Raw genomic sequence first — 982,328 nt, forward strand, 5'->3', positions numbered from 1 at the left:
AGAATAAAATTCTGGAACACAGATTTATTTTCTTCACTGTGGTTTGATCCTGTTCCAATTTATTTTAGTGACTTTACATCAGGCCCTATTGCTAATTTCTGTTCCATTCAGTTTCCTTAGTAACATCTATTTTTGGCAACATTATTCTTCAGGGATCTGGCATGGAGGGTTCATTTTGAATATGAACAATTATAATTTTATTTTAAGTGTGCCATTTCACAGACAAAAAAGAAAAAAGCAAAGCTGTTCCCCAAAATTCTTATAAATATCTGATGTGGCTATATCACATGGTTAAAACCATTATTACATTTTCAGAAGTTGTTTTTTCATGGTTTCAGTGGAAGATTTTCAGGAGACAAGTTGTTATACATTCATATGTTTTTAAATCTCTTAAAAATCATTATCCGTCTCTACGTTAGAGCTGTTTTATTCAGATTTTTTGGATCTGCTAGCTTAGGAGCTATGTAGCAGGCCCCGAATTGTCAGCAGCACAGCTATTCAAAAAATAAGTCATCTCATGGAAAAAGAGAAATGCTCTTATTCATCTTCACCACTAGTCACCTTCCCTCCCTGTGAATTGCCAGGACAAAGATAAAGCTGCTCTGGAGATCTGTTTCCATATCTAGTCTCTATTTAATGACATATACTTGTATCGACGTTCAAGTGCCATACCTAAGAATGAAAGTAGCTGAAATTCTTAGTTGCAAGCCTCCAGCAATCATTACGTAGCAGGATTGTAGTAAGAGGTTGCAGAATTTTCTTACTTTTTTCGCCAATATTATCTGCTTGTCCACTTGAAGTTGACACGAAGAATCTGACTAAAGAAAAAGTGTAGCAATTGGTAAGATTTTTTTTTTAATTCATTGATTTACTGAATTAATTATTCAGTAGTATTCAGTGCATTTTAACCCTCTCAGCTCATAGAGTGGCCAGCCTCCTTGACAGAAAGCAGGCAGTATTTGAGAACTTGGGCTCAATTTGATGAGAGTGAAAATAAATATACTACACGTTATGGGATGGAAAAGGAAAAAAGGGCAGTCTTATGTCAATGTGATGCTTACAGTTCCATGCAGTTATGTCAGTGACAAAGAGAAAAATGTAAATTGATATTTTAGAGCTTTCAGTATTTTTCAAGGTAACTTGGTTTTAGCATGCCATTTCCCTATTAACAGATCAAAGACTTTCTGATTATGTCTTGCACTTAAGTTGCATAGGAAGGATGATCTGTCAGAAGTTACCAGCAGATGAATAATTATTTACCCTCTTATGTAGGCTCCTATTTATGGTATTTGTCAAGCAAGTTCCCTCCTAGGGACAGATTAGAGTATGAGCGCTACATGGTGTGATGAAAGCCTTGCCATACCTCAGGCTTTGTAATTTCCTTTTATCTGAAATAATTGCCATAATAAGGCATAAGGACTAAAAAGCTCTTAGGGTTTTAACTGAAAGTCCTGTGCTGGTCAAAAGACGCCTTGGTTACAAGCAGATGCTTCTATTTTCCAGCAGTCCTGAAATCAAGGCTCTTCTATAAATTAGAAAGAAAGCCTCATTTTTCCTGTTGCTAGGGAAATGGTAAGAGAGGAATAATCCTTGCTCTTCCTTGAAGAAATAACCAGTTCATGTCATAAAATGTCTCATTCTCAGGATTTCTTGGCTCTGTAGCTTCATCTGTCCAAACAATCTTGACTAAGTCTGAGATAAGATAGTCTGACAAGACTTAGAGTTAAATAGGCCGATAAGATCTCATAGTATTCTCTCAAGAGGTTAAGTAAAATGATGAGATAGTGGGTAGTTACAGTCATTGGTCCATCCCAGGTGCTATGTCTGAGAGTAGTGCTAATGGGAGCTGATGGGTTGATTTCTGCCAAATTTGTGTGTTCTCTTCAGAGATGCATTTTTTTCCCCCTTACAGTAGGCTGTAACAAAGGACTTTCTGAAAGAAGGAGTTATTGGACCTTCCATGCTACAAAGGCTCATACAAATTGCCTGTCAGTCAATTAGATCTGAAGGGCATAAAAGACAGACTGATGAGACAGAGGGTTAGGACATTTACTAGATTCCAGCTAGAACATTTTTGATTTCGAGATTTTTAATTTTAACACTGAATGCTGCAATTTGCATTTGTTGGAGGGGGAGGGTTTAATAATTAGCCCCTACTTACACTGATGGTTTTATTAGTGCTGGTTATTTGATCTGCTTTGGAAGAAACTATCCTTTGATATTTTGAAAGCTACATATGATAGCACTGCACATTATTTGCACTTCCCTTCTGTAGTTATCTTCCTGTCCTTCCTTAGAAGGAAAAGGAGAGAAAGAATGGGGAACTTTAAAAATAGCTACCTTGAAACAGCATCTGCATGCCAGAATTGTGTCAGTCAGCTTTTGTTTCTGTAGAGAAAAGGGCATAACAGTGCTAGCGATTCACAGTGCCAGTAGTACTATCGGGCCCAACACTGTCTCAGTGGGCTGTGGGACAGTTTATCTCGGATTATGCAGTACTCGTGGTGTTCTGGCTGCTGGCACCTGAGTGCTTGGTACAGATTAGCCTCTTGGGTCGCTTCTTGGCGCATACATTTTGGCCATTTATATAGGTTGCACTCAGTTTCTTTACCACTGTGTAATGACAAACATACGCAGGGACTTGTCCTTCCCAGAACATGTGCATTCTAAGGAAGAAGAAAAGTAATGATAGGGTAAAAGAAAGAAATGAATAAACGCTACCTATTCTGTGGAGTCACAGATTTTGTGAGAAAAGAAGGGAGGATACCCAGGACATGGTATTAGTGTCTTGGTGAGGAGTGCCAGATAGTTTCATGCAGTATAAAAACTTAAAAATATCCAGATTTCCACATTTCTAACAGAATTAAAGGAGAATGGATGCAACTGGATGGCATAAAGGTTTCCAGAACTCATTATAATCTCTTACTGTTCTTATCTTCTTGGCCGTTTCCATGCTGGTTAATCACTGACCTTTGCTACTACCACCCTGGGTTTGTGATTTCCCGGTCTCTTGCTGCTAACGACTTGCAAAGTCTTGCATGGGTTACTTGCACTGGAGCAAGGACAGCCAGGGCCACATGGAGCCTGTGTGAGTCCAGATGTTTTGAATAGTCATACTAAGCAAAGTGCATGTGGTTTCTTAGCTTCAAACAAGATCATCTGTTTATTACTGAACTTCTGTCTCCAGAAAACAGAGGCAGGCAATGTAAAAGAATGGAATAGCAATGTGATTCACAACCAAAGAATTTATCAGCTATTACAAAGAAAGAGGTATCCTTGTCAAGGGCAAAAGACTTGCATGAGCGCATCCTGCTGCAGCTAATAGTTTAGAGCAGATTTCGCCAGGCCAGATGTAGCAAACTGACTGTTCTACGTCTATGACCTCTCATAAGCATATTTGATCTGGTTTGATGACTTGCATGTGTCACACACATAACACGGGTGTCACTCCTTGCTGGCAGTTATAAAATAATTCTGGACATTTCAAGGGAATGATTCTTTTTATTTTTAATCTTTTAAAAATGAATGTAATACACCCACCCATCATATATATGTCAGTGTACTTTTTATGTTATATTTTGACACTTTCTCATGTCAGGATTGCTTACCTGGGCATAGCTATAGGTGACAGCAGCACCTAAAAGATTCTCTGTTAGATTTCAGCAGAAACTAGACATGTATGTAAGCTTATTTTCTCAGAAGAGTTGAATCAGCAGTATGCATTTCCCCAAGATTTTTCTAGTCCAGTCAGCTCAGTGGAATTTAAATCCCGAAAACACAGTGATTAGGTTAGCTAACACATAAACAGTAAGAGAGTTACGAAGGTTTTCGGCATCCACTGTTTTAGGTAAAGAATCTTTATTATAATTGAGTCCTGGGTCTTCACCGCCCCAAGAGACACTACATCCTCCCCCCGCTCACCCGAGTTATGTAGATGGCAGCTTAAAAAGAAACAATACACAATACTTCTGCCTTTTTGTCTTAACTTCTTAATTAGCAGTCATTACTCTGGTATATCCCAAATAAGAGTAAAGTAAGAGTAAAAATAACCTCAGTCGAACTGGGACAGTTTTATTTTTCTTAAGACTTCTTTTGGGTAGTTAGGACCAATTGCAAGAAGACAGATAGATTTGGACTTTGTGTTCAGCAGAGAACCGGTGTAGGCACTGCGAGGTGCCGTAATGTGTTCCCATTGACCAGCACTGCTAAGCTAAAAGGCTGCCCTCTTCTAAGCAAGGTGAAGAGTCACCAGAATCAACTGCACACTTAGCTAAAATGTCTAGATTGAAGGTGCTTTGAACACTGCTACTCTTAACTTGACAGATCTGTTATATTCTTATCCAGAGGCATCGGCCTGCAGAAGTTGCTCTGTGTCTTTGGTACCAGAGATGTGTAAACAATGCAAGTAACTTTTGAATTAATAGCAGCTTAATACGATTGACTTTCCTGTTCTGGAAAGACAGAAGATCTTTTCATTAATGCAGGAAACAATTACTGCAGTTTATATAAGGCCAGCTCATGCTTTTTAATACAAAGCAGCATTACTGTGTAACCTGCTGCCACTGGATACCATTATGCAGTGAGATCCACGTAGGAGTGCATTTAAATGAACCACCTTATTTTGGTCTCACTGAAGAGAGCAAAACTGCATAATTTTCAAATGTATCATTTTTTTTCATTTAAATGATACAATCAGAATTCTTCCAGAAACTGGCAGCACTCAGTAAAGATTAATACAGATTCAGGAGATTATAGCATATTTATATGTCTGTCTATCAAATGTCATCTTTGTGCCCTAAATATAATACAGATAACAGAATTTATATCTCTCCCTCTAAGTTATTATGCTACTAATTCGTTTCATATAGTCAAATCCTTTTAAAGAAGTGAGAATCTGGTAGGTTCAAAATTCAATGTATCAGCTGTATATCTATGCTGAACTCCCTCTGGATAATCTAAAGCTACATGATGCCATAATTCTAAAGCAGAAATATGTTTGCACTTCACTGTAGAATTATGCATAATGGGAGACTGACAACATGGAAATAACATTCGGGCTTCAAAATATTGTCATCTCTACCCTTCCCCCCCCCACAAGTAACCTTTAAAGCCCTGTTTCTGCAGTAATTTACGCAGTGGCTTGTTTTCATTTGTTAAAAAGAGTTCATTGATTCCACAAAGAGCAGTCGTACTTGAGATGAAACAAGCTGGTAAATTTTACAGGACTGGGAGGAGGTTGGCTATAACAGAAGATCAGATGTGCAGTGTTGTAGGGCGTTTTACTGGATGCCTTTTGACACGTCGGGTTAATTAAACTCTTATTGACAGTTGACTGCATTTTCTTGTTTCCTGCACTTTTATATGGGCTGCTCTTCAGGAGCTTGTGTTTAGAGCTTATCCAGGCTCACACAAAAGGACGCTTCCCCGCAGCAGCGGAGGTAGAAGTGGAGTGACGGCAGGCATCGTGCAGGGCCCTGGGCTGGAAGCAGAGGGCAGTGGGAAGGTGTGGGGCAGTCTGTGAGGAAGCTGAGAAGCATTCCTAGGTCTGAATCTGAATCAGATTCCCTTACCTCAAAAGACTGATAAACAATTGGATTTCCGTAGAAGTGATTTATAAATTATTGTTCATACTCATACAATGAGTGGAATAGAAACAGAAAATATAGTGGTAGGGATTAATTAGAAGACATGCAAGTTGGAGTCAGGGGAATGTACAAGGTAAAAGCAAAGACCTTTCCAACTTGCTGGGGAGTCCCTGGAAGTGCCTGTCCCTGTGCTCCCTGTCATTCAGCAGTAGCAGCCCAGGCACCCACCATGAGGAATGATGACAGGAGAAAGCTTGCACCAGGTACCGGGGAAGGGCATGTCCCTGCTGTGGGTGTTGTTTAACTGTGTCCTCTCCACCCTCGCCCATGCAGGTCGGAGAGCACCAGCCTTTTCTGTGGGGGAGAAGCCAGGCCTGGCCTTTTGGGTAGGCCCCGCACCAAATGCCAATTTATGTGTTTCAAATCTGTTGCGTAAGTCATCCCTCTGTGCCAGAATATTTAACTTGTCACTTACACTCTCTCTCCTGTGATAAGAGCGTGAGCGTCTTTCCCAAGCTCGGTTATGGGACTCCTCCAGGAGCCCTCTGATCTTCACTAGGAGCGAAATCCAGAGTCCTGGGATTGGGAGGGGACCTTGCCTTCTGCAGAAGGACTAGCATTGATTAGTGCAGAGATGAATAAAGGGCATAAAGGGTCCTGAGAGCTGGATTTCTTACATACAGGAAAGTACCACTGCCTGGAAAGCAATATTTTCTTGCATTAGAAATATATATATTGGAGCTTCATTCTGTGAGACATACATAGATACTAAACCTGCATAAGTAAAAAAAGTTCTGAGGACACAGTCAAACAACACCACAGAGGGGACATGCCCTTCCCCAGCACCTCCTGCAAGCTTTCTCCTGTCATGACCTCCTCCGAATGATTTGGTGAGATAACAGAGCTTTCCTTTAGGCATCATTCAGGAGCTGCAGGGACTTGGTAGGTTTATGAATCTCCATGACTTTATTTTTTCTTTTCTTCTTATCTTTTTTTCTTTTTTCTTATTTTTTCTTTTTCTTATCTTTTTTCTATTTTCTTTATATTCCATTTTCTTTATTTTCTATTTTCTCCCCTTTGCTCCTAAAAAAAAAAAAAAAAAAAAAGCATTAATAATCTTTTATTTTCTCAAACATAAGAGATACTTCTGCCTAGTAGCAGACTTGCCTGAGTTCTGGATGACTTTTCCTCAGCTTAGCTCTCTTCTTTAGCAGCAGTGTGCTGGTAAAGCCATGAAATATGTACATTTCCTATTGTCCGCTATGGCACACCACTGGAGGAACAGATTTCTTCTGTGTGAGACATAACCAACTGATGTTGTGCATATATGGAGTGCCTGAAGAGTTTACTGCAGGAAAGTGGAGAAATTTTAGAGACAGTAGTTGCAGCTTTGTCACAATTTGTTCCTAGATTTAAACTGGCTGTTTAGCTTTTAGTCCCTATAGCCTAGCTTGAGGGAAGGAGTACGTTAACTTTGTGTGTGTGTGTGTTGTGTGTGGCCACAGGCACACGTATGTAGTTGGCGTGGCGAACGCCCTTATTTTTCTTTTGTATGTACAGTACTGGTACATTTATCAGTTTCATTCAATGCCTGATACATCCCGCACTGTAAGATTTGTGAAGATATTTTATTTACGGTTTTATGAACCTGGGTTGTAATGCTCTAAAAATGTTCCTGCCAAATTAGCTGTGCGCTGATCTGTCACGTAAAAGGTCTTTATAAATTTATACCAAACATTAGAGCACAATCTTGTCTCATCTGGCTTCTTACCTCTAGGACCTCTGAAACTCTTTTAAAATCCAGCACAAAATAGACTTAAAAAGATTCAGTTTAATCTTTCATACCTTTGAAAACTCTTTTGCATAATTAGACACTGTCAGCAATTTGGATGGGAGTCAGCTCACTTAATTTAGTGATAGTGTTGTTGCAGCCAGGGTGGCCTAAAAACATAAGACATGGTTTGTTGATACTGGTAATTTCTTTTCAAGATTTCCAATGTAGTCTCCATGCCAAGGTAGCCTTCAAAGGAGGGCTTTGTTTTTACCTAACTTTAGATGTTTAAAATATTCCTTTTTTAAATATTTGAACTAATTGTCTAGGCTCCTTTGTAGCCCATGGAAAGGGGCATTGCCAGAGGAGAACTCATCAGATACATAATTGACACCACCTTTTAGCAGAGTCATACCCCAGAAGGGTCTGTTTTACTTTGCAGGCTGTGAAGTGGCTCTATATGGCAAGCACAGATGTATACATCTACTTTGAGGTGTACCTCTGCTCTAAGATTTGATTGGTTAAATTCTAGTCTTTCCATAGAAAAAAGACAAGAAGCATTTTATACAAAATCAGCTTCTTGAACATATACAATATATTTGTATATGGACATATACGAATAAAGTTGCAAAACCAGAGAAAATGAATGGGACTATTATTTTACTCCTCATGCAGTCATTGCTGTGAACGTGAAATGCAAATAAAATGACCTACACTTGGAATGATAAAGATAGAGACTCAGCTGATACAAGTGCATGGGAAGGGGGAATCTACCCCACTTTACATGACGAAAAATTGACCGGCCCCTCAGGATGCAGAATCTTGCTCAGCTTAAGGGGCTGAGCAAGGGCTTTGGCAAGTGCCTCATAGGAGCCTCTGCTCCTACTTGGCTCCTGTAACTTTCTTAGATGTGACAAACTTATGCAGTGCGGTTCAGTCTCACCTCAGCCTGATGGCAATGTGTCTCAAATTGTCAACCCTGAGATGGCATTCAGTTAAATTTTGTGTGTCTAGGAAGAAGGTCGATACTTCTTGACAAAAAATTACCATAAAAGAGCTGTACTTTGGCATCACCTAATGCAACCAAGATAATGGCAAGCCACCTACCCGCTCCTGTTAAGGCATGACCAGAGAGCACTCCAGGCCCTGCTGTTGCTGTGTGCACACTTTCTGGACCTTGCAGTGTGCCTGTAGGCATTGAGAAGGGCTTACCTGGAAAGTGTGGGAGAGCCAGGGCCTTGCAGTCCTTCTCTGATGACTCCATAAAGGGTCTTTCTGACCTGTACCTGGGGCATCACTCCCTGCAGCTTTCCCAGGGTACCACTACCTGCCCTAGAAGGCAGCACAGTGTAATCTCGGCCCTGGCCCTCACCATGCTCTGCTGGACTTCATGTCACCTCATTCAAGGTGTCCTTCTGCACAGGCAGATAACCCACTGCCACTCCAGCCTCTACTGTTGGCCAAAGGAGAGGCTTCTGCTGAACCTGGCTACTCCTGCAGCATGGCCACAACCTTCCCTGGCCTCAGCAAGCAGCAGAGCTCCTTAGGTTGCTGCGGAGGAAGTAGCATCACACCTGTGCTTATGCTCCCCTCTCTCACAAACCACATATCCCTTTTTTAACCCTTTCTTCCCTGAGGCCCCGGTCTTGTATTGTCATGAGCCAGCGATCCTGGGACAGGGATTGCCAGGTGACCTAGATCTGCCGCTGCAGCTTTGCATGACACCAACCAACCCACCCACACGTGCAGGTCGCACGTGCTGCCTCCACACACACGCCTGGTGCCATCGTATCCCTCCACAGCGCCGGGCCAGGCTGCAGCCAGTGGCTCCCTTACCACTCGCGCCCCTCTGCTCCCCTAGCCACGGGTGGGTGACCCGGCTGGCCAGGCAGCACTTTGGCTATGCACAGCTGGCCAGTGCAACGGCCCAAGCAGGCCCAGGGAAAGCCTCTCCAGAATCGGTCTGGTTTGATGCCGTGTACTGCAGGGGCCATGCTAGTCCCTAGGGCCCTCGCTATGGAACTGGCAATGCCTGCGCGAGGGCAGGCACAGTCTGTGCTTAGGTCCCTGCTGGCTGTCGAGTTTCAGAGCGTTTCAGGACAGTCTTGGAGACAGAATTTTCTGTTACGTACCTTGTGCGGTTTCTAGATAAGAGACTTTCTGACAGCAGGCTGCTACATGTAATGTTTTTGATGGTTGCCAGGAATCGTGTGTGTCACCTGATGATTGTGTCCTGTGTCCTAGCTGCCTGCCCTGGGGAAGAGCCTTTCTTCTCCGGTGTCCTCCTGATACCTGCTCTCTCTCCTTCACAAATTCGAGGAGGGGCCTCTCCATGCCAGCAGCACCACGTGATACTGGCAGGGTGGTGCAGCGACATGGGAGCAGAACAGCGTAGCGTTCTGCTCCTGCAGAACGAGCTAGTAGACATTTGCTGACATGGCCTTAAGTTCCTGATTCGCTCGCGGTCCTTTTTCGTACCACGTTTTTCAGGCAGACACACCCTTGCTTGGATATCGTCCTCATGACTTTTTACAACTGTGCTAGGTTTTGAGGTTTCTCACTGATGACCACTTCTACATGCCATGGGATACCTAATATTAAAAAACAGTTTTGGGGGAATTGGGCTCTGCTTTACCACAAATGAGATGACTGAACATCAGTGAGGAATTTTATCTTTATTTTCATGATGTTAGCACAATAAACTCACACAGTAGCATTGATCTGTACTTATTTAACAAAATACATTTATAGCAATTTACAAATTCTTTTCCATTTGAAAACATTGCATAACATTTTATTAAACACAATACTTTATATAGAGAATTCTCATTTAAAAACATAGTTTATTTTCGAGTATTTTCTTTTCCCAGTAAAGCACAGCCTAACAAAGAAATTCGTGCCTGTTAGCAAGTAAGAAAATTAGAACACTAAGAAGATGTCACCTGTCAATTTATCTGATTAATTTTAAATTAAGGTATCAGTGGAATGTAAACAAAGAGTAATTTTACAAAAGGCTCCATATCAAATATACATGCAGAGGTCTGAGTTCCAATGTATATATTATTACATTTCTGTTCTCTAATGTAATATAATTTGATAAGCCATTATTAAAAACAGTAGCCTTTGGCACTCTGAGTAAAAAAAGAATATATCAATATTTATGTAAATAACACAATTTCAATGATTACACAAGTGCTTTAAAATCTTTTGTTAAGAAATAGGAAAGCTTAGGAAAAATATCATACTGCACTTGAAATAGTGCAGCAAGTTTTAGAGTAATAAAAGCAACACATATGCCAATATATATCTGACTAAAACCAAGGAATAAAGAACAAACACTCCCACCAGGAATCCTGCTGTTTCCAAAACAGCTAAATTACCAGAGGGAACATTTTCTAATCTTTGCTTTATTGTCATTATTCTCCATTTCAATTTTCCATTATTTCCAGGTTCATCAACTTATGTTCTTTCCCCTGCACTTACAAACTAACAAATGATTGCATCTTACTTCCCTGCATTGATAGGCCAACAGTGATTGTGTCTTACCCATTCTGTTAAAGCTAATCCTACCTGCTTTATCGTGTACCTGAACTAAGCTCAATCCAAAGGGTTGTTGCTCATGACAAACCAAGTCTTTAATTCCTAGGAACCGTGTACAAAATTTGATATTAAATACCAAGGACTAAAGATTCATTTATTCAAAAAGCAAAAATAAATCCTGACTTGTAAATACTAGAGTCTGGGAACACATTTCTAAAATATTACTCTTTTTTCCCTAGTATCTTTGATTAATTTTCCCAGCTACTGTGCCTTGAAATAACATTCAACATGTACAACAGACTGCAACCCTACTGGTTATTTCCTTACATGTAGCCTGCAAAGTACCCCCTCCCCCCAAACATCAGATGTGTGATGGGGTTTTTGTCTGGAGGGTGGTCCGACCCTCTTCCACAGCAGTGGGTGATGGGCAAGTGAGGGAAGCATTGCTTGACAAAAGTTGGCTGATGGCACTCAGCTAAGCCTGGAGCACCCGTGTGACTGGGAAGGTATATAAAGCTTTCTATTGACTCTGAATCCCTTCTTCTAGGCAGGTTAGTAAACACCATCCTCCTACTTCTGAGATTGCTTAGGCTGGGGTTGGGTTCGGGATTTTATTTTGGATTCTTTTTCTTTCTTTTGGTTTGTGTGTGTGTGCGCGGGTGTGTGTGTGTGTGTGTGTTGTGCTATTTACCTTCTTAGGATGGGAAGATTCTTCCTTCTACCTCCTGCTTGGTTGGGGAATGGTGGGCTTCTCCACCTTTTCCTCAGAGGTCTGTGGAGTAAGGTCTGTAGACAGGTTCTGGCTACATGGTAGTTAACTGGTTCTCTCATACCCTGAATCAGAAGAGGACTTAGAGCAAGTCACCCCACTAAAAAAGCCAGAGGACAGCTGAGCTGCTACTGCCTATTCAGTGAGGGGACAGCGAAGCCATTCCCTCCCCATCCTGGAAGCTATCTGACAGCAGTTCTCCTTCAGGTAGAAATGACCTAGGAGAGAATGTGGAGCTGCACTGGACAAGCATTGCCAGCGACTTCCTTTATAGTTTAAGTCAAAGCCAAATTAAATCAGGTTTCTCTTCTAGCATGCCGAGGACATGCCATGCTTATTCCTTTTAGAGTTCTCTAGTTCATCAATTCCTAGCAACACAGATTTTTAGCGGGTAAATTCTTTCTATTATGAGTTCACTTTACTAAAATAATCCATATTCTCTCAGGTGCAGAGACCCTCCATATTATTAAGTGGGGAGGAAAAATACAATGCTTAAGGAGGGTCTGTTGGAGAGTGTCTCAAGGGAGGTGAACCATAGTGGTGGCACAATGCAACACTCTTTAGGGATTCTGCAATACCAAGGCATTCCATCTTTAAAGCGAAGCATAAATTCCCCAAATGATGGTCATTGGGGTAAAACTTGTGATTGTTCTTAGTGGCATGCTAAGCAAGTGAGGTGAATAACTGCATCTAAGTACGTGTGAGCTAGAATATTAATTATGGCGTCCTTAGAAGCTGATCAGAAGGTGGCAGTTTATTTTTATCTACTCATGGCTCACCTTTCAACGTTTGCGCATCTGACTGTTATTGGTGTCACGCATCATGTAGGTAAAAACTAACAGAAAAATGGAAGGGTTGCTGAAGGACAGAATGGCAGATTTAAAAATGCAAAATCTGAATTACTTTTAGTACTTTAAAAGACCCCTTTAAAAACAATATTTAAAACAGTTCTACAAGTTAGCTCACTAAGAAGCAGCCTCTTCATTAGTAGCACCTGTTCTTAAACAAAAGTTGAGCAGTAGCAGCAAAACTATTCAAAATAGATAGTTATTCCATTCTAATGGAATGTCACCCACAGATTTTTGTTGCAGTAGACATCTTAAAGAACTACACAAAACCTTTGCAATCTTTGAATGTGACAGATCCACTATAACAAAGCTGTAAATATTTCCTACTCTAAATGAATGCAGCCAGCATCATCATAGTATTAGCAATATTACTTTTAAAGTAACTGCACATCAATATGTCATGTGTTTGAAGAGTCTAGTAAGTTTGCAAATTTTCAAAACATTTAAAGTTACCATCAGCACCATCCTGCATTAAAGTTTTGGTGCAAACTCTGCAAAGGTGAATATTATAACACTGACACAGCCTTTGCTGTGAAAAATTCAGTTGATTTTGGACACAAATATAAATAAAATAAAAAGTTGGCACATTCAGGAAATAAAGTGTCTGTGTTCAAGACCATTGTTTTGATTGACATCATCATTCTCAGATAAACATTTTGAGTCTGAAGAAACAAGCTGCATGAAAATGTTTCACATTAGTTAGGTTCTGGCATTGTGCTTTTCCTCCCACCACATGATTTGTACAGGCTCATGCACACTACACATCATCAGTGTTCAAGAGAAGTTGGGCTGATGGTCAGTAATTTGGCACGTCAAAGGTAAGTATCAGCTCAAAACAGAGAGAGCAGAACCTGTATCAAGATGTGTTTTACTTTGTGGTGGTGTGGACCAGCTGATATGTCTCCTCTCATTCTTTGTATGCTCGTGTGGGGGATGTGCCTTTATAGAAGATGTTTCTGGTATTCTCTGGACTGCTCCCTCGTTCAGGGATTAAAATGATGTTACCTTTTCTTCGAAGTGTTGAGTCCCGGCTGGAAGAAATGGACAGCGTCTCTGAGCCAATCTCACTTCCCTCCACTGGCGTGACTCTTATTGTAGTGATTCCGTGATGGTGATGCTCGCTGTTATCTATGTTGCTCCTTTTCCTGTCACCTGACCCATAACTGTCTTTCAAGGAGTCACAGCTCTCAGAGTCTCTGTTGAGATCATTTAGCTCATATGTTTGACGAAGGGTGACTTTTTCAGGACCTTTCCATTTCCATGACCCACTTCCTTCACCTTCTGATGGCATCTGAATTACAGGTCTGTTATTTTCTGGATGGGCCTCAACTCTGACAATGCTACTTGGCTCATGATCTGTCAAGGTTTTATATCTGATGGCTCCTGTACAAGTGACTGTGCTTCCCTCTGAACCCTTTGGACTGCCCTGAAGCACTCCTTGCTGCTTAGACATGGCTATTACTTGCATGATTCTTGGCTGACTATTGCTTCTACATGCAACGCTCTTCTCAGCAGCCTTCAGCCATTTAGCTCTAGCGGAACTACTTTTGGGAGACGTGTTCACGTTTTCCTGAGTCTCTTCAGGAATATGCACTAACTGGGATGAGCCAGGACGTGACTGAATAGAGACCCTTGGCCCCCCAGAGAGACCTGAGTTGTTACAACCTGGTACACTACCAGGTTGAATTTTCAGGTATTGGTTACTTGGGCCATGATGATCCCCATTTACACCCACTCTGGAGGGCTCTGAGCTTGACCTCATTTCAATAGCTCTTGGTGGTGACTGGCCAGATTCAGTCTCTATTACTTGCAGCGACAACTTTCGACTTTCGTTCTTGTTCTTCCACTGGGAAAGCAGTTGCTTGGAGCGGGCAGAATCCATTGATGCATGAATTGTTGCATTTCTTCTTGCTGGATCTTCCAAGGATGGTGTGTTGACTCTTGGCAAAGTGTTGCTGAAAGTAACCATATTTTCCTTTCCCATTGGGCTTCGTGGTGTTATGATTTCTACATCAGCATTTGCTCTCTTGATGTTAGTCAGAGACCCTGAATCTCTGTGGTTTCTATTCAATATACTTTCAGAATGGTGAGCGGCAATGCCATCGCTGCTGCTTCCGTTTTTACCAGGCAAGATTCTGTTGGCATCTTGACTAAGATCTGTGAAAGACCTTAGCGGTTCTCTGTGAAAATTCGGGTGAAACACATTCTCCTCACTTGGTAAGAAGTTCCCCACAGCATACAGGCCCTGATATTCGAACAGAAGTATCAACCAATTACAGAAAAAGAGGCATTTTAAGATACTTTAATTATACTCTTCTGCCTTTAAATAAATACAGAGTGATAGCAATAGTCCAGTTTAACTAATAAGATATATTCACTTTCCTTTCCTCACTAGTGAATCCTTATCCTTATTCCATATTCCATCCTCATTCTGATACATCTAGGTATATATGAAGCGGTCTCAATATAATAACTAGGGCACATAGTTCATGCCAATAAATAGATGAGGAAAATATTTAGCCTCCTTCCATGTTTTATGCTTTATATAGCAACACATGCTGCTGAAGTAAGAATGTTTTGTTACAAAAATAACAAAATTAACGTTTGCAGTATTCTAAGCAAGTTAAAGATATTTTACAGCTGCACTACTGTCTGCTCTGATTTACTGAATCTTGTTCCAGCTTGACTTGTTCTCTGCTCTGTGATTCTGCCCTTTCTACTGCATAATAACTATGTAGTATCTACATGATAGAACAATTTATCAACTTTAAATCAATTGCTTTCCAAGCTATGCAGAACTGCAACAAGATTAAGTTATACTACATGTTTTTATTCAGCAGGCTCATTGTAAGATGCTGTCGCTTTAAAAAAACTTCACTGAGAGCATATTTTATGAAAGGCTGAAATGATTGACCCAATCACTTAGGTTACTCATTCCTTACACCCTTTTCAGAGTTATTTGTAGTTTCACAGTGTTTCCCCTCCCCTTCCTCTTATCGATGTGTAGTTTTCAGGACAGATTTACTGGCTACTGGGTATCCAGGACAATGTACCTCTTTGATGTATGTTGTCATGCAACAGTATATGGAGAAGACCTAACAAAGAACATACTTGTTTGTGGAATTCAAACATGGGAACAATAACTCCATTTATGAGAGTTTTCAACAGCTTAATCATTTGAAATAATATTCCCAACAGAGAGTAGCATTCTGCTCACAGTGCAGTCATAGAAACAGACTTTAGTAGCTCGTGGCGTTTCTATTATCTGCCCTGGCTGCTGTCACTTCTACCCCACAGTCACCCTTGTAGAACATCTGCACATAGATTAGATTATCGTATCACAAAAATAATGTGACAGGATATGATCTTATTTTAGTATTACACAAAAATTCATCATTGACTTCTTGGAGGTCCAAACTGGATGCACTGGTTGTTAAGACCCTTCTGCTCACGCTGGAGCCGAAAATGTTGTCAGAAGAAGTTCCTGATTGCTTTTGGGCACCTGGGTTGACGTTCTGCTAAACACCTACAGTAGCAACAGTCAGGCTGGAGACATATTAAGAGCAGCAAGCAAAGGCAAATGCTTGATGAGCTTCCTACTGACAGATACAGAGACTAGCCCTTCTGAGGTGCTGCATCTGTTCCAACCCAGTAAAGACGAAAAGCATTGGAGTAACCTGGTCTGGGAAGCCTATTTTTCCTGCATCATTTCCCCAAGAGCTCCAAAGAACCACAGCGGCATAATATTGTCTTTGATTTCCTACAAGTTCAGCAGTTTATTCAGGTGAGTTGCTGTATATTAATTTTGACCATTTTTTGAGATCATAAAGCTACTCTTGGTAATATAAATTCAGGCTGGCAGCAAATACTGATTAATATTTTTCTTGCAGAGTAGAAAAGTGTGGAGTAGAAAAGCTGAGTATCTCTTAAGTATTTAAGGAAGAATATAATGCTAGAGCTGTTTCTGTATACAGTGCTGGACCATTATACATCACTATGCACATTTTTATGGCACTTCACATTGAAATACTTATCTGCTTTTCCCTGTTTATTTTCAGAAGTAACTACCCCTAACATAGCCATCTTCAACACATTTTTACTATATCTTTAATTATTGTACATGACCACGATGAAAGATTTTCATAAAACATACCGGTATTCTTATTATATACTTAGAAATTTTGTTTTCTAAAACTTACTTCATCCGTATTATATTTACCAAATAGAGAGCAATTCCTCCTCCTATGAGAAAGCCACAGTAAACATCAACTGGATGGTTCTTATACTGGGTGATACGAGTCAGACCACATATAATTCCACAGATGATAAAAGCAAAGACCAAGAGTGGTTTCAGAAGTTTTGAGGAGTCTGTTAATGTAGAATTGAAGTACATCTTAAAAAAATAAAAAAAAAGTGATTGAAGAAACTCAGGTTTACATAAGAGGATATGACTTTCTTGCATTAAATATTTCTTTGACACATAGATCACTATTATAGGATAATACTGCACAGTCAGTTTTACTAATTTTGTTTTACAGCCTTGTTAAACCTGGTTATTTATTGTAGAAAAATTTGAAATCACAAGGAACAGATTTCTGAAAGCTTGGGCAGTGTTGCTTATTGAGATCAATTAGCATATGGATTTTATGCCTAAATGCTGTTCACAGTCAGAGCTTAAATGTTCTGTAAATGTGACTAAGGAGTCACCACTTCTGAAATACAGAAGGCAGATGTCATGCCAGATGAAAGCAATATCCTGTTCTAACAAAAGCCACCACGAGATGCTTTAGAGAACCATTTCTCAGCTGGGGGCCATGATGCCAGGGAGGTCACAAGAAGTAAGTGGATATGGTTCATCAGTATTATTCCAGCTTTTGGCCTTTCCCTAGGCAGAATAAATATACTTTGGCAAACTCCCAGTACACACACAATTCCATTATCTAAATCTTATTAACTGGTTGTTGTGCTTTGTTGAGTTTTATGATGACATTCCTTTTTTTTTTCCCTTCAAATAAGGAGTCAGTCATACAAATGTGGGATGCTGAACTGCAGAAATGTCATTGGTCAGAGGTGGGAAATAAGCTGTGATCCCTGCAGCATGTTCCTGCTAGTCCCTGCTAGTTAACTGCTGTTCTCTATTCACTTGCTCTGCAGTAGCACCTTGGAGGCCTTTGGAAGTGGTTGTGCCATTTCATCCATGCTGCAAGTCTATGGAAGTCAAATGAAACTAGATCACATAAATGTTTATTTCTTAAAGTTTAAAACAGTGAAGTCAAGTGAAGACAGCAATAAAGAAAAAGGCAGAACATATAAAGGTTCATTTGAATGGTAAACTAAAATATCACCCTATAATACAGGTAAGCATTATACCTTATATGTGAGTAACATGAAGCATTAAATATACTTTAATATTACATTCCACTACAACAGATAATGTTGCTTCTTAATAAAGAGTGTGAACAGTTATATCCTGACTGTATTCTTAGTAGACCTGCTTTTATTTTAGCTGTTAGTAATTTCAACTTTGCTGTCAAACTGACACGATAAGAACTTATATCCTTACTACATTAAGTAACACACCACTTTACAATATACAGCAAATGACATTCTGACTTTTGTCCTGTTTAAATGAAAATGAACAAAGTTGATTACTCACCGAAATGTATACAGCTGCAAAGGCTGCCAGGGTGGCATGTTGAGAAGGGAATGACTTTCTGCCAAGGAAGGACACTCAAATTATGCTTCTCAGTTCAAAAACACTGCACTAGTGTTCACTTGAAAAAAACACTGGGAGGTATAGTCATTTTCAGCTTACGCATCCTAAGCAATATATAATCCTTAACACTTCATTTCTAAATTTCTTTTCTATAGTCTGGTGAAAGGACCAAAGTTAATAAAATGCCTTTTTTGGATTAAATATTCAACATGAAAGTCTTTCTGTGAAATAAGAAAAGAGTGTGAATGAACTAAAGACTGGATGTTTGATTTTAAGAGAAAAATTTCTAAAAATAAATTTCTATAATCATTTTTCAGTAAGTACCTAGTTATATAACTTCTTTAATGCAGGAACCTGGATCTTAGGATTATTCTCACTGACTTCCCTGGGGCTCTTTTCCGTGGAAGGACTCATCAGCTATATATGCACTTGGATAATCAGGCCCTAACTTCAGCAACTGAAATGATATGAAAAAGAGGGTATCACAACGAAGACTGATGATAAGGAAAATAAAGATCTTTTTTCCAATGGCATAAGTGGGTCTACAAACCTCTCACAGTCTGAAGGCTTAAGATCTGCAGCACCCCTTTGCCCCTTGAAATGTCTCCCACTGGCAACCTGGAGATACTGCATCATCTGTATGATTTATGCTTTGTGCCCTGCTTTGTTGCTGTAATAATGGGGGTATGACAGAGCACCGAAAGGCATCCTTATTCGCTATGTCTTCACGTTTATTTTTTACAAACTTTATAACTTTCTAACCTGGTAGGTGTGAATGGAACGCAAGAACTCGGAGAGGGCATTTTAAGAATTATGAAGCCCCTTCCTGAAGCGCAGATCAAGAGGGCAAATGAAAATATGTCAAAACCGTGTGAGACAACAAGCAAAATCAGGGTATATTCTTGAAATTGTTGAGGGCTTTCTGCTTCCACTGAAGAGCTGGAGAGCTGAATGATCTGGACTGGTTGAACATTCATTAGCTTCACAGATGGGTTTTGCCACCCTAACTGGGCTTCATGTTCTGACAGTCATTCTGCTAGCAGCACCTAAGTTAACTAGTTTAAAATAGCAGGGACTGAAATATAGTCCTTTGCCCTTAGACAAAGGCATCATTTTTCCACAAAGCAGCAGTGTCTCCACTCTAAATTTCTTCCCTATGCATTTTACTTTGTCTGTTGTAAATAATTCACTGGCAATTAAATGTAGGCCTGTAGTTCAGTGTGAATGCCATGCTGCTGACCTGAATTTGAGCCCATGGCTCCAGCAGGTCCTTGACTCTGGCCCAGTTGAAATCAGCATGATTCCTTCTCATTACTAAAGACAGAGATCTAAATCTTTCAGTTTTTTATATCTGAACAAACCTTTCACAATGGAATCCACGGGGAACAAGTTCAGGATTGAGGATAGGAAGCTAAAGACATGAAATAATTGCAAATGTTTATAATGGCTAATCAGCTTCTCTCCCCTGTGCAGGTTTTAGTGTAAGCATAAATCTACTTACAATCTCTGTGGAGCTCATGTATAGATTTGATTCTATTACTTTTAGTACCACTCAGAACTTAATCTTACTCTGACAGCCCTTCTGTGGTATATAAGGCGTGTCACTATGCAACACTGAATATTCTATTTGTTCTACTTTATATTTATATGCTTTCAGGGCAAGCACAGCATGTTACAGAGTACGTGCATTCTGTGTGCTCTCTAATAGTGAAATTGCTTTTGTTCTTCTCTGTTTGTTATCTATTACTCTAAAATGAAAATAATTCAAGCTAAACATATATAGCCTTTTCATATGGCTCTATATTAAAAAGTTGAAGAGGTCTGAGAGAACACATGCCCTGAACTCAGAAGACAGCATATCACTCTGCTTATGCTTGATGATGGGTGGAGGGGAAAGAAAGATGAGAGAGAGTCGTACTGAGCAAGAACATCAGAAATGACAGAGGACAGAGAACTCATTGGGGAGCTCAATATAAATGGTTGAAAAGGCTCTTTGAAGACAAACAGAGGAAAAGATGGACAAAGCAAACCGCTGGACATTTCAGGGATGTTGCAGAAAGTTAATTCATACAATCAGCTGGATGATTATGTATTCTTCTCTATACTTTTCATAAGGGAGTCTAGAGACAAATTTCTAAAGCTAAAGTTTCCAGGAAGTACAATTTAAAAATGAAGACTGTTAGAACAAGTCCCTTACAAGCTGAAATTGCTAAACTCAAACTAATCTCCCAGACTGGAGAAGTCATACCATAAACTCCATAATAGATGACTGAAGGGAGTATTGAACCAGTAACAAATGCTGACCACTTTGTTATAAGTAGAGACAGACATAAGGAAGCAATAATTTCTTAAAGCAAAGAGGTAATAAAATTTAATTAAGGAGAAACTGAGGGCGGTGCCAGAACATTACAGATCACCAAATATATACTCTGTGATGGGAATGAATTAAAGATATCAATATAAGGTCATTTTCCTAAGGAAATATGAACATACAAAAACTGACTGCTTAGCCTTTATCTGTTGCAACTAATTTAACTGTCTTTTGGGAAGTGATGATATTTAAGCTTAGGAGTGACGTAGCAGTAGACGCTATATCAGAGATGATAATGAAATGAACTGGGATGTAATCATGGTGAATTTTCTACAAAGATAGATCCTTGCTCACATGTAAAGCCACACGGATTTCACTGGGACTCCATGTAGGTACAAGAGACTGCTTACAAACATCAGACTTCAATGGCAGTATCCAAGTAACAGCAAATGGTTATGTGAAAAGAGGCAGTGAGGTGACGGCTGACAGTAATTCTGGTAATAACTTTCACCAAATCATTTGGGCCAAATCAAGCTGTAATACTTCATTCCAGCTCTGAATCTTGCCCACATTTATAAGTTGAAAAGATATAACAAATTACTCAATGTTAATTACGAGTCCTCAGCCCACTGGACACATCTAAGACTAAAACCATCAAATAATTATGGATCTCTAGACGTCTGTGAAATTGGTTTGTCCCAATGAAAGGAGAAAGATTACAAGATTCACTGGAAGAGGCCAAGTGAATGACTTTGTGATTCACACGCATGCCAACCATTGAAATCCATGGAAGAGCAAATAAAGCAGGGGAGAGATGCCTTAATGTTGTAGACAGAACAGCATAATAATACCACGTGCCAAAAATATAATATCGTGAGGTATAAAGTTAAAATGGAAGCTAGCATCTGGGGCTGCATATAGAATAAAAAAGCAGTGCAGAGCTTTAGTGAAGACATGACAGAAATGACACAGCTTCATGCCTGCTAACCAGCTGCACAGAGAAATTATGTAGCTTAGCCAGAGACAGAAATTGTAAACATTTCACACATTCTAGAATTTTGCTATATCTTTTTTGGAGAGCTGGAAATTAAAAAAGCACTACATAGAAAAAAATTTTAAGGACTGCAAAACGTTGAAAGGGATGCAATGTAAATGACTCACAGACAAGAGAGGTTAACCTTGTGTGAAAAAGATAAGGAAGACTGATACCATATTCAGTGGAGTGAAGAGCTTTATGGTTTCTCAGTGGGGCAGTACATCTATTTAGGACACATAGTAATAAGGTCCTTGAACTAGCGAGTAGCAGTTGTATATGTATGTTTAAATCTATGACTTGTCATCAGTAACTGAGAATTATCACCATTTTATCACATCTAACTTGTTTAAAATGAGGTATGTTGTCTGGGTTATACTTCAAATTGAATGATATGCAATTTCCAAAACCTGCCATTACAAACAATATTAATTTCTACTCTGGTTGTCTAAGTAGGGAGGCTAAAGACTAAATGACCAAGGAGGATGAACCACAAGTTACGAATCCTGTGAAATCGGAAGCATGTGTTTGGGAAAACACACGTTTGCACTGCTACGGTCTTTTCTCTGAGGAATGCATTTTCTCAACAGCTGTTAGTATCAAAAGTCTAATCAGGCACAGAAATGGAGAACAAATAAAACCAAACCTGGAAAACTAAGCCCAAAATGCCAGGACAGTAATGCACAGTATATAGAGGTCTCAGATAAAGTACTTGGGTAACTTCTTCCCCTACATGGTATGGGAACTTACGCAGGCCCTACTGGGAAAAGCATTAGAAACAACATATATTAATAATTGCATAGAAAATTATGTCTCCTCTGAAGGAGAGAAAACAACTAGCTACTCATGACTGGGCTTCCCAATCTCACAGAAAGGCTTCCAAAGCCCGCTCTTGGCCTAAAATCTTTATAGAGAAAACTGAGTATCACTAAAAAGATACATTCTCAGCTTTATTATAAAAAACTAGCAAAACTCATTCAGACTTCAACTAGAGGTTAAGTCTTGAAACTAGGACAGAAAATAATAACAATACAGAATACTTAAAAATGTACACAATGAAGGCTAAAACCAACCTTCCAGCATTGATAACACTGAGGTCAGCTCCAGAGCAAATATCTTCCACAACATAGGAATTCTCTGAGCAGGATACATTTAAGGATGTATAGTTAGGCTTGCAAACAGTCAGGAAATATGGTGCCTGATATCCTGTTGATAGCTGTATAATATCAGTAATAAGAGCAGTAGAACAAAGACCAAACACATGAACACCTAGGAAAGAAATAAGTAGAACTTGTTAACTTTTTTATGATCTTTGTAAGTGTAAATTGGATGAATTCATTGTGACAAATACTTTCAATATGGTGATTTGTATCATTGCATTTTAGAGAGGATTTAACTGAAGAATCGTTTTTAATGAAATCTTATTGCAGAGCTGGATTCTTTAATGTAAAAAAAAAAGATTTATTTATGTTTAGAAAATTGAATTGGTTTCCTTCCTATTGATAATTAACATTCAGTTTTGATGGTTTGGCATTCTCCAACATCTTTGTACATAAAAGTACACTACACTGGACCTGCTTCCATTTGGAAAGCAATTTGTTGAGCTGATTCAAGGACAGCCATTTATATGAGCATATGCGCTCATTCAGTCCTTCAGTTTGCTCACTAAAATAGATGTTTTTAACAACACAGACAGCTGCCTAGTAGTTCACTGCTCTGGGGATCTGCTCTTTTTTTTTTAACCACCAGAGACTCAGCAGCTGGCAATAACTCACATCTGTGATCTATTTCTTGCATACCAAGTCCTTGCCACTCTGTCATTTTCACAAGAAAACTGAATTTTCTTGGATAAATCGCACTATTTCTTGTTCTCTCATGACCTATTGAAAAACTCCAGGCTTTTCCAGTCCAAATATATATGTCTGTCTATATATACACACTCTTTCTATATATATAGTGTATATATAGAGATATATGTATTTTGTGTGTGTGTGTGTGTGTGTGTGTGTGTAGACTATATATATAGACTATATATATATAGACCATATGTATAGTCTTTATTCCTGTTGGTTAATAATGCCAAATACACAAGGCAGTTCAAGTAAATGTGATTGTTTTACTGAACATTTCCTTGTGCTTTTCCCTAAAGATTTACCAGTAATTCCCTATCTGTATTATGTAAAGAAATTTATTTTTCATCTTAACATTGAAAGAATGCTAAAGTCATTGTTTTATCATGAAAGTGTGAAGAACACAAATTCAGGGTATGAATCAAGATGAAATTCATGCATCTTTGAACTTGTCATCCAGGGGCAGAAATGGAGAGTGTGAGGTATCTTTACAAACCTCCTTCCTGCTGTTGTAACCTGCCATCCCTTCTGCTCACTCCCTTGCTTGTGCTCTTAAAAGAGGATGCTTTACTGGTCATAGCTCATAACCTCTCCTGTCACACGCTCCAGCACCTATAGGCCGGCAAGCAGGGAGAAACCTAGTGTATAGTCCTCCTCCTTGGCCCTCAGTATGCCTGTCCTGTAAGTTGTTTTTGCTCAGGCTGCTCTCTCTAATGAAAGATTTCTGCAACACAGAAAACCTTCCCTTAAGTCACTCAGTTACAGAGGAACCTAACTATAAGAGGGGAGCAAAATCCAGTTGCCCTTTCAAATTCAGTTTTTGTAAATATCAATTAAAGCAAAGTAAAATAGAACAATTCACCATATTTCTCCCTATCGTTAGCTTGATGGACTCTAGCCATTTTTCAAGAGGTAGATAAACACATCCCAGAAAAAGAATGTCACATCTACTGACGGTTTCTGACAAGGGGTTACTGTCATGCTATTCATGAATAACCTGTTAGCTGGGTTGAGACCTTATAATGCATTGAAGAGATGAGGGAGAAACTACACACTGAAACAATTAAAAGGAAGCCAGCTCAAGCTGGAGCGGGGGAAGGAAAAATAAATGATTCTTTTAGCAACACTGTCAGTAGTATAGGAGAGGAACGGGAAAATGGAGAGTGTGGATGCTGCAGTATTGAATATAGGGTTGTTCTGTTATTCCATTTGACAGTTTCTTCTCACATTTTTCTGGTAGAAGATCTGTGCCAGTGACAGCCCTGCACTATTCTAAAAGGCTATTCCAGAGAAGGAAGCTTGCATAATGAAAATTGAATGTACACAGAAGGCTCTTCTTTGTAACTAACATTTCAAACCCACCAACAAATCTGACAGCTCTTCTAAGAAAAGAATTGAAGTTGCACCCTCCTGCATTAATATTGGCCTCTGTTCCAATCCCATTTCTTCTTTTGGACAGGCAACAGTAGAGAATTCCTTCTCCTACCATTATCTGCAATGACAAAGGAGTTGTTAAGTTAAATGAAGCAGTTATTCAGAAGACAGTGATTGAATTTAAAGGGCTGAAATATAATTATAACCCAACAAATGTCATCCACTGACAAGTACTTGCCTTTAAAAGATTTGTATCAATATGTAAACATTCACTAATACAATTTAGCTTGAGTGAGAGCAGGCGAGAAGGTAGCACTGAAATTAAATGCAAGTGGCATAAGGTTTTGGAAGGAGACCTTTTTGTTATTACATGTGTATAAAGTGCTCAGTGGACTAGTGTTCTTGATCTACAGCTGAATTCGATGCTTCTATACTAAAACAGTAATAATTAGAAAATCTCTTCTCCAAGGCAATATCTTAGTGCTTCTGAGGTGGTTTTAGCTCTCCAACCTTGGCCTCAAGCCTAGCAGTCCCTAGCAGCTTCTAATTACCTGACCACCAACTTCCTAATTGTTTAATTTGGCCTGGCTTTTAACCAGATCCACAGCAATGGCAAAAGTTCTGTCCTTATGGCCCTCTGAACACACCAAGCAAAAAATGTGATGACTGAAGCCCTAGAGAAGAGCTTAGAATAGAAATAAGGAGAAGACTATAAATGAAAACAAAGTGTTACTTGCTGGAAAGTCTGGAACCAGTCATAAGCTTGCAATTTCAGGTTTGAGTGTTCTTTCTGTTAAATAGTACAACAACTTGGAAATCTGTACAGGGCTTGTTACAGTTCAGCATCCAGGCTGTGTTGAAATGAATGGGGCAGTTCTCACCTGTAAGAGGAGATTCACCTTGTCCATCTCCAGATGCAGCAGAAAAGTAACATATACAATGCAAAAAGCTTACAGTGCATTGAGATACTAAAACATCTGAATTATCAAGAATCTGCTGTTATTATCCATTAAGTTTGTACGCACTAAGACTCCTAGGCTTGGAAGAAGGGAGATACAATGGACAAGCCTAGTCTAACCCTCTTTTATAATATTAACTGGTTCCACTTCTTCCTTCCCAGAAAAATTGAAGTAGTGAAGATTGTCTCATTACCTGGAAAAGTCAGTGATAAGGGATATTTAAGGAATTGTATTAGAGGAGAACTACAGTCACTATTATCTGTCTCCATTTAGTCATTTTACAGATGAAACTTTTCCAGTAGAAATCAGCAGTATTTTAAATTAAAAAAAAAAACCTAAGAAATTTAAATAGCTTTTTGCCAAACACTGCGGAACGTCTGGCATAGGGAGAAACACCAGAAAGGTAGGTGAGCTTGTGTGACAGAGGAGCAAATAGGGAAACAGCAAGGCCTATGACAAGAGGAAAATTCAGAGGCTGGTATTTCCAAGGAAACAGACTACCACAGTAGGGGAGGCAGTAGGACTGACATAGGCAGCAGTGACTTTCTCTCAGTATTTGGTGTTGGCTGCAAGTGCCTGTATCTGCAGCACTGTAACTCTTAGGTTCTGGTTCCTAAACAAGTACATTTTTAGTCTGATGGTTATGCAGAACCATTCAAAAATGGCTTCTAAAGGAACCAAGATCAAACACAGTAAGAAGAGTTCAGTTTAAAAAAAAAAGAACAAAACATATTGGGAAGTGCAGGGAGGACAGTGATTGATGATTTTTATATTGGCATCACATTTCAGAGATTTTGTAAATGCAAATTGGCCAGTGTCGCAAAGGGTTGAACTGATGGAGCCAGCAGCAGGGATGCATTTGTAGCTGGCCTTGCAGAGGTGCCTAAGTGAGCAGCACAGTCACTGTGGTCAGGGGACAGCAGAGACCCTTTCAGAAGATTGATTCAGATTTAAGGTGCCTGGAATCACCTGCTGGAGGTGGCTTTCTCTCTCCATTGGCTGAAGAGGAGTGCTGTGAGAATAAGGCTCCTAGCTGAGGTGCCTGAAGTCAGGTGCAGTGAATCTCCTCTAGGATATACAAAGGTAAAGTCTTTAGATGTCATTTTACCTTGACACAGCAATTCCAGCAGGGACTATACTTATCTGTATCAGACGTTTTATTTCACTTAACTATAGCGTCCAAACTGCTTATATTCTGACAGGAAGTTTCCTGCTGAAACAGTTTCCTTCCTGATTCAGTTTTCTGCTGAAATCATGTTCTCCCTTTGGATAAACCATTAAACCAGTTTCCTTTTTACCTGCTCTTAATACTGATTAACTCACAATTTAGAAGGGTCCCAGCGCTGTTTTAGAAAGCATAATAGTACCACTGACAAGACCAATATACCTTCTCACTGAAAGAAGCTAGTTTAATAAAAGTAGCATGTTCAGGGCTGTAAATGAAAGGCTCCCATTTCCAGCAAAATCTTGAATTTATGGTGTATCTCAGAGTATGGAGACGTCCTGTCTGTAAAAAGCTTAACTCTGTTGAATGTTTGTACAGCATAACAGAGTGATTTAAACTATTTTGCACGCAGATGTAGATGCCCACAGGGCTGTTTCTCCGCTTTAACGCCCACAATCAGGGCAGTGTGAGTGGAACAAGTGTTACAGGGAATGTTTTAAGAAGGGTATCTTTTTCTGCTACAGAAGAAGCAAAGTTGAGGTTAAAATTCTAAGGAAAGGTAATTAGCCTAGATGACACTCTGTAACCTAACTGAAGCCAAAGGAGCTACCTTTCTTTATGCCAACTGAAGCTCCATTCAAAATCTTTTAATAAGTGACAGTGGCACCTCAAACTTACCGTAATCGAAGGTCCAGCAAAAACCAAGCTAAGCAACATCAAGAAGGGAACAGCCTCTTGTGTTGGTTCAATGTATGGCATGCTCAGACTCTTGTCATAGCAGTTAAATCCAGAGTGAACTGGCTTGAAGACATCAGTAAGTTCAAGAAAATAGAGGCTAACGACAGAAGATGCCAATATCGGCAACTAGGAAGAGAAGAAAGCAACAAATTACTTTTCAGAAATGGAATAGCAATGCTTTTGCAACATAGTCTATTAATCTCTGTGAAGTCTGTTATTTACATCTCACTGCTGCTTGTTATATCCATTTTACCATCTTTCAATAATTTATTCTCTAGATACATGATACTATTGGGCTGATATCAAGTAACCCTGTTGTCAACTGAGCTAGTCAAAATACCTGATCCAATCTTCAACCCACATAATTTAGCCTTTTCATCTATGAATCATTCATGAGCAGACTGATTTTTTTTCAAATAGAAGTTTGAGGACTGCAGTCTTCCATGTGGGGCTATGGCGCTCTGCTGTTCATCCTCACCCTTTGTTTGGGCCTTTAGCAGCTCTCTGTCATATGTATGACAGTGTTTATACTCAAGCCAATTGGATTTAAATTTCAAAGTAACATTTAATGAAAACACTATCCAGTGCTTCCTTGGAATCTAAAAAAGTGGTAACATAGTGTGTTGTCTTCACCCATTCATTTTTGTAATTCTGTTCAAAAAGGCAAATAACTTTAGCAAGATTCAGTCTGCATAGAACCATGATGGTTATGGTTCACAATTATTTTATCCTCTAGGTAATTAGTGATTTTACCCTTCACAATTACTTTCATTAATTTATTAAGAGAGAAGTTAGCCCCTCTGAGGATAAATCCACCCCAGCTTGCCATCAGCTCCTGAAAGCACAGATTGTACCAATAGGTCTCTGTGGAGGGAAGTTGTTCAAGGGAAACAATTGCAAGGAGGCCTTCTGCAGCCACTGGCTTACAAGAGACAAGGCAGCACTGCCCCTGTGTATAGTGGGGCATTCGGGGGGAACAAGTAGCTTATGCAGTAGCCCTGCATCCTCTTACTGAATGTCCGCTAAATTCTCAAATATGTTTTTGTTTTTTATTTCCCAGAGTCCTCACTGAAGAAGGCTGTATTAAGAGTCACTACCTGCTTCTCCACCTGGATGCAATGACTCCCTCCCTATGTCCCTGCTGCAATTAAGGTACCTGTAGATAATGGGATGTTACCTGCCCATCTTCTTTCCCCTCTTTTTTTTTTTTTTTTTTAAGATGGCTACCACATTAACTTTTCTTCACGTTTAACTGCAGCTGAAGAGCACAAGCTTGCAACTACTAAATAGACTTGCTTAGACTGATAACATCGTACAATATAATATATACCTCTGTTATATTATGCATAATATATTACAACCTATAATAAACATATAGAATATATAATAAATATATCAAGTAAAATGTGCATTATATATTATAACATTAATACTTTAGATTATATTTATAACATATTGGTTTAATTGTGTAAAACTTAACTAATTTGAATCACGCTTCTTGCCCATCAGAGGAAGAAGTCAAATTCTTTAGCTGGATGCATTAGTTAATACTACTTCTCACTTCATGCTGGATGCAGTCGCTATTGACTGTAATGCATGCATGCACAATCAGTGAACAAGGGTAGACTGTTTCAAGTCATTATATAGATGTGCAGGGATCAAAGAGGACTTCCCTACTCAGGGAGACTGTTTGTAGTCATTATATAGATGTGCAGGGATCAAAGAGGACTTCCTTAACCCAGGGAACATTGAAGATTGTTCCTTTTTAATGCCTGTGGGTACGCTGGGTGCTCAGTTGGGAGGCTGCCTGCCCTGTTCCCCACAGGTGCACAGAAGCCCTGGAGGTGTCTGGGCCAGGAGGCCTGTCCAAGGGCTGGTAGGATGCACTGCTCCCCTGGTACGTGGGCAGCTTGGGAGGGAGGGAGTCTCCACCACTCCTGCTGGGCACTGAAATTCTGCACAATGTTTGAACTCGTGCATATCGCAACTTCACTTTTGCATAGCATTTAACTGTTGAGACATTAGCAACATTTTTATCATTAATTATTTGAAAGTCATACCTAAATGACTTAGCCAGGGTCCAGATCCCATGGGGCAAAGCCTCTTACAGCAAGACACAAACCTAGTCCAATGAGCTAAATGAACAAGAGAAGCAAAGGGCCTATTACCCTTCTTTTCAGAAATTATGTCCTTTTATCCAGATATCCCCAAAGGTCTCTTTCTTGGGATGGAAACATAAACCAAGAAGACTCATGGGACGCTGCACTCAGAGTTTCTTCTCCATCGTGTATTTTCCATTTCTCTAATGCCAAGAAAAGGAAAGCCTCTCTGGGAACAACAGAGGGTTGTTGTACCTTACCCACAAGTAATTACTCTGATTATGGTATTCTTAGATAAGCAACTGTTTTAAATGGCAATACTCAACTATCATAAACAGGTCATATTTGAAGTGATATTTCATGGTGAGTTATTAAAACAAAAGATGTGGATAACTTTCATTTTTAAAAACTGCTGTTTGCATTAACTATAATTTTACTGTTAACTATAAAACAAGGAATGATGAAAATTGCATTTCACTGTCTTATGGCTCCACTTAGCTGTGCGCTACAGGACTACCATATTATTTCTGACTATAATTACCCATTCCCCTAAAAGAAAAGAAATAATTCTAAAGGACTATGAATCCCCAACATAACTGCTTACAATACTAATGACTAGGTTTATAGTCAATTTGCTATATACAGTATGTCAGATCCCACAGGACATTTTTCTTCGTACCTTTTAAAAATATAAATATAAAATGCATCTTCAAAAGGCTAAAGAAAAGCAAATGCTTCTACAGTCTTCTAAAGATTGTAAGTGGCTATTTAATACATGAATATTTATTGAGTGTTCTGCTTCAGGCAGCAGTAGCTCTATAATTATAGACTTTAGCTCACAACACCTTGAAAATGTCAAATATAATTAGATGGTATAATGTGTATTGTTTTAATTACAAAGTGGAATAGGAATTTTCCTATTCCTAATTAGAATAATAAAACCCCCAACCTCAGCTTACATATCTTGACTAATAAATTTTTATGTTCTTACTTCCGTAGTTGGCTAATGGAGAAAGATTCTTGTTTAGCCTGCAACTTAGACCTGGAATCTGAACCGTTTGGGTCAAACTCTCTTTGGCTCAGAGACTTTGAATCAGAACCATAAGCAAAGATGCTGAAAAGTTTTGATCTGGGGTTTATGTACTTACAAAGAGGGATTTTTTTTTTCCCCTTTTTCCTCCTGTTTTTATAACTGTAAGTTGAGAGCCTTTCTTAAGACACAGGACTGTGTTATTAATATAAACAGAATTTATATTGCAAAGATCTTGCTGCTTTGAGCTCAGTATTGTCCAAGCATGAGAAAAGATAATCTGTATTCCCAAGGATGAAACAAGGATGAAAATCATCCTCAACAAGGAGGGAAAGACCTGGAGATCTTGTAAGGAGAACAATAAAAGGGGGAAAGCCTCCTGTTTTTTTACTTATTGCGGGACAAAGTAAAAGAGCTTCCATTAGCCCAAAAGTGATTTACCTCTCTGAAGCTATGGGATATGTAACAAATCCTCCTCCTGACCTAGAGCCACAAGATGTATATCGCATACTGCAAATTGCTGAAAGAAGAGATGGCTCTGAGAGCAGTTCAGAGGTGGGAGATAAGGTTATCATCACACCACTGGTGAACAGGCTGTGCTCAGTCCTGGGGCTGTTTTGGGATGCTGGCTTCAGTAGTTCTTCCTGGTGTATTCGTGAGGATTAAGATTACCCAGGAGCCACAGTGCCAGCACAGTTCCTTGACAGTCATATGGTATAGCCTACACCTGGGCCATGCTAGGTCTGCTCAGGACTGTGAAGTTTCCATATGATTAGTTTTCCATGGCTTTGAATGCATAAAAAGAGGAATCTATAGACCTGTAGCCCAGTAAATACAGTTTTGCCATGTTTAGTTAATAGGCCACAGACTTTGTACTGAGTTTGCAAGGCCTCAGAACAGAGGACTGTCAAATATGCTTTTTCGAACTTGTCTTGGCCTGCCAGGAGCATAGTTTTTATTTGATTTAGCTGTTAACAGCAATTTCTCTAATGATCGGGAGGCTATGCCTAATTTGTTTTACTTTCCCATATTTTTGTATGGTACAACTCTATGATTTTTATGTAAATAGTAGTAACAACTACTTACTCTGGGTGGAATGAGATATTTGTGACTTTAATGTAGTGCAAGAATACAGACCTGATACGGCAGCAGAGGCCTTGCAAACAGGGACACAGGATGCAGTGTTGAGGAGTACATTCAATAGGATGATAAGGGATGGGGCATAAGCTGGCACTAGAGACTCTTAAGACTAAGAACTTCAGACCTGCCGCTGCACAAAACTGATTTCAGGGGTTACAAAGAGTACAAACAAGAAGTATCCAACATATGTAAACCACACTACATATAGTAAATTGGAGTGTAATGTGAACTGGCAGAACAATAATGAAAGAGCAAGGCGTAAAAGCATGTAAGCAAACAGAAAAATGAACCCAAGTAAATCTTAGAGTGAGGAAAGGATCATCATCACCATCATGCTGCTGCCAACAAAGGATTTGAGATGCTAATGGCTTGCTGTGCTCCCCTACCAGCCATCAACATCAGGACCTTGAGGGGCAGAAGAAAGGTGAGCGTAACACTAGGAAAAGAGATAGATACTAAAAAGTGCATGTATAACAATTTCAGCTATTATTATTGTTGAGACTTCTTCTGTATAGTAATATTCTTTATTTTTTCTTTATTTTCCTGTGATAATTTTCCTGTGATGTGGACTAATAATAATTCTTTGATTAGAAAGTCAAGATTTCAATTATACTAACAATAGGTTCCTAGCTTTATATATTCCCTTTTTTGCCCAGAATAAGATTTTGGGCATAACAAGGCAAGCAGCTATCATTCTTCAGCGTGTAGGAAACACAGCATTAGGAAACAGCATTAATTGTCCTCTACTTCTTCAGATACTGTTATTACTATTCTTACTACCTCAGGTCTGGCAAGGGAAGGTCAAGCCACAGTGGAAAAAATCCTGTTACTCTAGTGGATGGAAAGCTAAATAGCACAAAGTCGTCCTTTGGACAGCGCAGAATCTGGGGCACTGACTTCTGCCTCTGGCCTTCCGCCAGCCACACACCCCATTGTTCTGAGTGAAACACTGAGCCCCCTGCTCTGGAGTTAAAATGTATGACCTTTAACTTTACCATTCCAGAGCATTTCTGCAGAGCCCTACATTTCGAAGTTGCTCACTCCTCCTGGAGAATTTCCAAATAATCAAAACTTCCGTAAAACTATATTCTCTCTGTAAGCAATATTTATAGGCATGTCAGTAGCAACCTAATACTGATGGTTTCCTAAATGACACCATGGAGATGGTGAGGCTCAAACCAAAAGAAAGGCAACAAATAAGACCCCACAATTTCTCTATTGTTTTGAAAGAATATGTAATCTGATACACATAAGCATTGTAAAACTCTATGAAAATCATAGCTTCTATAAATTTCCCTTTCTCTAAAACTGTACACTGGTAGTTACACATCTGATACTTATGTTTGCCAGTACTTTACTAAGCAAAGAGTCCATATTTATCTTCAAGTGAGTATCATCTTGAAATTGATGGGCTCTGTGAGGGTGCAACCATGAAGCGTCACATACTCAGGTAAAACATCTGAACCTCCGTTTCACAAGACGCAGATAGGTGACCTCTGTTTTGCTACAATGCAGTACAGGCTTTATCTTTTATCAGTGAACTCATATCCAGATCCTGTTCTGTAAAAGACTACTGTTGTTGTATTGGACTGTGTTGGTGGCTACCAGCAGACAGTCTTTAAATATGGGCTACAAAAGTAATTATCCTGGGCCATATTTCACTCAGGCTAAATGAGGGAAAAATGAATTGCCTCTTGTGCGATCATAGTTAAATACTGGACTCACTGCTCAGTGCACAGGCTAAAATGACTTGAGTGGTCTTCCTGCAGAGTGGCTGCAAATACACAAAAGTCGGTGGAATTGATTTGTTTTACCTGCCTGTCTATGAAATAATAAGATAGGCAGAGAAAGAGAGAGGCAGTATGTATGTGTGTATATGTAGCTTTCAGAGGAAGCCAAGGCACGTTCTACCAGATGCAAAATGAACATAGCATGATTAGCCTACCTGCTGAAAAGAGTTAATGGAAGTCTGAAAGGCTACTTGGAGAACAGATTGTTTATATTTGGAAACAATTGTTTTCTTATTTTTAGACTTCAATGGGGAACCAGGCTGGCCAAGTACTGGAGGCCAAGAAACTGTTAGATCCTTAGGCTGTTCTGCAACCCTTCCACAGCAGGCAAGCAGTTCCTGAGCATGGGAGCTGCCTTCTGGTGTTTCTTCTGTCTTCTGGGAATCAAGGAATCTTTGTAAATAATTAAGCAAATAAACAGGACTGCATCAAAGAGATAGATAGCTAATGAATGCCATTGGTTTATCCTCATGGAAACAATTTCAGCCAAGTGCTTGGGAGGACTGTCTATTTAATAACTATGTTGTGTTAGCATAACAAGGCCCATAGCATCATGATAGAGTCTGTTAAAATGTATCATAAAGGTCAGTCCTCATGCCAAAGAGTTCATGGTCTAAAAGACAACGCACAACAGATGGATGAGACAAAAAAGAGGCCTGTGGTGGGATGGAGAATACAAGGTATTCCTATTCTTAGCCAACTACTAACAGCAATTACAGCTTTCAACTGCTGTAACTGTTGCCCTGTTACAGTCTGCTGTGTGCTTCACAAAAGACAGGCCTCTCTCATCCTGACAGGAATGAAGTCATTACTGTGATGTCTGAACACCTTCCAGGAATAGGGTAAGCAGAAGAAATAATACCTTTCATACACAACTCTTTTCTGTTCCTCCCCTATGAAATAATATTTGCACTGTGATTATGTGAACACAAATGTTGTATTACATACTTCTCTTGTGAAGACAGACTAGTGGTGAGAAGTTGGCGGGGTTCCTGTTAACTTCAGCAGGGATTTGAGTTCATTCTTGGTCTGGAAAGTATTGCTAAATACTTTGAAATATAGAAAGACATAGGAACGATACAACCTGACGTAATCACAAATGTTTATGACATTTTCCTAATAGATGTCTGTAGAAAAGTTAGAAGTTGAACTGGAGTGGATTCCAGCAATTAATTTTTGTCTTGCTGTTATTTTCTTATATCTAAGTAATGATCCAGCCTGGTTATGAAACCTAATGCAAGTGACAGAGAGTTGAAGCATCTAAGTTCTGGGTGCTCTTCAGAGTCTCTGATTAATACAAGATACCAGATTTCTTTCATGTGCTGCCATTTGCAAGAACAGGACTTCATTCCAGAATTGCTCTAGTGGGACCCGAGTCAGTTCCTGGCAACATATTTCAAGTAACTTTAAAACAAAAGATTTGATTATAGTATTTACATGCTGGAAATGTTTCTGTCTGATCAACACTCATGCGCACTAACATACAGGTTACTGATGCATAGCAAAGGCTGCAGCTGCCACATATTTCAGACTGGTGCTATTCCCTTTTTCAAAACTCATATACATTTTATTACTGGAGACAGACTTTGATTTTGCAAATTACTCCATGTGGGGTACACATGGACACTTGTGCAAAATTGGGCTCTTTTCATGGCGGCAATATTATGCCTTTAAATAGAATTAATTAAAGATGAAAACAAATGTTCCTGCATCTTTTCATTGGACACTTGGGAGGCAGCTATATTAAACAGATGGAGTACAGCAGAAAAGACAGGAGTATTTGTTTTGCTCTCCTCACTATTAGCTCAAATCTGCCTGTTGCGGCTGTAGGGAGATTGTTTGCTTGCTGCTCTGAATGCTATTGGTCAGAGCTTCATTTACAGCCATCTTCACGATGAAAATACAAAAAATAAAAAGACCCCAGTTCTGATTCTGTCCAAGCTTGCCCAAATGCTGCCATTTTCTCTTGCTTGTTACCATCTGTGGGCTTTTCCACAGGGTCCTCGTACTGGCTCCGGCTCAGTCATACCAGTGCTGGACCCTCACCCTCGGAGAGGCAGCTGTGATGAGCTGGGATTAAGACTAGAGTTTACTTGCATTGCAAACTGGGCTATCACGAGGACTTCTGAGAGATGGTACAGGATGGATGTAGAGCAGGGACCTGCCATATTCCCCTGCTTGATTTAAAAGAATAGTCAGGTTTGTAGATATGTTTGTTTTGTTTTAAGCTGAATTCTTAAACCCCTCGTGCTTGAAAGAGAAGCCATACCCTGAAATTTGAGTCCATATAAAGGGTTTTCTACTTTTCTCTCTGAACTCCAGTTCCTGCTTCTTCTTGCACCTTTTCTGGATGCAGGTTTCATCTGGCCCATGGCTGTAAGGAACTGGGTCTTTTCTGTAAAGGATTTTTATCTCACCACTGTCTAAGTTTTGTGGAAACTAACTGCAGAGACATGATGCGATGGTCTTTTCTCCCAGATTTAACTCTAGTGGATGTAATATGAACTCCCAATTTGGAATCCCAGGTGCCCCAGAAATCTGTTATCATTACCATTTTTGTAGAATTAAATTATCCCTAATTCCAGCATTGGTTTTAGAGTTTAATTGAATTGTTCTGCTACTGCCAATCAGAGTGTAGCTTTAGAAATACAACAGATATTTTAGTATAACTCCTCAAACCTCTGGATCTTTTGCCAAATCTTAATGGAAAATCTCTCACTACGTGTAAGACCAAAAAAATGTATATAAGTGATGAAATTCCTATTTATTCCAGAAATCTCAAACTCATGCTGAATGCATGATAATCCTAAAAGTGCTCATTTGTTTTGATACCTGTGTATGAAGCAGCAATTACACAGAGAAAAATCAATAAAATAAAAATGCTTTACCAAAAATATTTGAAGGCAGGAATAATCTAAAAATATTTTTAAGATTTCAATTTAATTAAGAATATGTGCATACATATAAAACAAACCCGTATGCAGAAATTTTACAACACATGAAAAAATACCATGAACAAATTTCTTTTTGCTGTGGCTTCAAATATAATTGATGATTAATTACATTAATCTATTACATTACATTATTACATTATTATGATTAATTACAATTAATCTATTAATGAGTAATTATAATCAATAATTAATTATAAACAATGGGGTTAGGGTTTGCACTGACTGTTCATTATGGGATTTCTGCTGTAAAGTTAGGGTGAATCAAGAAAAGCAACATTTCAAAAAGGTGGTTGTTGTCAGGTTAGAGTATTACCAAATTTCAGCTAGAAGTTTACTCAAAACCCATCTCTAACAGACAAAACTGCTAATCCCTACAAAATATTGCAATTTATTCTACTCTCCCAAATCCAGTGGTTTCCACGCATACAAAAACAAACAGACAGACAAGCCTGTGAGTTCCAGCCCTTCTCCAGGGGCTTACTCCCGTGCTCTTTTGCAACTTTTGAGCAGTCCCCACCCCACCAACTTGAACTTTCAAGTGTCAGGATCATCAGTCAAGATACAATATTCGTAATAGTTCAGCTCCTGGGTAGACAAAAGTTACATACTAGACTGTTCATTATTAATTTTGGTGGGAGAAAGAGAGATTTTTAATGATTATAGGAGAGAAACACAGAAGAAGGGTATGAATTTTCTACTTTTGAAAGAGGTAAACATTTGGAAAAAATTAATCTCCTTTAATTCCTAATGTAGCCAGGACTTCTCTTACTACAGGGGTACAGGGCCAGGAGGATGGTGCAGTAGGTAAAAAGGAGCAGGGCCTTCTTTCACTGTGAACTGCTGAAACTCTACACGAGCCAAGCAAGTAGCCAAACAGAGAGGGAGGTCTAAGATACAGCACTTTTCTCTCTCACGACAGCCTTAGCGTGGTCCTGACCCCTCCCTTTTCATTCCCCTTTTCTGCTTATCTTTTACTAAAAGCTAGTAGTATGCAGGCTATATAGCTCTTCTGTACACTTAGAGGTGGTGATAAGGATGCAACATTGATGACTGCCAATGAACGGTCTTAGCTGCTTTTGAATGAGTAGCAGCCTTCTCGGGCCCAAGACTGCCCCTTAGCATTTTGGGAGCAGTCTCTTATGCGCTATTATGAATAAAACTGACACCTATCCTCTGAGTCAGCCATGGCACAAGGTCAGCTTAATGAGCAGACTGTTAAATGTATTTCCCTTCTTCCCCCTCCCTCACACATAGCTGACTCTTTTGAGACAAAAGGGCAACGTATGTGGAAAGTGTTACACTACTTCCAGAGTCTCCTGCTGCAGTATGGGGATACTTTCAGCTTCTATAGTTTTTTTTTTTCCCCCCCCCCCCTAAGGCCAATTTCACCATAACAGAAAACATATAGAAAAATGTGACTACCTTGTGCCTCCAGGAAACAGTGGTGTAGTTTAGCTCTTACACTGGCATACAAACATCCTGTTCTTAGAAAGATGTAACTCTATAGCCTATTCTCCCCATACTCTTATTCTAATCACTGAACTCCCCTTGGATAGTCATGTCTCTTGCAGTCATGCCTGTACATGACTTGCAGGTAACTAACTGCATAATTTAAATGTGGTGGGTCATGCATGGCTGAATAGCTGAAAAAAATCCAGATATGTCTGGGAAATGGCACCGAGCTACCTAGTGACGTGTACAAACACTTGACATTTCAAACCTAGCTCTGTCAGTATATATTAGAAACAAATGGAAATAAAGTATTTGGTGCTAAGACACAGTGAACGTTCTCTACATGCATTTATTTCAATGGAAGCTGATGACTGGTTGCAGATGTTTGTGCTTTCTGCTAGACTAGTATCGTGAGAATTCCAGCTCATCTGTGGACCAATAAAAGTAAGTGGTAAAAGCAATACTGAAAGGCATGTCCCCAAACAGTCTGGGCTGAATTAATTCCTGTTTCTGCCTTGGAAAGCCGCGGAAGAGAACTGCCTGTATCTGTATGCATGCACCATACACAAGAGTCTAAAGGACAAGGTAAGGAACAAATTTAAATGTGCATTGGACATTCTCTCTGAAATGTCTTCCATCTTAGTCCCTGAAAGTTAAGCAACCAACAGATGAAAACTGTGCCACAGGAACAAAGCATTCAGAGGCCATATCTTTAGCTGGAGAATAAGTGCATCAAGTGACTCAGACTGACAACACTTGGGCTTTTGCATTCCTGCATCCTGGGTACCACGGAAGTCAAAGGCAAGATTCATAGTGACTTCTGTGAAATCAGGATTTAAACCAAAAGTTTCTGAAGTCAGAGCATGTGGGTGAAGAAGAAAAACATCCACAGATCTTTCACGAGACAGTTGTTTTCCTTCACCAAGAAGAAATGTATCTGTCTGTCCTGCCTCCGCAAGTGTGTCCGTTCTCCCAGGAACGGAAAGTACATAAACCTAGGAGTTTCCAGATACATATTTAAAATGTGAGACATCATGCAAATTTCATCTGTAAGTGAATATAGTCATGATATACTTTGAATACAATGAAGAGAATCAGTCAGGTAACAAACAGCAGAACTTCTTTCAGGAATAGCCAATTTCTTTCTCTTAGAGTCTTGTAGGCTTTTTACCGTGAAAATGAACTTCCAGTAGACCAGAGGGAGTTTGCATTTCCATGGCAAGTTTTGTCTTTCTCAGCTATGAAAATGAAGCTCAGATTAGCCACACAGTCTACAGAACCCCAAAAGCCACAAGCATAATTAGAAATAAGATAGGCCAGACTGCCTGGTAGTGCTGATTACTACACACTTCAGGTGAGCAGTGTGACACATAAGGAAAACTAAAACTATGCTGCTCTCAGAAGCGTGCTCCGAATATTTTTAAATAACCTCTAAAACATACTTTTGACATGTAGGATAACTCATCAAGGTTTTACTTTATGAATCATGAAACTTGAAAACATGTTATTAGAAATGTGTTATGACATATTTCATAATGCTCATTGTCTCCAACTGTTTTTAGTTTATGACCATATTTTTCAGAAGCCCCATTTCTTCTTTTCATTTTTAGATTTCCTTTTTATTTCTAAGTCTTCTGAAGCTCTAACCTGATCCTCCCTTTAATTTTCCTGTGTAAATGAGGAATAGCTCTAGTGAAATCAGTGATCTTAAGAAGGGCATATTGGTTTTATGCTGTAACTTTGTTATTTAAATCTATTAATTTGAATTATTCTTAAATTAGACTGAAATTAAATTCAGGCCCAGAATATTTCTTTTAAAGTTGGCATGCATGCAGTCCACGTAATCATATTTTATCCAATCCTAGAAGTTCCTGCCACCAAACATATTTGCTAATAGAGTAGTCTCACTCAATAACATATTTGTAAGGATTGTAATAGTGGAGGAACTCAGTGTCAGGGCTCTAAGTATTTGTATGCTGCTAGTTCAAAAGATCAGGTCCTTCTAAAGCAGAGAGTCTGTCTTTACTCATTCTGCATGCCTAAAATATATCAGTTGCAACTGATATTTTCCTTCCTTAACTGTATAATAACTTGCATTTGTATAACACAAATGTGCCCCTTCCTACTACTGTTGAATTTCCATTTCCTCCTTGTCCCAAAATCCTTTTTATATTTCTTTCCTTTTGTCAAGTGTTTGAGAGCAAAATCAGCGCTGTTTTATTTTTGTAAACAGTTTGCTTTTCCTTTGGCCCAGATCCTCAGTATGTTGTGATACACTTAAATGCAAAGTGGAAGTGAGTAAACCCTAATGTTCTTGTTTGAGGGTCCAAAATGATGTTATATGTTGTTTAGTTGCAATTCAGACTGGAGAGGGACTGTTTGCTATAAATGGGACAGGGTAAATAAAGATGAGTGAGTGACAGAAGAAAAAAAAACATATAAAAGGACTTATTTTAGAGGTTGAAAGCCTATTTCCCATCATTCATTCAGCTATATGTTCGTGAAATTAAAAGCTTTAGAATAACGTGCTGTTACATAAATTCAGAGAGCCTTAGGTAAGTTGGCTAAGTTTTGTTTCTAAAGTAGTTGGCTCTTGTTGAATCTTAGTAGGAACTTACCTCTTGCTTACCATTTAACAGAGTAAAACCATATAACAGAGTAATGCCAGTCAGCCACACAGGCGACCCCTCCATCCGTTACACTTGGGAATTTCTAATGCCAATAAAGTTATCGTTGATTAAATCCCTCTTTATGAGGTACAACTCAATCTCTGGTTCTCCTTGAGCCAATCACAGTGGAAGAATCTAAGCCATCAAGAGCATCACAAGAAGGAAATGAAGTGCTAGTACCTTCCTGTGCTACTAAGCTCTAGGAAGACATTCTCATTAGTCCAATTAGAATTAGTGCACACGTTGCTGTATGCAAGGTGGATGTACACAAGAAACACATGGTAAGTGTTTCTCTCCAGATACCATCTGAATTGCTGTCACCCTTTCACCCAAGTGATCTGTAGCCTCGCTTAGAATGTGGGAAATGAGTTCAAATCCTGCTCCTGTCTAATGGGAGAGGACTGATAGCTCCCCAAAGATTTCCTCATCAATGTATGGTCTCAGGTGTACCGCACTCAGTTTTTCCTCTTGATGTTGTTTTAACTTGTATCAAATACCTAAATATATATTGGCCCAAGAGAGGCATAGCTCCATGGTTCAATAAATTAGGGCTCACTCGTGAGGGAGAAGGGCTTAGATTCTGGACTCTGCTCCTGTGAATGAATAATGTAGAAGTCCTAAAAGTTCACTGGGAGCCCTTTCCCTTACCTTAGGACTGTCACTCCCTCTGCGTGCAGCTGGGTGCTGAAGACGCTCTGCAGTGCTGATCGCCACCTCTTTTTAGATCTAGCTGTAAATGGTTTGCTGAAGATCTCAAAGAGACTACACCAGAGTGGAGAACTTGCATGCTTCTTGTGCAAACTGCACGCAAAGCTCAGTCTAATTTCTTCATCACTTGCAGAATCGTTTGTCTTATTCCTTGTAACAGCTACAGGGAGCGTCTAGGGTAACTACAAGTATGGAATTAATATTATATAAGACAACTCTTGAACAGCAGGCACACATTTTGTGCTGCTGCTCTGTAATTCACCCATATTGCTGCAGGCCAAACCACAGCCCACCGAACAGCACAGTTCTCTTGTGTTTTTGCAGGATCTCTACAGAAATTCACCTAAGCTGAGTGAGGCCCAGTGATCTCTTTCCTGTTTGGATTCCAAAAGCATGAAAGATGGCCCAGAGATTGAGGAAGGCTGATGGGACCCCAGCTTTTTTAAAGGCTTCTCCAAGCTTGACCTCTTCCTTCTGTACAAAGCTAATGTAAGTTATATGGCAAAGGAAGAGCCTTCCATCAAAGGGCTTTTCTTGAGTGGGCCTAGTTACATGGATAGGATATACGCCTGATAACGCCACAGAAACAACTTCGGCAAAGCTTTCCAGTTGGTACTATTTATTCTGAGCTAGTGCTGAACCATGTCCTGGTAACTACTGAGAGCTAAGGGGACAGAAAGACCCCACTGCTACCTAAAATCCCATCTTGACCTGACCCCTTCTGCATCCCAGAGAACCTCTGAAGTGCCTCAAATAGACCTGAAAGGGAAGGTTTTTTTCTTGTGTATTTTCCCCAATTTTCATATTTTTGATGTTTTTGTATTTTATACATTTTAAATATTGTATATATTTTTATATTCTTATTTAGCCTCCCATTAAAGTTCTTCACATTATTTTCACACTATGTCTCTGAGGTAAGTTACATAGTGCCTCAGTTACTTCCCTGAGTGGGGTCATCTGAAACACTTTGCTCATCCATAAAATGTAGTTACCTCACACTTACTGCTTTGTCATTAAAAAGGAAATTGGTGTGATGTGAATTTGAAGCTTAAACTGTGTCTCATGACCTCACGATCTGCTAGAAGTACGTAAATGGCTGCACTTTCCCAGGAGGCTAAATGCCTCCAAGTGACACACCAAGCAGCGAGTGTCTCTGCAACTCCACCTGCTACCATCTGAGCAGCCATAGTAGGTTTTGCTATTTAAGACTTGCCAAGAACCTCATTCCATTTTCAAAACGGACATTTTTAGCTCTATTAGAGGAAGCACATAATCTAGGGGTCAATTAAAATGTACCACTGATTATCATTTTGGGAGCATTTCTATTTTGCTAAGCATTCCTTTATGAATGTGATTTATATTCTACCAAAAAAGGCAATCAGTGTTTGCCTAAAGCCTATCTTGAAACATGTCTTCCTCCGGAGAGGATACTGTGTACATTGCATCATTTAGCTCAGCAGACCGTTCATTTTCCAAGTAACTCTTAGAAATAATTCCCACTGAAAAAGACTGCGACGAAAAGGTTAATTTATGCCGGCTCTTTATAGTACTGGGGGGCTTCGACACTGATTTCGGGAAGCAGCAGAGCATCATCTAGGGATTTTGCATCAGACGGGTGTGTGTGTGTTTGGGGGGGGGGGGACGGGACGGGGGAAGGCTGGGGAAGCGGGCTCCCCCCCGCGAGGAGAGCGGCATTTCCCGGCGGAGCGGCGACCCCGGCCCCCCCGGCCGCTGGCGGCCACTCACCTCCACGAAGTAGAAGCACGGCAGGAGGGTGACGCTGTCCTTGGTCACTTTGCCCTTTGGCCGCTCCTTCGCGGACATGCTGGCTGCCGCCGGGGGCTGCGGGCGGCGGCCGCGGGGCAGCGCGCTCCGCCGGCGCTCGCAGCCGCGGCGTCTCCTCCGCCCGCCGGGCCGCCGCCGCCGCCGCGCGGAGCCCCGCGCCGCCCCGCTAGCGCGTCCCCTGCGCCGGCGGCCGCGGCCCGCTTGGCGCCGTGCACGGGCTTGACGTCAGGGAAGCCGCTCGGCGGGCAGGGGGAAGGGGCCCGGCTGCGGCGGGCGGGGTGCGGGGGCTCCTCCGGCCGCCTTAACTCCTTCGCTCCCGCGCGGAGCGGGAGCGCCGCCGCAGGCCGGAATAAAGGGGGAGGCCGCGGGGCGGGGCGCCGCCGAGGTAAGCGCGAAGGCGGGCGCGGCGCGGCGCGAGGGCGGGGTCGACGCTCGCCCCCCTCCCCCCCCCCCCCCCCCCCCCCCCCCCGCCGTGAGGTACCCGTCCCCGGCGCGAGCTCCGCGCCGCTCCGCCCGCAGGCGCTGTGCAACGCCCCCGGCGCGGCCTTACGCCGCTCCCCGCGCAGGTCCCCGCGAGGGCTTCGGCTCTTCGGAGCACGCCCGTGCCCGCGGAGGGGGGCGGCTCCGCACCGCTCCCACCGCCCGAGCTAGCCCCGCAGCAGCCGGCAGGCCCCGGCCCCGGCCCCGGCCCGCGCAGCCGCGGTGCTCCCGCCCGCGCGAGGCCTGAGGGGCGCGCGCCGCCCGTTGGGCAGCGGAGCTCAAATCCTAACGGTCCACCGCGGTAACGCTCGTGAGCCACGCGCTGAGGCGGGCCTGAGGGGACGGGGCGGGGAGGGCCTTAGCGGCCTTGGGGCCAGGTGAGCGGTCTGCAGTTGGCAGTTATTCTGTCAAAGCCCACCATGAGTTTCTTCTTCTTTTTTTTTTTTTTCTTAAAAATATTTTCTTTTAATATATCAGACATGAGGGTGCGCTGCCAGATCATGAAACCGCCAAGTTCCTGGCACCAGGTTAGTCTTCAGGAAGTCTCTGTTAAAAGGTTGAATGTGAGCTTGTTCCTGGTGGAGAGAGAGCATAATTTGCAGGCCTTTTACATCTCTCATTTGGAGTTGTAATTGCTTGGGTGTCCTCTGTTGGAGCGAGCTGTAGTTCACTGGTGCGTTCAGTAGGCAAAGAACACATTAGAAATTGCTTAGGCAGAATCTGAGTTAATTATCCTTGTTGGCTGCAGTATCGTAAATGCTTGTGTTCCTGAAACCAGACCCACTAGTGTGTTGCATACAACGCAGCTGCTTCTGTGTCCGGCCTCGAGTCCAAGAATGAATTGCAGCTTGTTTTACTGAATAAACCTCTCTGTACCAGCCACGTGCACCTAGCAAAGCTTCGTGTTGTGAAGGTGCTCGTTAGCTATGGTGAGGGTGGGAGGATCACCTTAATATCTTATTTGAAATGGAGAAGAGAGCTTCCGGGGTTGAATTGGGGTAAGATGGAGAGTAGTGATGGAGGAAAATCGTTCACAGGGTTTTATACCCGAAGGGAGACTTCAGTAGCGTTGCAACCAGCAGAGCCAGTAAAGTGAAGGAAGTGGGGAGTGCTGACAGTGCCTGCAAGTTCTTCTAAGGCAATAACTGGATGTGATTGCTCAAGGAGTCCATTCTAAGCATCAAAGAGTTTAGATTGGAAAGGGCCCTCACTGAGGTCAGGCAGTATGTGAGGACCTGAAAACAAACCAGAGTTGCTCCTCTTTAGGTTACCCAGTCAGTGGGAGGGGAAAAACAATTTATCAGTAAAACCTAAAATTTTAAATTTTTTTTTCTCAGAGGAATTTTAGCTGCAGCAAGCACTCAGCAAATGTCCACATATAGGCCTGAGAAACCTGAAAAAGATTCCTGCAGGCATGAAGGGTTTAAAAAAAAAAAAAAAAAGGTAGAGAACTGACACAAGAGGAATTTAGGGCCTTTTTTTTTTTTTTTTTTTGTTTCAGGGAAATCTTTCCATGAAGCAGAATGTTGGAATGGCGCTGGGAATAGCATTCTTGTATGACCAACATCTTTGTGTGGACATACTCTTTTTGAGCTCGAACAGCTCATCCTGGCCTCAGCTAGACTTTTCCCTCAGTCAGAGGGTGTGGTATGATTGGGACTGAGGGAAAAACTGAGCTCTTCTGCTCCCTGTGCAATATTGAGGCATATGATTTCTTTAATCCCTGAAGGATCTTGTGCAATTTTTGCTAGTATCTTAAAAAGAACAGGGTTAATGTGAGCAATTGTCTCCGTGGTGAACTGTGTTATTTTGAGAGCCTATTTTTGGATCTAAGCTTGCAGCCTTTTCTCAGGCAAGCTCCCATTGATGTCAACGAGATAGTAACCTGGATAAGGCTTGCAGGAGCTCTCTGTGTGGGATAACATTTTCTTTCTTCTGTGACACATTTATAATGTCTGTACCAGTTGCCTTGTCCCTGTAAATGTAGCCTTGTGTTGTGGTGTGTAGCTTTAATGTTTTAGGAAAGAAGCATGACTCAAGCAGTCATAATTTATCTCCTGTTCCTCCTGCTTCTGGAGAATAGGACTCTTGATGGTCCATGGTATTTTGGCTGCTGTAGCCAGTGCATTATAGCAATTGTGCGAAAGTTCTCTCCAGACCTTCTCTTTTCCAGTTGTTCCCATCTCATTTACGCACAGAGGGAGTGCCAAGTCCATGCTCTGCACTAAGCAAACATGGGAAGACATTTCATAATGAGAGGGAAAAGCAAAAATGTCCTTGTCCCTCCTCATGCCTGCAGGCAGGTGTGGAAGGCAAATCTATGATCTGACTCCAAATCACTGAAAAAGGGTTTTGAGAGCTGCAACACACTGATAGTGTTTCCACACCAATACACAGTCTTATCCTAGACCTATGAGGGAAGAGTTAAGGGTTCTGCTGACTCACTGATGTAGGGGGCTCCTCACCTTACTGCTGTAAAAGGGAGGCAGGGTGGTTCTGGGCTGAGCAGGTGGTGAGGAGGTTTCCTGGGATTAGAGGAGCTGTGAGCAGAGGAGGCTTATGCCTTGCTGTCAGAGCCAAACTCCAGGAAATGATTCTGGGCAGTGTGTGGGTATCTGGTAGTGGTTTCTACTCATCAGTGGTCTAGCCTTCAAGTAAAAAAGTCCCTTTTAGCCTTGCTGTTGGATTACTCCAACTGCAAAAGTTGAGGAACTGCAGTTAGGTTTTGCTACTGCTAAACATTTAATGGTTAACGAGTAGAGTGGTTAATGAGTGATGCCACTTAGAGTTGCATTTACTGTATCTACCTCACTTACTCTAAAGTCATGAGACTGGCTTGAGAATCATGAACACACACCATTAAAAATGACTCGAGAGTGCTTTGCTTGCCTCCCAATTTCACACGTGGATTGCTCCGCTCTGGAAGACTAGGGAGGGTTAGAGTGCTTCTCTGATGAAATAAACTGAGAAACTCGCATAGTGATGTAACTTCAGAAGTTGGCAAAAATCTATTATTAATTATATTTTATTATGGTACTACCGAAAGACCAATTAAGCATGCAGCTGTGCTTTTTAAGTACAGTAGAACACAGAACAGTAGCTGCTCCCTGATCTGCAAGCTCTCACTATAAGTAGGTGGTGGGAAGAATGCAATGCATACTGCGTGAATGATTTCAGGGCAGGAGGAGTTGTGTTACTGTTCTGGTTTTGCTTCTCACTATTTTGCGAGTTCACTGGTAGAGGGAGTGAGGAAAGGGGTTATACATGATATAGCTGAAGTGAAGCAATTTTGGAAAAAATGCGTGTTGTGTATGTATTAAGGGTGAAAGTATGGTGGGGAGATGAAGAGAAATAGCCAGTCAGCAGGGGCCGGGGATAAGCCATGTAACACTACAGAAGGCTGCACTGTGGCACCTGAGGCAGGCTGAAAGGGAATGGCCTGTGCCCTTACTGTTGAGCTCTCTTAGCCTCCTGGACTGGTGGCTGTCTGCGGATCATCTATTTGGCCTGGTTCCTGGACTGTGCAATTCCTGAACCCCACTTGGGAACTGTAAGAGACTGCTAGGTGACCTGGGCCAAAATCCTGCCAAGGATTTTTTTAACGATACAAATGATTGCTTTCCAGTGTTCAGGAATGTTTGCTGACATCTTTTAGTTTGCTGGTATAGGTATTGTATGCAGGTGTAAAGGGACCAGCTTTGCCTGCCTCTGCCGCTAATTTTCATGTACTGAATTTTTGTGGGTTTTTTTTGTTTTCTGTTTTTGTTTTTTCCCTTTCACTTGAGTGTTGTACAGGAAGAAGCTTCTGGTCTTTAATGTTGCTAGCATTTCCTCATATGGTAGAAAGTCTCATCCCCAATACTTTCCCCTTGTTGAGCTACTGCCATCTTTGTTGCTTCTTCTGTTGTTTCCACCAGCTAGGGATCTCACCTTGCTCCTTTCTTTTGTCCTTTGCAGACTTTGACAACAACTTCTGTCCTTTGGCTAGTCAGATAGAGGGAGAAAAGGAACAGCAATGCCTGGATCCCAGAGTGTGGTAGGTCTGCCTTGCACCAGTCAAAGGTGATATTGATGGGTAATTACGGTCCTGGCTAGGCTGGCTGCATTTCCCATCCTTCCTACTGTGCTTTCACATGTTGTCTGTTGAAACCCAGCTATAGCAACCACTTTTCTCAAGAATAAGTAACTAAGGTACAGCTATGATGTCAATCATTTCTTCCTTGATGTGCTGCCAGCAACATATTCTGCACTTGTGGCTTACACCCCAGAGTCCTCGGTGGATGGAGTATGACTGGCTTCTGTACAGATAATTCTGTGCTATGTATCTCTCTTCATCTTATAGAGTCCAGATAGGGCTGCAGTCGTTTGGCCCTTATCCTGAGCTAACATAATGGAGTAAAAGTATCTCTTCTCTGCCTCTCAGGACTGGTGCTAAGATTCCTTCCTTTTCAAGCACATGAATGCTGATGCAAAAATCCCTTGCTGAGTGGAATGATGTGACTTTTGGACTAAGGGATTCATCTGTATCTTAACACCTGGAAATATATGTGTCCTCCAAAGCTCTTTTGACAGGGTAGTTATTAGAAATCATGGGATTGATTGGTGTTTATGTAAAGGTTCTTTGGATTGCTCTAGAAGTATAAACAGTTTTCAGATGGGTATAACACACATTTTTGTCCATATTAAAATCCCTTAACATTGACAAAACACTGTGAAATGGCCTTTGTGTAAATGACACTCTTATCCATACAGTCTCCTAAAAGAAAATATGTTGGCAGTCAACAATTCAGAATGGGCCCCCTGTCCATTTCAGTCAAGATAATAAGTGTGGTGATGCGTGGCTTATGACTATCCTGTGCCTAGATAATAGGCATATGTACAGTGTCAGAACCAGTGCTGCTGTTTTTTTTTACATACTTTCAACTAATCCGTAACAGTAGTGTCATTAGAAACATGTTAGCATGAAGCATAAAACTATATATCCTCTGCTGCAGCAAAAACAATCAGTTGAGTTCATGGAAGAATTAAAAGTACCCTAAGAAAACAGGGAACTAAAAATTAAAAGTCCTAGATATGGAGAATAGGCTTCTCCTGACTCATTCGGAATAAGTTTTTAGGAAGGGTTATTTATTCTGGCCTCAAAAGAAAAAGAACTTGTGACCAGTGGGTGCCCCTAGAGATTCCAAGCTGATTTTTGAGAGCTCGTACTAGCACAGAACCTTGCCCCTGCTAAGGAAGTATTATTGATGGAGCTTCTTCGAGTAAAGCACCTTTCCTTTTACTTGTCAGGCAGAGAGCAGCTGTCACAGTTATATTAGAAACACATTTTGAAATGATTTTTCTGCATAGGCTACTGTGCTGCCAAAGGCACATTGTATAAAAAAAGATTGTGGGCCGTCATCTCTTTACCTAGGTGCTCCCTGGATGAAAGACTGCCTTTATTCCCAGGCTTTGATAAGCTCTGAACACAGACAATGGAAATGGTTTTACCACTTCCATGGGAACAGAAAGTACACTGCACAAGCAGGGACCTGTGCTATATCACTGAATAAATCTCCCCACAAAAGCATGCTGAAATAGTTTGGGGAAGAATTAGAATCACCTGAGAGCCAGCAGGTCTGTGAATGTGCAGACCCACTGACCAGACGATGGTGTTGAACAGTTCGTAGCAGTCAGAGGTTTCCCCAGAAGCTTCAGTAGCAGCTTCAGTTGCAGCAACTGTTGCTTGGAAGCCTAGGGAAACCTGCTTTCCCCTGGTCCCCCCAGAATTCCTGCACACCAAGTCCATTTTTTGGGGCTGCGTGCTGGGATTGGGGTTAGCTCTTTTGTGTTATATAGATGGAATTTTTTTGTTTTGTTTTGCTCAATGAATGTGGAATAGATGATGTGAGCTCATCATACTAAAACAGTAATTCTCTTCTGGAGAAAGGGTGGCATATGGGAATTGGGCACTGCTGTGTGGAACTGGCAGATGATTTTTGCTCTGCTTTGCTTGCCATGTCAGGATTCAGAAATGCAGCAATGTGTCTATGTATTTTTTCAGTCCCCCAGGAAATACCTGGTTGAGGAAATTTGCTCTGTGTGTTGAATTCAGATGCTGCTCTAGAAGTTAATCTGGCCTGAGCAAATGAGAGGACATTTTTTATTTTACAGTTATCCATTTAAAAGGTCTTTGCGGTTATAAGACAGGAATTTTTAAAAATACTTCATTAAGAGGCTTCCTAATCTTTGGTGCAACTATTTTCATGTAGTCTGTTTGATGAAACAAAATGGTGGCTCCCAGGACAAAGTCCCTGTCAGACAACAGGACAAAATATTTTCTAGCATTCTAACAAGGTACCCTTCCTCTAGACCTGCAGAAAGTCATTAAGGGAAAAATGATAGGATATATGAAAATTGAAAAGCTGAATGATATCAAGGATGTCTCTTTAATTATTAATATTTGCATTAGCTTTTAGTGAGTGCGTAGTTCTTCTTTGCTTGGTTTTTCATATTAGGGCAAAATTTTCCTCTTTAACCCATCTGTAGCTCCCTTGTGAGAAGCACAGAGCGCTCTTGAATAGATGGCATGTGACAGCACTGGGAGTTACCTAGTGGAACAAGTTCAAAGCGTACAAAAGAGATCCACAGCACAGATGGGAGAGTTAAATTTTGCTTTACTGTTGTAATTGCATCAAGCAATTGTTTCTCTTCTGTGCTTAATAATCTCCTGTTCCTATAAAGCTCTATCTTCTAATGTCCTTTCTTTGATTCCTAGATATAGGTCATAGCTTTCTGAAGTAGCAGATGACTGTGAATGATTCTTGTCTTCCCTCTTGCCTTTTACATTGCAATATTTGGTCAGGAATCTGAATTTTGCATGTTTTGCATGAGTCATGCTGTGGTTATTCTTCTAAGTCTGTGGCTTTAAATACCACCTGCGAACACATCTATATAGTCTTTTGCAACCATCTGCTTGCATTTTCTGGCAGTGGGTCATTTTTGGTTTGGAAGCCACATGGCTGTGGAAGCATAATGCTGAGCTATCGTTCATATGAACTCCTTGTTAAGCCAAATTTAGGACCAGGCTAAGAGTGGTTACGTGGCTTTTGGTGAAGCTGGCTCATGGATGGCTTATGTGGGGTATGGAAAAGGGAGTTTATGTACAACATGCCAGATGTGTTTTTAATGTGATTCAGATAACAGCATATCCTTAGTTACTTGCATATGTCTGGATTTAAGATCTTTGTTACAGGCATGAAGGCATGAAAATGTCAGAATTTGAAAATCTGGGACATCAGTACCATTTAAAGCAGCTCTGTGTAGAAACCAATAGGCTGCAAATCCAGATATTTATGCAGTGACCCTCTGCCATAGAGATTTTGCTTGTATCTGGACAAGTTAGTTACAACCGGCTGATTAAACGTCATCCATTTGGTGTATTAGCTGGGGCAGAGGTTGAGCACAGAAATTGTAACTATGCAATTAACACTAGTACCCATTGGTCTAAATGGAAATGCAGAAAACCCAGCAGAAATCCCATTTGCCTGCAGGCTGCATTAAATACCATGTCAGAAGAGTGCTGATAAACATCTGATGTTTTGAGGAGTACTGCTACTATAGCCTGTTGATTCTGATTCGGTCTGCTGCATATGTGAACTTAGAAGTCTTGGAAATGGCAGGATTATGTCATACTTTTCCAGCTTGAATTACCTCTCTTTCAAAGATGTTTTTCTTAAAGTAGTGTGCATAAACACAATGTTATTCAGCACATTTTAATGGAAAATGTGTGCTTCAGGTTCTGTGAACAAGACAGACTGCATGCATGACTTTGAGAGGGAAATTTAGCAAGAGAATGGTAAAAACATAAGATGGTAACTTATTCATAGGAGGTAACAAAAAGTGTCTAAAATACTGGAATATGTATTTTCAGAGTGTTCTTAATGTTACGAATTCACAGGAGAGAAAAATTTTTATTTTTGCCAATACTGCATTCCAACAGCAGTTTTTCTATGAGAACATTCATTATTGTGGAAGTGTGGAATTGCAGGGCTGTTGATTGTCAGGGACGCAAATCAGGTGGCCTCAAGACTGAAGGAAACTCCTACCCTCCACCATTAAATACTGATTTTCACTGTTAGTTATTAAATGCATGTCAGTAGAACCTACCATATAGGTATGTATGCATATAAATATGTATGTATATATTTACTTATGAGCTCTATAAGGCTTAGATACAAAGCAAGAGTGGAATGACAGCATGTCATCTAGAAATGACTGCAATTCCGCAACAGCGCTCAGTGTATGTAGTATTAACTATTTATACTGTATAGCACCGGAGAACTCTCATCACGAAGCTAATAGAAAAGGGAAAATCATGAAATGATTTTATTTTATTGTTGGTTATATATTATTATTTAATCATTATTTTCAGACATATTTTGTATATTCTTATTTATTTTTATGAAATGGTTGTGTTTTATTGTTTTCCACTGCACATATTTTCCATGAAAAAATTTTTACATCAGCAGGCAGCAGAAAATCTCATTAACAATATCTGCTATGCAGAAATAGCTACAAAATTAAAATATAACTCACTGCCACTGCATGAGAACCAGTCTATCATTTATTAGACTAAAAGTAAAATAATTAGTGAATAAGTTGAATTGAAATAGATTGATTTTTAAAAACTAGTCGAATATTCCCTGAGGGAACATTCTTTATAAAGCAAATACTTGGGCAAAAGTATAAAACACTATATACATTCGTTTTGTATCTTGGTTATATAATGTGATGCTGAAGAGCGTCAGTTGGCTTTCAATGCTTTTTTTTAATCATGCTTACAATGCTGATAAAATCAGCTGTTGCTAAATTAAATATGGAAAAATTTGTTACCAGAGGGGATGTAGGCACAAGCAGTCAACAGGTGTTCACCATTAAAAAAGGAACGGTTATTAAGTAAATATTCATTACTCTTAACCTACTGAAGTCAACTTGAAGTGAGAGGCTTTAGAGACCCATACACTGGGCATACTTTCCATCCATGTGAAGCAGAGGACTCTGGTATTTCACGTTCAGTATCAGGGTTTTTATGATTAATCATCTAAAATACTGATTTAACTTATCATGGTAAATGATCATGTCATAATTTAATGTATTTATCCTAAAAAATATTCCTATTTTATAGCTGAGAAACTGAAATATGAACGTCAAGACTTTAACAAGACTTCAGCTTTGCTGGAATGGCTCTTTTGGTTAGAAGTACCTCGTATAGTTCTGCCAGAAGAGCTTAGTATCGATTCAGTGATATTGACAGAAAAATTTTCTTTATGGCTTCTCATGTGGATAATAGGAATACATTATTCTAGTGATGAGACTTTTCTCCAGTATAAAACACCACTATCTTTAAGGCTCCTGAAGCAAAAAATGTTGCTCTTTCCTCCTCGTAGTTACAGAAGCAACCTTTGTAAGCTGTGCCATGGCAATTTGCCTCAAGTGGAACTGAGAGCTGAACTAGAGTCTTCTGAGTCTTGCCAACACCTTAAACCGCTGCAGCAAACTTCCATTTCTCCCTGTGCTAAAAGCTAGGGCAAAGAATAATAAAACACAGAGTGAATGAATTAGCTTAATAACTGAAGGAAAATCATCATAAGTAATGGTGACTAGTAATGGGAAGATATTCATCATGAAAGAAGAGGGTGATTTGTCTTGGTGCAGTTCTTCATTTCCTCTGAGTGGAATATTTTAAACCTATTCAAGCCATTACAACTTTTCACTGAGTTGTAGGGATTGTAATTGTTAGGTGTAACTTGCACAAAAAATGGAGATATGTGTTTGTTACTTGAGTAATGTGGGTCATATTCTGCTTTACAGGTATGCCTCTACAATATGTGCTTGAGAGTTAAATAGGTGTCATTTTCTATAATTGCACTCATTCAGTAACTTGCTTTTAAAAAGCCATTGAATTACTAACAATTAGTTCCTTTACAGTAAGTAGACTGCTTTAATAAATATTTCTACACATACTTGGGAGCATATGCGTATTAGGATATATAATTTTCATGTTGTCAACTCCGCATCTAAATTCAGTCTGTGTCTTCTAGAATGTACCTACAAAATCTGCTCTTACTGCTGATTTTTTCAGATAGCATTTGGGAGTAGGCAGTTATTGCTGATGGTCCCAGATTCATTCGGTTCCCACAGATATCTGTGCTGCTGCTGCTTGTTATGTTTGCAGAATGTGTAGAAAATACAAGATGGTTTTGCAATAGGGCAAGCAGAAGTGGAGGCTGTGTATCTACCTGATCTGTGTGGCTCACCGCACAGGGTAGCAGTGAGTCCTTGCTCTGTATGGCTGCTCTAATAATCGCTAATGGACAGCATAGCAAGAAGTGAGGAAGAGCAGGGAATTAGGCATATCTAATGACTTAATGAATGCTTTTAGCCTCATGTTCTTCCATTTAGCACCTTGCTTTCCCTAGGTGGTTGTTCCTTAATTTGACATAGTCTAGGAAGGAAACGGGCACATAACAAACACTGTTAGCCCTAACCTCCCTAGAAGTTTTATCTTACATAAGCTGAAGTAGCCTGAAGTGTACCTTTACTTTGTTGCCTGCAACAGTTCTCTGTGGAAAGATTCAGCAGTGCTGAATAGCTCAACTCATCATCATTTCATTGAGTTGTAAACTTGGCCTGAGTGGAAGGATGGAAGGCAAATCCTGTTGACAATAGCCGTAGCTTCTGCAGGCCTCTGCTTGCCCTGCTCTCTTTGTGTTGTGAGTTGACTGGTGGAGAGTTCTGCTGACTTTATATCTCTGCAGAGTGTCCCTTACTGACATTTCTTCAAAGAGAGATCTGATGTCTTTATGGCTTCTGCATAACCACAGAACAGTAAGAAAGCCCAAAATGGGCAACGAAGGCTGTGCTCGTATAACTTGAGAGGAGTTAGTCTTTAGTGTCCACTTTGTAGATGTATATACAGAATTCAACACCTGCATTGATCGCACAGGGCCAGCATCATTTCATTGAGTTGTAAATCTTCTCTCAGTGGAAGGATTGAAGGCAGATTCTGTTGATCATAAGATCCATTCCTTCTGGAAATACAATAAACTAATTTGTCTGTGTAGAAAGCCAGTACTGTATAGATGTAGACATAGATATACGCTGCCAGAAGAATTTCTGTGTTGTATAACAGCATGCAAAAAAACCCCAGAGGCCTAAGCCGTCGCTTTTCAGATCACATGTTTGGGCTGTGAGAGAATAAACCTTGCCTAGTATAGAAATAAAAGCATTATGAGGCATCTGCTGACTCCGTTTGCCTCCATAGAGGGAGGTACATGCATAATTGTAAATCATTGTAAGTAGATACGTTATCCAAACCTACAATCATTTGTTTATTTTTTGTGCAGCTAAATTCCTATATATTTGCTTCAACCTATAGCCTGACTAGATATGTGCATTTGTTTGTGGGATTTTTGTTTTGTTTAATTGAGACAGAGATCTCTGACTACAAAGATGAAAACAGGAATCCTACTCCACAGGCGTAAAGTTGTAAAACTAGACAGTTTTTCGCAGGCAAACTCAAGTCTCTCAATAGTTTAAAGTTATCAAAATTGATTTATTTAAATTATTCTGTAAGTAATTCCATTTACTGTGCTTTACTAATTTAGTAATATAAACTGACGTGATATTTTCCACATTTTTTCCAAGATCCAGAGAGCTGTGTGGATTACAGTCCTCCCAATTAATGTTTTATCCATAAATTCTGCAATGATTTACTCATTCAGATGGGCTTGAATTTACATCTAACTTGTTCCGCAGCTAAAGTTTTGCAGCTTAGATACTTTAATGACCCAGCAACTCTGAATGAATCGACTTCCCCAAGTTCTCCATGGTCTAATGATTAAAGAAAAGCTTATTGTTGCATTAAATCCCATTGGCTTACTATTTTTTAATCTGGTACCAGATTATTTCTTAATAATCTGGTACCAGATTAAGAAATAATCTGGTAGAGTAGCTCAAAATGTCTTTACTACCTTAAGATCTCAGAAAAAAATATTTTCTGATTTGTGCATGTGAAGGGTGGCCCAACAGAGACTCTCCAGAACATCTGAACTGATTTGGGTGGGGAGGAGAGGTGGATAACGCTGTGTAGCTCAACAAAATTCTGCAGCCGTTCTCAGAGATTTCCAGCCTGAGGCTAGGCATCATGAATTATGTGCTAAGATCTACAAGAGGGGAGAAGCTCCTTTTATACAATATGGAAGAAAATAAGAAAATGTCTTCCATAGACAGACAGACAGACAGACTTTTTTATTGAATAAGTCAGCTGTCAGCTTATTGTGGAGCAAGGAACTGTGCAGTGCCTGAGGCAGCAGATCACTGTAGATGAAGAGAGCCCATAGTGATTTGCTTTGGTAAAAACGATACTGAGCTCAAAAATTATTTCATCCAAACATTTGTAAATCCACAATTGAAATATAATTATTTATATCCTTAATTTAGCTCAATTTAAAAAGCAAATTGTTTGATTTTGGAAGAAGCAAAAGCTTTCACAAATGCTTTCTTAATTCTAAATCCATCCAATCCATATATCCAACAGTGTAGTCTTCTGAGTAGTTTTCCTCCTTCATCTCCCCCCAAGAGCCCATTTATGTTGATTGAGGGATTTATTTGTTTGAGATTTAAAAGGCTTTGATAACAGAACATCTATATCAGCACTTACTTGATAGAATGTAATTTTCATGAGGTTTTTCATTACTATTATTTGCCTTCCTACCCTAGCAGAATGCTTTCCAGATACAAATCCTTATGATAGAGAAATAGGGAACCATGACCAATGACAAATTGCATGCCTAAAAAAAGGGAAAATATATGAAGGAGGTTAGTATTTTCATTACTGCTTAGTACTTGGTTTTACTGTTCCTTAAATGGGCTCATCTCTCTAATTGCAGTAATTTATTTCTAATATTTTTTTCTACTTCTAATACACCTCTCTGGCTACAGGCAAGATTGGCCTTTTTGTGTGGACTGCCACACTTAATTGATAATAATCAAGTAAGAGCCTGGGAATGTTTCCCTTCATTCCTATTGGAGTTTAGTCCAAATAGTCTGACTTGCTGTTAGGAGATCCTAAGAGTTGCGAATTTCACTAGAGAAGAAGTCATAGGGCAAGTAAGCAGTAAAACTTTCTTATTTGTATCCGTGCCACTTGATGAGTATGCAGATGATGTTATCATTTGGATACTAGATGGAAATTGTTTGACTCGTAGACATGATCAGCTATTTTGTTTATGGTGCCAAAGCCAAATTTAAGCAATGACTGTACCTATCCTCATAATTAAACAGATTAAAAATTACATTTTTAATCACAGAGTGGCGTCAAGATTATGACCGCTGTTAAGAGGATAGAACGTAATAACACCTTCCCAGAGATCAAAGTATATCCATTACTCTGTTAATGGATTGATGGCTGAACCAGTTAATATTGTTTTGTCTTGGGACATAGATGTAAGGTTTGGAAATTTGAGGAAGGTACTTAAAAAAGGATGTGATGCCCCAGAAGCTGGTATCACTATGATATGGACCCTTTTCTTGCTATGTTTCTGTACGTTCTTTTATTTTGTGCTCACCATATGTTTCTGCATCTCCCTCGTTCGTGTCTTCCATATCATTTTCCCATTTTCCTTGCCATTTCACTATCCAGTTCTATCACTCCCTTTTTCTACACGCTTTTTCTTACATTTCTTCCATCTCCATGTCTTGTTCGCTCCCTCCTACATGATTTCTTACTTTTCTTGCTCACTTCCTCACCCTCTCCTCATTCAGTTCTCCTATCAATCTTCCCTTTAATCTTCTCACCCTCTTTTATGTACCTTCTCCAAGTCTATTTGCAAACTCCCTATCCCTTTCTCCATAGTGCTCTGCTTCTTTGCTTTTCTCTGACTTGCTGTCTTTTCCCTGTTATGGTGTCTTCTGGGTGATGCTAGCCAATCAGACTTGCTTAGGGCAATTAGGTGATTGAGACAGAAAGTACGTGACTAAGCTCTGAAGTGAAGAGCAATACAACACCCTTCTCGTTACTTGTGTCTCTGCCTTGTGCTCATCTTACTCCTTTAAATATTAACTACACCGGGGTTATTGCCCACCAATGTGACACAGTTTTCCTTTTTTGCAGGAGGAAGTGGAACTGAGGAGCTGTCCAAGGTAAGGTTGGCTGTTTGGTCTTGTCCTGTCCGTCTGTCTCTCACCTCCACAGTATCTTTGCTCTGAGCTTTTTAGGAAACTGGCTGTAGACAGAGCCAGGAAGTCTCTCATTTCCCTTATCGTAGTAACTCCACTGCAACCTATGAGGAGGTTGGTCTGTGACCAGCTAGTAGAATCCAGGATAACAATCTTGAAGGCACTGGAGTCGGATGGGTCAGACAACACTTTAGCTGGAGAAGATAAGGAGTACAGTAGAAAGCAATATCTCTTGTTGCAAAGTTCGGCAGAAAGAACATGCCATTTCTACAAGGAGATGGAATTACAGATAGTTCGCAAGTATCCTGCTTCCCTAATTGCTTGCTGAGCAAGCAGGTATGCAAATGTGTGTGTGGTTTTTTTTTTCTTTTTTTTTTTTTAATATCCAGTTCATCTCATCCAGTTTGACTGTTTTCAGTTGTTTGGTAAAATTCATATAAAATGTGTTTCTGTGCATTGCTGACCAATATTATGAACTAACTGACACCTAAGTACTCTTTACCAGTCTGACGTATGCTTTCATTTAGAATATATGTAATGGATATCTGGTATAGAGCCTCAAAGATGAGGTGAGAGGCATTTACAGGTGCAAAGGATCAATCTTTACCTGTCCTTGCTGTAAATAATACTTTGTTTTTCATGGGCGTTCTCAACTAAGTAATCATATTTCTTTCCTAGAATATTTTGATTGTCTGTTTTAGGAAGTAATATCTCTACATGGAGGATTAGAGGAAGTTTGTCTGTTTTTTTTTTTTTTTTTTTTTTTTTTTCAGTGAGCTTAGAGTGTGTATCTGAGAATTCTTTGTGCGTAGTCGAGTTTATTTCTTTAGTGACTCAGTTCTCCCAGTTGTTTGTGTGATTCTTTCTGGAGATCGATTAAGGGCTATTCTTGAAACCAGAAAAATATTACAAAATCACCAAAAGATCCTCCAAAAACCAGGAGGGTGGCATTGGCACAGTGCATAAAACTGTTCTTGTTTCTTCTGCTAATTTTGTCCCATGACAGTTTTTTGGATATCTCATAAGCTCTCTATGCTGCAGCTCATGCTTTTGTAAAATGGTAACAATATCCTTTTCAGTCTCAAGAGATGATATAAGGTGATGTAAACCATAATTAAATTCAGTACTGTGAGATCATTAGAAGAAAGTCTCTCATTGTAACTCTAATCTTTGGAGATGCTGAGTGTGTACAATTTCTAACAAAGTTAGTGGGAGTTAGAAATTTTAAGGAACTTCAAGGAGACTTGAGATCAATTCCTATAAAAAGCATTAGTGATCCTTGCCTCTCCATAAAGCTTGATTATTAGCTGAGTTATCTTTCCAGAGGAGCTACTGGGGACCCTGTGCTGTCCCTAGAATTCTTAGAATCGGACATGATAGAAGAGGTTCACGCTCCCTCTTCCAGTCGTGTTATCACAAAATCGCAGCACAACAATTGTTAGCTGCTTCTGCCTCTACAGAACAATATCTGTATCATACAGGACGTTCCCCCAGGAAATAGAGAACCTGAGGTTGTGTCTTCAGTTGGGTATTTTCCATAGCTAGTAATGCTTCTAACGCAATGACACTTTTTTAATGACACAAAAGGATATTTTTTTGTATAGGTATTTAAAAGCAAGCAATAATAAATATTTTATTATGAATAAAATAATAAAAAATAAATAATTTTATTATGGGTAATAACCCATAATAAATATGGATTGTTACCAAGACTGTTCTATGAATTGTGTCACAAGTTTTCCTTTTAAATATAGCACATGACTACTATGTAAGTGTAATAACTTTAACATCTTTGACTGTTCTTACATTCTAGATTACATTTCTCAGTCTCTTCTGGGTCTCTAAGGAGTGTTTTAAAATGTAAAATGGGGAAGAGAAGAGATGAGGTTTGTTAAATTGCTGAGATTTTTTTCAAATGCAGTAGCTCTCCTTCCAATTTGTTCCCATTATGGAAATGTGGTGAAACAGCAGTTTCAGGAGAAACCATAGCAATGTAATGACCAGATGTCATGGAAATCAGTTCTGAGTAAGATCAGCTTTTGCATAAGAAGAAAATCGTCTTTCCTGATGCACATAGCATCAGGCATGGCAACAGATCTGTGTGCAAAGCCAAACAATGGCCACGCAGCTGGACCTGGAGGTATACTGCAGTTCCCATCCTCCTTGTCCCAGTTTGTACCATTCAGCCAATCTGATTTTACAATTTCCTTGTGAGCTGCTGAAACTGTAGTATGTAGGTCCTGGAAAAGTCTGGTGCTCTGTGAAAGATTTACATGTGGTTTTACATTGGATGAAGCAAATGGCTCAAATGCCAAATACAGCACCCAGCTGGAGTACATGTTTTTCAAGTGGTACAGTGATTACTGAGCCACCCCCTGGAGAATTTCTCAGTATGTGACATGTAAAACTTCTTTTCATACTCTCCCCCCTTTAAATAGAAGGCACCATATAGCACCTGCTACCCACTCCTAGCTGTCTCATGCCCTCAAAGTGGACTCCTTAGATGGTTATTTAGATGCTATGTAGTTCTGCACATGGGTTAGACACACTTTCCACATTTGATCTCTACTTGGGAGTAGGACCACTTGGGTCCTATAACCAGGAAATTGGAATAGGAAGACTAGACTTGTCACTGCCTGCTCCTAAAAAGCTATCTGTTAACTAGCCTCTATTTGCCATTTGTGTTATACAAACTGTGGTGTTACTAACGTAAGTATCACAAGGCCTCTAAACGTTTTGGTATGGCTAGAAGTCTCTGCTTACAGCAATCCAATGAAACATGCTTAAAACAACCAGTACATTGCAGATGGGAATGTGGTTAAACTAGCAATTGCAGAGTCACTTAGCTTTGTCTGCTGCGAAGTATATTTCCCACGTTTTGTTCTTTCACCCTAAAAAGATATGTTGCTGTTGAGCCATGGAGTATTGTATATGGAGTTTGGTGTGTTTGGGTTGTTATACTTGCAAGGCAGTAAGTACTATGTGGAATAAAGCCTTAAGTCTTATGTGATGGGAAATGAATGGATTTAATCTGCTAGACTGTATATCATGTTATATTTCTCATTTCTATTTAGTACAGCTATGCTCAGCATACGGATTCAGACCCTCCAGACCCTTGCTTGTGAAGCTATACATAAATTAGTAAGTCCAAGCAATTCAGTTACTTTGGATGTAACCAAAGGCTGAAAGGTCAAACGTCTCTTGTTCTTCTCACCAGCACTGGAGGCAAGAAGGATGATATGTACCATATCGTTGAAGTTGCTCCGTAGTTGTTTAGATGACTTGAACAGATAACGTTACCTCCAAACTTTCTCTGCACTTCTGCTTGGCCGGACTGGGAATCTGCCTTTACATGCCCATGTCTTTGCATTTTGAGAACTATATTGAATATGGGAAAAATGGAAGCTCATTCTCATACAAAGAATAATATATTCAGTTGTGATTTGTAAAAAGTATATCTAAGAGCAAACCTCCGGGATGTGCAGGAGGGCAAGAGAGAAGCACAGGTATTTGAAGAGAAGTTTGCCAGGTTAAGTGTAATATTCCTTTGTGGGTTTTTTATTCAGAAGCTCTCTGGGCTCTGGGGATAGAAGAGAGGAGAATCCCCATGTGATGGCCCTTTTCCCTCCACCCTTTTCATGCCTGGAATATATCAGCTCTCTAGTACAGGTCTGATGATCTCATATTCTGTGTTCCTTTTCCCTCGTCCTGAGTAAGCCATGCTCCTGCAACACAGGATGAGATTAAGGGAGCAGCAGAGAACACACTAATCCTGGAAACACTCCATGACTACCTTCACTTGCACAAAGATCTGGATGTGTGCATATATTGGGAGGGCAAATACTCTTGGGCATTTCTACTGTCTGAGGATAATGGCCAATTTATAAGACACACCTAGGCCAAGCTGAGACATTGAAACGCATGGAGTTCCTGACTAGTTAGGAAGGTTTTCCACTGTGTGGTGAAAATTGTTAAGGAATGGTATGAATTTTACCTTTGATCCACAATGGTAACAAAAGTATGGAAAAGGGATAATGGACAGTCACAAAAGTAATCATTGCAACTTGTATTGTCTCCTGTCTCTCCAGGATATGTAATGTTTGTAAGTATTGAACCAAAAACCCAAGTTATAATTTATGCTTTAATTTCTTTCTCTAAAAAATATCTTATGATTGTCAGGATCATATACGGAAGTCAGAAATGGGTATTTTTGTATAGGACTTCCTGTGATATAGCATATGAATGCTCACAACATGGTGAGGATGCACAGCTGATTAAAGCTGTGATAACTTTAGTTAGTGCTTTTTGTTCTTAAAAGACATTCAGAAGGAAAAAGGTTTTAATATGAAGATGAGTACATATTTATAGAAAACAGGTCCCTACTTGGTTTAGTATAGGATGTGTTTTGGAAATAAACAAATAAAAGAAGATATTGAATCTATTTCTTTCTCTTCCCACTTAGGAATCCTACACTGACAAACAGGGTTTGAAATGGGAGATTGCTTTGGGTACAGTGGATGTTAACTGCTAGGAAACTGATCTTATTTAATGGTAGTATTGCTGAGAAAATCCTACCAAATTCTTATTCCTCAGGACTTTGTGCGCTCTGGGCCTTGAAATATCTGAACTGACTCAGTCAAAATTAAGGATCTCTAGTTCCTTGTGGTTGCTACTCTACAGATCAAGTGTGATACAAACTTACATACAGGTTAGAATTTGGAAAAAAGGCAAGGAGAAACAATAGCAACATGTGCTTAAGGGCTCTACAAAATTAAACAGTGGGTTTTGATGGAATTCTCCTTCAAGTAATAGTAATTACTAGGGACATGAGTGAATCCCTGGCCCACATATATGCCTAAATGTAGGATTAAGGTAAGAAAGAAGGCTTTAGTAAAAGGGAAAGGCAGGAGATAGAGTAAGACTGCTCAAATAAAGCTGACAAAGGAAAGTGGAAGTAGTGGCTATAATTCACTTCCCGTCATGATTCAAAAGGGGCTGTGAAAGCAAAGTGAGGCCAAATATTCCTTAGACTGAAGGTGTGTCAGGAATCCCTGTGCAAACCTCAGTCTGATGTTAGGGTAATGGCGAGGTATATATTTCTAAGAACATGACAGATAGGAGCCCAGGTAGGATAACAACTCAAAATGGGCTACTGAAGTAAACTAGGTGCTGCTACTGAAATTCTCCTCTCAGAATACAGTGCAGCCCTTTAGGCTAGAGATCAGGTTCATGAAAAGAGAAACGTAAATGAGACGTTATCACCAGTGTTGAGAAGGAAATGCCAAAGGAAAGTTAGGCTATTGTTGGAATTGTATACCAGGCATCACTTTACTTGGGTGCTTAGCGGGGTTTAGGGTTAAGTACGGATTGAGCTTCTGCAGAAGAGATAGCAAAGAGCAAATCAGAGATGGGCATTAAAAAGGGGCTGCCAAGTGAAGGCAAGGGCTGCTGTTGGAGTTATGCGTTGGATGTTATTTAGCCTGGTCTTGAGGGTACCTAGCCTCAGTGTCAACCCATTGAAGGATTAGGGTTCTGAGCCAGAGCAAGCCGGGAGCTTTGAAAAGCATTGTAAAAGGGAGGATGCCAATGGCCACTGCAGGGTGCTGCTGGAATTCACCTCTGTGAGGCTGGAGGACTCCTCAGCATGAATTTTGGCTCCGAGTTAGATTTGGGTTAGAAACAGCATCCTAGAGCTAGGGGAGTCATTAACAGCAAGGTTCAATAATGGCCGCAAAAGAAGATGAAGGGCTGATGTTGGGATTTGTCTTCCCTATGATACTCGGGAGGTTTAAAGTAGTTGCTGTCTTAAATGTGTTATGGGGTAGGAACTGGTGTCCTAAGAAGCGAAGTGAAGAGCTACATTACAAATGGAGTTCAATTGTGACTGCCAAAGTAGCTTAGGCTAGTTGCTGCTGAGTATTTTGAGTCATATATTTGGAGAAATATATGACTCCATACCTGGGGAAATATATGACTCCAACATCCTGGATTCAATCTCAGCTGAGGCATAGAGTTAATGAAAGGATTAAGTTTTCTTAGAAGAGAACCCAGAGATGTAAGTTGTAAGTGGAGTTCAAAAAGGATGCCAAAGTAAATTCCCCCCCTTTTCCTCCAATATTCCCTTTTGGGCAAGCGTTTTCTGATTGGAAGCCCTGAAGTCTTACATGCAGGCTAAAGTTACAGTTAAGGGTGTTGATCTGGATAAAGACAAAATCAGGTAACAGGGTGATGAGTGCTGCTAGAGTTCTCTTCCACGCAATATTTACTGTTGGGACCTGGACAGGTTCTGGGCTAAATCTGTAAATTCTCAAATGTGTCCTGTTTTGTGGAAGATGGGGAACAAGCTGCAAAAATTATCTTTGTCCATTTGACAGGCAACCATTGTTAACGCCTTAATAATTTTTTCTTAAAAAATCGTGCATCTTTATTTTCTAGTGGAAATAAAACTTTGTTAACTAGTGAGATGGCTTAGGAATTGAGGGGAGAAGAAAGGCTATAAAACAAACCCCCAAACTACCATGTGAGGCAAAACCAAGTCCATCATGTCAGATTTCTCTACTGCATCTGTCTCCATGATACCTGGGCACTTACCATCCTTAAAAACAAACAAACAAACAAAAACCAATAACGAAACCCTTTGATCTTTTGTCTTTAGTTGCTATTCACTGAAACCTGCTAGTGAAGTATGAAATCTAAGCTAGCCCAGCTAGCTTGCAGGGAACGAAGTGGTGAACTGCTCCTGAACTTGAAACAAAATCTCAGTAAAAGTCATAGGATGACCATACAGGTCAAGGTCCCAGTAAGGTTTCTGTCTTGTGCTCCCAACATTCCTTCTGCCCTGATGGAGAGAGGTGCTATTAGTGAGTGTGTACAGCAGATCTTTGATGCATCTGCTCTGTCAGTCCTGCTTCTCTTACTCTGACATCTTCAAGGCATCTGAAACTTGTCTAGCCTCAGGACAAACAAAATATTCAGGCTTCTCCTCAGGATTAAGGGTTCCTTCAGCTGCACTGCTTCCTGTCCTTATGCTTGCTGGGCTCCCTTGCTCTTCCTGCTTCGGAATTGAAGCTCTAAGCAGGTGGCAATGGCTGCTACAAAGGACTGGCTGGGCGGCGTGCAGACACAAGATGCTAGGGTGGCACAGGAATGCAAGGGTCCTTCAGGCTCTTCAGCGATCTTGTTATTGCTTTGCTCCCCCTCAGAAAGGGCTTCCTACTGACTGCTATTTCTGGAGGCATAAGCCCAAATTTTCTAAGAGCTTATATCAAAGGGGAAAGCAATTCCTTCCACATCTGTGTGGCCTACTGACCATAAAAAGTTTGTTTTCGATCAGAATAGACTCCTGAAGTATGTATAATGCCCCAAATCTTAATTTAGATTCTCATTTTCTTATCCCTTTACATTACCAGTACCAGTGTACCTCCTGTAGGGAGTGACTAAAGCCTGTTCTAGTCGATAGAGTTTCTAGTGACCCCTACTACACAGAAGCAAAGACTTAAGGAGCTGTGTGGCTTGTAGATGCAAATACATATATACATATATATATTTTTTGGTGGCTCCTGCTACCACAAAATCTAATGTTAACAAGTTACTTTGTAAAAAAGGAAAATAGATGATGTTTTTGAGTTATTTGTTGCTAGTTAATCTACCCCTAGAAAGAAGAGTTGCAACAAGATACAGAACAGAGTTGCAGATTTTTGTCATAACTAATATAATGTGGAACATGTTAAATCTAGTATCTTGAAGTGTGAGAGGGATGGAAGAAGCAAAAAGAAAGTATGCATAGCTGTTTCTCACCTCTGCCCTCTCCCATCCTCCTGGGAATGAAATGGTACTTTAAGTACCACTTCTACCTGAAATGGATTTTACAATAATCAGCATAGCAGGACAACATCTTTCCCCTCAATGGTTTCCCTGTAGAAACTGTTGGAAAGCAGCAGAGATCACTTGTCCTCACTTCCAGCTTTAAGTGCTTAACATTGGAGGGGAGAGTCATGCTGAGTCCTTTCCTCCAGTGAGCCATTGCCTACAATTAAAATGCTGCAGATTGTATTAGTTACTCATTTGTACCTGGCAACATCAGTATCTTCAAATTATACTGAGCTGTCCCCTACACTGTGTTGTTTGCCTTCTGCTGGTTTGTGAGAGAGTTATTGATGGATGTTAGGCCCAAACACTTGCTCTATATAATGTGCCAAATATGGTATATGTGGAAACGTAGGTTACTGCTCAGCTGTGCACTCTGCTGGGTCTGGCTATCTTGGCTGCCAGTTAGTCCTGCTTAGCTGTGTTGCAACTTCCTGATGGCTAAATGCACCCAGGAAGGCAAAAACGAAGTTCACGACTACCCATGTGTTTGGCCTTGCTCTTTTGACCAGTTGCATTGTTGCCTGTATTGAGAGGGCAGAGGTTTCAATAAGTTGCCTAGGAGAAATGCTTTCCCTTCCCATCTTTAGTGGATGACCCTGCCTCCCAAATGATCCGTTTTCAATGGATTATGCTATGTTTAGGGCCAGGAGACATTAATGGTATTTAGTAAAAGAGTCACAACCTCTTTGAAAATGTGGTGCTTAGTGAATGATCACGCTGATCAAAAAACAACAACAACAGATTTTGGCTCTTTCATGTATTTTCAGGAGTTAAAAAGTAAAGGAAATTATGGTCAGTAGAAATTGCTCAATATCTCAAAAAGTAAACAGTGACTCTTAACACAATGACTTTTCAGACTAATATTGCACATAAGAGGCAAAAACCCAAACCCAATTGAAATTAATGAGAAGGTTCCCACTGCCTTCAGTCAAACTACAATTTAAAATATTTCATGCAAACCTGCATTCCTTTGTCTCTCTAAGGAAATAGCTTACTGAAATGAATCTAATCCTTTTTAGTCTGAAAGAAAGGATACAAGAGGAAAAAAAGTCAAATTACTAATCCATAAAGCTTTATATTCTTTTGTTATACATACAGAGCTGTTTTGCCTGGAGTTGCCTGAGACCTAAAAAAAATTTAAGTCTTTTCTGAAATTTTAATTTATCTTTCAGAACAGGAAACTTTACTGTAATAATGTTGATATTTCCTGCCCCCTGATATGGCTTACCTTGTTTCAGTATCATATAAAGTCAGATCATTACTATAAAATGTGTCTTTGTGAGTAGGAAAGAAAAACTCAGGAGTGGTATAGCCAGGAGTAAATTATTCTATCCCTTTGTGTGAATGAAGGGAAATATTACCATAGTTCAGGCGTTATGCATTACACATGCATAATGTATGTATTTTTTCCTTCTGTTTTCTCTCAGTCAAGTCTGATTATGAGGGAAAGCTGAAAAAATAATGGACAACTGGAAATTGCTAGAATATGTTGCTATAGAATGTTTTGAATATTAGCAAATTAATTAGTTATGCTGTCAGGTGGAGAACAGCTGCGTTCTGAACCAGGAAATAGAGTATGTATAGCCTGATTCTGCCTTCACTTTTATTTTAAGCCAGTGAAACTAGTGTTAGGACTGAAGTCAATAGATCTAATGAATCTTTCAATATGTCTTCCTGGTAGGAACTACTCAGAAAATAACTGATTTATGTGCCAAAAAAAAAAAAATTGAACCAAATATTACTCGCAGGTATTTCAGAAATGCTCCCTTCATTTTCAATAGGATTTGGGAACCCAGTTAGTTATTATGTCTCTCAAAACTAATGTATTACAGAAGGAAAAGGTTATCAGTTCAGCAGATTTGTAGAGCTCCGTTGAATGAAGGAGCTGATTTAGTGTAGTTATAATGCAACAGGTCTATTTGGAACACTTTGTAGGAGCAAAATGTGCATTCCCTTATGGTATAGATTTTAGATGTGTTTATTGCATATATGAATATGATGAATTTTTGGTTTTAAAAATTGCCATAGAACTAGGGCCATGTAAGGTTCTACTGAGTCGTTATCTAGCCACAATAACTTCTTAAATCAGGTGATTTTGTTTTTATGAATTGCATACGGTCACTTTAGTAAATTACATCAATTCCTCAAAATAATCAATTATGTAAAAAAGTAAAGAAAAAAAAATTAAGCCTTTTCTGTGACTTTATGAAGATTGTTCACTAAGGTACAAAATAAATCTGATGTTCTTTCTAGAAATGAAACAACCTCGGGGGTTTAAATTCTGTGGTGCAAGATCATGGTGATTTGAGCTTTCCAAATTATTTGAAGGCTATAGTTACCCCTGTTTGGAGTGTTAACAGCAAAAAAGCAAAGGAGCTCAAATTAGTCATTTTTACTGGCTCTAATGCTCATGAAAAGCCACAGTTTGACAGCCTTGGACTTTTTTTGACTAAATCATTCCTGATTTGGCATGGCACAGGTTTCTCGGAATGTTCTGCCTGCCTGCCCCAAGATCTGGAGAAACTGGGACAAAGGGCCTGAAGATATGGCACCAAAGACCAATAAGTACTTTGAGATATGAAGAACCTGTCCTCTTAAGGTTGTCTTCACCTTCCTCTATCAGGGTTTTCTGTCTCATACTTGAAAAGGCAAGATTATCTAGAACATAAAGATGTCTCCAGTTCTTAGGGCATTAAGTGCTATGGTGAAAGAGTGTGAGGTGACATGGAGAATAACAGCATTTTGTCATTAATATGAAGTCCATTAGTGCTGGAAAGATTAAAAACTGAAGTTATGGAGTGTTCTGCAGTCACATGTTTTTTTTTTTTTTTTACGATCAACCCGGCAGTGCATGATCTGTGGTTGATGAAAATAGTTTGTATAAGGAAAAAAGGGTCCAAAGTAAAGATGTAGTAAGCCCCCTTCAAAGAAAAAGAGAGGGGTCATTTTGTTATCTCTCCACTGAGCTGGGTGGTATATAAGCTGCATTGTCCTTGGATGCTTCATGGGGACTGTGATCTGTCTGTCCTTTCAGTCTTTGTAGGACAGCATACTTCCCTTAGTCGTATGTTCTTCCAGGACACATGGAGGGCCAGAGATTTGGGCACAGATTAATTCTGCCTAAATTTAGGCACTCAGTCCCCAGGTTTTCCATATCGTCCATGGAGAGATAGAGCGGCGTCTCCAGGGGGTCATTCAAGTTTTAGGCTTAGACTTAGGCAGACTGAGTAACATTACTTCTTGACATATTGTTCATGTTGTACTGACTTAGGGGAGTTGGTAGCTCCTAGCTGAGGAACGTTCAGTTAAATAACTGAACTTGAGTGGGATGAATCCAGGTCTTGGTATATATTTTCTTCCCCAGGTTATACCGGGGAAAGTCCAGCTTTTAGAGTGTCAGGATTAATCTGTAAAGACTGTATGTTACTTTTGTGGCATTAAACCAAGACCCACTGTGAGTTGCAATCTTTAATATGTATCTTCACTTAATGTCATGCCAAATTATAGTTGTGGTAGACATGAAGTCACAACCTCATATTTCATAGACTAGAGCCTTCCTTGTTACAGCAGCTTGTGTTTGTACAAGGGTCTATCTTCACTCCTATTGCAAAAACACACTAGGAATGGTTTCGTGGCTCAGCCAGTAGTCTTTGCTCCACCATGATAACTGGTAAATTTGGCTCGATGCAGAGGCTGTCATCTTGTTTTTTATTTAATTTGGATTTTATAGTATTTTCAGATGTCTGAGAGGCTTTCATTCCTACAAGTGAAAGAGACTGAAGTGGAGTCAAAACTATCCTGAAACCAAATTCACAGAAGCAGCCAATAATACTGGTAGGATTTGGATGTGTTAGGTGCCGTACTATCCATCCCACTACCTTCCCACTACCTCTTTCCACTACCACTACAAAATATGTGCGTCAACTTAGAGAAAGACTCTTTCACTACCCACTTGTATCCAGTAGGCTGCCAAGGTTTGTAAAATATACGGGGATAACGAATGCATAGAGTTCTCTCCTAGTGCTCTCTCTTCTCTAAAGCATGGAGTTCATTCCTATGTGGAGTATTGTAGGGAACAAGGCAATCTGAGTATTTAAAGATTAAAAGATCCTATTTTGCATGAGTCAAAATAAAGGGGAAGAAATGGCGCTCATGTTACTAAAGTGATGTAGTCAGAATTCCCTGGATTTATAAGAGATGAGCCAGAGATCCTCTGTGAAATGTGACTTTACATGTCTTTATTGCAAAGTAAGGCTGTAAGGGTACTTTGTATAATGGCGTTAGCAAAGTCAAATTCATTCTGCATGAACGAACTGCTCTAAGCTATCTTATCATCTAAGTCCCTGCTCTTCCAGGAGCCCTCTGAAGGGTTGGAGAGCAGTGGCTTGAGGATCTCCGTAGCAGAAGGACTCCCAGATAGTTCTTTAAGCTATTTAACCTTAAAAAAAGGTATTTGTAGGCCCATTCTTTCAAATAAGCACTCCCTTTTGCAATTTTGTCTTGCTTCGTATGTATGAATCCGTATGCACATTTGTGCACTTACAATTAGTCTGCCTGAATAAAGCAGACCTCTGAATAAAAATGTGAGTGTATAGGGGGAGGGAGGGAAAAGATGAGGAGAGGATCCTTTCTGTTGTACAATTAAGGACCATGCAAATAATGGATCTAGTGCTTACGGAGTATATTTACAGCACTTAGCACAAAGAAGTTTTGATCTTTTTTGAACCTCTAAATATGACTGTAATAAAGAAATAGATAATAATTATTTGCCTTATCCTCTAGACACATATGTTGCAAAGCACTTATAGGGATGGGATGCGGACTCTGAATATTCTTGTGAAGGCCTTACTCTACATTAAATCCTCTTATCTGCTTGCAGTTGCACACTTCAGGAGCAACTCTACTGCAGTGAAGGGATTAATCCCAGCACAGGCTTAAAATCCAGCCAATCAGGTTGTTTTTGTAGTTCTAAGTTAGGCTTGATTAAATAGCTGTTTCAAATATTTACGCTTTTTGGTGGTACTATCAAGACCTGGAAAGGTGATTCTGCTCTTCTTTGCTTACGCTCAGTTTCATCTACCTTTGACTCCTTTGGTGTTTGTTCTATAACCTAGAAAACACTAGTAAAGGAGAAGACTGAAGTCAGTGACTGACATCCAGGCACGGGTTTTTAAGAGCATCTTAAATTGATGAGAAATAGAACAAGCATTTCACTCTGTTCTCTCTAGCGGAACAAGTTACAGTATGTCACTAATATAGAGTGCATGGGCACATGAACCCAGGCATGCTTCCTGCTCTGCTGTCTGCTTTTTTTTTGAGTGGTGGATGTTTCACAGAAACTAAAAGGACTTGAACCATTTTATTTCAATCCCTGCTGCTGCTCACTGCAGTAACATCATAGATCTTTTTCTGCTAGGAATAATTGGGATCTCTGGACAAGGATATGAAAAGAAAACGTGTACCCTATTTTTTCTCCTTTCAAGTCAGTGAATACTTTATCCCTAATTTCAAGATAGAGGTTTATATTTCCTTGAATTGGACCTTGAGAACCCTGCTTGTATTTGCATTGACCGCAGCACCCTTCTGTACACCTGCAGTAGTGAGCACCTGCCTGTTTGCAGGGCTGGAGCCCCCTGGTGAGCAACGAATTCTTGCAAATGCAGTGCAGACATTGATCTCTGTATCTTTTGGTCTGCACGTTTTTGTGACATTTTAAACTTTCCTTCGTTTCTCTTAATTTCTTTCCATGGTGTTAGAGCAGGTCATTAGTATTTTTTACCCAGCCTCTCCTCCACTAGTCAAATATACAGGTCTAGCAGAATGACGATATAAGCTTGTATTACAGCAAGCTTAGTTCACTTTGATGCTTATTTGAACCTCACCACAGCATATTTTTATGCCTGTTCTGTGAAAGAGGCATGGGGTCAATGCTTCAAATCTGCACGGCCTCAGTGCCTCCCAGAGGTATTTTAAATCTGGCTTTCGCAGTTAAGGATGATTTAACAATCAGGAACAAAACTCAGTGCCCTACTCCTAAATCTCCTGAGCTACTGGCCCAACTATTTTTCCTCCCCAGAAAATCTGTAGGTGTTATTTGCTTTATATATTGCAATCAGACACCAAGCCTGCTCTTACTGCTCTCTGAGCTAAGCAAAAGCCCTGTGAGCCCAAGAGCGTCCTGCCATGCTAGCCTGGTCACACAGCTCTAGTTTGGGGCCAAAGTATGGGCGAAGTAAGCCCATGCCCGTATATAAACATACATGTAGAAATCGTGGGCTAGAAGGGAAGAGGGTGATGTTAGTGTAGATTTTTTCAGTAGAGCAAAAAATGTCTGTAACAGACCTCACTGTTATTTCAGAGGATGTATGTTTGACTCGATAGCAGGGTTGGAAAGGTGGAATTCCTACCTGTGTGGGACAGGCCTGCCCGACCCCTGGCAGCTTATTAAAAAAAGCGTCATACCGGGAGGTCTAGAGTGCTAAAACGTCGGCCCCGGCCGGAGCAGTAGATGTGATTTGGGCGAGAAGCGCCCCCTCCTTCCCGCCTGCGGGAGCGAGCCGTTGCCATGGGGACGCGGCTCTGGCAGACGGACGGCCGCGCGGGGGCGCTCCTGCGGCGTCGGCGCGTTGCCTCGGTGCCGGCTACTTTCGGCGGCCGGTGCGTGGGCAGGGGGGAGGCCGGGGCAGCGGCCACCGGCCCGGCCCGGCCCGGCCCGGCCCGACTCGACCCTTGTGTACCGCTGCAGCCGGGCTGGGCCACAGGCGGGGCTGACCCCAAGCGTTCGGGCCTTCGGGTGGACTAAGGCCAGATTAGCGGGCAGTCGGCATGCGTGGGACCTAGAGTAATGCCTAGTTTCAGATCCAATTCTAATGGTGTAATCCAAATGACTGAGTAGAAAATGTGTTATATGAGATGGAAGTATTTTATCTTTTAAATGCAATTGATCTGTAAAAAGCAATCGACAATGATTTGTGTTGCTTCTTCAGTGGTTATGAAAGACTTTCAGTCATGTGTGCATAACAATATTTCAGCTGACACTGATAATTACTGTCTGAATTTTCCACCGCTCTAACAAAATGCATTTTGGAATTCAATAATTAATATTATCAAACCTGTTCAGTCAAAAACAATACATTTGTCTTTTTATCAGTAAAACCAAGTAACCTAGAAGCAATCACATGATATTAGACCCTTTTATTTTTATCCTGTTATTTCTCTTTCTCAGTTCCTCTAGCAGAGGTAGGCAGATGGCTGCAGCGAACAGTATTTTTACATTTCAAGAGCCCCCTTGTGGACAAATATATTCTTCTACCGAAGGGGTTCCAGCATGTTACTGAATAGTCGCTCTGGCATTCTTCATCTGAGAGCACCAGTGACTCTTCCTTCACTTTCCTCTAAAAAGTAGTAGTTACTGAAGCAGAAGTAGCAGAAGCCAGTGTCACTTGACTTAAAGTTTTAGTACCATATTTTGCATCAACAAAAGCATTTCAACAAAAACACTAAGTTAGTTTATTTACATGAATCAAAAGTGCATATGGAAGCTTCCTGAAGTCTGGTGTTATTTTGCACGTTGCATTTGATTCTGTTAGTGTTGAACTAACAGGCATAAAAAGTAACTAGTGCTGATAAGTTGATAACTAGTGCAATACTTTTTAATATTTTTAATTACCTAAGTTATCTTCCCTCTGGAAGAAATGAACTAAAGAGATTGAAATATGCAATGAATGCTCTTTAATGCATTGGGGAATTTAATATATTATAAGAACTCATATAGATGAATAAGTTGATTAGTATTTAGGAAGACTAATTGTAGCTAAAGACTGCTCTGCTGAGCATAGCCTGATATGCACCCTTGCTGTGTCTTCAGAAATCTTTAGTGCGTAGATCACAAAATAGGCTTTACCTCTTTGAAATCTGGCAAATGTATATTTTTATGGCTTACAAAATGCTTTTTGTATACAATGAGTGGTGAATTGCTATGAAAATAAGGAGACAAAGCATCACAGCTGTAGCAAAACTGGATGCAACTCTACTGGAAAAATAGAATCTGATTTCTAAGAGGTGTTCATCTGTTCATCTGAATCTATGCAAAGCTTGCAGGATGTAAACAGCACTGCTTTTATTGATGTTCAGGGCTTAATGAGTAGGAAGGTAAGTGTACTGCAAGGCAATGTACAGGATTTAAAAATAAGATATTCTGCATTTGCACTTTTTTTCCAATAGACTTTTCTGCTAATATACAATTCCAAACTCACAAATGATTTGTGGATGTTGACAGAAGATAGTTTCTGTAGTATAATGATTGCATTCAGTTTATGAAGGATTTGGTGCTTTTCCTTATTGAACTTCATACATGTTTGCTGGGATGTGCTTTGCGTGCACTGCAGTACCAAGAGTGTTTAAGGTTTGGGGCATAAACTAATCACCTGCTCATATAGGGAAGAAGTGCATCTTTCTATCAAATAGTGCATTACTGTGATTTAATGCTTTTGGAGAAGCAGTGGTTATTCAGAAGAGATATAAAGCTAGATAGATCTTCGATCTTTCCCAGAAGGGTGCTTCTGATGTTCCTAATTTGCTATGGATTGCTAAAATAGGAAGAAATGTTGCAATTATTGGTTCATATAGACCTTACCGCCTTTGCACAAAAAGTTCCAGAGAAGGCAGTAGGCAAAATTGTAAAAGGAGTGGGAAATGGTTCAGGGAATTCTTTTTTATACAAATACAAAATAATAAATAAACATTCAGTAATATTTATCAGGAAATGATAAGGCATATTTCACTCCCCAGACGTCAAAAAACCTCGTCCACAAAATTTTTTTCTCTGAAAATAGAAAATAATAAACAGCAATGCCACCAGATGCACTGGCAACTTAGCAATTGCCATTGCATTTCTGCTGAAGGCCCTGATTTGTACTGCTGTAGCAATTAACAGCTGTATTGCCCTGCTACCTAATGAAATCCTTCACTCTAAGCTAGTGGCCCAGGTACCCAATGCCATGTGTAGGGATAGTTAGGCAGCTTTGGGAGGGACCTTATAAGCCAGTTTAAAGGCAAGCAGCTTAAACTAGTTACTGAGATAGTTGTGTGTGACTGAAATAATAATAAAGTGACCAAAAGTAGACCATACAGGTGTGTTCCTCCAGGTCAGAATAGAGGAGCATTTTTGTGCTAGAAATAACAGGCCGTACATCCAACACCAGATATGTCATTACCACGGTCCTAGAGTGCACATAGCATCTAGCACTTCCCAGAAAATGACAGAGGTAAGGTGAGGATTTTGTGTCCCAGGTGACTGTTAAAACAACTACTTTCCTAACATTTATTGTAAAAATTCTCATCAGAAACCACACTGAGAGGTCTTAGAAGGAGTGACTTCCACTAAACAGATGAATCACATACCATTTACATTTTTCACTAAGCTGTGTACCACTCACACATACACTAACCATCCATGTCACACGAAATGCTCGTGTATCTGCCCACTATTTATATCTTTCTCTATCCCACTCGCACCTGTGATATTAATTTTGTGCCAGGTTCATCCACCATAATCATGCCTAGCATGTTCTTCCTATAGGATGGGTACAAACTAGGAAAAGACATTGAGGAGAGTTTGAGAATCGTACTTCAGCTTGGCTGAGATAGGTTTCTGAGCAGCCTGTTAGTTGTGGCACAACATCAGGGTTTTGATGTCTATAATCTTGATAGAAATTTAGGGGCTCGTGTGATGGGAGAACCTAGTGATTTGTATGCCCACAGGCCAGATCTCTGAGAAACGGAGGTATCTGTGGTGGTAAGTACGAAAGGAAGGAAAAGATACCTGGGATCATTGAGAGATGTAGGTAGGGATAGCAGTAATGCATAGAAATAGTCAGTCATTAGCTTCTTTTTCAAAATTAGAATTACAGAGTAATTTATCATGTAATTACATAGTAATCTATTCTATAACAAAATAATCTTGAGATTTTGTGTAAACTCTAGAGTCTCTTATCCATTTTCCTTAGTTTCCAGTGGAAAAGATTTTCAATCATAAAACCGAGGGATGCTGAGTTTGTGTGAAATGTAGATAGCTTGGGGACTAAAACAAGTGTCATTCCTTGTAGTAATGCCTACTTGAAAAGTATGGCTGTAAATTTTTACACAGTTTGTTTTCTACCTCCCCCCTGCCCAAATAGATATTTTTACAATACCATGTTATACTATACTGGGAAAGAAACAACCTTGGCAACGTGATCTATTTTCTAGTAGTTGCATTTGCTAAAATAGATGTTATTGATGGTATTTTTTTTCTGGCTGTCTTTGCACACAATTCAGAGAAGTCAAGCACAAATGGGTCATGTTGTAGGAGTTATAACGTTCAGTTGTCTACTAACTTCCTACTACTTATCAACACTGAGGATTCTTTTACATCTATTAGAAATATTGAGAAAAACTGATTATTCTTGGAAATCTTCAGGTACAAATCTAGGTACCTTAGGACAACTTCAAGAAAGTGATTATGCAAAGAAAAGTGAGGACATGTCTTGGTAGAGATTGAACAATGGAGGTGGGGGTGGTGGCATGATATGTGACAGGCCAGTGTAGGATTAACTGAAGACATGCGCAACCTGATGGACCAGTGGTGTCAGCTGTACTTAATCCTGTGTGAATGGATTTTAGTTTCCTTTCCTTTGTCTGTTTCAGTCCTATGGGGTGATCAAAATGAGATGTCAAATGACAGTAGAGCTCCTGGCACTTCAAAGAAGAACACCAGAAAATTTTTCCACAAAAGCAGCAGGTTGGAATGGACATACTAGACTATCATTTTTCATGGTGGTACTGTTATATGTTCATTTAGGTGCTTCTGAATTCCTGTTTGAGCTACTGTTCCAAAAGAAACCTAGGTTTAAATCACTTTGTATCAAAGGACTCTAACCAGTCATGGATTTTTAAAAAAGTGCTGTCAAGATTGTCCGCTCTAATCCAGCAGAGCAGCTCTCTGTCTAGCCCAACAGTCACGTTGGCCTTTGGAGTAAATATGATGCATAAGTAAATTTTCAGTACCAAGGAAGTGAAGAGCGCTCATAAATTCATTTCACACTTGCATTGAAGGCAGGCTTTTTGCCAGGGTTCTGCAGGTGAAGAGGAATGGTTCAATCCGTTCTGTTACATCCTCCTCTGTACTTTATAGCCCTTCTTAAACTTATACCTACACTGTACCTAAAAATCCCTCTCAGATTTTCTGGATTTTAAAGATCCACCCAATCTGTGTATTAGTTTTTACTTGCTACCCATTTATCAGGTGATTCTATAGTGTTTATATTTTGAAACCTTATATCATTTACAGAATAGGTGTCTGCTGCTTTTTAAATTATGTGACAGAAAATACAATGATTTTGTGTTACACTTTTTGGAATGCTTTATAAAGGCCTTTAAAAAGAGAAAGTAGTGTGACTTATATTGTTTCAGATCTCAGAAACATTCCAGTCAAATATAATTCTCATCCATTTTTTGTTCATGTCCTATTTTGTCTTCATCAGCAGAGAGTCCAAAGGCCTCTCAGGAGATTAGTAGGCCATATAATTAGTTTTTTTCAGAACCTATGCTACTGGTTCGTTCTACCTCATTCCTTCCTTCAGGTGAGAGTTGCATGTAATAGGCATTATTACATAGAAGAAACAGCCTACATGTGCACATGCTGCCCTATATATATCCTGGTGCTGTCAGTCTCACAGACTGTGCTACTGGGAGCAAGAGGTAGTGAGACTGGTACAGTGAGACATGCATTCTCCTGGCACTTCTTTCATAGCCTTGGTCTTGAGTGGGAAGGAGCGCTAGTTCCTTCAGTGAAAATCTGTATCTTTGTGGTAGGAAAGTCTGTAATGTCCCTGTCTTTATCCCCAGACTTACAGCAGACTTTGAAAATTTAGACCTATGTAACTTAGTGCTTGGGGGAAAACAGTGGGAAGCTTTGCAGTGGAGAAGAGCAAACCAGCTGATGTACTTGCTTTAGTCCATGTTGACAGAGCTATGCCCTATACAAGTAAGAGCTCCATAAAGCCTGTAGGCTTCACAGAGTAGAAGTCATGCACAGAAGTTTAAGAGGATGACAATATCTACCCTCTGTGAATTCACAGGAGGAGATCCGCGGCTAGAGCAAGGAAGTCTCACAAGAGTCAATTTTTCTGTTTTCCTGCAAAGGCACCTTTAAATTCACTGTTTGTAAAAAATAATAAGCAGGTGTTCAGGGCACCTTAAGCTAGCATTTTACTAACCGGTGAGTCTATATGGCACCAATGTTAGCAGCTTCAAAGGCCATTTTTAAAAGGTATAATTTACATCTCAAGAAATTATATCACCAAGTATTTGAAATTATGCTCAAAAATATGCGAAGTATTCAGAAGCAATTGCACCAAATGTAACATATCCCCAACGTAAAGACACAAAGCAGTTCAGAAAATAGCAGGATGTTGAGATCTGTTATTCTGCACATTAATGTGGAAAGTCCAATTCATTTCAATAGCAAAAGGGCTAGACTTTTTTTTTTTGTTTAGCTTGAAGAGAGTTAGAAATGGCCAAAAATCCTAAATCCCTATCAAGAACCATTAAAATCTCTTCTAGAATTCTTCAGATATCACAACTGAAGTTAAACGTCAGATGTCAGTGTGAGATTTCAGTGCCTGATATTCACTGTCTGTTCTATATTACTGTTGCTGCTTACCTTGAAAAAAAATTTATTTGTGATATGGTCCTTTTCAAGTGATGCAGCAAGATGTTAATCTGCCTTTCCATCTCTGTCTTGTACTATTTTTATTGCAGTAGCATCTGGGCCTCAGGAAGAGACACTATGTTAATGTTAGTTAAAAGAAAAAAGCTGGAAAAAGTTTGTGACTGTCTAGGACAGCAGTATTCATCTGCACCATTTTTTACCATGTGGTATTTACCATTTAAACATTTCTCTCAGAGAAGTTAACCAGAAGCCATGTAGGAACATAAATCATAACTGCAGCTTAACTGTAGATAGATCGTGGCCTATTCCATAATGGAGAAACTTTTGAAAAGGTCAGTTTTCAGTACAGTATGTGGTAAATTATGAACTGTGTGCTTAGTTATGCAAAAGTCATTTGGGGTTGCATCCCTCTTCTCCCACTCAGTTGTCCTTCCAGGTTATGCTTAAACTTTTCAGTGGTTCATTCGGATGAATATGGGTCACTGCACATTTTCAAGTACTGCCATTGTCTCACTGTTTTTTGTTAGCTAAGCTAAATGCTTTCAACTGATATTTCCAGTGAAATATTTGTCCTTGTAAATATGGACAGTATCATCAGGTGAGCCTGAAACTTTATTTTTTCCCTTGTTCATTGTTACTGATTTTAAATTATAAGCATTGACTGTCTCTTCCTATCTGGACAGTAGCTAACACTTCTGCAGTGCTATTGAAACATTAATGAATATTACTAATTCAGCAACTTCATTAGAAACTACAACAGAGCCGCATGGCACTGCAACGTTCATTATCATGGAGAAACTTGCATAGTATGTAAGACATTTGCAAGGTGCTTTCCAACAGGTCTCAACCAGTTGAAAAGTGTTTGACCTAGATGCTTGAAAATCTGTTAACTGTGAAAGAAGAGCACACAATTCTTCAGAAAGGAGGAAATAAATGTTTTTAATAACATAAGATGTTCCAGTAGCAATGCTTTAACTCTCTTTTGATCTGACTTAGATTATTTGACAGTAGTGGTAGGCGAATGAGCCTGTTTTTGATAGTGAGAGCACCTTACTCTTCATACATACAGTATATGCTTGCTACTTTGTGTAGGAAAAGATTGTATCATGTGATGAATTGCACAGCGATTAAAATTCGGCAAATCCCCTCATAAACAAAAACTAACGCACTGTTGGTAAAAGAAAATGTTACTTGGTAATTGTTAGAAATAGGCTTTTCTCAACACATCTCTTAAGGAAAAAGAAAGGCATTCCAGTTTAAACGGGAGGTTAGCTTTACTTTGCTCTCTTCCAGAGCGCATGAACTTTATTTTCCAAGCACTATTATGAATTACACATACATTCCGGGACGTCCTTTTAAACTGCACTGTCACTTCATGCACTGAAGAGGAAATAAACTGTAGAGAAATTTATTCTCTTGGAAGTAGCCATGGATGGCACTGAAACTTCCAGACAGCTTTCTGACTCTCAAGTCTTACCTTGTTTTCGAAGAGCATGGAGTGGAAGGTCTTTTTACCAGTATCAAATTAAGCCTTTCTTCTGGCTCTTGGTCTGCAAAAGTTGTGGAGTGAAGGCTTGTTGACCACTGTGACCCCATCTGCTTGCTCCGTAGGATAAAGTACTCAGGCAGTCAGTTGCCTATGCAGGGTTATAAATGTTCTTCCCTTGCTCTGTTAAAGGTTTGTTTCATCTTTCAATCTCAACATTAAAGAATGGGCACCCTGAGGTACAACAAAAGGCCATCTAGTCTGTCTCTCACTTCTGACTGTGACCATTAAAGGATGCTTAAGGAAAAAAGTAAAAGAAATAGAATGTATTTCTGAATGATCCTTCCCCTGGAATGACATCCTGAGTTTAGTAACTTGTAATCTGGATATTGCATCTAGATCATAATGTTTAAAAGCTGATCGTGTCCTCTGTGAATGAGTCTAAACTCTTTGTGAGCCCTTTCATAGCTTTAACTTCACAAGAATACAAAAAAATCCAACAACCTTTCTGAAACAAAGCATTTCCTCTTAGAAATTTCTTCTTCTTAAACTTTTAGTGCTTCATTTCTTAATGCTATAATAGCAAGATGAGGAAAGGCCAGACTGTGCCTCTCAAGCTGAAAGCTGTGCTGGAAATAAGCTTTCATTGAGGAGCGAGTAAGCCTGTGTTTTCTAGCAAGTGCCCTGAGGTAAGAGCACTTACATGGACATATACTGCAGAGCAGCTAATCTTGCAACAAAATTCCAACCAGGTCGCGAGGAGCTCATGCACTCTCGTCACTACTCAGCAGAACTACTTTTCCACACTGATTCTGACCCAGCTAGAGTCTGTTTCATCCACAGTAGCCCTTCTTATTTCTTTATAGTCTATGACATCTTTACTATGAAATGGCTTCTCACTACATTTCTTTTTCGTGGCCAACAAGTTCTTTTCAATGCTAATGTCCTAGTCACAACTGCTATTTCAACATGCTTCCCTCTAGAGGTTCTTTTCCTTTGTGTACATACGTTTAAGATGGTGCTTACTGTCTTTTTAAGCCAGATTTTCACAGCTGTGTCACCAACTCATCTGATATTTCCTTTAATGTTATCTTTTGTGTCTACTTTTAAAAGTTCTCCATTCAGAAAGAGTTCTGTATCCATGAGTAAACTGGTCACGCAGCCTAAAACTTTCCCTCTAAGATTAGGCCTTCAGCCATCTGCCAGTCATTTTTAATCTTATCTTTCATAGATGTTTCTTCTCTTGGGACTGGAAGGTTTCCATTTAAGAGCCACATAAACCACTTTCTCAACTGGCAGAGACATCTGATCCTTTTCTTGATGGAGTTTTGCAGTGACATTTTTCACCATGAAGTAGGATTAGTGGATTCCTCCCTTCTCCCATGAAGAATTTTTGTAATTCAAGACAACCTATATTCTTGCTTCTGCCACATTCTGTACGTTATTTTCTACAGATCAGCTCTGATGACTTTCTCATTGACTCTTTGTAATGAAGAATCCCCAGTCACCTATATCTGCTTTTCATGTTATAAATGTGCATTTTCAGTTTTCTCTCATCTGTTATTTCTTTATCTATTTTTTTCCTTTTCTGATCTCTGCCATGATTTTCCCTATATTGGTTGTTGTCATAACACAGTCTCTTCTTATTTTCCATGTCCTTTCCTCTCTTCTTATGGAGCTAGCTGCTATTCTTTCCCCTCCCTAGTCTTTTTTTTGCCTGTTTCTTCTCTTTATTTCTCCACAGTGCTCTTTCAAGCAGCTGTCTCTTCTTCTGCCTTGTCTTCATGGCATGAATGGTCACTTTCCTTATCTAGATCTCTGCATTTCAGATCCTTATTTTCTTCACCTACAATTCTCGAGTTGTCCATATTGTCTTTTATCCTCTCCTCTGTCATGACCTTAAATCCCTTTTAAAAACTTGATTCCATGCACCCATGGCAACAGCCACTTCAGCGTCTGTGACCAAAGCAAGCACTGAATTAATTCTGTGTTGCTTTTCCTGTTTACCAAATCACACAGAAATGAGGAAGCTGATTTTCCTATCAGATGACTCATAACTCTCCACTAGAGCTGATGTTTGAGCTTTTTCTTAGAGCTGAGTGAACAATTCCTAAGGAACAATTCATTTAGTGAATGTAACTCTTTTTTCTTTTTGCCAGTTACTGTCAAACAGAATCTGTCAGATTTTTACAAATTCTTTCACAAATAGGAGCGATATACCAAATGTTTCCTATGAATAGATTTCAGTGTTTGAGTTGCTCATATATCCATACATCTGGGAGTCTCCCTAATCTGATATTGCAGTAGTGTGACGCGCTATCAAGTGATGTGATATCCAGTCCATTCCACGGCTCTTCAATTATAAAAGACTTATCCTTTTTGCCCTCAGATGGGCATAATTTCTGTTTTGACCTATATTAATTATAGTTCTGAAATGTAGTGTATGGATTTACTCTGTATACTCATGAGTTCATGAAAATTAAATGGAACCTCAATTGGAATTCCCAAATTGGTGATCTTTTTTTTCATTATTCATCAAGTACACTATTACCAGACCTCCTGTCCCCTCCAGCATAATTATTCTTCTAGATTCATTAATTTTGACTTTAAAATCGAAACGTATACATCTCAGAGCAGTTTCCTAAAGAGTACTTCTCTCAGAGCTGCTAGTGTGGAACACCGGGTTAGGCCAAAGATGGCAGAGGTAGCTCCTTCTCTGGGCTGCCTGCTGCCCAGCTTTGTGCCTTCTGTGAAGGATTCATAGTGGTGTGAAAGTCCTAGCCAATGCAGCATGCCAAGCATTAGAGTGCGTGCTTGTGTTACTGTTGGAGAAGGAAGGTTGTATCAGAGAAGGATTTCTGTGGACTCTGGATTAAGATTGGGGTTTCTCTCTAGGAGCAAAATGGAAGGGTATGCCACCACACTGAGAGGATGGGGAGTCCACCAGAAAGTAAATATCAAACAGTTGTTCAGGTTGTACTGATCTTTGGGATATTCTTCCCAGAACCTTTAGAGGAGGAAGCCAGCAAAGGGCAACACTTATCTGGAACAGTGAGGAAGGAAATAGGATAAACCAACTTTATTAGCTGCCATCTGTTACTCCCACAGATACTATTGCCTTGTGCATGCGTGGGGTGATTGAAAATGTGAAACAATGCAGTAGGTTCAGTGTGAGGGAATGGTTTTGCATACCCTTGTCAAAGGCTACAAGCACCCCTCAGCCAGTGAGAACAGCTTGCTCCAGTCAGGGTTTGTAGGAGTGCAACTGCGAGTACTGGTAGTAAGAGATATTGAGAAGCTAGTCACAACCTTTGATTGAATGCTAAATAGATTCAGAACATAACTGTCATGTTAGGGAAACCACACAGATGTTGCATATGTAGCATGCATTTTATTAACTATAAAATTAGGAGTGGATGCAGGAATTGCTGTGATGTATGGAAGGGTGCTTAATATTTAAGCAGGGAGGTAGGCGTATACAAGGTTGATTGATCTTGTGAGATAAGATGCTGGCATGATTTCTTCCATTAGTAATACTAGAAAGAAGCTGCTTATCTGATTATCTAGATTGCAGAGAAGACCAGTGCTTTTAGCAGAAGACTCTCCTACAAATAAGATACGTCTAGACCATCTGTTGCCAGATGGAAGTATTCTACTTCTGAATCACAGGCTGAGATGACATATTTAGAAAATGAATCTTTCATGGATAGATCCACAGCACAAAACTGTTTGTGATGATCCTCACATATGTATACTGAGGTTATATTTTCTGTTTACTTTGGCCTTAAGTTATAGTGTGGCTATATACGCAGGCATACATATTTTTGTTTAGTAGATAGCAAATCCTGCAGTTCACACCATCTTTTGAGAGGTATCTCAGCTGCTTGAGTAAGAAGCACGTAATTTTATCACTAGAAAATGCAAACATAGAGGTCCTATTTCATTTTTATTCATGAAATCTGTGGATTTATTTGAGGAGTCTGTAGGATTTAGCATATGTACTTAGGAGGCTAGTGGGGGTGGCGTTTTGGTATTAAACAGGGCCAAGACGTAGAGCCAGTCAACTCATACACCTATATATATGGGTCTGTGCTTAAATTTTCCATGTCAAGAAAAATCAGCTTTTTTGTTTCTTTTGTTCTTTAAGATATTTACTGTGGTTTCTTTTAGTGAAAAGAGATTAAGAAAGCTATATAGCAGGTAACTGAGATCATTACAATTATGCAATCAAATTTCAAGTCAGTTGACTTCAGCATTTCTCTGTTTTAATGAAGTATGAAGATGAGTATCATGTTTAAGTTCTTTGAAGTTTAATTGGGGCTTTTTACACATATTATTTTGCATAAAATAGGTATTATGCAGATGCTAGGAGTTGTCAGTGAATTTTATCTCTTTAGAAAAAATGCCAAGTTGTTGTGCTACATGAAGTGAAATGAACTGAATTGATTTGTCCAGCAGGAAGAAGGAACAAAAAAGCAGAATCTGAAGAGATAATGTATTGAGGTTTATACACACCGTCCCCATCAAATTTGTCTTAATGAGTAACATTTTGAAAATTATATTGTCGCAGCTGCACAGAGACTCTGACATTGGTGACATGGTGAACCTCTTTGTCTTTGATTTGCAGAAAGAGGAAGCATACCACTTTCATCTGTAGTTGCATCACATCTTTTTGACAATACAGAATTTGGCTTAGATGGTCACATTAGGAAAGCAGTTAACATATTTTAAGATATAGTTTAAGGAATACTCAAAGGCTGGGAAGAAAACCAGTACTGTGTGAACAGCCAGCTTCCCATAAATCACCCTCAAGAATTCTGCAGATCAGCAGTTCAATACAACGTGAAATGCAGCCATTATTAAAAACAAATCAATGTTGATATAGATATGACCAGAGTGACTTTTGCTTCTTGTTTGTGTACGCTTCTGGTGAACATTAGAACAATTGAGGTTTTTTTGGCAAAAATATGTAGAAATAGCAAATTTCAGAGTCTGGCATATGAAGTAACTTTTAATTAATTCAAGCTGCAATTGCTTGAGACTTGTCAAATCTTGTAACTGAAACAATAATGAATGATTTTTACATCTACTCAAAGCTAGTCAGCATAACTCCAAATCTGGACATTTGTTCATAATGAGATTTAAAAAATCAGGATGACAATGTCAATACTGAATATATCTGGGGAAATCACAGTGTGACCTCACTTCTTCTGTTAATAAATTGTTCTCATAATACTGAGACCCTATTGATAGACAGAAAATACATTCATCAGCTGGGGAAGTTTTACCAGAAACTGTTTGACATCAGATAAGATAAAGGGAGCTTATCATACGTAGGTTTGTGCAATCATGCATGCATCAAGGCAACTTGACTCACCCACCTCCTCCGCAGCGCTATCAGCCTTGACTGTGAGGGACTCTCAGCAGCAGTAATTGTAGTTTCATCAATCTGCAGCTAAAAAAAGAAATTTAAATTCACAGAATTATATTTTATTTGTGAATTATTTGTTCAGAACTTCCCTTTAGGACACAAGATGTGTTTATGCTGGCTTTGAAAAAGACCTAGTGTTGCTACGCTGTTGCATGACCTTGTCTCATTCACACTTCAGTGGGCATTGGTAATATACAAGAGAACTGCAGCCCAGTTTGCCTTGCATGGTACATCTATGGCTGAGTGCAGAGCAAGCTGCAGACTAAGACACAGTGTGCTTAGAAAGTTCCAGATGTTTGAATATTTTTATTCTAAAACAGAGAGAAAGATAAAGACAGTAAGCTGTTCCAAGACATACATGGGGAATTACACTAGACAGTTACGCTATAATGACTATTTCTGTCAGTGTCACTCTGCAGAAATTCCCGCAGTTGGCTGCCTGACTGTGAGGAGGTGTCTCTGTATGTACCTTCTAAATGGCAAGTACTGCCTGTTATTACTGTAGAGGGTCATTGTCACATCCATGTCTGATGGGATTTCATTATAGCACCAGGATTTTGCTCATTCACCCCACTGGGGTATTTTTTAGGTACAAAGCTATAGGATTAAGATTTGCCTTAATACCACAGATGAAGTCATTCTATGGAATTATTTTACTGGTTAATCCCTTATTAATTTGCCTTCTTGCAAAGCAAGCGCATTCTCCCCTCATCGTCTTAACGTAAAAAATGACCTTGTTGTTTCTGATAATGCAGCTTGTTGGGCAAGACCTAGTTCTGTCACTACAAATGTAATCCAGTGAATCCCCTTCTGGCTGGTAACACTTTTTACTTCTTGAGCTGCTGTGGGAGATTTTGTTTCGGTGTTTGACAGACCTCCAGGTCATCCTAATGTTAATCTTTAGATAATGTATAATCTAAGAAAGGGCTGTAGTTTCTCTGGTTCCTCACTTTCATCTTTCATGGTAGTAAGATTATCCCTCAATACTGTTTCAACTCTGTTTTACATTTTTTTAAAACTCATTCTATTTAAATTCAAGACAGAGCGCACCATTTAGCCCTCAACATCGTTACAAATGTACACCTATCAGAAGGCCAGCAAATAATGAGACGAGAGACATTTGTACAACATGGGGAAACCCCTGGGAAAGATGGTGTGAAGGTTTAAGTTGCAGTGTCACCAACCTGCTGATAACATTCTCCTCTGCATTTCATTTGTCCTTGACCTAAATGCTGCTGTCCCTAGGAAATCACTGAGGGCCTGGTAGATGCAAGCAGACTTTCTAGGCTGTGGATTAATGCAGATGAGATACATGTGAGGTGGAGGAATGTTTGGAGGAAGTAGCAAAGTGAGCAACTGCCCTGGGCTTCAGAGCGAAAGAGCATCCAAAGGTCATTACTAAAATTCACCAAGTTAGGGGCACCCCTGATTTTGCAGGTTGCAAAAGCTGTCAAGAATGTCTTTTCCTGCTCTCATTAGGGAGTTCTGCAGTAGTTCTTCTCTCATGTGGATCTCAGCAGCTGATGGCAACCTACTCTTACACTGTTTAGATTTCATTGGCTTTAGACTTTGTTTTTGAATATACTTGAAAATTTTGACTTTGATCTGTAAGGGTTTGTGTCCAAGTTATCTCAAAAAGTAATTTCTTCCTCGAGCATCCTGACCATCAGTATGAGCTATGTTACTCCTATTACCTTTTCCTGCTACATATGTAAGAGACTGATGGAAGAACATTCTTACTAAGGTGGACATTTGGCTCTCATATATTTCTTTTCTTACCCTGGCGTGCTTGAAAGGATGAAATAGAATATGCTATTTGTATTTCTAACTGAATTCCAAATTATAGGGAAACCTATGATGGAATAGAAATCTTGTCATGATGGTGTCTTAGATCTGTTTGGCACTTGTATAACAAGCTTTGTAAGATGGGTAGCACCAGGCTCTCAAATTGCCTTCAAACTGGCTTTCATTGAAAAAGGGACGTGCCAGAAGACAGGCATAGAAATGGCAACTGTGGACAATACAGGTGGTAACACAGTGAGGAGATTAGGGGACTCTCTTTCGACTGAGAATATCTCGGTTCTCAATGTTTTGTGGCTGTGCCAGAAACATTGTGATATTAAGTAAGGCACCTGGAGGACTGGAGGCAATAAATGTGTCTAGTAATCACCTACAAGATTAGTTTCCAGGTAGAATGCAGGGCGGTGACTGCTTTTTGTTAAAACATTGTGTTTTTTTGGCTGTGGTCTTGCTTCTATACCCTTTATGTAATACTGTCAAAATAAGAAAAATCATCCTGGAAACATCAGTGCAATTCTCTCATGCTGAGGAGAGATACTGAAGCTTCTTACAAGCTGAATGGAGTGTGTTGTGCACCTCCAAGTGGGATTAGAAACAGTGGGCGTGTGATGAGAATTACATAAATTGAAGATGTTTAGCCTACAGCTGCCAAGAGTGAGATGCAGCTGTGGCTTGTAACCAGCCTTTATTCAGAGCTGCAGGGTAGTGTTTCTGCTCAAACTCCATTGTCCGGAGCTCCTCATGGAAGTGCGTGCCTGCAGTCTTTCTCTCAAAAACAGAGAGTGCAAATATGAACATGACTCCCTGGTATAGTAGTGATGCAGATTGGTGATGACATAAAGCAGAGATGGGCTTGTGTGGAGACTGATCCTGCAGGCTACTGTTAGCCATACTCCCAGAACACTGGCTGGAAGTGGGCAGACTGGCTAGTGCATGCTATGTGGTACTGCCAGAATAACTTTCATAGGCTGCCTAGTAACTAGTTACATGAAAAGACTTTATATTATTGAGACAGAACCGGTTCTTTACATAGAGCTTTTTATAGGCCTGTCTGTAGCATTTCAGCTGTGCCCTCACAGATGGCTTCTTGATGCCTCATTCAGGCTCACTCATCTTCCTCCAAGCTCATAGCAACAATCTCTGGAGAGGCAATTTCAGATTTAGTATGTGTTCATAGGGGATGTCCTAGGCTCCAGCCAGTGTTTATCTCCGTGTTATGAAAAAGGAAGTTCTGGAACACACCTCAGGCTTGCAGTTCATCCACATTTTGATGCACTGACAGCTTTAGGCATTGGCACATACCCAGCTGCAGTACTTGGGAGGCAGTAACAACAACATATCTCTCCTTTGATGCTATGCTGGAGGAAAGGAATCTTAGGCCCTTCTCATTTCCAAGGTAATTTCTGAAGACCAGCCATGTATTGGTTCTTAATGCCCAGAGCTTGTTTTCTTCTCCTCAATGTACTGTCAGCACTCAATAAATAATAAATAATAGCTATGTTGGTGTCTTTTTAATGAGCTGAGCCTATAGTCCCAATGTACAGTACCTATGTATGCACATCTCCATATGCAATGTTAATGATTACATTATATAATTATGTAACGGTGTCAGAGGAGTCAAAGGGACTTTTGCCTGAGTGAGAATTTGAATCCAATGGCATATGAACAGCAGAGGTTGGCCCTGGATATGTACAAGTAAATTGATCAGTCCTAGAGCCATCATTTTCTATTTGCTTGATAAATATGCTCAGCCTTTCACAGGCAGAGAGAGGTTTCAAGAACATATGCCATGCTCCTTGCCCTGTGAAGCATTTTTCTGTTTCGCTGCTTTGAATAAGCACAAACTGAATGCAGATAACCACTGCTGTGTTTGATAGTTCCAAAGGCTGTGCAAAAAAAGCTCAGAGTGACAAGGTCCCAGTCGAAAAGTTAATAGCTCCCAGGGAGACCCAGCCGGTGCATGCACGAGTCTCGCTGAACATCTAGGCACTACGTTTCTATTAACTCACTCAGAAGGGGAGGGAAGCGCAGTGTCAGATTCCCCCAGCCACCTTTGTGAGGGGAGGAGGGCCGTCCAGGATGCTCTGTATATTGCTGGCAGCCAGGCTGCACACACACATAGCAGCATTTGTTTTGTTGATGTTGCTTGGAAGCATCTGCCTTCTTTTTAGTATGCTGTCTCCTGGGTCATTGAGCCCCTAGCCCAGCATGCACATGCACGGGCAGAGCACAGGAGAGAGTGAATCTAAAGGCAGCAGTTAAAATACGAGAGCCAGCTCTAGCTCACTAAAATATCAGCAAGAAGAAAGGGAATCAAGAAGGGATTTGAGAGGGCATGGGAGAGAGAGTGAAGAAAACACAAGATGCTGGGAGTGCTACATGAGAGAAGCAGAATGAGGGTCTGATATAAGATATAAGAAGAGTAAAGAAGAAACTGGAGGGGGAAAAGGGGAAGACAAGGGCAAGAGAGAGTAAAAAGGAGTGAGTGATGAGATAGGAAGAACAGTAAACAACACAGATGAGAAAAACAGAAGAGGACTAAAGGACTCTTTTAGTAGGCTTTAGGAAGAGACTAGAGAGAAAGCCTGGAATACCTGGGAAAGAGATTGGGCACAGTGTCCCTTAAAGACAAAGCTATTGGGGTAGCCCCCTCCAAAGCTATTACTACTACCAAGCGATTGTTTACGGCCGTATCTGTACGGCTCAAACACTAGTAGTGAGCGAGTAAATAAATGTTGTTGTAAAGCATGGTTGTATATATGTATAAAGCAGTGAAAAAGTTGATGTGAAATACAAGGCTCAGTGCATGAAGAGGCTTCATTCTAAGGTTTGAATATGACTTCAGTAGGTAGAAAGAGCGTTTTTTCGTAGCAGTGAATTAAAATTAGCTAGCAGGGTAGGTGAACATGAAAATATTAACTAACTATCTTTATTTATTGTCTGGGTGTAAGAATTGAAGGAGGCCGTGACTTAGCAACACTAATTTTTCTAAATGTTCAACAGTAAGGACGTATAGTTCAAATGTTTCAATTTAACTAAGGACTAAGAAATCGTTAAGGAGTGGAGGACTTCTGAATCTGAAAAAACCCTAAAGAAGGGTTGTTGGTATTAAAATGGGGTCCATCCCCATGTCTTTGAGGTAGCCCTACTGTTAGCCTAACTATTTGTGCTTGAGCCCATACACTCTCTCATACTGTCCCGCTTAAACTAAGGAAGTCAGGAAGGGTCTGCCAACTTATTGGCTGATCAGTAGAGGGTTAAAAAAAAATTGAAGACAATGTAAGTGCTAGATAGGGGTAGACGCAATTCTGTTAATCTATAGGTCAAGGTTTTTAAATACTGTGTTATATATTTGATTTGCTCTTACATTAACCTCACTTAAATAAGGTAATTACAAATTAACAGGCCAACAGGATTGCCCTGTTCCTGTGGGTAAGGCAGTCCTCAAAGCCCCAAGAGTGGCCTGCCATTCAGTATATTGCTCCAGGGAGTCCAAGAGGTGTACTCCAGTGTCTGAAAAGAGTCCTCCAGTGGCTTCTGTTAGCTAGAAAGCTCCATGTGGAGAGCATACTTGAACCTCATGGGTCCTGTGAGAGCTTGTGGTGAAACTAAAACAAAGACGAAAAATGGGAGATGAGTTAATAAGAAAAATTATGTGATCTAAAATATGTATTTTTTTAAGGAAGAAGAGAGGAGGCAGACTTTTCTTCTGCTCACATGAGCATAAACCTGGAACCACACCACTGATGACCAAAATATACACCTGGATTAACATGCCTATAGCTGAAAGCCTATTCTGCCCAGCATTCGGAAGCACTTTTCCAATTCTTGAGGATGCTTACTGCCCTGGAGCATTTAGCTGATTTACTATTGCAATCATGGACTGATTCGTAGGGTCATCACCTTGGTGATGAATTGGTTATTCCTGGTCTCTTTCTGTGGCAGAAATTAGTAGTCTAGGGTTTACTTCTAGGGGATTACTGCTTTTTTTGATTTTTTAACGACAGATCTTAATTTTCTGACAAGGTGCTAGGTCCTTTGCAGTTGTGGTGTTAAGAATAAATATTTTGTGGCTACTTCAGTATAAGATATTACTGTACTGTGATTGCAAGAGACTCAACCTCACAGCTTGGTAGTTCCTTCCAGTCTCGTGTACCCATGCTTCTGTAGAAGATACTAACACCTGGTAGATTCAGTTTTTATTTCTGCAAAACTTTTGTGCCTTCAGCTAATGCCTCTTCAACAAAGCCCTTAAGTATAAACTTTAAGTACGTGCTTACGTTTCTTTGAAGTCAATTGAATTAGAGTAGCTCTGCTGAGACGAGATAAAGGATTTGTTTTGAATCCAAACAGGTCAAAATATGCAGGGATATTATTACAACAATTTTAAGTGCAAATCTTTGTATAGGTACTGTTATTTGGAACAACAATGACTGGAATCAATTTAACAAAATAGTGAGATATAAATTAATTTACAACTCTTTTATTCTGGAATAAAGGAGCACACATACTCTTCCTGGTCCTATTCCCAATTGTAATCCTCACCTTTTCTTATTTTGGTACAAATCTGTGTTTTAATCAAGCCTTTTATAGTCTGCTGTGGGCACGTTATTCTCAACAATACCAGCTCCTTACAGATGGACGTAATGTACTTTCTTTTCTTCACAGGTGAACATGATTTCAAGCAGCAGGCATCGGTCTCAGAGAGGCTACTTGACGTTGTTATGTTTCATATTACTTGAGGTAAGAAAACACTGTAGATGCATTGCTAAGTTACTCAGCGTATTTTTTAAGAAAATGCTCTCAACAGCAACAGATTTATATTTACCAACGTATTTGTATTTATCCCAATATGGAGTATTATCTGCTACATGGCAATCACTTTTTGTGGCTGTGAATAAAATGTCAGTCCTCATAACTGTAATTTTTTGTTTCAGTTTCTGCATGAGATGGAGTGGAGGGGGGTATTTAAGCCTGAACTTTCATTTTAAGTAGCTTTAATGTTCTGAAGTGCCAGAATCGAGGAGTGAAATACCTCTGAGCTGGACCCATATAGATATTGGTGGTGAATTCTTGCTAATGGCACTGCATAAGTCTAGAATTCTTTTTATTCATGAGTCTTAAAGCACTCTACAGTTGAGGGTATCATCCTTCTCATTTTAAAGGTCTAGAACAGTGGAGCAGAAAGTTTCTTTAATCGTTCAAGGTGAGTCAGTGTCAGGAACAGAAAACATTTTGAGATAGTGGATATTGAGTAACTTTAGCTCCATCTAAGTAGATTGTTTTGCTTTTGGTTTACTTCTGAGACTAGTCCGACTATAATTACTGAGGACTAAAAAGAGTTCCTTTTCTTTGCTCGGATGTTTGTAGATCACCTTCATAACAGAAATGACACCAGTTCAGTCTGCCCTGCAGTGGAACTGTGGCTGCCGTACAGGGTAGATCTATTCAGCTGTATTTGTGCGGGCTTTAGAGTGGGTGGCTTCAGCCCCATCATGAACTCAGCAGAACTAGCCACCTGAGAGAGGTTTAGAGTGCCTGGCAGCCTGTCTGTAGCCCCACTATGAAGTTGAACTAACTATGTTAAAGCTAGCTTAGCCAGGCTTAGATCCAGAAGTGTTAGGGATGAGGATGCAGCACAGCCATAAACGTGTGTGTGGCTGAGAGTATGCTTATTGTGCCTGGGTACGTCAGGGAGGCAATTATAGCCCCTTAGTCCCTGTGGTAAATCTTGTGCCAGTTTTTAGATTTAAGTGCATTACATTGCTGTCACAGCAATATGTTTATGTGTACATAAAACATATTATTATATAACAATACATTTCTTGTAGAACATTAGATTCTGCGGAGTGCAGTTCAAAGTGGAGCATCTTCAGATAAACACTACTTAAGCTGTGGGAGAATGAGGGATTTGCATTCAGTTTCCTGCTCAGCCACAGACTTCCTGTGCTGTGCTGAATACACCTAGGGAAAGAATTAGGCATTGTAATGCCTGGATTTTAGCTACCCTGTTTGGTTGCATCTAAATTGGGTCCTGGGATCTCAGTGGTGCTTAACACTGGACCTTAGAAGTAAAAGTTGAGGAACACTAAGATTCTTTTGTGGATCTAGCTCCTAAAGTCTCTGTATCTTGGTTCCTATCTCCTTACTCACAGTAGCATTGAGAAGTGAGTGCTCTGGTTGCTGTTGGACGCTCAGATCTTTACGTGATACATCTAGGGACATCTGAAAAATAGAGAGAGGATGATATCATAAATTGGGAGAGAACGTAGCAACATGCCAAGAGAAAGTTGGCCATGGTGTAAACACTAGGACTTAAGTGACCCTTCCTCAACAAGTTTTCTTCTTCCATGGATTCTTTCTTCTTTGTCTTTTAAATTACTGTGCTCTTATCAGCACATTTTATAAGTTGCTTCCATGTGGACAGAAAATTGCTTCATTATCTGGTATTATTTCTGTCACATCGTTTCAACTGGTTTTGTAACTTGGCAATTTATGTTCACTCTTTTCAAGTAATGTTTATGATCTGCTGTGACACAAATCACTGCAGATCCACTGGCTTTTCTTGCTTGTTTTATGTCATCCTGAGACAACATCAAGATGCATGTTCTCCGTAACGTCAAATTTAATGGCATTTGGGGATCCAAAAATCTCACGATGCCCTGATATTATTATATAGGTTTATGTCATGGAATTTACTAGGGAGACAGTACGTGAGGTGGTGGTGGTGGTGGTGGCTGTCAGTTCATGGTGACTGTCTGTCTGTGGACACCTGATGTCTCTGCAAAATTTGTATAACTGGGCTATCAGCCAGAGAGACAGTTTATCTGCAAAGGCCCAGTAGTAACAAACTAGCTGTATGCAGCTTCACCAGCCTGTATTTCAAGAGTTTGTTTTGTGTGGAACACAGTTAGGAAAAATCCCCTTTCCTGGAAAAAGTTGTCAGCCTTTATTTACAGCATCTGAGCAGACATAAATGTGATACAGGGTACGGCACAGGACTGTACACAAGGAAGGCCTAGCTTGCTTCTCAGAGAAGTGTGTCAGAAATCCTGTTGCATTTCATACCGGTGATGTCCTGGGAGCACTTCCTCCTGAGTTCAGCAGCAGCTGGGATGCAGAGGATTAAAGCTCAGTTGGAGCCAGCCAGGCACTCCCTGCTGGGAGGTGAGCTGGTGCAGCAGAGCTGCATCTGAAACTGTATAAAGGTCTGTACCTCAGCCCTCGAAGGAAAAGTTAGGGTGCTGGCTGGAACTTAACAGCAGGGAATAGCTGCCTACAGGTTAGTCAGGTTCTATTTCACTCTTTTCAGAAAAATATGACTTTTTCATGAGTAGCCTGCAGGTTAGGAGCAAAAGAAAAGGAGGAGATCAGAGTAGGGGAATGCTAAGAGTAGTTACTGTCTTCCAACAAGGCAGAACAGGGTTTTTCTTTGCACTCCTTACAGCTTACCTCCAAGCATAGGCTCAACTTTGCTTTGCAATGATGTTACAACAGGAGATGATTTGGTTACTAATGTAGTTTCTATTCTCTTGGCCTTTCTAGCCACACCTACCTTATTTAGTAGAATTTTTTTCTAACTTAGAGAAATTATCAAAATAGATGTGTAGAAACTCTTAGCGATGAAAAGATCAAGGTCTCTATAGACTTCTTTCTGCAAGTGGTATTTACTGCACACTTTTCACAATGTCTGCTTTTCTTGACAGAACTATTGTAAACTGCTGCTGTTAACCTTTCAAAAAACCTCTAAACTCTTCAATTTGCAAGTACTAGAAAAGATGCACCTGGTTATCCCATCGTCTGTTCTAGATACTTTCATTAGTCTGGTTCAGAGAGATGAACCCTCTTTTTATCTGTAGGTCCTGGTGAATGGAAGTAGGAGCCCATATCCAGCTGCCTAAGATGGAGGAAATAATATAAATCTAATAGGACTTGGAAAGCTCAAAAACTGAATCTATGTGGCAGAACTTGAGCTCTGCAAACATGTGCTATTTCCTATTCCTGTCAAGAGCTTCTTCTGGTTCAAAATGTCATTTGTGCGGTTTCTTCTGTATTTTGTTTTCTGCATCAGACATTGAGTTCCTATGGAATGTTGCTGTACTTGATTATTTTGAAATTAGACAGTGTGAAATCTAGAAGATGGATACTGTCATCCAAAAAGATGATAGCAAAAACCAATATAAGGGATTTCCCTATTTATTAAAGCTAAACCTCTAGATCAAGATTGCTCAGCATGCTAGGAAAAAAAAATGCGGCCAAGCTTTTTTAATAGTTATTTCCTGTGTTAAGCTGAGCCTAGCTGAGTAAAATTTTGTTCTCCTTCTAGTAACTTTTCTATTAAAGCAGCTAATGTAAGAGTCAGATTTTTGAGACTAATGTCGTCAAAGCCATGTGATATCAAAAGCTTGTTTCTTCTGCAATACATGCAGATATTATGACAGACCATAAATTTGGATTCCAAAGGCTACTTATCATCTAAGAGCTGAGGTTCAAATTTCTTTTGACCTAAGTTTTCCCTACACTATCTATTCTTACCCTAAAGCCTAATTTATTTCTGCCTTCTCTGAGAAATTTTAACTCAGTTTTTGTTTAGTAAAGTATCTTGTTCTAACATGCACACTGAAAACAGCTGTCCAGGTTGTGAGGCAACCTTAACTCTCTCTTTAATGGAGATACTTTAGACATGCCAGTTAGCTGTTGAAAGTGCCTGCTGGACTCCACCTTGTAACTACCATAATCTAACTGTACTAATCCTGTAATTACTTAATATCAACAACTGCAAGCTTATGCTACCCTTGCAAACTTCGGAATTTTAGGTTTACTTATTCTCCCACTAAAAGTATTAAGTGGTACTATTAAAGCAAGCTATTTTGTCTGTTTTCTGTTTTTCTTTTTTTTTATTCAGGCATATAGGTATATTCATTGGAATTTTTAGAGAAGCTATATTTCTTTCATCCCATATTCACTTTTAAAAATTACTAAACTAACCCTTTGGAATGCAGGAATTAGAATTTTACTAACTGAGCAGATCCTTTAATGTAAGTACCTGTGAGAATATTGACTTCTCTATTTCAGACAGAGTTACATTCACTACCTCCCTCTCTAAATTTCATTTTAAAATTACCCTAATGTGCAAGGGACTTCTGACTTCTTAGACTGGAGCCTGAACTCTTCTTAGTTATGCTGATAAGCTTTAACCTTTTTCAGTTTTTGTTATTGGGGATGTGTTTTGTAGCTATATAGCAATGGCTTCTTTTAATGCTTCTCAGGAGATCCTGGCTGACACTTGTCGATACCTTGGTTATGTACTCTGTAGAGCTCTTTATGCAATTTATTTTCCCTTGTACTCTGAGTTTTTCTCATAACTGAGCATCAAGATGATTCAGATGACTTACAGCTGATTCAACAGCAGGAGGTCAATCTTAGCTTCTCCCTTACACTTTGGGTTCTCAGAAATTATTTTCTGCCTAAGAAGGGCATTATTTATAAATTCTCCTTTGTATAATTTTCACAGCCTACAATTTTCTTCTCCCCCTTTTTCTGCTTTCAGTACCTAAGTAGCTTGTTGATGGTTCTAAAAACTGGCCAGTAAGGAATTTAACAGAGAATGCAGAAACCAGTTGCAAGTGAATGAATCAACTGCAGTTTTATGAAATTATGGTAATACTGGAATGCCAACAAGGAAGTGAGCAAAAAATATTTCACACCATAAGAAATCTCCTATCAAAAACAGCCTTCAAAATCACCAATTGTCAAACAATTTATATTTTTCTTTGTAACTTCTAAAATACACTTTTTAAATCTAGAAATGAAATATATTAGAGAGTCAATGTGCTTTTTTTGCAAATGGACCCTTAAACTATTCAGTTGAGGTAAACGCTAAATATGCGTACTGGAGTCTGCTCTCAGGTGAATGGCGGTATAGTGTGCTTTACCGGATATATGCTTTTAACAAGTATATTTGTCAGTGTTCATTTTTTTGTATATTGATTGCCATTCCAAGGCTTGTAATACCCTTTAGGTATTGAGTAAGATGCCTGATAACTTTTTTCTTCGATGCAAAATAAAACAACACATGAAAGGGGAAGTGCAATATTAAAATGGTATACAGATCTGTTTCTAATAGTACTGTTATGTAGTGTGGATCTCTTCTCCGTGACTTAGCTCTTATGTTCTGCATAGCCACTTGAAATAAGGTATTACAGCCTGCAAAATAGAATTGCGTGTGAGATGTACATCCTGGAAGGAATTACAGAAAGTACAAAGATTGTGATAGTAGTTCTACCCATTAATAATAATAACAAAAAAATATTCAGCAGGTTTTTTGATGGTGTTGTAAGGAAAAGAAAACTATTTTATAGCACTGCAGGGCTTTAAATAGCATACACCAGTGCAGAATATCGGGACAGAATCAAGTATGCAGAGTATTTGTTGCAATTGAGATTATGCAGAGACTTTATGGGAAGAATAAAATTGTAGGTGAAAACTCCACTTAGAAAGTATCCCCCAGGCTTTTAGTGACTTTGGCTGTCCTTGGCTTGCTCTCTGGTTGGAAAGCTATTCCTTCCATTACAGGTAGCTCTTTTACTCATTTTGATTTAGAGAAAATATGTTTTTGATCCTTGTGTGGATTTCTTGGAGCATCTGAATTGTAGGAAGTGATTGTTTTTTCAAGTCTGACATCCCATTAACTACTCCTGGCTTATGAGTTCGGATGTAGATGCAATCCCAACAGGTGATACAGAGAAGCAGCTTTTGGGGCAGTGCATGAGTTTCGAAGAACAAAGTGAATTGCTCAGACAGTCTTTCTCATTAAATTTTTCCAGACTGTTGTAGAGATCCATTACAGAACAGGTGTCATGATTGTCCCCTAGCCCACACCCAAAAAAGAAAAAAAAAATTGATCCTTTTAAAATTTTACTGAATTTGATATATGGATAATTTGACAAAGCGCGCCCAGGGAAATACATCCCTGGAATCTGCGTGTTGCCCTCCCAGTCCAAATAGATCCTTTTTTTTCTTTATGAAAATGGAAAAGTTTGTCTGCTCTGAACCTGAGTCTTGTATATGTTAGTGCCAAATATTGATCAATCTATATTGTTTGCTGCATTGTTCATTTAATCTGCTTTTGAACAGGAAAACCTTAATTGAAAAACATTCTTTCACAATCCTTTTCTGTTACTAATCTTTAAAATTCGTTTCAGTAACATTTTACAATGAAAAATATATGTGCAGTAATACATATTTGGTCCGTCATTGTTAAACGAGAATGATCCACTGTTAGAAATAATCCACAGGGAGGCTCTGGCTGTCTATGTGGTATTTTAATTTCAAGAACAGCAACGCATTTTATTTGACAATATCCTGAAAAATTAAACTTCCAAGCACATCTAACAGGATGAGAAACATTCAGGGAGAGGGGGATTTCAGCACTAATCATTCACTGAGAGCAGCGCAACTGTGAGAGAAAGAACTGATGCTGATGAAAAGCACTAATTGTGCTAATTAAACTTTTTAATGTCTTCTACTGACAAGGCTTACATTGGAAGGGTGCTCCTTTTTTGAAATGGATAAAGCATAGTAATTCAATAACTGTTCTTTATTTTGTAATGTAATCTTCCCAAGCAATTTCTCAGCTTGGCTCTCATAAACCGGTAACATCATAGGAAGCAATTTCACTGCTACAGATAACTGTTTAAGTTGTTAAGGACTTGCATAACAGAGAATCGGATGCAAATAACTGTCTGGCATGGAAGAGCTGTGTCAGTCACCCCAGGCAATGTAGAAATGAGCTGGCTGTCCTTTGTTTGTCTTCACCTGCTGGTAAAGAAAGGAACTGAACTGGTCAAAAGCATGGAACAGGTACTATTTCTCCTCCTCCTCCTCTTAATGCCTTTTTTACTTATAAGAAATATATCAAAGCACAATAAACCAGTAAATGGTAATGAATATTTCTCCTTCCAAGGTTTTTTCTGCCTTTAGAGGAAGAGCATACGACAAAAGCTCCTCTGCATCTCTATTTTCATTACTCTTGTTTCTGGAGCTACTAGTTGCAAAGTTATTGTAAGATAGTTAAGATATTAAGTAGGGAGTGCATGAATACAACCTGTATGGATGATACGCATTTGTTAGGAATACCATGTACAGTGTATTATGTATGACTTAGCTTATTATTGACTTTGGCTGTGTAACTCATGTCAAGGTCAGCTGGGACAAATCTGAGATTGTCCTCATTTTTGTGGATTTTTTTGTTTGTTTGGGTTTTTTTGCTAACTGAAATTTCCTAATGCTCTTAATGGAATTAAATGCTAGACATTAGCATGCCTAATAAGCTAAATAGTTTGCTCAAATCCAATTTGCATACTGTCCTAGTTACTATAGAAGCAGTATGCAGCATGTAGGATATTGGCATTGCTTTATGAAGAAAAGGTTAATGCCATAAAATTATGTGTCCTAAGATGGTTATATCTTTTTAGCAACTGCCCACTTCATTTCCCAAAGGCTAAGTTTTGTGCAGGCTTAGCGGGAATCTGATTTTGTAGCCCTTATGTTCTGTATTCTGATCTCTTACTGATTTTAATTTCTCTAAAATAACAGAATTCTTGTGGGGGGAGGGGGTGAAAGACCAAGCACTAATAATATTTTAATGTGTCTCTGTAACTGAGATAGCTGTACTTCATATTTACAGCTCTCCTACACAGCATTTAGTTCAAAGTGAAGGAACCTTAGATACTTCTAAGAACAGCAATAGTTTCTGGCAAGGTGGGGTGTGCAAAAGCTGCATGATGCTTTAAGGCCGTCAGAGCAAAGTCAGTAGGTGGCCTTAAAAGAAAAGAGATACTGATCTTAGTTCTGGCAGACAGCAATTAATCCTCTCCAGAACGGAATTCTGAAGACATTTGTATTCCTGGATTCTGTCCAAACAATAGGGCCTCTTTTTCTCTCTGCCACCTGCTAGGCCTAGAATATCTCTTAAATGGAAAGCCAGACTTTGCGTACTCGAGCTCTCCCTTCTTCCATTCCCTGCTGTCATGCCAGTGTGCTATTACCTGCATGAGCTCTTCAGCTGCTACCTTTTAATCCTTTTGTTCTAGGAGGAGCCTACAGAATTCCCCACTTACTGCATTTTCCCACAAGAAACCTGTAATTTGAACTTCTGATGTTTTTGCCTACTTTCTAAATCTACTTTTGGACAAATCTCTCTCCCTACTTCTCCTGGTTTAATGCTTTTTCCTGAATGATCTCTTACCACTTCTCACTTTATTTTAGTACAGTCTGTCTGGAGTTAAGCTGATTAGCTAGATGAAGAAGGCATCTAGTGAGGATTTCCAAAAGAGAGAGACCACAGCAGAGTCGACTACTAACCAAACATGCATATATTTTATTACATAATAATTTGACGAGATGTCCTATTATATCAGTGATACTCATATTCGACTATAATAAATTCCTTGCCCTTTAGCCTAACAATTTATTGAACAGAGTATTTTTAAATGAAAATCAATCTCAAGCAAGTTAATTTAGCTAACAGCTTGAAAGCTTTGGATATTAATAATTCATGATACCAATTGATAACAAGTTACCCCAAAGTATTTTCAAAAGCTTGTTTATTTATCATTCTATTATTACCCTGGCTCTTTGACTCTCCACCTACTCCTTGCAGTTCAGGTTTGCATCTTGGACCAGCAAAGTCTGTTCTTCTATCTTTCAGAAGTGACTTTTCTGCTCTTGAGAAGTTATTTTCTTCCATGCTGCCCTCCTGGGCTTCCTGCTAATGCATGACTGTGCTTTTTGCCTGAAAGGTGATTATGGTGAGAAATGATGATTAAGACAAACGGATAGGCTCTTGGACTTTTCTTTAAGACCAATCCTGTAATTGACTTTGTATAGCAGCTCACTGGAGTGTGTGTGTGTGTATATGGAGGGGTTGTGTTTCTGTGTGCATATAGATAAGCATAGGACTGTCCCTTTATAAAGGGGAAAACTAAGCAATGTCTTTATTGCTACCTGTGTAGATAAGCAGATGGGCAGTTTCACTTTCTACCAATTCACTGATTTTGAGGAAAAATGGCTTTCTGATATGAGTTACAATAATTAAGTGAATTATAATAATTGTGGTGAGTCACTGTTAGAGTGGATTACAGTCATTAAGGATAAAGGCTATGGGTCACAGTAAGTCAGGACTAATTCACAAAATAGTAGAAATATCTAGGTTTGAAGGGACTCCTGGAGGTCATGAAATCCACCTACCTGCTCAGAGCAGGGCTAACTTTGATTTTAGCAGGTTGCTCAGAGCCTCGTCCAGTCAAGTTTTGAATATCTCCAAGGACAGAGATAGCATGATAGGAGGAAAGTGTCTGGATAATGATGGCTGGAAGTGGATGCTTCCTGCAAAAAAATGTTCTGTAGGAATCCAGTAATTCAGAGAAACGCATTTACTACCTTCAGTGTGAGCAGGCCTAATGTCTCAAACAAAGGTTGTCTTTTTAGTCCTTTTCTGGGCTTAGCATCATAAACCACAAACAATATTTTAGAGGTGGCATTCTAAGAAAGGTGAGCTTCTCAAATTGCAGAGGCTCCTGTCCTGCAATAAGAACGAACAATCTGGGTTTGTGAAGCAAACTAGCGTAGGGGATTCGTGAGGTGCGCCTTCCCTGGCCTGTTGATAGTGTCATGCACAGCATTAGCGCATGGTTGTAGAAATGCTTTGTGTCTTTGTAGCTGGCTGCTTTTTGCCATAAGACTGCCATTAGACTTCAGCTTTTCCTCTTCCTTGAGTCTTATGTTTTAGCTGAATGCTCATTCATTCAAGCTACAAAGCTCATTCAACAAGCTACAAAAGAAAGGGCATTTTTCTGAGCAAACATGTGTGTGACAACATGAATATAATGAAGTAGTCTTGATGTTGAACAAAAACATGCCATATCAGTGTTTCTTCTGGCTCTGTGGATGGTGCATCCTGAGGGCTAAACCAGGGTACAGAACAGCTGCGTTCTGGCTAATGAGTATTATGAATTAGATATCATCAATTTTTAACAATTGAAAATTTCAAAGTAATCTAAAGAAAATCATTAGCTCTATTTCTAGCTTTATTGAACGATTACATGGTAACAATGAATGCTCTCTGCAATTCTGCAATTCTGTTCTACTGTTCTGAACTAGTAAATTCGGGGTTGGGAGAGATGCTTGGGTTTGGGGGGGATGGGGGGGGGCCTCCATTGAAACACTGGCTAAAGATATCCTGAACTTGCTCTTTCTGTGCTTCTCCTATCTCAATTTTATGAAGTAAATGGATAATATCCAACCCGGGAATGAGATTTCAGGTGTACTATTAATGAGAAATGTCTGGTATAATTTGTAAGAACATAAGGAGTTCTACCACACAACTGTCTTTGAACTTATCCAGCAGAAGCTGTTACAAAGAATGTGTTGGACTCCTGCCAGAATGAGCTGCATACATTTAATGATAACCAGAGCTGGAAGTATGCAGTGATTATAGTGCATAATTTATGATACTAGCCTATTTGTCTTTTCCTTTTGAGAGAAAGCTAGTAAGTGGGTTAATTTAATCTTACACATAGACTTATATTTGAAAGTGTCTTTGGAGTCTTGTGTAACTTACTTGTTCATGATAAAATTATTAAGGGCCAAGCTCTGTTACGGAGAGAGATAACTAAACAATTTTTTAGCTTGCATTTTGCCTAAACTGATGAATCTTCAGTCTCAGAAGGCAGATCTCATGGTTCCTCACAGACTCCCATGCCAACATGGCAGTCTAACTTCTTTTAGACCGTTCTAGATGGTTTTACCTTTCCCCTCCTCAGTATCTCAGAATATATCATTCCCCAGTCATGGAATTAGCAAAAGATGAGGATGGCAAGTGTGCAGAGCTAAAAATAATTGCATTTCTGTTTAAGTTTGGAATTTTAAAAGTCCAAAGGGTTGATTCAGAGGATGGCTTCCATGCAAGTTGTGCTGCAAATGAACAAGGTCTCCTTTAGTCCAAACAAGTTTACCTTCATCTCTCTAGTAACTGCATGGATTGCTCCCAGGTCTTTGAGCAATGTGCTTACAGTGTGTATAAAACCCCTAGGATTTGCTAGTTAAAGAGTTCCTATAGGTGGCTAAGCTGTGGGTGGGAGCATAAATATCCACAGGCTGGATGGGCTGAGCATTTTTTTGCTTCATACCCCCATGTGTGTTTTCAGATTGACGAAGTTTCATATTGTCAACATATAACTTTGATGAGCAGGCAAATACATCTAATTTGAGGGCATCCCAGTAATGGCTACACAAAGTATTTAGATGGTAAGTTGTATTAATTAGTCTCACTATTTACAGTGAAAAATCTACAGAAGAGAAGGCAAATTACAACACAGAAGAACTGCTAGATTCAAATGAGTGAAGTTAGTTCAGCAATATGTAAAGGCACTTTTTAAAATTGGTCTGTAAAACCTTCAGGCATTATACAAATATCTGAACTAATTTTTGATTATGTATAAAATTTAGCTGTACAGATACATACAGTGTACTGCATAGGGCAGGTCAGGATGATTTTTCCACTTGAATACTGCACCATGAATAAGCTAATGCTTATATCAGCTACTGATTCAGTAATCTACTGCTTCAGTATTCCACAGTAATACTGACACCTCTAAGGGTTTTTTTTTTTATTTCATCAAAAGAAATGATAAGATAGGAAAGATGATGTTCTGGGTGCATTAGATGAGGAAGTTTGTTCCTAATTCCTGAGGAACTCATACATTTTTATCAAGCCAATTATGCCAAACGTTGCCAAATTTGCAGTCATTTTGTATTACAGTGCAATTATTGAAAATGTATCTACTAGTGATAATAACTTTATAGCTGTGATAATAATTTTCTAGTTGGTAGGCTTTTTCTTTCTAAGTTTATCTTAGGTCAGATTACATAATTGTTACGTGTGCTTTCAAATATCAGAACTATGTTAGGTATTTTTAATTTTGATAGTATACTGGTAGATATGCTAATACAGGCTTTAGTTCTTAAGATGTACAAGCATTAGATGCATAGTGTCCTTCTGGTGCCCTGAATTTGTTGTTCTAACCCATGAAGAACTTGAATGCAATAATACTTTTCATTTCTTAAATTTGAAGATAGCAAGCAGTTTTATGAAGATTAATTATCGATGTAAACATTGACTAGGCAACTAATGTGCTGTGACTACTACTCATTATATCAAACTCAATCATTTCATTGTTGCCTTGTCCTCCTCCTCATTTGTTTCATCTCCATCTGCTTGCTCTCTCATATACTTGGACTGCATTGTATGAGGTACCCAAGCTTATTCAGGCAAAAAGTTGTCTTCTATGGACATAGTGTCTAGCTATGCAGGTTTCCCTACATAACACTACAAGACAAATAGAATATTAGTGCCTATGTTGCTACAAATTTGCCTTTTTTCTCCCTGTGTGATTCATGAAAGGTATAATTCCTATTTTACAATATATTTAGTTCAGTGATGAATGAGTAAAAATTAATAGCAAAATTGATCACATCTCACTACAGCCCTTTAAAAGATGGGTGCTAGTCTAAACCAGTCATCAAAGCTTGTTTCATTGTTGTTGAAAAGTGGTTTTATCAGAGCTTGATATGTCTCAGGATGGGGTGAATGACACTTTCAGAGGATGATTCATTCTGCCCTAATGTAGTACAGCTTAGTCGCCTACTGGAGTTGTCTCTCTATCTGAACTACATAATAAGCCGATATGAAAAGCTTAGATTAGGTTCATAACTTGTCTGAATCATACTGCAGGTATTTTGGACAAGACCCCATTTCTGATTCTCTGCTGGGCTCCACCTACTAGAAAATTGTTTTTGCATTGTGGTAGTCCTATAAGCATACATTTTAGCACCAGGCTTTAGAATTTAAATCACTGCTGGATGAAGTATATCTTTGAACAATTAAAAATGTCCCTTTAGTTATCTCTTAACAGTGTCTGTTATTAAATACAGAGGTTACCACTGTATATTGGCAGAGTAAAGCTTTCATCAGAGAATGAGGTATTATACATAGCTAGTTTTTTGTAATTACTAGAAAATAATTTGGTTATCCTGTTCTAGTCCTTGACAGAAACTTACTCACATCAAAGAAACTTCATATAGTTTAACAAAATTTGATGTCACTGATGGTTTGAGCTCCTTAGAGAATGAAGTCCGGGATAACAAGGCTCCTGAAGTTTCACATAGCTGAGCCAACGGGGCTATGTGGTGGGAAGCATGCAGGTTGTCTACCTGAAGTTTACCTGGTGACAGTCAGTTTCAACTCCTCTTGCGCTCCCTTCAAGCAGCTGTAAGGATCAGATATTGTAACTTATATGGGGCACAAGCTCTGTTTGTGGAAAATCTTTCTTTCAGTGCAGATACCACCTTGCTTCCCCAATTAGTCTGTTGTCAATGTTCTTCTAAGGTTGGCATATAAGTCCTCTCTCCTGCTATTTGCCAAACTAGGGGATTCTTCCTGTTTTGCTTCCTGGCTAGAGCCAGGAGGTCTCTAACGATTTTATTTCATTATGTCTCTCCCCTGCTACTATGCCTTCCACACAGATGCAATAGTCCCTTCAGAAGAGGCTGATTTAACATGGTGGGGAGATGTAACAGGGAAACAGCCATGGGGCTGGCAGATGCTGTCACTATGATAAAGTGTGAAATAAGTAAAAAGGTAAAAATAGTGAGATGTTTTGATATTAAATGCTTGTGGTTGTTCTCATATCCAAGGAGAATCCATCTACATTACGTTGGAAATCTTTGGAACTGGAGTCTCTGGGATTATTTCAAATTTGTATCAGCATAGCTAAGACAAGAATTTGGACCAAAAAGAGTAACGATCCGGAAGTACGCTTGCATTCTGCTCACAACCATAATGGAGCAGCTGCAGCTACAGTAGCAGATTAGTCATAGAAAAATAGGGCTGGAAATAGTTTTAAGAAATCATCCTGTCCAGCTTCCTTTCCCACGTGAGGGCCAAGTACATCTTCGTCCTCATAGATATATCCCTATACTGCTGTTACGCTCTCCAATTTCTCCATCACTCTGTTGCGCTGCTTAACCATTCCTACAATTAAGTTTGGATTTGACACTGGGAAAAGCTTTTCCCTTGCCTGTGAAACGAACTGCTATTACACTTATCCCACATAAACGCTAAGAGCAGACTATTGCTTTCCTCTTTACAGCAACCTGTAATGTACAGTATTTGAAAACCGTTGTTTCCCTCCTCAGTCTTCCTTTTATAGACTAACAACATACATTCTTTTAACTTCTCCTTTAGACCTCTGATTATTCTTGCCTTTTTGGATTGCTAGATTTTATTTCTATAAATAAAAAGGGTTGGTTTTGTTTCTTTACTGCCTTTTGCCATAGCCATCTTTTGTAACTAGAAAATACCACAAAAGCGATGGCGTAAAGCACATGAAAGGTCAATGGATTTGTTTTAGAACTAGAATCAGGTCCCTACTATGAAGGTCTTCATTTCAAAGTATTGCAAGACAATGCAGCTAAGGCTTCTGTGTCTTTATCTACCCTGCTCTACACTATGTCTCTTGAGCTGTTATTTCACTTAAGATTAGGTAGCAAATGAAAAGCTCAAGACAAATCTTTGAGGACTATCAGGGGAACTCCTGCTCTGAGATGAATGGAACTATTCCCAAGACAGGTACTTTCAGTTTCAATTGACAATTTTAGCAACAGCCTTCTGAAACAAAAATTGCCTGTTCTGGACTTTTCTCTGCCGTTCTGCTGTCATTGCATATCACTGATTTATATAAATCAGCAGGAAATACTATAATTGCAGAATACATTTAGCTGACTGCGTAAGTCACTGGGGATTGTGTTCTTATGCTTCTATTCGTTTGTTTTAATAAATGTTTGCTTATTTAACTGTGCAGCCAATAAATATCACATCCATTGTAATCAGAAGTATAGCTCTAGTTGTATTTCTTCAGCTAACTGCATATTCATGAGATGAAGCCACTGATGTACAGGCCATGCTTATGAAGTATGCCTGCAAAAATGGAAAATAGTTTATGAGTATACGAAGAAAACAAGTATTTGGCATTACTGTCTTTTTGCTTTTCATTAATTCCCTAAGCACCATGTGGAGCTCAGACCTGCCTTCCCTGTGCTTTCCTAAGCATTTTTAAACTTCATTATTGTAACAAATAGTTTCCTATATACTAGAACAGTCAAGATTTGTGAAGAGAACAGTAGTAAGCAACAAGTACGTGTATGTTTTTCAGCTGGTGCAAGTCAGACAGAGGCTAGTCCAGATTTGGACTTAACTTTATCAGTAGCTAGAAATCAAATCTTTTGTCAGTATGCAAATAAACCAGTATGCCATTAAAAATAACAAGGATAACAAAAGAACAAGAAATCTTCCTCAGTGTCTTATGTGCATTATTAGTGCCTTTGGGAATGTAATGGTGACTATGCAATACTGCCAGAGATACCAAGTGCATCTAGCAAGGTATATAGACTCAGAAGAAGGGAATGTTGTTGCCTCTTTCTAACCTCTAATCACATGGATAGGGCGATTTGTACCATCCTGAGAAATCCTCAGCACAGAACCACTCTGTGCCCCATGTACCCTGTTCTGAGTGTCTTGCACCAAACAAATCTCTATTGTATGTTAACAAATCACAAACAAAATCTATATTATGCAGACTATACATGAGTATGTACAGGTGCAGAAGTCTGATGCTATCCATTATAAAAGTACGTATCTTGCACTTTAGGAGAGGATGCAAATAGTTACAAAGGCAGACAATAGATTAGAGGTGGGCATAAAAGAACTTCAAACAGCTTTCTCCAGTCCTGACAAAGACCTTCCACAGAACTTTCAGATGCTTTTCTTAGTCAAATATGCCAACAGGTGAATGTTTGAGGGCAGAAAGGAATTGTATTCGGTATGTACAAGTTCTTAATTAGTAAAATTCACAATTTTACTAACGTGGACAAGATTTGTGCTAAGGGAACAAACCCTCCAAAATGGGAGAAGAGGAGGAAAGCGCAAAGAGAGCATGACAGTATACGAGCAGGCCTTACCTGTGTAAGGTCTGTGTAAGAGTTCATCATTATTTTCAAGCAGTCATAACCATACAGAATTTTAAATGAAAAAAAAATACTGAAATTTTTGTATACGTCCTGCTTAAAAGTTTGTTAGGATCTGGTCTTCCACTCTGCAGGTGAGCCCCTTAGTGTTCATTAAGGCTACTTGACTACTTTCTTGCCTAATGATCTTTGTTCTAGAAGTTGGAGTTTGGAAAAGAGAATGAGCCTTGCTGAACATGAAAGTCCTCCTGGTATGAAGCTCCTGGATTAAAAAAAAATACATCTATCTTTTGATAGAATAAGCACAGTTGCCTGCTTAATTCTTCTGCAAAGCATCAAATTGACAATCACTACTTTTGCCTACATAACACCATGATTTTTGAATGAAAAACAGAGCATGATGTTTTCATGTTTGAGTTTCTTTCAGCAGTGATCTGAGTCTTCTGTCAATGAAGTTGACTTCAAAATTCCTCTTGACTTAAATCCTATATTCTCTGGTTTGTAACTATGTTAATAAATGGCACCTGTGGTATTTGTAGCACGGGGCGCTAGATTCAGCCAAACCACAGAAGTGAGTGAATATTGCATCTGAAAGACTTATTCCAGTCTGGTGCACACCATATATTTGAATGTCTGAAAGCTACATATTAGTGCCTGTATAGTGTCACTGTTGTAAAGTAAAAGAAAAGCATGAAGAAAGCCTCTTTTCATTGTGATGTCTCTTAATAATTCCTTCAGTCTTATGCTTCATTTAATGGCAGTCAAGTATACACTTGTTATCATTTGTATATCAACCAAAAGGACAGAGCACTCTTGGGACAGGTACTGCCAGAATTGTTAGTAATTTTGTTCAGTCTTAAGACGCAAAGGCCAAGAGTGTATCTTATTGTTGTTTACCTCTGCCTCATGGGACAGTGTAGAGAGGAGAGAGCCAGATTCTTCTCATGTGCTTAGTGTTAGGAAAAGAGGCCATGGACCCAGGTTGGAATAGAGGAAATTCTGACCAATAATGATAAGATTTTTTTTTATGTGATTGGTGTAGGTTGCCCAGAGAAGTTGTGGAATCTCCATCCTTCAGAATATTTAAAACTTGACTGGACATGCCCCTGAGCAGCCTGATCTAATTGTACCTGCTTTGAGCAGGAGGTTGGACTACTTGACCTTTGAAGATCCTTTCCAAAATATATGATTCTTTGATTTTGATAGGACCTTCAAAAAAGTGCTGTAAAACAGGACATTTTCTGTCCTCTAATTCCTATAGGCAATAGCTTTATTGGTATATTTATAAGTGAAAGTTAGGTTGTAATAGATACCAGAATGCAGGAGTATTTTATTAGCTAGATATTGAAAAAAACATTTGGAATTCCTCCCAATACAATTTTTTGAAAGAAATATACCAGATTTATTGTGATATTTGTATCCCCAATGTGGGACATTCTGGATTAGTAGAAATATAAAAGCTTTGTAGCACAGCAGTGTACCAGAGGTACGCACGTTAATCCTTGGGTGCTATCAGTGATCCTCTTGGGCATCTACTCAAACACATCTGAAGAACCTAGTCTAGTGCTCATCACAGTCCTACTGTTGACTTTGGTCTTTGGATCCAGCCTAAACTCCTAAAAAAAATGGGTATTTGTAGGCAATACACAGGGTGAAATTAAGATTTTTATGTAGACATTAACGGATACTGGACCCTGCACTGAGGAGAAGGGAAAATAAGCTTTATGCTAGGCAAAATTCACCACAAGGTGTCTCATGTGTCACTACATATTGTTCACAAGGCATGGAGCTATCCAGTTAAGTCTGGTGGATGCAATGCAAATGACATATTTTAGATTCTTCTGGAGAGTAGGTTAAGATCACATAAAAATAGACTAGATGTGGAGTCCAGACATAAAGAATGTGTTTTTTCAAGGGCTGATTAGGAATAAATGCATGGAGACTAACATCACTGAATATGAACAAAACTCTCCAGAGGGAGGAGGAAAATGAACAGTTAAAACCGAAGTATAACAACTAGAGGAATGATTACACATTGTAAAGATAGGGCCATCAAATCTAGTTTTTAATTTCTAAAGGCCTTTATTAGCAACCTATGTGAAATTTTTAAGGCTAATGTGTTTCATTAAAGACTGTTTGCCGTCTATATCACATGCTGGTCTTGGGGGGACTGCCTTTAGGTAACTTATCTATTTGCCTGTTGGCTTTTGGAGAGCAGGCAAGAGCCCATGCAGAGATAAATCTGTACAAATATTTGGCACATTTGTTTATGCTTAAGTGCATGTCTATGTTCTTACATATTTTTTTATATGGAACTTGTGTGGGTTCATATATATATATATACATATATATATATATATATATATATATGACTTCTCCCAGCACTGGAACAGACTCTCCTGTTATTTTTGGGATGCTGCTTGGAAGATGATTGTTTCATATCTAGCTATGCATTTTGTTTATAGCTGTTAAAGATTTAAACATTAATTGCTTTATTAGTTATCCATATACCAAAGAGAATATATTTCCATTTTAAGGCCTTTGACGCCACGGCAAATAGTATTGATCAGTTTGCCTGCCCTGACAAGTTTGCGTCGTGGTTGCCCCAGAGTTTCGGGGCAGGCACCGCCAGCAGTGACCGGCCGCGCTGTGCCCCAGCCGGGGTGCGTTACCGAGGGCCGTGAGGGCGCTCCCGGAGGCTCCGCGCCGGGGCAGGCTGTGCAGCAGGCAGCTGCGGGAGCTCTCGACGCGTGTGCACGTCTGAGAGACAGATGGGTGCGTGTATATGGATATAGGGAGACGCACCCAAGATACCCGCCGCATGCTGCAGGGCGGAGGGAGGGCTCCCGTATTAATCACGGTCGCGGGGCCGTGCCAGGGGCGGGCTGGGCTGGGCGCCAGCGTCGCGGTCGGGTCCCTCGCTGCCGCTGCCCCTCTGGGGAACTTTCGGATTCGCTTCCGCAGCCGGCACTGAACCCTCCGCCGCCGCCCCGCTCCTCCCCGCCCGGCCCGGCCCGGCCCGGGGTCCGGCGGGGCGGGGCGAAGCCGCCCTCTCTCGCCGCCGCCGCGGCGCGGCGCTCCGCCCGGTGCACGAGCCGCAGCCGCGCTGGAGCCCGGTGCCGGGGCGGCGGGCCGGGCCCCCCCTGCGTCCCCGGCTTGCCTAAGCCGCCTGCCCGCCCCGCAGGCCTGACTGCGCTCTCGGCCGCCGCCGCCGCCTCCCGCGGTGGATGCCGCCGGGGAACGGGCGGAGCGCGCCGCCGGGGAGGGGGGCTGCCGTGGCCGCCACAGCCCGCGTACATGCGAGTGCCCTCGCCGCTCACCAGCATGCTTTACTTCCAGATGGTGATCATGGCAGGGACCGTGATGCTGGCTTATTATTTCGAGTACACGGACACCTTCACGGTCAACGTGCAGGGCTTCTTCTGCTACGAGGGCGCCTACCGCAAGCCCTACCCGGGCCCGGAGGACAGCAGCGCCGTGCCCCCGGTGCTCCTCTACTCGCTGACCGCAGGCGTGCCCGTGCTGGTGGTAAGCAGGAGCCGCCCGCGCCGCCGGCCCGCTGCCACTCTGGCAACTTGTTGGGCTAACCCGGGCCGGGCTGGGACTTGCCGCGGGCCCCGGCCGGAGCGGCGCCGCCGGCAGGGCGGCTCTGGGGGGGCCTGGCGGGGGGGACCCTCCGTGCCCCGGCGCTGCGGGGCAGCGGGCGGTTCGGCGGCCGGCGGAGCTGCGGCCTGGCCCACGGGCCCTCGGCGGGCAGCGCTCCCGCGCCCCGGCCCCATCCCCTACCCACCCTGCGTGTCTGAAGTTTATTTTTAGCACCGATTTATGTAACTGCCTTTTTCTCTGTTGCCAGCCCAGTTCGACTCTGTTTGGTGAAAATATCTTTATATTTTTAAAAATGTGCGCCGGTTGCAGGTGGATGGGCTACCTGAGGGAAACTCAGTTGTTAACAACGGCATGCTAATATTTCACCTAGTACTAATTGGAAATTACCCTCTGTCTCTTTATTTTGTTGAAAGTAAACTGATTCACATGAAAGGAGTAAGGAGCAATTCTGCTTGATTTAATCATCTCCATATGTCACAGTTACTGATGTTTGTGCAAGCTAAACCTGTGTGTCTGTAATTTAATATGATCTTCTGTCAGTCAGGTTTAAATTGATGCATCTAAAATGAGATTTATTTCATTGATTTTCTTTGTTTTTAGAAAAAACCTGCAATGGAAAAGCAATGAAATATCTGCCATTCAAGTACTGTTTATAATGTCAAATAACATGGTCGTTAGCATCATTTAATAATCCCTGACCATATCGTGCAGGAAAGACTACGAAGAAACGAGTCGGGAGTATTTTAATCGTCACAGATGGTTTATATATGTGCACAACAGGCTCACACACAGTTACACATACAGAAACTACTTATAAAGAGTTTTCTGTTAATCAGCTGTCAGCATTAAAAATAAAAAAGGTCTTTAAAATAAGAAGAGACGTCTTAAGATAATAATTAATTTCACAGATTCATTCCTCTTCAGGAAATTATAAAAAGTGTGAGAATGGAGAGCTTCATCAAGATGATACTGTGGTAATCCCAGCCATAATTCCCTTGTGCATTGTACAACCATGCGGTTCAGATGGTATCCAGCATAAAACCTCATGGTCAGACTCAGTGTTAGTATTTAAGACATTGTGCTGTATTGAAATAATTATAGTAGATATGGTCTTTTTTGTGTGTGTGTGGATTGAACTACATCCTTTGTCAAAACATACTGTAGAGCCTTTTGGTTTGGTTTTCCTTTTTGTTTTAACATCAATTAGTTGACTTATTTATCTATTTATTTGCTCATTTGAACAGTCAAAAGCCATTGAAATTTTGGAGGTTTTTTTTGTTGGTGGTGGCTTTCCATTCTTTGTGTCTTGTTTGTTTTGCTTTTAATTATATTTCTTTTATTTGGTCCAGGAAGTTATAAAGATTTAAGGTGCAGTCTGTGTAACAATCAGGATTTCTTTTCCTAATGTGTGTCAGCAAAATGGATTGGTAGTTTCCATTCGTTTCCTGGGTGCTGGATACTTACATCAGAGTCTTGTAATTAGCCTTAGCAAAAAGCTAATGATGGAATTCGATGAGTATTTAACTGTCCTTCCTCTCCCAATCCCTAGTCTCTCAGGAAAATGAGGTGCATTGGTTGTTTAGGGCAATGCAATTTTTCAGGTTAAATGGAAGGCTTCAGCCTTTGGGAATGTCAGTCTAGTGATTTCAACAGCACTGGATTCATCTAATCATTAAATAAAGGCAGCATTTTTCAGACTTTAGAAAAAATTCTGTTCTGATTCTCCTTGGGCAATCCTCTTGAGCTTAGCATTTACATAGGTTATCTTTTGCCCCGTCATGCATAATATGGAAGTTGACTTTTCTTGATTCTTTTCAGTGAAAGAAGTAATAAAGGTACCGTTTTCTTAATCAAGATTAACAGTAGTGTAACTCCATTCCCAAGATTTCACAGGGATGAATTCAATTCTGTCGTGTTATTTCTACTGTCATATTTTGTCTATGAAATTTTGAATGTAGATACTCTGTGTAATCTTTGTGTTTTCTATAAATGAAACATAAAGATGAATTGTGTAATACAGCTCTATCTGTGTAAAGGTACAAATGTAGACCTATGGAGAAAATGGATTTCCATGAATGAAAACGTTCATCTTTTTCAAAATCTCTATCGTCATGGAAAGTAGTTTATTAAATACTATGATTTTTAAGAGGTTTTTTCCCAATTTTCTTCTTCCCCCCCCCTTTTTTTTTTTTGCCATAGTATTATGTTAGTCCAAAGTTTCAACCAGCTGCAGTGTTTTGTATAATGCTGTTTGATTTTTTTTTTGCTTTCTTTTAGCTTGGGAGGTGAGATTAATGTTCTTTATGGAGTTTTGAGATGGAACATCAGATAATCTTTACCTTGATGTTCAGGCTAACTATTCTTTGGAGGCATAGGCCTTGTTGTATTGGTCATAGCCTGTTTCAAGATGACCCAGATTCCCTTAATATGACTCAGAGAAGGGCTCCATTGCATTCAATTTTAGTGAAGTTGCTCTAAAATGAAAGAATAGATGGGCTTTCCCAGTGACTTCTCTCTTCCCACATGCCTGCTATTCAAAAGCTGAAAAAGTAAAGCACCCATACCTGGATCCATCTTGGCGAGCATGCAGTCGGTGATGGGTGTGTTGCTGGTGTGCGGCTGTCACACAACTGTCCCATCGAAAACTCCTGTGTTGCATCGGAGCGTTAGTAACGGACTTGGTTGTCAAGCCATGTGGTAGAGCTGAGTGTCTGGTCACAGCGTAGAAACACGCATGTGCTTGGAGTTAAATGATGAACTGTCATTTGACAGGGAGGTACCCCCTGTGCTAGTCCTGGAAACTTTTTGATTAGTCTTGGAAATGATACTTCCTGATAACACATTCCTGCAGCAGCAGTGCACCATTGCTGCCACTCTGCCATTTTTGAGTCCTTCCCTTTCCGCTTCACACTGCCCTTAGGACAGATGTGGTTCATTGTCAGATTATAAATGCTCAGGAGTTGGATTTGGCAAATGGAGTCCCAAGGCAGGAGCAGGGATTGGTTGCTGTACTATAAATGCTTGACTTGCAGATGTTTTGAAAGGGAAAGTGCAACTGCAGCTGAAGGAAGGAGTTTCATACTCTGCAGTTGGGACTTGCTAGGTTTGTATATCTCCTTTTTTTATCAAGTATTTCAGATATCTCTAAATTATAAATATATTTATAGTTACATGTATTTTATATATATAATATATATATTATGTATTTTTTAAATATATATATATATATATATATATAAATTTGTGCGCTCTTCACTTCAATAGTAAGCAGTTTATTGTGCATTCATAGACATGTCTATCTGAAGTCCCTGTGACTTCATATATGACTTCATAGGTTAAACAGCAACTGTAGAAAACCTGTAGAGGAATCCAAGTTTTTCTGTACGATGAGGAAAAGAGCTTCTTCCTCTCCCTCTTCCCAGTTGATTTCCTATTTTTATGCAAGTTTTGTGAAATGAATCAGGCTGCATTACAGCATTGGTTTTCAGTCTGTGTTCTGTGGATTATCTCTAAAGGGTATCTGCGATATTCCTTATCTGTTAGATCTTAAACTTTACATTCTTCCACTGGAGAATTTTTAGTGATCCCACATATATGTGTGTGTGTGGTTTTTTTTTTTTTTTTAATTTTAAAAAAGGCTGAAAACAACTGCAGCTCAATCCAATGTTATGTTATTATTTATGGAAGGTCTCTGAAGTCATGCCTTTAGGCATGGGTAAAGTAACCTCTTCAGTGAGTAGATGTACTTGCATTAGGAGTGCTAGGCAGACTAACAGCAAGTGTTTTACAAAATGCGGATGAGATTGAAATTGCAATCAGAAGAACATAAATGGCTTAAGTATGCAGTTCTGAGATGAAAAAATGAGATTCCCGCAGATGGAGTATTCTCCATGAGTTTGGTTCTTCCCCTCGTGACTCAGGGCTGAAAGAGTAGTGCTAGCTATGCGCTCCCTTGCTTTTACTTTTTGAAGCAGTAATATCCAGAATCCCCTCGTATACTGAGGAATTCTTGATACCTTCTTTTTAAATCTTTAAGTCAAATGTGAAGGTGATAAGAAATATGCTCTTGATTTGAGTCTGTTCAAATATAGAAAAAGAAGCATAAAAGTGATAGTTTAGAGCTCAGTGCTATTTAAGCCATTTCCCAAAGTGCCAGTTTTTGCTCAGTGGGCTTGTTGCTTTTTTAGACTTGTTATGACAGATGTAGCTTGGGAAATGTACGTCAGTCTAATCCTTTAGCTTCCAGTAGAAATGATTTGTAGAACCGTGAAGCTAGTTTCTCATGCTTTCAGAATCTATAAAATGATCTGTTCTGCATTATTTCTTTCTGGTAGATATCAATAGTTTTGTCCTCTGTAAAATACTATTAACTGAGCAAAAGGATTCTTTTAATGAGTCCACACATTAATATAGATTGTCTAAAATGACAAAACTATTTAAGCAAATAATCTGCATAAAACTCCATAATTATTGGACCTATGATGTACACTGACTGCTTTATAAAAGCCAGGAGAAGATAATGACACACTTTCATTAAGAAGTGTAAACAGTTTTATTATGCTAATGTTGTTTGTTTTTATTTCCAAGTAACAAGCAGATGATTACAGTACTTATTCATAGAATATACACTGTTCTATTTGCCTAGGCGAATTCCTAGCATGTTCATATTTCTCTATAAACCAATTAAAAACTAATTCATGTTTTAGCATAATCCTCATAATATCATAATTGAACAAAAATCTATCATTCAGACATCATGTATTGTATTATTATTATTATTAGTAGTAGTAGTCTAGATGAGTCTTTTCACTGGCACATCCCAAACAAGGAACATGTGTTTAAAAAAACAGGCATTTTGCCTCCAGCTTACCTTTACTCAATAATTTTCGCCTTACTGGTTTTTTGAGGATGAAATTTTGGAATCTAGCAAAAAAACTGTAAAGTGAGCAATGTAACATTTTTTTCAGGAATTTACTGCAGCCTCATGTTTTATGAAGAACTGAGATCGTTCTGTGAATAACGAGAAAGGAAAGCTACCTTTCGAAGAATCAGCACAGGTTTCCTAAGTCTGTCTGTCTTCAATGTCTTTGCTCCTCTCTTAATAGTTCCAGGTCTGAGCACCTCAGAGTAATTGAAGGGTGTGCAAACACCTGAAGTTAAACGCACTGCTTGTTTTTAGCGCATAGATATAGCTGATGTGATTGGGCATATTCCTATCTCATTCTTTTGCTTTTTGAAGCTGGTAGTGCCGATTTTCCTTCTTGCACCTATGAGTCCATATTTTGTTGCATCAGGACTGACCTGATTTCAGATCAGGCTGAGTTTTCACAATGTTCTTTTCAGAGTAGCTTTTAGTTTACCCGTCGTTCACTTGGAAACCATTTTACTCTGATATAACTTAGTGTTGTGCATGAAAAAGAGTGCTGGAGTGCCATCCATTTCTGATACATGAAAATATTCTTTGTCATCTGTTTGTTAGAACTTAAGCAAAACCTCAGCTTAGAATTCAAGTTCTGAAAATGAACTATTTTTGGAAGTGTCCTCTGTGAATGTACTGTGCCAGAAATCAGCTCTTTTGTTAGTTTTTTAGCTGCAGTATTTGAACATCTCCAATAGTGTCTTGGAAATAATAAAGATAATGCAACAGAAGATTGGGATTATACATCCAGCCCCATATGAATGGGGTAGACCAAATCTATCCTCTGAAATCAAATGGAAATGGTTTTACTTGCCTAAGGAACAGTCTTATCCTTGATATATGAGTTATTTCAGTAGTCCTGGCATATCTCTGATTAGCGAAAGCTTATTTATAAGGGTCCTTTTCTTATTGGCATGTTTAACAGCTTTCAAGACTTTGCACGAAGAAGCAATTGCCAGAATACTTTGTTTATTCTGTGGTCATATTGTTTCTGAAGGGCCCTTTCTCTCTCAGTCTTAACAGTTCTGTTTCAACCTGTACGCACAATTTTCTCTATCAGTTTTATTTCTTCCGTTCTCATATTCCTGGGGAAAAAAACAACATGTAAAATAAATGACATGTAAAACTAGCTGATTTTTTTTTTTTTTTAGTGCGCAAATGTTGGGGGCTTCAGAAAGTCACTTTTTTTTTCTAGGTGGGGGGATGTTGACAATAGCTGTTAAGCTAAGGGGCAGTTTATATCATGCTTTTTCTTTGTGAAGGCATAATTGCATTGCATCTTGATTTAAGAATAAAACATAAATCTCGCTGCTACAGTTTGCAGTAACTGTGTACCAGATGTCAGTATTGGCCTGTTAGGACACGTACCAAGACAAATACATGGTCTGATGCTGTTTTTATCCCAGCATAAAACCACTAATCCAACAGAGCTGTTACCAGGAGAAATACTAAAAGTTTCAGAACTGTTGTAGTAGGGTTTTTTTGGTATCTGTCCTCCTTTCTGTTGTGCTGTGATAGCTTACATTAACAAAAAAATGTTTGCAAAAGCTATATTTTTACTACCAAATGAATTTATAGTTTCTACTGTTCTTGCTATGCATGCTACTTACAAACATGAAAAATCTCAGGACCATATGTTTCATCCCTTGACAGGCTATCTGAATGTAAAGTGGTAAGCAGATGTGAACAAGGCAAACAGGATTCTGTTTGCAGCAGCTGAATGTCTGCTAGTCCTGTAAATGATGCACTTAATGTTTAAGTGAGAGATTGTTAATCCAACTGATCCTGCACTCTATGATTAGGGAATTTGAATGCATTGTTTTTAATATCAAATAGTAAGCTTGAAGTAATAATCTGTTTCTATACCAAGCAATTCTTGCTCATTGTAGATCATACAGAATCCTGTATGGGAAGATGTCTGTTCATATGATGCATAATAAATGACAGCAAAAACAGAATTGTAAGTAGTTTTAGCTGTATTTTCAGCCTTGAAAGCAGTGTGATGTTTAAAAACCTTTGCAATGCTCTTGCAACTTCTCTCAGATACATTGAAGTGGGTGACATCCCAGCTTTCATCACAAATGGTTCTTATTTAGCTAAGGTGTAATACCTCATAGGTTACAAATAAAAAGCCTAGCTGAGATGGATGTTTACGACCTCTCCATTACTCAGAAAACTCCAGTACTCAGAATATCCCCTGTGAATATACTAGTCCTTAATACACATAATACAGTGAATGTATTCATTGGAGAGGGAATGGGAAGACTAAAGTTATAGCACTTGCTATCTCTGATCTGCAGCATGGCTTTGTTCAGATCACTTCACCTCACCTGCAAGTGGGGCTGCATATTTTCTATGTAAAACACTAGGAAATTTGCAGTAGAAAAATTACTTGCTATATTAAGGTTTTTTTTGATGTACTATCTACTAATCTAATAACTTGTTCAGCACCTCTTCGAAATTAAATCCTGATCCTGGATGCTATTTTGTGGGTAGGATACACCATATATCTATAAAACCATGGTTATACTGGGCACAAATTCAGTTGGCTGTGAATTCCATTTCTACTTACTGTTCTGTACAACATGCCCTATAATTTTGTATGTATTGTGTTAATGCATCATAATTACACATTGTATACTTAGTATACATTATATAGCTATACAGTGTCATTAACAATACATATCACATGTATAATTATTAATGTACAACTAATTATAAATGCAATATAATTCTCTGTTTTAAGGATTTTCTTCTCTATGAATAGTATTTTTCCTTTTATCAGATTCTGTGGATATTACTTCTTGCCCCTCACCCATGTAGGGTTAAGGAGTATGAATGAAAACATTAATTCGCAAACTAATTAGAATTTTTGTAAAAAGCCAGCAAGAGCAGAAGTCAGCCCAACAGTATCCTGCTGTTCTGACTCTTTTTTTTTCTCTATATAACATTTTGAAACATCCTTTAAGTTGTTTTAGGCTCGTAGGTTTCATGCCGTCTCTAAAAGGGATCTGAGTCATACATTCTGTCATTCAAACTTTGAATGATATTATGAGGATTTGCTTTGGTCAGTTTGTGGTTTGTCTCTTTTTAAATCAAGAATTAAATATTAGAATCAGTAATTGGAACTCAACTTCCAAATGTAGTTATTTTGGAGAGTAATAAGGTGACTTGTCCATAGTAATTTAGGGCATTCAGACATAACTGAATTAATTCTGCTTAAAGATTTGTTAATCGTGGGCCAGCTGAGCTGCAGTAACTGACTGTGTGCCAACTTGGAGCATGTAGAGAACACAAACTGAAGTATTTTAGCTTAACCCCCTTTAATTAACACTTAGGGCAACACATGTTACTTTTCTGAGTTTTATGGAGTGGGTGAATAGACTGTCCATTACATTGGCTTTGCAGGCAAATGGGAATTCAGTCAAATTGCTACCAGCTAATGTCTGAAGTCTGACTTCCCAGTTCACAGAAGGCCGTATCTCTGTGCTTAAGTTTATCTTTATGTAGAACAATATTTGGACATGCCCAGGTTTCAGCACATAATAACATAGTTTGATCGTATGTAGATATAGATTGGTGTCTTGGAGCATCTCCTCTTTCTGCCTCTCCCACTGCTCTGGTGGACGTCCTTGGACCCATCGGGATGTATCTGTACTCTGCTGTGAGGCTGGGCTCAAGGCTGCGGCCGCTGTGCATTTAAATTGTGTGGATATGATCTGTGTGGCTGAGAGGCCCCGAGGGAGGACTTGGGAGCTTGTAATGCATCATACTGTAGGCCACAAGCATGCTTAGGTGAACTGTGATGAGGACAGCCTGTCTGTTCCCGTGGTCCTATTTGCCCCTGTGGCTGAAGTCAGCCATTCAGTCAGCCATGAGGATGCTTTCCAGAGCATTTAGCAAAGGCAGATGTAGGCAGAGTGACCTTGGGGTATGTAAGTAGTACACAGACATCTGCAGCTGACAGAAGGAATGTACAGAGCTGGGTTGTGAGCTATATCAGGCTTTGCCTTGATAAAGGGATCTGGCTACCCAAGCAAGATGTGGATTTAGCCTCTACTTCCTAGCTGTCAAGTGGTGATAAGGAAACTAGGCTTCTCTGTAAAGCACGTTAAGATCTATGCATTAAAAGAATTATCCAAGAGCTAGGTATGTATTAATTAATTCTCTTGGTATTGATGGGATTTAATCACATGCTTCAGTACTATCTGTAGTAGCAGGCCTTTCCTGAGGAGCAATATATGTGAATGAACGTGTTGCTGATAGAATAATTTTATGGAACCACATTCATTTTCAGACTCAATACTGCAGTTTTACTCAGCATTTCTTTTGCTTATGTTTGATTGTGATTGTTACATGATTAGATCCACTGTAGAAGAAATCATAAAGCAGAGACTATTTCTTTAAAAAAAAAAAAAACAAAAAACTATGTGAGTGTCTATGCACAACATGCATCCAGAAAATAGTCACTCTTAGATGGTCGATTTGTGTCCATAGTTTAGTTCACATGGATGTTTAACCTTGAACGCAGATAGACGAAAAAGTAATGCCTAGAAGAATTAGTTTACTACACTAGACTACCTTAAAAGGTTATCATGTCATTCAATGTGTGAAAGCAGCTTTAGATACAGCATACTTTGAAATTCTCTTTGTAGTAAGAACTTAAGTTGTTCAAATAATGATAGAATAGGTCCAATACAGATTAAAACCACAATATATGTACATAAATTTACATAACGATTATGTATTTTGTCTAATACCTTTTAATATCTTCACAGAGAAGACCAAATGCAAGCTCGTATAAAGTCTGCCTTGAAGATAGTCGGTGTCAAAACTTTGCAAGATCTAACATTCTTAAATAAATTCATTCATGTCTTCATTAAAACACTTCTCTCACCAGTTGAGCTTTTCTGAAGACATTTGATAAAGCCAGCAACATCTACTTACTATTGCTTTACAGTTGTATACAAAGGGAGGTAATCCATGTTAAGATAAACCAATGGGCACTGCTGTATGAGTGGAAGGAGGTATAGGCACATGTTGAGGAAAAGCAGTTAGGCTTATTTTGGCCTATAGACTTTACAATTAGTTTTCAGAGTACTGTTGCATGCCTAAAAGAGCTGTTTTTATGCTCTGCTGTCTTCACAGCAAAGTATACAATCCTCCTCTGTCTCATAGGCATTTCCTGTACTAGGAATTTTTTGCTAAAATTTCCCACTCTTTCTGCTCCCATCTCAGCTCATTGGTTGCTGTGCTAATGAGGGCACTCGGGACTTCCGCTTTATTCAAGCACTGCATTGTGTAAATTCCTAAACAGGGTCAGACAACATAGTGTTGCCAGCTGCACATCTGCAGCCATCTGGATTTGTGGCAGGAGCACTAAAATAGACATTGTGTAGCAGAACTGAAAGAGTGACAAGAGTGGTGCAAATCATATTTGCAAAAAACCGTAAAGTAAGTTCCCCATATTTATTCTACAGTATGTAGATTCATTATCAAAATGTTCTTTTTGCATACATATCTACTAAATAAAGACAAATGTGATATGCTAGTGCTATGTACTGTTCTGTGGAAAAGCTCACTGGCTAATTCACTGCCATTACATTATTACAAGAAAAGATAAGTAATCATTAAAATCTCTGATATTCATGTTACAAACAGTCCTCTGCTCCCATTTCTGTGCCTTCATTAAAATTCTGTTTCTAATAAACATCACTTCAGTATATTCATTTTTTATAATAACGTTCTCAAGGAGAAATGCAGGAGAAATGTGAAGTTACAGCTTTCAAGACTGAGGAGAGAAGTGTAGGTGAATGGTCATGCATTACTCTGTGTCTGTGCTTATTAGTTGTTGTTTTGGGGGTGCCTTGATGAGGAACTCCTGATTTCTTTTTCTTCATGATTCTTTCTCAATGGTCAGCATCTCCTGTGACCGTTTTTGGAATAATGGCGTGGCTCTGCTTGAAGTCAGTGAAGGTGCAGAAATGATCTTTGCTAGAGCCACAAATTCATTTGTTTTGACTGTGTGTCACTGAAGTGTCAATAAATGTTCCAGTCCCTGTTTTTCCTTCAAAGCTTTTGTTTGTTTTTGTTTCCAGGCTTTCTCATACATTAGAAATGTGTATTAACACTGATAGGGTTTGTTACTCAGTACTTATACTGCAGTAGTTTACTGCAGTAGTTTTAGTAGTTTTATGTTGAATGTACGTAATGTGCAGAAGATTAAATATGCAAAAGTAACTCAGATACGAGACAGCTCAGAGTAAGGTCATGATTCTAGAGCAAATGCTTCCCAAACAATGGCTTTTAAAGTTTGTCTTTAACGCATTTTTAATGACACCTGAATCCTTTGCATTAATTGCTGACGATGTGAAGTGTATAAACTATTATTGAAGAAGAGTGATTTTAAGGTAATATACTCAAGGGTGGACTTTACAGTTTTGGACTCTTCTTTCTAATTTGTCTAACCTGTTAAACCAGCTTCCCAAACATTTAGTACTAGTCCTCTGTAAAATTGTCATGCCTTCCTGGTTTTACTTTATCATCTTTTTGGGACAGCATTCATAGCTAACACCCATCTCCTCACTTTGTCTGAAGTATTGCTCTTAATCTAGAATGCTGTGGTTTTACACAACCAGTCCAACCCCGTGTGCGTTCATTGGGGAGGTTACCTTTGATTTCAACTGGAAAAAGATAATGACCTTAATGTATTTGGTTGCCTGACGGTTATACCATAGCCTTAAGACACTTGTAAAGAAGGAGACTTTTATATAGAGGTCGTTATAGACTGAAGCTAGTTACATGCTTTCAAGGAAAGCTATTTTACTATAAATGTAAAAAAATTGAATGAAAAAATTGTGGGGGGGTTGTTGTATTGAGCCACCTACTTAAACATTTTATCTTTGTAGATCAAATAGTAATTGACAGTAAGAAATAGAAGTCAAGATTAATACAGGCAAGTGATTTGCAGACACACATGATTTGCTACAAAAATCCTGAACACATTGTTTGTGAAATTCTACAAGCGTTAATCATATGTGCAGCCTGTTACATCGTTCTTATATTAAAACACAGTGGGCTTATAATGATACAATATTTAGTCCTTCAGTTTTGGTTGTTTGATGACTATGGTTTTTTCCTTCCTGGGCAATATGCTCTAGGTGACCCTGCTTGAGCAGGGAGGTTGGACTAGATGATCTCCAGAGGTCCCTTCCAACCTAAACGATTCTGTGATTCTGTGATTCTGTGATTCTGTTTTACAGTGGAAGTGGGTCTCCTTGAACTAATCCGAGGAATAATGTGTCTGCAAAATATAGCTGGCCTTGCGTAGAAGTGAGGTAGAAGCAAGACAATGTGAAAAACAGGAAATTCAGATATTCTGCTTCCTCTGAGCCTCTAAGAACAGTTGGCTCTGGACATATACTGACTGTAATACTACTAGTTTGTGATCAGGATCTTTGAGATGCCTATTATGTGGCTAGTTTTTGTTCAGACAGTGATGAGTGATAGTGTATGTTGAATTTTGTAGTTGAATCTTCATCCTGAGTAGGAAAGTGTAGTTGTATGGATCACCTGGGGTTTAAAGCATAAAGCATAAAGCAGTAAAGTAAATCATAGCCATTCAAAATGATTCTTGATGCGGGTATCCTAAGCATTGGTGTTGAGCTCATCAAGGATTAATGCTTTCAGTATGCATAGAAAGCTTAAGAAGCTAATCTTCATCAACATACAGAGTAAAATACTGTGTTTTCTTGAACAGCCAAAAAAGTGCGGAGGAGCTTACCAAGGCCAGGACATAAGGAATCACAGTCTTTATCACATGTATCACTTAGTCAAATGGAAGACTTAATTGATACAGCTGGGTGCAGGGTTTAACATCATCATGTTGCAATGATACTGTATGAAATTGATCTTCTAATAAAGAAGATAAATGGTGGGGCTTTGGTCATATTTGGTTCTCCTCTGCAAATTTATGAGTATTTTAAAGGTTTATGCTACGCACCTGAAAAAAGGAAAACTTTGGTGTAAAGTTGTTTTTCAAAATTCCTATTGAAGTAATTACGTGTAACAAAAGCCCTAGCTTTTTCAAGTATCCTTCAGAGGTCCAGAAACTTGAAATTAATTGATCCATGATCATAGTAGAACTCTTTTTCCTTACCAGGTCTGTTTGTGGAGGGAAGTGTGGGACTTGGAAACTTTGGATGATATGTCTTTTATTGGAAAATACCACTCTGTCATGGAAACTTTCACTTTCACATGTAAATTTCAGTGGCATCCTCGTTCTTGCAAAAAGAAAATGAAGAATTTAAAACCTGTATGAATGTCCTATTTAGATATACCTTATCTGAAGCTTTTCAGTTTGAAGTAACTTTACCTTTTGAAATGTGAATTGATTTCTCTTTTTACTTGCTTTTGAAAGTCAAATTTTAATTGTTTTTTTCTCCATCTTACCATTTGCAGTTCCAAATTATTAGTTTTTTGGATTTTGATGATTTTCTCTAAATTAATCTGCTTCTGGGGTTTATTTTTTTAAATTAGAAAAGCTTTGTTACATGGGAAAAACAATTTTCACCTGAGTCTGTTATTACCTCTTGGAATGTGTCCATCAATGAAATTTGTCCCGTAATATGAAATTCTGCGAGCAGGTAGATAATTTTGGAGATAGGTGCCAGACACTTGTTTGGCCCCCAGAATGCCATGTTAGAATTCCTGAACTAGTTTTCCTGGTGTCCTGGCCATTTCTAATCCTCTAGAGAATCGCAGTACAGAGCTGCTGGACACTTCATCTCACAGTGATCTAAAAGGTTGAGCAGATGTGAGGGGGGAATGTAATGCCAGCCACACTGGGTAAAGTGCGCTAAAGGCAGAGCAAACGCTCCCTTAAAGAAGAAGCTTTCCAGGGCTGGCTCTCCTCCATGGTGCTGCACACTCTCCCCTCTTCTTCTGGTGTTGAGCATCAGACACACAACCGCATATGCTGGAAGCCAGGACTTGCCTTCTGGCCCTTTGTGGTGATGGCGCAAGGCAGTTCCTCTACTTACACTCACAATATCAGAATTCTGATAACTATATCTCAGAATGATCTTTGCTCTTCTGTTGTGTGGATCCATTATTGGTAGCAATGTGCCATACAGAGACTTTATCTGTTAGATCATGCAAGCGTTCTATAGAGGAGAAGGTATTTACATGCACGATCAATAGCTCAGCTAAAAAAAAAAAACCTTTTAGATACTTTATTTAAAAATATTTAACTTTTGTCTGTCATATGATAAAGTAACGAATGAAGATAGTTCAGTGACTAAGAGTGAGTAACAAAGTTGGTGAGTGACAAAGTTGGTCAGTTCTATTTGGTTAAGTACTCACAAGGTTCCCTTGAAGCTCTCTGGTTATGAATGCTGGGCTAATATGCACTTCTCACTAGCAGTAAAATTTGTATAAAATGAGCAACTTTTACCATTATTACATAATGACAATGTATCATAAAGAGCAGTAAAGAATATTTATCCCAATCAGAAGTAACATTAGTGTTTAATGGCATAAATACCATATTGTGTACTATAAAGAAATCATTAACGCAGATAATATTTGACTATTAGACATATAAATTTATACCAATATTTTTCTTTTAAAGTGGCCATGACCAAATAAATACCAAGAACCATATTAAAAATTTGATATTAATTTTCTCAAAAAAATTGAGAGGAAGAGTACATATTTTCAAAAATAACATTTTCTGGAAAAAAAACCACCCTACTGAGTTTTCTTTTCTCTCCACTTTCACAAGCTGCTGTGCAGTAGGGTCCTATTTCTTTATGCTGAATGAAGCGGGGTATTTTATATTTAATCAATAGCAGACAGATTTATCTAAGCGTTTTTTTGTTTGTTTGTTTTCCTCAAAACTTCTGGTCATTTTTTACTTCAGAAAATGTACTTGTGTGGAAATTAACCAGGGCATTTGCTGTCAGTTTAAGCAAGCAGGAAGCAATGAGTACAAGAAAAACACAAAGAAAATGGCCTCAAGGGAAAGCTCTGTATAATGAACTTGAAATTGCTACTGCTGGATATACCGTTACTGCTTTTCCTGCCAGAGCTGTCACCTCCCACAGCAATTTTAGTTTAAAGGAGAGAGTGGAGCTTGTCTACAGCATCACTAAGGAACAAGGTTTATGCTGCTAGATTTTCTAACCTGTAAAGGTCACCATGCTGTATGGTATATTGATGAGATTTTTAAAGGGGAAATAGGCCAGAAACAGCCCATGATCTTGCCTTCTGTTAAAAGGAAAAGATAAAGAACAAAAACAACAATGCATATGAAAGTTACGCTCTTGAAAGAAATCTGCCCTACATTTTTAAGTGGGAAACTCATAACCCCTCGTAACAAAAACCAATGGATGGGGGAGGGGGAGAATAGGATGCAACATAAGACTAGTAACTGCTTATCATCTGTTTGCCTATTACAGAAGTCTTTGTTTTGGCTTTGGTTGTCAGCTCTCCCTTTTCTGCCTTACAAGGAAGTATGAGCAAGTTCATTCCAGAGAGAAAAAAAAAAAGAGTTGCGGACCGAGCGAGACTTTCATTCTCCAAAGGGAGAATCCCTTGTCATGTAATTTCTTGCAAGTGGTCTCTCTGAATTCTTGGTTAAGATTTGTGTTAGGCCTACGTGAGAGAAATGCAATGAGTGAAAAAGGGAAATGAGAAGAGAAATTACAATACACTGTATTGTCAACAGTTTAATATGAATATTCAACAGTCTTTTTAGTGTAGTAACTGTTTTTCAGTGTTACTCATCTATCTGAGCAGTTACTGTAGCTGCAGTGTAACCCTGAGAAATGGCAGAGTGGTAATCAAGTATCCCACAACATATCCTGGCCTGTATGAAATAGTCCGTGAAAGTTTATATACCCTAAAGTAGATGTTAACAGGAAAGAACTATGAATGTGTATGCAGAAATCCCACTCACATTGCTTCTGAAGTAGAGCACTAGGCCTAGTATAATAAATGTTTTGTCTTTAGCCGAGTTCTGCATCATCCTGACCCTTGCACCTGCCTACCTGCTATCAGAGTATTTTAGGTCTGTTAAGAGCTTGAATACTGGTCTCTGCTATTCTTAGAGCAGTGGGTTTTCTTCATCCAGGTTACCATTGGAGATGGGAAACGTGGCAAGGAAAAATTGTTGCCAGCAGCCAGGGCCCACATACAGCTAATGAAGACCAGTTGATGAAAGAGAAGATCTTCTGTCCTGTACTGACATTTGGGATAATTAAATGAACAGTTCTCTCATTTGCTAACCCCAGCTTCCCTGCAAGTCAAAAGGAAGAACCTATATTCATAGATCAGCATATTCAGATGTTCCGCTCAAAGCTGAGGAGTTCAGCTTGCAGGGACGTTTTCTGCCTGTGTTCTGCAAGGACTTAAGCACTGTATCTCACACATGCTTTCTTTGGGCTGGATTCTGCTCTGTCCTATAACTTGGAAATCTACCATAATTTTACTGAAATCTATTGAGTTTGGCAACAAAGCAGTTAAAAGCAGAATCTGACTATGTTCACGTTGCCTAGTCCTAGACATTTCATTATTCCAAAGGAAAGAAGGGAGTTACTATGACTCACAGTAAAGATCTTAAAGTGTTTCAGTTCTCACCTTTATGAATCATTTTAGAATTGTTTTTCTTTCACAAAGGCTGTAGGAGTCATTGCGCTGAGTTCTCCTCATCATTGTCATAATTTTGATGAACTTGGATTCAAGGCTGAATTACGTTACATGTGTGTACTGATCACTTGTTAATTATAGATGAAGGAATTGTACCTCTGGATGCTGGAAATTTGGCTTACATTAAAGTAGAGAGAGAGGATACTTGTTAGCCCAGGTACTGAAATGTCTGTTTCATCTAAAAAAGCCACTAGGATCTGAAGTCAGTTTGAAGTAATGGATGATGACTATTTCTGTGACAAACTGAATTTTGCTTTTTACACACTTGCCACATCCAAGTTATTTTTGTTACTTGTTTCACATTACATATGAAAAGCTGTTTCTTCTCTGTGTGTCACAATTTAGCCCAAAGTCATCTGCGTAGATCTAAGAATAACTAAGTAAGGTCATTAATTGCATTCCTCCTGTTGACAAACAAACTATATTTATGGGTCGTTGCCCCAAAGTTGCCTGTAAGCAGTTTTTTGTAAATAACGCTATGTGTAAAATTGTTCAGATCTGTTGTGATATATGAAAAGGTTTGTAATATCCTGTTAGGTCAGAAGTTTAGAAATAAACTTAGGCAATGAATCAGATTTGACACCATTGTTTATTGTATTAGGACACAGTATTAAGACTATACTTCCCTGGTGGTCTTTACTATTTATCAACTTGTGATGTAGCTATGAATAAGCCTTATTGCTCTTCAGATAGAAGAGAGGAAGAACCTTGCCATAAGTCCCACAGTGAATCACAGTTTGACCCGTCTGCTCTACTGTTTTCGATCATGCCTATTTTACCTGCAGTAAAGCTTTGTCAATATCACAGGTTTAGATAGATATACACTTAAGATTTGTTCTTGGCTATTAGGGATCAACACCATAATTGTCATAAGTAAATTAAGGACAGAGTTTAGCTGTACAGGAAAATATATACCTCTTATAGGAGATCTTTTACATTCAAAATCTATATATTTTTCTTTTGTATTTGTGGAAGTTTTTATTTTTCAGTGACTGAAATGTGCACGAGCTATAGAAATGAAACCTGTATTCATTTTGGTGTAATAAAGGCCATGCTTAATGCCAAAATATCAGTGGTGACGTTTCATTCAAAGCTAAAACCAGGTTTGACAAACTTGGGTCGCAAAATATGAATCAAACTCTATTATAAAGTACCTACTGGCAAACCAGTCCTTTACTATGAACAGGAGATATGCAGTGAATATTTCCTGTGTGGCCCAGAATTTAGAGCCCATCCCTGTGAGTTGTTGAATGTCAGAGAAAGCCATGTGGGAACTGAAAGACTGTTAGCACCTTACAGGTTTGAGCCTTTAGTTTTGATGCTTTGGTCCACATCCTGTGTGTTATGTAATTTGTTGTTCTTGAGCTAATAGATTACTTACTTTTATCCACTCATCCTGAAAACTATGTTATGTTATGTTGATTCCGAGTCCTGGCTATAGAAATTTGTTCTCTTTTAATGCAGATGAAGTAAAACAAACCATATGGCATATTTCCCTCATAAGAAGATTAAAATACAGAACTTGGTTCACTTATGTTGGCTTTTTGTGTTGGTTTGGTTTTGCTTCCTTAAGATAGCCGTCTCTGTAATATTGGTATATTTTACTTGCAATAATCTTATGAACCATTTCTCTCACCCTTTTTTTCCCTCTCCTGAAGATTATCGTTGGAGAAACTGCGGTGTTTTGTCTACAGTTGGCTACAAAGGACTTTGAAAACCAAGAAAAAACAATATTAACTGGAGACTGTTGTTATATAAATCCACTAGTGCGCAGAACCATCAGATTCCTTGGTATGAGCAAAGTTAATGCTTCCATTTTTTGAACAATATGAGCAATTAATTATGTATTAAATTTGACCTGGGGAAAATGTTCAGATAACCATACAACATTTCACGTGTAATCCTAACTCAGATGCCATGATTTTTCTCCTTTTGGGCAGCAAAATAAGCTTCTAGGAAGTTTGGATAAAAAATTAGTTGCAGAAACTGCAGTAAAAATAAAAAGAATTGGGACCACAATGGGGAAACATGGTCAGCCGGCCTGGAGTAGGATGAAATGGAGAAGGGAAATATCCTGATGCTGTATCTTATAGTCAATAGCTTTTGTTGGCTGTGCACACAGATAGTAGCCAAAGTTGAAGACATTGGGACTTAAATGCATGTTTGAAGCCAAGTACTATTTAAGTACTTTCCTAACCTAGAGCCTGTATTATGATCTATAATAGGTAACTGCGTATCTTAGCTCCACTGAAGTCAGCTGTAAACACCCCATCAACTTTAGTAGCTCTCAGATGTCATCCTTTCTACATAGTTCATTGTAAATATATTTGGGAGGGGGAAGCACCCCCAATGTCTGTTGAATTATTCTCAAATGCTGCTTTTTAATACACGTAGAGAAGCCAGAGTAGGGCTCAATTTGTCTGCTATTTGCTTCTCACTCACAGTTGTATCTAAGAGAAACAGCTGGAGGAACGAAGCCTTGGGGCAGCTAATCTTCCTGAGTGTCCCAGGGGCAGACGAGAGGGAGGGGGCATATAGCTGTGTCTGTATTTGCAGCCTGAGTATTTGTGAGACAGTTGTGCTTGCCTTCTGAGAGTGCGATTGCAGCTGGTTAGTGAATTTAGGCTCTGTTACATGGGAGTGCTGAAAATCACTAGGAGTGAGACTGTCTTGCAGGGATCTCGAGGAGGTGGGAAGCTGAGGAGCTCCTCCTGCTCCTGTTTATAATCAGTCCCTGCATTTACTTCCCACTTGATGGACCCTTCTTGCTCATAGAAGCGAAAACAAATTGGGAAGGAGGGAAGGGCTGAACAACAGCCCCCACACCATTCCACCAGATGAGGCATCATTATGCATTATGCTCACAGAAGCTGATGTGGCCACCTATTTCAGGGCAGTGCACAGCCCCAGGGTTTGCTGAAAGGCCCTCCTATGCAGTGACTTGGCTTGACACAGCCTGTTGCTCACTAGTGTCTAGCAGCTCAAGATGAATTAACAGTAGGGTGACTTTGCTGACCAGCTGGAATCCCAGAAATCATTCTGGGTCATCTAGCTTTGCTGAGGAAAAAACCTGACCTTTAGAAACACACGTGGTTCTGTGGCAGTCTTCTCTGCTATGGTGTGTATTCATTAATGTCATCCTCACAGTGCCCCATGAAGTTGGGAACTGCCAGAACCCACGCTATATTCACAGTGAATTGAAGTATGGGAAGAGTAGAGTGATTTGCCCATGGAAATACAGGGAATCTGCAGCTTAGCTGGAACTGGAACACACATCTGCTGGCTTAGCCTCCCAGTCAGGGGGCTGTGTTTGCATTTCCTTCCAGTGCTGGCTTTCCACTCCCAAAAGGGTAAAAAGATACCTCAAAATAGTAGAATATCTTTTCCTTTGAGTAATCGGATACATATATTTCCATTCTAATGAACGTGTACGCGTGCCTAATGCTTTGCTGATATTTCTGATTAAAAAAAACCCTTTAGCATAAGCAGTCCTCAAATGTGTAGATCTTTACCTCACTGCATTGATATCGTGGTAAACATGCCGTGCATAGAGATGTGCCCAGTGGTAGGCAGATGAAGACAACTCGTGCATGGCTATATTAAATTATTCAGCATTTCAGCTTCCTTACAGCTGAGAGGGAAAAGAAAACGTTTGTCCAGTATGTATAATAGCTTTTCAAGTTACTTAGCTATCAAGGCCTGACTTCTCTGGTTCCTAAGCAGATTTGTGGGGTGAAGAATCTGCTTCTGTCATTTCTCTGTTCAGTGAACGTGGACAAAGGTTTGGTGCCAGTTTGGCTAGCTACGCTGAAGAGTTGGGGAGATTCATGGATGGGGCCTAGGAAAGTGGGCTACTTGCACAAGAGGTGAGCATGTTCCTCCTAAGGATGGAGAGAGGTGAGCCCTGTGGGCACATTGCGGTGTTGCTGCTGGGATTGTGTAGGAATGTACCATCTCCCACATGAGATAGAGTCTTTAGGGTACCATCTTGCCCTTTACCCTCATGTTTATGTTCTTAAATGGAAGGCGCTGTATTATTACTATGATAAATACTGTAGTACATTATCATAAAGTGAAATTGTTGGGAAATTTAACTCTTTGTTTCCTTCTTTAGGAATTTATGCGTTTGGACTGTTTGCTACGGACATCTTTGTAAATGCTGGACAAGTAGTAACAGGAAACCTTGCACCGCATTTTCTTGCACTTTGTAAACCCAACTATACAGCACTTGGATGTAAACAGTATACACAGTTCATCAGTAGCGTACATGCCTGTACTGGAAACCCAGACCTTATCACGAAAGCCAGAAAGACATTCCCATCCAAAGAAGCAGCACTGAGCGTATATGCAGCTATGTATCTGGCTGTAAGTATATTGTACCATTTAACATCGCTCTATTTTTGAGTGCACGTGGCTAAGAATATGGGGGCAGGAAAGAATGGGGGGAAGATAAGACAACTGTTAATTGGTTGTATCCATGTGAGTCTTCTATGGGTTTGTGAGGCCTTTGTGAATCTGATTCATTGGACTAGATTATTCTGCCAGTTACAGATGCAGTGGTCTTCTGAATCTTGAAAGCTAAGTAGGCTTTTAGGGCGATGCTGAGAGAGGATAATTTTTCCAAAGAGGATTATAGATTTAGTATAACCAGCTTCTTGGTTTACTTTTTCCTGATTTTCAGAGAATGCAAGAGGAGTCCGTGTTGGGTGGTAGGGAGTAAGGCCAGGTATTGTCCGTGATGGCTAGTGATCCCTTTCAGTGTTTTAGTGCAGTACAGATTAGTAGAACTGCAAATGGCTGTATTCTTTGGTCGGGTGAAGCAGAAGAGAGGGTATATGTAACTGTTCGATCTCCGCAGGTTTCCTGAGCATCTGGGCACGTCAGTAGGTGACAGAGTTGCTATCTGTAGGGTACCTCAGTCCTCATGTAAAGTCAGCTTGGCTCTTATTCTGCAAGGAAGTGGGCAACATGACAACCCAACGCTTCTTCCTTCTCCCCTCCCTGATACAAGAAGGGCTGGGATAAAAACTGCTGCTTACTGGCTGGCATCAGATCTGTTCTTGAGGCTATTCAGAAGTGTTGGGAGGCAGGTGACAGGGAAGTGATCGCTTAGGTAAATCAGTGTAATACTCCCTGACTTAGCTTGCCATGCACACCTTTCCATTCTTAAGCAGCAGCACGTTTTTTTCTTAGTAAAGTTATCCCCAGGGACACCGCTGTGGGAACCTCCTACCTTACTTGTGCTTGTAATCATGATTCATTATAGCCCATTGGATGGGGCCAAGGCTTCCCTTATAGCATCTGTGGGAAACAAGGCAAATGTCTACCTCTGTGACCATTACAGGTGTCATCCCTTAGATCTCCTCAGTATTTGAATAGTGGCCTTCACATATACATGCATATATATGTATGTACGTATATATGTATGTTTTTATGGGTGTATTGCTTTAAGCATATATATTTAATAAGCTCACTTTTAATTCTTTAATTCTTTGCCAGCATGGCAAAGATCCCAAGCCCATGCAGCCACGTGTCGCTTCCAGTGTGCCAGCTCCATGCCTCTAGATATGATTTTAGTGCCAGTGGCTTAAAATTGGCAACACTGACAGTGACATTTACCAGAAGTTCCTTTGAGCAAGGTCTGCTTAAGACGTGTCGATCATCAATTAGTACAGAAAAGTGTTATCTGCAAATAAGAGATGAGCAATAAAATTCTATGCTAACTTGAGGCAAGTGTAGGATTCTTGATAGTACTGTCTTTATTTGGGGAAATATCTAAGGCTTTGCTTCACTGAAACATACCTCTAAATTTGGCCCAAGCTATTTTAGAAAATATTCAGCTTTCTTCATTTTAATTGCTCCTATTTTTCTCATCCATCTGTAATGTTGGATTTCCACTGTTACCATGAGTCACAGTAACTAAAGGAAACAAACTGTTCAGCCACTGCAGAGCAGAATGGAAAACAGTACTAATACACTTTTTTAAAAAAAAAAAAAAAAGGTAGTCACTAATATCTAATATCTAGTATTAGTGGCTTTTGACATGGTTAAGAGTGCTTTAAGCAAATCATCTGTGATTATTATAGTTAGCAACATCAAAGATGAAAACTAATATGATCTATTTCATGACTTTGTAATTTTTTACTGTATCATTGTATGAGAACAGTATCATCGTTTAACTAAAGCACTACAGACTGCCGACAGGATTTCTGAATTCTTGTTAAAGACTGCATGATGTAAAAATTGCTGTGATGTATCAACTTAGATTCTAGTCTGTAAATTTACATCCTTGGCGCAATATTGGCAGAGTCCTTTTTAAAAATCCTGGTGCATTGTTGCAGCTAAAACTATTACTGTTTGCTATACATCGGGGAAAGAAATGCAATGTTGCAATATATGGAGTCATGTCCTCACACTGTCATGATGTTTATCAGGAAAGTTGGCCCTGAATAACAATTTTCTTATGGTTATTCACTGGTGTAGAAGATTTAAACAGTAGCCTAGTCTTGTGTGAGCCATGGTACAAAAGTTATTGAGAGCATGGACATAATGAGCTCCATGTATTACTCAGCTAGCATGAGCCTATTGTATTTGAACAGCAGCCTTCAGTGGCTGAGTTCATGAGCATATCATCTCTGATACAAAATGTGCTCTCTTTTTGTTTAACAGAAATGTTTGAGAGAGAGAGAGGGATTGTTACAGAATCTTCCATGGACGTTTCAGCCAGTTGTGCACCAAATGCAACCAGCTTAAAGATAAAAACAAGCCTCAAGTTGATTCAGAATCCTTGGTCTGTGAGTGAGCGAAGTAAACAAAGTCAGACTTGTGTGATTTCACCAATCAGCCCATTTAAAAACAGAACCTATCCTTTATCAAATAGTTCTCTATCTCATTCTGTTTAAGTGCAGCCATGCCCCAATCACCTAGCATCTGTGCATATTGTCTTGTTAACAATAGCTTCTTTTTTCGTCTAAGATCTTTATAGTCTTCCTTCACTTTTTTCCCCTTCTCTTGAGAGTAGGTGGCTGCTATGGTAACTCTGAATTTCCCTTCTGCTGAAAGCAGAGTCTTTTTCAAACAATTGTATTGCTAATATTTAGACCTCTCTGTAGTTATTTGCCTCCACTGCTTCCTCTCAATATCTATCAAGAAAGACTTAGCAGCTGAAATGTTGAATGGCAGCACTATGGTAAGGCGTTCTCTCTACCCTGCTCCAAACATGGACTGTTGCAAGGATTACTCATCCTCTTAAGGCATTTAGGTTTATCTCTAGTGTACCAGAATCTTCAAAATGAACTACCATAAATCTGTTTCAAAATCTCTGCTGCTACCTGGATTTCCCCTAAGCTCTCTGATCAACTCCTCTCATATCTTTCTTTGCTAGAGTTGGGATAATGAGTTGACTGCATCAGTATTCACTTATTAGCAGCCTTGCAATTCTCTTAACCCTTTCTCAGCTGGAGCAACATCTGTTAACACAGACGGGTGTTTAAGGCAAACACTCCAAATTTATTAAATAGAATATAATTGCCTCAGCAGCATTTTGATGTGCCTAAGTTGACACTACCTGGTCAGTTAGAGGTATATTTATGTAGTCAGTTATGCACATACTTCATTTTTTTTCACAACTGAGACACAGGAATGAGAAGTCGTGAGTCTTTTTTTTGGTAGGATTTCAAAGTGATATATGAAGATTTACTCAGTCTGTTCCCGTGGGTTTGAATAGGAGCCTTGTGACTAACAGTTGTCCTTTGGTGCTGCAAACTTAGGGGATTGATCATTGCTAGTTGTAGGTTAGGACAAATTTTAATTCTTTTCATAAAATTTTGCTTTCTTTTTGTTTTATTCTTATTGTATTGGGCAAAAGCAGTAGGCACCTTACCTTAGGATAGGATAACATTATCAGATACCCTTCAAACTTGCTTTGAATTTGTAATGACAGAGGAGCAGGTCTACATCTTGATGACTGACATAGTGCTTGGGTCTGTAGACTGCTTTTGTTGTTTTTTACTGTGGACTCAGCCACAACTGTGGCCTAAAGCAGGGCTAGCAGATAAAGCTGACAGTTCTTTCCTTCCTGCAGAGCTTGTGTTGAGCTCTTGATCCTCTGTTCTACAAGGTTCTTTCTTACTGCGTTCTGTTATGTCATCCTTGCTGCTTAATGTGTTTCCTGGCCACTGGGAAGAGACAGCAAGGTAGTCTGGGTCAAAGTCCTGTCAACGTGATGATGACACTCTGCTCAGTGTCACTTTTCCATCTGGTCTTTAGGTGTAGCTCTCATCTCGTCTCTGAAGATCTCCGTTTTCCTAAAGTGCTTGTTTGGATTCTACCTTAGGGCCAGCTGGCTGAAGCCCAGTGGAGGCAGAATTGACCTATGTTTGACAGACTATAGAGAATGTTCAGGAGAAGCAGAGGTAGCAGAATCGTCTTAGTGAGTCTGCTTTATTGTTGTCCGTTTTTTGTTAATAAGTTGAACAATAAAAGGATTCTTTTAGCTGCTTTTAGGGGCAATGTTAGCAAAGTGGGTGTTCTTTTCAGTATCTGGCACAGCAAGTGGTAGTCTCCTTTGATGCTGATCTTACAGCATGTATCATGTTCTTACTTCATGTATTAAATGTATTAGTAGACTAACATTTCAATTTGATATGAAGACCTCTGGAGATTCCTTGTCAGTCAGTTCTTCATTACAACCCAATTGCTGAAGAGAATGACCTCTGTAGTCTGAATCAGCTTTAATTAATATTTTGATGTATCTTGTGGTCCCGGTATGTTGGAGGATACATCTTTCCCTCCCCAGCTGTTTAGAGTTGCAGCTGCCAGGAGCTCACAGCAGGGCAATTACTAGAAAGTTCCATCATTTCTAGAGCTTTTTCTTCCTTTGGCCAACACAGGCCCCTGCTTTGGAAAACCAATTTTTGCCTAGGATCTTCAATAATTATTGCAAAACTTACAAAGAAAAGTGAGGAAGGCTTCAAAAGAACTAAAAAGTCTTCAGTGAGTGGTTTTGTTTGCAGTGAGGCCCAGAAGATTGAAGAATATGACTGTTGGTTTGCTCTAGTAATAATTTGACCCAAAAATTATTAAGCAAGCGAGTTAAAGAGCTTTTAAGTTATGTCAGAACAAAATAGGATTCTAACTAAACATTGAACTTGGCTATAGACGTTAGCCTACTGCTACATTTTTTTATGTTTTTGATCTTTCAGTGTCTCTTTTCTTATAGCTATGATGAATAGAGCAAGTTGTGCATTCCTGAGGTGGAACATATGTAGCTACCTTTACTTATATAGCAACAAAACAAAAGGTGAGATAATTTATATTTGGAGCACAGCCAGGGATGGGTGCCTGTACGCTGATTCCCTCCCCTTTTCACCTTTTGCTCCATGAGCCAGTATTTTCTACCGACTAAAGAACTTATTCTGTCCCTTTGTCAGTCCTCCCTGACCATCTGCTTCACAGAATCACAGTTTCAGGACAGTTGAGGTTGGAAGGGAGCTCTGGAGATCGTCTAGGCCAACACCCCTATCAAGCAGGGTCACCTCGAGCACATTGCCCAGGATTGTGTCCAGACAGCTTCTGAATATCTCCAAAGATGGAGACTCCACAACCTCTCTGGGCAACCTGTTCCAGTGCTCAGACGCCCTCACGATAAAGAAGTTTTTCCTCATGTTTAGACGGAACTGCCTGTGTTTCAGGTTGTGCCTGTTGCCTCTCATCTTATCGCTGAGCACCATGGAGAAGAGTCTGGTCCCATCCTCTTGACACCCTCCCTTCGGATGTACATACCCATTCATCCGATCCCCCTGCAGTCTTCTGTTCTCCAGGCTCAACAGGCCCAGCTCTCTCCCTCCTAGGAGAGATGCTCCAGTCCCTTAATCATCTTAGCAGCCCTTCACTGGACTCGCTCCAGGAGCTCCATGTCTCTCTTGTACTGGGAAGCCCAGCACTGGACACGGTACTGCAGATGAGGCCTCACCAGGGCTGAGTAGAGGGGCAGGATCACCTCCCTCCACCTGCTGGCAACACTCTGCCTAATGCAACCCAAGACACCATTGGCCGCCTTGGCCACAAGGGCACATTGCTGATTCATGGTCAACTTGTTGTCCACCAGGACTCCCAGGTCCTTCTCCGCAGAGCTGCTCTCCAGCAGGTCAGCCCCCAGCCTGTACTGGTGCGAGGGGTTCTTCCTCCCTAGGTGCAGGACCCTGCACTTGCCTTTGTTGAACTTCATAAGGTTCCTCTCTGCCCATCTCTCCAGCCTGTCCACGTCCCTCTGAACGGCAGCACAGCCTTCTGGTGTATCAACCACTCCTACTAGCTTAGTATCATCAGCAAACTTGCTGAGGGTGCACTCTGTCCCTTCCTCCAGGTCACCGGTGAATAAGTTAAACAAGACTGGACCCAGGACTGACCCCTGGGGGACACCGCTAGATACAGGCCTCCAACTAGACTCTGTGCCACTGATGACAACCCTCTGAGCCCTGCCATTCAGTCAGTTCTCAATCTACTTCACTGTCTACTTATCCAGCCCGCACTTCCTGAGCGGGCCCATAAGGCTGTTAAGGGAGATAATGTCAAAAGCCTCCCTGCATCCCTGAGCCCCAGACTGAAGAAATCAGCTACGAAAATTAAACCAGACTCCTGCTTGGTGTGTCCAGCCTGCAACTAACTCCACTCTGCAGCTAACTCCACTCTAACCAAAAGGATACTCTGGGACCCATTACATGTTTATCTGGTTGTGTGCATAGATGTTTGTATGGCTGGATCTAAAGAAAGCTGGAAGAAAAAGATGAGGAGGAGCTTGCAGTATAACTTGTCACGTTGTCTTGCACTTGATGTACGATTTCTATTCTTCTCTTACATGTTTTGGAATCATTTGTTTGTGCTAGACTTAGGACATATTTCACGTAAGTCAGACTTGCAACATCACTTTTTTTACTGAAAGCTTCCCTATTATAATCTTAGTGCCTGCATTATGGTTATTCTTTATATTATAATCTGAGACAGTCGTGTCAGAAACCTCACCAGTTGTTGTGTGATGAAGACGATGGTGATAGCAGTGATTCTGACTCCTAGCGTTAGTAGCATTGAATTGTGGTATCATTGCATAATTCTTAAAATGTAGGTTCAGGCTTTTTTTTTTTAAAGTGTTATTAGGCATAATTTGAGCACAGAAAGGCTTTAAAAATTTACAAGGAGTAGGTTTTCTGTGACTTAGAATTTTTCAGCACTGCTGTGCTCATAAGAGGGAATGAACGAATATAATTACTGAGAAACGTTTCTGAAGTATTGCCCAATGTAAGTACTCAGGGCAAAATAGTCTCCAGGGTAGAAAGTTGATTAAAAGCTTATATTCTTTGATGCCTATGCATTTTTTTAAAAACACTTCAGATAATTTAGCCACAGAAATCTCTTTAAAAGTCCATCAAAAACAAGTGTCGGTATATGTTTTGGACTTTCAGTTTTGTTTCCTGCAGAGAGACTACCAGTGTATTATTGCAGTGGTAGGCTCTGAAATTAGTCTAAAAAGTGATAAATCTAATACTGCTTTTTTTGATAGCAGTTTTTCAGTGGATTCCAAGAAACATGATCTGGCAAATGCATATTTTTGAAAGTGCTTGAATTAAGGTATTTCCTTCAATTTATGAGATTCTCTGAAGATTTCACTTCCAGCATCTTAAAGATTGAAGGTGAAATGATTATATTTTCCTGGAAACCTACTAAATGTTGCTGTATAGACCATCAGATAATATTCACCTCCTTATAGGACTCTCTACCAATTCCTATAAATATAATTTCAGCAAAAAGGAAGACCGATAGCAAGAGATCTTGAAGAGAAGATTCACCATGGATCTTATGTTGCAGGAGAATGTATAGCCTGCAAAATTAATTCAAATTACTGTATCAGTCCTTGACCTTACATCTAGAGTCTTACAGCTGTTAGTCTTGTTTCTGACTACTTTAATTTACAAGATTTTCTTAATCAGATTTCACCTTCATTTTTTTTTCTGTTCTGTAAGCATCTATAGCCATGTACAAATTTGTGTTGTCATTCATTCTCACTAATGTTTTGAATCACTGTGCTTTTTTCCTTTGTTGATAATCATTTAATATTTATGAAAAGTAAGGGAAGAAAAATCCTGTCATCTTTTCAAGATGTTTATTCTTTGTCGTTTACTGAATATGCTGCTTTGCAGCATTTTGCTTCAGGATCAAGAATAAAACAACTGCTTAATTATATTTTATTCCTAATGCAAATTTGATCTTTCACTGAACTGACTTTGTGAATGTATTGTACTAGAACTGCAAGAGGTCAAGGTTAGAAGTGGGTAGCTATGAATCCTGGCTTGCCCTGTATAGAGCATTGCAAATGTGTAGACTTTTCACTACCTTGTTTCAGGAAGATAAGTTTGCCTTGTTTCTGTTGATGCTTTAATTGAATACTGTCCTTAACATCAGTTAGGGCTGCTCTTTAAAGAAAAGATAAAAGAGATACCTGTGCTGGCAGAACCCTCACATTATTCTGAATAATAGACTGGGCATGACAATCTTGACTGCAGTTACAGGAAGGGACTCAGGAACTGGAGGTCCTCATTATTCAATGTGAGGCATGGCATAATTCTGCAGTCCTGTCTGACTCACTCAGTGCTTCTGCCTGAGTAAGGATTTGAAGGATGTGCTTGATTGTATAAAGAGTTTCTGAGATTTTTCTGCAGAGCACTCTTCACTTCAGATTTGTATTAAAAATGTTGACGTTCAGCTGAAGTATTGTAGAATCAAATTCTTGCATTGTAACTTGTTTTGACTTCTTCATTAAAGCTGAGATTATCTTCTTTGGTGATGACCAGCTATTATAGATAACTGTAATACATCACTGTGCCCTGCCTTAAACAAACTGTGCTCTTTTGAACGTTGATTTTTCCTTTTCAGTAGGCATTTTGATTTAATACGCCACAATACAGAATGAAACGCAAGACAGCCATGACCAGCTTCCCCTTATCAACTCTACCAAGCTGTATTTCAGATTTGGTGATCTTGCTGCGTATTCATAATATCATAACAGTTTCCCTAGCACCAGATGTTCTAACATATAGTATGAATGTGGATAATGGTGGTAGTATCCAGGAGTACAGAGAGCTTCATTAAGTTAAGGGTTACTGATTAACGTAGCGCGCACCATCCTGTCTGTAGCTTGGAGAAAATTGCTGGGGAAAAAAAAGCTGTAAATGAAAGGTGTAGTTGTTTTACCAGCATTCCACATGATAAGAGTAGCTCAATGAAGAGAGATCTCACAAAAATACAAGGAGCTAAGATAAAAGGATGGTAAGGGAAGGGACAAACATTGTTCCTTAAGTGAACTAGGAAGAAGAGAGGAGATAGTGGATTAGAGATATGGCCTGAAACTCTTTTTCCAATAGTTTATTCTGTCTCCATTAGTTGAAAGCATGCCAGTAGTTTTCTGTTCAGCATATAAGGTACACTGAAGATGCAAGGTATATGTTGTAATACTCTACTGTGATTTTAAGTCTCCTGGTTTTGTTTTGACGACTTCTTCCATGCTATGGAACTTTCTCTAGTGTTTTGAACAAAATGACTAGCAGATGTCATTCTGACAAGCTCTGACTGTTACTTCCTTAATTTAACTTACTGTAACTGTAACCACGCTTTTAATCTTCTTCTTAGTTGCATTAAGTGCAGCACTGCATAACTGGTTACCCAGTAAATTCACCTGAAGTTTCAGACAGTGCAAAAATCCGAAGAACTGCCCATTTGCTGGTCAAAGGAGGTACCAGTTCTTCAGTGCACAGATCCATCTGTTTCCCTTTGCAAATTAAAGTGCTGTCACTATGCACCTTTAGTCTCCAGTGAAACTGCTTAAAAGTATTTGCATTCTTCAGTCTTCAAAGTTCAACTTTGTCTAAATCTGAAGGGTTTAGGGATTTCAGTGGTTTAGCTGCATAATCAACATCTTCTGCAGGAAGTAAATACTTTTGTTTTTTCTCAGAAAACTTGGTTAGTTGAAGTATAATATTTCAGTGGGAAACTTTCAAGCAGCCTTAATGCTAAGATTTAAATATCCACTGGAGAGTGGAAATGCAAAGCCTTCAGCTTTGAAATTCATTTTTCCCATCAACTCATCAGAGCTTGGAAAGTGCTGACATTAGCCCTGTAATCACTAGTGCACCTATCCTTTGGGCAGAAGAGCTGCTCTGTCACCAGATAGTGCTTTTAACTCAGTACTATTTAACATGGACAGTTTGACTGCAAGCTGAGCAGAGAGGGAGATCGTGATTTCTTGGAGTTCAATACATAAAACTCTCTGCATCTAGGTTGGTCTGTGTGCTGTGGAGGATGGGTAGGAAACGCCATCAGTCAGCATCTGTGAAGTAGAGATGTATTGGTCCAGCACTAGTTGAAACTAGTTGAAACTATTTTATTTGTAAAAGTATACGCTGGCATTGAATTCATTTTTCGCTGCTTTTTGACAAATCTCTGTTTACAATCAGATGCAGAAGCTGTGTATGAAGAAGAAAGGCATTTGCTGATGAAATCAAGCCCTTGATCTAGACCCTGTTAGGTCAAGATCTTTTTCTGTTATTGCCAACACTAGGCAGTGAAAAATCAGTCCCTTTCTTTACCTCTCAGCATAAATAAATACATAAATTGAGAGTAACGCAATAGAATTGTCCAATTTACCTGTTCTTTGGGAAGGCTTTTTGGGTTTACATAAGACTTGAGATTGCTGTATGGTCTAACCTACTTAGAGCTTCTATACCTTAGGTAAAGGGTGTGAAGACTTTTATCTAGGATTCAGCTTTCTTGTTTCTTAACCCCAAAATAAATAAATAGGCACAGTTTGTTCAAACCAAATTGCAGAGGTTTTATTCAGCAATTAGTGGGAGATACTATCGATCAGAGTCTTATACTTTCTTCTTTTCTAATTTTCAGATGTATATCACTAACACAGTAAAAGCCAGAGGAACAAGGCTTGCAAAACCTGTTCTGTGCTTGAGCTTAATGTGCTTGGCTTTCCTTACTGGAATCAACAGAGTAGCAGAGTATCGAAATCACTGGTCAGATGTAATAGCAGGATTTCTAATCGGAATATCTATAGCCGTGTTTTTGGTAAGTGTATATTTGTTTCACTTATAGAGTGATTTTTTCAAACAGAAGTTTGTACCTCTTAACAAGTATTGGTAGATGAGACTTTGCAGGCAATTAAGTGTGAAAGAGGTGTTTCTATTCTTTTAATTAAAGAAACAGTTCCCTTAGCTATATTTTCATAGACTCAGAAATGTCAGATCAAGAAATGACTGATACGCTTATCCTTTTTGACTTATAACCCTGACCGTAGAATTTCACTCAATAATTTTTGCTACTTTGAGCAAGTGAATATCCCTTAGAATAACATTTAGTTTAGATTTTGTGTATAAAGTATTAAATTTGGTATAATGATTCCTGCACTGATCAGAGAATAAGTAGCATCTCTCTTCTGGCTTTAAAATAGCCCTACTGAATTTCTTTAAATGTTCATTCAGATATGAGTTGAAATTTTGTTATTCTGAAGTAAAAGATCCTTGTTCAGCCTTTTACTTTTGTGGAACTGTGTTCTGATACTGGATCTTTAGTCACAGATCACTTTGACCAGTGTTTTGTCAGCAAGCTACCACTTATCTATTAATCTGTTAAATTTGCTGATAAGTTCAGTGCAAGACCATAACATAGAAAAGTTACAGCTGTTTACTGCTTGCAAGTTTGTCTGCCTGGCACCTCGTATTAGTACTAAATAAACCTTTGAATTTTTTTCCCCATAAAAACGTTTTTGAACTTGATTCTTGGATTTCATTGAGCTTTGCTTGGCTGAGAACTCACACAGGGATGTCTGAGAAGGTGGGTGTTTTCACCCATCTGGTAAATGTGTGGGCAGCTTTAGGTCTCCTTAAAATATACCTGCTGACACTTCCAAACATTCTCTTCCACACAAGGTGTCCTGGGGTCGTATTTGATTGTTTGTTTTTAAGAAGTTTCCCCATTCTGTTTGTGTCTCCTGAGCTATAAAAGGGAATAGAATAGAACAGATGTCTGTTCTCATATTTTTTCTTATATTTTGTTCTATATACTGCATAATCCTCTTTAACTAGCGCAACATCAAATTTAGTTGTATTTTGAATAAAATACAATTGGCAAACTTTGCCGCTCAGCTGAACTTCTGAATCAGCAGAGAGCACTAACAAACTGGGAATTCATTAGCTCTTCCTGGGAAAACTGTATATTATGTGAATAGCATCATTAAACTCGCAAAACTGATAGCAGAAATATTTCCATTTGAACAGGTATTTTAAGGAAGCATTCTAAAAAAGTAAATCACACTGATGAAAATTTTCTGAAAATTTGCAGTACACGTTAATTAGCTATTGAAAAGAAAGAATTACAAAGCACTGAAAGTTAGGATTTTTTGGTTCTTACCTGTCAGCTGCAGGAAATATTTAATCAGTTTGAGGGTGTACATTTCAAACTTATCCGTTATTGCCTACATAAATTTGTGCTTTGCGTGAACTATTAAAGTTTCTGTTTTAAGATCCAGTGTTTGCAAAAAAAACTGATTAATAAGAAGTGATTGAATGATATTAATATACTGTAACCTCACAATCTCGTTAATAGCCATTACCACTTGAAGAAATTTTGAGTGGTTGTGATGCTGTCAGACGGCGCTGGGTGATAATCATTTAAATTGTGCTGTTTAGATAGATAAGCTCTTTAAAGTGTTCTCTACCTTACCCTGAACGTGTTTCAGTGTATATCACATTCCTAAACCCTTGTATGAGAGTCTCTGCTATACTTGCTGCTGTCCTGAGCAGGCTTGGAGTTCAGAAGCACAGGGTTGTCCTAGGGCAGGCAGCATGCCTCAGCTTGACCGCAGTATGTAGTATCATCGTGTCCTGTCCTGCTGCCTCTGCCAGGCTCTGCCCACGCAGATCCATGGCCAGACAGACGGCCCTGGCTGTGCAGACTGCGAATGCCTTCAGGACCGCCCTGACAGGCTTCAGGTGGCTCATGACAACTACTGCTCCTCCTGTCCGTGCCCTGTGCGGGCCCACTGCCTCCCATGATAGGGACCTTACAGTGCTATGCCATCTCCATGCCCCGTGTGACAGCCCCTGCCTCTGGCAGTTCTGTAGCATTGTGTTTCCCTGCCTGGGGACCATCCTTGCCTTCTTTTCCTCCCTTTTGCACTCTCCTTTTGAGAACTTCTTTGCTGGTCCCAATTTAGATTGTACTGGCCCTTCATAGGAACTTAAGGTTATTGTCGCATTTCTCTGCCCATGCTCTGGACATCAGTTCATTGTATTGTTAATAATTGGTATTGTATTACTTAGCTTCAGTACTAGATCTGCTTTTAGATAAGAGGATTTTTAGCAATAAATTGCTTGAAATTCCTTTATCTTGAAATACTAATTAGGTTTTTTTCTGTAAAACATGAACTTTATGTATCTATGTTTCTCCTGTAAGCTGTGACCAAAGCTGGTATCTGTTCTGCCTAATTATGAATGTCAGGATCAAAACTCAAAAGAGGGAGTTGTTCCTTAGCTATTCTGTTTATCTTCTAATCCCTTTTAGGTTGTTTGTGTGGTAAATAACTTCAGAGGACGTCAGCCAGAACAGGAACATTCTCATATGGATAGTCTGGCCCGGATGCCAATGATCAGCATCCCCCGAGTAGAAAGCCCTTTAGAAAAGGTAATGTCTAACTTTTTCTTTTTAATGTTGAAATAAAATGTAGCTTTGCTGGAAAGGTGATTCCAAACTATCTTGACAAGAGTGCCAAGGACGTAAGATGTAAAGTAAGGAGGCATAGCGGTGAAGAAGAAAGAGAGGAAGAATTAATTCAGAGAGACTCCTACTGGGAGACACTTTGTTTCACTTCCAAAAACAAACTCTACATATCAGTCTAGTTTACTGTATGGCTGCTGCTTACAACAACTGCTGCTAAGTCCATGGAACTGGGCAGAGTAGATTTGAGGCCCTCTTTCCTTGAGTTCCTCCAGTGGGTTTGATAGACATTTTGGCTTAGAATCCCTAGAGCTTGGAGTGCTTAGAAAGATGAGATCTAACACCTGAGCCCACAGCCTTATGTGGGGTTATGCAGTATATTTACCTGATTTGTGTCATTTACCCTTTTTCTTTAGCGTAGGTCCTGAGACTAGTGTGCAGGATGGAATGCAGTCACCTGTGGATCAGCTGTGGGGCTTTTATCATCAGGCACCTTTATAGCCCAACAAGGAGCTGTAAAGCTCCTTTCTGCATGGGGAGTACGTGGCAACTCCCCAGGCAGAAAGGCTGGGGATCTTATATTTGCACTAGCAATGTTGCTGTAGTGGGGACTGCACCATCAAGCCAAACAATTCAGTGAATGTGATAATTAAAAACAATAAAATGGGCCTTACGTTAACTGCACAACAGCCATCATGTCTTGCCAAAAGCAAATGTGATTTTGGATTAGAACATACTAGCAGTAGTCTCCTGGGTATGTCAAGATGTTTTGCATGAATAAGTATTGCATTGTGTTTAAAATTCCTTTTAGTTTCTTGTAATAAAAAGTCCTGGTTTTGCGAAGGTGTTATTGTACTGCGTCAGTGTTCAGTAAGGTTATGTCAGAAGAATTCTGTGAGCAAACAAGCACTGAAATAAATAGCATAACAAAATAAAGAGAATATTTTAGACATTTTCACCTGGAGGAAAGTTTGAGCTACTAATGCAAATTTTAAAATCCTAATTTTTCTAATGAGTTTATCTGTCATTTTTTGTTAAAATCTCTTCTATTATGCCCATGTTCAAAGATAGTAAACAATTCTACATTGTGTAGGGCACCAGGACTATGTTTTTACAGCATTCTTTTTAATCCAAATTACTGGTACTACATCTTTTTTGTATTAAACCTAAGAAGAAATCTTGTTTTTAGCCATTTCCCAGGCTGTATTCGTCACTCAGAATTGGTGGAAGTTGTCGTTATATTAAGAATTGCTACTAGCCCTAGGTTTGCTATTCATTTGCTTGGGAGGGAAAGGAGAATTCTTTTCAGAATGATCTAACAAGCCCTTCTGAACCAAATATGTCTAAGCTACTTCTGGTATTTTGTGCTGAGAAGGTCACAGTCTCATTTGCTTGAACAAGCAGTTAGATGATGAATGTACATCTTTAATATATTTCGTTCTGTAAACTCTGTAAAATGTCGAAACAAAACAAGGTGTCAGTTCGCCTAGAACATGCCATACTGATAAGAACGCTCCTTATTATGTGCTAGGCTCTCCTAGGATAAAAGGCATTTGTGCAGCCGTCATAGGTCATAAATGTAGACTCTCTGCAAATTCTGCTCATCTGAGTTCCAGTTTGGCTGTTGACATTTTTTGTTTCTTCAGCAAATAAAGACTTCATCTTATCTGGGTCGTTCTACCCAATTTGAGACCCTCTTGTTCATAAGGAACAATGTTATCTTTCTGAGACTTGATCTAGGCAAGACTGAGATGGTGATGGGGAAGTTACAGGAGGGTGTGGCGAGAGTGGCTGCAAGAGTAGTATGACCTGCTTGAAGATGACCCCTACAGTCTGTGAATTGCCCAGGACTCTTATATGAACGACTTTCTTTCCCTCCGAACTCACATTCGCACTGCAATGGAGAGTAGCTCTTTACAATTATGAGACATCTCCAGTTAATCAGGGAACTGCCGGGAAGGTGTTACACTTCATGTGATCGCAGATTATGGATTCATCTTTCTCTCTGTTGCAAAGCCTTTCTTCTTTCTAGTCAGAGAGGGTGAGATGGGAGGATTAGTTATTTGTTGGGAAATACTTTCTTCCATTTCCACCTTGTAGAAAATTTGAATTAGGATTAGCAAATAATTAATTATATCTGAGTGCTTTAGATGTTGAGCTTTTATGATTTTTAAGTGTTTAGTCTAAGGTTTTTGGATAGGAGCCAGACCCTGTTAAATAAAGGGCAGTAGGAATAATACTTATGAAGAAGTAGGGTCTAAATATGGCTCAATTAACTGCCGTCACCACAAGAAAGATTAACTTAGTCTTTGCTTCTTACCTGCTTTCTTATTTTACATCCTTTGTTCTCTGGGAAAGGAGACATGCTAGGTAGTTGGTGTGCCACTTTCCTTTTGCCTACTTTACCTATGTGTGAGTTACTTTTCACTTATTCCAGATAGGGCTTTGCCAGTTCCACATTCTGAATGCTCATACATTCATATTTGGCTTATTTTAAATCTCTTTTTCTTTATTCTCAGTCTGCAAGCTCCTCTGCCAGTATTAAAGGCAATTTACTGGCAGAAATTAACTACTAAGAGTGACACAGATCCTGACTGACTGAAGTTATCATGGGCTAAGGCAGCGCTAGGATGAAACAGTACAACTCCATTATTTATATTTAAAAATAATAATCACATAGGTATCTGAGAGCAAGCAATTCAAAGATGCTGGCACACAGAGCAGCGCAGGGAGTCCTGTCTGGTCCCTTCGGGGACTGTCTGGTCCCCATCTCTCCGGTGAGAGTAATCTCTTGTCACTGAGCTCACAGACTAAATGCAAGACACGAAAATGTTTTAGCTTGTCATGTTATATTCAAAGGGGTGAGAGGGACTATATCTTTATTTCAGTTGCTCAGAAGTATTTTAACTGAAAGGCGTGCAAATACTGTTGTGTTTGAAGTACAGAAGAGTACCTAGGTAGCCATACAGGCAATGTTTTAGTACATGGATGTGTATCTTCATGAAGGCTTGACTAGAGTGCCTGCACTTGTATTAGCTTACTGGCAGTTTTTCAGATTCCTGTGTCATAGCGGTTCTCTCTTGATAATTTAGTGTGTAACAAGGCTTATAATCAACACTTTCACACACAGAAGCACATACCTAGGAGAGGCAGCTCATAAAAGACCACAGAAGCATTTGAATTTGCACTTGTGTCCTGCTCTTCTGCTTAAATCTACTTCAGGGGAACAGTTCAGGAAATATTTTTGTTTGAATGCAAACTGTGATCACAACATGTAGTTTTCAAATAAAATAATACGAAAAATGGAAATGGAACAATATATTCAGTGTGACCTCCTTGAAGGTACATGTTATAGGTGTTACAGGATCAAGGTATTAGTAATAATCAAGAAGAACCTTTACAGCGAAACTCCTTCAAAGCACGCATCATTAGGTTGTTCTCCTGGATAACAGGAATGAACCGTTTCGAACAACTTCACATAAGGCAATAAACGTATGGGCGCAACAGCGCACTTGTGTGTTTGTGTGTAGAGTTAAAGCAAAGGCAGATGCAGTGTGCTGGCAGCGTTCTGTGCAGGTCTGCAACTTTTTAAAAGGGGGAATTTCACATGAACTTATTCTTTTCTCTAAAGATGTGATTCATCCAGTAAAAGTATAAAATACACTTACTTGTTGACCAGGAAGATATTATGGTAACGAAAACATAGTTATCTTTTTTCCCTTTTAACAAACCCCACTGTGTACAGACAATTGTAAAATTTGTGTTTTCAACAATGGAAAAAACTTTATAGGCTGATGATTATTTCTGAGTATTTATGGCTGTATTAATGAGAGTAGAACAAAAAATTTCTGGTCCAAACTTTTAAATTGATATAATGAAAACTGCAAATCCTAAAAAGCTGAGATGGGCTTCTTCAGTGCTTTAACAATATAGAACAGCTTATAAATACAAATTAGTTAAAATCTTAACATAGGCTGTAGAGATATGGATAATTTCACCCTGGAAACCTGCACTCAAGGCTTAGCCTTTAGCCTTTTGCTTTCTGTTACTAGTGTGAGCGCTTGGTTATGAAGCATGCTTCGTTCACGTTGTGCTGACATCAACTTCATACTGTCAGTTTGGAATGAATAATACAAAACTTGATGTCCCTGTCTATAAAACTGCTAAAGCTGAGCAGACCCTCAGCATATTCTAACTCTTCTGACTACCACAGGTGAAATCATTTTCCATGAAGTTTTAGGAGCTGAGGTCTTGTGCATGTTTTTTATTTGTCCTCTGCATCTGCCTGAATCTTTGTTTGCTGATGGTGGTTAATATTTCACACTGAACTTTGTCACAGTAAATCTAAGCAGAAGTAAAGGGGAACGCATAGTAAAAGAGTTGGAAAGCAGTTATATTGGAAGGATGCTTTTTTTTTTCTGTAAAAAGAGTCTCAGCAAGGCTTATTGGTAGTTGTACCTTAGAAGATGACATATGAAAAAATCATGCATGAATCAATATCAGTAATTCTTGTCATTAGCAAATAATTGTAAATACTATATATAAAATATATAAATAGCAAGTGATTATAAATAAATACTGGGGGGAAAATTTCACAATAGCAGCTCCAGATGCACTGAGTTAGCTCAACGTATCCTCTCTCCCCTCCTGAAAGTAGAAGATGGCAAACCAGTTCAAGGGCCTTGAAATGTTTATGCTTTGTTTTTTAATTAGAAACTTGAATTTTGCTTTTCTTCTATGGGATCAAAACTTAGAATCATTACCATTTGCTAAAGTTGTTAAACTGTAAATTTTTTCACAGAAAGCTGCTCACTGATTTTTTTTCTGATCCTTTTTAAAAAACTATTGGCAATGGTTTAATCATTTGCTATTTATTTAAAATATATTTATTCTATTTTAGAGAAAAATGTACATAGATAGATGCTTATGGAAATTTAGAGTTTCTCTGTTTTGAAAGCTGTCACAAGATACAGCAGGGACATTGCTAGATCTAAAATGCATAATATGAAAAAAATAGCTTTTCCTTCTGGGCACAGTATGGATATGTCACAGTGAGAAAAGGAGCAAAGCTACCAGCATAGTTTGGAGAGAGGGAATAAGAGGCAGTTCACGATGCCTCTAAATTCCTTTCTGTAATGTAGAAAACAAAGATTCCTGTCTGCCTTCCGCTCCTTTCCCTGCAGACTGATGCACAAGTATCCAAACAGTTTAGGAACTGAGAAATACAAACTTGTGTAGTGGTTTTTATCCTTTCCTGTATCTACTGAATTTCCAAAAAAAAAAAAAAAAAAAAGAGAGAGAAGCAGAATGCAGTAGAAATTATTCTCTCTGAGCTTTTGAGTTCCAAGATTTAAATCACAAAACACATCCCCAAGCTGACAGCTGCTAGGAGCAGGGTCAATAGCAGAGGGAGGGCATTGGAAAATGCCTGGTGGGCGCTGCTGTAAGCAGCAGTAGAAGTCAGGCCACTATTTCTTTCCAGCTCTCTCTGTGGAGTGTGATAAGGGAGTTTTAAAGACTTGGAACAACTTCCCTTGAAGCAAAAAGTTGGAATCTATCCTACTTGCCATGAGTTGCCTTAATCCCCTCCTCCTCTTCAGCTTACACCTGCCTGCTCTCTTCTCATGACTTTGGTCTGCGTCAAGAGGAAAAGTGAGGTGATGAGAGAAATGTGAAGTGCTTTACATGATATTATGATATTATTTACATGATATTTACATGATATTATTTCTCTGTGCATTTGTGTGCTGAGGAAGAAACATGTGGCTTAACATCAAGTCTTCCTTTGTTCATTTTAAGCACAGCATGTTTAAAAAAAAAAGGCAGCAAAATCTGTTCCTAAAGGAGATGTACGGTTCCATGCAGAATCCAGTCCTTTGGGTTCTGCAGATCTCTATACAACTGAGTCTTCGCTGGCGTGTTTGCAGAGGCAGTCACTTAGTTTAGAGCATGACAAAGTGGCAAAACTCTTTGGCATGTTGCAGTTCCTACTGCTTAGAGTCACATGTAATGTTAGTCACACACTGAGACACATCTTCACATTCGTTAGTATCCTCATGTTGAACGAACCAGGAGAACGACATTGGATATAAAGAGGACATTGCAGTGCTTCTGAGGAAGAAGTTTCGATTATGACTTCTCAACTGTGAATGCCATTTTGTTATAGCATTTCACTTCTTGTTTCTATGCCATCTAGCTCATGGGGAACAATTAATCTTTAAAAAAAAATGCAACATTAAAATTATATTAACACTGAAATAGCATGTTACAATCTCTCAGAAACTGCAGTTTTCATTTCTAGGAATTTTGCTTTAAATTATAAATAAGATACAACTAATTTGTTTATTCACATTGTTATTTAATAAAAATACATTTAAAGTTAAAATATTGTAGCACCACCAACCTAATTACTTTGTTCACTGTACCTACATATACAGTCTTTCAACATTTAACAAAGATTTGCTATGGGAGTGAGTGGAGAGCACTACAATGAGGAACAATTTTATTTACTGCAAAACTCTCCAGGTGAAAGGCTATCCCTAAAGCAGAAGATGCAACAGTTTTCATGATGGCGATTGATATCTAACTATTTGGTTTCTGGGGTTTTATTTGTTTATTTTTCCTTTAACTTGTAGAACCACATCACGGCCTTTGCAGAAGTCACATGATGTTGACGCTGATGTTTATTCACTCCATTGGACTTCATCTCTTTTCACAGCCCAGTCACGATAATTGCAGTGTATCCAAAATAAGAAAATTTAAAAAGTCCTATTTCTGACTTGATTTTTACATGATTAGAATGATACCAACATTTTGAAGAATTCTTAAATATTAAAACATCACTTACTTTGCTTTCCAGCAAAAATATTAAACAACTGTTTACTTTTTGGTGGAATGGGACAAACTGAGCGCTAATTACATTTATCTGACAATACCCTCTATTTTGGCTTCTCATTGTTTTTAATGGTTCATATACCTATTCCAGCAGCACGTCATATTTTGATTTGAATTTGATTTTTAAAATCTGCATTTTTAATTCAGCATGAATGTTTTTCCATTTAAGGCAGTTTCAGTGTATAAAAACGAGAAAAAGATTTACGTTCTGTATGAAAATGCTGTTTGCACAATTGTATTACACTCTATTCCATGTAAGATATCATTTAAACTGTATGTTATATGTAAGACTGGTGCTTCTGCTTTTGAAGAGAAAAAACCCGCCAATTTTTACTGTAATAAGTATTATATCATAATTAAAAGTTTATTTATTTGGATATTTTCCTGACATAAATGTAGTTGAATTGTTGTTTTGTAGTTCTTGAATGTCTTGGATGATATATATGTATCTAGGTTAAAAGAGATGAAAGTAACGTAGAAATTTTGATCATTAATATTCCTTATTGATGATATCCCATGATAGGCTAAAGGCTCCATTCTTAGTTCAGCATATCTGATGGGAAGTAGTGCTAATCCTAAAACATTTAAATCATTCAAGGAAGCCTGCATCTTCTACTCACATGTTTATTGTACACCCTGATATGCTGGAAGAATGGGTGCTAAGATGTGAGAATATATGAGATATTTCTCACTGGCTTAGTGAGAAAAGTACATATGTGTTTCTACTCTCCATTTTCACCTTGGAGCACTCATGGAAGAAACAAAATGACTGCATAAAGTGACCAGAACAGGTGAAATTTATCTCTAGAAAGCTTTCTATCTCTGTATTTCAGGGCCATATTCTTGCAGAAAGAATATTCTCTGTCAGTCTGTGCAGTGTTGATAGGAATTGATTTTTTCAGCATCAGGCAATGGTATCGTATCTCATTTGTCACTGTGAGTAATCAAATTGAGTGTCCCCTTCAAAAGACAGCCTTGCTGCCTATTTGTAGTGAAGTTGTCCTATAAAAATTGAGAGTGGAATGGATTTGAATATTGTAGGTGCTGAAGATACTCATAGCATCTGCCAGAAAGTTTTCCTTTGGCAACAGTGGGTACAACACTACCACTATAAATACATCAGGAACAGTAATGTTCAGTGATCTGTTGAAACAGGCATAACATTTTAGGCCTTAAATTTTTCCTAATACACTGTATTTCCTGTGCATTAATCATTGGTAGAAGTTGTTTGAAAGACATGACTGTAGAATCAGGTATATATTTTATATGTTGAATTTTAATACATTCCCACATAGTCATCCAGGGAATACATGCTTTTTATTTTTTATTTTAACCTCTGCTTTCACTGAAATACTTACCTACCACTACCTAAATATTGCTTGGGAAGCAAAGCGAGGCCAGGTCTTCTCTGAGTGCAATAGAGCGTATCTCACAAAGTCATTGTGCTAAGCTGAGAATTAGAGAATAAAGAAATACATCAGTGGGGAAGAAAGCCCTAGAATAGAGCCCTTAGCTACAAGAACGTTACTTAGGTGATTGAAAAGCCACCTTTATTAGACTATCAATCAATCAATCAACTGTGTTTACAAAATTGTAGTAGGTCTAAAATTTGTTTCACCACATTAGGCACACTTACTTACCCTTTCCTTTGTCTAGCTATTTAGGGCCCAAGGTACTAATGATTTCTCTGTATGCAGATTTAAATGAAATCTTCACTCATTTTTGCATGGTAGCAAACCTGCATTTTTTTTATATCTGATTTATAAGATTACCAACAGATTTCTTTTATGTTAAAAGAGATGACTCTTTTTTCAGTGTACTGTATATAATCAGCTTGTAACTGGTCTCTTTCTCTCTCAGGATCTTTCCCAGTCAAATATTTGGGTTAAATTTATCATGTTATCTTTGTGAACCAGCAGTGAGAAAACAAAAAGAGATACACTCTACTGTATAATGTATTTTTAAATAAAATAATTTTTCATTCACGTGTACTGTATTTTTTTTAGATATCTGCTCTAGTTGTATATTGGTTGGTAGTCTACGTGTAATGAAATGATGATTTTAGAAGTCAGCTGCATTTCATGATAAGTTTTCACAGTTAACCAGGAATCTCCACAGTTAACCACCTTCACCTAGAGTTGATTCTGATGCAACTGAACAGCAAGAAAGGAAGAGCTGTATTGCAGAAGAGTTCACAGCTTGTTAGTGAAGGGCTCTCCACCAGGATGTGGGCCAGTCATGCCCCAGACTCTGCCTTGCTTAATTTGGAGAAGAGGCTAGAAATCAACTCTCCCATACCTGTAGTGGCTTCACTGCCCTGGAGCATGGGCATTTGCAGTTCCTTTCTGGACCTGAAAAAGCTTTCAGTAAGAACAATTTGCCAAAACAAAAATAAGTTGGCATTTTCTCACTAAAATGGCTTTTTGGTGGTTGCTCTTTAGAAAAATCCCATTGAGGATTCTCTGACAAGCCAAGCACCATCTCTCCGTCTGGAAAATATTCCGGCTCAGAGTAAAAATATTCCGGCTTCCCAGTAAAAAACACAGTAGCTGAAGGTAGCATTTCAGTGGTTTTCAATGCAGCTGTTCTTATGATCTCCTCGTGGACCTTTTCTGTGTGTACTTCACTGAAACAACTCCACTCTATATAAATGAGATGCTTAAGAAGCATTTATAATGCTATATGCTGCTGTGTTCCTAAAAGTGGAATTCATAAGGCATATGGGGACACCAGCTGGGCTCATATCCATACCATTTTAGATTCACTTAGATGTATTCTGCTGTTTGTTCATAATCATGAACTGTGTAAGACATACGGCGACAGCATCTGGGCTCACATCTATTCAGCTTTTAAAAATGTTCATTTTAACAATGTGCATTAAAAGAGAATAATGCTGCCATTTTTCAGCTGCAATTTTCTTTGCTATTTGCTGTTGCCTTCTAATTTTGTTGCTGTCCAAGATCACAGTGAATGTGACAGTCCATTTGCACATTATGTTAGCAAGGAGCTTTTTCTACTCTTCCTAAGTCTAATTTTGGTATTTTTGAGCCTTGCCGTGCAGGAAGCAGAGTGCATTACATTTTAAGAACAGATAAGCTGAGTCTGCTTTGACTTGACCAAATATATCCCTGGCCCTCTGCATTGTCTGACCCTTGGGGATGCTCAGGAGCATCTTGCCAGGCAGAGGATTGAAGGAAGGGGAACAGATTTCCAGACTGCTCAGCCCTTTCAGTGCCCTGCAGTACCCCCCTCCAAGCAGTCTGGATGATCCACCAGCAGGAGTATTTTCAGCAGGTGCTGCCTCTGACAGCTGATTCGACACCAGCGCACCAGACTTCCCTGCTGTACCCCAGCATCTTTCATCTCCCCTCAGCTGCCTTTCAGAAACTGGACGGATCAGGCGAGATACCACCCCCTCACCCAGAAGGGCATTACGAGCTTGACCACAGCTGGAGCCAGAGTTTGCCTGGTCTTCTGTTAAACAAGTGGAAAGCCAAATTAATGGGTGTCTATCGTGACTTCAACCCTTGGGCCTTTTACTCCACTTTCTAGACCTTTTGGCTCTCAGAGACTTTCACAAAGGAAAGCAAAAGAAAACTTCACAGCTCTCTGTCTACTCTGTAATCTCCCACTGTATGCCCTGCGTTTTGACAGATCTACTCTTGTTGGCCACCAGGAATTTTCCAGTGGAACTACTAAAACGCACTGTGCATTGCCTCTTTGTCATTCCACACCATTGTGAGGATGGCTGGAAAAAGTCTTTAGGGTTTCCAGCCTTGACCTGATATTCTGGGAAGAGGAAACTCTGTGAGTACCTCAGAAGTACATATGACCCTATCAGAGCAGAAATTGGTGTGAGGGAAGGTGGCAGCCATAACATGACTTGTCTTGTGCCTTAAGCCTCGTCCTTGCCTCAGCACTCTCTCAGGGTTGCCCTGCCAAGGTATAACTGTAATGGGTTTGCTTTAGACATTAAACCCCGTATATTTACCTCATCATGAAGCTCGAGTCCACGTCCAGCGCAGAGTTCTGGTACCTCGGTCCCTGCGCAATACTGAAGCTTGGTCTGGGCACCTGAAGGAAAATCCTTAAAGAATTCTAGTAAGTCCAGTGTATTATTTAAGAAACCTGTCCCCGGTATCTGAAACACGCTGTCCCAGACAACTTGGTGGTAAGGCAGCTAATCGCTAAGGCTGGCCTCAAAGATGGTTTGCTCCCAGTTGCCTGAAAGGCTATCAGGATCTCAGCATGTTTGATGATCACTCTGGCTGTAAATGATGCAACTAGCTAGTGCCTAGCCTCCAAATAATTTTTTTCTGACAAGGACAGTAACATCCAGTCTTTTGCCTATCACAGTCTCGGACTGAGTTTCTTCTATTCCAGTTTTCAGCTCTTCGTACTACATTTTGCTGTGAAGTGTGAAATTCATGAGGCATATGGGGAGAGTGACTGTGTTCACAGCCAGGCTATTTTAGATACTCCTGTATCTTCTACTCGTGGTCCGTTATCGTGAGCTGTATAGAACTTGCACATTTGGAAGTAAGCTAATTTACCTGAATTAAGACAATTTAATTCTGAATAAAAGTATACACCCAGTGGTTTTATGAGATTCTAAATAATCCACACAAAATCTCCAGCTAATTCAAATAAACTGTCCTGAATTGTTCCCTGTGTGGACAAGCCCAAAGCCTCTTTTTCCCAGAGGAGCTCTACTATTAAAACACCCTCCCTTAGTGAGAACAGCCAGAGCAGTGTGCTGTAGCCAGCCTCCTCTAGTGGTCACGTCAAAAGAATAATCATACCTGAATTTTACGGATGCTAATGGCTTCATGAGTGGACTGGGTTCAGAGGACTGCTCTTGTGCTCTGAAAGCAAATAAGAATAGGCATGATGGTAAACTCCAACTGTGAGATTACCTAATCCTCAGAGATGTGGTCTCCGGGAGAGAGCCCAGTAAAGACTTTTAGTTCTCAAACCAAATTTCGTGCAGCAATGTTCTCACCTGACAACATTCAGATCAAAAAAAACCCCAAAAACAAAAACCCCAATCCCTTCTTTCCCCAAAAAACAGTGTTGTACCTAAATACATACTCCCTCCAACCACAAAGAATTTGTGGCATTGCTGACAATTTTTAATGTGGTTCTAAATGTAAGGATCTTGGGTAGTGGTTTCCTAGGATGGCTCTGAAGTAGAGAAATACCCCTAAAAAACAGTAAGCATTTCTACAACTGTAGAAGAAAAACTGAGGAGCTCAGTTTCATTACGGTGCTCAGAATCATTACAAAATGAGAAAGGAGTGTGAATTTCAGAGACAAGGAAAATGCCTTCTTATATTCAGTAGCAGATGTGCTAATTTCAAGTAGATTTGCTGGATTTTCTAACTTAAAATACCAGTACTGTAGTGCGTTTCTGCACTCTTGGAATACTGCACTAGGTGAGAATTGCTGCTATTAGTCTGCTGTTTCTGCTAATAAATTATTGTTTCATCCTCTTTTGCTACTGCTGATTAAAGCAGCAGCTACTGTTCCTTCCTTGGAAACCTCTATTTATACAATGGCAACTGACAGCCTAAAGATATTCTATTCCAGTATCCTGAAAATAAGTCTAATGTGATGGAAGTGAAGTGCTCATTTTGGAAAACAAAAAAGCTCTTTGGCTCTTGTTTGAGACAGAAGGCTTGAAGCTGAATCCTAGTAGGAAACAGCAGGAATAAAACAAGATCCTTACCTTTTGTCAATATTTTGCATTGCTGTTAAGACGGGGTGATCTTTTTCGAGATTAATATCCTACTTTTCTGAGCAACTAGAGAAAACATTAAAAGCATGTAGTTTTGAAGCATATAGTCTTCCAGAGAGAAAGAGAGAATATCCTTGTTTGTGTTTTGTAACAAGTTTGGGTGAGATAATCTAAGCTGAAGCCTGAATCTGAATACAAAGGCAGTTTCAGAGGACATGACTAAGCTTTGAATTAGGCCTCAACTATAGGCCACCAGATAAGAATGCAGCACCTCCTCTCCTATTCTCTCACGCCCCAACTCCAGCCTGCACTAAAGGACCATTAGCAAGGCTGCAAACACAGTTTTTGCATTAGCTGTGAGAAGGACTCAGGAGAGCTGCAACTTCCTGTATCGCTGCCTGCTCTGCAGTCCAGAACTGAGGTACACAGCCATTCTCCCTGCTACTGGGGAAAAATGGTGCCAAATGTTTTCAGAATGACAGATAATTGTAGGACACCAGACTGTGGTCTCAGACACTGATGAGTATTTGCACATTTGTACTGTTATGTTTTGCTCTTCCTAGATAGACCTAGTTGTGACAAGAGGCTGCAAGCTCACAAAGTACGATGATCAGTGGTTATCCCTGGAACAGAGAAATGCTCTTTCACCTACCACATGGTGACTAGAATTATCATGTGAATTTATCAACTGTGTCTTCCAGAAGCTTTAAGACATTCTGGCGTAGCCTATTTCCAGGACAGGATGTTATCAGAGGAGGCTTTCAGAGGCTTTCATTTCTTATTCCTTGAGCAATGGTGATTTCCATTCATTTTCTGTAACAGATACTGTCTTTTTTTATATGCCAGTTTCTTATTCTTGATTACTTTTTGAACTTATTTGCTCTCCCATGTTGATCTTTTATTGTTCTTATTACCAGATGGCATAAAGAGCTTTGCAGCATACATTAATCTAGCTTTAAAAATTTTCCATTTTCCTTCAGTGCCATTCCTCTTCACTGAGCTTTACACTTTAGCAGTGTTTAAATGTGTCGTCATCTTCCTCAGTTTTTGGTCTTGGTTTGCAGTTTACCATTTGTCTTAGACTGTATCATAGATAAATAGTTAGCTTTACCTTGGCACTTTTCTGCATTTTCCATCTAGGCTCTCATCTCCCTATGGCTGCAGTAAAACTGGGAAGTTCTGCTTAGTTATTGGGTGTGACTGCTGGTTTCAGAGCAGGAGTGCAGGCAAGGAGAACTGTGAGACTTGGCAAAAGCACGGAAAGACCTACCTATCCAGGTAGCAGTCTCGCATGGTTTTCCTGTCACAGTCACCTGCAAGGCTGAGGAAGCTCTCATACAGGCAGGGGTGGTCCTTATTGGAGCCCTATACTCATGTTCAGTACTGCTGTCACAATAAGAGCTGTTGTCTGCCATATTGTCCAAACACTCATGTTTCTGTTATCAGCAGGATTCAAGTGAATTAAGTAATGCCAGACACACACAGGTTCCCTGGCACCTTTTCATTTTCTGTTATCTACCTCTTCATGCAAGCAGGAAACATGCCAATATAATCAGTGCAGTTATTGCCTTATCTGTTTTCACGTCTATCCCTCAAATATGACCACATTTCTAGAAAGGAGGTAACAAAATACAACTCTCCTCCCTGTTCTTACTCCCTTCCTCTAGTGTCTCCCCTACTCCTGTTAGTCCCTTTGATTTTGGTTCTATTTTAATAAAAAAAATCAGTATGCAACAGAAGTAGCACTAGTTATGACTGTATTTGTTTGCCTTCTTACTACATATCTGACTACAAGTGTTGATGTGATTCTGTCTGTTAGACTGTAGATTCTTTACACTATGAACTCTCTGTATATAGGTCTGCAAGGCACCTCATCAGATGGAGCTTTCATCCTGGATGGGACCCTTAAGTGTCAACCATAACTTTCTGTAGGCACTTTCATTTGTCTAGGCAACATTCGGGATCCCACAGCACAGGCTGGCTGTAGCACTGAGATGCTCCAGCCAGCCTGTGGACATGAAAGAACCAGAGCAGGATGCATGAGCATCTTTTCATGCTAATGAATTGTGCTGCTGACAGCTTAAAATGGAGATTACTCAGAGAGGGAAGACATGAAAACAAAAAAGGAAAAGATAGGAGGTTTAGCTAAAGATATTAAGAGCTATTCGGATATTAAGGCAAGATTTTGAAGGGGGAAAGTTGTTTAATGAACTAATGAAGCAAAATACAAGAAAAATGACAAAATAATTTTCTACTCAAAAGGTAGCTTTCCAAATATTTTAATCAAAGACCCTGTAAACATCAAGAAATGCAAATAGATTTTGACCATTTTTCTGAGACTAAGCCTTTTGCCATGCCATCCTACACAGAACTTTGCAGCCTATGATCTGTGCACAAAAGTATAAATTGTCAGACTATATTTACACAACATGGATTTGTTTTCTGACCTGCTGTTCCCTGACTGGAGCTCGTCACAATCACCAAGTGTAATCAAGTTGAATTTCACTGGTTAAAGCTGTGAAGCAGGGAGTTCTGACATCAGCTAGATAAAAAGTAGCTCAGGAACTGGAGGTGATGACTAGTGAATCCATCATTCACCGATTCCCCTATTACGCAAATAGGCTTCAGCAAAGAGAGATTATAACCGAAGAGCTCCATTTGCTACCTTAGCAATAGAAGCTACCCCTGTTGGTAATTTTATCACGGTTTCTAATTATAGCAATTGAGAGGCTTTTAGATAAACTGACAGGCAATTTAGGTGCAGTTTGACTCTCAGTATCTCAGTCTTGATGTTTCTCACTGCTCTTTTCTTTCCAGAGAAGTCTAGGAGAAGGATTTGTCAGGCACAGGCTGAGGGGACATTAGGAAAGTAGCACTACACCTTTGCTAATGTTAACGCTGCATTTCAAGTAACAGTGTATGACCCATTTATCACGTAAGGTACTCTGCCTTACAGGCGCTGCAAGTATGAACAGGTCTTACAGGACAGTTCAACCTGTTGATCTGTTAAAGCCATTGGTCACTGTGGTATCCGAAAAGGAAAAATAAACAGGAAAAGACCTTTTTCTATCCTTGTATAATCACCCACTCCTTTCTACCCCTGCCCAGCCCTTCTGAAGCAGAAGGGCTTGGGAGACTCCAGAGAAGGGAAGGCTCCGTTTGAGGGAAATGAGGAACTTTTCTTTTTATTTCTCTTCTATAATAGTTGCAGTAGTACTTCTTTTAGTATCTCACCTCAGAGTAAGCCTAATGAACCAAAGCTTGGGGGCTGGAGGTGCAAGATCCTGCCTACAGAAGGCGCTAGCTTGAGCTGGCAGATAGATAAACCCTTGAGAAATAAGAGATGGAAGGCAATGGCCAGCCTGTGGCTGGCCTGAGGCCTGCGTGCAAGGAGAGCTGAAGATCAACAGATTTTTGAATGATACATTCCCATCCCCAGTGGCGTACCTCTATTATGACTAGATAGTCACGATAACTTGGTAGCATACCAGAAGAGATGAAGGATGAGATTATTCATATGCTGTAGCCAGATTACCTGGAATTAGATCCATATTTTTGCTGCAGGCTGCAGCCCTCACCACACCTCCCAGTGAGAGCTGTTTGTCTAGTATAGCCAGTCACATAGGTTGACTGATGTACCTGCTAGTACTTAAATTGATTGCCCACCTGCATTTCCAGATCAGGCTTTGCAGCCTGGTTCCTGTCGCTGTGAACTCCATGCCTGTAAACTCCTTGCACTCCCCATAATCACCGAGCTGAGATCCACATCTCAGTTTACAGATTACTGTAGTACTAGATTGCAAACCATTGAACTTAACTGGTAGAAAAGCAAACATGCAATTTCATAAGTTGGTATATCCTTGGGAGACCAGAAACAAATACTAGAGACCCACTGATGTTTCATTAGAACTTTAAAAAATAATACATTTCCCCTTTCTGTTCATTTGAAGGCACTCCTGTGGCAAAAGACTAAAGGAGGAGAGACTCCTCCTTTATATAGGAGACACTTAAAAATACATTCACTTAAAACTTAAAATCCCTTAACAGTTGTTTTTAGGATTACCTTAGATGAAAAAAAGTCAAAACACAGGAAAAGAAAACAATAAAAAACCAAATACTTGCTTGTCCATAAGATGCTTCTACAGATCTATGGAAACAGCAGATGATTTTGGCTTGTTGGATATTGACCAATGAGGTCACCCAAGTAATTAGAACATATTGCAGTTTGACTTGTTTTTCAGCCAGAACAACCAATTTGATTCTTATTCATTAGTTTTGATAGAAAAGGCCTGGTCACTTGGCCAGTCTTCCTTGAATCTAATTAAATGCTGATTGTTGCCCTGGGGACTCTGCCCGTCAGGAAATGCATTCCTTTTAGTAGCAAAGAAGGGGTTGTTAGAAGTGAGCGTTGCTCTGGCCTCTGTTTTTCTGTTCTCCTGGTCTTCATGTTTCAGCTGCTAAAAAGCAGCATATTTCAGACAAAAGCAAAAATAAGAACTAAGCCTGTTGTTCTTTTCCCCTATTCAAAAATGGTACTGTAAAGATCACCTTTGGTGTAGATATAAGTTTATTGCAATGCTGTGTTTCCTTTTCTAAATGGAATTTAATCTGAGCGTAGTGCAAGATCTTAGCCATTTTGATGAGAAAATCCGTGGGACATTTTGTATCCTGGCTAAACTCCAGATATATTCTGCCTGGCTTAATTTATCCATTGCTGCCAACAGACTGACATAGTTTTCACTCCCTGTGCCACTAAAACTACCAGTATGGGGTAGCTGCTGGACTAAAATGATAATGAATAAAGAGTTACATGACTGCACTGATGCCAGACACTTAATTCTAAGCGATGCGATGCTGAATGATGATCTGGTCTAGCTAGACTGGATGATGTTGTTACCAAAGTCCTTGGGCAACTTTTGCAAGAATGATAGATGCAGAAACTGTGTCCAGTGTTTTTTCAGCATGAAGTTTGCCTCATGTTTGGCCTGTTTGGAAACCCTTTCATGGAAAACTTTACAGAACCATGAGGAGAATTATTAACAGTAAAGTTCGATCTGTGGGCAGGGAGAGCCATAAATTAGTATAAAAAGGCAGCTAGCAGTTTATTGTGTTTCATGTTTGCCTATTCTGCAGACTGCTTAGCAGTGCCTTTCAGGGTTCAGTTGAAGTCTACAGCGGAGCAGTAGTAGTCACCGTAGTGGCTAAGATTTTCCACATCTTGGTATCTATTAACTGAAGGATAGTGAAATAAATAGGTAAAACGAAACACATAGTGTTGTTAAGTGTGAAAGCACAAGGGGGTGGGGTGGAAATCTGGAAAGCGTTCCTACTCAGGTAGAAGGGAGATCCTCTGAAGGGCTCTCTCTTCTTGCCCTGCAGAGGCTTTTCTGCAAGCAGTGCTCTTTTAAGGCCTCCTCTGTTGTGAGGAAGGCATGTGGAGGATCACATGCCTTCATTTACAAGTTGGTGAACTTATAAAAGTTGTGAATTTGTTCCAAAGGACTCTATTAGCACAGAACCTTTGAAACACAAAGAGAGAGAAGAAGGAACACTTAAAAAGAAAAAAAAGATCTCGGAGGATAAATTTTCTTCTAAAGCGTGGTTCTGTCCTGAAACATGACCATGTATAAATGACACTTTCTTACCTACTGGAATAATGCTTTCTGTGTACTAAGACCCATGCTTAGTTTAGGAGTAAAATCCATTTTTACTGCTCCTTATTCCTGTAACATCTACACCAGCCAACAGAGGGAAAGCAGAGCTGTATTTTAAAGTTGTACTGTCTGTGCATTTACTGATTTGCCTGCAAGGGCTGACTTAAGTTCAATCAATGCAAATTGCTGGAGATTCCATAGATATTAATGAGGACATAATATGTCCTGCAAAAGTTTACTACTGATCATAATTACTGCAATGATTTCTGCAAGAAAGAAAGACCCCCTTTGACTCCCAGATGATTTGATAGAACTGGCATTTAGAGAGCATCTCTTTTTTTTTTGAGCGAGACATTTGGTCAGGAAAGCGCTGAATATGAGAGCAGTATCTCATGCTTTGAAAATCATTCTTCATAGAAAAATCACATTTTATTCCTATCTTGTGTGGAGTTGTGCTTCATTATATTGTAAATTCAGAGAGATTCTCTAAATGCTTATTAAAAGTTATGTTACTTCTAAAAGTATATCATTTTACTTGATAGGAATTTTTATACCTAGATTTTTTTCTGATTACTGTAATCTTGTATTTATACCTGAGTAAATGTTAGTAGAGCTATCTTGGTAGAGCTAGTACAGATTCCCCAATTTTTTCTTAACTAAATTGGTAGCAATTTTATCTCCTTTCTGCATCCTTAGGCCAGAGTTTTCAAACGCATTTTAACTTTCGAATGTTGATATTTTCTCAAAGGTATTAACTGCCCACATCTACATGAATATGCCTATATCTGGATGAAGCAGTCTAATGTTAGGCTGAACACTTGGATTTAGGCTTTATTTACTGGCAGTTATGAACTGCTGCTAGAATGAAACTACAAGCATCAGCTTGAAAGACAAATTTTTGTTAGACTTAATTTTTCAGCTCTAATTAGAGAAACATGATTGCATCAAATACTGAGCTATGGAAGCCCATTACTGGGGGACAGGCACAACAAAGGACTTCCAGACATACTGAGCAGCTCAGCTTGAGGAGATTTTGGATTCGTCTCAAATTCTTGATGCGCTCATTCAACAGAGCCAGCATAGGCTGAAAGCAGTGAGTGCTTCAGCACTTAGTGGCAGCAGAGGCGGCCCAAACAGTCCACACAGAACAGGTTACCCTGGGAAGGTTTCCAGGAGTGAACAGTATAAAAGCAGAGACTATACCTCATTCCAGCATGGTTGTAGAAAAGATAGGCACCTGAATTCTCCCTTCTGGTGCTCACCCTGGGCACAGACCTGGCAAGAAGTGTTGTCCCCCGTGGAATGGCTTTGCCTTGCCCTGCTCAGGTGTTAAGTGCTGTCTGCAGTGCTGTGCTGCTGCAGAACAGGCCAGCTCTTATGAGGCCATAAAATAGGCTCTGTAGGAAGCAATTTCTTTGGACCAAGAAAAGGCGCTTATATACCATAGCTGGGATTTGCTAAAGAGTCTGTAGAAATCAAATGCCAAAACTGTTGGCTTTCAGTGGAAGCTAGGCAGATTAACTTTTGGGTGGCTTTAAAAAGCACAGTCTATACTATTCATTTGAGAATTTTAAGTGGCAGATTCATGGATTCTGAAGATGATCTTCTTGAAATGATAGTTTCTGGGTTTTCTTCAATCCATTAAGTCCTACTGAATTGCTTTTGGAATTGGAATATTTCTTCTGAAGCAAAAAATCCTCCCTCTTGCCTCTGCTGTGTGTTGAGAGATTTCCCTTTCTTACAGGGGAGCAGGAAAGGGCTATCGGAAGTTCAAGCTAGGAATCGTAGTACTACAATGTGCGACTGTGCATTTAATACATATTACTGGATAATATTTCTGCCCTTCATTGTCTTTGAGTAAACCAGAAGGAATAAGGATAGCACAAGGCTTAATTTGCCATAACTCTGTTGTTGTCTTGAAACTTCCAGTTTAGATGCATCAACAATTTTTGGAAGGAGGAGAGGAGAGAGAAAAAAAGGCTTAGAGAACTGAGCGGTTGTTTAGCATATAGGATGAGGGCTGGTGGAGCTTTTTTTTTTTTTGGGGGGGGGGGGGTTATCTATGGAAACCTGGGCAAGTTAGTGGGAAGGCATGGGTTATCATTCAAGTTTTCCCAGTGCCCCTAGTTTTTCTTAGTGGTGGAATAAAGCAATGGCTCCTACATGCAGAGGTAATGATTTTCATGCCCAGATTGGTAACTCTCATGATGCTGCTGAAAAGGTGATATTTAACTTGCTGTAGAGCATGAACTGGGATTAGACTATTTTATTAATTTTACATGCATTCTGAATGGTCATCACATGCGATCTTTTTTCTGCTATTTATTCAGTCACTAAAAATAAATTTTTCTGCTATTTTTAAAACATATACTTGCGTGTAATCTGGTTAAAGGAAGTCCCTGCCATTAGCTCTTGAGAACCTTGTTTCAGCCCAGAGCAAATTTGTCAACTTACAAATGACCAAAACACAAATTTAAAATGAAAATGCTATCAGACATTAACTGTGAAAGCACCAGTGGTTCTGCTGTAAAAACTTTATCTGTGTGCCTGCAAGCATTTGTGTAATTGAAAAAAAATGCAAAACTTTATTTGTGGTGTATTATAGCAATTCCACCATCATTATAGAATAACACTCCCATGCTATAGAAAAATCTGTTTGTGCTTACATATGAGCATGAGAATGTTTCTTTGGTATTCAGGAGTTTACTTTAAAATGAAGTTTTACAGCCCTCACCACCAGTCATTCACAGAGCCTAACAAGATCTTATTAAAAATACTTTTAAATATATTTATTGCTATTTATGCTTCTTTGTCCAAGCAGTCAAACTTTTTAGTTAATTTTTATAAGCCCCCAATATTTCAACTATAAAGGACCAAATCATGAAAAAACCAAGCATCTTCTGCAATGCAACTAAGATAATTAAATTTCTTCTGAAATCAGGAGTAGATCCTGTATCTATATCTAATTTCTGTCATTTTTCAGGTAACAAATTAACCTCCTTTAACTTTTATTAAAGTATTTTCCCTATAGAGTCATTCTGGTTATCCTTTTCTGGTTTATATGCAACCTGCTGTACTGTAATTTAATACCAATAATACAAGGTATTTTTATTTTATTTGATAATGTGTGTGCATTTAAAACAATGCAAGAAGAGTGCCCCAGTACTCTTAGATGATTCAGTGCAGTGCTCCAAAGTGTACTTGCAATTCAGTTCTCTTAATATCATTTGCAGCTATTACAACAGTGCATTGTACGTTTGCAAGCTGAGATCATTTGGAAATAAAAAGATTTAAAATACTTCTAAACAGTAAATAAGCAAGGAATGATGTTCTTCTATGCTCTCTACTGCAGATGCTTTTCCTTTTACAGATTTTCTTCAGAACACCTCAGGGCCTACTTAGTTCATAGATAATAATACCCAATTAAACTATATGGTTTTCCTCCCTACACTTCCTCCCTGAAACAGCCTGGTGGGTGAGGAACCAGACAGAGCATGTGGAGGTTTTGTTTTTATTGACTCAGTGTCCATAAATTCTCTGGTATCAAATTGCTGCCAACTGAATAATTCTTTTTTTTTTTTCCTTTTCCCCTCCAGGAGTTAGAAAACAAAATTCACTTTTTTAAGGGAACTGGGAGTAGAAAGAGCCTTGTGTACAAGAAATAAGATGAGAAAGTTATCCTTACTTAGTCATCCAGCTTGCACACCTTTTGTAGCTACTTCCAACAGATTACTAAGTATTTACTTTAATGTTTGCTGCTGAAACTAATGAGTACTGTGGATGATGGATGGTGGTCCAGTACCACTTATAACTGCCAGCAGTGCACTGTATTTGCCCACAGTGCAAAGGCATCACAATAGACTTGCTCTCTTGTTTTATAAAGGCAGTTTTGGGGTTTTGATAGCTAATTTTTTCACCTTGGTGATTTCCCTCTGCCTCTCCCTTCCCTTCTGCTGCATTTGGAAGCAGCTGTGGGAGTTGTCTCAAGCTTTCATCCCTGAGATCGTCCCTTTGCTCTGCCACAGAGGCGCAGGAAGTGCTATTCCAAGGACGCCCTTCAAGAGCTTCTTGGGACTTGGAGGAGTCCTGGTGCAGGCATTTCTGAAGCATGAGTTATCTTTTTGGCAGGAACTGTGACCCTCACAGTGCTTACTAGTGTTCTTATTGAGAAGAAGTAAAATAATGTATTTTAGAAGTCAGATTCTGTTGGGAGAGGGATGGTTCAGAAAAGTTTCAGATGGAATGGCACTCTCTCATTTCTGAATTTAGTGTTGGGTTCCTTGTAGCTGTCACTTCCCTTTGTGTATGTTCCAGGACAAATGTCTTTTCCTTCTGAGGCTGTTCTCACAAGGGCTTTATTTTGATATTTAGCACATTGCAAGGCTCTTGGCACGTTGCCTATTTCCCAGTAACTGCATTTCATTTAGGCAGATTGTATAGGACAGTTGAAGTATATTTTGTCCTCACGAGGAGTACATCTTCTCTACTCCTGTTTTCTGACAGATGAGCAGTCAGGAACATCAGACATTTTAGGCCTGTGCTTCGGAGCAGTGCACTGACTGACTTCGGAACTTTGCCTATGTGAAAACGGAAAGCGTAGTACCACGTTGAGCCAGGTTTCCAGCCATCTGACAACCCAAGTGTCAAAGGAAGGCATTTAACAGCACTGTGCTCTGTTTCACAGCTGTAATATGACTGTGATACTACCTGTCTTTCAATGAGTGTGCCTTGCTCGACAAATGAGGCAATAGAAAAAAATTGTCATCATTAAGATGTTTGCATTTTGCTTCAAGGAAAGAGAAGCAGAATGTTCTTGAAAACTGAACATACTTTTATCAAAGAAAGGGAAAATTATTGAGAGAAACATACAGTGTGTGGTGTGAGTAGCAAAATCCTCACAGAAATCCTGACTATTAATTCCATAAATAAACATTTAATGTTGAGATAATGAAATGAAACTGTATCACCAATTTGTAATCTCCAGCATAACACAATACAGAGTAATATCACAGAATTGACTGTATAATTTGAAGTGTTTAATTTATTCAATGCGATCAGCCTTTTTTATGTATCTGTGGAATTCCCCTGAATGTATCCATTAGTCAATTAATAGATGTTTGCAAAATAGAAGCACAGGCATATTTTCTTCCAAAGGAAGACAGAAACTGGTTTGGAGTGGCAACAAATAAAAGAAGCCATGGTAAAAGTAAGCAAGAGAGGAAAGAATAAGTCCCAGCTCCTACGGCATTGTTCTGATATGAAGAAAGGATTTTTTCCTGAGACAAACTTAAAACTGATGACTTCTTAAATTAACTCTCGGCATCTATTACCATAGGGTTTTGCTGAAGCTAAGAGCATAGTAAGATTCAGAAAAAAGAAGCAGATGTCCAGATGATGGAAATGTTCATCATTATTTTGGAGAGAATTTCAAGACGTTTACAGTATAGTTGAAGCATTAGGCTAAGGAACCAACCATAATCATGAAGAGAAGATCTCTCCTATAGGATTGTTATTTCATATTTGTTTTTATCTAACCTCTTTTGAAAAACCCAGTACTGATACCCACCAGATGTATCATACTGAACTAAGTCAAGATCGGGTTTAGTCTATGTTTACAAATCCTGTGTCAGCAATTTTAGCTCTATGAGCTGGCTACAAATGATTTAATAGAAGTATTTAGTATTTACAGTTTGAATTGTTCATATTGGAAGTGGGCAAGTCAGTGATGTGGCACTGTTTCAGCTTTCTGACTAATTAAATATACAAACACTTCATGCAGATATACATAGCAGATCTGTACACAACCTGCATGTGCTTTTCTAAGTTGGTTTATTCAAACGCTTGTGAATGTTGCCTTTAAACATCCTTTCAATAAAAAACAAGAAAACAATTTCTAAGAATCTTCTTAGACTGCCTATGTAAAAAGAAGGCAAAAATTTTAACAAGAACTTGACAGGGGTTGGCTTTTTCTTTTCTTTTCTTTTCTTTTCTTTTCTTTTTTTTTAAATTAACCTGGCCTGGAACAATAGGAAGAATTGAGATGCACATTTTCAGGAAAGCCATGTTAATGTGGCATTTTCTAACCAGCTTTAACCAGCTGAAGGAATACAAATGAGAAAAACTAGGCCTGAGAAGTCTGTCTGCTCCAAAGGAACTGTGCTGTTGGAGTGGAGGTATTCTGAGCTACGCTGTTCTTCTGAAAGGCTGCTGAAAAATAATTAGGGGTTAGTAAGGAAGATACAGACCTGATATTTTTGTTAAGATAGGCTCTTGGTTTTCATCGTTTCGTGTAAGTGTTTTTTGTTAGTAATAAAATACAAGGTAAAATTTTGTTGTAATAAGGCAATAAATGTTGCAGCAAGTTTGACAAACGTGATTTGTGTTACTAACAAATAATGTGTAGAACATACGTAGGTAAGGAAAATGACATAAGTCATAGCAGGTCCTAATGTAAGGAACGGATGTTGGAGTCTATCTATCCTGTGGTGCTTCGGTACCTTTCCCCTTGACATTTGCTAGGCAGTTACAGTAGACAAGGCACACAATGCACTGCTTTTAGCAACAAGGCATGCAAATGCCACCTTTTGATTTCTATTTTAGTAATAATTCAAGTATTGATATAACAAGTAATCATAAGAAAATAGTAATTTAAATATGACAGGTCAGGAAAGAACCTAGGAAGATGTTCGATATGGGCATCACCTGATTTTTCTCTCATATGGCATACACCTTTAGTCTCTTAAGCCTTTGCATATGTTGCAAAACCCATCTTTATTTCTGTTTGCTAGGGTAAGCAAGTGTGGGAGTGGACTGTAGGCTGAATATTGACTTATTTCAATTACTTTGAACTCTTTTTACCAATGCTGTTTCCTTTTTCTTTTAAGCTAGCCAGAATTTCTTCCACTAATAAAGACCATGGAACTCTTTTTTTTTTAAATAAAAGTGTCAACAATACTGAATGTAAAAAAACCCAAAGCAGATAGACAATAAACTGTAGAACTGGCCAATTTTACAGATTACAACAATGTCAGTCACTGGAAGGAAAAATGTATCAAGACTGTGATGCAGTTAATGAAAGTGTAGTTTCAGAGCTGGAGATGTTTAGTGACTGCTTCAAAGCAGCTATAATCTTAATACTCTTTGAGCTAGGTTAGGCTAGGCTGCATAACATTCATACTTGCACCAAAGGAAAGAAGTGTGCTGTGGAAAGAGACTGGATCAATTTTCATATTGATCTGTAGTCTACGCTGGGGTTGTGACTGCACAGGGATCTGATGTTTTTCCAATAATTCATAAATGAAAAGTAATAAACTACAGTAAATTTGGTTGACCCTAAGCTTAGTTTTAGGAGGGTCAGAAGTATTTCAATAAAATAAATACTTTGTAATCTCTTCCAGGATAGTTTTTCATTTGGAAAGACATAGGTATCTGAATACACTGTGTGTGAACAGAGCAGATCTGACTAACATTTTAGGCTTATTGTGTAATGATTAGTTTGCCACAAGACCCAAGAGGGTGATGTTTTGAGGTGAACAATTAAATTCCTATGGGTTATCATTTTGATGTGGTGAATTACATGTACAGTGTAAGCTTAAGGAATTCTGTTCCTTTTGGCAAAGATTTGTCAATGCATGAAATTGTACAAAACAGTTTGGGTTTTCATACAAGAGATTTCCTTAGTTACTTACTGCATTTCAAAATATCTTCCTTACTTGTGTTGCCCTTTGTAATTGTCTTTGCTGTATAAAAAGTAGTGTGTCTTCAAAGACAGCCATTTAATCTTGATAACATTGGAGCTGTAGTATTTCTATTTCCTTGCGATCATATCTGTATTGTTTCCTTAGGTTTCAGACGAAGCACGTTCTCATAACAAATTACACAAGCTGCACAATGCCTGATGCTAAGATGTTGCTCTGATTGAGATTTAGGCAGCCAGCAAATTAGAAGTGCTAGTTCTCAGATGCTGAGCTGGAACTTACTTAGTCACTAGCAATAAATATAAAAGTCATATCCAAATATCTCTGTCATTTATAGATAAATATTATATGCTATGCCTGTGAATTCTGCAGTGATCCCTCCTGTTCTCTGTAACAAAGTTCTCTGTTCTCTCAGCAGCCAAAATGGGGTACAATGGCAGGAAGCGGTAAAGAGTGGGCCATGAAACATTATGCCCATTGTATAAGGATGAAGGAAATAAAATAATACGTATATCAAGTGTCTTACATAGAGGACAGTAGCTGCAGTTTACCTGGGCCAGTCTGTTTAATATGAATTTTCCTAATAGTCTATATTGTTTTATATTGGATAATCTAGTCTAGATGGCTTTTCAAAAGCTGTATTCATCTGTAGAATCTGTCTAAATGGAGTGCACCGGCTGATACCCGTGTATTTTTCAGATGCTTTTGCAACTGTCTCCTTGCTAACAGATCTACAGGTGGTATCTGAGGATCTGCAGCAGGGAGCCGTGGCTCGAGGCTTCCTCGGCATCTGCCCAGGCTGTAGTGCAACTGTGTTCTTATACGGAGAGTTGAGGCAGGTCCATAGGAAGAGACTTTAAAGTGACAAAGCCCCAGCCTCTCTCTCCATCCCCAGCCCTCTGTGGGGCATTTCTAGGTTTCCTGCAGGGAACTACTTACTAGCTTACAAAGCTTTGCAGAGTCCATCAAACCTCAGTAGCCATCTTGGTATGAGTTCACCAAGGTGTGAAGGGCAGTAATGCCGAGGCAGAATTGTTTATTTACATAAACTATTGCCCTGCTCTACCCTGTAGCGTTGTAGCATGGAAATCATGTTGGCAGAGAAGGATAATGGGCTGCGTTACCTTTGATGTCATAATAACACCCCCCCCCCCAAGGATAAATGAACTGTTAATTATAACAATTCTGTAAACATTCTTTAATTATTTTCATAGTACTTTCCAGCTATTTTTTGTATTTTGCAACTGAATTTTAACTATGGTAACAATGTGAAGAATCTATAGTATTCCAAACAAAATCTAATTTCGTAAGGTATCTCTTTAATTTTAACCTTTATCTGCTTGATTTACTTTTTAATTAGTAGAAAATCCCTCATGTACTCAAACAGCAAGTGCTGTAAATTTGGAAAATGGAAGAAAAAGAGGAAGGAAACTACATCATCCACATAAATAATGAAGTTGAACCCCTGTTTTAAATTCAAAGCTCAGTTCAGCCATAACTATAGAGCCACAGCTGGCACCTCATAATGAAAACACTTAAGTGGCCTATTGAATGTATCCTCACTGTCCACAAATGAAGCTATAAACTTTCTTTAAAGCTTCATTTCTGTTTCAATGCCTGCCCATGTCTGTAGATCTTCTGTAGACTTCACAGTAGCCTTGTGTTTTACTGACTATGTGGGACAGAACGTAGCAAACCTGCAAACATCCAGTGTATTTAGTTCTCTGCAGCTGTGCAAACAGCACAATACATTTACAATATTCTACTTTAAACATGCACATGGATAATTGAACTTCAAAGCAACAGCTCTGCTAATTCTTTTATGAGGATGCAAATTACTAGTGTGACTTCTCACCACATTGGGAGCTTAATGGGACAATCAGTCTGATCTAAATCCACCCTGAGGCATGAGCACAGCTGGGGGTATTTCTGCTAGTCTAATCCATACTTTACTCACTGGCAGGGTGCAAAACTAATAGTAGCCTGGAGCTGGCAAAGTTTTCACATTTAAATTCCAATACTTGAGTTACCTCCCCTTGTAACCTACATTATTTCAGGAACAAGGGCCCCAGTTCTGGTATTATTTGCAAAGATGTTGTCCACCAAGCATGAAGATAAAATTTGAACTATGGGAAAAAAATTCAATGTCTTCTCAAAGATATGGTATGGAAAGATGGAGTATTTGTTAAATTCATCATCTTCTCTTCAGTGAAACTATGTTCAGTTGTTGTTAAAATGTGTCCTATTTTTGTTGTATTTTCTCCTGTATACCTATCTGTTGGTATATTTTTTAAATGAGCTTAAATTTCATAAATATTTGCAGTCTTCTCCTTTGACCATTAGCATTGTACAGCCAGTTTTTAAGTGAAAGTCTGAAAAATAGATTAGGTGGCATAATGCCGGCCAAAGCAATTTACCATCAGCTTTCCAGTTCACAGAAACAGATAGTAAGGTTTAACATCTAGCTATTGGGGTGTCCAACTAATTTATTCAGTGTAGAAAATTAAGGACCAAGAGGAGTAACTAGCTTCACACTTTTGCCTGTCCTCACACATGCACCTAAAATTGGCCAAAATAACACAAATAAATAAAGGGTAAGATATTATTATTAGCAATTGAAAATAAGTGCAAATTTTAACTTTGAAATGTAACTTGAATTTTCGTAAAAGGCCACGTAAAAAATTTATGGCTTAGTTTTCCAAGTAGCTGGTGAAGCTACTTCTCTACATGAAGAGAATCTTTTCAGCAAGTGCTAAGGATCTGTGGGCTGAAATCTTGCACCTTTTAAGGTCTCTCTGTATGCATCGCGCACATGCGCGCGTGCATGTGTGTGTGTGTGTGTGTGTGTGTGTGTGTGTGTAGAAGGAATTGTCTAACTGTTTGTCCAGTCCTTACCTCCACATTCTAGCTGTTTATTTTCACATTTTTTTACAACTTGCCAACTTCTCAGAGGGAATACAAAGGATGAAGTGTGGAATGAGAATCCATTTTCATGAGATAGCTGTTACAGTAGAGGAACTTCTAGCAGCTCATTGTTTTGTACCTTGCTTGCACGAGCGCTGGGGCAATAACAATTTTACCCGTATAAAACCATTTTCTCCCTTGAAACCTGGTCAGATTTTACCAAAGAAAAGAAACATCTCCTCACGTTCAGTGCCAGTTCAGTGCATCAGAGCCAGAATGCCATATTTGAGCTGACTCAGAAAGGGGGGTTGGTCATGGTCAAAAATCCTCTTGCTTCCTTCCAGGACTTTACCATGCCACCAGATTATCCTAATAGAGGACAAACGCTAAAAGCCGGTGCATTCATGTGCAAGAACACCTGCAAGACATGGTCTGCTGGCACTTCTTTAAATCTGGCATTTAAAATTGTTCAGACAGATGGAATAGAAGTCTGTAATAAAATGTGACATTTCATTTTATCATCTATATTTGTTAAGTGAATTCTTCTGATCATTCCTGCTGTCAGCAGCACTGAATGGGAATCAGATTCTGACAACTTGCAGTTTATAAAAATCAACTCCAGGGGTCAGACAGAAAAAGTATAAGTAATAATTAATTATAGGATATACATTCATCAATGGAATCTTGCTGCAGTGGGTGACAGCTTAGCGTAAGAGAAAAAAAATGACAGTACTAAAAGAAGTTGTAACTTTTTTAGTCAGTCATTTACTGACTACTTCTCAGTACCTATTGCCTGCTTAATAGTCTTCCTTATATATACTTCTATATATTAAGGTTTTATTAGAAATTAAAGTTAAAAAGCAAGAAAAATAGATGTATTTTCCTCTGTGTTGCCCAGGTAACTCCCACTTGTTTGCTTAGGTATGTAACAGAGCAACTGGTTTTCTGTCCTCTTCAAAGCACAACTCCATTCAATCCATGCTGTCCCTCCATCTCCGTGTTTCACTCCTTGCGTACCTTGGACATACTCCTGGAGCATCTGCAGAGCTGCTGTCAGAGCACAGGTACAGCTGGCAGTTCTCACAGACTGCAGCAGATAGTCGCGCTGATTAACTTCCAATTTTTATTCCAGAGAAGCTAAGCCTAAAGGTCAGCACTTCCCACTTAGCCATGAAAGGAGGAGGTGGAAAATTGGCCTTAGCATAGAGCAAGCCCTGACGCTTCGAAAGATTGCCCCATCCCTCCTTTTCCAATTCAGTCAGGGACTTCATCAGCGATTATAACACTTAATATTCATTTAGATCTAAATTGAGAGTATTAAGCAGTATATGATTGAGCTTTTAATTAGCAGTTACATAAAAAGCAGCTTCCACAATGCAAGAGAAATGTCATTGAGAAGTAACTTTAACTCTGACAGTATTTTGCAGACAGTCTCTTTGCATTTTATAGATGACATTTTTCTGAGGCCTAGCCCTGTGTTCATGATGACTACTTGTTCCTACTACACACATGCATTTTTTTGCATCCGTAGGACATACCAAAAATACATGTGCAGAAGTAAACATTATTTGCACTGTAGTAGCAAGTAGAACCCTGATCTTCAGAGCAGGAACTGCTGTGTTACGCACTTTATCAACAAGAGTAAAACACATCCTCAGCCTTGAAAGCTGATATTCTAAATAATTGCAGTAGTTACAGAGACGCTCATGTGAATGCCTGGAAAAATGACCATGGTACTACCAAAATTTGTAATTGCTCATTATTTATGGCACAAATTTTCTTCCTGAAGAAGACAAATTAGCCAAGAAAGTACTGCCACCTGTTGACAAAGTGCAGAAATGAGCTGGAGGCTAGGGATGCAAAGCGATGGGTCAGTGCAAAGGAATGGTTACATACATCCCTCCTTGAGGGTCTCATCAGCAGGGGGATCTATAGACCAGGGCACTCACTTGGAAATGGCTCTTCCCGCTTTGATGAGGGCAGATGGTGACTTTGTGAACCTAGTGCTTGCTGCTGGGAAATGAGGAACAGGATTTGCTGATCCTGGCAGATTTCAGTCTCCTCCTGAAATCTCAACCCTTCACTCTCCAAAACGTGGCATCCCTCGTCCATGAAAACCCAGTAACCCATAGCCTGGCTGCACTTTATACCTGAAAAGTATGTGGCTCTCATTTGAATCCCTCTGCTCCAGATCCAAGGTTGACCTCTCTCCCTGCTGCCAGCATCAGTGACCGCAAGTGGAACTTGCCAGTACTGTAGTTGCTCTTGATAACAGCATTATCTCTTTAAGGCTTCTTGAAAGTTCGCTGCATAAATCATGTATTTACTTTTTACATTTAACATTTTACTTTAAATACCTGGTCACTTGGGGCAACCTACGTTGTTTGATGGTGGTGAGGAGCAGAGGGAATAACTATATGAAGACAACACTAGCAACTCATTAGCTAATTGAACAAGCATCAACAGTCTCCCTGTCAGTGTTACTTCTCACTGCTAATTGAGTTTGTTTTGGCCACTGACTCTCATATGCTGCCTTTCCAAGTATATTAAAAAAGGGCACTTATTTGATGGATTTTTTTTGTTCCATTACAGTAGTTTTCAGGAAGCCAGTTTCAAATGGGGTGTTATTAGCAGGTGCACAGAACATTGAATCACAAGAAGAGCTTCCATCAGTTGATGTGTTTTGTTCCCTGGTTGGATGGAAGTGTCAAATCATTACCACTTAGTTTTTTTAGTTGCGCCTCTGAACAACAGACAGGCCAAGATTTATTTGCAAAAATTATTCAGCAACACATTTCAAATAATGAATATTTCAAGTAAATCATTATGGGCTATACTTGAAAAAGAAAAGAGGCAAAATAGTTGTTGAATTATTCATGCAGCTTTAGCACTAATGTAATAAATATTACATGGTGTCGGAGGGAAAGGAAGGATTTTGAAATGAAGAAAGAAATTAACTATGAAGGAAAAGCACCTGAAAATTGGAGAAGGTGAATATACAGATTTGAAATATATGAATACTAATGAAGAGACTAACAGGAGAAAAAAAAAGAAAAGATGACAACTACAAATTACTTTGAGGGGCAAAATATTCTTAGTCTTCAGTTCTTTCTCTACCTTGAATATGCAAGACTTCCAAAATTTCCTTCAGCTCTGTTTAAAGGCAAAACCAAGAAAACAAAAGATGACCGACCCCCTAGACTTTGCCAGGTGGGAACATCTCTAGATCTGGCTAAAAGGAATTACATCATCAGAAGTACTGATTTACACAAGGGCCGTAACATCTGGAGAGAAATACCATTTTGAACATTATTTAATGCTGCATTTTTCTTTTGAAAAGTGACTGTTCTTACCAGCTTAATACTGAATTAGAATTATGGAATTGTTTATTTTTTAAGAAAAAAATCCATAAGAATCCTGTTTAGGCAGTACTGTTGTGCTTCCTGTAGGCACACTCAGCAGTTTTAGAGCTATTAGCAGCTACACCATTAAGCATGTTTGAGTGATCAGTCAAATCAGCTCTGACATAATGCATTAGGCAACAATGTCATTAATCCCTTGTTTGCTATTTTGCTGAGGTGTAACCTGTACAGATTCTCACTAGTCTTGTCCGTTGACTCTTCATTTTAACATTCCAAAAATTAGTTAATTAATGAATTTTATTTTATTTTTGTGGGAGAGAAGGAGTTAACCTTTTTTTTCTTCCGACACTTCCTTCCCGTTTGCCTTCTTTTTAACAGTAAGTAGAAAATTGAAAAGAGAAGAGAGGAAACAAGTTCAAGAAGACAGCATATTCCAAACAGATTTTGAAAAAAATAATTTTTCTAAATATGGAATGGAAAGGGAGACACATTTCACAGTTTTTTTCCTATTGACAATTGATTTGGACTCCTGTGTATTTGGAGCACACTTTGAAAAATGCCATCCCAGAATTAGATGCAATAAAATAAACTCCACTTAATGATGTTTATAAATAGTTCCTTAAACCCCAGGAATAATACATTACAATAAAATAAATGTTTCATATTCATCATTTCCATAAACGTCTCATTTACAAAATCTTTCGTAAGTCTCCTCCTCATTGGACATTTACCAGCCTTGGCATACCAATTCATCTTTTGCACGTCTGCTCAGAAAATGCAATTAGTTTTGCCCATATGCTACAGAACTACATGATAAAACAAAGGAAACAGAAAAGGCTAATAGACCTGACAGACCTTCTCCTTTCTGCTGTATGTTTTGCAGAAGGTTTAGAAAGGTAAGAAGGTTTTCTTCCCCTCTGCCACCGGGTGGGGATATCATGTTCTAAGTAACTTGAAGATCGTAGAAGCAGGGAATATGTAATTGGTTCTAATACTTTTAGTTCTACTCACTTGAGAACGATCATTTTCTTGATACTATAAAAGACTTTTAGTAATTCCCAAATAGATGTACTTTTCTTGACCAGTTTATTAGCATTCCCGTGAACTTGTCCTTGCAAAGAAATAATAAATAGCATACTTTATGGATATGGATACTGATCTGAAATTTTGTGACATAGGAGACCCAGATGAAAAGCTTTTGATACAAAAAATGACCCCCATATGTAGAAAATACAGAAACTCTCAGCTCGGTCGTCAACTTTATGATAGCTCTGCTCAGTTTTGTTGGCATGCGGCAGAGCAGAGAGGGACTACAGTTCAAAAACGAGTGATATCTTGGCCACCAAAAGTTGGTTCAATGGCATAATCTTGCCGCTTTGGCTTGTAGGTAGAGCTGGTCCAGGTTCTAATCTTACCTTTTTAGATTGAGTTATTTTTCATGTATTATTTTACAATGAAATCATTAAAGAGAGATCCTAGGTTTTAAAGTATCATTGATTAGACTGATTACACTAGAACAAGGTGCACGGGAACGTATGAATAACATCACATTTTTTGTGATTTTGATAGGACAGAAAAATTTCTCTCTCCCTAAAGGAGAGGATTCAGGAAAGGGTCTCTGGGACTAAGGAACTGAATATAGGGGACGTCTCAAATTATATTTCCTCTTAGCGTTCCTTTTTTCATTAAGCAACATTACTTAACTTCCATTCATATTAGGCTGATCTTTTTGGTGTACAGATACTGGAACAGAGCTATTGTAATCATGATTCATGCATTAATTGCAGCTTCTTCAGAGTTAACACCAAAGGATGAAATATGCTCTGGATGCACCATAGTTTCCTTCTTCATGTCAAAGAGTCTGCAACTATCTTCAAACAGTTCTCTCTCTGTTACAAAACATTATTTTTTTTCCTGGATAGTATTTTATCAGCCTGGTTTAAAACCCAAGATTCAAATCACAAAGAGAGTTGACCTTTCAAGAGGACATCACCATCACAGTGTAGAGCAGAAGCCACTGGCCACTTGTTAAGTGCTGTAGTTCAAAACACATTCTGAAAATGTTGAACTCCCTATTTTCTTATTTTCTCCCTGACTTCCAAAACAATAAGTGTCAGTGTTCACTACCTTCACTAATTCGTGGGAATTTGGTATTGGAGAAACACCATTTTAATTTCGTGTCTAACACACCACATGTAGTTCTTGCATATGTTGTTTAATGGCTTTGCACTTTTCTTAAAACAAAAAACAAAAAAACCCCTTCCAAATTATTAGCATTCTTTTCTTTCAGTAGGGGGCTCAAAATCAAAGCTTCTGTACCTCCATCCTCCCACTTTTCTTTTAGGTTAATTTGGAAAAAAGAAAAGCTCTCCTAATCATAGAGATTTAGCTTTCTTTATAAACTGGCTATTTAAAGATCTGTTTACAAGATCACAATCTGAAACATCATTCAAAAACAGTATGAATTGATTACATCCTTCTGGAGAACATGTAGCAGTAGAATATGCATTTGTAGCTGTTACACTGCCCTATAATTAAGGCTTTATTGCTTCCCTTCTAAACACATGTTGCTACTGCTGGAGAGCAGCTGAGATATTTAGGATGAGACAATGGAAAATGTTCCCCCCAAAAACACCCACCCAACCTCTGAGAAATAAATGGCAGAAACAGTGTGGTCACTACTGAGTATGAGTAAAGACAAGCTAATGATTACATTTTTCTGCTCCACTTTCTTTTTCCCCAAATATGATTAATAATTTGAATATTGCTTAATTAGGAGACTTTATATTAGAGCAGCTGAACAGTCTTTGTTTTTTTCATACATTTCGATGGATTCTGGATCGGTCAGCAATCACACTGGGAATTTTCACACATCCCAGAATGAATGAATTTACCAAAAAATGAGTCATGATATTAATACACTTGCATGGTTAGACTTGCTTAGGCAACTTGACTCTGCTTTGGACTGATCTCACATATTTCAAAAACTAAAATTAATAATGAAATGTGTCTTGCACTGAGCAGCTCCTCGCAGATAAATGAGCTAAATGTCAGCTGCTGGCTTTATGGGAACATAGAAGTGCCATGTGACACTTTGCTGGCCATTTTATGAAGTTATTCACACGTGTCCCTACACCTATGTTGTTATAAAATATCTGTGCCACAAATAATGAAATAGAATAATATAAGGCAAAGTATATTTATCAAAAATCTTCCTCAGGAAACTCTGTCCCCTGTGTACTCCTATGTCTCTGCTTGGACTCAATCTGAAGTTCCCAGATCATCCACATACTCAGATTCCTATTACCTTTAAAGCTCAAAACAAAAACAAAATCATTGTGAAAGACAGATATTTGTTTCCTCCCCATGAATGTTTTATTTCCTAGAAGATTAATAATCATTAATCATTGGTCCACTGAGAGGTTTACAGGTGAATACCTCATTTACTTACTTACTTAGGCATTTGTATTAACAGAAGGCTCAGGATGCCCTGTAGTGCACCAGGACCCATTGCGCTATGCTTTGAATGAGCAGAAAGATGGTCTCTCACACAAACAGCCTACAAGAAAGCATTAGACTGCAGTTAGTTACTGAAGGGAAGGTGTGTAAGAGAAAACAGTATTGTTTAGTGTTCTACACATGCAGCATTTGGGTAGCCCTCATTGTTAAAAACTTGTATGGACAGAAATGGGACAACGAAGAGGGAAAAACCCCAGTTTTCCCCAGGAACAAACAGTATTGATTTCTAACTCTACAAATGTCAGGGAGGGACAGTTCCCACTGGGTAGCTATGTTTTCCCCCTGCCATCAGTTTAAAGGAGCTGAACTTACAATAAACAGGGGGACTTGCTCACAAATGGAGGATTCATGAATCTCATCCTAAACGTTATTCAGAAGAAAAGCTTTTTAATAGTTTTAAAGAGCTGCTTAACGATAGATACCATGCTATAGGGTGGTCCTGGGAGCATGTATTTGTGGATGTCTGCGCACACTTCACAAGGCACCCATAGCCCTGCCCTTTGCAGAGCAGTGTCAGCATGCCGTGCTACCACCTGACCTCATGTGCACTCTGGCCCTGGCCATCCAGAGTGCACACATGACAGAGGAAGGAAGGTATTTTCTTTTTCCCACTTACATGCAGATTTTAATATTAATGGTATATTTATCTTTTTTTTTTTTTTGAATATTTACATGCATTTGTATTTCATCTGAAATACAAAAAGCATGCACTTAACTCTGTATTCTAAATTATATAAAACCATGTCTATGCAGTACTTAGAGCACATGGTAACAGATAAATGATAAACTAAATTCATTCTCCGTAATAATTCCCAAACCTTGTCTTCTGACAGGTCTGTCATGAACCCCTACAGCCAGCTTAGTTCACATCTCCAAAACAGCAGGGAAGAAAATACGTGCTTTGAAACATGACCTGAACCCAAGCTCTCACAAGTTAAAAGAGAAAGTTCCAAGGACCTTTTGGACAGGTTTTTGTCATAGAGCTTCTCCCCACCTCAAACCAGGGAAGGAAGACCAAGGCTGATGGCTTTCCAACTGTAACAGCATATAGGCATATCACTTCTCTCTGACTTGGCATGGTCCTCAGTTAAGTTTAAATATTCTCTGCTCATTAAAATGTAGGCAGAGTGACCATCCACCACCAAAGCAAACACAAGGCATTGGCTAAGCACTCCAGCCAATGCAAGTTAGTGCAGAACCTCTCAGCTCAACCAGAAGGAATTTTGATTTTACTTCCCCTTGGAAAACTGATAGTTAAAACTGGGCACTGCTATTTATTTATATTCTCTGGATCTATGTTATTGGAGAGGGACTCCCAGGGAAAATCTTCACAGCCCTAAAGTATATTTGTTCAGAATAAATATTTTTGTTACATGAGATGATGTATTCAAAGTCTGGAGATATGAAATAAGGAAAGCATTTTATTTGGTTTCTGTTCTCTTCTTTTCCATGAAGGTCAGCAGTAAGACAAACGCTGCTAAGGGCAGATGAACGTATAGAACAATACTGTTGGTCAGCGATCTCAACTTGCAGACAATGACTTTCTGAGCAGGGGAGCCAGAATTCCCATAGCAACCCTTACAAACTTCAAGTGCAGTGTACATTCATTATATGTGGCGAGTCATATAAATTAGGAACAGGAACATTTTGAATTAATCGTTAAAATCTGAGCTAAAAATAATTTAAATCATGAAAGAAAATAGACTTCTAATTTTATTCAAGGTATTTTTTTGCTTCCCAACTATTTTTTGATTTTCTACGTTCTGAAATCTATGTATAGACTGCAATCCAAGTGACAGATGACAGTTATCTTTGTATCACTACTCATAATCTCTTTTGAGTAATAAGACAGAATACAGTAGCTCCTTTTGCTCTTCACCGTCTCTTTCAGCATTCAGTGCTCAGTCAGTACTGCTGCTAACAGAAACAGGAGTTATCTTTCACCAGTGTAACTCTGGCTCCCAGTCCTTTTCCTGGAGCCTCCCCGCAAGACTGCACTCACTGTGCCTTTGCCACCTCCTCCGTCAGAGTAGTAGTGGTGCACAGGTAGCTGGAGTACCTGACATGTCGTAACGTGGCTGTAAAAGCCCTTGTTAAACCAGGGAGAAGTATTCAGGTGCTTAATGTTTGAGCAGGAAACAGTATGTGACCTGTAGGAAATGGCTTTGGCATCTCTGGAAAGGCAGATTAACAGGAGAGGAAAAACAAAAACTTTCTGGGATTTTCTAATAGTGCTATGTCTCCATTTTAGCAAGACTTGGCATCACCTTTTTTACCCCTGCTGACAGAAGCTGGTAAGTCTAGGTGGCTTGACACAGTACTGTTCTTCTGTATTAGATATTCTGGATACAGCTGGTGCTTTTAAATACTGAGAGTCTCTGCTTGAGCAATAACTCAAAAGTGGAGAAAAGGCTAGTATAAAAACGATTTCAGGTACAGTCTTCAGCAGAACTGTATTTCTGCATTAGCTATACCCATGTGTGACAAAATAAGGCATAACTGTACTTGTAGTATGTTTTTAAGCTCTTCTAATAACTGGGTACCATTGTGCACAATCAGCATCACAGAAGAGTATAAATTAGTTGCTTTACCTGCTTTTGCATCTGCCCTTTTATGTTTCTCCATTATTTTTCTTTCCCCACAATGAGTTGGTAACAAAATATATGCAATCACAACGACAGAACTACATGCTGGAAGACACCAATAAATATTGGGACAGCTTACTTTACTATGATAAGCTGCCACAATTAATTTACTTAAAATTCTTACTGTCCTGTCAGTGAATTAACACATGGTTTCCAAAGAGCTATTCTCATTTAGCTATTTTCTCTCAAGCCCAGTTACAAATGGGTAAACTCTTTCTCTAACCTTCCTTTAACCTTGTTTTTATGTCAGCAAGCAGAATATCTGCTTTTTTTTTTTCCTTATTGCAAATGGGATTGCTAGTGGACAAAAGTAGGAGAGGATGTACTAAATTACTGTAATTGTTTTCCTCTTCATAGAATTACTCTCAATTTCCACATTGCGTAGAATCATAGAATAGTTTGGGTTGAAAGGGACCCTCATAAGCTTACCTCTTTTGCATTTATTAGACTTAACACTTCAGACTCTTATACTGGGATCTCTCTAACACAGGGTATATTGAAAAATCGATCAGTAAAAAGAGATTAAAAAGCATTAGCATCCCTGAAACTTGCATGAGCTCCTCACTCAGGTAGTCCCTGTCAGCTTTAGGGGCTCAGCCCAAGCTTTGTGGGGGCCCAAGCAATTCCTACTCCTGTGCAGGAGATGCAGATGTTCAGGGCATCTCTGATTATGACTTGTGACTCGGTAACCAAATAATGTGATACGCTGAGTGAATAAATAATAGTTCTCCAGAAGTACGAAGCTTTGTGGTAGTTGTACACATATGGAGCTTCTTGTTCAGCTCTAATTTTAAATGCTATTTATTCAACACCTGGTGAAAGTTTAATTTATAATTTAAATAAACACAATTCCAGAGTACAAATTAAGAAGTAAACATATTATTTCTTTTCATATGCAAAAGAGCCTTGTAAGATGCTTTATTGTGCTAAATTAACCCTAAGGATGAAAAAATATATTAAAACGTATTGCAACCACTATTATTTTTTGATTAAACAAATTAATTGAAAAAGGTTATTCAGTTGCCCTTTAAACTAATTTACTCTATAGCTATTACTAAAGAATAGTGAATCATCACCACAACATGCAATCAACATTTCATTCCAAATAAATTTCTTAGTTTGGATTTGACAGTTAATGGCTTAACTCTTGGTTAATTATTAATGCAGATGTAATTATGCTTATTCCTTAAATAACCTTCCAAGCAATACAGTTATTAAAGGAATTATTCCTGTTGAAAACTGAGTGTCATGTCATGGTCTAGATCAAAACTTTTTAAAGTCAGAAGTTAGGGCTTTTTGCCTATAGGAAAATGATCATCATGTTTTTTGATCATTATTTCCATTATATTTTAAACAAATAATAATTTTTTTAGAGTTCTGCATTTCTTTAATTGTATCTCTTTTATCACTTTTGGCCTAAAACAGTACATAACTTCACTTTCCACATCTCCCAAAACTGTGTTAGCTCCCAAACCCACTCAAAGTGTAGGCTTATCCCTTTCAGCGTCAGGTGATCCGTGGTCTCTCTGTTTCTTCCAGTGGTGCAGAATCACTGCCAGTACAGTGTGGCAGCCCCCAAAGATCAGTGCATTTTGGAAAAGAATCTAGTAGGCTTCTTGAATGAGTTTAAGTTCAGTTTATTGGCCAACATTTATTTTAATCACTCTTGTGTGCAGTTAGCTGCCTCTGTGGCACTGCATAGATCAGGTCTCTTCTCCCATAATTGTGATGCTAGCATTGAAGTCAAGGCAACGAAAAGCCATCGACAGTTCATAACTGGTTCACACAGTCAAAAACGGAAAGTTGTGCAATACTTTATCCACACGTTGCTTACCAGCTGCTTTCTACCAGTGCTGTATGTTTCATCCTCTAGTCACTGGAGTCAGGCCCGCCAGCGACCAGGGAGGTATTCCTGTTTGTCAGAACGGTTTTATTCAGCCAGTTTTCTTTTTCTTTAATAAACTTAAAAATATATCAGTGGACCTTATTACACAGACGTCTGCCCTCATCCATTCTTCACTAAGCTGCAAGGGATTCTTAATGCAATACTGTAGGTAGTGCCGATAAATAATATTTAACCATGAGCTGGGCACGTGAAAGAAAACTTGGTATTCCGCCCGCCCTGCAGTGATGGAAGGCTCGTTTCATGATTAATTTAGGCTTGTATTATCCTTATTTTACTGACTCTATCAGTAAAATCCTGTCAGCAGCAATCAGGCATATATTATAGAAGGAATTTCAATATATAAAGCCCAAATGCTTTGAAAAGTCACTATTTTGACTGCAGTCTGACAACAGCAGGGGACAATAGCTCTTCTCACATTTACGTTTTTTTTCTCTAGATATGTATCTTGCCACAGATCACCTGGGGCTCGTCAGCCCTAATAGCAATGTGGTCTGCACGAGGCAAGGATTTAAAGTTATTCAGTGCTTACAGTCACTGATATCCTACCCATACAAGGAGTCTGTGTCCTACCTTATTATAGAAAATCTCCACTGGCGACAGCTACCCTGCTAGGCAGCTGAGTAACCTTTTGTTTTTTCCTTTGCATGCGTTTTCAGTCAAACAGGGAAGATGCATTGTTTGCAGGCATGAATCACTAACATGAAAAGAGGCAGCATATTCCCAACAAATGACCTTTTCTTCTGTCTTGTTTCTTTCTTCTCTTTGTGGTCAAGGTACAGACCAAGACAACTGAACCTTGCAGCCCTGCAAACTGTGCAGTCACAATATTGTTTGAGGAAGTTGGTTATGCTTAACCAGTAGTTGGAGTTTGCACACTGAAAATGAGTTTTTTTCAGTATCTGTACATAAATTGAGAATGCTGTAATGGGCACTTTGAAAGTATAGGCTATTTGCCAATGCTCCCTTCTCTGAGGCTGGGCAGAAAATGGCATCACTGCAATAAACGGAATTGTTGGGCCAAGAAAACACTCTAAAATGTATGGTTGGTACGTTGCAGAGTGAGGACCTTCGTTTCCTGTAGGATGCTCTCTTCTTCATGCCAGATCTCACAGGGTCATGGCAAAAGCTTATAACAAGTCTTGATGACAAGATATATATAAAAACTACTATGAACCATACTGTCTCTGGTTGCCAGAGAAAGCTCTTAAGCTGTAGTAGTTATATATTAGGTTGTTGTTATACAGCTAGGAAACTGCAAGGTGCAGTTTGAATTTTTCGTTTCATTTTGCAATAAAACAATAATGTTGTTAAAGTGATCTCACAAATTTGAGAATAAAAAGCAAGAGAGAGAGAGAAAGTCTTATCTTTAAGTAACTGGTAGCTAGAAGTAAGTAGTCAGAAACTTATTTTAAATGGCTGAGCCTGAACAGTCTATATATACAAAGTCTATATACAAAGTCTATATTCAGTCTATATCTGAAAACAGCACAAAGAAAATTCAGTAAATATAGGCAGATGGATTCAGAGTAATAGAATAGTTCAAGCACTTTTTAAGCTTTAACCTAAGGAAATTAAGACTCCTTAAAAAATCTTTTGAAACAGGGCTAAATACACAATAAATTATCTAAAAAGTCAGGGAAGTTCTGGAGGTTTTTGCAAATAATATGTACCTTTAACCCCCCCCCCAGCCCCCCAGCCCCCCCCCTCCACCAAAGACAATGTTTTACTGTACTTATAAAAAGACTCAGAGGTGATAATACTACTATTAGAAAATCAGAAAAGAAAGAACATAGTCCCACAAGAAAGCCTCTACATAACTGATTACTAAGGTGTTTCCCCTCATAAGTTATGGCCTAGTTAGAGGAAAAGAAGTGAAAAATAAATTGTGAAAATAATGAACTGCAGCCCGCTGTTGTTCCCAGGGATGCTAAATCTCTCTCTGATGGCTCTTCAGATGCCCAGACACTATTATCTTGACTTTTGTGAGGTAGTCACAGAGTTTGCTTTGTCTGAAGTATGCAGACTGCTGAACTGTGTTTTTCTTGCACCTATGAGGTGCCTCAGAGAGCAGCTTCGTGCACTGGCAAAATGTACGGGTAAAATAAACGATGTGCACAGTGGTATTCCCCATCTCAGCTAACCTTTTCTCAGAGGAGCTTAAATTGCAGGCATTCTGTTTAATTTCTGGTTACACTTACGCATTCATATTCTCCCAGTTCTTGTTCAAGCTCACTGTCTTGAACTTTCTCTTGTCTGGTATTCAGAGTGTTACTGTTGCCTGTCTTGTAGGAAGCCTGCTTATAGGAGCTTACACTACTGAGACTGGAAACTAAAAATGGCAGGTAAAACTGAATATTAATAAATGCAAATTAATGCTCATTTGGGAAAAGCCAACTCTCCTATATATACACCCTGATAGAAAATGAATTATTTAGTACTCTTCAGAATAGCTCTTAATGTTAGTGGACAGTTCTGTGAAATGGCAGTTCAGCATTCAGCAGCAGTTCAAAAAATAAATGAGGAATTAATAGGAAAGAATGGTAAAAAAAACCCAAAGCATAATTGTGGCAGTGTACATTTCTGGTATGTCTGCATCTTGAACACTCATTGCAGCAAAACTGAAAATACAAAGAAGAGTGACAACGATGAGCACAGCTGTGAAATGGCTTTTGTACAAAAAATATTAGGATATGGCTTCTTTTCTTCTTAGAAAACACACAGCACTTGGAATATGTGCTAGAAGATTGTAAATTCTTGAGTAGCACAAAGAAGACAAATGGGAAACAGTTGTTCAGCTCTTCTGACAGTTTAAGACGTAGAGGGCCTTACCTGAAATTATTGGGTAGCTGTCTTAAAAATCAGAAAAGGAATTGATTTTTCCTGCAAATTTAATTCACTTACACTCATTACAATAAATCCTAAAAGTTTAGATGGATTCACACACACAAGAAATTCACAGATGAAAAAAGTCATTAAGGCCTGTTAAGCACGTTGATAAAAGCTCTGACGTAAGAGATTTCTGAGGGGGAAAGACATAGTGGGAAAAGAGCACAGTACAACCACCCAGTTCTTCCACACCTCCTCTGAGCGCCTACCGCCGGCCCGGCTGGAGAGGACACTGCACTGCAGACGCCTTGCACCTGGCCCAGCCTGGGCCTCCCCTGACAGTGGCTGGTCTCTGTTCTTTTGTAAGAATAGCAAGTTCTTTTACATTTTTCCAGGCTGGGAGAGATGCATGCTTCCTGTAGTATTTCACAAGCATCTTAATTTTATAGCTCAGAAAAATTCAGCTGAGCTTTCATTAATGCTTCATGGGGCAGCCTGACAGCAGCCTGCCTTACGTTGCTGAAAATGCCGCGCTTGGATTTATTATGGTCTCATTTGCAATCTAAATTTCTTAACATCAAAGCCACTAAAAAGACCTGTCAGCCTAAAGTCTAGCTTGGCCAGGTCTGTGGGCACCCAAGCGCAGCTGAGTGCTTAAGAATATCCCCCCAGAACCCCTTTGTGAGAGACAACAGTCGGCTCACAAATTATCACTAGTAGAAGGGGAGGGCTAAAGTCCTCCTGTTACGGAAGGCCAGAGCCACAGTTCAGCTGACTGTCTTCTCCTGATTCCTGCGTCTAGAGGGAAGAAGTTAAGGATTATAGGAAGGTCAGGTAAGGGAGTAAGGGCCATCAGCCTCCGTCCTGCCAGTTCCAAATGGAAGTTGTAGTGTTGGCAGGATCAGTGTTGCAGCTAGCTGTACATTGTTATAGAAACAGTTGATTTCATGAACTGTAAGTTTGCTGGTATTTTCTCTTTATCCTTTAACCAAAGGCCAGATGAAAGATTTTTAGCGGACATGTAAATACTGCTAACAGATAATAAACAGATTGTACAATTTTTGACCACCATTTAGTTTACTGCTCAGGAAACTGAATTAACGGTACTTTAACAGAATCTTATCTTCACAGAACAGGTTCAGCATCTTTCCATACCACTTTGGCACTGAGAGACTAGCGTGAGCTATTAAAATAATCCTCAAAAGAGCTCCTTGAAGACTATGCTATGTAGTTTTTCAAATACAGGATTTTCTACAAATACAGATTTTACTCAACATGTGAATATAACAAGCAAACTAAAATAAGAAAATATTTCTAAAAGAGTAGGAAATAGAATGAAGGCAGAATTTTCTTATTAAACTTTTTATTAAAATTAAGCTATTTTTACATATTTAAAATATTTTATATCCAAATTATGCAATATTTATGAAAACATTTGTATGCAAACACTTGCATAAAAATATGTAAAGTCACAACTGAGCAATATAAAGCAATATATAGCATGATCCAAAAAGTATTTCAGGACACTAGAATACCTGAGTTTTCAATAAGCTGGTTTTCTGCGTGTCACTGAATTTTAACAGTTATATTTAATAATGTTTCTGATCTCATATAAAGAGCACTTCTTTGGTTGGGAGAAACTGCAGGGAAAAGGTAGATCAGCCAGGGATATTACTCAAGGCCTATCTTCAGAATCTTCTTCCACATGAAGACCCGCTGTTTGAGATGTTAGGAAGGACTCCCATGTAGCAAGGCACTTAAAAAAGAACCAGATAAATATGAATATAGCAGATGGATTTCTGTAAAATTGGTAGCCAAGGAGAAAAAGAAGAAAAAATTTAGCAGAATACATATGCATTGTCACAAGCTGCTTTTGTGGGACTACGGTAAGAGCTAAATATGGTTTTCTAGGCAGCTCAGTGATATGCAAAATGTTAGCCAACATGCTGAGTGAGCTGTAAAGGTCACTTTTACATAATGACAAGCGCACAGTGTGAGCATCATAATTGTACGTGTTAGCATGGAAGATGCTAACATTAATTATCCTCTTCTTTAATCTCTCCCTTTAGTTACAGGCAAAGATATCTTCCAAGTAGAAGGCATGCTGTCAGAAACAGTTCCTCTGTAATCTCTATGGATTCCTATTGTATACCCAATATTCTTTCCAGTTAAATTAGAACAGTTTGTTTCTAAACACACAGAAAATTCATTTTTCCCCTGAGTAATGAGAAAGAAATGGGATCAGAAAGGGAGGGTGAAAATGGCATCCTCAGGACAAATGTGTTCCTCTCCTCAGGGAAAAGTGTATTTGTAATTGTACAAACTATTTTTTGATTTGAACTACCAACACTGTAGGCAGTAAAATTAAAAAAATCCCCAAATGACTTTAGTTCATTTTGGCTTAAATGAGTGTCGGCAGCTTGGCAAACCATTACAAATCATAGATTAGTGTTGAGAGTCATGACAAGCCTATCACTGGGTAACCTGTGGGTGTGCTGCTGCTTGTTACCCACAGTACCAGGTTTCCACTTTTCTGTCATTAAAACTGCAGCCAAAGTCTTGCAACAATTTTATTATTGTTGATGCTATTGAAAAAAAAAATTGTAATGGGAATGTTGCATTAAACCCTCATACCTATTGCTATTGACAATACAGCTTATTTACTACTTTTCCTGTGGAACCTGAAATATGTATAATAAATAAGTCTTCTGAAAATTCCCAGGAAGTATCTTTTCTGACTTTAAACCCTGGAAAGCACACTCCATTTATTCAAATTTTGAATTAATTCAGTAGCCATGAAAATGGCATCATTTTCCAAGTGAAAATTTTAACTATAAGCTATTCAAGCTACAGTAATTTGCTATGCCTAGCTAAAATGAAATATATAGCATCCATCTGTCTTTGCTTAGGAGACACAAAAAACATCCTAGCATTCATGCTGCTTGAACCTGTCTTGTTAGACACACTTCTAGTGAATGCCATCAAAACTAAGCCAATGTGGATTTAATTGTATATTAAAGAGTTTAGATCCTGGTATTATTGCATATTTACATGAAAACAGACAAGTGGGAGGAGCTGATGGTCACAAATAATGTTTATAAGGAACATAACAAAGGAAATACACAATATGACAAGAGTTGTGGGAATCCATGATGACAGAAGGATGCAGAACCAAGGATGACCATCAAACTAGAGTAACCAAACAGGACAGCAATTATGGACTCTCTCAAGGTACACTTTAAAAAGTAAAAGATGTGGGTTTGCAAGACAATATGAGAGGTGAAAACAGCCAACTGACCTAAGAGATCACAAACTAAAAAAAAAAACGTAGACCTTAACCTTAATTCTACATAGGTTTTTTAGTCACTATCAGGCATGTTAGAGACGATATGTCTGTTCACATATTGTTCCTCAGACCTCATAAGCCATGAATCCACTCCCCGGCTCTTTCTTTTCTGATCTTGCTGACAAAATCCCCAACTAGTTTCTGCTGCTTCTTGTACAGAAGAACGACCTTATGTTACTGTTCAGAGTAGATCTAAGGTTTGAATTACTGTGGAGAGAGAGAGTAATAACACTACTTGATAGGATTTATGTGGAAATCTGCATTTCTTCATTGGCTTTTTGGAGAAATGCTATTTTGAAATACTGAAAAATATAAAATCGGAGACAGGCAGTGAAAATAGAACTAGCATGAACAGTGATCTATGCGTGTTGCAAACTGATTTCTGGCTTAAAAGGTCTTTTTGATCTTTTGTTTCAAGCCTTTAAGGTTTGGTCGTTAGACAGATTCTCCCCCACCTCATGTGACAGTGTGGCAGCTGAGTCTACCTGAGATGCTTGAGCTGGAAGGCGGCATCTTGGTTTTACAATGTCTATGAGATAGCTGCTAGCAATGTGTTTTCATTGTGGCTCTCAGACTCTGAGATTTCTATTTGCTAGAGCCCAAACTGGATTACCATCCGAGAAAGCTGCAAGGCACATCTGTTTTCCTAGATTTTTTCTAGGTGTGGGACAAGAAATGATCAGTTTCTTGAACAGTCTTTTGCTGGCATTGAATGATGTTATTTATGAGCCACAGTTTAATTTATCCCTTGTAACTCCATGTTTTGTCATCCTCTCATTTCAGTAATGTGAATTAAAATATTTATCTGCACTGGCTGGAATATAAGAATGGCTCTGTGTTATCACTGCAGCACTAGGCCAAAATGCACATTTTTAAATGAATTCACAACATATTGCTTATCCAGATAGATACAATCTACTGCAGCCTTTCTAGACAAAGAGTGTTTTTTTCTGTTACACAAGTTATTCAATTTTTAATTTATTCTCATTTCTGTAAGCAAAACATGCTTTCCAAAATGTAAGAGCTATGATGGCTTATTTCACTGTCAGACATCACAGTGCTGCTACAGCTGACAAGTTTTATAATTAACCATACCAATACAAAACTAGGTCTCTGTGCCTTAGGCTCAAGGTTTTATATTGTAAAGCATGAACTGCATAAATGATATTTTTAAACGATGTATACTTTGCCATTATTACATAATGATTTTACTTAGTTTTCCTGGGAGAGTGAAAACGGAGCTCTAAACAGAGGACCAGCCTGTTTTAACAAAGGAGAGGGACAGGAAAAAAGAACAGCTCAAGTCCAAGAAATTAAATGTGTATGCATAGTACTTAAAGTTCCTAATCCAGTTACTTGTAAAAGTCTTATATAAGACATATAAACCCCTAAATACACAAAATGAAATAGCAAGAGCTTAAATAAGGCTACTTTACCTAACATATTCTGATTACTGCTACAGGTTGCAACATCATTTTTTGAAATAACAGTGAAGAGGTTTTCACATAGTACAACTGCATATCTAACTAAAAAGGAGATATAAAAATAGAATGTGCAGTAGGGATGATAACAGAAACAGTGTTTCACATGCCATATTTGTTTCTATTCCAGTCCCCCGTTTTCCATGGTTGATACTTTTCTTAAAAACTCAGTTTATGGTGACATTTCCTAGGGTCGAATCTGAAGATGAAGTCTTCTGTGCATGTGAGAGAGAAAAAAAAAACATTTTCATAGTTTCTGGGTGCAAGGAAACAAAAAATAGAATGCAAAGAAATAGAAAAAGCCTGATTCTCCCTATAAAAAGTCATCCTAAAATGTTTTTTAAAAATTTTCTGTTTGAAATGCTTGAGGGTTCAAAGATGGATCTTGACTTTGAAACAACATTCACAGAGACAAACTGGTTCAGCCACGTGGGAACTTTCGAAAATTGCATGAAGCTTGTTGGCTAAATTCCAAAGCATTGCGAAGGTAGGATATGATCAACGTGCATGAGCAGCTAACTTTGCCACGCAACCAAACGACTCGTTAAATGCCTCACTGCAGAGAACCTCTAGGGCAAACAACAAATCTCATCTATTTTTCTACAGCTTATTCTAGACAGAGAAGTATATAAGGGTTTGGCACTTAGAGAGAAGTTGCAGTAATGGGAAAGGAGTATCTTTTTGACCTAATGATTTTTTTTGGATCAATTTAAGCCCGTACAACTGTATGGGTCCCAGAACTTTGTAGGTCTCAGAAATTATCTTTGAAACAAAAACTGATTTCCTGAAAAAAATCAGGAAATCATTTACATTTTCTCAAAACAGTAAGCAGTGTCAACATCAATAAGAATCTCACTAGACTATCAAAGATAACTTTAGCTTTGCATCTGACTAAGCTGCAAAGGTTTAACAGGATTAGTTTGACATGAGAAAAGTAAAATTAGAGGCTACACTTTAAAACAAAGGCTCATTCATGCAGAAGAAGAAATATTTTCTTTCAGTGCCAAATCTAATTAAATATCCCTTGTCATTCAACATTAGAAAAAAATTCTTCCTGCATTTACTAGAGTGTCTCATGAGCAGTGGGAAAACAAATTCTCATATATTTGCTGTCTATGGATTTACAATGTCTAATTTGTCTTTGGATCAGGCTGCAAAATCTAGTCCTTTATTCAGGCTTTTTTTTTTTTTTTTTAAATGAATAGAATGGGTTGACAAGGCTCTTTTGTCTGGTGGGAGAATGAATATATTTCTTTTTCTTTAATGTTATAAATATTCTAGAGATTGTAGTAAGCATAAGAGCAAAACAGAAGGAAAAATTTGGTAAATTTTTAATCACTACAGCTCTTTGAAGCCACATTCAACCTTCCTTGTTGCCTGGATTGCTTTTGCTAACTTGTATCGTGCAGCAGGCAGGCATGCTAGCTATATAATATTAATAATAATAATAATAATAATGTTGAATAATGACCTTGTATGTTGTTTTATTTTTACAAATGAAGTATCTTTAGGCCTCTGGAGAATATCTATTTCTAACATAATGAAAATACTTCTGGCCATAATCTACTCTTTCTCAGCTGTAAACTCCACCCTGTGGACAGTTTGTGATTTCAGCTGTTTAGAAGGTATCATCTGTTCTGAACTAAGTGGTGTGCTACCTCAGTATGGCATTAACATGTACTTCATTCCAGAACTTTTGTCTGTGAATAAGGCAAACAAATGGATGCAATTTAACATATTTTGGAAACAGGAGTAAAGTTCTGATTTTTTTTAAATAAAATCTTTTCATATTATTTTAAAAAATCCTCCCTATTTTAGCAATGCACTTACAGTCATTACTGACATACTAAATTATTGGCTTTAAGCCTTTGTGGAATACAGAGAAGCTTAAGCATGTATTTAACTCTTCTCTGAAATGAAGACTTTATGGCAAGTGATTGGTCAGTCATGGTAATACTTGGCTACTAAATGACATCACATTTAAACGTTTTATAACATAGCTTGCGCATTATCGCAGCAAAGATTTCATTCTCATGGGTCTGTATAGGAGCACCCTGTAAATTTACAATGCTCAGCATTATTTAGTGTCTCTGTTATAGGCACACTGAGAGACACAAGGAGATTGGTGATTCCACAGCTGTAGAAACAAAGGAATACCTCTTGTTCATTACATATAGATATAAACATTTATATGTTAGATATAAACAGCCAATAAACTGGAAAGCCACTGAAATATCTCTCCTTACTTTGAATTACTGCATGCAGAGAAATGTAATTCTATGTAATACTTTAAAGTAGCACTTGATATAATGTGAACATTAGTTCAGCTTAGGGGAGACATACTCTTTTATGCTAGCTAAGTGATGCTTGACAAGTTGACAGCAGAATCCTTAGGCAACTAAATTAAGGAAAAATCGGAACAAGTTTAAGGTCGTACTCTTTCCCCATATTTTAACAAAGAAGAAATAACATTTTAGAAATTCTAGTGTACCTTGACATACTGCTTTGTTGTGCTTGATCACCTCAGCTTTCATTTTATACAAACTGTACGATTTTGAAGGACTAGATTCTCTAGTGCAAAAGCCACCAGAAAATATGACATGTCTGTCTCCCATTACTCTGTAGTTCTCAGAAGTTTAAGGGATGCAGACCATGGCCGTTAGCAGGAATGGTTCCTGGTTAGGCCTAGGAGATGAAGAAGTTAGCAAGACTGGGAAATAACGAGGAATGCAGTGAAGCACTACTGTACAGAAGGGAAGGAGACGCTGCAGGTGAAGAGACATGAATAAGAGTTTACCTGGGGGGAAAAAAGCTACGGAAAGAAGGATAAACAGGTATAGTGACTGAGTTAGTTAGAAATCAGGAGATGACTCTCCAGAGTAGACAGACAGACAGAAGAGCTGGTCAGTTGAACCATATCAATGGCATCCATGGTGCGTGGGAACATGGACAGAATGTGCTTTGAAGTCCAGGTCTCCTTGTGTGAATGGGTTGGTAGGGAAAAAAATGCAGGAAACAACATGAAGGATGTTAAAGCAAGAGTAGGCTTGTAAGCATAAAATGATGCATCAAAAGCATGAAAGAGTAATTTAACTTTGGATATGTGAGAGAAAGGTAATGATGCAGTAATGACTAAGCAGGTGAAAATCACTGTAAACGAAGTAGCGTAATAGGCGCACTGTGCTTTTGCATCAGTTTAAGAAGTGCAATTCAAACTATTTTCTTTAAAAATAAAGTAGGATTTTGTTTTCTACTGACAACAAATGGTGTTCTGATTCTCAGGTTAATGAGATTCTCTGCCTGAATTTTTACTTCCAAACAGCTAAAGTGGTTGGGCAGTGCTTCTTTTTCTTCTGTTTGCAGAAGCATAACGCCTCTAGTTTGTAATATAGGGCCCCCTGTCAGCAATCACTTCTCCAGTAATTAACCATCAGCTTTAACTGCAGGTCTCAAAAAAACCCCAGTAAGATAAGATATTTTTTCTAAAATCTAGATCTATCAATATACGACAGCAAAAACATTTTCTGCAGATGTCAATATTCAAGAAAAACATCAACAAAGAATAATGGCTTAGTATACATCGATTTGTCCAATATTACGGTGGCTATTTACAAAGAACCATTTATGGTTACAGTGATAATTGAATCATTTTGTGCAGTTTGTGACTTATGATCATAATTTCATGTTCATTATGAGCTTTGGTATTCTGAATTAAAATTCTAATTGAACAAAAAGCATTTCTAGATGGGTAAGAGAATCGAAGGATTATTTTTATGTTTTAATTTAGCTAATCCATCACGAACAAAGTATTCCAATATATTCCCATATTGATTTAGCATGCATATTCCTGACGTAGAAGTTAGAGAGCATCAGTAACTGAAGAAGAAGATGTGAGAGGATGCCAAAAGTTTGCTGCCTGATTTCAGAAAATATTTTGATCTTTATATATAACAACAGATTGTCAATGTCCATGCATCTCACAGACTGTATGTTAATTAATTAGACTTGATGATCAAGAGCTCTGTCTTTTCAATTCTGTTCTAACAAAATGATTTGTAAAATCAGGACACTGTCATCAGCTAATGGGCAAGCCATAAAAAGTTCAGAATGCAGGACTGGAAGTTACAAATTGCAATAACATATGTTTATGAAAAATATTGTTCTATGATTAATAGAAGGCTTATTATACTCCTATTTTTTTCCAACATAAAGGGAAGTTCTTAAAAAGAGAAGTTCTTTAAAAAAATTCAAGACATCTGGGATATTTTCAAAATGTGCACTTCAAGAAACAACATTCCCAATGAAGAAAATTCACAGAACACTTACTTAATATACTTCCTTACATGCTTTCAAGTTTCTAATAATACGTTCTTGTAAAAGGGAATCCTTACCAAAAATATTAGACAAGGCATTTGAGTTGAAAATGAAATTTAATTTTAACCATTTTTCTTTTTTTCCAAAGTAGTAAGTTTCAAATATAACAAGATTCAATTTATTAATTGTATATGCTTGCAGCATTTGTATATTTTTAGAAAATGTGCAATAAGCTTTTCACACAGACTCCTCGAAACTGTGTTGTTACAGTTTTATCCTAGTATCCTGATTACTTCATGAAAGACAATTCCTTAGCAGAGAAATAACAACAGTAAGAATTTTCTGCATGCGCTCTTTGAAAAGGAATCATATTTAATTTTTTTCCTCATGCAAAATTATTTATGCAAGTTTGAGCTTTTCAGAGGGCTTCTTGGTGCAGTTACAGCAAAAGGTTTCCAAACTGAAATATAGCAGCTGACACTGAACCAAAAAGTATAGTCCAGATTCTTGTGCTTAGTAAAACAACACTGCCCTCTGTCGATGATGAACTCAGGATCAACAACTGGGGCTCAAATAAAATACATTTTGTTTAAAACATATCAGTCTAAGGATAACTGACTCCCTCTTTCCTCTGATCCTGAAGTTAATATAACTTTGAACTAAAATGCACAAATTCCTCTTTATTTACAATCCACTGACTTCTCCACTGAAATAATCAATGAAATAATAACATTGATATGAGTAAGTGTGTTTTACCTCTTCATAATAACGGAGATTATTCTCAGCCACATTCGTGAATGCTGATCTCATATCATACTGCATGTTTTGCTTCCATCTGTCCCAATCAGCTTTCAGAGCATTATTGGCACATTCTACTTTGTCTTCAAGTTTCCCAATTTCTTCTGTGATCTAAACATGAATTGTAAGCATGAAAAAAATTAGTAAAGTCACCATTTCAGAAGTGATTGACACCAAGTGATTGTTGTGCAGTAAGATGAGCAGAACTGCAGAACCTAGGCTGACATTAAACTTAACACAGAAAAACATTCCCTGGGGATAAATTTTAAATTTTGTTCCTATGGAGTAGCTCAGTACAATTTCTGGAATATTAATAGCACAAATTCCAGACCAGAATTAAAGTGTTGCTGAAGATATTCCTATTGACTGAAAACTTATGGACACTGGCACCTCTTCACTAGCTCTTGATAGTGACTTCACCTAAAAAGGAAAGTACAGAGCGCTATACGGAAGCAGAATCAACTATACATTTTGGAATTCATCCAGAAAAGGTGAAAAAACTCTGACGGAACCTTTGATAAGCTCAGGAGAAATCAGAATGGGGGGAAGACAAAATAAATCATAAACACAAGCTTTATGATTTCTTGCCTAGTCCCTTGTAATCTTTTATTGGAGAACTAACCTCTGTGCGACCACGTGAGGGAGAGAGAAATACAGAAGTAGAGAAAGAAATTAAAACAAAGGACTTCTGCAGAAAAGGAGCTCTTTCACACGGATCCAGGTTCAAAAACCTCCTGGGCTACATTGCAGACATTACTTTCTTCTAATACTGCAAATGCCCAAAGTGACTTCTGAGTTAATGGGACAGGAAACATTAAGTGGATAGAGGGCCTCTCTTTAATAAGTCTTCTAGTCCTCCCAATAATTTTGTACCCATTGTCATTTACTAATCAGCTATGTCAGTCCTGGGTGGCAGGCAATCAGAAAATGAGATAAACCTGCAGCTATGGTGCCAGGTAATGTTCTGGGACTGCCCAGTGACTATCTGTGACCAACCTTCACTACGGAAGTCAGGCAGAAATGCTACCAATATAGAACACTGAAGACAAAAAGTTTATCTGCTCAGATTGCTTCCATTGCAACGCAGGTCCCATTACACTCTCCTCTTCTTTACATGGATTTTGCTCTCAGGCAAATTTTTTTTCTCCTCATACAATGCTTCTGTAAAGTTAGATAGCTCCTCATGATCTCTACAGAGTAGGTGCTTTCATTGGTATGAACTTCCAAATCTTTTACAGGTTTTTCAAGGAACACTTAGGCGATTCATAGAATGCAGAAATACCAATACTGAGAGCAGAATGTGGAAAGTCAAGGCATGTAGCCTCTAGCCTGAACCAGGCAGGGAGGAGCGTGTTCCAGCACAACAGCTGCAACTGCTGCAGACATCAGGAACGAACAAAGCGGCACTGTCTGCAATGGTTACAGAACTGGAGCCCCCCTCTTAACATTCACCCAGGTATCAATGGAGGCAGATAGCGCCTGAATGTTTCTTGCATGATCCTGTATCCAAGCAGAGACACATATGGTTTAACCAAGCAATCTACTCTTGTACACATTTCCACTATGCGTGGCTCTGTAGAATTCCTGTTCACATCCCATATAATCTCAGCATAAAATGTCACTGATTCTTTGTGCTACAACAATGTAGTACAGTCTCTTGTTGACAACAGACTTTATCCACCAGTGCACTAATGGCCCCTCTTCTTGCTTCAGTCCTTGTAAAATTTATGTGATCTACTTTTTCACACCTGAAAAAAACTACAAATACTACCCTCTTCAGCTGACATGATAGCAGAAACCAATGAAGAAAGGCTTAGTCTCTAAACTAAAACATCTACCTAGTGTATCCATGGTTTACACAGTGTAAATTGTTATAACAATTAAATTTGATTCTGAATCCATTTGCCGCGTTTGATCTCATTGAGGCAGGTAGTCTGGTAACTTAAATCTTACATCAGTGATTACCACAGAATGACAGCACAGTACGAAAGGACATCACTGGACAGGAATGCATGAGCTAGACACTGCTAGGGAAGAATGCTGTCCAAATGTGAATAGTGAGGCTTACCCCACAAGCCAAACTACCCAGTAAGTGACAAAGTGTTTTACAATATTTCATTTAGTACAATAGCATGAATTTCTGTTTTGTACATGAATTAATCCTACAGTTGATGGTACTAACTCTTTTCAGTCTGGTGTTAAAATGTAAGATATATTCAGAATGTGACAGTTTCAGCCTTTCACCTCTTCATTATTCAGTTCCAAGTCTGAATACTAGAATTCACAAGTTAGCATGTAATGTTTATCTGGTTCTGTCAGAGCACATTATACCAACCTTTGTCAGAATTACTGTTAGCACTAGTTGGCAGTATGAAAACTGTTAAAAACCTGAAACCACTGAGGGTTGCAGTAGCATTACTGTTTATTCCTTCAGAACGGAGCATCGCTGCACTGACGAGCAACGCAGCCACGAATTCCAACGTCTCTACAGCTAGAAATCCAGAGGAAGCAAAGGCCTAGACAAGTAGGAGGACACTAAAGCCCTCCCAAATATTGCCTGCAGAGCCTGCATAAAATCACATTCTTCAAATCTTCCATACCCTGAACAACTGCCTTCTTTAAGGCCTAAGAGGCAGATTTTGGGCTTTTAAGAAGCACCACAAACAGCTGCCTAGAAACCAAGTGAGAGAAGCACAGCTTAAGAAAACTGCTTTTCGCAGCTAGTGAACTTGGTATCTCATGAGGTTTAACTTGTGATTCCAGTTTATTTCAGCTGCACTGACCTTGAGAACATTTTGTATTCTCCTGCTGTATAACTTCCTGTTTGTTAAACCATTTAATGCTTGCTGTGACTTATACTAAAGATCTTACAGCCTTTTATCAGCTCTAATCACAGTCTGAGTTCCCTCATCTATAGAGTGGAAATGTTCTTCAAATAAGATTAGAGTTCATGCTACTTGTTGTCAGCAGAATTTCTGGCTATTAGACTGCATTGACAAGTTCAATCTGACATCTATGCTGAGATGATTAGAAGTTACATGAGATCTGCTTAGAATTAAAAACGTGCAAAGAGAGTCCAAACTCAGGGTTTGATACCAATTCCAATAACAGCACCTGTGTTTTCAGGCTTTTTGTTTTTTAAGACCTCCTTTTATTCTAGAATCAGTCTAGTTAGAAACCTCAGCAAAATATTTTAATATGTAATAAAAATAAAAACATAGTAAAAAAAAAAGTTAAAAAACAGTCAAAGGTTACCCAAAGTGTTATAAATACTATGTGTAAGAAGTACTTCTGCTCCACTTATAGTACAACCTGCTGTAAATCTACAACTCCAGACTTATCTCTTACTCCTCCAGGAAAATAAGTCAACCTAAATTTGGATAAATCTTTATTACAAATTACAAAACTGCATCTTAATTATGAGAATCATTATTATGCATTCATCATGAATGAACTAATGTTTTAATTTGATGCAAGGCTTCATATAATGTTTTAATTTGATATGTTTGCAATCCTATCTATGGGTGACATCATTTTGAAATCAATTCTCCATAGACTCTCAGTGAAATAAAGAAAAACTAGTAGTTGGTATCAACAGAACAAGTTCAATCTTGTTCCTTCAACAGAAAAATGAATATAAAATCCCCGAAAAACTCCTTAAAAGTGCTGTTTTCTGTAGACATAAATAAGACTACAAGTCACTGTGACTTCAGATTTGAAACAGAAGCTGGGCAGAAAAAAGGTTTACAATAAAGAGCATTTTGATTTTTAGTACATACAGCATTCGTTTTACTTATTACAGGGTGGTTAGATCAACTGTATCTAAATACCCCTTTCAAACAAAGGGCTTTTAGTTACCATAATAATCATTAGTAGTAAAGCTGCACCTACCTATTGTAGAATAAACTAAACTGTTCAAAAAGTAACATACAGTCATTAGAAAATCTACCTCTATCTACTCCAAGAATAATGATAAATAATTTTCAAGAATTAAGTTATGTTAGTCTTCCTTCCAATTATAAATTGCTGCTCTCATTTGAGTTCGGTGGCAGGTTCCATCAACAGGCAGCGCACCCGCAGTTGCCAGCATTTTCCTTGATTGGAAAAGCTTTCAGCTTCTAGTTAAGAAGAAAGTCTTCAGAGTACACCTTCCACTCAATTACAGAGCACAGGATTCTATGATCGGGTTAGACTGACAGACATCTATTTTGGTGCTCTCATGAGAACACAAAGAGATACAAGATCAACAGGATTTTTTTGAAATAAGTAAGAAATAGGGGGGTTGAAAAGATAAATCAGAGACCTGAATACCTGGGTAATCACATTGTTCAAAGGCTTTTACCACAACTAGAACTAGGAAACACAGAAACAGTGAAAAAAAGACCTGGTTGTACAAAGTGATCTCAAAATTTTACTGTAACCAAGTACAAACATCGCATTATGAAGTAAAATATTCTAAATATCAAATCAATGTGGCATGACCAATACTGCTGAAGGGAAAATTATTCTTCTTTGTCTGTATTAGTTCAAGAAAACAAATTCAAGAGAACTGAGTGATGCACTGTGCTTGAGGACTGCATCAGATTACAATAAAAATATACTCTTAAAAGAACATGTCCCATCAGGCAATGTTCCTTTACCCAAGATGGACAGCAGTAAGACATGGTATACAAGTTGTATGAAATTGCAGTTCATCATTGAACCACTCTGTGCAAATGCAACTGTTTTTAAGCAGGCTGCCAACCTACAAACAGGAAGCGCTGATAAAAAGGGATGCAACACTGAAAAGTTCATATAGCTAGCTGCGTACAAGAACTTCTGTGATGGCATAGAACCTTCCTTTCTTAACTATATACTTTGTTTCCAAATGCAATCTAACTAATAGATCTTACCTATGATCCAGCGAATATGAGACCTCAGGTAGCAATTAATTAACAAGTACATGCACTGCTCTTATAGACAGACTGAAAAGATAAATACTTCAGTAAAATTTGCTAGAAATTGGCCTTGCCTACTTTTAAAAAGCGATATTAGTGTTAGCTAAAATGTTAATTTATTTCAAACAGAAAATACATCTCAATCTATTTTGGTTTAACATTCTCCATGAACTCATACTTTTGGGAGCAAAGAGAGGATGTGGTTTTCCTGGCAGCCCATGACTCCTTCCAGTGATGCCTCTGAACATCCCTGCAACCCTGGGCCAGGGAAACTGTGAAAGTCCTCACACGCCCGCACCCTCCCTTCTCAGGCACCGTGACCCTCCCCACATGTCAAGTTTACAGATTTTGCCTGTATCTACCCAGTCTTTCACAGGCAACTGCAGGCATGAGCTCTCTGAGAAATACACTGGCCTCCAGCAGTAACGCCAGTAGACAAGAGGACTATGAATTGTCATTTCTACCCCAACTTCTGGCCTGTTGGGCTTTTGTTACTTAACATCCTCCCTGTAGTTTAAGAGAGCTTTGAACTTTACATATAATGTAAACTAGGATGGGAGAAGTAGCAAAGTAAGTAGAGAAATCGAAACGAGACTTGTGAGCACAAAAGTAATAAAATGAAAGGACAAGTTAAGATATAAGTAAACAGACTTTCTAGTTCAGGAAAAAACAAATAGATGTGTTTACGTACTGTCCCACTGCACTACACAGAAGCAAATTTTTCCAAAATATACTGTTGACATCACAGATTTTACACACTGGTAATATATTCTTATTTATTCAGTTCATTGACAAGAAATCAAATAAAAATATGCATGTCAAGTGCTAAAACCATCTGAACAGATCAGCTTTATGTGAAAGCTAGTTATGACAGTCCTAATAAAAAGTATCTGAAATGTCAAGGACTTTCTCCTTCGATGTAGTAAAAAGTTACTGTAATTACTATTTAGTTATTTTTATGTATTATTTACACTGTCTAATACTTCACAAACAGTTTTAACACTGCTAAAAGAACATTATTTGGGCTGTAGAGTTAAACAATCAAATATTTAAGAAATGCCCATTCTATTCTCCGTTGTATTTTGAAGTCGCACGGGACATAGCAGGGTTGTGTGCGTGGCTGTGGTTGCACCCAGCTCGGCCAGAGGCAAGAACCTGGCTGGCTGCTCCAGCAGTCAGGCCAGCTACTGGGGCAACGCAAACTCGTCCGCTCACTCAGTTCTGATGTTGGCTTTGAGGATGACTCCAGGGGCTATCACAGTTACAGTCTGACCTCACTAGAATGAAGGTGTCATATTGTAAGGAAAACTTAAGAAAAATTAAGGTCCAACTAGATAGGAGAGAAACCTGAAAGAACACAATCCATAACTTTTAAATATGTGCAATGAACAGCGTTGCTCATTCTACCTCCCTCCTCTTTCCTAAACCAATGGAGCAGCAGTGACAAGATCACTGCAGCAAGTCTCACTTTCTTTTAATGCCCAGTGCGCAAGTAAAACAGAAATACTAAAACTAAGCTGCTGTACAGTCTGGGTTGACAAAACTTTATATACGAGACTGCACTATCGCCAGTCCTTTGATACACCCACCTATCTACTTAAGTTTTGCATTTTTCTCATGATTGCCTTTGCCCGGTGTGCACAGCTGCAACACCAAAATTTTGTCAAAGTATGAGAAATATACAGACACCATAGAGTCACACAGCATGGCTTCACAGGACATGCTTTCTTCAGGGCCTTCATCTTTCCTAATTAGAATAAGGCCTAGAATATTTCAGCATTTAGAGAAGCTGACTTACTCACCAGATCCTTTTCTGCCTTTTTACTGGCTAAAGCATCAACTTTGGAATCAAGCTCGCCTTGGATTTGGTCTCTTCTTTTCAGAACACCCTTAATATGGAAAAAAAAATGAAGGAAGTAAACCAATTTTAGCCATCTTTTCAGAAACTTGTCATGCAATTGGGATATTTCATTAATTAAGCCAGACCACAGAATGACAAGATTTAAGAATCTTGGCATGATACAAGTTCCTTCCTCAAAAAAAAATTTAATGCCATTTAGTGAAAATTATTTTTTAATTATCTATATTTTTTCTTATGTGTTTTTTCAAGGATCTGAAGAAATCCAAAATCAATGCTACAAAAAATTGCCATACAAGGCATCATTGCTAATTGTAAGAAAAACTGTAACAGCAGTTAACTTAATGTCGAATCAATCTATGATATGTTCATGTTTTAAATTCATGTTTTAAAACAGCAGCATGAGTTTGTGAATTATTGTGAACAAAATTATCTTATTTGAGTAAACGCTACAATATAAAGAAGAATAATTAATTAAAAATAGTATAACAGATATTACTGAAATTGTGACTTTAAGCCATCAATATTATTTTGTAAGCGCCAAAGGTAGTTCAGTAAAATCAGATAAAATTAACATAAAAATGATGGATGTGCTAATATTGATATATGTGCTCATTTTCAGTATGTGTAATTATTTCCTTCTCTAAAACTCCATTAACAGCTATTGGATTTTTAGCAAATTGTCAAAAAATAATTACGAAGGGGAGGAAATGTTGCCTGTTAGACTACAAAACCGGAATGGCGGTACAGATTAAATTCCCATTTCTGATGTTCATTTGTTCTGTGACCTTGAGGAAGTCATTTAAATTTCTCTTTGCCTTAGTTTCCTCATCTGTAAAATCCAGTGTATGTATCTCACAGAAAGGTTACAAAGCATTAGTCCTTTTAAAAAATAATCAGAAGCAGGAAATTTATCATTACAAATCTCACAACTTTCTTTTACATTACCTTGCCACAACTGGTTTTACTGCTTCTTCTGCATATACCAAGGAGATTTTGCATAGATTTTGCAACTTGCATAGGGCAAGTTGAAACAGCGCAGGGCACAAGCAGCTCTAGTTTCTCTAGCTGTCTTATTTGACCGAGTTAACTCTGAAATCTCGTCACTTTAACAAACACAGCAGAATAAATTAGGAAGCTAATTTTCAAATAATTTTTCAACATTTTTTTTGAACAGGTACTCACTACAAAAATTTGGTACACATGACTTTGGACAATTCTGAGTAATACATCAGCAATACTAACACTCCTAGCTTTACCATTCAGTAGCTGAGAATATCTTCTGTTTAAATAAATACAGAAAAACAGAATTTTATTCTGTTTAAATAAAATTCTGTTTAGCTGTAAGCATAGAAGGAAAACAAATAGGTCTGGAACAGCTTTCCTTCATATTAGAAATCCTTTTTGTTTTTTCACTATTTCTTCTGCCTCTTTCAAAACTATTGTATTGACTGTGTGCCAACTTTTATCATAAATACTGTTTGTACTACAAGATAAAAAGAATGATTTGAATACTAACGTGTAATAACTACAAACACATGCTGACTTCTTAGGAAAAAATGAATTTTTTTTAAATAACAAATTTTGGTATAATATTTAATATAATATTTGCTGTAATTTCTTGTACTCTGAGGCAGAGTAGTATAGGGAGTTACGCTCCCTGTGAGTCAGTTAGGAAGGAGTCAGTCCAGATGTAAATATTTTAGCTATGAATTAATCTCTTTCCTCAGTTTAAGGCTGAACTCCTAACACTGAAAAATACAAGAATTAACCTCTTTTACTGGATAAACCTTCACCTGTACGTTTGTGCATTATCTTGGCAGCAGCACAGAAAGGCGTCTGTGCCGAGGGGTTAAAAGCCCTCAGAAAGCAGGGTTTACTAGCATGGGACTTCCACTGCTGCATTTTTAGTATGACTAATAGTAACCTCTCCAAACTGTGACAGGGAAATAAGTTGTGGGAAAAATCCATGGTGAATGAAAGAAAAGAAACAATCGTAGAACAGATACGAGCTAGGGGAGGAAGGTTTTCCTCTGGTCAGGACCTTGCAGCAGTCCAGTGCTGCTTTGGAAATGTTGCATCAAGAACCTTGTGCCCAGAAAAAAAAAATGGCATCAGCAATTTGAAAAGTGTTCATTAAAAGCCAAGTAATTATTCTGTGGTTTGTCCAAACAAACCTCTCTGTGCTACAGACATAACACCTGTAAAAGGGTGAGCCGCACTGCAGACAAGAAGGCAGTGTGCAGGCAACATCTCTAAAATAATGTTAAAGTCTGGGACAGCTCATGAGTAACAGGCTTGGAGGCTCTGAAAAATAACATTGAAAGTGGGAGAGAGGCAGTCCTGCAATTTGCTACAACTCTAATCTCTTCGTTCTTTTAAGCAAAGTAATACCTACATGTGGACTTAAGGAATGAGGCCTGAGAACCTGAAAGAATGAGAGATAATAGGACATTTTTAATGGTCCCTTTTTCAGTGAAGCTTGTTTCAAGGAGAGTAGTCATTGCAGCAGTAATTCTTAACTTTTCTGTAGTTGAGCTTTGCTTGAGAAATTGGTAATGCTCTGCACCTCCCTGTATAGTGCCAGCAAAGGTCCCATTAACTTGGGTCTTGCACTACACATGGCTTGCAATACACCATCAGCTCCCACTTAGATACCATTGCAGTATGAGGTGGCTTCCCAGGAGAGAGATCAGAATACATGTTTCAGACTACAGTGGGCTGTCAAATCCAAAATGAAGAGGAGTTTGTATACCTGTTCTGCCTTGTGAAGGCAGCAGAGTGGGATTATGACCTGCTGAAGTCAGGTATTTAGCTGTATTGATTATCATCCAGGACAGAGTTTCTTTCAGTTCTGTAGTCAGATTTTTTATGTGCTCTACTAATGTAAGAAAAATATGTACTAACGGAACTGAGCATATATATTAGCTTATGGCAAACACCACAATGTGCTTATACAATGATGTAGGGACTGGAAGTTCCCTGGTATTCTGGAAGAAGAAAACAAAGTTTACAAGTATATCCTAGGAAGGGAAAAATCTCTCCCTCTCTTTTCTCCAAAACAATCTATTTCTAGATAAGTTCATATTGCACCAGTGTCAGAGGTCTTTCTAGGCTGCTGTTCCTTGAACCTGTCTGCTAGAATACAGAGCTCTCTTTAAGATGACGAAAACCATATATTCTTTAGCACAGCTAATAAGGACTGCCTGCCATAAAAAAATAGAACAGGAGTTACCAGAACAAAAATAAAAACTATCAAGCTCTTCTCATCTGAAAGAGGATGCCTCTTGCCTGATTAACAAGGAGAACAGGACAAAGCAGATTCACTACTAATGGACATCTATCCTGTGCTTTGCAAGTTTAGGAAAAATAGTTAATGGAGTGACTGCAAAATCATTGTCATCAGTTGCAAATTCTCTTCTAAAGTATGGCACTGGACTAAGCCAAACTTTATATATTGCCGTAAGCAATCCTTAAGGAAACCTTACCATCAGTATTTCACTGTAGAGAACATACTCATGTATAATTGGCAGCAGATTTTCCGAGAGCCCTGCCATTCGTTTCTCTGTAGCCTTGCAACACTTGTCAATGCAGCTGGCAACACCTTTTAGGGAGTCTGCTACATCTTCTTCTGATGCTGACCAAAGCGTGTGGATGGGGCCGTATTCCTTCATTTCATTAAAATACTCTTAATAGGAACATATGCACATATTAGTTTTTTGTTCATTAACAGACGTCTAAGTGATACTAACTGCAACCTTGTATTTACTGCGAACAAAACAAACGACTGAGACTAATGGTTAAACTTGCTCAAATGACCAAGATAAGTAAACTGCAGCTCATTGTTTATGAATTAATAAATGAAGTTGTTGTAACTAAGCAATTCCCAGAGAACTATCAGCAAAAAAACTCAGCCATTTTTAAAGGACACACATATCCATGTAAGACCAGATGGTTGTATTTAGATCATCCACAGGTCCGAATTACTTCATGTTGTCATTACGTAGACGGACACAGGCTATAGCAGCCCTGGGCAATAGGCAGTCTTCTAGTATTTTTTATTATATTAAATATATGGATATTCTAGAAATATTCTCCAGCCTCAGTGATATTCTCTAAGCACGCCTGTTGGGGCATGTCAGAGAGAATAAGGCCTAGAATTTATTGTGCCCTTTGGTAGTACTAAACTTGGGTAAGGCTAGATACGACCATGAATGTACCAAAGCGTACCATGAACACTTTGTTCATGTATTGAAACCATTTCATCACAATTTCATCACAACTGAATTTATAATGAAGGCATGTCCAACAAAAGATGCAAAGCATACGTGGCTGTAAGCCATCAAGAGTGTAATGTTTACTTTGAAATCAGTTGGACAAAAAGCCCACATGGAAGATGTAATTAAGAACCCTGTGTTGAGCAATTACTAGCAGGAGTATTTCCTGAATCACAGTTCTCAGCAATTCACATCCACAACAGTGCTGCCCTGCACACCGCAAGAGTTCTGCAGATTACTATTTGGAAAATCTAGAAAGAAGATCTATCCAGCAGCACTTGGGAACATGTCAAAATTCATAACGTTTTGCAACATCTATTTTGGCATTGATGCCTTCAAACTAAGGATCTCAGCCAGCTGTTTCCACTGAAGTGAGCTACGTCAAAATGAATCCTTTTCAGTAACATGTATTCTCCTTACCTAAAACCCCTCCAACTTAGTCAGGACACACTGAGATCTGGTACTGCACGCTAAGGCGTAAGGTTTCAGTTATTATGGAACGCAGTGTAGCTCCTCAAATTCTATTTTATACACAAGTAAAATCCCTCAAGTACTGACCAGCAGAAATTCTAATGAACATGGCTAGTCTGAGATCAGGGTCAGGCTCAGAAATTAAATAATTTAGAGTGCCAAGTAGGTGTTACTTTTAAGCAAAATTTGAGCTTAGGAAGTCATCTTTCTTAATCAAGGAAGACTACCAGGCAGTTTCCCATGACAGAAATAATTATGGCCAACAGTAAAGCTTTTAAATTTTTAAAAAAATTCTGCTTTGTCAACACAGAAACAAAGCTGCAGAATTAAACCAAAAAGGAGAGATTTGCAATCTGGGCAGCATTATATCAGTATGATACTGCATACAAAACTGTAACTTCACATTTCACTGAAAGTACAAAACAAAGGGTCAGGTAGTTCTCCAATAAGCAAATAAGAAGCTAGCTGGACTTGTATTTTCTTCTTTCTAATTTCCCCATCAAGCGGTTTAATGATATGTTAAACAAGTTATTAACAGGTTATTCAAGCTAATTTGAATAGTATTTTGAAAAGTATTTTGTCTGGTACAATGAAAGTAAATTTACATCAAATATAAACTCACTTTTTCAATATATTTATTTCTTAAATCAATAAAAATGAGGTTTGTTGTTTGCTACTTACCCCTTTCTTCCTTGTAAATTCTATGAGCTATTTTGTCCAATACATTTATTTTCTGACTAAAAGTTTCCATGTAATCATTCATTTCTGTAAACATTTCAGGTCGATTTTTAACTCCTCCTCTTACTGAGGATGCTACAGCTCTTACGGTTTGTCCCATTCTGCTCAGCAAACCAGGACCCTGCTTCTTGTGTGATGAAAGTTCCTAAAAACAAAACATGCTGTGTTTACTTTCATGTACATTTTTAAATTCTCTAAACATAATTTGCTATTTAAAGTTTTTTAAAAAAAGAAAAAAACTACATACAAAAACCTTCGTGAAAAAAAAATGCTTCAGATGTCTTTTTAGTGTATAAAGCTTCCTCTAAAATTATTAGACCAGTCTCAGAAGCATAACAGTCATGTGTATTTATTAGCTAAGCTTCTCTGGACAAACATAAGCATGTGGTGTATCGTGCTCTCAAAAAGAATGATTAAAGATGGCAAAAAATTTTAGCCTTTCATTCTTTAGGGTGTTAGCTAGTCTGCAATTCAGCCTTTTGAGCAGGAAAACAGAGGAAACGGTTGCAGATAGGAGTCATTCAGAAAAACAAAAAATGTTCCCACTGGAAGAAATAATTATCTATTTTTTCGTAACCGTTAATATGTGTTGCTAGAATAAGGTTTGCCGACGTCGAGAGGCAGGCTTTCTGAGTACAGAACTCTAATATTCAGCTGGATACATCTTGCAAAAATATAGTAGGAAATTCAAAGGCTGTATATTTCTTTTATGAGATAAGTATAATTTAGAATAAAAAGCGGGGGGGGGGGGGAGAGGGGGTGGAGAACGGGGGGAAGAGAGCACTATGCCAAAACAATAATTCACCTAAAATATTACTTTTCATATACTCTTGGAAGCTTATATGTATAACAAAAAGCATGAAGAGTTAAAATAGCACAAATTTGCCACAAAAAAACAAAATGCAGCAACAAAACTGCTTTAGAAGGTACAGCAATCTGTATCAATCTGTATGACAATACCCATGATTATTACCAAACCCACCACAGACAAAGTTATCTTGGGGGGAGTAATATTCTGTAAGTTTTATGTCTTCTTTTGACACTTTTGTAGCAAGACATGGTTGGAGACTGTTGCATGCTGAACTAGGGAGACTCCTGATTTACTCTACTAAGACAAGACATGGTTTCCTATAACTGTAAAAAAGAATAAAATCATTTTACCCAAGCCTGTGCAGTAAGAAAAATTTTGAAGTCTTCATTAAAAGTTAGAGTTGGATGATCAGCAATGCGGTTCAAAAATTTATGTAAAGCTTTTCTTCGAGTCTCAATGAATTCATCACTAAATCGTTCCACCATTCCTTTCATTATGAATTTTTCAGGCAATGGCTAAGGAAAAAAGAAAAAATACATTGCATAACTGTGCATAATATCAGAGGTATTTCAAAAGTTCTTCTACTTACTAAAAAACATAGGTACGCCTTGTAAAATCCACCACGGAAAACCCGATTGTTATGAAATTAACATATTCAACAGTGGTATAAACTGGTTCTTGTAGCAGACAGTGCAGCAGAATACGACTAAAACTAAGAAAGACTGAAATAAATTGCAAAAACTGGAAGATATGAGAAATACCCCATGCGATTTTTAGCTATCACATACATATAAAACTATGAAAGTAGGTTAATGTTTGTGAGATTTCAGAAACTCAAGAAAGACCTCAGACCTCCCTGTATAAAACTGGACCTATCTTATAAATAAATAAAAATAATGTAAGTTTTAGCAAACGAACAGGAATAATCAGTGTCGGGTGTGCTTCTTCAAGTTTGCTCTTCAACCAGAGGAAATCCTGATATCGTCTTCGAACTTCATATTCGCTGGAGTCAAATTCAGAGCGAGATGTCTGAAAACCATAGAAAAAACAGGCCTCGAATATTTGAATAATAGAAAAAAAGAACAAATTTTTTTTAAAGAAAATGGAGAACTTGAAGGAAACACATACATGGTTCTACTTTGCCCGTGCTAGCTGGTTGCTGTTCATTTTTAAAGTGCAATCAACTATTGTAAGAGATAAAACACATCCTTTTCTACTAAGAAATCAAATTTCTACTGTATAAAAAAAAGCAAGTACTAAACTGCAAACAGAATGACTTGTAACGATTAGCCTGCTACAGTGTTTCCAAAAGATTTCAAACATTATTCTGATGAAGCATTTCCTTCTCAGCAACCATGTTTATGTTCATTACTTTTAGGGCTCTTTTTTAAAAGTAATTAAAAAAATCTAAGAATGACAAAAGCCCATTTTTTAGCATTCTGAAAAAATTAGAAGGAGCTGACATATGTCCTTGGAACCTGCTGATGTTAGTCAACAATCCCTATATTCAAAACATGAAAACTTCAGCATATCATAGAAATACAATTTATTGCACTGTTTAATTGATTCTACATTCCATCATCACTTCCAGTTCTGTAGTCCTTGCTCAAACTTGCCAACAAACCTTTACAGCTTAGAAAAAATGCTTATTACAGTGTTGAAAAATTGCCAAACTATGAGACTTATTTTATCACTGCCCTGTCTTCTGGCATCAATGTAGAAAAGAGCCCAAGTTTTCATTAATGTGTGTTTAGCGTTCATTGTTGCACAGAGACTTAAAATGGGATGCAAGTAAATGATAAAAAGCTCAAACATATTTTTGTAATCTAATCATTTTTGAGGGCTGAATAAAAATTTCTCAGTGTGTGTGGGAAGAATGCTATTACTTTATCATTATCAACCAGCACTACAAATTAAATATGATAAGAAAGGACAGAACAGATAAAAAAGAAATCCACCTACAGCCCTTCCATGCTTCTACATAAACATGCATAAAGTGAAAATTATTGCTACCAACCTAACAAAGATAGCTTTCTTCCCATTCTTTAAATATTTTATGAGGAACTGATATCTTCTCTTATTTAAAGATGAATAATTCCCATTTGAAAACTTGGTTTTAAATGAATCTTTTAAAAAAGTAAAATAAATTAACACAGCAATTCTCAAAATGCAGCCTGCAGAATACTTGCTGGTAATCCCAAAAGAGCTGACTGGTCTCACAATGCTGACTTTATTCCTTATTCCCAGTGAATGATTTGCATTCAGGACTGCTACAAATACACTGATTTGATTCCTAATATTACCTTTTCATTTGAGAATTGCTGCAGCTTCCCCAGAAATAATATGCAACTGCAAACAGGAAACAAACTTCCATGTGAAAGCAGCTGTTGTAATTACAAGAGAATGGAATCGGAAGGCTTTGTAGCAGGTAACATTTAAGCAAGGGAAAAGATCACTACCCTGCAGCTGATCCAAAAGTCATGAATACTTGGTCTGATACAGTGTCTTCAAACTGAATCAGTCTTTCTGCTGTTTCATATTCCTGTCAAAGATCACAGTAGAAAATGCTGTTTTCATGTAGAACTGATTTTGCAGGTGAAGGAATACTAATTATCTATTTTCTCAGCCTAAAAGCCCTGAATACGTACGCATGTGGACTCATCATACTAGATTTGCTTTCGGAATCTACCCCACAGTTTCATACAGCTTTATTGTCTCTAGCTCATAGCAGAATCACAGTATAATTTTGAAATCTGACTTAAGATGTCAGAGAACGATACACAGGAAGGGTCAAAATTCTTTAAGGCTGCAATAAAGAAAAGAAAATACTACTACTATTATTAAGGTAAGCCATTCAGACCAGCAATAGAAGCTTACCTTTGTGACTACTCTGTACGTAATAAATGTTTCAATGGCTGTAATATGGCTTTCAGGATCATCAACTGTAATGAAGAGATCTCTTAAATCTGGTTCATCTTCAAATTTATACTGGTTTATCATAGATGAGGGAGATGTTGGCATTGAAGGACTGAATGAGTTTGCCTCAGCCAGTGATGCATCCTACAGACAAGACACGAGAACGTATTTATCAATGCATAGTTACACGCACGCGCACGCACACACACTCACACATGTGCACACACACTCACACGTGCACACACACTCACACACACACACACACACACACACACACACACACACACACACACACACACATACGTCTCAGATGCTAAAAAGGCAAGTTCTTAAATAAACAGGTAAAACCTAGGGCAGATGAGAGGATTACATAACACATTGCCAATCTATTATCCTTTTCAGTATTTGCTTCAGTGAGCATATAAGAAATGAGATTTATTCTATTACTGATGAAAGAGCAAAATGCTACCGTTTGACAAGAATGGTATGCACACCTACAAAGACAACTTGCCTATGAATGCTAAAACTAGTTACGAATCCAAGGTCACAGTAACTGTGTAGGATGCTTACCAGCTTTATTACAATTGTTAGAAGCAAGTTACTCAGGACTTACAAAGTTTGAATTATCTCCAGTAACCTGAACAGGGCGGATAAAAAATGATGATAAAAAAAAAAAGAAAAATCAAAATTTTTATTGGAATTGGATATTTTACTTTGAATATATTTTAAAATAATATTTGAAATGGAAAGCTGTTACAGAGACCTAACATTTAATTAATGATTAAAAAAATAAAATAGGTAAAAATGCACCATAAGTTGGCTGCTGAATTTCAAAAAAAAAGTGAAACCACTGGTCTGCTGACGTGCAAAACCACCTTTTGATAATATCAGCCATTTTCACCACAGTATTCAAAGAATACTTCCTCACAACCGCTTGTTCTGCTCACAGAGTTCAGCGGTTCTCACGCAATGCTAAGAAGCCGACTGGAAACAGGCAAGAAATCTCATTTTCTCCCTGTGGTGCAAGTCTGGATGAGATCTATCACTCTAAAATCTTGAAGAATAGAGTGACTAAGAAAATAAATTATATTTACTAACTCCAAAAAGAAAACCACTAATTAATAAATTACAGCAATTAAAATTAATCACTGTACTTTACATATCAAATATTTTATACTGCTTTCACAATGCATCCAATGCAAAGGAGTATTTTAATTAACAAAAAATTTTAAAATTCCTGTCTGTGTTTTCATTGAATTTTAGTTTTCTGAAAGTGAAGTCAGACATAAATCAAGAATTAAAAATTATTTAGTGAGAAAGAAATACTTCCCTCAGCATCTTATGACATAATTAAAAAATTAAAATCATAATAAGCGTATGGTAATCTCTAAAGCTGCTTATCTGAATATACTCAAAAGATAAGAATATTGATTCTTCTTTTAAAGTAAAAAATTCACATTTAGTGTAATGGGTACACTTAGTGGAAAATAACTTTTTAAAGTTTCCAGCCAATGAGAATTGCCTTCTGTTTAGAAAAAAATAAAATGTTTACATGGAAAACTGCATAAGAAATGGCTATCTAAAACAAAGCTCCTCAGCCATGTCGTCATGTAAATCAGTGATCATCCTGATTTTAATCTGTCCACTTGAACCTGGCGTAAAGGGTATTACCTTCTTCCACCCCTGCCTTCGAGCAGCTGCCTGAGTTCCTGAGGGATATTCCAGAATATATCACAACACCAAACATGCCATCTAACCAGCCAGCAGCACAATCGAGTTATTTCTTTTTACAACACGGAAAGCATCCTTAATTCTCTGACATATTGGCACCTACCTCTACTGAACACTAATCTTCACTTGATATTGTAACTCCTGTGCTTATAAGAATATGATCTGTATTACGTAACCGCAGGACTTAGAAGTTGTTAAGCACAGACACAGAGCTTTACCACAGAGTCTAACAGTTTCCTAAGGGGTTACCACAAGAACCAGCCGCTGTGATAATATTCCAGTCAACAGAGTCTGCCCCTGAAATACGGCTTTTTCTAGAAACGGGAGCTGGCCTAGGATGTCTCCACCTTGGGTTTCCACTGAAAGCACTGAAAGCGGAACGCGGCAATTTATAAATTGGTGTTGCGGCAGGATAGGGTGAGACAGGAGCCTTATTTGAGACTGTATCTCAGCTTTTCTCTCCAGCTCATTACTTTCTATAACTCAACAGAAAAACGGCAGAGGGGGCTTATTCGTGGGCCCAGTGTGAATGCCTATTACACTTCCGCTTTCCCCAAATATCCTTAGGTGGTGCACCCCTCAAAGGGAAGCATAACTAGTTTCACAGAAGTCCCGTGCAAAGACTGCTTGCTTTGTTAGGCAGCTGAAAGGCCTGCAGGGTAAACCAGAGCACCTGCCCCTGCACTGAGGAACAGGCAGAGTGATTGGGAAAAGTGGCAAACACTAGCATTAATTTTGTGTTTGAAGTCAGATAAACCGTGGCGTCCTATAGAAGACACCGGAGAGCAATGTGCTGTAGAAACGATGACTGCATTTGAGGCACCATCGCTGTTTTGGAATCACAGGGAATCGAGAGGTTGAGTTCACCTGTCACGGGCTGTGTCTTTGCCTTTGGACTGGGGCTCATCACTGGTCTTTGTGACAACCTGCACTAACAAAACGTGGCTCTCAGCCTGCGACAGTCTCGCTGCCATCTTGTCAGTGCAGACAACAGCCTCCTCAGCGTGCGATTTAAGATGCAAGGGGCCAAATTACTGCTCTAGAAAGTCTGCTGCTCCTTCACGTTGTGAAAATGTTCCTTTCAGAGTCACCTGAACTACCTCTATACAGGTTTTATGCTGCAGTAAAAACCCTTATTGCTTGTTTACCCAAGCAATCTCGAGGTGAGCACTCTCTTGCAAACAAGCTTATCCCTGGGTGGCAAGTTCACAAATTTGCCCTTTCTAGTACCTTACTAACCATATAGCACGAAAAGAAAGGGAAGTTGCTCAAGAGAAAACTGTTACAAGTATCAGGAGTGGAACGGCGCGAGTTCACACAAACTAGAATCACATGTATTATCCTAAGACCAATCTTGTGGGACAACATCATAGCGTTACTGAGGTTAGTAAGGATTTTGCTTTTGAATTCAGCTGAATCAAAACTTTCTTCTGCATGTCTTTCCCCCTCTTATTCTTTTCCTGCCTTAAAACCTCATTGTCTACTGCCCTCTCTTTTCTTTGGATTTATCAGTATAATCTCACAAATACAGAGTAGAAATTTATATTGGGAATTACACACTGAAAACAGTAATGTATCAGTGTCCCCCTTGTTACTTATGTACAGTTCTTTGAACATGGAGACAAAAACAAGGTGGAAGATTAAAAGCAATAGCTTTAAATATGCTATAGCTGCTTATTTGTATGCCTATCATTCATTTTACTTATTTTACTCAGTCTGCTCCTACACATCGTTTCTATACTGGTATCTAGTCAGTACTGACTCGCATTGTGGAGGATAAATAGAAAAGCCTGTTAAATAGAAAAGCTTTCCTTGTTATCTAGCACTAGTTGGATATGCCTTATGTGAAGAATGAGACCTGCTTTCTAAAAGTGAGTTTAGAACAGATCATGCTATTGGAAGTGCTGAGATAATCTGAAATTTCCAGAGATAGAAAAATGCTTGTGAGCATGTAAGGGACTTGAATGGCCATATACTTGAGGAATAATGACTTTGAAAGGCTTAAACTGGATCAAGCCAATTGCATTTCATGCTTCTTCATTTCCTGTGGATCATTAATATCTTAATGTTTCATTCCTCTTTCTAGGTTGCTACTAAAAGTTCTCCATACAGGTAGATTCATGAAAGCATACTTTTATATGGCGGGGCTAATGAATGTGTGGTTTGTGAAACAAAACACTGAAAAAATTCCATAGGACAAGCAGGTCTCCAGCTTTGTTGTATGGTTCTAGCACACCCGCACATAAATGAATGCATGTGAGTTTTAAATAAGCATCTGTATCTGTTTCTCTTTATCTTCATGATACTTCAGGTTTACTTCCAGCAGTTTTTGAAATTTTTGCGGCATAAGTGAAACGTTATCACAGGAACGTGGTAAAAAAAAGAAGTGTAGTAACAAGATAAAGTTCTATCTTCTACATAGCCACAATTTTGCAGTTGGAACTATGTTTTTGTGTGCCTACAGATGAGGGAGGAGGAGTTTTGTAGCACAGAAAAACAGACATTGCTTGTAGCACTTGATTTTTGTAACTTTTCTTTAATCTTTTTTCCTCTTTATCCACACAAAGAGAACTAAGGTTCTGCCCTGCAAGTAATGCACTTTGGTGACACATGATCCAATAAATACATTTTATAACCATACTGCAGATTGCAGTCCTGCAGGTCTAATCCCCCCCCCCCCCCCAAAAAAAAAAAAGGTATTAAGGCATTTCCCATTGTAGGATCTGCATTGTAGGTATCTAACATTAGTTGTCTTGCCCAAAAGGCAGAATCAAAAATCTCCTGATTCAGATGACTTAGACTGGAATATCCAAAAAATATGTTTCCTACCTCCTAAACTTCTGTTTCATCTCCCTTTCCCACACTCCCCACCTCTCTCACCTCTAGTACCTTCTTCTCCCTTCCAAGCTCTTTACCTATGGGCAGATCATTGGCAGAGCCACGTGCGCTGAGCAGTAAGTAGCTTCATGCGGTTTGATTCACTGGCCAGGAAACCAAAACAGGCAGAAAACTTTGTTCAGCTCCTGCTGCATGGAGGCATTGTTCTGAGTCTCTTCCCTCTAGCACTTGCAGATACCTAATACCTCTCTCACATTTCGCTGAAATTGGTCAATAAGACTTCAGAAATAATAGGGTAAAGAAAACACTCATTCAGCATGAGCAGCCTCAGAGTCGGCTAAAATCCACACTCAGCACAGAGCTGCCTAGAGCTCTACGCAGAAAACGTTAAGTTCAGAGGTTTGCCTAAGCGCTGCTCCTCACTAGTGCTTAGATGCTTGACTCATGGCTGCCTCCATCCATTCCAGTCAGGACCCAGAGCTTGCAACCTTTTGGAGCTAGATATCTAAAATATGTCTGGAAGTAAAGGAAACGGTGGCAGAGTTAAACTTATTAGAGAATAGCTTAGTTGTTTGTGCATTCTTCAAAGAAGCAAAGAGATGGAGGAAGATGGATGGCAGAATAGTTAGTTCCTTGGTTGAGACATTCAATCAGTCTGAAATCCCTGATCAGCTTGTTTTGGGAGAAAAAAATAGTTTCTATGCAATTCTGAAGTGGGCAGACATATCTTTTCCAGAAATACCAAGAATTAAGTTTTCTGTCATTATAGACTGGAGACAAACACGGAAAGACAGAGTTCTGAAAGGAGAACTGGTTAAGATTTTAACTAATAACAAAAGCACTGACAGCTTTGTCAATGCTAGGTCACTACATCAATAACAAGGAACACAAAGATTAACTGAATCGATACTGTGATACGTATGGTACTCTACACTTTGAAACTGGTGGAATAAAGCAGGTTGTGGGATTCATAATTCAGCCTTGAGAAGTCGTCTCTGCTGGAAAGACCTCAGGACTTTTTACATGGTATCTGAAATTAGGATAAAGGGAGCAGTTCATGTTGTATAATGCTTTATCAGAGTTGCCAAATAAGATACTCATCTGTAATATTTGAGATATGTCAGAGGATACTGGGTCAATGGTTTATGACACTATCAGGTTAAATGCCTATGGATTTTCATAAAATAAAAGCCTTGCGTTTACATCCTGAGTAATAACTTAGGGTATTGAGGTTGACAATTTTTAAGAATCTCATTTTTCAGCATTTTGGTACCTGGTCCACTTTCATTGACTAAACTGAGAAAAATGAAGTCAATTTCACTGTCAGGCACTGCGCTACGCTACTGCTGCGACAGCGTTCGGCCTGCAGCTTCTACACTGCCACTTAAAGACAGTGGTGTGGGAAACCCCATTAAAATGCTCTTTAGTGCAAGTCAATCTTGGAACACTACGTTACAGAAAAATTAGCGTAGAGAGTTTCCCTTTAATAAATGGCACATAAACAATAGGAGGTGTAATCCAGAATCAACCTCACAGCATGAGGCTGATCTCAAAAAAATCAGCCCTCAAAACTGCACCTGAAAGGAAACCATGAATTTCTGGTCTATATATAACCTGTGAATGCAGGTGTCTAAGATTTGAAAAGAGTGCAATGCTTTCACATAGTGTGACACATTTTCTTCTTTACAGAAATATTTATCACTTTGCTTTGCATGCATTAGCAGCTGGTAAATGTTAATATAAGTGGGAAATATTTTGCATGAATACAGGTAGCTGAAATATAAAGGTGTAGATATTTGCTATATACAAGCAGTAACTCATATCATCTATACTCATCTTTATATTTATTCTCAAGGGACATCACTCCTCTAACAAACAACCAATGTAATTGCTGATACATTGTATTAATAGGCATAGATACCCACAGGCAGAACTGCCAGAGCTTACCTGGCAAAAGCCAAAGAATTCAAAATGAGAAACAAAACTAAAACTGTATTTTAGCACTGCTTTTGCATAAAAGTTCAGTGCATCATTCATCTCCTGATGTCAAATCAAGACTGAATGCTTTTCTAGAAAATATGATTTAACTAAACCCAAGTTACGCTTCAATAAAACATAGATAACTTGGTGAAATTTGGCCTGACCTCTTGTAAGTTACAGACCATTAAATCACCTAATAGCCCCTTCTGGCCTTAAACTCCATGAATATCATAAATTGTACTGCAGTCACAGTTTAAATACATAGCTCCTATGAATGAAGCTCCTATTCCAATGTTTTTATTAACATATACCAAAAAATTCACCTTGTTTATAGAAATACAGAAAATACACATTTAGTTTATATTATAATTAGTCCTACTGAAAATATGTTTGCCATCACATATTTTCAAATAGAAAAAATATTTGCTATTTATCTCAATTATTGTCACACACCCTGTTGCACAACAATTTAGAAGGCTGAACAGGGCCTTAGCCCCCATGTGTGTTTTCTCACCTTAGCTCCCTGAATGTTTTTATGTGATATTTAAGATGTAGTCTTGATCAGGCAAACAGAGTCATCACATGCTCACTTTTTAAATGGCTGAAAAGGCAGGATTTTAGTCTTGTTTTAACCAAATTAGTACAAAATGAGAAGCGTTATACGTTAGCCATATCATACTTAGTTTACCAAAGCTTATATCCAAGTTAAAGGAATTAATGAGTGTCACATTAAAGGAAAATTGATTTTACTCTTAATATCTCAGCGTACTAGAGTACCTGAACACATTTAACTTCCATTACATGTATTTACTCTTCGACGCTACAGAATAACGACAGCATCATTACAAGAGTCTTGAAGAATCATACATGAAATTGCAACAACTCAGGGAAACAAATAAACTTGTTCTTTATTACTGTGAAAGGTATTTGCTCGTTTAAGCCTGGGAGAGACTGAGGAGACAGGTTTTCCAAATGTGAAACTGAAAAGGATTCTGCAAGTGAAAAAAAGCCTTGCAATTGGAATTGGTGCAGAGGCACCAAGAGTGCTACTGATGTGTATCCAATCCAAAGTGCGGGTCCCAAAAGGACAAGGAACTAGGGCTTAATATGGAAACTATTTACATGTGTTTTAACATTGCTGATACTACCATTACTGTTCAAAAGAAGCAGCCAGGTCTCAACCTTCGGATTTACTCGAACACTCCATTGTGATTCCTTCTCATCTGTTCTCTGGTTTCTCAGCTGCTAAAGTGTATTCTGATGTACATTTTCAGCGGCTTTCCATTCCACACCTCTAAGTGCCAAGACGACTGGAATTTTGTCATGAAATTCCAGATTCTCATCTGAACTACTTCAAGCCAGCAGCTGACATTACAGGAGACTCATTACAAATCATCAGTTGTAGTAAGCCTGGCTTACATGTACATAGACAGCTAATTATGTGTTTGCTGAACCTAGACCCTGAAACATCTCAGTTGTATTCATTTTACACCTGGCATCAAAATATAGAAGTCATCTTCTTGAATTTCCTACATGAAAGGTGCATGTTTCTAAACTTCTCTTCATTTTTTAAAATGAAAACTCATACTGAAACTTGGACATATTTAATTTATTTAAATACTGCTGCAACGTTTATTTAATTTGCAGATACATATACGGTACATGACCAATATAAGTGATGATAAAATTACAGTGACTCCAGTTTACTTGGCTATTTTAAAGCAGTAATAGTTACTACTTGAATAGCTTGCCTGAAATAGCAAAACCCACTTTTTATATCCAACGAAAAAGCCACCTGGAACTTCAAGTCGCTCTTCAGTATCTAGAGAACCCAGTTTTGGAGAGGAAAATGCTCTTGGCCTGCGAAAAGCTCACTGCCTCAGAGACAGCTCCTTAGAGATGTCCGCGCGCCGGCCCCTCGCTTCCACGGGAGGCTCCGCCGGGGAAGAGGGCCCTGCAGGAGCCGCTCGTGCGGTAACGTCTGCCGGACCGTACGCGAGGACTGCACTCGAAGCCCCACCTGACACGGACTTTCCCTCGGCTGCTCAAAAGCAACGCATTCCAATCTCGGCTTGTAAGTGACATGGCAGAGAGCCAGGGCTTCAGCCTCCGAAACCAGCACTGTCGCAACACTCCCATTGTCTCCGAGCGGAAAGAAGACGTTGCCCAACTGCTCCCGGCACGGGCCGCGGCGAACCGAGGTCACCGACGGGCCCGGAGGGCGGACGGCTCCGGCCGGGGAGCGCCGCTGCTCCGCGCCCCTCACCCGCCGCCTGAGGCAGCCGCCGCCAGCGAGGGGAGAGGGCAGCCCCGGGCAACGGCCGCCGGGGCGGGGGGAAGGGGGGCAGCCCCGCTAACGGCCTCGGGGGGGGGGGGCGGAGCCCCGGGCAACCGGAGCCGGGGGGGGGGGGAAGGAGAGGAGCCCTGCTAACGGCCGCCGGGGAAGGGAGGGAGAGGGGGGAGGGGAGTCCCGCTAACGGCTGCCGGGGGGGCAACGGCCGCCGGCGGGTCTTGGACAGCCGCCCGCCCGCCGCGGCGCCCTGCCTGCCTGCCTGGAAGAGCCGCTGACGGCCGGGACGCCTGCCATCGCCGTCCCCCCGACGCGCCGCGCTGGGTAGGTACGGGGCGCGGCGACGGGGCGGCCGCGCGGGGCGGAGCCGCCCTGCGCAGCGGCGGGGCGCGGGCGGCCCCGGGGCGCTGCCGGCCGCGGCAGCGGTGATGGGCACAACCGCAGGTGCGGCCGGGCCTCCTGCCCCGGCGGCGCTGCGGCCCCACCTCGGTCTCCCCGGCGCAGCCGCCCAGGCCGGGTCTCGCCGGTGCGCCGGCAGCGCTACAGCCCGCCGGGGCCCGCCCGGGGGGGCGCTGCCCCTCACGCCCCGCCGCTCCGCACTCCAGCGGGCGCGGCACAAAGAGCGCGGCCGGGCGGCGCACGCAGCGGGGCAAAGTGCCGCCGGGTTGGGGGGGGGGGGGGAGGCGCGGCGCGACGAGCGGGCGGCCTCCTGCCCCGCGGCCGCACAGGGCAGGGCAGGGAGCACTGGCCCCGCGCCGCCCGGCGCTCCCGGGGCCCCGCCGAGCGGAGCCCGTACCTTGCTGAACACCTCCAGATCGTCCTCCTCGTCGTCAAACTCCAGCACCTCGGCGGCAGCGGGCGGCAGCGCCCGGGCGGCGCCGGCAGCGCAAGCGGGGGGCTCGGCCCCGCCGCCGCCGGAGGGAGGCGGGGGGAGCGGCGGCCCCGGTACCCGGCTCTCTGCCTCCATCCTTCCCGGCGAGCGCGGGCGGCGGCCCCGGGGCGCCGCAATTGGCCGCCCGCCGCTCTGCCCGGCCCCGGCCCCGGCCCCGGCCCGCCCCGGGGCGCGCCCAGTGCGCAGGAGAGGAAGCCGCGGCGGCCGCGCCGCTGGGCCGGGCCGGAGGAAGCGGGAGGCGGGCCGGGCCGGGCCGGCGGACCCGGTGAGGGGACGTTGTTGCCGGCAGGCTCCGCCTCCGGGCGGGCCTGGGCTGCCCCGGCGCCGGGTTGTGGCTCGGAGGGTCTCGCGTGGGCGGGCTGAGGCCTCTCTGTGGAGGCGGCTCGCAGCGCTGTCGTGGAGGTCTGCAGGCGTCAGTCTCCTTCGCTCTTGCTGGCCGTTCTCCTGTGGCCTGCTTTAGGGGTTTATTTAGCGACTGAGTAGACTGGGCAAGTCGTGAGGGCCCCTGCTGGCGGTCAGGGTTAGCTGTGGTTAGCCACCCACAGGGCAACGCGAAGAAAATGTTCAGGGAAAATTACTGCTTCTGAGTTAGGTCACCCAAAAAAAGTGTACATAGTCTTTTCTTTCTGAGAACTTAGTAGAAACTGACAGCTATCACTTTATTTGCTCAGAAACCCCCGAGCATATTTCCCCAGGGACTGGTGCGCATAGGTTTCAGTTTCTGAGGTCTGTTGTCCTTCTTCCTGCTGGACGTGCAGGCTGCAAAACCAACATCCTAGCTGCTCACTGGGTTAGAGCCAGCAGCTAGGCCTTACCTTGTGCCCTCGTGCACCTTGGACTGTCTGTTGTCTGCAGCTGGAGGCTTACCTGCCTATTCTGTGGTCTTGAGGTCTGCTACACTTGGTGAAGTTGAGGTCAGAGTTTGCTTTGAGGTCAGAGATTCACTTGTTGAGACACATTGGCACCACATTACATCTGAAAAGGAAAACAACAAAACACTTAAAAATGTTAAGACTGCAAAAAGTTAACAAAACATCAGAACAGAGGGATTTTAAAGTTGCCCATGTTGCTGAGTTCTTGCTGTTGAGCATATCCTTTACTACCCATCTTTAATTCTGCAATTATTTAAATTTTTTTCCACATAACCTCTCCCTTATGCTGTATGGGATGATCCCTTTAAAATAAATAGGATGTAATGAGTAATGCCACTCATTGCAAAAGTTGGGGATGTGTGGTAAATGAATAGGCAGGTTGAGGGAAAAGAACGGTTGGTGTAACCTGTGTTGAAGCTCAGTGCTACCTCAGGAGACTAGATTTTCTCTGTTAAACACAGGAGTTCCTTTGTGATGCTGGGTAAGACATTGAAACCAAACTTTGTACAGTGTAGGGCCAATCTGAAATACCTGAAGTCAATGGGACCGTTCTTGTAAACGTAGAATGGTTTGAAAAGTCCCAAACGGGCACTCAAACAGCCAGATACAGCATAATCTTTCTGTACCTCACTTCTCTAGCTGTCAAGTTAGAAAAGGCAGAACCCATAGTCACATGAAAGTTTTATGAAAACCGTTCATGAAACACTCATGAGGAAATTCATTTTGTATTTCATGCTTTACAATGAAGTCTTGATCCACACCTTGAAAGAGATTGATGAAAATAAACACCAGATGTTCACTGACCAGTGCAAGGAGAAAAAGAGTATGCCTATGTAATTAGAGAATGTATAGTAAGACATTTTCATATTTATTAATCTAAAATTCAGAAGGAACCATATTTCTTTTCAGCATGGGTCATGAAGAGGATTTGAACCTTTACACAGGTGTGATCTCTCACACTTCAGATAATAAGTAACTAGTTGCAGTAGAAGTTTGTTATCTTCTGTGGACGAGCCACCAGAGGGAGATGAGGTACACACTTCTTTGATACTCACTGATAGCAGAGTATGTTTCAGCAAGTCGAAACTGGCACTTTGCCTTGCTTTAGTATTACCACTAGGCCTGATCCTCGGTCCTCGGGCTTCTTTTCCTTTCCTTTCCTCCCCATCTAGACTGTCCCTGCACCACTGCCATTTGCTTTATACTCACTCTCTGCCTCCTCGGAGCCTCAGGAGGCCCTGCTCCCCTCCCCTCTCCTTCCAAACTGCCGCCAGCCCCTCCTCTGATTTTGTCAGATGCGGGTGCAATTGTAGCAGGAGAAGGTGACACTCAGCTCCATGCTCTGGATGGATGTGTTTTGTTGTGGGTACAGACTGCTAAGCTAGTGGTTGCAGGCATTCTGCTGCCACCCAGAGCTACAGCTCTTCCCGCCTTCGTTTCTCTTACGGTATCTTTCCAGTGTCCTTAGCTGCCCCTTTCCATATCCTATGGTTACCCTCATGTCCCAGCTGCTGCTGAAGAATGAATAATGTATCAGACTATAACTTCCCTATCCCTTCTAATCTGTCCTTCATATATCAATGATAAGACAAGCATAGATGGTTTGTTTTCTGACTACTTCTGCTTTGTATAAGTGATGGATGAGTATAGTTTCCTCTTTGTTTTTGCTTTCATTTCGTTATTTTAAAGTACCAGAGGCTTATAGGTTTTCTCTGTAATACCTCAATTTTTGATATGTAAATTCAGGTGTTATACTTGTGGGGCAATACCAAAAACAATGAAAGAAAACTTACCAAGGATCAGAATTCTAGACACGACTCATCAGAAGGAGAAAATAAGAGACAGCTAGGCAAACACATTGTAAAACTGATGTACTATAGTCTTGAATACTAACCTTGTCATCTGTATCATACTAATTTTCCAAAGTTTTACCATTATCCTAGATTCTCAATTTCTGTTTGAAAGAAATCTCACAAGATACTTTAATTGGATTTTTTCTTATTATAGCTTTTTACTATCTCATTAATCAAGCTTAATAAGACATATTTTTAGATCTCTCACCAGTACTGCTTATCTTTCTGTGCTTTATCTGTATTTGAAATACCAGTGTGTGAGGAAAAGGTATTCATTGTTCCTTGCTCTAGTAGAGTGCACATTACAACGCACATATCATAGTTACTTGGTGTTTTAATCATCCCAAGGACCCATGCTAAAACAAAACAGGAAACCATTCTGGCATTACTTTCACCTGCCCTCCCCAGTCCTCCCCTAAGCTGTCTCTAATATCTAATAAAAGAGTCCAGAGAATAAGATGTAACTTCAGGGTATCTTCACTTCCACACCACGTCCCAGTGGGATTGCCAGCACCCCTCAGCCTTGCAGGCCCAGCCATGCAATATTTAGCGAAAGGAGCTTTTTACAGACTCAAGAATTTGTCACTCATTTACAGCTGTAGGACCAGAGGTGACTTTAAGCAGTTGAGTAACTGTGTTATTCAGAGATATTGTAGAGAGCATAAATATAGAGCTACGTTCAGCAGAAATTTCTTTTGTACTGCTATTGCAAAAGTGCATTGCTGTAGATACTGGTTATTCATCAGTACAGCGTGTGTATGTGCACACTTACGTCAACTGGCTCCACCTTTCCTGAGCACCTGGGATTTATGTATTTAGCCACAGACCACGGATACCCTTCTATGAACCTGAATTAGATCTTGGAAATAATTAAGGATCAATATGCCAAACATTTTCATATCAATATTATTACCTTATTTAGAGAAATAGCTATTACGCTGAGACAATATGTGACTATTTTTATAAAGAAAAGTTATTATTTTGTAAGATATGGTGTTTTCTAAATAAATGTAAAATCTGCAAGAGACACTCAACTTTTTCAGGTCCTCTTGCTCGTGATCAGTGAGTGGAATGCATTTGTAAGGGCTGAGCTGCCACTGCCTGCAATTTTTATTTATTCACTTAAGCTCAAAGAGCTTTTTTGTTTTACAGAAATGTCAATGTTATTCCTACTTGCATTTTCTCTTTTTCTTTGGTAACAGGGTTGATGCTTAGCTAGTAATCCCTTCCAGAGTTGCTTTTTCTTGGAAAAAATTAAATTTACAAACACCAAAGCAGAACCAAGCTATTTCTTCATTCTCATGTGCAGGCTGCATGTGATCCCTTTAGGCCACAATAGCACTTCGAATACTTAATGTTGACTTGTCGAGTTTCACCAACTGTACAATTACATGGATAGGATTAAATCTTGTTTTATTTCATCTACTCTCTAGCCAGGCGGTAGGGGGCTATAGAGGACTCATGGTGTTTTATTCTGTTTCACTACTGAAATGCAAATAGTAAGCATATTAGTAAATCTGCTGACATTCAGCAGCTTGACACAAATGAGAGCATTTTTCTAGGTCTGAAATACATTGTCAAGTAGAAGTGTTGTCAGGGTTGTATACTGTATAAGCAGAAGTCATTATGAGTACACCCAAAAGATATTTTGATGGTGATTTAAAGGCTGACCTTCATATCATACCATTTATTAGAGCAAGCTTTATGTTAAAATCCATATTATGGCTCAAAAATAAGGTTAACTATTAGTGCTCTGTGCCTAAACGAACCATGGCAGGAGCACATGAAAGCTCTCAGCTAAGTTGTGAGATGCTTGGCTTTTCAGCTGTCAGCGATGTGCTGGTTGAAAGATAACCATTAAGCTGTAATTATTTTTATTGTTGTTGTGGTTATTAGTTTAAGACCGGAAGGTGCTTTAACTGGGATATTGTGAAATAGTTAATCTGTCAGATGGTGGGTAACTTCCAAACGTTTTTTTCAAAGACTATCAGACTGTCTGTGTTTTCTGATTGCCCAAAGGAAATTACAATGTAGTGTACTCATAATAATGTTATCTTTTTTATAGCTGCAGATCATTTTTATGACATTGTAGATGCACAAAGCTCTGATCAATATCTAGAGACTTGCCGTCTTTTTACGTTATGTGTCTGGCAAATTTTAGACATGCAGATATTCCAGGTAAAGCATTATTGGGTTTCATAATTTTTACCATATCTAAAAACAGTTGCTAAGCCTCACTGGATATGAAACCATTGATGTTTTGGTAATATTTTACACCATTGTCAGATAGAGTTCATCCATTCTAATCTGTCATTGTCTGCTCCACTGAAGGAATAGCTTCATGTTTCCAAATAACTGTTGTTCTTCTCATTTTTGATGAATAGTATATTTAGCAATCTGTACTTTATGGCATGAAATATAAGAGTATCTCCTAATCCAGAAGTATCCAACAAATACATTAATATTTAACATACTTCCAATCCAATTTATCCAATTAATTTGATACATGAATCTGAGTTCTCGCTATTTTTACTTTTCCAGATATTTAGTTTGGGAATTCTGAACTTTTAAGTAAAAGGCAACAGGTTAATACTGGAGTGCAGTTTAACCTGTTTATCTGTGATCAGGTGTGGTCCTCTGTTAAGCACCTGAAAAGAAACAGCAGTGACTGGTAGGAATGTTATTCATTTACAAATAGCTATTTATAATCTGTTTAAGTTCAAGACTTCATTTCAGCTGTTGCAGTGTAGTCCACATTCTTTGCAAATACCTTGTTACCTTGTTAACTTGCACATTCCACGAGAAGAATTTCCTAACTAATTTAAAGCTTGTGAATAGACTAAGCAAATTAACTTGTGTGTTATGTCATAGGAGTCACTTAAACCTAATGAAACATTAAAAGGAAGGCCCATAACCGAAGGATTTTTTTTTGACAGTAACACGTAGAGAGGGTATTGTGTATTTTGACTATGGTCTCATCATTTAGAAATAGAGAGCAGAATTCAGTTACCTAATGAAGACATAGGATGCCATTAGATTCTCTGAGGTATCCATAAGATGCACATACAACTCAGGACTTACAGGAGATGTGCACCCTTTTCACACAGCAGCTGGGGCCAGTGGGACACTTTACAGCCCCTAAAATGACACTAGATGCTTATATTTAGGCAACTGAATCCTGCCCACAGCGTCCAATATTATCCTGAATGTAACAACTGCAATGGCAAATGTTAGATGTTCACTCCAGTCACAAAAGCACACTAAGAACCCTGGCTTACTGATCCAGATATATCTCTTCATGCTTCCTCTTACTGGGCTATACTATTCCTCTTTTTTTTTCTGGTGAACCCAAGCTTGTTTGTTCCACTTGTTGTTTCCATTACACATTGCAAAAGAAAAGAAAGCAAGTTCAACAATTTTTTTTTGACAAAAATAAATAAGTCTCATCTGTGTACTGTGACATTTAAAAATGTTTAGGATAAGTAAGTTGAAACCTGCAGGACGCTCTATAGAGAATATGTATTACTATCTGAGGTATTACCATACCTCAGAGAAGAAGTACAACTGCTGAAAGGAGGGAGAAAAGAAATCTGCCCTAACAAAATCATCACAGCAAAGCTTTTACAAAACGTATTCACACCATTCACATACAAAATCTGTGGCTGAAATACTGTTAAGATTCAAGGAAACTCAGGAGATCCAGATGTGGTGCATTCATTTTAAAATTAACTTATAATAAGCTTAAGCGTTAGTGATCCTTTGTTTGACCTCTTAGGCAAAGGGCTTACCATTGTTTCAAGGATTATTAGCTTTTACAGAATCACTTTATAAAAATTTAGCAATCTTTTTGATTGCTCACATGCATTTTCACTGACCCTAAAAAGCTTTGGTAAAGAGAACTGGCTTGTAGGTGAGCACACTAAACTAGTCCAGGAGCCACATCACGGTTGAAATAACCCTCCAAGCTGACAAGATTTTTTTTGGCAGAAACTCTGTGTGCCTCTTGTCTTAGTTTATTATTGCCAGGATAACTGTTTAAAATCCATGAAAATGTGTTAGTGCTCAAATTCTGACCGGAACTATTAATGTAAAACTTGGATCTACATTGCACCTGATTAACAGTTTAATACTTACTAATAGTAAATGGTACATCTATTTAGTTTTTCATAAAATATGTGGAAAATGCATCCTGCAGCTGTGCTGCCATGGAATCTCTCGTTTTTGTTTTGGCATCACCGAACTCTTCCATAAACCTGTGTACAGTATGAAACATAAAGGACAGTAGTTCAAGGTTATTGTTGCTAAAACAGTCCCTTTTTGTTCTAAGGAGATCAGAACATGTAAACAAACAGTAATAATAATAAAAAAGTAAAAGTATGGTCCTGGATAGTAGATTATGACTCAGAGAAAAGAATGCGAGCAATCCGGCTGCTGAGTGGAATTTTAAGTGATGTATGTGAAACTGCCAAAATGAAAATTGCAGCCGAAGGAAGTGAGCCAGCAGTCTAGCTACAATCAATATCCAGGTTAAGTAAACAATTACAATCTGCCAGAGTTGGAAGGAAATCCACACAGTCTGACAGGGGAACTACAGTGTCTTTAGTTGTAAATTCTGAATGTACTTCACGGGTACCTCTCTTGCTATTTACAGAGTATCACTGATTTTTTCACAACCTATCAGATACAGGCTGCTCTCCGTTTATGAAGAACTGTTATTTAGTGCTGACAAACACATGATCATTTCAATTAACCGTTGAGGTTATGTAAAAGACTGAAAACTGGCAAGGTTCAAAAGTGACCAAAAGAACAATATATGTTATCAGACAGTATGTTGAAACAGAAAAGCAGGCCTATAAATCAGTAACAAATAAAAGAGAGTAATATTCGGGTACTTTGTGAGCACTGAACTTGCCCACCGCAGAGGACATCAACCCCAGAATGGAAACAGTTATGTCCCATTTTAGGGTAGTTACCTTAACAAATTTTAATATGTGGAAAAGCCATTGCCTGAAAACTTGTCAGCTGGTCCAAAGAAGATACTATTTCTTGTAATGTTTCCTATAAATTTGCTAAGCAGCTCAGAGTATTTTCAACACTGTTAACAAGCACACGTAACTTCAAAACAGAGCCAAGATAAATTTGTAGAAGAAAAAGTATTTCTGAGGTTTTTGGCTTGTTCTCTTACCTCTTGGGAAAACTTACCTCTTGGGAAAACACAGGCAAAACTTCTTGGGAAACCTTCTCAGAGTTTTCCAGCCAGAATACATATGTTTCGAACCGACAGTATGTATGGTAGGCAGCTGTTCTACTATAATCCCCTTTATTTATATTTGCCCCACCAATATTGGTTTGTGTTTTAAAATTATCAGTTGTTTCTAATGGACAATAAGGTTCCAGGCAGTATCTGTACCATTATTTTCTGAGCAAATGGAATGTAAAGAGTCATGATACTTCCTATTCTCTAACCAGTGCATGTGTTGCTTAGGATTAGCTAAAGTATGTAAAATATCTGGTGGAGGAGTTACCTAGTGAGCTAGTGAGTGAGGTGTGGCAAGCTACACAAATACACATGAAAGTAGACTTCAGTGGTTTTGTAACCCTGCGAAGAAACTTGTTTGCTTTTATTTCCTCTTAGTGTGGTGTTTTTTCACTCTGTGTACAATTCTGGAGATTTTCAATCAATACTAAGAAGCAGAAGCACCAAATTCTGGAAAAGAATAGCTCACAAAAAAATTTAAATTTCAAAATTTTATGCTAAGACATAACCCAAGCCCCGGAGCAACTTTGGAGAATATGGTCAGATTGCAATTGCAAGAGCTCTGGATCAGACCAGGAAGGAAGTATTCCAACAGACGTGACTTACATTCGTGGTGCAAGCAGTCATGATGCATCCTGTAGTTTTCTCCTACTTATTAAGTTGTAGCAGTTCTGCAGTTTGTGGCATGGGAAAATGAGAAAGGCCTGATTTCTCTGTATCTTAGAAGGGAAACAATGGAATGAATTAGATCCATATTTTCTTCAACTGATTTTCCACTGCTGGGGATGATATGGCAACAGACCACTTGAGAAGTTGTCCCCACTGGATTTGGTAGAGAACTTGTATTTAAAAATTTAAAATGAGGTTTATGGATTGGCTATGACATTGAATCCTGTGTTCTGGTGTGTGTTACAGCTCTCTAGTTACAAAGTGCTAATGCTTGTTTTTTGCTGAGAGAAAGAGAAAAGTTGTCAGGCAGGATGAAGCTTCAGGGAAGAGTAGGTATACCTCCCCACCTCCCAGGAATTAAATCCCTGTTATATTAGGTGAAAGCTAAAATCCATGGAAGTTGTCTTCTTTATTAATCTTTGTAACAAGCAATTACTATAAGGATGCTATGGACTTGAGAAAATGGAAGGAATATAAGAGAACTTGAAAGGTCTGTAATACAATAGTTACACTAAACTTGTTCCATAGTTCCACATTGTGAAAACGTTTGGGAATCAGGGAGGTCACTTCCTTTCACTTTAAGTTTGTAAGTGTGTATTCCTTATCTGTAAAGTAAGGCTGCATGCCTTTTTTGCTTTACTGAACTTCTGAAGCCTTAATAGACTAATATGTTTTTTGTATATCATATCACTTAAGACAGGAAATGACTATCTAATGTATTGCATTTTTTCAGCCTGCGGCAATATATGGTACAGTAGTTGATTTGGTGTTCTCTAAGAACTCCTCTTTAAGTGGACTTAATGATGTATATTACCAAATTGTTCACATTTTAAAGTGGTATAGGAAACTAATGAAACAGGCTAGAAGTTTAGACTAGTGACCTTACTTGTTCTTACATGATACACCAGGAAAGCAGTCAGTTATTAAACACAGCAGTGAACAGAGAACAGCTGGTGCAAAGGGTTTGTCTTCTGTATGCAGCATCTTTGGGAGGATCTTTTGAATTTGCTAAATAGGTAGCTTTAATTTATATATTTTAGTAGCTGTAAGACTGATTCTTAGATCGGTAAGCCCTGTTGATGCTATTTTGACTCAATTATTGACCCAATGCCTGAATGTAAATGCAATAGTAAACTCACCTGTTTTTGAATCAGCTGAGAATTACTTCAGCTTTTTGGCAGGTTAGACTAGTTTAGGAACGCCTTCACTTGAATTTGAATCTCTGTGTCTCAGGAAGCCATTCAAGCTTCCGGGCAGAATGATTTGAGATGTGGGAGACTTGGATTTCATTCCCACTCTGCCAAAAATATCTAATATGATTCCCAATAAGACCTATTGTTTCTCTCTGAGGCCCTACACTGATAAAGCCACACAAGAATTTTGCATATCTTGCTGGAGCACAGCAAGGCCATCCCTGCCTTCACCTATGCTGCCTGTTAGATGAGAGTTATTGGGTAGATTAGAAGAAATCTCTTTTTGTATCTATATGTCTCACTAGGGCTTTAGGAACATTCCCTGTGAAGTTTCATAATTCCTGTGCTCCTACTGAACCAATGCAAATTACGCATAAGGCAACAAAGAATTTGGCCTTAGGTTCCTGTGAGAACATGCCATTGCAATGTGGATGTCTTTTACCTTTATCCTTAATTTTGCATATATACCTGAACACAAATACATACCTGATAGGAGTGGGAAAAAGCAGGGAAAAGAAGAAACCGGAAAAGCCAACATAATAGCCATGAACTGAAATCCAGCTGAAAAAGGGTTTAAATAACCTTCTGGTCACTCAGCATATTAAAAAGTGTGGTCTATTTACCGAGCATTTTTTCTCATTGTTATATAATATGAAAAAGCAGGTAATGTACAATTCAGTACAGAAGCTGAAGGAATGAGTCTCCAGTAAAAGTATCGCCTGAAATGCTAATGGCTTTAAAACATAATTATGCCCATTTACAAATGAATCAGCCAATTTTTAGGTAACCAACATAGAGTGAAATAGATACAAATTATCCCACAACTGATCAAAAGGTAAATAATGAAATGAACTGCTGCATACTGAGGAAGCTGAAGATAAGGAAATAGCCTCGGTAAACTGCTTTTGGGGATTGAGATTGGCATAATTGGTAAAACGAGTCTGAAACTCAAATTAGGGGAAAGACTGAGAGAGATTTGTAGAATCTCAAACCTACCTCCTGGAAAAGTGGGCTCAAGTATATTCCGGTGATACAGGAGTGTCAGTGAGTAGAAAGATGGATAGCAAAGAGAGAAAATAATGACGTGGAAAACAATAGTCAGGTGGCTCAATCTGGTCCAGTTTCTGTGATTTTGAGAGATGGATTCCTTGTTTGGGCCTTCCTCTATTAGGCCTGCACTGATGGATGCACCTAAGAGAAAGAAGTGTCGAGCCACCAATACCTGCCACTTCTGTGTAGGTGTGGGAGAAGTAGCCATTTAGATATGTGGGAGAACACGGCTGGATGTTTGGTGAGAAAAGCGCTGCCTATCTTTTTGAAAGCAACAGGCCAGAACTGTTCTTCAAGCTGGGAGTTAGGTGCTATAGTCAGCAGAAGAATTTTGAGTAATCTTGATAAAAATTGCTGATGGTCAGGAAAGAGTCATTTAAATGTTTGTATGCAAATGCAATAAGCTGAAACAACAAAATGCAAGGTGTTAGAAGGATTACAAAAGTGTAGTGAAAAAGTCAGGTATGGAATGGGATGCAGTCATCAGAAAGGACAGAACTGCAGATTAATTTATGTGATAAAGAAGCAGCAATAGTGTAGCTATGCTGTTTGAATTCAAACCACTTCAAAATCAGGAAAAGATGGTTAGAAAAACTCTGCAAAGCTTGTGAGCCATGGGATATTGTAGCACTGGATTTAGTTACCAAAGGGATCTTGTTACAGCATTTTATGCTTTAACATTTTGTGCTCCGTTAAAGCTGTAAGTACTGCCAGGATCTGCAGCAGTCTGGGTGAGCACCCCGGGAAGGAGGAGTATTTAACTTAAACAGAATAACTCGTAGAACAAAAGCTAATAGTAATGGTTGGCCTCGATTATTTCCGCTGGTAATAGCTGACAATTTTTTTCACTTCATCACACCAACTTTAAGATTTCATTTGTAAGTAAAGGAAGGTATTGTAGATGAGCTGATTGGAGAAAATAAGTTGGCGATTCAGATACAATTAAATGGAAAGATTAAAACGAATAGGTCTGTAACGGAGGATTTCAAGCCTAGATAGTCTAGGGATGTGGATGATTAAATCAATTTACCTGAGAAGTTCAGAAACTTGAGTGTGGATGAGGTCTGAAATTCTCTTACTCAAGAGTTTGAAAACCATCTGGAATGAATATCCAAAACAAAGATGAAAACATTGTAGAAAGGCTCTAGCTGGATGAATAGCTACTTAATTAAGAATAAATTAATACAGTGAAAAGAGATGGCAAAAAGGACTGACAGGCAAAGAAATCTATGCAAAAGAGGTCAAGAAGAAGCATAGACTTGAAGAAAAGTCAAGCAGAGCTAGACCTTACAGTGGTTATTAAAAATGATAAAAATATGCAGCCTTAAGCAAACATTTGCAGAAACAAACCACTAGGAAGAACATGGAGCCACTGTTCAGAGATAGAAGGTGCTCTAGGTGTGACCCTAAAAGTAAGAAAATACTTTATTCTGTCTTCATTTGGGATAATAATGCTGACTGTGGTGGAAAGTGGAAGTTGCCTAATAGGAATGTATCCACAGACTTTAACATGAGAATTGTCACAAGTGAGGTACAAGCAAAACACAAAAAGCATGATGCAGGCAAGGATGGTGATCGAGAGAGCTTCCTGACTGGAAAGAGGAAGGAACTGACTCATGAACTCTCATATCGGATGCCATACGGCAGAAGATTTACAATGGTTAAGAAGAGAGAAAAAATGAGCCAGACAGTTATAGATCCATTGCTCTGACCTTGAGGCTTTAGGAGAGATTCTGAAGAGAGTCCATCCTGACCTTGCCAGTGGTTGGCTGATAACAACTTGGTTACAAGCGTTAGGCCCTTGCAGAATTGCTAGTTTTAGGAGCATGCTTTGTGCAGTTCCCAGAAACTTACTCTCATTGGGGCCAAGATGTTCCTAGGGGCATTGTTTCCCAGTTTACCATATCTGCAGGCCAAAGCATTTGTCCTGAACAAATTGTACCTTCAGGTAATATTGGATGTCTTTTTAAAGGTGTCTGAGCACAGGCCAGTCTAGTGCTTCTGCAGGTAAGCCATTCCAAAGTTTAACCATCTTCACTGCTTGGAAATTGCATCTTAATTCCAGACAGAATTTCTTTATTTTCAAGCCCCCTTGATGCTTGATATGCTGGCTAACAGTTCTTGCCAGTGGAACCACCAGCTTTAGGAACAAACCTTGCCCTATCACAAAGATTTTGGTTTTCCTAAGATGGAGAATTCAAGCATGATTCCAAAGAAGGGATTGAAAGAGTGAGGTCTGTAGCACACAAAACAAAATGTTTACCACCAAGATGTCACCAGTGCTCATTCATATTTCTATTAAATTCTAAATACTGTTAATTTCTAAATTGTATTTAAACAATTATGTGAATGAAGTGAAAAACCCCAGCAGACCTTTGCCAATATGTTCCCTTAATAAAGGAAATTCTTTCTTCACCACCATAACCAATAGTCTGACCAACAGCATCCTAAATACAAAATTTTCTGTACTACAACTACAGGGGATATGAGAAAAATAGCTCAAGTAGCAGAGGACAAGCAACTCTTACATTTCCTGGACCGTGTTCTTCACCTACCTGTCCCTGGGACTGTGGTTTGAGCAATTCTTCCCAGGACTGAGATGAGCAGGTGGTAGACGTTTTTATAACACAAGTCATTCTACTGTTAAAAATAGTTATTATAGTGCTTATACTGTTCAAAATAGTCCTGCAAGAGAACTGTGCAATGAATAGTAAGTTTACATAAACTTAAAAATAAATGAAAAATAAAACATGGATTTAGAAGTTGCTCAGATGAGCTTGTATAATCTTTCAGTTTTCCCTCAAATTAAATATCAAATTATTAGTAATGCCTGGTATTCTGTGTAGAAATATAGTAGGAGTTTCAGACACGCTCATCAAAGGTGTTCATACCATTAGAAGGGCTGATTGTGTCATTTTCAATAGAACTATTCCACGCCATTGGTATTTGTTGGCAGACTGACATGTTTTCGCTTGACATTGCTGTAACCCCTGGGAAAGGAAGCAAGTCCTACCTTTCCATGAATAATTTATTAGTGAGCCTTCACAATGAAGTATTCCAAAGATGTGTTTCTTTTTGGGGGAGTGGGGGAGAGGGACACCAAGATCAGGTTTTACTTATTTTCTTAATGCTGCCCTGCAGTCTTACCACTTCATAAGCATTCTTTCATAGCAATCTTCTCTCGCAGCAAAGAACTAACTCTCACAGCTCTTTTCTGTTGGTCTGTAAATTAATTCGTATTTTTTTTGCAATGAGTTGTGGAGCAGTCCGGTGGAAGGATGCTGACACACGGTAGCCTTTCTGAGAATGCTGGATTTTCTTGAATTGGACCAAAATGCTGGTAAATCAGACTTACTCTCAGAAATCCAGCCAAGAAGCATGCCTTTCTGATCAGTAAAATGTGCTAAGACACCTTTTCTAGTGACAGGGTATGCTGATTTTATTAGTAGTGAGCATGCAGACCACATATTAAAACAGCTGGCAGAACCAAATTCTCCAGGAAGCCCCTCATTCTGGAAAATGTGTTATTTCATATTTGATCAGACATGCTTAATGTGGTGGTGAAAATGTTTAGACTAAGTCACTTTATCTTATCAGCTGTTCCTTATTTTCAAAGTGTGAAAAGTCTGGATGTTCCATTTAAACAGTAAACATTCCTATTGCTAATCATGAATATGTGAATCATAAGTTGAAACATAAGACCCAGTATGGGATGTTTTTCTTATTGTAGGTAAGCCTTTCTTAGGTGTCCTGTTTGAAGGCACTACCACTGCCAGGTTTTTCTAATATGGTATCAATAGCAGATGTTCACTTTATTCTTTGCTTTTTCTCTTCTAATACATATTTTTTCATGTCTACTAGAAAAGCTTGGCTATCAGTTTAAAGCATGTTCTTGAGAACAGGCAGGCAAGGGCTGGATGAGCTGTTCCTTTATTCTTATGTGCAATATCTTGGGTATTCGAAGGGCTCTTTAGTGATCCCTTCCTCTAAGAAGCTCAAATAATTCCTGGTATTTTATTAATCTGTCAGAGCAAGGGTTGCTTCTGAATTTATCTTGGTATTTCTGTCTGAAACAGCAGTGCAGCCTATGCTTCAAATTGCCAGCATTAAATCAACATAGTTTTTCTCCTCATTCTTCATCAATTTGTCATACAGATAAGCCCACTACCTGCACTAGCGATCTTCCATTATCCACTGTTCTTGCTGGTTTCTTCCAACACCCACAGAGGCTTTTTACTTTCAGATGTATTCTGTCTTTTTCTCTGTAGGTTTTTTAACTGCACTGCTTAAGACGATATCTCCAGATAGCTAATGACTCTAAAACCTGAGCATGTCGTATGACTTATTTTGCCTGTGATATACCTAGGTGGGTTGGACTTTAATCTCTTGAGATCAAATAAAGAAAATAAAAAAATTGTAAATCAGATAAAATGAAAAAATGCACAAGGAAAAAATGCATCTTGATGATTTTTGTTATTTATGGAAACTCTGGCATCCGAATTTCTAATTATTGAAACTGTACACATTGAAAATTTACACATTTGAGGAAAGTAAATGAATACACTTTATCCTCCATTATGCACTAAGCAGAAAGTAGCGTTCATGATCAGATTTTTACCCCATGAAATTCAATCATCATTCAGCTTCCCCTATTTTTTATGTATTTTTTGCTTGTCGTTAAATGTGCTTCTGTGACATGTGCATATGCAACCCCTATAACTAGGAAGATCTTATTTGCATTGTAAAACAGTAAAGTATTTCTAATGCCAGTATTATAATGAATACTGTATTTAAAAGATCATGCCTCATTTTTCTGTGTGCTGTATAGGCAGCAGAGTGTTATAGTCTGTCCTGGTATTTCACTGTATAAATTAGACAGCTAAGGAAGGAAGGAGAAAAAAAGAGCGGCTATAGATTAAGTGACCTGTTCCAGTTCACAACACACAACTTTGACAGCATGAGAAAAAGGTTCCCAGTCTGCAGCCCAAGATACTACATTTAGGATAGTCAGAAATGTAATCCTTATTTTTAGGAAAAAATGAGGGGTTTGAAATTGAGTTGTATTTTATTTTTATCCTTCCTATGCTTCCCTGCATAATGATGATAACTATTTATAATGGCTATTGCAAACCTGATCAAAATGGTTTTCAAAAACTATTTTTTTCAATTACCATTGCAGAAATATTTTTCTTAAATGGAAAAAAATGAAAAAGAACAACATATTTGCATAAGAAGAAAGACATTTCAAAAAATTGCTGCTTTTCCTCCATTAGAGCACAAGCACAAGTTAAAAAGGGGCATATGTTTTTCAGAGTGTGTAACCTCTGAGTGTGGGCATGCTGGATACTAAAAACAGAACTGCTAGACTTTTTTACAAGGCTAGTGGTCAGTATTGTGGAAAATTACAGGAAATGTCAACAACTGAAAACTAAGGAGTAGATTTATTTGCAAAGGCAAAGATTAGTAAAATCATCAAAACAGCACCTGAAGACAAATTAATTCAGAAGTAAAAAAATGGGAGACTACTCTAAAAAGGTCTGTAGTTGTGCAAGGTGTTTGCAAATAAATACTTTAAAAAAGATGAGTTTTCTCTTTCAAAACAAACAGAAGCTGCTGATTCCCTCTGCTTCTCTATTGCTGCTGCTGGTGCCCCAGGCTTTTTCCTCTAGTGCAGCTGTGCTCCGCTGAAATAAATGGCACTTCCTGGGGACTACATCTTTAGTTACTGGTACGAAAGTCATTGTAATGTGCAATGAGATATTTCAATAATGCTTTCAGATGACTATTAAAACACGATGCTGCATAATAAAATCACAACTGCATGGTTGCAGATACAGCTACCAGTGACACAGCTACCAGTGACACAGCTACCTACATCTGACTCCCTTTGAAAAGGAGCTACTACAAAAATTGTAGGGTAGCAAGGAAAGGGGTAAAACCGCCCAGATGCCCGGTGATGTAGTCTCTCTGCTGTCTGTCTTTTCTTCCCAGCTCCCTCCTATTTTTCTGATTTGTTTTACAATCTCCAAAGTACTGATTTCTCACAGCTCAACTCAACTATTCCCTCACATTACAGGGAATAATCTGAAAAAGCAGATTCAAAATATACCTATGTCTTCAAGCAGACCCCAGCTATTTCCCATACAAAGGAAACATTTTGCTTTGGAGAGTGGAAGATGTTGTGCAGTAACAAAAACATTTTGCCTTTTCTAAAAAAAAAGGTGTCTTAATTAACAATTTGTACATTAACACAAGGATGAACCCAAAAGATGATTACTGTGCTGTAAAGCTGGCAGACTTTCCTGCAGAAAAGAAATCAATAAGATAAGGGAAAAAGTTAAATAATGAAAGTATAGAAATGTAGCAAGAGGGTCTCATTCTCTTGCCTTGTATTCACCAGTAAATATTAGAAATGAATCACATTTGATGTGATTTTAGTGTGTTTCTAATGCAGCACATGTTGTTGGCTTCTCAGGACCTGATCCGGGACATGCCAAACTTACCTGCCAAGTGCTTTGCAACTGTCAAGGCTGTTAATCTCCAAAGTAGTTAAGGACACATCATGAACCTTTCAGTACTCTTGTGTCTCAAAGAGGAGTCCAGTGTATATAGCCGTCAAGATTATCAGTGAAAAGAAATGCACACCTCTTAGGGCAATTCAGTTGGGACTTAAAGGTTCTGCCAGGTCATTGAACCTGAGCCCACAACAACTAATAGTGTCTGGCCCCAGGTGTTTTTCTTTTCATATTTTTGTGCTTTTCATTTTGATTATTAGCTCATTCTGTTCTTAAATAGAATTTTCTGCCTATCACATTTCTGCCTATCACGTTGTCATCCTGGGCCCATGCAAGCAATGAAAGTTTAATCACTGAACTCAGTGAAGACAGAAGTTCATCTATAACATGAACAAGAAGGTAGTGGCATTTAAAACACCAAGATATTTTTCAAGCAGAGCTTGAAAAAAGCTCATAAGATGTTGGAGTTCAGGATGTTTCGCGTGACAATCATGACTGCCTCATTTAATGTCATGCATCTAGAAGATCCTTTCCCAGCCTATGTTTTTTAGCTGACTGACCCTTAATGAGAAAAGAGACACAGGTCTTGTGTTTGAGTTATTCCCTCTCCATCTGGAGACATTTCCTATTACATTCTTCACTGTATTTATTATGGAACATGTGGTACATCCTTGAGAAGACCAAGACCACATACTTGCATTGCGTTGTTTATATGTTTCATGACGGTTGCCCAATTTTGAAAGATCAAACCTTTCTGAATTCACTTATTTTTGCAACAGAATTTCAGTCTCATCTTTCTTTCTGTACTATGTATTTTATCAGGAGAACTGTTAAAATTCATAATAAGTACTTTGGTACTTTGTTGGTGAGTTTATTCAGGAACAATTACGGTTAACTCCTAGATATTGCCAACATTATTTTTTTTAAAGTCTTGGTCTGCACCATTTGAGAAAATCGGTAATTGAAATCTGAACTGTATGCTGCTTTGATAGAAAGCATATTCTGGTTTTGTTTTCTGCTTGGGGAGGAGTCGGGTTTCAGCTGGAATGCTCATATATCCTGCCTCCGTGTTTTGGGTCTAATACATCATTCTACTAGCCTGCATGGTAGTATTATAGGAGTAAAAACCTCCTGAACACATCCTGAATATGTTTACATGTGAATGTACTGTAGATACGTAGGACTGCCATGTTAGAATATTTATAACTTAAAGGAGTCTAATTTCCTTATAATTTGGATAGAATTTTGAAGTGTCAGAGGAGAAAGACCTGTTTTTACCTTCAACTAATTCTTTGCATTAGTGTAAGGAGAGTATTCTTGTAAGGATTTCTGGGAAAGATTTGTTTCCTCTGACTCTGTGGTGGCTTAAATAAATCACTTAATTTCACCTGTTTCTTTATATAAATATATATAGGTGTATATATATGCATATATGCAAATACAAACACTGAAGATTAACTTGTTTGGGAAAGTGAGGAGCTGCTGGAAAGGGGGTGGTGGAAAGTAATTCAAATGCAACATAATTAAGACTAGAGATACAAACAATTGCTCTTACTATTGACAGCTGTACTTAATTTCCTTCTGATGATTTGTGTCATTTTGAAAATACATGATTTTACAGATGTGGAGCTGTTGAAATCCTATAGTTCATACTTCAGAAATAATCTAAATTACACCTTCTATACTTAACTAGAAAGAGCAAAGTGTTTTTTACATTGAGTATTGCGCTCAGCACAAAAAACAAATGCTAATGCGAGTATCGGTACAGGACCAAACTTTATCTGAGATCTGGGGTGTTGCCATGGCAATTCCAATTGTTGGAAAAAAATTCCCTTTTGTGCTTTATTCTGACATTATATTGCAAAATGATGATTATGAAGAAACATGCAACCCAAAAGGGGGGAAAATTCTCCTTTTGAAGATGTAAAACATACTTTCTATCCTCTTTACTTTTCATGAAACAGTGAGTATGTGCCTAGATTGTTACAAACTGTATTTTTTGCAGATTTAGATACGTATTTATTTTTTAGACTGCCATAATAATACAGAATGCTATTTTTCCCAAATGTAATAATCAACATAACAAGGAACTCAAAGACATATATTCTATTTCCTATGCAAAGGATCCGTTTCTACTATATTATCCTGCAGATGTGGACTACGCTGTTACTTAACAAGACTGCCTATGTTGAAATGTATCTAAAATGCCTATGTTATTCACGTATATCAACTATATAATCAATATCTAATATAATCAGAATAGATTTTAATACCCAGTAGATCGCTTATTTCTGTTTCTGGTTACAAAACTCTTTTTCTACCAACCCATCTCACTGTGAGAAAATTCATATGGCTGTTACTTATTCCTTGCTAAATCAATATACAATAAGCTTTAAATAAAAAGCTACACAATACTTCAAAAAGAGAAAAAAAATGAAGGAGTAAAGTTAGAATTTGGTTTGCAGTGCAAATCACACTGAAATGTATTGGGTGTTCTTTTATGTAGGGATTGGGAAACATTTCCAAAAGAGAACTAATTCTTGCAGTGCTGCATTGCTGCTTTATAAATAAATCATTGTCCTTTCTCTATTGATCACTGAAACAATCCAGTCGAAGAATGCTGACTTAGTGCGGCCCTTCTTATAAATGCTGGATTGAACAAAAAAGCCTGGTGAGTGGGACCCAGCAGCATGGAATAGGGAACGCCCCACACTTGTTAGAGATCAGATTTGATGCATAAAATCCAGCCCTTGATTTATATCTTACCTCTGAAAAAGCTTGACAAAGAAGCTGATTTCTACAAGAATTCCTTTTCTTGCCATAATTTCACTGAGCTGGGGGAGTGCTAACCATAAGACAATACTAGTAATTACTGGATGCTGAAGATCCATGTATAATGCATGGTGAAATTTTTGCAGAACGTACTCAAAAAGACCTTTCAAATTTAAGCAATTCTGTTTATGGTCCTAAGGCCTGAATTATGACATCTATGTGTCCAGAAACAAGGGCCCAGGTCTTCCAGAGACATTTCTGAGTTAGTGGACTCTTGGAAAAAGAATTCTCTCCTTATTAATTGAGGAGTTCTACATCTGAATTTTATTTGGTTACGTCAAAGATCAAAGCTTGCCGATCTGACAATTTTGTGATCTCTGATTTGTTCAGATTGCTAGTATTAGGCCCCAAGGCTCTTTTGGGAGGATGAGCAGTCTATTACAGCAAGGATCAGAGAAATACTGTCTGTTTTTATGTGTTTGACCATGATTATCAGTATTTGATCTCAGAGACACGTACCTTATAAAGCATGAGTTTTACCAAAATCTGTGGTAGGAATCCCTGTCGAGACTGTGCACTAACAATATCATTAACCAGAACTTTCAGCAGGTTACAGAAAACAAAGTTCTTCTTTTTGATAAAATAAGATTTATTGGTAGATATAGGGCTCAGTTGATGGCAGGTTATTCAGGGCTATGGTGATGCATTGCTATGTTGTCATCACATCAGAGTTTTTGTTTTCTGTCAATTGCAAATGTTTCCAGGATGTAGGTTTGTAAAATGTAATTATTTATTCCACAGGGTGTATTGTCTCAAACGTTCCAGTCAGAAGCAGCACATGCTCATGCTATTCTATCCCAGGTCACAATTAGCTGCCTGATATGAAACAAAGTATTAGTGAGCTCTCTTGGATACACTAGAGCTGCATGGTGTTGAACAGAAAAGCTCAAAGTGAGGGACTGTGGACTTGAATGCATGAAATGATCTGAATTGCTTAAATCGTGCATAGGAAGTGGCCTGGATTTTCTGTTCCCCTTTTCCCAGTGCCACAGGGTAAGCGGCAAAGCCGTTGCAAGCTGTAGGGGCAACTCCCAGGGAGCTGGCTCCCTGCCGAAATCACCCAACTGACAGCAAAACTTGCACCAGCTTAAACTATAAATCTGAACCGAAGGGACTATAGAGAACTGATAACAAATCTGGAGGCAGAGAAATAGACTAAACCTGTTGTTGTTGCTAACATGGCAGAAGGCAGCTGGCACAGCCCTCCTTTTCGTTGCACTGGTGACTGATAGGCTTTCCCTTCATTCCCAAAGTGTCCAGATATCAATCCTTTCATACTTTCTGCTAGTATGTTGAAAGATCTGATTTTTTTAAATGAACATTAGAAATGACTGAGTATTTTGTTTTATGAAATAATGCAATTTATTAAACAAAGAAACACAATATTATTATGAGGGTTTTTTTCAGCCATTTCCATCTTCCAGTTAAAGCAAAGAGTCTGGCCAGTGACCGCTAGATGACACTGTTGTATAAGGACATGTTCAGTATAAAGGCTTTAACAATAACTAATTTACTTAGAGAACATATATGTGTATAATTAGGAATCATCAATGTCTTTCTTTTATAATAAAATAAGTTTACCATATCTAATTAGATATTTCTTATAAGATGAATTTCATTCTAATTGGGTAAAACTATGCTACTGGTTTAAAATACGGTGAAGGAGATATTTGTATCCACTTTCACAGTTTCCTTATTTGTTTAGTTCTTGCAATAAATGGACCTGATTACACCTTCTAAATCGATGTTCTCTCCAACTGGTATGACATAAATGATTGTTCTGTCATTGTGATTTTACTGCCATTGTTTTTACTGTGTGAGGTTTGTTAGTGATATCTCTCTTAATGTCATTCAGCCTTTCCCTTATCCTCCTGATTGTGATCTTGAATCTGCATGTCCTTTCCATCAGAACTGAAGTTATCTTTTTAAAGAGCCAACAACTGCCGCCATGCATGGCTCTAGACGGACTGTGACACTGCAGCTTTCAGGCGCCACCAAGATCCCTAATCCCTCCCTTAATGAACAAGAGCTCCAGAATGCCCATTCTGGGAGTTTTTTCTTTAAACGCTCTTTGCTTTAACTGAGTGTTGCCAATGGAAAATCTAGATTTTACGGATGTCAGACTGATTTCAGCCAAGGTAGGACTCTGATTCGGTGCTTCTCCGTAGGGAAAGGTAGTGCCTCTGAGCGTGCGTCTGTATGAATTCAGAAAGCACCAGCTCCTCCGTGCCACACCCCGTGTGGTCGAGGCTTGCAGCAGTTCCAGGGGAATTTCATTAATGCCTGAATTTGCTTCACCAAGTGAATTTAGGATATTTCTACCAAAGTGCTGTGTCATGTGCCAATGTAATTTCCAAGTTCTTCATCGCTGAAGGAATTTTTATACAAGTGGTATTCCTCAGATCAGCTTTGATGACTCAGGACTGGAACTCCCACCATTTTCACCTTTTGAATATTCCTGTTGGTCCATTTCTGCAGCTATCTGAAATGTGAACCATGTGTAGCTGTGTTTCCCAAATGTATATAGAACTTATCTATTAAAACTTGATGGAATCTTTTAAATTAATTTAAATTATTTTCTGAACGCAGCTGCTTTTGCAATAAATTAATGGCAAAGTCATTGCCATGTCTATGACTTAGAATAATTTTTAAAACATCCTTTATAACTATATTATATCTCAGAAATAGCTTGTCCAGCGCTCTCATGGGTGCAGTGTTTTCTTTGCTATCCCTATATCTCATACACAAAATTATGGGCTGTTTAATAATAAAGTCAGATCTCTATCTTATATATTGAAGTGATGATTCACTAAACAAAGGATCTCAACATTGATTTGAGCTGACTGAAAACCTGTTTGAAAATTATATATTTCAGCAAAAGGTTTTCAACAAGCTCTATTTTTGAAGCTCAAGTGCTTCCATTCCCAATGACCAAGTCATTAAGATATAAATTAGCCTAAAGAAACAGATGAATTATGATGGATTATTTGCATATTATATATTTGGTGTGAAAGCAACAGTTTATTCATGTAGACTAATAGCTAAGGCATTCTTCAGAACCCCATGGTTGAGTAAATGACTGCGGGGAGAATGAGAAGCAAAGACGACAAGGATAAAAATTATTGTACTGAGTGTGAAAGAATATTGCAGAACTTCGTAGCCAGAATAAAAAAATATTTTAAACCATTTTCCTCAGCTAAGATGTATCTTGGCTAATCAGTTAGTGTTGGAAGTGTATGCATATCACACAGTATTCTCGTCAGAGAAAGAAATTTAAGGAAATAAATGTCATATTTCAATTATGTTTTCAGAATTTTAGATAATTAGTGATTATTGCAACAATGGTGAATATGATCTAAGAAATAAAGGTGAATAACAGTCATGCTGGATGAAATTAGAATGTTGTATCTGAAAGGAGTTAAATGATCCACCTAGGATAAAGGCCTTGGCATCCACAAAAGGCAGGAGCAGAAGTTTCTCATAAATTTTGACCTGTTGTTCTGTAAGTAATATAGCAGAGAGTCCAATACAGGGTATCTTGTTAATTCTTTTTAATAAATGAAGCTGAACTGATATAGCGGCTTGTGTAGTTTCTCTGATCTGTACCAATTCTCTGCTTTATGCCTTCATATGTGTTTCCGTGAATTGCTGATGCACTTGGCCAGTGAGTTTTCTGTGACTTCAAAGCCAAGCTTTTCACTTTCCTTTGTATGAAACATGCCCAGAAGCAGGGTGCTGAAGAAAATAAGTAGGGAAAAATATTGATTTTAGATGTTAGGCTAATCTAAGAAAAATGGTTCCAAAAAAAAAAAAAAAAGGAAAAAAACTTCTCTTCATATTGGGTTTTTTAGCTTTCTGGTTTTGTTGGGCATAGTTTCAAGAAAATTCTTTTGTAGGGAAGTAACTGGCACCCCATGAATGCAAACAATAACTGAGAATAATGCATCTGTAACTTCTAGAAAGTATTGGTACATTGGAAAAGATATTCTTAAGAGACAGTATTCCACATCACTTCACATTTCCAAGAGAAAAGTTGAAGAACGGATTGGTTAATTTTCAAGAATTATGGGCCATCAAATTCGTCAGTGGCTCTTTGAAAAAACTTTTGACTAACATCATAGTTCACAAACCTGATTAGCGCTAACATAATTATCTTCATTAGCTTTTCTGATGGAACTCAATGTATGTCTTTGTACATGACTTTGACATGGTAAAGTTAGGGAAAAAAGTCACAAGAGTGAAACAGTCCCTGATTTATGCACCGCATTTAAAAGTGACTAAGGCATTTTGAAGCCTGTATGTCAGTAGACCTTTATGCTTCTAAATCACCTAGAATATTTTTGAAAATTTGACCTTTAATACAGTCTCATCTTTTCAAACAGCTTCAGTGATCATCCCAGAGTTTTCAGATAAACTGAGAGTCAAATAAAATGAAAAATTGCTGACTTCAAATTCAAACTGAAAAAGAATAAATTATAAGATATGAATAAAAAAAATCAGCACTAAAGCTTTGAAAACAATGTGATTTTACTGTATTATCATATTCTACAAGCTATTTGAGTACATGAGTAACTTGAAGTATATAAGTAATATAACTGAATAAGTGTGACTGATGATACTCTTAAGTTTAGGAAAATGTTTCAATAACTCACTAACCTGCAACCTGTGAGATTTGTTTTCTAAAATATCTTCCACCTTTTTCGTGATATCATCAAAATTTTTATGACTGAAAGAACTAACATTCAACCTCATAGCATTTGAAACCAGTCCATATTATATCATTCTATGAGGGTTTTATAAACTTCATTTAAACTGAATCCATGGAAATGGGAAAAATATTATTGTAGATGAATAACTTTTGAGGGATGGGGGGAAGAAGCACCATTATGTAAAGGAATGTATCAAAGCATATAAATAGCTTTAGCTGAGAGCAGAATAATAACTTCTAAAGATCACAAATTATTCTCAAATTTTAACAAAAAAGGAAGCTTGAATTATTCCATTCTGAAGATAAGAAAGGATGGCTCAGTTCTGCTCCTCTTCAAGCATTTTTCAGACATGCTTAACTTTTGATTTCAATGTTTTTAATCCTGATTTGCACTAATAAAAACTAGGTGCAAATGAGCGCTGATGAGTCTGTATTGAAGTTAAAGGAATAGTTAAAAATGTCTATGAATATTCATTTAAATTCAGAAATGAACTCCAAATTGATCATGTCTATGACTCTTGCTGAATTTGCTCTCTATGAGCATACAAGCACTTGAAATTAGCTTTCATGAGTATTTGCAAAAGCAAATTTTCAGTTAGACTTCTTAGATACTTGCAAAAATAATTTTTTAGTGATATATTTAATTATAAGATTTGGATTTCACATCGTGTTACTTGGTATTTGCAATCAGTCCTACAGTAATGCATTACCTGAATGACTTCAGCAAGGTTGCAGCTAGATGGAACAGTTTAGAGAACCTTGACCTTTGTTAATTATAGCAATTGTCCAGAAACAGGAACAAACCAGAAGATATAAGAAAATAAGAAATTGTGTGCAGATTTCAAATTTCTATTTCAGATTTTTTTTCTTTTTAAGTATTAAAGACTGTATTTCAGCATGAAGTGAATCTTATGGGCCAATTTCTCTTCGCATGTGCTGTCAGGAAATTGTCACTGGTAAATTCAGTGATTTACTTGTAAGCAGAATAATTTTAAGAAACTTTTTTTTTTAAAACTATTTAGTACACAAGAGATCATGATAGAATCCAGAGGCTGATAATTTGGGGTAATTTAGAAAAGAGCAGTGTACATGCCAAGACTGTCATTTGAACTCCAAAATATGATGTGTGGTCTCTCTTAGAAACTAACTTCAAGTAAGAAGCTCTGAATCTAGTAAGATGTTTATCGAAAATAATTCTCATGGTGTATCAAGTTTAAGCATAGTCTTGCGCATGCTGTGACGTGCAGAAAGAGCTGACGCCAAAAAAACACATTCTTTTGAAGGAATATGCTAGAAATGAAAGTCCAGGAAATCTTCCAAGACTAGAGAAGGAATTCGATGTCAGCAGGGCCGGAAGAGGAAGCGTCCTGCTTGTTATGTTTGCTTCTGTCTTCTGCCTCTGAGAAACAGGGTGAGGAAGGAGGTCAGAGCCCCTCTGGGCCCAGCGGTGGGAGCTGTGCTGGCACTGCTGCGGGGCACAGGGAGGCTGCTGGCAGCCCTGGGGCACTCTCAGGACGAGGCAGCTGGGCCCCTGCACGTGGTCACCGTCCGCCCCCAGCCGCAAGGTGTTCCTCAGGGTGAGGCAGCTCGGGAGAGCCTCCAGCAGGTAATGGTTTGCCCGCTCTGCTGTTGGTCTTGCAGGAGCTAGGAGGGATCCTTGTGAATAACTGCAGTCAAGAATTGCACTTTTTATTTTAGTTTGGTTTTTATTTTGTGACTTCATGCAATTTTGTGCATGAGAATCTAACTGTTTATTTTGCTGGAATAAATGTGTTCTGTCTTCATCTTTTACCTTTTCGACTGAGAGAAACATTCCCTCTGGGAAACTGGCTGACTTGGGGCACTTTCTTACTTGGGGAGCGGTGAGCTGAAGCGCAGAGCCGTGCACAGGTGTTCCATCTGCACTTGGGAGTGTTTTTGCCACCCAAGTTAGTAAAGTCAGCTTGAGGGCAGGTAGCAGGCAGTGCTGGGTCAGGCTAGCCAGTGCCTCTAATAAGCAGCAGGTGAGGGGGAGATTGTTTATGATACATAAGGTACCCTAAGAGGGTCGTATGGCTCAGAAGAAATCAGATCAGCTTTCTGAAACTGAGACAACTAAATTATTCAGCAGGAGCAGTTTTCATCTGCAAAAACGCTGAGTACCTTGGATTCTGTGTTCAAATAGTCTGCAAGGTAACGAGTGATTTATTGGAAGAAATTTGTAAGTAATTTAAAGTGGGATTATTCTGAGAAATTTTTAAGTGATTTGTAGACAATTTATAAACAAGAAAAGAAGGATAAATAAATTATTTGATTATGAATTACTCCATCAGCTCTAGTTTCGGTGCTGTAGGAATCTGGCCCAGGTGCCTAGAAGGCATACATGCTATGTATTGGATTTCTTATGTAAAAGCTATACAATGTGATAACACAGTTGTACTGCATATTCAGTTTTGATATGTAACCTTTTAAATAAATTGGAATACTCTTTGTGCCTATGCTGGCACACACTGAGAGATCATAAACAATAATTTCATAAAGGTCACTTCCTCAGTAAGCACTTAGGACTCATGGCAAGAACAGTATAGGGCTATTAAGGAACCCTTCTGCTTCTGTTTCTTGGTGCGCCTTAATATTTTTACTGCTTTGAAGCTCTGTTTAATATAAAAGCTCCATAGTCTTTTATGCTGGGGGTCTGGCAGCGCAGTCCTGTGTTACGTAGGTCCTGTACAGCCTTTCCCATGCTCCAGAGGCAGGTCTGCGTCTGAGGGCTCGCTGTGTCTGTGCGTGCCCGACAGCTCAGCGTGACCATGGGTACAGCCTCCTTCCTGAAGCCACTAAGGAAAAACATAGTAAGATCCAAAATGTGGAAGGCTGCAGACCTTTTGCATCACCAGAATTTCAAAACAATCTGATAGTTCACCATTTTATTGTCCTTGTATTGACCTGCTCAATATAGAAGTGTCAAGAGGAGCGGGAAAGGGCTGTGAGAGCAGCCCAAGGTGAAGGGTACCAGGTGCCCTCTGAACTCAGTGCAGCTGCTAAGCAAATTACTGCACATTGCTTTCTGCTGTGGCTAATGAAGCTGGCTGTGGAACCAATCTATCTTGCTTCATTGGAAAACTTGCTCTCTTGGTCTTGCTTGTCTCCAGCAAAATGTTTTGTCTTGGATGAAATTTTTGGTAGCTAGTTGTCTGTCCAACTGGCATTAAAAATAGTTATATCCTCTGGTCTTTGGAAAGAAAGACACATTTTGTTACAAAACCTGCTAGCTTGTTCTTTTTTTGTGATTGACATGATAGCCTAGATCAATATTCTCTATTCAGGCATCTGTTATTTTAAGGAAATCCACAGCCGCCTTGCTGACAGTCAGTTTTGGGGGGAAGTTATTCCCTGCTGTAGTGGCCTCGGAGGCTGCCCTCAGCAGGGTAAGTGGAGTCTCTTGCATGCTTTTAAAGTGTATGGGGTGTTTGGTTGGCTCTGCACAGAGGGAGAGCTCAGCAGAAGGCTCAGACAATGTGCTTTAATTCTGAGGAGATGAGGCTCACAAAAAGAACTGGATGTCTGTAAGAACATCAACAATATGTGGAAGGGTCATAATTAGCAAACCTAAAATGCTGCTGGGGATATGTAGAGGCCAGCATGGGCCTCACATGGAGGCAGCTTGTCCCAGGCTGCTGCCTGAAAAGCTCTCACACCTCCTGAAGCATCTGGGATTGCCACTGTTGCAAGCACAACCCAGCTTGGACCTGGTCTGACATCAGGCAGTTCTGGTATCCACCAGCTTCCTTAAATCCTAAAGCTGCTGCTGCCAGCATCCATGCTATTCTGGTGTTTATTCAACACCTAGGAATTTTATTCAAATTATTTCAGTTCTCTCTCTGTGAGAAGCCCTTGAATGTGTGGTTCCAAGCTTTGGTTTTTCTTGTCTAAGACCCAAGCCTAGTGTCAGTCTGTGTAAAACATTCCCACTGACTTCGGGGAGGTTACAGGCACTGAACAACAGAGATATGTTGACCAGAAAGTTCGGATTACCCAGGTGACTTTTATCCTGGAAAATCTCTCCACTATTTGTGTGGGCAAGCTGATAAAAATCAATACTTCTGAAATTTAAAGTACCAGTGAGAGTTTGTTGGTAGCCCCTGCTGTATGAGCATGGACAAGATTATTAATAGATCATCTATTTTATGAGCTTCTTCATATCTCACCTAAATTTCAACACGTTTGAATGGTGGAGTTTTAAACACAGAAATATTTTTAATGGCATAATAAAAATATGTATTTGTAAGGGTTTTTTTTAACCTTGTAAAATTCAAATCTAGACTTATGCTTGTCCCACATCATTCTGCAAACCGTAACTAATTTCTTCTCAGGCTAATAACTGTGGCTAGTAATTTTGCTCCTCTGGCAGTATTGGTCTGACCTTCCCTACCCTGATCCCTGAATTGAAAGGAATTTTGCTTACATGAGATATTATATAATCTTCCCAGTAAAGGGGTAGAACTGCAGTCTCAAAAAGGAATGAAAGATATAATTTCCCATGTGACTGATGAGGATCTAGTTCATTTGTAAATGAACCTGCTTTGTGGAATGATGGAAGAAAATAGTTTGAGCAGTTTAAAAATGGATCAGATGTGGAGAGAGCATTAGATACTGCATATTCCCACAAGAAAGAATATAAATTTGTAAGTGGGGAATACGAAATGATTTTTAGACATTAAATTAACAAATTAATCTGGCTGACATTACCTCAAATTTACATAGAAACCATTTTCCACATTTTCCATGTAGACCATTTTCTACGTTCTGCTGTGACTGAGGGAAAAACAAAGCAGATGAGTCCTTTAAAGCAAGAGAAAAACATCCCGAAAGTCATTTTAACTCATTCCAAGAGTTCTGCAGCAGGCAGAGATTCAGGGAATGACAAAGGCATGCACAGAGGGAAGAAACGATGCCAGGGTAACAGCTGGTATCTGAAAAAGCCCAGTTTGCTGCTGCCTTTAGTACCTCTGAGCAGAGGACGGGTGGTGGTGGGGGGGGACTGTTTGCTAATCAGGCCAGGTTCGAGGAAGAAGGATATTGTATGAGCCGCCTCTTTTCTACTCTAAAGTTGCTGTTCTGGGAATCACATGTCGTCAGGCCCCAACAGGTTAGGATCGAGGATAGCAAAGCTAGGGCCCTACCTCCACGCTATCTAGGGCAGAAGGAGAGCAAATTCCTTGCTCAGCTGGAGGGACTCTGTGGGAACAGCCCCCACCAAGAGGAGATCTTTGGGATGGGCTTGTTTCAGTTCAGCTTACATGTTCGACATTGCCACTAGCCTAGATGGACACTTGGGCATGTTTGAATTCTGTCTCTTCTATCACAGGACTCTGAGGCAAATTATTAATTTGTAGCTGTTTGATTCTCCAATTCTTTTGAACTCCTCAAAGATGAACAGTTGATGAAGGGACCTTACAGGATGCTAACAACAGAGAAGGGGGAAAAGATCTGTTTTAAGGCACCAGTCCCACAAACAAACTGCAGCTGGGTTACATTGTGTAGAAATGAAAGCCGGTGCATTTTGGTGCAGGAGATCCCTGTGAGTGTGTGGACACGTGCAGCTAACTTGCAAATGTGAGATCCTGCTCCTCAGCACTGTTGCACGGACCTGGGTGCTCTGTGAGCATGAGCAGGCACTGCAGCACTGAGCCATCTTCTTTGCACAGCTGCATGTGTACATGCTAAGTCATCTGTATGTGAGCAGTGGTCACCAGCTGGGGACTTCCTAGGCAGAACTGTCCCAGTAAACAGCCAAATTTTTTTTTTCTCTGCCTTCATATGCTTTCCAACTAAGAAACAGAGGAGCTGTCCCATGACAGCAAGACCTGTAGCATCCTTGTAAACATGTATATCCTATAAACAGCACATGTTTAAACAAAGCCTTGATGAAGCTCTCTGATAATATGAAGCATATTTACATGAACTGTATCACTCTAAACATAGCCTGGGGAGGAAGCAAAGCCTGGAGATGTGCCTTGGTGGCAGCTCTCTCCCTTGCACCAGGTGAGCCACAGTGGGGGCTACTCTAGTCCAGCAGGTGCCTGATGCTTCAGCTAGACACAGCCACTAGCTCAGCAGGTTTAGAGGCTGGGAATGGCAGTTGTCTGATTCCTCCTCTTCCCACTGCGTCCATGCCCATCTTCTAGATGAGGAGAGTAATATCCGTTTAATCTTCTCTTCCTCGATCAAGCTGTAACTAGTCCCTAATTAGTAATGCAGGTGTCCTTTCTTCCTACTCAGGAAAATCTAGCTGAAAATCTAGCTGAGTCAAGTCTTGCACAGTTACAGTAGCAACCAAAGAAAGTGCAAGTGTGTCTAAAATTTGGGTCCTTGATTAATACTTAACTCGTGGTAGGGATATTTCATACAAAGGGTAGAGCAAGATACATGCACCCAAAAGATGGATGCATATGTGAAAAGTCTAGTAAATATTTCTGATTAGTTCCACAAGCAGTTTTAAAAATATGGGTTCAATAGCTCTGCTGTCGTGATCTTTTTTGACAGTGGACTTCAGTAGCAAACTATGTAATATCTACTGTTCACAGAAATTGTGGCCGGGGAAAAGAAATGATAATATGAAGATATTAGGAAGAGAGAAGCAGAAAAAATAGTTTGCCCATTCTCCTTTCTTTCATCTCTTGTACAATTTGGCAGAGAGCTTGGGAAGGGGCTTTTTGCCTCTTCTGGGAGAGACATAAACTTGGACCACATAGTCTCAAACTCTGCCAGCTTGTCATTCAGCTCATGCATTCAAGATGCTGCATATTAATAGCACTCCCTGATGGCTGGTGGATAGGGGTCTCTCCACCTATACAAAATAAACCTCTTGGCACAACACAGTACAAAAGAGGCCCACACAGGAAAAAAAAAATGCGCTTGAGAACTGATTTGGAGAAACTCTGCACAGATGCTCATGTGCAGATGCATATTTCAGATGTTCTTTTTCCTGATTAGCATGCAGCAAACTCACCTGTTTTGCTGTCTGGAGGAATCACAATAGAAATGAAGAAACACCTGCATGAGTTCAGTTTTTCCCTGTGTTCTCCACAAACATGGTTTCCAGAGCATTTCTTTCTTCAATTGCTCTTCTATGTAGCCGCTGATACCCTTTTCAGTCTCCCTGTTGGACGTGCATGAGCCAACAAACATAGAGGGGTACATCAGGGAAGAGGCAAAGCGTGGATGGTGCTAGAAGCGTGCACCTTGAGAAGGAGAGGAGAAGTGAATGTGGATCAGTCCCACCAACTCTGACTGTACTGGCATGTTAGGATGCTTACGGATGATGGATTTTTGGCATGGCCAAGACAGGAGGATGCACCCCTAGGAACTGGGTGAAAAGCTAGCACTCCTGACTTGCAAATGTTCCAGTGCTTAGCACTTATTAGTCTCACCTGAGGTCAGGTCACGGGATCCAAGAAAATGGAACAGCTCTTTTTACCCTGAGGCTGCAGTGTGCTGGTTACTGCAAATGTCTGGGTCTTCATTCTCGCACAGAGCCCAACAGACAGAGCCTGCTTAAGCCAAGGAGAGAAACTTCCTTTGTTCTCTGCTTCATCCTGCTTCGCTCCAGTGGCAGAAAGCACAGCTCAGATCTGACCGTGTGTTTTATAAAAATGAGCCTATGGAGAAACAGGCAGGGGGAGTGGGGCTGCTTATTCATGTGTGGGTATCTGGTGTAATTCACAGTGTGAGCCACGTTTTTCTAGATATTTCAGCATATACTGAGAATGACACATGAGCAGTCCAAGCTATTTTCAGAATTGACAGGTTTTCTTTTCACTCCAACAATTGCTTCTTCAATATAGTAGAGTTTGCAAAGTGCTTCAATAAACTTTTAATTAGGAGTAGGAGTAACACTGAAACTAAGAGAACGCTTTAGCCAAAACTCAAGCTGACCTCAGCTCGTACTCATTTTGAACTTGGTTAACTTTTTACAAAAGTTGCACACCTTGGTGTTTCTTGGTTTCTGGCAAGGCTGAAAGTAGAAGTCCTGAAACACTGTGAGAAAGATTGTTTTTATGATGCTCTTGACCCAGGAAAGACCCGGCAGAAATCTGTTCTGATGAGAGTTACGGGCTAGAATGGTCTGGCTATATCTTAATCTGAGCTCTCAAGTACTTCCCTAAACTAAACTCTTCAGAATGTTTGAGGCTTTTTAAAAAAGCCCTAAAATAATCTCAAATCCCTAAAATTGTGAACAGATTACGAGCAGAAGTCTACAGTTTAATCTGAGATAGATTTTACTGCAGCAGCTCCTACCTCTGTTCAAGGTTCTGCTGACTAACACCCAGATGGGAAATACACTGTTGAGGGGCTCTCTATTTTTTTCTTAATCTGACTAAATCTATTAGGTGTTTGAGTTGTGGTTGTGATTTCCTAGGGACTTCATTTCTTTCTAGTACCCTCATGACAAAAATAACCAATCCCTTCTGAGTCCTTCAAAGGAGAAGGCATCCCACAGAGCCAATGCTGTGTGCATTTTATGTAGAAACATATGTTTAAGGAAAGATGAGAAAATACGGATCAAATAATGATGTGGAAGCCACTTTCATAAACCATGAAGGTCATTCTGGATGAACTCCAAATATCATTACTATTGTTTAATTTCAACTCCAGTCCTGCATCTGCTTAAGATAGTGCCAGATATGATAATCTCACCAGACAGATACAAAATACAAAACTGAAATTACCCTGCTCAATTATTTTGTTTGCTAGTGGTGTTAAACTACTGTTTTTTATCTGAATTATGCAAGAGAGATGATTTTTACCATTAAACTGCTCTGAAAATGCAGCAGTTTAGTATTAGTACCTATTTCTTTCCAGATTACATTATATGAATGAGTTTGATAAAGTCATCATAGTAAGGAAAAGATAGTGGAATTTCAGGTGAGAGTTCTTCATAACGGATTCATTCCTTGCACCATGTTAACACCCACACATGGAATTAGGGGCCTTTGTACCAGGATACAACAGTTCACTAGAAATCACAAAACACCAATTACAGAATTGTATTGAAATTGGCTGCCAAATCCCCTTCCCTGATAGAAGAAGGATAGGTAAAGTCATGCCAGCGCATTGTAACTCCTTCCTAAAACTCCACTTGGGTTTATTGTGCATTTCTTCAGTGATATAGAAGCAGATTGACTGCAGTGCTATGTGTATGACGTGGAATACAAAATAAAATAAAAATTAACAGTTCAAGAACAGCAATGAATATGAACTCAATTTGGATCATATTTATTTAAATATTTACAGCAGTTCATTAACTTTAACAGAGAATCTCCTGATTTACAGAAGTGAAAAAGGAAAGAGTCAGCTTCTATATTGTATATTTTGCTTAATAAAAGAAAGCAAGCCTTTATGGAGGAAGCATGCAATTGAGGTTCCTCAGCTGACATTTTATAAAAGCACAATTAAATGTCAGCATTTTACAAAGAACTCTTAAATCCTCAGACTAAATCTTGTCTGTTTTTACTGGTAGCAGAGTACCAAACTGTAAGCAGAACTGAGCAGGATCTGACTTTCCATCACAGACAGTTAATAATTAAATCAAACATTATATTCAACAATAGAACATATGCATCAGCTTCTTTCAAATTGCATTTCCTTCCTGTTAGATCCATTAGTGTAAACCAGACTGCCTTTAGAAAACCCCTTATTGCTGCTGTCTTTCAGCACAGTTCCTGAAATGGATAATGTGGTGCATATTATGGGCAATTACACAGAACTCCCTAGTGATAGGGTTTTAGAGTTTCAGAATAAAACAGCTGGAACTACAGGGCTGTAAACTAATCTGAAAAAGAGACAATAGTAAGACATTTAATGCACATTGTTAGAACATGGACAAAGACTAGCTATGAAACACTACGTATCACCATCCCTAGTTTCTTGCACGTCATCTTCTGTGCAGAATCTTGTTTGACTCGCAAAAGCCAAGACAATGAAAAGCCATAGATTTTTGCTGTGAACAAATACCACATTTCTATAACCCAAGGTAACTGGAAGAAGTTTTGATCCAAAGCCTTATTTTTCTCTTGATTGCACTGGTGTTTGAATCAAATCCAGAACCCTGTTCAAAAATGACAGTTTATTAGTGAATTTATAATTAATAGATGCCTGCATATTGTAAGAAACTACTTCCCCACCCCTCTTTTACTGTTTCAATAAATTCTGAAAAGTTAGCGTTTTGGATGGAAAAAAACTGCATTTGCTCTAGTATCCACCAAGACTGCCCCTAGCAGTATGTAGTGCTTGATCCTCCGCCAGTTCAAATAGACAACAAAGCTCCTGTTTATTTCGGCAATACAGGAGCAGATTTTTAGAATTGCACATGCATCATTTGAAAGCACAATGACCGTGATTACATGTGTAATCACAGTAATTGTGCACACAATTACTGGTTGGATATCTAACTGTCTTTCAAAAATCTGTTGCTCTACTTGCACTGTGTATTCACATCAGTCACTTGTGCAAATACAGTGCCGCCCAGAACAGCTATACCTCTGTGTCTGCCACTGAAATGTTAGAGAAGAGAGCTCTGTCTATAGCAGTATGCATGTGGGATAGAGAAGCATATGTTTTTGTTGTGGTAGTGTGCTAGTGTGAACAATAAATGAGAAAGGAAGAGAAATGGTTGCAGGGTCTCTCTGGGAAAGTAAAAATGTGAAATTACTTCAACTAATTTTTCAAAAGGACAGAGACTGATTTTTACCAGCACTATTCTTGTGAACCTCCTTATCAGCAGGGTCCAGCAGGCATCAGCAGGTTAACACTTTATAATGCTGTGGCCAAATGAACAAATAATTTAGAAAAATAGCAGCACAATACCAAAATAAAATAAAACAAAACTGACTTAAATTTCACATCCTAAAAAAATTCAAAAAACAATTCCATTTTTCAACAGTCTCCTGTGAATTTCTTACAGTGCGGAATCTGAAAACCAGATATTCTCACTAGCTATGGTTAAAAAAGCTACTCCTTCTGCTCAGAGGATTGATTTTTATAGTCATATCAGTATATAAAAGCACATCCTTTGTAGATAGTGATAAGACTTCCAGATCCATTCTTTTGCTCAGCAAAATGGTAGCAGGAGAAAATTTGACACAAAACATTTTATCCAGCTGTCCCTTACAGTCATGGCTTTCTTCTTCCCCTGGAGAGCAATGAGTCTGTTTTCCTTGTCCAATAACAGCTTTATTACTGCATGTTAAAGGGAACCGAGGAGATCTGCAGACTGGGCCTGACTGTGTAGTGCTTACTCTCTTCTCCCAGAGAAATGCAATGCTTCTTCCTGGGAAGGGTGAAGGTGGGGATAGAGCACAGGTGCTTCTGTGCAGTGGAGGAAGGGATGGAGCAAAGGCGCTTCAGCGCAGTGAAGGCAGAGGATGAAGAACATGTGTTCCGGCACAGCTCACAAGCACGGGGGCTGCAGTGTTTCCACCTCTGGCAGCAAGCTTATGGCAGTTCTGAATCAAATGTAAAATAAAGCCAACTTCCCATATGGAAGAATGTTAAAAAATGGCTTAATGGCCACTTTAGCAGGTACTACGCTGCCATCGCAGAGGGAAGTCATCTAAGTTTGGAGGCCTTTATTGGCCTAAGCATGATATATTTTCCAAGGGGGGAAAAACATTGTAAAATTTGCTAGGGTGGATGTAATGATTACAAATTGTGTGTGCTGTCAAAATAAGACCCCCATATTAAATATGATAATGATTGATGATGTTTGGGTCTGAACTTCACTTTTTTTTAGAGGTTAGGGCAAATTTTGAAGCTCAGAGCTGTCTCTGGGACTTTAGTCCGTTGTCAGGGGTCTGGGAGGTTGTCTCTGGACTCTGTTCATGGAAAGGCTCTACCAGGGAGAAGAGGGAACAGTGTTTCCATTCTTTGAAAACAAGTTTGCTTTGTTCCCAGAAAGCTTCTGCATGTTACCTCCAAGCTGGTTCAACTTTTTCATTGAACATGGGGCTGTGGGAGGACAGCACAGGTGTACATTGCTGTGCCTTCTGGTTTATAAGAGTCCAGTGGTCATGTTGGCTGGATGTGTTCAATAGCAGAAGAATAGCTTTATGTAAATGAATCCAGATGAAGGGTCCTATTGCCACTGCATGAAGAATTCCTAAATAGTTTTTAAAGACTTTACTGTAGTACTTGAATCTCTTCTTGATTCTCTACAATCATTTTGCTGATAATTGCAGCAAATTTTGCTCTTAATTTCATTAGAGTAAAAGTGGAGTAACCTCACTGAGGTCCAATCAGAGGGAATTTCAGCTCTGTCTGTAAGTTGCTTTGAGTCTATGGTATTGTAAATAGGAGCTGTGCATGTGGACTGAATTCAGTATAAAGCATCAAATGCGATCTCTTTTGTAATTAACATTAGAGAGCTGTATGAAGTCTCTAAGCTAAGAAATCCCAGAAGTCCTGTAGAAAGGGCTTTTTTTATACTGATCTGAAGTGTTATTCAAGGGAGTTCACCCTAAAAGATAGGAGAACTCCTAGGACGTGAAGAATATAAAGCTTTCAGACTGTAAGTTGGAGAAAAGTTCTCTCGAAAGGATGCTGTTAGTCTTTGATACCTTTGGTGGTGACTGCCTCACTGTACACCACCTCTTGAAGCGTGGCCTCACTTTCACTGTTATTACAACATATATCAAGTGAAATGAAAACAGAAATTTGGGAAAGCATATAATTAACCTACTTGTGAACATTAACCTTAAATATCGTGCTAATTATCTCACTAATTTAATCACTGCAGATCTCAAACTTGTTTGTTAAATATTTAATTCTGCAAATTGTTTTTGATATAGAGGTGTGGATAGTTTTCTGTGAATGCAAGTTACTCCATAAAGCTCTGCAAAGGCCCTGTATGGTAGCATTTTAGTGAACAAACTCCAGTGACAGCAAGACTTTTAATGGCAATTACAGAAAATGTGCTCTGGGGCTAAGAGATATTGTGCTGTATTATTTGTAAATCTAATAAACGTGTTATCCACAGCGCACGCTGGGGTAAATTTCTATCTACACATCTTCAGGTTTGATTCCACAAGAGTCCAGGCTGGAAAGCTCCCTTTTCTCTTGTTTTTCAGTTGTGGTACAGCTGTACAGTTGTTTCTTATCTGTTCACGTCTTGATTACTTGAGTCATTCAGCAAATAATGTCCTTGATCTTCAGCCCTTCTTACTGAGCAAATATTTTGTGCTAAAAGTAACCTAAAAATGTGTTTAGATGCTCCAGTTACAATACCGCCCAAAGTAGCTCTAATTATTCCTGAGAGAAAGCTTTTGAATTTGAGAGTATTTGTTGAGCAGATCAAAGCGCCAGCCTGGCAGCCGGGAAGGCAGACGCGCGTAGTGGCGCGTGCCCCTGTGCCACCATCGCAGCCTCCTGCCAACCAACGCGTGGCCCTCGTGGGGCCAGGCAGAGGGGCCGAGGGGAAGGGTCGGGGCTGGGGAAACATGCGAGAAAGCTGCGGTGGGGAAATGAACACGCGAGTGTCTATTTATTACACCCTTACACACACAATTCATACTGTTAAGCTCATCCCTGGCAATAGGAAACAAATTTCTGTGAATTTAGCTGAATAAAGCTATATTTGCTCTTGTTAGTCATCAGAAGTCTGGTGCTTTATATGCATTATCTGAATTTCTGAGCATTTTTTCTCTACATTTACTGCAAAAATGACTTCAATACTAATGAATACTGAAAGACAGCCAAGATGGGATGAACTTTTGGACAATTTATGCAAACACGACAGATGAGAATAGATTTACTATAAACATGTCAGGCACGGAAGACTTGACTGCTTTTTAAATACAGTGATAGTGCGAGAGATTTATGGATATTTTCAACTGTTCATTAAAGAGAAAAATATTTTGAAACTATAGGCACTATACTTTTATCCATTTTTGCCTTCCAGGCTGAGTTGCAAACCTTTGATGTTTTCTTCACCAAAAAATAAAAGTACTGATGAATTTATTTCTCCCAAGCACTTTCATTTTTGTGTCAATTTACAGTTTTTATTACATTCCTGGCAGTCCAAATTATGGTGTTTGGAGAGCAGCTAGAGTCCACAGCTCTGAGTTTTCTGAAAATAGGGATGAAGTTCACTTAATGATGCTTTCTGGCCAACAACTTTTTTCTTTTCCTTTGGTAATAAAAGATTAATAAATACTTTAACTGCCTGCTGGAGCAACCAACCAATTAAAGGTTATTCTAATCTAAATGACTGGAAGCCACTCAAATTGAGGAAGTTAACATGTGATAGCTAGTACCTGCTGGATCAGATTAGTAAAATAGAAGGTCTTAGACATGAAATTTGTGTATAAATGTATCCCTATAGTTGACCAAGGTATCAGTTCTTACAGCCAGACAGGCATATACTTAACTGCATACATTCAGGATCTGTTTCTGTGCCTTTGCAAATCACCAGTAAGACTTGCTTAGACCCGCTTTCAACATCAGTGCAAACAAGGTTTTTGGCAGTCGACGTCTTTGCAATCTGGGGTTGAGCTGTTGGAATAGTTTCATAGAATTACATGATTCTTTCTTCATAATATCATGTTAAACTCATATAAGTGGTAAAGAATTTCAACTTGAAAATATGTATGCTTGCATTGCTTCCTAAAATATGTTATCTTGCCAAAATATCCTCTGAAGTCAAAACGCTACACCAGGATGACAGCAGAAAAAACTGTGCATTGGCTGAAGATCTAATCCTGCATACTTTTAGTGATGACTATGCTCTTGCTTTTTGAGAAGATTGAAAAAGAAAGACTGAGAAAGGGGAGATTTGGATGAAAAAATGACACAGATTTCATTGCCCCCTTGGAACAATATTTCCAATTTCATATCAGCATGATTTGAACATTTTGAGACCCTCCAAAATAAGAGATGAAGCTTATTAAGGTTTCATTTGGAGAGACTGCAAAAATAGAGTAGCTGAAAACAATATTTTAATAATTTTTACTAGATTTGCATTTCCAGTCTTTTAAAATTAATTTAAGAGCTACAAACCAACACACACTTATAAATAACATAATGCAGTGGGGGATAATGCAAATGTCTTTATAAATAACACAGTATAGCTTAAATCATTATTTTTAATGCCTCTATTTTTTGTTCCTTTATGAACAGGTCTGTACTGGTCTGCATTAATTAAATTTCAGTAGGATTTCTAAGGCCAGATCATCACTACTTCTGCGGCCCTGATTTAAATCTGCAGTAAAACATTTCTCCATTTAGTCTGGTGCTTTTGTGTCATATTTCATACACTAGTTGTCTCTTAATTAAATCCATGATGGCCCACCAACACAGACTATTAAAATAACTATACTTTGCACTTGACATATTTATGAGACAGATTCGTAAGAGTATAGACTGATACTTGAACTACTCACTGAGAAATGCTAATAAGATTATGATGAAGGTAAGATTAGAACATTCGTCTCCTTTTCTCTTCTCTCTTCTTTTTAGAAATTTATTTTTATAACTGCAATTCACTACTTCTATTTCAGGCTCTTTGATGTTGTTGTATATACCAGCAGTTCTTTCTGCGTGGATTTATTGTGGCAATGAAGAGTGGGAAACTGCTAATTCATCTCACACCAGGAAAGCACAAATGTATTGTGTTCCTTGCAATATGAATGTTTGTAGATGTCTGTAAAAACTTCGCATGGGATTGACGTGTTCAAGATATTGCATATTAAGAAATCAGACTACCTTTGGAATTGGGTGGCTGTAAAATGTTGATTGTCGTGAAGTGCCACATTGTTCCACCTTTATTGTTGCGCTTGCTGAGTGGAGCTGTGGGTGCAGGGCTGGGAGGATCTGCTCTGGAGGGGGAAGGAGGCCGTTGTTGTCATGCCTGCGATCATCCGCTGTGCGCTGTAGCACCAGGAGGGATGTGGCCCTGCCCGTCTTCCAGACATAGCGCAATGTATTCGAATATAACGGGTTGTGCTGTTTTCTCTTTTTGACTGTCACTGCAATGTTTGAAATTGCATAATGTGTGGCCTCAGTGATTACAAAAGACAGAAAAGGAAACAGATCCACAAATAATATGACTTGAAGGGTTGCTTGACATGTGCATTAAGATTTGATCATTTGTGTGAATGAATACCCTGAAACGGCCTTCTTTTTAGCTTCATTTATTGCTATAGTTGCTGGCATCATTTGTTTGATGATATTTTGAATAATTTGGGTCTGGAGGGTTCAAGGAACTCCACATTTGAGAGAGAAGTGAAGAGAAGTGAAAAGCTGCTAAATTTAAGTGATCTACAAGCAGCAAGGATTTCTATCACTTTTCAGAGCCAAGATATTCACCTCTGATGGACCTCTTCCCCTCTCTCTCCCTTATTTTTCAGTTACATCACTTTCATGGAAAGGTTCCTCTACATCATTGAATGAGGGCTCCAAGTGTGGGTACAAATACAGAGGGCTCTAAATACATGCAGTTTGAAGGGTTTTTATGTTCCTGGTGTGGTATATGGAGATGCTAATCTAAATGGTTTTTGATAATACATTCTTTTATCACTGTGGTTTATACTGATATTTCCTATGAAAGCGTCAAAAGCATCAGAAGTTGAAATTAATTTACAAATAAATAGGATATTAGAAGGTAAGATACATTAAATATTTCATCCTCTACAAAAATAAACCAGCTACAGTTCAGGGAGCTTCACTAAACACATCAAATCTAATAAAATCGCCCACACGTACTCCTGACACTAGTAGTAATTAAAATAACTTGTTTTAAAAAATTGGTCCTATACATGAATACTTATTGGCAATTATTTCTAAGTTCTTCAAACCAAAGATAACGTAATTTGATTCACACACAATGTTCCTGTAAACGTGGTTCATACTGGGTTTTATATGCAGCTTAGGACTGTTAATTGCCATTTTGAGCCTCGCAGTAAAATAGAGTTCAATATGTCGCTTTTTCTGAAGTATTGAGAAATGTTTGAGAAATGCTTGTCTTTGGACTAATCAACTGTGAATAATTTATTTTGGAGTCCTACTTTTCAGTATAAGTGGGTCTGACTTTTCTCAAAGCTTCTAAAGTCTGATCAACTTATTATATTCATTTAATTAAGGAAATCTGTAACAAACTGTGAAGTATATGTACCAACAGGCTTTTTGTTGTGTAAAATTGGCATATTTTCATTGTGAACATGATTGTGTTTGTTTATGCTGACAGGTAGCCTCTACTAAGCAAATCATATTTTTTATGCATGTCTAGATCAATATGAATAGCATATCAACTATATGCTGAAGCACCTCTCATCTAATGGATGTACCATGCAGCTTTCTCAATTTATGCAACTGCCGCTTTCCTGGGGGCTGTTTCAGGCGCGGAGCAGTTCTTGCTGCAGCAAGTGTTACCGGTACGTACGGAGAAGTGTTCACCCGTGCTTCAGAGAGCAGCGAGATGTAATAAAGGTGTGACATACAAGAGTGTGGGTAAGAGACTGACTTTTTTAGTCACGGTTACCTGAAAAAGGTCATAATGGGAAAAGATTAAAGCACTTTCACAGGCCTGTGGTCAGGATCTGCACGCCGCAGTGTTACGGAGAGGAGCGCAGAGGGGCAAGCTGAGGCTGCTGCGTGAAATCCCAGCCCAGAGTAATTTATTCTCATTTCTCTGAGAAATCAGCATCATCCGAAGGAAGTAACTGGAAAAAAAGCAAGGCTCCTAAATCATATATTCATTTTTCTAAAGGCACTATACTTATTTGGTAATAAATATTCGGAAATCCATCACTCTTCCCATCATTATGTGGCAGGAGGAGCATTTTTAATTAAAAAAAAAAGCAGACATTGTGGGGATTGACACATTACTTTTCTCTCCTTACGCCGAGGAAAACTTTTCAGCCTCAGAGAAGAGGGCCTTGACCCTCGTCTAAAATACTGTCCAGTGCTTATGGGCTGCAATATGAAAATCATCAAAACAGTCCTTGGCAGGATGTTTCTTTCCATTAGTTGATTAAAATGGTTTATTGCTGCCTGCAGCGCCATTGCTTTAGATGTATTTTCTTTCAAAGAGCAGACGTGCCCAATTCTTACCCTGTTCCTCTTTGCGTGGTTTTCGATAACTATGGCACCGAAATGGCTGTCACCCCTGCGCGGTTTCGGCGGAGGAGAGGCGAGGGGCGCGGCGGGGGCCGCCAGCCTGCGCGGGGCCGGTGAAGCAGCGCGCAGGGGCGGCAGCGGCAGCCCACCTGGGAGAGCCAGCGCCCAGAGGCGAGAGAGCAGAAGCTGGAGCTCTGCCGGCCAGCGCCGTGTAAACTGTGCTCTGGCAATAGCGGGAAGTGCGTTTCTGCATTTTTTCGGACTGAAAACTGTGACGTTTCAGTTAGAATATGTAAATGAACGTCTGATCCTTGAGTGCTAGACAAGCTTGCGTTAGAGATGAAATCTTACCTCTCCTTCTGCTATTACAAAGAAAAATGAACAAGTCTGAGTCTTCAACATGAGTCTAAAGGTGGTTTGTTTTTCAGTTCCATCCACGCCTGATCTGGGGGTTTAGGTTCATGCTTGCCAGAAAGATAAGTCCGCCACAAAGTTGAAATTTCGATACAAATGATATTTCCAAATCTAGGGGGGTTATTTCAAGCAGTAGTTTTGATGCAAGTACCTTTCTGTCTCCCCAGCCTGGGTTTTTCTAAGGCATGTTGCCATCTAATGATAATAGGGTCTTTCATTACAGAATCACAGATTATTGGGCCTATGGCCTTATATTATACAAATATTTATTTGATAATCATAGGTTAATTAATTTTCATTGTTTCTGTTTTAATTCTAGGGACGTTTATACTATACAATTAGAGAAAACAACAGAAAACCATGAGTAAATGTTGCTCATATAACATGTTTCTATTACCCTTTACTTTTAAAACCGTTAATAGATTATTAGGAGATATAAACATAGGAGAGCATGGATCATATTTGCATGTTAATGAAATCCATGAATTATACATTATTTGCTATGGAGAGTACTAGAAACAGTATTCCTCCTTTTTAATAGCTATAAAAGCTGACAGTTTCTGGAGCACACAACACATCCCCTCTGCGCTACCTTCTAATAGAAAGAAAGAAATCCAGGTCTTCAGAGCAGTCTCATACTAAATGAAATAGATTTGTTTGTGTTGCTTTGCAGCATACAAGTATGATAGTTCATTTTAAACAAAATAGTTTTAATAATGTCATTACTAATATCTATTTGGTCATCTCTCTGAAAAATGGTGTTTTAATAGGAATGTTTCATTTTAATAAATGGCAGAAGAAGCAAGCTGCCCTGAGTCAGCAGGAAGTGGATATACACCAGAGAACAGGCTGATTGTATTAGATTCATCCAGAACATTGAACAGCACACAGACAGTCCAAGAAAAAGCAACTGGCTTTATTCAAATGATTAGTCTTACTGCTACAGTGTAGCGGAGATTCACACATTCTTCTATTATTCCTTGACCTTGTGCCAAAAACTCCCACTTGAAGTAATAATTAGAATTAGTGTTTCCAGTGCATGCTTCCATCTTCTTAACAAACAGTAATGAAATGTGGCTTTTACAAAATATGCAGTTAATTAAACTTTTTAAAAACATTTTTTGATTAATACAGTTCAACTGTATAGCCCCTCATTATGCCCAACAGTCTCTACCTGATATTGTTAAATCAGAACAAAGGCACTATCAATAAGGCGAGTAAAATTTCAGAAATTTGTACTTTCAGATTGCTTATATATTTTTCTTTCTTATTTTGTCTGTATCTTGGAATAAATTGGAAAGGTGGCCATTATCTGTAATCTTTTTTTTTTTTTTGAGTCTAGGACAGTATATGTATTGTATAACTACTCTCCAAATACTCTCAGGATGAATAAGAAGAACACATGTATCAAGTCCTACAAGTAATGAGTGGATTTCTAGGCTAGCTGTTTAAAAAGGTGGCTCAGCACTGTATTGCTTAATAACACTATGCAAATAGCAATTCTGATTCCATTTTTTTAGTATTATTTCATGCTTTTTTACTGTCTGCCTTAATTATCACAATGCTGCGCAAGTATAGTCCTTTGATTGATGAGAATTCCAGCCCTGTACCCACACCCTAGCAGATATGAGGCTCCACATTTTAGTAACATAAATCACTGTGACTGTATAACTTAACTACTGTATGATCAGAGATCACATACAGTGTTAGTTTGAATATGCATTCATCCTTAGTTATGAATGTTTTAGGTCTAAATTTATTCTGGCTGTTTGGAGAAATATAAGTTCTTTCACATAAGAAAGCAATGCATTTTAAATAAGCAATTCTTTCAACAACTAGAAATAATCACAAAAGTCTTCGATTTGCAATCTTCATTAATGTGAGTTATCTCACCACTTTAGGAGAAATCCTTTCTGTGAAAAACAACAATTAAACCCCTCCCCCCCCCAGTGTCTCTGACAGCTAAGACTATGGATCAGCCATTTTAGTAATTAACCACAATTCCTCTGATTTGTGAATTTCCAGATGATGAGGCAGGAAGCAAGTTACATCTTGGAGAAATTGCCCTCAGGAGAGAGGAGAAACTATTGCGAGGTTGACAGCACAACCTTGTACCAGCACAGTTTTCCTTCCCTGGTGGTTCAAGGAGTTCCAAGCACCCTCCTGTAAATCATCATCTCACATCTATTTATTATCTTCCAGCCCAGTGCACAACACTATCTGTTACACACGGATACCAGCAATATTACAAGGTGGACTCAAGGGATAAGAGACAGCAAACCCTATACACCTCTTACGCCTGAGTCACACCCTGTATAAAGTGAGGTTCTGTTGATAAAGTACATATTCTTGTCAGAAATTAAGGAGTAAGAACCATTATGTTTCAGTCTTTTTTTTTCCTAGTGATTCTTCAAAATGCTTGCTCTTGCCTGCTGATATCTTTGTGTTATTATACAGAGGCAAAATTTATCTGCATAGCAATGGATAAAATGTCTATGAAAATATTGCTATTCATTCAATGATTGTTGTTATATTTGGAGTAGGCACTAGCTACACTCTCTGATGCTTGTCCTGGAATATCAATAAATAAATCATAAAAGCCAATGCTTCAAATATTGAAAAATTCACACTTCAAACTGTGTTTTGAACTATACTCAGAGCAATGTCTCAGACTATCCTTTTGCTTTATATGAACAGAGGAAATTCAAAGTAGGTGGAACACTCTCTAGGGATTTGGCATAGGGGAGTGCCACAAACCATCAGCCTTCCTGTCTCTGTTGTGCCAGGGAAGTATCTCATGGGATGTACCATGAGGAGCAGACAGCATGTCTGGGGAGCTAATGTGGCTTCAGATGAAATTATCTCCTGCAAAATCCATCCTGACTGACTGCTGCGTGCATGCAAAGAAGCCAGATAGGGGCAAGGAGCCAAGCTACAGCTGGGCAGGTGAAGGCCCTGAGAAAGGGAGACACACTTCCCTATCACTCTATTGGGATAAAAGAAGTTCACTGTCCCACAGACAAAATGAAAAATGGGTAGCACAGCTCCTTCTCTCCTGCCCAGGCCCAGATTTGGTAAGAGCATGCTCACTGAGTTTCCCAGCCATGTTGTCCATGAAAGTGTCCACTCGCAGCAGATGTTTTCTAGTAGAGTGCAGTGTATATGCTGTGAAAGTCAAGTTTTCAAGGAGAATTGAGGGCAGAAGCCCTCCTGAAAGGCATGCTCTAGTTCAAGCACAGGTTGTTGGGTGATGCCTGACATGCAGAATGAATTTCTGTGGTTTGTGCTGTGCAGGGGGCCACTAGGCAATTCTAATGGTTCATTTTTTACTTTAAAAGCACTGAAATTAGCCAAAAGCTAAAATTAAGAATGGTATTTTGTAGTTTAATTGTGAACGCAAGGCTAGAAGAGTAGCACTGGAAGTCACTCAGGTACATCTAATCAAAGGCCAGAAGGATAAGCACTGCAGGTATGCAGTGCTTTATCTGATTAGAAAACAGCCTGGCACAGATGTGATTTCTGCTCCATGTATCAAGCTATGGCAGGCTTTTGCTGCTTCATTTTGAATGCACCTGAAGTAAAATAGGTTTTCGAATAGTAAAAAAAGACAAATTTGGAAAAATATCTATATACCAGATGGGTGTAGGAAGAGTCCTTGTGACAAATATATTATTAAGGGAATATGTATAAGGAAAGAGATTGTGCCCAGCAATTTCCAAGGATGGACAGGCAGGAAGGCAATGTCTCACTGTGTCTAATGTATTCTCATCTAGTCTAAATCTAATTAATTATGTTGCATCACTGACATACAATCTAGGCACCGCACACAATGATTGTAAGCTTCTTCGGGGCTTCGGCAGGACCTGACGCTTGTTCTACCCTCCCTGCTTTTGTTTGCTTTCCTTGGGGGCTGCAGGTCAGAGTGACGACATCTCCGCTGAGAAAAGGCTAATGCAAACAGATGAGGCTTTTGCTGCGCTCCGCAGGCGGCACGGCGTGAGTTCATCCTCCTCGCCCGCGTTACTGTGCTCTGCGTCTGCCTACGCCAGGGGTGCTCTCGGAGGGGTTTTCTTGCAGGTTTTGCTGGTCCCTTGTGGCAAAATGGAGGATTTCAGTGGTCAGTGACTTAGTCTGCTGATGCCCTTGGAGTTGAGACCAAAGCCCTGGACTGGACAGGAAGTGGTTCGGTGTGACTGGTGCCTGGTGAGCGCCTTTCCTGTAGGAAATGAGCCTCTAGATCTTGTGCTTTGGCTCCCCCGCTCAGGGAGTTTGTAGGCTGTGTGGGATGAGGTGACCCATGCAGCGCATGAGGCCATGGTAGGTACCTGTCTGTGACAGGGCAGTGGTGAAGGAGCCACTTTGAGGGCTCCCTCATCTGTTGTGCGGCAGGACTGGCAGGGGGGCCAGAAATGGTGGCTCCGCAGCATGGAGCATCTCCACACCGACGCAGCCACGCTAGCCTTTGGTGGGCCGGAAGGGAACAATGTCCCTGTGTCCTCCCCAGGAGCAGGCAGGTCAATAACTCGGCTTTAGAGCAAACCGGATGTGGATTACTCTAGTAATGTGGAATTACTCAGTCCAGTGGCTGGAGGGTCTGCTACGGTCTCATTGGCAATTGGAGGAGCTACATGCAGATGTGTTGCAGTCAGAAGAGATCTGATCTTGGTATCTGTGTTGGATGCAGGGTGCAAGTCATCTAGTCATGATTAATGTGCTCAGAACTAAAATCAAAATGGAGGCAGGAAGGATGGTATGGCAATGTCATCATCTGGTTTCACGTAATTTGATTTCACTGATGCCCCATCCACTATCTGATCACAATTCTCCTATTTAAACCCAGCCAATCCAGGAGGCTTTTACTCACAAGTTTCTAATACTATTTTATTTGGCAGTTATGGAATAAAAGAATTTTAGTATTGCTGTAGAGTTTCTCCTGACATCTATCACAACCAGTCCAGCTCATATGTGGGTGAACTGTGTTTTGATCCAATTATAAAATTATACTGGAGTCTTGTTACAACATTCTTATCCCATGTGCATGTTGAAAAATTCAAGCGCAAAAGAAAATTTTACAAAATGTTTATCATTTACTGTAGTCTTGGAGACACAAAGCTGTATCACACAGTCATTTGTGGAGGCTAAAAGTGAACTAGAAAAATAATATATTCTTCGGAAAAAAACCCTGTTAACCAGCAACAATATTTAGAGGGGGAATAGTATAATCTGTGTTGAAGGCATTATTGTAGATAGTCTTTGGGGACACAGTCTTGCTTTTGTTAATATAGCAACAAGAACTTTGTTATGTAAAACATCACAACAGTTACAATGATGACAAAGGAACTGCCAGTCTGAAGGCATTTCTGAGGACGTATAGAAGTGATAAATTGCAAGAGAACCCGGACACAGGATGGCCAGGGCAAAACAGCTAACATCCCAATGGATTATAATGACTATAATACTTTAAAAAATGGGATACTTTATACACTCTTGATATCTCTATAGTAAAATGCATTATTAAAGCAAGAGCCCACATGCTATTTGATTACTATGATGCAGAAGTTGACCTAGGATATTTCTAGCTCTCCACTTCCATTATCTTCAGGCTAGAAAACATGAAAAGGGAATTAGGTGTCTGTCTCCCTTGCTCACCTGCTGCAGAGAGTCATCCAGTGCTGTAATTTCACAAACAAAATGCTCCTACCAGCATAGAAATTAAACTCGACCTGACAGCTTTGTGGCTTAGTTGTGGTGGAGTCTCTCATCCACCCAACTAAAAATTTCCCGGTCCTAAAGCTATATGAAAAGAGAGACACCAGGAAAAAAAATGTTAGATTATTCCCAAGGCCTTTTTGGTCTCTTGATTGCATAAGTTTTGCCTGTATGTAATTACATAACTTAATAGTCCAGTTTTCCTTATTTCCAAGAACACAGACCAGTGATTGGTCCAACTCTAAAACAGCCTCTCTGTTTCCGTGCCATGAGGACGTAGCCCTACAGAAAGCTGAAAAATGTGACACATCTTCCCTTAGCTTTACCCAGTGACTCTGAGCGCAGTCATTAGGCTATACCACAGAAATCTGTTTAGTCACAGAAGCAGATTGCTTCCATGAAGTGCAGAAATGTAATTTGCCAGTACTTACACTACAATATTAAATACTAGCATGTAGATCTTTCACCTTTCCGATTCTTTATAGCAAAAATACTTGGTGTGAAATCCTGACTCTACAAGAGTCGCTGATAAAATCTGCATCAACTACAGAGCAGCTTTTAGCCTTACTATGGTGGGTGGTTTTATTGGTTTTTCCCCTGTAAAGCTGTTCTAATACATCAGTGCTTTCAGTGCAAGTCCAGAGTGCTTGTAGGCTTGCAAAGCTGGTGCAGAGCTCATCTCACTACTTCCCTCACTGCAGACGCGTCACGTGCAGGCTGCCAGCCGGTTCAGTTACAGCACTTGCCGCGGTTGTTCTCCCTTGGAAATGGATGGCTGCTGTGGCTCTGGAGGCAGAGCGCGCTGGGAGTGCAGCCGTAAGCCACTGTACCTCACCCCAGGCTCCAGCCCACTGTAGTTAATCATTAAATAATTCCCCTGGTGATATTATCCAGTGCTGATAAATTACAGAATTCATTGTTTTGCCTGGAGCAGCTTTAAATTGTGTTAATTTCATCGAAGATTGACACTGGCTTTTATTTTCTTTTGCTACTGTTTTGTCCTGTAAAGGAGAAGCACACTATAGACTTCAGATTGTTAATGTAATTGGTACAATGGATTTTTTCCTCATATTTTGAGAAAATTGTAATCAAAGCCTTTGAAATAGCAGGAACATTTAAATCAATAAAATACTAATGATAGTGTATTCAAAGAGGAAGATTACCACAAATTCAATAGCTTCTAAAACAACTTTATTGTTGGCCATGTTTGTTTTATATGTGATCTCAGAATGTTGTCTAATTTTATACCATGGTGAATTTATTCCACCTACAACACACATTTCTGACACAGGGTTTTCTCAAAAACTAAAGATAAAATACATTAGACATCGTCCTGATGAGCCTAACTATCAGTCTGATTCTGTCTTTGGAAGAAGGAAAAACATCCCCAGGTAGTCTTATTCTGCTCATGCTGAAGAAGAAGGCAGTTGGAAGTTAGTGGCATCTTGATCAGAGCTTTTATGGCAAATTCTGTCCATTTTGGAACAATGAACATAACAGTACAATGTGTGTTGGATAAAGCATTTGGAAAATTTCTGAACGGTAATTTACAACTACAAAATTGATGCTAAATATTTTCTGTACTAGCAACAATTTGATGCAGTACAATACTATATTGTGTTAAATAAGGAAGGGTTAGTGACCGTGTAGTGTTGCAATTCCCCCAGTAAAATTCTGAATTCTACTAGGAAATGCAGAATAAGACTTTGTTTGCTCTCTTCAGGACAACATGGCAGATAATGATATGATCGAAATCCCAGGGGGGTTTCAAAAGAGTGGTTTGTAGCAGAAGGGATCAGGGCAAAATTCCCCCAAATACCTCTCCTCAGCCACTATCCAGTTCTTGAGAAACTTATGACACTACGTCAGACACTGAGCAGAATGATTCGGATATGTAGGCCATTTAAAGAAATGGAAAAAAACCCACCTTATGTTGAATTTCCCCACTATTTGGAAGAGATGTGGGTAACAATATGTCATCTAACTGTCATTTCTCCTATATTCTAAAACGTTTCCCTTTCTCCAGCTCTGTATTGAGTTTGATCTAGCATCCAGTGAAGTCAGAGGGAAACTGCCAAGGACCGCACTCAGGCAGTTAGACTATTCTCCTGGTGCATTTGCTGGACAGGGCTCCTCAGGAAGCTTCCAGTTTAAGTGCAAAAGATTCTCCAACTTGTGTGTCAGACGCTGACGTGGCGAAGTCCAGAGAGCGGGGAACGTCTCTGGATGGTGCACCAGGATGGTGCAATGTGTCCATCTACAGGGTATCTACAGGTGAATTTGGATGCTGGCTGTTTAATGTTAGTGGAAAAGTAATGGAAGAATATGGGCCTCAGCCCACAAAGTTTTAGCCTGAAGCAGCTGCCAAATCAGGTCCTCTACATGTTGGGTTAATTGGCATAATCTCTAAATGTATTTTTTATGTTTCCAACTGCTCTACATAGATTAGCCTAGCAGATTCAGAAAAACTGTGAGCCCTCCAAGCAGTTTGGATAATTATATTCTCATTTTAAAAGTATTATGGTGAATATATTGAGTAAGGAAAGGAAAGGCATGAAAATAAGGCTTCGGAAGCAAGGCAAAAAGTCACAATGTTCATTTCACGATACATCTGGGATCTCACCACCTGGGTAGGCTTTAAACAGACCTTCCAAATAAAAATAGCAGAGTAATAAAACAATAATAGTAAAAAGCAGTGGTGAAGTACTTCAAAAATCTACATTTTACAGAAGTGTAATCATGATTTAAAAATATAAAAACACTGTGACTCAAAAGAGGGAGCGCGTGGGTGTTTGGTGGGGATGAGTCAAAAAAGAAATTTCAACTCCAGAGAGCAAATGCAAAAGATGAAGCTCTGTAAGTAGAGCCTGCAGAAAGCCAGACCAAATTTATGCATTTGTTCTGCATCCAGAGTTCACCTCCATGCTATGTAGAAGTCATTGATTAACTGACATTAGATTGAAATGGGGCAATTAGACAGAGTAAAATGTCTACAGCATAAATTATACAAGAAAATTGTCTGAAGAGAGCCTTCCCTTTGTCTTTAAGACTTGCCAGCTGTTTCTTTCCTTCCTTGTGATTCTTACCTTTTCAGATGAGCATATTCCTGTGCTCCCTGAATCAATCCAAGGGAACAGAGTTACCTAGACATCACACAGGGTGCAGCTGGACGCCCGGGTACATTTTTAATAGGTCAGCCAGTCCAGGGGCAAAACAGCAGTGAATCACGTGGCGGAGGAGGAGGCTGGAGGGCAAACGGTGCTGTGGAAGTACTTGCCACAGACATTGCCACACACTTCTTTGGCCCTGATTTCTTAAAGCAGTACGTCACATGCTCAGACGGAAGCATGTGCTTCAGTCCCCACTGTAGTCAGGGGAATCAGGCGCTTAGCCTCAGATAGCATGGAAAGATAATTACAGGAATTTGAAATCCTGCTGTTTTTTCAGTGTAAATGTGAAAGGTAAATCACTGGTCCCTTGAAAAAGGAAAGCCTGTGCTGTTGCTGTGTGGTGGCTATGTTGACTAACTACTATTTGCTTGTTGCAGTGCAAAGTTTGTTTTCATACTTTTTCATGAAAGGAGAAATGGGAACCGCTTTCTTGAGAAACAAATAACTTTGAGACTCGTCTTGTGGCTGTTGCTAGCACAGCGCACACTGCTGGCACTTACTGAGCAATAACCTCAGCCCTACAGAAACCCCTCACTAGTGGGTTTAGCTGATGTATTTGTAAAGCAAACGTTCTCTTTGCCATGGTCTTCAGGCTGCCATGCCTCTCATCACTGCCAAATCAGCTGTGGGGTATTTATGGGGCCACCTTGAACCGATCTTTTCAACAAAAGCACAGAAATTGCTGGAGAAGCACACAAGCTGCCATTTTCAGCTGCAGGTTTTACACTCCATATCCATGTACCACATTCAGACCTGACTGAATGTGTATGGTTACAGCCATTGCAGCATGAAAGGACTAGTTATAAATCCCAGGGCTGCACTCGTAATTTTTTCACATCAGCCCTGCAGAGGATTTGGGGGCAAGGCCTATCTTGAAGGTAGTTTGATTTCTGCTCTGTAGGTCGTACCTCACTCCCCCCCTTCGGCTGCTTGGAGCCCCTCTGAGTACGCAGAGCAGCTAGGAAGTCAGGACAGACATGTGGGGATGTCTTCTCCAGACACATGGGGATCTCTCCTCTGGACTTATGGGGATGTCTTCTCTAGACACATGGAGATGTCCCCTCTCGATTCATCCCGAATGAGGAAGGCAGAATTTTAGCATCCTGTCTGAAGAGCAGAAGAAAAGATCTGACAACTGTGCTGCACAATGACGTGCACTGGGATGTGGAAGTGAATTGGACATTATGCTTTTTTTTTTTTGATCTTCCCCTTCCTTGCACTAGCAAGATTAACACATGAAATGTTCCATTGTTGAAAAATGCACAGTTCATAGTATCGCCGACTGAAATGCAGAATTGATTTTGTGCAAAGCCCTATGTTTCTGTTTATAAAGGCAGAAAAATGAATATTTAAAATGGCTATTGGCCCCTACAGGCTATTTCAGCAAGCATTCATTGTTCTTTTCTTGTGCAGCACGCAAGACTTGGCAGTGAATGTGCTCATAGTGGTGGTAGCTGCTGGATGGCCCCTTCAGTTTTGCATTTCTAATATTCAAAACATTGTTTGTTTAATCCAGACGATGTTTTCATTCAACTCTTTTTTGGGGTACTTTCTATAGAAAGGCATGATTTTATTTCTTTGCAGTTCTAGTGAATCATGGCACTGGTTGAGCTCCACCCAAATTTGATGGCGCCTTCCCTACTCAGTAGACGAGCACCTCTACTCTGACCTGCAAGAGTCAATCCCTGACTCCTATTTTATTGGTAGGACCCCTCAAGGATATGACTTCCACAAAGATCTGGGTTTTAGCACATTTAGCAGTGTTTCAGGTTCAACAGTGCTAAGCCCAGCTGAGCAAAGGGAAAACAGGTGAGCAGTTAGCTGAACGGTGTTTGCATTATTTTTACGCTGGGTTTTATTAGACTTCTTTTTTGTCAGACACCCAGTTTGTATTTTATAGCCATGTGTCCAAGCCTTCAAAAGCACAGATTTATGACTGTGTGACAATATTTTACCTAATCTGAGAGCATTTAATATTTCATAATGGGGTTGGAGGGTTACACATATCTCATCCAATCCAATCTGAAGAAAAAGGGAAAAAATGTTTCCATTTTTCATGTATAGACCAAGAAGATATGAAGGCTGACTCTAACGATAATATATAAAACACAAGAGAAATGTAAAGCAATCCAGTCTCATAATATATGTGCTTGTTTTGTAATTTCTTGGTGGTGAGGAGTGTTTACACAGCCTTGAAGTTAAAATATTTGAATATCACACAGACAGCATGACAATTTTGTACAGTGAACTCTCTCTTTTATAACTCATTTGAAATGAACCTGTCAGTCATCATTAATGGTCTGTGAAACCCTATCCCAAGCCTGTGCCAAGTTTTTCCCACAGAATAGTTACATCGTGATAAGCTCTACTGTGTTGCACAGTAAATCAGGGAGTTTCACAATGAAGTTACATGATAAGCTTTGCTATATTACACCGTAAATCATTGTACTGAACAACAATTACACAATAAGCCTCCTTAGTTTATTTTTCCCTTTATGGGAGCATCTATCAGTAATGGACAAAGGACAATATGAATGGTTTTCTCCCCCTTCTGCCACCTACCTCACATACAGTTTATGGGTACTTCTTATAGGGGGAAAAGGACCTCTGTGTGTTAGCCTTTATGCCTGGGCACATGATACAACATATTTAATAAAGCATGGGGGAACAGCGCACAAGAAGCCTAGCAATGTTTGAAGAAGTCACTGGGGCTAACTCAGTGACTAGAGGGGATCCTTTGGCTTTCGGTGGAGCTGTGCCAGTTTACGCCAGCTGCGTATTGGCTCTTTTCTTCTTTCTCCGAGAAAGAGATACTACTGCTTTCTATTTATGCAATATTTTGTATTAGCTTTGCTCTATCTTGGTTTTCATTGTCCCATTCGATTTTTATTAGTCAGCATTGCTATAAGCAACATCTTTTTCCCTTTTAAACTCTATTTTATTGATTCTTGTGGTTTACAGGACCATTTCTCTCCCTACCAGCTCCTCTTATGTGATTTAACCTGCTGTCCCTCTTTGACAGCTCCCAACTCAATCAATTTATTCTTTGCTTCACCCCAAATCTTCAGGTCTTCAGCTTCAGCTGTCTCCTGGACATCCCCACCTTAACATCCCCCTCTTGACATCCCCCTGCCTTCCAACACCACGTATTGATACTCAGCTTCTTGCCTTTCCTCCCCGGCTCTTATCCTGTGCCTCCTTCTCCCTGTCCTTGCCTCCAATGTTCACAACTGTATTGTGTTGCCATGATTTCATCTCATCCTCCCTTCCTGCTTCTCCCTCTTTCCTAGTGAGTTGCATAACCTGTTACCAAGTGTCTCAAACTTGCAGTTTGCCTTCTTCTGCCTCTTCTTCTGCCTCCTTCTGTCTTTTAAACTCCCACTACTACAGCTTTTGTCCTCCATTTCAAAATGCATACCTTCTAATCTCATTTTGACAAGATGAAATAATAACGATTAAAAAAGTTCCTGTTGCCATTTCAGTTGGGTCCCTTCAGGTGTATAAATTGTTGGAGTTAGATTGCAGGAGATGTGTCTGCCTTTCAAAGAGCGGGAAATCATGTCTGCAATAACGCTGCCTCCATAAAGCATCTTGTATTGAAAAAGACTATCAGATATAGCAGAGCTGTGGAGCCAAATTCCCATTTGCAGCACATCGGAAAAGTTCCAGTAATGTCAAGGGATGTACCTGGCTCTGCGTGGACTGAAGCTCTGGCCTCAAGTGGGGACTGTGCAGTGTAAGCAAGGAGATGGCTAATGAGACTATTTCACCTCTCATGGAAAACCACTGCTGATGCAGAAGCAACATGAGAGAGGATTTTCTCACTGAAAAGAAATGAAAAATCTAGGCACAACTATGCTTTTGTATTTTCAGAACAACCCTTCCTATTTCTGTTTTATTAGTGTATATATTGTTAGGAAACTAAAATATTGTTGCCTGTGAACTGAACTTCGAGCTTGTTCTATTCCCTAAATCCTAGTGCGAGGCGTTTCCCTGTAAGTACAGATAAGAGACTTACTAGTCTCCTTCTGTCATGCAAAGTGGAAAAGCCAGGAACAAGCCGAAGTCTCTGCCAACTAAAGATTGTTGCAGTTCCTGAGACAGTCAGTAAAGTTTGCCATTTCTTTTGTCTGTTCAAAGTCACCTTTTTTTTTTCTTCTTTTCTTCTACAGAAGTTCTGTTGAGGTTGTTGCGAGGTTAGGAAGAGGGAAGGAAAGGTGAGAAATGTGGAATATTTTCTAGTCTGCATGCAAGGCAGATCACTTTTAGTATGCGTTGCTAGTTTAAAAGCCCTCAAGAGGACGTTCCAGGGCTCTGATGTAGTAAGATATGTGCAAAATCAACACTTGCTGCCCTTATTTAAAATGTCATAAAGACGGGATGTCTACACTTTCTGCAGGAGCAGGCTGTGTAGCCTCTGAGAGGTACGTGTAGGCAATATTTTATGGCTGCTTTCCTAGTATGCATCTATTAGGTGGCCAAAATACAGACAAACTCTGTCCTTTAGCAAGTGAATATACGGTCAGGGAGGTATGAGCGGCCTCCAACCATGTGGCTTAGCATGTGTGGATGTTCCCATTGGGCGTAGGAGGCGCACTTGCAGGAGGATGCAGTACATCTGCATTTCAGACTGATGCCATTGATGTCCCTGTAATCAACATGACAGAGGGAATGTTGAAGGCTCTTGGGAAAGCCGATATGGGGAAGAGGTTGTCAGAACAACCCTTCAGCCTGGAGCCCATACATGAGTCCTCACGTCGCAAGCAACACATATATGAGTTGAAACTAGCTTCTTATAACAGACATTTTGGAGTTATTAAGAGGCAAATTTTCAAAAAGGTTTCACACTTGGGAGCTGGCCATTCCTTTCTTTACAAAAATCAGGAGAGCCATGCTGAAATTGCAAACTGCCTTGTCATGCCTGGAATGTCATCTAATTCAAATGAGAGGAAATCTTTTTCCTAGAAAAGATGCGCTCAGAGTCTTTTCAGATACCATTTCTATTTGTGACAGTGACTTTTTCAAGCAAACAAGCAGAAGATAAAACAGCATGCTGCTTCTGATTGTACGTTTCTTAATACGCTTTAGAAATACACAGTGGCAACATTTTTTTACAAGAAAATGCCTCATCTTTCATTAAAGAATGAAATAGAAAAAAAAAAAACCCTTCACTTTTGTATAGTTGTGCATTTCATTAGGCATATTTCATACTTCTCTAACAGCTCCTACATGGCAAATAGTCCTAAGTAATATCTGGGGAAGTAAATTGCTTTAAATTGTTCATTTAGGTAAATTTAGCAATTTTATTTTCTATACAAACTGAAAAGCTTTTCTTAGCTCAGCTTTTCCACTTGCCAGAATACAGGTGTTTAGTTGCTGAGCAGGATTACACATAGAAACATTCTGGTAAGACATTTTAACAAAGAAACAAAAATATTTGCTTCCTAAATTATATTATTAATTACTCCAGAGACGCTATGCCTAGGCACTACCACAAGCAGGTAGAAGCAGATTGTTTAGCACTAATGGAGGAAGCATCTGATTTAATCAGATTTCCTGTAAGCTATCTAAGAAGAGCTGCACATGCTGAAAAGCACCTGAAATGAACACTAAGTCCAAGACAACACCAGAAGTGAAGTTCAGAGTGTTTTAACTAACCGATTTTCCCAAAAGCCATCTTGTAACTTCGGTACTCCTTAAGGGCCATTCCTAGCACCAATTGTTTGGATGCAGAACAAAAACACTAAGTAAACTAAAAAGTCAAGCCAAACCCAAGAAGGTTCATCTCAGCAGGCTTTCAAGTGAAATCATGATATATTTTCAAGCAGTGAGTTCTCTTACTTCCTTTTCTTATTACTCTTATTTACTCCGATGGTTGAATTAAAGCCAGTGTACGAGTGCATTCTTGGAATGCCCTTTAATTTGACAGCCTTATGGCCTCAGTGCCCTTCTTTGCCAAATATTGTTTTTTCATAGATAGAAGTTAATTCCTGCGTATTGTGCAACAGAGCTGAGCACAGAGAAAGCCCAACCTGCAAACTGCCTCATTTCTGTCCAGCTCCTGGGGAACACTCAATGTGTCAGTAAGAGCAGATAAAGCCATCATCACATTTCTTCGATTTTCTTACTTCTGACTGTTTTTCTCAATCATATCCTAAAATGTGGCACTCTATTTTCGTTTTCTTTTCCCTACTCCTTGTCTCGTCCAATTTCTTTCTATTTTTCCCATCTCTGTATTCCGCTTTAGGAATGCACTGGCCACGTATCTTCACTTAGTCTACCTGCTACAATTAGTTTGGATGGTTGGACAGAAAGTACACTGTCAGTCATGAGCCCTTACCGCTGCCAGAAGTAGTGAGCTAAGTTTGATCCTCATTTTTAGCAGATTTCTAATGTCCCAAAGGAGTACCTGAGGTGTCACTACAAATATTTCTGTTAATAGATATCTATTTAAAATGCCTCTGTCTATGCAATATACCTATGGTCTAATATAATATATTTATGTCTCTATTCTCTTCTCTTCTATTCCATACATTTTTAAATTGCATTTTTCATTGAAGATAGTTATAAACTCACAGGAAACAAATTCTTTTTATTTATTGATTTTTGCCACTTCACAAGTTTATTCTGACCAACGGAGGAAATGTGTCCACAGCAGTTTCTAGCAAAGATGCTTTCACCAGCCTGACCCTCTGGGCCCTATTCTGTCTTCTCAGTGAATATCCTAGTTGTGCCCCTTCTTGCAGTGGTCTTACTCCTGAGTGACGGTGGAGGAGGTAGGATCAGAAAAGGGGCCTAAAACTCATTGTTATGGTGACATGCCTCAAAATGATGACAAATGAGACAAGGAGATATCTATTTGCCCTAAAGATGTTTGGTGATTAGTGACGGGTGAATGTGATATTTGCGGTCTGATAGGAAAATCGCACAGAAGACTAAATATTCACCTCTCCCCTTCTCAGAAGATTCAGCAGATTCCAGCAGAATCAGGGACATGGAGAGCGGAGGGCAAGAGAGCTGCAGTGTGAGGAGCTGACTACCCCGACGGCACTGCCCGTAGATAGCAGGGCGTGATACCCCAGTGAGCTGGTAGACTGATGTTCGCAGTGGTTTTGTTACCTCTGACAAAAGCGCATTATTTTTATAACGAGTTTGCAGGTTAAGGCCTAGACAACCTAAAGAGCCTTTCAAAAGATCCACAAACCCTCTGAGCCCGTGTGTTGTATTTATCTCTTAAGGAACCTTGTCATTAGCCTCAAATTAAAAATGAGCTGTCAGTTTCTATTAATAATTAATGCTGAAATGTTAGCACTTTGAAAGACTGTTTCAAGTGCAACACATTCCATTTAATGCTGAACAGTTTTATATTTACAGTAATTCCACCTTTCATCCCTTAATGTCAGCCTCTAAATCTTTAATGCTTTAATCACACTTATTTTGATACCCCAAGTGAGCTGTTCTAACCTGTGTCCGCTCCCTTTCGATAAGGTGCACATTTTATACTGGAAGGTTAGTCAGCAGCAGTTGTTAATTATTAAGGAAAACAAAATGCTACTGCTGGAAAATTATGTTTGTTCCCAGCAGTATGTGTTACCTTTAATCTGTACTGACAAGAAGCAAGAGGAATCATAAAATAATCAGAGGAGCCAGGAGAGAAGATTGTTTGTGAAGAACATTACCCAGCAGAAATGTAGACAGGCTTGATCTGATTCCATAAATGAACTTAATTAGTAGGTAATATATTATTCTATGGAAATAACATATCTGTAATATATAGAGTTAAAAGATGGTATTGTGAATTCAAAAACAGATGATTTTTGCTTTTGAGCTTTTCCCTATAGTACATTCCCAGACTCTGCTAACTGACTAAGAGCTTTTCTGTCTTGCGCGTAGATGCCACTAAAGACTTATATAAAATCCAGCGTAAGTCTGTGAGCTGATGTCTTTCTTGTAGCCTTGTGGCCCCTATGTGGCTTGAGGGGGACTTCTGCAGAGAAATAGGCCACCTATATGTTTTGCAGAGCTCTTTCTTTGGGGGTTGTTGTTGGGGTTTTTTGCTTGTTTATTTCACTGTAAATATCCCAGAATATGAGAGAATAATACTTGGATTTTTTTTTAAAATGCTGGGGAATCAGTGAGTATCTTGGAGACACTAGAAACAGCTTTTAAATGGCTTCTTTCAAAAAAAAAAGAGACTTTTTAAGACATGTAGTTTTAAAACATATTCCTGCAACTATAGTTTGGGTTTTCCTTACTGTATCAGAATCACTCATTGAAGTGGCTGTACACAACCAAGGATATCCATAACACAGTTTGAGCAACCACATTAATGGGTTATACAGCGTCATGAAGCAATCACCTACTTTTTCATTGCTGGGACCGGTAGAATCTATGACTGTACCTTACATCACTGTTATGAATCGGTTGTACAGACACACGTTTTCTGGGATGGATGCTAAAGGTCCCCTCCTCCTATGCTGTTCCCATCGCTCTTCCACTGGGGCTGCAGCACGGAGAGCCCAGATAGTAGTTTTCCTTGCAGCAAACACCCAAGCTTGCCCCTTGCTCGGGGGCACGAAGAGACAGTGTGTTCCAGTTAGCCTGGCAGGGACCTGTGGTGGACTCCGTGCTGCCAAGCGTGATGGCCTCTCAGGGCTCTCCTGTCCTTGTGTGGGTCCAGCGCCTAAGCACCTGAATCTGCTGATGGGAAGACAGCCACCCTCAACTTGAATGTTAATCATTCTTCTTTAATAACACAGTACTTCCTCTCTTCCCCTCCTTATTCTGAAACACATACTCCTTTTCTTTCATCTTGCTGGGCGGCAAGTTTCGCGTAGGCACACTTGAAAAGCTCTCCTTTGGCTTTGCATTGATAGCTAAGAGTTCAGCTGTGCCACACAACTTGCAGCAGTTAGTGCCTTAGTGCAGGATCGTCCGTTTGAAATCAAGGAGACTGCTGGACTGACAAACTCCAAAAAATCTGCAGCCTCTTGTTTCGCATAGTCATTCCCACCCAAGCAGACCCAGTGCTCCGTTGGTCAGGTGGTACCTTCCCCCCATCTCAATCAAATGCTGGTGATAGCAGGACGTGCTAAGTGGTGCGATATCAAAACTGTGCTCTGGTCAATTCTAGCAGCACTTCCGCCTTAGGAAGGCATGTGCTTCAGTGAGGATACACTGGAATAAAAGAAGACAGTTTTCCTCAGCCTCTGAACTTTGTCTTGTATTATCAACTCTCAGCAATATTACTGTACGTTTCTATTATCAGGCTCCCATCGACTCTAGGCTTTTTTCTAATTATGTGAACAGTGGATGAAGTCCTGTTAAGTTGTCTGTGAGTAAAAAAAGAATTGCTGCACTGATACTTGCAACCCTCACTGGCTTGTAAAAAAGGCATTTGGAGTTTCCTGAATCTTCACCTTGTACATCAGAAAAGAAATAGAAAAATTCCTGCTGCTACATTGTCATGCAAGCTTCCAATTCTGTTCTTCCATGCTGTGGAGACACACACAACACAGGAAAGTGTTAAAGAATATTTATAAGGTGCCCAACAGGACAAAACAAATGGACATGTGTAGTATGTGTACATTGTTCATTACAAACATGATTAGTGTGTATATATAATAGATGTGTTGTTAAAGCACAGTGGGTCTTCGAAGTTTACAAGTTTGTTATGAATTGATTTATTCATGAAATGCTTTGTTTCTATGACAACTTTATTGGTTTGCCTGTGGTCTAAATACATATAGGCATGGCAGGAATTCCACAGTACAAAACAAATTACACACTACCACCTGAATGGCTTGATGCCCTTAGGGAATGTACAGAAATAGTCCGCAATGAGGGCAGAATTCACCATAGACTATGCCAGTGTGAGACGGCTTGCTTAATAAAGAAAAATGCTTAAAGGTCCTCCAAAGCTTCCAACTCTGCAATAAAAGGGAAAGAGAGAAATGAAGCAAGGAATCTGGTAGGAAAACATAAAGGGACCCAAATTCCAGTTGCAGAGATACTAGCACATTCAAGAAAAAGCCCCAGATCAAGCATCAGCATTCTCTCTCACAAATAATAGAACCTGCAAGAAGCTATTAATACTCATAACAGATCTATAGCTACAAAAGAAACTAGAGAGCTATTGTTTAGTGGGAAATTAGTGTGAAAACATAGGGCTTTAGTTGATAAAAGGACAGGGAGGTGCGCTGGGACAACACAAAACGGGATCAGAGAAAAAAGTTAATAAGTGGATCAAATGGCAAAAGGACAAATTCTAAAATACGGGAGCAGTAATTAAGAAAGACAGAAAAGGACTGGGAAGACGATAATGGAGGTCTGAGACACTAAACAGGAGGATAACATTTTAAAGTATGGAAAATGCAAGTTATACAACAGGGCTTCCATGTCTGACCCCCAGGCTATTTGACTCTCTTTCCAAAACAGTATCCTAAACTATGGTAAAACGGGTGCTTGGGTGTCTTTTGCCCTGCCTGGCATTCTGTAATGCTCTTTGGGCAGCGCCAAGTGAGACCAGAGGAGCCTGTGAAACAGCTTCCCCTGCGCCGCCCCCTCAGTCCTGGCTGCTTCTGAGAGCCATGAAGAGCAGAAGAAGCAGAGAGCACACCTCTGTTATAAAGGCAAGTTTTCTGGCAAATTTCTAAGCAAAGCTGCATAACATTCAGGATCATTTTCAGAAAATCAGGATGAGAATTTCAATGGAGGGAAGGATCACTAATCCTCCTCGGCCTTGCCTGATTCCCGGCATGCAAACACCTTAAATTAAAGCAGATAAGGGCAAACACAAGTCCTTTCTTGATACCACAGACTGCCCCGCTAGCTCTGCCACCTCAATGTGCAGTGGCTCTGCTGCAAGAGAGGGGAAAATATATTTCCGTGCTCACTTGGCTCAGACCTGGCGTGTGTCTCGCTGTTGATGTTATTCTTTTTGGCTATTGGGATATCATTCAATAAAGCATCACTGCTTTCATCTCCTATCATGATGGAGAGTACAGAGTCTGGGGGGGCTGCAGGCAGATTATGGCCTGAGGGCTGCATTGCCTCCCTTGCACCGCAGCGAAACCATAGTGCGGGCTGACGGGCTTCAGCCATTCTGCTTTGGCTCAAGAATGAATTCCAGCTGCTGCCTTAGTCAACTAACTTTTTCTCCTTTAGGAACTCTTTTTCCTGGGTAAACTTCATCACCTACTCTGAAGGGTAACCAGGCTGACATCAACAGCAATTGCATGCAAACCAGGGTCCTGCAGCAGAAAGCAGAGAGAGAAAAAAGCAAGGGCGGTGCGATGTGAAACTGCTCACGGCTCTGTGCTGGGGCGGGCAGCAGCGTGCATACTTCACTGCTGCTCTGTAAGTGCCTAAGCCATTTGACTAATTTGACATGGAAGCACTAATAAAATAAAAAGCTTCTCCAATTAGTGCAGACGCTCTATTATTTCTGACTCACGTTCTGACCCAGTCCCTTCCATACTCCTAATTGTCTGTGCCGGACTGAGTGACATCGCCTTCCACGTATTTTTATGAGCTGTGGTCTCCTGAAAGAGGAGAGAATTGCCTGGATCAGCCTGGACTATTGATCTGAAATGACTCAGTTATTGCAGCTGGCCAGACTACATATTTACAAACTAGGGAGTATTTACAGAGATGGACACTGCAGAGAGAGGCAGTGGTCGCCTCTTCAGATGGGGCCTTGCCCTCGGCTAGGGCCCCTTTTGCGTTGTGCTGCCTTTGAAACTGCTCAGAGAAACAAGGGAGCTTCAGCCCTCTAGTATTGATCAAAATAAAGCCGTACATAGAAAGCAAGAAAAACTAGAAGACATCTTTACCCTGTGTTTTTTTTTAATTTGGGTATAAGCTGTGGGAGAAAAAGGAAGTTGAGGAATTGGGGAATTTCTGGAACATACGTTGGGGGAAATGGCAGATCCCTGGTATCAGAGTAAGTGTATCGTTCACGTCCAGCACTATCCAAAAAAAAAAAAAAAAACGGTATTTGCACATCGGCACCGCTGCTGGTACCTGGAACACACATTTCAGTAACCGTATCTCAGCTTTTGAGAGGCACTGCAAGAAGGAAGCCACTCAACCGTGGATTTACAAACGTGCTTTTCAGAAGCCCCCCTTCCTTCCCTCTCATAAATGCTTTTAATGCCCTTTGAGTATTGTCTGAGATACATAGGAAAATGTCATAGTTTATCCCATAACTAACCACAATATTTAATTATTTAATGATGACTATAAAACAAATGTAACAAAGAGAAAACTGTTCTGAACTTTCTTGACACTATATTTGGCAAATACTTGCTCTTTATCTGACACACCATCATTTACTCCCTCAGCCCTCAGAGAACAGCAGGATAGCTGAACTATCAATATATTAGAAGAAAAATCATAGACAAGGAAACTAAATTCTGACATTTTGAAACTAATGGTGTAGTTCATCTGATGCACTGCATGCCTAATATTCAATGAAAAGTCTAAAGGGAAGAGTTTAATGCACCTTTTAAAATCTCTGTATTTTAGTCATCGATTGTGGGATGCCATATATATGTGTGTGTGTGTGTATATATATATATATATATATATATATATACACATGCACACACACACATACACACACACAGAGAAACACAGATACAGATATGTACATGCATGTTATAGCTGATGTGCTAGGTTTATGCAGTCAGTACTTTACATGCATTGCATTCAAATGCTTAATAAAAATGCCTCTCTTCACAGCCACTCTGGGTTTGGGCTCGTGTGTGCATGTGTATGCATATACATGCATACAGCGAGGTTGTGCACAGATACCCTTTTTCATTAGGCAAGTGACATTTTCATGCTGGTGCAGCATCTATCTATCTTCTTTCTGGCAAAGCTGTGTGCCTTTCAGTCAGCATCTGACTAAAGATCAATGAGAGAAAGCTTTTTGAAGGTGCTTTCAGGTCCTGCGGCAAGGGAGATGATCAGAAAGCTGCCATAAGCTTCAGACCCACTTGACAAATGAGGAACTATTTTGGCGTTCTGTAAACTGCTGTCACATCAGTTAGAAACGCTAATTAGAACTACTTTGCTATTGAAAGTGTCCAGTGCATTAAATACCACTTCTGCTTATTGCAATTAGCTTATCCATTGACTTACACTTCATACCACAAGACTATCATAGATGGAAATGCATAAGGGATTGTTTAATAATTTATAAGGGAAATTAGGACTGAATGGCAAATAGCTTTTGACTGCTACCCTTTGACCTTTCCTTCCTTGTATAGTATGAAGCTCACACATGAAATATGCTCATCCTGGGTTGTGTCTAGTGGGAGAAGAGTCAACAGTCCAAGACGCGCAAGTCGCAAACATCAGTTTATGTCTTTGTTTTCTCCAAGTGATTTGGGGATAAAGTGATATAGGTGGCTTCTGAGAAGCAATCAGACACCGTGCTATCATACAGTCTGTAAAGCAGGAGAATTTTATGCTCTCCTCGTACTGTTCTCCAGAACGGTTCTTATTATTGACAAAGCAGCAAGACTTTGTTAAATAATCTGTAGCAGGTGGAGTTCAGAATAGATGGCGATGATTTTTTAAATGTCATTTCTGCTCTTCACGGGGCAAATGTGTAGATGACAGAATCTAGTGAAAAAGAATGATTTGTAAAGTCTGAGACAAATAACTTCATATTTTTGACAAATAACTTTGTATTTTTAAATTTTAATTATGAGTCTGTAATATTTCAACAGGCCTCAGGAATCAATGAAAGAAGGCTAGAAGCTTCATATGCCATAGAAAGCAGTGTTATTATCTCCACTCATACTTCCAAAGAGATAGAGTTCAGCAGGTATGATTTTATCCTTAAGTGATACATTCTTTTTTCTTGAAATTGTATATGTAGGACAGCTTGAAAATGATCTGTTTTATTCCTCAAACATTAGTAACGTAGAGCTACCATGCAAATTTTTTCTAAGGGTGTTCATTTAAAGAAGCGAACGGAAGATATAAAGCAGCAAGGGGTTGGTTTCAGCTAAAAGCTCCTAATGGAAGTCACCATCAAAGATCTGGTTTTAAATGCATGAAACCCACCCTGTTTCCTAACTCCTTTGAATGCCTGCTCAGGGGTCAGTGCAGGACATCCCTTCTCTGTCTGAAATCCTGCAGCGTCGAGGATTTCCCACCGTTGTGGAGCAGGACCTGCTGCAGGAGCTACGGAAACCTTCGCGGTTCAGTGGCGTTTCTGCCGTAGCCATTGGCAAATCTGGCTCCTCTGGATGCTGGGGAGCCACAGCTCAGCACTGGCTGAGGAAGAGCCGACGTCGTCCGTCCCAGTCCGCGGCTGGGCTTCCAGTCACTCCTAATTGTCTGCTGCCTTCTTTTAAGACTGGTGACCTTAGACCAAAGGGGAAAAAGAGGATTATTTTTAAGTGTGATGAAATTTAACTTGCAATAGCCATTTCCCCAGCAGCCAATTGAGAGGTAAGAACATAGCTTTACCAAGTAGCTCATAATCTTTGGGGTTTATGCAAGCTGAAAATGAGCAGAAAATGAGGGCTGGAGCAACCTGGCGGTGGTGCAAGTGTAACACTCACATTCGCAGATATCCACACTAAAAAGAAAACATTCCTAGCAAATTTTGCATGGCCTTCACAACTTTGAAAATCCTCATGGTTTGATGTTTGTGTCAGGTTTCACCTAGTATTAGTCAAACCCCCTATCCTATTTAATGTCAGTTTTGGTATCCATCTGCTTGAGACAGGGTGTCACAATATATTCTATTGCTGGCAAGTTTCAACAGAGAAGCAGTAACTTATGCATTGACTGTTTCCCATGAGGTTTCATGTTCCTGTAAAATCAGCCATTTAGAAAAAAATGCAGTATTAGTTTAACTTGCTATTTCACATGAAACTGCTAGACAATCCTGTTAAAAAACAGCACTTCTTCAGATGCCCTGTGCTATATGACATGCATTACAATGTTGCTCTTTCTTCTGAATAGGTTTAACAGCCAGTACTCACTTAACGTTTTTCCTTAGTTTAAAAGCCCGCTGTGGTGGCTGGCTAAAATTCATAAACGATAAGTAGGGATCTGGTTTTCCCGTAAAATACAAAGTAAGTAGAAAACATGCTCATATTTATACAATACCTCTTCAAAGCCTGCCCTCACAATAAACTCGGCTGTACGAAGCCGTTCACCCCCTGCTCAGCCTTTTGCACCTCAGAATTGGCAAATGCTCACAGCTAGGAATACAATGGAGAGCTGGAGCTGTTTTTTCCCATTTTTCCTTTACCTACTGTACACCGTTTTTCAGGGATGCAGGGGAAACACATTGGCTGCTGAAGGCCAAACTTGAAACATGCTTGTGTTTGTAAAGCCCACTGGTCGAGGCTCGCTCCGTCACAAGTGCGTTAACTCCCTTTATTAGAACATCAAGTCTGCGCACAATGCACCAGCAACATTATATACATTCACACTTATTTTCTGGAGTAATCGTAGAACAAATCCTTTGATATATACCACACACAGTTACAATCCCCTAGAAAAAAAAGCTAGTTATTGTCGTTCTTCTGTTCACTGACTGCTCTGCTCCCTTCATGTGATCTACAACTATGTAAATAAAATTTTGGCAGTTTCTTCTTTACGCAAACCCAAAGAATACCTGAAAAAAGAAGTTAAAAACTAACTTTATATAATTTCTATGTCCTGATACCAGAGACATTGTTTTCTTCCTTTCTACTGCTTTAGATGTTTTTTGTAATTTCTTTTGTCTTTTTTTTGGTAGCAAACTTCTAGCCTGCTAGGGAGAATTGGGTCTTTTCTGTAGACAAAAGCTATGTGGTTTCCCTGCCAAATCTCTTAATGAGTGTCCCATCCCCCTCCCCAATTATAACAAGTTCCTCAGCTGAGAGGTGTTAAAAGCTTCCACCAGGAGCTGCGAGCTCCTTGTCCTGGTGGTGCTCTGCTCTGCAGGCTTGTCCTTGCTGTGGGTTTCCATGCTGCCTTGTGGGACCTGGCTATCCCTGGGACTGAGGAGGCCTAACTGTGTGGTAAGGGTCTCTCGTTTGGTTTTTTTCCCCCTTCTGATAGAAGATGGCTAAGTGAATGTATAAAGTTTGTTTTGTTTAACCAATGTGTCTGTTGAGACTAGCAGCAGGATTCAGCATGGTCTAGTTAAAAGTAAAGTCTAGTTAAATGCAGTTGGCTCAGTTAGCAGAGGCTGTTTCCAAATGTAGGCTTTGACTGCAGGCAAGGCACTTTGTGCTCTGAAGAAGTAGCAGGGCAGAATGCTTAGACTCTGCTTTCACTGCCTGGGAAATGCACTTGTGAACTCTGAATGAAAGAAATCATTTAACATTTTTGTAAATTGAAAAATTCTTGTGAATATTTTTAAATAGTGTTTGAAAATATATGTGGGGTATACAAAAATACTTGATGAGCAGCTGAACATGAAAAAATGTATAGGAAAAATTGCTATTTCATCAAGATATATAGTTGCAATGATAGACTGATATCCAATAATTTACTACTACTAAGTTCTAAAAAAAGTGGATGACTGCAAAGTGTTTTCTAAACCATTCTTTTTCAGCTGACATGTGGTTGGATTATGTGAACTGACTCACCATTTAAATGGGGCTAGCGAGATTGGTGTGTTATTGATTCAGACAATCCTTGACCTTAGGGATAACACTTGCTTTAACAGAGGAAACTGGCTTTTAGGTTAGAATTCTCCATCTCTCTGCATCTCTGTTATTTGACAATACTGAAAACAAAGAGATTAGGAAAGCAAAGCATGAGTTAATACCAGTGAAGTTGAGCAGCTTTTCCTGGGCTGCTTGTTCTGGTGAAATAGTGCTGATGTTCTCCAGAAGACAAATCCAAAGCTACTGAGATCTTGTGTAGTGATTCTGATTAAAACTTTCATACAAGCCGCTGTGTGTGTAAGTATATACATGTACACATACATATATAATATATTGAAGCCATCTGTTTTATTTCATTGTGGTACTTTTGTGTGTGTGTGTGTATTATTAGAGTTATGCTGAGGTGAATCTTCAGATGCAAAAGGCTGTGAAGTTTCCCACTTACGCTTTTCTTCCAGACAGGCACTGGATTTTGTGGGATCTGTTCTGTAAGCAACTCATGTTCCCTGAGGGTCTGCACTGAAAATGCTGAATTTCTGAGCACTGGGATTTATGGTTTATACCTAGACCTTCCCTGTTCAGTAAAAGGTACCTGTTCAATAGCAAACATGCTGCTGATTTCTTATGAAGTAACACCAAGCTTGTGTCTATGTAGTAGATTGAAAGTGCAACTGTATATTGGTAAGCCTCTCCCTTGTAAGCTTCCCAGTAGTCAGAGCAAGCAGCAGCAGGGTGCTGCCTGGATGCAGGTGGGCTGTGACTTGGGGTCGGTGCTTGGCTGCTGATCCTGGCTGGTGCCTGAGGGCCCCCCCCGCCCCGTCTGTGCTGTGATCTGAGCTAGCCCTGCTGTTGCAGGTGTGGGCTTGCCTACCTGCACGTGGTCACTTCTTAATTTTGCTGTGTAGACCCACTGAGTGGGAAGCCTGTAGTTAAACTCATCCATGCAAGAAGGATGGCACTCAAGCTTAAAATAGGAGTTTAGTTTCCTTGGGCTCCCTGTAGAGTTAATCGAGAGATGCAGGCTCTTCTGGAGGGAAACTTACAGCAGGCACCTGAGAAAGGAGCCTTCTCTGCTCCCTATGTGCTAGGGAGGCTAAACTGCCAAAAGAGGCACTTAAATTGCATGTCTAAAGTTTGGCACTATGAATATCCCCTTCATCCAGCCCATGGAGGACGAAGCACTGTGTGTTAGTATCACTGGTGACCTCCGCAAAAGGGCGTAGCTGTGCTGCTGCCAGCAAGTCTGCACAAGTCGGGGAGTGGGAGGTGGGGAATGGGGCTGGGAGATGTGCTGGGAGATGGCTCTGGCCAGGGCTGGCCCTGTGGGAGCAGGAAGCTTCAGGGCCCCGCGCTCAGCAGCGCAAGTGAGGAGGTGGCTAGTTCATTTTTTGTGTTCCTGGCGCAGAATGCGATCGTCCCTGAGCAGCAATTGGGGCTGGGATGCGCAAGATGAGTGGAAGGAGTTAGTAACCCAGCATGTCCCAGGTATCTATGAGGTTTGGGTGTTTCAAGTTTTTTCTGGATACCTCCAATAGGACTTTACCAGAATTCATCAAAGATGAAGAAAAGCTCTCTTTTTCAAGGAAGTCATCAGTGGGCACCCACCAGGCTGCTTTCAGGACCTTCTCTTTCCAGAGAAACTTGGCAAATAAATGACAGAGCGGACTGTCTCAAATGACTCAAAACTTGCACCTTTTTTTAAGGATCCCATCCCTAGGCCTCTCTGTGGTCCAGGAACTGAGTGAACCTTCTCAGCCTGTCACTCACCAGATTTCCTAGTAGCTATCAATCTCGAGACCGTTAGCAGGTAGCTGGGCCCTTGTTCAACATGTACTGCATGATGCTTCTGCTGCTGAACAAGGACTTTATCAGAAATGATTTCTGGCTTTTTAAATTAGCTATTTCAAATCGCAAGTTGCAGATCAGTTGAGTCCTTTTTAGTTGTATGGAAGCAAAATGAGATGCACCTGGTTGCTTTTAAAAGCAATTGCATATAATGCTATTTACTGAGGCAAACATCCAGTTATCCACTCTCCCCTGCCCCCATACATCTTCCGTAGACCATAGCAGTCACTCTTGTCTTACTCTTTTGGATACAAACACTATGTCCATGTTGTTATCACTGAGCATAAGTGAGATAAAAGTAAATGTGATGTTCTCATGATGCAAGTGACTGTCTTCTGGGCAAAAACATGGATTACTGTGGGATTGTTCCTAGGATTATGCTCTATTCAATATAAATAAGAGTGTTAGAATTTGACTCTGAGAGACTTATTTTTCTCATCAAAGCGTACATCCTATTTTTCTATGTCCATTTTCCAATAAAGTTGACAAACGATCTCCCTATATGTATTCTTTTTCCCAGGCATCACATTTCACTGAAATAATTTGGGTAAAGGGCAATTGGCTATGAGTCATGGTTAATCTTTCTATAGTCACTCTGCTGTCACTGAAACAAGCCAGTTTCTTGGGCCAACATGCAGGGGGAATTGGTCTTTGGGAGCTGAAAGCTCCCCTGTGGGAATGGCGTTGTGGAAAGAAGTTCCTCTGGAGTGCGCGAGCCTGTATGCAGAGGGCTGGCGTAGACACTTGCTAAAGAGCCGGGACTGCCCTCGCACATGGCTGGGAGGCTCCCCGGAGGAGAGAGCTGAGCATGGACCCCTGTGCTGCCGAGGTGGTCAAGGCTTTGTAGATGGTTTCACCTGCAGTTTCGATAGCTCCAAACTGTTCACTTGCTCTGCGGAGCTTTATGAAAGCTCAGAGTCAGAAAGCACTTGTATTCGACACCAATAGTATTAAATGGGCTACCTCTAATGCTTCATTTGCTTTTACATGTTCAGATGGTGGTCCACAAACAATGAGTGCTGGCAGCCAAAAAATTCATCAAAAATTAGTATTCAAGGAAGTGCCATGCACACAGTGGTACTCTCCCCTCAGGACCCTATGTTGCTGGACAACTGATACCATATGTCATACAACAGGCATACTAACGCCCAAAAACGTGATGGCAGTGTCCTACTGAGGTCTTTAACTCAAGTTACAGTCAGACAGCACAGCTTGAGTTTGTATTTCTGGTAGCAAAAGAAATCCAGTGAAGTCTTTACAATTATTCCTAGATGGATCAACATAGCATAAAGTAGTAGTCCACAGATCAGTATGAGTCATATTTGGAGCTGAATCCATGCTGACAGAGAAATGCTTTCACTTCAGCAAGTTCTTGAAGCACCTCATTTCCTATGAGCTAGATTATTTTTTCATAAATTGTGGACAACAAATAAGATAAGTTTAGCTCTTGCCTTTGTTGCTGAATGTGGCAAGCTGATCTGTGAGTAATGGAGCAAACAGAGCAATCTGTTCCAGAGCCTCTGCGAAATTTTCCATTGTTTGGGGAACGAATCAGTCCATTCTCTGCATGAAAGGGAAAGTCACGCTTAGGAACTTGATTTGTTGCAATGATCTTCTTTAATGCATTGCACTACTAGTGACATTCTCGCTGATATTGGGGTCCTTTGTGTGCTTTGTATCAGTTTTATTTTCTTGCCAGGAAATTGAAACACCTATTTTGTAAGAAAGTCAGTCTTTGGGTTTTTTTGGTTTTGTTTTATTCCCCCCCACCAGCTTAGAAGTGTGCCTGCTAACATGCTTCAGATCATAGACTGCATTCGCTAAAGGCACAGAGCCAAGTTATGAAAAGTTTGCTAATGATTTTACCCTATCTTCCTACTGTAGTGTTGAAGTTTCCTCTTAAAACGCACTCTATGTAGGGCATAAGGAGTCTTTTGGGAGCTCTAGGAGTACTGTTTGAAAGGTTGGCAGGGTTTCAGCCACACTTACATGCTTGCTAGATCAGAGCTGGTTAGATACTTCCTCTAAACTAAGACAGGCTTAAGAGAAAACCCCATACTTGTGAGATGATGTGATTTGAACGGTACTAATCATAATACAACCTTCTCCCCAAGAACAAAGAACCCTTTTGTAGGGGATTCCTGTGTGGGCCAATTAATTGTTAAGTAAACAGTAGGCACTTGTACCAAGAAATCTCTAGCCAGGAGAAAGATATTAGAGACAGAACTGAAAAACAGAGGGGGAGGAAGTGGGAAAGGGAGTTAAAGAGATGAAGCTTTCCCATAAAGGAAGCTCTACCTTCAAGGATAGTGGAGTGGAGAATGATGGAGTTTCCCTTAAGATGAAGACAGGGCTTCCCTTTTCCCTAATAAAAGGTATATATCATCTCTATAAAAGGTCATATATCATTTTCAGGTGATAACTGTAGCAGCTAGATGGGCAGCGAGCAAGAGATCTTTCCTTCAAATGTCTAAGGGCCTTAAGAAAAGGGCATGTAAAGAGTGGCTAACTGGTCACCTTCACAGCTGTGTGGAGACAGACAGCCACTTAGGTGCTTCTCTTCCCATGGCAGCTTGCTCCACAGCCATGGAAACAGGGCAGGTACAAAACAACAGTTATCCTCCCACAATTGTCCCGAACTGCCTCCTGAGCTGGCAGATGGCACATCTGGTCACAGGTGCTCTGCTCGAAGTTCACCCTGCCTCCTTGAGGACCTTGCAGCTCTCTGGGACTCCTGGTGCCCATGGCCTGGCCCTGGGCAGTACAGGCGACCCCCCTGCTCAGGGTGTCACAGAGCCTCCTTGGCTGCGAAGGAAAATGTGGCTGAGAAACAACAATGTAAAGAAAATGCAAACCATGTTTTTCTTGCATTTGCTTAGGAAGTGCCTAACAGACAAACTCATTATGCTTTAAGGCCTCCCTCGTTACGCTTGGCATGTTGGGTGTTTGCACCAGCCCTCAGCAGTGAACCTGGTTGGGCTTGGACAGCTCTCTGTCTACCTTGGGGACAGCCAGAAGTTTTCAAAGCTATGTGTACATTGCAGCTTCTGGGCATTAGTGAGCGTTTCTGCCTGTGGTTTGCTCGGGCTTTTTAGGGACTGGAGAGTCCTGCAGCTCCTCTGGACCTTGCCCAGGGCTTGCTCAATAGTGTCTTGGAAGTGCTTGCCAGGTGTCTTGTTTACAATTGGTGTGGGGTTGCCTGCCAAGAACCTCAGATCTCCCTCGGACTGGAGATGCCTCCTGAGCTGCCCCAGATGAGAGGCAGCTGAAGCTGGTTTCTCTCATCACCTCATAAAGAGGCCAGGAAGCACCAGTGAGAGGGAGCTGCTGTGGGGAAGGGCTTCATTTTTCTCTCTAATTCTTCTCATTTTATTCTTTAACTTTCTCTTCCCTCCTTAGAGGGGAATGTGGACTCAGATTATGGAGAGTTAGGACTAGACTAGACTCTTCTTAGAAAGTCTGAAATTGCAGGAAAGAGTTTTGCTCTGGTTTTCTGTAGAAGATGCTCATTAAAAAGAAAGGCTGAATTTTAGCTGGAGATCTATTACAGAGGTAGAAACCAGCTCCAAAGCCCGAATATGGATTCTAATTTCCTCGGAAGTCAGTGTGCTGAAACTCAGCTTTAGACTGGCCTAATGAGTGCTAATCAGAATTGGGCTGTGCAGAATAATTCTGGGCTATACCTGAGCTAAATTAACTCCTGGCAGTTTTCGGTAGTAACATATTTGAAGCTTGGTCTGTGGGGTGTTTTTTCAGGGGTCATTCAGCAGTGTCTAGCCACAAAAAGCACTATTGAACTCCTTGGAAAAGCTATGAAATTTCATACACTGGATGCAACCCCAGGAGACTAATCCAGCCCCATACACTATCCCTCTTAGATTTGTTTCATTCAAGAAGTCTTGAAGCAATCTATTTTGCCAGAAAAAAATCATTATTTTATCATCATCCTGAGTACTTTCTATGAGAACAAAATTTATCAAAAAAGCCTGAGATCTTTGTGAAATATCTCAATTGTGCAGAAAAGCATTACATTGATTGTGAACTTAGCCTTTCTTTGGATTTCTCTACTTGTCATTTTTACTTAAATACAAATATTAATGAAGACCTAGGGGTGCCCTTTTACTATTGCCCTTTATTTTCTTTTTCTATAAAGATTGCTCATAATCCTACAGCTATCTCTTTCCACTTTAAAAGGTTCTTGCTTCTCATTGCTGTCAGAATAATGCTGCATCATTCCACTACCAATAAATAGAAATGCAGAGCCATGACTTCTATTTGAAAGCATGCAGACTCCTTTGTACTGTTTCTGTATATACAAATATATCTTCCAACTTGTAGCTGTAGTACAACATCTGAATTAAATCATGACTTATTCTTTCTATTAAAGCTGTGTTGTCCTTGCCATTATCCCCTTTTCCTGTAAATGAGTACAATGAAAAATTGATTCTAGGTGTATTGGACTGCAGCAAAATAACAAAAGATGATTGTTACATTATCAAAGTCCTCTCTGCTTCCATAATATAGGAATCGAAAGCACCTGTCTTTATCTTCTCAATCAATATTGCACCTGAGTCGCATTTTCCTGGAAAACACTTTAAAGGTGTCTGCTGTATGTTATTTAGATTTAACGAATGCATTATTCAGGCTGTCTTCATTTATTTTGATTACCTGAGATTGCTCTGCCATCTCTGAGAGTTATATAAAGCCTAATATTAAATGCCACACTAGACTAGTATGTCAGTAACAATATCAGATGACTTCTCTTATGTGAAGCAGTGTGACAGCTGAACAAGTACACTTCATAAGATATATGTGGAAAACTTGTGTTCAACAGGGACATATCATTGCATGCCATTCACCTCTCAAAGGTAGAGCAGGGCTGGGGACTTGGCTAATGGTTGCTAGAACAGAATGACCTAATTGGAAGCAGATTTTGGGAAAGCAACAATGGACATTAGAGTCTACATTTCCCAAAAGATAACTCAATGCTGGGTGCCTAAAACTGTCAGCTTTGCAGCAGTGCTTTTTAATATTTTTAACAGGCAATGCTTAAGAGCAGCTAATTTACTGTATGTCTCAATAGCAGTCTGAAACTATTGAGCATCTAGTAAGAACAGAGAAATAAGTGAGTGGCTCTAGAGACATGGCCATCACTTTAACGTGTGCATTTGCATATTCTGTCTAATGCCTCGAGTCAGATGCCTAAAATTAGTAGATTTATTTGGATGTGTGGAAATAATTGTAATTTGTTTCACAGCAATCAATTTGTGATGCTTTGATTTTCCTTTCTACAGAATTAAATTATTAAGGGGCAAATATGATTTCAAGATGCTGCTTATCATTCCCTCTGCTTGAAGTTTTGTCAAGTTTGACACACCGTAACCCAACATCCAGCCAGGAGTAATAAATATTTTAAAAAGTCAGTCAAATATAAAACAAATTAAGTATGAGAAATGCAAAGAAAAGGTGGAAAGTAAAATAATATCTTACCAGGAAACATGGTCATAGTGAGGGCCTGTTTTCCATATTCCACTAATTTGCATCATTTTGAGATGGCAACAGCTGTCTGTCTGCATTAGGAGGCTGCACCCGTCTGGTGTGCGGCTGGCAGGGAGGGCGGGCGAGGGGTTGAGGTGCTGCCCGAGGGTGCCTCGTCCCCTCTGGACGTGCCTGCCTGGGCAAGAAGTCAGAGCAGGCTGGGATTTGCACTGGCAGGACCAAAAATAGGCTAAGCCCAGTACCTATTTTGTGTTTAAAAGAATTCAGAAGGAAAAGGGCTTACAATTATTTTTTGGCAGGAGTACAAAATTTCTTTCATCTGTTGCATGAATTTGGTTTCTCTGTTTAAATATCTGTTTATTTTAGCAGAGGAGAAAAAAATCTGCTTAAGAATTAACTTCAGCTGCCCTAGTGCTTGTACAGTTATGAGCACAGAAGTATTCCCTGTAAATCTTTTTTTCATCTTGATTTTAATAGAGCTGGGCACTGAAAGACCGAACTAAGAATATTCATTTAGTTAGCCTCTAAGATATTGTACTTGCATCCAGCCATTATCGTGAGGAGTGACGCTGCCTTGCACGTGCTGCCCCAGCATCTAACACCTTTTATGCCCGATAGCTAACTAGTGCAGTAATCAGGTTATGCTTGTAGTGCTGCACATAGAAATTTGGGTCCAAACACTTGAAATACCTCTAATTTTTCCATGAGCCAGTAAAGCTGTAAAATTTACACATTAGCTTATGCCCACTTCTCAAGCCCCTGAGGGCTGTATTTTTTCTGTGGCTACAGACATGAGGGGCCCCAAAATGAGGGGGAAGCAGAAGAGCCAGCACGAGCACAAAGCTGCCCTAAAGCTGTCCTGGCCAATTATAAGGATAACTCAAAGATGTCAGAGGTCTGTTTTGGCTCATAGGAGACCCTCAGTGCTGGGATGTTTATGTGAATGTTTTTAACCTTCCACTGGCAATTTCAGTTTGGTAACTCCCTGAGAACAGGCTTTCGCCAGAGAGCGTCTGCATCTCTGCTGCCAGCAGAGCTTTGCAAACCGTATTTTGAAGCTTCTGCTTTTGATCCCAAACAGAGCGAAGGAGTGGAGGAGAACAAGAAATAAAAAATGATGTGAAAAAAGTGCAATGGGCCTGGGTAGAAGCTTGATTCTGCTTTGCTTTGAGTTTTGGCAAAAGTCAGACTGGTTCCTCTCCTCTTGGAAGCTGCTCTCTGCCTGTGCCTCGGCTGGGCATCGCGTGCTCATCCCTGGGGCAGACGGCTGCACAGAGGCTATTGCAGCTTGTTTCTTCCTCTTCCTCTGGCCTGTGCCAGCAAAGCAAGGCTGTACGTATGGCTTTTGTATCTGGGCCTGTGAGAGGCGCAGTGCTTGCGTATTCCTGCGCCGAAAACAAGCTGCAAAGTTGCTGCTTAGCACCAGGCTTTAATATAGTCATGCTTCCTTACAAATATAACTAGCAGGTGAACTAAAAACTGAGCTTATGATGGGATTCTGGCTTTTATAAAGGAATTTTCTACCTATTTAAAAAATATATGCAGAAACATGTTGCTGATTATTTTAACAAGCTATGCAAATTTATTGATTTGCAGTAGAAAAACCTTGCTGTGGTGTATAAATTAAAGCCACTTAAATCACCCTGTTTGGTAACAGAAGTGCCAGCTAACTTTACTGAATGAGTTAATACCCTATTATACACCATAATTTTGTAGTTGCACTTATGCTCCATGCAGGCCCAAAAGAGCTACCTGGCTATCCACCCTGCTTGTCTTTAGATGGAGATAGCTCTGGACCAGTTTGTTGGGGTGGTTGTTATTTTGAAGGGCCCAAAAGCGTGCTAGTTGCTTCATACTCTGGGTAACGACGACTCTCTCCATGCATATTTGCAGTAGACAACGTGGCCCTTATGTAGGTATCGGTATGCAGCCAGGAGAGCAACAACCATACCCGGTTCTGTGCTGAGCTCTACAAAGAGGTTAACAAATATCTGTGGGCAGAATTTCCATCTGAACACTTCTGTGAAGCATGATTAGGGATATATTGTGTTCCACTCCCACCCTGAGTCAATAATGGGTCATATCTAATTGAAGATTAGACAGACCCTACATTTTTCTAATGCATGTCCTTGTACATGAGTGTTATGAGTCTGCTTTAAGGATAAATCAAGGGATATACAAATACATAAATCCCACAGTTGTGTTAGTTTTCAGGCAAACACGCACACAGACCTTCCCCCAGAGCTATTACACTGGACCAGGGCAATTGCTATCTCAGACAAGTAGTGGTGCTTGTAAATGTTCACAAATGCAGCGGTTTGAGTTTTGAGTGAGTGTAAGAGGTTGATGGGAAAGCCTAGCATGGGCCCTTCCCTGGAAGGGGCGCTCTACAAAATAGTGCATCAGATGTATGCGTTATAGCAAGCCAACTGAATAGGTGCTCCTTTAATAGGTGCTCTTAATAAATCAAAAAGTTGAGAAGAAAACTTTCTGTGACAGGTGTATTGGCTTTTTGCTTTCAGCCATGTTTGCTAATATAATCATTTATATATTCACTAAATTGTTCTCAGACCCTCTTTTTCCCTACAATAGAATAAGAATCATTCAACTGAGAGATTATTTGATGCAGGGATGATCTGTCAAGGTGATACCACCTTGTCTTTTGAAAACTTTCTATGCAATGTGTGCAGAATTGTCCATCTAGAAAACTATATGTTTGTATGGCAACAGACCACTGGAAGTGCCAAGTCATATGAAGAGCATCGGCTCAAAAACAGCACTCAGTCCTGGTAGGCAAAGTTGCATCCTTTCAGAGGATATATAATGTTCTAAAACTTCTAGGTAGATTTGAGGCAAAAAAAAATGTTAAATTAAATGCAAATATTAAATTGCATGTTTTAGTTCTCACATTTTACAGATTTAAGAGGTGCTGAATTTTATTGACAGTTTTCTTGGCAGCAAGTGAATTTCAAAGATGTACATGCAAATATTTGTCAAAAACTGAATTTTCAATTTTGCATGCATAAGTATTACTCCAGAAGTACTGGCATATTCAGTTGCTCGCAGAAGAAAACTAGTGTCATGTGTTGTGTCTGGCCAATCACAGGAAAATAGTATATTTTTAATTTTACTCTATGGATTAATCAGAATATTAAAAAAAAAGTAGAAAGTCATGGAATATATTTGAATAACAAATTCAAGACGGTGTGATTGGCTTATATATATTCCCTGAACAGAGAGACAAAAATTAATCAAATAAATTATTCATTTTGAATTATTTGCTCAGCTCTGTTTCTACAAGTGGAGGCCTAATACTGATGTCTGACTTCTGCAGCTAGCTACAAAAGCTCTGCTCTCATGTGTCACATCCTCCTGATAACCGCTGCGTTGCTTTATGTCTCACTTCTGCACACAAGAGCACTGCCTTTGCAGTGGTGATGTATTTTCTGTGAAAGAGTTGCTAAAAGCAATTAGGTCTTGAGTAGCCTGCACTGAAAGTCCTAACGTGCTCATTGACCAAAAGGGATTAGAAATATAATGTTGCCCATTTCTACTAAATCATTACAACAGAAATAGTGCTTCTCTGCTTTGGCCTTTGAACAGAATTAGATTCAGGTTAGAGTGCATCCGCACACTTATCCCGCCGAGCACTCAGTGCAGCCCGCCTAATTGCACCCCCGATATCTAGCCCCTATTTAGATGGAGGATTTAATGGCTCTACTACCAAAAGTCTGTTAGCCTTTATTGCATTTATTTTCATTAGAAAAACTAATCATTGTGTTCTCTGGGATAAATACAATAATTAAAATATAATTTATCTTCCTCTGATAACCATGTGGTGTTCCGTGCTTGGGCTACAGTCCTGTCCCAAGCTTGTAGGGGAAGGAGAAGGGCTCGAGCAGAAAGTGAAACATCAAAGCATGTCAGTCTTCTGGCACCAACAAAATGGTTTATTTAAAACCCGAAGGGGATGGCAAGCTGCTGTGCAGGCCAGCAGCTTCTGCAGAGAAGGGGTGGAATGAAAATCACTGCTGCAGACAGGCTTTCTGGGGAGGGCCTAAGGCACTGAATTCCCAGTCTGTGCTCCGGCACCGCAGGCAAAGCAGGGCCCTCCTGGCTCAGACTGGGGCGCGGGGCCCGTGGCAGCACTGGGGCCAGGCGCTCGCGAGAGCGGCCGCGAAGCAAAGTGGAGCAGTCCACTCGCACCACAAATGCCACCAGATGATAAGGAGTTTCATTGCCAAACCTGACTCTCTGAGACACAAAAATGCACAAATATAAGTGGCACTGCCAGTTCCCTAAAATCACATTTTTGTAGTCTGCAATACTTGTTCTCTTCTATATGTGGAGGGATTTTTATGAAGTATTCCAAACAAAGTGAAAAGCTTTGCAGCATACTGGCACAATAATACTATCTTGCATGAATGTGACACTTTTCACTTAAAGCAACTTGCCTAAGTGGAAATACTACCCCCATTTTGAAGAAACTGAAGTTTCCTGGACATTTCCTTTGAGTCGCATCCAGTGAGCAAGAATAAAGCCAAGAACGAGCGTGCTGACACACAGGATTTCCCACAGCCACCAGGCAGGTTGTCTCCATAGAGAATATTTCACACTAACTTTATAGTTGCCTTCTCCCTGATTAAAGCACCATCTTACTAACTGTTCTATTTCCATAGGATAGAAAAAAAATACGTTGTCCATGTTTGCTCTGGTCTGCTCTCCAAAGCATATCTGAAAGTCCTCAATATGCAGGAAGGATTTTCAAGCTTTACCAGTGATAATTTGGCAGAGCTGGAAGAGGGTATGTCCTAAATTAACTGATGCAACAGGTGCCTGCATTAAACCTATATATCTGCAGGTCTGCGACATATGAAAACTTGCAAAATGTGGCTCCTCAAAGACTTATGTTGCCCATAAGGAATCATTACAGCTTTGGTTAGAATTGTTAACAATTCAGCAAAATGATATGAGACATAATTATGTGAGTTATTGATCAATGCGTATTAAGGAAGACCTCCATTTACAGGTCATTATGAAGCATTATTGGGGCCTCTGAGAGCATCAATAAAATCATTTATTTCTTCACATAGATGCTAAAGAAGGCCTAGAAAGACACTGTGTGCTGAAAGCTGCTTGTGCCAGTAAATTATATTTACATCTGCTGCACATGGATAGATGGGATACAGGCCAAATATATGATGGTGGGAAGCAGCTTGCTGCTTCTGTTTTGGGAAAGTTCATCATGGTTGAAATTTTGGACAAATTAGATTCTGAATCAGACTAGAGAGAGCAGGAGCTGAGCTGCAAACTTTGGCTGCCCCAGAAACTCCATTCAGAATAATCTACTATCTCCTGCGCCTTCTCTTTCCCTTAAGTTTGAAAGACCTTTTCTGGTTGCTGATGGGGGGTAGAGAAGAAGAGAAAATCTTGCACTACAGCAGAGAAAGATGCGCATAACTCATCTCACTCAGTTTTGTCTTTGCCCTTTTTTGCACCTTTTTGGGCCCCTGCATAACAGCTCCCTGCAGCCGGAGAGCAGCCCTGGGGCCCCTTGCTGGCCCTGCCCAGGGTGCCAGCCGGCACAAGGGCCAGGCGTCTGTCCGTCCTGCTGTCTGTCCATTAGCAGGGCATGAAAGCTGAGGAGGGTAGGAGGAAAGGCTTGCTGGCTGTGGTACTTTGCTTTTCCTGTCTATTTGTTTTGCCTCTCTGGAGGAAGTAGTAGTTGTGCCCGCGTGCTGGCACTGCTCCAGGGCCAGGGAGCGAGAGCGCAGCCCTGGGTTAGGCTGCTGGCCGGCGATGCAGCCTGCCCCAGGGGTTAGGCTGCTGGCACGAATGAGAAACGCACTGCAGACCCCACAGTTATTTTCCAGCACTGAGAAAGCAGCCTTTTCTTCAGAGAACAAGATAAAAATTGGCTTCTGCTTAATCTCCAAACCACCTGAGGTCGGCTTAGTGAATCGAGCAACCAGAACCATTGCCATGTAATGCAAACTGCTTGCAAAATGCTGCCCTGAAACTCAAAGCAACAGGGAGAGTAGCACTGCCGTTTGTCGTGCAGGGCAAAAAGAGGGGAGGGCAGGGGGCTGTTACTGGCAGCCCTCTCAAAATACTGGCAAATTGTAGTATTTACTGAGAAACGTGAACACAAGGGAGGGAGAAGGAAGGGCTTTCCAGTGGCTGTGTCAATAGTTTGTTGACTTCTAGTTATTAAATACGGAGAGCTGGCTAAGACAGCACGGGGTGCTTTCCGGCTTAGCTGCTAGCAGGCAAGAGGTGTGTTAATCTGACCATGCGGTGCGCATTTATCCTTCAGCTGCTATGAATGAAAGCCCGTATTTGTGAGAGTGGTGTGTTCAGGAGACAGCAAAGCCCCTCAGTGCTGCTGCCGATGTCATATAAAACTGGGCCCCAGCGACTGCCTCCCGCGTGTCACTGGTGTGCAGCAGCCGGGTGGCTGGTGGGTGCCTGTGTTTGCTGCAAAATGAAGGGCCTTTCCCTTGGTCTTTCGTGGTCTGAAGGCCTCAGATCATCACAGAGCATCCTGCAAGGATGCTGCCAAAAGCCTTTGCTTTTCCTGGTATTTCTGTTGATTCTGTTACAGTAGATATTTCTGTTTCTCCTCCAGCTATTTCACTTTAATCTATGTACTAAATCAAGCACAACCAGTGACAGCTCAGCATAGTAGATCACAAACAGTGAAGATTATGCAAATCTAAAATAATATTTTCCTAGCAGTCTAAGAGAAAACCAAATATTTATGGACCAGTTTATTAAAAATGGACCAGGCGCAGGAGAAGAGAACATTCTGCACCTTCTCATCACTGGGATCTGTGTGTTTTCTGATGGATTCCAGAAGAAAAAATTTCCGTAAGAATGCCTTGATATAAAGCAGGTTGTTGGCAGTGTTTGTGTGGATACGCAAAGAAGCAAGTAGAGGTGGTACGTGCCATGCAGCTGGTGGGTGAGCCGCGTGCCTGGTGCTGCCCGGGGTGAGCGTGGGGAGGTCAGGGACCCGAGGGGGTGAGTGCAAGTCAGTCCCATCCTGGCCAGCAGGTCAGATGAGGCTGGGTGCTCCGGGAAGTGCAGCGTGCCTATTTCCTCAGGGAGGAGGATGTTGCACACCCTGAGGAATTTGCTGAGAAGCAGTGAAAATGCATGGAAACTCAGCAACTCCCATTAAGTAAGACTACAGTAAGCCCCACAGCGATTTGTGGAGGTGAATACATATTTCACAAGTAAAATGCAAATATGCCTGGTGTAGTCCCCCAAAGTGCACATTCCCGCTGCTGTCACTTGTTTGTGTCTATCCAACTTTAGATTATGTTTGTATCTCAAATTTAATAATTTTGACAAGTTAATTTCTGCTTGTTTTTGACAAGGAAAGTAGCTACAAGGAATTAAAAAAAAAAAAAAGTGAAATGCTCCAACAAGGTAATAGCATGATATTGCGTGGCAAGCTACTTACATTTAGAGACTATTGAAAATGTTAATATCAAAATGTATCTTGTTTGCCCAGAGAAAGGAATATAGCATCTACTCTGATGAGAAACGACTGAAGACACTGAAGCCGACAATTTGCAGGCTGTTAAAAGGCGACACATTTAGGTTAGACCAAAAGGCCCTCGAAAGGGGGGTGGGGGAATCCTAGATCAGCGATGTAAGAATATTCTAGTGTTTGCCTGATAGACCTTTGGTACAATAGCTGCAGCATTTCTGAAGGTCAGCCCAGCCAAGGGCTAAGTGGCAGGAGAAAGAGGATCCTGCAGCCTGAGCCAGGGCTGAAACCGGCCACTCAACTCTGCTCCATCCCAGCGTTTGCTCAGCCACCTCCTCCCTCAGCCCTGGCTGCACCATTCCTGCAAAGCCGTGGAAAACCATGATGGTTATGTGGATCTGTGGTGCCTAGGCCTGTATCAGGTGCTCACCGTGGGACTCAGAAGGTTTTCTGCAAGGTGCAATGAGGAGTCCTCTTCCTCCCTGGCTGCCTGGACTACCACAGCATTTCTTTTTAGGAGGACAAATAGCTAAGTCTGTAACTATAAGCTGTCCCGCCCCTGAGATGAGGAGGTTTCCACCAGGTCCTGGGAAAGCAGGCCAACACCCTGTGGACTCTCCTCAGGGGCTGTGAATTGCGTGGGTGTCAGGATCGTCCCACAGCACTCACTGAAAACAGCCTTCCCCGCAGCATCTGGCAGGAGACCAGCCTCTAGCTCTGTAGGCAAGGCTCAGCTCCCAGGTAGGTCCCACAGCACTACAGCTCACATCTATGGCTTTTATTGCTCCCATTTGGGGAGAGGAGAGCTCTATGGTTTCCTCTGATCCAGCCCCCTGCTCGGCAGATGAGGAATTTTTTGGTGCGTGAATTAAAATAATTTAGGAAAAATTGGCTAGAGAAATTAAAGCTGCCTCAGGCAGCTTAAGTTGTAAAGCAACACATATAGTACTTAGCACCCTAGATTTCATTATTTTTAACAGCATAACTGGAGTCCTATTTTCACACATTAAATATTCTTGGATTTTTTTCCCCAATGAGCAGACATAGGATTTTTTTCTCTGCCATCAACATGCGTATTTTGTCCTCTCAGAGATTTTCTTCAAGTCAGAATACAGATTAGCTTTACCTATGATTTAAAGAACTCTAATACTTGACAAGGCCTCGATTCTGGTCTTTTTATGGAAATGCATCACCATGGGGGACAATGGCAAGCTGCTCTCTTGCAGAGCTCTCCTCTCAGAAGTGCTAAGCAGACTACACTATTTGCGCATCTCTTGGATTTCACAGACAACATGAGATTTGACTGTTTGCCATGAAGAAATGCTATTTCTTAAGTAGGGGTGAGCATGTTCTTGTGTTCTCCCAGGCCTAGTCTACAAACCCTTGACAGCAACAGAGCAAAAGATAAGGAACGAAATATCAAAGCCTGCAAGAGAAAGGGACCCAACTACCAAAGACAATTGTGATTTGCTTGAGGTAAAGGATAAGCATGTGTAATTAGGAGAGATACTACGGCGCATCGTGAGAGACTGTCAGTATCTGAGATTTCCACTTGTCACCAAAAAAGATAACGGGAAAAGACTTTCCCAGCGAGCCCTACAGAAGGCTATAAACCAGAGAAACTACGTGCTGAGTGGATGTGCATGTGTAGGAAAACCACTTGCTAGAACAGACTGGGGGAAAATGTGGGTGGTCAGTCTGGATGATGAGTTTTGGTGGGACCTATAATGAGCTTTGATGGACTTGTTTGCATTGCTATCAAGATTATCAACATTTCCACTTGTGTGAAGACAGTGTCTAATGAAACCTGGTGCTTCAGCCAGTCACTGCCGAATGGGAAGGAGGTTTTTGCACACGTGCATCCTTCTCTGGTCTTCAGCTGGTTCTTTGTTTTGATTGTATCCTCCGAGCACCAGAGCCTTTCACGGTGAGACTCGGAGAACAGGAGCTAATCAGCAGCAAAAGGACTCTGGAGAGCATGTCAGCTTACCGAAAGTTGGTACCTGCATTCAGGTGAGCGACGTCACTCTCTGGGCTCCTCTGATGTGCTGACTAGATCTCTCAGAGTGTAAAGGGAGTTAGGACTTACCTGTGGGGAGCCTGAATTTAGCTGTCTTCGTGGGGGCTGAATCCCATCCTTGGACCCAATGCAGCTGCTGAAACAGACGCATCTAGTGCCACCTTATGGTGCTTTTCATGTCTTGCCTGGTCTTCAGTAGTCATTCCCAGGGGGCGCAGGTCTAGTAGGTACTGTGTAGGGGGTGAGTCCTGCGCAGGTGTCTCAGGCACACCAGGCTATCTCAGGCCAAGTGTCAAGTGGCACTAGACATTGATGGTTAGGGACCCAAATCCTTCTTTAATTGCCCTGGGGCCAGAGCAGATGAGTGCTCTGGTGCAGAGTATCATCTTTCCTAAGATCTTATTCAGATGTGTAGGTCCTACTGCTCATTAAATTTAAGCCTCACCTGCTGGGACAATCTGGGCATATCTCATGTAAATAATTCCTTGCTATTGCAGGGGACTTAGGTGCTGCTGGTAGCTTTGTCTGTCTTTTTCTCAACCTATGGAGCACAATTTAATCTGAGAACTGAAATAATTTAGTCTAATGAAGTCTTTGAGCTTAGTGAATGGCTGAAATGTAACAGCCTATACTATACAAGAGGTCAAACAAGATGAACTAGTAGTCTCTTTTGGCCTTAAATTATGAAATTCACAGGATAATTTCTAGTAATGAATGCATTTGTAAAACGTGGATGCCTTCTCATGAATAATCTGCTAACAGAAAAAGAACTTGTTTTGTCGAGCAGACTGCGACAAACAGTTATTCCAACTCTATGCTATGCAGACATATATTTTTGGATATTCTTTGGGGGAAAAATCCACTGCAGCCAAATCTACATAACCTGCAAGAGAAAGAAACTGAAACAAAACAAAAGACATATGTAGGTTATGGAAGGCAGAGAATTGAGTTGGAATTCTAATGTAAAAGTATGTCATTATCAGTAGAGATCACTTGTAAGGCACTATTTTAAGTTGAAGAGCTGAGAATCGGAATATTAAAGTGCAAGTCTTTACATGTGCATTTAGAACAAAAGCTACCCCGTCATTAGAAATGATATATAACAGTTGGATGATGGCTGTTGTTTTCAGTGTTTGGTTTAAACACAATAACGATGAACAAAATTAAAATGTGTTCATTGGTGCATGAGGATGAAGTCAAGATCAGAAGTACAATTTCCTAATTTTTAGATTTATTCAGACTCTTCCTTTGTATTAACTCCTACAGATGTTTAATGAATGCTTAAAACCAAACACTGCTTTCCCCCTCCTCCCCACTGGGTTCAATGCATTTTGTACCAGCATAAAAAGAATATCTGGGAGGAGGGGAAAGAAAAATCAAAGTTGATGTATCAGAACATCTACTGCATGTCTAAACACAATGAAATTTGAACTATGTGGGTGTATTCACTCATTTTAAAGAATGTTCATTGATTTTAGTTTTATTGTGTTTAGAGTTGTGGTATGTTACACAGAGACCATTTTACTGATCTTTATGATCCCATAAAAGCCTACATCAATTTGGATAAAGTTGGCTGTGCTGTATTTTTTCTTTGTTTCTGCTGTTAGACTTTACGTTTAATTTTAGGTGCAATGAGTACGCAGAGCTTTGTCCTGGTCTCCCTGAAAACAATAGTAACGTTACTATGGACTTGGAGGCGTGCAGGTGTGGTGGATATCCTGGACCGTTCAACACAGACACTTTCGGCATTTGTCCATGAATATGTTTCACCATATGTGGAGTTTGTCTTCAAACAATATGAATTTCACATTATAGGAACCAGTAGTAACAACGAATGCTGAGTGCTGGAAAAGGGCATCAATATCTGGCAGCTATACATTGATAAAGATCTATGGAGGTGAGTGAATATCCATGCGATTTTACAGATGTGGTGCCCCTGTCCTGATCAGCTTCTCTCCTTCGGCTGCCTGTCTGAGAGCCCAGTTCCTGGTTAGCTCCTAGTAATAAGGATAAGCATGATGAAAAAGTAAGCCGATGTCCAAGCACAACTATAAATCTTTCCTTTTTCCTTAGAATGAAGAGAAATGAATGAACTGTATTCACTGGAAAAATAAGACAACATCCAAGCGTGGCAGGTGTAGTCAGGAAGAAGGAAGTGGTAGGGGGAGTCCTGAGAGTTGGGGTCTATTTATAACTCCGTCGAGATCGCACTGTGTGGTTTTGGACAAAGTACTCTAGATTGATCTGAATATCAGTAGCACTACGTAAGACCCCTGTTGGCTTCCATGAGCTTTGAAGTATGTTTGAACCAGACTTCAGTGGCTCAGTATGTACTGCACTATCCTCTGCTGTTCGCCCAGGCTGAAGCGCATACCTCCCTCAAGGAGCTATTGGGCCACGCGGTTTTCTCCGCTGCACCACAAGGGCAGCAGCATGATAGAGACAGAAAAGCTTTTGTACTAAGAGCCTACGCTTGCCTTCTGCCATGAGGGGAGACCTCCTGAGCCTTTCCCTCTCCTTCTCTGCAAGGACCTTGTAGTCAGGAGAGCCTCAGAGCCAGAGGCTGCTGGATCTGCACCTAGTCACATCCGTTTGCTTATTCTTTTAAAAGTGGGTGGGCTGCTTATGTTGGTACAGCTGAGGTCCGAAAAGCTTCCCTTTTGAGGGAAGGGAACCAGGCTGGGTGGGTATTCCTCCCCTCTGGTTTCCAGGGCAATTCTTGGGGCGCAGCTGGTATTGCTGGACACACCAAGACATGGGATTTACCCTCCTCTGAGAATTAGCCAACATGTGCAAAGATTGTTGGAACAGGGATGCTGTGCAACTGGAAGCTGGAGGTGTTGTAAAGGCCAGTTGCTTGTTTGGAGAACGTGGATGACCTGGGTAAGCTGTATCTTCTGCCCTGCGGTCTCTAGCTATGAAGCTGCGATCGTTTCCCTTTCCGTGAGTGAGGTTTCACACTATCGTTTCATTTCCCCTGGTGGGTGAGACATGTTTCCTATAGTAAGTTGCATAGACATTGTATCTTACTGGCTGCATTTGTCAAGGATGCATTTAAATTTGTGCCCACAGGTTTTCCACATGGACGCGCTTTTCACTCATATTCCCTATTTATTAGGTGGTTGTACCCAAACTGTGCTACATCCAAACTCCTAAGCTTTCAGATAAAAAAGATTTCCTGCAGAAAGGAGCTTACTGAGCCTAATGAGCTGATAGTGTTTCTCCTCAAACAGTTTGTACTTATGGATCGAAGATTTAGGTGAGTTAAGTACTGGCTTTCACCACAACAAGCATCTAGGGCTCAGCTAAAGTCAGACAAAGCCAAGGTTGCCCAGACCCAATTTGTAGGTCCCGTTATATAGGGGCACTATGAAGATGGAGGCCTTAAAACTGCTCCTGTTATTGCTGATCCCAGCTGCAGGAATTTTCAGTGCGAAAAAATAAGCTCACATTTAAAGAGATTGTTCTCTAATCCTGATATATTTGAAAATCCTGGGTGAGATTTAGTTAAATCCATGAAGGGAGAAGACATGAAATTCTAACCTCAGTACCTGCAAAACTCTCCCTACCACAGCGAATGAGCACTGCACAATCATTAACAAGCTTATCTTCATTGCACGCACACGCGCGCACCATCCATATGCAGCAGGGAGGTGTTGCACACCCGACAGACATGTGACCTGCCCAGTGTCCCTGGGTGCCCGTGGCTGGACACCAGTTAGCCTGTCCTGGCTCAGTACCTTCAGGTGCTGGACAGCCTTCTTCACTCTTGTATTTATTATTAGCTACACACGAGTAAGTGTAGCTTACTACAGATAGTAGTAAGTACAGTGTAGTCAGATACTGTGGTCAGACCATCCAGGTCTGGATTAACGGTGACGTTGGTGCAGGAAGAGACTGTGCTACATGCACGAGCTCAGTGGTTGGAGCAGGGCTGGTTCGGAGCTTCGCTTCGCTGAGCCAGCTCCATCCAGGTCCAGGTGTGCCTGCACCATAACCCTGCACATCCCCTACTGTCCCCCTTATCCAGGTTTTTTATGGTCCCATGATCTCACTGCTTTCTGCCAGTGGGATGCTGATTGTATGTGAATCTTCCTATGTGGGAGCAGACTATTTGTGCAATCATTTTATTATTCATAACGAGCCTTAGATGAGTCTAAAACTGAAGTTCATGGAGCACTTAGTGATGATCTTTGAGGAGGTGCCTGGATCCCTTTTTCCAGCTGTATTTTAGCCGAGACAGCTGAGGGCACCTCCAGCTGCCTCCTCTGAAATGCTTCTCCTGTGTATGCACCCAGGTTCGTGGGTGGATGGCCTGCGCCCTTGCGGACACAGCCCTCCACCCCCATCTCCTAGGCCGTGATTTGCACTCCACACACCACCAGGGCCATATCCTGCCCACACATCTGGTGTGGGGTAAAGGTGCCCGTGCTCACACAGCCCTCCATGCCCTGCAGCCCCACAGGCATACTCTGAATTTGCCAACTGCTTACTAGCAACTCATGCAAAATCAGGATTAATTATTGCCTAAATTACTGGAATTATCTTGCGAGACTGAATTGTTCTGTGAGGAGAAAGAAAGCTTCTGGTTTTGTGACACGAATCTCCTTCAGAAACCCTGGTTTGGCAGCAGAAGGGCGGTTTTGGCAGCGCTAATGCTGGAGGTGAGGAAGCCTAAAGCTGCCGTGTTTGCTGTGCCTTGCCGAGCTATTTTTTAACTCTCCCAATTAACTTCTGGAGTGGTTTTGCTATAGTGTCATCAGTTTGATAACTGTGTGGGAAAAGTCAGCACTCCTGATGCAACAGCATAGTAACGTGTTTTCACTGGATTTTCCAAGAGAGGCGCTTGAGGCAGCAGACAGAACGTGTTCGTGACTTCTTATGTGTGAGCAGGTCTCTCCCGAGATGGAGCTGTGTCTTTTCAAAATGTCCCGCATAACTCAAAGTGATGAATTTAAAGGCTATGTGTTTGCTTTAACTAGTTTGTTAATGGATTCTTTGCCAGAAGCAGTTCATCAGCCTGAGATGGGCTTATGTTTTGGGGGAGGCAGAGTCATGCTAAGTAGAGCCTTTCCACTGCAGTTCTAAAATTTATGGGGAATATTGGTAATTTTGTTTGTTTAAAAAGGATCTGATCTGGTTTTTTTGCATATTCATAATGCTGCTGATTAATCTCCACTTTTTGAAGTGATTTCATTACTACACGGATTTAGTGTGTGCACAGTGCAAGCTCATCGCTGCTTGCCACTTTGCAGGACGTATGCCCCAGACTTTGGATAATTTTGCTTAATTTTTAACAGACAATGCTGGCATATGTGAGAACATACGCATGAACCCCAGTTGATGTCTGTCTCTATGATCAGGAGTTTAGTCCCTAAGACTATGGGGCAGAGCTGTGGCACAAGCACATTACGACCTCAGACCGGGCTTTACCTGCAGGCCCGGTCAGAAGCTGGGGCCTGGGAGTGCTGTGCGAACACTTGTGTAGGCGCCTGTCGGTGTGGAAAATTTTCCATTTTCCTTTTCCCTGCTGTGGGCTTGCTGGGAATATCACAGTAGTGCGTGACTCCCCAAGAAGCCAAGCAGAGGGAAGACCTGGAATAAATTCTATTATATTGGTTTTGCAAGGCTGTTTTTTGGACAACATTGGCTCTTGCATGCACTCGTGCTCTTCTGAAGGCATAATGCTGTGCAGAGCATCAGAAGGTAATATTTGCGTTAACTGGCTTCAAATACCCTCTGGGTTTTAGCCTCAATTTTGCACCCACATTTAATTGTTCCCAGATTTTTGTGCCTGGCTATAATTTACTGCTGTTACGAATGTCAAGATGTAGCCATTTAGCTCACTGATTTGTGGGAGCAGTGAGGTAATTTTATGCCTAGGTCCTCTCATTTGTACCTGCCAGCAGTGCAGAGGCAGTCTTTCCTAATCAGGCATTTAAAGTTCTTCTTGATTAATCTCTGACTTTGTTGGAGCCACTCCAGATTTAAGCCAGTGTAATTCATTTCGGGATCAGATCCATTAAGTGTTTTCCAATGAGTAATATACTGTGTCATTCTTTTGCTCTTAAGAATTTCTGAAATTGCAGAAGAATTGATGCAGATGTGTGAGGTACATATCTCCTCCAATTCCCCTAGCACCCTCTCTCCCTTTCCCTGTCTTTCGGAGATTCTTCTGCAGGTGAAATTTCTTTATTTCAATTTCTGAGTTGAGCTGGAAGCATTAACAAACGGTGAAGTGCGATACTGTCGATCCACAGCTCTGTGTGGCCAGGCAATCCGGGCAAAAGTAATTAACACAGAAAGTGGCCTGCCAGTATCCTGCTGAATGAAATTGGAAGCAGTTCAAATGCAAAAGGATTTTTTCGCTTACCGCTTCTGGACTGCGCGTACCCATGGCCATTGGGAAGGATGACTGCCAACCTCCGTGTTGGACTGTGTGGCAGCAGGGACCGGAGCACGAGGAGCGTCGCTCCTCACCAGCTCCAGCAGCCAGCCGAATTTGGGGTGCGTGGCACTATTGCTCGATGGGGGAGGAAATCAGAGGGGGAATCATGCTGCTCTGAGGCAGTGCAAGAAGGTGGAAACCCTTTGAATGCAGGAGAAAACGTGACACCAGTGAGGCCCTTTGGTCCCTGCAGAAGGCTTGTCCCCAGTGCTGTGGCGCGGGCTGCCCACCTGCCGCGGTGCGGCCGCTTGGGCCCCGCGGCCCTCCCAGCCTGGCCGCAGCTGCGCGGCACAGCGCCTGGGCACTGCACGGCCTTGCTGCGGGCCTCTCTCGGCCCCAATGTGGCACTGGTGATACAAGGCAGTGTGAGAGCTGGAGCGCTGCTGTGGCTGTCCAAGGTGGAGACCACCCTGCCTTCCTCTTCCCTCCTGTTTGGAAGGTGTTTGGTGCATCGTCAGCCAGCACTGACGGGGACTGCACAGGTGAGGGCGTTTTCCTCAGCAGCAGGCATCTCTCCCGCTCCGGAGGCAATGTCAGAGGATGATCTTTTACCACTGTATTTACTGAGCATTTGAGGCCAGGTTAAAGCCATTTCATGTGTGACACTCGTCCTTCAGCTCATTTATCTGGTCATCCCCCCCCCCCCCCCCATTACACTCACAAAGCCCTCCTGTCCTCACTTGGCCATCCCTGCAGGACTTGCCAAGTCCAGCTCTTCTAGCTTCATCTCTTATACTAGATTTTCCTCCCTGCCTGCCTGCAGAGGAAGGTCTCCTGCTGGTTCCTCCAGGCAGTCCTCATGGCAAAGCCACCACTCAGAGGTGGCACTGAGCGTGCCCCGGACAGCAAAGGAGTGGGAACAAACAAGGACTATCAGCTACACTGGCCTTCGGGGTTGTCCCCGCTGCACTGGCATCAACCTGGCTCCTGCTGCCCGCTCTCGGGGCCAGGAAGCACAGCACAGCCTCAAGCCCTCATAACCCCTTCTCCTCCAGCTTTTCGTTTCCTGCTGTGCTGCTTAAAGAAGAATTGAATTTCACCAGCAAACTCCCTGTATCAGGAGATACTAAGTCACTGAGGTTTCTGTGGACATATACGAGTGTCCCCCTCACATCTCCAGAAATCCCCAGAAAATCCTTGTTTTTTTCAAGTTAGGTTTTAAATATCTAGTTGCAGGGGCCTGATGATATGAAGAAGGGATTCTCGCTTAGCAGCATCACAATTGTGATGTATTTTGGAAGAAATTACCCAGCCATCCTAAAGCCTGGAGTAAGAACAGGTGCCTCACAAATCATATACCCTCCCTGAGGCTCTCTAACACACTTCCCATGGTTGTCACTGTAGGGAGGAGGGAAATAAAGCAAAACTCCTATGTTTTATCTGCTCTAAATTGGGTATAAGATTGCAGCTGTGCAGACTAAAATCTGTTGTGTCCTGAGAAGCACACAAGCGGCTGTGGCAGCGTTCATCGCAAAGGAGGTGATAAGTGTCCTTTCTTCCTTGTGAGGAGCCCTTACGGCAGGAGACTAGGGGAAAGAGGAAGGAGAACCAAGATCTAACTGATTATTAACTTAGGAAAATGGTTTCATTAGCTCCTTGTCAGAGCAGTGGTTTTCACCGACGTGATGTCACCTGCTTCCTATGAGACATGCTCACATGGTCTTGGCCTGGAGGTCTGTGGTGCCTTGCCTCTTCTTAGAGTTTGGCGTAGCTTGACATGGCTTATTAAAATAGGACCACAGTTAGTATGAAGAAGTTGACTTTAGCTTTTTCCTTGACTTCTATCACTTTTCTCTTCTCACGTTTGTACTGAATACATGCATTTTATTTTTCTCATGCATCCTGAATTCAAGTTTTAAAACTGACCTTGCTTAATTTGACCTTATGCAGCTAATTTATCATGGGTCTGCGTTTCTAAACGGTGTTAAATGGAGTACGTTTCCTTGTATCTTCCCAAGTAAGTAAGCCTCCTATAAAATTCAAACCATTAAAAGTGAGGATGCTAGGAGAAGCACCAAGAAATAAGTGAGCTTAATATAGATATTCATAATCATGTCAATTTCACTTTTTAAACAATTTCTAAAATGTTAGTTTGCTCTAACGGCTGGTCAGAAGCACAAAGGTTAGGTTAAGCGGCCCTCGTTAATGGTTTGGCTCAATGCACCCAGCAGTATAATGTATTTTATCAGGGAGGGAAATGATATTGGTTTAAGAGGTTTCATGTAACAGTCATATCCTGGCCAAATGTAATTTTGAAAACAATCAGAGCCATTATGGCTCACACAGAAAGAAAGATAAAGACAGATAGCTGTATATGGGTTTTTAATAAGTAATTCACCCTGGGTCTTGAAACATCAGATTGCCAAGTAATATTATTAATGTATAAGCATGTTGGTAAAATCATGTATTCTTTCCCATTGGTTGACTATAGATATGTTTCTGATGCAAATATCTTGTAAGTGTATTGAATCCGAGCTATGTAAATAGACTATATAGTACATCCATCAAGCAGTTGACTTGATTATTTCACACACTAAAGAGCATTTTCTGACATCAATCTACATTCTGCCTAAATAGAGCATTTTTCACCAGTGATATTATGCATCATTTACTGTATATTTGATACTAATTGTTAAACGTATCGATCACCTGTCACTCAGAGTTTAGTGGTCTTTGCAACTTGTCCAAGCAACTAGCAAGCTACAGGCAGCTGGTTACCAGGCGTTTGGAGTAGCAGACTGAGATTTCCTGGGCAGTCCTGAGCGTCTCACCCTGTGCCTGCAGTGTGCACAGAAAAGCTAAGTGGTGGGTAAGGGCCTACCACGTTGGTACTTGAAAAGGAAAAAGGAAACCATTTTGATTTTTGTAGAGATTAGGCTATGGCAGCCCAGAAACACACTGCAAAGATTAAAAGACGTCACCTCCCATTCTGCACCTTTCTGTTCTGTAGCAATCCTTTATTAAAGGGCAGGCTGAGGACTGACCAGCACAATAGGAGGACACGAGGGGTGTAAGGTACCTATTCACCCTCTGTACTGATCCACTGTGCCGTTTTGTCTCATGAATGCAGGAGGCTCAGCAGAGCTGCTGGATTCCCATCTCTTGCAGAAATGGCTAAAAAGAAGGGGATAACCAGGGAGCGAAGGTCTGCGTTTTTGCATGCAGGGTCCTCATACATAACAATTGTTTAGCTCTCAAAGGACAGTTGTATCTATGGCTAAGGGATATGGTTCTAACTATTAGAGCAGTTAGAACTATCTGATAAAATAGGGTCTGTTTTAATATAAGTATGTTGAACACTGATCAATTTTAAGCATCTACTTCATATATGAAAATGTAGAAATTTTAAAACATTTAACTGCAGCTGGAGGGGGCTGTTAATATTGACTGTTCGGTATCTGTCACAGCACATACAGTATTGAACTAGAAAACTACTGAAAGCAAAGGCTTCAGAAATAGGAGAAGAATATATTGATTTAATCATTGTATTCTTTCAGCGGTTCCTTTGCTACGTTTTTTACGGCGTGGAATGCAGGATGCCTACTTGCTCTACATTTTATTCATTGTGCAGGTCATTCCTTTGCTGTATTTTCCTTTATAACCCCTCTGTGTTCCCAGCTTTTCTCTCTCCAGACTTTCAAAGGTCTTATCTGGACTCCTCTCATGCCTCAAACCCTGGGCCATGATATTCCCACCCTTCTCCGAACTCTAACTCAAGCAGCCCACGGGGATTTGCACTCGTTCTCCGAAGTTACTCATCATACACGGTGCCAAAATGCTGTCCAGGAAGATGCCTACATGTGCTGACCTTATCCTTCGCCCAATCTTTGCTTGCGTTTCGGGGCTGCCGAAAGGCGTTTTGCCGGGGGAGCGCTGGGAGCGCGGTGGGGCCAGGGCCGGCTGCGCGCAGGGACGGCGGCAAGCGCGCCGCTGTGATTGTGCCCAGCTGCCCCAGGGACAGCGGGGAGGAGGCTGACATTGCTGTGCGATAAACAGTAAATTTTGTGGAAGATAGCGTTTCAGGAGGATCAAAACAGTTAGCAAATTAGAGTCAGACTCAATAAATTTTCAGCCAAAGAAAAAATATCTGGGAAGTGGCAGGTGGCAAGAGATTTTGAAAACCTTGCGACAATTCATTCTGACATTTCAAAAAAAAAAAAAAACCAAGCCTTTTGACTCTTTGCTTTGAAACGCGTTTCTCAATTACACACTGAACTGGAAAAGGAGAAAATTATAGAAAAGGATTAAAATAAATCCAAACTTGAAGCATTTTGTCTTGGGTTGACTGACAAGATCCGCCTGATCTGAAATGTTTTTCCCCCATGGGTTTTTTCAGCCACAGAACTAAACATTGTGTTATTTTGGCAGCTCCACCCAGCACGCCACTGGTGACATGCACCAGCTGTCCTGAACGCGCAGGCTTGCTATTTCTTTCTCAGCCTGCCCCCTAAACTCTATGCATCTATCTCAGCTCCTTCCCTGCATTTCGCTATTTTCCTAGATGATCAAATCCTTCAGATGGAAGTTACAGTCTCCTTACTATAGGATTGTGTCTTAACTCAAACACTGGGCTGAAATCAGTAATATCAAAAAAATTACTTGAGGCGATACTGGCGTTCTCTCAGCCCCTTTGCTTTTCTCGAGCCGCGTTGCCAGCCTGGGCGCCGGGGCCGCAGCCTCCCTGCCTGCCGCTGCGGCAGCGGGTGTCAGCCCGCGCCCCCGCCAGTTCTTCGTCCTGGGGCGGTAGGTTTCCCCGGAAGGTTTGTCCGAGTCGGTCCGGGGGCCCTCTCCAGCAAACAGAGGGAGTTCTGATGTTCCGGGAGAGACCGGCCTTCCTCGCCTGTGGGTTGTTTTGGATCTTTTCCGCTGTCACGGTGGAGACCACCTTCCCGGGGGTTATTTACAAAAGCAGCTTGGATGCCGCCAGCACGTGGGTGGCGTGCGGGGCAGGTAACGCGCCAGCACCTCCCCGCAGCAGGGCCTCCTCTGCCCCCCGGCCTTCCCCCGGCGGCTCGGCTGCCCCCTGCTCCCCCGCTGCAGCGAGCGAGGGATTTTCAGGGTCTGCAGCTGTTTCGGGGGGACAGGACAGGGCAGCAGCAGCTGTAGCAGTCAATTACACGAGGATGCAGCTTCTCTGAGCCCTGGTTTCGGAGAGGTACGGCTCGTCCAAGATGCAGCGATAGATAAAAGCGTGGAAGAAGCGGTACGCGGCGCGGCCCTGCCCCGCTGGCTGAGCTCGGCCCCCTTGGCCCGCTGGTGTCTGCAGCGCGCTTGGGGCTGCGGGCCGGCCGGCCGGCCGGCGGCTCCCGCCGCCCTGCAAAGCACCACGCGTGTGCCCAGCGGCAGGAGCGATACACGTAAGCTCCTCAGGGCGGGAAACGGTTCCTTTACTTACCCCATGAAGCATCATGCAGAGCAGCAGTAGTTTATAAATAATACATGTTTAGCAACACTCAGGAAAAAATCCTCTGCAGCACATACAAAGAGAAACGTTGCAGAGGCATCACTGAGAGTGACTGAGCCACAGGCACGGCGAGGCAAACTGTAATGTCCCTCCATTCATCTCCCTAACAGTCACCACTTTCTGCTTTACATAGCTGTTTACTTTTTCAGGCATCTTATGCCGTAGCATTAAGGCACAACAGGGTGTGCTTTGCTGGGGCATTAATAATGCATTGGGTGCGTTGTGAGCCATGACTGCAAAGGCTGAATGACTCCAATAGCCCAAGAAACGTATTAATGCTCCAGTAAACCGTATCGGAGAGAGGTAATTCAGGTTTTATTTTGTCGTTTTGTGAAGGAGGCAGGCTGCGCGCCGCCGCGTGCCGCGCTGCCGACGGCGCGGGCAGGGCGCGAGGCAGCCCCTCGGCGCCAGGGCGGCGAGAGCCGCTGGAGGGGCGGCAGCTGCCCCAGCCCGCGGGGCAGCCGTGTTGACGGGGACCTGAAGCAAACGGATGCGCTTTGGGGCAGTACCGGAGCTGTCCTGTGGGCGCGTCACGAAGGGCACTGATCCCTACCGGAAAGGGGAAGGTGGATTTTTTTGCGTGTGCCTTATACTCTAGTTAAACCATGTCCTTCAACGGGAAAAGCAAGGCTCTTTGTTAGCAAGAGAAATGCCAATAGATAGGAGGAAAAGGAAATAAAATTATATCCCAAAGAGTGTGAGAAAGAGGGAAGGACAGACTCCCGTTAGTAGGAAGTATCTCACCTCATTAAGCACCATAATCCCCTTTTATTGTCCGTGCTGCACTGCAGCCTACAAGACGTGTGCATGATTTATAAACAGTGCTAGGTGCCCGCTGAGCAGTTTTGTACAGGACTCTGGGAGGCTGCAGCACAGGTTTTGCTGGTTTGGGTTTTTTTTTCTGTAGCATTAGAATTTTGCCTGATTTCATTCTCGGTGTCACTTGCCTCTATTACGCTTGCGTGCTTTTATTTTGATAAATGTTTAAAAATGCTTATACCAGATGAAGCCAGGTAAATATGAGAACACCTTACTCTGACATAATTTTAAAATTAATTGATACCTAGATGAACCTGCATTTCATTAAAGTCCACTAAATAAGTGTCACTGATGTTTATTCAGAGCCAAGAAAGCTTCATGGATAATTTTATTTTTGTTTCATAATTGTATTTGTTCAAATTAGCATATTTTAGATTTTCTTATACCCTTAACTATGTTGGCTTTACAACTGCCAAGAAAATCTAAAACAACAATGACAAATGCTTGTGTTCAGATTCCAAGATAAATCCAGTAATAACTCTAGCAGGATTGATTACTATAGAGTCAACAAAACCTCTATATTCTTTTTAATGCAGCTTGAGACTAAGGAAGATAATGAAATATATTACTTGACAGCAGTAAATTCTATGTTCAGAGTTAAAAGCAAACTGCTCTGAGATTTTGCTGTTGTTGTTAAAACATTTTTCCACTGGAAAATTGTATTTTAGTCAAAACTGACCTATGCATGAAATTGCAATGTTTTGATGACATTTTCTGCAAAAAAAAGAATATTTTCCTAATGATCTTTTTGAAAAATTCCATTTGGGAAAATGAAATAAAATTGCAAACTGAAATTAATTTTGAAATTAAATTCTTCGTATCTATTTATTGTTTTAACCTCATTTTATAATATGCCACTAACAAGTACTATTTTCTGTGGTGATTCCATAGAACATTTCTCAATCCTTTTCACCTTCTTTCTCTGCACTTTTCTATATCTCCGGGTAATTTCATCTGCAGACATGACTCCAACAACTGTCTCTGTGCAGACAACTAGCAGTTCTACCTGCGCACTCACAACCTGTCTCCTCTGTCCAACTTCAGCTCTGGGCTTGTCTCCCTGACATTTCGTGTCAACGACTGTCTGTCAACCCCAACTCAACGTGGCTCAGACAGGACTTTTAATCTTCCCCGCTCCATGTCTTCCCCGCTCCTCCCTGCTTTGATCACTGCGGACAACCTCGCCATCCCGCCTGTCGCTCAGGCCCCTAATTTGTGTGTCATCTTTGAGTCAGACCTTTCTCCCAGGTCCTCACATCCAGGCTATGTCCTAATCCCAGGCCGCTCCTGCTTAGCATCACCAAGATGTTGCCTTTCCTCGCCATCGCACAGCTGAAACCCTCGTCTAGGCTCTTCGCATCTACGTCTCAATTATTGCAACTTATTTTTTTATCGGGCCTTGACAAATACAACCCTGGCCTTTTGGTACCAATTTAAAATGATGCTGGAAGCACTCTTTTCTTAGCCCATCACGTCCCCCTTTTCTGTCTGTCCCTCCTCTAGCTCCTCTTGCTGTATTGCCTCAAATGTAACCTGTTTGTCCTCATTTTTGTACCCTGTCACAGACCATTTCCACTTCCGGTTATCAACAGGTATTTAGCACTGACAGCGCCGTGAGGCGGATGGCAGTTCCCATGCCTGCTTGCTTCGCTCCCCAAAGTGCTCCCCAGGGCCTCCCGGCTTGGGGAGCCACCAGCCACCGCGCACCGTCCCTCGGCTCCTCGACAAAACTCCCCTTTCCCTCACCCCTGCCAGCCGCGAGGCTCTTCATTTGCTGCCTGCCCTGTTGCCCAGTATCGCCCTATGTTCCCCTGTATGCCATCATCTGTTTTTCTGTATCACGCTCTTGTCTCCTGCCTTATTCTTATGTTGTATCTTTTTATTTTGCCTGATACTTTGAGATTCAGCCCATAACTAGATCCGTGATATGTAAGCCCTTTATACTCATACGCACATGCACATATGCTTACAATGATAATATAAACTATTATTCTTTATTGATATTATCAGTATAACAATATGGCATGGCATATATCAAGTCACACCTTTTAATGACTGATTTAATATTCTACTATTTCATTGTATTCAACTTTTATATTAGTATTATTATTTGAATAATTAACTTGGCCAGCCACAGATTTTAAGCATCTTATTTTTTAGATCAAAGCATCTCCCACTTCTGTTATAATGAAAAACTTGAATTCTTGGACAGGCTGAACACAAAACTAAGGTAAGAGTCAAAGTGTTTCATTTCAAACAAGGAAGAGATGCTTTGATCTAGAAAATAGAATTTTAAATATTAATTTTTCATCTTAAAGATAAGATCCGATACAATAAAGTGCATTGTAAATATAAAGTGAAATCATACAAGAGTTCAACTAATAAACCATTTTGCTATTTTACATTACTTAAAGAATATTGAAGATATTTTGCAGTGTCACCTGAAAGCAGCAGGAGAAAAGTGTTAACAATTGCCAAAGAGAAAAAGGTAAGATTACCACAAAAAGTTTATTCAAAGTACACAGGTATAAGAGCTATCTAACCACGGCAAAGGTGACCATTTCTTAAAGAGCCCTCCTTGTCCTTGCTAAGAAATGCTGAGCTCTCTCCTCCTCTTTCAGTTCCCATTAACTGCATGGAGGTGCTGAACTTCTTGAGATCCTTTTTGGAACTGATAGATGATGAATTAATATGTTTCATGAAATCTCCATGGAAACCAAAACTGGAGTGGCATCCTCCAAACTGATAGTGAAAGAAAACCATATCAGCAATCTGGATTAGTGGGTGCTCCACTTGGAGTCACGCACCACCAAGGATGATTTAGCTCATCGTGGTGCAAATCAGACATGACTCATCAGCAGACAAGGCACAGTCGCATGTGCAGAAAACTCACTTCAGTGGGATCTGAATCAAGCCCTGAAATGCAGATCGTTATTTAAAGAGAATTATGAGAATGCCACGCGTTTCCAGAATAAGATCAAAACTGCTGAAGAAAAAGTGAAAGCCAAGAATTATAGATATAATGGTAGGAGGCACTTAGGATTTATTAACTGTTTCGTTCAGACTTATTAAAAAAGAATGACACCCATTTAAGTATATCATAGGAATCAGCTACCTACCAGCTCCATGGCTGTGACCAAGGTGAGCTCTGTGATGAGGTGAGGACCCTCTATTGATTTCAAATAGTAACGCAGCAAGTAAAATGTGCAAAGAGAATTTGTCACTTTGCACATCATCCGTTTAATTTCAACAGTTTTCTCAAACTAATATTGTTCTACAAATACCTCTCAGAGCAAACAGCCCAATTTTTGTAAAATACATATACTTAGACATTAGCCTGAGATGTATCTGATGTCTTTATGAGAGTTCAAATCAATCTGTAGCCTTGCTGTTTAAGAAAGGCCCGTGGCGGCACTGGGGAGCCGCTGCCCACTGAGCGTGACGGCCTGGGCAGCGCAGAGAGCGCAGCAGCCGGCCCTCGGCCACGGACGCCACACGGACCAGACTGTTCACTCTGTGGAGCTGGCAATACTCACAACGCTGGCATCAATGTGGAGAACGTGGGCAAGTGACATATTTTGGCAATTCCTTGCTTCTGTCTCTTCCAGGTGGTATCTCATGAGGCTGTGCAAACTGCAGGCTGTCCCATTTCTGTGCTTACCTCATTCCCTGTGCTCTTCGCGTGCCGTAGCAGTAACTCGTGATGCCCTCATCTTGCCACCCACTCCGCCTTGCAGGTTTGCAGCAGGAGCGCCAGCCTGGCCTGGGCTGGCACTGCCCACCCGAGCAGAGAGCGTCTGTGTCCCTCGTCCATGTCCCGTCTCCCACGTCCACGTCCCGTGTCCCTGTCCTTGCCGCTCGTCTCTCTCCTTGCTCTGCACTGCTGTCTATCATCTTTCTCAGTATTTAGTCACTATTTGGTGTCATCAGTTTTATTCCAATGCAGATGTGAGCAGGGTAGTCCGAGGTTTCATTCGAGATCTTAACGTATGCGTGCTAACTGCGTCCTTTCAAAGCGCTATTTCTCATCCACTTCCCTTTAGGACATGCTTTTTCTGTCTGCTGCTGCCTCTCTCCTGCCGTGCCTCCCTGGGACCTTTCTGGGTCTGTTTTTTCCTGCTGAGTGTCTTAGTAAGCCAGCAGACATTACAAACTAAGATAAATCTCTTCAGCTTATTTTGTTACAACAGTACCAGCCTTTTCAGCGATGTCAAAACAACTAGGGGATTATTTATCTCCATTCAGGAAATTCTGCTTTGGCAATGGCCGTAACATTTTATACCCTGTGAAAAAAGGCAGTTCCTAATAAATGATAAGTGGGAGCGTGATGAGTTTAAAACATAAAAGTTTGGATAATATTTCTTGGAAGTTCAGAGAAATTTTTCCACAGGTTATATATAAAATGCTTTTGCAAATGGAGTTCCAAGATCTACCAGCATTATTTGATCATATCCCTTTAGCTAATTGTTTCTATAATTCAGACTGTTTTTCTGTTTAGTGCAAAAGCAGCAATATTTTGAACCTGACTAGGATAACTGAAAAGCAACGGGTGTTCGCCTTCTTTTTTTGGAAAACAGTTGTCGACTCCCTCTATGATATGGCAACAGGGTAGCATTAGGTCATAAACTCTGTCTCACATCGTGTCTTTTAACGTTGCCCCAGGTGGACACATGGGCCTTTGTGAGTACATCCCTTTTTTTTAGTTTGGGTGAGCTTCATCAGAGCTTATTGTTATTGACAGTTAGAGAACAGACTCAAGACTGATTATAAGGATATGGTCCACTGTGGGGAAAAGCCTCATTATACAAAAGCTTTGCCAGAGACTCAGCTACTTTGTGCTCTGCAACAGCTACTGCAGACATCCCTCGTGTTTTATTGATCACACAGATTCAGTAGCGGGGCATTAGAGTTTAGCTTGGCTTTGGAGACTTGCTTATTTTATTTGAATTTGCATGAATTCAGCAGATTAAAGTGATCTGACAGATTTTTGAATGCTGGCCGAGGACAATAAGTAAAAGGTTTCTCATCTAAGGTGAGCCAACTGTCTCCGGAAGAAAAGAATTATCACTCCACATTATCACCAGATTTCCCGATGCCCAGAAGCGAAGATTAGCAAGAAAGCGTCTGCCAGGCCACCAGCAGGCAGAAAAGTGCCGCTTCTCGCGGGAAAGGCCTCCCTGAGGCAGCAACGGCTACGGCTGCCAGACATGTACCTGTTCCCGTACCCGTTCCCGTGCCTGTTCCCGTACCTGTTCCCGGAGCAGTTTGGCTCGACCCCCCACGCCGGGGAGCCTCCGGCACAGCTGAGCCTGCCCAGCGCCAGGCTGCAGCCCCGGCGGGGAGCTGCACCCCTATTTCACCTCTGTGGCGTCGGCGAACTCAGCTTGATGAACCCAAGAAAATCAACCTCCTACTCGGCTTACCTTGCTTTCCTGATCTTTAATGCAGTGGCATTTCCTTCATTTTTAATAGAAAATTCTAAAATTGCGATACTACCAAGGACATAAAAGAGTGCTGTAGTTGCTACTTTACTTAATATTTAAAGGTTAAAAAGCCCATGAAAACATATAGCTATGTGGAAATTAATGATGGTATCTCTCGTAAGCCAGTGCTGTCTATGTACCTATCCACTCATAATGTTTAAAATATACATAGCAGAGTGCACATAGTGATAACATATGCGATTTTATCTGCTACAAATGCACACACGCACACACACACACACACACACATCTATATCTATCTATCTATCTATATCTGAGACAAATAACTTATCTCTCTTTCTACTCTCCATATCGATAAAATCCATAGAGGATTTAATCCGTCCGAGCGTGCTTCTCCATGTTATTCCTCTCAACTCTGAGCTCAGGTGCAAATATTGAAATTGGTTTAAAGTCACAATGTTAATGACTGTTCTTAGAAATTCAATAATAGTTACGCTTCCTCGGCTCGTGGCTACTGTTGCAAACTGCTGCTGTGTAAGCGTCCGTAGTTAATTACTTTGCAACAGTTAGGGTCTCAGCCCAGGTGTATACAGACCTCGCTAGCGCGTGCAGCGAGCAGGACGGTGGCGCTGGGCTCCTGCGCGCTAGAGGACGTGCTCGCAGCACGAGCAGCTAAACCCCTCGTCGGCAGCGGACCGCGCAGCGCTGAAGCGCGAGCCCTTCCCGTGCGACGCCCCCGGCCTGCTGCTTCGTTAGGAGGCTTCACAAAGGGAACTGAGGCTAATGCCTCGTACCTCGAAGGATAACACCTTGCACGCACCTCACCTGGCAGAGCGGCACGTGCCCTGCCCTCCGGCCCAGGCCAGGATTTTGCCCCATCCTTCATTTGCGCTTCTGCGCACCAGGCTTTGCGCGGTGCGCAGCCGCCTGGGCAGCGCTTCGGGGCCTGGCTGCGCGGGCAGAACCGCAGCGTTACAGCGGCAGAGCCGTGTTTGCCCCTCTGCAGAGCGGTTAGCACCACTAACCCGGCAGAAACCTGCGGCAGAGGCGCCTGACGTCCGCGCGCACCCAAGCCCTGCAGGTCAAGGCTGGGAGAGCAACGCGTAAACAGCGGCTTTAAAGGCAATCGTGTCTGAATACCTCCCGTTCAGAAATGACAATGAAGCACCCTGTAACCGTTCAGTGCACCAGAGCTCTTTCAGCTCGTTTCTGCGGGTTTGGTGTAAATGAACATTGTTTACTTTTAAAATATCAGCCCGGGTCGAAGAGAGGATTGCCAAAGAGTAATGCAGCTTCTCTCCAAAGGTGAAGATTTTCAATTAAAACCACAGCAAGAGAAAGCACACACAACTTGCAAAGCAAAATTCAGCCGGCAGGGAACCGAGCCCGGCGTGGCACTGCGCGGCAGCTACCCACCTCCTTTTAGAGCTAAGCCAGAACACATGCTTCGTTTTAAGCCCTTTTTTAAACACAGCCCTAATTATGGAATCATTACCAGAAATCTGCAAGATAAGGAAAGAAGATTTATTATATTAACCTGGGATCTTCGGTGCCCTCGGAGGCATCGCCAAGCAGCTGGCCTGCAGTCGAAGCCGCAGACTCCCTCTTTTCTCTCACGCAGAGTCGCTTCTTCCCTTTAATCTCCCACTAAAATCCCTCCTATCCTCTTCCGTTTTCGGCCCCGTTGCTGCGAGGTGGTTTGTGGCACGCTGCATGGCTAATCCTCGGCATTGCATTGGGTTGAGGGCAGAATAACTGAGAGCAGCTCGAAGCGGTGTTAGGTAGGCACACAAATCAATGACACATAACCATTTAAGCACAAACCGAAGCAGACGTTGACGGGGGAAGCGATCGCGGCCTCGGCGCTACGCCCCGCTCTCGCCAGGCCGAGTCTTTGGCAGGGTCGGCAGAGGGCCCTCTGCAGCGGGGCCGGCCGCCAGCGCCGTCGGCGCCTCGAAACGGCGCCCACGACCCCGCGCGGGAGCGGAGAGCCGGCGGCGGCGGCGCGAGCGGGTCCCGGGCAGCCTCGGGGCGGCGGTGCCCGCGGGCGAGAGGCCCCCGCTGCGCCGCTCCCGGCCCCGGCACGCGGCGGAGGCGTCTGCGAGTCCCGGCCAGCGCGTGCCAACGGCCTTTCGTCCTCCCGCTTTCCCACACGCGGCTGCGCTGTGTTATTGCAGACAGGGTTGTCTTGCAGGGCACCCAAGGTCCAGGCGAGCAGAGGCGAGCCGCCTCCCGAGCCGCGCGAGTTACCAGCGCTGGGGAACCCGAAGCTGCGCGCGGCAGCGGACGGGCGCGCGGGCGCTGCTCCGGCGGCAAGGCGCAGCCCCGAGCAGCGGGTCGGGCCCCCGGCGGCTTCCCTGGGCGCCGAGGTGGGACGCTCCTAAGGGAAAACTCCCCAGGCGCGCTGTGTCCTGACTCGGCAGGGCGGATGGGAGCACGAATTCGCCTGTCGTTTGCTGTTGACAATCATGTTTATACCAGCTTGTTAAAATGTTTTAATAAATGATTACCTGATGAGAACACTTTTTCTCATGGCTGTGGTGCTGTTTTGTGCTCATTTTTTGCCGTGGTGCAAATAACTGTTCAAATTAAAGAGCAAAAGAAAACCAGTGAAGCGACTGCTTTAGATCTTTCTGAGCGTCTCTAGAAAGGTGCCTGAAAATTTAATTCCCAAATCACTGTAAGAGGTGAGGGCAAGCAGATGTGTTGGGAATGTTACATTCTGCCTGTTGGTTGCTCGGGTGGGAGCTGGGACAGTTCAGCGTCCAGCCCCGTCGGAAACACCTATTTCATAGTCGTGCGGTGAGCGAGCGCATTTCTGTCTGTGGCTCTCTTGGTCCTGAAATACATAGCCCGTTTTAGGGATTCAGCGGGAAGTAAATGGATAGGGGTGAGTTCCCCTATAAAAGTCCGGTTTAGAGAAGTAGAAAAAGCCTTCCTCTTCTGTGTGAGCCTTTCGGTTGCTATTTGCCCAGCGCTCCTCTTACTCCTGCTCCTGCGGTCGGGTCGGTGAGGCCTTGACCATGATCAAAGCTCCCTTGTGCTGGGCGTTATGTACACACACGCACAAAAAGCAGCCCAGACGGGCTGGTAATCTAATATGTTCTTATTATTTATATATATTTATAAATAGATGGGTGGGACTTTTTTCTACTCTTTAGCCTTTTGCTTTAAAATCATAAACATCTTCACTAGACAAATTTAAAAAGTTTAGTTGCCAATTTACCTTCCACTTTCTGTGACTCTGGTGAAAGGGTATTATTTATCAAACTAAGTATATATTATAATCTTTGCAAAATGGTAAAAGATCAAAGACTACCTTGCATCAAACAGAATTATAGTGCCATAACATTTTATCTTGTTACAGCTGATATCAATCACGGCGTGACAGCAAGCTACAGAGAAGGTTTTTTTCAGTCAGTATCACTGACACACGGCAACATCTGAAATATGGCAACCAGCTCGCGTGTGCTTTGGGTGGAAAAGCGAAAAACCAGCTGCATAAGTCAGGGCCTTCAGTCTCCATACTGGCTCCGCACACCAGGATGCTCTGGCAGCAGCTCCCGGCCTGGACCCGTGCTCTGAAGGCAGCCTGGAGCCAGCTGCTCTTTCTTCACAACTCACAGCCTTGTATTTGCTTGATTTGTGGCTTAATTGTGAGATGTTTTAATGCGGCCCGAGACGGGCCGAGCGAAGGAGTGCAAATTCTCCTGCCTCCTTGACAGACCGCACGGCGCCTGCCAGCTTTCACAGCTCCAGCGCTTGGAGCACTGCACGCACTGCTTCCTGCAGACGTATCTCATCTGGCAAAGAATACAATGGAGAGGGGAATTGTAAGAGACCTGTTCTCATACACATCCCATCCAGCGTGCATGCACCCTTCCTCTGCACGCCCAGGAGCCCGAAGCAGGTTCAAGCCGATGCATTTCTCTTGGCAGCGCCCACCAGTCGAAAAGCACCACCTTTCCATGCTGTGCTCACAGTCGGGGCCTCTGCTAGGTGCTGCCCATCTCCGTTTGTGCAGGCGAGAGCCTTTGGGACTCCTGAATCGGCCCTGCTCAGAGCTTCATGCACAGGGAATATGTACCTGTTTCTCGCAGCAGCAGCTCTGGCAGTGACAACGGGGCGCTTCAGTCTCTGCGTCCAATGCCATTAACATTCCTGTTTAATAACAGGCAGCTTCGTGTCAAACCTTCCTGCAACTGTTTCTCGGGACTTCAATCCAGAGATGAAACCCTTTCAACACAGGAAAGAGGAGAATAAAAACTAACCGAAGTCAGGAAAGTATAAGGATTCAATAAATCCAAATATCTTTGGTTTTCAGGAGTCTCGTGCTATTTGAATAGAATACGGCACTGTTTTAGACAAATTGCCTGTCTTCAGTTTTTCAGTCTCCTTTCTGTCTGTTGTTGAGAGCCACACAAAGTACTTCCCAGTTAGTTACTGAAATGCCCCTAAAAACTTACAGTATTATTTGAAAAAGGGCATTCCTATTCCTTATGCATAAAACATGCATGCATATTCATATAAAACATTTAGAAAAATTTGTACCAGTTATAATTAGCATGTTTTGTGCATCTATTTTCTTTGCTATTAAATAACAAATTTGTGGTAACCATAGCAACTGGAACATCACATGGTACTGGTGCTATTTTGGGGATAACATAAGTACCTTTCTTAAAGAAGCATTCACACCTCTAAGCTATGAATTTTAATAATTTTCATGATAAAATATCTGGTGGGTAAATTGTGCTCACCCCTCACTATAATGTTGATTTAATGTGGATTGCACTACCTTGTTTTGCATTGCCTATGACCACTTAAAAACACTAATGGTTCCTCTAGTTTTGCAAGAAGGCAAAAGAGACTTTGAAGAAAGGAAAAAGAGATGGTTATGTGATGTATCACATGAGCTTGCATGAGTGCTATCTTTCCATATGAGGGAAAAGTGCAATAAAATGAAGGATTTTTGTTATTGTTTCTGGGAAAAGAGTTATCTTTGGTCAAAGAGCTCTTTGTACTTGTCTGGAGGAAAGCAAATGAAAGAAGTTGGGCCTCTTTCCGGGCCTGATCCTGCTCCTCTGAAATAAGCAGGAGCTGTCGTGCTGGCTCTAGCTGGAAGAGGGCCCTGGGGACACCTGGGGGCACCCGATCCAAGAGCCCCTCTAAGCCTGCAAAGCAAATTCCCTGACACTACAGTTAAGTGTGTTTGTCTACCGAATTTCTGCTGTACGCAACATCACGCACCGCTGGGCAGCCAACGTTTCTCAGAGCCTTATAGCAAATGAGAGAAAGAGTAAGAGACCAAAAGCCACAACAGTAATGAGCCATCAAAAGAGCTTAGGTGGGAAAAAGGTCAGTATCTATGTCCTAGGCTCCTGCTCGGGCTATTAAATAACATTTATTCATGATTTTTTGGAGCCCCACATTACAGATAAGAACAAAATGCCTCAGGAATCCTTGTGAATGTTGTGAGGAACTGAGGAACATTTGGAAAAATGTGCAAGAAATTTCTGTCAGTCTCTGCAATTGGTAATTCAGTTAATCAAGAGCGTGCAAGTAGGATGAACCAAACAGGCACCCATGAGAAATGAATGCCATTAAACCCATCAGTGCGTCCTCCCCAAACCGACATGCTAATGAAAAATGCTGGCTGACGTGATGAATTGCTGCATCATGAATGTGTCCATACAGATGAAACCCACCCTGAGATGTCAAGATGGTGCTATCCATCTCCCACACCAGAGATGGTGAAGGATCATTTGCCCGGGCTGGCTCCTACACAGGTGTTTGGGAATAAAACATACACTAAAGAGGGTCTTTAGGCTGGAAATCAGCCAGACCAAATTTGCCTGCTGGGAGGGAGCCTGGAGCAGGGGAGTTTCACCAGAAGATGGGAGAAGGGGCCGGGGCAGAGGAGGAGAGCAGTAAGGTGGGGCTGAGAAGTGGCCACAAGTTACTTCTGCTTTGCATGGCCAAGAGCTTTGGATAAAGACTTTCTTCCAACAGTAGAGATGCCATAAAGTTGTTTTAGAAATCTATTTTCTGCACGATAATGATTCCTGACAGGATGGCTCTGCCTTGAAAATGCGCAGGCTCAGGATGGCTGGCCTGCTCTGTGCGCCGAGGCCAGGAAGGTTATTGCCGGGAGAAACAGATGCAACAGCAGCGGAGGACTCTGCGGTTGTGGCAGAGCGTCGTGGTGAGGCTGAACGCGACTCAAGGCTGCCAGACCTTGAGCCCTGCTAGAGTCAGCTGCAGAGACCGTGCCTTTCCAGTGTAACTGCAAGGAGCAAAAGTTAATGAGAAATTTTACTTTATAATCTAACCTAGGCCAAATCTTGCAACTCTGGAGCAGGTGATGGGAATTAGTGTAAGTAAGGATTCACAAAGTGAAGCTCTTCCCCTGCCTCCCTTCTCTTCTCCTCTCCTCCCTGTTTTTCTCAGGCCAGATGTATCACCGGGATGTTTTTCGTAACGGTTCGTTTTTACTTACCTGGTGAATAATGCTAATAAAATGTTAAGGTCTGCTTTTTTAGGAAAGAGCTTATTTCTGCCTTTCTCCCGTTTGAAAAAGTAGTTTTTATTAAAAATTGCCAGTGTTCCCTTTCAGCATTTTTAAAATGAAGGATTCTGTTTCAAAAAGTGTTGCAGTGAACAAACATAAAAAAAAAAAGTATAACAGAAATAATAGAAGATTTTCATATCGCCAAAATGGGAAGTGTTGATTAACCTCGACTAACCCCGACTGGATTTTGACCTTTGATCTGGGCTGCGCAAAAATAAATAATCCAAGGTGGGGAAATCCTTTCCCAGCGGGCTGGCTGACGCGGCGGAGCAGGCGCTGCTCGCCCAGCGGGGCCTGCCAGCGCCTCCTGCGGCGCGCCGGGCCGGCCGGCGGGGCGGCGGTACCGAGGCTGGGCTCCTGCGTTGCCCGCCCTGGCTGGCCCCGGCCCGGGGACCGGGCCTCGGCTGAGAGCGAATCTGCTCCAGGCCTGCACTCGCCCTGTGGCCCTTGTTTAACGCTTCGTAGGCCAAGCCTTGGGAGCAGGGCTAGCAGCACGGGGGCGTTTCAGCTGAACGCAGGCGCTTCCAGGCGCCCTGAGGGGCGAAGCAGAAGTAAACCCGTTAGAGGCAAAAAGTGAAAGCTGCCCACTATGCTTTTTAATTTTCTTGATCCCTGCTGTGAAAAGGGAACCCCCCACTCCGCTTTCCATTCGGAGGGGAAAAGAAGAAAGGAAGCAGATTTGGAAGATGCCAGCAAGCGATAAAATACAAAGAAATTCTTTTTCTTACATAGTAAATGGATCACGTTTTGCCTTTCCTTTTGTTAAAGCTCATAATCCAGCCTGTAAATAGGTACGTTCCCTTTGGACAAACTGTTTAGCTGTAAGACCTAGGGCTGATCTGAAGTAATTGGATCAGAAAAGAGGAGATATATATCAAAGTGAGCGCTGGATATGCTCGTAGTAGCGGCTTTCTGGAGCAGCACCCCTTGCACACCGCACGCGACCGCGAGCGAGCGCAGCGTGCGTCGTGCTTCCCGGCAGAGCCCGGTCCAGGCGCGCCGCGCAGCGCCGGGCAGCCCGGCCTCGGCCCCCGCGCCCTGGGGTCGCTCGGCCTCTGCGCCGGCGGCAGCTGGAGGGTGACGCTCGCTGAGCGGTGAGGCGGCAGGCGCCCAGGCCGCAGAGCGGAAATCCCAGCGGCAGAGGAGCTCGCGGCAGAGCTCGGTCTTCAGCACGAGCCAGCAGGTCTTCCGAGGGCGCGCTGCCCTTCGCCCCCGCCCAAGCCGCGGCCCTGGCGGCCGGTTGCTGAGCGCGGCGCCGTGCCCCTCCGCCAGCGCGGCCGCGGCAGGACGTTGCTCTGCCGGCTGTCGGGAACGCCCCAGCTCATACTCGGCTGCCGTCGGAAGATATCCTGAAAATTCACGTGCTTGCTTTGTTTCCAAAGAGGCCTCTGACCCAAGCAATGGATCCGCAAGTCGTTAATCAGCTTCTACTTGCTGAAAGTCCTCGTAGAGCGAACAAGAATTTTTCCCAAGGAAGAAATTAAAAGCCGGCTGCAGTTCTGTTATTTCTGTCATTAAGCTGTAGTTCTGTTACTTGTTATTATCTGCAGATTAACATGAAAGGATATTTAGAATATAAATACAAAACACCATCCATATATTTTCTTTTTATTTTAAAATGCATAATTAACTTGAGCCCATTGCTCTCCGTTTTGTACTTAGGAACTCTGGATGCCATTTGATTTTATTTAAATTTTTCCAGAAGAGCTTTTTGTCACACTAAATTTTAAATAGGTGCTGCTATAACCTCAAACCTTTTAGAAGACATTTGAAGAGATATAAAGAGGTAAAACCTCAAATCAGCACCATCAAGGTCACTTGGAAAAAATTACTCAGACTAGAGAGTTGCAAAAATGAGTTGGGTTTCTTCCACTTCTTGCATTAATCGTGTGTAAACATCTGCGTTCAGAGTCTCTCTAAAGCCGTCGGCAACGTTATGGCACGCTCTTCTAAACTGTACGGGGGAATTTTTCTTTACTGGTACCGGTTTTTGTTTACATCTCAAAATAAACCTGGTATCTGTGTAAACCGCAAATTACATTATGAACCTTGAAAATGGTTGCCAGCATTTGTATTAGTAGTACAGTTCTGATGAGCTGAGGGCTGTGCAGAGCCTGCTTTTAGCTCATTCCTAAGTTATCCTCTTACATACAGGTAAAAGGGACTGTTTTAATTCTGCTACACACATAACAACCAGCCCGCTCCTTCCTTATTCTGTGCCTTGACGCAGCACAACCGTTTCAATATCTCCAGCTTCAAAAATGAAGCCATAATATTTATAAAAGTTGGAATAAATATTTTATCTGACTTCAGTATCAGTACGACCATAACTAAAAGGTGTCTTTCATAGCCTGTTTCAGCGCGATCCCGAAAGGCCTTCATTTCGATTGCATTAGCTCTCAACTAGGTGAACTGCCAAGCTGGAATCGCAGGCGATGGCAGGGCACCGCGTCGTGGCTAACGTGAGACGACGGTCACGTGGTCGAAGGTCAGGCCTGGAACCGAGGCCTGCAAATGTGGCTTGCTTTTTATATTGATTTTATTTTCCAGTGGGCTTCAGATCAGGTGCTGAGACCTCAGGGCTCTATCCGTAGCTGGCTCCCTGTTTTCTTAGCCTACCTTGAGCAAGTTTTTTAATGTCTGTGTACTGCTCCTCCAAGTATAACATAGGTTGAACGTCTATCAACGTTGCGCAGCATCAGTGTCTCCAATAAGGCGCTCTGAGTCCCCTGCGAGGAAATGCTGGTACAATAAGAGATGCACAGCGTATACGGAGGATTAATGTTTCTCCAATGGATTTTTTTGTATATTTTTAATTCTATTATGAATTAATATTTTTGCATAGTTTAAAATGCGTTTACAGCCAAAAAAGAGAAGACCTGTTTAGAGAGCGGAGCAACCAAGAACTGTGTATGTTTTACCAAAAAGATTTGTTGATACACACCAGATCAATATGTGACTGCCTGATAAAGTGGAGAGAGGATGGAATTAAATGTTCAGATACATACGCTAATTAGGAAGGACGTGCACATCCGCATATGGAGAACTTGACAGTGAGAGAATGACACTACAGTGAATTATAAATGTCAAATTACAAGGATGCATGTAAAAAAAAAGCGTGTAACTATTAGGAACTAGACTCTGTATTCATGTGAAAGCTTGCTGCCTTTATCATCTTCTTAAATCCCTCTAAGGTGCTCCGTCAGTCACTGTCAAATTTTCTACATAAGATTATGTGAAGTATGCCACACAAGTGTCCAAAACTGCTTCTTTGCCATTGCCAGGACACACCAATGTATGTTTATTTGTTTTTTTAAGTAAAAAGGATACTAAGCGGGAGGTTTGCTTAAGTATTCGCCGTCAATTACAGAGTGTTTTTTTTCCCTCAGATGTGATAAAATCTAGCACATGATGCACAAAACGCAGGGAAAAAGGGAACAGGCAATGTGTGTTTAGATTTGGCTGTGGACTCAACAGGCTGTCAGAGAGCCATAGGATGCACAATAAAAATGGATGCTAACTAAATTTTGATGTGCAAGAGCATGTGTTTAATCTGCAAGATGTTTTGTTTAATTAAAAGGTAAATACCGTTTATAATTCTTCTCACAGACAGTTTGAGAGCAGCAACAACACCTACAGAGCTCTCAGGCAGGCTGCAGAACTTCTTTGCTGCGTCTGATCCATGGGGTAGGTACATTTAAATGAGAACAGTTCCTTACTTTACTAAGGGATGTTTTTGTTTTTAGAAAGTATTACCTGTTGTTCTAAAAACTGACTCACAGGTGAGACGTTAGCTGCATGAAGCATGTAAAATATTAGCTTGGAAGTGTGGTGAAAATCTCTCCCCACATGTAACCGGCTTGCAGAGAAGACATTTGCCCTGGTGCAGAGGGCTTGCAGCCAGCTGAGACATCACATAAGGACGAGGGTGTATTCATGAAGCCGTCCGCACAGAGCACGTTCAGACCTCCCCTCCGCGCACGGGGCACGTGGACCTCCTGCCCCAGGGCCCGGCAACCACCACGGTTTGGAGGATCGCTTCTTTTGGGTGCACCCTCCCGGCTTGCACAGCTCCCAGCCCTTCTCGCCTCCCCGGCGCGCCGGGGGCTTGGCAGCATCGTGCCCTCGCCCCGCGCGGTCCCTGGGGCTGCGTCGGGGCCCGCGGAGCCTCCTCGCCCGGCGGCCGCGCTGTGCCTGCAGCGGGAGCCCACGGCCCCACGGCACGCGTGGGAACGGAGGGGCCGGGGAGCACTGGCATCACACGGAAAGTAGTGCCGAGGCAGGGGGAGCCGTGGGTATTTCCCTGTGCTCCGTGGTGTCCAACGCGCTTACACGGTCGTGCTCTGACACCTGAACACTGGCTGCTCAGGGGCCTTTTCTGGCCTCACCTGCTGCTAGAAAAGTGTGTGGGGAGGGAGCTGCCGGCTGGGAAAGGCCGTCACCTCTCCCAGCAGCCGGCTTTGGGCCGGCAGCTCCTGGCCAGCCTCCCAGCAGGGAGGCCGGCAGCCTTGTCCTGCTGGTTTGCTTTCACACGACGAGCGAGGCTGGGCAGAGGCATGGGATGCTGACACCCAGCTGCTGCCGTGCCGGGCCTGGAGCCGGCTCTGCTCGGAGGGTCTGATGGCATCGGCCTCCGGGGAGCCAGTGTCTGCTGCTCCCGCGCTAGTGTTCATATTGGTTCGGTCTCAGCTGAGCTATTTCTAACAACGGATAACATATCTGAGAGAGTTACAATTTGCTGTAATCATATTTTTCCCGTTTTTCTCTGTGATAATTACTCCCATAAATATCACTGCTTCACCTCAGCTCAACACAGTGCTCTCTGCTTCTGCACTCAGTCTCAACCTCCCAAACTCAGACTGCAGTGGAAGGACAGTGGTAGTATTTGTTATTATCGGTACCACTCCAGCTAAAGATCTACCAGGGCTTCCATTTTTAGCACAGTTTCTATGCTGTATTAGCCGATCAAAAGTCACTGTCTGAAATGAAGACCGGTGAAGAAAATCTCAGTGTTAAAATGTGCGCGTGTGTTTAAATAAACACAATAATAAAGCTTCGGGTTTGCCTTTGACCATGCAAAGACTTGAAAAATCAGAAGTCAGGATGACATCTTTGCACTTGAGTATATCCAATTTTAGTGATGGTCACTGCTGGTTACAGTTTAGCAGCTCAGAACATGTATTAATATAATCTGCAGATTATGGGCTGCAGATCTCAGGACTTCCAATTCCAACCGTGTTTACTGATTAACAGCATTTAGGATAGATCCTTAAAATAGATTTTGTAAGACTAGCGGTTATTTTTAACCATCAGCTTAAGAGTCCAGATGTGTGTGGACTTCAAAGTTCAGGCGCTGGAAGAAGACAGGCAAGTCGCTCGGTCCGAGAGACATGATGTGAGCAGGTATAGCAGAAAGAAAAAGATGAGACCGGGGGTAGTACTGTCCCTGTTTTAAATATGGGCAAATCTAGCAAAGGATTAAATGACTTGCCAAAGTTATATCTGTTGTCTACGGCAGATCTAGCATTTAAACATGAATCTCCAGAGTTCAAATGTACCCCCTTAACTACAAGGCCACCCTGCCTCTCTAGAAGATGATATATAGGTGTATAAATGCGCATTGATGTAATGCCAAGTTATAAACCACAAGCCTTTCAGAACTCATGTCCCTGATAGATTGCAAAAGAACTTGAAGTCAGGAGAATTGTGGTTTGTCTGACCTTATGCTAATCACTCTCCCTACTTGTGTCCTGGTCAAACTGAAAATGGATAGAATAATGAACCCCTTTGAAAACCATATTTTCTGGGTGTTGGTCACGACCTAGTTTTTATAAGTTGCTAGGATATTGGGATAATCGGTGAAATGAAGGTTCTATCTTACGAGACAAGACTAAAAAGCTTGATTTAAACAAAAGCAATGATGAGAAGGAGTACACTGTGAAGGGAGTAAATATCAGAACTAATTAAGTTCAAGGACAAAATTGGCATCAGAGCAAATGGATATAAACGGGTCCCTAATAAATGTAGGCTGGAAATCTTAAGGAGCTGAATTATGAGATTCTGGAACAGCTTTCCAAGGGGAGTAGTAGGGCTAGAGAAAGTAAACACTTTCTAAATGGATCTTGATCAGTTTATGAAATGGGCATCGTGCTTGAGACAACAGAAAAGCTGAACTCAAGGGCCACGCGTGCCCAGTGTTCCCAAATAACACCCAGAACTTCACCAAGCTAGAAACCTTGGTAATACGCTAGAAAAAGAAGTAGCCAGCCATGACGTATATCAAGTTATGTCAGATATATTTTGTCTTTTAGGCTCCCCTCCTAAGAAAGCCTCTTCATTTCCCTGATTATCCCACTAACCTAGCACTTGAGAAGTACTTCGACATTTCCAGGTAATCCTTCCTGGCTCTCAAGTGGCAGCGTAGGAATAAAGAAGAAATATCCCAAGCCAGGGTTGAACTGGGGATCCTTTGTGCTTGGTGCCCACTGCTTGCACAGGTGGGAGAGCAGGGAGGGTTGGCCAAGGTGAGTAGCCTGGCACTCCTGCCCCTGTGCCGCTTACTTCGGACCCAGCTGAAGACATGCTGTGCTAATGCTGAGCCTCCTCTGCCCTGTGTTCCCCATACGGGCAGGGACCGCGTCCTCTCTGCCGGCGGAGGGGAGCCCTGCCGCATGCGTGTGCAGCGCGGGGACCCGAGGTCGTGCCGAGGAGCTTGCCTGGGTGGCACGGCTGCTCCTCCTGGAGCAGCTGCCTCCTAAGGCCTTGGGCTGGTGACGCTTTCTTGCCTCCACGGCACAGGAGGATGCAAAGATGGTGTAGTGCCACGTCCCATCCACCTGCCATCACTGTGCCACCTCATGCCCCCTGCCCCACTGCCCTGCCCTGCCTTGCGGGAAGCAGGTGACCCCAGCTCCGCTTGCCTCCCCCTGCATGCCTGGGCGCAGAGGCGTTTTTCCCCGAAACACCTGCAGGCAATAGACGTAATGTCACGTCCACGCATAACCGCACGTCAGCTCTGCCTAAAGAGCCGGGTCGGGCCTGCCGGTAACCGCGGCTGGGGAGCCCCGGGGCCGGGCCGGGCCCGCAGCGGGCCCCGCCGCCCCCCCCCCGCCCCGGCGGGGCTGCGGCCCCGCGTGCGGCCGGCAGGGGGCGCCGCCGGGCCGGGCTGCGGGCGGGGCGCGGCGGGCCGGGAGCCGGTGCCCCCGCGCCGCCCTGGCCCCGGGCCGGGCCACGGCCACGGCGGCGGCGCGGGGGGCGCGGGCCGGCCCAGACCCCCCCCCCCCGCCTCGTCGGTCCGCAGCGCCGGGGCGGGGGGCGGCGCGGCCCCGCGGCGGGGCGAGGCCGGGGGGCGGCGGGCGCCCGCCTGGAGGCGGCGGCGGCTCGGAGACAAAAGGCGGCGCGTGTCCGTGCGCCTCTGCGGGCGTAGTCGGGTGCGAGGCGCTCTCCCCCGCGGACAGTGCGCGAAAGGGACGCGTCTCTCTCATCGTGGTCACGGCGTAATTGTCCTGCTTCACTGCGGCGTGTAGCCTGGTGCTTCTTAAAAAAAAAAAAAAAAAAAAGGCCATCGTATTATTAAAGATAGTAGGCGGCCATTTGCCCTCAGGGACGAGGGGTGCGGGCAGACCGTGGGAGCAAGTGGCTCGCTGGTGCCGGTCTCCCCGAGGGGTGTTATCCGAGCCCGTGTGAACAGTATTAAGCAGAGGCAGGAAGCGGAGAAAGGTAATGAAGGGAGCTGTTTTAAACCTGTGTTCAGATGTGATCGGAAAAGGAAAGGGAGCAGCGACCTTTCATTGGGCACTGAAGCGCCTGAATTCTAAGTAACAATAATTAGATCGCTTTAACATTGCTTTTTTGCTCCCGCAGAACATTTTGCATGTTATCGATAATGTGATGGCGAAGGCATGCTGGAGGCGCGGCGGACCGTTGCCGCGGGAGCCGCCCCTGGCAGTGCCGACAGTTACCGCTCTCCCCGCGGGGACATAGTGACCCTTGCGGGGAGGTTAGCGCGGGGCTGCGGGCGGGGGTGCTGCAAGCGCCGTCGGCGTCCGCCTGGCTGCGCGGGAGGCAGCCCGGGACTGGGAGCGAGAGCGGCAAACTTTCAAGCTGTGCCCGGTAAAGAAAGTTCCCCAGCTGGAGGGAATCGGACGAGATCCTGGGCGTTTGGCAATGTTTGGTGCTGGGCTCTTGTCTTGTTCCTCGATTAATCCGGGAAAAGGGCAGGCTCTGCCTGGGAAGCTTCCCACAGTTATACGGAGAGAGGGAGAAAGAGAGAAAACAAGTCCCCAAAGCGGCACCTTGCCTTTTTTCGTCTTCTGCTCTCCTGGCCGGGGTTGGAAGAGGGGCCGGAGGCCAGCAGGAACGCTGGTGCGTGCCAGCCCGTTCCCTGCCTAGTGCCGGCTCTGCTTGCTCATTGCGACTCCTAAGGAAACACGTCCAAGCCTTCGTGGTGAGGAATCAAAACCTACAAAAGTTGGATCTTTTTTTGAAAAGAGGGCTGGGGGGGGGGAGGGGGGCGCAAAGCCTGGCAGCTTCCTCCTACCGCCCGCTCGGCGGCGGCGCGCTCGCCGTGCCTGGGACTTGACCTGCAGAGGGCAATAGTTGGACGCAAATGCTAACAAAGGCGGCGAGGCGCTTTGGCTCGGCACCGTGGCCGGGACCCAAGAATGCTGTGTAGGTAGGCAGCAGTGCTTAATTAATGTATATTGGAACAAAAGATCGGGTAAATTGTTTGATTTGTCTTTAGGCTACCTTTTCAAGGCTAATCTAATTCATAACTGTTAGATTTATTCTAAAGAGATTAGCGCAAACTTTCACGAGACGCATGCGGTTAACTCCAGAATTACCCTAAACACTAATTGTTTACCGAAACGTTTGCATCCAGTCATTTGGATTTGTATTCTTAGTATTATTATTCCCCGCTAATCAGATAGGCGAGGTGGGAGCGAGCAGGAGCTTTCCTAATTGTCCCAGCGATTGACAGGGCGAGCGCGCAGCCTTGGTACAATGGGGCGCGGTGCCGCGCTCAGCTCCCGCAGCCGGCGCCCCTGTGGCCATTGTCTGCGCGCCGGCAGCCGCCCGCTCCCCTTCAGCACCCGGCGGGTGGACAGCGACCGGCCCCCGCGCACCGGCTGCGGGCGCGGAACCGGCGCGGGGGCGGCGGGCCGGGGGGGGGGGGGGGAGGTTGTCTCCCATTTGTTCTAGCAGCGTTTCCCCCCGTTGGTGATGGATTGTTTAGAGACTAGGGAAGAGCACACCGACGGGTGTACTTTGTCTCCCCTTCTGCGTGTGTAGACACAGCAGCCGCAGACGCTTGCAGCTTGTGTACCTATACTGCTTTAATAACTGCATATACATCTCTATCATCTCATTATTCAGGGAAGACTAGAAAACGCGAGCAAATTGGAGTGTTGGCAGCAGGGGTGATTGCAGGTCTGGGTGCATACTCCGTCTCTTCCCAACTCGCCGCCCCCTTCTCCCCTCCCAACCCCCCCCCCCAAATCATATTTATCTGAGATTATGTCAAATTTCAGTGATCGGAAATGTCTTGCTCAAAAGCCATTCCCGCTGGAAAAAGTCAAAAAGGTTCCTGGTATTAAAACGACCTTGCGTCATTCCTGATGAAATTAGCAGCGCTGCATGTTTAGAGACTTGCTATGGATGCACTTTGGTCACAATAAGAAGTAAGAGATTTGGGGCTTAATCCCCCATCTGAGCAGGAGCCGTCTGCTTTCACTAGCTGCGAATCCCGAGACCAGCACTCGAAAGCGCCTTAGACCCGCAGTCCATTTTTTACTTGGCTTTAAGTGCAAGCGATGGGAATTGCTAACCTCGACTAAGAAAATTTCATTTCCCCCATCCTGCTAAACGGTTCTGGTCGACATATGTTTGTTATCAGAGAGAGGTGCTATGAACACAGAGCCATTTTCTTAGCAGCTCTTTGACTCTGTGTTACCATGGTCCCACACGGCATTGGTCCTTTCCCGTTGGGAAGTCATGAATAAGAGACTATGAAGCTTGCACGTCAGATCTTCCTCAATTAATCCACCATTAGCATGTTTGGGATCCTCTACTGGATGGTTAACAGCAGCTTTGGTAACTGTATGCTGTCCGTACCCAATTATGCTCTGCTAAAAATGAACTCTGCAGAACAACCTTCCTGAGCTGTCAGTGTCTCCCGTTTTCCTATTTTAACGCTTGTGTGTAGTGGCAGGCGACAGATGGTGTAGATCAGATCGATTTGATTGCATTAGGCGATTTTTTTTTCCTCCTCTCCCCCCCGACTCCTTTTCTGGAAGCCCACATTCATCTGAGAGGCGATCGCCGGGGACATGGGAAGCAAGAGCAGCCGCCGATGTGTGAAGGCAACGAGACGCGGCCAGCCAGAGGCGCCGGGGTCCCTTCCCGGGGTTTGTTAACATGGTAATCCGGCACCAGGAGAGAAAGCTGCTTTCTGCTGCCCAGAGCCCGTTCCCCATCACACATCAGATGACTCCCTGGTTTTACACACAGTTGGAGTTCTGCTTGAAACCTGGATTTAAAGGGTAAGCGCTTCAATAGAGGTGGATTTCTGGTGGTTACTCGGGTAGGTGGCGAGGAGCGAGCTCCCAGAGATTTTAAAAGGAGGCTGCCTTTAAGCGGGGATTAATATTTTCTTCCTTTCTTTTCTTTCTTTCTTTTTCTTTCTTTCTTTTCTTTTCTTTTCTTTTTTTTTGGCGCCCCCACCCCCCTTTGCACCAGCGAGCCCCCTAATTCAGAACAATTTCTCGCACGGAGGGACATCGCGCCTCTCTATTGATGGATGGGATCAATATTCCCCCCTTTGAAATTTGCTTTTCGTGGCAAATCCGAGCTCTGCTCAGAGCTACCTTCCTGATAGCTTAATTGTTTAATTCCCTCCATCCTTTCCCCTCCCTTCTACCTCCACCCCGCGGCAGGGCAGAGGCGGTGGAGGTGCCCCCGGGGCCCTTCCCCGGCCCCGCCGGGCTGGGGCTCGGGCACCCGGGCGCTTTGGCGGGGGAGCGGGGCGGCAGCGCCGATAAACATGGCTTTCCGGAACCCGTGAACAAAGGTATTTAATGCCGAGGCGCGTCGCCACGGGCACCTCCCGCATGCGGCGGCGGAGGTGCGAGGCGGCAGCGCTCCGGGGGTTTCGCTCCCCTTGTGCTGAGCGTGCACGGGGCTGTGTGTGTGTGCGTGTGCGCGCCGGGGGTGGGCAGGGGGCCGCGGGGGGGTGGGCAGAGACCCGACGGTTTAAGGAGGTCTGGGCTGAGGAGGCGGCCAGAGGCAGCGCCCCGCGGGGAGCGCGGCCCCGGGGAGCGGCGCGGCCGCGCCCGGTGCCCGGCGCTGCCGGCGGCCGCGGAGCTGTCCGCGCGCCGCGGTGCTGAAGGGGCCGCGCGGCGGCGGCGGCGGCGCGGCGGGGGCAGCGCGGGGCGGCCGCGGGGCCGGGCAGGCGCGCGGGGAAGTTTCGGAGGAGCGTTATTGGCGGGGGTGGGGTGGGGGGGATGGTGGAGAAGGGTGCGGGGGCTGTTTTTCAGAGCAGGGAAGGGCAGTGTCGGAGATCGGCACAGCGAAGATCCGCGCAGGTCTTCTCTTCTGCGAGAACCGCATCCTTTAAAAAAAATATAAAAAGGAACCCCCCCCCCCCCAGGCAGAAATCCAAAGTTTAATTGCCGATGCATTTGTGGAGCGCCTCCGAATTTCGGAGAGTACTGGTCTAGGTGTATCGCTGTACAGTATTTTCGCCACGATTCGGTGCATTTTACTTTTTCAAACGGCTTTTGTTCAAGTTGCAGGAAACCCACTGCATCAGTTATTTTAGTCTTAACGTCAGCTAATGGCGTTATAGCCTTCAATTTCACAGTGGGGAAAAATTACAGTGTTTGTTATTTACTTTCTATCTGCCATTTAAAATGCAGCTTCAAAGCCTGCCGTGTTCAAGGAATACGGGAAATTACACCGAAAGATGAGATTAAAATAGAGGAGAGTAAGTTGGAAATGACGTGTTTTTTATTTAAGGTAATGTGGCTATCAAAGTAATTTTCTTTCTTTCTCTCTTTGTTTTTCGCCTTTCTTTCAAATTCAGGGAAGAGTCTGGGTAACAAAACAAATGCTATCTTCTCGTATGTTTTTGTAGGAAGCGTAGTGGCAGTATGTCAAGGAAGCCAAGAGCTCATGTTAAGGAGAGAATCTGGAGTAAAAGCAAACGTCTTGTATTAATTTCAATTGGAATCTAATCAACAAGCTGGTCAGTTGCAGAGTGCACTGGATAATGAGAGCTGTGCATGCTGCATAATTACTCATGGCTGAAGAAGTGCGGAGTGCCCCTGCTATTTGCGGGTTTTGCCCGTGTATTGCTAGTTTCATTCCTCCCTCCCCGTCAGTCACACAGAAGCTGTCCTTAGCATGAGGAGCTAGGGTGAAATCAAACGGAGAAGTTCCTAGTCGCCAGGCGAGCTGTGCTGTGCCATGACGTTGCAGAGATCCTTTCTGTTTAGTTGGCGAACAATAAACGTTTATTATCGCCGCGGCAGATCATCAGACAAAGCTTCCCCCTCCCGCCTCCCCCAAGTACGAGCCCTGCTGATAAGGGAACTGCTCTGGGTGACAGGCAGAGCCGCAGGCGCGATTTGGAAATAACTTCTTTTATTGTTATTTTTTTCCCGGTTCGCCTTTTGCAAACATTTGCGGGGATGGGGCAGGTGTCAGAGCGGAGGTGGCTTCCCCCGGAGCGGCGCGGCGCGGCGCGGCGCGGCGCGGGCTGCGGCGCTGGCCCCGGGGCCGGCTGCCCGGCTCGGCTCGGCGCGGCGCGGCGGCTCTCGGACGCCGCATCTGCTTTCGGGCACAGGCGGGGAGCGAAGTGCTCGGGATTTCTGCTTTGAAGCCTTCTTCGCCTTAGATTTTTATGGCACTAGGGAGGCCTGACAGAGGAGTGCCTCTGCTGAGCTCGAAGCCTTTGCTGTTTTTCTCTTTGATTTTCTTTTTCTTCCTTGCTTTCCTTTCCGCCCTCCCTCCTCTCGGTAGCACATCGAGTCAGTGTGAGTCAGGGCTTGTACAATGCATTTCCAAAGCCCAGATGAAAAGTCTCTCAGGCGTGGCTGCTGCTTTATCGGAGCTCTCCCAAGCCCACCTATGCAAACAGATTTGTAATGTTTGTGTGCTTAACCATGCATCTCTTTTACAGGAATCTGTTGCTGCGTGTGACATCTCTTGTAAGCTCCCAGAGAGAATTGATGGCGGATACAGCTAGGGAATAGGATGCCAGAGAAGCACAGAGGAAGAAATCATGCAATCGCCAGGTAAACTCAGCCTTACTTTGATTTATTCCCTTTCACCTTGCCTTCAAGACCCTGCCCGCTCCACTACGGCAGCAGGAGAGCAAAGGGACTGTATGCGTGTGTATTAAACACTTGCTCCTCTCGTTTGCCTCCGCAGGATGGGAAGGTACCACATCCGTTGGATATGGGACGAGATCACTCTGCAACCCTTGTGGATTCTCCTTCTTCTAGAGGGGAATTATAGTTATGGATTTATTGTCCCGGTGCAGCACTTCCACCAGCAGCAGCAACAGCAGCAGCTTTCTGACTCTCTTCGGTGACGGGTATTCTTGGGTGGATAATACGGATTACGTTGTTATTGCTTAAGAATACGCGTAGTCGAGGAGAGTATCGGCGGCGGGCAGGCAGGCAGGCAGCGCGACCGCCCCCAGCCCACCAGCTGGCTCCTAACCTCCTCTAGTTGCCAAGGTAGCACCTTTTCCATCTTTTCCTACGCTTTGCAATGTTTCGCTCTGTCTGTGTCTGCCGGGCGGGGTAGCTCGGACGCCCCGTTCCCTGCGGAGGGAGGGGTGCGTGTGGCGTGTGTGTGTGTGTTATGTGTGCGTGAGCGTGTGTGCGAGCAAGCACAGGGCTGGGGAGGGCTGGGGAAAGGCTCGGAAAGCCTCGTAGGCGCAGGCTGCGAGGCTCTCCGGCCCGTCGAGGGGCGGTCAGGGCTGGGGGCTGCGGGAAGGGGGGTCACCGAGGGAGCCAGGGCCGCCGCGGTCCGAGCGCCCCGGGGCGGGTGGCGCTCGGCAGGCTGCGGCGGGGCCGGCGCCGGGGCCGGAGCCATGGGCAGCTTTGGCTCGCCCCGTCCAGGAAGCCCGGGCGCCAGGCACACGGGCTGGCAGGGGAAGGGCAGCCCGGCCCCCCGCAGCCCCGCCGGCTGCCGCTCGCGGCCGCCTTCCCCCCGTCCGGCGGAGGAGAGCGGAGCGGAGCGGGGAAGGGGCCGCGGCCGGGGGGCCGCAGAGGCGGCTGCGCCCCGGGGGCCGCAGGCCGGGGGGGCCCGGGGGTCCCCGGCGCGCCCCCGCGGCGCTGCCCGCGGCGACCCCGCACCGGCGCTGGGGGCGGCCCCGGGCGGCGCCCCCGCCGTGCCCCGGCTGCCCTGGGGAGCGGGCTGCGGCCTCGCCTCGGAGGGGTGACGGCTCCCTTCCCCCTTCCCCTCTGCCCACGGTCCCGAGCCGGTACCAGCGGCACTGGGAGCCCTCCGTCCTCACACCGCTCCTGGGCCAACGCAGAGCCCCAGCCGAGGGGCATCCCCCGGGCCAAGGCCGAGGGGTTGATCGCTCCAGAGCTCAGGTGGTGGCTGCTTTGCCCCCACCCAAGGGCTCAGGACTCCCCAAATGCTACTTGCAGCTGGGTAGTGGGAAAGGACACATCCAAAAGGAGTGTTGCTTCTCATTAGTGTCCAAGGCATGTCCCATCTCTATAACACAGCAAAACAGCTGCATCCATCCCTCTTGCCCGTCTCAGCAGCCGGGCGAGGGCTTTGGTTAAAAACCTGGTCAGCCTTTCGGATGCCATGCCTTGCGAAATCAAAGTGTAGCATTCATGCTTTTTAGTCTTTCTCCCCCTGCTCCTCAGCCCCCAAGACTGGTAAAGGCAAGGAGCGGGGTGTAATTTTCCCTATACTTCCATATCTGAGCCCTCTCCACACACCCAAACGATCCCAGCTCTTGTTGCTGCACAGAGGCAAGTGTGAGACCAGATTTCAGCCTCAAGTGAATTAGATCAGAAGCCATTTTAAAGCAAGACCAGGGGTAAGGTGACGAGATAGCCTTTTTGAACGGATCCTTCCCCAAGCTCAGCTATGGTGAGGCTGAGAACGATTTTTAACATGGGCAAGCCAGGTTTGGGATGATCATTAACTTGTGAGTGCGAGGCCAGATCATCCAGAATGTCTTTCTGTCTCTTGCTTAGCAATCGAAAGGCCATCTATGTTCTGCTTAATTATTTCAAACAACTGCCGAAGGAATCTTATTCTGTTACCTTCAGTGGGGAGCGGAGCTCTCATTGTTACGCAGACGTGTGGATCTGTTATTCTTTAGACACATCTTTGATGCTGGCACTCTGATCCTCCTGTTTCTCTAATACCACTTGAAAGCAGAATTTTTTCTTGTAGCTTAGTATGTTCAACAGCAGCAGAAATAATGTTAAATTATGCTTTAAAAAGACACGATCACCTGCTAAATCATAGTCAGTTCAGCGCAATAGCACATCCACATTCATAAGTGCTGCAAGAACAGCAAAGGAAACACTATTTTAAACATCCAGGTTTGTATTACAAACCTTCCTCTGATCTGAGCTTTTAGTTGGCATTTTCCCTTGAGTCATGACTTAGAGTATTATCAGGAGTTCCCATTTCATCACATAAAGGATGTGGTTTTGTTTGCTCTTTGCTTGGTTGAATACCTTGTGCAGTAAAGATTGGATGGTTACCCATAAATATAAGCTTAGCAAAATATTTCTTTATATCTGGTTTCTTACAGCTGATTAGCTGTTTTTGCTGAATAATGCCTTAATGACAGGGCTGATGCATTTTTAATGCATGCACTCTTTGTCATTGTCAACATTAACATTTTGATGCTTGTAGATTTCTTTTCTCTAAAATCTTTTGGGGATCGCTATGTTATGCGGTTGAAAAGAGTGAATCTGTAAGGTCTGATCAGAGAAATACTTGATACGCTCACCAAAATAATCATAAAATATTGTTTAAATATTCAGTGGCATAAAAGCTCTTAGAATTATGTTTCCCAACAGCATGAGCTCAGAATCATTCTCTTCAGGTTCATTAGTAGTTCCTAGGATCTATCATGTCTGTATATTGAGGGACAGAAACATTCATTTCAGAACAACATATCTCTAAGAATAGACTATTTATACTGTGGGCCTGATCCCGTGAATACATGCCGCTTCAGTGACATAGCTCATATTAAATCCAAAATATTTAGGACCAAGTCCCACCATTCAATCCAATAGCAAAGGCCCCCCCTGATTTCACTGTGGGAAAGATTAGACCCCTAGTGAAAGGGCTTTTTACAACATTACATTTCTCGGGTTTAAAAATCCAGAATCCCGTGTGCTAAAAATTGAGTCTGAAAACCCCCCGTCTCTATTAGTCTAACAACACTTTATTACTAGCAGAATATATACTAAAAGGCTATAGTGCAACATAATAAGAAATTACTTTTTAAAAAAAGGGATTTTAATTGTACAAGTAATTTCTAAAATGACATTTTAGGATGAGGTCTGTGGTAGCACCAACTGTGTGCTAACAGCTATTTTGGTGAGTGCATATTCAATTAACTTAGAGTCATAAATATCTGTTCTAAAATTGTTTTTGTAATCTGCATCCTGGTAGAAAATTAAATAAAGAATCAGCCCAAAAATAATTACTTGAACTTAGCCTTTTTTTAAAGGCCATAATCCTATGAAGATTTATATATGTCTGGGTAATTTTGTCGGCTGGAGCAGCCCAGCCGGCTGCTGGTGCTGGTGCTGGTAAGTGTGCGTGGCACTGGGGCCCTCGGCGGCGCCGCAGCTGGGCGCCGAGGGAGGGAGTCGGGGCGCGCGGCCCCTCGCCGGGTGACGCCGGGGCCCCACCGGGGCCCCCCCAGAGCGGGGTGCTGCCGGGGCACCGGAGCCCTGCGGCAGGCGGGGGGACTGTCCTGCCTGGCTCTGGTGCTTGCCCCTCGCAGTAAGGCCCCAAATTAATTGTTGAGGACTTTGAGCCGATTTCCACACCTATTTTTCGCGTACGGCCCTTACATGCACGTGTATCCGCGGATGGAGGCTGCAGCACAGATCAGGAAGCCCCGCTCTTGCAGTCTGGAGCGCGGCGAACCTCCCACGCGCCTCGGCGGGGGCCGTGACGTTACAGCGCGTATTTATGGCCGCTGGTGTGGTTCCTCTCGCGGCCTGCAAATCTGCCTAAAATAAATGCGCACACCATTGCATATAGACGCATAAAATTATGCAGGTGCCTTTCCTCGGGGTCAGTTCTGCCTTCTTTTCACATTTAAGACTATACCTGGTTTTGAAGGGAGTGTAAGGTCTCTTTCCATAACAGATCATTGCCCTTCATATCAGTTTAATTAGGTGGCTTCTGGGGTTCATAGGGTTTTCTTAATGAAACCAAAAAACAAATAATACCCGTGCATACCCACAGATACACATATACTTTGCAGCTGTGAGAATAAGCAAACTGGCCTTTTCTTCTGGATTTTAACTTCACGCTAGAATTAGGCTATAGCTATATAACTGGATTTTTATGCATTTTTTAAAATAAATAGTGTCCTTACATACACAAAAGGCTTTTCCTTCTCTTCTTTTAATAATATTATTATTTTTCTGGAAATAACTCTCCAGTTATTACCCTTAGCTGTTACAGCACATCACCATTTAGTGTTCTAGAAGTAAACCATAACACCCATTATTATTAATCATAAATTTTACCAGACTCAGCAGCCATCTCCTGAAACACTGAACTGCGGAAACATTTCCTGGGCTAACTCCCGTGCTCCTGTGCTCCTTGCCTGCTTTTTGTTGCTATCATTAAGTAACCAGACTGCATAAAAATCAAAGGCCTTGATTATCATGTACCTGCCATCCATAGAGCTATTTATAACCATTGGCTCAATAGTAACAATGAGTCAAAAGAAAGGCCAAAAATAAGAACAAGTCTAAAAGTTAAAGCCCGAGCCAGGGCTTGTACACCAGGCTAATGCTGAAGGGCAGAGGGGATGCCGGGGCAGGAGAGGGGACGAGGCCGGGAAGCGGTGGTGGAGGTAGGCACGCTGCTTTGGTGCGACGATGCCCGCGCGGGAGGGAGCTGTGCCGCAGCGTGCCCAGGAGAGCACCCCGCAAGCTCGGCAACTGGACTGCCACATCCCATCGGTTTGGCAGTTAGATAGCCGGGAAACCAGTTCGTAGGTAAAAACAGTGGGCGGGAAATGAGGCAACCGGGCCCAGAGACTGGAGGGGTTCAGTGATGGGAAAATTAAGAGCCCCAGATATATAACTAAAAGGAGTAATACATAGGTGTCGGAAATTACATACATGCCCAGATATATATATATATAAGACTGCCTTGATTTTGAAATCTTGCTCATGCCGAAACCTGTGGGAGTTTTGCCATGGCTTTCCGTGGGGCAGGATTTCGCCCTTTGTAGCCTGGTGCAGACCTAGGGGCTGTGCAGGGAGAAAGGCAGAGCGGCTCCCAAGAAACGCTTCCTTTCGGTGCACCCCCTGCCTCTACAGCCAACACAGGCTGTATAAAGTAAGGGAACAACCTCCAGCCAGGAGCCCTTTGACTGGGAAACGCCAAACCAGCCTGGCCAAGGGACCGCAGGCACCAGTCGCCCCGCGATGGCGGGGAGGCCCCCTCCGGAGGGCCGTTTGCCTCTGACTTCTGGGTAAATGGAGCTGAAATGGGTCTGGTGTATCCCTGATATTTAATACCCTTAGGAAGACGGAGGTAGGGCTGTGAAAGGCTAGTTGAAGTTTCCAAGTTACCCTCTCAGCGCAAATCCATTTCAGACGCACTGAGCGAACTCAGTCATCTCTTTCAAGGTCAGTTGTCACCACAGTATTGTTCTGCACCATTTTATCTGGACTTTATGTAAGGTACACCCCTTTCACGTTATTATACATTAGGCATGAAATGTTAAAATAACGTAGCTGAATTTTCTTTAATATTAAAAATTGCTGATTCATAACCTTGTCTGGAATGTTAGCAGTTCTCTTACCAGGATAGGAAAATATCCCAAAGTTCATTAGTGTTCACAGGTCAAGCCAGTCTTTTAAATCACTGAAAATCAATGACAAAGTGATCACCGTGGGATTGGTCTCCTTTAATTGGAGGAAGAGTGACATCCTGAACTAGAACCGTACAGTATTTAATTGGTGCAGCCTGTTACCAAAAATAAAAAAGAAGCAGCTCACTGCATCTTACAAAGGCTTTTACATAGATAATGTGCATTTTATATGGCTTCTTTCAGATTATCTGACGGTGATAGCTTTGTAAGTATTCACATTCTCCTCACAAGAAGTTGATAGAAAATTCAAATTATCACATTTTAAGGGTTTTATTTTATTTTTTAAGTCAAGTGGCAAATAGTAAGAGCAGGAAGGCTTGATGCATTAATGCTTCACCCCATCTGGAAACTAAACTTTTAACAATTATTCTTTAAAAGATAACTTACTTGATTATTTCAAGAAAATGTAGTGCAATATTACCTCTTCATCAGAAAGACAAAACCTCTTATTCTAAAATCCAAATTTATACAGTTCAACAGTTGCTGTTTTATTGGAGCAGCAGTTATTATTGTCTCGATGATATGGTTGTTAAAAATGACCACAAAGGGCAAAAATTGTTTATTGTTTCCCTGCTTTCTTTCCTCTACTGTCTGGCTTCCCCCTTCCTTTTTACGATGTATGCAAAAGGTTTGAGAGGCTAGAATGGCTTTTCCATCTCACTCTGTTTTACTTTAGAAATGTCATAATCATTTAACTCCCTGTTCATTCTTGAACTGCAGAGAAGAGCAGTGGAAACTTTCTCAAACCTCAGTTTAAGAGTTTTTCATTTTCAAGAAGGAGATCTCTATTTCCTGCATGTTTGCCAGGGGGCTGAGTTATGCAGAGGACAATAAAACAATGGTTGTTGAGGTTTCAGTACAATCCCTTTCTTTCCTGACTGTGCATGTCGCAGTCCATTGTTGCGTTATGACATGATGTTGGCCTCACATGTGATGACATAAAACCGTTTGTCTTCAGTCATTCTTAACTGTCTCCATGCAAACAGGCTCTGCTCTAAGATGCACAAGCAAAACTGCTTTCCCTTGCTGTGGCTAGGTGCTCTTCTTTCATGCATATGTAAATGCATTCTTAATGGCAAATAATGTAGGAAAGGTACCGGCTCTGGATTAGAGCTGAAAATAGACATGTTTAATTTCCATTTGTTAGCGTTGCAGTGAGTCGGTGCTCGCTCTGCTCAGGCAGGCAGCCTCTCTGCTACAAAGGGAGGAAAAAATCCAGCGACGGAGAGGAGGCCGAAGAGGGGTAACGTGAAATCCAAGGAAAGCAAAACAAATGAACAAAATCCTCCCCCCCCAAACATTTAGCTGGCGCTTTTATATTTTAACTTTTATCGAGGGCTGTTATATTTAGAATATTCCACAATTACTGAAAGCAAAACTTAAATATGTGCCCTGTAGGGAGGCTCAGAATAATAGCTCTGCTTTCTCTAATAAAATCTCTCTTCTGAGATTATCTCTAGAGCGAGCAGTAAGGTCAGTATTTCATTTCATAGAAGTTAGCTCATGCTGACAAGGGTTTGGCCTTCTTAGTGATGGGCCGTTTGCTGCTCAGAAATGTGAGGAATGGCTTTCTGAAATATCGATAGCTTGCCTTGTGCTCCAGAGTTCACAATCAAATTTAACTTGCAAGTATCAATGTGCTACAGCAACAGGACTGAAGGGCTGAGAGGCTCGAGCCTTGTGCCATCCTCTAAGGTTTGCTTTTTTAAATGAGAGGCCAGCCCTTCCATTAATGAAAATCAGTGGCTTATAATAAAGTCAAATGAGATTTGTGTCAGAGTGGCCCAGACTACAGCCTGGCTTTGGGATTTTAAAAAGCATAGGAAATGTGAGTCTGAAAATGTTATTGTATGGTTTTAATTCGGTTTTAGTGTGCTTGTATGTAAATGTGCGTATACACGTGCGCACATACATACCAAGTTATATTTCATTTCCATGGGCATTTCACATGGCCATGTAGCTACAACGGTGTGTACCATTTAACAAGGACCTAAGAGTGCAAAATATTCGCCTTGGTGTGGTTTGATTGACATGTCCACAGAATAAAGGCTCTGGGCTTTTCGGTCATAAGAGGAAAGCAGGCAAGCTTCATCCCCAGCTGAACCATGGTGGAAATGACTGAATTTGCACATAGGTAGATGAGGTGGCTGTAGCGGCGCCAGCCTCCAGATCCTCCACTGTCAGGAGCCAGGACGACGATCGGGCCAGTGGGGTGCAGAGGCACCATCTGGCTCTTGCCGCCCCATGGGGAGGAATATCGGTGTTGGTGCCTGACCGTGGATGTCCTCCTGCGGCGTCTGCCCGGACACTGGCATCACGGAGGCACGGCAGCACGTTAGCCAGGAGCACCAGAGAGGAGCAGGGCGGCACCTCCATGGGCTTCACAGGCAGCAGCGTGCCACACCAGGGCTTAAACACCACGGGAAAGCTCTCTGCCACCTTTCCTGAAAAAAGGGGGCGTTCAAGAGGAAAAGGGAGGAAAGCAGTAATAGTTTAACATGCACCAATGACTTTTTGCCTTGTCATCTTGGAATTTTTCCAGTGACAGGTCATTTTCACCTGAAGAAAGGTGAGGTAGCAAAGCCACGTGCAGCAGGGAGATGCTGGCTGCAGGAGCTTGGGTGCACGCCATCAGGTGTGGTGCTCAAAGACGCACCCACACCCAAAAGCTGCTTGTCGATGAGGAGGTTGGCATAAAGAAGGCACTCAAAAAAATCCTTAGCAAAGCTCCATCTTGACAGCAGTTTTGCTCTGTGTCCTTTTTTTTCTCCTCCCTTCTCCGTGGCTCTTGTGTACTTTGCCCATATGCTCTAAAACTATTTTGTTTTCAGTTTTATGTATATTTTATGTAAATTAGAAGAATCAAGCTCTTCTGCTTGCTAAATTATAAATTGAGTGGAAATTGGCTGGCTCTCTTTAGACTATGTCTATAAGTTACACAAAATGTAAGTAATCAAGCCCAGCAGGCTGGGCTGGGTGGGAAAATGCAGCAATGATGTGGGGTGTGTGGGCTGTTCACGCTGGTCTGCGCATCCCCGTACTGACTGCAGCTCGCGCTTGCGGCCTTGAATATCTCTTCTCTCTAAAGAGCCTGTTGAACTGCTCTTGCGATGTTCTCAGAGATGCAGGTTTATTGATTCCTTTGGTAGTTAGCTTAGGATATTCATTATTCTTTGCATAAATGAGCTGCTCTTAAAGGCTTGTTTCCACTTTCTTACTTTAGGGCCAGATTAAACCCAGACAACCTCCGCTGGGAGCAGGTTCATTTTGTTTCTCTTCTTCCTGTCATAAGTGAAAAAGTGTGTTCGTTTTAGCGCCTATTTCATTTCTGCTCCTTTTTGGCCTATTGCCTTCTTTGTACCCACTTTCCCCAGCCCATGCAAATTTTCATACACTAGCGTTTTGTCTCAGGTTGTTTCTTCGTTAGTAGCGTACTGCAAACCCATGGAGCAGGACTAGGCTGTAAGGTGCAGCGGTGGGGCAGCCCCAGCAATACTGGCAGGACACCGAGGTGATGGGTGGCTCTTCTGAGACTCTGTGAGATGGTGGAGGGTCTGCTACAGGTGAAGAAAGTTTCACTGTGGCCTGTTACTGTACAGCTAGACCAAGTTTTTAAGAAAATGGGGCCTAAAATCAGGCCCCTAAATCTATCCTTAGACATTTAAAAGTAGCCTGAATTTTGGGTGCTGGGTAGGACCAACACTAACACAAGCTGAGCCAAGTTTAGCAGCCGTGGTCATGGCCTACTCTACAGTCCGACTGCAGGATTCCCCCTAAAAAATGTTCACTGCAAACGAGGACGGTAAAGCAGCCTTCCCCGGAGAGGCGGAGAGCGCCGGTGGGCGCAGGGCCGGCCGGGCAGGCGGCGGGCAGAGCCGCCCCGCGCGGGGCCGTTCCCCTCCCCTCCGGCAGAGGGGAAAATGAAATCTTCCGAGAGACAGCGCAGCGCAGCTCGCGTGTCCGTGGCTGCCTCGACAAACTCCTTAAGGCTGGCATCGGGGGGCTGGCGAATGCGATGGCACTGGGAGACCCGGCAACCCTGCGGCCGGCTCCGCAGGCACTGCCGAACTAGCGGGGACCCCTCCCTGGGCAGCAACCCCTGGGCAACTTTCCCTGTCACCTCTGCTGGGCCCCACGGCGGGGGGGGGGGGTCGCGGACCCTCCCTGCCCTGCAGGGCTTTTCGGGTGTGCCTCTGTGGGCGTAGGGAGCGCCCCGGCTTCAGGGCGACTGCAGCGCGCTGCGCTCGAGCGCCTCCCGACTGAACCAGCTGCGCCCAAGCAGAGGCACGGCCTGCGGGAATCTCGGCGTGGCGCCCGCAGGCTACAACGGGGCCCCCGCCGCCGAGGCTCTGGCCTGCACTCGTTTGCTTTTGGACTCTCTTTCACTGATTGCGTAAAATAAATGCTGTTTTTTTTTTCCCCCAAAGACATCCGGTAAAACAAAGGTAAATGGCCTAAAGCCTAAATAGTTTGAGTCAGTGGTATATCGTGAGAACGTGGTTTATTCTGCCTCGTCAAATGTTGACTGAAAAGTGATAACAAATTACCGCTCTGCCTTGTTAGAGCTGCTTATTTTATTTCAAAGGGAAGGCCTAACTTTTCATTTCCTGGTGTGATTTTTATTAAACATCTTCCTATTTTATCTGTCAGATCACCTATAAATTTACCACCATTTGCATTTCCAAATAAAATACATATAGGGGTTTCAAGCAACCTACAAGTCAGGCTGCCATTTTTTTAAACAAATAAAAGGATCATTTTAATCCATGAAATAGCTAATTAACAGTTCTTCTCAATACACAAAAATTAAGTTAACAGTAATTAATGTAGCCAGCCTGGACTTAGCAAGCTCCTGCCAGCGAGTGTCTTCTGGTGCACTTGGGAGGCTGCAGTTTGACTGTTGGCACCAACAAACAGGTTGGGAATTGTAAACACGGTAATTAGCAGCAAGTTTCTGGATCTCAACTTGCCAGACTAGCGGTCTGATTCTTGGAGTAGTTGCCGCATGGGAGGAGGGAAAAACAAAGTAAGGGAATTAGAGCAACCTTGCATCGCTCCGCCAACATATGCCACTGGACCAATGTTTTTCTTGGCACAGATCTCCTACAAGGAGCTTAAAAGCAGCACTGCAGCCCTCCTTCAAACTGCGAACCTCGCTGCAGGCAGCAGCCGAGCGACTGGCTCCAGCTCTTCTGCTGAAGCTGTAAATGTTGCTCCATGGAAATGAATTGTACAAGTCTAAGACTTCCCTGCTCCACCTCTACGGTGGGGCACAGCGCTGATAAGGTTATCAACAATAATGGGATTAAAAGAGTTAAAATCCAGCTTTTGCAGTAATCCTGGCGTACTCTATTGTTGAGCTATCAAAGATTAAGGTTATAGTAACCTTATTAACCCTTGGTGTAGTGTAAATAAAAAGGAAATGTCAGCCTTAATTCCACCATGAAATTAAATCTTCACTTCTCTAAATGATGATTCAAACACAGCTTATTCCAACCAACATGTTTTATGAAAATATTGAACCTACATGAATTTAAGAAATCTCTTCTGAGAGGGAGAGAGAGAGAAAGAGAGAATGAAAACGTGGCATTTTTTTATTATGAAGTAGAACAATAATACTCATCCGGCTCATGCGTCTGTAAGAAATTTACCTAGAGATGACAGAGGGTGCAAAGTGTAAAGTAGGGGCCAACAGCTCAGCCGGTGTGAAGCCCCATCACACAGCAAGCCCACCTGCCCCGGCAGCATCAGCTCGGGGTCGGGATCGGGGTCAGGCTGGGGCCGGGGTGAGGGGGACGATGGCAGAGCAGCAGGAGCTTGGCCAGGCACGGTGGGCTCCTAGTGTGGGTGCACAGGTTTCCCCAGTTCAGCTGATTTACGCTCGGGGAAGAGCTGCCTCCATCTGCAGTGAAATCACCTGTGCTCAGCCCAGCTGCGGGCCGAGCAGAGGGTGCTGCGGGCTATATAAGGCTTCGAGCAGCCTATCTGTGCCCTGCTGTGGGCTGGGAGCAGCATCCCTGGGGTGGCCTTCCTGGCTGGCAGGGACAGGCCAGGCTTTGCTCAGGAGTCAGTGGGATGTGGTCCAGGTAACCCATACTTCCTTGGGGGGAGCAGGAGGTGCAGTAAATGAGGAATGGGCTGTGTGCCTTTTATTATGTTTTTTTTCCCTTGAGTAGAAGAATCCAGAAGCACTCTCTTTTCTCCTTTCTTCAAGTGCTGGAAAGGTTGAACAGCTCAAATGCTTACTTGGAGACCCTAGCAGAGGGGCATTAAGGTGCTGCCTATCCCCATGAAGTGGATTTTTCAGGGGGAATAAGAAAAGTCATGATTGCAGTGGGACTGCTCCTAGGGAAAGGGGCTCTGCCACCTTGGTGAACCCCTGTTTGCCTTATGTCATCTGCACCATTAGGAAAGTATTGGTCCTGTAGTACCAGGACCTGGTAGGGCTGGGGAGGGGGCAGCTTCTCTCGCTCTCCTTCTTGCTCATCTCTGTTTTCCAGCTTCATGAAAGAGCCCAGTTTAGGATCTCTCTTTAACTCCAGTCACTGAATCTTATACTTTTCTGGTGTAAATTGTTGCAGCTTCAGAGCTTGCACTAATTCACATCAGTTCAGATGCGATGGCTGGTCCCTGGACTGCCTCCACACCCACTGCTGCCACAAACAACAAATGCAAATTGGTTAGCTCCGGCTCTTTTCGCCTTTCAGCATTTTCCAATGCAGCATAGGAATAGACAGTGGGCCCTTGGGGTTCTTCAGAAATATCACTGGTTTCCAGTGCTGGCATAATGCTCTTTTCTAGGTGATATCCTTTTTCTGGACAATTTCCCAGTAAAATACTAAATGGCAACTGCAAAGCAGTAAAAGCAATGGCATATTTGTTTGACATTATGGAGCCTGCAGAACAAATGTAATTAGGAGCCACAGTGTTGTGGCTTTCTTTATTTGTTTTCCTACCCCAGAAGAGCCATCTCTGGATTCAGCTGACACCCGGGACCCGCTCGGTTTCCGGGCTTGCTGAGATCGGCCCCTCGCCTGCCCCTCTGCAATGGGTTTGTGCTGCAGGGCAGGGAGCCTGTCCCCAGGCAGGGGGCTGCAGTGTGGGTTTTCACAGGGGTGGCAGTTGGTCCCTGCGCCACTGTGGGGGCGTTCACTCTGCAGCATGGTGGTGCTGGTGCTCATGACCCCATCAAATCTCAGCTGGGCAAGATCCTCATCGATTTCCATGGATTTGTGCCAGGCAAAAACAAATAGGGATTCGGGCTGCCTTGGTCTTTGCTGGAGGCACATGATGTTTTCTTTGGAGCTTTGTACTGTGAATAGTTGATGTTGTGCGAACAGTTTGATACATGGTTGGCATCAGAAAGAGGTGGAAAAAAAGGGGGTAACCATTCAGATTTGTCAGAAGGAGGTAATTGAAAACAAATTGCTACCAAGCGCCAAGGGCTGCAGTTAATTGCAGTGGAGCATGGTGGGTCACTCACCTGGAGGGAAAGGCTGTTAGAGAACAGGCAGGGGTCAAAATTGTTTTTCTCCTGGTGGGGAAAGAGGGCCTCAGTCACATAAATTTGGTTTGCAGGGTTGATCCATAGCTTATGGACCTTGACATCCAAATCCAGGCCTACAGAACAGTGCTTTAATCATTGGAAAATAGTGCAATCTGTGAGCAGGGATGCAGCCATGATTCAATAGCTCCAGACTTTCATGGAAGGATAAAATCCTGGCTCTGGATGGAAAGGCACAGGCTGTCACTCTGAGCAGCATGCTGTTACCCATGTGCTCTGGGGAAGCAGAGCATGGGGCGTTAGGGCAGGTGTTAGGACACAGATCCAAAATGTTTAAATTTGCATCTCCCCTAGAGGGAAATTCCTTAGCCTCTGCTTACCACCCCCTCCTCTGGGCTTTTTTTGGCGTTTTTTCCACCCCTTCTTGCTCTCCTGCACAGAAAGAGCCTTGCCAGCCCCACTGGGAGACGTTCTCCCACCCAGGTCTTGGGCCTCTTGCAGTTGTGAGGGCTTGCCCAGGGCTGAGCGGTGGCAGGGCGCAGCCCCTGGAGAAGTGCCTAACCTCAGCTAGCCTCTCTCAGCTGAGCGTGGTGGGTTTTGATCCCCCCTGTAGGAGGGGGTCAGGAAAGGCCAAAGGCAGCACAAAGCAAGAGGAACCATCGGCAGGTCTAAGCCACCTCTACTGGCTCCCGCTTGCATGAAGGACGGAGGCATGCGAAACTTACGTTTAGCTAGGGAGAGGCAGCAATGGAGGAAGTTGAAAAACATGCAAAGAGCCACATGTATCCAGCTGGCTGCAGTAGGGTTTTTTAACCTTTGCATTTTGAACACTGGTCTTATGAATTGTTTTATTTGTTAATATGCTTAAACATTTCAATGTGTGCTATTGTTGTTGGCTTTGAGACGTTTTTGCTCAGGCAGAAGTCAGTGCCAACGTGAACTAGTGAATTATATAGGTGTGGCCCTTCAGGAAGCGATGGGGTGGGCATGCGGCACCCATGCCTGCAGGGGCATGGTTGTCAGTCGTCCCTCTGGGCTCAGCACTTGCTGCCTATAATAACATAGGGCAAAACTTCCTCTATGCCGCAGGTGAAGGCTCTTTCCAAGCCATGAAAGCCACAGTGATGATTCAGGGAATGACAATGATGAAAAGGCTTTTCTAATTTCTACCAAATTGCGCTGTCTCTATATATTTACATCCAGAATTCCTGCAGAGTAAAAGAGAGCAGTTTCTTCCATATCCTATATCCAGCAGCAAATTCAGTACACCCTTCCTCAAGTCAGTTCCTTGTTTCTGGCTCCTGCACCTTTGCTTTGTGCTCAGGGAAAAAAGTACAGGCTTGTGTTATGACTGTTCCTTGCGCTAATACGGCAGGTGGAGGAAAAGCCAAAACAAGTTATAAGCACAAAAGTGTCAGCTTTTTTTTAAAAGTAGTACAAGGGCAGGGGAATTAATGAAGTTTCTGGTGTTACATGGGTGTAAAGTGAATGGGCTTGTTGCCTGTAAAAGCTCTGAAGGTTGGGCCAGACTGCTCAGAGGCTGGGTCCTAGTGCTTCGTGAAAGATTTCAGAATGTGTCTAACACAATTATTAGGTTGTGAATGCACCCATCTAATCTGAAATACCAGAATAGGGATCTCCTGAATCTTTCTTGCATCCTTTAATATTTCAGCATACCCTTATATAGAAAACCAAATCGTATGCTGATTTATTTACTATTATTTCTTAAGGACAGCTTTTGGGAAGATTGGTAATACAGCCATTTTTCCTCTTTTGCAATGAAAAATCAAAATGCTGTTCATGCAGTGAGGCCTGTTGTCAAATAGCAAGCCCCATCGGGCAGTGTTTTGTGAGACAAAAATCTCAGTTGCTCCAGCAGGAGCCTTGTCTGTGTAAGGACCGTGAGCAGTCCTCGTGGAGGCCAGCTGCTGCGCAGCGCAGAACGCGGGCACAACGGCTCCTGCTCCATTAACATGCCCCTTGATCAGAGTGTAACTGCTCATCCTTCCAGTGTCAGGGCTAAAAAATACTGTCCAAATGAAAATGCAAAAGCTGACTGAGAATCATTAAGTTACTTTGCTCCAAATTTAGACTTTGTAATTGATAAAGGATGTGAAATACGTGAAATTTTTTTCAAGCAAGCAGGCACTCCATTACTGTTATGCAAATTAAACATGCTTTAAAGAATTAGCTGCTTTCACAAAAAGTGTGTGTACGTATGTGTGTATAGGCCAACATTTTGATGGCGTTAGCTGCTAAACTGAAATGGCAGCATGAAATACATTATCAACACCCTGCAGGGCTAGGCGATAGTACCTGTACAACAGAGTGGAAAAGTTTGAGTGGTGCTAGAAGAGAATATTTTCTTCTATTTTCTTAGCTAAATTTCCTGGGGTTCAAACTGCGACTTCACAATCCCATTCTCTTCACAATCGATATTTGTGTAAAGGGGAGAGAGAATCTTCCACTCGAAAGGAAAAGGTCTTGAAGGATAGCAGCTCTGTATGTGCTGCTGAATGCTGGGCACAAGCAGTGGTTGAACACAAGCTGTATGCTGAATTCAAGGAGTTATACCGAGGGTCCTTGTGTGCTTTTTCTCCTCTATCACAAACATGGGGCTGGGTGGGGTATCCTTGGGGCAGGACATTTGGGAGCATGGAGCCTCGGTGGCCAGGTGTGGTGGGCTATTGCAATGAACATAACCGGGTGATTAAAGCCTGATGCTATGCTGGAGTTGCAGCAGCCCAGACTTCTCCTATTCTGCCATTTCCCGACTTCAGAGTGCTGTGCTTGCAGGCAGGGTGGCTTTGCCTTGCTGCAGCTCTCTGCGTGGAGATGTACCTCCACCACGTCAGCCTGGCTGGCCCATGTGAGGCTGGGCTCAGGGAAGGACTTCTGCTGGGACCCTGTCTGCAAGGCGAGGAGGGGGCAAGGCTCTGAATCCCCTGCCGAAACAGAGGGATATGGAGGGTGTTGCCGGGATGCTTTGCAGCTCTCCCTGGAGGCAGGGTAGCTCTTCCCTGCCCGGATGGAGGGATGCATCTTAATAGCGTTAACTGTGTGCTTTTGACCTCAGATTTTCTCTTGAATTATGCATAAAGCACAGTGTGGTTATAGAGGGCTTTAATTGAAGGGAGCTGAGGAAGCCAGTGAAGCCTTCTCAGGGACAAATGTTTACACTCATAATCTAAAGGTGCTGTGCATTTTTTTCTAAAGTGTAATATCACCTTTAGAGTCTGAGAGTGGGAAGTTGCTGAAAGCATAAAAGAGGAGGCACTCAGTTAAAGAAACTGCAACTGTGATCTCTTCTTCTGTATCTCAGAGCATTTCTAATGATGGGTTTCCAAATAGCTTTTAAAAAAAGCTACTCTCAAGCTCTGGAAACCTAAGTACTATTTTCAGAGGATATATCCATACAATTATTTAAGCTTAATATTCAGAAAACAAAAGCTGTCTATGACATGAAATAAATCCCTATAGTTCAGTCCCATCTCTCAGGTCACTCGCTCCCTTAGGTAAAAGTTGGAAGAGCCAGATTGCCAAGAGGGTGGAGAAAGATGGAATTGGTTGGTGCCAAGAAATTCATGCCTTTCCTCTTTCCTGATCCCCCAGTGTAACCCATGCACCATCCTTCCTGCCCAGCGCTGTATTTGCAGGCAGGAGCCTTGTAAACAGCTGAGCAGTCCTACCAAATTACGTGAAGCAAGAACGGGAAAAACTGTTTACGACAGCAAGGTCTAGTTTTTTGATCAAAACAGATTGCTGTACATTGTGCATGAAACTCCCTAATGTTTTAGTAATGATTCTGGAAACTCTGACAGCTCTGAGGAAAGCATTTTCTGAGATTATGTAAATCTCTAAAAAGAGATCTAACCCCAAACCTGAACTTTGTAGCAGATTTGAATGCTGTGAAATGTAAGCATTGCCAGATTTTAAAACCACACTGCTACCTTACATGAATACTCATAAATACTTACAGTAATAGTGTCATAAAAAGATCCTCTGCTCATCAGGTGAATTAGAAGTAAGTACTGCAGGCTGCACCATCTCTTCTGGATGAAACTCTTCATTCAATTCTACCCACTTCAGTGCTGCTGCTCCAGATTTGCCCCAGTGAGATGGGAAAATCTGGTTTCCTTCAAATCTAGCCAAAACTGCAATTATCAAAGATTACATGTCAAGCGGTGAAACAAAGCTACTTCAAATTCTGATGCCCGGTAACGGGCAAAAGAGACATTTTCTTGTGCAGAAACACACATTTACAAATTCCATCCGTATTTTGCAGCCTGTCCTATGAATCTCAAATTTAGATTAGATCAGCATCATACTGCTTCTTACATAAAGGGTTTGGGGGCAAAGAGCACCAGCTTCTATGCTTTAAGGAAGCACACAAAAACCAGTCAGTGTTCTTGTAATTTCATGCTTCTAAATGTTGTTATTCAAACCTCATTGTATTTGCAACTTTTCTGCTTGTATTAAATCTGTGATTTAAAATGCTATCTGGTATTAAAGATGCTATAGTGTGGATGGTTAGAGTACTCTTAAAAGTTTTTGTGAGAGCTCTTATTAGAGCCCTTGTTAGCTCTTATTGCCTTTTTGGTGTGAATTAAAGTAAACTGAGTTTATTGCATTACAAAACTTTCAGAAAATGTGCTTTAGTAAACAGATGTCTTTATTTCCAGTGTATGAATGGGTGTGTAAAGAGAAGGGGACTGAGTAATGGTAAAATCCATGTGATGAAGAGCTTGCTAAGTAAGTTGTAACTAATTTTCCAGAGTTCTCCAGGAATCATTAACAATGTTTCCCATATTCCACAAGCTTCTAGAGTTGGCCAAGCTGCGTGTTACTGCACTCGTGGAACGGTACTTTTGAGTTTTGACATGAAGCAAACGAAAAATTGCCTTTCTCATTTGTTTTGGGAGTGGCTTGAACCAGGCCACTGAAGGATCTGTGGCATTTTTTTCAAACAAAATACTTGTCATCTCTTTTATCCTAGGTTAGATGAGAAATCTGTGCTAAATCACAGCACTGCCCCTCTCTCCTCTCATGGGAGGAGAGGAGGAGGAGGGAGGGGGATAGGGCACCTGAGCAAAGGAAAAAGAAGAGGAAAAGCTCAGAGGGAAATGAGAGGAAATAACAGAAAGGGAAGGAACAGAAGAGATGGAAAAGAAAGAGAACCAAATACAGATAAAGGAGTGAAGATGAGAGAGGAAAAAGTGGAGAAATGAAAACAAAAGGAAGAATAGATAAATATGAGTAACTTAGTAATTCTCAGTAATAATCTTTCAGCCCACTCTGTAGGCAGGAGTGCAATGTGATTTGGGGCTTATTTTGAAATGGAAACATTCCCCTTCCCCCTCATCTCCAACACTTCTTTCTCCCTATCCAAGTTAAAAGGAAGAAAGGTTTGCACAATTTTTGTCCCTGGTAGGGATACCCTCAGGCTGGCCCTGGGAGGCACTGGGTTTTTTGCATGACTATCTGATGTTCATCTATATCCACCTGACCTGAGATCTGCAAGGAACATGAGTAAGCAGCAGTTCCTGGTGAAATCTCAGCAGGTTTATAGTTTACAAGACATCACAAAAGATGAAGTAATGTTCTATCTGACCACATACTGGGCTGCAGGTTCTTTTTTCTTTATTTTTCTCCTCTTCTCTCTCTCCTCTAAATTGATAGCTATCTGATTTGTCTTGATAATGTTAAAAAATAAAAGATCCTCTAAATCACAGTAACTGTTTTTTTCCTAAGCGTTTAAAATACATTCAGTGCTTTCATATAAAGATTGTGATATACAGGCTACTAAAATGAACACATTCTTATCAAAGCCCAAAAGATTCTGGGCTCTCTTTTTAAGGTGTTTATAGAATAGCTTTGCTCTTATTGTACCCTCTTACAACTGCAGATGGAAATGATGAAAACATGTTCCCACATTGCTACTTGCTGCCTTATAAAAAGCTGAAGTCAAAATGAGCTTCCAGAGAGACTAAATTTATAATGTCCTTGTGAAAGAGTAACCTGAAGTGTTTTGCCCTTCTACCAAAAGTAAAAGCAAAGTTCAGTTAATGAGAATAAGCATGACTTTAAAGGGCAGGTTGAAGGAGCTTGCCTCAGCATTTCCAGACTTGGTGAGAGCTGGGTTCACTAATTTTGCTGAATTCACTAATTTTGGGGTCTGGACTGGGCAAGAGTTCAGACCACGTGTTGCATAAATCTTGAGCTTGTATTTTGGAGAGGCCAATATGCTCTCCTCTGATGTGAAACATCAGCTGCCCTCATGGAAAGAAAAGAGCTCTGATAAACTTGCTGATCCCAATTTGTGCATCACTTTCCAAGTCATCAAAGCAATTTTAAAATCAATATGTTATGTTTAACAGGGAAGCCGCACAGTTTTCTCTGGGCGGGAGTAACATATCGAGTGCACTGTGGGAGAGTTAACATTCTAGATGCACCTGTTTGTGCAAACCAGAGAATATAAAAAATTTTCCAGGAAGGCCATAAAAAGTGATGATGCAGTTATGCTTGTAAGCTGCTCTGTGAGCATGAATGCAGAGCCTGAATTTGGGTAATATTGTGTGCGTGACAGAAGCGAGGCATAGTCACAAAAGTCAGAAGTGTAGTGCAGAGTCCCAAGCTAGTCCTGCAGTTTTAATATGCTACAAGGCCAGAAGGTAGCTTGGTGCAGTAATAACAATTTAATGCAACTAACATACGTAAGGATGTCTGAGACAGTGAAGGCAGGTCTGCCAACAGCACTTTGTTAGTCAGGCACCAGAGAGATCAATCTGGGGTGGGGGTTGCTGGCTTGAGTACAAGACTGCAGGATCAAGCCACTAGTCCTTAATGGGTTTGAGCTATTCTTAAATAAACCTTCATTAGTTAGGGTGGCACCACTAAGTCTGCTTCCTACTGAACCATAGGAAGATAGAAAGAGTGTCATCTACAATAGCGATAGTTTAACACAAATTGATTTAAAGACTGAAATAATGGGAAGCTTAGAGAGCTCTGACGGGAGATGAAGGAGTTGAGCAGAAAGAGAGGAAAGAACAAAGACCGGTTGGCTGACGACAGAGGAGGAATGTGTTTCTTTTCCATTTTTATCTGTAGGCTGAAGCACCATAGTTTCAAACAAGATGTGAATTTTAGCAACACATCTATAAAACCATTTGTTTTTTGACTTTGTGACTGGTTTATAGTGCCGCTTGAACAGCTCCCAAGCAAACCTGATATACTGTCTTTCATGCGTTTTGAACTTTCCGCTCCGTAACTGGGACCCACACCAGTGTCTCTCAGGGTCTGTTTTACTGTGTGATCTACTGAGGTGCTCACCTAGGTCGTCCTGTTTTCAGAGATTTTTAATCTGTCCAAACTACTTGTAACCGAAAGATCTCAGACCTGTCCACATCTTTATCTGCTGGATATAAAGTAGTCTGGCTTTTGTGTGTCTGTATACAGGATTTTAGTAGTTTGGATTGCTTTTATACATTTGTATTGAGAGTAACAGCTTCTTAAAAAAATTAAGTATTGATCACAGGGAGAGAGTAGATACTTTTAATCTTCAGAATTACAAATAAATCATTAAGTGAAGTTATATAAAGTATTTTATTTAGAGGCATTTTATTTGATTAAAAGCATTACATGCAGGGTTTTCAGGAGTGGAATGTATTTTTGTTTCTTCATATGAGGAGTCGCAGAAAAATACTGTGGGACTTGGCCCTTCTCACTCAGCAGCTCCACTCATGTTAATAAGACAGAATTGGACTCTTCCCAAATTGCATAAACCACTGAAAGATTCAAAAGCAGGGATTCAGAGAGTTTCAGCTCATCCTGTTTCACCTGATAAGCTATCTGCAGAAGTTGTGATCTGCTTGCACAGACACGCGAGACACGGGACTGTTTTCTACTGCAGGTTTAAAGCCATCAACCTGCGCGCCCCTACACACACCCCTACCTGCACGCAGGACACGTGCGCCTGTGTGAGCCAGGTCAGCCTGGCGTCGGCCCCTTGCGCCGGCGTGGCTGCCTGGGGCCGCCCGCTCCGCCATGCCGCGCCGCGCCGGCGCTCGCTGCCGTCACCCTGCTCCCCCGCGGGTAAATCCCACCCCTTCGAACGGTAGCGGCAAAGTCGCCGTTATAACGCTTCGGCAAACGGAAACGTGCTCGTTCGCTGGCGGGCGAGGGTTTGTCTTGCGCGCGGCCGCCCCGTGGGGTGCCGAGGGAAGAGGCCTGCCGGGGGACGCAAAATGGTGGCCGAGAAGGGCCGTCAACGGGAGCAGGGGAGCACGGAGGAGCTGCGCGGGAGGGCGCCGCGGGGCGGCGAGGCCACAGCCGCCGCGCTCCTGGTGCTGGGCTCGGATCGGAGGGCCGCTTTGCCCCTGGGCTCGGGCCCTCCTGGCCCCCAAACCCGCCTGGGCTGAGGGAAGGCAGCCGCAGGGCAGCCTGGCCCTGGCGGGAGCCCTGCCTGTGGCGGGCGGTTTACTCCAGCTGGGGGCTCGGCCCTGTTAAATTTGCTGCAGGTGAGCCTGGCTCCACAGCTGGACTGGTACAAAAGAGTAAATTAATTAAAAAGAAAAAAAAAAAAGCTGTGACATAAAGATGTAACAAATCAAGATAAAAATGCTGCTAACGAGCTTCATTGAGAGCAGCACTATTTGCAGCTATTACTAGGAGATTTTTTTTTTTTTTTAACGTGAAATAAAGCTGCTTTTGTGTGAAGGGGTTGAAGCACTCGAGCTCCCCCTCCCTGCTCGGCTCTCCTTGACCAGTGCTTCTCTTTTCCATCCCAGCCGAGGGCTGCGAGGGGGCTGCGGCCCCGGCCTTGGCTGCGGCTGGCAGGCAGCACCAGCCCGTGCAGGAGAAGGGATTTGGGCAAGGAAGCAGGGGCCAGGTGATAAAACAGCTCCCCGAAAGGGGCTGGGGCTGGCCCGGCGGCGGAGCTGAGCAGGCCGTGTCCCATGCCGCGGGTAGGTCCCTGCTCGGGCTGGGGCAGGTTGGGGAGCACGTGTGAACCCAGGGGCGAGCCGGCGCGGGGCCGGCTCTCTCCGCAGTTAGCCGTGGTGTGCTCTGCTGTCGTGCGATTTACAGTGCGGATTTTGTTATTTATATAAACTCATGTTCTTGCTGCCTGCAGGGAATTTGACCCAAGTAAGAATGCAGCTAGTTTGTTTTCCTGCAAATCCATAAACGCAAGCCCCTTTGGCGTGCTTTTTCTGCTGCCCGGATCTTGGTGCTCTGGGTCCTCGTTTATAACCAGCTTGCGTATTAGCGTTGTTCAAGAGGAGCACAGGAGGGGCAAGTTTGCTCTCATGTTACTGCGCAACGAGTTTTCTTTTGTGCTACCTGAAATTCAAAAGACAACTCCTGGTTTGCCTCCTGATGTGGGAGAAGGCATTTGCACTCAGTGGTTGATGCCTTGGGTTGCTAAAAAATCACCAGCACGGTAACTTGTGGGGTTTTTGTCTTGGGGAATTAGGATGTCTGTGCATTTCTGACCAGGCAAGCATTGAACAGTGCTTGATCAATAAGAGGTGTTGCCAGAGGTCTGCTATAGTCTACAACAGCTAACAGTAAGTGTTGCTATAGGCAATATAACTAGGAATATAAAATGCCGAATGACAGTAATAATTCATGCATCCTGGGACATATAAAACCAACAGTGTGTCAATAGCTGTGGCATGCTCTGCAGAAAATACGCAGGATTTAGACGTCGCAGGAGCCTATGTTTTACTTTAAACCACACTTTCCTTGGTAAAATACAGATTTTCCCTATTTGTTAAAAGTATTTATTTTTGATTTTGTGTCACTACTTTTCTATTAAGATTCTAAAATATGTGCAGCTCAAAAGGGGCCTAGAAATTCAAAAAGGAAAATATATGTATTTACTGAAGAAGAACACATAAGAGATTTATAAAACATAGGGTGCAATAGCATTCGAGATTCATGGACCATTTCAGCATTCATAAAAGCATATATGGTTCTCACATTGACTTCATTGGGAATCGGAGGTTGCTTGATGGATCACGTTTCCTCTGGCATTTCCTTAAACAAAACTCATTGCAATCACTTTGCGTTTTACTTGGAAAGCGAAATATCTTGTGAAATAAATACAAACTTTTTTCAGTATTTATCCTTTTAAAAATACTTCAGGATAATTAATATTTCTCATCTGTTGTGAAAAGATACTACAGACAGTGAATTACTATGTCTGGAAGGATACAGCAGGCACAAGAAGAAAGACGCTGTCTGTCTCATACGTATTCTCCTCTGCACCGCTCCGGCAGTGCTGTTTGGGAGCCCAGGAGTGACTAGTGCTGTTCTACTGGCTAAGGCTCCCACAAAAATCCTTCAGATGAAACTTTAATGAGAAGGGTGGGGGGGAGGAAAGATCTTCAAGCAGACCCATTCTTATGCATTCAGCTATGCATTCTCGGGCACCTCAGCCGTGTGCTGCCAGGCCTCCATTTCTCTAAATCTGCCTGGAACTAGAAAGGCGAGACAGAAGTTGTATGTCATTCATGATTATATGAATATGGGCCGTAACATACAGGTAATACTTCTGAAAGAATGTGAAATACTAACCAAAAAAAGGAAACACATTACAAAGAAACCTGCCATACATTATTTAAATCTTCCCCTGTGAGAGACTGAGGAGGACTCAAATGCATACGAATCATCTGCTCTTGGATGTGACAGCAATCCCTCCACCGGAGAGTTGTAAGGTCCTGACTCCCAGTCATCAACTTGTTTTTTTTGTTGTTTTTTTTTTTTAAGGTGCATATTCAAATAATAATTAAATCTTAGATATAATTTCTATTTTTTGAGGACCATAAAGTGACTTTAATGCAGTGGACTGCAACTACATAAACAGGCACTAGCAGATATTTCAATGCATGTTGCTGAAGCTAGAGTGAGACAGAGGTGATTTAAAAAAAAAAAAAAAACCAACATGAAATTAAGCCTTCTGACTCTGTGACACATGAAAGGGAATGTCTTTGTTCTAAGCAGAACGTCTTGGCTCATTCTCATCTTTCAGCTTGGTTTGGGGAGAATGTATTTTACAGTCTCCCATGATACTCGGCAAATTTAAAGCTGTCATTGTTGTTGATCTTGTTTCTGTTTGTATTAAAAGAATGTCTGTGGTGTTTATATTACGGGGGAAAAATGCTATTTCTACTTATTATGTTTTCATTGTCTCTTTTCTTATGACTGTACTGTTTGCCAGCAACCAAGGGGCCACTTTGCGTGCTTTGATGTCATGGTTTATTGTGTAGTGTAGTTGAGCCTACAGTTTTCCTTTCTAATCAGATGTGGCATACCAGGTAAAAAATAAATTGTTTCTTTAATTATGGTTATCTCATAGAGTTTGCATTTGTTATAGCTGACGGGGTGCTGGAAACCAGTGTTTGTAAATATCTATATTCATTCTGATTTGCTGTTAATCTCGGATGTTTTTGCTTCTGTTCCTCCTCCCTGACCACTCTCCAAGCCAGTCTGTATACGTACTTGCAGAGTGGATGTTTTTTCCAGGCAAATACCAACCTACATGTGTTTCATGGAGGATGTGCATGCTACAGCCTACACCTTGTTCTGACTCAGTGATTAGCATCCAACCCAGGAAAACACATGCATCATGTGTTTTATGAATTAACTCTGGTTATTTTGGCTGTTCACTTCCATGACTCTTAATCCTGGCAGCAGGGACAAGAGGCAGCCCGGCGTCCAAGTGTGCTGCGCAAATGCTCACCCCTGCTTTGCCAGCCTGAGGGTGGCCCAGTTTCACCCTGGGTCCCAGTGCCTGCAACAAGACTCTCCCGTATCCACAGAAATACTCACTTGCTGGTTCCCTTCCTCTCCCTTCTTCTTGCCCCCTGTTCATTGCCCATGTGCTAATGGCAGGCAGGATTTTAATAATAACCACTTGGATGTAACTATTCCTCCTCTTCCGGTGTCTCACAGCCCTTTGCAGGCTGATGAGAAACCATTTTGTTTCCATTTTGTGGAGGGGGAAAAAGAGAGACCTTGAGAGGCTGAATGATTTGTCCAGGATGATACAGCAAATCAATGGAAGAAAAAGGGATCAGGCCACTCCACGCAGTTTAGGAGTGCCTTTAATTTCCCCGTGGGCTTTCTAGGGAAAGGCATTCTGGTCTCCCAAGAGCCAGCTTCCATTGCGAAAGTGTTCCTCCCTTATTTCTGTTGGGTTATTGCTATGAACAGTGGAGAAATGCAAAATGTATTATTCATTGCTTGTACTCATAAAATCAATATCTATCAAAATACAAATACCATTTAAATCAAAGGGCACTTGTTGAGTGCAAATCCTACTAATTAGGTATGATTTCCCAACAATTTCTTAAATTATTTATCCAAGAGATGGGCACCAGTCACTCTGTGTGCCCCAGAGTGAACATTATAAGCCTCTTGTCATGATACAGCAAATGTGAAATGTAGTGCAATGGAGTATGATTTGTAACCTTGATGAACTAATGTAATATCAATACACATCACTGTGCAAAAAAAAAAAAAATCTGTCTTGTTATAACATCTAATGAGATATGTTGAAAGCCAATAACCTTGCGAAATGGACATCTCTCAGTGAAGGATACAGATTGTGCTGCTAGAAATCAATTAAAAATGTAATACCAACCTGCAATGGAAGCTACTAAACCACCATCACCAAAACAGAGGTTTACATCCTGCATGGACATTCATCATGATAGCAGCTCCCTCTAGGCTGGCTGTCAGCTCTGTAAGCAACCCCACTGTAATTTTTAAGCCTTTTTGCTCCTGCTGGTATTGCTTAGTCTAGTTCAATAGTCAACAACTAATCAATATTTCACCCCTATCAAGTTAAATATACTTACTAAAAATCTAAAGAAGAGAATCAATGATTTTGAAGATATTTGCATAAAAATTAGGAAGCAGCTCTTATAAAATGCAAGGTTTACACTTGTCAGTCAATAATGTAGATCAATGCCTTTCAATTTTTAGTCATAAGGATTTTTCTTATGCAGCCTCTTTGGATATTAATTTTCAAATGGTAACTCCCCTTCACAAAGCAGATCTCAAAAGTCTATTGTGACAGCCATGCATGAACTGAAAATCCTTGGTTACGTTATACCGATATGATACCTACTCGCTAAGTTGTTTCATATCAGCGATTTAAAAGAACAGTCTTGAGTATTAAGGTGTATTTTTCTGCCCAATTTTTAAAATACATTACTTAAAACTCAGACATGTTATGTTTTTACCTTCTTCTTTCATCAGCTGGCAACAGCTAAAGGAAAGTGTAATTTTGAGGCTTAAACTAAATAGTTTAGCATGGAGCTGCTATAATACCAGAGCCAACAATACATGAGAGACTGGGGTAAAATCATCAAAGGAATCCAGAGCTTAAACTTCTCACTTGGTGCCTTACTCTGTAGCCTTAATGGTGACCAAACTCCCAAGAAAGCCAAAGGGAGTTTGAACAAAAAGTGCGAGTAGTCCAAAGCACCTGCACGCTGCAGTTGCTGCTGGCAGCCTGTGATCTTACTGCACCTTCAGCAGTACTTAAGTACAATTGTGCAAACTGGGGATGCAAGGCAGAGCCTTCACTCTGAATTTCATGGCATTTGAAAGTATGAGTCAAAATTTTAATGATATTTAAACCTCTCTTATTAGTAGTACAATAAATGTCTTTCAAATAGTGTTCTGCAAAACCCTTCCTGGTGGTCTGTAAAAGACACGTTATGAAAGTCAGAGAGCTGGAGATTTAATGCTGGCTCAGGGATGGATCGCTACATTTGAAGTGATGGGAGGAATAAGAGTTTGAAGTACTACATTAAGAAATCATGATCTAATAAGGGTAGAAGCAAAAAATATAATGAAGCACGGGGTGAATATATTGATTAATTCACTGTTTGCTGTTCAGTTATCCTTCTTGTATTTTTATTGCTTTAATTAATGGAGATTTGGAAAGTATTTGTCTGGCAGGTATGAAAGCAAGGTTCAGTCCCAGAGTGCTTATGCTATAAATCCTAGCCACATCAAGTTGAAACAGACTGTCCTACATTTAATATGTTTTGTGTTTTCTCATTCCGTTCTTATTTACATGAGAACAAGCTATCCAGAGGGAACATCCAAACTGTTCCTGTTATTCCTGTATTTTCATTTTCTTCTTCTGCCTAATTCCTTTTAGACATGTTAAATCACAGACATGGGTGATTTGTATATTAGTGACTGCGAAGGTTACCCAAATTAACACCGTGGACTAATTTCGTTTTAAATGGAGGGAAGGAGCGCATCTGTTTCAAAGAGCTTTGTAATATGCCTTTTGTGAGTTCAAATCGCATACTGTAATGACCACTTAAGCGAGCTGCTACACGCACAACTACTTATTTGCAATAGTATTAACCAATGCATCTATAAAATGGCATGAACATTTGGGTGCATTGAAATAGGTTGCTCTTCCTCGCTCCCTTTGCAAATTCAGCCCTACGTTAGTGTTTAGTGGATTCCAAAGAGCGGCTTGTGTTCCTTCCCATGACAGATGTGTTATTCATCGTAGGACTGAACCGTCTAAATCTTTTCCATTTCGGTTGTGGCTCTCTCAGAGAGGCATGAAATTTTCTCTAGTCATAACTAACATTATTTTTCAGGAACTGTTATAGTTATATAGCATTGTAAATATAATTGAGGTAATAAAAGTAAAGCAAACTCTCTCATTTGTACCACTGGATTATATTCAGAGGTTGAAAGTGTGTGGTTTTTGCTGTTCTTCACATCAGTTTAGGAAATGGTTTGGTAATGATCATATGCAGAAGACACCAACTGAGGGACATATGAGCTCCAGATCAGGTGGTTTACCTAAATAGAGAAATATGCTCTTTTCCACAGGTGTCCAGATAAAGGTGTGTACAGCCTGCAGACATCTACACTGGGCAAACTAAAAGTGAACAAATAGAAGAAAGTTCAGTTGACAACTTCCTAATGTAAATGATTTTGCCTTAAAATATAGGAAAATCAAAGCAGTGCTTTGCAGGGTGGCTGTGCCATCTCAGAGGCAGGGAGGCAGAGGACTGTAATGATGCCACCTGGCCTTCGTCATTGTAGTAGCAGCTCACGTTCTGCAACGTCTCTGTCCTGGGATGTGGGAAAGTGCTGTTATCTTTACTTTTCAAAGAGAAAACTGAGACATGGACAGAAAGTAAGAGACCTGTCCATGGACATAAGGGAATCCTGTACAAGATAAGGGGTTGTAGAAAGCTGTGTGGAGGCCTTGGCTAACACCCTAAACCGTTAGACCATCCTTATTAAATCTGTGTTGCCAAGTCTGTTGCCACTGAAATCTGAAAGCAAACATTAGCAGCCAAGAACATCATGCTAATTAATTGCCTCAGGAGGATACAATTTCCAGGATCTAATGAAAGATGGAAGCCAGCTCCCATATGTCCCGCTTGATGACCCAAGAAAATGTGCCCATATTTTTCACAGAAACAGTGAGAAATATCCAACTACTTGTCTCTCAGTTGAACAAAACTAATCATCAGGCCCAGAGATGAAAATAACTGTGCACCAATACCCAGAATGAAAAGCCAAATCAGGTTCTGTGGCTGAGGAGCCATTTTCATTTACCATGTTCAAGGCACGTTCAAGAAGTGATAACTAGTATGAGCATCAGGACATCTTTCTGTGCTGCTGTATTAGAGAACGGAACAGCAATACCAGATACCTTGCGTATAGCTTCTCTGTAACTTTGCCAGTTCATAAAAAAAGGTTAGTACATCATATTCTTGACAAAATATTGGAAAGAACAAACAGAGGTATCAGTATAAATCCAGTCAACAGTATGTGTCAGCACTGCCTAGCTCTGCTATAGGCTTGTTGTTGCTTGAACTTGAAATCCTGTTACTGAGATACTCATGCCAGAAGGGCACTGGTGTATAGCTATGGGGAAACAGCAAGGACCTTGGGTCTCATTGGAAAGAGGCCTATCTGGGGATATACTTTATGTTTTGAATGTGGGTATCATATCTCTGTGTGGCTTCCTGCTAAGGCTTGCTTTCTGGAGGCATATGGAGTACGTTTCCTCAGTTGTTCAGCTTGCTTAACTATATAATGTTTCTTTTTAAAGTTTATTATTTGAAGGATGTGTCTACTGTCAAGCTCGTTCTCCTCTGCATATGTGAGGAAACCTTGTACTACAGGAAAGACCAGCACGCTGTTGTGCACGTATTGTTATTGTATTGACAATCTGCCGTGTACAGAGAAACAGGTTTCCATATGTGTGTGTAGGAATATAGTGGTACCTTGCTGATGAAAAGCATTTGACATAATTCTGAGTTTTGTCTGAATAAAACTGACTGATCACGTTGTGACTGTGTGCACTGGTTTGTAGTATTGGACCTGAACTTGCAGTCTGAATGGTTTCTACATTTCACAGTACTGGCAGCAACCCCTGCACTTGCTCTGCTGGCCGTGCAGCACATTAGGGAAGAGTCACGATGGCCATTTAACAGACCAAGAGGCTGAAGCACAAGACAGGAAGCGGCAAGGTTATCAAGCAAGCCCGTGGCAGGTTTATATGTATAATCCAGGTCCTCTGAGTGTCACTTTATCCACCAAAACACCATTAGTATTTGTTAAACGGTCAATTTTTGGATATGCTCACCCTCTTGTTTCATCTTTTGTATACAATACGTGCAAAACTTCTAATCTGAAGAGAGTATCTCAATGTTATGTTCAGTGAAAATGGACATAGTGAAAACAAGTACAGATTGCACAGCAAATTTTTACCTTAAATATTGAGGAAAATACATTTTATTCCATCTATCCTGAGATTAAGGAGTAAAAAAATAAGGAAGTCAAGGTAAGTAATTGCAGAGCACCAGCCATTGTGTATTTCCTCAAGCTCTCTCAGGTTTGTGGAGAATAATGACATTTCTGAACTCCAATAACTTCCACACAGAATGGCACATCATTTTGACAGGCTTCAGTAAACCATTTAAAATCATAAGGGCTGCCATTATGCAGCCTGTGAGATAAAGTTAGATACTGGCTATTTTTCTGCAATTTGGCTTCAATTTCACTCTAGATTTTAGGTGACAGAAAGCTCAAAAGGAGCTTCTGGTACCACTCTCTAAGAGATGAGATCAGCCAGTCATGAGTACATGTTTTGATGACACAGCCTAGAAAATTGAAGTGATTATTACTACGGAAGGACCAAGGTGATAAGTACCATGTAATATATGAACAACCGTCAGTCAGACAAGCCAAGAAAGGTCATAATCCATTATATTAATGTCATAAATGTTATCATAAACTGACATCAGGATGCTAAACTGGGGTTCTTGTGCTTTTTTGTTTTAATGCTGCTATTCTTAAACTTTACTCTGTTCTGGAAAGACAAGCTTAACATTAGTTTTTCTTTCAAAATAGAGCATTTCCAAAATTTTCAGCATAACATAGTTTCTCTGAAGTTTGCATATTTTTAAAATTTTTTAAAGCAAGTGACGGAAGTGTCACGGCAGAATCCAGGATACCAAGCACAGATGAGGAAGGAGAAACCAGTAACATAATAATTCCTGAATACTTATCCTCTATTACTTTATTTGAACAGTAGCCCATTACTTTATAAAGAATCAATAAGGGCAGGATTTGTCACACTTTCAAAAGGTATCTTGACAACAGTAATGTTACGGCTCTCGCTCTCCAGAGCTGGGTCAAAGCAGCCGGGTCAATTTTTTGGTGGGTCAATGCAGCAGAGGGGTATGAGCATGCCTGGATTTGGCTTTGCCTGGGCCTTTGTCCAGGGATGTGGCTCCCACCCTTTTGATGTGGCCGGCACCTCTCCGCGCTTGCCGAGGGGCCGCTGGTGGTGCTGGGTGGCGAGTGCCTCGGTGCAGCCCCCTCCTTGCCCGCTGCCCGCTGTGCCGCTGCTCTGCTCCCTGCAGGTGTCTTCGCTGTGCCCTGGGCAGTGCTTTCGGTTTGGGACCTGGGCAGCAGGAAGGCGGAGGGCAAAGCTCCTTCCCCGAATACTGGCCACTCTGAGAGGGGATTGAACCCTTCTTTTGCAAATCACTCCCTTAAACATTAATTTTTTTTTCTATATCAAATATGAACCAGGGTTACATTCGGGAGTTTATCAGAGTGGAATGAGAGAGTGTAAATCACACTTTCTTATATCTTCTGTGTTGCTGGCTTTCTTCCTCACCAGTGCCACTGCTCAGGTGTGGTGTCCACGCTGGCTGGCTAAGAGGCAGGAGTAAATCTCTGCCCCCTCGCATAAACCTGCTCCCACTGCAGCGTCCCCAGGAGAGGTGACCCCTGAGCCCGTTCAAAGCCAAAGCTTTGTGTTCACCCTCATTGACTTTAAAAGTTCAGTAAAGAAGTCATACCACACCCGTTTGTGGACACATCAGAAGTGAAAGAAACTGCCAGGTTAGCGCCGGAGACCTTGCTTCCAGGCTCCTGAGGGAAAGGTGTCACAAACACCAGCCAGGCAAGAGGAATTTGAGGCGAGTTCCCCGAGTCTTGCACAGAGCCCGAGGAGGATGCCAGAGACAGCATTTCTGGAAAGTGCCATGCAGTGCTTACTGACCACATCAGATCAGAGCTGTGGCTTTATGGCCAACTTAAACTTCAGCGTTTCCAGCAGACTCATGCTGATGCACGGGTGCAGTAACACTGACGCAGGCAGGAGACAGCCACCAGTGAGTCACCGCACAACTTCCTCCCGAACTGAGGTGTTTACTGTAGGCATCCCATGCCATTACTGATCTGGTCTAGCTTGTAAAAATTACTGATCTCGTCTAGCTTGGAAAATCTACAAATAAGCCGTGTTTGTAACGTTCAGGTAAAAGTTCAAGGTGAAACCAATATGGGTTAACGTGAATTGTTTAAGATACTGCAAATCATTACTGGAACTTAGACCTTAATGCCTGGAGCCACGGGCAGGAAAATACTTTTATAGGCTATCAAATTATCTTAGGATAATAGTGTAATACTTTCCACTGCTGTACTGTATATGCTGTGATAGCTGAGCAAATAATACTACAGCTGGAAAAAGATCAGGATTTCGAAAGGAAGAGGTTCGTAAGCTGAGTGCTTTCACAGGAGAGGCTGTTTTTTCTGAGTTATTCTGGGGGAATATTAAAAACAAAACCAAATATACTTATTTTTTATTATTCAGCTATAAATTATTTTTTATTATTCAGCTATATAGAATAACATCCTATGATAAACAAAACCTTTAGATCATGTATCTATTTTGCATCATAACCTGCAAAGTGCTTCCTCGTTCATATGAGGTTACTTCTTCTCTGATTGCAACAATATTCTTTTGATCACATGTGTTTTCAGAACTGGCATAAGCAAATCAGGTAGCTAAGCAACTATAGCAAGCTGTATGCAGAAGTGCTGTTTTAATATAGAATCTTTCAAGCACTTGTATAGAGGAAACAAAATCCTCTTTGAAATTTTGGGCCAAAGCATATATACCATAGCACTGCTTATGATCTCTGTGGAAGGGCAGGACACCCAAAGTGCTTTTAAGGTGCTCCAAGGTATATTAAAGGGCATTAACTTCAGCACAGCTGGGCATGTCCCTAGATCCACTTATGAATACATATTTCTTATATCCTGTATGTTAACTACAGTTAACATAGCCTTAGTCATTGAGAATAATCTGCAGAGTAAGCCTATTAGGTGAGATTTAGCATCTACATTTTTCTGCTAACATCTGCTTGGCTGGCATATGTGATCTGCCTGGATGTCATGGTTTACATCCTATTTTCACTGGAGGATAATGAAACTTGATTGGTGTCTTCATCTCCTTCTCTGGTTCGCTAAGAAATATTTCTTCTTGTCAGCTCCTCCTTACCAGCACTCTTTGGCATGATCCTTAGCCAGGCCCTTTCTTAAGGGGGAGTACATGCACAGCTTGCAAGCAACCACCACCTCAGCATTGGGCGTGCAGAAAGGATGCAGAAGTTTTACTTCAGGCAGCAAGAAAATAAAGGTGGTGTAGTAATTTCCTGAGCTGGATTGTCTGCACCTCGTTCTGTCACAAACCTCTGACATATCACTATTTTAACAGCAATCAGACAGTAGTAGCTTTCTGAGGGACTTGCGTTTCCTTTTCATTCTCACAGACTGTAACGGTAGGCACTGCAGTAATTCCAAAACAGCAAAGTCCAAGAGGTAACTTAAAATTAGGGAAAATTAGACCATTTCTAATGAGATAGTTATTACACTGAATAATGAAGATTATTGGTTCTGCTCAATAAAACTGTTAGCCAATGCAAAATACATATTAAGTTAAATTACATTACATTATTTTTCTATCAACTCAGATATTCAGTGCATTGCTTTCTCACAAACCCAGGCATAACAAAATGTTGTTAAGTGCTTCCTTTTCCAAATAGCATAAAACATGAAATTTTTAAAAAACAGCTCTGATTTAAAGCCTGTTAAACCGAATGTGGTGAAGACTCATACTGACTTCAGTGCCCTGTAGATCAGGACTTCACTAAAAGGAGCATTCTCTCATACTCCCTGTGCTAAATATCTAAATACTACTACTGATAGTGAATATCTGACAGTGCTCTTAGTCTGCTAAAGAAAAGAACTTACAGTCACATACAGGTTACGTGTTGAAGCTGGATGAGCTATATGAGGCCACCAAAGTGACGGTGCTACATGTTAGGTAGGGGATTAAATCATAGGTGTCGTCAGCTGTAGCAGTGCCCATGGTTTAGGCTGAGCAGGAAGTTGTGTGGATTGCTGAGAAACAGCTTTGTGCGTTTGCTTGTCTTTATCCAAGGCAGGAAATGCACTTGCATTAAGAAAGCCTGCGCGCTGCCCCACAGAGGACGCTGTGGAGGGCAGCTAGGGCACTTCCCAAGGTTTGTGCTTATGTTGATGCAGGCTCCCACGCTCCACAGAGGTCCGGACGAATGCCCTGCCTCATGGACCTCCTTGCCCACTGGTTCACCTGCTCTTCCTTTTTGATTTACATAAAAATGGAAAATGGACTTCATAGGGAAAGTATACTTTTTATTTCCAAGGTGAAAACAAGAAGATATTATCTATTAGCTAAAAGTGAGACATCTGCTGTGCAAAACTCGGACAGTGGAGCCCCAAACTCTTTGAGGTGAGGTGACTAGCTAGAAGCCTGTTGGTTTTCCAGAGGCATGATGGGCCAGGCCAGGGCATTCCCCTCCCTGGAGGAAATCTGACCACTCAACAGTTTTTTTTTTTTTAGAAGCAGGACAAAACATCAAACCTCCAGATTTTTCAGCAAGGTACTGAGGAATGATGGTGACACTCTGGCTCTGCATCAGGAGACTCTACAGCAATAAGTTGGTGAAGGAAGGGGGGAAGCCAAGAGAGCGTTCCTGCTACCACACCTCTTCTATGCAGGTTTTCACCTAAAGGGATATGTTTCTGTAGAATATTTTGATATAAGCTAAGCCATACTTTTCTTATGGCAAAGGTGTTTGCTGTATCTGCAGTAGCAGTATATTTTATAGATTCTGAGAGAAATTAAACAAGCAATAATGATTGCATGACTAGACACGCAGCTGTGCCAACTGCCCTTGTGATTTGGGGCAGAGAGGTGAGCAAGTCTTAACTTGGTGCACCATGAACCTGGAGAAGCGCAGATTTTCCTGAATAATTTCATTTTCTTTGAGAGTGCTATTGCTCTTACAAACAGCAAGGTGTTATCTCAAATGAGGATGATAACGTGGTTAATAAGTTGCAGTACATGTGGTTATAAGGTTTTTATCATGCTTTGAAACATTTAGTAATCAACAAGATTCCTCCTTTTATGAAGCCCATTTTGTAGAGTTCCGTAAATAAGGTTCAACAGTCACAATTTCATTAGCATTATATTGTTGCCATGGTAATGTGGTACCAATTCAATTGAGGGGCTTTTCATCCTGGGCTTGTTATAGAATTGTTCTTCCTGTCAAAGATATATCTGTATGGAAACAGCAAACAGACCTTATCATCGGAATATTAGCACAGAATCTCATCATGTGCTAATTTGGATAGGAACATATCATACTATTGGCATCAGACCCAGAAGTGATCAGTGACAAGATGGAAGTTACTGAACATCATACGTGGCAAAGTCTAACTCCAGCCTGGGAAAATTACTTGCATTGTTTGCTGCAGCGTCTGAATTTGCTCTCAGAAAAGCACTAGGCTCTGCTGTGACCACCCTGCAGGAGGCTGCTGGGAGGGCACCGAGCTGCAGGTGGTCATATCAAAGGGAAAAAGCAGCAGTGGATGTTAAGGAATAAAACTTGAGCTGAAGAGGCCTCAGTTCTTCTGTCCTCCGATGGGATTGCAGCTTGCTTTGGGGGAATCACTGCCAAATGCAATGTCTTTGTTTCTCTGTCTGTAAAATGTGGATAATGACCCCGTGCCCTCCGTGTGGAGCACCCGGTGTATAACCAGTGAAAAGTGATACCTAGTACAGCTAAATATTGTTATTAAGTAAAGTAGCAATGTTTTTAACAGTTCCAGGAAAATACACTGCACAGAGCTACAATTTGAGAAATGTCACTGGGAGAATCTGGACTCGCCCAATGATACACAGAAGAGCTGGCAGACCGAGCATGCGACAGAACATATGCGCTTATGGAGGAAAAGAAAGATATTCGCCTCGTTAAAAAATCATGACAGTTTGTGGTTTTTTTAAAATAAAGAATATTGTAGGCTACAAGAGCAGTTGCTGCTGCAATCTGAGCAAGAAGAACAACAATGTAATATAAGGCAACAGCAGGGTGGCTTGTTTATTGTGTGTTGAGACATTTTCTTGTAGATTTTCATTGTTTTGTTGATGATCGTTTCCTACTTAGATAGGAAATATCTTTTTCCATCCTGACACATAATGTTCAGCCTATCATTTCTTAGCTTAATCATGTTGCGTCCTTTACAGCAGCAAGGGTAAATTATAGACAAGATAGTATTCAGTATAATCAAAGATGTGTTCCATTTTGTATGACAAGTTTTGTCTGATTTACAAAGGCAGTATCTTCTCCAGCAGAGCACAGAAAGAAAGAACTTCGCTAGCAGATGAGAAAACACCTCAGAAGAGAGGCCTGTCCTTCATTAGGATCCTATCATTCACACAGAAAACTAACCATAGCTATTACTATTATCTATTAATTTTTTTTTTGGCCATGATATAGCCAGAGGACCCAGCCGAGACCAGGACGCACTTGTGCTAAGCGCAGCGAAAACACACAGAGAGCAACAGTCTCTCCTTCAGCTGATTTATAAGCTTACGAGGCATGAGAAAGACGAGAGGAGGAAAGAAAAAGAGAGAGAGAAAGACAGCTTAAGTAATGGACTCCAGGTTAGAGAAGAAGCCAGAGGCAGAGGTGGGAGCAGGCCCCTCGTGCTGGTTCATTCGATGGGGACGTGGCTTCCTTGTCAATAATTCAATGGGACCAGGCTTCCTTCCCACAGGTGGGACTTCCAGCTGCGGGCCTGGGCAGATGGCGGGGGGCAACACAGAGATTTCGGTCACCCTGTAGTATATGTAGAATAGCAAAACGGTCAGTCTGCACAAGAATTTGGAGGCTTTGATCAGGACGCACGTGATGTCCTAGGTGAAGAAAGTACTGGCTTGGAGGTTTTCTTGTTTGCTTGCTTGCTTGCGTGCTTTCCCTCTCTCTCTCCCTCTCTCTTGAAAATCCCTGTAATGTAAAATGGTTAAACTCTGGGGGAAGAAGCATTTATCTTCTGAACAGTAAATACTTCCTTTTGCTGTATGGTGCCTGCTGACTTTACTGCTGCAGCATCCTTTTAAAATGCTTCCAGGAAATCTCATTAGATTTTAACTTTATTTTTTTTTTATTAAGGAATCTGAAGGGAGTTTATAATAATCCCAATTTAACTTTTTAATAAAAGCTGCAAATAATATGCCAGCACGTATTTGATCTCATATACATATCTGATAAGAATTCTGATTTGTAGTAAAATTTGTCAGCCATGGGTCTGTTGTCATCATATTAATGAATATAAAAGCTGGCAGCTTTACACTGGCAATATTACAGTAAGCCTATATTTTTATAGTGGTTTTGAGTACTGCATTCAGTATTGGTGAAGATTAAGATTTAGCATGCAGAAGTAATACCCATCATGATGGGACTGTCCACAGTGAACTGAGTAGGACATTTGCTTAATTAAAAGTATTTATCTTAGATGATTTAAGAACTATGTCCTACTACCGAGCTGACTGTGTAAATACTTCTCCTATAATCAGTTAAACGCTGATGACTCTCCTTATACTAAAGAGAAGAAGAAAAAGGTAAAAGGAGTGAGAGGAAAATAACAGACCCTACTCCATGAGCATTTCAAGCGCCTCAATCAGCTGACCCTGTGCCCTGGACGGGGCTGTACGTTATCACACCCCTAGCGCGGGTCGCTGCACAGAGGCCTGGCACTCTGCCTCCCCCAAATCCTCTGCCAGCTCGGCGCAGAGTCCTCCCTCGCCTCCAGCAGCAGCGCTCCCCGGCAAGGCTGGCTCGTCCGCTCCGAAAAGCCCCGCGGCGGCGGCCGGCCAGGCGGCCCCGGGACAGCGGGACGTCCGCCCGCCCGCCCCGCGCCTCGCCTGCTGACCGCTTCTGGCTGCGGCTGCTGGAAGAAATCTGTATAGACAGAGCCAAGAGCACAGGCAAGAAAGATTTCTCTTCATGCCACTCTTCATTTTCTCATTATTTCTTCTTGCCTCCGTTTTATATTCCAGACCATTTTTTTTCTTTCTCCATAAGCTAATAGGAAAAATACTGGGCCCCCCTCTAGTCATTTAATTTAAGTAATTTGTTTTGATGCTTACTAGGAGCATTCGCATGGCAACTGACAGTTATTGATATATGCTACACTGCTGAAACGCTAGAAAAAATGATCTGCGCAGTCCTGTAGCGATGCTGGTGTAGGCAACCCGCGCCGGGCCTGGGGTGCCGGGGCTGCACGGGGCCCCCAGAGACCCCCCCCGCTCGGCAGCCCCCGTCACTGCCGCCTGCCTGCCTCCTTCCTCCGAATTACACCAGAGCCGGAGCCGGAGCTGGAGCTGGAGCTGCTCGACCCATCGTGCCGCCACCTCCGGGCTGCGCCGAGTTTTCAATTATCACAACATACAGCGCAGATGCCGCGTAAAATAGCTAGCACGCCTCTAGCAGGCTGAGCGCAGTGGAAATACAGTTAAGCAGAAGTGCTGCTATAATACCAGGAGGCTGATGGGGACCGCGAGGTACCAGTGTCGCATCCTGCCGCTTTTATGCTGGCAGACATACGTTTTAGCCCTTAGAGCCTCGCTATCCAGCCAGTAACCACCAGAGGAAACGGGTCTGGGCACCTCTGCTTGTGAATAACTCATACATTTTTGCTGGTAGATTGAGACCTGGTAAGCTGCCAAAGGAAGAAACTTCTGAGATACCTAGGAACATAATCAGGCATTTGATCTGTGGGAGCTTCTAATTACATATAACTTAAAGGCGCTCTGGGATTACTCATCGTACATTTAAAACGACATATCAAGAGCGCTCTGATGTCACAGAACCAATTTGCGGCTATTTTGTCAACTCCAAATTCAGGCAAGGAAATAAAAAACTAGTTTAAGCGTCTGCTTATGTATCTGTACAAAGAGTAACAAAACCCAGCTCCTGTGTTATGATATCTAGGTGTCGGTAAAATGCTGTGAGGGAAGAGCGAGAAATGAGCAAAACATACAATAATGTACAATGTGAGTGTTATTAATTTCTAGAAAAGCTCAACAGCTAGAATTTCAGAATGTGGTATTTAGACACATGTAAAAAGAGCGACACATTAAGTGTGTTTTTTCTCCAGAGGAAAATTAAATAGGCTTACAGAGCAAATTACAATATTTAGTACTTGCAGGGCACATTCCAGTTGAGGATCACACAATAATTTGAAAATATTAATGAGTTAGCCCCACAGCTGGCTTTCAGGTAGATAATAATCATTATTACTATAAATAATAATAATAATTATTATTATTCTGGCTCCAAAGAAATGAAAATTGAGGCATAGAGAATGCATATATTTGTCCAAAGTCTGCTTTACTGCTCTAACCGTCCTTCTCTAGAGTTATTATGTATCACATTTATCCTTTTCCAAATGCTGTGTGTAACATACTTTTCGGTTCATGAGCTCTAAAAACCAACCAGCTGAGCTTCTTTACGAAACAGTTCCTGTGAACATCTCCATTTGCATTTGAATTCTCAAGCAGCAACAGTCCTGCTTTAAAAATATAAAGAAAAAAGGAATCATGAAAATCAATAAAAAATCTGTCAAGGACCCATCTGTGACTTGCTATCAGAATATTGCCAAGAAGTTCAAAGGAGCAAAGTTCATTTTAAGTCTAATGCATGATGCTTTTTGGTCTAGGGAATTAATTCAAGAGGAGTGAAAGGAGGGTAAATCCCATGAAAAACTTTGTTTCTCTACTAAAGAGCGATGCAAAGCAGGATCTCCACTCCGTGTGTGTGTGTGTGTGTGTGTGTGTGCATGCGCATGCATGTGGGCGTGTGTGTGTGAAATCCTGCATTTAGTACATGTACACATGCTGAAATACTGAAAATCTTAGACGGCAAAACACTGAGTGTGCTCACAACTCCTCTTGATGGCTGAGCATACTTGCTGCTTCTTTAAGGATTGTCAGGAAATGAGGGATCGCTGATACTGGCAAGATTAGGACTTAGATTATATATTCTGACTGGGAATATATAAAAGTTAGGAATACTTATCTGCAGGCTATTTATAGCCCCTCTTCAGGATCCAAAGTTCAGAGAGTCTCAGCCGAATTAACTCCAGGAAACAGGAAACACAGCATTAACATCATTCTAATGCACCACATTATTTTTCCTTCCCTTTTTTAACCATTAGAGTATGCAAATGTTCAGTTAACTGGTCCTCATGTTTTCTCTTTATTGAATTGCTTTCGCTATGGCAAAATAAATATTCATAAAGAAATGTGGACAATAAATCATTTCAAATAGTTCAAAGTCATTTTCTTTGTAGACTGCATATATATTCAGCTGTGACTCGCCTTTAATATTTCATTCAAAAGGAAGACTTGTAGAGGACAATAGAGATAATGTGTCAAGTAGTAATTAAAACAGGGGGTAATGATTAAAACCATTTTGATCTACATTGTGCTCTGTCAAATTCATAATCTCCTGTATTTGTTAAGATGACTTTCCACTTGCTTTATACAGAAACTCAGAATAAACTTCTGCTTAAAGACACTGTACAGAACAAAATATTTCAACCTCGAGGTTGGGGCCCTTCCCAGCTCTGGGATTTGGAGACATCCTCTGCCCCTGTCCTCGCAAAATAAAACCCAGGCAGGCACTGGCCCTCCTGCTTGTACTGCGATTCTCCAGGAAGCAGATCCAGACGCATGCCAGAAGCCAGCCAGGGGCCAGCCCAGGGTGTGTAGGTGCATGCAGCATGTCTCACCATTCAGATTTAAACTAAAAGCTCCAAAAGAAATGAAAATTAAAGATGGGGTGTGTTTATACTTTCAAAGATCTTGGTTCAAATCCAAGCAACAATGATGTTTCGTGTCTCATTATATTTGTTTAGGCTACCTAAATACTCCCACATATATGGCCCAAACTCATTATCCTTCCTGATTTATTGCTGATTTTAGGCCCTGATTCAAGAGAGCACTTACACAGAAACTTAAAGACATTGATTGAAGAAAGCGTTCCTCGTTGTATTTAATCTTGGGCAGACATTCAACTTTGAAATCAATTGGTCTTATGAGCAGCCATGACCTTGGGGTCTAAATGGTTGCTGAATCAGTGCATTGACAGAAGGATACTGGAAAAGATAATATCCATGTCTAATCAAGATTATAGTCTCTATTTTCAGGGGAAATTACCCATAGACAACACATTATTCTGCTCAAGAAATCCATTTTATGGCATTTATTAGAAAGCCCCAACTCACATTTTCTGTGTATGCCAAAGAGACGCCAGATGAACAGTGTCATTTCTTGACAGTGTATCAAATATTCTTTAAATGACAATATAAAACACAGGACAAGTACTGGCACAAGGGACCAGATGCGGCAGCCTCTTGAAGGACGGGTGGATGGGACGAAGGTGATTCTGCATGCCCATGGACTTCACGACAATTGCATTTGAAATATCCTGTTACAGAATATCTAGAAATGAAACTCCTTCCTGAGAGGGATCACGTTTATATGGGATATCTGCTCAGTTTACATAGGAAATTATCAATGATCACATATTTCTATTACATGCTGAGAGCAGCAAGAGTTAAAAAAGTAGATGTTTCTGGTATTGTGGTATACAGGTTATACAAGCACAACTATGGCCAACTGTATGAGATTACAAGAAGCAGTTGGTAAAAATATTGCTGCTATGATACATGAAATAAAAAAATCTCGCTATCCTTAAAAACATTTCACACTTAGTCATTTTTACTATAGTATATAGATGGCAAAAAGGAGCTCTTAGGTGCTGCTCATAGAGTTAAACACAAAGACAGAAGGGGAATAAATTATGATAGGCTCCCTCATGTTATATACTTCAATGAATGATGAGTATGAAGATCCTAATGCGATGCAGGAGGAGTCCCTGATTGTGACCTCTCTGTACAGCTGCAGAAGCATAGCGCGACCCACATTATTCCACTGGTTTCTGGAGCAGAATTTAGGAATAAAACAAGGAGCAGGTGCACAACGTCCACTAGACTCATAGCAGTGGGGACTCCCACAGTTACCTGTGCCTAACACTGCCTATGCTTGGTTTAAAGATGATGAATAGAGAATATACACTGCTATTTTGCATGCCCATTGCATGCAAGCTACCTGTACCGCACATAAGCCAAGCCAAGATCCCTTAGCTCAAAGGGCAGACTGTGAAGGGAAAACACAGAGGGTCAGGACCTATCTTCTCCTACTGCATAATTTTCAAATAATCAAGAAAAGGCTGAGCTCCTGCCTCTTTTCTGTCATATCACCTACTCCACCCCAGAAGAGGGTGAGGTTAGAGCAAATCTGCAAACTGAAACAGTTGCTGCCTCTGATAGGTATTTCCACATATGGTCACAATTGGAGCTAGATTTGCTTAATGTAAGATCACCTGCTCTCAATGAACTCAATTGGTGCCTAGCAGGGGCAGAAAGCTTATAGAGCTCATGGGGAGCAGGAGCAGCTCCTTGCTGGATGGCAGTTCCCTTCCAACACGAAGAGTTACAGGAAGGAATGACAGTGCTGCACTATGGTGCTGGGGCCTCCTTAATCAGTTTTTCAGTTTCTGCTGAAGTCTCACTGATTTGGAGCCCTTACTTATAGAGGTGAGATTTGTTACTGATTTAAAGAGTCTAGGGTTTTGCTTTTTCCATTTTTTCTATTATCTTTGAGTAGAGTGCTGTAAGGCCCCAGAGAAAAAGCTAGGTGTTTTGCCCCCCTTCTGCCCCCCCCCCCCCCCAGTTTGTTCAGTTTGCTAGTGTTTATACTGTTATATTTTGGGGGGAAGTGGAAGAAAGTCACACACTCTTTTCTGTTTTAAACAAAAACTTGTGTGCCCATGCATATTTGTCAGGAGTTAGTCTCCTGGTTAATTTAAGAAGATTATCGTTTGTGCCTAAAAATCCCTTTGATCAGTCTACTTTTTAGTGTTATTTTCTGGCTCTGCCTGCCAATGTTGGGCTGAATTCTTAGTGTTGATTTGCACTGACTTCAGCAGAGCCATGCTGACTTCCAGCTGCTGAGGAGCTGGCCTGTTAATGTCACATACTAATCACTCTAGCTTTCTTCCTTTTTTTTTTTTAAACACTGAAAGGACTAATTCACTGTTTTTCAAACAGGCAGTAATAAGAAAGATGTTAAGCCCTCCAAATCACAAGCAAGGAAGTCATACAGATGCCTATAGTTCACATGTTTTAACAACAGTTTAGCACATACTGTTGTAGCTCCCCATGGAGCCAAAAAAATTGTTGAGCATGGCGTGTTACATTATGCTAACTTCACACCCTGCTGCGGCACTCAAGCTAATGTGAGGTGAAATATAACAGAGTACAGTTGCTAGATGTAGGAGAAATACTTCTTAAAGCTCAGCTGCTGAAGTTGGGGTGGGGGGAGGGATAAAGAAAAAATATTTCCTCCCTGCTAGCATGTTTTTTTTTTTTCCAATAATTACCTGGAAACTGTGAAGGCACCTAAGGTAGACTGGGTGGAAGGAACCACTAACCTATCCTGTGCTGTAATATGATTCATTTTGTTACATCCAAAGCATCTTTATCAGAAGGATATTTCGCCATGAGATTTTTCTTTTTTCTCTTTCAGTGCTCTGGCCTCTCTCCAAGCAGAGGGATAATTCCAACTCATAACAGATGTAGACCATCTCCTAAGACTCGGGATCAATCGGACAGAAGGTGACTGTTCTCATTAACACTTTTAAGATTACTTTGGTTTAAAAGTCTGCTTTGCGTCCTGCAGGCTGTTATTTATTAGAATAAATGCTACAAAAGCAGCCATTGTATGCCTGAAAAACAACAAAACTAGACCGAGTTTATACTCAATTGTAAACAGTTTGTCAGAGGAATAAGAAAGAATATGAGGCTGCTAATGCTGTGACAGAGTCAAAAGGGGAAAAGCTCCGCATGGTAAAAGGGCAAGTGAGAAGAGGGGATGAAGAGCAGGTGGTAGAGTGGGGACAAGGGGACGGAATAACAAAACAAGGGGGAAAAGTATTAAAGACAGAAGCTGAGAAAGAATAAACATGTGCAGCCCCAGGGGTATGCCTGTGGCACTTCAGAAAGGTCTGAGCAACTTTCAGAAATAGTAAAAACAGAATGAAGAGAGGAAGGGGAGGCGTGACAGCATGTAGCAGAGACTTGGAAGAGAATTAAGCAGAAAAACATAAGGCATGCTCTAGTTATTTATATGTCCTCCCACACTTCTTTGCAAAACATCCTCTGGCTCTGTTAATGTGGAGGTAGGAAGAGAACAGGCAGGTGTAATGGCTTAATGTTGCTGTTGTGTCTTGAGGCTAACTTGTTTGATTTAGGAAATCAGTGTCCTGAATATAGGTAGAGCCCATTTGTAAAAGCATAGAAGAAAACTACTGTGGAGTGTAAATCAGTAATAGAAGTGATATCTCTGTGTTAGAAACTTCAGATACTCAGTTACTTAAGTAAGAATCAGGGTGTTGCCATGTTAAAGCTTGGCCCAGATACTCATATTTTGAGCACCTTTCTTCACTCTCCATATTCAGTATCTCTGTCTTCTGTGGAAAAAATGGAAATCCCTGAAGTTTATGTATGGTGAATTTTAGATAAATACTAACTATTGTATATAATCAAAACCAGGAAATATACTTGATTCTGTCAGTGCAATTATCAGTAATAAAAATGGGTCCAGAGTCTGTTCATGATACCGCACTCTGCAAAAAAGGTTTAAAGGTCTGTTTTGAGACAGTATGTGATAAGAGTTCAGCTTCTGCTGTGGACATAGCTCTGTCTGTCCTATGGAGTACATTTGGTAATGCCTTGGGCTCCCCAGGCACAGCCCTGGGGTTTATGCTTTCTGAGAAAGTGTGTGGTGTAGAGTATGTGTTGTTACTGCTTGTACTGAACTTGCTGGATAAAATTGTGCCTTGGGTTAAGCTCCGTTTAGCTGAGTTAATCTTAATATTGAATGTATTCTTCCTTTTGACTGTTTCAGTGGCTACTTGACAAGAACTTATGAAGGCTTTTTAATTTGATACTGTTTGTGATGTAGCGATGGCCACTCTTGGTTATGTTCTGGACTCCTTACTTGCACAGCACATCCCTCCAAATACTCCTTGAAGTTCATGGGCCTGATAGCCCCTGCCTTCACAAGCAATCTGGAGTCCTCCAGAAAGGTGGCTCAGAAAAAAGGCTTAATTGTAAGTGGGCATCTCAGTGGTCTCCTGGCATAAGCAGCAGCTTCCTCATGTGTCATCTGATGAGAAACTATTTGCACCCTTGCTTAGGGTGGCTTAAGGCTTCCTTCACTGGAACAGCTTTGTTGCAGCTAGATATGGATGACTGGAAAAATTAACTCCTCAATGTTCCATCAATGCATTTGAACAAGCACTATGTTTTGATTTAGCAAAACCAGATATCATGGATAATGACTAAATGATAATGTTGGCAAACTTAGAATTTTGCAATATACAGAATTAAATACTTTCTGCACTGGATATGGTGAAACTGAAGTGTGGGAAGCACATGTGATCCTGAAGGAGGATGCAAAGGAAGCTTTAATCCATCATCATTCCCTGATGCTAAGCTTGCTCAGTATTGCCTTTGCTTCCTTTTCCTCTGCTACAAATGAAGCAAGGTGCAGCTGATGGGCAGCATGTTAGCAGAAAATCTGAGGCACAGGGAAATCTCACCCATATTTTGAGGCTTGCAGGGCCAGGATATAATAGCAACCCTTAGCCTAGAGTTAGTAGCTACTGTCAGCTGCAATGGAGTAATACAAATGAGCCCTCGTGCGGCTAAGAATCTGGCCTCCAAATGTTTTCTTGAAATAGTAGACACATGAATGGTCTGGTTTACTTTTTAAGTTGGAAAAAGTTAATTGAGAAAGACTTAAATCAATACTTTATTTAATTTAAACCTGATGCCACCAAGTAGCCTGCCTCTGAGCAACTTTCCAATGGAGGTTTGCAATCTTCCCAGAACTTGATGGTATTTTGATGAGTAACGTCGCTAGCAGGCTAATTTTCTAGCTAATTATCATCAAACACCTAGGCAGACTTTCTGCGAAACTAGATATGCTTTGAAAAAAATCCCTTCAACCATGGGTGTAAGGGAATTCCAAATTCATTGGTACACAGATTTTTCAAGTCTTAAACTAGTGGTTAATTATGATATCTTGATGGTAAAATACAACATTTCATAGTTGGTAGATAGCAAAAATAACCAGTTCTGAAATTAAAAATGATAATCCATAGACAGCTTTAATTTATAACATATTAAAGCTACGGATTTTTTAGTTGCATACCATGTTTTCTTCTAACTCTGGTTTGGACAAAGATTTTATGCATATTTGATTTTGTTCCAAAGTGCTCTATTTCAGCTTAACAAAAATCACAGGTCTATGTAGAATTTGTCAGGGTCATAATTTGAAATGTATAGTCCTATTCCAGAAACACTTTGAGGATGCACTTGCTCATAAATATTTTTAGTCCAGTAGTCCTGTCTTTGTTTTGTTCTGTGGAAGTAGCATGAGATGGAGGTGCTGAACTGAAAGGGAAACATGTTACTGAAGAAAGCAAGGCCAGCTATATCTCTCCCTGGCAGACTGTCCTTTTGAATATATCCTGCTCCTCAGGCTTGCCCTGCCACATCTGTACTGAGCTGCAGTTGTTCTATGTCATGCTACTCAAGCAGTGCGCAATCAGATCCAAAGCAAACTGTTCTTATGGCTTTAATGGGGGACCTTTGTAATCTTTAAATGCCTGGTATGTACTTGCAAAGCATATAACCCAAAAACAGTGGACACTTTAAGTTTATGATGGGAGAATAACAAATAAGCATAACAAACAGATGGGATAGCCAGTATGTTACAACGTGGTTCAACTGTAGGACAGGCTACAGGGAGTGGGAGCTCCTTAGCTGATGTTAATTGTCATCGCTCCATTCACTTTGGTATTTACAATAGCTTTATTTATAGGATTACGATTAATTTTTTCCATGAGCAAGAAAAAGAATAAAAAATAAAAGGCCTTTAAAGTTCTGTGATGTCATGATTCTTTCAGGCTTATAGGGAACATATCCAACGACAGTGATATAGGCTCTCTGCAATAAGTGTGAAATGACAAGTCTGTATGTACGTACAATCGCATTGTCAGTAGCTGACAAGCTTAAAAAAAAATGCTTTGGCTATGGAAACTATCAAAGCAAGTGTTTTGAAGCATGTGGGAGGGATCCTTCAATTTTTGTGAATTTTTAAAGCAGGGATTTGTTGTGTGGGCTAAAAGGATTGTATCTGTCCCTCTCCCTCCCCGAGTCCTAGCTGGGTAGAGATCACGCATTCCCAGCCTGCTGTTGTGGTCATCGTCTAACTGCAGGCACCTCTGCTGAAGGTGGGATACAACTCAGTCAGAAGTTGCCATAGCAAGATATTGTTATGCTGTTTGAAAGAGTAACATCTTGGACATCTAGGAGCTGCAATGAGAAAAGTGAAAATCATTACAAATTTGGGGAAGGAGCTCTACTGGACATAATCTTAAAAAATGAACAAAATGAGAACAGAAAACCCCCAAACCCACGCTTCAGTGCTCCTTTGTGTATGGAGTTGAATGGATGCCTCCAGAAACACCATAACAGTTGCAGCCTGGCTAAGAGCTGACCTTGCATAAGGTAAATAACACCTGGTGAAAAACAGTAATTTTGTGGTAGGTATACATTTTGGTCTCTTCCATGTAAGCTTATTTTCCTGTGTCAGACCTTTAATACAATATATGGCAAAAATGTGTAAAAAACATGATGAGACAAGTAAGGGCATGGTGTCTACAAGAGATCTGGTGGACTGGTATTATGAGGCAAATGGTAAAGAAGGCTGGAAAGGTAGAAGGAGGAAACAAAGACAGACTTGAATTTTTGCATTTCATCAAACCCCAGAAATTTAGGCATGAGATTGTATATTTAGACTTATTTGGTAGGAGAAGACTTATTTCTGAAAGCATGGTGTGTCTCATTGTGTATAGCATTAGTCATATTCAGTGGAAATAACAGTCTGTGTTGATGGATAATGTTTGTGATAAAGGGTTAATTTCTAGAAGGGAACTGATTTAACTCAAAGTTTTTTGATCAAATTGACTCTGCTTGGTTTGATGTAGTGATCTAACATGACCTTGATTAAATTAGAGAGAAAATGATGCAGACTGCTTGTCCTATTGACAATTGCTGTCTTAGGCTAGGGTGGCAGTGAATTAACGTCTTGCCTGTATTTTGAAGGAACCTTGGGTAGGAATTAATTTCTCCTGTTCATTTCAACCTTGCCAAGAAGGCAATAATTATTGATGATTGTCAAGTTAGCTATTTCTGAAGTGGTGAGACAGGTTTCTGGAATTTGCTTAAAATGGTTTGAGATAGATGATCAGCCTAGTAGCTTAGCAAGGACATAGGGGTGCACTCAGAAGTCATTTATATACCTGAGCAACAGCTCTCCAGTCAGGTACTGAGACTGTGGCCAGTCATCTTTATCATCTTGTTCAACAATAGCTGGTTGCAACAGCCACATCCAAGACCTCCAGTTGAAGAGTCAATTCTCTTCAGAGTAGTGAATAGGTCCTGGGTAAGAGTCAACTCTGGCAAGGTAATGAAGAGTAATTTCCTTGAATCTGTCCTATGGAAAACTTGGTTAAGTTTTTGTCCTTTCCCAATTTGCTGGAAGCTACAGAGGAAAAGATGTACTGGTCTGAAATGCAAAGTCAAGTCAGAATGTGTAACTGAGCACGAATTAATTTAATAATGGTTACTTTTATTTCTGCTTTCCACTGCCTGGGTGAAAGGGCAGGCTGCTGCTGTGGATATTTTCTTGTTTGGAGCTGGAATGAAACAATTGGCTTGTGTACTGAACAGGTATCCTGTAAATCCAGACTTGAACTGGTGCCTAGTAGTGAAAAGTTACTGTCTGATTATTAATGCTGAAAAATTATTGTAAAAAATGTTTTAACCCTTATGGTTAGGGTTGATTGCTGTGCTATGTTTTGAGATGCTTCATTTTTTGCTAGTACTTAGCTGTCTTGAGTTAATATTACACAGAGTCAACTAGGGATTGACATTCCAAGTGATGGAAGAGAGGAAAGAGTTGACTTTTGATGTCAAATACTCTAAGTTGTTGAATTTCTCTTTTCTATCTGTTTATTTTCATGGTAAATTTGAAATTGGGCTGGTTCTAGGAAATAGTATAGAATTGCTGTCAAAAAGAACGTATCTGTTTTTTCTAAAGTTAAAATTCTAGGTTCAAATTCATTAAAGGATTTTTCAGTTGAAAAGAACTGGTTTAGAAAATTGTTTAGATAAATTCACATTAACAGAAATCTTCCAAATGTAGAAATACCTGTTTAAGGCATAGTATATATTCTCACCTTACTAGTAAACTTTGCCTCTTAGTATTAATGGGTATTATATGTGCACATCAGTGTGTAACCTTACGCCTTTTGCACTTTACGTTTTTCAGTGGGTCTGGATACAAGAATTTTTATGAACTGTAATTAAACACTAAGTGAAATGTGCTTTCGCAGCATATAAAAACAAAATATTCTAACATGTGGATTAAGTTCCTCTGCAAAAGTATTAACCCTTTGACAAGGAGCTAATGCTTTTTGACAACTGGGAGACAACAAAGTTGAGGTGTGGCTTTGGCAAAGAGAATATCCTGCCTATCACTGCCTTGTAACATACCCTGGTTAATGCTAGTGTTTTGGGGCTTCCGTTTCATCGTGTTTCCACTGCAACCATTACTTTACCTCCAGCTATTACTTATGCAATGTTAAGCACTGTAGAACAGTTCCCTAGCTAAACCGTTTTTCAGGAGTATTTCATTGTATGGTTTGACTTAAAATATTCAAGCTACTTAGCTGTATCTATTATTGTTGCTGGGTTTTATAATTGTACTCAACAGGCCAGTCATAGCTGGGATCTGCTATACTGAGCACTGCAAAGACCTTGAGAGAAGCATAGCCTCTGTTCTGAAAATAATTTTCAACTTCCAGTCTTTAACTCTGTTTAAATCTTGCAGTAGCAGTGATGCATTTCATTGTGCATATGGCTGCAACTGCTGAAGTCACAGGCCAGGGTAAATGGATCACTTGCAAGTTGACGGTATGCTCTATATGGGGCTAACTCAGGGGCATATAAAAGGTATGAAAAATGTGCAGAGTCCTGTGTACTATTTATATTGAGCCCTGGGGAACTGAGAAAGCTTCAGTATTTTGGTGACAATCCAGTATATACTCAGGTAACAAGAAAAAGAAAGTTGTAATTTGTGTGCTATAGTATCTCTAAGTGGGAAGATATCTTTTAATATAAAGCTGTTATGTGCTCTGACACTGCTAAATAACTAGTATCACTTGTAAACTGTCACCTGCAAGTAAGTCCTCAAGGACTGTCATGCATTGTATATATGTTAGGTAGAAGGAAAATGTTCATGTTACAAAAACAGATGAGGTAACTGTTTACTGTTTTCTCTTTATTGTTAAAACTAAGATTTCTCTGGTAAACCTGTCTACCTGGTTGACTTACCATGACACTAGTGTGTAGTACCTACTAGTTGCATGCTTTTTCCTTTGTAATGTCATTAGTACTTTAACAGATTCTACAGTGCAGTCAGATTTTTGTTTGGGCGCAGAGTATAACTGAGGGCTTTAAAAAAGATATTAACCTAGCCTAAAACTGCTGTTCCTGGTCATTGAGAATAGTTGGGATTTCAGCCATTGGAAATGGATGTAATGAGGAGATAAAGGATGAGTTGCAATTATTCACAGGGGCATTGAGTTTCCATCTATTTTCTTTAGGAAAACACAAACCTGATTGCTTTTTTTCTAACTCCTACAGGGAAAAAAAAATCTAAATGTTTATACTAACACTTTCTGTTTTAAGGATGTTAATTTGGTGGTGGCTTTTATTTACCAAATAGTCAACATTTAAACAAGCAAATAGCAGCCATTTTGTTTGTCAAATGCTCATCTTGTGAGCTGTTTGAAAAGCTGTCAAAGTTGAAATTGGTCATGCTGCAACTATAGTGACTATATCGGCAGTATTTTCTACATAATTCAAAAGACCAATTCATACTGTGCCAGTATCTGCAAAAAACCACAGAACTTCATAATTTCTATGCAACCACCTTCTGATGCTCTGGCTGCTGTCAGGAGGAGTGAATGCACACCAATAGCCAAGTGAGGATGCTCTTTGTGGTGTCTCTGTTCTACAGACCAACCCTCTGACTTTTCTGCCTTCTCTCTGAAATGGCAAGCATAAAAGAAGTTCATTTTGCACAGTTGTAAGCTTAGGCTGTAAGTCACCATCTCTTGTATTTACTTGAACACAGAAATACTAGCTGTTGCTAGGAGTTAGGTATGTAGTAAACACTTTTCCTAATAGCTTTAGTCTGACTTCTTGGAGGCTTGGAAATCTCCTCTCCATGGGAGGGAGAGAGGATTGGAAGGGCGGTTTGCACAGGAGAGAGCTAGCTAACATTTGCAGGCATTTTTAATCTCAGATGGACGCACATTTTGTCCTACTTCTGCTGCCTGGTGAAATGGCTCTGAACCAAGTCTCATTCAAGAGGGAAACCTGACCCTTGTCAGAAATTTGTTGCCACAGGAAATGTAGAAGATGCAAGCAGTATTTGGTTTCCATGTAAATGGTCTCATCCTTCAGAAGACCCTTACTTTACTTCATGATTGCCCCAGAGGTCTGTGCACCTGGAAAGTCGCACCTTTTGCTTCCAGCACCCAGTGCTGAGAGGAATGTGACTCCCCTCCCACCCCCACCACCATGGGGTCTCAGTGGACACTAAGTGATTAGACATGGTAATATTGCTCTGCAGCGGAGGCTTTTTTGCCCAGAAAAGATCATTTGGTCTGATGTAACTGAGTGGCCCTTCAGGATCTCTAAAATGAAGTCCAGGATGCTCTTCCTGTAAGTAGGTTAGAACTGGGGAGGAAGAGGCTGAACACCTCCAAATCCCATCTTAAACTATGGCATATATAAGTGCTTTTATCTGGGAAAGAATCTTGCTGAGTATATGCATGTTTTAGACTATAAACACTCAGACTTGCTGGCTATTCTGTCTCCCTAAGGCCAAGCAACATGAGAAGCACAGGAGAGGACCAAAAAAATTCAAGAGGCACATAAAGAGAAAAGGCTCTCAGACCAGTGCAAACCCAGGATATTGACTTAGCAGTCCTCAGGCTTAGTGATAAGTGTAAGATTTGTCTACAGATGTCATTACTGGGGACTGGGTGGGGGGGAAAAAAACAAGCCAGATTTTTTCCATCCCCCAAAATAACTGAAGAAACATTTGGTGGCATTTAAATAGGAAAATGCTGTGCTGTGCTAGTAACAAGTTTTACTTTTTAATATTTCTTTGAATTGCATGATAGTGATTATCAAAAGATGTTTGTAGTGTAAAAATATGTAGGTTCTTTTTGCTTAATTTTTTCCCCAGGATGATCATGTTGAAACTTTTGGTCCTTGAGACATCTAAAAAATTATAAAGCAGTTTAGGGACAAGCTTTTGTTTACACTGTCACAGATGGCTGGAATACATTAGTGGACTCACTAAAGAGCAGTTCATTTTAGTTTAAAATGCATTTGGACACTTATCAAAGCTCACATGGTGGCCATTTTGTTATGTATTTGTCTATTTTTGCTTTACAATTCCAGGCTCAAAGGCTATGTCAAAGTAAGGGTCAGGGTTTGATTTTGCTGTCCTAATTCTCTAAAATAATTTATTTTACATATGTATATACACATATATACACACTTTGAATTCTGCTACTGTAGCACACTTTGGGCTGTTCTGCGTGGCTACTCCTGAAGAGCACTGCAAATCCAAAAGGAGCAGATTAGCAGGGCAGATTTGTCTGTTACATTTAACTTTATTAGTATGAATATTTAAATAAAGCATTTCCCTCAATTGGTGAAGAAATGTGTCAAGTTGTAACTATATGTCCCCTTTTCATGTCAACACTGCTACTTGGAAGAAGTAGTGAGAGCAAAACTTTTCAGATTAACTTTTGAGATGAGATCCCCATGGTTCGGATTAGGAGTATGAGGGTGGCAGGGCTGATCTGTGGCTCTTTGCCTCTGCAGCCACATGCCCCTGATGGACCTTTCAGAAAGAGTATGGCAAAACCTCTCCCTCACTTCACTTCCCTCACACAAACTCTTGCTTCCTCCTTGATACCAGTGCAGTGAAGACGCCCAGCACGGATGTCCTCTGGAGCTGGCATCAGTGCAGCCACTTCTTTCAGCTTTACTCTGTGTGACTTGCCTTATCCTGAGGAAGTCCTCACCACTCTACTGCTACTCCTACTGTAAGGGAAGAAATCAAACATGTAGCTGTATGAGAGCCTTTTGGAAGCTTGCCATATTCCTGGTATTTTCTTGCTACTTCCATTTTCCTCTTGAACCCTCCCTTTTAACTGAGGTACAAGTCTGTGCTATTAGAGCAAGGTGCTCAGGCAAGGTGCAAGAGCAATTTGGACTTGCTTCAGGTTTTCTTGAATCCCATGAATTTGACAGGTGAGCTCCTTCAAGTGTAATGAGTGATGTAGGTTGCCAAGTCAGATGTTCAAGTGTCAGGAGGTGCCGGATAGGAGGCTCTACCCTTCCCCCTCCATTATATGCAACGAATGAGGAGACCAGTCCTGGAGCAAACATCGGGTAAGCTTAAAGGCTGCACAGCAGGTTCAAGTTACAACTGCACAGCAACCTGAAGTCCAGAATGGCCCATTTTTCAGTATATGAGATGATATTAATTAGAGGCAGTTTTGAGGAGGGGAGAAAGTGGGAAGTTGCTTGTATTATATGCCAGTGTAGCGAGTTCTCTAGGCTCCCTAATGCATCATTGTCAGGATTTGAATGCTGAACTTCCAGAGCTATGGCTTACCCTTTAAATTCCCAGATTAGCTACTGCAATGGCTAGAGGAGGAGTCTTTTGTTTTAGATTGCAGGTTGTTTTCCTGGAAGCATTTGGTGAATTTGAAGGGCATGGCCTCCTTGCTGCCTGCTGCCTTGCCCTCCCAGCAAGGCAGCTGTTCCCAACATGAGCTTGTCGCTGCTGTGGTGGCAGCGAGCGCCTGGAGCTTTTATAGAAAGTTCATGTGCAATTATTTTGTTGGCATGTGAGCAAATTTTACCTGAACAGCACAAGGAACAAAAGGTTAATGGCAATTTTCAAAAGCCTATAACTCAACCAAGCCTCAACAGTCTTTCACGCCAGAAGTGAAAGTTAGGTCTTTAGTATCAGTGCTTTGTTTCTGCTGTTTTCAAAACCCTGCTGAGGAGAAAAAAAGTCATAGGCTTAGCATCTCTCCAGGAAAAAAGCCCAAACTATATTTAGGCTGTGTGATGCTGTTTTTAAAATCTTATCTCTGCTTTGGGAAGTGGGACTATTTAATATTCTGATGAATGTTGTACATGTCTTCCTGTTTCTGTTCATATGTTTACTGAAACAAAGTTCAGTTTAAGAGATGGGCTTCTCTTGCCCAGTGCTGGTTGAGCACTGTGTGCTGCAGCTGAGAAGCTTCATCAGGAGTGATCCATGGAGAGGCCAGTCAGCCTTCCGGACCTGCTGGGGGAAGGTTGGCCAGGAGTGATCCATGGAAAGGCTGGCCTTCCAGACCCGCTGAGGGAAGCGGGTGACTGTAGCAGGCTGATAGACTGGCTGGCTGTCATGGTTTACAGCCATAGTGAGTTGATTCTTGGGAGATGTGTGTGGGAGGCTAATAAGGGAAGTCTTCTCTGTTAAGAAATGCAAACTGTGATTTGAGGCAGGACACAGCTAGGTCTCTGAATCCCATTCTCTGGCCTTGTACTTACTGGCAGAATAAGTCCTGCTTTATTTAGAGGGGAAAAACTACTTCCTGTGGTGTCTAAATGCTGTTACTCTTCACTGGTTCCATAAAGCAAAATCTTGAGGGTGTCAGGTCCATTTGGCTTGGTAGGTAACCCAATGGTGACCAAGGATCTATAACCTGGAAAGCCAAAGAAAATGTCTGTGTGATGTGACACTTTCTCAAAAAGAACTAGAGGTTCCTCAAAAGGGTGTAATCCATAACGGGAAAACAGGGTAAGAGATAGCAGCAGCCACTGGACACTTATTCTAAGTCTTGTCTAAGGTAATGCTCCTCTAGAATGCAGATATGCAAACTGTATAGTTTTGTGCCTATTACATTTGTTATTTCACATGAAAATATTCCTCAAATTACAGGGCTAATACATTTGCTCCTGACCTACAGGAGTATATTTTACTACAAAAGTGCACCTATACAACTCCATAGTTAGCAAAGACCACTCAACCATGTCAATATTAAAGAAATGAACCAAAAAGATTTGGACATGTTGGAGATAAGTACTAGCAATGCAGGGGATACTGCTTCTGATTTTCCTGCTGACACTTTATCTGCTTTGCATGGGTGATTGTAATCAGCAAGAATTGTTATGTGATAGTGCTGAAGCAGAGACTTTAGAAAACGCAGCTTGCACTTGAGGCACAAAAGACCACAACCTTATTTCTCCACATATTACCAAAGAAACAATCTCTGCTGGGGATCTCAGAACTGCTCATATAGAGATGGGAAGAAATAAAATAATTATAACACAAAATCCATGTTCTTCCATGAGAGGCATTCTTTCAGACATGAAAGGAAAAGGCAAAGCTATTCTCTGCTGCACCAAAGGGTCATCAGTGTCCAGAAGCTACTTAGACTTTGAGTCTTTTTAAAAAGCAAATAAGAGTGGAAAACCTTTATCCTTTTCATGCTGTAATACAGAGGGGCAGAATCGGGAGCTGACTGGATGAAGTTCGTGCTGAAAAAAGCATGCTGAGGGCCAGAGCTGGGATTCCCTTTTGGGATGGGGGAAGGAGCGTGAGGAACCGGCTTTCCTGTTTGCTTGCCAAGCAAAGATGGGTCGTAATTATATTTCTCTGTTCTTGTGGGATGGAGGGAAAAGCTTTGAAGGACTTTGGGGACCGAAAGGTATGGCTACTTGGAAGTGCTGCCTAAAAACTGATGCGGTGATCAGCTGTGGTGTGTTTTTTTCCCCCCAAAGGCAGAATATTTACTTTTGCTGTTTTAAAGGCTGTGGGGAAGGAAGAAGTTTATTTGTGCGCCTGCCACGGCGGGGAAACTTACTTCAGGGGCACCATGAACAACAGCGTGGCGGCTGTACCGAAAACACCGCCGTGCTTGGGAGAGGGGGCGCGGGGGAGGCCGCTGCGCGCCCCGCGGCCCCCGCCGGAGCGGAGCAGCCGCCCGGGCCGCCGCTCTGCCGCGGGGGCCGCCCCGGAGCCGCCCGCCCTCGGGGCGTTGCCGGGGGCCGCGCCCCGCCCCGCCGGGTTCCTGCCGCGGCCGCTCCAGGGCGGGCGGGCGGCGCGATGGCTGGCGCGCTGAGCCGGGACCCGGCGGACATTGAGGTACCGCGGGACGCGCGGCCGCAGCTAGCGGGAGGGGGCGGCGCCGCCCGCAGCGCCCGGCGAAGTTCGGCGGAGGCAGCAAGTGTCCCCGCGGCGCGGGACGTCCCGGTCCCTCTTGTCGGGGGCTGCTCCGCCGCCGGCCCTCCCCGTCCCTGTCACCGCCCCGGCGGGCGGAGGGGGCCCCTGCGCAGCCTCGGCGAGGTGGCCGGGCGCTCCCGGCGCCGCCGCCCCCCGCACGGCGAGGCGGCCGGAGCGGCGGGAGCTCCGCGCGGGCCGCCCGGTGGGAGCGGGCCGCCCCCGTCGCTGCGCGGCGGCGCTGGCAGCCCGCGCGGTTGCGATCCGAGTGAACTTTCCCCCAGCGCTGGCTGGGCCTTGCAAGGCGGTTGTAGGCCTCAGCTGCTTTAGAGAACCTAGTAAAGAGGGAGCGACGACCTGCCGGTTGGCGGTGGGAGAGGTTCATGGCTTCTCGTTCCGGCCGGACGCGCAGCTCTTTGCGGTGCTGTGCCCGGGAGTTCAAAATAGCAGCGTTAGGGTGGTGGGCGACCGCAGTTCATCGAGTGACCAGCCGTGTGTAACGTGTGAATCTTCACGTCGGTGGCTTGAGGGCGCTTCTGGGTCAACTGCAACTAAACTTTATCATTGGTTTTCTTACTGAGTTCTTGCGTCCAGTCCGTTTCCAAACTAAGCTGCTGCTTAGCCCATGACGGGTGTCCAGAAATGCTCTTGTGGACCTCTGTCAGAAGTGAAACATGGAACGGGCAGGAAGAACAAGCTGTCGTAGAAGTTCCTGGAAATTATGGAGGCACTCTGGTATGAAATCAGTACTGTCGCTGTTGTATCTGCTTGGCGTTTCAAGAGCAGCAAATTCAGAGTGTTTTTTTTAAAGCTATCAAAAGTTGTGAAGTGTGTGTTTCTGTTTTTGTTGTTTTTTTTTTTTTTTAAACCAAGGCTTTTGGGTACTACTTTCAAAATTCTCTAGTAAACTACTTCTGGTGTTAGAATTGTTTTGTATATCTAGATAAGTATGACTCAGAATCAAACAATATGTTATTGTAGTATCCTGCGTTGGCAATACCACGCAGTGCCGTATGATTTTTGGAGACTAGTGTTTGTTTCACTTTCAGGTTGCAAATATAAACTTTGGTCAATGTCGTCTTGTTTGTGTTTTGTTTTCAGTACTCTTAAATTAGCAAGGAAGTGAAACCAGTCTACTTTTAACCAAATGTATTGTCCTTTGCCCATCTGGTTGACTAAATTTAGTCACTGTGTGATTTGTCTTCCAGATGAATATGTCAATAACTGCTGATAGTCTAATTGTAGTGTTCTCTCTCTCATTTTTTTTCTTGAGACTTTTTTGGGAGAAGACCTAAGAATAGTTTCTTTAAAAGCATAGTTTATTTTTCCTTTGGAGTAGGAAAAATGCATGTTAGTTAAGTCTACACTATTGCAGATAATAAATTTTCTCAGGAATCTGTTTTTCTGAGCAGAGAAGCTCATCTACGTGAGCAGTGACAGCACAGCTTGAGTATTTTGGTCACTTTATTGGCTGGAATCTAAGTATTGATCAGATGGTTTCACAAGAACTTATTTATCTCAATGGCCAGGCTCTCACACAACATAATTCATATAATTACAATATTTAATATGATCTTTGGAGTATTGATACTATTTTGTCATTCAGACAGTTAAGGCCCTATCAGAAGACTGATATCACTGGTCAAAGAGGAGCCAAGTATCTGTGCTAGAAGTAACTCAAATCAAAGCAACTTTGAAAACAAGTTATTAAAAAAACAAAAAAAAACCAAACCACCACACCAGAAGGTTGTCCCTGAGGAATCGTGTTCCCCTTGATTGGCGTAGCCAGCAGCCTCTGTTCTTCCTGGGCATCCTACCCCTGAAATCTTTTGCCTGTGATGTTAACTGAAAGAAGTAAAGGAATTTCAAAGCTAATCTGGTTCTAAGAGTTTGCTTTCTGAATTGTGGAAGACTAGGAGTTTTGTGGTTAAAATATTTTCCAGAAAATGTTATTTAAAAAAAAACCAAAAAACTTTTTTGTAAGCAGTAGGTGAAATCTGGTTCAGTTTATCAAAATGTGTTGGAAATGTTCCTTGGGTCCAAAAAGGCAGGTCAAAAGGAAAGAAAACCCATTCCAAAATAGCTAGGAGTAAAAGCACCTACTTTGGATGTACAGTGCAAAGACTTATCTTGGATTTTTATTTATCTGTATCTCTAGATTTTCATGTGAAATCATGAAAGCTTTTGGTTTTGTAGCAACACAGAAGGTGGCTATTTCTATCACGAAGTCTATAGTATGGGGAAAACATTGCCCCTTCTAGCTTGTAATATGAAACTATACATTAAATGGATACACAAACTCTAGATAATTGTTTACGTGCTTTATGTATACCTTTTTCAAGGATACTTTGCAGAAGAAGCTTCACTTTTTTTCTAGCTGATTTCCTCACTATCATTACACGTTAACTACAATTATTTTTAAGAATTATATAAAAGTTGTCAGATGAAATATTCAGAAATTTGCAAACGGTGAAACTAGAGTTGATGAATAGAGTCATAACTCAGCTTGAGTTCATGCAGGGTGACAACTCTGACATTACGTAATACTGTTTTTTGCCTGCTACGCTTCCCTGGCTGTATTCCACCCAAAGTTCAGAGCCACCCAGTACCCGTCAATAACAGGCAGCATTTCCTGGTTCCAGCCGTTTTAGAGCAGAGTATGTGTAAACATCCACCTAGGAGATAAGCACCTGCTCTGCCTAGTAATTTGCTTACACAATGATATAGATAGCAAACCTGGCTCTGTCCAGGTCCCTCTAGTCATCTCCTTTAGTGGTGGGTGGGCAATGGATCCTCCCTCGCTCTTTGCCATTGAGTGCAGAGCTGATGAAAGGGAGTGCTCCCAACTGTCCTTGTTGAGGGCTTCCCACCAGAGTGGAGATGCTTTGCCAAACTGTTACTGCAAACCTAAAACCATGAAAATGAAATCACATAACCGCCCTGCCCTCCATATACCTTTCTCGATAATGTGAAATAGTATTGTCAGACTTACAGTAGGTGGAGAGTATGCTGGCGTTTTGCAGAGCTGACCTTTCCACCAAATCGTGTGTTACCTGTGCTTACAGGGGAGGTAGCTGCTGGTGAAGGGGTAATTCCTTGCTGGAGTAGCAGCTGGATGCATGGCATACTGCCCCGGCTGTTTCCAAATGCATCACTGATGTCTGACTTGTTGGGGGAGGGAGGGAAAGGAAGGGTGTGAAGGGCTAAAACCATGATCTGAATAGCTGTCCAGGAAGTATCTGAGAATTACCAGGGTAAATTTGTGGTACTTTCATATATAATATAATGAGCATTGGCATCAAGCTTTCTTTTCATTTAACTTCAGAATGCATAGATGGCTCTTGTGACATAGATATTTTTAAATATAAAATTAATCCATCCACATAGTTTTATTTGCTTTTACTTTAGCAAGCTAACATTTGCTGTGCTTCTTTCTGCCCTGTGCTCTTACATCTGTGGTTGTTTAATCTAATCTATATGTACAGATAAGCTGCCATTGCCCGTTGTGGACAGAAGCTTTACAAGCTGCATTAACTTCAGGGTGAAGGGGAGCGTTTCTTAAGGGCCAGACTGCCAGCTGGATGCTGACCTTAGGAAGGACGCTGAGGAGGCTCCAGTTGTTCCTTGGCACGCGGCAGGCAATTGCTTGTTAATTTTGAGTTCATTCAGCAGCAAGAAGTGCACTGCTCTCCAGAGACTGCTAATGGAGCTGAAGGAGGCTGTGGCCTGTCTGAGCTGCTCACCAGTCAGCACCCCAGGACTCAAGGGCTGTGCCTGGTTCGGTGTCGGGTAGGAGGTGGGTCAGGACTTCGTGTGCCGTGCTCCCTAATGCACGCAAGGGCCATCAGGAAAGTGCCCCTAAGCCTAAAGGAAGCCTTATTTTACAACCATATCCATACTGCTCAAAGTGACAGGTCTGACAGCAGCGAGGAGTTCACCCTTCCCTGGGATATATACTTACTGGGTGCTACAAAGCACAAGTTAGGACAACAAGTTAAACAAGTTTTGCTTACCAGGGTTGTTCTTCCTGCAAAACAAATGGACTAGAACAATGAAAGACTGCACGTAGCAACGGGGGTGGCTTGAAGGTACAGCTAAGAGCTAAGCCCAGGGCCCTCTAGAGGGGAAGTAGAGCAAGTATTGAAAGATAAAGAATAGTGTAAAAAAACCCAGGAAACTTCTGCTAAGATAGCAGGGAATTCTGTTGGTCAGCATGGCTCTCAAAATGGTGAGGAAAAAGGTTATGGGATGAAGCTAGCTCTTTCGTCTAGGCCAAACTTGTATTTCAAAATGCTACGGCTATTACAGTGTTTCTCTGCTTTAGATTCCTGTTATTTGTTGTCCCATAATGAAGCTTTAATACGTAGTTGTATTTTTAAGTTACTGCTTTGTGGCTTGGCTTGATGATCAGATGAATGTTCCAGCTTGGTAGCTGCGTCTACTGGGGTCATTCGAGTGGTCAGCAAGGAAGCAAAACTTCCTCTTTAGCCATTTTTGTTTGAATTTCTCTCTCCAGTGCTTTCATTCTTTGAGTGGTTTTATTGTAATAAACTCTTTGTTGAGTGGAACAATAATTAGAGCATGGTTAGTAAGACCTCATGGAAGGTTATAGACCGAAATTAGCTTGTCTATCTTGGGTGAGTTAAAACACTTTTGGCAACAAATTCTGCTTTGCTTCTTATGCATATGTAAGTGGTGGTGGTGGTGTTTTTGGCAGAACAGCACATAGTTCATGAGTGCCTTAGTTCAGCCTGAACTCAGTTGCTGCCTAGAGGAGTGATCCTGGCTACAGTTGGTGCCTGCTGCTTTATGACCTGTTCCCTTGTGACACCACAAGCACTCAGGTGGCCATAAGATCCCCTGCTCAGGGGACTCACCCAGTGTAAAGCTGGGCTTTAAACATGCATGTCTGGTCTTCAACTTTTGGACCTTACTAGAAATTGAAAAAATTGAAAACTGAAAAAATAATTGCTTTACGCATCAGGCTAAAACCCAGTCTGGTAAGTAAGGAAGGAAAGTATGAAATGCATTTTAACTTTTAATGTCGTATGTGCAAATCCCATTGATGCTCAAAGAGTTATACAAGGTCTTGCTTCCATTATGGGCGGCATGGAAAATTGAAACATTGGAATTCAGTCAGTTCTTCCAAAATGATGAGACTGAAAGAAAAAAATCAAATTTTGTGCTTTTAGTTTTTCTTCTACCTTTGAGTCTTAATGTTACTTGTGAATTAAGTTTCATTTTTTTCTCAATTTTTTGATTTTATCCTTTTTGTAGGAGGACCATAAGATATTGGGGGGGGGGGAAAAAACCCCCAGATATTCACACTCTTTCCCATGGCTGTGATTTGTGAGAAATACAGGCTATTAGGAAACTCCTGAAAATTATTACAGGAGTTAGCAATTCTGAAAAGAGCAAAAAACTGAAATTCAGTTTCCTGTTTGTTATGCAGATGGATTCCATGATGATTTTGTGTTGTGGACTAGACTTTAATTTTATTCTTGCTCTCGCTCGGTGTTGTGGGAGACTCTAGCCGTGCAGCCATATGTAGTTGCCGCATCTCTTAAGGCAGGCATCTCCGCAGGCGGTCGAGGTGGGTAAGGCCGGGTTCGCCCACGTGGGGCGGGCGGGTGGGCGGCTGTGGAGAGGCGCCTGCGGCAGGACGCCCGTGGGGCTCCCGGGCGGTCCTCGGGGCGCGCGGCGCGCGCCGTCCTGCCGGCTGGCGTTCGTGCCGGTGCAGGCAGTGTTACTGAAGGCGCGTGCTGCTGCCCTTCAAAGGGCCGCTTGGTTTTTAACCTAAGGGATCAATAAAGCGAGCCGGGAGCGAGATGTTGCTGGTGCCGAGCGTGTCACGCCTCTGCTTGGAGCGCTGAGGGAAGCTGGGCCGCCGGCGAGTGGCGGGGCGGGGGAAGCGTGTCGTGTGGGTTTGGCGCTGCCAGCCCTCGCAGCCGGCTCGGCTCGGCTCGGCTCCCTCCCGTTGCCTGGCAACCTCCCTCCTCTTATTAGCATCCCGTTCCTAGTCCTTGCTACGGCACCACGAGAGCGGCACGCTCGGCGCCCTGCCCTCTGCCCCCGCCTTGGAGCGCAGCAGCGCTTGTGCCTCGGTACGGGACCTCGGCAAGTGTATGATTTGGCAGAGAAACCATGTGTGGGACTAGGAAGCCTTTGGCCATAAACGTCTTATCAGAAGCTCAGCGGGTGGCGTTTGCGTGGGCGTGTTGTTTGAAGTGCTTTCGTTTTCATTTGCTGCCGTTTGCATGTGACAAGCAGAATTCCTCCCTCGGATCTGCACATCGTAAATCTCTGGCGTCGCTGTATGTGCGGAGCATCGGTTCACAAAATAGGCCAGCGGAGATCGGCTGCGCAGAGCTTGGTGGGCGTTTTGTCGTCTTGGTTTGTAGTCTGTTCCAGCACGATGCCATAATTCAATGTGTGAATCTAAAGAAATCAAATATGCTCCTCAAAGGGGAACTGGGGAGGAAGGCAGGTAAAGAAGGGGAAGAAATGAACAAGATGGTCTGATTTCCCACTTGTGATCTTTATTAGGAAATAGGAAAAGCATTTTGCCTTCGGATTGGCCAGGTGTATTCTTCTATGAAATAACTGGTGATTCAGTCTTAACTTCAACTTTAAATTCTTTCCTTTTCTGCTCGTGGACTGTTACAACTGTAAGAAATGTCTGAATTATTTTGTTTGTTTGCTGCAGATGGCAAAGAATTATGTTCTTTGTGGGCAAGTTTCTTTAAAGAAACAAAAACCGAGACGGTTTGAGGAGACCCAATGAGGATTAAACACCAGAGCAAATACTGGCTTTTCACATCAAGATAAATATATAAAGGTGGTGGTTATTTACTGTTACCCAAGATACTACCTGCTTAAGTTGTGGTAGAGTCACTATTCTTAGCCCTGGTTTACACCAAAGGTACCGATTTTCCTATAAGCACGAGAAATGCAAGTGTCTCTTGTGCGAAGCAATTCTGGTACATACTCTTGTCCCCCAGACAGCTCCGAAACCACTGCGTAACGTTCCCCCAACTGCCTTGCAACAGAAGAGGTTTATTCCCATGGAAATACGTGATCTGAATGAATAGCTCGTCTGTATCAAACCGTGTGATGAAGTGCGTGTAAGTGTATTTGTGAAGGGTTTAGGGAAGATGGAGGTTCCACGTTGAACAGCGACAGGCCTTAGCCAAAGCCACGAGGAGATGCTGGACACCCGACAGCCTGTTGGGGCCCCAAGCAGGCCGCAGGTAGCGGGAGGCAGCTTACTGCATGCCACTGCTCTAGAGTGGAAACCTGAGACAGTGGATACTTGGGTAGCTTTGCTCCAGCTTGGCACTTCCTGCCTTGGTCTGTAGTCTGGGAGCGAGGGAAGTATCCCGCTTCTTTCAGCCCCCTTGTTTTCCTGTGCTGGCTGTAAACGGACTGAGTTGGGCAATTTCACTTCTGCCCTCTGTCAAAATACTTAGACCTGCTTATGAAACATCTAGTCTCCTCCCGTGGTCAGAGAAAGGTGCCTGACCAAGCCAACCTGCAGTTCCCAGCATTTCTAGATCTTATAGAGATTTTACCATTTAAAGTTAGGTTAAGCCACCTATGAAAGTATTTTGTTTTTTAAAATGCTTCTGGTATGTGCGAGTGTGTGCTTGTATGTACACACAATCACCCATAAATACATATATATATATATATGCATGTATTCTGGTATATGTGTGTATATCTATGCATGTATATATAGAAAGCTACAGTAAAATATTAATATATATGATGACAGTGTTTTATTTGTAAATTTAAAGTGATAAACACAGTGAAGCCCTTGAAATGCCAGACCTTTCATCTCTGCTCAAGCCAAGGTTCACTTTTATTTTCAGCATGACATTTGCTGCCTGAAGTGTTACAAGTGACTTGACCTTAAAATTACGTTTATTTTAGTTCACTGAAATGGTTGGCCTTTCCAGTTCAACTTGACACCAGCAGTGCAAATGGGACAATGCAGACATGTTTGCCTGTGATTTCATTTGAACGCTAATTAAAAAAAAAAAAAACTAGGTGGTGAATCTGAATACTTCCATTTAGATAGGATGGTAGTCATCAGTTAAAGGCAATCATGGTGCATTCCGACACTTTAATTTCAGGTTCAAAAACAATTATGTATGTAATTAAAGAGAACTGTCCAAGCAGCCAAACTGTCCGATTTACACAGATCTTGTTGGTGTATGCGTGCCTGTGCACCCGTGTGCATTTTTCAGAATGCAGAATTGAGGTGTGAAATTGAAAGCTGGTTTGAAAGTTGAGCTTAGTTAGTCTCTTCTTCCTAATGATGCACTTCTGTAAAGTATTACTTTTATAAGCAATATTTATATTTAGTATGGAGATTGGACTGTGTGCTGTTTTTGGAAAGATACAGATTGTGGTATCTAATTCATTGTTTTTTTTGAATATATTGCTACACACTTTCCCTGGTTCTTTTTTGTAATTGTTAGGTTTGCTCTCTGAGGCCTGGTTTCAACTGAAACTTCTGTTACAACGAACCGCCCTGGCCAGGTTTCCAGAGCCAGTAGACATGTGGCCGACGTGGAGGGAACAGAGCGGTTTGTGTGGGAAGTGTCGCTGAAGCCTGGGCTGGTGCTCTCGGAGACGGAGCTGTTTGTGCGGGGCCGGCTCCCCAGCCGGGAGGGAGCTCCTCGGGCTGCCGGGGAAGGGGAGCGCAGGGCTCCGGGAGCCCTCGCCAGGGCTGCCGTAACAGGGCAGGAGCCAGGACACGGCCTGGTGGGCAAGGAGGAGTGGGCTGGTCAACTCATGGAGGCAGCTACAGGAAAGAAGAAATAAAATAGGCTCTAATCTGCAGGGCTCTGGGTGAGCTATTGCTGAATTTCACAATTGCAGCGTTTTTCTTTACAGCCCTTGCACTGTTAGCATCTATACTAGCATCTAGCTCATTACCAGACGCTTGTTTCTGCCTTGATTATGAAGGACGTCGTAGGAAGCCAGGTTCTGTTCGGTCCCAACAGTAAGCCAGCTACCCTCCCATCCGGGCATGACGGGCATCTGTGGAAAGCTCCAGAATGCATGAGTAAAAGTAGGTAGAAGTGTTAGAATAGGTTATTAAAAATGTAGACCCATAATGTGAGCAAAGAAGATTGGAAGTATAAAAAGAGGCTTTACACCTGGAAGTTATTATAGTTATTTAGATTGCGGGAGAATAATAACCAATTGTTTTCCAAGATGTATGACACATTTATGAAAAACCTTGAAGGATAAATGGATCTTTTTAGTATGCTACTTCCACAAAGGACTTTATGAATAAAATAATAGTGAGAGAACTCTCAGTGGATGCTGAATACTGCTAATTGATGAAATTATTACTTATTACGCTGCAACTGAACTCTGCTTAGAAACACTATTTTCAGTATGATTTTTTTTGAAAATGACAGCTGAAATGTAAGAGGCTTTGTATTGAAAATGAATAGTGATAATTTCTTGATATCTTTGAAATGAAGGATATTTCAATGACAGTTAAAACTGAGAAAAGTGTGATTTTTTTTTTAAGTGCTCAGATCATGGAATATTGCTGTGGAAAAAACTTTTCTGAAATCAATAAAGTAGACTTGAAATGTGGATTTATGAGGCCTTTTAAAAATAATTTTTAGTACTCTTATTTATAGCAAAGCAGTCAATTTGTGCCAGCAGTTTTCATATTATGTCAGATGTTGAGGTTAGAAACGAGGTTTGTGAGATGAGGGTGTAGCTGTCGCATTTAGGAAAACTCTAATTGTAAATTAAGTCAGTGTTGAAAAAGCACTCCCTCGCTGATTGCTCAGGGCAGGAATGGGAACGAGTACAAAATTTGGCTTTGCCTTAGTACTAACAAAGACAGCTGTCCTTTCTTGATGTGCTATTTTAAGTCTATGTACTGGCTCTTAAGGTATGTTATCAGGAATTGGTGTGAGGAACTGTGCAGAGCATCGGGTGTAGCGTAGTATTTTGGGATGTAACTGGAGGTAAATGCAAGATCTCATTTCAGCGCTAACAGATTAGTTCATCAATATGTGGAGCTTACCTACACCGCTGCTGAGCTCAGGGCAGTCTTCGGAATCCGAGTGACAAAACGACCCTGTGCAGGGTCACTTGCCCGCTTGTGCATGCGTGTGTGCACGTGCGCACTGACGGTGGGAACGCTTTGAATGGGCAGATGAGAGGTGCCCTTTTTTAGTTCCAAATGAAAAATCAAATTTTTAAAGATGTTAATAAGCCTGTACAAAACTCTTCAAAACAGATGGAAGAGTGACAAAGGAGTTGGAGGGGGGGAAAAAAATTAAACAAGCTAACCACAACAGAAGCTGTTCTAGAATGCTGGTGATAAAATGCAGAAATGAAATGAATAGTGAAGAACAGAAATTAAAGTATTTCTTCAAAAAAGCACCCTACAGTCTGAGCAAAATGTCATCAGTTTAATGTGGCAGCAGTAACCAATACTACTGGCTGATGAAGGGCCAACTTGTGTTAGACTATAATGAGAAGTAATTTTCAGAAGAGTGGAATATTTGTTCTTAAATAAAGCAGAGTAGCACGTGCACTGCAAAACCTTGGCACCAAGCAAAGAGGTTTGATTTAGGAACCCCAAGAAATACTTAGCACAAAAGCAGTTAGCTCATTTTTAACTCCCAGCATAAAGTTCTTGGTGTACTTGCCCAGTGAGCCCTTAATGAAAAATGAATAGGCAATCTTGAGAGCAGGGGCAAAACCTCTGGATTCCTTCAAGTGCTGGAGCGGTGTCCTTGTTGGTACTTGCTCTCTGGTTTGCTTTTATAATCTTAGTTGAACAGCTAATCAGCCCAACTTCGTGCAGGTCTGACTTCTGGGGAAGGCAGGAACATGGAGAGGGAGGTCTCCTTTTCCGAGGTGGCTGGAGGATCCATTAGGCAACTAGGCCAAATTGGCTGCTCTTGTTGTTTTTCTGACTCTCTCCCCCCTTCCCCGTGTTTCAGGTGAAAGCTAGCAAAGGCACGTATTTGAGTAGAGGTAAGTGCCCAAGCTCGGCTGGAGTTTCAGACTGAGAATCATCATCTTGGAGAAACACCTATGTAAAAGGCTGCCAGCTGGTGCCTCTGTCCAGGAGGGAGAGGGAGAGAAAGGCTGTTGTGGTTGGGTACCTCCTGTCTCTGGTGTGTTGCCTTACCCAGCCTGGGCCCCCGGGCCTTCTGCTTGACGTGCTGGGGCTGCAAATCCCCTCCTCGGCCCCTGTGTGTTGCAAGGGGAAGCTGACCCGGGCATGCAACTTCCGCTTCTGGAGTTAGTCACCCACCTTACTCCCAGCAAAACGTAGGCCTTTTGCTTAAGAAATGTGAACAACAACCTTAATTCCTAAAAAGTAAAAGGGCAGACCTGAAGTCAAGCTGGGGAAGTTGAAGATAAATCCATACTGGACTGTTGGTTTTCGTGGGATGTTTCTGAAGCTCTCACATGAAGATGAGCAGGAAGATAGCTAAAGCATTTATGATAGTTATTTGGTTATTTTTCCTTTTTATCTTTTCTAGTGTACTAAGTAACTTACTTCTGTTGTAGCTGTTCCTGTTATTTTACAATTTTTGCTGCTGCCTGTACCAGACAGCAAGCAAGGTGATGCTGATCTGAACCATGTGCCAGTTAATATTTCTGTCCTAAAGGAGTGACAGCTTTGTCATCTTGTACTCTAGGAAAGAGAGCTTTGTCCTGTTAGCAAGGTGGGAATTCTGTTTTTGCCAAAAAATCAATACTTAAACCATATCTTTCTGCAGCTTGAAATCAAGGCTTTAGAATCATTACATTATTTTTATAAGAGAGGTATTTAAATATATTTTTAGAAACCCTTAAAAATGATGAAAAAAATCATAATTATTTTCCCTTCAGAGGTCTCATGGCAGAAATGCAGTTTGGCTTAATAAGTAAGAATTGGAAAACAGTACTACTACATAGAACACCCTCTATAACATATTTTTAAAATCTGTAAAAGTATGAGTCAAAGGTGATAGGTCAGAATCCAAATTTTTATTGGCCCAGGTTTACATTAAGCTGCCTAATAGGATTATCCCTAATTAAGAGTGTCACCTCTGCCTCTTGCTTGCACATTCAGCAATACTTAATTTCATCAAGATTTAAGAACCAAAGTTGTTGAATAAGAGAGGGAAAAACCCCAAGAAACTGCTTTGTGGTCTACGTTATCAATATATGTTCCATTATCATTTATAATGCATGTGATTTCCTGTGTATTTGTGGAATATCACGTTCCTTTGCCTAAAGGAGTCTGTCTATATATGACCACTCTGCTTCTGCAATAGAAGTCAGTGATGTTAAAAGTAAAAGGAAAAAATGGCTGCAGTTTCCTCTTGCCCTGTTTACATGGGCTGTCAGATTTTCTTCCTTGAAAATTAGCTGTTATTTTTCGATTATCAGACACTTGATAATATTTTGATATGTAGCTACAAACATCCAGACCTTACTGTTTATAATGTATGATACCTAACAGATCCTTCACATTTCAATTTTTCCTTCTACATGCTGATTTTTCCTTTTTCATTAGGGAGCTCTGATGCGTAGACAGGAAATTACTAGAAAATCAGTAGTTTTGTTATCAATTTTGTATTTTTCCATTCTATTAAGCAGATGCCATGAAATTTTTGTACAAGTTTGCTTATTAATCACATATCATATAGGTAAGTTTACTTGTTGCTTCTTGCAACAGATTTAGAAATTCAGTATTGGGATATAGTTGGCATGTTCTTGGAACAAATACAAAGGATTGCATAACGTGTTTCAAGTGCTAAAAGTACTTGATCTCTTGGTGTGTATTGTCACTGTCATCCTGGCATTTCAAGTTCATTTATTGGACTTTGAAAATCACCTTTTAACAAAGTTTTGAGAACATTGCTTTGCTCAGCTAAAATTAGTTCCGCTGATTTTTGCCAATGATTAAACTTAAAGCAGTAATAACTTTAATGCTAATTTTTCTCCTGTGATCAAAAGTCAGTAGAGCATTCACTTTTCATTACCTGACATGTCTCTAAGGCAAGTTTGCTTTTTGGTTAAGCAAACACCCATAATCTCAGGAAAGTGCAGGTTTAATCGAAAGGATTCAGTTGTTGGGATACAATGACCTATTTTTTGATTTTTGGCACTGAGTTTATTTTCAAAGGCAACCAAACTTGCTTTCTCTTCAATCCATCTGTCCTCTTGCAGAAATATAGAAGCGAGATGTAAATGTGCATCTGATAATGATCCTTTTCACTGCAAGTGAGATATTCATGAAATGGCTGTCCATATGAGCGAGCAATTACAAATGTTACTTAGTATTCCTCATGTAACAGAGCAGTTGTACAAGTTGATGTGCAAGTGATTGAGGCATAGATAAACATGATAGGAAGGAAACCAAAAAACTGCTGTTATAATATAAGCCTACATATTTTTTTGGAAGCTTGAAGTTTTGATTTGTATTGAAGGAAGATATTTTTATCAGGAAAATGAAGAAGGTAAATTCGCCTGTTTTCGGTTCCATAGATGGTAGAGAGCGTCTGTACACTTACTTAAAGTAGCAGCAGTCAAGAAACTAAGAGTTAAGGCTGTGTGATAAGAGTTGTTTTGTCTTTTCACGCTGAGCCAATCAGTTGGACAATTAAAGACTATCCAGTTTGAAAGAGATTAAATATATTAATGTTAGATGTAGGTGTTGAAGTACAACTGCACCAAAATTTAAACCCTTCTGTTTTTAATGGTTATTAGTTTAATAACATTTCTTAGTTGATAAAATGAATGCATAATGCCAGATTCAGCTTTGAGTAAATCCATGAGAACTGTGCTCAGCTATGTCTCCTCTGAATTTGGTACGCTAACCCAAAGAGCTTTTGATGGAATGTATTGCTTATAGTGTGAAAGTGAGATCTCATCCCGGGGCAGGGTGTCCCGCGAGGAGCCTCGCACCTGGGAACTTCAGCTTACGGTGCAGTGGAGTTTGAGCTGCTCTAAGCTGTGTAGAGCTTCTGCTGTATACGTGCTTATGTTGAACGTATGAATAAGTTACTGGATGCTGGGAGACTATTTGGTTACTTAAAGTTAAGCACACAGGGTAAGTATTTGCTTTGGTTTTCCCTGTGAGGATCGAGGAACTTCTTTGCAGACTAGTTATGGCAAGGTGGCAGCCATGTGCAATTTCCAACAGACGTTTACCACCCAGAGCTCTTCTAGTAGCGAACAGCGTGTGTTATCTATTGGAAGCAAACAGCATTTTAAAAAAATCTCTATTTTAATAAACCTTTTAGAATTTACAGTAATACCTAGCATAAATGCAGTGCTGAGTTTCAAGAGAGAAATCAAGCTCTTAGTCCAACAGTTAGCAACTTATCAACAAAACTAGGTAAATCATGCTTAGAGTTGTGCACTTGTGCTGCCTTGTTAATCTGTAAGGCAATAACTTTGCTTGCATAACAAAGTGCATGAGGTACATCCCAGTTTTGTTAATATTGTAGACATAACTAAAATTTAATAGAATTGTATGGAAGTGATTTTGAAAATTGCTCATCTTGTTAGGACAGTATTTATATAATGCAGGGGAAATTGGAGGGCTATGAAAATCTTCTGTGGTGGTAAGACTATTTTGGAAAAGCTGCTTTCTGAATATCTGATATAACAGATATAGGACTAAACCTCTAGGATAACAATATGCTATGATGATATTACAGGATAAAAAAGTTTTACACTCACTAAATAGAGGCTATGGAATAGATGCAAGAAACCAGAACATTGTTTATTCTGATTGTATGCGCAGCAGCATCACAAACAGGCAAATGGGGGCAAAATGGAGAAATCTAAAACTACTTTAAAATGTAAGGATTAAAACTTAATACTTAAATGCTATCTAAACCAGTGACCTGTCAATGCACAGCGGAAATGTCCTTACCACAAGGTAATCCATCGACCTTCAGATACTTGCTCTTTTTAAGACTCTGTGCCTGTGTGGCTGAGAGGAGAAACAAATTTTGAGAGTCAAATTTGGGTCTCCTCCTAGCTCTGGTTGAGCTCCCCCCACCAGTATACTCACTAGGTCTCTGCCTGTCAGGAGGCTCCAGCACTGCTGCTTTTCTGGCCTGTTTCCTAGCCCCAAGGTTGTCTTGTTTATCTGTAGAAGTGGAGCCTCATCTTCTAGCTCTCTGGACCTTGAAGACACTGATTCACCAAAATCATTTAAATCACTGATTCTCAAGCATTGACACAGAGGGTCACATGAGGGAGAAGCTTATCCATGTTCAGAAAGATTAGAGAGGATTGCAAATTGTTGCGCTGTGATAAGTCCTAATATAAACAGGATCACTGTCAACTTGAGCCCTTGCCACATGTAGCCATTTCCCGTACTAACAGAAAACATGCACAGTATGCAAAAATAATTGTTTGAGGATTTCCGTCATTGCTTCTATGCTGTCTTGGATCATTTTTGATTCTGGATTTGGGATTCTCTGGAGATTGATTACGTTATTTCCCATGTAGTTTGTGGCGGCTTCTCAAATGCTAGTAATTTTACATTTCATCTTACTTTCTCTGGCCTTTGTCAGTCTCACAACTAAATCAGGTCTGACGGCTGTGAAAGCACACGTTCCTCTCTCCTGCATGTAGTTTTTTGGATGAGTTCCTATGATAGTGTCAGCCGGATTATATAAATTGTTCCTGAAGATTTCCTCATCAGTTTAGATCTTCAGTAAGGAAATACACATGTGACATGGTATCATTTTATGAGATATTCTATCATTTATAATAGCATGATGGAGAAATTTGAAACACTTCCCCATATTCTTTGATTACTGAAAAAGAATGTGGAGCTTGCTTCTAGAACAACTGACACCCCAGCTGTTAGTTTCTGAAATCTTGATTATCTTCTCAACTCACAATTTCTCAACTTTTATTTTGCTCATTTGGTAGTGAAACTTCCACTTGATAGGGATTTGATGTGGGAGATGAAACACACTCTGCAACTGTTGCTGCCTCATTCAGCTTTGAGTGGAACGGTAGAAGTGAAAGGTAAAATATGAACAAAAGAATTCAGAATGATATTCATAGAAAGTCTTTATCCCTTAATTGTCTTTTTTTTCTTAACTGAAACTATTTTTTTAAGCAATACTCATTATTCTGGGTCATCAAATCTGCCCCAAACTAATACTTCTAATTTGAGTTTTTTGGTCTTTGACTAATACTTCATAAAAAAAAAATAGTTTCATATTCAGATATGCTAGCAAATATCAGGGCAAAAACCTCAGCTACTTGTTTCTCTCAGTGAATCAACACTTACATAGCTCTGAAATTAATTGTTTAATATGCTCATTACTCTTAAAAAAAAATGAATATGTTCTCATTATGTTCATTTGGTGAACATATGTACCTTGCAATACATTTAATGTTGCTTGCTGTGAGGGAGATTACAACTTAAGGAAATTGGGTAGATTAATGGAATGGGGTGGGTTAAATTGCTCTCCACGTGCATTCCCTTGCATGCCTAGCCTACTTTCGAATTTTAATTTATTTATATATATTTAAAAATATATATAAAGCAGTTTAGCTAAGGATACTCTGCAGCAATCTGAGTAAAACAGGATATAGCCTGTGTGTTGTATGGGCTGAGCTAGGTAAGCGTGCTGTACGCTCAAGCAGACAGAGTAACACATGGCACCACGTTTTATGCTCCTAATTGTGATACATGTGGCACCAGTTGCTTTTTCAGCAACTTTGTTGCAGCTGTATGCACTTTGATCTGTGCTGAACTTCAGCAGGGGTTTTAGGACTATTAATAAGAAACTTCCTCCCAAAAGCTAGGGAAACACTGGAGGAAGAAATTGCTACTTTTTCTTATCAAGAGGCATGAACAATTTCAATATTGCAACATGTGATGGAGCCTGAAGAAGGTTTCTCTGATTCTAGGGTCTTCATTTCAGTAGTTTGTAGTCTACCCTTGAACTACTAATATTAAGCAAAGGTGAGGACCATTAAGGACTAAGTACTCCTGGTGCAAGCCATTGGTTTCAGCAGGAGTTCTTCCAGAAATGGGGTTTAATCTTAAATATGAATTATTAACCAAATTTTCTCTTTTCAATAAGAGCTATAGTCCAAGTAACCAAGACGTTTTGCTGAAGTTGTTACTTTGAAAAATTTCTGAAGACTTTTCAAAGCCTAGCACTTTGAAGAAAAGCTTTCAAAATTGAGAGCAATTCTGTATATTTTACAAAGACTATGCTAGACTGGCAGGGCTTATTCTAAGAGTGCTTTGAAAGTACTACAGTCCCATATAAGATGTAAATTATACTTTTTATTTTTCTTAACACCGTTGTCTATATTTGGCCCCTTGAGCGGGCTAAAAATATGGGTTATGAGTTTTGGAAGTTGGAAGAGCCTTGTCTGATATCTTTATCACTGAAGTGCCAACATGAAGGAAACAAAGTACAGTGCAGCATAGTGGTGTAACAAAAATATAAGCCTCGAGCAGATGTGGTGTCATTTTATAAAAGATTGGAACCTATTATAAAAGCAAGAGGAAAAAAGAAAGCAGTATTACAGTCATTACCAGGATATCTTCCTATGACACTATAAAAGGGAGATTTTGCCTTTGGTTACATGCAAGGTGCTTGCTCGTGGCAGATCTTGATGGGTCCTCTCCAGCTGAGAAATTCGGACCAAACTAAGAGCATCTTGTGTTACCTGTGAACTTATCTGCTTAAACAGGGTTTGCTCTCGAGCTCCTCCATCCCTGCCCTTTTGTTTAGGGCGTTTTTCCTGTTCTTCAGGCATGAAGTTTTGTGAAAGAGTGGGAAAACATTGCCTGTTTTCTATCTTGCTGAATGATACTCTTGGGAGACAAATTTCCTGCCTGCCCCGCACTGGTATTACAATGTTCCTAATAAACATAGTGCTTTCATAGCTTTATATTTGATTTTGCTGAATTTGCATTCAATTAAAAATCAAATGCAGTTGCAATCACTACTTATGATTTCAACTAAAAGAATGGTTTTATGAGATGGGAATAAAATGGGAGTGACATTTTAAAAGAAATTAATGGAGTTCCCGATACTAGAAGCTTACTTTGCGTTACGACAGAGCGAGCGTAAAACCTTTTTTTGTGCTGCGTGGAAAACGCTACATCACAAACAGGACCCCTATCTGCAGAGCATGTCCTGCCCTGGAGGACTGCCTTTAAATCACTTACTCTTCTGGAGAACGACTGAATCAAGTTCTTGATAAATTGCTCACTGTAATATAACATGCTATTTTAACAGTTTTTACAGCCATCTCACTAATAGATGATAGTGAAGATCAGCCCCAGTAATTTTTGTGTATATGCTACTTAATCATAGTGTTTAAAGGGGAAGCTATACAATAAACATCTAATGAATAGCTTAAGGCAAGTTTATTCTCAAAAGTTATGCAACTATGTTGGCACAGATCAATATAACTATTTATCCCAAAATTGTCAGCATTTAAAAAATGTAGTCATCACTTACACATGTCACTCATTCCCAATGTACATTAGATATGAGTTGGTTATAACAGTTTAAGAAATTTGCAACCTAAATCAATATATATTATTCATAATGAATACGTTCTGTTCTAGAAAAGGATGTATTAGGAATTAAACCATTATTAAATATTTTTAAGGTTATAATCTTTGTCTTGTAGAGGAATGACTTTGCATAAGATATAAAAGAAATTATTGTCATGGATTATTGTTAAAGGAATTCTTTAAAGAAGTGTTTTTTTTAAGGGAGTCGTGCAATATAGATTGAGTTATATTCTGTAGAGATAGACCGTTTGGCTTCTTGCCCAAAGCAAAGCTTTCAAATCAATCCATGGAAATAATTAAAGAATGTATAATACTTTGGTGCCCATAATTGTTGTTGTGCAGAGCTGTAAGTTTAGCTCTACTATGCATGTTGTGCAGCTGTGACAAAAATGTGTGTACACAACAGAGACTGAATTTTCTTTGCTATTTGCTCATGTTAATCTTATGCTACTATATGGTGTTTCTTGTAGCCTTATTTCTTTCTCCATAGTACCTAAATAGAGTAAAAAGAGTATTACATTCTGCAAAAATAGAGTATTATATTCTGCTTTGCAACCATAAGCTGTATGGAATTATCCCTGACTTGTTTTTTTACTGTAACAAATATGACCATTTATGTAAACACTAAATATATAATTGATAGGTTCTCCATCGCTATTCAAATAGCATCTTAATGTGAAGTCGTAACTTCACAATACTCTAGAAAGGGATGTATTGTGTACCCCCCTTACCCCTATTGGGGAGCTTGGGTATCACCCTTTCACCATCTAGAGAGATCAAACAGTAGCTTGTGTGGCAAGGCTGAGAATTTATGTAGCAGAAGTGAGATCTGTACAGCCCAGATTGCAGTTGCCCAAATAATTATCCTTACTGATCAGCTGTTCCTGGGTCAGATGGCCTGGGTGTTTGCGAGGGATCAGGGATCTCGGGATTCCTTTTTTGCAAATCCAAGGTGGTTTATTTTCCTTTAGTTGGAGACACATAGTAACTGTTAGTTGCAACAGGTCCTACAGAACTTTTTTCCCAGTAATTTTCTGCTTATTGGCTGACCCAGCTGAATTTATATATTAGATTTATTAAATGTCTGACTAGCCATAAGCTGCAGAAAACTAAGCAGGCAACCAAAGTGAATAGGAAGAAAGCCCCTCTCCTTACTAGTTTTCCTTTCTGATATTTGAACAGATCCAAAAGCATTTATATTACTTTCCCATTTATACATTTAACTTCAGGATCTTTTGAATGCCAGAGATCACTCTAGCTAGAACAGCCACCAAGATCAGCCATCCACGATTTAGATATATGCAATGTTATTTAGGTGGTAGTAACATCATCAATTTTTTAATTGTATGTGGGATTCACCGTATTCTATGCCAGTTTTATTTCAGATTTAATTCTAGGACGTACTGCACTGTGTAATCCTTTTGGATTTCCGCAACTGTTGCGTTTGGAGCCATCCTACTAGTGCAGAATTCCAACAGGAGTAAACATATGGGGATTCTTCCGTTGTTGGTTTACCCCAGCATTTGTTCCAAGTTTTAAACCAACTGGTGCTGTACCCAGTGGAGTACATCTGTTACAGTTTATTACTAGAAATTTGCAATTCATTTCAGAGCTTACTAAAATAATTATAATATTCACGGCCAAGAGTACTGTGTTAAGCAATTAGGAAAGATGGGCAGAATTTTACTAAAGTCCTGTGCTTCAGGAGCTAATGTCCAGTTTGCACAAGTGTTTTGGGCGCTCAGTAGCCTGTCAACAGCAAGTGAGATGCTCTGACAAGTGAGTTTGAGAACTCAGCTTGAGAAATTAGGGTGGTAACTGAGATGCTGTAAATGACATCCCTTATGTGAGTGACCCTGTTCTATTTTAATTAAGAATGAAACAATTTAGCATAAACCACCACTGAATGCAGTCGGCTGCCACATCTTGCCTGCGGTCCTCAGCTGAGGAGCATCCAAAAACAGAATGGGGCTTTTACTGTTGGAATTGTTGGGGCGCATCTGATTGACCTTCGCTATGGTCCAGAGGGTGTAATAGTGGGAAGGCTGCTAAATCATCTAAGTCTGTTTGAATATTGTACCCTGTGTTTTTTGCGTCTCGGTGCTTCCGACAAGATGGAAATTACTATATTGGATTATGTTTCTATTTATTTATTTGCAGGTAGAGTTTTCAAGTAGGTGAGATTTCCCTTGTGCTTTGTGGGAGGAATGAATTACTGATTAGTCTTGAGTAAGCATTAAATAGTTAACTAGCACATGAACCCTTTGCATTAAAGTCTCCATAACCATCTCTGCAGAAAAAAATCTTTGTATATAGAGCAGACTACTTTATCACCCACTTGAGCAGACTTTTGAAATAAGGAAACATCCTGACATATTTGTAACCCCATCGTATTCATCATTTTCAGTCTCCATATCTCTGTAAGTCAGTCTCGCGCATCTTTGACATATGTAGTAACAGTATAAGCACACCCCTTTCACTACAATGGAGAAGTACAGTGCTAAAGTCAAGACGTTAAAAGGAAGACTTGCAAATCCAATTCCAGGAGCTACAATTAATTGTATTGCTGTTTTGGGTCTCTAGCAGAGACGTGAGTCTGATCTGGCAGTTGCGTACCATTCACATGGACCCCCGGACTTAATGGGCTCAGTTTTGGTGCTAGAAACCTGTCACTTTGAAGAAGAGCTTGTGTTCCAAAAGGCCTATTTTTTTCCATGTTATGCTAGTCTAATGAAAAAGATTAGACTTCATCCTGCCTGTGTCTTCAGCCTGTCACTGCTGGTTAAAAGTATTGCTATATTCCAAACATTGTTTACGTCCTTGCAAATAAAAGCATGATAAGAGAAATAAAATTACTTCACAGTGAAGTTAACTCACCAGTTCACTAGGTGTAGAAACCTGCCCTGTGAAGAGGAAATTGGAATTTATACTGAAATGATGAAGCAGCCATACCTAACCCTGCTGTTTTAAAATCTTTTTACTTCTTTGCTGCAAATAAAACTTGTAAAGTAAAGCAATGTAATGAAATAGAATTACATGTTTTCATATACTGTATCTAATAAATATCCAGGAATGGAAACCATTATCAGGGAGACAGGACTGGCCACTAGATATCACAATGTCCTCTAGCAGTCCTAGAAGTGCCTTTAAAGGTTCAAAAGTTAAATGGTGTGCATAACACATCTGACTAAATTCATACGAATTTAGTCTATAGTACTGAGTCATTTATTTTTGCTTAGTTCTGTAAATAAGTCTGAGGGTGGTGTGATGGTTTAAGAAACTTTGAACTTATCATGTTTTGGAACTCTCTGTTTATATTTTAATGTTCTGTTCCTTCTGCAGAACATTCTGGCTTTAAATCCCCGAACGCAGACTCATGCAACCCTTCATTCAACTGCAGCAAAGAAACAAGTCAAGAAGCAGTGGAAAAGGAATTCTGATAAAAGCTGTTCAGTAAGTACACACTTACTATTGTATCTGGAACATGCAATAAATCATTAAGGTTGACATTTCAGTTGTATAAGCAATTTAGATTTGCGTTTCCTGTGTTGTTAAGTGGCCAAATTTGGCTCATAGTTCTGTTTCTGTGGATATAAAAGTGCTTTGTCATGGGTAACCTGCACTACTTCAGAACCTGTTCATGCCATGCCTTCTACCTTTTGGTGATTTGGTGGGTCTTTGATGCAACTGTTTCCCCTTTTGTTATAGTGGCTGATCAGTCTTAAGCCTCATAGCCAGCTTGTGGAGCAAGCCGTTCTCGCTAGGTAGAGGGCATCAGCTACCTCATCTGTTTCCTGAAGTGTTTTGGACCAATTAATTGCTCCTTTTGTTCCTGTTTTCCAAGAGTAACTCTGAGTAATGTTTCACAGTCCTTCCTGAGACATTTAAAGGTACTATTATTTCAGTACAGAAATAGGGGAACCCATTATACATATAAAGATATACACATATATCTGAGATTAGAATCTAACTCCAGATCTTAGATTTTATGCATTATATTTTTCAGGGAATAAGTTTTTTTAGAATAAATATTTTCTTCATAAACTGGCTAATTTTTTCAGTGTTCCTGCTGTTAGCTATCTTTTTCTCTCTAGGTATTTAGGTTCCTGATCTCAGTGCGATATTTGACTAATCCTATCAGAATTTGTTGTCTCTTTGATCTTTCAGCTGATTAGAAAGCCTGTAGTATATGTCTGCTGTCTTCCTACAAATTCTGCTGCGTAATCCTCTAAACTCGGAGGACTTTCAGATAGGGTACTACTTCATCTCTGTAAACTATTTCCCTCTTGGGTATAATGTTACGATATCTTTTCATAGTGTTAGCAAAAGACTGCTGCTAAGTAGGAAAATAAAAGTTTCATAGTTGACACTGACTTATTTAAAAAAAAAAAAAACAAAAAACCCAAAGTTTCTCAGTTTCTCAAAATCAAAGGAATCCAGTTTCTCCTTTCTGTGAAGACATAACACACCACCAGCATTAACTGCTGGGAGGAGCGACCCAGGGTATCCTCAGTATTTCAGACTTACTCTAATATATTTTCTGATTTTCTAACATTAAAAGAAGGCCTATCTTATCAAACCCTAGCCAATGTTTGTTTGCTTATTTTGTTTATCAAGTTATATAATGCTGTATTAATTGGAAAGTAGCATAGATGCAAGGCTTCAGTTTGTGAACAGAGATGATTGTTTTGGGATGTGTGATACAGTTATTGCCCACAGCTGTCTGTTCCTGCTGCACAGATAGTTGAGCTGCTCAGGCAGCGGCTCCTGGACAGCTGTGATTTACAGCCTTATCTTTTCAGGTGACCTGAAATCAGTTCTGAGCTGTAAACTCATGTGTTTCAGAAACTTTGTGATAGAAGTTCGGGTATCCCTGCAACAGGGCAGGCAGATGCCCACGTGTAGTATCCTCATCAGATATTCCAACAGAAATTATTCTGGTTAGCTCAAACTGTGGCATATATACACTTATATACCCTGCTAGTGGATATTACACATGTACACACACACCACTTTATAAAGCTGGTAGCCTTTAAGATCACTCTTAGTTATCTGTAAGCTTTCGGCCGTATCAGCCATTTCCTTGTTTGATTTTCGTATTCAATTTATTCATACATAAAATGTCTGCTATTTCAGGATTTTGTTGTTAATCATGAAAGCGCTTGACTTTCTAGAAACTCTCTCCTCCCACTTTCTTCCTCTTAGTCTGGTATACCTCATTGTGTCTCAAAAGCTCTTGGGGCCTCAAAGCCTGAACTTCTGGGCTGTGCAAACAGCTCTGGTTTCAGGTTTGTTGCTAGTTTGTACTCCTTGGCTGAATTTTCATTTGCAAAAAGATTCTGAATGTCATCGAATGTTGCATGCTGATGCCTTTGCATAGATTTACAACCTAATCAACAGCACGGTCTTGGAGATCTGTGGAGTTAGGACCTTGCACTGACAAAGGTCTGCACGTGTCTTGCACCATACACCTTACAGTTTTGAAGATCAGAGGTAATCAGAATATGCATATCTGTATAAGATTAGAGGTAATCAGAATATGCATATCTGTATATGTGCAGTGCTTGATCACAGGTGGCTCTTGCACTGTATGTTGTGAATTGTCTGGTAGAAATGTCATGTTACTTAGTATGCAAGTAATGATAAAAAATGTAAAATGCTGGAATAAACTGTGAAGGGGCAGTCAATACTTTTAAGCCAGTAACGGTCCTAATTTTTAGGACTATCAAACATTTTTCTTTATTGAGAAATGTGTAATTGATTTTACAGTGCAAGATTTAGTACCCAGTTTATTCTTCCAGCAGAAAAACTCTACAGAACCAAAATAATTAAACCTAAACATTTGTCTGGTGTCCCATAAAGGATGCTAGCAGAAAGTAAGGCTTTTTTTGTTTTCCAGATCACCATTGATAAGAAGTTGCAGTAAACAAGGAAAATGATAAGATCCTTTCCTAGCTGCCTTAAATTAAAGAAGCTAATTCAGGAAAACATTATGTTGAGTGTATTTTTGAGTCATGGTCTAAAAAGCCATTGGCAGTAGTATTTAGGCCTATTTATGAACAGGTCAAACTTTATTTGGAGTCCACAGGAAGTACACATGCTTGCATTTTCTTAAGGTCTGCATTTGGCTTCTAGCTCTAGGTTCTTTTGAAGCTGTACTGATGCCTGTGTAGAATTACTGTTGGAGGGAGGGTGGGAGTATGAAAATACAAAACTAATTAAATTAACAGCCCTCCAAACTCTGAACAAAAGCTGCATCTGCTGAGGCATACACACAGTGACTTTGTAATGTCTAATATACTTCCAGATGGCAGACTTACATATTTCCTCAGAATAATTACACAAGTGAAATTTTAACTCCTAGCCTTCTCGGAGGCACTTGTGGTTGCCTATTAAATGAGTTCTAAAGTAGAAACTAAGTGTCAATACCTTTCCTCAGCACTGGAAAAGCCTTCTCCTAAGGGAAGGTTCAATTATGCCTAATAATAAGAATTATTATTTTTCTGTGTTAGCAACCAGATTTTGGTCTAAAATCAATTTATAGCAGTAGATGCAAGATCAGTCAGCTTTCCTTTAGAAACTGAAATTCTGATTTAGATTAGGGTGTGTAAACTCCTCATTGCTGAGTCATCCTGGGTAACAGGGCTAAAGCTAAGCCTTACTGCTCGGATGATAACGCCTGAGTCATGCTGACGGGTAGTGTCAACAGATTACACCAGCATGTGGGGGGAAATAAGTGTTCCTGTTGGTCATGAGAAATTAAAGATAGCCATCTCAGAGCTTTTCTGTTTCCACAGTAATAGTGGATCTTAGAAGAGGCAAAATTTTTGCCATTATGTGTCAATTTACAGAAAGAACCTAAGCAAAAGAATGAACTGTGGATGCTGCAAGGACTCTGCTCATTTTCAGGGTTTTCCTAGGTAATCAGAATTGTTTTAGATGTTTGATTTATTTTTTGATATAAAGTTTTCTCATTTTGAGTAGTGACATCACACACAAATACATATGTATATGTATGTTTTGCTTTGGTAGCCATCTCTCTGTACTTTATATTCTCTATACTTTGTCTCTCTGTACTATTTATTTTTTGCTTGTTCACCTTTAAATCATGAATTTTGGGGCATTGTGTGTGTTTGCATTGTTCCTGGCGTAGTAAAGTGCTTGCCTATGGATAGCATTTCTAGGTGTTATTGCCTAAGTTCTGCTTTTACGTGTATAGGTGCAGGCTTGTGGCGTTGGGTTCCAATTCTGTCAGCTTTTTATAAATTCACTAGTCACTGCAGAATTTGGGATACTGTATTCCAGCCTTTTTTGCTAAAGAAATGCTGGAAGCACCTACCAAGAGTGGATGAAAAGATGATGCAAACTCACCTGTAGATTCAGACTTTTTTCAGTTTCTGCCCTTAAATAACAGTAGAAGTTGCTCCAGATGGAAGAGTTGGAAGTATTTCAACAAGACAAGAAAGGCAAAGAGGAAATAGGGCTTAAATTGGTTTGTAGTTAATTGCCATCGCCTGTAACAGTATTGATTTTCTGGCAGTAGTAGCATTGTTCTTTGTCCTTACATTTGCTAAGCCTGATCAGCATTGTGCAATACTGGCCTCTTCCTTGAACAAAATAATTTTTGAGCTGTTTCTTGCAGGGGCATTACTTTTGGACAAGATTCTTTAATTGTTCTATAGTTCTTTTCAGCCATTGGAGAACCAAATTCTTCATCTTATCTTTTTCTGTAGAACTTTAAGGTATGACTACCAGATTGTTCTGTGCTAATGGTGGAGAGCAAGGCGTGCAATTTACTGTAAGATACAACAGACTGTTGCTCTTTAAATTCAGAGAGCAAGGTTTCCTCTCTTAAAACAGTAATAATGAGCATTTGCTAAAGCTTCGGACTGCTTTTCACTGTGATACCATCTCTGTTGCTGTAAATGCTGTGCGTGAACATCTGTAAAAAGGAATTCTTATTAACAGAAAAGTTTGTAATGACCTGTTTTTATACAAATGTCCATATTTACCTACGGAAACCTGTAAGAAATATGCTTTTTCAGCTATAATCAGATTGTTCTTTTAAGGATTGTCATCTGGTCAAATAGATGGAAAAATACCACATGATTTTTGTGCCCCATCAGTTGCAGAGTAATCAAGTTAGAGTTCACAAGTAACTGGATTGAAGCAGAAATTATACAACTTGCAAGCAAATAAACATGAAACCCAGTTCACCCAAAGCCTGAAATCAGAAAGCCTAATGAATAAATGCTTTTTCAGTGAATAATTTGACCATTTCTAGAAACATATTGATGAAAGATTATATATTTATAAGTAAAAATCATCCCAAATGTTGCAAAATAGAGAACACTCATTAAAGGAAATCAACTCAATTATCTTCATAATCTAAATGTATAGTTTACCTTTACAAAATATTTATTTTTGTCTTCATTGCATATGAATATGCAAGTTTAGCTCTCTTCTGAATGGATATACAATGGCAGATGTCTCTCTAATCGCTGCTCTATTCAAACATTAATTGGTAGAACATATGTAGAGTTCTACTAGTCTGAATAGGTATAGGATAGCAGCAGTCTTTTTAATCACATCACTATTCAACCGCTAATTGGTGTGATGATTAAGGGACATTAGAGGGAGCACTTTGACATCTGATTCTGTGAACTGATGTCTGCTCAGGCTGCACTGTATTCATCATGGCCGGACTGATTTCTTAAATAAAATGCTCTGATTCCCAAATGTGGAAAATATTGCATTAGGATCTACTGAGGTGATTAGGGAATTTGAGAATGATTCTTTTATTTAACTAGTGGTTGACTGTATATGCACAAACTATTCCTATGAATAATACATGGATTACTTTGAGTATCTGAAAGAGCAGAGAAGTAACATCAAGAGATTTTTCTCTTTTCTCAAAGTGTCAATAATTAATTATTAATGCAGGTTTTAAAATGTACCAGTTTAATCATTTAGCAGTCAAATTCCTACTCATGCATTTTTTAGATTAACTAATTACTGTGCATTATCTTGTATTGATACCATATGCTGGCATTTATAATGAATTTTACCATTTTACTGAATTAGTGGCTTACATGTTTATATATGATATTACTTATTGACTGTTCTAAGAAATGCATATTATAATACTTGAATTTTCTATTTTATTTTCATGTGAATGTCTCAATAGCTACTAACTTGCAGGACTGTTTCAGATTAATGCTTTTATAGACATTTTCTGTATATCAAATTGTAAATATTAGCTAATGCAAACAGTTCCAAGCCTTTTTTGCCATCTACAAAAGCTTCCTTCTTTGCGGCTCTCCCTGAGTGCTGTGCAAAGCCACCTCTGACCTCTAAATTTCCTCTCTTGATATGCTTCAGGTTTGATGTTGGATGATTCCCGTTCTTATAGAGCAGAGCTCAGATTTTTAGTTCCAAGTGTATTTCTGATTTTCCCCACTTTCCAAATTGAAGTGGCTCAAACCTGCAATTGTTTTATTTTGTATATACATACAAGCCAATATGCAAAATGCTCATCTGTTGCAAATGCCACATTGCAGGTAAGTCTGATCAACTCATTCTCCTTCATTAGAGCTGACCAAATCAGAGGATACAGACAGAACCAGAAGCAGTCTTCCTTAACTTTCAGTTTCTTTCCTGTACCTGCTTAGTTTTGCACTCTTCTAGATGTGGATTTCTATAAATGCATTTTCCTGTAGTTACTGGCTGGAGATAAAGGTGCCACGTTCTTGTGTTGGTACACTGGAAAATAAAATAAAAGCAAGAAGGCTGAGTGTCACTCCCCCCCCCCAGTTTTTTTCTTTTTTTGTTAACCTTTACCTATGCTGGAACCTGAAATACTCCTCTGTTTTTTTTCTCTCCTCTTCTGGACTTGCTTCTCATATAGTGAAAGCGTCATTTCCCTTCTCTTTAGAAGTCTGTTAAAATGATCATGAGTTTCAGGTTGAGCGTTTTTAAGTGCTTGAATATTGTCTCTTGGAGAATCCTGCACCCTTGTTAGCCTGCCAGTAATTACTCACTTCGGATTTATTTATATTGTCTAAGTCCTGGAAGACATCTGCTTACAAGAACTGAAAGGAACTGAGAGGCCAATTTTAGTCTGAAGGAAACAGTAGCTTACTGAATGCCATATTTGAAGCAGGGCTGGTAGCATTGTTGCCTATTGAGTGGTACTGCAAGGTTCATTACAAGACTCTCTTCGTAGTTTATCTGCAACTTCACCATGTATTTGGGCTAAAACTTTTCAAGTACCAGTCCAGTAATATTTTTATTCATGTTGAAAATTACTCTAATATGATTCAAGTGTGCATGAACAAGGCTAGCAGAAAAGCTTGATTTTGACCTTTTAACCAATTCTGACAGTGTTCTATTTGAAAAACTCTAGCATCTATGCGCTTTGAAGCAAGGACCTGTAACAGGCTGGGGATGGAAAAAGTGTGGGTGGTGGTGGTTTGCTGTTGTTAAATGTTGGCAGCTGAATTCCCTTAAGACTGCAACTGTCCTGTGGACCTGTGACAGGAGGAGAGACTGTGGGTCACTGTGCTTCTTGCTGAAGATACTTGGGTTGGTGCTTGTCACTGGAACCTCTCTCTCCCAGACTTTTCCAATATGATTGATAGAAAAAATTCCCACCTCCACTAGACAAGTATTTACACAGTGATGGACACTGCAAGTACTTCTGTTTAGGATAGTTCCTTGAAAAATGTAACGCAGTGTGGTTTGCTGACCAAAGTTGCATCACTGTGTCACTTCCTCAGTCATGACACTGAGGAAATAAGCCGATTTCTGCTGTTAATGAAACAGTTCATGTGGCAGGAGAAAGTACAAAAAACATGCTTTATAACTATATATACACATATAGATGTAAACTAAATTCACATAGGTTCATTCTCTCATGCACTTGCTCATGTGCTCTTGCTCTCATATTTAAAAAAAAAAAAAAAGAAATTGGAGTACTTAACCAGCTTTCAAAGCAGGAAGCAAGCCCTTAGACCATGACCCTTCTACTGAGTTTTTCCTTATCAAGTCTCTTGACAAATTTCTACTCATTTTATCCTACCAGGAGCTTCCTTAAATTTATAAACCTGATGTTTGTGCAAGATGCCTGCTTGGCTACTTCTACTAAAGCGTCTGGACTTCTACTGTGTACTGGGTAACAGTTGTTACTCAGGCATAGACTGTACTTTTGGACAACGCTTCTGGATGTTTCTATAAAGCCTCCATAATTCTTGGAGTAGTTTCACTGTGCTTTGCCATTTTCCTGCATCAAATCTGTCATATAGATCTTAAATTACAAATTGAGCATTGCTGCAAATGCAGTGATTTGTTCTTTCAAACCCACTGCTGACTTGGCAAGAATTGCCAATGAGGCAAAATTGGCTTCCAGCATTTTGTCCATTATGGTGATCAATTGGGACAAACCCAAGTTTTAGTTATATAAACATGCGATATGACAAAGTTCCACTAAACCTTTCACTTAAATTTTCTCTTTCTGGATTTTGGAGCATAGTTGTCAGCTACTGAACTCCATATAATTTTGCTAAATTTTGAAACAAACCATGAAATTTTTGTTCTCTATCTGATAATATTTCCTGTGTGAAAGGCAGCCTGTTGAATATGGAGATTTGTATTTTTGCTGTTTTTTCAGTCTCCATGTGATATGAGGTGATTGTTTTTGGGTATCTTGTAGCAAAATCAACTATCATAGCTGGGTATTTTCCTGCTCCACCTCCCTCTACCTTTGATTCTACACTAGGGATGGATTAACTTTGCATGCATTGTTGTTGTTCCTTAATAGGGTGTAGGTTAGAAGGTTGTACAGAGGTTAGGGTGTAGGTTAGAAGGTTGTACACCCTTCCTTAATAGGGTGTAGGTTAGAAGGTTGTACAGAGACCTCTCAGTCTTATCAGTCTCTGACCAAAATTTGAAATGTGGTCAGAATCTGGGGGCTGTTCAGTAGGTGGTCTTGGCTGTCAGTGGAAAAGTGTCATGAGCTGGTCTTGGTTTGTTCTCCTTTTTGTCCTGTTGCTCTCCACTTAGAGACCATCCTTTTCCGTAAGGGTTCTGCAGAGGCTTCTGTTCTCTCTGAAGGCTTGTTATTCAGGATTCCCATGTTCCTCATTCTGTAATTTTGTGAATGAAGTTGGAGGACTTGACTAGCCCATCCCAGATTTATTTCCCAAAGGCCCAGCTCAATGAAGAGTAGATTGCTCAGTTTCTTCTCACTTAGCTAGGACACTGGCAGCTTTTGCTTTTATCAAATCATTTCTCTCTGCTTTTTTCCTCTATTCCTACCACAGGAGCTATCAGTCAGTGTTTTGGGTGCGCTGTCTGTCATTGCCCAGCTGTGTATCTGTATGTAACTATCAGCATTCCCACCTTAAACTTTTTTCTTCTTACAAAGAAGAAAAGAACAGAACTTAAGTTCTGTTCTACTTACAAAGTTTTTGACTGCTAATGTCTCCAAAGTGAGGCTGGAGTATCCTTCTGAGTAAATCTTTGTTTATAATTTCTTTGTTTTGCTGATGTGCTTTAAACCATTTTTCAGGAGATTGTAATTCTGTGATTTCCAATCTAGACTTGCAGAATGGTTGAGGTTGGAAGGGACCTCTGGAGATCTAGGCTAACCCCGCTGGTCAAGCAGGGTCACCTGGGGCACATTGCCCAGGATCGTGTCCAGATGGGTTTTGAATATCTCCAGCGAAGGAGACTCCTCAGCCTCTCTGGGCAACGTGTTCCAATGCTCTGTCACCCTCACGGGAAAGTAGTTTTTCCTCACGTTCAGATGGAAATGCTTGTGTTTTAGTTTGTGCCCGTTGCCTCTTGTCCTGTCGCTGGGCACCACTGAGGAGAGACTGGCCTCATCCTCTTGACACTCCCCCTTCAGATACTTGTACACATTGATGAGATAACCTCTCAGTCTTCTCCAGGCTAAACAGGCCCGGCTCTCCCAGCCTTTCTTCAGAGGAGAGATGCTCCAGTCCCTTAATCATCTTTGTAACTCTCTGCTGGACTCTCTCTAGTAGTGCCATGTCTCTCTTGTACTGGGGAACCTGGAACTGGACACAGTACTCCAGGTGAGGCCTCACCAGGGCTGAGGAGAGGGGCAGGATCACCTCCCTCAACCTGCTGGCAACATTCTTCCTAAGACACCTCAGGATACCATTGGCCTTCTTGGCCACTAGGGCACATTGCTGATTCATGGTCAACTTGTTGTCCACCAGGACTCCCAGGTCCTTCTCGGCAGAGCTGCTCTCCAGCAGGTCAGCCCCCAGCCTGTACTGCTGCATGGGATTATTTCTCCCCAGGTGCAGGACCTTGTGCTTGCCTTTGTTGAACTTCCTGAGGTTCCTTTCTGCCCATCTCTCCAGCCTGTCCAGGTCCCTCTGAATGGCAGCACAGCCTTCTGGTGTGTCATCCACTTTTCCCATTTTTGTATTGTCAGCAAACTTGCTGAGGGTGCACTCTGTCCCTTCCTCCAGGTCACTGATGAATATATTGAACAAGACTGGACCCAGGACTGACCCCTGGGGGACACCACTAGCCACAGGCCTCCAACTTGACTCTGCACCACTGACCACAACCCTCTGAGCTCGGCCATCCAGCCAGTTCTCAAGCCACCTCACCGTCCACTCATCTAGCCCACACTTCCTGAGCTTACCTAGGAGGATGTGATGGGAGACAGTGTCCAAAGCCTTGCTGAAGTCCAGGAAGACGACATCCACTGCTCTGCCCTCATCTACCCAGCCAGTCATTCCGTCATAGAAGGCTATCAGATTGGTCAGGCATGATTTCCCTTTGGTGAATCCATGCTGACTACTCCTGATCACCTTCTTGTCCTCCAGATGCTTAGTGAGGACCTCCAGGAGGAGCTGTTCCATCACCTTGCCAGGGATGGAGGGGAGGCTGACAGATCCCTGGCTCCTCCTTCTTGCCCTTTTGGAAGACTGGCGTGACACTGGCTTTCTTCCAGTCCTCAGGCACCTCTCCTGATCTCCAGGACCTTTCCAAGATGATGGAGAGTGGCCTAGTAATGACATCCGCCAGCTCCCTCAGCACTCGTGGGTGCATCCCATCGGGGCCCATGGATTTATGGATGTCAAGTTTGGACAAAAGATCTCTAACCTGATCCTCCTCCACCAAGGGAGAGTCTTCCTTTCTCCAGCCTTCCTCTCTTGTCCCCACGGTCTGGAATTCCTGAGGGCTGGCCTTAGCAGTGAAGACGGAAGCAAAGAAGGCATTCAATAACTCTGCCTTCTCTGTATCCTTTGCCACCAGGGCACCTGCCCCATGCAGCAGCGGGCCCACGTTTTCCCTAGTCTTCCTTTTGCTTTGGATGTATTTGAAGAAGGCCTTCTTGTTGTCCTTGACATCCCTTGCCAGATTTAATTCCAACTGGGCCTTAGCCTTCCTTGTTGCATCCCTGCACACTCTGACAACGTCCCTGTATTCCTCCCAAGTGGCCTGTCCCCTTTTCCATGTTCTGTGTACTTCCTTCTTCTGCTGGAGTTTTGCCAGGAGTTCCTTGCTCATCCATGCAGGTCTCCTGCCCGCTTTGCTGGACTTCTATCTTCAAGGGATGCACCTGTCTTGAGCCTCTTACAAAATATTTTGTAAGAGCTCTCTGACCACCATGGGCTCCAGTGTGTTTCTGGAACAAGCTGAAGAGAGGCTTTTGAGGTTTATTTAGGGCCACAGTTAAGTTTTGGGGCGGGTCTGATTTTCTGAGTTATGGCTTTGATATTTGGCTTAAGGGAAGAGGAGCAAATTTAACCCCCTTTTGACTTATTTCTTCCTTCATTCTTCCCAGACATGTCCCCAGAGCTGTGTTTACTTATATACCTTCTCTGCCTGGGGTTTTCTGTTCAAGCAGATTTTATCTCTTTATTCAAGTAAGCCTTAGGTACTGCTTTCCTGGGGGCTGATACTTATCTTGGCCCACTTCTGTTGCGTTTTTGCCACACAGTGCACAATCTCTCAGGTGGGAGAACTGTTAACTGCTCTCTTTATTACTGTACTCATTGCTCTTTTGCTTACAATATTCAATTTTTTTTTTGTTTGGAATAGTCTCCTCACTTCAGGAGTGATTTGAAACTTTCATAATGATTCCTTTGCTGTTTTATAAACTGGTATCAGAAGTAATGTTTCTGGGCTTCTTCAGTCTTAATCTTTCAAAATTACAGTATTTCAAAAGATTTTAGGTACTCAATAATAAGAACCTTCCTTATAGCATGTATGTCTGCACACCTCATACTTGTGAAGTGGCAACTGGTTGTCCAGTCCCCGGAGCTGTGCTGTTGCCATGTGGAGGCATGTTCTCAGTCTTTCTAGCTGTATTCTGTTCTGTTAGTTCCAGCTGTCCTCAAAGTCTACATCTACAGCTTTTTTGCAGTCACCTCTTCCATCTCTAGCCAGTCTTATTTTGTCAGCAAGTATCTGCCACAACTACTTGGCAAAATCTGTCATTCCTCTCTAAGACTGAAAACAGGACAGCAGCTGACTTGTTAGCTAAAGGGGAGGAGATTTCCTTCAGTGGAACTAAGGATCATACTGCATGCTTTTCATTTTAAATCTTCCAAATTGTAATTCATGTCTTCTACATATTACTTTAAAAAATAAATTGAAGATTGCTTGCACTGACATGACATGAAAGGAACAGTACTAACTTTGCTAAATCAAGTGCTCAGAAATTAACAGGCAGCCAAATGAATATCTGTGTGGCTGCACAGAAGGGTATGCACTGTTCAGGAAAGACAGAAATAAAGGTAAAGCATGTTATGTTAGTAATCTAACAGACTTTTAAAAAAAGAATAAAACTGAACCTTTATGAATCAAAATCACTTTAGAGAAGGGTAATAAACTAGTTTCTAATGTGCTATAGAGTCTCCACACCCCAGGATTAGATTTGGCTATGGCTGTAAATAGAAATCAGTCTAATCATAGAATCATAAAAATGTAGGTTTGGGAGGGATGTTGAGAGAATTTCTTGATTGGGACAGGGATGAAACATAGCCAGACCTTTCTTGACAGATGTTTATATAACCCACTTCTAAAGGCGTACGATGTTGGAGACTACTTGTTCTTGTTAGTGTTTAATCAATGCAATACAACTTTATCCTAAAGTATACTGTATTTTATTTGTTGAAGATCAAATTGTTATCTTGTCCTTCTCTGATGTACTTGAAAATAACTGATGGTTGTTCTGTTTGTTATAAAATCTGTTACATATTAGAAAACTCCTGTTAAATATCTTTTGAATTTTCTATTTTCCTTCAACTTTTCTGTGCTGGTCATGTTTTGTAAAACTTCTTATCTTGTGGCTTTTCTTCACATTTTGTTTTTTATGTCTGTCTTTAACTGTGATGATTAAAAATGTTTACAGTTTTTCAGCTAAGATCTAACTAGTACTGAGTAGAATGAAAAAATTTCGTTGCCTCAGATGTTGGACTATCCCACAGTGTGCTGTTCCTTCAGCAAGAGCAGCATAGGCTTGACTTGTATTCAATTTATGGCTTAAATTCTGACCCTTCATTTTGGCTTGACTTTTAAGTTCTGTTCTTGTCCTTTTAAAATGTTTGGACTGTCTCCTCCTTCCCCATTTCAGTCATTCTACCAAACGTGGTGCATTATTAAACATTAGTATATTCTGCTTTTCCAGCTATTCAAGCCACTGGGATTCTGGGTGGACCTTGAAACATCTTGGTTTCAGATCCCTTCTCAATGATAAAGTGCCTCCATAGGGGTCGTTTCTTTTCAGTAAGCTGTGCACTCACTGGATAGAGGCTGTGTCTAGACCACACTTTTTAACTGGTTTATGAAAACGTGTTCCGAGTATTTCTAAGTAGTTTATTAAAGTTAAGTTTTATTACATCTATTTCTTATTCGTGAGACTTATTTGTTCTCTCCAGGAAAGAAAATAAGACCGATTTAATTTGGTCTGTTCTTGCCATGCCTGTGTGGGCTATTTTATATCATATCATCTTTTTAAAATAAATATATTCCATTATTTTTTCAGAGACTGTAATTGCTCTGGTCTTTCAGCTCCCCCTTCTGCAAAGGAAAGCACTGTTTGCCTTTTCTGGTCCTCTGTAACCCCTGGTCCTCTGAGTTTTTTGTTGTAGTTGCTAATAGTTCATGGATCACTTCATTTACTTCCTTCATGACTCAATAACATATCAAATGTGTCTATTTGATCTAAATATTCTTAAACCTCTTACTTCTGTATTCAAGCCTGCTATTCCATCTTATTGCTAACAAAAAAAAGCTTTTAATAATGGTTATGGCTATACCATGCCATCTTTGTAAAGACAGAGCAGAGAAGGCAGTGAATAATTTGGTTTGCTGTGCATCGCTTGTTACTTGCTCTCCTTCCCTGTGCATTGACTGTATTCCTCTTTATTTTCTTCTCATGTATATAGAGGACCACCTTCTTGTTACTTTTTGTTTTCCTTGCTAATTGAAACATATTTGATGCCTTAGCTTTCTGATTTTATTCATACAGCGCCTGTGCTCTTCATTTATACTTACAAATTTATGTACTTAGGGATATGTGTTATAGTTTGCCTGTTCTTATAATTTTGATTTTCAGGTCAGGCAGGAGGCATGATGTAATTGTACAGGTCTGTTAGGTACTTTCTTTCTTTGCTTTATTCAGGAATAGTTTCCATTTATGCACTTAGCATAATCTCTGCCAGGGATTGCCCCCTCTCCTGCTTTCTTCTACCAATCAGGATATCTGTCAGGAGACACTGACCTGATCTCTGAGTCTATGGAAATCATCTTTTCTGAAGTCCACTATCCTCATTTTGTTACCCTCACAACTTACTCTACTTGGAATTGATTGTGAAGCTGCTAGAGATCTGAGTCGCTTTAAGACATATTGCCCGGAAGGCAACAGATCCTAGTCATTGAATCAGAAAGGCTGAAGTCAAACTTATAGTTTCAAACTATTTGGATCAGGGAAGTGAACAAAACAGTCTAAAGACTTGAATTGAGAGAAGATTGTTACTGATTCAAATATGCAAAAATTATTTGGAATTTGCATCCCAACTTGTAAAGATTTTCAGACTAAACTAGAGGACAACTTTGAAAAAAGATAAGGCTATGAGAATAAACCCACAAGGAATTGAAGAAAAAAAAAGGGAGGAGGGGATTGATGGGCAAAGCAGGAAGTACAGAGGAAAAAGTGAGAATTTTCAAAAGTCAAGTTGAGTCACACCTGGCAAAAGAAATTAAAACAAATATTAAAAGGTTATTCAGCCATCTAAAACAAATAGTAAAAGGTTCTTAAGCTATCTAAATTAAAGGAAATAAAAGAACAAGGAAAGCCAGTGTGAATATAGGATTAAACATCATAGGTATTGTCTAAAATCCTGGTAAATCTTTGTCCTAGTTCCAATAAAATGGAAGCAAAAGAAGAGATGGCTAATAGGCAAACAATGCAGAAGTGGAAATTACCACAGCCAGGCCATAAGGAAAACTTGGAAAGCTGCATCTACTCAAGTCAAGGGGATGGGAAGAATCTCTGTCAGAGTATCATAGAAGAATTGGCATTTGAAATCGCAGGCCTAAGTAAATCTTTTCAATAGAGTGGTATGTGATAGTACTTAAGTATGTAAGATGTGTTTGCTGTTCTTTAATTAAGATGAAGAATTAATGGGCAACTATACCTCCTTAACCTGGTATCAGGAGCATGCAAAACTTTGAGAGGAAAGATTTATTAAAACTATTATGATAAATATAAGATGGAATAGAATGCATTAGGGGGTAGATCATCCCACGCTAACAAGATTTTTTTGTTTGTTAATAATGAAATATCATCTACTTGGATTAGAATAGTAACATGGAGAAGGAACTGGTCAGAAGGGAAATGATAGTAGTGTTGGAAAAGGAGCATCTGGACTTTTTGCAGAGCTCCTTGAAGGATCAGTCTTCAGATTCATGCCGTTTAATATTTTCATTAATGAGCTTGACATAAATATTAGGAGTGTTTTACATGCGTCGACAGGCGTTGTCAATACAGAAGGAACTAGAACATCACAGAGAAAGAACTATGTGACACTGAAGTTTAGAATAAAAAAAAGATAAGGATAAATTTAATAGTGCAATTAGGCTGTATAACCAAGGGCTGAGGATAAGAATGACTAGGAGCTTAATGGATGGGATGAAGAGAGAAGATGATGGTTTAGAAAGAGCTGATCATAGGGAGGTTGTTTCATCAACTAGATAAGATCATGAAAAGGTAAGTGCAGTGTCAGGATAATCAGACCTGCCATTTTTGGCAGAGATAGGTGTTTAATGATATATATTTCCAGTCACTATGATTAGTTGCTGAAGTTATCAAGGGAATGGAAGTTTTGTTTTATGAGAGGACATTAGAAGAGTGTTTAATCTAGCAAAATAAAAGGGGATACCATTGCTTTTATAAATACCCTGGAGTAGAGGAGTAGGTTTCAGAAAATTAAGAATTTCTTTCTAATTTAAAGGCAATACTAGACTAATTACATATACACTTTGGCCATCAAAACAAAGTCTAGGAATAAGTTTCTAATGAACAGAGCAGTGAAATATTGTGCCACGGTCTTTCAGTAGGAGCAGTGGGGAAAAAAGTATCTTACAAAAGATTGTATGACATGACTGAATGTGAAAGCAGGAGAGTAAACCTGATCATTCAAGTTGTCACTTCCAGTCTTATATATACTTTAATGTATTGGACCATAGGTGTCTGAAATAGAATGCTCAGAGTTAGTGGATAGTCTTTCTGTGCTGATTGCTATCTGTTAAAAGGGGATATTCAAGGTATGTAGAGGAATAAATTGCTTTTAAATCACTCCAGATACTGTAGCGATGAGTGCCATTGAAATGTTCGTGGGAAAAATAGTTCTACCTTCAAGTAAGGATTTGAACAGTGTGCAGTAAATAAGGCTACACACTAAGCGCAAATGTTGAAAGGCTATTGATTAGGTGAGCACCATCCATTCTGCTTTGAGTTAGGCAGCAATTTTGTATAAAATAGCATATGGTCATATCATTAAAACTAGTATTCAAGTTCACTAGATTCAAGCTGAATCAAGTTTTGAAAGAGCAACCTTTTATATATTTTGGGGCATTTTTGAGTTTGAGTGCTTGACTTGGCAATGCCAGTATTTATTTTGTGTTGGCCTCTATCATCCAAGAATTCTGCTGTGTTCCCCAACCAGCTGCACGTACTCTTCCTTCAGCCTTTAATTTCTACAAATGTTACTGTGGGAATGAGATTAATAAACGAGATTATGTAACTATTTATTTCTGTCCTAGGTTTACCTGCTCCTGTGAATAATTTCCACTTTCTCCTTACTACGTAAAAATTTTTAGCACTTTGACAGGTGTAGATTAATGTTGTTAAATGTATTTTTAAAGTATTTGCATGATGTATGTTTTTTCCTTCCTACTGGTACTCTGCTATGTAGACATCAAACTGCTTCAAAGCTGATTTAACCATATGAAAAGTTCCCAAGTAATAACACCAATTTCAATATATTTCAGAAAGGTGTGTGTAACTAAATGCTTTCTCTGTTCTGTAGGGCTTCATCACAGGTTGGTCCTTCGCTAGGTTAATGGTTATCTTTTCCTTCTGTATTTCTTACCTTTTGACACTCCCGCCCTTACTGTAATATTTTGCAGGCTTCCCAATGCCCTTAAAGTTTCAGTCCCTTGGAAAAACATTGTTTTTATCCCAAATTAAAAAGATTCTTTTCTCTGAGAAATGGTTGGTTTCTGGAAGCAGTCTTTTATTGCTGTTGAATAAATAAGGACTATCAAGGGGAACTGGCTTAGCGTCTCTCCTCATGAAACCCAGTATATAGTGCTGAACAAGTTATTCACTGTCAAGTATGGAGTTAATGGCTGTTTGTTTCTAACTTTTTGAAACTGAGCCCTGCAAACTAGTGGTTTTTGTTTGCTTTAACAAAAGGAAAAAAAGTTTAGCTTTTACTTCTGTCACATCTGAAGTTTTTGGGAATAGTTGAATATGTTTTAAGGTTAGGTCTATAAGCTTTAGGAAAAAACATTACTTCTTTAATAATCCCATTGTATTTTCAGTACCTGGCAATGCCTGGGCCGGGTACAAACTAGGGGCTACTTACCCTCTTTTCTTTGGGGTAAAGCTTTCAGAAGTAACTTTGCGAGAACATAAGTAGTCAGTAAAACTTAGCCAATAATGTGTTCAAAATAAGTTTTTTACGAGTTGGGGAGGATTTAACACACAGATTTAAATTGCATGAGAAATATTGTTTATGTTCTATTTCTCAAACGCTGTAAAGGCTAGCAGTAGGGTTGGCAGGAATAACGAACGTAAGGGTGCGAGTGTTTCACAGCGCGCGTGACGGGGCAGGGGGCAGCGCCCGCTGCACTACGCTGCTTCCTCGTGCTGGAAGGGTAGGTCTTGGTCACGGTTCGCTCTTTGGAGAATTTCTTTCTCATTTATATTTTCCAGTGCAGTTATTTGCTAGTGAGCAGACAAACAACGCGAGGAGGATCTTGCGTACGTTTGTAGTGATAAGTCTGAAAAGCTCAGTTGCCACCAGGACTCTAGAAAAAATGGGTAGAGGTATGGAGCATTGCTAGGCAACACCGCACTCCCACTGATACTGTTTTTCTTTTAATTTATTTATTCTTCAGTTTGAGTGTGTCCTGCTTGGAGCCATTTGGGTAATAGTTAAGCAAGCACATCGAAGCCAGAGAGCTGCAGGAGCAGAATAAAGGAATGTGATATAAAAACTAAAAAAGGAAAAGTCATGACACATTATGAAACAGAACCAAGAGACGTGAAATAATTAGTGAAGACTAAGGAAAAAAGATAAACAAGTAAGGGGAAACAGCACAGGAGAGGAAAAAACCCAAGTAATGAAAAAAGGAAAGAATAGGGTACTACTGAAGAAAAATTAAAAATTGAAAGCTCAAACACTGCATACACAAGGGAAATAGGGGAAGTACTGCGTAAGAATAAGAATTGGAACTCGCAGATGAAAACGGCTTCCAAAAGGAAAAGGAGAAATTTGGTAAAAGTATGTTAAGAGTAATGATTTTTGTTTGCTTTGTAGCTGCTCTGCTCTTTCCTATTGCTCTCCTTGTGTATCTGTGGTAGTAATAGCAACACTCAGGAGCAGGGGAGTGATGAATAAGTCCAGTATGTTTTGTAGAGAGGAGAAATACTTCATAGTAAGACATTCAGTGTAATTTAGAAAATCAGTGGTGCCGGTTTGAAAATAGCGCTTATGAAATTAGGCTATTGCTATTAAGTGTAAAAATGTAGATGAATGTATTAAGGGTAGGAATTTAAGCTCTCATTGCAGGGAGGGAATGGAGTTCATATTCTCCAAGCTCGATATATGAGTGGGGACAGGATTAAAACCATAGGCACGTCTGTCCTGCGCGGTGCTCCGGGGTCTAAGCCCCTGTGACTTGCAATAGTTAGAGCCACTTCGAGACTTGCCAGCAGCACATCCGTGCTGGGAGGTCGCCACGGGAGAGCCAGCATGGTGGCCCAGGAGCTGTGTGGTGCTGAGGGCTGTGAGGAGCTCTCTTCTCCGGTGGGAAACAGACCTGGCTGTTTTTAGCATGGACCTTGTGTTCAAGCTGCATGTGTGTAAACAGCATTATAGCAGCGTTCCCCTAAAGTTCTTTCTAACATTGACTGTGAAAAGAGCTTTTGGATACCTTGCTTACAAGTGCAGCTCCATAAAACCCGGTTCTTTTCTGTGTACAGGAAAGTTCTCGTTCACCTTGTTTCTTACAGAAAAGAAATAGATACAATTTATTCCTTTAAGTTTGTATTGGGTTATCGGGAGTTAAGCTTATTTCAGATATGTGGTATCTTATTTAAAGAAAATTACCCTTATTTGAGAAATTTTCCTCAATTTTCATTATATGTATGTATCTGTAAATAGGTGACAGAACATATGGTGAAAACTTTATAGGGAATGTAACCATTGTAATGGCCCTATACCTCTGTTTTTCTGAAAAGTTCTTGAGGAGAAAAATACAGTATCAGTGTTTGTACTGTTATACTTTGTTTTTTTTCTTCCCCAGGACTTATCTTTTCGTCTCCTTAGCAATGAATGAAAGCTTTCATTTTGACTGAGAACTAACCTAGCTTGATGCATGATACTTAAGGATATGTAATGTAATTATATTGATACTTAAATAGTTTTGGCTAGTGAAACAATTTGGTGATTCCTCTGCATTCTCATAGATACTTTCCAGTTTTATGCCTTTTTTTCTTGTGCTTCCATTTTTTGAGTATATTATAGGGTTTGAGGTCACTGTTTTACTGTACTTTGTGTAATAAGACCATAGATACCAGTCATAGAAATGAGCACAGTAAGGATTGCATGTTACTGCAGTTCTGATCTTACTAATTTTTTTAAGATATTTTTCCAAAAAAGCAATTTTTTCCTCTGACTAGCCTTTTTAGACTGAAATTCATATGAAATGCATTTAAAGCCCTTGTGTCACTGGACATCTCAGTTCAAGGACCTGCCTTGTGAATTTCAAAGAAAAAGGAAATAAAGGAGAAATTCCAATCTAGATTTTTAACAGATGTGTGTGTACTGGAACTCATTTATACATCTTCTCGTGATATATCCTGCTATCATCTACGGTTACTTCAGAGTCAATGTGTAGATTAAACTATCAGAACTGAGGTAGCGTTTTGTTGACATTTGGATATGGAGCTCATAGTTTATAAGCTTCAAATTACTAAAAGTCAAATTATTCTTCAGTTTCTTGTGAGGAACGACAGCGCATATAGCATATAACTGCACCAGGGTCTTGATACAAGGGTTGTGCTCTGCTAGCTGCAGCCTTTTTCCCTAGATCTTATGCCTTTGACTCTTGTAGAAGGTTCTCAAGTAAACTTAATATTTCCAGTAATTCCTCTGGGGAAATCTAGTCTCAATTTCATGTTTGGCTTTGCCTGTGGTAAGTACCCTCAATTGTCACATGAGGAAGTTTGTTTCATTGCTATCTAAGTTGTCTTTTATGCTGTGAGACTGATTTTTCAGGTAGCGCATTAATCCGGACTAGAAGCGTTATATACTGTTTTCTTGACAATTCACCAGAGCAGGGGCCTTTATAGTACGTTCTTGTGAGATTGTTTCAAATTTTTGTAAAGAGAATTTGCAGGAAGGATATTCCTTTATGAGGACTTAGCTGATGAATGTAGTGATACATAACTGTGTATGGTTATGGCAAGAAATATCATCAGTCACAAGCACTGAAGTATTTCTCATGCAGAGCTGATGCTGTTTTCTTTCAGTGAGCTAAGCAGAGGTTGAGCTATCTCTTCCCCTGCTGCAGCTGCAGAGATGGGCTTGCTGGAGCCCCCAAGCCGTAGATCTTACTGTTTGCTGCACGTGGGCCTGGTCCCTTGGTACTGTCACCAGTTCCCCTGCTCTTGGCCTCATATGTGGTGTCTCTTCAGGCTCTTTCCAGGGGAGTTAAGACGCTTTTGTGGGAGATAATTGAGGTCATCTAGATTTTGGAGAGAACTGGAGAGTGCACAGTTTAGGAAGAAGCGTGTGGAATGTGACTTAGCTCGTACATGTCTTCCTGAAGTGTCTCTAGAAAGACCCGACCGTAAGATTCAGTGTGCTGGATCACCTTGCCTGTTCAGTTCTCCTTGTTATTTGGGAAGGAAGCTCGTGATTATGAAATCACCAGCAATAGCTTAGGCAGATAGGCTTCTGCAGAAGTGGTTGGGAAAGCTGTGTCATGCTGTGTTATTTTTTGAGTATCGAGGCAACTGCAGGGAGCTGTAGTGCATAGTGGGCACAGAACCATGAAAGAAAATGTTTTATTCTGGCACTTCTGCAAAAAACTGTTGTTGCAGAATAAAAATATGCCTTGTAAAAGATGAGAGATGGCATCAAGTCATCTTGGGCTGACGAATCAAACCTGCTAAAAGTACTTTGCTTTTATTCACTTACACAGGGCTGGACTGTGTTGCTTCATGATGCTGTTTAATAATTTTAATTGAACTTGCATTTTTGAAAAGCTCTTAAATTTAATAATCCTTTTAGCTATGCATGAAGAATGAGAGAGATTGTGTAAATTGGGAGGGTGCTCTCAAATATGTGAGGTTAATTCTTTAAATTCTTGGTTGGTCATTAAATTTTGAAAAAAGAAGGGTTCTTTGGGCATGTGTCTTTCTTTTTCTCACACTTTTGATTGAAGGTCAAGAAAATAACATGTTTCTTAAGAACATAGGTCTACCTGCATTTTAAGGGTCCTTCCCTCACCCCTAGGTTATCTCTGTAAATGTTAATTCTCAGTACGAGTCTGATCTTTACCTATCTACTTTCATTTAACTTAATTGTGATGAGTTGGGAAGAATATTTGCCTGAGCAGAGTAAAGAATCCCAAGGGAAAAGCAAGCTAGGTTAGGGTACAGGGAAGTGCTGGGAGGGAGCATCGTATTTGGGATATTTATTTTCTTAATAATCTTTAGTTATTTTTGCTGCTAAGTGGAAATGGTGTACTCCAAAATTCTGTGTAGAGCCTCTAAATATGTGTTTACTTAGATTGCAGGTCCTTAAAGATTAAACTAAATTCATGCTCCAACTGCTGAAGGGTCTGAGGATTCAGCTGCTGAGAGCGGGTACCAGACGGGTTCCTGAGCGCTGCCCTGAAGGCCCTCGTGCAGGTAGTGCTTAGGCTCCCCAGCAGGAAATAGGCAGGAATTGCAGCTTCTTTAAAAAGAGAAATAGTACCCAGATGAAGCTCTTCCCCTATTTTAAGAAAAGATGTGTATTGCTCCCTGCTGCAAAACCCTGTTCCATACAGGCAAGCAGTCTTAAAAGCATCCCTTCAGATGCACAGGGACTGATAGATGGTTTCCAAATCCTCCCTTCCATCTATTGATCCAAGTTAATATTAATTCTAGGTAGAGGAGGGAAAAATGAGAGGCAAAGATTTTCTTTTCTTTTTTTTCCTGCGAGTTTTCTGTTTGTTTGAGAGTGAGTTACAAGGAAAGGAGCATTATAAAATGTCCTGTTTAGTGGCAGCCCCTGCATTCACTGATTTTATTGTTTTCAGCTCTGCCTCTGTTGGCTTGTGCATCTTCTGTAGCTTTTTATTCTTTTCGTTTCTTTGGTCTACTCTCGTGTTGCATGCTTGATCCTTTCAGACTTGTTTTTTCTCAACTTTCCTTTATCAGTACTATCTGATGTGTTATCCCCTGCCAAAACACGTGGTGTCTGCATCTGCTGTGACAACAGCAGGTTGAACGCAAGCAAGATACCATACCCTTGTGTGAACATGAAAACTCTAAGGAATTTGCTGCTCGAATTTTGTGTGTGAAACAGCATGAAAGGGAAGTTAGCAGAATGCCATCTCAAATTGGAAGAACTTTCACGGTCCTAGTAAAATTGCAGAAGAAAGTGTTACATTTGTTTAACAAGTAATTAACTTTTATATAATGACCTGTCTTTAAGAACTAACTGTAGCATTTTTTAAACTAGAGAATGATAAAAATTCTAAAATCTTCTGCTTAAGAGTTCCCAGTTGCATTGACAATATTTTGGTAATTAATAGTAAAAAAAAAAAAAAAAAAGTTTATGGAATTTAAGTCTTGTGCATCAGAGCTTCATGATATCAGTACTGTCTTACCAATACATTCCTGTTTGTGGAGAAAATGTTACTTGTGTTTGAATTTGCATATGCACTATTTCTATGCCTTAAAATAATATCCTTCTTGAAAAACAACTGGAAAGAATTAACATGGTTAAGCTAATGAGGCCTTGATTACCACCCCCACAATTCTACTTAATATTTTCCCATTGATTTTTATTTGATTACTAAAACTTAGACCTGATTTTCTATAGGAAATCTGTTTCTGATGTATTAATATCTGTATTTTATTTTCAAAGACGAGTGTGAATGTACCACATAATGAAAAAATTGTTATAACAAATGTTCATGTATTATGAATGACATGGTGTCAAATGTTATGTAAATACCTGAGGGCTCAATATACTTTCTGATAATATTAGAAAAATGAATGTATTAAAATAAGTATCTTTCCTTTGAACAGCTGGTCATGTACCAGTTTTAAGCTGCTATTTCCCCCTCCTGTTTGGAGTAAGAACCCCTTGAGAATGAGTCACAGCAAACAGAAAGAAGGAATTTAGTACGTGGATATTGTGCAGATATCTTACAGTAAGGATCAAACAATCCTTTTTCTTGCTTAATTTTTAAGAATGCTCTGTAGGTGAAGTATGCTACAGCAGCCCCTTAGTGAATGGCATATGTATTGTTTAGCTTGTCATTGTGAAGATAGTTTAGGGGGTTTCCTATGTGGAATACAGCTATTGGCTAGTGAATAATTTTAATTGTAGCACCAACACTACAATAAATGCAATATATAAATCATTTTATCCTATAGCAGATGGGTGCTTAAGTCTGTGAGAGAAGATCAATGGAACCATTTAGCTTTTTGTGGTGGTTCAGTGTAGAAAGACAGTCTGTTCCACATTAAGGGAGAAGTCTGCTAAGTATATTTAGGTTTGACTGGAATAAAGCAGTGTTACATAATTTCACATCAAAAGAAGTAGATGTGCTATTCCAAATTCATAACAATTGTCTATTAGTCTGTTTTTAATAATTTTTCTGTGGCATGTAATCCTGTTTAATTAGATTCTACTCTCTCTGTTGTTTCAAGATTCCATAAACTGGAGTCTTGTATAGCAGCTGCTAAAGCAGGAGTTAGTGTCTAAATGATATTCACAATGAGTATTTGGAAGGTTTACAATTATACCCTTGCTAATAAATTGTGCTATTTTCCCCAACAGTTTTAAGTGCTAATCTTCAGAAGGCATTTTAAAATTAGCTAAAATTCCGTCAAGAGATTTACAAAAATTGTTAGCATGAAGATAATTATGTCACAGTCCTTGGACTCCATCTCTGATTGTGTGCATAAATCAGAAAATGTCAGCTGTGTTTTCCCTTAATAATTATCCTTGCAGCAATATATTACAGTTTGGATTACTATTATAATTTTGCTTTAGGTTTATAAAACACAAGATAGTTATTTCTGAAGTTTTCTGCTGATTAAATAAATCAGATTTCCCAGAATAGCAAGTGATTTTTGGTTTCAGCATTTTATGTATTGATAAGAAAATCAATATGGAAATAAGCACTCTTGGCCTTTTATACAGCTCTCCTAAGGAGCCATTTTTTTTAAATTGTACCTTTTTTAACAGAGTTTGCTTATGCAGTGTGGCCAGCATTTTTGGAAGGGCTAGGTAATATGGTCAGTCTTGTGTCACGAATGTGGGACTTGAGTTTTTGGACTAAAATTTGAGACATTTCTTGCTGAACTTGTAGAGACTGTAGGTACTCTCATAGCATTTCTAGTTCCCCAGCAGTTTTGGAAATCTGTTATGTGAGACTACCTCCTTAAAGGCACCTGGCTGAAACATCAGCAGGAGGTGGCTGCATCCTTCAAAATGGGGATGAGGAGGCCTCATCTTAAGCCCTTGGTACAAATACATTCAGCATGCATGTTTAAAAATATGGCTATGTAAACTTTAGAAAATTAGGACATAACATACCCTGTAGGAACCTTTTTCAGGGATTGTAAGTCCAGAATGAACAATTACAATCACTGAATCTGCTATAGGTCTTCATTGTTTCAATTATTTAATCTCTTTTAGAAAAATACCTAACCTCGGTTAAGAAAAATGCTAGCTATCGGATTAGGAGGTTGGTTGAAACTGATGCGTTTTGCTTTCTAGTCTGCATTTGTGTACTTTTAACTTGGCTTCTAGCCTTCTATTTTACTTTTGTCTGCTAGAAAACTTTACAATCTAATTTCCTGCTCTTGAGGAAGGCATTTATAGGCTGTCATCAAACCTTCTCTTGAGTTTTTGTCTGATATTTCAGTAGGCAGCTCTTTAAATCATATGTGCTCTACGGCGCATTGATTCACTACTTTAATCATTGTACAAACTTCTCTTTACATGTCGCTTTTTTCCTTCCCCAACATGTGCTTGAACCACTGACACCATTTTCCACTGGACACTGTTTTCCAACAGACTGTGCAAGTGGCAAATAGATTAAACCACCATTGCTCGTCTCCAGTAGTAGATGTTTTCTAAAGAAAAAGTGTTTTCAGGGAATGAAGATATAAGGTCTTCAATGAGAATTAATGTAAAAATATGTTCAATGAAATATGAGAACTGATATGCAAATAGCTATTCTTGCCTGTGCATAACTGGGTGATAACCTGCATGAGTAAGTCTTGTATCCGCATCTTAGAAAGCTAGGCAACATTTGGAGACGTGTATCTTTGGGAACTTATATTTATTTGTTTGTTTTCTCATTTACCATAGAAGAGTTTACTTTTACAATACAAAATAATCAACACAAAATAGTTGATGTGGATGGCCTACAAATGTCTGTATTTCAGTGTCATGGAGCATGTCAGCTAGACATGAGTAAACGGAGAGATTGCAAGTGATTTGTATTTTGAATCAAGTATTTAATGAAAAAAAAAAAAAAGGGAAATCTCCAAGTGAAAAACAAAGCCTATAATCAAGGATATGCCTTAAAGAAAAACAAGAGAAAAATGAATTTATTTTAGTGTTAGTAGAGCAGTAAGCACAAGGCAAACAGGTGAGAGCTGTTCCATCTTTCAAGTTAGGAATTGCTGTGTGCTGCTTATGGTCGATGTGCGGAGAACATTCCTCACTAATAATAAGAGATTTGCTTTCACAGATGTTTTGGAGAAAACTTAGGCTTCCTAAGAAAATTAGTATTTCCCAAAATCACGTGGAAGCAATGAATTCCAAGAATTCAGCAGCTCTGCTTACCTAAAGACTTTCTTCATGAGAGAGAGAGAGAATTTTAAGTAAGGCTTTTGATTTGGCAGCTTATCAACTAGGATAAGAGATCTACTTCAGTGATACAGGCTGCCTTGGAATAGGTCTCATGATCTTGTCAGATCAAAAGACTTTATTTTTCAGCCAACTAGAAATGTAGGTAAGACCTTATCTGTAATACTAACACTTTGGAAAATTCTTATGTAAGTACTTCAGGATAGAGTTAAAGTAGCTGATACGGTTTAGAGTGTGATCCCGCTCTCATGTGACTAGATGAGAGATTTAAAGTTGATTTCAGTGAAAGTGGGATCAGTTTCTTTGTCAGTGCTATATCAGAGGACGTGCTGGTTGGAGCGGCGAGATGGCGGTCCTGTCGAGCTCTGCTGCCTAGGCTTGGCATGGCAGAGCTGCCGCAGCGCTGCTCTTGTCATCTGGGGAGATTCTCAGTGGTGCCACCAGGCAGCAAGTGGTTTGTTTTTGGTTCCTGAGCTACTTCTAGAGAGTTTTGTATTTCGATTTGAAAGACCAAATCAAGAATTGCTGCTGTAATGGCTAAATCAAAGGAAAGGGGGCTTTTGCATCCAAGACAAACATATAGAAGAAAGCTAAGCTGACACATGTTTAGATACATGTTTTAAAGAGTGCAACTTCTCTTTTGCCAGAATCACAGGATCTTATTTCAAATTAGGGTGACTCTTGTGTGTTGTGACCTAGCTTGTTACTTCATCTAGAGTCAAGCGTAAGAGTAGTTTGGACTTGGTAGTTGATAACATTGCTCAGACCTTTAGAAACAGAATCCTGTATTATAAAGCTTACGTCAAGATATTATCACTTGCCGTGTCTGATGAAAACATAGATTTAAGAGCATACAGTTTTTGCCCCTGAAGCTTGCACTTTATTTTGAAAATGTACAGATTGCAGTAAGCAAAAGAAAAATCATTTTTGCGGTTATCAGAGGCAAAGCTTTTCAATTTGTTCAGTAGTCTTTCTTCCTCATCTTCAAACTTCTCCAATTAGATGTTCCACCACTATGCTGTGTGTGATGCCGCAGGTACTCGTAGACCTCCGCTCTATATCACTCTTTTTATCTAGTTGTGTTGTAGTTTTAGTTCAGGTCTCGTGATAAATGAACCATTTATGCATCAAAACGCTTCCCTACCCTCTTGCTTTTTGGTTCATTTAAAAGTATCTCAAAGTATCTATGCTAAAATTGTTTAAGAAGCAGAATAGAGATTGCTGTTGCTTTTTGACATGCAGCAGTAGTTTTACTTATAATGACCATGTTCCTAATCATATCTACATTTATTTATTCTGTTATCCTAAACTTCTTGAAGGTGATGTTTGGCTTGGTATCATACCGTGCTATCGATCTGCCAACAGCAACAATATATAGGATGCTATAAAATTATTCGATCACTGTGTTAAAACTTTTAGACCTTATCTATGCCCACAGGAAACCACTTGGCAGTAAGCCACCAAAACCACTTTTTTCATTGCTTATGTTTTCTTTTTTTACTGTAATTGCTGCTAAAAACTGAACATCTGGGAGTTTAATTGCTCATTATACTTAAATCTATGAAGTATTATGGGCCAAAACACAATGTCATGTTCAAGATATTTATAGATATTAATCTAGCTGGTAACATGGACAGTAGAATGAACTCAGTTTTTGCTACTGTTTTCATACATTTTCATGTCTTTTGTCTTGGTTATGGTCTACCAAAGTTTCATCATTTCCCAGTTGTATTCTTCAGAGTATTCTCATACTCCCTTTAAAACACTTTTTTTGTTTTGTGCTTTTTCAGAAATGTTTCTTCCACTGTGTTTCATTCTTTCTGTCCGTTTGGACAGAAGGTGGCCTCTTAATGTGAATAGATGGAGCACACTTGGAAAGGTGGTTAGTGGCTCCTGCAGGAATATTTATGGGGGAAGCCTGTTACAGGGCACTGTTCCTCAGGAAAGGGGTTATGAAAAGCATATTTTGGTGAAGGTAGAGGATTAAATTAGTGAGCCTCAGACGCATGGCAACAAGTTTTTTCAGATTATGCACTCTTTTTTAAAATTAAAAAAAAGTATTTATGGATGAGAAGTCTGTTAAAAACCTGTTAGTGTGTGTATGGAGAAGTCTGTTTGTGTATGGTGTGGGTCTGGTTTTTTAAAACCGTTTGAGTATGTTTACAGTGTGGTTTGGAAGACTTCATACTAGTAGCCATTCCTAATATCCTTTCAGAGGTACTAAAAAAAAAAGTGTCCAAGCTGATGTTCACATGCATCAAGAAGTGGTATCTGTTGACATTTAAAGGTGTGCTTAAATTTGCTCTTTCAAGCCTCTGTTCTTTCCTCTGAGAGGATCCAGTATATTGTTTTGGATCATTGCAGCTCTAACTGGGAAGCAGGAGGGTGTATTCAACCTTTGCTCCATCCGCTGTTCACCATGTATGCAGTAAGTGATGATAGAGTACTACAAGCTGTTCTTCCTTCAGTAGTTTGCCATCCAGCTCAATTTTCAGTTCATTTTTACTTTACTGTGAAGTTATTGGCTCTCCAACTGTTATATCTTGGATGAGAGCTATTTGGTGGAAAGAAGCTGAGAAAGGTAGATGCGATATTGTCTAGAAGCAGTTGGCAGAAATGGTAAAAGTTTATCTTGTTGCCAATGCATTGGTATAAAATTTATTACTGAGTCTTTAAAATTTGCTGTCTTGTTTTTTATAGGTTATCTATTCATTTCCACAGTGGGTCTGTGGCTGAGAAGGAATACTTATCTGTGTAAGGCTATGCGATTACAGTATTTCTTCAGATGGGGACTGCCTTTGTTGCCTTCAACTAATTAACACAGTATGGTCTATATAGACAAGGAGGAAATATCAGCAAAACGGATGTTGACATTCTCTTAATTTCAGCGTTTTCCACTTGGAGAGCATCAGTCATTCTAGCTTGTGTGAGACAGAAAGGACGTAGTTCAGAGTGATAAGCTCTTGTGTGCTATGGATCCTTCTGTCATTCTCTACACACCTTATACCACAAGGTCAAGAGAAACGAACTGCGTGACGCTCAGGTTTTTCTGCGTGTGTGCTTAGATGCTGGTGGCACAGGGCTCTTAGTAAACTTGCTTTCGTCTTTCAGGGTGCAGAGCAATATTTCAAATAATGTTTCTTTCAGCCTGTTTTCCTGGTGGACAGGAAGCTTGATTTTGGTTGCACAGACATTGTCAGCTTTAGTATTGGTGAATCAAGAATTTTTTTATTTTATTAGTATTGTCAGTTTGGAATTCTTATGTTTATTTTAAATGAATGACCTGCCTGTATGCGCTTAGAGCTGAAGGTCAATGCGTGCAGATCTAAATAACGGAATATTTCATTATAGGGCTTCCCTGTCTTACTTGGGTATCCCTTTGAGTTGGAGCAGGATTTTGCCATACAAAGGACAGCTGATTGTAATGCAAACAAAGGGAAAAAAAAATCATATTACCCTTGGGATAAAACATATTACTGGGATCATTTTTTGAAGGGAGAGAAGATTACGTTTGGAACTTTTGTAGGTTTGTTGCTTGTTTCTCCTGCTCAAAAATGTATTGTTGAAGTATTAAAACTTCGTATTAAAAAGTCTATAATCTTATTTAAAAATGATGCTAATTTGATAAGGGGCAAGCTGAAAATATTTTATACTAGGTCATTTTCAAATATCTAATAATTTCCTTTCCAATAATGCTTTTGTAGTCTCAAATTGAATATCAGTATGAAAATAAATCAATGCACAGAAGAAATGACAATAGGTAATTTTTATTGCATTTATAACTGTCTTTAAGGTGTGGACTTGAAAATTATTTCTGATATTAAAAACTGTGGAAACAATATGAACAAGTAACAGTTCACATAGCTTTTGTTTAAAGATACTGCATAAAGAACCTGACAATCCTGTGTTCAAGCTTCTTAGCAATAGCAACTATTACACTTAAATTTCTTTTAAAGCCACATGGCAAAATTATGCCTCCCAGAGGTAAGCTTTGGTATTGGAAAAAGGTGCTACAGTGAACAGGGGTACCTAAAAGCCTCACGTATTAGAGGAGCCTCAAGATGGTACTAAGTGTTAGGAATGATGCAGATAATCAGAAAAGTCTTGTTTGGTGACACTGGACACTTGTATTGTGCAGGTGCAAGTTTCTGTATCGCTCAGCTACTCTGCGTGCGTGTGTGTGCGTACACGTGTATAGTAGCTTTGTAAGCTTGCATGCTGGTAAAGGAAAAGAAAAAAGGTGAGTAAAAATTCTGTATGTTTCATTATGGAACATTTATAAGACGATTTCCATGACAACCATGTAGTAAGATTCATGCTTACTTTGTTTCTGAGTTCTCAGCGTCGTTTAATGACTCCTGTATAATTAAAATAGAATGCATAATTTGTGAGACTATATACTGTAAATCAGTTTTGTTGGCGCGCCGTTGAATAACGTGAACGTACGCGCAGTATACTGCTCAGGAGCCTTACATGGGTTCTTCCACTCCTTGCAGAGCTGTGAGAAGCTGGAAAATAATTTTGATGACATCAAGCGCACGACGGTGAGCGAGCGCGGAGCGCTTCGCGAAGCGCTGAGGTGAGTCTGCGTCGCCACGGCAACAGTCACAGCTGTGGTCAGGAAAGAGTCATTCTTCATTATTGGGGGAACAAATGAGTTCATTGCCACCATTCAGCTCTATTCTCTAAGGTATTAATTTGTCAGTGGAGAGGCTTCCCTTGAGGCTGTACTTTGGTTTTGAAGCTGCATAAATGTTAAGCCTGACTGCACAGTAAAAAACGTAAATGTTTAATTTGTTACTTAAAATGCTTAAGGGCTGCCTTGTTGTATATTTATACTAGACTGTGAATGAAGGAAAATATTGTTCATCTAAATCCTGTAAGTGTTAAAGAAATTGCACAATGCCGTTTGAACAAACCTGTTTGCTTCTAAATTGGATTTGATTTTTATGTATGTAGCGGCCTCTGTACTCTGATTTCATCTCTGTATTTACATGATTTTGGTTTTGCTAATGATGTGTTAAAATATATCCGGTACTTCATATATTGTAGAGATGTATGTTTTGCTTAATACACTCATATCATTGCTCTTAATGTTTATTAAGAGAGGTTAAAATTACTCAGCATGTGAATCTTCTGCCACGCTTACTCAGGCTGCAGAGTATCTGATTGCAGGAGTCCAGAGAAACTCGCTGGCTCTGGTGCCTGGCACGCGGTAGCGATTGCTGCCGTGAAAGCTGGCAGCATCAGAGCCTGAGCTGCTGAAGTAACTCGCTGAATAAGTCAAGAAAACATTAATTATATTATTTGTGCATCAGAAAGTGAGTCTAACCTCTGCTTTTAAAGGTTTTAAAAATTGGATAGTAAAACGTAACCTATCACCTTATTTAGTTCACTTGATATCAGAGTGACTTCTTGGAATTGGGCTAGTGCAGTAAAGTGTTTTTTTTTAAAAGGTAAAAAATAAAAAATACTGAGAATCATATTGAAAAACTAATTACATCCGTTTGCTTTGTGTTCATTGTCCTTTTACATTTATGGGTGTTTGTGAGAGTTACTCTCAATCTGCAGAAATGTTCATAATGCTCCTGTCTCAGGAACACTGTGACTGTTTGCAGAGGTATTCAGCCATGAGATGCAGCCTGCCTCTTTTGAAATCCTTTCCTATTACCTGCACAATATATTCATTCCTGTCTGAACATTTCAAATACTAGTATTGCAAATAACAGGCAATTGCAGCCACCCTTTTAACTTTTGATTTCTTACTTTTTTTGTTTGTTTTACTTCCTACGTTTAGGATTTTTTACCTCTGTGGCCAGTCAGTCCTCATGTACGTAGGCTTTCAATGTAGTACCAGTAAATGAAAAATGATATGAAATAAAGATTTAGATAACACTTAGCAAACAAACCTACTTTTAGTATTTTCAGCAAATTGAGTGTCAACTTTCCGGTCTTCCGTAACAACGCTGCAAAGGTAGGTTTGCTACATTTTGTGATGCAATTAATATCTTAAAAATCTGGGAGTTGGCAGCTCTTCGATCAACATTTGCTAGTGAGGGGAGCTTTGGCATTTCAAAGGTGGTATCTGTTATGGGGACCATACAGTAGAGTCTCATGGTTCTGCGCATCACGTACGTTACAGGCATTCTACTTTCTCATGAACTTACCCTGGCTATTCCTGGTAGTGTACAAGTCATACTGAGAAATGTTTGATTGTAAAATGTGATAGATATTGTACAATGCTGGAATTCTCTTAATGTAGGCAATATTATACAGCTGACTTCTCTTAGATGTTTTTATGGAGGTAAAGAATATACCGGACTTCTGTAGCTTAGTTTTACAACTTAATTGACTGACACTTAAAAGGTACAAGAGAGACGTTGAGAGGCGCGTGCATGAAGGTATGTGTATTTTTGCAAATGTATATAGAAGATCTTTGTTCTTGATTGTTCCTTCAGTGGCTACCTAGTGGCTCCGTATCCGTGGGTGCTACGTTGTTCTGCTTGGATCTCGAGATTATCTGTAACACATGTAATTCTAATGATACGTCTTTGACAGATTCAGAGTTCGCTTTGTTTTCTTATTGCTATAGTGGCTGCTGGACCAGCTGTGGGAGGACATAGATTTGCTGCCTGCAGTATTGTGAGATAACTGTCACCTTTTGGTGAGGAAAGCATGTGGAGAGGGTTGCATGTTGCACAGAGGCACTAAAATCGCGTGGGCCTGGTAGCAACAACAAAAAACCCTTAGCTGGGTAGCTAAGCAGATATGCATGGATCTCAGATGAGCCTTGAGCGTTCAGCCTGCCCAAGTTCTCTCTGATTTCCCAGAGTGGTACTACTGGTCTGCCAGATGAGATGCAATGAACATTTTTTCCCAGTGCTCTCATTTGGAACATCCATTTTAACTTTCTCTTTTGGAGGGGGAAAAGTCGTCAGTTTTGTATGGGGTTTTAGTATGTTTCTAGGCTGTGAGTATCACTGTGCTCTAGATAAAACACTAATACCCAATAAGGGTATTGTTCTTGTCCAGCCCTTCAGAAACTGAGCTGACACGCAAATTAAGGATTGCATTAAAAGCATGTTTCTTATTTATGCGCATATATGTGTGCAAAATAAACTTTCTGAAGAGTTTTGAAATAATCATAAAGCATATGAACTGCCTCTAGCTCTGATTGGCATATTATTCTAGATCTTGAATGAGTTTGCTATAACTCAGGGTATGAAAGACTGGTATTGCGAGAATTTGGTTTAATTTTGAGTGCACGTAATTGCTCTGTGGTTTTATTTTGTTAGTATTCCCAAAATAGTTATTTACTATATTTTAATATTAGTTGTAAAGCTTAAGTAAGCAATAACAATGAATTAGTTTTTTTAACCAATGTTTATAAATGGACAAACTATTGCTTTACATATCATGAGTGTATATACTATAATTTAGTGTTTTATGTATTAACTTGCCAGAAAAATAATGTGGATATACCTATAAAGTCAGATTGCATAAGTAAGATCATTAAGCTTTTGTTAAAGAGGACTCAGTTTGTTCTTAATATATAACTACTGTAAAAAAAAAAAAAATCTGGATCCTGATTTTCAGTAAAGCTTCATTCTAAAAATTCATAGGAACTTTTAGATCAATGTGGCTGTTTCGTGGAGATAAGTATTTGAGGAGGAAGTGGCACAGCTAATTGTATGATGACCTCTATAACCTTTTCAGAGGTGGCAAGAACAGAGAATAGGGACTGCTTCTGTAACCATACCTCTGGGAAAGTAAGGTAAAGCAGTCTTGAGGATATTTAACAACATGAAATGAATTTTAGCAGAAGTCCGGAGGAAATTCAAACTAAATTATTGTTAATTTAATAGAAAATAAAGTAAATTAAGATTCAGGGAGCTATAGGGTATAACAAGGCGAAGAATAAATTTCAGAATGCAATGGCCATGAGCTGTCAGGAAGGGAAAATTTTTCTATTGGATGGGTGCCCTTTCTCTGTGTCCAGGCTTCCACTGTGACTCTAAAGTGTTTGAACTGGACTTGCTGAGGTTGGAAACAACCTCTGGATGTATCTAGACCAATGCCCTGCTTAAAGCAGGGTTGAATAGAGTGTGTTGCTCTTCGCTGTTTCCAGATGCATTTTGAATATCTCCATAAATGGAGAGTCCACAACCTCTCTGGGCTATCTGTTCTAGCATCTGACTGCTCTAATGGTTTTAAAAAAAAAACCGCTTGTGTTTATGTGAAATTCCTTATATTTCAACTTGTGCCCAATGCCTCTTGTCCCTTCACTGGCAACCACTGAGAAGTCTAGCTCCTCCTTACTGTCTCCCACGAGATATTTATACTCGTTAATAAGATCCCCTGAGCCTTCTCTGCTCAGGGCTAACCAACCCCAGCTCTCTCGGCCTCTCCTCCTGTGACAGATGCTCCAATCCCTTAATCACCTTTGTGGCCCTTTGCTGGACTTGCTCCACGATGTCCGTGTCTCTCTTGACGTGGGGATCCCAGTGCAGGTCACAGCACTCCAGAGGTGTCTCACCAGTGACACTGAGGAGAGGGGAAGGATCACCTCTCTCGACCTGCTGTTGACGCTCTGCCTAGTGCAGCCCAGGATGCCATTGGCCTCCCTTGCTGCAAGGGCACATTGCTGGCTCGCTTATTCTTCACCAGGACCCCCAGGTGCTTTTCTGTATTGGCTGCAGCCTGTACTGCTGCATGATGTTATTCCGCCCCTGGTGCAGGACTTTGCCTTTCCCTGTGTTGAACTTCATGAGATTCCTGCCGGACCACTTCTCCAGCCTGCCAAGGTCCCTGGTGGCTCAAACCTCTGGGGTGTTGACTATTCCTCCCTGCTTTGTGTCATCTGCAAACTGGCTGAGAGAGACAGCTCATGGCAAGGGAGCTGAATAATATAGATACTATCCTGCATCTGAAATGATGGTGCATTGCTTTTGGACAATATACGAGGAATGTGCTGTAGGCTTGCCTAGTGTAGATTTTATGTACTTTGTGTCAGAGAAGTGGAGCCACAGTGTTTAACATCCTGTGAAATTGGCCGTACATTTGTTTACTTACCACCATGAATAAAATGGCTTTTGGCGGTGAGCAATTAGGTATTAAGACTGGTGAGATGTTGAATATATGAATGAATCTTATTTGTGGGTAAATGTATCTATAGTCTGTCTTGTGAACATTAACTGAGCAAGTATGTGTGAAAGCTTTGCAAGTGAAAATGGAAGCTGAGTATTTTTAGATAGACTTCTTGTTGCTAAACAAAGGCTTGAACTTATTTCTTCCTACTTCCAAGTAGAAAAGGATAGAGATATCTTTCCTCATTTGTTTGGATCAATATAAAAATACACCAAACAAAGTTCATTTGAAATTTTCTTTTGCATTCAGAGTTGCATGTGTTTTTGGAAAATGTGAACATGGAACTGAGGCTTGAACTGTGATTTTTAGTTTGATAGAAGCAGTTTCTGTTAATAGTGCTATTTATGCTGTTGTCTTGACAACTATTTAAGCTGGGGTTAATAATAATCAAGGTCCTTTTGATATGGTCTAGACTCTCAGATGTATTTGGCACACAGTTTCCAAGGCTGGGCAAACCCAAGAAAATTGCGCTGTAAGAAGTTTTGTGGTTTCAAAAGTCATTTGCAGAGTAAAAGTTAGGGATTTAAAAAGTGGTCAAAACATGTATGAGACGGACACTACAATATATCTAATAACCTGCTTGTTAGGGCTTTGGCTTGGACTACGGGAAATACACTTTTATATTTGGATTCTGAGTCAGGCAACTTAGGTTTCCCAGTTGAAGAAGCCATATCATGGAGCTACAGAGTTAGAGAAATGCAGACGTGGAATATAAGGTAAATAACTTCAACATATTTCTCATTGTTCTTATGCCTGCTTTCCTGTAGCAATCTTAAGCTGTTGTGAGAGTTGGGTAAATTGAAAGGAAAGGAGAAAAGGAGGAGTAAAGGTAATTGCTTCTGGGTTCCTGGTCCAGGTCTTGGGAGATCATCTATTCAAAGAAATCTTTCATGTACTAGGGAGGGGAAAGCCTTTGGAGGGAATTCCAGTGGTCCAAAATAGCCACTAGCCTTGTGATTAGAATACTTACTCCCTCAGTCCCAAATAAGTTCAAATTTCTCTTTCACCTTCTTAATCTTTATCTTTCCATTTCTCTGTAGCGCAATTATTTGAATGCTGCTTGAGGCATGTTTTTAGGGAAGAAACAATGATTAGTTCTTATGTATTTAACACAAATGTGCTACTTCCGAAGTGCAGCAGCACTGTGCCTTCTTGCGTGGCCTGCACGTGGTCCTCTGAGATATCTCAGCGAAAAAAAAAGATGCGTATGCACAAATTAAGTAGAAAATTTTGGTACATAGGCTCTTTCAGTTAGGCCTTTATTTAGACTACTTTTGGCTTAAACATACTCCTTAGGGAAAAAAAAAATCAGGTATGCAGAAACATTCTTGTTCTCAAATCCTTTAAAAAAAAAAAAAAAGTAATTCTAAAGATTTATGGGAATGGATCATGCTTCCCTTAGAATATCTTTTTGCAGATATAACTTGACAATGTTATAAACTAAAGCATGTCTTTGATAGTATATGGAAATTGTTATTTGTAGATGTTTCAAAATATGCCAGTATGGCTATTATATTTTGTATAGTATAGAAATATATGAAGGATATTGGAAACACTTGAGAACTTCCACTAATACTTCCATAGTAATGACCTGTGTGGATAACAGATATCTGTGGAGTCTGGAGATGCAAGGGAGTCAAATTATGAATTTAATGTAGAGTGCCATTTTGTGACCAGGATGTCGCCATGATTCTTGGTGTGCTATGAAGTCTGTGGCATTGCAGGCTGACCAGATTGGCAGCATCAACTGCACTGACTAAACGATGGCCATTTATCTTCACGGTGCAAGACAGCACTGTACAAGGATAGCTGAGACTTGAACAAGTGCCCTAGGTGCTAGAAGCTGTTTAGTTGAGTTAACAAGGCTTTGTGTTTAGGCAGTTTTACCTCATTTCTCTGTTGGCTAATTGACCTGGGCAATGTTCCTGGGCCACCCACTCTCCACCCTCAGGGGGCTTAGTGAGCCGAAGGATGCATTGGTTGGATCCTATCACAACCAAGTCATTTCCCTCTACAGGGAGACACTGCAAAGTTGTGACACCATGCATGTATAAGAACCTATAGCATTAATGTAATTATTTTAGTGGTAGTTATTAGAACTTGCATTATCTTTCTGTATCATTTACATGCACTCAGTATTATGTGTAGTTACTGCATGAATAAATGAGTGCTTCATATTTCATTTGCAATTAAAAAAAAGTGGTTGTGAAATATAACAAGTCTATTATTTCAAGTCACAAGTATAGTTCATACTAAGGATATTATCACTGTAGGCCCCCAAAGTCTATCATCTTTACTTTAGAAGGTAATTGCATTACTTTATAGTTTTCTTGATTTATACTTAAATATATATAAAGTATCTTGTTTTGAATCTGATTGCAAGATCAGCTATTTTGTTGAATATCAGCTTTTTAATACCTTGACAAGAAATTTTGATGCTGAACTGCATTTCCAAGTTTTTTTTCAGCTTATAGACTTGAATAGGTTTATGCAGTTGCACATACGCTATTCAAAAGATCATATATAGCTTCTCATTTTTCATTCATGAGTTGTAATTTACTTTTGGTCCACTTAAATGGAGAGAGACTAGGCTCATCTCTTTAGACGTTACGGGGAAGGGGATTGAGATAAGTAAGAAAGATTGTGTTTTCCCTTAAATGCTCCTTCTGTCACCTGAATAGCATAAACTAACATGTCTAACTTTACCTGACCTAAGGTGGTGCATAGTAGATGTTTAGGACTGGCCGTTGTTAAGGGGTGTTGAATATTTTGGTGATTCCACTTGGCAATGTAGACTCTCCAGTATTTTATATCAGAGAACTGAATTATACCTTAGAGTGAACACAAACATACCTAGAACAAAAGCTTTGCTATCGAAATAGCAAGCTGTGAATTAACAAATAATATTCCTGGTTTTAGAAAGATATGTTCTCTTCCACTTTATAATTGCAACTTTTGTAGAAGTACTATAGTATTGTACCTACAGTGAGATTTTTTTGTAAGCTTTTTGTAAAACCTTTTGTCACATATTTTTCATACCTGCTCATACATGTTACAGTTGACTGTACAGCACTTAAGGTCTGTTCCATGCATGGTAGGTAGATCATTGCTGTATGCATGCGTACCATTCCTGGAAAAATATTTTGCAGGGGGTAGGAGGGGGAGAAGAAAACAAAACCTACGTCCTCGTCACTTGAAGAAAGGAGAGTCTGTTTCTGCTTTTGAACCACTTTGCTTTATGATTTAAAGAAAAAAATTGGATAACAGTCAATTTTGCTTTTAGCAAACTGCGGGAGATAGTGTCTGATGTTGGTAGTGAAAGAGATTTTGAAAACCACTGTGGCAGATGGCTTACCACAAAGACTCCAAAGATGGCATGCAGTGGGTGCAGTATCATACCTTTCAATGACTAATAGCCACTCATCTGCAAACTGTTAGAGCAGAAAAATGTACTAAAGAATCTGGCGTTGCCTCTATGGATCCCTCTTTGTTACTTTATAAAAAGCAATGCTTTTAGATACTTCATTTGTTTTTTGCTACTATTAATGCTCAGGAAAAAATGCTCTGGATTTGTGGAAATGTTGTATAGAGTATTGACTACTGGGCTTATAAATACCTTAATTGCATCAACTCATAGTCTATACCTTAATTGCATCAGCTCACAGTCTTTGAACAGTGCGTTGGGTCATTTGCAACAACAAAAAAATGTATGGAGATGTGTGAATTTAGTACCCTAATTATCTTACCATAAGCCATAGTTTTCCATAGATTGATATTGGATTTTATGTTCCTGGGCCTTGGATGGTCTAGTGAAAGGTGGTTCGTGACCATCCTAGAAGTGTCCAGGACACATAAAGGAGTTGGGTGCATTATAGCTTTGGCAAGTGAGTTGGGTGTTTAGTTCAGGCTGTTGAAGCTCATGCTGTTATATCCGTAAGTCATGAATTTAATCTCAGCAGTAGCCAGCCCGCTCAGAATCCCACATTGCACTTGTGTCACGAAAGGCCAGTTCCCGCAGTAACTGCTGTTCTGCATGCAGTCAGAAATCGGGCTATCTTTACAGATGCTATTTTAAATACATCTGCCTCTGTTTCTTTTCAGACGTGCACAGTACTTGGCAAAAGCCTCTGCAAATAAAATCTTTGCATCTTTCCTCCTCTCTTGTCTCTGGTGTGACCTTTGAAGTCAATGGGCCGTGTATTGCTACGGGCATCTTTGAGTATATTCTCCTTGGAGTTTGGAATAGAAAGCAAAGCTAGAGGATTGAGCACAAAATGTGCAGCGATGGTCTTCAATCAAAACTGCTTTCTGGGCTGCCTGTCTGTGCCTTGTATGTTCATCATTTTCTTTCCTGATTCCAAAACATTTAGAGCACTTCAATTATAATGAATATTAGTAACTATATGTGCATTTGCTACTTCTCAAGCGTCCTGACTTTATATTATACTGAATATTGTGGTTCTGGACGTAAGAGCAAATCTCCTTTTTTTTGGAAGTGTTCTGCTCATTGGTGTGAAGGGTCCTTGCTTCTGCACAGAAGTCTGTTGCCTTGTTACTAAGGTGAGCGTATTGGATTCCGTTCTTCATTTGTTGCTATACTGTTTGCTCTGTTGCAGTGTTTCAGAGATTAAGCTGTGGGTCCAGCTATTCCCCAAGATATTTAACTTTCATCAAAGTTAATCTGCCTTTCCTATGTAGACTTCTGAACTTAAATCCTGTTTGTTTACTTGAAGCTATTTGGGAGAGCCAGAAAAGAATACTTAAATTAAATATTGCAATGAAATCAATGTGTTTTATTGAGAGTAAGACCCTAGTGCGTATTGGATTTTTTCAATAAATTAGTTGTACCACACATTTAGCGATTTGGTTACAAACTTTTGGAGAAATAATCTTCTGTGCACAGTGCTAAGGAACACACGTTTTTTTACAGCAGAATACTTTTTATTGGAGTTTGCTGCTGAAATTTGACTGGCAGCCAGTTAAGCACTAGAGCACATTAGGTCTTTCAAATACCACCTGAAGACTTTCCCTACTAGTGCCTAAGGCTAAGCTCCTGAATTTTGGCACTTCCAAGAGTGAGGAGTATTAAGAGTTCAGGCAGCAATTTGTACAAAGGAAGCTGCTTACAAAGTAAGACAAACTTTAAAAGTCCCATGGAGAATCAAGGAACAAACCAAATGTTCTTCAACAACATCTCTTGCCAGTATTTAATACTGACGAGTTTTTTTTTGGAGCAGTCATTTGCAATAAGCTTTGATTTTGGTTTGTGTATGTTTAGTTTGAACCAAACTGAAGCATTTAGTTGTGGCTTGGTCTGATACTGAACTTAAAATTTTTTGGAGAAAACAAGAAGAAAGGTTTGTGTGTGTGGTTTTTTTTTGTTTTTGTCTTTAGAACTGTTCAGGATTTATTTTACAAACGTGGCCAGTGTATTTGGACCTGTTCAAATGCATTCTAATAATGGATGATCTGTGTGGTGAACAGAATTTAATGGAAAGAATTTGAATATGATTTCTATCAGGGTATTTCTAAAAGATGTTAATTTACAATCTGACGCCATTACAATACAATCATCTTAAAATTAGTAAATTTTTGTAAAGTATTTGTAAAGATCTTAATATTTTGAAAACACTAGGAGGCTACTGTTATTCACTGGAGGTTTTGCCGTATTTGTCAGTTTTAATTAATAGTAACCAACTACTGACTTTGTATTTGGCAGTGTACAAAAACTTGAAAAACGGTCTTGACCTGAAGCTATTTGACAGTATTACCTAAAGGTCAAGAAAACAGTCATATTTCAAGGAATATTTTTATTATAGAAAAAACAAAAGTATATTTAAAAAATGTTCCAAATGTGTCCGCCCCCCCGCCCCCCATGTTGCATATATTCCTCCGAGTGCATAGGGGCCTTCTGGGTGTTCCTCTGTATTTATGTGCCACCCCTCCTGGGGAACAGGAAATGTGCTTGGCTGTATGTAAAAAGAGCTGCTTCAGGATGTATGACTTCTTTTTTTTGCTTGTAAATGGCTTTTGTTCCTTGGACTGTGCTTCAGGCTATCCACACCTTGCTCTTCCAGTTGTGAATTTACTTACGTGGCAGCTGCTGGTGTTTTTAAACCTCTCCTGTCTTTAAGTGCTGTCTCTTGTGATTGCTTCCCAGATGTAATAATTAACTGAGGTGGGAATTATTCTCCCTACGATTAAAGAACTACACAGGGATATTTAAAAATAGCAGTTATTTCATATTTAAAAGATATCCTGGCCCCACTGGGAACTTGTCACTGAAGTGCTGCAAGTGCATGGCTCAGCCCGAGTACCGCTGGCCCTGTGGCTGCCCCAGCAGAAACCCTGGAGCAGAGTCCTGCGTCTCACACCCGTTTTACAGGCTGCGCTGAGAAGTGGGAATTGCACCTGCGCTGTTTTCAGTATGTGGCCTAGCTAGCTTAATTTTTTTTTGGTAGCTCCAGACAAGCTTTCATGACTCCTAGCAGCGTAGATTTGTTGTTCGCTGCCTCTGCCTGGTTCTCGTTGGCTCGGCCGGTGCTTCCCAAACTGCCGGCAGCGTGTGCTGGGCTGCGGCGGAGGCAGACTCTGCGGGCAAGAGCTGCCTGGGCCGGTAGGTGCTTGTGTGCCTGCTGTGGGGGAGTCTGTGTGTGGTCGCCGCACCAGAACTGCTGCGGCTTGGCTTTTGGGGTGGTTGGCTTGAGTCTCGGCTGCCTCTTCCACGCTTGTGGTGAGACCCCTAAACTGTTCCTGCATCTGCTTGACTCCTACGGCCCCGAGGGCGTTTATCTTCATTTGGTTGCGCAGATCTTGCCTCAGCGCTCCAGCAAAAGGTAGAGAGTAAATGTTGGCTGTAGTAGGGTGAGTAGATGCACAAATGTGGTGACAAAGAAATGCTGGTAAATCAGGTGTTTTTACGTGACAAAAAGCTAAGCATATGCAGATAGTACTCTTTTTTTAAACCCTGATGGCACAGATGAAATAAAATATATATGTCTGGCACAATGAAAGACAGAATGATAAATTGGGAACTATATTTCTGTTGCATTTAAATAAGTAGCCTTGACTTCATTAAAACTTTGCTAGGAGTTTTGCTGTTGAATTCAGCATAGCCAAAGTTTCAGACTAGGTGTTCATTAAGTGCAAGTTAGGTGCTGTAATTCTTTCAAATTTGTTAAAATCAATTTTCTGCTTTAATATTTGTTCTTTATTACTGTTTTTCCCTGCTTGTGAACTAGTTAGACATTTCAAACACATTCTTGAGGAGCAGAGGAAGGAGGAGAAAGATGCTTTACGTGGCAGTAAGCGACTACTGGGAGCTCACGCTAACATTTCTGTTCTGGCTGGGAGTGCACTTTGGAAGCAAATTGCCTGATTGATCTTGTTTATACTCTGTTTCATGTCGTCTTCGTTGGCTATGCTCCTTTGGTGTGACAGTAGACCCCAACATGTACTCCAGAAGATCAGCTAGGGTACTTGAACGCAGTGGTCGTTCAGTTCATAGGACTAGGTTAAAAGTAGGCTGAAATAACCCTTACAGTAACGTGTGCAGGGTTTGCGGCAGGTCCTTAATGTGAGCTGCCTTGCTGTAGAGATGCCCTACTGTTGGGCCACACTAGCTGCTAATGTAGAGGTAGCCATTCTAGGGACAAACTCTGCTGCCGCCAGGCTTGGGGAAAGGCTGATTAATGCCCCAGGTGAGGGCAGAGGACCACTGCTGACCTAGTTGCAGATGGAGTCCCCGATTTCCTCCTTTAATTTAGGAAGCCATTTAACCGGTACAGACTATATAGCATAGATATTTTTGCTCTCTTTGGTAGCTGAATTTGGCTGATGCGTTTCAGTCAGTATATATCCCTGTATTTCCTGCTTCTGCATGTCTGTTTGTGCCATAAGATTAGTTTTCTCTTGTATGTGATCAAATGATCAAATTGTATTCTTATTCTTCTCGGGTGTGTTGGATGAGTGAAGACTATACCTGAAATTGGAAAGGCCTGAGCAATCTTTTACTGTTGGTGCTGCTACGTATCTCCTATTACTGTCACAAAGTCATAACGTGTAAGATTTTTTTTTCTGCAGACTAACTGTGAACAGAGTTTTGAAATACATCTTCTCTTAATATTTTTGTTTCTATCATATTCATTTAATTCTTGATGTAAGATAAGAATTCATTGCCCTTATGCTGAGAGTGTGAAACCGCAAGGTAATAATGGTAACTCACTGTTTATATTATAAAGTGTTGTTCCTGTAGCGTGGTCCAATTATGCGATAGTAAAGCAAGGATGTAACACAGCAATGCTACTTTTCTATTTGTTTCAGTAAGTTTAGCACAGCAGGGAACATGGCATTCTTCCAAGGTAATGTGTCAAGTTTACAGTTGGCTGGAAGTGCAATGGAAGTTATTCCAAGACTTTGCATGCTGGCTAATAACTCTAGTTGAGTGTATGAGATAGTTCTCTTATGAAATGTATTTGATGTCATTCTGTTGCAAGGATTTTATATTTAAATTCTGAGACATTATGATATTGAGAAATTTGAACAAGCTTCTGTGTGGACGTATGTTTACAGCACCACAGTTTCAGTAATCAGATATAATTTTGTATGGTTAGAATTTATGTACACCCTTTTTCCAAGGCCCTGCTGAATCTTAGGAAATCAGGAGCCACTCCATTAATCTGTTGAGTGATATAAATGTTAATCTAATTTTTTTGAGGAAAAATAAAAACATATGTAGAATATGAACAGACTGCTTCATTTCTTTTTGAAGCATAGACAGCTAGTAACATGTCAGCAATTTGGCAGGTTGGGAGAGACTAGCGATGACAAGGCGTCTTGTTCAGTTGCGACTTTCTCTGAGACCTCAAAGGTTAGACTGGAATCTCTTGCTTGGAATCTTGCTGTTGGTCTCTTCATTTTTAATTAATTTTTCCAGTTTTAAGGCCATTGCCCAAAGAAATTTTAAAAAATCATGTCAGTAGACATCACTAGCTTAATATGTTCGTATTCTATACAATTTTGGAAGTCTTTTCTCAGCAAAACATATGCATACAACATAGCATGGGGGTGGCTCTGTAATCTCCTCCATGTTATTGTCTCAGCATGTTTCAAAAGTGATATGGAACAGCTTCGTTAGCAGCCTCAGCGCAAAGGTTACCAATGCGTTACAGTAACAGCATTGGATTTTTTTTGTGGGAACCACAGATAGCTCAGAGGACATCAGTTAGTTTCAAGTAGGTTATTGAATGCTATCGTAGGTAACAGTACCAGCTCCACTTTGACTGGTTTGAATTAACAATTATAAAGGTAAAATTCCCTATCTTAGGCATTTTTATACCCTCCACTCATTTTTCAATCAGCTTTCTGAAAAAGAACATCTGGCATCTTTCTCACAGAAATTTTGTTGCTGGTAGTAAGTTTGGGCTTATAGGAAAAAATGGTATTTGCTGCTAGCTTTCCAAAGATCTTTAGTTACATGCATCTACCTTTCTTAGAGCATTTCTGAATGCCTTTGGCAGCACTGATCCAGCAAATGGAGGGATGTTTGTCACTGGCAGTGCTCGTCTTCCAGGAAGCATGCTTGTTCCAACTGATTTTAGTTGTTCCAGCACTGACACATGAAGAACATATCAAAGAAAATAAAGAACAGATAGATGCAGAGGGGTTTAAAAAAAATCAGCCCCTCTGCCTCTGAGGCAGTAGTAGTGTCATGTGGGTGTGAAAAACGACCACCAGCTTAACTGAGCATAAAGAATCTGCACTGGCCTAGCAAAGCAAAATTAATGGCAGACATGCTATTAATAGGGCTGAAAGAGGGGATCAGTACTGATGTCAAAGGCACATTCCCGTAGTAATTCCTACTAGTATCAAGAGCACCAGCAAGATGTCCTTGAAGTTAGTGAGTTTGCTGGAAGGTGCTCTTTGCATATTGATTTGTATGTATGATTTTAAGGGTCTTTGTGCATCAGGATTAGCTCATGTGGTGGCATGAGAAAGAGGACCGAGTGCTGGATGGATGAGGACATGGCTCTGGTTTGAAGGGCACAAGTGAGATTCCTGGGTCTGCAGTGGCAGTGATTAGGGTGCCTGATGGAGGCAAAAATGAGTACAGGGTGGTCAGAGTTTTTCTGAGCAGTGACATAATGTGGTGTAGCCAATATTTCATGAAGAATGCACATTTGGGACCCTCCAAGCTGGCTTTAGGCCCCCACAGCTGCTTTTAGAGCTCTGAATGCTTTATTTTGGATTGGAGAGGGAAAAAAAAACCCACACACATTTGAACATCATCTGTCAGGGGTTCTGGGGGCAGTATCTTGTGGCAGCAATCACAGAAGGAGGATCAGTCAAAGATAAAGATCAAAACTGCAGAGTGACAAAACATGCTCATCCCTGGGTATCCTGGATCAGAGTATCTGCTCAACACCTTGGTTCGCTTTGATGACTAGCGCTGACACTGAAATGCTGCTGCTTTTTCAGGAACAAAACCCCAGCTGAACTACTGAGTCGGCCTGTGTAACATGCTGTGGTGGTTTCACCTGTTTCCTTGCAGACGAACACGTGGCAAAAGAACGTGGCAGTACAGCATGAGTTTCTAATGCTTTGTGAACATATTAATGACCAGCACTTAGAGACCTGGATTAAATGGGAATGAAATACCCAGATTTGCTTTAAAAAAATAAATAGTACATTTTTAATCCAAAACCTCTTTCTTACTGCTGTACCAGGCAGAATGATTGGAAAATTTAAATTCTATATCTCTATTGTTACCAATCAATAATAAGTTCCCTCCTTAAATTCCATAACTGAATGTTTTCCTGAACTTCAGTAGTTGTTGCACTGAATTTTTATCGGTAAATTCATAAGCATGTTCATGCAGTGTGTGGCAGAACTAGGGTCTTTTAATGTAGAACTGCTTTTTGGTCTAGTAGTGTGGCTTATGTTGAGCGCTCAGTATGTAAAAGGATGGTGCTCTCAGAAGTTAGAATGTGTGAAAGCATAACCTCTACTATTGTTGCCCTCCTAAATATGTGACTTGGTACTGTATGTTTGCTTTTATATGTAAATTTGCCATTTAGTGGTTAATGTGGGAAACAACTAGAAGGAAAAAGAAATGTTCAGCATTTTTTAGGCTGCTTCGTGTCTGCAGCTTAGAACAATGGTTAAACGGCACTAAATGTAATATAGTAATTTGTTTGGTTTTTTATGCTTTAAATTGTTTGAACGCTTCCAGTCAATGGCTAATGGTCAGTTAATAGCATTAACTCTATTGCTTTCTTTAAAAAGTAATAACAAAAAAAGTGGGTCGTCATTTTCCCTGATTGCCAAGTTATTTGTATGTAGAGAAAAGATTCTTGTATAATCAATCTGCTGCTACCCATTTTACTGCCAAGCATTTCTGCTCTATGGTAGCATAATGTTACCTAGGGAACAGCTTAAAGCTGACACATACAGTGGTGCCACAAATTAATTTCACAGTTATCAGGATATAGGGTGATAACAACAACATGAGCTACTGTGAAATTACCATTGTTCCCATTGAGTTACAGTGTAATTATTACTTTTGTGGCAACTATGCAAATAACTCATGTCACTGCTGTAGGATGGGATGTGTTTTCCTTTCTTTGATTCAGTACTTTGTGCTTCAGAGACATCTGTATGTACCATAAACTAGAGCTGTGTTTTGAATTGAAATCTAAATATGGCTATGTCACCCCCTTAAAAGATCGAAAACCAAAATCCCCCTGCTGTCAGGCAATTACCACCTAGAATTATATCTGCAAGTATGAGCTAATTTAACAGAAAAATAATCAAACTATTATTTTCCCTTTATTTCCAGGACGAGTGTGGGAATCTTAGTTCAAAAAAGGAGCTTTGGGACAGTTACTGTTGTTAAGAGACAATTTCAGGTTTCTTCACTGACGTTTCATGGAGGCTGTTTGGTGGAAGGGACAGGGAAAGATATGTTTAATTACATTATATATTTTTATATTAGTAGGCATAAAAATGTCTGGAACAAGATTCAGATACTATTCCCAGTATATAACATGGAATATATTTTTATCCCTGAAGAATGAACTCTGTCAAAAAACAAAACAAAACAAAAAAAAACAAACCAACACACACACGAAAGTGGCTATTGAGACTTACTGAAGGCTGAATGCAAGAAGGTCATGTTAAATTGAGAAGTTGGCATGGGTATGCCTGAATGGCTTTGTGGAAGAAGACACGAGTATGCTTTGGAAGATAGCAAGGTTAAGTTACATATTTTTCAGAAAGGTCATCTCCATAATTTTTTTTCTTCCCTAAGCTGAGATTTTCAAAAGTTCCTACAGAGAGCTTAGGTGTGCAACTTCCATTGAATTGCAGTTGTGTGTAGATAGCTCACCTTAAGCTCCTTCAAAAATTCCCATTCTAGATAAATGGTTAATGGCTAGATTTTCAAAAGAGCTGAGAATTCAAGAGTTTAAATGCTTAAATCCAAAGGAAGAAAGAAAACTTTTAAGAAATACCATTTAGAAAAATATCATAACTACCATTGCATGCGAAGAACAAGCAAATGTAACTTCCCTTTCTGAATAAATAAGCAGTTCAGTCAGTAACCTAAGCAAAAGTTTGCATCTGTATGATAACTCACCATTATCAAAATTATGAGTGAAAGATGAATGTTATTGAAGGACAACATTCTCATGGGAAAGTCATTTCTATTCTAGAATTTAGTGAAATTCCATTGAAAAATAATCATAATAGAATGGTATTCTCCTTTGATTTTTTTATTTAAATTCTTAATTTATATTATAGTATATAAAGAATAGAAATTGGGGAAAGCTTTTTCCCTTTTTGGTTACAATAACTTTTCAGTAATTATTCTGTAAAAAATGCCCTTTTGTTTTCATTCAATCTTGAAGTATGTTTTTTTAAATTACAAAATAGCTTGCAAAACTGAATCTGTTTCACCAGCTCCTGTTATATTGTATTGACAGAAATACAGAACAGCTTGATAAGCCTGTTTCTGTGAGAATTGACTTGTGAAGGAATAAATATGAACAGCATCTTGAAGGCACTGTCTGTATCCATGAGCATTTCTAAAATGCCTATCAGTATTGCATCACTGGGATTTGAGCTGCATAGGTTTGTTGTAAATTTGTCTGAAAAATACAATAATTGTAGCTTTTTTCCTGCATGAATGAGCTACATGAACATTGGGTTTTTTTGAGGTTACTAAGAGAATATGGCAAAGCAATTGAAAGAGTAGGAATAACATTGAAATGATGATGGGATATAAAGCAAATAGCCTTGCTGGATGTCAGTGTTCTGGTATATATTATCCATAATTTTCTAAATAAAACTTTTTTTGGCTATTTCTTTAAAACAAATGAAAAACAACTATGTATGTGATCGCAAAATTAGAGTGATGTGTTATGTCCTGCATCTAAATACTTTGTTTTTAATTGGAAGTACATGAACTGGTAAGGAAGGTCACTTCATGAAGCTCCTACTGATCTCTCTCTCTCTAAATTGCTGTACCTGAAGGAGGAGCATTTAAAGCAGTAGCGGGGGCATTTTTCAGTTTTCTAATAGTTGTAAGATTGTTTCTAGGAAAGAAATGTTCTGACTCCCTGTCCTGAATTTTTTTCTTGGGGTCAGCACAACCTGCTCAGGGTTTGTGCTGAGGGAATGTACCAGGACCACGTATGTGAGAGCTATACAGTGGACCTAGGTGAGAAAATAGTCACAAGATAAGCCTTATATTCTGGCTCACTTATTATCCATGTTATGAACAATGGTGAAAAACTGCACAATAATGAATGGAGTGGCTTTGTGGAATGACTCCTCTTCATCATATATTTGTCACTGTTTTTTAGTGGTTGGCGGACAAGTATATTTCTTGCAGTATGAGAAGGTTGCTAATTGATATGGATATTAGCAAAATTTTGTGGAAGTACTCTCAAAAGTCTGCTTTTCTAAAAACTTCTTCCTCTGCCCTCTGCTTGTATCAGTCTTCCAGATGTTGGAGAGCTAAGCCAGTATTTAATGCCTCATTATTGCTCAGGTATTGTAATGCTTAACCCATATAAGTTTCATTGGGAAGAAATGCCTTGGTCTGGATAAGAGGTTCTAGAAAACCTGCTACCATCTTTGCATGCCCTTCCCAAGGGTGAGCCCTGTGGAAGGTGAGTAACAAAGGCTCAGAGCTGCTCACTGCCCCGATTGTCGGAGAACTGGGGAGGCCTGTGTGTGTTGGTGTGGCTCAGCTGGGAACACTTACTGTTGCCCCTAATGAGCAAGAAGCTCAACTGGTTTGTTCATAAAAATCAGTGTTGCCTTTCACATGCCTCACAGTCCAAAGAAAGTTTTGCTGAATGTAGCCTCAGGTAGGTGTATTGTGTAATGATTTTTGTTGAACATAAGTAGATATAAGAATTTTTGTTGTCTTTTTTTCCTTTTTTTAGCTTAGGAATCAAAACTTGAACTATATGATGAGCTGTTTCATTAATACTGGCATATGAAATGCTAGTGCCAAAATTGCTTGCCTAAAAATGCTTAGGAAGCTATAGAGTGATAGTTAAGAATAATTCCTTTGCAAAATAGGTAGCATTACTTTAATTATTGCACTGCTTTTGGCATCCTTTTTTATGGTTTCTTAGCTTTACTAGACTAATAGCGATAACTGTGTGGCATATGACCCAGCAAGATCTCTTTCTACATTTTCAAGTGAGGGAATGATCTCAGTTTGTCTGAGGGATTCCTCCCCCCTCTCCCCTCCCAATAGGTGCCTAGTTTCAGATATCCCTGGGGAGACAGAGGGAAGACTTTTTTGGTGCTAACCAGCTAGTTAAGAAATCAAGAGCCAGCTTCTACGATTTTTAAGATGAAGCATTTTTCATCTCCTCTTGGCTCAGTCTTGCTAAGTTATTCTATTTCTGCAGCTTCTTCTACCTCACTTACTTTTTCCCTTTTGTTTCCTTTATCTTTTTTCCACTCCAGGGTTCTGCTTTGCTGTTTCTTGTATGGCCTACCATGACTTCACTGGTTGGGAGGCACTGAGCCAAGCTCTGTAATGTAATAAGCTTGCTTCCTTTTCTTGGGGAGTAGCTGCTGGAAAGGTGGTGCCTTTCCAGGCTGATCTCTTTTCTCCACCAGGCTCTGGCGGGCTGGTGAGTGGTCAGCATGCTCCACAGATGCAGCTTGAAAGCCAAGGCATAGATTTGGCTGCTGGGGGAGCAGTTGTGTACAAAGGGTGGAAATGTACATAACAGCTGAATCCTTCTCCTACTGCATAGTCAACTTAAAACTGAGCTGTTGCCTGTGAATAGAGCCATGGGAAGGTATCTCAACAGGTCTTGTGGTTCCTCTCAGAGCCAGGAGCAACATAAATTGATTTGGTAACATAAACTGAGCTGTATTACATGTGTGCAAGGTAACTGAACAGTGGTGTTAGGGTAAGATATATAAACCTAGGGCATTATTTTTATGTTCTCACAGTTGATACCATTTGGTGCTCAGTGCACCAAATAGGTGAAATATTGCCTGTAAATGGCTTATCAGTGGTAGGGTTGCTGTAAGCATGCCCAGAGAAAAAGTGCACTGTGTCAGAAAGGGAGAAGTCCCTGGTTACAGTTCACTTTATGGATAGTGAACTTCTAACATGGGATTTCGTGTCACCCCTCTTGTTTATCACAGCCCATGACTCTGAGGGAAATGGACATATGCTTAATTGAGAGCAAGCCATCTCTTTGAAGTTCCACCTCCCAAAGAGACTTAGTGACTTTACACAGAATTCTTTCTTTACCAGATTGAAAGCTGTGGTCCTCTTGTTGCAGGATAATACAACTATTATTTCTTTATGCAGGGCCACTGAAAATTAGTACTTATGATCTATGCTCTGAAGAATATAAATAGTTCCTCTTCTCCAGGGGAAAAATATATAAATCAATGCCAAATCTGGCTAAATTAAAAAAAAAAACAACAAATAATCGATTTCATTTTTTGGCAAGATTGGTAGTGTTCTGATCCTTGGCTTCAGGGCCAACATTTTTCTAGATCTACACAGAAAGATGTTCATGTCATTTCTGCCTCTACAGTAAATAAAAAGCTGGATCAGTTCTTGTATGTTGTCTCTGTAATGAGCTCCAACTGGAGTACTATCCCTCCATGCTTGGCAGCTTAGGCAGCTTTTCAGTGGAGCATTTTCTGTTTTTAGAAGGAAAGATTTTAACCTTTTCCTTGCCCAGAGAGGTATGGGCATTGTAACATAGGGAGCGATCTTAAAAGTAGGAACTAGAGCAAAATTTGGGAATTTATGGGCATTAGTATACTTTGTTTAGCTGGAAGATTCCTCACAGTTCTGGCACGTCTTACATTTCTTGTTTTGGGGTATCACGAATATATTTTCAGTTTAGTTCTGTGTAGCAAGATACAGGTTCTAGCATCTGTTGTACCAAATAGAGCCTGGGACTGTGTGTCGCTGTCTCATATCAGCTACTTCTGTCTCTCTCTCTGCCGCTGGGCTGAAGAGAAGGTTTTCATACTGAAATACTAAAACCTGCAAGAAATTTGTTTGGAAAATGCTTTTGCCTAGTCAGTTTGTCTCTGACCAATACAGCAAGCTTAAGGGTAATGAAATATTAACTGATGGTAATACATGGCAATGTGCACTTAGGCAACACAAAATAGGTAAAAAATGTCTTTGAATAGAAAGCTGATGTCTACCAGTTTCCCTAGAAGACGATAGGTTTAAGGAATTCCTTGGGGAAAAATGATCCCTTTTTCATTGACCTGCCACTAAGCTCTCTGAAGAGCTTTCTTATTTTGCTTGTCGTCAGGTTCTCGTTGTGTGTTAATTAGATCTGCGCATCAGTGTGCAATTTACAGCCATGAATTCCCTCCCTCAGCACACAGGAAAGACTCAGCAAAGTGCCAGGCACTGGCCAACACCAAGAAAGCTCCTACTCTGACGCTGAAATATAAGTGTAAGTAGTACTGAAATGAATGAAGTCCAAGTCGGCCTTGGGCACGTGCTTTAGTGTATGTGCAGCATAGCGCTCCAGTGCTCAACTCTTTGCAAATATAATGTCTGTACTGTATGTGGTGCTTATGTTGGCGCAAGGAGATAGACTCAGGTCGTGGGAGTTCAGCCTTTGTTTCGTGTGTGACAGTGCCCTGCCGTGTGGCCAGCAAGCTGTCCTGAAACGGCTCGTTTGTTGAAGGAGCTCATGGGATGAATCCCAAGTTTCATCCAGAAACCACCTGCTCAGAACACTAGAACTCCTGTCACACCCTGGATAGGCCTGGTCTTGTGCGAGTGCATTTCTGTGGGGAACAGGATTAATAATTAATGCATGTTCCTTCTGTGTAAAATAGGATAATCTCTGACAGATGGTTGTTTTTAACAAGAACACTACAGTAATTCAGATCAGACTAAGCATGTTTTAGCTGTGCCTCACAAAAATAAAATACACTTACATGGATGTAAAGGATGCAAAAAGGATGATTTATAAGGATGTAAAACCTGCATGACTTTCTTACATTCCATTGCTAGTTATAGATCGTGGACACACAGACTTTCTTGGAGACATTGTGTATTTGGGGGTTTTTTTTAATGTCAAATTTCATAGCATGCAGTGCTGCTGTGATCTGCCTCTGGCTGTCACATGTGCCTATCATAGCTTAACAATTGAGATATAGCAAATGGGAGCGGAAGTTACCAATGGAAGCAACAAAAAATAATTAAAAACTTCAAGTATGTGGAAGTGTTTTATACCAGCTTTAATATTATGGGTTTCTGTAAACATACAGTAGTTGCCTTTATATCGTATATCGTGTAAATGCCTTCCATAGTGCTCTCAAGAAACTAGATACTGAATCAGTTTTTGTTCCTTTTTTTACTGAGGCATGTTGACCTAAGATTCGGAGGCAAGTTGGGCACCCATCATTGCAATCAAGCTGTGCTGGCATCCAAGAAAAGATCATCTATCTCTTTTTGGAATGATATATTAATGAATGAAAGGATGGTTGATGTGCTTTCAGGACTTGGTCCATCATCATTGTCAGGTTGATGTGCTAGAAGGAATGTCTTATGTGCTATAAACACACTGGATATTTAGATTTTCTCACTGTATGTAATGAACTGTTGCAATAAAAAAGCATGCCACATGGGATACTTGCGATGGATGGGTGTCACTGCTTAAATGAAGGCTTTGAATCACAAACGTCTGTACAAGTAGTTATTTTCTTCCATTTGTAAAATACCATGCTAAGTATTTCCTCAGAATGAGTAATGTACTGTATGTAGCACAGAAACAACATCTAAAAGTGCTTCATATGAAGCTGAGTAGAAATAGATAACTGTTGAATGCAGTATCAAGCTTATGTTCTTCAAAGTATTCATTTTGACCTTTTTCTCTGTAATTTTAAATACTTACATCTGTTCAACAGAATATATGTATCTTTCAAATTTATTGAGAAATATGTAATATTTTCTAGAGTGATGTGCTCCTAACTTGATCAATTTTTATTTAGAGAAGGCTGTTAACTAGGAGAATATCCTTTAGATTACTGGGTCAGACAGAAATACCTGGCAGCTAAGAGGTGTTGGTGGCGACTTTTAAAATTACTTGAGATGCCCCTGTAAGTCCCTAAAACCACCTCAATATCAGCTAGTCTACATCCAAAAGGCAGTCAGAGCACTTATACTACTCTGCAAAGAGCTTCTCAGAGCCTGTGTTGAAGTTGAACCCTGCAGTAGCTTTTCCAAACAGAGGCCTTTCTCCCTGTCGCACATCCAGGTTAACCAAAGCGGATGTGCAGAAGGAGCTAGGAGCTATCTGATGCTCAAAGCTAGTAGCTTAGAGGTTTAGCAATTATGTTTGGCATGTGCAGTGAGTGAGTTCGAATCCCTGCTCTTCCTGATTTTTGATTAGATATTTGAATTTGTCTTGTGCACTGCAGTTAAACATAGGCTGTCTGATAGTGGTTGCTGTGGGGGGTTTTTGTGTGTGTGGTTTTTTCCAGATTAATTTAAGAATTAAACAGTTTGCAGATGGCACCTCAGCTGATTTTTGAGAAGCTCTCCTGTGGACCCCTCGCTATTCTGTTCGCTCCTTCAGTGTGTGGAGCCTGAGCATCCACCTTGGGTCAAACAGCTCCACTCAACAGAAGGGCAGCTAGGAGTTAGCTTTAGGTAACTTTGAGGGTTGCAAAGCCCCCTTGTCTTTGAAGATAAAACCATATTCAGAAATACGACTCTAATGCTTGATGTTTTGAATTCATGGAAAGGGAGTAGTGTATGTCTGGGTGGCAGACAAGATCTAGCATTTAAAATACAAGCTAATTCTATGAGTGAGGGGTTATATTGCTAAATATTGTAGGATTTAGAAGGCAAGATGTTCTAAAAGTGCTCTTAAGTTTTGGAGCTGCGAGAAGGGCAAATCTGTTAAGTTATTACAGGATCTGTAAGATGACACGTAACCAGAGTCCATGATTGGAATAGCTTGCATCGCTTGAGGAGTGGTAATTCTGATGGTGATGCCATTAAGCACGTCGCAGTTCTCAAGGCGTTATCATTCTAGTCCTGTTCGTGTTGAGATAAATTAGAAACAGCACAAGGGGACATCGTCTTGGATAGCTGGATTCATTTGGGCTTTAATTCCACTCAGATCTTGTCCACATGTATGCTTTACACACCCTTTCACCTCTCGTCGCAGTTTTACGTGCCAAAACTTCTCAGTTTTGTACAAGTGTAAGCGAGTGGGGGAGAGGAAGCAAACAGTCTAACAGCTCCATTATAAATTGCACATTCATCAGTAATCCCCCCAACTTGGAGGTATTTGAGTTCTCACTCTTTTTCATTTTGAATATGTTTCAAAATATTCAAATGACAGCTTTTATCACTGGTTCAGTACCTCTGGCTGGGTGACTTATTTTGACTTTGAGGTAAAATGAGATGTTGTTTTGTGTTCTCCAAGTTTTGAATACACCAGCCTTCCAATATATTATTTTATATCTTAATTTCAGCATTAGCAATAAGTCTTAAATTTCTCTGGATGCAGTCCTGGGCCTGAACCACAGGAGAGAGATACCTTCTGATAAGAGGCATATCATCCCTGTTTAGGGACTGCAGTGGAGATTTTCATTGCAAGCAGCCTAAAAAAAAGACCAAGAGGTGTGCACACCGCTTCCTGCTCCGACATCCCTGCGATCATGATATTTAAAGCCTCATGATATTGGGTGTGTGTATGGTTAGATTATAGTACATATGATCTTTGTATTTGTTTAATGAGTGGTCATTTTAGTGGATCTAAATGGCACAGGCTAAAAGTGGAATGTGCAGTGGAGAGCAAGAGCAGTAGCAGAGAAGAAATTCAGAAATACTAGGGAAATGCAGGGAAATGTGTGGAAGGGAAATACAGTGCAGCACAGCAGTGGAGGAGGGTTATGTATATGTAAAAAGGGAGAGGTATGTATTTTCCCCCCAGAGTGATCCTAAGCCTGGCAATATAGCACTGGACAAATGATGATGATTTTCTGTAAATTCATTAATACATAAAATCTACTGTCTCCCTTAATTTTTGCCTACCCCCCTTCCCTGAGGTCTGTGGGTGATTGCCTATAGATTGATGATTGTAAGCTTTTATCTGTTGTGTTTGTTGGTGAGATCAAGAACAGCTGATCTTCTCTACAGATTAAGTTTTGTAACTACATCTGAGAGTTCTCCCTTGCTCCTAGATGGTGTTTTCAAAAACCTAATGCTTTGTGGGTTGAGTTTCTCTAAGATAATAGTCTGAAGTGTTTTCTTTTTTCCTCCCTGTAAAAATAAATTGACTTATAAGAGCATAAAAAAAAGTTAGTCTTGAATTACATCGGTATGAAGCATTTGTATTGCACCTTTCAGCTTTAAAGTTCAGATTGTTTATTGTAACACAATGGAAATGCTCAGGGTATTTTCTATAGAGTTATGAAGAAGGTACCAGCAGTTCCTTGTAAAAACAAGGAAGATTGTTCTTGCCGCACTGATGAGCGACAAGATTGCTCTATTATGTGTTATGAGACATGATAGGCTATGCCGTTATCGAAGTGGGTTTGGGACACATGCTGAAGTTTCCAGCATTGCACTCTTTATTTGATAGCATTCTGGTATTACAGAGTTAAGGAAAACATAAGTGTATTTCCATTTCTGTTACTTTAGATATTCTTGGGCACAGAGCTGACAATGTTAGCTCTCTCATGAACCCCTACTCCCTCAAAGGATTTGTGCAACGGTCTAAAAAGCAAACTGAAAGCTAGGAGTGATGGTACTGCTTTGCATTTTTTCCTTTCTGCCACCGCAGTGTAGTTTCAGTTTTAGTTTTTATTTCCATGCAGACAAATCTGACAGTAGCTTAGCTTTGAAAAGTGATCAGCATTACTTATTACGTCATTTTACAAAACTCCCAGTAAGTATCTGTTGTTACAAGCCTTTGCTTTTTCTTTGCTCTGGTTGTGATATGGCGTTCAAGTTGGAAGGGCTACATGCCTGTACAAGGATTTTTGTACGGCTGTATTCAGCTGTATGCGTATCAGCTGTACAGAGCTGATGTATATCAGCTCAGTAACAAGTACTTTGCGTAAGTTGTGTAAGTTTGTGACACTCGTTTTACAACTGGGATGAACTTTCAAAGTTGTAGAAATTGTTGGCCCCGCAAACAGTTTTCTGTAGTATTCAGTATATGTTCATCATGTTCTTACCTTAATACTTTTTCTGTGGATTCTAATTTTTCACTTGGTATTTGTAAATCCACAAAGAAGAGAATAAAGTGAGGAAAGTGGGTTCATATAATAAGTGTTTCTCTTCTTTTTAGTTGTGTTTTGAAACAATATCCCAGAGGCAATGTCAGAAGCCAAGTATTTGAATTTTAAGATATTTCAAAGTTATCATGCTACCATGAGCTAATGGCTAACTTTATATATGACTTTTTAATAGTATATCACCTGTCATGTTAAAGTGCCAAATCAGGGCCTATACCTGTGTAACGAAGTTAAAAACTTTAAGTCTGTCCGTCCAATGAATGCTGATATTGTTTGTCATCTGGTAAGTTGTATTCTCCTCACAGCTTTTCCAGGGTTGCTTAGAGAATGTATTTAAGAGGAAAGAGCGAAGGTTTGTGCAATGCTACTATTTAATGCAAGTCGGTATGTACCTCCTTCTGGGTTGACAGCTGCTGCAGTAATTTCGAGAAAAATCCATGTTGCCTTCCCCGTGGCTTCTCCAGGTGCTACGATGCCTGGAGGAGGCAAAATGGCTCTAACTTTTACAGATGTCAACATCTGCAGAAGAATAAAACTCTATTGATTAAAACTTGGGTAATCTAGCACTATAGCAGTAATTAACCCCAAATCCTTGTAACTGTGCACATGACATTTCATGTTATATATAGCTTCCCCTCCCCCGCTGCATTTTAAAAGAAAACAACTGTTTGTTTTAATTAGAAATATTTCATATAAAGGGTTCCTAAATTTTTAAACAATATTTCTTGAAACATATTCCTTAAATTCTGAGCTGGGCAGCAGGGCATAGACCTAGCCACAATGTAAGGGATTAAAATTGTAAAAATGTTTAAATAGTCTATGACAGTAAAATGTTATGTCCTTACTGAAATTGCATTTGATTTTTTTATTTAAAAGGTGAATGAAAATAGGAAAAGGTAAATTGAGATATTTGGAAACAGACTTAAATTATGTTTATTATTATAACATAAAATGAATAACTTTAATTTCATTTATCTGCTGAAGTGTAAACCTAGGATTTTGTGATAGTGTGGTAGCAGCTGATGTTACGGAAATTTAGAAGTTCAAAAAATGTCTGAAAAAACCTCTTCCATTTTTTTCTGGACTTTCTGATCCCTCTAAATGAAGGATCTTAGTCTTAATAGATAACCTGTCTTTTCATCCATTAAAGGAGAAAAACAGATATTTCCTCTAAAACCAAGGTTAGTATTCAGTTGCAAATGTTATCATTCATGAGGGAAGAAAGATGCAATACAGTGAATTATATATTTGAGAAAGATTAATATAAGCTTATACATTTGTTTTGGCATAATTTTGTAACCCCAACATTTTTCTTCTAAGAAAAACTATCTAATGCCTAGAGATGGTATGATATCATACCATGTAAGACAGAAGTTTGGTGGAGTATCTTTCATGTAGTTCTCTTTTCAAAAATGGATTTTTCAGGTAAAATGTAAAAGGTGTTGTCACAAAAATAAAGGGCTAAGGAAGAAGAAAAATGTTGAAATGGTGAAGCTATTTAGTGATATCTCATTTAAAATCCACAAAATCTTAAAAAAGAAAAAGAAAAAAAGCACATTTATGGCGATGGAAAGAGGTATTGGTGAAAGAAATATAAAGAAATTTCTAAAGCCTGGAAGCAGGTATTCAACATAGCCAAGTTAGTTTCAATCTGGAGAGCTGTCAGCCTGTGTATCTGGAAAAAGTAACTTTCTGAAATACAAATATTCATGCAGAGAAGAAGCCTGGTTTTAAGGAATCCTGAAAATAATCTTGAGGTTTTAAGTGATATAAGACAAAATACTGGTTTAATATGATTTAATGGAGCATTTTCTGGTAAAATTATAAGGTGTACCTCCAATGATATCACAAGAAGGGGGAAATTCCTTACAGTGGTCTTGTGCACTGAGAACTCCCCTTCGTTTTGAGTGTTCGGTGTCTAGTCAGATGTTGACCTGCTGGAACATAGCAAGGGGTTTGGCACAGCAGGAGCAGATCTGTGTTGTGCAAGAGTTGGTTTTGAGGATGCAGCACCTACCTGTTGGTGCTGGATGTAGGCTAGCCCCACTTGCAGCCAGAGTGTATTAAGAAGCACTCCTGGAGTGTATCTTTAGTTTAGTTTCACCCAAAAGGAATCCTCTTTGTAGGCTTCAAGACCTCTCTGGTGTATGAACCAAGGCCCATTAAGCTGGGACTACTGGGAGATTTGCTTTTGAAGTCTTCCACTAATTCAAAGTAGTAATGTAGGTGCATGGAAAAGCAAAGAAATGCCTTTCCTGTGGTCCTCATCTCATAATATTGAACCAAGTAGTGATGCTCACAGCCCCTTTGAGAAGGAACGTCATCTCTGCATACCACAGAATTGAAACAGGGCAAAGAGATTGACCTGCCCTAGATTATCCAAGCAGCATATAAAAGAACTTGAAAATGGAATTCACTTTCTGGAAACACTGTTCTGTTTCTAAGCCCTAGAACCATGTGATTAAAATATTTAAAAACAAAGGATGATCCTGAGCTAATACCATGAGAAGCAGGATGGCCTGGCAATTAATTTCAACATGCTTTTGCTTCAGTAAAAGTAGACCCACATACACAGCACAGAATGTGTCTAAAACTAATTATTGTCAGAACAAAGAGAAGCCACAGGTATTTTAAAAAGACTTCATTGAATGTATTGAAAATTATTTTTCTTTACACTATCATATTTTGACTATTATGTGTTATTATAGCATACATACCTTTTTGGCATTCATAAATACTGCAGTGTTTCAAAATGCTTCTAAAGAAAATACCACCTGTGCTTCACAATCTATTTTTGTATCAATATCACTTTTAATATATTTAATATCTTCCATATAATATCCTATAATTTGAAGTTTCCCTACTGTAGAAGCCTCATGCTACTCATGATAGGGAAATCCGTGGAGAGTTTTTCTTCTCTTGGTGCAGAAGTAGATTAAAACATGTAATTTGTGGCTCACTTGGCACAGTAAGTTATAAAAATTGAAAAGTATTTCCAGCTCTAGGGAGAATCTGACTGAATGAGGGGCAGTGTTCTCTGTAGCATTTAAATGCAGCTTTCAGAAGGGATTGATGGCCCTTTATGAGGGGGTCCCTGCAATATACTGCTTTATAGATGCTCTCTGGCAGTGTGGACTCTGGCAGGAAGATATGTTTGTTAACATCCTGGCTGAAAACAGGGAAACGCTAGTAGGTCTGTCATTCCTGAGCCTCTCCTTATGCAAATACCACAGCTGGTTTGATTTAGAGATTGTTATTTTTTGAATTTACTGAAATTTTTTTAAAGGAATTTAAAAATCTGCATGATCAAACTTCAATTTCATTTTCGTTCTCTAAGTGTATGAGAGATGCTTACATGTTGGATGCTTTATATGACAGGGGAAAGCATAGGTTTCCTTGAGGATAGTTTCTTTTTGAAGTTGTTTATTTGCTGATTGCAACCTCGGGATAGCACTCCTGTTTTTGCTAGCAAGTGATTTGTGCCAGCCCCAGTACAAATAGAGCGCTTGATTTGTGTGCTCTTTTGTAAACAAATGTGCATGTGCTTGCTGGCGTCAATCATAGCATATGTTATCAGCATGAGGGATCCTTATTTCTTTTATTACAGAGTGTAATGAATAGTGCAAAGATAGCAATGTAGTAAGTTGTAATAAAGTGTGATAAACCAAGTAAGAAAGTTACCTAATGTTAAATTCGGACAGCAGATGGGATTGTACCTTGCAGAACATGTCCTCACAATGTTGCATACAAGCGGAGGGAGGGTTTCTATTTTACTAATATCTGATAGATAGCCCCTGAATAGTCTACTTAGATTCCTGTCTAATTAAAAAAGAAAAAAAGCATCATGCTAATACTCTCTCTGATACATTTGGTAACATCTTTGAGTGGGTTAAAGTAAATTCTTCCATGTGGTAATCACAGTGTACAAATCACTATCTTTTGCTCAATGTATCTTGACTGCAGTCTGTTAACATTCATTAACCTTCTGATATTTTTGGAAAAAAACAGAGCTTAGATGTAAAAGAAAATGATATTATGATCCAGCATGTATATGTACTAAATTACACTTTATTTTCTTTATCACATTAATAGATCTAAATACCAACATAGCAATCAAAGTGAGTATCTACTACATTCTCTAAAAGATCAAATTGATAGGAGAGTCATTAAGAGAAAGATACTTAATTTGTGGAATTTCTCATTAGTGTGAGAGTAGCCTGTTTATTGGAATAGTTAGTGTTGTAGTTAGATGCATTGGAGAACAATGTCAAGTAAACTGAATATTATGAACAATGTGAAACTATCTGGTCTTTCCTCATTACCAGTAATTTCAAGCCTAATTTCTGCTGCTTACTTTGTCTAAATGACCATACAAATAAGATTTGTTTTCTGAAAATGAAAAGTACTAAATACCTATTAGCAGTCAAATAAATTAATTTAATATTTAGCATATCTCAAACTATCAGAGAATTTTAGCACTGGTGGTCAAAAGGGACTTGTTTATGAAATTAAAGGTATTTACAGAGACTTGAGATGTGTCACAAATTATACCTATGTCACCATAAATAGAAAAAATATTTTTTCATCTGGCATTACCCTGATACTTGCTTTCGAGACCACATCTCTCTAACACAATTTGAAAAATGGTATATTCTTTACTGTGGGTTTTTGTACAAGAAAGCCACTGTTTCTTTTGACATGCAAAAATGTAGCTTGTTTTTTAATAACTGCATGCAGTCTCTACTTGCGCAGGTATTAAAATCAATGCAGTTACTTTGATATTCTGGTCAGTTTTCATTCACAAGAGTGCCTGATATCAAAACTATAAAAATTGATATTTTAAAAGCATTGTTATTTTCTCAAAACAGAATTTAAAAAATAATCAAGGAATTCTACATCTCAATGACTCGTAAATTTACTGGTTCTGTTTAGAAATTATTTTTCTTTAAAAATGTTTAATCAATAGACTTCTAACTTCAACAGTAGTCTGAAAATGAAGCTGTATTTTTTTACTGTCATATTAATGCCTGTAATAAGTATTTTTCAGCTGAATGTTAATCTTCCTGCTGGTCACTGGCTCACTATAAAAATCTAGATAACTCTTGAGTTGCCTCTGCTCTGCAGAACAAACATGAGCAAAAACGTTGCCATCATTTTACCTTAGGGTGCAGTGAAGTAAATGACAAACCTCTTGTTGACTTCCTTCAGGCCATGATTTTATTCCTCATTGGAGCAGCAGATAGAGAGCTCTGCTGTAGAGGTAGCTTTTAAATAAAAGTTTTCAGAAAGCTTGGGCTAAATTATGTAAGAAATCAGCATATTATGTAATGGTCCAGTAGAGCATCCAGAAATGAGGGATGATGATTCTAGTATTGCTTTGGATGCTTGGATGCAATTGCCTTCTGTGCTCTAGGCTGTCTATGCAACGTAGCCAAGCTATTAAATTTTTCTGTGCCTTAGTTCTTCATTGTCAAAACTGAAGTAGTATTTCTTTGCCATATAGCTTTGGTGGGGAGAGAAGTACAAAACAAGAGAGTGCGAGATGCTCAGGTACTGTGTTTGTGATGCCTGTGTAGGTGAAGGTAGAGGGGTGAACGCTTTCAGAGGTGTGAACTTGCCTTGTCCAGGGCGGGGGGGAAACCTTATGTTAGACTGGAATTCCTTATATTTCATTTTTTGCCCATTGCCTCCCTTCACTGGACACCAATGAGATGAGTCTGATTCAGTCTTCCTTACAGTCTCCCACCAGCTGTTCATACATGTTGATAAGATCCCTCTGAAGCTGTCTCTGCTTGGGACTAACTAACCCCAACTCTCTCGGCCTCTCCTCCTGTGACAGATGCTCCAGTCCCTTAATCACCTTTGTGGCCCTTTGCTGAACTCGCTCCACGATGTCCGTGTCTCTCTTGATGTGGGAATCCCAGTGCAGGTCACAGCACTCCAGAGGTGTCTCACCAGTGACACTGAGGAGAGGGGAAGGATCACCTCCCTCAGTCTAGTGGTGGTGATCTGCCTAGTGCAGCCCAGGATGCCATTGGCCTCCCTTGCTGCAAGGGCACATTGCTGGCTCATGGTCAACTTGTTGTCCACCAGGACACCCAGGTCCTTCTCTGCCAAACTGCTTTCCAGCAGGTCGGACCTAGCATGAACTGGTGCCAGCGGTTTTCCCTCCCCTGGTGCAGGACTTTGCCTTTCCCTGTGTTGAACTTCGTGAGAGTCCTGCCGGACCATTTCTCCAGCTTGTGGAGGTCCCTCTGAAGGGTGGCATAATCTTCTGGTGCATCAGCCACTCCTCCCTGCTTTGTATCATCTGCAAACTTGCTGAAGGTGCACTCTGTCCCATCATGCAGGTCATTAATGAAGATGTTAAGCAGTACTGGCCCTGGTATCAATGTCTGGGGTACCTCACTAGGTACTGGCCTCCAGCTGGATTTTGTGCTGCTGATCATAACCCTTTGAGCCTGGCAGTTCAGTCAGTTTTCAGTCCACCTCACTGTCCACTTATCTAGTCCAATTTGTCTGTGAGGATGCTACAGGAGACAGGGTCAAAAGCCTTGCTAAAGCCAAGATCTGGTAGCAGGAAGGGAGAACACATTTAACTTCATTTCAAGTCATTTTACTTGGCTTCTAGGTTTTTTCATTTTCAGGTGTGCATGGTAGTTTTTTGGGGGTAGGAGAGGGAAGGTCACTTAAATTGTACAAGTTTTTCAGTAGAAATAGAAAACTCTAAATATGTCCTGAAAGTGAGAAGTCTTCAGCTGCAAATTAGTCCCAGAATATGTGGAGCCCTTTGCAAAGATTTTACTTTAAAATACGTAATCTAAGTATAAACATTAATGTGGTAAAGTCAGTCTCTTCACCGTTGTCTAGCAGATAATACTAATGAGCTGTAATGACCATTTTATCACTGATATGGAAGATATAAATCGTATAATTTAATACATGGAACTAGCCGTGACTTCCAAGATCATACAGTAATTTGAATCCCATCTGTAGGGATGGCATAGTCAAAAACCAGGGTTTATGTAAGTGATGCAAGGTGAGTATTATACTGGATTTCTGAGGTAGCTCTGAGCAAGTTAGTATTTCCACACAGCATATGTGCTAAGGTACTAGCTGGACTTTAGAAAATAGTAGATGCGTCAGTGTTATGGTGAGCCTAATTTTTCTGGCAATATAACAAATAAGCAGAGCTAATTCTTCCACGTGTGGTTAAGTGCATTGGCATAGCTATGATGCTTCCAGTTCCCAAGCGAAGGGTTTGGACCATTTGTTTTCACTGGGAACGTGTACCTATGGAGGTATCTGAGCAGGCTCCACAGAGCTGAACACCGCCTGGTGCTGGGTCAGTTTATTACATTCACAGGGCTGTCAAGGAGGTGTCTTACTGCAGAAGGCACTTTGATTTGATTTAAAGAGCCATATTTCTCCATTCCAAATGGTAACTGGCTACTGTTTTCAAGATGAACACTGGTCACTGGAGTTGCAATGCAGGGAAGTTTTATATTAGCAAGAAGCTGTGATTAAAATACAATGCTTTTGAAAATGGTCAAGAACTTTGTACTTAGCAGCAGACAAAAGTGATACCCGAACTTAGTGGAGAAAGAAATAAATGTCACTCACTTTCAAGATGTGACATTAAGTCTACATTCTGAGTCTACAGAAGAAATACTGCTGGTCTCTAGTAAAGGAATAGAGATCTGTAAATGAGCAGGAAAGTTCAGACCAACTGTGTTACAATAACATTGCAGAAGTAAGTCTGTCAAGTAACTGAAGATGTACCAATATGAAGATTAAATGCAATATAGTTATTTTAAATGCTGTTTTATCTTTGCATAACACATGCACCCTTATAAGAACATAACATATAAATAGTCAGTTTTTGGACTATCAATCTAAGAAATAACTGTTTACTTAGCAATTCTGGAAAATACATTTTTCAAATTCAGAGGAAATATAGCACTAATGAAAAATCGGTGAATTAACTAACTTTACAAGAGAACTGTGGGTTTCTGAACCTCAAATTCTTGTCCCAGAATTTGAGTCTGTTGCATCCAGAAGTGCTAAGGCTCCTGGGGTAAGCTTGGTTTATGAAATTGGGTCTAGTAAAGTAAGTTTCTGGACTAGTTAATGCTTGCTACCATTGGTTTCACTTTTTCTCTCCCTTTTCTTATTTCTTTTTTTTACTTCTCCTCTTTCTTCCCCCCCTTGGGACAAAGTGTGTCAGTAATTTAATCTCTTCTTTCTCCAAGAGTAAGGTGATAATGTCATACTTTATATTCATGATAAATTAATAAAATATTTAATAGATACTAGCATAAGTCATTATAAACTGACTGTGTAAAAAGGTGGAATACTTGAGGGCATTTGTCGCACATAATTCATGGATGCCTACTAAACTGATTTCAGCTCTTTTGGTTGAGTTGCTTTGCTTTACATACCTTACAGTATAAGAATGTGGAGAATGCTGGAACTTGAGTTTTTTGTCATAATACATAGGCAAAATTAAATCACAATATCTAAAAATAAGTCTGATTCATATGTTCTATTGGAACACAGGTTATTTGAATTACACATTATTATTTGCAATGTTTGTATTGTGAACTCTGCTAATAATGAGATAGACGCATTAAAAATAGCCCTCATCCATCCAAAAGTTGAAGTGAACCATTGGTGTCACTCTTGCAAAGCAATACTGTGAATGATATTTGAATGATTATTTGGTTAAATTTAGAAACAAAATGCAGTGTTTATGTTTTAGGTGGAAATTGCCTTTTTGAGATTTATCTCTACATACTGTTTTAGGCTTATGCTGTGTAAAAAGTGTATGTTAAAGAAGCATTGTAACAGATACAATGTTACTGATGTAGCAGTAATAAGATTCACTTAGTGAAGGAATGACTTCCGCTTAAAATACACGAAGAGGAAGCTGTTTAGGTAGTCATGAGGAAAAAATAGCCATATATTTTCATGCTAAGGATTAAAGTGCTGGTGATAGCATTATACGTGCACCAGGTTGATGCTGAGAAATGTGTCAAGAGGTTGTGTAGAGCTATTTTCAGGTTCACAGCAAGTGCCCTAACCTTTCATCTGACCATGCAACTTTTTTTTATCTTCAGAAAGGCAACAAACATGCACTAAATTCATACTTTATATTGCATATTTTTAATTATGTGCTAGAAAATTACTAATTTGCACTAATGATAGGGAGGCACTACTATGAATTACTGAATTGTACAAATTAGCAAGTGAACCAACACAGTAAAAAAAGAATAATGCACCACATAATGTACTTAATCTGTTTTGACATTTGTGGTTCATTGTTAGCTGTTTATGCTAGTACATCATCTTGCACAGCACTGGTAAACACAGTATAAGTATATTTTCGGAAAGATTATGCTGTGCTGGCAGTAGAATATTTCACCCAAGCAGTATCACTGTTTTGTCTTTGCTGAGAAATGGAAGTATTATTTTATATAATCTGTTGTGCGTGTTTGGTTTTTTTGTTTGGAATTGTGAATGCACAATTTCATGTGGTTGTATTTTGTAATCCTAAATAAGTGGAATTCTTTAGGCTACTGGGTTTCAGCAATCATAAAGCACCAAAATTGATTCGTGGAGAGATTTGCAAAAGCACAAATAGAACTTCTCTTCCTAATTACACTGATCTTGGTTTTGTTGTCATTTGGGAATTTTTTGTTTTGCGTCTTGTTGAGGGAGGGCTGTCAGACTCCTTTCTGTATCTCTGAAAATCTCCTGGGCTTCAAGGAGCCAAAGGGTCTAGTCACAGATAATGAAAGGAAAGGATGAAGAAAAAAGAAGAGCCTCTACTACTGTATGTTGCTGACTAATGCAGAAAGACAAACCTCTGATTATTGGCAAAATATCCCATCTTCTGATTATGTCAAAAATTGCTTCAATCAGATAGATATTAAAAATAGTAAGCAGGGACTATTTCCAAAAACAGGTTATCAGTCATAATATGCATCTAATATGCCTCAAGCCAATAGTGAAATAGGAAATTAGAGTGGGATAATGCATCTTTCTGCTAGTCGAGGCTTGCAAAGGAAAAGTAAATCATATTGGCTGAATTAGAAGTGAGTAAACTTCATTTACTTGTGCTTATTCTCCTATTTCACTGCTTCATACTGTATAACGGAGTATAGATAATTGGCAACACTAATACCCCTTGTAACAATGTTGTGTTGAATTTACATTGGTATTTTCTGTTGAACCACATAATTTTAATCAATCAGAACTCTAAAGATAAAAACCACATAGTTTCTGGTATCTTTAGGTACCCATCTTGACTGAGGAATTTCTAACACCATTCACTCCCTCAGAGAAAATAGTCATTGAATATACCTGAGATATGGCTGAAGTGGGACTCCATGCTGGTGAGCTAACTGTGCTTCCAAAATAGTTAACTGGGCTTAGAAAGGAATCTGATGAAATACCATCACTCATGATCTAAGCTCTTACCGGTCTACCCAGTATTTAAACTTTCTGCTGTGATCGGATTTTGGCAGAGCACTGAGGGAGCAATAGGCTGTTTTGCTGACTTCCCTGAGCCAGGGGTGGAACAGCTTGACAGTAGTAGCTGTCAGGGAGGTTCTCCTATTGGCTTCATTCATGGTGAAAGCTGAGGTCCAGGGAAGTATGGAAGGTATTTAGGCACAGCAGTGCTCAGGACAGGGAGAGGGAAGGCTGTGCAGTGTCAGGGAGCATGTGGGTAGAGAGCCTCAGGATGCTTATTAAAAAAGAGATTTAATAAGAGCTGTCTGGGCCACCAAGGATCATCATCTTTTGACATTCATATATAGTAGCAAAAACAGTTAACAGCCCTCACTGTTAAGGAAGAGAGACTTTGGTAGGGAAGCTATACTTGCGATTGTACTGGTATTGCAGGCTGTATCATAGTAGCCTCTGAAAGCTGAGGCATGAAGCTGCTGGAAGTCATCAGATGTGTTCATCAGACCCTAATGTTTCTAGGCTAGAAAACAGCAATGCTAAGCGCACAGCTTCTGGGCCTGGAATGCAGGACTAATTGTGGTTTTACTGATCATCAGTAGTATGGTTTTTTGCGTAGAGGGAAGAGGCACTTTCTGCTGATTCCTGGGCTTTCTCAAATGTCTCTGTGTGATTTGTGTCTGTGTGAGGAATGCAATATTTGGGTCTTTGTGGAGTGTTCTTTAAATAAATCATTTTTAACTTTTTTCTGTAATTGTTTTCAAGTAGCTGTGTAAAAGAATTGCCAAAAGGCAGACATCTGCTCTTCTGTAGCAAAAGAAACTATCTACCAAAAGAGAATATTTAAATCCTTCTAGCAAGTTTTTGAAAAAACAGTGCCTTTGGGGAATGGGAAGAGTACACTTTTTCAATTGCACTACACTTACATTCCTGGGATTTCTATATTTGTTGCAAGTCTAACAATTTGAGAGTATAGTACAGAGAAGTACAGTGCCACATATTCAAGAACAAGTGATTTATCAGACCATGGTAAATTAACAGATTAATGTTTTTATTAATCCATCCTAAAATTTCTCTAAGCTGCATTGCTCTGAAAAAGCTTTTCTTTTAATATTTTCTGGATAGCACTTAGCTGCTGAGCCATCCCAGATGATGTCTGGATTTTTATGCCGTTAGCTTCATCACATGAGGAAATGTGACAAATACTTTGTCTTTATGTAATTGTCTTAAAAGGATGTTAAAATTCTTCTTCTGTACTTAGATTTTAAGGTTAAAACCTAAAAAGCAAGGTTTTTCATGCCTTCCTCATAGCAAAAAATGTTTCTTATTGTTGCAAACGCAGATCAGCTGATCATGATCAAATTTCCAACCATGTTTTCTTGACATTAACAGTCCAGTACTTTCTCTATATTTAGTCAGTAAATAAGATTTTTTTTCCTAATTTCCATCCATCTAAAAGTCTATGCAATAATTTTAGAAATGAAAACCTTTTTAAAAATGTGTGTGTGTGTTCATATTTGAAAATCCTGGTATATAATACCCACTTATTTAAATCCTTTGGGTACTGTTATCTTAAGAGTCCTTTGTTTACCCCAGTTTTGGAGTGACTGGCAAAGTGTTGAAGAGAAGAGTTTGAATTATTAAAAAAAAAAAAAAAAAAGAAAAATTTGTGCGAATATTTGTCACTCCTGTAATCCTAAATACCTTGAGAGATATGTGAACTCTTAAATTCTGTAGTTTACTTATCTCTGTAGGACACCTAAACTGCAGACTGATAAGCAGACATAAATTTGCCATTTTTAAAGGCCATAATTCAGCATACTAGAAGAAATCGCAAAGATGGCGTAAGCCTATTAGGTCGTCTAGTCCAGTCGTCTGTCCATGTAACTTTACAATAACCTTGGTTAGTGAGACTTAAAAGGCTGAACAGCTATTTTATACCTCATATCAAATGGTCCGCATGTTTTTCTCCATTCAGTTTTTAACCATTCAGCTCCTTCCAGATATATGGAAAGTGAGCCTTGATATTACCAGTACTGTCTCCATCAGTTCTGGTAAAACAAACAAACAGCACCCCCCGCCCCGCCTTATCTAAATTACATATTGGTTTCACGTAAGTATCACCTGTCTGGAAAGTGACTTTTGGCTATGTCAGCTTTTACTGATGTCGTTGTACTGTGAACGACGCAACCTTCTCCACAGTGAAGGCGATTCTAGCCTTCCAGTTCCGTCTGAACGTGAGGAAAAACTTCCCTCCTGTGAGGGTGACAGAGCACTGGCACAGGTCGCCCAGAGAGGTTGTGGAGTCTCCTTCGCTGGAGATATTCAAAACCTGCCTGGACATGATCCTGGGAAATATGCTCTAGAGGACCCTGCTTGAGCAGGGAGGTTGGACTAGCTGATCTCCAGAGGTCCCTTCCAACCTCAACCATTCTCTGATTCTGTGAAAGTCTAGATAGGTAATGTGTATGTACCAATCATTCAGTCTTAATGAATTAGTGTACTTACTTTTAGTAAATAAATAAGATTACATTTTTGACTATCTGCTATTGAACTGTTACTGACAGCTTTAAACTCGGGGTATTATGGATGCAACATTGACTTGCTGTGTAAATTGAAAAGGGTTCCTGATTTTTGCGCTGTGCTGACCTCTGTAGTTTGTCTGTATGATTTCTGTTATTGTGCCATAAAGCTTTTATATTTGTAGAGAGGATACTTTTTTGAATCTTTGCTTTTGGAATAAACTTAAGATAGAAAAGTAAAGCCAAATAATTTCCCTTAACAGCAAAGCATAGAAGAAAATGCCATTTTTAGATGTTCATATGTTGTAAACAGGGATATATTATTTTCTCATGGCTAAAAATGTGTAAATGATGTGCAGCTTAAATTAGATGAAAAATAGCAAGCCCATATCCTTTTTTCTGGGTCTTGATGGCTGAACATCTTTACACAGTTTCACTTATTAAGGTATCTTAGACAAAGCCCTTTATTTGCAAAAGAAGATGGAAGACTGCACACATGCAATTTCTAGAGAAAATATTAAATTGTAGAATTATCTGCATTCTAATAGTTTCCCCACTAGTAGAGCCTCTCAAGGGAAAGATGTTAGGGGCAGCACATCATTCTAAAATGTGTAGCTGCTCTAATTTTAAGATGAGGAAAAAGAGTGAGGACACTGCAGCTCTTCCTACTAATTTGAGTCCTGGGAGCTCCCTTCTGGAAGACTTGTGTTAGGCTGATTTAGCAAATCACTTAAGGGTTTTAATTATAAGCAAATGCATGGTCCAACTGAGGGTCAGTAGGACTACAGGCATATTAAAATACAGCACAGTTAAGCGATTTGGTAGTGAACTGGAGTGTTCAGCATCTGGCAGAACTGAGCTTTTATTGAGGATGCCCTGGCTAAGAGTTATAAAACTTAGAAAATGCTGGTTGACTAGGATCAATAACTGATCTCCTGGGTGGGAAGAAGCATCTTTATTAGGTTCACTGTGGAAATGTGGTTGAACTCTTGTTTCTGGAGTCCCCAACTGTTGTCAGCCAAAAATATTTTTTCTCTCTTAAGTCTGAAAATGAGGAAAACTGAAATTGTTGAAACTCTTATTTCAGATGCAGAGTACAGGTATTTCATCTGCTTTGGAATATGCTCAATGTAGGGTCAGATCTTTAGATAATGCAAGCAGTGGTTAATGCACCTCATTCTCAGCAAGGCCTGCACAAGCCTCTGTGGTATTATACCCCCTCCCCTGCCTCCTGCCCATTTATAGTAGCATGGTGGTACTGGAAGTGGTGGAAAGGCATTATGCTTACAGAAAGAGCAGTGAACACATGCCTTGGAAGTGGCGAGATTCTAGATTAACATGATCTCCTAGATTAACATTAGCTTATCCTGTTGTTAGTGCCTTTCCCAAAACTACTTCTCCACAAAGATTCTTTGTGTAAATCACTCTTACATTAGTTTTGGTGGAATTGTTGGCATGCCTAAACTGCAAGACTGAGCATTAGCTCTATTGGTCTATTTCTTAGAGTCTCTGTGGCATTGTAGTAAGGAAAATCAGGGGTTGATTTTGCATGAGTAGCTCTTCACTGAGAACGCTTTCTTAAATTTCTGATGCATGCATTTTAGTTACATTAGGCTTTATCATAGTTAATTTGGATATTATTAATACAACATTTAATGTATATAAAAGTTTTCAGCATAAATAGATGGTAGATATGAGCTGCTGTTGCTAAAGATGTATGGTAGAGTGTTTGTACAATGGGCGTTGAAGGTATCTAGAAGCAAAAAGTATGACTTGTAAAGTGTTTTATTTGCCTGCAATGAGCTCAAAGGAGCTTCATTGACATTAAGATAGACAACAGGTGTTTCATGTTTTGAAAAGGTAATTTTTGCAGGGTAAAGATCATACCACATAAAAATAATTTCTTCTCTCCTAAAAAGCCTAGAAATAATCCTTGATATAAGTCAAAAAGTCTGTAACACTTCTGGGAGAACAGTCCAGGTGAAAGAAGATTACTGTGTACAGGGCAGGCTATAATAAAAACTGTCAGTTCTGTCAACCCGTTCCCTCTAAGGTCTATAGAGGATTAAAAGGATATTGAACATCATGTAACAGCTGTCTCTGATGTGAAAGGGATCACTATTGTGGTGAACATAAATGTACCGGTTTAAAAAACTCCATAAGGCTAGGTGCGGTTGAACTACAAGTGGTTGGTTTGGCAGGTGAAGTGCTGCTTTCAAGGACTTGTGAGAGTGCAGCCTGAGTTCTAACTAAATAGTATCAAAGTCTTGATGACATGTATTTGTTGCGTCTCTTTTATGCTACTGGAATAATATGTTATAAAATCAAGTTTGGCATAATAAGCAACAAACTGTATTGTGTCTATGGGATTTTGAGGTAAATTAATATGCAGTGTCTAAATGTAATCATTGTTTTGAGAGAAGTTATAATTTAACTTTTAACCGTTTTTGATTTTTTTTTTTGTTTTTATAATCTTCTCTTAAGGATTAAATAGAAATGCTATTGACAGTGTAAAATGTATTCCAACTATACTGAGTTTTTCTAGGACAGTTTAATAAATATCATACTGATTAATGCTTTTGAAAAAGTAGCAACGTCATGCTTAAAATGAAATAGGAAAAGTGAGAAAATGAATGAATATTGCTGTGATGAATATCTAATGTTTTAAAATTCTCTTATTTGAAATGCACAGAGTTCTTTCAGTTCTGAAGTGAATGGGAGGAAATAGTCTACCCAATAAATCTTTTACTCAGGTGGCACAGGTTTTTTTTTTTTTTTGTAAGCATGATGTATGGGAAATGCATATCCATCAGACTGGCATGGATCTCCTGTTTACATTGAGTGTTGGCCCTCAGAACTTCACATACAGACTTTAATAGATGCAGCTCCTGCTATTACCTTAAACACTCATGCGTTTGAGGATGCGTTTGGCCAGTAGTGTGGGTACAAAGATAAAGCTATAAATTAAACTCAAGATAAGTAGGTTATTCTTCTGAAAATGTATCTTATATTTTTGTACATTCTTAAGTTTGGTTTCCTTCCCTCTGTGATTAATTTTAAGTAACCTAATACGCAAAGACCCAACTCCCAATACACTTTCTTTTTGTGCACAAAGCAGCAATCTTTAGGCCAGTTATGTACTAAGACCTGCTGGAAAGAGCTTAAAAAGCTTTTTTCAGAAAGCGGTAGTAACCTCTTCACCAAGCACTTGTTGGGAGCCATCAGACTGTAGAATAGGCATAAGATCTGCGGTACCTAAGTTTAATTCCAGTGCTAATGTGACACATGAAAATAGAAATTCAAGAACTACACATGTTGACTGTTCAGTTTAAACACATCTGGTAACATTCAGAGTATAATGTAATGTTATGTCAACTGTAGTGTTGTACATAGCTGTCATAGGACTGTTTAAAACTTCTTAAGCCTAGCTGGAAGTGTTTGCAGCAAGCAAAGACAGCTGATGGATCCATAGACCATTTAAAAAATGGTTAGAAAGAGGTGTATACAAACATAAGTTTATTTAAAACAAACAAACAAACAAAACACATGGTACTGAAGCAAACGGGGGAAAAAAACAACCCAAGTCTCCTTTTTAAAGCCAATGGATAAATTAATATATTGAATTTTTAAAGCTAACTGAAAGCAATATCTAGCCTCTTGTTTGTGGGAGCTGCCAAAGTTCATGAGGAGGTGCCACCACATAGAGGGCCAGGAATAACTGCCGGGGGAGGAGTGCCTGCAGTGCCTCCAGGCACCCGGGAAGGTCCCGTGAGGGTCTGCGGTAGGGCAGCACCCGACCTGGGAACTGGAGCTGAAAAACCAGCCCCAGATTCCTGCTGAAGGAAAACATACTGGTCTTGCTGGGGCTTGTAGCTGTTCGCTCTGTGCTACCCTAGGACTAGATGCCCACTTGAGGACTGACTGACTGCTTTACCTTGTGTAAACCTAATATGACACCACTAAAGTAAAAAGTTAGAATTAATGCAACATTTGATGTCCCATGGTCCTGGATGCAGCGGAAACAGGTGTGAGTTATTTTCAGTAGCCTCATAAAAAAAAAAAAATATATAAAATGCTGGCAAACTGGAAAGAAACCTGTGTCACTTGGACATGATTTCAAGAGAAAGGAAAACCTGCCAAGAGGCAGAGGCTGGCCGCCTGGGGGCTGGGGAGGCAGCGCTGGCCAGTGGGTCTGGCCCGCGTGTGGGGGACGTGTCAGGCTGCGTGTGCTTGTCGGGAGCCGCGCGCTCAACCCGTCCTGTTTCAAACCGCCGCTCGGGCAGCGGCAAGCGGGCTTTGACACCGCCGGACGTCCTGTCCTGGTACAACGGTGTGCCTTGTGTTCCTCCACCGAGCACTGAGGTAGCAATTAGTGAGACGCTATCGTAATCTTGTTTATAAAGCCAGAGTTGGAGAGCCATGTATAACAAATTTTTTTTTTAAAGCATAGATTTAAAAATGGTGTAAATAAATCACCCTCTCAAAACTGCACGAGAAGAGGCAGTTGGCGCGTGAGGGTGAAGGGTCCGAAGCGGGGCGGCGGGGGAGCTGCGCGGAGGAGGCTGAGAACCGCCCTGCGCTGGTGCCGGCCGGCTCGGGAGCGGGTGACAGCAGTGCGCCTCGCACCATGACTTCAGCCCCTCGGGGGAGCGCGGGGCGCTGCTGCGCGGGGGCGTCGGAGAAAGGGCCGCATCGGCCAGGGGACTGCAGGATAAGCAGGGGGACATGGGAGGAGAAATGTGGAGAGACGTGTTTGGAGAGCTGAAACAGAGGCGGTGAGTAGAAGGGGCGTTGGCTGGAGGCGCAGTTGCGGCATGAGGTGCTCCGTGCTGGAGGAGGCTGAGGGCCTGCAGGGGACCCGCCCTGGGGCAGGGACGCCCCAGAGGGCCTGCCAGGACCCACGTAAGAAGCATAGACGCGCCTGTGGCTATAACCTCCTGCCCTGGCCAGGTCAGCTCTCCGAAGGACCTGGTAGGAGTGAGGGTTGTGTGCAGTGAAAAGAAGCAAAGGGGGGATGGGGCGGTGGTGGGGTGCTGGGCTGATGTTGAACGGGGAAGAAGGGGAGGAAAGGTGTGTGTGTGGTGTGTTTTTTTTTTTTTTTTTTTTAAAGCATCTGTCTAATTGGTTATGTTGTCTTTATTTCCCAATGCTCAAATCAGTAATTAAAGCTTATGTTAATTGGCAATAAATTAAATTAAGTAATTACCTGAGCTGAGACTGTGCTGCCTGTGACAGAAGGAAAGAGTTACTGAAAGATATTCAATACGGAGTACTGAGGATGTTAAAATAAATGTGTTTTAAGTAGTAGTATTGATTTGGGGTTTGGGCTGCATATAACATAGCTACTAATAGAAGTGTAAACCATTCATTTGATTTGCTTGTTCACAAATGCAGTTTGTAAGAAAGCATAACGTGGTTGGAATGACTTGCATTATACATAAAAAGCAATTGTTTTGATTTCTGATACATCAAAAGGATACAAAAGCTTTTCTGATTTGTCATGCACTGATGTACATGATTTGTGCTACAGTATGCTGTAAGCTACCCCACTTTTCTCTTTTTAATTAACTCTTAATTTATGTAGTTCTATCTTGAAACATTGCGGATTGGAGAAATACAATTAAAGTAATGATATACAAGCTATATAAAATGACGTGGGTGAAAGGCAGTAGTCTTTGAGGCTATATTGCAATATAGTAAATGAAAAATTCTGTATCCCAATAAAATGGCAGGAAGACTTGAAGAGCAGGCAGAATGTAATTACCCATGGCAGAGTCACTCAGAGGAGGCTTCTGCCCCTGGCGGGGTGCTCAGAGTGCTACCTCTGAACTGGCTGCAGAGCTCTGGCTGGCTGCGTCCTCACCACTGAGGAAGGATTTAAGAGGAAATCCCAACAATCTACTTTTCTGCTGTTAGCCACTATTTCCACCTGTTTGATCACAGACTGGGACTTGCACGGTCCTGAGTTTGCAGAAGAAACATTGCTTGGCAGGGACAATTTTAGTACAAGAACCTACCGGCAATGGAGCTTCTGGAGGCCTGGCCTGTGGATAGTAGGAAATCAGAAGGTGGACTGCAAAGCAACTTGGTTCAGCTCTCTCCCACGCTACTGACAGAAGTACCTGCTGGCAGGTGTTGGGTCATGCTTTTTATGTTATCAATATTATTCATTAAAATGGAGGAACGCTGAAGAACAATGAAAAGTTGTAAGACAGAAGTGGAGAGGTGAATGAAGGAGGGGGGGAGAAAAAAGGCTGTAGAAAGCAGGAAGACAGCCAAGCAGATGCAAAGGAGAGGGGAGAGTTCCTGCACTCAAGGGGGATTCAGAAGTAGAAATAAAGCAATGAAAAGAGAATTATGCTTGTGTAGAGAGCCAAAGAAGAAAGAGAAAAGATGAATCATCGATGAATTGAATGATTTGGCATCTATCTCCATATGATTCAGTACCTCTTAAGTGTCCGAAAATAACCTTGTCTGTAAGTGCCATTATTCTGCACTAGAGTAGGAGGGCTTTGTGTCTGAAGACTAACTTTAAACTGTGAGCAGTTCTTCCTTTCGATCAAAAGCACCTCCCTTACATCTCCTGCAGCAGCCAGCAGGAATGTCCTGTCTGTCTCTGATTCTGCAGATTATCTCTATTTAAAATTTGTTTCCTCTGGTCATCTTAGTTCACAGATAGAAAAGCCCTTCCATTTCCTATGGGTCTGTAGAAGGCTCAGAGGAGCCTCAGGTGGCCAAAGAGGCAACAGTGATGTGGGAGTCTTCCCATATTTCTTTAGATGTGAAATAGTATTGCCAACTTACATGATACTGAATGTTTTCTTAAGTCCTGTGTCATGTTGTTTTCTGAATGTTGCAGGCACTAAATGCTTACTATTCTTAACATGACCTGCTCCTTTTATTGAAAGGATAAGTTGCAAGATTGCAACTGTTGGTAGTCATATACATACAAACTAAGCTTCCTGTTACCTTCTATGAGCTTCTTTCTTGCAGTCTCTGCACCTCCCTAAGTTTCACGGATGTTTGTTTTTCCTGATAATGTTTTTTTTGTCAAACTAAGCTTCCTGTTACCTTCTATGAGCTTCTTTCTTGCAGTTTCTGCACCTCCCTAAGTTTCACGGATGTTTGTTTTTCCTGATAATGTTTTTTTTTCTTCATGAAGGTGAATTCTGTCTTGCTGTGCCAAAAGGTAGCTAGTAGTTGGCTCAAGTTAAGGTCACACATTCACCACCAATCTGTCTTTGTCAGTTAGACTTCACAGCCTTTCCAGGATGCTGATCTGCAAATTTCCCGCTTCTTTATAATAATCACTGCTGAGGAGAGCTTTTCTTTCTTGCCGCTGTTTCTCTGTCTTAGACTTCTTTTTGGTCCTTTTGTGGCATATTTCCTTCTTCTGATTTTCTAGCTTCAGATAGATGAGGCTCTTTCCCATGCTTCCGATTCCGGCCTTGACACCTTCTAAGAGTGCTAGATAACTTCTGATACTTTGTGTTTGCCATGGTTTCGTCAATAAGCTCTTTGCTAGCTGGTTTGATTGGTGCCCCACTTCAAGTTATACCATTGTCTTTTGACATGTTGTGTTTCATATTTACTTGTACTGGTTAGAGCGACACCAGCTTACCTTGGCAAAAGTTAGGTACTGGCAGTGTGATTGCAGTGGGCCGTCTGCATATCTTAGCACCCTTGTAATGGCGTCTGCATATCTTAGCACCCTTGTAATGGCATCTGCATACTTACCTGGTGCTCTCTCACTGTTTTACAGAAGTCATAGAAAACATTCTTGTTTCTCCAAGACATCAGTCTGTGAGCTGCTCTTTAGTCCTTGGAGACATACACTTATCAGGATGATGAATTAGTGAAAATAACCTCTCCCAGTAAATCTCTGTCAGCAAACACACAGTGCACAGGTGAGAGATGTGTAATGTCTATATTGCAAGCTCACTAATGGCCTTGGTAATGCTCAGCACGTACTTACAGATCCCCCCTGGAAGACAACAGTTTTCAGCTTAGCTATTATTGTGAACCTAGAACCAGAAATATTTTCTGGATCAGATCTGGTTCACATTCCATATACTTAAAGGTTTAGGTTGAGTTCTTGTTCAGGAATTATCATCTCCTGGTTACTGCTTTACATTATGGCCTTAGTATCTCAAAAATGTGCTCTGTAGTTACTGAATTCCACACAGCAGTGCTTTTCAGGATGCTTATGATCAGACAGTATGTTCATCTTCTGTCCAGAGATGACTGTTCCATTCCAGCGAGCACAGCTAGCAGCTTTTCTGTCTGAACATACTCCCCTCTGTGTTTGTCCACAGGTAAGTACCCAGGGTGGCTGCTTCAGCACAGTGCCATTTCTAACCCATGTCTTGTTGCATCATTGTACTGCTCTGTAGGCTTATACTTCTTTAGGACAGTGTCTCATTAAGTTTTCTTTATTCTTTCAGTGCCTGTCAGTCATCATACTCATCCTGTATCATGTCATTACTTACAGTTTTTCAGGGTCTGTAAGGAGTCTTGTTTTCCTCAGAAACAGCTTGATATTCCATTCTTGGCACTTGCTCACAAGGAATCATCATATGAGGTCTTGATCCTGCATTACTTCTTCCTTGGCCTCAACAGTTTTGATGCTTTCAAGTCCCCTAGTTCATTCTATAGGACTGCAGTTCTGGGACTCTTAAGACCCCTAGCTCTGACGCTTAGCCTACACATCTAGATGTTTCTTCCAAGTGAGGTCTAGACTATTGTCTGCTGATTGGCCCTACCTGGCAAAACATACCAGATAATTCTTGACATCACTGTTGGTGATGTGAAAGCCATGCTGAGCAATAATTTAAAAATTACTTTTTTTCAGTGCCCTGGTAAATGGTTTCAGATTTATACTGACCCTCAGATTATCTTGAGTGTTTTGCCCTGCCTCTAGACTGCTACTCCCATTCATTGTCTCCACTGACACTGGAGTTTAGTGTTGCAGCAGTCTTATGGGCCGTGCAGGGGTATGTTTTAAGGTTTTGCCTCTAGGTGCCCAGCACCTCAGAATATGTCCCTGTATTTTCCTAGAACACTATACATGGCTAATAGTGATTGTCCTCTGCTATGTGGAGGATGGTGTTATATACTGCAGTGAAATTCCTGTCTGGCGCAGCTCTGTTGCTCAGCAGAGAATTGTTGTCTTGCCTGTCAACAACTTTTTTTTTGAGTCTCGTGCGTGTTTTCCAGGTTCCTTATCAACAGTCTGTATTTGCCCACTGGCTTCCAGTGAGTTTTATCATACGTTAACGTGGAACGGTGGCATTTCTTTCATTGTTCTGTTTATCACTGTTGCTAGTATTATTTTGCACCTGGTTCCACTATCCAGCTGGGACAGAATCAGTCATTGATCTCATAGCATGATGAGAACTATGGCAGTTGAAAGGTTGGCAGACGTTTTCTGCAGCGTGTACCACCAGTGAAAACTTCTAAAAACTTGCACAGCTGTGCCAGAGGCATCATCCTTTTCAGTGGAGGTGATCATGTGCCCAGTCACTGCATGCATTATTGTGGTTTTGTCCAAATCTGCAATTAGCTGAAGGAAAGTGAAAGGGTTTTTATTTCTTATGGTTCCATTGCATTGCCTATAGACTGGATGTTTTTTTTTCCAGGATTACATAACCAGGACCATGATAACTGCTTTCCTGGCTAGTCTGTGTTCACTGCCTTTTGTACAGGTTCAAATACCCTTTGTGTTCAGAGGAATTTCTTGGGGGTTATATCTGTTTCTCCTGCAGACCAAAATGATGTATTCATAGTTGGCTCTAACTAAAGATTATTTTGCCTTCAACGTTCCATAGTTCTCAAACCTGCATTATAAGTATAAATTCTTTTTCTGCTTCTTGATTTTTGAATAAAAACAGGTATTTGCCTAAGTTTTATTTGTCTTTAGTACTCATCAAACCCTTCTATCAGCTGTTACTGTATTTTGCGCTTTAAACCTGGCAACAAAATCTCCCCATTGCTTCCTAATCTCTTTCTCTGTTTTGGCTCCCCCGCATGAAATACAAAGAAAAGGAAGACAAAAGGACTTATTTTTTGGGACATGGGTGGGAATTGGTTTTGATTTTTATCTTTATTCTCCATGGTACACAGATTGGTGGCTGCTGCTTCTGGGCTTCTACAGTGGTCTTTGAGGGTTTTCACTTTCCCAGTGGTCCAAAGAATCTCTGTTTCCTCTCTTCTCCCTGTGAGAAGCTGTACATCTTTTTTCTTTTCCCATGCTTTTCTCCTGATTTTTTCACTTGCCTGACTTCATTATGTTTTATGTACCTTGTACTGGGTGCCCAATGGAGATCATACATGGACTCCATGCTTCTAAAAATAAATAGGCCTTGGAAATTTGCTCCTGGTATGTGGTACAGGATCAGAGAAGAAAATCACACGTGGGTGTTTCACAAACACAATGTATGACTTGTAGTTAATGGCCTTAGAGTGGCTACAAGTTCATTTATGACTCAGCAGAAGTGAAGACAGCTTTGTCAGAAGCAGGGTTCCTGAGGACGTCTACAAACAAAGGTAAATTGCAGTTCTAATCCAAAGAGTGAATGATGCTAATCATCATTTGTCCACCGCCATTTTTTTCACTAGCAGAACTTATTTTTTCTTGCTTATCGTAGTTAGTCACGAAATCTTAACAAGATAACAGTTCTGGGTAGCACAGCTTTGTATATATCCTCTCGGTAATATCTCAAAATAAATAGGAGTTAAGGCACAGAAGTTAGAATGCCATTGACATAAGGATTCTGCAAGTTTTGAAGGCCTTCTATTGTCTGACACCAGCTCAGCCATTCCCTGTTTCTTTGAACTGCTCTTCACTCCTTGCTGATCAAGCATCCTTGTTTGAGTGCAGACCCAAAGAGTAGTCGTCTACTGTAAATAATGGCAGCAGGTCTTTTTCACAGGTGCAACAGTAGGTTTCCATCAATATCTTTCCATTGCAGTAAGGGATCTTTCTCCTGGCATCTCTTTTTACATGAGTGTGCACATGTCCAAATCTCTGTTCAGGGTTGTCCGTGACCCTGTTCAGGTGTAGTAAGAGCAAATGGGAAGAGGGGAACCTAATACCTACAGAATTATCCATGAATAGTTAAAGTTAAATAGCAAGAGAAAAACTTAAGTGATTATCTTCCCTTCTGTCACCCCAGACAATAGGGGTGGAGGGGTCTCGTGGTCAACTTGGGAGCTATTTACAAAACTGAAATGATAGATCTATTTTTCCCTTACTCTGGGAAGAGTTTTTTTGTTCCGCTGTTTACTGTCCACGGCTCAGGGTTTAGAGAGCGGTGCAAGAGGCTTGGAAACAAGAACCACCTTGTCATGAGAACTGTTATGATTGGTCTCTAGTGTGAATTGGTCTCCAGGTTGTTGGATGGCATCACTCTACCATTCTTTTGAAAATAATTGACCCAAGTCTTGGCCAGTGTACACTGGAACGTAGTTACGTGACCTGTGTAAGACACTCCTATTTTGTGTTGTGGGATATTTCTGGATATAATTTTTAGAAAGTTCTGCAGATAGAGCTAGAAGTCCTTTTTAAAAATGATTCTTTAGGTTCTGCAGAAACCTACTTGAATGGATTGGGATTTAATCTGCTTCTAAACCTCTGCCAGCAGTCACGAAGATAAACTTTACTTGGCCTGTTTTGTGATATATGAAAATTTGATAGGTTATCGGCAATGGTCCATCGTGGAATATTACTTCAGATTATCTGTTTTACCTCTAGCCTTTCAGCAGACAAGTAATTGCACTTCAGATAGCGCTATTGCCTGTTAGACAGACAATTGTTCACTGCAATTTTGGGTAATGAAATAGCTAAATTGCCCTTCTTTGTTTAGAAGCAAGGATGTGTTAAAAGCTAGTCTGCTCCCAGAAATGAGGCTTGGTCACCAAATCTCTTGGTCAAATATTTTTACTTCAACACTTAGAAATATTTCAACAATTAGACAATGAAAAGTATTTATTGAAACTAGTCTTGGATGTAGCTATCTTCTCTTTTTTCCTCTGTGCACAGGAGTACACTAATGGCTTCGTATGTCTTTTGTTCCAGAAATTTGTTACTTTTTTGTCTGTTCCTTTTTTCCTCATTTACATCTCTTCTTTTTTTATGCCTAGCTATATTTCATGGTTCTCCTGCATCATTTTTCCCAAAGGATAGTATGTGTTCCAGAAATTTGCTACTTATTTTTCTATTCCCTTTTTCTTATTTGTTACCTTGAAAAAAAAGTCACTGTTCTTGAAATGCCTTTTTCTTTTATTATTATTAATAATCTGCTGCTCTCTGTTTTCATTTGGGGTTTATACTTTAGTGCCTATACTATTAGAGGTAGCTTGAGTGAGTTTGTGTTTATGCATGTGCATACACAATTTTAGGTGCTTATTTTGTACTGAGAAAATTGATAGGTTCAAGCCTGTGAGTTGATAATGTTGGATATTGCATAAGTTCCTCCTTTGCATGTGTAACTTTGGGGCTGAAAGAGAATCACAAGCAAGCTCACCTTAAGCATTAAATAATTTTTAAATATTGTACTAATGAAGTTAAAAGTTAGTTCACTGGAGATGCATATGTATAATTTAGCACTGTTCAGTTAGATATGTAGCATTTGAGTTTAGATGTGTGGAAAATGTGAATTTCTTTCATTATATAGTCACAGGCATGTCTATAAAGCTATGCCAAATGGTAATATTTACATAAATATTTATATAAATATGCTATACTTAGAGTTTGTGGAAGTTTTGTATGTAACTTAACTTACTGTTTTACAATAACACTGAGCTGAGCCAACAGTGAAGTGCTTCCAAAATGGAAGATTTCATTCCGTGTTCTCCAAGTTGGGATTTAATGGTACAAAGACTGAGGTGTTGCCTCTTGCATGGAAACCAATCGCATCTGAGGTGACTATACTATTTTGCAAGATCCAGCACGGTTTATATGTTTTTAAAGGTAGTTCTGTTCCATTAGCGAATAGGGGAACAGAAGGTAATAGGGCTCTGGTAAGTGAAAGTTTTTCTTTTTCTGTGTTTTAACTGAAGTAGATTCTGAGATGACTAGTCTCAGTAATCAGTGTAGGTCTGGCTGTGTCTAACGCTCTGCATTTTATGTCATCCATGAGTAGTGTGACCGCTTAAAAACATGATTGTTTCATTTTGTATTTCTTAGTAATGAGCATTTCATTTAGCTTTTCATTTAAATTTAATGGGCACCGACAGGTGAATTAGATTTAACCTAAATTACTGGTTTGTTTACCTTATCTTTTGAGCTATACAAATAGTACTGGAATAGCCTTGAAAAATGAAAGAAGGCAATTACAGAAAAAAGAAAGATAAAGAAGTGTAATTAATTTTTCTTCATATGGGAACATGCATGTGGTATTGAAGCTCAAAGTAATTGCAGGCATGTTCCCTTAAGCTCAGGATTTTGTGTGTGATTTTTCAGAGGATCAATCACTTGCACTAATTTCTGTAATAACTTTCTGGGGGACAGTTCTACTATTTTGTTTATTCTTTTTGCCTGGCTCACCAGAATGCAATACCTTTGCTCCTTGGTACAGTAAATGCACTCTGTAATATCTGTTATGGTATGGTCAAAGGATAATTTATTGTCACATAGAAAAATAGGTCAACACTAATGTCACTTGATAATCAACCCCCCAAGTTTAATAAAACGCCTCACCAGCATGCATTCTGCACAGTGCTTGATGTTTTATTAGCGCTACAGTACCTTACAGTACGTAGCTATAGCGGGAGTGTAATTACTGAGCTGTCAGGGTGATAAGTGGGATTAATGGCAGCCTGATGCACTTTAGTCTGCAGAGCGCTCAGAGAATCGGAAGATGGTGGTATTATCAGAGAAAGTCTGGACTGGCATATTCATGGCACTCTTCCCTCCTCCCCAGAAGCTCCCATACAAGTTTGCGTTGTCCTCGCTCATTAATAGTTGACATTTTCAACAGCTGTTATTTGTGAACCAGCTCAAAAATCAAAACAGAAATAATTTGGTAAAGATGCTTAATACCCACAACTGATAATCTGTATGCTGCTTATCCTGTTAGATGCCTTTCTAGTCAGTTTTGACATGACGTTGTTGTATATCTAATCTGTAGAAATGAATTCTGTGTTAAAGGCGATTCTTTCCGTGTTGGCAACGGAACTATTACATTTTAAAAGAAACCGCGTTCAGGAAAGTGGAGAGGAAAAAGTCAAACTTGAATTGTTGTCTTTTTTTAAACGTGTGATTGTTTTCATTTCTATTATTTCCTCCCTGCTGTACAGCCCAGACTGTCATCTAAGTCCTGACAGTGTTGTATCTTGTCTAGTGTCTCCTTTTTTCTGGCCTCTCATACAAAAACTCTGCTGTCTTTCAGTCTGCTTAGAACGCGAAGGGCATCCTCTTGACTCCGTGCTCTGGCCACATCCACCCTTTGAGCTCCCTCGTGGCCTATGTTTGCTTGTTAAGATATCTATAGTTTATGTCTCGATATACTGCTGCCCAGCACTATGCACTTAACTGCCACAGCTAAACCCGTTGGTGCTTATCTGCCATAGCTCTCCGATGTCTGACTAGTTGCACTACTAACCTCCTGTGGTATCGAACCTGGACTTGGCTCTGTCGGGTTTCTCAGTCCTTGGTGCCCGTGAGACCTGTTTTCCTTTAAATATTTCCTCTGGGACACTTTCTCCATGAGTAGCTCTGTGAGGAAATCCAAACAGCCGCTGCCATGTGTGCCTTCAAATTTGGCTGCAATATTGCTGGTGCCACAGCGTCTGCAATACGCAGCTAGGTGATAATGAATAGGAAGATGAAAGCTAATTAATCTCTTACTAAACTGCCTTTGCCTTCACTCTTGCTATACACTTAATTGAAAAAACCAAAAGCAGCTCATGTGACTGACAAAGTTAGAACAGTTTTTTTAGTGCAGCTATTTTCAGGTGTGTTTGTTCCTTCTGACGTACTCTTCCTTTCTTTGTGTGTTTTGTCTGTAGGCCCCTTGCAGCCAGAACGATCACTCTTGTGTTTGAAAGTATTCTGTTCCACAGTATTATTTACTAGTCCTAGGTAACAGTAATTAGGGTAGACTTGTTAGACTTGTATAAATAGTGGTGCTGAAATAATACATTAAAAAATGTTGTTTCATTTTTCCATATCTGTAAATTGTTAGAACTATAATTTGTGTAAGTTCTGTACATTGGTAAAACTATATTGAAAGAACAACTGGAATAATTTCATGAATTCTGCAATAACGAGCATTGCAGCATTTGTCCTGTGATAATCACTGATATGTAAAACCAAAAATGCATGCAAATCAGCTGTTTTTGACCTTGTTTGGTTGGTTTGTTGCAAATTACATAGACTAACCCTGAGGGCTTAGCCCTTAAATGGGACTTGTACAGGGAACTAAACCAGTACGCTCACATGGATGACTGTGCAGGAGCAGATAATAAATCTTTGTTCCTTAAAATCTGTGTGTTATTACTATACAATAAAAGATGTCATTAAGGATGAGAATAGGGTATTACAGATCTCAGTCGAGATTGTGCTGGATTGTTTTAAAAGGTCATAGCCACATTACAGGAAATGCATAGGAAAGAGACTCCAAAATTTACCAGCTGTTCTTATTCCTTTGCACATACAGTGCAAACTAATTTCTTATTCTGTTGGATTTTGTATGTCTGATGGTCCAACATCCAGAACTGACTGCTCAATGGCACTTCCAGAACTTAAAGAATTCAAATTCATAGCACTGGTGATTTTCAAATGTGAAAATGAAATGGTCAGAAGCTTAGCAATCTTGGAATACAGGGGAAAAAATTGCCTTTATGTAATTAGATCCTGTTTCTTGATAGTTGCATATGGGTAGTCCACAGTTCTGACTGTACTTTGTTTTCTTCCTTTATAAAGTGAAGTCAGCAGAACCAATTATGGTGTTGAACTTAATTCAATAATGGTAATGCAGATTTTAAATAGATGTTATATGAAAAAAGTCTGTATTGTTCATTAGTTTTGTCTTCTGTCATGTGCACTTGAGAAACTGTATACTATTGGCAGTGTTTGTACTCCATGTCTCCTTGACATGTTTTTCTTTTATTCCTGTAGATGCTTAAAGTGTGCAGATGCCCCATGTCAGAAGAGTTGCCCAACTAATCTGGACATCAAGGCATTTATCACAAGTATTGCAAACAAGGTAAAATCAGGATTGCAATAGTACGTGGAAACAGAGAACAGCATTTTTTTTTTTTTTTTACATTTCTCATTGTATGATTGCATTACAGAGTTTATATTGTAAAGTCTTATAAAATAGTGTTTGCAACAGGTGTTTTAAAATTTAAAAGCTTCTTCTGATTTTTTAATTATTGCTGTTCCTTGCTAGTACGTTATGCCACTCCATGCCAGCACAGAGGGAGTATATTGTAAATGTGTTTTTGTGTCCCTTTTTCATAAAGCTTTTGCTTTTGATGGTTTTGACAATCTAAGAGGTATTGAAAAATACTGAGCGTTACAATGTCATTATTTCACTTTGTTGCTACATGACTGAGGTAATATAGTTACAAAACCTTTTTTCCATTAAAGAATTAATATTTTTTTAGCAAGTGATTATAACTGAAATTTGCTTTGGGCTGGAATTTGGCCTGAATTTCCTCATCTCAGGGAATGTCTTTTCATTGTTGTGGTTTTAGAAGGCTCTGGTTCATGCAAATGTGGTCTGTCACTTAGACTAATAATGAAATATTACGGAAATAAATTGAACTCACTTTTTTGGAGGTACTGTACCTTTTCCACTCTTACCAGGTTGAATAATGACAATGAAATCTTAAAAACGTTTTTGATTTGTGGATTACAAATGACTTATAACAGTAAGCGATATGAATAAAGAAAGATGACTGCAGAATTGATATGACAAGATTAATTGGACTGTCTAGGATAGTCTAAACATGACTAGATATTGATTGCCCCTTACCTTTTAAAACGTATTTCCCATCTGTTGCATCATTAGCTGCAGTTTGATTTATTTATCTGTGTGAGCCCAACCAGACTCATGATCTGCTGGGGGTGATATGAAGATTTTCTGGCTGTGTTTTATGCTCTAGCATGCATCAAAGTTAGAATGCGTCTGAGAGGGCCCATGCAGGTAAAGCTGGAGGAAAGTGGGCAACAGCAGCACTACTGTGTGCGAGTTAAGAGCAGCTACGTTGCTTTTACTACACAGTATGTGTTGGGTGGAGAAGATGCCAGTAAATTCTGCACCTTAATGAGAAACATTAGGATAAAAGAGATATTAAGATATATGCATCAATTATAACATAACTATGTGTTGATGTGGTTTACAGTGGTTGGCATTATGCCCAGCATCTGTATATAGACTGTTTTCTTATATAAACTGTATCCTGTCAGTGCAGCACTTATTTTCATGAACGTAGGCATCTGTTTCCAGTCATACTATACTGCTTTGCAGCATATTGCTTCTTATTACCTCTTCCAGGCATTGTGAAGCAGAAGAACTGAACAGGGAAGGTACAAAGCAGTAATGAAACTGCTAGTCTCCATCTCTTAATTGTGTTGTAGTTTGTTTAGGGACACTAAAGCAAATTTTATGAAAGTATTTTACCAAAGTGGCCTATGTTTATTAAGGGTTACTTATGCTACTGCCTTGAATAGGCTGGGGTGACACCTGTTGTTAAGGAAAGGAAAAGGACCTGATTATAGAAACACAAAAACTGGGAGTAAAGAAGAAGGGAAGGTGGACTGATGACTGCAAAAGAAGATGTCAGAAGAAGAACTAACAGCAAAAGTGTCCTGGAATGAGACATTTGGTGGGTCTTTCAGACTCTGATAGCCTTAGAAATATGATGCTTTTGTGACTTGGCAGAAAGGATAGGTCGTTTTAACAGCTGATTCATTCTGAATTCTGGGAATCCATTACAGAAGAGAGAAAATTAAGGTGGGGTGACTGCAGAGCTTTGAGTGCTGTATTTTCGCAAAGATATGCTGGAGTAATATTAGGAATCTGCTTTAAGGCTATGAAGTGAAATCTTTGTCCCACTGAAGCCAATGGATATACTCTTAGAGATTTTAATAGGGCCAGATTTTAGCTGTCAGTCAGAGCGCTGGGTCACAGCCTATAGTGTTTGGACTGTTTGATGTTAACTCTTTTAAAAAGTATCTTGGAAGCTGCAGATGCTAGGGAAGACTCTGGTTTTGCCCTGAGCAAGTGACCTGATCATTTGCTATTTTATCAGGAAATCCTGCTTTAGTAAAGAATTGCTATATGCTACTGTTCTCTCAGGAGCTTTAACATTCCTTGTGGGAAAGCCTGAGTATCTCAGATTACTGACGTGTAGTTATAGCGTTGCTTTTAGCACCCTATCTATCCAGAGCTCCAGTATCCATTCTGAAACTGTTTCTATAAAAGGCAGACTAAAGTTTTGATAACTGCTTTTATTTTGTGGTGATGCTTGATAACTGCGCAAACTGAAGGACAGATTGAGACAGGCAACTTTAAAAAATCAAGTAGTCAGTTTCTGCTAGCCAAAATGTTAAGAAAGGAAACTGTATGCCTAAAATCAGCATTTTGCATCCAGTTCCAAGTGTGAGTTGTCTTACGCTTTGCTCTCTCTCCTTGTGCTGTTGGAGGAAATCTAATGTTACATAGTCATGGGAACATTTCTTTGCAACATCTCTAATGCTGACATGTAGCAAAAAAATATCGGAAGTGAGGAAAAAACCACAACCAGAAATACTTAGCAAGCAGCTGAAATCATGGGCTGGGCAGCAAGGCTAGGATATCCTCCTTATCTATAGCTTCATTGTCAATGGCTGCATCTCCTTCAATTCATGTACTGACCAGTTTCTCAGAGAAATAATGCTCCTTAGAGGGAACCCAGCATTGACTTGATGGTTGCAGTTTGTTAGGCTGAATTTTCCTTTTGATTAATTCATTTTGGGTGCCTTTGCTAGAAAATGTTTCTGTTACAACATAGCAAGAATTTATGTAATGGTTTCTGAAGAACAGGATTCGCTATTTCCTTTATTAATAGGATGTTTTTGTAGGTATATGTGCGTACTGCTGGTTTTTATATTACGTTTGCACTTTGAAGCCCCTTGCTTTCTACCAAGTGAGAAATAGACAAAAGTTAGAAGTGGGGAAGATGCAGAAAGTGAAGTGATTCACTTGAAGTCATGACCTCTAGCAGAATCTGTGCGACAGCCTAACTTTCACAGCTTCTACTGCAGCGTCCTCTCCCCTGTTTCGTTCTCCTGCTGGGGTGTTTGAGATACTTGTATCATGTGCTTTTAGAGCACGTAGAAGATAAGAACAGTGTATTTTTGAAAACCACACAGAAATTTCAAAGTTACAATCTTGAAAGTTTTTAATGAAACCAGTAAGTAATTTTTCACATTTATTATTCAGTAGTTTAAAGAATTTTTCTAAACTTTTAATAAAATCATTCAGATATCGTTCAGCAATGTGCTTACTGAATATTTTTATGTCATTGTTTCGTAAAAGCATACTTCAGGCTGTCAAGGTTTTGTTAAATGTCATTGAAAATACTTTTCAAAGAAAAAACTTTTTTGTTTTTTTCACCTTGTAAGAAAACTTCTATTTTTAATCCAACAGCTTGTAAATACATCTATTAGCTTCTAGACAAAATAAATAGGAGAAATGTAGAAGATTCAGGTAATTGAGGTCAATAAATCCAGGATATCTGGGGATGCTTTCTAGGCTTATTGAAGTCCCTCTCCCACTTCCAAATCTTTCTTCATCATGCACTTGAGAAACTCCCTGGAGCAGGTTACACTTATAGTTCTTTTGAGGAGATCCAGTTTGCTAATTTCCTTGTCCTCTTCTCTTCCTAAGTAGTAAGCAGTATGGCATTCAGGTATGTATTTAAACATGATTCATTATTAATATAGAGTATTTAGACTACAGTGTACTGAAAATGAATTACTCTGTCAGGTATTTAAGAGCTCTATTGTATGTAGTTTGTTTTGTTGGAAAACTACTATAGCAATCATAAAAGGTCAGGGATTCTTGTTCTCTAAAGCCTGAGGCTTTTTAGATATTTACAGGCCATGTACAATGTGGCTGTTCTTACTGCTCTGCCATTAGACCTCAACTCAGGAGTAGGAGAGGGACAGGGGAGGAGGCGATCTTTCTGGGTTGAGAGGGTAATTGAATTGCCAGACTCAATGAGGCTTGAGCCTCTTTGAGAAAAAGGATGTCACTTATGCTGTATTGTGTTAGGCCACTCTGATGCAGAAGAGTTTAGGCCACAACTTGCATTCTCTTTTTCCATACAAACTGGATTACAGCTCCACTTTATAAGGATACAATCTAATCTATTGTGTCTTCCCAGTCAGCATTTCTTGGTTCATACAAACTGCTTGCAACTGTATATCTCAGAGGCAAGACTTCAGATTCACTATTCACATATTGCTACAATTATTTTTTTAAGCATCAGAAGGTGACAATGAAGTATTCTAACTTCCTGCTGTTTTCAAGAGGACATTTATGTTTAACTTCGCTGCTTTAAATGGAGCCTTCAAATTGCAAAACAAAGGATATATAGTTTAGGTGCCATCTTAGTTCTCTTCCTTTAGAAAGAAAGAAGGAAAAAAAGGAAATGTTTAGCTGTTGCAGGAGAAAACTTATTTTCTTAGTTCCTCTGAAATACAGTCAGGAGTGATCTTAGGATTTTGCGTCCTCCTTTCCCGGCATTGATATCTCAAAGCATGAAGGATGTATTAGAGCGGAGCTCCAACACCCGTCATCCTCTAGGGCTGGTTCAGTCAAATATTCTACAGCAGTGGGAAGTCCTGCAGCTTTCCAGAAGCAACTCTCAGCCAAAACACTTGCTGCCTGACCACCTTTAAGCAGAACTGTGAGGCCAGAGGGAGCTGTCCGTTGAAAACCAAGAGCTGCTTATGTAATATACCTTTTTGCTGCTTAGTGAGACAGTTCTGGAGCTTTTTGTTATCAGGCACCTTTACAGTTGAGTAATTGCTTTGGAAAACTTCTGTTAGTGCAGTTTAGGCATAGAAATCAGTGGGTATTAACTTGTGTTATGTGGCACAAGCATGAGAAGTGACTGACTCAGCCTTTATAGTCTGAGTCTATAATGAAGAATTGGGGATGTGGAAGTCTGTTTTGTGATATCTGTACTCAGTCACACCTCCTGTCGCTGCAACCCTTTGTTACTAGCTCTCACATTTTTTATCTCAAGTCTTGCAGTATTACTATGACTCCTAACATCAATCCTACAGATTTCTGCTTATTTGAAAGAACCGTCTCCCATGTTGCTTAATAATAAAGACAAACTGGTCTGAGCTGGCATGGCAGCGTTTCCTAACAGACTTTGTACGTGTATGTAAGGCTTCTGTTGTCCAGTCTTTCTGAGAAAACCCAAGCCAGACTGCCCTCTGAAGAAAGGGTTGTTCCTGGCTGTGGGTAGAGTGCTGTTAGGGAAATGATGGAGGGAGAACTGAATGCCAGAAAAAGTGCAGGAGAAATAGCGGACACCCAAGAGTTAAGTCTTAGGATTTCAGAGGAATATTTAGGTTAAGAAGAAAATAAAGGAAATGGTTTTAAGGAAGAGAGGGAAGAGGGAAGGAACTGGAGAACAGCGATGGATACCAAGGGATAAGGGGTGAATCTGAAGTTTGGGATGCTGAAAGATTAAGAGAAATGAGAAAGAAGTAAAAGTGGGTAGACCAAGGAAAGTGAAAGACAAAAGACTGTGGGATCATTAAGAGCAAATTAAATGAAGGAAAGATTGTAAGGAAGAAAGGATGGTGAGAGAGACAGAATTATGACAGGTGAGAGAAACAGAATGGTGGTTTCTCTGTGCCAGAGGAACTCTGAGTAAATTAACAAAGGACATCTATATGCCATTGGAAAGACTGTAGAAAATCATGAGTCACAGTTCATATGTAAAATACTGTAAGTGGGATACTGTTAATACAACGAGGGATTGTAGAAGTCAGAAAGCTGCTGGATGATTGGTAATAATTATATACAGATATGCATCACAATTAATCTTTAAGTGCTACTTTGAGGCCCCAGGTTTTTGAAAGTGCTTTTTAATTCAGCTTTCTCTGTTAATCTTTGTATATTTCAGGTCACTAAATACAAAAAACATTTAAAAGAAAAAGTAGTAATGGTGTTAAATTGATGTACTTGAAACAGTGACTTTTCTTGAGATGTCTGTTTGTACTTAGTGTAATGGAATGGCTGACAGCTGGTTTCAGTTGCCATAGTATAATTATGTAGAATAGACTTTTGCGATGACACTATGTCAATTAAAGAATCTCTCACATTCCAGACTACAAAGGACAAAATGACAGTACAAGATACTTCTTCCGTTCTTTTTCATAAAAAGATAGTGACACTGTGTGAAATTACAGTCCTGTTATGATGACATAAGTCAAATGATGTGAAAGATTTCTGGATGGATTAAAAATCATCAGCATTATAATAAAGAATATATATGATTTGATAAGCTGCTGTTATGTTTTGTTCATTCTACTTTGTAAGATATTTTGGTGGGGATGGCTGACGTGGTGGGGGGGTTTTCTTGTTGCACTTGAACTGCTGTGCATCAGAGTGAAAATTGCTACTTACATAACAATATGCAGTTTTAAATAGTGATTCTTTGGTATGTGAAGATATTTTAAGCCAATAAATGTTAAAGCCAAAAGCCATCACACAATATGAACTAGGATAGAAGGAGGTGAAATTTTTCTGTATTTTTGGTATGTCTTCTTTTCTCAGAGGAAAGGGAAATTAACACTTTCTTCTTTTCTTTTAAAGCATTCATTCTATCCTAAAATTCTTGCAAAGTCAATGTTTTCATTTTTTTACACAAGGCACAACAATGCATATTCTTCATTGTTTTTAAGAAAATTGCAGCATCACAGCTCTGATGCATGTGGAACTCATATAAAAAACTCTTAAATTAAGTGAAAGAAAAGATTCTTCTGTAAGCATTTCCTGATAGTGAATGCAATTTCTTCTGGTCCCTCCATATTGATCCTATGTGTTTTAATTGTTTTTACTTGCAAAAAACTGTCTCATTTGCATGCAAATTATATAATGCTTCCAAATGATACATGTGGAGATCCTCCTCCGCCTGGTTTTCGCTGATTATTGATGTCTGTTTAAGACTTGTTACTGTTCTGTGTGTTAGCAATGTAGTATTTATTGACATTTTGATGTAGGAAACCACAAAACATCTTATCCAGCTAGATTAATTTATTTCTGTGGCAGTGCACAGGAAAAGAGATTCTATGAGCAAAAGCATGAGCAGGCATTTATCTCTTTTAAAAAAATTAAAAACATTCTAGTTCTGGACTTGCTTCCTTTGTGACGTCTGTAAGAAACTAGCCAGCTGAGTCATCTTATTATTTCAGCGTCTTTAAAAAAAAAAAAAAAAAAAAAACAAAAAAAACTCCAGACTACTAAGGTAGTTTGCATCATTCCATGCCCTGAAGTAACTTTGTCATTTTAATACAAGTTCTGTCTCCGTTTAAATCTGATCCCTTCTTCTGTAAAACATGTGGTGTTTAGCTATCGGCTTGCTGTGTCAGCTCCTCGTGTGTTCTGTGCACTGCCTAGTACACCATGGTTTTGTGAAATAAAAACAGTTGATCGTATTTTTTATGAACTATGAATATTCTGTGAATGTTTTGCCTTTAATACTACTGGTAGTTGTAATGAGCGTTAATGTATGTTTTTGATTTAAAAACACACATATATGTTTTATAAGAACAAAGTGTTTATAACTAATTGTTTATGACACTGTGCAAATGCTGCAGACTCTTTTGGCGGGAGTAACTATGACTCTCTTAGTTACTAACTGGGCTTTAATCGGCTGTGTCACCTCCTCGTGGTCCCGCCGGATACCCCTAACGGGGGAACCAAGTGCACAGCTGTCCCAGCAGTGATTGTGGCGACTTTTAGTTGCCCTCGCCCTGTCGAAGGCTCCTTTCGAGCTTCGGCAGTAAAGGGGGGGCCAATTGGCAGTCAAACCCGCATCTCAGCCCCCCCTCAACGCCATTGCCCAATGGCGATTATAATAATTCGGGCGTGGTGGCGGTCCTGACGACCGTCACCGACGTGGCTCTGGCCTGCCCGGGGAACAGGTCAACCACAACTTACCGGACGTGACACGGCTTGCCGACTGCATGAGCGGGGTCCGGCTTTGCTTGTCTTACCCCGTCGGCTACGCGAGCGCTTGATGGCCAGGGGAGACCTATCCAGTGGTTCCCTCCTGAGCCAGCGTCTGCGCTCTCCCGGGCGTTGCTTTAGGGCATGGGCCCTGTGAGGTCCTCTGGCCTCGCGTGAGGTAGCAGGACCAAGTGGTGGCAGCCTACCGCCTGACCTAGCTCGGTAGATCAGGCTTGCCGATATAAACCTTTAGTTCACTAAAGCAGAGTAAAATTCTTCACATAGACGGTGAGTCTGCTCAGTCTTCCGGAACCGCTGGACCTCTGTCTATGCTTTACCCTGGTTGTGAGCTGGAGGGACGTTGGTGGCGATTGGCACATCTGTGGGGCATAAAATCGGGCAGCCTAATGTACCATCGGCTGTACCAAGCCCCTAAATCCGGCACTTCCATCTAGACGCAGATGTGGCCTTCGTTCTCCAGATGACCTTCACTGGCTTTGACGTGGGTGGACGGGCCGCCTCCCAAATTTAACTCGGAAAAGGAGCCCCATCGTGGGGTTCGATAAATATATAGTAATACAGTGGTTTGCAATTGTGTGACAGTTTGTATAACACCATCTAGTGTAACTCACTAGATTATACTCTTATTTCCTTGCTAGTTTTTTGTCAAGTGTTGGAAAACTTTTTTCTAATAGTAGCTGATATGTTAGAGAATATATTGACACAGTGAAAGGAGGAGAAATGAATAAATAGAATGGAAGGACAAAGAAGTGAAGTGGCTCAGAGGTGATCTCCTGAGGTCTTGCCCAGGCTCTTTCTCTGCGCTAGCCTGTGCCCTGGGTATCAGGAAGGTTGCTAATGAGCTTGCTCCCCTAACCACTGCACAGAGGAATGGTAGCAGCATGTGGCTGTATGCTTTCACTGGTAGTGACAGAATTGATGGGAATCAGAAAAGTGGTTACTCTGGTGTTCTGGAAGATGAAAACTGGGGCACAGGGTGGTAGAGGAGAGAGGGAACTGCAGCATACAGAGTGGCTTTCTTGTTGACGGGCAGGGAAACCAGGTGAGCACTGAACCTGAGTTTCCCTTTCCTCTATAGAGGTGTCTCCTTTAGCATGGCTGGAGCACACTGGTGAAGCAGCGCAGACGACTTGTCCTGTTGCCATTGTCGTGCTTCTCCCACAGATAAAAGGAACGCTTTGGACTTCAGGTCTGACAGCCTTTTTATTTATCATTAAAACTCCTTTCAGATGTTAAGACTGGAAGACGTATACTTCTTGATACATTTTATATAATGCCTTAATATTTAGTATGTTTATATGTACTATATGTCTTTCATGCGCTCTTTTCAAGAGGGCAGGGTACCTAAACCTTGTCTGCTTCTGTGCCGCCACTAGTAGGAATAGTAACAGCAACTCATGATCATGATATCAACATCTCATAACTTCTCAAACCAGCATCTCAGTTTCATATACTCCATCGTGTTTCCCCCAGATTAAGAGTCCGGTGGCACTTGGCCTAACCCACGTTAAGACTTCAATCTCAGCTTCCTGCTTAGCTAATTCTAGCATGATGTCCGGAGATATCTTTCCCTGGATATCCCTTCAGTAAGGTAGGATCTTGGTCTTATACCCAAAGTGACCCTGGTCCCATCTCTCTGAAGTCACATGGCTACTTTAAATTCCCCTTTCTTCTTTCTCTACCTTGCTGCTGCCTCAGTTCACTGCTGTGACACAGCTTCAGAGGGATAGTTCTCCTATATCTACACTCCATGACATAGCTCTGCTCAAGTTTTGGCTTGACTTTGCAGAACAAAATAAAATGCCAGTTGTGTTGACGTTGTCTGTAATAGCAGAGCTCAAGTGTGGAGAGATACTTTACAGGTAGGCAATAAAATTAAATCTAAAAAGGAGCAATTTAACAGCTTTGCTTTCTAGGCATAATAACTAGCTTTGTATATTGATTTTAATTACAAAGCCTAAAAAGGTAGGAAATCCTTAATTAAGTTACTTAAATGAAAGTGTGTGTTATTTTAATTGTTTTCATTGAACTAGAGTCAAAGATAAAAATAATAATCCTGGACAATGCAAGAAGGGAAAATAAAGCTCTTATACTTAATGAAATATTAAACCAAACAAAAATTCTTTGAAAATCATTCGATCTGTAAGTTAATGAGGAAAATCACTATTATTAGTTTTCAGTTGTTCCTTTCGAGTGAAAAAAGGAGGGACTTGATGCAATTGCCTGTGGAATAGACATCTCGTGCTACTTAAGATGCTCTAGATGCTGCTTTAGAAAGACATGGATCTCCTGCAGTGATTGCGTTACCTCTGCCATCTGCATGGGGATATGATGGACAGACTGGGACATCTCCAGTACAACTAGACTTCTGTGTTTCGGCAGCTGAATTGAGCTCATAATGTCCTTACTGGCCATTTTTTAACAGCTTTAATGATCTTGGATGTATTACAAAAATATCACCTAGCTGATAGAGCAAATGTATTTGCTAAAACATACGACTTCTGTTTAACTAATATTCCTTTATATTGTGAGAATGGAATAAATGAGAATGACAAAACACCGAACCAGCCACCACAGGCAAAACAGTTGAAAGAAGTGTCTCCCAGAACAGCTCGATAAGGGGATTGCTTGTTCAGCCAGGACTAGAATTTCCATGGATTTTCATAGTCTCTAAGAAAATTCTATGAAAATACACACAGGTATCTGTTTGGTGTTGCCAGGTGATGGACAAGGGTTCATGCTGTGGAGTAGACAGCATCTGTAAGGTAAAGGTCCTCTGCAAATTTAGATTACCTCCACAAATGTGTTTCTTAAACATTGGCATTCTCTTGTGAATCCCTTGCTCTGTCTGTAGCATCTGGTTTAACTTTAAGAATGTTATGCTCAGTCTTTTAATATGCCTGTGGGTAAATTTGAACTTCCCAGACCAAACCTAAATCTTGTTCTTCATTGCTTGTTATATAGCCAATCTCAACACTGGTATTTTTATTCATAACTGTATTTTCACTGTGTGGTGTAGTGTTCCCTTTGATAAAACTCTTCTATATACATTACCGTACTTGACAGAAAGTAATCTGTGGCATTATGTAGGGTCTGCTGTGATTGAGTCCTTCATGTGCTATGAACTCTATATCTTCTGGTTTTCCTGAGTCAGCTGTCCTCCTGGGACAGAGTGACAAAGAAGGAGATTTTACTATGATAAAACATTTATTTCAAGTTAATGATGATTATTGGAGATTAGAATGTGGGAGAGGTGGATGGAAGAGGAGGGAAACATACTGTTTCATCTCTTACTTATTACTAGTTTGGAGAAAGTGAGGGTGAGATCCTAGCATTAATTTCTTGTTGAAGAAACTTTTGTGGAACCTCAGCCTTGTGCTAACTCTGCGTGGTAGTGTATCATCTTCCTCTGAATAGCAGTGGCCTTAGAAAACTCCAGCAATACTTCCTGGACTTCCCTTGGTGGGATTTTTGGTGGGGCTGGGGAGTGGGCAAATGAGGAAAAAAAAAAATGGAGCCCACAATTAAGTAAACTTTTGTATTGGCCATACAGAAGAAAAGGTGGAAAAGAGGGTGTAGAAGGTTTGCTTCAATTCGGCTCTAATTTCATTAATGTAAATGGAACTATGTGAAAATTTAGCACACATTAGATATAATGCAGAACTGCTGTCAGTACTTCACCTCTGAATGACATTTCAGTTCACTGCTGCCATTTCCTCTGATGCTTCCTCCTAACAGAATGATGCAGGCTAAGCTAAAATGGGTTATTTTCTCACTATACCAGGCTCCAGAACTGCCCGTTGCTCAGTTTTTTATTAGGGGAAGAAAATCTTGCTAATTCTTGTATGTCAGGAAGCTCTTTCTTCTCTGAAGGTGTGCGCTGAATATTGAGAACCTGCTAAGTAGTGACAATCTGAGTTGTACATAACCTCTTTAATCAGTTCCCTGTTTTGCTACTTAGGAAAGTAAATGTCTGTCCAGTAGCTCAATAGCTACAGTTACACAGGAAACCTACTTCTATTCTCATCACAGGTCTGGGACAATTGGTGCTACTGAGCTGGTGTGAAGGACAGGCATATCTGCAGAGATGATGTGCACACGTATAAAACAAACTTTTCATACCCTGTGCCATGAGGAAATGATGATCTAACTGGCCCTTTCTGGTCAGCCATCCAACAAGGGTTACAGTTCAGCTACTGCCTAATTGACCTGGAAACGGAGAAAGCATTTACAAGTACATAACGCAGGCACAGTGTTTTTCTAACGTAGATTTGGTAAACCACTAAAAATCCTGCAAACACATCAGATTAATTTGAAAAATTGTTATACCTTAAAATAAAAGTTTTATCTTAGCATAATCAACATTTTTTCTGGCTTTTGTTTGCAGTCCTTTTGAAATTTTATGGAATATATATGGGAAATATTTGTGCATATAAATAATGTCTGCAGTATCTATTATCTTTATGTTATTTTACTGGTCAGCTAAAGAAAAACTATTTTGCATTTCCTCTTGAATTTTTGCTTCCTTGGTATTTGATTTTATCGTTGATTTTTGTTTTTGTTCAGAACTATTATGGAGCTGCCAAAATGATTCTTTCTGACAATCCCCTTGGCCTCACATGTGGAATGGTGTGTCCAACTTCTGATCTTTGTGTTGGTGGGTGCAATTTATATGCCACTGAAGAGGGACCGATTAATATTGGTGGATTGCAGCAGTTTGCTACTGAGGTAGGTAAGACTTGCACGTGGCTGAAATTCTTTGTGTATGTACCAACTAGTATTGTCTAAGTGGTTGCATTTGTTAATGATCTGTTCAAAAAGGTTGGTGATGCTAAAATAAAAGTGTGGAAAGTCAAAATAATTACCTCTTTTCTTACACTACATTCAGAAGCTTAGAAATGCTTTCATAATGGAATAGTTTATAGGAACATATGGCAAATTACTTGTGAACAAGATGACTCTTCACAAACACTTGTGGTTGAGACAATTTGTTGTAAATGAAAAGTTGATGTAAGCCAGATGAAAACATGGAAGTTACTGAAGTATGTTACACAGAAAAAAACTAAGTGCACCTGCTTTTGTAACTGCACATTAGGGAGATGCAGAACTGTTCTGGGTGTAGGGTAGTTCCTGTAGCAGAATATTTAACTCGTTCTCTCTTTGAACCCTGCTTGCTGTGAAGCTGTGCCCTCTGCAAGAATTCAAAGTCTGGAACAGGCTTTCTACAAACATTGTGGTAAAGGGAGACCTAGTGTCTCATACCAAATGGATGGTTGGAAGATTATATTAATTACTTTCCAGGAATACTTGGTGCTTTCTCATCTTCTTTTTTAAATCCCTCATTTTGTTTTAATTATTGCTTATGGATGAACTGTTTAGATGCCTTTCTGTTTTAAAAGGTGGGGTTTTTTTTTTAAGTAGCAAAGAATCTATTTCAGTATTTGAAGATAATTTCCTCCTGAGCACAGTGTGGTCTAGCACTTCTGAATTTTGGTGCATGAAAAACTTCACACACAATTTAGTGCATGCTTTTGAAAAGTCATAGAGAGAAGGAATCAATTCACATTTTACCCCGAATGTGTTATTTTCAAAAGAAGATATTATAAGATCTGCGATCAATAATAAAAAGAAGTGGCCATGCCCAAATGTTAACTTCACTGATCTCTCAGGAAGGAAAATTTAGTTGCATTTAATAATTTAAGATGCTACTAGTAGTAGAGGAGAAATGTGTCATTTATTTGTTCCTAATATATAATATGTAATGTAAGCTTATAATTATGTATTAATGTATGACAGTTTCCAAATCTATTCTCTTGTCTTTCCTCAATCTGTGATTTCCAACATAAAACCTGAGAAGCTGCACGGCCAGTGTGCATTTGTGTTGCAATGAAATGAAGGTGTTACACTTTAGACCTTACCTGAGCCAAATAATAATTTAGTGAATAATAAATTTGTTGAGCAATGCTGATTCAGGCAGTTCAGACTATTTCTGTGACTACTTCCAAACCTTGAAAATGGGCAACACTTTCCAAACAAGCTATTTTACCTTTCCATTTTCAAGCAACTGTTTCAATTTCTTCTTCATTTTTGTAAAGGCTAAAGTAATTCTTGTATGGATTGGCCCATTTTGCTTTGGGGCAAAGCAGAAGTTTCAGATGATTCAGACTTTTTTGCTATTCTATTTTGCCAAAAACAAATAATTTCAGGTTGACCTTAAATATATGTCTGTACAGATCATCTAGATAGATATAGAAGCATGCACATGTTCATATGTGCAAATTTGTCAGTTCATAAAAGTAGATGTGCATATATATACACATATATACATATACACTCTTCATTTTGGCCATGGAAGCAAGAAGGTTCATTACTTGCCTAGATTGATGTTAGGATGTTTTCTGAAGGGTGTTTGATGTGCGCATGTGGGTTACTTATGACTGTACAGATTCAGTGCTCAAGATTTCAGTCTGCAGAAAAAAGACACCGCTGCTAATTTGTTAACTTCCTTTGTGGGTGTGGAGAAGTTGTACGGTCTCAGTCAGATTGTACAAATTGTACAGATTCACAATCTCAACTGGCACCTCTTCTGATCTATCTGAAATATCTTTAGGTAAAATTTGTGTTCTTGGTCTTTGCACAAGTGAGGCAGGTGTGGCTGTGTATAAAAGCATGTATTAAGATTGCACATTTCTGTACAATCCATAGCTAATGACATGTCCTAGTTCTGTATCTTGAGCCATTTGGCAGATCATGTTTACAAACATGACATGAAATTCCAGTCACCTTTTCAAAACCTGAGAATAAAGCTTTGTAGGACAGACAAAAATAAGAGATTCGAACCAATCTGGAAGTAACAGATGATACGTCTGTAAGTCCAGATTTTTCCTCTGCTGTCATTCATAGACTTCACACCCCCTTTTTCGGTGTCCATGGATTATGACTCCATGAGCAAACATTGCTACCTGCTGTGGTGCTTCTCCTCTTCTTCAGTTTGTACACCTCCTTTCTTCTTTCCAGGAGACTTGCAAAGCTTCTGTAGTACCTGCTTAACTTAACTGCTTCTGAACCTTCTCTCTCCTTTACCGTTTAAATAGCCACTTCAATTTTCCTGAGATTTGAGCGTGCAAGAGTGGAATCGGTTTGGACCAGAGTTCTCGTTTATAGGGCTAGGCCAGAGACACCAAACTGTATTTGTTCCACCTGTATTTTGAATAGTTGGGTTTTGTCAAATGAGACAATCTTGTCAGCTCTTCTTCTCATGACCTTTATTCCTTATATGTAAACGCTTAATATTTGCTGAAGGGGAAAAACTTACTAAAAAAAAAAATTAAACAACTGTCAAGTAGATGAAAAATGTTAGTGAAATATTGTTGTTTAGAAACCAAATGCAAGTAATATCTGTTAAAACTTGATTTGTGTCTCCTTTTAGCGTTAGTGCTATGATTAATAGGGAGGAATTATGGCTTGATAGATATTGCTAAATATCTGCCATTTTTCTTCAAAAATCTTTAGAAATCTATTGAAGCTCAGTGCTAGCACAATGATTGATACTAAAACTGTAGCACAGGATGAAAAGCTCAGAATGGCTTTCCTCGCAATGTTTTAAGTTTGTTTAAAGTGATATATTAGTGTCCACAGTTCTAAGAAAATTAAAATTGTTACATGGATGTATTCAGCACTAACAAAAAAATTTCAGTAAATTTTATCCTTACTATTTTTATAGTATCCTAAAATATATTTTTTAAAATTAGTTGTTAATAACCTTTAGATTTGCTGCCATTTCACAAAGAACTTGTATGTATTGTGGTATTTATAATTAGCAATAATACTCACTTTTGTAATTTTTTTTTTTTAAGCTTTCGTTCAGTTAATTTTTACTATGAAAGGCAAAAGACCTGTTTGGTAACTGACTTGTAGAGATCTTGGAAGTAATGTATATGGTATGTATAGCTGAAAGACATAAAACAGAATTAGTGTTTCCATGTAACAATTATTATAAAAATATTAATTAAGATACTGGAAAAAAAAGTTACTACTGCAATACAAAAATTGGACCAGATACTGTAGGCAAAATGTGTCCAGAGCTTTACCTATATAAGTAACTTAGCAAATTGTTTGATTTAGCTGTGCAACATGTGTTACTGTTAATGAGAGCTGCATGGTAATTCTCATGCACTGTATAATAGTTTGTCCCACGGGGGCTTATTTACTGAAAACTCCATTGTGCATAAAGCCAATTTTAGTTTTTTTTTTTTCCCATGGAATTAGTCTGAGGATCATACACTTGACGCATTACAAGGGAGAGCAGTAATAAAAAGGCACAACTGCTAGCTGAGATAAAAGATATAATTGCAGTAAAGCAGAAATGTGGGTTTAAAATGGAAAATATATGGGTGTGACGTGTGCCCCTTTGTGTTTCTGAACAATGACTGATCATCTGTTCATACTGCAGATAAAACTCCTAATTGTAAAATATTTGTCTTGCATACGGTAGAACACAAAACACGGCACTGCACACCTCCTACATTTTCCTTCTGCCCGTCTATGCAGCTTTGTAACTATATTAGCCTCATCTGCAAAATAAATTGTAATCCAATCGGGGAAAAAAATATGGATTTTGACAATTACTGTTCAAATGGAATAAAAGGAAGTGTCCATTTGTATTTGTGATGTAGAATGTGTATGCTGGGATGCAGTTACCACGGTAACTGTTGCGTCTAGAGAATAACATGGAGTAAAAGCTCACTGTTATAAATGATGAGTGTCAAGTGTAGGTTACACCTGCTGCTGCACAGGTCAAAATTATATTAATGTCTTTGTCTCCTTTGCTCAAGTAGTTTAAAATCAGGAAACATCTCTGTTTTTCAAGATTGCAAGTTCAGTGAAACTATACTGAGATTATAGTGACGATACATGCAGTGATGAGCTATATGCCTGTCAGTTCCACAGAATGTACTGAAATTGGTAGTTACTCAAATACAAGTTTGTACGCTTGGAGTAAAGAAGAACTGTGATTTGTTACATTGTCTGTTGTGGTATTAGTAGGAAGCCCTCAAAATCTTACATTTCTGCATAGATATTACTGAGTTTAAAGGGTTTGTAGTGTTTTCAGTTAATCATTCTGAACGAAGCAGCATAAGCTAAATGCAAAATGTATTATTTTAATCTGTGTGTGCTAGAAGGAGATACTAGATCATTTAGTACTGTGACTCTCGTGCCGTTTCTGGTGCCTTGTTCCTCTCTGGAGATGTGTTCTGACTGTTATAGCAGAAAGCAACTGGAAAAGGAAACTTGATACGTTTTTTTTTCCTAGCAGATGCACTGTATGAGCTTGCTTGCTGTTTACCTGGTGGCATCTCATCTCATCTCAGCAGCGAAGCTGGGAGGTGGGCTGTGTCGAGGCCTGCTGGAGGAGGGTGGCCCCACTGAGTAATGACCCGCTTTCTCAGGGTGAAGAAGCCACATGGCTTCCCCCTGAGGGAAGGCTTCAGAGAGGTATTCTGATGCCTCGGGCTCAGGGTCTTTCTGTTGTGTATTGTCACTTTTAACTGGTCTCACGGGCAAGATGGTTCCCAGGGAGCCACAGCTCCTGACATCTGTCTGCTTCAGGTGCTGCTGTGAGGTCACCCTGCATTGGGGATGTCACAAGGCCTTGCCGTGGTTATCCCGTTCCCTGGATGCTGACCCTGGCAGCGCCAGCACGGAGGGGCATACTGCTGCCCATCAGTGTTGGAGCATTGCTGGAGGCAGCTACGACACCAGGACAAACAGAAAGGAAACTCTATTTGTCAGTACTATTTATTTTTATTTTAGCACATCTTTAAGCTATTTACACTCTTAAGCTGAAATCTAAAAGTAGCAAATATAAAATTTTAAGCTTGTTTGAAGGGGATAGTATAGCCTCCTAAGGCTATGGTGCAGGTCAAGAGTCTGAGGACTCTGGACTTCTCAGGCCGATGCAGAAACACTTAGTGATGCTTGGACAAGTTACATAATGTCTGTAAAGTATACTTTACGGAAGTCTAAACAGCCTGAGCTTTATAAGGCATTTAAATGAATATTGCCATGCCCTTTTTAAGGATGGGATTTATGAGATAGTGAGATACGGACTCCGCAATGTGTTTGGTCCATGGACTTTGTTAGGACCAGGTTAATATTAAAATATAGTCATTATTTCAGTTTGGAAGGTCTTTAAAGAGATGTTTTAAGCCCTAGTTTTGTAATTACCTTACCTTACCTTCTTAAATAAAAGTTTACAACATTACATCTTTAAGTGTTAATTATGGAGGGAGGACCAATCAGTTCTCCTAAATAGCTCATGTTTGTGGAAAAATATTTCCTGTACCTCCTGTGCTATCCGTTGCAGGTAAATGAAATTAATTGTGTGATAATATAATTTTGATAACTTCAAGATGGTTACTGAGCATGCAGTTTGCTTCTTTTTTTATTAAAATTTACGCAGAATGTTATTTTCTCCTTTAAATAATGTATATCAGTCTACAAATAGAGGACCAGTGGGAAAGTGTGAAAATAACACAATCAGTTCCTAAATGTTATTCAATTCGGTACCTGCGTTTTTCTTTCTGTGCACTAGCACAATCTGATAACAATTCAGAATATACTAGTGTGTGATCCTAAAATAAATATCAGCTAGGTGCTCGTGTCTGCATCAGTAGCTGTTTGGTGTCACATCATCTTAGTGAAGGATATTTAAAGGCAGCCTAACTAATGAACCTATTTCTATAGCCTTTTAAGTGTGAGAGCAAACATTTAGTAAAGTAAGTTCTGACTTTATCACTAATAGGTGAAATTTTCTAAATGCCTTTTCCATTTTGCAAATCTCTTGCATTTCATCCTTCTGTTGGTGAAAGTCTTGTGAAAAAGATGAGTGATTAAACAGATCTTAAGAGGAGACTTCACTTAGGAAATGTAACTTTCGCTGTGTGTACTGGAGACTACCGAACTTGTTTTTTAGCAGCTTATCATGTTTTAGCTGAAGGGTTTTCTATATTTTAATACTGAGTTGAACTTTCAGTTTTTCACTGTTTTTATTGAACAAGTTCTCTGTGTGATAGTCCAAAGATAATTTAGATAAAGATGAATTAGAACAAAATTATCTGATCATATTTGAATTCTGCAAATAGAGAAGAATATCTACAATATATTCCTCTAAGAAATAGAGAAACTCAAAGTTTATGACTGAAGTGAGTAATATTAAATTTATTCTAATTTATATAAAAATGTAGATAACGCTTCTGAATAACAGTTGTAACCTGGTCTAATGATTTGAAGTGGTCTAAATTCATTTAAATTATGCTTACTGTGGCATAAAATTATTTTGTCATGTTGGCAAAAGGCATTTCTCTGACTTAACCAGCGCATTCCTTCCAAATGATACATCTTTTCACCAAAACTTGCTAATACTAGAATTGTCTAGTGAAAAAGAGAACTCAAATTTTATAACAAAAGCAGAACAACACTTTTTTTAATCTCCCCTCTCCTTATTCTAAAAAAGCTAAAATGAGTTGGTTAAAACTTTTCCAGGAGAATTCAACTTGAATTAGATGCTCAGCCACCAAAACAGCTGGTCTGGTGAAGTGATAACTCATGATGGATTTTGATAATGGACAATACTGTGAAACTTTAACGCAAGCTTGTAATAGCCTACAGTGACTGGAATTATGTGCTTTAGTTTGAGTATGCAGAATATTTCGGGGCAAGAGCCAACCCTATTGCAAAGAGAGGGTGTTTGACTCATGAGTCAAGGGAGAAGAAAGAATAAAATAACCCCAAAATTTCACCCTGGAGAAAATATTGCACAAGACTCACACCTTTACATGTAAAGTAATGCAAATAGGGAAACATGTATTTTGTCAATGCCTGAATCAGGAGATGGTTAATTCCAGTTGCTGGAACTTTGGTCTTAGTAGAATGAATCAACTATTTGGTTTGACTAAATCGTATCTCACTTGAGGACAAAGTGTCTATCACATGGCTTGAGCTTATTGGCAGAGGGAAGTGCTGTTTTTTCTGGTGCAAATATGAGTATGTTTGAGGAGTGTTGAATCCAGCCTAATAACTGGCACTGTTACAGGGGAAGCAAGTGTAAAAACAGTGTAGAAGTATTGATGTCTAGGGCTGGAAGAAGGAGAAAAGGATTTGTTCTGTCACTCACTACCTTCTTGTACCTGCCACATACAAATAAATTGGCAGAAACTTTTCTCTTCTGCAAGCTGAAATCCTGTATATAAACTTTATAAACCTATGTATTTTGCAAACTTGGGCTATCCTTTCTGTGGACCCTAATGGACATGAAGCATAGGAAGTGGACTGAATCTCTGTGGGTTTAGTTTGAGTAGGGCCTGGAGGGTGAAGTAATGGCTATTGGAAATGATAGAATAAAAAGGTAAATAATAAATGCCTAGTGTTATTAATATCTATTAATCTGTCTAATCTGTTTTGTGTATGTTTAAGAGAAGGAAGGATGGACAGAAGGGAATGAGGACTGACTCTTGCCACTGAGAGGTCCAACTTTAAAATTCATTATTTTGTCTCATTCTCCTGAATGGGTCTTGGTCACAAGAAAAGAAAAAGAAATTTCAAAACAGAAATGAAATAATGCTTTTGAATGTAGAAAAGGAAGACGCTAGTAGAAAACTTGCATCCTGACAGAGATGAAGAGCAGAGAAGTCAGAGCAGAGAAAAAAATGGAGAGGCCAGTTGCTTGTAATGTGACATAGAACGCTTACAAAGTAGTCATCTCTGCACACCAAAAGATTTCTACAGAAGAATTCAGGGATATTTAATTAGGTGAATTACAGTGTAGTGAAACTTCATGATGAGGTGAGTAATAACCTTTTGAAATGCATTGAGGCAGTTTGCTATTTTCACGTAGTTACCCTGCCAGCCTTAATAGGCAAAACTGCCATTGAATTCCAGATGGCAAGATATAACCATACAAGCTGGCTGTGCTGTATAAGGGCAGTTTCACCCTATTTGCAAAGAGGCAGAATTAAAATTGACCATTCAGCCTGAACTGCTACGATTTCCTGCATGAGTGCTTGGTTTCTGAAGCTTAACAGCGCACTACAATAATGCTGGGTTTTAATATAACATTTAGTTGATGGGTATGACTATTGTTCAATAATAAATTTAAAAAAATTGTATAACAATAAAGTAAATTTAGTAATAAATTTATTTAATATGTGCATAATCATAGTGTTTAATAAACACATTAAATATGCTAGTTACATAATTTGTATTACTGACTAGCCTTCTCAAACAAGTGCATGAGACTTTAATGGAAATTTGGTACCGTTCAAGCTATTTCTATGTGAATGTAACAAAGCAGACATTTAAAAAATATCCTATTCCATTTTGGTTATCACAGTCTAGCTTCACGGTACAATATAAGCTCTTCAGCCTGTGAAATCCATTAATAACCACATTAAACCTTCCCATATTGTATGAATTGTCAGGTATAAATGATTCTTTTTTTAAAACAATTATCTATCTCTTGCTTCTTGCAGTTTGTTAAAATGCTGTGCCAATTTACAAAGAGTAGGGAAATTTGACACAGAAATTTCAGAGGGGGAAGGAACTAATCATTGGTTTACCTAGCACGAGTGCTCAAGTGTGCATGAAGAAAACGAACATTGATTCAAAACATAAATGAAAAATTCTATTCATGAGTTGATTGTGCCAAAGTTTATCTTGAAAAACCCTTCCTTCTCCAGTTCTGAGGAAAATAAAAACTGGAAACAAACTAAGGAGTTTAGAGCTGATATTTATTAAGACTATTGACAATGCGTGTATTTTAGAGGGCTAGTTATTGCATGTGAAAAACAGTCCTGCTTTGGAATAGATGAGGAACAGTGCTATCTTTTGGTTGCGTAGAGGCAGCCCACAACTCGTTGTGGTATGACTGAGAATTGCAGTGCAATGCTGTATCCTTTTGGTATAACTTTGTGCTTTTGCTACAAAGGTATGCTCCTTAGGATAAATACTTTTCCCTTAATGCCCAAAAGAAAAGGGAGCTGTAACTATGCCCTTCCATGCTCCTAATCTTTAATAGCCTGTAAGGGCTCTATTCCTTCCTTTTAATAGGTTATACAAGACAGAGATTCTTTTCCTTCCCCTACTTGCAGAGAACAGTGAAGTCTAACTTGGTTAATTTAGAATACCTCTGTTTTAGCCTCTTAACCCGTGTGCCTGAGTAAAGAATGGATTTAGTGCAAATCCAAAATAAACTGTATGACATTGCAACTAGATTAGGACTCCACTGTGCTAGGTTCTGTACAAATACTTAATAATGGTTGAAGTCTGTGCCAAAGTACTTCTAATAGTCAAGATAGAAAGGTGCAAATCATCTCCATTTTATAGGTGAAGAACTGAGACATGGAGAAAAAGGCCTAACTTTCAGGTATGGGATGCCTAAAATTTTTGGATGCTCAATTAAAAAGTGAACATTTGAAATAGATGAGCTATTTTATGCTGATGATGACCTATTAACATGAAACAAGTCCTGTTAGAATTGTCAGAGAGGAGGCATCTGAATAGCAGAGCTCAAAGGGTTGTGATCAGTGGTGCAGAGTCTAGTTGGAGGCCTGTAGCTAGCAGTGTTCCCCAGGGGTCAATACTGGTTCCAGTCTTGTTTAACTTTATTCACCAATGACCTGGATGAAGGGACAGTGCACCCTCAGCAAGTTTGCTGATGATACAAAAATGGGAGGAGAGACTGATACACCAGAGGACTGTGCTGCCATTCAGAGGGGCCTGGACAGGCTGGAGAGATGGGCAGAAAGGAACTTCAGGAAGTTCCACAAAGGCAAGCGCAAGGTCCTGCACCTAGGGAGGAAGAACCCCTCGCACCAGTACAGGCTGACCTGCTGGAGAGCAGCTCTGCCGAGAAGGACCTGGGAGTCCTGGTGGACAACAAGTTGACCATGAATCAGCAATGTGCCCTTGTGGCCAAGAAGGCCAATGGTATCCTGGGGTGCATTAGGCAGAGTGTTGCCAGCAGGTCGAGGAAGGTGATCCTGCCCCTCTACTCAGCCCTGGTGAGGCCTCATCTGCAGTACTGTGTCCAGTGCTGGGCTTCCCAGTACAAGAGCTCCTGGAGCGAGTCCAGTGAAGGGCTGCTAAGATGATTAAGGGACTGGAGCATCTCTCCTATGAGGAAAGGCTGAGAGAGCTGGGCCTGTTGAACCTGGAGAAGAGAAGACTGAGGGTGGATCTGATGAATGTACATCTGAAGGGAGGGTGTCAAGAGGATGGGGCCAGACTCTTTTCATTGGTGCCCAGGGACAGGACAAGAGGCAACGGGCACAAACTCAAACACAGGAAGTTCTGTCTGAACATGAGGAGAAACTTATTTCCTGGGAGGGTGACAGAGCACTGGAACAGGTTGCCCAGAGAGGTAGTGGAGTCTCCATCTTTGGAGATACTCAAAAGCTGTCTGGATGCAGTCCTGGGCAATGTGCTCGAGGTGAACTCTGCTTGAGCAGGGGGTTGGTCTAGATGATCTCCAGAGGTTCCTTCCAACCTCAACCATTCTGTAATTCTGTGGTCTGAAGTGCGGCTTACCTTTGAAAATATACAGGTATTCCTTTTTTTTAAAAAAAAAAAAAAAAAAGCTTCCATCGTGTTACTCATAATCAAATTTAACAAGGCAACCTGTTGAATGTAACCTGTTGACTGTGTTTCTTTTCAGGTGTTTAAAGCTATGAATATTCCTCAGATTAGAAACCCTTCATTACCTCCTCTAAAAGAGATGCCTGAAGCCTATCATGTGAAGATAGCTCTCCTTGGTGCAGGACCTGCAAGTATAAGTTGTGCTTCTTTTCTGGCTCGATTGGGCTATTCAGATATCACCATATATGAAAAGCAGGAATATGTTGGTGGCTTAAGGTAAAAACAAACAGAAAACCACTGTTACCTGTGACTGAGGAAAGTATAGCAAAAAGATTGTGCAGATATTGTTTATACGTGATCCTTCTGCCTTTTTTAAAGGAATGGAAAATTTCAGATTTGGAAAGCTATATTTTATTTAAATAATTCATCATTCAGGCTAAGGTGGGTACATTTAAGGGTAACTTTAACTGAAAATTTGGTGGATATCTCCTATATTCTCTTCATGTGACTTATAAAAATTCTGAGGTTCTATTGATATTACCAAATTAACATTTCAGAAAATTGTCAGGAATCGTTTTCCCTGATCCAAAACATTTGAAACATGATGAAGTAGTTGTAGCCACGTGGAGTAAAATAACTAGTAGATGTTTAAAATGCTTTAAGAGGATTTTAATTTCATGGAGAAATTTAAATTTAGAATGCTTTTATGAACTTCTTCATGGAAATATAGATGACAGTGAATGAATCCATCACATCTACCTGGACTTGCAGCCTTAGTAAACTATCCTGTAAGAGGAAAATCAACCCACTGCAATTTCAACCTTCACCTAAGTGTAAAAAAGAAGTTTTCAGTAAATATTCAATTGTAAAAGCACCTTTGCATCTTACCTGTATGGTAAACACTTGGGTGATGTTTCCTTGCTTCAGGACATACAATGTCATGTCGTCTGTACTAGAAGAAGAATTTTTCTCAGAGTAACCATGATTGAGTTAAGTTTGTTGGAATCTCTAAATATAAGAGACAGTATTTCAGAAACTGACTAGTAGATACCAGCCCACCCAAAATTAAAATTTCATGTTTTAAAGATGTATTCACACTGAAGTTTTTGCGAATAAAGAAGTGAGAAGGAAGGGACAGAAAGAAGGGTGAGGCAATCACATTTCTCTTACTGCAGCATTGCTTTGATCAATAGAGTTGACACCGTTAATGAATTTGATCCATAATGTCAAATACTTATCCAGTGCTCTGGAAGATAGAGAATCAATGCTGGAAAAGTAGATCTGATTATGTGTGTTTTTTCCACTGAGATTCAAAAGTATTCTGCCTAATTATCAAGGTGTTAATATATAGGTATTTAACTATGTGAAAGTCTTTTACTAGAGCTTTTACCATTGAAGACTGCAAATTTAGTATATGAAACATCTATTCACCTAATGAGCAGCACGTTATGTTTTTATCAATACTGGATTTAAAATGAATTTAATTGCTTAAAAGTAGTAAGAAATAATGAGCTGTTCTTAACAATGAAACTTCACCTGAGACTTACGTAGGATCCAGCAATATAATGCTGTTATTAATTTTGAGGGAAATTAATGCAGTACTTTCCCCAGTCGCTTTCGGTGTATGATGGTGCTTGTATATTTGAGGAAGTGTGGTTTTAAGTTGCAGTTGTTTTCCATGTTTTAATTTGAACTTAAAATCAATTTTAGTCAGTTTTGTTCTATTGCAAAAAGCCTTACCCTAAGTTTTACTTGGTCTTTTGTTATCCTTTAACAGTCAAGCAGTGTGTTTTACTGTCTTTATACTTTTGACTCTGAAAAATGCATAACGATAATGGTCAAGTTTTACTTCCATTCATTGCAGAAAGTTTAATGTGTGGATTAAAGGTATCAGTTCCTTTTGTCCTTATTTTAATCTCGGGACAGAAGGAAACCTGACCTATGGCGGCAGTCATCCATTATTGCAGTTACAAGCCTTTGCAGTACATCTTTTAACAAGTCCAAGTTATTGATGGGCGTGTTCTTGTGGCTCCGTAAACTGTTGCAAACGGCTAACAAGACCAAATTAATTTTGTGTTCAGAATCAACTGTTTGAAAAGGCAGTGCTGCTTTGGCCCTTTTTAGTTTGCTCTGTCTTATTTTATGTGTTTTTAACTAGGCTCTCCCGTCACATACATAAAAGGTTGTAGCTAACTTGAGTAATATTCAGCTTATAGAAAGCTGTCTGGTGAGTTCAGTTCCTGAGTTCCCAAGGTATAACATGTAAGTTTAGCATAAGTCTGTGGTTGCCTGCACGTCTGAATTTTTCACCTTATTTCTTGTGCATAGATTTTCTTACATTTCACTATTTGCGCAAAATTTATGCGTTATGGTAGAGCTGACGTGAACAGATCACGCTCTTGCTTACAGCAAGCGAGCTTCACTGTTCATGCTCCTAGCTATGTCACTGGCTTAGAACATACCAAAATGTTTCTCTCGCTTGCCTGAAGGGGTGACCCTTGGGCAAAAGTAATTTGGGATCACCAAGAAACACCAAGCACCTTTAACTGGGATCAGATTTGAGGAAGACATGAATCCGTGGGACCCATCCAGAATTCTGTTCTTCTTCCTCCTGCGCCTCCACCCTGTTTTCTTCCTCTCTCTCTGCCTTTCTGACACTGCTGCTGCTGCTGAAAGAAATTGTAGCATAATTATTGATTTACAGGTTGACATTCATAAAATATTTATTTTCGTAGTAAAGTGCATGCGTGTGTCTGCACAGAACTGTGTGTATTTGCATATGCACATGTATATATGTTTCTATGTACGTATATGCATCTAGCGCAGAGCTGTAAATAAATTTTTAGTAAGAGCAAAAAAGTGTTTACAAATGGAGACAGTGCATAGCACAGCTGGTGCTGTTTTGGGCTTTTCTAAGAGTTAAGGACATGTCAGACCTTCAACAAATACACATATGACTTGTAAGATAGAAATTTCCTTTTTTAATTAGATTTCTTTATTGAATCTCTATTGTAGAATCATACTGATCTGTTATTCTCTGCCTCAGACACCTTTTTCCTTAGCATGACCTATGAAAATTGCATTGTTGTGATACATTCATTATGTCTGATATTTGGAACACTTTTAATTTCACACCAGTCTGGAAAGGTGCAAAATGATCAATATTAGAAATGATAAGAAGAAGGCACACTAACTTTTTAACAATATAACTGAGGTTGATGCAATTTAAAGTAAATAAAATCATTCTGGCCTGTCAAAATTAGATGTTAAAGGTGGCATGATCAATAACGATATATAAAATAAAGCTGACGAATCTCCTATGCCAGTGTTTTGTTATGGAAATCATAGATCTATTAATTTGACAACAGATTTTGCTGTTAGAAGCTTAGGAACATCTGGGAAGATACTTTACTTTTCTGCATATTCAGTCTTTTTATCTTTATTGAATAAAAGCATTACAAAGGACTTCAGTGTGTTTACTTGTACAGTTTACTTCTCTTCAAGAAGAAAAACATTGAATAATAAAAAATATTATGTCAAAAGGTAGACATGAGACTAAGAGCTGATATAAAATCACTGACTTTGCATATTCTGAAATATCATAACAAATTTATGAAGTAGAAATGGAGGAGGGTACAGGATTAATTACCATTGCTCAAAATAGCATATACAACATTTTTTAGTTTAGGAGAAATTTGATTCTTATTCGATGTCTTAATGAGTGACTGCTAGAAGATTGCCTTGCTTTAAGCAGCCAGGAGATTTTGTCTGAAATAGATGGCTTAAGTTCGGTGTTACATATTCGTTGTGGTGGACAAGAGTGGAGTTTAAACTCTTTTGCATCCAATTTTAACATCTGTTGCGTGGTTACCTGCAAGTATGGGCAGGGTTGGCCACAAGGTACTGTGTTCCTGGCCTGTGTTTTTATCATTGAGTGAATAGCGCTTTTTTGTCACTCTTTAGTCTCATAACTTTAAAAAAAAAAAAAAAAAAAAAAAAGAGAGAGAAAGAGAAGGGCTTCCCCACATTTCCATTCAAAGACATTAAAATTATCTTAAATGTGTTTTTATAAGTATTTAATGTTTAACAGCTTAAGAAAAACCTTTCTAATAGCTAAAAGTGTTTCACAAGTGTGTTTTTTTATTTTAGTACTTCTGAAATCCCACAGTTCCGATTGCCATATGATGTAGTGAATTTTGAAGCTGAGCTTATGAAGGATCTTGGAGTGAAGGTAATGAAAAATATATCCTGCCTATGTATAGCTCAGAAAAGAACAAGAACTCTGCCAAAGATTAACAGCAAAATGTCATGCACATTAGTAAAGAACAATTAAAAGCTACACTAGACAGAAGCAGGAAGATGCTTCCTCTTGCTCAGGGCATTTGTCTGTCTCCTGTCTGAATGCCACTGGTTTGGAAAAGGGCAATCAATACTTCTCATCTGGCATGCCTGCATGTGATTAATTGTCTGTAAGAAACAAATTCCTAAATTGCTTTAGGGGTTCAATGTAGCTATTGGAATGATTTGATTTTTTTAATAGAATTTTTTTTTTAATGCAAGTTTGGCACTACTTAAAACATTCATATTTGACACTTCTCCCCCTAATTTTTTGTTAATGATTTATAATACAGTCTTGTGTCCAAGTTAATTTTATAACAAAATGCTTCAAATTAACAAAGCGTTAACATAAGCATCTTATAAATAGTAGCAGTCACTCAACTTCTTGGAAAGCAATAGTTATGCATTATTCTGTTAAACAAATGGATGTTGTTTATAGATAATAGGAATGTTTTATTGTTAATTTAGGGATTGAGCTGAAGATTTAGCCAGTGTTAACAACTGCTGGACATTCTAATAGAAGTTAGAAGGGTGGAATGCATCACTAGATGATATTTTTGAGTAGAGAGGGGATAATACTTTTAACATTATGCTTCAGCATTCAATCAAGCAAGAAATTCTTGGAATCTTTAATGTTGGTTCATACTATAAAGGCTAAAGACAACAGTAGACTGTTGTCATAAGACCCAAGTGAGAACCTCATCCATGCTGATAAGATGGAAAGGGACCTTAAATGCTACAGATCATTTTTTCCACGCTAATGATCCCTTTGCCACCTTTGAAAAGACTGACAGGAAGATGGTTGTGCTAGGAATGGAACTAAGAGCACTGAAGCTATTTTAGATAAAATTGCTGGGCATAGGCGCCTGAGACAAAACTCATACAGTTCCTCAAGGCTCTCTGTGTTATGCTAACGACTCCAGAATGGACTGGTATAGCCACCACGTCATCCTGACCTGCAAGTCCTTTGTTGTTTTGAGGCATAGCAGAGATTCTGAGTGTAAATTTGTTTCCAAGCCCTGCCATTGGTTTGCAGTTGACCCTTTGGCAGGCAAGCAAGCTAAGTACCATAGCTTTATACCTCTATAAGGTGCATATATTTTCCTGTGTTTACTTAAAACATTTCAAATGTGTGGTGAAAGATGCTGTATTGTCTACGTGCTCGGTAATGCTGTTTATTCAAGTAACTCTACTGAAATTAGTAAGAATTACTCAGGTGAATAAGGATTACAGAGCTGGGCTCTAGGAGTATTATGAATCTGCACATAGAACAGCATTGCTATTTAAATTCCTTCATTAGATTTTCATAACATATGTACACAATAGGATAAAAACAATGTAATGATAATTTATAAAATGCATTTTGTTGCCAGAGAGGATGTAGTCTGTGTTCAGGAAAGGATTACAACTGTACATGGCTTTTACACTTGCAATGTAAATTATACTACATCTACAAATGAAAAAAATATACCATCTCTAAGTACGGTATATTATATATTTTGCATCCCTCTTTCTTCAAGAATGGGAAAAACATATTTTCAAAAGTATATCCTAAAGCGTAGTCCTTACACAATGTAGCTTGATTGTTTTTTAAAGTGAATGGACAAGTGTTATAACACAGATTGAGGGAAAACATTCAAGTTCAGAGGGTCTAAAGTAGGGAGATAAAAACTCACATAAGCATGTCAAGAAGTACTAAATAACAGAAGAGGAATTGTACACACTTTATGCACTCAGCAGAGATGAGCAAAAGGTGTGTGTGTCTTCAGTTGTGTAACCTGTACACAAGAGTCTGCTACAGCTGGTTCGCTGAACACACGGCAAACACCTTCACCCTATCCCACTCTAGTAGTAGCTGCAATCGCTTAGCCTGTGTGGTGGCTACTCAAAGTGGAATTGCTGGTGGAGTATTACTGTGCAAGTATTTTTCAGCTTCTATTTATTTATATTTTTTTCTGAAAGTGACTATTGAACTGAAACATGGACAGGTTCTGTAGACAGGTTTTATTTGTTTGTTTAGCTTGCCTGTTAACTGTTTCAGCTTACACTGGAAGCCAAAGTGTGGTGGCCCTTATGTGAGGATGATCTGATGCTACCTTTTCCCGTATCTAGTTTGGGCCACTTGCTTAAGTCAGAGCCAGTCTGATCTTTCAAGTCTTCCTTGGGGGGAAAAAAGTAATTTTCTTTGTTTGTTCACTAGAATATGCTTTGTGATGTCAGTATGCAGGACATTCTGGAAGTGATTTTCACATTATCAAATTAAAAGCCATAAATCTTTATGATTCTCTTAGGTCATTTTTAGTAAAGGCCTTGCAATAGATGGAATGACGCTCCGTACCTTGAAAGATGATGGTTACGAAGCAGTCTTTGTTGGAATAGGTAAGAACAGCTCATTCTCCTATGTTTTGTCATCTTGAAACTGGATAACTGTCTGAGAATAAATTGGGAATTGTATCTGCATTAATAGCATGATGTGTGACAGCTTTACTCTGCATTAAGAAAATATAGAATGTAGTGAAAGCTTTAAAAATAGGAAGATAAAGCTACAATCCTAACATAGCTATCTTAAGATAACTGTTTGTTTCAATTTTCACATTTACATGATAGATTTCTAAGTAAGAGACAGTAATATAGCTGAATGGCTTAATTTATTTAAATGGTTCAGAAGTGGATGAACTGAAAAATTACTAGTAATTCATTGCCATATTGGCATAAAGGACGTAAAAGCTCGGTTTTCAAATTTTGTGAACAACTTCCTATGCGCGTATGATTAGTGAGTCTATCTGTAATCCAGTGATACCATGCTTAATTGCTTTTTCTTTCCTCCATATAAAACATGTAGCATACTTCAGATCGGCTGTAGTAAAATTTAATTACGGGATAGACTAACAAAATAAGCTGACTTTGAGTTATACTGAAACTGGCACATAGGTCTGTCTTCTGTCATTTGCTAAAAAAAAATCCCGCACCTGCCTGCTATTTGAATCATTGTGTCTTTTTAATGTTAGATTAGACTTGTTATCCATTTAGAAGTATTTTGAGGTACAGCTGAACCCATCTCTACCATATGATATGCATGTTGAGCAGGCAACATCTACAGTTGGTATGAGGCTTAATGCTCTTTATTGATCTAGACGTTGCCTAAGTGAACATAATACGAAACAAGTTGTCCAACTGTTCCTCCTTCCTATTATTGATTACAGAGATGTAATTCTTAGTACAGTGACAACTGTTGTTTACCATCTGGGTATGCTGTGTAATAAGCTTTACAGGTTCATTCTTTCATGTGATTATAGTACAGACTATTGTGATTTGTATAATCCTAAATCCTCACATTGTTAGACACTTTCCGTGTGCTGGAAGTTCTTTTGGGTCATATTTTGATGTAATTGTTTACAAGGCAATGGACCAGCTTATCATCTTTATTGTTTTAATCCGAGCCTTTCAAAATGCTTTGTGAAATTAGGTAGGAATTAGGTAGGATACAAATTAGGTAGGAATGCGTACACAAACATTTGTTTTCTCAGAATCTAGCATTTAGGAAGAAATGATCAATTATTGGAAAACCAGTGTGGTCCCCCTGTATTTCTGACTCAGAAATTGAAAATAACTCTCTGTTAGTAGATAGCAAAAATGACCACTGAGTCCTTTACAAAGAGGAGGATTGGAATATTTGTATTGTATGTGTGAGTTTATTTTCTGATGTTAATGAAGCTATCCTAATATAAAATATTTTTGATTAGATATGTCTGTAGACAACATTGTGTCATACGAGTGCCAGGTAAAGGGACAGAATCAGAGCTTTAATAAACAAGGAGAAGTTATTCAAAGAATAGTTCTCCTGTAGACCACATGTTCACTGAATGCGTTATGAAACGGAGAGTATAAATGCTAATGAAGGATTATGTGTTCCTACGAAGTTTTGTTGTTGGAAGCTGTGAGGCATTCATGATGAAGTTGATCTGTCTCTGTACCCCTAAGTCTGCTGTCATCTCTCTTGCACAGTTCTGCATAAGATATTGGCCAGCACTGTGACCTTGCGCACTGGTAGTAAAAGATGGGGAACAAACCCAAGGGGTTATAGATTTCTAGGATCAACTGTGATTAATGCAGTAAAACATTTATAAACTCTCAACACCAGCTGGTTTTCCGTAAGGAGTCTGTGCTCCATTTCTTTTTGTGTTCTTTGTCTCCTGAACAAACATATATTAAACAAAATGACACATTTGGACCTTACCTGAAATCTTTGAAGTAGAGTATTTGCAGAATACTAATTACATAGAAGAGTTTAGTTTGATTCTGAATGAATCTGTACCTCGATGGGGACAAAAATAGTAGTTTCCAGTTTTCTCTGCTAGTGGAGGACAGAAAAAATGACACATGAGTGTGTAAAAGGTGAAGTCCCTGATAGGATGAGGGGAATGCATTGTGAGGATTTTTTCATAGCAGCATAATTTTTGAAGAGCATACCTTCAGTCTTGCAGTTGGGATAGAACTCAGGAATTTATCAGTCAGCATTGCACAGGAGTTTGGGAGATTCATGAAATGGAAAAGCATTTGTAAATAGCCAGCTACATGAGGGCAGGTGGAGATTCAAAGAGAACTGGGAAAACCATTTTTATACAATTATGAATCACAGAAGAAAAACCTGTTGTTCTGTGGGAATGTTTTGTGAGGCAGTGGAAGTACACTCCTTAACTGGATCTTGGGATAGTAAAGCATACAGCAGAGGTGACTTAGGCCTGGCCAGTACTGACAAGTGACCATATTGAAGAAAAATTAATAGCAAAGTCTCTGTGTGGGAGCAGAAGTAACAGCTTCACTATTTCCTTGCTATAGGAGCAGCCTGTAAAACACATTCTAGGAGTGTCTACTGTATCTCTTTAGTTCTTTCTTTTTATTATCACTTAGCTTGGTGCAATTTCTAAACTTTTTCAATTTTAGTTCAATGGATATTTAAAAAATGATGACTAAGAATTAGAGGTGTTATCAATAAGTGCTTAAAATTGTCACTTTAAAATTCAGTTCATCTTCCAGTTACAAGTTTTTGCGTTTATTTTATTGTTCACAAACACTAATGAACAGGAATGAATTTTCTCGGTTGAACTTTCAAAGTTTTCAAACTGGCCTAGAAAATTATCCATAGATAACACGTATTTTCATCAATATACCTTACCTAGAGCTGGTTCTGCTTTTGATAAGAAATGTTTGTGAAGAATTTATGTGATCAAGCTGACAAATCAGTTTGAAAATTGTGATGTTTAAAAAAAAAAAAAGTCTTGTAGCAATTACTGCCTTAAGTAAACACCGTAGAGACTCAGGGCAACAGAGAATAGGCAAGTTTAGAGCAAAAAGGATAAGTCAATGATGAGGTGAGGGACTAGAGGGAACACAGTCCTCAGAGACAGCAAAGCAAGGCAGCAGAGGGTATCTTGTGGAGAACAGAGTAGCCTGAATGCTTTGTGTTACTATGTCTCTTGGCTAATTTTCGGAGTTGAATATTTTAAGACTTTTACAGCAAATTTCTGTATGTGTATGTATCTCATTTGGCTATCAGAGCAGAGGCTTTTACTAGCTTTTAGCAGAGGCTTTTACTACTAGGCTTTTATTACTCTTCCCCTATGAATTTCAGCTAAATTTTTTGCAAACCAAGGTTCTGTTTCTTAAGAGTTCACAAACAATTCTATATCATTTTGAAAGAGAAAATAGAAAACAGATATTTTATGTGCAGATATTTAGCTAAATGAAAATGAATGACCTAAGTACTAATAATAGTTAAGGACGTATCTGAAATAACTTAAACAAGTACACAGAAAGGCTATCACCATAAACACTTTCTGTGCAGACTTTTATGCAAGCCTATATACTTACTCTGTAACATTTTATCTTAAAATAGGCATTTCATATAACACGTGCATTCTCTTGCATATAAAGATCAGATAAAAACATGTCTTCAAAGATTGTTTTATTGGGTAAAATATTTAAAAAATCCTAAGCGCACATTCCCAGAAATGACATATAGGCACTTCAGCTTAAGCGCCTGTGTAGGCTTACAGCTAAACCTGACAGCCATAACTAACTTTCTAGTTAGCTTCTCATTATAGCGCAAATGAAGCTAGCAATGAAGCTTTTTTGTTTCTTCCTCCATCTTGTGATGCTGGATTACTATAGAGACAGTTTCATTGTATTAGGCTTGTCAGAGGTTCTGTTACATCCTGAAAAATTATAGTTTATAAGAGCATACTTAATAAATCCAAGCAGAGCCTGTTTTTTGGACGTATTCTAAATAGTATACTCTGCTTGCAAGGGTTAAAGCAATATATAAAAAGTAAAAAATCAATTCTCTTGTGGAAGGAACCTTTGTGATAATTGCATTTATTTGTAGTTAATTAACATAGCATTCAAACAGTAATATAATTAGATGATTTCATTAATTGGGATGAAATTACACACCAAAAAAAGAAATTAAAAGTCCAAGCATTGATGTACCCCATTTACCAAAAAAAAAAAAAACAAACTTGAGATTGATTTACTGTCTTTTCCCCAAAAAGTAAGTAATCTCCTCATGCCTGTTATTATCTTCTGATTAACTATGCAGTGCCACCTGGTGTGCAGATGGGAAGAATATTACACATCAAGAGCTCTGTTCACACCCACCCACACAGATACAAACCTACGTGGCAAAAAGTGAACAGATGTTCATTTTGCTTGTGCTATAGGAAAAAATTGTACATCTTACTCCTGATTCATAAACTAAATTTGGAGAACATGAAATCTGCATATGGGGCCCATAGGCCTATGGCCAACACAGACATTTATGGAGGAATATGTCATATGCAAAATTGTTCTTATTTCAGGTTTTGAACAGATTTTTTGTTTGTTTTTTCTGGTTTTATTTTCCCTTATATTTCTGAGTTTTATTTTCTCTCCACTTGCTATTTCACTTATCACCTCCAAAGGGAAAAGTTTAGAGACAGGCATTTGAAACCGTATCCAAGCCCTATTTTTTGATTGGTTGTAATTCAAAATTGTGTTTTCTGTTTCTTGACTTTTAAGATGGTCCCTTAAATTATGTTTCAGGCCTCTTTGCAAAGACCTGTTTGACTCAGCACTAACGTAGCAGGTCATGTAAAATATAATGCATCTTGGTGAAAGATGAGACTGAAGCACAAAGCATTGTGCAGCCTCAGGCTCTTAGGATCTACAGTTCTGTTTTTTGGAGGGTTTTTTGGTGGTGTTTTGTATTATTATGTCATGTCATTAGTGTTTTGATACCTCATGGTTGATACAGTGTTTGCTGCAAGGAAGCTGAAGCCTAAAGATCAGATGAAACACAAAAGCAGAGGAGAAAAGCACTATATTAGAGGTAGTGCAGGAAAGGATAACGTTGATGGAAACATAATTACATAGATATTCAAAGTAAATGTGTGTGTAACTTGGTTTCTGGGTTGGTTTTACTTATACTTTTAGGCAAGGATTAGCAATGTCATAGTCTCAGAATCTTGCAAGGAGGCTGCTTTTCGCTCGGGAGGTAAATGCTGACAGCAGTGGCCTGCTAGGCTTCAGTATCGCTCTCCAGTAAAGGAGAATATAAGCTGCAGAGCCGGGGACAAACACTTGGAATTACATTTCATTGTGATGAGAACGAGTGAAAGATTCAAATTCATTTAGCTGTGAAAGGTTGTGAGGTTTTGATGTTAGACCAGATATAATGAGGATGAAGTCATCATGAGTCATGAAGAACAGTTTGAAGAACTGTCACTAAGGTAGCAATGGCAGGATTTGGACAAAGCCAATTCAAGCTATTTCACTATTACCAGAAAGTAACTAAAATTTAAAATTAAATAAATGAAAGAAATTTTTTTAAAAATAAAAATCATGTGGAGGCCAATGATTCATGCATTTCAATTTAGTACAGAGCTGTGTCAAAGCTACACACTGAACTGCAACTGCATAAGGGGAAGTCCTAAGGAAAAAAATTCACGTAAGTCTGTGCAGTCATGTGTAGGACTTCTTCCTAGTCCACTTCCTGCAGAGCCTTAGCTCCTGGCTCACAGCTCAGAGAACGAATGCACAGAGCCTCTGCACGGACTGCTCATGCTGAGCACAGAATTACCTCTCAGTTGCTCTCTATTACTAAGTTTCTACCACACCACTTCAGTATTTTTTTCATGACTTGCGAAGAACGTTTTAAACAAGTTGCACCATAAATCAGTTGTAATATAATAGTTCTTGATATTCATATTATTCTCATCTTATTTTAATATAAAATATATTGTTATTAAAAATAAACATAATTATCTTAGAAAAGCTACTTTGAAAGAGCCTATTCTTATGGTTTTTATAGCAGATGTTTGAACTTACTTTTATTCCCAGTGCAGCATCGTTCCTGGAGACCAACAATGTGCATACATCCAAGAATTTTTATGCTTGAGGCATGTTTTTCTACTACTAGCATTTATGATAATCTGTTCTACCAGTTCTGTAGTCTTCACTGCTGCTCTGGATGTTGGTGGAACACTCCTAATACACATCAGAAGCACTAGGCAGTTGAAAGCTTTTAGGGCTCAGATCACAAAACAGCTTATTTATTATTAATAGTCCTAGGACACTTTCAAAAAATACTAATAATCTGCCTTTGGGCATCCTTAAGTTATTCACTTGCAAATTACACAAATCTTCATGCTCTTATTTACTTATCTTTCCTACCAAAAAACTACTTAGCATAACAATCTCTACTGCACATGTTTTACAAAACTCTCTTCTATCTCTTTCTAAGATGCAGGACTGTTTCCCTGAAGAAGTGCTCCTCTAAATATAATGACAAAAACCATTTTGTTCATATTGTTTTAAGACCAGTTAAATGTTTTAATATCTTAGAAGATTCATTTCTCTAAGATTATTTAGCAGGTTTTCGGGAAATTAGCCAAGCAGTTATTCTTAAGTATTTTGTTGTTTGAAAAGTGCGTAAAAAAAGAAAATATTGAGCAAAATGGTGATGTTAGCTATAACTTTCATATTCAGCTGCTATGCATCTTTCAATGCTTTACAGCTAAAGAAAATGGCTTTGTGTTCATTATTTAACTGTGTAGGAAATTTCAATAGTAATCAGTCAGAGAAAAAAAACACCTTTTGTCTATTTGCCTATTATCTCCAAAAGTCCTTTACACATAAGCCATGCAGCCATCTGTATACCGGTGAATAAAAAAGTATTAGTTATGCTCCTATAACTAATGGCATTCTTCATATTACTAATCAGACTTTTACTTCCACGCTGATAATGAGACACAGAATTCACAACCATCCAAAATACAGCCCACGTGTAAACTGGTGCGTCTTCATTGACTTCAGCTGAGCTTTTCCTTTCCTTGTAGGAAGGGTGCATATGGTCCAATACACATTTAATGCATGCAGACACTTTTTGAGGTGCTGTTATACCTTGTACATATATGAGGACTGACACAACACAGAATGTAAACAATGGATTCAGAAGTACTTACTTTTTACTTTCATTCACTTTGCATACCTCTGAGGCTGGTTAAAAACTAGGTTTGTTGGATTTCTTTTGAGACTGTACAGAAATAGGAAACGTATCAAAATCTCACTTGCTTAGTGCCAATTATTGGTGAGAAAGTGGCAGGTACTTTTTCGTGTTAATGAATAAAGTTGTAAGCAGTCTTCCCACATAAATATGTCTCATAAATGTAATCTTTCTGAATTCATATTCCTTTCACTGCCTGCTCAACAGTGAGTGTGTCTGCTTGTTGGATTGAATTGGTAAGTTAAGACAGAACTCGAATTCGTGAGGTGGCTTTGTAATATTTGTTCACGGGTTTGGAGAAATTGCTATGGGAATTTCTTGCACTTCTTGCTCTGCCACTTCAGTGCTTCATGTGAGCGGTCCCTAGGAACTGCTCCTGGGTACACACAGATGGCAGAGCTTCCATCTGACCCTGTGATTACCTCACTTCTCACTCATCCTCTTCTCTTTTCATCATTGCTTGGTAGTCAGGCCTTTGTTGATACAGGAGTAGTTAAATATAATTAAGGGCAGTTATCTAATTTCAGGGGAATCTCCTGACACCTGGGCATGCTTGAGGCCAGTTTTGGTCCTTCATATACCTTGGAGCATTCTCTAGCACCTGCGGTAGTCTACGTGGGATTCACGGTTCAGGGCACCCTGTGACCTGTAGCCTTTCCTTGCCTGTGGTCTGTGCCAGAGGGATTCCCTCAGTCCTTCCTTCAGGCTCAGGACATTAATTGAACAGCTTTCCAATTCCATTAGTATTTCTAATTTTCTTATCCAATGCTTCTTCAGTGATGCTACTGTGTAATAGCTACTACTGTTGTGGGAAAGCACATATACTGCCTTCCAGCAGTGTGTGTCAATGATCTCTTTAGTTTAAATGGGATGGTCATTTTAATGGGATTTTTAATGTCAGCAATAATTTTAAATGTTCACTGTAGTAAATAACCTTTAACTAAGCTATGTAAATATTTTTGCTGCTATGTCTTGAATTTTGAGTTGATAGAGATTATCTAGGCTTCTGAACCAGTTGTCATGGTCATGGCATTAGAAAACTGTGCTTTGCTCTTCTAATCTATACTTATCTGAGATGCCAGTCATATTGTTGCTTTTACTTTCATATCAAAAGACACTATGTAAATACATATGTTAGTAATGATTACTAAAACTGTATATGTAATTATGATAAAGCATATGAATATAATATTTATTACCTTGAAATCTTTTAACAGAAAGATTAACATGTATGCAAATATTTCTCTGGGTATGTCTAGTATATGTCTAGTATACTGGACTATTCTATAGGCTCGAGACCAAATTTGTCATTTCTTGTGTGTAAAGTCACATAGTCCTCTGTGCACATTTTATAATACCAAACCATATTTGGGATTTGGCCCTTTTCTGGAATAATGGTGATATCATGAGCTATTGGGTGTATACAATAACTAAGGTTTAGTGTTTGTACTGTTACTATTTTCAGTATATTAATGCTAAAGTTACTGTTAATTGTAATTATAAAACAATGTTTAGGAGAGTAGAAGACAGAAGTAAGCATACTCAGTACTCAGGGTGTTAATACAAATTGCATGTTTATCTAACAAAGGAAAATATTTTCCAAACGTTGTCATTGGTAGTGTTTTCTTTCACAGGAAATCCTTTGGCTATTGTTCGTTCATTCTCTGCTGAGTTATAACGACCCTAATTGATATGTAAGAAATGATCTTTCAGAGTTCAAATTCCTTAAATATTGTATTGTATAGTGCTTGTTTCTTTAGATAAAATCGTAATTGCACACTAGATTTTGTGCTAAAAATACAGGAAGCAGAACATAAACCATTTTAGAAAGTACATTTCAACAGGTCGTATGATGGTTCAGCGTTCCCCCTAATTATCTTGGGTAATTAGTTTCATGAGAAGAAAATACTCAATAATGAGAATCAAGAAGTTTAAGCCAATGATGAGTCTGTAAAGTTCATACCGCAATTGCGGTGAAGTTACTTAGAAGCTAGAAACTTCTGTGCGTTACTATATTTCTAAGAATTATCAAGATTTTGTATTCATAATTGTTTCATTGATGTAATGGAAAACAGTATAACTCACTGCAGATTTCTAAGATTTTTTGTTAGGAATAACTTGTGACTAATGATAATAGGTAGTTGCTCATTTGTGTATGATGTGTATTTTTAAATGGATTCTAACAATTTAATAGGTAGTGAAACTGAAGTACCTGGTTGTTATTTAAATCGCAATGACATCATTAACTATTATCAACGACCGTTTCTCAATAGTACAGTTTTTATAACTTTTTCTCTAATATATTGGATTTTAAAAATGAGAACAGAGCATATCTTAAATCAAACAGCTATTCTAATGTTATAGTTAGTGTACTGTGTAGCAGTTAGGTATTGAAAGGTATTGAAAATCATTGCAATTCGTTATTCTAATACACAAGTGACTTAGGTGAGTGCTTTTCTCTTCATAGGGAAAAACAGACCTGATGCTACTATTACAGCCTAATACAAACCTTAATTTTGTAGAGGAAAAATGAGGGCTAAATTTTTATCTATGAGAAGATTTCTTAGCCTTTTGACAGTTAAATAATGATTGCTTGAAAAACAAAACAGAATGTTCCTAAGCAAATATACATATTTGGTCTTCCAAAGAGCAGTTGTTTACGTTTTATGTTGTCTGAGGCTGTCTCAGTCTGATATGCTGCAATCGTATTGTGGAAGAACTCTTCATGGCTGAGGAAAAAAGTAAAGACCAAACTACGAAGTATTGTGATGAATATTCTGAACAGATTTGTTAACAGATTTAGTTGTTTGGCTCTCCCTCAGGTGAGGTAGCTATTCCTGCTCCTGTTCTCTGTGAAGCTGAATGGCCCCAGGGGCTGGCAGAGCTCCTCGGTGCCCCAAAGGAGGGCAGCAGCTGCTGCCCACCTCCAATATGCCTGTCTAGAGCTTCAGTTTGGAGTGTGGGGAATGGCATGGCATGCCAAAAGAGGTGGTGTGGTTACCTTCAAGAGTACTGCGGATTCTGATGTAGTCCCAAATTATGGGATTTTAAATTACCTATTTATCTCCTTACACCTGAGGAAGATTGATAGGTGACAATTTCGTGCAGGAGGCATATGATAACTCAGTTGTGGTGTCCATTCTAATCACTGGGATAAAGTTCCTGCCCATTCTATTGCTGTAGTAGCTACTTGCTAATAAAGCTTGGAGCTAATTTGCATTAAAAAACTGATTTTCGTACCCCCTGTTCTTAGAATCTAAAGAAATCACCCCTAAATGTTACAAGCCATGCCTTTTTTGTGCAGAGCATTTTTTGGAACGCTCAGTAAAATTTTGAAATCTTAACTCCTTTTAAATCATAGGGACACAAGAGTGTAGAGGACCCGCTATGCAGGCAAGCTGGTTCCTTATTTTTCAGATGCAAATATGGGTATTTGAATGTGCTGAATATGCCCTTTATTGTATTGAAGCATAGAAATACACATTGTAGCTCAGTCACTTCTGTAGACCTGCCGTGCCTGTGAGAATGGCATGTGTTTAATCAGCCTTGTAGGCTGAATAATCATAGATACAAGCGTGGTGTTTGGTGTTCATTCAGAAGACTAAAGAATATACAAACAAAATGCTTAGTTAAAGGAGAGTTGAATGAATTACAGTTGCAGCAGGAGACAGTAGTTGTTTTTGTCTGGGAGTTGTGTTCATTGCTTTTAATTTTTCAGTTGGTTAATAACTAAAAAATCATATATCACAATGGATCACTGTGGGGAAGCAGTGTGGTTGGGTGCTCTGCTTAATATGAGACTGAGGCTCTAGGTATTGGCTTCAGTTACCTTTTCTGCTATTGGCTTACTTGATGACTTTAATGAAGTTCATTATTCTGTACTATCATGTGGGAATAGTGAGACTTACGACTAAAAGTCAAGTACGCCTAGAATGTATTCTTACTGTTAAACGTTCAAACATTTCCTTGGTGGTACAGAAATCTTCATTCTAAACCACAATTTCTACTCCTCCCCTAAACTTCAACTTTATTCCAGTTTTTTCAAAAGGATGTGCAGCTATCAGAATAACAATTTAATTGATGCAAATTTTATTTTATGAAAGGAATAATTGGCACTAATCTGGCAATTTCTGAATGATCACAAGGATGATGAAAATGTTTATCACACAACTTCACACTCACATTGTACCATTTTCTTTAAATTTTCCCCCGTAGGGTTATGCTATTGAAGGCATACTGTATGTAACTTAGTGTTTTCTGAAATGAAATTTTAATAATTTATCAAAAATGAAAGGCATGTCTTGCATAGTGCGTAATATAGATTTATTTCAGCATCTCAGATATGAAAAGATATATATAGAAATAATTTGCTTACATGGTTACATTTTACGTATATGCTGGAAAAGAGAGCTTTGAAGTCAATGTGATAGCTTTTTTGTTCCCAGTTCGAAGAGCAGTTTGACTTGTTTCTTTTAGTTCTCAAAGAAAAAAATATGCCCCTGCTTTTATAATACTCCTAAAATTTCTTGTGGTAAAATCTACCATGCAGTAGGGGCTTCCATATTTCTAATAAGCATGCTGTAGTATAAGGGTCAGGGACTAACCAGTGAATTAAAGTCAAAACTCAAAATGAGGTGCCTTTTCTGTTTAGCACTGGCCACTGATAGAAGCTGATAATGTTTGATTAATGAGCAGCAGCCTTGCAGTGGGTGAAAACATCTGTGAGAAATGATTTATTATTTCAAAGGTATTGGAAGCATGCTGTATCTTGCAGATTTAACTGTGTGTGCCTGAATAAAATAAATGAGATGCAACATGTGAAAAATGAAAACACATTACTTGTATAGGATGTGTCACAAGCAGGGTATTTTTGTTCAAGTACACTTTGTCATGGGGATTTTTAATGTTGCTCTGAATACAAATCATTTAACTGGTTCATAAAATCAACTCAGCTGGAATTCTTGCATCTATCATCCAAGACAGAAATTAGGGTTAAACTTAATATGCTGGAACTTCCTTTAAATGTTCCTATTTTGCATCATATACAACTGTTCAAACTGCACATATGAACAAAACAGTTTCTCCTTTAAAAAAATAATAAAAGTGAAAAATTGCACTGATGCAATTTTAACATTGAAAACAGGAATATTCAGTTACGATTGTCATATTACCTTTTGTTCTAGCCTTTTACATATTATGGGATCAATGTCCTTGCCTTGTAATAAGTGATGCAGAAGGTCTGATTTGCCCTTCAAAATGGGATGTGAAAAGTTCTATAAAATCAATTATTACCTTAATTGATGCAGGTAAAAAAACAAACGAGAAGACCTGTTACTATTGACTAAAATCTTGATTTTTAATATAATCTTGATTTTTTTAATAACAAGTTTGTAGTTGTAAGTGATCTACTTTATATTCTGAGAAAAATACATCCTAACTTATACTTAAGCAGCACCTTTATTTACTGATATTCTCTAAAGCAGTGAATGTATATTGAAGAAAATATGTAAGGACTTTTAACTCTTATTTCCCATGTTTTGCATAATTGAATTGGTTACTGTCATCAGTGTTTGTAAAATCATTAAAAGGTATTGTTATTAATGCTTGTAACATTAGCTCTAAAGGTGTGTATGAACAAAGGTGTAATTCTCTTCTCCCTATGTGAGCTACATATTTGAAAATGAGCAAGGACTGGGAGCTGGAAGTTTTACTTTACCTTCCACTGGAGGTTTACTTTTCTAGATTAGACTTGTAGTTGCTGGGTAATCTTTTTAGGCTGTCCTTGGGTGAAGTTACCTTATTCTCTCTGTGCTACGTTTCTGTGCATGCTGATCCCAGGTCAGGGCTCTTGGTTCTGTTCAGGGCTGCCACTGAGTTTGGTTGATGTAAAACTAATGGTGGTGCAATGCTTTTCCAAACAAGTTGGAGTACCATGACTCCAGTGTTAGCAAAAATGACCTTACCTCTAGTTTTGGAAATAACTAGGGTGGGATAGTAGAAAGATTCAGCCTGCTTTCCCATTCTCTCATCTACCAGCTCAGCGACTGTGGAGTGCCTCTTTGCGATCAGAAATATTTGGAAATTCTGATATATGCTCTTCTGCAGTTTATACCTGTGTCTGTGTAGATCTTAGCCATGTTCTTAATTTTTGGTTCAGTCCTATTCAGTAAACATCTGACATTTTTCCGTAGGCCTGGGAACTGATTACTTACCCAACTAGAAGCTTCTTTTTCTGCTTCAGTCGGAGATGAGATGTGTTTTCCTGACAGAGAAGAAAAATATAGCGTGTTAAAGTTTTTGATAAGGTTTGCCCTTTTTTTTAGTAAAACTGGATGATGAACTATGTCCCTGGAACGTATTTGCGCGCTCTGATTTGACTGTGGAATTGAGTGTACAGAAGGGCTGTGTGGTAATCACATTGTATTTAGTTACTTAGTGATCACTGTTTATTGAAAGTTTTGTTTAAGATCCTGTTAGATTTTATTCATGGCCTTTACTTCCTTCACATACAGCTCTTTCTGCTCTGTTCTTCATCTTGTTTTGATCTTACAGGCACCTCTATAGTGGGAGCTGGAAGGAAAAAAACCCTCTTTATCTTCAATTCTCTTTTCATGGTATCTCTGAAATAAAAAGAGGAGGAAATTAATCTTGTCCTGAGCCCATGCCTTCAACTGTTTCTTTAGGGTCTATGAGTAATGTCATAGCTTTGAGTTATAAGTTCTTCTTATTCATATAGTGGTTGGCTCCTCCTCTCATCAGGCCCTAGAAGTTATTTTTCTAAGATGTGCTAGCATCTAGACAGTTAAAGCAATTATGAAAGTGGAGGGCATCTGATTTTACTGTCACAGAATTTAATAAAATAGAGCTCCAGCAGTGATAGCAACTCCCTCTTTCTAATGTGGAAGCCACAAACTGACTACATTAAAGGAGTGACCTTTCAACCTACAAGTTCAGTGGAATTAGAGCAACCTGCCAACTGTGAGGTCTTGGGAGTATCTCCACAGCAAGTGTTGGAATGGAGAATGTATGGAAGAAGAGCTGGACATTAAGTCCTCTGAGCTTTAGCAGGGTCCTGACCCTTGTACGTTTTGAGGGATAGACTTAAGGAAGTAGATAGACAGCATTTATAGTGATGCTACATAGTGATTCTAGCAGCCAAGATGAAACTTCAGAAGCAAACGCTATAAGAATTATTGTATATCTGATGCTTTCTTCACTGAAGGACCTGGAAAATTCCTTGGTTGGGCAACTAAGTCTATAAGCTGTTAGGTATAGAAGATGACCAACCTTCTGTAAGTTCGTTTGGAGGTTTCTGTTGTAAAGAATATATATGTAGAAAACAGAGTTTACAAATTGAATTTGGAGTTTGGTGTGATGTGAGTACAAAAAACAGATATGATTCTAAAAAGCAGCTCCTGTTGGTTTTAAGGTATCTATTGTTTAACCTGAGAGTTTAACGCTGTCACTGTTGGAGAATACTAAGCCGAAGCCAGGGTTTAGAACTTGGAAACCTTATTTGCAGTCTGGACGAAAAAGGGGGGGGGGGGGGGAAGAATAGCTCAGTAATAGTATTTGTCCCCCATTTCAGGTGGATTATACTTTTAATATTTGATCTATAATAGAACTGAGGTACAGGAGTGAGGACTTTGCATTTTATTTCCAGTGCTGCACCTCAATCACAGTATAGCTTTGAATAAGTTCCTAACATTTCAGTTTCAGTTTACCATTTATAAAACTAGTGAGCTTATTTCTTTAAATTCAAGAGCCACGCTGGCTCCTGGTTTGCTTTCCCAGCATATAATGTCCTAAAGTACTCAGGCAGTTGCATCTCAAAATCCATCTATCTCTGTGGGGTAGCCTACAGTCAGGGCTATTTGAACAATTAATTTTTTCAGTTCACTGGCAGTTATTAAATATAATTCTAAGTTATTCATTATGGGGTTAGATGAAACCATTTTAAAATGCTTCAGTAATTAAAAAATTTTGAGGGAGTTAAAGATCTGAACAAAAGTGTAGAAGAGAAGGGGAGACTCATGAAGACAGTCTTTTCTAATCACATCAAGTCCCATTACTGTCAGCAGGACCATATTTGATTCCAGATCCTTCTTTAGGTTATATGCCCTCCCAGTAAAGGAGGAATGCTTATATGTATTTTATAGGAGGCCTTTTGTGTGACAAAATAAATCTACTGTAGGGGACACAGCATGATGTCACAATCTGCATGCACTTGGAGATGAAGTACTTCAACAAAAAAGTAAACCAAGGAGGTGTGTGGATTGCTGAGAGAAATGACTGTTATGGAGTCAAGGCATGTTCCATGTGGGAGCAAATATGCTTAAATGATAAATAAAGTGACAAAAGGATGTTAGCTTCTCTATCAGAAGTTTAGTTCTTTGTTCTTTTTTTTTTTCTTCCCAGTTTCAAATACACAAGAAAAATGGTAATACAGCTTTATCTGGTACAACTTTTGATACCCTTTTTCATGGCTGTGTTTAACGATTACTCTCAGCCTCTGAATTGAGCTGGCTAATGGAGTCATAGAAGACATCTAAGCTGCCACTGCATTAAGTTTAGAACTAAGGACAAGGCTAGTTACTGCTATGGTTCTGACAACAGTCCTGGTTTTACCAAGGATCTTTTGAGATTTTCACATGCAATGTATTCTCTGTGGCATACTTTTTCTTTAGTAACTTTGTAAAAACAAAAAACAAAACAAAAACAAGAAATAAAGTGTGCAAACGAAAAATGTGTAACTTCTAAGAATAAGAATTCTGATCTTTTTTCCACTGAAGCTGTTACCAAAGCAGTTGATGGAAATAATGTGCTTTGCATCTAGTCTTTGGCCCAGATTAAATCTGTGCAAGCTTTTAAACCTATATTATTATACAGTATTAACAGCAGGATTGGTGCCTGGCCCTTTGTGTAAACACAGAAAGAGAAAGAGTAAATAGCAAACCTTACAGTGGCTTGTCCTTGCAGTCCTGAGGAGGAACTGCACAAAATGCACTCTTACTTCTCCTAGGAGTGCTAGTGTAGAGAAGCAAAAAGTCAGACAACTCAAAGTTAAAAGGACAAATTAATTCCCCAGATGCATATACAGAACTCCCAATCTTGGTTTCTAGGACTCCATGACAGCTGAATTTGTCCCAAAACTCACCTCTAGTTAAGTGGGTTAGAAGATGAGGCAACAGAATTGGAAATGGAGAGAGCAATTTAAGCAAGCAATATACATCATAAGCTTTGTTTAGACCAAAGGAGCATTTAGTAGCCTTTCTCTCTAGTCTGTCAGAACTACAGTTAAACAAGTGAATTCCCTTCCTCATGTATGTATATGCCTTAGTGGAGGTGTGGGAGAAGGTTTCCACATCCAGCATCACTATTGTCGAGCAGAACATGCTCTCTGAAAAGGGCGCATTCTGTCTTTGCTTTTCTAGAATGAGACCACCCAAATACCATTCAGTTTTTATTCTTTACTTCTTGCACAGCGTTCCCAACAACTTCTCTTGGCTTACCATAATGTAGGGAGCACTCTTTGGTATGTACTGTTTTCTTCACATCTATTGGTAAAGAAAGGACAATGACTGATGTGATTTTCTCCCTTACCATTTGTACTTATGTCAAGGGTTGGTGCAGCTCCTCTTTTGTTTAGATCAATAAGCAAAGGAAAGGAACATTGGTTGGACTGGTAAGGGCTTGAAGCAGTCTTTTAAGTTCAATGTGTTTTGCACAGCACAAGGCCAGCTTACTGATCAAGACAGCTTTCCTGCTGTGTGTTTAATCCATGACTGAACAAATTGGAGCCATTTCTCATTTTAATTATGGAATAGTACGGCCTGATCATGTGACAGATTTTATGTTAATGAAAGCTTTTATGCAAGGACAAAAAATTATTCTTAAATTTCTGGATAACTTTTTACTGTTTTAAAATAACTTTCAGTGGTCATAACGATTCACATATGTAAGAATGTATGAGTTTAGGCTTGTTTTTAAGGTGTCTCTTGAAGCTTCTTCCACTTTATAATCTAGATGTACTTTCAGCAGGTATTTTTAAATGTGAAAACAGATTCAGGACTCACTCCTCCAAGTGTGTGTGGAAATGAATGTCTAATTGTGAGTCTCCTTATTTACACTGAGAGTAATTCCCAAAGCAAGTAGTATTCACAGCTTTTTCATTGCCACCATTTTAGTTGATGTGTTCTGTTCCAGAGGTATGCAAAAGTCCCATATTCAAGCCAACTTTATTTTCAAAAGGCATAGATTTGAGATCCTTCTACTCATCACGTTTTTCTGAGGAAGTGATACTTTAATGCTGGGTAGTAAACTACACAATATGCAAGAATTATTAACTAATGCTTCAAGATAGAGTTCATTATGTCATTGTGCACTTTTAAAATTCTATGCTAGTTTTGTTCATGTTCTTCAGTAGGGATGGAAGTATATCTATAACAGTATGACTAATTATCTTTGCATGCGTTTATCACTAAATAAACTTCACACAAGACAGCAAGATTGTTTACTGAAGCAGAATAATACCGGGAATGGAAGATAGCTCTAGAACATAGGATTACATTGCCAGAATGGCACTATTTATTAAGCTATGATAATGCTAATGTTCCTCTTTGATGTATAGCATGTGTGACTTCAGCTGAACTTGTAGAGAGCCTTAAGGATGTTTCATTGAACATTTAGTATGGCAGCAAGCCAGAATACATTTAGCCTAAACCCAGATGACAGGTTGGTAATGAGGTAGTGATTGATGACCACTGCTTCCATATGAAAACCTGCTTGATATGCTGGGGGGGAAATGCATTGCCAGCTCTTTTCATTTCACTCCCGCTATATTAGTTATTCTTACAGTAGAAGAGTAGCATTGGCTGCTGGTTATTCAACCCTGGTTTCACTTTTAGATAAAAATCGAGTACTCAACTGAGATTTTAGAATCACAGCTCTATGACTACAGTTGTGTATAATTCAAATCTTAATTTCAGTTTTTTTATTATCAAAAATAACTACAATGATGTCAACTATAAAACACCCTATAATATTCTTATTACCTGCCTTCTGTAATTTTACAAGTCTTGTGATTCACCTCCTTTGCCATCTAAAAAGTATTACCTTCCTATGTAATGTAAAAAGAAAAACTTGGTCCAAAGGTTGTAAAGCGTCGTTCAGGCAAACAAGCCGGAACAAAAGACTAGTGTTTATTCTGCCCATTCTTGATTTTTCTAGTGACACTCTACTCTGCTTGTTCAGTGATGGACAAACTGTTATTCTGCTCACCTAGAAGCATATTTAAGCCCTGTCCTCAGCCAAATTCCAGCCTGATGTCTGAATTAGCAGTAAGAAAAGTTAGGAGGACTGTAGGAGTCATATCTGTCACTGTATATGCTCAGGTAGGCTGTTTATTAAATGTCCCCAAAGCTGCAGGATAACTAATGGTATCACATTAAAGAGTGGTTAGAAATCTCCCAGGGATGCAACAAGGGGCACCAGGGCAGCATAAATATCCCTCTCCCAGGGATGCAACAAGGGGCACCAGGGCAGCATAAATATCCCATGTCAAAAGTGGCTCATCATTAGTGTTTTCCTAGGCAGAAGTGTTTCTTGGTCAGGAATGGGTGAGGAAACCTGTCACCTGAGCCAGAGAGACGTTGCAGTCTCTCAGAGCAAAATTACGAGCAGGAGAAATTAGGATCGGCAGTAGCATCAAGAGCTAGAGAAGATGATGATAACGCTGGGGGGGTGTGTGTCTGGAGGGAGAGGGGGGCAGGGGTTGGCAGTTTCCATTCCCTTCCTAAAGATTGTGAAGGAAGTAAGGCAAGTGGTCTGACCCTGGGGGGATGGGGGTGTGTGTGGAGTGGCTGGGTTTTCAGCAGTGAACTGTTATGGTATCATGAAGGTAAGTGTTCAGATTTGTGGGGTGTGTAAGAATGTACCTTGGACCCAAATGAAGCAGCCAGTATTCCTGAACTTTATTGATGGGCCTTAATGGCAAGAAAGGTTTTGACTGATATCAAGGTGCGTGTCTCTGAGGCCAGCTGATGTCTGTTGGATACTGTTTAGCAGCTAGGAAACAGCTACTTATAATGAATATTGTACATGTGGAATTTTTATCAGGGCAAATCCGGGACCGCTTCTTACGTGGCTCTAAAAATGGACAAAGGGGCAGGCAATGCAGGAAGACACTGGTTTTCCATGGATGTATGAATTGGTGGTGACTATTATCTACCAGCAATTTGTTTGATACTGCAGCCTGTGAAATGGGTATACCTTTCCTTTTTGGGTTGATGCTGTGGAGAATGCTTTTAATCTGCTTGGGAACCTGTCCAGGAGTGTAAAACATAAGAGCTAAGCTGATCGCTAATGCTTCTTAGCACATCCGGTGGTGGCAGACAGGACCTTTGTGGAATTACAGTAGACAATGGAGAAGAAACGAAGGAATGGGATAGACAGTCCTACTGTTAGGTGTGGGGAGAAGAGAGAGTCACAACAACATAGCTGGATTCAAATATGTGGTGGTGAAGTTTAATTCTGCATCCACTGAAAAAATGATTAAGATGGGAATCATGACCTGACTCAGGTCATTTAACTCCCACAGAAGCTGTAAATTAACTTTGTTATTGTCTTATTAGAACACATCTCTTACATATTTTCTTTCTTCACGTGACCTTTGCCTTTCATCGCTTTCACAACCTTTCTAATACCTCTGTTTATTGAATAGTAAACCCTTTAGGGAACGTGGGTCTCCTTTTTGTTTGGAAGGTACCCACATCTCAGATTTGATATCAAACCCATTTGTATAAATTATTTTTAATATAAATATTTCCTTCATCTCATGAGAACTTATATAAATTCTTATATAAAATTTTATAAATTGCTGTGTATATTTGTGACATCCTCAGGGCAGGTGTGCTATCTTGAGAATTGCAGGATTTGTCAACTCATATTTGATTTAAAGATTGTTTTCTTAAAAATATTTTGGTTTAGTTTGTCAGATGTTCCTAGCTGCATATAAACTGTCCCTAATTGAGAGGAACATATTTTGTTTCTCACTGACCAGTGACAGGATGGGGCAGGTCCATTGATTTTTTTTTTTTTTTTTAACTCTATTCCTGGAAGAACCTTAATTTTAACAACTAGTGGCATATGAGGACATAGTCTTGGGGTAGGGATTAATAGCTATATGGTGGAGTTGCTTATATACTGGAAAACTAGCTATTTACTGTAAAATCTGCCTCAAATTTTTATACGCAAAGCAGAGACTCCTACTTGGTTTGTTTCCATAACAACGTACAAAACAACATCAATCATTTATAGTAGATCTCCACACTCCATAATTAAGGATGTTTTAAGAAGCGTGGGAGGAGTTGTGTAAAATGTCTTTATGTTAAAAACAATGTTAGGCCGTGTTCTCACAAAAGCTTATGCACACGCTTCACTTTACACAGTATGAGTAATTTTATTGACATTTGTGGTTATGTCTACACAGGACTGATACAGTCACTGGAGTGTCTGTGCATGCTCTGTCTCCTGTCTGAGTGACTGCTGTATGAACAAGGCTTGCTTGGTGGGGAGCTTGCTGTCTGTTTGAGCAAATCTGGTCTTGATTCAGGGTTTACCTCAACAGGCAGTGTTGATACAGCACTTCAACTTGCAATGACTGGAATGCAGGACGAGTGTAAATGGTTGCAGTAGGGCAGCCTATGATATTGTAGAAAAGTGACAGCAGGATAAAACTGCTTAACGGGCTTACTTTATGTAAAAAACAGATTAGCTGTATATCTTGTTTATGTAGAACGTTAAGCTAATGGGTATCTGCCAAAAGTACGTGTGATATTTTTTGTTGCTATCAGGCACAGAGGTGCCATGTCCACGCTTGGTGCAGTATAGCAGTCGGTGGAAGATACTGCCATATGCAGCTGTTAGAACATCCTAACTTCTTCACTGAGCCAGTTCCATAGCCCAGTTAATCCCCTTTATTGATTGACAAATTGAGGAAAAAAAAAAAAGTTGAAAATCACTGCATGGGAGACACTACTGCTGTGCTAGAATTACTAGTTTGCTAGAAAAAGCTTCTTTGTTGTATTCATGTTTTTTTCTTTTTTTAATACGATATCTATTTTGCAAAGTACCAACCTGAAATGCTTTAAGTCCTACTGGATTTTTTTTAAGCAGTGATATAACTAATGAATGAGAAAACACTTTCTCCAGAGCTCCCTGTAGCTGACAAAACCGTGAGCCTGAAGGCAAGCAGTGTTTGAGCCTGGTTAGTTTCAAGCTGCTCTAGAGACAGTGTTGGTGGTATGAGCCCAGAAGGAAAGGCTGAAGGGGAAACACAGGGAGAAAGGGAGGGAGAACTGGAAAGCAAGAGCAGATAAAGGGGAGGCAAACAAGAAAAACATATCCACACGGAAATGAAACTGGAGAAATTAAGGAAGTATAAAGGAAGAAAATTAGATATTACAGAATGTATAAACTGAAAAAAAAAAAGCACACAGAAGCTGAAAGACATGAGCAATGTGTATAAAATGATAAGAATGGAAGGGATGAAGATGAAGCAGAAAGCTCATATAGCTATTTTAGCTACATTTTCAAAATTTTTCTTCCTGTAGCAATATAGATCTCAGTTTTTTCTTTAAAGAAAAAGAACAGATGAATAGGTGTGTTTTGCTGAATTTATATCTTTTATATTCTTTGTAAATTATTCTTTGTCACATAAGACAAATAAGTAACATCTAAAGTTAAACCTTATAAATATCTCTTCTGACTAGTCGTAAGTTGAAAAATGGGGAAATTTGTGTATTTTGATGATTTTTACATTAATTTTAATATTACTTTGACAGAAGAATAAGCATATTATTATGCCAGCCAATATATATTGTGCATTTCAGAACATAATTAAATCACAGCTAAGGTTGCTAGATGACAGGTAAGGGAAGATGCATAATTAGACAAGTAAAAAAAAAATAGTAGAAATTAGTAATCACGAAGGAAAGTTACCATTGTCTGCACTGACACTAACTGACCATCTCATTTAAATACACAGTTCATTAAATAGGCATCACCCACTCTGCTTCTGCAACTGGACTTCTCGTACTCAGTGTGTGGTTAGTGGAAACAGGGAGGCTTCTAATTAGGTGCTGATTCTGATGTGCTCTCTTTAGAACCCTTGAGAACATTATTCATGGATTTTTTAATATTACTATTCACACGTGATTCCCAAAGACAGACAATGTAGCTACCCCCCTTAGCAACTATAAATGCTCTGCAAGTCTTTTCTACCTGTGTCCACTGCATACAGGTTACTGGCAAAATAGCTATGATTTGGCGTGGCCTGTTTATACGATTCAACCCCTTAAAACAAGGGAACATAGTTGCAGAAGTCAATATTTTACAATAATCAATAGTAAAAGGCTGAAAAAGGAAAATGTGGGACCATTGTTGAATGGGACAGGTGATGCAGTGGCAGCAGAGGTAGATGACATGGAGCTGCTCTGTTACCACATGGCAGGTAGCTGCTGTTGGTCCTGGAAGGGCCCTGCCATGGTGGTACAAGGATGCTCAGTCTGTCCACTGAGGTACTGCCCTGCCAAGCAGGGAAAGCAGCCCCCGTTCTCCTCGCACTGGCCCCCAGCCACCAGACTGGGCGCTGCTCTTCCCGTGTGGCCACAACGGCATGTTTAGCTGCTGCCCTGCTCCAGCTGCAGTGGTGGAGTACGGGATGCTGGGCAAGGGCCCTAGGACAGCACTGCTCACATGATTTGCATACTTCTGTTTCCATTTTCTCATTTCTTAGTCCTCCTTTTTGCTGCCCTTTTACACCCCTTTTTCTGCCATAATCCCTTCCCGAAGAATCAACCTACCCCTAATTATTTTTTGCCTGTTGATCCTAGTCTTGCTATGTCTGTATTAAATTTGGCATTTCTCATACTACTACCTTCCTTATCTTGGTCTTTTATGCTATTAATTATATGGTTACCTAAGTGCTGTTGGCCTTGCAAGATTGTACTCCCCTAAAAGGTCCTCAGTCCTTCCCTTCAATGATCTGTGGAGTTTGGCTGTTTTTCTTATAACTTTCCCTTAAATCCCTGTGAAATGTGACCATCTTTCATGGCACTATCTGTAACTCTGTCAGCTTCTCACTCTGTTATCTGTCACATCCAGCAATTTCTCATGTAATGCCCAGTAGTCTCCTGCATCCTGTTAGCTACCTCAGGCCTAGTCAGCAGCCTAGTCGTAAGCCTGCAGTCCTGATGTACTGGATGCTGCCTTTGCCTCAGTCATCACTGACAAGATCTCCCAGCCCCCCCCCCCCCCTTTTTTTAATAGTTTGGTATGATAAACTCAATGAATAGTAAATGATGTTGAGTTGTCCTCTTACATGCATTAATGCTAAAGACAACATTGAATCATTCTGGCATAGCCTTTTGGTGGAAATGGTAAGCTCTAACTGCAGTTTGGAAAGGGTCTATGTTTTGGAAGCTTAATTATTTCCTCCAGTCTTCAGAGACCTCCCTCAGTCTCTGTGGCCTTTCAAAGATCACAGAGCGCAGCCTTGCAAGGACATCAGCCAGTTCCTCAGCTCCTTGAGTCCTCTGTTGGGCACAGGTGATCTGGGTGCTGTCAGTACGCCTGTTGCATGGAGGGAATTGCTAAGACAACATTTACTCTAATATTGCATTAGGCAGTAAATAGTCTACATGCTTCCCTGACTGTAACAATTCTGATTATGAAAGATCCACTGTTCTAGCATTTTTCAGTCCTATTGTGTGAATGCCCAGGAGCCATCACTACCTGCTTCTAATGTATTGTCCTGAGCAAATCACTTAAATTTCTTTGCGCATCTCTAAAGCAGGGATAAATGCTTATCTGTTATCTGGATATTCTGAGGATTGACTGTCTGTGTAGCACCTTGAAAATAGAAAGCACTACAGACAGTAAGTGCTATTTATTACTATTGGTATCGAAATAACTCATGCAGCCAAGCGTAGAGTATAGCTTGCTGTTTGCTAAACTGATTTGCATTTCTACATGCAGTGAAAATGGGAAGGTGTTGCTGTAATGCCACAGCCTTCATTTTATGGATTTTATGCCTCTTGCAGTACAGCCAGGAATTCTGCATGCTGCATTTGTTATACATGTAATTACAAGGCTTCAGAAATTTTAAATATTCAGTTTCTTCTTTTCTTTTTCAATGTCATAACATCACATTTACGGCATCTTTGACTGCTCCATTTGCTAACATTTCGTTCTCTGTTTATCTCTTTCTGAAATAATCCAGGTTTTTAAGTAATCTTAGTTGGGTGCATGAAGTATCTTTCATTAATTGATATTACTCTATTTTGTAACCCCTATGTATTTGGTAGTGTTGATTTCAGCACAGCATTTGTGTAAATGACTGAATAAATAAATCAGTAAATATTCAAGTCCCCCAGCCTCCCTTATAGTGCATCAGTTTTAGTCTTTTAATCTTAAAAGATTGCATTTAGAAATAGTTTTGTTTCTTGACTTTTCAACAGTTTGCTCATTCATACATCCTAAAAAGTAACTTAATTCATTACTTTGTTCCTGAGCTATGAGTCTTTGAAAGTGACTTTTTCTTCTGTGTTAACTTGACGATAGAGGTGACCATGAAAAATGTGGCTGTCTCATTTATAAATATATGTCTGCTCAGCGTTTGCCTGCAGACTCAAGAGATGTCATACTCCTAATCCCTCCCAAAATAAATAGGAGGATGTGAGCTCTTGAGAAGACTTGTACTTACAAGTATGGCTCTGTATGTGGGCATATGCTTGGTCGTGTGGCTCTCAGTGCACAGCTATGAAGTTGATAGTTTTCATCACACATGTGCTACCTTTATATACATATATATATAAAGTTGATGATGTATTTGCATACATAAGCGAATATGTGTTTTCTCCTTGCATATATACTAGAATCAGAGATAAAGTGGTGGTTTCCAGAATGCAGTAGGCATGGGTAGATCTAGTTAGTAGAGGATTCTGTTTATCCCATTCTCTTCATTTTTGTACAACTGTTGTTGCTGCTAAGGTTAATTAAAGTCATTCTGTGGGAAGTGTTCAAGCAGGCATAGTCTAATTTTATATGTGAAGCAAAACTAGCTTAAGGTATCATTAAAAATACTGGTGTGAAAGGTTTGGTTTGGTGTAACTGGTTTGGTGAGGCTGAACTCATGAAGGACAACTTTGTCAATAGGGCAACGGAGGTGCAAAGTATAATTTCCCATCTGCATGACTCGATATTGACATGGAGTCCAGTTTCAAGCATATTGGAGAATCGCCACTGAAAAATGATTGTGACCTGTTCTCAGTCAACTACAGTAGAAGTGTCAACAGAGATATGTTTACTGTATTTACATGTTGAACCCATCTATAACTATAGCTAGTGGTGTTTAAGAAGTTACTTTCAAATACTAGTATCTCCTGAGAATGGAGGAAAATTGCATTAAGATTTTAACTGAATCTTTGAAGTCCTTGATGTTTCTTTACTATCTTGTGCCAACTTGTTTCCGTGTGCCCAAGTTTTTGTACTAGTTGTACAAGTATGCATGTTTATTATCTATGGACCTTCAGTGTATTTTTGTTTAAACTCTAAACAGCATTTTATAAATTCTTATAATTATATAATATTTACAGTTTCAAGTGTTGAACGCTGCCCCTTGTTGCAGAAGATTTTTTTAGTTTTACAATTACAGTACTACACTGAATAACTGCCCTCAGTTTTAGAGTACTTACAATATTTGTGATTAAAAAGTATATAGATAGAATGTGGCAGATTACTTAGCAAAAAGGAATTGGAAATAGTCTGTATGCTTTTTTTTGATACTTTGATTAGCCTTAGAAAGCCTTATAGCTAACTGAGGGCTTCCAAATAATGTCAAAATATTCAGTGACGAGTTGATGTTGACGTAAGCAAAGCTGAATGTATTAATTTCATCTTAACGCTACAGAAGACAATGCGTTTTTATACTTGCTTCTGTCTGGTTTGATCCAAAGCATGGTGAAGAGCCTAATGCTGTGCACAGTGGAGCATTTTTGCTTTCCAGTTAATTGTGGAACGCTCAGCGTTTTCCAGATAGTGGTCAGCACATCAAGCAGAGAGGTCTAATACTGGACGGACAGCAAAAGGTGTCTTGACAATGCACAGGCGTTACTTTGTATAAACAAAATGGAATATTAAAAATAGCTTAGGATATATTTGTTGGCATTATAGCATATCCTCAAACCCCTTGATAATTTTTGAACAAAGTTATCTCTTAGCTCAGAATAGAGCAGCAATATAATCAATTATAGTAGACCCCTAAACTGTCTTTATTTCAATGAGCCTGATTTTGGGACCCCTCAGAATCTTATCTTCAGTTTATCTCCTGAGAATTATTAGAAAAGCTTCATTTACTAGAACTGCTAATTTCTACATCTGTCGAAAGCTAAATCTGCTTTAAAAAGAAAGAGTATTACAACCCGCTTTTTAAATTTATGCTAGTGGCATTAGGTTTGGGCATTTGAAAGTAATTTCAGGAACAGATTTACATACAAGAGAAACCTGTAAGCAAATTGAAAGTGCTGTTTAGGATTCATAGAGGAACAAAATGCATACTTCATCTCTCACATAATTTGTCTTGAGGTTTATGAAATAATTTTTCATCGGATTATAGTATTTAAAGTAATTAAAGATACAGTTTGCTATTTAATAAACAATGTGTTTTGTAACTTCATTAAGGATGCTGCCTTTCTTAATTGTAATGGTCCAAAAGGTTGTCAGTGAACTGTACATTAACTGCAGAGATGATAATGATTTTATATGGTAATAATTTTTAAATGAATAGCTCATGTACTTTTCCAGCCACATGGGGAAAATAATTTACATTCCTAAATCTTTCTTTAGTATTAACCCCTTTACTTGAGGAGAGTGGATATCCTTGTGTAAAATGTTCATTTGTTTTACATTAGCGCTAATGCAAGCGTGTAGGACGCGCTGGTGTGAAAGGATTAAAAGCAGTAGCATTAGACAAGCGTGAACATTTCAGAGAGAAATCCTTGTTAGAGGGACCTGTTGGGACCATGTAACATGATTTTCTATTTATTGATCAGATGCTTCTTGTTTTTGTTACCATTTGAAAGTCTACTGGGAGAGAATCTTACTGCTGTAGGATTCTAAATAGAAAAATATGCACCAAGACGACTTTCAGGACTCTGCTTGCTCGTTGATACGTTTGTGTGACTGCCCTAACGTTAGCATGGGTCAAATGCTTGTGTCAGAGGAAGCATATGCTCTCTTGGGAGTACTCACACCATTGGCTGTAGGCTATTTTAGGCACCTGATTTTAACATTCTGAAATGCAGTTCTCTGGATGTGGCCACCTCTTCACTGACTAAAATGTGAAGGTAGGAATGTTCCTACCTATCTGACGCCGTAAGTATCATAAAAGTTAGTTGCCTAACGTAGGAGGTACAAATTCTCCTTTTTGAATTTTTTAATTAGCCACCAAACAAATGAGCTTAAGAGGAGGGTCCTTTTATGCGTGTCTGCAGATTTCTGTACCCACAAACCAAGTCCGTGATCTGTGATCTTCAGTGACAATGTTTCTCTTCATGTCTTTGAACGTTGAGTGTTGAAAAAGCATTTGGAAGATTTTCAGAGTCTTTTCTCTGTTTTCCAGCTAGTAGCTTTATAGTATCTGAGGTTCAACAGCCTAGGTTTCTGCCCAAAGTATTTGATTTAGTACTCTTGTCAGCAGCATGTGAAACACCCAAGAAAAATACAGGCACTTGACCAAAAAAATGGTGCAATTAGCTAAGAAAGACACTGTTCTTAAATAAAATTTCATATGAAATACAACGTATGCTGATGCTGGGAAAGGAAATCGCATTTAGTTAACGGATAAAAGAGAAAACTCAGAAAACTTCATGACTTTTTCTGTCGTTGACCTTTACTCAGAAGGGGGTTAGGTCAAAGTATGATTTTGCTTAATTATTTCCAACATGTGAAAGTGTGCACAACTGATCTACTTGTGTACTAGAATAACATGTTAAGAGGATAGTTACATAAAACCCCTTGCTACAGCCTCTTTTGAAAGGAAAGGCAAATAAATATGTTCTTAATGATAAGGACATTGATGTGGAGTGGGTAAGTGACCTCAGTAAGAAGGCTTATTGACCTTCCAGCATGTTACAAGAATGTCATATTTGTCGCAGCATACTGATACGCAGCCGGTGACAATCCGAGAAGATAAAGCCCCTGACAATGGATACTTATTATTCACCTGCAATTATAAAACTCTGTATGCTCTTTTTCCTAATTGATAGTGCACACTGGAACGTAATCACATTAAAGTGTACCTTCAGAACGTTGCTTTAAAGAAATGAGTAAGAAAGTCTTCTCAAATGTTTTGCTAGATGATTCATTGCATTGGAAATGCTGTCGAGGAGCCGATACTGCCAAGCCTATAAATATGCAGTTACAAGAGCTCTGGAAGCATGCATTCTGGTAGTATGACAGATTCAAAAAGCACTTTCTCTGTGGCAGTAGGTTTCTGAAGTTTCCTGTTTTGCATTCAGCCACAGTTGTCTAATTAGACTATTTGGTTGACAAATTTGCCTTCTTTTAAATAAAATTAATTTGGAGGTAGGAGAACAAACACCATCAGAAACCTGAATTACTCTTTCTTTCCATAATAATTGTTTCATTTGAACAGAGCAGAAATAGGCTTTATTACTTTTAGGGGATTTCCGTTTAATTTCCTGTATATGACATTTTTCCAGAAGGAGTGAATATTGTCAGTCTATTTATAAACCTTTGAACAAAGTGATTTTAATGGAATCACTGATCCCACCTTACCTATTTTGGCACTAATGGATACAGCTGTAATGAATAACTGTTACCTGATAGTATTTTTAACAGAGAGCGCTTTCTTTAAGCCATCACGTGTATTTTCCTGTGTTTTGTATTGTCTTCTGAAGACCCAAAATGCACTGAGGGTAATGAGAAAGAATGATAGCTTAGATGTATTCTTTCCTTGAACTGCTGGTTATATTAAATCTACTGCTCCCTGTGCAGACCTACAAATCTATAACATCCTTCTGAGATGAATTCGGAAACGAGGGGCTGCATTCTTCTATTCTTGGTCCAAAGATTAAAATTGATCACAGGAAACACAAGGGAGCAGGTTGTAGTATCACAGCTCAGTGCGGTTAACTAGGATAGTGCCTGGCTTCTGTTCTACTTAACTGTGCGCATACAGGTTACGAATATTATTGATTGCAAGGGTCAGTGAAGGCTGGAGGGAGGTTATGTCGCTTGACGCTATTTGGTAATTTTTAAGGGACAAGAGCTATGAACCCTCATAGCAGCTGGGACAGGTACAGTTTAAATCTGACAAATGGAGATTTATGTTTGTGTGCGCAGGCAAAGCCCTTCAGGTAGAAATAATAAATGGAAATTTGATAGGTTGTTTTATCATAGGTCAAATAACTTGCTGTAGAAGAAGAAGGGGAAAAAAGATTTAATTATTACCTTTTCATCAGAATGCACTGATGATAGGTTTTAAGTCGTAGATCTGTGCTGCAGAAAAATGAATAGTGTTTAGAATTCTTTTTATGAGGCATCATTTTAAAACACATATAGAGATGGTTTACCTGAAGTGATTCAAAAATGCAGCGTAGGTGGTAGGATATGGGAGTAATTACTGAATAATCTTTATAGCATCTTTTTATTCTTCCATGTAGACAAAACTGTGTATTAATATTCTAAGAGTCAAGATGACACTATGTTATAAAAAGTGTTCAAAGTACTAGGAAACAATATTTGTTTCTTATATTCAGTAGCACCTGGAAAACATTGTTGTTTTACACTGAAAGCTAGTTCATTTTAGAAAAATGTATATATGTATGTAAAAGGTTTGGATGAAACCCTATTACATTTTAAAAATAGGAATAACCAGGGAGTCCTGTATTCCATGACTAGTATTTAGTATGCAGGATCTTCTACCCAAATAAATAGCATTTGATGAGTATTTGAGACAAATGCAGTTATTGCACAGGGTGCAAAACTGTAATTAATTCATCCTACGATTTTATAGTCACCATATTTGAATGGAGTTCAGGATGCGGTGGAAGTTGCATACAACAGTGTAGTAGTACTGGGTTTAAGAGAAATGACTGTGGTTAAATATTTGTGTTTCACCTCTGTACTGTTTTTTCAACTTCAGGAAAAAAGATAAAAATCAGAACTTATATTTTTATACATTAATGCTAATCAGCTATTATATTGGTATAATATCAGAAGTACAGGACAAGATAATAGCTAGTGTAAGGTGGTGTTGTCTCAGTCAACTTCATGGCAACTTCCTTACTGTACAGTGTCTGAGATCTAACCAAAGGCATTATTCCCGGGTATTAGTAACCTAAACATTCCATATATGTTTCCACAAGATGAATTTGCTGCCACTGATAGATATTCAACATTTGTTTTGCAGCAGCGTGTGGAGGCTTAGTGTTTATTTTTCTTTCTGATACCAACTAAGTATTTGTGGCTTTTTCGTTATGAATGTTTTCTGTCAGATTTTTAACCCACTTCCTGCATGTTTACCATACGTAGCTTTGATTCATTCAGCTTTTCAAGATTTTTTTTTCCCAATTTTTTTTTTGAAATCAAAGCTTAACACGAAGAATACTTTCTTAGGCCAACATTTTCTTTTACCTTTGCAAATTCTCATTGGCTTTGTATCATTTCCATGTGCCAGCGTGACTGCCTGTAAACTCGACACATTAGACAGGTATGCTATAATGAATCTGTCTGGGTAAGGTTATCATTCTTCTTACAGACAGTTATTTTAATACTTTCTCCTCTCACTTTTCTTTTAGGAGTCTGCTGCTCCTAAATCCTCTTTCTCCATCCAGTTTATTTTGCTTTACTTGTACATATTCAGATTTGCCACGCTCTGTCAAAATCTTTCCAGCTTATTGTTGCTTCCAAGATGGTGGGTTTTTTTGTGTCCTTCAAATTTATTGACAGAGAGATAATCTTCTTGCTTTTGTGGCCAGTTCACTTATGCAACATTTACTGAACGAGAGGAAGCATTGGGGCCAGTTTCTGCTCCTCTAGGTTGATGCGCTGCATCACACTGACAAATAGTATCTGGCTGGTGTCTGGAGCAAATACAGCTCCCTGTGTCTTTCCTTTGGCATGTTAGTACTCAGAACATGCTTATAAAAGGAAGAGAGAAAGGAAGTGAAAACATTAGCATGTCAAATCTTAAAACTTCAGCACCCCTGCTATGCCAGTTCAAGGATGCTCCTGAATAATGACAGCTTGTGCCAGTTGTGTGAAGTGACCGAGATTCCAATTAGGACTGAAAATCCAGTCCAGCCCTATCGTAAGGAGACTGGAGCAAGCTCATTTCCTGGTGGAATGGCACGTTCTTATCTTAGAGGTGGATTTGGCTGAGACTACTAAATGCATTTTTGCTAGTGACCTTTTCAGATTTGTAGCCAGTTGTAATAAGTGTTGCCAAGATGACATAAGAATGGTTTGCAGCAGTATTACACTTTATTTTTTTTTACAGCAGATGTTCTTCAGTTACTCTGTCTTACAATTTACAGAACTCTTATGTTGAACAAATCAAGATTCATAGCAAATCAGTATGTTAAGTCTTGCGGTAAGCAATACTGGGCAGAACAGAACCAGAGGGAAGGTAAGCAGACTTCTGCATTCATCCTTTGCTATGATGAGGTTTACTTCATAGTAATCTTTCCATTTCAGCACATCCTTTCACAGGGACTTCCATTTAACTTACTAGCATCCTCAGTTTGACTATTACTTTGAATGTGGGCAACATTAAATATCACTTTCTAACCTGAGAAGAAATACTAGAATTGCCATCTGTTCCTCAATTTAGGAAACTATATATTTTTGTCCAACCTAATATCACTTCTTCAAGAGCGTCCTTTAAAGTATTGTATTTTAAAAATACTTTGTGATACTGGATGCCTCAGTTCTGAGATATGCAATTTAAAAGAGTGCTTTTAGAGGGTAAGTGCTCAGCTCTCACTGATAGTTAAAAGTCTTTGTTGCTTAACTGAATACCCAGATAAAGCGGATTGCAAAATCACCACATTGCTGCTTCAGATATTTGCTTAATTGTCCTGAAACACTTCAGTGATTTTCACTAAAATACATTACTTCAGTTATACTTCGGTGTTACTCCAATAATATTCCAAGTGCAGGACCGGGTCCCCTGTGTTGACAGTAATAGAATTACCAATAACTACTAAGAGTAGAAGTAGATTGTGGAAGGTGTGCTAAAGCCTTGAAAACAGACTAACAATAAAACTGAATTAGAGGTGGACTTTATTTTTAGATTTGATGGGGCTAAAAAGTTATAATTTGCCTTTGGACATTTCACTCCACATTGATGTCAAGCAGATCTGATCATGGGATCACTAAATGCTGTGAGGATAAGCCATAAGGCTGCAGAGGTTTATAATTCAAGCTCAGGCACAGAACACTGATTGCATGGTCATAAGCCTAATTTCCATCTCAAACATGGCTTGATTCTAAATTCTATCTGCTGTTCCCATTTACAATTTCTGATGCTTGGTTCCTGTGAAATTTTGGCCACATCTAAACTAGGATTAGACATTGGTCTTCAAAGAGAATTAGGATTATGAAAACAGATTAGGTTCTGGCTATTCTGACTGCTTCTTTTCTGCTCTTTCAGTGCTGTTTGTTAGAAGTTTAGGTCCTAGTATCTTGATCTAAATTAACAATGAAGTGAGATCTGAGTCCTGTGGACCATGTTACTTACAGGTTCAGCTAATTATTCAGACATTCCTAAAAAATACTATGGTGTGCATGTTACTGTTCAACTTAGTATGCACTGCAGCAGTTGTATGTGGATCTTGTTGATAGATGCGGAGGGCCTCCTTTCACATATATTGTTCTCAGTGTTCATTGTAATGTGAGGGTAAGAAAACACTAACCTATGTGTCTTGTTTATAGAAAAAGAAATATAGGGGGAGAAAGGCAAAAGAACTACAAGGCCCTTAGCCATCATTAGGGAATTACTCTTACAGACCTTGCACGTGTACCCTATTCCAAAGTAAAGAAGTCATTAATAAAAAACAGTAAAAAGGAGCCATTATATTACAAAATAAATCTACCAGGCTTACAAAGAAAACAAATTTGAAAGAGCCACCTGCTGTGGAGATGAGGCAGTAATCTCAACAGCAGGAAATAAATGGAGAGAGAAGGAAAATACAAAAGCATAGACATTAAAAAAGTAATTAAAACACTTATCTCCATCGACATACATAACAAACAAAAAAAAAATCAACCACCTAGAAAACATACTCTATTGAACCTCACAACAGGAAGTAACAAAGCTGCCACCATTTAAAAAAAAAAAAAAAAAAGCATTCTCAAGCAAAATGAGAGAGATCCTTTAAAAATATAAGCCTCAAAAGTATTTACTAATGTGTTAATCATTAATGGACTGACCTTGAGAGAAGCTGAGCACCTGCAGAGCATTTGCAACTTAGTACTGAGAGTTTCATTTTTCAGGATCAAACCTTTAAAAATATAAGGAGAGTAACTCTTTAGATACCAGTGGCTTTCTGTTCCATTTCTGGTGATTGTCATAGCATGAATTGTAATGGTGCTTTTAGTATAATCAGCTATGTGGCACAGCTTAGGTACCACGTTTGGGTAATGCATTTCGATATAGTTTGCATCTATGCTGTTTAATATTGATCCATGGAAAGCAATGTTATCAATATTGATATGAATAAATGTGACTTACAAATAGGTAGAGAATATGCCACTGAATGCAAATAGTTTGTATTATGTCTAGGGAAAACTGTAAATTTAACAGTTAAGAGAATACTGTTTCAATGTAATCTTTCAAGAAAATACTTTAATGTACTTAAAATTCATGGTCCAATTCATGCAATTCATGGGTTATGTGACACAGAATAAAACTGCTTTATATACATAGATTTTGATCTCCATTTCCCCAGACCACAGACCAGACCTGTTGAAAAAGAACAGAGCATTCAGGAATATTAAAGGATGCTTATGTGCTTGGAATTTACAATAAGTTCTTTCTTCTCTGCCATGCACCTTTGTAGTCATTCTCTGAGCATGTGCTACCTGTATCCGTAAGTCTCTGGGCAGGTCAGAATGTTATCAGACAGAGTATTACATCTGAAATATTTGTATATGGGAGCACAAGGAGCAAGTTGGAAAGATCAGTGCATAAAGGAGCAGGGAGAGGGGATGAAAGAGGTATGTTAGCTTTTTCTGTTAATTCAAAAGGACACTTTCAGAAGGGAAATGATGGATTTAGAAATTTACTTTGGGAGGGCAATTATGTTAGTTCTGTATTTACCTTAACATACACTTGTGAGAAAAGGACAACAAAGATAAAACAAATATTATTGATAAATAGCTTATCAGGCCAATACAGTTCCTCTCTAAAATTTGTATCAGTCTGTCTCCATCACACCTTCATGGCTCCTTTTCCCGGGACATATCTGCATGGATAGGCACAACTTGTTATTCCTAGTCCTCAGAGTCCTGGGCAAAGGTGAGCTCCTGCTAGTGCAGAACCTCTGAAGCCTTTTTGTCTGGCTGTGTTCAAGCTTCTTATCCCGATTAACGGTCTGGCTCTCAGTTTGCCTGGGATTGGGCTCACAGATGTTATTTCAGCTGACTTGCAGTGCCACCAGAGCAAATACCCAGCTAATCATATGTTTCTTCTGTCCATATCCAGTTTGTAATGATTCATGCTTTTTTCTACTCATGCTCAGTAGATTCCAGCAGTTGAAGGCTTACCAACTGGTCTTGGGATCTCCTGGTGGTGTCTTCCTCTGCAGATCTCTGTGACATGGAGGTTAGGAAGGGCGGAACATGCTTAGTGAAGAGGAATCTTTGGAAATTTAATTTTTCTGACTAGCACAGTTTTCCCTGTAACTATGAATTCTCAAAATCTTGTTCAACTCAGCAACATATGAGCAGGTTTTCACAGAGATGACAAAAGGTGGGAAGTCCTTCCCTCACCCTCTGTGTTTCTAACTCATGCTCCAAATTTGTATGACTTATGTGACTTTTCAAAAAATGTTCTTAAATTTGTGATTCAGGAAAATAAAATGATCTATGAATAAGTTTGATGTTAGTTTTGGTTTGCTAGTTCAAAAAAGGAAGAAAAAAGATTTGCACAGCAAGTAAATGAAACTTTCTGTTTTGTTTTGAATTTGATTTGGGTAAATCTATAAATGTAATGTAATTTTGAAACAAAATGTGGAAAGATCTATTATAAAAATGTCAAAAAGGAGTGTTTCAGCTTTTTAAAAATATTATTTAATGTATTCCAACACAGATTGTTTTATCCAGCCTGAGTTTGCATTCTTACTCCAAAATAAGGGTTAGTAAAAACAATTCAGCCAGATCTCATTTTGATGACTCTGTACTCTCATTTCCATAACAGCTCTTCTGGAACTAGGAATACAAGGAGAGGTGATATTGCTTGAAAGTCCCAGGTTTTTTTTGCTTATCTCGTCCAGTTTAAGTTTTACCAAGATGTGATGTTAACGTGATTAAAAACGAAGCAAGCAAAACTTTTATGTTTAGATGTGGAGAAAAAAGAAAAACTTACAATGCTGTAGAAGTTTTCTCCCCTTAGGCTACTGTGTGTTTACACTTTAACTTGTGTTCCATTTTTTTGTCTGGAGATTTGTTTTCATTCAGCTGCCAGTGAAGACTACGTTTGACCCTGACCAAGGAACAGGGCTTATTTTGTATGTCAGTTGTTAAGACTGCTGAGAAGTTCATTTGAAACTGTAAATCTGCTCAAACATGTCAGATTTAAGTAATCCAAACAATAAGTTCAGGCTCAAGAAGGCATTCCTGTTTCTGGGGAGAGGGGATTTGATCAAAATAGGAAAGAGAGACTTGCTGGGCCTCTGCTTCCCCTTTCCAGGTCTGGGCAATAGTTACGGTAATAGCAACAGCATTTTTTTTTTTTCCTTTTCAGACTTAGCTGATTGATGCATTGACATGCCTTGATTTATTTGGTGCAGCAACCAGCTGGATGAGGTGCATTGCTCTGCAGGCCAACCCCTTACACTGCGTATGCATCACTCTTGTATATTGCCTTCTGCATCTGTGACAGACTGACTCTAATCATTTAGCGATTCATAGTTGATGTAGGCTAGAAGTAAATGTAAAAAGGGACACTAAGAGGACTCTCTCTAAATAAAGATGATGAACTTGACACTTCCAGTTGAGAAAATCAGCATGCATGAGTGTTATGTGAGAACAAAGAGTAAAAAGCCCTGGCAGGGAGTAGATGCTATTATATATAAAAAATAAATACATAGATATATATTTTTATATGTAACAGGTATAAGAATGGGAGGTTACGGTCTTTATTTTCCAAAGCTGCTGTTATTATTGGCTAATGCGTTTGGAAGGTGTACAGTATGTCGGGCTGGAGTGAGACACTCATGGTGAGGCACAGAGTTATAGCCTACTGGAGAGAAGGCTGTGTGGATCATGTGAAGGAAGGAAAGAAGGAGAGCTTCTCACTGAAAGAGAATGATGTTTACTGAGAGAGAGCTGGGAGCATCTGGAGATGAAAGGCAGGGCCTAGCAAACTTGAGGGTCAGGAATAGCGATGACCCAGATCGTGATTGTCTAGGTTCGCTTTGCAGAGCTGAACTAGATCTATCATGCCAGCCATTATTTTCATGATATTTTTACTTTGTTTTCTTAGTAAATGCCATTTTACTACAGCCTGTGATGCTTCAATATATGGTTTAGAAATCAGTTCCTTCAGAAGCTTATTCCCCAGCAACAGCAGATAAAGGGACTGAAACTCCAAGAAATCCAGAGCTTTGGCCTTGTAGCATCCTGTTCCTTGCGTAACTGGTTGCAGAGTCCATCAGAATGGCACTGGTAGAACTGTGTTTTTAGGCTGTTCTTCACTGCCAGTGAAGGAAATAATTGTTTCTTAGACGTTGGTACGGGTTAATTAAAGACACAACACTTTAAATAATAAAATAAATAATGAAAGATTATTTCAGGGTAAGAAATACTAAACAATAAGTAAATAAATAAAAAACCTTTTAGATGGCTTGCAGGTGGATTTGGAGAAAAGAGAACTGATTAAGACTAACATGAGTGGAAAAACTAGGAGAAAGACCTCATGTTTTTCTAAGTGTTTTTTCTTGGGTGGCTCCTGGCTATTTTGCACTGTTTGTGAACTCCCTTTTGCTAAAGGATCTCTTTAATTCATCTTCAAAGGGTATTTCTCTTGGATGGAGAAGGGTCTTAAAATAATTTCTCTTCTAGGTCATTATTTTGACCTAAATATTGTTTTTCATAGATGACTTTTTAACAAATTTTATTTCTTCTCTAAAACTATTTGCTCTAAACTGTACTTTTTCTCTGTAGTTGTTTTTTCTTCAAATGTTCTCTCTCCTGGGAGGCTGTTGGCTATTTAGCAATCTGTTTGTGAGGTGTACTTTTGTGGGGTGGCTGTTTATTATGAAATAGTGTCTCTCTAAAGTGGATCTTATCGGTTCTTGACCTCTTTCTCTGTCTGTCCTTGTCTGTCTGCCTCTTTCTTAGCTGCCCTAGTGGCTTTAAGAAGGGCCCATTCTCTCTTTTTTAACAAAAATGAATGCAATCATTAGCAGGGCAAATAATATGCAACAAAAGGGGATACATTAGAGTTTAGTGCAACTTCCAGTGGATGCTTAGCAAAGAGCTTGAAACTATGCCAGATGTTTATAGGAATAAGAGAAAAATCTCCTGCATTTTCTTCAAATGTAAATATTGCAAAATTGGTTTTCCTGCAGTTTTCTGCAAAGGAGTAGTGTAAATTGCAGGAAATGCCACTTATATTGACTCCCTCTTACAGGGTTTTTTTGGTTTTGGAGAGTTGGGGGGGGGGGGTTGATTTTGTTTGCTTGTTTTTATTATAGCAGTCAGCCTAAACATAATTGGATTCAATGTATCCTTAATCCAACTCCTTTGATTTCAGTGACATTCAACTAGTGATGAATCTGACCCATGAACAGATAATGTTTGCAGCGTTCCCTTAATTCGACTCTTCCTTTAGTCAGTAGGAGGCATATGAATGACTAATAGAGACAGAATCATTTTCAGGAGGAGATGACTTAAATAGCAAAATAAGTGGAATTCTTTTATTTGTGAGAGTTTCTTCTTGTTTTTGAACAGGGAGTAGGTAGTAGGTAGAAAGGAAATTAATTTTAGTTTGCATTGTACCTCCCACTAATGGCAAATGTGTTCTTCCCAAGAGCACACTGAGGCTTCTGAGCTGGTTTATGGATACCTCAATAGCAGAATTTGCACTAATCTGTCCTTGGCCTGTAGGCAGTCACTGAGAGTTTGTGCTGAGGGACTTTTGTTGCCATAGATGTTTTAGCAATATATGCATGGTGAGATTATTTTTTAAAAAATGCAGTTTTTTAAATTCTTGAATGCTTTTTACATATTGTACTTTCAATAAGCACAAAATACCTCTGGCAGCCTCTTAGCATATCCATTATTCATTCTGCATTAACTGATATTCCAGTCCCTCCAGGAAGTACAGCATCCAAAGGTCTTGAGAAGTTCAGTACGTGCTAGGATTTCCTTACCTATTTTTCTCAAAATCCAACTATAGATCATCAGTATTTTTAAAGTTACCTGTTCAGCAACTGAGTCATAAAAGTTTTTATTGATAGAGATCAAGATGATGCTCAGAAACATGAGATTTTTGAAATGCAAAAATTTCGAGTTCTTTTTATTTGCTTTTTGACTTGTAAGCCTGTTGAATTCACTGAGGCCACGTTTTCAGTCTCTTCACTGAAACTGTTAAAGCTAAAAATGTACTACTTTTTTTCTTCTCTTTTAGTAACTTCAGTCAGGGATCTAGAAGTTTAAGAAACTTCCCCAATATCAGGTGACTTGTGAAAAAATCTTAAGGGTTCTTACAGTTGAGCCTTGATCTCATGCTATAATGAGGCAGCTTTGTGCTCCTTCAGTAAAATAAAAAGGCCCTCAACCTTCCCTAATCAGAACAGGATTCCTCAAAGCACAATCCTCCTTTATTGTTGGCGCTAACCTGGTGTTATTGGGGTTCTCCACCAGCAGCCAGTATGCCTCAGAGGTGACAGCTCAGTCTATTGCGAGCCATGCCTAAGAACGGAGGAAACCGAGATTGCTTTGCATGCACCAATTCTGCCAGCTTGTTCTGACTACACCTACTTCTAGTGTTTTCTTAGAAAAACATTTACTGCATATATACTTCAGCATGCAATTATTAATTAACATACTTTGATAATATTATGCCTTTTTTTAGATTTAAATATGAAAGTTGATGCCCTGTTGAAAGTACCCGCAGGGATCATTTAGATAAAAAAAATATTTTAACTTCTGTGCCTGATAGTTTTTCTGTGTTGTCCAAATGTTCTCAGCAATGAGATGATGTTCTCTAACAATTGTAAGATGTTCTTTACTACTTTCTTTGATTAAAAGATATCTGTTGCTATTATTGGTTGTGAAGTGTATCTCTGTCTGTGTCCTACTGCTTCTACATAAATGTATGTTATTAGTAGCTACAGATAAATTTCAGCCAAAAAGGACTGCTTTTGAGAAAAGCGAGTGGCCAAAAACGTTGACATACAAATACAAGTAAGACAGAACTACAACATTGTCATTTTTGCCCCGCTCAGCATCAGTTAAGTTGATTGATATTGCTTCATTTACATTACCTGCAGACTACCTATGTTGAAAAAGCCCTCAAAACAAAAGGAACGAAAGCAGTTCACAGCAATAAGAGTTATATTTGTGTGAAGGTAGTACAGCAAAGGTTTACCACTGTCTTACCCTGTCTTCCCTACCACTAGCTTCCCTGCTTCTGAACCCTGTGTATCCTGTTCTCTCTATCCCCTGCTCTTGCATTTGTTTTGGTGTGACTTATTTACAAGCATGAGTTATCTAGCAACCTAATTTCAAGTGTCAGTACTATTAAAAGCGCACCAGTGATCTGCAGACTATAAACACGAAAATGCAGCCATTTATGATGTCCTCCTAGGAAGTTTGACACCTGAGGTTTTATAAAACTGCTTGTGTTGAGGAGGTTTTGAGAATGTGCATGTAACGTGAAATATATATTTGTCATTGCAATTTCTCTTCTAGTTCTAATTACTTTAAAATATCTATTTTAGGTTTGCCAGAACCAAACAGAGACAGTATATTCCAAGGACTGAGAATGGATCAAGGATTCTATACATCTAAAGACTTTCTACCTTTGGTAGCAATGGCAAGTAAACCAGGTGTGTGATAATATGTTTTCATTGTAATCATGTTCAGTAAGTGTTTAGCAGTTCCTGATGTGTCAGAATGCACAACTGGTGTGCAGTAGCACATGGAATTAAGAAGCATCTCCCAATGAACAGGTCTTAGGCAGGATTTTCTCCTGATGACCTGCAACCTCAGGAGAATGGTCAAGAAGGTCACTCATAGAGACTGTAAAGCAAATAAAGACATATTATATAAATATATAAACATATGGCAGTTTACCCTGTTTATTACCCAGATAAGTTATGTTTGTTATGTTGATTTAAATTCAAAAGGTGTCATAAGCTTATTTGTGTAAATTATTATCTTGATATAAATAACACATAGTGAGCATAAGGTGGTCTTGAAATGATCTGATACTGAAGAAGGTGTTGCCAAGCCATATAAGCAGCTGCTTTGTATACTATTGACAACTAGTTTTACTTTTAGCATGTTGATCCTCAGTCAGTCATGCTGTGTGTTTTGCAGATGCATTTAAGGAAACACTAGTCCCTTACCCAAAAAACTTAGTCTAAGGACCCAGGACAACAGTAGTATGCCAGGGATTAAGAAGACAATGCTCACTTCACAGGCATCAAATATAATTCTTGTTTTATGCTTTTATGTCTTTGTTTTGAGTGCAGAGGTAACTGAGTGTGCTCTACAAGAAGTATAGCTGCTTTCAGTGGCCCTGAATGTGGGGTTTATGGACCCTTCAGACAAATGCATCACATGAGGTCCTGATTTCTACACCACGTTCATTCACAGTCTAGGTCCCCCAAAGTATTAATAAAATCTAATTCAGTGCACAGTTTTCTAGACATATATTCAACACCTCATGTGGTCCTGCACATATTACTCTGTATTTAATCGCACATATACCTTTTTTATCTACAAACTGGATTTCTTTAGACCATTTGGAAATTTACTTTAACGTCAAATAGGGCTGTGTACTCATTTAGTAGACTTTCCACAAACAGCATCTTAAAGAAAATGTCTTATGGCTAATTAATTGTTCTGCAAATAAAAGTAAAGTTTATTACCCCCTTTTATACAAAATATTTAGGAAGGGAAATTCTGTCTATTCGGTATCCCATCTATCCCATCTCTCTGCTGTTTTGATCTAATAGTTTATTTTTATCTGGTTTTATGAGCTCATATGAGTTGGGAGAAAAGATCTTCTTGAAGAAAGAGATATCTAAAAAGAAACAGATTGAGAATCTGCACAGTAAAACATTTGTTGATTAACAAAGGAAAAATAAATTCTCCAAACCAATTCATCTTGTATTAGTTTGACTAAAAATACTTTATAGAATTCTGTACAAACAGGTAGAACTCATGTACTTTGTTACCTGTTTGCATAAGTATCTATAATACTGGGATGCACATCTTTGAAAATGTTGCAAAGTAGCACTTCCTATTTGCCAGGATATGTAATGGTATTTTATGTATTAAGTCTACAATGCAAAAATGAAGACCGATGAAGATACCCCCTTTTCTGACTGACAGTAATAGATATCTCTTTGATGTCAGTGTAGCTGTTGTTTGTTAATTAGTGTAGTCTTTTATTTTCGTTAATTTTCCTGTCCTTTTGTAGCTGTAGCCACTTCTCGCTGTCTAAAGCATGGAATTTTGAACTAAAATATACTCATTCTATATTCTGATCTATCCTGCTATGCCCCTCAATTTTATGATGAAAGTTCTCTAAGTAAAAGACTTGTCCAGATACTCTGCCCACTTGTCAGATTCCACTGTTAAGTTTTGAATCTCACTTGTTAACATGCTTTTCTCCAAAAGTGGCTCTCTTTGCAAATATATAGACAACTAATCTACCTTACGAGTGTCCATGTTATCTTTAGGTTATGTTTCAAATTCTTAAATTTTGCTGCACCCTTCCAGCCTCGTGAAATTACTAGCAGAACTGAGACCTTAGCTGCCAGAGGAACCAAGAGCCCAGCAGGCTGTTGTTGGTGATCCATTTGAGAAGTTTCAGAACGACACTCTGAGCTGCCATTCCCCTGCTGCACTTGCTCATTTTCCATTACTCCTTATACAATTCTTGTGGAGAATTGTTCATTAAAAATAAGTTACAGAGAAAAGTTTAGAGAGAGCATACTTTAGAATAGAAGCTTACTGAATAAACAGTAAATGTAATGCCATATGCATATGGGAAAGTGATAGCATTTGCCATATATCAGGCATTTTACAAGTGGAGAGAGGATCTGTGTAGCAGGATGTCTTCTCTCCCTACATTTATATGTCTGAATTTAAGGCATTGTATCCTTGATTAAGACTGATACTGGGGTTTCTCTACAATTGCATTCGAAAAATCTGCTACTGGTATACCAGGATAACTCAAATTTCCGGTGCAGTGATTATATAGTCACCTTAACCCCTCATGACTGAAATGATTGCAGTCTCATTGAGAACATTGTTTTATAGTGTTTATTTATGGTATCTCTTTTTAAATTGCAATAATTTGTCTAATCAACAGTTGTGTTTAAACTCATGATGAAGTGCAATCAAGTACATGCATACACATATTTCAGTTTTACTTAAGAATTTCTTGTATAACTGAATCATCAAATAGAAGCTATGGATAACGAATATGTAATGTCATCATTCTCTCCATGTAACTTTTTGCAAACAGTTTGTGGAAAACTATAGATAAAACATTTTCTCCCAATGGAAGATCTAGGAATTACTGTAATAATATTCTTTCTACGTCATGTTCAGCTGTCATGGAGAATAGCTTCTGAGAACCACGTCTTAATCAGAATAGCGTCAATGCCTTGTAGAGAAGTGTGGCTAAGGAACCAGGTTTGAGAAACTATTACACAAAGCTTTCAGCATCTCAAAATTTTTTTCCTATTAGGAAGTATTATTCTTTATACTCTATTAAAATACATTTTTTTAAACTGGGAGAGAAATGAATTTTTGAATAAAAAGATGTTACAGTACTAATTTCAACCTGATAGGACCTACAGTCTTACAAATGTGTTGTAGTTTATATCCTTCACAGATAGAAAGATGTTACTTCTTACGAAACTGACTATGAAATTACGTAAATGAGCGTATCTTAAAAATAGGAATAAAACTGTCTTTCAGTGAAGCAGAATAATTTGATAGTGACAGTGCGTGCTTGGAAACTGTAAGATGCAATTTTTACACTGCTTTGAGGACAAGTACTTTTAGAGCTGTCATGCAGAAATGGTTTCTTTTCTTGAAAATGGGGTTTTCCTTTCATCTTTCAGGGATGTGTGCCTGTCACTCTCCATTGCCATCAATACATGGAACTGTGATTGTACTTGGGGCAGGAGACACTGCTTTTGACTGTGCAACATCTGCTTTACGCTGTGGAGCTCATCGCGTATTTGTGGTATTCAGAAAGGGATTCACTAATATCAGGGCTGTCCCAGAAGAGGTAAAATTGAATATTAGCATTTACAAGAAGAAATACCGATTTTTAATGTTGTTATTTCTGTAGGGCGGAAAAGTGTGCTTGATCGGTAGTTAAAAGACATCTACTAAAAAGTTTCTTTTTTAAAAAAAAAAAAAATCTTAAAATGTATAAATGCTTATTAAAGATCTGAGAGTCACTTTGTATTAGCTCTGTATAAATCATTTTCCTCTGTTGTACACGTGCGATTCCCTGTGAAGTCAGAGTGATACACTTGCATACAGAGGGGTGGAATTTCTTATAAATTAGAAAGCATGATAAAATTCTTAAACTCTTGGAAGAGCTCCAGAAATCAAACATCCCCAAAATGAAGCAGCCACATGAGTATTGTAGGTGATTCTTCAGGTCATAGTTAGGTCCTATGATGTCTTCCAGCTACTGTCTAATGAACGTCAGTGATCCTAACGTTGTCTTGGAAATGCATAAGATTTTTAAGGAAATTACTTACAGTGATTTTGGTTTTGAATCACTGCCACTGGGAATGAAGCAATGTCATCCATCACAGATTTCAGTGATTTGATTTTTAGTTTGGTTTTGCACTTTGGCATTTATCAGTATATCTGCACATTTTGAAATTGACTTAGCCTTTTCAATATATCAGTATTATTGGGAGATATTTTTTTTCTCATTTTGCTGGTCTTTTTCCAGTATAATTTATTTGGTGCATATGTTACACTCTTGTGTAATTTACAGTAATGGGATATGTAGTGCATCTTCATCATGGGAGTGATGGGAATTTAGTTATCTCTTTTCAAGAAGGTGGATATCTTGAAGATCTTACACAAGGGGAATGGAAAAGCATAGAAAGGAACAAGGAGTCTCTTGATGCATAACTGATTCTTGTTTCTGTTGCCCTTCAGAATTCTAGACGCAATGTGGTTATGGAAGCCATTGCAATGAAGAGACTTGCGTGCTTTTCAGGTTCTTGCTCATCAAGAATCAGTCGTTGCTGTGAACCTAAATCTTTGTTAGCAGCCTATGCCAATTCCTAAAAGTCATTGATGTACCTACTTACCAGATCATGCAATGGCCTTAAAACCTTTAAAATCAAAATAGCTTGAACTAGTAATGGCCACATAAGAATGATATCAGATAGGATATTACATGTGCAAAAAAGGTATTTGTCACATAAACATACACGATCAAACCCTGAAGACTTTGCTCCAACAAAATGTTGCTCGATTTCAGCAGGAGTTCTACCACAGCAGGGATTCAGAAAATCTTAAGTTTGGATTGTCATTCACAAGACTGTGTTTTTAACGTATGTTTTTCAACATATGATAACAAACCCTTCTTAAAATCGTAGGGAACATGAATCTGGTCGTGTGCTTCGTTAGTACTGGGCTTCTTTTAAAAGACAAAGATGGTTACATAAAGTAACTCTTTTGCCCTCGAAGGAGTTGTAGACATTCATGTAACAGGAAATGATAAGGAAAAATATAGCAGAAAAATATTTGCAGTGTAAATCTACTTAATGTTACTGTCTAGAACTGTTTGATTCAACAGCACTGGCGGCTCTGAAATTGGTATTATGACAACTGTCTGTATACCGTAGACATGCCTTCTACTAAACAAGAACGTATGGTAGCATCATGAGTCAAAACTCCTCATGAAAACAGAACAATATTTGAGTTTTTTATGTTATTACTTTTCTCCTACAGATGGAACTTGCAAAAGAAGAGAAGTGTGAATTTCTGCCTTTCCTCTCCCCTCGGAAAGTGGTACTTAAAGGTGGACAAATTGTTGCTATGGAGTTTGTTCGAACTGAGCAAGACAAAGATGGAAATTGGAAAGAAGATGAGGATCAGGTTGTCCGTCTGAAAGCTGATGTGGTGATCAGTGCCTTCGGTTCAGTTTTAAGTGACACTAAAGGTAGCGCCGACTAGTACATTCTGAAACTGTTGATTGTAATTTTAGCTGCAGCTACTTCCAGCTTGGAGACCTATGCATTTTATTTTAAAATTGTCAAGGGAAAAGTATTTGCTTGACTTTCCTAAGAGTTTCCTTTAGACATATGTGTATAAAGGAATTTCTTAATCTGTAGAAACTATTAGTTATCTGGAGTCAGTAGCAAATTATTTGTTGTCCAACTTCAGATTTCTGAAATTCTTTAGTGACCTAGTTTTTAGGAAATGTAGAATTGCTTCGTGAGAAGTCTCTTTAAGCTCTTTCAGCATCAAGGAGAATCTGAAATCCCCCGTGATAATTTTCTATTTAAAATTTGATTGTAGAAGATTTTCAGCTATTGTATCATATTTCTCTTTGCCAACATCTTACAAATGTATATTCCTCCTAAATAACGTTGCTATTGAAGTAATTGATGTACTGTGTTACACCTGCCAGAGCAGGTTACTCTCCACAGATCTGTCATGTGGCATCACTAGTTTACTGAACAAGTAACTGTTACTAGTTACTGTCATAGCATGTAAAGCGCCTGTTGTGACACTAGGGAAAACCCATAATCAGGCTGAAGAACTGACATCTTGAAAACATGCCAGGATCTGCAGGACTGGAGTGTGTCAACTTCACTGAGTAGTGCTAAACAAAGATGAAAAGTAAGTTGCCTAACTTATTCTGTCAAGGATAAGAGTAAACAAAAGATTACAACAGTTAGAAACAAGGCTACTTCAACAACAACAAAGAAACCCAACAAAACATATTCACATTTTCTGATCCACGGGGTCTCCCCCAGTGAGGTAAGCTAAGGGGCAATTCCTGCCTTTTGACAGTTTTGTGAAATGAGTCTTCAGGAGGTTACACAGCTTGTGGCTCTTGGCCCTATTCTTAAAAATTTTTATCCTTTAGGTATACCTTTTAGAGCAAAACTAATGGTCTGATTTACAAAGTAATTCTGTTGTCTGTATCGCCCCATATAGAGTAGGAACCCAGATTAAAGGTACAGTTGCTCAGTATCTATTTTGTTTTCCTCTCAATGCAAATGGGATATCAAAGAATGAGCCTATGGATTTATTCTAGTCTCAGTAATTAACTTTAGAGAAACTCATTATACTACAATTTTAAACTGAACAGATCTGAACTGTGAAATCTTTTTTTTTTGCCTATTGAATTAAGCAAGAATTAAGACAGAGTTGTTGTTCTAGTTTAGCTGATCTGGGTATCGCTAATTCTTTATACATACACAGGAGGACTGTGGCTTCTGTTCTATACACAGCATTTGTTAAATTCACCTGTGCTCATCTCACCTTATCTCATTATTTATTGCACTTTACAAGCTTTGGCCTTAAAAACTGAGAGTTACCTAGTGCTATAGTAAAGATACAGAAATTGGCGCATAGATGGCATTCCGGAGACTGAACAAAGTATACAGATGTAACGTAAAGAGAACTTAAGAACATGAGTACAACTAAGAACATGAGAACTGAGCAGAGTTCAGACTGTGTTATTCCTCTCTGACACTAGGTTAGATTAAAGGAGTTTGGGCACATACATCAAAGGTACTTGAAAGTAAAAACCACTGACTCAGCAGAAGGCAGGCTTACTTAAAATAAATAGATCCTTTCCTGGGCACAGTCATGTCAACCAGTTATCCCTTGACATGTTGCTGTGTTTTTTTGGGTATGAATGCGCTGATACAAGACCTGGCAGGTAATATATGCCTCCTCCTTCTCAGAATGCAGAGGTCACATGTAAATTTGGTAAATGGACGCTGCCTCTGCCAGTACAAAGGGAATTTCAGAAATTCATAACATAATGTGGCTTTGTGAACCTTTTCAATAAAGGAAAACAACAAATCCATAGTAATGTAAGCAGAGTCTAGTGGTGTTTGCAGACGTATATCAGACACGCATGAAATATGTGACTTCTCACAGCTTCATTTTCTGTACATGTATTATCGAGACACTGTTTTAGATGAAGTTAGAAATGCATTTTCTAATAGTTTCTATAAGTTTGACTTAACAAAAAGACAATACATTATTAAGGGGGATAAATTTTAGGTCCCACTGAAGAATTGTAGTATAGAGCAGTTGTCTGTAATGTGAGCGAGCTGCTCAGCACTTCCTGTTCACCAATCCCATTTTTTTTATAAAGTTAAGCCATCATACAGTCATGAGAAGAGTCTGCTCTACATGCTACAGTAAAGAAGAAAAGATCAAAATGATTCCCTGAGGAATATGTAAAGTTCGTTTCAGAGGCACTCCTCTCGAGTGTATTACTGTTGCATTTTGGTTGGTTCATGCAGCGCAGGCTGTTGTCTAGGCCACAGCGGCACCCTGGTGCTCGCAGTGCTAATTACTCAGTGCTGCCTCCTGTTGTAGTTATCTCAGGCTCTAAAAGCAGAGGAGAGGAACAGCTGGGGCTCTCCGGTAGACACCCACTGTGCTTGGGAGATGCCTTGTTGTGTAAAAAGGCATCTTGTATCTGTGTTGCTCATGCCTTATGGCTCAGTCTAACCCCCAGGATTCAGAGAGAGGAGATATTTTTTAATCTTTAATAAAGTTTCATAACTCCATTGCTGGAGCTGACTTGAATGAGAATTTTAAAAACTTTTGCTATTTTGGTTTTTTTAAACACTCTGTTTAGAAGGTCTTTGGGAAGGTTTTCTAAAACCTCAGTGGTAAATCCAATATTAGCTTATATAATCAGCAAATTTTTTTCTGATTCATAGGCCCTATGATAAAGGAGTGGCTCTGCTTTCTCGCACGTTCCAAACTACTTCAGCTAAAAATTTGAACTAACCAGGTTGTTTAGTCCTGATGCTATGCCAGTCTTATGTATTTTAGTACATATTTGTCTGCTGAATTGGCTTGCTCCACGTTTTTCTGTAGGGCCATAAAATGGGAGGGGCACAAAATCTTAGCGCGAGCTGAGCATGAAAGTAGTATGATTTACCTTGCAGGTGAGAAACACATCTCAGTTTCACGCTGTACTTCTGGTGGAACTCCTGTTGGAATAGCAATCAAATTGTAAAGAAAAAATGCAAGAAACGTAGACATTTGTTTCATGCATTGTGAAAACAAAAAGAAACTAAGGCTTGTGAGAATAAAGTGCTTATTTTGAGCACCTCATTTTGGTTGCTTTTAAATCTTTATTTTTTGAGTAAGATGTTCTAATGAAAGTCAAATTTGTTTTGCGCCACTGAGCTAGATTACAACCAAATCTCTGGTCTTTCTCAGCGTAAGAAAGAAATGGGGGGGAGGAGAGAACAACCCAAAGCAGCTTATATTTTCTTGGTATTTTTTAAAGGGAAGAAACTACTGGAAATACCGGAGATACTCAGAACTTGACTGGACAAGACCCTTGAGCAACCTGATCTAACTTTGAACCTGATTTGACTTTGAAGTTTCCCCCTGCTTTGAGAGGGAGTAGGACTAGGTGACTTCCAGAGGGCCCTTCTAGCTTGATTTTTTTTTTTTTTTTTTGACAATGACTCATATTCAGGCTGATTGCATGTTAATTGGTGCTCATATGAAGAGCTCTATTAATTGACCTAATTCGTAAGGTACCTCAGGGAACTGGGAGTATGATATTGGTATGGGCTAGGCTAGCAGGATTTGTCTTGTTTGTTGTTGTTATTGTTAAAGGCTGATGTTATTGATATAAGAATAAAAAAATACAATGAAAAAAAAGTAGGATTAAAATAGGAGCCTAGCCTCAATTCAGAAAAAGTCTTCAGGACAGCCTTAACACACGTTTGAAGTTCTGCTTAACAAGAGTTAAACACACTGCTATCTTGAACAGAAATGGACTATAGATTAGAAAGCTATTTCCAGTCTGTCTATTATCCTCATCAGAATGCTTCTTATCCTTGCATAGTAACTGTTAAATTTGCAGCTTATGTTCCTTTACGCTCACAGTAGTCATTTAGTTTTTTTAATTTTATTAAAATAAAATACTAATTATATTTTTAAGCAACAGCTCTATAAGTATTTATCCTCCCATTGGGAATCAAATAAATGTATTATTAATTTAAAAAAATGAGGTTTTCTAAGTCCATTTTATGCTCAAGATGTTGTTAATAGAGCAGGAGAGTTGCCCTCTAGACTGTTTTAAATAAATTGGCACTTTATTGAAACCAGTAAAAAAAAAAAAAATCAAATTGTTTAAGTCAAACTACTGGAGATGGAGGAAGAGAAAGGTTTTGCTTGTTGTTGAAAAAGAAAGATTTTGCAAGCATGAGCTGCTTTTTCATTGCATAGCTGACCAAAGCCTTCAAGCCATCATAACTGACCCGCAGAAACAAACAGCTGCAGGAAAATTTTGTACGTTCCCTCGTCGTCTTGCTCTTTTCCTTGGTTTGTTATTTTGGAGGCCTACAATTTATTAATGAAATACTAAAACATAAACATGTACTGGCACCATTCCACGCTGCAATAGAAACGTAATCTTGTGTATTCCCTGGCACTGCAAGCACACAGCCCCACATCCTCTCTAACACCAGGCCAGTTGGTTTTAAGTCTGATCTTTGAATAACCTTTTCCATACATATTTTTATGGAGACAGAAAAGGGGAAAAACATTTTTGGACTGCAAAATTTTGTACTGTTAGTTTGTTCTGATTAGATTTATTTTTGTGTATTTCTGAGGAGAACTTGGACTTCCCATCAAGATACCATGAAAAATAGTACACTTTTCCAAAACACGCTGCAAAAGTAATGCAGCTTAGGGAACTGGCAGTGTAAGTTTAGTTCAACACTGCTTAGCAGGCAGAAGTAAAGAGGAACTACTCCCATATTCCAGAACACTGATGAACCTTAGCATGCAAATATCGGTTTAATTTTCCTTAAGAGGTGAAAAAGGAGAATGCCAAAAAATCCAAACAAACTCTAAATGTGTTCTCTGCCAAGAAACCCAGAAGTATAGTATTTATGAGCAAAATATATATATTTTTAGATTTTGGTAGCAGCTAACTATTGCCTGGTGACTGAAGGGCAAAATTTTATTTCATGTGTTTGGGAATTGATTGTAACTTCCAGATACCTTCCTTTAGCTTTTACGATGACTGTCAACTTGCTTGGAAGCTGCAGCAGCCAAACCTTACTGGAGTACGACTAGCCCCTCGTGTAGTTAGTTCTGTGAACAGCAGAGATAAATTTTGCCCGAGTAGTTAATGATTTTACTATTTGGCCCACTCCTAGCTCAGCTCATTTTTATTTCTATGGGTTCAGAAGAAGTTACTAGGTAAAGGCGAAGAGCTTGCAGATCTCTGATCTCCTAAGTGTAGAAGGTGTTAACATTCTTTGTACAAATACAGAATTTCAGGTGATACGGAGACCAGTGAACCTGCAGAGTGTTGAATTTCTTTATACAACCTTGTCAGACAACCGGATTACTTCAGCCTCAAATCACTGGAGCCTTGATTAATGAAAAACTAGGAGGGAGGGAAACAGAGCTGTGGCTGTGAGGCAGCAGCTGGGGATGCCCACCAGAGGGTCACCTCGTGTCTCCCTAGTAGCACAGCATCTACTTCTCACCCACAGAGTTTTAGCCATCACACTTCTTTTGTATAACTGTTACGTAAAACCGCAGCTTATATAGATTCAACAGATTCCTACTGAAATAGGTAGGTGTTTTCCTGCTGAGTCATTTGGAGTAGGATTTTTCACCAAAATTAGCTTTACTGAATGAGCTTGAGTGCAACGGTTCTGCACCCTGAAATGATCACCAGCTTCCAACGTCCCGTATTGGTTTCATCCTAAATTCTAAAGCCATTTTAACTTAAAGCAGGAATTCTGTTCTTTATTTTACCAATACATATTTGCCTGCTAGCCTTTTGCCGGTGACAGGCAGAAACTGAATCAGCAGCATGCGTTTTACAGGCAGCTTCCAGCATGAGCCTCTCCCTCTGTATCAGTGGAGTCGCTTTACAGCCTGTTTCAGTCCGGGAGCAGGATTGTGCCTGCCTTTGTTTGCGGGGCCTTTTGACTGGGCAGTTTCAGCAGTGAAGCAAGCCACTGACATGTGAAAGCTCTAGCTTTACATTAGAGTTTAAGAAAATTACAGTATATATTTTTTTTTCCAGAAGTAATGCTACTATTCATGTAAAAGAAGTCTATAAGATGGATATCAAAAATAACATTAATGAGCTACTAAAGCCAAAATTACAGGAACTTATGAAATTGGTTAAACATAAAAACCATTAAACTGTTTATTGAAGCTTCACAGATATACTGCAGTTAATGAGCATTTCTGCTATTTAAATAAGCCCAAATTGAACACACATTACATGGATACATAATTAGTCATGGCAGTCAAACACACACAGACTTACTGTTAAAGCTTTATTTGAGGAATCTTTTCCATTTGATTTGTTTTGTTAATTAAAATATTTTTTCTGTATTCACTTATATTTTAATATTGTTTTTGCAAGTGCTGTAATTTGCTGCTGCTTTTCCATTTGTGTTTATTTACTCTATGAATATAGCAATTGTGGAATATATATTCAGTACTGTCACTTTTCTGTTGTTTTTTGTGTTAGCCTCACTTGATAGCATTAGAATAATTCAATTGTATGTTGTCTTTCATCCAGAATGATTCTTTCAAATTATATATAGTATCTCATCAGGATACGGAGGAGAACGCAGCACAGCCGCAGAGTTGTATTTTGAAATTTCAAGAAAAAAGCTGTATTAGTTTTAAACTTTGAAGTGTATGAGGGTGCAGAGATTTAAAGGATTCTCTTTCTTTTGTTAGCCCTATATTAAATCATACGCCAGCAAAAACACAGAGCATCTGGTTTGCGTATTGTTCGTTGTCAAATGGCTAACAATTCAGAGAACCAATAGTCAGGGTCACCTCCTTTCGGACCCGGATTTGGCTCTCAGAAACCTCTCGCCCTTGAAGAGAGAGAAAAGATACTCGTGATCCCGAAGGGCCTACCTTCCCCCCTTTCTGCCCAGAGGCAGTCTGGAAGGTGGTCCCTTCAGCCTCTCAGTTGCACTGGATATTAGATTCAAATTGCGAGGACGTTAGGAATCCTTATGGAACATGCTTTTAAATCATGCTCTTATTTCGTCTTATCTAAACTTTGGCGGTTATAAGAAAGACTAAAGAAAATAGCCACTGGATACCATGTTGACCTTGCCACAAGGGAAATGTTCTTTCCCAATTGTAAAAATAGAGATGGGGCAAACAAAGCCCCAGTCCCTGGCAAGATGTTTCAAGTGGAGTATGTTGGGCGTTCTTTGCGCTCAAAAACCTTTTTGTAGAATTATGTCTGGACAGCTATTTTAGCACAAAGCAATCCAAAGATAGATTTGAGGAGTGTGGTAGATGCAGGATACCAGACGTAATACCTTATTTTTCCACAAGATGAAATTAAGTAGTCAGAACTTTCAATTTTACGTCATTTTGTCTGAAAAACTACATCTGCAATAGCTTGTTGCCCTCTAACACCTTTACCTTGGTTCAGTACTGTCTCAGAGAAACAAAAGTCATCTATTAAATCCCCAGTAGCAACTCCTGCTGCACTGAGTTTTCCTCAAGGGGTTTTCCCGAACATGTCTTTACAAGCCTGTATGTATTTAGCTTGTGAGAGCTGTCTAGACCACATGCTGAGATCGTACTACTGCATGCAAGAAGTTATCCCAAATATGACAAATATAAGATGTTCAAAAGCCTTCTTGAGCTACAGACAGTCTGAGATGTAAAGAGAAAGTTAATGTAATGATTTAAAAACATTACTGAAACATTTACAATAAAGCTACTATCAGTCAGTATCCGTACTTTCCTTATAAAAAAAAAACCAAACAAACTGATTTTTCTAGATTTAAAAATGTCTCAATCTGAAGGTTGTGTTTGGTATGATCTTTCAGTAATTTAAATATTTTTAAAAGAATCGATTCTTGAGCTTTTGATTCTGTTACTAGGTAGATATTGTTGCCAGTTTAAGCCAAAAGTGTGTGCAGGGTTGGGGGCTTTATGCAGGCAGTAGGTCTTGAAAATAAATTAAATACTTCTGCTGGTAAAGCCTGCTACAGTCTTTCAGCTTGCAAATAAGCAGCTAAACATGTATAATACTTGTTTTCATTATATCTTTTCTAAACATCGATATCCTAACTCATGGAGCTTTAAAATACTAACTGCTGGGCTGCAGTGCAGCTGCTGCTCTATCTGTGAATTTTAAGAGCACTAATGATGTGGAGTTCTAGGTCCAAACCATCTTCTGCTATTCTGGATTCTGAATCAGATGCAAAAAGCACTGTAGGTTTGAGTTCTCTGTTTATTTGTTAGCGGAGGGTGAGAATGGGAGCATAGGTGGGACAAGTAGGTGACAGCGTCTGCCTTTCCTCCCATTTTATAGTTTTACCTCTAATTCTATACAGCCCTCCACTTTGAAATACCCTTGTAGAATTTGATTTGGAGATGAAGGGAGATACAGAGCCTGGGAAGAAAATTCCATCATGACAATATGCAAGAAAGATGTGTTTCAAGCTTGCTGTATGCTTGAGCATGCATTTGGGCAATACTGGGAGTTTGTATTGGTGTGGGAGACATATTCTTGTCTTAGGTTAGCAGGTTTCTCTTTTACATATATGACAGCACAACTGCATCAGTTTAATTGACCCTGGCAATCTGCATCTGCTGGTGGTATGTCCCTGAGGGACACTGCAATTTTAAGTGGCATTTTATTGTAATCCTCGGTTCCTGTAGAGTTAAAGTTATATAAAAATAACTCATTTTGATATATCGCACCATGATTTGCTAAAATTATTTTAAAATGTGATTCTCGTTATGAAACTCCATTAAAGTGTCTTGTGATTATAAAGGTAATTCTAATGTTAAAGTTAAAGCAAACAATAAAGCAAAATTTTGCATCATAAAAATCATATTACTGTAGCCATAAGATTTTTTCTGAGCAATTTATTTGTCTTTAATCCCATTTATTTACTTCTATACATTTTTTTTTTATTTTTACATTTACATTCTTTCTAAGGACAATATTGGTTCATGTGCAGAGTTATCTATATATGCTGTTTTCTAACATGAAAAATGAAGATCTCTTAAGTAGTGTTTTACAAGAATTTAAAAATTTCGGTGGAATAAAGATAGAAAAGATACGGTCTTCATGTAAGCATTTTATTTTGATTGTTGACTCTTTTTATCTATTTTTAATATAAGTAACAAGTTTCAAAGTGAGCCTTATTTTCAGAATGTTCAGAGTTTAAATATTAAGTCAGAATATTTTTGACTTATTAAAATGTCTTTTTCAGAATTACTTTTTGTTACAACAAGCACACTTTGTCAAAGCCAAAATTTTGTTAGCATAACATTTCCCAGTGGGAAAATCTGAAAATTTTCAATCAGCTTTAATAATCACCTGTCAAAGAGTAGCAGAGTATCATTTCTGTTGTGAGGGTTAATAAATGCAGGAGGTAAATTCTATTGATCTAAATGAATTTCAAGAGATTACATCAGAAACTTTCCTTTTCAGTTTGCAACCTCAAAAGCATGCTATATGTTAAGGTTCACAAGAGTTTATGATAGTTTACCCAAGACAAAAGTGCTTTGATATTGTGAGTGTAGTACAAAGCTAAGGGTGAAAGGAAGTTATTTTTTCATTGTTAGTACAATGTTAGTAGTACATTGTTCAGTAATAGGATTTTCAGAAGTGTTCACCATCAATTGGACTTTTCCCTGGCAAATGAATAATATCACTGAAAATGACTTTGTGAATTCCAGCTTTTGGGATATATAGTTTGTTCTCAGGGAGTGACCAAAAGACCATTCAAGACAGTTATTTCTTGTGCCTGTGCCGAGTCAGCCACGTCTCATGACATTTGCATACATTTATTTTGTTTGCAGGTCTGGCTTTGCAGACACGTAGGAACTGGTTACTTTTCTGCTATCTCTGAAGAGCCATTCCATATAATAGGTGGTGTTCTTCTGTCTGAGTCCTGTTAGTAATTACATACCTCTGGTAGCTCAAAGCTGTCCACGTATATAAAAGAATTTTTAATTTCTCTTGTAAATTAACATTTAAGTAAGTGGAACTGCTTTTCTAATTGTTAATCAGTGTATTTTTGGTAGATTTTAGGAACAGGTTTTTTCTTTGTTCTATTAATATATTTTTTGTCTTTCACTTTAATTACAGTAAGAGAAGCCATGGCACCTGTGAAGTTTAATAAATGGGGTCTCCCTGAAGTAGATCCAGAAACTATGCAAACAAGTGAACCCTGGGTATTTGCAGGGGGTGATATTGGCGGTCTTGCTAACACTACGGTAGAATCAGTAAATGATGGAAAACAAGCTTCCTGGTACATGCACAGATACATACAGGTAATTTTATTTTCCTCTGTCCAGTTTTGATCTGCTTTTAGATACTTGTTTTCTGATTATTAAAATGATAGTTATTGGTTTCTAGACTAAGTATACATGGTTTGCATAACTAATACCTAGATTATTTGGTGGCTTGTACATTACAGATCCATTCAACTGAAAAATTAAAACTCTGTGCAGATAAACACACCCTTGATTTTGGGTAGTTCAAACCAGGTTTCTTATATTATCTTAACCATATTTAAATCCTAACAAGGTTTTCTTGCCCCCCAACTCTGAGTTCCACTCAAGGGTAGGAAGTCTTTCTGCACAATATATGGTGTCAGTAGAAATCCCAGTTGGATAATTGGAGGAAAACACCCAGCTCATCAGTGCTGAAAAGTAAAATCTCTGAACAGTGCATTAAGTAAAAATTAAATACTGCCAGTGCTGTTACCCGAGGAAGGCATTTATTAGTGTTTTTAGTGTGCGAGCATGCTAATGCTTCACAGAACACTCGCATTTGCTGTACTGCAACTGAATTTTGCTCTGATGAGGCTGATGAACTGGACACAGAAGCCAGGCAAAAAAAAAAAAAAAAAAAAAAAAACGTTGTGTGCAAGAAAGAGAATAAGGCAGTGTTAAAGAAGTGCTTAGCTGAGAAATGGAAATTTAGGGGATATAGATATGAACAACCTGGTAACTACACTTTCCCTTTTTATGCTCCTGGCACGTGGCTGGCTGAGAACTGTTACCTCTGCTTGCCCTAACTTTTCTAGTACAAGAACAAGCGCAGAGTAAATCTAGAGGAGTCACAGAGTAACCATCAGAGACCAGAGACACAGCCTATGTGTGGAGAACCAGCTGACAAAGGGTGTGTTCATAGTGCAAAGAACTTTTTAGAAGCATGATACATGATTCATTCTCCCACAGAAAGAGATTTGAACAACTGAAGTTGGGACTGTAACAGCTCGATGTCTTTCTCCCCCATCCATCTGCTCAAAGCCTCTCCGATTGAATGTTTGTGCAATTTCATGCTGTTGAGGTCTGGTTTCACTTCCTAAAAATACTTCAACTGAAAGCTTGTTGTTAGTATCCATGCATATTTTTTCTCACTTATTCTAAAGCACTGTTTGTGTCCTGCCTTCTTACACCCTTTGAAAATGTTGAGTGTGAAACATCTTTAATCCTCGACCTGCTTGCTTAATTTCTCAGTGCACAGTGAAGTTGGTGACTCTGTGATGGGGGGGGAGAAGGGGAGGTCTCCTCCTTTTTGCCTCCTTCGTCTTTAACTTCTGGAAATACATACTTCACTTTTAAAAACCTCTTTTATCATGTTGCTTCCTTCTCAAAGCTTGCTTTTTTACCTCTGGAATGTATTGAATACTTTGGGAGAAATCTGAATAGTCACGGATTGAGAATTAAAATTTTAAATCAAGCAGACTTGGTATTAGAGTATATCCGTTACCCTTTGCAGGTTTCAAGGCAGCTTATTCGACCTTACAGTCTCACCAGGAAGCTAATGGGAAAGCCTTACAGCAATCTTCGCAGGAAAGTTTCCAAATGTCAGGTGTCACCTTTCCAGCTGTTAGATGAATGGGTAGCCAAGGGCATTTATTTGGATGTGCAGCCCTTGTAAAATCTGGTTGCTGTGGTAGAGCGCGCTGTAATTTGGCAGTTTACCTTACCAGTGTTTGGCCTTAGTACAGGTTTTCATGACCACATGAAGGTTTGATTTTTAAAGTTGTGACTTTAAGAAGAAGATCATGTTACTGTGATGTTTATAGCGGTAGTGTATGTGGATATGCATGCCTTTGTGTGTGCATGCATGTGTGTTCATTCCACAGCCTTGTATAGTGAAAGCTTCCATTATCAAATGAAAAAAACCCTTGTGAGGTACCTTATTTTCTCGCTACTGCAAGGTTCTAAGACAAGCAACCTTATTACGATCTGAGTGTTTGAATCAAATACGCATTAGATTTTAAATAAATACATTGATTCCATCCATCCATCCGTTTGCATTTTAACTATAGAAATAGATACCTATTTCTGAAATCACTGACTGTCTTAGCACTGGTATCTTTATATAATAGTCAATCTTTGGCAAAATAAAGTTAGTCCATAATATTCCTCAACCAACCCAAGACCGTATCAAAGACTCAAACTCAAAAACACCATCCCATCTACTTGCTGAATGCACTTTGTACAGTCCTCATATTTCAACCAACTCCAGGCAAAAGGCTAAGCAAACAGATGGGCCTGATATGTGCCCTGAAACTCCAATCATTTCAAGTTCTGGCACGTGGTCAAGTGAAGCATGAGATCCAAACTCAAGGACTCTCCAACAGAAATGCCTTATGTTCAAAACTGGGAATTATTTACAGAAGCTTTTTGGCTGCTTTTACATTGGAAAATTTCCATCATTATTTGCCTAAATATCTCCTGCCTCTTAACATTTTCCTCCTACTCTGCTAAGCATGGGTTCATCTCAGATATTGTTGCCTGCAGCTATGTGTCAGGTTAGATCCTGGAAACGTGACCAGTCAAAGCCTAACCAAGGACAGCTTAGTAGGACTTGTTTCAAGAAGTTCTACTAAGATTCAAAATCAGTCTTTCTAGAACAGTTGTTTGCAAGTAGATAGAGATTCAAACAGAATCAACCCAGTTTGTGCAACCATGTACTATTCGGAAAGTTTTTCAGGATTCAACCTTTTTTTGTCATTCCATGAACTGGTGATGTGAAGATTTCCATAAATTAATCTTAATTTATTTAATTTGCGGATTGTAATGGCCTGTACCTTTGTCCAGCATTGACATTATGATACTAGGCAGAAGCAATACAGGCTCCTGTTCTCTATTATGTCTCAGTTACCACCCATCAAGTATGAGAAGCCATTTTTTTGGATCAGTGAATGGGATTTAATCATGTGATAGTTGTATTCAGGGTAATTCACAATTGCTACAGGACTAATATATAATTTCCTATGATTGCCTTTGAGAGCAAAGGCAACTCTCACATCACAAATCTTCCATTTTTTGCTTTGTGGACAACTGTGCCAGCCTTGATGCTTCATTCCTGCTCTATTCATACATTTGCTCTGTTCACATCTGTGGAATGTTTTTCTGATATCTGGCAGTCAAACTGCCATCTTCTTCTCGCTAAAATCCATCTTAGGAAGCCACTTTCCCCTCTTGGTTACATTAAGACTTCTATTTTTTGTTTTCTGTGTCTCCCCAGTATGGCCAGTTTCTTCGGTATTTCTTCTAGACTCAAATGTACATGATGACCTTAAAGAATATAGAGCTGGGTCCTCACTGGTAGAGCACTTCACTAAGATGCTACACAGTATGAATTTTGAGTACATCATTAAGATGCTACACAGTGTGAATTTTGAGTACGTCATTATATTACTTTGAAACATTGTACAATTTATTAATTTTTTCTTTATTTATGCTGTCAAGATATGCATTTTGTATCTGAAGAGTACGATTGCTAGTTCTTTTATGGAGGTTGACCATTCTCATGTAGTCCACTAGGCATGCATGAATGTACATTATTTTATAATCAATACCAGAGATGGGTGGTTCCCAAGAAGCTTGTCTTTGAAGCTGTTAGTTATGGTTGTCTGCTTCTTTTCAGGAAAACAGAAGGAAAAATTGAATACCCTCTTGTTTAGCTAGAAGAACATGTGAGGCACTAGCATGGAGACAAGTAATAAAACACCATTTTCAAAAAGGTAAACTGAATGCAAGTTTAGGAAACCTGGAATTTTAGTTGTTTACCACTGAGTAGGCAACATGCCTGTTTCAGAAACAGAAAGCCAGGAAGGAAATTAGAAAATCTCTACAACAGTGACTCTGAGACAGGTAGCTTAGAAAGAGAGCTTAGGGGCCAAATCAGTAACTGGAGAGAGGACTTGCAACTGTGAACTATTAAATTGTCTTCTATTAGATTTCTGCTGTGCTTAGGAAAACGTGGCTGTCTGTGTGTTTCTGTAAAGAAATGAGCAAAATAGAAAGCCCCATAGTTGCATCAGATATACTCCTTCATCTGTTGTCTTCATTGTGGAAAAAGCCCCGTGAAAAGATACCAAATGATGACTAACCACTTGTATCAGAAAGAGTAGCAGAATAGCGTTAATTTACATCTCTGGACGGTAGTAGTTTACAAAATCTTCCTTCATAAATATATTGTTTTAGAGAGAATATGTTAATTTTCACACAACCTATTGAAAATTCTTGAAGAATCTAGAGGCCAGGGATAATACACTGCAACACAATACAATTTTACTTTGAATAATATCTTTCATGCAAAACTCATCTCTGAGAGATGGTTGGTCAGGAGTGCCGCAATGGATTGATACAGAATTTTTAGGAAGGATTGGCCAGGAAGGTAAGGAGGGGGAGTTACCCTTTCTGTGAGAGAGAGGCTGAAATGTGTGGAGCTTGGTCTTGGGGTGGAGGATGAGCCAGCTGATAGCTTATGGTTAGGATTAGAGGGTGGATGTAGGATGGCATTGGGGGGGGAGGGGGGTCAGCTACAAACTGCCTTATCAGGAAGAAGTAGCTGAGGCCTTCTTCAGAAAATTGAAAGAAGCCTCACATTCACAGGCCCCGGTTCTTATAGAGGGTTTCAACCACCCCAGTGTCTGCTGGAAGGGCAGCACAGCAGGGCACAAGCAACACAGGAGGTTTCTGGAGTGCACTGATAATCACTTCCTGACAGAGGCGATCAAGGAGCTGATGAGAGAAGGTCCTCTACTGGACTTGATACTTACAAACAAGGAAGAAATAGTCAGGGATGTGAAGGTCAGGGCAGCCTTGGCTGCAGTGACCATGAGATGGTAGAGTTCAGGATCCTGAGTGGAGGGAACGAGTTAAATAGCAGGATCACAGCCCTGGACTTCAGGAGAACAGATTTTAGCCTGTTTAGGGACCTGCTCGAAAGAATTCCGTGTGATTTGGTCTTGGGGAGGAGAAGAGTCCAGGAGAGCTGGTTGATTTTCAAGGATCACCTCCTCCAAGCTTAAGAACAGCCTATCCTGGCATGCAGGAAGTTGAGCAAAAGGCAGCAGGAGGTTTGCATGGCCTGAAGGATGCAGGAGTTAGAAGCAGGGACAATGATCCAGGAGAAATGTAGAGACACTCTCTAAGTTTGCAGGGAATGGGGATAGGAAAGCAAAAGCCCACCTGGAGTTGACTCTGATGGGGGATTTGAAGGGCAGCAAGAGAGGCTTCTACAGATATGTCAGCAGCAAAAGGAAGACTAGCGAAAAAGTGGGCCCACTCCTGGCAGGGGGCCTCATGACAAAGAACATGAAGGCTAAGGTACTCAATGCCTTCTTCACTTCTGTCTGCTGGTAAGATTTGGCTTCATGAATCCCAAGCCCTTGAGACCAGTGGGAAGGTCTGGAGCAATGAAGAATTAACCGTCAATAGAAGAGGATCAGGTTAGGGAACATGTAAACAAATTAAACAGAGACAAGTTCATGGGACCTGATGAGCTGTACCGTCAAGTGCTGAGGGAGCTGGCTGGTGTCATTGTGAGATCACTCTCAATCTCTTTGGTGACTGGAGAGGATTCCTGAGGACTTGAAGAAAGCAGATGTTGCTCCTATCTTCAAGAAGGGCAAGAAAAAGAATCCAGGCAACTATGTGTCAGTCAGCCTCACCTCAATTGGTGGGAAGGTGATGGAGCAAATCTGCCTGGAAGTATTTCCAAAAATACTAAGGAGGCAGATGATTAGGAGCAGTCAGTGTGGAATCATGAAGGGGAAATCATGCCTTACCAAACCTGATAATCTTTTACAATGAGGTGATTGGCTTGGTGGATGAGAGGAGAGCAGTAGATACTGTTTAGCAAGGCTTTCAACACTATCTCCTATAATATCCTTACAGATGAAGTATTAATGGACTGATGTAGTATGGACTACATAAATGGACAGTGAGATGAAGTGAAAACAAGCTGAACTTCCAGGCTGAGAGGATTATGTTCATTGGCATGAAATCCATCTGGAGCCCAGTCCCTCATGGTGTACCCCAGGGGACAATGTGGGGGCTAGTACTGTTTAATGTCTTCATTAATGGCCTGAATGATGGGACAGAGTGCACCTTCAGCAAGTTTGCAGATGATACAAAGCAGGGAGGAGTGGCTGATGCACCAGAAGATTATGCCACCCTTCAGAGGGACCTCCACAAGCTGGAGAAATGGTCCGGCAGGAATCTCACGAAGTTCAACACAGGGAAAGGCAAAGTCCTGCACCAGGGGAGGGAAAACCGCTGGCACCAGTTCATGCTAGGTCCGACCTGCTGGAAAGCAGTTTGGCAGAGAAGGACCTGGGTGTCCTGGTGGACAACAAGTTGACCATGAGCCAGCAATGTGCCCTTGCAGCAAGGGAGGCCAATGGCATCCTGGGCTGCACTAGGCAGATCACCACCACTAGACTGAGGGAGGTGATCCTTCCCCTCTCCTCAGTGTCACTGGTGAGACACCTCTGGAGTGCTGTGACCTGCACTGGGATTCCCACATCAAGAGAGACATGGACATCGTGGAGCAAGTCCAGCAAAGGGCCACAAAGGTGATTAAGGGATTGGAGCATCTGTCACAGGAGGAGAGGCCGAGAGAGCTGGGGTTGGTTAGCCCTGAGCAGAGAAGGCTTGGGAAGATCTTGTCAACCTGTATAAATACCTGATGGGAGGGAAGAAAAGAAGACAGAGGCAGGCGCTTCCCAGAGGTGTCCAGTGAAGGGACAAGAAGCAATGGGCACAAGCTGAAATACACAGAATTCCACTTTGAACACTGACACAGGTTGCCCAGAGATGTTGTGGAGTCTCTTCCCTTGGAGGTATTCAGTACCCAAATGGACCTGGCCCTGAGCAACCTGCTCTAGGTGACCCTGCTTTGGCCAGGGGGGTTGGGCTAGATAATTTCCACAGGTCCCTTCCAACCTCAGTGAGTATGTGATTCTGTTTGAAATAATATCATTGTGAAGTTAAAAAATGAATAATAGGAGAGAGGCTAGTAGAAGTGCAAGCAAGGGAAAAGAAGATATGTTTCAAGATGAGACTTAAAAAGAGAAAAAGCGGGAGTAAGATGAAAGCACTCAGGAAAGCCGTTCCAAACAATAGGTTTTGCAGAGAAGGCCCTCTGTGAAAAATAACAGTAATAAAACTACTCACTTTTATAGTCCTGTCTCTGTTAAAGGAAGCAAAACGGAGTTAGACCATATTGTGGTCAGGTATTTTCTCCATCTAAAGAAAATGAAAGTCACAAATTGCATCAGCTTTAAAGCTCAGTTCCTGTCTCTCAGCCCTGTGCTAGAGGCTGCACTGCTTTTGCCTGTAGGGCGCGTCCCAGTTAGAATAGTACTGGGCCACTACATGCAACATGCTGAGGGTTTCTCCCCACCCTGTTCCAGTGTCCAAAGAAAGGTGGTGACTGGAACAGTAAGTACCTGCAATATTGTTAGCTCAGCTGGTTGGCATCAAATTAGAGAAGAAATTGTTCTCTGCTTTTAAATATCAAGGGAAGAGTTATTATAAATAAACTCTTGCCTGCAGGCTTTCTTTTCTATTTGTTTGTGCAATGTCAGAAAAATCCTTCATTATAAAGATTATTTTGCTTTTAGGAACCTATAAAACATTTTAGTTTGTTGAAAGAGTTTTGCTCTATGGAAAACAACGCATCCCAGCTTAGTAAATTTATTTCCCTTATAAGCATTGTGCTGAAAGGACGAGGCAGCAAAAAATAAATAGAGCAAAAAGAGAAGTGATAGGAAGGAGGAAGATAAATCTGCAAGGGAGTGAGGGCACTGGCTGTTGAACCTTCAGCTGCATCCTGCCCCTGTTTGTTTTTAAAGACTTGGTTTATTCTATTGAATTTTCTCTTTTTACTTCTTCCTCTGCTACCTCCATCCTGGTCACCTTGTCATTAACAAATTATTCAGAATGGGCACACCCTGCGTTCCTCGCTATGTCTGGATGTAATTGTTTCTGTTATTTGTGCGGGTAGTTGGGACCGAGGTGCAGAGAACCTGCCTTGTGTGCCTTTAAAAGTGACTACAAGAATTCCAAGGGCCGGGAGGATGCAGCCTGTCTGGAAGTGTGGCTTACTACCAGTTTGCATGATAGTAGCATATAGCAAAGAATTTTTGCATGGGTAGATTTTTATTTTTGCATGTATTCAATTGCCAAGTACAAAAATCCTTCATCAGTCTAGGGTTTTTTTTTTTGTCTTGCATAGGGTTTATTTATATTTTACCATAGAAAGCTCATCTCTAGTTAAGAATCACTTGAACCAAGACTCATTTCAGGTCAGAACAGCTTTAAGAAACAAACAGTACAGTGTAACTTAAGCTGCATATGAAATTCTTACCTATATATCTGTCTATTTATCCATTTATAGCAATCAGTATTTACAGAGATACAATGAACAGTTTGTGAGCAATCCACGGACTGAAATATGTTCAAAGACAATATATAAATAATTCCAGATAGCAAACAAACTAACAAGTAACTGCTTTCAAAAGGGAAAATTAGGTTTTTTTCTCATGTGCTCATAGAGTAGAGTTGGCCAGAAGCTTTTCTATAAGTCTTTCTTTCCTCTTGCTCTTACAGAATCAAAATCAGAGAGTTCATAAACTAGTGTTGCTTTCAGCAGATCTCCCAACTTCAAAATATGGAGGAAATAGGTGCTAACATTTTAAAAATACCTTATGTTCAATCTTGTGAACCATGAAGTTCTATTTTGGCATAGCAAAAAACATTTTCCAGTCATAATTTTAAGAAAGACTGAAAAAGCTTAAAAGGATTAAATCAAAACCAAAATAATCTAAATGTAGTACTTCAAAAATTTTTTTTTATTTGTCAGCCAACAAAGTTTTTGAGATTTAGAATGCAAGGCTTTTTGTTTGTCTAGGAACTCAGATTCTTGTGGAGTAAGAAAGCAGTTCTGTAGAGCATGACATGCAGGAAGCAGTGAGTGACTTACACAGAAGGGAATGGGGAATGTCTGGCTTTTTGTAAACTAGCTGCATTTGCTGCTAGTTAGAAGAGGTCATGATACTGAAGGGAGTTTGGTCCTAAGTGGTAGAAATCTTTTAAAATTAGCTCTTCTCAAAATGTCCATCATTTAGGACACATTCAGGCTCTCATAATTGAGGCTAGTGTAATTTCACTGCTTTCACATTATCAGAAAATTTGACCCCCAAATGTATTCTCTCTGTGCAAGGAACCAAAGAGCCTGAGGCCTTAATCTGAGATGTGAATCCAGGCAGTCCTGAACAAAAAAAAACAAGTGAACTGTCACCTTCCAGACCAGTCTAATAATCAAAAGGTATTAAAAACAACAATAAAAAAATCCTCATCCCTTCCATACTCATAGTTTTGCAAGATAAAACGGAGTAAATTCTTCAAAAAAAAAAAAAAATCAGAAGATGGCAATTTGTTAAGTGGCTAAGATTTTTTTTCAACAGAAAATCTTCCCCACACATCCAGTAGTGCTTCTTTTTGTGCTGCGGAAGAAATCTTTTTAAAGCTAGAAGGAAGTGCTGTAATTTTATGGTGGGATTTCCCAGGAATACAGGCTGTATGGCTTCTCTGTGTTAGTAATTCCTGCTTCCTTTCTTTGCACTTTTACTGACTCAAACATCCAAGTGAGCAAAGATTTTAATTCTTCCTACCACAGCATGGTTAGGATGTTGTTCAGTATCCATACATGCAAAAGTATTGTTTCTCTACAATTTTTACAGTGTTAGATGCAACTTCTACAGTGAAAGCATTTCCCCTTGACTTTCAAGAGAAAAGGCTGAGACACTGTATTTAAATTAGAAACCAAAAGAGACTTTGGTGTTTTCTGTCATAAAGTGTATGTTCTTCTTTGATCCCAAATCAGAGCCTAATTGTTGTCATCCTTAAAATATTCATATTGAATAATAATTTTGCATATATTGGTTAAGTATCTCATTGTATAGGCTACATGAAATCTTAAAAAAGGAGGAAAAAATTACAGAAGCCTCAAAGCCTACTGAGTCAGGGATGTTAGGCTGCTGAGTGATCTTTCACATGGGCAATTTCCTTCATTTTCTACAAGTTCCTACACTTCTGATGGGTTGGACTCAGGGAAGAACACTAGAAAGGGTCTCTCTGTCCATGCTCTGTTTTTTACCTCGTTACTACTGGCTGCTGTAGGGGACAGAACCGGCTGTACAGAATAGTCGAACAAACCTTTGGACTGAACCAGACTAATGATACAGACTCTGAAATAACTGTTTCATGATTATTATTCAGTTATTTCCAGCATGGCATAATATTTCAGCACAAATGCCATTTGGACAGATGTTTGATATACGAGCATTTTGCATATTTTGCCGTTTTGCAAACTTGTACACAGAACACTTGAACTTTTGTGTTACTATATACGAATGAGTCCCTTATCAGACTTAACAGTAAATTATATAAAAATGAATTAGCAAAAATTACTTTTTTTTTTTTTTACAGTCTTTATTTGGTGCTGCTGTTTCCACTACTCCAGAACTACCGCTCTTCTATACCCCTGTAGATTTAGTAGACATCAGTGTAGAAATGGCTGGACTGAAATTTCCAAATCCTTTTGGTCTTGCCAGTGCAACTCCTACTACTAGTTCTTCAATGATTCGAAGAGCTTTTGAAGCTGGATGGGGCTTCGCTGTCACTAAAACATTCTCCCTGGATAAGGTAAGGAAATATTTTAAGGCATATTTAGCATTTAGCCATTTCTTTGAGTATTTGAAAAATCTGAATGTTTTGGGAATGTCGCTATTAGATCCAGCTTGCAAAAGGACAGAAGGGGAGGGTGTGGTGTACCATGTAGGTGAAATAACCTTTAAGGTTCCAATAGGGCAATGAAATGGTAACACGATTTCTGGTTTTGTTTGCTATTAAAGCATATATGCTCTTCTCCTTTATTCTACAGCCTAATATTAACCAGATAGGGTGTTTGGGTTTTTTTTTTTTTTAAAGTATTGCAGTGAAAATGTTTTCTAGGAGGGATCTGAATGCAAAAGATTGAGTAACAGCTTTGTTAAGCAACTCCTGAAGGTGCCAAGGACTGTCAAGATAAGCTATTGAAATTAAGGTGCAATCAGAGTGTGGTGATGTAGGTGTGATTTTGAGGGTGGATGGTTAGAGGAACAGAAAGATGGAGGCAACATAAAACAAGGCAGTGAAGGGGAGAGCAGTTCTGCTAAAGGCTTTTAATACAGATAAATGAAGGTTCAGTAAGATGTTGTGGGGGAAGAGCAGTGAGAATAGAGAGCCTTGAGGACTGTGGCTCAGAGTGATACCAAAAACTAAGATCTCAAATCATTTTGCATAGACTGGAAGTGGATAATGGATTGTTGGGCCAGAGGATTGCATTCAGGATGGAATTCCTGTTACTGCATGTAAAATAGCAGATGAGATTCTGAACAAGAGGTTTTGACAGTGAAAGAGGAGGACAATTTTGAGAAAAGTATTGCAGAGGAAAGAAACAGCATTTGAGCTGGGACGCATATAGTTAGTTTGGCTTTGTGGGGAGATAAACAGGATCAAAGATAAAGCCTTTGGCGTAGGCCTGAGTAACAGCGTGAATGATGGATATGTGATGTTGGTCAGTGACAAGCGGTGGTATGGACTGAAGACAGCTTTAGAGATGAATTTGGAAACGAGGGGCTGCATTCTTCTTTTTTTGGCCCAGAGCTGAGATGTAAAAGTAAACTGATAGATGAAAACCTTATCAGGAGACAAAAGACAGATTTGTTAATCTGCCACCTCTACATGTGTAAGTGATTTAGTACCATAGTGAATTACCTAAGAGGATAGCTCCGTAACATGAGGAAGGTCCATATACTGTAAAATATGTCAGTCTGCATTCTGCTTTCACTTACACCTGAAGTAGCTCTGAAGAAGTCACTTCTCCTCTGGAATGCAATTGAGATTCCAATCTACCTCACAAGGTTTCTTATTAAAACACTTTTTAGGACACTGAAGTATGTTTACCACTGACTTATGTATAGAACACACTGTCAGTTGTAATTATTCTGTGTCTAGACTGGAGGCAACCTATAGCAAATACTGAGTTTTATTTATTAATCAGTTTTGCTGCTGGTATGCTTATAGTTTTGCCAGACTGCACGTTGATGTATCTCATGAGCTAAGCAGATAGTGGCTAGGCAATAGCTTGAATGGGAATTTTGGAAGACACGCATACATGCTGTAGGAAGTGATAGTGATATTCCACTTAGCAGCAGACTCCCTCTGAGTCATTTCTGAAGTGGGGACTGCAGCGGGTTCCACTGGATGCCTTGCTGCTAGAGGTGTGATTTGGATGGAGATCTTTCAGGTGAGAGACTGGTGAAAGCGAGCATCTTCAGTGGTTGTAAGATACAAATATTTTATATTTGTTACAGTAAGGTGCAAAGTATTGCAGCTAGTTTCTATTTTAAAGAGAATAAGGTTGGAAAAGTGCTTCTGATGAATTCTAATCCAGAGATTGTTATTTCTAGCAAAATTTTCTTCCAAGTTTTGGTAGTAGGAAGCATTATTTCTCTGGTGCCTAAACTCCTGAGTCATAGTGCTATCTGCGGTAACACTGTGTCCCACCCAAGCGCTAACTAATTTTTCTTGTATTATATTTTTCCCAACAGAGCACTTTCCATTGATGTTGAGCCTTAGTAGTGCATGGCTGTGAGGTGCTACAGAAATATAATTGCTTTAATTTATAATAGCAACATGATAATTAATGCTACGAAAATAAATATTTCAAATGGGAAGAAAAATTCAATGAGGTACAGCAGTTCTTTTTTGAACAATGAGTATTACACAAAAACTCTGTCTGCTCTGTTAGCTTAGCTCCATAACAAATAATCAGTAGAGAGTTTGGAATAATATAGGTTGGCATAATGTGCTTTTTTTTAACTTGGCTTCTAATTATGTGGACATATATCCTATACAGTGCTCAGCAAGGAGCAGAATGCTCTCCTGGGCTATAACACTAATGGAAATAGAGATTACAATTGGGCTGTCCTGCCAAACTAGTCACAACTAAGTGCACGGAAGGGCCAGGAGCAAAGACTTACTCATCTGAGGCTGCATAGCCATTGGGAGGAGGCAGAGCTGCTCCCCAGATAATACAGTTCCCAAGAGAGGAACGGCAGGGAGCTTGCCACACACAGTTTTTTAGCTGCTGAAGCCCTTCACCTACAGCCCTGGTTATATGTGATGCCAGCAGGATCCTGTATTCATCCCCGTTGTCTCTTCATTTTATCTGTCACAGTTAAGCTTGACCTCTGGTGTACGTTCTTATTTGCAATAGTTAAAGGCCAAGCATAACCTGCCTGTGAGATCTTAGCAGCAAGAGGCATGTTCCCTCTTCCAGAGCCGAATTCCACAGCCACAGCTGTGTTCAAACACTGATAGGGATGCCAGTGACATTCCTAGTGACCACTGGTGTCCTTTGGTACTTTAGTGACTGATGCAGGGTAAATCTGGTGACTCGTAGCTAACAAAAAGCATAGACAACCAAACCATAGACTTCCGTGTGTTAACTATGGTGTGATGGAATACGATCAGAGAGAAAAGCAGGATAAAGCATGGAAGAAGGACATCCAATGACAGAGATAAAAGGACTCAGGCTGGAGAGCTGTGATTCTCATAAACAGAATTCATCTCATAGGATCTTCCACTCCTCTTCCCTCTTTCACTGCCTAGCACAGAAAACTTCTAAGCTGCTAGGCTAGGGTCTCCTGCACCCCATGAGAGGCTTGAATAGGGGAACTGCTGGATAACAATTCTGCAGTTGTAGCCCCTGGACCATAATGTACTCCCCCAATCTTCCCAAGCCTAGTCTGTCTTGGCCTCACCTTGAAAGCATCATATGTTGCCACAGAGAGTTAGCATAGCACTAAATGTTTTGTGCCATGCTAACTTGCTTTTCAAACACCTACATGCTTTGCTGCGTAGTTACACTCATGAAACGCTATAGGGTTTTCTGGTTGTAGTGTAAGGATTTTAACCCTAAGTGATCCAGCAAAAGTTTGTTCTTGCACGCTACTCAACTATAGTTGAGCAGTGTAACAGTATTATAATAGTATAATACAAATGTTAATTATAAGCTATGGTATCTGTATGTATCTATAGGTATTTGTGAGGGGTAGTGATTTGTAGAATTTTATTTACAAAATTAAACATGTTTGCACAGCTGCAATAGTTAATATTGAGTAGATTTCTTTCAGAAAGGAGAATAACTATTTTTCAAAGCAGACTATCACGAGGCAAGAAAAACTAGGTAACGGAACAAAAATGCCCCTTTATACACACCTTCTCCTATACCCATGTCTTCTCTCTTTTGCTGCAAGATCAATAGTTTATTGCTCTGTTGGTTCAAATAGTATTTTTGTCTTATTCAGATAACTCTGTGCTGCAAGCTATTATTTGTAAGTTTTGTTGGTGAGATATTGAACGGAAATTGGGCAGATGCATACTATAAAGTTCACATTAAAAAAAGTACCAATCATTACCTCTTTTAAGTTTTTCTTAGAAAAACAGAAAACTACCTGCAGAATGAGAAATAGCTGCTATTTAAACAAGATAACAGTGAGTGGGAGTTTTTTAGCAGAATTGTTATACTGAACTATTTACTTAATATTATGTAGTACTAGGTAGTACATAAAATTTGAATTAAATCCTGTAATCAGAAGATAGAGCTCACATTCTTAACCATAATGTCAAAATAAGTCAGAGGTTATTTAAATGTTCCCCTCTTCTCTCTATAACATATCCTGTACCATAGTGAGAAGTTGATATCAGACATTGTTTTTTTTCCAGTGGAATTTAGACTTTATTTTTCCTTACTGCATTATATAGCTACTTAGAAAGAGGAAAGAACAACTGGGATGGCAGAAATATTTGCTTTGATTTTTAGATGCTTCCTTCAGTACTAAAATTTAATTCTGATTAATCAGATGCATCTCTCTCTATTCTGTTGTGACATGCATTGGTTTGTGATGCTGTCGCTTTCAATAGCGTGGAAGCAGTTGCCTTTATTATGAGAACCAGCAGAAATTAACACGCAGACTAACTTCATTCTTAATCTCTAGCATTTTTTTCGTTGTGTATGGAGCAAGTTGCGTGGGTGATTTTAAAATCAAAGTTACCGTTAAAACTGGATTAAATTTTAACTAAACTGTAGTAGAGAAAACTTCCTGTTCATAATATATGTTCATACAATTCACTGCAGTAGATTTTACCAATGTGTTTTCAGAAACATTTCTAAATGAAAACTGTTGCTGGAAGAGAATTAGTTGGTTCATCCAGGATATGTGACACTTCTATATCCTGTTATTACGATATACAGATTCAAGCTTCAACTAGTTCTGTCTGTATGCATTTGTACTATGTTCTCCTCACTTTATAAATGGAAGTGGTAAAATATCATAGTACAACAACATGTTGTTTTCTGTAACATTAGTATTTCACAGAAGTGAATCTGTATTACAAAATGTATATTTTTGTATGATGTTATAGCGTGGTAATTTAGACTAAACTAGCTGTAATTTATGGTGCCAAGCCAAAAAGCTATTTAAGATGCATTAAAATGCAGAACCATGACATTTGAAATTCTGATGTTCTTAATATGACAAAGGTTATTCTATGGAGTTTTGCTATAATATGAAATATTAATATTTCACAATACAGTTTTGATGAAGTACAATTTGCCTAGCTTGCATATGATAAAGAAATTAAATGCTTACCAAGGGAGTTCAATAAGAATTAGAGCCCTGCCTGAACATCTGCTTGAAATGTTATTATCCTGTCCTACTGACAGCATCGCTCCCTCATTGTTTTTCTAGATTGACAGCTGAATATTGTACTGATTTCTGCAGCAAATATGTTTAGGTGAACTTTGTTACGTTTTTTAGGAATTTAGAACATGCTTTTGATTTCCATCCTATAATTTTTTTTTTATACTCTTGACATTTGTAGATGCCAGATTGAGGTCTAGTATGCTGTAGCAAAGACAGACCATTGACTTGCATCGAAATGCCAGTTGATATCTCAGTAAACAGAAATATTACTATTCTTTATTGTGTGGTCTGTATGAAAGCTGTATGGGCTTTCTTTGGGGAGACAAATGATCAGATTGTTAATGTCAAATGTAAAGAAGACTGTTTGCCTTTCTACTAAATAACATCAGGCAACTTTTATTAACTACAATTTTTGAACAGAAAAATGAGCATTTTACAGGATTTTTTTACCGTGTGGAGCTCTATGAGTTGAATTATTTATTGTTTTACAAATGTTAACCTACTTATTTATGTTCTTAATATACATAGGATTTCCTTACATACAATATTTTTTCCATATTTCTGAAGGAATTTTAATAAGAAATACAGCTTTATTGTTTCCCATTTGGGTTTTTTTTATCATAGCGCATAAAATCAGCAAAATTTAACGGTGGAAGTAAAAAATATTCTGAGGATATACAATAGCATGTAATTATTTTTTTAAAATCCTGTAATTGCAACATTGTATTATACTTGAATATTTTTATGTAGAAAATGTGCTATTTGTCTACAAAGAGGAACAAATCACACTGTGAATTTAGGCACATGGCAGGAAAAAAAAGTTTTCCTACTGTTTCTCAAGAGCATATTTCTCTGATATGTTCAACTTAAGGGCCAGAACTCAGCTCCACTTCATTTTACCCCATGTCTGACAGAGTATAAAGAAGCCTGGAGGCTCTCTTTAAATGATGGTAAGTTTAATAGCTTCAAAATTTGCTATCTAAGGAACTGGAGAAGACTACCTTTGACCATTTTCTCTCCTCACTATATTCCTTATGCCTGGGGCTGTAGGGGCTTGGCATGCCTTCACTGTGGAGGTAGCTCAGTCTAGAGAGGTGTAGCCATTCCCATGCCTGGCATGAAACAGAGTGAAAGCAGAGAGGCCAGAAAATCCGGGATTGACAGGTTTAACCAAATCATCATGGGTAAGCAAAGTTCTTCCTTACCATAGCTCATGTCTGCACCAAGTAGATGTGACCTTAAATTGTTGCAGGCCTGCTCCTTGACACCAGTGAATTTGCAATAGAGGTAGTTTGGACCATTTTAATAATCTGTTTTTACCATAAATAAGTCTGATTATTTTGGCCAATTAATACTTTGAATGCTGGAGATAATGAACTGCGTTTGTAAGATAAGAGTTTAACAACTCTCTGTAAAAAGTATCTCTCTCTTTATGATAGTATCTATGGCTTCAGAAATGAAAAATTTGTTACTGATTAATGAAAGGGTTAGATCTCTGGACAAACACTTGCCCTCACTTTCCCTGCAGCATTAAATATGGCTGCATTATTGTCTGCAGCGAGAGAAACAGTTTCCTTCATGGAGAAATCTGTTATCCCAAGGTTTCTACAAGCAGTGGATGAACAAGGCGCTTTCTGTATTTCCTTTCTTCCACTCACCCTCATGTAGCTGATTAAGCTTAGCTATGACATGTGTCATATGCTTCTTGAGCTCATTTCATATGATCCATAGAGCCTTTAAGCCAGTAATGAAGTGACTTCCTCAAAGTTGCACACAAAGCTGACCATCAAAGGTAAACTTAGGTATATGTGCAGAACTGGTTCTTGCTAGGGTACGGCTTCCTCAGTTACCCAGTTGGTTATGCATTCTGTTTCTGTTCATCTGTTTGTCTCAGCAGTTTAAAGATTCTTTATTTTTCTTTCCTTTTTCTTTTTGAGTCAATGATTTAAGCCCATAGATCAAAGACACACTAACATATGCGAAGTCTAAATTTGGCCCTTAACCTTGAGTTCGAAGGCTTTGGGCAGCTTATATATAGAAGACTGATTGTAAACCAGTTATTTCGGTTGTTTTTAATCAGAAAACTGTTGTATATTTTAATGAAACTCATTCTGCATTTACAGTGGCACAACTGAGAAGCAGTTCTAGTGAAATTCCTGAGAGTTTACAGACTGCAGTACTGATTAATTTGTTGCATAACCCCTTCTGTTTAAAAAAAAAAAAAAAAAGGCTGCCAAAAGTAGGAGTTGAATTCATTCCTGCTCTCCATCCTGGCATCCTGGAAGTGACCACTACTTAACGGGAGATGGCATTTCTGTTAGTAGCATGACTATTAGCCAATTAATCAAACAAAACAGATGCAAATTTTACAGTTACTTTAAAGCTTTAAAGGTATTTCTTTCCGTGTTGAAGAAACTGCTGTACTCCTTATTACCTTTGCTTTATTTACTGCATTCTTCTTAAAATGTGTGCAAATACTTAATGACGCAGAGAAAGAGAGAGATAGGACACATGCCTAATTTTAAAAACTGCTAAGAATCTGTAGTTCCTGATGGCTGTATCTGGAGTACTTAACAATTCTGAGTATCATATCCTTAATAAACAGAATGTTGAAAAACACGTACATAACATACTTATGTCAAATATTCAGACATGATTTTCTGTAGTTGTTTCATATGTCCTTGGAAGTTTGTTAGTAATCTTGGCAATACCTCAGATAATTTTCTGTCAAAAAGGAGTTCAGCTAAAAAGGCAGTTTCAGTGTAAGCTAGGAAGTGCCAAGTCTAATTCTGAAATTTAGAATTTTCACACTTCGATTTTATTCTCAATTCAGTTTTGTTGCAGGCTCTTTTTAGTATTTTGCTTTCTTCAAAACAGCATACTGTATATAGCCTTCTTTACTGGCATTAATCTATTCAGTAATGTATTAGAAAAAGCGGTGGAATATTCTTCTCACTAGTTATGTAAAAACAAGATGCTCATCTAAGGCAGTCGCAGCAAAAAGCATTATTTAACTTTTTAGGCTTTTCTTAATGTAAATTATCTAAACTTTGTTTTTTTGGGATTATCATGATATGCTCTACTAGATGCACACAGACTTTCAGGAAAAACTGAAATATTTATTTGGCCATCATAGGATTCAAAAGTTCCCCTCCAAACACATTTTTTAATCAGGCGGCTGACTTTTTTTTTTCTCCCATTTGTTTGAATGCATGTTCCAGTATTTTGTTTTCTCATTTCCATGTTCTCATAATAAGGAAATCCAGAATGCAGTGACTTCAGTTCATCTATTGAGATGCTAAAGTAGAATGAGGAAAAAGTGTACTTTAACGCCTCAGTTGCTCCAGTTTACCATCCAGCGTCTTTTCTGAGGCTTACATGCAGAGTTTGTGTGAAGTAGATTACAGTGGTCCAGCGTTACCTTCTGCAGCGTTTTGGGTGAAGCTTTGGGAGCCCATCCCTGTCCAGACACGGTTTAGCAACCCTATCAGCTGTGAACGTATGGGGGAAGACATGCTTCCGGCACCGTGCCCTCTCCCATGTGCACGCGGCAGCTGTTTGTTGGTTCTGCTGTGTGCATGTGGAAGGGCAGCTGTGTTGCTGAGTGAATGCTTTTACTTATCCCCACCAAGGAAAAGAGAAGAGGGCTGCGGCATCCCATGAAACAGCTATTGCCCAGATTCCTGGTCGGACCGTGCAGCCTTGGAACGTGCCTGCAGAAATCTGGTCCCAAACTGACTCTTGATGAACACTCTTAAATCAATGCAAAGCATGTAGGTACTGGTGTATAGCTTGTGTCAATAAATTTTGCAGACATATGCCTGTTTAGAACTAGTTATATCATTTCAACTTATGTCTCCGCACAGGGATTTACACAGATTTAACTAAATCATTTTTCAAGTGACTTTGGTTATTCCAATGTAGCTTTTATATTAAGGCAACATGCTTTTCCTAAAAAAAAAAAAAAAAAAAAAAAAATTGTTTAAGTTATCTTAGCTCTTGAATTTCCACTTGGTAGATGAAACTGGTAGGGCTGCTTTGCCCACACAAGAAGTGAAGAAAGCAAAGAGCTGATTTTTGAATCTCAAGCTGATTTTTGAATAGTGATATAATCACTATCATTATATCACTATCATAGTGATATAATTGCATTTACTCCTGATTGACATTGTTGCAAAAGCAGGATGAAGTCGCATATGTTTAGAAAACCTGAGAGGTTCTTAGGTAAAAGTACTAATTACTAATGCAAACATGTTATGTCAATGTATTCTAACTAACACATCTCATCAGTATTTGAGGTGTTTAACTATCTAAATATTTCACTATGATACTCAGAGATTATGGTTTTGAGTACAGGTCTCCATCCTTTTGTCAGAAAGTGTATGCTCATCCTGTGAACATCGGAAGTTTTAAGAATTATCCAAAATGCTGTTGTCACAGATAATTGCAAATCTCTTTTTTTCCTTTAGAAAAAATAATATACATCTTTAGTATTCTTTTAATATATGTATTATGATAATATTTAAATGAGTCATTTCTCATATCATGTATTATAAGGGTATACAACTCAGATTTGTGTGTGGAACATTACTTTATATTACTACTGTGCTTGCACTAACGTCATTGCATTATTATCCAATATTGACTTTTTATACTGTAATGCTAATTTAGCTTGCTCTGACTTTCCTGAAGCAACTCAAACTCTGAAGCAGTTAATTACAATACCAGCTATAGCTTTCAAAACCAGCTATCGGTACATATTCACTATTCTCTGCTGTATGCTTAAACCTACATTACGTAAGTAAGTTTACAAATCAACGTTTCCTTCTCTTCTGCTTGCCTGGTTTCTGTAATAATTCCAGTGGCATATAAGAGTTTTTCATTTATAATATGTTTTAGTGACATTTTTTGGAAAAGAAATAAGTTAATGTTGTAGCTGGGTGGTTTTCTGTTAGCAGCTGACCTTCTATTGCTCGAAAAAAAAAAATCTTGGCTAGAAGACAGTTCAATAAATGAACAGGCTATATATTGATTTCCCCCCTCTTCCCCTTGTTATGTAATATGATTTAGTTTCCTTTGCAAGGGTTGCTGTCGTGCAGGATAGTGCTGGGATCACCATCGTGGTAGCGTACTGGAATGTGTAGAGTAAGGAAGACTGTCACAGCAGTCAATAAGATCTGAGAGGTGTTGACTAATTGCCTGCTAATTACACAGTAAATTGTCTAATTAAGCTGATGGTTAATTAGGGTACGCTCGCACAGCAGTCTTGTGGAATTTGTGTCTGATGTCTGGGAAGCAGCTTGTGTAATTGGCAAACTGGTAAGGACTGGCAGAGGAGCTGCCTGCAAAGCCCGCTGCCAGTCGATGGCAGAGCGAGGATGCGGCTGAACAAAGGTTGTCATGTGAACGCCGAGGGGCTCTTAGCCATCCCCAGCTATGCGGCGCTGTCTGAATGAGAAATCTCGCTGAACGCTACTGGAAGCTGTAAATAAAATAATATTTAAGCTTGTAGGGGTGGAAACAGTGATATGTACTCGTCTCATGTTTTAGTCAGAATTCGGACTTTCTATGTTGTCCTTTCAAATTTTGGCAAATAATCACAGAGTGCCAAAATTCATGGGTAAAGAGTTTCAACAACCTGTGTGATTTGACCTGAGCAATAATTATTGCATCCTAAGCATGCAATTTGTTTACTGGTGTCACAAAATGATACTGTTTCCTGGGATTTTCTATTTGCATGACGGTGTTGAAAGACTATAGCTGTTAATAAGGATGCTCGCTGGCAATCGTAACCATCGTATACAGTATTCTGAATCCTCAATAATCATCACATCCGTCCCTAGGTGTGACAGAGTATGAGCAGGTCATGCTGGTGCTATGAGTTAACTGCGTTTGAGCTATGCACAGCAATAACATGATTAATGAAAGTTTCTAGAGTCTGATCTAAAGCTCATGCCAACTGTTGAGAGTATTAGTCAGTAAGAAGTTGGGCTGTACGGGTGTAAAGAAACCAACTCAGCAAAGCATCAGTTCACGGTGTTTTAAATTTACACTTCAGGAAAGTAAATGGGTACATGCACTTCCTTAAAGCTAATGACATCTTGCTGAATCAGGAGCACAGCACAATGCAGGATTGGGTCTTCACATGTTGCAGAGATTTAATTTGAGCTATGTGTCAACACAAAAAAATAAGGGAAAAAAATAGCTCTTTTATATATCGTGAACTAAAATCAGAAAACATGAGGAAGTGTGTATATATATTTATTTAATTTGTTAATAATATTTTGGTCTCCCTTACACTAAGTAAATCTTGATACCCTCTGACAGTCTCAGAAATGATATATGATTGCAGAGGTCCTCATCTTTTCTCTTTGTAGCATGCACACTGTGTAGTTCAGGCACTCTTCCTGGAATAAAAAAGGAAATGGAGTGAATTCCAGATTTGGCATTGCGGCTGAAACTGTTGAATCTTCTTTTAATTTAAAACATAAAAGTGCTTATTTTCTAGACCAAATGGAATTAAAATATATATATATATATATATATATATGAGGGAGTAAAATACTTGATTCCTTTGAGTTAATTAAATCACTTTTACCCTGTGATCTTGCTACCTCTACCTCCCTGTGTGTGTATAGTTAATAGTGCCTTTATGTAGCACCTTCTATGTTGCAAATTTTTTTCTTATTTTTTCTTCAGAAATAATTGAGCAAAATCATGGAGCACTAAGAGCCTTCTCGTTGAGCCAGTCATCAGACACAGGACTAACACTAGCAGGCCAGTCTACAAGGTCCAAAACCTTCTCCTCTGAGGAGATTATAATAATGCTCATAATTTTCCTCCTCTGTGCTTATTTGCACATAGAACGCTACAATTCCCCTGGATCAAATTCCGTAGTTTTTACCTAAAATCAGACAGGAGTAATTCATTGATTTAAGTCAAATAGTTCTCAGGAAGCGTTCAAGCCTGTATATATGCTTAATTTTCTTTCCAAGACAATAGGTTTTTTTAATTTATTTTTGATATTTACATGTATGTGTTTCTGTATCCATTTGAACAGATGCAAAAACAGATCTCTCCAGTTCATTTTTCCTTACTAATTTTTTAAGGATTATTCCTTACATGTCTTGAAACTATTCATTTTGTCTGTGACAGCGCGTTCAGGAACAAAGCTCACTTCACCAGCCAACTGCAGAAACTGAAAGCGTACATTGCAACCATCACACTTGCTTTCGTTTTCTTTCATGGGCCCTAAACAGATATGTTGTTAATGCGTTTTATTCTCTGAAGACAGACAAAGGATAATTGTTACTTTTTTTACATCCTTCAAAATGAATTTCTGGCACATCCTATAATGACCTATGGTCTAAGAAATCACACAAACATAGAGAAGGATGTAGCTGGTAATTCACATGATAGTTCACTTTTTATATTTCAAGAGCCTGAAATGTAAAGCCGTATTGCAATATCAAAATCTATAGTAAAAATTGTGTCGCAATAATGTTGTTTTTTACAGCATCAGTTAAAAACCACAATTTCTTATAAAATGGTAAAATTATTAATGTTTTCATTTGCAGTTGCAGCTATATCTTATACATCTGTGCCTTTATCGTGGACTTGATTAAAAATGAAAACATTTCCCAGATACCTTTAAACAATAATTTTCCTAGTGTATTCCTTCCCAAAAGATCTTCCTTGCCCGTTTTTAAAACCTAATCCTTAAGCAGTGGAGACCGAGGAGTCTGTTGTTGGTGTTATGGTCCAGTTTATTGCCTCTGATGATTCTCTCCCGGTGCAGTTCAGGAGGGCTCCTGTTTGCCACCCTTTTATTTAACGTGTATACTAAGCCATAGAGAAGGTTTAGCAAAGTGACATTGATTGAAGTGTTTTCAATATGTCGAAACTCAGCTTTATAACTCTTGGCTGATTTAGTGTGAGCAGTTGATTGCATTATTCAGTGTTTGTGGGAGACTGGGGCATGGATGAGAGCATGCTGAGCCAAAGTCAATCCAGACAGGATAGGAGTAACTCTGGAGTCGTTAGGCTAAGCATCTCGAAGCTGCGGCAGGAGACCTGGGGGGCCGCGTGGCCGAGGAACGTGATTCCGTACCAGGCTGGCAGTGGAACAGCAGCTACGAGCCAGGCCATTGCCCCCATGATTTGGGAACGCAGGCCTTATAAACAGTGTCCGTGCTTGGTATTTCAAGAGTAACCTACTGCAGCACATTCAAAATGGGATTGCATCCTAAATCTGTCCTAATATTGTAGATGGTGACAAATGTCATAGCTTGACTACAACTGAATGCCTCACTGGGGAATTAAAAATGTCCTCTGACCATGCTGGCTGTTACTGTTACACAAGGATGGAAGGGAAGGAGATGCTGGCATTTCACCTGACCACTATTATTGCATATGCTTGGAGCCCTTGCTTTGCAGTGACCTGTAACAGCCTGACTTTGTTGACTTCAGCAAAAACTTGAAGAGCTTGTTTTAAACTCCTTAACTTTGTAAGACTTTAGAAAAAAGTGCAAATCCAGTTTCTAGTTGCTACAGTTTTTTTTTTTATTATAGGGTCTTTTTATTATTCAGTTTAAGTTTATGTTGCTGCCAGGCTCAGTATCCTCAGAAGGTCAGGTGACTGCTTTATTGAGTAGGAAGTATATCTTAAAGATTTGCCGGGGTACCTGGAATGGGTGGTTTCGTAAGATGCTAATGCAGATCTCAAATACATAAATAAATAGTTTTTTTCCCTATATTCTGAGTGTATTTAAACTCAGAAGAACCTCTCTGCTTACGTTCATAGACTTTTTTCTTTGATATCCAGAGAAGCTCTGTGCCTTGAGGGAGAACAGAATATTGCAGTCTAAGTCCAAATTTTGGGTATACGCATTTTGGAGTGTCACCTTTTTTTTTTTTTTTTTTTGGTTATACATATGTCTTTTCTTATTCCAGGCTTAAAATTTGAATTTATCTTGAGCTAAAACTGAGCAAATCTATCAGCGAGAAAATTCATAAGGGAATAGTGTTATGTTTTTTAGAAACAGAAACTTTAACCTAGAAATTCCAACTCAACCTTCACTTTACAATAAAACTAAGTACATTAAAATACATACATTTCTTTACTCAGACAACTTTACCCTCATAATATCATTAACTTTTTGTTTTCCATTGTAATCCTATGGTTAGAGAAGACTCTCAAAGTTTGTGAAAGAGTGAGAATATATGTGAGAGTGAAGTATTAAAACTATAAACCAAAGAACATCAGTCTTATAACTTGTTTCGTATGCACCTATCTTCAATACCGAAAGTGGTGCTTTGTTCCCATAACAGAAATTGTTCGTAGTTTATGTTGGGAGTTACATACCTGTAGATACGTAAGCTCTATCCTGTGATGTGTATGCCATTGCTTTGGGAGATTTTTGCTTCCTGCGTTCTTCCTTTGCCACAATTAAAAAAATTAGCCTCAGAGAGTGCAGAGCTTTAGTAATGTTTAAATTTAAGAAAGGTAACAATCTCAAAGAGACTGACAGATTTCAACCTCTGCTGAAAATCTGATGGTCGAGTTCATGCGGAGGAGAGACTTGCTTCTGTGTCAGATGTCCTCCATGGTAGTAGCTTTCTTCAGTTAACTTCAAGGGTTCACATCCCCACTATGCCTGTTCCTTGTGCGTTCTCCTCATCTTTTATCGAGTCTTTTTGTCAGCCTGCCATCTCTGCTCTGAAACGGGCTTTTATCATGGGCATTGGAGCACCCACCGGTACTTGTTTGTTTTTGCAGGATGCATTGAACTGCTTCCCATTTGTGATGTAGATGATGGGGCACACATCAGCCACGTTCCTACTCTGCTATCCATACAGCAAGATCTCAGGATGTGCTAGCTGGTAGTCAAAGGCATGACATTATCGACTATTTCAAAATAATGTGACTTAATAGTATAATTGAGGATATATTATTTGCGTTCAGCATGCATGTTTACTGTGAAGCGTCTTGATGTAGCTAAGCACTCATTGACAGAAACATTAACTACTACAAAGAAACACGTTTTTTCAAAGTGATGAAATGAGAGCTGTTGATTTTGAAAGCTCTTATGTAAACGTAGATGGGGGAGGGAAAGCAAACCTGCATTTCTGGCCAATCCATGCCTGCACACATGTATCTCTGCTGGCTGGAGCTTTCCCCTTCGGTGTCATTAGCATTTTCATTTCGAAAAACGACAGTCTGCAGTGGAAGCAGTAAAAATGTTCAACTTGTGGTTTAAATTATTGATTTTTTTGAATATTGAAGCTGTATTTCAAATGGGTTTTGTTAGAGTTACTTCTGGGTAGAGGGTTCCAGAGGTAATTTGATATCCAAAAGCCTGTGTATTTCGAAGCCATTTCAGTCTTCTGAGTTTCTTCAGCTGATCAGCTGATTGGGTAAAATATCTTATTGTCTTCTGAACTGCAGGCAATAGATAAACTGCAGCTCAAGGTTAGCACGTAGACTAGCATACAATGCTCTTGGTGATTTATTATGTGTACTCAGTGTCCAATCAACTGACAAAAAATAGCTCATCTATTTTTAATGTGGTAACTTATCTTCACTTAAAAAAGAAAATGTCTTTGGAAATGCTAGTATTCGTGATTTAGATGGGGGAGCTCTTATCTATATGGCTGGGTAATGATATGTAATTAAAATTAAGTAAGTTTGTGGTATAGAATCCAGTAAGTTTAAATAAAAAGTATGTGCATATATTTTCATTAAAAAAATTGTCTTTTATTACACAGTTAAAGAACAGAACAGCTGTAGTGAGGGAAAAGTCCATTTCAAAGAATCTCACCGCAACCAGCACTCATGTCTACATATGAATATTTTGACAAAGGGCTAGGTTGTTGATGGCTGTATGTGCACAATGTGTAGGAAGTTCGCCATTCTCAGCATGCTTCTATTCATGGCAGAAACTAGTGTAAAAATGATATTACTTAAACAAGGCTCAGATCTGGCAATTAAGCCAAATGGGAATGCGTATCGGAGTTTGTGGGAACTGTGAAAATGAAATTAATTGTGGGAATGGCCACACTTAAGGAGTGATGTTGTCACTGGTGATGCTAAATATCGTAAAATAATGGGATAATCCAGATGTAAAACGGACAATTTTTTTTTTCCTTAGGGAAGCTGTGGTTTAACAGTTCAATGTGAAAGTAAATTTCACTTAGTTTTCAAGCAAATTCTGAAATTAGGCAACTTACATTGCAAATGTGTGTATATATACTTATGTAAAATTCAAATATGGAAAAATAAGTCATGAAAGAACGTGTGGCATAAAGAGCTTATCACCTACTTTAGTTTCTGTGATGATAGCTTAAGAATTTGCCAAGATGTTTGTTGATATACTTGGGATGGTGCACTTCACGGTTTTGCGATATAGCTTACAACACTTCAAGTAGCACAGGGGTTAAAGTTTCTGCTGTATCGCTGTGTCTGTAAAGCAGTCTTACCCCTGCTATGTTTGAAAGTGCGGCAAAGAAGCATGCGCATTGCTGTCCTGGCAGCATGAGCCACTCTGCCAGCTCGGACAGGGTTGTCTAGGACAAGCGAAGATGTACAAGTCACTTTGCTGCTGCTTCCAAAAGCAGAAACATCCAGTTCTTATCTGCCTGTACACTGTCTTGTTTTGCACATGAAGATAAGTGAGCACTGAATGTATAGATGAATCTCTGTACATGGGGGTACACATCTGTTTTGACAAGGGAATATCCCTACATTAAGGATACAGGGAGCAATGCTAGATGTCTGTGATGTGGAGCTCTCGTTAGTCCTTATGCACTCTTGGCATCATTGTACAGGCCAGACCTCGCGCTTAGTGTGCGGGCCTGAACACTCGTGCGATCTGGCATTTGTCAGTAGCAGATGCATCCGTTTCCTCCAGGAGGATTTGTGGTGAGTTGTGCTTTAAGCCCCGCAGTCCTGCTGAAGGAAAAAAGAGAGGGAAGGCGATTCCTGTATCGTGTTATAGGATATGTATCGTATTTCCTATCTTTGTGCATGACTTTTTACATTTAGAATCAGATAAGTTTGGAATAGTTATTCCAGGTTCAAATCACTATTCTAATGGGATAAGCTGGCAGCCTGCGGGTCAGACTGTCCTCTGTAACTGAGGACAAATTTATTCTTAGGATTCGTGATTAGAGCATACATAAGTCTCTTGTAGCCTATTTCAGCTGGTTTTACTTTCAGTAGTGCCAGAGATGCAGATGCAGCCATTGCAGTTTCTCACATCTCTGTGGCAGTAGTAGTGGGAATATTTACCATGAATTCTCTGAGAAATCCTAACTCAACTGTAGTCTCTAGAAACAACCTTCCTGTTGATTTCAGGGTACACATGAAGTCCATTCCCCTTATCTATTTATGCCGGCTAGATCCTTAGATGAGCATATTTACTTAACTGACAGACTGGAGCAATGACTCTGAAGAGTGCTGGGATTTGGGGCCTATTATGCATTTAATGAGAAATAAGATGGCCAGCTCAGAATAATCTTTTTCTCAGTGGTAAATTGGAGAATCCTCTTGCTAGGAATTTCCAAGTATCATAGCTACTTTCATTTCCTACAAGAGTATTTTAATGAACTTTGTTTTATTGGCTTTATTAAATATGTGCTTTATGTCCCACAAGGCTAATTTATAAAGTCAACAGAATGTGTCGTTTTTCTTGTGTGTTTAAAAAAATTAATAGGCAATAGTTAACCTAGCGCTGTGAAAACTTCAGGTGGAGCTGGAGGAAAAGCAGGCTTGAGATCCGGGCCCCTGTGTCCATCCAAGCAGATGGGAATCAGAGCCTATTCTTTGGCATAAAAATTCTATGTATTTCACAAACTCTCTGCATGGGTTCCTGTCTGTCAATGAAGTTAAAACATGTGCAAACGTTGAATGTTTGTTTGTTTGGAGCTCAGTCTGGAAAACCTAGAAACAGCCCAGCAGGCTGGAAGTTTCTGTTTTGAGGTGCTCCAGAGGAAAACGTCATCACCCTCTAGATTATGGAGCCTGTGTGTGGTGCCTTTTATGAGGATTCCTGGATGAGCATGCTGCGCGCACAGTGACCAGTGGCAGGTACGGAGGTGCTGGCTCCATCCTTCTCGAATGAAGCCTGCCTAGCCTATGTGTTCCCCACAGTACTCACGTGGGGATATAAGTAATGCCACAAAATCAGTCTCTGCTTTCTTCCCAGAGCTGTACTGCATCGTCATAGATAATAACAGGATAGCAGAATTTTTCTCCTGATGCAGGGAATCAGTGAAAACCTGTTAGTCATTACAGAAGTTAGTTAGGAAACTTAACTAAATTAGGATGATGATTTATTTCAGAGTGGAAGATTTGAGGTTCCTTGCAAGTCGATTCATAGAAAAGTAATTTCAAAAGGGAGATTATCTTTTACTAACATGAACCTCTCTTCATTTATCTCTTTTAATAACGAATTATTTGATTTTCTTTATTCAGTTTAAATCTATACTGATGCTATTTCATCTGCTTAATTTTTGTGTCTATTAAAATAAAACCCAGCAGTTTGCGTGCAATAGTCTTGTGCGTGTCCACATTGTCGTAGCCAATACAAAGAGGAAAATACTATTTTTATTTCACAGATTTTAAAGTAGATGAGGTCTCTCAAAGATCAAAATCTGTCTTAAAGATCATATGTAAAAGCAAGTATGGAATTAAAAATGGCTCGAACCTCTTCCAGGTTGTTAAAGTGATAGGTTAGGATCAAGAATTGAATTAGGAGGGACTAATATTTGCCTGCTTATTTTGCTCATTTTTGCCCACAACTCTATTAAGTATCCAGGTATTTGTATAATCAGGTTCTGAGAAGAGTAAATTTCTCAGCCTTGCAATCCCTTCTCAGGCAAAAGACCCTTTGGCTTCAGTAGAACTTTTGCGTCGGAAAAGATAAAAGGTGTATACTCAAAACAAAGGTAATATTTAAGAGTTTGTGTTACCAAATTAGAAATATTATGTATGTTAAATTACCTTTGGAATGTTTCATATATATATACACACACGTACGTATATATATATATTCTCCTAGACATTGAAACCCCTTCTACCTCCCCTGTGTCCCATTATCTATAGCTTGAAATGGTTTAATGCAACTGGAGAAACGATACATTGAAAATAGTAGTACTAGCTGTTTAAATACCTTTCTAAATACAATTTGTATAATTTCCTTGAATTTCTCACTCCTAAATATACTGTGATGGTAATCGATGCTTATAGCATTTAAACATTCTTAATCCTAATGGAAAAAGAAAATGCTGCAGGTATCTACAAGACATACCTCGATATTTGCAATTCATCCCCAGCAGAAAATTTAAATACTTGCTTCAAGGGAGTAATGCTGATTCTTCTCTTAATTACTTAATCTGGCAGTAAAAATACTGTGGATTATACATGTATTTAAATGTAACTCTAATGTTCTGTAACTCCCCAATGGTGATTCTTTGTGCAAGAATTTTAACAACTCTTTAAATAGGATTGTGCTTAAAAGCTTTGTTTTCTTCATTATTATTAAAGAAATGATATTTTCATTCCATTAGAAGGAAGCATCTATTCTCCCCTTCTCCTAGGAGAATGGAATAGTGTTGATTTACTAATAGCAATCTGGAGGACAGTATTTTAGTGAGGGTTCACAATTGACTGATGGAGTTTTACAAAACAGCCTCTAGGAACAGTTATAAATACATTGATTGTATGGCTTCCCTATGAGAAAACAGTAATTAAAATTATGCCACAGATTGGATCAGGACGTGTTAATATTTAATTAGGCAATAAGTGAGCTTGGTACAGGTGTCCAGAGTTGTTGACAGGAGCTTTGCTAATCCCTGTAATCTTGTCTTTTAAATAGTCGCCTCCTTGCTTTTTTGAAGTGTGAAGTTACATGCTTAAAGAGCAGACGTTAGAATTCCTGTGTTAGAATATCTTTCGTTTGTCAATTTTTAAATTTCTGTGGCTCTGCATTGAGTGTGAAATCACAGATGTTGTGTACTTAAAAGATTTTGCTAGAATTATGAGACTGGCTGCAATTCTCTCCTCTTTCTGGTCTAGAAGTGCTCGTTCTGTGGCATTAAGTGTCTCGCCCATAGCTGTCCTGGGGAGAATCTTGTGATTGTTATACTGTTGGATGAGGTCTTGCAAACACTTGCTTGTGTATTTTACTCACTTGTGTCCTGCAGATCTCACAGGATGTCGACATCTCTAGCTCATCCCTTTAGGGAACTTGCACTTAGTGCTGTTGCCCTACCGCCTTCTTACAGTATTTTGTTTAGCAATTGGAAAAAAAGTATTAGAGAGAACTGATTTTAAGACAAATATACTGCATAAATATTGAGTAGTCTGTAATTGTATGCTGCATGAAAAGCTGTGTTAAATTGACCTACTTCTTAAATTAGAAGAAGAGAATCAATTTGTTCTTCTAGTAAGTGTAACTCCCTTGGTGACCCTCCCAGACCATATATGATGCCTCTTCAATTGCATCATATAATTCTTCTCTTTCCTGTGTGTCTTACCTATGTTTTTATTGCGTCTTATCTGTGTGGATCCCTGCCTGGTTATCTTAGACTCATACTTTTCAGTCTGCCTTTTTCTTCCCTTTTAAGGGGACCATTCAACAGCATTTGTGTCGAATGAAGCCTTGAGAATGGCTGCTCTGTTATTTAGGCAGTTAAATGTATTTCATGACAAGTTGTGAGCACTGGTTTGATAATTGCGTTCCCTGATAGCTGAAGATAGACTAATATTTTTAGATGTGTGTAGGAGAATTAGTCTCTTAAGGCAACTAACTTATAATGATCCTTATCTACTTGAGCCCCAGAAGTAAGCATCGTAAAATGGGCTAACATACTTCAATTAATATGCTTTAATTTTCCACCTTTGTGAATGTGCACAGGTCCTTAAAAGCCATGCCACAGAAACTTCACTTTAAGATACAGATCAGAAGCTGATATCGATGTAAATATTCATGCTCCTATTTTATTCAATTCTATTCCACTCTAATCATGAGCGTTGCAACTTTTTGCAGTGAGGCAGGATAACAGAAACCAGTCTGGTCACGTTGATCACTTTTGAGCATCTGCTGTAGGTTATTATCCTGAAATTCCTTGTCAATATTTTAGAGAATGTGAACGATTTATAGAGTTCAGGTTTTTTGCTAAAGCTCATCAGGTATTTCATCCAAGCTATACAAATAATTCTTTGACAGTAGAAAAGTTACAGTTTGTAGTAAAGTAATACTGAGTTGTTACACAATTTCAAGACACCCTATCCTGGTACCTTGGGGATTATCTGTGCTGTTACGGTACGGCATTTTATTTTGTTTTAGGAAGACTCTAGCATTTCAGTTTATTAGAAATTGATTTTTGAAGGTTTATATTTTCTACCAGTTTTGTCATCTGAGTGTGACAACATCAGTATTAATGGGAGTGACTGGCACGCTATTAGTCAAGTTTAGTAAAATTTGAAACGCAGTTCTTCTGAATGCTGGCAGCAACAGAAGAAAAACCTTCAGATTTTTGTTAAGTAAAGTTTTGTGGGCCATTATTAAATAATGATTATAGTAATATAAGAATGTCACCTTGCACATCTAGAAGACTTAGAGGAGGTTTCTGAAGAGGCTTCAACGAGGATAGGAGCTCAGCTTAACCAGGTAAACTTCCATCCTGGCTGTTACTCTGACTGTTGTCATAGCAGCACCGACTGTGTATGGACTCCTGCAGCCTGCGCAGCTCGTGACCCTGTGCGGGGAGCTCAGCTGCCTTGCTGACTCTGATATTGCAGTGATTCAGAGCCAGTGTGTGTTAGCATCTGACAGGCTTTGTAAGGTAGTGGTAACCTCCAATTAAACGATGGGTAGAGGAGATTATAAACATCAGAAGAGATCTAGGGAATATGGTAAGTGTTAATAACACTTTAAATCAGCAAAGTTTGAGCTTGGGATTAATGTGTCTCCAGTCGGCAGGGGCAAAAGGAGGAGACGGGAACGGTGTAGCCATGTGGCCGAATCGCATCGCATAAGAGCATGTGCCACACCGGCGAATGCTAACGTGGGGGCTAAAGTAGTAAGTCTGCCTCGTGTTAACTTTGTCAGATCTCCTGAGTCACACTCGTTCGATTTGGTTATTTAACTATAAACTCAGCTAACAGTCGCTTCTGAAGCACTCAGTATGTTCCTTTCTCGTTTATCCTAAATGAGATCTATGCTCAAATGCTTTGATTAGGTATAGTAAATATTCTAGTTCAGAAATATTTGATGATTCAACCTGTGGATTTCCCAGGCTAGTATTAAATGGGAGTTATGCGTTCCTTGCAAACAGTCTCACTTCAATTAGTATTTTGAAGTGGTGATTTCCAAAAGATTTGGTTTCTTACTAGATCACAGTACCTTCCATACAGTATACTGAGTAGTTTCAGGCATATTCCTGGAGCTAAGGTTACTTAAACCTCCAAAGATGGTGGTTTTCTTTGGTATTTTGTTCTTTGTGTCAATTGCGATGACACTGTGGACCATCAGCAGCTGACTTCTTCAGCAGGCTGTTTTTCATGAGATCGTCTCCTAGGAGATGTACAGCACAGTCCAGAAAAATGTTGCATTGTGAAAGCTCTGGTTGCTTAATTAAATGCAAAATCAAAAACCTCTGGACAAACCAACATTTTTCCCAAGGGAAGTGTTGATTTTTGTGGAAATTGTATCATCTGTTGCAAACAGCTGGATAGAACATTTCTAAAGGGCTTGCTATTAGATATTCTTACTTTGTGTTGTGTCATGTGTCCTATTTTAATTTTTATTTCTAATTTTCTTTTTCAGCTGAAGAAAATCTTTACCTTTTTGGTTTTCTTCTGTTACAGCTTGTATGCTGTTTGTTTCCAGGCACTGGGAAAGCTTGCACTTGCAGTAGAGAAATGATATTTGTTTCTAAAAACCCCCTGAGAATCAGCTGATCAGCTTCAGATTTCTTTCTTATAGAAATCTGGAATGTTTTACCATGATTCTTCGGTTTCATGTCCCTTCACTAGAAATGAGTTAGCCTTTGAGACAATTACTGAACATTTTTGTCATCAGTCAGCTAAAGCAGCCATTCATTGATTAGATATTTACTGTATCAAAGCACTGAGAGCTAAGAATCGTACACTGCAAAACCAGATACAAAAGTGAATGTCTAAATACAGATACAACTTTTTATCAAGCATTATAAGTGTACTTCTCTCTTCTTCTGTGAGTATAGTTTCTGACCACAATACAGTTTGACAGCAGAATTTTAATCATGTTCTACTCTTACACCTTTATCAGAGACCTGATAAAATAGGTGCTTACATTGAACATTGGCAAGAAATTTTTCAGACGTCCTTCAATTTTTTTCTCTTTCCCTTCTTTCCCTCTCTCACTTCCTTGTCTTTCCCAAACAAACTGATATGAAGCTGATGAGGGTTTGGAGTTGCTTTGAAAGCATCTTTTGTTAGGAGACTAATTTTAACCTTGTGATAAAGATTGCTTTTTGTATTCCGTTGAATGTGATATCTAGTAATTGTTTGTCAAGGTGAAGTGCTGTAGAATAGAACACATTTTTAAAATGATGTTTTGTAGATACAGCACAAATGTCTTTATACTATTATGTTTAAAACCTAGAAGGATATATACCAGAAATAGGAGAAAAAGATTTATTAAATGTTATCATTTTAATTTTAAAGTGTTGTTATGGCTTTTCATTATGAAAAGGTTTTTTTTCTTTTGTACATCTACTCAAGAGAATAGAATTGTAAATAAAGTTCCCTGGATTCAAAGCAGATTTTTCTTTTAAAATATATAACTCAGCTAGAAAATATATGTTTGTACATTCAGCATACCCATAAAATTTACTCTTCACATTCTTTTTACTTTTACTCTTCATTTGTTTTGTTTTGATTTTTTTAAATCTCCTAATCTATTACCTGTGTTTAAGGGAGCTTTACATTACCAAATTAGGACTTCTAATCTAACCATCATATATGAATTCACAAAGCTTTGGGGGATTACTGTTGTTATTTTAAGCAAAGGCAGGCGAAATTTTTACTTGACTCGCAACGGGGATGGAATAGTCCTAGGATTATTTTAAGATGAACAGAATAAACGATTCTTCTCTTATACTCTAAACTTATAAGATTATCTAAAGAACTTGGTCTTTTACCATCTTAATCATAAGTTGTTGGTAGTGAGCTCCTGATATCTGTAAACTGCATTAGTAAGAGAGGTGGTATGCTGAGCAAGTAACAAGAGTAAAAGCTTAAGTACAAATTGTTAGATGTCTGTAAATCTTAAAGTTTCTGATATGTTCTTTTGGTTAGACCTTCAAGGACTGATGAGACAGTATAGAAAAAAATTAAATAGATGATAACTAAACTGCCAACTTTTACCAGTAGTAGTTGTTTGTCTTTCACACAATATGAGTGCTTCAGCAGTTTTTCTCTGAAATCTTGACATGTTGCTTTTTCCTGTATGGAGCTGCAGTCTTCTTGCTAACTTATTGGTTTGGAAACCTAGCTTGCTTGCTTGCTGGAGCTGTAGTGTTAAATTGGTTTAATAAACACAAATGGGTTAGTTTAATGTTCTAAAAACATTTATGAGGTAATGGTCTTCAGATTTTTTTTAATAGTTTGCATAACTCAGCTTATTCAGTCTAGAAATAGAGGAGAATATTAAAGATTTACAAGTGCTGTTTATACTTCAGACTTTCGGGATATAAGATACACACAGATTTGGGCACTTTCATCGTTAGAAAAAGTGAAAAACGTCTGATCAGATTAACTCTGTTTTGCAAATACATGCCAAATAGCCATCAAAAAACAGATCAGAATATTTTTTTAAAGTCTCATTTTCCCTTTATAGCATATTAGATCTTGTAAGTGAAAGTTGAAGTGTAATTTATAAATAATAGCAAGAACTGTTCTATACTAGTGGAGAGATCGGCATGTTTGTGCTTTAAGTCGCCCACGTGAGTGATCATGGAGGGCTGAGGAAATAATAGATTTTTAGTTCAGTTCTTATTTTGGTGAGAAAACTTGAAAAATATTGTTTTACATCATTTTATTATTATGTCTTATCTATCTTGAAGAGAAGCAAAGCAATGGAAAGAGGAGGGCTAGGTCTAGATCTCATTCACAAAAGCAATGCAAGAAAGGTGTCTGTTGGCCCTAAGTATCTCCTGTCGGGTGGTGGAGAGATTAGAGCAATTTCTGCATGGTGGGATGTTCTGAGATAAGTTGTTCTGTCAAGGCTGTTTCACTTCCAAAAAATACCTCAGTATTCACTGAGGGAAAGAGAGAAGATGAGAAAGCAAGTTTGCTGAGGTGTTTCACTCGCGTGGGAAGTATGCTGTCTAATCGAACACAAGTGTTGCAATTCAGCAGGCAAGATTTGTGTGCAATGTAACCTCGAAAGCAGCGCAGGGTGGTGACTAGTGTGCTGCAAGGCAGCAGTGGCAACAGCAGACTTCCTTGGGCAGGATCATAACTCAGCGTCCCTGAGACGGGAGGGCTGGGAATACCTCGTAAAAATCCTGCACTAGCACTTCCGCTTCCTGGAAATGAGTGAGTTCCGTTAATTTGCGTGGTTGTACATGGAGGAACGTTACCGTGTTTGCAGATGTATTTGCAGTGGATGTAGCTGTCTGTTAAAGGGGTCCAGAGAAGCTCAGCTGGAAAAAATTCTGAGCCGTTGAGAAACTCAGGAGAGCTAGTCGTAATCTTGGGCCTCAGAAGAACCTCAGGGAAATGTCTTATGTCTCATAGCCCTGATGGAGGAAAGAAAGTGAAGAACAACTCAGAAAGGATGTAGAGGAGCAGTGCTATGTGAAATGGTATTGTCTCAGGTTTCGCTTGCCTTTTGTAGATGGTTAAAACTCTAGAAGGGATGATACTGGACACAGTCTGGCTAGACAGCTGAGTGGCAGAAGAGGCAAATCAGCAGAGGACCTGGAGGCGGAGCTGGCAAGGGATCCCAAGGACAGAAGTCGGCAGCGCCGTTCTGCTCTGCGAGGCTGTGCAAGCCGTGGGGAGGCAGATTCCCAGAACGCTCCAACTCCTGGCATGTTAGGCAGGAAAGGGTGCCACCACATCCTCCTCTGCATTTTTAAATAGGTGAAATTGTACATTACGTTCGATTTTAATTAGTGAAAGCTGTAGAGAAAACTGAAGCCAGATGCTGGGAGGTTGATTAAATAATTTTGAAAATTAACTCTAAAAACAGCATTTCAAGTATAATACTAGGTTTTGAAATCTTTCTGACCTTTTCAATAGATCATTCAAAATCTGAGGAAAAGTAGTATATCAGAAATGGCTTAAATGCCTGCTTTTTTTTCAGTGACTGTATTTTATTGTTGAAATAACAAGTGATGTATTTAATACAGTAAAGTAGAACTTTACACATTTTTTTTACATTACAGTTTACTATCTTCACCAACTTTATCTGTAGGTATGCTGTACTGAGAAACTGGAGTAGAATTAACTTAAGATATTTATTTAGATCTCTTCTTCACAATAAGGCAATCGTGACTGCCTTGGTGTTCATATTGACATTTAGTAAGTAGTGACTGTGGGAATGTGCAGAACCATACTCTGCTTTGCAAACAGGATGCCCTCGCTCCCTGGAAGAAAGAAAGGTCAAATAAATTGACTTCATAAAAAGTAGTAATCTGCCCGTTGTGTTAAATCTTTTTTCTCATATTAATGAAAAGAAGCTGACAAAGGTCACTAAATCCTATCTGGTTTAGTATGTTAAAGTTTAGAAAAGCTTAATTTTGAAGTAGGCAGTGACTTTTATTGACTTTGGGGCCCAGCATTGCAAGGCGAGTTCTTTGTATCTCTTAGAAGCATCTCAGAGTGAAGAAAACAAATGTTAATACTTAGTATAATGTGATGAAATGTATTTATAAAATCCAAAACTTATTCAAAACCTCCATTGTGTGGCAGATATTTGTTTTGCAGAGCACCTGTACCTCAAGATTGAATACTTGAATGAGTTAATTGATGAGTTGGAGATGCAATTAATATTTACTTCCATATCCCAGATATATGTGCCTATTTGTTCTCTGGGCAAAAAAAAAAAAAAATGCTTCAAGCGCAGCAACTTCTGCAAATTAATAGAATAATAACAGAGCTGTGATATGAAAAAAAAAGCATAGACTTATTCTTTTGGTTCTTTTTATTATATTTGCCTCATAGAACTATATGAATTGAACAGGCTATGATATACCATCTGGGAGACTGTTTTTATATATTCCATATATATTCCACTGCAATTGATCTCTTTACACAACGTTTTTCTCCTTTTTTTTTGGTTTCTAGGATACATGGTTACATGGTTGTGAAATAAAAATGTGAACCAAGTTAATGAAGAGCTGTCTTCTTGATTCCCCTAAAACAATAACTCTGAGAGGTGAATAGCTTGATTCATTTCTACGGGTCATTAACTTTCACGCCTACAGATGACAACGTTAATATTCACAATGTGAATTATTTCTCTGCTGATCACTTCAGCAGAAACGCACAATGAGCGTGCTTATTGCATGATCTAGCACTGTGCCTGACACCCCTCTGGGTCCCTAAAAACTCAAAATGTCCCTAATGACCAAACATAAAGGTTTCTCCTTCTCAACTTAAACAGCATGGTTGTCTCTTGACAATACAGAAATCTGTGGCAATTATTAGCTGAAAATGTGGACGGTGTGAAATAAATCAAGTTTTAGAGTGAATAGTAAGGCATGGGCGGATGTACTGATTTACACCTTTTTTTAAATTTAGCTTATTAAAAACTGCTGGGTGTTTGAGGTGTGTGTGTTAAGGTGTTGTCTCAAAACCCCCAGCCCATTATACTTAAGTAGTTTAGAATTCAAGGCTCTGATTGTAGAGTTCAAAGATTAATTATTAGAGTGAGTGAGGCTTGATCAATGCCTTGGGCCTTTTTTTAGTGCTTTAATTAATCAACAAGAACAGAAATGTGTAATGCAGATGAACACAGTCTCAAGTTACCAGAATCCCAGAACTCTTCATAAGCAGATAAAGGGGGCTCCAAAAGCAGCAGCATATTGGCACTTTTATCTGTGTAGCACCACTTTCTTAGGTGATGTTCTGAGCTAGAAATATTGAAAAGATTGATGTGGTTGTTTCTGATGTGCTCTCCTGGAGAAAAGAATTGTCTTTTGAGGTAAAAGTAGTAATCTGGTAACTGAAATGTTCGTGATTCACTGTTGGTTCTTGATTCTATTGGCAGCCAGTTGTTGTGACTGTTTCTCTCGGCTTGCTGTGACTCTACTAGTCCCAGGTCATTTTGACTGGAATCTACCACTGAGTATGGTTTCCCTAATCCTGAAATCTACAGTAGTTTGCAGGATTTTCAGAGGAAACAGATTTATTTTCTGTGGACCATTCTATTTACCTTTGCCACTGATTTTTTAATCATTATTTCTGTACCTTTGTTTTTCAGTGTGCTCAGATATAAGCTTTGTTTTGCTTCAGTTGCTCTTCATTTAAGAGTCTTTCTGTCCTTGTTCTTGTATGTGAAAGTTTTGTGCTGTTTTCCCCATAGACTTTCTATTATTTGCATTGCATGGGGAGGTAAGAACCCGTAATATCATTTAACATTCACTGCCGTGACAGAAGGAAATGAAGCTGGCTAAAGCCAGCCACTAGATCATTTGCCTAACTCTCTCGCTGTTTAGCTTTTATGGCTCTAGCAGGAGACTGGGAAGAGGAAGATGATGGTGAGGCACATTCTGTATAGGTATTTTACACTTGTCTCAGCCAATTTTCTTTTCTGTCACTTGTGTGATTTCATACTGTATGTACACAGACAGATTCCTTGAATCGTCACGTAAGTTACAAATTCCATTTTGTTTCCCTGAACTGTGAGTCTTCTTGTGTCTTGGGGCTGTCATGTGCTAACAAGAGAAGGGAGAAGTGCCAGTGTGTCAGTCATCACAGACTCTACATGTAGCTGACTCTGAGCTAGGAGAGTCAACTGAGTAATGGGATCTTAAATAAAGACAGTATATTCCTCTCAGGAGGAATCAAAACAAAGAAGCCAGATAGCAGTGTTTGTATTTCAAAGCCAGGAAGGATCCTTAGAAGAAGCTTGATGAGGAAGGAGAATACAGTGGTGCATGGACACAGTGGAGGGATCCCGTGACACGGAGGCAGCAGCGAGACAGCAGAGGCTGCGATTCGAGGGAGCCACCCTGCTCTGCCCAGCGACGGGGTTTCCAGGAAGGCTCCTGGGCACTGGAGGGGATCAACCACAGTCTCAAACAATATTCAGGAACAGGGAAGAAATGTAAGCAGGGAAGACCTATGTGTGTTTATTGTTTCATGTGGCTCTGTGCATCTCCTGTGGTCGTTACAGTGAAGAGCAGCTGGTTTTGAGCCTTTTTGCAAAGTCTATGCATTACCTCAATCAACTTTGTGTGATTAGAAAGAAACAAACTGCCACTCAGATGCTGCGATGGCTGAACTCTGGGACTGAGTGAGCTGAGGCTGTGGGGATTTGGCAGCAGTCACAAGGTCTGAAACAGGGATCTACATTCTTAAAAAGAGGTTGCCTGGAGACCCAAAGCAGATGCTGGAAACTTCAGAGCATTTTCATATGGAAGCAGGCTAAGACTTTGCGAGTGTCCCACAAGAGGTGTATTCTAGGTTGTAACATGTCAGTCCTTGACTTCTTACTGTCAGTGAAATAAGAGACTGGAAGAAGAACAAAAAATGAACATAGTAAGACGACAAGCAGTACCATAGGTGGCTCAAGGCAATGTTTGGCGTACATACGCAAGCCAACCACAAAATGGAAATCATCGTGTGTGCTAATTTGCACTGAGCACAAGACTAATAATTACCACCAACAGACGAGCTATTAGCTCAGGCTTAGTGCCATGCTAAGGAAGCTACATAGCTTCTGCCTGCCTTGGAGCATGGGAAAAGGAGGCTTGCCTTTGCTTGAAACATGGACAAAGCAACTCCTATATATTGACAAATGAGCTGGTGCGCCCTGCACTTGCTGGACTATGGTTAGCAGATTTCTGACATTTAAGTATTTTTTTTAACATGTTTTACATGGTTTTTTTGTGCTGGATGATGTGATAACACTGGCCTCGGTATGAATAGCTTTATTGGACGACGTCAAAGCACAAGCTCCTGTGAGGTGTTTTAACAGGAATGAAACGCTCAAGAGGATAATGCAGAGGAAACTAATGTAAATGGTTCTTCTGCACAAACTGCAACTTTTGTAATCTGTTTTGGGAGTGTTTGGGGGGTATTGTACTTTCCTGCTTGTGTTTTTGGTTTGCATTGACTCAGGCACAATTCGGAAAATGTTCTGAATTATGTTTTGTGAAAATGTAACTTACTGTTCAGAGGGAGGTGATGCTTTTGTGATGAAGGGAAAGTATTATAATAGGAAAATTAGGGATTATTGTGATGTCCAAGATTCCAGAATTATTATTAAGCCTGAAAATAGATTAACTGGGGAGATTACGTTGTATGATTTCTGCATATGTAAATGGACATATAATTATCTATCACTGTAAAATATTAGCGCATATTTACTGAATAATATGCAATTCAACTTTATAAACAATTGACAATTACTCCAAATTTGCATACAATGTGAAGAAGAGTCTCTTTATTCTCTGTAACTGTAGCATTTGGCAGATTCAGGAATAAATAATCTTTTGTGGCAAGGGTATGCCTTATCAAACATATGCAGATCAGTGCTAATTAATGCTAATTAAGGTTTCCTGTCTATCTAGTTGGAAAAACGTCCAAATGTTATGAAATCCAGTTAGTATGCCTATTACCCTAATTGTTTTATATGGGATGGTTCTTAATTAAAATATGTAAATTGACCTTAATTGCTATATACTAATGGAGGTTCATGTTATCTCACTAAAAATGACAAGATGGTGAGGAGGGGTACTTAAACAAATAATTCTCATACATTTGTAACTAAATGACCTTTACTCAAAAATTATTTTTAATTGGAAATTGGCAAAAGAAACATTTTACCATCTATGTTTCCCTTTAGTTTTAAATAATGTCAGAATTTACAGTTCTTTGTTTAATATAGATACAGTGACATTGTAGCTTAATTAAGACTACTAAACAAGTCAACATTTTGTGTATTTACTCTCTGCTTCAGAATTGTTTGCTAACCTTATAGTGACCTTAGGAAATGTTGTGTTTTACAACATTGATCTGAATTTTAACTATTTTGGGGTTTTATTTTTGGATTTTGATATTTGTTTTAATCATGTCATTAAATTCTTGAAGTTCGGTACACTGGTATGCTTTTGCTAGTGCCCACACCGGTGATTCTAACTTTATATCAAGGAGGCTAGTGGGCAGGACCTTTTGCACTAGACCTATTTGTTTAGGATTCAGACTTTTGTCTTGATTGGTAATGCTAGTTCACACATACGCTGTTACACAACTGAGGCCTACACAGATTTTTCCACAAAGTCTTGTCTGTATTTTCTACCCAACACAGAAGCATTATTTGATTGATGTGTTGTATGCCGGTAGCTTTATAGGCATCCTGTAATTGGCATTTTCTTGATAGCTGAAATAGCTTGTGGTACGGTTTAACAGCAAGAGCAAACATTTTTCTGCTCTGATTTAAAGATATAATTAGACAGTCTGCTGACTTAGAGCGCTGGCCTCCTGTACTGCGTTTAATATTTTTGCCTGATTGCAGGCTACAGTAATTCTGAAAACATACGGTTTGTAAAACTTTCTACTCAGGCACATTGTGCAATACAGAGAAAAGAAACTTCCCTGCGTGCTGTGCGGCTCGGCAGCATAAACGTTGTGGAGCGTTGTCGTGCACGAGTGGCGCTGCTCAGCTTGCAGGGGCAGGCGCTTGGGCAGAGCGCAGCCTCGGTGGTGCGGCCCCAGCCCCGCTCCCGCGGCCTGCCTTCTGTGGGCTGCGGAGGGTCGAAGCCCTTTGCCGTTTGCTGGGTTCTGTGCAGGCGTGGGCAGCAGAGGCTCTGTTCAGCATGTCTCATGCCCACGTGTCTGTCTGTCCCCGTTCATTGTAGAGATGATAGCCTGGAGATCTAGCCATCCCAGAGCTGGGTCTAATATGCTGAAAGGTTTCGGTGCCATATCTTTCATATTCTAAAAAGTAAAGGTGAATCTTTCATAGGAACTAAATGGGGGGGAACACTTTGGTTTCTCGTCTTCCATATTGATCCGCTACTATAATCTCAGTTTTCACTTGTAACAACAGTACATTTTTAAAAGGTCTGATACAGCTATGTTTGTATTATGTTCGTAGACATCACTGATATGTACCTCACTTTGCAAAATCAATCTGAAAGATTTCACTGTTTTACAGGATATTGTGACCAACGTTTCTCCAAGGATTGTGCGTGGAGTTACTTCAGGTCCTATATACGGCCCAGGCCAAGGCTCTTTTCTAAACATTGAACTGATCAGCGAGAAAACAGCAGCCTATTGGTGTAAAAGTATTGCTGAATTAAAGGCTGACTTTCCGAACCATGTAAGTACTACTCAATCATAAAGATGCAGTATACATATGTAAAATCACCTATTTCATATTTACAAAATAGAATGCCAGTTTCTTTACTGACATAAGAGCGTGTTCTTAAAAATCTGAAGAGCTCATCAAAATCATTTTACGACAGCACATTCTGTGACATGACTGCTACAAAGGCACAACACAAACAGAGAACCATCATTCTTTCTTTGGTTAGGATGATCTTTATGTTCCAATAGATAATATTAAAGAGTGGATCCCAGTATAGATGCTTAGGAGTTTTGCTGTGAATAATTTTGTATATGAGATCATATTTAAAGATCTAACTTAATCATTTTCATTGTGAATTGAATTTAACTATAGAAACGATCTTTGTTCTTTTCATTCTTAATCCAAATGCAGAAGGTAATTCTAATATTTTTTTAAATGATTGGTTGCTTCAGGAGAGAAGAAACAGTGCTGACTTAAATTCATTACAAGGATAGGGTTTTGTTAGAGCCTTCTTTGCCCTGGGCAATATCTGTCTAGAAGGCAATAATTAGAGCTGGGAGCAAAGATGCCAGCTAGCTGGCATAAATGGATTTCAGCCACTGTTCTAGTGAATAAGAAGATCTAGGTGGAGAGTAAAAATCACCTTAATCATTATTTCAAATGGATGGACTTTTGGATTTCTAGCTCTAGAGGTCTTCTCTGTTGAAGTTTTATCTGCGTGGTTCAGCTGTGAGGAAAATAAGGGAACTTTCCTGAATATATTATTGTATGAAGACAGTCAGATTTCTTTTTTCTCATACCTGGGCTTTAAACATATGCATCTGCAAGTATAAAAATGCTCAAACAAGTTATATGAGTAGAAGAAGTTAAATGAATGTTTAATATCCCACTTTGCTGTTCGTGGATTGTGTGTTTCTTTTCTGAGGTTTGCGTCACTTTAACTATGATCGGACTTCACAACAGGTGAAAGTGTGAATCTAAAGATAATATTGTAGTTCTCCCATTTTGATTTTAACAGCCATCTTGTAAGTCCTAAGAACTAGCCACTGATATGGGATGAAGAAATCCCAAACTTCAGTGGTTCCCAGGGTGAACACTGTCTGATCATCCCTTACTACGCCAGTTATTACTTTTAGAATGTTAATTTAGCTTCCGCATGCTAGCCTCGTCTCTCCTTGCGGAATCGTAGAAGTTAAGCTATGTGTGGATTTTGAGAAAACGGCGTCCAGCAGCATAACTTGGCTTTCCTCACAAAGATTTTTAAAATGTGCCCCTAAGCTCAACTAAGAACTGTCATCATTTTAATGGTAGATTTGTTGCTAACTGCAAGCAGATTTTTGTCCACTTGAGTGGAAATCTCTTGGTGCTTATTTTGAAATACTCTGTATAATTAGAGCTTGCAGAAATTGTTTTTTCTAAATCTTGTTCACTCCTGTAGAAAAGCTTTTTAAACTTGACGTGTTGTTTTTTGGGGGTTTATTAAACCAAAAACACTTCTTGAGAAATGTCTCGGTGAACTTAATTAACAAGCAAAGAAGGACGTTTTCCACTCAAATGAAAGCAAAGCAGAGATGAGGGCACAAAAGTGATTACAGTACAGAAACTTATTTTGCTACAGTAAATATTAAAACAAATCAAAATTGATATGTGATTACATTTGCTATGTGGAACAATTAGTTTAAGGTAAAATTTCTTTTATAGCCAAAAAGAATATGAGCAAAATAGCTAGCTCACCAGAACATAATCCCACAACAGCATCCTGTCCCTTTTCTGTCTTGAAGAAATGAATTATAATGCAAAAGGAACTGCAGAATTCCCTCACCATAGCCTAGGATTTAAACTAAATCTTACAAGGGGTAGTGCAAAAGAGGCCAGCTGGCATAGCTCAGTGGAAAATTTCACATACTCATGACATATTTTGCTCTAGATCAGGAACTAGTATCTTCCTTGGGCAGGAGCACCTTTTCGTCCCTCTAGTGAGTGAAGGGGAGAGGGCTGTCTGATTCTTTGTCCCTTCTGGCTCTTGATTCTCATTCTTGGTTTGTGTTTCTCTGGAAAAGACTGACAGTCTTTTCCAGTCTTCTGTTAGCTTCTCCCTTCAGCTCTGATCAGAGAATCCCCTTCAAGTGGTCTAGGGCAAAAGCTCTCACCAGCAGAAACTCTAGAACCTTTATCATTTGCATCGATGCCGGTAGGGGTGAAATAAATATTTTTAGGGGCCTAGGTACAGGAGAAAGCAGTAAGAAGAATGATCTGGATTTTGTAGGTTTGTTTGTAAAGTAGCATCAAAATCACTGCTGTTTTGATTTGAGATATTTTATTATTTTTATTGTTAATTTAATGCCTGTTTTATAGATTCATCAAAAAACCAAAAAAATATTTCCTGCTAAGAAATTAGATGACACACGCAGTTCAGGTCCAAGATAATTTTGTCTTGGGGTTTTTTTTTAGCGTAAGTCAGTGTGCTGCTTCTCTGTTAAAATGATTTGCAGTTAACAATGGGATTGTTTTCCCCTCTGGTGCTTCATTGATTTCAGTCAGATATTAATTTGGCAACTTGGTTGTGACCATTTTAAAACATATGATATTATTCAGCATCATTTACTGTTAAATTTTCAAAGGAGGCAGTTTTAAAAACACTGAGTCCGCCTCTGTCTTTTATACCAAGACAACGTCCATTCAGTCAGAGAGAGTTGTGAAAGTCAGAAGGAAATTGGTGTATTTGTATCTGTGGTCTCCTTTTTACTCTCACAGATGTCCTGGCTTTACTTGTTTATGTTGGCCTGTCCCTTTGGTAGCCGAACTTGTTGCTCTTGCGGTAACTTATGGTTAACTAAGGGTTTTTTATGAGAGTCTATTAAGCATTTGTGTTCTTCTCTCTTATCTCCACATATAGTATCTGATAGCACAGGATTTATCATTTTGTGCAGTTATTAGATTCTTTGATTTTTCAGTAGTAGAGACTGCGAACTCAACAGCGGGTGAAGGAGGAGCAAATATTTTATTAATTTCACAATGCTAAATTTAGTACGAATGTATCACTTCTGAATTCGTATAAAGCTAACACTTTATAAGCAAATGGTGCATCCTCCTCAGATATAAGAGGTTCTTTGTCAAATGCTATATAAAAAAGTGAAAGAAAACAATAATCAGAATTTTCAGACTGGAATTTGAATACTACTTTGTTGAGAGAAATCATTACTGATACCATAATCAAGGACAGGGAGACTTTCCTCTTTCTTCCCTGCTGTAGAGGGACAGTTTGGGCCAAGGCTAACAAAAGGTGATCCCTCATAGTGCAAGGATTGTCTTGAGGAAAAGAAAGACTTCCCCTTTCTGAGGTCTACTTAGAGTGGTTTGGAATGGCCTCATGGTAGACTTCAAAGACTTAAACAGGTTTTGCCCGCAATGGAATTTGGATTTCCCTATGGACGATGACAGCGTTGTGGTCCTTATGCCTTGCTACTGAAGAATTCCTCTTCCGATGGGAAATATGTAAAGGTGTCAGTTCGTGTTAACCCCCTCTGTAAAGACCCCCCCCCCCCCCCATAATTGGAGCATGCAGCATTTGAAGTACTTTAGATAGCAGGGCAAAAGAACTGCAACTAATGCCACAACAAGAAGTCCTAGATTCATATCTTTTTTAATAAGGAGATACTTGTCTATAGGTGGATTGATGCAGTTTTCAGACGTTCGCTGTTTGGCATTTTATGTTATGTTTGAGAAATCAGTTTACTTAGTAAATATGAATTTGGCCAAGTAGAATTCATGACAGATTATGATCAGAAATGAAACTGGGGAGGAGGGGAGATTTCACTTGTACTTTAGCTAAAGTCTATGAACTGCAGTATCTCAGTAGAAGTGGCTGAGAAAGATGAAAAGAAAGTTATAAAAGCTTGCAAGAGAACTTACTGCTGAAATTTTATTTTCACATATTTGATATTAGCTACAGTGTGGTCATTATCTGTGCTGAATACTTGTAGTGGCAATACATCTTTATGTGCCAGTAAAATAGGGAGGTATATGCACAGCAGAGCTGACAATCAGGAGAAACATTTTTGGAGATTGCAGAGGATATGGGATACGTTGGTGGTAGCACTTGTTTCATCAGAAAAAAGCATACAAACTGCTGCTGCTTCTTATCAAAATCTTTTGCTTACCATAGCTAAGCCTCCTGATTTGGGTTGGTAAATCCTGTACTTACACAGATATCTGTTCTTTCAGCCCCTCAAGCATATTTATGTATTTACACTGTCTAGTAGTTGGCCAAAGACTGTAAGGTTTCACATCACCCTGAAATCTGTTTAATATCTGCACTGGGGAGAACAAGCTTGGGAAGGCCAGTGTTTGAAAGTGATAAAACGCTTCTCTGCAGAATAATGTAAACTGAGGGTTCAGTAAGAAGGGTGATGGGTACAGTTGTCAGGTAGTGTTTTACCACCTTCCGAAGACTGTAAGTGGTGCTTTGTGGATGTTAAAGTAAATTCATGAAAAATCTCAGTATGCAAATTATTTTGGCTCTGAGCACATACGGGAGACCACAGCAGTACAGATACAAGGCTTCAAGTGGCACTTAATGAAGCAAAATACATTGCAGCAGAAATGTCAATCACTACAGGGCTGACAGAAGTCCATCACGAGCAAGCAAAGGTCTGAGAGATTTGGAACATAAAGAAAAGCAGAGGTTTTGGAAAAAGATGCCAAGCTGAGTATTTTTCAGTATTGCTGTAGTTCATATACTGAAGCCTTGCAAGTATCTTTTTGGCCTCCTTACTGAACACAAATAAGTTTGGTCTATTTAGTGACTCCAAGGAACTTGCCTAGGATACCAGATTGTCATCTGTGGTGCTGATTCTGTAATTCAGATACCAGTGTCGTGATGTGTTGATTTGAGAAACCTCTTCTGCTAGAATCATTAAGTACTCTTGGACTCCAAAACTAAGTTGAAAAATCTTGTCTTCCTAATGTTTGTTCTGCTGCATGTGGCCTGCAGAATGTTGCTGACAGTCCCTATGACAGTTGCTCAGCACAGAGCAGCTTTTCAAGGCTGAAAGTGTTAAAGATATATTTTTGTTCAACATTTTGTTCAGAGTGTCCCCGGAATGCCTGTCAGGAGTAGCCATGCTAGGGAGATAGCGAGAACAGCAGATCACTGGATTCCTGGCTGATAATTGACTTCTTTGTAGCACAAACTAAAAAAAAAAAAAATCTCCTGGAATGATGTCATTAGCTTTTTTTTGTTGTTATTATTATGCAATTTCTTCTACTGTAGAGGTGTGAAATAGGGCAGCCAATGCTTTTTTCTTTTTTTTTTTTAATGTAGCTAACAAAAACAACTTTATTTTAGTTCTATTCTGTGAGAAGGAGAGGAAATGAAAGGGTTAAAGAGCAAGAAAAACACAGCTGAACAGGCATATGGGAGTGCCTTGCTCCTGTAAATAACCTTTTGGGGTAGAAAAATGCAATGTTCAAAAAGATTTCTGAAGTTGTAAGTTGGATAGAAATAGATTTGCTACAGTAATAGTGTTTATCTGGATGGTCTACATGGAGAGGTTTGATTAGTTTGCTGAAGTGATCCCTGAAATGGTGTCCTACATATCAAGCTTATGTATAGGACCAGCTCAGCTTTCGATAACTGATTCTGTCTGTAGACTGAGAACAACATTGGTATGTTTATATAAACTTTTCCCATCTAATTTTACATTACCAATATGCCTTGTAACCTGTTTTCTGGGAGGAATTGACCAGCATATCTGCAGTTGAAAGAATGTCATTCATTGCTGTAAGCTACCTTTAAGATTTACAAAAGGCATTAACTGTAAAATTTTTTTGGATATAGAGAAGTTGTAGACTTCACAGCTTTACTGTGTGGAGCAAGTTGAAGTTGGCTTTCTCACTAGATGTATTAGGAATAGTTTTTGCATTTCTGTAGTCATAATTAGAGCTTTTACTTTTGATGGCTATTAGGTCTATGGGATGTTGTGTAGCGTACGTGGTATTTATATTTGAGATGCTGCTCACGTGACTGGTTCGGGGTATGAAAGGTATTAGTTCATTTTACCATTTGGGTTTCAAATTGGGAATATTTGGGAATTTGGAGTAACATTTGGAACACATGTAGTTAGATGAATGAAAGGCAGAACCTTCATCTTCTTTGCAGAAGTCATGTTCAGAGTAAGTGAAGACCAAATCGTCAGCCAGCTGCTCTCCATACAGGCCTGCTTTCCTAGGGCTGGCATAGATAGCTTTGCCCTTCCATGGAAGGGAAAACATATTTTGTACTCCAAATACCTACTGATGTGTGCATGCACATGATGAGTCACAGACATCTTAACAAGTTTAAATATGGAAGCCACACACCTACAAACTTGGAATCAAAAGTTTCTGAAGAACCTGATAGGGCTGTTTACATATGGGCCTCACCTGCTACCAATAGCAGCCAGCATACTGTGGACCTGAATGGGGACAGTAGAAACTGTACATCCTCAGACCTCTCAGAGGATCCTTACTGGAAGTCCAGATGCTTTTCCACATGAACTAGAAAGGACAAGGCAAGGGAGCAACAAGCTGGGCTGCCCAGAAGCATATCCGCTCTCTATATTGTGTAAGTGCCCAGCAACATAGAGCAACTACCTGGGTTCCCTGATCTATGTTCCAGATCCAAAATCACATTAAAAAACTCCAGAAGTTGTTACTGCTGCAGCTTAAGCTTCCCAAAGCCAGCCATCATGGATGCTTGGTAGGAGGTGAAAAAGCCCACACAGCAGTTGTTAAATTCACCATATGGAAAATATCCTTTTCACTGTAGAAAACTGGCAATAGGCCTAGTCCCTAACATCACAGGAAATCCTCCCTAGAAGAGGGAGATTGAGGTTGGAATAGAGCACTCATACTAGTTGCCTTGCCCAGGAGCTAAACCACTAGGCCTTAGCTAATGTGGAATGCAAGAATGGCCAAGACTTCTCCATTTCCAGTGGCTACTGTGGTGGGTAGAACAGGCCTCAGAGCATGTAGCGTATGGCTGCCTTCCTCTTCATCCTTCACCACGAGGAAGAGGCACAAAGAAAAACCATATAGAAAGGTACTTCCTGGAATAGGGAGATACCTCTGTGTATTCCACGGGAGCTTTCACTCTCCCCAGTGCTGAGGTTGTCTTCATTGCTCCTAGCAGGACAAGTTTTCCTCTGTGCAAACTAAAGAGGAATTCCACAGAACTCTTGATTTACTCAGTGGATTTACACAGGCAGTGCCCATCCATTTGTGTAGGCACAGCACTTTGCATTTGCAAAAGTAAGTGAACAAAAACAGGCTAGCAACAGAAATACTGGTGTATTGGGTCTTTGAGATCACATTTATAAGAATGGAAGTTTTCTAGGGAAGGCTTTTCCACAAAGCAAAAAAAATCCTCAAGCCTAATAAGACATAAATATTAATAGAGATGGGACTGTGCTACAACACATCACACCGTACATTTCAAGTTGCTTGAGGTTTTGGTGTAAAAAATAAGAGAATGCAGAAAAATTCATTTTTTATCAGTATTTATTCCTGATTTTGATAGTATTGTAGGTTAAAGCAAATATACATGAGGCTTGAAAAGTAGTGGAATTGTACAATTGGATTAGAGTTAAAATTAGAGGACATTACTAATAATGGAGAGAGAATAAATGATCAGGAGGTCTTCTGTGGCTTTGAGCCAGACCAATAGTGGCCCTGTGGGTAGGGTGGCCAGTAAGGAGAAAGTCCTGGGAAGGGCAGCCAGCAAGTCATACCTTACACAAGTGGCAGTCTATTGAGGTGATTGCTGTTGCATTGCAATTGCATAAAGTGCAGGTGACTCAGCACAGGACCTGAGGTTGGTGTCAAAGTAATCTTCTGTTCTGTGTATGAGATGCGAGAAGCCTAAAGTTTCACATTAATGTGAAAAATATTTTTCCTCTGCAGTTCGTGTTAAGAAATGTTATAAAGTTATCAGATATGAGACTAACCTTGCAAGGTAGGTCAGGATCAGTTGCCTGTTTTGCCTGATAATGATGTCTTAATTTGTAACTCCATTGTGCCAGTCAATGTACAGATGCATAGTGTGGTGGTATTTCTTCACCAAAGAAATTAGGGTCCATACTTACAGAGACGGTAAAAAAGGAGAGGCACAGGAAAGCAGAGTGATTTGCCTGAAATGATATAGCAAGTTAAAGGTACTCTTGACTGGTCTGTAGGGCCAACAGACTCATGAGGTATAAAAAATATTCTTAGAAAAGGTAAGACTGTTGCAGAACATCTAAATGAATATTTTAATTCTGTTTATACAGGAAGTTGTTGGGGAGTTTCTTACTGCAAAACCCTTTCTAATGGGGGCAAATGTCCTGGGATAAAAAGGAAATCAAAGTGTCCATAGAAGAAGTTATATAGTAAATTGACAGAACGAGCAGTAATAAAGACCAAGATGAAATATTCTAAAGTACTCTGAGAAAGGACAAGCTAAGAACATATTAAGAACATCATGTACCCTCTCACCTAACTTGCCTCAGTAAGAACTGGCAGGTGGTCAGCAGCACGCTTCTTTCTTGGAGGGTTCTAGGAGAGATCTGGGGGATCTTAAGTCTTCTGTTCTTGTATGCATATTGGTAGAAGCTCTTTTAAAGAACAGAATTAGTAAAGACGGGGGGAGGAGAAGTAGGCAAAAATATGCATAAAATAAAGAAACCCCTTCTGTAGAAACCTTAAAATCTAAATTCTTTGAGGACTTGAAGGAGAGACTCAGCTGATGCAGTTAGCTAGGGTCTCCCAAAGTATTTGATAGGGTCCCTCAAAGAAGGATTTGAAAGCAATTAAGTTGCCATGAGATCAGGGAGAAGAACCCCATGTGGGTAAATAACTAATTAAAGATAGGAAATAATCTGATAGGAAACAAAGAAATAAATACTCGATTTTCACACTGGATAGAGATCTCCAGTAAAGTTCCCTAGGGATCTTTACTGTGTTCTGTGCTATTTAAAATTTTTATTAACAATCTGGAAAAGGGAAAGAATTTCAAGAATGTAAAGTTTGCTGATAATAGTAAGTGTTTTAGGGAGATAAAGGTGAGAGCTGACTGTTAAGAATTGCAGAAAAATCTTACACTACCAAGTGACTGAGCAATGAACTGCCAGACAACATTAAATGAGGATAAATGTAGTGATACTCATGGGATAAAATGGTATTAAGTTTATATATACAATGATAGATTCTAAGCTAACTATTACTAGTCAGGAGTGAGATACTATGGTTACAGTAGAGAGCACGATGAAAACCTCAGCTTAATGCCAGGTAGCATTGAAATAAAGCATATTGAATGCTCAGAATAGGAAAGGAAGACAGAACAAAGCAAAAAACTTCATTACACCAATGTATTGATTCATTTTATTTCCATGTTTTGAGTATAAAGTGCAGTTCAGACTTTTCTGCCTTGGTAAGGGTATGGCAAGATTGGAATCTAAAAGCTGATGGGCTGAAATAAGATGCACAAAGAAGAGCTGTTAGATTTGGACCCAGGATTAGCACTTGTCTCCTACCTCCCAGTCCTGTCTCAACCTTCAGACCATTGTGCCAGTACTTCGTTTTGACAACCTGATTAAGATTAAATTGCTTTACTTACACATTCATCTCAGCTTGAATTTATTTTTACTAGTTTGAAAGGATGTGCTAAGGGTTTTGTAATTCAAATGCTGTCTTCAAGTTTACTAAGATTTGAAAGACTGCATTTCCAGAAGGTCATCACAGATGTTTCCACATATAGAAAGACAAAAAGTCTGCTAAAATTTTACCCAGAGAAAATGCTCATGCATGTTCAGTTGATCATGCAGTAGGTGTCATACTGATTGGTTCAAAGGCCACACAATATTCCCTGCACCCTCCCCCCCCCCCTTTTTTTTTTGTTTTAATCTTTTAAGAATATGATCTTGAATCTGGCAAGGAGGCAGAAATGCATTCCTGCCATTAACTTGAGGGAACAGTATTTCAAGAAAGCATGTATCTTCTGCTGGAAGCTGTAATTCGTGACTGAACGGATAACTCCATGGTAAATTCAGTGAGATTCAGGCAATCAATCTATAATTCAAATGTGCAGTGTTCATGGTGACAAATTAGGACTGTGAGGAGAAATGTGAGATCTTTTATGTTTTGCACTTGGAAACTACTGCTTTGTTGAGAAACCTATCAAACTAGTTAGTGCAGAACTGTACTTTTTTTACTGTGTGTGTTATAAAGGCATGACTTATTTTGTTTGTTTTACTTTCACAGGTAAGGTTTGACAAATTGCAAGTAGTTCAGTAAGGCAGAGGAGTTTTTGTGCATACACTAAGAATGTTCTTTTGATTTGGACTGTGAGTTATTGATTCTGCAAGAAAAGAACAATTTTCACCATTTCCTGAGGACTATGAGCACATCTTTAAAACTTCAGCCTCAGGGTGAGAACTAGGAGAAAATTAAAGCAGTTTCTGGAGTACTTCACCAACCATCTCCTAGAAAATGAGCCAATCTACTTGATTATAGTAAAAGACAAACTCCTTAATGGATAGTATCAGCTGAAGCTGGTTCAGGATTTGCTTTGGCTGTTACCACTGCTAAAAATTCCTTTTTTGATGAGATATGTGAATGGTCTTTAAGCAGGAGTCCCAGTGAAAGAAACGTACTCAACATGAAACTATGATTAAAAAGATATTTCTAAAATGTAATTCTACTGAGAATGACATGAGGAGTTGCATGTTTTTATTCCCCTTATTAAGGTTCAATTTTGCTTTTATTTTTCTGTGGAGACTATTATTTAGAGAGAACAGAAAGACACTTAAAACCCCCACCTATTTTCTCAATTTTGTAAGTTATGGTGTGCACGATAGAGTCCGGTAAAATGATCTGTGAAATCCAATGGGATGACAGAGAGCAGTCATTCTTTCTAGAAATGTCCTCCATAAGCTGCAACAAAGGAAATTGCATCACGTGTTAAAAAAATCTATCCACTAACATGTCCAATCCCTCCCTCCCCCATTTTGTGCTTAAAATAGCAATAGCAACCTCCTCTGAGCTGGGCATTTCCTGTCGATTAATGACCAGCCAGAGTTAATGGCCCTCAGCAGTGCCTCAGGCCATCAACTCCTCCCAGCCAGTCATTACTCCCTAGGAAATGCCCTTTTCTGGGTAGTTACTGTTTTAATATTAGGATGTACAAGTTGCTGTTGGAGGGGGAAGAATGACCTTGTGGCATTATTAAAGAGTAAAAAACAAAGAATGGCAAAATTTTATACTTTAAAATTGTTAACAGTCAATGATCTATGAAAATTAAAAACTTTGTAAGAATGACAAAATTCTGTTAGGCTTATTACCTGTGCAAAGCATTTATCCCCCAAATAGTTCTCCCCAATCTCCATTTCATGTTTGTCATAGGCAATTGGGTAAATTACAAAATTTGATCTTTTAAAATGCACAGTAGCTTTGGCAGTCATTTATATTGGCTATGATATGATTTTAGTCTTCTAGGAGGCACTGAGTGTATGTGATTTAGATAATTCTGCTTTTTCTCTTTTATTGAATATATACTTGAATAATAATAATAAAGCAAATTTTTACTTGATAAAAATAAGTATATGCTGCTCCCATAGCCTGTATTATGCCCTTAATTTCTGTACTGTAGTTCACATTTTAGGAATTCTCTTAGAGCTCTAATGAAGAAAAATATGAAAGCTAGAACTATATCTAAAAGTCTTGCTCACATACTTATGTAGACTAGGAATACTAAAAATAAAATTGCACCTAACTACTATCCTGGCAGAACCCTCATGTAAATGCAGTTATACCATCAAACAGTTTATTTTTGTTCAGGAGCAAATAAAGAGTTTATTTTACTGATACAAACTGCATTGATAGCAGGAGAGTTAGTTCTGTGCAAACAAGCATGTTCCAGCTTTAACAAGAAACGCAGAGGCACACGCTTAAATCTGTCACAATGGAAGCCAGCTGACTGACAGCAGCTGGACTTTATCCCAGCCTCCTGTGCTTTCTGGGGAGGGGAGCGATGGAAAGATCTCCAATTCAGACCAATATATAGGAATAAAGGGCTCCAAGATGGTTTCTTTCCTTATCCGCTGAGAGGAACAAGTAGATAAGCAGGTGAAATTATTAGTGGGCTCTGAATTATTCTTCTTTTACATCCTGAGGACTGCTGATGTCCTCCTAACTTTTTATGCCCATTGAGTTTAAGAACTACGATCATAAATTTCTAGATAGTCCAAACCAGACTTTTTATATCTGTCACATTCCCATTGCTAGATCTCAATCCACCCTGTTTTTATTTTCAAGTTCTCTTTTATATTCTGGTTGGAACTAATAAACTGTACCTGCTGTTAAGGGTAAGCAGTAACTGCTAAACATGCAAGAGCAGGTGGCCAGCAGAATCCAAAAGGCAGAACTCATTCTCTCTTCAGAGTTAATTTGGTATACTGTTACTGTGAGCACAGACATACCAACAAATTACCGTGGGATAACAAAATACAGCATGTCAGCATGGTAACTGTCCACCATGCATATTCTTAGCTTGCAGAAAATACAAGTTAATTCAGGTTTATCTGACTTTCTCTCATTTTGGACAAAGTAAATTGGAATTACCTTGTATTTTCTGGGGGCTGAAGAAGCACTAAAGTATTCAGTTCCTGCAGGTGTACTGACTGATGGTAACTCAACTCAGTGGTAACTTGTTTGTGCGTCTTGCATGCATATCTAGTGGAGATGGTTTCTTTTTAATTGTTGAAGCAAAAATCTGATAGTAAGTACTTATTTTCTGAACACTTAAACCCAGATGAATATTATAAAGGCTTCTTTTCAAGTAGATGTAAATACATCCTTTGTTATGAGCCACTTAGTTAAATGCAAACCGTAAGAAAACAACAGAGTACTTTTCTGTTCCATTTCCTGCTGCTGTGCCTGTCATTCTCACAGCTCCCTGGCAGAATTTTTTCAGTGATTTATTTATACATCTTTTTCTTTTTGGATGTGTGTGTGTGTGTGTGTTCAAGGTTCCTCATCTATTTCATTTTCAAGTTCCATTTTCATTTCATTATCTTTATGTTCCACATTTTTGTTACAAGACTATAGTTGCGTTGATTGTTTCAGTCTATACCTAGTGGTTAGTTAAGGTCTTAGGTTTTGAAATATGGATATTGAAGCTCTGTTCCTAAATTTTAGGGTAGCATTTCTAAAAGTCTGTAGCACTTTTCTCGCTGTGGAAGAATGTGAAAGACTTATTCTTAGCCACGCCTCGCATTTATATGAGGGCCATGTAGCCTTATTAAAGTCTGAATATACTTGCAGTAAGTTTCATGTAAACAAATACATGTCAGACCAGAACGTTTACAGGTAGCGTGACTCATACAGGTACCCCAATTGTATAGGTAGCTATGAGCAGTTTGTCTCTCAAGGCAAAGGGTCATAAAAATGGATTTAAGTCACATTTGCATTCCCTTAACGTTGTGCTATCAGCACCAATCTGGTTCCCAGAAGCACTTCTGCCTTTGATTCTGCCTGAGGAATCCAGATTTGACTGGATTTATTTTCAGTTTATTTATCTTCTTGGGAGCACACCTGCTCACTGCTGGGTCATTGATAAAATCTCTCCAACATTAGATGGGAGTTGGTGTTGCCGTGTTTTTCTTCAAGTTAAACAAAAATCCTATAAACTATTTAATGCATTTTAATTTTGAAATGTCCAATCACATAGCAATATGCTGAGCAAGTTAGATGACAATTTTTTTTAAACGCCCAACTATTTAGTAAAGATAATAAGGCCTCTGTCAGTTTCTCAGCATCTTCGGATATGCTTCCGTGAAAGATTAAGAAGTGGGTGGAACTGGCAGTTGAAGAGGAAAGATTAGTCAGAAGGTAGCTGCCAGCTTCCAGCCCTTAATTTTGTATCTTCTTTGCTGTTGGAGCGTAGCCAAAAAACTACTTGGGTCATCAGACATAACAGCTAGCTACTTAAGTAAATTAGAACGTCTGCATATAAAAATAAAGCTACCCACTCATGAGATTTTCTGATCATATCGCTCAGAAGGGAACACTGAAGACCTGCCATCGTAAGGTTTCTGCACAGTGGCACTGCTGTTCACTGAATTTTTGGCCCAGTTAGGAGATACCATGAGCTAACAGGAAGGAAATACGAAGAGATTAAGTTCAGCGGAAGAAATGGAGTTGCATTTTCTCTTCTTGAAAAGTTATGTGCCCAATAGAAAGTAGAGCCTCTCTGTTTGTTAAGATACTGTTTTAATATAATTCTCCTAAAAACAATATTTGTAGAAGAAATATTTTTCCAAATGAAAATGATTATTTAAAAAAGTCTTTTGCACTGTCCACAAAGCATATTTCTTGCTTGCCTAACTTTTTTTTTTTTTTATCTTCTTCCTTTTCCATTTTAAAAACTCCTAAAATAGATTACAGCTGTCTAGCCAGGGCTGGCAAGAGCCTATCAACTGCTAGCTTATTCTAATAATTTGAAAAGGCAACAAAGGTTACTTCTTTAGAGCAGATGCTACTGTTGATACAGGTATACCTTTAAATGAGCCTGGGCTCCCATTAGCCTGAGCCTGATGGGAAACAGTGACTTTCCCCAGATGTTCTTGTTCATGTGGGGAGGAAGGTGTGTGGGTGGGTGTGGTATTTTGCTTTGTTAGTCTGAGGTTTTGTGTGAGGGAGGTGGATGGCATATTGTAGTTGTGAAGCTTTGCTGCTGGGCTGTGGGCCTGATCTCTGTCTCGGTAACAACAGAGTCTTATTAAAAGGCAGAATTGCAGGTCAAAGGTCAGACAGTGACAGAAAAAATAGAACACTGAAAAATACCTTTGCTGTAGTACACAATGAAGAGAGAAAACAAAATCTAAAGGTAGGTAACAAAGAAGAAAAATAGATAAACTGGCCATGCAAAATCACAGGAAGACACAGTGGAGACAGCAATGAACCAGATCTCAGAAAGGAGCAAAGATGGTTAGTTGAAGATTGTGTGAGAAAGCAGAAAGAAAAATATAGAGGTAGAAGACAGGTTCACACCAATGCTAGGCTGCAGCAGGGTTCTATGTCTAGGGAAAGCTCAACAGGCCTGCTATCAGAATTGATAAAAATAGGTAGCTGTCTGCTTGATACAAAGATATGAGATGCACATGGGAGATTAAGCATGAACCTGAAGAGAATGAGGCAAAAGAATTTGTTGTTCATGTGGATTTTTGCAGGGAGGGTTCGTAGGATCATAGGAGAATTCAGTTTGGGAGGCTCCTCAGGTGGTCATCTAGTTCAAACTTCTGCTATGAAGTCAGACAATCCAAAGAAAATGACACTGATTCAAAGAAGATATCCGAAGTGGAAACTTAAGTGATCTGCAACAGAATTATTCTAGTGTCTGAGGAGGAAAGCAAAAGGTATTACAAGATAATGAAGATCAATAGATGGCACAGTCATTGTTATAATAACATTTTTGGGAACATTTGACCACTGAAGCAGGCAAATGTGGGAACATGCCACTCATTGAAAGATGATGTGGACCAGTGGCAGCTCTAATGCTTTTTAGCTGGTGGAGATGACTCTCCCCAGTAAGGGCTGCTGCACAGGTGAAGGGTAGGTAATTGTCTCCCAGTGTGCTGGTGGTGCTGGGCTTGTGCTGCTATGTGTGCCGTCCCCGGTTAGCTCAGAAGGGAAATAAGCCTCAGAAAGAGTCAAGAGTATTACAAAGTTGTGGTGAGAATGGACTCCACTGTCCCCAGGGTAAGAGCTGGCCATGTCTAACCCTAATGGGGTTAATGAAGTCTCATGGGAGACTTCAACCACCCTGACGTCTGTTGGGAAGACAGCACAGCTAGGCACGAACGGTCAAAGAGGTTCCTGCAGAGGATTGATGATAATTTCTTGACCCAGGTGGTGGAGAAGCCAATGAGGAGAGGTGCATTGCTAGACCTTGTACTAACAAACAAAGAAGGTCTAGTTGGAGATGTGAAGGTTGGGGGCAGCCTTGGCTGCAGTGACCATGAGATGGTGGAGTTCAGGATCCTACAAGGAGGGAGCAGGGCAATGAGTAGGATTGCAACGCTGGACTTCAGGAGAGCTAACTTTGGCCTCTTCAGGGACCTACTTAGGGGAATCTCATGGGGTAGGGCCCTAGAAGGAAGAGGGGGTCCAAGAAAGCTGGTTAATATTCAAGCGTCACTTCCTCCAGGCTCAAGATCAGTGCATCCCTCTGAGTAAGAAGTTGAGCAAAGCGGGCAGGAGACCTGCATGGATGAGCAAGGAACTCCTGGCAAAACTCCAGCAGAAGAAGGAAGTACACAGAACATGGAAAAGGGGACAGGCCACTTGGGAGGAATACAGGGACGTTGTCAGAGCGTGCAGGGATGCAACAAGGAAGGCTAAGGCCCAGTTGGAATTAAATCTGGCAAGAGATGTCAAGGACAACAAGAAGGCCTTCTTCAAATACATCCAAAGCAAAAGGAAGACTAGGGAAAACGTGGGCCCGCTGCTGCATGGGGCAGGTGCCCTGGTGGCAAAGGATACAGAGAAGGCAGAGTTATTGAATGCCTTCTTTGCTTCCGTCTTCACTGCTAAGGCCAGCCCTCAGGAATTCCAGACCGTGGGGACAAGAGAGGAAGGCTGGAGAAAGGAAGACTCTCCCTTGGTGGAGGAGGATCAGGTTAGAGATCTTTTGTCCAAACTTGACATCCATAAATCCATGGGCCCCGATGGGATGCACCCCCGAGTGCTGAGGGAGCTGGCGGATGTTATCGCTAGGCCACTCTCCATCATCTTGGAAAGGTCCTGGAGATCAGGAGAGGTGCCTGAGGACTGGAAGAAAGCCAGTGTCACGCCAGTCTTCCAAAAGGGCAAGAAGGAGGAGCCAGGGATCTGTCAGCCTCCCCTCCATCCCTGGCAAGGTGATGGAACAGCTCCTCCTGGAGGTCCTCACTAAGCATCTGGAGGACAAGAAGGTGATCAGGAGTAGTCAGCATGGATTCACCAAAGGGAAATCATGCTTGACCAATCTGATAGCCTTCTATGACGGAATGACTGGCTGGGTAGATGAGGGCAGAGCAGTGGATGTCGTCTTCCTGGACTTCAGCAAGGCTTTGGACACTGTCTCCCATCACATCCTCGTAGGTAAACTCAGGAAGCGTGGGCTAGATGAGTGGACGGTGAGGTGGCTTGAGAACTGGCTGGATGGCCGAGCTCAGAGGGTTGTGGTCAGTGGTGCAGAGTCAAGTTGGAGGCCTGTGGCTAGTGGTGTCCCGCAGGGGTCAGTCCTGGGTCCAGTCTTGTTCAATATATTCATCAGTGACCTGGAGGAAGGGACAGAGTGCACCCTCAGCAAGTTTGCTGACGATACAAAAATGGGAAAAGTGGATGACACACCAGAAGGCTGTGCTGCCATTCAGAGGGACCTGGACAGGCTGGAGAGATGGGCAGAAAGGAACCTCAGGAAGTTCCACAAAGGCAAGCGCAAGGTCCTGCACCTAGGGAGAAATAATCCCATGCAGCAGTACAGGCTGGGGGCTGACCTGCTGGAGAGCAGCTCTGCCGAGAAGGACCTGGGAGTCCTGGTGGACAACAAGTGAAGCGTGAGCCAGCAATGTGCCCTAGTGGCCAAGAAGGCCAATGGTATCCTGAGGTGTATTAGGAAGAATGTTGCCAGCAGGTTGAGGGAGGTGATCCTGCCCCTCTCCTCAGCCCTGGTGAGGCCTCACCTGGAGTACTGTGTCCAGTTCCAGGTTCCCCAGTACAAGAGAGACATGGCACTACTAGAGAGAGTCCAGCAGAGAGTTACAAAGATGATTAAGGGACTGGAGCATCTCTCCTCTGAAGAAAGGCTGGGAGAGCTGGGCCTGTTTAGCCTGGAGAAGACTGAGAGGTTATCTCATCAATGTGTACAAGTATCTGAAGGGGGAGTGTCAAGAGGATGAGGCCAGTCTCTCCTCAGTGGTGCCCAGCGACAGGACAAGAGGCAACGGGCACAAACTGAAACACAAGCATTTCCATCTGAACGTGAGGAAAAACTACTTTCCCGTGAGGGTGACAGAGCATTGGAACAGGTTGCCCAGAGAGGTAGTGGAGTCTCCTTCGCTGGAGATACTCAAAACCTGTCTGGATGTGATCCTGGGCAATATGCTCTGGGGGGCCCTGCTTGAGCAGGGAGGTTGGACTAGATGATCTCCAGAGGTCCCTTCCAACCTCAACCATGCTGTGATTCTGTGATTCTGTAATCCTTCCCAACCCAACTGTTGCATAGAGGCTGAGTTGCATTGAGGTGCACTCTGGGCCCCCAAGCAAAGGATCACTTGTGGAAGAACTCCAGTATTAGGCTTAGCTTTACTTTGGCAAGGTTTTCTGACCCCACTTTTGCTGTATGTCTCAGATGTCTTGTTTGCAAAACCCTAACCCTTATCTTGCCCCTAACCCTCAAGAGAGTCCTAGGAATGCAGCCACATCCTCCGGTGAACTAGTGCTGAGGGGAGCACTCCACCTGCTCCCCTGGCTCTGGCTGCAGCTCTGGCTTTACTTTGGCAGACCCTTCTGAGCCCCACTCCTACTGTACATCTAGGGTTTTTTGAGCCTTCACATCCAAGGAAGTGAATCAAAGGAAGCCCTGGGGGTGATGGAAAAAGGGAATAGTCAGGATGGACTTCTTGGAGATGGGAAGAGACAAAAGTGACCTGGGGAATTGCTAGCTGACTGAATACTGGAGTTAGGGAACTGTGACAAAATTATTCAATGCACATATTGTCTCTTTTTGTTTTCCACTGAATTTGTTTGTATCTAGAAGTAATCAGGGACTGGAAGGAACTGGAAGAGGGATTTTAGGGTTCCTTGCAGTCCACTGCTCTTTATTCCCGAAGTAGCAGCAGCCTACAGCACTCCAACATATTTGTCTCCAATTGGCTTTTATCTCTCAGAGGGGTACCCTGCAGAGAGTTGCCTGTGCTATTGTGAGAATAAATACATTAACAATTAGTGAGGTACTCAGAGAACTGTGTTAAAAAGGACTGTATATATAGCCAGACAGATAATTCAATGAGAGAAAAATCTCTATAGGTGGAGGAAAAAATCCATAAGTTTGTGTTGCCTCTTGCCAGGCTTGTTTTCCATATGCGGTCTTAAGAATCAATAGTATGTCAGAACCCTGGTGTAAAGTTTTTGCTACAGGTCATAGCATGTGTCTGAAATATTGTAGAATTAGATATATTATTTTTCTGTTAGCTCCTTCTATATTGTATTGACCTCCTCTGCTTTCTCTTTGTATTGAGACAGTGTGGAAAGTAAAAAATACAGCAGGGGCATGGCAGATCTGCAAGGGCTTGCAGATGTTGTTTGCTAGGGGTATTGCTGAAAAGGGATCTCTGTCTTCACTTTTTTACTTCGATTCTGCCTTTGTTAACTTGCATGTATTATATGCAAGTTATTTTCCCTTTTAGTTTTACCAATTTCCATTCATCCTTTTATTCATTTTCATTCATTACCAGGGAGACTAAAGATTGGACATTATCTTCCCTATCCAAAATAAAATCCCAAAGATTCTGCCAAATTTCCAGGGAAGTCTGCAGCCACGTGGGTAAATTTCTATGGAATTTGAGCGGTTTACCTGAAGCACCGAACTTTTCAAGGATCTATCATAAGATAGACAAGCTTTTTCTAATCATGTAAAATATGCCCGTTTCCCTGAAGTGTTTCCTACAAGTGTTATATTTTCTTTCATTAGACATCTGTTTTAGGGAATTTATATTCCATGGCCTCTTTTTCACTCCTCTGGAATTATAATGTGTTAATTAAAGAGTGCCCTGAGGCACTGGAGGTACAGGTGCATCAGAAGATCTATTTTTGTTCTGTCCGTTCATTGTTTTGAATTGCATTCTAAGTCAATAGGACTCTGTTGAAATTGTTTTAATGGAAAGTAATCTTTTCATTTAGCCACATGTGTGGTGTGTATCTCCACGTTTATGTACACTAGCAGGGCCAAAGGCATGGTGGTTCCTTAACTCCTGCTTTGGCACTGCCTGATACGGAGCTGAGTTTCACATGGCAGAGGACAGTTACAATACCAAGCTATTCGCTAGTTTTCCTACAGCTGCAGCCAGTCAAGTGTGATCTGTTTGGGTTCCTGCTCCAGTCAAAGCAACAGCATTCTGTTATTTTACAGGGAAGGGGGCTTGTTTCCAGCACCCACTTTTTATTTATCTGGGGACATTGGATCCTAACAACTGTGTATGTCCTAATTTGGAGTGATAGCCCAGTCTACTTCACTGACATCCGTTCCAGTAATCTCATTTAATGTGCATTGATCATTTAATAGAATAGTAGTATAGTCATCATAAGAAAATGTCACAGAATCAGAATTTTTTCCTTTGAAAATAAACATCTTGATTTTCTTTGAAAAGAGAATCTTTGTTATTTCGTGTTGATGTTGATTGTGTGTGTGTGTGTGTTAGTGTGAGCAAAACGATAATATTTTCCTGCTCCTATCATGGGCTTCTTGGCCTGCTGATAATGTTTGGCCTGTTTTTGTGTACATCTGCTGTATCTTACTGCCACTTCAGTTCAAAAAAACCAGTGGAGATCTCAATGTAAAGTAATAAGGTTAAGCTGGGCTTTAACTGGAAGGTTAGCTACACGAAGACAGCTAAATAATAAACAATATCCTATATATGTCATCTTTTCATTTACTGAAGTTATCTTAAATGCATTTTAAGTGCAAATTAAGGGTAGGGTAAAACAATGGATGGTTGAAGATTATTGAATTATTTACTACCCAGTCCCTGGAAAAAAAGAGAGAAGAGAAGGAGAATTACAGGTCAGCAGTGTCAAGACATTCTGCATTGCTTCTCTTTATCATCATGCAGAATCTTTTCATTAAGGCAGCATAGAAAGAATAGATTTATGGACTGAAGGTACAATGTTTAATATGTCCATATCCATCTAGATTGACAGTTCCTACAGACATGAATTTCCCAGGAGAGACAGTGTTACTGGTGTCAGTGGATGGCATCATTTACTTCAATGTTCCATTATTAAATTGATAACAAGATAATTCCTCTGCTTCTCAGAGACATGACAGGGTTTACAATTGTTAACTTTCTTATTGCATGGGATTTGATGTTCTAGGTAGTTTTTAATAAGGATCTTATTTTTATTTCAGTTCTGCAACACATCAGAAATTACAGCAGGAGAGTACAGTAAAAGAGAAACCTGACTGGGTCTACAAGGCATCAAAATCAGCCTGGTTCCTAGAGTCTTTTGGTATAATTTTTTTTTTATTTTTTCAACAGTGAAAAACTATGCTCCCATTATTGTGCACCTGTTATTTTTCACTACTTCACATTTAATATGCTTGTGTAATACAGAATATTTACTGCATTTGTATTCTGTCTTGTGAGATGCATATTAGGAAAGTTCTGTACACTAGTAATTGTGGTTGCACAGTTCCATGTGGCTGCTCATAGAATTTTTTGCTCTTTGCTGAATCAAGGATTTTGAGTTCTCACACGTAAAGAAAAGATCCAGAATGATGATTCTATAGCAAACGTCTTTACTGCTTCTCAGTTTTCTAAGATTCTAGTTGATTTTTTGGTCTTCTGTTTCTCCATTTGTCCAAATTCATCTCTCACAGTTGTCTTCTATTTAGATTGTATACTGCCTGGGGCAGGGTGCTTGCATAGTGCCTGCTGCATGGCCTTGTCCATTGCTGAGTCTGCACGCTGGCACAGCACAAGCAATGAATACTGCCTAATGTGGCGCACCACAACAGACAGACCTGTGTAGAATAGAGACTGCATGACTTGTCCCTCCAAGCTGGGTAAAACATTTAGGGGTGAATTTTCTCTTGACCAAAGCAACGGTTTGTGTCTGAAAAGTGCACTGCAGCTTGTGTGGGAAAAAAAAATTCTTTGCTTTAAGAAGCCAGATTTCTTGTAGGTGGAGGAAAAAGGATGATTCTGAGAGTGATTATTTCATCAGCCAATGGCCATTGGAAAAGCAGAGGACTACTGCAGCTGTAGCAGTGGCAAAGGTGGCATTGACCTGAACATTCTGCTGGCAAAACATGATGTAACTGTGATTTTTCCTGAACCTGACATTCAGTGAGTGTCAGCATTGCAAAGGCTAGCTGTACAAGCCTGGAAAAATCTATATGCAACCCAAAATGTTCCTCTTTCTGTTCCCTTGGTGGTGCTATTTTGCAACTAAGGCTGTATCTAAGAGGTGTGGGATAGGGCAGAATCAGGTCTAGGGTCTCCATCTTTCATCTGTGAAAAATCTATGATATGTCTATATGATCATGTGTATTTTTCATTTAGATATGTACAAACCAGGGATTGTTTATCATCTCAGTGAGATAGCCAAGGAGTGCCCAGTAAACTCTTCTATTGGCTTTTCACCAAGCAGCTGGTAGGCTGTACCACTGTTGTCCCTACATGGGTGCAGGGCCCTCAGAAAAAGCTGTGACATGAGTTTTGGTTGCTGTGTTCAGGTGAAAGAGGGCTAGGTGAGGACTCACTGCACGTATTCCTCATCCACATAGAGGGTATTTAATGCTGTGAAATAAAGACTCAGCTGCTAAGAAGTTATCCTTTCCTAACGTGCTTGTGTAGCTGTAGGTATCTTTTCGTATGGTGAGTGATGAACTAAATCTGTTATTTCTACTATTTTAGAAAGACTATACCTTCAAAGCTGGGCCTCTTCTTCCTAGTGAGTGCTTCCTGATGGATTTTGGTTAAGCGTGTTTGGCCTTGTTCAAACTAACCAGACCGTGTGGCAAGGCTATGCTGTGTTGTTTGGGAGTAAGAAAAAAAAAGGAAGTTTGAAATCTTTCTGTCTGACCAAAACATAAATACATCCTGCGGTTTAGATCAATTCAGAATAATTTTGTGGGTATTTGAAACCTGTTTCTTAATATAGTCTTCAGTCTCTAGATTCCATCTATAAGCAGCAATTATCCTTTTTCATGTTTCTCCTTCTCGAACAGGTAACTGTTACAAAACCAATCCTTCTGGCTCCTTGAAAACTCTTGATTTTGCAGCTTTCAGGGGAACGTTCTCCTAGTGAAAATATTCAGAATCTCTATTTCTGCAAGGAATTTGCAAATCAAATACAAAATCCTGGGATTTTTGCAAGTGTTTCTGAATGCAGAATGAGGTACAGGTTGAAGCCAGCAGCCGTGTCTTTATGGAACATCTGTTGGCACTTGGGGCAGAACTTACCTAAAGCTTAAATTAATCAAGCCTGGTGTGAGAGGCGAAGGGAAGGGAAAGGAAAGCTGCAACGGTTAGGGTGGCTGGATTTCCTTAAGCGGAGGGAGATTATGCACAGAATAGTTTAGGAATAGATAAGGGTTAAGGGCCAGTGTTGGAAGACCATAAAAATATGGTTATTACTTGCATGAGAGTGGAGGATTGCAATTCCATTGCGATTGTTGGAAAATTTTCTTAAATTGCAGGAACTGACAATTTTTGCATTTAAATCCAACCCTTTGAGATTTTTCAGAATCTTTGAATGTAGTGGAACTGCCTTATTCCTTACAGAGCAGTACAGGACAAATGGTCTTCCTAAGCTTTTACTGCTATCCTGATTTAAACAGATGTTCTCAGAATCATCTGATTCAAAGTAGGTCCAGTCTTTTTTTTCTATCTATCCTTTTGTTTTGAAACCTATCACATTCTCAATGTTAGAGGAGAAAGAGCGTTTAAAAACATACACACTAGTGGACTTTATCCTTTTTTTCCCTTTTTTTAATGCTATTGCATTTCTGAGACATCCACATAGAGAAAATAGAAGAGAAAAAACATGCAAGGGAAAGATTCTAGTTTAAGCTTCCAGGGGATTATTATAAACAGGGAGAAAAAGATATTTTAAGGATTATGAGAAGTACCTTGTCAGTGCCTTTTAAGTATAACAACTACTAATGCATTAGTTACAGAATTGTGTGAAATGTAGGTTTTTACTAGGTGCTTTAGCTACAGTATATTCATCTTATAATCATGTCCTAAATGGTACATGATATACCTCCCATTTCCATCTTCATTCCCTCCAACCCAAAAAAGTGGTTACTTAGACACTCTTCTTCCCTGAGTGATCAAGAAAGTCCTGTACAGTGTGGGATGTTGCAAACGTGCAGTTATCTGCTCACAAGCATTTGGAGAAATTGTTTATCACCCTCTGTAACGTTGGGATGTGAAGACCTTGTCCTTCCACAAGGATAGCTACGCCTGTCGCGGCGATCATCACCGAGGGTGCAGCGTCCGCGGGCCGCGTGCGTCTATCCTAGTGTGGGGCGGGATAGGCGGGGTCTCTACACAACAGGCAGAATAGCTGTGTGGTGAGGAAGAGGAGGAAAAAATATATGCCTAATAGGATTCAGATCTGGAATAAGGAGTGGGCCAGGGATCATGCTGGGCTTCAGTCACATGCAGTGTCTCGGGCACCTCTTATCCAAGCTATGACAAGGCTGCAATGTAGTCAGCCTTCATTTACCACTTACTGCACTTCTGCAGCAGCAAGAAGTAAGATCTGCTTGCTAGTCAGTAGCCTACCCCGGTGAGCAAGGCGAGCGGGAGTCGGCCTCACAATTGTGGTTCAAACAAGGGAAGTTAAGCTTGTGCGAGTATGGCCAGTGTGGGTTTTGGGAGGGGGGAGGAGGAGGTCCCTCGCAGTGGGCTCCTGGGCCGCCGGGGCTGGGCCAGGCACGGCCCTGCTGTTCGGGGCTGTCGGAGTTGCAGCGGTGCTCTGCGCGCCACGGCTTGTCGTGCTGGGGTGCTTTGGAAAAGCTGGTGGTTTTGACCAAAAAGGTAAAAAAGCTAGAGTAGCGAGGAGAGGCTGAAACATGATACAATTTATTTATTATATTCAAATATAAACTATGACTTCTATCACTTGTTATTGTAACTTATCTTCTGTTACTTGCTTTCTAGGAGGTATTATGAGATAATATTCTGTGTGTTCTTCATAACCTCCCGTGTGTGATTTTAGAAGCAGGTTCAAACCTCAAACATCGTAGGCAGCGCACCTAAATCTCCACTTTTTTTTTTTTTTTTTTTTGTCATTGGTACTGATACCGAATGGAAAGACTGTAGAGGCATTTTGGGGAAGAATAAGCACTTGAGGAAGAACGATTTGTTAACATGGAGTGCTGGAGGATCTGCCTCTGCATAGGAATTAAGTTTCATTTCAAGTTATAAGAGAACACTGGGGAATACAAAGAGAATAAAATCCCTATTATTTTTTAAATTTTATTGTCTCCTCTGAGATCCTGGTTTTCATATGAACATCAATAGCAGAAATGTAATTTTTTAAGTTATTTTTGTTACTTTAAGCACTGTACTGTTACAAAAGTATACACTTAATTTTAAATGGGAATGGGAATCAATATTTAAAAATATGCTGTCTTAATTAACAGCTCTTTGAAGTATTGTGTGTCTTGTTCTTCTTCCTTTGTAGGCTTCCAGCAGAATTTTCAAATTTCATTAATAATGCTTGACAAAACCTAACTCAGCTACTTGTACTTATAGTTGGTCACCCTTGTTGTCCTACAGCTTTCCCTGCTGAAAAATTTGGTTTATATTACAGCTGAATTCTGATTTAATTTGCATTGTGACTGCTAACTGTGAAAATCCTTATCGTGTTGTTAGGATTTGAGTTGGATGTTTTGTTTTGGGGTTTTTTTTTTTTGCTTTAATTAGCTTACAAAAAGTGTAAATTTGACAAGATACAGTTTCTAGCAAACTTCCAGATATTGCAGTAGTTTAAGTACTTTCTTACTCTAAAATTTTCTCATATAGACTTTCTTAAACTGAATTTTCACAATGAAACATTCTGATGTATGTCTTAAAAAAAAGAACCTCTTTTTAAAGAGATTTATATTTTTTATCCTGAGTGCTCAAATTATGTTGAATATCCAGTAGATGATATAGCAAATTCTGTTTCATTAGTGTTTGTCCTATAGAGCTAAATAAGGCTGTTTGCAATTGAAAAAGGATTGTATAAAAGTGGCAAGCTTTTCCTCTTTCAAGTGAGGAATAAAATCACAGCCAGCAATGAGTGTGTGTATCTAATGAAAAACCTGGTTTCCTACTTTGCCAGAGACTATGCAAATAAAGGGGCACATAATAGCAGGGCGGATACATCTTCAAATGCTTTCCTTCTCAAAAGACCTCTGTCTTGCAGACATCAGCCAGAGAGGTGTATAGATAGGTAGTTTGTAGGTAGGTAGAGATTCATCAGAGCAAAGCAACATATGAAATGGAAATAATGGTAGTTACAAGTTGTATTGTCCTTTTAAATGAACATATTGTGACCTAGGCATACCTAATTTTCTCCTTAATTGTCTTCCTTCTTAAAATGTATTTTCCTTCTTTCTAAAGGTATTAAATATATCAGCCTTCTTCTGGAGGTAATTTGGGAGTTTACAGTTCCCAACAGATGTGTGTTGGATGATTTTTATAGACCAGGCTTTTAAATATTCTGCCATCTAGGAATGAGTCATTAGCCTTCAGCATTACTGTAAAGTTCGAGAGAAGTGTTATACAGACTGGAAGGGAAAGAATAAGCTTATCGCAGATACTAATGCAGTTCATAAAGGTTGTTGGGAAAACAAGACCTAACCTTCATGCTACCTGTGAAGCAAAACTGAAACTTTCATAAACAAGAAGCGTGGCCAGACATTTTTCTGTTTCCTCTTCTGGCTGTTCCTTTGCACACACACTGATCCACCACTGCGCTCTTGGGTTCAGTCATTGCTTTTGCTCTTTGATCCTTTGAACTGCTGCAGGACCAGCCTCGGAGGCTTGCCTCTTGCTAACCTCATCCTTCTAAGAAGCACTGTATGCAAGAGGAGCTCCGGGGCTATGTTCACTGCTGGTGTTACCAACATTTTAGGAACTTAAGGATTTGTTCTGGGACGTTCAAGGGTCTGACATTCTCTGCTGGGTCCAGAACAGGTGATATCTTCTAACCTTAACTAAAAGCTAGCATTACTTGAACTGGAAATTGACTGACAGTGAAGTTAACTCTTGTTTAACAGTAAACAGCATTGCATGCGGTTGGGAAGATGTGTGTCTAGCTGCCTTCTCAGAATCAGATTAGATCTTATTTCATGTAAAAATTTTAATCTTAGTAAAGCAGTTGGAGTAAAAGCAGCTACTGACAGAATCTGAACTTGAAAAGCACCGAGTACAGTGAGGAGGAAAGCAATACAGAAAAACAGTGCTTGGAACCATAGCCAGCAAATAATAAATGAAATTCATCTTGGGAAAATAAAAGCTGAAGCTCTTTTTGAAGTGAGAATGACAGGAGAAGGAAGGAAGAAAAGGGAAGAAGGGAAAACCTAAGAACAGTGAGCATGAGAATGGCCGAGGATAAGAGCAGGCAGTGAATCAGGCCTGAATTGTACAAAGCTGTAGGCACCTTTGTAGCTTCTTGCATGAGTAATTGAGTAGTCTTACTGCCTTTTATTCATTTATTTAAACATTTCTCCAAGAGGCATGCTAAGCCTTTTCCTTACGTTACGATATAGTTAAACTCAATGTTAGAAAATGGTGGTATTTAAAAAAATGAAGCTGTTCCCGTGAGCAAGGGAACTAATGGTACTGGTGTCCTACAGCAGTGTGGCCTGTGCCTCCACAAAATGCCAGCTCCCTTCCCAGATAGCTTCCCTGATGCCCTCTCAGTCCCCCTGGATCCCCCCTGTGGTCTCGCAGTCTCCTCCCAGTTCCCTCTGCACAAAGGGTTCCTAGCTACCTCTCATGGTCCTTCATTTATGTAATATTGGATTTCTCTACGCTCGTCCCTAGATTTGGTGTATCCTGGGTTATGGAAGTCAGCTGGAACATTGTGTTCATATGGTGCCACTTTAGACTGTGAACTCTCACACTTATATCTGACCTATCTCTAAAGAGCTCCAAATACTTCTGGTATTTTATAAATAGTAAAGAACTTAAACATTCCTTCGAGCTCAGAAACAGCTATGTCTCACAGTTGGTTCTGTGCCTAGGACTGCCTTTGTTCTCCTTTAATCAGGTTCTGCGTGTCGAAGATATTGTAAATTCCTATGTATTTGAAAAGGACTACTGGTTTTTCTTAGTGACTTGGTATTGGTATAATGGGTGACCTCATATACCTTTTTTTCATCTCCAGTGCTTTGGTTCCCGTATACAGACGGTAGTTGCCGTATACAGATAGTTAATGTTTGGAGTCATAGTACTGTGATCACATGCAAAATCGGGTAACACAGCTTAAAATGATCGCATATATATCCTTTTCAGATCCTAATTGCTAGTATCATGAGCAGCTATAGCAAGGACGACTGGACCAAACTTTCAAAAATGGCTGAGGTAATGCTTTCCTAAATGTGTTTCATCTCTTTTGTCTTTTCTTATTCTTCTTAAACAGAAGAGCCGCAATAAGAAATGTCTTGAAAGAAATAGATTCCAAGAGCAAAATGAAAATTTAAAGCATGTCCATTATAATTTGTTTATGCTGTGTTTTCATTAAAATGATGGAAATGTAAATTTAAAGGAAATCTATTCTGTAAAAATGGTCCCTTGGATTTTTAAACAGTACTTGGAAAGCCTTTAGATTTTGAACCTATATACTTTTTATTTGCATTTTAAGCAAACTGTATATTATGATGGATGCCCTGATAAAATTTAATTCTACCTTTGAGAGCCTAACTTGATCTTACCTTGCCTACAGGCACACTAGTTTGACAGCACCAGAAGAAATTTTGAATATAAAACTCTTCAATATTTAAAGCATAAAAGACTTATTTAGTGCTATTCTAGTTTTAATACAGACTTTCAAAAATGATAGGAGAGAAAGCCAGTGTAGATAATAGCAGTCAGCAGGCTTCCTATAACGTAAATCCAGTCTCACACAAATGCAAACAGACCATACTCCTGAAGTTTCGATTTTGAAATCATTTGAAGGAAAAAAACTGTTTAAAAACACGTTCCTATGTCCATAGTGAATAGTATAGGAAACACTTGATTAAGACAGTGATACTGTCATTCAGAAAGATGCGTATATCCAGGTTTAACAGGAAATTGTTATTTTTAAACAAAACTGAATTTTTCCTCACAGATTAAAATATCTAGAGGAAATAAAAAACATATTTTCAGACCAGTAAAGGAAGGCTTTAACAAAATTTTTAAAGAAAAAATATTAGGTGATCATTATTGTTACCTTTAGCTCAGCATTAGATGTTTTATAAATATTGTACAAATACATATGTATGTATGTTTAAATGTATATGGGTGTATATATACATATATATGAATATATTTATGGGTATGGATGTTTTGAGAGCATGTTTCTATGTGCATGCATATGGATATTTGGATACCATTTCTTCTTTGTTCGTAGTGTTTTAAAGCCTCTCATGGTAATATGGGAAGACACTTCTCTATTTTCTTTGGACATTTTAAAGCTGTGAGGGAAAAAATCACTTTGGGGAATTAGGGAAGTGAAATTAAACATCATCAGTAATTGGCTCTGTGATCTTCAACACTAGTCCCTTTTATACCTGTATTTACCTAATTGACCATGAAATCTTTTGTGGAATCCATGCTTGGCCTGAGCTCTACTGCTTTTAAACTGACTGTGATGAATGGCTTTATTGTGCCATTTGCTCCTTTTTTTTTTTTTTTCTTTTTTTCTTTTTTTTTTAAAGTGCAATGGCAATGCTATCTAATTTTAAGACAGATATTTTCAATCTGGGTTTGTGTTTGTTACCCCTTTGGAAAAGAGTAATTATTTAAATGCATTTAATAACGTATCGTTCTTCAGCAAAGTAATTGTTAATCTGCGCTTTGCGGAAGGGGTCACACTTGTTGGGGTGCTCTGGAATCCACTGCTTAAAGAGCAGTGATATTTTACTGCATGCATAAGACCCTGTCCGGAAGGTAATAGATGTGGCTTTCCAAAGAGCACTAGCCCCAGAAGGTACCGAGGACTCTCTCCACAGGAGGACGACCTATTCATACAAAAAGGTCAGCTTGTCATGGAGGCTGATAACACCGGGAACGGCAGCTGCGTAGCCCCAGCTCACAGAGCTGATCGGCAAGTGGAAGATTCCTGAAAGTGATGGATAGCTTCCCCCGTGGTCATGCTCTTTTAGAGCTGCTGAACCATGGCTACACAGCAGGCAAAAGTTACTCCAGGTCAATAAGAAAAACAAAATGCAAATTCAAAACAAAATAGTAGTTACAGCCAAATAGAAGGCCAAGGGATAGATCCTCATCTTAGGCGGGAGCAATTCGGCAGGGAGAAAATGGAAATGTGTTTGTGTGCTGCCCTTATACACTTCAGCTTCTTTTTCTTTTTAATTTTGACTAAGAGAGGGTGCTGAAGAGAAATTAACACACTTAATATGTTTGTAAGCACAGTTTTTAATACTCTTGTTTGACTTAAGAAACAAAATATTTAACCACAAAAGCTGTGACACGGGCATCTGCAGAAAATACAGAGACAAAATCCATTAAAGCAGAAAAGAGAAATTTACTACTAAGAATCAAAGTTCTTCAGAACACAGAAGCTACCTGTGTAACGCTAACTGCTGAGCCTTTCTCTCATTGCTTCAGTAAGGCCCTATTATGCATCTCATTTTTTAATATTTTGCAGAAACAATTTTTTTTCCTTTTGTATGTTTCATAGGTTGCTGGTGCAGATGCGCTGGAGTTAAATTTATCGTGTCCTCATGGTATGGGAGAGAGAGGCATGGGCCTGGCCTGTGGGCAGGTAGGACTGTAACAGCAATCTCTTTCATGTCTCTTCAGCAATCCTGCACTAGCACATTGATAGTTACACCTCGAGGGGGAAGATGCAAGCAGCAGATTACTGGCTTGAGATTTTTAGGTTGAACATGTTTAAATATTTATTGCTGGAAGTGGAAAATGACAGAAGCTACGAATATACAAAATGCTTAGTTTTGCTGAGAACAAAAGTGCATTACGTGTTTGACAGGGAACAATAGTAAGACAGATAATTTCCAAAAACTGCTTGGACAGAGTTTGTTGGTTTCCACTGCAGTGCCCCGTAGATATCTTTTAGATCACAACCCAATACAAACTGTGTGTATCAATAATGATTTTGAAAGACATGAGATGTACACACATTTCATACGTTGCATTGTACAATTTTTAGCGTTTGAACCTAACTATTTCAGAATCGCAGAATATGGCATACATTCTGGTAGTGCCACCTACAGTTACCTTTTCCTATTATAAGACCCTGTGTTCTGCAGTATATAGATTTGATTGTAGTGTACATTTGGACTGGAATGGTCTGTGTCAGGTGTCTCTGTCATGCTGAAATCTGATGCAGGATTTTTCAGTACTTTCCACGACTTTATTTAGGAGAAAGTGTCTTGTTTTGTCCATGAAAAAACAAACACTCTGAAAAGCCAGTTCTTACGTTCATTTCTCTTCGAAGTTTTCAGATTTTTGCAGGTTTTGGCCATGGTTTTGAGGTTTGGTCTCGCTCAGAAACATGCCCAAATGTAGTAATCTTGGAAGTCTCTGAGAAATCGTGGTTAACCCAATCTCTCAGGGAAGAATTTCCTTAGTTTGGCCTTTAAATTCTCTGAAGACTAAAGCCTCCGGGCTTCAGGTACACAAGAAGATAGTTGAGCTGAGTTTGCATATTCAGGCACTGATTTGGCAAGTCCTAGCTTCTGAGTGCTTGATTTCCCGTCTCACTACTGTTTGGGGCAAGGGAAGAAAGAGAAGGAGGAAGATGCAGCATGGGGATCACAATTATATACCCTAATAACCACATATACTTTTCAGCTGGTCCTTCTGGAGGGCTAGTAGACATCTTAATTCATCCTCTCTCCTTCAGCTAAACACAGACCATTTCAGAACTGAGGTATGGTTGGATAACTAAGACATTAACTTTCTAAAACTTTATCAGGGAGATAATAGGAGCTGTAATGATTTCAGTGGAACTATGGACACACTTCAGTTGAAGATTTATCATAAGAATGATACGGTCAGGCCTAGAGCATGGGACTTTTTATTAATAATTTTCTGGGAACAAAATGATGTCGATCCACTCCTTGCTCTAGATTATTATTTTTAATGAAAGTAGTCTAGATGCTTTTCATGGCCAGTGGTCATTTTCCAAAATTTTGATTAAAATGGGAGAGAAAAAAATTATAAAAAGCCTTCAGGACCGTTCTAGGAAAATGGTAATAGTTATTATTAATTTTTTTTTCAAAAATGTGTTTAACAACAAACAGCTATGGTAGCCATTTTTATCAGTTTGTGAAGCAATTCCCACCCTTCAACTCTGCATGTTATAGCTCAGTAGTTTGAATTATCGTCTCATGAGATGGCAAAACCCTGTGGAAGGTGTGATTTAGTCAGGGAGAGCCGTGAAGGTTTCACATGGAAACTGAAATAGGCTCATTTTTTTCTTTTCTTTTCTTTTTTTTTTAAGCATATGTTATTTCCAGCCTGCACTGGTTAAAATAATATATGCATGTGAAGTTGCTTAGATGTGTAGTCAGTAGGGAGCTGTCTGGCTACATGAGCTTTTACATATCTTTCAGCTACTGTAAAATCAGAGAACGAAATGCAAAATTTGAGCACTCAGGGCTATCGTGTGGATTTGTGACTCTCCTTGGAGGAGATCAGATCCATAAAGCAAGAAAAAGATTACATTATATATACATACATGTTTGTATAATAATAGTATTTCTCTCTTCCCCATTCAATATGGATATTCTTTTGAATGTTTAATATATACTACTTTCAAATATATCTCGTCTTTTCTTAACTTTCCTACCAAAAATGAGAGCTCAGAAAAGAATCCAGTTCTTTAGACAAATAAATAAATGAAGCAAGCAATCTTTAGAGGGCCGAATCCTGAGGTTTATCAGAGTTGGCTATGATAAATTATAGTGGCTTTAAATGTAGTTTGTCAAAGCAAAGGCTGAGAGTAAACAGGATAAAATAGTCTGTGCTAGGACATTTATTAGTGGCCCTTCATGGGAGTTCCGCATGTGGAGTCCCCTGGAGGCCCCATCATAACCAGGAAAGCGCTAGGAAGTATTTCAGCTTAACTCCTAATATGTTTTTTTCCAGAGCTAAAGTCAAGTAGGTGGTATATGTGTAATGTGGGGAAGAGTGGGCTCAGGTACGCTCTGGAAAAAGTACTCAGTGTCTATGCAACAGGGCATGAGGCTTTGGGAGACAGACTAGCTCTCCTGTTTGAACAGTGAAGCAGGTTTTCTTAAATCTTTTTGATAACATAATCCAGATCTTCATAGGAAAATTTCTTAGGGATTATGTCCCTTTTTATGCCTAAGCACATTAAATCCTCAGGAAACTACAGAAGTTGCTGAGATGAAAAATAAAAGCAGAAATACGTGTATGTGTATTTTTACTGTTTTTAATGTCTAAAATGTTCTGCTTTCAAAAAAAAAGGAAAGGAAAAGAAAGGTTAATTACACTGTCTACTTTTACTCCTCATTTCAATTCCTATGGTGTGCCTAAGGGTAAGTGTAAAAATCTGGGAACATTAGATTTGCTTTTGCTCTATCCTATTTTGTTATCTACTCTTAGACACTCCTACTGTTTTATACCACTGTAAAATTTTAAAATTCCAGATATATCCAAATAATATATATAAAAATAATAATATATATATCAAAAACTGGTACTAAAAATGACTATTTGTTTTATACTGCATTACAGTTCTCAGCTTTTATTTGATTTTAATTCCAAATCATTAGTGCAGACACTCTGGCGCCTAAACAGCATAGCTAGCCAGAGGGTAATATTAAAGAGGCATCTGTATTTCTGCCAATAAGTTACTTAAAACTGGTTCTGTATAAAATGTCAATTATATTTACTAATGCTGATTAATGATAATAAAGTTAAGATTTGTATTCTTTCATAACAGTCTGCAACTGTAGCTGTAGATCATGAAAAATTGTAAGAGTTTATATCATTAAGTTAAACGGTACTAATGCACAGATTTTCTTTGAATCAGATAATGTAAGTGTACAAAACATTTAATAGTAAACATAAAGACAATATTGTAAACAGTGAATTATTACTGTATTTGTAGTTAACTTTGTATCTCTTCATTGGAAAGTATGCGAAGATTGTTTAAATTTTGTTTAAATGGTATTAAACATTCAGGACCAATACTGTGATTTTTAAAACCACAAATGTCAGTGTTTGGCTTTTTATTTTTGGTCCAAAAGTCAAGAATTCTCTCCAGGTATTCTGGTAAGTATGAGTAAGTAGTTGAACTGGGCTGATTATCTGGGTTTCGTGTTGCATTCCTGCCAAGTTTTATGTCATTCTCTGTTGTTCAGATGAAACCCCAGGTCCAGTATTTGAAATGCTCTATATACCTAGAATCATTAGAGTAAGACTGACTAGCACGAGTGATATCCAGACTTTTCAAAAATCTCAGTGAGTCTCACTGGCCTACTGGGGAGTGAAGAACAGCAGAGGGAAGAAGAAAAGAGCAGCCTACAGCTGTTGAAGGGGAGTTACAAAGATAACAGAAGCACAGCTGTGAAGAAAGGTCGTTCTCAGTAGTGCCAGAGGATGTGGCAATGACCACAAATTGCAGCCTGGAGGTTTCAGGTTGGACATCAGGAAAAAAATTCACTGAGGGCAGCGCAGCCCGGGAGCGTGTTGCCCAACAACGTCCTGTGATCTCCATCTCCAGAGTTGCAGGACTCAGGTAGGCAAAGCAATGGCTGACCATTAGTAGCATCAGCTGTACTCTTGCTCTGAGCAGGATGTTGGCCTACATAACCTCCAGAAATCCTTTCAAACTAACATTTCTGTTATTCTGTGGCTTCACCACACTAAATTTCTATCTGAAAGCATTGCATTGTTTGTACCAGAGATAGGAAATGAGTAGTGGATAAAGGGAAGCACAAATATTCACTTGTTCATGTCGGAGGAGATGGTCAGTATGACAGAGAGAGCTCAAGTCAAAAACAACACATCAGTTTAACTTACCAAAGCACAGAGGATGCTTCTAGATTTTTTTTTTTTTTTAATGTCTCATACTCGGAGATCTCAGCCTAAATGCAAGAACAGAGATTCTTTATGCTATAAGCAAATATTTTAAAAATTAATAACATCCTATCTTTAAAAATATTTCCCATTAGTCATACCTTTTAACCCTCCAATATGTAGCATATATTTGCATATCTCACCATTTAAGCTATAGGTTTGGAGGACTGTTTGCTTTTCTAATTTATACTGAAGGAAACACATATTTCTCTCTCATGAGCACTGAAATCCAGATCCTGGTTGTTTAACTCTTCAGACCATATACAAAAAGAACTTACTTTGTAATTTTTTTCTCACCTTTATTTTCATTTTACTTAAGCTCTAGTTGCCACAGCCTCTGCTGCTGGCGGTGTTTATGTTTATTGCCTGCAATTAGGAGGCAGAATTCATAAAAGCCCACATTGCCTCGTTCACAAGAAAAGGAATCTGTTAAAAACAACAGCAACAAAAACCAAAATAAAACCAAAAGCACTGGTTACTCTACAGAGATGAAAACTGGCTGCATGGCACCATTAGATTTGCTCTGCCGTACCTTGGAAATAGGAAAGATGGGGCTACTTCTTAATTGAAGTGCACAGCATAGCATGATAATTCGCTGTTGCTCTACAGGCAAGGAGCTTGAAGTATTTTAAATAAATGATGCCCCAAACAGAATTTGATTATATCTGTGTTCATGTGGCATTCTGCTATCACCCTACAATAATATGCTGGTTAAGTATAATTCATTGAGTCCTGCAGGCAATATTAGTTCTCTCTCTTCTCTTTTGTATCCGTTAACTGCAACAAATTAATGCAAAGTACAGCAAGATTGTGTTACACTGTGTTATAGCAGCAGCAGGAACATTGTCTCCCAAAGTGGATATAGCTAGTATAATCCAAGTGAGGTTTATGGTGGTGTTTCAGGAATTACACCTCTTGTTGTCCACTTGCGTTGACCACTTTCCTCCTTTTTGTTGGGAACTTAGGAAAATAAGGGCCACTGTGTCTTTCAGTACCCCTCTGTTGCTTTGAGGTGTGTTTCAGCCAAGTGACCTGTTTCAATCAAATTTCTCAGAGATGAAACTCTTTCAGAGATATCAAATTTCTACAGGTTTCATAAAACTAGGCAGCTGGATAGAGAAGAGAATTTGGCTACTGCCCAAACTGATGGATTTGAACAGTAGCCTTAATAGTCCAGCTGAAGGAAAAGCTCAGACAGGCAAAGGAAATTAAATCCCAAGTCACATGCTTATCAGAAACCAGGATTCCCTAGTCCAAGTGGTGACAGTTTTGTCATGAAGGCAGAGGTGAGTGGTGTGCGAGTCCTCTCCCCCCACCAATCTTAAGTCTAACACTTGGACTCAGAGAATTAATGAACATGCAGCCCAAATTATCTTCTGAAGTAAATTGATGCAGATCCAGAGAGGTCACTGGAGCAGTGCCAGGGCCTGCATGAAGTGAACAGAGTACATTGGGCATTGATTTGCTGCGGATATGTAGAATAGGCAAGGAGAAGGGCCATTGACTGATGGCCTTGTGCTCAACACATGCAAACATAGATCTAAGTGCATCTTTTCTCAGAGTGGAAGATGTGTTTGCTGGGCTTAAGTTCCTGGCTTCCTCACTAACCACGGCCACGTGTCATCTTTTAGCTAGTTCAGTCATGTTGTTTTAACCTTTTGACTTGTCCCCTTTTTGGTTTTTCCCATTTCATATGTCTCTGTTCCCTTTCTCTTTTCACTCCTTCCTTCTTTAAACCCCTCCTCATAACGTAAACCTATTGCTCAGTTGCTTTCAGAGTAACAACTGACTTGTGAATAATTTCAGTAGGAATCTGAAGAGAAAAAAGCTTACTTACTATATGGTCACTACTGGCTTAGTGACCTCAGCCGCCTTCTTCCAGTACCTGACTTCATTTCCTTTTCTGTTGTACTCATAGGATTCAGGTATAATGAAATGTTATGGTTTAAGCAGATTTATTCCACGTTTTCAGTACCATATGTCCTTTTAGTGCTCATGTATTTTACTTTTTGTAATATGCAAAAGGGGACAATACTTAATAATGAGGTGCAAGAGTAGTTAGTTAATATTTTGTCTCAAGAATTCTGTTTTTTATACACTCAAGAGGAAATGAATTAAGATACAAAGTTTAATAAATTCATCATCAGGACACTGTTCTGTAATTTTATATTGCAGTTTGACAACATTTAAGCCTCTGTTACTGCTTTAAAAGATTGGTAATTGAATTACTCCAAACACACACCAGAAAATAAAAAGGGTTTATAAATAGGATAGTAATGTTAACGGCACTAGCAACTTGCTGAAAATTTTTGATGGCATGGTATGGCTGTTGGTAGGTTTTTAAATACTGTTTATGCATGATGACCTTTTATTTATACATGGAAGGTGTTCTTTTCAGAGTGGATTTTCTTTAGCAAATGAAAAAGCGAATCCGTTTCCTTGAAATTCATAAATATAGGCAACCAAACTGGGATCCTTATTTTCAATCTCACTATGATGGCAAGCATTTCAGCTGGAATTTACCTTATGACTGACAGATATCACAAAGAAGTTCAGTTCAGCCAAAATATCAGTGAACTACTGTGCTTTAAAAAGGAAACAAAAAGCTTTGGGTTTTTTTAATGAGACTTCAGTAACTAAAATATGACAGAGTGTATAGCAAGTGAGTGCTTCCTGGAAAGGAAGAAAAACATGATTTTCTTAAAATCCAAGTGGCAATTTGTATTTATTCTTGCAATTACCTTTTAATGCCCTGAAAGCTTTTTGAAAGGGGAAATGTAGAAAACTGAGGCAATCTTATTTCTATGATTACATTGTTAAATGTTTTGAGTTTTACTGGATCTTCTGGATTGTTTTGCCTTTGGATACATAGTTGCAGCATAAGATAGCGTAGTTATTCATATCACTGATGTCTTGTAAACAGGATTTATTAGAAAAAATGATTAGCAACAAGTATTTGATGGTAGGTAAAATAAAACATTTTAAAACGGTTCATCTTGGTACACGATAAAAGTTAACTACACAGTGCACGCTAATAGCTTTTTCTTTCTGTCGTTTCAATGTTATGCCACCATTTGATAAAGTTAATTAACAGTGTGCTAACTAGTCTCTTCACTGCCCACGTGAGAATTTTCAGGATTAGGCTCGTGCTTTTTAAATTTTGCCTCACCTCCTAGTGAGGTTAGTCAGTGCGCTGAAAGGCTTGCCATTTACAGTATATCAAATCTGAGCATAGGTTTTAAATTTCTTAATTTGTCAGTTTCAAAGATTGATGATTTCCTCAAGTATCTTGGTATTTTCTGTCTCTTTATGACAGGAAAGGGACAGAGAGCTTGTCTACCTGACCACAAGAAAAAGCTATTTGTAGCTGCAGTACTCATACATTCAAGTTCTATGCTTTCCTTTAAAATTTCTCATGTATAACGTAAGCCTAATGAAACCCTTATGCCTTCTAGCAGGTAACCTCTGCATGAACTAAAGAGCTGAAATATTGTTTAATCATGCTGTGTACCACTTTTCTACAGTGATATGAGAAACATTATTTTGGTTGGATAGAAACAACCAAGATAAAATATTTTGTTCTGTCAGAGAGAAGACGTCATTTTTATTCAGCCAACACTTTAAATGTACCAATGCTGTTGATAAATAAATCTTTCCTGTTAAGTATTTCCAAGAAGTTTATAAAAATGTTAGCGTGCAATTTCACATTTTTCATTTGGAATATTTAGGCCCAGTTGGTATGCAGGGACTCGGAACAAAATCATTTGCTAATTTGAACTGGCAATCTGTGCATCACCCTTTCAGGCCAACTATTATTAACCTTTATTGTGACAACTGAAGAGAATAATGGTTGGGTTTGGGTCCTTTAATATTGCATTGAAATCAATAGCTATAGACAGTGATTGCTACAGTTTTAACTGACTTATCTTCATGAAACATATAGAGAGCTTTTCCTACCAAATTTAAGTATAGCAAATGAAAAAAAAACCGTATAGTCTGTTTTTAAAGTTGAATATTTTTGAACAATTATGTTTGTTTTGGTTGTTTAGATTAACATTTTAAATGAAAAAAATTAACAAATTTAAACTAAAGTTCAGTATGGTTCTACCCCCTCCATAGAGGCAGGACTTGGTTTTCAAAATAAATTGAATTGCATTTCTTTTAGTTGCGGGGAGAAAACAAAAACCAATAAAGCTTTTATGTGATCTGAAAAAGGGAGTAATTGCAAAGCTGACTAAAAAAAGACAGCCTCAAACCTTCTGAGCCTCAGTTGTGCTTGATCTTGACATCCCTCTTGTCATTGCTTCAACTCCCATCACAAGTCTGTATTTTGTACTTTTGTGTACTGGTCAATCAAAAATATCCAACTCATTTTTGACCTTGTCTTTTTATTTGTTATTTTTTCAGTTATTAAGTGCTACATTTTGAAAGAAGCGTGTAGGAGTGGCATACTGCTAATAGGGAATCCAAAGTGGATCTCCCACGCAGCACTTTGATAAATGTATTCTTGAGTTTGGCTACTGACCTGCGTTAGTATTGGCAGCTATTAGATGAGGTATGTTAAAAACTTTGCAGTACAATCTTCTGTGGGTGGACTTTGGAGTGTTTTTTTGTTTGTTTGTTTTTTTAAACATACTGTTAGAATTGTTCACTTGTGTAGCTGCGGTAGCGCGCTACAGTAAGAAAATGCTCTAATAACTTGTTGTTCCCGTTCTTTCATTTGGAATCGAGAGAGGTGATCAAAGGCTATTTCTCCTGTCTTTTAACATCCTTCAAAGGTTCTAATTGAAGAGCTGGAGAAGCGAAAAAATAGTGATTGCCAGACCAAATGAGAGTAAGAAAGAAGCTGAATCTTTTTACATGCACCAGATCTTTTGTAAGTTTTTCAGAGCAGGCTATGAACCACAGTAGTGCTGTAGTCTCATGCTGGCTTTTCTCAACAGCTGCTGTTATTTCTGCTCATATAGAGCGGGTCTCAGAGCTTTGACTTTCTAGCTCAGCCATGACCAAAGCCGGGACCTAATCCAGAGTGACATGATTCTGTCCAGTGACACATGGGTATGACTGGAGAGCAAGGAGAATCTGTCTCCGTTACGTTCCCGTGCGTGGAACTTGTGGTGGCTGATGTGAAGATCAGCTGCTCAAATCGTGACACCAGGCTTGCAGCTCGACTTGATAGTAATAAAGAGTCCTATCGTGTAAGATGGAGAATGAAGCAAGGCTTTTTTGGTTCTTGTCATGTGCCGCATAAAATGAAAAACTATTGAATCAGATTACCAAGTTCTTGCTTAGATTTTTAATCATTCCTACTTTGACGAAAACAAGCATGAACTAAGAATCTGTGCTTGACCTGGTCTTTTTACAGTATTGTTTTTAGGTGAATGAAAAGTCTATAACAAAAAGGGAGGGAGAGAGAATTTAGTCTATTTAAAAAAGGGGGGGGGGGAATTTGTCAAGCTGCACTTTTACATTTGGATCTGCAATAGTCTGTAGGCAAAAAAAGTGTTTGTCTCACTAGTGCTTAGTAAGTCATGTATTTTCTCTTTACTTTAAAGATATTACAGATTTTCATCAAATTAGACCAGTTACGATATGGAAATAACATGAATATTTTTGTTAATTTACTCCATAGAGTTCTTTTAAGACATTTTAAAACAAGAAAAGAGCATTTTAGAATATGTAAAAGAGTGTAAAATAATTAAATCCTTGAATTACACCAGTGGGCAACAGTCATAGAACAGAACGTTGCTAGGGTAAATGTAGCAAAATGGTGACTGTGTAGACTTTTGCTTAATTCTTCTCGTATTAATTTCTGATCTTTTAGAAATTTTTTCTAAAAAAAAGGCCACAACTGCTCTTCATGTTGAAAAGACCTCTTGCCTTAAAGCATGCATTAATTTAAAAAGCTGAAGGTCAACTGAAATGAAACGTTTTGATCCTCCCCAAACAAAATATGAAATTACTTATTTGTGAATATTTTTGATTTTTTTATCCTGATTAGACTTTTCCTATACCATTTTATTGAAGATATCTGATGAGATTTTGAAATAATTGTTGCTAGGCTAAGGGAACAATTCAAACATGTAAATGAAATTGTTAAGTAATACATATGTAGAAATTACAACTATAAAATCCAAAGTGACTGTTATTGACTTGCAAGTTAAAAATAAGTTACAAAAAATGCTGCTACTTTCTTTTAGTTGGACAAAATACTGCACTCACAGCTGAAGTCTGTTTTTACTCTGTATAGGAAATTGTAAAATAGAAGCTCGCTCCAAACATTTTAAACTTAGTCAAAAGATTTCCGCCTCCTTCAGTACACTTTGGTTCTCACACCAAAAGGCGTTGCAGTATTGATGGAAAAAGAATATTGACCTGAATTCACATTCTCTCCTTATCACTAAAAGTTTATTTTGTGCTATTGGTTTCACATTATCATCTCATAGATTCTAGCAAGGACACTATCTGCTCTCATCCAGGAACTATGTTTTTATGAGGTTGGGTAGGCTGACCCAAAGCCTCTGAAGTCATTTAGGCATTTTGGGAAATTTTTCCTAATATATATAGATAACTTCACATTCAGCTGTGAAAACTGTTATTTCTGCCCTAGGTTAAAATTTGATTTTTTTTTAAAAAAAATTCTTATTTCCTAATGGGTTTCTAGATCCATGTTTGATATGGAAAGGAGATACGCAATAGATATAAAAAGCATCGGAACTAACAGCCTACTAGATTAACATTTCCTATGGACATCTCTGGGAGCTTGGTAAAAGACACAGATCCAGATCTACACACTGAGCAGATGGAGCGTATTGACTGGGTGAAGAATCTATAGAAAAGATCATTACTTCCTTGAAAGCTGTTCTAAGTCTATCTTGCCCCTGTCTGCCCACGCTGCAAGTAGTGGCAGGTAGTGCCACTGTAATTAATCTTTCGCAAGGAAAGCATAGCATGGCCTGGAAGAAAGTCTACCTTTAGCAAGGTGGTTAGCTGCCAACAGTGAAAGAGTCTTTTCCCTTTGGTTGGTTTTCATTGGAGGGGGAATTTCGGGTCATGTGGTCTTTCAGACTGCACTCTAGCTGAGGATAGGTTTAACTCTTCCCTTGTTAGCTACTGTTGAATTAAATAGTAAAATGAGAATGGTACATGAATTAAATGTAAAAGCCCAATCTTGCAAATTCTCACTCATAAAGCTTCCAAGTGCCTTTTCTTAGGCTTGGTCATTCCCAAACATAAAAGCCCTCCTTCCTTGTCCCATAGCTATCCATACTGTTCTGGAAAATGTGTCTACCAGGGAGAATGAGGAAGTTACATGTAGAACATTTTATCATATTAAAAAAAACCCAATGATAATAGATTTGAGAAGGCTACAAGCTTTCTTCTGGATGGCCAGTGCAGAAAGTAAATGTCACTAGAAAAATGCACTGATAAGGGACTCTTGTGGCCACTTGCCTAGTAACCACATACAGGAACTTCCATATCAGCTTAATGTGTGTTAAAATAAGACAAAGATAAGCTAAATCCTCTGTAACTTAGGATCAGTATTTAAAATTGAAAATATGTTTACATAATGCATGATTAATCCATGAGAGTCATTGCCAAGAGATATACACAAGGGACAGTTTTGTGACCATCAGAGATTTGAGGTTTATGAGGAAGATCAGACTTCTGGTTGCATTAAATAAAATATTTTAATTTCTGAAGCTTTGTTTTTTAGGGCATTATGTAGTTAGTGATGGATGAGATTTAAGGACTGTATGTGCAAGCCCATAATGGATCTTGCAACATTCTCTGTGCCATCTAGAACTTCCTATCATGAGAGTCAGTTCCTATCCTGAGAGTCATTATTTATACAAATAATGGATTTGTATAAATCATCAGGATGATCTGTAATGATAATTCTGTTGTTCCTATGTAAGAAAGCCTTAATACGTATGTAAAATCAGGATTATGACTGAGAAGAGTTATGGTTTTATACTTCTCTTAACTGCAAAGGTCCTTACCTTGTCAGGTACACCTTATAGTAATTAGGGATGGAGTGAAGATTGCATGGTATGTCTATTTTCTGTAGCTGTAATTAGGCAAGATCAACTAACGTGCTATACTGAGTAGTAAATTTACTTCAGAATTTCTCAAGGGAAGTTCTGTAACAGATATTATTTTTATGGCAACCTTCAGATTGACATTAGTATCCTGTACATACGCATACATGCATATGTACACACACTCACACATACGGGCTTCCCAGGGACTGTCTGTGTTTTTAGGAAAAGCATGTTCATTACCCTGAAGTAGTTGTATTTTCATCTTTTGCATTATTCAAATTCTCTTAAGAATCGATTAGTTTCAAGAATTAAAAATCCTTCTTTAGTTAAAGTGGGAAGTATCTCATGGTTTAAGGCATTCTGAAGAGCTAAGCTCAGTTTTCTGCCAGAAGAGCTGCTTCAGATCTTTATGCAAATGACTTAGTAAACGCGGGGCACCAGAAGGAGGAGTTGCATCTCAGTCTTTCTGACCCTCTTCTTTCCATTTGTTAAACAGATATGAGTCCTTCCGTGCTTCAGAGGGGTATTTTGGATATAACTTAAGGATTGTGCAATAATAAAAAAGAGGACCCTGCAAGAACATTGAAAGATAGGTAGTAGTAAAAATAATTTCCCAAATCTACAGCCAAACATTCCTGTGGTAATCTCTTCATGGTTTTGTTCCTTTTCATGTGACACAAGGAGCGGCGGACCTGCTGTCTGCATGCCATTTTCACCTTCTTTTTGAAACATGCAAGTTGTATCTACCTTGGGGACGATGAGGACGTGGGTTTCATCTCATTACCAATGCCAACGGGAATCAGTAGACAACTTGCTACTTTAATTTCTAAGGACTTATGCTTATAGTTATGATGGTAGTTAAGCTTATCATGTGATCATTCACCAAAAAAAAAAAAAGGTGAATAGTTGTTTTTCCTCTAGTATATCTACCCACTGGCAATGAGTAGTTAGGATTAAAAGATCCATCTAGCCTGAGGCTATAATGAATATTCAGGAAAAATGATTCTGTACTGCTGCTTAGGGGAGTAAAAAGACAACCTTGTAACATTAAAATCTCCTGTGCCTTTGGAGTAAAAAAGCAATATTTGATTAAGAACAGGAAAATAGAAGGCATACTGATGTACATCTCACACCAAAAGAGATTGTTTTGTATTAAATCACTAACAAATTCCTGTAGATCAATATTATATTTTAGCTGATGATAATTTCATCAAGGCTTTGTTTAGATGGCGTTTGTTAAAAAAGTACAGCAGATGAATAAAGTGTGCTGCCAATGTATGTAAAAGTCCATTGAAGTATTCATTTATTCTTCTGGATTGACACATACAGTAATATTATGCTACAAATTCTATAATAATTGCATTGAATCATCATTAATGAGAGAACCTAGAAATCTAGCTATGTGTAACAGAAGGCGGCAGTGTATAGCAACATGGCAGACTTTGAATATCAAAACATTAAAATCCTTTACAAGATTAAGCAGAGTATATTTTAGTTACTGCGTGTTGTTGATTTTGCCAGTGTAAACGCCTATCTGTTTTTACCACTAATGACATTTTACTTATCAAGGCATTTCAAAAATATTTTTTCATTATACAGGCTTCATCAACCACTTTATCAATTATAAAAGCTATACTTTATCAATTATAAAAGCTATGGGCACTTTCATGAAGTTGGACTGGAGTAAAAAGGATATTTTTGTTATATTACAAGTATTTTTATTAGGTATTTTTAGCAGAGATTTTTGTAATGAAATTTATGTGCCTCAAGATGTGTTCTCTTACAAGCTATATTCTCAATCTTTGAATGTTTTATAAATCCAATCTCTGCTAAGAATCAGTAAATGGAATTTGGTAATTAGTAAGTGGAATTTGTAAATCAGGGTCAATCTTCCAGAAGTCTGAATGGAAGGGAGGCCCTGAATCAGCAAAACGCTTAAACAGCATGCCAAAACAAAGCCTATATATGATCACTTTAAACCCAGTGTTTGGTGCACAGGAGTAAGTCAGGCTGCCCACCTTCTTACTTTTTATCCTGAGTTTAAAACTTTGCTGAATATGATCAAAAAATTATTTTTTCCAGAAATAAAATTTTGAACTACATTTATGTAGTCAATGATTGCACTTACATGTGAACTTTCTCCTTTTAATTATTTAAATATTTCTCAAAGTTTTTGTCTTGTTCTCAGTCGAAAGGTAAATTTCTGTGGAAAGGTTGTATAATTCCCAGGCAACTTCCTCTGCATTATGTAAGTGTATTTCATGCATTTCATATGAAAATATAGTGGTCGAATCACATGAAAATCTTGTTTTCAACCATGTGAAAACTTACGGTGCATTTTCCCAAGTCCGCAGTACAAATATGATAGGAAATTATGAATTTCATGCATGAATTACTTTTTGTTCATGATCTAAGATACAAAATGTGACATTGCGGATAGAGATAGGTCTATTAAGGAAGTCTGAGAAGTGGAAATGAGAAATTCTTTGAAAACATGTTAGCTATCTATAGAGCGTAAAAGCTCTGATGTTCTCATGCAGAGCCTTCATCGCATAGAAGTCCTATGGGTAGCAGGGAAGCTCCGGCACGTTGTGGCTATCGCCACTAGACACTTAGGGTGTCCCTGCAGCTCGTAGATGGAGGACGGGCCAACCTGGAGCTACACAAGGAGGAATCGGAGCAGGAAGGGACCTGGAGGCAGGACTGAGGGAGCAGGAGGGAGCAACGTCTGTGTTGCAGAGAAAATAGAAAGGGAGGAAGAGGTATCGGGGCAGGTTGGAACAGAAAAAGGCAAGGTTTGGTCTGGTTGGAACTAGGGATCGACGGGATATTCCAGTGCAGCTCTGCTGGAGGAGACTCACCTTGAAAAGGGAGCTCTCACACGTACATGCGTTCCAGGGCTGGCACAAAAGAAAATGTTTGATTTCACAGTAATTTTTCACGAGGGTATCTAGCATTATCAATATACGATATTTACTGAATGAACAAATGAATTAGATAAATGATTAAGGAAAAATCAAATTTGGAAATGCCTATTTCAATCCAACAATTTTCAAATTTCATAGAAATTCTTTTTTTATGCAAAATTCAGCATTCTTCCAATTGCTATCAGTGACTTCACTATGAAGTGAACTGTGAACTTCTTTCATTTTTTTCTTAAAACAAAAAAACAAATAACGTTTCCTCACTATGAATGTTGCTATTTTTTTCTCTTGGAATTTTAAGTGAAGGAAAAATCAAAGTTTTCACTTCTTTCATTTGGGTTTTCAAATTATTTGCTTATTAAGTTATGGGAACTAAAAAGGGGCAGTTTTCCAAGACTGATCCAACAAGTGAGCCTTTCAAAAGGAACTGCCTATACAAACTGTACAATCAATCATTCAAACTGTTTACCAGCTTGAGAAATTGAAGACCTTTCTGTTGCATTTGTTGCGTTGATTTTAGCATTGGAGTAGTGCAATTGATGGAAAACAAAGAGCTTAATTTATTATCTTTTGAAAAAAATGAGAAATTGTTACTTATTAAGGAAGACAAACTGGTCAAATTGTCTTAGGTAGGGTGGAAATTGGGTTAATATGAATGAAAAAGATCTCCCAGTGAGCTATTCAGTATGGATCAAAAGAACAATGTTTTTTAAATTGTGTTGGAGAACGAATGTTTATGGCAGCACTGTAAGCAGCTGTGAAGCCAGCATAGTGAGTTATGTAGTGCCAACATCATGAACATTATTATGAGGATATCTAAGCAGAAGAATTAACATAAAAGATACACAATTCATATCTTCTGGAGGTTCCCTCATTTCTGTATTGGGCCTCAAGGAAATTCAAAACAGAAATGAAAGTCAAAGATGTAACTACTTCCACGCTGCCAGTGCAGCTTTCATGCATATTTCATGGATGCTGCATGGGCGGGGAGATCACCATTTTTATTGGAATGGCAGAGCTGAGTCTCAGGATTTTACTATTCGTGTAAAGCACTAGGAATAGAGCCTGCGTTTTTTATGTTTGTGTTTAATTGTTGGTGTAAACTGACAGAAACAGTAATGAAGTATATTTCCCGTGTGTTCACTAAGCTGAGAACCTTCATGTCCACTGGACTGTTTTAAACTAAGCTTCATCAAGGCTCAGCCTGTTTTTAGAGTTACTGCAAAGCAGTGCAGCTTTTGGACTTTTTATAATATCCAAATGGGAGACAGACTGTGATAGACTCAATTACCTGTCTATGATAAAGAGTGAAAGATTTAGCAAATGTAAATAATTGCTGCAGTACCAAATAGCCTACCCACAAGTTTTACTTGTACCACATCTTGTAATAGCACCATTCATTATTGAACCAGATCACGCTACCGTGTTTTACATTGTCAGTATTGCAAATGGTAAGATATTTGTTGAAGAGCATTAGAAAGCAGAAAAAAAGAACGACCCATGGCCTGAAAGTTGCATTGAGCAATAACTGTTATATGTGCCAGAATCAGAGCCTTAGTGCTACTGAGCTGTTTTCAATGGAAAGGATAGTCGATTACCCTCTCTCTATATGGTACGTATTCCGTAAGGGAAGTAAATGCCTAGAAATCATGAAAAGCCAACACTTGAGGATTTCTATTTCTAGCTTTAAATAAAACATTTTTATCTTTCATTTACCTTTTTGCCGTTCCAAGTTATTCTCTGAAGTCAGAGGAGAGTTCAGAAATGCTGAATTGCGTTCTGATAGCCCTCGACTCATCCTTGTTGTTTAGATCAAGGTGTAATCAGCCAGTACTTCAAGATTGCATTATTTTGTATCATAGTGATTATTTTCAACATACCTTACATACAGTGAGTCATTAGAACTGAAAAATACTCTTTAAAATAAAGGGGTAAATAAACTCTCTGTCATCCAAAGTGATACTTTCACTCTCTGGGAAATGAACATTTTGTGATATCTTTGTCTTTTAAAACAAGTAAATCTTCCTTTTTCCATGAACTTTCTGTAATGGATTTGCAGTTACTTGATGTGTCTTGAAATAAGTTAACTAATGAGATGAGATTCAGTCGTGACATGCAATTTCACAAAATTGCAGTATGGCCACTTGTAACAAAGTTTTCTATTGCCTTGATATACCTTTTGTTCATATTACTTTTAATTGTGTTCTATATTTATCTGACCTATTTGAACAGGATCCAGAGCTGGTACGGAACATCTGTCGCTGGGTTAGACAAGCTGTTCAGATTCCTTTCTTTGCCAAGCTGACCCCAAATGTCACTGATATTGTGAAAATTGCGATGGCTGCCCAGGAAGGTAACCAACTCCGGTGCACAGACTGTGCAGTTTTACTAGTTTGCAGGATGTGGGGGAGTTGGGGGAGAGGGGATGCTAGAAGTAATAACAGGTAGCAACACAAATTAATATGAAAACAGTTTTTCTAATGTATTTAGAATAAGCACAGTGATCACAAAGGTTTCCTAAATTTTTTAGATGTTGTATAATAGAATATAACAATCTATAAAGAGAACTATATTAGTTTGTTAACAGTAAACTGTATGTGTTCGTGTGTAGCTTTATATGCACACTCCTATTTATATCATATTTATATGTTTACCATACCACTGTATCTTCACTATTCCTACTTTCAGTAGTAAAAAGGGTGTGCAAGTCCTGAGAAAACAGAAATACACCATTTGAGGTATATTTAAATCTTTTTTTCTCCTTAAACTTTAATATACGACATTTAAATATATGACAGTAAATCAATTTCCAAGCAGATGTATTAATCTGTCACTTAGAACCACGTTCATAGTTTCTCCGTCACGCTGTTTACTTCCTCTCGCTTCTCACTGTGAGAAGCAAGAATGTGGTCTGGCTCCAGCAAGGCAGAGCAGGTGGAGGAGGTTATAAGCAGGTGGCTGCTGTGCAGGGCCATCTCCAGATGTGGAGTAACCAGTGTAACAGATTTGGCCCCACACAGCTGAAAGGCAGCGATCTGTCCTTCTGCCTCAGTTTTTCCCAGGTGCCACATATAACCCTTACAGTGCTTTCAACTGATGGCAGCCTGCCTTGAAGCTAGTGTTAACTCTATCAGTCCAGGATTGGTTTTAAAGACCTTTCTCCACATCCCATTACAGCTTGTTACTTTCTGACTTCAGCTATTTATTTGAATTTCTAGTTATTTCACAGTTTCACAGTTTTTCTGTTTTTTTTCCCCTTTCTTATTCATATATGCATTATTTAACAAAAAGTGACTGACCTTTTCTTTCACAGGTGGTGCAGATGGTGTTACAGCCACCAACACTGTGTCAGGACTGATGGGACTGAATGCAGACAGCACACCTTGGCCAGCAGTTGGTGGAGGACAGAGGACCACATATGGTGGCGTGTCAGGTAGGTGTTGCCCTTTTTGATGCATAATACTTCCTTGGAGGCTGACAAAACATCAGGAGGTCCTTGTAGTGGGCTAGACTATCATGTCTGCAGTTGCACTGAGTTCTTAGAGCTCACTGCTGGTCAATGTTTCTAATAGTCATGACAGATGGAACAGATTAAGTGTGAAGGCTCTTGTGTTGCCCTTTCCTTAATGGTAAAATGCTGCATCAGAATACTGTGATAGGGTCACTAGAGTGAGAAGGAAATCTCTTCTCTTGTGACCCTCACTTTTCCTGGAATTTTTCATTCTGTCACAATTGTCAGGCCCCGCGTTAGACAGAGGCTAATGAAAGGGCATCGCAAGGGGAAAATATCAACAATCCAAATGCAGTATATGTTTCATAGCCTGATCTCCGGCCTTCCTTCCTCCTCCCGACTGAATACACCTCTTCCAAGTAGATTATTTTGTCCTCTTCCCACTGTGGTAAGAAATGATAGGTTCTATTAGGCAAATTTATGTATATTTGTGTAGTTTATTCTTTGAGATATACAAGAATACCTTGTATAGACCATGTTTCCAAGTGCTGCTTCATGGTTTAATTTTAAAACCAGCAACAAAACTTTTACACTCCAGTTCAGTGCCTGTGCACACTAATGCATTAATCTGCTGACCCTGTGCACTCTGTTGCTGTGACAACATGAGCTTGGCCCTGCAAAGACAATACTGTGAGCTTCTTGACTTTACTGGAATGGAGATTAGTCTCCTTGGTGATAGAAGTGGCAGTAAATATACATAGCAGAAGTAATAGCATCCTCCTGATTAAGTCAAACACTGCCGTAGCAGAACCGTTCCCCACCTCACCCCAAAAAAGTAATCAGAGGAGACCAGACAGGCAAAAAAATGCCTTTTTTATATGGCTGGTGCTATTCTTTAGAGAACCATAAGAAATGTAGCAAAAGATACCTTTTAAACAAACTTTAGTTCAGACAACTGTATTCAGTGGAAAATTGCCTTACTGCCTTAGATAACTGCATGGAATTTGGAAGTTTTTAGAGAACACTGAAAAGCAAGGAAGAGATAATAATCAGAAAAAAATCATTATGCCTATTGCATAATGATTATATCACAGTGACAGTCCAATAAGATGTTATAATTTTAATATTATGCAAAATGGAAGGAAAGGAGGAAAAAGAAGAGAACAGCTACAGCCCATTTCAATTTCTCTAGCCTGCCATGTTGACAGGAAAAGAATAAGGGAGGTCACAGTGGGTGCTGTGCATTAAAAATTAATAAAAGAACTATTGCGGTAGTATTTTATGTAAGTAACACCATTCACATTTTCTCATTTAAGTTGCAATTTCTGAATATTCCTTCCTACCATAAGTCTGTCTAATAAAATCTATAAAATGACTTCATTGTGAAAAGTGTCTCTAATGTCACAAATTTAAAACATGTATGTAGTGTAAATTACAGAAGCACCTGGATGCTTAGCCCCATGGAAGGGCCTGCCAGCATTTCCATATTTTCATGATTTATAATTCTGTTATAACTTAGACCTGGGGAAAAGTTTACCATTTTGCACACACACATACGCATGTGTGTTTGCATGTAAATATAAAAATGTCTTTTCCTTCCTGAAGTTTTACATATATCAAAGGAAATAGAAGATGTCAGTTTGGGATACGCCATTACCTAAGATGCAAATCTGATTATTTAAAAAAATATGAAAACCACTGGAAGTTTTGTCAATGTATTATGTTTTGAAGGAGTATATTGTTGCAGACAAATAAGTAAGGGTTTTTGGCTGGTAACTGACATCACTAGGTCCCAATCCCACAACTTGTTGTGCAAAAGCAAGCCACAAAGCCAATAAAGTCAGTAGACTCTGCACACACACTGCAATACTTTCTGCTCAATGATCAGGATGTAACATTATACAAATTTATGAAAGCAAGAAAGCAGTTTTAAATCAAGAGAGCTGGTATGCTTACAACAGGACAAAAGATGGGAGAGTGTTTCTTCTTGTCAGAGCAAGGTGCAGGGTGGCCATGGTTCTGAGTCCTGTTCCTCACCTTGCCAGGGCTCAGTTGGGTGGCCTAAAGCCAGACGCTTGACCTTTCTGTTTTTTCTATTTCCTGTCTGTGAAAAGGCAATAACGCCACTCACATGCCTACAGGCTTGTTGGGAGGTGCTTTGTGATCCTTGCATGAAAGTTACTTCATAGTGTAAAGTAGTGTTTTTCTATTTTGATTTGCTGAAACTTTTTATTTGATTTTTTCTATTTTATTATCTGATATAGCCAGTTGGCTTTTTTTTTTTTTTGGTCTTTCACATAATCCATCTGAAGGGAAAATTCATGTTTTTAAGTAAGTCAAAGGCAATGCTATTATAGTGGCAATAAGTTTGGTCCATTTTCCACATGTTGTGCAAAAGCCCAGCTGGCTTATAATGTTCTCCAGTGCATAAATCTAGAGCAGATACAGGGTGTAGCCAACATACCTTGCTCTGCGTTTTCTCCAAATTCCGCAGATTTTATTTCTTTTCTAGAATAGAAATGACTCTCATTTGGACGTCAATAGGCCTAGACATACAGTAAGTGAGGCAGGACTTTCTGACTCCCAGAGGTATACGACACAGTTGCTGCTGTATGATTTGTGCGTGCAGTGAGAGCTGGACTCTTAGGGTGTGAAGATTTCTGCACGGAGCTCTCAGGTCAGGTGTGTTGGCAAGTTCTGCAAATGTACCTAAGCTCAAGATCACCTGGTTGGTGAGGAATTGCTCATAGTGGAATATTTTTAGGGTGCTTTCTCCAGTCTGGATTAAACTGGCTTTAGATCAGTCTAGACTTGCCTTTCTTGTTTTTTCCCCCTTCTTTGCCGCTTTATAGCTTTGCTGCAGACATATACGTCTCAGGGTAGTGCAGGTTACCTTTTCCAGGTGGAACATGGCTATATACTAAAGAAACGTCTTCCATGTACAACTTCCCCTTGGCTTCCTCTTCCTTCCTCTTGCCTGCTTCTGCATGAAGCAGCCGTATGTAGAAGGATTGTTATTCATCTTTTCAGAAGAGAGAGCCATTGGAAAGGGAATTTCTTTTTAATTCCTTCTAAATTAGTAAATGACAGGGAATTTCCCACAGTTTGTCTAAAAGTAATAAAACATAAAAAGCATGTTGTTTATTAACTTATTACCAAAGTTCCTGAGATGTCTTTGAGAGCAGAGACTTGTGTCTTAGTCGTTTCTTTAAACCTTTCACAGAAGGAGAGATTTAATGAGATGACTTTTAAAAATCCCATTTAACTTTGAGTTGTCACAGTCAGTATTTTCTTTCGAGCCAGTGCTCTGGAAGTTAACTTCCTATTTTGATATAATTTGATGGGCTAAAAATTGCTAAACTGTAAGAAGCATTGCTGTTTCCTCCTTCCTACTGTAATGTTTATTTGGTGATTCTGACGGGGAGGCGTTCCAGTATCCCAGCCGAGTGTCTGTCCGCTAGACTGTAGAATTAGTGTCTCTCCCTCTCTTCTCCATCTCCCCGCAAATATCAAATTATAGTACAACATGAAACAGCTCTCACAGGACACACGCAGTAGCACAGCCTGCCAACCTGCGCACTTACCTCATTTGAGAGACTCGAGTTCATAATCCCTGGTGTGAAGCAGGGAGTCCCACCTGGCTCCCCTCTGATCCTGGTTTACCCTCTGACTATTGAACGTTGTCAGAACTCGTTCCCCTCACCTTCTACCTTTATCCTAGTGCCAAGAAATCTTTGTAGGGAAAATTTCACCAAAACAGGTACAGGTATACTTTAATTTTGACAAATTGGCATTTTATAAAGGAGATTCTTTTCTCAGTGGTGCCGTAGTGTGCCCTAGCTGAGCCCGAAGGCTGGAGCAGCCGTAGGACTCTATGGCCCCATTACATGAGAGGAGATTATACTTAGAGGATCCTAGTGTTCATCCATTTTTATAAGTTTCCAGGAACTGCCCCTTAGTCAAAAGCATTAATGTCCCGATTAAGCCTCCAAAATATCGTTAAGGAAATAAACCATTACAATAAAAAAAAAAACCTACTGAAATAAAGATACAGCTGCCCAAAATACTTAACTTGTAAACTCATCCTATGTGTTTGCAGAATTAGAGACAGTTTGATTTCTGTTAAAGGGTTTTTTAGATTGAGAAAGCAGTATTTAAACTTTGAGAATATAGAATATGTAAGGTTTTACCCTGAGCTCTTCTTTTGCCTGTGCAATACGGAGTATTTGTTTCTTAAAACAAAGCTAATGCTGGTATTTATCCTCACAATGAATAATGACATCTGGCTCTGAAATAGATGTTTCAGTCTGGATAAATATAAATGATTTTGAAAATGTGTATTTTATAGGTACTGTAATAAGATGCCAGGTCTCCTAGAAAAATGTTAATATACTGTCAGCAGCTACATGCTTCCTTAAGATTTGTTTCCTTTAGATGTGTTTTAAAAATTAAAACACCTTTCTTTCCATGAGCTTTCATACTGTGCTTACATATTCCAGGTCTGTTTTTTTAAAACACATCACATTGCAGCAGTATAGATACCTATTGCAGGCAAAACAGAGCAGAGCTTCTGTTTGCATTTCCATGCTTTTTGTTCTTCTTTGTCATCTGTTTGTTTCTTTGTTTTTGTCTGGAAGCCAGATCCTTAGGGAATAAATTTATAACACCATACACTGGACTTAGCAAAAAACTTGGTTAAAAGTAAATCTTTCTATTGTGCACTCATCCTTTTAATATTTTGTTACTGTATTTGTAAAAATATTGCTGTATTTTACAGTAAGAGTTCAGACATGTCATGTCTATGTGGTACTATTACTTTATCCAATTATTGTTGTATTCTGTAGTATTTTTACGTGAGTATTTTGACACTGTTTGCATATTATACACACTATTAAAATATATGTGTTTGTATAAGTTCTCCAGAGTAAGAGAGATTCAGAAAGTTATAATATATAACTTTAGAGATGACCGTGAGAGCGCGCAGAAAGAGTGTATCTAGAGAGCAGATTCAGTCATTACATGTGGGAATGTATAATTTTTGGAAATGAGTAGAGACAGGTAATTTTATTTACTTTTCAAGTAAGTTGGTGGAGCTGTCTCTTTTTACAAAGAAACACTGTCAGACAGCAATTGTAACTTTTAAGGGAATACTCTGCAGGTGTTATTTCATTAAATTAAAATGCGTATGTTATATGAATAATTGACATTGGAATATATGTCCCTATTAGTAATCTGTTGAAATATATGAATTATACTGAAAGGGAAAAAGTTGAAGTTATAAGAGCTACCTTTTAATTTTAATTTTATGATATATCATTAAAAGAAAATCTGAAAAAACAAGAGCATTCACTTTCATCATCCCAGTTCTCTCAGTGACTGTATGGTGTTGATTTTGGTCAGTAAAACTGGATGAAAAGCTGCCTGTCACTGGAAATAAAAGAAAATATATGTGTGCATATGCACTTGTGTTTACTATAAATATTTGCTGAGAGTTAAAGACTATTTACATTAACATATATTTATAAAACAGTGTGCATAGGAGTAAAAAACAAATATATGCCATAGTACAATTTTAATTTTGGATTATTATTTCTGTTAAATGTAGCTCAGCCATTAGAAGTACTTATTTGCATATATTATGTCAGGATGCACAAAGAGGGCTCTGTTTTCCGTGGTGTCCTTGCAGCAGTCGGATTTCTCTTAGTGTTCTGCCATCACTGGGCTGTGCCGGGGAGATCAGAGCCCTAATAATAGATTTTTGACAGGGAGCTCGCCTGCTACCTGCCCTACACAAATCCTTACTGTTCATGTTTGCTTCATGGCAACAAAGCAGACAGAAGGAAAATGCCAAGTGCTGAGTTTGAGGTACAGCCCTGCCATAGCTTGACATTTCAGCAGAATAGCAGTTTATGAGATGCATAATTTTTCATCTGGGACTCAGCTGCCATTTTCATAGAAGCTTGCAGCTCATCGACTGACTGGAAGTAGGGCAAAGGTTTACGGCATAGATCAAGGTCTACATCCTTCCCATAGCTATTTAAAAATAAGTATTATTCTGCAGATAAGGTCAGAGAACTACACACATTTTTTCTACTTTTAGTATTTTTTAGCCAATTTATTTCCCACAAAGAAAACACTTTCCACTTTGAGCGCAGATGCCATTCGTAGTTGATTAAAAATGATCATAATTGATTTCATTCACCAAAAGATTAAGCGAGTCCTGAAAAAAGAATGAAGCATGGGTCTTTACACGCAGCATTTGAACAAAGCTGCGTGTTCTCCTCCTCTTAGTTCGAAAAAAGCTCTTTCCAAGCTTGAAATGAATGAAAAGTCTTTACTCTGGGAGCGTAATTGGTTTGTGTTTTATTATCGTTATAGATGGGATTTAAAAATTTCACATTCATGCACATGTACTTGGGAAACAAATGCAGTGTAGGTACATGTAAGTGAGTGTTTAATTTAGAATTACACATTTCTGTGAGCTTCGGTAACAGTTCACCATGTCACAGTCTCATATAGAACAATGGTAGAGTACATTGGATTAATTAAAGAAGCCTTGCAGAGAACTGAATTCTCAGTATGTCAAGATTTCAATTTTATGTTAAATATTTTCTAAAGGCCAGACCCTTAAATCTCAGGGGCTGTACCAAGCAGTGAGCTGTGAATTTAACCATAGGCTAACTGCTAATGATAAGGAAAAGAGTCCAAGTTGAGGCAGCTGTAATACAGTCATTGGATTAGGCTATCAATCACTCAGTTCCCTGAGGAACAGGCAAAGACGACAAAACAGTGAAAAGGGAAATTAGGAAGGGAGGGCATGACTAGAATGAGATTCTTCACCAAATGTATCTGTTAGTTGGCTGAATCCCCCAAGCATCAGACACAAATGTCCAGCATTGCTCTCAGACTGGAAGCCAAGTATTTGTTCCAAACTCCTAGAAAACCATCAAATTGTCATTAACTATTGCTGGTCTTTACAAGGCTGTAGAAATGCAACATGTAAATCAGTTATATTCTGCTGTTTTAATAACCTGTAATCAGATTAATCTCTAAACTACTGTTGTTGAACTCTGAGGATTTACTGTTTACATCAAAGCTCATATAGAATATGTCCACTTGAAATAATTAATTTTCCAAATGTGCCTCTTTTTTTAATGAACAGATAACCGTTAAGCTATCAAATCTTATTGATGGCTACCAAAGGCCAATGTCAGAAGGTGATTTGGATGAAATCATAAATTCTACTCAGACATTTTCTAACGTGGTGAAAAAAGAGAATGACTGTGGCCTAGCTTGTCCATACGTGCATGAAAGATTACATAGTTTTAATCTGCGTGCAGCTAAATAAAATGGTAAATCGGTTGATATCATTGGTACAGATTCACATGGTTTATTTCAGGCATATGATAAGACATGCTTGTATAGTTAGCAACTTGGAGACATAATCTGATGAAGAGGAGGGAAATCAATAGATAAAATAAGAGAAAAGTCCAAGTATTACAAGGTTAATGGAACAGGGAGTTTTTATTTAAATTTGTTTGCAGTAATGGATAGAGATGAATATAGCACATGCAAACTATGGCCTGGCTGAGAAGGTGTTAGTCGGTTAGGAACAGAAGAACGTTGCACCAGGTAACAGCAACAAGATCGAACCCATCGGTGTTGGCTGTGCCAGCGCTGGTCGATTGTCTTCCAATGCCTGTCAGGTCTAGGAAGCAAGATCTCTTTCTCTTATGATCAGCCTCTTCTGGTTTTAAGCAAATGCACACAAAAAATCTCTCAGCATATTTTTACATCATGTCTTTTGTAGATTATTATGTTGAAACTATGATTTTTTTTTTATCATAAACTTACTGCAATCCGTTTTGGAGGTCATTTTAAATATAACCATTGTAAGTGTCTTTGAATTATTTATTAGGAAAATAGGTGGCATTTAAGTGCTTTTCAGTTTATTCTAACACAAGAATTAAAATACTATCAAGAATTTCAAATAGGCATTACTTAAAATAATAATAGAGAAAAACCCTGGTGAGGTATTCTGTTAAGTTTGTTTTCCATTAAGTGTCAGCAGCTCTTTTAGCCGGATCTTTCTCACCTTTCTCCCTGGATAATCACAATGAAGTCAAAATGTCTTTTGTTCAAGCGCAAGCTTGATTAAAGATAGAGATTGCAGTTGCAAGCAGTATAACTCTCTAGTCTTTCATACATGCTTTCAGAGAAGGCACTTAAACCTGGTAAGAAGGATTTACTCCTTACGAAAGTGTGTCTGAACTGTGGGAACTGTGCGCCTTAAAATGTATCAGCGGCTGCTGATGCACGAGGTAGAAGGGTCACTCTGGTATGCACACTGGTCTCTGGCAATCACACAAATTGGACTTGGGTCCAGCCTTCTGCTCTATTGGAGGCAAGGAAGAAGCACATTCTAAGTGATTAAGCATATAGCTGTGGACTAGTGCACAAGTAAATGATTTTAGATGGTAGTGTTCAGGCAGGCTTGGAAGTCTGCAAAACCTTCTTGCAGTGTTAAGTACATGGTAGATTCAAACTTGAATACAGGTTATGAGGCTTCAGTACAGAAGGCAGAGGAAAGATCTGGCAAAGGAAACAGGGTCCAAATCCAGGTGCATTCACATGTTGGTGTTGTCTTTTCTGCTGACTTGTTATTCTGCAGCAGATTCTACAGCAGGGTTTGTGAAACAGCTAATGCTTGAGCAATGAGGTAGCTGTCTTCTGTATCTTCAGTGTAAACTGGACCTGTCACTCACAGCACAGAAGTTTCTAATTCCAAAAAAATCAGGAATCTGATAGAGTTTGTAAACTTTGATAAACAGCTGCATCAGCAGAGGTTAAAACCCCTGTAGTACTTACCCGCTATGTCTCGAGCAAATTTATTTTTTCCGTATCTCATCTTACATACATATTTGCTCTAGTCACCAAATGGCCTGTATTGGTTGTAGATCCCATCCGTATTCAGTGGAAGACGTGTTCTCTTCTTACCTGAAGGATCAACGCATTCTTACATTTATGCCAAAAGTAAACATTTTGCAGTACATTAAACATCAAAACCTGAGCTAACAAATAAGTGCAAAAATGACTTTTTATATAATATTTGTTAAAATGGAGCTGTCTGTTGTTTTCCCTTCTCTCCTGAGGGACAGCTGTACTTTCAGTGTAAGCCAACTGACTACTGTCTTCCATCTTCCGTCTCAGGGTACTACCACTGATATGTCTAGCTTTGGGACTGTGTGCTGGCTTCTCCACCACGTTCAGTAGCCTTAGTAGGTTAGGCGTAGCCGTGAGCTTGTGGGGATGCTGGGGCTCCTACCAGTCTTGCTACCTGCATACAAAACAACAGATTGATGGATTTTAGGAATGGGCATGGGGTAGCTTGGATGGAGGGTTTCACAGTTGCATGAAACTGCACTTGCTTAAGAAAATCCAGTTGCAGGAGGTTTTGACAGTCACACAGAGTGTTGGGGGTGGGGGGAAAAACTCAAGAAATTATTTGGAACAGCTTTGAACCCAGGGCATTACTGTACATTCAATAGTGTCAAAAAGGCAGGCTTAACCGGTGATTGTTGCTGACCTGCTTCCATGTAGGAGAAAAGTCTGAAATTTCCTGACACTGGTTAGCTATGATTTATGATGAACTTACCACAGTGAATATCTCTTTATTCACCTAAATCCTTGTAACATTCTGTATTTTTTTAGTATCATACTTGAATGATGAGGAAATCTTAATGGCAACCTCAAACATAAAATGCAGAAGACAAAATATAGGCAGATTTGATTAACGGACTAGATCCTGGGTTTGCATTTCACTGGCCGTTACATCATCCCTGATGAGTTATTGCCAAAAACATTTATAACAGTATTTCCCAACCATCAGAACATTTTTTTTTTTACATTTCAAATAAGTACAATCAATATATAATAGTCAGCTAAGAGATCTGCAATTTATTGTGTGTGTTTTCATGCAAGAAACAACGTTGTGTAGAATGAGCTGTATAAATATCCTACTCATGAACAGTAAATACATACAAAATCTTGTAGGAAACCTGCTGTAGTTATTGTTTTCCAGTTTATCATCCATTTACAACATCGTGTTGCCAGGTAATTGCAAATATCTTTTCTATTAGCACGTACTGTAGAACTCTCTTTACAAAGTCCTATTTAAATCCACAAGGACACTCACAGTCAGGGATTTGGCCACCATTATTTAGTTTACGTGAGAGTGAGTGAGAACTATTAAGCCCAGTGTCCCATTGTTTCAGAATGAGACACACAAATCCATAGGGAAGCTGTAGCAAATATGTAAAGAAAGTATGTTTAATGACATGAAATCAGGCAGTGGACTGTGTCGTACCATACCTGGCTCAGCACCGAGTAAGGCTGAATCTGTGAAGAACTTTGTTATGGGCAGTTCAAAAAATGGAGAAAGCTGTGATTTTTTTACAAGTATGCATGAAGACATGGTAAATTGTTATGGTTGTGTCTGGCCATTTATATATGTTTCATAGTCCTCTTGAGTGACATACTGTTTTTCGAAAATATGTATGATTAATCCAGCTTTGGCTGGGCCAAGCTCATCTTACTCTCTGTCATTTATAGCTATGCTTGCACTGTTAATGCCAGGTCAGCTGCCTACCTATTAAACACACCAGCTTTGGCAGTATTTTTGCTGATTTTTTGATATATGCCCATTTTAATAGGGTATGCTCAGAGAAATATTCTCATTCTGTGCATCAGGAGCACTTGCAGAGAAGCTATTGCCAGACAAGGCATCTAAGAATTGGTTACTTTTTCTTATAGTGCGAGCAGCTTCTTCAGAGCTTGTTGAAGATGAGATTTGAAGGATTCAGACCTCAAAAGAGGATGTGGTGGCAACTTATTGTCTCTAAGAATATTTTGAAAATGCCTGCTAGGTGGTACAGTCTAGTTCATTCCAAGAAGCAAGAGATTACATATAGCTTTTGTTGTTCATAGAAGTACATTAGAGAATCAGTCCCTGGCAGGTATCCAGAGAGGAAGTAAGGTATCCAGAGGCCGGGGGGGTCACCCTAACTTCTTACTCCCATCTTGTTGAGTGGGATTTTCACAAGGGACTCCCAGGAGCTGCCTCGTGCATAGTGCTGGTGCTGAGATTTCAGACTCAGCCTTGCTACTTTACAACTCTGAGAGCATCCCCAACTTACAGTTAAAGTCAGGTCATGTGAGGTGGTAAAAGGGTCTTCAAAAACAAAAGGGAAGTGTTACTCATAATTCCTCTTCCAAACTTGAAATGTCCTCGCTCTCTGCAGAATTGCAGAGGCAGTTGTGAGCAGAAGTGCTAACAGAGTAAGGCCAAGGCTTGTTCTGCTGAACTTCAGGAACTTAACTGGGAGACTGTTAAGCTTCTCTATGGTCACTATAAAGAGATAGGCATTTTCAGACAGCAAGTCAGATTTTAGCTGAGTTCCTTTCTCACTCCATTGACTTCATCAGAAGTTTGAGGTTAGCACAGTACTAATTTAGGAACCTTCATCAAATGCCTAAGATAGTTTGGCCGCATATTTTGCGATGAAAATCCAGTGGTAGGCACTTAAATGGTGTATTTTTTCTCGTGTGCGTTAGACTTTTTTTCTGAAAACACGGATGCATCTGATTCTAGCCTAGTCCATTTTCTAATCTGATATCACAGGAAACAGTGATGCTTGTACATTGTCAATGTAATGTCAATGTATTCTTGACATTAAAACATTTTCCAATCAGTTAATGTAAAGCATCTGTTTTTTTGGTATATATATTTTTAATAAACCTTAAAACAACGTTGCAACCCCTTAATGCTGTTTCTCATATTCTTGTTACAGTAGGTGTATGGCACACATTTCCTGGTTTAAAAAGCTCAAAACAAATTTCCGCAATTTAATCTCAGTGTTAGAAAAAGGATCACAGCAGCTGTTATAGTATTTTGTATTTAAGCTAGTTTTTGTAAAGACTCGTGACATGCTCCCTGGGAACTAAATATTGACAAGCATGCTCTGGCAAGCAAGATCAAGCTTGGTGAGTTAACACAGCTCAAATGTCTGCATTGACACTGTAACCCAACTCTGAAAACTATTATCCTACTACATTTATTTTGGCTTTATAGGTGATCCTGTCCACTTGAATTAGGGATTTCCACTGTATTTTAAATACTGTAACTGTGAATTCCTAGTTGATTTAAGACTACAGTCCATTCAAGGTTGCTTGTACATCCATGTTTGATGACATCTTCAGTAACATATTGTGTATAGAATCACAAGTGACAGCATAAAACCTTCACGGCTTCAAACCTCTCAAAATAGAAGTAAACATTGAATGTAGAGTAACTTAAAAATCACATGTATCTTTTCTGCTGTGAAATACACCGTGCCCTATAACAGTGAGTCTGTGAAAGTCATTGATCAAAAGTGAAACTTTTACATATATTCATTATGGGATATAATTAAGGAGATTATTTTTTATTTGTATTCTGCAACTAAAAAGAAAAATCCACTCTTTTTTTCCTAATTGCAAGTGCACCATGTTAAAAATGCTTATACTTTACTTTTTGAATTTTTGAATAAAGAATTTAAGCCTATTTGGGCTTCTAGTAAATTTGGCACACAGACTAAATTGATTACCAGATGCGTTGTGCAACATATGGTATTGTACAGTCTTTGTGTGCCTCATAGTATTTTCTTAAATTACCAGTATTTGTTTTGATTCCAAAAATGTACTTGTCTAGGCTCTCTAGTGCTTTGGACTTAAATGCTGGCTTTTCAGTACTAGAACAGATGTGTTCAGATTTCACATGAAGCAGTTAGGCTTTTGTGAGGCTTCCTTTGAACATTCCGTACACAATATTGTGTCAATGATAGGTCATGCAAATGCGATCTTTTAATTTATATGTATACATTTAATGCTTAAGTAACCCTCAGAATTCCTATAATTCTGCATGATGAAGAAGAAAAAGGAAGCAAACCAGTTTTGCCTGAAGATGCTGTCCGCTAAGTGAATGAGTTCTTTTCGATACTTTTTATTTTGGAGTAAAGAAAAATAGGAAGGAATGAAAACGTAATGCTTTTATGGGTGACAACAATAGGCAGCAATAGTCCTGTGTGTATCTGTGACCAGACATATTCCTATGTTTGAAGCTGTATTGTGGGTGGGCATAAAAATTCATTCATGAGAATGCGCAGAATGAGGTACCCAAGATCAGGAGATTTTTATGTTATTTACTTCTAAGAGGAGGCTGCTTGAGCTGATTTGTAAAGGATACCCTTACAAAGGTATCCTTCCAACAATTGTAGAGGAAAGGACAGTATGACTTTTTGGGAAGGACAGGGGATTTGTAAGCAGGAGAGCTGACGACTGCCTCTTCTGCTCAGGTGAAATTACACTAACTCTCTGTCTGCGCACACAGATCTGCTCTCCCAGCCTCTCTTGCACCTTTTCTTTTCTGTGAGATAGAAATCTTACACCTTCATATAAAGTTTGGATATTCTCTCTTAACAGGCACTGTTTAAGTGCCAAATATTGCTATTTTATTTTTAGTAGCAAGCGATGTGCGTTCTTAGCAGTATTTTAAAGTGAAATAAGCACTTTGTGGGCCCTGGCTTTCCATTAATTGGCCTTTTCTTTGATCACTGAAGACCAGTGAACGCAGTTCAGGAGTTCTGTTTTTATAATTTTTCTTCAGTGGAAGCCAAGGGGATGAGTAAGTACATAAATTAAGCCCCTTACTCTCCCTCTGAGCTGCCCTCATTGGATAACAATTAAAACGACCTGACAGAGCAATGGACTAAATTCCCTTGCATCTCCTTACGTAGCTCTGAATATATCAAGCAAATGAGTGTTTAGGCCTATTAATGTTGTTATTTTTTATTAATGCTGAAACCAGAATTGTGATGCAGGTGTATAATTTCTTCTTGAAATCAACATTGAGTTGTGTGGCTGATCACAAGCAGGACTGATATAAATATGTTTTAGTTACCAACGCTCTGTAATATATCCAGAGCTAGTAAAGGCCTCCACAAATAAGGATTGTGCTTCCTCTGTGCCACAGATAGTTAACACAGCACGGACATGCTCTTATTTTACTTTCCACTAAGGCATTAACTCTGTCTCACTGTACATTCTCAGCTAGAGAAGGGATGTGAGATTTCCCATAATGGTAAAGTTTGTTAAAAACAAGGAACACAGGAATAAACATTTCTTTAAAATTGTCATCCATGCACGGTACTTTGCTAAAGCCAAGGTATGATGAGCTCTCTATTGGGGGGGGGGGCCTTTTCTTTTACAAAAAACTAAATATTATTGTATAAATTTCATTACAAAAATACAGAAGGGTAAGGAGCTAAATATTTAGAAACTTATAAACCTAGTTATAAAACCGTAATTACAAGAAAGTGTTCTTGTATAATGAGCACTTCACATCTGTCATCCAGTGTTTTAACGTCTATAGCAGTTATTAGCTGAATATTTCTATTATTACCGTTCTATGAGCAACTGCCATTCTTGAAACTGATTGATGTTTAGGAATAAAGCGCTTTTATTACATGTTGCCAACTTCTGAGGACCAATCTTATAACCTACAGTGCCTTCAAAGGAGTGATGATACCTCCTCTTTCTGGAAGTAATCACAGTTGAAGAAAGTAAAAGAGTGAAAACATTTTTTTTGTCCAGAGAAGAACTTTCATGGCATTGTACGCCATTCTGCTTCAACATGATTATAGTATTTTATCTGCCAGAGGTGACACTGGAGGAAGATAACTTTATGTACAGAAAAGAGATGTTTATATATAGGAAACTAGCACTTACAGTGGCTTGGCTTGAGGCAGTGAATTTATTTGTAGGTTGATGAAACTGTGGTCTCAGTCTTTCATTTTTGGGTGCAAAACAGTCTTCCCACAGGGTGTGATGATTGCAAAGTCTGCACTAGCATTTTCTTAGTTCAGTTTAGGTTCATGCTCCATCCGGACCAGTAGACAAATCTGCAATTCCAAGAAAGAAAAAGGAGAAGAAACAGAAAAGCGAACCACCCCACCAACTGTTTATCTTCTGAAGGCCACTCCATCTTCCTACGGCCTAGGCGATCTCTAATCGTACTTTGAGAGTCTTCAAAGGAGGAAAGCTGTCAGAAAATATTTCAGGCCAGTGAGCTGTAAATATTGCTCAGAGGGGACTGATAGTTTGGGGACATTTTGTGTGTATTCCTTAATTTCTTAATTTTATGTGTATTTCTTGTTTAATTTCTTCATCCTCGTCCTGCCTCTGCCCCTTACAGAGACTGATCTGTAAAGACACAGTGCCCACCAGCTGCAGCTGTTGCAACAAAAACTACAAGCAAGTGGCTTCGGCACCTGCGGGAGAGGGGCTGTGTGGCCGGAGAGGTCACCCAGTGTGTCTTGGAGCCGGATTTGCTTGTGATCCTGAAGATGTGAAAGTAGATGCGTATGTGAGACAGTCTGAGAGGGAGATAAGGAGACTCAGTTATTTAAATGTGTGTACATTTCTATTAAGATATGCAGCTTTTGGCTTAAAGAAGAGGATACTTCAAAAAAGAAAAAAAGAGAGTGAGTCCTGGAGTTCTGGTATTTTCCTTATGGAAAAGTGCTGTAGACATAGCTGGGTAGTAAATTTCTAAACCCTCTGTTGAGTGTAGGAAACAGTCCTTGTGTTTGTCCAGGAGAAGAGTCCATCTCATCATGTTTCTGCTGTTTCACATCTCTTGCAGACCTGTAATCATGCTGAAGCCAGGAAATTTGCCCTAATTTTTTCTGAGTAAGATCCAAGTAATACTACTCCTCCTTTGTGTTTCTAGTGTCTTAGGACGGTGGGGAAATATTTCTAGTGAAACAGCACTTGTAAAGGAAGTAGCTGGAGGTCTTTAGTACGCAGGTGAGAGGAAGACCACGTGCCGTGTTTCCAGAGGCTGGCTTCTGGGTTTTTTCCGTCAGGACTACAATGACCCAGCAGTACTGAGCAGGCAGCAGAGTGCTGGTTCTTCCAACTTCTTATGCTTCCCCTCTAGAATAAGGCAGAGAAGGAAAGGGCTGCTAGTGTAGCACTGCTGTACAATGTGGTGTCCAAGCTCAGCCTCTGGGAGCAAGTTCATACATGGGCACTATTCTAAACGTGCTAACGTGAAGCTCCCTATGACTTTAATTGCCCTTCAGAGACCTCCTGAAGTTGGAAAGCTTCTGCTGCAAAGATCCTTCAGGTTTTGTATTAAAGTAAATAAGGCAAGTTTTGGGTGCTGGAGAAACCTCCAAAAAACTATTTTCAGCAGGATAGGGTGGGAACCCAGCTGTTCTCTCCTAGCGCACAGTTTGATCCTTGGTTTATAACTGGACCTGTAAAAATCAAATCCCTTTCAGCCTTCAGTATGAACAGCTCTAGTTTTTGTTCTTGTTCACGTGAGTTCTTGCCTGCACAGATCACTTTGTGTCCAGCTCCAAAACTGCAAAATGAAATTGTCAGAAGCCCCCATACTTTGCTCCCTTTCAAATCCCTACCCTGGCAGCAGCAGCTTGCTTTCCAAATATCTCAACAGACTCTGGTAAGGCCCTTTTTTCTTTCCAAACGGTAGTATAGCCCACCAGCTTACCGACACATGCGGGTTCCCATGTACAGTCAAGGTAGATAGTTTCCATTTATTGCTGAGAGAAAAAAAGTGTCAAATAACTTCCTACTCATCCTATGGCAAGCAGATGAGTAGGGTTGGATGCTTCAACTACCTTAGGTATAGCTATCAGTTGTTCTACTCTTGGTTGTGTGAGTCTTGAGAAATGGAAAGTGTTGAAATAAATGACTATGATACACACAGTGTTGAAATAAACATTTATTTTAACACATTGTATGTGATGAGCCATTTATTTTAACACTTTTCAGCTGAAGTGCTGAAATAACAGGTTTTATCAGGGGACGTGTCATCCACTGTTTTATGTATATGTGAATATGGAAATATAGCTATCTACTGAGTGTGTGCATATATGTATTCACACAGATTAAATAAGTATATAATATGTAATAATAATATGGTAGATGTCTGCATGCGTACACGCACTATTGCACAGGTATATACAATGTTTTCAGCTCAAAAGGATGAATATGTTTCACAGTATGTTTGTGTTCATATTTTCCTATGTGTTTCTTAGTCTGATAATGAGTTGCATAAAGAGGGAAAGAAATACTTTATAATAAATCTTTCAAGATGGCTAGGTCTTGTTTTTTTAATTTGCTGTACTTCTGTAAGTTCTGCTTCCCTTTCTGTAATGGGCTATTAAACAATACCGTTCAGGTTTTGTTAATAATAAAAATGTAGTATTTTTATTTTTAAATAGACTATAGGAATCTCAAGGCCCTGGTCAGCAGTCAGTCCCCACTCTTCTGGCATGTACCTGGACATAGTAAATTGCCTTTATGTGTTTAGACCTATGCATGCATTAAACTACATGCGCAGCAAAATAGACTCTCCACCCCGCCACTTCTTTCCAGCACCTGGGTCATGTTGGCCATGGCAGTTGTTGTTCTTAAGGGGGTTAAAGCCAGTTCAAGCAAAGGCAGCAACTGCCTCTGAGGATGACAAATCTGTAAGCTTTGGATAAATAGCCACAAACGCTTCTACTAGACTTTGAGTTAAACATATCTGCCTCTTCCCTGAAACAAATGGGCAGTGAGACCTACCATGTTTTAAAGTGAAACAGTCACATTTAGGAGGGATGGATTACCCAGCAGAGTTTACCAGGAACTCGTTTGTCCTGCTGTGATGGTTGCAACTGTCTTGTCCGGTAGTTGTGGACAGTATTTCTCAGGTGGTCTATCCCTTAGTTATTGTGCAATTATAATTCAGGTGTTTTTTTCCCCTTGTGTTATGCTGGAAGTATACTTCAGTCATTAGCAGTACTTTTACTATCTTATTATTGCTATTACATTATTAATATTTATTTTATTTTATTAGCACTATTACTCTCTCAGTGACAGGAAAGTTTTGTCCTAGTTCAATGGAAGAATTCTGTGCAAAAGGTGCCTCACCTCCTTCAAAATTACAGTATGCTCAGCTCTGCTGTCAGCAACAGCATCAAACCAAGTAACTCCTCTAAGTCATGAAGATCAGCTATAATGAGGCAATCAGAAAAAAAAATGTGTTATATATATTTAGTCAATTAAAGAACATCCAAAGCACCTTGTGACAGATCTTCTAGCCTGAAGTCAAACTGAAGTGGAAAACATGAATGAAAGTAAATAGTGATCATCTGATAATCTGCATTAGAAAATGTTTTGTTAGGTTTCATGCAGATGAAGTATTGATTTTTAGTGGATCTGTAGTTTTCGATGAAAGAATGGCTTTGTTAGAAAATGTTTAACCAGCTCATCCAGCAAATGCGAAACAATTTATATCTGTCCTCTCGTATGAAATGAGTGAAAATTCCCCTAGGTCTTCCTGGATAAATAATATTTACAGATAAGAAAAAAATATTTTTTGTCTCTCTTTTTCTGATTCTAATATTTCTAATTGAAAGGAGTCTCCTATGACTACTAAATGTTTATTGAAAAAGAGCTCTGGTGATTTTATGAACTTTCAATTGAAAGAACATAAATAATCCTCAGTAGAAATCCAGGAAGGGTAAGTATAAAACCTAAAGAGGACACTGATTTTTGTTTGTGCTTATGAATATTCCACCATTTCTTGTATTTGGGTGAAAGTTTTGTTTGAAGGAAACATGAAGCAAAATAATTATTGCTTTTTTCCAGACATATATTGAACTCAAAGCCATGAGTATTTCAGAGAGAATCAAATGAAGAGTTAGCTTTGGATATAAAAAAGGAAGAGGAAAATAATTATTAGAGAAAATATTAACCCACCGCCAGTTTATCAGGCCATAAATATCCAAGATAGCTATGATATAATTACAGAAATGGGTAGAATGCAGTCCGTCAATAGCCAGAGGTAGCAGAGTGTGATAGAAATTGTTTCAAATCTGCAGAATCATTAACTTTAGAATGATTCTAAAGTCTTGGGTAGACTCCTAACTTCACTGTAGTCAGCAGAACCTTTGCCATGGGCTGAGCGATGCTGGCACATCTGCCTTAGGAACTGTCAGTAAATTGGAGCACCAGGCAGCCAGGCCTGGGAAGAAGTGGCAAACAGTTGTAGAGGTATCCCATCAAATGAATGTTCCCTTCCAGGCTCTGTTTGGTAAATCAAAAGTTGTGGATGGAGATACCCGGAGCCTTAGTAAATAGTATTTATTTTATTAGTGAATTTGGAAAGTGGCTGTTAATGTATAAGTAGTGATGAACTGAACAGATTGTGAAACAGATAGGAAGCAGTGAAAGGGCTCCTCGCCAAATCCTGAGCTGAGTCAGAAACACGGAGCTGCGCACCATAGAGTAGGGGCAAGGTCCGTCTTGAACTTGCTGTTCTGGCACATCCTGTATTTATTAGGGCACCGAATGTTATTTGGCCAATATTGGAACTTTATAGCAGCTATGTGTAGCCTTTCTCTCTAAACATGTCTGTTGGTTGGATTTTTTTCTGCATATAAATGCATTCACTGGCCATTTTGAAGGATGTGCTTGCTACACTGTTTCATTAAACTGCTGCGTTATCGGGTAATTGTTTAAACATAATGCCATAGCACTATCAAAAGGAAAGGTGAACTAATGGCATTTGCAAATGTCAGGGATTATCTTAACACTTTTATTATAGTTTATAAAAAGTAGGTTCAGGGCATTCCATGGCAATTATTTCCACAGAAATTGGTTATTTAAATAAATTGCTAATTATCTGGATATGACAGTATTGAAAACCCTGCTAATGAGTTATTTGGTAAGCGTAGCTTGTGGTGGCCACCTACAGGTGGGAGAGAGAAAGAACATACAGAATAATTGCAATCAAAAGGAATGCCATGCAAATGAGTCGTTTATAACGTATAATTTCCCTGAACTATTTACAAATACGGATTATATATATAAAATACTTTGATCACTAGCACTAGGCAGCACACAAATTATGCAGGAAATGTCTTGACCCAGAATTACATTTTCTGTGTTTGCTTTTTTTCCTAATCCCCAAAATTTCTTATCTAGTTCCTCTCTGCTATATTGGATTGATTATCTACAGTGCCTGAACTTTCCTAGATCAATTCCCTTGCGCAATATTTTTCCTCCCAAGTCTGATATTTGCTGTCATTGGTTTCTTTTGTCATTAGTTTTATTAATTTTAACAGTTGGGGAGATAACAATGTCAGCTGTCTTCTGAGAATGTATTTACAGAGACAGGGAGGGAGATGATGCTTAGATTATTTTTTCCCTTTTTTAGCAGCAGGGGCATAAAAGTATTTATTAATCACAAATAATGTCTATGTTTAATATCAGTTTATTTTCCTTTGTAATATGTAGGCTCTGTGGTAGAAATCTGACCTTAATTAATAAAGAAGAGCTGCAGTTTAATATAACGCATATGAAGAATGAATTTTACTTTGTATTGCACAAAATGGTGAGAATTATGACCCAGTTTCAATTTTATGCCACCTACTAAGCCTAGATACAAAATTTGCATTATATCAACCTTAGGTATGAGAGTTTGCTTTTCTTGTAAATCTGTTTATTCCACTGATATGGAGTTTGGTAAAGACCATTCAGACAGTTTCAAGATTCAGGTTCTGTACTGGCAACTTAAAATGATTTATCTGAGTTTCATTCGTTGTCTTTTAATGCACCTGGATCATCTTTACCTAAAGCCCCATTTAGAGCTACTTTAGGTATATGTTAAAGATTCTTTAAGTTACCACACTGGTGCAAAGTATTGCAAGTGAGAAGAATGTAGTCCAGTATTCAAGATTACTGAGAATAAGTGAATTTTTTCCTCGTTGGTGGGTCATTGGGATCAAGATGATCTGAACTGTTTTTTCTCAGAACCTGCAGTTCTACTGGGTTGCTGGAAGCTTAACACCAGGCGCCCTCCTTGAAGAAGGCATTAAATCTAGCCCTCAAGCTTCAATTTAGTCAACGTTTTTGGCTCTTGGCAGGTCTGGGTCCTTCAGGGACTCCCAAGGGCTTATGAAGTCTTAAAAAAAATGTCTTCTGGCCTGGGTAAAGGGTTTTCTACTTCCAAAGGAAAAATAAACAACCAAACCACTGAGTAAGTAGAACACCTATCATCAGTTTGTTATCAGTCCACTGACCTCAGACTAGCAGTGCAGCTCTGCCTACCGGCACAGACCAGGGAGAGGCAATCGATTGACGTACAGTCTGCTTCTCCTTCATGATGTATTTTTGTTGTTACTTTTCCTCAACAGCCATCCCTATTAGGCATGAATAATCTGACTTAAAAAAAAAAGAACAAAAAACAGAACTGTTTTACGGCAAGAAAAAGATCAGGTACTTTTGCATCATGTAATTATTTTATTATTTAAGTCTTTAGGTAATAGCAGGTATTTGTTTTGTAATGAGAGATTTGAAAGCTAGTTTTCAACATACAGTAGTAGGTCATCTCTGCCACATATTCTTCTGTTTATCTTCCATTTTCAAATCTTGTTGCCCTACTTGGGGCCTGGATAAATGGTCTTTGTTTATGAAATCTCATTATTTTGCAGAGAGGTAAATGATAACCACACCTAGTGTCTGGTAGCAGCTGTAATGCTGCTATCAAGAGAGCACCATAGCAGCAGTTTCCCCAGCTACTGGTGCTGAACTAGTGGAATTATAGGTCCCAACATGTCGAAGTGTGTCGTGGATGCTTATTTTGTGGCATGTGAGCTCTCTTTCAAATGTTTGTCAGATTTGGACCTCAGCTTCTTAAGTATCATTGGATTTATCGGACAACATTCTGCAAATTCCCACTATTACTTACAGCTCTTTCAAAATTTGGCATTAAATCTCCTTTATTTCAGCCTTTTTAAAACTCCTTCTCCACAAATCTCTGCAATGGAATTTATTACCTTTCTATGGTGCTCTCGTGAAAATGCAGGAAAATAGACTCTCTAGGTCAAATTCACTGCCCATTTGCTTTTTTTTAGAGCTTAACTTCACTGTATTTTTTTTTCTTTCTTTTTTCCTTTAATCTGGAAGATTATTTCACCATTTCACTAGGCAGTAGGATCTTCTATCACAAGTGAATCACATTGTGTTACAGACCAGCACCTTCTGTTACTGAAGGAGAGGCTTCTAAATAGCTGATCAAGAAATGCTTAGGAGAATGGCTGCATGTTTTGATATGTTCTTTCCGTATTCTTTAGATGACCTCCAATGCTAAAGAAAAAGCGCTGGGAAGACCGGTGACACCTCAGTCAACCCTGTGATTGTCATTACAGCCATTTATTTACTCTCATCAGAAGCGCTCTAGAAATGTTTTTAAATTCATTTAGTTGAATTATTGATTAATGGAATGCTTTTGCAATTGTACCAAGTTATCACTAATTTACTAATCACCAAATGTAATAACTCATATTATGACGATCAAGTGCAGCTAGTACTAAAAAGTACCTATGTTCATAATATAGTCAAAGACTCATTGCCATCTCTACTAGGCTTCATCAAACCGTATGCTTGATTTCTTTAGGCTGAATGAAGGCCTTTCTGATTATCTATTGTACTGTAACCTTAAATACACTGTCATTTGTTTCTTTTCCTCCACTGACCATTGTACAAAGAGTGTACAAGAAGGTGTCTAGTTTAATCATGCTGAAAAAAGTAACAATCATATTCTGGAAATATTTTCTTGTGGAACTCATTGCTACAAGATATCAACTCAAGAGCCTATAAGGCTTAGAAACTGACTGAATGCAAACTCTCAGAATTACATTAGGGTTAAAAGAATATAAACCCTTGTGCCTCAAGATAGATAGATAGTTTTTAACTCATGCAGATTGGGGAGAAATTTCCATTTGGGCACATAATTTCAGAGCTACAAACTTCTGTACTTTTTCAGCCTTCTGAAAAAATAACCACCACGTCACAGTGAGATTCTGGAGTAGCTGGCTCAGTGGCTAAAAACAATATAGCAAGTTTTACGCTCACCTGCAGCCTCAAACACTACATTGTTGAAGAATTTCATGAATTGGTGTTTCTAGTTCAGAGTATTGTCAGTAGTTGTGGTTGTGTCATGTATGTCTTGTTGCGTATGGCCTCCAAAAGACTTTATAAATAAGTTCATGAGAGTAAACAGCATGGTTCTGGTGGTTTTTTTTGTCTGAAGACTTTATCTAACCCTAGACTATCAGTTCTGTCATAATATTTGCTCTTTGGACACTGGTAGTCATTCTCATTCAGAGATTCATTCTGTTCCTCTCCAACTCATTACTATTTGATTTAGCTCAAATGATGGCAAATATTCATTTGTCCAGTGGAAAGTTACTCTTCAGCTCCAGCTCGTTTTTGTGATCTATTTGGCTGTGATCTTAGCTTCTTTAGGGCGTTTTTTTTATGAGATTTCTAACTGTCATCAATCAGCCTCTAGTTTCCCCCAAAACACTCTGTTAGTGCATATTGGGTTAGGCTGCCCATTTTTGCAAATGAAATTTATATGCAGAAAGCAACATATCCCTATGTAGTCTCCCTTAAATTAGCAAAAAGTATCTGTAAAGCTTGTGAGCAGACCTGATCACTAATGTGGGCGCATTCAAGAACATCCAATATATCTAGATTTCAAGGTGAAGAGAGTCTTATCAATGTCTCTTCTGGTTCTTGACCAGATGCAGAGTTCAGTTATTGAAGAAGGAGAAAGTGTTGCCCTCCGTATATAATGAGATGATGTCTATCCTGAAGCAGCGGAAGATACCATAGCCCAAGAAGGGAATTTTGTGCTGAATCCAGAGCAGGGGCCAATAAAGACTGCTTAGGTTAGCTTTTGGATGTGAATCTGTATGATACTGATGGGCCAGGATTGTCTGTGAATTCCAGTGCTACCTGGGTTAGGGCTACATTGAGGGGGCAGTGATATGTTGCCGAAGCCAACGTGAGCTAAAGGAAAAGTATTTTTAATGGTTAAGGCAAACCAAATTTCAATTTTGTGTAATGGAAAAATGCATTGATGAACAATCTCCTTTATGAAGTGAAAATGTAGCATTCCTATTTAGAACAAACTGTGACAAGTTTTATGACCTGAAGTTGTTGGGTGGGATGGTTCTGCTCATTCATTGTGTTGGTCAGGTTGAGGAGGTCTTAGATGGTATATGAGCAAGATAGCCTCTATCTCTAGACAGCAGAGTCCTGAGCCAACAGAAGGTCCTTCATGAGGACCAATAATAGTCTGCTTGAGAGGAAGTCAGCTGTTGTGGATGGTGGAGGGAGGGTAGATGCTGAGCTCAGTGAGCCAGGGCTGTTCAGCAAACGCTAAGTTGCTTTTTTCAAAGACTTTCCTCTTAGATTAAAAATCTAGCCAGCAAACTGCAGCACTTCTTTCTCAGAAAGGGTAGCAAAATGACAGCAACGCAGATTGTTTGGGTTGAAGGAGGAGTTTTTATCTGGAGGAAATGAGGATGAAGGGTATCTAAGCAGAGGTGTGGCAATGCAGTTGCTACCTTTTGCTCACCGGTTCTTTTCCTGCACTTCCTAATGGCGACTTCTTCTTCCGCTTGCTTTGTCCATTACATTGGTTTTATTTCTCTCTTTTCCTCATGGTCGTTTGTCCTTAGAGAAGATTAAAGCTTTAAAGGGTGAAAGAGTGCTCACAGAAAGTGTTCAGAAGTATTTGATATCATGGTATTTCCCCAAGTTACCCAACACAGTATGAAAAAAGTACTAGCATTTCTTAGTGTAGGCTGACAGCCAGCCAGTTCCTCTGGGAGTGATGTATCCCTCCCTTACAGTACCATGTTGTTTTCCAATGATAACATAAAATTATCCTAAAAGTTCTCTAAATTAAGTAGAGTTTTTAACAATGCAGAAATTACCTAGAGAAATCCCAGCTAGCCTAAAAAATAAATAGCTGAATGTATCAGCTGCAGACATCATATATCATGTAGTATGTGCTGCATCTGTATGTGTATTTTAAATACTTGCATACTATCAATAGGCTGTAGCCAAAGCAGATGCATTGCTGGACATCATGTATTGAGACTTTAATTAGTATTTCCTCTAAATGTACCAGGGAGTTGTCTCACTCAACCTATATATACTGTTTTGAAAAAGTAAACTCAAGTCTTGCAGATACATCTATAAATGAATATATTTTACTCTTTGGAATTTCTGACTGTCATGCTAAGGGATAGTCAAAGGTGGCTTGCTTACAGGATTACCAGAATCTGTGGACATATCTAAAAGGGAAACATATCAAATAATGTATTAAATGTCAAGTGCAATAGTGACATAGCGCTTTTAAACAGTTTTTTAGACATAAATACACTAGATGTTCCCTCTTATTTATGCAGAATATGTTTCAAAAAGCAACCTGGTTCTTTATGTAGAAATGTAGATCTCTGTCTACAGTGTACGGTGTGGGACAGTACTGCTTTCTGTTTCAGATGTTGCTGGTCTTTGTTATGAGCATCTGCTAAAATGTTCAAGCCAGCTTTGAAATGTTTACCGAAATGTTTCTGCAATTTTAAGCTTATTACACCCAAATTCCTAATACTTTACAAGTATTGATACCACTTGAAACCCGGCAGGTGTCAGTTTATAAATCAGTATCATGTCTGCCTATCGCAATTAGACATTAGTTCCTGATGTTCCTTCCACGAGGGACGTGCAAATTACATCAGAGGATGTTCTGACGTTCCTAACAAAACGTTCTGATTTTCTGTAGGAAATGCCATTCGGCCCATAGCCCTCCGTGCAGTGTCTGCTATAGCCCGTGCACTTCCAGGATTTCCCATCTTGGCAACTGGAGGAATCGATTCTGCTGAAAGTGGGCTCCAGTTTCTGCACAGCGGTGCTTCTGTTTTGCAGGTACTTTTTTTTTTCTGTAAAGCATGAAATTTAAAATGAGTGTAATTAAAAATCACAAGCTTAACACAGAGTTAAGTTTGAGATTCCCAGTCTGCTTCCTTTATTCTCAGTTTTTGCCTTCTGCAAAGATCCTGTCAAGGGGAGGGGAACTCCAAAGGGCACTACTTTGGTCCCACTGGGAATCAATTTAAGGTAACTCTTCTTCATCCAGGCATCTTATGTCACTTACGCATGTTTGCTGTAACAGAAGGTACAGAGCTATAGATAAGGTGTTGGCATTGCAGCCCACTGCTTTGGAGTGAGCCGTTGGACAGTATGCAATAATTGACACTGTTTATCTTACCTGATGGGGTGTTTTGAGGCTCTGGTCAGATGGGAATGGTGAGTTAGCCCCTGTCATGAAAGGGAGCCTTGGTGGTCTGTTATTGTGGACATCAGCCAATTGGCTGGAAATCAGCCCTTACCTGTTGCAGTTGAGATGTCAGAGCATCGTTGTGTGTGCCGTATATGTTGGACTGGTTAATAAAGAGCAGGTGGTAGTTATACTGTTCCATTATATGTTGTTACCTTCTGGCAGATATGAGTCCCCTTTGTGTGGAGTTCCCAGCGTAGACAACAGCCGCTGTGGATCTCTTGGATATCGGCTTTGTGTCACTCTGCAGTGACGCAACTGGGGTGATTTAATTCCTGCAATTCACTTTGACATTAAAAATTAGATTCAGCCTGACCATCCTGAGTGCACATCTATGATGACTGCTGAGATTAGTTACTTGTTTGCTCTGTTGCAAAAAATAAAATCTAGGCCAACTTAATGTTTAGTTTGGTTTGTTTTTCTATGCGCATGGAAATTAGCATCTGTGGGAAGTGAAGTAGAAGGCTTTTGTAGGCTTACTATGTTCATTAGCTTTATTAATACCATTTCCTGTTTTTTTAGTTTATATTAGAATGCTTCAAACTCTTCCTTCCCATGAATAGACAAAAGGTCTATTTTTCTTATGTAATGATCTGAAGTTTCTTCCGTGTAAATGCTCAGTAATGGTACAAATTACAGAACAGCATTTGTCTACAAAAAATCAGGATTGACAAGGGAATGTTTTTAGAGCTGTACATGCATTTCATTTGTTACTGCTAATAGAGCTGCGGTTTCGATGGCTTCATCAGCAACCAAGTTATGTGACCTCAGCTACACATAGTGGAATGATTCTGTGTTCTATATGTACTACATCTGGTTTTGGATGGCTAAAAATTAAGATTTTTTGATGTCATTTATGCCCTTGTCATTTATATAGACTCTGTACATGTTTATATTTTATTGCTTCTTCTCTTCCGTGTTGGTTTGCCCCAAAAGTAATGGAAAATTCTGAAACATTTTAATACAGCCTTCCCAATCAGTGCTCAAGAAACTAATATTGGATTTACAAAACTTTTTTAATTTTTATTTTCTTTTCACTAATAATTAAGTTCTCTGGAACTGGCTTCCAGGAGTAACTTGAATCTCTACTGGTCTTGGCTTGGGTCTGTACTGCTCTTCTGCCGTTTAGAGCCACGTAAGACTTAACTCTTTCCAACAAAATTTTCTTAGAGATGGTGAGAAACTTCTGTCCTGCACCTCAGGCTTCACCAGTTCAACTTAAATCAGCTCTAGAACTGATGTAAACCTCTTCTGTTTCAAACCTATCCTCAGTTTGAGTGGTTTATTTCTGTTTCATTAAAATAGGGAAGTCATTTATACTGATGTGAGATAAGTGGATTCTAAAACTGGTGTGCAGGCATGGATCTGAACTACTTTAATTACATTTATTTAAAAATAAACCTTTAATAAAGTCGATGCAAGATTATGAATAAATAATTCTCTCATCTCAGGAAAGGCAGATGGAAGGGAGGGTAAACAGGTAAATTCTATGGACAGTCTTATAAGGAATACTCTTGACCAAGACTACTCTGAAACTTTTGTTTGCTGCTCAGACTAGATATGTCGTGATAGCTAGAGCAAGGCAGCCTCATCTTCATAGGTTATCTTTGGAACCAGTTTCTCTCACAACTTTATGAAAGAGTTCTCTCACCTTATATCAATGCCCCATTTGTTTCTTCTTCAACAGTCAAAACCTCTGTAGTTTACTGTAACAGCTCTGACAGTTCACTCATGCTTTCTCAGTACTAAAATATACAGCAAGTTCAGAATTTGGAGATAACATTACATAAAATGATTTACTGAATGATTCAGTTTAGGAGGATTCAAGTATATTGTTAAGTCCCTGAGTTAAACAGGTGGAAGCTGGGACAGTATCAGGGGAATTTATGTATGCTTCCCCTAGTCTTGTCTTAAGTATCTGTTTTGGATACACTTGGAGATGGTGCTGAATGGACTTTTGAACTGACCCAGTACTGCCCGTCTTATGGTCTTACATCATGTTTCCAAACTATGAAGATGCCCTATGAGAGATTTACCCAGAGCCAGAGGGAATACAGCGAGGGTTCGGACAGGGCTGTAGCTCTGCACCTCAGCTGTTCTGAATAAGCAATAGTCATCTGCTTGCAGCTGAAAACCTAGAAGTCTTTACTGCCTCTACTGTCAGCACTCCATTATGCAGAATATTGCTTAGATGTTTTCTTTTTAGCAGTATTTTAATCAGTAGGAAATGTCAGTTCATCCAGCATTTAAACACATTCTATCTGATAATGCTAAGCAGCACAGATTGTATTGATCCATCTGCGAAGCCTAGTTAGAGAGCCTAGGAGAGCAACACTTGTGTGGTCATTATACTTCCCTTTGTTTTTCCTAGACAAGAGTCCTGTATCTTCTCTGCTGCAAGAGGATGATGTTGATGAGCTAAGAAAATCTGAAGGTTCTGTGTGTGTTGATTTAATTGCAAAGTGGCATATCTCTTAGAGAAGGAGGTTTATGAATAATAAATGTACCTCCATTAAAAGCAGGATCAGGTTTTCTGCTGCATCTATTTCACCAACTATCACTTCTCCATTATTTTTTTCCAATGGCTTTTATTTTTAAAATGGGGGGATTTATTTTTCATTGACAAAATCATTTTATGCAAAAATGCAAGTCTGGAATCATATTTTAATATATACCATAACCAACTCAAGTGATGTTAAGCCAGGTGTATTAGGGAATGTGCAAAGAATTTCAAATTTTGATGCGTTTAGTAACCTAGTGCCTTCTATCCCCTCCTTTAGAAGACGGAAGGCAACATTTTAGCCTCTTTACTGACAAAAAGCTCGTGCATAAAGAAGTTTTGCAGCAGGTGTAGAAAACTAGCTGGATCATTGTAGTCAGTAGTATCTGAAATTAAAATTTACAGCAGTTGAACAAAGCGTTGTTCCTCTTTCTGCACTTCTGAAGCAGTGGCAAAAAAATTTGCGTTTTAAATTTTTCATTAAAAATACTGGAACATTTCAATCTTTCTTCAACTCATTTCATAGCACTGTATTTTTTTGTAACACACCCAGATCCACCAATCCCTACTTAGCACAAGCATAAAATTAAAAAATAACAACTTCATCCATGGAGAGCCCAGTCCTGAACTCCTTGCATACGCAAAGCTCTAAGAGATGTCTAGCTACATCTTTTTGAGGTACAGTTCATTACTGTAGGTTTCCAGTGAGGCTGAAGTATTTTTTTCTTTTAAGTGAGGTTTTTTTAAAAGCTCCAACTTATCAAAATAAGATGTATATCGAATTTGTTGCATCTTTTGCATCATGAATGTGATTTACCGTGTCACATTGATGGTTTGTTAAATTTTTGCAAGGCTTTGAAGCAGACATACATTTTTCAAAGTCATCTCGCTGTAGGAAATTAAAAATGGAGACAATTATAGAAAATTCCAGTGGAAAGAGAAAATGCATTATGGAAAAAGCAATAAAAGCACAAAAATATTAAAGTAAAAATCACTTCACAGTAGCCTGAATGATTCAATTGTAGATCAATATTGTGTAGTTAATGCATTAGCAGTAGAGCATTAATTTGCAATTACCGCAGGTGATCTGATCCTCTGTGTTCTGTCCATTGACATAAATGACCTTTTGTTGAAAAAGATTCTGCAGTTGTTATTTTTAGCAGACGTAACAAAAAAAAAAAAAAAGGTAGCACGAAGGAGTACTTTCTGAAGTATACATTTTCCATGGAGGAGTCTCTTAACTTTATTCTCTGGCCTGCAATAGTTTTGTTAATCTTTAATATTAGTCATTAACTTGAAAAGAATATGGGCTGCTTTCACACAGATTTGTATCCTTACCAAACATGGAGGCCACGCAGGTCTCTTGCTGCTACAGCGTGGATGTCTGTAAGGCTCTCTGCAGAGTAAGATTGTTAAAATTGACCCATAATACTCCTTTTGCTGGTCCACCTCCCTGAGAACTGAACTATAGCTTTGCCGTGAGCCCTGTCGCAGGCTCCCTGTGCCATGAAGTGAGAGCAGGACCAAAGGAAGGCCGGACCGACTGCTGCGACGCCAACACGGAGCAGCACCAGCACGGGCAGCATAACGCTGCCGTTGTCCCAGTACCAGCAGGTGTGCTCGCTGCACCAGGAGGGCCCACGTGCATCCCTGCACAGGCTCTGCACGTCTCAGCCTGGCAGCTATCTTGGGCCTCTCGGTACCCTGCTCCACTGCACTGCGGTCGCCGTCCTTCCTGGTCACAGTCCAGTCCTAGGTTTCCCATCACTCTGGGGAAGGAGGAAGGCAACAGGACCAATCCTACCTGTGCTGCCTTACATTAATAGGCACGCTCAAATCAACTTTGTCTTTTCCTTCACCCACATACTTTTCCCACTTGCACCAGACGTGATTTAGTACCTTGCAGTCCTTTTCCTGCAGGCGCTGCTCATCACGTTGTCATGTTCAGCTCAAATATGCGTGCTGCCCTCTTAGCTCGCTCTAATAGCACTGCCTCTCTCAGGCAGGGAATGCAACGGGAGGGCATCCTGCCTCAGCCAGGTGCTGCTGCGGTGCTCTCGCTGCCCTGTGCCCTTCCCCATCCCCTATGCCAGGCCTGTGTGATACCTCAGGCGCTTGATGAAGAACAAAACTCATTCTGCAAGTATGCTTTCTCATGATAGAAAAGCAATAGGGAAGCAATCCGGCTTCTACAAGATACAATCTCCCTCCAACACAGAGCACAGTTGTTTTTATGAGACTACTTGTGCTTTTTGTAAGGTTTTCAAGGAGAGTTTTTGTTGGTTCCTCTTTGGAACCAGTGTCTCTGGAGATTCAGGACAGTTTGATTATTATTTTTTCTCCAGCAAGCTTTTTACTGAAGCGTTTAACTGAGGGATTTTTATAACAGCAGGAAGGCCCTTTGTGTGTGAGTAAACAAGCTTTTCCATCACAAAATAGTGGAAACTTGAACCATGAGAGGGGATTGTTACTGTATTTGTGCAAATGTAAAACCCTGTGAGGAACCCTTCTAAGTAGTATGAAATGCCCTGGATAGAAAATGAAGGTCAGGCTCTGAAAATATAATCACTGAAATGCTAGGGGAAAGCACTACCATTTCATAAATATTATGTCGCGTCTTAATGTTTAGACATCACCGTTTTCTCCACCCTAGTCTCAGCAACAACGTGAAGTAAATGTATGCTGTAATCATTTACTATATTTTTCCCCGTTTGAATTCTTTCCAATTTTCATTAAGGTCCCTGATGTAATTTCTCTGTATTTTTTATGGCTAGAGAATTGCAAAACAGAGAGCTGGTTCTCACTGCACTTAATTAGTGTTCTTTTAAGCCCATCTCAACGTCTGTTCAAGTCAGAGAAGACACTGATATTAAGTGAGGACTATCTGAGGCCAAAAGAATTCTTATCCAGGAATTAATGCATATGCTGTTTCATGGTATGCAGAGTATGAAAATAAAAGACATTGAAATCAAGGGAGTGATGTGGTGGTAAAGCGGGCCCTGTGTTTTAGAATTCCAGGTTAAGTTTATACAGAAGACTCTTGGAAGACTTGTACTTTGTTCTGTAATGAATAACAGTGATTTTGAATGCAAAGGAAGGGCTCAGTCTTTGCTTGGATCTAATTTCAGTTCTGTGCAAGGAGAATGATGTCAGGTAGCTGGAGGCAAGTGTTAACCACATGGTGAGATAGGTGTAGCAGAAGAAGCTGAGCTTCTCCTGCCTCGGCTGACAAACAGCTTACCCTTCACCTGCCCCTAGACAGTCCTTGCACTGGAGAGCTGGGTGAACAGAGGCTGTAAGCTTTGTTTTGGGTCAGCAGAAAGATTTCTTTTGGAGTATTCTTCACTGGCCATTGAGCTGGGAACAGCATGAATTTTCTGTCATGGGCTATTGCTTAGAGGATGGAAGCACAAAACCTTCCTGTACAGAGCTGTTCATGATACAGAGAAGTTAAGATGTTGGAGCTAATTCTTCTCTCACCTCTTAAATCGGTGCAAACAAAGAATAGCTTGCTGGATGTGATGGAAAGCCACTAAAATGATGCGAGTGAGATGAGATTCAAGGACTGGCTCTTTACATCTGCCAGCAGTTTTAAGAAAAGAAAATACCGTGGAAGGCAAAACCACTTTTTAGATGCAAGTCATTTGATTCAGATAGACTATAGTTTCAGATAGAAAAAGTGCTTTCTAGCTTGTTTTCCTCAAGAAACCTTGTGTGTTTGTATGTCCTTCTCAATATCCTCGGTTACATGTGAGCTTTGTGGCCATTTTCATTGCCATTTGTCAGAAGAATGAAGGTGTTTTGCTCTAATAAGTTCTGAGAAAACCAAAAAGCCGGGCAGAGGAGAGAACTTCCTTGCCTTCCTTCAGTGTAGCAGGGAACGCACTATGAGCTCAACTTTATTAGACCTCTGAGAATCCATTTGGGAAAGCCCCATTAGGAAGGTATCAGCCGCAGGAAAGGCTTTAATTGGCAGTCACACCTTATTAGACGTCAGAGAACCCAACTGCAAGACGCAGACCTGCTGGAAGTCGGGTATCATTAGCTCCAGTGCTCACAGAACTGCATGCTTAAAAAAGTCTTCAGTGAATGTAGCATTGAATGGAATGGCCCTTCTCTGCAAAGTTGAGATTTACAGTATATAGAGAAACAAAAGAGAAATCAAAGACCTGTTTGAACATGCCAAAATAAAATGAAAAGAAAAATGAGTGTGAAGGAAGAGAGTATGGACAGAGATACTTAAGAGATCATTTCTAATAAACTGTCCATCATTTTCCGCTTTTTTCTTAGCTCCATGCTAATCAGAGACGCTCAACCTGTTTCCAACTCACTACTATCTTTACTAGTAAAAAAAAGTCATTAGAGGACTGCCACACCCGCTCTGTTACAGAGTTCCTTGAGATGGAAGTGGCTAATTGCTGGTAACAATTTTCTGTGAGAGTTCCTTTCAGTGGAAATCTGAATTTGACAAACAAAAGAATTCTAGACATCTTTGTGTTTATTGCTGGATAAAAATATCAGGTTATAACAGGGTACTGATTTTTAATTTTATTATCTTGTCATTTTTAATGAAAAGCTACTGTATTCAAGTCAACACTTTTTAAAACGGCAGACTAAACTCTGGGCTAATGCCTTTTATTTTGTGCAGTTTTGCAGTAGTTTTACGCTGTTATTTGGAACTGCTTAAGGGATTTATCTATTAGCTTTCCTTTCTTTCTGCTCATTTCACTAGCTTGAAAATGAAATTTGCGTAGATAGGATTGTTGTTTCATAAATTTGTAAGAATGAATTCAAGCTCCTTCCATAACAATTGCTATTTGTCATTCTTATAATGGATTCTCATGCAAAGTCGGTTTAACTACCACGGAATGGTAATAATTATTTAATAACAATTAGGTCTCAATTGAGCTTCAGATCAAATGCTGCCCTGTACCAGGCAATCCTAGTTATTGCAGGCGACTTCTTCTCTACCTTTATAGCTGTGCATACTGAGTCTGCTTCTCTTTCCCTTTCTGGCCAGGTCTCTAACCCTTCTTCGCCAGGTCTGGTGGCACAAGGAGTTTAAGTGTTGAGGAGATGTGAAGAATAGTTGCTTTGGCAACACTCTCTCCTCTTTCACCTTGCAAGGGTCCACAGTACTGCCTCTCTCTCTGAAATCCAGTACTACTATTGCTATTTTTAATGTGGATTTGCAGTACTCATAGGAGCCCACTATCCTATGTGAACAAGTGGAGAGCTGTCCTCCCTGGAGATAAAACCACCTGATGTGTATTCACATCAAATGAGCTGTGTTTAATAGTTTAACAAAATAAAAACAACGTGGAGATGACTTTTTAAAAGAGGCTCAGTTAAGCATTGAAGAAGTTGCGGACAAGTTGTTTTACTCAGCTCAGGCTGCGTTCAGACACAAGGACAGCTTGTCATAGACAGTTTCCCCTCTGTACTAACGTGTAGGTGACTGGAAATTGAAGCTGAAAATGTACCCAACTCCTTGTTGGATGTTGAAAATGTAACTAGAAGGAGGGATGAACGCAGTGGAAAAATGCTGAGTTTCTTTTTGCGTTACTGGCATCCCAAATAACTACTCATGGGATTTTCTCTATTATATTTGAAATTCTAATTGTTTTAACTACAGATGACTTGTTTTCCTAAAAGGGAAAATGTAAAACATTCAGGATTACAAAGCTCTGCTGTCAGAGAAGTTTTCTTGGGAACATCATCAGTCCTACAAAGAAAATATGCATGTAAAAAATTTTCCATTTTGTGTCATAGCAACTCCATTGATCTTTCAGTCACAGGATGTAGCTAGCAGTGAAAAGAAGAGAGGGAGAGAAGGAAATGGAAGATATTGTTCACTTAGAAGGCTTGGTCCTGGGGCCCAACCAGACGTAGACATATGCTTCTGTGCAGCTGAAGTTGGATCCTGTGCTGGGCTAATTGGAGTTTGACTAAATGGCCAGGTGACCGTTCTGCCAGTTTTCCCAGTGGTAGAAAAATCTTTTTTTCTGCACTGAAAGGAGTCGTCGATCTGGGAACATGAACCCTGATACCTTTTGAAGTGTTTTTCCTTCTACAACATGAGCCCCCTGACACAGCATGATCTGTCTGGTGAGAGGTCCTTTTATCCATGCAATTTGAATGAAAGAGACAAACAGGGAAACCATTTTTCTGAAGCTTGCAGTACATTTAAAAATGGGCTTAACTTTCCTCAATATCTGACTTATGTCACTGTTTTCTTCCTGGTATTTATTATTTGGACAGAGATAGGTAAAACAGTCCCCAGGGAAATGTGGAAGTGGGTTTTTATCTCAGATACGAAGGACTCAGAGGGTCAGAACTATTTTATTCTCATGAATCTCACTCTTCAATGGACACAGCAGCTGCTGCACAAATTTGTACAGGCAAGATGATAAAGGATGAAAGTAATTTTAGCTGAAATAAAATGTGAGAGTACTAAAGGGAAAGACTCACAAGGATGAGGGGTTAATCATTGCAGGACTGAACTGAGGTTTCAAAATGGAAAAATTGCTTTTCTGTTTGATTTTGAGAGTTTTCAGCTTTCAGAATTCTGGTCGCAGGAGGATGTCCCTCAGTGGACAGTACTCATTAGAGTTTGCTGGAAACTTTTTCTGAGGAAACTATTTTTCGTTGACAAGTTGCATTTCATCAGAATAGATCTGGGTTCAAGTTCCTGCTGTGCCTGATTCAAAGTGTTCTGGGGTGAAAAACTCTGATGCTTTAACCTGGATCTCTTATGCATTAATGACCTTGCATATTACCAAAATATGTGTTCGCCTGTGGTATAAGAGGCCACAGGAAAGCTGCATAGAGAGAAGTCAATGAGCAGGAGATAGTTATTCTGTCATAGGAAAGTTTAAGAATGAAAAAAGTTTTTCAGGTTAAATTGATAATCGAAAGTCTGAAAAAGTGTGGAATTAACATTTTTAAAGAAAAATATTATTTGGATGAGTCAAAATTTTGTTTCAGTCATTTTGAAACATATTTTATCATTGACCTTTTCATTCCAATTAACTTAGACAGCAGATCAGACATTTTCAGGTTAAATGGAGCTGTTGCATTCCGTGTTGTCAGACAGCATATATTGGCAATTTTGAACCGTTTTCCACGCATTTTTCAGAACTTTTTTTTTTTTTTCTGAAAAGCATGCTTTCCTAGAACCGCTCTTGGTTCTGAAAAATACGCATTTTAAAAGATGGGAAAACTGGCCAACTCTAGCCAAGAGAGAATGGAGTTCCTGTTGTTTAATCATGTATTTTGTTTCTTTGCGATTAAGAATATGATTGATTCCTGTATGGAGCTGTATGATTTTCAATCAAAATCTTAAAAACACTATTAACTTCTGACTAATTTTTTGTATTACTATATGACTTCCAACATCAAGTCACCAGGTCTGAGCATTGACACCAGCAGATAATTGCATCCTATGCATCAATTGCAGACAAAAGCAGCATTGATAAGCTGTTGATACCTGGTTTAGACCTGTCTTTGGAGGACTTGGAGGGCACAGGTCATGGAAATGAGTCCAGTAAAACTACATCAGCATGGTAGAGCTACTGATGCTATGCTAGCAGCTGCAGAACAGTTGAGAAATCTGAAGGATTTCATTTTCCACAGCAGTAGTTGTAAGAGAAGTGAGACCTTTGGGTGTTAATAAATAAAAGGAAATATGAAGTGATATTCAACATATATTTGAAGATAGTTGGAGAGCCTGTACATGTGATTGGACTATTTACACAGGGAGGGGTAAGCTCATCTGCTTTCAGAGATATCTTTTATTTTATAGATATATAGTACAGTGATACAATTTGCTGTAGATGGCTGATTATGAAGCTGTTTCCCTCACTCCACAATGCTCAAGGCATGTGCAATCATGCTTGTTTTCTTCGGAAAGATGATCACGATCAGCACATTTATCGGTGTGTGTGCGCACCTATTGCATAAACGTCCACTTTGCAGTTCCAAGAACTGAAAGAATGCTTTAGTGAGATAAGGACACGTAGCCGTTCCTCTGGGGGTGGTTGACAGAAAAAAAACAATTACTTCAGGGAGCCTTCACAAATTTTGTGATTTCTTGTGTATCTCCCCTCTCAAAGACGTGGGATACAATATTGCATCATCCAGGGCCCCTTGATCAGCACTAGTTTCCCACTCCCAAACACCCAATTTAGTAATTTAGATCAAAGATGCACTAATTGGAGGAAAAGAACTTAGGGAATGAAGAATCGAGGTCTCTCTCTCACTCCCAAAAAATCCGATACTTCAGGATCTCTATCCCAGCTAGGGTAGCTGCCACCACGGCGCTAGGGAGGCTTTCCACTGCAGCATGTGTCAGCAAGCTGCTGTGGCCTCAGCACAAGCTGTGTCAGCTCCTTTTGCTGTCCGACTACTGCCTCCGCCTTTCTTTCCTGTGCTCCCTGCCTCAAAACTCTCTAAATGACAGCTCGGCTTTGCTGAGCACCATGTCAGTGTTATGTTGTCTCATTCCTGAGAGGATCAGAGCTTAGCACGGGAGCTTGTCTTTCATAGCTGGAGATCTCCTTTTCCTTTTACCTCATTTTGAGCTCTGTTACTCAATGACATTAGCCTATACTTTTCATTAGCATGGTACTTTACCTCATGCTTGTCTGATGAATTCTCTTGAGGCATAACAAAGTAACAGAAATATTCAATTACTAACAGCTATGTGACGTCTGGCCATCCAGTCATTTTTCTGTAGCTTTCTTAAGAGTGCATGCGAATGGTTGCCTACCATGCAGAGCCTGGAGCTGTTAGCATCTCTGAATTTTTTTTCTCCATGTAGCCCCTTAAGAGTCACCGGTAAGCTTGCAGATCATTAGCACTTCAAGTCTAGGGCTCAGTAACGACGATCATGCCTTTTTCTCACAGTTTAGATATTTCATAAAAGTAATACTTGAGTCCTTCAGATTGCTTCCTGAAAGCCATACTGGACTCTGGACAAAGAGTAGTTCGTTAGTTCGTGTATATTAGTTCAATTCTAAGGTTTTAAAAAGGCTATCAGCCATCATCCAAATCAGTCCTGCATCTTGATCCAGTATCTGAAGCCTTGTTAAGTAACATCCCATCTGCTAACCTGTATCACCAGAGCCATTTAAGAAGCTAATGTGAATAAATCAAGTCATTCCATCTGTACTGTATCAATATTTGAGAAGCTTTTTTTTAGTTATGAATTTATCCTTTAAAACAAAGAATATCCATTTTTTTCCAGAGAGTGCACCATATTGTCTGATAATCCGCCTCCCCTAACATTCTTAATCCTACATCCTTCCAGCAAAAGTAATAATTGCTGATAGAAAGGGATAATTTAGGCTATGTATTTAATGTACCGATAAATCAATGCTTAGCGAGGCATGAGTAGGAGGAACCATCGTTACATAGGCAGCCTTTCCATGAACATCAGTATCCTGAAGATTGCAATTACAGCAACCACTGTCAGAGATTTTACTTGTGTGCTTGCTCTCGCGCTTCCACAGCACTTCGACGTTATTATGAGTACTAAGTCAGGCCATCAATGCTGTGTGTACTGCTTTTTACTTTGTAGATCTGGGCGCATCTAAATCATTGCATAGTGGCTAGAAAGCATACTTTTTCATGTCCATGAACAATGGCTATGCAGCATGCAGATTGCACTGCCTAGAAAGTTCTCCCTATAGTTGAGGCAATTTTTTGCTAGTTGCTACTGAGAATAAATTTTAAAAGTTGTATGTATGTCTCACCCAGATTAAAATCACACTTTTACCCACAACAATAAAACCAGTTTTCTTAAGGCTGTCAATTTATATGTATACGCGCTTAGGCACGAGTAGCACCCTTCATGAAGCATCTTGCATTCCTTTATGATTTCAGTCTTTCTTCACCATGATCTTAGTCAATAGACACTAATCAAAAAAAGCAGCAACTTCAACTACACATTGAAAAACAGCCTAGAGTCATTCATAAACATCTCTCTAAGAGAAAGGTGGATTTATGTCTTTAACAGTTGTCAGGAATAATTTTTAATAAAAAAGAAAAGCTTGTGTAAAATGATGGTAAGTAATGTTAAAATTGAATGCATATATAATATCAAATCAAAACAGCTAAATAATTCCTTTGCTTGCCACTTGGGCGTATCAGTAAAATATTCAAAGGAAGTCAGCCATATTAATGTAAAAGCAAAACTATTAATCCATTGTAAAACTGCTCACAGGTGTCTCAGAGGGATAGTAGTTGTTTATGCCCTTGCTATAGTAAGAATATTAGAAAGTGTAGAAGTCAAAGGCTGATTTCCTAATAGGATGGCCTTTTGAGAGCTATTTTATTTAGAGATCCTATGCAGTTTAGAACTAAAGCTGAAATAAGTCTCTGTCTTTTGGGGGAAGCAAGATGGCATTCTGCTAAATGCTAGAATTTTATCATTTGAAGGAAAAAAAAAAGCAAAAAGAAAGCAGCCAGCGAGACCTAAGAATATAAAAGCATTTGAAATCTCAGAAGGAGTTTAAATCAATGCACTGCCACAGTTACAGCACAGATGAAAGAGCCTGCTGTCTCAATTGCCAGGAAACTACTTAGAAACTCTCACTTTGATTTTTTTTTTTTTTTGGTAGTCCGTTACATTACCGCTAAATGCAATATATGGGGACATCACTGCTTTGATGTTGTACAGCTACAGCAAATGGAAACTAATACGGTAGAACAGTCAAGCTATGTGGCTTGCGTTTGTATATACAAATATATACCCATCAATCTTCTTACTTCCAGGCTGCGTATCTCTACCACCCATCTGCCTCCGTACTGTTACTTCTGTTTTCATAAAATTGACAATTATTTTACACCCATATTATTTTACATTCTGAAGAGAGAAATACATATATTTTGGAGGGGAATGAAAAATGAATTTTTCTCTAAGCTATTGTATCTTAGACTAACTACCATGAACTCATTGTTGGCACAGAGTTTCAATAGTGATTTGCGACAACTGAGAGCAGGAGCACAACTGCTGCCAGGCACTGCAGCATTCTCCTTCTCATAGATCTAATTACACCAAGAATACTTGAAAAGCAACATGTTACAAAACATAGCAGGCTAGATTCTTTGACCTACTCCAGCCGTTAGCATTGTACTAGCAGTATATATGATTACAGACAACTGTCTCTTGCTTGTTGAACGTGGTGTAGAGAAGAACCAGTAGGAACACGTCTAGATCTGCTTCACCTGAAGTCCTTCCTGATGAGGAAATAGGAGGAGTGCAGGTGGGGGCTGAAGTCCATTGTTGGCACCATCTTCTCTATCCTCATCTTTCCAGCAGGGATTTTACAATACAATCTTGAATCTATCATGTGGAGAAGGTAAAAACTGAGGGCCCAGGGGTAAGAGAGAGGGGATAAAGTAGAGACTGAAGGAGAATGCATGTTTTCTTCTTTCTAGCATCTCAGATTTTGTTTACTCCTCTGCAAAATCCCCCAAGAAGAATAAGCAGAGACAACGCTGAGTTGGAGTTAGTGAGTTGGAGTTAGTTAGTTAGTTGGAGGCTTAGTGAGTGATCTAGTTCATTGGAAATGCCTCAGACACCTTGTCCGGGGCTGTGCATGAACAGCACAGGTCTCCCATGCAAGATATGCCAGAGTTGGGGCAGGCACCGCAGCCATTTCTGTAGAGAGCAAACCAAAACTATAATAATGCAATGTGTGAATATTTCTGCTGTTACTCCTGGAAACCTAGAGTATGGGCAAAACTCTGAAGTTCTTACACAGGCAGAGCTCTCAGTGACTGGTGTGGGAGATTTGTCTCGGTAAAGAATTCAGAAATTGGCATGATTGTTGTGTAATGATTTTGCTAAAAGCAAAGGCATTTATGGTATCTTATAACTGACATGGCAATACATCTCACTCACAACTTTTCTCTTCAAAAAATGTTAATTAAAAAGCTTCAAGTGGATGTGAATGATTAAAAACATTAATGTAACCTGTAAAAGTTCTTTTTATACATACTAATGTGCTAACAATTTACTTAAGTTCCTCAAGTGAGATTTGCAGTGGCTCTAGATCCTTTGACAAAGCTAGGCTGAGTATTTATGCCTATTTAGCAACAGAGCAGACAGGTCAATTCTTATGCAAGATAGCAGCAGGGACTTGTGAGTGGTGCTTCTCCCATCGTTGCATTTTGCAGAGTAGTTTTACTTAGAGCCTTAGCCTGTGATCCATTTCATGTCCCCATACCCCAGTGAGCTCATATGGTGTATGTCTGATTTACCAGCAGCAAAGCAGGCGCTATATCTTTAAGGATCTCAGGTGTGTCCGTATACATTAAAATTGTAACCTACAATTAAAACTTATACTGAACAGTTTTATATCTCGGAATATTAAGAGCGCAAAATTGTTGGTCGTATATAGTGTGCTTGCCTGTTTGTCTCTCTTGGGATGTGAGGGCAGTTGCAGAAGTGGAGCAAGGAATCTGGATCTGGTGGAAAAGGGGGAGGTCAGGTGTTAAAAATGAAATTGTAGCAGTTATACTGCCAAGGCAGTAGCATAGTCAGGCAGTGCAGTATAGTCAAGCTTGGGCAATATTCTCTCCCTGTATAGAAGTATAATGTGGAGAATGTTAACTTTGTAAACAGGAAAAAAATAGAGTCATTCTCTTCCAGCCCAAATTCTAGTTCAGAACTAGACACAGATTGAAACATGGCGGACAATTGACAACTTCATTCTCATCGTGACTTCACTGCATGTCCCATAGATTGCTTGCAGGGCCTGTTTCTCATCTTCCAGTGAAGGAAAAGCTACTTTCTACTTAAATGTTTCAGGTGAAAGCTTGGGTCAGTGCACTGTTGAGTGTTAATTCACTAATGTAATCGATTTACCTAGATTATGTAAGACCCAGGGATATTAAACAGGCGCCATCTCTTGACATGTGAAGTCCCAGCACCACTGCTTGCCAGAAGTGCCGATATATCAAATGAGGGACTGCTCTGCACTTGCTCTCTTTCTTACACTCTTTCACAAGCAGCTTCTTTTGGCCACAGACTTCTGATCTGGTCCAATATGACCAATCATATATTCTCAGTTAGGAATTATATTTGTGTTTAAACTTTTGTTTTGGCATCTGCAGGGAGCAGATTTCACTGTGTTTGGTCCGTTAAAGCATGATGCTGAGGAAGGGAGCTGAGGTTTGTGCTGCTTCTCCAGTGGGTACACAAGGCAGCGACAACAGCTGTTAAAGTAGCTCCCTGCTGACATTTATCTTCTGCTGAGGTGCTTTAATAAGACATTAAAGGTGAGGTGGTAGCAATCAAAAGGTGATTTGATTTTAAATCTTACTACATCTGGACTGTTCTTCCCCTCACACCTGTAAAATAAGATACCAACAGAGGACAGTATTCAACATGCAGCTTTGTAAGGGGTGGAAAGCATGTCTGTTCCCAGGGGAGCTGGCAGGAGTGAAGCAGGGAGGGCATTAATGATACGTGATGACATGTTGGTTCAGTTCTCCTGTGATTTTTCCAGAAGTGTGAGTTTGAATCTCACCTGGTCTATTGCCCTGCCACTTCTCTTCTGCTGAAAAGGGAGCACGATGTCATTTAAACTGGTGATTTACAGGCAGCCAGCTATGATGCTAAAAACCTCCATCTGTGGTGTAGGAATTGTCATGGCTGATGGGACACAAGGACCTTTTATCTTGACTTTGTTCGGCCCCTTCTAAAAGGCAGCAAAGCCTGTTACATTGATTTGTGGAAGATATTGTAAAGCTAAAACCCAAATGTGGCCATCTGACATGTGCAAGATAAGAAGTTTTTAAGTTCAGTGTGCTTTCAAATTTGCCAGAAATATGGCAGAACTATTTTTGTGGGTTTCTGTGTATTACAGTTTGAATCCCCTATGTTCTAAGACAGACCCATGAAAACAAACACTTGATTTACTCACAGTGAAATTATTGAAAGTTGTGCTTATAGGTAATTATCTGCAACGTTGGGTGTCATAGTCATAAGGCTCTTACAGAAGAGGAGAACCACCTTAAACCACTTGCTAATTCTGTTTCTAAGTTTTTCCATTTCAGATGGTATTTTTCTTAATGTTTTTCTTTAGTGCTGAGATTTACATTCTTCTTACAAAAATGCATTTTGCCTTCAGTTGTGGAACCTACTTGAGTTCCTGGGGAAGCCAAGGAGTGAAATGCAGGCAGAGCTGGGACTTGATCCCTGTGAGTCTTAGTGTGATATCATCTTCTGCACATTTTTTTATTATTGCAGTTCATAACACTGCACCGTAAGATGAAAAACAGTAAAAGCCTCTTTATTTATAAGGTTATTACAGGTATCCTCCAGTGTATCTCATGTGTATACATCCTGTCAAAATATTTCAAGAATTTGACAACAGTGCCTGAACTTGTTTCAAGTGACATGACATGGCTTTTCACTGTATTTTTTTACCTTTTTTTTTTAAGAATAGTTAATAAAAGTGTTACCTATGCACGCAAAAAAATATAGAATCCCTTTGTGAACAAACAGGTTTAAATAAGCATCAGTTGAGTTTTGCAGTTAAATAACCTGTAGAGGAAATTGTTATGATGTTCTCTATAATTGCTCTGGAAAAAAAAAAAAAGTCTTGAAGTCTATGGAAAGCATAACAGACCTAATTAATGCCCACACTGCTTCTCCAGAGAAACCGATTTTGCGTTATGTAAATGTGCTGCATAGAAAATGTTCTTGTATGTATTTCATAGTTAGTCCTTAGTTTTCCTTTGTATAGCTGTAGTGTATGGTATTTTACAAAGTAAAGTGTAAAGTTTTCTTTAAAATTGCGACTTGTATTATCATTTCTGAAATGTAAAAAACAATTATATATTTCCTGGATTTTTTAAAGTGCTGATATCAGTTATGATTTATGAGTTATATTTTCATGTCCAAGGAGGGTGTATGTGTTTGTGCACATTCACATATTTATGTTCTGAAATAGATGACTTTCATTCTTGTGTTCATAATGTGTGTACATAAATGTAGGTGTTATAAGGAGCATTCCTGTTTTTAGAATAAAAGCTGTATCAGAAGCTGAAAACACTGACACATCTGGAGTTTCAGAGCGTTTCTAGGGACTGACAATGCATGATACTCACCGAACCCTCCACCCAGTTACTGGTGGATGCTTAGAGGTTACCTAATGAGCAAGTGTTCAGGAAAGAGTGAGGGATTATTTGTTCACGTGTTGCCAGTTTGGCTGGGGATCTGTGTGGGTTTAAATTCAGGTTGATGTCCACAAGGGTGGTCTAGCAAAATCAGTATTAGTGGCTAGGACAGTCTCTGCTGTCAGTAGTTCTATGCCTACATGGTAAGCTCTGCAAAGCAGGGATCATTGCTGTATGTGTTTATAAAGCTATACTGCTTTCTGCATTCATAAAGTACCTAAAACAAAGTGGCCTGGCCTCTTAATATCACTGAAAAACAGATGGCAGTTGCTAAGAGAGGATCATTCTGTTCTGTGCATGACAGTGCTCACCCATACAAAACGGTCAATTTAGTGGGTGCTGTTTGCTGAGACACTTTCATCAGAGCCAAACTCTTCTCAGTGGTATCCAGTGACAGGGCAGGAGACAATGGGCAAAACTTGAAATACAAGAAATCCCATTTAAAGCTAAGAAAAAAAAATTTTTTTTGTGTAAGGGTGAACACTGGAACAGGTTGCCTAGAGAGTTTGTGAAGTCTCCATCTTTGGAGATACTCAGAACCCAACTGGATATGATCCTGGGCAATCTGCTGTAGCTGACCCTGCTGGAGCAGGGGGGTTGGACGAGATGATCTCCAGAGGTCCCTTCCAACCTCAACTATTCTGTGATTTGCTTGACTGGGGCCTACCTGGATATACCAATGCCTCCCTAACAGAGCAGGCTTGGGAACACTAAGTGTCTGCATGAAGGCAATTGTCTGAGGATGCCTGGTGGTTTGCCAGCCTGCTAGTTATACTCGGCACCTGGCTCCTGGAAGGTACACAGTGATTTGTCACGCTTGAGGCTGAGGTTGCACGCTTTCTTTTGTATGGGCTTCAAGTCTGGTCTAAGGGCCATGATTAGGAAGCCTAGGCGTAACTGCTATTATTAAGTCCTTATTTTCCTGAACTACACTGGGTGCTATCATGACACAGGATCAAGCAGCCAATTAGCATCCTGAATTCTTGTAGTTCTTTCCTAATAAAGTTGCAGGAAAGTTCAGCTGGACATCATTAAGCCTAAAGAGCTTGCTAACTCCATGTGCTCCTCTGCCAGAATGTTGCTGATAATTGGACTTAATTTTATAGGTGTGTAGTGCAATCCAGAATCAAGATTTCACTGTTATTGATGACTACTGCACTGGACTGAGAGCCCTCCTTTACCTCAAAAGTATTGAGGAACTTGAAGACTGGAATGGACAGAGTCCTGCTACCATGCGCCATCAGAAAGGAAAACCAGTACCTAGAATTGCTGAGCTGATGGGAAAGGTATGTTGTTTCGTTGCCATCCCTGCATAATGACTCTTTGTCTTGGCTTTGATTGTAAATCCATAACTGTCATATGCAGTTTCTCCTGATTACCTTAGTTAAGCACTGCAGTTATCAAAATTAGTCACCAAGTCTCTTTTCCTTCTGGGTATTAACAAGTACCTGAGGGCATCTTAAGAAGACATACTAACAATTGCTTGATATCGCGTTACCTTTGTATTATAAATATGAGCTCTCCACTTTTTTTGTAATGGCATGTCTTTAAAAAGAATGCAGTATGTAAAATTAGAAATGCACTGGAACAAGTTCTGGTATTGTTTGTTTTAATGGGACTTGACTTGATTCAGATTGATAATAGCATTGTGCCAGAGGCCCCAGGATGTTTTAGCCATGATGCAACATTCTGGAAATATAAAAGCCTCTCAGCTCTGGATCTGACCAGCTGAGACAGCTTCTGGCACAGGTGAGCTGTTAGTTGGAACACTAGATCAGGTAGGAGTGGTCTTACGATCATCACGTCCGAGCATCTCATGGTCTTTCATATGCGTTGACTCCCAAACTCTCTGCAAAGCAGGGATGTTCCTGATGAGGAACAGTAACACTGAATAATTTGATATATTCCACAAGCTTATTTAAATCTAGGAAGCCTGTAGCGGAATAGGAATGTAAACATTGGTCTCTCTAAAACCATAAACTCTGCGCCATCTGTCCTCTCTGCTCCAGTAGTTCTCTGCCACGCAAACTCTTTGGGAGATTTTTGTCAGATGCAGTAGATGCCAGCAGCCCCAGTACTGTTCATCCTTGCACCAGGGTACCTGCTGATCCACGCCAAGGAGCAGGGAGGTGTAGCAGGCTTCCTACTGATGCCCTGCTGCCTCCTGCTCTTAGCAAAATATCTGCACAGCAGGGATTCTGAGCTTTTGTTTCTAGTTACTAGAGGGGATCACTTTGAAGACTGATTTCACTTATACATCATACCTATTGATTATCCTTCTAAAAATCTGATATAACACTGTTGAAAATGTTGTAAGAAGTAAAGAATTACAAAAGAATAGGATTTGGAGTGTCAGACGCCACCAAATCTCTGGTTGTTATTGCTGATGACTGGAGTTGGGTTTAGTAGGAGATTAGAGACTCCGGTATTGTTGTTGTTCTCTATGGAGCTCTGAAAATTATACTGTTATCTTCCAGGTGAAAAGACAATCCCATTCCTAAAGCTCTGAATAATACACTGCTTAAAAATAAGATATAACCGGTTTCATTTTCGTCGACTTATGTTAAGCAGTTAAACCAGGCTCATAGAGTTATATCCGAACTTCCTTTCTTTAGCACCTGTAGAAATAAACACAGCATTTACAGCTCATGTAACAGATTTTTTGCAATTCTTCAAAGCTGCATCCAGTGTTCGATCTTTGTATTACCTTTGTATTTTACTAAACAGACAACCATTGTCAGAAGATGTTTCTCATGTCCTTTTGAATGAGAAAAAAAATTACAATTCTTAGTCTTCTCAGCTTGTCAGTACATCAATAATTAACTTTAAAAAGGTAGTGTGAAAAGATGCTTTAAGGAAGCATTTAATAATTCAAAGGAATCTTAACTTGAAACAGGTCACATGAAAAAGAATGAAAAACAAAGCCCTATGTAATCTAGTCTGGCTGGCTCTGTTAGATATTTAAAAGGAACAAGACATATAGAATATAACTGATTGTGTATTTGATTGCCCTTAACACAGAATTATGTCATTGGATCGTTGCGACTAGATGATAAAATATAAAGTGAACCAGACTGCACCGCTGATAAGGCAGTGATACATTTTAGGCCTAAGCTCAGGATGACTATGTGTCCAGGAATGAACATAAAAGCGAAAAGGGAGAAAAATAGTGCAACATGGGTAAAAGGAAATAGCATGATAAGTGGTTCTACTAGAGGCAATCAAATACAAAGGCTTGATATCATTAATATTTATAATATCATAATTAGCAAGACTGTGCCTAAGCAGTGTTATTAGTGTAACTAATTATGTTATCATAAACTAAGTTAGCAATATTATAGGAATCAGTATTCTTACCTTCATAAATTATTATCAGTATTGGATTTCTTGTACTTGTGCCTACCAAATTCAGTTAAGTACTGTAGGTTCGTCTGGATTCAAATGTAAATATCTAATATGCTTGGCAGCAAGACATAAGACACTCATATGATTCTCTTTCTAAAATAAATTCACTAAAAAAACATGTCCTCAGTCTCTACTTAGTAGGCTACCTTTTCCTTTCGGATGTGATGTATACATTGTCATTGATACAAGTAATGCATAAGAATGTGTATGTTATACATGGACAAAAATATGATAGCCAAAGTCTTGCCTTTCAGTTCTGAAAACTTAAAAGGAGCAGTTCAAGTTTGTCCTGGTATTGCTGTGAGATGAAATGCAATTGCTTCAGCAAGACCCTGTAAGAAGCTAAATAGCAAATACTAATGAAGTTTTTCATTCCAAAAAGTGTGAAGATGTTAATTTCGAAGTGACGTATTTTGGTGCAGTAAATATAAAAATGTAAAGGAATGATTATCCTCAGTTTTGTAAGGGACAAAATTCCTATTGATTTTTATATAGACTCATAGGGATAAAAAGTTCGGAGTATTGACAAATTAATGGAAGGCAACTGAGGCATAAGAATAATTTTCAACTGCATCAAGAACCGCTTGCCTTATGTTTGCATGCAAATTCATTAAGTCTTTCCCAGTCCTTGATATATTACAGTGTTAAGACCGATCCTAAACCCAGCTAAGTGTATTCATGATAGCATCCGTTTTGATTAACAATACAATTTTGAATGTTAACATCCATAATTATATACAGCAGTCCGTTATCCTATTGGTAATTCATTTCCTGCACTGTTTTCAACATCAAGCAGATGGCCTACCAGTAGGGTGTTGCCATCAGATCCTGTACTATTAGATGACCAGAGTAAAATGAAAGATAAGTACCTTCTTCTAAATGGTACACCTGACATCAAACTGAAGCTGTCTTGCCATGCGGTAACCAGATAAATGACAAACTGAACAGTTATCACTGTCAGTTGTTTCATTTATCACAGTAATTTCCTTCCTCAACAGAGAGAATACTGAAAATACTGTGTTAAATATAAATAGTGTGATATAATAAACACTTTCCGAGCAAATTTATATCCACTTTTGCCTGAAAAAGAGAATCCTGTTGATCAGTATCTGCTCATGCTTCTACATAAATTACCAGATGAAAGTGTTAGGTTCATTAATATTCCTTAATAGATGAGAAGCATCATGGCACTGGGAAATATTTTGGACGCTTAAGTATTATTTTGATGTTTTTCAGCATTGTAGAATGTGCTTTTTGGTATATAGACCCTAAATTTATTCTTTGAGACAGCCAGTAAATGTTTTCTGATAGTCTTTTTAATAATACTCGCTTTTTTTCCTTTAACAAATAAAATGGTTGCTACTGGAGCCTATACTTGCCATTATCCAAGATGTGACCTTTAATACTTCACTACCTTTAATATCAGTGAGATTTCCCCTTAGAAACTGTAACCTCTGTCACTGATTCCAGTCATTGGGTGATACTGTTTTCCATAGCTCCAGCAATTTTATTCATTCTTTATTGTGGTTATAACTTTATCCATAACCACTGTAAAAGGAAGTCCTAGCATAGATGCTGCATCAGACTCAGAGAGATGGACAAAGCCAGTCTTCTTGGCTCTCTTCCTCCTTCCTTTTCTGATGGCTTACTTAGGATTTTTTTCTGTGGGAGGACCTGACATTTGAAGCCTTGACACAAATGACTTATTAAAATCACCTCTGAATCACCTTTCCATTAAATACATGAAATAAACCTTCTCGGCTTGTCTCAGCTATAATCTTAGCTTGCAAATATAGACACTGAAATGAGAGAATGGCAAGGTAATGATTACACCATGCTGCTTTCTCACTAAATCCCTCAAGGAAGAACTTTTGTAAACGCACGCTTACCTCAGCATGAATTTAGGACCGAGGTCTAGTGCATGATGCAATCAGGCAGACAGTTAGGATGTACAACATGCTCTCACAACCTGAAGTTATTACGGCCATTGCATAAGAAAGAGTGAGAACACAGTTAAGAATGCTTATAAGCCAAAATTAACATAACTGTGTTTTAAAATTACATTCCTGAGTTTCTCAGGCACATCAGTGATAAAGAAAGGTGTATTCTCACCTGCTATCTAGACAAGGTACAGTATTCCCCATAGGTGCAATCTGATCTCCTATGTGTAGTCACTGTCTCATCCTGTCCATTTAGTAAGGAATCTTTCATTAGTTGCTCACTGATCTTACTCCAGAGAGCTGAAGTAATTATGTCCAAGGAATATACTGGTGTCAGATGGTGGTAAGAGAAGTGGTATAGTAGGTTTCTTTACAGAACTTCCACCTAATGTCAGCTATAAAAATCATACTTAACACAATGACCTATATACATCCAGTTTGCTAAACATTAAATAATAGTTTATTCAATTGACAGGTGTGGGTTCATAGGAAGAAATAAATATGTAAGGATATTTCATACTGTGCTTTCAGCACCAAAAGTCTTGCAAAAAACAGCTTTTGTTTGATCATCTCTAAAGGTCAAAAAGCAAAAATAATTATTTAAGTATCTTAATTTCATCAATGTCCAAAAAGCAAAACAAGCTAGTTTTCGTAGCTAATCTTCCTCAACTATTAGGATTGTACTCTAATGAAAATGTTAAGACCCTATCTGATAAAAGCATATCCATAGTAGGTGTTTTGCCCCAGCAGGCAGATACTCTGAACATTGAAAACTCCATCTGGTGTATGGACTTCATTGAAAATTCTTGTCACTTTAAGTTTAGCAAACTGCCTATTTTGTTCTTTGAATGGCTTCCCATTAAAACTTACACTTCCTTCAGACGTAGCTACTAAAAGCTGAGTCATCTGATCAGTACAAACTTGCTGAATTCTCACTTGATAGCAGTCAAATCTAAATCACCTTTCATATGGTGGAGAGAAAAAGATTAGAAAACTGTAGAGATTTCATCCAAAATATTAAGTGAGCTCTTTTATTAAATAAATAAATAAGATTTGAACTCCCAGCTATGCAATAATGCTATGTAACTCATGCACCAAGTTTTGACTACGTTCAGATTCTTCAAGGTTTCTGACTGACTTCATTGAGCAGAGACCCCTCATGTTTGGAAGCGCTTCTTGGAGGCTGTTGCTTGGGAAGAAGTGTCTGTCCAATACGGTTAAAGCTGTCCCCTTGTTTCCATCACTGCGCAGAGAGGACAGGACTAACAGTATCTCTGGCCGTGCCCAGAAATACAGACCACCTCGTGAGGCAGTGTTCAGAGACTGCAATAAAAAATAAACCAGAGCTGGCAGTGAATGTTGGTGAAGGAACCTTTTTCGCCCTATTCCCATGACTATTTCTGAAGAAGAGTCCCAGGGGAACAACTGAACTTCTAGGCTGTTTGATCCCTTTTCATGTTAGTCAGGCTTTGCACCAGAAATACAGCTCTCAGCCAGGCAGAGCCGCCTAAGCGTAAGCCAGCGTAAGCCTGATCAAGAATTCTTGTTTGAGGATACTGCAGGGACTCTGCATCGGCACATTCAGGGTCTGTTGCCATGTATGGTTAAAATAAAGCTTAAATAAATAAACAAACAAAGCTCTGCTACAGTGTATCTGAAGCAGCATCGCAGCCAGCTGAGAATATTAGTCCTTTCGTCCTGCTGGCCCCGCTCTGACCTTCCCCTGCTGCCCCAGGCGGTGGAGGGTCTCCCCAGGCAGGGCACGGGGAGCCCGAGGGGGCCCCCGCGGAGCACTGCCGGCAGCAATCCAGGCGAAGGCAACGCCGAGCACGGTACGCTCACCAGGCTTGCTGCCGTTGATGAACCTCCCAGCATTTGCAAGCCGGAAGCAATTACGAGCGATCCCTGGCCTAACCACTTTGTAAAAGAAGTACCTCGCTAACATTATTTTTTCTTCCTAACTGGTCTATTATGGAAGTTTATGTTGTGATTATCTACAGTGCTGCTTCTTACTGAAACCGCAGGTTGTTATGTAAAATGTGTCTTCCCTGACGGTGAAGCCATTTGCAGTAGAAATGGATAAAACAAAAGGAACTAGGATTATTAAAGTGGATTTAAAGTGGTTTAATCTTTGTGGGTTTTATATGTACTGTATGCTAAATTTGCTTTAAGCGCTGAGTTTAAAGTTTTGAATTCACAGCCAGGAAATGTGGCCATTAAGAAACAATGTATTTGTGTTAACTCCTTGGCTGTGGCGGGTTTACTGTGTTCACTGCTGGTAGCAGACATCAAGCCAGGAAAATCCAACTCCTGATGCAAAAGATTAAAAAAAAAATCCAGGCACTGCCAAAAATACATAATTCTTTCTTTGTACTCTGCAGTTTATTTTACTTAGGAAACTGGCCTGGTCGTACCCTGCAGCATGCATTCATTACAGTGATCTTTGACTGGCAGATGCAGAGCAATAAGATGCATATTTTAGTGCTTATTATAATACCCTGTCCAAAAACAACTCGACAAATTTGTGATTTCGACAGTATCTCATTTTGCTGGCTGCAGTGCTCTGTGATTGCCTGGTCCACGTGGCTTCCAGATTATGCATACCACCAATACTGCTCATTAAAATGGCCACAGTTCACCAGTTTCGGTAGCTTGGAACGAACTTGGAATGAATTATCATACAACAAAGAGGCTGCTGTCATGCAGAACAAAAGACAAGCAAAAGAGAGCTTTGGCTTAATGAGGCTAAGTGAGTGTCTCCCCTGCATCACCAGCTACTTGACGGCCTTTGAGCATGGATTTTTTTCTCCACAGGCCAAAACCTTTGGTCTATTATTTTGTGTTTATGCACCTTGAGGCTAATATACATTTTAATATGCTGCACATGGAGAAAAAATCAGCCATTAGATTAGAACATGTGCACTCCCTGTTAAGTTAATGACAGCCGAACATAGAGATAAATTTAGGTTTTCATATTTAATTATAGCACAGCGCAGTACGTTTAGCAAGGATAAATTGCACTATTATTATGCTTCATTTTTTTTGACATCTTTTCATATTAACCATGCGTGCTTACCCCCACTTTCTCCCCAGTGTCACACACAATGTCTCTGTGCATCATCCTTCTCTAACACCATTAATTTTTTATTCTGTACAGTTGTATATGTATTGTTGTATTTGTTACGTAGGGTTAGCTTGCTAGTTGGATAAAACCATTCAGAACAGTCCATGTGTTAGGTGGTGTACATAAGCAATAAGGATACAAGAAGTGGAAAAAGTTGGCTTGCTTGGCCAGACATGGCTTCTCATGCCTGCGGTTCAGGCAGGGGTGGCAGCCCATCTTCCCCGGCCGCCTGAGCACTGTGCTCTCCGGCTCTGCCTGTGCAGTGGGAGCCCCTTTCCCGGAGTGCCGATTCAGAACAGGCAGAGAAATCATGCAGGAAAGCTTTCATTTATTCTGCTGATTTTCATAGTTGGATAATTCTAATATGGACAGTGATGGTGTTAAGACATTTTAGATTATGAAAAGTCTATTCTGAAGAATTTAGTGTTGTTCTAGCATGTAGGAACTAAAACAGAGCTAATGCTGCTAGGTGGCACATGCCATTTGTTGGGGCTTTGTACATGTATTAGCTCTGTTTGTCAAAGCTGTTGCTCCAAGAATAGCATCAGGATGTAGGCCAGACCTCGAGCTTGTAGAAGACAATATAAAATTAAAATGAGAGGCAAACTGGTGCACAATTCAGCCTTTACATGTCCTTGTCAAGCTTTAATGGAAGTGTTTGGCAGTTTCTGTGCTGCCGTGGATTTGGCGATGATGCTGGACTCTTTGTCACTACCTGAGAAAGCTTTCAGATTTGCTTTCAGCTCTGGGCTGCGCTATCCAGGTTGGTGTGCCTTGTGAAAAATATGTTTGCGTGCTTTACAAAATTAAGGAAATACTGCTGTTTTCCAAAGTGGATTAGAGCAGGTAATAGCTCATAGGAAGAAGATTTTCCTCCTCCTGCTGTGTGTATAAGCAAGTAGAATATATTATGCTACAGGCTTATTCTGAGATTATTCCTTATTGGATAGTTGTTTCATGACAAAAGACACTGTGGCTTGATGACCAGAGGGTCATGACAGGAATAATAATCACCATATGAAAGGGTGTCTGGATCTTGGTGATAAAGCATTCCTCATCGCAATCAGTCAGCACTTGCTGGTGCAAGAATTTTCCTCAATGGCAGAGATCAGCTTTTTCATATTCATTGAGAGCAAATCAGTCTCCCTCCTTCTCTCTGTCTCTCTCCCTCTCTCTCTCTCTCATATCCCCTTTCCCCCCCTTCTCAAACCTTCAGTTCTGTACCGGCTTTCACTGCCAAACCCTGCCAAAGAGATTTTTCTTTGTCAGATGAAGCTCACAAAGTTTTTGGATTTTTAGAACACTGCAGTATTCACGGGATTTGTAATAGTGGTGGAGCATAATTTTTTGTCTTCTCACGGGATAAAACCCTGGTCAGTAGTGACTGATGGCTAATTGTCAACAGTTCAAGCACTAGCAAATGTGTCAGCAATTAATCTATGCGTGCAAAACTGTTCTCCCTGATTTTGTAAGTGCAGATTTGGATGCAAATTGCATCCGTGGAAGCAAAGTTGTGCCTTTCAAAATGTGGGCTGTAATTACTAGTCTGAGAACTGATGATATGAAATTCTTCCTCTAGAATATACCCCAGTGAGAGAACTCATTTCTAAAGAGTATTTCTAAGCATCTCATTATTCATTAAGCACTGGTAAAATGCTTAATGTTACACAAGATATACAAAAATGGAGGCTATATCCTACAGATATCCATATGGCTTAGAAACATCTATGCAATCAGAAATGTCTCTTATGTATCTACAGGTAGGTATTGTTAGTAAAGCCTGCTTTTATTTATGTGTCCCTATTTTGTTTATGGTACTAGTCACAGATGTACTCACTGATGTGCATATAAAGACTTGGGCTCTTAGCCCCTGAAAGAGACACTGTCTCGTTAAACTTCTGATCTGAGAAAGCCTTCTCCTTGGGTACCAAGGTGCTCTGTGGGCCACAGTGCTCAGTGTAAGGTAAATGCAAAACAAATTCTGTGGAACTGGTTGTGGACAGAAGACTAAATAGTCATTTTCATGCTAAAAAGCATTTTCTAAGAACAGTTCTATTCCTGTGTTAGTTTTGAGAGGGATTTTGTGACTTCTCAGTTTTCTTGACTACAATGTCTCTTAGTTGTCTTAGGAACAGATTTGGCCCTTAAGCAGAGCCCTAAGTGTAGCGACATGCACAGATGTCCCAGGAATCTAGAAGGACTGATTTATGGGGAGAGGCCAAAGAAGCTAAAACTCCTAAATGTCCATATGTCCTATCTAAATGATGCATGTAAGCATCAACAGATGAAGAACTCAGTGGTCTACAAATATATGAAGTTTGTAATCAACTGAGGGAGAGAAAGTTTCCGATGTCAAGTGAGAATTCAGCTACGACTGTTGAGTTGAAAAAAGGAGGTGTTTGGGGAAAACAGCAGACAAATTATCCTGACTGTAAGGAAAACCCTTCTGTAGAAATGATGGAGGTTTCATGCTGGGTTCGTGAGATGAGAGGGAGGGAGGACTTTTAAAACTTAAATGGATGAACTCCAGGAATAGTGCCACTGGGAGAGCATTGGGTTTGCCAGGAGCGTGTGCTGGCCTTGCAGTCTTCCCTATGTGATTGCCGTGGTCAGGTGTGTTGCCTGTTCCAGCCTGCCAGCTGTGCACTGCAAGTTCTCCTGCAAAGCCACTGCGTCCTAGCATGGTGTTCACGTAGGCCACTGGAGCTAATGTAATAACACACAATTGAAATGTCTTTTTGCCTAAAGATTAAGACCATGATCTTGTCCTTTCCCACCCTTTTTATTTTCAGTACTATACCAAACCCTTGAAGATTTTTCTGTATCCTCCTATGGTTTTGATCCAGCCGTATCGATGCCTGAGTTCTTGCAGCTAGACTTTCTTGAGTTTTTTATGGACAAATGGTTTAGAAATGTCTTTCTGTTTCATTGCCCATTAGTCATACATTGGCACAGGGCAGCTGCCCCCAGTAGCTGAAAGGTGGTAGCACAAACTGCTCAGCACACCCTTTCTACATGTGAGAGCTGAGAAAAGAGATTTCTGCACTTTACTGGCCTGTTCATACTGTACAGAATTCATTAAGGCCCTGGAACCGTGTTTGGGTTGTTCCAGGGAGCAATTACTGCCAGCCTGTAATCTGCTGCTCAGGAACGCATTTGGGCTCTGTAACAGTTTGAAAGAGCCTGGGAAGAATTGTATTGATTTCCTGGGATCTCATTCAGGCTGATTGCACTTGGGTACTCTGATGGCCGATGTTTAAGAACACCTGCCTACCTATTATTAAGATGGTGGGTCTAATCCTCACCTAGTTGAGACCTTGTTTGTCCTTCATTCAACTCAGCAGACAAGTTTTAATGAAATAGCTCCCTTTTATATTTGATGCGACATCTCTGGTTTTGATTGTCACATTTGGAACTATCCAGTGTCAGTCACTGTATAACCCGTATATTGGTCAGGATATGTCGTGCCATGTATCTATTCTTCCATTAATCATTTTCTCTCTTTCCTATTTGACTGCTTGGAATAATTAATGCATTTTCTTCTATTACTGTGTTGTATTTCTTCCAAGGTGCTGATTTATTTATACATAAAAGCTATAAAATACTTTGTTGTTTTATACCGAATATCTGAATTCATGAGAAACCCAAAAGCGTATCACTGAAATAGTTCTTTTTTCTACATCTTTCAAGACAAGACCTTGGAGTTGAGTTTCAAGTAGAATTCGAGAACCTATCTACTATAATTTTATTTATTCATACTACCTATCATTACAGCATGTAGCATTGTATCCAAGATGCTAATCATTACTTACTATTTTCTGAATAGTTATGCTCTCATTTAAAATATTAAAGATATGCCAAAAGGCATCTTTTCCAATTCCAAACTAAAAATTTAATCCAGACTCAGCAGCTTTTTTTCACTGACTTTACCGAGCCTTTTTCAAATGCTGAGTACTCCTGACATTTTGAAGTGTCCATTTCAAAAATTTCCATTTGTAAATTGAAAACCAGAAAGCTCATTGTAAACGCACAGAACTCTGTAAGCATATCTACATTTTTGCTTTTTACTAAAAATTTATCTCTAAGCTATAAACAACTCACGTGCCATTTGCGTTAGCATAAATAGCGTTCTAAAGCCTCTGAAAGTGACTGTTAAAACGGAAGCACCAGGAATCCTATGGTAACTGTAACATGAGTGCGCCTTTTGCCATCAACATTTAAAACATTTAAAAGCACCCAGAAGGAATGAGCATGGTCTTGCCGAGCTCCCATTCTAGAGGATGTGGAACGATCCTAATGAATTCCTCACCCTCCATAATTCCTCCTCTTTCTCTCCTCATAACAAAGTCATAATCGTCCATTTGATAGACTGCAACCATTTTGTTAGCAAGTTTGTCATAGCTTGGTTTTTGACCTTGCAAGTGCCTAGTCTGTGGGTGGACTTCTGTGCCTGCTGCAGGATTTGGCCTTAATTACCAAGATAGAGCAGATGGAGTAGAAAGTTAGTGCTTACATTTTTCCGTAGGACTTAATTTATTTCTCTGTTGTTTATCACTGAGGTATTTTAGTCTACATAGGACTAATTATTTGCAAAGGTATTTATAACAACATCTGAGTGATGAACCTGCAGTCTGAAAAGCGTGAAAGCCTGCCTCTCTACCTCCATTTTAAAAACACATCTCATTGCTCTGTGTCATTAGGGATCCAGTTCCTAAAAGGTCTGGGAGGGCACATCTATATAAAGTCATGACCGGTATTTTGACTATATGACTATTGGTTCATAATCCAGCCTACATTTGGAACATAGTTTTTAGTGCAGAACTGAGTGTTTATTTTGCAGCAGAGTCTTCACACTCTCCAAATAAGAATCCTGAAGTTCACAGGGAGAACTCTCAATTCACATGGTCTGACTTGCCAGGTTGCCCTTGTGAGTTTCCAGCACAAGGAAGGAAGGCCCTCAGTTTGAGCATTTAAGGCAGGTATCAGGAAGTTGGAATACTTGAGTGTCATCCACTCGGAGTGGTACTATGTTCTCATAGTGCTGTTGGCCTGCAGGTAGGATTTATTTGCCTCTAGATAGCTGTTCAGCGTGATTTGAGATATGACAGGTATCTGAGGCATGTGTGCAGGTCTGGCTGAGCCAAGACCTGCTGGAGATCCACATCTTTCTGAGCAATGGCTGAAACGTGGCGAGGTACCTTGGAGCATGGCTCTGGGTGCTTGCACTGAGGCAGCTGGACCCTTTGTTGAGTGCCTGCCTGCCCAAAAGCCTAGTGTGGTTTGGGCATTGAAAGCTGACAAGCAGAAACACATAGCCAGGAAAGGAGGCAGAAGGCTGTTTTCAGAAGTGTGCGCCATCTCAACCAGGGAAATCACTCCATCGCTGTGGGGGCAAAGAACCTAAATGACTTGCAGGGCCAAAATCTTGGCCAGGCTTGCTACTCCTAGGGCTGAGGAGGTCAGACTGCGGGAGTTGAGGCGTTCATCCAAAATGTCATCCAACACTGTTGAGCTTTTTGAAAGAAGAAACTGTGTGCACCCATGCTTGTGTGTGCGTGTGCAAGAAAAAGTTTGTGTTTCTCTGCTTTTCTGCAGAGTTCCCCTAAACTACAGGTTTCCTCTTGCTGGAGTCTGGGGTGCAGGAAGGACCAGAGGACTCCAAAGCTTGGCTCCCAAAACCGAGGTAGCCACCTCTGCGGTCACTCTTCCCAGGAAGACTGGCACAGAGGTTGTTGCTGAAAGTTTATCTTAGAAACCCAGAACTGAGAACTGTGGCCAGTCACTTTTAAGCCGATCTAGCTCAAAGACAAGTAAGTCTCTGCTATTAGATCCTATCCCAACTAACTGATGTTCATTTAGAAAATGGAATTGGATCAGGTTATGACAAAAATTTCTTTAATAGTACCGAGGCAGATTGAATATCTACTTCCGCATCTGTAGTGGAGTGAATACTAATTCAATTAAATTCATTTTACATTCATTTATAGTCTAGCTTTATACCTTTAGCCAGCAGATACTCAGGTACTGTGATGAAAGGGACTGTGTCACAATACAACTTACTTTCCATTTCAAATATGTGAGAAATTGTACAGCATTATCAGCCCAATCCAAGATAATTCTATACTCCAGTTTCAAGGAAAACTTGGAGAGTCAGGAATTAGAGAGGTACTGGTAGATAATCGTATCCTCAGCACATAACCATGGTCCCCTCCCCATGCCTCAGTCCCACAAGGGTACTTTAATTTTCTTCCTGTCTTTCATCTCGTAACCATGCTTCTCATCGCAACACACACCATATGCCATTGGAAAAGGGCTGTAAAGTTTTATAGATATATTTGAGAGTATTATAAAAGTATAATGAAGTAAAAATAATACAAAAAATAGAAATGATTGAACAGCTGTATTAAAATATTAGACCGGGCATAGTTTTATTGCATTTGGTTTCTCTTTTGCAGTTCCAGTCATGAAGGGGTAGAAGTCTTTTTCAGAGTTAGGAAGATAGAATAATTTAGCTTTTTAACAGTACTTGTAAATGTTTGCTTAAACACGTAAATAATTTTAGTATGTTGCTGAAAATACTACTTATTTTACGCTCGATCAGTATGAAACTGATTTCTGATGTTTATATTTTGGAAATACTTTGCTTACTTTTAGGGAAATATTTCTAGTTCATAATGTAAGTTTTTCTGAGACAAATTTAAATGTTAAGTACTTAAGTAGAGTTACAGCTAAAGTAATAGTACAATGATGGGAGTGACCATATGACAGATATTTAGTCTGGGTAATCTGAAATCAGTTTCAAACCAAAACCTGGCTCCTTTCTCTGAAAACTCAGCAGAGAAAACAGCATGATCACTCTCAGAGATCGTTTCACAACTATCAGAAATGGTCTCAGTAATGTTGTACTCACGCTCTTGTTTAGAAGTGAACAGTTTACAAAACTGTCATCTTGAAGGCAAAGATGGACAGTAGGGAAGTCTGCTGACTTTACCTACTGTTCCTCAAAACAGAATTGTTGGAACTCAAAATTTCCTTTCCAAATTCTGGGTTTTCTTCCCCCAAAATCAGTTGGAGAACTAGACATTCGAACTTTTCCCATGGAAAGAGTCTTCCAGAAATAATTACAAAGAAATTCAAAATATTTCAGGCTTTTTCCTCCTACAGTGAACGAGCAGGGGCTGTTCCTGGCTCGTCCTTGTTGGGCCCTCCTGCCGCCAGCTCTGCGTTGTGGCCCACGGGGCCAAGCTGGGGGGGCCACCCCTAGCCACAAAACCAGCTGCTGGGAAGCCTGGCAACCTACACAGGTTCGTCCTGACTACTGCAAGTAGTATGGGCTGTAAAAGAGGTTGGTTGGTGATGAAAATTTTGTGTTGCATTGTTTGTCTGGGCTTAAGGAATTTTTGAAAGATAGTAAGTAGCTTAGTGATCTTCATCTGAAGCAGGCTTGGCCAAAAATTTCAACTTTATCTGTTCCCCTGATAGCTCTTACATACACAAGGACTGCAGAAATTTAAAAAGTCTACTGCAAATTTTGCTATGATGTATTACAGCTGATGGCATCTTAAATTATTCTTCACCCCTTTATCGCAGCAGCCAGAAACATCAGATAAAGGTTGAAACCTGCTTTGCTTTGTCTCACTCCAGGGCTATGTTCTTTCTGCTAACAAAAAATAAGAAGTTCTTTCAGACATATATGGAAGAGGGCATGAAACTCAGAGTCTCCAGGTCTTGTTTTCATGGGAAATGTTTGAAAGGAATTAGACTGTTTTCCAGGGGAAACTTATGGCACACTGCTTGCATATAAATTAACAACAATGAAAGTGGTAAATTTAAATTGCGACATCGATTTCATTTTTAACTCTGCTTTGCATTTATATAGAAGGATTTATTACTACTGTGATTTACCTTCTAACAAGAGGTAAAAGAAAGAAAAGTAAAAAGTGGCAGCATTCATGATTATCTCTTAGAAGACTTCAGCTGGCAGAAAATGCTGCAGCGTGTCTGCTCAGAAAGATATGTTACTGTGAGCATATCAGGCCTGCCTGCCCTCCATTTTCTAGACCAAATTCCTAACATTTTCCTACCTGGCAGTTCAGCTGTAAGGTTCAGCACACGTTGAAAGGAAGACCCACCTTCCATTTCAGATGAAGCCTCCTATATCGCCTCCGCTTTTTTTCTTTTGTTTTATTTTATTTTCTTTCTTTTTTTCCCACCTTCGTGCTTGAGCTGGCAATATATTCTTATGGCGTGAAAGCCCTACATGGGTCGTCCCAGGTACAGAATAGCAAATCCAGGTCTTAGTTCTGATCTTCAGTGCCCTTGGTGCCAAAGGTCCGGTGCATCTTACACACTGGCTAAAGCCCCAGGGTGAAAACTCTGCCCAACAACTCCATTCATTCCTCGTGCTTGTGGGATTTGCAGCAGTACCATTTTTATAGTGCAGCTGCCTTAGGTGACTGAGGTGTCTTAGGGGCATGTCCAGAACTGTGGAACAAGCTCCCACAGGATTTAAGAATCACAGTTAGTACCCCTTGCCTTTCACTGTAGGAGTAAAGGGCATTTCTTCACCTTTGCCTTTTCTGTGCAGAAGTGTATCTGCGTTGCTGCTTGCTTTTATTTTTTCAGGAAGGAAAGTACTGAAATTTTACCAAAACAAAACAGCCTGCCCCATAAGCAAGGAATGAGAATAAGAGCGCTGGTGAACCATACAAGATAGGTGGAGTTCATTAGTTAATCAGCACTGCTGGGATATTTTAATAACGAAGGTGACATAAAACCTCTCCAAGGGAGGACAATAATATACAACCATAGTGCCCATTTTATTTCATTTCTTTCGTCTTCTGAAAAAGATGCAGAATCACTGAGAGGCAGACTCCAGAAACTTAATTAAATACTGAAAGGAAATGAAAATTGGTTCCCAGTTCTGTTGCCCGGACTGTTTCTGTGCATATTCCATGTGTATTATTTTCAGAAAAAGTAGGACATTAAGAGCAGAACTCTCAGGGTACTTCTCATTTTCAAAGAGAGCGAATAGATATCTGGGCTAGTCTTCAGGTGTGATCCATATTCCCAGTACTGCCACTAGGATCTGCCAAGTGTTTGGTATATGTGAGATCAGTTTCATTGTTGCAGAAAACAGCAGTGAAAAATCAAATAAACCTTTCTGAGGAGTGAAAGTGTTTAAAGACTCTGAAGCAAAGTTTCTGTAAGGAAAAGAAATTGATAGAAAATTGTAAGAAATCGACTGAGTTCCCTCAGAAGAAACCATCACCAGTAGGTTTTGAATGCTGTGATTTCACTTAGAAACGAGTGTAATATCAAGACGACATGATTTTATGATGCGTCTGTATAGTGAACTGATACCAGCGGAAGTTTCTAAAATAAGGTTTAATAGCATCCTAATATTGCTTTGCTTCCGAATTAACGCTACTGTGGCATATTGTTGGGTCTGAAAGTAATCCTATGTGGTATTAAGTAACTGTAGGATGGAAGAATTCTTTAAGGACAGAGCAGGTGCAGAAGCAGTATGGACATACTTTAAAACTAGCTTTAGGATACATTTCAGACTGTCAGATTCTGAAACATTTTTGTTTGTTTGCTTTGTTTTTAATTTTAAAGTTGCATTTGTATTTTTCCTGTTTTTGAAGAAAACATAAAAGAGAGGCTCTTAACATTAAAAACTGCAGTGATATCTGTGATAAGTCGTTCCACATTAGGGCATAATTTTTATGGCTATGCATCAAGTTTTGTAAACTCTAGTTCCAGAAAGTCCCCAATGACAAAGAATAGCATTTGTTGGTAAAAGGATAAAACCTGAATATTGCACTGTTTTAGTTCACTGTGCCTGGGCACTGACTTCAGAAGTGAACAGATTCCTATAGGCACTTAACCGGAGAAAGCAGAGACGTGTCTATACTTCCAAATTAAACGTGCCCGGGAGCATTCCTAGGTACTTGGGCCAACTGGCACAGAACAGTCTGTGTCTACGATCATAAACTGCTAGCCTCCAAAACAGGTTGGCTGCAAGAAGGCTGCCTGCTGGGAATGGTTCCTGGAACATGCCAGCTTCCAAAACCTGCCCAGGAATTGCCTGGGTCAGTGGGCGCTAGCCAAAACTGTGCAAGGAAATGTTGTAACAGTTTGTTAGGGTAGATGATAATGTCCTCATGCCCAGCAGCATTCCCAGGCACCCTGATTTACTGGTGTAGATATAGACTAAAGAGTCTTCCAAATAAAAAGAGAAAAGAAAGGGAAAGCAATGATTATGGTAGTGAGTGGGCATGAAATATGGACAGATGGACATAAAAATAAGCTGTATTAGACATTTGTGAAAATTGCAGTGAGAATTTCTGGAAGCATTCCAGAAGTAACTTCTATCTAAAATATAATATAATATACAAATATACATATATATATGTAATAAAACTAATGTGTATCTGTGTATATATTATTCAAGTATGAACAGTCTGGAAAAACAAAAAACAATAGCTCACTGTCTTTCTAAGTGTTATAAAACAGCTGACTCATGAATTTGTTGCATCCTGATGGATGAATTCATTTTGCAGATAGGAATAGGACAAAGTGGCAGTGATTCAAATGAGAGCACTTGGTACCTATGTCTACATTAAAAAGTAGTGCAGATAAATAGAAGTGGAGCTGTAGAGTGAAACAGTTGATGCTGCAGACTGTTGTCCACGTAGTGTGTGACGTATCCAGAGCGTTTTTACTGTGTTCTAGCTGTACTCTGGTCTCATGGGCTAAATGCCCATTAGCAACTGGAACTCATTTTAGGTGCACTCCTGGAGCACACATTCAGGTTTCATTTTATCAAAAAAAAATCTGATGTGTCCTCTCTGACACTGCTCTGCTGTGAAAACCAAAGTACAATATGTAGGGATAATCAGGAGATTCACTTCAAAAGGATACTCCTGATCTGAACTAAAGCACTAATGTAGAAGCACACAGAGAGCTCATACAGCAGCTCTGCTACAACCAGAGCTAATGTGCAAAATTAGCAGGCGAACCAAGGCCAGCCATCAGTGCAGCAGAGACAGAAGATGTTAACCACTCAGAAAAGAAAATGCATGCATAGGCAAGAAAAAGAATTGTCTGTACATAAACGCATTAGTGCAAAGCAGAGAAGAAAAACCTACTGGTAATTGTCTTGCGTATGGGATCCTCTGCACTTGCAAGAATATTGTTTTGCCAAAGCTTACTTAAAATAGCAAAAAGAAAAAGCACACCATATCAAAAAACAAAGCCTGACGTGAAAAATTTAATTTTGCACTTATCTGGCTTCAATGAGCTAGAGAAGAGCAAAAATAAACTTTTGGTACCATTTGCACAAGCATGAGCTTTGAACTTAGAGCAGCAGCATAAAAACAGAGAAGAGATTGAATGCCAGCTAGACAACTGAACATCAGTAAATGCTAGATAACAGAGACTGGCTTGGCATTTTGTGAGAATCTAAAACTGCAGGCAAGCAAATACACTATTAACGTTACACAATAGAACAATCAAAACAGAAGCAGGACAGTGTAAGTTACAAGAACAATAAAAAGAAAAACTAGATAGGTTAAAATACTAGAACATATGGGTAATAGACAAATACACTGCTTTTAACTAAATCAAGTGAATGAATGAAGTGTGTGTCAAAACTGGGGTAAACAGTTCATAAGTCACACACAAAGCCAGAAAACTTAGCTTGAATAGGCAGTAAGCTGTAAGACCCCTAAAGCAAAGTATCTACATGATATTTTAAAGGTCTAGGATGTCTTCTAGGCATGTGAGAGCTGGAAATGGATATAGCAATGCAACCAGGAGAGCCATATTTAATAGAATGTCCTCTGCACTGAAAGAAAAAGCTATAAGGCAAGTGGAAGTAAAGAGGGCATAAGTCTCATTGCTAAGGTTTCTCAGAGCCGTAGTTAGATGGGCAGCAAGCCAGCTGTTGAGAAGACAGCAAGCTGTACATGTGCATAGTCTTCAGCAATTTAAACAAAGCGTTATGCAGAACTGCAGGTGATAACATGCTTTCCAACTTCACAAAAGTAAAAGTAGTTTCAGTTTCTGATGCAATACTCAAATGTTTGCAAGCATATTAGATAAAAGAATTAAAGAAAATAACTACCCTAGCATCTTTGGAGCATCAGTTGGGGGATACAGAGAGAAGGAAATGCAGTTTGAGATCAAACCTGTGGTAGAAGAATACCAATGCTATCAGCAAGAAGAACTAGCAGGGTTTGCTGCGATCACTGCCATAGCTGTATAGATGCAGAAACAGCACAGCAAAAGCTGGAGCTGATCATGATTACAATCTCATCTATCTGCTTGAAATGACCAGGGCAATAAATCTAAAATGAAATAAAATGAGATGAAATTGCATTTGACTCCTGCAGCACTGGGATAATTGCTGACCTCCCAAAGGCTATTACCCAGCTCCTAAAAAGTAAAAACCATGCAGGAGAGACCTACACCTGAAAATGGGTAAGTCAGTGTGAAGATTAGTAAGATTCATAAACCATCTCACAATACTTTTCCAAGCTTTTCAGCTCTCTACAATCTCCTGAGGTGACTACTGAACAAAGCTGCGCAATGAATATAACCACTGTAATTCCCTGAAATTTTCATCTGTAAAAAGGAGCTCACCAACACTGCAGCAATCTAAATGGAGAAGCCATTATACCGCATGGAGCAAGGCTGGTGAGGTGCTCCCGTACGAGTGAGATGTCACTCCGACGACTCCTCCAGCAGGGCTTCTGCAGCCAAATGTAGGAACATCCAGCCTGGGACACACTGGAGTCATGTTTGCAAGTAAAAACTTTGATCCTTATATTTAAAGGGCAGGAAACTATATGAATACAAAGTGAGCAGCAATTATTAGAGAGCATTTTATAAAGTGAGAACTAGTGTCCCCTCAGTAACCGTGAAGGAATGCTGCTGAACCTACGTGTATTGTTAGACATCTAGAAAAGGACTGAGAGGTACATCCCCACTGCCTTATGGGAAAACGTGACAACTGAACAAGAATATAAGATCCTCAACAGAAACAGAAAACAAGGAAATTCAAAATAAGTAGTATTTAAGCCAGGTATGTGTCAGTTTGAGGCAGAGATTACAGAAGAACCTCGAAGGAGTGCCTGAACAAGGCAAAGATGTCGGCTTATACCCACCGCTCCTTCGTGTTGGCCACGTGAAGAGGGAGAAGCCCCATCTGTCTCCGAGAATACTGGAATCCTAAAGGTGAGGGGAACTGCACAATGCGGTATCCAAGTGATAACTCCCAGATCGCTGAGCAGGAATGCTGCTACGCATCTGTCAAAGCTGCTCTGCAATAGAAGCCGCAATTCCCCAGGATTACCGTATACGGGGGAGCACCGAGCTGTGTCAAGTACTTGTATTACCAGGAGAGAAACATAGCCCTAACAGTAGAGAGAGACATAAAAACTCATTGCATTCTTAATAGACTTTGAAGAAAAGTAGACAGTGGACTTTTAAACAACAAATCTCAGAAGCTGACCTTTGCTATTAATCAGACATCTATGACTTGACAGACATTTTGCAGCAATCGTTGCAGGACCTAGTCTTTAGGCTTTTCAGCAAATGCAGTGCCCCAACTGCAGTAGGGCAGTCATGCAAATTACCTGGTAATAAAAATTTAGTCCACTTCTCATCACTGCTGTCACTATCATCACCTTGCAGCGAGCTGAATGGCAAAGCTAAGTCAAGAAGTGAAATTGTTAGTATTTCTTTTAAGTAACGAGTAAAGAGCAAGACATCCTCCAGTGGAAGAACAGCTCTCCCAGAAAGCGCTTACAGTAGCCTGATGCAGTACTGATGTCAAGACACAGTTATACCTCAGTGTCCATTGCCCCAGGAAGTATTACAGCTGGCAACCATGAAAGGAATTACAAATGAAAAGAAATCCAAAGGGCCATACAGTGATCAACAGGCTAATAATCACCAAGAAATATGACTCAAGACTCTGCTAAAATGAAATATTTTCCTCCAGACAAATCAAGTACTTGAGCGTGAGCCACCTACGTTGAAGAGGCTTGTACTTTGTCTGAAGTAGGAGTGGGTGAGCATGTTTTCCAGTGTCACCCCAAATGTCTGCCTACTATGAGCAGAAGACGAAGGTATGAAAAAGGAGGCAGGCACTTGTTTTCACTAGGACGTGGACAGTGGGACAGAAAAAGAACACGAATTGCTGAACCAAGCCATTGACAAACTTAGTAGCTGATTTGTTAAACTCTGCGCCCCTGCAGCAACTGTGTGGAGGGCAGCCCCTTCCCGGGAAAACACCCACCCCAGCTGCGTGCTGCTTGCATGTGAAGTACAAGGTTTTGTGCAGTACCGAAGGTGGCAGACTAATCTTCCTAACCCAACTTGCCAAGCAAGTTGAATTTTTTTTTTTCCCAGTAACAGTTGTTAAGTTTTCTGTGTGTTTTCTATTTCCCAAGTTAAGGATGGAGAACAGTTATATTCACATTTAATAATGCCATCTCAAATAAATGTAATTGAGGGATGTCACAACAGTGAGCTTGCTTATTCCCACATAAACACATTTATGTGTAGGAACTTAAGAGAACTCTGCTTCAAAAAAGCAACTGAAAAAAAAAATCCATCTGGAAGAAGGATGAAAGACTGGAATGAGATTCACTCGCTGTCGCTCTCACTCTTCTGAGGTTTGGGCACAGAGCAATGTCTGTCCGAGTGTGCGGATAGCCTGAGGCAGTGGCAGAGGGGCGCCAGCTGCTTGCTCCACCTGAGCGCACAGGTGGCCTGAGACAGTAGCGGAGAGCCCTGTGCTCCTCGGCCCCGCTGCTCTGCCTCGCAGCCTTGCCCCGTGGTCCTGCTCTCCCTCCTGCTCAGGGCGCTGCAGCTCAGCGCTAGGCCTTTCCAGCAGCCCAGGGGCATAGGAGGGCAACCCTAGGTATCAGCCAAATCAAATGCTGTTTATATATTTAGCAGCTGTGAGCTGGCTTTGCACCATCGTTGGCTGTGAAGCCCATGTAACCAAGCTCTATTTCGCTACTTCACCAAATCTCGGTGCAGCCGCCCACACCGGCCCATGCGTGCACCCTTTGGGAAGGCTTTTTTCCCCGCTGTAGTGTCATGGCTCGTAGAAGTGGGCTTCCCACAAAAACAGTGGGTGCTTGAGAGCTGGCTAACTGCTCGTGTAGCGTCACTCGCTGGCATCTTCCCGGGAGGCAGGGAATGGCGCAGCCCGCCTGAGGAGCAGGCGCAGGTCGCTGCTGGGGGCGCCTGCTCCCGCCTCTGCGAGCAGCTCACGTTAAAGCAGCCCTAGGAGCCTTATCCATCAGCATACACAGCACCTCAATAAAATGAGGAGGAAAAAAAAGTCAGGCACACGGAAGACATGGATTACCTATAATAATATAAATTATGTCGTCTGTGACCTTTATAGCAGCAGCCTTGTTGCAGACAGCATTACCTTAGAGAGGCTGTGCTAAGTAGAAAATTTTGTTTCCCGTTTTGTCTTATGGTTGCAGTAGCCGTAGATGGCTTTTTTCTGAGCTATAGATTAAATCACTGTAAATACCTGTGACAACTTCACCCCAATGAATTATGTCAAGAAGTAAAAATCATTTTGTTTTTTGCAATTTAAATGAGAATATGATTTTAAAATACTACAGTTTTTTGAATGCGGAAGCACTGCAGTGCTTCTGTGATCGCTCGTCCGCAGTGGGGTGTGTTATGTGGGAACTGTTTGGGTGCAGAACAGCCAAAGACATGCCTGGGTTTTTTTAAACAACCCGAAAGAGGTGGGCGTTGTAGGCTCCATGTTACCGTTCCTTGGGCCCCTGTAGCTCCCGTGGCGAAGTCAGGGGGAAGCGCACGTGCGCGCCCAAGGAGAGGGGTTGCTCATTCGGCCGGTGAGATGCGCTCCCGCCTCCCCCAGTCGTGGCACAGAGGCTTAACCTCGGGGCAGCGTACCTGCTTACGTGCTTGAAGTTCAGCCACGCGTAAAAAAGCTTGTAGGATCAGGACAGGAGTTTCTCTATGAATGCAAATTATATGGTTTGTTGTGCCATACTGATCCTTTTTATCCACAAAACAGCCCAATGAGTACACAGTGCAAAGTGATATGTAAAGGAAATGTTTCCGTATCTCAGTTGTTTCTATGTAAGGAGCACGTAACCAGTGAAAAAGTGGACGGCCTGTTGAAGCAATATGTGATTGCAAGTTATATTTCGAAGCAGAAAGGGAAAACTGAATGTGTGTACTTGCAAGCCTAGCCATGCATACAAATCGGGGAAGTCTTGTAGTAACAAGATGCTTAGAACTCATTTTGCAGCTATTACAGCAATTGAAAATAAGATAGTTCTTAAAAGTACAGAATATGCTTGTGATCCATATGTCAAATGATTTGCATGTTAGATTTTTAAAAATCAAGTTCTTCCTCTGATTGACTTGAGTGAAAATCTAATCAAATTAGCATTTCAGAATATATGACTATTGTAATGTCACTTTCAGGATATAATAATCCTTTAGATGTTATACTTTAGCTGTTACAGAGACAGATAAATATGCAAGAGGGGCCAGTGGGAGATTTGGAAGCCTGATTCTAACATGCACTTTTCTGTTTGTCTACCTGAGCTTTTTACAGAGTGACTATTACTTTTGTACCTACACGCTGACATCTCCTCACTGCTGATGTAGACATAGAAAAAGCATTTATGTCAGTTTAGTGAGGCTAGCACTTTTGTGATGGGTTATATGTATTTTATTAATTTGATAAGTTTGATATAATATTTGTTTTAAATGATTTAACAATTGCTTATTTCTTTTCAGATCTGTTTAAAAGTTTTAATAGCTTCGAATGATCAAGTTTCTTCTTCAGCATGGCTTCCTTTCAGTGGGCCATTCCAATTTTACAATCTAGCTGTATGCACATAATTTTTTTAATGTCATATGTTATATGTTGATTTTATTCGATTTTCAGAGAAACTATTGGAAGGCTTGAATCAAACCAGAACACCCAGACTCCACATGAAAAGCATTCAACCTTTTCACTTCCCACCTCTCATCAACTAAAGCAGGAGTTTTGACGATATAGAGGTGGCAGCACTTACTTTTAAATGCCCAAACTATTCATATTATGACTGTTAGCATGAAATTTAGTGAGTTTAGATTATCGAGGTGATAATAAAAATCATTGTATTGTCTAGTTTAAAGATTCTAAAAGGCATTGGTAGGCTCCTCAGTCTTAACCACGAGAGTTGACTAGCGCTCTTTTGTCTGTATTGAATATTTTACATTTAAATTAGAATTGAGTGAAGTAGAGGTGGAAGGATTACTGTGTATGAGTGATGAACGAGGAAAAGCATTGTAGTCTGTGTAGAAGGAGGATAAGTACTGACATAAAAGATGGATTACAATGAACCTGAAGTGGAAGAAGGTTTACTTAGGAATTATTAGCAATGGTTTGCATTTAAGTAATCTATTAGTGCAATAATGTATGTATAGTTACGTGATCTGTTATCTACCAGGGAGAAGTGGAGTTTAATTCTGGATATATTGGAATGATTTGCTATTTGCAGTGTAGGCAAGTCCATAATGAATCTGAAGCTGCCATGCAAAAAACCAGAGAATAGACAAAAATCTGCAGAAGTTCCAGCAAATTATTCTATTAAGTGGGGAGAGTGTATGTACTCCTATCAGTTGTGCAAGGCTTGAAGGTGCTAGAAAAAAGTATTTGATAGCTAAATTTGCAGCTAAAACACACTCAGCAATGGTGAAAATGCACTTTTTCACCAGAGGCTAAAACAGTTGCCAGTCGCCCTCTCTGCCCAGTCTCCCGTTCTCCCGAGAGCAGGACCTTGATGGAAATGACTGCCTGGACTATGAGATGTTTTTCTATAAATGGCCACTGTATATACACCACTCTCAGTGTATAAGTACTGCAGGGTTTATGGGCCTATCCTTTTACGAGGGACATGCTGGAGCGGAGTACAGGAGCGCTGAGGAGGATGCGAGTAGTGTGCGGTTCCCCTAGGTCTGCCCACAGGGTAGATTTCCGTTTGGGGTTGCATTGCAACAGCATTGTAGTATCAGGTTGCTCCGGGAACTTTTGAACAGGCTCAGGTGGATCATGTAGGCAGTTTAAATGGAGCTTCGCAGTGCCAGAAAGAAGGCTAGGCTGCTCCGGGTGTCTGACCTAGCTCGTTTAGCAAGAGTGGGATTAGCAAATTCAGCTTTATACAGCTCCACTTACCTGCTGGGTCAGCAGCATCTGTGATTGACAGGTCGGTTGGTAACCAGTGCGTGTAGCCATAGCAGCAGGGATACTTTATGCTTTCTTATAGTTGTAAAAAAAGATTTATTTTTCCTTTCAGTACTCTAACTAGCACCTCTGAAGCTTCTTTGAAAGGACCTAAAAAACTGACAGTCATAAGGTACTGCTGGAGTTCAATCTCCTCAGTAAATGTTCACCTAGAAGAGGATGGTTAAATCTGAAGAAATAGATGGTTTTAGGGTTGTTGTTTTTTTAAATGAGTCTGTTCCTCAGTGAAGTATATGAACATCTCAGTTACCAGCTTGGAGGAGAAGGCAGTTAAAAGTGCCTAGCAATTTCATTTTTTCGTGTGATTGAATGATTGACTGCATTGATGTGATGAGCACATAAACTGTATGTATGGATATGCATACACTACGGTATTTATACTCAGATGAAAATGTGAATACCAAACTGATGTATTTTTACTTCTGTAACAGTAATACTACAAAATGTTACTTGCACAAAGTTTTTCCAGTACTGGGGCTCAACTGATGCTTGTTTCCTAAAAGCATTTGAATACAGTTACGTTTGCTAGCCTGTCAGGTATTTATTAATAGACGTTCTGCTGACATCTTTGTTACGCTGCTGCTTAGCTGACAGAATTTCATTTGCATAAATGGGTGGAAAGTCCTTTCCTCACGTGTCCAACAAACTGGAGACAAAGTGCCTGCCAATGTTGTTAATTTCTTTTGCATGTTCTGGTTAGAGTGAGAAGAATGCTTTCACTCTACAGTGTCATGAATATGATAATCTATGGAAATCACAGAAAGCAGGTACTTAAGTTAAGCACATACTGTACTACAGGAATCCCTGATGAATTCAAGTCTCTTCTGTTTAGAGAAGATGTTGTTGTCTAATAAGTGACAGACTGCCAGATGTTCATGAAGTAGCACAGTAACGTGTATCAGTGTCTTCCTTTCTTCACCCCAGAAGGTAACATTTTCTTTATCATCTATGTCATCCTGCCTTTGATTGCAAATGTCTAAGTTTGCTTCAAATATTAACTCCTTTTTTGTTTTACTGATGAATATTTCATGACAGAAGGACTTCAATACATTTGCAGATTTTTGCTGCGCTACAATAAAACTGTATTCCTAAATTTTTTTCCTTCACTCAGTATAAGCTGCTAAAAATCAGGCATTTGAGATAGAGTGTGAAGAACAGTTTGTTCATGATTTTGAGGTAGTAGAGAAAATTTTGGCTGTGGTAGAAAAATGATGAAAGAAGAAATAATTGTTATTTGAAATAATGGTTTTAGCTCCATGCTCAAGAATGTACCATGTATCTCATGGTGAGGTCACAGCAATGTGTTTTCCTGGAACACACATTAATGTTCCGTTTAGTCGCAGAATTACTGCAGGGCTGGGGGTTAGTTCACAGGCTTTAAATCATCAAGGTTTAAAGAGCAGACAGAATAGTTGAATAGCAAAATGCAATGGTATATACATACGCAGTGCAGGGAGCAAGAGGTTACAGGAACAAGTGTACGCGCAGTAATTATAGAGTATTGAGACAAGGCTGTTTACAAAGCAAATACAGTTCCAAGGAAAAACACCAAAATAACTGGAAGGCAGAGTTTAATTTTCTCTGAGGAATTGCTGAATTCTGTCCTTTATTTTGGAAGCATTTCCCATTCGTTAAGGGCAGTGATGTCAGTTATGATTTGGCTCACACAAACAGAGCAATGACCATGTGTGAACCCTTTAATAAAAGGGCCAAATTCTTTGCTGCTTCTTGCTAACATAACTGCAGCAGCTTTGGGGACTATCACAGCTGGTGTTGCCCCAAGAAACACTCTGTCGACTGGAGACTGTTAGAGGGAAGTGTCCCATCGCCTCCATGGCACGTGGCCTGCACGCATGCTGCGAGCAGGACCGTCGCAGGATTCCTGGCTGCTTACGTTGGCTGGACATGAACCCCAGCACCATGTGGATGACAGGCCCTTCCCTTTCAATGTTTGGCACCTTAGCATTGCCAGACCAACACAGAGAAGACTGCAGCTAGCTATTTAAGAGTGTTTAGCCTTGAATATCTAAAAGCGTAAGAACATCTAAAAGAATAAGAATTAGCAGCTTCACTTTCTCCATTGCCATACATGTTTAGTTTTTCATTAGCTGAGCAGTTTATGAAATTAGTGAGAAAAGCTTTTGCAAAATATTCTCTCTGTGCATATACATGTATATAAACTATTTGCCATCTTCAGGGGAACAGAGGTAGGCTTTTGGCTTTACTGAGTTTTGGGGGTTTTTTTTCCAGAAGGAGCACAAGCTATCTTGACATTGTGACAAGATTTTGTTGCTGTTACTATTGCTGTTGTTTGGTACTGAAGGTGGTGTGTTTTCTTCCTCTCTGGAAATGTTGGAACCATGTCTCCTTGTAGTAAATTGTGAACGTTCCAAGAAGCTGGAGGCAGGCCACTGCAATGGAAAGCGTTATGCTGTGTTAAGTCTAGTCAAGGCCAAATGTCCATACAGCGTGTGATAAGGATTCTAGATTTTTGCAGCCACTTTGGACACATTAGACAAAAAAAATACACTTGAAGGATTAAGAAGCAGCTGAAGAATCATTAAAATTGAAACTGCTTTCTCTGGAAAACTTTATACATCAAACAGAAAGTTTTCCATATGAACAGATGGGGGTCAAACACTACTAAAATCTTTCTGCTGAGGGCATATAAAGTGACCTATACAAGCCTGATTTAAATTCTCATAGCTTCTGGGTGAGGGCAGGTATCTACCTTGCTTCAATGTTAATTTTTCCCTTATCTGATTGCGTTTCCATACCGTGCTCCCTCTTTCAGGGGTCTTACTTTGCCTCTTACCCTCTCCAAACTGTCCAGTCTTGTCTGCAGTCTTCACGGTTCTGACTTGCTCTGAGGCAGTCACTTGGCTCAGTAAGCCTCCCAAGCTTCTCCACTCCTGGCTTTTACCCTCCCAGCAGCTTAATCTCCCCAGTTTTCCAAAGCCAAGGAGAAACCTTCACAGTGTTAATCTTGCCAAGGCAGCACAGGGAGGAATCCCAGCTTTTCTGCATGTTTACAGAAGAGATTGGTATTCTGGGAGCATAGCTAAATCAAGTTCAAATCAACTTTTCATTGCAGAAAAGGAGTAGTCAGCATGGATTTATGAAGGGAAATCATGCCTGACCAATCTGGTAGCCTCCTACAGTGAGATAACTGGCTTGGTGGATGAGGGGAGAGCAGTGGGTGTTTTTTATCTTTAGCAAGGCTTTTAACCCTGTCTCCTGTAGCATCCTTATAGACCAACTGATGAAACATGGACTAGATAAATGGACAGTGAGGTGGACTGAAAACTGACTGAACTGCCAGGCTCAAAGGGTTATGATCAGCAGCACAAAATCCAGCTGGAGGCCAGTCCCTAGTGAGGTACCCCAGACATTGATACCAGGGCCAGTACTGCTTAACATCTTCATTAATGACCTGCATGATGGGACAGAGTGCACCTTCAGCAAGTTTGCAGATGATACAAAACAGGGAGGAGTGGCTGATGCACCAGAAGATTATGCCACCCTTCAGAGGGACCTCCACAAGCTGGAGAAATGGTCCGGCAGGAATCTCAAAGTTCAACACAGGGAAAGGCAAAGTCCTGCACCAGGGGAGGGAAAACCGCTGGCACCAGTTCATGCTAGGTCCGACCTGCTGGAAAGCAGTTTGGCAGAGAAGGACCTGGGTGTCCTGGTGGACAACAAGTTGACCATGAGCCAGCAATGTGCCCTTGCAGCAAGGGAGGCCAATGGCATCCTGGGCTGCACTAGGCAGATCACCACCACTAGACTGAGGGAGGTGATCCTTCCCCTCTCCTCAGTGTCACTGGTGAGACACCTCTGGAGTGCTGTGACCTGCACTGGGATTCCCACATCAAGAGAGACACGGACATCGTGGAGCGAGTCCAGCAAAGGGCCACAAAGGTGATTAAGGGATTGGAGCATCTGTCACAGGAGGAGAGGCCGAGAGAGCTGGGGTTAGTTAGTCCCAAGCAGAGACAGCTCCAGCAGGATTTTTACCAATGTGTATAAATAACTGAGGGGGGCAGGAGGGAGTAAAGAAGATGGAGCCAGACTCTTCTCAGTGGTATCCACTGACAGGACAGGAGGCAGTGGGTCCAAGTTGAAATACAGGAATTTCACTGAAACGTAACAAAAAACTTTTCTACAGTGAGAGTGATTGAGCACTGGAACAGGTTGCCCGGAGAGGTTGTGGAGTCTCTATCCTTGGCGATGTTCAAAACCTGACTGGACACAGCCCTGAGCAACCTGCTGTAAGTGACCTGCTTTCAGCCGTGGGTTTGGACTGGATGATCTCCAGAGGCCCCTTCCAACTCCCAACAACTTTGTGGTTCTGTGAAGGTAGTTCACCACCTTTGTCCTTTCCAGGCATTTTGAGAATTTGTGTTTTTTCCTCCTTTCTTCTGTTCTCTGAGGGAAAGCTGCTGGTTAAGTAACATCGGAGAAAAATCTTTCCATAAAAACAAGCTATAGAGAAGGAAGTATAACATCAGCATCTTATTTGATTTCTAAAACACACTAGTGATTTATATGGCAAAGCTTTGGTAAGAAAATTATCCAGCCATTTACATAACCACAAAGTATGTGAGCCTTTGTTTAATGCATCAGTACTACAAGCAGCACATAATATTTCATTAGAGCAATTTGAACTCTCCTTTAGCACTACAGCATGTCAGACTTTTTTCAGTCTTCATTCTTGTTCTTGTCTGGTTTTGCTATGTGCAGCAGAAATGTCTGCACTTGAAAAATGTGAAGTATGTGAAATAAGACAATTTGGCTTCACTTCCAATTGCAGATACGTGAGGGACAAGACTATGTGTCCCTTAAAATTGTTTACAAGTTAAAAGTGCATGAGGGGAATTTACAGAATGAATATTCATGCCTCAGAGTGGCGGCAACACTCAGATATAAAAGAAATTGGATAATGACACTACATTCAACATCGGAAATTCTTCAGCCAAATTTCCATGTGCCAGCGATCCTTGTATTTGCTTGCAAATTCTTAACTTAGGTTATGACAGTTACTCCCTGAAAATTCCATTTATGAAAATGACGAATTTCTGGTGTTCTTTTTATGCCCCATCTCATTAGCAAGTACCAGCAGGATATACTTCAGATCCACTGTAGGTACAGTAGTACTGTAGGTAATTATTTTTGGTTTATGATGATACCTAGTTGTCCTAGGTGAAACCTGGGTCTTCTAACAGTAGACAGCATGCAGCCCCTTAGCAGGAGATAGCTCCCAAATAAACAACCCATAACTACAGCATGGAGACATACCTTGACTTTGCTGCAATAAGGCAACAGATGAGTTTAAAAGCTGGAAATAAAGTCTTGGTCTTCTGTTCACTAGCCTGTTCTATGTCCGTTCCTATTAGGGGCTACTTGCTAGTGCTCCCATAATAATTACAGCAATCTGAAATGAGAGATACCCTCTACTTTTTGCCATTAGGAAACAAGCACCTTTTTTAGTTCATAATATGCTCAATTACCTTTAGATTGATCCATGAATAAATTATAATCAAAACAGACTTATTCACCTTAAAGCTTTTCTGGCTTAAGGTTTCATTGTTGATTCATTATGTTGTCAGTTCTCTATTGACAAAGTAATGCTTTTTTATATCTGGACTGAGACATTTTTAGTGGAAGATACTGTTATCTTTAAATGAGTAGGATTTAGCTTTTCTGGTGAGAACAAATTCATCAGTGATGAATCCCTGGAGAAACTACTGAAACAAAAATTACAATGTTACCAGAGATTTATACAGTTCATCAGTTAAAAGCCGGCTTTTGGAAGTCTTTAGCCAGGATGGGTTGGGTTTTTTTTTTCTTTCTTTCTTTCTTTCCCAACAGTACTCCAGCACAATATTTCAAGTTTCCAGCTTTGGGATAAAGCAGTTATAAACAATGAAATAAAGCCAGTTAATATATTTATTTTGGCTCCACTATAGATGTTATCCTCTGCAATAGAAACACATTAAATTATGGCTATATAGAGACAGATGGATACAAATAATACAGCTATAGACATCACTGATACAGATATATCAGCAGACAAGAATTATCTAATTACTCTACTTGTTGCAATCTTCTAAACGCATGCTGTGATCCACATATTCATATCAATTGTTTTTTCTAGGCAGATGTTGGTATGACAAAGATTCCCATGTACAGAGAGTTTGGTGACATTGAGCTATCTGGAAATTAAAAAAAAATCTCAACACATAGTGTAGAAAGATTTCAAAAGCAAACAAGGATTTAAACCCACCAAGTGACTGTGCTCGTGCTTTCATTGGGCATTGTGCTGTTATATCCCCCATGTGCTTTAAAAGATATCCCCTGCAATGATTAGAGGGTGACTTAATTTAAAACTCTCTTTAGATTTCCAGCTCTTTGGCAGCTATTTTAACACATTTCCACTTTTGCTATATCATGTAACTTGCTTCATTATGATATTGTGTGCCACTTCATATGGCCTTTGATTCCAAAATGTTCGAAACTACAGCTCTGAACAATAAGCAGTCTCATCAACCTTCTGTATAACTGTGCATTACTTGTAAGGGGAACCTTCAATAATGTCCTTCCTGAGCTCCTGAGGCTACTTTTTCTTGTATTATTTATTGTTATAGAAAAGATTGCTGGTTTTCAGAGTTGTTTGATGAAATTTGATTTGGCTGCTTGTGAACTATCAGACTCCAAACACAAAACAACCAGTTCATTTGTACAGGCACACAGTCAACTTCTGTCAAGTGAATGGAAGCTCACAGGTTATCCCCAAGACTAGAATAAGACCCGGGTGCTTATTTAATTGTTTTGCATTCCATTTAATCAAATTATTGATGGAAATACAAGATTGCACAGTAAAACCTCAGGTTGGATGTTAGTTTCCTAAGTTAATCATCACTTCATTTATTCTGAAAAAGATACAGTTTATATAGTTTAACTTAACCACAGTCATGTCATTGCAAAGCATCTGATATAATATCTTTATGGCACCAATGACATAGCATACTTTTCAAAATGTCTGCTATACATTCCTACTAGCAGCTATGTGAGATGTAAAAATCTGAATACTTTGAGGCCACACCGTAGAGAAAAATTAGAAAATGAATTAATTGCCTTAGTAAAATGCTCTTCATCTATACACAAAAATGATCAAATTTTTCCACACTTTTTATCAGGTCACCTGCTTTATTTCAATGTGGTTGACATTTCAGTCTGTAGAAATTAGGAGGTTGTGCAGACATTAAGAACATACAAAAGCAAGTGCTTTATTCTGCAAAGATGTGGCTGTCTTCCCAAAGATGATCTTGTTTAGTCAGTCAAGCCATAAAAAACTGTCTCCTCTCTCTACTACATCAGGTAAAACTGCAGCAAAATTAGCTTTTCTTCCTACTCTGAAAGTTCCTGGCCGGAGAGGGAAAAGTCCAAACGTGCTTTATCATCAAGTCTCCTTCCCTTTCAAGCCTGGAGTTGTTTGCATCAGTGCATATGATATGGAGAAAATATAGCTTCTCAGTGACAGAGCTGCTACTTATTTGATAAGCCAAAGTGTATTTCTAATTCACGCAGACTAGCAGAGATACAAGAACAATTTTTCTCTCAAAATTTGTATTTCTGAGATTTTTGGTAAAAGTCTTACATCTTCTAAAATTCATCTGAAGAACTGATTCTCTTTGTGTGTGCTTTAGAACCTGTTGTATGGACTGAAATTAGGCAAATTATTCCTTTTACTCATTTTCCTATTTAAAAACTCTATTTTTGTTGTCTTATTTTGCTCTGGAATGTAAAGCTGCTATCTTACTGTTATTTGCAGTAATTTTTAAAAGGTTATTTTAAGACATCGTAGAAGTTATCCTCTTGAAGAACAGAAATCCCATATTTTTGGCATTTGCACAGAAAGAAAAGTTTGGTTACTTCTAATGATGACCCTTAAAGGTACTATACATATTTTACAGTCAGCTACCTACTTTCCTGTAGCACTTGAATATGTTTTGCAAGACCATAATAGCAGTGAAACCTTATTCATCAGTTAAGAATTTTGGAAAAATTCACATTCATGACTTAATAAGTTGATGTCTGTAGGGAAGCCCTCAAATATGACATTCAAGAACAATTCCCATAGAACAGACAAAACAATAGCCCTTTGGTAGCTGGCAAACTCAGGCTACATCTAGATTTGGGACAGATGGGGTCTGCAGCATACCTCACGATCCTGGCCTTGCGTACGTCTAGATTGAGGGTTTGCCACAGAGTACAGCTCGTTCCCAGCCTCTACAAAAGAGCTCTTCCTCTGGAAACCACCAGGAGACTCCAAGTCTCATTCTGACTTGAAATTAAAATGTGTTGAGGGCACAGACCACATCTCAGAAGCTGGGAAGCGTTTCAAGGACCTCAGCCTTTGACTATATGCTCAGAGTGCCAAAAGCCAATCAGCCAAAAAAGCTATTATTTGTCATAATAAGAAGCCTGAAGTCCCAAGGTTTTGTATGATGACGGACAGCTCATTGAGGCTCATTTTTCTCCTAAGGATTATCAGAAGAGCAGGGTAAGCTCTTCTGGATTAACTTTATTTAAAAAAAATAATAATAATTTTTTAAATAATTCTGTTTTTAAAATTCACATTGAAATTCCCTCTTTAAAAAATTGATAATCACAGCAGTATTCTGTCTTGTTGGATATGCTCTTTGAGGTTGTGTTGTTAGCGTGAACTAATGCTTGCAGCTACTGAGGCTATGTATCCCCTGTTACTACCTGGTAATTTCTACAAGTACTGGAGTAGCTTCTGAACAAGGTTTAGATAGGTGGATAAAAAACTTTCGCTTCAAAAGGAACTAGTTGCAGGGGAGAAGGGGCATGATCTGCTGTATCCAGCACAAATGCATGTTTTCAACTCTTTGTCATTCACCTACTCTGAGATCGTGGCATGCTACAGTTTTCCATAAGGGACCTTCTTTTTTTTTCAGGAAGTTGAGTAGCAGGTTTATGAAATCTGAACCAGCACTTTCAGTGTTCTTGGCTGAGACATGAGCCTTGTATTTTGGTGAAATCTTCCTCCAGTGTTTGCTTAACCAGGCCCAAAGATTCAATGTTCCAGAAAAATCTGTAACTGGGACTTGAACGTGAATTGTGACTAATATTAGAGTGCATTTCTGTTCATTTGGCATTTGTTAGCCTTACTTTGGCAGGCCACGACAACTTCCTGCCATCATCACAAAATACATGTTTGTATGCTTTAAAAATACCTAGCCATATCAAAATATCCCTAAAAGTATTCTCAAACAGTGGTGTAGCCCTTCCAAGTAACCTGATAGTTTTATGACACCTTTCCACATATCATTAGGAATGAAGTTACACATTTGAATTACTTAACATGATACATATTTATATATGAGCAAGTATGCACTGGAGAAATTGAAGACTTGGATGCTGACCTGCAATTCAGCTATTTTCCTGCTATAGTATATTAGTATTTTAATATTCAATATCTATTTTCAAGTCAGATCCTGAAGTTCCTATTTGATTTTTTCTTCACTTCTCACTCTGGTCCAGTCCCACTGATAGCAATTTCAGCTTCCTGTGTAACAAACAGGTCACATTCAGCAAGGATTTAGGATCCTGTCCTTAGGATCTGACTCATTCTCTTTCCTCTGCCTGCTCATTAAGCATAATCATGTTTCCTGATTTTTATTTCAGAAACTACCTAGTTTTGGGCCTTACCTGGAACAACGCAAAAAGATAATAGCTGAGAACAAGATTAAACTGAAGAAAGAGAGCGCAGCTGCTTTGCTCCCCAGGAAAAAGCATTTCATTCCAAAGAAGCCTATTCCAGCAATCAAGGTAACTAAAATATATGCTTATGTGTCAGTGATCAGCCATCAGGCAGTTGACATGCACAGTCATTTCTAGCAGTTTGAATTGGTTATTACTGCTTTTAAGCTTGTTAGAGGGCATCAAAGACAACTATTTATGCAGACTTCCTAGCTTTTAACCAAAATCGATGGGAAATGATTTGCAATGTACATGTATAGGTATTTCATTAATGTAATTTTCAAAATCAAGATGTTCAGGCAGTGGAATGGTAATTGTAGAATGGGAGCCTGAGTAATGCCTTAGAGAATGAAGTAAAACTATTAGTAATTTCCTTTAATTTGAATGCAACAATATGAGCTCAGTTCTGCATGTTACCTTTTGCTAATTTGTGATGTGCTAAATACCTCCCTCTCTCATGCAGGATCAATGGAAAAAGGCTAGTGTTCAGTACATATGCAGACTGAGTCCGAGGTTTTCAAACTCAACTTTTAAAGCTGGAAAATGTTTGCTTAAGTAACTGATCCACCATCCACAAAGAGTAAATGTCAAGGCGAAAATAAAACCTATGACCCCATCATGGTTAGGTAACTTTCACCGTTTGATCGGCCCTGTATGAATTCTTGCAAAAATAAGGCCAAATAAAATACAACATGATCAGTGGCTCAAAATAACACATATAATTCCAAAGGGAATATTGCAGAATATACTAGCATACGCAGCAGTGCAAGCTGGTTGATACAATGCAGAACAGATCAAGGACAATTTTTGAGTCATCATCTTGTTTAAGTTGAAGAGTTTGCCACTTCTGTAGACGTCCCTCACTTTTTTGGCCTGATTATTTTGGTTTATGCTATGCTATTGCAAATAGCTTCCCTCCTTTTGTGCTGAGGTTCCCTTCTTTATGTATATGAAAGGATCCAAAGAACAGCAGTATACTTTTTCTCTTTGACAATGATGAACATTTTCAAAGACTGCTTGACCTCGGAGGTTTTATGGTTCTATTCTCTTTGCAGGGAGAGTATTGATGTTGGGGATAAGAGAAAGGAAAAGCAACAGCCAATAACTGCATTTTCAATGAGATAGCTTGCTTCTAAAAACAACAGAAAAACAAAAAACTAATACCATCCAAAAGCAAATAAACAGAATGAAGGGAAAAGTTTAGCAAGCGGGAAAGACAGACATAAAGACTTGAAAAAACATAAATAAAAAGTTGAGGTCAATAATTTATCAGGCCCACTGCAAGTACAAAAGCAAAAAAGAACCAAATAGTAGGAGATTGATTAAAAAGAAGAAAAGAGGCCCTACTTCAAGGAAAATAAAATGAACTCCCCAAAACAAAAACTTTTGTTTATGAAAACATTGACTACTTTTATGTGGTATCTGTGAGGAGCTTCTCAGAGGAGTCAGGTTAGCCTTAATTTAAACAAGCCTGAAAAGACTGAAGCAATTAGGAGACGATAGGAGTCGCCAAAGTGGATTCCTGAGTCTTTCAGCTTGACCACCTCTTTAGAAGGGAATGTTTTAACTGTAATGAGAAAAACAGCAGTGAGAGAGGCCCACTAAGGAACAGCAGTATACTTGGATTTTTCTTGAAGTTAGGGAACTTGTCACTGCAAAAGGAGGTGTTAACAAAGTTTATTGTTAATAGATCCGTCCATAAGATTTTGTGGAGAAAATCTGCCAGGAACATTCAGAATATTCATTACAGAAGCTGAGTGAAGCTTAATGAAAAAAGGTGGCTCTGATACCCTTCCCTGACCAGAAATTCACCACAGGGGGAATTGAATGAGCTCAGATTTGAGTGTTTTTATCTGTAACTGTCTAAGAACGTTCTCACTTAGAATGGTCAGCTCCCGTGTCATCTCCAGACAGTGCTGGATGAGCCTACAGGCAGAGCAGAGAACGTGCATTGTTAGTGCAGACTGGATGTCCCTGGGGTGGGACAGGTCCGCCTGTGCCATACGAGAAGCGCAGCAATGGCTGCCCAGCAGCGGTGTGGGGCAAGCCGTGGTGCTGCGCTGTGCAGAGGCTGTTGCACCATGTGAATCCCCACGTGAGAGGGCTGCAACCCAGCACCCAGCACGAGGGCCCAGCGGGTGCCCTCCGCTGGTTGTTCTTCACTGCGGCGTGTACCACAACTGTGCTTGCAGGCAAGGATGCAAAGAAGCAGAGTCTGAATCCTGAGATTTTTCCCTTCTTTCTGAGAAATGCTTTTAAATTATTTATGTTTTACATTTAAATTTAAATGTTTTATCGAATTTGTGTGTGTGTGTGTGCGAGCGCGCGCGCACACGCATTGTATGACTGTTAACCTCAAGCTTGCAAAGGCAAACTTGTGGGCTACCTCTCTCTTTCTGCAAAATGTGAGGATGGCTGCATAGCTCTTGCTGATTGTGAAAGCCTGATTTTTAAATGGGTTAAGCCTCTAAATCCGTTCAACTCTTACAGCTATTCCCAGCCTACCTCCAGTTTTCTGGGACAATGGAGAGGTACTCTAAAAAGCTGGAAAGGACCTAAGAGCTGGATGTCTTTAAAATAGTAATGACCCTTGATATGGCTGGTTGTATTTTTGAAGACTTGCTGCAAATTTCCTGATGCCTGCCTAGAACTCCTCATCTGTCCGATCTGCTGTTGGGTTGGTGATATGTAAATTCCAACATTTGTTTAACTTCTGCCTGCTGCCAAAATGCCTTTTTTATAGACTTAAAAACCCTCTGTGATTATCCAAAATCTAATTTATTTTTTGGATGGCTTTTCCCATGGCTTTTCTCTTTATTTTCTCTATTTTTCAATATTAATTGAAAGTGCGTACTTTGATATTCAGCAGATTTGTTTCTTTCTGCACTTTTCTATAATATCAGAATTCATGCAGTGCTCAGATATATGCCCTGGATCTTTTCTTTTTAGTTGCACTTCTGTACAGTTCCTATACGTGTCTTTGCCTACCTCAGGTTACTTCCTTATTACTTTAATTTTCTTTCCCTATATCTTTTCTGTGTTTTTTTCCTAATAATTTAGTTCTTTGTCCTTGAGGACCTATACCATAGTATTTGATCACCATTTATCTGCTTGTTTTATTTGTCCCTTTTTTTTCTCCGCAAGTTTTGCTGTATAGGTTGCCCTGTTCAGTAAGTTTAAACTACTTTAAACTTTCTGACCTAGCTTTGTTTGTCAGCTGAGCTAGGACATGATAATGTTGTCCCATCTATTGGAAAAATATCTGTAGTGTCCCTCAAGCTTACATTCCTCCTGTTTGAACTGTTTTTAACTCATATGTGTAACAATATCTCTACATGGTTTTTTGCACATATACGCAAGTCTGTTATTATGATGCTGGAAGCATCTGGCTGGAGGCCATCTAGTCATATTTACTCCAGTGCTGTGCATAATCTATAAAACTCTCCCGAGAGGTGAGAGTTTTATACATTTATACATTGGCCTAGGCACAGCACTATTCTGCTGTAACAGTCTACCATTTGGATCATTCTTGGCCTGCATCCAGGTGGTTCAGCACGTGAGTAGATTTAGGTTGTGCTTGCCTGCCTGCAAAAGATGATGCAGTTGTAATCGTCATCATGAACTTGGAACCGTTGCATATTTCAGGTGAAACTGTGTGTCTGGGATTTCTTTTTTTCCTCTAGAGTAACTCTACAGCCATGATTTATGGGACTCTGAGTCTGCTTCTCCAGGTATTGACTCCAACATGAATCACAGCAGTAGCCTATATGCAGTAGCCTGTAATGATCCCTTCCCTAGCACAGTACCTCAGAACGTATTCTCATTAGATATGACAGTTTAAGTAAGTTTGAACTAATCTTCAGATGTGCAGAGACATCCTAGAGTCAACCTTATTTTCCCTTCCCACTTCTGATTGCCAAAAGACAGCTTAAACGGATTGTGTAATGACTGGTATTGAGCTAGTAGCGCAAAATAGAGGAAGGGCACTATGCTACTGTATGTAAAACTGGAATGACTCTTTATTCTAGCTCACGGTTGATTAATACAACAGCAGAGTTACAGTAATTATGGTACTACTTTCTATCTTAACATCTTGCTAGTTTGTCTTTTTTAATCACGATGGCACTTTAAGCAGAAGTTTTCACGAGCTATCCGTGGTGCAGCTTAATTTATTTTCTCTTCTAGTTTTATGCATACATTGACAAGAACATATACATTGACAAAAACGATAAAAATTAATTATTTTGATATACTGAATGTTGCTTTGTCGAACTGCGTTTTTTTTTCCACTGTTAGAGTATCTATTCATGTAGTTTTATAAAGTACCTATGAAGTTCTCCAGAATTTTCTTTAATTTTTTTTAAACTAAGGTCAAAGTCGACTTTAAAGTCCTCCAGTTCAAACCTTTTCCTGAAACACAGGCAAGCATATCAAATAACATCATATATAAACCAGAAAATTGAGGCACTTTACTCTGTTAATATTTTACCTTTTCTGAACAGTGATCATTATATTGCAGCTGTTTATTTCTTTTTATTTCTGTTTAGCCAACTTGTTCAGCCAACTTCCAAATCCCAGTCCCTTCATGGCTACTTAATTTCTTGTGAAAGCCTGTGTTAGAGGCTCATTGAAATGTAAAATTTACCAATTGGTTCTTTTGTATTTATTACTGTACAGTGTATATAAAGAATTGTAATAGATCCAAGAAGCACAGTTTTCCTTTGCAGAAGCCATATTGAGTTATGTAGTAAAGGTTCATTTCAGTAATTTTCTAAGTCTATCTTTAATTAGTACTGCAACTGTTTTATTGATTTACTGAAATAAGGCTTAGAGGTCTCTAAATCTCAGAGTGCATTTAGTAACTTTTTTAACAACTGGAAAAGTCCTTGTAATCTTTCAATATAATTTTAGTTTTAATGAGATTACATATTTTTGTTAGCCACTTTACATTAAATTCACCTTGGCCACGTACTCTCCTATCCTGGTGGCTTTTTCTTCTTAATCTGTTTTTTCCCAACATTTCTTCTTTTGTTGTCCCTGTCTTTGATAGTACCTCACCTCTATTTCCAAAAAAGAGCAGGTGGAAGGCAGGTATCTCTCTAATGGAGATAAAGGCTAGTACAGACAAGTCATCTAGTTTCTCTGCAACATTTCGTCCTTTTTTCTATCCCCTCTCTCTTCCCTAGTAAGGGCACTTCTGTGAAGGCTCTTTTTCTTTCACAACCTATTGAATTTTGAGAACTGCACAAACACCTCATAAACAATAATGAACTAACAGAGTACTTGGGATCGAGCGCAGAACTTGGCCATGTGTCAGATGATTTGTTAGGAGCTTTTTGTATTACTTGTTGGTGAATCAACTTCAGCCTTCGTATCATCATCAAGGATCCCTTGGAGACTGGAAGATCAAGGTCGAGGCTCTTCCTTAGAAGGGACAGCCTGCTGCTCAGGAGAGCCAGAGCTCGACTCCTGTTGCTCTGATGATTACTCCGCAGTCCTTACCTGCAGTTGCTGGCAGCATCACGTGCCCAGCGGTCCCAGTCCGGGAACCGTTCTCCTGAACATTGTGTAACATGCCTAAGTGTTTTATGGAGACTCAAAACACACACAAAAAGCACAGGTGTACGTGTTCCCTTTGAACTTCCTGTACAAGACCTAATGCCTGCCTTGTGCATGACTCTAGTGAGAAGGTTGTGCTGTCCCTCATCTCCACAGCACATAGAGTGTGGTCTGTGTGAAGCAAGAGACCTGTGGCCCTCAAGGCCACTGAGGAACCATGCCTAAACTGAGAGTTATGTTTACAAATATAGGTTTACTAATATTGTGGCTAATGAAAAGCTAATCACCGTAAAATGTTTGATATATTAACATGAAAAATGCAACTATAGTAATGAAAGTAGCATGTAAAAATAATAACATCCTACTGAACAGATCTGTTCCTTGTGTGTGCTCAAAACCACATCTGCTTAGCTTAGTGACAGAATGAATTTTTTCTGTACTCATTAGTAACATAAAACTAATGGATTCTGCTCTCATTCTCACCATAGCAACAGAATTCCCTGCCAGTGCCAGTTGCAGGACTAAATTCCTTTCCCAGTTTGTTCGGTACAGTTTTGTTGAGAAGAGCGGGATAGCACAGCAATAACCTAAAGGAGCACTTAAAGTCATTGAGATTGCAAAGGTGTAACTTAGGACAAAATTTAACTTTCAGATTTTTTTTTTATTGCTGCTGATAATGCACAAGGCAGAAAGAACACAGCTTGACTTTCAGAACCTGGCTTCTGCCTGCAGGTCTGGCAGTTGGCAAAAAAGTCATTATCCGGTAAACAGTGCAAATTTGATCTGGAGGCCATTGAGATATACTAAGTGTGGAATCCAACCCCATAGTGCCATTTTAGACAGTCGTTTTTTGGAGTGAAACTGCACTTTAACTGCGAAAGCTGATTATTTCTTGCTGCACTGTTTATTTTGTTCCAAACATTTATGATTTGGTGGAAGCAAGAAGCTCTGCGATAGCTTAAGAAGCTGTAAAAGCATGCACCTGCAAAACATTTTTAAGTATCGTTACTTTTTTAGTCAATAAAGTCTTGAGACTTAGCAAATGAATAAAGATATAGTTCTTGCTTGAGAGAAAGAAGTGATTAAAAGACACATCATTCAGGAGTGTAAATGAGCTGTAAGTCATAGACACAGTCTTTTGAAATCACTTCCAGGCGTCTAAAATGCCATCCTCCTCCCTATCTGGGATCCTAGGCCCCACAAAAAGTGAGACTTGGTTACAAATTCATCAATGTCACATGCATTGTTTTTGTTATTCCCTTTGTAGGTTTTATGGCTGGAAAAATCCATTTTGATCATGTTCTTCTAAGCAGCCATTTCAGTACCTTTCCTGGGCTTATCTCATGCTACCCTAAAACTTGGTCCATCTCCCTCCTCTCCCTGAGCCACCTCTCCGGAAGGCCAGAGTCACCACCTCACTCCTTTCCTATTAAAAAACCCTCTTCTAATTTCCAGCTTTAAATTTATTCATGACTGGCTTATAACCATGTGTTCTTGTGCCAACATTGTCATTTAGCTTAAATAGCTCTTTTCTTTCCCTGATGTGTCTATAAAGAGACATCATATCCCTGCTCTGCCTTCATCTTGCTAGGCTAAACATCCTGTTAGGCTCTTTTTATCTCCTCTTGGAAGCAAGACCCTCCATCCCCTGATTATCTGAGTAGTTCTTCCCTGCAACCTGCTTGAGCTTTGTTTTTTTTATTTTAACATCCAACCCCTACTTAAAGAATATAGACGTGAATCCAGCACCTCCCTGGAAAATTGTGCCAGGTTAATTACTTATGCTGTTTAAATGTCTGCCTGCTTTCTAGTTGGGGTTTTTGTATTTTAAGCTCCCAGCACTGCATTTTGTGATGCCTTTGTCTGTTAGATTAAAAAACCTTTCACTATTGGGAATCTCCCCATGTAGATACCTTTAAAACATGCGTAGACAGTGAAAAGCTACTTCACTGTGTGTTGCATGGGTTTTATGTCATTTATTCAGACTCTGAAATACAGAGACACAGTCTAGCACTTGCAGACACCACCTGCATTTGTGACATACAGTGGAAGGTTTAGAGGCTATATACACAAGAGAGAGGCTTTTGGGATACTTAATATTGCTGGGGGCAGTGGACTACACAAAGACACACGTACATATTTTGAAATCTGTAACAGGTATGATGCAGACAAACCTACAGGAAACTTGAAACAAGCTGGAGCAGATTTCTACAATTACAATTTTAAAATTTTGGTACAGAATACTATAGAAACTTGAGAACTATAGTAACCTGAAAACTGCTGAGCAATTCCCAGTACGTCATGAACTTTCCTGCGTAAGACGTGAACAGGAGTGTGGGCAGTTCCCCCAAGAGATTACATTTGATTAAGTTACTGTAGCTCATCAGTGGAGGCAGAGTAAAGAGCTGTGTCTTCAGGCCTAGCCCTTTGCAATAGCAAAGTAAAAAGTATTAGCTTAAACACTCTGATGGTAGTTAATTGACCTTTTACAGTGGTTTAAGCAAGCAGCTTTTGCTTCAAATTTGCAATGAATTTGGACCACGCACATAGCCAGCTTGCGCAGCTCTGGTGATGAGTGCTAACTCATTAAGCTGTGATAACTTGCTCACTTGCAGTCATCTGTCCACACTCATAGTCTGTCTCTGCAGTTCTATTTTCATGCTGCAGGAAGATCATTAATGTCCTATACATGTTGCTAAGAAGGACTGGAAAGCTTTAGCTATTGGATGGATGCAACCAAGGTATTTCATACATAAGCAAGTCAGAGTTGTGGCACAGACAAAATTTTTCAGTATTCTTGGAACAAGAAAAGAGTAGAATTTCCTTGTCCTTCTTCCGTGATTTGGGATATGGCTGAATTTACTACCTCAGCTGTCATTAATAGCAGCTTCCTTTTCCCATAGATCCTACCACTGCATCCACTGAACTAGAAGTTTGCTTCATTGCCTAAAGATAGTATTGTGATGTAAATGATCAAGGCCAGGCAGGCCTCCAAATTAAAACTTCTCTAAGATGAATGGGAGTCATTCATTCAGGAAGTAGAACTGTTGCTCAAGTTTTTGGCAGACTCAGGAAGACAAGGTTTTCCACCCATTTTTGCATAAGTTCATGTAGCAAAGCTTCCCTTTAGAGGTAACATTGATAAAGTCATACTGCCTTTTTTCTTTGAGGTGGCATAGGAAGACTCAGTGATGCATAGGTGTGTCTGAAAGTAAAGCTGCCCAAAATAACGTATGCAATGAAAATTTAAGTTTCTGTAATCTGAATCTTCTGCAGTTTTCCAAATGGGAACTGAAAACAATAAAACAATATAGGGCATTGTTAAATTATACAGATTAAATATATTAAACTACTACAAGCTTAAAGTGGTTGCTAACCATTTCAGAACAGTTTTTGACTGATAAGAATAAGGTAAATACTGCTTGTTCAAAAAATACTGAGAAACAGAATATAAAAAGAAATTCTTATCATGTTTCTTGGTCATGCAAGACCAAAAGTAAACACTTTGAAGCTTATAATTCTAGACAGACTTGTCTATGTCTCATATTTGGCTTGATCTTGAGAGTTTTTCAATTGACTTGGATCAAGTTCCATAATGAAAATCATAATGACTTCTTGGTTTATTACGGTAGCATGATTTTGAAGCCAGTTCTGCTCTCCTACAACTCAGTGAAATTTCTCTAATACTTAGCAGTTATTTCTGGTTTTGAAGCAAAAGTAGAATGTATTGTTGCATCATATGACCTTCATTTACTGCGCTCAATTTTTTTTTTTAAAAAAATATAGAATCCTGTATTTAAAATCTGGCCTATTTTTCAACATGGAAACTGTTGTTAGAGCCCGTTTAGTATTCTCAGAAAATATCCAGACAACCAATATAGTACCATGAAGTGACTCTTTTAAAATCACCTGTGCTGTACAGTGTAGTCTGAAGAACCTGGGACTTGTCCCATCTCTGCCACTGACTCAGTGCAGTTGAACTGCTGCTGAACTGTGCGCTTCCCTTTACGTAAATGCCCTGCCATGCACATTTTACATTTGCAGCACAGATGCAGAAGACTTATCACACAAACCTTCATTTCTGCATCTCCTACCTGTGAAGTTTACAGAACTGAATGAAGATTTGCAGGATCAGACCCACATTATTCCTGCACAATATTTGCAATAAACTGATGATCCTCATGTCATCTGCTGATCTTTCTAAAGAAATAAAAGCAATTATTGTTCCCTTTGTCAGTTTATTTGATCATGCCCATTTCTTTTATTCTTGTGAGTTCTTAAATCTGTGCTAATGAAAAATAGCCAAGGATGATCAGATTGTTTGTGTGATGTGTTTGTGTCACTCCTCTTTTGTGCTCCATTTTGTTCCTTGAAGCGTCACATAATAATGGCAAAACGTAGATGAATTAACATAGCACATTCAAAATCAAGTGCTACGTGTGTAACCTATTTGTGTACAGATATATATTTTGAGTGCTGTCTGCATTTGAAACGTTCCTGTATGGACATACTTTGTCTGTATTTTACAGGACATATGAAGCTTGGCAACTTGAACATTTATAAAAAAAAATCCTAACCATCACAACAATAGTTAAATTTTTCTTATTCAAATACTAGAGTGTGCCCCTGTGCAGCAATAGAAACAATTTAGGTATCTTCTAAATGAGTCGATAATTTTTTTTTTCCTAGGATGTAATTGGAAAAGCACTGCAGTATATTGGAACATATGGCGAGCTCAGCAACACAGAGCAAGTTGTGGCTCTGATTGACGAGGAAATGTGTATCAACTGTGGCAAATGTTACATGACCTGTAATGATTCTGGCTACCAGGTAAGAGCACAGCTGTAATTAGCAGAAAGGCACAATGAGTTATCTTTCTGCTGCTGGGAAGAAAGAATCCACCTTCTGTTAATGAGCAGGTGGTAAAAACAGATGTCTAAAATATTGGATTCTAACCCCAGCATGCTCCCAGGCTGTGCCGTGCAAGCCCTGTCTGTACGGCAGTAGGAACACTGCTCAGCAAGGTGTAGTCTGGAGGGCCACATAAAAGCATACCACAGCTCGCCACCTCTCTCGAGGCCGCTCTCCTCTCCTTAACTGCAAGTGAGAAGTGAGATTCTTTTTAAGAGTAAGAAAATGAAGGAGACCCATTTCAAACGGCAGTAAATTTAGTTCTTTGGAGGTCTTCAAGTACATGAAGAAGAAAGGGAAGAACGCATCCATTCCCACTCCCAGGACGTGGGGACACAGGAGATGTTCTCATTGCCAAATATGCCTTTTAAGAAACCTAATTGCTGTTCCATCAGCCTAACTGAACTTGAACCAATTCAGCTTTCAGGCAGGTGATTTTTTGTTTTGATCTTGATTGAGGTACAAATCCTTCCTCCAAGATAACTGCCAGGGTTTAGAGCAGTAGGTTGAAGTTTGCAGAGGTCATTGTGACCAGAAGATAAGACACCTGAGCTGGGGTTGCTGTTCCCAGTGAACTGTTTCTTTCTGCAGCATATAGTAACATAAGTTGCAGGGAATGTACTGGCATTTCTACGTACCACTCCTTGCCATGTCTGCTCGAGCTCATGGACTGATCTGATAAGAAGGGTTTCAACCCTGGGGCCATAAAAGAGGGCCCATATTCTTTTAGAAAACCAAAATATGATCATTATCAAATCCAGTATGCATTAAGCAGTAATTTCTACAAGAAGTTTTTCATCCATCCTATCATGAGATTAGTTTGTCAAAAACCAATATTTTAACTGGGCAACAAGTTTCCTCTGAACACCGTGACCTTTTGCTTATCCTTATTTCAGTCTATTTTATAGTAAGTCTGATGATTTTAACTACATATAGTAAGTAAAAAAAAAAAAAAAAAACTCTTCCCATTTAAAATCGACCCCTACAATTACAAGAAGCATATCAGAGCAAAGGTAGATGCATTTTTTTTCCACTGATAAGAGAAAATTAACGCTACATCTAAACCAGATTAGATCATTACAATAGTCTTTTAACTATATAAATATATTCTTGACAAATAAATCTTTTAGAAGTAAATCTTTACTGATTCTCCTTCCATCAGATTTCCCAGTGAAGGGGAGGGATGTAGCCTTTGGAGAATAATAGACCATGTTCTCATTTAGTGCAACTTACTTTTCTGTAACTGAAAAATAATAAAATACTTGGCACCAAAAGTACCAATGCTTAAAACCTCAGGAGGTTTTTTTCAACAGGAAGAAGAATATTTTTCCCATCTACTTAATTGCAAAGAAATCAAAAGTCCCCCTCCTCTCCCACTTCAAAAAAATCATTTGCTTTATGCTGATCTTTGTTTCCAAAATGGCCATGCTGCTCTGCGGAGCTGTCACCTTGTAGGACTGGAGCAGAAAAGCTTTCCTTGATGTAAAGTTAATGCTGTAGTCCTAAATTCCTCTACCTCTGAACCCTCTTTCAAGATGTGCATTGTTATTAGGGAGAAAGGAATGAGTTCTCAAACACTCACAACCGAAGCTTGCTTTGTCCTCAAGCTAAACTAAAACTTGTAGATGCAGGGCAGCTAGTACATACTTTGTGCTCTTGCTGGTTGCTACAGCAACTTCTGTGCTTCCCTGGTAGCGAAACCCCAATGTCTCAAACGTGCCTTTGGAGCAGACTTGCAGAAGCACCTAGGAATAATCCCATCTGCTCTCTTGCTCCCCCAGTTGCTGACGGTAGCGAAAGGAGGTTTGCTAAGACACCACTCGTTTGCAGATGAGGGAGAGTTTGGCTTTAAGGCCTGACCTTTCCTGCCTAAAATTCTGAAAAGTAAATTAAACTCAATGTTTTTTGTTTTTACTTCTCTAGGTTTGTTTCTTAGATACTGAAGCTTTTGCAGCTGTGTGATGCTTTTGTTTTTCCTTTTAATAGGCATTTCCATTATACCAGGAGCTTATTTCATTGAGACAGCAATTGTTATTTCACATTCAAATACACTTATCACACTAATTGGAAATGAGGATTCACTGCGTGGAAACATGAGAAATAAAGCAAGCTCTGCCTGCCCAAAACCCAGATATCCCTTTCGAAGATTTGCAAAGAAAAATAATCACATGAGGCACAGCATACTGTATTTGTCACTGCTTTTTATTAAATTAGGTTGTTTAAACTATGCCGAAAATGAAAGTCAAAAGAACGCGTGATGGTGTTTGCAGCCAGCATTGTGCTGAATCCATACAAGAATGTTCTGCTGTCTCCCCTGAACCAACAAACCTGCTAAATTGCTGTGATATGCCATATTTTCTTCACATGAAGGAGAAATATCCTTCTGGGAGTTTAAGCATCATGGGCCAAACTCATCCTTCTGTAACCAGCCCTTGTGGCAGTGAGCTTTCACCGAGATATAATTTGGCCCCTATTTCTAATTTTAAAGTGTTGGGGGATTGTTTTGTTTTCCTGCCAGTTAGCAGTTGCTATAGCTGCAGTGCAGAACCGCACAAAGATGTCTCCAAGTGCTGTAGTACAGGAAACGCAGACACTAAAATGGGAGCAATTTTGACCTTTTCCGTGAGTGACATCAATAATGTTTATTTCTGTTCGCAGGCTATACAGTTTGATCCCGAAACCCACCTGCCCACGGTTACTGACAGTTGTACCGGCTGCACCCTGTGTCTCAGCGTCTGCCCTGTTATTGACTGCATCCGCATGGTTTCCAGGACAACCCCGTACGAACCAAAGCGAGGGCTGCCCTTGGCGGTGAACCCAGCGTGTTGAGGTGATGGGTCCGACAGCTAATGTGAACTTTACAGTTCTTTGATGCAATTGATTTGCTTTCTAATTAGTACTTGAAAATCTACTCTTACCAAAAAATGTAATATTGATAGCCATTACGAAGAACACTGTGTTTTCCAATTATTATTTTTATGACAATTAAGTTTCTAAATTACAGAAAGGCAGCAATTAGTCAGGCATAGCTGTCAGTTCTCCATTATTTGAAATGCAACTTTTTCCTTACAATTCATGCCACAATTTCCAAATTCCTCTGTAGTCTGTTTACTCTTTATGTAATTTCTGGCTGTAAATATAATTAAGAAAGCATTTTTAATGAACTACAAATCAATGTACAAGCTAACTGTTTTCCAAGAGGCATTTTGTAATTAAACATTGCATTTAGTTTTAAAACAGTTTCTTAGAAGATGTAATTAAGTACATACCATTCAAACAAAGCAATGTGGCTTTTATTTTTCTATGGGAAGAAATGAAAGGGAGCTTAAAACAGGATTTAAGAATTGGATTAATCACTTTCAACTACGACAGCATATGGTAGTGTATTTTTATAATCCTTTCTAATTCTTCCTCACACTAGCCATTTTATAGAATAAATTTGCTATCCACTAACACATGCTGGACTCTTCAAATTTGTATGTTGCATGGGTTGCTTGATTGTTCCTTTTTTCCCTAGTGAACAATTTTATCTATCTAAAAATGTTTAAACCAGGTTATTACAAAGTCTAGGTTGGATTTCAGGATTCTGAGCTGTGACAACTTTTTTGGCTTCAAGCTCGTCCTCTAAATAACTTTCTAATTGTGCCAGTTAATGCTCCAAAAATGTACATGTTACAGGTCAGAGATCTGATTACTTGCAAATGGAATACACACCCTGCAGACTACGTTTGCCAAACACATACGTATAGGGCAGACAGGCAAGGTGATTTCCCCCAATGCTAATTTTTCTTTCTTAGTGCTTATGTATCATTGTAGTAACTGCACAACCAGAAAGAAATATAGATTTGTCTGTATTACAGAGCAATATCTCAGTATTAATCCATTTTTAATTTGCACTAGAAGCTTTCTAATATGAATATATTGCAATCTGCTTTACTCCACTTAAAAACATAAAGCCTTTAGTTTCATAATAATAATAAATGATATATCCATTCAATTTCTTATACCCTATATTGTGATCAGCAAAATCTTTGATTAAAAATATACCCTAACTTTCATTTCTTGGTATATGAATTGTGCACTAAATTATGAATAAATGTTGAAAGCAACTTGGTTTGTATTTTCATTTACTAAATAGGTTTTGCTTGTAGAGGCTTGTCAGGTGGTTTTTCATGATCTCTGTAATTCACTCCAGGAATCATTAATGAGTTAATTCATGTGTACACTATTCCACTAATTGCCTACAGTGCAGAAGGCAACATGCTCTTTGCCCCTCTCTGGAATCTCTTTGTCTTCCTTTTACATGCTTTCCGCGCACGCACGCACGTGCTTTGCCTCTCTAACATTTTAAAGTATCATTTCATTTAGTGTCCCTGCTTCACAAACACTGTTTTGCGGACACTTTGGGCTCACATGATAAGACCCCTCGGCAGGCTCAAGCCCAGTGTCTCCACTAACAGCTTTCCCTTCATACTTCAATCTCTTCACCATTGTGGATTTTTCACACTCAGGTAGTAACAGATAATCATACTGCTTAGAAGATATTTGCCTGAAACTTTGTTAAAGCTCTTGGTCTTTCAGTAGTTTCCTATATTCCCAGAGACTCACAGTACGACCAGACTGTTTGGGGAACGTTAGAGGTGAAGTCTTGCGATGCTAGGCATATACCTTTTGAATGTCTTTCAAGGAGCCGGTTGACAAGCAGTAAGCCCTTGAGAAGGGCAGGATGAGGTATCAAATTCAGATCTTCTGCAGGTAGCATTTTATGAACTCAGTTAGCAAACGGAAGAAAAAGTAGCTATCTTATTCCAGGGTATTACCATATACTTCTTGTTTTGTATCCTCACTGCAGAGAATCCAAAGCACGAGAGACTACCATGGCACGTGTGAGTCTGAACTGGGCTGCTTCTGGTATGTCTCGTGGTGCTGTATTACCAGTTCTGATTACTCTTACTGTACTGAAGGCATCACATCTGGTAGTGTGGCTTCTTTTAAAACAGGACAATGCCAAGAGACCTAATTTAAGTAGCACAGCACATGTAAATGTACATCACAAATTCAGCAGTCAAATTTGAGCTTTCCCTATGGTATTCAGCAGTCTCAGGATATCCAGTGTGCACAAGCAGCTATCAAGTAATCTTTGAAGGATTAGAGACTTTCTTTATGAGTCAAGAGTATAATCAAGACTGTAATTTGTTTATGGGAGAAGGAAAAGAGGGTTATAGTGTTCAGGTTCTTTCTCACTGCCCGCCCTCTCCCCCACTCCTGTTACATCAAGTCCACTAACAGTGTTCAGAAATGTGTTCCCAAATGAATGTGAATACCTTCTAACTGTCACAATTAGCAATAAATCTAAGTGTTGCAGGAACTCAGAGAAATGGCCACACTTACTTACATTATTTCCTGCAGGATTGTCTTTAAGTCATCACGGTGAGGCAAGATATAAACAGGCAGCCACAAAGGATATATTCCTGGGGTTTGTAGGTTTTTGCATCTGTCTTGGGGAATCCATCCCTTTCAGCCACATTCAGGAGCCAAGGAAACAAATCAGAAAAATCTAGTCGACTCTGCAAGCGCTATAGCCAGTTATTAAAAAAGGGATATGAATTTTCAAAGTGTAAAAGGTTCCAAATTGAGCTCATCCATTTCAGTGATTTAGCTGCACATTTAAGGAATTATGTATTATTAAAGGCATGCTGGGCCAGAGCCTGCAAACCTACCCCTTACTAGTGTTTAGACCTGGTGTCCTATTGATTACCATTATAAAAAACTGTAAACTGCATTTGACAAATTAAATTATAATAGAAATGCCATAGCTCATCCTCCTCTGCTCCACTAGCACATTCGTATTCACATCATATTCCTGAACAGGAAAAAGCTCCCCATGTTCAGTGTATGCTCTGCAGTCCAAGAAATACTTGAAAAAGCTGCCAAATCTGCTTGTGTGAATCCCAATGCACTCATACACGTTCATTGGAAAAAGAGATGTTTTGCCTTGCTAACAGGCTATACAGGCAGTTTGGTTTTTGGCCTCTTAAATGAAGAGACATAATATTTCCAAGGCACTGGATTGACAACCATAATAGCTACTTTTGAAAAATTACATAGGATTTTAAAAATATATATTTTCATGATTTTAGATGAAATATTAATTTCTCTTACTTTTCTCTTAATTTTCCTCTTAGCAAAATTAAAACTAGTCTCTGCGCATGAGTCTGATGAGTAGCCTGTATTTCCAGTGTTGCAGCCAATGTACACGTATGCTGCTAGTTGCTCTGATGCTACAGTGATTGTTAGAGGACGACTGGTTTGCGAACACCCATTTGCTTATTCCATAAAAGTTGGAAGAAGCAAAACACAAATTACTTCTCCAGCCTCCGTGCCCCTCGCTGTTGTCGCCTCCAGGATGCAGGGCCTTCCACGGTGCGGCAGGTGAGCGCCGTGACGCAGCAGCCAGGGAGCCACAGAAAGGCTCGCTGTCTTTTCTGCCTTCTCCCTCTCTTCCAGCACATACCACTCGTCACCTTTGGCAGCTCCAGCTTTGTTGCCTTTTAGCCTTTTATGTCAATGTGGCAAAAGTGACTACTAGCTTCAAGCAAACCATCCAAACCTAAACTGAGTGCCATCAGCCCCCTGCCACATAAAACCACCTTGTTTAACACAATCCAAGGCTGTAGCCATAGAAATACAGTGTTAAGCATAGATATTTCCTATCAGTAAGAAGAGCTTGCCAGCGTCTTCTGCGTGTTAACAGTGTATGCTTCATTATTTTTCTACTGTAACATGGGGTTGGGCATGTTGTAAAAATTTCATATCTTTCAACATGTTTCCTAGTATAAAATATTTTTTAGATAAAATATTTATTTCACTGGCGACAGTTTCACTTCACCAGGCTGCTCGGCCCCTTTGATGAACTGTGGAAGATAAGTTTTCATTGGCAACATCTGGCAACCTGGCAGACTCTCCAGGCAGCTGGATTGGTAACTTCAGAGTTGCTTCTGGGTCTTTCATATAATTAGTCTGCTTATGGATCATCTGGGTTGTTTTGTCTTTGCTGCTGCCATTTTCTTTCTTTTCTGAGAAACTGTACATGCTACAGTCTTTTCTTCAGGAGAACAGTTTTTAATAGTTGGGTTTTTTAATACCAACCTCCAATTGGTATTACCAATTAATATTAATATTAATTAGTAATAATATTAATATTAATTAATTAATTAATAATATTAATAATAGTATTAATACCTGCTGGGTCTTCGGCAGATTTCCTCACCGGCCTTGTTCAGTAATAGAGTCTCTCTACTCTTATTTCTCCCTCCTTGTTTCTATACGTTCTAGCTTGGCCCGATGTGACTTTTGCTGATACTGGAGCAGAGTTTCCTGTGTCTACAAAGCAAGGAAGCTGCAGTTCTCCTCAACAAGCAGATGCATATTTCCTCCTCAGAAATAAGGTCGCTAAACAACCGCAGAGCTTCATGACACACCCACCCACCCCTGATCATTTTCTGTAAAAGAATTATTAAGATTTACCTTGGGTGACTTTGAGTATCCAGTCTGGGAAATGTATGTGAATTAAAGTTGGCCGAATGCTGGAACAGAAGACACGCCTTCCCACTGGGGCTCAGCAGCTGAAAACCCTAGCTGTTTGGTTTATGCTTGCTTTGCCAAATACTAACATACACCTGAAGTCACTGGGGATTCTTGTGCTGTAGAAATACCAAGCACCTCCAGTAAATGCGCCATTGCAGCATGGCTGAATAGAGGGAAGGCTTTCCGCGGTACCCTGGCTGCTGTTTCTACAGCCCATGTGGCTGGCCCCCTCTGCAGTAACAGCTACAGCAAAGCCTTCAGGCTTTAACATGCAGAGGTTAAAAAGCACTTACTTACCTGTCTTCTTAGCCATGGGCCTTTGCAGGTATTTGACAACAGAATCCTTAAGACGACAGCAACAAATAGTTTAAAGTTTTTGCTCACACATTTTTGAGGTACTGTGTAACGTTCACTAGAGACAGCAGTCTTAAATGAATATTTAATGCAAGTTCAGTAAAACAGCTTCAACGACTGATCCTTCTTTGTCTTTTCCCAAGACCAAGCACTTTTCTTCTTCAACACCTTAAATCATGGCATGGTTAAAGTTGGGCCTCAGTATTAATGGTTAAAGTTGGGCCTCAGTATTAATGCTTTCCACTCTGAGGGCTCTTTTGTTACATTGCAGTCAAGAGAGCAGCAGTCAGTATCAAATGCTTCCAGTGGACAACTCACTGGTAATTGCCTATCAGAGTCACACATCAATGGCTAGAACTAATCATCAGTCTAAGGACATTTTTCTCACCTGTTTAGTCCGGAGACTAGTAATGGTCACAGCTTTTGCCTTAGTGGAGACAGCTTTAGGCCTAGACACTGAAGGCTTTATGCCCAGTTGTTGAGAACTAACGTTTCTTAGGAAATGAGCTGTCATTATCATGCAAATTTAGATGGCCTGAAGATTAAAATCATCTGCTTTGATTATGTGGATAATCAAAGACCCAGAATTTTGTAAGTCTGCGTTCTGCGCAGGAGGCAGGGCCTTCCGCTTCTTGTGCAATATTCTCTTGCAGTTATTTCATGAAAAGTAAGCAATATGGTGTTTGACAAATCTCATGCTACCAAGAGAGAGCCAAAGCGAATGCAAGCAGTCCTCGCTGTGGCGTACAGCTGCTTCCCGAGCAGAGGCCTGACAGGGGCTGCACGGTGCTGCCTTCCCCGGCCCCGGCCACCTAAGATGAGGCGAATAGGCACTCCTCCTTCCTTTGCTTTAACACAGACTTCAGTAATAATTAGTCTCCTGTCCCAGCTGCTGGCAAGACCATGGGTCACCCTTTACGAGGCTTTGCCATTAGAGCACAATCAAAAGCGCGACAGGATTCCTTTCGGAAAGCTTTCAGCATTATTATTTGCAAACAAACTAATGCAAAATGCAAGTGAAAAGACAATAGAGTCTAGGTGAAATACCTAGCACGATGGTAAGCATGATTATGGCTTGATGCTGCAGCTACCTCTGCTGTGATTTCCCGTACAGTCACGTGTCTAATAATTGCAGGAACTTCCTATTGTAACACTTGCGCTGTTGCCCTGTCACATGCAGACCAGGCTCTTTAAAGAGCCCCCACGCTGCACTCTCTCAATCTTTTCTTATGACTCTGCAGAGGTAAACCCCTTTTATAAGTTTTATGAAGTGCAAACATATATGCCATGTTATGCTACTAGTCTATTTATTGGATTAGCTGGAGGATTTGATGCAAAAGCTTAAGATGATATTGAAAACACATATCACTTCTATTGTAGCTAAGAAAATCAGCTTTAGAATTAGAGAGACCTTGTATCACGCATTATGTATAGCCCTTTGGCTTTTTAGCATGGCTGTTCTTTGTTGCTATAGCAACCGAATTAACCATTTCATTAATATAATGGAATAAAACACATTTATTCATTTTTGCACTCATCGGCAATCCACATTCAGCTTTCGGCATACTTGTCAAGCTGTGTCCCTTTCACCTCAGCCCCAAATATTTCGTCAGCTTTTCCAAAGGGCTTTTATTTTTATTTTTTCCTTGTTGGGAAGAGAGAGCATTGTTTTTGAAGACCGTTATATTTTTAATGATTAAATTTACCTTCATTTCACTGGCTATCTTCTGTTTAGCAGCCCCTAAGTGGCAAAAAAGCCTTCACAGGCAGAGTCTCTGGAAACGGAGAAGTGGAGTGCTTCACGTAGACAAGAGTAAGTCACTTAAAATAACGAAAACCATGCATTTGTGATCGGCTTGCGGGCTAAGCTTGGCATGATGTGTCCTTCAGTGTACTAGCTGTACACAGACATGTATGCTGCCCAGACCTACACACTGCTGAACTGGAGTGTTAAAAGCAGAAGGAGTGCTACACTGTCTGATTACTGAGGTTTTAGCTGTCCCAAGCCATGCCCTCACTTTGTAACAGTTAGTTAATGAAATAATTATGTCCAGCCAGAAAGCCCTTTACAAGCCGGTAGTGCTAGGTAGCGCAGGGGCAGCGATGGCAGCAGGGCTCCATCAGGAGCCCCTCAGCTGCAGCCTCCTGGCTGCGGTGCCGGAGCCCGCAGGGCTCAGGCGCGTCCTGCCGGCCTCTGCCCCGCAGGTGCCTGGGGACCGCAGTGCTGCGTTGAGTGTTGCTGTGCACCAACAACGCGACAGCGAGGCCGATGATACAAGCGCTTGGCTAGTATTTATTGGCCTGTCCTTCCCAAGCAGCTCCCAGTGCCACCTCACAGGCAAAATTTCAGCATATGAAATTCATCATTATTAGCAATTTCACATCTGAACTCATTGCAAATGAAACAGCCTGTCCGATGCTTTTTTTTTTCCTTTCCCTAATATAATGCTGCAGTTAGTAATGTGAAACTGAAGTTTTACTGGAAACAGAGCAGATGTGTAAATGATTTTGAGAAATGAGTTAATTAACTTTGAAGGTATAAGCCCTTTCATTAAAAAGACAAGGCATAGAAGTAACAGCACAATAGCATATTGCCTGCTATAGGACTGTTCAGTCACTGCTGTTTGAGTGAATGTGTAAATCATATAATCTACAAGGGCTAGTAGAGTCTATATTATCCACTTGTGCGGCCGTCCCTACCCAAATTAACTTTTAACTACTTCCTCCTAGGCGATTCATTGTGTAAGGACTGCCCAAAGACTCAGGCGGAGAAAGTTATGTAGTTGTCGAGGTAAAAGCCACAGCTGAAGCTGGCCACAAAAGCCCCAGCACAGAGGCCGAGCGCGCGCTGCTGCCCATGCTGGGGCCACGGCCTCCTCCTGCCCTTGTTGCTCTTTACATAGTGAAGGCATGCCCCTCGCTGTTTAGTGATATAGGACTAACTTAATTTTAGCATTACATAGCATGATGTTGTAGGTGAATCAATGGTTTAGTTTGGGGTGACTTGTCCTCCAGTAGGGAGTTTAGCCAGGAGAATATTTCCTTTAATGATGAGCAAAGAGCTTGTGGCTTCAAAACCATTGCATCTAAATGTCAGGACATTTTCCCCATGCAGGGGTTAATACTGGTACAGTAAGTAATATACATGATTATGCTTTTCTCAACCCTAACAACTCTTTGCTATCCTTTACTAGAACTTGGCAATCTTTAAAAATGGCAATCATGTACTTCAGCTATTCAACAGGGTCAAGTGATTTTCATTTTAGGGGCCCCTCCACTGCAATTAATTGGAGCTCCTCTTGTCTGAATACGAGGAAAAATAATTACATTTAAAACACAGGCTTTCAAACCGAGCGGGGGCCTTGCTGTCCTTTCCTCTCTGGACTGCCACGGCGCAGAGACCAGTCAGCCCCTGCAGCCCCCGCCTCGGCCCTTGCTTTTGGGGCAGAGGACAAGTCACAGACTTCCAGCGCCGCAGCCTGCCCTCGCCCGCCGCTGGCACCTGCTGCCATTGCGAACCTGCGGAAAGCAAGCTCTGACCTTCTCTTAACCTCCTTCTACCTGCCGCAACATGAAGGTTAAGCACTGGCTTACCTCCCTCCTGAGGGCCGGTCCCAGGCTGATTAACACGCCAGCAATAGGCCAGGTCTACACCAAACGGGATATTATCTCACCATCTGGTGCACAGCCTGTATAATGCAGGTAATACGGGTGGCTCCTAAGCCAAATACCCAAACAAGTATGAGATGGCTGTTAAAAAGGTTTTGTAAAACTGAACAGTATGCATAACAAGATTGCATCTAATACTCATTGCTTCCTGGGGCATCTACCGCCACTGACGGTTACCGAGCAGGGCGGCAGGGCTGTGCTGCAGCGCCCGCTGCCAGAGCAGCGCCCAGGCCCCCGTCCCGGGCGTGCACCCGGGCGCCGGGCCCTTGCCGTTGGACCGAGCTCTGTGCGTGCCAAGGAGGGGCGTTAGTAGACCCGAGCAAATCAGGTTGCCTGTTAAAAAGTGGTAACGGTCAAATTAAAGGAAAGCAGTTTTTCAGCCTGTGGCATTACTCTGGCGAGGCAGAGCTGGGTGCTGCCAGTGCACCTCCCGGTAACAGCGTTTCCCGAGCCCTGCCGGCACCACCGGGCCCCGCGCGCCTCGCACCCCGCACAACAAGCTGGCCGGCCACCCCAGCTTGGGCTCGGCAGGACTTGATGTGCCCCATGGCCGATCGCAGGCTGCCTGCCCGGCGCAGCAGGAATCGCCAGGCTGGTCAGCGCTTTCCCTGGCGGCCTCAGGATGTGTGGTGGCACACCGCAGCCCTTCAGTCCCTAAACTCAAAGAGGGACTTTTTTTTTTTTTTTTTTTTTTTTTTTTTTGGTCCTGTACTCGGATGCCTGGCTTTGTCCCAGTTATCAACAACACGTACCTGAGGTCTTAGAGTAAATCACACGCCATCGGTTAGCGCGCAACAGCCCCTGTGACTTCGCAGCATTCCCTTATTGCGTACTCAGACAGTGGCACACGCTCTCATAGACTGTGATATTAGCCACCGGGTATTTTAACTTTCCAACAGACATCACTGCAGGTGAAACAGGAGGTGGCCCTATCGCCAGAAAGACTTTGGGTACCAGAATAAAATTAGCATCGTAAGAAGAGAAGGGGAAGTGCTACCGAGCGCTGAACTAGCCAGACAGACCTGAAAATAGACTGGGGATGTCTGTATTGTAACGGAAAGAGCGTGACTTCATATTACTTAAACTGAAATAGCGTTTTCTTGGGTAAAAATCTTAGGCAAACAAACGATGCTTTATAAAGGCACCCCTCTGCAATGTATGTTGGTACGTATGTGTATATATGCTTTATATCTTGCAGATTTCATGTCTAATTCCAGACAGAGGGTAATTAATGCTCATTGTTAAAGCTCTATTTTTAAGGAAGTCATTTGAGAGACTGATAAAAAGCCATCTCCGAACACGTTTGTCTCAACCTCGCACGCCCCGTTTCCTTGCCAGCGCCGGGGCCTTCTGTCCCCTTCACGCGTTGACCGCCCCGTTGGCTCGTCACCGCACACACCAAACCAAAACTAAGGCCACCTTTGCGCATTTTCGAAGCTCCCGGCTGTCTTGGGGTGACTCTCAGCCCCGACAACCAGCGGCAGCCACGAGCCCCAGCTCTGCCTCTTCCAAGGCAAGCGCCCGTGGCGGGCCCTGAGCCGCTGGCCGAGCCGCTCCTCAGGAACGGCAGCGAGCAAAGCGCCTCACAGCCGGCGGCCGCCACCAGGCGTCCCGCTGGTGACCGGCGCGCCCCTCGGCCGCTGCAGCGGCGGCACCGCGTGGGCACGCGGCTCGGAGCCCCGGCGGCCCGGCCAGCAGCCAGCTCCAGCCCCGCCGGCGAGCCCGGCCGTGCCCGCTGCCGCGGCGGCGAGCCGAACCGAACCGAGCGGGCGGCTGCGGGCGCCTCCTCGGGCAGCGCGGACGCTGGGCTGGCCACGTTTCTGCCCTCGGTCGCGCCTGCTCTCGCTGCGCGTTGGACTGGGCTGCGGTAACCCCGGCTTTGCTGCGCACATCGCAGAAGAAGGGGGGGAAAAAAAAAGAAAATTTCCTTCTTTATTTCACTTGGTAATTTAAAAATATCATTTTAATGCAATGACAGCATATGTTGAATAAACATAATAAGCCGGCAGTAATAGAGTGGTGCAGCTACTCTGTCACTTCTGCCTCAGCCGGTCGGGTTCAGGCGACTGTGTTGTCAAACGACTTCGTCACCGTGTTTGCCACCGCACGCTTGCAGAAAGGCGCAGCACAAGCGTGCGGTGGGCACCAAGGCCGTGGAGCGCGCTGGGCCCAGCGGCCGGACGGGCCCGGCGCTGTCCGGGGCGCGCAGGACGCCCGAGAGGGGACGAGGCGCGCGCCGGCCATCTGAGTGTCTCCCAAAGACGCAGAACTTACTTCCCGAGCATGACTGCCATGAATTTGGTGAGAGCTTGCAAGTTTTAGTGTTTACAGATGGCCTAATTTGGCAGTCACAAGCATTACAGGCGCTGCTAATCTGGTGGGAGTTGAAGGCTGCCAGAAGTAAAGTGTTACAATTGGAGCAGCCCCCGTGCCATGCGTGTTCATAACTTAGGGCCATTACAGACACCGTACGGTGCCCCCATGCATAAGCATCAGGTGTTTGGGTAATCACCCTGCGGTTCAGGCAGGCACTGGCACCGAGAAAGAAACGGACGGCTAAAATCACACCTTCCTCCATCCCTCCCCACTGGCTGTCGGTGCAGACAACTGGCGCGACAGCAGTCTTAATTTCTTTTAATCTGTGGGAAAGAAGTAACACATGAAATCTAAGCAGTGGTCAAACAATACACAAGCAGACAACCTGGCATGTGAAGACATTCACAATGTGTGAACTTTTGCACATGTTCAAAAAAAAGAGCTCTGTGTCGCTGGTGCCTTAGTCACACGTACACACTACTTCACATCAGCTGAGCTGCAGGCTAAGGCCAGGACAGATGCCTAGGCTAAACTGCATTGCCTGGCATTCGCTAATAACGTGTCCATGTGTCTAAAGTCCAAGTACACTCGCACGCATGCACCCACCCACCCACCCACACCCACTCACACACCCACACACCCATCCAACCACCCACTGCTTGGTGGATGGTTTCTTGTTTGCTTTTCTGTAACTAGCTGTCTGGTTTTGTTGAAGAGGCTTTCTCGGGTCCAAGATGGAAACTGCTGGCAGAAAGAACAATATAATCCGCCTTTCTATGATAAGTGTCCTGAGAACATTCACTCAGGCTGGAGATGATCCAAATTCAAGTTGAGGGCAACTTCCTCGTTTGGATAAGGAGTTGTCTCTTGTTTGGTGGGGATAAGGGGAGGCTTTTAGTCTTTCCTGGCGCCTTTGCTCCTCTGCACTAGGAAAAAACCCGATAGGTCAGCTTGGGTTCAGCAGTCACCTCAAATTTGAGATCTCACTGAAGCCCCTGCACCAATTAATAGTTAATTAATTATAAGAGGAAGAGCTCCAGTAGTCTACTATGCCTATGACATATAGTATTTGTGCGCGTCTCCCTGGAGAGTAAGTATCAGCGAACATGTGTATTTTGAACAGACATTAAGTCAGGACTCCTTGCTCCAAAGCACAGTGTGGTAAGAAAAAGCTTAATTTCTCTCCTTTTTGCTAGAAGATGCTTCCATCAGTGACAGGGGAAAAAAGTCTTAACCAGAGACTTCAGCATAACAGCAGCAGTAACAAAGCAAGTTCCATTATTAAACTAACTCTTGGTAAGAGCCAGATGATTTCTACAGACAATTTTGCATGCAACTGCTCGATGTAATTTGCAGAGTGCCAAATTGCCACACTAATTATTTCTGGGCTGATGTTCCCTCTGTGACATAATGGCATTTGGAGAATGGGGACTAACCAAAAGTGAAGTGCTGAAGTGGGAGATCACTAATAGGATTTCTGAGAAAGAGAAATATAGCAAATACCAATCTTCCTCTTCATGCGCTCGCTCTCAATTTGCACTGAGACAATTTAATACACAAACTACTCTACCTAGTTCTTGATGCTCAACCATGCTTTTGGTAGAGTTCAAACAAACACCTTCCGCCGGTCGCTGGCCCCAGCGCAGGAAGAGCCGAGCAGGGCTCTGGGACCTGTGCGATGCCAGCGTCAAACAGGTGACCCTGAACAGGCCTCTCCAGCCCTAAAAACCCCAGGGTGAATTTGTGTCTCTCTCCATGGGGCTGACGTGCTGCACGTGCACCTGCTGTGTCGTAGTTTGCTTAATTCTCAGATCTGTAACATCCTGGGGGCAGGGTGGGGAGGGCTGGCAAGAAGTTCACTTAATTTGAGTCTATTAACAGCTTTGTACCTGCTTTGATGCCTGCTCTCTTGTTAGCAGTTTGTTCTGAAGTCAATTTATGAAATTGGACACTTTTGCACAATATTGCATACCGTGAAATGGAATAGAAAGGCATTTCTGGTATACTATGAGCATTTTCTTCACTTTCTGTTTCTGTGTCTTAATTTCCTTTTTTTTTGTTTTTGCTCGATGCAGTACTTTATCAAGTTTAAGCAGCATAATTTTAGTCTGGCACTACAGACATAGCTGAAGTGCATGTGATTAGTGAAAAGCAACAGGAAAAAAAAAGGAGTAGGTTGGCTTTAAACACTTTAAGGTCATATTTTTCTTCTGCTGAAAACAGAATTTAAATGTGTTAAAAGACTAATTACTGACAGTAGAATAACCATTTAGTGTTTGATTGAAAAGATCACCAAAGTTGCTTTAGATTTTGAATATCAAAAAGTTGATGGATGGTAGTGAGATTTGGCAAAGGAAATAAAGGGTCCAAAAGCAGCAAGCTGCAGAGGCAGGAATATAAATGCTGTTTGCTAAAATGCAGATAGTTCTCCCTTCTGTGTGTGTTCAGCATCACTGTAGCAGGGACGTGATGCTCAAGGGAGGCACATCCACACTGGAGACCACTGGGACAGACTGGCTGGGTACTATTGAGTTGGCATGAAACCACCACTGGCTCAGGTCTTCTTTACAACAACGCCATGTGGACGGATTTTTTTTACCTTCAGATTATGGAAAAACTTCTCAGGAAAAACTTCTTCACTGTGAGGGTGACGGAGCACTGGAACAGGTTGCCCAGAGAGGTAGTGGAGTCTCCTTCGCTGGAGATATTCAAAACCCGTCTGGATGTGATCCTGGGCAATATGCTCTGGGGGGCCCTGCTTGAGCAGGGAGGTTGGACTAGATGATCGCCAGAGGTCCCTTCCAACCTCAACCATGCTGTGATTCTGTGAAAGCTAGAGCATGGCTTAAGTGCATGGGAAGCCATAATTAGTGATTTAAACTCATAGCAGGAAGTACAACCCTATGGGAAGTCCTGGGTCGCTCGACGGCAGTGCATGTCCTGGCTCCTCCAGTCCAGCCGGGGCTCTTCCTTTCGGCGGTGGTTTCCGCACGCAGCACGCCGAGCAGGGACGCTGGAAACACAGGGCTGCTGCTGTGGAGCCACAGACTTTGCTCTGCTCTGCTTGCTCTGCGCGTGGGCACTTCACTCCTATTTAGTTTTAATCCATACTGGACAAAAGATTTAATGGCTCAGGTGTGACAGACGTACGCTACCAGGTATTTCGTTCTGGCTGTGTTTCTTCGAGGCCACATCATGCTTTTTCTCCCCAAATACCACATTTTGCATTTTTTGCACGTACCTGCACCACCACTCACCCGACAGGACAGGGCTGGTGGGCACGCGTGCAGCCCACCCCAGGAGGGGGCTGTGCCACCAGACCCTGTTCCTTCTGCACCAGAGCTGCCGCGCCACCGGGGCGATGCCATGGCTGCCCATTCGCACCCCGGGCCTGCAACAACACGCCCTGCTCACCCGCCCGCTCTCGCGCGCGGCAAGGCAGGGAGACGAGGCTGCTGTCTGCCGGCAGCCCGCCGCCACCATGGCCACTGGGCCCTGGCTCTCTGCGGCGAGCCATCGGCTCGGGGTGGCCGCAGACGCAGAGGAACTCATCAGGGTTCAGCCTGTCCCAGGCTAAGCTCATTAGTGGTAATCTCGTTACCGCATGCACTGCTCACAAACAACGCTCCCGGTTAACTCTTGCAGTCCCGCCTGCGCCACCCGCCGAAGAGGCCGTGGAGGCCGCGCCAGGAGGGTGCGCTCCCCTCACAAACGCTGCGCCCAGCACCTGCATCCGCTAGGGATGCTGCGGGAACGTGCACGCACGCACCCACCCACCCTGTGCATACCCTTCCAGCTCCGGGAGCTGCAAATCCGGCTGGAAGCCAGTGCCCGATGCAGCTCAAGGAAGAAACTGGTTTTTCCAACAACCGGACGGGTAGCCCATCAGGCTCTGGCTCCATTTAGGTTTACTCTTAACTGCCATACGCTGTCCTACTGCTAGTCTGCTGCAAATAAAAGAATTACAAGACATTTTTACTGCTGGAGGTTTGCGCTTCTTCCAATAAAAAAAAATTGTTTTCCTCCTCCTCCTCCAAAAAAAAAAAATCACTGAGAAATCTGGAAAAAATTGCCAAAGCGATTTGAATCAGAATTTCAGGTTTTCGTTGTGACTTTTCCAGTCATTTCATATAAGGGCCTACCAGTTCAGCAGTGGACCACTGAGGGCACTGCATCACCTGCTGGGATCATTGTATAATGCAAATGCTGAAATTTTTATGTTTTTTTTAGTTTCAGCAACGCAACTTTTTCCTGCACAAACCTTTCCTGTGCCCGTTTCCTGCCCAGCTCCGCTCCCTGTTTCCATGGCAGTGGCCCACAGCGCCACAGGAGAGCCTCCCCCAGCGTTTGCACTGCGGAGAACCAGGGGGACATTCGACATTGTCACTAACATCCTCCAGGGACCTTCTCACACGCTTACTGCCAGTTCACGCTTAAAAAGACATCCTTTAACACAATTAAGGGGGGATACGATTAAACAGGAAAAAAAAACCCTTTTGGAGGATTTTGTTGCGAGGACAGTTTAGCTGAGCTGCACCTCGGGCGGATCCGAGCGCCGGGATTTAGGCGGTGCCGTGCGGGCAGCCGAGGGGCTCGGTGCCCCGCGGGGCCACCACGGCCCGCGGCAGCTAATGCTGCCTTAATGGAGGGTTGCCGGAGCCCCCGCGGGATCCTGAGCCGGCAAAATCCCTCCCTGCCGGGCCTGGAGGGAAATTGTACCCTTCAGTTGTCTCCTCAAATAATAACGATTTGAGACCGAAACTCTGGAGTCACCTGCCTCCGCCTGCACCAGGGACGTGTTATTTTGCAGTGCTGGCAGCCCCCACGGCTGCCGGCCCTTCCAGCCTCCCCGCGGCGCACCCCAGCCACGGGCACGCGCATCTCCAGCCCGCATCGGGCCCGAGGTCCTCGCAGCCCCCCGCGCCGCGGGTGTGACGCGTCCGCAGGCGATACCAGGCAGCAGGTCTTATTTCATATATATAGTCCACAAAACTATCAGCTGTCTTTGTACCGTTTGCTGTTTCTGCAGACAGCATAATCAGTTATTTTCCAGTCACAATATTTGAAAATACCTTAATTACGAATTTAATAAGTTTGCTTACCGATGCAGTTTGCCCTAAATTATTTCAAGGTTAACTGAGAATTCAGTTGTAAAAGTAATAAACATGTGCAAAGAAACAAGGCTGAGATCTGTGACAGTCCGTCTCGCAGAGCGATGCAAGCACAGAAAATCCTCGCTCCTCCAGGACTGTATCTATCTTAAGCTATAGATTTGGTATTTCTAGGGCTACCTAGAGCAATACTGCATAAACCTTGTTGCTTCCTAACCCAGCTCTGGTCTCTTACTGAACTCTGCACATTTTTTACGTTTTCTCTATGTTGATGATGGGCTACCGAATTTAACATACTGTATGGCATTACACCCTGCAGCATGTGAAGTCAGCAGGATGTACGCAACCCAGCACGCTAAGAAGCACAGACGCGCAATGTGTGCAGCACGCGCAGTGCCCCAGCCGCAGCAGCCGTTACTTGTGCAGCACCGGACACATGCGCCATCCAGCAAGCCCCCTCCTCTGGGCCTCTGCTCTCCCCATGTCAGGGCAAGCATTTTGTCCAGGGCTAGTCCCAGGTGTGGTGGCAGCATTCCTTCATGTGTATGGCATCCCTTTTTCTTTGTGTCTCCAGCCATTTGATTAGCAAGATCTTTACATGTATTTAATCATCCAGTCATCCTCACTGGGTTTTAAATCAGCTTTCTCAATGCCTCTTTCCACCCCGATGAACGTTATGTGTGAGCAATAAAGGCCAGAGCAGGAAATGTCACTTACTGGACCGTGGGCTTATTTTGAGAAGAAGGTGATGGCTCATGCGTACCGACCCATGCCTCAGGCCTCCTGCTCGTCCTCTTGCTGTTCAATGCCGACCTTAACGCCTCCAGGTAGCTGCAAGAAGGGTACGTCCCGAGCATAAGCACGGCCAGAGGCTCAATCCAAATCCCATCCGTCCACTGGGGCACCTTTAGTCTCTGAAATACATACAAAGTTAAAATCAGGGCGGGCTTGGTGTATTGATTTCTATACTAAGCTATTTGTGATCTTTCTCAAAATCCTGCACATAATGCTGCCGAACAGCAAGGGCTATCGTGGCAGTTATTACCAGTAAAATATGTGCAGGCATTGCATGGGACTAAGAGAAGATTAGCTGTAAACCCATGCTATAGACCTTGATGATAGAAATTTAAAGATGTTTTCAGCAAATGCTTTTATTTCCAGAGAGCAGAGAGATCAAAGTTAGGTTTGTACCACACATGTTTCATATCCTTTACTGCCTATATTTTATGTATTTATATGCATCCCACAGCAGCATATCTCAGTTTATAAATTCATAAGATACCAATGATCATTCTCAAGGATGTATCTAGCAGATACCTTGAGGGTCGGTTATAAGATATTGAATAAATTGACAAAAAAAAATGTTTTGGTTTGTATATAAACAACAAAAGGATGAGAGAGTCACTGTTGCTTGGTGTTCCAGTCATCCATCCCATGTACAGAAGATCAGATTCAAAAGTCTCTTCAAGCCTCTGTAAATCCAGCCATAATTTGCAGTTCTGGAGACTTTTCAGCAGAAACAAATCATTTAGCAAGCACCGTGAATATGTCAGAAAGTTATTTTCTCTATTTAAAACACATTGGATTAAATTTGTCGCCATTTATTTTTTTTATTCAGCTTCAGCAAGGAACTAAGAGCTCTCCGTTGAATTAAAAATTGGTTATTGCTGTATGATAAAAGTAAAAAAAAGCCCAGCATTTTTCTTGTCCTAGCTTAACTTTAACTATGATTTTATATGTTTCTCAGTCTCCAGCGACGAATTTGAAAAATCTGGATCTTTAAAGCCACTAGAGTAAGATCTACTATGGATTTCTTTGCAGGTGTTGCCCCGCCTCGTTCACTGCCTGCTTATTAGCTGTTGCACCTAAATCAGTAAACAACAACAATAAATGAAGTGGCCATGACAGGAAACCCATAAGCGGACTGATTGGTATTTACCAGCTGGACTTCTTCCCCAAGTGGAAAGAGAAAGGAGAGAACAAGGGACTCAGCTACTGGTGGGGCAGGAGCGAGGACAGGGCTTGCTGTGGTAAAATTTTGCTATAAGGAATCCAGAAACATATCTGCAGCCTGACCTTCAGAGCCCTGCCAGGCAGTACAAGATGATGGGTTTAGAGACGACCAAGCGAACATCACGTGGACAATTTTCAATTTGAAAAAGACAAAATACAGATAGGGAGAAATGATCTCCTGTACGTGTCTCCTCCGGCATCCCTCACTCCTAAACACTTGGGCATGAGTTATTCTTCCCCCAAGATGCACAATCAGCATTGCAGACTTGAAGAAAAATGCAGGAGAAACTAGGGGAGCAAACCTGGAACGGATGACAAAGCCAGGGAATACAAATGCAGGGAAATAAAAGAGACCGTGGTGAGATTCAAAATGTAGGCCAAGCCCATTCAGCTCTTACGCTCAAGTGTTTACCGTCTGCCTCAGCCCTGTTCTATTCCCATCCTTGTTCCCTTCATTCTCAACAATGCAATGTTTCAATCTTCTTTAAATTCAAGGACACTGAGTCCCCGAGTGCCCTCGCGCACTAGCGCTGAATAGGAAAACAAACCTTCCTGAGCCTTAACAGCATCTTAGCTTACGTCAGTGATGCAGAACATATTGCTTCAAATGCATATTCTTCTAGGGGTGCCATCCATCCACACTGACAAGGAATAGAGCGTTTCCTCCCTTTATCATATCTGAGAGAGAGAAATGTGGGAAGCAAAGCTAAATGTGTGAAACGCAAATAGAAGTTGCAACATTCTGGTAATACATTTCTTATATTGTCTAGCAGCATTGCAGGGATATGGCTCGGGTATGCGAATATTCCCAACAGATGGCACAATGTCCCTGCCTACACATAAAGGACATGCTTCTGAAAACGCAAAGAGGCAGGAGCAACGTGAAGCATGCTGGAGGGGCAAAGTGCCGTCCCTGCTGTTCCCAATGTTGACCATCCGGGCTGATGAGCACAATGGAAACCACCGGAGCTCTCTTCCAGGCACTCTGTCAAGGAAGGTCCATGCCGTGAGATTATACACTTTTTCTTTTAAGGGGGAATCTTGGGATTTTTTTTAATTGTTAAAAACCTTCTTAAAGCTATGATTGGGAAAGCACAGGAGTAATGCAGTGCTAGTGTAAAGTAGTGTGGAGATTTGCATCCAGATTGTCTTTCCACGCAGACACTTTACAAGTTACAACATACATAAATTTCATCTTCAAAAGTTTGCTTGTTTTATTTATGCCGCATATAGACAAGGAAGTTATACGCTGCTATAGCTAGCATCACAACAGTTTTATCAGGATATCTTGTTTTGGGCCAGTACGGGTATTTCTGAATACTATGCCATAAAAGACCACTGTTGTACTTAGCTGCTTACACATTGGGCATAGTGTCGCTGCATCTAATTAAAAAAAAGAAAAAAAATCACAACTGAACTGAAACATTTATAAAAAACTGGAGCTTATAAAAGGCCTTATTTAAACAAGCTGTCCTTTCCAGACATTTCCAATTGATGATGTTGTTATAATGCATTCACTTTCCACAAAAAGAATTAAAAGAATATAATTGCAATGCTGTGTATGACTTCAGTACCAGGCATCTTTACAAATATATCATGAGTCACCTGAGAAGACATCCCCAAAGAATGAGTATGCCCACTGCCCGAGCACTTTCCTGGGGAAAGCACTCCAGGCCAAACTCTGTTTTGATGGGTTTCCAAACAAACGCTTAGTCAGGAGGCACAGGCACCAAAGGAGAGCCACGGCGACATGGTCTTCTGCTCTGGCGGTCATTAAGCTTTTTTTGGTAAATAGATTTTCTTGTACGAGCAAGCCAGCGCTGGTCTGGTGGAAGGAGCTCAGTTTAGCTGACGCCTCACGCTGGGATCCTGCAGCATCCGGCAAAGGTGCCAGCCCCGCCGCGGGCCCCCCTGCTGCTCCAGCGCTCGCTGTGCCGCTCCCCTTGGGACCCTCTGGGGCTGGAGGGGCAGCGGTGAAACGGGCTCCGTCCCCACGTGATGGTACCACCCATTGCTACAGAGCCTGTGGCAATCTGACGTCTTTGAGGCATCCGTGCTGTCAGATGTATTTGCAATTGGCTGGCACGGTTGACAGGTTCAAAGCAGCAAGTTAACAAATCCGCAGCATGACGGCATAGATCTAGTTTCCTTCAGAAACTGAGCTTAAGTAATAATACCTTTAGGATCCGTGAAGAAATTGTGTGAGGATAACTTAATTATTATAAAGTATTTGGGGGACTGAAGTATTTTGCTGATGGCAATTTTAGAAGTGATCAGTCATTTTTTATTCAGTGGAAAAGATTATGTGTAGTTTGCGAATAAAAAAAAACCAAATGACGCTGTCAGTGCTCTGAGACTTTTTTTCTGTTATGTGTTTAAGGTACTCAGTGCAGTGAGGTCCAAAAGATCCTGGAGAACTCACTGCAATATATGAAACTACCAGTAGGAAATAGCAAATGTAATAGCTAGCCCTGTTACAAGTCCAAGAGCTCAGCTCCCAACACAGCTGAATTGGTTTAATCTTGCCGTAGACATGGGGAAAAAACTGAGGAGGATGTTTCTTGTTATGAACTGCAAGACACTTATTCCAAAGCAAGTATAAAAGCACCTAGCAATCTGCTTGCGATTTATTCTCTGCATAGGTGCCATTTGGCCAATCCCAAATTTCCTTCCACAATATCATGGACTTAATAAACAAATATAAAACCAATTCTACTACTAAAAGCTACTTAATTAGCAAATGACTACTAAAGTATTATTTTGCTACTCCAAAATATGATCACCTCTGTTCTTTTTGAAATGTGAATTATTTCTTTGAAAATGTAAAACCTGCAGGAACTTGTGTTAATAAAGTAAGGGATTTACCTTGCGCGACCAGCCGGTAGCTCTTTAGATGCTGCACTATAAAAGCAAGGGCCAATTTGTGCTCAGAACATGTTGTGAAAGTCAGGATGCAGTCTTAACAGTATATTGGGAGTAGAAAAGTGAATGCCAAATTCAAACCTTTAATTACGGCTTTTTCTCTACAAGATTAAATGAACAGGACAGAATACTGATCTTCCACGTTTTAACTGACTTGTGTCTGCTCTGCACAACTGTGAGAGCCAGCTGAGGCCTGCAGTTAAGCTGGGAAAAAAATTACACTGTCTTACCTGAATTAGAACAATCTACCCCAAATGCGTATGCTTATATAGTAAAATTATCCTGATTTCACCCAAGACATTTAATCTGGAAATTCAATTAAATTGAAATCAAGGACAAAGTGGTGTCTTGAGCCACATTAGAAAAATTAATCCTCATTTAAATTTGTATTTGCACAATGATATGGGCTTGTGTTATGTCCTAGAGATATTCTCCATAAATTCTTGGTAAGAGCTGGAAAACATCCACGTCACAGCATACATTGCACTGAGGTCTAGATGCACCTAACTGCTCTGGACTTACCAGGATTAAATCTATATGGCTGTCACCTAACTCCTCCTGTACACAGTCCACTCCAAAATTCAGATCCTCCAAACTTCCTTACAGCCACTAAGCATCTTTGAAGATGGCTCCAAAAAGTTTCACAATAAGGTTTCTAGGCATGGACAGGTCTTCCCGTAGGCAAAGGCATAACCACCTATATCCTAGCAGGCTGAGAAGTAACGTGTTTAATGCTCCCAGAGTCCACACACCATGACTATTCTGCCTATTCTGTTTCGAGGAAAGACAAAAATTGTATTTAGAAAATTCAATAAAGCAAACAATTTGCATATGCCAACCCTCTCATGGGTCTCTTCTCTTGCTCTTAAAGGCCACAAATCTCTCAGCTTGATCCAATTACTGCATTGTACACCTTACCATACTGGCCATTTTCATTTCTTCCTTTTCTTCAGAGCTGAGCCTCATTAAGAAGAAATGTGACAGGTCCAGCTGGTGTTTAAACCAGAAGCCTGGGTTAGTTCTGCATTTGGATGCATCCTTAGGTTTTGTGAACTTTAATTCAACACAAAACCAGTTTCTTAGAAGTCTCATTTCTTAATGGATTTGTACCATTTACAATAGTTCTGTTATTCATATTATTTTCCTCAGAATATTAACTGCATTAAAGATATATCTGTATAGAGGTATGTATATAGATATAATATCTATGTAGAAATATATACATATAAAAATAAAAAGACATTCTAGGGCAACACGTATGGCCTTAGATTGTGTTCCAATACTCTGGTAAGACATCATAAAGGCATTTTTCAGTGGATTGAGAAGTTTGCTGCGTTTTTTTTCATTCTCTGCTATTCTGAAATGTTAAACATATCACTGAAGTGTGAAAAATGCAGCTGCATCCCATGCTTAAGTTTGAATCATTCTGCACAGAGGACCTATTTCTTTAAATTCTTCCTGCACTTAGACTTCAACTCTGTTGTAAAGTCTTTCAGGCATTCAGCAGGAAATGAGCTATACTTTTATTTCTCTACAAAAGCATTTAAGAAAAATGAGTACTGTAGCTTCCTTCAGAACATTTCTGCTGGAACATTTCAGGGTAAATACATAGAAATGACTTACATACTGATTTAATCCCTTGCTTAAGGTGTAAAAGCAGAAGACTTTCAGGCCCAATTAATTTCCTCTACTTCACACACCCAGTGACGCCCCATCACTGCCTCAACAGTGGCACTCGTGTGTCGGTGCTACCGGTCCCCGGGGTGCTTCCGAAGGGAGCTGCGGGTGGGTCTGACGTCCCCCCTTCAAAGCCACCTCGCTCTCCGGCCAGTTGGCACTCATCTGGACGCCAGAGCCCCTCTCTGTTCAGCACCGTTTTTCTTTCATCATTGTTGCCTTTCATCGTGATCTCATGTGTTGAGTTGTCTCCTAGCTTCTTCCTGATTTCAATAGCCCTTTGTGATCATTTCGGTGGTCACAAGTGCTATACTTTGCACTGCAAAGGTGTATTGAAAGAGTAGTTTTCACTAGAATTATTTTAACTGAGATTAAGATTCAGAAAATCAGAACTTTTCTGATCCTGAGACTACCAGCTTTAAAAATCCTCTTATGCCTAAAGCTCATTTGGCCCAGAGGCAGGAAGACACAAGCATGGAGCAACGGACATCAGCACCATCAGGCCCAAGGCCTCGCACCCAAGTCCGGTGTTCGTTAGTCACCCGTGCTTGAGTGCTGGCGCCGGCGCGTGAAGGAGATCCTCCTTATTCAGTTCTGCGGTTCCAGCTGCCTCCATCAACCACACACGCATGCACACACACACACACACACAGCCACACAAACACACTCGCACCGCTCTGCAACACCCGTTGCTTAAACTCTTGTTATGAGGAAGCTGAAGCATAAAAGCACAATTTCCTGTATCACATGGGACATTCATTTCATCATGCCGCATTACAGAAGGGAATTGCAGAGGCACAGAGATGCTGCAGTTACCTCGGGGTGACTCACAAAACATCTGTCCTTTAAGCTCATGAAAAGCTTCCTGTCCCTGACCAGATACAGAAGCTAAATCCAGTGCTGCTTTACCATGGGCAATGCTGCTCAAGAACAAACACAACAAATGGGAAAAAAAAAAAAGAGGAGAGCCTTTCCCACTGAGTAATTTTAGTTTTAAACAAGTGGTAAAAGAGATAAACAAGGGAGAGCACAGGTGTTTTGTGACGCCATCTCTCACTGGACCCCAACGCGAACTCAGCGGACAGCTCTGCGGGCACCACGCAGGGCTGCTGGTCGAGCGGCAGGATTTTGCAAAAATCTACCTTAACTTCCGTAGTAGCCACTGCTTAATGAGCCATGGTTTAGTTCATTAGTGGGGGTCAGCCAAAATGAGTAAAATCATGCTCAAGGCATATTTGCCCATCTTCTGGTATGCCAGTCTCTCAATAGCTCGCCTGGGAGGGGATGGACTGAAGCCGTTCTCTGAGAGAGGGCTCAGCCGCGCTGGGGAAAAAAATCACATTAGAAACAATAATTAAAACCTTTACAGGAAGTATGCATCATTTTTCAAGGTGTTCTTCATTCAATTTCAGGGAACCTCACAAAAAGCCACCTCTTTTCTGGCTCTCTCCTAACAAGCTAAGCAGAAAAGACCAGAGTTAGCATAAACTGCGTGGCTAGCCGCAGCCTGCGGTTTGTACCTCCCAAGTAAACAGGAGGGTTCAGGTAAGGAGAACCAGAAAAACCCACCGCCTTTCATGGACATTTCATTCACTTTGTTAAAGAAAATGAAATGCAAGGTCTGTGCCTTTTACCCTGGACAACTTCCGCAAGGCAAAACGCCGAAGTCGATGCCACAGCCAGTCTCTGGGGGGCAGGGGCCGACGCTGCTGCTGCAAGGAGCTGTACTCACGTCAGGAGCTGCGCGTGACGCCGGTACTGCTCCCGCAGAGCCCTCTCGTGCTTCTTCCAGGGCTGTTTTACGGCGTTGGGCCCTCTGCTTGCTCCCCGTCCCGCAGTGCCAATGGCAGAGCTTCTCTTCTCTGCTGCTGAGCATCGGGGGCAGCCCTCTGCACCGCTCTGCCGGCTGCGCCCAGCGCCAGAGTAACAGGCACTGAGGCCTGAACTGGGGTGCACACAGCGTGCAGGGCGCTGGGCCCTGGCGCGTTGCTGTGCCTTACGCAGGCGCTATCCTTTACAGTCACTAGCACGCTGCCCGACAGATGCCATGTAGCTCCATCATCGAGCACTTCTGAGTGAAGCAAATGAAATGGGCAATACCTTTAGTTTTGCCCACTGCCAGCACGGTCTCCACAGGAGGAGTCTCAGGACAGTGCACAAACTTTCTCCAAGTAGCTGCGGAGCCCACTAAACATCCACAGCATGGCCATCATGCTGGCTTTACCCTCACACTCGCTGAATTTACGGCACGCACAGCGAGAGGAGCTGGTGCGAGCGGAGCAGGGCAGCTCCCGGGGCCCGCGGAGCCGCCACGTGGCCTTCCCGACAGCAGAGTGCGAGCCCCGACCCCTCTGCGCCCTGGTCCCGCTGGCCCTCATGCGGCCCGGGCAACATCGGCTCCTTGGGGCTGGGAAGAGCGATGCAGGAGGGAACGAAGGAGCGCTCTGGGAGTCAGCTCCACAGAGCTCTGGTGGTGCCGGATCCAGCATAATTTTCAATTCAGATGGAAACACAATGCAGGAACCCACAAACCGCCTGTAGAAAAAGCTAGCTGAGGTCTGCAGAGCTTGTTGTGCAGGGTGCCTGGCCATAAGAAAACACCTAAGTTGCTTCTGAACTTAAGCTAGCACACAGTAAGACCACACACAGTAATTTTTTCTAGGCCATACCTAAGCAGTAAGCAGGTCTCACCTTGATTATCCAGTCTTATAACTTTGAGCAGGACAGGCATTTGGCACCAGTAGTTTTCCTGAGTCATGATTAGCACAAAGAAATGCAGGAAAAGATGGAAAAGCATTTCCTAATGTTTCCTCTTAGACAGAAGAGATGTCACTTGAAGAAGCAGAAAAATACCTGTTTGTGTCCCATGTGTCATACAGCTAGGTGCCATCACTGTAGGCTGCTCAGTCCACCACAGGACCATCTCACCTTGTCACGCAGAGTTGAAAGTGGACTTAGGAGAAGGCATTCCTAGGGAGCATGGGCAAAGGAGGCCAAGCAGCTAAAATATCCAGAGCTCGGGATGGGTGGCCACCACGTCTGGAGCTGTGCCACCAGGAGTCTGCCTGTGTCCACGCTGGAAACAATCCCACCAGTCTCAGGACCTCATCCGTTCTTTAATAAGGCCTGCAAATTAATTTAGAAAATGCAAGAGGGGGATTATTCAGCATCCTGTCACAATTCTGGGAAAGATAGCACCGTTACGGTTTTCTCCTTACTTACATTAGTATGCTGGGAAGATGCAGAAGGGATTTAGAGCAGTCTGGCCTTGAAGTGATGAGTCCCAGATTTTGCTGTCACGGAATATTAAAATATTGGGTTCATGTTGCAGATGAAGGTACAAGTAAGGCACCACATTGCTCAGTCCTGACAGGACTGCAGCACTTCTAAACATGACCAGAAGCAAGATTTCAGATACCACGGGACCTTCAATGTCAGAAATACGGGTGCCTACTAATTTAGGTCCATCAGGGGCTAAGCATCAGTTCAGGATGCATTTGAAGGAGTACAGTTTGACAGACTGAGGTGCTCAAAGTGACACTCAGGTACGTAGGAATTTTGGCAGTACTTTTTCAAACTTTATCCTCCTGCAAGTTACTTAGGCAAAGCTCATTTTTAGCTCAAACACTCCCATTTCTTCTTGTGGTAAAATCTGAATTTCACAATAAGACGTCTAAAAAGAAAAAAAACACGTGAACTGTAAAATTCTGCATTCTGCTTTTCTATTTGAAAGATTACACACTCTTGAGAATTTATATGTTTCACCCAGCTATGCAATAGCAGAAGTGTCAGCAGACATACGAAAAACAAACTCTGTGGTCTGGATATTTGCAATTCAGCTACAGCAAGCAAGCTGGAAGCATGAACAGCAGCAGCATGAAGCTGTGCATTGGGAGACAGCTTTTGGAGCAGCTCTTTACACCAGTGGTGGTATTAGAGCCTGTGCAGCCTCAGGCAGGTCTCTTTGGAGCCTCCCTCCCAGCTCCTGCTTGGCCTCTGACCAGCCTTCCCAGGGCAGCGTGCTCCGACATACTGGCACTGGGCACTAGCGCGGTCACACAGGCAACGGGCATCCCAGCGGGTTGCAGCTACCGGAGCGAACCCTGCCCTGGCTCCCCTCGCCGCCTGTCCGTGCTCGGCTCCACGGGTCCTGCCTCCAGCCACCGCTCTACATTTACATTTTACCTTATGTTTATCTGTAAGTGATCCACTGCAGACTTAAAGAGTTAAAATTACCATTGACTGCTGTGTAGCAAGACAGAAAATCTGTGTCTCGCGGTGATGGACTAGATTACTCCACTGAGTTTTACCTTCAGCAACAGGCTCTATGTATATTAGGACATAGTTTAAGAGGAATTATCATCTTTTTAATAGATCTCATACCGAGTCACAAGCTACATATTCAACAGAAAATCAAGCTAATTGTTCACTTCTCCTAAGATATCCCTGAAGGATAATTGACCTCTGTAGAGCTGTTTCTTAGTTGGAAACTAAATAATTAAACGGAAGAAATGCATTTCTCTTTCAAGATTCTCCCTGTATTTTCTTTTATTCTTCTTTGTACCAAGTGCAACAGTATGAGCGTATGTTATTGATTTTAATTAAAAATTAAAATTAGCTCCAGTTTTGTTTTGTTAAATCCATAGACGAAAAACAAAACAGATGATCGTCAAGACATAGAAACAGAAACATGGCAACTTTCCTTCCAATTCTTATCCCTATCCACTTACACAGCAAGCTGTAAACACTCAGTGTAGCATCTTCTTTCTGAATGTAACTCATGAATCTCCAGCAGGAGTTATAGTACAACGTAGACTTCAGCTGGTAAAAGCAGCTGTGCATAATATAAATAAAAAAAATGGACAGTGCCATAAAATGATAGATTACTAAAGCCTAAGAATTTGATGGGAATCTTCTTTATTAATTTAATCTATTACCGGCTAATTGCTTATGTAATGTAAATTTGCAAAGGTCAATGCTTGAAATCATCAAACAATAAAAAGGTATGAAACACTAACAAGTACTAATACAATGAGAATGTTAATCAATAGTCTAAATGAAGCCTTGTATTGCCAATGATGCATGAAAATGTATTATTGTTAGAGACTACAAGCATGGGCTTCACTGAAAACAATAAAATAAAGAGCCATGTAGGTTGAGACAAATGCAGCAGAAACAGCATCTGTAAATACGGACTGTACGATCAACTTTTTCAAAAGAGCAGCTTCAAGGAATAAGCCATGTCACTGAAAACCTTTTTTTTTTTTTTGTACCAAAAAAAAGGAAAAAAGAGCGCTGATGCAATAAAGAGATGCTTCACAAAGGCCAACTCTGAACTATATGGATGTAACAGGATAACTTCTTTTTATATATATGCATATATATTTATATATAGATTCAAAAATATACAAATATATAAAATATATAAATACTATATAAATATATAAAAATATATAATACATGAATGTAAGTATAAATATACACATATTTCTATATTTAAAACGCAATACTGCATTTTTAACCTATGCAAACAAATGCTTATATACACTAAACTTCCACAGACTTGCATATAAACCTGTGGCCTCACATCAGATAGTTCTTCAGTCGACTTCCTTTAAACAGCGATGCAAAAAGGACAGAGTCACTCCAGATGTTCCCTGCTATAAGAGGAAGCAGACTCCTCTCAAAGGCTTGCTTTGCCGTATTACTTCACATTTCGCATTTAGAAAATTCCTGCCTTCCCCAGCTTCTAACAGGTTCTGACCAATGTTAAAGAAAAATGGTATCTTTAAACCATCTCTGAATTCTAAAAGGCTGCGGAATAGTATTCTGTTTGTGGGAGCAATTTAGTTTTATTAAGCTGCATGACACAGACTAAGTGCACCAAGATAAGCCGCATACAGCATGTTGCGGCAGAGTCATCAGCAGCCGCAGAAGCCAATCAGTCTGGAGCCTGATTACTGAGCGCTGCGCTGACACATTGCAAGGAAAGGTGCTAAGAAACCCTCTTCTCGCTTACTCATCAGCCAAGCTAGGCACCCCATTTCACCTCGGGTACCGCTTAAGGAATTTCTCATGGCAGCAGAGGCGTGGCGAACTGTACTTCTCCAGAAATATTTTTGTATTTCTCTCTTTTCATTTAACCTCTGTGCCAAACTGCCAGTTGTGAAGCTTGCTTCACTTGCACGGCACGGTTACAATACCGTTCACGAGCCGAGCCGGCAGCCCTGATTGTAAGACCTGTCTGTGTTACTCTCTCGCTGATAGGAAAACAGAATACTTCAAACCAGTCGGCAACCCAAAGAGTTAGACCTGCTAAAGGCAGGTCTTAAATTGCTATTGTAAAAAGGTCGACTAGCAGGTTTGATCAGAGCAGGGAGGGCTCGCTAGTTTTACTCTATTAGTGTGATTTCTTCCCCAAATAAATTCTGTTCATGAATTTTATAAGTATTGAATTAGAGGAATCTGGTTTTCAGGGACAGGCATGGCTGCTGGGAACAGTCATATAATAATGTACCCTTATGTTTTAGGCAGAAAAAAGGAACCATTATTCTTTCTGAACATTTCCTTCCTCTTTATATCTTCAGATACTCTGCTTTCTCTAAGGTCATTGCATGAATTTAAGATACACCATTCTGGAAACTAAATTAGCCCTCATTTACTGGGAAGTTGAATGCAGCCAGACTAATGGTGGTGCAAATATAATTGGTTCCCAACATGTGTCAGTGTGTATACTCCTCAAGCCACGGAAAAGATGCATTATGGGACTAATTTTTAAATGTTAATGGATATTGGATGTTTGCCAGACACCCAGCTGTGCACAAAACATTGAGATGGTAAATAGCTCTTGATCTGTTTAGAAACAAATTATAATGGCTGTTTGGATTCCACATGACTGAAGGCATGGTAACCAGCACAGACTCATACACTGACCCTATTAACTGCACGAAGGGGAACGGTCCAATTTTTAAAATCAAAATAAGAGACATAAAATAAGGCTATTAAGATGCCATTTAAATTATTTTCAACTAATATTCAACAAACAAAATCCCAACAACAACCTTTAGCACTTGTTACCACTGCCTTAGCGAGCTAACTTCTCTAAGGGAGTTTTTGGGCTAAGTTTATCCGGTAGGAGGTCAGAAAGAAAACGCTTTCCTCACTCAGTTAATTTGATCTTTGAGCTGTGAGCTGAGTGACCAGCTTACCTGCACTTACAGAGTCAAATCTCTCCCGCTGCACATCAGCAACAGGTCTCGCTGAGGCACACCAGGGCACAAGGCCTCTTCTCATTTGATGTGTCGTTCTCATAATTTCTAACTGAAAGTCTGTGAATATCAGTATTTGCAGGAAATCTACTTGAATTGTCTCACTAGTTGTATTCGTTTGGCTAGCAAAGCCCAGCAGGGAATTTTTTTGATCAGCTTTTGATTACTATACTACAGCATTAGTAAGAAGTATCATTTTTCAGCTGAAAAGTGTCAATTGTCAGCAAGCTTTTCCATAAATAAAGTTGTGCGTTCAGCAGTTTAAGAGCTCTTTCCAGAAACAAATAAGATGTGAATATTACAAAAACAATCTATATGTACTTAAGAGATCCTCCCCTTCTCGGATTTTGCTGTTTTGGGCCTGAAAAATTCAGGAACAAAACCTTCAAGCCCAGGATACGATCAATCCATTTCATGGCAGCAAAGTTTCTCCATAAAAAACACCAAAACAATAGGCAATTCCAAACATAAAGCATCATTTAATCAATAGGGCAGGTACAAGAGTGCCAAAGAACTGACCATGCTTTGTCATTAACTCATAGTCTGTAAACGATACAAAAATTGGATTCCCCAAGTAACTTTACAGTTACGGCTTCATATCTTGAATTTCTACATCTTGGCATCTATTCTGTTTGCTCATTTTTAACTGGGTGCTTCCTGCTAAATTTGGTACCTAATATAGATTGATAGCTGTGATATGGAATACACTGATGTTACACATACTAGGAAAGAAATCTTGAAAATCACTTCTCAGATTTCTTCAAAAGTAATCTTCTCTGTTTTTCTTCTCAAAAGAATGTTGCTTTAGCCAAATATAGAACATCTACGAAAGCAAAATCATCCTGACTATTAAGAAATATGTGTAATTCTGAAAGATACCATCAAAACATGTCAAAGGAGGATTTTTTTTCCCCTAACAGCTCAAGAGCCTTGTTCCATTCTTACAGAGTAAATATAGACTTTGGGAAAATGTTCTCCTTACCACCAATTTCAAGTACTAAAAAGCAATGACACAACATACAAAAACCTCTTCCTCCACTCTACGAACTTGGCTGACAACCATGAGACTAAAAGCAATAAATGTAGGTTCACCTGACTTTCCTTTTAGTCTCTGAACATTTGCAATCAATACTTTCAAGCTTGAGTCTGAACGTTGAGATTTTTTGCATAATAATTTAAGCAAACACTTTCTTCTGCTTTGCAATAAAATCTCAGGAGTTCATAACAAGGGATTTTGTTCCATTTTTCACAAGGCTCTGTTCACTTGTTTGTTTGATTTTGTTTCTGAATTATCTAAAAAAAATCCCCAAGCGCATGTAATCCAGGGCAGGGTTGGGGGTCTGGGCACGCAAACACTGCTGGTGAATCGGGCTCAGACGAGGGAAGCTGGGTTGGCAACTGCGCCTCCAGCGAGCTTTGGGATGGTAGATTTCTGCCTCCGATGGTCTGGCCAAGGGGATGCACTTTGCCGCCAACCTGTGCTTTGTCGAAAGGCAAATCATGACTAGCTATCGCCCTCCTTTGCACTTTTCCAAGGTTAGTCCCACAAGAGCAAAAAGCATGAAAATGAGCTTCCTGCTCATTCCTGCTGCTGGCTGGGGTCTGGAACGGGGTGCATCCGCAGTCACCTGTAAATCACGCTCCTTTATAACCTTATAATATATTCCAGCCTGGCTGCTAGCAGACACACAATCGGGACTCCTTCCTAGTAAATCACCGGTTCAACAACAGGTTTCTGAAAGCATGAGTACTTCAAGGACCAAACTCTAGCTTCAGTTATGCTAGGGTAAATCTGAAACAACTCCACAAACACTAGAGAATTTGTTCTTAATTTTCAGAAGCAAATGAGAACAGAATCAGACCAGCAGCATTCAGGGCTTGAATGACCTACATCCAAAGCAGGTTTTCACAGAGGCAGACTAATTTCATTATAGTACTCTGCAAAATCTTTTACTTGCACAACTTGTTTCCATTTCTTTTTAGTGTAATGAGATTTCATGATGAAAGCCAAATACAATCTAGTATAGCAAAAGTGCATGTTACACTGATCCTAATAAGCCCAATGAAAATCAATAATGCTGCTAGTTTCCCTGAAATCAGCCTACATAAGCTCCAAGCGCCATGTTCTGCCTAAAGCAGAGTATCAGCAGCTTATATTAGACAGATATTTCCTAGCAGGAAATCTGAAAACAACTACACTTGAGAAAAACAAAAAATGACGAGACAGTTGTCCCCTGTCCTTAAACTGCTAGTAAGAAGACAGTTCCTTTCCCTTTCCACCCAGTTAGCAGCTGTTATTGACAACTGCAGCTTGCAGTAGGGTGAGTCACTAAGCCCCAACTCCTCTTTCCTCTTTAAAAAAAGAACAGTCTTGTCCATCCATTTGCTGAACAAGGACGAGAAATTTTGCTCGGAGAGAAGTTGTCCCATATCCACTGGCATAGAAATGAGGATTATAATAAAACAGAAAAAAAAGTCAAGCATACTATATCAAGGAGAGATATTAAAAATTCAGGCAACCTGCTGCAATCAACTTTGAAAATATGCATATATCTTCTGTCATGTTTCAGTCCTTTAGCTCTTAGCTTGCCCTGCACTCAGTGCTGGGTAATACTGAGGTAAGAGGGGTAAAGAGGGCAGTTTGGAAAGCGAAAACAAGAACACACAAACATGGGAGCATGGAAACAGCCAGTTTACCTATATGTTCTGTCACATAGAGTATATCTGACAGCAATAGCCATAATTATGTAGGTTTTTATACTGCATGTATTTCAAATAAAATTCTTCTTTGAAGTTTGCCTCATCTGAAATAAGCTAATAAATGTAGAAAGCTTAAAATATAATTTCCATTGCGTTAGTTAGCTATTTTCTTTTTTCTTTTTTCTTTTTTTTTTGTTAGCATAAGAAAATGTTTCTCTGTAATGATCTACCTTATGAATGACCTGGGGAAATAATTTCAGGTTTCTTTAAAATGCAACCATTTATTTCTTACTGGGGAGTTCAATTTCATTAAAAGTTATGGAGTGAACAGCAGTATGGCTATTTGCAGTACTGGGTAGCCAAAGGTGCATAGTTATTTCCAGTTTACTATTAAAACAATATTTAAATAATTCAGCATGCATTTGCTTAATTCTTTTCATAATGATGTACTATTAACAACTTGACAGATTTGGAAGAGTGAGGTATTGGACGAATTTTTCGAATTAGGAAGTTCTTACAGGAGCAAATGTAAGCATGAGCCTTTATTTTTGTATAACGTCTGTATTATAAGGTCTTCCCTCAGGACAAGAACACATTGAATTTTTGCAAGTGTATAACTTCATGTAAAGTAGCATATTTGTATTTATTTACCAAATGTAACTAGGGCATTTCTGAATAAAATGATCTTCTATACAGATCCCACATATGTAACATATAAAAATACATGCTATGGGTTATATTGGAAATGCAGCTGCCCCTTTGGGAGGGGGATGGGGCAAGGCTCATTCTGGCTAGTTCTGGGGGTGTAGCGGCTTATGCCCGCACATCACAGGTGTACAGTACTGTTGCTATGGAGACTGGCTCAAATGAGCAGGAAATTTCGTTTTGATAAAGTTATGTTCTTGGGCGGAGGGAGAGGGACTCTATATTCAGCATCACACATGGCATTTTTTAATGTTTGAGACACATGCTCCGTAAATAACCACACACTTTAAAAAGGAGCCACATTTTCCCCTAGTGGCATTAGCACCTGTAAATAACAATGTGGAGCTGGGTTACATAATTGGGAATGTCCCTATAACGTGAATCTGCCTCTTTTTTTCTGCTTAGAACATCGCAGACGGAAACAACAGCTCATCGGCACAACGTACACAAGCGCTGGCAGCAACTCCAAGGCAAACACTGACCAAGCTGGGCACTTCTCTCCGCACTTGCTCTTCAAGGAATAAACAGCCTACCGCTGGCTGGAAAAAACAGCTAGGGCTTGTTGAACTGAAAAGTGGACGATTAATATCCAGGGAAGTGTCTCATTAACTTTAGGTTGTGTAAAACTGTTAGTATTTGTTAATGTAAGAAATTAAAATTCTTCAGAATGGAAGGTCTTTCTGACTCAATCAATCAAAGCAATGTTTTGAAAATAACAAAATGAAACGTTCTCACTTTTTCCAGCCCCCCACACACCAGGATTTTATCAACTCTAACAACTCACCAAGACTGACAGAAATTGCCAAACATTTCCACCGACCAGAATCTGCATTTTTCAGGGGAAGCAGGATTTGCCTGGAAGATGTCACCCAGCGGTACTCAGTAAGGACAAAGACAATTATCACCGGCTTGAGAACCGCTGAAGCAGCTGCCTCTTCTGTTCCTTCCATCCCAGCTCTCAGTAGCACCTTCTGTCCCCCCCGGGTAGCTGCAGGACGATTTCCCTCCCCGTCCCAGGCACCCCCTATTTCCCGCTGGCTAGCACATCCCAGGCCCTCTCGCGGCGACCACTGCATACGCGAACTGGCACACCGCTTTCTTTTCCCTGGCAGGTTTGCTCATGGCTGGAAGGGGAGGTGTTCAGACACCAAACTAGCGGAGAGTGACAGAAGCAGCCAGATGAGCCGCCAGGCACCTGCACGCGAGTGCAAGGGACTCCAGCGGTTTGCCAAAGGCAGCGATGAGCTACACGACCGCAACTTCTGCCCACGCAGCAGGAGCAAGAGGAGCTCTCCGAGCTGTGCTGAGTACATTGTTCATGTGAATAACTGGCCATTGCTTTCATCCAGAGCCACCACAAGTCCTACAGACCTCACCATACTCCTGTGCCTTCTACTTGCAGGTGGAGCAAAATCTAGTATCTGTGGGAAAAAACAGCATAGGTGAGTTGGGACTGACTGGGGCCTGGATGTAACACAGGAATAAAACAGAATTGCAATATAGCTAGCTGCTCTAGGCCGGGGCTCACACGTGTTGTGTGAGGATGGAGCAAGCTGAAGGACTTGGGAAGCAAAAGAGACCAGCTCTCCTCCGCAGGTGAACATCTCCAAAGGAGAAAAGCTCTTAGCTTGTTTGGCAAACAAGGGTTAGGATATACCTTTGTTTTGTTTTAAAGTCCTGACATTTCGAAGGCTCCTAGCTTAATGTGCGTCTAGTGCCCTTATGATGGATAAAGCTAAGATTTTTTTTGGACCATGACATTTTTTTCTGCACTACTTTATAATAGAAATAATGTAAATAGTAAAGGGTTGATTACTACTCCCAGACTTTGCTCCATGATTGAAAGTACAGACTATTAAGCCTGTTACCTGAAAGCCACCTTTCCTTACCCTAACTAGTGTTTCACTCAGAGCAGCCATGCTGAGATCAATTGGGTTTCTGGTGTATATTAAACACTACCCATTGTTATGAAGGGTTGTTGGCAAAATCGAGCCCTTGACTATCACATGTCTTTTCCCAAACTATATCTTAACTTCCATAAATAACTGATGAGGTGGAATCTCCTTTTGCACCTCAGTGTTGTGCTCTTTTATTATAGGAAAAATCTCTTTCGTACGGTAATAACATCACCTGCCACTATAAAACAAAGAGTATTCACTTCTTCCCCATCCCCTCCTGAACAAGCACCTAAAATACAGAAGATAAACAAAAGCCAAAGATGATGAAAAATATCAATAAAGTTACACTGGTAAATTGAAATATTTACTACTGGGGGGGGAAACCTTTCATTAAAATAAAAATACCTGAGACAGTGTCAGGCAGTGCAACAATGAAGATGTCATTACTAAATAGGACTCTTTGGTCCCTTAGCTGTCAATAATTAATACATTATTTACACTTGCACATTCTCATTTCCCAGCCTTCAAGATTTCATTTACACTCTGATCCTGTGCTCAGCAGCAAATTTAACATCATTGTGACCTTCTTCTGTCTGACACTATACACCTATCAAACTGAGAGAGAGAATAGCATCTAATATGTGCATTTATTAAAGCAGAAAGCTTCAGTAACTGGAAGAAGTGACAAATGCCAGTGTTTGCCACAGTAAACTGGAAGAGAAACAAATTGCTCCCAAAGAAAAATCAATTAAGAAGCCATCTTAATAATACTGTTTGTGGGAGCCTCAACATTTGCATGTTTTAGGGAAATATAGCTGAAGTGTTTCTAATTAAAACCCAAAGGAATTAGCAAACTTACAAAAGCCATAACACAAACTGAAGACAACCTTATGCTATAGATGCACCATTTTGACTACGTGAAATTAAAATATTCTGTTAAGTTGAAACAGCATTTTTCTCATGATGCAAAGGAGATGCATCCATTATATATTCCCAGGAGAAACAATGTCAGATGGTCATATGAGATGTAAATTGCCGTTACATCACAGTGTACATAAATGTGCATATTTATTTAGTATAAGAATATGCAAATTATCAGCATAAAATTTAACATATGTTAAAATTGTGTTCTGTAAGCAAGGATTGCCAGAACATAGCTGACTGGGGTAACCCTTTTGAAGTCAGTGCCAATTTTCATATTAGAGGTAATTTTTCTGTTTCAAAAGACAAGCATTATGCATCTATACTGGCCCACTGAGGACAGACCCTGGATGATCTTGACATGGGAAATCTTTCACAGAAATTTGGTTCTCAGGCTCTCAAGAAATTTTTCTCTTGACTTCAGCAGATTTTGGAGCATGCCCTCAGCGCAGTCAGAAAGTATCAGGAGTAAGAGCAATAGTCTTTGTCCAAAAAAGGAGATAACCCGAGATATTTTTCAACATGCAGGCATTACACTAAACCATTAAACAAAAAACTCAAAGAAGCTATGCTGTCTTTTTCGACCGTGCAAGATTTATGGTCATCATCTAGGAAACCCTCTTCCACATCTATAGCAATCTAGTGCTCTCTTAATTGCTCACAACTTTTCAGAAAGGGCCTGTATTCTCCTAGCCAAGCAGGCCCTTACTGCAGCTGAAAGTTGCCCAAACTTCACATCGGGGTTACATTAGGCAGAACAGACTATTTGTACAGTATCACAGCTCAGGATTAACCACACCATTGACTCTCTAGGTCTTTCCGAGCACCTCTACTGAATGATCACGCCAGGTCTTGCACTTCTCTTTGGTGGCGATGGCATCCTTGTCAATCATACGGAGGCCTGGTTGGATTTGGCCAGTTCTTCACAGGAGCTGTAACCAGAGGGAAAACACAGAGACACTGGACAGCACCATCTGTTTATCCAAAAAGAACACACCAGTCAGAGGGAGAAGGGTTGAAGTGATGGGATCACATTGTCTGAACCAAGGCTCGGCTCCGCTCTGTGTTCAGGCACTGCTGACACGGAAACCCACCTGAGACTAACTTAACCCTTAGACAGGCTATGCATAAGCAATACAATAACCAGTCCAACATTGTCATACCCTCTAACTCATAAACTTTCTCATGAACTACCATTACAACGATAACCAACTTCCCTTTTCTTCATGTATAGTCAGCACTCACATATCATTATCAAAGCTATGTAAAGCAAGGAGATATGCATTAAGGACATTAGCACAACCACTCCAAAGTTAATACCACATCAATTGATTTCACGTTCCAGCATATACTGACTCCTATTTCTATAGCCCTGTCTCTTCTTTGTTGTCAGCTGATGATCTCCATCCAGTTGGCACTGGAGTGGGTACACGTTGTTTTTGCACCCTTGGTGCCTGCTGCATCCTGCTGTTCCTCTCTCTCTTCAAAACCAGCTTGATTCTAACTCTAATTGTTACAATGCCATAAAGATTAGTTAATACTCAACAAAAAGGAGTTCATACATTATTTTGCACACTGAGAAATTAGTATCATTTGCTGCAAATAAAAATTTCCAGGATTAATTCTTGCATGCCAGTTCTTAGCCAGGAGCACAATATATTGGTTGAATTGTGTTTTCTTGTTAGCAATAGAGATTTTATAACAGAAGTCCTGGCACAGTCTTTATGATGGAAGAGCAAACAGTATTGCATCCACTCTGCCATAAAAAGTAATCATTTCTGGAAGACTACAGCAGAGTAAAAATTCCAGGCTGTGGACTGGATTCAAATTGGTGAGTACCCAAAATGTGTCCAAATGCCACTCAGTAGCAGCAAGACCTGTTCTGAATTCCCAAGCTATTACACGAAAGTAGTGTTTATGAGACATGCCGGACTGATGGCATCTGCATGCAGATTCTTTTTTCCTCACCATACAACAAGAACACATGGAAATCAGATTGTAAATTTGCCTCCACTGTCCGTTTCTGTAAATCACTGCTTGACAAGTGCTGTGCCAGCTTTAAAGGCATAAGAAAATTATTTGTTCACTCAGCTAATTGTTCTCCATGTCTACTTACTCTCATTTTGATCATTATCAGAAATATGAATGAGTAAGAGTTATGAGCTTTGTAATAGAAATCATTTGGAAAAAAAAATTGGTGGATTAACAAAAAGGGGAAAATTTAGCTCTTCTTCCACCACTGTGCACCCTTGCTTTTGCTTTCTCAAATGATGACCTAAAAATCAGCTCAACAAGAAAGCAACTGGCAGAGCCTGCGTCTGACTAGTAAGCCCTTTTGTCTTCCACTTTTCCTGTCAAGAAGTTAGGCATGCACAACATTTGGTAGGAAAAAATCAGATGCAATGTTTGCTTCTACTATGGCAAAATCATCCAGAACTTCTCTAGAATATATTTGTCAAAGGTGAGAGACTGAAAAGCGTATGATAATCAGCCCTGTGACTTCTCAAGTTCCTGTTCCCATATGGACAAAAAAGAACAGACCAGAAAAGGTTTTTTGTTTTTTGTTTTTTTTTTTTAAATCATCAGCATTTCATCACCAGGCTCAAAAGCACCAGCATTCTCCATGCAATGAGGAGGACGCGTCTACTCTGTTCTTCCTGTTTCCTAAACATTTTTATTTTCCATAGGTGCACGCAGAGGAAACCCTCTGATTTCAGACACTGGCCCAAGCTATCCCGTACAAACACACCCGCAGAACGGGGCAGCAAGATCATCCTTTGGGTTTTGTCTCAAAGAGGTGAACGGCAGAACTGAGAGTGCAGCCTTCACAGGTCAGCTAACCTTCACTTTCTCACACTACTCTGGCCTCTCTCCACCAGGACGGCAAGGGCAAGATAATCGCTGGCAAGTGGGGTTTACTGAGGACTGATGTTAGGAGAAGGAGGACTGTCTTGTGGTGCTAGCGTTAGACTGCTGCACTGAAGGGTGAGTTAACACAGTGACACGGCAGCGTTGCTAATCAGCCTTAGCTCCAACCAACTCTCAGATTCTTAGGCTCAAAGCAGGAGATAAGACCCCAGATGCTTTTGAGGACACAGGCCATACTACCTCTGTTTCTTTTTCATACTGACATTTTCAACTAGTTCTGTTTCTATTACATGTCATAGATGACTTCATTGTGTTATTTGGATGAGAGATTCACTAATGTGGGAGAAGTACTGACAAAAAATGGGTGTAAGGACCATACAATCAGTACAAAGCATGATTGAAAGGAGTAAAAGACAAGAATAGAGGAGCCATTTAAAAAAGGGAGGGAAACAAACCATTGATGAAAACAGAAAGACTAAGGAAACTAGAGGTAGGAATGGGAGAGGGCGACCAGGAGGCAACGGACAGTCAAGGCCGACAACCTGCTCTTATCGTGGCCCCGGGAGCCAGTGCTGACAAAGCCCCATGAGTGCAGCTCTGAGCATGTGCTGGTGACTTCTGACGACGGGGCTGGATATATTAGCTCAAGATCAGTGCCTTCCTAACATGGCTACATTACCATGATTTCCAGACTGAAGGTGGCTAGCTCAGAGCATGGGTGGGCTGCACGCATAGCAATTTTTTGCTCCTGTTCACACAGAATACACAAATACACTCTCATACTAACTGTAAAAATACAAAGTCATTCTAAAAGAGATGTGGCATGAAAATACCACAATGAAGTGTGCACGTACACAGCTAAAGTTTTATATATTTAATTAAGTAGAGATGTAAACAGATGTAACTAGTAAAAGAGAACGTATATTAATGCCCTTCACCATAGCACAGGAATTTTTGAGTTTTTTTATATTGTATCTTAAAGATGAGACAGAACCAGCTTTGGTTTTATATGGTCAGGCTTGGTGGTTTTGCTAGTTTTGGATCATAGCTGCTGACACATTAAGAAAATACAATTTGGCTGCGTCAGCCCACACCGTGTGCAGGTCTGTTGTGTGCGGTGGGTGTGGATAAGGATCACAACACAAAATGTGAACTGTGTGTAAAACCCCGTAACTTACCTCCAGAAGAGGCGTTTGTGTAAATTACATTAAAGCCCTTACTCTTGTTTGCTGATAAATTTATAGACATTAGCATCAAGGTAGCAATCAAGAATTCATCAGCTTTACTTTTTTATACCCTGTTAGTCTCTGATAACTTCTCTCTTCAAGTGACATACTGTAACATTGTGCAGTATTAAATGATATGCACAAATAAGTACCTAATGGTAGATTTAAAGACGTTGCAGCAGTCCAAGTTCTTTCATTTTCCTGATTGTAACGGCATTTGCATAATGTATGAATTCAAACATTATTGCTGTTAAATAATGCATAAATATTCTCCCATGCTGAAATACATCTATTTCCTCTCCATGAATTATTTTGAATGTATCATTCAGTTGTTGTTCTATTTAAAAATGTAGTTAGAACTCTGCATATATCAGTATTATGACTGGAAAAAGTATCATCACAAGTAGTTGGCTAACACTCCAAACTGTAAATGAAGTATACATTATTAAATGGGCCATCTCCTTCCTTCTTCAGAAAGCATTATCACCAGGATACAATATTTAGTATTTCGGAAATGTCAGAAAGAAATGTAGGTACATACTTGATTGTCTGCCAAGTCTTAGAAAAGAAAAAAATAACATTTTGCTCCCCAACCTGAAGGGAATATGAACATGGTCATATATTAAAAAAGAGATAAATCTGTAAGAGGTGATTGTGTGAGTCCTTGAATAGCTCTTTGTGAAACTAAGCACCATCAACACCCATTGACTTCCAAACCCATATCCCCCAGGCGATGGGCCCTTTTATTTATATTTGATTTTATAAAATGCGCCATCTAACAAACTCTTAGATAAATCCTGTCAACACTGTCAAAGAAGTCAGTTACATCAATGACAGATGACAGGATGAACAAAAGGACTTCAAGATTCAAGCATCTAAACTTGAGTACAAAAAATTTTAACTCAGTGCACAACACTTAACAATAAAAATGTCAAAATGAGAATAACATAGAAGCTAGGTCCCTCCTGGGTCTACAGCCAAGCTTAAACGGTCAAAGAAATTGAAGAATCTCATATAACCCCAAGGACTCAACAATATCTTACAGGCTTACTTAGAAATGTGCAAATGTACAGGTCTGCCTACCTCATCCTAGTGCCTTTTTCCCCTGCTTATGCTACTGCAACATCTTTGTTATGAAATATCTTCTTTTTGCAATTAGAGCGTTCAAAATAAGATTTAAGTATCAACTTCTAATTGCACTGCCTCAGTTTCGTGTCCCCCCCCCCCACCTCCCCCCCCCCCCAAAAAAAAATTGGTTACTTTTTTTTTTGGAAATACTTTTTACTTACCATGTAGACATGACTTAGTGTTTCAATTTGGATCCTCACTTGCTGGATTCTCTTGTCTCAGTCAATTTTCCATTTGCTGAAGGTAGGAAATAATCAAGTCTCCGATAAACATCATCTTTTTTTAAAGTGTGTCATCTTTTATGATTTGTCATTATAATGCTAAAATGTGCCTATTCCATCAGTGCCATCACTATTACTTTAGCCATGTAACCCCCCCCCCCACACACATATATATACATGTGCAAAGAGACTATTTACTTTGTCAAATAGATTTTCTGTCACTGCGCCTCCCTTTTTTCCCTTAGTGCTGTTGATGGTATAGTGGAAATGCACTTTTAAAACCTAATAAACTGATCCAGCAATAAAATGAACACATTTTACTTACACTTACTTAAAGTGATTCTGCATAAACTGAGGAACTGAAATGGATTTGATCAACTTGAAACTACTGAAAGTAAAACACAGAAAATATGCCACCTTATTCTTAAATTCAATACACTTGCTAACCCAAATAAAATGGACTGTGGAAAAGCTTGTTGGTTTCTAATGCATAGACATCTCTAAAGAAATAGTTGCTGCACAAATCCTTCACCATGAACAAAATCTTTGATCTACACAACTGATTATTCCTCCACAGCCATCAGCATATAGTCAAAATATACCAGTTTTACTTAGCAAAGATGTTGCTATTTTTGGAGCTGAGCTGGGATAGAAAAAGATCCCACACAAAAGAACTCATAATACCCACTCTAATACTGCCTAGTGAGGCTTATTCTTAACTTTCCCCTGAATTTTGATTATTTTCTCCCTACAGAGGCAGGGTTTTCCAAATCACTTCATAGCTAGAATTCATATTACTGCAGCAAGGTCCCGCGGGCAGTCCATGCCTAGAAACTCTCAAGTAACTGAATACTGGTTAACTTTACTCAGACCATCAATTACCACAGCGAGTGCTAATTTTTCAAATGCAGTCATCTGCAATGTGGGCCACTTTTTCTTGGGAAGAAATATCCACGAGATGCAACTAAGCTGGGACACTTTTTTTTTTTTTAAATCAATTTGAACAGGTTTAATCATGCAGATTCCCAATTTACAATTAGAGAAAGGTTGAAAAGACAAACTGGCTGCCAAGAGCAAAACTATCCTACAAGGTATCTGTTGAATTTCAGCACTTTTCATAAGTCACAAAGAAAGGACTAGGCAGGTGGAAAGAAACACACTGTAGTTAAAAACACCTTTGTTTAATTCACAAATGAATTAATGAAGTATGAAACTCACCTCATTATCTTGTGGATACGCTGTCAGGAACAGAGGATGTATAGTTTATAACAGTGACAAAAAAGAGCCGTGGTGTACATTTGAAACTCTACTTCCCATGGGTCCCTTGCTTTGATTTCTGCCTTTAATACCGATAAGAAGTGACAGTAGTTGGATAAAATAATCAAAACTGGAGTTGAAGAGCTTATAAACCCCCTGACACCTCGGTAAACCAAAAGCCAATACAAACCTTAAAAAAAATCATATCCTTTTGGACTCTGAATGGCCACATGGAGCAGAACCGACACACACTCAGAGAGCTAGAAGTTACCTCCTGATTTATTTTACTCTCATTTCATAAATTTTAAATAAAAAATAAATGCTAAATTCTACATGGAGAAATAAAATCCTTTATAATCTTTTAGACAGTTGCTGCCAGCTCTCAAGAGAGCTTTATGCCTGTTGCTAAATGCCTACAAATCAATATTTAATATTCTGGAAGATGAAGTCTTAATTATCCATCTCTCCTTTAAGCATCAAACCCACTTTCAATGAGAATACAACCGTTCACTGGCTGATGGACTGACTACTGCTTATTAGCACATCCTTTTCTGTAGGTCTGAGAGAGAGAGAGAGAGAGATTTCCAGTCACTTTTCTTGTTTGCAAAGATAGTATTCATTTCACCTACCTTTACCTATCTAGAAGTTGATCTCAGCTAAGTCACTGAAACTCTTACCACAGCCAATGGCACCTCAACGGCACAACTCGGCACATCAGACTTAACCACTTCTCCCAGGGCAGAGCTGCCCGTTTCTCCCCGTAGATGAGAGGGGGAGCCTAGGCAAGTAGCCTAAACCAGGCATCAAACACTTAACAGCCAAGACTAGGCAAGGGGGAAATGGCTAATTTATGAAATCACTGAAGTACAGTTGAAAATAGAGGAGGATTGTCCTTTAATATCTGAATTTGCAGTCCAGGCAAATCTTAATGTAGAATATGGTTAGTTTTGAAAGCGAGAAAACTATTAAATGTGTGCTAAATAGCTCAGAAGGCCAAATTTTCAAAGATATTTAAGCGATTAAGAATTCCAGCACCTCAGCGTTTCAACATCCCATAGGTAACTATTCACATTTAAAATCTTACTCTGAGTACTTCTAGGAAGAGATTTGCTTACTTTCTATTTAATGGAAGTTGAGAGAAGGTGCAAGCACGGAATCCAGCACGCTCCGGATCAGGAGTCTTTGAAAGCGAGTTATAAGACAAACTCTTTTACTTGCAATACCCACTTTTCAATTCAATATCACCAAACATGAAGATTTTTAGCAGAGGCCAAAACCAGCGTCCACTGAAATTAATAGAAGTCTTTTAGTTGATTGCTGTGGAATCTAGCCAAGCCCCAGGAGCAGAAAATCACTGCAAAACTTAAAAAAAAAAAAAAAATATATATATATATATATATATATATTCCAATTAAGTGGAGATTTTGACACTGGACCAATGTGTTCAAATAGACCTGACAAAAACAAATGGATTTTTCTAATAGATGCTTCTATTTTAGAAAGCCTCTTATCTTCTCCTTTGCTCCTTACACTTGATCCTGTACTGAAGTCCTGAATTGGATTTGCAGTATCACATTTATTTCTCTGGCAACTGATTTTGGGGTCACGGGCACAAGAACTATGACTTCACTGCAGAAGATGGGTCCGAAATGAGAGAGAGAGAATCATTTTTAAATAAATCACAAATGTCTTTCAATGGTGAATGCAACATAGAAAATAAAAAGCTTAATTCATACTTTGTAAATTCAGGGTACAGCATAAAGGCAACACTTTTGCTCTAGAAAGCACAAGAATGAGCATGCTGTACCAGAGTAAAGGTTTATGAATGCTATATCGCTCCTCCGACAGTGACCAGCATTTGATTCTTACTGAAAGAGTTTAAGGATAGAAAAGGCAATGATAGTGCATTCCCTTTGCTGTTAAACACTCTAGGTCCTGCCGATCAGCGCGTTCCCCTCACAAGATACATATTCTTATACTAATTTCAAAAAATACCAGAAGTTGCGCTGTTTGCATAGTAAACGTCCATGCAGTCCAAACACTTAATGTTCAGGTAAAAAATAAAAACCTCTACGGAACGATAACGAGGCCACAGCAATCAGTTTTTTATGCCACTAAATCAAATGCAGGCCTTTCTGCATCAGAGTACGTGTGAGAATACATATCCTTCTGAATCAGCAATGATGTGCGTGACTATTTCTTGTTATGCAAAGACTTAGCAGAGAGTCTGGCTATGAGAAAGGAAATCTCAAGTGCCAGTACAAACCAGAGCAGTGACATGGAGAAATCTTCATCTGATCACTGGATTTGAATCTTTAGGGTATAAAGAGGCACAGCTGTCTCCGTTATTCCAGTCCTGCTTCACCCATTGAGCTGCCTGAGGAACACACTAATACTCTATTTTGTTCTGAGCAACATGTATTTATAGTGGAAACCTCTTAATAAGGTAATAAATGCCCACCAGTGAACCTCAGTTGCAAGTAAGGGGAAACAATAACAGCATTATTTCAGATAGCATCACAAGTTGAGACTGGCTATTAGACTCCAATCCCCTAGTCCAACACTTAACCACATACTTAATTCAGTCCACAACCACTTGGAGCGTTTGCATAACACGAAACAGCGTGCTGTGCTCATCTGACTCTTCCCATGAGCGTCTCCCTTCAGGTCACCCTCCCCAGTGACCTAGACCCCCCTGCAGGTCCTGCTCGGTTCATAGCTTTCACTTCTCCACTGCCCCTTTAAGCAGCTGCCTCTCATCCCAGCCCAACCAGCACTTCACTTTCAACTTTAATAAAACAAACCCTTACTCAGGCCACTAACATAGCATTGTAGTGGGCCTGGTGCACGTTACCCAGCCGAGTGCAGCTCCCACCCACCGTGAGCGGGAGGTGACCACTGCACCCGCCTCTCCTGCCACGTGCTAAGGGGGTGTAGGTGCACAGGCAAACAGCGGGCAGGTGCAAGTGGCTGCCCAGACATGGCTGGGCTCTGCAGCAAGCACAGGGACATGGGAAGGGGACCAGGGAGAAGCCCCATGGCAGGTGGTTACCACAGATCTGCTGGCATGGGGTATCCTTTGAAAGGATGCCCCCTTGGCAAGATGACTCCATGATCAAAAAGCCTCTGAGAAGTATCCTCACAGGGGAGCAAGGTGGGAGAGTAGGGCCCTCAGGGCATGGTGCCTTCAAAGAAATCACAGAGCAGCCCAGCAGCTTGCAACCTTCTCAGGAAAGGGATGGTTTCCTTTAACAGTGTCATGACATGCACACCTTTTTCCTCATGTCAGCCATATTTATGGTGGCTTTAGATAAGCGGAGAGTATATCTGCGATGTAACACACTGACAATTCTTATTTCTTTGAGCGGTTTTGGTACAGCAGCAGGATTTTTTCACCCTTTCCTACTTCATCCTTGCATTAATGCATTAAGAGAATTGCATTGCATTATTCAATGAAAAGCACAGGCGAGACAGGAATCAGTGCGGCTCTGTTGACTTCAAGCATGCCATGCTGACTGACTTAAATTTCTGGCCACAAGCTTCTTCAAGTGATTTAGTTTAGTGTATATAAAATGTCTTCAAAAGACTTTTTTTCCCCCCTGCCCCTTAGGAATTGTCCTCAACATCATGAGTGCACAGCAGCTGTATCGGTCATTTGGTCCACTAATTAAGAGAACGGGAAGGAGCAGCTTTAAAGCTCTAATCCCTACCTCTAAGAGAACCTGAATATATTCTTAACCCAAGAAATACAGACAGCGACTTTGTATAGGGACGGGCCATTTTGGTATAGCCCCAAGCATTGTTACTTTTTTTTTTTTTTTTTAATGTTTAGGAAGACAGTTGTTAATGACTTGATCCTGTTTCAGTTGGGTTAAAAGGAGACTTTGTTTTGGCATGAATAGAAGCAAGATCAAGCCCTTAAATACATGTCCTCCCTAGAGGACCAGGATATGCTGATGTGAGAGATTGCTCCAGCAAGCAGAAAAATGAGCTGGAACTTCTCCTAGTTTTGCTTTGTCCTTTGCATTTTTCATACTCTGTATTGACAGTTTCTAGATGTGCAGCATTCTGTGGCTGGTGATCCTTCCTACGCCTATGTACTTTGCTGTCTACAGCCCTATTAACCTCAGATTTATTAGCTAGTTTGTCAGCCACTTACACTGCCAACTTCCCAAGAGGCAGACACATCCCTATGTGAAGATGCACCAAAAAGACAGCAATGGAATAAAGTACAATCCCTCTCACTCCTTTCAACTTTAAGAACACTTGTAAAACGTGCACAGTTTACATCTGTTCAACCAAGGGCAAACATAATTTTTAATTCAAGCTTAACATATACATAGCCAAATCTAGTATTCATTTTACCTTCAGAAACCATTACTTTCTTTCTTTTTTGTATTGTTTGGGGAAGGAGGAGAAATACGTTGACTTATGGAAAAAGATCATACTGAATCTTAGATAAGGAAGTAAGATGATAATAATAATAAAAGATGTATTTTTTGTGTGATTGGATGGAAACTATAAAATATCTCAAAGGACTACTCATTAGATGTCTTGTGATGTAATGAGACTCCACTACAAATGTAAGCAGTGGGCACAACATACGGTGCGTGGACACAGACTGGCTTCATCACCTACCCGGGGGATAGCTGTGCTGCATGACCATGTTCTTGAGCACCACTTTGAAAATTTGGCCTTAAGTGTAACTTAAGACCGGAAATCAGACCAGCAAGAGTACAGCAAGTGAATCCATGAAATATTTAGACAGGTGCAAACACAGAAGCAGGTTTTTTGGCTCACACAGGAAACAAGCAGTGAAGCTTTTCCGAGAGATAATGAACATGTTATAAGTTTTCTCTGTGTAAATCAAACATTTACTTTTCAGGCATGTTTCTGTAGTTAGGATACATTTGAAGAACAATCACCATTCTCAAAGGCCTTCAAAACATATTCATCTTCCTGCATGATTTGCTCTAGGGTTAGTTCACCAGGCAACATAATAAAATATTAGTTGTCTAAGGCTATTTTAAATAAAACCTTTTATTGTGTTTTCCTCAGTCAATGTCTTTGTGGGGAGCTGGTTTTATATTACACTGTGGAAAAAATTATGAGAATGCATGTAAAACTATGTGAAACTACGGGGGAACAGATAAGCTGCATGGGGAAGGAAATACCCAGGCATTTCAGAAACTAGTGTTGAGCATCTAGCCATCCTATGTTTTATCTATGCTGTCAAAAAGTCAGAGGTATTCATTGCATTGAAGTTAAAATACACGTGGGACAAACAAAACCTTTCAAATAATTTGCGCTAAGTTTAAATAAAAATAAAAGTCAGAGAGAAAGGTTTTTTAAGTAGCACAATACAGAAAGTACACACAAAAGCTTAGCAAAAGTAACATAGACGATGGGCTACTAAAGTAGTCCATTTTTCTTACTGAAAGAGTCTATTATTTATCGAAAAAATGAAAGGAATAAGAAATGGAAAACTGGAAATATTTAAAGTTTCATAGTCGTTTACCATGATTGCAGCTTGATTCTAATGGATCGTTTCTCCACCATATATTTTTTAGCTCAGTTCTTCAAAAAGCATGGGAAAGCAAATTTCAAACATCCTTGTATGAAGCAGCTTTTTTTTATTATTATTATTTCCTTGTGAAGATGTTGAACTCACCAAGTCTCTTAAAATGCAGAAAGATGCAAGCCTCTGCAGATGTATTTGCAGGTCTAGGGTACCTGCAGGTGTCACAAGCACCCCTTTGCAGCTTTAGGTTGTATGATACCTATCAATGACTTAGTGTGCACAAATAATAGTCACAAGGAGTTAGCACAGACCACCTACCTTACCATGTTTTGACATGCCACTACAGAAACTATGCAGAGGACTATATCAGTTACTGAGTAACTTAACTGAAGAAACTTAACTAAAGAACTTACTTAACTAAAGAAATAATGTGGAGGACTGTATCAGTTACTGAGTATGCTCATTTACACTTGGTAATGAGTGCAGGAGACAGTCCCTTGGGGGAACCAAATAGGCCTAGTCTTCACTAGCTTTATCAAAAGATGTAACTTGGTTTCTGCACCTAACCAGAGCCCACACATGCTCTAGTTCAGTCATATTTCCAAGTTAAACTGCTTGGCCCATCGCAGAGTAGGATGGAGGCTGAAATGGGTACTCATTACTGCTAACATGCTGCTCTAGTCTGCCCCAGTGCCGCCTGGCTTCCCTTCAAGGCTATGCTAACAAACTCATTGCAGATAATTTCAGCTAACGTTGCAGTAAATGTGAGCCGTAAGTTGGATCTGCTACAAGTGTAGTCCTAGAACAGGTGACTTTGGCTCCACATCACAAACTCCGCCTCACTAGAAACTGCAAAGCTGCTAGTTTGGGTTGGAATTACCATTGGATGAGAAGAGCGTTGTAAGCGGTTTTGTTGCAAAAGCTGTGAAGGATGGACCAGCCTGGTAAGTTTTTCTGACTGTGCAGAATAAAGGTGAAACAGTCATTCCTGAGACCACCTCCAGAAACTTGAAGGTGACCTCTGGATGAAAGACTGGAGAACTATATCTATGAATGTATTTATAAATAAGGTTTCATAAAACTTTAATGACAGAAAATCTGTGCTGGAAAACACTAATAATACAGTTTCACAAAACAGCTGCTTAAGAAGAGATGATGCAAGTGTTCCAACTAGAGGGGTATGTCGATAGGTATTTTTAAGTACTAATTCCTAAAAGTTACATAGCCCTCTCCCTTTGGGGAGAAGGGATAAGGTTTTTAAAAGCCTTCAAAAACCAACATCTGGCCAAGGGTTTTCCTGAGAACTAGATTAATGTGCAGGCAAAAGGCAAGTCTGCGGGAGTTCTTTGTTATAACATAGCGTATCCACCCATTTCTTTTCATTTGTTCTACCTATTTTGCGCAGGAACTTTTTTGAATATAATAGCAGTAAATGTAGTTATTGACTTGTGCTGTCCATTTATGAGCCCTATTGTAAGATTTTACCACATTGATTGCTAGATAATGAGGCTGTAGTCTAAAAGAATTCTTCATTTCAAAAAAAAAAAAAATCAATCACACATTATTAATCCTGCATGTTATTTTCATGGTCAGTGTCAATTACTATGCAAGTCCATTTTGCCTAAAAATAAACAAATGTACAAATCTTTGTTTTACCAATGTATTTTTAAGCACTTACTATATTTGACATTTGCAGCTATACACTTACAAATGCTTACACTTCACTATTGCGTTTATTGATTGAAATACCATTCGTTTTGCGGAGATAAAAAAAAAAAAATGCAGCCTGGCCTGTTTCTGTTTGTTAACATGTGGCCAAATGGAAATTTCATTTAAAAACGCTCAGGTATCACTTTCCTCATCTTTGCTTCATACATACACTGTTCAAAATTTTGAAAAACAACATTATATAATGCATTCACCTGCTGTTTGGTAGAAGCACTTCTATTAACTTCATAGCTTCTAGAATGTCCTTTGCTAATAGCTATTCAGTTATTTACACACTGTTTGCATATATGCGTATACCGCAATACCAGCTTTAAAAAAAAACGCACCTAAATAGCAGATTAACTGAAGAAAAAAGTGAAACACAAGGAACTCAGGAATGTTAGAGAAAGGTACAATATAGATCTTTACTCTAACTAAATCATCAGGATGTCTAACTCAAAACCTATCACAATCTCTTTAATCATTTTATGTAATAAAATGGCTAAATAGGCTTTGTCCCCCTCTAGTGATTGAGAGGATGCAAGCTTCTTACTGCTACTAGATAACAAAGCAGCCTGAAGTCCAGATTACAGGGATTATTTCCACTGATGGCCTGTGGTGAAGAGATCATAAAAAAAATTATGCTTTTTAAATGTTATGGGAGAACTTCCCTTAAAGCGAAAGCATCACAGTGGCAAAGCTTTCCCAGCTAAGAAATGGTTAAGCATTTTCCTGGGTTTTTTCTTTCTTCCAATTACGTTTTCCTCTCTCAACAACATGGGGAGTAGGAAATGTGTGAAACAGACAACCTACCTTACTATGTTAGGTTGTCTAACCATTATGTTTTTTCCTCCAGCTACTAATGGCCCTCTACTAATCCATTAATAATTGTGATAATTATCCATTTTTTTCTCCTCCAGAAATCATGGTAACAAGAGTGAATTGAATGCTGACCGTGCACGTGACCTTGCAAACAAGTTCAGGGAGGGTTTTCATGCTTATAGGATGTTATGAAGATTATAGAAGAGTAAAATTGCCAGGCAGAGGCAGTATTATTACGGATACAGAGAAAGATGGGGATGGATATGGTTAGACAAAAGCAGAGAGGCAGAGCGGAGCAGAGTTAAAGGTTCTCAAAGCTGGAGGTGAAACCTACAACCTGATACTACAAACAACAGGGAAAGATTCAAACCAGGAAGTGATTTGGTCAAAGCAACAAGCATCTGTATATTTATATAGTGGTAAGATTTTACGTACTTAAAGATGATCAGAGGAAGTGACATTACAGAAGTGAAGACAAGCAATAACAAAGGCCTGACCAAGTCTGTCCGAAATACCAAAATTTTTAGTTCCTATTGATAGTCTGGTGGATGAGTCTGCAGTGACGCCAGCAAACAAACAACAAACTTCCAGGGCTGACTGGTATATTAACAGAGGTCAGCAGTATGAAAAGGTTGATGTCAAGAGTCTTGCGGAGCCTGCTGAATTTTAGGACTTGGTGAGAAATTCAAGATTAGATGTCAGTTACAGGATAAGATGCCACACATGCCAGGAGGAGACAAGTGGGAGCAGAAAGCTTGGTTAACAGGGAGTGAGCACATAGCTGATGTTTAAAGCTATATGAAATACATTTGTTCAATAGCAAGATGTTAAAAGAGCGGGGCCATGAACAAAGTCCTGTGAACAGCACATAGGGACTGGAAAAAAGAGAAGGACTTACTGAAGGCTGTCCTGTTTCTCTAAGTCAAATCATAAAACACCTGGAGCAAGAACCGTGACTTGCTTGACTCTGTCCAAATACGTAACCATCAGTCATACCACGACCATCCTGGGTGGAGAGTGGCAGGGATCCACAGCGTCAAATGCACCAGAGTTCTCTCCTGCACAGAAGCACCAGTCAATATTTTAAGGACTGTGATACTACAAATCTATGGAGGACTTCCTATGACTTACAGCCTTTTTTTGAAAGTCACTCTGCAAATTGAAATCATGATGTAACCCCACTGGAAACCTTTGTTTCTTGGTTTGGTCGCTCCAAGGATCCACAGCAGAGTCTTCCTTTGACCAGGGTCTTCAGAGGCCATGAGCTACAAAAGGTGCAGGCAAAACTGGTAGCTCACGGCACACAAGGAGTGCATGAGGCAGCACCTTCTGAAGCTTGCTTGCTTTTACAGAAAAGCATTCTCTTTCTAGTGCAATTTAGAAATAAAAGGCAAGCCCCATCAGTCATTTCTTTCAACTGACTGGTAATTGCCATTTCCCAAGCAAAACACCCGGCAGGAAGACTGGAGGCCTGTGGGACACACAAAGTCCCGTAAGCAAGAGCTTCTTAGGCAGCAGTACCTGAGCTTAGAAAAGATGTCCATTACATGATAGTCTTGTGGACTAACAAATTCAACACCAAGAGCTACCATCAGAAAAGTAAGCTGCTGAAAATCCCTTTTCAACTGCCATGAGCTACTAACTTGAAAAGGGGCTCTGGAGTATAATAAGGCAAATCATACAAATAAGAATTGTTCTAACGCTAACATTACTTCAAGTTCAGAGGGATGAAGCCACAACAAAAAAATGAGTTAAAAATGGATTGTGCTGTTTATTTGTGCACATGTAATATTAGCTGTTGTATATTGCTATAGAAGTTATTTCTTACCTACTTTCTGATGATCAGTTTAACTGCAGTGAATGAGACAAATGATTGTCAACCCCCAAGCCTTTGAAAATGAAATGCAATAATTATTTAAGTTAGCATAAATCCCCTGTGATCCGTCCACAATTTATTAGAAGTTTGGAAATGAGTATTGCACATTTCCTTCCCCCATTTGCTATCTTCTGCCAGCTGTGTAAGGACTCAATAAAAAAGCCATCCATCCTCTTTTGTCAACCAATAGTTCTCTAGTCTCAAGCTATAAATGAACAGCACAATAAATTAAATGTTTGACAGGGAAGATGTATGGGTTTGCAACAGTGGCTTTAAAGGAGAAAATACTGAAACATATAGCTCTAGTTTAGGTATTGATTACTGGAAAAAATTGTTTTAAATAAACATTATACCACATAATTCTTTTCCCCCAAACTCGGAAATTATTCTAATTCACAACCAAAAGAAGCAGTAAGAAAGTAAAATGAAATCATCAGAAAAATAATGGCAGTCTACTCAGTTTGGAGCTTCAAACACAAAGGCAATTCTTCATGATTAAAAGAAAGGATATTGATAGCTAAAGTTAAAAAGAAACTTCTGGAAAACATTAAGCAAAAGATAGAATTTCTCATCTGGCTGTCTAAAAGCACTAAATGAAATGAGGATCAATGGGAAAAAAACAGTTTCCTCTAGAGATGACTTACCCCATCTCTGCTAGAAACGTCTCTTAACACAGGTCAAACTGTCCTGCTGAGCTGCTTATCTCTGACAACTAATTTTGAGCCTAAGCTAGATGACTGGTTCCAATGTAACGTCTAATACTTAAGCAGACAAATTTAGATGAGATGAATCATACAAAACAGTCTTTCTAGCTGCCATTAAAATCAATAGGAAGACAAGTTTTATTTCAGTGATGCGCTACACCACCGGCAAGATTAGCCATCATAACAATTCAAGCATTCATTTGACCATCATGCTGCAACACGGATGACTAAAAACTAAGTACTCAGCAGTTTGAAACATTCAAGGCTGCCTCTAACCCAGATCAAGCACACCTTTAGGTATTTATCATCTGGGATAAACAGCAGCCCATGAGACCATTGATGTGGGCAATCTGACTGGTGGTTAGAACGGTTTTCAGATGAGAAAAGCCAGGAAACTTTGTGTTTCACCATTAAAATTAGTAGAGCTGTAGAATCCCACCTGCATTCAGAGGCACCTATACGCCTAGTAGATACATGGAGCTGCTGGGTGTTGCAGCACAGCTCTGCGAATAAGAAACATCAATATATACAACGGTTAAGAGAGAGGTGTCAATAGATGGCACTCAAGAATGAGCTATGGTTTCATGAAATCAGGAAAATGTTTGCATTGCAGTACTCTGTCAGCCTTTAGGTGGACTTTAGCACTACCAAAAAAATATTCAGCTCTGTGTTTTAATGTCTTAGGGTAGGCAGACTCCAAATTGACTGTAATGTCCTTGTCGGTGAGCATCAACAAGCCCAAATTAACCCAAGACCACATTTGCACAAAACATAACTGCTCCCCATCTCCTCCCAACAGGGCAGCACAGGGATGTCTTCTGTAGACAGGTCTGTTATGAAACATATTCTGTTCTTTCCATGTCCATTTTTTTCTTGACATATGAACTTTCAGCATCCAGTGCTGCGTGAAATAACTGCAATTTTCCTTCAAGCACCTGTTAAGAGTGATGAGCTGACAGATGGGAAGCACATGATCAGCCCACTCAACTTTCTACATACCTGCCAAAACAATGATGCTACAGAATAAAACCTGCCCTCATCTTTCTTTATTCTGGGGGGAAGCTAGCGTGAAAACTTTTTAAACATCTGTAAAGTAATAGGAGAATTAGTAGCAAATGATTTGTGAGGTATCAGCCTGACGTTTGTTTCAGATAGTACCTAAATAACGGTATTTACAGGAAAGTAGATGTTTTCTGCAATTTGAAGTTTATGCAAAACATTTTTTAAAACTTCCTTCCATCAGTAAATCACTAATCTGTCCGTGGGAGGTAATTTTAGAGTACTTCCCACACAGACAGAAAGATTACAGACCCATCTCTCTACAGGAAACTTTATGCTTCCCTTTCTTTAGCATGGTCTTCTTATTTAAAAAAAAAAAAAACACACAACCTACAGAAGACTCAGTAATCCAATGTTTTAAAAACAGCTTTTAAATCATGTAGTTATCTGATTGGAAGGAGTAATAGAGAAAAAACACATCACAGTCCAAGTTAACTTCTCTACCAGTCACACTGAAGAAGAGCCATTTCCCCACCTTGTTAGTAAGCTGTCTCTGAAAAGAGAAACTCCCTCCCCTAAAACCACAGGAAAACACTGAACTTAAGCAGAGTAAGAAAGCATGCCCAAGTGCATTAGGTCATGGTTTGCACAGTATTTATACCTGCATTGCTTAATTGCAAAACAAATTCAAACCCTGCAATAGAATTTAATGGCCATTGAACACTGCTGTCAGTGATGAATCAAAAAGGCACTTGGGGGAGGAAGAGTCATCTCGTTTTCTTTCTTCCAACATAACGCCCAGTCCATTAGCATGCACATATAACCCTGCCTGCACTAGGGTTTTGTGCAGCCTTAGGCCTAAAGTCATGGTTTCTGTAGGCACCCCTCTCAAGTGCAATGAACTCCTTTTACATTCAGGAACTCGGCATTCAAGCCTCTACCCAAACTCAACCAGACACACGTCAGCCCGCAGCCCTCACAGTGCCCCACACTGAACACTCACCAGCCTGGTGCATCTGCAGTCCTTTGCTAAGGCAAACAGCAGTTCTCCTAGGCTTGCTTCTTCCTCCTCCTCCTCTTCTGACAGGAGATGAAACAAGTCTGCAATCCTGCCTCTCTTGCTAGCCTCTGTAGCAAACATCCTGTTCAGGTGCGATTTAGGGTTAGACATTCGGTTGGGTTACAAGGGCTTATTGAGTTATGTGTCATTAACAATGAAGGGAGTGCTTCTTCCCTCATACCAAATACAAATTAAAATATGTTACCTTATAGTTCAGTGCAAATCGCACTATGGATAGGTCTACCACCTTTAAACAGGTGAAATAGGTGCTACGTACAGTTTAGTCGCAGCACACCAGAGCCCGTGCGAGTTAGTTCTCCACACAGCCTGTGCCACTGAAGCTGAACACTCACCTGGATTTCCTGATGCTGCGCTTCAGACTGTGGCGTGAAAACCCTGATGTTTGCTCACTCCAGGTTCACCATCGCATCATTTCTGCTGTCATCCTGTATTAGCATCAATAATTATTATTCTAGAGTCATTTCAGTCAGAAAGCACTGATGTACCAGCAACAAAATACATTAACCTACCAGAGCAATGGTTTTCTGAATGCCCAAAAGGGTACTTCGTGAAAGACTTTCAGCTATCATCGCTTATCAAACCAGCCTTCTGTGTCTGGAAGCGCGCAGGTCTTTGCTGATACTGATCCCAGCCAACACTAACTGTTCGTGTCTTGCAGCCAGATAGCAACATAGGAGATGCTCATTTCTCCCCTGGTTTCTACACTGCCCTACAATTTATGCTAAACAGCCCTTGTTCTAAACTTGACAGAGATACAATATTTATCAGAAGGCCCTGCTCTCACAAAAGAGATCACAGATCTGAGGAACAAATTACAGACTCAGACTCTTATTCTGCAGTGTCTGTATGGCCTCAAACACTTTTGCTGCTCGTTTTTCAGGGTTTCTAGGGCATCTGATGGCCTTAAAACACAAAAGTAAGGCTGAAGTTTTGAGCGACTTTCATCCAAAGTGGTTAGACAGGTGACAATTAATATGCATCAAAAGCATTCCAGAAAACTCAGTGACAACTGCTTTTAGGTTTGTTATTGGAAATACTGTTTTTTTTAACTGCAGCTGGTTCTCTTCAGGTGAGCATTCTCCTTTTATCCTCATAGGAACATACAGTTCATAATCCACTTTCATCAGAAAGTTGCAACCCTGTTTGGAAGGTAGCCAGGGGTCTGCTGAATGCCAGTGTTGGGCTTCAGCAGTTTGCTTGGCAGGCAAGGTGAACAGTAAGCAGAAAATATGCAACAAGCATGGGAACTGTGAGATTCCTGAGAGAAAAGGAAGAAGATATGTTCCCTGAAATCCGGAAGACCATTGCAAGCTACTGTAGGCAAAAAATGGCGTGTGACTGTTTTGACTGGTAGTCAAGCCAGGAGGGAAGGCACTGTCTTGTAAGAACAAACGACTAAGCAGAAATTCAGTTTACAGATATCTTCAAATAGGCATTTAGCAAGAACTCAAATTGATGGGCAATGTACAGAATCTTCCTGCTCTAGTTTCTGCTTGTTACTGTAAAAAAAACAACTTTGGAGAGCAGAAGTTTTGGATTTTCTTGTGTGGCAGTCTGATAGAGTAAAAATAAGGTCTGCCTTAGAGCTGCGAGCACTAGCAATGCAGTGCTTGGAGAAGCTTTCCTGAGGGATGTCAGCTGTCCCTTTCTGCCCATTAGTTCTGTCTCCCACTCCCCTGTGGTGGTGCCGCCTTACGCTCCCAGCTGCACGCTGCTGCTCCTCCTCAGCCGCAATGTGGTTTTGGGAACGCAGATAGACGCAAGAGGAAGATTTTAATAGGCAGAGTGAAAGTCAAGGTACATTTACATCTTTCCTGGAGAGCAATGCTAGTCGTAAACGTTCTGTGGATTAAATCAAGGGCAGCCCACGTAACTCGCTGCTGCCCTCAGGTCAGATCACAGTCAGGGTTCTCCTGGCAGACACAGGAAAAGCACTTCCTTCCAGATGGTCATGAGGTCATTAGCAGAACTAGCCCAAAGCTCAAGAGGACAAACTTGTCCAATACTCAATTTAAATCATTAAACAGCATAAAGATCATGTTAGTACGGTGAATGGTATGACCTAGTGGCAACGTCAGAATGACCAGGAGCCTGCAGTGCAGGGACTGTCTTCCCCCGCTTCAGTTGAGATTGTACCCCTCTGCACCTGGGGACCACACAGCAGCCCAGGAAAGTATTCTTACCTATATGAATGGTAATAACGTCTCACAGATAAAACACATGTAGCTGGTCCCTGCATGCATAAAGGTAGTGTCAGTGTTTCCAGCAGAACCAAGCGCTGCTAAAAGGATATCAGCTGACCAGCAGGGAACTTCTCATGTGTTACAATAGTAACCAAGATATTTTTTCCTGTAGCAGAGCCTGAAAAATCACTGTTACCAAAAAAAAAAAAAAAAAAAAACACACATGGTTTAGAAATGGAATCCTAAAAGACTGCTCCTTTGAAGAGAGCTCAGTAAATATCTCTAAATTAGCTTCTGAATAGCTCTAAATTAACTTCTATTCAGGACTAGATTAAGGCAGTCTGGGTTCAAAGGTGCGTTATGAAAGAGAGCTACCAAATGATCCTGCAATCATCCAAATAATCCCGACCTGGGATAGTCAGAGTGACTGAAAATATAACACAGGCCCTTTTTCCCCCTCTCAGAAGCACTGGCAAGGTCTAGTCCCTTTGCTAAAGATAGAAAACCTTTTGTCACCAACAGGCTGTGTCAGCTCCAGCGGGCATGTGCATAGGGCATCCTGCACTCCCTCCTGCTGCTCCACAGAGACTTTCTCCAGTGTTTGCAGGGCTGCAGCTTTGACACTGGCAGGCCACTGCAACATGTGCTATGATTTCAGCCTCTTGGGAGGCTGAGACAGGTCAAGAGACACCAGTCAGGCTACACTGCTGAAACCCTGCTGCTTCTCTATTGCTCAAGACATAGCCGGGCCGTGCTTCTTTGCACTGAAGGCAAAGATGTTTAAGAAAATGATTTCCCTAATAATATGGTAAAGCCTTAATTGTTTCTTCCTGAATCCCACAGAATCAGTGCTAACTTTAAGCCAAAATAGTATAATACAGATCTGAATTCTCAGTGACAATTAAGTTGCTTTCACTCCAAAATATTAATACTATATTCAGCTTGACAAGTCAAAGGCTACATCTTCCAACTCTCATACTTGCAGGTGAATCCTGCTGCCTGCAATAAGACAGAGGGGTAATCTACCACTCTCCAAGAGACTGCTTTACATTCACACATGGCCTTCCATCACATAATCCAAGGGGGAATCCTAAAAGCGCAAACTAAAAAATGCCTCACAGGCACCCCAAGCCATTCTGAGGATGATGGATATAGGAATATGCTTAGGATTGGAGGAAAAAAACACCTTCAGGAGTAAAGTCTGCAATGCAGCTCCTCAAGAGGAGATAGGTATAGGCTAAGGAATTTTCTTTAGGGAGATTTTCACAGACACTAGCAGTTTCAAACCAGGAATTTTGCATCAGTGCTAAAGGCATTGCCTCAGGAATTTTGTCTAGATATCCACGCCACTGTTTCCTACTAAGCACGTATTTGTGAGTGCTTGTATTTTCTTCTACACCTATAAATAGTCATTAGATCTGGACCAGGCAGTCTTATCTGGAAGATCAGCGTGGAGTAGAGCTAAACTGCCTATCAATGGATAAGTTACCTTTCTTATGAATCCTGTCCCCCAGACAAGAAGAGGGGGGAACTCTAAAACAAGACTGGCACATAGGAAAATATGTGTGTGTGTGTATATATGTATATATATATATTTATATATATAGTTTTGACATGCAAGCAGGACACAGTATATGTTTCTAGAAATCCTATTGCCAAAAAATCTCCACTATACAACTACACAAGTAAACATTGTCAGGAAGACGCCAGGAGGTTGCCAACGCCATGCTGATGCAACGGCTCTCAACAAACACCAGGATGCTTGATCCATCCGTCCTGGGTGCTCCTCCACAGGCAGGGCAGCCCCCACTCTCCCCCAGCCCACTCTCCAGACCCCCGCAGCAGGTGTGACATGCACGGCACGGTCACAGCAGCGGGCCTGAACTACCCCCTCGCTTCTGCTGCGGTGGCCAAATGCAGGGCAGCCCGACACAGGCCCGCAGGGTGCCCCGATCACGTGGTCTGCATGCCTTGTTATACCTTCTGTCATCTCCGGACCCTCCCTTTTTGCCACCCCAATCCTTTACCAGGTATTCTCAGCCATAGATGGTGTAACTGATACCGTTACCTCAGTGCAAGTTGGCCTTGCAAGGCTGTATTGCCCAAAAGTCTCCTTCCATTATTTTTAAAAACTGGTTGTTTCTCACATACCTATGCTTTTACCACCCTGCAAAAAAAAAAAAACAGCTAATCCCTCACAGTTACAGCAAATCTGTAACTTTTTGTTAGTTTCCTACATTGCTTTCTGTCACATCCAGCAACTTCTCATGTTGTATCCAGCAGGTTTTTGGCAACCTCTTCAGTTAGCTTAACCTCAGGACAGGACCTAGGCATTTGCCTGCATCCCTAACACACGTATGTATTACATATGTGACAGGAGAAACTAAATCATCTATTATGGGTAGACAAGAAAACGCAGAAGTCTCTTGTTTCTATGGTAGAAGAAAAAAAAAATTGAGGTTATTGTGAGAAAAACATCATCTCACATATAGAGAGATACATGGAAGGTAAGAGGTCTCATGATGTCCTTTTACACATTCCCCAGTGGATGCAGCTTTCAGATCCCTGATCCCGCTTCCTTGTGCCCAATAAGTGAATTTGTTATTCATAAGTGATGATATACGTGTTAAAAGACATCGTAACTGTCAGCTCTTTGAAACAAGATTCTCTCTTTAATTGAGATGGCAATTTCAACTATCTTGTCGTGTGACTAAGGTTTAATTTAAGGAAACACTGACTAAACTCTCCACTGCACATTTACTACTTCTGTATAAGAAACTGTCATCTGTACCGCACAATTTGCATCATGAAGAGCTAACAATTGTGATTAATGACTGATATAAAAAGTTTCAGCTTTCGAAAAGCATTAGGGAAATAGCTTACCCCCACAGAAAACTGCTTTGGCATAAAGAACATCCTGAGTTACTAATATTTATACACTGCTGTGAAAGCTTAAAGTGCTACATACTATAGATGGTGAAAAAATGCAGAAATGCAAAAGTGTTTCACAAACCTGCACTGTAATTCAAATAAATTTTGTTTCATCAAGACAGCACCAGAAGGAGATCATGGTTTTTCTGATTATATTCGCAAAGAATTGACTTCTGCTAGTATCATATCTTTTCTTCTGTTTTAGCATAACAAATAAATCCAGATACCACTTCTCAAAGTCAGCATTGACACCATTTACATTTTTTGTCTAAGCCATAGACCATGGAGACAGTAGCAAAAGAGATGCATTTGTGGCAGTATAGGAAAAAATAGCTGATGTACAGTAAGGTTCCGTGGAATTCATATTTTAACAGGAGTTTAAAAAGAAAGAGACGAGCATCCACAACTTTTCTCTTTTACATACCTTATATACATACGCACTTTATCACATACTTGGGATGTTCAAACAGTCCACAAGATTAGACCTGCAGAGTCTACGCTCCCTCATTACAAGGCTAAGAGTACATACAGGCTACATCTTAATGTTTGATCCTTGTTTTATTTATCCTACTTATTTAAACGTAAGACAAACCTGCAAGTGTTCCTCTTCTACTGCCAAATTTTCCAGTCCTCTCTGATAACTTAAGGAACGAAGATTCAGTTCGAATTACTGAGAGAGTGAGTCTTAAAACTTAATGGCATCTGTAGAGTAGAGAATTATGGCATCTTACAAAGTTATATCTTACCTCAGTCTTCGTTAAGAGTCTTAAGAACACTGTTAAGTTCTTATTGCAAAGCACAACTGCGGTAGGCAGGACCAGTGAATTTATGCTAATCACATTTAATCTTTCATCCTCAACAAGACACAATATATGTGAGCAGGAAAAGAGGGTAAACAATCAAACACTTTATAATAATTTGTCTTAAGTCCAGTTTCTACGTGATACCTCAGCCACCAGCAGCCAAAGTTAATTTAAAAAACACTAGACATGCATTATGTGACAAAAGAAAAACTCTGCAAGCTTTTAGCCTGAGAAACTAAGAAAAAAGGTCCGCAGAATGATATTTTCAATTAGCACCCTATATGTTTCCACAGCTCATGACCCGCCTAAAATTAATGACAACTTTTCTGTGTGCTGCGCTGATTTATAGGAATCATTCTTGACCATAAGGAATGACAGAATGAATAACTTCTCTCCTTTTACCTTGACATCAGCTGTACACACCTCAAAGCAAAAATTCACCAAGGAAAGCATTATGCACATGGAACTGGTGTTTCTTTCCTGTGCACACAATGATGATCTAAGTCTCGGTGAATTTGTGCTGCTTTTTGTTACGGGTTTTTGTTTTTAGCAGTTCTTTCTATGAACCTGAGATCCACACCACCGCAGTTGATTATTCTTTTCAGATGATTTCCTTCTCTAACACCCTGAGACTTAATTCTTGTTACAGTACTCTCCCTAGCCTGAGGAGCACATTTCCTATTGACCAATACTCTGCTCAATTCTGATTATAATTGTAAAGGCACTGCACTGAGATTAATCCTCCTACTTCCACATCTCAAGCACAGCAGTCTGAGAGGGTTATTAAAATAGACTCCCTTCTGATCATCTCTGTAGACTTTTTAATCTTACATTCAGTGTTTTTATATCCAAACCTTGCTCCTCACACACAGGCAGGAGGGAATTAATTGAATTGAGTGGGAGGTTGATTCGGCGGAGTCCATTGGAACTGAGTAAAAGTATATCTCATCTATTGAAAAGCACTTACCCTGAATTCTAACAAAATAAGCCCATTTTTAAACTGTTCACTTCAAAGGGAAGAGTGGGAATTGCTTGTGCTCTGTCTTCCCCCACCAGTGTTTCTATTATCGTTTTTCTTAAAAACAAAACAGGCACCTGGGAAAGGTTAATCCAACTGCAACGTATGGAGTGGAGCAGGTTTTTCCTGTTAATGCTATTTCCAATATGGAAGCATGAAAGGCCCATCACTGGAGTCACTGGATGAGAATGGATTACGGGGAAGAAAGTGAGGGGGATAAAACTGTATTATTTTGTCTAAATACTGCACTGTCCACTACATGAAATCCATTGCCTTGGGTGCGCTTGATGATTTTCTCACCTCTTCTTACTGGTCATTCATTATATGTAAAGGCCACAGGAAGCAGCAACAGCAGGAGAAAGAATTTGCCTCCATGCAGGTGTTAGTGCAGGAACTTCATCATAGCAGAACTGTGAAGCTTTTCATAAAGCTTAGCATCTCCCAGAACAGAGAGTGCTTTGAAAGAACAGACTCTGCAGACTCTGTCTTGGAAAAGAGGAGGATCAGGGACTGTGAGCATGTTGGGAGTAGATGGGGTGTAACACTGCTACTACTTTTACTCTGATGATCTGTCCATATCTCTGCAGAGACCTGCTCATTTTGAATAAATCTAGTTTTTTTTATGAGTAACTGAAACGATACTGAATAGGTGCCCCATAGCTTGCTCTCACATAGAAGATCATCAGGAAAAAGGCAGGCAAAGGCCAGGGAGAGGAGAGCATGAATAACACTAATATTAAACATAAGGGATATTCACTTGTCTGATATCCAAGTGTGCAGGTAGGGCCCAGAAATAGAACTGTTAAAAAAAAATTCCAACATCCTTCTATCGCTTTCAATAATCCAAAGCATACTTATTTACAGTATTACAGTGCTTTCATGTAACATGGATCCAGTAGGTTCAAAATCTCCCCTTCTTTCCTGGGCCGTGTTAGAACTAAGACCTTTACATCCAGGGCTTGGCAGTAGTGAGCTAACTTGGTGTCTAATACACAAAGGGAAAGTATTTATCTCTAACCCATGAATTCTCCCTAATGAATTGTTTTGTTTAAAGCTCTAGTAAATCTGGTATCTTACTCAGTACTGTGAATTCCCTAAGAGAAGTAAAGCCTGGCACCTTGACTTTAGATACCTCACGCGCTGTCAAACATCATGTGCCCAAGCCCAGTTGTGCCCGAGCCCAGTCTGGAATCACCTCCAATTCCCTCTTGCTCAGGTCATGGAACATTGGGGGGCGGGCGGGGGAAATCAGACACCATGCTTATATCTGAAATGGTAATCTTATTACTGCAGCTAGTCACCTCAAAATCACTGACCCAGGCAGGATGATGTGACCAACTGAATGCTCCAAATCAGCTGCAGTGCTGCAAATATCATACCTGAGCTGTTTCTACTTGAAAAATAGATTAACGATGGTGATGTCACTGCCATTACACCATCTTTCCATATGCATATACTGTAGCATTTTCTTTGTAGTAAAATTCTGTGTTTAAAGAATGTATAATAGTCACATTAATGCCCTCAGGAGTGCTAATACTAGGGAAAGCAGTCAATGAAAGAGACAACCACAAAACAATAAAAGCAACTACAAACTTTGATTCCTGAAAAAAAAAATATGCAATTTTGGATGATGCATAAATGGAAAAAATATTCACCAAATGCAATTTATAATCTGGTGCGTGAATCTTGAAAAGGTTGCAAGCTTCAGGAAAACACTCGAGCTAGAAAGAACGTGCTAAGTAAAGCAAACAAATTCATGCAAGCTCCATGGGAAGAAGCAGTGTTCCACTTGCTGTGTTTAAATTTGGTATTGTGGAGCCCAGCTGCATGAACAGGGGAAGGGGAAAATTAAAGTTATAGTTAAACAACAGAAATTGTGCTTCTGCAAGGGGAAAGACTGCAGAACAGATCTCTGAGGACCAGAAGGGGAAAGAGAGGAACAGAAGTCTGTCTGTCCTGAGCAAAAGAGCGGACGTAGCATAAAAGAGCTTCCTAAGACAAGCACGCCAGAGTAAGGACACTGGCAGTCCCCAAGTTAGATCAGTTATAAATGGTAGCTTTTAAAACACAGGTGTAGCATGGCCTTTTGGCTTCTACTGCTAAACAGAGTTTCGAAGAGGTCATGCATGAGGCAGCAGCATTCTCGAGGTGACCTGCTGCAGGCTGGGTCTTCAGTTTCCAGGACCCTGAGAGAAGTTACAGGCAAACCTTGATGTCCATTACACGTAAGCGTGTTCTCTGGAGCTCCATGTTTCCAGGGTTTTCGTCAAGAAATGTAAATCCTTCATTTCGCTACAATCAATCTCTATATACTTTTCCGATCAGTAGGGAAACCTCAGACAAATCTGGCAAAGATGAGCCTTGTGCCAGCTCCAGAGCTCCTGCACCAGCAATTAAATAGAAGACTGCAAAGAAACTCTGGGTGCCTGCAATCCAACTAAGAAATCCTGGGAAGTAAGACCATATTTTCTGCTAAGTCACACTGGTTAGTTCAGGGGGGAGCAATAGTACAAAGTACAAGTACAAAGAGAGGTCCCTCCAGGGGAAATTCAAGTTCTTTCTAGCAAAGGAGAAGTAGTCAGAAGTTATCCCCTGACTTCAGGAATATTAAGAATTCTGTAGCATCTTTCTTCTTTATGTCAAACCTCCCCAACTTTCATTCAACAACAATAAACTACTGTCAACCTCAGTATTTTTAATTAATTGCTTTTATTTACCAGATTTGTCATTTGTAAATCCGATCAATATCAAATTAACCTTGCCTTCAAGGTCACTGATGACTGTGCTGAATAAAAGTGGTTCCAGAAAACCCTGGGAACCCTGAGTACCATGCACATCCTCCCTGCTTAACATGACACTGAATCATCCTCTCTTCTGTCAGCCAGTCCTTTCTCATTGCCAGCCCCTCTTTCAGTATATCAACACATTTTCTGTGATCCCCCTAAGAAACAAACTAGCAATGCTGCCACATCCAATTCCTACCTAGCCTGAGAAACAGGCCCAGGCAGATGTTTGGTGGGAAGAGGTCACAAAAGCCTCCAAACACACTCACTTGGCTTTCCAGAATCAATGGGATAGAATAGATCTGAAGTATGTTTTTGAAGTGTTATTAACACCATAGCAGCATTAGCAAGCAAGATATGTAAAGTCTCTTTTTTATTCTGGATATACATTCATGTAAAGCACACCCCCAAACATTCTCTTTTCCTCCTCCCACCTTTTAGTGTTAAGGCTATTCCATTACCTGGACTCCTCACTGCTAAATCTTGCAGTGTTTCGTATACATAGTGGGTCTTTCTCAAGTCTCTCTCAAAGCTCCCATCATACAACTTCTGAGGTATTTGTAGATAAGGTTGCCTAGGGTTGATATTCTGCACGCAGGACTTGAAGGATAAGGATGGCACATGCATGAGAAGGCAGCACTCTTCTAGTTCAGCTGTAGATCTGTTCAGCCCTTCACAATCAACAATTATCCTGGCTGGGGAAGAGAAGCATTTTCTGAAACTTTACCCTACAGTTCCTAGCATGTTACCACTGCAGGCAGCCAACAACAGAACTTGGAAGCTGAGGATGTCACAGTGCTGAGTCTTCACCAGCAACCACAGAGAGCCATGGAGCAAGTGTGTGGGGATCAGTCACGGGGAAGGATAATGCAACAGAGGACAAGGACGATGCAAGACCAGGGGCATGTACTCTGAGTAGGGGGAAGGCAAGCAGCACTAGGTGGAGAACTGGTTAGGAGAGTGGCTTTAAGGAACAGGAACAGAGTGTAAACAGGTCAGCATGCTATCAAGTTTTGGGGGTAGGTTTGTGGTAAAGGGAGGGGGAACAATCAAAATACACCACACCACATCAAAACAACAAAACCCCCATGCAAACAAGAAGATCCTACCATGTTCCTTTCACTTAAGGTTTGGTGCATCTAGCCTGAGCAGAAAAATGGGAAAGGACACAACAGGAGTGAGGAATTTCACACAAGAGGTGAACCATTTGGAACCTCTGCTTTCCCATTTAGGAAACAGTAGAAATCCGAAGTATTTAGGATGAAGCACACATGTGTTCAGATGGTCTGTGCAAGGAATATACAGGAGGATGAAGGCAGAGACTATATGTAAAATGAGTGGAGATAGCTGTAAAGCAATGCCTTGGTGCAGGCATTAACCCCTTTGTACTTAAAATAATTAGATACAGTGCCTCTAAGTACACCTATATTACCATTTTAGTTTGGCTCGGGACCTCACTTTTGAAGTAAATCAGCCAGTGACCATTTCCATATTTTGGTCCGATTACAGAGCAGTCTCTGAGCACATAAATAGGATTCCTTTTGGATAAAAAAAAAAAAAGGAGAGATAAGTTTCAGGGGGTGTATTAGTCTATTTGTAACAGCACTAGTCTATTTAATCCATGTGACCAAACCCAAATTAGCCCAAAGTAACTCCATATATCACAGCTTTCCTGAAAGAGACCACTAGAAGGTATTTGAAAAAATTATTCAGTCTAATCTTGGAGTTTGTATACATATGAAAGTTACCAGAATGAGAAGCATGTATTTAAATTACCTAGTCTATTCCAGAATAGATTAGATTGACAGCTCTGCATGCTAAGGGCATAAAAAGAGTAAGATTTTTTTTTCCCCCCTCCCATTTAGTTGATCTTTATTTCTTTGAAGTATACATTGCCAGCTTACGAAGATCTTACATCGGGGTAAGCCACATCTTTTTCGTGGGAATAAAGTTAAGGGAAGGCCAGATAATTCCCCCAAAATCAAATTGTTTGGAAGCTAGGAAAGTACCATACGTTTGCCTTCCATTTACCATCCCCAAAGCACCCACTTACAGACGCTGCTAGAGACAGAAGACTGCACTAAAGGGCCCTTCGTATGGCTATACTACTACAGACCAAGAGTCAGCCACAGAAACGATCTACTTTGATTAACACTATTTGTGTGCTGCCCATTTTAATCTCAGACTAGATTTTGGAGTTTGCAATGGATCTCCAGCTGCTCTTATTTTCTTTCTCTTGAATTTATGTCTGTTCCACACAGCTGGCCAGAAAACAATTCTACTTTTTTTTTTTTTTTTAAAACTGATTCATTTTTATTCCTTATACATTATATAAAATACAAAAGCTTTGAAACTTTATGAAACTGATATATCAAAAGATCAGTTTAAATTGCACATAGCATACTTTTAAGTACAATTTCTCTCTCAGAATAACCACAGCATCCAGCTTAATCCTTAAACTTTCACATTGCAACTGCTAAAATGGACTACCTCTTCGCAAGATATTTAAACTTCAACAAAACAGCTTCATAAAACAATGGTACTCTAACCAGTTCTTTTTCTCCCATTTATTTTATTATCCCAAAAGGGATGCATCACAGATTAAGGGCAGGGCAACACCACCAGATTTACTAGGCCTAGTCTGTGTCATTTTGCTTCTGACTTGCCTCTTCCTTCTCTACTCTTCTTTACAGCCATCCCCTAAATTTACCACTCTTTTACAGGGTGGCTCCAGCAGCCCTTAATTCATTTCAACAGTTTTTCTCCTGTAGCATACAACACTTGGCATAAAGAATAAACCTGTATGGATTAATTTTATCTTCATAACTTTTTTTCTTGTAATAGTCAGTCTACTTCTTCCAGTTTAAAGATGCTATATACTTCAACTCTAAAGGACAGAGCTATTAATACACTGCAGAGGTTTAGTATAGGGATTGGTCTACGATTAACACTGCAGTATGTAATCAGCTGTAAGTATGATGCTGCTCGCCACCTTTACTCTGTCTTTTATTTGTAAGCAGGAATATTTTCTATATGTTTCCTTCCCCCACCCTTATTTTCCTCTATTCCACAAGAGCCTCCGTTGTTGCAGCTTCTTAACTATTCTTATAGTATTGAGGCAATTTGGTGAAACAGCTTTACTTTTGGCTATCTTTGACAAACCAGATCACAGTCTGTGCTAATAAACATGGTGGTTTTGTTCTAACTAGAAATACTATAGTATTTTACTTTATTTCTACACAATGCGTAGATGCACGCTCATAGCTCATAAAAGGTAAATATTGTGTTTATCTGTTACCATAAAACAGTAAAAGCCTGGCTCATGAGACACCAATTTCTTGCCTTTTTCCTCTTAACACAGCAGCTCATAGCAGAAATCTGAAACATTTCTTTGAGTATTATTATGGCCTTTACGTGACAGACATTTCGGAAAACAAGAGAACCTTTGCCTCAAGAAACTTTAGAACATGCATCAGCACAACACTATTGGCGGAAAATAAACATTATTCCCATCATGATTAATAAGGAACTAACACACTCTTTCAAAAAAAAGCATCTCTGGCAACAAAGACAAGCACAAGAATCCCATTGAGACAACCACCAGAGACTTAAAGTGCCAGGAGAATCCTGCTTAGACCTAGACAGGCAGAAGTTCAAGAAAAGGGGAAGGACTGGACAAAGGTAGGAAACAAAACAAACACTGTACAGAATAAATCAGCATCCCATAAACTCAAAATGCATCATGAAAAACATTTTTTTCTTGACTGAATTGAGGCAGCGACAATTGAAAGCACTTAATTTGAGCAAGACATTCACCACTGCCCATAAAGCTGATGCAATTCACCATTTTGGCAGCATGTTGCACAGTTTCAGAAGATGCTGTTGCAGATTTAAGTGACATGTTTATTATACTATTATGTGTAAATTATATCTATGTATAAATACAATATATTTTATTAACTACTAATGCCTAGAAGCTAGGTATGTTCATACGGGCATTTAGGTCAATAAACACCACAGTGTGAATTAGGCTAAGTCCTAGAGCTACTTGCTGTATTTACCATATAGCATTGGTGCTGTTTTCACCAAAATCTATGCCAGTTCAGCCTTTAGGGCTGGTGCAATTAATTCTGCATAAGGTGTTTTAAAAGCTGAGGTTTTGTTACATCACAGCTGATATTTGGCTTCTGCTGAAGCAGTCGCTGTTTTCTCTCCCTGCTCCAAGGAATATGCTCCCTCACATCAACTCTGGCATTTGTCTAATCTCTCAGTAACTGGGTTCCGTTCACTAAACGGCAGAAAAACAACACAGGGCGAGAGGAGTGTTGGCTTTTCTTGGCAGGGAGGGGGTCAGTTTAGCAAGCTGAATCATCTTATTGAGGGGCAAGGTAAGCATCAGAGCTGGCACAAAAATCACAGAGCCAAGAAAAGGAAAAGCATGACTTGATCCCTTCAAGAGTAGCAAGCTGTAAGAACAGCTCAGCTGTAAGTGAAATCACATCCTGATGGATTCCATGCTGCTTCTTGCAGTGCCAGAGGTGCATCAGCAACACATTCGTATCTGTACCGTGACAAGTCGTATCAGCAATAGCATCAGGGGAGCTAAGAAACGGGCTAGGCTGTTAATATCAATGTATTCAAATATATTTAAAGTGATGTGACTACTGTGCGTAGCAAAACCTTTCATATAAAATAATATGAAGAGAAAAGACATACGCATGTAGTTTCATTACGTTTTTGATTTATTAGAGTAAAACTTGCATTCTGCTTGAGGAAGATTATGTTCAAGGAATCAGGTAGTTGTTGTATATAGACTTTAAAAATCCAGTTACATAACTAAAAATTTCACAAGCATTAAGTATATTGACCCTGCCTTCTACTTATCAGTTCCTATAATCCCTGCAGTTTCACTACTACAAGATGAACAAATTAGCCATTTTTAGCATCATTGAATCAGCATTTATGAAAATAATGCAGGGTTATCAAAAAGCTGAAGGGGATAACAGTGTCACATTCATACAAATACTTAGTGGAGAAGGTAAGTATTACTCCATCAGATTAGCCTTCCCAAAGATTAGACATATCGTATTGAATTTACAAGGGAGCCTGTAATATTTTAATTACCGAAACACCGACATCTACTTCTAAATACTCTGAATGCAGATATAAGTCTGCAAGTCTTACTCACAGAACTCTAAACCACTGTTAAGATTCCTAAAAATTCCCATACATAAGGTAAGTTGCACGTTTCCTAGAGAGATTTTGGCAATAACTCATTTCCAGTGATAATAAAATGACTTAGATTATTATCTGTCCCATACAAAGAAATGAGGCAATGTCAGGGATCATCACCTAAACACATGCAGTAAAAATCAAATTTGGGACAAAGCTGACATTCAAAATGTTTGACTCTTGTAACCATTCCCTCTTTCTTATTGCTTAAAATGATCATAAGGGAAAAAGTGAAGGTTAACAACTGTAGGCCATTTCAACACTTCATGAAATTACCAAATAGAGATCCCAGGGGAAGAACAAGGAAGCCAGTAATGAACTCGATACCTCATATAAATCAAGCAATTTAAAGGATCAGCTCTTTATCAGTTTAAGGAGTTGCTACCATCTCTGAATAATAAAATTAGCAAACAGGCATTCTGTTATCCAACAGAAACGCGTAACTCAACGTACAAGTAGTCATTCAATAGATTCACAAAAGTATGTTGAGATTTTATAGTACCATTCCTGGCAACCTGAAGATCAGAGTTGTATTTACAGCATTTACTAATCTACAAGAGATTCTAATAAAATCAACAGTTTGCTCTTCATCAGCTAAACCCACAGTATCTTAGAAAATTTCTATTTTTAAGTGGATCACATAGCCTAGCAATGATATACAACTCATCTCCATAATGCTGCTTGACAAAAAACTTAAATTGCAAATTCATTTTTGACATTTAAAAAAAAAAAAGAGCATAAAAAAAGGAGGGGGGAAACATTGGCTGAAGCTTGCTGAGAAATTATATAGCTCTGAGCCCACTTGCCCACATATTGTCACCTTTCAGCTGACACGTGCAGAGTAACTCTCAGCTACCGTCTCCTCTCTGGAGAGCTATTGTTCTTGTACAGGAATTCAATATTTACACCGTTTTCTCTGTTTTCTCTCTCTTGGACATGCGGTCACCACATCTGGATGAGCTTTTTCTTCTCCCTAGAAGAGTGGCTTTGACAGGACAGAGCATGTCTGCAAAAAATAAAAACTCAGCATTCAGTAGCAGTTGCCTAGATACAGCCTCCTAAATGGAGGCAGAAGTCTAGACTGTTTTTCTAGCAAGGAAAATTAATGCCCATTGTTCCAAAACCCAGTCCAACTGAAAGTTCATCCCTATCTCAACTCATATTAATGTGGCATTGTAAAACAAGCTGTCAGCTTATTATAGAGGCTCCAAGTATCAACACCTTACAAATACATTGAACCTTAGAAAACGTCAAAGGATATTATCGGGTTCTATTAACGTAAGCGTAACTAACATTTACTAACGAATGTAGTGAAAAAATTCAAGTAGGGGACTGACAAGTATAACAACCTTTTTTAAATAATTAAAAGAATGATTCATAAAATCGCTCAAGTTTCTACAATATTTAAAAAAAAAAAAATACTGTAAAGCATTTGAAGAGCTTCTGTCTTAGTGTAACAAGGATGTTGGCTGCTCAGGAATCCGGCAGGTGCCAAATATCAAGCAAACCTGAAAGCGATTTAATCAACAAGATCCAAGGACTCCCAGAGCAGGAACTGTCTCAGAACAGACTGAAGGGCTCACAGATTTCCAGGGCTACTCAGTTTCTGAATCTGAGAGCCTAAAGTGCTCAGACCCCTCATTTCACTGTACATCATGCACCCTGGAGTTCTGAAATTTCTGAGGCAACTGAAAGATCTCAGAACCTAAGGAAGAGTCCTAAAAAACACTGACCCTGCAGGTCTTGGATCCCTAGAAACCTGCTAGGTACCCTAGATAATCAGATTTTGCTCAGAATGCTCAGAAAGATAGGCTTTTCATACAGGAAAGTTTACATTTTCATAATACTGTGCAAGCGCACAGAGTACAATATGTTGTACCTTGTGCTAAATCTGTCTGGAAGCTTACCAAACAGTGCTAAGTGTATGAGCTGGTCAGATACCTACTCCCAATGCAGGAAGAGAATCTCTGTAACCTTATCTGGCTATGGAGGAATACATTGTATATATTGTTTCAAATAATCTCGAAAAATCTCCCAGATTTATGGAATCCTCTCCTACAGAAAATGAGGGAACTGCTATAGACTTAAAAGGCATTAAAGGTAGTTATGTAAAAACCAAACAAACAAAAGGGTATATTCCTTCAGATTAGTGAAAATGCAAATTTTCAGTCTCAAAAGATCTGGAATTAGAGTTGAAATGTGGGATCCCTTTCCTTAGGGCTGCATATTCAGACCACCTGTGTAAAGCTTATGTCACAACTTATAAAAACTAACAAATAGTCTCCATGCTCTTGTGAAAAAGGTTTGGTTACTTCTACATATTTGTTTAACATATTTGTTTATCTCTCTAACCATTCTGAGGTGTCCAAAATAAACCGGCAAATAAACGTCTGTTAGTAAGACTATTGGTGTTTTATAGAACTGTATTTTACTGAGTAACTCCAGGCACTTGCTAGTGACAATGGGTTGTGATTTGGCAATTCTCCTGCTGCAACAGCAGAGAATGCATCCCCTGGTGGATGAAAATGTGCTGCTGCCTTTCTTAAGCAAGGTATACCACCTGGAGGAGAGAAAAAAAGAAAAAAGAAAATGAAAAAATGTCATTTAGAGTTCATTCACAGAAATGCAGAAGCACTTGGTGTTATTTTTTGCAATTAGAAGCGCAATACATTCGAACTATACCCACCTACGACTAACAGGACGTCACCACACCATATGTTACCGAAATAACCGCACTCCACACAACATGAGGTTCTAGGTGCATGTAATAGAAATTTGAAAAGAACTGCTTTCTGCAAACCAAACTTGGCTTAAATTACAGCAAGAGACTTAGCTTAGGAAGTTTTTTCTAAGGTCTGATTGTTAAGCATAGCAATGTACTGAGGCAGAGTGACTAGAGAAGTTGTGCAACTTCCATCTTGCAAAGAATTAGAAAACTATTTTGACACTCACCCCTGATACACTTCAAAAGGATGGAAGGAAAGAGATCTGACTGGAAGTAGGTAGGACAGGACAGCAGCAGAGGTCGTGGCAGAGTGGGGCATCACAATGCTCCATTTTTCTCTGCATGTTAGACACACTTCTACCCACAATGGTTAAGGCTTAGCAGAATTTGCCTGAGAACTGGGAAATGAAAACAACTTCTGGTCTGTCTTCTGTAACATTGACAGCAAAGATAATGAAACCACGTGAGTATGTTTCAGTTTCTCTCCATCTCCCTTCCCCCAAACAAAACCAAAAAATCTGCACATTGAAACACAAACCCTTTTCACAGAAGGTACCCAAACTACCTTTAGTACCTGAAAGTTAATGCTCAGACCACAGAGCACAGCATGCTGAAGAGTATTTTGTAGGCGTAGCGCTGGGGCTGTTCACTTGCTGAGGATTGTCAATGCTTTAAAGAAGCAATAAGGCTGGTGTCCCGCCACATGCAGCAAGTCACTGGCGCGTGAGCTGCAGCTGCCAAGAAACCTTTCTCACTTCAGAAAAGAACAGGCTAGTCCAGCTTGATTTCAGCTGCAGCTGAAATCTTCAAAGGATGTTGATGCTGTGAGAGGTAAGCCCAGGGTATTAGGGAACTGAAAGGGATGGGGCCAAAACAAAGGACAACAAAGCACTGTTCAGTCTGTAACTTAGGTCTGCATGTTCCATGAAAGACATAGTTAGAAGTCTTCTAGCAGATAGCTTTTGGTTAAAAAAAGAAAAAAACAGTAAGCCAGTTTACCAACTTTTGTCACTTTTCATATCTCTTTTAGCAGATCTCTTACTAGCTCTCACCAGCTTGCCCTGTGTAGCTCCTTGGTAAGCCATCAGTATCCATCACTCCAAGGTACCCTGACATACAGCCTATCCTAGGGCTACAGACTTTAGGCTTTCAGTTTTGCTGGCTTCCAGAGTTGATCAGTACTCACCCTGGGGAAAAGGATTTCCACAGCAGTCTGCATGGAATTGCTAATCTTCTATGTCTCTGTATCTGTTGAGCAAAAGTGTCCAAAAACAAAACAAAATCCCCCAAAACAAAAAAACCCACCACACACAATTACCTCAACAGCTGTACTGATTTTGACCAGACTTGTTTGTAAACAGGAAAACCTCCACCCACGAATTCTTCTCCCACCAACAATCCTTAAGGGCTATTCCATGCACAAAGGGAACACAGAGGAACCTACTGAAGCTCCCTCAACGCTCCTTTGTCCAGCACGCCTCCCACTGCTACGCATGCCTTTCCTCCAACTTCTCCTGCCCTCTACGCAGTATCCTCACGCTCATCATGTCCGAGAGACAGATCTACACGCACGCTTGTCAGACATTCCCTGCCAAAACAGAAGAGAACGCAGCTTATTTTCTCCTTGCCTGCCCCACAGTAGTTGCAGTAAGGACTTTTATCTAGCAAGTCAACCAATCATCATAAAAATAGTAATTTAATATCCAAGACCTCTGTCCCCTCTGTTAAGTTTGACTGGAAATGGACCAATGGGTTCAAGAGTAAAAGGGAGGAGAGAGGAGTTATCTAGGGAACACGACATCCACGTGGAGACAATGCCATTACGCAAGTCTCATTTTCTTATGAAATTGGGCTAAAATTCATAAAATATGCAGAACCTTGCAATGATGAGAGTGCTATTTTGAGCTACATTTTTTGGAAGATATTTAAGCCAAATCACTTTTAATTTGTATTTCCCCGAGGAAGAAAAGTTCTTTGCTCTTCCTTTCCTGCCTCTGTGCTGGAGAACTAATCATGAAAGGGTATCTATTTAAAAAAACAAACAAAAAAAACCCCCACACAAACATGCTGGAAACTTTAAAGGGGAGGAAAAAAGCAACATACTTCTCCCATGACCAACAAACTGAGTATGGAAGAAAGTTCAGTTAAACTCGGAAAAACACAGAAGATATATTACACAGTTCAAGGACAGTTTTTAAGGTGAAGCAGGAACTCACCAGATAGTCTCCTTTTGCAAACCGTCTTGAAGAGACCAAACTCAAGCGTGTCTGTGCATACACAGGTGTATATGCTGAAGAGTTTTTCAAAGGTCAGGGGGCTCAGAGTAGGTAATTCTAAATAAATGCTTTCACTAAAAGAAAAAACAAGTTAAAAAAAACCCTCTAAACTTGTTGCAAAGAATTCCTCAGCAAGGCAGGAACCTTGTCACTGGTTCTAGCAGACTAGTTCTGGACTAAAAGAATAATTTATAATAGGTTATCACTCCCGACAGTCAGATTACTGTAGTCCACCAAATAATTTTACCAAAGCCCACAAAGTATAAAATAGCATGCCAGGTCCCACTGTTTCAGAAAAATCACTCTCCCTCCTCGTGACCTGTGTAGATGAGTACCGCACTAGCGTGCTGCAGCTGCTCTCCAAGAGAATAGTAACAGAGCAATTTTGAAGATGTTGTACAACCAAGACCTCAGAGTGTTTTGGGGGGGGGGGAGGGGAACCCACCACAAACATCATACCTTCAAGCACAATCTTGACCACATTCACTACTTACACAGCCCTTTCTACATACACTGGGATTAGAAGAGATAGGATACTTTTCCTGTGGTGAACAAATTCTCTGTTAAATAATTTGGCAATGTTGAGACTCAGAAGTTCAGGTTGTCTCAGTTTCTGTAACGGAATAAGTTCTTACACAGACTTCAGCCTCATCCCTACCAAACAAGATTCAATTTCTTAGAAGCTTTGCTCACTGTAAAATATTCAATACTGGGAAAACAATTTCTTGAGATGAACTAGTGGATTTATATAAGTTTGCAGAGACACAGATCATTCAGATCTTTTTCTAGTGTGCCAACAGAACTACCTATTATCTAAGCATAGGATTAGACAAACTATTTGGAGCAAACTGCGGTATGATATTGCAGTACCTCAACTACTGCAGATAAGCGTCTGCATTGGTGCTTTCGTATTCTAACATCGTATAATAAATATGATGAAACTTGCAATGAATCAAAGGGAAATCTTATAGGATGGCTTATAATGTTTTGCATTAATCGACAGTTTTAAGAATGGCAATCTACAAATAGTAATATGAGCTGTTAATCCTGCAGGGAAAAGGTGCTTGTTAATAACACGCTAAATCATGATCAACACAAATACTTTCAAGTGCATTCACTTAAAGCTAGAATTTTTGCCACAATTTTTAATCAGAATTCAATTTTACTTCTTATAAATATTGTATTTGCTAGCAGACATTTCCTGATCAAATAATCATTTTTACTTACCTAATCAATACCATTGTTCATTAGAGAGAAATCTAACAAGTCATGAACATTTCCATCCCTCCAACAGCCACAACGCTTACTATCAATGTTGAAATACTACAATTATTCCAAACTCAAGTTCGGATGTTTAACGTATCAACATGCCTAGGGCAGAGTTCTACTAACATAATTTGAGAACTTATTTCTACAGTATCTAAAGAGTTACTCATAATCCTTGTTCTTAGCAAAATTCTAATATTAATGTCATTTTGCATTAAAAAACCTCTTCTAGCAGTTAGGGCATTAAACTTGTATTTTCTGAAGAGGTATCTTTTTAAAGATTTAAAAAAAAATAACTGAACAGCGATTTTCTCTACTGAGTTCATAAAAAACACTTTCATGCTATTTATGGCCATCATTGCTTTTAGTTTAGAGTGATATAAATATAACCTCATAATGAAAGTTACTGAATTGATAACAAGTCAAATTCAATATATATTCCTTCCCTTGAGTTTTCGCCACAAAACTTCATACTCTGAGAAAAAAATATATATATATAGATACCTCTTTAAAGAAAGAAGCCTAGCAACAGATGAATAAGTTTCAGTTTTACTAAACCCCTATATTTGTAAACATTCAAGCACTGCACATCTAAAGTTATTTCAGCATTATACTTACGACAATCACTGTATGCTACCCGATACAGGTGTTTTAGACGGGAAATAGTTCAGCACAAGCTGAACTCATGGTAACTTTCAATTCAATAGTTCTGTTTCGACATGCACTTAAAGAAACATGATACATTCTTACTTTTAAAAATATGGGACATCAAACTATCGCAGATGAGGATTTCATTAGGTTGATTCAAGTTCTTCAAATACAGTTCAAGTCAATCAGGAAACAGCCACTTCAATCCCTTTGGATGTCCAAGTCTTGTAAGAGATTCATGAAGTTTCCTGAACAGGTGAAACTGGTTTTACTAGTATTTCAGATGGGGTTATAACTGTGATACCTGAAGTAAAGCTTCTAAGTCATACCTTGGGTGCATTTCTGCTTAGCAGCAAGTAACTGCTTAAGGCATTTTATTTAGCGTAGCGACAACTAATGCAAGCCCCCTAGGTTATACTGTGACCTTTAAATAGCTGACAACTATTCATTGATTTGAAAGCCAACCCAAAGAACAGACATCAGGTCACAAAGTAATCTGACATCAATAAATCTCCAGTAGTTGTACTGGAGAAGTGACAGAAAAATGCTTTGGATTGAAACTTGATAGCTTTTACCAACGTAATGCAGGATCATACAGATAGTCTTAAAAGGGGACTGTGTAGAAATTTGAATCCTATTTGTAGTGGGAAAAACATCAACAATCAGCTCAAAATAACGTGCAGAAACACTTTACACTGCTAAAACTGTTTTAACATTCATTCATACACACGTCTGAAAAGGTGAAAGATCCTGGTCTAGAATATATATGGCCCACTAGTCCAATGTTAACAACTTTGTTACTTTAACCATGAATATACTACTGTACGATTAGTAGAAAAACTTTAGCAGACAAAAAATGAAAGATGAAACTGCAGCAAGAGAGCATGGCAAACCTGACATCTATTAGTGCGTAAATCTGCTTAAAAACTAAAAGACAGAAAGAGAAAGCTAACAAACTACAGTAAAAGTTATGTCTTTAAAGCAGTTAAGTTGTTACAGGGTGGGAAATGTTTAATATGCACATATGTCTAGAAAGCCATTACTATCTTTCTAAAAATAAAAAGCTGGTATTTTTCACAGCATCAGATTTATGGTAAAAAGGCATAGAATTATATTTACTAATATTATGCTTTTCCCACCCTGGCAGAGAATAAACATGAATTTAGAAGCACAGTAGAAGTGGAAAAAAAAAACAAAGAAGAGAGGAGAGAGAAAGCAGCAGAGAAAGACAGAAAAGGTGAATACAGAGCTACAGAAGTGTTTATTGAGCATGCTACAGAGGTAAGCAGAGTACACAAGATGAAATTAAACGACCGTCAAACCTCCCAACTTTGTTAGAAAATTAATTTTTAATTGTGCCACTTTCAAACTATACTGAATTTTACATTTCTAAAGATGTAAAAACTCAACTAATAGAAAATATACATGACCTTTTTTCTACATAGATAACAGAATCTATGAATCTTGGAACTAAGTACATCAATTTCAAAAAGTATTGGTCATTTAAACAGAATCAAAGTAACAGTTCAGACTGACAGAGAACCGTTTTCAAATTAATTTGATCTGTAGATTCTGAGCCATGTTCATAGTAAAGTCAGATCAATTTCTAAATACAAAATATTTTGAAGAGATTTATTAAAACTGAATATTACAATGCAAGGTAAATTAAGACTAAAGGCACATAAACTTTGGTCCCACCTGGTTGTCAGTTTTGGAAAACTGCCACAAAATTTCCTGCAAATGTTCGCAGCAAACTTTCTTCCTCATTGAAAAATACATGCACCAGTTCCTGAACTAGCTTGACCAGTCTGTACATGCTCAGAAATCCACAACCATATTCCATATCTTAATTACAAACTAAAAATGGCAATATATATTTAAACGCACATAAGTCATGTCAACTTCAAAAACATCTACGAAAAATATTCAGCCACAAACAAGACATTACTTAGTGCTGACATTTATATGATACATCCCACAAGAGTGTGTACAAAAAGGTTAAGATTCCACAATGCTTTCCACACAGGGCTCAAAGTCACAGAAGTCACTTTTTGTCCTTTAAGAAATTAATATTCTGTATCTTGTTAATTTTAACTAATGCCTACATTCATAACTGAATCTAGACCAGAACCATGAAACACAAAAGGAAAAAAAAGAAGTAGCAGAAATCAAATACGTTGTTTTACTCTTTCAGCATCTTACCCAATTGAAAAAATAAAAATAAGTGACAAACCAGCAGATAAATAAATTGATTCCAAGCAGGAGAAACAAAAGCTTAACCTTTTTACACACCCCTGCCTAAACATATTTAAGTTATCATGTAACAATGTGCCCCAGACAACCAAATTCGTTTTTACTAGTTATGCAATTCTAGCAATACTAGTTTTCCTTTTTAAGGCACGTTATGTCAACTAAGTTGAAAAACTGTAGGATTAACTTGAAACCGTTTTAAACAAGATGATGGTTTATCTAAACAACAGCTGAATAACAGCAGCTAGTATCACTAGCTTTTTAAGTTTTTTTTGTGTTTGTTTTTATTTTTTAAACAACCAAGGAATGATAACAGCATGAAAAAACAAACAAAACAAATAAAAACAGAAGACAAACTCTGGTCCCCACTTTCCTGAACAGTCAATAGGTGACAACACCAAACAACGCAATACACCCTCATTTTCGATCTGCCTTCTTAAATCGTTGATTTAGAGAAAGAAACTCTCAGATGGTGATTTTCTCCAAGATTGTAATTGTGAAGATCAATCAAAGCCTGAATAGCTTCTTCCACTGTTGACATCTGAAGGAGTGCCATCTTGTGATCTCTTCTGAAACAAAACAACAGCATTAGGAACTCAAACAACACTCCAGGATTTGCTCCTTACATTTTCATTCATTCTCTGTGCACATCTCCTTGGATGTGCTGTAGAAGCGCACGTAAGCAATCCTTTGTTAAAACTATAACGACGTACAGAAAAGTTACTTACTGAAAAAATTTAAAAGCTTTCACAGTGCCACCAGTGTTAGCAAACAATGTGCGTAGATCCTCTTCTGCTACTGATGGCCTACAGAAAGGAACAACAACAAACAAACAGCAAATTATTAGTAAATTTGGTGTGCTGTGATTCACATTAATACTATTACCTTACCGATGGCCAACACTTACGGAATATTAGACAGATGAAGCGTTGCAGATGGAGGGAATATATTCTGAAAGTTTTTTGAACCAGGTTTCTTGAAGCGATGCAGAGGTGAATTACCAAAATCTTTAGTGAGCCCTTGGTCATCAAGTCCCTCTCGAGGTAGTTGTACTGTCTGATGCTTGGAAAGGGTAACCCGAATAATCTTTCCATACATTTTTTGTCCATTAAGATGGCTCATGGCTGAAGAAGAAGAAGGAAAAAAATACATATATAGACAGAGGCTTACTCAATGAACTTAATTCTTCAAAGCTTGAAAATATGGCACATCATACATAACCCTGCAAACAAGAAAAATCAAGCAAATTAAAGGGTCAGCGTGCTAAAGGACTGTTATCAAGAGCTAAGACTGCAGAATCTGGGCAAGTATTTAACTCTGAACAAACACCTTTATGTGAGATCCCGCACTGCTGCTAAATTCACTTAAAGATACCGTACAGACCTTTTGGAATACAAGTGGATGCAATAAGATTTCGTATCTTGCAGGAAACCAGGATATAGGAAGTTGATAGAAGTAAACATGTTTTGTTCACCTGATTTTACATAGCATCATTTCAAATACTTTAGCAGATTAATTGGAACAAACAGAAAACTAATCTTACCCAGCTGTGACTGGTTTCCATCAGCCATCTGTATAAGAGCACTGTCTTTCTTATTGTATAAAATCTTCACACGCTGCACATCACCATAAACACCTTTTCAAAGTCAAAGGTAATCCAAAAGAAAAAGTTTATTTTAAAGCCAGTCAACTAAGTAACGTATTTTGACATATCAATGGAACACTCAGACAGCAACAAGATCACTCACTCGAACTCAACACTCTCACAAATGAATAAAGGAGATAGATTTTGAATAGTGAATTTTGAAAAGAATAATTTCTGATAAACCCTCAAAGCTATGTGAATGATATTAAATTAAAGATCATGCAAAATATATTAGCATGCATTAAAAGAAAATCTGTGTCTATGGAGAGTTTTAAACAGCAAAAGAAAAATAGCAAAAGATTTACTGTTCAACTTTAAGCCAAAGTGCTAGCTACAAATAAGAATTAAGGTGAAACAAAAAAAACCAAACAAAAATCAAATCAATATTAAAAGTATAGTGCTAACAATAACATACCGAAGAGGGTAAACAGACTTTGGGGCGTAACCATCTTTAGAAGGAGAGAAGAGCAAGCAGCGTAAGACAAGAAGAGAGAAGAGTCGAGGAAGAGCGGAGATGAACAGATCATCCATAACGAAGGGTGGTTCCCGCAGAATGGTGAGGTGGTCATGGATCATGGTTTCAAGGCGGTTAATTGGGGCAAGTTGGTCCGAGGAACATTTTGTTCAAGCACAGAAGCATGAACGTAGGGAATGAAGACAGGGAACACAGACAAAAGACAAGGAGAAAAAGGATAAGACAGGGACGGGTATGGGAATTTGGGTAAAGACGAGGAAAGGGAAGGTGAACACAAAGGGAAAAGGATGAAATGGGGAAGGGAAAACAGCAATGCAGAAGAAAAAAATAAGGAAGTGGGGAACAAAAAAAATAAAATATAGGTCAGTACATAGGAAATGCAGGAATTTGGTCAGAAAATGGTTGGTTTATGTACTGTACAAGAAAAACTGAGTAAAATGTAGTCACCCAAGACAAATATGGGTAAAGTACATTCATATCAAGAGTAAACTACAGCATTTCATCTCAACATGAAAACAAATAAAAAAAGCATGCAATAGAAACTTTAAACTTTGAACTTTAATTGCGTAAGCATGGCTGGTTATGAAATGCAGGCAAATAATCTTTCAAAATGGCACTCTGATCTACACATTTTAACATGCATGACTATGGATGACATAATAGTACCAGATGATAAAATAAACTTAATGATTTATAGTGACAGAGGCCAGTCAAAAATGGAACAGCTAGACCAATACAAACTTCCCACATTTCATACCAGCTTTCACAGCCATCAAAATAAATGTAAAGGACAGTAAAAATGCAAAACTAAACAAACCCCTTTAGATTTCAGAGTTAGCAAGAAAGATGCACTTAAGGTGAAAATGCTCTGTTGTTTTTTTTTTTTTTTTTTTAACAAATGAATAACTGCAAAGAAAAAAAATTACTAAGAGAGATTGGAAGAGTGCCTCGTCAAGATCTTTGGGAGAACCTTCAAAGAAAAATGTGTTAGAGTAGTTCAAATAAATTAAGACCTTAAAATGTGAGATAAAAGCATGAAATGAAGCAGCAAATAATTAGAAGAAACAAAACAGAAATTGTAGTTTACATGATTTTAAGTACAAATGAAAGAGTAGTTGCTGTTTTGTATAAATAAGTATTTGAATTCAATTGTCAAACATGCAGTATTTACCACATTTTTCTTAAAAATAGGTAGCTGACTATCAAAGGACATTCTAAATCATTAGCTACCTGGGACAGCAGAAGTATTTAACAATAATGGCTTTACAATTAACTTTGGGGGAGCATTAAAAAAAAAACTAAGAAAAGTACTTTGAGCTTAAACGTAAGAGACCAAGTGCAAAAAAATATAAAATGCTGTCTGATGAAGTGTGGCTAAACAGGGAAAAAAAAAAGTTAAATTGTGTCACTGACCTCTTCATTTAAATTGCTAACGAGGAGGACTGTATTGCCACCAGCTGAGACTCCAGGCATTCCCACACGGCCAGCAGCAGCAGCTGCAGCTGCAGCAGCAGCATTTGGAATAGCCAAAGGACTCAGAGCTCCTGGAACAGCTGCAACAGGAAGCCCTAATTTTAAAATAAAGCATATTTTACGAAACACACACAAGTCGTTTAAAAAAAATACCTATATCAGCACAAGTGTTGCCTACAACACTCTACAAAGCAGATCATTCCACCGTTCAAGTTGTCCAATGCTTTGTGAAATGCATCATTAATAAACAAAGTGTGAAATAATTTTGATTCAAATCAAGTCTCAAAAAATGGAAGAGATGTAAAAGTACTTTCTTTCCAATGAAATGCTCTTGTGCACCAAAACCATTCCCATTGTGCTCCAAAATATTTACAGCATTTAGCTTATCAAAATGGTCTAAAGTAAGCGTTGTTCAAATCAGTAAAATAAACACTAATTATGTTGTCTGCATCCTAACATCCTTACTTTACGTCACACAGAGGGACTCTTCACTTCAGCTGGATGGCTTCAGGCTAAACATACAACACTGAGTTAGTTGATCAAGAGAAAAAGGCTATAAATCCTCATAGCCTTAGCATAAATGAAGTAAGGAGGAGAGTTTCTAGAATTCAAGATTCAAGGCAGCACCATACTGGTAACAAGGCTTCATCTAATTTGATACCCTTAGAAGCACGTTACCATTAGCTAGACCTGCAGCCATGCTGCTTCTTGTTCAGAGGAAGCTCGGATCCCACAGAGAAATAGCACATGCTTCTGCAGGTTCTGCCCTGTCAAGTCACTGCAGTACTAGCTGAGTATGCTACCTCCAGGATCTGTGAAAGGTTCACGTGATACATGGGTACTACACATTGTTTATATAGGAACAGCTATACCACCTTTGACCAAGGTTTTATTTGTATAGAGTCTATACAAATAGGTCTGGTAAAAGGATATTTAGGCAACAAAATGCAGAACAACTGGGGGCAGAGGGGGGGAGTGGGAAGGGCCTTAATTTTTCCCCCTCCCCCACTCCTGCTACTGCAATTGGCCTCTCAAATTTCAGTATTTCGGCAAAATCTCTAACCCTTATCTAACAATGCCAACCTAACACAACAAGAACTTTTGACCAGTCTTCCAGCACGCCTGCTAGCCAGTCTACATACAATCTTTATACTTTGTAGCCAAGACAGGCTTTCCTTCCTACGTTATTTTAAAGAAAGTCATAAGAGAAAGCAAAATTCTTCAGCTTCAGTCAATGACCAAATATTAAGTAGATTAAATTTAATCGATAAGTATAGTTACTATTAAGAAGATTCTCAACCTTGGTATCAAAACGGAATGCATAGGGAAAAAAAAAAAGAGGTGGTAAGTATTGTCATAAAGTTTATTTAATTTCCTAAAAAGAGATTTCCATCTTTATTCCAACTCTTTAATTGTGTTTTGATAGACAAATTTGTTAAACTAATGAACCAATTGAGATTTTGCTGGGCTGGACAAGTGACCAAAGAGAACAGGACATCCATCATCACTTTGTGCTAGTGGTTAACAGCATTACTGATTGAGTATGACACAAAAAACAGAGCCATTAAATAAAGATATGCCTTTGGAAACATACTCTATTTAAACTCCCTGTCAAAGTAGATACAAGAAAAAAAAAACAGTAAAGGTTTTAAGAAAGGAAATCTGAGATAGGGAAAGTTTTCTGATACAGAGTTTTAAAGCTGGACGATGTTAGTACTCAGGGGTAAAGCCAGATGTATAGGAAATACTGAATAACGAGAACATAAATTAGGCAGCTCTAGTGATCTCTCATAACACAAGATAAAGGAAAAAGTCTACTTGACTCAAAAAGCAACAAATATGATCTTATTTGTTGTATTTGTGGGACTGACTATAACACTAACCAGAGTGGAAAACCTAATTCGTCTTCCTCTTATCCATCCTGCAAACAAATGTAATAGGTGTTGAGAAAATACTGTATGATCTATGGAGACAACAGCCAATTATATTAAATAAGCAAAAGAGGGACATTTAATACACTCCATCACATAAGCCAGTCACTAGCTATGTGGGGATTAAGGAAGATACTTTCACCCTCCAAGTATGTTACTGTATGATCATCTACTACGAGGGCTGTCCTAGGTCTTCCAAAGGATGTAGCAGTAGCTGTCACAGAAAGGATACCAGTCAGAACAGTGCTGGCCCAAGCTCAGCAGCTACTGTGTTTCTCAAAATCAATTTTGCATGAAAGTGAAAATATATTTCACTGAGCTATATACATATGTGTATATTACAATAATATGATGTTATATATAGTGTATTACATAATAAGTAGTAATAATTATGGGCTATATACATATTAGTAAGAAAAGTGCAACAGAAATACGATGCACATTTTAGTTTTATGTTAAAACTCAAGAACATAGCTTCACTTTTCAGTAAGAACAATTAATAAGGGAGGCTGTTAAAGAAAGCACCCCCACACAAGCAGCAGACATTTATTCTCAAAAATCACACCGAAATATACAGGCAACCCTATGAATGTAACATTCAAATCCTCAAAAAATAATTCTAAAATGTAATGCCCTAAAAATTGTATTTTGGAAATGTGATTCAAATGCTATACAAGTCTTTATTTTGTATTGCATAAACTGACTTTTCACATTTACTTTTACTCAGCTACTACAGAGGTCATATAGACAGAAGAGTGAAGGGTGACAGCAGGGTGTGAGAAACGTCAACCTGAAGGGAAACAACTTACTTCATACTAGGTCAACAGCAACCATTTAGGTATTAAAAAAAAAAATGCCAGGACACTAGAGCATTTCAAGCCTTCTAGCATGACTAGGCACCTCTCTGCAGCCTCAGATGTTTTAAGGCAGCACAGCATTTTTAGGAATAAAGGAATTTAGAGATACCTGGTGAAGCTTTTATGGCTCTTCACATAGTTGGGCAGAGCACAGCTAGAGTAACTCATGTTCTAACAAGCAAAAGACTTAGTAGAATTAGACCCTCTAGAGGACGGGCTCTGGGCCCACTGAAGAAGTTAAACACAAAGATAAATTCAACACCATTCATACAAAAGTTTTTTCAATTATTATCCTCTGAACTAGAGTCATTTAATAGGAATTTTAAGAAGAAGAATCAGTGGAAAGTACTAATAAAGAAAGATTAAGGATGACAGTGAGAGATAAAGGTGTGGGAACCTTAACCACAACAACACATTTCCAGCTGTAAGATTAAACAAATATCATAACTGCAAATATTAACGCGTTAAAAGTTTAATGCCAATTTAAAAAAGCTTTTATTTAGCATGTTAATGTGGGTCCAATATAAGGCAGTTACTGTTTATTCAGAGATTTATTTCTAAAAGATCTTCTGTACCTTTTTTCATTTCACATATGAAAACTATACATATTCAAAACAAAACAAACAAACAAATTCTGTCCATTAGTGATTTCCTCATTCTTTCAAATGGAGGAAAGGCTCATTAAAAAAAAAAAAAGAGCAATTTACAGTCTCAAAGATTTCTGACCAATGAGTTTCTTCACAGCAGAGAATGTAGTGCAAGAGTGAGTAATAATGCACCTGGACTAGGATTATCTATTCGGATATCAGATTCCTAACTTAATTACATAGCACACACAGACTTCATTTTTGGAGAGGTCAGACAACTTACATGCCCATAGAAAAAGCAATTCTTGTTCTGTAGATTTTTAGAGTTTGCCACGTAGGCAAGTCAAAAAGATATTTTTAATAAAAAGGAGGAGGATCAATTTGTCTTATTACTACTTATCAATCAATACGCTATTTATGATTTGAGGACTTTCCTGAAACTATCTATAAGCGTTAGCTACTTTATCAACATAATCAATTGGTATTAGTAAATTCTGTCACTATTTTGGCTTCCAACAATTAGACGTTAAGAGGTTTTTACTTCTTCTGGATATTAACAAAACATACAAGTATTGTATGCTCTTCCTAGCCTTTTTTAGGCATTTTCTCCTCAAGGAGGGCTCAACACAGCATGTCACTTACTTCTTATACCCCAAGTGCATCTTCTTCCATGATACCTGAAGTGCAAGCTACTAATGCCATTTTAGTAATAAGGAAATTAAAGGTACACTAAAAGCAGAAGATGAACTGTTGTGTGTGTTAAAACCATAAGCAGTAGGAGTACTCTCAAGGTGGCCATGTGGGACTATGATTGATAAAACCCGATTCAGTCACCAGTCCTGCTTTGAAATTCTTTAGGGCTTTATGTCAAGTCACCATCTCAATTAGCCTGTTTCTTATGCTTAGCCTGAAAGGTTTTCAGGGACATAGCAGGTTCCTTTAAAATGTCTACAGAAGAGCTAGCTCACGAAGCTTCAAGTAGTAAGCATTACTATGATACATCATAAAGTTGCAGTACCAAATAATAGGGTTAACTCCATCCAAAGTAAATAGAGATGTATTCATTTAGCAGTCATGCAGATCTAAACACCAAGACTGGCATGTCACTGAAACTCCACTCACACTATTACATTATACCCAAACCTACTTCTGGCGTATGAATTAGAGTATATTGTTAATAAAGCAAAACAAAAAATAGTATTGAGTTGTACAACCCTCCAGCATACAGTAGCATAAGCTTATTAACAGAGCCAAAAGTTACAAGGGAATCCTTACTACATTTTCTACCTGTTAGTAATCAGATCATATACATACAATTAGAACAGCTATAACTAGAATGCCACAGGTCCAACTTACCGTATTCTTCCTGAGCACGCAGAGGAACCTGAAGAGTGTGGGGTTTTTTTTGTTTTTGTTTTTTTTTTTTAAAAAACAGAGGACAAACTAAGTATGATGTATCTGTATAGCTCATCAAAATACTACTGTAATTATGAACTACTTATGTTCTGGAAGCCTCTTTTTCCTACTTAAAAAAAGACAACAATGTATTTAGACTCATCATTTAACAACAGCTGCTGTACTAACTAAAAAAAGTCATCTTTTGGCAGCACAAAAAGCAGGGGACAATAAGGAATCAAAGTTTGTTAGATACCTCCGAAGAGTACTAAAATTGAAAGTCCCTAAAAGAAAAAAAACCCAGAAATATATCATTAAGAAGGCTATCACCAACAACAGATGGAAAAACAGTTTAAATGCTGTTGCTCATCACTTTACCAAACACACACTCTAAGACATAACTGAATTCACTGATGCTCAAAAATTCTTAATAGCTGCAATGAAAATTACTACTGTCATGTCACTCTCATTACCCTACTGCTTGGGAAACCAGCACATTTGAAAAGGTCCATCCACAGACTGATAATTAAAATACCTAAATAGCAAATATGAGTGGTATCATTCTAATTTTACTAGCAAAAACCTTAAAATACACAAAAGAATTAGCCTTTTGATTTTAATCAGATTAAGAAACCTATATAGTTTTGTAGGGAAAATTTACAAGGGTAACTTATAAGCTAGAAACACTGGAACACAAGTTCTACTACAGCCAAAGCCACTTAGGTATTTTGATAATTTTAGTCTGTAAGTACAGTAACCCCAATTAGTAAATGTATCCAAAGCAATGCAATGATCACAGTATTCTCACAATTTGTGAGAAATTAAACAAGTTCAATTTGCTTGGTGTAGCAGAAACACATAGAAATCTTTCACAAAGAAATAGGCTGGTAAGAGAATTCTGAGATTGGACATCAACTTCTCAGGACTTAGGAAAATGCCGGAATTAGAGTTACATACACAAACCTGAATTTTGCAGTGTTTCAAAAGTCATGAGTCTTAACCATCTCCTCTTCTAAAACCCTGCCTCACTCAACGCCCAAGATGATGCGTTTCATATATTAATAAGTAGCTTTGATATTCTGTTTTTGTCTCCTTGCTGTTCACATTGCAGCCTCATGCTCTACGTTCCATTCACACTGTGCTCCAAGAACACTAATTGCCTCAACAGCTTTCCTACAGCAGTCATCACTATGGTGTTAAACTTCTTCAAACACTCATCTACCTTCCCTACCGACCTATGAGATGACTGATTTTGTACTTTCAATTTTTAACAATGGGGAATTGAAACAGAGAGAATAAAGACAGACAGACATCAACTCTGGAAACCCAGTTTCAGGAGCTATGAACACCTCTCATCTTCAGAGACTTCAGATACTTATGGTATTTTATATTTTCCCCAAGTAGTACTCTCCAAAACTTGTGCTGTAGCTACAAGTGATGCACCATTTTGCAAGTTAGACTGGAAGATCTGTAGTCAAGCAATCCAAAATTTGGGGAGGGGGGAAAAAAAAAAAATCTGCAACTAGATACAAAGCGTTTCCTTTAAATGATCTGATTTCAGACAAGGGCAGGTATAGAGCAGCATTCAGTTACCTTAACTAGCATATTCGCCCCTTTTCCTGTGCTCACTTACTCCTTTCACTACATACCTTCCAACTTCTTCAACAAATAGTGAGCAGAAGCCTTTCTTTACTAATAACTCCAACTAGACCCCAGTCGGCCCATCTGGTACAAAAAACAAGGCATGAAATTTATGTTCCCCAAAAGTTTTCTTTAAATGGAAAAGGGGAAAAACAGAGGGGGGGGAAAATACAGGAAAAGATTAAACAGGAAGAATAATGATAACATAATACATCGAGTCTTGTAAAAAAATAAAAAAAAAAACCATGAGATAAATATGTAATAGTATTCAAAGTTAAAGTGAAAGGTATTCTGACCAAACAGCAACAACTTGACAGAAGGAGCTGCAAAATTTTAATTTAGTCACAACTCATTACATACAACCTAGAGCATTAAAATTTTTTCCTCAAAATATGCAGAACATGCTGAATTAATTACTTTACTAATAGCCAGAAGATATGTTTATCTATATACTGCTTAGGGCATTTCAGTTACTACTTCGGATGAGCTCCAAAGCTGACAGGATATTAGAACTCATGTACCACAGCACTAGAAGTTGTGAGTGCTAACATACCGGGGGGGGACAAAAACACAGCAGCTACAGATTTTTTCTGTTATTGACAAAAAAATATATAGTAGCACCTTTTTTATTTTTTAAGCACAGAACAATCTTTCCTCGTTGAAGGTAACAAACAAAACTATTTTCATAATATCATATTACAAATAAGGACCTTAAGTCCATTCCTAGTGAAGCTGTTAGCAAGAACACAATCTGAAAAAAAAATCAAACCTTTGTTACAAACTGGGCTGATAGGGTGCACAAGGTGGGGAGTAGCAGTCGACTGACAGGAACATATGAAAGAGGGAAAGAGAGACTTGTAGGGGAGGGAGGGAAGCAGAACTAACTAAACTTTTCCTTATACTCTGTGCATTTGCCTTCTTGTCATGCACTCTTCTCATCTACTTATGCAGGATTTCTGCAGACAATGTAATTGTATTACTACAATTCAAACTACAATATAGACTGAACCCTGAATGGACCTTTGGACACTGTTGTAATTCAAAATGTTTAATCATTACAAAGATTAACAAACACTTTCATTAAGTGACTTTGGAATAGAGAAGAACAACGTCAATGTCAGTCATACCTAGAAGCGAGGTCTCCTTTGCAAACGCTGCAGCAATAGCTGGGTCCAGTGCTGGCTGCCCATCACCAGATGGAAGATCAGGACGAGTGTAATCCCTGCTTTTATCGTTGTTGTACTTAACATTTAAATTCACCAATTTGGAAAAATCAATCCGGAGGGTACAGCAAGCATTGTAAATATTCTGGCCATCTAAAGCCTGCAAAAGGGAGACAATTTGTTTAAATAATACACAATACAAGCTCGTTGCACTAAGTATATATATATTTTTTTAAACAAGGATCAGCAGATATTTATTCATTTTACCGTCTAGCTTAAAACCAATGAAGACTAAAATGCATTAGCCTAGCTTAACACGATTCCACGAAGCTTAATGTTTTACTTCTCTTACCTTGAAACCGTGTATGTACCAAAATGTCAAAAGATATTTTAACGCAATCAAACTTAAAAGTTAAGTCTGTTGAATTTAATTAACTTGTAATCCACATTACAGCTTTAAGGCAGATAAAATTCCAAGTAAATTTTTCAAAGTCAAAAATCACACAAGCATTCTTAGACAGAACGTTGACCAGAGAGAATATATAAAAAAAAAAAATCTAGACTCAAATACCACATATTAGAAGGCTATCTGTTGAAGTAGAACATTCACAATGTCCCTGCATGCTTTTATTCTCCCTTTAAAGGGAATCAGTGCAGAAATTTAAATGTTACTTTTAATGTTACTTTTCGTAACGTTACCTGCTAACCTAATTTTACTTGCACGTCTCAAAAATTTCCTATTTGCACAATTAATTAGTACTTCTGAATGTACCCCTATTCAAAACAGAATTTACATGGCCTCTGAACACGGAACTGCTAAGAGCCTATGAAAACACTCTCTAAAGAGGCCTAATAAGTGTCTTGTCTGCATTTATTATAAAGGTGAACTGATGTTTAAAATTTCTCCTCATGTTAGAATTCCTGAACGCTAAGACCAGTAACTGCTATTTTCCAAACAGAAGTCATCTCACAACTAAAACACTACTGGCAAACTAGTCCCATATCAAACAAACTGTTACGATCTGAATTTCCTTCCCTCTGCATTTTGGGCATACTTTCCTTTCACTTAAAGCACTAATATCTGAATATGAAAGAAAAAAAGGGTAAATCTCTAAACTGTTTTACATTATTAAGAAACATAAGGAAGTGAAGCTACAGCTCATATTAAAACCCAAATCCAGTCTAGTCATTAACTCTTATACACACATGCACTGGGAAGATTAAAAAAAAAAAAAAAAAGAAAGAAAGTAAAAAGGGAGTACTAGTACTTCTGGACCTGAGCTAGCTCCTGCAGAGCTAGCTTGGTTACATCTGCAACGTACTTTCCAACATGTTCAGCTTCTGGTACAACTTATTATTTGGAGCCAAGCACTGCACCAACATAGCATGCCTGCTGGGCATGGAAGCAACATAGCTATTTTCATACAGCGATGCATCTGGAAACTCAACATCCTGCAGAGACACCCGTACAGCAAGGCTGCCCCTTTCTACAAAATGTATTATCACAGCTGACACATCACCAAGCCTCATGAAATTGCTTGAAAGAATTAACATCGTTAGCAGTCAATGTACAAGAGACAAGTAAGTCAGTACTGTTAGAACTCTCTAGTACTGGGAAAGTAAAATAAGAGGAAAAGAAACACAAAGACAATCTAGACATGGTCTCAACAAATACTTGGCAACCAAACAAACACTCTTGTGCTTGAAGCTCGACTTAAGCAATACTGCTTTATGCAATACATGCAAAGCAAAATCTACTGCCCTGATTCACAGAATACAAGCTAAGAATGCACTCTGTCAGGAAGGGTCGAGGGAATCACAGTAACAGGATTCGCTAGGTCTTTTGTACATAGTGATGAAGCACAATCCAGAACTCCTCTAATGGTGGCATCTAAGAAGAACGTAAACACTTATGTACATACAAAAAAAAGTATGCACTGAGAATCAGTCATAACTTTTGAAAGATGTCTTACCTTCTAAAATCCACTAGAATACGCATTAAAGGTAGATCCAGTTTACCCTGCCAGAGCTTACACGTTATGCAAGATATCACTGCCATCAAGAAAGCAACTATTTACATAAAGAACGCTAGATATGAATCGGGCCAAAAAGAAGTCCCCGCTTGTTTTGTGCAAGTCACAGGAACATGACACAAAGCTCAAGGTCTTTAAAATACAATCAAACTTCATATAACACTGCCATATGGAATCTGCAGACACGCTAATTTATAGCGGGCAGAAGGCTGTTAAGTTTATTCTAAAAGTAGTAGCAAACCAAAACACTGCCTATGTTTGTAGTTTTTAAACTGGACACTGTTTAAAAAAAGATCCATGTAAGTAATTAAAACTTCACATTGAAAAAACAAAAAGGCTTAAGTCCCACCTTTCCAAAAAAATTAAAAGTGACTCATAGCACATACTAAAGAATACTGCACAGAAATCCCTTGTAGTTGAGATTCACGTTGTCTGAAAAAAAGCTCCTGAACTGAATGAAAGGAAACACGATGGCTCTAAACCAGCACTTAGTCATACTTCGGGAAAGACTCCCTGCAGATTAAAAACGTTTCCCCCCCACCTCTGCCAGTAGCACTACATGCCTCCAACAACACAAGAAAGATTACCAGTTTACATTAGTTTTTCAAGATTAAACTGTTCCCATGTAAAGTCACGTGTCACACATGTTTCATGAGCCCCTTCTTGTATGGTAACAAAAGGAAGTGCAAAAAGCCCTCAAGTTTGTCTCAAACAGACATCTTTACAAACCTGAGAAGACAGAAACAGTATGATTCGTGAATGTACATACAGATACCATCTCAAAGAACTAACTGCTAAGAAACCTCTCTTTCTTTGAGCACTTATCTTTACACACATTCACATGTGACACAGTACCCCCCCCCCCCATACCAAGTGAAGGAGAAATATCACAGTACCCTGCTACAAAACAAGAGTAACATTCTTTGCCACCTGTGACAAGAAAACCATGAATTAAGAGCTTCAACAACAGAAATATCAAAACTTAGGTCACCATGTTTTACTTAGGAGAGAGAGAGTAAAGATATTAAATCTTCTGAAATCCAATATCGGTCGCTAGCACCTCCCTTCCCCTCCCCCCCCCTTTTGCTACTAAGTATCCTCTTCTTGGACTTCTCCTAGAGGAAAAAAGATTCTGATGAGAGGTTCATCTCCTGCCAAGAGCTTGTCAGCAATTGGATCCCTGAAGAATCACACTGATAACATGAGCACACAACAAGCACACAAACAAGCTGGATAGTAAGAACATACAGAATTCCAATACAAAACAGTGGTAAAAAAAGAAAAATCCCTTTCTCAGTTCTGGCTGATGTATAACCTAAGGAGAGAGGCACATGCCTGAACTGACAGAAACGGTGCATGAGCTCAACTCCACAGTGCAAACATACTATCATCCTTAGAAGGTCCTCTACAGCCATCGTTTTTTTTGGCAAGGCTAAGAAGACAGCAGCTAGATTTCTGTGTCAGGCAGTGACTAATTACTGCAAAAACTCTAAGATCTCCCAAAGAAAATAAAGACTATCAGGGTTGGCTTCAGCTAGATGTTACCAGAAGATGACGAGGACAAATCAAACAAATGCCATCAGTCAAGAATCTGAACCTAATATGATTTGAGAGAGCCCAGTAACTTTTTAGGTTAAGAGATACAGAAAAACAGTTTTCCAAGTGCATCCAATTCCTTTGTCTCCCAATCACTAACTGCACTGCATGGCTCAGCATCAGCCACGGTGGTTAAGAAAGGGAGCAAGACAGAAATAAACAAAATCAAAAGCTCAAAGTTGGTGCAAGTTCCAAAACAGAAGAGTTGGCTGGAATGAAGATATATGTCAGCTATTACACTAGAAGCATTCATAAGATTTAGAAAGGGTCCTAAAAAAAACAAAAAATCATAGAGCTAGATCCACAAAGATACTGAAATTTGCTCACATCTTAAGGGATTGTCTTTCATAGAGGCAAGAAAGAGCAAGAAAACAACACAGAAAATAAAAAATAAGCTCATAAGGATCCAGAACAGACAGCTATGGCACAGTCACAGCTACATGACTGTCACAGGCAGTAAAAATAACCATATAGGAAACAAAGAAATTGAGGTCAACAGCACAAAAGTGCAAGGCCCAATGCTGAAAAAGTCACATCAAACCACCCTCCCTTTTTGCTCACAGCGACCAGGACGGAGATGTAAACTTTTGACTGACAAAAGATCTCACAGATTCAGAGGTGAGACAACAAGAGAGAAACTGTTCCAGTTGAAAGGGACAAATAGCATTTCCTCCTACTGCTTAGATAATCGACCCTGCAGAAAGTTGTCTGCAGAACGACAGTAAGAATTTCTATCTAGTCAACACAGAGTCACAGCACTTGAATCTCTCATTTACAGATGTGGTCGTGAATGTTTAAAGAAGCGATCTCAAGCAGCAGAAGTACCCTCTGAGGTTCCACAATGGTGCCACATCCTTGAACAACTGATGAAGAGCGCGCTTCACACTGGTAAGAGTCACACATCTCACTAGGCTCTGAGGCAGAGAAAGAAAACATGCTTAGAATCATTTCTTCTCTCCAGCTTTCCTCGCCAGAAGGAAGGGCTTTTAATATAATGGATACAATTCACTGCTCTTCTGTTTATTCTTAGGATTAGAGATGCCTGCAAATCCTTGTGAAAGATGCCTGCAATAATACTTGGAAATACGCTTTGATGAGCCTCTCCTGAAGTATGCACAGACCATGAATATGTGTAATTATGCACCCCTACAGGAAACGATCAAGGTAGCCCTCTATCAGAAAGAGACATGCCACTGCCCATATTGTTTCGCTAGTTCATATACAGAAGATAGACATGAATGCCATCTTGGAGACAGAAGATGGTTTGGTGCTTTGATGTCCTAATTTCCCAGTTCAGAAAGAGATCCCCGGAATTTAGCTAGCAGGTATTTGCCGAGACACAGGGCTTTGACCCACTGCACACAATATATACAGCCTTCTCCTTTTCAAGCAGTATACACACCTTCAGTGATGATCCAAGCCAGGAAACAGGCCTACTGCAGGATGAGGATAGTTTAAGAACATTCTCTGTCAGACCTTGGCAAGTAATCAAATTAGATTGGAAAGAAAAAAGGTGCAGAGAGTGGTAACAAAACAACCATCTGCCTTCTCCTCTAACTCATAAGGAGGAAAGGAAGAGAGAAAATAAGCCCCTACTCCCTCTCTTCCCCCCAAATTTACAAAGCAAGAGAAACTAGGAACAAGATTTTGGGAAGGAGATGAACACTCTAGGCTATCACGTCAAGGGGCTGGGGGGAATGAGGAAAGGAGTACCACTAACAAAACGTATCGTAGCTCAAACAAATAGCTCAAAGAAACTGAAGGTCATATATTCAATGTCTCTTGCTGGAGATGTGGCCCATGTGCCTGTTACAAATACTTCTGATAAAGGTCTCTATCTGAAGTGTTGGTAAATACTTGCGGTGTGAATGAGCAAACAGACAAGCATTTGAATGAAACCTGTTTCATTTCAGACAAGTGTCTTGGATATGAGAAGTGTCTACGGCTGAACAGTTTATGTAAAACCCATTCCATTACCAAAAATAGACTGAGTGTTATTCCTCAACTGAGGGACCAGTTGCAGATCATATTCTTCTCTACAAAATTGGAAAATCCAGAACACACACACTGTTGCTGCATTTGCTGGGCTTTCTGATATAACGGACACAATCTGGCAGTCTTCTGTTTATCTGAACATTGCTCATTATATCTGCTCAACAAGTTTTGCTCTTTAGGATTCAAGATGCCTGAAAGATCCTTGAGTGCATTAATCATAGATAATTGCTTTGAAGTTGAATACTTTACAAGGACACTTCCTTGCTTTCCATTTTGGGAATGGCTACCAGAGGTTGCTATTACATATTTTATGACTACAAAATTCTAGCAGAGATCTTCGGCAGACTACAACCAGCATAGAGCTACCTGGTTGCTATCACTCAAAACTGGAAAAAAGTTCTCTCAAATGTGAGGTCAGACCTCAACAGGATCTCTATGCAGAAACAAATCACCAGTAGTCTGAATAACCTAGGGGCCAAATAAAAACCAAATGATTAACTATGACAGAAACTGTCAATTAAACTTGTGATATTTTGAAACATATATTGGGTCAAGAGGACTGTCATGCGCTGCCTGCTCCAATTCTCAGTTTATCATCCAGAGACAGGGATTAATAACTTTGTCAATAACCAAGATTTGGCAGAATACTTTTAATGCATTTACACAAAGACAACACCTTGAATTAGCCAGCTGCTCAGATAAAAAGATTGGAGGGCAGCATTTCTATGGTATGCCACAATAGCAGTATTAAAATGTTCAAGATTGCTGCTTCTGTTGAAGTTCTTGATCATGAAAGTGAGCTACCTTTACTGCTTAGAAAATCTCTTTAGGCATATAAAGATCTCCAGGACACCATCTTCTGCTTTGCTGGAAGAAGCACAATAGTTTAACATGCTCTAGTGTTGCACATTCTCAGTACTTCTCCCAACCCATGGCTAGGCTGCTGCATTGTACAGAACCTGAAGTCTGCAGATATAATGAGCCATAATGATCCAATCTGAAGGTGGTGATGAAATCATGAATCAGTGCAGCCAGAATCTGCTCTTACAGGAAATGTGTTTCTCAGGAAGCAAGTGGAGCAGGAATGCAATTTTTCACTACTTGCTCATTCAGATAGCAAAAACAGTCCCATAGGGCTAACGGCTTCATATCGTACATTCTTGTCAGCATCACTGTTTTCTCAGAACCTTGAAATGAATAGCGTCTCTCCTTGGTACTTACAACACTTGAGCTTTTCAAAATTGCTCTTTAACTTCCTTAATAAGTCTTCAATTTCTATTAAGGCCACATTCTGATTTCCTGTGAAGAGTGCCAGTGGAAAATTAAATCTCCCCATCATCTTCTATAGTAACAGCTGATGGAAAACAAATTGCAAGCTTCTTTATTCTTTCACCATGCTTTTAATTTTGAACTCCATGCAACTTCAGTACAGTCACTGTGTCCTTGGGCTTCTACTGTATTTCAAACATATTTAAACTGGAGGGTGTTTTTCCTCATCGTCTGAGGATGACGCCTTTTCTTTCCTTTTCGTCTCCCTTTAGGTATTTTACTATAGGCTGGAGCACCTCTCCTATGAAGAAAGGCTGCGAGAGCTGGGCCTGTTCAGCCTGGAGAAGAGAAGATTGAGAGGCGATCTCATCAACGTGTACAAGTATCTGAAGGGGGAGTGTCAAGAGGATGAGGCCAGCCTCTTCTCCGTGGTGCCCAGCAACAGGACAAGAGGCAAATGGGCAGAAACTGAACCACAGGAAGTTCCACCTGAACTTGAGAAAAAACTTCTTCACTGTGAAGGTGACTGAGCATTGGAACAGGTTGCCCAGAGAGGTGGTGGAGTCTCCTTCCCTGGAGATATTCAAAACCCGTCTGGATGTGATCCTGGGCAATACGCTCTAGGTGACCCTGCTTGAGCAGGGAGGTTGGACTAGATGATCTCCAGAGGTCCCTTCCAACCTAAACGATTCTGTGATTCTGTGATTTTTGTTTACGTGGCACTTCACGTTTTTACCATAGTAACTTAACCCTAAAAACTGTACTTTATTTTACTGTATGTAGCTCAAGGCTGCAAGGAAGGTGAGGGGAGAGGGAGGCGGAAAACATCAAACCTTTCATCAAATATAGCATTCTTTAATACCTGCAGTTGGCACTACTCTTAACTTTGTTTTTTTAATTAACGTAGAGACTAATTAAAATGAGAAACTTTAAACAAGCCTGTTGAATGCGTCATTTAGGTAGGCTTCAAGATCATTCTGACAACAATTCTACATGCAAGAGTCACCGTTATTCAAAGAAGTTTAGTCATTCACACATAACTATCAACTAGTGAACCCTAATCAAAACATGCAGAACTGGAGAAACAGACATGCTTTTTCCAAATTACGACCAACGTAGTATCCCACAAGCCAACATCAGTTTGTCAGAAGTCAACAATGGTGAGAGATTCTTCAGTTCCTTTCATACTTTTACATGCCTCATCCTTTGTTGTTATTTTGTCACTTCTTTATGATACTTTCCTAGAATTATACTGACAGTTTTCCAATCACTACCTTCCATTTCACAGATGCCATCTTTCCATTAAATCTTCTGACAACACATGCAAGACTCAAAAAAATGAAGTCAAAAAAATTCATCATTTGTCATCGCAATTTGCATCAAAAAAGCTCTTCTTTTAAAGCAGCATTAACATCTACTACAGAAAAACAACTTTCCAAACATGAACCATGGGTGAATTATAACATTCTTGAACAGATATCTCTGGGTTCAGCTGTTCCTCAGATATGTCAAAGAGGAATCTAAGTCACAGCAATTCTTGCAGCAACTGTAGGTTAAAAGTCAAGTTTCTGTACTACTATTTTAAATATACTTGAAAATATGAAAAGTGTATTCCAGCCACATAAGTTGTTTTTATTTATTACAGTAACATAGTTGCATCGCCCTCAACTCTAAGATACCACCCACTATTTGACTTTATCTCTATCTGAGAAGGATATCCATAATTTAAACTGCACTCTAAATTTACAAGTATTTTCAGACTACTTTTCAGGACGATCAATTACAGAATAAACCAAGTAGCATATCTTCTTGTCCTTGACCAATGTTAATTTTCCTCATAATAAGAAAGTTTACACCTTTTCTTTCTGAAAAGGTGTCTTTTAATTTTTGTGATTCTTAGTCATCTCATACTCTTTTAATCAACGCTCAGTACTTCATTTGGTGGCAAGCATAAAAATGACCATCCTGTACCCTTTAATGAAGCTCTTTACATCAATGTTGTTTTGAAGAATGAGGACTAACAAATCACACACCACACACACAACAGAAAACCAAGCCTACTTTTCCCTTTCCTCTTCTGATAAATATCCATTGCCAACTTAATCTGAGGTGTGCGCTTTTCACTTTTTCCTGAAGTTCTCAGCTAGTTTGTCATTTATGCATAATAACCACCTTATATCCTGCCAAGCAACACTTAATCAGCACATCAATTTTAATCAGCCTTCCACAAACCCAGAGTTCATGCAGAGGTTTAAAAATATAAACTGATTCTATGCATCTTTGGAAAAAAGTCTAGTCTTCCCCTTTGGTTCACATTTTGAAAACTCTTACAGGCACACATTTCACACTGCCACAACGTAAACATATTCCACTCAATCCATTCAGAACATCTGGACAAAGAGCAACAGCACAACATCTAGACATTGTTCCACAGGCTCTCTCCTGCTATAGAGAATAAACCAGTTAAACTGGTTTATTATTTGCCTCTCCTATCCTCCCAAGGATAGCAGTGTTTCGTATAAACTGAAACCAAGATCCTCCTCCCATCTGGCACTGACACACAGCTTCATCGTATGCTGGTCCCATGAGTAAGTCTGTGCTCTCCATTCTTGGCACTTCATTTTTAATATAGTAATCTAAGTACTTTCACATGCCTATATCCACTCTAAAAATCACATCTGTTTTGATGCTTATAAAGTATCTACCAGTCATTAGCCAACTGGATTAAGTTTCCTGCCTACAGTGAACTGGTTATATGTCCTACTTCTGCTGTCTTCACAACTGCACTATTATACAGTATTTCATCTCTGAGAAGTCTAGTAAGACATTTTTTAATAATTACACATGTATACAATTCCTTAGACATACTATCTTCAAAATCATTAACTAAAGTGCAACATTATCATATTAAATAGTATCATCAATTCCTGTTAATCTTTAAAAAATACGCTTTCACAGAAGCTGTGGAAAAATATGACACATTATGGTCAGCACTTCATCATAGTAACATCTTCCAAATGTTTAGAGTACAGTATAGGCTCAGTCTTAAAAGAGTTATACTTACTAGTTTTGCTTGTTGTGCATTTACTGGATCACCATATTGCAGTAAAGCTTGAAACTGGTTATTCTTTGTGAATGTGATTATCTTCAGTACAGCACCAAACTTAGAGAATATCTGTCAAAAACATCGTTAGGTTTTACACACAAGTTAATGCCAATTACAATTCAGGTTAAAAAGAAATGTGGCTTACCTGGTGAAGAACATCCAGGGTTACAGGATAATACATGTTGTCAATAATTATTCTAAGTACTGGACTCTGAGCTGGAGTCACTGCACTCTCACTAACTGTGGTCCCGCTTATGGGAGCATTTGTCGTCTGTACTGCTGTCACTGCCTGAAGAACAGCTTGGGCCCGCTGAAGGGAAAAAAAAATAAAGCAATTTTTTTTTTTTTGCAACTAATTTCTAGTTATCATCTTGAAATTATTAGCAATATTCATACAGTTATCTTCAGAAACATAAACAAGTCCACTTATTTAAAAAAAAATCATAGCTACAGACACAACACAACAGAAGTGCAATGCAGTCCGACTGTGAGGAGACAAAAACAAAAACATCAATTAATCCTTATGGGACAGTACGAAGGGGCTTCAAATGGTGCCAATATCAGTTTTCCTAGTAGCAAGCTTATTGTTCTACTAGTAAGGATAAGAAGTGAGGATTTTGTGGATTTTAAAAGAATCCTTAGATTCTCTCCCCCTAAAAACCCTACAGAAACCAAAAATTTTTATCCTGTTTTTCCAGAGTTCATATTAGAGTTGACATTTTAGCATCTCACTGCCGTTTTAATTAGGCAGAAGGCTCCAAGGGAAAAAACAACGCTAAGCTAACACTTCCTGATTTCTCAGTTGTAACATAATGAAATAATACACAAGACTGACCAGGGCTAGAAAGTAGTATCCACAGATCAGTGGACAACTTGGTGTCTGCTATCCACCTCCCTTTATCCAAAAAAAAAAAAAAGAAAAGAAAAAAAAAAACAAAATCCCCTTCATGTTTAAAAAAAAAAAACAAACGAGACCACCCACACAAATTAAAAAAAAAAAAAAAAAAATCAAACAAGCAGGGTTTTAAAAATTCAAAAGGTAACCACATCATGATGCCACAAGAACACACATCTACATAACTATTTCTACTGCCAAAACTGACAGAGTTTTAGAAAGATTAAATTGGGGGGGGGGGGGGGGGGGCGCGGGGAGAGGGACAGAAAAAAGGCTTTCCATTTAATACTTTTGTTACAGTAGCCTTATGAAGTAAAGCAATACACAAGGAGACAAGTGAGCATGCCAGGTGAAAATAATAACCAATAGTAACCACCATATTAACGCATTGCGTATTTTAAAGGTATTACAGCTACTACACAATTTCATGTCTTACAACTTACATGATATTCCTCATACTGATACGAATCAATGAATAAGGAAAATAAGAAAAAAGACCCAGTGAACACCAGTTGGGAAAACAAAATTTGCCTCTATGTTAAACATATTATAAGAACTCTGCAAAAGCACTTTTTGCTAATAGCAGCTTCCTTTTTTCTAAGGTATAAAATACACAATTTTCAAGCTAGCCAAATAGTTGGCTGAGTCGCATCATTATTTCCTACTCTTTCTGCAAGCACAGAAGCAGCATATACCAATTAAAAATCATGCTTTAAAATGACTGGAGAAGTTTAGACTGCACAATCTAAAAGAGAAGGAAAAAAAGAAAACCCCCACACACAGAGAACTTGAAGTCATAATAAATGACCCTTGTTAGCACTATTTATGTATACTTATACCTCGTACTGCATTCCAATAAAGTTAATACAAACTTATGATCGAATGAAGGTATGTGCAGGAAGAATCATTTGCAGATAAGAGTAAAAGCCATAAAAATTACTACAAAGTGGATGTTCTGGAAAAGAGTTCAAACTATCATTCAGTATTTATATATAAACATCCTGCTTTTGAAGACAAATATTTATTTCTTCAAAATTGAAACTGTAAAAGATCAGCTACATCATTCAGGAAGTGTTACATTTATTTTTTCTAAATGTTATAATATCTATGCAGAAAGACTAAAACCATGCATTTATGACAGGCTGATGATTAAAGACATTACACTTGCAGGGATCATTCTATTCTCAAATCATCTAACTGAGTCCAGATACCATTGCACAATACAAGGTAAGAGACTGATTGTTTTAAATCTGAGCTTAGATGTTCTTTTATTACTGGGTTTTCATGTCTCACAGGAAAAGGATTTTCACAGAACTATAAAAATGACATGAAAATTTAAATGGCCCGTTTTGGACATGTTTATCCAGACCCAAATCATTTCAATTACATAATTAAAAATAAGAAAAAGTAACACGCTCACAAGTTAATTTTTTTGAGAAATTCGGGATACTATAGCTTCATGAATCTTTTCTGACTTTCCTTTTCTAAAAAGCTTGGATATTTAAAGTACTCATTGCTTAAATAGAGTTTTTTCTGTCCTTTGTATAAGCTAAGACACTTGCACTTTTCTCCAACTGTTAATCCTCTCTTTCTAGTTCCATGTACTAACATCCTCACTTCTTCATATCTTCTTTACTGAAAAACCAGGAAAGGACAATGTGAAAATGAAGTTGGCTAGAAGAAAAAGCTTTCAAGTACAGATTAAAAGCTGTAGTTCTGAATATCTCCCAAAAAGCAGATTGAAAGCACTACCCACACCACCTTAACTGTTCCGTACAGAAACAAGAATATCCAACTTTCTTCTGTTTTATGGAATGCATCATGAGATACTGGTTACAGAACAATTACTTCCAAATACCTATTCACATTCTTTAATTCTAATTTAAAGAAAGAGAGAGGCTGGAAAGACTAGGGATATGACTGTTAAAATTCAGTATTAATCCTTACGGCAGCATAAGAGCTGCTGAAAAGTCAGCACATCCCACATGTTGAAAAGACGGCCCCGTGATGTAAAAATTTGTATTACCATAGAAGCCAGAGGACAATATAAGACAAGGAATTTTTACTTTTTAAGGCAGTACGTCCATCCACTCATCCAGCTGTAGTGAAGGAATTCATTCTCCATACTCTTTTTTCCAAAGGTCAATTAAGGCATCTGTTTTTCTTTAGAACTGACATTTTTTGAAAAACGTAATGATTTTTGAGAAGTACCTTTTGCTGACATAAGACTATGAGAAGAGTCTGAAGAACTGGAAAGCTTAAGAAAGATCAACCAGACAGGGAAAACCCACTAACATTCTATTTCATCTGATCCAAGATTTCTTTCAACGGGAGATTACCCTGAAATTGTTTTTAAAGATAACGACTATGAATTTACCACTTACATACCTTATCTCAGATAGGACAAGAATAACAGAAACTGTAACTTAGCATTTACACTGTCTTCTGCAAAAATCAAAAGGAGAATGCAAGAAATTCACCTTAAAATAAACATCTGACTTGTGGTGAGTTGACACCTTTTTCCTCTATATTTCATAGAAAATGGCTATTAGGAAAATCTTTTTGCAAAGGCATTATTTTGTGTAAGTGTTCCTGTTCTACTGAAATAAACATATATACACACACAAACACCCTTATTTATTTTGAAATAGGTTCTGCAGAGGCAAGAACAAAATAATTTTTCTATTATTAAATACATTTGTCTCTACAGTGACCATCAGGAAGAGCAAATCTCATAAGCCAAGGTAACCAATATTACCAGAGTAATCATTCAAAGCATGGAAACGTAGGTGTTGGCATTAGCCATTAGCACTAGGGAAATGCAAATTGATATTAGAATCTCAGTCGTCAGAAATAAAAAGTTAATTTTTTTCATTTTGCAGTTTCTAAATCAAGATTAAAGTTTATTTTATGAAAAAAATGAAAAGAAAACACAATCTTTCTCTTTTTATGTTAAGAAAACACATTAGGAAAATTTATCATAATGGACAGATCACAGAGAAAGTAATTTTTCTTCAATATCACAAAACTGATTGATCATAGATAAAACTACAGAAACATCTGATGTGGACAAAACCAGAAAATTCAAATATAGCACGTATTCTTGGGTCATGTAGTATGTTTCATTTTCTGTCTGCATTTGTAATACTAAGTAACAGTGAATATACCTGGTTTAGTGTATTATCAGTCTTTAGTTCTTTATGATTAGAATATTGGATATAGATAGGTTGGTTACGAAGATGAGGTGTCACAGCAGAATAGTAATTAACCATAGTGATAGCTGCTTCTTCTGTTGCCAGTTCCAAAAAAGCCTATGATAAAAAAGAGGAGTAATTTTTAGCATTTACACATTGGTTAATTTTCGTATTAGAAACATAAAAAGCACTTATAAAGAGGTCTGATAACAAACTTGACCAAATATCAGTCTTTAGCAAAAAAACTTGGCATGCAGAGAATGATGTCTTCTAAAATGCTTGGTCTTCAAAATTCAACTGTGAAGATGCAGGTCTAAATATTTCTCTTACAAGTCACTTTTTGTCTTATATAGTTGTTAACCATCCATTGCTTCCTAAAAGAATTTACTAAAAGACAGTATAAGATAAAAAGTTGAAAGCAAAGGAATAAATGCTTAAAAGCAAAAAACCTTACCATTATATGACTCATTGCAAAAGCATTGTAACAGTGTATTTTGGAATTATATAGTAACCATACTTTAAAAAAAAAAAAAAGAAAAAAAAAAAAGAAAGCAACAAATTACCTGATTTTTTCCTTTCAGCATCAGGATGTTGGTTACCTTACCAAAAGGTAAACCTAAAGCAATAACTTCCGTTTCTGTCACCTCCCCAGGCAATTTCCTGATATGAAGGACACGAGAAGGAGCCCCATCCATTTTATCGTCGCCTTTGAATTTCTTGTTGTCATTACCATTGGCTGAAAGACATATTCAGACTGATTTTAAAAGTTTACCGATTTACTGGGGGTTTTTTGTTAACAAAATACTTCTAATTATTCATATGAAATAATTTTTAAATTAGCCGCCTCCTAGTCCGATCTAAATAAAATTCAAGGTTTTAGAACAAATTCTGAAGAGACCAATGGAGGAACAGGATCTAAAACGTTATATGGTTTCATGAAGGGCATACTGTTCAAGACTAACCCAAGAGCCTTCTGCCAGAACTTCTTTTCTAGACGAGATAAAATATAGTAAATCTTTTCCATCTCGCTTTTATTGGAATATTATTACATAGCATTATATAAGATATTAATTATGACTCAGAAGGGCTAACGTAAGAACTGTAAAGTACATAAAAGAAAAACAGCTAGAGGTAAACCAGGGGTTTTTTTTGGAAAGGGAAACGATGGGAGTTGGAATAAAGTTACTATCAGATCTCCTAAAGGAAAATGTAAGGACTACATTTTCACTAAGGACCCAGACACAAAAAGTACCAATGCAACCTTATTAATGACACAGAGGCCATCATTAATGCTGAAAACGATCACACTATCTTTTGGGAGAAAAATGGAGGAGCTAGAGGACCGGCATCACAAAAATCAGATGGAATGTGGTAATACAAATCCACCATCTCATACTTTAAGGCTTAAGCACAGAAACAGCTATGAGGAACTGGGGGCTCATCCATATAAAAGGAAAGGCCAATAAATAAACCACGATGCAGCTAACAGAGACAAGACGATCATAGCAAAAACAGGTAAGCATTAGCATCATTGTACAAAGCACCAGAAAGAGCTTATTTGGAATACTGTACAGTATTCCAGCAAAATTCAAGAAAAAGGAACTCAAGCAATAAAGAGCTAGCCAGCTGGATGCGAAGAGTTTCTCTCTGAAGTAGAGGCTAGAAAAAATTAGCTTCTTTAGTTTGGTAGAACAGAAGTTAACAGGCAACACAACTGCTGCCTACAAATACCTTAGTGGAGGAACATCAGGAAGAGTAAAGAGCTGAAGAACACCATCAAATACTGACAATAAACTATATGCATATTAATGAATTAACCAATAGTGGAAAATGGAAAACATTTAGGTATGAGCAGCAGGTGTTAAGACTTCTTTTTGTTCATTTCTGGCCATAAAATATGTAAGTTAAGACGTGAGCTATTCAACTCCTCATATCATGTCAGAAGAGCTTTTTAATATCTTCCTATGTTTCCAAGAAGAGCTGCAACTAGTAAAGTATGTAATTATTACGGTTCAGAAATCACAGGATGAGGGCTGATCCCAAAGATGTGAAGGGTTTAAAGCCCCTGCTCCCCGCCAAAAAACGTATACAAGATAACCCTAATTTTATTTGGACTTGCTACAAAAAAATAGAAGCAATGGGGGAGGGGTAGTCAGCACAAAACATTTATTTTACATTCTCCAAACATCTTGCCTTGTAAGAAAGCTTATGACTGCGATTTCCAGAGGGAAAAGAATTATCCTCAATTATCACTCGGATGTAACTACAGAATATAATCCAGAATTTAAATTCCTTTAGGCCTAATCTGATTTTCTGCATGAAAATATTTCACTCTTATACCTGAATTGAGTACAGTAAGTTTTGCTAAGCGTATGCCTAAGTCATATATGAAGAATGTAACTTATTAACTCACTTTGCCTAAATCAAGCCAACTCACTCAAGACTAAAAACACCGAATAAAATGGACTCGATTTTAATAAGTCAAGAATAATCACCCTCCAGCTTTATAGATACAACAGGTAGCAGACATTTATCTAACTTTCCAATGCAATGAGCAAAATTGGCAAAGCCTGGTTCTCTGACCAAAGCTATGAACATACTTTTTACTTTTTCAGTAAGACAGTCATGCTCCAGGAGCATGTTTTACAGCAAGGCTGGAGAAAGTTAAATCAATACACCAGGAACTGCTTCTATCACTTCCCTTTTATCTTTTTCTAATAGTTAAATCTCTCCATTCTAGTTTGAATGCCTTTACTTCAGCTATTATTTTTGTACTATGCTTCTCTCAAATTAAAATCTAGTTTTACCTAAATAAAAGAAAAAAAAACTCTGTGACAGTTAGCATGCCTTAAAGTCAAGTCACCTCTCAGTATTTTATAGTTTTTTGAAGTGATACTCTAGACCATGCTTTTAAAAATTCTTTTACCGTAGAACGTTTTCTAAGCCTTCTCCAACTTATTCTAACAAAAAAACAACAAAAACCTAATGATGTCTGACCTCGAAAATATTCGGCTAGCAGTATCCTATTGACAATGCTTGAAGAGGACAAATCCATGCAGTACTATGCATCTTACTTTGTTCTGCTCCCAAACATCCTGACTATTGCTTAGTTTCAGATGCACTGAGTTCTATAAAACAGAACATTCACTTCCAGATTACTGAAGTCTTCTCTTCTCCCAATGCACAGGATCAGGAACAAGGAAAAAAGCTAAGTTCTAGATGAATACTTCGGTCAGGCTCTGGAAAGATCTCCTCCTATTTCATAAAAATTAAATACTAGAAAGTAACTATTCCTATTTAATATTCAAATACTGCTGTCTACTAGACAGAAAAGCCTGTTGATATATGCAAAGGGAACTCTTCCAAACATAGTCTAGGTAATATTTGTCTACTTATGAGGGTAATTCTATGTTCTCATTTTATTTTCTCCTCAAAATAATAAACTTGGACAGAATAAAGAGCAAAATTTTGTAAAATGTGCATCATACCAGGATCTGTAGTACAAGTTTAGCTTGCACAAGGCTCCAACTTGTGCGGTTTCTAGGACATGTGGAGAACATGCTTTCGTCTAGCCAGATTTCAGCTATTCAGAACTACATAAGACAACAGAAAGTGATAAGTAGCCAAAGTTTATGAAAAAGCCTATTCATTTCTCCACTGAAGCTCATTACACAATAATCTTTCCTGGGTAGATCCCAATGTACTTCTGTACAGAAAAACTTGAGGAAAGAGTTGTAAAAAGTGATGGGCTTAACATAATGTATTACAAATACAAACATCATTCTAAACAAACTTGCAAATAGTAAGACAATAGTGACGCTGAAAATATATTTCCCATGGCATTTATACTTAAGCTAAGTAATCTAAATTCATTGGAAGTTCCAAAAAATCAATATAAGAACAGATTAATAATGAGAAATGAGAAAATAAAGTGTTATTAAACTGGAAGATTTTCTGAAACCGATAAAAATATTTTTATTAACCACCAAAACCCATTATTTTTAAACTATCAAATGCTCAGGTAAGTACATAAACGGTAGTCAAATATCTGTTTGTTATTTGTGCGGTTTTCACACAAAATGACTTTGACAATATTAACTTTTCCATAGAATAATGTCCAAGAAATTTTTAACTAAAGCTTGGATTTGAGTTAGGCTTTAGAGAAGCCTAAAGTTACTAGTAAAAGGACTGCTGACCAATACATAACAAATCCACGTGTGACTGATCAAGCTTGCACTGCTGCAAAAATCAGAAGACTTCTTAAAAAGGGAACATTAGATTGGAAGCTAAGTAGATGGAAAAGCAATGGTAGTGTAGAAATGATTAAAGGAGCTAGAGATGCTTTTCTTAAAGAACAAATTTAAAGAAATATTTATTGTACTGTATAATATCATTTTCTAAAGAACAGCTCAAAGCTTTAAAGCAGCTTGTGTATACACATCTCTTTCACAACTTTATTTTTAAAAACTATCTACGCTTAATAGTTATTTTAAGAACTGATAAGCAGTAGCCCATGTTATCCTAAGTAAAACATTTAAACAAAAAATGAGATATCCAAATATAATAATGTATGCAAAGATACAGGATTATATACTAAAGAACACTAAAATAACCAGAAACACGGGAGACACTCGAGGGCAACAAGGCAACTGGAGAAAAGCATTCCCAGTGCTATGTAAATGCCAAAAGAAAGTTTTCGGCAGCAGGACAAGTAACCATGACAAAGCTAACTATTATTTATTGGCAGAAGTATACCTTGTATAATGAAAGCTGAACTGGCAAAATTCATAAAATGAAGCCAATCTCTCTTTAAAGCAACACTTACCCCAAAGTGTTATATATCAGCTTTTAAGATGGAAGAAATTCAAGTAACATTGTTCGATTATTAATAAAGATAACATTGATTTTTATTTCCTGCCTTAGATAAAACTGACTCATTCAAATGCACTTTCTGTACTGCAATCTCTTCTCAAGAAGAAAAACAAAAAAACCCCCACTTCACTAGTATAAATAGCACACCATAGCAAAGTGTAGATTATTTATCACTTCCACCTGCCTCTGAATATTGCATAAATAAGAACACCAAAGACTGAAAAGGTTGAGGTCCCTTTTCAAAAAACCCTGCATGATGTTTCACTGGTCGTTTTCCAAGAAGCTTCACTGCTTCACGTGCAGCATGTGCACTGTTGCTGCACAGAGCAAAAACATTGACAAGAAAATTGTTGAGAAGTTCAGGACAAATAAATAACAAGGTAAATAAAATGAACCATACCTTCTTCAGTCCTTCAAATGATAATTTAGACTTCTTAAGGTTAAAAAGTCTCAAACGTACCTTCATAGTTTCATTAAAGAGCAGATATTTTCAGTCTTAATATTAAGAAGTGCTGACATAATTTGAAAAGATATTGTATTTCCAAGATCCTACAAGCAGTATTTACCAGCAATTGGTCCTTCATTTTTCACATGACATTTTTCTTTGCTTCAAGTAACCTGTAAAATATTCCTGAAGTCTCAACGGATTTGCATACCACTCATCTCCCAAAAAGCAAAAATTTTTAATGATCTGGATATGTAAACTAACAAAGTGATTTTGAAAAAGCACATTGAGAGAGGCGCACAATAAATTTAAGCTTGCAGATTGTTAGTTACACAGCATACCATTAAGCTTAACAAAATATGTAAAGTTAAGTTTAATGGTATGATGTGTAATTAACAAACTTTGTTTTTTATTGTTAATTTAATCCCAAATATTTGACCCCAAACATGAAGTAGAAGCTTCTTGCCTAGTGGCTTACACTTTATATTGTGTTTTTGATTATATATGGAAACCTGACTTTTGCTTTTTGTACTCAGGCTCGCGAGTACTTCTATACTATTGACTGGTTAAACGAGGACATACAGCAACTCCCCCTAACTTGTGACAGATTAAGGAACAGATTATTTCCCCTCTCTGTTCTCCCCCCATTCAGAAAAGCACAACTTTCAGCAAGAACCAATTTTATCTGAAGAACTGAAGACTCGGGGCCCGACAACATAAAAACTGGTAAGAAGGCCTTTTTGTTCATTTTGTCCTTCTTGAAAGCACAGAGAACGTGCACCGTTTTTACCTGATTTTCCAGGCAGCATAGCCTAAGAATACTGAGGATTACAAATTCGTTATGTCAGTAATATCAGCAATAAAGCTTGTTTGTTATATATTAAATATGCATGCATGTTCAATGCAAGCTGTCAAGAAGTTCATGGAAATAATAAAGTTTAGCTTTCAAGACATTATTAGAGTCTTTGACACTGTATGAAATTTTCTCCCTAACTTTGAATTCTCTCTTACTTGCCACTTTAAAGATCCTACTTCCCAGATGGAGACACATCATTAAACTATAGTTTGGAACAGAAAACCACAACATTTAAAATATGGAAATACAACTTGTTCAGAGCCACTAAACGTGGAATTCAACTACTGTTAAAGCATCAACATTTTTCTCTAACAAAGTCTGTCAGCATAAGCCGTGGCCACAAAGCTAAAAGTTAAGTCAAGCGCAGAATACTAAGAGAATAACGTTGTCTTTTTTCAGAAACAGACTCCTGCCACTAACACTGACAAATACAAAAACGCTCTGAAGAGCATAATGCTATAATTTCTACAGTGGAAAAGGCATCGCTATAAAGTGACTAGCATGACTAAAATACATTGTTTGGTATTAATCTGTTTATTAATCAATTACAGCCTTAAACTTATAGTAAAGGGAAACCCCCAAGGCTCCATAAAGCATTCACTTAAACAGAAATTGAACAATAAGTTTGAATTGGATATAAGGAATACTCACTTGGGGGAGAGAGAGGGGAAAACCTGTTAATTGCCACTGCACTGACGCAAGCCCTCTTTGGCTCCCCACCAAGAAAAAAGATCCAGTTTCCATGTTGCTTTCTAATTCTTCACAGAACTCTTTTACTACAAATGTGATTCAAAAGCGTTATCCTTATGTTTAATAGGGCACTATAATCTAAACATACTTGATGCATAAGTCTTCACCTCATTCTTGTTGCACGTAGTTCCTTTTATTTAGCATAAATCAAGTTGTTGAAATTAAATGCTTAAGAGTGACAAAGTCTATAAGCGGCAATTATCTCCATAACTTCGGTCCCTGCCATTCTTGGCGAGAATCTCCTATTTTATGAAACAAAGGAACCAAAACCTACATATATGTGAGCAACAGAACAAAGGGCAGCATACACATAGCAGCATAGTTATAGCATCATAAATCTGTGGCATTCAATTGCTCAAGTCATAAAGACTCAATGCTCACAGGTAGTTCTTGAAAAAACAAACAAAAACAACCCATACGTGCACACACACACGCTCAAAACAAAAAAGCCCACACACTCTGAAGTTCACCATAACTCCCGGAAAACAAGTGAATAATTTCCCGCTGATAACAACTATTCCTGAAAAAAGTGTTCTAAGGAGATTTCCTGCTAAGGAGTTATTTCTCTGCATACGATTTAAGTTTACAATACACGTGAATAATACCTAAAGCGGTTCTGAGACCAAATACAAGAGTTGGAAAAATATAATTTTGAAAATATATTAAGCCTTTATTTCAGATGTATAATTTTCCTTCATACCAACAAATATTTACTCTACAAATTAATAGTTACTGCAGCAAACATTCCTTCTTCATGCCTTAAAAATTCCTTCTTTCATATTGACGCAATCTCTCCATATAGGAACATAATTATGTGGCTATGAGCAAAAATTTTGCACAGAGAATACACTAAAACGTTGTTTTCACCTCTTATTTCTCTGAAAGGATTAAAAAAAGATAAAAACTCATCACAGGGCACTGACTGCAAAACCCAGTATATCTGTAGTAGTAAAATACTTGATAAATACTTGTTCATGCAGGAGATGACTTGTCTGTATCAGAGCCTTCAGTACATAGCAACAGCCAACTACAAAAACATTTAAATACTCATGCTTTCTGAAATGGTCCTATATGTTCCATCCTCCAGTAGGATCACCTCATGCAGTAAAGATGAAGTTTATTAAGAGTTTTATTCACCGCTGCTGCTAATGTAGAAAATACTTCCTGTTTCTAATAAGCTGAATATATGAAATTTAGTATTATCAACAAATGGAATACAGGATATATATCCACACATAGAACATTTCTGACCAAGAAAAAGGCAATAGAATTCAGAAAATACCTACTTTACAACTGTGGACTACGAACAGGCAGAAAGATTAAACATAACAGTGGTTAGTGAACACAATAAACTGCATGAAACAGCCAGCTTCAGAAATCTTTAACTACAGATAACCACAAACTGGGAAAATGAATCACAAAGACCATACCATTTTGGCTTTGCTTCCCAAGGTCTTTCTTTAAATATATACTCCTGGGCTCATGCCATTGATAGAATATAGGAAGAGAAGACCTTTGGCTGATCCAATGACAGACATACTTATCCCCAAACACCAACAAGTTCCCAAAACAAGAAAAACAGAACCTCTATGTTTTATTTTTAATACAGACATCTTCAAAAGTTCAAGCTAAAGTCAGGATGTTTAAATGCTTGAAGAAAAATCTACACTTGAAAAATAAGGAAAAAGACTAAGAAGTATGCCAAGTTAAGATCTAACATTTGCATTTTTTAACCCTATAGTTAAAGGTAACAAGTTCAACGTTAATTTTGCTTCGTTTTTTGTACCTACTGCAAGACTGCGTACCTCAAAGTATTTTTACATCCCATTCTCCTCGTCTCTCTAGACTACTACTCCATTGCATAAGCACTAATCAACAGCGATAGGTGGACCGTTACTCAGAACATGTGCCACTTGCAAAGGGCAATTCTTGACCAATAAATAATAAAACTATCTCACACTATGAGGGATACTGGCTATCAGGAATTTATAAATAAGTAAATATGGTCAAGCAGTTAAAAGATTAACTGCACTTTTTAACTAAGGATATGAACTTGGCATATTTATGCACTGGCTGCAACTCTGTTTTAAAACACATCAGAAATTTTCTAACAAGTAACTATGCTAATATAATATGGAATAGTTTCTGTTGAATGTTACACAGGACAGTCAAACTAACGCACTTCAGTTTGTTCCTTAAATATATGTAAAAATACTATGACTAGAGTGCAATATAATTAAAGTAGAATAAAATTGAGTTATGGCATAGTGAAGTAGAGAGAAATTAAGTAAGTTACTGCTATTAAATTCCACATTTTATTTCTCTCATACTGAGGTTATTTTCTTCTTTTTTAAAGCTCCCCAATTTTAATTCAGTCATATGTCCTGTACTTCTCTAAAGCAACATGTTAAGATGTAGTAGATGGGATTTTTCCCTTCAAATGTTGATAGGACAATGTTCTTCCATATTGCTCATAAACTACTTTCATAATACCTGTTTTTGTATGTTTAAATATACATGCTTAACTTAAACGAAACTCCACGAGGATGAGGGCAGTAACCAAATGACATCCAGAATAAAACAGCAGACACAAGGCTACAGAAGTAACTGATACCAGAACTCAAAAGAAAGTCATCCTCGTTTATTCAAAAGTCCTATTCTCTTTTCAGGCAGTTCTTTTACAAAAGATACACAACGCACTTGGATAGTAACTTGACTTGCAATAGATAAAGTACTCCCAATTTCCTTTCATCTCTGTAGTCTAGTTGAAGAGGGATACTGATACCAAAGCTGTTTAAAAGTCGCTCAAGGATCAGGCCTTGTATTTTGAGCAATGAATGTCATCCTACAGAAAACAGGCCAACATGCTGCCCTTTTCCTTTCTTCCACATTCTTAATCAAACAACTAATGGTTCAAATAATCAATAAGAATGTAAACAAATAAACAAAAAAAGTCCCACAATCTTGCAAGTTTTAGGGGGGTTGTTTGTTTGTTTGTTTGTTTGTTTTGGGGGGGGGGGAAGAGAGGAGAAGCCAGGGGAGAGATTCATATATAACAGTCCCTATAGGGTAGGGAAAGTAGCACAGCTTTCTCCTACTACAAGAATTAAAACAAGGGTATTCAGAGGAGCATTAAAGTACTACAGAACTTCGTCCAACTGAAAGGAAGCTGGATACCAAAATAACCTGAGCTATTACTGTAATTAAAAGTTAGAATGATCACTTCCAAAAAAAACCTTAACTTCAATCTTACCCTTAGATACACAGCCCCCAAAACTACCAGAAACAGCCACTTCCATCAACAGGCCATTTTTTGGATAACTTAGGCAATTAGTCAAATAAATAAATAATATTTCTATAGTACATATTTAGAAAGAAATGAGGCAATGATTTGTAAGTTTTAATTTTAAGTTTAGGTCCATTAGGGAGACTGCTGGTGACAAATACATTTTCTGGATTGTGCTCTTTTATAAGGCTTAGAGCATCATGTAAATAAACTGTCTCTTTCTTCTGTTCATCTAGATATCAGTTTGGAAAATATCATGAGATCAGACAGTGAAAATGTCAAGGTCAAAACCAGAAAAGGTTTCTATGTACTGTAGAAAACAATAGCCAGGTCTCATAAAATCATGACACTTCCAAACTATAAAGAATGAAAGGACAAGTATTAGTTAAAGAGTCATAGAGTGGCCTGATTTCTAAAGTGTGCCTCCTTTACAAGGAGGCTGATCAATGATTATGATTCTCTTCATAGGCGCTAGAATTTCTAAGGAAGATTCATCACGATGATGCCTTGGCTACAGTAGAAAAACCATGTTAACTAAGATTTTGAATTATTTCATATAAAAATTTAACAGCAGAGAACTGAAGCAAAAGGAGAGGAAGACATATTCATCTTTTGGACCTAAGGAATACCTGAATCTGTTTTGGGAGATTGGAATGGGGGGAAGGATACATATACCCCCACCATCCTGGTTTCCCTTTCTGACCTAATTAGCTCAGAATCTACAGCCTGAACTTGTCAGGGAAATGGTACAAGTCCGGAAAAAGTATTTCCTGGTTTCTAATAACCAGGACAGCTATAGGATGATAAATGCGGGACTAGAGACTGAACTGGGATTTAAGCCTATTCTACAGGTTTTTTTAATGTCATTTTTCAAAGGCAGGCAGGCGGAAGATAAATTTGAATACACTGCCAAGAAACTGCTTTAAAAAAAAAAAAAAAACACACAAACAAAAAACTTCAACCCACCCACCCACCCACACCACAGTTGCCTGTCCCCCTGACCTCTGTAGGAAATGGCTTGAATTATAATACTGCATTCAGGGTTTTTTTTCCCCCCTCCTGGATTATTTTTCTACCTACATCATCTATGTTACACAGTATGAAAACTTTCATAGTAGGCATCTGATATCACAGGAGTTTATTTGGGGCCACTGCTATCTGTTAATCTGATCATTTTTCAGAAGTTATTTATTATGCTGGATGCCTAGAGACATATCAAGAAGTCTCACTTGTATAAAATATAAAGAATCAGTTCATTTGAAATCTGTCCTCCAATTCTTATTCTTCGGGAACAAAAAAAGACAAAAAGACAAAAAGAAAAACACCACACATACACAACCTGCCCTAAACCCTACACAAGAGGGCGCTGGGTTGGGGGTGGGGGGGAACAACACACCCAGCAACAACAGGAGATTGGGGATGGGGGAAAATCAGCACTTGTTAAAGACATCAAGCTTCTAACTCCATATAATGGAAGCAAAGCTCTCTTATAACTCTTTATACAACTTTTACAATAGACAAGGTAAAAGACTTTTGAGAACAAAGATATTTCTATTTAAAATGTCAGACTTCTAAGAAGAAAAAAATCACAGAACCATTTTTAAGAAAGCAAAACTAGCAATAATTTTTACTTTACAATTTTTGTCTTCAGCTTTAACAATTTTCCCTTTGATAAATTAACTTGCATTTAGTCCTCTGAACTAAGTTTCTCTGAAACTATATGGAAGTTCTCAGGAAAAACTAGGTTGGCCCAAACGCTCCCCCCTGCCCAAAACCTCACAACCCAAACTCCTTTGGATTTGGGTCTCTAATTTAACTAAAGCAAACTGCTGAAGCATTATCATCTCATATTGCAGAGGAACACCACAAAAACAAAGAGGGACATCTTTGAGAACCAGAAGGAACTCAGAAAAGCAGAGGAGACAAATGAATGTTCCGAGGGTCTAAAATTGCTGTAAACATAGTACATTTATTTTCGATCTATGCCAAAGAACTATCATTTCCTCACATCTGGTCATATAATAGCAAGCTACAGTCAACATAAGTTTTTCTGCTCTCTTCTGCCCCCACATTCCTCCCGCCTGCACTGCACCAGATCTAGCAGTTGTGCAGCCACGTGACTGTTAAGTAAAATGATCCAATGGAAGAACTATATTTTGTGGCAGAATAGTTTAATGTTGGATCAGCTCATCCGGCAAGTGCACAAACACTCCAACATAAGGAGTGATGCAGAACCACGAGTTGTTTCCGTCGCCGCCCTGTGATAGGGACGTAGGAGGAGAGCATGCAGAACTGCCCTTTCTAATAACACCTGCCATTACACCACCCTAAGTGGGAGATGAAACTAACCCTGAACCCAATTATCTTATTGCTAGATTAATGGGGGGGGGAAGAGAGGGGGTGCGGGGGGAAAGAGTTGGCTGATAATACAGATGGCTACACTATCCTACACATAAACATGAAAAAAAAAGAAAATCCATCAGGCACATTAAAGCAACATCTACGCAACTATCTGGGAAGTCCATTAACATTCTGAGGCCATGAAGTATTTCATCCACATCTCTGAGGAAAGAGAGGGGGGGGAAAAAGTACATATGTATGACAAAAAAAACAGAGAAAGCAAGACATGAGCTGTCCAAAGGAACTGAATGCAAGTTCAGCACACAGGTGCATAAACTGCCATAAAAGACAGTCTATCATGTGTTAATTCATGAAAAGCCTTTGTACCTAGCATCATCAGAAATGCAGAGAACACTCTCTCACTTTATACTGGCATTGTGAGATTTTTAAAGCTGCTACCTCAGACTGAAGTCACAAAATGAAGTTTCTTGCTTTAGCAATCTAAATGAGAAAGAGGAAAATTTTGTTTTCCTGAAACCATACTATATTATGAAACAGGCAGACTGTTCTTAGCAGTAATGCCTAGACTCGCAAATGCCTATGCGTGAAAAGGCTGACGTACTATAGGAGTCGTTTACTTTTGCTTGGTAGTTGCGATTCCTTACTGAAGGTAGCTGCACAAGACGTGTAATTTTTCATCCTGTTACCTGCCAATAATTTACTGTTTAGACATCAAAAAGTTGCCTTTTGTTTGATGGGATTATTCTTCTCAGATACCCAAGGCTTGTGAGTAGATACAACGTCACTCAAGTCCGATGCATGCCAATAGCTTATCCCTCTATAGCACAATTGATTCTGGTTTCAGTATTTTCCCCTTGTAAACAGGAAATGAGTCCAAGAATAAACGATAGATTTCTCCTTTGAAATGGCATCACTTACCAGTAACTACCATGCTGCTCATGTTAGAGTTCGGGCTATTGAGTACACTGCCTGAAAGAAGTTCGTCAGATCCTCTCTAAAAAGAAAGAGACAGTAAGAGATTTTTTCCTCTATTTTATATTTTTAAAGATGATATTAAAAATGTCAGTTTGACAGGGAAAACCTTTAGAAGAACTTAAGCAAGCATAACCAAACCTATTCAGATTTGGCAGATTTCCTCTTTTAAGATACGTAGAACAATTTGAAATCTAAGTAAAGCAGTATATTTACATGGCAATCTTTGAAACGAAAGCTGCTTAAGCACACTTGTTTCACCCACCACTGAAATGCAGCCACCTCCAGAGACAGTGAGAACTGCTGAACAATAATTTTATTCAGTATTTCCAATTAAATTATATCTAGCTGAAACTGCAAGGGAAATCTGTACAAATAGAAATGTTGAGCTTAGCTCAATTTCAACATCCCTATTTCCAAAGACTTCCTTCATAGGAAGTTAGCAGATTTTGGTTTGGAGGCACCCATCTGTCCTGCAAAACACACTTGAGGGCAAGGAGTTATATCTTCGTTTCAATTTTTTAATTCTAACACAACAAGTGCCAAGTAAATGGTCTTTTTGAATGCAACTCAGAAGCAGGCTGCAGCAGTCAGAGGAGGGTCTATATTGAAAACTTAGATATCATCTTTTCCTCTCAAGTCATTTATAGATGGGTACTGCAACTAGACAAAGCTAAAGAGGGTTCAGCTCCTTTCCCCTCCAACTGTTCCCCCCCACCTTTTTTTAAAAATAAGATGTCACCTCTCAATTACCAAGTTTCACATTCTTTATGTCTCCCTCTCCCTGATCTCTTAAATTTATCCCTCCTTCCATCTTTCAGGGTAAAGATTCAGATGAAACAAGTACCATTTTTAACCAGGGGGGTGGGTAGGAGGAGGGAAGCCCCCAACATATTCAGGTCTTCTGCGATTAAAAAAAAAAATACAAATTCTTAAAAGTGCATAAACCTCACCTCCTTTAAAGGATTGCTTACTGGATCTTTCCCTACTTTAAAAATACTTCCCTTATCACCAGCGCTATCAACGTTAGTCCAGATCACTGCTAAGATGGAGAAGAGGAAAGAAACCAGTTACTAGCTAACTTCATAAAAATGAAGATTTTTATCATTATGCTACGGACACTGTGACAGACTCTCAAAGGAAATCAGCAAATGTATTTTATGTGGTACTCAATACTGTGTACTAAACTAATAAGACGACATCACATTTCCAGGTAATACTGTTGCAAGATATAAAAAAAAATTTAATAAATAAAACCTTCACCAGTGTATCACTGGGCACTGTATACACAAACAGGAATTTCAGCATGTTAAAAGTTTGTTTACTCCACATCTTTTAAAGAAAAGCTCTTAGAAACAGGATATATGCGTAGGCTCACACAGAGCCGTTACAATTTATTTTTAACATCAGCTCTGAAGATACTTTATACAGATTATTGAATACTCTTAGCTTCCTAGAGTACATAAAAAGCAACAAAGCTGTGCCTATCAAATCAACAACATAGATTTCCTTTAAAATTGAGTAACGCCTAACAAGTTTTGTCCCTCTGAACATAAGAGCACATCTCCAACGAGATATAACTAAATAAAAATTTAGCTGGACAAAACTGAGAAAAGTCAGAAGTTATGCAAACTCTCCAATAGTCAAACTACATTACTCCTCACTGTAACCATCATACACTGACATCAGACACTCAGTATAGGCTGAAACATAAGCACTTTCTCTTTAGTGATTTATTTTCCTAACACAATTTGCATGGATAAGATATCTCAAAGGTCAGGATTACTAGTGGGTTAACTCACTTGATGATAGCTGTGAGCAGAAATGACTGCAGTTATCTATCCAGGTTTGCTTGGAAGCCCTTGTCTGTTGCCTGGACAGGCAGAAGCAGCAGCAGAGAATAACTCAGTTTATAGTCAGGCATAATAAGATAATTTAGCAGCAATTTTTGTTTTCCTTAATATGCCAGGCTACAACTTGCAGGGGTTCAGCAGTTACTACATAAAGAGCTGAAACATCCCCAGTACCAAACAAACGCTCTTCCCAAAACCTGGAAGAAACCTCACATTTCTGAAATATCTCAAATTTGTTTGTTTTTGGGAGTAACTCCTGACAAGCAAGACATATGAGTGATTACATATACTCATAGTAAATCAGGCTTTTAAAAGCTGTTGAATTCTTAATACACAAGAGGAGCACAAAGTTATTTAATCAACAGAGTAGATATTCAGTTACCATATTTGTTTCATCCCGAGTTAAAACATTTCTCGCCATTTTGAAATGTATCGTTTTGCATTTCACAAATATGTTCATATGGTCAGTCATGATATTATCATTACACTTCAAAAAGCTTAAAAATTTGCTTCAGGAGAACAAGTAAAAGCAAGTTCTTTTTATTGGCATGTATCACAAATCCTATAGCATTTGTTTTATTCTTATAAATCAGAGCATTCACAAATCAGATGCATGGCTGTACAAGTTCCTATATGGAATCTTCTTCCAGGTCATCATGAAATCAAGAGTGTACAGCAAATCTCTTCCAATTCACTCTCATAAATACTTGCTATGCTTTTGCTAAAAAGATAAAAATATTTTACCATGTGACTAGACAATCTTACTAAATACACATAGCTATTTCTTCTTAATGGTTTTCAAGCAGGCTAGACATCCCTGTACGTCATTCAGTATATAACTTTAAAACCAGCTATCCAGCAAAAAACACCTAATATCTTGTATATAGCATGGTTAAATTACAAATTAAAAAGCAAAGGTGTCTAGGAAGCATTATCTACTTAAAAAGGATCACCTTAGGATGACAGTTGCCAAATCTAAAGACATACCTAGCAATTTAATATGAGGATTTCAAGCAAGCCAATGTATATTCTTATATAGATTGGCACTGCTATGTGACACAAGCACTTCCTAAATTAAAGCAGGGAGAGAAATACTTACTTTACCTACTTCCACTCAGCAAAGACCAGACTTTACTTATTTTGTGAGTTTGAGGCCTTTTTAATAAAAAAAAAAAATCCATTTTCCTTTGGAGGAGGCTAGGGTAAAAAGGAGTGTCATCTTGTTGAAGGCAAAAGTCATCACTCCACTATCTCACAATTGAGTTTCAGAATTATAAGCCATTTCCCAAGCATCTTGCACATTTACTAGTTTCATTCTCAAGCAAACTTCCACAAGTCTAATTATACAAAACAAAGACCTTTGAATTAATTTAGGTCAGTTCTACAGAGTGTTTCAGATATAAGGAACCAAAGCTTGGATCTCTGAAGGACAATACAATGAACCAGATTCAATGAATGATGAAAGATCAAGAGCCATGTTCACTTAATGCTCTTCCCTAAACAAAAGCAATTTTCTTTCCAATCACAGACTGCAAAGGAAAGTTTCTGTATTAGCAACATGGTAGAGAGCAACTGAATATCAAATTTTGTATGAGGGAAACTGATCAGAAAGGGCAAAAATTAGAGCAAAGTGCTACTGTCCTATCAACAGGTCACGTTTTGACAACTACTCTTCAACAGAAGAAGTTTATAGTTCCGTCCTTCTAGTCCCACCAATGTCAAGAGGAACATTAATCTATATTAATTTTATTAAAAGCTAGAACACCAGCTATTCAGATTAGCCATAGCCAGAGCATTTGTTCATGAAACCAGCAACTGCCAAACTACTATTACAAAAAATAACTCAGACAGTTGTCAAACTGACTTCCTGGTGAGCGATCCTTAAAAGTTCTTGCAGAGTCAATACTGTTTTTCCAATGAAGGCTGTGTTGTATCACCCTGGCCCCGATGACAGATACTTTCCATCCATGGTGTGAAAACAGTATATTAATGCATGGCTTTAACCAACCAATGAAATTACTGTGCAAAACTGACATGCATGATCATTTTTCCAATAGGTGAAAAATTTACCAACTCAGACTCCGAATGTGTGTTTCAGGAGGAAAAAACAAAACACACTTTCATATACAGAGCCGTTGTTTTATATGTATTGTATATTGAAGACACCATTTCTATATTTCAGTTGATTTCTGTAAGCGAATATAGTTTTTTGTTTGTTTGTTTTTTTAAAACACTATGTACTCTGGCTCTTCTACAATTCATAAAATTAATTATACAAAGAAAGAAAAAGCATCTTAGTGAATTACCTACTTTGTTCCTTGCTTTAATAGTCATAGCTAACTCAGAACCCCTTACTACATACTGCTGGACTTCAGATGTTCTTTTCCATACCAGATTATTATAAAGTTTCAAACTATCACAGGTTATATTAAGTACCTATGTAATTTCCACAAGGCATTACAGTCATACCATCCTTATAGGATGATCACAAAAAAATACTGTTTAGAAGGCTTTGCCAATCATTTTGCCCACATTCCAGACAAGACTTGAAATATTTTAAACACCTTCCCCCAATCTGATTACATCCAAGGTAAGGGGGGGGGGGGGAAGTAGATATTAACAGCTTGCTAATCTTGGCTTGGTAACTACCGAAGAGGTTTAATCTTTTAAAGATCAGAATTTTTTTTTGATAGATATTTATGAAAGACACATTATCAGCTCTTTTCCCAGCAATTCAATGTTTTTGAAGACTCTGGTTAGAAGTTATAACTAAATCTAGTATTAAAAACAAAAGTCAATATTACAGAAGGCTTACTAGAAGCACTTGTAGATGCAGGCCTCTTCCAGTATTTCAAAAACACTAAACTGATACTACTAGAAACGGTACACACATGAATAAACCTGCACTTATGTTGCTTTTAACTTTTTAACATCTGAACACATTTAAGTCCTGACAGAAACTAGAATACACTCAGAAATACTGAAAAAAAAATATATTTTCCAGTAACTCCTCTAATTTGTGGCATTCCAGTTTACTGATATTATAAAACTCTCAAGAAGAGGACACTTCCCCCACCCTGCCTGATAAAAGGAAAAGGGGGAAATTTAGCTGCACTGCACATTTACCAGTCACTGTCAGCCTACAGGCACGAATTTCTCAAGGGGTATGACAAGCCAGAAGACAGATCTCATGATTTAAAAGAAATCTAACAGCATTGTGAAACACTTCATTTCTAACAACATCTGGGAACAATTTAGAAGAAAAAGCCAGAAACCTAACAGTATAGTAGAGGAATAAGAGCATCTGAAAACTTCCACACAGTCAGTGAACATCCCACTCCATCAGACAACACACTTGTGAACCCACTGCTTCGATATTAAGAGTCTGAATTAACTTTGGGAACTGGATATTGTGGAAACAATAGGACAGCAGCATTTAAACCCCCAAACACAGCATTTATAAACTTTGTTCAGTTTACCTATGTGATGGATCCGTATTTAACGAATGTTTCACTTTAAACCGGATACATTTTTAACGAAACACTGCATAAATACATCCTGACATACTCCAAATGAAGAGGATGTATTTGACTTACCTTACACTCTGATTTGAGATAGTACTATCAGAATACATGCTCCAAAAATAACTAAATAATAGAATTTTACACATCTTAGACATACAGGATCACAGAATTAGAAGACTTAGATCTGAGACAGGACAAGCCAGGCCCAGATATACAATCTAAAAGAAATTGCATGTGGGTTCATAGGTATTTTACAAAATAGTTTCACCTATAGGCTTGTTATCACCTCATTAAAACACTACATACAAGGAGTAAGTCTACTTGATTTTTTTTTTTTTTAAAGCTAGCCTATTTTGATTTTTTAACTAGACTATTTAACTAAGTTAGTACAAGATCTTGTAAAATAAGGCCAATGAGTGATTAATAATTCTATTAAAGCACTTGTTTGTAAATTTAGTATTAAATAATTGGATATAACATGACCACCTCTCCATACTCATCCTCCAAATACTTCCCACCCCCACTTCATTTCTCATGCTGTCTCCAGCTAACCATATATTGTTTTTATATCCTAAAAACTATTTAAAATATTTTCACACTCACACAGGTTCAGTAAGGAGCTGTGAAAAAAGTAGCCTTCTGCTTCCAACAATGTTAGGTCAGGTATGTCACGTATCTAATTTACAAAGACAGATGAAGTTTGCTCTAAACGTCTTGATTTTTTGCAAACAAGGGCATCTGAAAAGACTTTAAACCAGAAAGACTTAAAGACAAGCCTAAATTCCTCTGAAAATCCTGTAAGTTCTCAATCAAAACACAACACAAGAAAGAATCAAATCTCTCAACGTGTCCCAGGACCATGCTGTTCATTAAACCAGAAAGCTGAGAAGTCAAGAACCATGTTTCCACTTAACTTATGGCATCCAGCCTCATTTTCCAGCCTTGGAACTTTCAGGTAATGAGAGAACAAACAAAAGCCGAGTCCAACACTAGTCAACACTTCCAGCATTCGGGACCAAGCAGACAAATAATATTATTTATTCCAGCATTTCAGGTATTCTATTCCATTTTTATCAGCACAGAAAGTGTTCTTCTGAAGCAGCTGTACAGAACTGGCAATGCACTAGAATAAATGAAAATTACCCACTACAGTCCATTACCCACTACTACCTAGATACGTTCTTAGCATCCCAACTGGAAAATGGTGACACCTGGAAGTACAGATTTGGCCCTTCCATAACAGTTTATATAGCCTAAAAAAAAGGATGAAGAAGGCATTTTGTTTTTACTGCTCTGTTATTTTGCAATAATAAATGCAAAGTTAAATGCTAGTGCTATGTAAGTCTAAGCCAATCCTCAAGTTATATATACATAGAAAAAACTTATATTATGAAAAGCTAAAAAAAAAAAAAAAAAAAAAAAAAAGGCTGATATAGGCTGGGGGGTGGGGGTGTAGCTGTAAGCGTATAAAGGCAATTCCATAAAGCAAACCTCAAATCCCCTGAACAGTCTGTGAAACTGCAATCTCATTTGAGCCAATACTGCCACCAAAAGCAACAGTCCTACCCTCTCCCTGGCCCAAGAAGCTTGCTCCTATACTGTCCTCCCCAATTCTATATTGCTACAAGTATTTAGGCAACCACATCATAGAATGCTTTGGAGCAAATATAAATAGTTTCACGGAAAATATAAAAAGTTTTATAAAAAACATAACTCACTACTGTGTCAACTAAGCTTTATCTTGGTTAAGTTCCCAAGTTTGTGAAGTGGCTGCACAAACACTTGTGCCAGGAGTAGTACAGTGGCAGGGAAAAAGCACCTTCTTTTGGTGGAATGCTGCTTAATTTATTTGTAAAAGCCTAGCTCAAAGCATAAAGAAATGGGAAAGATATTTTCATGCTGGTAGTGGCTGATACTTTTCAGGCTGAGTACAAGTGATCCTATAAACTCATCAGTTAAGGTGCAAGTACAGGTGTTTGTTAAAAAGTAAAAAATAGGTTACTCCCAATTAGTGAGGAATATCAAAACACGTTAAAGTAGTACGTTAAGCTTTCCTTACAACAATTCCTATCTTCTATAAAGCACAACTCTATTTTCAACATTTTTCCCCTCCTCTCCAGTTTCAGCTCTTTGTATTTTCCCACATGCACGATGGTGGCAGAATGAGCATTTTAAGAAAACAAAAAAGCTATAGAGAAAAAAAAAAAAGGGAATAGGCTATTCCAAGACCAAATACTAAAGTCACAATTTAAACAGGGTCAATTCACAGAAGCTACTGTTAAAAAGGGAGTGTCTTCAGTTGTAGCAAGTTTTTTTTTTTTTTTAAGTCACCACTGACACGTTCCTCAAAGTGACAACAAAATACTACTGCTGAAGAGACAAATCTAATACCAGTTCTAAGCTTCTGAATTAGGTCACACTTCATTCTTATTTCACTGCTAGAATTTTCTGCGTATTTTTTGCTTTCTCCGCTTGCTACGATGAAGTACTACTGAAAACGAAATTTAGTTTAAAAACATTATCCTAGTCAACACAAAATTAAAAGATAATTCTTCTAATTCTCAGAAGTAAGCTTCAGAAAACATTTTAAGATCAACACTATTAACTAAATCTGTGCATACTGGGAACAACATTCAAATACAGCTAGACAGTCAAAAGAATCTGTGTAATAATTGTTAATTCTTCAGAAATATGAATAAAAAGATCTTCTATTCCCTTATTTCAAGTTCAAAAGAGGAATCTCTAGCATAAACAGAAGAAAGCTCAGACAAGTCTTCCTTTTTCCTTCTCAAACAACCCATTTTCCTCTTATCACTGCCCTCAGCTCAATCCTCGCTTAATCTACTACTAGCCTAATTATATTAAACATGCAAAAATAGCACAAAATTGTCATTCTGATATCTTAAGTATAGTTGCAACTTTCAAGTCTTACAGGGATCTACAGCTCTGTGCTAAGAAAATAAGCTAAAATAGATAATCACATGGCATTTGCCTACATAATTAAGAATGAATCAAACAATTTCTTATCCTACCTTGCTTTAATTTAAATATCTAGAATGAAGGCAGCAAAGATAAAAAGCTGTATTAAAGATAGAGGGAAAAAAAGAGGAAATTGAAAGGAGAAAAGTATCAAAATATTCTCTCTCCTTTCCTAAGGATGGACTAAACATGTCTTCTGAGAACTTCCTAGGATTTCTGAAGTGCTCGTTCCACTTGTAGATAATTCAAATGAAAAGTCTCAGTAAATCCAAAATATGTTTCCACCACAAGGAAACTTAATCATTAGTAGCAAAAAGGGGTGGTGTTCTATAACTTTAAAGAGAAGAGACTACCTTTCAGAATTTGAGATTTAAACAAAATATGAACTGGACAATGCTTCAAGAGTCCTTACAGAAGCTGCTACTCTGTGCTCTCTTCCTCTTCTCCATCAGCTCAGATTTCTCTATGCTGTTTTAGCTACTGTTCTTCCTGCACACTGTTAAATTTCAACAGGCAGAAAAAAGGGGGACTCAGAGACACATTACTGTTTGGAAAGACGTTAGGATGTAGTAGGACAATACTCCCTAGAATGCGCTACCCTTACATAACCAACTAAAATACACAAAGAATTCTCTCAGTTCTTAAGCTTACTGTAAATGCTGATGGCTTGGTCTTTGGCGGGAAAGGTCATCCCCATGTCTTCAAGTGTTACAAAACTACGGTCACCAAAATACTCGAGTTTTCACTCGCAGGTATAATTAGGGCTGTCCACTCTTGGCAGCTGAAGCTCTTTTTTTTGGCCAACGTAGGCCAAAGCAGTGTCTATGGACGTCACAAATTCCCACATGCTATGTACCAAATTACATCCATGGGGAATGGATGCTTCTGTTCTGCCATCAGGTAGAGTGGCAGAATTAGACTTCAGGCACTCTGAGGCGTGCAATGAAAATATAAAATAAGTCATTCAATCGTATGGGTCACATTCACCACCTAAACAGCACTTCACGTCATCCAGGAAAAAGATGATCTATCAGAATGAAATGGCCCACACTGAATACACTGAAAGAGAAGGATCATCTTCAATATACACCAGAAGTTCACCAAGTAAGTTATTCCCCGCACCCATGTGAGGTATATTCCTTGCGTCATGTTTTATATTCTTCAGAAGATTCTTTCAATTACTCCACAAGAAAAAGTATAAATTTCATACATTCACTTATTCAGTTGAAAAAGACTCTATCACTCCAAGTGCCAAATCATGGTTTATTTTTCCAAATTAACTGCAAAGAAAATACAAGACAGCATTTCAAACTGCAGGTTTTAGATTCCAATATTCAATCTATATAAGTTTAAAAATATAAATATAGATTTAAAAAAACACAGCAACTTAGAGGTACCCATTCTTATAAAAGCAAGCATTCTATATAATATGACAACTTCTAATGTTTATAGCATTTCTTCAGGCTGAAGATAAAAATTTTTTGAATTATGTAATATACTATCCTTACTGAAATCCTTAGTTCATATTTTACGTGAACTGCTTATATTCAATGGGAGTTCACAAAATAACATCAGATGCAAGCTAAAAATTAGCCTTCTCATATTACTTTGTAAATTGCATTGTAAGTGGTGAAATATATGTAAAGGGACATTCCTTGCCTGCCTGAATTCTAGGTAAGCAGAACAACATATTACAGACAGAATCAAATACAGATAATTTCATATACACTCGCAAGATAACTGATTTTGTTAAGTTTTAATGCTTTTGGAAGTTAAGTACACTGCTTCTCTGACACAGATTGTAGCTGAGAAATGCACTTCTGTCACATACTTTGATTTTGGGCAGATCCTCATGTTTACTCTGTATAGAAAGAAAATATACACCAAGTTCTCAAACAGTATTAATCTTTTTTTTTTCCTGCTGCATTTTGCATTTTATTTGTTCCTTGGCTTTTAGTATTACTTTCATCTGATTCAATATGGAAATAAAGGCTGAACATTCAACAGTTTGACGAACAAAAATATTTTTAATGAAATCAAAGCGTATAGCACGTAAGCGATAGTAGTTTTGAATTTAACAATCTCATTTTGGTAATAGCAGATTCTGAGACTAGATGACTGTTAATAAAACATTCTAAGTGGCTATTCCTTTCACTTTATACTTGCCTTGCCCACACGCAGTTCCCAAAGATCAAAGCCTTTTTTTAATTATGGAACAATTCCCAGGTTATACTAGTTAACTTCTATTACTGTTCTTCTAGGAATAGATTTTAAAATATGATATCATTAACATATGATGCTTATTTTTCTGCTCAAGAGAAAAAAAAACAGCCAAATAATAGCTAATGTAGTTTTCAGATGTATACCAGCATCATTGATGGTAATTTTGATAAATTACATCAGAGATGTCCACATTTTCCAAAGTGGAGGACCATATGCTACAGTGCCTGTTGCTGAGTAAAACCAAATATATTAATTACATGCTGTATAGCTGGTCAGTATACATGGAGGAGGTGCAAAATATCAAGAAAGCTTCCGGTCAAATGAATATATTGGATAAGTTGATTGCACACACGTACAAGTAAATCCTTGCCTGCTTCCAGTGACCCTCCAATCCAGAGGACTGCCAAGGGTACCAAAACTGCTGATACAATTCAGAGCCAAAACTGATGGCCTACCCATTCCCAAAGCACCCAAGAAAAAGGAGAAGACCAAGGAAAGGACAGATGAGTTTTCCCAGTTGTCTATATACCACCTATAGGTCAAGCATTCCTTAATCTAAAAAGGTCATTAATTCATCAAGAGCAACGAACAGTCTCCAGAGAACAAAAGTAGTACAAGAATTTCACAATACTTTGTACAAAATAAGACTGAAGCTAACATTAGACTGCTACCCAAACTGTATATGCCATTTGGCAATTCCACTTTGCATTCTTACTAGAAGCTCCAGGAGACAGTCCGTCCAGTTTACTTCTCCCATAATTAACAGCTTTCTTTAAAGACCATCATCCTTTTTCTTTACTCCCTATCTTCCTGTGCACTACTGGATTCTTCACTTTTTAAACAGAGAAGTACAAATCCATTATCACACAGCACAGAAGTATCAAGGTGTGATCTTTGCATCTCATAGTATTTAATTTAATCACCATCTCTGATACACCTGTCTTGTGTTCTATCTTATAGTCTTACTTGCATTCATAATATATTTTCTACAATCAACAGATGAAAGTAGCTATGTCCTTTGAAGTGTCTCCATTTCATTGGCTGGCTAATATTTGAAAACATTTCCAGAAGTACACTATGCGCTTACAGCATGTTCAGACCACAGACACATTTCATAAACTCTCAAATTATCATGAAGTTGTCTCTCATATTTGAGAATGAAATTGATAGCAATTTCATTTTCTCTTGAAGTCAGAACCTTAGAGTTTAAGATTCAGACAATACATGGATTCCCCGGAATTGCTTCTTTACATTAGACCAGACTGAAGGTAATTAAAAATTCTTTTGCCCAAAGAGAATTTATATGTGTGGCAGTTTATTTCTGAAAGACCTGAATCTCCTTAGGTATTCTTCCATGCTCCCAAATATAGTCTCTAAAAAGTTTTAAGAGTCAACATGTTGTTCTCCAAGGTAACAGGAAAAGAGTCTCTCTAGTCTGTACTTTTGATTAGCACTAGCTCCCAAAGAAGTAGCCTCAATAATGCCACACTTTTGTTTGGATTCTAAAAGTGATTTCAAGCTTGCCTACAATAGTGCATCAACACATGGAGTCAGATAGGCCCACAATCTATACAGCTGACTTCTTACAACTCCTCTCAGAAGTGAGCTTGCTCAGAAACATAATATAGGTACATCTGACGCACCAACACGGGCATAGGGTAGCTGTTATAGATAAGAGAGCTAGCCTGCAACTAAAAGCTAGTCCAAATCTAACAGGAACAATACCGAATCTGAGCCAAAGAGCTTTACTAAGCAAAGCATGGCTCACCATGCAGGTAAAACAAATTAGCATTAGTTGTAAAAGCAGCTATGCAGTATAGCTACGTAGTCCCTGGACAAACACATGGACTTATGTCACGCATTAGAAGACTTTCACTTCTACCACTGAAACAGGATTTATTACATGCATTCATCAACACAACCTAAAGTTCCCTTGTCACATATATCTTCACATCCTCTGTATTTCTCAGTTTGCTTCTATGAGGTACTGATCTAATTCCTGCAACAGACTTGTATACAGAAGTGAAACAAATTGTATATTAATAACCATTAGGAAACTCTTGCCTTGTTATAGCAAGTGTGATATATTCATAACTGAACTTTACACGTAAAAATTAACAAAGCAAGTGTCTGCTTCTCTGTCTACAGGTCAGATTCTAGCTCCCATATTTTGTATATTACTACAAATTGCCACTTCTTTTCTAACTTCACTGGTAATTGTTTGGCAAAAGGGATGGGGGCAAGGAGGGAAGGAAAAAAAAAAAGTGTCTTTTACAATCACCATGCAACAATGAGAAAGTGTTGCTTTTGAATAAAATCTGCAAAATTAAGCTTTAAAATAAGCAGATTCCACTACATTAATCTAGAACCACTGTTTACAGTTCAGTGCCTATAAGAGTTGCTTGTAGAGTGCCTTCAATTTATCTCCAGGAAATTTTGGTTAATAAAGCATATACTGCTGACTAAATGTCAGCTCATAATGATTGATTAAAGTCTTACAACTTGAAACTACTCAAGTTAATTCATTTTGTATCAACAATTTACCCCCTTATTTGCTAGATGCACATCCTACCTTCACACCAACTGCAACATCAGTGACAATGCTGTAAAGAAAAAAAGAAAGAGTTAATCGATTTATCCTCATAAAACCAACTTTAATGTATTGCGATTGCAACATAATTAGGAATAGAAATAGGCCACAAATTCCCCAATCAAAAACAAAATATATAAATATAAATATATTTATGCCCAGAGAACACAGTATCACTGAGGAGAAGTAGAAAAGAAACCTAGATAAGTTAATGAACTCCTCCAGCTTATGCACTTCTTGAGAAGAGTCCAAAAGTTTCAAGTACACATTAAAGTAACACTGCCAGAAAATATATTTAGGAAACTCAAGTCCGGATTAGATCACAGAGGATAAAAATAAAAGAATTTAACAAGAAATACAGAATTTTTCTCATCCCCCTTCCCCCTCCCCCATTTAACTAGACTTCAACTTTGACAACACAGCCTATCCTGGAGATGTTTTTACAGTAGAAAGTAATGAATGCATCTTCTAAACTGTGCCTGAAAAAAGGATTGTATTGGCTAAATATCACAAGTCCAATCATCAGGTATACCTATACGGGACTCCCGGACAGGTATCTCCAATGTGCCTCTTTTTCTTGGGGGCGTGTGACATTATAACTCACAGTATATAACAAACTGTAATTCTAGAACTAGCATAGAAACTTTATCAAAGAAATGAAAGCAAAACAGGAATGCGTGAAAGCATTCCACAACACAATACTCATCCGTGGCACGACTTCCTAGGCAGGATTTGTAACTCCATAAACATAAGTAACCATAAAAAGACTTTAGAACTCTTATGTTTGAAAGGTTATACGCTTAAGGCATACCCAAGAGATTGCTTCTGCGTTTGAAGTAGGTTAAACAACTTTACAGGACACCTGGAAGCAGGAAGATGTTGTATTTACACTAACGAAGGCTACAACCACCAGCCCTGCTTTCCAGGTCCACCAGAAAGAAGGCCTTGTGCGTGCTGACCGCCACCCGGGCTGCCGACCAGGTCCGAGGGCCGTGCTGTCCCAGATGGCCGACTCCTTCAATCCCATCCCTTCTTTGGCTTTACAGCCTGTCTCCAGCATACACAAAGGCATCTTTCTACCTTACGGGGGGGGGGGGGGGGGGGGGCAGAGGACCATTAAGCAGTTTCTGAAAACAAAAGAGCTTGACATCTGGCTCCTGCTGCTGTTGTTCCTCCTCTCCGGCCAGCTCCAGAACAAACCCGAGTCCTACACGGGGCGCGTCTCCTCGCCCCGGCTGCAGGCGGGAGAGGGCCGGGGAAGCGGGGGGAGGAGAGAGCGGGCGGCTCCGCGGGGACACTTCGCGCTCCCTGCTCGCAGCGCGACCCAACGCCTCAGCCACCGAGCAGGGGCCGCGCTCGCGCAGCCCCGAGCAACGGAAACGCAAGCCGCCGCCGGGCAGCCCGCGTTACAGGGAGCCCCAGCCCCCTCTCCCCGCAGACGCGGCCTCCGGCCTCGGCTGGCCCCGCGGCGGGGAGCGGGGGGCAGCGGCTGCTCCCGCAGCCTCGCAGGCGCCCGCCCGCCAACGGGCGCCACAGCGGGCAGCCAGCTCCCCCCCCCCCCCAGCCCCCGGGACCGGCCCGGCGCCGACCAGGCGGCGGCAAAGCCCCGGCAGCCTGCGCCCCGCACTCACCCGTCCATCGCCACGTAGGACAAAGCGCGGGCAGGCAGGACAGAGAGCCGCGCGGGCAGCGAGCGCAGGGAGGCTGCGAGAAAATGGCGGCTGGGCCTGCACGGAAATCGCCGAAGGTTGCCGAGTGCCGGATTCCGCTCCCCGTCCCCCGCTCTTACCGAGCATGCGCCAGCCGCCTGGGCATGCGCCCTGGCCGCCGCCGAAGCTTTGCCCTCAGCCGCCCCGAGCGCGCCGGCTGCCGAGGCGGGCGCGGCCCCGCCCGGCCCGGGGCGGGGTGGCGGGATCCGCCGTGGGCCAGGCGGGGGCTGTGCCGCTCCTGCCCCGGGTGACAGTCGGGGGAGAGCGGGGGACGGGCGGGGGTGCTGGGCTCGAGGCTCTCTGCCTGGAGGGGCGCGCCCGGGGCCGCCCGCCCCGACTTGTTGGGCGAGGAGAGTTTGCCGCCTGGGTGCCAGCCCCGGCCGCCGGCCGCCTCGTGGGTGGCACCGCGGAGCGGCCTGGTCGTGGGCGCAGCGAGGGCCGCTGGCCAGACCGGCTGCCGGCATCTCCTTGTGCCGCTCTACACCGCCCTGTGTAACAACACGTCCTGGTGGTCAGAGACCTGACAACCACAATTCTTTTTAAAATGTTACTTCAGCGGCTGGTTCCGATGAACGTAACGAAGTAACTATCGCGGTGGGTTGGGCTGTTCCCTCACAGAAGTCGGGGTACCCCCAGCTCTCTGTGAACGGCAAAACCGGAGCAGAAATCTGTGTTTGCTGGAGGGTGCGCGCTGCTGAAGCCATCCGGAGGGGCTGGAGCGTTCCCGGTTACCTGGGTATCGGGTACCGCAGCCCGCCGTGTTCTCACTACTTTGTGAGAGTGTTTTTCACTTTTTAGCCAGGTTTCACTGTTTCGTCACAAATTGGGCAATGTTTGATCCAGAGTTCCTAGAAAGAGGTGACAGTGGGAAAATCCAGGACTACGTTCAAACAAAAAGTACATTTAAAGATTTTACACCAATGAAGGAAAACTTGAAAATGTTTTCCATATGCATCTAAAAGATCCCAAACCCAGCAGGCTAGTGAAAAGTATTCAAAATGTCTTCTGCGTTTTCCATATTTGGATCTGACAATGCTGGTTTCAAAAATCCCCTTCGGGGAAATAGCGAGTCACTTGATCACACTTTTTATTTTTTCAGGTTAGTGTAAGTCTCTTGGAGTGTATCATTGAACCTACTGCAATAAGGCCTGATAAAGAATTTAAGAGCTAAATAGCTATGCGTACCTTGCATCTCCATAACTAGAAAACCAGCTTTTTCACTATGTCTCACTGTCCCTTGCCTCCCTGTCTTCTAACTGTCACCAGGAACAGCCAAGCAACAAACTTAGCAATTAAGAGTACTGCAGTTCAAATATGAAAATTCTCTTTTCTGCTCAGTAGTTTTATGGGATTTTTTTTGTTGTTCTCTTCTTCTGGAAAAATCACTCAGGTTCTGTGCAGCAATCAAGTTACTGGGTGAAAAATAACTAATTATGCTACTTCTCATAAATGCCAGTATTGTTTAGACATCTTCAACTAATCTCTCTCTCTTAGCAGTCGTCTTCAGCACCTATCACTGACCGCTAGTCATAAACTGTTTATTATTCTGATTCTTACAAAATCGCTCTTAAACCTTTCACATGCTTAGGTTGCAAATGAACTTCATCATGCCGAATACTATTCTCTACTTCTGTACTTTCAACGTTGTTATGTTTAATAAAAATAACACGGTATCTGGCTATAGCGTTGTTTCCCTATTGCTTGTAGTAAAGGAGTACTATGCTTGAAAATAACATCAAAGGCTTCAGAGATTTAGAATCTCATACAACCTGCTCTAAAAATCCAGTGCATTTTTATATATTTACTCCCTATACATCAAGTTTCTGTACTTTCTGGCATGTTTAGCAGACTTTGCTTTGTCATGCACCATTACAGCTTAGGGTTGTAGTTACTTTCTCTCATTTGCCATTCCAGTTTGTTACCACGTCCTGTTGGGGATTTCTTGCCTTTTTTTCCCCTTATAAGTCTAAATTCTTCTTGTCTGTTTTTGTGTTAGTACTGGTCCTTCCACTTCTTACCAATTAATATAAAATTATCTATCTATGTGTGTACTTATATCACTTCCTATCTTGCTTACCTCCTTTGCCTTTATAGTGATGCCATCTTCAAAGCCATGTTTCTCATCTGCTTTGCAATATTCCCATTTTCTCCTTTTCTCCTTTCGTGACACCTACAAGAATCCAGCTGATTAAGCGATCTAATACTCATTCAGTTTATCCTCTGAGCTAAATGCTCATCCATATAAGGGAGGCTGAGGAGAGGGTGATGAATGTTTACAGCGGAAAAGACACTGGAATTGAATTTGCAAATCTATGTGAGATAGTTACAGTAAAAAAGATGGAAGAAGGATGAATGGATGTGTATTTATAGAGCAAAATTCTGGTCCCACTGAAACCAACAATAAACATGACAATTAATCAGGATTTCACCTAGAGCATTTAATTTTAGAAGGGAAAAAAGCTATCAGCAGTCAGTGTGTTACTAATACAATGTCATAGCATCCTCTTGCACATTTGTTTGTTCAGAATGGTATAACACCTTCCTCTTCATGCAGCTTTTCCTTTTTATGCTATTAAATTAGTTTTAGTATGGTTTTGGATGCTTTTGTAAAATGTCTAGCGTATCTTGGACGTTGTGATAATCTAAATAACGACTTGGTCATCTGTTTTCTGTGTTGCTATAATATGTCTTTCTTGTGTTTTAGAAGGCCAGAAGAAAATTTGCTGGCCAAATCACCCCCTTTTCCTCAGACCCTGTCAACTTTCCATTAGGTCCAGAATCAGATAATTCAGAAGAAGGCTTAAATGTCTAGTGAGAGGCAACTCTTCAGTAATGCACCTCTCGCAAAACCCTCCATATTTAGTGGTTATATTATGACACGTGAGAATTTATGTCCTCTGTCCATTCTATTCTTAACAAATTTTAGGTGTGGATATTGTTATTAGTTGTACAATCTCATTAATCTTATGCCTCAATAATACTTTGTTTTCCAAAGTCCTTTCCTTTCATCATTGATATATTTAATGTTTCTTGCACTGGTTGTTTCATTTTTATGTGAAGAACAGTTAATAATTAAGAGTCTGTCTAGTACAGCAGCTTGTCCCTAGTAGTAGTTAGTGGTGTGTGCTTAGGGAAAGATTATGGAAATAATACAACACACCATGATACTTTCTCCGGTACATTGTCCCAAACTCAGTTCGTGGAGTTGCTGAGAAAAAAAAATAGTAACCACAGGGTGTCTTTTCCAAGAATTTGCCCGAGCACTTTTTGACATCCACAACATTCTATGGCAGCAGCTTACACAATTTAATTAACCATTATGCGGAAAATATTTTCTTTTGTTTGGTTCATGCGTGCTGTTTGATAATTCTCTTCGATGCCCATTAGTTCTTTTCTAAAAACATAGCTGGATGATTTTCCCGTTCACCTGTTCATGCCGTTCATGAATACCTTCATCATATCATCTTCGTTTATTTTTCAAGTGTCCTAGTCAATTTAATCTCTCCTCAGTTGGCAGTCATTGCATATTTTTGGTAATTTGTATTGCCTTTTTCTGTATCTTTCCTAATCCGACTCTAGAAGACCATAATGGTCCTCATTATTCAAGATACAGGTCTACAATGGTTTTATATAAATGCATAATAAATGTTTCCTGTTTTATTTCTATTTTTGTATTACCTTTCTAATAATAACAATCTAATTGCCCTTTTGAACGCTGCTAAGCCATGAGATGGCGTTTTCACAGAACTCCCCACAACTCAAGCACTCAATGCAAGCAATTTTTCTTGCGTGGTAATCGCTCATTTGGATTCCAGTATTTTGCATGTGTAGTTTGAGTTGTTTTCTCCCTTGCACATTACTTTCCATTTATCAACACAGAATTTAACTTGACATTTTATCAGTCAGTTACACAGTGTCATGAGAGCCTTCCACAATTCTTCATGGTCGGCTTTTGTTTTCGCTATGAATAATTCAGCATCATCAGCAAACTTTGTCGCCTCGATAATCACCCTTTTTTTCCGGATCATTTAAGAAAATGCTGATCAGCGCAGGTCCCTGTGGTACACCATTAGTGACCTCCCTCCACTGTAAAAAGGAGACCATTTTCTCTTGCCCTTCATCTCCTATCTTTTATTAATCTATTATTAAAATCTAATAAGTTATTAATATATCAAAGGATGTATCTCTTAATCCTTTATCAGCTTAGTTTCTCTAAAAGCTTTGGACAGAGGACTTCAACACATTTGTTTTTCAGCGTTTATCATGTTACTTCGGTCAGACTATCCTAAAATGGAAACTTTTTGACTCCTTCAAAGAATGTTATAATTTTTACTGTTAGATACACTTACGCAGTAAACCCCCTCATTTGTCTGTATCACTAAACTAGCTAGCCCTAATCTGTTTAGTTCCCTCATATGAACAGTAGTGCCATTGAATGGTGTTGCTTAGTACAACAGATCCTCTAGGTATTATGTGAAAGGTCGATCATTTAGTTTACCAGCTTTTGTTATATTAAACCACATTATTCTGTCTTAAACCATTTCTTATCAACTTCATAAATTCCCTAGATGCCTTTGAGCAAAGTGTCAATGTTTATTAGTAGCTATTCGTCTTTTTGTATTCCTGTAAACAATATCCTTAATCAACATTTCTTCCCGGTAGTCTGTGCTGGTTTACTTTGGTTTATTGAACTAAGTTTTGAAGCTTCTTGAGCAGTTCTTACAAACACAGTACCTTAAATAAATGTCTCCTTTTTAAGTTCAGGTCAGAAGCTGCTTTGCTGGTCTGAGTCCTACAGGCTACCCTCCAGCATTTTATTTCTAGCAAGGATGCTCCCCTGGAAACAAAAGAGAGTTTATCTTGGGTGGCGGGGAGGGAAGGACTGCGAGTGTTACTGCTCCCTAGCATCTCAAACACCACAACACGTGACTGAGCTCATACTGTACTTTTCTAAAGGTTCAGGTTCGTATGGGTCAAAGGTCTAGTTTTGACAATTTTATTTGTCTGCCCACCTTTGTCTTTACTGTTTCCACCTGGAAGGTGGGTTTTTTTTCGCCCTCCAGAGGAAATACACCTTTTTGCTCCAATGTGGTTAAATATTTGTACATTAACCTTCCTCAGGGCTAGAGATCAATCTTACTTTTTGTCACGAACATTGTATGGCAGTGGTGACTGCATACATCTTTCATACTATAGCGTTTGCTTGTTTTTAGCCTCAGCTGATGGGTTGTGGAATAACGATTGTGTTGTGGGTAGTGTACAGGTAAGGCTGCAACTCTGCCTATGGAGTGCTGTATTCTATCATGGAAAAGAAGTGAAACGAATCATTTTTTTCTAAATGCATATGTAGGTCTTTGTTAAGGTTGCAAGGAACTTTCCCTACTTCTTGGCCCTAGAAAATGTGTGGATCCTTCTGTTATCACAAGGAGGTGTCTAAATGCTGGCCTGGCAGTCTACAAGACGCAGTCCAACATCAAAGCTACGATCGCTCTCCAATTATGCTTGACCTAATAAGTTGTGAGAACCCAGTTTTCACTTGACTGTAAGTATAATACAGCTGATGGCACTGATGAGGGCCAGTGCCTTGATGACACGGGGTTTTTCTAGCCTAGATCATTGCTCTGCAGACAGCATAGCTATTTCACCCACCAGAAAGTAATACAACCCATTAAACAATGTCTAAGTAGAATTCTTTTTAAATCATTGTTTATTTTTTTGTGTCATTTACAGAAAAGACCCACAATCAGCAAAAACTGGCTTTAATTCTTAGAGAATCATTCATTATTACAATGGCTTTTGCTAATCAGTATTGCAGGTAACAAACAATCGTATTTTGACTTTCTGATGAACTATAAATACAAAGACTTCAGGATGTTTCTTATTTTTGAGCTAAAGCGGACATCCCTGAAATTTGGTATACATAATGGTATGCCTGACCTGGCTGAACTCTTTTAGCCCAGTGACGTCCTGACAAGCTGTCGCCGGGTCTGGCCTCACGTCTCAGCAGGCAGGTGGTGCTGGCAGCTGAGAGGTAGCAATGATCAACCGCCTCACCAGATGTGCCTGTCTATAGGGGGGGTCTTCTCCTCCATTCCAGTATGAAATCAAACAGGCTAGATTAATCTACTGCTGCAGGTGGTCTAGATTAATCTGGCTTGACTTTGCATTCAAGCAATCTAGAAGCACTCACAGTCGCTTTTATCCGTGAAGGGCTCTAAGCCTCTGACCGTACTGCCTCCAGCTGCCCATTTCCAGTCCGAGACCCTTCCTTCTCCCCACCTTGCATGCAGGAGGGAGCTCGGACTCTGGAGAGCTGGAACTAATCTTGCTTCCCGGAGAGTTTTAAGCCACTGAGCAAAAGATTCCAGATTTGGGAAATAAACTGCAATTGGATAGCAGATCATATGACAAACCTGGGCTTAGATGCAAGCATAATGGACTGCTTCGATAAATTTTTACTTACTGTCTGCCTAACACACAGGCCAACATCAGACAGAAGACTCTCTGTAGTGTATACAGTGAGCCCACTCTTGTACAGAGTCTAGAGGTTACTTAGTTTTACAAACATGCTAATTTGTAAAAAGGTAGCAAAAAATGAAGAAAATATACACAATATCTATATTTTAAATTAAGAGGGTGCTTAACATGAGGAAGTAAAAATAAGCCAAATCCCCAATAACATAGTAAATTAAAGCAATATATTAGCAAAGAAAGAAAGAAAACTCAGAGCAATTTCAAAATAGTGTTCTTCTCAAAGCTGGACTGAAATGGGACGTTTGCAAATCGTTTCAGGGCTACCAGAATTTGAACTCTGAACGCTATAATCATTTAAAAGGAATAAAAAGCATCTCATATAGCACTTTTTAAGAAGTCATGTGAGTGACAGATGAGCTTACCTCTCCGTTTTATTCTTTGATGTTAGAAAATGGAATTATTTTTGTATAATCTTTCCAAAACTCTGTTCTTGTAACATCCCATCCTACTGAAGTTCTTCCAACCCTTTTGCAGTTTAAGTAGGAACAGCATTATGTTCATGGGCTTTTCTAATAGGAATTACTTTACAGAATCCTACAATAATGTGAAAAATATCAAAAAGAATCTGTATCATAAAAGAAAAATATTTTCCAATGAATGCTGTTTCGTGTTGTGAAAAATATTCAAACGGGAAACCCTTTAAGGGTTATAGAAAAAGGTCTTCAAAGAGGACACCCCAGAAATGTGACTTTTTAAAAAATGAAAATCTTCTAAGTAGGTATCTCTTTTACTGTGAGAAAATCCTCAAAGGAAGAATCCTCTAGAGTGAGAATCTTTGAAAATGAAATCTCTTAGCTGATATGAAAACTTTCAAAGCAATAAAGCATTCCCAAATTTGAGGGCAATATTTCCTTGATAGAGTACAAGTGAGAAAAGACTTTACCATTTTTAACTATAGAGATGATTAACCCCTACTTCTCTCATGAGAAGGAATAAAGATTTTAAAAACCTTTTTAACATAATAACAAAGTTATTAAAATAAATTATCATAATATTTTTAACAAAAAACATTGGTGGAAGTATAATTTTTCATCACTGGAGAGGTAGGTTCACACATGCTGCCAGCTTGAAAGCAGCTTCTTCATTTTCAAAAATGGCAGCAGAAAAGCCTATGGATTGGAGTTCGTAGGGAAATACTTCTATGAATTATATTCCATTGCGTAAAACCGATTTGTTAAAAGTAAGACTTTTCATAGAAGAGGACTGGTTTCAGCACACATTCTCAATCAGAATAGGATGTTTTTTAGAATCTTGACTATTTTTCCAGGTTGGGAGTCCATTTCCAAATTTTTTCCAACTAGAGCAGTTCATGGAGTCATTTCTGGTTAAAAGCTTTACAAAGGAAGTGATGTAGAAGCATGGTGGTGACAACAAAACAAGGTAAATAACCTTGATATAGGTTAGAAAACAAACAATAAAAAGACAGTATTTACCCTGTGCCACACTGAAACATCTTGGCCTTTTCATAGCTACTACTGAAGCTTTTCTTTGAGCAATGAAAGAAAATGAGTCTCTAGCTAGTGTCCTTTAAAGAGTCGTTCTTCTGACTGCTGTGGCACTAGCTATTGGAGCATGAGCGAACTGAGGCCGACCCAAAGCCAACGATGAACCAAAATGATTTTCTGGCAAGTCATCGGAGTGTAAAGCTGGATAGACACAACCTTTTTTTGAATTAAGAAATTCAGAAATTAGAAGATAAAATACATATTTGGCCACCTGAATGGTCGTTTTCCCTTTTACCTATTGAGGTTCTTGGAAGCACCATTCTAATAACAGGCTATTCCTGGCTTTGTGAACCTAAAACAGTGCCGATTATCGTCATACATTCAATACGCTCAAAAAAAAGGTGGATATTGAATAACATAGCCTCTCCCCCACTCTTTCTCGTCCGCTTCTCATGCTCTCCTCACTTCAGGATCTGGGTCTCATAAACACCCTTTAGAAAATGCAGCTAAGGGCCCATTGTGACATCCTGGTTTTTAATTGCTGTAGTGTATATAATCTTCCTATGTGTTTGTCTAGCAGCAGTCTAACTGGGATCACTTTAAACATCTTTCTAAATAGAATATTCTGGATAAAATTATTCAGATCTGCTCATCTGAAATATTTTTTAGCATATCAATTTCACAGACTGTGATTCCTGTAATGTGTATTTAGGGTGAGAGTCAATACGTATATATAGGAGGCAACATTCACTGAAACTATGTACCCTATATGACAGAGTTGTTTAATCATACCTTATAATTGGGGTCTGGTTTTGAGTTTTAGAAAAACTGACAACTGCAGCAAGTACGAGTTGCAGGTATGACAAAAGTTAGACGTGTATATTGTTTTTGCTAATATCAGGAAAAATGCAGATTTCAAGGACCAATTAGAGCATTCAGTTGGTATTATAATCCTTTCAGTATAATCCTTTCAATAATACTCAGCTGGCAACCCTTAGGGAGCTTAAGTAAAAGCTACAAATACCTTCTGAGACCATTTAAAGACAATCCTTCACCAAAAATAGGATAAAAACCTTTCCACAGCGCTCCCCTGTAAAACATCAAAACTCCCAAACTAGCCTGCTAGCTTCCTCCAACGCCCATTGAGCCAGTGCAAAAACAACATTTGGCCTTCCTCAGAGGAAGCAGAGAACCAGCCCCGCTGCTGCAGGCCGTACAAACTACTCTAACACCTCCTTCAAGGCACAAACACCCCCAAGGAGCCGCCAGCACTAGCATACTCTTGTTCCACACTCCCAGCAACCGTTAAGCTTTTCGGTATCTAAAACTTCCCTGCCATTGTACCAGGTGCTTTACTGCAGCCCAGGAGAAAATCCCAGTGCTCCTTCCAGGTTCTTGCTCGAGCTTGAGCTGGTAAATTTACTCCCAACCTCCAGAGAAGGTTTCAGGAGAAGTAACCACCGCTGCTGCTCCTGTATGGCATGGCTGGTCTGGTGAATTTAGAGCTTTTGGTGACATGTGCATAAATGCCTGAGTGATCTTAAGACGATACTTAAAATATCACACATAGAGCTAGTGACTTCCTCTGTGCCTTAGGCTACAAGGCTAAAAAGGCACTGGAAAGCAATCCATAAGCTAATGGTTTTTTTTCTGTTCCTTGTGTTCCACAGGAATGTCATGCTATGTTAGCTATAATTTAAAGCTGACCTGCTACAGCAAACAGAAGTCCCACTTACGGCAAAGTAAGGAGAATAGATCAAGAGCACCTCCATAATTTTCCTTGTCATATCTAACTCTTGCTGTCCTTGTAGTTTGGAAATAATAGCATAATCCAAACATTTCTAAGGTCACAAATATTCCTCTCTAGACTAAATGGTATTTTCCACTTGAAAATTGTAATTTGCTCTATCAACCATATGAAGCACATACAGCTTTCTTTCTTCTGTAGCATAAACAGCTTTATGTAGCATAAACACCTCACTTTTAAAATCTGAAAATGACTACTGGATAGAAGAGCAACAAATTAGCCATATAAGACTGAAATAATTCTGTTCCTACGTTCATTATGCTTAATACTTCTGCTTCCATGTCCAAAAACTAGCATACTTTATAATTTTGAGAATAATCTTCTGTGTAGTCAGCTGTCATTTAAGGCTGCTGATGTCACTGGAGAACAACAGTAGCTTGGCACACGGTATTATTAATTGTCCACTTACAAACTTCAGAGAATTTCTGGCCACACGTGACTTAATATCTCATTAAGCTTTTCCAATATGTGACCCTCACAAAGAGATCTGCACTTGGAGAATGAACATCAGCTATCATCTCAACTTCTGCTCATGAACAACCTGAACTTTTAACAAATACTATCAGCAGTATGATAGTGAGTCCAGTGATATTTTGACTCTTCAAGATTTAGATTGTAGCAGTCTTCCTTATGTGAAATTTACACGTCTAAAGTTCTTTATTTATTTTACAGTTCAGGTATCAGTCCAATATTATACTTGTTGTCTAATGCACAGAATCGGAGGCTACAGAATATGATTTTAAAAGGGCAAAATGAATCGTTTTCAACTATTAATAGCTATACAGTGTCTCAAGTAGAAGCCACAAAAAACAAACAAAATACTGTATTGCTTTGGTCTGGATGCAGGTTTTCAAAGGGCTAGGAGTGTCTGGGTAGTCGTATCCCTCTTGCTCGCTACACAAGGGCAGGAAGAGTTGAGCCACGGCCTCAAGGCACAGGCACTCAGTGGAGCGAGCGAGAGGGAACCGAGGCCCTTGACGCAGACAGGGCACTTCAGAGCGAACAGAGTATTCTGAGGCACAAAATCTCGCAAAGCTGCAACCCAACCTGAGGCAATGAGCTCCCTCCTGTTAAAGCCATGCACTGCTGAACAAATATGGCCATACATAAAAGGTCCTAAAAAGTCCTAAACCTCTTTTTCATCTCTGGATTTCTTTCCCCCAGACACCCATTGCCCTGCACTGATTTTCACTGTTAGTTGTATTTATATTTCAGAAAGTGACTGAGATTATCCCAGACTTAAAGCTTAAGGACCATCTGACCTAAAGCTTAAAAACTTTGGCTTTTGATTGCCTAGCAGTGCTAAAAGCATGTTTTTATTAGTAGAGGCACAGCAGGGCACACCACAGTCAACTGAAAAGGAAAAGTTTTAATATACGGTATGTTCTTATTCAGACACCACATATTTTCATTGCTGGTAAACAATAGAATTAAATGCCAAGCTGTCATGATAGTATCCAAGCTAAGTCCACTCCTTAGCTTGTTGCCTTTTTGCAGCATGTCTCCTCGCTCTGTTGCTTTGGGATTGAATGTGGTTCCTTATGCAACGCCTTATTAAAACCATATTCAGTTTGACAATATATCAATAATTTATGTTCGGAGTAACAAAAATACAAAGCTAACAACAATTTCAGGACTAATTTTCACACTGCTCTGTGTTCTCCATTTTCACTTCTTGACTCTTACTACTCTTTTAAGGACACATGTAAAACAAAGCTGCTTGGGATTCGCCAGAATTAACAAGCTAATAGCATCCATGTATTAAGAGGGTTTATTTTTCTTGAAGCAAACTAGTATGAGTATTAGCTAAAAGTGAGGTACTCAGACAAGTACAGTGAAAGCTTGAATGGAGCACGGTATTCTAGAGAGGTTTGCAACAAGATGTGAAGATTTAATAATACATTGCACTGAGATGTCATAAGCACCTTTCATCTAAAGATCACAAATGCTATACCAGTACAAATTAAGTCTCGCAAGTCCTTTGTAAGAGACATAATAATGTTTTTATTGTCGGACATACTGAGTCATTTCAAGTCACAAAGCAGCATGGTAGCAGAAGAAGCAAAAGAGGTATTGGGATCAATCCTGAGTCTGCCATTGTAACCAACAATGAAGGTACAACAGTACCTTCAAAATTGTCATATTTGCAGCTGGATTCTTTGACAACAGGACAGTCACACCTTTGAGTTCCATGTCTGCACCACCAACAAAATACTCCGTAAAGAAATGAATGAAAAGGCTTATTCTATGGGACTCGCACAAAAATTAAAAATCATATTTTAGCTCACTAAACGTTCAAGAACCGCTGGATTCTGGCTGCCTACAGACTTGTTCCTCTTCAATGGCATTACACTGTATATTCTCAGTTTTCAGGGAAAAATAGAATGATCCCAACAGACAGGGTCAGAAAGATTTTTAAGTAACTTCACTCCTGGGCATACAGACAGCCTGACACATTAGCTGTTTGAGATATGAGCTACCTTACTCAACTAAAGACAGTGAAAAATCAGCTTAACACTGTACACATCAAGATTTTTAACTTTTTTAGAGACTGTCAGAGTATCTCTAAAAGGTAGGACATGGAGTCAATCATCCTAAATCTATTACCGTCCTAAAATGGTTGATAACTATCATTCATAGTATCTATCAAGAGCCAATAATAAGGCACACGTGTTAATATATAGACTTGCATAAAGTGTGATACATATACCGATTCAGTGCAGATGCGGACATTGTCTTACCAAGTAAGAAAGTATTTTGCTTCTCAATGGTCAATGATTTCTAAGTATTTTCATTAAGTACAGGGGATTTGGTGCCAAGTCTACCAAAGGGAAATAAGCATCTCCAAAAAAGTAGGGACAGTTAATCATCCAGAAGAAGAACTTTGAAATTGCCTCCTAAATTAGGCAAGAGTCAATAATACATGAGGCAAAGCAGAGGGGAGAGCAGATCTGATTTGAGTGAACCACTGAAGACTCCACAAGCAAGAGAGGAGGTAAGAAAAGGCAGCCAGGTAGCTGCTTTCACAGCCTGTTATGCAGCCTGGGGGCTGCCGGTGTGCATTTCTGTGCGGTATGGATTAGTTAACTACCCACAGCCTATCAGCTGAACATAGGGAACAGAGGATAAGAAAGACAAGCTTTTAAATATGGTTTTAGGATAAGTACAGTGTAATTTTCTTTTTATTTTTGCCATTGTAACGTTGTCTATTTTGGATTTTGTAAAGAAATACTTTACCGTAACATGGCTTCGATTAAGACAGTTTTCAAGATTGGTGCTAAAATTACAGCATTTCATCTTAGTAGCTGTGATGATCCATAAACCCAAGCTACTGGAGCCCCTTTGTAGTGCCCACGCTCCATTTCCCAAGGTATCAAAATGGTAAGCTGCACAATTTAGGAGGTGGGTCTGCGTGCACGAAATGCCTTTGGATAACTTGCATTAGCCAGACTTAACATACAGAAGGGAGAAAGAAGGGTTCTGAAAAACAACTATGTACTGTTTTATTTCCTACATTTGCAATTGTCAGAGCTTATTAATAAAAGCATCCAGCTTTTAATCAAGCTGAAAGCGGTGTAGAATTTCCAGCAGAGTAGCACTGACTCCACAGATCTTGCTGCAGAATTTAAGTTCTTCCTAGTTCTGGATACACAGGACCTTTATTAAATGTCACTAAGTGAGCCTTGTTTGAACGCATGCAGAACTGCTTTTATGTCCAGGGTTTTACTTAAATTAGTTTAAATGTAATTGGTCTAGCAGAAATTCTAACATAACTTGTAGCTGAAAAACATACATTCTGTTAATTCACCCTGCATTAAAATTTTAACAAAAAGTAGAGAAGGGCACCCCTGAAAAGGCCAAGGAGAGAGCGACAACAGAAGCCCCTCTGTGAAACTGTTTCCTTTATGCACTGGGATTCCTGATGTGAGGGAAAGATGACGAGCAGAAACTTTCCACAGTGTTTTTCTTTCGCAGCCTTGTAGAGCTGCCAGAAGAAATTCCTGGCGGGTGTCACACTGGCCAGGGCTGCGAGGCAGCGAGGCTTGAAGATGCGTGCTTATCCCCTGAGTCACCCTCCGGGCCGTTCCTCCACCTTACTGCCTGGCCCCAGAATATATCCTTATAAAGAGCGAGCAGTACTTCACTGCTTAAGGATAACATCAATACCAGCCTGACATTAAGAGAATCAACTGTAAGCTCAGTCCCTAGCTTACCGTGCACCCTCTTCCTCACAGACCAGCACAGGTCTTCGTGCTTTTTCTCTGAGTGCCCTATAAAAAGAAAAGAGTAGCTCATACAGTCACTGTGTCAGCATTATCAGAATGAGTATGCATGGGTGATGACACGAGCAAACAGATAAACAGATATTTGTTTTGCTTTTTGCTACCTATTTTTAAACACAACCGTGCTGATAACGTGACAGCTGGGATATTAGAAGCTGGGGTCTAGAATGCCATTTTTATGTGAGGAAGAAAGACAGGAAAAAACATATTTTAACGTCAAATAGGGCAGTTAGTAACCTGCAACAAATTATAATATTTACAAATAAACATAGATCAAAAGTGTATATTACCCATCTTTGCATTAGACACAGCAGCTGAAGCTGCAGTCGTAGTACTGGGCACTGCCCAGACTCGCAGCAGAGGAGAAGTCCTTCGAAAGCCATTGGAACAGAAAAGAAACAGTCAAGCTTGGAAAGCTGAAGTGACTCATCCAAAAATTGGTAACATAGGCAAGACTAGATTCTGTTTTTCGTGACTCTCTGTCCAAAGCTTTAAGTAGAACAGAGGTTCCTTGGCTAGGAACAAACAAGGGTACGAATTAGGGTATGAATGCTACCCAAACAGTGAATACCACCTTGCTGCAACACCTGTGACTCAACACCCACCTAAGAGTGCTGTCTCCCCTAGTGCTGCTGCCCCTGCCAGTGCCGCTGATGTTTGTTGATATCGAGCCTACCTTATTTCAGATTTATTTCAGTGTGCTCTCAGGAGAGATTCTCATATCCCTCAGCGAGCTGCAACAACACATATTACTAGCTTTTAAGATGCAGAAAATCTTTTTAGTTATAGTGTACATCAGGCACTGGTATAGTTCTTTAAACATCATTTATTTCAGCTTCAGTCATAGCTTACAATAAACAATGACTTTTTTTTAAACAATTAAAGGATGGAGAAACTGATAATTGTTGAGATGCACATTTCATGATTGAATCTACAGGCAATTCACCGAGGATACAGTTTTTGTTTGCAAAGGCAGCTTGCTAGACTGTGCCACGGTGCTTGCTCTGAGAGCTCTAGCTTGCAGACAAGTGTTCCTGCCTTTAAGTAGCAGTAACTTTCTCTTCTGCCTGAAGCAATTCTTTGGGATGTCACACATCAAAACACAGCTTTTCTTCGTTCAGCTTAATAGGTAGCAAGGAGTTCAGAGTTTTTAGGTTCAGAGGCTGATGTAGTCTGGCTTTGACCTTTCTCAACACGCTGAATGCCCTGCAGTGCTCCACACTGGAGTGCAGCAAGCGAGGCACAATTCCCATCAATCTCAGGAAGAGCGGCAGCACATCGCAGCTACGCCACAGGTTAAGAGCACTGCCCCTGCATCTTAAAATCTGATGTTGCGGCCCATTTGCTGCAATGGTAGATACCTTGATAGCTGCAGTTAGGCTGGCTGAATATTCCACATCATCTCTGTGTGCCTCAGTACTGCCAGGTTGTGGTTTACTGGCAGCATTTTACATTCTTTAATTAAAAAGGAGCCATAATAACAGTATACCTTAATTGAATACTGTAAACATAAAGGACTCATGTTTCTTTTCTGTTTGGAAAGGCATTGCCATCCCTATGGCGTGAAATATCTTTTCTCTCTATTGTTGATTCTGCAGTTGGCATGTAGATTTTGCCAGCGATGCATAGCATTGCACTTTCGAGCCTGTATAGGCAACCGCTGCATGCTTCCCTGGGGTTAGAAACCTCAGCTACTGCTGGATGCTAGATCTAAGTAACAGATCATGGTAACACTTAGTTGTTGTCTATAATGCTTTGCTTCTCCCAGTACGTGACAGCATTATGTAACATCATCCTCATTTTGTAGATGAAGGAGTTGAGAAACGATGAGCTGGTGTGAGTAGCACACTGTCATAGCACTGGGGTCGGAAGAGCAGAACTCTTCTCATACCACCTCATGCGTCTTGAAGTCAAAGTCAAAATCATAACACAATCTATTTTATACTTCCAATTCAGCAGCCTGCCATTTTGAGGGGTAACAAACCTTACATCAGGCAGAGGGATACGAGGTGAGGAACTAAACGAAGAGTATATGAGGCAAAGCAAAATGTGAGTAACAGAAAGTGTCCGTAGATTTACAAATGAGTTAAAAAAACTCTAATGAAGATACTCACGCCATCTATTTTAGACAGCTTCTGGTATCTAAATTAGATGTGATGCAGGTCATTTAACCCTTTAGCTACTGTTGGCCTCTCTGTCTGAAACACTGGCGAGCTACACATCCCGTTCTATCTACAAGTAATTACATCTATCAAGTAATGAAACATATTCCCCACCCTGGGAAAGACTCATTTGGCCACCAGAGAGGACATGCACGCAGTGCCAATTACATGACCAGGCACGAAACCCTCACATGACAGCATGTGGCATTTTTGTCAGGACTTTATTCAGCTTACCTCTTGTTCAGTCTGGATTGCTCTCACAAAAAGGGAGCAGCAACTTACGCACAAGATTAGCTGCTCTAGAAGACCCTGAGACAGGGGCCTCCTCACTTTTTAAAAGTTAGGAGCCTAAGCTTCCTACATTGCCAGGAGATGGTAGTTAAAGGGCAATCTAAGTTCTGTGTCTAATGTTAAACAATATAAACGACACTTTAGTGTTAATTACAGAACGCAAAAATACTTCTGTAAAACTCTGCCTTGCTGCTTGCTGTGTAATCATGGTAACCACTCTGATTTACATACAAGCTGCATACAGTTTAGCCATGCTTCGTCTGCTGTGCAGTCCTTTGAGACAGCATACATTTGGGGATATTTCTACAGTTTCTTAGTTTTAGGAAGTCTCAGCTAGAAGCAAAGGACAGGCAATGTAAATCTCAAAGCTCTCTTCGGGCAGATCCCTGATCTCACCCTCGCCACGTGCCGAGCAGCCCGCTGTGCTGCGGGGCTGCTCGAACGCATGTCGTGAGCATTGAGCCCAGGGCCTGGGAGAGCAGCCCAGCGTCAGCCCGCCGCAGGACCACCCCGGCCCTCGGACTGAGCAGCCAGATTGCTCTTGCACGGGGCTCATATATCACAACCAGAGAAGCTATTGCTAAATAGTAAACAAAATGTAATTTGCTGTACAAAGTAGCTGATAGTTACCACTTCAGAGCTGTATATTACTGCATGAAGAGAAACTAAAATTACTTTTTATGATAAAGTTAATGGCGTACAGTGTGTTAAGTTAGTTATAACAACACCTCAAGCATTTCTACAAAACTTAATTTAATATTCCAACTCATTAAAAATCTTATTATAGAAACCACTTATAGGCTTTATAAACACATTTTCATATTATTAGGGAAGGATCTTAATAAAGAGCAATTTGAATGCAAAAATGCACATGTAGATTAAGCTGCTTATAGTAAAACTAGCTAAATGAAATTTGCTGTCAGCAAACCTCCCAAATAGTTTTTTTGTCTGAGTTAGAAATGTACTATATTTTGGTGTGCTTAGACTTTTTTCTAATAGAAAGAATGTACCAGAGAATTCATGCCACCGACATAATGGTGCAAGCGTTGGTCATAATCCCACGCTATGAACCAAAATATCCCAGAGCAGTCAATGAATAGCATGATACTAGCAGGACACATGCAGCTGATGATGACAACTGATGTAACTCCCATCCCTAGACATTTCTTTCTCAAGCTGTAACATTTTTTTAATAGTGAAAATGAGAAACAATACTGAATCTTGGGACACAGCTCTGGGGTAACTCAGTGGAAATCAAGCTCTGATCTACTTAGAATGGTATTTGTTATATTTAGCTTCTAAATAAACTAGCATTTTAATATTTGTTACCAGTAACATTGTGCAGTGATACACCAGTAAAATTTTTCATTAAAAGAATAACCTAAAAGTGAGCATGTTTCAGCTACATAACTAATTTTCAAATGAGGCAATGGACTAACAGTGATTAGTGAAGGATCTGATTTATCATTAGAATAGAAACAAATAATATTTCACATTGTCTGTATTCCTCACTGGCATTATTTGCAGTTGCTATTCATAGTGTAAAGTTTAAAAGCCTATCCTATTTGAATCCTACATGACAGGTTTTTATCCTTATGTTTTAAATTTTGTGTACTGAGGCTCAAATAGGTATCGTTTAAATCTTGGTAAATAATGAAATTTGTTGTTTGCAATAACACTAAAAATATTAATCTGCTGATCCCTCTCTTAATGAATTATTAGTGTTTTCTATGTACAAAATGAATGCAAAAGGTCAGCTTATTATCCCCCCAAAACACTGTGAATTAATCAGAGAATTAATTTTGTTTTTCTGCTGAAACTGCATGCAATCACCGAGGTTCATATGGGTGAAGTATTATTAAGTTCTGCTCACTGACACATACCACAATATACAAAATAAGAGCTAAGAAGTGCAGGACACTGAAAGCGCAATCACATTATTTTTAAAAACAGGCTTTTCAAATTCTTTGACTTCTAGTTACAAATATGGAATTTCCATTAAAATTAATGGAAATTAAGTAAGTTCTGAAGTACTTTTTATGGATGAATTGATCAGCCAGAAAGCTGCACAAATTGACCAACAGCTCTGAATTATGTACAGCCAACCATGCTTCCTCTCATGCCATCCCTTCCCATCTGCCAGATCTTTAAGACAAGAACCAGGTAACGACAAAGCACAAAATCCCTGTGTTACAGCTATGGATTTTTCTTTTATCCTACATACTTACTTCCCCTTGCCGACAACCAACGTGGTCAGAATGCCATCACTGGCTGCCGGTAGGTCAGCTTGGGCTTAAGATCCCAAGAATATTCAAAGTATAATTCCCAGGCTGCCAAGTACATTTGGATGTTTTACTAGTTTGGCTTTCCAAGGAGGACAGCTCTGCAGTGCACTTCTGGAAAAGGATCTCTTCACATACTTCTGTGGGACAGGCCAGGACCCAGTATCTCCTGGGTGTTTCTGAATTCATGCTTCTCTGGGAGGTGGGAGCACATGGGCTCTGCCAGGGAAAGAGAAGCTGAATGGAAATGGGGGACAAATGATACAGCCGGTGAGGGCACCCTGTGAGTCTTCCAGCAATCCCATCCACCGCGCCCCAAAGCATTAGAAATCTCGCATCAGTCGCAGGCACCAGAGGCTTGTCCTAGTTAGAAAGCAGAGGGTGGCTGATTCACACAACAACAAATTGTGTCACAGCCTCAGCCACTGCTGTGCAGAACACATCTCTGCTACACGCTTGATGGTATATGCACACTCAGGAAAAGCCACCACCCCCACCAGCCCCATGGAGAGAGCTAATCCTCCATTACTGCGCTCTCTCTCTTTTCCCTCACCTCCCTCTGAAAGTGCCCTTGCAAAAGCAATAGCATCCAATTCACACCTGGTTTATGGACTTGCAGTGGGATCCTTGGGCCTAGAAGGTGGGATGAGAGCACGATTCGTTATTGCAGTACGGATAACGTGGTGGTATGCTAGTAACTGCCCATACCCTTCCTCTGTGCACCTTCCCTAGACGGCTCGTGCTCTTCATGCAAGGCTCCCCTCTTTCACCCTTCTCCCAAGCTCTTTCTCTGAGCAACACGTCCAGACCCAACAATGAACTAAGTCAGGGCAGGTTAGCCCTGTCCCATTTGGATCTGGCCACAGTCTCCTGTGCTCCACATGGTCCACAGATAGCTCACACTTAAAGCAGGATGCGAAGTGGCGTTTCACACTTGGTTGTGAACAGGCTGCCTGGGCCTGCTTCTGGCCATCTCCAGCATAGCCAGATGGGACGGGATGAGATGAGATGCGATGGGGAGCCAGGGCTGTGGGCCCCAGCACAGGGCAGATGGTGAGATATCTAGTGACTGGCCAAGGGAACCACTCCAATGCATTCCCTCCTGGCTCCCTTATGCTCCCTTGCTTATTAATACACCATACTAGGCCAGCAAGACCTGTGGAGCCACTCTAGGTCAGTGTGATAGGCACCCTTTTCCTAGATAAACTCCAGAAAAGTCCCAACTAAGCTCACTAGGCTGCATGGATTAAGCCATCCCCAGTAACGCAATCATGGTGGGATCTGTCTGGAGAGCAGCACTGTACAATGCTTCTCAACTGTTGGCAAGTCTTGCCTGCTGCCTCTGGTTTCAAGCTCTCATGTCATTTCTTAAGGGGCCATTTGAAGCAGCAGGGTGTCCTCAGCCTGTTCACCTCTGGTCCCAGGCTAAAGATAGGCTTTGCAGGGGAGAACCAGGAGCCTGTTGCTTCTTGCACATTGGCCACAGCCCATGTTTATTAGCATCCTCATTCACAGGTAGTTGGCACGATGGACAGTGATGTGAGGATGGATCCAAGCTCCCTCGGAGATTTTCAGAAGGGAAGTTAGGTGGTCACATCTTTTGGGAGTGCTGTGGCACACTGTTTTGGCCAGTGCCATATAGCTGTTCGATGGTGTTTGGCTATAGTCCAAGCCTGGCTGTACTTTACACAGTCTGTAAGGAACAAAAACATCCAGTCACTTGAAGCTGTGTTCTCCTTTGCCTTTCTAAGCTTTTTTGGTCTTTACCACTGCTGTTTTACCTGGTCAGTCCTGTGACCTCAACAGATGAGAGAAAGATACTTGGGTACAGGACTAACAGGAAAGCTTTTCTTGGAGGAGAGTCTTTCTGCCCAAGACTCAGAACAGAAGAAAGCCTGTTCTATGGGATAGTCCCCGTCATGTTAGCGATGAAAGTTTTAGCCCAAAGAACCACTGCACATCATTTGATGCTTGACGTTCCTTACGGATCTGGGCAAAGAGCATTCAGGAGACATAAGTTTTGAAGTCCAGCAGAGCTGTACTCATTCCAACATGCCTGTAACCCTGCACCTCTGAGGTAAGGAAGGGGGAAGGACTTGCTCTAGAGTAAATAAAACCTTTAGCACCTTTTGGTTGAGATTTTTTGCAGTAGTCTGTTCTGGGTTTTTTTTTTTTTTTTGAAACAAACTTTGGAAAATCAGTATTGTATTTCATGCACCTATTGTATTTCACCATCCTCTAGTGCATTTGCTCATGACCCTCTCATTTATCACAGCAATAGGTCTCACATTTACAAGTATGAAGGACTTAAAAAGAACAGATTTTTTTTTTGTTCTTTTCAATATCTATTCCATTGATGCTGCCCTTGTGGGCTTTCTACTGCTGTACCTCACTCCCAATGCAAATGTCATCATCAGGTGAAAACAAACTTTAAGACTACCTAAAAAGACTACCTAACAAAGTAGTTTTGTTTGCCTTTGGCAATTTAATATAGCTTCAGCATAAAAGTTTGCCCACATGTGGATGAAAAAGCTTCAGTACATCTGTATGCACTTCTGATCTGACTTTCTCTCCGCTGGGCCCACGGGTTGAGCTGATTTAAAGGTTCCTGATCATCTTTTAAGTACATAGCCACAAAGTTCAGCTTGTGCTTTGTGATTAAATCTTAGCTCAAGAGCCAGAAAGCTGAAGTGGCGGCACTAAGCCTACAACCAAAGTACCTTTAGCAGTTCTTCTATATGGAGTCTGTTTACAAGCAGTTTGAAGAAAGATAGTAGAAAAATATAAAGGTGAGTTCCTCCCTCTAATTATGACCATACTCTTACATTTCTGTAGATGCCTGATATTTAATCAAAATAACAAATATTCATTCAGTGCTAGGACTTAGTGGTGTAAGCTGAAAGAAGATTGAAATGTTGAGGCTTTTTTAAACCACAGCTGTTACATTATCTTAGGAAAACGACGGAAGGTTGTGAGGCAGACTGTTGAACTTTCCTACCGTATCTGCTGTGCTATCAAATAGATTGTCATGCTCCTGGTTCTCACTGTGAAATGCCAACAAAACTCATTTTATATCACTTATAAGAGTTCCATAACTGGATGTTATTCACTGCTAATGTCTTCTGGTTCATATAAATGCAGAAAGAATCTATGACAGGCCATAGCATATCACCCTGTTATTTTTAGTCCAAGTCCATAATTTTCCTTATTCATTGCTACAGGGGCTCCATAACTGATTCAGGGCTGTGATAGAGACTCAAATCAAGTTAGAAAAAGAGCATTACCATTACAGTCTGTACAAACTATCTACCAGAAAACTCGGATTCAATTTGGGGGATAAGTGAAGGCTGGAGATGCTTCACCTGCTCCTAATACTGTCGTGAGTGCTACACAACCAGATATGTTAGATAAGGATTTCCTGTTTTAATGGTGAGCACAAAGAAAGAGGATCAATGCTCTGATGATGCAAAATTACACAAGTCTGCTGAAATACTGGAGTTACAATGATCTAGCAGAGTATCTGGAGACAGTTTAAAGACAGCGTTCCCATGAAACTTGGCAAGGCCTCTCAGGTCAGTGAGGTGAGAAAGAAAAGGTGAATAATGGTGAAAACATTTTGCCTGTCCAAATACAGAGTTTCCATTTTGGGGTTTTCTGAAAAGTAAAAGGTGGTCAGGTGAGTACTATTTGCTCCTCATTTAATTCAAACATTTAAGCTGCTAACCAGTAGCCTTGCAGTTACTGCATCTCGACATGGTCAGTTAATCTTTTCTTCTTTTGTGACACTGATAAATCAAATATTGGGGATTGGGTTTTATTTATTGCTCTCACTTTCTGTAATCCAATCAAATGAGTCTGCCCAGCTGCTCTTAAAGCAAAGTAAATCTTCTTTTCTATATCATTAGTAAGCAAATCCTCAGTGTTCATTGTCAGATCTAAGCTAGGAGGTATTTTATGTGACTATAAGCTGATCACTGTCAACAGAAAAATTAGATGTTGCAGTTATACAGTGCATTCACAGAATACCTTCAAGCACATCTCAATAGACAAGTATAACTGGACATTACATTTTTTGAAACAGAGAAAAAATCCTAGCATAGAATCCTGCCATTCAGTCCACGTAGCATATTCCAGGTAAGTGGATGAAATGATGCACTAGGAAGCTACAATATATAGTTAGAGATTACCACTTTTCTCTCCTTCTCAAAATCGTAGTCTTTCCCACGAAAGCATTTTTTTTTCCTGATCAAGCTACTGTTCTGCTTGACAAAATAAGGTGCAAAGTATAATAAACAATAATGAATAACTTAAAAGTCTTGCTTTGCATATCCATAATGCTTTGGTTCCAAGGATCTTGGATCACACTTCATAAATTTTAATTGAGCTTCATGACACAGGAAAAGATTACTTCCTGTGTTTTATAGATAAACGATAGCACGGAGAAATACAAAAGCAAATCCTGCCCTCGAGCAAATGGTCACAGAGAGTCTCCTCACTGCTTCCCCAGTACAGTGCTACTCTGCAGCAGTACTCTGAATTCGTGTGACAGGTAAGGAACAGGAGGAAGATGCTCCAGTTTTCAATACTGAGGAAGCAGGCTCTTCTCCACAGCTCCTGCGGGGAGCAAACAGGAATCTGGTAAGGAGACGTGCGAAAGAGACGTTCTGCAGCTCGGTGCTCTTCTGCGCCAAAAGCAGATGACGTACCTACGCAGTTGTGACACTTGCCTCAGGCTGACTGCAGTCTGGAGGCCAGGATTTTTCTCCCTGCCTCTGCAGGTATATTACCAGACAGCATGCTGTCAGCAAGAAATGCACCTCTAGTGTTAAGTAACCCGAAAATTCCCATTTCCACATTTTCAAAGTTCTCCCCTACACAAGTGGAATCAAGAATATGCATGGAAACAAATTCTACATTGTCTTTCAAAATGTAAGATTTCTGCGATGAGCCAAAGATTATGATTTTTCTTTTACACAGCTTCACATTTCACGTGTCTCATGTGGCTTCAGAGACTGTACCGTAAGCACAAAAAATGACAGGTTCATGGACTTTGATGGTCCTAGGTTAGCTCCTTGCCTACATTGTTCTTATCATCGTATCTGTTCTCATTTCTTTGTTTTGTGGCGTCTTCTGGTGAGCTATAGACACCCACCCCAGAGCCATCTTTCATTCCATGTATGCAGAAGTGCAAAGGGCACCATCTGTGAAATATAGCCACTGCAAATGATGCAGTTATTTACAAAAAAAGAAGTAGGGAGCCCAACTACATGCTGACCCAGGCTAACTTGTTAAGTGCGCATGAAGTTAAAGTAGAAACCCAGTGCAGACCTTGAGCTATAGTTGCTGAAAGTTTAACAGCTGCTCTTAGCACTGTTCTCTCAGTGGTTAGCCTCCTCTCTGCTGTCCAAAACATCATTATTAACCAAGTCCTATTTCCACTTCATGAGAAATGTTCTTGTCATTGCAGTGAGGACAGGACTATGCTATATATGAAAAAGTACGTCTGAGTTACCATTTATTATTTAAATTTCAGTACCACTTAAATAGAGCTAAGCAACATACACACAAAAAGATGATCTTGCACCACAGGATGAGATAAAGCAGCGATAAGAAACAAGTAACAGCATCACTGTGGTAACAGCATTCCTTCTCCTTAAGACATAAGTCTCAGGTATAATCAAGAGCAACAAGACAAGTGTGACAAGCAGCAGGATACAAAGCATTTTACTAGTAAAAAATGGGCAGTAACTTTCAAGACATATATGACTGTCAATGGTTTGAGCTGCCTTGCATTAAGAGTCATTTTAAAACAGTTTTACTAAATTAAGATCGATTTTGTTTCCTCATAAGTGCTTTATTTTTATTTCTTTTTCTAAGCACATGGAGCAACATCCTTGCTTCTGCAGCATTTACTTCCATTTTCCTTTGGCTAAGCTATGGGGAAGTAAAAGATCCCAGCACCACCAGGAGAAATCACCTGTCTTTGCTAGTTTGCTCTCAGCAAAATCAACCCGTTTTCAGGCATTCGGATTCATTAACGGAGAAATGACTAATGTGGTCACAAAGTTAGTTTGAGCGTCTATTTAGATGTGATTGCTCCCATAATTCCTCATTATTCCTGCCCTGCCAAGGCCCCCCTGTTGGACTGGCCAGCGTGACAGGCTGCACTAGCCCGGCTGAATCCCTTGTAAAGAGCCAAGACTTGGGGAAGAGCCTCGGGTCAGTTTAGAAGGCAAAACGCTCCCTCTTTGCGGTGCTACTTTTGATTGCATTAACTGCTAGTCCTGAAGAGCATAAAATTCTAGGATCTGCCTGTTCCTAAGGAAGCAATACATTTGCAGCTGGCTTTCTTAGGATTCTTGTTTACTTGTTTTTCTATCATTATTGGAGATCAATACCTCCATTGAAGGCATAGGATCTCTTTGAAGGGAAAATTTTTATGAATGGCTGGAGTAATATTTTTAACTTCAAACATATTACTTGGAATTCCAATTTGTCCTGAATTCTCTTGAGTATCCCAAGGTCACGTCCTCTCGGGCTTGAGTAATTTCTTTGACTGAATCTGTCTGAAAAAGGAGAAGGTAGGGCACTAGGTCAGGTATGATCTCCAGGTTGCGCTTGTTTATTATGGCAGAGAGAATTCTTAACCTGGAGAAAGAGCCTTTTTTCCTTTTTGTTGCTACTGATCTCATTTTCTCAGAATGTGCATGATAAGCAGCAAAGCAGATGAACTCTTAAGAAACAAAGATACTATTTTAATGCAAATGCTTCTAGTAACCCAGAATAAGGATAAGGAAGTATGGAAAATGTAGGCTATATGAGCAGAATTGTTTTGACAAAAGAAACATTTAGCAAGACTTTCCATACGGCAGCTGCAGCCCAGTGAAGTCAGCAAAACTGTAAAATGACAACATCCAGTGTTTATTGTTTATAATTAGTGATTTATCTCTCCACTTCAACTTCAGTGTCCATATTACTGTGGAGAAACCCAGCACAATTATCCTCATTTATTGATATTTTGAAAATTATCCTTTCCTAGATATTATAACTCAAAATGATTGTGTGCATATGTATATTTGAAGATGGTAACATTTCGGGTAGAATACAGACAATTAAAAAATAACAGCCCTTCCATGAAGCTGTAACTGAACTTGTTACGGAAAGAAAGTTTTTAATAGCTTATGTTTTAAAAGAGCGGATTAGGTAGCTTTCAGCGAAATGCAGAAGGGATCACGCGACCTGCTGATGTGACGGCAGCTCTCGTCACGCGAGAGGCCAGCGTAGCTCCGTGGTCAAAGACAACGCACCAAGAAACCTCAGGTAGAGAGCAGCGAGCTCCGAAAGCGCTCGCGGTGGCCTGGAAAACTCGGCGTGGTGCCGCGTGGCGCCACACCGAGGGCGGCGGGTCGGCACCGGGGGCAGAGGCCCCGGCCTGGAGGCCGTCGTCCTCAGCTGAGGAGCTCCGCTTCAAGCACGGCGCGGCTGTGACGGGGTCACCTTGTTACACCGCCTCCCCGAAAACCGGTTTTGAATTTTATGCCCATTTCTGCCTTTTCAGTATCTCTTTTTTTCATTTTAGAATGTTTCAAAACCTAAAATTTAAAAATCCCCTGTGAAACGAAGCGGGCAGGAGAAGCCCTTTGCACTTGGACAAAAAGTTGCACTGCAACGAAAACAAGATGTCTTCTGCCCTTGACCTTTAGATGTCTTCACCATCGGGACCCACACCACGCTCCGAAAAGCCGCCTCATAGCTAAAAAGAAAACAAAAAAGCCTGAAAGCTTCTCCTCTGATATATCGAAACAGCTCGAACTTTCTGTTGTTGTGCCGGGGCGGGAGCCTCGCCAGCCCGAGCCCCCGCGCGGGCAGCGGAGGTGGCTCCCCCGCGCCACAGCAGCCGCCGCGCCGACGCCGTCGGACTCGCGCGCGCCCCCTCCGCAGCGACGCCGGCGCTTAGGCGGGGGACGTCCGGGGCCCGGTGCGAGGAAAGGGCACCGGCTGGTGACAGGGAGGTCGTTACTGTGGAGGCAGATTACCCTTTGCTGAGTACCAGACAAGGCCATTAGCCTCAGCTGAGACGGGGGGGATCTAGCAGGGACAAAAACGGACAAAAGACAAGGAACAGAAACGTAGTGCTGCAGGTAGCGAGCAGTTAGACCACGGCTGCAAGGCGGCGGGCAGCTGTGGCCCCTCCTCGGGGCGGCCGGCGGGGAGCCGCGGCTCCGGTGGCCCACAGGCTCACCTGCGCCCGGACCATGACCACGACCACCGCGATGGGCACGACCGCCGCAATGGCCCCTCAGCACAGCCCCGCGGAGGCAATTGGCTCGGTGGCCGCAAGCCTACGCCTCGCGCACCGAACCGCGTCCTCCCATCTCCTGCAGCTAGCCGCACCCGAGCGCCTCGGCTTCGAGATAACGACATGCTGTAAATCCGGGTCTCAAGACAAAGAAAAACAGGGCGGCACTTTTAAAAGCACTCCGCAGTGATAAACTTTCCTTGTATTGAGGTCAATGGGATTTCTGACTACATGTCTTAAATGAGAACAGAATTAGGTCAGTGCAGAAGTGCTTTTGAAAACCAGACCTGTGTGGCAGCAAGCAGCAGGTATAACGCGCTCGTTTCCTTTAATGACAAGTTAAAGGCATCTCCTCCAATGCCGTTCAGTGTGCTGTCCCCCTTGATGACAAAGACGCTGTTGTTTTTATCCGAACCCCCAAGTGAATTGTGTATGTGAATGCAGAAAGATATTTGAAATGTTCTTACTAGGTCAAAAAAAAAACATAACTGAAATTAAAAAAAAAAAAAACACTGTGTGTATTTCTTTCAGTCTCTTCAGAAATTCCACACCCATTTAGGGAAAAAAAAAAAGGCACCTGTGCCAAGAATAAGAATGAAAAACCCATCTTTCAGGGGAAAAGCCTATTTGCAGGGGAGAATTAACCACCAAAACGTCAGGAAGGTTCAGAACAGAACTGTTTCTAAATCCTCACCCCTCACGATATTGTCCCATCCAGAAAACCAAAAGGGAGCACTGCACCAGAGTAATGCACAGGAAATTAAGGAAATCCTCAGAAGAAAGCACGATTTATGAAAAGATTAGACACACAAGTGTGTATTGAATATGCATGCACAATTGCATGCTTAATTTGCACACTCAATTATTGCCATTGTGCATAAAATTGAATAATTACCCATGAAAATAACTAATTATGGTTATTTACTTCTATAATTACTTGATTTGCACATACAATCATGGTAATTAGGCACACAAATTAGTCATCACACAATTGCATGCCTAATCTTATTAAAAATCAGAATCAATGTATTTGTTTCAAATTGCATTTGTCCAATTCTGTTGTACTATGATTTTTACTATAACTGATTTTGGAAGTGACGTACATGAGGGAGACCAACTTCCCAGGGTACGCGTACCCTCCTGCTGCCCTTCAGACTCGGCAGAGCTGCCAGAAGGCAGCTCAGCACAGCTCTGAGCTCATAAAGACTAAGGTGACGGCATACAGAGAAAAAAGCCAAATTTAGTCAAAATGTGAATTTGGAGACAGCATACAGCTTTCAGGTGGTTGCTTTTACTTCAGGAAGGAGGTAAATAAAGAAATTGGTTCAAGCATTTGGGAGGAGGGATTGGAAAGCCATAGTGATGAAACAGTGCTTTAACGGTGCTTCTCTCCATCAAATCTTTAAAACTTTCCTAAGTACTGTGCAATCAGTTACCATCACGCTTACAGAAAACCAGGGAAACCATTACCTTCATTTTGTAGGCAGAGTCAGTTAAGAACGGAGATGTTAAATGCCCAGATCTGCATCAGTTCTCTGTTACACTCCCAGAAATAAAATCCAATTTCAGCTCCCAGATTTGTGATTTCACTTATTAGTCCAAGTGCCTTCCCTTGCCCTGTCTCCAGGTACAGTAGGTGAGGATACCTTTATTAACTTCCCTATAAATCACATTTTGCTAGGAAACATAATAAAAGCCTGAGGAATTAGTCAATAAAATACTGCTGCTTTTCCATCACTTAATAAATGACTGGGTCCTGCAGTTAGAACTTGGTACGCTCTGTAATTAAAAAGAACAAATATGAGAAAAATACCAGCAACCTGAAATGTTGAGCTGCTTCATGTTTATTATTAGAGATTTCTTGAGTAAAATTTTCTAATATTTGGGCCAGATAGACAAGAAAAAAAATTAGCATGCCACCTTAAATTGAGTACATTACTAAATACGAGGGATGCATGAAGGATCTGTGAATCTCCCCAAAAAATCATTAAAAGCCTTACTGTGTATGTGCATATAATCTATAAATCTTTTCTCCCAGTAGTTTTGAGTTAATGCCAAGATAGTTAATGCTGGAAGAAATATAGGGGTTAAAAATTTTGTCCTGATTGTATCTTTTTTTGTTGTTGTTAATTATGTGCCTTAATTTAGTTCTTGCTTAATGCACTTTAGAATGAATTGTATTTCTTGTAATTGCTTTATTATTACTTGACATTAGACCTTATGTTAAGCAATCAAAATGGTATGGCAGGATGAACAAGGAGCAAAGACGATCAAAATATAGCGAAGATGAGTTTGCATCTCTAAAGCAATCGCATTGTACCCAAATGCCAGAAATATTATAGGGCTAACATTACACTTTCTCTAGATTACATCCTATCAAAGGAAAGCAAAAGAAAGAAAACCCTGAGTGAGCAGCTATTTGATTTCTGTTAGCTTGCAACAAAGTTTTGTTTTGAGTAATTGCACATTAGATCTTCTGTCAGTACAATTCTTCTTTGCCATTTTGTAATGAATTCTGCAGCGCTGGGGGGATGGTGCCGGGCTGGGGGCGCGCTGCATGCGACACTCCCCGCAAGCGCTGCGTGCGTGCGTGCGCACACACGCACATGCAATGCCCTCATAAGTCAATGACAAAAATGCTTTAATAAAACTGCTTAATGCTATGGTAGAAGAGCTCTCTCCAAATCCTGCAAAGTATTAGTAGATCTAGGTGTCAAAATATGCCAGAAAATATGGTACCTGTACAACACAGACCCATTAGTATTTTATAGGCAGTAAGAACCTTAAGACTCCCCTACCTTAAATTCTACAGAACAGCAATTTAATAGAAATAACTCAGGAGTTCCAGAGTAAACGTTAACACCTCTTGCTAGTTTAATTCTATGACATGGCAGTTTTTATAAATCACAAATAATTGATGGTTTATAATGTAATTGCAACCAGTCTGAAGTTAAGACACGAAAGAAAAACCCAGCCCCAGGAGGTATTTTAACTTTAAACCGTTCACTCTGCAGTGCGTGGTCTTGCTGTAGTCTGACAGCACACTGATTTGATGGGCTGATCAAGTGCTTGTACCGCACAGAAAAAAATTATTTATTTACATGCATAAGGCTAGTTTAAAAAAAAAAAAAAAACGCGTATTTCATGCTGCTAAGGGGGTATTTGTTTAGTTGATGTAATATTTTCCATAATGATTTCTGATTACCAAAATGCATAGTACAAATGGTAATCAGTGCCCCTTTCAAAGCAAATGCTGATGCTGAGTACCTCCTATGAGTTTAATCACAGTGTGTGATTCACTCCGTAATGTGTTATAATTGCCCCCTGCAAAGTTGGTCCTGTTTCATTTTAATATCACTGGACTAACTACTGAAACTCCACATGAGTTCCTTGAACGTTGCTTTCTTGAGAGTTTTACATACATAATTAGTCTCATACAAGGTTACTATAACAAGGGCGAGGGTTTTTTTTTTTTAATGCCTTATCTTTTAATAGGTCTAAAACTAAAAGTGGTGCTTCAAAAAGTTCACATTTCAGGCACTTTTCTTTTACTTTGAGACCCAGTCTGATTGCCATTCCTTCAGATAATTTTACCCATCCTTTTAACAGGGGTAAAGCACATACCGATGCGGTAGAAAGCTTTGTGTTTGTTAGTTTCTAACCTCAGGAAGTTTGTCTGCATTTTCATGCACACAGAGTCACCTTTGCACTGAGATGAGATGACAACTCTTACCTTACTTTTTAAAACAACTTTTCAAAGTACACAGAAACATAAGCTACAGAAGAACATAATGCTGCTCATTGTTTTGAGCCAAAGAGCTGGATGAGCAACTGTAGCTGGAGCATATAGCTTGCCTGATGTTGAAGTATATACAATCCACCCCTAATTTTTATGACAAATGCTGTTATTTGTACAGTAAGCCACAGCTAATTAAATTATTCACTGAATACCTTTCCATGGAAACAGAGCTCTTTTTGCTTCATCGTGACCTATTTGCGCACCTATCTATGGGTTTTTATAGTGAACATATCTGCTATCCAGAATATTTCCCTGACCAGGGATATGGGGTGTGCCGTGGGGTGGGCGAGCGCGCCGCTCTGCCAACGGCGGAGCGCGAGACCCACCAACTGAGCTGCCCTCTCGGCCAGGGCCAGGCGTGGGAACGGCAGCAGCTCCCCGGCGGCTCCCGCTCCGATGCGGGGCAGCCGTCGGCTCCGAGAGGCGCAGGTTCAACGCCAGGGAACCTCATCACCTTTCTGACGCAAGGTCTGCCACAAGCAACGCGATCACTTTAATTAAACCGATTGCATCAGTCAGAGCTCTCACTGAAATTACCGAGCAGAGCTGTGGTCTGGGACTTCTAAAAAAAAAAAAAATTTAATAAAACTGATGAACTGTTCCATTATTTTACAGTCTGTTTCTAAACTCCCGAAGGGCATCGCCCATTTGCTGCCTCCTTTGGCAGAGCTGCACTGGCTACAGGTTTGCTCCTCAGCAACAAGAAACTTTTGCCCAAAGTCTCATATCTCAGTCCCTTGCTCCTGAATTTAGTATGTAGGGAGAGAAGAGTCTCCTCAGTTCCCCCAGTGGCTTTTGCAGAAGTCATGTTTTCATGCCGAAAAGACATTATAGACTGCCAGGGAACTGTATTCTAAATTGTTCAAAGTAATCAAAATTCACATCAGGCTATTACCTAAAATTGCTCTTGGAAATTATTGAGAGAAGAAAGTCCAGACTCACCTAGCTTAAATTGTTTAGGCTAAAGGAATTGCCACCCAGGCGTTGCAAAACTTCTGGTGAACTTGCACCTTGGTGTGAACGATTCTTTACGGTTTCTGGTTGGTGTTTCCAGCCGACATTAAGGGCCCATGGTGCTAATGGCCTGTTTGGCCAAGGTGCATCTAGGACGATTGCTAAAAGGATCCCAATGGTTAGGATGGATTTCACTTTCGCCTTGCCCGTCTGCTACTTCCAGCATTTCCCAATACCCTCAAAAGCTCCAGCAGGCTTTTTCTGAGCCTTCATCACCCAAGCTGGTGTGACTGGACCACAGTAACCGATGGTGCCAACGAGCTGGCTAAAGCCCAGGGAAGACCCGGGAGGCGAAAAAGGAGCTCTGGCTGCCTCCCCATCCCTCACTTGACATTTTCGTTTTATCAGCTTACTTCTCCTCTCTTCTCATTCTCCCCTCTTTAACCTCTTCTGCTTATCTCCTGGACCTGCAACACTGAACAACCAAAAAAGGCACTTAGAGGCAACAAATCAAATGAACCAACACTAATATATGTTTGCTGGGTCTTAGACTAGTGATAAAATAGCGTGCTAGACCTGGCCTTTCTTCCCCCACCCCAGCCTCCCGATCAGACAGACTTATACCAGAGACAGCAAATTCATTCTGATCTTTTACTCCTCTTTTCTCCCTATCCTAATTGCAGATTTTTGTTGTATGAAGAGGGGAAAAAGGTTAGTGCAAACCAAAATTCCAGCCCCAGACCACCTCAATCAACTTTTCTGAATTTCTAGGAAAAGGGCAATTAATGCTATCTATAAAAGCATTTGCCAATGTCAGAAACCACCACTGAAAACATTCTGTGCAGCTCAGTGAAAAAGGAACAATAGCTATCCGTCTGCTTTAAAAGTAGAAAACTGATCTGAGTTGGAAAACACTATACTGCTTCCAGCCTTTAATAAGAGATGAAAATATTTCGGTAGTATTTATTGAAAAGGAGGTGAAGTATTGATAGAGCACAGAACTACCCTTGACTGTATAATGCTGTAACATTAATTGTTATTAATATTTTATCCCCAACTGAGGCATTGCCATTCATTGCACCAACACACCACATTCCCTCCAAACTGTAAAATTCAGAATTTAGTATTTTCCATTTTTAGTGGAAGAGATGGTGTTGGCAGAAGCCACTTCAGCATTTAAGATGTGCTCGGGAGGGAAATGGACTTTAAGGGAGTGGTTAGTACATCGTAAACATGCAAGCAAAGTGGGTAAAGGGAGCGTTTACATGAGTATTGATTCATGGATCTTTCGTTTGTGCAATATCTAGTAACCTGAAACAATGCAGAAACATGCCAGTTTTCTGTTTTAAGAAAGCATAAATTCAATATGTAGATGTAGAATTTCAAACCCAAGGACTATTTAAAATGTAAACTTCATAACAGATTTTCCATAGCTATTATCACTATTGTCAGAGAGCATTCATGTTTTCAAAAATAATTAAGCAGAATTTCCTGGGAATATCTCACCAAGGTCCTCTGAAGATTATTCCCTGAGCTGCATTGTTTGGAGGAGAAAAAAAAATGCAGTGTGAATTGTAATTACTCAAAAGCATCGCAGAATAAAGCTACAGTAAATTCCTTCACGGTAGAACTAAACTGTGTAACACGTGAAAACTCTAATTGACAATTCCATACCAAAGTGTAAATTTGCCAAGGAAGGATGCGCAACAAGTTTTTTGTTTTTGGGTTTTTTTTCTCCTTTTACATCTTAGTGAGTGCTGTTGTGATTTGGATCTATTACTTCTGAATATTGCATGAAGCTGACAAGCACTTGTCATTTAAAGACCACATGGAGGCATTTAGTTTTCCATTTAGACATAATAACACATTATGCAAATAAGCTTGCCAAGGAAAGCTGGAGGCCTACATGAAATAAACTGTCAAACACTAGTTGCTAATAAATGAACATTTCTTTATAGATTGTCTTAATTTGGGGAACTGGAAAATAAGCGTAGCAGAGTGGATAGACTATCTTTCAATATGAAATTGCATGGGTTGCGCAGAGCAGACATCTTCACAACAATTAACGTTCCTTGCCTTGACAAAGTTGCACAGAAACACGGGGGACTGTAAGCAGCCCTGTGAAATGTTTACAACACGCTACACAAAGCCGAAATCAGATGCCCGCCTCGTGGGAGGCGAGGAGGGTTTTGCCTGCCCGTGATGAGAGCCGGGTGCCTCCCTGGGCAGCCACCCCAGCTGCGCAGCCCCAGCAGAGCCCCAGCGCTCGTCCTGAACCGCTCGCGGGGTTGACGCGTGCAAAGCTGGCCTAGCTTTCGCATGTTTTTTTCTCTGTGCTATAAACAGAATTCAAGAATACTAGCAAAGAGACCTCAGGCTCGCTTGCTTACAGAGGAGTAAGATAAAGCATTCAAAATCAGGGCTCGGGGACGCAGGCAGCTCAGGACATTAGTAACGGTCTCAGAGTCTTCCATCAGTATCCAGCTCAGATCAGCTTAAAAGAATGTTCACCAAAATTAAACAAAGCTAGACCTCTTAACAAAACATTAATAAATGAATCACTATGGCAGCAGAAAAAATTGCATGCAAGAAATAGAGGTTGCCATGGGTAGAACGAGGGTCCCTGCTAGAGCGAGTGGCTTCCCCTTGGCCTTGCTCTGTGCTGCTAGAAATTGCATACTCCTTTCTCGCAACGGTGGAAGGGCTCTAGCACTGAGCCGTTCTGGGCAATGCTGAGATAGCCTGTCATTTGAGGAGGAAAACAAGTCTCTAACGGCCAGATCCTGCTGGGGAAGAACGTGCTAGGAGAAAACTGTCACCTGCCTGTAATTACTTGTCCGCTCTTCAAAAAGAATTTGCCAAGAGAAGGTCTTAAAACAAAATGGAAAACTCCCCCAAACACCAAACAAACCCAAATACAGGCACCTATGATCATGCTCTACTTGTGCAAATTAAAGGTTTAATGGAGGGTATTGATTTACCAGTTCACTCTCTGTAAAAATAGCCTAATTACGCTATGTGTTTAATATTGCTTTGAAGGGAAATTCAATCCAACAGATAATTCTAGTGGATAATTCACCATGTTATTCCTTGTTTCTATTTTTTAATAATGTGAATAACATACAGTTGTTTCTAAATTGGCACCTTTTCATCCTTTAGGAAACTTCACCCTAAAGTAATATTGTGTTAAAATCCACTCTTAATTGGGCTAATCAAGTAGTATTTCCACTTTAGGAAGGAAGGATTATAGTCTCATTTACTGAGAAGTTCATATGACAGTTGCAGACATTTATATTTGAGTAGCTGGTTTGGGATCTGTCCAAATCCTTCTTTTTTGCTTCTTTTTAATTAATATTTCAGGCATACAAGATATTTTCTTCTTTTTTGGGAAAGTGAATTGAAGGATTTGATTTGCACTGGGCATTTTGCCATTAGGAAAGAAAAATCACCAAATAACCTAAGAAGGAATTCATGAACTTCTGCTTTGTATCTAAACCCAAAGTATTTCATTTCTAAGGGAAACTTTACCTGATCAAACCGCACCATCCCTCTGCCATGCAGGATGGCTGAGGAGACAACTGATTTGCCAGTTAGTTTAAGAAGAAGTAAAATTAGAAAGCTGGTGCCTTGTAGGATCCAAGCAATCCTCCCTAAATGACCAAAATAAGCTTTGTTAGGAGTCATTTGAAACCGAGTATATATTGAAAAGCTTTTGCAAAACTTCCTGACGCAGCTCAAAACTCCCGTCCTTCATTGGTCTATGCAAGCCTTGCTTAACCTTCATCCTCCGCCACTTCAGTCTGGTGACAGAACAAGCGCAAAGCAGCGTTCTGCTTTTATTCAGAGTTTACACCTGCAGCATGAGCCTTAGGAGGCGTCTGACGAAACACAAGGAAGATTCATTTCAAAGAGGTAGAAGAAAGTGCTTCCTTGCCCAGTGGGCACCAAACTGCTGGAAAGTGCTGTCATGGGAGGTTGGGGATGGACAGATTCACAGGGTGTTAAAATTAATTCATGCATAACAAGGTCCATAAAAGATGCTAGAGGCTAGACAGAAGATCAGAGCTGAAATACATACAACCAGAAGTGTAAGCAAACTGCCAAATCCAAGCATGAGCTTTCCAATCTCCTGCTCTGAATCCCAAGGTTTATTGTACCAAGACGTTGCTTACATGCGTGCGTGCAGCGCACAGGAGTGGCAACAGTGCCTGTCTGAGCACAAAGCAGAAAATGTTGAAATAAAGGTACTTGTAAAAGAAGCATACAGCACTCATAGGGTATTAGGAGAGAAAACAAAATGTAAAAACAAAATAAACCCACTTTCCTAGCGTGCATTGCCCTGTTCATTTTATTCATGTGACAGCTGGTTTTGGACAGCTACGAGCCCAGCTCCACGAAGCCTAATCCTCGCCATTGTGCAAATACTGCAGAATTGCCACAGGCTTGGCTGTGGAGCAGGGCTATGTTAGCAGCTCCGATCAACTAGCAGAAAGAGGATCCAAACAGAGGGCTTGGTTTTGTGTACTCTTAGCACAGTTAAGCAAAACTGCTCTGGAATTTAGGAATTAGCAGATACAATGCGGTAAAAAATAGAACTACTGACTTTCTCTCATATTGGGACCGGACAAGGGCATCAGGGAAAGAATTTTATTAGGTTATTACTTCTTTACTCTCCTCCTGATACAGTCAATCTTCCTTGTAGGGTTTACATTAATAAATAATTATCTCTTGCCATAGCAAGAGAAAGAGATGCACAGAAAGGCCATACAAGCGCTCTCCTATAGCTGACAGCCTTTTAAAAAACAAAGCTGAAATTGAAAAGTTTCACTAATCCTAGCCTCGTCATCTACAAGGCTGCTGAAATAACCCCCTAAAGCACTGTGGAAAGGCACAACAGAACAGTGCATAAAGCACGAGGCAGTTGACTTCTAGTAGAGACGGTATCATCTATGAGGGCATCTCTTTGTAGCAAGGATTAAGGGGAGAGCACCTTTTCCCAAACACTGTTGACTTATACAACTACCATCCAGCAATTTTACTTTCTCTTTGTGGTCTAGAATGTATTATTAATGTGCAGTCTTAAAGGAATGTGCTAAATTCCTTTTACGTTTAGCACTTACAAAACATACAGAGAGGGGGAAAAGTGTCAGTGGTTTTCACAGTCTAAACAATAACAAAGTGCCTCCAGGATTCATTTTAATGAGAAACACCAGTGTTGCACTGCAGAAGTCTTGAGATGGGCAATGCACACAAGCAGATTAATTATAATTTCAGAGGCAGGAAATATGTGGATTTTATAACACAGCTAGTAGAAAATAAATATTCTGTTAATCACTGTAAAAGTCATATCTCCTCAAAGGTAGTATTAACCTATAAATATATGTGCCACATACATTTAGCAAGAGTAGGAAATGAAAGAACCCTTCCTCTTCCCTGTCCAAAACCAAAAGCTTTTAGATTTTTTTTCTTTTCTTGTAACTAGCGATGGCCTTTTGATTTCTATTTTGGGGGATTTTTCAGCTTGGGATTAGTCTAAGTTTTTCTGAGCATAACACAGACTGCAGCCGGCATGCTCTGTGATCACCCATTAGTCCTGAAGAATAGATTTATTATCGCTGGCGTTCCATGTAAACCACGACTTCAATCCGCACTGGAACAGCCATCGACTTTCATGAAGGTTTTACGGATCGCCGAGTCCAGGGGCATCTCCTGCCATCTTTGCTGGACCTTTGGATGACATTTGCAAGGTAAAGCCCTCTCTCTACCCTTATGCAGAATTTCTCTGCTAGACAACGCGCTTCCCCACTGCCTCCAGCAAGCCCAGTTGACAGCTGGCAGCCTGATGCTGGTGGTGCTGTCTGTAGCTTTCAAAATGGTAGGTGGCAAGAGACTGGAATTTTAACAATGCAGGGACTCGATTCATAACCTCACTGAGCATATTTGATAACTACAGTGTAATTTCTGGTTGTAATTCAGAGAAGGACTGCATTGTTTTACAAGATAAATGTATTAATCCCTATTCTTCTGTGGTGGGTATCTAGGAGATTAACTACATTGCTGAACGTGTGAATTTGTCTGTGACCAAAACCTGACATGAATACAAACTAAATGAATGATTCCTAAGACTCTTTTGTTATGGAATAATCTCCAGACAGATGTCCACGATATCAGAACAGTCAGTCTAGCACTGTATCACTTTTTGGGAATTCATACCCCAAATAAAACTAACTTTACAACAACTTGCTTTGTTTGTAAATTCTGCTGCTTATTATAGCCCTATTTACATTCTCATCTTCCCAGAATCACAGTATTCCTAGGACTCAGGCTCACAGTCAGCTCCTTAAGAAGCCACATACTCATGATGAAATAGATTTGGTACCGTCCTTTGAATAAGGTATTTTGTTTAAAAAGATATTTTGATAGCTTTCTACAAGAAAGCAGCTCTTGGAAAAAGGAAGCATTTTCCATTTACCAGTCCAAAAAAAAGAGTGCAGGAACGTACTTCTTTCTCCTACTATTTCAAATCCTGTCCCACGTTACTGATCTCAGTCCCTTACTGAATCTTTTCTCTTGGCCCCAGTCCAGACCACCATCTCACTGTCGTGATCCAGCTGCACAAAGGCAGCGAGGACAGGGATGCCTGGCATGGCGAAGGCCATGGCAGTGGGTGCTCGGGCACGGGCTCAGCAAGGTCCCACGAGCACTTGCACAGACGCGCGCGTTATCATTGCTTGCGCCAAGAAGCCCGCTCAACCCCACTGCCGCTGCTTTATTACCAGGTTAACTACATTAAAGCCAATGAGGCCGGGACTCTGCTGCACGTGTACCAGACGCAGCGTCCACACTGAGCAAGGGCTTTCAATATTGCTTTGTCAAATAGAAAGTGACAAAGAAAGTATTTTTTCCCCCCTGAATCTAGTGATATTCGATGTTAGTGGAGGGTAGTTAATTTTATCTCAAATTATGTTTTGCAGACTCTGCATTTCTTCTATATGCAGCCTGAGCCTGGTTTTTCTGAACAGATTAGCTACTTATAAATGCTCAGGTAATCCATGCAGATAGCTTGCAGTCAGGTTGTTTATTATACCATCTATTTTTTTGCACCTGTTACGGGTACATGATGTGATTTCTCATTTCTGAACAAATTTTCCAAGCAAGAGGAAGAAGCGAACAACAATAAGTAATGCATACTTAAGCAAAGTTTTTGGAATGGTGTGTTAAAATTTGTGAAGCTTTTAGAACGAATAAGCATTTCCCCAAACCCTTTCAGACAACGAACTCTTTCTGCACTTACAATTCAGAATACCCTAGCTGGATCCCAGGCCTATGGAGGACATCACACAAGACCTTCAGTGGACCAGAAACATTATTGCCTTCCAAAACAGAAAGGGAATAAAGCCTCAAGCTCTCTGCAGAGAGCAGTACTTACCCACCTCTTCATACACGTGTGGGCCCCACTGTGCAGCAGTCACACATGTCCTCAAAGCACTCCTGGAGCTGCTGCCTCGGGCAAAGCCAGACCAAGCAGCCTCGGCGACCTGCTGCTAACGAGCAGCCTGGAGCGAGACTCTCCAGCGGAGAGGCTGCTCCTCACTGTCGTGGCCCAGTTACTGAGGCACCTGCAGCCTCACACATAGAGTCCCACAGCCAGCACGCTGCAGGGCTGTGGACACTTGTGACCCTGCTGCTGCGGCTCTGGTGCGGGACACCCTGCTCAGATCCCTGCTCTGGAGCAAAGATGAACCAAGCACCCTGAGCCTTGACTGCTGGGGGCTGTGCCTAGGCACGGATTTCCCCCCCTCCCCCCAGTGCAGCTACTTGGCTTTGCACAACTAATTGCAGGTTGCTGGAATAAAGCCCTAAATGCGTTTTCTTGTTCCAGGTAAGTGACCTAGCGATGGAGCATCCAAGCTGGAGTCTCCCCATGCCCCAAGTAAATGATTTGCAGCAGAACATCTCCAGCAGCAGAGAAGGAGGCAGACCACCACACACCTGGTGGGGAGGATGGGCTTTTCACACTGCAGGTGACAGAGGTTCAGGTCCCTCCCCTGAACGTGGGTGATGTTTCACACGTGCTCAAAGCGGTGACTCATGTCTTTGCAAACACAGAGCATGTACAGCAATGCAGAGCTGCTCTAGAGCCTCTCCATATCCATAGCAAACTAACTACCTTCACCACAGAGCATTTTAGCTAGGAATATTAAAAGCTACTCTGTTAGAATGAGGGGGAACTTTAACAATTGTTATTATTAATTTTGGAATAATTAAGTGAGAAGCTGTAAGGCTATCATTTTCTCAGCAGGACCACAGGATCTTTCAGCTCTGTGAAATGTTTTACTATGCCCATATGCTTGGCTACAGCTGAGTCCAACTATAAAAGTATGACATCTTTTAATTACATTTTAATGAACACTGTAACTAATCCAATAGCTCATTTGTTAGTACCTTATGGGAGAAAGAAAAGCTCGAGAACAATCTCAGAATTCTTGTTTTTGGAGTCCGCGGAGAGTTATGGGACAATAGCTGTGCCAAATTCAGCCTTCCTAGGAGAAAAACTTGTTAAAAGCCTGTGATGTTAGATTTGATTTACCAATGGCCACAAAGACCATCTGAACTTAAACAGGTGGGCACACGGGTCTCCGTAGACGAGTGCTTTCCTCCATCACCAGGTCTCTCAAGCACTGAAGGGAGCAGAAGGATGTACAAGGGGCACACGGCTAAGGACACATCCAGCTTTAAAGGCTGCCTACTGGCTTCGCTCAGCTTTGAATCAGGCCTTTATTAAGTTAACTCCTGTTGAGACCTTTCACAATCCCTTCTTCAACACAGTGAGCAGGATCATTTCAGCTATTACAAACATTGAAAAAATTGTTTTCAAGCCTTCAATAGACATAATTTCCCCCCATCTCTGAAAACTGACATCTCTTTTATGTTCATCATCAATAGACTGACTTTTATATCTTGCCTGCCCTATAGACAAATACAGTCATAATATTCATAATTGCTATATATTTCTCTACAACAAGTGAACTGTATCTCGTGGTTTCAGTCTGAGACTTAGGGAGTTCAAGGACTGTCTAGAATTGAATACATCAAGTAGTGGGCTCAAAAAAATCAAGAAAAAAAAGTGGGTAGTTTCAACTGTAGGGGAAAAAAGTGCTCCAGGAAGGAAATCAAGCATTTGGTGGGCTTAGTTTGGCCCCTAGTGGATAGCAATTCTCATTGTCACGTTGAATTGGTAGCCTTTGCTTAAGCAAAGGACAGGACAGAATAACCCTGGAGACTAAATTACCTCTCAGCTTTGGAGACGGAGCTTGCTTCAAGCCAGACCTGAGATGAATTTGCAGTCTACTGTCAGGACTGGAAACTAAATATTGTTTGCCTCCTCAGCAGGACTGCCAATACATTTAAAATCCACATCCAGAAAATGAATTCTCCTCTTTCCTCCCAAGTTACAAAAGATTCATCTGAAAGGAAAGGTTGGTGAACGTTTTCCTCTTCCTTTGCTAATTAAAAGACAAGTAACATGCTTAATGTGCCAAGAAACCAGGTCCTTGTACTACTCACGTGAGCAGAAGGCTCCAACAGACAGGCTTGGTGGAAGTGTGTCGGCAGCGTCACCGTGGATGGCTGCCATCGCTCACAGCAATGAAAACGATGCAGTTTGCTTGCGATTATAGACTCCTATTGATTTCCAATTTTCACCAGGCATGTCCGAGTCCCTCGGGATCGAAGCATTTGGAGATTCTTATCAGTCTTGCAGTGAAGAAACAACGTGGTGATATAATTGGCACAGTGTAGCAATAAAGACTCGCCTGTTCTGTTTTCAATTTAGTCCTTTACTGCAGTTTCTTGACAGTAGATTTCTTAGTGTTAATGGCCTCATATAAGGTTATCAAGGACCAGGCTAAACTTTACAAAGCTGTATACGTATTTGGTCTTTCTAAACTTAATAGCCATGCTCTAAATAGGAATGCTACATCCAGAGCAGACTGTACTACATAACAATGGTTTTGTTTCTCTTTAGCAATGTCAGCTAATGTTTTATGTATTCCTATTTTGCTGCTCGGTCACAATATCCACCGCACTTCTGATCAAAGCGTTTAACATCAGTAAAATGTGCTCGTAACAACGGTGTATTTGGAGTATTAAAATACAGCACAGATAGCCTCAAGTTGTTGCAAGAATGATATTTGCACAGACTATAGTAAAAGCAAGGTGATGCATATATAATCTCTTCTTGTAAGGTGAAAAGGGAAAGTGCATCAGCAGTATTTCTGTTTAGAACAGCTCTTTTAGCACAGAATTAATTCAAGTCCTCCTCCAGTGATTTTCCTCTGCAGTACCTGTGCTCAAATCTGAAATTGTAAAGCGCCAGCACAGGGTAGGAAACTTGAAGTGTGCTGAAATGATAAAGGACAAAGCAGCTACACAGAGTTCTGGCAAAATCAAAGCAGATACATTTCTATTTACAAGTGGAAGGTGGCATAACATTTACTGTTGATTTAGGCACTGTACACAACAAGCAAGAGGTAGCATAACGGAACAAAGCTGGTTTTATGCGACTGAAGCAAAGCCAGCGTTTTTAGTGTCTCTGCAGAACAACGCTATTTACAGTGTGATGGAGAGCTGATCAAAAAGTGAGACCCTGATTTCATCAAGGCGTAAACAAATACTCATTCAGCTAAGGTGGAGCACTTAGAGGTTTAGTATCTCAGAAACACCTTGGAGGAGCAACCTGTGCAAAAATAATCATTGAACTGCAAGTGATATACCTCATGGTTTAACCAGATAATATTTGAGCACAAGTACAACTTAAATGGACTGTGTTCAGACCATCTGATGTGCTACTTTTCTTATAGAGCAAACCTATTTGAACAGACTCACACAAGACGCTTGCTGTTTACCAGACCCAGACAGAGCACACGTGTCGCTAGGACTTGAGGGCTTGCCCAGCGCATGCTTTTCCCTCAGCGGACATGAAGACATTTAAACAAACATCAGACGCCAACTCCTGGGAACAGCTGATTGTAAGCTTCTCGGGATAATGTTTAAGTGTTTGGAAAGACTTAGCACATTATGAACACTGCTACAGCTAAAATGGATCTGGATTGCCTTAATGCATCTGTAGCAATAAGAATTGTTATAACCATGATGATCTAAAGATGCAAGCAAAACAAGGTTTTTAAGCCAAAGTAAAATCTTTATATTAGACATAGTAATGAAGATGACGGAGACAAGCAGTTCAGGCATACAAACCTTTCTTCAGACAAGAAGCGCCTCAAAGCTGGCTTTGTTTTTTAAACTATATCAATGTGCCTCTTTACAAGCCTCATCAAGCTGCAATATGAGCACATCCAAAATACAGGTGCAAGGCTCCTACAGCACAGGATGAAGGAGAAAAGAACAGAACAAAACAGAAGATGAGCTCCTTTAGAATTACCCAGACTACCAAGATTGTAAGAAAGAGATGGCAGGCTGGAAGAGGAACACATGCCTTGATTTTTTGTTTTTGTTTTGGGGGGTGTGAGGGGATAAAGGTTTATTTTTAAACTAGAGTTCAATTACAAAATTACAGATGCAAAAAACTAACTACAGTCCCCTTGAAAGATTATAATGCTAGTGACAATCTGATTTAGCTTTTTAACACACTAATATCAGCGTTAAGACATAAATATATGAGGTCTTTACGACTTCCTACGCAAGAGCCCCATGCAACTCATTGAAGTCTACAGAAGGAATCTTCTCCCACTGAAAATCATCAGAGTCAAATCAAGACTTACAGAAATAGGTCTTACTTGGAATAAAGAAGCAAGATCTAGGATTTAACTGTTAGTTTTGGAGACTGGAACTGGAAAGCAAGATTCCAAAAGTCATCTAATAGCAAGAGGTTCTTTATTTTTTAAGGATTTATTTACAAAGAATTCTACCCCAAAATACTGACAGCAAAACTTAATGACAACCTGAGATAATACCGGACATCCTGGCCCCATATCCAACCTGGCCCCTGATAAAGACACTCAGAAGCAATAACAGTAGCTGGCACATTTAGTGAAAAGAGTAAATAATACAGCATGGAAACTTGAGGAACATGTATATTTCGCCTGAATGAAAAGGAATAACTCCTTCACTCAAAGCAGTAGAAAAAGGTTATCGACAACTATAAGCTCAAAATGACTACAGCATGCAGTCACACTGGGTGACTAAAGAGGACAGTTACTGGAAAATCACTTTGTGCTCACTTTTGTTGAAAGTAGTTGGTCCGGTGTAAAAGCCATTCCAGTTTCAACCAATTGATGAATTAGCAATTTTGAAAACATCTCATTTGAATGATCAGTTTGAAACCCTCTGAAAACTATTTTCTTGAAGTCTGTATCTGAAAGCTCATCCAAGAGTCAGAAAAACATGCTCAAAGGCAAATTCCAAAATAGATCAAGAAATATTAAATTATCAAGCGAAAGCATAGCAAAGCTTTCTTATTATAAAAAGGAGCCATGAAAGATCACCGAAACTAACATGAGTCTAACCATGGTAAAGTGATAAGAAAATAAAAATTTAAGGGTTATGCTAAAGAACAAGATCAGATAGCTAAGCATTCAACCTATTCTTGAAATACAAGTAGAAATATCACAGGCCCACAATCTTCACAGAAAAAAAGCATCAACACACACCACCAGCAACCTTACCATCCTCTCTCTCCACCCAGGAGGTATCAAAAATCACAAAAGGAAAAAAAAACCTTATCGATGAATGAAAGATCTTGAGAATAATTGGTTGAGTTATAGAAACAAGGGATTATTCCTTGGTAAAAACAAGATATCTTGGAAAATTTAAAAAAAAAAAACAGAGAGAGGCCATTTAGATTTTCTCTGCTACAGCCAAGAATAAGGAAGGTATTTCCCATAAAAGAGCCTAATAATCCCTTGATTTCATCAAATGACCACTATCATAGGAAAAGCAAGTAGTGGACATGAATATCATTTGAAATCAGATAGTAAACTAACCCTGTGACCACAACACCTTAACACCAGTAAAGTGTGATCACTGCTACTAAGAGGACACGATGTTCTACATGGTAGACATACATAAGATCAACACTCTTAAAAGCAAAAATAGACACTAAATAAGCCATCACACTGTAAGTCACTCTGAATTTACAATGACCATGAAATAGCAGTAAAACCAGCAACTCACATTTCAAATTCAAATGAAAAATTACTGTGATGAATCAAATGGAGGGTAAATGCTCAGTGCACTGATACAGCAGGACTGGGGCAACTGCATTGCCTGACATTCAGAAAGGTGAAACCACAGGAGTTCAAATGAAGCAAAAGGCTATAGATAGTCAAAGGCAGGCTTGCTTCATCTGCCATTACTCATCTCTGAAAAATAAAGAAGAGAGCGAGCTGCTCCTGAAACTCTGAAATCCTAGCTACCAGAATAGTCTGTTAGGGCACGACTATGTCCTAACACTGTAATTTAGGTTTTGGATCAACCTCCTCACAGCCAACCCAGGATCAGAAAGGTGGGCGCCGTGCAAACCCTTTACTATTGAAAATGCTGGTTGGTCCCAGGACCGGGCACTTGAAACGCTATGTATTTCCCCACACACATTTTTACCTTCCAAGTCCCGCGTAGGATACTATCTGGAAACTGTTTGGGTTCCTAGAGCTGGTCAGTCTCCCTCAAAAACAGAGCGAAGCAGCATCGAACCTTTATTTGGAAGGGGCAGCACGAGGCGACGAGCCCGCCGGGCAGAGAGCGCGCCCGCTCCCGGCTGAGGGCACACAACCAGGCAAGCGGGTCAGCTACCGCCAGCAGCCAGGCTGGGCGCCGGGAGGCCGGCGCGGTGCCGGTGGCCCCAGGACCTCCCCTCATCCACGCCGCCCGCGATTAGGGACTGAAGGCTCGGCAGGCGAAGGGCCCGGTGATCTTCTCGGCGAGCAGTAAGGAGCCACGCGTGCATGTGTGCGCGGGCTCGTGGGCTCATCGCCGCGCGCCCGCTGAGCAGCTGCTCGCTTTGAACTGACGTGCTCCATCCAGCCCTTTTCCTTCATGATCATCTCTCTCTAATTTCTTGAAGCTGAAACCCTAAATCATGCTCAGTCTTCTTCGCGGCCCGCTTTATTCCAACTGCACTACCCCGTCGCATTAACGTTTATACGACGAGAAAGAGACTCAGCAGCTGTTTGAAAGCAGAGATAGGTAAAACCTGCCCAATTCCAGCTAAGCACAACAGTATAGGGGACTGTCAACTTGAAACCTGATTAAAAATCCAGTTTAAGGCATTTCTAGGTGTTGTGCCTGACTGAGTTCAAATGAACTCTAAAAAAAAATCATTTTACAGTCACGTTTCCCTATTCTGAAGCCGTTTCCCTGCTCCGCTGAGGTAGTACACAGAGAAAGAGAGAAACTAGTCATAAACACGGCATCGTCAACTGCACAAAGAGCTTTAAGAAGCAGAAAGTAAACACCCTCTAATCTCCCTCAATTACAGTAATCTCAGAGATTTAACTGGAGTGTATTTCAGACTGAAGTCAGTTCCACATTCTTTACCTCATCTCTCCTATATATTAGGATACAGAATATATATGTATATTAGTATATATGCAAGATACATCTATACTTAAGTTGCACGGAAAAACAATATTATTAAGTGTGTGCTATATGGCTGTGGTGTTAAAACCTTAACTGTTGCTCAGTAGTAGCAAAACTCATAGCATTTCACTGTCATTAAAAAAAAGGAAAAAATTGTAATTTTGCATAAGCTTAAGTGGTCTTACTTGTGGTTTGACTTTCAAAACTCAGTGAAATAAATAAGGTGGTGTACAGATCAGTTCCTACATTTGCTCTTGATTTTGCTCGCCTATGATAGCCTTCTATTAAGGAGCCTTAGCAGAGGCATTTTAATAGATCAAAATTATATGAGGGTGGATTGAAATCTTTATCAAGTATAAAGACAATCTGTATGAGAGCTTTAGCATTTTAAAAATAGTAGAAACCAAGTTATGGAAAAACCTGAAAAACAATAAATCGGTTATTTCCTCCCTCCACTTTCCCGGTAAGTATAGTCAGGACCTTTCCTTTACAAAACATTTTGCCATAAATGTTTCAATTTGATATTTCACATCTCCCTTATGCAAAGAGGACTCCCATGAAATTAACTCCTCTCCGTTCACCGCCACATAACATCTCCGTGACAACTCTGGTAATTGCTTTCACGGGGTAAGCAATACTCAGAAAGCATGAATATTCCTTTGTGAAATTTAGCAATTAGAAATAACTAGAAGGCTTGCATTACGTGATCGCCAGCGCTCGTGACGGGCGCGCGCTACAAACAGCCGCTTGCAAACGGCCTCCCAGCCGGCGCCGTCCCCGCAGCCTCTCTGCCGTGCACGGAGACTTCTTTTTCGCGTCTTTTCCAGGAAGAAAACTCTTTTCTCACTTTCTCATGCTTAAAAACAGCAGCAGGGGAAGCACGGGGCCAATGCAGAGAGCTTGCTGGCATTTATGCGGCTGCGCGCGCTCCCCCGGGGACCTGCTCGTGGACGCCGGCAGGCAGCGGGAAGGAGCCGGGCAGCGGCTGCGGAGCGGGACACCGACGCCAGCCCCCAGCCACGCGCAGGGACCCACCACCCCAGCAAGCGCCCGGGGGGCCGCTGGTTCGGGGAGGGATGCTCTAGCACCAGCCCAAGCAGCGCCTTCCCTGGCCGGCCCGGCCGAGGGCTGCCTCCCTTCCCGCCTCCAATACGCCCCCTTCTAGAAACTGGACTTCCACTGCTGCAAGCAAACACCATCCCGCAGTATTGCGAGAGGTTGTAAGACAACCGACATGATGCATAACGCATGCAACAGGCAAACTACACATCAGCCATACTCTCCAGATGTAAAATAATGGGCTAGTATCACTGTATTACAGAAAAGTCTCGAAAATTAGAAATGCTTTAATACCTTCAAGCGAAAAAAGCCTACTGCCGCCTCTGATCACCCTTGCAATATGACAATGCCCGGATCATCTCAAAATTAAATATACCTTGATATTTGAACTGTTCAGGCTTCAGAGCCTCAGCCTCTGGCATTTCATAATACTTAGGTAATAAACGAACAATCTTATTTTATCAAAAAATAAAGAAAGAGGAAAAAAAGATTGCCAAGGAAATAGTGGCTGTGAAATGGAAGCCACCGTTTCAGACACCAGGTCTCATTAATCTTACTGATGAATAGGACCTTTATAAAAGGAGACCCAGCAGTTGAGAGAATTGAAAGGAAATAGTATGGAAAGTGAAGCAGCAGTTTCTTGTACTAGTTCTTATGTGTTTTAAATTAAGTGGCTTTTGTGGAAGCTCCAGTCCAAAGAGAAAAAATTGCAAGTAATTCCTGCTTTACAAGAGAAATGCATGTGGAAGACACGGATGCTCCTTTCACTGCAAGCCCTTTCTGGCAAAGAGATTAGATCAAGAATACAGCCAAAAAAGGAATGGAAATGCACTGTTCAGCGATTAGTTTATGACATTCTACCCTATATATAGTGTCTATTTGGCAAACCCTCCTGCAGTTCTCTGTTTTTCATTGCAAGTGGCTTATATCAGTACTGACATCTTGCAGATGTTAGTAGCTTTGATTTTTTTCCCCCATGTTGCAAATGAGTTGGCATGGAAACAACTCTTTTCTGGCAACATGACATGATTCAAGGCAAAATGCATTTAACACAGATGAATAGTTCAGGAATACGCCTATAACAAAAAGTCATCTTGAAAGCTGCTTTGCATTTGTTGGTGTTTATGACAACTTTTTCAAGACAATCTCTTAAAAAAAAAAAAAAATCAAGTGTTTAAGACTAGGTACCCATGATGAATTTCTCACTGCTTTGATGCTATGTGCTTGACTTTATCCTCAATATATTTGTTTTAATAAGAAGATGAAAACATTAAGGGAAGAAAAAAAAAGAATTTGTAAGGGTTCCCCCCCCCCCCCCCGTTCTTTTAAACAACCTTTGTCACTTTGATTGTTACATTTTGAAATAGGTATGTTGGCGCGGAATTAACTCTGCACCTCCCCGAGGCAACCAGAGAGGGCTGTTCCTTCGAAGGGGCGCCCAGCGCTCCTCCGGGAGGCCGGGGCTGTCCGGAGCGGCGGGTTTTGCTCGCCCCAGAGCACCTCCGGCCCGGGGGCTCCCTGGCTGCCGCAGGATAACCCGCTCCCCAGGACGCGCCGGCCGTGCAGCCCGCCCCGCTCCCCGCCACGACCCGGCTTCGGCGCCCGCCTCTCCCGTCTCGCTTGGCTCCCAACTACTCTCCAGGCTTGGAGAGAGTCCAAATATCCTTCCCATCTTCTAAGGCGTTTCAGACAAAAGCTGAGGGAGCTCTTGTTTCGTGCAACAGTTGAACAGAAAAACAAGCCGAGAAAACAGGCCAGCAGTTGCTCCCTCCAGCAGGCACTCGCGCTCCAGGAACGCACAGACTTTGCCTTTTAAATAAGTTGAAAGGAAGGAACGCATTTTTGTTAGGCTCCAGCACAGTCTAAAGCCTCCACGAGTATCTGTACAAACACGCGAAATACCACATGTGCCTGCTACAAAGCGTTTGTGACGTACCCTGGGTAACTACATATTGCCGTCAGCTGCATGCTAAAATGCAGCTTTTTGCCAAAAAAATATTTGCTTAAGAACATACAGCCTTTCACAGCCATTTTTACAGTTTACTGTTTACAGGAACGTGGGGGTTGCCTGGTACGCATACCCACCAGGTGGAGGTTGCTCCCTCCCCCTCAAAAAGCGGCTTTCAAATCCCGGCCGGGAGGGTCTCGGAGCAGCCGACGATGGCGCTGCAGCGGGGGAAAGGAGGGCTCGCGCAGGGCGCCAGAAGGCGGCAAGCTGGGAGAAGGGCCGTGGTTTGCAGAGCATGTTGGATGTGCAGCCAGGCTTTGCAGCGCCTGTCCAAACCTAATCTGAACTTCAAACCTTTTGAAATATTATTATTACTGAAGGAGTCTGGCAAGAACTCACCTCAGTGATTTAGAGGAGTCTGAATTCAATAAAATTAGCATTTAAATGAACCCAATTAAGAAATGCTTTAAACTGTGAGCATGCAAGAAAGAAGCATGGGCGACTTGTCTATTAGAAAGATCTGGAGTGCTAATCCGAGACAAGGCAACCCCCAGCTACGCAGAGGGGAGCAAACCCAGGCGCCGCGGCGTCGGACACGCTGCCCCCTTAGCATAGGCGGGTGCATTTTACGTTTCCCTATCACAGGGGGAAGAATCTTTTTCCTTATTTAAAAAAAATGAGAAATTAATTGGCAAGTGTGGCATATAAGGAGATATTAGTGGCTGCCTGCTCCACATTTATCTGACTTGCCATTTTTGAGCATTCCTATTATGTTGCAAGAGGTACACAATAAACACAAGCGTCTGCCATGCTATGAGTGTGTCTCCAAGCATCTTTTATGTACTTAGCTTCCATAGCGTGGAACAACCCAATTGCAAGAATAAGAGATCTGAACAGACTACATTTATTTTACTGGTATCTGAATGCAATTTTTTCCTAATGAATGCATCTGTTTTGGATGATAAATCGTCCATTAGAGAAAGCTCAAGTGGGTTTTTTTTGTTGTTTTTTTTTTTTGCCGTTTTGATTACACTGCCGTTAACATAGTATTGCAGCTACTGTTTGAATTCTATCATTTTTTCTGCCATCAGCTGTGCAGTACAGAAAAAAATTGTTAGAGTGAGCTTATAATCACAAGTATTTTAATTTATTAAATAAATGACCTAATTGCTTGCCTGAGATCTATTTTTCTTCTTTCTCTTGACCCTATTGAGAGTTAATCAGTTTCTTGGTGCTAATTAGATGTCAGCATTAGTAGCCTGCTAATACATAAGAGATAATGACACCATCGTGCAAGACACAGTGTCCAACACATGACCCTGTTTCCTTAAATTATACCCTAAGGATTCATAGGGAAGCCTAGATGCTTTGTAGTTCTGCAGCAGCAGTTCTTCTTCTGTACGTAGATAGTGGTACAAATTTGACAGAGAAGTGGAGAATTAGACACAAGTATACCCTTTCGCTCTGCAGGGTTTTAATAGGAATTAAACAAGCCACTGTGTTCTTGTCCCTCATCGTGACTCCAGTATGCAGTGTTTCTTCAGCATAAGAACAATGATACAAAGAAGGCTTAAATAACAATCCAGTATTTCAATTTTATAGACCAACAAACCACCGGCAGGAAATTAAAACATTTATCTTTCTTCTATGACTTTGTAACCCCACCTGTACGTTCCAGCACACCGACAGAGCAGGGGGTAGCATTTTACACAGACATTTCTGCAGTGCTGAGAGGCTTCAGCATAGAGAAGTCAGGATTTGCAGGATTTCTGTGCAAGACTATTTGTTACAGGCTGGTCACAGTTGGGGGGGGGGGGGGGGAAGAAGGATTCTTCATGCACAGGCAAAAGTGTGAACACATCCGTGCTGTGGCTTGCGGCAAAGCAGAGAAGTGAGAGGGCGTTCCCCAGGGAGAGCCACGCGCCCCCGCGGGAGCTTAGCACGGGATCTCGGGGCCGGGACATCACCTCTGCCTCCCCCAGCCTCCCCAACAAGCCTGGACAGCCCTTCTGCTGAGAGGTTGGGGGGGGGGGGTTGAGGGAAGGGGAGAGAAATCCCCATACAACAGCTTTGTTTGCTAGAAAATATCATCCAGCTGCAGTCGGTGCAGGCCGGGCACGAGGGGAGCTGCAAGGCCATGCCTGCTCTGAAAGTCCCATGAGAAGCAGCCACCTTGAGAAAGCTGGCGTGCCCTCAGCACCACGACGCCGAGCCAGGCACCCACGGCCCTGTGCTGCGAGGCAGCCTCCCACGGCAGCCACCACCACTCCACTGCCGATTTTGCTGCTCTTTGGCACCTCGCTTACCCAGAGCGGGGCCTGTGCCTCTCCAAGCAGGCTCCTGGGAACTGAGGAGCAGGAATTTTTGTAACAAAAAAAAAAACCTACAGGTCTTAACGCTGGGACAACCTCCCCTGCTCTTCCACCTACAATGTTCGGGTTAACTGTAGAAAGGAAGTGGTCTTAAATCCAGTCCTTCGGTTTAGAAGGAAAAATTACCTTATCTTTACTAGAAAGGATTTGCCAGTGGATGAGCACCTCAAACCTTTCTGATATAAATGCAGTGAATACACCAGCAAAAATACCAGATAATACAGAAATATTGATCAGGGCTGGAATTTTGAAATAAAATTTCTAGATCAACACAAGCTCTTGAAGTGTTACGCATTTAAAAAAAATAATAAAAAAAATCACCTATCCTCTGACAGCTTCATGATAGCTAAATCCTCCAGAGTAGGGTTGACCTTAAACAAACATGTGGAAACCAGGAAGAAGGGTGGGGGAGATAAGGAGGAAATTGCAGTCTTTTCATGACTGTTCGCTCTCAAAACACTGGCCAGTTCTACACCTGAAAGTCACTAAATGCATTTTCTGTTTGATATTTTTAAGTGCTGTTGTGCCCGAGAGGTGTTAATGGCTCATCCATTAGTTGTGACCCAGACTTCACAACTTCACCCTGACTTCATTAGAGCAATTGTGTGGGTTAATGCACTCTACTTTTATCTGGCAGTTAAACCTCTGAGGTTCATTCCTATCAAAGCCACAGCACAAAGGAAGGACCTCCTCTGAAGACCTGTGGCCCTAGGAAGGATCTTTGAACTAGAGTCGATTCCTTGGGGAAGACTGGAGCAAGAAGGGAAAACTTGTTTGGAGCGCAGAGAGCACAAGAAACTCCAGCCAGACATGGCACCTGGAGGCTGTCACACCTAGGCGAAGGTGGGCAATGGTGCCTTACCCAGGGCTTCTGCAAGGTCTTCAGAAGCATTAGATTTGCGTGTGTTTCATAAACAAGTGACAAGAAAAGCTACCACTCTTCTCCAGGGCAGGAGAAAGTACAACATCTGCCTCAGTGGAGAAATACAACCGGAATCTGAATTTGTGGGCTAAATAACTGTAACCTCCAGGCACTGTGCAGCAGGCAGCTTCAGAAACGCAAAGTTAACATGAAGCAGAGTGTGAGGTCGGCTCATGGATCCACAAGCAGACCTGTAACCTCAAGGGTTTTTGTATATGCGTCAATTGCTACAATCTGGAAGAGATGCTTTTCAAATCACAGCATGGCCTTGGGAGACAGGATGGTGAGACGACCTACCTTACCAGATGATCTCCCAAAAATGGGAGGGGATGCAAATAAATTAGGTTGCCTGACTCACCTGTGGGCAACAAGGGAGCCCTGATTACACAAAGCATCTCAGAAAAGTCCCCATGGTAATAACCACTCTGTTGTGCTGGAAGAACAAAATGTTCTTGTTGATTACAGATTTTAAGTTATAGCATCTGCCTTAATCACGTTTCAGAAATCCAAATCATTGAGTCCAGCTCCACATTGGTTTTTATGGAGCAGTATAATAACAGGAAAAAGTGGGAAGCAGTAACCAAACCCTTCACGATAGATTCAGATCTCCAAACATGCCCTGGATGTGGATAGATACAGGCCTGCATCCCACAGAGACCCAAAGGAGGCCCAGTAGGGAAAAAGAAAATAAGGAAGAGCATTGTATTTTTTTAAACTCAGAACATATGAAAACATGTATCCTCAAACTAGATTTGCTGTGGAGAAACGCATGTCAAGTGCTCCATGTGCAAGAAAGCAGTTTTATGAAGAAATATCACGTTGTTCAACACAGCATCCCCAGATGGGCGACACCGAGATCCTGCATTTAAAGAAGAAAACAGAAGTCTGTCTACCCTGTAGTCCAAAACTGAGTTCGGAGATCAAAGAAGTTAAGGTGCAAAGAGATGCGAAGCAGAGGGAGAGAAAGAGGGCAGGAGCAGCAGTGGCCCTGGACCTCCTGGCCTCACCTCCCTACCAGGAGGGGAGCTAAGCGCAGTAGTCAGCTTCAATAGGCAGCACCCCAAGGCACCCGGCCTTCAGTCGAGCGCTACCAAGACCCAGAGGGCTCTGCCTGAGCGAGGCTGGCAGCGAGCGGCCCTGAAGGCGGCGGTGGCACCTGCCTCCCGAGGGCTCTCAGGAGCGCGTGGAGCAGCGTCCGGCCACGTGTGGCTCCCGAGGGCACTGGGCGAATGCGCAGTCCCAGGCCCCGTCTCACCTGCAAACGTCTCCCTGTAGCAAACTGAGGGAGGGGGGAATTAAACCTAGAACTATGTTGCCGTTTATAGAGGAAGTTTATACCTACACACGGAAACTTCCCGCTTGACGCTACCGGCGAGATGCTCAAACGCAGTATTACCCACAAGTGCATCGCTGTACTCAGTACCACGAGCAGCTCTGCTATGAATTATTCTAAGTATCTACTATATTTAACCAAAACCTGAAATGAAAAAAGGCACCAGATCTACCGAAGGCCACAAGAAACAGGGAAAAAACAGCAACAGAACATTAACCCAGAGTCAAATAACAATAGATCACTAATTAACAAGCTCCTGTGTTTATTTACTGAACAGGTGATAAGTTAACCAACATGAAGCCTGACCTTTTTAGTCATATTTCTAGGCAGGAAAGTCATGGCTATTAACTGCTACCAGGGTGCCGTGGGATTCGTGTTCAGAGGCTTCCTTTTCACTTTGTTGATGTAGCCTCTCATCTCTCACTGACATGACACACCGCTCATCACGATCAGTGTCAGAAGCTATAACGCATCTGTTGCGGTGGCAGCTTCTCCTGGATGAAGAGTCTCCCTCTTTACCTTAAAAACTGTCAATCATTTTTCATTTTCAGCAGTCAGACTTGCTCATCAGTTAGTAACAACACTTCCAGCTACAGCAAACGTGATTTTTGAATAAACACTGGACTGAGATCATTGGAAATGATTGACAGCTTATAAGTCACACTTTTCAGAAACTAGTAAGGAAGAGAAGGAGAAAAAAAAAAAAAAAACTTTCCCTGACTTTCCCTGCTTCTAATATTTCATTATCATTTGAAATAGCTTCTACCTGAGGGAGGGGGTAAAAAAAAGGGGAAAAAAAAACAACCTTTACTTGTGCCAGGCTAAGGCCTTACAGGTAGTTTCCTATAAAGCACCTTACAGGTCCCTGCTGTCCCCTTTCTGCTAGTAGCCATGCTGCAGAGGAAGGGGAGGTGTCACTAACTGCTTAAGCGGTCCTCCTTTTCTTTAATTATCAGACTCCTAAGTACCCAGCTAAGTTTCTCCCTCTGGAATAGCTGATACTAGTTATTCTCAACATAAGTATCCTCTTACAAGCTTTACTTGTTTATTCTCTGTGGAGTATTGCCAACGTTATCAGTCTGAGATGAGCTTGTCTGACCACCAGGTGAACAGGTTCCTCGGGTGCACACAACAGAGAGAGGCCGGCTTGGCCCGGCCCGGCCCGGCCCACCCCTTCTTCACAGGTGGGACGTGACCAGCTGGGACCCAAGGGTGATAAGCTGCATGCATTAAAAAAAGTTATTTCTAAAGCCAAACCAAGTGGAACAGATCAATGTGGACACAAGAGAAGAAGAATCTATAGAAGTGAAAAATTGTGGCAATGTGTTTCCAGGGAAATAAAAATTAGCTTCTGTGGAGAAGGTGCCTATTATTTCACCCCAGTGTCGGGTGATCTCTGCCTTGCGAGCTCACCTGCTGCTCCCCCCTTGCCATGTTTTCCAACCTTTCTTCTCCCACAGACGGGGGGCACTGATTGCCCGCTGCTTTCTCCCCACCACCACTCATGAATATTAAAACATCACTCGGCTGCACCAGCACTTACTCCCCCCAATATCCAAGAGCCCAGAGAAAGAGAGGAGGATTTAACGATATGAATCACAGCTTAGGGGGGAAAAAAAAATCGCAAGCAATTAAGGGAGGAGGAAAACTGAAAGCATTTACACTTCTCTGCATCTACATGCCTTGCACCTGAACTTTAGCTCAAAAAGCACAGGTTTTTTTTTTTTTCCTTAAACTTTGCTGGATATTAAGAGCTGTCATCTCATAAGCAAACCCCCAAATCAATGCAGTTTCCTAAAGTTGTCTTTAACCTGTGGAGGCTTCATACTTTCACTTCTGATCTGCTATGGATTGGTTAGTTACTTCCTCTGTGGGTGCCGCCTTCTTGTGTTAATTAGAAGCTGATCACACCATCCTTGAACTCCTGCTGTCACCACCTCCTAGCACAGAGGAGAGCGTGGTTGCTGCTGTGGCAAAAAGCCCCACTCAAAACTGAGCTGGAGCCCCTGCAGCAGGGAGAGGGATGCATTTGCTAGGCCTGGAGGAGCCAGCGGCTTCAGAAAAAGGCTTCTTACTTAGTGACATTTGTTTTCTTTGATCATCGGGGCCTCCACACCCAGCGGAGGCCAGGGAGGGAAGGGGCCTCAGCCACCCAGACCTGCCCCATCCGCTCCCCCAGCAACTCCCTGGGGGTCACTGCTTGACGCTCACTGCAGGCAAATTTTAATGCCATCAGAGTGTAAAGCTGTACTTGAGAAGTCTTCCTTCCCCCAGGATAAACAGTCCTGAGCAGTAATGTAGTAAAACAGCATAAGACTTTTTTGTTTATTTTTGAGATGTACTTTTTGACATTTCCTGTAATAACCAATTTTTTCAAAGCTTCCTGTGCTATTTGTCTATTGTGTTCAGTGTTTCTTTTCCCTTTCTTTTAATATTGAGCTTGATAGGTAGCTGCTAAGCATTTTTACTAAGTAAACCACACACAAAAAAAAAGAAGCCAGACCTTTTACTTGCATTGGAAAAAGATACAGTCTTCTTTCAAAACAGAGAAGTCAAAAAAGCTCTAGCAACCATTTCACACACCATACTCTACAAACATAGCTTATCTTCCCTTCCTTTGCAGACTCTGGCCAGGACCCTCACTTACTAGTAAGTATCAGCTTCATTGAAGCTACTCAAACCTCTACTGGCTCCATATATATTCTTCCCAAGAGTGAATAAGATACCTCTAAAACACAGAGCAGAGACATATCCCAAGCTCATAGGCAGGCTTACAGGGCAGTGTTTTTACAGGAAGGAAAGCAAACACTTCCTACTTGCCAAAACAATTTTTGTGTTTCAACAGAAGCATTTTGAGGGAGGAAGAAAACCTGTCCCCATGAAACTTTTCATCCATTTAGAAGACTGTTTTACCTCTGTTTTGATGAACCCACACCAGCAAGCTGCAATACTCCCAGAGAAGAAGCAATATAACACACATACTGACTCACTTACTCCATTGACAGGTACAGCCACCTCCCCAGCTCAGGGATCCAGTGTTGAAGTAGGAAGTGCTGCCCTGAACAGGGCACTCAGACCATTTCCTTGACCCTTTTCACCCCCCTAGACAACAGCAGCAGAGGGGGAAGGGAGATTATCACCCCAGCTGAACGGCAGCAGCTGGCACCTGGTCCAGCTCAGCGTAATCCTTTGCTCTTTACACACAGCTGGTTTCCACCAGCTATTTTCCCCCTCCATTTTCCCTAGAACAAGGCTCCTAGTACCTGTTTTATTGAGTGACTGAACACACCCACTGCTTCCTCCAGTCACGGTAAACGTTCCCGTGCTCCCTCCAGAAAGCCCTTAGGAGGTGTAAGGCCTGGAGGAAGCCGGAGAGAGGGTAGGAGTGGAGCCCTATTTAAAGGGCTACCATTTGACTAACGTTTCCCTCCTTTGCTTTGCAAAAGTCACACTCTTAACACAATAGGGAGAACTTTAATTCATAAAACGCATCCAAAAAGCTCCATGTCAAAGCTAACAGATGCCACATAACCTTGTGCTACTTCTTGCAAATGTCATTTCCCCAAATAATCTGCTAGAGAAAAGGCTCAGGCTTCCTCAGACCTGAGCTGAAGTCATGTTAACATGCTAGGCTAGATTTTGCTGATAGGTGCATTCAGTGGGTATTTTCCGTTTTCAGAAAAGATTTTTAAATGCTCCTGGTTTTGAGTGACAACTTGGATTCTCTCTAAACAAATCTGCATGTCAGATGCAGGGCAGGCTGAAATCTGTGCAATTTATTACAGTGGATGGAAATCCCAAGTTGCCACTTTTTAGTTGCTGACTAGAAGGAGAATTTGGAAACTAAGTCTTCTATTCACTTAAACTCAAAGCACGTGGGCCTTTGCATCACTGATATAGAGTTATGTTGTCTATTGCTCTTGATCGAGAGCAATATGTATGCAAGTGCCTGATTTTTCACATAAAAATGCTAAGGAATAAACTAACCCTTAGCAGCTTTTCTGCAAAATTAATCTATATTTGAAATTAATCTAGTTTCAGAGTTGTAAGTTTTAATGGTTTATTTGCCTTGTGTAATGCTCAGTGTTGTCAGCTGAGTTCATGACCAAGTGTGCAAATGTGGTGAACACTCCTGCTCCCTAAAGGTTAGCACTGTCATTCTGAAAACGATTGCGTGAAGAAAACTGCTGTGTATAATGTATAAATGACAAGATTGGGACTGATACAGACAAGGCAGGCTGAGATCGACTGTAGTTATTACTACCTGCAATTTGTCGAATCTTTTAACTAAGCAATTTTGAGAAATTATGAAAAGTAGCATTGTTCAAAACAAGTGATACAGAAAATGATGAAAATTAGTCAAATCTGAGATAATCTTAAAAGAAAAATGGAAAGCAAAATCACAACCAGCCTACAATGACAATATATTTTATGAACAAAAAAAGGATGGGTTAATCCATTTTTTTTCCTTTTTTCTTCATGCCAGTACCTCAATTTGAACTTCCAGATTCAAAGTTCTGGAGTAACACTGCCACAAATAAAATTCGAGTTTTGTTACATGAAGGGTTTTTTTTTTGTTTATTTTCTATTTACATTGTACCAAAATTGTAAAATATAAAATAAGTCTTTTAGGATAAATTAGACTGCCATCAGAAAAACATATTCAAAGCAAGAAATAAAATTGGCAAAATTAGTCATTTTCAGTGAAACAGCTTTCCAGGTCAAGAATTACTTGCTGAAGAAACATGAGCTGAGGATGCAGCCTTATAAATGGTCTTCTCTCAGCCACTTGTACCAGTGGTCGAATAATTAATTTCTTAGTAAGAAATATGATGGTCTATTAGCAGAAAGAAAGATTAGGTGCACATTAATCAAACATTTCAGAGGAATATAAACATGCATATAGCATCCAGGAATATCCCATTACCCTATTTCAGAAGATATATGTAATCAATATTTCAAATATATCTAGTTAGTTTCATATCATTGAGTTTTAAGTATTTTTCCCTTTGTAAAATAGGCAGGGTTTTCAAAGGCTGCAACAGTCATTTGTTGAAGTGCTTCTTGACCAAAATAAGTATTTAAACTAGGTTTTCTACACTATTCAAATAAACCAGCTCAGAGAAAAAGTAATGTCATCTCTCACCAACAGATGGAGACAAAGAGATTAGAGAACTAGTGTTAGCAGATTTCTATTTAAAGTACATTGACTTAGTAGTAGTAGTATTAGTTCTTCTCCCGTTTCTATCTGAAGAAAGCTTCTGACATGTTGTTTTTTTTCCCCATAAGCTAACAATTAAAAAAGGGTTAGAAAATATTTGATGGAAACAGGTCTATTAGAGGAAATAGTTGGTTGTTTGTACTGTGTCTGGAAACAGAAGGTGGCATTTGCAAATATCAGTCTTCTCACTGTTGTTTGCATCAAGTAAATATGTTTTTATTTGATAGTCGTTTGCTTGTTTCCAAAAAGAGCTCTAGGGAGAGGAAGAGCCCTAGGGCCCATGGCAACATTTACCTGAGAGCTCTGCCACCAGCCCCTCTCATTATTCCATACTTCCTGCAGGACGAGGACTGGTTTAAAGGTAGAAGACCAGCTCATCTATGAGTACCAATTAATATAGCGCATCTCGTCTCTGACGTCCAGTATGTATTACATTCTTTTCATAAAAGCTTTTTTTAATAGTCTGAAACTCAAATATTCACTTTTGCAAAAACTCACATCCAACAGTGCATCTTTCAAGAGGGGCGGTACAAGCCGTATGTAGGAAAAAAATGTCTTCTTTCAAAATCAAGATTCCCAAGCCATTTCTAATAGCCAAGAGTTGCAAAGGAAGCCTCCCAGTATGGAATTGTCCTGCTGGGGTCAGAGAGCTGTTAGCTATTTACTAGGATATCTGGCACTGAAGCTTTCATGGCCGTGAAAAAACGCGTGTGGAGAATTCCAGATATTATTTCCTGTTGTGGGCTACAAAGCCTACAGCATGCAGTATTCCTTTCATTAATTTTGTGTATTCCCTCAGGCTAACACAATGTGTACTTCAACACCTTTAATACAGTGGCTCTGTGTCCAGGAGCACATTTTTGAGTTCAATTTGTGAAATGTCTATAGACATTCATATTGGACTTACAATACATGTAGAAGTATTGCTGGGAGTTGGCTTCATCCCAGCCATGGAGCGATTTGACTTCACTCCACATAGCTGTAAAAGGGACATGGGGATGATTCACCTAATTTCTTTGAGGCAAATGCAGCATTCCTCTTGAGAGCAGTGCTAGGCGTTTCTAATCTCAAACAGAGCTTACCATTGGGCAGCCTCCATTTGAAAATACAAAAGCAGCTACTTTAAAAGAGGTGAAATTTTTGCAGGGCTGGTACAGAAAGCAGCATGAGCCCAGAGGCCTTCCCTTCCTTGCTGAGAGAGCAGGAAGGCTCTGCTCTGTCGGTGCTCATCCAAAAAGGATTGCAGGATCTGCCATGGGGCTAGCAGATTTCAAAAGATGCCAGGGCAAAACATGGGGAGAGCTTTTTTTTCTCCTGAATATTTCCAGGCTGTTGAAGACAATATGCTGTGTATCTGGGGACAAGGGACAGTTTCATTGTGCGCCAATGACCCTGAATCATCAGAAAACAGGAGACTTGCTGGAAAGTCTCCTGGAAGCAATTGTCAGGACTTTTGTTAGGACTTGCACACATGTGGAGATGCACGTGTAAAAACCGTCTTTGGATCTACAGCTAGAGCAGCTAGGACGCAGAGTCAGGCTGGTTAGTTCTTTTGGATTTCCTCAGTAACAAAACCATCTGAATGATGGACAGTGGATCTTTCTCATGTGAAAAACCGAAAGAAGTTCACAAAGAATATGAAAACTGGACTATAACTAACAGCTCGTAACTGCAGAACTGGAGAGATTTTCATCCTTGGACTTTGCATCAAGCAGCACAGTAGCAATGATTCAGCAAATGGCTTTTTTACTGAGCAGTATGGAAGCTAAATCAAAAAATGAAACATGAACATAATGTTTGCTCTTGAACTGAGACATTCCCATTTAATGAGCCAGCTCCTTTTGCGCTGTTTGCCCAATACCCAGTGAGCCCATCTGTATTTCTTTCATTAGCCACTTTCATGCAAGCGCTCTGTTACTTCGCATCGCGGTCCCTCAGCAGCATGCTGCCAAGGCTGCAGGGACACCGCTCGTCAGCCGGCCCACAACGTCTCTACT

General features: G+C 39.9%; 6 protein-coding genes and 2 long non-coding RNA genes across 44 annotated transcripts; 3 read left to right on the forward strand and 5 right to left on the reverse strand.

Annotated features, from left to right (window-relative positions):
- Positions 1 to 10,012: 10,012 nt before the first annotated feature.
- On the reverse strand, positions 10,013 to 43,399 carry PLPPR4 (phospholipid phosphatase related 4). 4 transcript variants are annotated; one of them, XM_068952332.1, is made up of 8 exons: positions 43,248 to 43,387; positions 27,600 to 27,785; positions 24,786 to 24,915; positions 22,647 to 22,842; positions 18,170 to 18,227; positions 17,674 to 17,721; positions 16,733 to 16,906; positions 10,013 to 14,758 (listed from the first exon to the last, which is right to left on the reverse strand). In XM_068952332.1, exons 1-8 carry the CDS (start codon positions 43,323 to 43,325, stop codon positions 13,421 to 13,423), a joined length of 2,208 nt encoding a protein of 735 aa, XP_068808433.1. In that variant the 5' UTR covers positions 43,326 to 43,387; the 3' UTR covers positions 10,013 to 13,420. The 4 variants fall into 4 exon arrangements, with proteins under 4 accessions (XP_068808433.1, XP_068808435.1, XP_068808434.1 ...); XM_068952334.1 differs by lacking the exon at positions 43,248 to 43,387 and adding an exon at positions 29,720 to 29,738; XM_068952333.1 differs by lacking the exon at positions 17,674 to 17,721 and having other exon boundaries at positions 43,248 to 43,399.
- A 158-nt stretch (positions 43,400 to 43,557) lies between these two features.
- PLPPR5 (phospholipid phosphatase related 5) lies at positions 43,558 to 155,249 on the forward strand. 7 transcript variants are annotated; one of them, XM_068952340.1, is made up of 10 exons: positions 43,558 to 43,671; positions 44,244 to 44,293; positions 57,922 to 57,950; positions 91,953 to 92,027; positions 111,708 to 111,896; positions 130,260 to 130,392; positions 132,716 to 132,966; positions 143,548 to 143,724; positions 146,218 to 146,337; positions 153,006 to 155,249. In XM_068952340.1, the coding sequence occupies exons 4-10, from the start codon at positions 91,959 to 91,961 to the stop codon at positions 153,036 to 153,038; spliced, it is 972 nt and encodes a 323-aa protein (XP_068808441.1). In that variant the 5' UTR covers positions 43,558 to 43,671; positions 44,244 to 44,293; positions 57,922 to 57,950; positions 91,953 to 91,958; the 3' UTR covers positions 153,039 to 155,249. The 7 variants fall into 7 exon arrangements, with proteins under 7 accessions (XP_068808441.1, XP_068808445.1, XP_068808443.1 ...); XM_068952344.1 differs by lacking the exon at positions 43,558 to 43,671 and adding an exon at positions 44,120 to 44,143; XM_068952341.1 differs by lacking the exons at positions 43,558 to 43,671; positions 153,006 to 155,249 and adding exons at positions 47,724 to 47,828; positions 146,787 to 152,999 and having other exon boundaries at positions 44,249 to 44,293.
- Positions 155,250 to 189,567: 34,318 nt separating this feature from the next.
- On the reverse strand, positions 189,568 to 225,341 carry SNX7 (sorting nexin 7). Of its 3 annotated transcripts, none has more exons than XM_068952336.1 (9): positions 225,097 to 225,341; positions 215,423 to 215,605; positions 213,464 to 213,574; positions 212,896 to 213,060; positions 211,678 to 211,879; positions 209,737 to 209,936; positions 206,193 to 206,279; positions 199,412 to 199,564; positions 189,568 to 191,270 (listed from the first exon to the last, which is right to left on the reverse strand). In XM_068952336.1, exons 1-9 carry the CDS (start codon positions 225,265 to 225,267, stop codon positions 191,190 to 191,192), a joined length of 1,353 nt encoding a protein of 450 aa, XP_068808437.1. In that variant the 5' UTR covers positions 225,268 to 225,341; the 3' UTR covers positions 189,568 to 191,189. The 3 variants fall into 3 exon arrangements, with proteins under 3 accessions (XP_068808437.1, XP_068808439.1, XP_068808438.1); XM_068952338.1 differs by lacking the exon at positions 189,568 to 191,270 and adding an exon at positions 192,503 to 193,067; XM_068952337.1 differs by lacking the exon at positions 189,568 to 191,270 and adding an exon at positions 193,074 to 194,556.
- A 26,206-nt stretch (positions 225,342 to 251,547) lies between these two features.
- On the forward strand, positions 251,548 to 294,882 carry LOC138068010 (uncharacterized). Of its 2 annotated transcripts, none has more exons than XR_011142525.1 (4): positions 251,548 to 251,747; positions 265,675 to 267,546; positions 291,264 to 291,361; positions 291,489 to 294,882. It is a non-coding gene; the product is annotated as an uncharacterized lncRNA (long non-coding RNA). The 2 variants fall into 2 exon arrangements; XR_011142524.1 differs by having other exon boundaries at positions 267,402 to 267,546.
- Positions 260,244 to 269,265, reverse strand: LOC138068011 (uncharacterized). Its single transcript, XR_011142526.1, has 3 exons — positions 268,226 to 269,265; positions 267,654 to 267,834; positions 260,244 to 264,670 (listed from the first exon to the last, which is right to left on the reverse strand). It is a non-coding gene; the product is annotated as an uncharacterized lncRNA (long non-coding RNA).
- A 110,589-nt stretch (positions 294,883 to 405,471) lies between the features above and the next one.
- On the forward strand, positions 405,472 to 792,101 carry DPYD (dihydropyrimidine dehydrogenase). 15 transcript variants are annotated; one of them, XM_068952352.1, is made up of 24 exons: positions 405,496 to 405,573; positions 427,559 to 427,669; positions 458,607 to 458,689; positions 514,153 to 514,240; positions 526,808 to 526,969; positions 537,954 to 538,150; positions 542,024 to 542,105; positions 544,504 to 544,591; positions 576,337 to 576,465; positions 585,008 to 585,115; positions 588,374 to 588,543; positions 590,241 to 590,451; positions 600,631 to 600,815; positions 611,292 to 611,507; positions 643,996 to 644,160; positions 672,444 to 672,512; positions 674,833 to 674,916; positions 692,425 to 692,545; positions 693,506 to 693,625; positions 719,397 to 719,539; positions 738,750 to 738,929; positions 774,137 to 774,280; positions 784,460 to 784,600; positions 787,340 to 792,098. In XM_068952352.1, exons 1-24 carry the CDS (start codon positions 405,535 to 405,537, stop codon positions 787,508 to 787,510), a joined length of 3,207 nt encoding a protein of 1,068 aa, XP_068808453.1. In that variant the 5' UTR covers positions 405,496 to 405,534; the 3' UTR covers positions 787,511 to 792,098. The 15 variants fall into 15 exon arrangements, with proteins under 15 accessions (XP_068808455.1, XP_068808462.1, XP_068808456.1 ...); XM_068952350.1 differs by lacking the exon at positions 405,496 to 405,573 and adding an exon at positions 405,844 to 406,383 and having other exon boundaries at positions 787,340 to 792,099; XM_068952351.1 differs by lacking the exon at positions 405,496 to 405,573 and adding an exon at positions 411,950 to 412,021 and having other exon boundaries at positions 787,340 to 792,099.
- A 6,114-nt stretch (positions 792,102 to 798,215) lies between these two features.
- On the reverse strand, positions 798,216 to 864,775 carry LOC104151280 (uncharacterized). The gene is made up of 11 exons (XM_068952376.1): positions 859,003 to 864,775; positions 854,383 to 854,488; positions 853,412 to 853,645; positions 848,939 to 849,048; positions 843,565 to 843,657; positions 843,155 to 843,293; positions 829,206 to 829,281; positions 813,553 to 814,003; positions 812,063 to 813,456; positions 804,436 to 804,632; positions 798,216 to 798,930 (listed from the first exon to the last, which is right to left on the reverse strand). The coding sequence occupies exons 9-11, from the start codon at positions 812,204 to 812,206 to the stop codon at positions 798,366 to 798,368; spliced, it is 906 nt and encodes a 301-aa protein (XP_068808477.1). The 5' UTR covers positions 812,207 to 813,456; positions 813,553 to 814,003; positions 829,206 to 829,281; positions 843,155 to 843,293; positions 843,565 to 843,657; positions 848,939 to 849,048; positions 853,412 to 853,645; positions 854,383 to 854,488; positions 859,003 to 864,775; the 3' UTR covers positions 798,216 to 798,365.
- A 1,652-nt stretch (positions 864,776 to 866,427) lies between these two features.
- PTBP2 (polypyrimidine tract binding protein 2) lies at positions 866,428 to 921,120 on the reverse strand. Of its 11 annotated transcripts, none has more exons than XM_068952370.1 (15): positions 920,945 to 921,078; positions 919,296 to 919,326; positions 906,091 to 906,166; positions 893,166 to 893,338; positions 892,576 to 892,719; positions 889,852 to 889,866; positions 888,659 to 888,823; positions 888,472 to 888,582; positions 878,479 to 878,674; positions 870,881 to 871,020; positions 869,408 to 869,441; positions 868,891 to 868,983; positions 868,255 to 868,471; positions 868,076 to 868,153; positions 866,428 to 867,913 (listed from the first exon to the last, which is right to left on the reverse strand). In XM_068952370.1, the coding sequence occupies exons 1-15, from the start codon at positions 920,950 to 920,952 to the stop codon at positions 867,784 to 867,786; spliced, it is 1,611 nt and encodes a 536-aa protein (XP_068808471.1). In that variant the 5' UTR covers positions 920,953 to 921,078; the 3' UTR covers positions 866,428 to 867,783. The 11 variants fall into 11 exon arrangements, with proteins under 11 accessions (XP_068808471.1, XP_068808469.1, XP_068808467.1 ...); XM_068952368.1 differs by having other exon boundaries at positions 866,428 to 867,916; XM_068952366.1 differs by having other exon boundaries at positions 870,881 to 871,035.
- Positions 921,121 to 982,328: the final 61,208 nt, after the last annotated feature.

The sequence above is a fragment of the Struthio camelus genome, chromosome 8 (genome assembly GCF_040807025.1).
Source record: "Struthio camelus isolate bStrCam1 chromosome 8, bStrCam1.hap1, whole genome shotgun sequence".
NCBI lineage: Eukaryota > Metazoa > Chordata > Aves > Struthioniformes > Struthionidae > Struthio > Struthio camelus.

Bases quoted from the DNA above. Each gene is read 5' to 3' on its own strand.
- PLPPR5 (XM_068952340.1), top strand. From the start codon at position 91,959: ATGATTTCAAGCAGCAGGCATCGGTCTCAGAGAGGCTACTTGACGTTG. The intron at 92,028-111,707 runs GTAAGAAAACAC...CTTTACTTCCAG, and splicing joins TATGTTTCATATTACTTGAG to ATGGTGATCATGGCAGGGAC. The intron at 132,967-143,547 runs GTAAGTATATTG...TCTAATTTTCAG, and splicing joins ATGCAGCTATGTATCTGGCT to ATGTATATCACTAACACAGT.
- PTBP2 (XM_068952365.1), bottom strand. The intron at 893,339-906,090 runs GTAAGTGATGCC...TATGTCTTTCAG, and splicing joins GAGCAGCATGGTAGTTACTG to CCAATGGTAATGACAACAAG. The intron at 888,583-888,658 runs GTAAGCCACATT...TGTTTTTGACAG, and splicing joins CCCTGGATGTTCTTCACCAG to ATATTCTCTAAGTTTGGTGC.
- PLPPR4 (XM_068952332.1), bottom strand. From the start codon at position 43,325: ATGTCCGCGAAGGAGCGGCCAAAGGGCAAAGTGACCAAGGACAGCGTC. The intron at 22,843-24,785 runs GTGGGTTTGAAA...TTTCTTTCCTAG, and splicing joins AAGAGCTGTCAGATTTGTTG to GTGTTCATGTGTTTGGTCTT. The intron at 14,759-16,732 runs GTAAATATAATA...TTCGAATATCAG, and splicing joins GAGGAATTGCTCTCTATTTG to GGCCTGTATGCTGTGGGGAA.
- LOC104151280 (XM_068952376.1), bottom strand. From the start codon at position 812,206: ATGCTCAGCAGCAGAGAAGAGAAGCTCTGCCATTGGCACTGCGGGACG. The intron at 804,633-812,062 runs GTGAGTACAGCT...TATGTATTTCAG, and splicing joins CGTCACGCGCAGCTCCTGAC to AGACTAAAGGTGCCCCAGTG. The intron at 798,931-804,435 runs GTAAGTGACATT...TCTTTCCCACAG, and splicing joins CAAAATAAGCCCACGGTCCA to ATTAAAAGAAATTAAGACTG.
- SNX7 (XM_068952336.1), bottom strand. From the start codon at position 225,267: ATGGAGGCAGAGAGCCGGGTACCGGGGCCGCCGCTCCCCCCGCCTCCC. The intron at 211,880-212,895 runs GTAAAATGATTT...TTTTGTTTTTAG, and splicing joins TTCTTACTGCACAGGCTTGG to GAACTTTCATCACACAAGAA. The intron at 199,565-206,192 runs GTGAGTAAGTCA...ATTCATGTTTAG, and splicing joins AAAAGGCAGAAAAGGATCTG to ATCACAGAAGAAATTGGGAA.
- DPYD (XM_068952350.1), top strand. From the start codon at position 406,291: ATGCTCTTGTGGACCTCTGTCAGAAGTGAAACATGGAACGGGCAGGAA. The intron at 585,116-588,373 runs GTGTGTGATAAT...TTCATCTTTCAG, and splicing joins AGCAATGGCAAGTAAACCAG to GGATGTGTGCCTGTCACTCT. The intron at 590,452-600,630 runs GTAGCGCCGACT...CTTTAATTACAG, and splicing joins AGTTTTAAGTGACACTAAAG to TAAGAGAAGCCATGGCACCT.